Source organism: Schistocerca cancellata, chromosome 6 (genome assembly GCF_023864275.1).
Source record: "Schistocerca cancellata isolate TAMUIC-IGC-003103 chromosome 6, iqSchCanc2.1, whole genome shotgun sequence".
Lineage (NCBI taxonomy): Eukaryota > Metazoa > Arthropoda > Insecta > Orthoptera > Acrididae > Schistocerca > Schistocerca cancellata.
The window spans coordinates 604454069-605607501 of NC_064631.1; the positions used below are offsets into that span (position 1 = coordinate 604454069).

Here is a 1153433-nt window from a genome sequence, read left to right on the forward strand (position 1 = left end):
CCGCGCTCTTGTATGTGCAGGTGCTGAATAAACCTTTGTTACGTGAAGTTAATGTTTGTCATTCATCTAATTACACCTTCCTCTACGTGACATTATTCTGCATTGGAGGTGAGGCCGCTGAAGAGAAAAATCCTCCACTATCGATCGCTACAAAAATGATAGGAAACTTCGTCGATATCCTCATGGATGGCCAGCCAGCCCGAGCTCTTGTGGACTCTGGAGGATCATATTAGTCATCTCGGAGAAGTACCATCGCCAGCTGCAGAAAACTGTATTCGTCGACAACAAAACATCTCTGCTGAAGGTGGCTAATGGGAAATATGTAAAACCTACAGGAAGGTGTGTCATTCGTGTGGGTATAAGTGGCCATACACAGCCCTTAGAATTCATCGTCTTCCAAGAGTGTAGTCATGACGTCATTCTTGGGACTTTTTGAAAGCTTCTCAAGCAATTATAGATTATGCTCCCTCGAAGATTATGCTAGATGAGACAAGATCTTCTAGCTCGACTATCACCAGAACTCACTAAGGAAAAACAGAAGAAGCTACTTGCCATTCTTCAAGAGTTCTCTGAATCCTTCAATCCACAAGTGAAGAGCAAATTAGACAAATCGATGGTGAAGCACTGGAGACCATCAACCAATAAGCCAGAGAGCATACCGTGTGTCAGCAATGGAACGTCAAATAATTGGCGACGAGGTAGAGAAAATGATGAAGAATGACATCATTCAGCCTTCTCAGAGCACGTGGTTGTCACCAGTGGATCTCGTCAGGAAGAAGAATGGCAGTTGGTGCTTTGTGTTGATCACAGGAAGCTTAATAAGATAACTAAAAAGGACGTTTACCCTTTTCCACGAATTGATGATACACTAGATTGTCTGAAGGGGGCTAAGTTTTTCTCAACCATGGACATGTACTCAGGATACTGGCAAATCGAAGTACACTCATGCTCATAAATTAAGGTTAATCGCAAAATGTGGTGCCACACAACATGGCACTACACAAAACTGGCGCTAATACTGTAGCCACATAGGGAACACGCGTGACACAGATCTGTAAGTCCACAGTATTGGAGATAAGTTGAGAAAACCGTCCCGAAACACGTGCTTCAAAACACCATTGTTTCCTGCGCATGTAACCCAACATCAATATGGGATATGATCAACATACATACTTACACAGGCCGCACAACACGTTGGCATACTCTGGATCAGGTAGTCGAGCAGCTGCTGGGGTATAGCCTCCCATTCTTGCACCATTGCCTGTCTGAGCTCTTGAAGTGTTCTAGGGGTTTGAAGACGTGCAGCAATACGTCGACCGAGAGCATCCCAGACGTGCTTGGTGGGGTTTATGTCTGGAGAACAGGCAGGCCACTCCATTCACCTGATATCTTCTGTTTCAAGGTACTCCTCCACGATGGCAGCTCGGTGTGGCCGTGCATTATCATCCATCGTCATACTGGTGGAAAATGACGTCCCGATACACTTGGCCTGTTAACAGTTCCTCTGTCAAAGACGTTGCTTGGGGGCTTAATTAAATTTTTTGATTATGCAAATAATTTTACTGTCTGTCCGGTTATGCAGCTTCGTAACCGGTTGGCCCTGACCAGTATTTGTACGCAATCTGACTGCATAGAATAACAACAAGAAATGAAACAAAACTTCCGTTAACACAATTAATTAATTAAGTCCCCAGCAACTATAAAACCTACGAAACAACAAAACACAAGTGTAGCTGCTCTGTGTGTTGAAGTGTGATTCAACGTACACATCTGGCACGGTTCTTCCCCAATAAAACAAGATATTTTAAATACCATTTACACTGAATTAATTAAATAAGACTGAAATACTATAATTGCACATAGAAACCACAAATACAGTCTAATACAAGAACACGAGCCAGATGCTTTGTTGACTGAACCTGTAACCAAGAGGCATTATTGTTTAAGACAATGAAATAAATAAAAAAAGGAATTTTTTTACCTTCATATATATTGACGAAAAGCACATTACAACATCCCTAATCCAACAACATCTGGTGTCTAGCCCATCAAAACAATATGTCAACATCTGAACAAGCACTCCGCATGACGACTTCACGACAAGCACTGGCTACCACCGCTTCTGAACAACTACTCTCCACGACGACTTCACAACAGCCAATGCCTACCACCTCTTCTGAACAACTACTCTCCACGACGACTTCACGACAAGAACTGCCAGTGGAGGCGGGTGAATAATACTCTTTGGCGCAATCTCTGGCGCTGTGGCTCAGTGTAGCCACCTTTCAACGTGCAGGGGTGTACATGCACCAATTATAATCCCACCCCACACCATCAAACCACGACCTCCATACAGGTCCCTTTCAAGGACAGTAAGGGGTTGGTATCTGGTTCCTGGCCCACGCCAGATGAAAACCCAGCGAGAATCACTGTTTGGACTATACCTGGACTCATCCGTGAACATAACCTGGGACCATTGTTCCAATGACCATGTACTGTGTTCTTGACACCAGGCTTTACGGGCTCTCCTGTGATCAGGGGTCAGTGGAATGCACCTTTCAGGTCTCCGGGTGAATAAACCATATCTGTTCAGTCGCCTGTAGACTGTATGTCTGGTGACAACTGTTCCAGTGGCTGCGGTAAGGTCCCAAGCAAGCCTACCTGCAGTACCCCCGTGGCTATCTGTGGGCACTGATGGTGAGATGTCGGTCTTCTTGTGGTGCTGTACACTGTGGACGTCACGTACTGTAGAGCCTGGACACGTTTCCTGCCTGCTGGAATCGTTGCCATAATTGTGAGATCACACTTTGTGGCATACGCAAGGCCTGTGGTACAACCTGCTGTGTTTGACCAGCCTCCAGTCGCCCTAGTATTCTACACCTCATAACAACGTCATCAATATGTGTTCTTTGAGCCATTTTCAACACACAGTCACCATTAGCACATCTGAAAACGTCTGCACACTTACTCGCTCCACCGTACTCTGATATGCGTCAACACTCCTCTCAGCGCCACAGTGCGACAACTGCGGGTGAAATGCACTGCATGGTCATACTCCGAGGTGATTTAAACCCGCAAACCACCCACCAGAGTGTTGTTTCACCATGTATCAGCATTATCCTTAATTTATGAGCATGAGTGTAGATGAGGCTGATTGTGAGAAAACTGCATTCATCACCCCTGAGGGCCTGTATGAGTTTAAGGTAATGCCGTTTGGTTTATGTAATGCACCAAGAACTTTTGAACGAATGATGGATAATCTTCTAAGGCACCTGTCTTCGTTATTTAGATGACATTATAGTGTTCTCAGAGACATTTGACGAACACACTAAAAGACTGAGGGCCATTCGTAAGTGTCTCCAACAAGCCAGATTGAAACTTATCCAAGAAAGTCTCTCTCTTTGGAGCATAAGAAATAAAAATACTTGGGCACCTTGTGTCAAACGAAGGTGTGCGGCTAGACCCAGAAAATGTGAGAGCCATAACAGAATTTCCTATTCCTAAAAGTATTAGAGATGTGAGAGACTTCCTCTGATTGTGTTATTATTACCATCGTTTTATAAAAGACTTTTGTATCAAAGCCAGGCCACTCCAAGAGTTGTTAAAAGCCGATGCTAAATTTATCTGGGGTGGTGCTCAACAAAATTCTTTCGATGGGCTGCAAAAAGCTCTGACGACTGGCCCTGTACTTGTTCTGTATGATGAGAGAGCACCTACAGAACTACACACAGATGCCAGTGGGTATGGGATCGGTGCTGTTCTGGTGCAAATTTCGGGTGGAAAAGAAAAAGTTATAGCCTATGCTCCTAAGACACTTACAAAAGCCGAGAGAAACTACTCAACTAAAGAAAGAGAATGTCTTGCTTTGATCTGGGCCATGTACAAATTTCGACATGATTTCTGTGGAAGGACATTCACAGTCGTTACAGGATGACTCGCTAGGTGGGCACTACGTCTTCAAGAGTATGACATTACTATTATGTACCAAAGTGGAAGAAAACACCAATATGCCGACTGTCTCTCAAAAAACCCTGCGCAAGACCATCAAGAATTTGATGAAGATAGTGACTGTCTCACTGCACTCCATGATCTCTCTGCTGAGCAGAAGAAGAATGCCAAGATATCTCAAATTATTCTTGCCTTAAATCGGTTAGAGGATGTGAAAGGACAATTTAAGGTAGTTAATGGATTACTTCGCAAGAAAAACTTTGATCTATTTGGAAATAGTTTGCTGGCAGTGATTCCTAAACACATGCGCTTAGATGTTCTACAGAAATTCCATGACACACCTGAGGCCAGACATTTAGGATTTGTTGAGACATACGATAGGGTCCGCAAGAGATTTTTCTGACCAGGTTTATTTAGGAGTGTCCATCACTAAGTGTCGCACTGTCGAGAGTGCCAGCGGAGAAACGCAGTTCCTAAGAAACCACCTGGCCCACTCATACCAATTTCACCAGCTGAAACGCCTTTCGAGCGTCTTGAGATTGACCTTCCCAGACGATTTCCAACGTCTGCTTGTAGCAATAGATGGATTATTGTTTGCACTGATTATATGACGCGCTATGCCATTACAAAAGCTGTGAAAACAGCTGAAGCTTTGAGGTAGCCAAATTCATTGTATTAAGACACGGTGCTCCAAGGTCGTTAATTACAGATCGAGGGAAAGTTTTTCAATCGAATCTTGTGAAAGAGATAAACCATCGGTGCAACATTACTTTTCACATGACGACTGCCTACCAACCGCAAACTAACGGGCTTACTGAACGCCTAAATAAAACCTTTGCCGACATGCTATCAATGTTCGACAATGCTGAGCAGAGCAACTGGGATGATGTACTACCTTTCGTGACATTTGCCTACAACACCGCCAAACAAACATCGCCAAACAAGACACCACAGGATTTACGCCATTTTTCCTGGTGCATGGGCGTGAGGCAACAACGACGACGGACGCTGTGTTTCCGTTACAACCTGAAGACAAGGATGAGAACTACATTGGCCAGTTGTTAACCAGAGCTGAGGAAGCTCGGCAGTTAGCTCCACTCTGCACGCTGCAGGCTCAAGAAAATGATCGCCAAAGGTATGACGCAAACCAGCAGCCTGGTGACCTTGCCTGGAAATTCACTCCTGTTCGCAAGATTAGACTCTCTGAGAAGCTCCTCAGGCGCTACTTTGGACCTTATAAGGTTGTAAGACAGTTGTCTGATGTTACTTATGAAGGTGAAGATTTCGACCCCGACACAAGACGGCGAAAGATCGGAGATACAGTTCACGTCCTTCGAATGAAGCCCTATAAGGATTCATCAACCCAGAGTAAATTCAAAGCTCCAGCGACAAGAACAAGCGAAAAGGTAATGAAGAACGGAGCAGCAAAGAGAAGTTCTAAGAAGATCACCACTAGGGCAAACATCAGTCATCGGGATTCAGAGTAAGCAGGACTGATGACTCGTTCCTGGACTAGGAGGACATAACACCGAGATGCTGTTCTCTTAAGGAGGGAGCAATGTCGCAGAAAAAGCCGAGTAGCGGAGTCGCCGTAGTGTAGTCGTTATGATACTAGATTGTTGCATGGAGAGTCGTGAGTTCAAAACTCACCTGAACTGAAACATTTTAATTTCTATCTTCAGTTTGAGTACATTCTAGAAGTATCCACAAATGGCAAGAATCATTGTACTGGAATGTTCTGCAGCTGCTTGTGTTCTGACCGGAGGCAATTTGCTCCGCGCTCTTGTATGTGCAAGTGCTGAATAAACCTTTGTTATGTGAAGTTAGTGTTCGTCATTCATCTACTTACACCTTCCTCTACATGACAATATATTATAACCTTAAAGCTCATACAGACAGCTAGTTATACATACATAGATCCACAGGAGAGAGAGAACAGACAGGTGAAAAACAGAGAACAAACGGTGAGGGGGAGGGAGGGGGGGCAACATGGCTCTTGTGCACATATAATACACTTGAAGTTCCATGCTTTCATGGAATGTACTGAACTGTCGTATTCTTTGTCTTTCGATTAATGGAAAATATTTACAATATTTGTCAAAAAATATTATCAGGCTCAACAAAATGACTCATAATAATACAGGCATTATTTTCTTGTTTTGGATTACATTGATATCAGTTGACTAAATCACATCATACATTGGATAGGTTTCCAGGTGACATCACAACTTCCACCACAAGGGTGAACTACCATTCTATTTGTGGCCAATGTTTCAAAATTACAATTGAACATCGTCCACCTGCGGTGGAGTGGGGGCGGTCTGTTGTTCTTTCACACAAGTCCGTATTTACTATGGTCATATTATAGCATTCAAAGTTCACTGCCTACCCAACATCTATCACACGTAAAAGCAGCCGGAATTGCTGCAAGTGCGACCCAGTTAATTTTGCAATCCAACAGTCACTGACCCACCACTATTAGCGAGTTGAACATTCAGTTGTTTCAGTGGTCTTCTATGCCAGAAGTGCTCGCCAAAGTATTCTATAAAGAACACGGAATATGCCACATGGAATTGTCTCTCTGACTGAAAGATCACACGGTAATAAAACCCCAACTATTAGCTCTGAAACATCCCACTTTCCTCAAAATGTTCATAACTTAAACTTCTTTAGTCACGACACGTTCTATCTGAAATAATCTCACTAGCTCTTCATGTTTTCATACTATTTTTGCAGAGACAACTAGCATAGTGTTACTCGGAAACAGGTTAGCGAGCGACTATGTCGATGCTCCTCTCCTCTCTGCCTATCTAACTCTCTGCATCTGGGAACCACTTAATTCTGATTGGCTATTGGTCTGAATGACCAATCAGAATCATCTTTCCAGGTCATTCTCGTGGCAAAACTTGTTTTAGCCAACCACTAATCAGATAGTCATTTACAGCATTACACTTTCAATTTCTAATATATTGTTTAATAAAATAGAACGAAATGCAAAATATTCTTTAAATTAATATATAAATTTTTTCAGCTTCTGACTTTTATTCTGGCTACTCCCTTACAAAAACAAGCACACATCGACAGACGCCATCAGCATCGTGGTTGTAACACAATTTTCCCACGGTTCAATTTTATAATGTTTTACATAAAATGACATTAAGTTTTAACATATGTTCCATATACACTCTCTCATTCATTCCCATGTAATCACACAAAAAAATAAGCAAATAATAATTTTGAATGTTTTTATTCTACATAACGTAGAGTAATTAATGTATTGAAAAGAGAATTCCAATTAAGTGATTTTTTTATACTGTGATCTATGTTATGACTTCAGACGATAATAAAAGACATTTGGTTTTCATTCCCAACTGAGTTTTGAAACACAGACGTTTTTAGGATATTTAAGTAATTTTCTCACTCTCTGTAGCTATAATAGATAAAAATCTGAAATTTTGACAGGATCCCATCCTTAATAACGAAAAATAGCATACCAAGTTTGAATAAAAATGGGCGATAATTACTACGGTTTGTTTAGATTCGTAGAGGGTATAAATTTGCATACCAACTGCACTGTGAGTCAGAGCAAAGAAAAAATATAGCCATCCTGAAGCCACCGTGCTACACAGCTGCGTACCTTACTGCATCTAATGTTATCTCGTTATAACTTGGTACGTTGCACACCCAGGAGTAAATATATTGCTCTAAAATTTTCTTAAGTGCTTTATTAAACCCTCATGAAAGGAAAAAAGCCTAGTATAGTACGTAAATCAAACTATACGATTCATCTACAAAATTATAAATATAATGAAAGGTATGATGATTATTAGTGTTTTAGGGCGCACAACAACGAGGTTATCAGCGCCCGTAATGAAAGGTACTGGGATGAAGTACCACATACATAGCTCCAAATTTAGTTGAGCATAGTACCTTGTTTCAAAACACCTGGTGCAGTTGGGACTAAGGTTCTTCAATAATTGAGTCAATATATGGCACTCATGGCCAAACGAACTTCATTCCTTGTTTTCAGAGATATTAGACGTAACATGTTGTTCCTGTATCACTGCCTGGAACACAACACCTGAATCACTGTCTGAACCTTCAACAACTTGCAAACTGAGCTGTATATGACTGACATATGTTTTTCTTAGCTGTAGGCCCATTAACGATTACAAATGAGCCTTCGTGTATATACCGATGGTTAAGGTTTGTATTCCTTAGTTCCACAGTCATAGTCAGCAACATTATTTAGTACATTTGTATGTGTAATCCTGGGGTAACAATGACCAGTGATCAGAGTAACCCCAAAACAGAGAAATAATGCACATGACTTGCAGAAATCGTAATATGTTGGTAGATACACATGTGAACAGAAAGCTAATATTGATATGTTTTGAAAAATAATTGAATAACATGCATAATATAGTTTAAAACACCTATGTCTTTGCAGTTAAATAATAGTGGATTTTGCACAACCAGATTTAATACACTTTCTCGTATACAGTTATAAGTCACAACAGGTTTTCCAACCTTTGCGGAAGATAATCAGCACTACATGTCGCCATCTAGTGTATGCTGATGGAACTTCACGACCAAACAGTATACAATATACGAAAACATCCGCTGAGAGCCAGAAGAGAGCCGTAAAACTTTAGGTGTATGAGTGGTCAAAGTAACCAAGGTGGTCAAAGTAGACTCAGTTTACAGTACCCCAACTGTTGGACGAGTATACTAGCTCTACCAATGGAGATTTCCGGTTTTGCACGAGGTATTTGATTATGACTTGTCGATCACGTCAAATGAGAGTGTCCGCACATTCCAACATTACAGGAGTCACAGCTGTGTGTGGATGACCAGGATGTGGGAGATCAGAGAGATTTGCACGACCTTCTTGTGATGATGACAGACGCCTCACCCAATGACCAACCGTGATTTTGTTCAGTACCATGTCTACATAGTCATTCTGCAAACACCTATGAGTATCTGTGAGTGGTATGGAAATGGGGCTCTCACCCCATTTTTGATATCAAATTGATATGAAAATTAATTAAATCAATCAATTAATTCCCACCAACCATGCCCACCCCTACCCCTGACCACACCGACCAGGTAACATAGTGTTTTTCACAGCCTGCACGTGGGCTCTCCCCTAACCTACCCTATTGGTGGGAATTTCGAATTTTGCTGAGAATTTCGAATTTTGGTGGAGCTTTCTTTATCCCCGGGCTGTGCTGACGTCGCACCCCACCTAGCAATTGGCTGTAAATAAAAAATGACGATACCCTCCGATGGTCTCGAACCCTAGTCCTCCTGGAAGGAAAGCCCAATTGTATTCCCATATCACAATTATACCACCACAGGCGCTTGAAATTGGCAGTAGCCAATAGGAATGCAGCAGCTGATCACAATCGGGATATAAGTGGGCCCAGCAGCTCTGCAGCCTCAGTTGTGGTCAATCAGTCAGTCAGCCACTCACTCAGCATGAAACGCCAGTCGAGATCATCCAGCACCATCAGCAACAGAATACGAAAAATTCGTGGAAGATTAAGTACCCCCTACTTAATGTGTATGTTTACTGCTATGTGAGGCTTTTTGTGCTTCTGTCATTGCTTGTAATGGTTTTTCTTCTTTGCTCATCAATGGATGTGACATCGTCCAGCCTGTTGGGGTCTGCAACAGTGACATGTCCCAGCAGTGTCAGTATCCTGGGATCCTGTTGTGCATCTGATCAGCTTGATGAAGCAGGACAATCAGCTATTATTGTCAGTTGAAGACACCCAGCCAGCCCCTGACTCGCTGCAGTGCACCGGAGGTCCTAATCAGCATGACACAGGTCAGTACTGACCTCCATAATATGCGCCATCGCACAGTATTCCAGTGGTACTGCATAGACAGAGTGAGGATGTAGTTAATGAGAAGATACTCGTACCAATTAAGCCCTGTGCACCACTACTCTTCTCTCCAGAGTATAATTTAACCACTAGTTGTTCGAGAAATTTACATATTGGTATAGATGCAACCACAGACAGACAGTGGCGTGTTCTGATAAAAATCAAGAATGCAGCTAAAAGTGTTAAAGTGTGGCTTATGGAGATGGAGTAGGATGAACTGTGTCATGCAAAAGCATAGATCAAGCAGCAGTTGACCGCCGAGTACCACCTGAGCCGTCCGCCTACAGACATGTAGTGCTGCTACAACTCTATCCATTACAACAGTGTACAATAACTCTGCACTCTGTGTGAAATCAGGTGATACATCCATTTATCTACAGCATTCCACCATTAAAAACTTTGTCAATCTACAGATGGTGCTCCCCATTGTGTCGGAAAGACTGAACAGATGGCTGTCTTACGTTAAAGCCATGTATAGAGACATCACAGAGTATCTAAGCATGAACAGTGTGCATGTAGATGACCTCGAACAGTGGGTCAGTATTGTACCAGTGAAAACTAATGTGCTTCCAGTAAGTGTAATAGAAATACATGCTGCATTCTGTGCTTACGAGAAGGCTTTATTTTCTATGCTCTGTACTGGCATTATGATAAAGAAAGAACCAGTTGATGTAGTGTATGATCACTGAGTAAAAATATGTATATTACCATGGATGTGTTTTTTTATTTCTTATATCTTATTATATTGCAAGTACTAAAGCTATTGCCCCAGTATTTTCACTGTAAACATGCAACAGCAGAAAATTATGTCATTTAACTAAATTCTCCATAAAAGCCCATTGCATGCGAGTACCTGACATAGTCGGTATCATGGAAGGGCATAGTGTTCATCATTTTCTATAAAAACCCATTGCACACCATTACCTGATGCAGCAGGTATCATGGCAGGGTTGGTGAAGCATCAAGACTTTGTTGTAAGTAACTGGAGCTGTGACAGTGTGCAAGAAGACTGGGAGAAGAAGAATGGCATCCTCCTTCCCAAGAACGTAAGTGCAGTAATTGTAGGTCCTTCCAGCTGCAGCAAGACAAAATGTTCTCATGTCGCTGCTAACACACCTGGATGGAGTCTGCTTTGAGTATATATGTGTGTTTTCAAAAACGCTGTTTCAGCCCAAATCCCAACTATTACAGGAGATACTGCAGTATGCAGATGGTGTGACATACATGGCATTCAGTGAGAGCAGTGATATCCCTCCACCAGAAAAAATAAAGCCAAACACAGTGTTCATATTTGATGATGTTGCTGTGGAAAACCAAGATCAAATTAGGCAATATTTCTGTTTTGGTCACCATATGGCTGTCACTGTATTTTATCGGAGTCAGATATATCCCAAAACAGGTGGTGAGGGATGATGCAAACTTAATTATAGCATTCAAATGGGACAATCTGAACTTGAAACACATTTACCAGGCTCATGGAAGAATCAACATGCCATTCAATGATTTTGTAAAGATATGTGCAGATTGCTGGAATCAATCACAATATAGGTTTCTCGTTATTGATAAAACAAGACAACTGAAACAGGGCAGGTATAGATGGAACTTCCAGGAGTTCGCACACACATAACCATTCAAAGAGGCGAGAACATCAGTATATGCATCACCATGGATAAATTCGCATGCATGCCAGGAGCTCAGTTTTGACAGGATGGGTGTGCATAGACAAAACATTTGCTTCTATATGAACTCCAAAATTCAAATTCTCGGACATAAAGTCAGAGGCGTACGCAAGGAACTAGAGACGTATTGTCAAACCCTTCTGAGACTGACCAATGCACTGAATGATTGGGCTAGTGCAATCGAGAAGAAAATAAACAGTTTAACTGAAGGGGAGATAGCTTTTATTGACAACGGGACATTGTACGAACAGGTTAACGCAACTGAGAAAAAATAGGCGACTTAACTGAAGGGAAAATAGCTGTTACTGAGAAGGGGGAGCAGCATAAGAAGAAGAAGAGTGGATATATAAAACCTCATGCTGCATAGAAGTCCATTTAGTATACACTGACATGTTGACTAAGCATAAAGTCATCGAGGCATGGAAGGCCATTTGCGAGAAGTTGCAGTTGCTGAAGTAAGGGCATTTGAAGTGGGAGCAGACACTGTGAGAAACCTCTAAACCAGTTACTGAATCTCTCAATGAACTCTCAGCGAAATTTTGCAATGACGACGATGACGCTATTGCTGGTTTCATTAACCGCAAGTATAGACAAAACATTCAGTGTCATTTTTGAAAAATTGTAAGTGTCAGGCACACAGCTTATAACTTTAAATGAAAAAACAATACAGATTGGCGATAAACAGTTTGAGAGAACGCCTGGTCTACTGAACCTTATTTTCCTAAGACCCACAGAAACTGTAAATTATTTGCCTAAATCTCTGGAAATGTGTTGTGAAATATTGTTTTTGACTGATCTGCATAAGAATGCAAAAATCCAAAACAATGTGAAATACAAATCCATTATAAAACCTACACTGGACAGTGAAAAAATAACAGTGGTGAGGGTACTGACATTCAGCATAAAAGAGTGAGCAGTCGACTGTTGTAGTATATATGTTACGACGACCCCCAATGAGCTGACAAACGGGTTATGACTGCTCATGGCATTAACTGCCACTGGTAATACAGCTCATTCGAATGAAGTTGTTTCAATAATTTCTGAGGTTAGACAGAGAGGCATCATCGAAGAAGTATGGAGACTGTAGTTTGAGAACTGCACAAGCCAGACGCAAAAATACCTCAAAGAAATGTTATGATTAAAGGTTTAGACCACCTGTGGTAGGCAAAGATTGTCATTGATACATATTCTAAATATTCCTGGGCACTACCTGTGAAAGCGAAAACAGGGAAGGAAGTCGCACATGTGTTTGACGAATTGCTGAAGATAGGGAGAAATCTAAGCCCAGACAGCCTTCAAACAATCACGAAGGTGATTTTTACAATAGATATTTCAAGACTGTGATGGAGTGGCACTACTCGACGTTCACCCACCTGAAGGCGAGTATCGTGGAATGTCAGAACAGAACAGTGAAATCCCAAATATGGATGTAATTCAGTCTTCGTGGCTCACACAAAGGGCTCGATAATTGCACAGTATAATCGAACTAAACATCACACAATAAAAATGAGACCAATCGATGTTCATGATAATAGACTTCTAGATACAGTATACAAGCGTATTAAAATATTAGATCCGCGCAAACGTTTTTTTTTAATGTAAGTGATTTAGTATGTATAGCAAACCACAATACAGCATATGAGAAGTCATACATGCCAAACTCGTCAACCGAGATACTCAGTTTCCAAAGTGCAGAGAACGAATCCTAGTACCTACCTATTCAAAGGACAACAGTGGTAGTGAAATTACAAGATGCTTTTATGGACAGGAGTTATACAAGAGCTCCGAACGAGGTGTGTATCTCGTAGAGAGGATCATAAGACAACGAGGGAATAGAGCGTTAGTTAAATAGTTAGTTTGCCTGCGTCACAAAACAGCTGAATTGGCGCTGACAATGTGTTATATAACGGGGAGCGCAGAGCACAAGCAACTCAGCAGCATAACTTGCGTGATAGGAGACACAGTAGAGCAGGAGGTGGTATTCAGGACAAACTACCAGTCGAATTACACATTCCTGGATATAACTACTTGGGCCTGGAACAAGACTTCAAAAACGATTGGCATCCAATTAGAGATGGACAAACTGAAACACGTAACTGTTTTGAAACAAATGAAATAGTACAATGTAATGTTTCGATACGCTGTTTCGAAGCAGTGAAACAGTTTGTGTTTTGTTATCTAATAAACCTACACATTTTATCATCTTGAATGTCTACTATATAAGTTTGTCCATATAAACACAAATGAGGTGCGAGAGCGCTAATCATATCGCAGAAAGTATGAAATTATCACTTAGGCGTCTTGGCAGTTTCGTATTTCCTGCAGCAAATACGCTGCTTTCGTGTCGTGTGACTTTCATACTTTTCAATTGGCTGAGGACAGCCATAGCCTAAGACAGAAGAACCACCACGAACGGAACTGGAGGTGGGAGCAAACTGCAGACACTTTCCGTTAGTATGGGTAATATACCTATCCTGCTAATTTCCATGCACACTAAGGGAATCATTGTGGATAATAGGCACAGTGACTATAGTCTCACAAATAATGCCAAATAATTCGAATAAATAACAAAATATAACAGAAAAAATTTTGTCTTTCAAGGTGTTTCGAACCGTTACTATAAATTCACCATGCTTGCCAGCCCTTCCCGTTCACCATTACACCGTCAGTGATATGTCAAACAGATTGCTTGCAATTATACCTACATCAAATTTATGTATATGTCTAATAACTGTCACTCTACGCCTTTTTTTATTCGAAATGTTGTAGGCTTACTTGCGTTTCTTAATATGACTACTGTACATGAACAGAGAAGCGTATGTTATAAAAAAAATGTAATTTAACTGAATGATTTTCACCTATTTATTATTTTGAATGTGAATAGTATGTGTTGTTTTATTGTTTGGTTAGTGTTTATAAAGCAGATATTACGCCATTTCGGCATAGGACAGTCAGCTAGAAACGAAGCTTTATTTTCGGATATCTTAAGCTTCATGCTATTGCTTGTCAAAAAGATTTCGACACTCTTGAAAGTGTTTCACGAAGTGGTATGTTGTGTTTCAGTACCTGTGCCGAGCCCGAATCTCGCCCGACACAGAGCGGAATGAAACATCACTGTTTCGATACAATTAGTCCGTTCCAAGCACAGGTGGACTGAAACAGCCTTATTTTGAAACAACGATACAGTTTTTGTGTCTGGCTCGAGATCGAATCTAGTCCGGTTATCCGTGACAGGGGCGGAATGAAACACCACTGTTTCGAAACAGTGAACCACAGCCGTTCCGAAACACTGAAACAGTTCCACTATCGATACACCGTATCGAAACATAGAAACAGTGCCCAAGTCTACATGCAATGATAAAGTATAGTGTAACTGCTCAAATATTCTTAACCAATCTACCATTTTATTTAATTATATTAATTTTGTCATCATTATTAAACGTGTATTGAATAATTTTTAATTATTTATCTTTTCAAAATAACAATGTGTATGATGTTGTATATACTGTAAAAACCTGACTTGTCCTACATCGTTTGTGCAAAATATGTACCTAAACACGCTTTACAGGACCAATAAAGAAATACAAATACAAATACAGATAAATGTACTCGATGAAACGTGTATGGAATACGACATTGCTTAAGCAGCAAATAAAGATCGTCACACCACTGAGCAAATTTTAGCTGATAAAGCTAAGGCAGTACATGCGAGAAGGGATATTGGTATAGGTCAACGCATTGCAGCATTTGCAGTTGAAAAAACTATGCGTGGTAAAGTTCAGTTGGGCTTGGGTGTGAAGAAGTTCGCCAAAGTTATGAGCGCTGCACGTAGGGTGCTAAGGAAGAAGACGAAAGCCAAAGGTTGCGTGAAAAACTGTATCCTGACAGCGTTGTATACAGCTAAAAGCGCCCTGAATCAGAAAGGAGGGAGGAAAAAAAGATCGATTAAACCACCCATGGTTCTACCAATACCTAAGACGTCGGGTGGAGTTATTTCCTTCCTCATTCCTGCCCTAGCCGGTCTCACAGCGGTGGGTTCACTGGCTGGGGGTGCTGCAGTTATTGCCAGGACAGTGAAGAATGCACAAAAATCTCAGGAGCAACTGCAGGAGGCATAAAGACACAACCCCACGATGGAGTCAGTAGCCACTGGAAAGGGGCTACACTTTAGACCATACAAGAAAGGACTAGGTCTCTCCATAAACAAAAAAGCCCCGTAGCAGTCCTGCCAGACAGGGCACTTACAAATAAAGATCTGCTTTAGTTTGTTTCGAAGAAATTCGACATTCGGACATTACCGAAGACTATGTGGAAGTCAGGAGAATGCAGAATTGTGAATCTGGATGTAGTATATGCTAAAGAAGGACATACAAATAACGTCTACTATTTCGACTCATTCGGCGACCTGCAACCCCAGAAGAGTTACAATGATACTTTACAGGCAGAAGACGTGTTCTACAATTTTTGACACTACCAAGACTTTAATACAGTCCTGTGTGGTAATCTATGCATCATGTTCCTGCTGACATTTATGAATAATATATAAGGACGGGTATTAAGCACCTATTCACCAGTAGATATTTAGATGCAATGTTGTACACTCGGACATTAAAAGAACTTATCATCTGTACTACTTGCGTATTACTTCCCATCAGCAGTGTTGGAGATTGGAGCATCGCGCTGATTGGACTGGAGACACAACACCACCGCAAATATCACAAAGGCTAACAATAAAATGCATCTGCAAATTAATTGTAAATTGAACCTGGTGCATACGATATTGACGATTTAAGCGGAGCTTTAAAACAGTCTGGAAAAGGGATTGAGCTCCGTGCACACATCAGTACACTTAAGTCTGAAATAAGGACGGTGAATGCATCAATTGACTTTAAGCAGAAAGGTTCAATAGACCCACTACTGGGTTTCACAAAGGGACAGGTTTGGAAGATGGATCCCGATAAATTTTACAAATCTGATCATATTGTTGATATTCTCCCTGTCAGTACAATCCATGTTGATCTCAATGATAGATTGGTTCATTCAATTTATGGATTCTTCCCATCAGTTGGAACAGGGTATAAGATTGTTGAGACTCCTACCAACGCTATATACCTTCCAGTGATAGTTCAGACATTTCCAGGAATACTTCTCGCATGAACCTTATGCTTCAAAGACATTTAACAAGAACGTCGAAATTAGGATTGTCATCCAGCACCAAGACGCTTTAGCTCTTCCTTGCAAGAGTTTCATATATTTGGATCGATCCTATAAGAGAAAGGATGGTAGTCATGCAATTGGATCAAAGCTTACATGTAATACTTTGACATTCCTGTTCCAGGAAATACGTTATGAACTTAATGGGGTAGATATTGATCATACACACAATGTTGGCATAGTGTCAATGCTTAAACATATGTCTCATCATCACCCTCGGATTTGAATGGCTTAGGAAATGCAGGATGGTTTGTAGACAAGCCTGTGGGCAGAACAACAGAAGTGTACCGCCGACTTACTGCATGCAACCACTAAAAATTCTTTAGGGTACTTTGAGGACATATAGCGAATTATTATGAATGCTAAACAGGAACTTATTCTGGTATGAAGTGCAATGGATAGCAACTCATACATTCAATGAGCTCAAGAGGAGAATCAGATCATCATTAATAAAATTATATGGAAAGTGCCGCACATCACTGTAGCAGTCAAGGAGCGTTTGAAGCTATTAAAAGTTCAGAATACTGGTGTGTATCTGCCATTAACTTTCCGTTCATGGGAGGTTTTTCAGTACCCTGTGCTACCAATAACGAGCAGACAAACATGGGCTATTAAAACCTCAGTGCAACTGAAAACACCAAGATTCATCACATTTGCATCCCAGACCAACAGAAGGGGGAATTTAGCAAATGATTCCACTGTATTTGACAACTGCAATTTAACTAATGTCAGAGTCTACTTGAATTCCAAATTCTATCCGTATGACAGTTTACTGCTACAGTGGGATCAGAATGTATACAGTCTAGCATTTGACATGCATGCAAGGTTCCGTGCTTCTTACTATGAAGGTGTTGAAGAGGAAGTATGCCTACTCAGTCCATGGAAATTCAAGGAGCTGGCGCCAATCATCATAATAGACAGTTCTAAGCAGAATGGGATAATTAAATTAGAACCAATAGATGTATGAATAGAATTTGAATCTTCATCAAATTCCCAGAACACACTGCAGCGTATGCTCTAGTTCTACATGGCCATGTGATTAATTATTGCCCACTTACTGGTGTTGTGCGGCATGCTGTATAAATGACCAAGTGCTGTGGCATGCCCAGAGCATTTCACAATGACAACTTGCAGTGTAAACGTCGTTGCCGACATTCAAGGTTTCTATCAAGATGAGTGTAGGCAGTTCATGTTTAAAGATGTTGCACTCATTGCATACACAGGAGATGCTGGTACAATAGAGATATTCTCAGCAAAAATTGCATCACTGAGGCCTTTTGAGGAAGTGGACTGTGCTAAAACAAGGAGGAGTGCAAAGCGGCTAACACATTTTAAGGACTCCACTGGGATGATCCTGGTATACCTTATAAAGAAATGATGACGTCACTTCTAATATTCGATCACAGTGAGACCATCATCTACGTCAAACATGAGGAGAAAATCACATAAATGCAACGAATCTTCAAGTCTGCATCTATTCAAAACCTGGAATTCTATAGGTGTCCTGCTGTCCACAAGAAGATGTGTGAAAGTAGTGTTGCGTCTGCTTATGAAAATGTAAAATTAATTTTAAGTTGGATTAATGAAAATAAATGAATTTTTTTTACCCCACATTCTGTATTTTTCTGTCTTTCTACCTAGTTCCTACTTAGATAGTATGTAGCTTTGCCCAGATCCTATGTCTGTGGCACAGGAGATATAATTTCAGCCATATTTGTTATGTCTTTGGAAGCAGACACAATCACGCACTGCCTCTTCCCAAAAACCTATATGTGCAGCACGATAGGCGAAATCCCATGCAATCATTGCATATATTTTGTTTTCCTCCTCCTTAAATGTTACCTCCCTCATGCTTTAAACTAATATCTTGTGCATCTTGCAAAGCCTTTATATACATTTGTAAAGGTACGGATTAGTGAAATAATAACAAAGACACATGGTACCAGTAACGAATACCAATATTTTTATTCAGACATAAATACTGACAGTAGTAATACAGCTTTACATCCACAAATCTTATTACATTAACGACACACAAAGTAATACTGCTTTTAAATCCCCAGTTCTTGTTAATGTCTGAATTTTTTTATTTACAGTTCTTGGTTTTAAAAATAATAATGATTGAAAAAAATTTTTACTTCACATATCAGTACTGTTTACGGTAATTGAAGAGGTACAGTTTCTCTTACACTAATACTATTACTTGTGAGATTCCAAACAGAAGACTTAATTTATACTTTGAACTGGATGGCTCTAAACATTTTCTACCTCAAGCAGCTGAAATAATTTAATAATACAACAAAGTGGATGGCCCTAAAATGTTCATCCCAATAAGCTGCACTAAACTGAACAGGGTGGACCTCACACTCAAAACTAGTATGACTTGCACAGCTAGCGGTATGTGAAACTTAAAAATTAATCTATTTACACAGACACTATACAGTCACACATTCACATGAAGTGCAAAAGCGAGAAGCACTGTAAACTATGTTTCCTTAATTTACGATTTTTTAACCTTTTTAATGATTTTAGTTCAGTTTTTACCTTTTTTATATATGTATTGCACATTTTAACTTTTTAATAATTTTTATAATTTTTTTTTTGCTGACACATGCTGCTTATACATTCATACTTAGATATTATGCTAATTATTCAGAAAAAACAGAATATATTAATGCACAGCCATACATATTTACACAGACATCCACACTAAACACACTCACAAGCATACACACAGACACATATATGCACTCACACATGCATGCAAACCGTACTTCACACATAAAGTATTTAAACTATGATAAAAGAGCTATACAATTAGGTACAAGCCCTCTCTCAGACAGGCACTCACTCACTCTCTCTCTCGTTCACACCGTCGGAGTCCCCCACCCTCTCCTGCACTTCAAGTAAATAGTGTGAGTACAGGAGGGCTTAGATCCCGTCATCACAAACGGCTCTTTTATCGTGAAGAGGTGACAATCTGACTTTAGATTGCAGCACAGTGTACACTTCGTGACCCCACGATCAAATACTAGTTTGCTGTACCAAATGCGAAGGTTGCAGCAGAGCACCATGAATGCCACCGTACAAGCATTGCAAGTAGTCTTCGGTTGTGAGGACACGTGATGCCACACGTTGTACATCCTTAGCCTGCTTCTATGGCTCCATCTGTTGTACAATATGGATACATTTTGAATCTGAGACCCAGAAACTCCACAATCGGCAATTCATCTGCTTCATCTTTCATTAAGCTGATAACCTTTTTGTTCTGAGGAATTTGGCTGCATATTTTAATGTGTCGAATTCATTACCATGACACCTAATTACTTCACCCAATAGACGAAATTATCTGTATCTATATTAAGTAACTTTGGTTCCACGAAATGAGTTTTAGCAAACTCACAGTGGAAGTGGTACAAGTGGACTTTGGAGATGTCCAGTATCACATACCCAAATAGATTGGTTTCGTAAACTCTGCTGAAACTTTCGACATCTCCACAGCAACAAAGTTCTCATTGAAAATAGTGACCTGCTTAAAATTTGGTCTGGCAATGCAGTTTCTTACGCCCCAAGGCCCATCCCATTCAGTCCTAATCAAAATACTGCGTTCATTTCTTACATTCTGCATGGTTTTACCGAAAATGGAATTATTCATCAATTAGTAAAATTCTTTTGCGAAATCACTAGTTGCGCCCGCCCTCTTTTCGATATTTCATTCAATAGCCCAGGTGATTCTACCTAGTTCCATCCCTAAGCTGAGCCATTGCTGGAGATTTACGATAATGAATTACATACCTGTGCTTGTGTCCAAGAGTGGTCATCAGTTCAGGAACAGTGCTTCCTTGTGGAACTTGTTGCTCTGGACATAACAGCATAACTAACAGGATACATGAGGTCTGCCTCCACCACATACTCTACATCAGAATCAGCCACCAGACCTAATATTTTTCCACCTAATCCCTCTAATTCGTTTTCAGGCATCCATTGAAACCCACCAACCGACAGTGGCTGCATCATGGCATGCCTATATTCACATCCAAATATAGATTGTAACTTGAATCGAGGGACGCTTTGAACCCTGCACCCGTACATGGATTATTTGCCTGGGCGTGTCAATGGACACACTGGCAAAGTCCTCTATGGATCCCACACTCAATGAAAAGAAGCATATAATTGTGTCAGTCAAAAGTTTGAGGATGCACCTCGTTTTCTTGAGCACTGAATCCCAGGACAATCCAGGAGCCGCATAATAAAAGGCGAGGTTCACAGAGTACATGGCGTTGCATACTCTCCGGAACTTTTCAAAAACATCCGCAAGTAAGTGCATGTCGGTGTCCATGTATGGTCTTGCGTATTCACCCAAATTTGGAATGTTGAATTCCTGCCAGACATTCACAGCATGCTCATAATCTGCACTAGTTATGGCATTGCCTGCGAGAGTGTTGGTAAATGGAGATATGTCGGGTAGCCTGATTTCGAGTTTCACCTTACTATCCAGATATACATATGGTAAAACTCCTTTCCTAGTCACAAGCTGAAATTTTTCCTCATTAGGATATGCAAATCGGGTGATACACATATCCTCCCGAGGTAAAAGTTTCAACGGGTTTGAGCAGTAGCACCTGCGTAAAACGTAGCATGTCAAGGAAGTAGAGCGTAATTTTTGGCCTCATTAGTTTGGTGAATGAAATATAGAGGGCGTACATAAAGTCTGGCAACACTTTCAATTAATTATTGCACAAGAACTAAACTCTGTACAGATATCATACATATTGCATTTTGAAGAGAAACTCTGAAAGTTTTTTGTACAAACATTCGATATGCAAACCATGAGTGACCTGGCAGATGTCAATACGGTAATCAAATTCTTCCCATACCCATCCCAGCATGGCATTGTCGACTGTGGCAGTTGCTTCCTGTATTTTCTCCCAGAGCTCTGCTATGTCACTTGGTAGAGGTGGTACCTACACCAGATATTTAATGTGTCCCCCCAGAAAAAAGTCACATCAAGTGAGATATGTTGATCAGTGAGGCAATTTCAAGAAACAGCTGTCCACTTCTGTAGCACGGATGATCCAACAATGCGGCAGCTCCGTGCTCAGGTACCCACGAACTTCAAGATGAAAATGGGGTGGAGCCCCATCCTGCTGAAAGATGAACGAAGAGTCCAATTTCATTTGAGGCATCAGCCATTGCTGCAACATGTCCAAGTACGAAATCCAGTGACAGTATTCTCGGTGAAAAGGAATGGCCCGTACAGTTTTCAACGTGACAAAGCACAAAAAAACGTTTACCATTGGGGAATCATGCTCAAATTCAATTCATTCGTGAGGCTGCTTTGAAGCCCAGATTCGACAATTATGCCTGTTCACTCTCCCATTAGTGTGAAAAGTGGCTTTGTCACTAAAACTTAAGCGATCAACAATGCCATCCCCATCCTCATTCAATTGTTGCAACCGCCAACAAAACTCAAAATGCTTGTCTTTGTCGTCATCACTAAGCTTCTGTACTAGCTCCAATTTGAATGGTGTCATAGACAGCTTCTGTCACAGGACTTTCCATACTGTCATTGGAGCCATTTAGAGTTCATGGGATGCACGATGCACCATTTTCTTTGGACTCCTTATGAATGTCACTCATACATGCTCCACATTCATTTCATTCACACTGAGACATCTACTTCTCTTTGCCGGGCACAAGCAACCCATCATAACAAATTTGTTGTGCTGGTGGTAAATGGCCTGCCTTGTTGGTGGCTCCTTACCATACTTGTTTCTAAACATCCGTTGAACAGCTGAAGCACACTTGTTTTTGTTGAACTCGAACACACAGAAAGCTCGTTCTGCACCTGAACTTGCCGTGTTTGCGACTAGCGCTGACTGTCGGCAAATTACCAAATTACGCTGTGGCGGTATACAAGAAAAAAAAACTTTCAGGGTTTCTCTTCAAATTGAGATATTTATGATATCTGTGCAATGTTTGGTTCTTGTGCAACAAATAATTGAAAGTGTTCCCAGACTTTTACACCCTGTACTTCGCAACAGTCTCAGGCAGGACACTGACCTGATTTTTCTCCCAACCGAAACTAACCAACTGCTCAACTACAAAGTGAGCGTGATACCCACTTAAATTATGGAAGAAAACTGGTATGTATAGTGGTCACTGATACTTCAAATTGCATGCACTGTGAGCTGCACTGCAGAACTTCCCCTATAAGATGACAAATATCTCTGTGGGGAGTTTCAACTTTTCTATCTAATGGCAGCAACAAATATGACAGTTAACCACATCATTGTATAATTTTTTATCGTCCTCCGATTCGGTCATAGGCCTGTTGGTGCTGTAAAGCTTGTCAACATCCCATGAGAGTTTTTCAATCTCAGTGAGCAACCAAACTGCAGGAATATTCTTGACATACGATTCATAGTGGTTAAGACTTGAATCATGTGAACAGGAAAGTTGGTTCGCTGCAGCATACGGTACATATTTTTGCATGAAGGTGGTGTGTGAGGCTAAGGGGGTCCTTTCACAGTGGGTGATGGGGGCAAGGAGACATTCAAAGTCTGCGTATACAAGAAACTGACATCATTCCTGATGGTGAGCATTCTTGAATTTAATGAGCTTGTTTTCTTCTGTAGGCATAACAACACATACTGGTTCCTTGGATTTATAGTCCTCCAGATGTCTTTTTAAATACTTTTCTTCTGAAAAAGTATTTAGGCACTTGAAGCAAATTTGCTGTTTACACTCGTGTTTATTGAAATGGGAGCTAAGAAGGCGGGACATGCCTTTGAGCCATACATAACGCTGATTATCGCCTTCAGAGAAGAGCAGCATGTTGACATGAAGATCACACTCACCAGCATATTTCGGAAATTGGAGAAGTCCAACTATAGTAAACTTGTCCTGCTCATCTGGCTTGGTTTTCTGCTTCTTCTTCAAGCCATAAACGTGAACCAATATTCCAGGATTTTGTGCTTCAAATTTTGCTATGTCCTGAATCCTTACAGGGAACTTGATACCATCAAAGTTATAAGCTGCGCTGATTTTATTCTTTCATACATTGTATGTTGTTGTGCACTTGGGATGGTGTCTGTAATGGTAATTTCTCTCACAAACCAGGATTGATCATGCAAAACAAGTGTTATCCTTTTCATTCTGAACATTAATGCAAGCCCGCTTCTTCTTAATATCTTCAGGGAGTTTGATATAACTTGACCCTCCATTTAACAGATCATAGACATGAATATGGATGTTGAAGTGTAGTATTTGGCTGAGTGCTTTAGATGACCCTCTTACTTCCATAACAGAAAATTGGGCCAGTACAGCATCCAAAGTGGATTGGCGATACCACTCGACGATTGATGTACTCTGAGATATAGCGCCGTTATCACCCCAGATATAGTGCAAGGTTTTCTTCTCAGCAGTACCCTGCTGTTTGGGTGGGTGACCCAACTCGCTGCAGAGTACTGCATTACATTTAATACCATTATATCTCGGATCATCTAGGGCTTTGAGGAGCACTGGCTCCAGCACCGGGTGGCATGCTTCTAGAAACCTGACTGGATCATGGTCACCACCCCTCAGGTCAGATTCTCAATTCTAGTAAGTGAGGTGCGCCCCTCAATGGCCCTGACAACCACCGAGTATTCTAGATGGGTCATGATGCTGCTATCTGATGTCCTTCACTATCAGAATAGGATAGAGCCCTATTGATACCCACAGGTTCATTATCATTAATACTACAGCTAGGAGCTGGCTGCATCCACCTGATGAATGAGGGAGCTGGGGAGGAGATGCCTTGGGGGGAGGGGAGAGGGGTATGCACTGTGGCACACATACCTATAGTTGCCAGTGAGGACGAGTAGCCGGAGCCTGAGTATAAGCAGGTGGCAGCGGTGAGCTCCTGTGGGAGTACCCAGGCTGCGGCGAGGCGCTTGTTGATGCTGCTGCATATTGGAGCTTCCTCCATCGCCAGCCTTGAGGGTTGGAGATCGTTGCTCTGACTGAACCACCCATGTACGCCAGAGGGTATGCAGTGGTTTGAGCGCTGGCAGTGGAGCAGCTGCAGCTGCATCACGTGTGGCAATGAGCGGTACTTTTCAAAGTGGTGCACGCTGTTTGGGTGTGTGTTTGATACCTGCCCCCACAACCACTGCTCTAGGTGCACATCCCACAGCAAGCTGTTGTAGTGACGGTGTTGGTGACACCTCTGTAACATATGAATAATGGAAAAAAATTAAGCACAATGCTTAAGATTTTTAAAAATATACGCTGTAAACAAACAACAACAATTAAGAACATCAGCATTCCTGAATAATAATTGTATACTCTAACGATGATGGTCACATTATAACCACCTTTTAAACTCTAGGTCCCAGGATTGAGCTGTTCAATTGACCTTTCTGGTATGTCTCCCACCCTGTCAAATATTTCCATCTCCTGTTCCAGAAGGGAGGGATCGTACTGCCTTTCATCAGCCACCATCCCACGCTCCCACTCAGGAATTTCACCCTCGCCGGAATTTTTGTTGTTGTGGAGCCACCAATTCTACTCTTGGAAGTCGTCTACAGGAAGATATTGATTATTAGAAACAACAACAAATTTGTCCTGAATTTGACTACAGCGAGATATTGATTATGCATAACTACAGAAAAATTAAATAAATAAATAAAAAGTTCATGGCAGATGGAAGTGATGACACCTGGTCATCATTCTTGATGCATACCCCTACTAGAACCTCATTTTCCTCTCGATCTGTACCAACATCTACAACAATGAATAATATATACTTCACACAATACAACAATGAATAATATATACTTCACACAACTGAATACGATGAAAAAAAAGTCTAAAGGCAAAGTACTTACTTTCTTGCTGAATTTCAGCCTCCAGCAGCAGCTCAGTGTCCATCAGCTGCTGTTCTAATGCTCCAACAGAAAGATCAAAAGTTTTATAAACACTTGTTACAATCTGAATACATCAAGAGCTGTTTTGTGAACATGGAAACTATCATACAGAATGTAGTTGTATTTACATGACGATAGCATAAGCTCTTCCGCTAGCTGGCGACTTTCAGCTTCCAGCTGCTGCTGTTCTAATGCTAGAACAACAGTAGAATGTTATAAGCACTTGTTACCATTTGAATACTTTGAGAAATGCTTTCTGAACATATAAACTATCACACACAGAATTCTGAGACGTACTTACATAATGGTAGCACAACCTCCTCCATTTACTGGAGACTTTCAGCTTCCAGCTGGCGCTCTAATTGTACCAACATTTCGGGAATGAATGCTGTAATAGTAAGAAAAAAGAACTTTTATAACCACTTGTTACGAAAATGTATCACAATTTCGAAAAATTTCAATACTTTGCTGCAAAATTTTATAACTGTTGTAATTTGAGCTCATTATTTTTTTATGAACACTTACATGGCAATTGACCCAAGTTTGGCCATTTCTCACCACCACCACCGCTGGCATCATTGCTGGCTGACTGTTTCATTTTGCAGGAATCACACTGATACAACCAAGCACTGTCAAAGGCTGATGATGATTGTGGTGGGGATTGGGATTTATGTAGCTTCAGACTCCACCCCCTATTTTGCAGAGGGCTAATAAGAACTCAGAGTGCCATACCAGCAAGTTATAACTTGCCTTTTTTTTTTGTTCAAGCAGGCTTCGTGCATGTGTTTAAGGAAAATATAGCATATGTGTGGCAGGGGGGGGGGGGAGAATTTTGGGACAAACATCCTTTGTTTGCTGGCAAGTGGATGTACCAGCAAGTTATAACTTGCCTTTTTTTCCTTCAAGCTTGGTGCAGGTGTTTGAGGAAAATATCACAACTGTGAGGTAGGGAGGAGGAAAAGAATTCTGAGACTAACATCCTTTGTTTGCTAACAAATGGCTGGAATATTGGACACAGCTGCTAGGTTTACAGAAACACTCTTTGCTCATTCTGAAGGAAACAGATAGCTTGATATTTCCGATATCAGTTGCACCCTTCGAAATACATGTTGTTGTTAGTGAGGGTATAGCTGTGGGGTAAGGACGCTTACCTTGCCTTCCTTTTGTTCTTCAAACAGGCTTAGTGCAGGCAGTTGCTGTGAGAGACAAAAGAAAGAGGTAGAGATCCCTTTCTGAAAACAGCCTTTGTTTGCCAGCAAGTGGATGGAAAATTGTAGGCTTCTGCTATCCTTAGAAAAACACCCTTGTTCATTCTGAGACAGACTGATAATCCGGCATGCCCAATGCCAGCTGCATCTCACGAAATTATGAATTATGTTGCTGTTTTCCTTACAACAGAGCTGTGGGGGAAGATGATAACCTTCGAAAATCAATCTGTTGTTCGTGGTAGGTGACCAACAAAGCATGCCTTTAGAGCAGCATTGTACATAACAACCTTCTGCCGATTTCCAACTGCTGGGTGCCTCCCCCCCCCCCCCCCCCCCCCATGTGGAAATCGAGGGCTGGAGGACTGTTCGGGAGGTAGACAAGTGGTCATCATCAGACCGCCGGACACCTAGCCAAGCGGCGAATGTGTTGCGGTTATACGAGCTCAGTTGGTACGGCGCCTTTCATGTCAAACTGCTCGCAGCAGGTCAGGAGGCGTGGTGTAGGCGGGTCCTGCGAGGCTGCCATCGTGAATGCAGCCTGCCCGGCAAGGTTAGGCGATGGCTGCTACCAGATGCGGTGAGGATAGGTGGGGAGGGCTGGCGGCACGGAGGCAGCTACACCAGTATTGCATGAGCCCGGCAACGCACTGCAGAGCGTCTTCATGACTTTGCGATCACACTATAGGAAGCGATGAAGCGGTCGGAAGTTATGCAAGAGTATCCCTGTCCTACGAAATGCAAATTATGTCCTTCTCAGAGCATAATTCTCCGATTTCTACCGCCTATTCCTGTTTCATAAGCAATTTCCATCAACAATTTCCATTAATATTATGTCCTCTAAATTGACAATCAATTTGTACAGCGAAAATTCGGAATTGCAGCCAAAGTTCGAAGTTCACACCAAAATTCGAAATTCTCACCAATAGGGTGGGTTGAGGGAGGTGGGGTCGGGGAAGGGGAGGAGGGGGGAGGGGCTGGGGTCCACGTGCAAGCTGAGAAAAACACATGACGTCATCCAAGGTGAGGGTGGGGGTGGTTGCGGTCGGGGGTAATCGTGGTTGTAGTGGGGGGATTAATTGATCAATTTAATTAATTTGATGTCAAAATTCGGGTGAGAGCCCCGTCTACCTACTACTTCTGCGATGCTCTGATTTTTCGCCAAAAGAAATCCAAAGACAGCTCTCTGATTGGAACACACCTCCGCTGCAGATGCCATTTTGAAGGCTACATATAGCGGGACGTCATGAACATATAGGGCAGGCTGAGAAACAAATTTCTCAGCACCTTATTGCAGAATTTAAATTATCACAATTTATATTATCAGAACGCATTTCCCATATTTCCCGCACTGGTTTAAATAATGCCAGTCAACATTTTTGGAACAACTGGTATGTGATATAGATCAATGTTTTTGAGAAAGGTGGTAGGTAGTCTTAAGGCTGCGCCTTGAAATGCCGCTTAGTTCTATGCAGCAGAAGTTTGGGAAGGCTCTGGTGTTTCAGCCTAAGGGTGTCCTACCAACCTCACACAATTTCCATGGTCCAATGTTTACATCAAAATGGAATGAAACGAGTTGCTGAAACTTCGCTATAATATACCTGCGTCTATATATCTCTACTGTGCTTTGATGCGTCATTAATCGACGTTTAGTATTACTGTTCTGATGGTTTTTTAGCCTTTTTTGCCATTGGCTGTTCTATCCGCAGTTGGAATAAGTTTTCAGGTGTCTCGCCAGAGTGCACTACAGTACGATAACATACGTATCACCTCCTAATGAGAGTTTTACGAATGGTTAGTGGAAAAAACGCGGGAAATATATCCTGTACGCGAAACATGTGCCGGTATTTTAGTTTCCATGCTTGCTAATTGCGGTTAACGTGCGCTATTAGCAAGTTTCTTTTTATGAATAAGAGCAGCGTACCATGAGTTCGAAAATAACATAAATGGTTCGAATGGCTCTGAGCACTATGGGACTTAACTTCTGAGGTCATCAATCCCCTAGAACTTAGAACTACTTAAACCTAACTAACCTAAGGACATCACACACATCCATGCCCGAGGCAGGATTCGAACCTGCGACCGTAGCGGTCGCGCGGTTCCAGACTGCAGCGCCTAGAACCGCTCGGCCACTAAGGCTGGCGAAAATAACACAATATGAGTTCAGTGTGCAATTTATAAGGCAAAATTTTTGACCGTGCGATTAGGATGAAAGTAAAGGAACTTGGTGCAACCAGATTTGATGTAAACATGACTCAAGAACAAAAACAGTGTAAATCCAGGAAAGGGTATACGAGGTCTAGCCAAAAAATGCAGGATTTTTGTAGAAAAAATTTTTCTATGCTTACCTTTTACTTATTGTGTATGGTCTCTTTCGAAATACTCTCCTCCACAATCGATACACCGCTGCCAACGCCGTTTCCACCTCGGGAAGCAGTCTTGGTACGCCTTTTGCTGGGTCGCGCGAAGCGCCGCCTGCGAATTTTCTTTTATCTCGTCTATCTTTACAGATCTTCGGCCTTTCAGCTGGGTTTCCAACTTTGGAAATAAAAAAAAGTCCGCAGGGGCCAGGTCTGGAGAGTACGGAGGGTGAGAGAACACAGTGGTTTCCTTTTTTTGTGCAATAGTCTCCCATCAACAGGGTTGAATGTACGGGTGCGTTATAGTGATGCAGGATCCATGAACTGTTCGCCACATTTCAGGCCATTACCTTCTCACATTTTCTCGCAGCGTCGTAACACGTCCCGATGGTACCATCGATTGACAGTTTACCCCTGTGGCACGAATTCATGATGAACTAATCCATCAAAGTCAGAAAACTACCAGCGTAGCTTTGACGTTTGACCTGACGAGCTTTTGTTGATCTTGGAGAACCTTTCTCGACCCATTGTGAAGACTGAATCTTGGTCTCAACATCATAACCGTAGACCCACGTCTCAATCCCAGTTATGATTCTCTTAACGAACATTTTGTTCTCGTTTTCGCAATCCAAAAGCTCTTCATAGATTGCGAGGCGTAAGTCTTTCTGGTCTTGGCTCATGTGTCATAGGACGAACTCGGCGTGAATACGGTGCATTCCAAGACGCTGTGTCAGGATTTCATGACATGATCCAACTGAAATGTTACATTCTTCTGCAGTCTCTCGGACAGTCAGTCTTCGATTGGCACGCACTATTTCGTTAACGTTCGTGGTATGGGCGTCGTCGGTAGACGTCGAAGAGCCTCCTCAACGAAGGTCATCTTTAACTTAAGTCCAGCCATTTTTAAACCATGTGAACCATTCGTGAGACCGAGAATGACTTAAGTACTCGTCTCCGTAGACTTCTCGCATCATTTGGCGTGTGTCTGTAAAGGTTTTCATGAGTCTGAGGCGAAATTTAATGCAGACGCGTTGCTCCTATAACCATTCGACCTCGAAAATCGCAAAGTGTGCGACACAACGTTCTACTCAATACAGCACTGAACAATAAAGACCAGAACAATGCAATTTCCAGCAGTTACACGTTAAACACAGGCGTGTGTAGGGGTGCCAACTGCATTTCGTTCCCACACATCATTGGCGAGAAATTACGAATGTTCTGGAATTTTTTTGAATAGACCTCGTACACATAATTTTAACAGAACAAATGTCGCTGAGTTGTTGTGCGCGCTATATCACTTGAAATGCATATTTGTAATAAACAAATACGATGTGTAAATTACCATGGCAGTTACTCGAGTTGCTCATGTCAGCCAAGCACAACACAAAATCCGTAACCTCATAGAAACATCACTGTTTCGTCTCACGTATTCATAAACTCTGCGGTTTGAACGCGCAAAACGTTAAACATATGAAATTTAGAAATGAAATGAAGTTGTGTCCTAAACTGTCACAGCTTCATCTCAGTGTCAAGGGGAGAGAGCGTCAAAGGGTTTATTTGGCAATGCAACTTTTTTCGAGTATCACATCTAAAGCCATAAAGTACCTAATGCCTGAAGAGGAGGAAGCAGCAATTTTTTTTTCAGTTAGCAAACGACGCATTTGACATTCTGAATGCTCGGAGGTACAATAAGAATGTGTTATCATGTGGTTATGGGATACATAAGGATGTTCAAGTAAGAATATTGAGAGAACTGTATACGTATGCCGAAAAAATGCGCGTAGGCAATGCAAATCACTTGCTCCCATTCCAGAAAGGCATTATGACAACTGTTCGGTCATTATTTGGACTGTTTTCAGATCTTCAGCCACTACAAATAGCATATATTTTAACTGCAAGATTGAACCAGGAGGCACTGGAAAATTTTTTGTCGCAGATCAGAGGAATTGGTCATTTCCAATTGAACCTTTCTCCAACAGAACGATTACGGCTGTTACTGCTGGGACACAATACCCATGACATTCCTCTGTCAAGTGACACATCAGTAGAGGCAGATGAGTGTGACGGATTTTTGACGTCACATCTGTTCACAGGAATTTTGCCTGACATGAGCGAAGCACTGCAAATGATAGATCGTGAAAAATAGCTAAGAGATATTAACTTTCCTGTTCAACCTGCACCAGAAGAATCTGCTGTCAAAGAGGGATGTGACTGCTCTGCAGAAGGATTTCGTTACCTGGCTGGCTACATTGCATATCGTGCAAAGAACTGCGACAAGACTCTGGGAACGCCGTCTGCTGATATTTTGTCCTCCAACAAATGAAAATTATGGTTGGATTGAATTTCTATCTCGCGGTGGGCTTACAGTTCCAACAGATGGGTGGTTACATAAGGTGTCTCAGTTTGAACTAATTTTTAATGAATTTAATGGATTGGATAGTATTTCCAAGGAAAAAAATATAGTGAAAACAATATGCACTGCTGTCCAAACTAAATATCCGGAATTTTCGTCACACGTTATAAAACTGTATGTCAGAACACGACTTTTCATTCGTATGCGGTTCCTCAATACGAAGCATAAAATGCAGAAAGCAGCAGCAGCACAGAAGCGGAAATCAAGACAGTGGCACTCTTCTTCTACTGCAAACATCTAAACAGGTAAATCAACTATTTTAAATAATTTCCTGAGAAAATATTGGTATAAGTAGTTGCTTGTCCTTAGTATAAGAGTCGCTTGCTGCGCTAGCCGCTGCCTCGCTTTGCTCCTACAGTGACGTCACAGCCGATTTAGCTTCGGGCCCAACCTCCCTTTTAAATAACCTTGGTTGACGCCACTTCGGCGACTTGCGAGTCGATGATGATGGACAGACAACACCCAGTCCCCTGCCGGGAACCGAACCCGGGCCCCCTGCGTGAAAGGCGGTAACCCTACCGCCACGCTGAGGAGGCGGACAATGTTCTACAGAAAATGTCCTATTCATTTTTTTTTCTCTAGAAGTAATGGTTTGCTCGAAGAGAGCGCGAGGATGTTGAAAAACTCGCTCGACGCGCATGCGCTTTAGCTTACGTAGTTTTTGTAGGCTAATTTGAAGTAGTTTCCCGACTTGATAGACCACAAATGTCCCGTATCAAACTGTTCGTCTCAATTTGCTAACTCAATATGCTACTTCAAATTGGCCTACAAAAACTACGTAAGCTACAGCGCATGCGCGTCGAGTGATTTTTTAGACATCCTCGCGCTCTCTTCCCGCAAACCATTGGCTCTAGAGAAAAAAATGAATAGGACCTTTTCTGTAGGAAATTTAATGTAGTTTAATTTTGTACTGCGACACGTTTTCGGTGGAAGGTGCGGTTTTGGACTTATTCAAGAAAAACATACAAAAGTGATATTAAATGTGTTCTATCTCCATTCGGAATAGGGCATACGCCCATATTAAGTTTTTTGTTCAGAATCACTAATACTATCACCCCTCAAAGCATGTACCTTTCGTCCTGATTCACCCTGTATATTGACCGCCCCTCGTATAACGACGTACTATCTGAAAAACAAGCTGCACAAATATTGATTCAGCTGTTGATAGATTTCAAAGTGATCCTAATTCGGAGCTTTCTTTGAATGGTATTACCCTGATGTAGACGAATAAACGAAATCGTTAAAAATTTCCGTTATTTTTGCACGCCCCTCGTAAGCGCATTTTGACGTAAAACGAAGTGTTTCACTACGGAGAAGTTGAAGCGATTTCAGAGTTGAATGGGAATACAGCGTCGGTTGGCGTGCGGGGTGCGCGAGGCCACCGGCGGTGCCACGTGACCGTGCCGGCTGGCAGCGCGTGGCGGCCGCGCCGGCAGCGAGCGCCGAGTGAGTGTGGACGCAGCTCCCGCCATGGCCGGCAGCGCAGCAGCAGGCCCGGAGTGCGCGCCCGCCAGCGCCACGGGCGCGCGGCGGTCGTCAGCGGTAAGCGCCGCCTCCTTCACTCCACAAGCTAGCGCGCGGCATTTTCTGATTTCGCCTGTTAGATTGCCACCTAATTCGCAGAAAATGTGTTTCCTGTAAGCTGTCATGCGGTGACTGTTTACACCTGTCACGAATTTCGCAGCACGTCTGTCAACATCTTCAAACTCTTCCATCATTCCGTTTAACACCGGTGCTTCGTAGTCATGTAGCCGGCACGGTCAGTCACTTTTATTACTATTTCCATACAGTGCAGACTGTCGTCTACTTAAGCGCCTGTGACATCCGTTTTGCTTTCGTTTAACGCAGAGGCAGTAAACCTTTTTTACCTACGATTCACTTTTGTACCTCTGTTAGTAGTAACATTTTTTAATGAATGGCCCTCCGGTCCCATAGTAATCATAATTGATAGAGCAAGGAAGTAAAATTTACATCATAAAATTTATAAAGCAGAGTTACAGTAAGTTAATGCGTATTATATACCCTATGTCAAAATTTTACGAAAACTCAACGAAAAAGTTGTTAAAATCCTTACCGCTTACCGCCCACTACGAAAGCTGGAATGCCCACTAGTGAGCTGCAGGGAACAGGTTGACTTCTATTGGTTCAACCCCTCAAAGTACACTACTGGCCATTAAAATTGCTACACCACGAAGATGACCGAGCGAGGTGGCGCAGTGGTTAGACACTGGACTCGCATTCGGGAGGACGACAGTTCAATCCCGCGTCCGGCCACCCTGATTTAGGTTTTCCGTGATTTCCCTAAATCACTCCAGGCCAATGCCGGGATGGTTCCTCTGAAAGGGCACGGCCGACTTCCTTCCCCATCCTTCCCTAATCCGATGAGACCGATGACCACGCTGTCTGGTCTCCTTCCCCAAACCAACCAACCAACCAACCAACACCACGAAGATGACGTGCTACAGACGCGAAATTTAACCGACGGGAAGAAGATGCTGTGATATGCAAATGATTAGCTTTTCAGAGCATTCACACAAGGGTGGCGCCGGTGGCGACACCTACATCGTGCTGACATGAGGAAAGTTTCCAACCGATTTCTCATACACAAACAACAGTTGGTGAAACGTTGTGACGCCTCATATAAGGAGGAGAAATGCGTACCGTCACGTTTCCGACTTTGATAAAGGTCGAATTGTAGCCTATCGCGATTGCGGTTTATCGTATCGCGACAGTCCGCAGCTCGTGGTCGTGCGGTAGTGTTCTCGCTTCCCACGCCCTGGTTCCCGGGTTCGATTCCCGACGGGGTCAGGGATTTTCTCTGACTCGTGATGACTGGGTGTTGTGTGATGTCCGTAGGTTAGTTAGGTTTAAGTAGTTCTAAGTTCTAGGGGACTGATGACCATAGATGTTAAGTCCCATAGTGCTCAGAGCCATTTGAACCATTTTCGTATCGCGACATTGCTGCTCGCGTTGGTCGAGATCCAATGACTGTTAGCAGAAAATGGAATCGGTGGGTTCAGGAGGGTAATACGGAACGCCGTGCTGGATCCCAACGGTCTCATATCACTAGCAGTCGAGATGACAGGCATCTTATCACCATGGCTGTAACGGATCGTGGAGCCACGTCTCGATCCCTGAGTCAACAGCTGGGGACGTTTGCAAGACAACAACCATCTGCACGAACAGTTCGACGACGTTTGCAGCAGCATGGACTATCAGCTCGCAGACCATGGCTGCGGTACCCTTGACGCTGTATCACAGACAGGAGCGCCTGCGATGGTGTACTCTACGGCGAACCTGGGTGCACGAATGGCAAAATGTAAATTTTTCGGATGAATACAGGTTCTGTTTACAGCTTCATGATGGTCGCATCCGTGTTTGGCGACATCGCGGTGAACGCATATTGGAAGCGTGTATTCGTCATCGCCATACTGGCGTATCACCCGGCGTGATGGTATAGGGTGCCACTGGTTACACGTCTCGGTCACCTCTTGTTCGCACTGACGGCACTTTGAACAGTGGACGTTACATTTCAGATGTGTTACGACCCGTGGCTCTACCCTTCATTCGATCACAGCGAAACCCTACATTTCAGCAGGATAACGCACGACCATGTTGCAGGTCCTGTAAGGGCCTTTCTGGATACAGAAAATGTTCGACTGCTGTCCTGGCCAGCACATTCTCCAAATCTCTCACCAACTGAAAACGTCTGGTCAATGGTGGCCGAGCAACTGGCTTGTCACAATACGCAAGTCACTACTCTTGATGAACTGTGGTATCGTGTTGAAGCTGCATGGGCAGCTGTACCTGTACACACCATCCAAGCTCTGTTTGACTCAATGCCCAGGCGTATCAAGGCCGTTATTACGGCCAGAGGTGGTTGTTCTGGGCACTGATTTCTCAGGATCTATGCACCCAAATCGTGTGGAAATGTAATCACATTTCAGTTCTAATATAATATCTTTGTCCAATGAATACCCGTTTATCATCTGCATTTCTTCTTGGTGTAGCAATTTTAATGGCCAGTTGTGTATAAGTTCGTGGCGTTTTTGTTTTGTATGTCGCTATCCTGCTTGTTACTGGTTTATTTATTGATTGTCATTTTTATTTGTAATTCACTGTTGCTATCTGAGATTACATATTCTCATTTTGTCATCTGGGGGTAGTGAGTGGAGCCATGGACACTAGAAAATGGAGTGCTATGTGGAGAAATCGGAACATTTTCTGATATATTCTTCTGGTTAAGCTCAATAGACTGCTCACAGCAGGGGAGGCAGCCACAAACACTTGCGCCGTGTGTGGGGACGATACCATTGGGCACAGCAGGCAAGAAAATGGTTCTCTTGTTTTAAGGAGGATCGTTTCGACATCAGCGACTCTCCGCGTTCAGGAAAACCTTAATGGTTTGATTTGATGAATATCGTTCAAACGCATTAATCCACAATTATCCACGTCATTGTACCCCAGAACTGACATATATGATGAACCGTCACCATTCCACAACCGTGCGACATTTGCACGCAATCGGGAAGGTTCAAAAATGGGGTGTGTGTGGGTACCACATGCTCTAAGCCAAAATCACAGGAATCAGCAGGTGGCCATACGGACATCTTTGCTTGTTCGTCATCAATTGGCTCGTGAACAACACCGTCCATTATTATCCCGTACCGTTACTGGTGGCGAGAAATGGTGTCCCTGCGCTAACATACAGAAAAGAAAGGTATGGTTGCGCCTAAACGAAGCCGCAACTCCCCCTTCAAAGACATGCGCGCATCCACAAAAGATAATCTCATGCATTTGGTGGCACAGGAACGGTGTGATGTACTACGAATTGCTTCCCCCGACGTGTAAATCACCACTGGCATTTATTGTCAACAACTGAGACGTCTTGCAGACGCAATCTAAGGACATCAACGAGGAAGACTGCGTGACATGGTACTAATCCACGATAACACCCTCCAGCATTCTGCTAGACTAGCAAAAAACACTGTACAGGAAGTTGGACTGGGAATTCATTCTGCATCCATCTTATTCACCTGATCTTGCGCCCTCAGATTTTCGCCTTTTCCGTTCTCTATCGAACAGCCTTCAAGGAACTCTCTTTCCGAATGAAAATGCGCTCCGAACGCGGCTCGACTAGTTCTTCATCTCAAAATGACGTGATTTCTACTGTCGCAAAATCGAAAAGTTACCCCAGCGTTGGTAGCCTGTTGTAAATAGTGAAGGAGAAATATTATTGATGACTACAGTCACTGTTATGTGTAACTGTTGTTTTCATTAACCTTCTGGCCGGCTGGTGTGGCCGAGCGGTTCTAGGCGCTTCAGTGTGGAACCGCGCTACCGCTAAGGTCGCAGGTTCGAATCCTGCCTCGGGCATGGATGTGTGTGATGTCCTTAGGTTAGTTAGGTTTAAGTAGTTCTAAGTTCTAGGGGACTGATGACCTCAGATGTTAAGTCCCATAGTGCTCAGAGCCATTTGAACGATTTTTTAAACTTCTGTAAAAACGCTACGAACTCATGCACCAACCTAATATTTCAAGAACATCGACAAAGTTTAATTTCTCAGAGTGACTGACATTCTCAAATTTTGGATGTCCATCTATTTGCGCACACTGCACTAAACTGAAAATTTTACGTATTGTTCTACAAGTCGAAATGTGGTGCTACAGAAGAATGTTGAAGATTAGATGGGTTGATCACGTAACTAATGATGAAGTATTGAATAGAATTGGGGAGAAGAAGAGTTTGTGGCACAACTTGACAAAAAGAAGGGACCGGTTAGTAGGACATGTTCTGAGGCATCAAGGGATCACAAATTTAGCATTGGAGGGCAGTGTGGAGGGTAAAAATCGTAGAGGGAGATTGGTTCAAATGGCTCTGAGCACTATGGGACTTAACATCTATGGTCATCAGTCCCCTAGAACTTAGAACTACGTAAACCTAACTAACCTAAGGACAGCACACAACACCCAGTCATCACGGTAGAGGGAGACCAAGATATGAATACACTAAGCAGATTCAGAAGGATGTGGGTTGCAGTAAGTACTGGGAGATGAAGAAGCTTGCACAGGATAGGGTAGCATGGAGAGCTGCATCAAACCAGTCTCAGGACTGAAGACCACAACAACAACAACATTCTACAAGTCATTGATTTTCTTTCTTCTGTGTTTTTTAGGCAAAATGTCCTACTCTTAGGCCTCAAAACACTCTTTCTTTACGAAGTAATGTTGGCTTAACTTCATAACATCATACAAACTGTTTCATGCTATAGGTTGAAGACGTGTACTGACTAGTAAGAGTACTGTACGTCGTTTGTGCATCGTGAACTACGTCGTTTTCTTTCTTGTCCAGCAGTGGGCTCTATTCTTTATCTTAAACACAGCGCTTTCTCTGAGAAGAGATCGCATTATTATGATCTAGATAATGGACGATTCACATGGTTTTTATTTCAACTTTCGTCTGACTCCTGCAGAGGACCCGCATTCAGTTCCTGATATTGCCAGGGATTTATTCTTGTTGGGAGAACTGGAACGGAGTGATGCCAGTTGAGGAGCTACTTGAATGAGAAGCTCCCAATAGCGATGCGCTGGCCCCATACCCCTCCGTACCATCCTTGCATGACTCCAAATGACAAGGCGGCCGTCGACATCGCATGGATTTCAGTGCTGAGCGCGTCCGGTCATCCTGATTTAGGTTTTCCGTGATTTCCCTAAATCGCTCCACGCAAATGCCGGGATGGTTCCTGTGAAAGGGCGCGGCCGACTTCCTTCCCCGTCCTCCCTAATCCGATGAGACCGATGACCTCTCTGTTTGGTCCCTTCTCTCAAACAATCCAATCCAATCAGTGCTGAGCGCAGAGTTTAGTTTTCCTTTCCTGACATTCTGTGCTACGCGGCAATACAACGTATGTTGAATAGCAGAGGGTATGCAGTGTATCATTGTCACTTGGCCCCTTGCTGTTCCATTCGCGGGTGCCGAACGCGAAGACCTGCTGTCGGTACGTTTAAGCTCAAGTGTCTCTGATGTCGCCTGTAACGTGCGCTCTCGGAAATTACGAGTAAGCCTCCCCGTTACAAAAGATCTTTCCTGTAGTCAACTACCGCGTTCGATGATCCTTAGGTCATCAGGGATTGGCCCCTTCATTCTGTGGATACGTGTCATTCTTGAGGCCATCTACGTTAGAGAAGAAATGTCTGGTGGAACATTTGTTAGTGAGGCTCGTAAACTGTGCTCTGTGGGTTGCCTTGTTTAGCTCCTGGTGTCTGTGTTTCTGAGGTGGTGATATGAATCTGGCTCGGAGTCTGCCTATGGAAACGCCTGAAACTAGCTTCAGTCCGGCCGCTGTGCGCTAACAAACTCCCACCCGAGTTAGAAGCCCGCCTCTGAATTGCTTCTATGTCCTCCCTCAATCCGACCTGATAGGGAACCCAAACGCTCGAGCAGTACTCAAGAATAGGTCGTATTAGTGGTTTATAAGCGGTCTCCTTTACAGATGAACCACATCTTCCCAAAATTCTACCAATGAACCGAAGACGGCTATCTGCCTTCCCCACAACTGCCATTACATGCTTGTCCCACTTCATATCGCTCTGCAATGTTACGCCCAATTATTTAATCGTCGTGACTGTGTCAAGCGCTACACTACTAATGGAGTATTCAAACATTACGGGATTCTTTTTCCTATTCATCTGCATTAATTTACATTTATCTATATTTAGAGTTAGCTGCCATTCTTTACACCAGTCACAAGTCCTGTCCAAGTCATCCTGTATCCTCCTACAGTCACTCAACGACGACACCTTCCCGTACACTACAGCATCATCAGCAAACAGCCGCACATTGCTATCCACCCTATCCAAAAGATCATTTATGTAGATAGAGAACAACAGCGGACCTACCACACTTCCCTGAGGCACTCCAGATGATACCCTCACCTCCGATGAACACTCACCATCGAGGACAACGTACTGGGTTCTATTACTTAAGAAGTCTTCGAGCCACTCACATATTTGGGAACCAATCCCATATGCTCGTACCTTAGTTAGGAGTCTGCAGTGGGGCACCAAGTCAAACGCTTTCCGGAAGTCAAGGAATATGGCATCCGTCTGATACCCTTCATCCATGGTTCGCAAGATATCATGTGAAAAAAGGGCGAGTTCCGTTTCGCAGGAGCGATGCTTTCTAAAGCCGTGCTGATGCATGGACAGCAACTTCTCTGTCTCAAGGAAATTCATTATATTCGAACTGAGAATATGTTCGAGAATCCTGTAACAAACCGATGTTTGTAGTGTTGAGGATCCGTCCTTCTGCTCTTCTTATACACAGGCGTCGCCTGCGCTTTTTTCCAGTCGCTCGGGACTTTACGTTGGGCAAGAGATTCGCGATAAATGCAAGTTAAGTAAGGAGCCAATACAGTAGAGTACTCTCTGTAAAATCGAATTGGAATCCCATCAGGACCTGGCGATTTATTTATTTTCAACCCATTCAGCTGCTTCACAACCCCAGGGATGTCTATCACTATGTCCTCCATACGGAAATCTGTACGAGACTCAAACGGGGGTATGTTTGTACGATCCTCCTGTGTGAAAGAGTTCTCAAATGCTAAATTTAAAATTTCAGCTTTCGTTTTGCTGTCTTCCGTTGCCAGGCCAGACTGATCAGTGAGTGACTTCATTTCCTTGGGTTTTCAGCAAGATCTTTTGCTAAGGTATGACGGTGGTAGTGGTTGTATGCTTCGCGCATCGCTCTTTTTACAGCAGCACGAATCTCTACTAACTTTTGCCTGTCCTCATTCTCCCGATCTTTCTTGAACCGCGAGTGCAACTGTCTTTGCTTCCTGAGCATTCTCCGAATTGCGCTGTTATCCGTAACAGAAAAGTTTCACAGCTTAGACGTTTAAGAATATCTGTAACATGTAACTTCCAGCTCAGGCTCTTATCCGTATAAACACTGAAAGCTTTTAAATGTTCCGTTTCGTTCACTGTTGTATCCTAGTGCAATATTTTTAATGGTAGGGCCAGAATTTGTGCAGTAGTTTATTTCATTTATTGTGTCTTAACCCAATTCAGTGACTGTACGTTTACGATAAGGTATTAATTTTCAAGAAAATATTAGTTACATTTTCAAATCTAAAGTTCCTTCGTTAGGCTTGATTATAATACTTGCATTATCAGCAAAGAGAATTGTTCTCCTTCTTGGATATATGTTGCATATTTTAGTCACGAAACGCCCCCTGCGATATTGATGTATGTATATGTGACTGGAGACATAGAATAAACGTGAAGAACAGGATTTTAGTATTTGACTTGATATACAGGGAACTCTATGAGTGTTTTTGGCTTTGAGAGAGTTAATTACATTCTTAATTTCTTTGGCAGAACACGAAGTAATTGTAATTTCCTGATATTTATGAATCATTGCTTCTTGCATCTACTCTATTGCTTATCCCTTGAAGTGTCTATGCCAATTTTCTGAGCTACTGCAAGAAAGTGATTATTAAATATATTGGCTACCAGTTGCCATCTTTTGTTATTTAGCTGTTTTCTTACAAGTCCTCGCACTCTTCGTCTGATTTCCTGATTTTTTTCTTTTTACTGTTGTCCGTATAGATTTAATTATATTACCCAAAATATTGACTTCAGACATCATACACTGGCTGATTTTTAATCAAATCCCTTAACGCGCACAATATTTCTATAATATGTAATCAGTCCTACTTGCTGTTGGCCGTAACCATTTCAAACGATTTCTCTTCCCTGCTCGTGGTATTTCGATTCCTTCTGTAATACAAATCTTTTTTATGTCTTATTAGTAACATACTTTATCGTTTTCCTGGGAAATCAACTGTTAGAGATTGATAGAAACCCACGTATAAATATTCTAAAAATAGAAAACAGTCTCTGTTGCAAGTGTTTTATTAACAGTTTCGCGTGGTTAGCGCATCTTATCTGTAACTAGTAATAACAATCTTGTCAGATAGCAATTTATTCGCGGACCTATCTACATGCTCATAAATTAAGGATAATGCTGATACATGGTGAAACAACGCTCTGGTGGGCGATTTGCGCGTTAAAATCACCTCGGGGTATGACCATGCGGTGCATTTCACCTGCGTTCGTCGCACGGTGGCGCTGGCAGCAGTCCACATACACAGAGGTGTGTTGGTGCATGTCAGAGTGCGGTGCAGCGAGTAAGTGTGCACACTTTTTCAGACGTACTAGTGGTGACTGTGTGTTGAAAATGGCTTAAAGAACACATATTGTTTTGTGACGGCTCCCAAACCCAAGGTCCTCGGCGGTACTTTTAGGGCAGCCACCACAAATTGTATAAAGCGTGGGTAGTGACCAGGATGTAGCTACGTCTGTTGGCCGAAAAATAATTAATGATAAGAATTGCGCCAGCTAGAATGAAGAGATAATTTATTTTTATTTCTGACGAAACGTGCACCAGCAATACAAGTCCAAGTAATATCCACGAGTAATCCGTGTACTGAGCCTAGTCGAATACAATAGCAAATATCACACTGCAATGGCTCCGCTATAAACTCCACGAAATGCTAGCAATAGACAATCGACAATAGACTGCCCGTCTCGGGGCCAGCGCTCCTCCTTATATGCGAAGGGCAGAGGGCGCTGTGGACACGAACTCAGCCATGGCGCGACCTCTTCCGTCGGCGGTAACGCCCTGAGACGCCGACGGCCGCGACAGGAACTATGGCCAGCGATGTCACGGTCAGGGCGCGCGTACGCGAGTTGGTTGGTTGGGTCCGTAGATACAACATATTGGTGACGTTATGAGGGGTAGAATATTAGGGCGATTGGAGGCTGGTCAAACACAGCAGGTCGTAGCACGGGCCCTCCGCGTGCCACAAGGTGTGATCTCAAGATTATGGCAACGATTCCAGCAGGCAGGAAACGTGTCCAGGCGCTACAGTTGGGACATCCACAGTGTATAACACGACAAGAAGACCGACATCTCACCATCAGTGCCCGCAGACGGCCACGGAGTACTGCAGGTAGCCTTTATCTGGACCTTACCGCAGCCACTGGAACAGTTGTCTCCAGACATACAGTCTACAGACGACTGAACAGACATGGTTTATTCGCCCGGAGACCTGCAAGGTGCATTCCACTGATCCCTGGTCACAGGAGAGCCCGTAAAGCCTGGTGTCAAGAACACAGTACATGGTCATAGGAACAATCGTCCCAGGTTATGTTCACAGACTAGTTCAGGTATAGTCTGAACAGCGCTTCTCGCCGGGTTTTCATCTGGCGTGAACCAGGAACCAGATACCAACCCCTTAATGTCCTTGAAAAGGACCTGTATGGAGGTCGTGATTTGATGGTGTGGGGTGGGATTATGATTGGTGCACGTACACCCCTGCACGTCTTTGACAGAGGAACTGTAACAGGTCAGGTGTATCAGGACGTCATTTTGCACCAGTATGTCCGCCTTTTCAGGGGTGCAGTGAGTCCCACCTTCCTCCTGATGGATGATAACGCACGGCCCCACCGAGGTGCCATTGTGGAGGAGTACCTTGAAACAGAAGATACTAGGCGAATGGAGTGGCCTGCCGGTTCTCCAGACATAAACCACATCGAGCACGTCTGGGATACTCTCGGTCGATGTATCGCTGCACGTCTTCAAACCCCTAGAACACTTCAGGAGCTCCGACGGGCACTGGTGCAAGAATGGGAGGCTATACCCCAGCAGTTGTTCGACCAACCCGTCGTGCGGCCTGTGTACTTGTGCATGTTGATCATATCCCACATTGATGTCGGGATACATGCGCATGAAACAGTGGAATTTTGTAGCACATGTGTTTCGGGACGGTTTTCTCAACTTATCACCAATACCGCGGACTTACAGATCTGTGTCGTGTGTGTTCCCTATGTGCCTATGCTCTTAGCACCAGATTTGTGTAGTGCCACGTTGTGTGCCACCACATTCTGCAGTTATCCTTAATTTATGAGCATGAGTGTAGCAACATTTAATCGGATAGGTAAGCTAAAGGTGAGAAGTAAATAACAGCGGAGGCCGCAATGGTCATATTTAAAAGCCATTAATGTGATGGCGTTAAAGCGAAGGCGTAATTATTAATAAAACACTTGCTTTACGCGGTTATCGTATATTAAGATTATCTGTAATTACTATGTGCGGTGCGAAGATAGGTTAGCGATCACAGCCACGAATCACAGTGGTAAACAACTACTGCTCCACACAACGTATATGCTGAAGCGAGTGAAGTTCACAGTAGATTGACTTGATAACAAAACTTTGTGAAACCGACGAGTGGCGGCGCTGATTGTAAAAAGGGATTGAAATAACGCAAATGCTGAACTGAGCCAATTAAATTGATGGAATAGAATAAAATACTCTTACAAATTAAAAATTACATGGTGGTGACATGGAAAGTGACTATTTAAATCAACTTTCCAACTATTAAGTGGGGTAATGAGAGGGGAAAGTATAGGAGGTGGTAAACGGGGTAATGGGATAACCGAGCATAAAGCCACGGTGCTAGGAGACAAAGACAGGAAAAGTGAGGAGCCCATCCAACAGTCACCAAGAGAAGAGAGAAAAGCCGGCCGTTGTGGCCGAGCGGTTCTAGGCGCTTCAGTCTGGAACCAAGCAACCGCTACGGTCGCAGATTCGAATCCTGCCTCGGGAATGGATGTGTGATATGTCATTAGGTTAGTTAGGTTTAAGTAGTTCTAAGTTCTAACTTAAACCTAACTAACCTAATGACATATCACACACCGATGACCTCAGATGTTAAGTCCCATAGTGCTCAGAGCCATTGACAGAAGAGAGAAAACTACCTAAATTTTGAGAAAGCTGACATCATGGTGCCACAGAAAAATTTTTTTTAATGACGAACTGATCACTAAAGCTTAAGTTCTCCGTCCGCCAGACAATTTTGGCTTAGAACCAAAGACGGTAAGAAGCCACCAACAAAAAAGGCATTTACCACCGGCATATATATATATATTAAAATGTGATGCACAGTGTTAGTATAATAATCATAATAATAATAATACAGGGTTTATCGATGGCCGATTGTTATTGCGGTGTATAGTAAATCTGAGCGACTATTTCTAAGTGGTCTCAGAGGAAACAGAAATAATGTTTACCAGATATTTGATGTCTTTTTTTTTTAAAAAAAAACCTTTAAATTTAGGCACATATTTAAGACTTTTAATATTAATGATTTTTCTTTGTAGTTAACTGCTTTGCTGAAAGATGTAATAAGTGTAATTCATATTAGACGGAATCAGTGAATGGGTCTGTTTGACCGCCCTCTGCCCCTACAAAAGAAAGTTCGTACACCGGTTTCCATAAGAACGCGTTATGGTTTTTACTTTTTCGCGCTCTCCCTACTTTTCGATTACGAGACGGGCGTGGTTAATTGTTGCTGCTTCGGGTGTTGTTTGGAGACGAATCCATTGACGCATTAGCTGGGAGAAGAGAAACCAAGGAGAGTTGGCTACGAAGCAGATTTTGCACAAGACAAAGCACAGTTTGAAGACATGCGGAGAAACGCACAAGCAACCCTGATGAGAGGAAAGAGAATGTACGTCAAAAGTATGATAGAAGAGGCTCAGTAAGATATCCTGGGGAAAGAGGCTCAAAAGGTGTACCATAAAGTTAGCTTCTTTAAGAAGAGATACCAGAGCTGCCCAAAGTTCGTCAAGGACAATAACGGGACAATACTCAGTAATGATTTCAACACTACTGAGGGAACTCCGCAGCTGTGATGAACCTAAAGATCTGTTCGAATTCCACCTGACACTGCAGACGTAGATTATCTGCCACCTACACGGGAGGAAATTAAGAAACAGATTATGAAGCTGGAGAAGAACAACAGTGAAGGAGAAGGTGGAATTCAGGCAAGTCATGCAAGCTGGAGGGGAGAGACACCGCAAGAGAGTTCACCAACTAATCAAGTGCATATGGACTGTGGAGGAGATCCCAAAATATTGGAAGACAGCGGTCATTTGCCCTACAAACAAGCATTCTAACAAAATGGACTGCATTAGCTACACAGGAATTGCAATCCTGAACGTCTACTATGAGATATAAAAACCATGCCAAAACACGGGAGCCCAGGAGCGGACGGTGTCCTTCATGTATTTTATAAAAGTTTCTACATCTACGTCTGTATCTAAATGGATACTCTGCAAATCACATTTAAGTGCCTGGCAGAGGGTTCATCGAACCACCTTCACAATTCTCTATTAATCCGATCTCGTATAGCGCGCGGAAAGAATGAACACCTATATCTTTCCGTACGAGCTCTGATTTCCCTTATTTTATCGTGGTGATCGTTCCTCCCTGTGTAGGTCGGTGTCAACAAAATATTTTCGCATTCGGAGGAGAAAGTTGGTGATTGGAATTTTGTGAGAAGATCCCGCTGCAACGAAAAACGCCTTCTATTAATGATGTCCACCCAAAATCCTGTATCATTTCAATGACACTCTCTCCCCTACTCCACGGTAATACAAAACGTGCTGCCCTTCTTTGAACTTTTTCGATGTACTCCGTCAATCCTATATGGTAAGGATCTCACACCGCGCAGCAGTATTCTAAAAGAGCACGGACAAGCGTAGCGTCGGCAGTCTCATTAGTAGGTCTGTTACATTTTCTAAGTGTTCTGCCAATAAAGCGCAGTCTTTGGTTAGCCTTTTCCACGACATTTTCTGTGCGTTCCTTCCAATTTAAGTTGTTCGTAATTGTAATACCTAGGTATTTAGTTGAATTTACGGCTTTTAGATTGGACTGATTTATCGTGTAACCGAAGTTTAACGATTTCTTTTTAGCACTCATGTGGATGACGTCACACTTTTCGTTATTTAGGGTCAACTGCCACTTTTCGCACCATTCAGATATCTTTTCTAAATCGTTTTGCAGTTTGTTCTGATCTTCTGATGACTTTATTAGTCGATAAACGACAGCGTCATCTGCAAACAACCGAAGACTGCTACTCAGATTGTTTCCCAAATCTTTTATATAGATAAGGAGCAGCAAAGGGCCTGTAACACTACCTTGGGGAACGCCAGAAATCACTTCTGTTTTACTCGATGACTTTTCGTCAATTACTACGAACTGTGACTTCTCTGACAGGAAGCCACAAATCCAGTACATAACTGAGACAATGTTCCATAAGCACGCAATTTCACTACGAGCCGCTTGTGTGGTACAGTGTCCAAAGCCTTCCGGAAATCCAGAAATACGGAATCGATCTGAAATCCGTTGTCAATAGCACTCAACAGTTCATGTGAATAAAGAGCTAGTTGTGTTTCACAGGAACGATGTTTTCTAAACCCATATTGACTGTGTGTCAATAGACCGTTTTCTTCGAGGTAGTTCATAGTGTTCGAACACAATATATATTCCAAAATCCTGCTGCATATCGACGATAACGGCCTGTAATTTAGTGGATTACGCCTACTACCTTTCTTGAATATTGGCGTGACCTGTGCAACTTTCCAGTCTTTGGGTACGGATCTTTCGTCGAGCGAACGGTTGTATATGATTGTTAAGTATGGAGCTAATGCATCAGCGTACTCCGAAAGGAACCTAATTGATATACAGTCTGGACCAGAAGACTTGCTTTTATTAAGTGATTTAAGTTTCTGCTGGTTTCTAGACAATAATTATAAAGGAACTCATGGAATTAGCAAAGGACAAACAACGCCGCGGACACAGCCCGCTGGAAAACCTATTTAAAAGTAAAAAGTCGTTGAATTCAATGCAAAAAAAAAATAATCAGGCTGCGTTACCTTTTAGCGTTAGAGTCTGTCAAACGAGGATATACATGAAGTAAAGAATTTCCCAGTTAAAGTACATTGCTCGATTTCTGTGTGAGACCCTACGTCGCATTTACATTCTTGAAGAATCAAATACTATAAACGACACTCAGCTATATATAGTTTTAAGTATATGTTCTCATAGCCACACCCATCACAAATAAAATCATGCATAGCCACACCCATCACAAATAAAATCATGCATTCTTCCTGCTTTACTGTTCACAGGCAATTGCTATCTCTCTTGGTAATGCAGCTAGTCGTTCATGACATTTTTGTATGAAGAACCACTTAAGAATGTAATGCCGGTCCGATCGAAAGATCGCTTTGTGATTATAAGTTAATCATGTTATGCTGACTGCAGAACAATTCTACTAAAAGTAACGTACATCTCACTTAAGGCTGATAAAGCTATGCGGATTAGGGTTCATATGGACGCAAATGGAGAAGGCTATAGTAGCCTTGATAGAGGGCACTCTCAATCATGCATCCCCTATGGCGGCTTGAGGAGTATGCATGTAGATTTCGAATATGTGCCATTCAGATGAAGTGCATGAAGTCGGAAGCTGCGTGAGGTTAATGACTGATGCTGGAAAAAATCACTCGCCGTATCTCAACGCAATCAAGCACATCAGGGATGTGAGTGAACGTGCTCATCGCCCCCCTCCCCGGAATCTACGGTAATTAGGTGCCTTGTGTGTGCAAATACGGGGGCAGCTCCCTCCGGCGACCTACACAAAGCCTCACTGCTTCCGTGCGACGACGCGTCGCTGTTGTTTTGTGTGCCGAAGTGGACACACCGGCCATTAGATAGGTGGTCATAATGTTCTGGTTGTTCAGTGTATTTCCCATGGCGAATATAGCGGGCCTCTGGAATTGATGCCTTCCACTGTCTTTTCTACTGCTTCTCGGCTTTTTGTGCTCACGAAATGTGTGGGGAAGCGAGAGAAGTAAAAATAATTCCACAAATGTGGTCGAATTGTGCACGGATGAGATGTGCGAATTATGAAATGACGTTGTGCGGAATCTATTAGCTGCAAAGCTTCTACGAAAGTGACTTAAGTTGAAGAGCACTGAGGTAAAACACTGTATATGCAAGAGACATCAACCGCAGGACCCTGTGGAAGAAGTAGGCGTTGTATTTGACGCCGAATGTACTTGGTAGTTACTGTTCATCGATCATTATTTGCATTAAGGAATGCTGAAATGTTGAGTGCAGTAAATGACAAACGATCTTTCTTCGTTGCTACGGCGTACATCCCTAGGAAAGAGAGAGAGGGAGGGAGGGGGAATGGCACTCGTATGGCATTGTTGCCTGGAATGTGAGACTAATCACATTAAATACAAAAGAACTAAATGTGACCGGACAATAACCGTTCCCTGACCTCGTAGGTGTATTTATAGGAGAAATGGAAGATAAGACAATTACAGCGATGTTTAATTGGTAATTTAAAACGGAATCATCAATAGCAATTTGGGATTATAACAAAAAGAGAAGAAAGGGCTCATTGTGAAATAAAGGACCTTACTTGACTAATAATGAACTATCATTTAAGCCTGTTTTTTTTTAAAATTATTGCTATCTGTTCTGAATACAAACTTCTGACGTAAAGGTTGCGGACGTTCCACGAAATGATTAACTGAAATTCAGTTTTGAGACTGGAGTGCCGATTGTCTAATTCGTGCCGTAGAAAGAAGCCTATCAGGCTTCTAGTTTTGAAGCTGAATCTTTAGCGAGTGGGTTTTGTCTATTCTGTGTTATGTATCGAGTAGTCTGGCGTCTGTGTAGATACGTCTGCATCTGTAGTCAGCAAATGGAGGGCACCCTAACTAGTATCACTTCCTTTTCTCCCGTTCCATCCGTGAATGGTACTTAGGAACGGTGATTGTCAGTGGGCATCCGTATGATCTAGTCAATTATCTGCATGTCTCATAGATAATTTGAACGATTCTTTTATCAAAATGATACGAAACGAGTAAGTTTATGGGATATGTATACGTGCTTAGTGTTAATATTAATGAACACATTATTATTTTAGTCTTACTCGTGCAACGTCATTTAAAAACAAGTTTTTTCCACCAATGGCCACCTGTTTTTAAACAGAAATTCGTCAATAAAACAGAAGATGATGTCCAGGAGAAATGTTTTTAAATTCGATTTAAAACTTGCTTCGATACTTGTTAGACATTCTATGGCATTGGGCAAATGATCAAACTTTTTTGTTGCTGCATATAGAACTCCTTTCTGAGCCATTGACAGCTTTAACAGTGGGTAAGTTGTAGGTATGGACATCACTGTTCTTCTCAAAGTGTGATGGATTATTTATGACGGGTTTCACTAGCGAATATACGTATCGTGACGGCGCCGTTTAAATTACTATTTCTTTGAAGAGGTAGTTACCTAAATGACGTCCTGGGTGAACACCACATTTTATTCTTACTACTCGCTTTTTTGCAATGAATACCTTCTTTCTAAGTGGTGAGTTACCAGAAAAATTATTCCGTAAGACATTGCTGAGTGGAAATGTGCAAATATGTCATGCGGTTAATTCATTTGATTCCAGTTTTAGCAGTTATACGAAGAGCAAAAGTAGCTGAACTTAATTATTTGAAAAGATCAATAATATGCTTCCAGTTCACGTTTTCATTAATGTGTACACCCAGACATTTGAAGCATTTTGTCTTATTTACTAACTTCCGCTCATGTGCTATACCAATTGGTATGGCTCCATTTGTTGTACAGAACTGAATTATAGTGTGTGTTTTTTTTTCAAAATTTAGAGACAATTTTCTTTGAATCACCTAATATTTTTTTGGAAAATATCATTTACAATCGCTTCTGTTGCTTTCTCACTATTTGTATTCATTGTAGCACTAGTATCACCTGCAAAAAGTACCAGTTCTGTTTTGTGAACGTTAAGTGGAAGGTCATTCACATATATAAGGAATAGAAGTGCAACTAAAATTGAAACCTGTGGGACCCTCTTGGAATTTCTCTCGAGTCATTGATATTTTATGCTCTTCTAACCTTTTCCATTCAGTTTGTTGAGTATGATTCAAGCCAGCTGTGCATAAACGCATCAACTACACAAAACTTGAACCTTTCTAAGAATGCCTTGGAAAGATCACAAAAAATGTACTCTAATATCTTTGGTTTTTTTGTCGTGGTGTTTTAGCGAGAAGTATTTGCGAGGGAGTAATATGTTGCCCGACTCTTCTTGGACTGTGTAATCTCCGAATGTCATCAGTAAACTTCTCCCTGATGCACTAGTATACCACCGTAGTTTGATGCACGTAATACATGTATATTATACATTCCTGTCCCACGCTTACTAAACGGCCTCGTCACGAGTACGAAAGACGAGTAATACTCAAGTACCGGTTGAGCTATAGATTTTGTGTAAGGCAGTTGTTTCGTGGATGAGTTATATATCCTTAGGATTTTTCCAGTTACTGTCAGCCTGTCTCCTACATTTTCAGCAACTAGCCGTATGCAGTCATTCCACTTTAGATGCATGGTAACAATTATTGAACTATATAAAAAAAACGTAAATTAATTACAAACTATAGCGTGCACACACTTTATTCAACATGTAAACGTCACTACAGGTATTCGGATTTAGGTTATGATGTTCGATATTCCTGCATCTTTGACGATGGTGTGTCGCAGACGAATAGTGAATTTCTGCAAGATCCGCTGAAGTGTCGGAACATAGATGTTGTCGATAACTTCCTGAATGGTTGTTTTCAGCTAAGCAATGGTTTTGGGGAGTGTTATTGCTGTACACTTTGTCTTTAACACAGCCCCACAAGAAGGAGTCGCATGTGTTCAGATCCGGAGAATATGGCGGCCAATCGAGGCCCATGCCAATGGCCTCTGGGTACCCCAGAACCAGAATGCAGTCCTCAAAGTGTTTCTACAGGACATCACTCTCCTGCTTCGATGGGATCGAGCTCCGTCTTGTACGAACCACATTTTGTCGAAATCAGGATCACTTTGGATAATGGGGATGAAATCATCTTGCAAAACCGTCACGTACCATTCAGTAGTCACCGTGCTATCAAGGAATATCGCACCGATTATTCCGTGACTGGATATTGCACACCACACAGTCACCTGTTGAAGGTGAAGAGACTTCTCGATCGCGTGATGCGGATTTTCAGTCCCCCAAATGCGACAATTTTGCTTATTGACGAACCCGTCCAAATGAAAGTGGGCTCTGTTGCTATTCCAACCCATGTATCGTGTATTAAACCGGGGACCTACAAATGACGGAGAGGCGTTGTCCCACCATTGCCTGCAGTGGTTCACAACCCCATAGCAGTCCAGCCACCCCACCGCCGTTCCACACTGAACCCAGGGTTATTGTACGGTTCGGACCCAATGGACACCTGGACACCCCCCCCCCCCCCCCGTCCCCCCTCTCTGGGAACGTCTCATACCAGATGAGTGTAACCCCAAATGTTTGCGTGGCATCGTATAGTAATTATGTGTACACGTATGTGGAGACAATGTTTGCGAAGCTATCGCCGACATAGTGTTACTGAGGCGGGGTAAGGGGAAATAGCCCGCATTCGCCGAGGTAGTTGGAAAACCACCTTCCCGCTCGGGAAGCAGCGCGTTAGACCGAGCGGCTAGCCGGGCGGGCAAACCAACCCATCTGCGCATGCTAATTCCCAACATGCCCCGCGGCTACCGTGCAGTTTGAACGTCCTAAAGCAAACCGTTCAGAAATTGTGACGATTTTATTTCATACAATTCAATAATTGGTACCCTGTACATTACAATTGTTATTGCTCGCAGTGATGTGTCGCCGATAGTGTACTCGGATTACAGTGGGTCTTTTCGGCAACTTATGCGCCGTACGTTACATTTATTTCCGTTGAATGTCGACTGTCTGTCCCTGCACCAGACGGTGATCCTCTGCAAGTCTTCCTGCGTTTCGCTACAAATAAAAGTCTTACCTAAAACGCCGGTGTGTGGGGTGAAGAACGAACTTTCTCATAAAGATTCTGTTATCATTTTTGGATGATTTTATAGGTAAATGGTCCCTTTAAGACGTCCCAAATGTTTGTATCGACGGGCAATTGTCATCTTCGGCCGTTGCGTGCAAAAACTTGTTTTAGGACATATTGGAGCCTATGATGCCGCCGCTGCCAAATACTTTGATGGTTGCATCAACCATGCGAGACGGGTCAGTGGATAAGGCAGTGATATATTCTTACATTGTGTAGGGGCAGGATTGAATCCACTTCCTTACCCCACAACTATGTTTTCTGGTCTTTAATTCTACTGACATATTCTGAACTAAGCATTTCGTTCAACTACATGCAATCCGAATATTTTAGATGAAGCTGCCAACCCGATGCTGAAAGACATCAATTACATAGAAAGAAAGTAATTTAATTCGGGAGAATCTGGCTCTCAACAGCAGCACATTGTGTCCGATGTGTTTTTTTATGGCACAAAAGTGCCACACTAGCGCAAGTTATCATCACAGAAATAGCGCACAGCAGGAGTCAACACTGTACTGGTTGCTGAAGCATTCGTTCCTGAAATATCTCTCAGCGTAACTATTTATTACAGTGGACGTTCGTCTTTGAGCTGAAATATGGTAATGTTTGCTGTGAGTAACAGTGGACAGTGATTGAAAGTTGTAAATCATTTAGTTATCTAGTGGTAACGTACGCTGTGTAACTTCGTTATTTATCGCATGGGATGTTCTTAAGCACTCAACGTTCGCGATTTGTGCAAGCTAATGTAGATATCACAAGCTTGAGCAGTATTGCAGCAGAGGCCGTAAAACTTACCTTTCGGAAACCGACTGCAGGTTTGTAGGATCTTACAATAAATCGAATCACGCCGTACGCACTGCCCGCCACCGAGGGTGTGTTACCGTTCATATAGACTTCCCACGCATCGTTATTCCCCTGTATTTACAGATTAGATTAGATTAGTACTTGTTCCATAGATCATGAATACGACACTTCGTAATGATGTGGAACGTGTCAGGTTAATAAAAGGTGTCTATACAAGATATTACATTACATAAAATATTACATGACACTTAATATTTTTTACTAATTTTTTTGTGGGGGTTGAGGAAATTACCCACTTACTATATCCAAAAATTCATCTAATGAGTAGAAGGAGTTGCCATTAAGAAATTCTGAAATTCTTTTAATTTCCTTTTAAATGCTATATGGCTATCTGTCAGACTTTTGATGCTATTAGGTAAGTGACCAAAGACTTTTGTGGCAGCATAATTTACCCCCTTCTGAGCCAAAGTTAGATTTAACGTTGAGTAGTGAAGATCATCCTTTCTCCTAGTGTTGTAGCCATGTACACTGCTATTACTTTTGAATTCGTTCGGACTGTTAATAACAAATTTCATAAGTGAATATATATATTGTGAGGCTACAGTGAAGTTCTCTAGCTCTTTAAATAAGTGTCTGCAGGATGATCTTGGATGAGCTCCAGCAATTATTCTGATCACACGCTTTTGTGCAATGAACACTCTTTTACTCAATGATGAGTTACCCCAGAATATGATGCCATACGAAAGCAGAGAATGGAAATAGGCGTGGTAAGCTAATTTACTGAGATGTATATAATTTGCAATGACCCAAATAGTGTAAGTAGCTGAACTCAAACGTTTCAGCAGATCGTCAGTGTGTTTTTTTCCAATTAAACCCCTCATCAGTGCATACACCTAGAAATTTTGAATATTCTACCTTAGCTACCGATTTCTGATCGAAGTCTATATTTATTAATGGGGTCATTCCATTTACTGTGTGGAAAAGTATATACTGTGTTTTGTCAAAATTTAAGGAGAACCCATTTGCAGAGAACCACTTAATGATTTTCTGAAAAACGTCGTTTACAATTTCACCAGTTAATTCTTGTCTGTTGGGTGTGATAGCTATACTTATATCATCGGCAAAAAGTACCAGCTTTGCATCTTCGTGAATATAGAATGGCAAGTCATTAATATATATTAAGAACAGCAGAGGATCCAAGACCGAATCTTGCGGCACCCCATTCTTGATTGTTCCCCAGTTTGAGAAATCACCAGTTTTTTGCATATTATGTGAACTGCTCATTTCAGCTTTCTGTATTCTTCCAGTTAGGTATGATTTAAACCATTTGAACACTGCCCCATTCGTACCATTGTAATTGAGCTTATCTAGAAGTATTCCATGATTTAGACAAACAAAAGCCTTTGATAGATCACAAAAAATCCTAATGTGTGACTTCTGGTTACTCAGAGCATTTAATATTTCATTAGTGAAAGTATATATAGCATTTTCCGTCGAAAAACCCTTATGGAAACCAAACTGACATTTTGTTAAAACTTTATTTTTACAAAGGTGTGAAGCTACTCTACAATACAATACTTTTTCAAGAATTTTGGATAAGGCAGTCACAAGAGAGACTGGGTGGTAGTTGTTGGCGTCAGACGTATCCCCTTTTTTATGCAGTGGTTTAACAATGGCATACTTCAGTCTACCTGGGAAAATACCCTGCTTCAGAGAGCTATTACATATGTGGCTAAGAATCCCACTTATTTCTTGGGAACAAGCTTTTATTATCCTGCTGGAAGTGCCATCAATTCCATGTGAGCTTTTATTCTTGTCAGAGTTTATTATCTTCCTAATTTCAGAAGGAGAGGTGGGTGAAATTTCAATTGTATCAAATGGTGTGGATAAGGCCTCTTCCATTAACTGCCTTGCTTCTTCTAATGAACATTTAGATCCTATTTTCTCTACAACATTTAAAATATGATTATTCAAAATGTTTTCGACTTCTGGCTTGCTGTTTATCAAGTTTCCATTCGCTTTGATGGTGATGCCGTCATCCTGTACTCTTGGTTGCCCTGTCTCCCTTGTAATAATATTCCAAATTGTTTTGATTTTGTTATCAGAGGTATTAATCTCAGACATGATGCACATGCTTCTCGCCTTTTTAATAACCGTTCTTAATGTAGGACAGTAGTTCTTATAATATTTGGCTGTTTCTCGGTCATTACTGTTTCTTGTTGTTAGATATAGTTCCCTTTTGTGGTTACAAGATATTTTTATTCCTTTAGTAAGCCAAGGTTTTTTGCATGGTTTCTTATAATTACATTTAACTACTTCCTTGGGGAAACAGTTTTCAAATTCTCTTACAAGTGTATCATGAAATAAGTTATATTTTAAATTAGCATAGGGTTCGTTGTACACGTCATCCCAGTCTCATTGCTGAAGATTTTCTCTGAAATTTCTAATTGTTGAGTCATTAATTGAACGCACAAGTTTGGAGGGTAGTTTTGAATTACTGAATGGAGCTATGTTATATACTGTAACTAGCTCAGCATCATGATCAGAAAGGCCATTCTCAACAGGACAAGAATTTATGTTTTTAAACCTATCTTGGTCTATAAAAGTGTTATCTATCAATGTGCTGCTGTCCTTTACTACCCAAGTAGGAAAGTTAATGACACATGTCAAATTGAAAGAACCAAGCAACACTTCCGGATCATTTTTCCTGTTACACTCTTTCAGTGAATCGACATTGAAGTCCCCACAAATAATAATTTGCTCTCCGCTACCTGACAGATAGCACAAGGCATCCAAGTTTTCCAGGAATAAATGAAAGTTTCCTGAAGGAGACCTATATACTGTTAAAATTATAAAAGAGCATTCCTTCAGTTTAAGTTGACAGGCACATGCTTCTATATGTTGCTCTAGACAAAACTTTTTTGTATCTAAGCTTTCTACACAGTGATAAGTTTTGACATATATGGCAACTCGTCCTTTCACCTTATTCTCTCTACTCGTATATGCAGCTAGTTTATAACCACTGATATTTACCCTTTCCATATCAGACACAATGTGATGCTCAGACAGGCATAGTATATCTATTACATTATAAGATTCAATGTCATCTAAACAAACCAGGAGCTCATCTACTTTATTCTTCAATCCCGGGATATTTTGATGAAAAATGGTAACATTGTTATTTACTTTCCTATTGTGAGAATTTTGTGAGTTTTGGACCTCTTTAGCACCTGCTGCCTGAACTTCTCATTGGACACTGATATTAGTCTAAAAAAGAGGTACATCCATGAGTAATAGTGTTCCCCCTTATGGATTTCGCTAACAACCCTGCCAGTTTACCCTTCCCTTTCCCATTGAGGTGTAGACCGTGCCTTGTGAATTCCCCCCTGTCTATAGCCTCGACAGAAACCAATCCAATGTCTGACAGAGTGGCCGCCCCACGCAATCGATCCAACTCCATATTTACCCTCCTGACAGAGAAGTTCAACTGGGGCTGATCATGCCGCATGAAAGCAGGCACCAGCCCAACACTGGTATGGGTCGTTGCCGAGGCTATTTTCACCAGGTCACACTCAATACTGTTTCTCACTCCACCCACTATCATCACACGATCCTGCTTTGTGAAACCCTTGCACAAGGAACCTATATCCTCTACCACCTGGATAAGACATGCACTTGGCTTGAAAAAGTTTGTGACCTGGTACTTGTCACCTAATTTTTCTTGTAAAATCTGGCCCACACCTCTTCCATGGCTGCTACCTAGCAACAGAACTTACCTCTTACTTTTACTTTTTTTGAAACAGTTGGTTTCCTAGTGAGATTCTGTTGCATCTTAACTACATCTACTTCTACTGGAGCCTCTTCCTTACTTAACTGTGGTAGCAAGGCAAATCTATTGGTTGTGCCAATTGGGAAACTGTCAGACACTGTCCTCTTTCTGTGGCCCCTGTTCCCAGCTACCACTTCCCACCGCTGTTTACCCTCCTCCCCCCTTAACCTCTTCAGTTCCTCCCTCGCTCTGTCCAAATCAGCTTGAAGGGCTCTAATTTTCTCCTCCTGTTCAGCTGTAATTCTATCTCTTGAGCAAACCCTGCAAGAGAATGGAAGAGTCTCATTTGCTTCCCCAATTCCCACGCCGCTACAATTTCCGCAATGAAACCACCTGTCACAACAGCTGCACAAAACCCCTGAACTAACTTTCCTACTGCAGCTCACACACTCAGTATCCATGGTAGTTTAGAAATTAGTTAAGAGATTTACTAAGTGATAACGATAATATATTAAATACAGATGCAAAAGGACACTAAATATGTTTTGGAAACTAATATGTAAGTAAACTATTACCAAATGCACTTAAATTTGTGGTATAACGCTAAACATGCGCGATCAAAAATTAGGCCTAAACAGCCGAATGTAACCAAAACGAACTTTTTGCGATAAGTGGAAGAATACGTAAATAAAAGAAAAACTTTTAATGGCAAGCTTGAAGAGCACACTAATGAACGTATTTAATTAGTTAATCTGTACCAAATCCACTTAAGATTGCGGTATAACGCTAAGTATGCACACTTGGAAAGTAAGGCAAAGCCGTGAAATATAAACAAAACGAACTTTTCGCGATTACTGGAACAATACGCAAATAAAAGAAAAACTTTTAATGGTGAGCTTGAAGAGTACACTAAAGAACGTATTTAATTAGTTAAAAGTGTTCAACTACAATTAATTACAACCTAAATTACTCATCTTTCACGAGAGTGATTCCAGTATGGGTAGTTGTATACTCAAGTGGTAGTCCATTTTATGTGAAAAGCATAAGGTAGATTTCGGATGATCGATGTATTCCCGGAAACCATACTAGTTTCTTTCTGTCATTATATTTGAACCCAGAATGAGTTATAGACTTCTGACGCAAATTGAGGCGAGGGGGAGAGCACTGCAGTTCTGTGTAACAGCTCCATGGTACATTTTCTTACGGCAGAATGTGACTGGTGCTCTCTTCCAGTCACTTGCGGTAGTTTTCTGCTGTGTGTTCCTTTTCCCAGAAGCGATACTGGTTTCCTTGTAACATTATATTTGAACCCAGAATGAGCTATAGACATTTGACAAAAACTAAGGTGAATGACATAGTACTGTAGTTCTGTATATCAGCACTGTGCTACCATTTTCTTGTAGCAGAATTGTAATTCTCTGGTCAAGATCTCTGCGGTGTATACTTACTAGATAGATATGCTCTTTGTTCCATAGGTCCATAGTGAGAAAGGTTCTCAAAGATGTAGAGAGTTTCATAAAAACATACTTTTCGTTAACAGTATGGCATATTTTATTGTTTTAAGACATAAAGGCTCGGTTAGTTGCATGTCATTTGCCTATGTTTTGCTGCATATTTAAAGATCGAAACCGGCACTCTAAGGATCAAAAGGTTTGTGATCACTGGCGGGAATAAAATAAATTAATATTACAAGGTGTACAACTTTGCTTCCGCCGTTTTCTCCTCAACATTTGAGGCTTTAATGAAACAAACTGGTTACACATTTATCATTCAAAGTATTTTCCATTGCTGGCTGCTACTTTCTCCCATCTTTCGGGCAGTGTACGAATCCCGCTTCGAAAAAACGATCCACGAATCGATCCTATTTGTGACTTCTTAATGAGATCGGAAGTGTTGGTCAGCCAGGCCATGCGCCATTGATCTAAACAGGTGATAGACAGAGGGAGCAATGTGTGGAGAATACGGCGGGTGGGGTAGGACTTCCCATTTTAACGTTTTGACCTCTTTTGCAACGTGGGGTCGAGCGTTGTCGTGCTGCAAAATCACTTTATCCTGCCTCTCGCTGTATTGTGGCCGTTTGTCTTTTAATGCTCTGCTCAAACCAAACCCATTAATTGCGTTCGACAACGAGCACCTGTGATTGTTTCACTTGCTTTTAACACCTCATAGTACAAGACGCCGAGCTGGTCCCATCAAATGCACTTGGAGCCGTGAATATTCGGTTTGGCCGTCGACGTGGAAGCATGGCCGAGATATCCCCATGATTTTTTGCGTTGAGGGTTATCGTAATGAACCCTTTTTCGTCCCCGGTCACAATGCGATGCAGAAATATCTTCCGTTTTTGCTTCCGAAGCAACTGAACGCGAACACACAAACGCCGTTCAAGGTCTTTTGGTTTCAGCTCACATGCGACCCAAGTTCCTTCTTTCTGAATCATGCCCGTAGCCTTGAGACGCTTTGAAATGGATTGTTGTGTCACTCCCACTAATCGTGCCAATTCTTCTTGAGTTTGACGCGAGTCTTCACTCAGTAATGTCTCCAATTCTACATCTACGGAAACATCCTCTCTTCCACGACTATGCCGGTCTACGACGTTAAAATCACCGTTATTGAAACGTTAAAACCACTCACGACACGTTCTTTCACTAATTGCGTCCTTACCATAAGTACTTGTGATCATTCGATGAGACTCAGTCGCTGTTTTCTTCATATTGAAACAAACCAGTAACACCTCCCGCAAATGACGAGAATTAGACTTGTAAACTGACATTTTCAATCAAGAACAACTTTATGATACAGACACAAATCGACTAATGTTTGAATGAGGTTATGTTGACTGAGGTCCAAACTAACTGCCTGACTTCTGCGATCTGTTTCTTTCGACCGCTACTTACCGCTGACGCCACCTATCGGCAAACGGCGGAAGCAAAGTTTTACACCTTGTACATTTCGCGGATCGCTGTTTTAATCCGCGGCCATGTCGCAGCTTGTGGTGCAAGATAATATTATAGCACTTATTTATTCAGAACGCATTACTGCACTGATGTTCTGCAGATGTCAGGTTTTATGTAGAACATTGTTTATGTATATAAGAATTGGTTCTACTATGAAATTCGTAAGTGGAGCCATCAGTAGATCTTTTAGGCTTTGTACACTATTAGTAGTTAAACACTTTATGGCCGCTGGTAAGTTAATGAAAATATTGTATCCTCAATAATGGGCACCTATACTGGAAAAAGTGAGTGACGATGCATTTCGTATAGATGATTGTTATTCCTAGTCTTGATCAAACGGACTGAGCTGTTAGCTTCAAAAGTAGATATATTACTTGTGGGAAGTTTTATTAAGAAATAAATATACTGAGAAACAGTAGTTAGTTCTCCGATTCCTTGAATACACCTCTGCAGAATGTTCTCTGTTTCATACCACAAATAATTCGTACTGCGCCCTTTTGGGCTTGGAACACTACGCTGGGGTGACAAAAGTCACGGGATACCTCCTGATACCGTGTCGGATCTCTTCTGCAGCAACTCTATGTGGCATGGACTCGACCTCTCGATTATGTCCCATAAATGTTCGATGGGATATTAGTCAGGCAATATGGGTGGCCAAATCATTCGCTCGAACTGTCCAGAATGTTCTTCAAACCAATCGTGAACAACTGTGACCCGGTGACATGGCGCATCGTCATCCATAAAAAGACCATCGCTATTTGGGAACATGAAGTCCATGAATGGCTGTAAATGTTTTCCGAGTAGCCAAACATAACCATTTCTGGGCAATGATCGGTTCAGTGGGACCAGAGGACCCAGTCCATTACATGTAAACACAGCCCATACGATTATGGAGCCACCACCAGCTTTCACAGTGCCTTGTTGACAACTTGGGTCCATGACTTCGTAGTGTCTGCGCAACACTCGAACCCTACCATCAGCTCTTACCAACTGAAATCGGAAGAGAATTAGCCTGAGTTATAAATGTCTAAAATGTGATGACAAGCAGATAGAAGAGACTGACAGTGTTCAATTCCAGGGACAACAAACTGATAATAGTTTCAGGCCACTTTTTTCTAGCAGTCTAGCGTACAACCGGTATGTTCACCAGCCCAGGACGGCGCTGCAGGCGATGTGCTGTTAACAAAGGAACTCGCGTCGGTCGTCTGCTGCCACAGCCCATTGACGCCAAATTTCGCCGCATTCTCCGAACGGGTACGTTCGTCATACGTTCCACATTAATTTCTGCATTATTTCACGCAGTGTTGCTTGTCTGTTAACACTAACAACTCTACGCAGACGCCGCTACTCAGGGTCTTTAACTGAAGACCATCATCGGCGACTGAGTTGTCAGTGATGAGACATAACGTCTGTAATTTCGTATCCTCGATACATTCTTAACACTGTGGATCTCTGAATATTGAATTTCCTATCGATTTCAGAAACTGAATGTCCCATGCGTCTAGCTCCAATTACCATTCTGCGTTCAGGGTCTGATACTTCCCGCTGTGTCCACACTCAGGTCGTAAACTTTTCACTTGAATCACCTGAGTACAAATGACAACTCCACCAATGCACTACACTTTTATACATTGTGTACGCGATTCTACCGCCATCTATATATGTGCATGTTGCTATCCCATGACTCTTGTCGCCTGAACATATAACTTAGCTAGATTATTTAATCGTAAAATTTGATCCCGTTTGATGTTATTGGATTAAAATAAGCAAAGTAATCCAGATTTTATGTTTTTATATCACCCATATCAGACGACATCCGCACTGCATATAAAGATTTGATCAGGCATTTCAGAAGTTCTGTAGTATGATCCTCCCAAACGAACTATTATCAGTTTGTTGTCCTTAGAATTGAACATTGTCAGTCTCGTCTCTCTGCTTGTCGTCACATTTTAGACATTTACAACTCAGGCTAATTCCCTTGTAGACTTCTTATGGCACGTGTCAAGATATTTGCCGAGCCTGTAACCTTGATGAGCTCACCAATTTCAACTGCTTTTCAATACCATCAGTGCTGATAGAAAATCCTTGCGCATCACTTAAGATGTATAGTAATTGATTTATGTTAACGTTCTGTAAACTTTCGACTATTTCGGTCCCTGTGTCATCGACAAGTGCCCGCGATTTTTTTTGTTTTTAATGCCACTAATAACAAATGGAACTGCTTCTCTAGCTAACCTGTTCAAAAATATCCAATATTATTTTCTCATAAACGAACGCTAAACTGTTTCGCGAATGTCTTTTCTCATGCTCTGAGTGCTCATACGAATTCTCCAGTTGTGCCGTTATTAAACGACGATAGCCCCACATTAATATTTTCATGAGAACTCATATTTACAACGGACGTTCAATAAGTTAAAAAAAATTCTTCAAATGGCTCTGAGCACTATGGGACTTAATATCTGAGGTCATCAGTCCCCTAGAACTTAGAACTACTTAAACCTAACTAACCTAAGGACATAACACACATCCATGCCCGAGGCAGGATTCGAACCTGCGACCGTAGCGGTCACGCGGTTCCAGGCTGAAGCACCTAGAACCGCTCGACCACACCGGCCGGCTCAATAAGTTACGCAACATATTTTTTCTGAAAGCAAGATGGTTTTATTCAGCAATCCAGTACACCACATCATTCGCCACTCTTTTGGCTGCAAAACCCCAATTTTCAGTGCGAAGGCGTTAGGCCGCCTTACTGGGAGAGCCTGCATGCCCCCTATGGTACCACCCTACTGGTCGACGTCGGAGCCGACGTCTTGCTTCATCAGTAACTCCCCGACATCCACATACTGCTTTCCGCCGAGTGCAGCCCTCATTGGGCCACATGGACGCTGAAAGGTACGAGATCCGGGCTTGTAGGGTGTATGAAGAAGAACAGTCCAGAGGAGTACTGTGAGCTCCTCTGTCGTGCGCAGGCTTGTGTGAGGCGTTGCGTTGTCATGGAGAAGGAGAAATTGGTTTGCATTTACATGGCGACGAACACGCTGAAGTCGTTACTTCATTTTGCTGACGGCAGCATAATACACTTCAGACTTGATCGTTGCACCACGAGGGAGGACATCAAACAGAATAACGCCTTCAGGGTCCCAGAAGGACGTCGCTATGTCTGTACCGGCAGAGGGTGGAGCTTAGAATTTTTTCCTCAGAGGAGTGGCGATGTGGCGCCACTTCATGGACACCCGTTTTGTTTCCGGTTCGAAGTGATGAACCCATGTTTCACGGCCAGTGACGATGTTAGGCAAAAATTGTCACGGTCAGCTTCGTGACGCGCAAGCAACTCCGCACAGATAGTCCTTCGTTGTCACTTATGCTCGTCTCTTGGGCGGCGAGGAACACCTTTGAGTAACCCAACTGATGGAGTGAGTCAGCACAATCAACACAGATACCCGGATGAGCATCGTGTTGATAATCTCGAATGAGAGTGTCCGCACGTTGCAACATTGTTGGAGTCACAGCTGTATACGGCCGGCCGGCGCGCAGGCGATCAGACAGGTTTGTGCGACATTGTTGCGATGACAGACGCCTCGTCCAACGACTCGCCTTGCTTTTGTTCACTGACAGGTCTCCGCAGACATTCTGCAAGCATCTATGAAGACACTCAATGGCAGCTCTCTGCTTTGAACGCACATCCGTTACAGGCGCCAGTTTGAAGGCTACGTACAGCGCCGACACCCAACGGAACTTTATGAAACTATAGAGGCTGAGGCGGGAATATTCCACTATGTCCCCCAACAAATTCCATATTTTGTCAGCCGAAACTAGCAGAGAAAAAAAGGTGTTGCGTTATTTATTCAACGCCCCTCGTATGTTATACGCATGTGAACCAAACGTATCGTATTTTAACACCGAATACTTGAAAGATTTAACAGTTGGTCAGTTATGTATATTCGCTCGCAACTTTACTAGTCCTCAGCTTGACGCACAAAGTATGGATCACCTTCAATGTGCGACTCTATTTTTCTTTGGTATTGTACATCCCCATCTCACTGCTACCACCAATCACCCGCCCCCTCAGAATTCGGACAACTACGAAGCATATTAGTGGTAACGGCTCGAGGTAGTGGTCAGGGACAATGAAAACTTATTCCAAAACTAGGGCCCGCATCTGGTGGTCGTGCGGTAGCGTTCTCGCTTCCCCCGCCCGGGTTCCCGGGTTCGATTCCCGGCGGGGTCAGGGATTTTCTCTGCCTCGTGATGGCTGGGTGTTGTGTGATGTCCTTAGGTTAGTTAGGTTTAAGTAGTTCTAAGTTCTAGGGGACTGATGACCATAGATGTTAAGTCCCATAGTGCTCAGAGCCATTTGAACCATTTTGAACCAAAACTAGGACAAGTAAAGCGATTATGAATCAAAGTTTTGCTTCAACACCACAATGTATTACCAGGCATTGTTCTGTGGTAGGTTCTTGTTTCATTCGACTTAGAAACATGCGTATTGGCTGACTGATAGGGGAAGATAGTATTTAACAAGGAATTCAAATACAACACAACTCGTGTTTTTCATGCGCAGAAATTTCGTCTTAGATGACAGTAGCAGCAAGTAACAGAAGAAAATCCTAGCACCGACTGGAGTCAGATCCTGGACCTTCCATTCTGAAACCTATCAGTGAGCCAATTAACCATCACGTCTGGCTCAGTTCAAATACATGCCGGACATCCTCATTAAGAGGAATTTGTTCTAGTTTTTAGCTGAGTGTACGATGCGATGAAAATCTATCAGAAGTTAAAGTTGTGTTCTGGACAGAGATTCTAACACTGATCCTTGCCTTTCATGGACTGTAAAGCTAAAGTAGAGCAAAATGTAATCTTAAAATAACGCTGAGAATGTAATTCTGCTCCATCCTTGATTTCACGAAATGCAATTTATTCTTTTTTGTGTGAAATACTAGTAGGGACGAACGATAGGTTGAGAACTGTATGGAAATGCTTTGATTTAACTAAAGCAATTGATTTTTTGGATTATTCGATACTTTTGCATAATCTCGAACTTTCTGTATAATCTCGAACTTTCTGAGGTAAGGGAAAAGATCAACAGTCGTTCACTTCGTATCTGGAAAGCAGGAAGCAAAAGGTTGTCCTCTAGCGTTAATAAATATGGAAGAGATTTGAATATGGGTGGGAATGTAAAGTAGAAGATGCAGCAGGAATCTGTTCCGGGGCCATTGCTTTTCTTGATATGTAGTGTATCAACAATCTCCCACTAAAAATGAAAGATTGTAAGACGTCGTGGTCTCCTGACTTTCAATGCTTACTTATTCCGGCCTCACAATCATATTCCGCACATCAAGACGCTTCATTCGAACCCAAACTCGATAAGATAAAGTAAATGTTGTATGAATTCATGTAAACGATATGCAATTAACAAGTAAGCGCACCATGGTTGAAATACTCGAGGCTGGCGTACACACATACATTCCAGACACAACAGCCACAGAAGCTTTCAGTTCGGGAAAGAAACCGCACAGCAGGACGCCGGTCCCTTCAGAGGACGACCCAGTCTATGTCGTTCGGTGACCGCCAGTGTAGTGGACAGCGTGGGTCCGAGTGAAAGGAGGGAACAACCCCGTGTTCAGCTTAAAAGCAAATTCCGCTACATTGTGTGGGAGCGGCAAGCCTACGCATTCTTTACACATAGCACACAGTTTCAGAGATTTTCACAGGGAGACAGCAAACGCCAAACGCCAATGCTACAGGTTTCCGGATTGGTCGCCTTAAACGAAACGTCATTCTCCCGTTTTCGAAGAGCAATGCTGATTGGCAGACGATATTTCTGACGCCTTGGGCTGAGGGAGTAATGGAAGAGACCGAAAGATACACCCCTTCACGTCTGGCATGGAGAGGCGCCGTTCCGTTGTCGCTCTTGGAGCGAGGATCAAGTCTCTGCTCAGTACTTCACTAGGAGAGCACCTCTGTCGAGAGCGAATCGAAATGCTACTCTATATTGAGTCCTTACGATTAAGCGTTGTTCACTGTGTTGGCGACACACTTGTTGTGTGGTGTGAACGGACAGAGTTCTAGTTAAACGCCTGCGAGCGAATTTTGAGTGGCTTCGCGGTGGACTGGTTATCTGGCCGGTGTACCACGCCAATAGTTAGACTAGGGGCGAATAGGAATCCTTGACTTCATCAAGGCATAGGGAGAATTTGATTGGCGAAGGTCAATCCAGATAGAACGAGAGTTATCTTATTTGTCAGCAGCGAGCGGCGCAGACAGCAGTCATCGCAGCTTATGGTACTGTGCACTGCAGCTATTGCGAGCCCCATATTTCCTCCACAACAGTACACTTCACTGCATTTCACACGCGGCAGCCTCGACTGTACCTAGCAACATTCTAAAGGATAATTATTCAAGTTGAGTAGGCGCGCCTCTCAGCCATTCTGCCAAGTCAACAACCATCTTAAACTTTGTATAGAAATTTCATTAGCAAATCCTATCCTTGAGAGGTAACTTCACACTCTGAAAAGAACCAGGATATAACTTGTTCAATTCATAACTAAAAGTGCCACTATGATTTCTCAGAATTTTTGCAAAATAAATAATAACTTTCGTTAGTTTCATGTTTTTTACACTAATTAGCACTACTTCAGTGCCCGAGTATCCCATTAGTTACGTAAGAAATTTTGTGAATTTTTGTGTCATTTCCTTACAGCGGACGACTCCAGAAGATATTTATTGCTGAAAGTTGTTCAGGCATTTCTCTTTAGAACGTTAGGAGCGTCTGTTTGACTTCTGTAGTAGTGTGGGGGTGGAAATTGCATCTTGCAGGAGCCACAGGGTAAAGGGTACATCTCAGATTAATCCATTGCGCAGAATAACAGAATCTCAGATCAACCCCACACTCACAAGATAATTAAAAATTTTTGACGTTGTAGATGACACGATTGGTATTTTGAAAAACGTGGAATGTACTGTAAATGATCTAGGTAATACGTTAGTTTCTAACATCTGAACGCGGCTTTTAGAGAATACATTAATGCCTAACTGCAACAAAATACAGTGTATGTTGTTTCTGAGACGCTACTGTTGTGAAGGTGTAATTGCGCGGTCCCAATGTGGTCCAAAACGCAGTGACGTAGACCATTTTAAAATTATTAGGACTGAGTTTAGAAGGAAAAGGTTCTATGACCACCTTCAAGATACTGAATGCTTCTATATTTACCATAAGAATAGTCTCCACGGAAACAAGGATGCTTGTTGACTTTGCTAACTTTCACTAGGTACGGTGTTATGTAACTGTGTACACTCACCAAGAGTATCCTCATTTCAGAAAAGAGCGTTCAGGCAGATCTGCGGTGTCAGTTAGCGATTTTCGTTTACACCGTTGTCCAGCTGTCTCGGAACTCTTTAAGTATGCCATCCGTGTAACTTCATCCTGTGATTTGTCGTTGACGATGTTGAGTTATTCCGAAAAAACTGAAACATTCGTTCAGTTAAAACTAGACGTAAAGACGATTGGCACTTGGGTAATACGTCCTTAATAATTGCACAGAAAAGTTCGAATTATTCAGCAGGTTTAATGTTCAGTAAGTTCCCAGCAGAAAAAAAGCACTTGAGTGGTAAACCCCAAAAGTAAGTTGAAAGGTGTCCTTGTGTCACATTCCTTCTATTGTGTATAGGAGTTCTTCGCAGAAGTTGAGAAGGTTTGTCTGTAATGTTTTATTCACTCCTATACTCCTTTACAATCTTTTCATTTTTATTGATTGTTTAGTTCCTTCTTTTTTTTATAAATTCTGTAATCAACATTCTGTAAACTATGTACTTATTCGCCGTGACCCACGGAACCTGATAAATAAATAAAAATATCGCAGAGCTACTGGTCCCCAAATCCAGCAGGAGAGCCTTGGAGAATCTTTGTACGTGAGAATAAGAGAAGTGACAACTTGCAACTCTGAGTAGGTTAGCGGGTGGTGTACAGATAGCAGAGTGCCGCACTGCCAGATAATGACAGGGATATAGGTGCAGTTCCCATCCAGTACCTCCCTTTCAACTGATATAACAAATGTTCGTCCTGATTCAGATTTCCATCGTTCCATGGGCTATTGCGTCTGTTAGCCAAAGCTCACATATCATACGATCGCATTCAGCCGTCCAGATGGGTGATATCAATAGTCATCACCAGGAATGTAAACACGAGGCATGCTCAGAGAGTAAGTGTACTGTGACCATAATGGTCTGTTTTTTGTTTTTTGTTTTTGTTTTTTGAGTGCTGGCAAGGCTGATGGGTACTGGGGGATCCCCTGGTCAGAGCGAGCATCGCAGACGCAGGAATGCGACAGTACGTAAACTCAGGGCGTAGTGTGCAGTTGCTTTCTTTACATACAGAGAATCGCATCCTGATGTTAATTTCTAGTTCGGATTTATCACGTTTATTCAGACGTGATGGACGCTTATATCTATAAACGTGATATTTTGCTTTCCTTTAGATTATTAAGGGAACTCGCTCTTTTTAATATAGCGGAAAGATTGGCTTAAGAGATAAGGCTTGTTGCTATTACACGTTAGTTGTGTTTCTCGAAAATACCGCGCGGTTTCTTCTTACCTACAGTTCGAAGCGAACTAGTGCATTTGTGCAATGTGATGTCCAGCTTGGAACTATTAAAGTCGAAGTCAGCTTCTTCGCGTGGTTGTACGTAATCATACTTGCAGCTCGAGACGTTTTCATCAGTTTCACCGAATTTGTTAATCAGGTAAAATCATGAAGTGGTGCAGCGGAAGAAATCAGCGAGCAGTCCCATTGTAGAATGTTTTTCGAGAGTTGATAGTTTACCAGTACTTGGAGGATATGTACCGCTGCTTGGAGAAGCCTGTCCACAACGCTGTGTCATAATTAGATGATTTGGAGAGTTTCACAGGAGTAACTTAAACCTCAGCGATATTCCCTGATAAGGCTAGACATCTTCACCGATATATGGAGAGAAATGTGTAGCTTGGTAAGTAGTTGTTATAACTGACTGTATCTCTAATCAGTCTGAATTGGCGATTACTTTGATGTCCCAAGTAGCAAAATAAGGAATGGGTGTTTGCATATAAGGATTCATATCACATAGCTTGAAAGTCCCTGTATCTCACGAACATAATAGTGTCCGGCTAGTTCACATAAATGGGAGAGCTGGGGTGACCGAGCTAAAACCACACTCATTAGTATTTAGTTCATGGAATACTGGCTGTCTTAGGTCGGAGCCTCTTAGGATCATCCGTGCAAGGCAAAAACATGACAATTATGGTATTGCAGTTTTCAGTACGAAGATTGGTCTGACGCACCTGTGCATGCTACTCTATCTTGTGCAAGCCGGTTCATCTCCGAATAATTAATGTAATCTACATCCTTCTGAATCTGATTACTGTGTTCATCTCTTGGTCTCTCTCTACGATTTTTACCCCCGACACTTCCCTGCAATATTAAACTGGCGATCCCTTGGTGTCTCATAATGTGTCCTATCAATCGATCCCTTCTTTTAGTCAGGATGCGCCACAAATTTCTTTTCTCCTTGATTCCATTTCGTACCACCTCATTAGTTACGTGGCCTACCCATCTATTCTTCAGCGCTCTTCTCTAGCACCACATTTCAAAAGCCTCTATTCTCTTCTGTCCATGTTTCCCCTCCATATGTGGCTACACTCCGTACAAATACTTTCGGAAAAGATTTACTGTCACTTATATGTACATTCGATGTTACCAGATTTCTCTTCTTCAGAAACGCTTTTCTTTCCATTGCCAGTCTACGTTTTATATCCTCTCTACAGGAGCCGCCATCAGTTATTTTGCCGTCCAAATAACAAAATTCATCTATTACTTTAAGTTTCTCGTTTCCTAATCTAATCCTCCAGCATCACCTGATTTAATTCGACGACATTCCATTATCTTTGTTTTGGTTTTGTTGATTTTCACGTACATCCTTTTTTTGGTTTTGTTGATGTTCATCTTACATCCTCCTTTCAAGACACTGTCCATTTCGTTTAACTGCTCCTCCAAATCCTTTGCTATCTCTGACAGAATTGCAGTGTCATGGCATTAATTTCTAATCCAAATTTTTCTTGGGTTTTCTTTACTAGTTGTTCAATGTACAGGTTGAATAACATCTGGGACAGGATAAAAACCTGTCTCACTCCCTTCTCAACCACTGCTTCCCATTCATGCCCTTCGACTCTTATAACTGCCGTGTAGTCTCTGTACAAGTTGTAAATGGCCTTTCGGTCCCTGTATTTTACCCCTTCTACTTTCAGGACTTCGAAGAGTGTACTCCAGTCAACTTTGTCATAAAACGTAGATTTACCTTTCCTTAACCTATCTTCTAACATAAGTCTTAGGGTGAATACTGCCTCACATGATTCAGCCTAATAATGAGCTTGAAATCACGATAGGAGGACGAACTGTGGTTTGTTGTTCAGGCAGTTCAGTGATTAAGTTGAATATATTGCATCGTGAATGGACAGACCAGGTGCAGAGATCTAGTGTCTCTTCGTATGATCTTTTTGGAATCTTCGCAACAAAACATCAAGTAGCGACTCAGCTAGCATAATGAAGACGGACAGATATATGAAACTCGGCATTGAACTGTTCTAGCTGGTCCTGAATATGAACGACACTTAGATCCAGACAGTGAATCTGCGACAAACAAGCGAAAAGAAACGAATTATAGAGGTTGTGGGAGTGTGTCAGTGATACTGCAAAGTACAGGGCTATTCAAAAATGAGGAACAGATTTCAAACATTCATCGCTTCCTAACTACAAAAGGTAGGAACACAGTTGGAACGTTCCTGGAAAGAGAAAAGTTCAAATTTTCGTGCATTCAATGTGAGCACCATGTTGTACACGACAAATATCAAATCGGTGGCTCATTTTCTGCCACACACGAATCAGCTGGTCTCTCTTTATCGAATTCACAGCTTCCACAGTGCGATAACGTAGACTTTCAAGGGTGTCAGGCATAGTGAAGAGAGAAACGCGTTCTTTTGCGTAACCCCACAGATAAAAGTCACAGGGTGTGAGTTCTGGAGACCTAGTAGACCACTGGCAATGAAGTTCATCTTCTGCTCCTCCTCTTCCAATCCAACGTCCTGGAATGTGTCAGTCAGATAACGTCGGACGTGCTTAGAAAAATTATCCAAGCACGTCCGACGTTACCTTAATGAGACCCTTCCAGGACGTTTAATTGGAAGAGGAGCAGCCTCTCCGGTCTCAGACCCTCACACGTTGTGACTTTTATCCTTGGGGTTACATAAAAGACCGCGTTTTTTCCCTTCTATGCCTGACACTCTTGAAAGTTTGTCCCTTTTTTAAACGAATCTTCATAGATGGAAAGAAGGTTTAGCTATACAGAGCAAGCTAAATAATCAGTACGAATATGACTGTAAGTTATGGGAAGTTACTGGACGTAACGTCGGTCGTCGGCAGTTAAAACCTACGCGATGCATTTGTCTCTACACAGTCCTGGTGGAAACGGGTTCCTTACGCTCAACGTACAAATCAGGCGGCGATCTAACGAACAGCAGATCCTTCATCACCCCTGGTGGCCCCCAGGAGCGACGGGACGTCGATTCCCCTGACAGTTACGGGAGTCCTGTGTGACAGTTTGTGAGTATAGAAGCTTTGTCTCCTTGGTACTGAAGGTCCACACTAGTAGACTCTGTTTACCTCGGGAAAACGAATTCTTGTGTAATCTCGGAACTACCATGGCCCATTCGTCTTACACCTATCATCCTCTCACGTTCAAAGTAAGTTAACTTGGACGTGCTGCCACGTTCACTACACATCTCTCTGTAACACGTCGCTCAGCTGTCGTGCGAACAGCTGAAATCAATAACGAACTACAGCCATTAAATTGCCCAATGAGCACGCAACACTATTGATAATGGCATCCTCTAGGGTAAAATATTCCGGAGGTAAAACAGTCGCTCCCTTCGGAACACCGTGCGGGGACTGCTGAGAAGACCTCAAACCTTTCTCCTGTCGGACAGAGAGATAATCATTCGTTTGCTGATGTAATGCCCACGGATCGCGTAGGTTGCTTGACTCTTCACCTACTGGCTGTCTAGATTTTGAATGGAATTAATAGAAAGCAGACAGTATTTGGTCACTTACCTAATAGCATCAAAAGTCTGACAGATAGCCATATAGTATTTAAAAGGAAATCAAAAGAATTTCTGAATGGCAACTCCTTCTACTCATTATATGAATTTTTGGGTATAGTAAGTGGGTAATTTCCCCACCCCCCACCCAAAAAAATTAACTGTCATGTAATATTTCGTGTAATGTAATATCTTGTGTTGACACGTTTTTATTAACCTGACACGTTCCATATCATTACGAAGTGTCGTATTCACGATTTATTGAACAAGTACTAATCTAATCTAATCTAATCTAATCCAAACAGGGAAAACTAGTCAGTTCGAGGCCTTTTTAGACGCTAATTTGAAAATACACTGACAGGAAAAAAATTGCAACGCCGAGAACGAGTTGCGCGACATAAGCGAAAGTTGGTAGGCGTGTTTCAATATCTGAAAACTGTCTATTCAGATGTCGCGCGAGTCGCATAAGAGTGGCACTACTAGCGCCACTCTGAGGACGCAAATAAGATTTCCTTTAAATACACGCTGCAACGATCGTGAGCGTCAGGCGATCATTGTAGGCAAAACCACCCCTTCCTTCCGTCTCCTCGACTTCTATATCACCATTTATGGCCGTCCTATCGCCCTCACCCCCACCCTCAAGTACCTTGGCGTCATCCTTGACTGTCGCCTCTCCTGGACCCACCATCTCTGGACAATCCAAGCCAATGCACGCTCCCGACTCTGTCTCCTCAAGCTCCTATAAATCCCTCAGCTGCCCTATCCTCTGCTACTCCCACCCTGCATGGATCTCCGCCCCTCCAACCTTTTACACATCCCTTCAAATCCTAGAACGCCATGCACTCCGCCTCGCCTATCGCATCCGTCTCCCCTCCCCCACGTGGATCCTGTACGACCTTATTTCATTCTCGCAACTCCTCCTTTTCCTCGAATGGATACGGATCCTCTACACCTCCCGTAAACTTTATCCCCCTCACCCGCTTGTCTCCCATCCTTTCCCACCCCCATCCGCTGCCATGCCTGTATTCCCACATCCCACCTGCTCTCCATCGCTTCACTCTCCATACCCTCGCCCAAGGTGGCTTCCACCAACTCCCCTCCACCCCTCCCCCCGTGATGATGCCCTCATCCCCTCCATCTACCCCTCCTACCAACTTTGATCCTCCCCTTCCACACCCTGTGTTTTTTCCTTTGGGCACCCTCTCTCCCTTCTCTCCCTCCTCCCTCCTCCTCCCCTGGGCTTCCCCTACCCCTCTACCTTCTTTCCTCCCCCTACCATCTCCTCTGCCACTGGCATCTAAACCCTCCCCTCTCCCTCCTCCCCCACCTTTCCCCCTTTTGGGAGGTCCCCAGACCCCGCACTCGTACATGTAAAGTGAACATTCGCGCGCCGGAGATCATCGCCAGTGTTTTGTGTGTGCCATCGTGTTAGTGATTCAGTGTTTCATCATTTGTGCTCCTTCGTTCACGTGTGCCGTTTCTGTTGTCTCTGTTAGTGTCCGTGTGCTGAACGTTTTTCTTTGGACGCTGCGCTTGTGAACGACTTTTTAAATTTGTGTGTCTACTGTTGTCTATCCACCGTGTTGTTTCGTTTTTCGATGTCTCCACCTGTAATAAATGTATTATCTGTGGCTGAAGAGCGGCATAGTATTGCCGCTGCCGGCCTACCTTTGTATAAGGTGTCAAAATAACATTAAAGGAAAAAAAATCGTGAGCGTTAGTTAACCTTTTACACTGGGCGTGGTGAGCCGATGTTAGCGAAGAATTCCTTTAAGGCAATAAAGTGCCATTATCAGCACCTCACTGAGTTTGAATGAGGTCGTACAATAGGACTACGAGAAGCTGGATGTTTCTTCTGAGGTATTGCAGAAAGATTTGGCAAGAATGTGGCCACTGTACATGTTTGCCGACAGCGATGTTCACGAGAATGAACAGTCGCAAGAAGCACGGGACGACCACATGGCATTCCCAAGATGGAAGACCACCGTGTTTGGAGTATGGGTCTGTCGCACCGTACTTCTTCTGCACCACCGATCTGAGCAGCAGTTGGCACCACAGCGACACAACGTACTATTACAAATTTGTTATTTCAAATACAGCTCTGAAACAGACGCCCTGTAGCGTGCGTTCCACTAACCCCAAACCACCGCCATTTGCCTCGTTGGAGCGCAGTATGGATGTCTGTTGTGTTTTCTGATTAAACTGGTTCTGCCTCGGTGCCAGTGACGTGTTCACCAGAAGGAGACTAGCTGAGGGCCTGCAACCTACCTATCTGCATCCCAGATGCACTGGACCTACGCGTGGGGTTATGGTCTGGGATGCGATTTCGTATGACAGTAAGAGCTCTCTGGTGGTTATCTATGCACCCAGAAAGTAAATGTGTACATCAGTCCGGTGACTCGTCCTCTTGTGCTGCCATTTATGAACGACATTCCAGGGGGTGTTTTCCAACAGGACAACGCTCGATGGCATACCGCTGTTGTAACCAAACATGTTCTACAACACGTCGACTTGTTGCCTTGGCTTGCTCGATCACCAGATCTATTTACAATCGAGCAAATATAGGAGATCATACAGTGTCACGTTTAAACAACATTAATCATTCCTGTACTGACCGACCAAGTACAACAGGCATGGAACTCTATCCCACAAACTGACATCCGGCCCCTGTACAACACAATGCACGCACGTTTTCAAGCTTGCATTCAACATTCTGTCGGTTACACCGATTATTAATGTACCAGCATTTCACATTTTCAATGACTTATCTCGCGCTTACATTAACCTGTGATCTTGTAATGTTAATCACTTAATGTATTACCTATTCGAATATATATTCCAGAAATTTCCTTACTCTACATTAATTACTTTTCGGTATTGCGATTTTTTCCTTCAGTTTATTTATTGTTTAAGAAATTTTGCGTCTTTCTTGTCCAAATGGCTCAAATGGCTTTGAGCACTATGGGACTTAATTTCTGAGGTCATCAGACCCCTAGAACTTAGAACTACTGAAACCTAACTAACCTAAGGACATCACACACATCCATGCCCAAGGCAGGATTCGAACCTGCGACCGTAGCGGTCGCGCGGTTCCAGACTGTAGCGCCTAGAACGCTACCGGCGCGTATTTCTTGTCAGTTTATATATTGTAACCAAAGAAAACTCACTTTAAGGTAGCCTTAGTACGAAATTTTGTGTACTGGCGTAAATCGAGAGCTCCCATCCTGCTGCAGGGCAGGAAGTATACAAGATAAATAGTTGAGAAGCGGAGGAAAGCAATAAAAGTGAGAACTCATCCCAAGACAGAGCGAGTGAATGATAATGAGAAGTCTGCCTCGATCACTGTAAAAACAAACCACAGAAGTTGAGGTGCGGAGACAGGATTAGAGGCGGCACGATGTAATTTACATTACTGCTGACGGACACGCGGTTCTAGACGCGGGCACTGTACTTCGCATAACGGCCATGCGACCAACCACCAGAGCTGCGGAAGAGCCCGGTCGGCAGTCACGTTTCGCGATAGCAGTTGGACGTTAATCGAGACTGCTTTTCAAGTGATGAACGGACAACCTTGACTACGGTGGCAGCCACGCCTACGTTAATGCTATCTACGTAGTGGCACGTCTTGCACCTCCAAAAACAGTTTAGGACCGGGCTGAGAGGTGATATTCCAGGATTTTTGTTAACCCGAGCTCCTCTGCACAGTGCACTCTCGTGAAGCGTGGAAAGGTGCGGAGGAGCTACGGTTCCTGTGACACGGGCTGGAGGCACGTGTCGCCATTTGAAGATTAGGTTGCCAGGCATGTTTGAGCCGCTTGCCCTCTGGTCCCCTAATAATATAAATAACGACAATGGTTTCACGCCCGTTTCTTTAATTTAGATGCGCCCTGGGATATACAGACTAATTTCAGATGTCCATTGCACTGAAGATGCACCAAAGTTTTGACAGCTGAATAGTATTTGTAAATTTGAAAACGCCGAGAACATGCCTAAAATTTTACCATCTTATGAAAAGGACCTTGCATACATTAAAAAAAGTGTCGAACATTTTGAGAGGTGGTAACAACCAGCAAAACAAGGAAAAAGTCCAGTAAACGTGGACTCTAAAACGCATACTTTAAGAGCTACGCGCACTTGTTCATCTCCACTGCCGTAAAACACAACCCTTGTACTGAACAAGTGCTCACAGCTCGTGAGGTATTCATTTGAGAGCTCATTTTTACTTCACATTTTTTCTTGTATTGGTCCATACTACCTCCTCCCAATATACACTCCTGGAAATGGAAAAAAGAACACATTGACACCAGTGTGTCAGACCCACCATACTTGCTCCGGACACTGCGAGAGGGCTGTACAAGCAATGATCACACGCACGGCACAGCGGACACACCAGGGACCGCGGTGTTGGCCGTCAAATGGCGCTAGCTGCGCAGCATTTGTGCACCGCCGCCGTCAGTGTCAGCCAGTTTGCCGTGGCATACGGAGCTCCATCGCAGTCTTTAACACTGGTAGCATGCCGCGACAGCGTGGACGTGAACCGTATGTGCAGTTGACGGACTTTGGGCGAGGGCGTATAGTGGGCATGCGGGAGGCCGGGTGGACGTACCGCCGAATTGCTCAACACGTGGGGCGTGAGGTCTCCACAGTACATCGATGTTGTCGCCAGTGGTCGGCGGAAGGTGCTCGTGCCCGTCGACCTGGGACCAGACCGCAGCGACGCACGGATGCACGCCAAGACCGTAGGATCCTACGCAGTGCCGTAGGGGACCGCACCGCCACTTTCCAGCAAATTAGGGACACTGTTGCTCCTGGGGTATCGGCGAGGACCATTCGCAACCGTCTCCATGAAGCTGGGCTACGGTCCCGCACACCGTTAGGCCGTCTTCCGCTCACGCCCCAACATCGTGCAGCCCGCCTCCAGTGGTGTCGCGACAGGCGTGAATGGAGGGACGAATGGAGACGTGTCGTCTTCAGCGATGAGAGTCGCTTCTGCCTTGGTGCCAATGATGGTCGTATGCGTGTTTGGCGCCGTGCAGGTGAGCGCCACAATCAGGACTGCATACGACCGAGGCACACAGGGCCAACACCCGGCATCATGGTGTGGGGAACGATCTCCTACACTGGCCATACACCACTGGTGATCGTCGAGGGGACACTGAATAGTGCACGGTACATCCAAACCGTCATCGAACCCATCGTTCTACCATTCCTAGACCGGCAAGGGAACTTGCTGTTCCAACAGGACAATGCACGTCCGCATGTATCCCGTGCCACCCAACGTGCTCTAGAAGGTGTAAGTCAACTGCCCTGGCCAGCAATATCTCCGGATCTGTCCCCCATTGAGCATGTTTGGGACTGGATGAAGCGTCGTCTCACGCGGTCTGCACGTCCAGCACGAACGCTGGTCCAACTGAGGCGCCAGGTGGAAATGGCATGGCAAGCCGTTCCACAGGACTACATCCAGCATCTCTACGATCGTCTCCATGGGAGAATAGCAGCCTGCATTGCTGCGAAAGGTGGATATACACTGTACTAGTGCCGACATTGTGCATGCTCTGTTGCCTGTGTCTATGTGCCTGTGGTTCTGTCAGTGTGATCATGTGATGTATCTGACCCCAGGAATGTGTCAATAAAGTTTCCCCTTCCTGGGACAATGAATTCACGGTGTTCTTATTTCAATTTCCAGGAGTGTATTAAAAGCAAAGAGCTTGCAATAAAAGAGATATATTTTGCAGTATCGAAGTTTTACAAGTGCTCAAAATTCTTAATGTATTCATTTTGGAGCCAATTTTTATTGGGAATTTTTCGTTGTTTTGGTACTTACTACCTACCACGTCTCAAAATATTCGACATTTGTTATTTCGCAGTATCCTACGGGTAAGATAGATTCGTTCGCAAAGAGTCAGCACTTATCGATCTAGCCTGCGAGACAGGAATGTGGGTTGGAGCGGGATCGATTCCGCGCACCATGTTAACAAGAGTCGGTCTGGTACATTGCAAAGTCAAAATTCTTGAGTCACCGATTTTTGATGCTCATTACTCTTGTTCCCATGGTGAAAAAACAACGACAGGACGACAACGCCACATAATAAATTCTAAATCCAGTATGAATGAGTGATCATCACGTACGTATCTTGAAAACGGGAGCAATTCCAGGAAAGGAAGATAGAGACTGGTCTACAGCTAAGATATTGGTTCAGTAGTGCTCATCTGCTCTCGAGTATTTTTGCGTTGCGTAATATCGAGCAGTAGTGCTGTGTGAGCATTTTCGCAAAACGGAGAGGTCTCGGAGTCAAGCTTACCGTCGTATAAGGGCAGCACGCTGTCGCACTTGTGTGGCTTGCTTCGCGATGAGCCGCTGCGCGATGATGCTGTTAGACGGCCGGTTTACGGGCGATGGAAGCCCGTCCAGTGGCCTAACAGGTTTGCAGAGGCCCGCACTTCTCGAAACCATACCTGTTCGCCAGTGGCCGCTTATGTCTATCCTGCTCGTCCATCTACATTTCACACAGGTTGTCTCGAAAGTGTCCCATAAAGTTACAGGAGATAGTACTGATCAAAACTTCGAAACAATGACTCGTCACCATATCTTCGGGAACAAATAAGCACACAGAAAAAAAAAGTTTTCACTAGGAGACACATCGCTAATGCCCTGTGACACTGCCTCTAGCCATCATAATGGTCTCATTTCTGAGAGCAAGAGAGTCCACATCCTGTTGAAGTCACTCATCCATGATTAACTGCCCTGTAGCAGCGATTCTAATCCTTCTTAGCTCTGCGAACCCTGAAATTGTAAATATAAATAAAATTAGGCGTAATACTTCACCAACACCGACTGCACCCAAAGGATCAATAACAGTAAGCCTTACTATTACTAATTCAATTTTTACTGTAATCAATAAAAGGGGATGTACGTATATATGTATGTGCACTATGTGATCAAAAGTATCCGGACACCCCCGAAAACATACGTTTTTCATATTAGGTGCATTGTGTTGCCACCCACTACCAGGAACTCCATATCAGGACCTCAGTAGTCATTAGACATCGTGAGAGAGCAGAATGGGGAGCTCAGTGGAACTCATGGACTTCGAACGTGGTCAGGTGATTGGGTGTCACTTGTGTCACACGTCTGTACGCGAGATTTCCACACGCCTAAACATCACTAGGTCCACTGTTTCCGATGTAACAGTGAAGTGGAAACGTGAAGGGACACGTACAGCACAAAAGCGTACAAGCCGACCTCGTCTGTCGACTGACAGAGACCGCCGACAGTTGAAGAGGGTCGTAATGTGTACTAGGCAGACATCTATCCAGACCATCACACAGGAATTCCAGACTGCATCAGGGTCCACTGCAAGTACTATGACAGTTAGGCGGGAGGTGACTCAACTTGGATTTCATGGTCGAGCGGCTGCTCATAAACCACACACCACGCCGGTAAATGCCGAACGACGCCTCACTTGCTGTAAGGAGCGTAAACATTGGACGATTGAACAGTGGAAAAACGTTGTGTGGAATGACGAATCACGGTACACAATGTGGCGATCCGACGGCAAGGTGTGGGTATGGCGAATGCCCGATGAAAGTCATCTGCCAGCGTGTGTAGTGCCAACAGTAAAATTCGGAGGCGGTGGTGTTACGGTGTTGTCGTGTTTCTCATGGAGGGGGCTTGCACCCCTGTTTTGCGTGGCACTGTCACAGCACAGGCCTACACTGATGTTTGAAGTACCTTCTTGCTTCCCATTGTTGAAGAGCAATTCGGGGATGGCGATTGCATCTTTCAACACGATCGAGCACCTGCTCATAATGCACGGCATGTGGCGGAGTGGTTACACGACCATAACATCCCTGTAAAGGAGTGGCCTGCACAGAGTCCTGACCTGAATCCTACAGAACACTTTTGGGATGTTTTGGAACGCCGCCTTCGTGCCAGGCCTCACCGACCGACATCGACACCTCAGTGCAGCACTCCGTGAAGAATGGGCTGCCATTCCCCAAGAAGCCTTCCAGCACCTGATTGAACGTATGCCTGCGAGAGTGGAAGCTGTCATCGATGCTAAGGGTGGGTCAACACCATATTGAATTCCAGCATTACCGATGGAGGGCGCCACGAACTTGTAAGTCATTTTCGGCCAGGTGTCCGGATACTTTTGATCACTTAGTGTATCTCCTCCTAAACTACTGCAGCGATTTCAGCCATTCTTCGTATACATATCACTTACTGTCTAGAAAGAATCGGCGTGGGGGAAAAGAACCACACACCTACAGGGCTATTACAAATGATTGAAGCGATTTCATAAATTCACTGTAGCTCCATTCATTGACACAATACAGATACGTAGAAAAACTCATAAAGTTTTGTTCGGCTGAAGCCGCACTTCAGGTTTCTGCCGTCAGAGCGCTCGAGAGCGCAGTGAGACAAAATGGCGACAGGAGCCGAGAAAGCGTATGTCGTGCTTGAAATGCACTCACATCAGTCAGTCATAACAGTGCAACGACACTTCAGGACGAAGTTCAACAAAGATCCACCAACTGCTAACTCTATTCGGCGATGGTATGCGCAGTTTAAAGCTTCTGGATGCCTCTGTAAGGGGAAATCAACGGGTCGGCCTGCAGTGAGCGAAGAAACGGTTGAACGCGTGCGGGCAAGTTTCACGCATAGCCCGCGGAAAATTGGCTCATGCCACAACTGGAGACCGACAGCGCCGACTTCATCTTTCAACAGGATGGTGCCCCACCGCACTTCCATCATGATGTTCGGCATTTCTTAAACAGGAGATTGGAAAACCGATGGATCGGTCGTGGTGGAGATCATGATCAGCAATTCATGTCATGGTCTCCACGCTCTCCCGACTTAACCCCATGCGATTTTTTTCTGTGGGGTTATGCGAAAGATTCAGTGTTTAAACCTCCTCTATCAAGAAACGTGCCAGAACTGCGAGCTCGCATCAACGATGCTTTCGAACTCATTGATGCGGACATGCTGCGCCGAGTATGGGAGGAACTTGATTATTGGCTTGATGTCTGCCGAATCACTAAAGGGGCACATATCGAACATTTGTGAATGCCTAAAAACACTTTTTGAGTTTTTGTATGTGTGTGCAAAGGATTGTGAAAATATCTCAAATAATAAAGTTATTGTAGAGCTGTGTAATCGCTTCAATCATTTGTAATAACCCTGTATTAAAGGAGGGATGGTGAAAAACAAGTATAGCTCACCATGCGCGAATTTCCAGGCTTCATTCATGCATTATTTTAGACTGAAAGCACTTAGTGACTTGCAACAAGCTTTATACATAATTTCAAATACTTAAGAAAATTTTTCTCGCTGACAATCCTCACACAATAATGAAAGGGAAAAAGTTGATCGCTTACTACATTTTCGCCGTTCGTGCAGTAAAACTTCTGCATCAGGCGTGACGTTTTAATTCATTAATTCTTTACCATTAAATTTATTCACGACACATTTGGCATGCAGTATTCATATATACAATTGAATATACCAACAAAATAATATCATTGTACGACACATACTTCAGGAGACATGACGTCATGGAGAACTGCCGCATCATGCAGGGCGTTATGATATTGAGTTTAGTACCAGCTCTGTTCCAACAAATTTTACAGATAGTATCCAAATACACTACTGAATGTAAGCGCAAAATTATTTTTCAGGAGAAACAACTTCAATAATATTGAGCTGTATGGAAACGAAACTGCAAGGGGAAATTCGCTACAGATACAGGTGAAATATATGTACAGATATGTGTGACGTATGTTAAATAGATGTGAAACATACAGGGTGTTCGGGAATTTCCTTTACGAACTTCTAGGGCTTAGAGAGGAGTGAGTACACAATTGGATAGGAGCCCATGTCCGGAAACGTACCGTTTCCGTGCTACGGCCGTTTGAAGACATGATTGCTCGGTAGGTTTGCAACAGTGTAGTCATAGTGGTGGGTAGTTGCGTCGCGTTGGCTGATGTCATTTGACGTCAATCATAACTCTCTCAACTGGTTCGAGCCTCAATCACGTGTCTGTGAGCGGTTGAGCAACGTGGTTGACTACACGTTTGCAGAATACACCGACATGACCTTTCTGTATGGCGTAGTTCACGGTAATGGAAGAACTGCCCGTCACCTTCATCAAGATCGTTTTGCACAACGTCCGAGTCCATCGCATACCCTTTTCGCCACAATTACGCAACAGCTTCGAGAAAGGGGTATCTTCACCGTTAGCAGGCGGGACTGTGGTGCTCCAAGGAGACACGCTCGCTCGAATGGGAAGAGGCCGTACTGCGTCATGTTGAAGACAACCTGTCAATAAGTACTGGAGCAATTGCGCATGCAACGGGCGTTGCTCCCAGCTCCGGTTGGTATGTTGTGATTGACCAACAGCTACAGAAATACCACCTCCAACACTCACAGACATGTGAATACGGCTCGAATCGGGTGAGAGAGGTAGGACAGACGTGAAATAACATCAGCCAGTCCGACGTAAGCAACCCTCACCATGACTAGTCTAACAACCCTACCACAACAAAGGTCAAAAATTAATTATGCTTGTAGTGTTGCTCACGCTACTAAATATTGCATTTTCGGGCAGGTGTCATTAGAGCACATTTAATAAAGTCATTTCTTGAAATAATGGATAAACTAGGCACTCATCTTTTCGTGTTTCCCACGCTGGTCTCGTTGTGAACTCATGGCTCAATCGTCGAAAATCTAGGTAGTGATGATTCCAAGCTCGGATACAAAGAGGCCTAGGTGTTATCCTGCGATATTCAAAAATTTTGTAGATGTGTTTCATAAACCATTCTTGAAGATTAAACTTTTGCAAGTTCAGACAATGGTGATGTAAAAAAATAATCAGCACTCCGAATTTAAGTTACACTTCTTTTTTATTGCTTTTGTTGCAACATCACTTCGAAATATAAAACATACTTGAAAATATCTTCCTCACTGTTAAAGTTTACATTTCATAAACCGACTACTATTTGCGTCTTTTCAATATGACGACCAAGATTTGACTCTCTAATAACCGCTTACGCGCCCAAAAATCAGAGTTACAAGTACGTCAAAGATCATAGTGACAAAAGAAAGAATACACATAAGAATAATATCATTGCAATGTAAACATATCGATGTATCAAAGTACCTCTATATTAATTAAATCAAATGTGAATATTGTCACAGAAACACAGTAGAATATTGCTGGTATCGAGAGGTTGAGGTGAGGTGCCGTAATGGTTACGTAATTCAAGTACCATTACACTACCCTGTTGCGATCTTACCTAGCAAACGTGTTTTTAAACGGCTTTAGCACAGAAACATTACGTCTCTGGGCATACGTTCCTACCCAAAATATTATGTACTCACTCCCCTCGACAAGTCCTACGAGTTTATAGCGGGAATTTCCGAACACCCATTTTGTGACATGTGCGTACTTTGTGACATGTGTGTATTTTGGTAAATTCGCGAGAAAAAGGGTTCTACTAAACCCCAGGATCGATTCCAAACTAACTTGGTACTCATATTACTTACAATATGGAAAGAAATACTGGTGGTGGGGGAGATAAGAACCATCAACCTGCTCTTGCCGTGGGGTACAATAATTTGGTAGGTGAGACAAGTGAGGAGGACGATATGGACAGAGAGGAAGATGGACGAGATGAACACAGATGGGGGTGGGGGGAGGAGGTGGGCAGAGAGAAGGGGAGGACGAAATGGACAGAGAAAGGGAAGAATTTGAGATGGACAGAGAGAGGGAGTGGAGGAGATGAATAGAGGGAGGGGTGATGAGGAGATTGACTTAGCGGGTTGAGGAGATGAACTTAGAGACGGGAAGAGAATATGAAATTCGAGGGGAGAAGAGAAGAGGGACTTAGAGGCGAGAAGGGGGAGATGGAGAAAGAGAGGGGGAGAAGCAGATGGTCAGAGAGAGGGTGGAGAAGCAGATGGTCAGAGAGAGGAGGAGGAACAGATGGCAGGGGAGTGGTGGAGGAGGAGACGAACACAGAGGAAAGACTGGAATAAATATATACCCAGGCAACGCCGGGCACTCAGCTAGTTTATATATATAAAAAATTATTTAATATTATATAATCACATTGTAATAATTTTATACGTTAAGAAAATACCGACGGTACAAAAAATGAAATACTACTACTCTTATTATTTTATGTCGCTGCGATTATTGCGATGGATATGGACATGCATGTATGATGTGTAAAAAGTACATTAGTAATTTACAAATTCCAGCCTGATGTGTACGTGCTCCTCGTAATTTGGTCTCCTCTAATACTCACTGTGAGAGCGTGCTTGAACATGCGTATGGATGCGTTTGAACAAGTCGTGCTATAAAAGAGCTGCATGCGACTGCACAAATTCAGTTAAACTTCGATAGCGAAGAGTGCATCTGGTGTTTTTATTTTAGTGTGCGCTCATCCGTGAAACTGAATTTCTTTTTTCAAATATCTCATGCGGAATGGATAAATTTGTGAAAAACGACGTAAGCCATCCATATTCAGTGAATCCTTGCTAAAAAGACAAGGCCGTACAATGACAGTTACTTAAACTGTAGTTTTACTTCATACACTCCTGGAAATGGAAAAAAGAACACATTGACACCGGTGTGTCAGACCCACCATACTTGCTCCGGACACTGCGAGAGGGCTGTACAAGCAATGATCACACGCACGGCACAGCGGACACACCAGGAACCGCGGTGTTGGCCGTCGAATGGCGCTAGCTGCGCAGCATTTGTGCACCGCCGCCGTTAGTGTCAGCCAGTTTGCCGTGGCATACGGAGCTCCATCGCAGTCTTTAACACTGGTAGCATGCCGCGACAGCGTGGACGTGAATCGTATGTGCAGTTGACGGACTTTGAGCGAGGGCGTATAGTGGGCATGCGGGAGGCCGGGTGGACGTACCGCCGAATTGCTCAACACGTGGGGCGTGAGGTCTCCACAGTACATCGATGTTGTCGCCAGTGGTCGGCGGAAGGTGCACGTGCCCGTCGACCTGGGACCGGACCGCAGCGACGCACGGATGCACGCCAAGACCGTAGGATCCTACGCAGTGCCATAGGGGACCGCACCGCCACTTCCCAGCAAATTAGGGACACTGTTGCTCCTGGGGTATTGGCGAGGACCATTCGCAACCGTCTCCATGAAGCTGGGCTACGGTCCCGCACACCGTTAGGCCGTCTTCCGCTCACGCCCCAACATCGTGCAGCCCGCCTCCAGTGGTGTCGCGACAGGCGTGAATGGAGGGACGAATGGAGACGTGTCGTCTTCAGCGATGAGAGTCGCTTCTGCCTTGGTGCCAATGATGGTCGTATGCGTGTTTGGCGCCGTGCAGGTGAGCGCCACAATCAGGACTGCATACGACCGAGGCACACAGGGCCAACACCCGGCATCATGGTGTGGGGAGCGATCTCCTACACTGGCCGTACACCACTGGTGATCGTCGAGGGGACACTGAATAGTGCACGGTACATCCAAACCGTCATCGAACCCATCGTTCTACCATTCCTAGACCGGCAAGGGAACTTGCTGTTCCAACAGGACAATGCACGTCCGCATGTATCCCGTGCCACCCAACGTGCTCTAGAAGGTGTAAGTCAACTACCCTGGCCAGCAATATCTCCGGATCTGTCCCCCATTGAGCATGTTTGGGACTGGATGAAGCGTCGTCTCACGCGGTCTGCACGTCCAGCACGAACGCTGGTCCAACTGAGGCGCCAGGTGGAAATGGCATGGCAAGCCGTTCCACAGGACTACATCCAGCATCTCTACGATCGTCTCCATGGGAGAATAGCAGCCTGCATTGCTGCGAAAGGTGGATATACACTGTACTAGTGCCGACATTGTGCATGCTCTGTTGCCTGTGTCTATGTGCCTGTGGTTCTGTCAGTGTGATCATGTGATGTATCTGACCCCAGGAATGTGTCAATAAAGTTTCCCCTTCCTGGGACAATGAATTCACGGTGTTCTTATTTCAATTTCCAGGAGTGTAGAATGGAAGGCTGCAGTGCGGTGTTAGCTTTCAAGTTCTCTCCGATGAAAGCAAGAAGCCATCAAAATTACTTCGGCACCTGTAAACTAAACATCTGGCTCATAAAAACAAAGGATTGGAATTTTTCGGAAGAAAATTACATACCTTTGGAAATCAGCAAACTTCTACTTGGAAGTCAAGCCACACCGATAAAGTGTAGTTGAAGCACCTTATCTCGTAGCATCAAAAGTAATTAAGATTTCCAAACCCCATATAACCGACGAAAACTTCATATTATTGGCCGCAGTTGATATGATCAGTGTTTCAGGAAGCGCGGAAGAAGCAAAAAATTGAAAAAAAAATCCGCTTCCTAACGACACAATATCAAGGCGAACTGATGTCGTGGGTGACGATGTTCGCGATGAGGTAGTTCAACAAGTGAGTTGAAGTGATTGTTTTAGTATTCACTTTGACGACTCAACAGATGTAGCAAACATGTCACATTTCGTGTGTTTTGTGAGGTATGAAGGGAACAGGAACACATAAATCAAAGAAAATGTAGTTTTGCAAAACAATACCGGGTCATGCAACAGGACAATGTTTTCTTGATGTTTTTTATGACGCTACTAGGAGCTGTATTGACACAGATTGGGCAAAATGTATTGCTGCACGTAGTGATGGTGCAAAGGCGATAACAGGAAAGAACGGTGGATTAATGCAAATATTAAAAGATCGTCTCTTACCAAGGATGGAATGGACGCACTGCTTCCTTCAGAGAAATGCTTTTGTCACAAGAATCATGCCGGAAAAACTCTTTCAAATTCTAAGTGAAGCTGTAAAAATGGTTAGTTTTATTTAAAAATGACCGTTACAGAACAGACTGTTTGCCAAACTATGCGATTTAATGGACGAAAATAAAAACTCTCTTCTTTTTCATACAGAAGTGAGATGGTTATCGCGAGAAAAAGTGTTAACCCGGGTACTGGAACTGCGAGGTGAATTAACAAGATTTTTCAAAGACAAACAAACGCCATCCTCATTGTTTTTACAGATTACTGGGTGTATGTTGTTGGCTTACGTTGCATTTAGACGACTTGAATGTGAATTTACAATACGTGATAAAAATATTTTATTAATGACAAAGTTCATACTTTCATTAAGAAGCTAGATATCTGGATTATTCCTTTTCCAAGCAAAAATTTGGATATGCGCCCACTCACTTCGGATTATACTGAGATAAATTTGAATGAACAAGACTCTTATTATTCACCACAGATTGGTTTGCATGAAGATGCATTTGCGTTAGTTGAAAACACAGTTGACGGAGTATTTCCTGTAAAATAAAACGTATTTCTCGACGAGATTGGTGCTGAAACCGTTGTTGTCGCGAGCTGAGATTCATGAACAGCTCATTGAAATGTCTACCGACGAAATGCTACAATTGCAATTTGCATCTGAAGATTTAAATACATTTTGGTTTGCTCGTCGTAACGAATACGGAAATTCAGTCACAGAAGCACCGAAAGTATTAATCCCTTTCGCCAAGTCTTATCTCTGTAAAAAGATTTTTCATTTGTGGTTGCGCTAAAATCTAAATACTGGCACGTAACCATCGCATTAATTTCTTTTCTTTACCTGTGCACTTATTGTAAGTAAAATGTTTGAGCTGCGCGGAGTGGCCGCGCGGTGTAGGTGGCGCCAGGTCACGGACTGCGCGGCCCCTCCTGCCGGAGGTTCGAGTCCTCCCTCGGGCATGGGTGTGTGCGTTGTTCTTAGCATAATTTAGTTTAAGTAGTGTGTAAGTCTAGGGACCGATGACCTAAGCAGTTTGGTCCCTTAGGAATTCACACACATTTGAACGTTTGAAAATGTTTGTAATAAACGATTTTTTTTTTCTCATAAAACAATTTCATTATCGTTTAGTGTGTTTCGGGACCCCCTTAAATATCACCGCGACTCTCAGGTTGAGAAACAATGCCGTAGAGCAGTGGCTGCCAACCTTTTTTAGACCATTACCCCTGAGTGCAATCAGACATTAGCTAATACTCCCTCCCCCCTCCCCTGCCGTCTGTTGCCCCGTTGCCCCCTCCCCCTGTCTCGGACGTCCAACTTTAGTACTCAACTAAACAGTAGAATGAAATACTTTTCTGGAACACTTTTATTTCTATAATGATGAAAGAAGAATGATAATTAGTTTGTGTGTTTGGGAGGTGGAGGGGAAAGGGGGGTGTTGAATGGCTGAGGAAGGAATTGGTGGTGCATCGCAAGTGCTACCCAGAAGTCCTTCTCAGATAAAAACGCTAATATCCACTGTGAAGGTAAACTCTTGTTACAAAACATACTGCCCCAGCATTACTCCTCTCCACTGCGGCGCTTATTTGACCTACACACTGCAACTCCATTTAAAATCAAATAAGTTCAGATGTGTGCACTGTACTTACTCTTCGTAAATCACTTGATTGCCGCACCCCTTACTTCTGAACTGGCAGAAATTGAAAGACTTGAGGCTGTTAATGCTTTGTTTCTAATTACTCTAATAATAATAATAATAATGTGTCCAGCACTATAATAGTCCTTATGTGGTTACTGCTTTGTTGTGCTGTCAGTTAATTCACTGATCTGTTTAGAAACGAGTAAAGAAGCACGTACTGTAGGTACTATCTGCAACTTGGAGAAGACAGTTTCTTCAGATATTTAGCATTTGTTACGTATATGTCTCAGTTTTATCATCAGCGATGTGCGGGGCAAAGCAGATCAGTGTGTGTAGTGGGTGGGCTAAGTGGGGAACCTGTAATCTCCATCGCATTAATGCTGTTAATTGAGAAAAAGTAATTGTTGATAACTTATATAATCAATGTTAGCTTTACAAAATTGTGACAATGGTCATGATCTTTTGAAAATAAATTAGTTTCGTGACTGAAACAGAATCGAATAGTTTAGTTTTTACCTCTCAAATAATTTCATTTTACCCTTCAGGGGGTAATTACCTCCAGGTTGGGAACCATAGGCGTCGAGGAACCAAATTTCGGAGATGCTGACTGCTACGTTTCACCCACTGTTCCAAATGGTCCTTCTCTACAATAGCTCCCTTCTGTCATCCCTCCGCGTCCACTCGTCTTACTACACTCATTCCATACAGCCGACACACACACACACACACACACACACACACACACACAGGGTGACCCATTTATCTTGACCACCCTAAATAATTGTTTGTCCAGGTGCAAATTACAAAATGTTTCAAGCAAATGTTCTTTAGCTGTCAGGGGGACATCAATCAACAAAATTGCCTTCGTTGTAGTTTTGTTTTTTTACAAAGGTATGAACAGCGGTATGACTTTCTTAAATGGCACCCTGTATTTTTTATTCGGTAATTCATTTCCCCTCCTAAAAATCTATTCAAAAATGTATCACAGTGTACCATTCACTGAAACACAACGTTCTTAATTACATAACACAACACTGAAGATGACACTCCCAGCGCTTAGTACAGGTACTGGGGATTATGGAACACATCCACGTGCTGACGTTGACAGAGGACAAATGTAAACATAAGTTGAATGCACACCCGTCATTAACGTCAACCATAGTCAGTTGAAAAGTTGTGTGAGTACAACGTACACCAACGAAGAGAAGGTAGAAATGCTACTCATATATGGGGAAAGTAAGTTAGCAGAACAGTAATTGCAATACTGTTTTTTTATGTACAGGTACATTTAGTACAGTAGCTTAGTCTTTTTAAATGCTGTTGTGTAGAGTAGGCATACAGTAAAGGCTGTCCTTCCTACAAACTGCATCGGCATAACGTTTCTTTTATTGTTGTTGTTGAAGGTAGACGAAATGCTACGCAGGCAGCGGTACTGTACATAGAACGATATCCTGACAAGAAACCACCTTCCCGACGCATGTTTTCTCGTCTTATTGCGACGCTTCATGAAACGGGAAATTTCAACCCACGACAACGCAATAGTCGTAGCACTCGCACAGACGAAGCTGCCGAAGTTACTGTTCTCGTTTCTGATGCTATGAATCCACATGTGACCACACGACAACCTGAACATGAGATTGGCTTTCCTAAAACCAGTGTACATCGTATTCTTACGCTTCGCCGGTTCCGTCCTTAACATGTACACTTACATCAAGAATTGCATAGGAATGATTTCCAGAATCGCGTACAGTTCTGCCAGTGGGCACAGCATCAAATACTCGCCAACCCGAACTTCTTCTCCAATGTTCTATTTACCGATGAATGTTCCTTCTCAAACAAAGGACAGGCAAATACAAGGAACATGCATTATTCGTCCAGCGACAACCCACGATGGCTTAGACAGGTGGAACATCAGCGTCAATGGAGAGTTAACGTCTGGTGTGGGATGCTTGGTACTGTAATTATTGGCCCTTATTTCATCAATGGTCGTCTAAACGACACAGAGTATGCCAACTTCCTCAGACGAATTCTTCCTTCCCTTCTGGATGAAGTACCGCTAAGAACCAGAATGCTTATGTGGTATCAACACGATGGATGTCCAGCACATAATGCCTTGCGTGCACGTCGTGTTCTGAACCGAATGTATCCTTGATTGGTCAAGGAGGAACAGTCACTTGCCCTGCTAGGTCTCCTGATTTAAATCCTCTGCACTTTTTTCTTTGGGGGTGCATTAAAGACGTTGTCTATCGCGATATTCCAACAACTCCAGAGGACATGGATGAATGTATGGTGCTTGTTGTAATTCTCTTCAGCAGGCAACACTAGAAGCAATAAATAATTCTTACATTCAACGAGTGCACCAGTGTATCGGTTTCCAGGGTCACACTTTCAGCGCGTTTGAATGTTGTACTCCTGGCCAATGGTTCAAAGTCAATTTTGTGTCACGTTTTTACTTGGTTTTCATTTGTTTTCTGACAACTCCAGCAAGTGGACGAGTTTGTGATTCCGGGCTCAAAGTTAATGTTTTGTTATGTAATTAATAACGTTGTGTTTCAGTGAATACATTTTTGAATAGGTCTTTAGGAAAGTAAATGAAATACCGAATTAAAAAAAAAAACAGAGTGCCATTTAAAAAAGTCATACCGCTGATAATATCTTTGTAAAAACAAAGCTACAACGAAGCAGTCATTCTGATATTGATGTCCCCCTGACGGCTAAAGAACATTTGCTTGAAACATTTTGTAATTTGCATCTGGACGAACAGTTATTTAGGGTGGTCAAGATAAAGAGGACACCCTGTATATATATATATATATATATATATATATATATATATATATATATATATATATATATCACTGTTCCAAAGACATTTTGTGTGGGATTAAGATCGGGTCATTCAGCGTGCCAGTAGAGATGGTAAGACGCCTCAGTATGCTGCACACCAGGAACGTATGCGTGCAGTCTTGTGAACACCAGCTGTTGTCGTCTTGGAAGATGGGAGTGCCCACAGTATACTCACCGCAAAGATGTAGAAGAAATGCCAACAATTTGTCGCTGACAAGGTTAAAATACACAGACTAGTCGTATTCATGATAACCTGAATGAGTGAGCCCAATTCATGCTACGAAAATTACCCCCAAAACGTCAAAGAATCATCTATGACCTGAGCTACACGCTCCATATGTCGCGGTTTATATGTCTCACTGCGCTGTTTGTGCTCTTGGCGCATTACCTCTTTGAAAAAATAGAGAAAGTCGTGAGTCATCCAGTTTCTGTGTTGCAAGCGAGAGGCACCTGCCGTGTACGCCGGACCACATCCTCAACAACGCATTCAGTCTGCAAAATTTGTCAGTAGGTTCCTCCAGCGACTTGCAAAGAAGTGATAATTCAAAACAAGGACAACCTCGCACAGATCTCACTCCGCATATGAAAGAGCGAATGTTGCCAGTGTAAAATGACCCTGAAATAAATGGAACAAAAATTCGGGCTGCTGAAAGAACCTTTACATAAAACTTTCTCTTCTGTGGTCAATTCTGCACGAGCAATTACTTTATCCATACCAATTACAGCGTGTGCCAGCTCTGAGGCCACAAGACCATCACAGTAAATTACAGTCCTGCCATCGGTTTCTACGACGGAGCGCTAAATGTCAGCGTTAAAGGTTTGCACATTATTTAGGAAAGGCGAGGATCACACAAACTGGGATAATAGAATACCACCAAAATCGCGTGTGACCAGATGCATTGCCTTGTACGATCAAGGAAGCAAGGCGACGAGTTCGGTTTGTTAGCGCCATGGCAGCAACTGTCGATGACAGTCTCGTAGGATCATACACTTTAGCTAATCTCTAGTTAAGATGGTCGAAAACTCTGGAACGCCTGTAGTAATTTCAAGAAAGCTCTACACATGTACAACTTACTATCTAGGAAAAATTGTGTGAGTGTGATACAGCCCCAGGAGTGGATGTGGATGTTCAGAGGGTGACATGTAAAAATAAAGGTAGCTCTGGAAGCAATTTGAACCATACACATATGACTTACTTTCTGAAGAAAAATTATATAGGATTGGGGTTGGGAAGAAGGTTAAATATAAAAATAAGCAAAACCCTGTAACATGTGGAACTTGTTCAACCAAACTTGGTTCGAACCCATTTGTTCAAAACAGTGTTGCAGAAGGAAGTAAAAAAGCATCCCAAATTCAAAAGAACACGAAATCTTCAAGATTGGCGCGGATTTACTGAGGCTCGAAACCTAACACGGACGTCAATGTATGCTTTTAATAGCTTCCAGACGAAATTCTGTATCGGAAACTTGCAGAAAATCCAAAGAGATTCTGGTCTTATGTAAGAACGCCACTGACAAGACGCAGTCAGTACCTTCACTGTGCGATACCAATGGTAATATTACCACTAACGCGGAGATAGTAAACACAATTTTCAAATATTTCTTATCCAAAGAACACGAAATAAATATTCCAGAATTCCATTCAAGAACAGTTGCCAAGAGGAGTAACTTAGAAGCAGATATCTTCGGTGTAGCGAAGTTGCTTAAATCACTTAATAAAGGCAACACACCCAGTCCAGATAGTATATCAGAGTATGTTGATGTAATAGCCCTATACTTAGCAATAATATACAAGCGCTCGCTCATCGAACGGTCCATACCTAAACACTGGAAAGTTGCACGGGTTCACATCAAGACTCAAGAAAGGAAATCGGAGTACTCCTATTGCTATTTTCTGGAAACAATAAAAATGTACAGTCATACACAATGAAAAACAAGGAAAGGGTTTACTCGTTCGTGCTACATTGATCTTTATTACTGTATTAGACTAGAAATAACGGTAACGGAATATGAATATTACCGGCCAGAGTAAAGACAGTTAATTGCTGACCAAGGATCTAACGGAAGCCGGGAGGGTGGGGGGGGGGGGGAATCTAGTCGTACTTAGCTGTATATCAATTACATAAGGATACATAACATGCACAGGTGATGTCACTGAACACTTTTAATGATTACTTTACAATTGAACTTCTGCACATGATGAAACGATTACATAAATGTACAATAGTGTCCACAAAACAATCATATGTCCTACCAGAAACACACAAAATGTACGCTGGTATGCAATCACGTTTCTCACAGCAGAAACGCTACACCGTATATTCGAAGAGATCGCCGTTTACACGGCAACACCGCTGCGCACGCTCAAACGCTGTCAGACTCACTGCTGTCCGCGTCTCTGGTGTTATTGCAACACATGCAGTGGTAATATGGGCTGTCCTGTTGTTGTCCATTGTTGTTTGACACTTATGATAAACCACCTTTTTCACATGTCCTCAGCCAAGAAATTTCATGGAGATGAGAGCTGGCGACCGCGCTAGAAGTCACTGAACAGGACCGTCCAGTCCTATTCATCGACTTGGGAACTGTTGGTTTAGTATACCGACCATACCATTCCGTAATGTGTACGTAGATAAACAGCACACGCAAGAGGGAAACCATTATGTACATACCAATGTTTGTGGCAGCAAAACCCTATTATTACTTTTGGCCCTCGTGATAACAGTGAAAGTAAGATTATGTACGTCAATCACATCAGAATTACGAGCAACGTGGGATTCGTGCTTGCATCTCGGGATCTGCAATAGCGGTGTTTCGCTTTGCGGCTGCTCAGGATGTAACTGACGTATTGCGATGCAACGAATGCCATTCTTTTTTCTGATTTTTCATGGTATTGATTGCGTAGGAAATAATACAGGGTGTCCATTTAAAAAAAAAACATAATAAATCAGAGTTCGTGCGGAAATATTTAAGTGTTCACTTTTACCGCGCACTGTTCGAGAATGGAACGATAGAGAACTAGTCCGAAGGTGGTTCGATAAACCCTCTGTCAAGCTCATAAGTGCAAATTGCATAATAGTCGTGTAGTTGTGTGAAAGTTGAATTAAATAACTTATTATGTGTAAAAAAAATACTGTAGATAAATGGCATCCCTGGCTCCCCTTATGGTGTTGGGTCAACACGTCATAAAAGACAAGGTGGCTTTGGGTGGATGCGACCCAGGAACGACTGGAATGATTTCAAACGAACTATGTACACATATGGCTTACTAACTAGAAAACAAATCTGGAGTCGTAAAAAGTCTATAGGGAGGAAGCGGATGTGGGAAGGGGGTTAAATCGAAAAATAAGCCTGTTCCTGGAACGCATGAAGCAATTTCAAATAAATTTGGCATGCTTATGACATACTATCAGGCTCATTTATTGACGGGGAATATGTTCCTAGAATCCATAGGGTAGGGATGAATGTGAGAACTCGAGAAATCCTGAGGACGTTTCAGCCAAACTTGATACACGTATGGCTTACTTACTGGAAAAGGAGTACTACGCGGCTGCGATACTCCTTAAACGGTTAGAGGTGGAGATGAGGGCGGGAAGGGGATCATTAGCAACACTCGACGACGTTTTAATTCAACTTTGGCTTTGAGTGAGTAGACAAATGGAACCTGCAGATGCCTGTGAGAAATTTTTGAAATGAATATAACTTTGTAATGCCTTCTAGAAGGAACGGAACCCTCAAGGTATAATTTTTCGTTGTATTTATGTTCTAAGAAATCATTTATCTACAACAATCGTACAATGAATGAAGGAGAAGGCATGAAGATTCACCAACCAGATGCAGAAGATATTGGATATGTCTTCGTATTACAATATAAGAACGACAAAGTCAAGTATTTAATACATAGGGGCATTTACATATTTACAGATCTAGTTTGATATGAATAGGAATAATAAAATCAGGGAAATCAGAGTTCGAGCAGGAATATTTAAATAGTGGCCTTGTAGTGGAAACCATTTGCATGGAGTAATTTTTTGAAGCACGGAATGCCTATATGAAGACGTTGTTTGGAGATTGCTTCCCAAAACAAGCCAGTGTGTTTAAAACAGCGCAACCTCATTCGGTTTCAATCTAGTGTACAATACTGTTTTGCAAAAAAAGTACATGGTGAGTCAAAAAGAACTTTACAACTTTGTAATGATATAGAAATTCCAGAATGAGATTTTCACTCTGCAGCGGTGTGTGCGCTGATATGAAACTTCCTGGCAGATTAAAACTGTGTGCCCGACCGAGACTCGAACTCGGGACCTTTGCTTTTCGCGGGCAAGTGCTCTACCAACTGAGCTACCGAAGCACGACTCACACTCGGTACTCACAGCTTTACTTCTGTCAGTACCTCGTCTCCTACCTTCCAAACTTTACAGAAGCTCTCCTGCGAACCTTGCAGAACTAGCACTCCTGAAAGAAACGATATTGCGGAGACATGGGTTAGCCACAGCCTGGGGGATGTTTCCAGAATGATATTTTCACTCTGCAGCGGAGTGTGCGCTGATATGAAACTTCCTGGCAGATTAAAACTGTGTGCCCGACCGAGACTCGAACTCGGGACCTTTGCCTTTCGCGGGCAAGTGCTCTCTTCGCAGGAGAGCTTCTGTAAAGTTTGGAAGGTAGGAGACGAGGTACTGGCAGAAGTAAAGCTGTTGAGTACCGGCTGTGAGTCGTGCTTCGGTAGCTCAGTGGTAGAGCACTTGCCCGCGAAAGGCAAAGGTCCCGAGTTCGAGTCTCGGTCGGGCACACAGTTTCAATCTGCCAGGAAGTTTGACATAGAAATTTATTGAGATGACTTACAGAATCGGCAAACGTGTCATTTTGTAGCAAATAACCTCAAATTTGATTTACGTAGTGCATCAGTAATCTATTCCGCCACCAGAATCGCCAGCATAGTGCACAATTAAAATGGCTGCTTTCACTGGTGCGGAGTGTGCTTGCTGTATGTTTTGGTTTCATGAAACGAACTCTGCAACAACTGGAGTTCTTTAAATACCAAGTGTTTGTTCCTGCCAAACCAAAAAATTTATCCGACCTAAAATCGAATCTACCCCGCCGTTGCCCAAGTTACGCCCGACTTGCTGCAGCAACTGTGGGAAGAAACTGATTACCGGTGGGATGTTCGCTGCAGCGCAAATGGTAATCACATCGAATCAAATGACACTTGACACTTTTATGTGAAACTCGAACTTGTTTGCTACAAAATGACACATATAACGATTCAATAAGTTATCCCAATAAATTTCTATATCGTTCCAAAGTTGTTAAGTCCTTTTTGACGCACTCTGTAATTTAATAATTTAAAAAGCTGGTGTTGCGCTGTTCTTTCCTTTCTTAACACCGATAACCCCACGCTATACACATATTGTATCATAACGTAATGTACACACAGTGTCACCTGGCATCAAGACTGGACGACGATGTTTGTTTTCCATTTTGTTTGCAGCACTTCCCATTTGCTTGCTCAGAAAACGAGTTAGCTTTCCATTTGATTGCTCAGAAAACGAGTAAATGCGTCGTCATTCCTCCATAACAAGTGAGACGTTTTGCTCAGAAAGAGGATAAGACGTTACCATTACTCAAGGAAGTTCTTTGGAGTAAGGTTTCTGAGAAAAGAGGAAAAGCATTTGTGCAGAAGTGTGTGGTCGAATGACTGAAATGTTTTATCACTATTCACATGTATTGTATATTTTACAAAATCCCTATTCTGTGTTGTCTTAGTAACCCTTCGCTGTATGGAATCTATTCCTTAAAATGTAATTTAACTCCCTTTTTAAGTAAGTTAGTTATAGTAATCTCTGTAATCTCATGTGGCAGTATATTGCTTTAATTTATTCCTTGATTGGAAATGCGGTTTTTAGTTTTATGTTTAATCTTTCTTGATAAATCTAAGTATACGCTAGAGCTTGTTCCATAGTCGTGGTAGAGGTGCTTGTGCAGTAAATGTCGAGATTATTCTTGATGTTCATGTCTGACTGGTAAATATACTCACATGGTGTACTTGAAATCCCCATTGTTGTGAGGTCTTTGCAGTGAGCGCAGTTAGGGGAAGTAGTGGTAATATGGACCCCCATTTTGTTTTTCAATAAAATATTGTACACTAATACAATAATAGTACCTTAATTGATATAGTTATACTCTATTGACAGTTAACTTAGACATTATATTGATTAAATTCCTTAAAATGTCAGGATATATTTATTATTATTTTGTTTCCCAAAGATGAGAAATTTGACTGTCGCCCCCATGGTTTTTGTAATATCGACCCCAGTATATTGTAAGGATTTTTTGTTGCAAGAAAAACGAACAATTGCTTTTTGATTAAAATACGTATTTATTATAAACATATACGTACAAAAGTACAAAGTAGCACAGTACTAACGACAGTAGTCAGAAACATAGTCCTATTTCTCCGCCCCCGCACATTCGTTGATAGCCCATAAAGAGCACATTAGGCATTGCACACATAATTCGCCACGAACATCATTTGGAAACTTCCCATCACAGAATAGGCAAAGAGCATTGTCTTTATCTGGCTGGAGTTCACCAACTGGAAGGTCACATGGAGAATCACCGGAACCAGTTGAGAGCCCCATGACGTCATCGTCAACAAAATCTGAGTCATCACTGATCAAAGTTTTTTGTAACTGTCGACTATTCTTACTAACGCCTCTTCCACAACCAGATGCACCACGCCCTCTACGGCGAGTTTGGGTTTGGGTTCCAGAACAAGATGGCTGTGATATATCATAAGTCAAGTTCCTTTTGATAGCTGTTAATTTCCCTCGTCCGCGACCACGGCCGCGAAGATCAGCTGCAGCTTTTTTCTCTTCTACGTAAGCTTCTAATTCGTTTTTATATGGAGATCCTGTCACAAGACTAGCAACACACGGTTTTCTCCCACGAGACGATGTTTTCATCTTCTCAGGTATGGGATGAATATCCCTTGGAGTCACACTAAATGCAATTTTAATAGGCGCATGGACATCAATTTCAATAGCATCAAGGTCCTCTTCAGTTTTAACTCTCTTTTCAGATTCCTGTTGTTTTGGTTGGTCGGCCGGTGCAGGAATCGTGACTTCTTCGCCTATGAAATCATCATCTTGAAATATATTTCTCTCTAAGGGATAAATTCATGTTACCCTAAACCCACTTACTGCATTAATGCCGGCTGTACACCAGAGGTAGGCCTTGCGAAAGAGAGATGCTATGTCATAGGGTCCAACAGCTTTGCTTTCATGGAGCATCCACTGACGAATATTCTCGCTGTAGTGAGTCTTAAGTGCACCCATAAAAGTACGAGCCAGGGGTTGCAGTTTGTGTGTTGTGTCTGAAGGCAGTGACAAAATGGGGATTAAGTTTTTCCTTGCCACATCAATGACATCAATATTCCTTACATGGGAGAAGTGACCATCAAGGATGAGTAGAATAGGCAAAGTCTCGGTTGGCTTTGTGTTTTCTACAAAATGTTTCAACAATCCGTGAATAGATTTGCTTGAACCCAACCAGATGGGTGGGCTCCCCCATCTGACCCAGGAGGAGCACCTTTCATAAGAACGTCTGCCATATTCGTTCTCGGGAATATGAACATTGGGGGAACATAAGAACCTCCTGCACTCATCGAACAGATGACCATTACTAGAGACCTACGCTCTGCAGCAGTCAGAGAACAAATTTGGCGTTTACCTCTGCTTGCAATTACTTGTGGTATCTTAGTCTGAACTACACTAAGGCCTGTTTCGTCGACGTTCCATACACGATCTTCTGTATATTTATGTGTCTGGTATTCTGCTTGTAGCAAGTTGTGGAATGAGTAAACTCTCTCATGGGTAAAGCTTTTTGCTCAAGCATACGACGTTCTAGTTGGCTTTCTAATTGAAAGCTTATCTTGATGATGTCGAAGAAAATGGTCAAGCCAAGCCCTTCCAGCAATTTCATTTCTGAAGTTTGTTGCTATTCCATTCCTAACTGCAAGTTGGTAAGCCATTTTTCAAACATCCATACGAGTAAAACCATAGAGTTTGGCCTCCATATACTGTAAGTAATCCACTAGTACACTTTCTAGGGCTGCTGATAGAGCTGGTTTTCTTCCAAGCTTTTTAGTTTCAACATCTGCCATCTGTGAGGTATTAGCCTCATACATTGGTGCAGAGTTGTTTTGGGGACAGCAAAATGTTTCGATGCTTTTTTAACTCCCATCTTTTGCCTAGGCCAGCAGACATTGCCTCTCGCATCTTGTTTTTATCCCACACCTGCCTTTTGGAGGTTGGATTAAGTGCCAGATTAGTTCTAGGCATCTGAAAACAAAAATAAAAACATTTTATGGGCTGCTTATAATGTGGACCCCGGGGTCCACATTACAAGCACCAATGGGGGCCATATTACAGTCACCTACACCTTGTAAACTCGTGTAAACAACTTAAAAACGAAATAATACCACACCTTTAAATCTATTTGAAACTGTTGCCAATACTTTCTAGGTTGCATGCATGGTGCTTACATGTAAGTATTAACCAATAATGGTACGTTAATAAAGTGAAATTCACATACCTCTCAAAGTTTTGAACAGGAGCTTGAAAAATATAACCTCACTGTCACCCAACCACTGTACTGACCTGCTTCCAGCGCTCCTACATGCCAGTGAGGATACTAGTAGACTAGTTCCAGCTATCACCACTACAGTTCAGCTAAATGTTATTAAGATATTAAGGGGGGCCATATTTGTTGCAGGGGTTATATCACCACCACTTCCTCTGCTATTTGTGGTTATTATTTTTGTGGCCCTCTTCTATACCTGGAAAAGACTGGTCATAAGTTTTGGTTACGATAGGGACAGAAATTGCAGTCAGAAAGGTAGCGTCCCGACATCTACATCTACATGGATACTCTGCAAATCACATTTAAGTGCCTGGCAGAGGGTTCATCGAATCACCTTCTCAATTCTCTATTCCAATCTCGTATAGCGCGCAGAAAGAACAAACACCTATATCTTTCCGTACGAGCTCCGATTTCCCTTACGTTATCACGGCGATCGTTTATTCCTATGTAGGTTGGTGTCAGAAAAATATTTTCGGATTCGCACGAGAAAGTTGGTGATTGGAATTTCGTGAGAAGATCCCGCCGCAACGAAAAACGCCTTTCTTTTAATGATGTCCACCCAAAATCCTGTATCATTTCAATGACACTCTCTCCCCTATTACACGATAATACAAAACGTGCCGCCCTTCTTTGAACTTTTTCGATGTACTCCGCCCATCCTATACGGTAAGGATCTCACACCGCGCAGCAGTATTCTAAAAGAGCACGGACAAGCGTGGTGTCGGCAGTCTCCTTAGTAGATCTGTTACGTTTTCTGTGTCCTGCCAATAAAGCTCAGTTTTTGGTTAGACTTCCCCACAACAATTTCTATGTGTTCCTTCAAATTTAAGTAGTTCGTAATTGTAGTTCCTAGGTATTTAGTTGAATTGACGGCCTTTAGATTTGACTGATTTATCGTGTAACCGAAGTCTAACGGATTCCTTTTAGGCTGAACTCACACTTTTCGTTATTTAGGGTCAATTGCCAATTTTCGCACTATACAGATATCTTTTCTATATCGTTTTTGAATTTGTTTTGATCTTCTCGTGAATTTATTAGTTGATAAACGACAGCGTCGTCTGCAAACAACTTACTCAACTGATGGAAACCGATGGAAACGTAACTCCGAATTGGTGGGCGAGGGTTTGAAACCTGCTGCTTCCATATGCTGGACCACGGCACCTCCTTGCTGGCAACAATAAAACTCAAACAGATTTCATTTCTTCTAAACTGATCCTCTTCTCACACACGTGTGCCTAAATTCATCATCTGACGTTATTGTTGTTGTGGACTGACAAGACAGCCAGTCCACAGTGACGGGTAACCGAAAGGCACGCGTTTACACACGCCGGCTTGCTTAGGTCTGAAACAGGATACGTAATGAATGCTATAAAGAAAAGTACGTAGCTGCTGGAATACTTAACTTTAATCCATCATTTGTATACAGCATTCTTGATGATACAAGTGAGACTCTCTCTAGAAATGGTTAATGGCGCCTTGCTAGGTCGTAGCCGTGGACTTAGCTGAAGGCTATTATAACTATCTCTCGGCTAATGAGAGAAAGGCTTCGTCAGTGTAGTCGCTAGCAAAGTCGTCGAACAACTGGGCCGAGTCCTAGTACGTCTCTCTAGACCTGCCGTGTGGTGGCGCTCGGTCTGCAATTACTGACAGTGGCGACACGCGGGTCCGACATGTACTAATGGACCGCGGCCGATTTAAAGCTACCACCTGGCAAGTGTGGTGTCTGGCGGTGACACCACAATTGTAGAGTAAGGCCAAAGTGTTTTTAGAACACCATTCTAATCATTGTAAATACTGAAAACCATGCCTGACATGAGATGCATTCTACTACCGTGACAGACAGCTAGTTTGTCCATGAAATTATCCTGCACTCTCTCAGTCACATGTTCGTCCATTTTGCTGATAGTGTATCAGATCTATTTTTCTAAGTTCATACTAAGAAGGGGATAAGAAACTAAGGGAGAAATCTTCACTTTCGTTAAAGAAGTATTTACGTATTTTGGGATACTGATGGAACGTAATTTCTATTAAGTATACTACACATATAACAGATTTCTTCTAGTCCTGGAAATGTATGGTAGTACGACTACCAACTATCCAGACCATTTTGTTTAGATTTGTGACATCATGGGAGCAAGTCAGTGACAAGTCGATGACGTCACGAGCCACGCCGTTTTATGTATGACGTCATCAATGTGATGTCACAAGCCACACCCCTTTTTCGATGACATAATTAAGAATGCGGATGATGGAAAATTTAAGAATTAAAGATGTCGGTAAATTTAAAAATCGAAAAGGGATGATAACGGAAATTTAAAAATTAGTTATGGTGTGAAATTTAAAAATTAGCGCCATGTTCAAGAGTAATGGATTATTTCTTTAAAAAAATTACTTAAGTGTGTGTACAAAAGCACACACGCACACGCGCGTACGCACACATGCACGCGCACACACGCACGTGTTTATATCAAATACTGTAATGTCGTGGCAGAAAATTTCATCTCTCACAGTGTTTTTGTATACCACAAACGTTGATGTCGAAATACTGTACTGTGTCGTCGTTAATAAATTTCAAAAATGGCTCTGAGCACTATGGGACTCAACTGCTGAGGTCATTAGTCCCCTAGAACTTAGAACTAGTTAAACCTAACTAACCTAAGGACATCACAAACATCCATGCCCAAGGCAGGATTCGAACCTGCGACCGTAGCGGCCTTGCGGTTCCAGACTGCAGCGCATTTAACCGCACGGCCACTTCGGCCGGCTAGTAAATTTCATGTCTGGCCCCGGTAGCTGAGTGCTCAGCGCGACAGAATGTCAATTCTAAGGGCCCGGGTTCGATTCCCGACGGGGTCGGAGATTTTCTCCGCTCAGGGACTGGGTGTCGTGTTGTCCTAATCATCATCATTTCATCCCCATCGACGCCCAAGTCACCGAATTGGCGTCAAATCGAAAGAATTGCACCCGGCGAACGGTCTACCTGACGGGAGGCCCCAGTCACACGACATTTACAATATTTAGTAAATTTCATGTCTCTTTGTTTATATCAAATACAGTATCTCTGTCTTTGTAATATATTACAGAGGGAATGAGAAGAATGGTTGGGTTCCTTTTTTGCCTTCTCATTCCCTCTGTAATATATTCCCCCATCTGCAACTTGCCGTCGGTGGGGTGGCTTGCGTGCCTGAGTGATACAGATAGCTGTACCGTAGGTGCAACCACAATGGAATGGTATCTTTCGAGAGGCCAAACAAACGTGTGGTTCAGGAGGAGGGGCAACATCTTTTTCAGTAGTTGCAGGGGCAACCGTCTGGATGATTGACTGATCTGGCCTAATAGCGCCAACCTAAACAGCCTTGCTGTGCTGGCACTATGCACGGCTGAGAACGTGGGGAAACTACAGCCGTAATTATTTCTGATGGCATGCAGTTCTACTGTATGGTTAAATGATGATGACGCCCTCTTGGGTAAAACATATCGCAGCAAAATTGTCCCCCATTCAGATCTCCGGACAGGGAGTACTCAGAAGGATGTTGTCATTAGGAGAAACAAAACTGACGTTCTACAGATCGGAGCGTGGAATGTTAGATCCGTTGATCAGGCAGGTAGGTTAGAAAATTTAAAAATGGAAATGGATAGACTGACGTTAGCTGTATTGGGAATTGGTTAAGTTCTGTAGCAGCAGAGACAGGAATTTTGGTTAGATGAATAAAGGGTTATAAATACAGTTACAGAGGGGTAATGTAGGAGTGGGTTTAATAATGAACAAGAAAATAGGAATGTGGATAAACTACTACAAACAGCATAGAGAACGCATTATCATTGCCAAGATAGACACAAAGCCCACGCCTACCACGAGAGGGTTTAATAATGAACAAGAAAATAGGAATGTGGATAAACTACTACAAACAGCATAGAGAACGCATTATCATTGCCAAGATAGACACAAAGCCCACGCCTACCACGAGAGTAAACGTTCATATTCTTGGTAGCTACAGAGATGATGCAGAGAGTAAAGAAATGTATAATGAGATAAAATAAATTATTCAGATAGTTAATGGAAACGAAAATTTAACTGTGATGGGGGACTGGAATTCGACAGTAGGAAAAGAAAGAGAAGGAAAAATAGTAAGTAAAATGTACTGAGGAAGCCACCTGGTAGAATTTATCACAAAGCATAATTTAATCATCGCTAACACTTGGGTAAGACTCATGAAACAAGAAGGCTGTTGTTTGTATACGCTGAAGAGACCAGGAGACACTGGAAGGTTTCAGATTGATTATATAACGGTAAGACAGAGGTTTCTCAACCAGGTTTTAAATTGTAAGACATCCCAGGGGCATATGTGGGCTCTGACCACAATTTATTGGTTATGAACTGCAGATTATGACTGAAGAAATTGGAAAAAGGTAGGGAATTAAGGAGATGGGACCTGGACACGTTGAAAGAACTGGAGTTGTTGAGATTTTCAGAGGGAGCATTAGACAACGGTTTACTAGAACAGGGGAAAGGAATACAGTAGAAGACGAATTGGTAGCTTTAAAGGATGAAATAGTGAAGGTAGCAGAGGATCAAATGGCCGGCCGAAGTGGCCGTGCGGTTAAAGGCGCCGCAGTCTGGAACCGCAAGACCGCTACGGTCGCAGGTTCGAATCCTGCCTCGGGCATGGATGTTTGTGATGTCCTTAGATTAGTTAGGTTTAACTAGTTCTAAGTTCTAGGGGACTAATGACCTCAGCAGTTGAGTCCCATAGCGCTCAGAGCCATTTTTTGAGAGGATCAAATAGGTTAAACGACAAGGCCTAGCAGAAATCTTCGCTAACACGGGAGATACTGAATTTAATGAGAAAGGAGAAAACATAAAAATGGAGCAAATGAAGCAGGCGAAAGGGAACACAAACGTTTAGAAAGTCAGATTGACAGGAAGTGCAAAATGGCTAAGCAGGAATGGCTAGAGGACAAATGTAAGAATTTAGAAGCTGAAAAATAGATACCGCCTAAAGGAACATTAAAGAGATTTTTAGTGAAAAGAGAAGCAGCAGTATGAATATCAACAGCTCATATGGAAAACCAGTACTAAGCGAAGAAGGGAAAGCTGAAAGGCTGAGGGTCTATATGAGGGAGATGAACTTGAAGGCAGTATTATAGAAATGAAAGAGGACATGGCTGAAGATGAGATGGGCGATATGATACTGCGAGAAGTATTTGACAGAGCACTGAAAGAGTTAAGTCGAAACAAGGCCCCTGGAGTAGATAACATTCTGTCGTACTACCGATAGCCTTGGGAGAGCCAGTCATGACAAAATTTTTCCATATGACGTGCAAGATGTATGAGACAGGCGAAATACCCTCAGACTTCAAGAAGAGAGTAATAATTCCAATTTCAAATAAAGTAGTTCTGACACGTGTGAAAATTACCGAACTGTCAGTTTAATACGTCATGGTTTTCACAGTACTAACACAGATTCTTTACAGAAGAACAGAAGAGTGGTAAAACTGGTAGAACCCGAGCTTGGTGCAGGTCAGTTTGGATTTCGGAGAAATGCAGGAAAACGCGAGGCAGTACTGATCCTATGACTTATCTTAAAAGATAGGTTAGGTAAAGGCAAGCCTACGTTTATAGCATTTGTAGACTGAGAGAAAGCGTTTGACAACGTAAACTGGAATACTTTCTTTGAATTTTTGAAGGTAGTGCGGGTAAAATAGTGGTATCAAAAGACTATTTGCAAAAAAAATGGCTCTGAGCACTATGGGACTTAACATCTGAGGTCATCAGTCCCCTAGAGCTTAGAACTACTTAAACCTAACTAACCTAAGGACATCACACACATCCATGCCCGAGGCGGGATTCGAACCTGCGACCGTAGCGGTCGCGCGGTTAACCGCGTGGCCACACTGGCCGGCGACTATTTAGAACTTATATAGAAACCATATGGCAGTTATAAGAGTCGATGGGCATGAAATGGAAACAGTGGTTGAGAAGGGAGTGAGACAGGGTTTTAGCATATTCCAGATGTTATTCAGTCTGTTCATTGAGCGCACAGTAAAGCAAGCAAAGAAAAATTTCTAATTAAAGTTCAGGGAGAAGAAATAAAAACCTCGAAATTTGCGTTATGACAATGTAATTTTGTCAAAGACAGGAAAAGATTTGGAAGAAAAGTTGAACGGAATGGATAGTGTCGTGAGAGGAGGATATAATATGAACATCAACAAAAGGAAGGCAAGTGTAATGAAATGCACTCGAATAAAATCACGTGATGCTGAGGGGATTAGATTAGGGATGATGATGACCAAAGTAGAGACAATATAAAATGTAGACTGGTAATGGCAACAAAAACGTTTCTGAAGAAGAGAAATTTGTCAACATCGAATATAGACTTACGTCTTAAGAAGTCTTTTATGAGAGTATTTGCCTGGAATGTAGTCATGCATGGAAGTGAAATATGGATGACAAACTATTTACACAAGAAGGGAATAGAAGCTTTTGAAATGCGATGCTACAGAAGAATGCTGAAGATTAGATGAGTATATCACCTAACTAATGAAGTGGTACTGAATAGAATTGGGGAGACGAGAAATGTGTGACAAAAATTGACGAAAAGAAGGAATCGATTGATAGGACACATTCTGAGACATCAACACATCACCAGTTTAGTATTGGAGGGAAGTGTGAGCGTGGGGGGGAAGGTAAAAATTGTAGAGGAATACCAGGAGATGAATACAGTAAGCAGATTCAGAAGGATGTAGGTTGCAGTAATCACTGGAAAATGAAGAGGCTTGCACAGGATAGAGTAGTATCGAGAGCTGCATCAAACCGGTCTCTGGAATGAAAACCAACAACCACAACTACAACATGTGATATATAAAGAGGAAACGTTGTTGCCAAAAATTTCGAAATCTCTTGACCGATTTACTTCAGTTTTTTCTCTAATAAATGTTTAGCTGTACATAGGCTACATATTTTTAATATATGTAATATATAAATGTATATATTGTACCTAATAGCGAGGCATTGTCGGAAAAATATGAAAAATTTCGTGACCAATTTAATTCAGATTTTTACAGAACACTCTAATAAGCATTGACGTGGTTATGGACTGTATATTTAAAAAAAAAAAAAAAAAAGCAATCCACAGGTCTGTTTTAAAATCGACTGTTCTTTGCTCTGCTGTGAATATGTCCGATTTTGCTTTCTTTGTCGCCGTCAGTAGATAGAAGAGCATTTAAATCATTAGAAAAATGGTTTTTACCGTACATATTCTTTGTGATTATATTTATTTTGTAAAAAATGTTTCAAATTTCTGTAATGAATACCATAAATTTTCTTGTCACTTAAGGTTTCATTAATTTCTGGAGTTTATCATTCGATGGCGGTGGCATTTTTTTTTTTCGGACATAAAGGCAAATCGTAATGTAAATTGTGAATACTCTCGGGGTAAGCAAGATTCACTTCTGAAATGTACCCTATGTTGGAATCGTCTCGTACTTTTTCTTGTCAAAAGTTTCAACACTCCCTGAAGGGAGCCTTTCTGAACACCAGGAGGTACTGCAACATTGCCCAGCTATATGGCTAATCAAATTGAGATATATGATTTAACATTCATTAATTTTGTTATCATAATCGACCAAGAACCAGTCGTCAGCAACGGAATGTTTCCAAGAATAATCGAATAATTGTCATCTGCCTCTGATGCCACGCTCAACAAACTGGAATTGTTTTATATCGGTTCTAAGCTGCAATTCCATATTAGAGAATTTCAAGAGATCATCGCATCCCAAGCAAGGTGAAATAATGCACTGCACAGGATCCAGTTCATAAATCTTAAGGCAAGGTCTGCAAAAGTTTTTGAACACATAAGCAACGAGTAGCATGTTAGTTTTTAAACATATATCAGAGTAGACTCCCAAGTGTTTTACACTTGAACAGAATATCTTCCATACATTGCAAGCCTCTGTTATTGTATTTTCTGTTAACAAACTTTTAAACCTTTCAATATGGGGTAAGTGATTGTCTAGTAAAATGATTTGTTGCTCATATATTCATACAGAAAAATGCCCTTCTGGTTAGCTAAATTAAATTCTTGGTCATCCGGAAAATATCTTGAGTTCATTGGATTTCACGTAAGATAAACATTTTTCAAGGAAACACGTCAGAAAATTTAGTGACTCGATAAATCTGAAATTTATGTTACATGTCTTCTCTTGATGCATTACTGAAATACTCATTTACATTTTTCCATATTAGAGGAAATCAGAGAAACTCGACCTGATTTTAGCTTAACTTCTTCGTTCTCGTTTTGTGTCATTTGTTCACACATGTTCATGTTCAAGAAATGCCCGTAGTAATTGCTAAGATTGTAGGATACAATGGAGACTGTCTAAATAATGCTGTAGTTTATGATGCAGCTGTCATGAGCAGAACCCGTGCAAGTGCTGGTGAAACGACAGTGGTCACTGTTTTACTTCACTTTTATTAACTGCTCCCCCACAAATTTTGACAGATCTCAGCTGAGTGAAATGCTAATTCTTCCTCAGGGTTTATTTTCGTATTTTTATTTTGTAATTCACTGTCAGTGACTACTTTTCAAGGTCACCCACAAGCTGAGTCAGCCGAATAGTCCCGATTACATCCGAGTGGTTCCGAGTTTTCCTACTGAATCAGCAAATGGTAGGAAATGAATTCCCTGGAATTTTCTGCTTCGTCAGGAAAAATTCTGTCTCATTAAAAGATTTGTGTCTATATAGAATGCTTACTTACCACAACTGACCAGTATTCTGTTGGAGCAGAAAGTGGCCACATGGCTTCCTCCAAAGTGCTAAACAACCCTCAGCTATCAGGGGAGAAGATGAGTTATCTCTTTTTGCTGTTACAAAGTACTGATCAGCTGCGATTCTCAAGGATTCTTATATATACAGAATTTTTGCTGACGCAAAATTTTTGTTAACAAGGGAGAATTTTTGCGGATGACATAAGAAATTCCAGAGAACCCAATCCCCTCCCCCGCCACCACTTTATGATTCAGCAGGAAGACTCGGAGCTACTCGGATATATTCAGTACTATTTGACTGACACATCTTGTGGGCGACCTTGAAAAATAAGCAAAACTAGGTAGTCAAAATCACAGTATACTGTAGTTCATACCCTTGTGGTTAAATAAAAGCATCCTTGAGTTACAGCAAGTAATCAGTAGGTGAAAAATAAAATTGTTAAGAACAATGTGTTCATGGCAGACTTACATTTTTGGAGAATTGCTCACATGTCCACGGAAAGCATTGAAACGACAGCTGTGATGGTTCAGCATAAATTATTTGCCATGGGTTTCTGCTCCCTATTTGATAACCTCCCATCCATCCAAACAGTTCTGGGTACTTCCGAGTTGTTCTGAACATTATCACTAAATCAGTCGCGAAAATGTCTGCACATAGGCACTGATGAAAGGTCATAAATCACTGACTTGATGATTCCACGCATGTTGGGACTTGCAAAATGCATACTCAGGCTTGTCAGTGTACCAGATTCACATTTCACTGACTCGACTCGACAAGTACAGACAACTTGTGGCCTGTCAAAATACATAGTCAGCAAGTCCAGCCTTACCAGTGTCTAATCATCATGTGTGTCGTATTATGCCTCTTGGATGTGAGAATTGTCTGAACTAACAAAACGCTCATTCAGTGAGTTCAGTCTTGCTGGCGCCTAATTGACGTGTGTGTCATATTATGCCAAGCCGAGAGCCAAGTGCAATGGTTTCCATCACCTGTATTTTTTACATTTTCACACTTACGCTAAAATCACAGTCAACCTTGTCTTGTAACACAATCTACCATTCTACCATTCAACTAATCACCCGTTTTAAGTTTGTGAAAATGTAAAAATATTAAATATAAAAGAATATTGTTATTGTACAATTTAGCTCTGATTATCCCCCTTCACATCTAGATTGTAAAATTCATAGTCAAACAATAATGCATCTAACTTTATTTAGAATGCAGTCTTTTTTTATCTTACGAGGGTGGTTTGGAAAGTTCTCGGAATCACCACGAGAGGTCAGCGATAGCGCAACGAGTTGTTCACGTGATATTCATTGGACTGTTGGCTGCAAACACGTGCCCGGTGCCACGTCAGTGCTCTTGGAAGAGCGCTGTGGCGATGACGTGGTTCTGTTGTTGTTCCCACGTAGTGATTTGCGAAAATGGAAAAAAAATCGAGATTCGATCAGTGATTAAGTACTTCGTAAACAAAGGTATGAAAGCAAAGGACTTTCACACCTGTTTCCAGAATACACTGGGGGGGGGGGGACTCTGCTCCTTCATATTCAACTGCTGCCAAGTGTACAAATGAATTTAAATTTGGTAGGGAGAGCTTACATGATGACACGCGCAGTGGTCGTGCAAGATGTGTCACTACTCCAGAAATCATTGCAAAAGTGCACAAAATGGTCATCGAGGATCGCCGTTTAAAAGTGCGTGAAATTTCTCATGTTTGTCAAATGAAAGGGTATATCACATTTTAGCTGAAGAATTAGAAATGAAAAAGTTATCAGCAGGATGGGTGCCGCGCGCCCGCACACACGTGCCGTCGCCATGGCAAAATCATACGAAGTAAGGTATGAATTGTTGACACACCCACCTTATTCACCTGATATGGCTCCGTCAGACTTCCATCTCTTCCCAAAACTGAAAATTTTTCTTGGTGGGCGAAGATTCACTTCAAACGAAGAATTGATAGCCGGAGTTGACAACTATTTTGCAGGCCTGGAGGAAACTCATTTTCGAGATGGGATCAAGGCACTGGAACATCGTTGGGTCAAGTGCATTAACCTGCAAGGAGACTACAATGAAAAATAAAGGAAGTTTCAGTGATGTAACTACTTTTTTTCTATTCAGTTCCGATAATTTTCAAACCTCGTATATTGAGAGTGTTTTTTGTTTGAGTTTTTATCCTTTCTCATTCTCTGTAATGTACACAGTAGCCTATTTGACATAAACAGGAGACATGGAATATAACGATCATGAGACATTTCACATAAACATTAGTGGAGCATGAAGCCAGAGAGAGAGAGAGAGAGGGATGAAATTCACTGATGAAGCAGATGTGAGATCAAATTTACTCGCAAGATAGCAGTGTTTGACATAAACATTAGGTATGAAAACAACTAAAGCACAGATTTCTGATGAGGCTACAGTATTTAAAATAATCACGGAACACATACGTTTTCGAACAATAAATATCTTTTGTCATATATCTTGTGTGACGAAGCACGGAATTGTGCTCCAACAAGAGATATCTGGAACTACAATATAAATTATTCTCTAGAAATAGCTGGGACAAAATCGAGGTTTCAAGACTTAGTGACTTCATCCAAGTGTTCCTGTGATGAATTCTAGTTTAACATCGATTCCAGACCAAGTGTTCTGAAATTGTTTAAAGTTTGATATAGTCGGATTTGTGCCTCTGCAGCTTATCTTTTCCTCAAATAAGCTTTCATATATCTAATGATTGCAAGAGATCTTTTTCCTAAAAGTTTTCAGTTAAAACACACACATAATTTCTGTACTGAATGCTGTTGCATCAAAAACTATTACATTAATGCAGGACTGGAAACCTCATTTTGCAATCAACTTTTGCCTGTTGTTTTCGTTACTAAGAACAACGTTCGAAATATATGTTAATTTACGAGTTTTGAGTGAGTAGTGAAAGGATAATTATTAATATGATAATAACGTTGTTCGCTGCTGTCGACGAGATGGCTATTAGTTGCAAATTAGATGAGCATATGTGTTTTGTGGTGTGGCATGTTTACCAATTATGCCGATTGGACTTGAGGCTCTGCCTGCCTGCCTGCCTTGTGACATGTAATATTCATCATACAACAATTTAGATGAAGAAAATAATTAATTTGAAGCTGGATTCGAACTTTGTATGTACACAGGTGCTGCTTTACGTAATTAAGAGTGTTCGGATCCTTTTCAGCACCCGGTGAAGTACTTGAAATACTGCAATTTACACCCTTCACATAATAGTTTGGTTGACTATGGCGCAAATAAGAAATTCGTTGCATTCAGATACCTGTGAGCACCATGTGAAATACTTTGAAATTCTGCAAGTTACATCCTTTACATAATTTTTTGTTTGAATAGCGCGCAAAAATGATTTCAGAGAGTTCGGATACTTTTGAATGTCCTGTAACGTAGTTTCAAATACTGAAAGCTACACCCTTTACGTAATATTTTGAGTAAGTATGGCGCAAAAAAGAAATTCATTGTGCTCGGATACTTTTGAGTGTTGTGATACTTTTGAGAATGCTGTGAAGTTTTTTGAGAAACTACAAGGTACGCCTTTTACGTAATTTATTGGATAAATACTTCTGAACCCGAAATTAATTCAGGTGAAGAAGCTTGCTTGTCGTGTGTGTGTGTGTGTGTGTGTGTGTGTGTACACGTTTACACAATTTTTTGAGAACCAATAGAATGCTTTTGAACATGGCACTAATGTTTAAATTCACCGCCATTGTTAATTTTTAAATTTCCCGCCATCTGCAATCTTGATGACGTCATCAAAAGGGGGCGTACTTTGTACTGTCTCAATGATGATGCCATAAATAAGGGACGCAGCTTGTGATGTCACGGGTAGGTCACTGAACTACTGACGTGACGTCATTAATGTAAACAGACTGGCCTGGATAGTCGGTAGCCACACTATTTAAGCAATGCGCTATTTGATATAGTTTTTAGCTCACTTTCATCCTCTCCTTGCTCGTAAAACCCTGGATCTGGTTTCTATGAACACAGAAAAAAATACAAAAAGCTTTATAATAGCCAATAAGGAAACCGTAGCCGGCATCACAAATGCGTTATTTTTTGCCAAACATTCGAGAACTTCAGTGCTAGTACAGATCGTTGCTAAACATCAAACAACAGTCCACAATACTGATTGTTTTGTTTGTATTAGCTCGCGCAAGCAGAGTGAATCCATAAAGTAGTATCCTTATTGACTTATGGTCTGACGATCTAAGGTCTTAGAGAACTAGTCCCTGTCCGTCAGTGAACGCGGTAAGGGGAATCTTGACATGCCATCAAACTTTTATGGGTCTAGGTTTTTTTAGGTATCTTACCTTCAGAGTGCGCTGCTTTTACCTCATCGAAAGCTCGTTGTTTGTTGTGATTCGTTCCAGAAATATTATGTCTTCAGTGACGTCAACCAGCAATTTTCAGCGATACTTTTGCGAGATTATTTTTCTTGAAAACATAACGTATCAGGAAAAAAATAGTTTGATGCTAGAGTCCAGGCCAAAAGTCAATCGAAGTGGCTTTATAGAAACCTTATAAAATACGGTTTTCATCGGCAATACTCTTAACAGTAATTCGACCATTAAGAATCTGGGGCCAGACCGACGCGTAATTCGTGAGACGCAATAAACAGAAGTGCTGTTCAAAAATTGGCGAAAAAAAATTACATTCAAATGGTACTGTATAATCCTTCAATATTTATAAATAAAATACACTGGGAGTTAAATTTACATTCACTATTACAAAATCGAAACAGGTTCTCTTGCCTTGTATAAGGGTTTTTTGTTATCATTCTTAGAGTATTGTTGCTCCCTTGATTTTTGTGTTGGTAAAAAAGAAATTATATAGAACTCCATCTTATTCGTCTTATTCATGGGTGAAGTAATAGTGCTTTGCCACAAGGCGGAATTTCAGCACCGTTATTTTTTTCTCTTTTTTATCTGAAGCCGATGACGATCGATGAGTTTCTGAATACATCGCTAGGAATGCAGCAAGTCTATCTTGCAGTAGTTTTTACCTCGAGGCATAGTGAAACCGGCCTCGTTTACACTGCTTACGAAGAATTATTTTAGCTGCGCGGTGTGGCCTTGCGGTTTGAGGAGCCATGTCACGAATTGCGCGGCCCCTCCCGCCGAGGGTTCGAGTCCTCCCTCGGACATGAGTGTGTGTGTGTGTGTGTGTGTGTGTGTGTGTGTGTGTGTGTTGTTCTTAGTTTAGTTAGTTTAAGTAGTGTGTAAGCCTAGGGACCGATGACCTCAGCAGTTTGGTGCCTTAGGAATTCACACACACACACACACACACACACACACACACACACACACACACACACACACACACACACGCTGGACGCACTGCTACGTGAGGGAATTTAAATAAGTTCCAGACCAGAATTCGCAGTTGTGGTCACATTTTAGTTTATATGAATAAATAACCTTTCTCGGCAGTATAGACGTGGAGAGGAGTGACACACAGTTCGTGTAGTCGCTGCTTCTTTTAAAGATCTGATTATGTCTGTGCAGCCGAAATTAGGTATCTTATAAGATAAACAACACAGTGACCAAGACTGAGAATTCTATTGGCTATTCAGATAGCAAAGCCTGTGGTCAGCCCCAAAGGTCGAAAAGACCTCAATTAAATTACGAACTTCAATTGGGACATATTAATTCCTTCGTGTATCGTCTTGCAGCTTTGTATTTATTAAGCTGACGTCTATTCGTTTTAACTTTAAGGAGCGACATACTAATTGCTGTCTGACAAATTATCTCTATCCAGTTCCGTATATGAGTCTATGTTTACGTGAGTAACCTTTCTCGGCAGTATAGACGTGGAGAGGAGTGACACACAGTTCGTCTAGTCGCTGCTTCTTTTAAAGATCTGATTAAGTTTGTGCAGCCGAAACTGGGTATCTTATCAGATAAACAACACAGTGACCAAGGCTGAGAATTCTATTGGTTATTCAGATAGCAAAGCCTGTGGTCAGCCCCAAAGGTCGAAACGACCTCAATTCATTACGAACTTCAATTGAGACATAGTAATTCCTTCGTGTATCGTCTTGCAGCTTTGTATTTATTAAGTTGACGTCTATTCTTTTTAACTTTAAGGAGCGACATACTAATTGCTGTCTGACAAATTATCTCTATCCAGTTCCGTATGTGAGTGTATGTTTACGTGAGTTCATTGTTTAAGATATTATGTGTAGGGAACGTCATCAAAAGCTTTCCGAAATTTAAGTCATGAAATGATGATTTCTGCAGATAGAGTTTAGAATTTTCTGGTTGTATCTTATTCCATCAGTTCCGAAAATGTAAGTAAAATACTTTTAGCCTCACGTGAAATGTGGTTTTTATAAGCAGGACAGTTCATGGTAAATCAAGTCAAGATTCGCTGCCAGCAGTTTTCGAAGGGTACTATCTGCTAAACGTAAGTTCTCATAATTAACAACTAAATAAAATGTCAAACGAATTACATTGTAAATGTCCATGCTACCAAAACCACCACATTCCATCCGGCAGCTATGCATTCGCTTGCGATGTCTGAAGTGAGCAGCTGCATGTTTGAGAGTTGTAGATAGCAAGGGGCAGACAAGTGGTCTAGAGGTGTCGTATGTGAGATGAGCTGTAATGTGAGGCCATTGATAGTTTGCACCAATGTGCTTGACAACAGATGGTTGAAAATAAACATATATTCCTAATGAACTGTTTTAAGCTGATTTCAAACTACTGTTAGATATCTTATATAAGATGCAGTATTTTCATAATGGTGTAAAGTTTTTAAGCTGCTGGAATTTTATTAGGGCAACAAGCTGAGTACACCAAAATTCCCTTTTTTTATATGTGTGGGGCAGTTGGGTAAAGCAAAAGCAGTGGAGTGTAAAGATCTGACTAAATCAGAAACATTTTCTGCCTGAGACTAAAAATATCTTGCATGAACCGCTTGTAGACCTAAAAAGATTTTCTTCTACCACTGTACATGAGATTGGGCTTGATCAAGAAGTTTATTAGGGCTGTTTCACAAAATGAATCCTGCCTTAAATATCTTTCTATGGAATTTTGCTTCATTAGTGAAGAAATATTGATAGCTGGAATTTTTGTTGATCTTCAAATTCACAAATTGATGACAAATCACGAAACTCAGAACAAAATGAATGTTAGAGAAAAAGTTGCATGGAATACCTTCATATCTGTTACTGAAAACTTTCTAGGGTATATAGAACTTCCAAATTAGAAGAACATTGTCAAAATCATTTTGGAAAAATTCAATAAGTTGGGTAGTAACATGAGTGCAAAAGTCCACTGACAACTTCCATGGGACATTATCATGAACAGGAAGGAGCCACCGAGACAGTAAGGGGATGGAGAAGAGGTGTCAGGGAAGATGGAGTGAAAGTCTGATGGCTGACTATTGCTGGATGATCTATAAAAAGTTCATGCAAGATGTTTTAAGTCCCAGGCACAAAGTGTCTCCGATCTGGCCAGGTATTTACATTCCAATGTTTTTGTTTCACGCACCTATCCTAATCACATTGAATGCCAAGCATTTTCATGTTCAATAGAGATGAAGGTTTTGCGAGGGGAAAAAAATGATAAATTTTGCAAAACTGAATGTAACACAGTACTCATAATGTTCCTAAAACAACTATTTATTTACAAGCCACGTCATTTCCAATAAAGCATTCGAATTTTCGATAGCTGTCTTTACCATCGTCATCTGGAGTTGAAATACCGGTCTGCCTGGGCTCGCTCGCTCCCTCGTCCGCCAACGGGATGCCGAGACCCGAGGTGTGGGCAGCTCCAGCACTGAAGTGCTTCTCCTACCTGCAGTGGATGGTGTGGTTGTGAATTTCTTGACGTTTTGGTTGCCTTGACGGTTGGACTCCGATGTTTCATCGGACTAACCGTGATCACTGTTTCAGTCAATGTGTCTTGGATGGCGCCATGGTTGCGAACAGATAGAAACATCCATGTGACGCGGGTGTCGCTGTGTGTCAGTTGGACACCATTGGTAGCGGGGACGATCGATTTAGAGGTGGAGGGAATCAGGCCATCGTATGCCGCGCCGCCAGTATAGCTTTTGACCGAGGGTACGGCTGTGTTCGTTTCCGGAAGCAGCACAGAGTTCGTACAACTGCCGCGCAGTTTAATAGTGTCGTTCTCTTGAGAGGAGAAACGCCCGCTGGCATTCTCTGGAACCTTTCAGAGAGGGCAAGAGGTGCGCATGCGCGAAAGTAAGTTGGGCGGCTCCCAGGGGCTGCGTTCCGCCGAGGGACCGAGTGACGTCACATGGCGCAAGCAGTCGGCGCCGCGTTTGAAACTGCCACTCCCGCCCCCTGTGCTTTCGGTCAGTGTCCAAAGCCCGCCCCCGCGCTCTACTGGCAGCCCTGGCAGTGAGTGATTTCAGCTCCTGATGACGATGGTCGTGACACCTATCGAAAGGTCGAGTGTGTTATTCGACATGGCACGGCTTGTAAACCGAGAACATTTTATTGAAGCAAGCCACCTCGAAAGACTCCGAGTACAAATACAGGCATTTCTGGATACTTTATTTTAATATTTGGGCTTCAGTTACTTAAATATTCCAAATATGAGATATTATTTTGTGAAGAATTCTAACACGATAGAATAAAATGAAATACATTTTCAGAAACAAATAGGTCCTGTTACACTTGTTTTTGATAAATCATTTCACTTAAAAAAAGAAAATGCAGCCTCTAGGTTGAACCCAGACAGAGGCGGTCAGGTGGTTAAATGATGTCGGTAGACTGCAGCGACAACTTGTATCCACAGTTTCGGCATCCAGAAGGCACGGCTGAGGACTGACGCGAAGCAGGGCCGTGGCCAAGCAACGCGGCCCCCTCGTGGCCGGGGCTGGGTGCATTCCAGAACAGTGCCGACTCCAGCTGCAATGCCAAGGGCTCTGCTCTTCCCACATGCGTCCCAAACTAGGTTGAACCTCTTCATCGTCTCAGTTAAAACTGATTTGATATTAACTGCTGGAAAAGGTACTGCTTTAGATGTTTCCATGTCCTACAGTCTTCCGCTCTACGGACGCATATCGCGCCCAAATATTTTATGGTATCGTCTACCTACCGTCCATTACGTCGATGTCTACGAATTCTCTTACCTTCTGGGAGCCAGTAGAGAACTTCCTTGGATCATCTTCCATCAATTCACATGGCTACAACTCATTTTCACTACATACCTAATTACATCTTCCACTCCGATCTCTTTCCAGATCCATTTGTTTGTTCCTCTCTCCCTCCTCGTAATTCTTCATCACGAATCTTGCTCTTGCCCCTTTAATTTCTGAATGATTTACGTGTTAGAGCTCCTGTCTCCCTGACGTAAGTCCATATTGAATATGCACACCATTCTTAAGCTTTCCTTTCCAGTCCCAATGGGAGCCTAGTTTTGAAAACCGTATTTAGCACTCCTGGTCATTTGTATTCTGTTTATTTCTTTTTCCTTTCTTCCAGTCATTGTTTTAAGCTACCCAAAATACAAAATCTCATCAAATTGTATGACTTCTTTGTTGATTAGCAATATTTCCTTCCCCATGTATCCACGGTACATTTTATTATTCATTGATTTTCGGGCCTGCTTTCGGACGTTCGGATGCATCCTCAGTCAGATATCCGTGGAAGAGATGCCTCCGAATGAGGCAGTCTCCGCGTGTGGTGAGCTGTGACGTATCATTAGGAGAACGCGAGATGTCCACGCCTTTGCCTGTGCAAAAATCTGTAAAAGGTACTGGTTTAGATTTTTCCATGTCCTACAGTCTCCAGCTCTACGGTCCGCCGCTCGTGGTCTCGCGGTAGCGTTCTCGCTTCCCGAGCACGGGGTCCCGGGTTCGATTCCCGGCGGGGTCAGGGATTTTCACCTGCCTCGAGATGACTGGGTGTTTGTGTTGTCCTCATCATTTCATCATCATCCAGGAAAGTGGCGAAATTGGACTGAGCAAAGATTGGATAATTGTACGGGCGCTGATAACCACGCAGTTGAGCGCCCCACAAACCAAACATCATCATCATCATCATCATCCAGCTCTACGGACGCATATCGCATAACGTCTCGTCAGTGATGAGACCATTAGAGACGGGCTAAAAGCTCGGATTATGGAAGGATGACGATCGACCATGTTCGTATCAAAGGAACCAACCTGGCATATGCCCTAACCAATTTAGGAAAACCACTGAAAAATTATATGTAGGTAGCTGCACGGGGATTTGAACCGACTCCCCCAGAATACGAGTCCAGTTTTGTAACCACTGCGCTATCCCTCACGCTGCACGTTTCCGAGATGACACCTGTGATGCTTATGTATGTGTGTGATGATTTGATCCAGCGACTTGACAACACTCTACCACAACGGGCTCATCTCATCAACGAACAGCACTGACAGAAAACTAGTCAGATAGTACTCGCCCTACCACCAATGAATCCCGCAGAACATATCTGGGATTCTTTAGGTAGACCTGTTAACTGCTTGCAGGTCTCTTCCCCAAACTCATAACACACAGACGTCATTATTTGAACACGGATGACAGTCCCTCCCTTTGAAGCCCGTAAATATCAATTTTAAAAGCTTAACTCATCGGTTTATTGCTTATTAGGGTGATTCGTATTGCCTATTAGGGTGATTCGTATTGCTATACCAAACTGAGAAATCCATTTTGTGCATTTCATACTGCTTCTAACTTCCAAATCCTTTGTCTAGACCGCGCGACCGCTACGGTCGTAGGTTCGAATCCTGCCTCGGGCATGGATGTGTGTGATGTCCTTAGGTTAGTTAGGTTTAAGTAGTTCTAAGTTCTAGGGGACTGATGACCTTAGAAGTTAAGTCCCATAGTGCTCAGAGCCATTTGAACCATTTGAACCTTTGTCTAGAATCGTGTTTTCATATTGTACTTACGTCATGTCATGTATTCTACTCTTTGACAGAGTTTCACCATACATGCCACACCATGTTTTGAGTTACAGTTGTACTTGTAAATTTCTCTCTAACAATAAATGTCTGAAATTCAGTTTGATTTTTATAAATACAATGTGTTCGAGGGAAGCGATTCTAATCCAAAGATGTGTGAATGTGAACTGTGATACCTTAGCTTGCTATGAGAAGCCTTTCGACAAGCTACAGTATTAAAAATAGATGAACTTCTGGAAAGAAACAGATAACATAGACAAACATTTACATATTGTTTAAGACCTCTGTTGAAATGAAACTGCAGCCGCTTGAAGTGAAGGAACAAACTGAGAAAATAATACCGTTTAACGGAGAATGTAGCAAAGTTAGAGATGATATTTTTCTGTCCTTTAGCGGAATACCATTTGTTACAAGGTAAAATTGCCTGCCAGACCGGCCTTGAAACTGACGAGTGGATCTGTAAGAAGTATTCGAATAGCGCAAGCGGTAGCCCACTGCCCATCAAATGCAGCGATACGGAGTCGAACATACTTGAGCTCTACTTTCGTGAAAACTCTTGTCTCCCATCCTTCTAAGGACGCCACACCTGATTGTCTATTCCTTGAGACTCTCTGGGTAAAGTGTGCTAGGCCACATCTCTCGATGGTCTTCTCTGGTGTCGATTGGCTTGCTTGAGAACGAGCTTGATTTCTATCAGCTGAGGATTGCCACCTGCTGGCGTTGCACGCTGGTGCACAGGTTCCAGATGCATCGGCTCTGTTCTTCATTTCTCGTAGAAGTCAACAGCTAGTCAAGTTGTCGCACATATTCAAGTTCGGTTTTTGTCTCTCTTGCTTTTCACTCTTTCCTTTGAGGCAACATTCTGAGGAACTCTCAGGATATTAGATCGAGAGAGAATCTCGTTCACATTGGATGTCTCAAAAACACCAGATATCTCATCCACACTGCTGTGTTGGTGGATTTGTTGAAAGACAAACTGGAGTAACTGACGTTAGGTAATATTGTGACTTAACAACTAGCGCAAAAAAATTGTTATAGCGATCAAGGAATGTAATATTCACGCAATGTTACTGGAGTTGACAGTGGCATGCAGGGTGCGCCAGTAATTCTGTGCGAGACAGTTTAACTTAAATTAAATATGAGATTTGTTAACGTATGCTCCATTTCTCAAGCTCAACAATTACGTGCCGGAAAGTCAGCACTAGGCAGTCAAACGAAACGATAACTACATAAATGCATTTCTTCTGCACGCATTAGACACACTGTCACTGAACTAAGTCGAGACGAAAATCAGAACGCCTCGGGTACGCGGACCTACAAAAACTTTTAAGAGTCTTCTCGACTGACCAAATTCTAAACTGCGAAGTATCGAGGAGGACTGCAAAATGATTAAAAATTGGAAACAGCTGTGAGAAATATGCGATCTCCTACACCTAAAACTTCAAAGTATAATAACTGACAGACGTGGACGTGTGATATGCAGAATTTCATGTCTCAGAGATTTAAGAAGTTGGTTTCATGGTGATCAATTTATGTTTTCCGGAAAACAATGGGCAAAGACAAAAATCACAGAAAACCTAAATGTGGATGGCCGGATGAGTATTTGAACCTTCGTTCTCCCGGATGGTCAGAATCCGGTGAGGAAGAAGAAAAAGGAGAAGAAGAAGAAGAAAGTAATACTCTAATACACAGCTTCTTCTGCACTTCAGATGTTGGGCCTTTGTCTGTTGTAGTGTGTATCTCTTCCTTACTCTTCCCGGACTTCTTTAGCGTACCACATTACATTTTGTTACTTTGTAATGTAGTATGGCACTGTTCTTTCCGTCGAGATGTTCGTCCCATTTTCTTATGTTGCCTTCAGTTTTGTTTCTTATGTTAAATGTTAAGTATTCCTGTTTCTTAATCTGTCTACTCTGAAACGGACGTTAATAGCGCTAAGAAATCTTATTTCAGCTGCGTAGATCTTACTTTCTTGTCTGTAAATGACCCACGACTCAGTTTCGTAAAATAGCGTAGTGAAGGCCATTACTTTATGAAACTTCATTTGTGTTATGTTAAGTGTCTTGTTTGTGAGGTATCTATTTGTTGTTCCACGTATGTTTCTAAATTTTCTGACTTTCTCTATATCTTTGTCATGCTCGTATCTGGTATCACATCTCAGATAATTAAAATGGCTGAATTCTTCTTCTACTGTATTGTTGGCAGCTTATGTGGTCCTGTCCTTGTTCTTATGTGGTCCTGTCCTATAAAAGCTACTTACCTTACTTTCCGTGTCAGGGAGATAGACAGCACACCTTTCTTTCCATAATTCCGCAATCTTTATGCTCTTTCCGTTTAAAACACCTTTCCGCATACAGGATTCGTTCATGTTTTCGCATACTGGTAGGTGATTTGGCTTCTGGACTGCCCCGCAGCTCCAAGTAACGTCCTTTTCAAACCCCCATGAGACCTAATTTATTCTACACCTTAAGACTCCTGTTCTCAATCTATTAAGGGTTCTCGAAGTAGTGTAGGGTAGGTGGTAAGCACAGCTAATTTCTTCTCTTGGAGTGAACCCATATTGCTTAAGCGCACTTTCCTCCCACAGGAAAACACGTCTGACATCTGGTTTCACGTCTGACGGTAACGTTCGCTGCAAAAATGTTTCCTGGACCTAAGGTTCAAATGGCTCTGAGCACTATGGGACTTAACTGCTGTGGTCATCAGTCCCCTAGAACTTAGAACTACTTAAACCTAACTAACCTAAGAACATCACACACATCCATGCCCGAGGCAGGATTCGAACCTGCGACCGTAGCAGTCGCGCGGTAACGGACTGAGCGCCTAGAACCGCTAGACCACCGTGGCCGGCCCTGGACCTAAGGGTACGTGTTGCAGGTGTATAATTGTACATCAAGTGTTCTGGGTCTTCAGTTTGCTTCTTCCGTTCTATTTCTCCTTCCACTCTGAGTTTTAAGGGTGAGGGTGCAATGCTGGCCACTGAGTAGTTCTTTGGGATTGGGGCTGGCCTAACTAAACGGACTGACTCGTTTGAGGCCACGCCCACATGCCTGGTGTGAGCCGACGCTCCACAGACTGGTGTTCCGTAGTCTCCCACGGAGAAACAAGAGTCTCAACATGGTTGGCCGGAGAAGCTACACATTTGCTCTCCTAGTAGAGCTTGTCAGATTTCTCAAGATGTTTCTGCTTCAGATTTCTCGTAGAACTTCACTGATTCAACCTTAGCTGCACTGCTGCATAATATAACAATAACCAAATGACGACAGTCACATTCATGCCGATGCCTGATACCATTGTTGGATGAACTGATAATAATCTGCTACTATATAATCCACTAACCGGAGCCATTGATGGTATCCCTTCAGTATAGCGGCCGTCACGAAAATAGTTACCTCAAGGTCAATTCAAATGTTAGTAAAAATTCCCATAAAATATTATACGTATCTGTTTTTAGAATAGAATATGATGGAGTGTTTTTCAAAGCAAAATTGAACGGTTAAAACAAAATTCTCGCCAGCTGCTACGAAAAAAACTTAAAACTCGCGTTACAAGAAATTTTGAAGAAAAATAATTTTTTTCTTCGGTGTCTTGAAGAAACTGAATCACTGACATATTTGGACTGAAAAAGTATATGAACATTCTGAAAGTTTATAGATGCATTTGATACATATTTTACCGTGAAAACATAAAAGTATTCCGAGATAAAAAATAAAATGCCGTAAGAGGTCTGAAACTGTTCCGCGTGTGTAATGAAAAATGTGAATTTGAGTTCTGTTGCGTCTTTTATAAACTAACAGCGAGAAATTTGTTAAGCAAACTGTAAAATTTATTTTGATAACATCTGGAACATCATTATTGTATCGTGTCAACTATGAGAGTATTTCATTTTCGTGTACTTGTGTGCCGCCATCAGGATTTTAGTTCCGATCGCTCGCCTTAATATGACCGAGAATATTCCGTACCTCAGGAAAAATTTTTATATACTGACCCTTCGTCACTGCACCCATCAGCCAAATCGCCGATATACGCTATACAAAAGTTTCTGGGTACTTTCAGGCAAATATTTCCGTTGAATTCGAGCAAAATATATTTGTGCGTACGGTTATGTGAACGTCAAGTTTTACCGAAGTATAGTACAGCACTATTGTCCTCAGCTCGCAATAAGTACATTGTAGAAAAAACTTCTTTCTTGCTGATGCAATGTCTCTGCTTTCCATTAAAAATTTTTGTTCACCATTACACTCTTTGAATCAAAAACCAAGTGAGCGGAGAAGACAAAGAACGGAGTCAGAATAATTAATTTCTTCACGGAGATCACTTTACATTTTTTAGCCGTAGGATACTCTCTTCTGTCGCAGTATGGAAGTACAGTTCTACGCTTTAACTTTTTGTCACAACCTTCCAATACCGTAGATTTACGTTTCCATTTATACCCCTTTCTTGGAAGATCGAAACACTTGTTCACATGTAGAGCTTCTGCCGATGTTACTGGACTGTTAATACAAGGATTTGTTGTCATTTAATGAACTTGCGCAATATTTATATTATTTCTGGTTTCTTCGCATTGGATACGACAATTTTAGATTGTATTCTAATGTCTATTCGTCCTTTACGCGCACCGACTGGAGTGACAGTATACGGAGGCTCTTGCTCCTACATTTCGCTCACAACAAAACGCACATCAAAGCGCCATTCCACAGGAGACGGAAACCACACGTAAACACTTCCACTATAGTAAATTCATTTGATTTTCTTGCTCATCTTTCTCCAATTCACTCCTCTGCTCCACCTCTAATTAATATGTCACCCACAGGACGTTAGAGCCTAATTTTCTGGCTGGAAAACGGCGTTAAGAGTTCGTAAGCATAAAGCGCGTACGTAAGAGTGACGTGAAACGGCGTAATGCAACGCGCCTGACAGGCCACGTGCGCGCTCTTCCCGTTGCGACAGACCCCTGCTGGGGACCGGCTGCCCCTGACTGGCCCAAACACACCGTGCTGCTCGCCGGTCCAGCCTGTACGTGATCCTGCGGTGATCCGAAGGTCGGTCGTAGGCGCGGCGAATGTTCCTGTTCGGTTTATTGGGGGAAGTCTAGGAAACTTAAGCTCGCCCATAAAGTACAGAACACTTTTGGGATCCGTTCACGATTACTGCTCGAGTGCTTGAGATCCCCTCCCCACAGGTTGGATTAAAGGAAGATGGAACGGTTGTAGAGAAATGCAGGAAGACCTGCAGAAGATCGGAACACGGTGCAGGGACTGCCAATTGAACTCCAGCATAATTAAATGTGACGTATTGCGCATACACTGAGGTGAGGATACACACGTATACAGATGGCGGTATTATCGCGTACACAAGGCGTAGAAGGGCAGTGCACTGGCAAGACTCCCAGTTTGTGCCAGCTGATTTTATCTGCTACGGGATTATGGCTGCATGACGAGCATTAACAGACTTTGAACACGGAATGGTTGTATGGAGCCAGACGCATCAGAGATTCCATTCGGAAGTCGTTAGGGAATTCAATTTTCCGAGATCCACAGTGTGAAGAGAGTGCCGAGAATGCCAAACTTCAGGCATTTTTTGTCACTGCGGACAACGCAGTAGCCGACGGGCTTCACTTAACGACCGAGAGCAGTGGCGATTACCTAGAGTCGTCTCTGCTAACAGACAAACAACAAAAATAATAGCAGAAATCAATGTGGGACGTACGACGAACGTATCCGTTTGGACACTCGGCGAAATTTGGTGTTAACGGGTATGGCAGAAATCGACTGACCTGAAATCGACGACCTTCGCTAATAGCACGACATCACCTGTAATGCCTCTCTTGGGCTCGTGGCAATATCGGTTGGACCCCAGACGACTGGAAAACCGTGGCCCGGTCAGATGAGCCCCGATTTCAGTTAGTAAGAGCCAATAATAGGGTTCGAGTGTCCCGCAGACCCCATGAAGCCATGGACCCAGGTTGTCAACAAGGCCCTGTGCAACTTAGTGGTGGCTCCATAATGATACGGGCTGTGTTTACAGGGAATGGACTGGGTTCCCTGGTCCAACTAAAGCGATCATTGTCTGGAAAAGGTTATGTTAGGTTAGTTGGAGACCATTTGTAGCCATTCTTAGACTTCATGTTTCCAAACAGCAATAGAATTTTTATGAATGAAATGCGCTATGTCTCCGGGCCACAGCTGTTCGCGATTTGTTTGAAGAACATTCTGGACAATTCTAGCGAATAACTTGGCCATTTAGATCGCCCGACGTGGAATCCATAGGACATCAATGGGACATAATCGAGAGATCAGTTCGCACACAAAATCCACTGGCAACACTTCCACAATTTATGGCTCAACATTTCTGCAGAGGACTTTGAACAACTTGCTGAGTCCATGCCACATAGAGTTGCTACCCTACGCCGGACAAAAGAAGGTCCGACACGGTATTAGGAGGCATACCATGACTTGTGTTGCCTCAGTGGAAATAGCGAAAAAGACCCATCACCGTGTGATAACACGATTGGAGAACAATCGCTGCAAGCTGTGACGTTCTTAAAATATCTAGGCGTCTACATATGGAGCGATTTAAAGTGGAACGACCACTTTAATAAAATCGCAGGTAAGGTAGACGCGAGACTGAATTTCACTGGAAGAATCCCGAGGAATTGTATAAGGGGCGTCCAAAACGAAACGAGCCGGAGGCATAATTCCAGAAACCAGTACCTGTATGTTAGAAGATTGAACCTAGTTGTTGAGACACTTTTCCCTGTGACACAAGGCGGTGAATGGCTGTCTCATAAAATTCCTGGGGCTGAGATGTTAACCAGTTCCGCACGTACAGCTGGACGTCGTCGCCCGAGGTGAATCGTTTGCCCCTAAGAGCCTTTTAAGGGGACCAAAAATGGCGTAATCACAGGGAGAGTGGTCCGGACCGTATGGAGGGTGGCCGAGAACCTACCATTTGAATTTCTGCAGGAGTGCCGCGACTTTGTTGGTCGTATGAGACTCTGCATTTTCGTGAAGCAGAATTACCCCACAAGTGAGATTGCCTGGCGAAGGGTGGTCAAGGTTTGCGAGTAACGCTGGGCATTCACTGTTGTCCCGTGCTGCAGGAAGTGAATCAGAAGGGGGTCATCTTGGTCTAAGAAAAACGTGATCATAACCTTTCCTGCACTCGTGTGGACGGCCTTGGCTTTTTTGTTGTTGGTGGTGACTCTGGAAGCTTCCACTGGAGACTTTGTCGTTTTGATTCTGGTTAGAAGTGATGACACTATGACTCATCTCCAGCCACCACTCGTGCCAGGAACGCATTCCCTTTTCGAGTATAGCGCTGCAGATGAGCAAGACAGTGGGCCATTCAACGTGGTCCCTGGTGTGGTTGAAGACTGTGGGGCACCCATTGGACACACACTTTGCGCATGTGCAGTCGTTCTTTCACGTTGATGTGAACACTTCCGACGCTCAATCCGACCACGGCGGCTATGGACTTATGGACTTCACTGGCACTCGGCGGTCCTGGGTAATGAGTGCATCCACCAGCTGGACGATGTTATCGGTAATGCAGTGTGGTGCTCCAGACCGTGCATCATAGGCTAACGACACCCGTTCTTCCCTGAAGCGCTTGTGATACGTCTTGACCCTTGCTGACATTCGTCGATGAATGTCCGTTCCTCCTACTGCTTCCACTGTCAGAAATTTCCACGCTCTGGTCGGAACCACACCTCGTTACACACGCCACTATATTAGCCTCCTGTCACCGGTTTGCGCATTCCAGACTCCGGCTCGTTTCTGTTTGAACGCTCCTTATATTTCATCCAAAAAGGGGTTAGCTTACAAAACCCTTCTTCGACCAATACTTGACTATTGATCATCAATTTGGGATCCATATCAGACAGGATTGATAGAGGAAATAGAGGAGATCCAAAGAAGAGCAGCGCATTTCGTTACAGGTAAGCGTGAAAGGATCATCGAGGTGCTCAGCCAACTCCAATGTCAGACACTGCATGAGAAGCGTTCTGCGTCACGATGTGGTTTATTGTTGAAGGTCCGTGGAGGATACGCTCGTAGAAGAGTTAACCAGTATATTGCTTCCTCCTACGTATGTCACACGAAAACAATAAGAAGGGATCATTAGAGAGATTCGAGCTCTTCCCGCGAGCCATTCGCGATTGTAAGGGGAAAGGGGGGGAAGTAACAGTTGTACATAAAGTGCCGGCAGTCACATACCATAAGATCGCTTGCGGAAACTAGGTGTAGATATAGAACTGAGAAACGTGCCGCTAGATTTGGTACCGGTAAGGTAAGAGAAATTAAGGCTGGTATGAAAGTATATAAATAGACGTTTTTTCTTCGGTTCATTTGCGAGTGGAGCCGGAAATGGAATGACTAGAAGTGGAACAGGGTAGCCTCCATCATGCACCGTAAGGCGTCTTGCATGTAGATGCGGATGTAAGCATTAGGATCTGCACAGAGGTACCCGCTTCTATTTCACGATGTACCACGTCATGTGCTCCTCAGGCAGTAAGAGACGCGCAACATAATCTTCACCCACTTCGCCACAGCCAGTCTGTAGAATAGCCACTTCAAATCCTGAAGGCCTGTCTAGCCTTTCAGCACGCTTCTGTAACTGCGTAATGTCGAACATGTCCGAGTCCTGCAGCCATATGAATCAGACACAACGGAATTAATGGTCAATAGAACAGACGCCACATGTAAATAATTAAATCGAGGCTGGCCAATAATCTTTTCAGTGCAGAAGCACACAACACTCGAGATCTTAAGGGAATCGGTGAAACGCCGCGAATATTGGGGATAATGGTCAGGGGCACTACGTCAGTAGTGTGTGGATAAGTTGAGAATTAGAATCTGACGGGAGGCGTGCTAGGATAGTCTGTGCAGTTTCGATGACTGTGTCCGGACGGCATAGCGGTCACAGCAGCTGTCTGGTAAGGAGGAGACCCGGTTTCGAATCCCGGTTTAGCACAAATTTTCAACTTTCCCCATTGCTGTAATTAATACCCACTAGCAGCTAAATGTCGTTCATTTGTTTCTGCGCAATTTCAGTCACAAAGACAATGGTTACAACTGTGAAGCACAAGAGTATCTCATACACCCTATCAAGAAAATAACAAGTGCGAGAAAAACGCTCCATAGGACGCAAGTGCGACGTGAGGTCTGTGAGGATGTGAAGCACAGGGCGAATAGCTGCCCCTCGAGGACCAGGGGCAAACCTTGTCTAGCAGAGTAATAGATGTGGACTAGTGCTGACTTCTGTCGCTTCTTTGTTACCTCTCCGCGTATAGTCTGTTACAACATTATGTCCCCCACTGTCCCGTAGCAGTCTGGGAACAGACGCAGTGGTTAATTCTCTGTGTTCACACCTCTGTTTCGCCATACATTTTTTGTTCTCTTTGCTTTCCCTAAACATTTCCCTGGATTTCCCGAACAGACCTGAACGTAGAAAGATTGCTTCCAGCAACTTCTTTATTTTTGCCCTCTATGGCTCCGTCTAGTACAGTGAAGATGTAGTAACAAATGTTCTACTATCGTAGTCTTTCGTCTAGTCAGTTTTTTCCATACATTCCTTCCGTCGCTGATTCTGCGTAGAACATCCTCATTTCTTATCTTATCAATTCACTTAGTTCTCAGCATCCTTCTGGAACGCCACAGCTCAAACACCTCGATTCTCTTCCTTCCGGGTTTCCCATAATCTATTATTCACTTCCACACAATCCTATGCTCTCAGAAATTTCTTTCCGAAATTGAGGCCTGTGTTTGGTACTGGAAGACTTATTTTCCTGAGGAAAGCTTTCTTTTCCTGCGCTAGTCTGATTCGGATGACTTGTAACGCTGATTCTCCTTCTTTCGCTGACCTTTATTCGTCCAACAGTTGTAGAGCCAAAGGTTTCTTCCCGGTTATTTTCCTTGTACCTAGATTTATATGTCCACCTTTTGTTGTTGCCCTTTGTAGGGACATCCATTCCTCTTCAGCTGAAGTGCCTAGTGTGGAATTCACTACCACCGAACATACAGCATCACATAACGTAATACACATACCATTATTCCTCATACTTCATTATCCCACTTTTTTATTCATTGATCATTAGGGAACATTCTCTTAACCTTCAGTCTCTCTTCATCATCACATTAGAACATGACCTGAGTCTGTGTCCGATCCTAGGTACGCCCTACAGTCCAGTCCCTGATTTCGTAATCTCTCATCACGATGTTATCAAATTGGTTTCTTTTTGTCTCAGTCTTTTGCAGAATATACCTCCTTCTCGTCTTACTCTTGAGCAGTGTATCTTCTATTACTAACTGTAATTTATTGCAACACTCGAGGAGTCTTTGTCCCCTATAATTTCTACTACCGAGCCCGAATTCTACTTTCTAAACTGTCTTCTATTTCTTCCCCTACAACAGTGTTTCAGTCACCTATGATTATTAGTTTCATCTCCCTGTATGTACTGAGATATCTGCTCAGTGCCCTCATATACCCTATCTATTCCTCTTTTGCTGTGACGTCAGCATGTATAACTGAAATATTGTCGGCGTTGGTTTGCTGTCGATTCTGATGTGAACAATTCTATCACAGAACTGTTCATAGCAGCTCACTCTTTTCGCTACCTTCCTCTTCATAACAGATCCTGATATAATTTTGCTGGTTTTTCGAACGTTTTTTATAGCCAGCTCTTGCTTGGGAGTCCCCTGCCCGAGATCCGAAGGGGGAGGACTAATCCAGTTTTTTTTTCCAATGGGGAGATCATTATGACACATATTCAATTAAGTGATGGGAAGCTGCGATCGACGTGAAGGTTTGTTTGAACACCACAACGCTTTATGGCGCATGGTCTTCTGGCGGTGGAATGCCATTGCCGTGCTCCACTCTTTGAACTGCCGTACCAGACCAGATATAGGGGGAACATTCCCCGAGCTGAATGAAGTGATAAGTGACGGAGAAAATCGTAAAGCTGACCTGGAATGGAGCCACTTTCCGTTGGCTCTACAGTGTGACATTTAAGAACTGAGATGCCGAGCCAAACCAATTACAGGCCACTGTTTCGCTTAGATACGGTGGTTTCCATTGCCTCTTACATCCTCATGCTGCTGATTATTAGCACTTTTATTTTCACAAGTCCGTCTTGATCACACAGATTTCTTTATACTTTATTGACGGTTTAGGCTTACCGCCATCTTCAGATCGTTAAAATATTCTGATAAAAAATCGTCGTCAAGTTAAATATGTGAGTACATGATACGTGCTCTCATTTACAGACTTCATGTCTTCAATTGATAACAGCTGGTTATTGCTGATTCTTCCACCTTCAGGTGCAATTTCGCACCCCATTCGTGACAGTGTGCCTTTAATTTATATCCACTCCTCCACCCTCTTTGGCTAGGCCGTTGGCGGAATGTAGATGACTCCTTACGCAGAAAATATTAGTGTGCCATTGCTGATTATCTTTTAATTAAAATTTAAACAGTGGTTAGTACCGAGCCCGGGACCCAGAATAATGATTGGTAATCAAAGACGTCGGCCGTATACCAATGTGACCCTTTTGCATTAAATCTACCAACAGTGTATTGGAGGATATAATGACAGATGCTCCTCTGCAACTGCCGAATCTTGGTGGTCTAACAGCTAAATTTGTAAAAACGTTCCTAGGAACTTGTACCCAAAAGATATGTTGGTATCGGCGTTCGATCTGTAGTTCCAGTTTTCAGTATACCATTCACTGTAAGTACTGCATGACGATGAGCATTGTTATTCTTAAATGGGTACGGATTACTAATTGCAAGAGCATGAGCTACAGCAAAGATCTCGCCCCTTTACTTCTGAGCCATGAAAGCGCCGCTTCGCAGAACGTTAAGTCGCCAGGCCCGGTTGGAATCCCAGTTAGGTCTTACGAAGAGTACCCTGCGGCATTGGCCGATTACTTAGCTTGCATTTATCGCGAATCCCTCGGCCAGCACAAAGCCCCAAGCGACTGGAAAAAAGCACAGGTGACTCTTGTGTTTCAGAAGGGTAAAAGAACGGACCCGCAAAATGACAGACCAATATCCTTAACATCGATTTCTGCAGAATTCTTGAACATTTCTGAGTTCGAATATCATAATTTTTTTTTGCGAGCGAAAAGCTAATGTCCCCGAATCAGCACGGTTTTATAGAGCATCGTTCGTGCGAAACGCAGCTTGTCTTTTTTTCATATGATATAATACGAACTATGGACGAACGGCAACAGGCATATTCTACATTTCTAGATTTCTGAAAATCATTTGACACGGTGCCCCACTGCAGAATGTTAACGAAGGAACGAGCACATGGAATAGGTTCCCAGATACTTGAGTGACTCGAAGACTTCTTTTATTTATTTATTTATTGTTCCGTGGGACCAAATTAAGGAGAAGTCTCCATGGTCATGGAACGAGTCAATACATGAAATTATAACACGATATTAGAAACAGATAAAATGAAATATAAAAAAACATATTCAGGTGACAAGTCGTAAATTTAAATAAAGAAAATCAACAATGTAACACTGGAATTTGCTTAATTTTTTAGCTCTTCCAGGAGCTCCTCGACAGAATAGAAGGAGTGAGCCATGAGGAAACTCTTCACTTTAGACTTAAAAGTGTTTGGGGTACTGCTAAGATTTTTGAGTTCTTGTGGTAGCTTATTGAAAATGGATGCAGCAGAATGCTGCACTCCTTTCTGCACAAGAGTCAAGGAAGTGCATTCCACATGCAGATTGGATTTCTGCCTAGTATTAACTGAGTGAAAGCTGCTAACTCTTGGGAATAGGCTAATATTGCTAACAACAAACGACATTAAAGAAAATATATACTGTGAGGGCAATGTCAGAATTCCCAGACTATTGAATAGGGGTCGACAAGATGTTCTCGAACTTACACCACATATAGCTCGAACAGCCCGTTTTTGAGCCAAAAATACCCTTTTCGAATCAGAAGAATTACCCCAAAAAATAATACCATACGACATAAGCGTATGGAAATATGCGAAGTAGACTACTTTTCGTGTTGAAGTGTCACTTATTTCAGATACTGTTCTAATGGTAAATAAAGCAGCATTTAGTTTCTGAACAAGATCCTGAACATGGGCTTTCCACAACAGCTTACTATCTATCCGAACTCCTAGGAACTTGAACTGTTCCGTCTCGCTTATAATATGCCCATTCTGTCTGATCAAAATATCGGTTCTTGTTGAATTGTGTGATAGAAACTGTAAAAACTGAGTCTTACTGTGATTTAGCATCAAATTATTTTCCACAAGCCACAAAGTTATTTCATGAACTACGTTATTTGATACTGTTTCAATATTACACACAAGATCCTTCACTATCAAGCTGGTGTCATCAACAAACAGAAATATTTTTGAATCACCTGTAATACTAGAAGGCATATCATTTATATAAATAAGAAACAGCAGTGGCCCCAGCACCGACCCTTGGGGAACGCCCCACTTAACAGTGCCCCATTGGGATTGAACATCACTACCACTCTCAATATTGCGGAGAATTGCCTTCTGCTTTCTGTTCTTAAGGTAAGAGGCGAACCAATTGTAAGCTACTCCCCTTACTCCATAATGGTCCAACTTCTGCAGTAACATTTTGTGGTCAACACAGTCAAAAGCCTTCGTTAAATCAAAGAAAACACCTAGCGTTCGCAACCTTTTATTTAATCCATCCAAAACCTCACAGAGAAAAGAGAATATAGCATTTTCAGTTGTTAAACCATTTCTAAAACCAAACTGAACATTTGACAGCAAATTATGTGAATTTAAATGCTCCAGTAACCTTGCATATACAACCTTCTCGATAAGTTTAGCAAACACCGATGGCATAGAAATAGGTCTATAATTGTCAACATTATTCCTGTCTCCCTTTTTATAAAGTGGCTTCACTACCGAGTACTTTAATCGGTCAGGAAACCGACCACTCCTAAAGGAAAAGTTACATATATGGCTAAGTACTGGGCTAACATAGAACAATACTTCAGTATTCTGCTAGATACCCCGTCATATCCATGAGAGTTCTTCGTCTTTAGTGATTTAATTATTAACTCAATCTCCCTCTTGTCAGTATCATAGAGGAGCATTTCAGGTAACAGTCTCGGAACACTTTTTTCTAAGAGCGCTATATGATTCCCTGTTGGGACTAGGTTTCTATTTAGTTCACCTGCTATATTCAGAAAGTGATTATTAAATACTGTACATATATGCGACTTATCAGTAACACGGACATTCCCACTACACACTGATTCTATATCCTCGACCTGTCTCTGCAGACCAGCCACTTCCTTTACGACTGACGATACGGTTTTAAATTTATCCTGAGACTTAGCTATTCTATCTGTATACCGCATACTTTTTGCCTTCCTAATAACAGTTTTAAGCACCTTACAATACTGTTTGTAATGGGCTGCTGCATTTAGATTTTGACTGTTTCTAACGTTTTGATATAATTGCCACTTTGTTCTAGAAGATATTCTTATCCCTCTAGTCAGCCACTCAGGCTGCCTGTTTGTGCTAGTACCCTGTTTTGAACGTTGTAACGGAAAGCAACTTTCAAAGAGCACGAGAGAAGTCTTGAGAAAAGCATTATATTTATCGTCTACTGTATCAGCGCTATAAACATCTTGCCACTCTTGTTCCTTGATAAGATTTACAAAGGTCTCTACAGCAACTGGATCAGCTTTCCTAAACAGCTGATGACTATATTTAACACGTGTTGCAGCACAAAAATCTTTTAGAGTTAAAATTTGTGCATCATGATCTGAAGTAATAGAACCCAGTACATTGTCTTCGATGGCGAGTGTTCATCGGAGACAAGTGGATCATCAGGACTGTCCCAGGGAAGTGTAAGAGGAATGCTGTTGTTTTCTTCTATACACATAAATGATGTGGCGAATAAGGTCTGCAGCAATCTGTAACGGAACTGAAATGATGGTGGGCTGACAGTAATTTGGAGCCCGCGCATCTGAAACGGGCGCGCTTGTGTGAGACTGCCAGGGAGTGCACCCTGATGCCATCTATTGGCGAAACTGGGAATTAGCGCTGCCTGTCAGACAATGCACTAAGCTCTCAGAGTCAAATGTATTCTTTTTCTTGGTAATTATAAGTTATTACTGTATAATTTAATGTTGTAAAGCGCTAGTAGTAAATTATTATGACTGGTATGGACTCCAGGGTAGTAAATATAAATATTCTTAAATACTAAATGATTTCGGTAAAAAGGTGGTAGGGGAACGCCCCCACTCTTGGTGATACGAGCGTAGCTAGGGGTAGCTGGAGACACAGGGACTGAACAATGGAATGGCCTGGGGAGTGTTGACGTGATTGGACGTGCGTAACTGTGCTCACGCAAAAGTGATTGTGCAACAGCGAAGAGGCGAATATCGTCGCCGTTTTTGGAGTAAAACGCGACGAATGGTTGTTGAAGCCGCCTCTATGCCGCTGGGGCTGATTGTAAGAGTTCCTGTGCCCAGGTTTTATGGCGGACGTGCAGTAGCTTATACGAGTGCTACAGCTCATAGTTCCAGCCGCCATTAAGGGCATGAGGCGTGAAGAGCTGCGTTAGCCACATGCATCTCACCACCAGCACTGACACGTCTACCCAAGGCAAGACTGCTTGCAATTGTTAAGTCGAACTTTGTATACATGTAAAAGGAGAATACCAGTTTTCTTTTATGCAAGTGCAGAGGACAGAATATAGTAATGAGTAAAATTACGACACATGTTGTTCATTGTAAAGTGTAGTAACCTCAAACATAGTATAGTGAAATCAGACTAAGGCCACCATTGCCTCTTTCATTTACAATTCTTTTGGTTGTAGAATACTTTAGCGTATAAGAATGTTGAAAAGAGCAATGGTCACACCAGAATGAGTCGCCTATTTACAGTTACTTAAATTTTTCTGAGCAACCTTTCAAGTAAAGTCACTTAACTAATTCTGTATCAATGGTCCAAAGAGTAATATCCAAAATCATTAAATAAGTTGAAGGATAGAATTTTGTTAACCGAAGTTGCATAAACTGTCTTGGTAGTAATTACCAAGCCAACTCACAGAAATTGAGAGAGTATTTGCTTTGTAGAATCATCTAGAATGATCAGAAATAGTAATATTCAGAATTAAGTTTAAATTCAACTCAAGCCATTTCACTTTGAAACGAGCCCAAAAATTGATTTATTCTTTTGCTCCTTCAGAGCTGGCGACCGTAGTTATAAGTATGTTCAGGAGGATTCGACGGTAAGTCTGCTGCTCTCGTCGTGCTGATAGGATTATCCACTGCTGCTAGCAGTGGTGATTGGATACATAAGCTCACTACCAAGTTAAGTGGGTCAGGTAGGCAGTGTTACCGTGTGAACTGTAGGGCACTGTAGGCCGTGGATCGAACCCGTTCAATCATCACAGCTCTTAGGGAAATAGTCCGGTTAGGAGTGTACTAATCATTAGGTAAATACTGGCGAGTAACGGTCAAAAATGTATACGCAAGTGAATTTAGCAAGGTCCACGTAGCACCTAGTTAATGTGGTGCAATGGCGAGGGTAGGAGTGGAGTAAAAGTGAGCTGAGCTTGTGGCAGCTGTGCTGGATTCAAATATTAACTACGTGAATTCACTACTGCCTCTTACCATTGGGACTGAGCTGTTTACAGTTAAAATACGTAGCAGTAAGCGCAAAGGCGTGACAGCTACAAGTCCGTATTGGTTTTATACATACGGAATTGGGAAGTGGGTCATTCCGTCAGTGGAGGGGGTTAAAACAACCGAGTCAGTGGAGAACATACCCCATTTACTGATGGAAAGATTCAGCGGTTCGGTCGCAAATCTACGGTTGTTTCCTGCTGGAGCTGTGTCGAGGTTGAGTGACTGTAGAAGGATGCATGATGACGTAGACAAAATTTCTAGCTATTGTGGTGGATGGCAGCTGGTTCTAAATGTAGAAAAATGTAACTTACTGCGGATAAATAGGAAAAACAAGTCGGTAGTGTAGGTATACAGCATCAGCAGTGTCCTGTGAAACACAGTCACGTCTTTTAAATATTTGGATGTAATGTTGTAAAGCAATATGAAATGGAACGAGCATGTGAGAACTATGGTGTGTAAGACGAATGGTTGATTTCGGTTCATTGGAAGAATTTTGGGAAGTGTGGTTTATCTGCAACGGAGATCGCATACAGGTCGCTGGAGCGACCTGTTCTTGAATACAGCTCGAGTGTTGGGGATCCGCGCCAGGTAGGACTGAAGGAAGACATCGAAGCAATTCAGAGGCGGGCTGCTAGATTCTTTAATGCTTCGGAAACTCAAATGAGAATCCCTGGAGGAACTGAGGAACACTATTGAGAAAATTTAGAGAACTGGCATTTGAAGCTGACTGCAGAACGATTCTACTGCCACCAAGATTCACTTCACGTAAAGACCACGAAGGATACGAAAAATTAGGGCTCATACGGAAACGTATAGATAGTCGTTTTTCTCTCGCTCTGTTAGCGAGTGGAATAGGAGAGAAAATAACTATTTTGTTTCTCTTATTTTAAATAAAATACACTGGAGTCCAAAATGAAAGCAACAAACCACAATTTCCCCGTCTTGTGTCTAATTGACGATATAATCATACAAACTGTCAACTTATGTCCGTACGAGCGTGTTGTGCGCCCTAAAACACTAATAATCTTCATCATCACGAGCGTGTTCTGCACGGAAGATGGCATTTCAGTCAACGGGAAACCACACCAGCGATGACGTCAGGGCACCTATCAAACGCAGTAGTGTTTGCCGAGTAGTCCCACATCCACAATTGCTGTATACACAGTGACTTATAGTGTGCAGTATGGCACAGAGAAGACGCCTACCAGACTCTCTGCGGTGGAGGGCAATAGGATGAATGGAAGAAGTGCACTCGCAAACTCATGTGGCCCGATGCCTTAATGTGAATCGTTCTGTTGTTTCTCGGATGTTGCCACAGTTTATAGAGACCGAAACTGTATCCCGAAGACTTGGGCAGGGCAGACTACGTGTGACATCAGAAAGAAAGGGCCGCTATTTGCCTGTAAAGGCACGACGGTACCGCCTTAGTACTGCATAACAACTGGCATCGAACCTCGCAGCACCCACTGGACGTGTTGTATCGAGGCAAGCTGTGTAGAGAAGACTTCGACAGACTGGCCTTTACTGTCGGATACTTGCTGTTTGAGTGCCTGTGACGCGTCTTCACAGAAGGGAACGTCTAGAGTGGAACTGGACAGTCGAAGAGTGGGCCAATGTTCTTCTCACAAATGAGTCCCGGTTTGGTCTGGACGGGGATTGGCATCTGAAGGGAATGTGGAACACTATTTCGAGACCCGAACATTGCAGAAATAGACCGATACCGAGGAGAATCGCTAATGGTGTGGGTAGGGATTTTGTTGACCACTCTAACACCTCTTCATGAAATTGTATGGGTGAATGGGAGACGTTTAACTGCTGTCAGGTACCGTGACGAGGTCTTGGGACCTCATGTGCGGTTGTTGCGAGGTACCGTGCGCCAAGAGTTCGTACCGATGGGCGATAATGCTCGACTTCATAGAGCACGAGTGGTTGATGTTTTCTTGGAAACGGAAGATACTGCACGCATGGCGTGGCCTGCTCGCGCTCTCGATTTGAATCCCACAGAGTATGTCTGGGATGGGTGGTCACACCCCATAGTGAGCACATTAACCAGGTGTCGGAATGGTGGTGGTAAGTTCCTATGGGACCAAACTGCTGAGGTCATCGGTCCCTAGGCTGACACACTACTTAATCTAACTTAAACTAACTTACGCTAACGACAACACACACACGCATGCCCGAGGGAGGACTCAACCTCCGACGGGGAGAGCCGCGCGAACCGTGGCAAGAGCCCCAAGACCGCACGGCTGCCCCGCGCGGCTGTCGGAATGTGTATGCAAATCTGTTAAGTTGGAAAAAACGAAGAACATTGTCGTCTATTGTTCTACTTGTTGCAGTTGCTTACATACTGTATTCTTTACATTGATTCTACTTTGCTATCACCTGTTTATACTGTCTTGTGGCAAAATAAACGCAACCTTGTTAAATTTCCGTTTGTTGCTTTAATTTTGGACACCAGTGTAAATGTTAATCTGCTGTACTGAGAATAATCGAACATCCAAAAAATATTCAAAGCGGGTAATGGAGCACATTTGTGGCGTTGAAGGAGACGTTCCTGACTGCGTCACTGGGCCACGTTCTATACATGGTGTCGGTACTTTCGCCGATAGGGATGAAAACCCAGTGGCAGCCTGTGTAGACACAATCGCAGATACCACTACGTGTATCTCATCGTACAGTACTCTTAAGAGACGTTGCGGCAGGGAGACAAATCGACATGTGGAGCCTCACTAAGCCTGGTGGTCAGTTAGATTAGTAGCCTCGCACATGGTCCGTGGGGTTAACACAGTGTACCGACAGGAACTGGAAGATCCGTACACTGAGCAGACGATATTCTGGCAGGAGCGACGATCTAACGAACGAAACGGGAAACGTATACGGTGAACGATAGCAACCAACCCTAGTGTAATCTCTTCACAGAAGCATCATGATGACTAGGTTGCCTCCACTACAAACCGCCGTATCTTGGCGGATTATCCACCAGTATATGAATGAAGACAGCCTTTATCTGCTCGTCACTTTAAATACCACGCGGTAAGTAGTTAGTGCTGTGTCACACCGCTACACTGAGCGCAGGAATGGCACCACATGGTCTGGTCAAACGAATACTTTCCATCCTGCGGGTGCTAACATTTCTGGCTCTGCTTGTACGATCAGAGGACCTGTCGCCGTTTGAGAACCTACGGTGCCATCTGAAACTCTGTTCCCGATAGCACTCTTTTGGCACTAGAAAAACCTGAAAGGCACTGTAGTGCAACCGAATTTTATAACTTTTAGAATGACTGTCTATTTAGCTTCTAGAGGAGGCAAACTCGTTACTAAAAATTTAATTTAACTGCTTTTTGTGATACGAAATGTGGTATAGTGTTTAGCTTACTAGCATTTAATGCTTCGGTTAAAGTATGTTCGAAGCAGATCTGCAGCTTCCTTCAGGGTGTTCCATTTGCTCTGTGCATCAGTGTACCCTGCGTTTCGACGTTGTGCGCTCGTCAGCTTTTTAGTCTTGCCAGTTGAGCAAGTCTCAAACAAGTTTTGAGCGTTCAAGGCTAGGAGGGAACGCAGAGCGTGCCTCTGTAACTACCCGTGAAACGCCGAGTTACGTAATAATAGGCAGGTGAGAAAAACAACGGGCTGTTTCCATCACTAAACTTAGTATCTCAGATGGAAAGCTGGTCTGAAAGGACGTATTATCACCTACAATGATTTTAATAACCAAAACAGAGAAGTGTACTAGCCCCAGGGTGAAAACGTGACTCCTTCAATGGCGTGTGCACTAGTTGAAAGCCTGTTGAACGATTTAAACCTGGATTTCTGCCTTCCGTAAGTAACGTCCTTCCAAATAAAATGTCCCAATAAGAGTGTTATTAATACGGCAGATTTTAGTATTATCCTACATTGCTGAAACGTGCTACTGGCATGAGTAACAGAAAGCAGGCAATATCCTACGAATTAGTCACAAATTTGTGTACCCTGTAACACGTTTCGGAGTTTAAAGGCTCATTTCAGGTGACGATTTATCGTTGTTGTGAACCTCTTGACAGATTAAAACTGTGTACCAGACCAGAAATCAGTTTTAATCCACCACGAAGTTTCTCAAAAACTCACATTTTCCTGCAGAGCGAGATTTATCCGGGATACTGACGTTGATGGCTGTGTCACGGGTGACACAAGCTGAGGACTCTTGGATGCGGGAGGATATGGCACTGTCCTTCTTCCTAACCCACGCGAGTCGTAAGCATCTGAGATAAGTCAACGAGGCTATTGTATTAGCATAAAGCAGTTGGTCAAAACAATATGAAAAACATAGTGTAAACACATTTTCGGATTCTGTTTTGCGACATGTGTAACACAACGTCCACTGTTGTCTGACATATCTGTAACTTTTGTGAAATAGGACAAAATTGTAATTTTGGAGACACCCGAGATTGGCGCAATACGAGGGTCGTCCACAAAGTAAAGTTCCGTTTCTATTTCTATCTGCGGCAGCGCTACGATCGCAGTTCCGAGCATGCGCGGCAGATACTATGACTCAAGGAGAAGACATGTACGCCATTTTCAGATCGCTGCTGCCGACGTGTGCTTTGTAGTGCTTCTTTATAATGTCAGACGTAATTGAAAATGCTGCCGTGTGTGAAATCAGATCTGTGATTCGTTTTCTAAATGCAAAGAAAGTCAAACCAAAGGAAATTCATCGGCAAATCTGCGAGTTTACGGACAAAATGCTATGAGTGATTCAATGGTTAGAAGATGAGTCAGACTGTTCAATGAAGGACATGATAAAGTGCACGATGAAGAACGAAGTGGAAGCCCGCCTGTGGTTACTGATGAACTGGTTCACACAATTGAAGAGAATATCAAGCACAACCGTAAGTCTACACTTAGTGCCTGCCCTTGCTGTGGACGTTCCTCAAATCTCACGATCACTAATTCATGAAACTGTTACTGAAAAACTGAAATTTCGAAAACTTTATAGACGTTGGGTACCCAAAATTCTTACTGAACAACACAAAAAACAACGGATGGGCAGTGCACTTCAGTTTTTGACACGCTACAATGAAGAATGCGATGGTTTCCTTTCTCGGATAGTCAGGGGGGATGAAACTTGGGTATCGTACGACACCCCTGAAACAAAACGGCAATCAGTGGAATGCACGCACACTTCATCACCAACGAAGGTTAAGCCTAAGCAAATCTTGACATCTTGAAAAGTCATATGCATCGTTTTTTACGACAGAAAAGGCGTTTAGCTGATTGCTTTCTTACCATGAGGCCAAAAAATCAGTGCACATGGTTACTGCGAGACCATTAAGAAATTGCGCCGCGCAAAACAGAACAGGCGCCGAGGATTTCTGTCAATAAGTGTTGTTTTTTTACACGATAATGCCCGACCTCACACGGCGAATGTAACCAAACAACTCTTTCGGGAATTTCACTGGGACGCGTTTGATCATTCTCCGTACAGCCCGGACCTCGCTCCTAGCGACTTTCATCTCTTCTTACACCAAAAATCTTTCCTTGGTGGTCAACACTTCAACGATGATGACGAGCTGAAAGAACATGTTACCACATGGTTGAATACACAGGCGGCAACCTTCAATGAAGAAGGCATAGAAAAACTTGTGCCATGCTATGACAAGTGGCTACAAGATTTCGGAAGCTATGTAGAAAAGTAGTTTGACAGTTGTAGATTTTTGTGCAATTAATCTTTTTTCTGTATTTTTACAAAAATGTCTCTGAGCATTATGGGACTTAACATCTGAGGTATCAGTCCCCTAGAACTTAGAACTACTTAAACCTAACTAACCTAACGACATCACACACATCCATGCCCGAGGCAGGATTCGAACCTGCGACCGTAGCGGTCGCGCGATTCCAGACTGAAGCGCCTAGAACCGCTCGGCCACACCGGCCGGCCTGTATCTGTGCATGTTTGTTTTATATAACCAAGCGGAACTTACTTTGTGAACGACCCTCGTACGTCCTCCGTATTTTTTTTTTTATTTAACCAGACGATGTCACAAGTTTACCGTATAGAGATCGTAGCTGAGGTCATCCAAGCACGCTTGTACAGTGCCACTCGATTCAGAACTAGCCGGTTCGAACCCTGGTAGTGGATGAAATCCTCATAGTTGGCCGCCAAGGAGACAGGGGAGTGGCTTAAAGTTCCTTATAATCAGACGTTGTGCCAGTGTCCCAGACTAAATTTCAAACCCCTCTGCAGCTTTACATTTAGTGAGGGCATGTGACACTGTTGATGGTGATCCGTACGTCGGATGGGCACGTTCAGCTCGGCGCCCCCATTGCTGCCATTCAGGATGAGAGGGCTGTGTGCCGGCATCGCCTGTACCTGCTCGCTTTTCTCACAACCAAACAACACAAACGTCAGCGCATACTGCACTCATTACAATCACCTGCACTCAACACATGTACTTCAAGTTTGTTTCTTTTATAACAGTCTACGCTCACAAAAAAATTTTGTCCACAGACAAATTTTTAATTTCGATCAGTCGTGACCATCTCGAGATCTGTTTAAAACTTATCCTAATACGAGGGCTGTCCAGAAAGTAAGTTGCGATTGATGGCGAAATGAAAATCACAGTGAAAATCAGAAATGTTTCATTTGTAACAGTTAGCTACACCTTTCAGCTACTTCTCTACGTTGCTGGAAATATTAAAGCTTGTTCAAGCTTGGTTTCGTATGTCGGAGTATTAGATAACAAATATTCTCTGCTCTCCACAATTATCAAGTATGAATATTATGAAGCCACTGTGTTTGCATCCCCGACCATGTCTCAAGAAAAGCTGTAATTTTTTGCGAGAAATGGAACCGTGTTTTTTTTTCCTCTGATTAGTAACGAATTAGTCTCGAGTCGGAAAAGTATAGAGTCTACGTGGGGGCGGGAGCGTGGGACGCGAAACAGCCTTCCATTCTGGTACCAAACATGCAAGTATCATAGAACAGAGGGTATACAGAAAGGAGACCTGAGGGCGACTTCTTGGATTTGTATGAAGCCAAGCGTTGCGCTCATGGACGTAAAAAAAGAAGGGAGGTGGCATTACGTCACAGACCTGAAGCCGATGTCCGACATCTTAACTAGCCCAAAACATTTGGTTCACCGCAATTTTTCCAGAATTTTCATTTGGTTCACCGCATTCATACTGCCATAGTTAATCGCGGTGACACTTCCCTGTGACGTCACTCTGACTGTGTCATATTACTAGAGCAAATATGCATTAGAGCACAGAAAAACATTCGAAATTGCCTTCCTGACACTATGTTATTCAAGTAGGTTCTATAATTTCTCGTATTAAAAACTGTTGTTGCGCGCAGACGACAGAAATAATGAACAAGAAGTACTAGTAAACATCAGTCCGCCAAAGTTTTGGGCTACTTAAAATGGCTGCAAGCCCTGCCCACTCTGTGTTCAAAACAAAGTACAGTGTAAGTCTATAGTGCCACCTCCCTTCTCTTTTTTACCCCCATGGTTGCGCTGGATGCCTTATTGAAGCCTAATAAACGCGAAACGATGGCTGATTACTACTACTGCTCGAAATGGACATTGTTACAAAACAGAACTTATCTAACCGATTAAACGAAAACTTTTACGAAACGAAACGCTCATGAAACAAGGTGTGATAAATCTTTTGTCAAAAACTTGTCACATGATCTTTTAAATTACTGTTAACTTCTACAAACTTTGAACTCCCTCTGCTTTTAGCTTCAGAAGACAATGAAGCTACTTTGCTTTGAAAATATCTATTCTGTCCTTCCATAAATTTAAATGTACCGGTACTCCTTAATGTTTCTTTTTGGGGGCTGTGAACGACTCGTAAAAAAACAACTTCACTTCCAACAAAAACAGCTGTTATTGAACACTCTGCAGGAGTTTCAGGGTATGCATCAGAGCTGTAATTTTCATTCATGTTTTCAACCGGAAAAAAATGTGTAGACATTACTTTAAATGAAGCCAGTAGGCTGATTAAAATTTAATTCACACAAATGTGTTGAATTAGGCCCAGACCTTTAAGTTCACTCTTAACATATTATGTAATATGGATCATATTCGTTAAAAAATGACGATTACAAGTGTCTTTGTCCTACATATGTGATGTGTTCAGCTTTTCCATTATGTAATCCAGCAACAATTACAATAATAAATCGCGTTCACTAGTTTGAGAAACGCATTTACTTCCATGAATTGTTCACGACTGTTTTTACGGTAAATATGACTCCTGCAAGTGTAAATCATCAACTGTAAAATAATGAAAGCATCTAATTTTATATACGAAGCTCTCCTGGACAGCTTACAATCGCTTCGTGCAAAATTATGCGCAATCCCAAATTTTTGTTTGACTTTCCTTTTCATGCCTTTTATCAAAGAATTAATAAATACAATACGTTAAACATTATTTTTGCTTATTTTGCAGCGTGATTAACGTAAAAATTGAAAACAGAAAAGATGAAATAATTTCCACAGGCGGGCTCAAAGCCACTTCTCTTGGCTGACAGTTCCACACTCTTTCCGCTATGCCACGCACTTCTTATAAATTGTGTTACCATAAGTAGCTCATCCCTCGCCCGAACAGTGCCAAAAATCCAATTTTCTTTTAATCTCATGGCCGCGTGGAGCTCTCACCTCCGCCCCTTTTATATCTGGCCACCCCTGCATATTCAATAAACCTGGACGAAATCGGTGATGAGGAAGGAGTAAGCGCGGTCCCCTTGTGAGTTGCAGGTTACTTGTGCATGGCGCGCTCAAATAAAGTACTTCAACTTCTATTTTCTTGATGCTGAGTGAGATTTGTTTTCCTTCTAACTTAAAATACAATTACGATATGTTAGCTGCCTTTACTATACAACAACATGCACCTAAAATTATCTAAACGTAAAGCTGCCAGTGACCACATTTTCACTGCAAACCCTTCAAATTTTGAAACTTCCTGGCAGATTAAAACTATGTGCCCGACCGAGACTCGAACTCGGGACCTTTGCCTTTCGCGGGCAAGTGCTCTACCATCTGAGCTACCGAAGCACGACTCACGCCCGGTACTCACAGCTTTACTTCTGCCAATATCTCGTCTCCTACCTTCCAAACTTTGCAGAAGCTCTCCTGGGAACCTTGCAGAACTAGCACTCCTGAAAGAAAGGATACTGCGGAGACATGGCTTAGCCACAGCCTGGGGGATGTTTCCAGAATGAGATTTTCACTCTGCAGCGGAGTGTGCGCTGATATGAAACTTCCTGGCAGATTAAAACTGTGTACCCGACCGAGACTCCAATTCGGGACCTTTGCCTTTCACGGGCAAGTGCTCTACCATCTGAGCTACCGAAGCACGACTCACGCCCGGTACTCACAGCTTTACTTCTGCCAGTATCTCGTCTCCTACCTTCCAAACTTTGCAGAAGCTCTCCTGGGAACCTTGCATAACTAGCACTCCTGAAAGAAAGGATACTGTGGAGACATGGCTTAGCCACAGCCTGGGGGATGTTTCCAGAATGAGATTTTCACTCTGCAGCGGAGTGTGCACTGATATGAAACTTCCTGGCAGATTAAAACTGTGTGCCCGACCGAGACTCGAATTCAGGACCTTCGCCTTTCACGGGCAAGTGCTCTACCATCTGAGCTACCGAAGTACGACTCACGCCCGGTACTCACAGCTTTACTTCTGCCAATATCTCGTCTCCTACCTTCCAAACTTTGCAGAAGCTCTCCTGCGAACCTTGCAGAACTAGCACTCCTGAAAGAAAGGATACTGCGGAGACATGGCTTAGCCACAGCCTGGGGGATGTTTCCAGAATGAGATTTTCACTCTGCAGCGGAGTGTGCACTGATAAGAAACTTCCTGGCAGATTAAAACTGTGTACCCGACCGAGACTCGAACTCGGGACCTTTGCCTTTCACGGGCAAGTGCTCTACCATCTGAGCTACCAAAGCACGACTCATGCCCGGTATTCACAGTTTTACTTCTGCCAGTATCTCGTCTCCTACCTTCCAAACTTTGCAGAAGCTCTCCTGGGAACCTTGCAGAACTAGCACTCCTGAAAGAAAGGATCTTGCGGAGACATGGCTTAGCCACAGCCTAGGGGATGTTTCCAGAATGAGATTTTCACTCTGCAGCGGAGTGTGCGCTGATATGAAACTTCCTTCAAATTTTGTGCTACAGAGTTTTTGGAACTTAAGTACCGCAATAACTGTAATCCATAACGAAAAAGTTCTCACTTCGTCATGAAGCAGCGATATGAAACTATAAGACATGAAAAAACTAATCTTACATGCCAGTTATTTTCCTCAGGATCGAATGAGAGATTATAGATGAATAAAGCAGTGAAGAGTACGGGCAAATGTGAAAGAAGTAGTTTTTTTATTTTTAGAGAAAAAGGAGAACTTTTACCGAAAAACTAATCACAGGGGTTGATGTAGCTTTACTTCATTTATATACACCATTTTTACAGTTTAATGAACTTTTACTGTTTACAGCAAGAAAATCGGTAAGCTCATTTTTGTCATGCCATTCTATCAGCCGCCTCGAGGAAATCGCGCATTACTTTCCTGTATGGTCTTTTCCTTTAATACTGCTCATTATAAGTCCCTAACCTCTACAGTACATTAAACAACTTTTTACTTGTCGCTAATCCCAACAGGTAAAATGTACAATTAATAATATAAGCAAAACGTATCCGTTTGCCATTGGCTTCAAACGCAGCTGTTTACTCCGTTTCAATACGGCAGGCTTTTCACATTTGCTCTAAATTTTGGCGCATGGATTTCAGCTGAATTTCCAATCTGTACACACTATTTTATGCCAGTAGCTTGGCGGTATATTGGAGAAGCGGTTATTCGATGCCTCGATATTGGAAGGAAAGATCAGCGATCTTTATATTGGTGCCCTTTCCTTTTTATGGACAACAACGCCTGTTGACCTCATGCTAAAGGATTATTTATCACTTAGTGCCGTAACGAGTTTAATTAGTATTAATCTCGAATACGTCTGGAGTTCGCTTGAAGGACGCATTGTTGGAAAGCCATATCTACAGGAAAAAATAATGTTCTTTATGAATTCAAAATTAATATTATCGAAACGTATAGCGTAAATACGAAGTAATATCGGTTTTTTACGGTGACCACACATCATATCAAGCAATAAATATCGTTGTTGTTCCCTCTTTTTCTGACGTATTCCTTCTGAGTAGCGGTTTGCAGCAGGTGTGTCCCGCCGTTTTCTTCTATTCCGTTTTAAGTTTTGTGCAGAACCTGCAACGCTTGTCATCTAAAAAAAATGCGTGTAAGTGCGACTAGGACTCGGGCACCGAAGCTTTTGTACTAACTTAACTATGCATGTAGGTAGTTCACCTGTCCCTGGACTGGAGAATGTCGACTATTTTGCCTGTTATCGATATCGATACTGGCAAGATATTGGTCTCAGGAATACCACGACTTTCGAGAAAGACAAAAAAATATTTTTTCGTGTGATGTAACTACAACTGAACAATTTTCGGATTTTTTTGTTAGTTGTATTGTGAAACCTTGCTTATTGCCTAAATTCATGGTTCTACGTCAACGGGAAGTACCCTATAGGTTCTGAGGAATGAGTTTGCGAGTATCAAAATATGTGACGTAAATGGATGTGTATCTTTTTTTGTGGCGGGGTTCGTAGCGACAAACACTTCGCTGTAGAAACGGCTCACGAAGTCACCGCCACACTTTTAATAGCGGGCCGAACAGAAAGATGAAAACCCAAACACTCTGATTAAATAAAAGTCGGTACTTATTTTTATTAACGAAGATACAGAAACACAGTAGTGAACTCCGTGTCTACAGAAATCTGTCTAGTTCGAGTCGGAGCGGCTAGGTCAGCGTCGGCTGACGACAAACAACAACTCGGCTGCGATGAAAACACAACTGACTAGCAAGTACACAAATCGGTGGCGAGTATACAACTGAGCGGCGAATACAGAACTGTCCTAGTGCTCGCGACTCCAGCGCTTAAGAAGCCAGAAGCCAGCGGTGGCGCGCGCAGACTAGCGGCGATTTCCTGTATCGCTGGCGCTGCTTATGCGGACGGCGTCCGGACTTTGATGCTGCCAACCTTTTGGCAGCGGGCTCGGTTGGCATTACTGGCTAGGATATAACATCTTTCTATTGGATTGACTTAGAAGCTTCAATTTTTCATACCGCCAAGGGACCATAGACTTCAATGTTCCTGAGAAAAAGGGTCTTAGCAGAAGTCTTGATAAGTTGTTCCCTTCGTCGCAATGTAAAACTGTTTCACGTGAAAAGATCTTCATTTTTGTTGAAAGCTGTACAGTGTGTAAACTTTTAGATGGCTGACCTCTCCCGAGTCCTGAATCGGTAGAAGTCGGTAAACGTCGGGAGGCTTCGGTAGGCACGCAGTTTCGACTGCTGCCAACATTACGTAGCTGACTGTGTTGTACAAGGTAGCCATTGTCGTCTACTTCGTTATTGTTTTGCGCTGTACTGTTCTGCGTGTTTTTATTGTGAAGTTGTGCTAAACATTATCAAAATGAGTGAAGAGGCAGTTGCTGGCCCATCTCGGGAGTCGCCAACAACCCCTACCGGTAGGCCTACGGTTAGAAGGAAACCAGTATTACGTAGCGATGCTCGCAAAATTATATTGCATGTGATTGAATGCTGCGAAAGGGAGCAGAAAAAATGTTTCACCCCATTTACAAATCTTCAGTGAGAGCTGCTACATACACAGGACAAAGCATGCGTAGCGTTGGAAGATTCAAACAGTTTTCCAAGAATCATCCTGGCGTATCACCACAAACGCCTGGCAAGAAAAGGTGAGTTTCCATTTCAGATATTTTGTTCACGATCACTTTGAAGGAGCCCCCTATTTCGTCTGAATTACCTTATACTTCATTTTTCCTTGCTACCGTATTGCTTTGTATGGAAACACCACTAGTTACTGTATTATTTCGAAACAAATTCATTTTACAGTACATTTTCAAATTAAAAAAAATACATGCAGTGCAGAAGGCATTTTCTTATAAATCTTTCTCGCTTTTAACTTACGAAAAGAAGTGGAGAAATCGAAGTAATGATCAATGATTTCAACCAGCGTGTCATTCGCGACACGATAGCGGAATTTTATCCAGTGTGGAAGATTGTGCCGAGCCTGCGAACACTGCGTCCAGTTCGGAGAACAACTCACCAAAGTTTCATTGCAATCGGATGAATGGTTTGTGAGCGCATAGTAGACAAACATATATACATTCATATATAGAGTTTAATGTACATGACGATTTCAGTTTCGTTTACGAACAACATTTAAAGCGAGTTTTACTTCCAAGCCTTTCGTCTGCTTTCGTGTAAGCATGACGCGCAATTTGTAGTGCCAGCACTGCAACTGGTAGGCGTGCCTTGTCTCCCCCCCCCCTCCAGCGGCTCCCACCCCTGGCCAGCCAATGCTTGCTTCCTCCTCTCCCCGCACTCCCCTCATAACTCAGTCGTCTTACAGTTAACACACTGTATTTTCATTTGTGTTTGTTTGTTGTATGCACAAAATCTTTCAGGGAGCATCTATACGTTTTGACTTCCTTCCGATATATTTTCGATCCACCATACCGCCCAGCTATTCTCTGTCTTTATTAGCCCTAATGTCATATTTTCTCGCTACAAGTGTCCTACTTTTTACTTCATTCATCTCAAGTTGGACTCATTATTAAAGTCGTCCTCTCTCGGGATGTGAAAACGCACCTGCGAGAAACTGACGATGTTACATCTTGGCGTTCAACATTCTACTATACTGCGGAACGTTTTTAGTGTTGTAACTAGTGTGCTACGAAAGTACACCGTTTCAATGCTGCGGCACAATGACAACATATCAAAAGCGCGTCTTTTTGGTACAGTTTCCGTATTATACACTCCTGGAAATTGAAATAAGAACACCGTGAATTCATTGTCCCAGGAAGGGGAAACTTTATTGACACATTCCTGGGGTCAGATACATCACATGATCACACTGACAGAACCACAGGCACATAGACACAGGCAACAGAGCATGCACAATGTCGGCACGAGTACAGTGTATATCAACCTTTCGCAGCAATGCAGGCTGCTATTCTCCCATGGAGAGATGCTGGATGTAGTCCTGTGGAACGGCTTGCTATGCCATTTCCACCTGGCGCCTCAGTTGGACCAGCGTTCGTGCTGGACGTGCAGACCGCGTGAGACGACACTTCATCCAGTCCCAAACATGCTCAATGGGGGACAGATCCGGAGATCTTGCTGGTCAGGGTAGTTGACTTACACCTTCTAGAGCACGTTGGGTGGCACAGGATACATGCGGACGTGCATTGTCCTGTTGGAACAGCAAGTTCCCTTGCCGGTCTAGGAATGGTAGAACGATGGGTTCGATGACGGTTTGGATGTACCGTGCACTATTCAGTGTCCCCTCGACGATCACCAGTGGTGTACGGCCAGTGTAGGAGATCGCTCCCCACACCATGATGCCGGGTGTTGGCCCTGTGTGCCTCGGTCGTATGCAGCCTTAATTGTGGCGCTCACCTGCACGGCGCCAAACACGCATACGACCATCATTGGCACCAAGGCAGAAGCGACTCTCATCGCGGAAGACGACACGTCTCCATTCGTCCCTCCATTCACGCCTGCACGATGTTGGGGCGTGAGCGGAAGACGGCCTAACGGTGTGCGGGACCGTAGCCCAGCTTCATGGAGACGGTTGCGAATGGTCCTCGCCGATACCCCAGGAGCAACAGTGTCCCTAATTTGCTGGGAAGTGGCGGTGCGGTCCCCTACGGCACTGAGTAGGATCCTACGGTCTTGGCGTGCATCCGTGCGTCGCTGCGGTCCGGTCCCAGGTCGACGGGCACGTGCACTTTCCGCCGACCACTGGCGACAACATCGATGTACTGTGGAGACCTCACGCCCCACGTGTTGAGCAATGCGGCGGTACGTCCACCCGGCCTCCCGCGTGCCCACTATACGCCCTCGCTCAAAGTCCGTCAACTGCACATACGGTTCACGTCCACGCTGTCGCGGCATGCTACCAGTGTTAAAGACTGCGATGGAGCTCCGTATGCCACGGCAAACTGGCTGACACTGACGGCGGCGGTGCACAAATGCTGCGCAGCTAGCGCCATTCGACGGCCAACACCGCGGTTCCTGGTGCGTCCGCTGTGCCGTGCGTGTGATCATTGCTTGTACAGCCCTCTCGCAGTGTCCGGAGCAAGTATGGTGGGTCTGACACACCGGTGTCAATGTGTTCTTTTTTCCATTTCCAGGAGTGTAGATGGTGTTCTCTGGCATCTCTGCCGAAAGAGCACAATGCTGATGAACGCACAAGTGTTTCCGAGCACACCGTTTATCGTACATTGTTGAACGTGGAGCTCCGCAGCAGACCACTCCTACGTGTTCACATGTTGACCAAACGATCTCATCAATTATGATTGCAGTGGGCACTGGACAATCAGGATTCGACCATTGATCAAAGCAAACAAGTCAGCTTTTCGGGTGAATCACGTCTTTGCTATACTAGGTCGATGGTCTTCTCCACAATCGCCGTCATAGAGGTGAACGGCGCTGCAAACGCGCAGTGCGCCACGTCGCAGACTGGTGGCAGCAGTAGTGTGCTCTGGCAGACAACCTCCTGTGCTCGCATGGAAGCTGTGGTGGTAATCGAGGACACGCTCCTACTGCGAACTTGCACTTCTTCATGCTTAATCTCTTCCCCGACGGCGATGTCATCTTTCAGCAGTATAATTGTCCGTGTCTCGGAGCCAGAACCGTGCTACAGTGGTTTGAGAAGCATTACAGTGAACTGACGTTGACGTCTCGGCGACTAAATTTGCCTGATGTAAATCCTCTGGAACCTATCTGGGTCGCTATATGGCGCTATCACAGCGTACGCGAAACAGCGGCCCGTTATGTAGGCGAATTACATGACCTATGCGTAGACATCTAATTCCACGTACCTCCCCAAACCTACCAACAAACTGTCTGATACCTGACCCACGCAAAATCAGTGATGTATTTCTTCCGAAAGACGGACAAGCAAGCTATTAAGCTGGTGGTCACGATGTTTTGGCTCATCAATGCATATACAGCAGTCTTTAGACAGTGTATTTATTATACGGAGGGTTGGCAAATGTGTTGAAACTGTAGCGCAGGTGATAGCGTTGTGGGCAATGAGCTGCGACAAGAAAGGTAGCAGGTTCGCGTCCACTTACTACTGAGGTTTCGGCCACCTTTCGTTTTCCGAAAGATTCTGGCTCTTTCTTATTCAATAATGCAAAATATTATTTCAAATTCGATATTATTTATAATAAATAATGAATTTGCTGCAATTCTTGTTGCAAAAGCTAATGACTGGAACGTTTCCCCATCGGCCAGAAATCTTCACGTGATTGCCGGTCTATGTCAGTAGTTAAACACAAGTTATTTATTTATTTATTTATTTATGCATTTATTTTACCTGGCAAGATTAGGGCCTTCAGGCCCTCTCTTACACCTAACCAGGCATACTCAGATTCAACAAATTTCAGTTTCTACAGAACATTAAGGACATATAACATGTTATACAGTATTAATGTTACAGAAAAAAATAGAGATTATAAAAGTACTACAATGATAATTATAACAATCAAAAAGTAATTATAATAATCAAGAATAATAATAATAGTAATGACTATGTATAGGAAAGTGAACATATTTTTCCTTTTATGAATGTCAGTCCTATTGCTAGTTGGGAATTTTCACGTTATATTCTTGCAGCTTGTGAGTTATTCTCATCAAGCAGAGACATAAGACGATAGAATGGGGTGAAAGAGATATAGAAAAGGTAGATAAGTTAGAGGAGGAGAAATAGAATGGTAAAATTCGAAGCTATGATGGAGAGGAGAAAGAAAAAGATGAGAGGGGCACGACAATGGTGGCTATACCGTCCCTAATATGTAAGTCTTGAGTTCCCTCTTGAATGTTAAGTGGTTCTGGATAAGACGCAGATCACAGGGGAGCGCGTTCCATAGTCGTATGGCTGAGATGGAGAATGACACAGAGAAAGATTTTGTGTTATGTAAAGGTACAGCCAAGATGCTAGATGTATCCGACCTAGTATTGCGGTTGTGGAATGATGATAGGTATTTAATGTGAGAAGATAAGTATTGGGGGCACCAGTGGCTAAGAAATCGTTGAAGTAAGCACATCGTGTGGAGATCGCGTGCCTTATGTGGGCGTATCCAACCTAGCTGGGAGTATGAAGAACTGATATGATCATACAACCGTATATTGCATACGTATCTAACGCAAGCATTCATCACTAGCTCGAGGCATCTCGAATTTTCACTATTTGTGCCGTGTTGAACTACATCACAGTAGTAAAGATTAGGCAAGACTAGTGTTTGGACTAATTTTTGTTTAACATGGGTTGGAAATATTTTTCTAAATTTTTGAATTGCATGTAGGGAGGAGAGCGATTTCCGGCAAGCTGTGACTGTTTGTTCTTCCCAGTTTAGGTGTTCATCCAAGATTATTCCAAGGTCTTTTACTGTTTTTTGGTATGGTAGTTGGGTACCATTGAGGAGTATTTGAGGGACTGTTTCGCGAGAGTACCGACTGATTAACTTTGGATGAGATATAAGTATGACCTGGGATTTCTTGGGGTTTAGTTTCAGACCTAGGTTCTGTGCCCATCGAGAAACAGAGCAAAGATCTGCGTTCATACTCGCTACTGCGTCAGCAATGTTCTTGGGGCTTGCACTTATGTACAGTTGGATGTCGTCGGCATATAGATGGTAGTTGCAGGAGTGAATCACTGAAGAAATATCATTAATGTACAGTGAGAAGAGTAATGGACCAAGGACGGAGCCTTGGGGAACTCCAGAGCGCACGTTTTTCCATGATGACTTTTCCGACCCACAAATGACTTGTTGACTTCTGTTTTTGAGGTAGCTGTCGAACCAGTGTATAGCGCTGTTTGAGAAATTCAGCTGTTTCATTTTAATTAGTAATATATCAAAGTCAACTGTATCAAAAGCCTTGCTAAAGTCAAGCAGTGTTAGGATGGTAGCTTCACGTCTGTCCATAGCATGTTTAATGTCATCAGTTACTTTGATTAATGCAGTTGCTGTACTATGGTGCTTTCGAAAGCCTGACTGATATTTGTTGTGGATGTTATGAGTTTTGAGGTAATCCGTCAGTTGTTCATGGACGATGTATTCTAGGGCTTTAGATATTGCAGGTAGTATGCTGATCGGCCTGTAATCACCTGGCGACTTAGGGTTGTCAGTCTTGGGTATAGGTTGAATTAAACTTTGCTTCCACTCAGTAGGATATGTACTACTGACAAGAGACAGGTTGAAGATGTCTGTGATAACTGGAGTAATAGTGTCTACGACGTTCTTAATCATGCCAATGCTCACTCCATCATTTCCTACTGCCTCGGAAGAGATTCTCATAATTGCCTTGTGTACTGTGCCAGTAGTTACATGTTTTAGGTAAAACTTGTCTCTCGAGAGATTGATATCTTGGGGCTGGTAATTTGTCGCTGCGTGGCAGTTTATAGCTGTTGAGAAGAAATCATTGAATTCTTCTGCAGACGCTTGATAAACAGCGTCAGATCTTCGCTTCCCTATACCGAAACTGCGCAGCTTTTTCCACAGTGCAGCAGGTTTTGTTATACCGCATACGACAGAGCGGGCATGTCTGATTTTGGCATTCCTCACGCTTTGCTTGGTTCTATTTCGGAGTTTCCTATAAGCTTCGTACGCCTCGGGAGTTGGGTTACGCTTGAAGGCCCTATGTGCAGCATCACGTTTATTCATTAACTGGCGTAATGCAGTGGTGAGCCACGGAGCGGGAGCTCTCTTTACCTTGACAGTGCGTTGAGGAGCATGTTTATCATACAGTGTAATAATTTTGCGACATAATTCCCGAATTTTTCCGTCTAAAGTCGGTTCATTGCTTATATCATGCCAAGGGATGTCTGAGCAATCCTTTTGAAGAGCGTCATGGTTAACATTTTTTAGGTTTCTGTAGGTTACCAGGTGAGATTTTTCTTTGGTAGTATGCACTGAGTAATTTAAGAATATCACGTCGTGAGCAGAGAGTCCTGGAGCGGATGTCTGATTGGCGCGAATTATTTTATCTGGTCGCTTTGTTGCTATTATATCTATGAGTGTATGGCTGTGTGGCGTGTGATGAGTTGGGTCCAGCGGTGTTAAACTCATATCATTGGAGTGGAACAGTCTCCTTAGTTTTTCTGCAGAGGGAGATTTTAACTGTAAGTCAATGTTTGTGTCGCCCATAATGATTATGTGTTCATACAGTGTCACGAGCGAGGACAGGGCAGACTGAAAGGAGGACATAGCACCGACGTTTGGAGGTTTATAGATTACTCCAATTAGCAGTTTCTGATTTGATGTGTTTATTTCGAAAAACAAGAACTCTGCTTCTCCTTCGCCCTTTGCATCCGATGTGCATAGTACAGTAGGTCTGAGATCAGAGCGAACATAGGCACTGGAAATTTCGCTATTGTGAAATGAAACTTCTTGGTTTATGAACTGGCCCATATTTGTATCTTGCCGGCAAATATATTTTTCAATGACGGCGAGCAGCTTCGGAAAAAAAAGAATCTCCTCTTCCATTCCAACGAAATTAGGAAACGAATCTCGATCTAGAAATCTATGTGATAAAGTACATTATTTCGGGGTGTTGGTGGTCAATACAACATTGAGAATACGGACATTATGCATGCACATACTGACATTCGACAGTATATCTTAACTGTAGTAGTGAAGAAAATTTCTCCTCTCTGATATAAAATGATATGTAGATAAGTAATGAGATCGCCCCACGCTCGGCGCCAAAATTGTAGTAAAGCGCGAATCATGCCATGAAATGACATGCAGGTGACCAATTACATTGCGCCATATTGGGAGATAATAACTGACATCAGTAATGAAGTGAATTCAAAAAGCAAAAGGTTGTGAGATAAGGGACTGATAAGCGAATGGAACAGATTTTTTAGACGAATCAAACATATTGCAGCAACTTTTACACAGAAAGCAAACCAAAAGCCCCTCTCTTCCCGAGGATAAGGTTCCTCTGTAATAAAAAAAAGGAAAAGAATTAATACGGGAAAGAAAAGTGAAAAAAATTAGTAAAATCAGTCAAAAGAAGTCTTTCCCTATCAGAGACTGTTTTGGTAATCATTCTGACAGAAAGCTCCGCAAATTACATACCTCCTTCACTGAGGTCAAAGATACATCTGTATTAGGATACGAACATGACTGACGAGCGAGATGCAGTGGTTAGCATACTGGACTCACAGTCGGGAAGACGACGGTTCAAGCCCGTGTCCGGCGATCCTGCCTTAAGGTTGTCGGTCGGTGATTTCCCTAAATCTCTTCAGGCAAACGTCGGGATGGTTCCTTTGAAAGGCGATTTCCTTCCCTATCCTTCCCTAATCCGAGCTTGTACTCCGTCTCTAATGAGCTCGTTGTTGACAGGACGTTAAACGCTGATCTCCGCCTCCCCCACGAACATCATTAAACAGAATATGTAGCAGGGACCGATGACCTCAGCAGTTTGGTCCTATAGAACCTTATCACAAACAGAATATGCAGAATGAAAGAGACTAGATGTGAGCAAGTATTTTGGCCAAGGCTATGGCGAGCCATCCGTCTTGAGTAATGTATGCAATGGTGTGCAAAAAGAATCAACTCACGATTTGGATTTAAAGGCATTGTAAAGGCTAAGAGGCTAATTAAAAATAGCACTGTATTTCGAAACAGTTGAGATCATCTTCAATTTTTTGGTAACAGCATCCTGCTGTGACAGGATTGAAAAGCTTGTTGCATGAGTACTTCGAAGATAATGCTGAAGATACCAAATTCAAAGCGTGCAGTTGGCGGATAAGAAAGCATCTTTACACTTATTTAGAGATTCGTCGACGTTCTGAAGGCCGTGACAAACATTGTTCGTAATAGTAAGGAATGTAACGAACGAAGTATAGCACCATGTGTTAAAAAACATAATCGTACCCGTTTAAGGTTCTATAAATCCACCAGAAAGAATTAATAGCGTACATCACCTAAAGCCTTGCAGTCTGAGAATATTGAATTTGCAGCTACATATTATGACTTCTAGGGAACGGCATTCTCAGAAATAACAATAGAAAGTTGGGACTTAACGTCCCGTCGACGACGAGGTCATTAGAGATTCATCTCAAACTCGGGTAGGGCAAGCAAGGCTAAGGAAATCGGCTGTATCATTTGCAGAGGAACCACCCCAGCTTTTGCCTCATGTGGTTTGGGAGAGATCAGGGAAAACCGCAGTCTGGATGGGCCGACGGGGATTTAAAAAGATAGCTAGCACTGAAGGATCAGGCGATAAACTGCTTGACGAAACTTTCAATATCTGTGAAAGATGCAACATTGAGTGTAAACTGCCCGGCAAACGAACTGAGGCAGTAGAGCAGCACTTCAACGGGCTTTGCGAGGTTGAGATGCCGACAGAGAGCCCGTGTCTGTGCTCACATAACAATTCTCTATCCGATGACAAACACTTATTCGTAACTAGATATTTTGTCTCGAGGAATAAAGTTTTCAGAAACACGCCTACATTCAAATACAACCTTTTCTCTATATATGCTCTCTGTGATGAAGATCTTAATGAGGAAGCATGTGAACTTACAGTATCAGTAACATTGTCTCATGACATTTTGATCAACTTCTCTTACCGTATAAAAATATGTCTCAAAAATTTCGTATTTCGGGCAGTACTTGGACGTTAAAGATTGGCAATCTGTAATCACATAGATGGTTGCTACTCTGTCAGCAGATATAGCAATGCTATGTAGTTGGTGAGTTGCTAGCGTTTTGGGTTAGCATGCAGGAGGTCGACGGTTCGATTCTGGGTCGAGGCTTTTTTTTTGTTTGCTAAAAGTAGCCTGCGTGGTACGGTATCTGGCGTCGAATTCGTCATACAGAGATTATGGTGGTACTTCTACAAAAGAAGTTACGTACCACAAATACAGAAATAAAAGTAAAGTCGTTTTTATTGGTCAGCTTTTAAGAAAGCCTTTCGTACGTCGTGAAAGCGAATTGTTTCCCTCGCTGCATCTACTAGATTCCATATCTATTCTCTGTATTCCCCCCCCCCCTCCCGAATGGTGTCATCGAAATTATTTGCAAAGCACGTTGCTAGTCCTACTGGTGACGTAAGGCACTAACGGACGTGCCGTCGATAAAATACGGACCACTGAGTTTGGCTCAAAATGACTCTGAGCACTATGCGACTTAACTTCTGAGGTCATCATTCGCCTAGAACTTAGAACTAATTAAACCTAACTAACCTAAGGACATCACACACATCCATGTCCGAGGCAGGATTCGAACTTGCGACCGTAGCGGTCACCCGGTTCCAGACTGTAGCGCCTAGAACCGCACGGCCACTGAGTTTGTTCCCATGATGCCACATCATACGTTACCTGACCAAGGACGCTGATGGTCAACTTGCCGTAACCAATGGGGGCTGTCTGCACTCTGAATGCATGCTATGCCGGTTAACGTTACCATAGTTTGTGAATGTAGACTCATCGGAAAATAGTACCTCGGCAAAGAACGTGGGGGTCGTTTACATTTGTTGACGTACCATTTCACAAAACACTAACTGGTTATGGAAATCGGCGCAATGAAGTTCTTGACGCAGTGATACGTGGTGTGGATGATACGACGATGCGGTATTGTGACAGTACTACCTATGGGCATACCGGAATCGCGGTGTAATGGCCTGTCGCTTATCCACGGGTTGTGGTGCACTACCGCTAGTACAGCTATTTCATTAGCTTCTCCTGTAACACGTTTGCTTCGTTGCTTTTTGCCGGTACGTACGCTGCCATCGGTCATGGAACAGCAGCCTCAGTGTTTCTCCTATATTCTCCGTAAATCAGGATTATTTCAATCCCCTTGTACGTCTGTTCTCCAAATGAGAGGTAGTGTGCAGGCAATAAACATTGCGCAAGTTCAAATGGTTCAAATGGCTCTGAGCACTATGGGACTTAACATCTATGGTCATCAGTCCCCTAGAACTTAGAACTACTTAAACCTAACTAACCTAAGGACATCAAACAACACCCCGTCATCACGAGGCAGAGAAAATCCCTGACCCCGCCGGGAATCGAACCCGGGAACCCGGGCGCGGGAAGCGAGAACGCTACCGCACGACCACGAGCTGCGGACATTGCGCAAGTATTGTAATGTTTATAGCCGGATGTGTTCTACGTCTGCCCGATACGTGAGCTCCGGTCGCACTGTACTGCCTGTTATGTGTCGTAGTTCGCTACTTGACCATGGCGGCACGTGGAATAGTCCCCTGTTCGATACGTCAGAGGAATACAACATAGCTAACGGGGTTTCCAACTAGAAGTTATGAAATATTGGCCTGTCCTACCCTCGCAACATGGAGGTGAGGTCCCACGTGCCTTTGGATATTCAATAGCCATTAAGTAGCATGTTGTAAATACGATTGTGTACTCATTTCTATTCCTCCGATTGCAGAGCCATCTTTGGGGAAACGAAGAAACTTTCAGACAAAAAGTATTTAGATATTGCCGTGGAATCGTAATCTACAATAAAAACCGGGGCTTCCCATTGATGATTTCGCAGTTATCCCCCACCCACGCACTGTGTGGGGTGGCAGGTCGAGTGCGGTATCGTTGGATGTACCCCTCCGAGACAAATGGGAATTATAACTTTTTTTTTGTCCGATGTGTAGTTTGCGAGATATTTCAACGTCTTCAGTTAAAATGAACACCTGTGTATATAAATCAGGTAAAAGAAGTTCAGGAAAATGTTATGAGACAATGTTACTGATAATTTTAAGTGCTTCGTTATTAATATCTTCATCACAGACAGCAGATATGGAAAAAAGATTTTATTGCTATGTATGCGTCTATGTATACTTAATTCCTCAAGTCAAGGTATCTAGTGACGAATAAGTGTTGTATATCATCGGATATAGAATTGTTATGTAAGTCCAGCTACGGGCTCTCTAACAGCCGCTCCTCCTTGCAAAGCTCGTCGAAGTGCTTCTCTACTGCCTTCATTCATCTGTTGAGCACTTTATGCTGAATGGCTCGTCTTTCACAGATATTGAAAGTTTCGGCAAGTACTTTACCGCATGATCCTTTGAAGTTAGCTGTCTCTTCAAATACCCGTCAGCCCACCTAGATCGAGGTTTTCTCTGATCTTCCTCAAATCACTTGAGACAAATGCCGGTATAGTTCCTTTGCAAAGGATACAGCCAATTTCCTTAGCCTTGCTTCCCCTACCGAGTCAATCTCTAAAGACCTCGTCGTCGACGGGACGTTAAACTCTAATCTTGCATCATTGTCTCTGACAGCGCCGTTCCCTAGAAATCGTAACATGTAGTTGCAACTTAAATATTCTAGGACTACAAGGCCTTAGGTGATGTATGCTATTAATTATTTCTGGTGGCTTATATTGAACCTAAAGCGGGTACGATTATGTTTTTAATATTTACTACTACACTTTATTATATTCCTTACCACTAAGACCAATGTTTATCATAGCCTTAAGAACGTCGACGAATCTCTAAATAAGTGTATAGATGGTTCCTTCTCTGCCAACCGAACGTTTTGAATTTGGTATCTTTAGCATTATCTTCGAGGTACTCATGAAACAAGGTTTTAAATCCTGACATCGCAGGATACTGTTACCAAGAAAAAGTTGTAGATGATCTCAACTGTTTCGAAATACAGGACTGTTTCTTAATTAGCCTCTTAGTCTTTACAATGCCTTTAAAGACTAAATCGAAATAGTGACTTGATTCTTTTTTCATGCCATTGCATACGCCATTCATGACGGATGCTTTTTTTTCTGAAGTGTATTTTACGAGATATTTCAATGTCTTCAGTTAAAATGAATACTCAGTGTGTGCAAATATACTTTTCACAGCTCCTTCTAAGTCAATGGATAGATTTCAACCAAAATTGTACACATACCACTTATTGTTTGGAAAGAAGTACTGTGGGGGTAAGAATCGCCTCCCATCTTTATGAGGGTAGTAGTGAAAACAGGGTGACATAGGAGGAGATGGACCAAGAGATGGGGTGCACAGACAGGGAGGGGGTAATGGGGTAATGGAGAGGATCAAGTAGAGCGCGTGGAGGAGCAGGTGGGGATAGAAAGGGACAGGAGGAGATGGACAGAGAGAGACAGAGAGAGAGAGAGAGAGAGAGGAGGAGGAGGAGGAGGAGGAGGACAGAGAGAGAGGAGGGGCGAGGAAAGATTGGCAGACAGAGGAATAGGAGTAGATGTGCAGAGACAGGAGGAAGAAGCTTGGCAGAGAAAGGGGGATGTGGAAGAGGGAAAGGTTGTGAGGCGACAGGTGGAAAGGAGACAGCACGTGGAGGAGAATGAGAAACGAAAGGTGTTCGGTGACTGAGGAGAGAGATTAAAATTTTTCCTGTTTATTTTGGTGTAACCACTGGTAAAATCTACCATCATGTAGGCAACTGCCGTGGCTGTTTTCCTGTGAGTGTGTGTGTGTGTATGTGTGTGTGTGAGAGAGAGAGAGAGAGAGAGAGAGAGAGAGAGAGAGTTGCGGTGGATAGGCGGGGGGGGGGGGGGGGAGGTGTTGGGCACAAATTGACATATCAGCCCATCTCTGTAACACTTGGCACACATCTCACTTGCAACCTGGAAAACAATTACGATGACCGTTAGACCCACAGAGATCTCCTGGGGCTGAGAATGAGCAAAGTAGTCAGCCAATTTATTGTATCAACATATTCCGGAACCAAAGTTAATGCCACATGACTGAATACCACAGATAAATGTAACATCGGCTCTAGAGTCAAAACAGCAAAGAATCAGATGTACACTTGTGGAAAATATGTAACAGCCAGATACACAGGCAAAGCTGCAGGTAAAATGTTAGTGTATTATAAAAATACGTATATCCATGTGTTTTTCACATAGGCTCTTAAACAACTGCATTGATTTCCTCCAAACTTGCTACATACAGTCGGACAATAAAGTCTACGTACATCCCCATTTCGTAGCATGTTGCGTACAGTCTGGATACACAGAGGTAGACGTGCAACTCTGTGCCTGCGTCCACGTCCACAATACATAAATCAAGGTCTTCAGAGCGGTATCGCGCATGGCAAGCGTGATAGATGCAACAGTGTTTGTTTACTGTGGTACGGAAGTCAACACACAATTCCAGTCTGTCTCGTTTGTTGCAAGAGAGGCTTTGCAGTGAACACAGTGCAAGTGGTCTGGTTTGTTGATATAATAGACGTGTATTGCAATACGTAATTCGATAACATGGATTCAAAAGAACCGAAATACCACTGGAGGTGAGGAAAAATATTATTGAGCTTTTCACTGAGAACTCAGTAAAATGGGATTTTCAGTGAGAGCTCAGTAAAAAGGGCTTTTCACTGTAGAACATGGGGGAAATTGTTAGAAGGAGCAATGCAAGTGTCTATATCGTAATAAGAAATTACAGGATTCGATGAAGTGTAGAAAACAAATCTAGATGTGGACGACCACCAAAATTAGCTAACAGGGAGCGTCGACACATCATTAGAAAAGTGAATGCGGATCCCAGAATTACAGCTACGGAGCTGGCATTGGATGTCGCAAATACTAGTGGAAATAATGTTCATCCCGTAACAGTACGAAGACTGCTGCACAATCATGGATTTGAAAGTAGAACAGCAAGGAAGAAATCGTTCATAAGCAGGGTAAATGAACAGAAGCGCGTAGAATTTGCAACTCTGCACCTCAATAAAAATTTCACATTTTGGAATACAGTACTTTTCACGGATGAGAGTAAGTTTAACATCTTCCAGTGTGATGGACATTAGAAGGTGTGGCGAAAAAGAAATGAAGGTTGGAAGAAGGGAAATCTTGTCCCATCAGTGATGTACGGTGGTGGAAATATTCCTGTATAGGGTTGCGTATCTGGAGCTGGAGTTGGTAATTTAGTATTTATTAAAGGTATTATTAGTAAATGGAAGCATCTCACCATCTTAAAGGAGAATCTGAAGCAATCTGCGGAGAAACTGGGACTAAGAACAGACTGGGTGTTTCAGCAAGACAATGTCCCCAAGTATATAATCATTGTCGTAAAATAATGTTTACTTTACAATGTAACAAAACAGTTGCATTCGCTTCCCCAGTCACCAGACATTAACGTAATGGAACATCTTTGGGGAGAACTAAAATGCGTGAATAAAAAAAAACAACATCAAAAGCAAAGATGATTTAAAAGCAGCCTTAGTGAAAGAGTGGAATAACTTTACACCTGTGTAAACAAACGAAAAAAAAAGAAACAAAAAAAATGTTGGAATCTATGCCTCGATGTTTGGAAGCTGTGATCAAAGCAGATGGTGGCAATACAAAATATTAAATTGGGCCTGAAAGTGAAGAACATCACAGTGTATGTTTACTTTTGTACCTGACCGCCCTTTCATTTGTATGCTCAAGATGCCAGTAAACGGAATTATTATTAATTATGCAGTGTATATGTTGTTTTTCGTTCCTAACATGTCTGTTTATGTAACAGAAAGTGAATACATAATATTTTCTTCATTGATTTTGACTTCAAGTGTTATTTTTAGGGTGTATGCAGAATTTAGTGTCCAACTGTATATCACCTGTTGCGTGAAAAGAAATACTGTTGGGGTGAGAAACACCTCACATTGGGGAGGGATAGTAGTTAACGTAAATATCTTTAGTTACGGTTTTTGATATAATATTTGTGACATAAGTGTGGATATTTCTTTTGAATTATCTTTGTTATTTTTAGGCGTGCGTATTATGGTTGGTTACGTGTATCTGCGATGTGCACTTGCGCTATATTATTTAAAGGACTGACTGTTAGTACCATTGTTTATTTTTGATTATGATATAAAAAAACAATTACACGATAATTGCAGGCCCAATGCACACAACAGTCAATCCGCTAAGCATTTTGCCATCCCACCAACTGTGAAATTTTCATATATATGCTTATCAGTAGTTAAGTACGGCCACTTCTAACTGTGTAATGAGGAGAGTAAATTACAAAGATGCTGCACTTTTAACTGAAGATCCAAGAACTTTCGTACAATACAATGTCGTGAAATCGAGAAAGTAACGTCTCCTTTCTCCGCTATCGACATGAGGTAAGCAAGAGCTCTTTTTTTAAAATTATGTTCCCTTACGAGAAGCTGTGGACAACTGAGCTCTGGCTGTGTAAAAAACAAGACGACAAGAGCGTATCTGACTGTTACTGATACTAAACTATTACTCTTATCTCCCACGAAACATGGATGTGTGTGATGTCCTTAGGTTAGTTAGGTTTAAGTAGTTCTAAGTTCTAGGGGACTGATGACCTCAGAAGTTAAGTCCCATAGTGCTCAGAGCCATTTTCTTTTCTCCCAAGAAAAGTGAGCAACAATTCTGAAATAGACTAATAAGTACTTTTGGGACAGTACGGGTAACATAGAAAATGGGCAAAAAGAAGGGGCTGGACGGGTGGGCAGGCAGAGAGGGAGGAGGAGATTGACTAAGAGAGTGGGAGGAGGAGATGGACAGAAAGGGGGGGGGGGTGAGGGAGATGGGCAAGAGAGGGAGTGGAAGGGGTGAACAGAGAGAGGGAGAGCAGGAGATGGAGAGAGATTGGGGAGGGAAGGAGATGAACACAGAAAGGGGAGGGGGAGATAAAAACATAGGGAGAGGAAGTAGGAGGCAGCCAGAGAGAGGGGGAGGAGGAGAAGACAGATAGATATATGGGCAGTGGAAGAGATGGACAGTGATATGGAGAGAGGCAGAGGTGGACAGAGAGGGGGAAGAAGGAGATGGACAGATGAATGGAAGAGCAGGAGGCGGACTGAGAGAGGGTGGAGCAGGAGATGGCCTGAGGGAAGGAGAGTAGGAAAGATGGGTAGGGGGATAAAAGGAAATGGGTGGAATCATTGGGTAGGAAGACATGAACAGAGAGAGAATGGAGGAGGAGATGGGCAGAGTGAAGGAGGAGGTGGAGAAGGGCAGAGTGAGGGAGGAGGTGGAGATAGATAGAGAGGGAGGAAAAGATGTCGCACAGAGAGAGGGCGGGAAGGAAGAGATGGGCAAAGAGAAAGGGGAAGAGGTGGAGATGTGTGCAGTATATGCGACATTCACATATGCAGGCTACTCTGAGGGTATAAAACTAGTGTTTAAATGAAATACTTATATTCTAGAAGGAGTCAGGAGTGGTTATTCCGTTTGGAAATACTATCCATCGGAGAATGATGGCACGAACATTCACTGGTGGGAGAGAGTAACAGAAATGTTGAAAAATATTGTCCACCGGAACTCTAAGCAACATGCCATTACTTTTCTCTAGAACGTGCTTGAAAACTCCAAGACTTGTCTTTCAACGTATAAACCATGAACGCTGTTCAGCCCCTTACCTATCTATCCCGCAGAAGTCGTACGGATGGAAATAACAGCTCGCACAGAGACGAAGTATTCATTCTTCCCTTGCTCCATCCGTGAATGGAAGAGGAACCAACTTTAACGAATGGTTCAGTAAAAAGTATCCTCTTCCGTGCAGTTTACTCTGATCCGCAGAGTGCAGATGTATAAGGTGTGCAGAAAATGAAAGAGCCCGAAATATAGATTTTTCTAAAATAACCCCCCCCCCCCCCCCGCCATGAACCATGGACCTTGCCGTTGGTGGGGAGGCTTGCGTGCCTCAGCGATACAGATAGCCGTACCGTAGGTGCAACCACAACGGAGGGGTATCTGTTGAGAGGCCAGACAAACGTGTGGTTCCTGAAGAGGGGCAGCAGCCTTTTCAGTAGTTGCAGGGGCAACAGTCTGGATGATTGACTGATCTGGCCGTGTAACATTAACCAAAACGGTCTTGCTGTTGTGGTACTGCGAACGGCTGTAAGCAAGGGGAAACTACAGCCGTCATTTTTCCCGAGGGCATGCAGCTTTACTGTATGATTAAATGATGATGGCGTCCTCTTGGGAACAATATTCCGGAGGTAAAATAGTCCCCCATTCGGATCTCCGGGCGGGGACTACTCAAGAGGACGTCGTTATCAGGCGGAAGAAAACTGGCGTTCTACGGATCGGAGCGTGGAATGTCAGATCCCTTAATCGGGCAGGTATGTTAAAATTTAAAAAGGGAAATGGATAGGTTGAAGTTAGATATATGGGAATTAGTGAAGTTCGGTGGCAGGAGGAACAAGACTTTTGGTCGGTGAATACAGGGTTATAAATACAAAATCAAATAGGGGTAATGCAAGAGTAACTTTAATAATGAATAGGAAAATAGAAATGCGGGTAAGCTAATACAAATGGCATAATGAACGCATTATTGTGGCCAAGATAGACACGAAGCCCACGCCTACTACAGTAGTACAAGTTTATATGCCAACTAGCTCTGCGGATGATGAATAAATTGATGAAATGTATGATGAGATAAAAGAAATTATTCAGGTAGTGAAGGGAGACGAAAATTTAATAGTCATGGGTGACTGGAATTCGACAGTAGGAAAAGGAAGAGAAGGAAACGTAGTAGTTGAATATGGATTGGGGCTAAGAAATGAAAGAGGAAGCCGCCTGGTAGAATTTTGCAGAGAGCATAACTTAATCATAGCTAACACTTGGTTCAAGAATCATGAAAGAAGGTTGTATACATGGAAGAACCCTGGAGATACTAGAAGGTTTCAGATAGATTATATAATGGTAAGACAGAGATTTAGGAACCAGGTTTTAAATTGTAAGACATTTCCAGGGGCAGATGTGGACTCTGACCACAATCTATTGGCTATGAACTGTAGATTAAAATGAAGAAACTGCAAAAAGGTGGGAATTTAAGGAGATGGGACCTGGATAAACTGAAAAAACCAGAGATTGTACAGAGTGTCAGGGTGAGCATAAGGGAACAATTGACAGGAATGGGGGAAAGAAATACAGTAAAAGAAGAATGGGTAGCTTTGAGGGATGAAGTAGTGAAGGCAGCAGAGGATCAAGTAGGTAAAGAGACGAGGGCTAGTAGAAATCCATGGGTAACAGAAGAGATACTGAATTTAATTGATGAAAGGAGAAAATATAAAAATGCAGTAAATGAAGCAGGCAAAAAGGAATACAAACGTCTCAAAAATAACATCGACAGGAAGTGCAAAATGTCTAAGCAGGGAACGCTAGAAGACAAATGTAAGGGTGTAGAGGCTTATCTCACTAGGGGTAAGATATATACTGCCTACAGGAAAATTAAAGAGACCTTTGGAGAAAAGAGAACCACTTGTATGAATATCAAGAGCTCAGATGGAAACCCAGTTCTAAGCAAAGCAGGGAAAGCAGAAAGGTGGAAGGAGTATATAGAGGGCCTAACAAGGGCGATGTACTCGAGGACAATGTTATGGAAATGGAAGAGGATGTAGATGAAGATGAAATGGGAGATATGATACTGCGTGAAGAGTTTGACAGAGCACTGAAAGACCTAAGTCGAAACAAGGCCCCCGGAGTAAACAATATTCCATTAGAACTACTGACTGCCTCGGGAGAGCCAGTCCTGACAAAACTCTACCATCTGGTGAGCAAGATGTATGAGACAGGCGAAATTCCGTCAGACGTCAAGAAGAATATAATAATTCCAATACCAAAGAGAGCAGGTGTTGACAGATGTGAAAATTACCGAACTATCGGTTTAATAAATCACAGTTGTAAAATACTAACGCGAATTCTTTACACACGAATGGAAAAACTGGTAGAAGCCGACCTTGGGGAAGATCAGTTTGGATTCCGTAGAAATGTTGGAACACGTGAGGCAATACTGACCCTACGACTTATCTTAGTAGAAAGATTAAGGAAAAGCAAGCCTACGTTTCTAACATTTGTAGACTTAGAGAAAGCTTCTGACAATGTTGACTGGAATACTCTATTTCAAATTCGGAAGGTGGCAGAGGTCAAATACAGGAAGCTAAAGGCTATTTACAATTTGTACAGAAACCAGATGGCAGTTATAAGAGTCGAGGGACATGAAAGGGAAGCAGTGGTTGGGAAGGGAGTGAGACAGAGTTCTAGCCTCTCCCCGATGCTATTCAATCTCTATATTGATCAAGCAGTAAAGGGAACACAAGAAAAATTCGGAGTAGGTATTAAAATCCATGGAGAAGAAATAAAAATTTTGAGGTTCGCCGATGACACTGTAATTCTGTCAGAGACAGCAAAGGACTTGAAAGAGCAGTTGAACGGAATGGACAGTGTCTTGGAAGGAGGGTATAAGATGAACATCAACAAAAGAAAAACGAGTATAATGGAATGTAGTCGAATTAAATTGGGCGATGCTGAGGGCATTAGATTAGGAAATGAGACACTTAAGGTATTAAAGGAGTTTTGCTATTTGGGGAACAAAATAACTGATGATGGTCGAAGTAGAGTGAATATAAAATGTAGACTGGCAATGGCAAGGAAAGCGTTTCTGAAGAACAGAAATTTGTTTACTTCGAGTATTGATTTAAGTGTCAGGAAGTCGTTTCTGAAAGTATTTGTATGGTGTGTAGCCATGTATGGAAGTGAAACGTGGACGATAAATAGTTTAGAGAAGAAGAGAATAGAAGCTTTCGAAATGTGGTGCTACAGAAGAATGCTGAAGATTAGATGAGTAGATCACATAACTAATGAGGAGGTATTGAATAGAATTGGGGAGAAGAGGAGTTTATGGCACAACTTGACTAGAAGAAGGGATCGGTTGGTAGGACATGTTCTGAGGCATCAAGGGGTCACCAATTTAGTACTGGAGAGCAGGGTGGAGGGTAAAAATCGTAGAGAGAGACCAAGAGATGAATACACTAAGCAGATTGAGAAGGATATAGGCTGCAGTAGGTACTGGGAGATGAAGAAGCTTGCACAGGATAGAGTAGCATGGAGAGCTGCATCAAACCAGTCTCAGGACTGAAGACCCCAACAACAACAACGTAAGGATTCATTTTGTACATACGAGAACAAAGAAAATCTCATTCAAATAAGAGAAGATTTTAGAATTTCAAACAAATACGTCTAAGTAGCTGTTTACATTTTCACGGGGATGTTAGAACTTATGCACTTCTCTTAAAAATACCTGTTCACTTGTATTTTGTCTCGCAGGACAGTATTAGATGTTATTTCGCTTTTTCTGATATCACTCAGTTTTTAAAAAAATTAGTTTTTGTGTTTTTGTTCTGAACGTAAGAAAATTGCCTTACTAGTTAATAAAGGGCTCATAAGAAACAGTTTGGTTTTGTATTGGATTAAAATGTACCTTGGGTGGAGGACAGTATTTGCATTTTGAAATGATGCAGGGACAATTATATGTTTTGTGAATGGACAAATTGAAGAAAAATAGTTCAAATTATATGCCCCTTCACCAAAGTATTTAAAATAAAATACACTATTTTTAAAGTTCTTCTTACATATTTCTGTAGTGGTGTTGGTGGTAGGGACACCATTAATGCCTGACTGACTGTCTGAGGAAGGCGTGCGCAGGACAGATTGCGTATTACTGTCTCCCGGCAGTCGTAGAATGAGCGGTCAGTTAGCAATCACATTCTTTATTCAGTAAGACACTCGTACGGATGTTGTTGGCGGCGACTCGGTGACGTGCGAAGATCCCCAGACCGATGCCGTTTGTTTAGACAGCAGATAGGGGCGGGCATACCCGTGGCAGTGCGACGACACAGGGCAGAAGTGCTGTCTCAGCGAAGTGGCAATGGGGACTGAGGTCTTGCACCATTCTATTTCAGCAGTACTCCACTCCTAGTAGCAGGATTTCATAGGCAGCTAACGTTTCCGCCTCGCCATAGGTTGTGCAGTTTGGATGAAGGGATACTGCAGTAACATTTCACTTTTTGCCTCAACTGGGAGCAGAGCTGCAGTGCAGTGGTGTGATGTAATGTGTGTGTATTTGAGGGGAAAGGAGGAGGGGTGGCTATGTAAGAGGCTGTGTCAGCAACGTTTTGTTCACCTGGGAGTGGGGTGGTTTGCAGAGAAGTGTGACTGGAATTGCTGTCTGGCCTTTCTGATTTCTATTTGCTGCCATTTTCCTAAACCACTTCTGACATTTGCTGACGCACTACTCTTAACAATCCTACGTTCAGTCTTACCCACACTTGTATACAAAACTTAAGGATGAAAGTAACTTTTTCCTGCTAACTAACATAGCCCCATGAAACTTGGTCCAACATAGAAAGAACTACTGCAGTATAGTACAAGAGATAACTGAAAGAAATACGTAATGAGACCAACAGAAATGACAATTTTGTTCAGATTCAAAGACAATAAATTACACTGAGGTGACCACGATTTATGATGGTGCCCTGGACATTAGAAAAGGCAGGGTGTGGTGGTTCTTAATAGGGGTGTGATCACCACAGAGGGCAATGCACGTTGTGCAACGTGCTCCCGTGCTGACCACAGAGTTGTAAAGGCGTTCTCGTGGTCAGGCGTTCCATTTCTCCACCAGTGCGGTTGACAGCTGCTGGACGGTTGTTGGTGTATGTGGACGTGCTGCAGCACATCCCACATGTGCACGTTGGGATTTAAGTCGAAGCAACTAGCAGGCCGTCCACCTGCCAAACATCCTCTCCTTCCAACACAACTTTCGTCCACTCCTCCCCCGTCCCCCTTCTGGTCGCCGTGTCATTGTGGAGCATGAGATTTCGTGCTTTGGGATTCCACTAAATGTGGTTGCAATTGCACCAGCTGTTTGACGTGGGTCCCTTCTTGCCCGTTGCACAATGTAGCGGTCGTCTGCTGCTGTAGTTGACCGTGGTCGCCCACCTTCTCTACTTTGGACAGCAGTGCCTGTGGTTCGGAACGCTACCCGTGCACGTGAAACAGTTCTGTGGATTATAGCAAACTCCTGGGCTATACTAGCCACACTTGGTCTTTCTTCCAGTTTCCCAACTATTCTTTCCCCTGTGAAGTCATCCAAGTGTTGGCTCCTGGCCATGTTGTATTGAAGAACACCATCCCAGTGCACTGTAACTGCTCGCTGATTGACACACGGTGTCTTATCCAGTTGCATCGACTGCCTTTTGTTGCTGGGCCAGCCCCTTTTGGCGCTACAGTCACGCTGACGTCGCGCTATGTGACGTCCAGCTTTCTGTACACGACTGGAAGACCTCTGGCAACATGCTCCCGCACTTTCATTTACTTCCTCCTAGTTGTTAATATGTTTTATTACTTTACCTTTGTCGTTCTTAAGTTTTGCAGAGCAGTGTAGTTTTTTTTTGCAGTCTGAGAAGCAGAATTCCACCTGTGCGGAGTGTCACGGGTCAATTCTGGACGATTCTTGAGGGCCCCGAGTGAGCTAAAGACCGACGCGAGGCGTCAACTGCTCAAGTAGCCGCTTCCTGTGCCAATGACACTGAGGCCGGCGCGTGCAGCGGGGCTTCACGCTTCCAACTGACTCGTGTCGCTGACGGTCACCTCATATAGACGAATGTTCTCACTTAGTCTCCGGGTCTGAGTCGATTTCGCTTACACACTTTTCCAGTCTTTCAGATTGTACATGAACAATGACTAGGCTTGCCAACTTTCTTAGAGACAAATGACATATCTTATTTCAAGGAGAGGTAAATAAAAAGTATAATTCTAAAAACTGAAGCATTTACTTAAAGCGAATGTTTCATATATTTGGCATTAAATATGAATTTCTGGTTACGTTTAACAGTTTAATAACAGGTCCTACATTATAAATTTATCTTCTAATTATGAAAAATACTATTTTTTTAAAAATGCGTTGAAGCTCTATCTCTCTCTCTCTCTTTCCGCTGATTTGTACCCATCACCATATTTGTCTTTCGATAAATGCTGACGTAACGTGAACGTGAACATTTATTTAATGACTTTATCCCTTGTTTTTTTGAGCATATGCTGTCACTTGTCGGTTGTATTTCTTTCGTTAGGTAGACCCGTCATCATTCGTTAATATTCTTCGGACTTCTTTAATTAATATAGTTTAATAATATGAATTATCCTTGCAGACACTGTATATCACATTGAATTTATCTCGAGGGTCACGTTTCAACCGGTCATATGATTTCTTCCATTCCCACGCCACTGAGCGTTTCGGAATTTTGATCCAGACTCAAAGTTCACTATCAGCTACACGCCTATTCATAGATATGGACGAAACACTGAACAAAAAGCTACTTATTGGCACTCAATAAGAGGCAAATAACAGTGACGACAGGTGATAATAGAGTGCAGTCAACGATAATGATTAAATAATGCCAAAAGTGAATTCGGCGCGGTTCAGGTGACTCCAGTTGCCGTTCCCAGCTGTCCAGATGGGTGCGAACATGGTTACAGAATGTTTACAGTGAAGGCTTGTGATAGGTTTAACTGTGAAACTGAACTACCAATCTGTAAGTGTGATCATGCCCGTGAAATACTATATGTACCTGCAACTTTTCAAAGGCTGTGAAATGTAAACAGGTTTGCATGCATGGGTCATGTTCTGCACATACCGATAACGTAATTTTCTGTATAATTATTAACCATTCGTACAAATACACTAAAGAGCCAAAGAAACTGCTACACCTGCCTAATATCGCATAGGTCCCCCGAGAGCACGCAGAACGGCCGCAACACGACGTGGCATGGGCTAGAGTGACTAGACTAATGTCTGAAGTAGTGCTGGAGGGAACTGACACCATGAATTCTGCAGGGCTGCCCATAAATACTTAAGAGTACGAGGGGGTGGGGATCTCTTCTGAACAGCACGTTGCAATGCATCCCAGATATGCTCAATAATGTTCATGTTTGGGGAGTTTCGTGGACAGCGGAAGGGTTTAAACTCTGACGAGTGTTCCTGGAGTCACTCTGTAGCAATTCTGGGCGTGTGGAGTTTCGTATTGTCCTGCTGAAATTGTCCAAGTCTGTCGTAATGCGCAATGGACATGAATGGATGCAGGTGATCATACAGGATGCTTACGTACGTGTCACTTTTCAGAGTCGTATCTAGACGTATGAGGTTGTAAGTAGGCTGTTTATGTTTTCTTATTGGCAACGTTACATAGCGCTCTGTATGAAAATCACTGGCTGGCTTTGCTGTGTGCAGTCTGTGGCTAGTTTGCATTGTTGTCTGCCATTGTAGTGTTGGGCAGCTGGATGTGAACAGCGCGTAGCGTTGCGCAGTTGGAGGTGAGCCGCCAGCAGTGGTGGATGTGGGGAGAGAGATGGCGGAGTTTTGAAATTTGTTAGACTGGATGTCATGAACTGCTATATATATTATGACTATTAAGGTAAATACATTGTTTGTTCTCTACAAAAATCTTTCATTTGCTAACTATGCCTATCAGTAGTTAGTCCTTCCGTAGTTTGAATCTGTTATTTAGCTGGCAGTAGTGGCGCTCGCTGTATTGCAGTAGTTCGAGTAACGAAGATTTTTGGTGAGGTAAGTGATTTGTGAAAGGTATAGGTTAATGTTAGTCAGGGCCATTCTTTTGTAGGGATTTTTGAAAGTCAGATTGCGTTGCGCTAAAAATATTGTGTGTCAGTTTAAGCACAGTCTTGTAAAATTGTTCAAAGGGGACGTTTCAAGGTTTCCCATATCACTCCAAATGCACACGCCGCCGCACACAATTACGGTGCCTCCATTACCTTGAACAGTCCCCTGCTGACATACAGGTTCCATGGATTCATGAGGTTGTTACGATACCCGTACACGTCCATCTGCTCGATAGAATTTGAAACGAGACTTGTCCGACCAGGTAACAGCCCAATGTCGATGTTGACGGGCCCAGGCGAGGCGTAAGGCTTTGTGTCGTGCAGTCATCAATAGTACACGAGTGGGGCTTCGGCTCTGGAAGTCCGTATCGATTATGTTTCGTTGAATGGTTCGCATGCTGACATTCTTGATGGCACAGCGTTGAAATCTGCAGCAGCCTGCGGAAGGATTGCAGTTCTGTCACACTGAACGATTCTCTTCAGTCGTCGTTGGCCCTGGTCTTGCAGGATCTTTTTTCCGGCTGCAGCGATGTCGGAGATTTGATGTTTTACTGGATTCCTGATATTCACGGTACACTCGTGAAATGGTCGTACAGGAAAACCCCCACTTCATTGATACCTCGAAGATGCTGTGTGCCATCGCTCGTGCACCGGCTATAACACCACGTTCGAACTCACTTAAATCTTAATAACCTGCCATTGTACCAGCATTAACCGATCTAACAACTACGCAAGACACTTGTTGTTTTCTACAGGCGTTGCCGACCGCACCGCCGTATTCTGCCTGTTTGCATATCTCTGTATTTAAATAGGCTTACCTATACCGGTTTCTTTAGTGCCTCAGTGTAAATAGCTGAATAAGTGTTTATGATTTTTAATTAAGTAGTAAAAGGGAATACAGTCATTAAAATTTGGTAATGTTCTTTTCTTCTTCGTGTACCTCTAAGGGAACCTCTACGCTCAATTTTGTACCCCCAGCGATGCTTCAAATTAATTAATTACAAATTAATTGCGTCTGGAACAACTTTATCCACAGAACTGTATTAATAAGTTTTAGCCCAAATGACTAAAAGAAGAACTAGTCCGTTCAGAACAAAAGAATATGCATCCTGTTTGTTTGAACTGTGGGGTAGCCACTGAGATGTCTTCACATAGCACCGGTGGCACGGCTACCTCCGGATTCCGGAGGTTCGTGTACTCCGGTTGTATACGACTGCTAGTTCAGCTAATGAAAGTACTGCAGAATGGGTTCACGCAGAAGAATGAATGGATAACCCAGCAGCAAAAGCACTAAAGAGTGGTTTCAGTTGAAAAAGCGAATATGTTGTTTAGTAGAAAAAAAACTACAGACTAGTTTCACTTTGACTTCAACGGCGTGTGTCGACTGTTTTCAATAGGTTGCTCACACGTGCTGGGTCACTCAAAAGGTGATTGCTTGACTGATTGATTTGCGGGAAGAGACCAAACAGCGAGGTCATCCGTCCCATTGGACTAGGAAAGAGGAACCATCCCGGCGTTTGCCTGAAGCGATTTATGGAAATTACGGGAAACCTAAATCAGGACGCCCGGACGCGGGTTTCAATCGTCGTCCTCCCAAAGGCGAGTCCAATGTGCTAACCATTATGCCACCTCGCTCGGTCAAAAGAATGAGTGAGTAGCCAAACCGACACGGCTAACTATAACAAACTAAATCGATTGTTTTTATTCTGTTGCTCCCATGACTATGCGCTTACGAATCAGAAGTGTGACTAGGATGGGCAACTGGGGCAATGCCTGGGACCTCAACGACAAGGGGCGAACGAAGAAAGATGGGAAAAAATAGAAATGAAAGGGAAAAACTAATTAAATCGATCAGTCAAGTCAGGTATTTCGCAATATTGAAACAATCTAAGGTGGCTCTGAAAAACTTTAAGATGTAAAGATACGTGACGATGTAGACGATAATCAAGAACAACTCTGTATCTCGAAGCAATTGATAACACCTAAAAAATTTTTTGATCGCGGCAGGCTATGACGGTAGGATTTAAAAACGATATCATCTAAGCAGGTAGAGAAAGGGGCATTGAAATTTTTAAGGCTCTGGCAAACATAATTGTTATGAGTAAGAGATACAACGAACGTAAGTGTAGCAATAGGTGTTTAAAATGTAATTTAATCCCACAGCTTTATTGTTCAGTGTAAATTACTAGAAAGAAACAATATAGTACTTAACGCCTTACGATATGAGAATATAGGCGTTGCAGCTGCATTTGACCTTTCAGGAACGGAGTTTTCAGACGGGATCATTCCACAAACTGCTTGACGAAACTTTCAGCATCTGTGAAAGATGAAGCATCGTCCGCACATTCTCTTACAAACGAATAAAAGCAGTAAAATAGCATTTTAAATAGCTGTGTGAGGACGAGAGGCTGACAGAACTCGCAGCTAGAACTTAATGACCCTTAATCTGCTCAATGATTAACAACATTTATTTCTACCTAACAACATGTTGGACTTTACGTCAGAATTTAAAATTATTCAGGGAGAACGAGCCATTCTGAGACGTGTTGTCGAAGGAGGAGCTACCAATGGTTAGATTTTAAGAGGAAACAAAAATATGAAATCATTCATAATCGAAGATTTCGCTGTAAAAAGCGTTTTGAAAGCTGTGCTGTAGATGTAGAAATGAGTGGGAAGTAAACTCCAGCAGACACGATATACTGGGCTCTGGCAGGCGATTTTTAGTTACTTAGAAAACAATTACACACATGGTTAAACTTTTTAAAAATAGTTCAAATGGCTCTGAGCACTACGGGACTTAAAATCTGAGGTCATCAGTCCCCTAGAACTTAGAACTACTTAAACCTAACTAACCTAAGGACATCGCACACATCCATGCCCGAGGCAGGATTCGAACCTGCAACCGTAGCAGTCGCGCGGTTCCGGACTGAAGCGCCTAGAACCGCTCGCCTTCTGCATAACTTTTTAACTACTGGTACTAAATAGAATGAGTTAATATTAAGCAAAGACTTCATTAAATTTTTTAAGAATGTGCCCATTCTTAAGTTATATTTAGCCACTTGCCATTTTATATAGTCTATCTACCCTCACACAGTTTACAAGTGATGTGGGAACCGGCAGCACTTCTACTTACAAATTCTGTAGAAACACATTGATATTGAAGAACCATTGTAGAAATACTCATAATTAAACCACAAGATTAGTTAATGAAAAATTAATTGAAAAAATTCAAAGTGTGTTTGTAAAGTACACATCTGAAATATTTACACTATTTTCTGTAGCTTACACATCAACTTTGAAAACTGGTGTCCAACATAATGTATTGAACATTCGTAAACCCTGGTCTACAAATAGTCAGAATAAACTGTAGTCTATGTATCAAGGTACATTAGAGGACTAAGTCACATTACAAACTGAAATGCAAAAAACATCAGAGAATCCTTTTTCAAAGGAACATCGATTTGGTGAACACAGGAAAAACATAAATTTGAATGGCCAGATGGGGGTAGGGGGACAAAGACAGCATCAGTGCATTTTGTTAGTGCAGGTTGCCTACATTCAGGAGAAAAACTATTGTTCTCTTGTGATTGGCAGGTTCTTATCTTATTGTTCCACTGAGTGGATTATGACCCCCTTGTGATAGTCTGTCCTTCTAAGAAACAAACCTTCCCCCACTCCTGCCCTTGCCCCTCCTCCCCCCCCCCCACAACTCCTTAGGAAACCTCCAGCCCTCCCCCCTCCCCCTCACTGCTACAGGAACACTTTCAGGCCTCAGTTATTCGAATAGCCCCTTCTCACTCTATCAATCTGATTGACACTTAATTAAATTCATCAATTTAATTAACTCCTATCCCTGTGGTAAACCCCAACCCTCCTCTCCCCTGCCCTACATGGAAATTGGTGGCTCTGAGCTCGGGAGGAAGGATCTGACAACAGAAAATTTAATTACGTAGAAGAGGGTATACTGTTTATTTACAAAAAAAAAAAAAATCGGTTTGCAGGGGTTGGATCTCTCTTGCTTATCATTTTCTGCTGTTTGGGAAGATGCAGGTCTTGTAAAATAAATAGAAAAAAAGTAATTACATAGCCCGCCTTTTATAAATTCAGACTGCACAATGAATACCATCATGAAACAGTTATCACACAGATTTACACTGTTAAAAATCCTTCGATTGCGAGGCATGCATTGTCCACCATCAGCCGTCCACTGACCCGCACTGAACGCCAGCTCATGCCACCGCATGCGCAGGTCGCTTGGGGTCCTGCAAAGTGACGCGTCCGTCAGTGGCCACATCATGTGCCATAGTCCAAAGCGTCCACTCGGGCCCTGTGACTGACAGACTGGGTGTCACTCTAATCCCCAAACAAAAGCATCAGGGCTGACCGGAGTGGCCGTGCGGTTCTAGGTGCTACAGTCTGGAGTCGAGCGACCGCTCCGGTCGCAGGTTCGAATCCTCCCTTGGGCATGGATGTGTGTGATGTCCTTAGGTTAGTTAGGTTTAATTAGTTCTAAGTTCTAGGCGACTGATGACCTCAGAAGTTAAGTCGCATAGTGCTCAGAGCCATTTGAACCATTCGAACCAAAAGCATCAGGTGGCAGCAGCCCTTTGATACTTGATACCCGAAAAGATCTTGTCTCACATGCTCTCTCTCTCTCTCTCTCTCTCTCTCTCTCTCTCTCTCTCTTGCTCTCCTCCTGTAGCCTGCCACTGCTGGATCTGCAAGCAGTGGTCGGTTGTGGTCGGACTGGACTGCAAACAATGCAGCATTTACCCTGTAAGCCCTTGCAGAGTACCTACACACACAAGAACTCCTTCCAAGACAAATGCATAATTGGGAATCGATCCAGAAATACTGCTGAAGTTAATGCATAATTAATTCCCGTTCACATGATCGTGTTGTAGGGGATGTGAGGCAGATGCGGTAGCTATCTCTCCCACACACAGATTGATGATGTTACAAAACTAGCAGCAAGCTGACTCGAAATACACTTTAAAAAAAGATCATTGCATACAAAGAGAGAAAGAGCCGCAATTTGCTAAGCGGGTGACACAGGAACTAGCACGAGATGTTTCATTCTGCCGTGAGCTCTAAGCTGCCCCAGCCTTCCTGGCGCACTTTCTTGTGTTGCATTTCACGGATTCCTTCAGGAGCTGTTAAATCTGATGCAGAATATCATATCTCATAAGCTATCACAAATGGTACTTCATAAGATGTGCCACAGGAATGATAGTGGGAATTTCAAATTTCAGTTTGAATTTATACCGTCACGGTTATAGAGTTCCCGACCGCTACATGTATGCTAAGTGTATTTTCTTTTTTAAAGCACTATAGATTTCCTAAATTGGTTCTCTCAGAAGAAGGAAAGCCCTACTGCATGATAGGATAGAGACGACTGCAAATACCACTGCAAGACAGAGTCCGCTGCGATGTACTGAGATGCATTAAACACCATACCCTTTAACCACGATCCAGTCCATAGCAGTAGTTGCCATGGGTAGATGTCAGAGATCGCTGAAACACTCGCTCATCCCGTGCACTCGCTTCCAGACATCCACAAGCAGTACGTCTGTCCCATTGTATACTGCCAGCGCCGACGTTCAGGGACCGCAGAAAACTTAAACTGTGTCCGCAGCTGCAGTCATGGACACACGTGTATGCGAGAGTGCACCACTCTCGGCCACGGAGGGCATCCGGTGGTGATTTGAATGGTAGAAATTCGGATGTTACCAATAGGTCCAGCGCAAACATCCATCATTTTAAATATTCTCTCACGCAACACATACACGTCTGCCTCTGTTGCACTCACCCAACACACTGTTCACTTCGCCAGCCCTTGCTGCTTTGGGCAAGATCAGACGGGTCAGCGCATTCTTTGTACACAGCCCAGGCTGAGCTAACCCATTACTTCTGGTTGCCGACTCCTCGTGACTATCGCTGCAGCCAGCCGCAGTGCACAGTGAAACAACCAGCTGTAGCTTGGATGTATACAGCATTTCTAAACATTTCCACCCGACATAGACACACCAGTCGAATAAATCCACTTTACCAATCAGAGGCAGCAATGTCGTTTATCATACAACTAGAATTTCTCACACGAAATGTATATTCCTCCCTTTTAAACGAGTTATTTTCCAAGATAGAAGAAATCGGACAATACACGCATTTTCACATCGCTAATGTATCGTTACTTGTTATGAAAATTCTGTACAGGACTATGGCATGGGTTTATTCCCTCTCTCACCGAGCGAGGTGGCGCAGTGGTTAGCACACTGGACTCGCATTCGGGAGGACGACGGTTCAAAAAATGGTTCAAATGGCTCTGAGCACTATGGGACTTCTGAGGTCATCGGTCTCCTAGAACTTAGAACTACTTAAACCTAACTAACCAAAGGACATCACACACATCCATGCCCGAGGCAGGATTCGAACCTGCGACCGTAGCGGTCGCGCGGTTCCAGACTGTAGCGCCTAGAACCGCTCGGCCAACCAGGCCGGCAGACGACGGTTCAATCCCGCGTCGAGCCATACCGATTTAGGTTTTCCGTTATTTCCCTAAATCGCTTCAGGCCAATGCTGGGATGGTTCCTTTGACAGGGCACGGCCGGCTTCCTTCCCCATCAAGCCCTAATCTGATGAGACCAATGATCTTGCTGCTTCCCCCAAATCAGCCCAACCCAACCAGCTTATTCCCTCTGAGTATTCTTTCATCAGGTAGAAAAATATCATTTCTGATCTGTCACGTCCTGCATCACAGGACTAGATTATTAAACTCATTTTTGGCTCATGATTGCGTGCTAATATCTTCTACTGTCACATGCCGCCGCCTCACTTTCGGAGTCTTTCTTAAGGTAACAGCACAGAAAAGTTAATACAGCTTATACTGCGTAGCACTTAACAAATTCGGTAATACATCTGATTTTATTACGATGGCCGTCTCTCGCTGTGTAGGTGAGAGATTCAAATATCGTTAAAAGATATCGCCGCAATGAAAAAAAATGCATAGTCAAGAATTATATCTTTAGCCATCGCCTGCACCCGCCAGGTAACATGTCACTGATATCAAGTTGATAGACTAATTAATTAAATTGATCACGAGAGTCACTTTGCATGGCGAGTAATTTTTATTTTTCAGTAGTCGGATTACACTCACCAGGTAGTTCAAATGGGAATCCCTGAAGGGAAGACGATGTTTTTTTCGAGGAACACTATTGGGAACCGACATTTGAAGCTGGCACAGAACGACTCTACCACCAGCAACATACATTTCGCTAACGACCACGCTATTAAAAACACGATTACAACGACTACGTTACCGTCACTCTGGATAAAAAGCGGTCTTGCTTCTGTAGGCATACATAAGAGTTGCTGACAGCGTTACAATTTCTGGTAGAAATGCTGCCTGCGATTTGGTATCAAGACTGTCCAGTCAACATCATACTTGCGGTGGATCCTATGGGAATGTCTTTCAATGATTACAGCCACTGATTAATCTTATTCATGCCACTTTCATATCTCGAAACGAGCCACCTTTCTCGAACCTATCTGCTACAGCAAAACTCCAACATGGCTTTAGACAGTTCCTCTGCATCTTGTAACTGTTCCTCAGTCTCTGCACCGGCCTTACTGCACCTTCATCCATGTGATCATCCCAGTTTAAGTCGGAACGGAACTCAAGTCGGAGAGCACGATATCTACCACCTTCTGCACACCATGGGGGGAACAGGTTGAGCTGAGTTAATGTGATACGACCGTCTTTTTTGACCACTCAGTGGAAATGGAGACATTTTGTTGTAGCTCACCCTAGGGTGTACGATGTGTAAGGCCAGCGCCAAAACGAAGCTTTCTCCTGCAACACGAGGTAGTATAAAAGACAGTACGAGAACTGAAAGAAGGACGAGGATTTTGCTACTGCATTGCTGTGCATCTGCAAACTACTTACAGATATTACAGTCTGAAGGAGATCTGCATCCATCAGAATTCATTCACGTCAGTATCTGAAACATTCTCTGTATCATCGTTATTTTTTACCATCCAACAGAGAAAAAACTCCACTGACTTTGAAACATCCCCTTAGAACAGTTATATAAGACTGTGCTTAAACTGACACACAATATTTTTAGCGCAACGCAATCTGACTTTCAGAAATCCCTACAAAAGAATGACCCTGACTAACATTAACCTATGCGTTTCACAAATCGCTTACCTCACAAAAATCTTGGTTACTCGAACTACTGCAATACAGCGAGCGCCACTACTGCCAGCTAAATAAAAGATTCAAACTACGGAAGGCACTAACTACTGATAGGCATAGTTAGCAAATGAAAGATTTTGATAGAGAACAAACAATGTATGTACCTTAATAGTGTTGAAAAATCATAATATACATAGCAGTTCATAATATCCAGTATTACAAATTTCAAAACTCCGCCATCTCTCTCCCCACATCCACCACTGCTGGCGGCTCACCTCCAACTGCGCAACGCTACGCGCTGTTCACGTCCAGCTGCCCAACACTACAATGGCAGACAACAATGCAAACTAGCCACAGACTGCACACAGCACAACCAGTGATTTTCATACAGAGAGCGCTACGTGGCGGCGGCGTTACTAATATAAGAACCTAAACAGCCTACTTACAACTTCATCCAACAGAGAAGTTGATAAGATTTTACCACATCTCTCTCTACCGATATATCAAAAACAAATACTGTTTATGTGCTGGCATCAAACATAGGTGGCGATCCTATTAAATATACAGGTATTGATCCATTGGAGCAGGTGGCCAGTGATCGAAGTCACTTGCACAGACGAGCACAAAGTTTCATCCCACAGACTTATCAATCGCGAGAGAGGGTTCCTGTTTTGCTGTCTGATAGATTGTTTTTCTGCTGTGTATTACTACAGCGTTTACACCATGATACATTTAGTTTTCTCCGCCTCGACTTCGAAGTCTGTGTCTTGTTCTAAACTGACATTAACATGTTTCGCTCCATTGGGTCTCACAGAGAACTGGACATCGCACGGTGTACATTGTGTCCTTGCTGCTGCCAAAACACACACACTCCATGATTGAAATAAAAGACAGTCACAATATAAGGAAACTGGAAGAGTTTTGCGGCATTGTGGAGCCTTTTGAAACAGCTGTCCGAAGTTGATTGATGACCTCTACTTTTAAACTCATCTTTCGCAGTGACACGCTAACAGATGACTTGGTGTTTCTTTTCAATTGATTCCTCATATTGCAGTCATGTACTCGATCACTGTTTCAGTGCTGGCCATCCATGGAAGGTGTTGGTCCCGCTGAGACCTCTTTCCATCTCAAGCAAGTGGTGTCAGTCAATCATTATTATTATTATGCGGTAATCAAAAGCATGTCAGCAGACGGATGGGATGGAAAAGGCACGGTCAATGTACTGTAATAAGCACCACAGTTGATAGTGCGATCAATTTTAGCAATGTTCCAGTTTTTCTGTGGTTTCAATGCCGACCAACGATATGGCAACATGCTTTCCAAAATCTGTATCTTCGCTATACCACCCCTCCACTACTTTGCAAGTGCCATTGCAAATGTAGATACATGACTGTTCAATTAATTCTCGAATTATATACCAAAGTATACCCAACAGCGATCTACATGTAATTCTGCAGGCTTTCGTGGCTGTTGTCACTGTGGTTAAAATCTTCTGGCTTATTAGGCCGCGTCATATTTCTACTAAAATGCGACGTTTCGACTCCTCTGCTGGGATCTTCCCCAGGATCTTCTGGTGTCCACTACTGCTGGAACAGAAGATCCTGGGGACACCAGAAGATCCTGGGGAAGATCCCAGCAGAGGAGTCGAAACGTCGATCATTTTAGTAGAAATATGACGCGGCCTAATAACCCAGAAGATTTTAACTACAGTGATCTACATATTTCTAGTGCTTTGATCATAGTGCGTAATTTACGATTACTATTGCCTGTCTTTTCCTATAAGAATGGAAGTCACTGAGCATTCTCGCATTCTTAGAATAAAGTTAGAGATAGAAAGATCTCCTTGCATTGTGACCAACCCTCCCCCCCCCCCCCCCCCTTCAACACTGTCACCGATTTAATGTGTAGCTGACAGGAGTTAGACCACTGCATTCCACGTCTCATGAAGGAGCAGAGCGAGCTGAGTCCGTAACTGCTGTTCCACACCAATCTTAATCACGGCACCCATCCAAGTGAACGAGATATCTCCAGATGCATGCATTTCGAGGAGGTTAGTACCACTTATCAGTGCATAGTAGTTATGAAAGTGCTGTGATGATGTAACAGACGGTTGAGAAGAAGAAGAAACGTGTAGTTTTTACGCACGATGGAACTCCAGACAGAAGGAGTTTGAAGCATTTTACGTAAAGCAACTGTGCTCTCAATTCTGGAATATTGTTCTAGGCCGGCCGCGGTGGTCGAGCGGTTCTAGGCGCTTCAGTCCAGAACCGCGCGACTGTTACGGTCGCAGGTTCGAATCATGCCTCGGGTATGGATGTGTGTGATGTCCTTAGGTTAGTTAGGTTTAAGTAGTCCCAAGTTATATGGGACTGATGACCTCACATGTTAAGTCCCATAGTGCTCAGAGCCATTTGAACCATTTATTGTTATAAAGTCTGGGGTCAGTATCAAAAAGGTATTGGTAGGAGAGAACATAAACAGGTGCATTTCTAAGGCTACACAGTTCAGCACTTAAAACAAGCTATAACACTAGAATGGTGCGGCTTCCGTCCTATTAGTTGTGTGGAATGCAACGCTGTTAACATTCCAATGTAAGAAATATATCCCCAGCACATGACATACATTATCCATGCAAGCTTCTCTACAATAAACTATGGTGAGACACTGTAGAGTGAAAAACCTACTACCTTACACACGAAAAAAAAAAAAAAAAAAAAAAAAAACGATTCTTAGTAGCACACACACTACATAGGTTTCCAGAGGGTTGTGACACCTGCTCTTTACGAAGTTCATGCATGATTACAGTTTGAAAATTATATGTTCTCAACAGCCCTATAAAATGATCGTCGACAGCCGAAAATGCATACAAAGAAACAGTGACATCTTAGAAGGAAATAAACACTACAATCAGTAGCCAGATGAGATGTAACAGTCTTACTGCAGTTTACCACCGCCCCTGATAACTTTCCTCTTGCACACAGAAGTCATGGGTCGATGTTTGGTCGTATTGCTCATGTGCGTGATAATATTGCTGTTTCGTTTTGATGTCGTGTCTCTATAGTGCCTTCTCTCTCCACTACTGAGGTGTGTATATGAAGCATCAGTCTACTCTCCTCTTCCAGAACACGCAGTTTTATTGATTTTGCTCAGTCCTCTTTTCATGGTATTTGTATTCTCAGTCAGTTTCCGTAATTTTACTAGGTTTTCGCGATTCTACATATATCATGATATTTCCTTCAATTTTTACGTATCCCATATCAATTTTTCGGGATTACACCTGGTTTTTCTTCAAATTTTACAGATTTTTTGTCAGCTTCGATATTTTTCTACAGTTTTTCATATGTATACGGTCATGTTGCTAACATAACTATGTGCTGTTTGATTTCCTACGAGAATATCTGCGCTTCTGATACACCAACCAACTAAAAAATCCTAAGACTTGCCCTCTGCCCAACGATCCACTCGCATTCCTTTAGGATAGGACCAACATGAAACAGTCGTTTCGTACCTATATGAAACTGAAGACTCGATTTACGTCCAAGATGAGGCAGGCAAATGGCCTACTTTTCACACATCTTCGTTCGTCTAAAGGAGGGTGCTGAAACAGGTTTTCCACCGATGGACTTGCTTCACACATGAATTGTAAGTCCTCTGATCACTGTGGTTTGGAAAGGTTTGCTGTTCACGATCACATGTAGATAGTGCTCTAAGTCGTACACAGAACACAAAGTTGTATACGAGTCGATCGCAAGTTATACCACACAACAGATGCACTCCGTGAGAACAATGGAAAAAATGGTTAAATACATGTTAATTGACCTGAAGGTATGTCTCCCTCTCTCCCTTTCAACTGATCACTCCATCTACTTCCTATCGCCCTTGCCGGCCGTGGTGGCCGTGCGGTTCTGGCGCTGCAGTCTGGAATCGCGGGACTGCTACGGTCGCAGGTTCGAATCCTGCCTCGGGCATGGATGTGTGTGATGTCCTTAGGTTAGTTAGGTTTAATTAGTTCTAAGTTCTATGGGACTGATGACCTAAGATGTTAAGTCCCATAGTGCTCAGAGCCATTTGAGCCATCCTATCGCCCTTAAACGTAGATCCATGGAAGTTTAGAGGCAGATGGATTTCTTTTTCCCAGGAAAGCATCAAAGACAGCAGTCATCTTGCATGTATCACTATTACTTCAATAGACACACAGTAGAATGTTGCCATACAGCAACTGTTTGTTAGCTGACGCCGCAAGGTTGTGATTGACGGAGAGTACAGAGAAGCACATTGTAAATACTGTGTGTTACGGTTTAAAACACCTAAACAGTCCTGCACAGGGCTAAAAACGCGATCCATTCTTTAGTTGTATACTGCAGTCGTCTCAGCTGGCAATACAAAGATCTTTAGCTAAAGACTAATGTGTGTATGTATAGACACTTTATAAAAATTTATAAGACGGTTGCCGATAATATTGGGATCACATCTAGGCTTGTGATCCCATATATATAAATTTATTCCTCTACATTTGGTGGTCATCCACGTTAAACAACTTCTCCAACTAAATTAGAATTATATGTTAATAGCTTCAGCTGCTGACGGGCGTTGATATATCTCAACGAGGACAGGTGAAAATGTGTGCCACGACCGGGACTAGAACCTGGGATCTCCTGCTTACATGGCAGACGTTCTATCCATCTGAGCCACCGAGGGCACAGCGGATAGTGCGACTGCAGGGACTATCTCGCGCACGCGTCCCGCGAGACCCACATTCTCACCTTCATATGTCCACACACTACATTCGTAGTGCGCCTACCCAACACACTCATTACTCATGGAAGATATTCTTACCAAGTCCAGTAAGTTTTCGGGTAATGTGTGTGCATCTACACAGAAGAAGAAGGTCATGGCCGGTATTGCCAGAACTATATACTTATATGGATACGGTGTCTGTTCTTTCAGACATGTGCAGCAGGGTCGATGAGAGCGACAGTTTGCAAGCGATACTGCTGCCAGCCTTAATAGACCCGTCATTGACGCTGTCAATATAGAGGACAAAACGATGCAAGAGGTCACGTACAAATTATGTTTACTGCTACGAATTAGTGAGCATCGAAATGAAAAGCAGCATTAAGCAATGATGAATATAGTGTCAGGCCTACTGTGTGCAATTTCATTTGATCACCAAATTTGGCAGCAAGAAGAAAAAAAAAGATTGGGTGCTTTAATTCTACGCATCTCTACCAATTCAGTATTTGGAAAACGTGAAGCCAAAGAACTATGTCTGCATGATATTGGGACTGAAGGTAAGTCGTCATGGACACAAAATTATAACCTTATGTGGTACGTGTTGGACTGTGGTTTCCCAACTGCAACTCTTTATGACATACAAGGTAAGTCACTTTTGTTTGTTGGCAGAACTAAAGTGTTTGTAGACTGCTGTCATTGTTCCAGGCCCTTACTGTTCGCGATTTTTTGAGATACTGAGGACGAGCACATCCATTCTGATCGCTAGCTGCCTATCTCAAACTGTTGCTCAGCAATGACATTGTCCGCTGCAGGGATTGTTGAGAACACTGTCACGTCGCAATTTGGTGCTTACTCTTAGAGGACTTAATACGAAAAATAATCTCCACCTAATTAAGGAAGCTATAGAGCAATAACAGCAGGATGCCGAGGCAATGCCCTGGGACTCCCGGGGACAAAGCAAGCATGACACATGAGGAAAGAAAGGAAAAAAAGAATAAGGTAAAATGGAAAAATTAAAATGTTCCATGAGTAGTACGCAGTATTTGTTACGTCCAATGATGTAGTGACAAATAACAGTTTCAGTTATCGATAAATGCGAGAAAAATTGTTACGACTATAATTTGATTTTCTGAAGTATTAAATATAAAATAAACTGTGTTTTGAAGTCTTTTTTTACTATTATTCGTTAACTCAAGTTGGAGCAGAGTGTGCGACGTTCTATGGTGTTGGGTTTGAGATGGAGTTGGCAGCAGGCGTTTAGGTGGGGGAGGGGTCCCGTGACTGTTAAATGTGGATGAATAATGACAGATTCCATATTTTCTTTAGTGGAGGCAGGATTCGCAGAAGCCTTTGGCACTGGCACCGCAGGTACATAACTCTCGGGAGCTCTTCCAAGACGACAACTCACAGTAGCTGCCAATCATTTGACAACAGGCAAGGCGATTTCCAAATGCTTATGAAAGTCAACCAACTCATTCTCTGTTCGAAAGAGCATTCATAGGAGGGCTGCATTTTAGTTGATGCCATATATTGCAGGACACTGAACAAATAACTTTAAATTAAGCCTACTGATTATCTTTTGATCTGTTGAGCTAAAAAGCCGATGAATCTTCATAAGAACTAAATCAAATACACAAAATGATATTTCTATTAAGGCAGCACAAAAACTTGCGGTAAAAATTACTAGTTTCGTAAAACATTTGAGGTTAATTATAGTTGTTAGCAAACTAGAAAACAGAGTTCATTACGATAAATGTACATAACATATAGGGCTACTCCTCTTTAAGGTAAAACTAGATGTAACACAATATATTTGTTAGATATGTGCTACAGTAACTAAATCACAAACTGATTTGCTACAAATTACTCGTGGATTATATGCAGGACAATGATGACTTCTGAAAATTCTCAAAAACGCACGTGTATTTACGTTGATATACAATGCAATTCAGGGGTGATGTATTCTTTCGCAGCAACTGTGAACCACAAACGCTGATTAGCTACAAAATATGTTGCATATCCAAAACTTTCGTACCGGTAACGTACGAAAATATGATTTCGATAGAGTCAAAAACTTCTGAAAAATGACCTACTTCTCACGCGATTATACAATAACACTTGAGAACGATTGTTTTGAGCGAAGGTAAGCCTACAATCCCCAAATAAGTTTAAACAAACAACTGACAACTGTACGTAATTATCGCAGCACTCGCAAATGTTCGAAATTTCACAATATACCACAAAACAAACAGGTTGATACTGCTTTCATATGGCATCATATTTTGGGGCCATTCGTCGTTAAGAGAGAAAGTATTCATTGCACAAAAGCGTGTAATCAGAATAATAGCTGAAGCCCACCCAAGATCACCTTGCAGACGTTTATTTAAGGAACTCGGGATATTCACTAATGGAATTTGTCATTAATAACCCATCCCAATTCAAAACTAACAGTGAAGTGCATAGCTCCAACACTAGAAGAAAGAATCATATTCACTGTTCTGAATTAAATCTCCCTTTGGCACAGAAAGGGGTAAGTTATGCTGCCACAAAAATCTTTTGTCATTTGCCAAATACTATTAAAAGTCTGACAGATAGCCAACCAACATTTAAAAGCAAATTAAAAGAGTTTCTGAATGACAACTCCTTCTACTCAATAGATGAATTCTTAGATATGAAGTAGTATATCTGTAAAAAAAAATTAATTATTTTGTATAAAGAAAATTTATGTTAAAGTGACACGTTCCACATCATTACGAAATGTATTCATGATCTGTGGAACAAGGGTTAATGTATGTATGTACCAGTGAAAGATTATCACAGACGCAACGCGAATAGTAAACTATTTGAAGCTAGAATTTCAAATCGGCACACGAATCTTGTAAACGTGTTCTCAAACAAACAAAAATTCCGAAGTCGACCTTTATATATAAATAAACGTGTGAATTGTACGGATTTTTGACTTAACTGCTTCTGTGCCAACTTCTACACTGGCGTGCCGAAGAACACTGCACCTTGAGTTTACTCAGTCAAAAATCACCAAAATGTGCAGCACCCACAATACAGGTCTTCTACCTCTTGCAGCTAACAATGTTGTTCGCAACAGCTACCTTGTGCATCGTCATCTAACTTTACGTGAAGCAGCCTTCCCCTCACCGCTTCATCCCCCTGAGCAGTGATACCGTGGGGGAAAGGCACCCCTTCTGCCATTTCCAACAGCTACCAGCAAATCATCATCTAACATGGCCAAGTACAGTGTCATCTCCCGTACATCTCAAAAACAACTCCAATGTCTTTCTGCTAGTGGTGGGCAGGAAATCGCGTATCTGTTAGAAATCACAGTGACTGAGAAGTCACAGATATCACAGTAGCAACTTTACAGAATCTAACTGCGATTTCAGTCACAGTTAGCAGTCGCAAGTAGTATTTCATATTCAAAGACGTGAGCCATCTATTGGTCGAATTTAGCACTGCTTTCTGCGATTTCAGTGACAAGTCGCAACTAAGAGTCGCAAGTAGCAACTAAAAAGCGCGGTTAACAGTGGCATCTGTTGGCCAAAGTTCGTACTACGTCCATCTCTGCGATATGGTATCGGGTCTAACTGCGATTTCCGTGACAAGTCGCAACTAAGAGTCGCAAGTAGCAACTAGAAAGCGCGGTTAACAGTGCCATCTGTTGGCCAAAGTTCTCTGCGATGCGGTATCAAGTCTAACTGCGATTTCCGTGACAAGTCGCAAGTAGCAACTAAAAAGCGCAGTTAGCACTGCCATCTGTTGAGCAAAGTTCATACTACGCTATTCGCTACCGAGTCAAACTGCGATTTCTGTGACAAATCGCAACTAAGAGTCGCAAGAAGCAACTAAAAAGCGCAGTTAACATACTTTTCCTAGTGTCATCTCTTGACCGACGTACGTACTTCGTTATGAGAGCCTTGTGCCTCACGAGTTCGATGTGCTGTGTGTGCATATGAAGGGCTTATTTCAATAGTGGTACAAGTCCATTTTTGATCATTTTGAGATACAGAGTCGCAAAGTTAAATGAGCGCTGACAAATCTGCATTTGAGATACGAGAAATATTCAAGCATATGGCTTCTTGCTAGAGATGAACCTTTATTTATGTTTGTTTGGATCACTAATTTCAGAAGCATTATAGACAGAAAAGTGGAGCTAATGGACTTGTACCACTATTGAAATAAGCCCTTCATATTATATGACGACATGCACATTCAGCATCAGTTATGATTGGTCAAATACTGCTGTGACTCTGAATGTATTATATTAATAAGGAGCAACATTGCCTTTTTCTCCTGAAAATATCAAGTAACGTAACAAATGTGTTTGATTCTGCTTCCAATATGACAGTTTTGGTTAATACTCCACATGCCTACAGGACTTTGCAATGTTAACACAGCACAACTCAGACATCTGTATAAGTGTAGAGAAATGAAAACAGTCATATGAATGCCTCACTTTTCTTCCGATACAGTTCAAGACTCGGGAGAAAAGTTTTACACCTGGTGTTCTACATGGCAACTTCACACACAAGAACTTTTTGCCGACACTACTACCACCTACATAAGTAAGCTTTTCCTGTGTTACTTTCAAGTAATGCACTTAAGCTATTCCTGATTTAACTGGAAGATCTGTACTTCCCACTTTTATATCAACAGCCTCAAAATGCATATTGTAGACTTCGGGATAAGTTACAGGTCAGTGTCACACCAAGATTGTGGAGAGGGGGGGGGGGGGGGGCGGCGGCATGTCACTCTCCAACAGGTGTTTACCAATAAGTAAGTGGCGGAAAATTATGAGTATAGGACGGCTTAAACATGTGGAAAATGAGATTTTTATTATTCACTCACTGTATTTGACATTTATTATTCCTTTAAAATCGCACAACAACTTCAATAAAACACAGTTTAATCATTCACACACTTATTTGACAATTATTTCACTTTTAAACTGCAAATCCTCTAAGAGCTGTCTTGAATCTTCACGAGTCTCTCTCAAAAACAGCCTTGATGTGGATAGATACGTACAGCAACCAGTAATCAGAGTGAGAACTGTGTCTGCAAAAACACAAGGATTATTAAACAATTTTTGCTGTCATTAATTACTAGCAATATAATTGACAGAGTAGATTGCTAATATTTGCTATAATGAACATCACATTTGCAAGAACGATCTCACTGAAGTAATTAAGTCAATCGAAACGCTTAGAAACTAACCTCTCGTCTGACGAAAACGGTCTAAAGACGCTGTGGCAATTTCTTCAGATCTGTTGACAACACTTTACTGAGTGACTGAAATGTAGTTCAGGTACCTGTGAACATAACAATATGTTAGAATTCATTTTGTAAATACGAACTATTACGGTACTGTACGCTACTTACATATTAATTACACTATTAATATTTTCACAGTTGTTTCTTTAATACAAAATTAAAGCCAACGGAAGAAAAAACGTAAAACATACTTGCCAATGACAGGTTTGTTGAGATGCAATTTTCTGTGTTGACAGCTGTAACTTTTTCATATGGTGGTAAGTCACAGGAATCACAGAAATCGCAGAAGTAGCAGAAGTCACAGAAATCGCAGAAGTAGCAGAAATCGCAGAAGTAGCAGAAGTCACAGAAATCGCGGAAGTAGCAGAAATCGCAGAAATAGCAGTGGCGGAGGGATACACGAACTATGTTCCTTAACTGCGACAAATCACAGTTAAGAATAACTGATACTGAAAAGTAGCATTCACAGAAATCACTGATATCGGAAAATCACAGTTTAGCCCATCATTACTTTCTGCCCACGTAGCCGCGTAATGAAGCGACTACCTACAGAGCAAACACTAACATGCTCTATGTAGCAACACCGCTCGGTTTACAAAGCTACCGCCCACATGGCTCGCTCGTGTTCAACAATGGAATTTGCGAGGTTCCGCTTACCTTACGTGCACCTTTGTTGCACGCAGTTTTGAAGAATCTAAGCCTCATATCACCACATCGAACTGGAATTTGTAGTAAGAACTGATATCAGGCAGGACAGTTTCAGTTGACGTAAACTGGACAAGAAGTGAATTTTAAAGATGGTTAATTTCAATCCGTTTTGACTGTTTCAAAATTGGTGACCAGCTCCGGTTTCACAGTACGTAGAGGTAATCCCAGAAGGAAAGAATTCCCTGAACTACTCAACAACATCACAGATTTGTGTTTAAGATCACGGTGGTAGAACAAAACTGTTGTCAGAAATATGATTGAAACAGTGCAAACAAAATAGTTACGACAATCATGTAATTGATAACACTGTCTCATAAATATTTTTATTGATACATTAGTACCCAGGAATGACCAGTTTACTGTTTCACACACAAGGTTCAAGAGAAATGCTATTATACTGGCTCATATTCTTTCCAAGCGTACTTATTGCACATATTAATTTGTGGTGCCAAGTGTCGCTTTAACCATCATAGAAATAAGAGCACACGGTGGCGAGTTCAGGTGCGGAGTGAGCTTTCCGTGTGTTGGAGTTCGACGAAAACAAGTGTGTTACAGCTGTTCAACGGATGTTTAGAATAGAGTACGGTCAGAAGCCATCAACAAGGAAGGCCATTTACCACTGGTACAACTAATTCGTTAAGACACGTTGCTTGTGCCCGGCAAAGAGAAGCGGACGACCCAGTGTGAGTGAAGTGAATGTGGAGCGCGTACGAGAGACATTCATAAGGAGTCCAAAGAACTCAGTGCGTTGTACATCCCGTGAACTCGAAATGGGCTCTAATGACAGTGTGGAAAGTCCTGCGACAAAACTTGTCTCTGAAACCATTCAAATTGGAGCTAGTGCAGTAACTCAATGACGACGACAAAGACAAGAGTTTTGAGATTTTGTTCGCAGTTGAAACAATTGAATGAGGGTGGGGATGGCATTGTTGATCGCTTAAGACGAAGCCACTTTTCACACTAACGGAAAAGTGAACAAGTATAATTGTCGAATCTGGGGTACAAAGCATCCACACAAATGCATTGAATTTGAGCGTGATTACCCAAAGGTAGATGTTTTTTGTGCCTTGTCAAGTCGAAAACTGTTTGGGCCATTCTTCTTCGCCAGAGCACTGTCACTGGATATTCCTACTTGGACATGTTGCAGCAATGGCTGATGCCTCAAATGCAGTCGGACTGTCCGTTCATCTTTCAGCAGGATGGAGCTCTACCCCATTTTCATCGTGAAGTTCGTGAGTACCTGAACACGGAGTTGCCTCATCGATGGATCGGCCGTGCTACAGGAGACAGCTGTTTCATAAAGTGGCCTCCCCGGTCACCATATCTCACTCGATGTGACTTTTTTCTGTGGGGACACATTAAAGATCTGGTGTATGCACCGCCTCTGCCACGTGATGTAGTAGAGCTACGGGATAGAATACGGGAAGCAAATACCATAGTCAGCAATGCCATGCTGTGACGGGTATGGCAAAAATTCGATTACCGTATTGACGTCTGCCGGGCCAGTCATGGTTTACATATGCAATATATGTGACATATGTACAATGTTTAGTTCGTGTGCAATGAATAATTGAAAGTGTTCCCGGACTTCGTGTACACCCTGTATTATGCTGTAACCGTGCACTGGTCTGACGCGATCTGATGTACAGAGATGCGAGCGGTAGGCTATATAGGTCAGATGTAGACTGTCGATTTTTATTTAAAGACAGGCGTAACAAATTGATGTGGATTTGGATATTGCACAATGCTTTGAAATTTGGCTAGTTGATATGCTGCTGTTCTGCATGGATTCAAATACATAATATTGTTTGATTTATAAAAAATGTTTCAGGTTAGTAATTCTTCACAGAACATGAAACATTATTACTACGAGATTTTTAGAATTCTCTGTTTACGAGTATTGCACCCATTTTGCAATAAATATTTGGGATTCTAAAATAATTCAGAAGTAATGAGCAAAAGATGTTGTTTGATTCGGAAAAAAATACAGCAACAAAAGTATAATGTAAGAGTTCAGAATCTTGCAGTCATCAGGGCAAAATAGAAAATTGAAATTTAGAGTGCCTTAACTTTTGATTCCAGTTATCTCACAAGTTAATTACTTTTAGCTAATTTCAAACAAGTTATTGAAAATTTGGGATTGCCCGCTTTTGAGTGAGTGGCAACTGTAATTCCTCAGTTGCTGATTATCTCACCAGTATTTCTTACAGAATGAGATTTTCACTCTGCAGCGGAGTGCGCTGATATGAAACTTCCCTGCAGATTAAAACTGTGTGGCGGACACTCGAACTCGGCACCTTTGCCTGTCGCGGGCAAGTGCTCTACCATGTGCGCTACCCAAGCACGACTCACACCCAGTCCACAAAGCTTTACTTCCGCCAGTACCTCATCTCCTACCTTCCAAACTTCACAGAAGCTCTCCCGCAAACCTTGCAGACCTAGCACTCCCGGAAGAAAAGGTAATCTGCCGGGAAGTTTCATATCAGCGCACACTCCGCTGCAGAGTGAAAATCTCATTCTGGAAACATCCCCCAGGCTGTGGCTAAGCCATGTCTCCGCAATATCCTTTCTTCCGGGAGTGCCAGTTCTGCAAGGCTCGCAGGAGAGCTTCTGTGAAGTTTGGAAAGTAGGAGACGAGGTACTGGCAGAAGTAAAGCTGTGAGGACTGGGTGTGAGTTGTGCTTGGCTATCTCACATGGTAGAGCACTTGCCTGCCAAAGGCAAGGTCCTGAGTTGGAGTCTCGGTCCGGCATACAGAATTTGCCAGGAAGTTTCACCAATATTTCTTGCTTACTGTTGTTTGATGTTGTAACTTAAACTAGTTTTATCTTTTAATTACTAATGCTTTCAATAAGATTAATTCCGTTATTTTATACAGGAACAGAATGTAAACAACTAGGATATAAGTTCGAAAGAAAATTTGCATAGATAACAAGTAAAAAACAGCTGTATTGTGTAACGTAATCTACATTGAACTTCTCGTAAACAAATGTGTGCTCTACCATTGGTCATCGGGTGCAATGCCCATGCATGTGGTGTTGTAAGACCGCTGGAAGTAGGCCTTACTCATATTACACATGTTTTGTTGTTTTTCTAGTGTGAATGACACTCCATACACACAAAAAAGTCGAAATTCTTGTATCTGCATATGATTGTGCTAACTGTTTAAATCACGTAGTTCTTGGATGAGATCTCACAGAACAGCTGATTTTGCCTACATACTACGCGCGTATACGATCGAACAGGGTTGAGGTGGGCAGCTCCATACAGGCTAAATGCACCGGTTAAAGGGTTCAACCATCGTCATGCAGTGTTTCTTCACTCATATGAAACGTAGACAGGCTAATTAAACATACCCGTAAAACTATTTGCCAAACCTGCAAAAGATTGCTTCTAGTTTTGCCTTAGGAGGGGGGGGGGATCTTAAGCAGTTCTGCTGGAGGCGCAGGATAGCCTGGGTATGGCTCTTGAGTATACACAAAGGCAGTTAAAAGTACAGATTTGATAGGGGGGGGGGGGGCGGTTGTTAGTTTAGTAAAAGTGTTTATGTTTACAAATTTCACAGATACACTATGTGATCAAAAGTAACCGGACACCTCCAAAAACATACATTTTTCATATTAGGTGCATTGTGCTGCCACCTACTGTCAGGTACTCTATATTAGCGACCTCCGTAGTCATTAGACGTGAGAGAGCAGAATGGGGCACTCTGTGGAACTCACGGACTTCAAACGTGGTCAGGCGACTGGGTGTCACTTGTGTCATAAGTCTGTATGTAAGATTTCCACACTCCTAAACATCCTTAGGTCCACTGTTTCCAATGTGATAGTGAAGTGGAAACGTGAAGGGACACATACAACACAAAAGCATATTGCCCGACCTTGTCTGTTGACTGACAGAGACCACGACTATTGAAGAGAACTGTAATGTGTAATAGGCAGGCTTCTATCCAGACCATCACACAGGAATCCCAAATTGCATCAGTATCCACTGCAAGTACTATGACAGTTAGGCGGGAGGTGAGAAAACTTGGATTTCATGGCCGAGCGGCTGCTCATAAGCCACACATCACACCGGTAAATGCCAAATGATGCCTCGCTTGGTATAAGGAGTTTAAACATTGGACAACTGAACAGTGGATAAACGGTGTGTGGAGTGATGAATCACAGTACACAATATGGTGGTCCGATTGCAGGGTGTGGGTGTGGCAAATGCCTGGTGAATGTCATCTGCCAGTGTGTGTAGTGTCAAAAGTAAAATTTGGAAGTGGTGGTGTTATGGTGTGGTCATGTTTTTCATGGAGGGGGCTTGCACCCCTTGTTGTTTTGTGTGGCACTATCATAGCTCAGGCCTACATTGATGTTTTATGCACGTTCTTGCTTCTCACTGTTGAAGAGCAATTCGGGGATGGCGATTGTATCTTTCAACACAATTGAGCACCTGTTCATAATGCACAGCCTGTGGCAGAGTGGTTACACGAGAATAACATCCCTGTAATTTACTGGCCTGCACAGAGTCCTGACCTGAATCCTATAGAACACCTTTGGGATGTGTTGGAATGCTGATTTCGTGCCAGGCCTCACTGCCCGACATCAATACCTCTCCTCAGTGCTGCACTCTGTGAAGAAAGGCCTGCCATTCCCCAAGAAATCTTCCAGGACCTGACTGAACATATGCCTGTGAGAGTGGAAGCTGTCATCAAGGCTAAGGGTGGGCCAACACCATATTGAATTCCAGCATTACCGATGAATGGTGCCACAAGGTTGTAAGTCATTTTCAGGCAGGTGTCTGGATACTTTTGATCACATAGTATAACTATCAGGGAGTAAAGAATCATGAAAGTAAACTGAAACCTCTCAAACAGCAAGGAATTCCAGAAATTACAAGCTACGTGTAACATAGGATACTTTTCAATTGTTTATGTGAGGGCTTGCTGACATGGATGTGATTGTAGTCTGGCGGGTGACATTCTAATCACATAAAGCTGCCAATTCACAGGCTGACTGTACCGCAGTCAACATACACCAAACAGTTCTTGAGCCCACAGGTAGAATAGACAAACCATGGTAAATTTGAGTTAAGGACTATCCTCTGCTATGAAAAAAAAAGAGAAAAACTTAAAGAAAGACTTCCTAAACATAGATGGAGTGGATTCAAAGAAACAACATTCTTCTCATTTAGACACTCGTGTAGTCATATTTTGCAGACCTGTGTCCGGAGTCATATTCTGTAGTGAAATACCACACTGATAATAAGGCGCATAGAGTTTGATTTTATATTATGCAAATTATGATGTTACCAAAGTTGTGAGATGTAAGTTATTTTCAGAATAAGTGTGTGAGTTCTACATCTACACCTATGCCCTACAAACCACCATGAAGTGCACGGCATTGTACCAGGTATTAAGAGTTTCTTCCCGCTCCATTCATGTATGGAGCATGGGATTGTTTGAATGCCTCTGTGCTGTAATTATTCTTACAATCCCTATGTGATTGATATGTAGGGGGTTGTAGTATACTCCTAGAGTAATCATTTAGAGCTGGTTCTTGAGTCTTTGTTAACAGACTTTCTTAGGATAGTTTATATCTATCTTCAAGACTCTTCCAAGTCAGTTTCTTCAATATCTCTGTGACACTCTCCCTTGGATTAAACAAACCTGTGACCATTTATTCTTCCCTTCTCTGCATGTGAACTGTATCCCCTGTTAGTATTATCTGGTACGGTCCCACACACTTGACAAATTATTCTAGGACTGGTTGCATAAGTGATTTGCAAGAAGTCTCCTTTGTAAACTGGTTACACTTCCCCATTATTCTACCAATGAACCAAAGTCTACCAGTTGCTTCACCCACAACTGAACTTACGTGATCATTCCATTTCATATCCCTACAAAGTGTTATACCCAGGTATTTGTATGAGTTGGCTGATTCCAACAGTGACTCATCAATATTATAGTTATAGAATACAATGTTGTTTTTTCATTTTGTGAAGTGCAAAATTTTACATTTCTAAACATTTAGAGTAAGTTGGTAGTCCCTGTATCATGTTGGAATCTGACTGAATATTTATGCAGCTTCTTTTGGATAGTGCTTCATTACAGATAACGGCATCATCTGCAAAAAGCCTGAGTTTACTATTAACATTTGTCTGCTAGGTCATCAATATACAACACAAACAGCAAGTGTCCCAACACACTTCCCTGGGGCACACCTGAAATTACTTCTACATCTGATGACGACTCTCCATCCAAGATAACCTGCTGTGCCCTCCCTACCAAAAAGTCCTCCATCCAGTCACAAATTTCACTTGATGCCCCATATGATGGTACTTTTGACAATAAATCTATGCGTGGTACTGAGTCAAATGCTTTCTGAAAATCAAGAAACGCTGCATCTACCTGGTTGCCTTGATTCAAAGCTTTCAGTATGTCATGCGAGAAAAGTGCGAGTTGGGTTTCACATAATCGATGTTTTCGAAATCCGTGCTGGTTGACATTGAGGAGGTCATTCTGTTCAAGTTACGTCATTATGTTTGAGCCCAGCATATGTTCTAAGATTTTACAAGAAAACAATGTCAAGGACATTGGACAGTAGTTTTGTGGATTATTTCTACTACCTTTCTTGTATACAGGTGTGCCTTCCTCCAAGAACTGGGAATGGTTTTCTGTTCAAGGGATGTATGATAGATTATAGTCAAAGAGGGGCTAACTCAGCCACAAATTCAGTATAGAATCTGACAGGGATTCCATTGGGGCCTGGTGCCTAGTTCAGTTTTAATGATTTCAGCTTTTTCTCAATGTCTAACACTTATTTCATTCATCTTTTCAGTGGCATGAGATTTAAATTGGGGCATTTAGCCTGGGTTTTCCTTTGTAAAGGGACATTTGAAAATGGAGTTGAGTATTTAGCTGTTGTTTTGCTACGCTCAATTTAGAGTTCCTGTCTCATTCGCTATGGAATGTACACTAACTTTGGGACTGCTAACAGCCTCTACATACAACCAGGATTTCTTTGGGTTGTATGATGGATTATGTGACAATATTCTGCTACAGCAGCCATTAAAGGCATTACACATTACTCTCTTGACAGCCAAACATGTTTCATTCAGTATATTATAGCCCTGGCTTTCTTCTATGCTATTTATGTAGTAAGGATATGAATATAATAGAGGGAAACGTTCCACGTGGGATATATATGTATAATAGAGGGAAACATTCCACGTGGGAAAAAAATGACAAATGTCTGCTTGTGTCTGTGAATATGCGGATGGATATGTGAGTGTGCGAGTATATACCTGTCCTTTTTCCCCCCTAAGGTAAGTCTTTCCGCTCCCGGGATTGGAATGATTCCTTACCCTCTCCCTTAAAACCCAAATCCTTTCGTCTTTCCCTCTCCTTCCCTCTTTCCTGATGAGGCAACCGTTGGTTGCGAAAGCTTGAATTTTGTGTGTATGTTTGTGTTTGTATGTGTGTCTATCGACCTGCCAGCGCTTTTGTTTGGTAAGTCTCATCATCTTTCTATATATATATACACAAACATACACACAAAATTCAAGCTTTCGCAACAAACGGTTGCTTCGTCAGGAAAGAGGGAAGGAGAGGGAAAGACGAAAGGATGTGGGTTTTAAGGGAGAGGGTAAGGAGTCATTCCAATCCCGGGAGCGGAAAGACTTACCTTAGGGGTAAAAAAGGACAGGTATACACTCGCACACACACACATATCCATCCGCATATACACAGACACAAGCAGACATTTGTAAAGGCAAAGAGTTTGGGCAGAGATGTCAGTCGAGGCGGAAGTACAGCGGCAAAGATGTTGTTGAAAGACAGGTGAGGTATGAGCGGCGGCAAATTGAAATTAGCGGAGATTGAGGCCTGGCGGATAGCGAGAAGAGAGGATATGCTGAAGGGCAAGTTCCCATCTCTGGAGTTCTGACAGGTTGGTGTTAGTGGGAAGTATCCAGATAACCCGGACGGTGTAACACTGTGCCAAGATGTGCTGGCCGTGCACCAAGGCATGTTTAGCCACAGGGTGATCCTCATTACCAACAAACACTGTCTGCCTGTGTCCATTCATGCGAATGGGCAGTTTGTTGCTGGTCATTCCCACATAGAACGCTTCACAGTGTAGGCAGGTCAGTTGGTAAATCACGTGGGTGCTTTCACACGTGGCTCTGCTTTTGATCGTGTACACCTTCCGGGTTACAGGACTGGAGTTGGTGGTGGTGGGAGGGTGCATGGGACAGGTTTTACACCGGGGGCAGTTACAAGGGTAGGAGCCAGAGGGTAGGGAAGGTGGTTTGGGGATTTCATAGGGATGAACTAAGAGGTTACGAAGGTTAGGCGGACGGCGGAAAGACACTCTAGGTGGAGTGGGGAGGATTTCATGAAGGATAGATCTCATTTCAGGGCAGGATTTGAGGAAGTCGTATCCCTGCTGGAGAGCCACATTCAGAATCTGATCCAGTCCCGGAAAGTATCCTGTCACAAGTGGGGCACTTTTGGGGTTCTTCTGTGGAAGGTTCCGGGTTTGAGGAGATGAGGAAGTGGCTCTGGTTATTTGCTTCTGTACCAGGTCGGGAGGGTAGTTACGGGATGCAAAAGCTGTTTTCAGGTTGTTGGGGTAATGGTTCAAGGATTCCGGACTGGAGCAGATTCGTTTGCCACGAAGACCTAGGCTGTAGGGAAGGGACCGTTTGATGTGGAATGGGTGGCAGCTGTCATAATGGAGGTACTGTTGCTTGTTGGTGGGTTTGATGTGGACGGACGTGTGAAGCTGGCCATTGGACAGGTGGAGGTCAACGTCAAGGAAAGTGGCATGGGATTTAGAGTAGGACCAGGTGAATCTGATGGAACCAAAGGAGTTGAGGTTGGAGAGGAAATTCTGGAGTTCTTCTTCACTGTGAGTCCAGATCATGAAAATGTCATCAATAAATCTGTACCAAACTTTGGGTTGGCAGGCCTGGGTAACCAAGAAGGCTTCCTCTAAGCGACCCATGAATAGGTTGGCGTACAAGGGGGCCATCCTGGTACCCATGGCTGTTCCCTTTAATTGTTGGTACGTCTGGCCTTCAAAAGTGAAGAAGTTGTGGGTCAGGATGAAGCTGGCTAAGGTAATGAGAAAAGAGGTTTTAGGTAGGGTGGCAGGTGATCGGCGTGAAAGGAAGTGCTCCATCGCAGCGAGGCCCTGGACATGCGGAATATTTGTGTATAAGGAAGTGGCATCAATGGTTACAAGGATGGTTTCCGGGGGTAACAGACTGGGTAGGGATTCCAGGCGTTCGAGAAAGTGGTTGGTGTCTCTGATGAAGGATGGGAGACTGCATGTGATGGGTTGAAGGTGTTGATCTACGTAGGCAGAGATGCGTTCTGTGGGGGCTTGGTAACCAGCTACAATGGGACGGCCGGGATGATTGGGTTTGTGAATTTTAGGAAGAAGGTAGGGAGCATTTTTCTATTAAAGGATAGAAACAGATGACATTTGGTAGCTACGCCACTACACTGTCTGCTGGTGGACAGTGCTGAAACCTTTATGAGTACATCTATTATCCACCATGTGGCATGTGCTGTCATAGGATCACATTGATGTCATTTCAGGTGTTCGAATCTTTTTTCTGGCAGTGTATGTGCTAAAAGCTGCACATTTGTGGTATCTCCAAAATATTTTACCTGATTTGGCAGCTTTGATCCTAATCTAGTCTTCTCATCTTTTAACACTGCTCCAACTGAAATCTTTAGGCCTTAAAAGTTCTCACTCACCCTAGGGTACTGCCAGGTCAGTCTGGACGCCAAGATTCATTTGTGATTAAATATATGAATATAAGAATATCATCATTATTTAACCATAAGTATTTATATCAACATTTATATTTTTTTGCAGTTATTAAGGTTTCAGACATTTTAGCACTAGATGTTAATATTGGAAGAATGAAGAGTTTGGGTTTCCATAATGGACTGTCAGTACTGAAACAATCAGAAATTGTCCTTATTCCCTCTGACATCCTTCCAAGGCCATGCCACTCTTGGAAGGATCTCATCTAGCTATTTTCTGTTGGTGAACTAATATTTTAATATGATCACCTGTCGTTGATATTAGATTGGTTGTTTCATCTTAAACCCATGTTGTGTCTCTAACCAAAATATTTCATCTGTGTGTTTCTATGTCATATAATATGATACAAAGTGACTAAAAATTTTAGTCATTTGTTATTTATTGTACTCTCATATGGTTAGACATAATTTCAGTTTTGCACATTTAGAATGGATTACATAATCATTTAAAATTAATAACACCATACTGTGAATAAAGAGTTTATGAGGCATTGGCTTGCTAGCTCTGTACCAGTCCTATCACAAGTTTTTGTTGTTGTTGTGTTACTCTAGACAACTGCATATTGTGAAGTTGGTTTTCACAAGAAGTGTTTACTTTGCATAGTTAGGAATCAAATAATCAAGGATTGTTTATTGGTGTGGCTGTTGGCAGGATGTTATGGACCTGGATGAAGTTCTGCCACAAGTGGGCGAGTTTGGACTTTATCAGAAACTTCTCCTATGGCTGGTGTGCCTGCCAGCATGTATTCCCTGTGGCTTCTCTGCTTTCAACCAGCTGTTCATGGCACATGTTCCTGATCACTGGTGTCGTCCACCTGTTGCACTTCAAGAACTTTCATCACATACTGCCCGTGCACTAAGCTCACCACTTGAGGTAAGTAAGTACTGTTGTTGTTATCATAGTTTATTTTGAATCACAATGACAACTGGTTAATATTTTTGAGATGGAAGTGATAAAAGGAAAATACCAAGTGACACAGAATATAATAGTAAAAGTGGTGGCAAATCTGCGTCTTGCATTCAAGCATATTTCTTACTCCAGTTTGTATAACCAATTAGAACTGTATCATGATCATCGAAACTGCACAAGAGCCTCCATCTTCCCAAGACCAGACACTGCTTGGAATACCTTCTTGTCATGTGTTTATGCAGGTAGCTGTTCATCATGGATATCAAACAAATTTATGCCTCTTTTTTTTAAAGTCTCACTGTATGAAAGACGAGTTTAATTAATAGAAATTGCTGTTTATGGCACTAAGAGTAGCACATACTGAGGAAAGGCAAAACAAAGCACTCAATTATGGAGTGCAGTTTTCATTCCTGTGTGAGTCTTTCTCCATTCCATGGTTTTGAACTCTCTATGTGCTGCATAACAAAGAAGAGTGGGAGAAAAATCGATCTTTTGCACCAAGTTGACTTCCATTATTGCCTTCTTCACTACATTGTTTTCAAACTGACTATGAGGAGTAGTCTGACTGTTTGGATAATCAAATTCACTGTTTTGTTATTCCTGCCAGACTCCTGCTATGTTGCATGAGGAGTGTTTCTGGTCAACAGTTGGAATGTTATGCAACTCCACCTTAAAGGCTGTGAGTGTTGCATTCATTGGGCAGTGCCTTTGGTATCATAACTTTTCTGATGTAACCACACTAACTCTGAAGTCGGTCACATGTTAACATTGGGATTCTTGTTTACTTGGTTCATGTGCTCTTGCATTTGTGTTGTGCATTCGTCATGCTGTTGCACTCTTACAGTTCCATTTATCCCTGACCACGCTTTTGGACTTTCTGCTTGCTGGTTAAATTGACACTGAGTGTTTATCTTGAGTGCCTTGCATCATGCTATTCTGATCTTGTCTGTCTCAAGCATTTTTTATGGATGCTGTCATCTTTCTCTGTAAGAAGAGTTGGTAATGAGAACTTTATCTCACTTGTATTGTTCATTTTCATGTTCATCATATTGTTTCATCTTCATGATATTGTGGCCAGCATGGATCCACTGTTTTTAGAAGGTTGGAGACAACAAATGCAGGTACATGAGGAGGAACTGAAGCAACAACACCAACTACAACAATAATAGGAGCAAATCGAAGAGCTCATTCATTTGCTAACCAGGAAACTGGTGATGTAAGCACTGGTACTGCAGCCTCCTTCGTCACTGCTGCCACCCCATTTTCAGGTCCTGATGAGACCATAAAAAAGTGGGAAAATTATTTGTGCTTTATTAAGCTGTACTGCCAGGTAAGGCACACTGTGTTGCTGTCAAGAAGTAGTAGTAGTTTATACGAGGTGCTACAGCAGTTGTGGCCCATTGTGGATCCTGAAAAAGTAGTTTTTGCAGTGTTGTATACATTACAAACACACTATTATTGTCAGCAAATATATGTGGTAGCCGTCACCTTACAGTTCAATCGCCATCTTAAACATCTAATCAGTAGTATGTGATGTCATATGTGTCTGCAGGAGGGGACACTTACCCCTGCAATCTGTAGTAGACCTTTTATTAATTTCGAAATTCTCATGTATGGCTAGAAATGATTGCCTCTGATTCTATTCAGCCATTGATTTAACACATCTGAATGCAAGGGAAACATTGTGGCTGTAACAAAAACTAGTGGTTGGTTATCAGATTGTTCACAAGAAATTGTACATTTTTTTGTGTCATGGCATCAGTATCGACTCTGTTTTGCAATCTTGTGGGATGTGAAACTTTACAGAACATTTTCAAAATAGAGTAGCCCATGTGTTCTCTGACACTTCTTTGTACAGCCCTTAATGAGCTACAGAAAGGGATAGTTCCAACATGCAGCGCAATACAAACATATATGTATATCTCAAATGATACTGTTAGATTGTTAAATAAGTTTGTAGCATTTTTGTTTTGCGTGTTGGTATTCCAGTTGCTGTGGGTTTATTTATTGACTGTAATTTTTTATTTGTAGTTCGTGTTTGCCGTTTGAGTTTACATATTTTCATTCTATCATTTGGAAATAGTGAGTGGAGCTATGGATGCTAGAAAATGGAGTGCCAAGTGGAGAAATCAGAACATTTCTGACATATTGTTCTGTTTGAGTTCAATAGAGGGGTGACATCAGTGGAGGCAGTTAGAAACGTTTGCCCCATGCATTGGGACAATGTCATTGGACAGAGCATGACAAGAAAATGATTTTCTCATCTTAAGGAGGTTCACTTCAACCTTAGTGATTCTCCACATCCAGGAAGACCTTCAGGGTTTGAGGAAGATCATTTGAACACATTAATCCACAATGATTCACATCAGTGTACTCAAGAACTGGCAGATGTGGTGAACTGTGATCATTTCACCATTCTGTGTCATTTGCATGTGATGGGCAAGGTTCTAAAATTCAATGTATGGGTACCACATGCTCTAAGCTACAATAAAAGAATGAATGGGTGGCCATGCGTGCACTTTGCTGATTGTCGTCAAGTGGCTCATGGACAACACCAACAATTCATGTCCTGTATCATTACCGGTGATGAGAAATTGTCTTTATGCTAATATAAGGAAAAGAAAGGTGTGGTTGAATCCAAACAAAGCAGCAATTCCCTGTACTAAGACCTGTGTGCATCCACAGGTCATAATGTTATAAATCTGGTTGAACAGCATCAGTGTGGTGTACTACAGATTGTTTCCTTGAGGTGTTACAATCACTGATGATATTTATTTTGAGAATCCAAGAACAATGACCAGAAGACTGTGTGAAGTGATGCTACTCCATGATAATGCCCACCCGCCTTCTGCTAGACTGACAGAATACATTTTACAGGAGTTGGATTGGAAATCATTCTGCACCCAACATATTCACCTGATCTTGTGCCCTCTGATTTTCGTCTTTTCCACTCTTGGTCACACAACCTTCAAGGGGCTTCCTTTCCAGATGGAACTGTGCTCCGATCGTGGCTTGATGAATTCTCCACCCAAAATCATGCGATCTCTATTGTCGTGGAAGCAAACAGTTATTCCAACTTTGACACAGTTGTAAATAGTCAAGGAGAATATATTATTGGTGACTAAAATCTCTGTTGTGTGTCTCTGTTGTGTTTATCAAACTTACTGAAAAATGCTATGAACTTATGCACTAACCTAGTATATGGCACAACCTTCGATGAACTTCCTTTCCAGATGAAAATGTGCCCTGAACTTGGCTTGATGAGTTTGCACCTCAAAATGACATAATTTCTACAGTTGCAGAATTGAAAAGTTGCCCCAGCATTGGTAGGGAGTTGCAAATAGTAAAAGAAAATATATTATTGATGGCCATTATCTTGTGTGTTTATTAAAGTTACTGAAAAAGGCTACGAACTTATGCACCAACCTAATATATGGTTCCAGAGACTATTTTCAAGTTTCAAACATCTGTGATGAATATATGCAGACTGAAGTGACAAATGAAAGTTGCAGTTGTGCACAGCCACTGTGCTAGGATGGGGCAGTGGTTAGAGCACCTGCCTAGTGAGCAGGATACTTGGGTTCTCATCCTAGCCTTGGTAGAAATGTTCATTTGTCACTTCAGTCTGCTTATACAGGATGAAGGACAAAAATGCTGTACTTGGTGGTCAGTATGTGATTCCACATCCCACTTCAAGACAAAAGTGTATCCAGGAAAACCTAGTCCCATCAGTGGGTTTAATAGAAGTGTAACTTAAAAAATGAGGTTCTGGCAATGCTGTAACTGCCAAGAACAGGTAGCATGAACTCTATGCTGTGTCGGAGCTGTCCCACTAGTCAGTGAGACGAGGCAGTGCCATAAGGAATGGACATGCAGAGTCACCGATATTCAAGTTAAGTTTGTGCCGAACGTTTTTTTTTTTTTTTTTTTTTTTTTTTTTTTTTAATTAGACCACCAAACTGTATCCAATTTATACCTCCACTGTGCAGTAACTTGTGTATTCCTTTCTGTTACTGTTACCTTTATTTAAACATTAAAACATAACATGAGCTTCTTACAGATGTAAATGATCACTTTGTTTCATCCATGCACAAACATAACCAAAAGAAAATAGTGGATACAGTAACATTATCTGTATCCAGTGAAGGACAAAAACACAATAGGTAGACTACACTAGATTGCATATTGTGCTATACACAGTAATTCAGTTCTGTAGGTTTGATGTCCCAGCTTATTGTCCAGTGAGGCGAGACATACAAGTACAAGCAACATTCACTTTAGAGAAGATGTTCGAAATGACCACCTTGCACAAACAGTTTGCCGCTCACTGTATCATAGTTTGATGCACCCTATGCAATTCATCAGCATCCACCATTGCTGAAGTGACATGCATGCACGCTATTAGGTCATGTACAGCCACTGGTGGAGTACTACAAACTTGTTCCTTTTAGTGTCCCCACAAATAAATCTCTAGTGGATTAAGGACTGAGGAACTTGGAGACCAGAACATTGGACCTCCATGACCAATCCATTTTTCTGGAAATGCTTCATTTAAATAGTTATGCTTATTCATTCCAAATTGTAGTGTTGCACCACCATGCTGAAACCATAACTGTCACTGAACACCAAGTTGAACATCTTTTAATGCATTAAGTAAAGTATTGCTAATAATCATACAATACAGGGGCGCATTCAATTTGCCTAGCAATAGGTAAAGAACAAAGAACACTCCTCTCACAATTCCAGCCTACAGGTTTATGCCAAAGCGTCCCTGAAAGCCACACTTGCTGGTGACATGGAGGTTGAAAAGACCTTCTTGAGTGAAGCTATATTAAAAAAAAGTCCATATCACATTATTTATAAAATTTTTGTTATTTTCCACCTGGTGCAAAAGCCATTCACAAGACTGTACTTGTTGTATGCAGTTGTCTGGCCACTGGTGTTGATTTAACGTGTATTGATATGGGTGCAGTTCTTCATTGTGCAACTCTCCAACAGCCAGTCATTAAGATATCTGGAACTGCCTTGCAGTATCATGAGTACTTTACTGAGGTGATTGGTGAATGGTTTCAAGAATTATGTCCTCCATTTGTCGAGAATGTCTAGTCTTTCGACGACCTCCGTCCATTATTGTGGATGAAGATTACTGGTTTCCCAAAAGCATTGCTCCAGCAAACAAAAAACATTCTTATCAGGATGGTATCTTTGAGAGTACCATGCAGCATACACTAGAGCAGTAACAACAGCAGCAGCTAGTTTATCGGACCCACCCAGTACCAAAAATGTAAATGAAGTATTCATCATTAGTCTAGTCCATTGGGAAACCACTCTACATTAACTTGGCAGGACCAATTATGGTTGTGCACTGCATGTTTCGTAGACATGTGCATGCAGTTAAATGGGTCCAACCGTCATTTGATAGGCTATTTGACATCTTGCTTATAAATGACAAGAACTGGGGAAAGGGCATCTAAAGAACTGAAAGGAATCTGACGATAATTTGAAAAATATCTCCGTGATGGATGTGGGTTTGATGTTGGAGCAGTGCACTCACTGTGCTACACCGGCTGGTATGGTAACGTTGGGTGATACATGTTTATCTGTACATTCAGATATGCTGCATGAAATGTCAGTGTTGCCAACTCCTCATTTTCACTGACGTATTTTTAAAATGCTCCAATCTTATTTTGGTAGATAAACTTGTGTCATGAATCTGGATGAGGAATTGCATACTGACCTTCACCCTGTATACATCATGAATTATATCTCCCAGACATGTTTCCCCAATTCCCATAAGAACAGCCTTGTGGCGCTGATGAGGTCGACACCAGCAACGATATACGTTTGTCCCTGAACTCCGAGCATCGTCTTTGGGCGCTAAGCATAGTCTTTGGTTTTCTCCGCCATGTCAGTTCTTTGTGAGCCTTTGATGTGTTTAGCCTCTTAGCCTGCAACACATCTCAATCTGAACATTAGGTCTGTGTTTGACCCATCGAGGCTTGCTGAGACTCCTTTTAGTTTTACATGGTAGACCAACTAGAGTACAGTACGAAGAACGCAGTCATCTACACTGTAGGTGTGGACCCAAATGCAGAAGAAATACCAGTTTCTACGATGAAAGAGATGAATAAATGTTGAAATATCAAGGTTGGAAAGGTATCTGGGCATTCTTAAACTATATACGTGACTCTTAAACTATACAGGGTGCAATCCTGCATGACAGCTGGCCATAGGCTTAAAAGTTCTGTAGTCTGGTTGCCATGGCTGCAAAATAACATGCTAAACCAGGGAGATGAGGATCATTCTGGTTCAGTCCTAGGCTGTTAAGCATTGGTTTTACTGATTAATTTGATGGCTGATTTTGAAGGTTTTCAATGTCCATATTCATATTAATAATATAAAAAGACGTACTTTGAATATATTTATGAAATACTCTTACCTTTAAGTTATAACGGTAATCTACCTTCAAAAAAATATTGACTGTATAACTATCAAATGTTTAAGATAGTGTAAGCTTTGTGTACTTTGTGTCAGATTTATTTCTTGTGGAGCAACACGATCTCAAACTGAAGTAATATATCAAAATGGCAATTTTCATGGAAGGATTGATTGCTACTCGCCATAAAGATGACACATTGATTTCCAGACAGGAATTACAAAAAGACTGTTACACATTAAGCTTTTGGCCAAAGCCTCCATCAGAAAAGAAAAATGTGCACACATCCACTCAAGCGAGCTATCTGTGGCTGCTCAAGCCAGGCCAAAACTGAAACATGTTTAACAGGAGCAACAATTCATAGTAGAGTGATGAAGGGGGAAGGATAGCAGGGTATGACTGGGGGATGAAGAAACGATGCTGCCTGGTGGAGTGTGCAGGGACTAGAGAGGGCAGACAAGGCTACCTTGTGCAGTGTCGGAAGGCTGTGGGGGAGGGAAGGGGAGAAAAAAGAGAGGTGAAAGGAGAAGAGCAGAGAAGGGGAAAGCTCAGTGGGTTCATTGGCAGAGAGCAGTGCACAATGAGGGTAATGGGATATGAGTTAGAAAGACATGACAGGACAGAGGGGCAGAAACAAATGGGCGGAGAGCATGAGGTTCAGTAAGTTACAGTAGGTTGAGGCCAGGATGATTTCTGGAGCAGATAATGTGTGGTGAAGATAACTTCCATCTGCACAGTTCAAAAAAGCTGGTGGTGCTGAGGAGGTTTCCATTGTTTGAAAATGGAGATTTTGGAATTTTGCCACCTCTTGGATAAATTTCTGCGGATGCCTATGCATGGTGTGGATAACCAACTTACAGGTAGATGTCATTTTGAGTGTAATCCATTTGGCACATCCTATGCAGACACATTGATTTGTGGTGCAATGTTGTGGCTGGCACTAGACACGGCAGCACAGACTAAAGTGTTAGCATATTCAAATCCGATATTAGGTGAGGTAGCACAAATTGGAGAGTCAGAGGAGTTGACTGCTGCAGCACAAATTGTGATTGGCAGGTGGCAAAACTTGATGAGTCACACCAGTGGGATGAGTCCCCATTGGAGGCTATTCAGGTTTTAGTGATCACATTAACAAGTTGGTCAGTCAGCTAAGTGTAGTAAGAGTGGGAGCTGTCCGCAGTCCAAGTAGTTATCAGCTATAAAGATGGTGGCTGCATTGGACAGCTCTCAGTTCCTGCCATGTGAATCACAGCAGGCACAAAGTGCTGTCCTTCTGCAGCATTGGATATGCTTCTGTGGGAATGGCAGTCTTGCCCCGGTTGCTGGTTGTTACACAAGAGGAGACAGTACCCCTATTTCTTTGCAATTTGTTGAGCCTGCCGTTGGCTGCCGTTTGTGGTAAGTGGGCCGTATAGGGGTTTGTAGAACCGAAACCAACCACGTAATCGATTGAATACTTTTATTGTTGCTAGAAATAGATACACGAAGTGACACATTGAAAATCCACAGTCGCTTGATTCGACAACATCGTGAACACTCCAATAAACAATTTTTCAAGGAAGTTAGTTCAAAGATGAGTCAGTCGGTTGCTTGTGATCGATAACTGCCACAGAGCCCCCCGCCAGTAGTGTGGAGCACGGCGTAATCGGTGAGGTATCCAGATCCGCGAGGGGGGGACAGATAGACGAGGAAAAGGTATAGTCCCTATGCCAGAGAGGAGGCTGACAACCTGTTCTGGACGTGGGGAGGGGAGAGGGAGACAGTGATGTTGAGGAAGAAGGACGCATGGGGATGGTGACAGTGAGGGTACTGGCCGTGTCGATGAACGATGTAATGCTCTTGACATCAGCTTCGGGAGGAAGGGAGAGATGCCTGAGCAGTGTAACAAAGGGATGTGAATCATTGAGAGAGCAGGGCATGGAAGATGAAAAGGGAACCCTCACGGATCTGGACTGCTAGATTGTCGGCTGTATACATGGAGACGTTGACTGTGACGTAGATGCTCGATGGAGGAGCTGGCAAAAGGTGAGTTGCTGGCAACGGTGTGGGTGAGACACAATCACTCGATCTAAAGGGGGGCGTAGCTGTGTCACACTGACGGGGAGAAATGTCACACGAGACACTATGACCTGAGTCAGAACACTTGCTCGGAGTGTGGGCGTCACATGGCACATCACTTAGAACACTGTTATCACTCGGGTGAGTACACTCGACTGGAATGCTGAAGTCACACGGAATAACGGATGCTGCTTCCGAGATGGCCAATGCCGGCTTTAAATGGTTCACAGACACAGTGTGTGGTTGTCCGTTGATGGAGATTTGGAACGTGTTTTGGAAGCGTGACAGTACCTTGTAAGATCCTGTGTAGGGCGGTTGTAAAGTGGCTCTCACAGTGTCGTCCCAGAGCATTACATTGAGCCAAGTCTTTGTGTACGAAAATGCATGGAACCGTGTGTGCATGCAGAGGGGGTACACGTGAAATACATGTGCGAACACGCTCGAACAAGTTGGGGAGCTCGTCCAATGAAAGGGGATGTGAATCCTTGATGAAGTCGCAAGGAAGAACAAGGGGCTCGCCGTAGAGCACTTCTGCTAATGATGCTTGCAGGTCCTCTTTGAAGGCTGATTGCACGCCTAAAAGTACCCAGATAAGGGCCTCCAAGGGGACCAACGATGTCGAGGTGGACGTGGCAGAAGCGACCCTTAGGAACATTGAACTGTCTGAGTGGCGGCTGGGTGTGACATCTGACTTTACTGCACTGACAGGGTATGCACGCACGGACCCAGTCACGGCTGTCATGCTTGACATTAGGCCATACAAAACATTTGGTTACAAGGCATGTTGTAGCCCGAATGCCAGGGTGGGCTAGGTCGTGGAGGGTATAAAAACCTGCTCGATGGAGCGAGGTACGATCTTGCGCGGTGTACCGGTGGAAGTGTCACATATGACTGGGGTGTCAGATCCCAGTAGGTGGCTGTTCTCTGAAGTAAGGGATGAGTTGGTGTCCTGTAATAAGTCCTGTATGCTGGGATCTTGTTGTTAAAGGCGCGCCAGATTAGCCATGTCAAACAGCGAAGTAATGGCATTTATGCGCAACATATAGTCTGCGACGACGTTGTCTGCACCTCTTATATAGCAGATGACCGTTCGTGTACTGACATATGAGATCCATATGTCAGTTCGTGTACTGACATATGAGATCCATATGTCAGAACCTATGCGGTGGGAGGTCGGTAGCAGGATTACGAATGGCATCTGCGAGCGGACGGTGGTCGATGAAAATAGTGACCTCGCGACCTTCGATATCTTCGCAAAAGTGTCTGCCAGCTTCGTAAATGGCCAGTAACTCTCTATCAAATGTGGACCACTTGCGTTGAGAAGCCGACAGTATTTTAGAGAAGAATCGGAGTGGTTGAGAGGTATCACCGACGTGTTACTGAAGCACGGCACCAATACAAGCATCGCTTGCGTCCGTAGTAATAAGCACGTGTCGGCAAGTGGGTGCACGAGTGTAACCACATTGGTCAGGGCAGACTTGAGATTGTCGAACGCGCGTGTCATATCCTCGGACCAAACTACTTTGCGTGTGCCAGAAGTGATCTTGCCTACCAACGCGTCTGTGCCTGGAGTGAAGCTGCAAGCGGGATGTGTCAGAGGAAAAAGTTCACCATTCCTAAGAAACGATGGAAGTCACGGTATGTTTCCGGAAGTGGCAGTTCGTTAATAATGGCGACATGCTAAGATGTAGGCCGTATGCCATTGGGGGTGAGCTCATGACCCAGAAACGTCCTCGTTAATTGCAATGCTGAGAGAATTTGTAGCACATGTGACAAATGTTCTTCATGTTCTGTTTCGGAGGCTGAGAAAACAAGGACGTCATCAAGATATGCATAGCAAAAAGACAGTGGGAGAAGGAATGAGTGAATGAAGCATTGCCAGGTCTGCGCGGTGTTTTTGAGGCCGTACGACATGGTACAGTATTCATAGAGGCCGAAGGGGGTGATAATAGCCATTTTTGGAATGTCATCAGTGTGCATAGGGATCTGATGGTATGCTTTTTTACAGTCAATAACGCTGAAAACGCGTGCACTGTGTAGTTGTTGTGCAAAGTCCTGAATATGCGGAATCGAATAATTGTCAATGATGGTGCGTGCATTTAATTTGCGGTAATCTCCACATAAGTGGTACAAACCGTCTTTCTTGGAAGCCAAGTGAATTGGAGAAGACCAGTTGCTGGAGGACGGTCGGACAATACTGGCGTCTAATAGGTCCTGTATGATAGCTTTTGCCTGGCGAAGTTTGTGGGCCGACAGGCGCCTGGCGGGCCTTTGGTAGTACTTAGTCTGTGGCACATGCCGTTCCAAATCACCGGTGACGTGGGGGCGATGGGAGGATGTGGAATCACCTGCGGCCCTGACAGTTGAAGAGTCACTGACCTGTGGTGGCGGCTGTTGGAGCCACGTAGTCGGCATCATGACAGGAGCTGCGTGGATGTAATCGGTGGATGCCTTTGTGCGAAGTGCCATCACAGGAAGAGATCTTCAGTCTGTGTCTGAGACCTGTGATGAGGTGGGGTCGTGTGCCGGCTCGACGTGAGCAGGTCGCTTGACATGAGAGCGAGGGAATAAATCGAGCTGGAGTTCATCAGTAGAGTCTGCGACAGGTACTGAAATGTGTGTGAGGTTGGCGGTGTGAGTGACCATAGATGACAGGAGAGCGTTCGTAGATGAGAGGTTGGCGATCACGCTGCGTGCGAACACCAGCTCGCGTGATGTGTCCGCAATCAGTTGTCATAGTCTGTTGTTGTCATTACGAATAGCATCTATTTCACGACGTTGGCGGTTGACTTTGGCGATGGAGGTGACGAGTTGAGTCGACACGTTGGAGCAATTGGCAGAAGCGTTGATGAGTGAATCATAACTAAGAGGCAGAGTTGTAGCACGTGGCGCGAAGGAGCCAGGGATGCGTGTGCCAGAAGTGTGGTGCACCAGTAGTGCAGACTGTAGGTCTGGAGAAAGTCCATAATGTCAGAGGAAATCAATACTGAGCAGCGGCTCATCGATATCCGCAATGTGAAACGTCCACGGGAACTGCATGTCGGGTGCGAGCTGAAGCTGAATCTCGACTGTTTCGTGAACGCTGATATTGGAATTATTCACCGCGCGGAGTGTGGAATTGGTAGGTAGCAAGCTCGATGAAGCAAGTGTTTGTGGTAGAACACTGGAGTCCACACCTACAGCCACGAGAAAATGGAATTTGGAGCATTCATCTAGAATGTACAGACGGCCGGGTGCACAGCTGTCGTCGTGTGCAGAATGTTTTGTGCATTCCCTGAAGAGGCGGCGCAAGACAAGGTGCGTAAAGTGGCTCGCGCCTGTAGTTTTCCTCCGCGCACGGTGGTCGGCATTTGTGGGCGGCATCGCCATGTGTTGCATGGAACCAGCACAGCTGATATTTGAGAGGGGAAGCCGGGCAAGGAGTTCCTGCCTCCGTTGCGGGGCTGTGCAGGGCGCCAGCAGTGGGAGTGCTAGCCGTGGTGGGGGCAGGCAGCGCTAGTAGTTTTCATGTGCAGCTTCCCAGGTGGGGAAGCCATTGACTCACGTGATGCATTGGAGTTCGCGTGGCTGCTCCTAGGCGGCGCTGGTGAGGCACTGACACTTGCAGGTGTGCCACCTGTTGGCGCCGTGTGAATATGGCTTACAGGGCGAGGCGTGTATGCAAATATAGCTGATGCATGCTGTCAGTGATCCGTAGGTGCTGGTCCAAAGGTGCCATTGAGAGGGCGAGCAGTTACATTTGGATGTCATATGGTAACTTAACTGACCAAATGGCCCACAGGGCGGTGTCCGACAGGGTTTGCTGGTCGACCATTGAGCATAATCGGCGCCACAGCTGAGACGGCGATCTGTCTTGAATTTGCTCGACATGGATGATTTGCTGCAGTGCCTCATCTGTAGTGCGTGCTAAACATTCCACAATAATTTTCTTCGCCGCAATATAGCGTGTTGGAGGTGGTGGTGAATTAATTATATCACTCACCAGCTTGAACTCGTCGTGTAGATGAGTAATCAGACTGGAGTAACATGCGTTGTCCGAGATAATGCTCAAACACATCCGAGATAACGTTCAAACACATGCTCGACTAGAGCAAACCAAGTGACAGGATTGTCACGATTGAATGGTGGCAGTTTTGGGGGCTTTGACGGCTGTGCGACTGGAGACAAGGTGGGGGCTCGGAAACTGGTATCCAGCTCAGAGCGAGATGCGACATTTGGTGTGGCAGCTGAAGGTGTGAAGCGACGCGACACGGTTGTCACGGAAGACGCGTGGTGTGTTGCTGGTGCGGATGAAATAGCCAGTGCTGTTGAAAACACGGAACGGCCCGAAATACAATCAGCGTATGTCGCGGTAGGCACAGCAGAGGTGGCCAGTGCTGCCGGAACAAACGAGCAGGCGGTCTGGTCGTATTGCGTGGCCTGTGTGCCAATGACGTAGGTAACACACAATACTTGGCACGTGATGCATCGTCGATGTCTTGTTTCACGCGAACACTGTCGGGTGGCATTGTCACAACACAAGTGCCTGTCGTAAGCTGCAACTGTGGGGCATAATAATTTGTAAGAGGTGCAAACGTATGATGCGGCGTAAATGGTAGTTGTCCTGGAGCAGTTCATGAGAATTCCCTCGCACTTACACAGGACAGCAGAATTGTAAGCACACTTGCATTGTTGATCGGTCCCATTGTTTATACACTGAGTTGTATCAGAAGCACACGAAAAAACAAAAGTTCTGGGTCACCAGTGTGGTTTTTAGAACCGAAACCTACCATTTAATCGATTGAATACTTTTATTGTTGCTAGAAATAGATACACGAAGTGACACATTGAAAATCCACAGTCGCTTGATTCGACAACATGGCGAACACTCCAATAAACAATTTTTCAAGGAAGTTAGTTCAAAGATGAGTCGGTCAATTGCTTGTGGTCAATAACCACCACACATTTATCAACTGTATGCAGGGAACAATGGCAAGCAGTGCCTTGGGAAAATGGTCTGGTGTGTTTGCGATTGAGCCCATGAGCACATCAACTGGCCTTCAGCTGCACTGTATCATGGTAGATTTGGAGATAGCTTAGTGTTGTTTGAAGTTTCAATTAAACCCCAGCCAGTCTGATCATTGTAGATACTTGTGACTGGCTGGGATTGCACTCTCAGCACCAAGTAGTATGTTATATTGGGCAGCACATTCCCTTTTCGTGACAACTGGTAGTCAGAGCCAAGTACAAAGGCATGTAAAGCCAGAGCATGCTTCTGGTTGTCAGTTCACAGTTGGCATAAAACATTTTTGGCCTTGATTCTTTCACTATTTTTGAAGCTGAAGTAGTCGAAGAAATTAACATTGTCTTGCAGCTATTACTATTTCAAAACTTGGAGATATTGCTGTAGTTGTTCAGTCAACTTTCTTTTAAGGTTCTGGGTAGAACCATCACTTTTGAGGTCAACATAACAATGAAATTGTTGGCAGTTCTCAATTTTTGTCAATCTCACCCCATGCCATTTGCTATTTGAGGAAAAGTGAAAGAGGAACTCTGCAGAATCCTAGAGTGGTGTCACCAGTGGACCACTCCCCATGGTCATGATACAGAAAACCGATTGTGATGTTCAACTTTGTGGTGATTTCATTCACATAATCAATGCAAAAAGTGAAATAGAAGTTCATCACATACCCTATCCAAAGGAGTTGCTGGATAAATTAGCCAGTGGTCAGTATAGTTCCAAAATTGACCTCAGATATGCATACTTGCAGTTGCCATTGGATGCTGAGGCTCAGCAGATTTTAGTATTAAATACTCCTCTCTGGAGGTAACAGTTAAATCATTTGCCATTTGGGGTAGCTTGCACTCTAGGGATATTCCAGAATCTTCTTGTGGAACTTATCAAAGACATTCCATGCTTATCAAACTCTTTGGATGACATTTGTGTTACTGGCACCTTGAGAGAAGAGCATTTGCAAAATTTTCAAACAGTTTTTTAGCAACTATTGGGCAATTGGCTACATTTCAAGCCCGAGAATATACCTTTTTTGTTCCTAGGGCATTTGTTAAGTAAGAATAATATCATTTCAGTGGCAGAGCATATTGCAGCAATAGAAAATTTGTCAGTTCCTAAGAGTATTTGGGAGTTACAGTTGTCTTATCTTACAAGGGAAACTTCTCATTGAACCCTTTCAGATTTAGTGGTAAGATGGTCCAGTAGATAGCCCATCAAAAACTGAACACAGATCAAGCATGATAATGGGAAGAAGGTGTACTGAAATGTGAAGAAACAACAAAATAGAAACAGTGAATGGTCCAAGAACAATAAGTGCAATACAGAGTAGCCTAAAACACCAATAGTGTCATGGTTAAATGGTCATGGTATTGGACTGCCAAGCAGGGAACCTGCGTACAAAACTCCATTGTGCCATTTATTTTATTTTCTTCCCACAGCATTAGGAACTGTCCATTCAGTAATTGAAATGTTTGTTCTTTTTCTGTAGTCTTGGCAGTTGTGTCGTACTATACATTGGTTGTAGAATATGAATCATGGTAAAAATACGTAACCATCACAAGTATATGGGATGAATAGTGAGAGCTGGCAAGATACCACTTAAACATCTCACAGAAATGAAAACAACAAATAAATGGGTGTGAACTATGTTACAACAAAGGACTTCAAAGGTCAAGACTTCCAAAACAGAATGCAACTTCAAAAATGTTAAAAACACTTGTTTTGACAGAGCACAGAGGAACTATCTGATTGTGAAACTGTTGTATTCATTTGTCGCAGCTTATGTGACAAACTATTATGTTTTCATCATTTCCTTGGGAGATATCACATTCACATTCATATGAACACCTATATTGGTCAAGGAGGCATACCTCTCTCACTTACCAGTTGTACAGATTAGGTGTGTTGATAAGAGATTCCTATCATGTGACACATGTACTGTCATTAATGACTGGTGGAGGATTTGGTTTACTTGCCATCTTGTCATCAAACATTTTCGGTTCCCATTTGAAAGCTACTTCGTGCAGAATCAACTGCCTACATCTACATAGATACTCTGCAAATCACATTTAAGTGCCCGGCAGAAGGTTTATCAAACCATCCTCACAATTCTCTGTTATTCCAATCTCGTATAGCACGCGGAAAGAATGAACACCTATATTTTCCTGTATGAGCTCTGATTTCCCTTATTTTATCATGGTGATCGTTCCTGCCTATGTAGGTCAGTGTCAATAAAATATTTTCACATTTGGAGGAGAAAGTTGGTGATTGGAATTTTGTGAGAAGATTCTGTCGCAACAAAAGTGCCTTTCTTTCAATGATTTCCAGCCCAAATCCTGTATCATTTCTGTGACACTCTCTCCCATATTTCGTGATAATACAAATTGTGCTGCCTTTCTTTGAACTTTTTCGATGTACTCCATCAGTCCTATCGGGTAAGGATCCCACACTGCGCAGCAGTATTCTAAAAGAGGACAGACAAGCATAGTGTAGGCAGTCTCCTTAGTAGGTCTGTTACATTTTCTAAGTGTGCTGCCAATAAAATGCTGTCTTTGGTTAGCCTTGCCCACAACATTTTCTATGTGTTCCTCCCTATTTAAGTTGTTCGTAATTGTAATACCTAGGTATTTAGTTGAATTTATGGCTTTTAGATTAGACTGATTTATTGTGTAACCAAAGTTTAATGAGTTCCTTGTAGCACTTATGTGGACAACCTCACACTTTTCGTTATTTAGGGTCAACTGCTACTTTTTGCACCATTCAGGTATGATGGCTGCACTTGAGAGGATATCAAATGTAGACTGGCAATGGCAAGAAAAATATTTCTATTTCTGAAGTGTTAAATGGATTAACATCAAATATAGATTTAAGTGTTAGGAAGTCTTTTCTGGCAATATTTGTCTGGGGTGTAGCCATTTATGGAAGTGAAACATGGGTGATAAACAGTTTAGACAAGAAGAGGATAGAAGCTTTCAAAATGTGGTGCTACAGAAGAATGTTGAAGATTAGATGGGTAGATTATGTAAGTGATGAAGTACTGAATAGAATTAGCAAGACAAGAAATTTGTGGCACAACTTGACCAAAAGAAGGGATCAGTTGATAGGACACATTGTGAGACATCAAGGGATCACCAGTTTAGTATTGGAGAGATGGTAGGGGGGGGGGGGGGGGATCACAGAGAGAGACCAAGAGATGAATACAATAAGCATATTCAGAAGGATGTAGGTTGCAGTAGTTATTCGGAAATGAGGCGGCTTGCACAGGATTGAATAACAAGCTGGAACAAATGAGTCTTTGGACTGAAGACTACAACAGTAACAACAACAACAGCAAACATTTTCAGGGAAGGTAAATTTCTATGTGAAATTCATTCCATGGGCTGCTCACCTTTGTCATCTATTGAATCACCTTTCCAAGAAAGGCATGAAGTTTGCATGGTCAAGGGCATGTCAGTCGGCATTCCAGTAGTTGAATGAACATCTCTGCTCTGCTCCATGTTTTGTCACTTTCACCCCAATTAAGCCGTTGACTTTGGCTACTGATGCATCTCAGTATGGCCACTCTCAGTGGCTCAGAGCAGTCCATTGCATTTCCCTCAGAGACCCTGTCTGTAGCACAAAGAAATTATTCTCAGATTGAGAAGGACTCACTTGTGATCATATATGGACTAAGGAAGTTCCGTATTGCTTTGCGTGGCACTAAGTTCCACCTCCTCACAGACCATAAGGTACTCATCTTGTTATTTGGCCCCTGGTCTAAGCTCCTGGGCAGAATGGCACAGTTTTTACAGCATTGGGCCTTGTTTCTGAGTAATTATCCCTGTGACATGTGAATGTGGACACTTTGTCTCAGTTACCAAAGGGATCCAGTATCAACTTTGATAGGCAGGAGGCAATCTTTTTCTCACTGGATCAGAATCTTCAGGATACTTCAATGACTTTGATTTCACAGCACAGGAAGTTGCAGTAGGTATGAGTGAGGCTCTGCTCGTGTACAAAGTAATTCAGGTGGTCCAGCAAGGATGGTCAGAGTCTTTTCCCATGGTGTTGGACCTGTTGCTTTGGATGTATTTCAGACTTCACAATAAATTCAGTATTGTAAAAGCAATAGGCTGCTGGCTACAGAAGATCAGAAGTGCCATGTTGTTATTCCACTGTCATTGCGACTCATTTTGCAGATGTTACATGCATCCCTTTGGGGGATGTCATGCATGAAAGTGCTGGCCTGGTGACATGTCTGTTGTCCAGTAACTGATTTTGCCATTGAACATACAGTACGTGCATGTTCAGCATTTGCCCACAAACAGCTGTCCCCCCACAGAAATTTTCTCCATGGCCTGTGTCAGAGCACCCATGGGAGCAGGTGCATGTGGACTTCACCAGTTGTTTCTTAGGGGCCACGTAGCTTTTGGTGATAGATACGTTCCCATGTATTGCTCAGTCGGCCTCTATGATGGTCCACACCACAGTTCAGGCCTTAGCTGTCATTTTCACTGTTGAGGATGAGCTACACATCCTGGTCTCAGACAATGGTTGCAAGTTCGTGTTGAGGGCTTTTAAAGTGTTCTGATGCTGAAATGGAATTCAGCTCCTGACCATCACACCATTCCATCCAGCATCAGATGCAGAAGTTTAGCAATTTGCAATTTAGCAAAGTGGAATAACTCAGTTTTCTACATACTTCTATTCCTTTGAATAATTTTTTTATGTTCTCTGATATACTGATAACAACTGTACTACATCAACTTAACATCAAAATTCTTACGAAGGCAGTATTTAATTAAAATTTATTGTTCACCAGATTATTTTATCTGTGCCAATTTCAATGGTATATTTTGTTTATTACGAAACATTTTCTTTTCAGAGAAACCCTTAATTTATGATGTTCAAAAACCATGTCACATAAAAATAAACTGAGCTAATTATTGTTTATTTCCAAAAGACATAGCTCACTCATTTGAAAGAACTTCCTTACTCCAAGTAAATGTTTTACTTCTGCTGAAAAGTTATTACCAAAAAAAAAATTTGTAATTAAAATTTCCACTTTTTAGAATATGCTTTTGTTATTTTGACCTTGAATCAAGTTTAATTCCAAGAAACAGCCAATGGCTTTGCCACATTGGTAACACTGGTTCCCACCCAGTCACTGAAGCTAAGCAACATTGGGCCTCGCTAGTACTTGCACCAGGCCGTGGTGCCACAAAACATTTATTTTATTTTTATTCCAAGGAATAAAGTCAGACTCTAAATGGTGAGCTTAGTAATAATTTTGATAGATTCTGTAACTACGCTGTCACAGAAACTTGATGTTTTCACCACAAAACTGGTATCATTGTATTTCATTTTATGATTGTATTCAAGGCAGTGCTCGGTGACAGGTGATTTGCTTTGTCATTTTAGTCAGGCGATCCACTGGTGTTTCTTGCCTCTCTCCTCAACTGTTCTGATAGTCTGCCCAACATAAGACATGTCACATTCAGATGGAATGCCATACAAACCCAAATTTTGAAGATGTAGATCATCTTTAATGTTTCAACAAATACTTTCTATCTTAACTGAAGGGAGGGAAATACACTGGACGTCATGTTTCCATAGGAGTGTACTGATCTTTCCAGATACTGGACCAGCATGAGGTAGATAAGCAATATTTGGCTTCTCTTTCTCAGTCTCAGCACAGAACTCTTTCTCAGATATTCTTGCATTTGACTGCATGACCCATTCACTTTGATACTCTAACTATCCGTTTCTTTGAAACATGAGTTGTAGGTATTGTAATTTTCTGGTGAGGCTCTCCCTGTCTCAAAGTGTTTGAGATCTATATACCAGAAGTTTTAGCACAGAATTTCTTTGTGATGAATGGTGATGGCTTGATGCATGAAGCTAGAGGTGAGTGTGTGTAGGCTATATACACTGTGACCCAGGGATCTGTTTAGTCTTCTCTTAACTAAAACATTGAGGAAAGGTAGTTGTCCTTTTTCAGTTTTCATCATGGTTTTTATATTATGATGGATACAATTTAAATGTTCACACTCTTGAAGTATTTCCACTCTATGTGGCCACCCCACAAACATGACACCTGCATACCAATAGAACTTGGTGGATTCGAGTGCCTTTGCTTCAAAGTGTTCCATGTATAGGTACATCATGACAGGCAATAACGGACTACCCATTATGACCCCAGTTCGTTCATAATATGTTGTGTCAACCAGAAAATAAGCTGACATCAGAATGTGCCTAAAAAATTCTATGAAACAATCATCAAAATTTTCCATGATGATTTCCAGGAAATCATAAAGTAGAATTCCCATATAGATGGACACTACATTGAAAATGACAATAATATCCATATCCTGGAGCTGTAAGTGACTAAGGTGATGTATGAAGTCAGGGGACTTTTGAATGTGGTGTTTGCACTTCCACACATATTCTCTGAGAATGCATTTCAGGTATTTTTCCAGCTGGTATGTAGCTGCACCAGTATTATTAGATATGGGTCTTAGAGTTAATTCTTTCCTATTGAACATTAGGAAGGTGATATAGTCACAGTGGCACAGTGTGCTTCAAGACCCATAGTGATTTTATGTGGCAAGCCTGACTCTTTTATTTGTAGGCCCAACATCTGTCTGCTTGTATGCAGTATCATTCAAAAGAGTGAGTATCTTCTTATTGTAGCCCACACTTGAAATTAGGACCATAAAATTGCCTTTGTCAGCTGGCAGAACTACAGTCTCCTTGTCCTCCCACAGATTTTTCAATGCTACTCCTTCCATGGAGATGTTGGATCTTAGCATTGGCATCTTGATAAGTGCTCTACAGGTTTCACAGTGAACCTCCTCTGCTGCTTCGGAGGAAGTGAAACCACAACATACTCCACAGAACTGATTTAATCTGCTTTTGGTAACATATTTGGAGTGGGTGCAAAATTTAGCCATTTACCAAGGATCTTCGCTGTATTCTTGTCCAGGTGTTTGTCACTGAGGTTAATGACAGTACTGATCCCTGTGTCTTGTCTTGGCTTAATGTGCAAGCTATCAAATTTTGCATTCTGGCATGCAGATGTTTTCAACTCCATGGATTCTGTTGCAACCAAGTTTTATTGATAAGCCATTCCCAAGATTCTGCAGATAGTGTAGCTGACACACAAAGATGGAGATGAAAAAGCTCTTTTTAAGTGACATCCATCAACCATTGAGCGTCACGAATTCTCTCTCTTACTAGAGTCAGGCTTGCATTGTGCAGAATCCAACTTGCCCCTGGTGTGTTAATGTGATGCTTGATTTTAGTGAACATGCAAGTGTTCATTTCAACATCTCATTAGGAAAGTTACTGTATTGAGAACTGTACTGAGAACTCGCCCTTTATTTTGGCAGGGCTCATCCAATTTGTGTATGTTGTAGAACACCTCGGGCCATCAACATCCATCACAAAGAAATTTGGTGCTAAAGACTCTAGTCCATAGAGCTCAAACATTTTCAGGCAAGGAGAGCCTTGCTGGAGAATTACAATGTCTACAACTGGTGTTCCAAAGGAATGGGTACTCAGAGCACCATATTGAACAGGTAGCAGCACAGTCAAAATCAAGAACTCCTGAGAAAGAGGTTGAGAATGAGAGTGAGGAAGAGAAGCCAAATGTTGCTTATCTGCCTTATGCTGGCCCAATCAGTAGACTCCCACAGAAACATGGTATTCAGTGTGTTTCCTTCCCTTCAACTAAGATACAAAGTATTCTTTGTAATATTAAAGATGATGTAGGTCTCTAAAAGTCTGTTGTGTATTGCATTTCATTTGAATGTGGTATGTTTTACATTGAGTAGACAATTAATACAATCAAGAAGTGATCAAGGAACATCGGAATGCACCTGACTAATACGACCAGGCAAATCAGCTATCGCCGGATGCTTCCTAGAATATAATCATGAAATAAAACACAATGAGACCAGTATCGTGGTACAAACATAAAGTGCCTGGGACATCATAATTAAGGAGTCTACCAAAATAAAGATTTTAGAAAATGTAATAAACAAGAATAGAGATTTAAATTGAAATGCTTTGAGTCCAGTACTCAGTTTATTAAAATCTCACTGACCATCACATCCATTAGAGTTGGGAAATGTTGAGGAAATTTGAATTTCATAGAGTATCAGTATGTGCTGTGTAAAACAAGTGCAGTGGCCATCAGGAATTGATCTTGGCTATAGAGACCAACAATAGCCCACAGTCTGGCTGGAGTCCAGGCAGTGAATACATTTAATAGGAAAACTCACAGCACCTAGAGAAGACAGGTGGGTTGGTCATCAAAGTATTGTGCAGAAAATGGCAACAAAAACTTGGGTGAACACCCAGAAGCTTATTATTTATCAATCACTCCAAGAAAACCTGAAAAATAATGTCAGAGTCTAAGTTTTATGACCTAGGAATAACCTTCAACTATAGGAATAAAGATATAATTATGAAATTAAACAAGGTAGGATAATACGTAACCCATATTTACATGAATCTCTGTGGAAGTGTACCTCGTATTCATGAAAGAAAAAAGTCCATCCAACTGTCAGTTTTGCAGTTCTCTAACGTATAGTAAAACCAAATTACTACTTGGTTCACTATAATTCCATTGTTACACATTTGACCATTCTTCTCTTATAAATGAAAATGTATTTATAATTTTCACTAATTATTCATACAACCATCTATATATAGGGCCATTGGACAATGATCCAGTCATTCAGTCAGTGCTCAATACTTAATATGCGAACACCTCTGTGTGTAAGTATGTGTCTAGCTACCAACCAGGTAACATCTTACTGTCATTACACGACAAAATTTATTAGTAATTTTTGCTGTAATGAGTTTTATTTGTTCATCTTCATGGAGCTAGGTGTGTGTATGAAGCAGTCTGCATTTGGTATTTATGTTATAAATATCTCCATGTTAAATTTTTTGTGACTCTCTCTGAGAACTGTTAATAATTGACAGTTTTCCTTTGTTTAAACAATGAGATCTAATGTGCGTGGAGGCAAGGGAACTGAGATTGTTATGCAAATATTCATTAAGTATTTTGACACTATCAAAGTTCATTGAGTGTAGTTGCTAGCCTGTGGTGTGAACTATTTACAAAGTTTACAGAAGAAGCTGATCATTGGAATGTGTGTCGGAATTATTCTGGCCCAAGCTGCTGGAATTGGTGGCCATGTATGCGTGAGGTGTGCTTGCTTCTGTGTATGAATTGTGTGTGTTTCTCTTTTGCTGATGAAGGCTGTGGCCAAAAGCTTTGTGTAAGTGTCTTTTAATTGTGCCTGTCTGCACCTTAATGTGTCTTCTTTACACTAAGTAGCATCTACCTTTTCCTACATTGTTTGTATCAGCGGTGTAGTGTCAATCGGTGAATTGTCAGATTACAAATCTAACCAGTTTCAGAGAGTTAAGATTTTAGTGCTACCAATGAACTGCTGTTAATCACTGGTTAGTTAATTTACAAATTGGTAAAAACATTCCAATCACAACTAAAGAAAGCAATATTGGCAGTACCTAGAGAGACTGCCCTGGCCAGTTTTTTTGGCATTTTACTGATCCTGAGAAGAGGGTGAAAGGGGTGAACCAGAGATTGTGAAAGTTTTGTGACAAGCTACAAGGGAATGCTGGAAAGTATTCTCTCCTCAATATCGGTTGAGGTATTACATGTTATACATACTACACGATCAATTTTCTCGCTTTGATGATGCAAGCTGCAACCTTTTGCCACAAGAGGGGCTCCATGCTGTAGCATGTAACATGGTGGTGTGTAACGTAACTATGTTGGTGCACAAGAAACATTATGCTGCAATGTTGTTTCAAATTCGAAGAGTTCCCTCTAAATGGGTCAGCGGTGCACTGCACATCAGAGGCTGATAGTCAGGTATCTGATGGTGTGTGGGGTGCGCACAAGGGTTTTTGAAATTGAATGATCCTTCATACAGTCCGGGGGACTCAAAAGTATTGGTGCAAGATCCAAGAAATATCACTCCCCACAGACAAGAGCATTAAAACCCTAGTGGTTGACTGCTGAAGCATTCACAACATAATGTTAAAGATTGAAGTGCTCCTAAAAAGGAATGAAGCTAGCATAACAGTAGGTACAGAAAGCTGGTTAAAACCCAAAGTTGACAGCAGTGACATTTCTGGGGAAAATTTAACGGTATATTGAAAGAACAGGCTAATGGAAAGTGGAGCTGGTGTATTTATAGCAATAGATAAGAACCTCAAATCCATTGAGATACAAATTAAAACTGCATAATTGGATCCTTCTATTAACAACCTCATGAAGTAACCAAAAACTTTAGAGAGAACCATAGTTTACTAGTACTTAAGTTCTCCAGTCACACTATAATAATTGGAGGAGACTTAAATCATCTCACAATCAGATGGGATAATTACAGTTTCATTAGTGGTGGGCATGACAAGACATTTTGTGAAGTATTACTGAACACCTTCTTTGAAAACTACCAAGAAGGGATGGTTCTGAACTCCACACATGATGAGAATATATTAGATTTCAGACTAAGTCCTCAGTTGCACAAAATTTTTATTTCACTTTTCTGGTTTCGAAAAATTAATTTGCACAGGTATTTTTGTTTTGATTTACTGGTTTTGACAAGTTATTGTGTGGAAACCAGTTAAGCAAAATAAAAATACCTGTGCAACTAGTGACTTAATTTTGTTCTGAATTGTATACTACAGTTGCTGAGACATAACAACTATGAATAAAATTATAAAAATATATTATATGTAATGTCAACAAACAGACATAACCTCCCTTGGGATATCAACGCTGAAACAGGTATCAATAACCATGAGACTCTTGCAGTAACCTTGATTTCCAATATACAAAGGACAACTAAAACAAGTAGAATGATCTATAAGTTCAGTCAACTAAATAAAGAAGCACTAGTGTCATAACTCAGTGAGGAACTTCTAGCATTTAGTTCAGAACAGGGGCATGTAGAGAAACGAGGGATAAAGTTTAAAAGAGTAGTTAATCATGCACTGGATAGTTATATTCACAACAGAACAGTTAATGATTGGAGGGACTGTGAATGATATACAATCACTGTAAAGGAATTTCTAAAGAAACAGAAACTATGGAGTAAATGTAAGATAAAGCAAAGGGCTATAGATAGAGACATACTGAATGAAACACATTTGGCTGTCAAGACAGCAATGTGTGACTACTGTAGCAGAATAGTCTCAAAAAAATAATTCACAAAACACAAATAAATTTCGGTTGTATGTGAAGGCTGCTGTGGCAACAAAGTTAGACACCAGTCATTCACCATTGAGGTAGGATCTGAAATTGAGGACAGAAAAGTAAAAGTAGAAATTCTGAACTCTGTTTTCATGTGTTCCTTTTCTAAGGAAAACCCAGGAGTACTGCCCCAGTTTAATTCTCGTATCTCTGAAAAGATGAGAGAAATAGATATTAGGTCAGTAGCATTATGGAATGAAATTCTTAAAATTGAACAAATCTCCAGTGCATGATGGAATCCCTAACAGATTCTATACTGAATCAGTCATGTTAAACCCAACCTGCACTTTTCCCACATGACAATGAAAGCCACAGAAAAAGGAAGTAGTGTGGGTACAGTATTTCTCAATTTCTGAAAAGCATTTGACATCTTTGCTTACCATCTTAAGGAGTATCAAGTGAAATTTGTGACTGGATTGAGGATTTTTTGGTAGGGAGGTCACAGCAAATTATTTTTGATGGAGAGTCATTGACATACGTAGAATTAACTTCGGGTGTGCCCCCTGGAAGTGTGTTGGGGTGCTTGCTGTTCATGTTGTGTATTAACGATCATGCAGACAATGTTAATAGTAACCTCAGAATTTTTGCAGGTGATGCAGTTATCTATAATGAAGAATGTCTGAAAGAAGATGCAAAAAATTCAGCCAAATTGCGACAAGATTCAAGAGCCATGGAAAGATTGACAACATACTTTATATTTTCAGAAATGTAAAATAGTGCACTTTGCAAAACAAAAAAAGTAGTAGCCTTTGATTATGATATCAAATTTGCAGGGATATGAAATAAAGCAATCACATGGGCTCAGTTGTAGCTAAAACGTGTGGCAGACTGTGGCCAGCTGGAAGAATACTAGGGAAATGCCATCTACAGAGAAGTGCAGTGTGCAAAACTGCATACAGAATGCTCATGTGGTCTAGCCTAGAATATTGCAGAAGTGTTTGGGAACCGTACTAACTAGGACTAACACTGGATGTTGAATGGTTACAGAGAAGGGCAGCATGATCACAGGTTTGTTTGACATGTGGTAGGGTGTCACGAAGATCCTGAAAGAACTGAACTGGCAGACATTTGAAGATAGGCACACACTATCCTGTGAGAATCTACTCAGAAATTTTCAAAAACCAACTTTAAGTTATGAATCTAAGAACATATTACAACCCCATGGCTATCTCTTCCATAGGAATCACAAAGACAAGATTAGACTGATTACAGTGTGCACAGAGGCATTTAAGCAATTATTCTTCTCACACTCCATATGTGATTGAAATGGACAGAAGGTTGAATAACTGGTACAAAGGGACATACCCCTCTCTCTCACTCTCCACAATGGTCTGCAAAGTATAGACATAGATGCAGATGCAGAGCAACTCCATAAGTGCGTACAGTCGGCTGATGTGCTGCACGGCCAATAGCCACACAATCTCTTCGTCCTGCTGTGCCTGATGCCAAATGTATGTGGCCTGTTGGCCTTGCCATGGTGTCAGCAAGGTTCTGACATCTGGGCAAGCATATTTGGGTGGACATTTGGATGGAAACAGGGCATCATGGGGTGGCAAGAAGGGAAAACAACATTATGTAATTGTGGTAGGTGAGGAATGTGTGGCATTCCATGCAAACCGGTGATGCCCCCACCAAAATGAGCAGCAGTGCCAACAAATTAGTCACACAAGAGCCCTTGACACAGGTGGAAGGGACCAATCAACCATTGCTCCAAGCACCAAGCATCTCCTGCAGGCATTTCCACCGCTTGCTGTGTTGTTTATGCCTTCGCTTGAAGAAAAGCCCACCAATGAGACACATTTGCTACCCTCACAGCAGTGAGCAGAAAGGGTTCCAGTCCTCATTGACGACATGTCTGATGGAGCATTGGCTCATCACTACCCCTGAGAGTCGCCCCCGACGTGCTAGTAGAGAGTGTCCACGTGGAATCACCACCCTTCGTCCCTTGACTCAATTAATGATACAGGCCAGGGCATTTTTGGGACTATATTCTTTAAAAGGGGTTTGGATTTGGTATCCCTGCCAGACTTGTGTATCATACAAGAAGTTGTTCTCAGTCGACAGACTAAGTGATCCACAACTTCACTGTAAGTGGTGTGTGTGTTGCATATATTGAGCAGGACTTTTGGAGAAATAGCTGTGTGTGTGTGTGTGTGTGTCTATTGTTCACAAAGGCCTTAACAACTGAAAGCTATAATTATGAGAGTCTTATTGAGTTGCCTATCTACGACTCAGCATCTCCACTATATGGTGAGTAGCAACTTTCCTTTGCATAATATAATTAATTTCACATGTGAGACAACATCTTCATCAGTTGCCACCACCTAATTGACCCCCACTCTCACAATACTGCACAGTGCAATGACCAAACAAACCTAAGTTATGCAGCAAATGATAAAGCCATAGTATTTCTCATTGTGGTTGTATATAATTGCCTTAACCTATGGTTTAGCGGAATCATTGATCATTTCAAAAAGTGTATTAGAATTAATAAAATGCTGTATTCCAGATTCCAGGGAATAGGGTTGAGGCAGTTAAGGGCCCCATTTTGCCCCCCCCCCCTCCCCCTCCCCCCTCATGTTTACCATGTTCACAACCCACAGAATAAAAGAAATGCTGAACTAAATAGCACGCACACACACACACACACACACACACACACACACACACACACACACACACACACTCCTACGCATCTACTTGATGAACACAAAATGCCCATCTACTAGATGAACACAAAATGCCAGGATTGCATTTCAGCTGAGATGAGAGGTTGTATGGGTGGGGTTGATGGAGGGAGAAAGAAACTGGGAGTGAGAGGAGGGAAAGCTGGGGAGGGTTAATTGGTGGCTCAGAGGGAGGCAGCAGGAGTGCAGGATATGAGTATGAAAGGGAAAAGCTGCAGGTCCACAGGTATAAGGCAGACGGGCACCAGAGCTGGTGAGTTCATGGTATAAAAGCTGACAGTGATGTGGAAGGTTGGGTCGGGGGTGGGTTAGAGGGTTTTGAGTAAAGAGTGCGGGTGCACTGGGTTAGTTATTTAAAAATTTTAGTAGCTATATTTATCCAAATAATTTAGTCTTTAAACATATGTCTATTGTAGAAAAAAAATCAGGAAGTAGGTACAATATCGATTGGGAGAGTTATTAGAAATTTAATGTGACAAGAGAGGGCTATCCAAGCACAGGGTAAAGTGCTCTGATGGTCAAGAATTAATTGTTCCTTATGCCATCGGCACCAACACCAAATAAGAAATCTTGTTAGAGCATTTAGTGTCAGTGTCAGTCAGTCTGCTGTTGGTATTCAGTCAGTCTGTTACAGCCTTGGAGTGTATTCTTTTAGGACAGTAGCTGCAACTGTGAGACATATGTCTATATGTGCAGATGGATATGTGTGTGTGTGTGTTTGTGTGTGTGCGAGTGTATACCTGTCCCTTTTGCCCCCAAGGTAAGTCTTTCCACTCCCGGGATTGGAATGACTCCTTGCCCTTTCCCTTAAAACCCACATCCTTTTGTCTTTCCCTCTCCTTCCTTCTTTCCTACGGGACTGATGACCACAGCTGTTAAGTCCCATAGTGCTCAGAGCCATTTGAAGCATTGAACCCTCTTTCCTGATGAAGCAACCATGGGTTACGAAAGCTTGAAATTTGTGTATGTGTTTGTGTTTGTTATTGTTTCTATCAACGTACCAATGCTTTCATTTGGTAAGTTACAAAATCTTAAAAATAGAGGGAAACATTCCACGTGGGAAAAATATATCTAAAAACAAAGATGATGTGACTTACCAAACGAAAGTGCTGGCAGGTTGATAGACACACAAAGAAACACAAACATACACACAAAATTCAAGCTTTCGCAACCCATGGTTGCTTCATCAGGAAAGAGGGAAGGAGAGGGAAAGACAAAAGGATGTGGGTTTTAAGGGAGAGGGTAAGGAGTCATTCCAATCCCGGGAGCGGAAAGACTTACCTTAGGGGGGAAAAAGGACAGGTATACACTCGCACACACACACATATCCATCCGCACATATGCAGACACAAGCAGACATATGTAAAGGCCTTGATGTTGACCTCCATCTGTCTGATGGCCAGCTTCACACATCCGTCCACATCAAACCCACCAACAAACAACAGTACCTCCATTTTGACAGCTGCGACCCATTCCATATCAAACAGTTGCTTCCCTATAGCTTAGGTCTTCGTGGCAAATGAATCTGCTGCAGTCCTGAATCCCTGAACCATTACACCAATAACCTGAAAACAGCTTTCGCATCCCGCAACTACCCTCCCGACCTGGTACAAAAGCAAATAACCAGAGCCACTTCCTCATCCTCTCAAACCCAGAACCTCCCACAGAAGAACGCCAAAAGTGCCCCACTTGTGAAAGGATACTTTCCGGGACTGGATCAGACTCTGAATGTGGCTCTCCAGGAGGGATACGACTTCCTCAAATCCTGCCCTGAAATGAGATCCATCCTTCATGAAATCCTCCCCACTCCATCAAGAGTGTCTTTCCGCCGTACACCTAACCTTCGTAACCTCATGGTTCATCCCTATGAAATCCCCAAACCACCTTTCCTACCATCTGGCTCCTACCCTTGTAACCGCCCCCAGTGTAAAACCTGTCCCATGCACCCTCCCACCACCACCACCTACTCCAGTCCTGTAACACGGAAGGTGTACACGATCAAAGACAGAGCCACGTGTGGAAGCACCCACATGATTTACCAACTGACATGCCTACACTGTGCCTGTGCCCATTCGCATGAACGGACACAGGCAGACAGTGTTTGTTGGTAATGAGGATCACCCTGTGGCTAAACATGCCTTGGCGCACGGCCAGCACATCTTGGCACAGTGTTACACCGTCCGGGTTATCTGGATACTTCCTACTGACACCAACCTATCAGAACTCCGGAGGTGGGAACTTGCCCTCCAATATATCCTCTCTTCCCGTTACCCACCAGGCCTCAACCTCCACTAATTTCAAGTTACCACCCCTCGTACATCACTTGTCACTCAACAACATCTTTGCCTCTGTACTTCAGCCTCAACTGACATCTCTGCCCAAACCCTTTGCCTTTACATATGTCTGCTTGTGTCTGTATATGTGCCGATGGATATGTGTGTGTGTGTGTGTGTGTGTGTGTGTGTGTGTGTGTGTGTGTGTGTGTGCGCGCGCGCGCGCGCGAGTGTATACCCATCCCTTTTCCCCCCTAAGGTAAGTCTTTCCACTCCCGGGATTGGAATGACTCCTTACCCTCTCCCTTAAAACCCACATCCACTCGTCTTTCCCTCTCCTTCCCTCTTTCCTGATGAAGCAACCATTGGTTGTGAAAGCTTGATATTTGTGTGTGTGTTTGTGTGTTTTTATTGTCTCCTATCAATATACCAACGCTTTCGTTTGGTAAGTTACAGCATCTTTGTTTTTTTTATATATAACTTCTGCACAATTTCAGTGCAGTAATGTGTTCACTGTAAATAAGTATTTAGTAGTTGTATTACACATTTATGACCTTATAAATAAATTTAAACAAAATTATTTTAAGTTCAGTGCATTAGTATTTGTAAAATGATTCTTTCATAGAACGTTCATTAAAAAATGACGACCATGCCACTTGGGACCTGTGGAATGGTACATTAGCTTATTTGTTTGAGTTGTAAATATTTGTCATGTATTGTTGTTTTTCTGACATGTTCTACATCCTGGAGGACCTCCTCACTGCAGATCAATTGGAATGAAAGTAAATCTAATCTAATCTAATAGAAGCCAGATAGCTTTTTTCAATTTATTCAATTCCTGAATTCTTATTCAATTACCTTTCCAGATCTGATTGCAACACATTCAGTAGTTGCCATCACAATGTTTGGTGGTGCAAGTTATGTATGAATAATACAAATGTTATTATTCCTGATCACAAATTATAATCCAGATTATCATTTTTGATTGCTTAGAAGATTATCTTCAGTTGTAAAAAGGATTGAAGGAATTGAATTATGTTATTCCAAACTTGCGTCACTATTGTTATGTTCATTTCTGTTAACTCTAATGTTACAGGGCAATTCAAACAACACATTTGAAAAATGTATTCGCTTTGCTGTTAATTGGACAGAGCTGCTTACGCAGTATTCTCCAGATGAAATCATGCCAAATTTGAGCTGGCCAGTGGAAGAGTGTAAAGATGGCTGGGAGTATAATACAACAGAGATCTCCTCCTCTGTTGTAATTGATGTTAGTATTCACTTAATTCTTATCAAGTTAAAGTCACATAAATGAAAGGTGCAAATTTAAGCAAGTGGTCGTAGGGGCTAACTTGAAATATATAGTTAGACTAGCTTAGCGCCCACTCCTCGCATGCATAGACTGTATAACGTGTGGAGATGTTTTTTGTTTATTTAATAAAATTTTTATGTTGTTCACAAATTGTCTTCTAAGCTTTTCACACTAATTAAAGCAATATAAGCACAGACCTTAATGAATGTGCTTTTGACGAAAAAGCAATTCCGATAGCTGGAGTCCAGAGTTTATGTTAATCATGCCTTTTGCATGCTTATGTAGATATTACTGTAGCAATTTTAATCACCTAACAAATATTTCTTTATATCTAACTGAGAAGTGAAATACCAATTTTCATAAATTTAGATTTAAATTTTTTTAATGTAACAAAATATTTTCTTATAAATTTTGATGTCCTATTGTACTCCCTTGGGGGATGAATTTCCACTGGCGCGTTGATACACACACAAACAAACACAAACATACACACAAAATTCTAGCTTTCGCAACCAACGGTTGCCTCGTCAGGAAAGAGGGAAGGAGAGGGAAAGACGAAAGGATTTGGGTTTTAAGGGAGAGGGTAAGGAGTCTTTCCAATCCCGGGAGCGGAAAGACTTACCTTAGGGGGAAAAAAGGACGGGTATACACTCGCCCCCTACTAAACCTTTCACCTGACTCCATCAACCTCCTGACCCCACTGACACCCCACACCCCTACCTTCTACCTTCTTCCTAAAATTCACAAACCCAATCATCCCGGCCGCCCCATTGTAGCTGGTTACCAAGCCCCCACAGAACGTATCTCTGCCTACGTAGATCAACACCTTCAACCCATTACATGCAGTCTCCCATCCCTCATCAAAGACACCAACCACTTTCTCGAACACCTGGAATCCTTACCCAATCCGTTACCCCCAGAAACCATCCTTGTAACCATTGATGCCACTTCCTTATACACAAATATCCCGCACGGCCAGGGCCTCGCTGCGATGGAGCATTTACTTTCACGCCGATCACCTGCCACCCTACCTAAAACCTCTTTCCTCATCACCTTAGCCAGCTTCATCCTGACCCACAACTTCTTCACTTTTGAAGACCAGACATACCAACAATTAAAGGGAACAGCCATGGGTACCAGGATGGCCCCTTCGTACGCCAACCTATTCATGGGTTGCGTAGAGGAAGCCTTCTTGGTTACCCAGGCCTGCCAACCCAAAGTTTGGTACAGATTTATTGATGACATCTTCATGATCTGGACTCACAGTGAAGAAGAACTCCAGAATTTCCTCTCCAACCTCAACTCCTTTGGTTCCATCAGATTCACCTGGTCCTACTCCAAATCCCATGCCACTTTCCTTGATGTTGACCTCCACCTGTCCAATGGCCAGCTTCACACGTCCGTCCACATCAAACCCACCAACAAGCAACAGTACCTCCATTATGACAGCTGCCACCCATTCCACATCAAACGGTCCCTTCCCTACAGCCTAGGTCTTCGTGGCAAACGAATCTGCTCCAGTCCGGAATCCCTGAACCATTACACCAACAACCTGACAACAGCTTTCGCATCCCGCAACTACCCTCCCGACCTGGTACAAAAGCAAATAACCAGAGCCACTTCTTCATCCTCTCAAACCCAGAACCTCCCACAGAAGAACCCCAAAAGTGCCCCACTTGTGACAGGATACTTTCCGGGACTGGATCAGACTCTGAATGTGGCTCTCCAGCAGGGATACGACTTCCTCAAATCCTGCCTTGAGATCCATCCTTCATGAAAACCTCCCCACTCCACCAAGAGTGTCTTTCCGCCATCCACCTAACCTTTGTAACCTCTTAGTTCATCCCTATGAAATCCCCAGACCACCTTCCCTACCCTCTGGCTCCTACCCTTGTAACTGCCCCCGGTGTAAAACCTGTCCCATGCACTCTCCCACCACCACCTACTCCAGTTCTACTACGATCAAAGGCAGAGCCACGTGTGAACGCACCCACGTGATCTACCAACTGACCTGCCTACACTGTGACGCATTCTATGTGGGAATGACCAGCAACAAACTGTCCATTCGCATGAATGGAAACAGGCAGACAGTGTTTGTTGGTAATGAGGATCACCCTGTGGCCAAACATGCCTTGGTGCACGGCCAGCACATCTTGGCACAGTGTTACACCGTCCGGGTTATCTGAATACTTCCCACTAACACCAACCTATCCAAACTCCGGAGATAGGAACTTGCTCTTCAATATATCCTCTCTTCCCGTTATCCACCAGGCCTCAATCTCCGCTAATTTCAAGTTGCCGCCACTCATACCTCACCTGTCATTCAACAACATCTTTGCCTCTGCACTTCCGCCTTGACTGACATCTCTGCCCAAACTCTTTGCCTCTGTATATGTCTGCTTGTGCCTGTACATGTGTGGATGGATATGTGTGAGTGTGCGAGTGTATACCCGTCCTTTTTTCCCCCTAAGGTAAGTCTTTCCGTCCCGGGATTGGAATGACTCCTTACCGTCTCCCTTAAAACCCAAATCCTTTCGTCTTTCCCTCTCCTTCCCTCTTTCCTGACGAGGCAACCGTTGGTTGCGAAAGCTAGAATTTTGTGTGTATGTTTGTGTTTGTTTGTTTGTGTGTCTATCGACGTGCCAGCGCTTTCGTTTGGTAAGTCACATTATATATTAAGGGAGAGGGTAAGGAGTCATTCCAATCCCGGGAGCGGAAAGACTTACCTTAGGGGGAATAAAGGACGGGTATACACTCGCACACACACACATATCCATCCACACATATACAGACACAAGCATCCCCACTCTTTGCCTCTGTATATGTCTGCTTGTGTCTGTATATGTGTGGATGGATATGTGTGTGTGTGCGAGTGTATACCCGTCCTTTTTTCCCCATAAGGTAAGTCTTTCCGCTCCCGGGACTGGAATGACTCCTTACCCTCTCCCTTAAAACCCACATCCTTTCGTCTTTCCCTCTCCTTCCCTCTTTCCTGATGAGGCAACAGTTTGTTGCGAAAGCTTGAATTTTGTGTGTATGTTTGTGTTTGTTTGTGTGTCTGTCGACCTGCCAGCACTTTCGTTTGGTAAGTCACATCATCTTTGTTTTTAGATATATTTTACCCACATGGAATGTTTCCCTCTGTTATACATATATATTATTTCTAACCTAGAAGTCAAATACCAATGTTCATAGATGCAGCTTTAAAAATGCTCTAGTAGTTCTTTAATAATGATGTCTTTTCAAAGAAACCTTTTACCCACTATTTCAACCCCATAGGGTTAAATTTCCAAAAATGATGAAACGCACAGTTCTTTATTTCTGACCAAGAAACCAAAGACCAATTTTCTATGGTCTAGATTCAAAATTGCCTTAATAGCAACATTCTTTCAAAAAACCTTTACCCGCTATTCCACCCTATTAAGAGTGGAATTTTGGACAATCCCTTCTTAAGCAGTGCCTACAGTATAAGATCCACAAGCTCTCCTAACTTCCAAGTTTTTATCCTTAGCAGCTTGGGCTGGGTGATTATGAGTCAGTGAATCAGTCTGATCCTGTTTCACCCCCGTAGGGGTTGAATTTCAAAAAACAGTGAAACATATATTTTTTCATCTCTAGCCAAACATCAGTTTAAATGCTTTCACAATGAAATATTTTCATGAAATATTTCACCCCTTATTTCACCTCCTTATGGGTTGAAAGTCCAAAACCAGTGACATGCGTATATTTTGTTTCTAACAGAGAAACCCAATACAAATTTTCACAGATCCAGCTTTAAAAAATTCTTACACCGTGAAAAATTTTCAAAAAACTTTCATTCCCTGTTTCATCCCCAAGGGGTTAAATTTCCAAAAACAGTGAAATGTGTATTTTTTTATTTCGAACTGAGAAGCCAAATTTAAATTTTCATTGATTTAGTTTTAATAATGCTGTTATAATGAAATATTTTCATAAAAAATCTCATCCCCTATTTTTCCCCCTTAGGGGTTCAATTTCCAAACACACTGAAACTAGGAATTTTTTTATTTGTAACTGTAAAGTCAAATACCAGTGTTCACAAGTGTAGCTTTAAAAATACTTCAGTAGTTCTTCAGTAATGATATTTGTTCAAAAAAGGCTTTCACTCTCTATTTCACCCGCATAGTGTTAAATTTCCAAAAATGTTGAAACATGCATTTCTTTATTTCTGGCCAATAAACCAAACGCCAATTTTCATAGGTCTAGCTTCAATATTGCCTTAATAGTGCAATTTTTCAAAAAAAAACCTTCATCCTCTATTTCACCCTCTTGGGGTTGGAATTTCAAAAAACATTATCACAAACAATGCCAGTAGTACATGATCCGTACCTTCTTCAAATTTCGATATTCTGTCCTTATTGGTTTGGGTTGGGCAATGATGAGTTTGTCAGTCAGTCAGTCAGTCAGGACATTGCTGTTTATATATAGAGACGACACAGTTTCTCATAGGATTCATATTAGAATTTGGCAGATGGAATAGCTCTATGAAGGAGATACTATGGGTCTGTTGAAATTAGCGTCGGGTAAGTGCAAATGGTTGATGAATTCCAGTTGTGTTTTTTCATCAATTAAATTTATTTCTTTCGAAAAAAGAATGTCAACAACATCAATAACATAGATCAACATTGAACATGCCTAAAGATGTTATTGTTGACACCTGTTGTAGCAAAACTCCAGCAAAAATACATCACTTAATTTTCTATTACAAACTGCAATATTAGGGCCTAATATTCAAATTTAGTATATTGCTCTTGAGTTTCTTGAATCCCATTAATTATTCTAGTAATATTGGGCACTAACACAAATCCACTTAAACTTATCAATTGAGAGAGAGCTAAACTTGTAATCAATTTTAATTTTTTATAAAAGAGCGAGACGTAACCTAAAATTTGAAGGTTTACTTTACATAAAGAATGAAGTGCCCCATACTCGTGTACTTTTATCTGACATTATTATCTTTGTAAACTATGAACTCTATTTCAGTAAGCAAGAAAATTATCTAATTAGCAACCAAAATGTCAACTGTCTACTTAAAATCATGTGACAATGCCAAATTTCGCAAAAGACGGCTACAAATAAAGAGAGACGTGTATTGGGTGCTACACTAGTTCAAGATACTGTACTCAACATTAATACATGGCTGAGACAGTTATATTTCACTTAGTTATATTTCACTTGACTGCTGAGTAATTAATGCCATATTGCAAATAGGAATGTCTTGGACTGGACGCTTAGTTAGTCCTTGGATGTCCTCTGTCACTCATCATGTCTTTCATTCCTCATCATGTCTTTCATCCCTGCAGAAATTTCAAAGATGCTTGGTGGTTTGGAGTCCACAGTGAACTGTGGGTGTAGGCTGGCTAAGTCAGTTCAAAGGACAGAGGAGGCACGGATGTACCACCTCCAATGAGACCATTCCTAACAAAGCACTGTTGTGTTTAAAGCATTGACAGCTTTACTGTTTTATATTGAAATGAGTGCAAAGAAAATTATACAAGTAAATTTAGATCCCAGAGATTTATTGGTCACTTGCCATTATTTAAAAAGAATAAATGAAATTTAAAAAAAATTCTAATGTACACTAAAAATGCTTATTTTGTTACACTGAAGAGCATTTAAAAGCGGAGTGATGGAATTTTTGTAAATTTAAGATAAACTCTAAAGATTATGCAGTTTTTTGTGAATCAGTAATACAAATGTCAAAAAAAGTTTTGCATTACCTCAGTTCTGAGAGTTCCAGAACCTATACAGAAAATTGGAATAGAGATCAACATAAACATCATTTTTGCCCTTATTGCTCTTGAAAACCACACATTGCATGTTGTACCACCATACATTGTGACCTTCAAAGGTGGTGGTCCAGATTTCTCTACACACCAATACCTCTAATACCCAGTAGCATGTCCTCTTGCATTGATGCTTGCCTGTATTATTTGTGGCATACAACATGCTGGCCATGCTAGTCAACCGATGTCATTATCCTGAAGGAAGTCATTCACAAAATGTGCACGATGGGGGCACAAATTGTCCATGAAGATGAATGCCTCACCAACATGCTTCCAATACGGTTGCACTATCGGTTGTAGGATGGCATTCACATATCACACGGCTGTTATTGTGCCTTCTATGACCACCAGCACTGTACGTCGCCCCCATATAATGCCACCCCAAAACAGCAAGGAACCTCCACCTTGCTGCAATTGCTGGACATTGTGTCCAGGCGTTCAGCCAGACCGGGTTGCCTCCTAACACGTCTTCAACGATTGTATGGTTTAGGGCATATGCGACAATCATCAATGAAGAGAACATGATGCCAATCCTGAGCAGTCCATTCAGCACATTGTTGGGTCCTTGTGTACCGCACTGCATGGTTTCATGGTTGCAAAGATGGACCTCGCCATGGACATTGGGAGTGAAGTTGCTTATCATGCAGCCTATTGTGCACAGTTTGAGTCATAACACGACATGCTGTGGCTGCATGAAGAGCATTATTCAACTTGGTGGCATTGCTGTCAGGGTTTCTTCGAGCCATAATCCGTAGGTAGTGGTCATCCACTGAATCCGTAGGTAGTGGTCATCCACTGCAGTGGTAGCCCTTGGGCGGCCTGAGTGAGGCATGTCGTCGACAGTTCCTGTCTCACTGTATCTCCCCCATGTCCAAACAACATCGCTTTGGTTCATTCCGAGATGCCTGGACACTTCCCATGTTGAGAGCCCTTCCTGGCACAAAGTAACAATGCAGACATGATCAAACCAGTATTGACTGTCTAGGCATGGTTGAACTACAGACAACACGAGCCCTGTACATCCTTCCTCATGGAATGACTGGAACTGATTGGCTGTCGGACCCCCTCCGTCTAATAGGCGGTGCTCATGCATGGTTGTTTACATCTCTGGGTGGGTTTAGTGACATCTCTGAAAAGTCAACGGAACTGTGTCTGTGATACGATATCCATAGTCAATGTCTTATCTTCAGGGGTTCTGGGAACTGGGTTGATGCAAAACTTTTTTTGATGTGTGTATCATTAAATAAGTCAGGCGCTGATGACTGTGCAGTTGAGTGCCCCACAAACCAAACATCATCATCATCATTAAATAAGTCATTTGTGTGCTTTTGATCATTTTGTAAGGTTTCTTTTGTTCACATTTTTGTGATGTACAACATGCAGATAATTGGACATATTTTTTTAAAATTGTCTATTTTGTCATATCCTCTGACACTTGCTATTCCTGCCAAAACAGTACATAAAGATGAATCTTTGCTGAAGAATCATCACAACTTTCTCTTTTATTTCTTTTGTAATGGAGATTTATGCACGATCTAGGATGGACTTACCCTGGTTTACTTACAGCAAGATATAGAAGATGCCCCATGGATGCAGTGCAAGCTAACTTAAGCCCGTATTCCAAAGCAAAGTCCCCTCTATGCTGTGTTAAAGTTCTGCCTATGACCAACAGAGTCTATGGTATTAGAACGTGAGCCAGAATGGTAGCAGACTTGCTATGCACTGCACAGTTCACTTAATATGTGACTCAGATCAGTCCTGGGCCAGCTTACTCGTATTTGCTAGATCATGGCACAATCTTGGCACAGGACATTCCTGATTACCAGTGCCCTCTGGGTAATAGTACCACTGTGGTTGATAGATTAAGCCAGCTATTCAGTTTCCATAGTGACATCAGATGGTACCATTACAATTTCAGTATGTAACACCTACTTTGATGTGTACTATTCTGTTTGTCTTTTTCCTTTCTTTTTCTTCTGCTTGCAAGGATGGAGAAATGAGTTTATCTTCAGAACTGCTATGTGGTCACCATGTTCAAGAAAGAAAAAAAAAAGATGTTATAGTTTTGCCACAGATTTTGTATTATGAAATATCCACAATTTGTCTCTTATGTGGGAAATATGACTTTGTGCTACATGTGTATGACAGATATTTTCATCAATGTAAGATTACTGAATTTAGTTGTTTACCACTTTTATGCAATAGTGAACTACTTGTGTGTGTTAGTGCCACATAAACTGTATCTTTTGTTTCTGTTTTCCAGTTTAATCTGGTGTGTCATCATGCAATATATCCCACAATTGCTTTATCTGCATTGAATATGGGTGCACCAATAGGTGTGTACATGTTTGGCATGATTAATGACAGGTAGGTTATAATGTTTGAGATAAAATTTTATTCACACACATAGTGAAATTTCAATACTGCATCACTTTCAGTCACTTTGAACACTGAAATGCACTATTGTGGTGTTAAGCCACTGTTTGTGTTTAGAGTGGGCAGACGGATATCCTTCTTCTGTTGTTTGACAACAATGCTGATTGGAGGCTTCATGACAGCAGCAGCTAAAGACTTCTGGACATGGATGACAAGCAGAATCATAGTGGGACTAGCAGTGCCAGCCATTTACCAGATACCATTCATAATATGTAAGGTTTGGTGCAGCTCATGTGCTGTGTATATCTATACTGTATTTTAAAATTCTGCTCTTGTCAGACTGAGACTAAACATAGCCTAGATTTAGAGGACTGATTTGAAACTGTGTATCCCATCTGTTTGTATGTAGTGTTATCCATGTGAAAGTACAAGAATGTTTTTTGAAATATTTGTGAATTGTGTAACTGATGCAAGGCATGAGTGTCAACCTGGTGTTCACCTAATTGGATGTGGGAAATGACTAAAAACTACATCTAGGTTGGCCGTCACACCAGCTCTCACCAATAATCCACTGGGCAGATTCAATCAGGGGCCAGCATACCTCCTGAATCCCAGAAGCAGCTTGCTAGTGCACATAACTCTCAGGATCAGTATTGTAACACTCATGTTATTTGATATTATTAATTATATATACATCAGTGAGTTCTAACAAGAAATTTGTCAGCTGAGTAGAAGAAGATGGTCACAAATAAATCCTTTAAGCTTCTCTTACATTCAACTTTATTAGTGGTTAAATTTTTTATGGTTGCTGGCAAGTTCTTGTAAATGTGTTTCCCTGAATAATGTGCACCATTTTGGATGAAAATTTGGTGATATTAAATCTTGTTGGAAATTATTATTGTTTGTAGTATTGATTCCATGTAATGAGCTGTTGGTGTGAAGAAGGGATATTATTATTTATAACAAATTTCATTAACGAATAAATGTATTAGATAGAAGTAGTTAGTATTCGAAGCTCTTTGAACAGGCCTTAGTAGGACATTGTACAAATGATTTATTACACATGCTTTTTGACTCCGAAGACCTTATTTTGGCTTGATAAGAACGCCAGAACATGATCCTGTATGACAATATGGAATGAAAAGTAAGTAAAATATACTTTTTTTTTATGTGAACATGTGACATCTGCATTGCAAGTAAATATCTATTTAGGTACTTCAACAGATCTGTGGTATGCACCTTTAAAATGATTTTATTATGAAGTTGTCAGCCCAAGAATTTAACAATGTCAACCTTATCGGGCTGCTTATCGTCATATTTTATACATGTATGGGAAGGAAGCCACTCTCAATTTCTGAGCTGCATATAGTGTGTCTTTTTTTATAGTGTCCATGAAAATTTTGTGAATATATATCTCTAAAACTACACTTGATTTGCTGTTTATTGCAATTTTGCATCATCTGCAAACAGAACAAATTTGGCATCTGGTAATATTACTGATGGGAAGTCATTGATGTACACAAGAAAAAGTAAGGGCCCTAAGACGGGACATTCTGGAACATCTCATGTAATTAGGTCACAGTTGGATGATGACTGATAGCTCCTCCCTCCACAAAAACAAATGTGTAGATACCTTCCTCTAGTTGTAACTCATCTGACCTGGACTTTGCCTTCAATAATCTCATAACCTGTTGTCTTGAGTCATCATGCTTTGAAGCCTAGCCATGTAGAAGCATTTTGGGCCCAGAAAACCAGACATACATACCATTATTTCAAATGCTACTGGCACATCTTTGTCAGATATATCTTAAAGGGCAATACACACTAAAAATATCACGTATCAAGTTTCATTTTTCATCTTTGTTGTAGTTCAGTGATAGATTACAAATTTTCCATTAATGATGACATAATGTATGACTGTCCATAAGAAAAGTGTGAAGTTAGTTCTTAAGCAGTTTCACATTTTATTTACTTTTACGTGGAAAAGTCTGAAACATTATGGTGGCAGAGAAATATGTTTCAATCAGGACAGTACCAGCATGTTTCATTCTTGATTGCTTTGTCACTAGATTATTCTGTCCTCTCCAAACAAATCTTGCGAACTTGAGTGGGATGCTCCTCTTCTTAGTTCAGTTTCAGGAATTTTATCAGGAAAATGTTTTCCTACAAGCCTATTATTCATAGTTGCACTAGGAACAATTTCTTGAGCCTTTCTGGAGTTCTTCATCAATTTCTTCAGACTGTTCCAACTCAATATTTCTCCATCCATTCGAGAATCTATCAAATATTCCTTTAGAGTTTCCAAAATTTCTTGCCTGTCAACAAACTTAGCATATTTGTAGGAGAATGAAGAATTACAGAAGACATGAAAACCTAATGAGTACAAGCACGAATCTGATGACAATGTAAACATACAGTGGCTCAGTCACTTGCAACAGCAGCTCTTGCATTCGCTACTGCTTCCATCAAAGTTATTTTATGAACTGATAACAGAAGGCAGTAGGTTGTGAGGCATCCATACATCATTCCCATATATGAATGCATGGTTTCGTGGCGATATGAATTAATAAAATTTTCTTGGGCTTCCAGCCACGTCAGGTGGTTAAAATCCCACGAGCTTTCGACCGAGCTCTCCTCAGTCATTGTCAAGTGGTAAGAATGACTGCTGTGTCTATGCTGTGCATTCATACATGACGTACCTCTACGGGGAGGAAACGTAGCGCACCATTACGACGTGGCCACAGCAATAGTCATTCTTACCAATTTACAATGACTGAGGAGAGCTTGGCCGAAAGCTTGTGGGATTTTACCCACATGATGCGGCTGGAAGCCCAAGGAAATTGTATTAAATCATACCCATACAAAACCAGTCCAGTTTTTTAAGCAACAGGTAACTCCATGAAACAACACCCAAGATGTACTCCGGCATTGTTCTTTGAATGCAGTGTTGTGGCCTAAGTGACACTTGGGCTTGCTCACCGAAGCGTTAATGGGCTTGACTGACATTTGTTAAGGAATGTACACAACGCTGCAGTAAATGGTTTTCAATGCTTCATATTTATTATCACACAAGGTTTCCTGTCTGATTATCAACTTTGTAACATGCTGGAGTCTTCAATATTTGTACCAGATAAGTAAGTTATATTCATTAATAATAATCACAGAGTTCACTGGTGGCAGATTAATATATTACTCTACACAACTGTGATAGATCTGGTGGTTTCATAATTAACATTTTTGTGCTAACTGATGTAGACTGACATGAGAATGACATAATGTTGACCTTTTGATTACAGACTGGAAATAACTTACTTAGTGGCTGCACATTCTGATAGCTTAGTGCAAACTGACTCACACATGTAGGACAAATTTGACTGTGGCCACCAACTGACTCAGGCTTCGTGCATTAAGTGTATTTATAAAGGCAAGTAATACAGAAATAACAAAAATGGTTGGTTGGTTGTTTTGGGGAAGGAGACCAGACAGCGAGGTCATCGGTCTCATCGGGTTAGAGACGGACGGGGAAGGAAGTCGGCCGTGCCCTTTGAAAGGAACCATCCCGGCATTTGCCTGGAGCGATTTAGGGAAATCACGGAAAACCTAAATCAGGATGGCTGGACGTGGGATTGAACCGTCGTCCTCCCGAATGTGAGTCCAGTGTCTAACCACTGCGCCACCTCACTCGGTAACAAAAATGGTAAAATACACACTTATTACCTAAATGTTGAATAATAATGTACAAACAGGAACATTAAAAGAGATAGACACTATAGACAGAGATGTAAATTTACTTCACTAACAGCTGCATAAGTAGGAAATTGCCTATAGATACTATTTTGTGGGAGAGTAATATTAACAAAAAGGAAATTTCTAAAATTTTCTAGTAAAATCTCAAGAAAGTGAAATTTTCTAATGTGATTAATTAACAAACTGTAAATTATGTTAATGAAATTAGGCATTTTTGTAATCATCAAAAATAGACCTGTGAAGCTACAGCAGAATTTTGGAAATATGTACATTTTCAGATTCAACCTGCTGGAACACGAAAATTTTAAATGTGAATAACTTTGAAATATGAGGATTTTTGGAAAACATAAATGTTTGTTGAAAAGAGGTAAATGAGGGCATTCAATGAGCTATACCAGTTTAGAAATAAACTATTTGCTCATAAAAATTTCAACTTCTACTGATCTGCATGTATAGTTAATCAGTAATATTTATTCAAAGAAAATGTTTCCATTAGAACCAAATATGCTATTATCATCAGTAGTTTGAAAAGAATCATGTGAATAATAAATTTTAATGAAATTCAGCGTGAATAACAAATTAAGTATTTAATGTAACTCTTGTATATTCACTACTAATAAAATTTTTAATGAAATACAGAATGAATAATTTCTGTAACTCTTGTATATTCACTACTAATGAAAATATGTCAGAAAAAAAGAGAAAATCATTTTAACATTGGAAGTGATGAAGAAGAAGTAGGATCGTTTCACCTTCTCTGTTACATGAGACTTTAAATACAATATCTACATTTATATTACATATATTATCAGTGAGTTCTTCTGCTTTCAACAACCCATCATTAACTACCACTATCATCATTAACTGTGCATGCCTGGCCAATGTGCCTGCTGCTTCATGCTCCCAATTATTCATGTGTGGAAAGAGATGACAAAGAAATGAAATAAACATGTTTTGACATTAAAATAAAAATTATAATTAATCAAAAGATCTGAGAAAGGGGAAAACTGCTGCAAAACTAAGTGCTGTTTATGGTATTGAAATGCAGATTGTTCAGGACATCTAAAGAATAAGCAGAAACTACAGGATATTGTCAGGAAATACAATCCTAGATCTGCAGTTGATGACAACACTACTTTGCAATGGTTTACACAAAAAGAAGCAGAGGGTGTTGTTGTTTCAGGTGTGGTGTCTGCTGAAAAAGCTAATATTTTTTCATGGAGCTCTAGGGTTAAAGAGAAAATTTGATACGTCACCTGGATGGCTAACTAGATTTAAACAATGTCACAGCTCTCACAAACTTACAGTGCAAGGAGAGTGGCTTAATGCAAATGTAGCAGCAGCTGATTTCTTACAGGAAGAGTTCTAGAAATTTGTGGAAGAAGAGAATTTCAAACCATACCAGATTTATAATGCAGATGAAAGTGGTACATATTGAAAATGTCTGCTAGCCAGAACCCTTACTTTTAAGAGTAATGTTTGTGCTCCTGGATATAATTTGTGTGAAGAACGCATTACAATTTTGTGCACCACTGAGGCGTCTGGCAACCACAAAGCAAAACTACTAGTCACTAGAAAATATAAAGAAACCCTGAGCATTCAAGGATATAGCAGCTAAGGATCTTCCTGTGCATCATCACAACCGAAAAGGAGAATGGATGGATAGTGAAATTTTCAAATGCTGGTTCTGCACACATTTTGTACCACAAGTTCAGTGATTCCTAAAAGAGAAAGAGTTGCCACAGAAGATGTTCTGTTGGTTGATGACACCCCTTCATACCCTGATAAGAGGATTCTCATGTCTGATGGTGGCCTCATTGTAATTAAGTTTTACTCCTAACATGATGACCATTAGACAGCCAATGGACCAAGGTGTAATTGCATCAGTTAATTGATGTTACTGGGCTTGTTTACTGAGAATGCTGGGTGATGAGGATGGTTTGGTGGAGTTCTGGAAGAAGCTGACAATTCTAGATACCATACATGAGATTTGTGATGCCTGGCAAGGATTCAAGCTATGTACACTAGTTTGATTGTGGAGGAAAATTCTTCCAGTTATAGAAGGTGATTTTCAAGATTTCAGTTATGAAGAAATGATAACTGCACAAATAATGAATCTGGCAATGGGTTTAAATGGTTTTGAAGATTTTGATGAAGAAAACTTGAATGAGTGGCTGAAGACTGACACTTGTGAACTCGGTTTCCAGTACCCAAGTAATGCCAAAATTGTGACCACTGCTTCACAACAAAACAAAGAAGAGGACAGTGAATGTGAAAGTGGGGATGAAGACAGTGACCTTGTCAGTTGTTTTACCAAATTGCATTGTGTTGATACTCTTCTAGATTATATAAGCCAGTGGGGAGGGGGAGGGGGGATTTCTACACTGACATTATTGCTGCAATTAAAATTTGAAATACCATGCGAAAAAATGTCAACTCCTCTCAGAAGCAGACCAGCATCACAGACAGTTTTAAGCAATAAACAAGCCTACAGTACCTATGCATAGAACTTCGATAAACTTTTGAATAAAGAATCCATGTTTGCAAATATTTTGGTTATTTGTGTTTTTCTATTTTTCATCCATCTTCTGCCCACATTATTCTGAATAATCGAGAGTATACTGTATATCAACCATATTAAAATTACCATCACTGTTGCACCCCATCTCTTTCTCTTTCTCCACACATGCACTCTTCATCTGATTAGTTTTACCTCCTTCTCTGATTCATGAATACAAAATTCTGCTCTACCTACCTCTATATAAATCTCAGTAAAATCTTCCAATTTATTAAACAGTAAATCAGTCTGAAAAACTTCTTCAAAATTACACCCATTTTCATTGACTTTTTCACACTATAACAACCTTAATGAGAATGTGAATAAATATACAGGGTATCTCTCCTAAGAGTCATCAGGCTCATTTCCTCTGGTGCTCCAGCAGACATTTGCAATTTTGCTTTTTCAAAGTATAGGTGGAGTCAGCCCAAACACATACTGCTCATCACATCTTGCATGTGACATCCAGTGTGGATGGAAAGGATCAGATTGTTTCCTGTTACAAACAAAATTATTTTAAAGCAGAATTTTGTGTGTCCATTCAATAGAATGGTCCCAAATTAGTCTCGTACGATATTTGTATCATCAGTATGTATTAACAGCGGCAGTAAAAAATGAAGAATAACCAGTACCCCTGCAGTGACTAAGCAGTGCTGCTACTGCATAGTGATAGCAGTCAGTGAAGGCCAGGGCAGTGGCGTTGCTGCTGGAGTTCTGGTTGTTCTTCATGTTTTACTGTCCCTGTGAATTCATACCAATAATATAACACTGCCTACAGAGATACTGAAGAAGGGATCGGTTGGTAGGACATGTTCTGAGGCATCAAGGGATCACCAATTTAGTATTGGAGGGCAGCGTGGAGGGTAAAAATCGTAGGGGGAGACCAAGAGATGAATACACTAAGCAGATTCAGAAGGATGTAGGTTGCAGTAGGTACTGGGAGATGAAGAAGCTTGCACAGGATAGAGTAGCATAGAGAGCTGCATCAAACCAGTCTCAGGACTGAAGACCATAACAACAACAACAACAATATAACACTAGACTAAGTTGGAACTGCTTTGGGCACATAAAATTCTGCTTTAAAAGTCATTTTGTTTATATTGGGAACCAAACTGATGCTTTCCATCAACAGCAGGAGTCACATGAAGGACATGCCAGCAGCATTTGTTAGGGGTGATTCCAGCTACACATAGCAGAAATGAAACTGCAAACATCTGCCGAAACACCAGAGAAAAAGCACCTGACGACATTTAGGAGAGACACCATCTCTCTCTCTCTCTGTGTGTGTGTGTGTGTGTGTGTGTGTGTGTGTGTGTGTGTGTGTGTGTGTGTGTCTGTGTGTGTGTGTGTCATGCATGCATGTTTAATGATAAACACTATTTTTGCATGTGAAAAAGTGACTTTCTCAAAACGAATTGGTATAAATTCTAATGGAAAAAGTACTTATCTTTAGAACTGTCTGCAGTGTCCAGTTTTTGTATAATTAGTGATTATATAAATAACATGTAATATCTGGGTTCCTTATGACTGACAGACAGAGTACTCAGATGAATCTTCTTTCCCATCATTTATTGGGCCAATTTCTTTTTTAAACAACTGATGTACTGCTAGTGCACTCTTCAGTCTTAAATAATTTAACTTTTACCACTCAGACTTTATGCATATGAAACTTCCAGAAAGTTAGTCCAAATACAGATAAGTTATCCAAACAGAATAAATTTATATTAAGAGCACATTTGGTCCAAAATGCTAGTTTAAATGCAACTAAAATATATTTTTCTTCTTTGTAGTTTTCAATGGAACATTCAAGAGTTTCATGTTGTGTTTATATTATTAATTTTAAGGATAGATTTATGAAGAAGTTATTTCTAGTGAATCTGCCCACTTTATGTTGATCAGTAAAGCAAATGTGAGTTCATGAACAATTAAATTATAACTGGTAACATTCTAAATACATACTTGATATTTGTGCACTTTCCAGAGTATGTTTAGTGGACAGTAAAAGAAAGATTGTCATTTATCAATACAGTAGTGACTGATTACTGTTTGTCATATTTTCTTAAGACTGTGAAAGAATAAGATGACAAGCTTTGAGAAGTATTATAGTAACTTCTTGTAACTAACAAAAGTGATTACATCAGTTATAAACAGGCAAGAAAGATACTACTGTCACAAAGGCTCATCTACACTCCTGGAAATTGAAATAAGAACACCGTGAATTCATTGTCCCAGTTAGGGGAAACTTTATTGACACATTCCTGGGGTCAGATACATCACATGATCACACTGACAGAACCACAGGCACATAGACACAGGCAACAGAGCATGCACAATGTCGGCACTAGTACAGTGTATATCCACCTTTCGCAGCAATGCAGGCTGCTATTCTCCCATGGAGACGATCGTAGAGATGCTGGATGTAGTCCTGTGGAACGGCTTGCCATGCCATTTCCACCTGGCGCCTCAGTTGGACCAGCGTTCGTGCTGGACGTGCAGACCGCGTGAGACGACGCTTCATCCAGTCCCAAACATGCTCAATGGGGGACAGATCCGGAGATCTTGCTGGCCAGGGTAGTTGACTTACACCTTCTAGAGCATGTTGGGTGGCACGGGATACATGCGGACGTGCATTGTCCTGTTGGAACAGCAAGTTCCCTTGCCGGTCTAGGAATGGTAGAACGATGGGTTCGATGACGGTTTGGATGTACCGTGCACTATTCAGTGTCCCCTCGACGATCACCAGTGGTGTACGGCCAGTGTAGGAGGTCGCTCCCCACACCATGATGCCGGGTGTTGGCCCTGTGTGCCTCGGTCGTATGCAGTCCTGATTGTGGCGCTCACCTGCACGGCGCCAAACACGCATACGACCATCATTGGCACCAAGGCAGAAGCGACTCTCATCGCTGAAGACGACACGTCTCCATTCGTCCCTCCATTCACACCTGTCGCGACACCACTGGAGGCGGGCTGCACGATGTTGGGGCGTGAGCGGAAGACGGCCTAACGGTGTGCAGGACCGTAGCCCAGCTTCATGGAGACGGTTGCGAATGGTCCTCGCCGATACCCCAGGAGCAACAGTGTCCCTAATTTGCTGGGAAGTGGCGGTGCGGTCCCCTACGGCACTGCGTAGGATCCTACGGTCTTGGCGTGCATCCGTGCGTCGCTGCGGTCCGGTCCCAGGTCGACGGGCACGTGCACCTTCCGCCGACCACTGGCGACAACATCAATGTACTGTGGAGACCTCACGCCCCACGTGTTGAGCAATTCGGCGGTACGTCCACCCAGCCTCCCGCATGCCCACTATACGCCCTCGCTCAAAGTCCGTCAACTGCACATACGGTTCACGTCCACGCTGTCGCGGCATGCTACCAGTGTTAAAGACTGTGATGGAGCTCCGTATGCCACGGCAAACTGGCTGACACTGACGGCGGCGGTGCACAAATGCTGCGCAGCTAGCGCCATTCGACAGCCAACACCGCGGTTCCTGGTGTGTCCGCTGTGCCGTGCGTGTGATCATTGCTTGTACAGCCCTCTCGCAGTGTCCGGAGCAAGTATGGTGGGTCTGACACACCGGTGTCAATGTGTTCTTTTTTCCATTTCCAGGAGTGTATATCATATACTACATTAGAATATAATAGAGGGAAACATTCCACGTGGGAAAAATATATCTAAAAACAAAGATGATGAGACTTACCAAACAAAAGCGCTGGCAGGTCGATAGACACACAAACAAACACAAACACAAACGTGTGTATGTTTGTGTTTGTTTGTGTGTCTATCGACCTGCCATCGCTTTTGTTTGGTAAGTCTCATCATCTTTGTTTTTAGATATATACTACATTAGAAAACACATATCAAGAATTTCAAAACTAAAACTGTATCAAAGGCATTGAAAGTAAAAATGGTACCAAAAATCTCCTCGTATCTTTCAGTACACACATGTGGTCGGGCTGAAGACAGATGCAGTGTTGGGGGGCACTGATGAAACGTGCAGGCAGAGATCACCAGCTGGGACACAACAGGGCATGGTAGGAGCACAACAGTGCACATGAAGAGCACAAAAGGATGCAATAGGAGTGTGACAGGCCATGGTAGGGGTGCTGAAGGGTGGCCTGGGTTATAGGAAAGCATCACTGCAGTGTACTGTGGAGCAGAGAAAGGCATGGGCTGAAGATGTGCCCGGAATGTGGGAAAAGTACCATTGCAGCATGCATCGGAGCATGGAAGGCACAGGCTGAAGGAGGACTCAGTGTGACACGAAACATGTTACTACGAAGTGGGTGGAAGCATGGGGAGGACCTAAACAACAGAGAGGATGTAGAATAAGAGGCAAATGGGCTGTGCCTTCCCCAAGAAAGAAGAGTTGACAGTAGCTGTGATGTCCTGAAGCGTTGGGCTGGGTTGAGCTTGACTGAGAAAGGCAGCAGTTGGAGCCACCAGGAGACCACGGGAGCACGACTCGACCAATGGTGGTTGCTGGAGGGAGGACATGGGTTCTGAGACAGCAGGTGTCTGCAGCTGATAGGAATGTGGCTCGAACAACGGCAACTGCAGAAACTTCAGACATCAGCGGCCAATGAGAGCAAGTCTTGGTCAACAGTGGCTGCCACTGGGATGACTACATCTTTCAAACATGGGGCATCAGGAACCAATGAGAATGGAGCTCAATCAATGGCAGTCTCCAGTGGGTTGTTTGATGTGGCTTGGTGAAGTGTGGCACCTGGGGAACAGCCAAGACAACAGCTGCTCACTACAAGAATGAAGATGACTCCATGTACCCATGCCACAAACCAAAGTGCCCTGACAGAAGACAAGGGCACAGGATGGAAGTGGTAGATGAGGGAATGCGTGTGGTGACATCAGGCATGCTGCCGACAGGTAGGTGTGGCTGTGGAAGGGCTGAACAAGCTTGTCAACAACTTTTAATGCAGTAGGGGAGATAAGGTGTGTGTATTTGTAAACAGCCTCATCACCAACTGTTAATGAATGAGAGGAGGAGTGTAGGTGCATCAGCAGCCTCATTTTTTATGTCCTCACAGGGTGGCAAGGACACGTTACAGTTATGTACACCATTATTAACAGTGCATATGGGTCTGTACAACAACTGTTCTGGATAATAACTCAAAGATCATCCATGATCACTAAGAATAACGTAAACAAGTCCGCTGAGAAGATAACCATCCCAGGTGGATATTGGAACATTGTCTGCGGTGCAGTGTGATGTCTTGAGCTTGCAATGTGATGTGGTGAGTTGCATTATGACATCATGGTACAGAGATGGTGCAACAGTGTGGAGATGGAGGGAAGGAAAGCAGCATCCGCAGGGCATTGCAGGGTGGCATGTGATCCATCACATTGTGACACCATGGTGTGAAGACAGCATGGTGCTGAGATAGCTTGAGGCAGATGGCTCAACACAGAAATGGTGTGGCACGGAGACAGCACTGCACAAAGACGGCATGGTGTGGAGATAGCTCATTGTGAGATGGCTTGACATGGAGGTAGTGTGGTACAGAGGCGGTGCTATGCAGTGGTGGCTCTGTGGGGTGCAGCATGGCTGTGTAGATGTGAACCTCTGGGCTGGTCTTAATGAAGCTCCGATTGATGGGCTGTAAGGCACAACTAGCTGCAGGCTGAGAAATGAGCAAGTAGTGGACTGCTGCTTGATGAAGGTTGAGTCTCACCTTAAATATACAGCCGGCAGGTGGATATCCAAGGGAGTTTGATAAGTATGTGACCCACAGGTGGAAACTGGTCCCACAATAGCAGCTCCACTGTTTGGTTATGAATGCGCTGTTTGGGATCGTGGCTTGTGGCTGGTGCTCTCTGGTGTCTCCTGGAACAATCGGTGCTTAAACATGTACAATGCATCAGGCCTGTGTGGTCTTTGTAAATAGTATTCGGCAGGGGAACACCTGTGGGCCAAGGATAGCCAAACCCACAGGGTGTCAGCATTGTGCCAGAAGTAGCTGGTGAATGGCCAGATATATATTATCTTCATTTTATAAAAAGTCAGAAAGACCTATTGACAGTTTCCCTGTAACATCAGTCCCCACACCTTTCCATTATTCTTCCAACTTCAGTGACCTTTGACCCCCCCCCCCCCCCCCCCCCCCCTTCCAAAAAAAAAGTTTTTTTTGTACTTAATTTTGCTTTGGTTATACGTTAAATGAGGTAGAAATTGTTTGAAAATTGTAAACAGATGGTACTTATCTATAGTCAGCTACAACTTATTTCAATTTTCTTTCCACAACATTCCAACATTGCTATTAGCTGAAATTCCAATACTTAGTCATGGCTGACGCATAGCAAGCGCATCATAAGGTAAAATATTAGAGACAAAAATACCACAGTAGGTAGCACAGAAATCAAATTACCCTGTATTCAAAACATCTGACACATAACATGATGAATATGAAATACCCCAGTTCAGAACAGAAGTAGGTCCTTAACATACATAGACCCTAAACAACTCATCACAATACACGAAGAAAATTCATTAAACCATTATATTATCCAAAGAAAACTTCAACAATACTTCGCAAACCATAACATAAAACTTAATTATAAAAAACTGTTGTGATTGTAGCAAATTCATACTCAAAGCATGGAAGGACTAGTGATCTCTTACATCATTACCATTCTAAGTTTTCTTCAAATTGCTAATGAAAGTACTCACGTATCTCCTCGCTAATGTGGTGACTACTAGATTCTTTCCTCTAATGAACATTTGTCTGAAATTGACAAAGGGATTTTTTTAAAGAAAAGAAGAAGAAAAAGAAGAACCAGAGTTGACACACTTTGCAAAATAATAGACCAAAGGTCTTCATTTTCCACAAGACTGCTTCCTACTGCTTTAGATATTTTCAGAATACTCAACAGCTGACCAAACTCATAGTATTATAATAAAAGTTCCAACAAGTCGTGACTTACCACCTATCATAAAATCAGTTCTCTTGGAAATGCACAGTAGTTCCCCCAAAATATTTAAAATTAATATCCATTTACTCTATGTGGTGCAACAGAACTAAATGCAAAATACTGCCTTGTGGCTTCAGTAAACCAGAACAGACACAAATTCTGTTTGAAAGGAGCATTAATGTGATCATTACTTATGTTTGACTTAATGTGCAATAACTGCTTGCAGATGGCAGGTTGTGGCACTAGCAGTGGAGGTTGTATAAAGTGTGTAGCGCTGATGCAGAAAATAGTGCATTCATTGTGATAATGTGGAAACAGAGTAATTTATCTGATGTCCTAAAGGGCACGATCACTGACTTTTGGGCCAAGTGTGGCAACGTTTCTGAAATGGCTAAGTTTATAAACATTTCACATGCTGTCGTGGTTAAACTATACTGTGCATGGCAAAATAGTACTATCCAAAATTGGTACCAAGGCAAGTTTGGTGCTCCACAGGCCACAGATGATGGGGGTGAACAATTGCTGCAGAGATGTGCATGGGCAAACAGACATGCAGCTGTTGAGAAATTGACACCTGGATGAACCAAGGGGCCGCCAACAGTGTCTCCTCAATGATTGTTCAATGAACATTGCTGGTATGGGTCTCTGCAGAAGATGCCTACTTCATGCATCCATACTGACTGCTGTTTGTTGGTGATAATGGCTGGAATTTGCATGCCAACACTGCAACTGGGCATGCCCTGCGTGGCAATAGGTGACCTTACTATCTTCGTCATTACTGTCTTTTTCCTCTACAGAATTCACTACTTTAATTCCTAAATTACTGAATCAGCTACCATCTCAACTAAAGATCTGCTGCCGTTTTAAATTTAACTTCAAAATAACGTTTCACCCATTGGAGAATTTTACTGTATTTTTTTTCACTAACTACCCTAAGGTCATGTAACATTTATTAGTGTTTTTCATTTATTGACCATAACTCATCACTGGGAGGCCGAAACATCACTGCATCTGACAAAGTTAAAGTTCCTTTTTTGTTTTACTATTCAGTTTCAAGTGTGATTTACATCTTCCATTGCTTCATTGCTCTTATTTTTACTCTCAGATGTTGTAAAAGTATTAATTGAAAACAAACAATACTAGTAAAATTTTATGATAGTAAGAAATAAGTATTTCATTTACTTTCTTTTCCTGTCTGAAGTGCACTTCACCAGATGATCCCACCGCAAGGTACTGTTATTCATCAATTTTCAGGATTTTCCACATTTCACACTCACCATTTTTCCTGCAGCTGCTCTCAGCAGTTCTCCAATGCTCTATACACTGACAATAACTTTTTTTGTGATGATTACTGCTGAAAAATACAGCAATCATTAGTACTCTAGTCTGTAATCTTTTGTGTCACAGCTGCAGCCCCCATATATAATAACCTTAATCATAAGTGGAATAGATGAAATAATAGATTAAAAAAATCATGTCCATGCACTTTTGTGATAAACGTATGGCTTTTCTAAATAGAATAAATTTATAATGACAGTAAATATGTTTTGCAATGTCAGTTTAAATGTAATTAAAATGTAGTTTTTGTTCTTTGAATTGATTCGTAATTTATAATGGAACATTCAAGAGTTGCATGTTGTGTTTATCTAACTAATTTTGAGGATATATATATTTTGAGGATATACATTTTTCCCACGTGGAATGTTTCCCTCTATTATATTCATATCATTAATTTTGAGGATATCTTTTTAAAGAAGTTATGTATAGTAAATCTCCCCACTTTAAATTGATCAATAAAGCAAACATGAGTCAACAAACAATAAATTATAATTGGTAACACTCTAAATGAATTTTTTATGTTTGGGAACTTTCTAGATAATATGTAGATGACAGGAAAAGAAAGATTATCATTTATTAATGCAGTAGTGACCTGTCATTGTTTGTCACATGTTCTTAAAACTGTAAAAGAATAGGATGACAAACTTTGAGAAATATTATAGTTACACATTGTAACTGACAAATTGATTATGTCTGTTATAAACACGTAAGATAGATATGAATGTCATAAAAGTTCTGTAACTGACAAAAATGATTATGTCTGTTATGAACAGGTAAGAAAGATATGATTGTCACAAAAGTTCAAATGTGTCATATATTACAATAAAAAACATATATCTGCTATTTCAAATCTAAAACTGCATCAAATGCATTGAAATTAAAAGTGGTACAAAACACTAAATATGAAAAAAATTAGCCTACCTCATGGTACATTTTAACACTCACGCTTCTGTGAATTCCCCAGCCTCCAATTTTGACCTCCTTGTCTCTCAACATTGTGTCCACTGAATATGTTTGCTGTGGCTACACACTTCTTTCCTTGCATTTGTTTTTTTTTTTTCCTTTCTTGCTTTCTATAGCTGTTTTATTAAGTCATCCCAGAACTAAGACTCAGTGCATCTTAGTTTTTCAGGTGCAGTTGCCTGTGGTTGTGTTTATTTGGTCTTTTCTCCCTGTCCCCATGATTCTTAATCCTTCTACCATTAAAATACTGATAGATATTCTCCCTCCTCTGTGAAAAATTGTGTGGCTTGTTCCCAGGTCTATCTGCAATGGATCAGACTCATTATTCTCATGCCCACATCTGTCATCCTCAGTACACCCTTTAATGCTACCGTTACCTGGGCCTTGTGGTTTAAATCTTAGTGCATTATTCAATCTCGCAATGAAATCTATGAAGTCTTCTATTGAGTCAGTCATATTGTTCTCAAGATCCCACTGCAGATCTTCAGTATTTGTCATTTCGGAGTTGATACTTCTGGTAGTATGCCTAGCAACCTGCTCATATGCATAAGCCGTTTTAACTCTTTCACACAAAATTCTTTCATAGTACCCCTAACCACTCCTACACACAGGGCTGCTAAAGAACTCATTTAATAAGGAAATCTGCCTTACATAACCCCAAAAGAATTTTAAACCACTCCACAAATGCCTTAAATCTGCTAATTTGTTGGCATTTTGGTTTGCCCTGGGCAAAGCAATGCTGTACAGATGCCATTTCACATATTTTATTTTTGTTGCATCGAACATACCTGCTATAAAGTTCTGCCTTCACTTCAGAAGTGTGCAACTTGTGCTGTGCAGTCTCATTATTGATTTCTGCTTTGAAATCACTTTTGAAAATTTTGATCTCATCATAAGATTTTCCCACATCTTTAGCAACTGCATCAATGACTTATTTTGTCCCTTGCTCCAATGAAGGAGTCTGTCTCTGCTCAGCTGTCTCATTCCTACCACACAGATCACTCTGCAGTTTATCCATACAATCCACCAATTCTTGCTGTATATGATTGGCTATTATTTTACCTCCTTGGTTTCAGAAGCAAGTCCACTCACTTCTGATTTTAACGAACTCAACTTTTTGTCAATTACTCCCCTAATTTTCCCTTATACATTTTTAATGTCTCATATTTTTCATGAAATATCCAAGCGACCTTCCACACCATTGATCTGTAAAGATACTGCCCCTGTTAACTGCATTATGGTTGCTAGTGTATCAGTTGCATTGCTCTGTGTCCTGGCTTAAGCTGCTCAGCTCCTCTGACCCACAGATGCTTGGCAGTTATTTAAACAGTATCTCGAAATCCATGCCTGTAGGCAACTCTGAAAAACAAGTTACATTAATGCTATCAGTTACAGTATTTATACATTCCATCATCTTGGAATTGCTGCTGGTTGGATGTCAGCAGTTGCTGTTGGCTGCTGCATGCAGTCTACTGTCACAGTCTATAAAGTCTTTCTATCACCGTATTACATGATACCTGACTTCTGTTGTATGCTATACAACTGCTAATAGTATGCCATTTCTCACTATCTGTCTAATCTGATTTCAACTCAGGGGTCTGTGCTGCACTGTGGGATAACCCAATCCTGAACCTTAGACCTCCAAATGCAAGCTGACCTCTCCTATTCAGCAAATATCTCATAGTGTGTGTGTGTGTGTGTGTGTGTGTGTGTGTGTGTGTGGTGGTGGTGGGAGGGGGGGGGGGGGGGGGGGGGGGAAGGCTGAGAACTTCACAAGCACAAGCAGCCCCTGCATACAGAACGTGTGACTGCTTGGTGTGCACTCTCTAAAGTTGGCATTATTGGCCCATGGTTTTTTTGAAGAGAACAATAAGGCAGTGACGGTCACTTCTGAGCGTTATGTTCAAACGACTGAACAGTTTTTTCTTCCAGAACTGGAAGAAGTGGACATGGGTGATGTCTGGTACCAACAAGATGATGCCACAGCTAACACGGCACGAACATCGATGACGATGTTGCGCGGGCACTTCCCCAATCATCTCATCTCTTTAAGGGGCAATCTCCAGTGGCCAGGATGCTTGCCAGATTTAGTGCCATGTGACTTTTTCTCATGGGGCTGCCTAAAATTCTTGATGTATGCCAATCGTCTGCAGACCCTGGCTGAGCTACAGAACAATATTTGTGTTGCTATTGTCAACATTGACAGAGACATGTTGGAAAAAGTCGATGAAACTTCAGATTTCGATTCTCCAAATGCATTAAGCAAAATGGAGGCCACCTTCAAGATATCAGTTTCAAAACTGAACGTAAGAAAACTTTAGATGTTACTGTTTGTAAAGAAAGAAGAATTAAATTTATGTGTCTCATACTTTGATTTTTGATTTTTTAAAACAAGGAAGTTCGTGCACTTCACCCTGTACATCTCAAGAAGTATGGCCAAAATTGCATAAATTATTTGACGGTGTTTCTGAAAATAAAGTTAGTGAACTTTGTTTACAATTTTTTGTCTATGTGAAAGATTCTAGTGATTCATATATCAACATTGAAAAATGTATGGGATAATTTGGAGCAAGAAATGGCCAAAGATGTAGAAAATAATCCAGAATTACCTGATTTATTTTTAATCTGTAAAATTTTAGGCATACTACCAGATGAGTATTTTTCATTTAAATCAAGTTGGATGCCTATGTCAAAAAGTGATAGCACTGTTGATAACTTTACAACTCAACTTTTATGCATATGAGAGAGCTTTGTTGCGTAAACCAGGAGATTCTACTTCTCAAAAGGTGCTTATAAGTAACTCATTGAATCAAGCTTATAAACAATTGCAGTGGAAAAATAAAGTTGTTTGACACTACTGTAAGAAGCCAAATTATGTGATCAAGAAATGCCAAAAGTCAGTTGTGGATGGTCAATTACAAAAGCCTCAGAAAAGTGATGTGTGAGAAGCTGCTGAAATTTCAAATACGAACATGTTTCTCTTTGCTGAAACATTTATTGTTATTTCATCTGAGTGTGATGCTAGCAACTGGTTTGTAGATAATGGTGCAACAAGTCGTATCACCAACACTGCCAATTTTTTCAAGACATTTGAACCATTTTCTGTGACACATATAGTTATATCAGCAGATGGTGATACTGTTGAGGCTGCTGGCGAGGGCACAATAGAAATGGAAGCATCAGTGAATGGAAAGTGGAACAAAATCACTTTGAGTGATGTATGGTATGTACCAAGCAATTGCTGCTCAAAAGTAACATGCTCCTAAAATAGCGTGAACATTTTGAATTTATTTTATGAGCATAACACGTCATAGGAACAATGACATGCATGACATAATTTACTACAAAAAAATCATCCATAAAACACTTGACAAAGGCCTAAGGCTGAAACTGTACAATCATACATGAAATAAAGAGAAAGGCAGCTGAAGGCATCAAGAAATCTTTTAAAAACTACATCACAGCTGCGGACCATATTACACTGAAAATTGTAAAGAGAATCAGTTTTCAGTCTTAGCAGCACAAGACAAAAATCCAAAAACTATGTTTTTATTCACAACAGAAAGGTTATTTTAAAATTTGTGGAGTCACAGAACTAGTTGGATATCATGATTATGGAGGACTGTTTAAATTAATGATGAGAAGCATTCCTGCTGAAGTAAATGAAATCAGTCAAGAAATTTACTACAGTTGTATCATGAAAGATCTGGACATCAAAATAAGCGATATGTCAAGATGTTAATCTCCAAGATCTTAGGCATAAATGTGTGAATGGACTCAGAGCTCTGTGAAGGATGTATTTATGGTAACGTACATTGGCTTCCATTTGGCACCTGTAAGAAAGCTTCTGAACTGGGAGAGCTGATCCACATGGATGTCTGTGGTTCTTTTGAAAAGTCCAATTCTGGGTATCACTACTTTGTGTTATTCAAAGATGATTGCAGTAAATTTCAAGCTGTTTACTTTGTCAAGGAAAAAATTAGAAGTTCCTTGTAACCTAAGACAGATTATAACAGAAACAAAGGCTGCTGGCCATACAATAAAAAACCTCTTTTAAGTGATAATGGAGGAGAGTTAAGCAGTAAACAGACATGGGAGATTTTACAGAAGGAGAGCATAATAAAGTGTTTTATTATGCCATACACTCCACAGCAAAACGGATGCAGTGAAAGAGAAAATAGTACTTTTGTTGAAACAGCCAGAGCTATGATGCATGCTCATGGAAACATTCCTCAGTCATTTTGGGCTTAAATGATAAATTCTGCAGCATACTCCTGGAATGAATGGGACCTTCTAGTATTTTAGAGATGCCTCCATATGAACTATAGTATCAAAAGAAGCCTGGCATGAAGCACTTAAGTATGATAGGGTCTAAATGTTATGTGCACATTCCAAAACAATTAAGGGTGAAAATGGATTGAAAGACAGTAGAAGCAATTCTGATTGGTTATGACCACGACAAAGGTTATCAGATATGATGTGAATAAAATTGTCAGTTAACGAGATCATGGGATGTTATTTTTGAAGAGAAAATCATGCAAAAGCAAAGTCCAGTAGTTACTGTGGATCTTGATCTCCCTCATCAGAAGTCTCAAGATTCATCAGACAAAATTAAGAGCAAACCGAAATTTAGTTTTCCAAGTGAAAATGAGTTCAATAAGTATGATGATTTACAGGATTAAACAGAAGAGAAGTTAGGACAAAATGAGTTTGATAATAATGATGATTTACAGGGTGAAATGAAAAGAGATTGCAGCAATCTGATGATGGAAGAAGTAGGCCACAACTGCATAAACATTTAATGCTAAAATTTCCAAAAAGGCTTCAAGACTATGTGAAGCAGTTAATGACCTTTGAGGAACTAGAATTTTATTGTATCACTATAAATTCAAGTCAACAAGACAACAGGAAAGGAGTAGTGAATCAAGAAATGGTGGCACATCAAGAAAATGATACTTGGACTTTGAAAGATTTACATCCTGGAAAGAGGGCAATTCTATGTAAGTGGATCTATAAACTGCAGACGAATGCTAATGGATCGGTTGACAGATTCAAAGCAAGACTGAGTATCAAAGAATTTTCTCAAAAGCAAGGGATTGATTATGAACAAACTTTCAGCCCTGTGGCGAAGATATCAACTATTCAAACATTACACAGCATTGCAGCCAAAGAGAAGGTGAACATTGCACAAATGGATCTGACTACTGCCTTTCTTTACAGTGACCTGAAGCAAACAATGCTTATAATACAACCTGAAGGTTACAATGATGGTCCTAGAAAAGTATGTCAATTAATGAAAAGCTTATATGGCCTGAAACAGGCACCCCGCTGCTGGAATGAGAGGTTCACTAATTACGTGATGGAATTAGGATTTAAGAGACAGAAAGTTTCTTACAAGATTGTCTTTGTAACTTATGTTGATGATGGGTTGATTGTGGCAAACAATGACAGTGAACTTAATTTATTGAAGAAAAGTGTGAGGTCATCCACATGAGTGCTAAAAGGAATTAATTAAACTTCGGTTACACAATAAATCAGTCTAATCTAAAAGCCATAAATTCAAGTAAATACCTAGGTATTACAATTATGAACAACTTAAATTGGAAGGAACACACAGAAAACATTGTGGGAAGGCTAACCAAAGAGTGTGTTTTATTGGCAGGACACTTATAAAATATAACAGATCTACTAAGGAGACTGCCTACACTATGCTTGTCTGCCTGCTTTTACAACACTGCTGCACAGTGTGGGATCTTTACCAGATAGGACTGACGGAGTACATCGAAAAAGTTCGAAGAAGGGCAGCACATTTTGTATTATCAGGAAATATGGGAGAGAGTGTCACTGAAATGATACAGGATTTGGGCTGGACATCATTAAAAGAAAGGCGTTTTTCGTTGCGGTGGAATCTTCTCACCAACTTTCTCCTCCGAATGTGAAAATATTTTGTTGACACTGACCTACTATCACCACAATAAAATAAGGGAAATTAGAGCTCATGTGGAAAGATATAGGTGTTCGTTCTTTCCGCGCACTATACAAGAATGGAATAATAGAGAATTGTGAAGGTGGTTCAATAAACCCTCTGCCAGGCACTTAAATGTGATTCGCAGAGTATCCATGTAGATGCAGATGTAGATGCAGAAGATCTTGAAAGAGAATTCAAAATAAAATCAAAGACAGCATCATATTTCTTAGGGTTGGAAATTGATAGAAAAGAAGATGGATTCATTCAAGTGAGTCAGACTCACTACACCAAGAAGTTTTTGGAGTACTTTGGCAGGGGTGATTGTACTGTAACAACTCCAATTATCAAGGTCAACAGCACAGAAGAGAACCCTGTCAACACTGAATATCCTTATAGACAAGCAATTGGATCCTTGATGAATCTGATGTGTGGGACAAGACCAGACATAGCGTATGCCATGGGAGTAGTTTGTAGATGTCTTGGAAATCCAACAGATCTTGATGTAATAAGGGTAAAAGAATTTTTTGCTATTTGAGAGTCACATATGACCTTGGACTTATTTACAAAAGTGGTGAAGAGAAAGGCATTCTTGAATGTTACAGTAATACCGATCACGGAGGTGGTTTAGGGACTGGACGATCTATCTTAGGTGTTTTCTGCCTGTACTTCAGTGCACCTGTCCGTTGGATGAGTCAGTGACAAACTGCTGTTGCAGTCTCTACTACAGATGCTGAAGTCGTAGCGACTAATGAAGCAGCACAAGCAATGGTCTGGATGAAGAGACTTTTAACTGAACTTTGCCAGCTAAAGATTTGAATCCTTGCCTACGAGTGGACAATGAAGCTGCTGGTCAATTCGCACAGAATCCTGTAATTCACCAATCGATGAAAGATATTTGTTTCAAACACTTCTTTGTTTGAAAATTAGTTACAGCTAGTGAAATTACCATTTCAAGAGTAGATACAGAAAATCAGCTAACAAATTTATTAAGAAAGCCAATATTTGGTGCCTGACGAAGACAGTTGTGAAAAAATTTGAGAGTGCGTAAGTTCTTAAATAAGTGAGAATGTTAAAGTTTTGCATTGTGAACAGTTTTATTCAATAACTTCATTGACATTTAAATATCTCTGTCTTACCACACAGGGATTGTTTCGTGTTCTTTGTGACAATGGAAATTTATTATCATTGTTAAGTGTTATTCTGTAGACTTGTAACAAACCAGTGTGTTTTTTTCTCGACAAAAAACTTGTGCCATTCCTAAATAACCAGACACACACACCAAATAATTAGAAGTGTACTGGTTTCCACATTAACATTAAAGAAATATGATCAGAGCTAGTACAGTTAAGTTTGCATGAATATCAAATAAACTTTGGCATAGACTCCAATTAAATAAGGTACTGTGAAAGAATAACCAGAATCGAAGTTCCAACTAAGTCTTAAAGTTGAAGCACACCAGTGACACTGTTTCACCATCCACAAATGTTTATCACATAATATAACTGTGACACATGCAAAGTTAAAGTCTTTCAGTTGCTAAAACTCTTGTAAGCATCATCAAACCGTTTGTCACTCATGAAATTTTAAAGTACTGTAACAGTGCAGCTACTTGCGTCTCAGAAACTAAGTTCAACTCCTATTGAAAGCTACTCTGATTCACCAGCAACTGCTCTGAATAATTGCACTAAGACAATGCCAGACGAAAAGACCACAATTCACAGGAGCATTGCATATTTAACACTTCGAGAAACTGTACCACACTAGTCATTTTCAAAACTTCTTACAAATTTATGTTAAAATGAATGTCATTTAAATTACATTGTTTTTCTTAATACTAAATGTGATGGAAAACACCATCTGATTAGTGGCACCATGGTGGTCAATAGTAATGTTGTGCCAGCTGCTTGGTTTCCTTTGTAATATGGTGCCACTGCAATCCAAAAAGAGATTAGCAAAATCATTAGGCCACTGGAAATAATAATTCAGCTGATAATAAAGATTATCAAGCAAAGTATTGAGATTTGTGGTAACTAACATTGGAACCTGTGGAAAATAAAAAATCTGAATCTGGAGACTGCAGTCATGTGTGCGAGTTACATTTGTGTGTGTGTGTGTGTGTGTGTGTGTGTGTGTGTGTGGTCTATTGTTGATGAAGGCCAATGGCCAAAACTTTAATTGTGAGAGTCTTTTTGTTCTGAACTTTCCTTTTCATAATACTGCTGCATATACATCGATATATCAAAATACAGCACACTTGTGTGTCACTCGCAGAGGGACTGCAGAGACAAAATTACACTAATTACAGCTTTCACAGAGGCATTTAAACATTCTTCCTGCTCTTCAATTGCAAACAGATGGAAGTCATAAATGTGATAACAATGAGGAGTATCCTCTTCCACAAATCCACCCTTGCAGATTTCCTAAAGTCATGAGGTGTCAAATCAGCACACACTTTACTGCAAAGTAAAAATTCATTCTGGAAACAATCCCCCAGTCTGTGTCTAAGCCACGTCTCCACACTATCCTTTCTTCCATGAGTGCTAGTCCTGCAAGGAGAAGTTCTGTAAAGTGTGGAAGGCAGAAGATGAGGTACTGGAGGAAGTAAATTTTTGACTAGCAAGGGGGTGGGGGTGGGGGGGGGGGGCTGTTTGACTCATGCTTGGATAGCTCATTTGATAGAGCACTAGCCCTCAAAAGGTAAAGGTCCCGAGTTTGAGTTTCAGTCTGACTCACAGTTTTCATCCACCAGGAGGTTTCAGGTCAGTGCACAATTTCCTACAGAGTAAAAATTAATTGTGGAAAAAATCCCCCAGGCTGTGGCTAAGCTGTGTCTCTGCAGTATCCTTTCTTCCAGGAGTGCTAGTCTGGGAGTAGTAAAGCTGTGAGGGTGGCTCATGAATCATGCTTGGATACCTCATTTTGTAGAGCACTTTTTGATGAAAGATTCGGGTCCTGGTCTGCATTGCACTTTTAATCTGCCAGGAAAATTCAGAAATATAGGTAATTTGGCTTGATTTGTTTAACTATCCAAGTTGTAAACCAAAATACCAGGAGAACTATTTTTTAATGTAAGTTGCGCTGTCTTATTTCTGTTTGCAATCTACATTTTCTTGCTGATATTTTTCTGTCTTTACCAATTCCAGTGACTTCTTATATTTAAATATATTTATTAGAAAAGTGATAAAACCTTTTTCTGATTTTGTGTGTCTACTTACTAATACAACTAAAATTATAATTTCAGCACTCGAGCTGGTTGGACCAAATTACCGATCATTTGTAACTGTGATGACATGTATGTTCTACACACTTGGACTTGTAATGCTTGCTGGAGTGACATATTTAGTGAGGGATTGGGTTCATTTGGCTCTTGCTACAACTGTGCCATTCCTCTTATATTATGTGTACTGGTTGTAAGTTAAAGCATGATATATATTTTGAATATTTTGTGTATACATAAGTTAGCTTGTTAATTAATGTGTGCTCAGTTTTCTTCCAGAAAGCCCTAGATGGCTTCTTGCAAAAGGACAATTTGAGGAAGGATCAAAAATTCTTCATACACTGGCAAGAATCAATAAAAAAGAACTACCCTCTACATTTACAGAGAAACTAAAGGTGAGAATAAAAAAGAATACATAACAGTTCATTTAAACAAGCCTCTATTCTTCCAGCATGTAGATGACAATTATTCTTTAATAACTGCATAGCAGCAGTAGATAAATGGCACCTATTTAGTACAGGTGAAGAATTAGCATTTATTGCTTTCAAATTAGTGATCTTCCTGCTAATTCTATTATATAAATTTCAGTCTGTGTAAGCACAATACAGAATGTAGGCGAGACTCAATTACGACTCACCAAATAGAAGAGATGCTGGCTGCTTCATTTTGAGCATGAAACGCCAGAGCCCTCTTGCACTGTGTTGAGAAATTCTTACTAGCCATCTAGAAACCTAAACCTCTCAGCCAATTCAGATTCATTGATGAGATCTTTGATATGAACTGTCAATACCTGTCCTTTCATTTCACACAGTTCTCAGTTCATTACATTACATGAGTTGTATACCATGGATCCTGTGGTTAGAGGTCTCTGGTATAAGAAAAGAAATCAAAGGTGTACAGGATACATTACCAAAATTTGGACAAATTAAAATTAAAATTTCTTTCATCACAAGTCATTATTGGCATTATGCACTGCCAGTTGCTTCTGTTTAGCAAATAACCATTACCTTAAATGACCAAGATGTTGAAACGAAGTGTCATGTGTGATAAAAGAGATCCTTTTGTTGAAGGCATACATGATGGGCTCAGCAGCAGATATAACTCACTTCTTCAAATACCTTAAATCTACAGTTAATGTTGTTATGGCAAAATATTCGGTTTTTGAACAGTCAACTGAAGATTCCACCATTTAGGCAACATCACCTAAAAGACCACATCGTGAGGACCCTTGAAGTTGCAAAAGAGATTAAAGACTGATTGCAGGGCTTCCAAGGCAATCATTGCAATCACTGATGAAGATTATTTGGTGATTATTGGTGTAAGTAAAAATTATTGGTGTTAGTGAAGATTACTGGTGTAATTGAACCAGCAATGTGTAGAATTGCTAAGGAGGAGTTTTGATACAAATCCTTCACATTCAGTATAAGACAAATGCTCTTGGAGGCTGGGAGGGTGAAGCAAGTCAGTCTTAGCAATTTGCTTCTGTGTGCAATGAAAAATGATCCCACAGAGCAGATCAAATTCTTTCCTGATTGTAAGATTTTCATGATAGGAGCAAAAATCAGATGGACAAATGACAATTGGCTTGTTCATGTTCCAGGGGATGAACCCATGGTTTCCAGAATAAAATTTCCCCTTGTTCATTATCCAGAGGATGAAACCATTGTTGCCAGAGTAAAATTTCCCATCAGTCTCCACATGCTAAATGTTGTAACCAGTGAGGTTCATGTAATGGCACCACAAAAAAAAAAAAAGAAAATGAAGAAACTGTCACAAATGTAGCTTATTGTAACATTATTTTGAACATTGTGAAGCTGTGAATAGAAACAGTGGGGTCTATAACTCCATGAACCATTTGCTACAAAACAGGATATCAGACAATTTTAGTATGTTTTGGTGTAAGGAATTTTGGCCTCCCAACAACCCTGATTTTAATCCTCTGGATTACTACAGATGAATAAAAATGAAATTTATGAAATGGAGTAGTTGCATTCAACTGAGACTGCTAGAGAGAAAAATGAAACATTTCAGTAATCCCATAGAATCTCTAAATTTGTGAATAACAATATGGTTGCAAGTCCAGTAGGACAACATTTGTGATTAACCAGCTGGTTATTCATGTAACTGCATTCATGTAATCAGCAGGAAACATTTACAGTGGACAGTGAGCAGAGTTTATGTAATAATCTAGAAAATGTTTGCCTTTATACTAAAAATACACTCCTGGAAATTGAAATAAGAACACCGTGAATTCATTGTCCCAGGAAGGGGAAACTTTATTGACACATTCCTGGGGTCAGATACATCACATGATCACACTGACAGAACCACAGGCACATAGACACAGGCAACAGAGCATGCACAATGTCGGCACTAGTACAGTGTATATCCACCTTTCGCAGCAATGCAGGCTGCTATTCTCCCATGGAGACGATCGTAGAGATGCTGGATGTAGTCCTGTGGAACGGCTTGCCATGCCATTTCCACCTGGCGCCTCAGTTGGACCAGCGTTCGTGCTGGACGTGCAGACCGCGTGAGACGACGCTTCATCCAGTCCCAAACATGCTCAATGGGGGACAGATCCGGAGATCTTGCTGGCCAGGGTAGTTGACTTACACCTTCTAGAGCATGTTGGGTGGCACGGGATACATGCGGACGTGCATTGTCCTGTTGGAACAGCAAGTTCCCTTGCCGGTCTAGGAATGGTAGAACGATGGGTTCGATGATGGTTTGGATGTACCGTGCACTATTCAGTGTCCCCTCGACGATCACCAGTGGTGTACGGCCAGTGTAGGAGGTCGCTCCCCACACCATGATGCCGGGTGTTGGCCCTGTGTGCCTCGGTCGTATGCAGTCCTGATTGTGGCGCTCACCTGCACGGCGCCAAACACGCATACGACCATCATTGGCACCAAGGCAGAAGCGACTCTCATCGCTGAAGACGACACGTCTCCATTCGTCCCTCCATTCACGCCTGTCGCGACACCACTGGAGGCGGGCTGCATGATGTTGGGGCGTGAGCGGAAGACGGCCTAACGGTGTGCGGGACCGTAGCCCAGCTTCATGGAGATGGTTGCGAATGGTCCTCGCCGATAGCCCAGGAGCAACAGTGTCCCTAATTCGCTGGGAAGTGGCGGTGCGGTCCCCTATGGCATTGCGTAGGATCCTACGGTCTTGGCGTGCATCCGTGCGTCGCTGCGGTCTGGACCCAGGTCGATGGGCACGTGCACCTTCCACCGACCACTGGCGACAACATTGATGTACTGTGGAGACCTCACGCCCCACGTGTTGAGCAATTCGGCGGTACGTCCACCCGGCCTCCCGCATGCCCACTACACGCCCTCGCTCAAAGTCCGTTAACTGCACATACGGTTCACGTCCACGCTGTCGCGGCATGCTACCAGTGTTAAAGACTGTGATGGAGCTCCGTATGCCACGGCAAACTGGCTGACACTGACAGCGGCGGTGCACAAATGCTGCGCAGCTAGCGCCATTCGACGGCCAACACCGCGGTTCCTGGTGTGTCCGCTGTGCCGTGCGTGTGATCATTGCTTGTACAGCCCTCTCGCAGTGTCCGGAGCAAGTATGGTGGGTCTGACACACCGGTGTCAATGTGTTCTTTTTTCCATTTCCAGGAGTGTATTTAAATAGCAACTGACTAATGCTGAAATAGTGCAAATATTATATCACAGTAATATTTACTTACAAAACTTAGTTCATTGACCCTTTCAGATCTGAATTTTTTTCTGGTGGAAGGAAGTTGTTTCTTTATGTGTGTGGTAATGCTTGTAGGTGATGTTTTTAATGATTTGGATGCAAGATTTATACAAAATTATGTACCCCTTGTCAAAACATTCTTTGTACACTTGTCTTCATTTTATAGACTAAAAGAACTAATTATGAAATATTCACTATTGTGGTAAATAGTAAAATGATCACTCAATAATTACCGTGCAAAATAACAAAAATAATATTCAATTATACAATAGAATAAAGCAAACCAACCACATCAGTGTATTCTGGCAGTCACAAGCTGCTGCACACTGCTACAAGGACTTTCTGATATTTTCATAGTAATGCTCAAAGCTGGCAGCACTTGCACATGAAAATGCTGAACATTCACAAATGTGTACCTCAGGTTTCCATTGGGAAAAAATACTTCTGTTGCAGCCAAGACACAGTAAAAGTGAAAAACTAATACAATTGTAGTCAGAGGGTCTGCTAACGATGTGTTTGACTTACAAACTGTGAGCAGTATATGATTGGCTTCTTCAGTGACCTGACAACAGTTGTATATTTGTTGTACTGTACCAGATCTTTTGTGTTTTCTTTAATGTAGCATATTTGTTCGTAAAACAGAATGTCTGAAACTGGCAGCAAAACTGCAAAGAAATATATTACAAAATTACAAGACAGAGTTTCTTCCCATACACACCTTCAGGAGGCTAAGTATATTTACTCAAGCTTGTCTGACATTTGACATTACCCCCAAAGGCCTCACACTTAAAGTTCCTATCTCTGGCTGTAACCCTTCTTTCCATCAGTCCCTATACCAGTTCCAAACTGAACAAACCATAGCTCTCACCCGCCTAATCCTTCACCTACACATCAACTCAGCCAATGAACACACCCGTCAACTCCTATCCTTAATAAAAGTCCTGAATCTTTCCTCTCCCACATCCACACCGGCTGTTCAGAGCATCCTCCTACAGGCCAACCGCAAATTAGAACAGTATGCCACCCCCCACCTCAAAAAACTATCCAATCTCCTGCTTCCCCACCTCCGGAAAGGCAACTCACTCACCCTCCACAACCTTTCCAGCAAACCTCAACCTCCTCTCATTGCACACAGACCCATTCTCTCCCATCTACTCAGTCTCCCACTTCCAGCTCCACTCCCCCCAAAACCTCAAAATTCTAATCAACACAATCTGGAACCACAACCCTAATTCAGTAGATAACCTTTCCTCCAAACATCTCTCCCAATCCGAAACCTCTGTCCTATCCAAAGGCCTCACCTTCAGCCCTACTCCCAGATTCAACCAAACAGCCCTCGTCAAAGATTTACTGTCCTACTCTCGTACTCTCTGCTGGAAATATCACTTTGCCACGAAGAAAAATAATCCTAATACTACTCCTAATGATCCAACCCCCCAAGACACTATCCAAATTGAACCCTGCCTGGAACAGTTCCGTCCTCTGTCACAGCGGGACCCACCTCCTCTTCCTCAAAATCACTCTCTCCAAACCTTCCAGGAATTTCTCACTTCCAGCCTTGCCTCTCCATCCTTCATGAAAAACCTTAATCCTACTCCCAACATCACCACTGCTGAAGCCCAGGCTATCCGTGATCTGAAGGCTGACCGATCCATTGTCATTCTTCCTACGTAATTCAACACCTTCAACCAATTACGTGCAGTCTCCCATCCTTCATCAAAGACACCAACCACTTTCTCGAATGCCTGGAATCCTTACCCAATCTGTTACCCCCGGAAACCATCCTTGTAACCATTGATGCCACTTCCTTGTACACAAATATTCCGCACGTCCAGGGCCTCGCTGCAATGGAGCACTTCCTTTCACGCCAATCACCTGCCACCCTACCTAAAACCTCTTTCCTCATTACTTTAACCAGCTGCATCCTGACTCACAACTTCTTCACTTTCGAAGGCCAGACATACCAACAATTAAAGGGAACAGCCATGGGTACCAGGATGGCCCCCTGGTATGCCAACCTATTTATGAGTCGCTTAGAGGAAGCCTTCTTGGTTACCCAGGCCTGCCAACCCAAAGTTTGGTACAGATTTATTGATGACATCTTCATGATCTGGACTCACAGTGAAGAAGAACTCCAGAATTTCCTCTCCAACTTCAACTCCTTTGGTTCCATCAGATTCACCTGGTCCTGCTCCAAATCCCATGCCACTTTCCTTGACGTTGGCCTCCATCTGTCCAATGGTCAGCTTCACACATACGTCCACATCAAACCCACCAACAAGCAACAGTACCTCCATTATGACAGCTGCCACCCATTCCATATCAAATGGTCCCTTCCCTACAGTCTAGGTCTTTGTGGCAAACGAATCTGCTCCAGTCTGGAAACCCTGAACCATTACATCAACAACCTGAAAACAGCTTTCGCATCCCACAACTACCCCCCGACCTGGTACAGAAGCAAATAACCAGAGCCACTTCCTCATCCCCTCAAACCCAGAACCTCCCACAGAAGAACCCCAAAAGTGCCCCACTTGTGACAGGATACTTTCCGGGACTGGATCAGACTCTGAATGTGGCTCTCCAGCAGGGATACGACTTCCTCAAATCCTGCCATGAGATGAGATCCACCCTTCATGAAATCCTCCCCACTCCACCAAGAGTGTCCTTGCACCGTCCATCTAACCTTTGTAACCTTTTGGTTCATCCCTACGAAATCCCCAAACCACCTTCCCTACCCTCTGGCTCCCACCCTTGTAACCGTCCCCGATGTAAAACCTGTCCCATGCACCCTCCCACCACCATCTACTCCAGTCCTGTAACGCGGAAGGTGTACACGATCAAAGGCAGAGCCACGTGTGAAAGCACCCACGTGATTTACCAACTGACCTGCCTACACTGTGAAGCTTTCTATGTGGGAATGACCAGCAACAAACTGTCCATTCGCATGAATGGACACAGGCAGACAGTGTTTGTTGGTAATGAGGATCACCTTGTGGCTAAAAATGACTTGGTGTACGGCCAGCACATCTTGCCACAGTGTTACACCGTCCGGGTTATCTGGATACTTCCCACTAACACCTACCTGTCAGAACTCTGGATATGGGAACTTGCCCTTTAGTATATCCTCTCTTCCCGTTACCCGCCAGGCCTCAACCTCCGCTAATTTCAAGTTGTCGCCGCTCATACCTCACCTGTCATTCAACAACATCTTTGCCTCTGTACTTCCGCCTTGACTGACATCTCTGCCCAAACTCATTGCCTTTACAAATGTCTGCTTGTGTCTGTATATGTGCAGATGGATATGTGTGTGTGTGTGTGAGTGAGTGTATACCCGTCCTTTTTTCCCCCTAAGGTAAGTCTTTCCGCTCCCGGGATTGGAATGACTCCTTACCTTCTCCCTTAAAACCCACATCCTTTCGTCTTTCCCTCTCCTTCCCTCTTTCCTGATGAAGCAACCGTGGGTTGCGAAAGCTTGAATTTTGTGTGTGTGTTTGTGTTTGTTTGTGTGTCTATCAACATACCAACGCTTTTGTTTGGTAAGTTACATCATCTTTGTTTTTAGGTATAAATATATAGTTCTGTTGATAGACACATAAAAGTAAATGCCATACACTACCTAACTTTTAGAGGTAACAGTTGCTTCATTGGGGAGTGGAGAGGGATAACTGGGAAGTTAAAAAAGAAGTGCTGGTCATTCAGACCCCACTTTGAGAGAGACCTGCCTATAGCGAGAACAAGGATAGATAAAGCAGAAAGATGAAAGGGAGGAGGGAGGCAAGCATTAGATTCAGTCTCATAATTTAATATTTTTCTCGACAGAAAAGTAATAACACTATTAGGATTTGAAACAACCCCAATAATGAATGTTAATCAGGAGCATGTACACAGTACAGAACCGCATAGCTGTTAGGGCACAGGTGAAGAGCACTAGGAATGGCAAATAAACATTTGCCCTTTACAAATGAATTGTCAAATACTATGGTATTATGATAAGGTTATCATAATTATCTTGAAAACACAGTGATTTGGTCATGATTTGTAATGTCATTGCAAAGACAAGTGCTACACAACATCAAATTGAAAACTGACACTTTATATTGTAATTTAATGATCATACTATTGAGATTACAAAGTAATGAAGAACTTAAAACTACAAAAATTGTTGGAATAGAAAATATGTTTGTGAAAATACATTTGTGAAACACTTAAAATTCAATAAAATCCTCCCAGAGATCCTGTGGACAAACTATCTGGCTTTATTTAGTTTCAGATGTTAAGCTCAGATTTCTTATTTTCCGTGTAGAATGAATTCTTGTTTATTAGTTCAGTAAATTGTATTGAAATTTTAAATTCATTACAGTGTAGTACTTAATGAAGTAATTACATAAACTATGATCTTAACATCTGATTTGCCTTGTCAACATGTATGTCTATATATAAGCAGACTACATACTAAACAACTGAATATATGTTTTTACTCTCTCTGTTGTCATGGCGTGGAAGTGCTGTAACAAATATGTATTAAAGTGTCATGCACCTAATCTCATTTTGTGGGGATCTTGGCAAGTGGTTCATGTTTGAACTAGGAACATGAGTTAAAAAGATTTTGGTTTAACCCAGACTGGCAGCCACTTGAATAGCCATTCGAACATCTCTCACCATAGCTTATTACAGTACATTAAGCAAGGTTTGAACAACAAACCGGAGGTGGCACCCAAGAAAACTGTTCAAATTGGTTAATTCCTTTTGCAAAAGATTTTAACTGGACAAAAATTAATGCTCAGCTAATTGTACCATCTGTACATACAAAGTTCGGATTTTATGTGCAAAAACAGTCACCCTTAAACAACTTCAGACTCGAGTGAGACTTATGGTTCAACTGTGGTCCACTGTATCAGACCTTGGTCTAAGATAAGTTTTAACTGTTTGCATTTTATGTGCCAAAAACACCTTTTCCTGGAGCGTTTCTGAAGTGCGCCACTTCTGTGTCTCAGACTTGAACAAATTGGTTTGAATTTTATAACTAAGTAGATAAATACATTTAATTAATGGTTGTCCTGTTGCTCTGTAAAAGCTTTATCCATTACCATGATATAGTGGTGTAAAGTTGGACGTAAACTGCACAGAAAGTTCAGTTTTACATGAATCGCACATGCTGAGAGATTTAAAGTGATGCAGATGATAATAAAAAATATACTCTTATGGTAATTATAAGAAGTAGTTGGAAAAAGTCTTTCAATGTTTGGGTTCTATGTGCAGAAAACCACACACTTGCACATGAAACTGTGTTTCATAGAAATGTGTTTGTAGTTTAAGTGCTGCATCTGGATATAATTTAAAAATGGTTGATGATTGTTTCATTATTTATATATTAAATATTCTATTCACCAATGGCTTAAAACCACTCAAAAATTTTTGGATGTGCATGAATGAAATCAGAATTATGACCAGCCCTGCACAAAATTACATACTGTTTGATGAAACATTTCAAACTTGATTGATGATGACATAAAAAATTTAAAAAATCCAAAAATTACTACAAAAATAATTGTAAAGAAAAAGGTCACCTTATTTCTAACCAACAGAACATGTCTTACTGCATTTTCTTAAAAAACTACTATGCTATCTTGCAGAAAATTTATTCTCAGACAAAACAAGCTTAAGTGTGTCAATATTCATACAGGACTGAAAAGTTGACAGTATTTCATCATTATACAGTGTTTCACAATTTTTTGCTTATTTCAGCCAATTGTACATGTACTTAATTATGATTGGTTGCTCAAAATTTTGCACCAAAATTATTCACGAGTTTTTCTTGAGGAAGTATCTTAATTGTCAATTTCTATTGTTGCATATTTTAAATAATTAATGGCAGGAAGTTCAAGATAAGAGATCATAACAAGAGGTATGCTTTTTATTATTTGATATGCAAATCATTCAGCTTGTGATATACTAAGCTTTTAAGTAAGTTTTTCTATGTAATAAGGTCATTTTGAAGGTTTACCTATGTAGTATAAACTAATTACATACATTATTATCATAAACTTCACACAATATTTTGTTTGGTATTGTGGTTTTGTTTGCTGTTATTTTTTGCACTGTGTTATGTATTTATGGTTTTTTCATGTGTTTGGGTTTACAGTCCCAGTATGTGAACAAAATATGTGCAACTACGAAAGAAAAAATTATAAAACAGAAACAATAAAAAAGTTAAACAAAATTTTTAAAAATTAAAAAATATAAAAGAAAATAACAAAATAACTAAAATTAATTGGTAAAACATAAAAAAAATTGAAAAATAAAACAAAAAACCTCATGCATTCATGTGACATTGACGTGGCGGTGAGACTTCTGTGCTCTGAGGATACAGTAGACTATACTGGACAGGATCTATCATACTATGCTGTAGAGATGCCAGAATAATGAAACCCAACTCAAGCAAGATGGTTCAAAAGTCAATAAAAAAACCCTGTACCGGATCATTCACTGCCTGAGTCAACAAAAATCTACATCAGTTGCCAAACTGTGGCAGTCTGGTGTCAAAATTATGGTAGAGTAAAAGTTGGGAACCGGAATGAAAAATGTTCCTATCATAGCAAAAAAAAAAATAGCTTACTGTCTTATCTGGCAGCTTCAAAGGTATTTAAATCAAAACATTTTGACATGATCATGCTTTTTTATGAATGAACCCTACTTCCCTGGTGCAGTGAGCTCTCTTAGCTGCAAGGTGTTGGCACACCTGCAGCTTGCAATGCGTACACAAAAGTCCATGAGACTGTGCCCAAAATCCAGAGGATGCACCAGTCATATCAAACAATTATGATATCATATTCTTGAAGAGCATACATGTAATAGCTAAAAAAGTTTTTCTGGTGGGGATAAAATTTCTGGGTTTTGAATTTGTTCCTGGGTGGATGCTAAAACAATTTTTTGATTTCTGGATGGGGGAGGGAGTTGATTTTTTTCCCCTAGGGACTATTTCTCCTCCAAACCCACCCCCTGTTACATATATGGTGAGGGATGTAGGAAAAAAACAGACAAAAATTTATGTGCTTCTGTAGAGTGGGATACATCTACAACAGGAAATATCTGAGAGTGGAGGTGCATCTATAATGGGAAGCATCCCAGAGTGGGCATGCATGCATCCTAAACTTTAATGTTATGTTGCATGACATGACAAATGCCATGCTGGATGTCATGATGGCATGTGTCATGTTATACGACTTTACTTGACACGACACATTATATTATGTAACATGGATAGTAATAGTAACAAGTAAAAATATGCGAACAATGTCAAGATATTTTGATTTAAATGTCTTTAAAGCTGCCAAATTCATTGAAAAGCTAGTTTCCTTCTTTTACATCCTGAACTCAGCACTTTTTGTGTTACTCTAGGAGGATTTTTCATTCTGGTTTATTATAATATATTAAAATAACTACATACATATTACTTTGACTGAAGTAGCATAAAAATAAATAGATACTATATGATGTATACAGATTGAAAGTGGCATGTTAATGTAAATTGGTCTTCTTGTAGTCATTCATAGAGTCAGAACTATCTTGAAGGAGTAATTTTGTGACATTCTTCCTAAAGAAGCCATTTTTATTTTTTATAGAAGTTGGTAATTTATAATAAAGCAATCTTCTCACATACACTGATTGGCAAAAGGAAGTGAAGCACACAGGTGGATGAAATGAAATGAAGCTACAGGTTTTGAGAGGCTACATGATGTTATTTCAGTGGTTACAATATCAAACCAAATTTACAAAGAACTTGTCTGTACAAGCTCACATATCAGTATGACATTGCACCCTGCCTGGCCTGGACACATGCAGTGATTCGGTTGAGAAGGGTGTCATAAAGCAGTTGTAGCCTCTCTGGAGACAAGCTGGCCTACAACAGTTGTAACTGTTCCTCAGTTTCTTGAATATTGGCTCTAGGATGCAGTTGATGTACAAGTTGCTCTCATACATGTTCTATCAGGAACAGACGTGGGAATCTTACCTCAGCATCATGCAAAAAGTTCATACAGATGTATGCTACATGTGGACAAGCATTGCCCTGTTGAAAAATGACACCGAGATACTATCGCATGAGAGATAACACATGAGGACACAGGATGTCCCTGATGTACCAATCTGCTGTCACAGTTGTCTCAGTCACTACTAGCCATGACCAGAAGTCATATACAATGGCTCCCCAAACTGTGACTTACCAGAACATTGGAAGACCAAGACCTCTTCATCTACATCTACATCTACATTTATACTCTACAAGCCACTCAACGTTGTGTGGCACAGGGCACTTTACGTGCCACTGTCATTACCTCCCTTTCCTGTTCCAGTCGCATATGGTTCGCGGGAAGAATGACTGCCGGAAAGCCTCCGTGCATGCCCGAATGTCTCTAATTTGACATTCGTGATCTCCTCGGGAGGTATAAGTAGGGGGAAGCAATATATTCTATACCTCATCCAGAAACACACCCTCTCGAAACCTGGACAGCAAACTACACCGCGATGCAGAGTGCCTCTCTTGCACAGTCTGCCACTTGAGTTTGCTAAACATCTCCGTAACGCTATCACGCTTACCAAATAACCCTGTGATGAAATGCGCCGCTCTTCTTTGGATCTTCTCTATCTCCTCTGTCAACCCGACCTGGTACGGATCCCACACTGATGAGCAATACTGAAGTATAGGTTGAACGAGTGTTTTGTAAGCCACCTCCTTTGTTGATGGACTACATTTTCTAAGGACTCTCCCAATGAATCTCAACCTGGCACCCACCATACCAACAATTAATTTTATATTATCATTCCACTTCAGATCGTTCCATATGCATACTCCCTCATATTTTACAGAAGTAACTGCTATCAGTGTTTGTTCCGCTATCATATAATCAGGGTCAGTTGCCACTCCCTGCACAAAGTGCCTATCCGCTGCAGATCTTCCTGCATTTTGCTGCAATTTTCTAATGCTGCAACTTCTCTGTATACTACAGCATCATCCGTGTAAAGCCGCATGGAAATTCCGACACTATCTACTAGGTCATTTATATATATTGTGAAAAGCAGGGGTCCCGTAACACTCCCCTGTGGCATGCCAGAGGTTACTTTAATGTCTGTAGATGTCTCTCCATTGAGAACAACATGCTGTGTTCTGTTTGCTAAAAACTCTTCAATAAAGCCACACAGCTGGTCTGATATTCTGTAAGCTCTTACTTTGTTTATCAGGCAACAGTGTGGAACTGTATCGAACACCGTCCGGAAGTCAAGGAAAATGGCATCTACCTGGGAGCCTGTATCTAATATTTCTGGATCTCATGAACAAATAAAGCTAGTTGGGTCTCACACGATCGCTGTTTCCGGAATCCATGTTGATTCCTACAGAGTAGATTCTGGGTTTCCAGAAAAGACATTATACGCGAGCAAAAAAACGTGTCCTAAAATTCTACAACAGATTGATGTCAGAGATATAGGCCTATACTTTTGCACATCTGCTCGATGACCCTTCTTGAAAACTGGAACTACCTGTGCTCTTTTCCAATCATTTGGAACCTTCCGTACCTCTAGAGACTTGCGGTACACGGCTGTTAAAAGGGGGGCAAGTTCTTTCGCATACTCTGTGTAGAATTGAATTGGTATCCGGTCAGGTCCAGTGGACTTTCCTCTGTTCAGTTGCTTTTCTATTCCTTGGACACTTATTTCGATGTCAGCCATTTTTTTGTTCGTGGATGATTTGGAAAAAGGTGCTTAGTATTTCAGCTTTATGCATGTCATCCTCCGTTTCAATGCCATTGTCATCCCAGAGTGTCTGGATATACTCTTTCGATTCACTTACTGATTTAACCTTAGACCAGAACTTCCTAGGATTTTCTGTCAAGTCGGTACATAGAATTTTACTTTCGAATTCACTGAACGCTTCATGCATAGCCCTCCTTACGCTAACTTTGACATCGTTTAGCTTCTGTTTGTCTGAGAGGTTTTGGCTGTGTTTAAATTTGCAATGAAGCTCTCTTTGCTTTCACAGTAGTTCCCTAACTTTGTTGTTGAACCACAGTGGGTTTTTCCCATCCCTCACAGCTTTACTCAGACGTACCTGTCTAAAATGCATTTTACGATTGCCTTGAACTTTTTCCATAAACATTCAACATTACCAGTGTCGGAACATAAATTTTCATTTTGATCTGTTAGGTAGTCTGAAATCTGCCTCGTATTACTCTTGCTCAACAGATAAACCTTCCTCCCTTTTTTTATATTCCTATTTACTTCCATATTCAGGGATGCTGCAATGGCCTTATGATCATTGATTCCCTGTTCTGCGCTTACAGAGTCAAAAAGTTCAGGTCTGTTTGTTATTAGTAGGTCCAAGATGTTATCTCCAAGAGTCAGTACTCTGTTTAACTGCTCGAGGTAAGTTTCAGATAGTGCACTCAGTATAATGTCACTCGATGCTCTGTCCCTGCCACCCGTCCTAAGCATCTGAGTGTCCCAGTCTATATCTTGTAAATTGAAATCTCCGCCTAAGACTATAACATGCTGATGAAATTTATATGAAATGTATTCCAGATTTTCTCTCAGTTGTTTAGCCACTAATGCTGTTGAGTCAGGAGGTCGGTAAAAGGAGCCAATTATTAACCTAGCTTGGTTGTTGAGTATAACCTCCACCCATAGTAATTCACATGAACTATCCACTTTTATTTCACTACAGGATAAACTAATACTAACAGCGACAAACACACCACCACTGGTTGCATGCAATCTATCCTTTCTAAACACCGCCTGTGCCTTTGTAAGAATTTCGGCAGAATTTATCTCTGTCTTCAGCCAGCTTTCTGTACCTATAACGATTTCAGCTTCGGTGCTTTCTATCAGTGCTTGAAGTTCCAGTACTTTACCAACGCAGCTTCGACAGTTTACAATTACAATACCGACTGCTGCTTGGTCCCTGCATGTCCTGACTTTTCCCCGCACCCTTTAAGACCGTTGCCCTTTCTGTACTTGCCCGAGGCCACCTAACCTAAAAAACCGCCCAGTCCACCACACAACCCCTGCTACCCATGTAGCCGCCTGCTGTGTGTAGTGGACTCCTGACCTATCCAGCAGAACCTGAAACCCCACGACCCCATTGCGCAAGTTGAGGAATCTGCAGCCTACACGGACACAGAACCATCTCAGCCTCTGATTCAGACTCTCCACTCAGCTCTGTACCAAAGGTCCGCACTCAGTCCTGTCGACGATGCTGCAGACGGTGAGCTCTGCTTTCATCCTGCTAATGAGATTGGCAGTCTTCATCAAATCAGATAGCCACTAGAAACCAGAGAGGATTTCCTCCAATCCATAGCGACACACATTATTGGTGCCAACATGAGCGACCACCTGAAGGTGGGTGCACCCTGTACCCTTCATGGCATCCGGAAGGACCCTTTCCACATCTGTAATGACTCCCCCCCAGTATGCACACGGAGTGCACATTGGTTTTCTTCCCCTCCCCTCCTCTTCCTAGGTTGCTGCCTTACTCACCAACAATGGACATCTAGGGTAGTGTGGAACCACGATTTATTGCTGAATACAATCCAAAGCTGTCAGTCAGCAGTGATTGTTGCTTCCTGGTCATGGCAGCACTCCAAACACAGCTGTTTCTCTTGTGGTGTTAGTGGCAGCCTATGCATGTTATTGTAATTCCCTAGTCTGGAAATGGCTAGTCCTTGGCCAATGGCACGGAATGACATGGAATGTTAAAGGTAGTCCATTACTAGTTTTGGGATGGCAGACACAGGTGCAGAGAGTTACAATGTGCTTGGTGCATGAATCAGTGATACTCCCTTGTTGTCAGACATAGTCAACAGAAACCCTGATGACATGTGCGCTCAAGATCAGGCTGCTGTCACTTCTGAATCCCCCACAAATGGCGGGCATGATTTAACCAGCTGGCCAAATGGAGATCCACAGTGAGGCCCCTTTCAAACTATGTTGTACACTATTAACACTGCCACATGAGTACATGCCATCTCATGTCCTTCACAGTGATCACTCAACATCTGATGCTGTTCATATCCCTTATACCCTACTAAGCCTGGTAACAACACTAAACAGAAACAACACACATGCACTCTGGCGGCCACTCAATCTGTCACAGAGACTTTCAGATCGAATTATTTACATACCCACTGATGGTATGTACATGTATGAAATTCCATTAACATCAGACCATGTCTTCTGTATGCCTCACTTTTATTGTCAGGCAGTGTGTCTCAAACTATTGTGAACTTTATTAAGCCTATGAATTGTTAGATGGGTGTTGTTGTGGCTTCTAGTGTGATGGTAATGAACACCATTTTCAGTTGGAAGAAAAGCAGATTTTTTTTATGGAAGTGTCTATCTCAAGAATTAAATAAATGGAACAAGTAAAATAATTAGTGCCTTGGGACATGTAGACCACCTCCAAGATGGTGCACCCCGGGCAACGGACTGCAATAGCAGGACGGCAGAAAGTGTACACAAATGGCAGCCGAACTAGATCATAGATCTCTCATGGCCACACACAGTGACAAAACAAGAAAAAGAAGAATGCTATCATTGAGAAAGGCTCTTCTGAGAGCCGACAGACTAAAGATATTGGACCCATCATCCATGTTCTGCAAATTAATGTAGAAGGCTTGACAAGGGATAAATGTGACTACATAAGCAAGCTGGCTGACGATCATAAAATTGACATCATAGCACTCCAAGAAACTCATCAAGTGCAGGAGCTCATAACAGCATGCACCATCCCAGGCTACAGGATGTTCACAGCACTGCCATTGCACATTCATAGATCCACTCTGTATCTTGGTAACAACATTGCTGGATACAAAGAAGTGATATGCCAAGAAATTAATGACATAGAAATAATTGCTATTGAACTTAATGGAATGACCATAGCAGCTGTTTATAAGCCCCCACAAAGTAAATGGCCAACACCAGCTTTACCAGTACTGCCCAACCCCTGCGTGTATGTGGGAGATTTTAATAGCCACCACACTCTCTGGAGGCATGGCAACGTTGACGAAAATGGAGAAACTCTGTCTGAGTGGATTGAAGCACAAGACATGTTCGTGATATATGATGCCAAGGACCCTAAGACATTCCAGTTGGCCAGATGGCAAACAGATACCAATCTTGATCTCTGCATTGTGTCCAGTGATCAGATAGAGTCCCACCATACCATACAAAAAGAGTCCTGAAACACATTCCAAAGAGCCAACATTGTCCCACCATACTTAACATAGGCCTCCAAATCCCAGTAGTAAAATCTATCAATAAACCGCGATGGAACTTTAAGAAAGCCAATTGGACAAAATATGCTCAGGAAGTTGATCAAAATTTGGCACTTGATTACCCCAAAGCAAGAAAACTATAAACGATTCACTGGAGTCATCATCGCTGCAGCCAAAAGGAATATACCACGCGGAGTTAGACAACAGTATATTCCTAGCTCTGACAATAATATTAACAAACGTTATCATAAATACCAAGAAACAGGAAACCCTGAAATTGGTGGACAAATATTAGAGGGACTAAACACACACAGAAAACACAAGTGGCAGGAATTCACATCCCAGCTGAATTTTACACATTCCACCAGAAAAGCCTGGTCATTATTGAGGAAACTTGGTAACTCCTCTTCAGCACGCCACAAGGAACCTAAAATAAAACCATCGGAGATGGCATTGCACATAAAGGTGCGTGCTGAGAAAACCCCTCTTGATCCAACAACTGAAGGAGAAACTAAAGAAGAACTACAAGAACTTGATAAAACTCTGAATGATGATACATCGCTTTTGTCACCATTTAGCGAAGAGGAAATCAAGGGTGCGATAAAGACCTTAAAAGTACACAAAGCACCGGGATTGGATGGTATATTCGCAGAATTTATAAAACACCTCTGACCTAATGGAAAAGCGTGGCTAAGAAACTTTTACACCAACATTTTAAACACTGGAATAGTCCCACCACAATTTAAAATAGCCCACACGCCAGCAATCCTTAAACCTGGAAAGCTACCCGAAGATCCAACCAGCTACCGCCCCATCACCCTCTTGAGTGTATGCTTTAAGTTGTTGGAATGCCTAATACTTAATAGAACGCAGGACACCGTGGATGGAATAACCCCTCCATATCAGGCAGGTTTCAGAAACAAGCACAAATGTGGCGAACAAGTTTTAGCCCTAACATCATATATAGAAAGCAGATTCCAGAACAGGATGAAGTCAAGTGTAGCTTTTGTTGATCTGACGTCGGCATACAACACTGTGTGGCTCCAGGGTCTTATGCTTAAGTTCAAGAGACACATAACTAGTTTAAAACTGGCAACCTTAATGAACAACATGCTGACAAAAAGGCCTTTCAAAGTGAGCATCAGCCACAACACCAGCAGATCGTATTAAAAAAAAAAAAAAAAAAAAAAAAGGCCTCTCTCGAGGATCTGCGTTGGCTCCAACCCTTTTTAATTTGTGTATTAGTGACTTGCCAAATACAGTCAGCAGGAAATTTTTATACGCCGATGATTTGGCACTAGTTGTACAAACTAAAACACTTGGGGAAGGAGCGAACGTACTCACAGAAGATCTGGAGTCCTTGAATTCCTATTATAAAAAATGGTGACTCTGCCCTAATCCAACCAAGACTGAGGTGTGTGCTTTCCACTTGAACAATAAATTGGACCACCAGGAACTGAATGTGAACTTCTGTGAACAAAGAGTCAAACACAACTTCAATCCCAAATACCTTGGCATAACACTAGACCGCTTGCTGACTTACAAAAAACATCTAGAAAACGTAAGCCAAAAGCTAAAGAGTCGCAACAACATCCTGAGAAAATTGGCTGGCTCGATTTGGGGAGCTCAAGCATCCACCTTACGCACTGCCACAATAGCCCTGGTATATCCTGTTGCCAAATATTGCTCTGCTGTCTGGCATTCGAGCACTCATACTAAGAAAATCAACGTCCAGTTGAATGAGTGTATGAGAATAATAACGGGTACTATTAAATCCACCCCAGTCCCTTGGCTGCGTACTCTAAGCAATATCCGACCTCCATAATTGTGAAGGCAAGAAGCAGCAGCAAGAGAGTGGTCAAAAATTCATGACTCCGATTACCTGCAGAATCTACCAATCCGCGATATTTTGAACCAAATACCATTGACCTGCTTGAAGTCATGGAAGCCTATATGGGTTAATATACAAGAAGATCAACCTGACATCAAGGAGCAATGGCGGCACTTTTGGAATGATTCTGTAATTAATAAACAAGGTAGCCAAGATCCTACTCTGAAATTACCAGGCTGTGACCTGAAGAGATGTACCTGGACTAAATTAAACCGTATCAGAACGGGCCATGCAAGATGCAATGCATATAAGTACAAGTGGGGTCTATGTGACTCACCAGCCTGTGACTGTGGAGCACCAGAACAGAACGTCTGCCATATTATTGAGGAATGCCCCTTAAGAAGATACGCCGGACCTGTCTCTGAGGTCATATATGTGAAAGCCTCTGCTTTGGATTGGCTGTGCAATCTAGATATTGAGCTTTAAATATATGAATGAGTTTCTAGACAGGCTTGCCAAGCTTTTAACGTGTAGTTATTTTGTCTTGAGTGTTTGTACTTTATCCTTTTTGTGCTAGTGCTTGCTTTTTACACATGTACTATTTACACATTGTTTTGTTTTATACATTTCATTTACATATTGTTGTACTTATATAAAATATTGTTGCTGTATTTCCATATGCAAAATAAATAAATTAGTGCCTTGAATATTGCTCTTGTAGTAGTGTGACATGGTTCTTTCCTGTTATCTTTAAGATTCTTTTCTACACCATAAAAATTCTTGGGTATACATTTAATCTAATATGCACCAGAAGGTATATTGTAAGATACAACTGAATGCACTAGAACAAAATAAAATGATCTATACATAACGAAGTCACAGCTTTATTGGAATACCCTTACAACATATCAAAAGCTGCACATTCTTTTAAGTAGTGCATTTTTGTGCAGATTACACTGTAGAGAAATGTCTATCCATAATCCAAGAAAATCTATTTCATTTATTTGTTCTATTACTTGATTATGAAGAGATAAGAGCTCTGCGTAGATTCCACTGTTCTGTGATGGCCTAGAAGGCTGTGGAGACTGTTTGCTCTTATTTAGCAGTAGTTTGTTGTTAAATAGCCAGTAATAAAGTAACTGGTATCAATTATTACAGTCCTCACACATTCCAGTAAGGCATTCCAGAAGATCTGGTTTATGTTGTCAGAAAAATGGCAGGAACTGCAGATGGCAAATTTTTCTAAGTCATTGATGTATAGCATATGAGGAAAGGCCCTAGGCTGAAGCCTTGAATGAACTTTCTTCTTTGTTAAGTTGTAAGCTCAACCAGCTGTTTCTTGTTTGAAAGATACAAGTGGAACCACTCATTCCAGACACCTCTAATTCCATAAGTTTCCAGCTTATCTACCAGCTGGGAGTGGTTTAAAAGATCAACTACTTCTGTGATGTCTGTAAAGGGCGCAGGAGATAGTATTTCTCAGTAAACACACTTGTATAATGTAGTCTGTGACAATGAAAATTGCATCACTCATTTATCTGTTTTTCCAAAAGCCAAACTGGTGTTCTGATAATAAGTTTGTTTCAAGAAAAATCATTAGATGTATGTTGGTGAACTTTTCAAATATTCTAAGGAAGTTTAATAGGTTGCAGTTAAAGTAATTAATGTGGTGCCTATTGCCTTTCCTGAATAGTGAAACTGTCTAAGTCCACTTGAAAGCTGCAGGAAAAATTCCAATACACATAGAACAGTTGATAATGTCACATAGTGTTTTAGTACTTTGAATGTCAACTTTTATTGTAATCCATCAGTGCTAGAAGCATGTCTGCTTCATCAATCTCATAATTTTCGGAACTTAATGTTTGAAATGCAAGTGTTAAAATAGTGATGTTACTGTTGTTGTACCTTTCGTTATGAAAGCTTTAGAAGGGAATGTACACACAGATGATAGGCTATTAGCACTGCTGGTGAAGTGTAGAATAAATGTATCACGTATTTCTCTTGTGTCTGTAACTAGATTACTACTGTTGCATATATACAATGGGCTTTCAGTAAGTAATGCAATAATATTTTCCTGAAAGCAAGTTGATTTTATTCAGGATTCCGATACACTGTATTACTCCTCACTCTTCTGGCTACAAAACCCTGTTTTTCAACATAATCTCCATTTAACACAATGCAACGACAGCCTTTCGCCAGCATACTGGGAGAGCCTGTATGATTGTGTGGTGCCACTCTACTGGTCGATGTAGGAGCCAACGTTTTGTTGCATCAATAACCTCCCCATCATTTACATACTGCTTCCCACAGAGTGCATCGTTCATTGGGCCAAACTGATGGAAGTCGGAAGGAGCGAGATACAGGCTGTATCGGGATGAGGAAGGACAGTCCAATTAACTGTTGTGATCTCTGCTCAGGTGCACGGACTAGTGTGAGGCCTTGCATTGTCATGTAGAAACGGAAGTTCATTTGCACTTTTGTGTCAACAGACATGCTGAAGTCATTTCTGTGTGTGTGGCCAGGTGGCACACGGGAGATTGGACACATTCGCGCGGCCTTATCATCATGGCAGATGCCCCCAGGAACCTACTCTGATTTTGTTCACTGCAATGTCTCTGCCCCAGTCTTCAAGCAGCTATGAATATCCATGATGCTCTGATATTCTGCAAAAGAAACTCAGTGACAGCTCTCTGCTTGGAACACACAGTTATAGGTGCTGAAGCAGGAATATTCCATGATGTCCCACAACAAATTTCACCTTTTTACAACTGAAATTTTCCAAGTAAAAAATGTGTTGCATTACTTATTGAACACCCCTCATATACATTCCTTGCTTCAGGTTATTACTGGTTTTCGGTGTTCCCTTGACAGTGTCCTGCATTGCCATAAATTTATTGTTGCATTCACTTATATATCTGTTATTGTGAAGTTGCTGAGTTTTACAAATCAATTTCCTTAGGATCTTCTTGTACAACCTAAAGTAGTTGTGAAAATTTGAACCATGCATTATAGTGATGTGCTCATATAGACTCCCCATAGTCTTACATCATATTCTAGTGCCTTAAAATAAATCAGTTAATGTAAAGAAATGTTAATAAAGTTTTCTTTGTTCACTAGCAACGCATGACTTTAAAACGTTCACTTAGTGAAGAGAAACGTTTACATGAGACTCCAGGTGTTATGGCTCTGTGCAGGACGCCAAACATGCGACTCAAGACTGCATTAATTACACTGAATTGGTAAGAATGCTCTTGTATTATTTATCATTTTTGCAATTTGCTTTAAAACTATAATATGCTGAAACACAATTTTTTTATAGTCTGAAGCTGTACTACATGCTTTATCCAAAAATTATGTTGAGTAGTTAGTTCAGGAGCCCACTCAAAATGTAAATGGTTGTGAAAACACACTTGATTAGCAACAAATAACCCTGAGCAACAAGGAAACATCATGATGGATACCGGGATTAGTGACCACAAAGTCACTGTAATGAAACTGAGTACTACAACATCCAAACCCATTCCTATATATGAAAGGCAATGTCCTGACTGACTGACTAATTCATTATCGCCCAGCCCAAACCAGTAAGGATAGAATCTTGATATTTGGAGGTGTGGGTTTTATACAGTAGGCACTGTTCAAGAAGCAATTTTTCAAAATTCCAACCCTAAGAGGGTGAAATAGGGTATGAAAGGTTTTCTTGAAAAATGTTGCTATTACGGTAATTTTGAAGCTAGATATAGTAAAATTGGTATTTGGTTTCATAGTCAGAAATAAAGAAATGCATGTTTCAGCATTTTTGGAAATTTGACGCTGTGGGGGTGAAATAGTGGGTGAAAGCTTCTTTTGAAAATATATCTTTATTAAAGAAGCACTAAAGCTACATGTACGAACATTGGTATTTGACTTCTCGGTTACAAATAAAGAAGTATGTGTTTCAGTGTTTTTGGAAACTGAACCCCTAAGGGGGTGAAATAAGGCCTGAGATTTTTTATAACAATATTTTATTATGAAAGTATTTTAAAGCTAAATCTGTGAAAATTTAAATTTTGCTCCTCATAAATAAAAAAAATGTGTGTCACTGTTTTTTGGAAATTCAATGCCTTTGATGGTGAAATGGGAGAAGAAAGTTTTTATGGGAATATTTCATTGTGCAAATATTTTTGAAGCAAAACTATAAAAATCTGTCTGTGCCTTCTCTGTTAGAAATAAAATGGATGCATGTCACTGTTTTTGGATATTCAACCTCAAAGGGGGTAAAATAGGGAATGAAATGTTTTAGGAAACTATTTCATTACGAAAGCCTTTTTCAAGCTAAATCTTTGAAAATTAGTGCTTGGTTTCTCGGTTAGAGATGAAAAAATACATGTTTCACTCTTTTTGGAAATTCAACTCCTAAGGGGGCAGAATAGGGTCAGACTGATTCACTGACTCATCATTTCCCAGCCCAAACTGCTAAGGATAGAAAATTGAGGTTAGGAGAGAGTGTGGATCACATATTGTTTAAGAAGGGATTGTACGAAATTCCACTCCTAAGGGGGTGAAATAGGAGATGAAGGTTATTTTTATTTTTATTTATTTATTTATTTATTTATTTATTTTTTTTTTTTTTGAAAAATGTCACTAGTAAGGCAATTTTGAAATTAGACCTATGAAAACTGGTATTTGGTTTCTCAGTCAGAAATAAAGAAATACATGTTTCAGCATCACTAAGGGGGTAAAATAGTAGGTGAAAGTTTTTTTGAAAATAATTACGAAAGAACTACTAAAGGATTTTTAAAGCTACATCTATGCCAGATGGTATTTAACTTCCTTGTTAGAAATAAAAAAATATGTGTTTCGGTGTTTCTGGAAATTCAATCCCTAAGGGGGTGCAATATGGGATGCAAATTCTTAAGAAAATATTTCATTGTATTAAAAAAAACTTTAAAGCTAAATTTATGAAATTTGGTATTTCAGTTCTTAGTTATACCAGTATATAAAGAAATATTTGTTACAAGATGGAAGTTTCTATGGAAATATCTCCTCAAGAATGCAAAAGGCATGATTAAAAAAAAAGTTGGACTCCAGCTAACAGAATTACTTTTTGTCACAAGTACATTCAGAAAAGACCATCTTATATGGATTTAATTTGCTTGAAATGCTTAGAAGGTGTTGCAATTTGTGAACATCATAAAAATTAGATTAAAAAAAAATAAAAAAATAAAATCTTTGCAGGTTATACAGTCTATGTGAGCGAAGCAGCAGGTGCTAAGCTAGTCAAAAATAAATGTAAAATATATCCACTTAAAAAAGCAGGTGAAAATTTGATGGTACCTTACTACAAGAGAATTTCCATTCATTCCAAACTAACTATGTCAGCATAGACTGATTGATTGAAAGGAAACAGTATCAACAGTAATTGAGAGATTTATACCAAGTAAATTAGTAAGAGACAGTACTGATACCCCATAGTATATAAAAAAAAGTCAGATCACTCTTGCAAAATCAACGAAAAAGCACAGCAAACTGAACACGTTGGAGACCAGCCACATTGAAAAATATTCGGCCTAGGAAACCAGCCATTTGTCATTATCTGTCATTACTGGCACATAAGTGATTATCTGTTGTGACTCGCCGATCATTCAAAGCACCGCCGCGCAATTCCGCGCGTCCTCTACGTGCGGCGCTGTCTGCAAGCCATGCAGCAGCTGCGCCACCTAAGCGGCCAGCCGGGCAGCGGCCGCTAGACTGGGACTCAGTGCTCATTCGAATGCTAATGTGTACACATGTCTTGCTTGTCAACTTACTCTGTGACTTATATGTGTTGTGTCGTTCTGAAATATATGTGTTAAACTTGACGTTATTACAATTGGCGACGAGGTAGTTGATTTTTCCTTTTCACCGTTGACCCACAGGTTTCCATGGCTACTGTCGAGCAACTATTGCAAAATCTCCATGAACAGCAAACGCTTCTAACAGCAGCGATTCACAATTTCGTCGCAGTGTCAAATACGGGGCGTTTCTCGTCGTTGGCTATACCTCCGTTTCCCCCTTACGACGAGATGGCGGAAGACTGGTCTGATTATGAAAAATGTCTTCGACAGCACTTCTTGGCATTTCATGTCACGGACGAACAACCATGTAAGTCTCTGTTCCTTTCCTGGATTTCACCTCAAATGTATTGGTTGTTGTCGCAATTGGCTCCTTTGAAGGATCCTGCGTCTTTGTCCTTTGCTGAAATGTGCTCATTTCTGTCTGTCTATTTTCAAAAGCAAACGCATGTGGTAGCTTCTCGTGTTGCCTTTTATCATTGTCACAAACAGCCACATCACTCCTATCGCGCTTGGGCTGCTGAACTTCACGGCCTCAGTCGAAAGTGTCAATTTGTTACTGACGTTCACAAAGAATCCTATGCCGATTCCATGGTACGGTATGCTATTACCCGGTCGGCGCCCGACAAAGACTTTTGGCAACGGGCCCTTCAGTTGGCAAATCTGACTCTAGATGAAGTTCTCTCCATTGCGCAGTCTTTTGAAATTTCTCGCGCCGCTGGGGTGCAAATAGAGGTGTGGGGTGATGTCAGGGAATACAACCTCTGTGCACTGTTGACGACGCGTGCAGCGCGTCCCCGCCGGCCGACGTGGCCACAGTGTGCTCCCACACGCAGCCTCAGCGTAACCATAAACAACCCGCTAAGAAACTGCAGCAAAACCCCCGGAAACTTCCTTCATGTCTGCGGTGTTTTACGAAACATTCACGCGAGGATTGTCCCCAACGTTGGGCTGTGTGTCACAATTGCAAAAAGAAATGTCATGTGTCTTCTGTTTGTAAATCCGACCGCATACATGATGTTCATGAACATGATGCTGATTCCGATTCTGTGTTGTCTGTCAATTGCACTTCTTCCCTTTCAGGGAAGTTATTCCTCACTGTCCAAATCCTTGGTCGAGATGTTCGCATGCAGGGGGATACCGGTTCTGCTGCCACTATAATTAATTCTCAGACGTATCTTCAGTTGGGTTCTCCACTCCTGTCACCTGTCACTCGGCAATTACGGACGTACAATAAACAGAAGATTTCTCTCATGGGACAGTTTCATGCTGAGGTATCTTACAAATCCATCGTTCGCACTGTTCCCATATTTGTAGCCGACCAGAGCAATGCAGAAAATCTTTTTGGTTTCGATGCCTTTCGCGTTTTTGGGTTCTCCATAGATTACTCTGTCAATATTGTCTCTGATGCTATTCCTTATGCTCAACTGGATTCCTTGTCGACGACATTTTTGTCCCTTTTTTCTCCTGGGTTAGGCCGTGCAAACGACTTTGAAGCTCATATCATGCTCAAACCCACTGCTCGGCCTAAGTTTTTTTGGGCTCGGCCCATTCCTGTGGACCTTCGTGATCGGGTAAAACAGGAGTTGGATCGTCTCACTACTTCAGGGGTCTTGCTTCCTGTCACTTCCAGTGAGCGGTCCTCTCCTGTTGTTGTCGTTGATAAGCCAAATGGTGATATTCATCTCTGTGGTGATTTCAAAGCCACTGTAAATGCTCAGTGCCTCATTGACACTTAACCTATGCCCCGTCCTGAAGAACTGTTCACTAAACTTGCTGGAGACCAGTATTTTTCTAAAATTGACCTGTCAGAAGCTTATCATCAACTTCCTCTCGACGCTGCTTCCCAGCAGTTTCTGGTCCACACGCCTTTCGGCCTCTATCAATACCAACGCTTGCCATTAGGGGTTGCTAGCACCCCTGCTCTCTTTCAGCGATTCTTGGAACAATTATTGCTCCCTGTCCCTGGGTGTATCAATTACATGGACGACATTGTTGTCACTGGCTCCACCACTGAAGAACATCTTTAATATCTCCACACACTTTTTCATGTCTTACAGACTGCCGGTCTTAAGTGTAATCTTCAGAAATCACAATTTTTTCAGGCATCTATCACGTACTTGGGGTTTCAACTCTCTCGGGATGGTATTCGTCCGCTTCAGCAAACTGTCGCTGCGATCGATGCCCTTCCTTGCCCTACATCTGTTAAGGAACTGCAGGCCTTCTTGGGGTAAATAGCATACTATCACAAGTTTTTACCATCTGCGGCTTCGGTGGCTCAGCCGTTGCATCGCCTGTTGCATAAAAATGTGCCTTTTCCCTAGTCCGCGTCATGCGATGCGGCTTTCCAGAAATTGAAGACTATGCTGAAACGGGCCCCATGCCTGGATACTTATCAACCTGGCCAACATCTTGTTCTTGCCACAGATGCCTCTCAATACGGGGTCGGTGCAGTCCTTGCGCACCGTTTTTCTGACGGTTCGGAACAACCCATTGCTTATGCCTCCAAAACGCTCACGGATACCCAACAAAAGTATTCTCAAATTGAGAAAGAAGCTTTGGCCATTATTTATGCTTTTCATAAGTTTGGTGTTTTTCTCTATGTCTCAAAATTTCATCTTGTTACGGATCACAAACCACTTGTTTCCTTGTTTCATCCATCAACGTTACTTCCCGACAAGGCTGCACACCGCCTCCAACGTTGGGCTCTTTACTTGTCTCGTTTCCATTATGAGATTCATTTCTGGCCAACGGCTCAACATGCAAATTCTGATGCTCTGTCTCGCCTTCCCATGGGTCCTGATCAAGCATTCGACAGGAACGAACTTTTGTGATTCCACCTGGATGTTGCCGAGCAGCGGGTTGTGGACGGGTTCCCCATCACTGGGGACAGGCTGGCGACTGCTACGGGTTCTGACCCTACCCTCTCCCGGGTTTTACACTGTATTCAGATGGGTTGGCCAGATCACCCATCCGCTAAGACTTCTGATCAGTTGTGGAACTACTACGCTTTGCGCTACCGCCTCACGGCTAGGGATGGTGTTATCCTCCTTTCCACTGACAATGCTTCACCGCGTGTTGTGGTACCTTCGTCTTTGCATGCTTCGGTCTTGCGCCTCCTTCACCAAGGGCACTTGGGTGTGTCTCGCACAAAATCTCTGGTGCGCCGTCATGTGTACTGGCCTGGCATCGACTCTGAAATAGCACACATGGTCGCTGCCTGCGGCCCTTGTGCGTCACAGGCCGCTGCCTCAAAGTCATCTTTGTCACCGTGGCCTTCGCCTGAGAAGCCCTGGGAGCGCATTCATGCTGACTTTGCGGGACCCTTTTTAGGTACTTATTGGCTCCTCATAATTGACGCCTACTCTAACTTTCCTTTCATTGTCCATTGCACGTCGCCTACCACCGCGGCAACCACCAGTGCTCTCGCCTGCATTTTTTTCTTTGGAAGGCCTTCCCTCTACTCTTGTTCCTGATAATGGTCCGCAATTTGCCTCTTCCGAATTTGCGGATTTTTGTGCTCGTCACGGCGCTATGCATGTCATGGCCCCGCCGTTCCATTCACAATCCAACGGTGAGACTGAACGACTGGTCCGCACATTTAAGGCTCAGATGTGGAAACTTCTGAATTCTTCTGCTGCTGATGATGCGCTTCTCCAGTTTCTGGCGTCTTACCGTTTCACCCCCATGGGCGACCATGGGGGCGACCACAGTGCGGCTGAGCTCTTACATGGCCGACAGCCCCGCACGATACTTCATCTTCTGCGGCCTTCCACCTCACGGCCGCAGGTGCCTTCACTTGGCCGGTTCACCGCCGACAACCTCGTCTGGGTACGGGGACGCCTGTATGAAATCCAGACGGACACGGGTGTTGCAGTGCGTCATTCGGACCAGCTTCGGCCTCGTGTGCCGGCAACACCTGTTCCGAATGCCACTACACCACCTGTGGCTCTACCTGCCGCTCGGGATGTTGGCATCTCTCAATACTCACAATGCAGCCCTCTCACCGTTATTGCGATGCCAGCACAAGAACAGACGCCACCAGGAGACATGCCCATGCAGGAACCGGATGACCATCCTCTGTCAGAGCAAATCTACTCGCCTCCTCCTCCAACGGACGCTGACACATCGCCCATGTCTCCTGTCATATCATCTGGACTTGCCACAACGGGCAGATTGGTGCATGGGGCCCCAGCAGATTCGACCCCTACGTCTCCTGTCATCTCGACCCGTTATCATCGGGGACACTTTACGGCGAGTCAAACAATGCCTATGAATGTTAGTCATCTCCAAGACACTTCCATCAAGATCAGTGCAACAATTTCAAAGGGGGGAAAAGTGTTGTGACTCGCCGATCATTCAAAGCGCCGCTGCGCAATTACGTGCGTTCTCTACGTGCGGCGCTGTCTGCCAGCCATGCAGCAGCTGCGCCACCTAAGCGGCCAGCCGGGCAGCGGCCGCTACACTGGGACTCAGTGCTCATTCGAATGCTAACGTGTACACACGTCTTGCTTGTCAACTTACTCTGTGACTTATATGTGTTGTGTCATTCTGAAATATATGTGTTAAACTTGACGTTATAACAGTATCTTCAAGAGTAATTCATACTAAAAAAAGACCAAGCTTCAGGATTTATTTTTCATATTTACTGCCGTTCTCTGATAGATTACAAGTTTTAAAATAATTATGACAGAAAGTATAATTTTTCTCCCAGGAAAAACAGTATGAAGTGAGTATTGAGCAATGTCTTCCCCTTGAGCTTCCAAAATTTGTTTCTCACTCAACAAACATGACATATTTGTGGCAGAATTACAACAAACTGCAAAACTCAAAGAGTATGTGTATGAAATTAGATCAGTACGACAGCTGCTACATTTGCTAATGTTTCTTTTGAAATAATTCTAGAAATTGGCAACAGAAGGCAGCACCAGTCAAGGGACAGGTAGCAAGATGTCCATACATTGTTCTCATATGCAAAGAGTCCAGTTTTTGAATGACAGATGGCTTGTGCATCATGAAAATCATGCCCCAACATACACTCAGTGTCATTTTTTTAACACAAATTTGTGGCCTGAACTATGCTCGTGCTTGGTCTTGAAAGTGTTAAAAGAACACAAAATCACTAAGTTGATGAAGTTTTACAGAATCTCAAAATTTTGTGCAGATTTCAATGTGAGATGCCTTTAATAATTGCACAATGAAACTCTGTCTTGAAATCTGGCAGAAAATCCAAAGAGATTCTGGTTGTATGTTAAGTACACCAATGGGAAGACACTTAATACCTTCACTGCATGTTAGCAATATATAACATTCTACATACCATCTGCACTGATAATTCTTCACATTCAGTATGAACAGTATTATATCTAAGTTGATTTGATGTTATTTCTGTCTACTATTATGCTTAAATTTGTTGAGCAATTATTTTAATGGTGATGAATCTGGTTCTCTACCTATGGAAAGCAATAATTTCATGAAGGTGAAAAACAGTTTGTTCCTTGCAAGACAAAAGCAGAGCTCACCATTTGCAGCATAGTTGACAGGACCAGTTGTGAACTTCTGGTACAGAGCTGAGTGGAGGGTCTGAATCAGAGGCTCACATGGTTCTGCAGCCATGTAGCCTGCAGATTCCTTGATTTGCGCCATAGGTTGGTGGGCTTTTTGAGTTGTGCTAAATAGGTTACACACAGGGGGTGGCTACACAGGTGGTGAGGGCTGTGTGGCATAGTCTGGGAAGTTTTTTGGGTTAAGAGCATCTCAGGGGAAACACAAAAACGGCTTCAGTCTCAAAAGGTGCAGGTAAGAAAGTAGATCTAGGAACCATTGATGAAACAGTTGTAAATTGTCACAGCTGTGTTGAGAAAGTACCAGAACTCCAAGCACTAATAGAAAGCACTGATCTTCAAATTCTTACAAGCACTGAAAGCTAGCTGGCTAAAGCTGGAGATAAATTCATCCGAAATTTTTGTGAAGAACCTGACAGTGTTCAGAAAGGATAGGCTAAACACAGTTGGCGGTGGTTTGTTTATTGCTGTTAGAAGTAGTTTATCTTGTAGCAAAATTGAAGTAGATAGTTTCTGTGAGTTAGTATGGGTAGAAGTCTTTTTTTTTTGAATGAGAATAAAATAAACAATTATAGTTGGTGGTACCTTTGACATGTTGGCAAAAATACATGTTTAAATCATGAAGTACGAATAAAACATCATACAAAATTATAGTAAATGCATACTCTGAAAATTATTTCAAGCAATTTGTTCATGAGCCCTCTCAAACAGTAAACAGTTGTGAAAACGTACTTGACCTCCTAGCAACAAATAATTCTGTGCTAATAACGAGCATCAAAACGGGTAGAGGGATTAGTGAACACAGGATTATCATAGTGAGACTGAATACCGTAACTTTCTAATCTACCAAAAATAAATGTAAATTATGTCTATTCAAAACAGCACATAAAAATTCACACAATGTCTTCCTGAGAGGCAATCTCCACTCCTTCCAGATTAACAATGTAAGTGTAGATGAGATGTGGTGTGAATACAGAGAAATCGTATTGACAGCAATTGAGAGATTTATACCAAACAAATTAATAAATGACAGAGATGATCCCCCATGGTACTCACAACAGGTCAGAACACTCTTGCAGAAACAATGAAGAAAGCATCCAAAATTTTAACAAATGCAACATTCCCTAAGTTGGCAACTTTTTTTAGAGAAACTCGAAATCTAGTGTGGACTTCAGTGTGAGATGATTGCAATAGTTTCCACAACAAAACCTGGCAGAAAATCCAAAGAAATTATAGTTGTATGGAAAGTATGCTGTGCAAGTCACAATAATTGCCTTCGTCTCACCATAGCAATGGAAATACTATTGATTAAGGAAACTAGTAATTTTTACTGCAGGTTTTTGTGTTGACATAGTAGAAATCTCATTTTGTGTATATTCTTCAATTCTTACAAGGAATTCGTAATTTTTAGCTCAAGAGATTAAAAGATAATCAAAGTTTTTTTTTTTTTTTTCATTGCCCTGTAATACACTGCACTAGCCAAAATGCAGCCCCACTGTGAATGCTGTTTTCAAACCCACTGTGAATGCTGTTTTCAAAAATGGGATGAATTGGTTGATATTTGTACATAGCTGGAAATTGCCCTGATTATTGTCAAATGATTGGCAGCTTCTGCAAATAAATGTATTGGAAGAGCTCATGAGAGAGAGTACCTGTGACACTGGTACCAGAGATACCTTGAGTACTATTCTCTCCTGTGGATCCTATCTGCTCTGCAGAAAGTACAGAATCTGTCATTACTCATCCGCTTGCCTGCAAATGGCATGGCAATGATAGATCTAGGCATCCTATACAGGGTAGATGGGTAGCAGGGAGGACTCAGGGTGTTTTGCTGATTCCCCTAACCAACAAGTTTGAGATGCTGTCTTTCACTGAAAGTGAAACTGAGCCAAAGGGACTCATTTCACCTGTTTTGGGGAAACCTATTTTGTCCTTTGTCAAGAGGAAGCAAACACATAAGGGTAGGTATCTATTAATCATTGGCAGTTCAAACATACAGTGAATGATGGTACCCATTAGGGAAATGGCAGCAAGGGACAGAGAAGGACATCAGGTGTACTCTGTGTGTATGCCTTGAGGCCTCATTCACCATGTTGAAGAGGCTATTCCAGCAGCCATTGAGGGAATAGGATGCAACCAACTGCAGATTGTGGCATGTGTTTGACCAAATGATTCCTCTTGTTTGGGCTCCAAGGTCATACTTGTGTCATTCCAGCGACTGGCAGAGAAGGTTGAGAAGACCAGCCCTAAGTATGCAGTTGTAACAAAACTCACAATATGCAGCATTATCATCAGAACTGATTGTGGCCCTTTGGTTATGTGTCAAGTGGGGGGAATGGTTCTGTGACAAGTTGGCCTGCAACTTCCTGGACTTGCGCCATGGGGTTGAGAACTTTAGGGTCTCCCTACATGGATCAAGTGTGCACTACACATCAGAGGCTGCTACTCAGGTAACTGACTTGTGCATGGGATGCACACAAGGGTTTATTAGATTAGGTGGCTCTCCATCCAGTCCAGATAATGATAGCTGTAAGATACTCAGAAGTATGAGAGTAAGATTGTGAGAAATGCTTCACGCAGATTAGAGTATTGAAACCCTAATGGTAAACTGGTGAAGCATTCACAACAAAGTGCCAGAGTTTGAAATGCTCCTGAAAAAGCAATGAAACTCGCATAATACATGGTACAGAAAGCTGATTGAAATTTGAATTACATTTGCTTCGAATGCCGAAGCTATATGGAAGAAATTAACTTGAATTATGGCCAGGTGGGAGGCAAGAACCAAGGTCATGTTGTAGCACTAGTTCCATACTTGTTCAGATGCAGGTTCTTTACAGTAGTACACCACCATTGTCACCTCAGATTTCACTGGACGTACACCAGCCTAGTTCAAAAGCAGATTTCCTGGGCCATCACATGCAATCCTGGCACTGCTGATCCCTCCAAAAAACAACTTCATAGCACACCACTTGTCTCTCAGTATTATCCTGATCTTTGATGTATTAATCAGCTACTTCGACAAGGCCATGACTTCCAAAAATGTGCCCTGAAATGGGATCCATTCTGTCTCAGATTTTGCCCACCACATTTACAATAGCTTTTTGTTACCCTCCAAATCTCCGCAGTACCCTTGTCAGACCTTATGCTCCTTCTGCGCTTATCTTCCTACCATATGGCTCCTACTTCTGTGACCAGCCCCACTGCAAGACTTGCTCTATGCACCCTCTTACACCACATATACCAGCTCTGTGATTGGCAAAACATATACTATCAAAGGGAGAGTACATAAACACTGTTTGGCCTTTTACATTGGCATGACTATCACCAAATTATCAATTAGGATGTATGGGCATCGACAGAGTGTGTACTGGCAACACACAGTATCCTGTTGCAGAGTATACTCTACAACATGACAGGCATGACTTTGGTGCCTGTTTCACCACACACAGTATCTTGATTCCTCCTCAAAACTCCAGTTTCTTAGAACTCTGCAGCACTAAACATATGCTTGGTTCTTGCCATCCACATGGCCTTAATTTATGTTAATTTCTTCCATCTCAGCATTTCGTCACAGTAATTACTCCTTTCTTCACTCCATTTTAGTTTTCAACACCTAACATTTTCTTAACTGCCTGTTTTACGCTGTCCCCCTCCCACCTCTGTTACATACAATGCACTTAGCTTTTTACTTTTATTAACTCATGCATGATGTTTTAGCAGTAATCTCTGTCTTGTATCTTACCCTGTCTTCCACCTTGAAGCCCCCAGGTTTTCAAATCTCTTCCATCTCGTCCGGCACAGTCCCCAACAATCAATCTTTCCTTCTAATCCCATCTGGTAAGTCTCCCATGACCTGCAGTCCTGGGTGACTTTTCCTAAACCTACCCCTTTTCCTAGTTTCTCCAGTTCTTTTCTTTCAACCCTCTTCCTTCCCTTTCAACCTTTCTGCCAGGAGGAGGAGCCACTGGCTCTGAAAGACTGCGTAATTATAACCTTCTTTTATGCGCATGTTCTGCCACCACTTTTTATCTATCCAATTACATTATATGCATCATGCATGATGTTTTAGCAGTACTCTCTGTCTTGTATCTTACCCTGTCTTCCACCTTGAAGCCCCCAGGTTTTCAAATCTCTTCCATCTTGTCCGGCGCAGTCCCCAACAATCAGTCTTTCCTTCTAATCCCATCTGGTAAGTCTCCCATGACCTGCAGTCCTGGGTGACTTTTCCTAAACCTACCCCTTTTCCTAGTTTCTCCAGTTCTTTTCTTTCAACCCTCTTCCTTCCCTTTCAACCTTTCTGCCAGGAGGAGGAGCCACTGGCTCCGAAAGACTGCGTAATTATAACCTTCTTTTATGCGCATGTTCTGCCACCACTTTTTATCTATCCAATTACATTATATTTTCAAAAATTGATTGTTTTTGTTGTTATAACATTTATGACTAGTTATATATGTAATTTTCAGTAGGACAACGCGCCCTCTAGCATTCTTTGTTCCTGAGTGTTTCTTTCACTTTATTCCAGCTTTAGGTTATTTAACAAGTCCTTTTCTCGCAATTTTAAATATTACATATAATTTGTCACTCACTAGTGAGGCAATTTTTATCATAAACACATGTTTTCCTCTTATAAACATACCTTTATATTTTGTGTTTGTGTTTTAACATATCTGGAATTTACAAGGTATATTTTAGATACACACAAAGCCAATAATTTTATATATACACAGCAATATAAACTTTGAATATTTTAAATATTTTTTTCCTACTTTTCTTCATTAATATTACATGTTAGTTTGTTTATTTTTCAATTATTCTGAATATTCTTTCAAGTCTGGTTACTATCAGTCACAATTCTTGGTTCACATTTTCTTTGATCTGTAATATTCTGTACTCCTAACAGTTTCCTGGGTATAGGAAACACTAAGTAATATGTATTGCTATTGGGATAGTTCATAGTTACAGATGGACTATTATACATGAACTTGAACTTACTCATCTTGTGGTTGATCTCACTCGATTTTTCATGGGTCTTAACCAAAACTAAGTCAGCAATATTAAATTAAGTACTGTTTAACTTTGCATCATGCCTACAAATCCTGGCTTCTGCTTGCTTATTTATATTAGTTTCTAGTATGTCTTTCTTTTCATCAATAGCACTTTCTGTACGTAGAGGAAACTCTATTAAATCCCCAATTAAACAATTGGAATTCCTTTCTCGCAAGATCTCTCAGGAGAGAATCCTGTGCGGTCAGTTTGAAAGTATTTATAATATTTTCAAATTCCAGTACAAATTTTTCCCACGACTGGTGATTGTGGTGACAATATGTATGACATAGCTTTCCTATTTCACGCATATACCTCACAGCTGGATTGCTGGTTGGCCGATATGCTGACATGTGGATTTCTTGTACTTGATTTTCAGTCACTCCTTCCCTCCATAATTTTGAACAAAATTGGGACTCCTTATTGTATATAATCCGTTGAGATTTTCCCACTTTAACATAACACTCTTTAGTCATTTTATTATAAGGTGCTTTGGCTCTTGGTTCACACGAAGGGTACAATTTGATAAATTTGGGAACCACATCTACTACTACTAAAATATGGGTAAAACTACCAGATGTTTTTTGGCAAAGGACCAAACAAATCCATCCTGGCTATTTCCATCACATCATTTAGCTCTGATAGTCTGCATCATACTTCTGCTGGTAATGTTAGCTACTTTGCCTTTCGGTAAAAACTGCAAGATCTAATCCTCTCAACTGTTCTCCTTACCAAATTGTTAAACGTGATACATTCCCATATATCATCAGTGCATTTTCTACCACTGCAATGGTCACAAGGTAAATGAAAGTAATTCATGACTTCTCATATATATTGGGAAGGCCAACATACTCTTCAAGTTTCAGAATCCTTTTCTTTACTCATGCATAAAACACTTTTATACATTTTGTTGAAGGTTTGATTTTAATACTGTCGACCGCACTAAACTTAATTTTTAGCAATTTCAGGCAATTGTCTGCATTTTGATATCACCTCATGTTCTTGCAGATGTCTTTAATTTTGTCCTTCCCTTCTACTGCTTTGAAATAATTAAATCTGAATGTGTCATTATCTTCCCCCTTCTGTTCATCTTGTCGTCATTCTCGGGCAGTCTAGACAAAGCTTTCAGAATCCTTTTTCTTCCTCATACATAAAACACTTTTATAAATTTTGTTGAAGGTTTGATTTTAATACTGTCAACAGCAAGAAACTTAATTTTTACCAATTTCAGACAATTGTCTGCATTTTGATATTGCCTCATGTTCTTGCAGATGTCTTTAATTTTGTCCTTCCCTTCTACTGCTTTGAAATAATTAAATCTGAATGTGTCATTATCTTCCCCCTTCTGTTCATCTTGTCGTCATTCTCGGGCAGTCTAGACAAAGCTTTCAGAATCCTTTTTCTTCCTCATACATAAAACACTTTTATAAATTTTGTTGAAGGTTTGATTTTAATACTGTCAACAGCAAGAAACTTAATTTTTACCAATTTCAGACAATTGTCTGCATTTTGATATTGCCTCATGTTCTTGCAGATGTCTTTAATTTTGTCTTTCCCTTCTACTTCTAAATACTTAAATCTGAATGTGCCATCATCTTCCCCCCTTCTGTTTATCTTGTCATCATTCTCACACAGTCTAGACAAATTATCAGAAACCCAGTTATGTACCTCTTTTACTTTTCTTATTTCCAGATCAGATTGCTGAAGAAGTAGGGGCCATCTAGCCAAACTGTTATGTAATTGCCTGCAATCATTTAGGAAAATTAGCTCTTTGTGTTCAGTGTGGACAATAATTTTATACCCTACAAATAATATTTAAATTTTATGCATTCCCAGACTGTAGCTAATGCCTCCTTTTCTGATGTCATATAGGGTTTGTCAAATTTCATCAAAACTCGACTAGTGGAACCAGTTGATTTGCAAATGATGTGATCTCTTACCTGTTGTTCCTGAAAAATCTGATATCCTACACCAAAATCAGAACTATCTGTAGCCAAGAGTAATGGCCTATACATATCTGGATGAAACAATTCAATATTTTTGGACAGACACTCTTTCAACTTATCAAAAGCCAGATCGCATTCAGGAGACAGCACAAAACTGCTATGCTTTTACAGTAAATTGTTTAGGTTTAGGTCATTGAAAGTTTGTTCCACAACATACTACTGGTAAAATGAATATATACGTAGAAATACTTTTGAATGTGTTAGGTAACAGACAGTTCCTTACAGCTTCCATTTTCTTTGACTTGTGCTTAATATCACTGGTTGGTTCTGTATGCTCCAAGAACCTAATTTCTTTTTGTCCATCAGTTCTAAATGTACTCTCCAGGATTTTGTACCTATCATCAGATCATCTACACAATTAGCAACTTGAGATCTTATCTCATTTCCCGAAATTTTGCTTAATGCTCTTATTAATACTGACACTGAAGTGTTTAACGTGAAGGGCACTTCTGTATAGCGATAGCACTTTCTTGCAAAAAGAGAAAGCAGAGAAATTTCTTGATTCAGATGCTAATACCACCTGCCTGTATACAGCACTCAGATCACAATAACTAATGGATTATTGTATGAACTATTGCCCCATTCAATTAACCCCCTATTTAACCATCCTGTCTATTTCCATTTGAACAGCAGCTCTTTTTGCCAGAGGGACTATATATGGCTGTTTGAAAAATGGTTCGTGTTAATAACATCCAGATGATGTTCATTATTTAGCACTCACCTGGGTGTATCAGGACACACCCCTTTTTCTTCTTTCATTCCTGGTAAAATTCACCCTTTTGTTCTGTTGCTGAACTGTCAATTTTATCCACAATTAGTGTAAAGTCAGGTCCTTCTCCTTGTGATTCCATAACATCCTAAACATGGTAATCCTCTTAACCATTTCCAAAACTGTCATTTTTATATGTCCTAATAAATTCTACAGATTCCATTGTACCTCATTCAATTTCATTTAATGATACATATGGCACTCGTGACCTTATATTTCCTGCTTGGCACATTATCATTCTTGTATGAAAATCAATGACGACTCATTGTTTTACCAGCCAGTCAATGCCAAATAGACTTCTATGCTCAATTCTGGCACAGCCAAAAATTCATGGGTAAATAATTGTCCTTGAATCTTAAAATCAAAGGTGATCTGATTCTTAATGGCCTTGCTCACCTTAACTTTCGTCCCTACTACTTTCATGTCATATACTGGCATAATTTCTCCATCATATTTTTTTTATTATTGCAAAAAATGCATTTGATATGACACTTATTTAGCTCCTGTATCCAGTAAAACAATAAATGATTCCCACATATATCTGTGGGAATACAGTCCATGTCCAGGTATATGACTTTCTGTTCTGATCATCTTTACAAAATAAATCCTTTTCTCCAGCAACATCTTTCCATGAAATGTGTTCAACTTTTACTTCTTGATCCATGTCTAGATGTTTCTTCCTCCTCCTATACTCTACATCTTTAACGTCTTTTTCTCTCTGTCATACATAATCATTTTCTTGATTTTTTGGGTTCAGCACCTTCTACTCTCTTGGTGGGTGCTAATGATCAGCAGTAAATTCTGTAAATACACATTGTAGTAATAATATTTCCCCTTCATTCCTACTAGTGTCTGTCTCACTCTCATTATAGCTGGCATCCTTACTTGTATTCAGAAATGATAACAGAAGATCTTCTTTGAACCTATATGCCTCTTTCTCAAACTCATTCTCTTATATCATGAAACAGTCAGAATTGGAAACTACATTATCACCATCTACTCACATGGTTGCTATATGTTCTTGCATTACATCAACATCTACGTATGTATTTTGGGGCATAGTTGTTACTTCATCGTCAGATACATAATCTTTTTTGCTCCTCTGAATTGCTTGCCTGTTATCTATTTCATTATACCTCTCTTGTCCAGGGAATACAAATACATCATAACTGCTGCTAATTGAATCATTCTCATTAAGATAACATTCTACATTTGCTTCTTAAACACAGACTCAACTTAGCTTTCCACTAATCTCATGTTTGGATTGTGTTCATCTCTTTCAAAAGTTACTGTTTTAATTGGATTGAGTCCTTTTGCATAACTTCTGAATGAGATTATTTCATCTACATCATCTTGGCAAGCATCTTTGTGCTATCCCCCTGTCCTCCTTATGTCCCTTTAATGTTGGTAGTGCCTCTGTCATGTCACTACCTTCTTCATTTTCCCATTCTTGAAACATATCATACATTACACTGAGTTTCTTCACTAATACTTTCTCATCTTCTTCCTTGTCCATATGTCAACCAGTGTCATATGATATGATAACTTGCCTTTTGATCAGTACTTCTGACCTACCCTCACATAGATCCCTTACTTCAGTCTGCTTATTTCCATTTGCCTCGAATTCTGATTGGTAGCTTTTTCTTTGAATTGGTTTTGTTCAACCAATTCTGTGCTTACAGCTACTGTTTGCCTACTTCTTGTATTCCAGTTACAGTTCCTCTTTCAAAACCATTTTCCATTCATATGGTGCTTTGTCCTCCTACCCTTAACCTCATCTTGAAAATACATATGTTTTGTGTCATCTTTGGGCCAACTACTTTTATCTGTGCCCACTAGGCCCTAGACCTGTGTAGAACCTAGTTTTCCTCATCATTGTGTTGTATTATTGTGGAAGTTACTGTACCCATCATATTAATTTGTGGCCCATTCTGGCCATCCATATCAGATACATTTACTTTCCTGAAATTTCATTGTTCATGAGTTTTGCACCAATAATCTTCATTCTCAACCTTTTCCAAAAACTCATTGTCTATTTTATGCTTACTCCCAGCATAGCATTTTGAGTCCTCTGGAAGCTTTCTCCAAAGTCCCCATATTATCTCAGTGTTAGACTTCCACTCTTCCACGTATCCTAGTTTTTGAAACCATGATTCACAAAAGTCTTTCACGGAATTGATTCCATGATTATTTGGCATTTGTGTGATGATAAATTCATATCACAAATTGTGTTGTTTCTGGATAAACAAGTATTCTTTAAAAAAACTTGTTCTTAAAATCTGCTGATGTCATGTTAGTGGTGAGTAGATTCAAACCTTACCTTTTTGCAGTACTTGCTGGGGCATCAATCACTACATTGATTTTCTCCACGCTACTAAAATCTGAAGGGTGCCAGCCCCCTGTTTCTTCAGCAGATCACATTTCTCTTTTTTGCTCAGCAGTGTTACCCAACATTTCTTGCAACATGCAAGAATTCTGGACAGTCGAAGCTGTATTTCTTAATGGTGAAATATGTGCATTTGTTTTTGTGGAAATTTTGGTTTATGTTACAGAAACTAATGCCTATATCTTCCCATCTGCCAATGGTTCAGCACACTCTTCAACTTGCTGTATTACAGAAACAAATCTAGAATGATACCAGTAGCCTGCATTTGAACTTATACTATCTCTTTTTTAATAGATCCATAGATTTACTATCAGTTTCATGAGTCAAAATAGATCATTTCATTTCCAAATTGTCTTCTGATTTCTATAAGTGTTTCTTCCATTCTCTTGTTGTTCTGAGTTGTGAAATGAGTATGTCGAATACCATATTACTAAGCAGTGTATTAATATTGCCAGTTATAGTGCCCATGTGACCATTCATGTTTCTTAACATATGCACTATTCTGATCTTGAATGGTTGGTGCCCCTCTACTATGCTCTGATCGAATACCCTATTTTCTGGTTCATGTGTTTCATGTTCCATTTTCACATCCAGTGGACATGGAATAACACATTCTGGTTTTATTTCTGAAAAAAAAGGAAGGGAAAAAAGGAGGGGGGGGGGGGGAGAGAGAGAGAGAGAGAGAGAGAGAGGAATTTCTTCAAATTCTGAGTCCTCTACTCCCTGGCAGCTGTACATTTCACTACAGGTGTCACCTGTTGGTAATCAGGTGAACCTTCCAAATTTGTATGTTCATTGTTCCCATCTGGTGCATCACTATTCAGCTCCATCTTGGATTTTGTTTCCAGGTCTTTATCTTGGTTTAAATTCCAGTATTGGCACTCTCATTCCTGCCTTGCTGCCACACAAAAACAATCCAGTAAATTTATTTGGAAAGTTTTGAATAAATTTCTGTTGCTGTTTTGTACGTTCATGTCTTTAGACTTTACCAAAATCTGGCACAAACACTTTAAGTTAGGTAAATGCACCCATATTTGCACAGTTGATTTGCAATGAAAATTCCTGTTCCTTCAAGCTATGTGTTACCAAAGGCTACACATAACACAGGCCTATACAATCGATTACCGAAAGGTCTTGTGATGGCAAATGCACATGTGACCAAAACCCTCCTGATTTTATGTAAACTCAATCTGTGCTTTTAAGTGATGACAAATTGTGGACAATTGCTTCATGTTTATTATGTAACAGCCATTACAAAACTGCTATTTTGTAAGCAATTGGTCTTACAATTATTTGTTGGATATGTTAATGTTGTTGAAATGCACCAAGTATAGTCAAAACTTTTATACTGAGTACTGAAAGCTATTGTTCCATGTCACCACCCACTGCACAGGAAAGCGGCTGCACCTGCCACCTGTTTCACCCCAATGTGGTGGTGCAACATCTTGCTGGAAAATGATAGTTGATTGTAAATCAATCAGTTGTGGCGCTACATATTTGGTCAGAAGGTTGAGGTAAACATCGGCAGTAATTGTTGACTTGTTGAAGAAAAATGGACCAATTATTCGGTTGCACATGATTCCACACCACACATTCACTTTTGGACTATCCCAGTGAAGCTCCCTTGTCACTTGGGGGGTTTTCAGATTCCCAGATTCTCACATCATGTCTGTTTAATGTCCCAGAGAGATGAAAACTTGCCTCATTACTGAAACAAACTTGTCTCAGGAATGCTTCATCCTCCAAAAGACGTCCCAGCACGTTGAGTACAAACTCTGTCCGTTTTGGCTTGTCATTTGGCTCAAATGTCTTTAACCGTTATGTACGTTAGTTCATAGAGCACATGTGGTACCTGATCCTGAAAGCCTGACGAGTGAAATACAACATTTGAAGACAGTGTTCCGACAAAACAGTTATTCTGAGTGACAGATATGTAATGCATTCAGGCCCAGGCGAGTTCAATCTATGGACTAGAATGAAGATACGAAGACATCCACCACTTTGCTGTATTTTGGTGCCATGTTGTCAAGAATCGGAAGAGCCCTCAGAAGATATGGAATTAAGTGTGTTTTTCAACCATCTGAAAAACTGAGAAACCTGTTGGTCTTGGTTAAGGATGACCTTGCTGTGAGGAAATGTGGTGTGTACAAGATTCCTTGTCAATGTGGGGCAGCATGTATAGACCAGACATGCCGCACAGTACAAGAAAGCCGTGATGAACATCAGCGTCATACATGCCTTTGTCAACCAGAAAAGTCAGCAATTGCGGAAAACAGTCTGAATACAGACATTGGATGATTTATGAAAATATGGAAGTTTTATTCCTGGCATCATCTTTCTGGTATTGCATCATTAAGGAAGCATTACAATCCGTACAGCCGATAATCTCATCAACAAGGAGGCGGGATTTCAACTGAGCACAGCCTGGAACCCTGCATTGACTGCTATTAAACCACAACACAAAAATTAAGATTCTTCAATAACCGGCCTGTCATAACATTGGTCTAGTGCAGCCTGCATGCACAGGAGAGCCGCTCTGTCAGTTTTGGCCAAGGGAGACCGAATATGGCACCATCTATCTGCAAATCTTTGTGCATGCATGATTTCCGTGCCTGCGCATTCTTCACGCGCATGTTCTAGAAACAGGGTGATGACATGCAGATACCATCAGTCATACCTAGCCACCAGTAAGGTTGAACCACATAAAATTGTCAGACACTTGCTCCGAGAAAATATTGTGGAATTTGCACAACGTGATCCGGCGGCAAACCGGTGAAGACTATTTACAGAAATATTATTGTCACCTTTCTTTATGAAGTGAACCATGTCTGTACTAAACAGAATACTGTTAAACAATTCAGCTGATCAACTATTGATTCTGAAGTAACTGATTGATGCAGGGGCTCAACCATAAAATTCACTCCCTATTATAATTACACTGCCTTAATCATAGCGTTCCCTACCTTCAGTATCGATTTGATACTGTGAATACATCCATCCATTGAAGAGCCAGAGTTGCAGATGTAGAGAAAGAGAAACTGCGTTACCTTATTAAATCCTCTGAAAGATATATTATGTCTAGGTTCTCATGGTCGCCAGTTTAATTTTAATTAATTCTGAAATTTAGTGTGCATTTGGAATCATACTTGTGAACTATACCTTGTATTCAAAATTCTAAGATGGAAGTAAGCCAAATTGATTCTAATGTCTTGCTCAGGCAGCCATCTTTAAAATGTTTTAAGTATATAATTACTGAAAATTATTAACTGGATTATGAACTTTCAATTAGAGATTTTACAAAGGTGACCAATACATTAAAACTGCTGTTTAAACAAACTGCATTAGTAGTATCAAACAATGGAAAACCCTGGATGGAATGTAATAGTATTATGAAAAGGACAGTTGCTATTCACCATACAATGGAGATGCTGAGTCACAGATAGGAACAACAAAAAGAGGCTTCAGCTGTGAGAGACCATGGTCATGTGTGTGAGATGTTTTCGCATGCGCACACACATTTGTGTGTGTGTTATTTGTCTGTTTTTGACGAAGGACTTTGTTGGCTGAAAGCTCATCTTCCAACTGTCTTTTTGTTGTGCCTATCTGCAAGTCAGCATCTCTGCTACATAGTGAGTAGCAACTGTCATCTTCATAATATAGTTGCATTATTAGTATTGTATTCTGATATACCATAATCCGAAAATGTTCTTACGATTGTAGAGATCATAATTTTCATTCAAGTTATTATTAATGAAATGACAAGCAACTGAGGATAGTGTATTAATGGAATTCTCAAATAAAAGTATGATCACTTTTACTAATGAAATATAATCTTGAAATTAAATGTTTTTTCACTTTAACCTATTGTGACTGTTACTCCTGGATGAGTCTTGCATCATTGTTGTGGTTTTCGTTGATGATGGTGAGAGTGTGGTTAGGTCATTGAAATAGTGGTGCACAATGATCCCACACAGCTTCTTCACATCTCTGGTAACTTAATACATGGCAAGCAACATGATTTACCTCAGAGCCATTGTTCCAGTGACAGCCATGGATGGCTCTCAAAACTTTGCATCATTATAAGTCTGGAAATTCTTTGGTCCTTGACTTGATAATTGTAGACAAATCTTAATAGCATGTAAATGAAAAGCCACACTGATTTGATGTACTTTTTGCACCACAGTAATTTTTACATCCACAGCCATTGACAAGTGCCATTCAAAGCCTCACCACTGTCTCTTTCCGCTATGGTTGCACACAGCACCACTAGTCATGCAAAGCCAGTAATACAATCTGATTCCTAGATTTTCATGATATTAATAATTTTCTCTTACTTAAAGCATCATTTAAATCCTTGCAGTAGAGCAGTCATTACAATTTCATAAATTAGATATTATGTCATTTCATCGCTATTAAATGATACACATTAAATAATAACACATCTTATAAGATGATTGGTGACTCCATGGCGTGTTGTGTGCACCACGACCAAATAGTGGATAGAATTTGAAGGAAAATCAGCATTGGCTGTATTTTGTTGTTTTATTGTCAGCAAAATCGATTTTCGGTCACTTAGTGACCCCACTCAGTGCTGTAATACCGTATTTACTCGAATCTAAGCCGCACTTTTTTTCCGGTTTTCGTAATCCAAAAAACCGCCTGCGGCTTAGAATCGAGTGCAAAGTGAGCAGAAGTTCTGAAAAATGTTGGTAGGTGCCGCCACAACTAACTTCTGCCGTCGAATATATGTAGCGCTACGCAGGCATGATTTGTAGGCACAAAGATAAATACTGGCGCCAAAACCTCTGCGTCAGTAAATAAATTTAAAAAAAAGTGGAAGACGGGCTTTTTATCTCCGCCGCGAGTTTCGACCACTGCATTTTCATACATTATCCAACGAAGTAAATACAAATTCTGTATTGTTCATCTTCGAATGTAGCACAATTTCAGTGTACTACGAAAATCTGACTGGCAAGACTGTTTGGGATGTTTGTCAATATGGCCAACTCTACGTTCTGAATGTTTTCCTATCTGTGAGAAGAGATGGTTGCTAATAGGAACCTGACGAAATTTGAATCACATACAGTATTCTCTTCACCATCAGAATAATACGAATATAAACATTTTGCCATGTATTCTTTCGTGTTTGCTGCTATCTCATTTCAATCCGGTCTGCCTAATGAATTACGAAACTAGAGTGAGACAACAGCAAACGCGGAAGAATATACGTATCGTGTCATGTTTATATTCGTATTATTCTTATGCCTAATAGTGATACAGTCAGAAATGAAGCACGGCAAGTGACTAGATTTTTAAATCTAAGATGACTCTAATTTCTGTGCAGAATTTGATGTAATAAAGAAGCGGCCGCGAAGATTTTCAAATGGAGAAAAATTTTCGCCTAACTCTCATTCAGAACATGTTCCATCATACGCAGTCTATTATTTGATTCTTGTTGATCATTATCAGAGAAAGCAGCAGTGTAAGTAACAACAAATAGCAGTCTCTTGCCATTGTTTCGCTAATGAGACGATTCCTCTTTTTTTTTAATTGTACGCGGCGGTAGCGCGCGCAAAGGCAAGCCATGCCGCGAGCGGCGACAGGCCGTAAACACGCACTATCAGAATGCGACAAACAATGCATGACACAGTGCAGTAATGTATTTTCAGCTTAAGAGTGACGCAAACACCTATAACAAAGAAAACGGCACTTATCAGATCAAAGCAAAATAAGCAATCGATTCAAACCAGACGAAGCACGTGAAAAAGGAAGGTTACCCGTATAAATACGGACGGAGCGCCTGACGCATAGCAATGGCTACGTGGTAAAGCTTAACTGCTAAGCTTACGACTCAAACCAAACTACTGTAGCTGTATCGTCATTCATTCGACCTAAATTGTGCCTCATATTACAATGGACCAACTTTGTTTCGATTTGGAGGCGCGGCCTAAAACTTTTCTCCCCCCTTGAATTTCGAGTCTCAAATTTCAGGTGCGGCTTAGATTCGGGAATTTTTTTTTTCCTTTATTTCGAGTCTCATTTTTCAGGTGCGGCTTAGATTCGAGTGCAGCTTAGATTCGAGTAAATACGGTATACAATTAAAATTGGTAGGCACTGGTATCAAGCTATAACCACAAGCTTAGAGCGATCACATAAACTCGTGACCATCCTCGGTGCTGTAATATACAATTAAAATTGGTAGGCACTTGTATCAAGCTATAACCACAAGTGAGTTTATGTGATCACTCTAAGCTTGTGGTTATAGCTTGATACTAGTGCCCACCTATTTTAATTGTATATTACAGCACTGAGAATGGTCACTAAGTGACTGAAAATCGACTTTGCTGACAATATAACAACAAAATATGGCCAATGCTGAATTTCCTTCCAATTCTACATCTTATAAGTTTAGTGAGATATCTCTACTGCCAATATCTACATATTGTTTCAAGACTAATAGATCAGTAGTTGTTGTGATTCTACAATTTCTCCCGACCTACTTAATGATGAAAGAGTTTACGGGTGAACGGTCAGGTGCTAGTGTCCATTGGCACAATATTCCAGCAAGCAACCACGCTGCCATCATCAGGTGTGCTGACGAACTGACATCCGAGGTGCCAGTGCCGCGCTTCTATCTCCTGACCCCCTCCAGATGTTCCAAATGTCCAGCATCCATTCTGTTCGTGGTGCCCAGGGGTGTGTGCTGGTGGCATCTTCTTAATATTTCTGCCTATTCTCGAAGTCAGTTTGTGGTGGGACATCGTCTTTCTCTTTTTAATCAAATTCAAAGTAAATTTCCAGGCCTTACTAAGGATGTAACCACTATCTTGATTGATCAACAGTTTCTGTTCTCGTATCTCAATACAGTCTTTAAATGACACAGTTCCACCAGTATTTTGATGTCTGTGTCAGAGCCTTGGTCTGGTTGTAATTCATTCTGCATAATTCTGAGAGGCAATGTTCAGCAACCGCCGACTTGTAAGGCTGCTGCAGTCTGATGTGCTGTTGGTGTTCTTGGCACAATATTCGATAGTACACACTGTTTGACCCGTGTTAGTCATGCTACATTCATAGGGGATCTGGTAGACTCCGGATTTCTGTAGTCCTAGATCATCCTTGACATTACCAAGCAGTTCCTGTGTCTTAATTGGTGGGTGAAAGACATTTTTGAAGAATTCGACCTACCTGTCCCGATAAAGCACCACAGAATGGAATAAATGCTATGCCTCCATCCTGCTGAGGTTCCTCTTCTATTTCCTCTGGTTGTACAGTCAGTGTGGACGTAGGGCTCCTCAAATTTGCTTCTCTGTGTAGCCGTATTTCTGGAAAACTGACCTCAGATGTTCAAGTTCTTGGTTAAGGCTCTCATTGTCAGACAGGGTATGAGCCCTGTGAACCAATGTTTTGTGGATGCCATTCCTCTGCACTGGATGGTGGCAGTTTTTTGAATGTAAGTAATGGTCGGTGTGCATCTTCTTACAGTACACGCTGTGGCCCAATGTGTTGCCTGCTCTTCTTTTAACCAGGACATCCAGAAAGGGGGACCAGATCCAGGTTTTGACACAGGTGTCCAAATACTGGGATTGTGTCATTAAAGAATCCATGTAGATTTGAGTACAAGAACTGCTGATCAATCGAGATAGTAGTTACATCCTTAGTAAGGCCTGGGAACCCGCTTTGAATCTGATTAAAAGGTGAAAGAAGACATCCCATCATGAACTGGCTTCGAGAACAGGCAGAGGTACCAAGAAGACACCATCAGCACGCAGCCCTGGGCACGGACCATGAACAAAAAGATGCTGAACACTCTGTGCCTGGGCACAGACAGCATTCGGAACACATGGAGTGGGGGAGGAGATAAAAGCCAGGTGCTGGTGCCTTGGTGGTCAGTTTGTCAGCACATCTGCTGATGGCAACGTGGTCGCTTGCCAAAATATTGTGCCCGGTGGACACTAGCACCCTGCTGTTCACCCGTGAACTCTTTAGTCGTGAAGTAGGCCAGGAGAAGTTGAAGAATTACATCACATACCTTAAAGGCGGGAAGATGTATTGCAGCATGAAAATATTTGACAAGCTGTGCCACTGGAGAAGCCATTTACTAAGTGCATTTGCATTCCGTATGAGATGCCATCAAGAGTGTGTGGTGCCAAATTTCCTCAAGATAATGCATCACATTGATTCAGTGGCAGCCAGAAGAATCAAGCAACATGCCATCCTAGCCATGGTTAATGAAAGAATACATTTTACTCAGTGGTGCCTAGACTTGACTAACAGAGAACTTCTCAAACTACATCTACAGCTGCCCAATCAGGTCAACTCCTGGGTGTGGGAATGGACTGATGGTGTCACATTCACCACAGCAGACTCTGCACAATGAAAGGCCACTGGACATCAGACATCAAAATTCAAGTGTTTATCATAATGACAACCTTCTGAGGCTCCCTGCAAGACTATCATTCAATCTCACGACCAGGCAACTGGATGAGAATTTGAAGCCATTTTGACTATTTGTCGACCATGACTGTCTCAAGAAATATGTAAAGGTTTTTTTAAATTACTTCTACCAGTCACAAAACCTATACACAAACTGGATGAGGAAGCACTCTCAGTTCTTAAGTGAGGACTCAACTCTGCACCAACTCATAGATCTGCACCTATCATGGATATCATCAGTGCAGTGGAACAGGCAGCTGCACGACTTCCACCTAAAGTAGCTGAAGAAGTACGTAGCAAAACCTGTCATGCTGTCTCACAAACTAAACATGTGAAACTGAACATCTCTAGCAGGGAGATGGTGGCCCATATGGGACCTTCGAGAAGATCCAGATATCGTGGTCTTACCAGCCGACAAACCAACACAACTGTGATCTTATCTCATCAGGATTATATTGAAAAAATGCAGGGCTTGCTAGAAGACAGCACATATTGGAAGATCAATACTGGTCCTACCAATAGAGTGGAAAAGAAGACCATGGCTCTTCTCAAAGAATCCAGCTTACCAGACAATGTTGTGAAGAAGCAACAACAGAGAGAGAGAGAGAGAGAGAGAGAGAGAGAGAGCAAGTGTTCCATCAAGACTTTATGGACCCCAGAATGTACACAAAGAGGGAGTGCCTTTCTGCCCAATTGTCAACAACATTGGTGCTCCGTTGTACTCACTTGCAAAATACCTGAAGGATATGCTTAGCCCTTAACTCAGAAAATGTCCACATCATAGTCACAACTCTGTGGATTTTGTTGGGTGACTTAACAGCTTCAGACTTCATGATTCAGACATCCTTTTGAGTTTAGATAGTGTCTCCCCATTCATGAGTGTGCCTTTTCAGGAATCTTTGGAACTTATTAATCAGAAATTTGATACAGAGACGGCCAACCTTTTTAGACACATCCTGACAATGATATACTTTCTCTTTGATTGTGGATACTACAAGCAGACGGAGGGAGTAGCCATGGGGAACCCACTTCCACCATTTGTGCTAATTTGTTCATGGAACATTTCAAGGAGGAAGCCCTGGATTCTGCACAGTGGAAACCTACCTGTTTCTTGTGCTACGTTGATGATACCGTTGTCATATGGCCACATGGTAGAGACAAGCTGAATGATTTCCTCATACATCTCAATTCCATACACCACTTTGGAAGTTGAAGTGGATGGAGTGCTCCCCTTTCTGGATGTCCTGTTTTAAAAGAAGAGGAGATGGCACGTAGGGCCACAGCACATACCATAAGAAGACGCACACTGACCTTTAGTTACATGCCAAAAACTTCCACCATCCAGCGCAGAGGAACGGCATCCACAAAATGTTAGTTCTCAGGGCTCGTACCCTGTATGACAATGAGAGTCTTAACCAAGAACTTGAACATCTGAGGTCAGTTTTCTGGAAAACATGGAAAACAGTTATGCAGAGAAGTAAATTCAGAGAGCTCTATGTCCCACACCAACTGTACAACTGGAGGAAACAGAAGAGGAACCTCAGCAGGATGGTGGCACAGCATTTGCTCCATTCTCTGGCGTTTATCGAGAAAGATAGGTCAAATTCTTCAAACACATCAAGTGAAGACTGTCTTATGCACACCAATTAAGACACAGGAACTGATTGGTCGTGTCAAGGATGATCTAGGACTACATAAATCCGAAGTCTACCGGATGCCCTGCGAATGTGCATGGCTTACATAGGTCAAATGGTGTGTACTGTTGAAGATCATTGCCAAGAACATCAATGGCACACCAGACTGCAGCAGTCTAACAAATCGGCAGTTGCTGAACATTGCCACGCAGAATTACACAGAATGAATTACGACCAGACCAAGGTTCTGACACAGACGTCCGAATACTGGGACTGTGTCATTAAAAAATCTATCAAGATTCAAGTACAGGAACTGCTGATCAATCGAGACAGTGGTTACATCATTAGTAAGGCCTGGGAACCCGCTTTTGAATCTGACATCCCACCATGAACTGACGTTGAGAACAGGAAGATATACGAAGAAGATGCTGACAGTATGTGCCTCTGGGCATGGATTGTGAACATAATGGATGCTGGATGCACCACGCCTGGGCGCAGACTGTATTCACAACACCGGGTGGGGGGGCAGGAGGTAAAAGCCCAGCACCAGTGCCTCAGCAGTCAGTTCGTCAGCGCACCTGATGGTGGCAACACGGTCACTTGTCAAAATATTGTGCCCATTGGACACTAACACCTGGCTGTTAACCCATGAATTCTTTCATCAGATCAATATTTGTACTGAAAATTTAATTGTTTGTGTGTATGACATAGTTTTTCCATTACATGATCCAGATGGTGTATCAATTATGTTCCTTTCAGAATATGCTGATATAATAGCTCTAAACATAGCAATCATATAATCCAATGCTCGGCAAAAGATCTGTATTTAAAGACTGGAAAGTTGCACAGGTCACACCAATATACAAGAAAGGTAACAGGAGTAATCTGCTGGATTAGAGACCCGTATCACTGATGTTGATTTGCAGTAGGATTTTGAAACATATACTGTGTTCAAACAGTATGAATTACCTTGGAAAAAGAAAAGAAAAGAAGGTCTATTGGCACATAGTCAGCAGGGATTCAGAAAACTCAACTTGCTCTTTATTCTCAAGAAGTAATGAGTGCTATTTACAGGAGATCTCAAATTGATTCCATGTTTCTAGAATTGCAGAAGGCTTTTGATATCATTCTTCACAAGCTGCTTCTAATCAAATTGCTTGCTCACGGAGTATCATCCCAGTTGTGCAACTGGATACATGACTTGCTATCAGGAAGCTCACAGTTCATAGTAACTGATGGAAAGTCGAATTAAACAGAAGTGGCATTCGTCGTGGAAGTGTTGTTTTTCTTAACTGATCCTAATCTATGCACATAAATGATTTAGAACACAATCTGAGCAGATTGTTTGCAAATGATGCTGTCATTTACCATTCTAATTCTAGTGAAGTCATCAATTGCAAAATGATTCAGACACAATATCTCTATGGTGAAAAAGTGGCAACTTACGCAAACTAATGGAAAGTGTGAGGTCACCCGCATGATGAGTTGTAAGAGAAATCTGTTAAATTTTGATTACATGATAAACACACAAATCCAAAAGCTGTTCAGGCAAATACCTAGGTATTATAGACATGAACATCTTAATTTGAGCTTAGAAGGTACAACAAATCCACTAAAGGGACTGCCCACAGCTGTCCTCTGCTAGAGTATTGCTGTGTGGTATGGGAACCTTACCAGAAAGTATTGACAGAGGTCATCAAAATAGTGCAAAGAAGGGCAACTCCTCTTGTACTATTATGAAATAGCAAAGAGAGTGTCACGAATGTGATACACAAGGTGGGATGGCAACCATCAAAACAAAGGCATTTTCATTGTGGTGAGATCTTTTCATGAAATGTCAGTCACCAAATTTCTACTCTGAATGCAAAAATATGCCATTGATGTGCACCTATATGGGGAGAAATGAGCATCATAATTAAGTGAGACATATCAGAGCTTGCATGGAAAATTTTAAGTGTTTGTTTTTCCTATGCAGTGATCAAGAGTGGAACGGTAGGGAAATAGTGTGGAAGTTGTTCAATGAACTCCAGAGTAATCATTAGATATGAATGAAAATTAATTCATCATTTGCTGCCAGTGATAGCCTCAGATTTAGGAATGAACAGCCTTTTGATAATTGTACTACAAAAGTAGAAATTCATAAAAAGTTATAGTATGCAAGGCTCCAGCTGGTAAATCTGAATTGCTCATAAAACATCTGGATGAACAATTAATTTTTTTTAAATTCTAACCAGAATGAGGCAGTACTATACTGCCATCACTATTTTTTGGCATGGCTGAGTAAATGCTGCTACTGCCACTAAAGCAACAGGCTGTGGAAACAGGTCAGATCAGTGCTGGCCAGACACAGGTGCAACAGGGGCTGCCTTCTGATATAACAAATGCTCGTTCCTAGGCACCAGATGGATTACTACATGCTGCAGCTGAGTGGAGGCACTGGAGTTGTAATAAATAACATTGTTGCAGCAGAAAAGCAAAGCCTCTGTGGCCTGAGTAATGTAGTTGCTTCCATGAGCCATGATTTGTTGTGGCTTATTTGATAGAAACTGAAGTTGTAGCAAAACAAGGATAGACTAAGACTGCATAAATACTCATCATTTTTAGTCATAGGAAATGATGTTTGCCAGCCACCAGTTCCAAAGTACATCTACAATGGTCTACAAGTCTACATGGATCAACATGTCACCACTCCCAGACTCTTCCACTGCTAGCTGCAGCCTTGCTGCACTACGGTGCTAGCTATGAGACTTTTTTTTTTTTTTTTAGCTTGTTCAGCTATCATCTAAGTTGTCTCTACTAAAACTGAGAGTGGATCCTTGATTAGTATGTTTATAATCAGCAAATATAACAATTTTTGGATTGTCCTTTGAAGTCTTTGGATGATCATTTATGTAGGTTAACAATATTGGTAAATTCCATAACAATCCTTGTGAGACCTTATATGTTAGTTTTGTTCATGTTGACATTAGTTTCATTTTTGTGGCATGTTTTATCTATGTGCCAACCTGATTTTTTAATAAAAGGTAAAACTTCATCCATTCAGGGCATATGTCAGGGATACTTCAGTTTGTCAAGTAAAATTCTGCAATTTACAGAATAAAAGGCATTGGCAACGTCACAGAATATATCAACAGGATAATTTTTCTTATTTAGCTCTGCCAGGATTTGATTTGTGGGAGGTTGTATTGCTATTTCCGTATGGAATATTTCATGAAAGCCAAAATGAAAGGCAGTTAACGAATTCTGTTCAGAAAGATCACATTTCTGTCATAATCCGCTTTCTCAAAAACTGTTAAATACACAGGAAATGATGAAATGGGCCTGTAATTAGAGGTGGTATTTGTATCTCCAGTTTTATGTGTGAGTGTTATTATGACACATTTACGTCTGTCAGAAAATATACGGCTCGAGTCCATATACTTCCCTAAGACAATACTTTGTGGTGCCACACACACACTTACATTAATATCCTCTCTATACAAACAAACAAACTCCAGCCATGTTTTAATTTGTATTGAGCACTTTCCAGACTATTGGTTGATGTTACCCCTGTCTCCTTATGGTATCTGCTATTCAGGACCATCTCTCTGACCTTCTTAGATGTACTGCATGCTCTGTTGCCTTTCTCTGGGTCACAAGTTGTGGGTATCCCAGGGAGTAAACTGGATGACCATTTGGCCAGACAGAGGATAACTCACCCAACGTTAGCTATGATGATCCCACATGTGGAACCTGCCACTAAGACTTCTCCTCGCTCAGAAAAGGAACATCTCATGGGCTGCTGCTCCCTGTAATCAATTGTGCACTATCAAAGAGACTATGGCTGCAAGGCACTCCTCCCCCCATTTCTCCCATAAGCAATCACTGGCTTATGTTACCTCTGATTGGTCATACTAGATTAACCCATAGTTTTATTATATACAACAAGCCCCCCCTCCCATGTTATGGTTGCAGAGCCTTACAGACATAAGCCCACATACTGGTGGAATGTCCCACCTTCTGGCTGTCCATGCTACTGCTGCTACTGGGCTTGAGGGCCCTGCACCCTACCTCATTTGCCAGCCACTTTTGTCAGCCTGGTTTTACTATGTTTTAATTGCTCTTAGATGTGGTAGGTTAGCCCATTTTTTGTGTACCCTTTTTTCTGTTTTAATGGCAGTATTCATATGAATAGTGAGTGTTGTTCTACTATTTAACAGATCATGGGTGGGACAGCTCTAGTATGAATGGCCCCAATCAAATGCAGATTCTGTGGTGGATGTTCACCTGGCCCCACCCATTCACTGACCTCATAATTTCTCTTATCTTGTTTTATTATTTCCAGTGCAACAGATGTCCATTACATTTTTAGTCTTCTGAATTTTATGATTAGAAAACTCCTGGCTAGAAGACATTCCTTATTCTGTAAATGTCTTTGGCTTTTAAGCAGATCGGTGGAGGAGGAGGGGGGGGGGGGGCGGGAGTAGGAGCAGGTGGGGTTTCTCTCAGCACAGATGAGCGCTGGGAGAGCCCTCGTCAGCTCTTTCAGTCTTTCAGGAGATTCATATACTTCTCATGTCTAGCATCAGTACTGCTTTCACCGTATTGGTTTTATCATTCTTACATACTTTCATGTGTTGTTGTTGTTGTGGTCTTCAGCCCTGAGACTGATTTGATGCAGCTCTCCATGCTACTCTATCCTGTGCAAGCTTCTTCATCTCCCAGTACGTACTGCAACCTACATCCTTCTGAATCTCCTTAGTGTATTCATCTCTTGGTCTCCCTCTACGATTTTTACCTCCACGCTGCCCTCCAATGCTAAATTTGTGATCCCTTGATGCCTCAGAACATGTCCAACCAAGCGGTCCCTTCTTCTTGTAAAGCTGCGTGACAAACTCCTCTTCTCCCCAATTCTATTCAATACCTCCTCATTAGTTATGTGATCTTCCCATCTAATCTTCAGCATTCTTCTGTAGTACTACATTTTGAAAGCTTCTATTCTCTTCTTGTCCAAACTATTTATCATCCATGTTTCACTTCCATGCATGGCTACACTCCATACAAATACTTTCAGAAACGACTTCCTGACACTTAAATCAATACTCGATGTTAACAAATTTCTCTTCTTCAGAAACGCTTTCCTTCCCATTGCCAGTCTACATTTTATATCCTCTCTACTTCGATCATCATCAGTTATTTTGCTCCCCGAATAGCAAAACTCCTTTACTACTTTAAGTGTCTCATATCTTAACCTGATTCCCTCAGCATCACCCGACACAATTTGACTACATTCCATTATCCTCGTTTTGCTTTTGTTGATGTTCATCTTATATCCTCCTTTCAAGACACTGTCCCAGGGTGTATACGACCCGGGACAACCGGAAGATCCGGGAAAAACCCGGGAATTTTTTCATCCGGGAGAAAAGCGGGAAAATCCTGGGAATTTTTTAGAATTCTGGGAATTTTTCATTGTTTTTGTTTCCAGTTAAATTTCTGAAATTTTGACTGCTAAGAACCGCTTCTCTAACAAACGATATTACTGTATCCAGCCACTGCAGAATAATCCTGCAGCAATAAAACATGAATGAGAGAAAAAATGAAAATAAAACTTAAATCGCAAAGCAAATGCACCATATCCAGCAACAAAACAGTGCTCACACAAGCATCTGCCTACAGCAAAGTGTGCCAAAGACTTTAGGAAGACTATGCAATGCTCTGTAACAACAAATGGCCGCCGATGAGCGTGACGTCACAACTGTTTACATTAGATTTGTTTTAGCAGTTACAAGTGGGATCATGCACACGCGCAGTTGCTCCCGCTTCTGGGTACAAAAATGTGGCTTTTGGCTGTGTAAGCAGTCGCAGCAAGCAGCTAGATGTTACCGGGAAAACTTTTACTGGAGCGTCCAAGCTGCCAGATTCATGCATGCACAACATGCCCAGATCTGGGTGGTGGTGATGGGGGCAAATTTCTATTCTTGAGGGAGAAAACCTTGTTTCACAAAGCGCCTAGTATCCAGTGCACGTTAGTCTATCGATTATTTATATGACTTTGAAACGCATCCCTGTCAGTTTTTGAACATTTTTGAACACATTCTAAGTTCATTTCTGAATGAATCATAAGTTAATTTGTGAATGCATGCATAGTGTATATAATGTCTCTGTCAGGGGAATCCTCGTTGCATGTAGAAACAAACTTTCCTGCATACATAAGGAGCTATACGACCAGAGCGGAGTAAGGTCGAACGGATGAATGCCAACTGCTGTCTGATTATGTGGTTGATTGGGTTTGTGAATGATGAGCATTGTTATAATTACTAGCGAAATCCATAGGTTCAGACTACAGGAGTGGAAATGAATGAATAACAGGTAAGAAAGATTACATATTACGTCCTCAGTGTATCCAAGAAAATCAAATTTTGACAGAAAATTTTTGGCCAGATCACTATACTAGCAAGGGCCAGTTGTACGGTCCTCGGCTAGCAGCCACTTTAAGTTCTACTCTGGAAGAAGTGCAGAAAACGTGTTGTACAAACATCTAACGATGCCTAACTGGGGAATAATTGCGGGATAAGTAAACTGGTGTTTCTGGAGAGTTAGTGAAATTAAACTGTGAATAAGCTTTGACATTGGCAGGAATAGTTACAGAATTAGTGGTATCAGGACTGTTTGTTAGAATGAGGAAGGAGAAGAAACGGGGACATCACACAAACTATGGAACAATATGATGATTCCAAGTTTGCATAAAAGTTTCGTACTACTACTTTTCGATCTCATGTTTGAGAAACTGGAGCGTATGAACGAAGCGTGAAACTATTTCCTAACGTAAAGCTTTTTGCTTGTAGTAAGTAGGCCTAATAGGTGTTTGATATTGGTTCAAATGTGTGTGAAATCTTATGGGACTTAACTGCTAAGGTCATCAGTCCCTAAGATTACACGCTGCTTAACCTAAATTATCCTAAGGACAAACACACACACACACACACACACACACACACACATGCCCAAGGGAGGACTCGAACCTCCGCCGGGACCAGCTGCACTGCCCATGACTGCAGCACCTTAGACTGCTCGGTTAATCCCACACTGCTTGATATTGGTACTTTGTGAATTATATCCTGTCGTTACAAGAAAGACCATTTGTGCCTAAACAGTCTCGTTTATTTGGTGTGTGTTACAATTGTTGCAGTATTAGAAAGGCCTATTTTTTTATCTATCAGACAGTGACAAAATAGACGTAATCAGATCCGGAAACCTCACCAGTCTTGGGTCCTATTTGTATTAACAGCTTTTTCAGTAGTAGACAGCGACATTTCGATCTTTCATATAGCAAAATGTTTGATGAACATTGATGAGGTTATAGATTCTTTCACAGAATGGAAAGCACGCCATGTAAAGCTGATTAGAGAGAAAAAAATTCTAGGAGCTAAGGATCGAAGAAATGTGTGTTGTCTTCCTTGTCTCATGTCTTTACTGGGTTTATGTATCCTATATTTAATTTATTGTCACACGATGCAGCAAGTTGTTAACTGATAGGGAATAAAATGTGCAAATTTTCTGACTTTTTTTTTTTTTTTAAAGAGGGACAGAATGTCAAACCTGCTGACTGTAACCAGGAGAGGCACCTCAGGACATCTTAATTTCCACTGTCCAGAATATAGTTTGATGGCATTCATTACAAAATATACACATTTCAATTCCACAGAGCGAAATACAATGACGTGGGATAGAAGAATACTGTGTGAAGAGGTGTGGCACTGCACTTTGGCACACATACGACCAAATAACATGTTTTACATTCCTCGAACACATGTGTTTTATGCATCAGACTCTTCAGGAAGATGTGCTAGAAAATGAACATATTTTTGAAAATTCGATTTTTTTATTATTATTATTATTATTATTATTTTGACATCCTATCTCAAACGCTCGAGGGAGTGGCGGGGTATTGCCCCGGTTCGGAAATATCATAGACATGGGACTGATGCGCAGAGCAGTCTGAGTTATAGTGGGGAAGTGGGTAGTCTCCACGTGAATACAAAACAGATTTGTGTGGCTAGGAGCTATCAAGTGAAATATAATACATTCACATAATTATGGAAGGCTAAAATGTTTTGTTAGTTGCAGATTTTATTTTATTTCCACCTTTCTGACAGTCAAGCATTAATTGCCTTGCAGAACACTGAAGTTATTTTTGTCGGTTTGCTAAAGAAACTTTCATTTTTTAATCTCTTCCGCTGAGGCAAACAATATATTCTAAACAAAGTGTTTAATTCCACACACTGTTCGCTGCATTACAAGTGCATATTTTTATCTTCTAGCACGTATAGCATTATATCATAATAAAGAACCACACATGAGATAACACAGCACTGGTACTCCAAGAAAATTTACATACATTGAAAAGCTTAATATCAGGTCATGGCCTACTTTACTGGGAATCTGGTCATACGAATGTGCACTTTAAATGTGCATATTTTAGTATGTGTCACGAAATTCCGATGCTCTTGGAGTATCCTCTGACGTCTTGTTTCTTTTATGACATAATGTAAGATCCTTTAATGTTTCACACGTACGAACACACGGCCTCCCTACGTCATCGTAGCTGCGCAAGCACGGTGGTGCCTGTCATGTGGCGCTCTCTGGCAATTGCAGAAACAAACCTATTTCTAACAGGTCACGGAAAAATATTTCGAATGGTGATTTGAAAAGCGTTACCATCAAAGTAAATTTCCGTTTATGCAAGTTGAACTATGTGCGAGAATGTATGATGAATTTCTTAAATCACAGAGCGTTTGACTCTGATTTAAAAATCAACTCTTTGGTGACGAGACTTTAGATGAATCACACATTTATGTCGTTATTAAAAATTTTACTGGCGCATTTGTGTGATATATCTTAAATTGTAATACGCGCATAAAAGAACAACATTATATACGAAAGTTTAGCTTCTCTTGCAGCATATTAATCTTCTAGACCAATATTATATGTCAAAGCTTTGCTTTTCGTGTAGCACCACTATGTATATTAATTTAAACCATTAACTTATTCTGTTTGTGTGTTCACACTACTTAACAGTGATGTTGCTATTGGCTGACTACATCACGTATCCTAAGCTATGAATACCCGCTGTCATCGGCTGGTGAGATCATGTGACATAACCTACGACTGGCTTACAAAAGCACATCGCTATCTAGATTTCAATGCTTTGGAAAGTAAATGGCAATGTTTGGTGGAATTCGAGTTTATACTTTCGTAATACAAAAAAGTGCAGCGTACCTGTTGCTGCACACCACAGATCTTTCCAAAACGTGTTTTTTTCCCCTGTGTTTAGTTTTCTAAAGCCCCGGGAAATTCTACATCCGTGTATAAAACAATAGCCATTCAGAGGACTGATAACTTATACAGTTCTGAGAGAAAATATACTGTCAGTTAACAGAAAAAAATTATGTTTTCACCCGGGAGAAAGTGTATTTTTAACTGGGAAATCCGGGAGAAATCTGGGAATTTTTTTTCCTTGTCCACGTATAATACAGTGGAATACAGTGGAATGTCAGGTCTTAAATGGCTATACAGGATAATTGAAATGGCCTGGGAGTTGGGACAGGTTCCATCAGACTGGACAAAAGCAGTAATCACACCAATCTTTAAACATGGAAACAGAAAAGATTGTAACAACTACAGAGGTATCTCTTTAATCAGTGTTGTGGGTAAAATCTTCTCAGGTATTGTTGAAAGGAAAGTGCGAGTATTAGTTGAGGACCAATTGGATGAAAATCAGTGTGGGTTTAGGCCTCTTAGAGGTTGTCAGGACCAGATCTTTAGCTTACGGCAAATAATGGAGAAGTGTTATGAGTGGAACAGGGAATTGTATCTATGCTTTATACATCTAGAAAAGGCATATGACCGGGTTCCTAGGAGGAAGTTATTGTCTGTTCTACAAGATTATGGAATAGGAGGCAAACTTTTGCAAGCAATTGAAGGTCCTTACATGGATTGTCAGGCAGCAGTTAGAGTTGACGGTAAGTTGAGTTCATGGTTCAGAGTAATTTCAGGGGTAAGACAAGGCTGCAACCTGTCTCCACTGTTGTTCATATTATTTATGGATCATATGTTGAAAACAATAGACTGGCTGGGTGAGATTAAGATATGTGAACACAAAATAAGCAGTCTTGCATATGCGGATGACTTAGTTGTGATGGCAGATTCGATTGAAAGTTTGCAAAGTAATATTTCAGGGCTAGATCAGAAATGTAAGGACTATGGTATGAAGATTAGCATCTCCAAAACGAAAGTAATGTCAGTGGGAAAGAAATATAAACGGATTGAGTGCCAAATAGGAGGAACAAAGTTAGAACAGGTGGACGGTTTCAAGTACTTAGGATGCATATTCTCACAGGATGGCAACATAGTGAAAGAACTGGAAGCGAGGTGTAGCAAAGCTAATGCAGTGAGTGCTCAGCTACGATCTACTCTCTTCTGCAAGAAGGAAGTCAGTACCAAGACTAAGTTATCTGTGCACCGTTCAATCTTTCGACCAACTTTGTTGTATGGGGGCGAAAGCTGGGTGGATTCAGGTTACCTTATCAACAAGGTTGAGGTTACGGATATGAAAGTAGCTAGGATGATTGCAGGTACTAGTAGATGGGAACAATGGCAGGAGGGTGTCCACAATGAGGAAATCAAAGAAAAACTGGGAATGAACTCTATAGATGTAGCAGTCAGGGCGAACAGGCTTAGATGGTGGGGTCATGTTACACGCATGGGAGAAGCAAGGTTACCCTAGAGATTCATGGATTCAGCAGTAGAGGGTAGGAGGAGTCGGAGCAGACCGAGGAGAAGGTACCTGGATTCGGTTAAGAATGATTTTGAAGTAATAGGTTTAACACCAGAAGAGGCACCAATGTTAGCACTGAATAGGGGATCATGGAGGAACTGTATAAGGGGAGCTATGCTCCAGACTGAACGCTGAAAGGCATAATCAGTCTTAAATGATGATGATGATGGTGATGATGATGATGATGGCCACGTATACATCCTGTGTCCATTCTGTTCAACTGCTCTTCCAAGTCCTTTGCTGTCTCTGACAGAATTACAATGTCATCGTCAAACCTCAAAGTTTTTATTTCTTCTCCATGGATTTTAATATCTGCTCCGAATTTTTCTTTTGTTTCCTTTACTGCTTGCTCAATATACAGATTGAATAACATCGGAGAGAGGCTACAACCCTGTCTCACTCCCTTCCCAACCACTGCTTCCCTTTCATACCCCTCGACTCTTATAACTGCCACCTGGTTTCTGTACAAATTGTAAATAGATTTTTGCTCCCTGTATTTTACCCCTGCCACCTTCAGAATTTGAAAGAGAGTATTCCAGTCAACATTGTACAAAGCTTTCTCTAAGTCTACAAATATTAGAAACGTAGGTTTGCCTCTCCTTAACCTATCTTGTAAGATAAGTTGTAGGGTCAGTATTGCCTCACGCATTTCAATATTTCTATGGAATCCAAACTGATATCATCATTTAACCATACAGTAAAGCTGCATGCCCTCGGGAAATATTACGGCTGTAGTTTCCCCTTGCTTTCAGCTGTTCACAGTACCAGCACGGCAAGGCCGTTTTGGTTAGTGTTACAAGGCCAGATCAGTCAATCATCCAGACTGTTGCCCCTGCAACTACTGAAAAGGCCGCTGCCCCTCTTCAGGAACCACATGTTTGTGTGGCCTCTCAACAGATACCCCTCTGTTGTGGTTGCACCTACGGTATGGCCATCTGTATCGCTGAGGCACACAAGCCTCCCCACCAACGGCAAGGTCCATGGTTCATACTTTCATAATCTGATCAAATATCTGGTAAATATCACTGACTCCAGATGAACTACCTCTTGACTGAAGGGCTACTGACATTGCCATTTAGACCCACCATCCAACGAAACAACCAACCAACCATCCTAACAATGCAGCCACTGGAATGAATTTCTGTACAGTTACATAATGTTTGAGGTACTGATAGGATTTGGAATGGTGTGGGTGCTTCAAGGCTGATGATGGTTTAATAATAATAATTATTATTATGAATCTACCGCAGTTACTGTTTGTAGCCCTGAACTTCCCCATACAACATGAAAATTCAGTAAAATTACTTTGTGAAGTGAAACATACTGTCACTTTGACCTGACTACAACTACTTTCAATAAAAGAGTCTAATAAAGCTTTGATAGTGATGTATAAATAGTCTCTCTTCCCAAAAAAATAATTATCATAAATTCTACTTGAATGGAATGGGTACAAATTGTAATACATGTCACAATAAAAAATACCTTATGCCATGCACCTCACTGTGATCTGCAAATTACAGTGTAAAGATGAAAATTCAAAGGTAAATTTGCCATTTCTTTATCTGGATTCATGCATGTGTTTGTATGTGACTTACTCTTTCTTTTATTCACTCCACTGAGCAACTCAATTAGGCTACAGCCACATGTGCATGTTTCTCATGAGTATTTTTTTGATATTTCACAATAATATCATAGACCACTGTTTGTTGAATGGGGTGTGGTGTGAATAAGGTGGGGTGCATTCGATCTGCATTTCTTTCTCTGCATTTTTATGATCTGTCTACGGGGAGTGGCCTTCCAGGAGGAACAGCGGTAAAGGATGAAAACTAATCTGTTACATATAAAGCAGTGCTGTGCAGCAACAATTGATTTACCTAAATTCTGTTCATGTGTGTTTGTTATGTTAATTACATTTGTGCTAATTACTGTATTTCATATAGTGTAACACATTTACTGAAATTAACACTCTCCAGACATGCCTTCACTATGTGTGTCCACAGATATGATAAGCCCTCTGTAGAAGTGTCAGTATAACTGTGGAACAGTCTGTGTGCAGATATTACTTATGACGTAGCTGCATAGAGGGACTGGGAACTTTGGTGCTTGCTGTTCAGTTTGCAGACAGACTATACCACCCTTGCATTATTGTCATTGTATCATCTTGTTGTACCATACAAAGCAACAAAATGGAGCATCTGGATAGTAAAGTAATGATTATGATAATGCAGGGACACCAATGGCTGTACAAGACTCAGGGCAAGGAGTACTAAAGCAGAGATAAAAAGAATCATGGCGAGCAATTTCAGCAGTCGTTTGGGGAAGAAAGTGGGATGGAATGGATGACAAGCAGACACAGTTCTTGGTGGGCACTGACAGTAAATCATTTGTTAGTATTTATAAATAGTGTACACTGAAATATGCTCATGAATAAAATGTCAACAATCCAATTTTAGACTAAAAACTACTTGTCATTTGAGGATATTAACATAATGAACTTACCATGGTGCAGGTCCTTGAGGGAACAGAAGTAAGCAGCATAACGATCTCTGATAGTTTTGCCACAGTTAGTTTCTTTTGTCTCATGTGCAGGAATACTTCCCATTATACATGTAAGTGTGTTATCAATATTATAGCTGTCATGTTGTCTCACAAAATTACGAAGTGTATTACATGCCTGTATAATAGCATCCACCACGTCAACATTAACATCAACTGGACAGCTTAAAAATTATCCATTTATTAGATGAAATGCCAAATACAGATTCTACATTATGCCATGCTTGTGACAGCCTGTAGTTAAAGACTTTTTGTTTATTAGTCAGGTATTTTGCAGTATATGGTCTCATTAAGTTGTCACTCATTGCAAAAACCTCATCAACCACAAACATGTAAGGGCTTTTCAGTCCACATGGATCATTTGGAAGTGATGTTACACTTGGCATATTCAAAGTCTGATTGTAAACTTTTTTACCTAATTCAGTTGCTTTAAATACAAAAGATAATTCTTGATGAACAAACACCCCTATGTCTATGAATCTGAAACAGTAATTGCTGTCTGCATGGTCATTAGTACAACATAAAAGTACTTTTTGTAATTATAATATTTATTGTCTGAACTTCATGGTTTTACATTTCCTATGTGTTTTCCATCTATGGATCCCATACAGTGAGGAAAGTTTGCTGTCTTCTCATACTAGTCACTGATATTCTTCCACTCTTCTGTGGTGAGTGGTTTCATATATTACTCTTTTGGCTTCTGCCTTATGAATGTGGTTGTCTGTCTAATAATGCCAGAAATTGTAGATCTGCTGAGAAGAAACTCAAAATGTAAAGAGCATCTTGAATTCCCCATCCCAAGACATCTGTAAAATTTTATTTGATCTATCAGGAATAGTTTATGAAAGTCCATGGATTTTCTTTTTATTTATATATTGCACATAATGCTTTTGAGGAGATTCTTCCCATTTTGAAGTGTGTTTCCTGTGCGCTATGGCATTTATTCATGATGTTTTCCATGTGTGAGGTGTTGCATTGTTCTGTTGTCTTTACTGCAATGTATAAAACCATATGCAAATTTTAATTAATTATTGACATTTATGTAGAGATATTGGCAGAACTCTATATAATGATCAATCATTAATTGAACATTTCCGAGAGGTGGAGAGAGAGAGAGAGAGAGCATGCTCTTGTCAATATGGTATCAATATGGTACTTGGCATGTCAGTGTCAGTCATTGTACTGACCATAAGTATTACAGCCTAGTGAAGGATGGAAAATGTGCAGCTCACTGCATTTGATCACCACCAGATCATGTGTACCCAAATCATGAGGCAATTTATGTTCAAAGTTGTGCAAACATGAGGCTTTTCATATGCCACAGTGTCAAAAACTGAACTGTTGAGCACTTTAAATGTGGGGAAAACAGCTGCTGCCATATCAACTACCAATTTCAACAATGTCAGTACCAATTAACACTTCCCATGACTACTGCAAACCCAGCTGACCTTGGCTGCATCACCTCACTGCCTACCTGGACCTACCTGACTGGTTTCCACCTTCAGTATCCTTCCTGCCCCATTACAGTGCATTCCACACGCTTTCTCACCCAGCTGGCATTCACCGAGAGATAGACGTCTGTCCATCAGCAATATCCTTGCACATGACATCTGAATGCACCACGCACCATGTCACACACCCATGTCCAATCTATGCCATGTCATTTCAGTGAGTTTCACCATACATTTAAAGATATGTACAACCATGTAACCCTTCTATTTGAGGCCTGGCTCTAGCAAGTATTGAGTAATGAGGGAAACTTTAGAGCTCTTCTAAGATTTAGAACTGATGCTGGAGACTTGCACCTAAAACATCACCCTGAGACCACTAGAGTGAACGCCACTTACATAAGTAAAACAACGTGTAACGAACTTAGTTCATGCTGTGAAACAGTGATGTTATCGAGAATACTAGAGGAAATCAAAGATTCTCGTTATTACAGCTTAATCTTCAATGAGACTAGAGACATAGTGCACATCGCCCAACTGAGTTTAGCTGCAAGATACGTTGATGGTGACTGCAAATTACACGAAATATTTTTGGGTTTCGTTGACATCCATAAAGACAATGATTGTAGTGTAAACATTGATGATGGACCTCAGGAGAGTCAAGATGAGGAGCATAGCATTACTGGTGAAATATTATGTTCTATGATTTTAAGGAGAATGGAAAGCCTTTCTCTGTCACTGGAAAACTGTGTGAGTATAGGCTGTGATGGTTGCTCAGTTTTGAAGAGTCACCTAAAACATTCGCTTCAGTCACATTGTCAAATGAGATGGGTTGAGCAACGTGATGCTGTTATTCAATTTGCAGCCAATCTCAGAACAGTTTGCAAAGTTCTTAAAGAAATACAGTGTTGGAGGGATAGAACAACGGCAACCAAAGCCGATATTCTCCTTTGAGCTCTCTCTAACTGTGAGTTTTTTATCACTCCGTTTACACTGAGTGACATTATGAACATAACACATCCAGTAAGCAAAATCTTACAAGACCCTAGATTGGATGTCGCGATGGCAAAAGCAAAATTAGATTCGACGCTCAAGGTGTATGACGGCATGAGAGCTAATGTTGATAGCCACTTTGCTTGTATTGTTGAAGAGGTGAAGGCAGTTACGGAAGAGTTACACATGGAGATGGGTGTTCCTGATCTTATAGGCAGACAAAGACACAGTGAAAACAATGATCATATGATGATGCTATGACATATTGGAAAAGAATTGTTTTTATTCCAGCTGGACCATATTATGACTGACATGAGAGAATGTTTTGCTGAATAAAATATTTGTCATTTAAAATTCAGCATTCTTTTGCCCTCACAGCTACTGAAACATGATGGTAATGACCTGGTACATAAATTGAATCAGTGCTTAACTGAACTACCATTCTTTGAAGAAGAATCACTCTTTGAGATTAAAAAGAGACTAATACAAGCAAATGAGTATAAACACCCTTAATGATCATGATTCTGTATGCAATCATTGTCTGTTTGTCGTAGATCTGACTAACCTACTTTGCACACACTGCACAAAATATTTGCTTGTCTACCTGCATCTACTGTTGCAGTAGAAAGACGTTTTTCAACATTGTGTCATACAAAGACATGGCTGAGGTCAACAATGAAGGAGGATCGACTTAATGACTTAACTCTGTTGAACACTCACCCTGACATTGATTGTCCTATTGACAATGGAATTAACCAATTTTCCAGGAGGAATAGGTGCATAGAATTCATAACTTAAGGAAGAGAACCACAATTGTAACTTTTTATGTCATAAGATGGTCTTGTCTTCTATATGTGTATAATCAGTTTAAATTAAACTTAAATTAAACTTTCTACCCCCATGAACCATGGACCTTGCCGTTGGTGGGGAGGCTTGCATGCTTCAGCGATACAGATGGCTGTACCGCAGGTGCAACCACAACAGAGGGGTATCTGTTGAGAGGCCAGACAAACATGTGGTTCCTGAAGAGGAGCAGCGGCCTTTTCAGTAGTTGCAGGGGCAACAGTCTGGATGATTGACTGATCTAGCCTTGCAACACTAACCAAAATGGCCTTGCTGTGCTGGTACTGCGAACAGCTGAAAGCAGGGGGAAACTACAGCTGTAATATTTCCCGAGGGCATGCAGCTTTACTGTATGGTTAAATGATTATGGCGTCCTCTTGGGTAAAATATTCTGGAGGTAAAATAGTCCCCCATTCGGATCTCCGGGTGGGGACTACTCATGAGGACGTCGTTATCAGGAGAAAGAAAACTGGCGTTCTATGGAATGTCAGATCCCTTAATCGGGCAGGTAGGTTAAAAAATTTAAAAAGGGAAATGGATAGGTTGAAGTTAGATATAGTGGGAATTAGTGAAGTTCGGTGGCAGAAGGAACAAGACTTTTGGTCAGGTGAATACATGGTTATAAATACAAAATCAAATAGGGGTAATGCAGGAGTAGATTTAATAATGAATAAAAAAATTGGAGTGCGGGTAAACTACTACCAACAGCATAGTAATATTGTGGCCAAGATAGACACGAAGCCCATGCCTACTACAGTAGTACAAGTTTATATGGCAACTAGCTCTGAAGATGACGAAGAAATTGATGAAATGTATGATGAGATAAAAGAAATTATTCAGATAGTGAAGGGAGACGAAAATTTAATAGTCATGGGTGACTGGAATTCAAGAGTAGGAAAAGGGAGAGAAGGAAACATAGTAGGTGAATATGGATTGGGGGTAAGAAATGAAAGAGGAAGCCGTCCGGTAGAATTTTGCACAGAGCATAACTTAATCATAGCTAACACGTGGTTGAAGAATCGTGAAAGAAGGTTGTATACATGGAAGAATCCTGGAGATACTGACAGGTTTCAGATAGATTATATAATGGTAAGACAGAGATTTAGGAACCAGGTTTCAAATTGTAAGACATTTCCAGGGGCAGATGTGGACTCTGACCACAATCTATTGGTTATGAACTGTAGATTAAAACTGAAGAAACTGCAAAAAGGTGGGAATGTAAGGAGATGGGACCTGGATAAACTGAAAGAACCAGAGGTTGTACAGAGTTTAAGGGAGAGCATAAGGAAACAATTGACAGGAATGGGGGAAAGAAATACAGTAGAAGAAGAATGGGTAGCTCTGAGGGATGAAGTAGTGAAGGCAGCAGAGGATCAAGTAGGTAAAAAGATGAGGGCTAGTAGAAATCCTTGGGTAACAGAAGAAATATTGAATTTAATTGATGAAAGGAGAAAATATAAAAATGAAGTAAATGAAGCACGCAAAAAGGAATACAAACGTGTCAAAAATGAGATCGACAGGTAGTGCAAAATGGCTAATCAGGGATGGCTAGAGGACAAATGTAAGGATGTAGAGGCTTATCTCACTAGGGGTAAGATAGATACTGCCTACAGTAGAGACCTTTGGAGAAAGGAGAACCACTTGCATGAATATCAAGAGCTCATATGGAAACCCAGTTCTAAGCAAAGAAGGGAAAGCAGAAAGGTGGAAGGAGTATGTAGAGGGTCTATACAAGGCCGATGTACTTGAGGACGATGTTATGGAAATGGAAGAGGACGTAGATGAAGATGAAATGGGAGATACGATACTGCGTGTAGAGTTTGACAGAGCACTGAAAGACCTGAGTCAGAACGAGGTCCCAGGAGTAGACAACATTCCATTGGAACTACTGATGGCCTTGGGAGAGCCAGTCCTGACAAAACTCTACCATCTGGTGAGCAAGATGTATGAGACTGGTGAAATACCCTCAGATTTCAAGAAGAATACAATAATTCCAATCCCAAAGAAAGCATGTGTTGACAAATGTGAAAATTACCGAACTATCAGTTTAATAAGTTACAGCTGCAAAATACTAACGCGAATTCTTTAGAGATGAATGGAAAAACTGGTAGAAGCCGACCTCGGCGAAGATCAATTTGGATTCCGCAGAAATGTTGGAACACGTGAGGCAATACTGACCCTTAGACTTTTCTTAGAAAATAGATTAAGGAAAGGCAAACCTACATTTCTAGCATTTGTAGACTTAGAGAAAGCTTTTGACAATGTTGACTGGAATACTCTCTTTTAAATTCTAAAGGTGGCAGGGGTAAAATACAGGGAGCAAAAGGCTATTTACAATTTGTACAGAAACCAGATGGCAGTTATAAGAGTCAAGGGGCATGAAAGGGAAGCAGCAGTTGGGAAGGGAGTGAGACAGGGTTGTAGCCTCTCCCCAATGTTATTCAATCTGTATATTGAGCAAGCAGTAAAGGAAACAAAAGAAATTCGGAGTAGGTGTTAAAGTCCATGGAGAAGAAATAAAAACTTTGAGGTTCGCCGATGGCAATTTAATTCTGTCAGAGACAGCAAAGGACTTGGAAGAGTAGTTGAATGGAATGGACAGTGTTTTGAAAGGAGGATATAAGATGAACATCAACAAAAGCAAAACGAGGATAATGGAATGTAGTCAAATTGTGTCGGGTGATGCTGAGGGAATTAGATTAGGAAATGAGACACTTACAGTAGTAAAGGAGTTTTGCTATTTGGGGAGCAAAATAACTGATGATGGTCGAAGTAGAGAAGATACAAAATGTAGACTGGCAATGGCAAGGAAAGCGTTTCTGAAGAAGAGAAATTTGTTAACATCGAGTATAGATTTAAGTGTCAGGAAGTCGTTTTTGAAGGTATTTGTATGGAGTGTAGCCGTGTATGGAAGTGAAACATGGGCGATAAATAGTTTGGACAAGAAGAGAATAGAAGCTTTCGAAATGTGGTGCTAGAGAAGAATGCTGAAGATTAGATGCGTAGATCACATAACTAATGAGGAGGTATTGAATAGAATTGGGGAGAAGAGGAGTTTGTGGCACAACTTGACAAGAAGAAGGGACCGGTTGGTAGGACATGTTCTGAGGTATCAAGGGATCACAAATTTAGCGTTGGAGGGCAGTGTGGAGGTTAAAAATCGTATAGGGAGTCCAAGAGATGAATACACTTAGCAGATTCAGAAGGATGTAGTTTGCAGTAAGTACTGGGAGATGAAGAAGCTTTCACAGGATAGAGTAGCATGGAGTGCTGCATCAAACCAGTCTCAGGACTGAAGACAACAACAACAACAACATTTCTTAAACTTTGCATATGACTTTATTTTTTATTATGGTAAAAGTGAAGGTAGCTCATGATATCTTTAGAGCCCCCTCCTTGAGGTTTTTCTGTATCCACCACTTCTTAATAGCCTGTATGATCATACTTTTGACAATAAGCGTAGGTGCAGTGCTGAGTTAAATGCTTTTCAAAAATCAAGAAAAACTGCACCTACCTGGCTGCCTTCATCCAAAGGTTTCAGTACGTCATGTGAGAGAAGTGGGAGTTGGGTTTCACGGATAGACATTTCTGAAAACCATACTGGTTGGCACTGAGGAGATCATTCTCTTCAAGATACCTCATTACGTTTGAGCTCAGAATATGTTCTAAGATTCTACAACAAATTGATGTCAAGGATATTGGACGGTAGTTTTCTGAATCACTTCTACTAAATTTTTGTAGATGGTTGTGAACTGTGCCTTTTTCCACGAAATGGGCATGGTTTTTTGTTTGAGGGATCTACGATAGATTATAGTGAGAAGAGAGGAAAAATCAGCCACAAATTCAGCACAGAATCTGATAGGGATTACATTGGGGCCTGGAGCTTTGTTCAATTTTAATGATTTTGGCTGTTTCTCAACACCACTGACACTAGTATTATTTCATTCATCTTTTCAGTGGTATGGGGATTAAATTAGGGCAATTCTCCTGGGTTTTCCTGTGTAAAGGAACATCTGAAAACAGAGTTAATCATTTCAGCTTTTGCTTCACTACCCTCAGTTTCAGTTCCTGTCTCATTCACTAGGGACTGCACACTAACTTAGGTGCCACTAACACCCATTACATATGACTAGAATCTCTTTGGATTTTGTGAAATGTCATTTGAAAATATTCTGCTATGGTAGTCATTGAAGGTATCATGCATTGCTCTCTTGACAGCTAAATGTGTTCCAGTCAGCATCTCCCCATCTATGGCCCTACACTTTGTTTTACACCTATTATGCAATAATCTCTGTTACTTTAGAAGTTTCTTTACAGTCACTGTATACCATAGATGTTCCCTCCCATTATAAACTGTTCTACTGGGTACATATCTATCCAGCGTGCAGTCAACTATTCATTTAATCTCGAGCAGAGTTCCTCTGCATGCTCCTGACCTGTGCTTAAAGTTTGAAGTTCCTCATTGAGATATGACATTACTGACTTTGTATCTAGTTTACTGAACATGTATATTTTTCTGCATGTTTTAGTTCTCATTTTGTTCTTTTGTAATCATTGTTCCACAACTGTGTCATGAATACTAATACCAGTTTTGATGTGGACATACTCAAAGTGGTCAGATCTGTTTGTTGCCATTAGATCCAATAGATTTCCATCATGAGTAGGGTTTTTAACTATCTGTTCTAGATAGTTTTCAGACAAGGCATTTAGTAAAGTTTCGCAGGATATCTTATCATACCCACCATTAACAAAACTGTAACTTTCCCAATTAATTGTTAGATGATGAAAGTCTCCACTGATGATTACAGTATGATTTGGGGAACTTATGTGAACTGATGTTTTCTCTGAAGTTTTTGGTAACATCAGGAGATGAGTCTGGTGGGTGATAGAAGGATCCAATTATCATTTTATGCCCACTCCTGATACTGAGCCTTTCCCAAAAAACTTCAGTTTCAATCTCGATGGATTTGAGTTTTTTGTCAACTGCAACCAACACACCCCCTCCATTTCCCATTTGTGTATCCTTTTGATACACACTTAAATTTTCCCCAAAAGTCTCACTGCCATCAATTTCAGGTTTCAGCCAGCTTTCTGTACCATGTTGAAGAAAACTTGAAATCAGCAATGCTCATCTTAACTGTGATTCGGAGGTCCCAGTCTCATAGATCTCCATTGGTAATGGTACATTTCCTCGCTTGAGCAGCTCCAAATGATTCATATCTCAAGAAAATTCCTCTGAAGAACTGTTGTTAATGTTATTTAGTCAAGTTTATGGGTTTGTTAGTTTGTGATTGTGGGGTAATGGGACTTTGTGGCCAACTAATACAGTAAATCTTTCAGATAATTTTTCTTTCACAGTTTCGCAAGCTTCATTTTGATGTGTATTTATTACATTATGTAAGTCTTTCTTCCATGTATACAGTTCACAATCAGATTTTATAAAGCAAAACCAGGTTTTCACACTGCCTAACATCAAGTGTTACCCAAATTCCTCGATGTTGACCTCCACCTTGCAGATGACTACATTAGTACCTCCATCTATATCAAACTTACCAACCAGTAGCAGCACCTCCCTATTCCAGTCCAAGAAGTCCCTTCCACACAGCCTAGCTACCCGTAGCCATTGCATCTCTAGTGATGAGCAGTTCCTCTTGAAATATACCAAGGACCTCACTGAGGCCTCCACAGACTGTAATTACCCTCCCAACTTTGTATGACAACAAATCTCCTGTGCCTTATCTCTCCAGTCACCCACCACCTCCCAAAGTCCCACCATCTGGCCACAGAGGAACATTCCCCTCATGACTCAGTACCATACAGGACTGGAGCAACTGAATCACATTCTCCACCAGGATTTCCACTCCCTCCCATTGTGCCCTGAAATGAGGAATGTCCTACCCACTATCCTCCCCACCTCTCACACAGTGGTACTCTGCCACCCACTGAGTCTACACATTATCCTCGTCCATTGCTACACAACCCATGCTCCCAACCCTTTGCCTCATGGCTCATATCTCTGTAATAGACCTACATGCAAGACCTGTCTCATACATCCTTCCACCATCACCTACTCCAGTCTGGTCACAAGTATCACATATCCCATCAGAAGCAAGGCTACCTGTGAAACCAGTCATGTGATCTACAACCACTGTGCTTTGTTCTACACAGGCATGCCAACCAACAAGCTGTCTGTCCACATGAATGGCCACTGACAAACTGTGGCCAAGAAACAGCTGGACACCCAGTTGCTGAGCATTCTGCCCAATACAACAATCTTCATTTTAATGACTGCTTCACAGCCTGTGCCATCTGAATTCTTTGTGCCAACAACAGCTTTTCTGAATTGCTTAGGTGAAAACTCTCCCTGCAATATATCCTACATTCCCATAACCCCCCTCGCCTCAACTTCATTAATCATTGTCCCTCACTCATTTATCCCCTTCTCTGTACCCACTCCACAGCCTTCTATTTCACAATTACACCCATAGTATTTTTACTTCTCTCTGTTACCTTCTGTCACCCCCACCCATCCTACAACCTCCTGACTGCACCTATCTGCCCTATCCTCTCTCCACATTGTCACTATATGCTCCACAAATAGCACTTTATCGTCCCCCACCCGTACCCTGCTCTCCCTTCTCCTCCCTGCCCCAACCTCCTCCTAACCTCCACCACCCAGATTGCTGCTCCCATCATGTGCTGCACAGTTGCTCACAGTCTGGTCCCAGCAGAGATGGTGATTATGGTTGTGTGAGCTGCATTTGCATGAATGTGTGTGTATGTTGTCTATTTCAGAAGAAGGCCTTCTGGCCGCAAGCTAATGTGTTTAGTAGTCCTTTTGTTGTGCCCATCTGTGACTCAACATCTCTGCTATATGGTGAGTAGCAGTATATTCTTTTCATAAAATTGTTGAACACATTAAATACTAATTCAGTTTTATTCCCGCAAAAGCAACTGGTACATATTATGGAAATTAAATGAGTTGCAAATTTTGGTGAAAAATAACTGTGGACAGCTGTTTCAGAAAAACTACCAACAAAAACTGAAATTCAGTTTACAAATTATGATTCTGCTGAGTTGTGTTATCTGTTTAATGACACACTGTCAACCAAGAATATGTCCACATGCTGTCCACTACAGCTCTGGTAGGGATGTTCAGTTCTTCAGTTGCATGGCAAGCCATGATTTTGGCAATTTTCACCATTTTTTAACACTTGCAGCGTGTTTTAGCAACTAAAATTTTGACAGGGTCTTTCTTTCGCCATATTCTTCCTGTATAAAAAATTTCAAGGCATCTTCCAACGTGTCAGGTTGGACCATTCCCTTGTGAGCTCCTTTAATTTTTGGCTAAATTTATTGTTCAGCTTATCTAATTGACTGTTAAAATTTATTTGCAGGTTTCCTGTGACAGTATTTATTTGTTACATCATTGAAATGAACATTTCACTAACTGAACTGAACTTTTCACTAACTTTGTAAATCTGACCTATATGGACTCTGAGTTTTCTGTTGGACATTGAATCATTATTGTTCTTAATGACTTCTTGACTCCATGATCCAATCTGGTTGAAGAAATACCTGCAGTTACAAAAAATAAGGAAATGCACTGCTGTGTTCACTTGGCTTTGATGTCCTCCACTGAGTGTGCTGCTTCTGCTGTTGTCTGCTGCATGGTGAAACTGTTGTTGGTGTTGTCTTCCGTATGTTTTCTGTTTTTTTTTGACAATGTTGACTGGAATACTCTCCTTCAGATTCTGAAGCATTCTTCTGTAGCACCACATTTCGAAAGCTTCTATTCTCTTCTTGTCTAAACTATTTATCGTCCATGTTTCACTTCCATACATGGCTACACTCCATACAAATACTTTCAGAAACGACTTCCTGACACTTAAATCTATACTCGATGTTAACAAATTTCTCTTCTTCAGAAACGCTTTCCCTGCCATTGCCAGTCTACATTTTATATCTTCTCTACTTCGACCATCATCAGTTATTTTGCTCCCCAAATAGCAAAACTCCTTTACTACTGTAAGTGTTTCATTTCCTAATCTAATTCCCTCAGCATCACTCGACACAATTTGACTACATTCCATTATCCTCGTTTTGCTTTTGTTGATGTTCATCTTATGTCTTTCAAGACACAGTCCATTCCATTCAACTGCTCTTCCAAGTCCTTTGCTGTCTCTGATAGAATTACAATGTCATTGGCGAACCTCCAAGTTTTTTTTTTCTTCTCCATGGATTTTATTACCTACTCCGAATTTTTCTTTTGTTTCCTTTACTGCTTGCTCAATATACAGATTGAATAACATCGGGGAGAGGCTACAACCCTGTCTCACTCCCTTCCGAACCACTGCTTCCCCTTCATGCCCTTCGACTCTTATTACTGCCATCTGGTTTCTGTACAAATTTGCTACCTCCTGCTGTCTGTAATAGAATATAAGTGAAACAGTTACAGGCAAGTATAGTTAATAAATTACACAGACAATATGAGTTTCTAGGTTAAACACACACTCCAAAATCAGTACTTACCAATGACTGAAAGATTGGTAAAAGTGCTTAAACTCATGCAGCCATTATACATTAGCAACACCAATAGCTGAGTGGTCAGCATGACAGAATGTCAATCCTAAGGAGCATGACAGAATGTCAATCCTAAGGGCCCGGGTTTGGAGATTTTCTCTGCTCAGGGACTGGGTGTTGTGTTGTCCTAATCATCACCATTTCATCCCCATCGACGTGCAAGTTGCTGAAGTGGCATCAAATTGAAAGACTTGCACCCAGTGATCTGTCTACCCGATGGGGGGCCCTAGTCACACGACGACAACACCAAACTGGCATATAAGTATTTAAATTACACCTTCCACTCATACTGAAGGATTTTAAAAATCCTTCAACTAAGTGCTACTCATCTGACAAAGGCACCTCCCTAAGGTTTTCCAGTTACAAAATGCCCACATCGTGCTTGCAGGTACCTGTGAAACCTTCTCTCCTCTCTCCAGAAGTGTCACACATTCCAACTGCCAACTACATTTCAAACATTCACCAGAGGACTGCATTCCACACATTTACTTAAGGTAAGGCTTAGAGGCTGTAGCACCACAAGTGCATTCTCACTATTGAGCCCACATGTTTACTCCCTTATAAAACCTGATGTAATTACTTTTGCTGTTTATTACTCTGGCACAGAAAGGAGCTAATTAGACAGCCATAAAAATAGCTTTATCATCTCCCCAGATATTTAAAGCCACTGATAAGCAACAAAACATTTAAAATGCAAACTGAAACACTTTCTGAATTAAAATTCTTTCAATGTATGGTACAAAACATTTTTTAACCATTTTTGTAGGATGTAACTAATAAATTAAACTTAGATTAAGTTAATTTAGCTATAAATAGATGTTTCTGATATAAATGTTCAGCATGTAGCCATTTGTTCACTCAGTAAATTAAGAAATTTGTATTAGTCATGTAGAAAACGTGACTCTACTCTTTGATTTTTAGAAAGAAGCTCTCAACAACTGATCTACACTTTCTGATTATGTGATCAGATCCCTTTAAGAAATAGATCAATTTTTGGATCTGTTTTTATGATTGACTTTTGTTCCAGGTTTTCAAATGAGCTAGTGTATGTGGGACTGAGTTATTATGGTCCATCTCTTGGAAGTAATGAATACACGAGCTTCCTCTTGTCATCGCTGGTTGAGATACCCAGCTATTTGGCATGCTGGGTTGTTATGGATCACTGGGGCCGCAGGTGGCCATTGTGCATCAGCATGATTGTTAGTGGAGTGAGTTGCATTGTTACAGTGCTCCTGCCCACAGGTTAGCATTTATCTAATAAACAAATTATTTATAATTAATTATCTTCAACATTTTTTTAAGTTTTAGAGACTAAATGGATATATTGTTGAGTTTCACAGTCATTTGAAGAATTGCAAAATCCAAGCACAAGGGGCTAAGTGCAGCTGATGAAACTGCCTACTTTTAAAATTTTTTCTTTGTTTTACCATTTTAAAATATATTTCTCGGTGCCCACATGATTACCTTTTTGTATTCTTCTGTAGAATATCCATAGGACTGAGCTAGGAGTTTCCATTGGTAATGAGAGTCATGGTCAAAGGTACATGAGCTGTCTTCAGCCTGGGATGTTCATTGCTGTATCTGACAGATCAGAAATTATTGACTTGCTTATCTGGAGTATATCTCTCCTCTCGATATCTTCTTTCTTCATTTTGTGGATTTTGACTCCTGTGCAACCTGATCTTTGCTTGAGATGAAATTGTGCTTATCTATTTCCTATACACTACCAAATAACAGAAGTCACTCTTTGAAGATGTACATATATTCTTACAACTCATACCATCTCAGAACATGCCATCTAACAATTTTTGCTTTATAGATTTGTCAATCACATCAAGTATCGCAAATTAACAATGTTATGAAAAGGGTAGACTACTCACAATAAAGAAGACACTCTGAGTTGCAGACAGACACAACAAAAAGGCTTACACACTGAGCTTTTGGCCAAAACCTTTTTCAGGTAAGAAAGGAAAACACACACATTCACACAAGCAGGCACAACTCATGCACACATGACCACTATCTCCAGCCACCTTTCCTACTTCAATCTTTGCATGCTCATTCCATTTCATATTGTTTTGCAGTGTGATGCCTGAGTATTTAACTGATGTGACTGTGTCAAGCAGCTCTACTAATGCTGTATTTGAATATTTTTCCTACTCATTTGAATTACATAAACTGTTGAATGGAATGAACAGAATAGGAACTGAGGGGAGAGATGGCATTATTTGAATAAATTTGTATCTAGATAATTATTTGAATAATTAAATCATTCAAAAAAAAATTATTTGTGGATAAAAGGACTATTCCTTCCTGTGAACACAAATAATTATTCGATATTTATTATTCGTCACTTAAGTAAAGAATGCCGTAGAATACAACTCATCTTCTTTGGTTACTACATGAATAGAACTTTGCCTATATAACCAACATTTGTTTGTGTGGCTCAGTACAGTTTCTGTTTGATAAAGTCTTTATTAATGCACTTTACAGGAGAGTGCCTTGGTGCTTCAGTGTGTTAAATAGAAAAGGAAAAAGTGTGTATATTCCAGAGTATGAAGCCAAAGGTCTGGAGTTTGAGCCCTGTTGACCCTAGGAATTTTCCTATCATTTCATGCTTCTTTTACCTCAGACAATGAAAAAATGACAATTTGAACCATGTTTCAGATTACATATTAAACTATAGATCTCTCTATGGGCTGTGGTAGACAACCTCCAAGGAGCCAATGCACTGCATCCCCACCTCTAACAACATGAGGAAGCATTCTGCGTAATTAGGCAGAGATGAGAGTGCTGCCTGTAGAGATGTGAATGAGCAGTACTTTCCTCAGTTGTGTCAAGATTGCTAATGCTGTTGGGTATGGGTGTCTTCATGATATAATAGTATAGTTCTCTTGTTTTTGTACTGCTAAAAAATTAGTGAACAAAGTAAGGGCTCTGTGGTTGGTAATGACCAACATGAATAGATATTAAATTTAAAGTCTCTTAAAATGGCATAAGCCAAAGGGCACTGCAAAATTACACAAAAATATAATGATTTGTGGAATGATGTATGTCCGAAATGATCAGAAATAATGGAAAGTGTTCTAGGACTAACTCTTGAGTGACCTTCATGTTACAAGATGGAGTAGTTTTCTGATCCAACATACATCAATACAGTCAACAGTTTTTGGATTGAAAAATTTCTTAAGTGTCACTGAGTTTGAGTACATAAACGAGCCCATAATATTGCAGTGCACTGGCGAACGTTTTATCAAATCAATGTCAACAGACAATTTGAAGACTTTTTTCACCTTTATGCACCAAATACAGAAAATAGAGCTAATGTAGCACTGTTTTTCCCATGATTTAAATACACATAGTTCACCTGTACTGCTGCTCATGATGAAGGGTGGACTTAGCTTCATAATGAAATACAGATTTATGATAGCCAAAGAAGTGCTGAAGACATCAGATGGTGAGTTTGGAATGAAGTTGTGGGAGAATAAGAGAATTTATTTTTTGATTTTGAATGAGCTTTTGAGGTGAAGCTGATGTGAAATCGCTACGAAATCATTTGTCAAAAGCTATGGTGGAATTGATTACTTCTGAATTTTTTGCTTAAGTACACTACTGGCCATTAAAACTGCTACACCACACCACGAAGATGACGTGCTACAGACATGAAATTTAACCAACAGGAAGAAGATGCTGTGACATGCAAATGATTAGCTTTTCAGAGCATTCACACAAAATTGACACTGGTAGTGACACCTACAACGTGCTGACATGAGGAAAGTTTCCAACCAATTTCTCATACACAAACAGCAGTTGACCGGCGTTGCCTAGTGAAATGTTGTTGTGATGCCTCGTGTAAGGAGGAGAAATGTGTACTATCACGTTTCAGACTTTGATAAAGGTCGGATTGTAGCCTATTGCAATTGCGGTTTATCGTATCGTGACATTGCTGCTCTTGTTGGTCGAGATCCAATGACTGTTAGCAGAATATGGTATCGGTGGGTTCAGGAGGATAATACGGAATGCCGTGCTGGATCCCAATGGCCTCGTATCACTAGCAGTCGAGATGACAGGCATCTTATCCACATGGCTGTAACGGATTGTGCAGCCACGTCTCGATCCCTGAGTCAACAGATGCAGACGTTTGCAAGACAACAACCATCTGCACAAACAGTTCAATGATGTTTGCAGCAGCATGGACTATCAGCTCAGAGACCATGGCTGCAGTTACCCGTGAGACTACATCACAGACAGGAGCGCCTGCGATGGCGTACTCAACGACAGACCTGGCTGCACGAATGACAAAACATCATTTTTTTGGATGAATCCAGGTTCTGTTTACAGCATCATAATGGTCACATCCATGTTTGGCGACATTGCAGTGAACGTACATTGGAAGCATGTATTCGTCATCACCATATTGGCGTATCACCCGGCGTGATGATATGGGGTGCCATTGGTTACACATCTCGGTCACCTCTTGTTCACATTGAGGGCACTTTGAACAGTGGACTTTACATTTCAGATGTGTTACGACCCGTGGCTCTACCCTCTATTCGATCCCTGGGAAACCCTACATTTCAGCAGGATAATGCACAACTGCATGTTGCAGGTCCTGTACGGGCCTTTCTGGATACAGAAAATGTTTGACTGCTGCCCTGGCCAGCACATTCTCCAGATCTCTCAGCAACTGAAAACGTCTGGTGAATGGTGGCCAAGCAACTGGCTTGTCACAAAATGCCAGTCACTACTCTTGATGAACTGTGGTATTGTGTTGAAGCTGCATGGGCAGCTATGCCTGTACAAGCCATCCAAGCTCTGTTTGACTCAATGCCCAGGCGTATCAAGGCTGTTATTACGGCCAGAGGTCATTGTTCTGGGTACTAATTTCTCAGGATCTATGCACCCAAATTGCGTGAAAATGTAATCACATGTCAGTTCTAGTATAATATATTTGTCCAATGAATACCCGTTTATCATCTGCATTTCTTCTTGATGTAGCAATTTTGATGGCCAGTAGTGTAGATCATGATTTGAAAGTCTTACATCATTATTCTGAAATAAGCGCAATTTTCAGAACATGTAACACACTGCTAAGTTCTGATGTGTAGAACATATTTTTTTAGTAAACTGTACTGGAAAATCTTTCAATATCAAATAAATTTTTTGCTGAGACAGTCAGAAAAAAGATGGAAATATTTTGAACACAAAGCAACAGAAAGTACATTTGTTTTGTAAATGACAAAGAACTTGAGCTATCAATGTGTTTGGATTTTAAAGTTAATTTTTGTTCACAACACTTTTTACTCACACTTATAAATACAGTAATTTGAATAAATACACTCCTGGAAATTGAAATAAGAACACCGTGAATTCATTGTCCCAGGAAGGGGAAACTTTATTGACATATTCCTGGGGTCAGATACATCACATGATCACACTGACAGAACCACAGGCACATAGACACAGGCAACAGAGCATGCACAATGTCGGCCCTAGTACACTTTCAATATCAAATAAATTTTTTGCTGAGACAGTCAGAAAAAAGATGGAAATATTTTGAACACAAAGCAACAGAAAGTACATTTGTTTTGTAAATGACAAAGAACTTGAGCTATCAATGTGTTTGGATTTTAAAGTTAATTTTTGTTCACAACACTTTTTACTCACACTTATAAATACAGTAATTTGAATAAATACACTCCTGGAAATTGAAATAAGAACACCGTGAATTCATTGTCCCAGGAAGGGGAAACTTTATTGACATATTCCTGGGGTCAGATACATCACATGATCACACTGACAGAACCACAGGCACATAGACACAGGCAACAGAGCATGCACAATGTCGGCCCTAGTACAGTGTATATCCACCTTTCGCAGCAATGCAGGCTGCTATTCTCCCATGGAGAGGATCGTAGAGATGCTGGATGTAGTCCTGTGGAATGGCTTGCCATGCCATTTCCACCTGGCGCCACAGTTGGACCAGCGTTCGTGCTGGACGTGCAGACTGCGTGAGACGACGCTTCATCCAGTCCCAAACATGCTCAATGGGGGACAGATCCGGAGATCTTGCTGGCCAGGGTAGTTGACTTACACCTTCTAGAGCACGTTGGGTGGCACGGGATACATGCGGACGTGCATTGTCCTGTTGGAACAGCAAGTTCCCTTGCTGGTCTAGGAATGGTAGAACGATGGGTTCGATGACGGTTTGGATGTACCGTGCACTATTCAGTGTCCCCTCGACGATCACCAGTGGTGTACGGCCAGTGTAGGAGATCGCTCCCCACACCATGATGCCGGGTGTTGGCCCTGTGTGCCTCGGTCGTATGCAGTCCTGATTGTGGCGCTCACCTGCACGGCGCCAAACACGCATACGACCATCATTGGCACCAAGGCAGAAGCGACTCTCATCGCTGAAGACGACACGTCTCCATTCGTCCCTCCATTCACGCCTGTTGCGACACCACTGGAGGCGGGCTGCACGATGTTGGGGCGTGAGCGGAAGACGGCCTAACAGTGTGCGGGACCGTAGCCCAGCTTCATGGAGACGGTTGCGAATGGTCCTCGCCGATACCCCAGGAGCAACAGTGTCCCTAATTTGCTGGGAAGTGGCGGTGCGGTCCCCTACGGCACTGCGTAGGATCCTACGGTCTTGGTGTGCATCCGTGCGTCGCTGCGGTCCGGTCCCAGGTCGACGGGCACGTGCACCTTCCGCCGACCACTGGCGACAACATCGATGTACTGTGAAGACCTCACGCCCCACTTGTTGAGCAATTCGGCGGTACGTCCACCCGGCCTCCTGCATGCCCACTATACGCCCTCGCTCAAAGTCCGTCAACTGCACATACGGTTCACGTCCACGCTGTCGCGGCATGCTACCAGTGTTAAAGACTGCGATGGAGCTCCGTATGCCACGGCAAACTGGCTGACACTGACGGTGGCAGTGCACAAATGCTGCGCAGCTAGCGCCATTCGACGGCCAACACCGCGGTTCCTGGTGTGTCCGCTGTGCCGTGCGTGTGATCATTGCTTGTACAGCCCTCTCGCAGTGTCCGGAGCAAGTATGGTGGGTCTGACACACCGGTGTCAATGTGTTCTTTTTTCCATTTCCAGGAGTGTAACTTGATTTGTTATTTATGAATAACAAATAATAATTTTTTATTCATTGTTTGCCATTCTAATAAATTCTGCCCAAGTCTGATTGAGGGTGAACCGAAGAAAGATGAAAGTAATGAGGAGTAACGGAAATGAGATTAGTCAGAAAGTGAAAGAAATGAGATAAGTCAAAAACTGAACATCAAAATTGGTGAGCAAGATGTAGATGAAGTGAAGGAATTCTGCTACCTTGGAAGCAAAATGATGCATGACAGGTGAAATAAGGAGGACATAAAAAGCAAACTAGAAAAGATGAAGAGGGAATTATTGGCCAAAAGAAGTCTACTAGTATCAAATATTGGCCTTAATTTGAGGAAGAAAATTTTGAGATTGTATGTTTGGAGCACAGCATTGTAGGGAAGTGAATCATGGACCATGAGAAAATCAGAAAAGAAGAGAATTGAAGGGATGAAATGTGGTGCTATAGAAGGATGTTGAAAATTAAATGAACTGAGAAGATAAAAACTGAGGATGTTCTGTGCAGAATCAGCAAGCAAAGGAACAAATGGAGAACACTGACAAGATGAAGGGACAGGGTGATAGGGCATATGTTAAGACATCATGTAATAACTTCCATGGTTCTAAAGCAGGGTGTATATGTGGCAAAAAAAACAATTCCCTGATTTTTCCTGGTTAAAAACAAACTTTCTCCCAGATGAAAATACACTTTTTCCATTATAAGTGATAGTATACTTTTCCTCATAACTGTAAAACTTATCAATCCATTGAATTGTTATGGTTTTATACTTCGGTGTAGATTTTACCGGCACTTTAGAAATCAAAACTCAGGGAAAAAAACATGTTTGGACAGATGTCTGATGTGCAGCAACATGTACACTGCATGTTTTTGTATTACAAAAGTATAAATTTGAATTCCACTAAACACCACATGTTAGTCTCTGAGGCATTGAAATCGAAATTGTGAGGCACTTTAGTCATCCTGTCACAGATACACAGCGTTGCCACAAGAAAAGAAAAAAAGCTTTCACATATAATACTGGTCTCAAAGATTAATAAGCTGCAAGAGAAGATAAGCTTTCAAATGTAATGTTGATGTTTTTTGCACATATTACACTTTAAGACACATCACACACATGTGCCAGTAAAATTTTTAATGACGACACAAATGTCTGATCTTCTGGGTTTGAAATTATTCTAAATGGTCATCCTCAAAGAGTTGATTTTTAAATGAGAGTCAAATGCTCTGTGATTTAAGAAATTCATCATACATTCTCGCACGTAGTTCATCTTGAGTTAAAGGAAATTTACTTTGAAACCCTTATTTTTCGACTTGTTAGAAATAGGTTCGTTTCAGTAGTTGCCAGAGAGTGTCTGATAACAGGCGTCACCACACTTGCACAGCTACAATGAAGCAGGAAGCCTGTATGTCCATACATGCAAAACATTAAAAGATCTTACATTATGTCATAAAAGAAACAAGACATTACAGAATGCTCCAAGAGCATCAGAATTTCATGAACCATATTAAATGCATAATTTGGCTTAAGTACATATTCGAATGTCCAGATTTGGATGAACATTTTCTTGGAGTACCAGTACTGTATTATCTCATGTTTGTGGCATAATGCCATATGTGCTAGAAGATGAAAATGTGCACTTGAAATGCAGCAAACAGATGAAACTAGCCAATAGTGTGGAATTAAACACTTTGTTATAAATAAATTGACTGCCTCAGTGGAAAAGATTAATAAAAGCTAAATTTCTCTAGCAAACCAACAAAAATACCTTCATTGTTATGCAAGGCAATTAATGCTTGACTGTCAGAAAGTTGGAAATAAAATAAAATCTGAAATTAATAACATATTTCAGCCTTCTGTAATTATGCGAATGTATTTTAATTCACTTGATGCCTCCCAGCCACAGAAATCCGTTTTGTTTTCATTTGACATGAGAGCAATAAACGAAGGGAAACAGCAAATTCATTAAATGCAGACTATTCAGAAAGATGTGTGCTACAAAATAAACATATTTTTGAAAAGTAAATTTTTAAAATTTTTGGCGTCATACCTCAAACGCTTGAAGGAGGGGGAGCGGGAGGGCGCCACTACGTAGTATTGGCCCAGATCGGAAATATCATAGATCCGGGGCTGATGCACGGAGCAGTCTGAGTGGAGACTAGCCACTTCCCCACTAGAACTCAGACTGCTTTGTGCATCAGCCCCAGATCTATGCTATTTCTGAACTGGGCCAATACTAGGTAGTGGTGCCCTCCCACTCCCCCTCCTTCGAGCATTTGAGGTACAATGCCAAAAATTTTAAAAATTTACTTTTCAAAAATATGTTTGTTTTGTAGCACACATCTTTCTGAAGAGTCTGATACGTTTTCATATGTGTTCAATGTGGTTTGGTCTTAAGTGTGACAAAGTACAGTGCCATGCTTCTTCACGCAGCATTCTTCTATCACATCTTATTATATTTTGCTCTGTGGAATTCAAACATGTAATATTTTGTAATGGGCGCCATAAACTATATTCAGGACAGTGGAAATTAAAATGTCCCATTTCCTGCTCCCAGTTGGCCAGTTTGACACCCTGCCCGTTATAAAAAGAATGTCGCAGTTAATATTGGACAGGATTATTTGTAACAGGGAGAACAAGAACTCTTCAGAAATTTTGCACTCATTATTGCCTATTAGCTAATAACTTGCTGTTTTGTGTGACATAAAATTAAATATAGGATACATAAAACCAGTAGAGACAAGCAAGACAGTACACATTTCGTCAATCCAAAAGTCCAAGCATTTTTCTGTCTCTAATCTTGCTACAGCTTTACATGGCATGCTTTCCTTTCTGGGAAAGAATCTATTACCTCATCAAAGTCTGTCAGACGTTTTGCTACATGAAAAAACTATATGTATTATGTCACTGTCTGCCAGATAAAATGAAATAGGCCTGCCTAATATTGCATTAGTTGTAACATACACCAAATAAATGAGACTGTTTTGGCACAAATGGTCATTTTTGTACTACAACAGAATACAATTCACGAAGTACCAGTATCAAGTGGCTATTTGGCCTATAAGAAGCAAAAAGTTTTATGTTAGGAAATAGCTTCATATTTCATTCATATGCTCCAGCTTCTGAAGCATGAAACTGAAAAGTAGTAGTACGAAATTATTATATAAATTTGGAATCATCCTATTCTTCCATAATTTGTGTGATGTCCCTGTTTCTTTTCCTTCCTCATTCTAACAAATAATGTTGTCACCTCTAATACTGTAACTATTCCTGCCAGTACCAAAACTTTTTCTCCTCCCACAATCACCAGTTTAGTTATCCTGTGTTTTTTCTCTGGTGAGGGGTTATTACATGTTCATACAACATGTTTTCCACACTACTCCCAGAAAAGAACTTAGCAGCTGCTAGCCAGCGACTGTACAACTGGTCCTTACTAGTGTAGCGGTCTGGCCAAAAATTTTGTCAAAATTTCATTTTCTTGGGTACACCGAGAAGATAATACGTAATCTTTGTTACCTGTTATTCCTGGTAGTCATTTATTTCCACTCTGGTAGTATGAATGTATGGATTTTGTTAATATTATAACAACACAGATCATTTGCAAACCCAGTCAACCACATAAACAGCGACTGGCATTGACCCTTTCGGATTTATTCTGCTCAGTTGGTATAACCCCATCCCCTTTCGTCTGCAGGAAAGTTTATTCATAAATGTGACAAGGATTCCCCTGATAGAGGTATCACATACACTATGCACGCATTCAAAAATCAACTGATGATTCATTCAGAAATCAGCTTCGAATTCGTTCAAAAACCATTAGGGGTGCGTTTCAAAATCATATGAGTAATTGATAGACCAACATGTGCTGCATGCTAGGTGCTTTGTGAAACAAGGTCTTTTTCATCAAGAATATGAATTTAGCACCCCCCTTCCCCCGAGAAATGCCACCCGGGACAGATGCACCAGTTTGCTCTGCGCTCCTAGATCCGGGCTTGTTGCACATGCGTGTGAATCTGGCAGCTTAGGCGTGCCAGCAAAATTTTTCTGGGTAGCATCTGGCTTGCTTGCTGCTATTGCTTATAAAGCTAACTGCCACACTTCTGTAGCCAGAAACAGGAGAAGGTACTACTCATATGTGACTCAACTGGACATGCCCATGAGCAGGCTAGCAACAGCTCAAATGAATCTAATGTAAGCCATTGTTATGTCACACTCATTGGAGGCAATTTTTTCTTATGAAGCATTGCATAGTCTTCCTAAAGCCTTTGACACATTTTGCTGTTGCCTGATGCTTGTATGAGCACTGTGTTTTGTTGTTGTATGTAGCACATTTCCTTTGCATCTTACGTTTTACTTTTGTTTTCTTTTTTTTCTCTCGTTTGTGTTTTATTGCTGCAGTATTATTCTGCAGTACCGAGATACAGTAGTATCATTTGTTAGAGTATTGGTTCTTAACAGTCGAAGTTACAAAAATTTAACTGAAAACTAAAACAATGAAAAGCTCTTCTCCCGGATGAAAAAATTCCCAGGTTTTTCCTGGATCTCCCAGTTGTCCCAGGTTGTATACAGCCTGTAAAGAGGACAGTAGAGAGTAAAAACTGTAGGGGAAGATAGAGATTGGAATGCAGGTCAAGTGCTTCTCTGAAATGAAGAGGTTGGTCCAGGATAAGGAGTCATGGCGAGCCATATCAAACCTGTCAGAACACTAATGGCATCACCCCCCACCCCCACCCCCCCCCCACCCCCCCCCACACACACACCATCCTTGAACACATGCCTTTTTATATAAAAAACAAATAAAAAAAACAATGGCAGGTAATTTTGCAGATCACTTTTACTACCTTCTTGTAAACAGGTGTGGCCTGTGCTTCCTTCTAATATGTAACCTTGTTCAGTTCTAATGATTTTTATGTGTTTGTGCAAGAAAGAGACTAGGGCATTATTTCTGTAAAAGCTGAAACTTACAACAGGAACCATTAAGGAATAAATGTACTGGGAAGGAAGTGTAAGAATTCCAAGATACATGAAGAGTTATCTGTAACATGCACAGCAATCCACTTTACACAGTATTTATTTATTTACACGTCAAGTTCCATAGGACCAAATTGAGGAGCAAATCTCCAAGGTCATGGAACATGTCAGTACATGAAATTACAACATAAAAGTAATAAGAGATAAAAGTAAATGTTCATGAACCTGAAAAAAGTCAGTCCATAAGTTTAAGTAAACGCTATCAGCAATACAATAAGAATCAGCTTAATTTCTCAAGGAACTCCTTGACAGAATAGAAGGAGTGACCCATGAGGAAACTCTTCAGTTTCGATTTGAAAGTGCATGGATTACTGCTAAGATTTTTGAATTCGAGTGGCAGCTTATTGAAAATGGATGCAGCAGTATTCTGCACAACTTTTTGCACAAGAGTTAAGGAAGTCTGATCCATATACAGGTTTGATTTCTGCCGAGTATTAACTGAGTGAAAGCTGCTTATTCTTGGAAATAAACTAATATTGGTAACAAGAAATGACAATAAGGTATATACATACTGAGAGGCCAATGTCAAAATACCCAGACTCATGAACAGAAGTCGACAAGAGGTTCATGAACGCACACCACTTGTTGCCCGAATCGCCCGTTTCTGAGCCAAAAATATCCTTGTAGAATGGGAAGAGTTACCCCAAAATATAATACCATATGATATAAGCAAATGAAAATAAACAAAGCAGACTAATTTTTGTGTCAAAGTACTGCTCACCTTTGATACCGTTCGAATAGTAAAAATGGCAGCATTAAGTCTTTGAACAAGATCCTGAATGTGGGCTTTCCACAACAGCTTACTATCTATCTGAACACCTAGAAATTTGAACTGTTCAGTTTCACTAATCATATGCCCGTTCTGTGAAATTAAAACGTCAGGTTCTGTTGAATTGTGTGTTAGAAACTGTAAAAACTGAGTCTTACTGTGATTTAACATTAGTTTATTTTCTACAAGCCATGAACTGAGGTCATGTACTGCACTATTTGAAACCGAGCCAATGTTGCACACAGCATCCTTTACCATCAAGCTAGTGTCAGCAGCAAACAGAAATATTTTAGCGTTACCCATAATACTAGAGGGCGTATCATTTATATAAATAAGGAATAGGAGCGGCCCCAGCACTAATCCCTGGGGCACCCCCCACTTGACAGTACCCCACTCAGATCCCACATCACAGCCATTATCAACACTGTGAATAATGACCTTTTTGCTGCCTGTTGCTAAAGTAAGAGGCGAAGCAATTGTGAGCTACTCCCCATATTCCGTAATGGTCCAACTTCTAGAGCAATATTTTGTGATCAACACAATCAAATGCCTTAGTTAAATCAAAAAATATGCCAAGCATTCGAAACTTTTTGTTTAGCCCATCCAGTACCTCACAGAGAAAAGAGAATATAGCATTTTCAGTTGTTAAACGACATCTAAAGCTGAACTGTACATTTGATAGCAGATCGTATGATATAAAATGATCAATTATCCTTACATACATAGTCTTTTCAATAACTTTTGCAAATACTGATGGCATAAAAATAGGTCTAAAATTATCTACATTATCCCTTTCTCCCTTCTTATAAAGCAGCTTTACTACTGAGTACTTTAATCGCTCAGGGCACTACCATTCCTAAAGTAAAAATTACAAATATGGCTAAATACAGGGTTAACATGTGCAGCACAGTACTTTAATATTCTGCTAGAGACTCCATCATAACCATGAGAGTCCGTAGTCTTCAGTGATTTGATTATTGACTCAATCTTCCTCTTGTCTGTATCACAGAGGAGTATTTCAGACATCAATCTCAGAAAGGCATTTGCCAAGAAAGTTAAATGATTTCCTGTAGAAACTAAATTTTTATTTAATTCACCAGCAATGCTCAGTAAATGATTGTTAAATACTGGAGATATATGTGATTTATCAGTAACAGAAATATTTTTACTGCGAACTGACTTTATATCATCGATCTTGTGCTGCTGACCAGACACTTCCTTCACAACTGACCATATGGTTTTAATTTTATCCTGTGAATTAGCTATTCGATTTGCATACCGCATACTCTTTGCCTTCCTAATAACATTTTAAGCACCTTACAATACTGTTTTTAATGGGCTACTGTAGCTTGATTGTGACTACTTCTAACATTTTGATATAATTCCGACTTTGTTCTACATTATATCCTTATCCCACTAGTCAGCCACCCAGGCTGCCCATTACTGCTAGTACCCTTTTTAGAATGTTCTAATGGAAATCAACTCTCAAAGAGCATGAGAAATGTGTTATGGAAAGCATTGTATTTATCATCTATGTTATTAGCACTATAAACATCCTGCCACTCTTGTTCCTTAACAAGTTTTAAAAAACTCTCAATTGCTGTTGGATTAACTTTCCTACATAGTTTGTAATTAAATATGGCATTGGTTTGAGTACAAAAGCCTTTAAGTGTTAAAATTGTGCATCATGGTCTGAAAGGCCATTCATGCTTTTACTAACAGAATGCCCATCTAGTAATGAAGAATGAATAAAAATATTGTCTATGACTGTGCTACTGCTCCCCTGCACCCTGGACGGAAAAAACACAGTTTGCATCAGATCATGTGAATTTAGGAGATCTACCAACATCCTTTTTCTTGCACAATCATATACAAAATTAATATTGAAGTCACCACATATAACTACTTTCTGGTACTTCCTACAAAGTGAATCAAGAACCCTCTCTAGCTTGAGCAGAAATGTTCTGAAGTCATAGTTAGGGGACCTATAAATAACAACAATTAGAAGTTTAGTTTCACTAAATTCAACTAATACTGCACAACTTTCAAATATCTGTTCAGTGCAGTGTCGTGATACGTCGATGTACTCAAATGGAATACTGTTTTTTACATACAGAGCCACTCTCCCACCCCGCAAGGAACTCCTTGAGAAACAGCCAGCTAATCTGTAGCCTGGTAAAGGAAGCCTCTGAATTATCATATTATTTTAAGGGGTGCTCTGATATACCAACAATTTCAGAGTCAACATCTATTAGCATTTCACTAACTTTATCTCTAATACTTCTTATATTTTGATGAAATACGCTAATTTCTTCTCTACTTGGAAACATTACATCCTCTGAAGGTGAGCCCATTGTTAGAGGGACTTCGTTTAAGCAGGTATACCTATCAGCTGACTTCAATCTAAAATAGGTGCAGCTCTAACACCGACTACTACTGTTTTATTTGCTGAATACATACTTTACTAATTTAAGTGCATTGTCCCAGATGCTAATTCTGTAAGACATCAAGAAGTGAAAAGAAGCCAACACCCTTGTCTTTGAGTCAACACAGTGCACAATTATTTTAAGTGCAAAACAAACACGTTTGGCTTTCAAGAAGTAAATTGTGAAGCCTTCAACAACTGATGTAGCAACATATTATCAAAAGATCTTTCACGTAAGCCATAGTTATTCTGATGATATTTAAATGTGGTTAGTGGCACCAAAGTTAGTGTTGATACACACATGGATGAGACAGGAACTGTAGTTAAGGTTAGCAAAGTAAAAGCATAAATGATGAAGTTCTTTCTCAGATGTTCCTTTGCATAGAAAAATCTGTAAGTATTACACAATTTAATTCTAACTTCACAGAAAATGTGAATGAAATAGGTTTTAGTGTCTGTGGTGTTCAGAAACAACTGAAATTGTAAAAACTGCACAAAGCTCCAGGTGCCAGTGGAAACCCTGTAAGATTCTATACCACCAGTCCTCTGATTCTTTAAAGAACCAAACTCCCATGTATAAAACAGCTTCAGACACCTGATTGAAAATGAATTAATGTCCCACCACTGCTTAAATTTTGATTAATAATCAAAATTGGTGGCTGAAGGCTTCCGGCATAAGAAGTCACTTTCATTCTGAAAAAGTGTCATGATGATCTCTCCATTGGCAAAAGATTCAAGAATGTTCCCCCTTCAGATCTCCAGAAGGATACTGCCAAGGTATGAGAAAAAGATTGAATAACCAACGAAAGGACAATGTTCTACAAGTGGGGCGAGGAATTTCAAAAGCTTGAATGTGGTAGGTAAGCTAGAAAATTTGAAAAGGGAAATGCAAGGCTCAATCTAGATGTAGTAGGGGTCAGTGAAGTGAAACGGACAGAAGATAAAGATTTCTGGTCAGATGAGTATAGTGTAATATCAACGGCAGCAGAAAATGGTATAACGGTAGTAGGATTTGTTATGAATAAGAAGGCAGGGCAGAGAATGTGTTACTGTGAACAGTTTAGTGATAGTGTTTTTTATCAGAATCAACAGCAAACTGACAATGGCATTGATAGTTCAGGTATACATGCCAATGTCCCAAGCTGAACATGAGATAGAGAAAGTATATGAAGATATTGAAAGGGCAATACAGTATCTGAAGGGAGACAAAAATCTAATAGTCATGGGGGAATGGAATGCAGTTGTAGGGGAAGGAGTAGAAGGAAAGGTTACAGGAGAATTAGGACTTGGGACAAAGAATGAGAGAGGAAAAAAACTGAGTTCTGTAATAAATTTCAGCTAGTAATAGTGAATACTCTGTTCAAGAACAACAAAAGGAGGAGCTATACTTGGAAAAGGCCAGGTGATATGGAAAGATTTCAGTTATGTTACACCATGGTGAGACAGATATTCTGAAATCAGATACTGGATTGTAAGACATACCCAGGAGCAGATATAGACTCAGAGCACAATGTAATAGTGATGAAGAGTAGGCTGAAGTTTAAGAGATTAGTCAGGAAGGATCAGTATGCAAAGAAGTGGAATACAGAAGTACTAAGGAATGATGAGATACTCTTGAATTTCTCTAAGGCTACAGATGCAACAATAAAGAATGGTTCAGTAGGCAGTACAGTTGAAGAGAAATGGACATCTCTAAAATGGGGAATGACAAAAGTTGGGAAGAAAAACATAGGTACAAGGAAGGTAACTGTGAAGAAACTATGGGAAACAGAAGAAACACTTCACTTAATCAATGAAAGGAGAAAGAGGAACAGCAAATTCAGGAATACAGAAATACAAGTCAATGCAGAATGAAATAAATAGGAAGTGCAGGGGAGCTAAGACGAAATGGCTGCATGAGAACTGTGAAGAAATAAATGACTGTTAGAAGGGCTGACTCAGCATATAGGAAAGTCAAAACAGCCTCCAGTGAATTTAAAAGTGAGGGTGTTAACATTAAAGGTGCAATGGGAATTCCACTGTTAATTGCAGAGGATAGTGGATAGGTGGGAAAAGTACACTGAAGGCCGGATCCAATAATAGAATCAGAATTTATAAGAGCTTTGGAGGACTTAAAATCAAATAAGGCAGAAGGGATAGATAACATTCCATCAGAATTCCTAAAATCATTGGAAGAATTAGCAATAAAATGACTACTCATGTTGGTGTGTAAAATGTATGAGTGTGGCGACACCATTTGACTTTCAGAATAATATGATCCACGTAATTCTGAAGCGTACAAGAACTGACAAGTGTGAGAATCATCACAAAATTAGCTGAACAGCTCATGCATCCAAGTTGATCACAAGAATAATATACAGAAGAATGGAAAAGAAAATGGAGGATGTGTTAGGTGACAATCAGTTTAGTCTTAGGAAAAGCAAAAGCATCAGAGAAGCAATTCTGATATTGCAGTTGATAATGGAAGCAAGACTACAGAATGATCGAGAGACATTTATAGGATCCGTCAACCTGGGAAAAGCCTTCAACAATTTAAAATGGTTCAGGATGTACAAAATTCTAAGAAAAATAGGGGTAAGCTATAGGCAGAGGCAGATAATATACAATACGTATCAAAGCCAAGAGGGAATAATAAGAGTGGATGACCAAGCATGAAGTGCTCAGGTTATAAAGGGTGTAAGACAGGGATGTAGTCTTTCACCCCAAGTGAAAAGCAAGATGGTTATGGAACACTTAAGCAACCCATCATAGGATATTAGTTAAGTGTGTGCGACCTGAGCCAGGTAGAATCAACCATGGATATTGAATATACACAAAGATGACAGCTCAAATGGTCACATATTTGTTTGACCCATGTGAGAGCATCAAGGTGATGCTGAAAAAACTGAAATGGCAAGTGCTTGAATACAGATGTACACTCATGCTCATAAATTAAGGATAATGCTGATATATGGTGAAAAAACACTCTGGTAATCAGTTTCTACGTTTCAATCAACTTGATGTATGACACTCATGCTCATAAATTAAGGATAATGCTGATATATGGTGAAACAACACTCTGGTGGGCAGTTTCTAGGTTTCAATCAACTCGATGTATGACCATGTAGAGCATTTGACCTGCGGTCATCGCACAGTGGCACTGGCAGCAGTCCACATACGCAGAGGTGCATTGGTGCATGTCAGAGCACGGTGCAGCAAGTAAGTGTGCAGACGTTTTCAGACGTGCTAACAGTGATTGTGTGTTGAAAATAGCTCATAGAAAACATATTGATGATGTTATGAGGGGTAGAATACTAGGGCGACTGGAGTCTGGTCAAACACAGTAGGTCATAGAGTTTGTGTGCCACAAAAGGTGATCTCAAAATTATGGCAACGATTCCAGCAGGCAGGAAATGCGTCCAGGTGCTCCAGTACGGGAAGTCCACAGTGTAGAACACCACAAGAAGACCGATATCTCACCATCAGATCCTGCAGCCAGCCACGGAGTACTGCAGATAGCCTTGCTCGGGACCTTACCCCAGCAACTGGAACAGTTGTCTCCAGACACATAGTCTACAGATGACTGAACAGACATGGTTTATTCACCCAGAGACCTGCAAGGTGCATTCCACTGACCCCTGTCACAGGAGAGCCTGTAAAGCCTGGTGTCAAGAACACAGTACATGGTCATTGGAACAGTGGTCCCAGGTTATGTTCACGGACAAGTCCAGGTATAGTCTGAACAGTGATTCTCGAGTTTTCATATGGCGTGAACCAGGAACCAGATACCAAACCCTTAATGTCCTTGAAGGGGACTTGTATGGAGGTCATGGTTTGATGGTGTGGAGTGGGATTATGATTGGTGCACGTACACCCCTGCATGGCTTTGACAGAGGAACTGTAACAGGTCAGGTGTTTTGGGATGTCATTTTGCACCAGTATGTCCACCTTTTCAGGGGTGCAGTGGGTTCCACCTTCCTCCTGATGGATTATAATGCACAGCCCCACCGAGCTGCCATCATGGAGGAGTGCCTTGAAACAGAAGATATCAGGCAAATGGAGTGGCCTGCCTGTTCTCCAGACCTAAACCCCATCTAGCACATCAGGGTTGCTTTCAGTCGACATATCGCTGCACGTCTTCACACCCCTAGGACACTTCAGGAGCTCCGACAGGCACTGGTGCAAGAATGGGAGGCTGTACCCCAGCAGCTGCTCGACCACCTGATCCAGAGTATGCCAACCTGTTGTGCGGCCTGTGTACGTGTGCATGGTATCGTATCCAATATTGATGTCAGGGTACTTGCACAGGAAACAGTGGCGTTTTGTAGCACATGTGGTTTTCTCAACTTATCACCAATACCGCGGACTTACAGGTCTGTGTGGTGTGTGTTCCCTGTGTGCCTATGCTATTAGCACCAGTTTTATGTAGTGCCACGTTATGTGACACCACATTCTGCAATTATCCTTAATTTATGAGCATGAGTGTAGATTATCCCATTGAAAGCCTGCTTACAACATTTCAGGATGAAACTTTAAGTGATGAATTTAGGAGTTTACTACAACTTCGTACATATCCCTCCCTTAGGGGTTACAAAGAAAATATTAATTTAACTCTCACAGAGCTGTTTAAGCAATCATTCTTCCTACACACCATATGTGAATGGAATGGGAGAACCCCTAATAACTGGTAGAATGGGAGGCACCTTCTGCAATGTACTCCAAGCTGGAATGGCTGTAGATGTTCATGCTGAAATGAGTGAGCTTCTTAATTAATTAATTTATTTGTTAACTCCATTTTAACCAGTGATGCAATTGGACTCATAGGAGTTTAACGTATGGCATCCCATTAATTTTGTGACCCTTAATGTGTAGCGCTAGTACTGAGAAGTCATTTTTGTTAGTTCAAAACTCCAAAGTATAAATTTTTGTAAGATTAAGACTGAAAATGAAGATATAATAAAAGAAAAGAAATTCAAGCAAAATGAGGAACAGAAAGAATGAGTGCAATATTATGGACAAAAATGTAGGAACTTAAAATAAAAGAAATTAAATTGAAGACACAACATAAAAACCTTTAAAATCACAAGAAAAAAGGTTCCAAGCAGAAAAAGAATGACAGAAAGAAAAATGAGGACAAATGAAAAAATGAATATGATGGTTAAAATGATGTAACAGAGCAATATAAGTAAAAATTACATTTAAACCAATTAACTGAATAAAAATAATGACCAAAGTTATTTCAATAAAGATTTAAGAAGTAAAAAGTTCCAAAGCACCTCATGAGATTTGAATCCACATCCTTTAACATGGGAGGACTCTATCTTAACCATTACACTGTGCAAGCAGTCTGTTAAATATTCCTCTTTCAAATTGTAAACAGTCTTGTAAAATTCCAAAATTTTTCAGTCTGTTAAATATTCCTCTTTCAAAGCTGAATCATGCAAAATTCCAATTTTTTTTTTCATTGATTACTCGCAGTTAAGAGCCCATCGGAGCCAATGGCTGCAGCATGTGATACCTTGAACCTTAACCTACATCACTGTATAGATGATTTAAAAAGTCAACAGCACAGCTGGGGCCTCTCCTTATAACTGTGGGTGTGGCCACTGTCATAATTGATCAGTGGTTTGCTTAGTCAAATCTTGGTAGGTTCTTTAATGACACAATTCCAGAAGTTATACATCGGTGTAGAACCTTAGCAAGGTCATAATATGTTCTGTATAATTCCGATGGGTAATGTCATGAGACTGTCAACTTTTTAAGCTGCTGCAATCTGGCAGTAGGTTTCCACTGAGTTGATTCCAGTATATGGATGACACTTTGTCAAATGGACATATGGAAGAGACAAGCTGAATGTCTTACTCATATGTTTCAATTCTATACACCAGAATATCAGTTTTACCAAGGAACTTGAGGTGGATGGACTGCTTCCCTTTCTGGATGTCCTGATAAAAAGGATTAACAAAGATAGAACATTGGACCACAGTGTTTACCGGAAGAAGACCTTCTTCAACTTAACCTACACAGTACCACCAACTGGTGCAGAGGAACTGTGTGCTTAAAAGATTGGTATATAGGGCTCACACCCTCTCCAGTCATGAAAGGCTATCAAGAACTTGAATATCTCAGTATGTTGTTCTGGAAGAATGGCCACACAGAGTGGCAAATTCAGGCTCTACACTCACTGTACAGCCTGTGGAACCAGAAGACAAACCTCAGGAACTGCTAGTCAATCATGATAGTGGCTACTTCCTTAGAAAGACCTCAGAACCTGCTGTTAGTCTAATTAAGAAGAGAAAGAGAGATGGACACTGAGTATAGTAAGGCATTAGAAAACAGTAACAAAGGAAAACAGCTCTGGGTTAAGGGATGGAGGAAAATTTGTCAGGCAGAATCGAACACTGGAAAGTCCAGAGTGGGATGTAACAATATTATGAAAGGACAGTTGCTACTCACCATATAGCAGAGTTGCTGGGTCACAGATAAATACAACATAAAGACTGTCAGAAAGTGAGCTTTCAGTCAAGAAGGCCTTCATCAAAAATAGACAACATACACAGATGCAGTCTGGCCTCAGCAGCCAGAGACTATGATCTTGTGTTGTTGGCCAAAAGCTCACTCTCTAGCAGTCTTTTTGTAGTGCCTATCTGTGACTCAGTATCTCCCCTATGTGGTGAGTAGCAACATCCTTTTCATAATATTGTCACATTCCATCTTGGATTTTCCATTTTTTAAGAAGAGTAAGGAGATATCCTACAAAAAATGACTTTGGGTGGCAGATGGAGCAACAGCAGGGGTGCCAACACAAACAATCTGGGATGCAAACCAAGGATGGAGCAATGTGTCAGCAGGAGGAGCGGGTAGGAAATGCCGGGCATTGACGGCAGACAAAGCAGCAGGTGGGATGGAGGCAGGGAAGAGATAAAGGGTCTTGCTGACCCCCAAGTAGTCAGTTCATCTGCGCACCTGATGATGACAGTGAGGTCACTTGTCAAAATATTGTTCCCATCGGACACTGACATATAAGCAGTGTATCAGTACTAAGCAATCAGGGATAGTTTTATTCTCTGAAGATAACACTCCATGATTTAAACTAAAAGAAATTATTGTGATTTTCCAGAATGATTAGAAATAACTGGTGGGAGTATGCATTGGTACACACACAATCAAAAAAGTCTAACAAATTCACCAATTTGTAAATTATAAATAAAATATTGTATCAATACATAAAATAATAAACACATGGAATCTGTCCAAATAAATTAATTTTTAAATTAACAAATGGGTATATTTCAGCTCGATTTATGTAAATCAAATGCCACATAGATTAAATTGTGTGATTGAAATTTGTTGTAAAATTAAGAATGTGAATTATTCAAATTGAGACGTAATAATACACTTCTGGAAATGGAAAAAAGAACACATTGACACCGGGGTGACAGACCCACCATACTTGCTCCGGACACTGCGAGAGGGCTGAACAAGCAATGATCACACGCACGGCACAGCGGACACACCAGGAACCGCGGTGTTGGCCGTCGAATGGCGCTAGCTGCGCAGCATTTGTGCACCGCCGCCGTCAGTGTCAGCCAGTTTTCCGTGGCATACGGAGCTCCATCGCAGTCTTTAACACTGGTAGCATGCCGCGACAGCGTGGACATGAACCGTATGTGCAGTTGACGGACTTTGAGCGAGGGCGTATAGTGGGCATGCGGGAGGCCGGGTGGACGTACCGCCGAATTGCTCAACACGTGGGGTGTGAGGTCTCCACAGTACATCGATGTTGTCGCCAGTGGTCGGCGGAAGGTGCACGTGCCCGTCGACCTGGGACCGGACCGCAGCGACGCACGGATGCACGCCAAGACCGTAGGATCTTATGCAGTGCCGTAGGGGACCGCACCGCCACTTCCCAGCAAATTAGGGACACTGTTGCTCCTGGGGTATCGGCGAGGACCATTCGCAACCGTCTCCATGAAGCTGGGCTACGGTCCCGCACACCGTTAGGCCGTCTTCCGCTCACGCCCCAACATCGTGCAGCCCGCCTCCAGTGGTGTCGCGACAGGCGTGAATGGAGGGACGAATGGAGACGTGTCATCTTCAGCGATGAGAGTCGCTTCTGCCTTGGTGCCAATGATGGTCGTATGCGTGTTTGGCGCCGTGCAGGTGAGCGCCACAATCAGGACTGCATACGACCGAGGCACACAGGGCCAACACCCGGCATCATGGTGTGGGGAGCGATCTCCTACACTGGCCGTACACCACTGGTGATCATCGAGGGGACACTGAATAGTGCACGGTACATACAAACCATCATCGAACCCATCGTTCTACCATTCCTAGACCGGCAAGGGAACTTGCTGTTCCAACAGGACAATGCACGTCCGCATGTATCCCGTGCCACCCAACGTGCTCTAGAAGGTGTAAGTCAACTACCCTGGCCAGCAAGGTCTCCGGATCTGTCCCCCATTGAGCATGTTTGGGACTGGATGAAGCGTCGTCTCACGCGGTCTGCACGTCCAGCACGAACGCTGGTCCAACTGAGGCGCCAGGTGGAAATGGCATGGCAAGCCATTCCACAGGACTACATCCAGCATCTCTACGATCCTCTCCATGGGAGAATAGCAGCCTGCATTGCTGCGAAAGGTGGATATACACTGTCCTAGTGCCGACATTGTGCATGCTCTGTTGCCTGTGTCTATGTGCCTGTGGTTTTGTCAGTGTGATCATGTGATGTATCTGACCCCAGGAATGTTTCAATAAAGTTTCCCCTTCCTGGGACAATGAATTCACGGTGTTCTTATTTCAATTTCCAGGAGTGTATTTATGTATTAAATCTACAACTGCACATATTGCAACTCATCCATGGGCTGTGAAATTGCAGTTCACATGTAATGTGTTCTCTGCTCTTCAACTAGTTGAGAAATTGGCAATTGAGGATGTTAAGCATCTTGACACAATTGCACATGGAACATGTTTGGGTTCAGAGATTGTATACCCATCCACAGATTGATTTTAGTGTCATGAATCTGGTTTAGAGCACATTATTTTGCAGTAGTTGTACTTGTAGTTTTGACCATACAGTTCTGTGACAGAGCACACTGAACAGCTTTTATGTATTTGTTGCATTCTTGTGCAGAACAGCATAATTTTTATTTGCCTGGAGCAATGTGTCATGATTAGTTCCAAACTCCAGAGGTAGAGTAGTTATCATGTCATTACTGATTTTAATAAAGATAGCTGTTCCATTCGAGTACAACAAAACGGACAGCTCAGCACATTTTGAAATATTGTTAGTATGATTTTCTGCTATTTTGCAGATGCTGTAAATACTACTTTGGCACTCTACTTAATTTCAAAATTTGCCATTTCTGCCTCATTTTTAATAATATATCCGTTTGCTGGTGAGCTTTATCCAACACAGCTAAGAGGCATAGGGATTGGTACATCAGCATACATTGGTGGACTTGGGCTAATCATTATCCCTTTCATCACTTATCTGGTGAGTAGTAGTCTATAATTAGAAAAAATTGTGTGCAATGCAGGCTTTATATTTATGCTCAACATGCATGTTTTTAAACAGCTGAGATGTGAATGAGGTGATTCTTCTTTTTTTTTTCACTTGTGCCCTACATTGTGCTGGCTGGACAAACAATTATCTAGATTCTACCAGAACGTTCCTACTATACATAATATGACTGTTACATTACTTAAATTTCTAGATTTTCCTAAAGATCTATCATTTTCTATAGCCTATAAATCTATTTCAACTTATTAAGGCATTCCTACTCTGCCTGTTATACCGATGCCTCTTCTTTACTCTTCTTCTTGTTTCTTGTTTATCCCGGCTTCTTGATATTTCTTGTGAAGAGACACGATACAACACATTCAGTATTGGCATGTGACAATCAATGAAGTTACACAACAGTTAGTAATTTAACTTTTGAAACTGCTGGTTTATTGGCATGTTTGGAAATAAAATCACTCTCATACTCTCATGTGGTCAGCAAATTTCGTATAACAATTTGTATGTGTAATGGGACTTATTATGTCACAAATCGTTCTAATGAATTAATTAATCTGCATTACAGTGTTGCTAAGCAATGTGATCAACAAGGTGATATGTGTCTCAATTAAAACAGAACTTCGATATTTTGAATAAACTTTCTGTTCTTTTTTGTCAAAATCAGCACTTGTATCAAAATTAATTTCCAACTTCATGCATTAAGTCCAAGCATTTGCAACTATTGTATGCAGTTCACCGGAGAGCTCAATCACGCACTAGCATGTAACGTATTTCAAATCAAGCACACAGGTTTCAGTTTTCCCTAATGGACTAAACGACTCTATTGTAATAATGTGATGTGTCTATTTCATGTAAAGTCTAAATGAAACTGGATTTGTCTCCATTCGGATCAAAATCACAAAAAATAAAATTCACCATGCAGGTTAGCGAACTGTACACGCACACTTTTAGCACTCTAAGTGATAACTCGTCTCAGAGTAAAAGCTGCACATAAATTCACACTTTTTCATGCACACAAAATTCAAAACACCTTTATATTAAACTGATAAATTATGGCCTGCAATTAACATTTCTTATTCTGAATAAACTTCAAGAACTTGTATTTCATAATCAATAAAATTTTATCACCTGAAAGAAACTATTAGTTTGCTAAAATGGATTCAGATTACAGTCAACTCTTTTCTAGACGATGACATCACTAATCGATACTTGCTTGGAATGAATGAAATACCTGTACTGAAAAATACTGTGCATTGAGTAATTTACTGACTTTTATAACAAATTTGATACCCCTTGCATTGCTACACTGTTACTGGAGTTTCAGTTTAACTACATTTATATATATCACTATTATATTGGCAGTATTACGAAAAGGATAGACCGCTACTCACCATGTAGAGGAGGCTTTAAGTTGCAGGCAGGCACAATAAAGAGACTGTTAAACATGTAAGCTTTCAGACAAAAACTGCTTCTTCTGAAATATAAAACACACACACACTCTCATGGCTTGTCTCCAGCCACCAGAGCCCAACTGAGTTGGGCCCCCGCACCTGGAGATAGTAGCCATTTGTGTATGAGTTGTGCTTGTGTGTAAGAGTGTGTTCTATTAGGGAAGAAGGATTTTTTGTCCAAAAGCTTAAATGTTTAGCGGTCTTTTTATTGTACCCATCTGCAACCCAGAGCCTCCTGTATGAAATGAATATCAGTCTAACAATTTCATAAAGTGGTTGTTATTCCATCCTACACTCTTCACTATTATGTCACATAGATTACAGGGTCTGATACTGAAACTTTTGAGTGGGAAGAATGTGCATTACCACTTATATAAGACTCTCAATATCTTCTCTTCATTTCTTCCACAGGTAATGTATAAAATGTGTACTGTGTTGAAAATGGAACAAAATTTTTTAGAGGAGTTGTTTGTACACAATTTATACATAAATACTTATGATTAAAGTCAATTATATTTCATTTGTTACTTATTTTCATTCAGCTGGATCTCATTGTCAATCAAGCAAGGTCATAAAACATATCACAATCCATCAAGAACTTCTAAATGAAAATTGTAATAATAAAAAATTGAAACTCCAGTATAAAAATAACAATGAAAATGGTGATAGTGGCAGTTGTGAGTGATGACAACATTAAACTTGCAGCGCAATAATTTGATTTATTTATGGAAATCTTAATTATGGGCAAAGAAACAGGACAGTTGTTGGCCATGGTTTGTTAATGGGATTCTACACAGCACTGACATGTAATTATTTGACAAACATATGGGAATGCCAAATCTGTATACCTGAATCACATAAATAAATATGAATAATTTTCTGTACAATTAAATCCATTTTAGTGAATTACAATTATCTAACGCAATCAAGTAGAGATGAAATACTCATACACTGATGAGTCAAAACATGATGACCATTGCCCACCATTATATTGAAAGCCACCTGATGATGTTGCTGGCAGATGATATGGTAAAGAAGGTATATAAGTGAAGCAGAGGTGAGTGGGGAATCACTGTACTGCCAATATGGGCTGCAAATGGATAAATCCACTGACATACACAACATTGACAAAGGACAGATTCTAACAGCCTGGTGCCAAGGAGTAAGCACCACAGAAACGGTGCAGCTAGTCAGATTTTTGTGTGCTACTGTTGTGAACATCTATGGCAAGTGACTGAAGAACACTGATACCAAAGATAGGTGACAAGGTGTTGGCCATCCACACCTCATTGCACAACATCTACGTCAGAGACTTGTAGACTCTGTAAAGCAGGGCAAGTGGTGGTGATCTGTGGCAAACTTTAAGACAGAACACATTGCTGGTGCAGGCACAAGTGTTTTGGGGAAAGCTGTTCAGGGCACATTGTTGAACATGGAGCAGCACAGCAGACAAGCACTACAGAGGCAAACAAAAGTATTCAGACACAGGTCACATGTGTATCTAACAGTCAATTGTGACTCAAATTAATGATATGAATATAATAGAGGGAAACATTCCACGTGGTAAAAAATATATCTAAAAACAAAGATGATGTGACTTACCAAACGAAAGCGCTGGCACGTCGATAGATACACAAACAAACACAAACATACACACAACATTCTAGCTTTCGCAACCAACAGTTGCCTCGTCAGGAAAGAGGGAAGGAGAGGGAAAGATGAAAGGATTTGGGTTTTAAGGGAGAGGGTAAGGAGTCATTCCCAATCCCGGGAGCGGAAAGACTTACCTTAGGGGGAAAAAAGGACGGGTATACACTTGCACACACATACGCATATCCATCCACACATATACAGACATTTCCGCTCCCGGGATTGGAATGACTCCTTACCCTCTCCCTTAAAACCCAAATCCTTTCGTCTTTCCCTCTCCTTCCCTCTTTCCTGACGAGGCAACCATTGGTTGAGAAAGCTAGAATTTTGTGTGTATATTTGTGTTTGTTTGTGTGTCTATCGACGTGCCAGTGCTTTCGTTTGGTAAGTCACATCATCTTTGTTTTTAGATATAGTCAATTGTGACTGATGCATACACAGAATGCATACCTGAGTATGTGCGAGAATGCAGGGAATATTTTGAAAGACATCGACTATGCAAATGTCACTGTACCCTCTACCTGGAACGATTAGTTCTGTGTTACCATCACAGGCGTGTGTTTCACTTGGGACAAAAGTAATCAGACACTGACCCACTTGACAAGTTAACTGCAGTCTGAAGGCACAACTTGCGGGCAGCAAGCAGTCAGTGTACACAAGGCAGCTGTCTCATACTACAGGAAAACACAGGCCTTGCCAAAAAAGACCAATGTAGCACCAAGCTCTGTAGAGGTAGGGAAATGACAGTGGAAGAGTGAAGGCTTATTGTGGAACTGCATAGTGAGAGAAAATCACATGCAGAAATAGGTAAGGTCGTCAACCAAAGCCAAAAAACTATATTTTATATTGTCCAGAAATGGAAAGAAGAAAAAACTCCTGTAAGTCGCCCACAATAGGGGTGTCCTCAGAAACTCACAAACAGAGATCAGAGGAAGGTAGTTTGAATGGTGAAAAGTGACCTGTGGACAACGGCCCCTGCTGTAGCTGTAGAACTGGCAGAAGGCATTGGTACCGAAGTTAGTGTTAGAACTGTGCACACATGCCTGAACAGTGCTGGGTATAAGGCCAGAGTGTCAAGGTGCAAACTGTTCATCAGTAAGTGTAATGCAAAAAAGGAGATGGTTTTTGCAGAAGAATTTGTCAGCAAGGATGTGACCTTCTGGGACAAGATTCCGTGGAGTGATGAATGTAAATTTACTTTGAGCCACGTGGATGGCCACAGTTTAGTGTGGCATCAAGAAAACAAAAAGTGGGAGGCCAAAAACATGCAAGAAACCATCAAACATGGAGGTGGCAGTTTGATGGTGTGGGGATGCATGTCTTCCAGAGGTGTTGGCGAGCTTGTCTTTATTGAAGGCACCATGGACAAATTTGCCTATCTCGATATACTCCAACAAAATCTGACGAAAAGTGCTGCGAAGTTGGATCTTGGAGGTGACTTTATTTCCAACAAGACAATGATCCTAAACATACAGCAGAAATTGTCAAACTGTGGGTACTATATAACATGCCTCATTGCCTCCTTATCCCACCAAAGTCTCTGGACCTCAATCCCATCGAAAACATCTGGGATGAACTGAAAATGACACTACAGAAATGACATGTGAGCAGTTTGACACATTTGTGTGCATTGGTAGAAGAAGAATGAGTGAATATCAGTTCAGATATAACAAAAAAGGTTGTTTACTCCATGTCACAAAGACTGAGGGCTGTAATACAGAGAAAGGGACACATTACCAAATACTGACTGCTGAGGGTCTGAATATTTTTGAATATTCAATATTTTGGTTTTCTTTTTTTTTTTTTTACATAAGGTGTGTTTTGTTGCTTTTTGTTCTGCATATGTTCTCATTGACATATGTATTACACATTTGTAAAGAATAAAATATATGTTTTGAGTTAAAAACACATTTAAGGTTTACTTATCTGATTACTCCCAGTGTCTGAATACTTTTGTCCACCTCTGTATATGTTCCCATGTTGGCCCAACATCATCATCATCATCAGTTACTACTACAGTGGGCACAAGATCATCAAGACTGGACTGTGGATCAATCAAAGCACATGGGATAAATCATGTTTCATATTACATCAGGTCCATGGTTGTCTGGATATTACCTCATCCAGGTGAACAGCTGCTCAAAACATGCACCATACCATGGACGCAGGATAGTCTGGGCAGTAATATGCTGTAGGGAACATTCACCTAGGATTCCATGGAACCTGTGGTAGTAACCGACAGCACAATCCCAACTATGGACTATGTGGACATTATTGTGGAGTGCCTGCATTTTTTCCTGCTTGTTGTCTTTTGTGATGATGGTGGCATTATCCAGTAGGAAAATGCTCCATGTCACAAGGCCAGCAATGTGCTACAGTGGTTTGATGAATATAATAGTGCACTCATTTTTATGTCTTGGCCACCAAATATTCTTTATCTAAACACGGAGAAATAATTTGGGATGTTATCAGGTGCCAGCTCTGCCCACCGAAAGCACAGTCCACAATTTATGAGAAATGAATGACCTGTGTGTAGGTAAATAGTGCCATTTACCTTCAGAAACCTACCAAGGATTGTCAAAATCATGCCAAGCAGAATCACTGCTGTGTTGCATTCCAAAGATGGACCAATATGCCACTAAGCAATGGTTATAAAGCATTATTTCATTAGTTTAGGGTACAAAGATAATGGGAGGGGTAGAATGGAGAGAATGGGAGACCACTGTGGATAATTGTTCATAGTCTCATAGATTTATAAACTGAATTCATGTGAGGAGGACAGAGGAAAGTTGTGATAAGCAAGAAACTGATTAGGAGTAGTGAATTAGGGATGTTCCAAAAATAAGCTTTGTCATCATTTTTGAAAGAGAAGATTGTGCACCAGTTAACACAAACAAATGCCATATGAATCCATACCCATTGCTGAACCAGCAATGGAAAGGGCATCAGGGGGTGGAGGAATGACATATGCACAGAGTGCCAAAAAAGAGAGAGTAGCAGCAGACCAGTTTGCCTGAGATTACTTGAGTACATACCTCGATGGCAGATGAACATGTACTGACAACATGGTGCCAATGAAAGTGTGTGCTGTTATATCCAGTATGAATGGGCATGTGTCTGTTGTCCATGAATGACTACAGACCATAGATAGTGAAAAGGACATATCTCATTAAATGGTTGGTAGCTGGTGATGCATATTCAGAGAAGGAAGGCAGATTGTGGAGGATGAAGGTCAAAGTGCATGTCCCTCCACACCCACACCCAATACTGAGATGTTTGACAATTCCTTGCATTGCAGGGCACCAAATTTTACCAGAGTTTTTTCTTCAAACTGATTGTGCACTACAACAAATGTCTCAATGTCAGTGGTGACTATAAAAACAGTGCAAGGTGTATAGTTCATAATGTCATGGCATATTTATTTCTGGCAATAAAGTTTCCACATGAACAACATTGACAAAACTTACTTTCAGAACTTGCCTTATATATTGAGGGCTGGGAGATTGCAGGACCAAGTTCTGTGCTGCAAAATTCATGGAAACTGGTGTCAGATTGGAACACTGAGTTGGCATGGGTTTTGAAGCAGCCATTGAAGTCAAGGATATTCAGCTCAATTCATTGAGTAGTTAACATCATGCTTGGCTGCAGTTTCTTGGTACCCATCTTTGAGGATGGCCAGGTAGTTGTGTTCATGTCCACATAAAAATTCCATGGAGTAGCTGCAGCATAGGTGGTATATCACATACCTGCTACTGCTGCCTGTCAAAAAAAGTGAGGCACCTAGGTGAGCAGGAAACTAAATGAAACTTCATGGGTTAAGAGAGTACATGATGTTGTTTCAGTGTTTGCAAAACTGAGTTTAGTTTACAAAGAACTTAGGAAATCGAGGATGGAATAATGACAATATGATGAAAAGGATAGATTGCTACTCACCATATAGTGGAGATGTTGAGTCACAGACAGGCATAACAAAAACACTGCTAAACAATCTTTCAGCCAACATACCTACTTCTGGATTAGACAACATACACACACATTCATGCAAACTCATACACACAAGACCACTGTCTCTGGCTGCCAAGGCTAGTCTGCATTGAAAAATGTGGAATTTGTTATGGAACATTGTAGAATATTCCTACTTCAACCCCTAAAGTTTCAGCAAGTTCCAGTAGGTGGCGGTGATATGTATAATCTTCAAAAATGAATCTGTAACAGAAGTGCTTTCCAAGGAGAGAGCTGTCATTGAGTTTCTCTCAGTGGAGAACGAGAGCATTACAGATATTCATAGATGCTTGCAGAATGCCTACAGATATGTGGCAGTGAACAAAAGCTTAACGATGAGTCTGTCATCATTGCAACAAGATAGCATTGACCTGTCCAGTCTCCCGGATGATGTCTAGGCGGGCGCATACAGCTGTGACTCCTACAATGTTGGAACGTGTAGTGTAGGAACTCCCATTTGAGGTGACTGACAATCACAACCACACCCATCACTGCTTGGCTGGATGTCTCTGTTGGTAGTGCTGACTCATTCATCCACCAGCTGGCGTACTCAAAGGTGAGTGCCTTCTGAGTTTCTTGTTGCCTAACAGAAAACAATAAAGAGCAATGAAGGGCCATATGTGCATAATTGCTTGTGATTTACAAGGCTGAGCATGACAATTATTTTTTGAACATCGTCACAGCTGACAAAACAAGTGATCATCACTTCGAACTGCAAACAAAATGGCAATCCAAGGAGTGGTGCTGTACCACCTCTCCTTTGAAGAAAACATTCAGAGCTGCACCCATCTGTTGTGTAAGTCATGGTGCTGGTCTTCTGAGACTTTGAAAGGGTTATTCTGTTTGATATCCTGCCTCATGATGCAATGAACAGCTTGAAAATATATTGTGCTACCTTCACAAAATTGAAGAATCAATGTCAGCATGTTGATACCATAAAAATGTAAATGAATTTCTCCTTCTCCGTGACAGCACGAAGTCTCACAAAATCTGGGCACCTGAGATGATCTGACACAACTTTTTTGGACTATTCTTCCTCACCCACCCTACAGCCATGATCTTGCTGCTTCTGATTTCCAAATGTTTCATCCAATGAAGGATGCACTCCACAGGAAGCAGTACATGGAAGATGGGGAGGTTATTGATATAGCAAGACGTTGGCTCTGACATTGACTAGTAGAGTGGTACCCCGCGGGCACACAGGCCCACACAGTAACGTAATGAAAGGCCTTCACATGGATTGGAGGTTATGCTGAAATATAGTGTTTTATAGCCAAAAGATTGATTTGATTTGATTTGATTTTGGCAGGTTGCAAGTGCTAATCTGAGATGAAAAGGTTGGCACAGGAGAGGAACGTTCTTTTTACATATGTATATGTAAACAAAGATAATGTAACTTACCAAACGAAAGTGTTGGTATGTTGATAGACACACAAACAAACACACACACAAAACTCTTTGCCTTTACATATGTCTGCTTGTGTCTGTATATGTGCGGATGGATATGTGTGTGTGTGCGAGTGTATACCTGTCCTTTTTTCCCCCTAAGGTAAGTCTTTCCGCTCCCGGGATTGGAATGACTCCTTACCCTCTCCCTTAAAACCCACATCCTTTCGTCTTTCCCTCTCCTTCCCTCTTTCCTGACGAAGCAACTGTTTGTTGCGAAAGCTTGAATTTTGTGTGTATGTTTGTGTGTCTATCAACCTGCCAGCACTTTTGTTTGGTAAGTCTCATTATCTTTGTTTTTAGATATATTTTTCCCACGTGGAATGTTTCCCTATATATATATATATATATATATATATATATATATATATATATATATATATATATATATATATATATATTCAAGCTTTCGCTATATATATATATATATATATATATATATATATATATATTTAAAAACGAAGATGATGTGACTTACCAAACGAAAGTGCTGGCAGGTCGACAGACACACAGACAAACACAAACATACACACAAAATCCAAGCTTTCGCAACCAACGGTTGCCTCGTCAGGAAAGAGGGAAGGAGAAGGAAAGACAAAAGGATATGGGTTTTAAGGGAGAGGGTAAGGAGTCATTCCAATCCCGGGAGCGGAAAGACTTACCTTAGGGGGAAAAAAGGACAGGTATACACTCGCACACACACACATATCCATCCACACATACACAGACACAAGCAGACATTTGTAAAGGCAAAGAGTTTGGGCAGAGATGTCAGTCGGGACGGAAGTACAGAGGCAAAGATGATGTTGAAAGACAGGTGAGGTATGAGCGGCGGCAGATTGAAATTAGAAATTAGCGGAGATTGAGGCCTGGCGGATAGCGAGAAGAGAGGATATGCTGAAGGGCAAGTTCCCATCTCCGGAGTTCTGACAGGTTGGTGTTAGTGGGAAGTATCCAGATAACCCGGACGGTGTAACACTGTGCCAAGATGTGCTGGCCGTGCGCCAAGGCATGTTTAGCCACAGGGTGATCCTCATTACCAACAAACACTGTCTGCCTGTGTCCATTCATGCGAATGGACAGTTTGTTGCTGGTCATTCCCACATAGAATGCATCACAGTGTAGGCAGGTCAGTTGGTAGATCACGTGGGTGCTTTCACACGTGGCTCTGCCTTTGATTGTGTACACCTTCCGGGTTACAGGACTGGAGTAGGTGGTGGTGGGAGGGTGCATGGGACAGGTTTTACACCGGGGGCGGTTACAAGGGTAGGAGCCAGAGGGTAGGGAAGGTGGTTTGGGGATTTCATAGGGATGAACCAAGAGGTTACGAAGGTTAGGTGGACGGCGGAAAGACACTCTTGGTGGAGTGGGGAGGATTTCATGAAGGATGGATCTCATTTCAGGGCAGGATTTGAGGAAGTTGTATCCCTGCTGGAGAGCCACATTCAGAATCTGATCCAGTCCCGGAAAGTATCCTGTCACAAGTGGGGCACTTTTGTGGTTCTTCTGTGGGAGGTTCTGGGTTTGAGAGGATGAGGAAGTGGCTCTGGTTATTTGCTTCTGTACCAGGTCGGGAGGGTAGTTGCGGGATGCGAAAGCTGTTGTCAGGTTGTTGGTGTAATGCCTCAGGGATTCCGGACTGGAGCAGATTCGTTTGCCACGAAGGCCTAGGCTGTAGGGAAGGGACCGTTTGATGTGGAATGGGTGGCAGCTGTCGTAATGGAGGTACTGTTGCTTGTTGGTGGGTTTGATGCAACAGTACCTCCATTACGACAGCTGCCACCCATTCCACATCAAACGGTCCCTTCCCTACAGCCTAGGCCTTCGTGGCAAACGAATCTGCTCCAGTCCGGAATCCCTGAGGCATTACACCAACAACCTGACAACAGCTTTCGCATCCCGCAACTACCCTCCCGACCTGGTACAGAAGCAAATAACCAGAGCCACTTCCTCATCCTCTCAAACCCAGAACCTCCCACAGAAGAACCACAAAAGTGCCCCACTTGTGACAGGATACTTTCCGGGACTGGATCAGATTCTGAATGTGGCTCTCCAGCAGGGATACAACTTCCTCAAATCCTGCCCTGAAATGAGATCCATCCTTCATGAAATCCTCCCCACTCCACCAAGAGTGTCTTTCCGCCGTCCACCTAACCTTCGTAACCTCTTGGTTCATCCCTATGAAATCCCCAAACCACCTTCCCTACCCTCTGGCTCCTACCCTTGTAACCGCCCCCGGTGTAAAACCTGTCCCATGCACCCTCCCACCACCACCTACTCCAGTCCTGTAACCCGGAAGGTGTACACAATCAAAGGCAGAGCCACGTGTGAAAGCACCCACGTGATCTACCAACTGACCTGCCTACACTGTGATGCATTCTATGTGGGAATGACCAGCAACAAACTGTCCATTCGCATGAATGGACACAGGCAGACAGTGTTTGTTGGTAATGAGGATCACCCTGTGGCTAAACATGCCTTGGCGCACGGCCAGCACATCTTGGCACAGTGTTACACCGTCCGGGTTATCTGGATACTTCCCACTAACACCAACCTGTCAGAACTCCGGAGATGGGAACTTGCCCTTCAGCATATCCTCTCTTCTCGCTATCCGCCAGGCCTCAATCTCCGCTAATTTCTAATTTCAATCTGCCGCCGCTCATACCTCACCTGTCTTTCAACATCATCTTTGCCTCTGTACTTCCGTCCCGACTGACATCTCTGCCCAAACTCTTTGCCTTTACAAATGTCTGCTTGTGTCTGTGTATGTGTGGATGGATATGTGTGTGTGTGCGAGTGTATACCTGTCCTTTTTTCCCCCTAAGGTAAGTCTTTCCGCTCCCGGGATTGGAATGACTCCTTACCCTCTCCCTTAAAACCCATATCCTTTTGTCTTTCCTTCTCCTTCCCTCTTTCCTGACGAGGCAACCGTTGGTTGCGAAAGCTTGGATTTTGTGTGTATGTTTGTGTTTGTCTGTGTGTCTGTCGACCTGCCAGCACTTTCGTTTGGTAAGTCACATCATCTTCGTTTTTAAATATATTTTTCCTTCGTGGAATGTTTCCTTCTATTATAACCGTATATATATATATATATATATATATATAGCGAAAGCTTGAATTTTTTGTGTGTATGTTTGTGTTCGTTTGTGTGTCTGTCGACCTGCCAGCACTTTCATACGGTTGCTTCGTCAGGAAAGAGGGAAGGAGAGGGAAAGACAAAAGGATGTGGGTTTTAAGGGAGAGGGTAAGGAGTCATTCCAACCCCGGTATGGAAAGACTTACCTTAGGGGGAAAAAAGGACAGGTATACACTCGCACACACACACACATCCATCTGCATATACACAGACACAAGCAGACATGTCTGCTTGTGTCTGTAAAAAATTGGCTTTAATCCTTAATGGTGGAGAACCACAATGTGCAGCTAGTTACCAAAAGAAAGCCAAAACATCGAATTGGAATGTTGCGCAAGAATGGCACAGTACCAATACCAAAGAAGATTTTTTTAAAGTGATTATTTACTCATACTGACTTTTGCATCTATTCAAGTGGTTTACCTTCTCATGCCATGATGAAGTGGTCCTAAAATACTGCTACTGAGTTATAGGGGAACAGTAAGTTGGGTTTCTAACTTAGTTTTTCACCAATAGCCTTCTTCTCTTGTGGAATCCCATTGAAAATGTATTTGGAGTGTGCCACATGCCTTTCTGTACAGTGTTTAAGGATTTTTTTATTTATTTTTTTATTTTTTTTATTTGGAGCACTTCTTTCTCTTACATTTATTGAACTTACGTTCAAAAACTTACGTAAACAAATTTATGTTACCAGCAACAAATCTCCTAAATAAGTAAATATATTTCAATGTTAGTATGAGACTCCACTGGTTGTTCAGTAAAGGCCTACAAGGCATTTAATTTTTAGGAATAAATTTTCAGTGAACTTGCTACAAACACTGCATGTATCTGACTTGGAAAAATATATATTCATTAGGAGGAAACACCAATGAGAAATTATATATATTGAATGGTCAGTCCAGCAGTTGTCTTAAAATTATCTATCTTGTAATGAGGCTGGAGGGAATGTCATAACTTGTCATTACAGTGTTTGTGCCAAGTATAATTATGTAGATGCTATGTAACATTTCTTTGCTGTAATATTTCTAAAAGTCTCTATCACATAAGTCATAAACTGTGAAAAAAATTGGGTACATACCAGATCACAGAGTAAAACTGGTATGCCTCAAAAAATAAATCCTTGTCCTCAAATACCTTACCAGAGACTGTGACATCAAAGGAAAAACTTATGTGTGGGACAAAACACAAAAGTGTAAGTATCAATGCACAAAATAAGGGTTTTTGCTTAAGAGCACACTTCATAAATATATATGCATAGAGATTTATCTGGCAATGTAAGCAAGAAGTATTGTAAGATATTTTGAAAAGCCATCATCACTGCCTTTCTTTTGATTTGTAGAGAGAATGATATATTTGTGTGGATATTATTATTTTGTTGTTTGACTGCAAAAGCCCATGCTTCAATCTTCAACTGCATTATAACAGCACAGAAAGTACAGCTGATTTTTTTGGTCAGGGTTCAGAAAACTTAGTACTACCACTTGTAATTATGGGAGCCATATCAGTAATTGGAGGACTGTCTGGACTGAGACTTCCAGAGACATTACATCACCGACTGCCACAGACTGTTGAAGAAGGTGAAGAATTTGGGAAAGACTGGTCTTTCAAGGATTGTATTCGTTGCATACCTGAGAGGTGAGGTACAATATTTGCATGAAAAATGAATTAATATACTGCAAGCATATTGTATGAATCGATTCTATGTAATGTTAAAATATTTCAAGCTTCTTTATATGCTTAGAAGAATTAGTTGTAAATTTCATTGGTGTTTATTCAGAGTAAATGTGGATGTGGTAGTTTGCATATCACAATTTCTGTTCCTGCTGACAGTTGTGGTGGTGCTTATGGTTGTCCTTTCTGCTGTTTTGTAAATAACATTTCATCAGTCTCCCACTGATTTAACACTTTGAAGATCAGTCACTTGGAAAATTATTGGGCCTAGAAAACTGGCTATTTATACTGTTGTTTAATGCATTATGTAATTGATGTATCTTCAAGAGTAATACATACTAAAAAGAGACAAAGCTTTCAAATTTATTTTCATATTTACTTTACCTATATGATAGATTACAAATCTTAAAATAATGATGATAGAGCAAAAGCGTGAGGTGAGGTGTGGAACAGTTTTCCTCTTCAGCTTCTAAAATTTCTTGCTCACTCAATAAAAATGATATATTTGTAGTAGAATTCCAGCAAACTGTCAAACCTAATAAGTACATGCACAAAATTATGTCAGTGTGATCATATTGGCTTACCCATTCACAAAAGCAGCTGTTACATTCAGTGATATTTCTTTTGAAATAATTATATAAATTGACAACAGAAGGCAGAACCAGTCTAGGAAAAAGTAGCAAGATGTCCATACATTGTTCTCATATACAAGGAGACCAGTTTTGGAGAGATATATAGCTCGCATGTCGAGAAAATCACGGCCCAATCTATACTCTCTCACAGTTTTTTTAACACAAGGTTATGGTCTGAGCTACAAAGTGTTAACTCATTTTCTTAAAAGTATGAGATCCATTAGCTTCTCTGCCAGCAGATCAACACCTCCTTTTATTTTCTTTATGTAATACCTTGTAGTTTATTGTAATTATTGTATATATAATTCTCAACTGAACATTATTTTCTTCACTCCAAATGTACGAAGAGAGAAAATTTTTGGGGGCGAAATTCCAAATCTGCTGGGTAAACATTTAAAAACATACACTGCAAAGATACTAGCCTCCTCTTATCCTCACAACAGGTGAATCCTTCTCAACCTGGTGTGTGGGTGACCTCCCTCTCCTTTCCAACCTTTCCCAATCAGTCATTCCCATCCCTGCGAAAGGAACAGTAAATACCCCCAGCTAGGAATATCTTTTTCTACTTTTAAGTGTTTCTATCAGCAGTGTTACTATCTACCTTGAATTTTATCCCAGCCATTTCATATTCTTGCATTTTAATAGTTTCCTCAATTGAAAGTTTCATTATTATTTCATGATTTTGTTAATAAAGTCCTTACCTTATGTAAAAGTCATTTCCCCCATAAACTAACCCAGATTAAACTAAAGTTTGCTAAGAAGCCATGGATTACTCAAGGAATAAAATTACCTTGTAAGACATAAAGAGATATGTATATCTGTCAGGAAAAACAGCTCTGATGTTGACACTATAGCTCATTACAAGACATTGTGAAAAATATTGAAGAAAAAATGGTTCAAATGGTTCTGAGCACTATGGGACTCAACTTCTGAGGTCATTAGTCCCCTAGAACTTAGAACTAGTTAAACCTAACTAACCTACGTACATCACAAACATCCATGCCCGAGGCAGGACTCGAACCTGCGACCGTAGCGGTCTTGCGGTTCCAGACTGCAGTGCCTTTAACTGCACGGCCACTTCGGCCGGCTAAATATTGAAGATAGTAATACAGACTCCAAAGCAATGCATTATGAGAAAAAGGTACAGTAGTCATATCAGGTAATGAGGTAAAGATGATAAGGTATATACTGAGGGGGATACAGGTAGAACCAGAGATGAAGAGCAGAAAGCATTAAGAGTAAATGATACATCAGAAACAGTTGTGAGCAGTGTTGCAAAAAATTTTGACAAGCATTTTATAACTCTTCTTGAAAAGACATGGTTGTCAACTTCAGTTGATGCTACCATGGAATATCTCAGATCAGCCATTCATGGCAGATAACCTAAGTAGTATGAATGTGACCCTCACTACACCAGTAGAAGTAATGTCCACCACAAAATACTTTAAAAATGGCCATGATGAAACCTCAGCAAAGTTAATTTAAAAGTGTTCTTCTGAGTTTAAACCAAATAATAAAAAGTCCTGTATGAAAAACAACAATATGGAAAGGATAGGTAGCTCACCACACAGAGTATGCATTGAGTCACAGATAGGACAGAGAAAACGAATGCTATAACTGCAGTCACGCCTTAGTGCCTAGAGACAGTGCCCATGTGTGTGTGAGTTGTTACTGTTTGAGTGTGCATGAGTTTTCTACTGCTGAAGAAAGACTTTGTCCAAAAGCTGAAATATTTCCTGCATTCATTTTCATTTTGCCTGTCTGCGACTTAGCACCTCCTGTATGTAGTAAGTTAGTTTGTTGTTGTCTTCCGAGTTTGGTTTTCTTACTTCTCTTAACCATAACTCCACATTCCTTTTTAAACCATCTCCTTATACCTTGTTTTTTCTTTCTACAAGCACTTTACTCACAACATCTGTCACAACTATCTTCACAGTGTGCCAAGCTTTCTCCACATCTTCAACATAATCTGCAAGCTTTCTCCACATCTTCAACATAATCTGTATTTTTAAGTATGTAAAAATGGTTATTTATTTTTCACTCAAACTCTCTACACTTTTCCTCACTTTTTAGTTTAGGCATATTAAACCCTGGATTTCATTCTTTGTTTTCTAACTACCTCTGACCTTTTCTAGGTATAGTTTTGCTTGCACCAAGAAATGGTCTTTACAATACTGTGCTCTTCATCATGCTACATCTATCACTGTTAGCCTTGCTGCATGTCTATCAATTGGCTATCGAGCGTTTGCTTGAACCTTGTCCAATCCGCACGCATGTCTATCATTACATTATTAATCTGACAGTTTCTCCTTCAGGTGATCACCATGTTCCTAGATGAATTTTCTTATGTGAGAATGCTGTCAAGCTGATAACCACATTCTTTGTAATGGCAAATGCTATCATCCTGAAGCTATTAGTGCTGCTTTCTTCATGCAAGCTGTACTTTCCTATGGTCAGAGAATAGACATTTTCTTTGGTTACTGAAGTAGAGAGGATATGAAACGAAGCTGGCTGTAGCAAGAAAAGCATTTCTGAAAAAGAAGTATGTGTTGGCATGTAATCAATCAATCAATCAATCAATCTCTTTATTCATCTGTTAACAATATACATTGTATGGATGTAGCCAATTACAATATAATTTCTTATATTTAATTTGTTTCAAAAACTTGGATAATAAATACAAATATTTTATATCAGTATATATAAATAATATTACTTTTCCATTTTCAGATATTCTTCAATGTTATAAAAACTATGTGTTAGTAAAAATTGTTTACGATCTACCTTGAATTTATGAAATTCTTTAATTTTCTTTATTGTAGAAGGCAATGCACTAAAAAGTATTTTGGGCTGGTAGTTTACACCTTTTTTGTAGAGTGCTCCTTTGTGGGTGTGTCTGTGAAAATCATCCACGTTCCTTGTTTCATGATTATGAACCCGATTATTTAATGTTGAAAATTCCTGGTGAGTTTTCAGAAAACATACACATTCATAGATGTATAAGCTAGAAAGAGTCATTATTTTAAATTCATTTCCCTGCATGACACTCTGCGGGGAACCCCTTTCATTATTCTAATAGACCTTTTTTGAAGTTTGAAAGCTTGTTTTGCCATACCTGTATTTCTCCAGAAGATCACACCATATCTAAGCAAACTGTTCATGTAAGCATAATAGGCACACAGCAATGATTCAGTGTTGCAACATACCCAAAGCATTCTTAGAACATAGCAGCATTTACTTAATTTTTTATTCAAAACTTCTAGATGCTTTTCTCATCTCAAGTGCTCATCCATCCATTTACTGAGGAATTTTGTGTATGGAGCTTGTGCAACAACAGTTCCCTAACTCAGATTTACTCTTCTTCTAGCTTTACTTTTATTATTACTGTAATACATCAATACTGTTTTATCCTTATTTGAGAACAAAGCATTATTGCTAAACCATTTTCCTGTCTCATTTATTGTCCTAGAGACACTCTGCTGTAGATTATCCTCAGTGTATCCTTTTATAAAAATGCTAGTGTCATCAGCAAACATCACTGTTTTTGCAACTGTCAAATGGTTTGGCAAATCCTTTATGTACACCAAGAACAACACTGGGACTAACACAGAACCCTGGGGCACTCCATAGCTAGTTTTTTTTTGAAATCTGAAAGATTCTCTTTGCCTTCATGACATATTTGTACTTTCTGTTGTCTATCAGAGAGATAAGACTTGAATCATTTGAAGGCAAGTCCCTGGAAACCCATAAAATTCTAGTTTCATAAGCAATAAGTCATGGCTGATTAAATCTAATGCTTTGGATAAATCTAAGAATATACTGCAGCTTAATATACATTTAAATGTTAGGAAACCTTTTCTGAAGGTATTTGTCTAGAGCATAGTCTTGTATAGGAGTGAGATGTGGACAAGAAGCAGTTCAGACAAAAAGAGAATAGACACTTTTGAAGTGTGTTGCTATGGAAGAATATCAAACATTAGATGGGTAGATCAATGACTGATGAGGAGGTACTGAATCAAATTGGGGGAAATTGAAATTTATGCCACAATTTGGCTAAAAATAAGGGATCAGTTGATAGCACATGTTAAGAGGCATTGAGGTATCATTAGTTTGGTATCTGGGGAGGGAGGGTGGAGGGGGAAGAAGGGTTAGAGATAAAAATTGTAAGAAGAAACCAAGGGATGAATTCAGTGGCAGATTCAAATGGAGGCATGTTGCAGTAGTTATTGAGGTGTGGAGAAGCTTGCACAGAATAGAGTGCATCCAACTAATCTTTGGTCTGAAGACCACGATGACAACATAATAATGACAATAATACTAGCAGTGATGACACATAGAAGAGAATAAGGGTACTTCATTTTTAATCCCTGTGTCTAAGCTGCTGTTATTCTTTATTTCAATATATCTAGTGATAATTTTAAAATATTGCTAAAATTTAAGCTCTTGTCTTTTACATAAAACTCCTCAGGGGAATAGACAGCATCATATTGTAAAATGTAGAACTAATGGTTCCAGTATTGCAAGTGGTCTTCATCAGGACATATCCTGATTTCTTAACCTTTATGTAGTATTATCTCTCCTGTCTCTAACATTTTTCAAAAAGAGTCGAAATGCAATTTATGATATGAATGGATGTTGGAAGTGGAGAGGAAGGAATCCAATGAAAATTGCAGCTTGATAATAAATTCAACTGGGAGGAGCACACCACAGACATGTTCCACATCCTGGAGGACCTCCTCACTATGGATCAATTGGAATGAAAGTAAATCTCATCTAATCTAATCTACTGGAACAGGAGTGAAGATAGTGAGTGAAACATTGGATATTATTTTACAGTATGTTGTGTTTTACAACAGAGAACATTTTTAGGGAAATTGAGTTAATCCTCAAAAGTCTATAAACATGATCTAACCTTTTAGTAATGAAAGATGCATAAAATTAGACTGCCTGACAAAACAAGTGAAGCACCCAGAAGGGAACAAGGAAACATGAATCGAGAGAATATGTGATGTTATTGCAGCAGTTACAAAATCAAGTCAAATTTACAAACAACTAGAAATAAGGGCACAATGATCAGTATAACAATGCATCTCTTCTGACCTGGATTCATGCACTGACTGAATTGTGAAGGATGTCAATAAGGTCATTGTATCCTCCCCTGAGGCAAGCTGGTCCTTGATATCCTTTATACTGGCGTCTGAGGTGGTCACGCACACTCTATCAGAAATAGATCTGGGGATCACACTGGCCATGAAAGTAACTCAACATCCAACATCATACAGAAATTTCATAGAGACAAGTGCCATGTGTGGATGACCACTGTCCTGTTGAAAAATAGCTCCACAGTACTATTGCATGACAGACAAGAATGGGATTTTCTCATCAGCTTGCTGCCATACTCGTCAACGATTGTCATCGGGTGTAATGTAGAACTGCATTTCATCACTGAATATTGTGCAACACCATTCATCAGCAGTCCATGCTTCCTAATTACAGAAAACTCCATACACAGTCGTTTGTGTTGTGGTGTTAATGCCATCCTATGCACGGGACAGTAATCTCTAGTCTGACTGTAAACGTAGGCTTATGCGGCCGTTGTCACAGTAAATAAAATTCTTCTGGTTTTGTGACTGCATTGTCAACTATAAAATTCTGACATTTTGGTGACTATTCCACTTCTTACAGCTATTCTAGAAAAAACATGATACCTTCGGTCTGTGTTAAAAGTAACATGAGAAACACATATATGCGATCAAAAATTTGTAGTCAAATTTTAAATGTTTGTTGCTAAAAGAACAATACGGCTTAAAGTTCAAATATTTCCTGCACCAGTGAAAAAAAAGGAGAGAAAAAGACCAACAAAAGTGACAAGTTATAAAATAATTGTATAGTAAATTTGGTAACACTGCTCAAGTGTTTGGGTGCCATACCAGGTCAAACTAATAGGGTGTCTTGAGAAAATACATAGAAGGGCAGTGCAAATGATCATAGGCCTATTTCACTGGCAATAAAATGTGAGAGAAATGCTGAGCACTCTTAATTCTTAAACACTCAAATAAAGATGCTACACATATTAGAAAAACCAGTTCAGGAATTTCTAACAATTGCTTTTGGGCATAAACAATGAATGTTTTCCAGCCCTCTATGTGTTGTTCCTGAAGAGAGTGTGGAAATGTGGTCCTGAAGAGAGTGTGGAGATAAAAGCTTTGTAGTCATGTAGTACAGTATTTTGAAACAAGCAGAGTCTTTGACAAGGCATTATGAAATTCAGTCTATGCCTCATTTTGTATGTATGTTTAAAAGAATTTCCTTCAACAAGTTGTAGGGTTTTTAGTTGAAAGAGGAGTACATTATATATGAACAGACAAGGAATTGTCATCAAGTCATGGTTTTTGAATAATTGTTTCTGTGACTGCCCATTGTTTGTCTCCATCGTAGCTCTGATGACTTTATTTCTGTAGTTTCAACACTCTGAGAAGGTCACTAAACAATCTACATGATCAGTCTTTGACAGGTTTTTGTTTATAGTGACTCCAAGAAGTTTAACAGAATCTAGAGTGATCAGTTCCCTGCCCTCATAATTTAACTGTGGTATATATGTTCAGCAGTTTGTTTGGAGCTGAAATGTACAATTTGTATTTTCATAAGGTTAAGTTTCATAGATAAAATATAAAAGGGTAGATTGCTACTCATCACATAGAGGAGGCACTGAGTCGCAGATAGGCACAGTGAAAAACTGCTCAAATGTAAAAGCATTCAGACAAAGTCCTTCTCCAGTAAAAAACACATATTCCTACAAGCACGGCTTAAACACACATGACCACTGTCTCATGGTGTTGGAGTCCAACTGTACTTCATATGATGGGACAGTAATCTGATGGGATGGTTGATGGGGATAATGAGAAGGCATCTGATGTTGGAAGAGAGAGGGATAGCAGGGTAGGAGTGTGGGAATATGCTAGTGCTGCCTGTCAGAACATACAGGGACTTGATGGGGCAGGAAATGGCTGTTAGGTGCAGTGTTTGGGCAGGGGGAGGGGGGGGGAGTAGAGAAGGGGAAAGGATTGCTGCGACAGAAGATCAGTGTAGTACTAGAGTGGGATCAGTGGATAGGTTAGATAGGTGGGAGACAGGGACCAGCAAAGGTTTAGGCCAGTGGTGTTACAGGAACAAAACATACGTTGGAGGGAGATTTTCCACCTGTGCAGTTCAGAAAAGCTGGGGTTGGTAGGAAGTGGTAGGAACAGGTTGTTAAGCAGTCATTTAAGTGAAGCACATTATGTTGGATGGCATGTTCAGCAACTGTATGGCCCAGCTGTCTCCTGGTTACAGTTTGATTCTGGCCATTCATGTGGACAGACAGCTTGTTGTTAGTTGTCATGCCAACATAGAAAGCTGCGCAGCAGTTGAAACTTAGTTGGTTGATCAAATGACTGCTTTTACAGTTGGCCCTGCCTTTGATTGGGTAGGAGGTGCCTGTGGTTGGACTGGAGAAGATGTAGTGGGAGGATTTAAGGGACAGGTCTTGCATCTAGGTCTATTGCAGGGATATGAGACATGAGGTAAAGTGTTGAGAGCAGGGGTGGAGGGGACTGTGGGAGGGGTGGGGAGATATTCCTCATTTCAGGGCATGATGACAGGTGCTCGAAACCCTGGTAGGAAATGTGATTCAGCTGCTCCAATCCTGGGGTTATGAACTGTAGGTAGCATGTAGAAGTTAGGAGTGTGGGGAGTGCTGGGGCTCAGGACACAGACAGTTTCTGGGGATCAGTTCAAGGATGGACCTGAGGATTTGCAGATGCACTGGAGATCCTATTGGATTTCTGCAATTGGGTCATTATGGCAAGGTTTGTAGGTAGACACTTATCTGACAACTGGCCGAGTCCCTCTGCCAGCTAATCTCTGTAGTTCATAACCATAGTGGTTAGTAAATGCCTGAAAACCTATCTCCACTTGCCAAAAAGGGGAACTGCAAGGATTACTTGGTGGAGGAACTCCACCAGCTGTCAGATACGTCCAACTACAAACCTTTAAATTGGCCTACATTGCATAACTGAGTTATTTTGTTATGTTTGGACCAAATCCCAAGGAAGTTGGTCCACTTTATTAGTTTTCCTGTTGAAAAGTGTCCAGCACAATAACAGATTTACTTTAGAAGTTGGCAGCCTTGCAGCAGGCAAGAAATGTGAGTTTCTGTGTTCTGGTAAAGACATGGGCAGTTAGCTTAGTACACATTACTCAGTAAATTCTTAAACATACAATAGTCATACATATTGTACTATCACCTTGAAAATTTGTTTATGAAAAGGATGGATTGCTACTCACCATATAGTGGATATGTTGAATTGCAAACAGGCACAACAAGAAGACTGCCGATCAAATAAGCTTTCAGCCAAAAAGCTCTCTCAAACACATGACCACTGTCTCTGGCTACTGAGACCAGACTCAGTGTGGCATCAGCAGCCAGAGACAATGGTCATGTGCGTGAGAGCTGCATTTGCATTGAATGAGCATGTGTTTGTTGTCTTTTAATTCAGAAGAAGGGCATTTTGGCTAAAGCTTACTTGTTTAACAATCTTTTTGTTGTGCCTGTCTGTGATTCAACATTTCCACTATATGGTGAGTAGCAATCTATCCTTTTCATAATATTTCATTATTCCATCATGGATTTTTGATTGTTACTTAATTGTTTGTCCTTGTTCACATTAAAATCCCCATGTTACAGTACTGTAGCATACCGCTCGAGCAGACTGGTGCAAAACAAACTGGTGCAACCGGTTTCCATTTTATCAGTGGGTTGCTCAATTTGTTTTGGCACCTCTTGCAGAATGCTGTGATACTGTGACACTTGGATTTCAATGTGTACCAGGACTGCAGACATTCTTATGCAAACAAACAACAAATAACTATGAACTTTATTTTTTGGGACTATAATTAAAACTCTGATTACTCTTTGTACTTTAAGATGGGTTAATAATGGCTGCAGAAGAATGCCATTTCATTTGGAGAAAATGGCGGCTGCGTTGGTCCATATCAGCAGTGCTTTGTGCTTGTAATATGGTGCCATTAGGAAAATAAACAATGAATAAAGAAATCAAACAATGGAAAATCCGGGATGGAATGTAACAATACAAGAGAAGGAAAGTTGCTACTCACCATATAGCGGAGATGCTGCACTGCAGTGTAGTTTCAGCTCTCTGAGACCGCAGACGTGTGTGCAACTTGTGCTTGCGTGAGTGTGTGTGTGTGTGTGTGTGTGCGTGCGTGCGTGCGAATGTGTATGTGTGTCTACTGCTGACAAAGTGTGGCATCACAACTAGTGTGCGATCGCCCATTTGTCTATTAAAAGCTTTACTTCAGAATGTATGTGGGCTGCAATGTAAGCCAGTAGAGTATTATACAGTCAGTAACGGACGAGTTGTGACTTGCAGACTGACATCACAACCATCTGTTGTAGCTGCGCACGTGAAAGCAGTGGAGTAGCGCTGGCAGGCCACTTATATTATACGAAACTAAAAATATTAATAACTAATAAAGGAATAACCTGAGGAACGTCATATTTGATGTACAACTTTCTGTTATGAAAACAAACAATATGTCAAAGTCTGAGATCAAAAATAGTTGTATTTTGGAAGTTAGGAAAATTCCATAAAAAAAACGTAATTTTCCAACAGTCAAGAATTTAAATAAATACAGTGATGTAATAGTTCACCTTCAGTGACTATGTACGATGATCTGATAACACTTTCAGTGTTCATATATAAATTTTGAAAGTTTTTAGTTTCAGAAAACCTCTGTGACTTTTCTATAATAATTTCAAGAATTCTAAGTAAATATGTGTATTGTGTGTTAGGGTGTGTGTGAATGAGAATTGCGTGCGTGAGAGTATGTGGGACGTTAGGCATTATTAAAAATCATTCACGTAATTCCATACAGGAACTGGCAAATGTTCCAACTCTGGAACGTGGGAACGAATCCACTAGTGGTTCCCCTACTAGTGAATGTCGGATGTCCAAGTATGTATGCTTATGTATAAGACAGCCAGAACATTCGCGACTACATAATAAATTTCCAGATGTAGAGTAAAGCTTATAGTTCATTTTGTTTTGTTTACTTAATTGGAGAGTTTTGTGTTACTTAATTTGATGACGTCAATGAGCCTAGAGAAGTGGTTGGTGCTTGCTAGATTTTGGCGCGAGCCGCGCCCTAGAAGTGAGTTCTCATTGGTCGTAAGTGCTGACAGCCAGTGAGAAGTGAGACGGTTGGCCGCCTAGCAAGGAGATATAGTTTTGAATAATGGGAGAGTGAGGGGAGAGTTGCGAGCTAGCTTTGATTGGAGGCGGTTATGCTGGATGTGAATTTTTGCATTATGTGTAAGATGAAGTCTTGGGATGACTTCCGCGTTATGGTCCAGTGTTAATGGTATCCGGTAGTGACCACAAACTGTTTATGAAAACTTCAGAGTGTTGTGATAATTCGTTCCGACGAAAATCGCGAGTGAACTTTGAATTATATAGCGTGGCGGTACTGAGTATATTCTTACTGAGTATTTTATGGTGAGCACAAACTTTTACTAAAGACAACCACTGAATATCATGTGCAGAAGTAATTGGCTGATCATTGACTGTGTTACAAGTAACTGGTTTTGGAATTTGGGAAGGTAAAAGTTCTGGCTGTTTTAGGTATGGTGATAACTGTGAGCAGAAACTTTAGTAATTTTTGTAAATGTGGCTGATGATCTTGCTTCACGGCAATAAAAATCTATTGAAGGTTTGAATTTGAACTTCATGTTTAAAGTATGAGTCACATCCCCGTTCCGAATCATTTCTTTAAAGTACATAGAAAATTTTCAGCAAATTTTACTTACAGCGGCTTCCGGCGTGTAGCTATGAGGTTACAGTTTCCTCAACACTGTTTTTCTGTGATCTCGTAAGTAACTGCAGTCAGGAGTTTACGTGCGAAGATCTACCGCTGTAAAGAGGTCGGTGACCAAAATTTATAAAAGAAATTGCATTGCAGCAGCAACGTATAATCCGTTGCAATTGGTGCATCGCATCGCACGCGCATAAAAAATCCGTCGCAAAAGGCCTTAATGGCCGAAAGCTATGATTGTGTGAATCTTTTTATTGTGCCTATCGCGACTCAGCACCTCCGCAATATGGTGAGTAACAACTTTCCTTCTCTCGCATTGTTACAATGAATAAAGAAAATTACTTATAGAAATGCTTTACAAAAAAATACTGAAACTGTTAAGAGGAATTGGGCAGTGTGCAGAGGTGTTATCTCAAAACACGAAATATGAGCTCTAATACAAATGAGGTGATATACTTTCAGAAAATAATTTTACAATTAAAATGGAAAGGAAGATATCAAAAGAAAGTCCTCAAAGAGGTGGGAAATGTTGAAGACTGTGTCTTCATGCTTTATTTTTCAAGAGAAATATTTCTTATTACATTTCCTCTTCGACGGCTACAAAAATAAATAGCAAGAACAGAAGCGAATGCTTTGTTTGTATCAATGTTAGTATGGATTTCAATAAATCTGGTGACCTGTTGACTGTATTCTATGCCACTGTTATTCCGTTTGAACTTTCCAGAGAAGGGTTTCTGTTTTCAGTATCACTGAACTATCACAAAATGTTAAAGACTGTGTCTTCATGCTTTATTTTTCAAGAGAAGTTTCTTATCTCATTTCCTCTTCGACAGCTACAAAATAAACAGCAAGAACTGAAGTGAATGCTTCTTTTGTATCAATGTTAGTATGGATTTAAAAAATTTTTGGTGACCTGTTGACTGTGTTCTATGCAAATGTTATTCTGTTTGAACTTTCCAGAGAAGGGTTTCTGTTTTCAGTATCACTGAACTATCACAGTGCTTCCAGGTATTCATCAGTTTGCACTTTCTTACTGACATCTTATGGCATATTTAATGAATACTTGCAGTTGGGTAGTTTGTATGAATCTGTTTTTTGTTGCTGCTGCTTACAATAATAATAATAATAATAATAATAATAATAATAACAACAGCTGCTGCTGCTTCTAATAATAATAATAATAATAACAGCTGGACTGTAATGAACACATTCACAGTACAAGAAAAAATAATCTTCATGTAAATTTTAACTTTTTTGAAATTATGTACTCGGGTGTAAAGGTATTCAACAAACACATATCTAACATAAAGAAATATATTTAGCATAAAGAAAGATATTGATAACCCCCACTAGCTCAAAACAAAATTAAAAACATGCATCGTTAGCCACTATTTCTGCAAATTATCTGAATATCTAGATGGAAGGATTGAGAAGTTCTGTTAGTTACATAGAAAACAGTAGTATTCATTGTAATGCTGCTTGCCAAGTGGTATTGATCTGTAATCAGCACTCAGCATTAAAAAAAATTATTTTCTTTGAAAAATACCAGGTTGATCAAGTAAAAACTGAGCTACCAAAAGGAGAGAAATAACAGCTATTTAATATAACTGAGGAGGCAGCAATTTTTTTCCAGTATAGCACCTTTATTTCTAATGGAGTTGATTAAATTTACCTGGCATTAGCATGAATAGCTTTAAGTAGTAGAATGATAGTTTATTGAATACAGTATACAGATTAGCTTTATATCATTTGCCTGCCTTTTGTTAATGTATACCTTGACTCGTTCCACATCTCTGAAACTTTTCCTTCTTGACAGTGTCTACAGAACACAATAAATGAATGCATGAATTTAATTTATTTATTTTTTTTATTTTTTATTTTTTTTTTCAAATAATTTTACCTCATGGCTTTGATAATATTTTACTATCAGCTAGCTCCCTGGTAATCATCATATATTGTAAATACATTTTTATTCCTATGGATGAGCACAAAAGTAAACTAAAGTAAACTAGGAGATCCATAAAAACATTATGATATTGCTTCTTATTTTTAGTTCTTAAATTTGTTTATGTATATTAGAATTTGCTTTTAAAATATATAGTGTGTGTTTTAGAATCCTGCAAATAGTTGTACCTAGTATATCCAAGCATAGCCAAAAGCAAGAAGTCACAGTGGAGACACAAGAAGTGGTGACCAGTCATCTATAAATCTGTGGAAAAGTGCTTGGTAAGTAAACAGAATTTTATGTGATATTTTAAGAATTTTTTGGCAATATTTCTGTGGTCAGTAAGGTGGAAATTTTGAAAATGATACAGCTTTATTTAATAGGCTTTTATTTATAAAGTTAGAATATCGATAGTCTTATTGACTGAGTTGGTTGGTGTTGTGCTAGAGGCATTGAACTCTTATTTGGAAGGAACAGAAGATAAATACTTATATGAATATGCTGTTTTAGGTTCCCCATGATTTCACTAAATCACTTCATATGGAACCTGAGGCAGATCTCTGAAAAGAGCCACTGACAGTTTTCTTCCTGGCCTTGTCCAACTGAGATAGTGCTCCACCTCATAACAATGGAAATTTTTTTCACTTGAGTACTTGGATTGAAGCACTCATCAAGAAAACGCTAACGGAATAGACATATCAGGCCTACTTCAGTCCTGTGAAACAACTTCTGTAGGCAGTTACCAATGGCATATAATCTATTGTAATTGTCCCAGTAAGACTTTTACTTGGCATTTTCATACTAACAAAACAAAGTTGAAAGTAAAGCATCAAGGCATTACTGTTGAATTGGCTCCAACTGAAATCAAGTATGACAATAAGGAGGGGAACACATTGAGGTGATGCAATACACAATGTGACTCATGATACAACACAGAAGCAAATCGCATCAGCAGAGTGCTTAGAAACATAGTGGAAGTGACTTAAAGGTACACACCAGGATAACAGTGACATGACATCAACACGTATCTCTGTCATACTGGCTGGCACAACATTGGGTCCTGATTGCTCCACACAACTTGTCATACAATACACAGTGAGGGGAATTACAAGTCATGTCTCAAAAATAATTGTTTTATATCTAAAAACAAAGATGATGTGACTTACCAAACGAAAGCACTGGCACGTCGATAGACACACAAACAAACACAAACATACACACAAAATTCTAGCTTTCGCAACCAATGGTTGCTTCGTCAGGAAAGAGGGAAGGAGAGGGAAAGACGAAAGTATGTGGGTTTTAGGGGAGAGGGTAAGGAGTCATTCCAATCCCGGGAGTGGAAAGACTTACCTTAGGGGGAAAAAAGAACGGGTATACACTCGCACACACACACATATCCATCCACACATATACAGACATATTCAGAGGCAAAGAGTTTGGGCAGAGATGTCAGTCGAGGCGGAAGTGCAGAGGCAAAGATGTTGTTGAATGACAGGTGAGGTATGAGTGGCGGCAACTTGAAATTAGCGGAGATTGAGGCCTGGCAGATAACGGGAAGAGAGGATATATTGAAGAGCAAGCTCCCATCTCCGGAGTTCGGATAGGTTGGTGTTAGTGGGAAGTATCCAGATAACCCGGACGGTGTAACGCTGTGCCGAGATGTGCTGGCCATGCACCAAGGCGTGTTTAGCCACAGGGTGATCCTCATTACCAACAGACACTGTCTCCCTGTGTCCATTCATGCGAATGGACAGTTTGTTGTTGGTCATTCCCACATAGAATGCGTCACAGTGTAGGCAGGTCAGTTGGTAAATCACGTGGATACTTTCACGCGTGGCTCTGCCTTTGATTGTGTACACCTTCCGGGTTACAGGACTGGAGTAGGTGGTGGTGGTGGGAGGGTGCATGGGACAGGTTTTACACCGGGGGCGGTTACAAGGGTAGAAGCCAGAGGGTAGGGAAGGTGGTTTGGAGATTTCATAGGGATGAACCAAGAGGTTACGAAGGTTAGGTGGACGGCGGAAAGACACTTTTGGTGGAGTGGGGAGGATTTCATGAAGGATGGATCTCATTTCAGGGCAGGATTTGAGGAAGTCGTATCCCTGCTGGAGAGCTACATTCAGAGTCTGATCCAGTCCCGGAAAGTATCCTGTCACAAGTGGAGCACTTTTGGGGTTCTTTTGTGGGTGGTTCTGGGTTTGAGAGGATGAGGAAATGGCTCTGGTTATTTGCTTCTGTACCAGGTCGGGAGGGTAGTTGTGGGATGCGAAAGCTGTTGTCAGGTTGTTGGTGTAATGGTTCAGGGATTCCGGACTGGAGCAGATTCGTTTGCCACGAAGACCTAGGCTGTAGGGAAGGGACCGTTTGATGTGGAATGGAGGTACTGTTGCTTGTTGGTGGGTTTGATGTGGACGGACGTGTGAAGCTGGCCATTGGACAGGTGGAGGTCAACGTCAAGGAAAGTGGCATGGGATTTGGAGTAGGACCAGGTGAATCTGATGGAACCAAAGGAGTTAAGGTTGGAGAGGAAATTCTGGAGTTCTTCTTCACTGTGAGTCCAGATCATGAAGATGTCATCAATAAATCTGTACCAAACTTTGGGTTGGCAGGCCTGGGTAACCAAGAAGGCTTCCTCTAAGCGACCCATGAATAGGTTGGCATACGAGGGGGCCATCCTGGTACACATGGCTGTTCCCTTTAATTGTTGGTATGTCTGGCCTTCAGAAGTGAAGAACTTGTGGGTCAGGATGAAGCTGGCTAAGGTAATGAGGAAAGAGGTTTTAGGTAGGGTGGCAGGTGATCGGCGTGAAATGAAGTGCTCCATCGCAGCGAGGCCCTGGACGTGCGGGACCGCGGGTAACAGATTGGGTAAGGATTCCAGGCGTTCGAGGAAGCGGTTGGTGTCTTTGATGAAGGATGGGAGACTGCATGTAATGGGTTGAAGGTGTTGATCTACGTAGGCAGAGATACGTTCTGTGGGGGCTTGGTAACCAGCTACAATGGGGCGGCCGGGATGATTGGGTTTGTGAATTTTAGGAAGAAGGTAGAAGGTAGGGGTGTCGGTGGGGTCAGGAGGTTGATGGAGTCAGGTGAAAGGTTTTGTAGGGGGCCTAAGGTTCTGAGGATTCCTTGAAGCTCCACCTGGACATCAGGAATGGGATTACCTTGGCAAACTTTGTATGTGGTGTTGTCTGAAAGCTGACGCAGTCCCTCAGCCACATACTCCCTCACAGCGGGACCCACCTCCTCTTCCTCAAAATCACCCACTCCAAACCTTCCAGGAATTTCTGACTTCAAGCCTTGCCTCTCAATCCTTCTTAAAAAACCTTAATCCTACTCCCAACATCACCACTGCTGAAGCCCAGGCTATCCGTGATCTGAAGGTTGACCGATCCATCGTCATCCTCCCGGCGGACAAGGATTCCACGACCGTGGTACTTGATCATCTGGAGTATGTGGCTGAGGGACTGCATCAGCTTTCAGACAACACCACATACAAAGTTTGTCAAGGTAATCCCATTCCTGCTGTCCAGGCAAAGTTTTCTGTGACAAGATTGGGAGCTATACACCACATGCGTCACAACTGCTGTCTCCTGTGTGCAGTGTGAAGTTGCCTCATGTTTGTCATTTTCGTATGTTCCAGTACAAGCCAAAGTTGTAAATGAAAAAATAATTGACACTGGGAGCTATCAGCTGATGATGCTGAGTGGATGTTTTTTCAGTTTGTGCACCCTGATTTCAGGAAACTTTATGAAAGGTGCAAAAAAGATCTGAAAGCTAAACTCCTGCTACTTCTGAATTAGTAGCTGGACGAAACTGAGAAGAACATATTGGGATTTTTCTTATCATCATAGGCTTCTTCTGTTTCTTCAAACACATTGTCTACCACTACAGAGAGTTCATCCCGACATCATCAATAGTGACTCATCTCACTTCAAATCCAGCAATGCCTTTTCTGAATACTAAATTGTATACTACTTTGTGAAACTGAACAGTTGTAGGAACGATATCCTAGGTTCATTAATTGGTGACCATTATTTCATTATTTACACACACACACACACACACACACACACACACACACACACCATATTGGATGAAACCATGCTAGTTGGTCTTACAAAAAATAAACTTTTTCATAGTTGCATTTTTTATGTAATTCCCACAGTTTCACCTACTTACCTTATTGTAATGAGTAGCTTCCCAGCAGAAGAAAAACATAGCAAGTGTCCTGCTTTGTCATAGTAGCTCATACTAGTTGCTCCATAAAATGGAAACTGTGTAGACTCATTCTGTAGAATTTGTGGAATTCTGGTGCTGAGAGACCTCAACGAGAAACCACAGCCAAACTGCATTGTACAGGTGCACCCAGTACTTCTCTTTCTTTTTGAGTTTTTGACATTTAAATAATCATAAAGCAACAAAAATGTCCACTTCATAAGAGCTCATGACTGCAATTGAAGATGAAACAGAAACATGGTTCGAATTGTCTTGTTACTTGTTGGATGGTGAGCCGCACTGCTTATCATATCATCCTAGTGGTAACATGGATGTCACACTAATAAGGATCACATTGCATGATCCTTATTGCAACATGTCTAATTTTGTATCATAACGAGGGGCCCAGAAAAATGTAGACAGTCTTTGATAGTTAATATCTTTGGAAAAAATGACATATTATTGCAGCTTTGCATGGTATTGTAGTCCATTGTTTTCTCAATAGATCTCGGTGAGTGTTTTCCAGCAGATGATAGAGCAGCAATGAATGAAGTAAGATTGTTGTTTGAGCAATGCAGGCCCATATTGAGGTGGCATTGGAAATACAAAAATATGATGGAGGTACAGCGACAATGGTGCAATGTGTATGGAACTCAGCCACCAACATGTACAGCTGTTTATCATCTTAGGAATAATATTGAAGTATGGTACTGTTCAGGATGTGCATAAGGAAAGGTCTGGCTGACCAAAAACATCAACAAGTCCAGCTTCCAGTGCAGTTGTGTCGCAACATTTTACTAGGTCACCTTAAAAATCTGTGACGCAGCCTGCATGTGAAAGCAGTGGAAAATGATCAAGCTTACAGCGAATTCTGAAAGCTGCAAAGTGGAAAGTGTAAATTCCAAGATTGCCGCACACTATGAATGAGGACATCCTGGATCAAAGGATGGAGTACTATGATGGTTTGAAGGCATGCTTCATGAGGATTAATGGTTTGCATGGATGGTTATCTGGTCTGAGGAGAGGCAATTCAAATTGAACGTTACTGTAAACCACCACAACTGCATGTTCTGTGCTCCTGAAAATTCTCACATTCGGGTGTACAAACATGTTAATCTACAGGGTGTTAACGAGTGGTGTGGTCTGTCATTGCGCTGCTTGATTGGTCCATTCTTCTTTGAAGGTACCATATGTGGTGAGGTGTATCATAATATGCTGCAAACATCAATTTTACCTGCCATCCAAGAGGTACTTGGAACTGAAAGATTTTATCTACAACAAGATGGCTCTCCGCTTCACTACCACAGAGATGTCAGAGCCTACATGCATCAAAATCTACCTGGATGATGGATAGGTTGAAGAGCAGCTGTTGAGTACCCACCATGGTCTCAAGACATTACACCTCTTGACTTCTACCTGTGGGGGTCCTTGATAAATAAAGTTTATCTACAGAAGCCAGCTACACTGAACAAGCTACAAGAAACCATTGAGGCATCCTGTGTGGCTGTGATGGCGGCAACACTGATGCTGTGGTTCAATCAACTGTTTAGCAGCATGACTTGTTTGGCTGCTAATGGGGTGAACTTGAATACATAAAATAACTTCTCCCTGCACAATAATAGTAATGGTATGTCATTTTGTTCCATTAATATTGACTATCAAAGAGTGTCTACATTTTTTTGAACCCTTCTGTACTGTCTCAATGTGAACCATGCTTATGAATTAAAATAGATTGTTACTCACCACATAGATGCAATGTTGAACAGCAGAGAGACACATTTCAGAGTACACTGTTTATTGTTTAGCTTGCCAAGTAGTGATCTCTGTTGGATGTGTGAATACTTAATAGGTATGGGGCATTTAGGAGATGGTGGAGGAGGGATAGCAGCCTATGGGTAAGGTGGGGGAAGATGTTGTAGTGCTACCTGTAGGAGATACAGGGATGTGGCTGGGACAGGATGGTTGGACTGCTAGGTGTAGCATCTAGACACGTGTGCTGGGGAGGGAGGGGATGGAGAGAGAGCAGAGTAAAGTAAAGCTGAGAGGTGGGAGCAGCTATGGATAAAAGGACAGGTGGGAACAAGAGCTAATGCACATTAAGGCCAGAGAGGAGGGGAGGGGGAGTAACAGGAATGAAGGATATGTTACATGGACAGTTACTGCCTGTGCAGTTCAGATAATATATTGTCAGTGATAAGAATCCAGATGGCACAGCCTGTGAAGCAGTCGCTGAAGACAAGCACACTGTGTTGCACAGCATGCTGAGCATCTGGGTGGTTCAGCGATCTTTTGGCCGGTATGACAGTGGGCATTCATGCAGTCAGACAGTTTCTTAGTGGACATGTCCTCAGAGAATGCCACACAGTGGTTGCAGCTAAGTTAGTAGACCACATAACTAGATTCACACATGGTCCTGCCTTTGATGGAGTAGGAAATGTGTGTGAAAGGACTGGAGTAGACGGCAGTGAAAGAACGTATGGGACACATCTTGCATTCAGGTCTATTGCAAGGGAATATGAGGTAAGGGGTTTGGGGTCAGAGGTGGAGTAGGGACCAACAAGGATATTGCATAGGTTGGGTAGATGACAGAATACCAGTGTGGGAGGGTTAGTGAACATAGTGGGGAGGATGTTTCTCATTTCAAGGCACAATGAGAAGAAACTGAAACCCTGCCAGAGAGTGTGATTCAGTTGCTCCAATCCTGGGTGGTACTGAGTCACGAGGGGGCACTCTTTGTGGCCTGTCAGTGGGTATGTGGGTTATGGCATGTGACTGAGGTGACAAAATGCAAAAGATCTGTTCCTGGAGTAGATAGGGAGGGTAATTTTTGTCTGCAAAAGCCTCAGTGAAACCCTCAGTATATTGGGAGAGGTACTGCTTGTTATTGCATATGTGTCAATCACAGGTGGCTAGGCTGTACAGACAAGACTTTTTGGTGTTGAGCGGGTAGCAGCTGTGAAACAGAGGTACAGTTGGTGGTTGTTGCGTCTGGGCATCTGGGGAGATTACATAAGGTAGGCAACAACATGTAAAGAGTACATGGAACGGAATTCTGGCTAGCTCATAGAATCTCGCAAATTGACTGCCCACCAAATTACCCATCTCTGGCTGCAAACCATCCTTTCACAATGACAATTCAAATTCCATCAGTCCATAGACTCCACCAACTTAGCCCTGCAAAAGCATGTAACTCAGGCCCAAGTATCCTTGCACTACCTCTGCTCTATCCATAAAATCCTGTTGCTCTGCCAACCATAAAATCCTCCTACTCTGCAGTCACGAATTCTCAATCCTGTCTCCCAGACTGAAACCTTTATCATCCCACGCTGGCTCAAAAATATTACATATGCTGGCTCAAAAATATAATCAACAATGGGTAGCACCTCATGTTGCTAAAGCATAAGGGGCTAGCTGCAAGATCCATTCCCTCTTTTGCCTTTTGCCCAGGAGCACAGAAACCCACCATGCCTGCCACTCACCCTCAACTGAAGACGAACTCATCAGATGTTACATATCAGAAGACACAGTGACAACCTGGTCACCAAGGGATTCCTGTGTCACCAAAGGTGTCATAGGTCACATCACTGGTGCCCTGAAGGTGCTGCAGCTTTGAGCAGAAACCAGAAGCCTGCGACCGTGTCAAACGCAGTCTCCAGGTGTTTACGGACAGCAACCAGTTCAGGTTGTGTCCACTCACATCATACTGTGTATAAATACTGAATAATACCCAAAAAATACAAGCAAATCAGTGACTTGAAGTACAAGCAGACCCCTCGTAAAAGAGAAAAATACCCAACTGGCACTACTGATGTTGGAATGTACACAAAATGTAAACAAGGAGAAGAAACACTAAAATCTGCTCTGCAGAGTTTACACTATAGCCTAAGATCACAAGATCCACTAGCTCTTAAAACAGAAATAAATTTCTCTACTGAAAATGGGTGTATAAACAGTTTCTTTTTACTAGAAACTGTGATTACACAAAAGATACTGCAGGAAATAAATACTCTAACTCTGAAGCACTGATTTAAACTATATGCTGTGAACTAATGCAAGATTTAAAAGGAGTGTGGCTCTTCAGGTGGCCATCACCTCACACAGCTATATATAAATATTTACACTTCTACTTCAAAAGAAGGCCTTTTGGACAAAAGCTAATATGTATAGCAGTCTTGTCATTGTGCCTGTCTGCAACTCAATGTCTCTCCTGTGTGATTAGCAATCTATCCTTTTCATAATATTGTTGTTATTTCATCCTGGACTTTTCATTATAAGAAAATACGACTTAACTCAACTGAGCTGTTACAAGTCCTTGGAAACATTTCTGCATTTAAAGGAGTTATCTTAAAATATATGCAGTTTGTCTTCTTCAAGATGTTTCATCATTAGTTGTTTCATACGTCTGGTAAGAAAGCACATCACTGTTGATGTTCTCTCAGAATAAAACATGAACACCTCAAGTGAGACTAATCTCTAAGATGGTTGGAGGAAGGGGGGAGGGGGGGGGGGAGAACATTTAATAACAAATGCTTTTGAGATATGGCAAGTTCCAATGTATTTGTAGTTTTACAAATACAGATTTATATTTACAGATTTTACAAATACAAATATTACATATATTCATTACAGAGCATCATACAACACTTCTTTAACACATTTCTCGGCACACTTTAACTTCGTAGCAAACTGTACTGTGATAGGTCTGACTATTTCATACATTAAACATGTCACACTTCCAGCATATAAACTGTTGCTCCACTTTTACCATATGTAACACATTTACCAGTTGCTCATAAGAATTAAGACTGTCACTTTCCATTCACTCGTTCAGACTACAACGTAGTAAACCATTCACAATTCATTCAACGTAGCTTGGCGTCGGGGCCGGTTCAAGGACATTGTTCTACAGAAGTGACTTTTCCCTCATATACTTACACCCATGTCAGTTTTTGCTACTAATTGTGATACTCACTGTATACAGATATTGCACTTGGGTGCCCCTCCTGGCTCCGCCCCCCATGCTTCGGTTTTTAGAACTGATCATAAGAAATTTAAATACATTTAAGCAGTGATACTATCCTAATTCATGTATCATATGCTATACATGATCTTTTTTGTTTTTGTTTTAATGAACTGGTGCTCCTTAATTACTATATCAAAGTTACTTTCATTTACAAAATCCACTCCAGGTGACACTAGCTCCCATCTACTTCTCAGCAACGCTCCCCTAGTATCTGATTTTGCAAGTTGGTGGCATATGCTGTCAATTAGTGCTCCCATCAGCAATGAGAGTCCCAAACATCTACCCACTGGATACATGATTTACTGTATCAAAGGTGCATTTCCATTATAAGTTGGCAACATCACTGTTTCCTTAAGTTTATTCAAGTATACTTGCTATAATGAGTCAGTAAAGCCACAATATTTGTGCAAACAACACCAACTTGTCTGCTAGATGGCATCTGCAATCAGATGTTAATGTTGAAACTTCAACCTTCCTTTTTTAGGTGTTAAGACTAATTATGTGTAGGCTTATGGAGTTATCCAATAGTTGTTAATCATCAAAACAAATGATGGAGGCCAAGTTTGAGAGTGGAAGGGAGACTTAGAGTAAGAGGGATTGAATTGATCAAGACCAGTAGACAAAGAAGAAATTTGGAATGGAACTAAACATTTACAGAGGAAGAATGATGGAAAGACAGGTGGAACTGGAGAAGCACCATTAATGTCCCAACCCACTCGGATGCTAGATAAAAGGAAATGAAAACAAAAAAAACAAATTGTTAGTTATCTTTACTACTAACTTAGAACTTACGAAATGAGCTATATAGAAGGCTTTTTATTTTGAAGTGATCATTAAATCGAAACCCTTAGCTGCCGACAGGTGTTGTTGATATACATCAGTGGGGACAGCTGAAAATGTGTGCCCCGCCCAGGACTCGAACCTGGGATCTCCTGCTTACATGGCAGACGCTCTATCCATCTGAGCCACCGAGGGCACAGAGAATGGTGCGACTGCTGGGACTTATCCCTAGCACGCCCCTCGTGAGACCCACATTCCCAACTGTCCACAACCTGCATTTTTTAGTGTTCCTAATAGATATTTGCCCATTCTCTCATTACTCGCACCAGACTCAGCTGACGAGTCCCATAAGAGTTTGGGCAAAGCGTGCGCATTCACACAGAAGAAGGTCAATGGCCGGGTAGCCTTTAACTATATGAAGATGGTATCTGTTCCTGAAAGAACAGATACCATTTTTATTTTGTTTATTACTATAAATTTTGTGGGCCCCCTTTTTTCCCAGTTTTAAGGAACTTTTCTCTACATTACAGATGAAGAGTCAATAATAGTCACAAATGGAACTAGAATCACAAGACCTCTTATTAGATTACATTGTCAGTATCACCATCCCCTTGTTCAATACTATACTAATGTGCAAACAAAGAGAGAGAGAGAGACAAAGTTTTTTCAGGCACATGTGCCTTAAGAAGCTTGCACCTGTCTGCTTGTGTTAAGTTTTATATTATTAATGTTCTTCTTGAACAGAGTTGACCCTTGTAAAAAGTCCTGGAAGTTAGTGAATTTTTTTGTGTTGTAACACATGGCTATTCCAACCGGATGATCAGCTGCAGGTGAGTTGTTGCCTTTCCTAATTTTATTTACGGAGTTGTCTCCTTCTAATCGATATCATTCCACTCATGTTTATTTATGCGCCATCTTCAGTATTATGCTTGAAACGAATTGATGTTTCCTACTCTGTAGTATGATGTAATCTCTGTCTATAGTCACAGTGTTACTTTATCTTCAATCACTTGAAATGCTAGCCACTATGCAGATTAAAGGTCACTATTCACCATGCTTAATACTGTACAAACACTTTCTATAACTGCTTACTCTTAACTTATAGGTTTTTAGAACTGGAAGACATTGATTTTAAATAGTTTTACACATACTATTAAGCTTTACTGACAGCCATGTAACTATATCAAATTGTACACATTAATTTTCACAAATTCAAGTTTCACACTTCAAGAGCCATTTTCCAATACTGTTATCACCATCCCCATTTTTAACTAACTTCTTGTTAAAAATTATTTATTTCTCATGGTAAACAAGAGTTTTATGAGTATCAAGAGCACAGATAGAAAATCTGTGATAAACAAATATGGGAAAGCTGAATGGTGGAAGGAACAAATGGAGGGGCTATACAAGGGAAATGAACTTGAAGACAATGTTGTAGAAAGGGAGGAGGAAGTAGATGAAGTTTAAATGGCAGATTTGATACTAGGGAAGAATTTGACAGGGTGCTGGAAAGCCTAAGTTGAATGAAGGCCTCTGGAGTGGATGACATTTCTGCAGAATTATTGTGATCCTTGGGAGAGCCAGCCATAACTAAACTATTCCATATGGTGTGGAAGAAGTACAAGGCAGGTAAAATACTCTCCGACTTCAGGAAGAATTTAGTAATTCCAGTTCTGAGAAACACAAGTGCTGACAGATGTGAATATTATCAATCTATTAGTTTAAAATGAATGCTTGCAAAATACTGACAAAAATTATTTACAGAAAGAAGAAGGGAAACATTGGCAGAACCTGACATCAGGGCAGATCAGTTTGGGTTCTGGAAAAATGTAGAAACATATGAGACAATACTGGCCCTGCAACTTATTTTAAATATAGATAAAAAAAAGGATATGAGACAATACTAGCCCTGCAACTTATTTTAAAGGTAGAGTAAAGAAAGGCAAACCTACATTCATTGCATTTGCAGACTTAGAGAAAGCTTTTGACAATCTTCTCTGGAATACATTCCTTGAAATTCAGAAGCCATTTGGGATAAAGTATAGTGAGCGAAAGGTTATTTACAACTGGCACAGATATTAAAAGTCAAAGATGTGAAAGAGAAGCAGGTTAAGAAGGGAGTGAGGCAGGTTTGCAGCCTATCCCCAATGTTATCAAATCTGTACATTGCCTAAGCAATAAAGAAAGCAAGGAGAAATTTGGAATGGTCATTAAAGTTCTGGAAGCAGAAAACAAAAACTGAGGTTTTCCGGTGACACTGAGTTCTGTCAGACACAGCAAAGGACTTGAAAAAGCACTTAAAGGGAATGGATAGTGTATTGGCTAGAGGTTATAAGATGAACATCAACAAAAGTTAAACAAAGCTAATTGAATGTACTCAAATAAAATAAAGTGATGCTCAGACAATAATAGTATTAATGAGTTTAAATATTTTGGCAGCAAAATAATCCATGATGGCCACAGCAAAGAGAAATTAAATTGCAGATTGGCTATAAAACAAAAAGCTCTTTTGGAAAAGTGGAAGTTGTTAACATTAAATATATATTTAAGTCTCAGGAAGCCTCTTCAGAAGGTATTTGTCTAGAGTTGGGTTGAGTTGTTTGGGGGTTGAGACCAAACAGTGAGGCCATCAGTCTCATCGGATTAGGAAGGACAGGGAAGGAAGTCAGCTGTGCCCTTTTGAAGGAACCATCCCGGCATTTGCCTGGAGTGATTTTTAGGGAAATCACGGAAAACCTAAACCAGGATGGCCGGATAAATCACGGAAAACCTAAATCAGGATGGCCAGATGCTGGATTGAACCATCGTCCTCCCGAATATGAGTGCAGTGTGCTAACCACTGCGCCACCTCTCTTGGTCATATTTGTCTAGAGTGTATCCTTTTGCTGAAGTGAGAAATGAACAATAAGCAGTTCAAACAAGAGGAGAATAGAAGCTTTTGAAATATAGTGCTATGGAAGAGCATCCAACATTTGATGGGTAGATTGAGTAACTAATGAGGAGGTACTGAACTGAATAGGAGGGGAAAAGATATCTAATCTAATCTACAGTTTGACTAAAAGAAGGGATCAGGAGGCATCAAAGAATTGTCAGTTTGGTAACGTGGGAAGGGAGGGCCTGGGAGTTGAACTGTAGTGGGATATGAAGGGATGTATGTTTCTGTAGTTAATCAGAGCCGAGGAGACTTGCACAATGTAGACTATAATGGAGAGTTTCATCAAACTAGTCTTCAGACTGAATATCAATAACAAAAAGAGCAGCAGCAACAAAATACACTACGGAGCAAAACCACTATGACCGCTGCCCACAATGAGACTGAATGCCATCTGATAATGTTGCAGGTAGTCACGTGGAGCAGAGATGTAATGGGTATCATTCTAGTGATTATACTGGCTACAATTGGAGAAATCTACAACATAAGCAATTTTAAGAAAGGGCATAATGTTTTGGCCAGCATCTGAGCACACGTATCTCAGAAATGGCAAAACTAGTTAGATGTTCACATGCTACTGTCAACCACATCTATGGGAAGTGGTTTTTGGGCAGTGAAACCCCACATAAACACCGAGGTGTTGGATGTCCAAGCCTTATCGCAAAACATGGAGGTAGGTGGCTTGCTTGCTCTGTAAAGCACATAAATTCTGATGAGAACAGTGCTGGTCCAGGCAAAAATTTATCAGAGTACAACATTCAGCACACATTGTTGAATGTGGACTCCGCAGCAGATGACCTGTACGTGTTCCCATGATGATCCAATGTTCCCATGATGATCCAATGACATTGTCAAATAATATTGCAGTGAGCATGGGATCATTGACATTGTGTGACGGATCAATGGAACTATCTTACCTGGTCATATGAATCATGTTTCTAGTTACACTACGTTGATGGTCACATCTGGATATAAAGTCATCAAGGCGAACAGCAGATCAAAATGTGCACTGTATCTCAGATGCAGGCCAGTGAAGACAGTTTCGTGCTATGGAAGACATTCACCTGAGCTTCCATGGAACAAGTGATAGTACTAGAATGACCCATGGACTATATGAACATTTTGAGGGACCACCTGCATCCCTTCATGCTTGATGTCTTCTGTGGCAGCAGAAGCATTTCCCAGAATCATAACTGTTCATATCATAAACTCAAGGTCAGGATTGTGACACAGTGGTTTGAGGAGCACAATAAGTGAACTGATGTTGATGTTTTGGCCACTAAATTTGTCTGAACCTGATGGAACACGTCTGGAACACTATTGGGTACCATCTCATTGCCCAAAAACCACTGACCCGTAAGGTACAAGAATTGTGTGACTTGTGTATAGGCACCTGGTGCCACACACATTTACAGACATACCAATGATCTATCAAATTCGTATCTCTCAAAATCACTGCTGCGTGGTTTTCCTGCTTTTAAGCAGGTGTGATAGTGTGTATAGCTGGAGATGTAGAGTATGGATATAGATGTATGTAGATGTAAATATTGCTTATAGTTTTCAATAGTGACTACAGAATATTAAAAAGTAACAAATTTATAAAAGAATAATTACTAAACATTTGGACACCCTAAATTCTTTACTGCAATTTTGTTACATTTGCATTTAATTATGCTGGTGAATAATTTCAAACTATGAAGTTCATTTACAACCCAGGCCTATTAAAGCTGCACTAACACTGCTTGATTAGGCGACAGTCAATTTACACATAGGTAATACACACATAATGCGTAATCACAGGAATGTCAGACCCCAGATGTGTTCACAAAGTGCACATTGTGAATCTGATCTGACATTCCATGTCACTAAGTCTTATGTGTATATTACCCGTATGTGCCAACGGCCTTGCCGCAGTGGTAATACCAGTGAGCCAGGTGAGCAGTGTGCCGACCACATGCCCCTCCATATCCGCATCCAGTGACGCCTGAGGACTGAGGATGACAGAGTTTAGTTTAGTTTACTTTATTTCCTGTATCTGAATTGACTTACACCTTACCAAGCATTGTTATTTCAGGTTTAATACACCAGGCTTGAAAATGAACTATTTAGCTTGAAATTAGTCACCAGCATAATTAAACATGACAGTGATGGAATTAAATAAAGAATTTATGAAGTTGCTGGTCCTGTCCCAAATTCATGTTGGAAATTGTAAATTTGGATACTCTTATCCATCTGTCACATATGTATTACATTTTTGGATAACTGTGCAACACACACAGATTGTTAGCACTACTGTACCATCATTGTCACAAGTCAAAAATTATATTCTCTTGATACTTTAATTGTGCTTGTTTATTATTAGAGGTTTTGGGATTCTATATGTTTATCTGATATAGTATACACATTAGTATTCACTGTTTAATGAAAGCATTTTTTTCACACCACTATTCCAAGACAAAAAAATAAAAGATCTTTAAAATTGGTTAAATTCTGAAATTTAATGCTTTTTCTGCACAATTTCAGGCCATCATCTATAGCAACATCATATGAAGATCTCGAACCACATGAAACTGTGGAACTACCCGTTATGCCACAAGAATTAGTGCAGCCTCCAAGTGAAGCAACACCACTGGAGCGAAGAGAAACTAGGCGCTTCTCTAATAGGACTCCAAGACTAGTTCGTCAGTCAAGTGTTATGGAAACTCCAGTGGATTCATCAGGTGTTATGCAAATGACTTACTGGTTCTAGAATGTTATTACACGTGAACCCACCCTTATTTGTGTTCAGATTGACAGTTCCGTTTTGCATAACATTGTAAAAAAGTTGGGAAATTTGTTGTATAGGTTGACATTTCTTCTCTGAAAAAAAAAAAAAAACTGCTGCCCTGGATTTTTATATATGAAAATAATTTTTTTATATTTCTTTAACATGTATTTCTCCCACAAACATTGCTGTTTGGTAAATAATGCTGACACAAAATAACTCAGCAAATATTCAAAATGTTTCTGTCTTTTTATGTATTCTGGAAAGAAAAATGATTATATATTGCTGCTAAATTAGTTCATTTGCGTGAGAATTGTTGCTATGTGAAAAAAATTGATAAATTCAGGTTTTTATTTAGAATTGTGAATACTGTACTAATAATACAAAGAACATGGAAATATTATATAAGGACAGGCATAATACCAATGGAGGGGTGTAGCAACTGTTGGAAAATTATAGCTAATTATTTACATCAATCACAGTTGCTGTTTAATGAAGGTCATTACTGATGGCTGAAGTATGTTATCAGCTACAATATGGAAAAACATGGCTGACTGTAAATGACAAGCTTTCTAGCAGCATCACAAAATTCCATCTTGTTATGAAGAAAATCACAATCCATTTACTAGGTTAGTAGGTGGGAAGAGGCTTGCTGGGTTTTCATAGATAGCATAATTTTCCAATAGAATAAGGAGCAATCTTTTTTATTATTATATTTTAGATGCAATTGGCAATCATTTTGTATACAAATAACTTACAGTAAGCAGTGTACATTTTAAAAGAATACTTGTTCAAATGAAATAGGTAAATGTCCATGTGGAAGTATACAATTTGTGTTACAGACTACAGTAAGAATGTTCTGGACTATAAACAAGTGAATGAAATAGTGATGGGTAACTTCAATCAAACATATTATATGTTTTTGCTTCTTGCAGCTTTATACATTGACATCAGACATGAAAAAATAAAAATTAGTGTATATTCCATAAGCATACTTCTTCTCCTTCGCAATTATCAGGACAGACATGTGTAACTTTAAAAAATGTAACTTATGTATTGAAATAATACAGAAAGAACAGTTCCCAGCAACATGAAGATTTCTAGAGGTAAAATACTGCTTAAAACATGGAAAAAGCAATGAAGTTTAAAGGTATCATTCTGGTAATAACATTGCACTTCCTTTCATATCTGTGGCAATTATATTTGTGTGTGTCATACTGTGAGCAGCTGTTGGAACACAATCCACATTATTATGTAATTAATGATCTATGTCGATTGAAAAGAATTAATTTGTGATTTTATGTGCACATTTTTAAAGATGTAGTCTTCTACACTCAGAAGGATATATCCATGTTAGTGTTGATACTGACATTGTTAATGTTTATGCACCAACATGGGTTGCCTTTTTTGATTTTCAGACAAGTAACACACAATAGGCATTACACATTTTTGTTTTATGTGTATTTTTATTATTAGATTACAAATAATGATATTTTAAACCTGGCAACTACATAGCATAATGGTCAAAATTTTTCATTAACAGTGATTAGTAATAGAACAAAATAACAGAACACTTCCTTCACATCTTATTACTCAATTTAAATGCTGAATTTATCAAATTTTACATCTTATGTATAATGCAGTGTGCTCACTTCATGAACTCTGAACCACAGATGATACAACTTGCTGGCCTGTTATATGTGTGCACCCAAAGATACACACACCACAAAGTCATTGCATTGATACCATTAGATTTTAAATATGAATTTGTAGTACTCTCTTTCTGCTTCAAGGAATGCTTAAAATTGTTTCCTCCCTGCTGTAAGATATGTGTCACAGCCATTGTTCAGTGTAATGACCCTTTCTTCAACTTATTATAAGTAATTAAATTAATTCTGTGTCTTAGTACAGCCTTCAGTAGAATGAGGATTCGTTTCGTATAGTTTTGTAAACCTTACCATTTAGATTTACCCAAATGCATAAGTCACAATAACTAAGATCAAAGGACTTGAGGGCCATAAATATCATATGCCTATCTAATCATAAAAAGAAATCTATTAGCGATCAGGAAAGGTACAGTAGTATAAACTGTAATATTGTCTTCATGAAAATAATTTTTCTCATCTGTTTGTTAAATAATGGAATGAATATTGTTGTCACATGAAAGTCAGAAGTTACATGTCTATTAATAAAGATATCGCCAGCTATTTGGCATGTTCTTACTGCAGTCAACCATCTCATTTTAAGACTTTGTTGAATGCCTACGTTATATCCAGGAACTCATCACTACAGTACCACACATCTTTTGGGGATAACATCGTCTGGAATTTTGAAATCACATCTCATCAGTCATAAATGTTGTTCGTATAGTCACATAACCATTATACATACTTTCAGGTAACCAATTACAAAAAACAGTTCACCTTGTGAAATGTGCCTCCTTAAGTTGCTAATCCTACAGATGTGATGGTTTATTGTGACAGATGATGGAGAGATTTTTTCGGACTAACCTCTGATCATAAGCTAATATCCCTTCTTCACTCAAAACATGCCTTTTTCATTCTCTCTACTCATCACAAAGTGAGGCCATTAGGGTACACTATTTCTATAATTTTTAAATACAAACCTCTGTAGGAACTATTGGATCAGGAAAATGAAAGAAGAAATCCTCAAACACTTTTGGTTTCACATAATGCTCCTCCACCAAATGAATTTGCTCTTCCACAGACTTCATTTTCCAACAGCAGCTTACTGCACTAAAAATAACAAAACAGCAAGCTTAAAAAGTCTACAACCTACAGAGTTGTAATATGTGACCATCAGGAGAAACACTTGGCAGAAGGGCTCGTTCTGTCTGAAGAACACTCTCACTCCTAATATCTTTCAAAATACCAGGTGTTTCATTTATCTGATGACTGCTTGTGTGGTGCAGTAGATGCCAGGCAGTGACTGCTTCATTTCCTGGCGATCAGATGCTGTGTTGCCCATCTATTGCTGTGGTACGACATGACTACACTTAAAATGTAAGCAAATAAACTTTGTACTCACCCATGTCATGCAAGGAGATGCTGGAATTGCCTACCATTATTTTCCATGAATTATCTACTCAATGAATTATTAATCACATGATGTAATTCTCTCTGATATATTGAATTAATTGATTAACGGATATTATCCTTGCATTCCTGCATTGTGTGAAGATTTGTTGTGTACACTTTGTCCTTCAGTGCACCCTACAAATAAAAATCACAAGGAGTTAAATCTGGACTTCAATCAAGCCAGATATTGTTACATTAAAAAATGGTCGCAAAATCTTTGGCAAATATCTTTCACTTGTAACTGTGTCATTAAAAGAAATTGAACCTATTATTCTGTCACCACTAACTGTGTACCATACCCCTATTTTCTGATCATGAAGGGGTTCCTCATGAAGCACAACTGGACTATCTGCTCTCCTATGTTGACAGTTCTGGGAATTAACACATCTGAGTAAATGTAACCAAGTGTTGTTTAAAAACAGAATGAGGTAAGGATCCATTTCATCATTATGCACTTGTTTTAAAATCTATTCGCAAAACCTAACCCTGTGTGTCCAGGTCACCATGTCGAAGTTCTTGTACTACTGATACTTTGTAAGAGACTTTTTAGGGGAATTTTCCAGGCAGTATGCAGTGCCACTGAAACGAGCTTCTGTGAGCACTGTACGTTGTCATTTACGCTTCTTGTCTTGAACACTTCCTGTTTCATGAAATTTATTCACTAATTTGTGAAATGCATCACGACTCGGAACTCAAACATCTAGAAACTTCTGTTCAAAGAGTACGAGCGGCATTGTATGCACATATGAATCCTAACTAAACACTCGTTGTGGAATTCAGTAATTCACTTTTGCCATTGTTGCGTTCTGAATAGTAGCAAGAATAGGGGATGAGGATAAAATCTCATATATAATGAAAACTGATTAATAATTGTTGCTTGAATAATTAAAAAAACTGGAAGGGATAACTGAAAGAAATTGGAAGGTACACATAGCCTGAGTGAACTTTAACTGGCAATAATATCAACAGTCCTGTAAAGTCTATACATTTTTTGATTATTTTTCGTCATTTAAATGTACATACATCTTTTTTCTGTTACCACTATTGTGTGTAGAGAGCTTGGTATGACAATACTGGTTCTGAATCGCCCCTCCTCTGCTCACACAAATTCTTCTTGTCTGCTTCGATCCTCTTGATGCAGGATTCTTGGCTCGGGCGAAATGATGAACAGATGTGGTTATTAATAAACTTCATCTCACTAGTAACTTTTATAACACTTCTTTACTCTACGGTTAGAATACACATTTTTGAACAATATTAATGCAGCGGAACTCTTCATACATTCACCCACTAAGACTTATAGAGACAAACAGGTGAAGATACAGAAATTAATCAATTCAAGAGCATATGTCTACTCTTTGAAAATATTTTATTTGTCACAAAATATCTTATGTGTATAAGAAAAGAAAAGAACAAGAGAAATAATAATAATAATAAGAAGAAGAAGAAGAAGAAGAAAACAGGAGAAAAAATTGAAAAATACATCCAACTGGCTGAGGAAGTCAAGGACATGTGGCATCAGGATAAAGTTGACATTATACCAATTACACTATCAACTACAGGAGTCATACCACGCAATATCCACCAGTACATCGATGCAAAACAGCTACATCCAAACGTATATATACAACTACAGAAATCTGTAATTATTGATACATGTTCAATTACCCGAAAGTTCCTAAATGCAATGTACCATATACTGTACAGTTAAAAGGAAGTCACGTGCTTGATCAAGGTCCATGTCACTTTACATTTTTAACCAGACATAATGCCTGAGAAATAAAAGAAATGATAATAATAATAATAATATGATTCATTACAGTTCGCAGACTTCACTGTTACACTCATGATGCCTGTTTCACTGCTTGAATGACACTGGTTGACAAGGAGCACATTTCTTATGTCCTTCAGGCTAAAACACACAAAAAAAGGGGTTCATAGTGTGGTCCTGTGTAACACATTTGACCAGCAGGTGCTGCTTACATAGCCGGCCTGCAATACTGTAGGCAGGTGGTCATCAGATCAGTGGAACACCCTGTATTGTGAAATCATTTCTCAAATTCATTATCTTTTCTTTCTTTAAACCTCGGTTGCCTTCTATATATTCAAAACAAGAATTCTATGCCTATAACACTTAAACCTCTAAGATAATTCTAGTAATGCACAATGGCCTTGCTTAGCCTATCAGAAGAGACCTGTGACCAACTTACTAGACACACAGCAGTGCGACACAAAAACCCTAATTGATAGATGTTCTGGTGAAAAAAAGTTGTACTCGGACTATGCTTACATTGTGGAAGCCACCAGGAGGGTCTCCTGAAAAGTGAAGTTACCACATCATCATGGCACACCAGGGCTGCAGTATCACCGACACAGTGGGAGGTGCAGTATAACTGACATAGTGGAAGGACCAAAACAGTGATGTCATGATTGCTCAACAACTATACCTCACATCCCAGCTCTGCTGAAGGGAAAGTGCTGCCATTTCAGATATAGTGGCAGACTAAGCTCACATAAATACTGCTAATTTTAGACAAGCATCATCAGTCACTGCCTTCCACCAGCTATGAGAGGAAGTTTACACCAATCAGTGCCCCAAAACAGCTTATCAAGCTGCTGCTGCTAGACAGTCTTGATGAGCTGAAAGGCTGCTATCTACAGCTAAGTCCTAATGTTGCTGACTTGATGCCTTCCAGCTGGTGGCCCACCTGCTGGCTATCTTCCACTCATTGCAGGCCACCTACCTTTGGGGTCCACAGTTTGTACCTGGACCTCTTAGCCACCCAGCCACCATCACCTGTGCAGATGAACTTTGCTGCTGTTCACTGTCCTGTGCAGGCAAACTTTGCTGCTGTTTGTTACCCATTGTGGGCAAACTCTGTTGCCTGTTCACAGCCCTGTGTTGGCACACTCCTTGGCTGCCAGCACTACCATCTGCACTGGGGTCCATGGTTCGACTCTGTGCACCTTGACTCATCCTGTACTGAGTTGTGCATCTGCACAGATAATGACACTGACTTCGCAAAGACTGTATGAGTGACACAGTGGAAGGTGATGCAGCACTATACTGTAAGAGTGCTGACCACATAACCTCGCCACCTGCTGGCAGAGTTGACACTGCACATGGGCTGTGATGGAGGCTGCTTGCTGATCTATGCAAGTTTCACAGACCGAAACGAGCCTGCGCTTTGGGGTTGCTGACAACTGCTTAGCACCATCTCAACTGAAGTATTCTGGCATGAGATAAATGAATAACTGACTTTGCCACTGTTGTGACTGGACGTTGGACATCCTCCTGGTACCTATCCACCACACTGCTAAAACCACACCCAAAATGGAGAGCTGACAGCCTTCCTGACCACTAACAGCCCAGGTCCACCACCCACTGTAGAGGTCATTCATCTCTGACCTCTACAATGTGAAATTCTTTTAGGGCTCTGACTTTTATGTCTAATATACCTCACATAATTTGTTAACGCTTTCTATGTTCCTTCCAACTATCTCATTAGAGGACATGCACATGGTTTCCTCAGCTCTCTTTTTTACATGGTTTCCTCAGCTCTCTTTTTTACATTGAGTGGAGAAAACATTGATTGGTTTTTCTTTAACCTCTTCACTTTATCTTCATGGTTCATACTGGCACAAAAAAGTTATTTCATTCATTTTTAAAGGAACTGTAAGTCTTGTAAAGTAATAATACCATTGTTTATGACTCTTGCAATGTACTTGAAACTAATACTTGGGATAGAGAAAAGCATTGCCATGGATATCATGATTTTATCATTTGTGAACATAAAAATTGTTCAATATAAATTGATCATTTATCTACTTTTGTGACTGATGACCATAATACTAAAACCATTCTTTGACATCTGTTATATATATAAAGCAGAGTGTATGTGTTTACATCTTGGATCTCCTCCCAAACACCTGGACCAATTTCAATCAAACTGGACATAAAAACAGCAGGTCTCATGAGTATCAGCACTATGTGGTTTATAACCACCTAACTCCTATAGGAGTGACAATATGGGCAAAAGCATTTTTTTCTTTTTTTCCCAGCCCTAGCATATAAACTGCCCTGCAAAACAGACATTGTTTGGGAACAGTATCAGCTGCCAAATCATTTCCTCTTTGCAGGACAGCATATATGTCAGGGGTGAAATAAATGATTTTAAAGCTCCTGTTGTAGCCTGTCCTGCATGGCAGGCATGTTACGAGAGTAGTATTGACCTGCTTTATTAAACGGAGTTGCATGGGGCTACACATGCCAATGAGGATGGCTGGGAAAGTTTGAGATGAATAGAGGAGGGGATGGAAAAAACAAGGGGGAGGAGAGATGGAGGGGAGGAGGGATGATGCATGATGTAGGTGGAAAGTGTAGAAGGGTAGTGAGCAGGTCAAAAAGGAAGGAGGTAGGGGGAGGTGGAGGTGGAAGAAAGGAGGGGAAGGAGGATATTGTCAGAGGAAGCCAGGAGGAAGATATGGTGAGAGGGGGAGGAGAAGACGTGTCCAGTATATGTGTCAAATGCTTACACAGGTGAGGCTGCAGGGAAAAGGCTAGTTTTTTTGTGTACAGAACAGACATTTCATGAAGTAATATACACTATCATAAGCACAGTATTTTCTAACTAACCAAATGAAGCCAAACTTGAGTGACTGATTGAAAAAAGAAGAAAAACTACTGTGCATATCTACTACCAGTAAAAGAAAGATATTGATTAATCCACAATATGGACCAAGACTTTAAGTTCCTCATAATCACAAAAAGCAGGCTAGCATGAATGGGAGTGGGGAATAACCCAAGGAAACCGGAAAGAAATTTATCAAGGAGAGGAGGGAAACACACTAACAACATGGAGAAGTTGCAAGGAAACACAAAGAGCTCTCACAATGCATAATATAAACAAACAATCCATGGATGTTAGTATCATAAAAATCAGATGTGAAGGAGTAGATGAAAGTAAATAAAGGCTCTCTTTCCAGCCAATTACATAAGAAATGCTGAGAATGAAAATTAAAGTGTGGGTACAACTGGTGCAACAAATGAAGCAGATGAAGTGCTATTCATTTAATAAATAAATAAAGAATATATCCAATTTTGTGGTAAGCAAATTGCCAGGGAAAAAGCAATTATATTTTTTGTTTGAAAAAAAAGGCAGTTTTATGGACAGTGGAGAAAATATGGGTACACAAAGAGGACAAAAGTGACAATTGAAGACAATGAGAAGGAAACAGAAAAGAATTATAAGTTAAGAATAATAGAAGGTGAACAAAAGAGGGAGATACATCATCTGATCAATTTTGCTCAAGGCTGAAAAAGTGACTATAACTGTGCTGTTTAAAATTATGTATTACTACTCAGTATAAACGAAATTGTGACTGGTTTGTATCTCCTCTGTGTTCCTGGTTTCATTAAAATTAATTTGCACATAAGCTGCCTCTTCCTGTTATCAGCTTCACCATGCTTAATTATTGTTAAGATGTGGCACTTTTGAATTGATCTGTTTGTATGCTCTTGTATCACTTTAAGTGGTACACTCTACAGACAGTTATTTCTAAGATAAATTGATGTATATGTGTATGATAAATTGCTAAAAGTTAATGGAAATTTTATAAATTTCTTGTTGAGGGCTCAATTTCTGCACTTAAAACAACAAAAAAGGGACTATTTACTTTTTGACATCAGGTCAATTATAAAATGTGATTTCATGTTGCTCACTAAAACATATCTTCATTTTTAATAAGTTATGTTGTTCTATTTCAAAACGTAGTAGAGAGAAACCATTTTATCAGCATTTTCTATCAGTCATTTCTCAAAATTACAGTACATGAAACTACAGTAATAAATTTTACTAAGTTTTATATTTGGTCATTTCTCTAGAAATGCATTTATGTACTTTGTTACTTAAGAATATAATTGTGTATGAGTTTGATCATGAAGAGAAAACCAGCACCATGTAAATTTATTAACATTAAAATAAATGAATTGATTATGAACCCGATTGTCAATAGTGAACAAGCAAACCTATTAAGATTAGGTCTTTCCACAAGAATCTTTTAGGTAAAAGTTGAAAGTACTCATAGTGGCATTCTTGTGAAATGTAAAATGTCCAAGTAGCCTGTGCTCTGAAACTCTTTCCTTTGATATTTATTTGCAGTTTTTAGTGTGAGCTGCAACAACTACAATATCACCTGTATTAAATTTTTTGTAAAGTGAAATAAGTGCTTGAAACATGTCATACAGTTGGTTTAGAAAGAGAAACAGCCAGTACACTTTTATGTGTTTATTTCTGGTTGCGTTTAAAATGCCAAATGACAGATAAACATAAATTCACTTTGCACATCACTAGATGAGTCATATTTTTCATTTATTCATTCACATCATGTTCTATAAATGCCATCTGAAGGAGAGCCATTAGAGATGTGGAACAAGTCCAACTAGAATGTACCACTGCTAGTTACTTCTGTAAAGTGTACTACCGAGAAACTGTAACTAGCACTAATCTATTCAGACAATTACGGCAATTACTTCTAGAGAAAAACAGATACCTTCAAAAAGGCACTGCTCCTCTGCCTATACTACTCAGCTGCTATTTCCAACAAAGTATTTATGTGACTTTTTAGAGATCACTACTAGCTTTTTCTATACTGGCAGAGTAAGAACTGACCTAATACAAATGTCATGAGTTATACAGAATTTACGTCCTTGAGTCCAAGTATTCTGATACACTGTGGGAGTGGCTGATGAGGTATTATTTTACTTTATCCTTCAATATTTGGGGATTTTCAGTTTGCAGCCTGATGAACCAATAGCAATCTGTTATAGACTTTTGCACCATAGTATTAAAAACTATTCTGAATGCTAGAGAGCGATTCGTAGTCTCTATGGAAATTATTTCTGCTTCTAGTATTGTAGTTGTGAATAGCTGAGTTTGCTCTAAATTCACTCTTGTTATTAATCACACATACCATTAGGGAGTATATGTATAGGCAATCAAGTGTAAGAATCCTTAGGTCCCTGAAGAGGTTCCTGCAAGATCTTCAGTATCAACTTCCAAATCACAATGTCAAGAACAAGACAGGGATTAGAAACATTATTTAAAAAAATAAATGATAAAGTCGTTACATTGTCATCACAGTGAACACCAAACTCATTAGAACATTTGCAGTAAATTGGTGAATATTCACAAATTCAGTTCTTCTGGTGTCAATTGGAGTGACATAACTGGTATTTTTCACCATGCAATACCTAACTGGTGCTACCTATTTGTGTTGCTCAGACATTCCCCCACAAAAGTAAATAGTAACAATGTCACAGCAATGCTGAACCCATTGCTTCATCTTCATGAGCAGTGGAAATCTGCACTTCGGTACTTCAAGACACCAATTAAGTCAACCCAACAGTGTTTGCTGTCTTTAAACTCCGCAAAGAAAGCATTGTTGTTAGACACAAAAAGCATCTCATCCATTTTCTCAACCCACCTCCTATAATATATCATTATGTTATTGAGCTCAATAAAATCAACACCCATGCAGAATTAATGACTAATTGCGACTGTTTTTAAAATCAGATGTCTTTCAGGTAACAATACTGCTAACAGAAATATGCTAGGAATTTTCTGTGCTTTTTAGGTTCATATACTGCATAACACACTTCAAATAGGACACTTAAGTGGGGGGGGTCTGCAATGCCCCATCATATGTATCATAAGATACTACTTGCTTGACAATAATTAATATAATTTGTGTAAGAGCAGTATCTCTCACTCGACAAATCATGGCTGCATTAAGTTACCTTACAACTTTCCTTCTTCTTAAACCTGGTGTTGCCTAAGGCTATCCATTCCTTTTACAAAAGTCTCAACAATTTTCATCCTTCCTCATTTCTACTTCTCCATCCTTCCACTCTTAATATTTCTTCATATCCTTCTCTCTCCTGGTCAAAGTGTGCATGTAAGTCTCCCATTATCATGGTCGTTTGTCAGGATAGTTGTCTCCCCGATGTTATTCAATCTGTATGTTGAGCAAACAATAAAGGAAACAAAAGAAAAGTTCGGAGTAGGTATTAAAATCCATGGAGAAGAAACAAAAACTTTGAGGTTCGCCGATGACATTGTAATTCTGTCAGAGACAGCAAAGGACTTGGAAGAGCAGTTGGACGGAATGGACAGTGTCTTGAAAGGAGGATATACGATGAACATCAACAAAAGCAAAACGAGGATAATGGAATGTAATCGAATTAAGTCGGGTGATGCTGAGAGAATTAGATTAGGAAATGAGACACTTAAAGTAGTAAAGGAGTTTTGCTATTTGGGGAGCAAAATAACTGATGATGGTCAGAGTAGAGAGGATATAAAATGTAGACTGGCAATGGCAAGGAAAGCGTTTCTGAAGAAGAAAAATTTGTTAACATTGAGTATAGATTTAAGTGTCAGGAAGTCATTTCTGAAAGTATTTGTATGGAGTGTAGCCATGTATGGAAGTGAAATGAGGTACTGAATAGAATTGGGGAGAAGAGGAGTTTGTGGCACAATTTGACTAGAAGAAGGGATCGTTTCATAGGACATGTTCTAAGACATCGAGGGATCATCAATTTAGTATTGGAGGGCAGCGTGGAGGGTAAAAATCGTAGAGGAAGACCAAGAGATGAATACACTAAGCAGATTCAGAAGGATGTAGGCTGCAGTAGGTACTGGGAGATGAAGAAGCTTGCACAGGGTAGAGTAGCATGGAGAGCTGCATCAAACCAGTCTCAGGACTGAAGACCACAACAACAACAGTTGTCTCAGCATTTCCTCTTCAAAGTTCTACTCATTAGCAGAACATACAACTTGTGGTGGATGATCTACTTGCAAATTTCCATATCCTTGGCTTTCACTTTCAATCTGACATTCATCATCCTGTCACCTATTCCCTTCATCTGCTCTTTCAACCCTCCTCTCACAACTACTGCCACTCCATGTCTTCCCTCTTCCTCAATGAGCCTGACATCCTGTATGAAAAAATGACCAAATCTCACTCATCTGTGAACCACTGGATGCTCTCCACTTACATGATTGTAAGGTATTCTAAATAATTTGATGTGCAGAGTCAGTATTTTTTATGCTATTTGATTCAAGCTATTGGTAAATAGCATTAGACAGCTTGACTAAAATTATATTTCCGTTTATAATAAGAACTGCACAGTTTGGTGTTTTGATCTAGGGAAGCTTACTGTACACCTTTTTTTGCTTCTTTTCTTTCATCATTTTTTTATTCCTCCTTTTTGTCAACAATGACTGGAGAGAGTAATATTTTGTTATGTCTGTGATAATTAGAAATTAAGTTTGTCAGTACTTATTTGTGAAGTTGCTTCCTGTTGTCTGCACAATGTAATTGATAGTAGGTTTGATGAAAGAATCTTACTGAATTTTGTGATCACTGAAAACCAGCAAGTTGAGTAGAATATATTTACTAAATAATTTGTTAATATTATTATGTTTTACACCGATAAGGAAATAAAATCTTCCAAGCTGAGTTCTCTATATACTTATATAAAATAAGTACAGTTACATCCATTTACCAAAATTTTTTATCCTATAAATAACATTAAGAAAAAATGGGTCTAAGCACTAACACTGTACATTATGTTTATAATCAGTTATCTCTGCAGCTCCAACCTGGAGTTTCCATCCATTCTCTCTGGGTACACATAATGAAGTAAAATAGTTCCAACCTCCAGAGATTATAGTTATAGCATCTTCTGATCAGTTTATGACACTGATGTAATTTTGGCTTCACACACACTGTCCATCAGTCTCATAGATACTGAGAAGATTTTTTTCTAGTTTTATAGTGTATGCAATATGTGTTTAACAGCTCAATGTTTGTGTTTTATGCAGTGTTCCCTGTAAAGTCTGTAACACACATAACGCTACTCTGTTCAGTCTGCTGAAGATCAAAATTACATAAACAAAAACTTTGTTTCAGTCATTAGAAGTGGAAAGATTACTTTTCTCATTTGTCTCACCAGGATGTTGACCATCTGTTTGTACTGACTGCTCTTCAGGAATTGTCAAAGCCATTTTATTACTGTAAGATTCGTCTGTCCCTTGAAACATAACACCTTTCTCACTTTTTTCTATGACTATATCTGTCTGAGTTTCTGAGTTCTTGGCATCTGTTTTCTTATTAGATGCATCCTTGTCCATTAGAGCTTCTTCCATTAGTCTGTAAAAATGGTACATGAGAACATCAGTATATCTTAAAATACACATAACAAAAAACAGGAGTATTTTGCACTTGCAAGTTCCTGTACAAAGAACTTAAAGCCTTGATTCTGTATAGTATTAGTTCTCATATAACAACTAGTATTCAGAATCGAGTATAGAGGAAGGCTGACATTTTAGCAGATTAGTGTTGCATCAGTGCAAATGAAATTATTTTAAATCCTTACAAATGTCCTTAATCAAGCTTTTCACAAATCAGGATTTAAGCAATGATTGTGTACTATTTTAAACTCATACATCGTCATTTGGAAGTACTGAAAAGGTAATAAGATGATAATAGAAATGATGAGCCACATCTTGCCATAGAGATATAATTCCAAACAATTTGTATGCCCACGTATTACACCAAGATACTTCTTTGGTTCACACACCTGTGAGCATTGGATTATGGTGAAGCAATTGTTTGACTGATTCATCCATCCATCCATCACGCTAAACAATGGAAAATCTAGGATGGAATGTAACAATATTATGAAAAGGAAAGTTGCCACTCACCATACAGCGGAGATGCTGAGTCACAGATAGGCACAACAAAAAGCTGCCGAGTCACAGATAGGCACAACAAAAAGGCTATCACAAATAAAGCTTTCGGCCAGTAAGGACTTTGTCAGAAATAGATCACACACACACACACACACACACACACACACACACAAATGCAACTCACACACAATCACTGCATGAATGTGGCCAGTCTTTTCGTTGTGCCTATCTGCAACTCAGCATCTCCACTATATGGTGAGTGGCAACTTTTCTTTTCATAATATCATCCATCATGTTACATACATCCCATCATGAACGGAGTCTTCAGATATATGATATGAGTAAAGATGTATGTTAACAATAGAGGAGACTCTCTTAGAAATTTAAACAGAATTGTAGTTGATCAGTATACAATTTAACACTATTATACCTTCGACAGCTAAACCTAACCTATTAAATTAGCGGGTAACTTGCAGTATTTCCTGTGTCTTTTCAATTATTTTGAAATTTTGATTGCAGCCAAGCTTTCTGATGTAGCCTTAACATTACTACCCCAAAGTGTGGATCACAATTGTGCTAACTCTATGTGATACAGCCAAATTGCCTCAAAGTTTCCAAATTTAGCTGCTTTTATACAATAATGTGTGGCAATATAGACAATTGCTGTATCTTGAGGAATGGTAAACATCATTCCTCATGTAGTTTTGGTAAAATATACAACATTAAGCTGAAACTTTTTACATCAAACGCCACTCCAGATGGATCCACAGCATGTCAAATCAATGCACTCACTGCGTCAGAGTGAACTTCATTCAAGAATCTGCAGCAGTCTGCACACTTGTCCATTTTGTGGGTCATATTCCATGTATTTGGAGCAGGGAGAGAAGACAGTGAGGAGTGAGAGAAAAGAATACCACATAACACAGTTAAGTAACAGACAGTGTCTAATCAAGGAACCAGAGTGGTGGAATGGAGCAGAAACTATATGCTATCTACTAAAAAAAATGGGGTGGAGGAGGGTGAGGTGGCACGTGAAGTACAATGGGATGAAGGGAAATGACTGCTACAATAAAGGTAATCAGTGAAAAGACCATGAAAAAAGGGGGTGAGAGAGCAAATTTGACAGTGAAAGATCAAACCTGAAAAAATGAATGAGACTGTGACTGAAGTGTAGGGCATTGTGGGATGAATGATACAGAAGGCAGAAAGAAAACAGCAACATGAACCAGCTCAGGGAATCAAGTGTTGAAGGCTTACCCCTGCTGTCTATGCACTATCCAACTTGAATCTTGTAACTGCCCCTCCCACATCCTCCTCTCTGATGGATCCTCTATGCTTTGTCTGTAGGCCACAACTTTTCTTGTCACTTAATCCATCATTTAGTCATATTGTGTCACGAAACCCATTTCTTTCTGATTTTGATTCAACATATCAGCACTACTTTCAGAGGAGCCTTAACTCTAGCTATATTCCTTTGTGGCAGATTAGGGAATGCTCATCAGCAGCTCGTGCCTGTTGATAGGTAGAGGAGAAATAAAATGCCGTCCGTGAACTAAACAGGCCAGAGAAAACATTAGCAAATACCACTAGGGCAGTGTATAAAATACATGCTTTCAAGCAAGGGAAAAAATCTCAGAAAGACTGGAAATAATGGAAGATGATGAAGCTATTCCTGTGGTCGCCATTGAATCATATGCATACTAATCTTCCATGCTCTCCCACATTGTGAAGAAAAATAATAAAAATTAAAGAGCAAAAAAGAGACCTCGGCATATGAAATATGCATAACAATCTTTCATGATATCATCTATAAGAATGGTAATCTAATTTCCATGGATGGTACATACATTATTTTACTCTCCTTGCTAAATGAATGGCACATCTCTTGAAATCCACATTACAGGGAAACTTTTCCTTTTCTGTTGCATTTTACAGGGCTCTTCTTTTTCATCATTCCCCACATCACTTAATAAAGATTAGTTAAAAGCAGTAAATTAGTTCCTTCATTTATGTTTCACAGATCCCCTTGTGAAGGAGAACATTCACAGATGTGAAACAATTCAATGTGTATGTAAGCATTGAAAAGCAGCTGCTAGAAATTAATCATTTTACTGTGTTAATGAAACAAAAATTACAGTGCTGTATATTATTTGTGCTTAAATATGCAAATTTAACAAAGTGAAATCAGCATGAAAACCTTTACTTCGGAAAAAAATATGCCTCCTCAAATATATCTTCGTATTTACAGCTAAATGTGTGGCTGCAACAGTGCCATTAATTTGAGGTAATCATATTAAGTATATAATGTTAAGACAGAATAAGTTTATAGAACTTATTCAATATTACGCAGTTGAAGTTGGTATGTTGTCAAGAGGTCCAGGTTATGGAGCAAAATACAGTTTTTCATGCCATGTAAACTCGTGCTTTGTAATCATTAAAACAGTTTTAAAAAACTGCTTGACAAAAGATACATTTTTAATTCAAAATCTGCTACAAAATTGTGATTAAAATTTAATTGGATAGCTAAAAAAATCTAAACACCAAGTGGAGGGAGTAAAACACACACACACACACACACACACACACACACACACACACACACACACAAAGGTTTAACTTATGCAAGCTTTCAGAGCCAGTGGCTCCTTCTTCCAGCAGAAGAGTTGATGGGGAAGAAAGAGGGGAGAAGGAAAAGGGCTGGAGAGGTTTAGGAAAAGGGGTACAGTTGGAAAAAGTCACCCAGAACCTTGGGTCAGGGGAGCCTTACCAGACAGGATGAGAAGGAAACACTGTCATTAAGACTGTTATATAACAGCAACTACCAATTCCAGATGCTACAAAGAACAACAACAACAACTACTACTACTACTACTAGTAATAGTAGTAGTACCACCACCACTGGCCTGGCACTGGTCCATACACATAGATGAGTAACAATCATTGTATTCATTATTACTATTTTTATATATACTTATTTACAATGAAAAACTCAATATACACGGACTTTAGTATGACAGTACATTCTGCATGAACTAATAAAATATTGAATACAATATTTTTTGTGAAACAGAAAGCTACCCTTTACAAAATTTCATAAAGTTTCATATTTAAATGGTGGCAAAAGAAATACACAAATTATGAAAAAATTGTAATGACTAGGATTGTTATAAGGTACTCCCCATCATGCAACATATTGTGGCTTATGGAGTAAGTATGTAGATATAGACAAATGTCCTAACAAACTAGTTACATCTTTCCACACTAACACTAAATAACTGCTATTTATCTACAAGAACAAGCTCCATTTTTATATGACCACACTGACTTATATCAAAGAATATCTGTTACCTACATTCTGCAGTATATAGAAGTAAAGAATAGATGCGTTTGAAATGTAGTGTTGCAGAAGAAGTATAGATGCATAGACTCGATAACTAATGAGGTCATCATAATCTACTGTTTGTAGCCTCTGGCTGAGTCCACTTAGAACATACGCCTCTCCATCTATTTCAGTCCTCCTCCCATGCTTCTCTCTCCCAGAATTCTTCTCTCTCCATCATGCATTCCTCCAGTCCAAAGATCCATGTCTCGCAATCTTCTTCCAAGTCGCTTGTCTCCTATCTTCATTTCTTGGGCCTGTCTTGGTATCCTGCCAATTCCCATTCTTTTAACATGCCTGTACTATCTTAATCATACCTTTTTTGTGATCTCTTGCATGTACTTCTCTTTCATTATTTTTCCCCAACCATTTTCCTAATAAGTCCTGTTCTGCTTCTTTAAAAATTCAAATTGCAAGACTGTATCCTGCTCACCTGCCTTTTCTTCAGTACTCACATTTCTGATGCATATTGAGTAGTGGAGCATAATTGCATTTTTGTGATACCTCCTTGCTCCAGACCAGGCTACTCACACTCTTGAGGAAACCATGGGGTCGCCTTAATCTTTCGCTGATTTCCTTTTGATTACTTTCTCTGTCTTCTATTATGCCCCACAGGTACTTCAAACTTTTCACTTTCTTTATTACTCGCCATCTAGTACTTACGTCCATTCCGTTTGACTCATTATTTCCCTCTCAGTCCTCCTCCTACTATCTCCCATATTCACTTTTTCAGAATATTCTCAAAAGTCTTTGCAGTATGGCACATCAAAGTGACTCCCCTATAATTCTGATATAGTTTCCCACAACCCTTCTCAAAAACCGGCACTATGATTCCTTTTTTCCAGTTTTCAGACGTTCTCCTTTCTTTCCATATTGTTCTCATAACCCAACAGACCCATTGTGCCCCAACTGCTCTAATAATCTCCACAATTACTTCCTCTAGTTCAGGTGCTTTTCCTCCTTCCATAGTCTTTATTGCTTCTGGACTTCTGTCCATGTTAAGTCCATCTCAACATTCTCATTGTCCTCTTTCATACTTCCACTGGGGTTTAGTAACTCTTTGAAATAGTCTTTCCACATCTTCTTGATTTTCTGTGTATTCTCGACTTTCTTTCCTTTTTTATTAATCATCCTGACATTTTCCATCATACCTCTCTCCTTATCCTTTACCGTTTCATAAACGACCTTCTTACTCCCCTCACTGTCCTCACCCATCAATTTCCTCCTCTCTCTTTCTACCATGCTCTTAGCCATTTTATCCTTCTCAATGTATTCCTTTCTTGCTTCCTTACTCTACCATTCCACAAGGATGTTTCTAACTATAACTACTAAAACATGGAGGTCACTTTCTATGGCTTCAGTAGGTATTGCTTTGACATCTATCACTGTCCCCCTTGTGTTGTGGTCACATACACATCTGATCAAAAGCATCCAGACAACCGTTAGCGGACATTAATAAGGGTACATCCACCCTTCATCTTTATGGCAGCTTGAACCATGCTGAGGTCTCTTTCAACGAGGTGCTCGAATGTGTTCTGGCATAATGCCAAGCACTGGCACGTCGGCCTGGAATGTTACAGCAGAGAAGGCTGTGAGACAACATCAGCCAATAGTATGCTGACAGACCCCTGTCTAGGATGACACCAAGATAGGAGCAGCTTCTACACGAACAGAATATGGAGTGCTACACCGCCTAGCTGTGGCCTGAGTTGTAGATGAGCCGTCCTCCGAAAGCTACAGCAGTGACTTATGAACTGTATTGTTTTGCTTGCACTGGAATGTATATACTGAAGGACATTGATTATTTGCACGTCACCATTTGCTTGTGACACACCTATGTGATTACACAAAGTTAAGTATTGTCAGTTATCTTTTGTAATAAACTCCATTAATACGATTTGCTTCAATTGTTGTCTAGCAATCCGAGAAAGCAGTTTTCCTAGGCACCCTATATAGACAAGTGGGCAGAACACAACAGAATGTCTGTAGAAGAATGGCAGCCCATTCTTCCTCAGGAGCTGAAACCAGATAAGGAACTGATGCTGGACACTGAGATCTGGAGTAAAGTCAATGTTCCAACTCATCCCAAAGCTTTTCCATTGGGTTCAGGCCAGTACGCTCAGCAGGCCTAGCTACTTCAAGAATGATATTTTTTGTCTACAAACCATTGCCTTACAGATGCTGCTTTATGGCACTTCTCTGAACTCTCCCTCTAGTATATGCAGTACACAATGCTGTAAAATGTGTTCATACCCTTCCCCATTTAGTGGTTTCTTAAGAACAATAAGTGCACCACACCATTCTCATGTAAAATGCCCTGGTTTTATGGTACCATAAAACCACCTCCCCTGCATTTCCCCTATTGCACCACACGTGACAGTATTCACTAAATGGAAACCCTTCCATTGGATTTTCACAGGGTACGGTATATTTCGTTACTCTGAATCACTTGTTTTCAGCAATTATCCATTGTCCAATGGCATCACTCTACTCTTTACACCACCTCAAGAGTATGTGTGGCTTATGGGGAGCTGCTTGGCCACTGCATCCAATTCTTTCTTACACGATAAACACAGTCACCTTTCTAGCTGTACTGCTGGCAGCACTCTGGTACTCATGAGTGATTCCTTCCACTGATTTCATGTGATGTTTTACAACCACTGTCTGCAGTGCTTGATGGTTCCTATCTGGCCTTGGTTTAGCTGTGTTTGTTCTGTCACAATTCCAGATCACAGTTGACTAGGACAGCTTTCAAAGGGTTGAAATGTCACTGATGGAATTTTACTGTGATAACATATAGCAACTAGCCACATTCAGCGTCAATGAGCTCTCCTAACTGACCCATTCTGCTGTTACAGCCTCTCTAATGATAACGAATACTCCCTGCCTCCTTTTATACTGATGGGTCTGCCTATCATGACATCTAATGGTCAATTCTGCATTACGTAGGTATGTCCAGATGCTTTTGGTCAGATTGTATTATGTAATTTACCGCAGATTTACTTCCCTGATGACTTTCCTCCTTCTTAAATCAATGTTGCCTACTTCTAGTCAATTTCTTTCACAGAAGTATAAAAATTTCCTTCCTTCCCCATTTCTCCTTCCCCACTCTTCCATTCCCATTATTTCCTCAATACCGTTCTCTTTTCTTGCCTACACATGCATTTAGATCTCATGTTATCATTATCTTTAGAGGTGCAGAAGAAGTTTCATCAAGACCACTTAAGTATTTCAAACAGCAGCAACTAAAGCAAGGAAACTACTGTGGATTTGTCATCTTGAGAATAACTCGATATGGCCACTCCCTTCAGAGTCCCTCCCACCTGGGCATTAACAGAATTGCACTGTGTGGAGGTCACTCAACTGCCTTTGATATGGAGTTGGATGATCCAAGAATAACCCTAGAAATGGCACTTCCCTGTGGATACAGCCAACTGTGACTGCAGAGAACAACGCACAAGGAAAAACTTACTGGTCTGTCAACTACACCCCTGCATCTTGCACTGAAGATCTTCTCCTCGTGACTGATAATAGCTGATGTTGCACGATTTCGGGCAACAATAATTTAGCTTAATAATTTTTATCTCTTTTGTTTTTAATGGTAATTACTATTCACTGTATTTGGTTCCGACTCAAATAAATAATGATCTTCTGTCGGTTAGTTGTCTCTGCATTTCCTCTTCTAAGTTCTCCTTCTCTTAGGCAGAACACACAACTTGTGGTGTATATACTTGCTCAATTTCCATATTCTTTCTTTATACTTTTAGTCTGACCTTCATCATCCTGTCTTATTCTCTACATCTGTTGCTGTAATCCTGCTCTCTCATAATGTTTTCATGATTTCAAATTTGAATAAAGTCCACTAAAATCAAGATACAGTGATGGCAACACTGGCTATTAGCAGTGCAGAGTGTCAAGTTTCATCCCATACATATGTTAGTATACATGTTGTACTGGTCGAAGCAAAATCGTGTGTTTGTGGAGGAGCACTATTTTTACTACAGTGAACCTGATACGTGTGTGTCCAACGTTTGTAAGTAATTCAAGATTCAGTTGTGATATCCAATTCCTGCTAGTCGAACAATATTGAATTGGGTAATAGATTTCTGTGCAAATAACAGTGTATTGAACTGAAGGTCAACCAGCCCTCATCGTTCATTCGAAAATGTTCCAACAAGATGGCATGACATGCCACACATACAACAAGACACTGCAAGTTCTCTGTGAAGCATTTGGTAACTGCATAATTCCCAAATGCACATGTGTTAAATGGGCACCTCATTCACCTGATTTAACCATGTCAGACTTTTACTTATGGGGTTATTTGAAGGCGAGAGTGTACTCAAACCAGCCAAGAAGCTTGGAAACAGTTACAGGATTAAATTCATGATGAAAGTTCCAGAACTGCTTCATAAGTTACTAAACATATATTAAAAAACTGGGTGAAATGTCTTTGAGTATTATGTAGCTGCAAGTGGCTGTCATTTGTCCGATATAGTATTTCATAAGTAAACTTGAATAAATGTTATACCCTGTGTAGCATATTCAACTTTGTTTTGCAATTAGTTAGTGTTATTCAAATCTGAAATCACCAAAACATTGTAAAACACCTTGTAATTACTGCCTCTTCATGTCTTCCTTCTTCCTCATTCTCACTCCAGTGCAGGCTATACAGCATCTACTTCTCAATGCCCTAGTGGCCATTGCAATTGAGCACACAGTACTCAGCTGCATGTTGTGCCACAAGTGGTCAATGTTGTTCTTGGCAACAGTCTTTCATTGGTCATTCATCTTGGCGGAGAGCTGGTTGGTAGTCAAATCAACATAAAAAGTTGTACAGTGTGTGCAGTAGAGTTAGTACATGTCATGGCTGCTTTCACTTGTGGCACAGCCTCCGATGGTGTTGGTTAACACTGTGACATGATTGGCGTAGAAAGTGCTGGGTGGGTGGATTGGCCAGGTCTTGCAACTTGTCCCTCATTTCAGAGCATGATGAGAGATAGTCAAAGCCCTGGCAAAGGATTTATGAGGATTGTACCAAAAGTAAGGTCCACAATGAGCTACAGCCTCGAGGGAAGGTGCCAGGCTAAATCCAACAACAGTGTTGTGTGCAGTGGTTCCCCCACCCTCGAGCCCGCCTGACTGCGATTCACTATGTCGCTCAGTGTTGGCTTGGCAGCTGTCAGAGATGGAAGTGTTGATTGCCGCTCCCACCAAGTGCGAGGTTCGAGCGGTAATCTGGTTTCTCCACACAAGGAAGTTACCACCCATGGAGATTCATCGGCAACTGACTGAGGGTTATGGTGAAGAGTGTCCAAAAATGATGCAGGGCTTTTGCTGAGGGCATGGAAGTTCACAATGAAGAACGCAGCGGAAGACCATCGCTTTTGTATGCGATTGTCCAGAAGATCAGCAGTGAGCTGCTAAAGATTGCAGGGTCACTGTCTGTGAACTTGAACACATTCCTGAAGCTTCCCATGACACAATTGAAAGAATTTTAACAGAAACGTTGGGTTACCACAAGGTGTGTGCTCGTGGGATCCCCTGATGCTGACTGATGAACACAAGGAGCAACGCCTTGACTGTGCTCGCAAGTTTCTTCAATAATGTGAGGGGGGAGTAAACAAGCAGAAATTGTTGGACTCTATTGTCACGAAAGATGAAACTTGGGTGTTTCATTACACCCCCAAAACAAAACAACAATCTTGTCAGCGGCGTCACTCCGGTTCACTGCTACCAAAGAAATTCAAACAAATGCAGTTGGCAGGAAAGGTTATGGTGACTGTGCAAATGTCTGCTTGTGTCTGTGTATGTGCGGTTGGATATGGGTGTGTGTGCGAGTGTATACCTGTCCTTTTTTCCCCCTAAGGTAAGTCTTTCCGCTCTCGGGACTGGAATGACTCCTTACCCTCTCCCTTAAAACCCACATCCTTTCGTCTTTCCCTCCTCTCCTTCCCTCTTTCCTGATGAAGCAACCGTTGGTTGCGAAAGCTTGAATTTTGTGTGTATGTTTGTGTGTCTATCAACCTGCCAGCTATATATATATATATATATATATATATATATATATATATATATATATATATATATATGTCTGCTTGTGTCTGTATATGTGATGATGGATATGTGTGTGTGTGCGAGTGTATACCCGTCCTTTTTTCCCCCTAAGGTAAGTCTTTCCGCTCCCGGGACTGGAATGACTCCTTACCCTCTCCCTTAAAACACACATCCTTTCGTCTTTCCCTCTCCTTCCCTCTTTCCTGATGAGGCAACAGTTTGTTGCGAAAGCTTGAATTTTGTGTGTATGTTTGTGTTCATTTGTGTGTCTGTCGACCTGCCAGCACTTTCATTTGGTAAGTCACATCATCTTTGTTTTTAGATATATTTTTCCTTCGTGGAATGTTTCCTTCTATTATATATATATATATATATATATATATATATATATATATATATATATATATAAACAAAGATGATGTGACTTACCAAGCGAAAGCGCTGGCATGGTAATAGACACACAAACATACACACAAAATTCAAGCTTTCGCAATCAATGGTTGCTTCATCAGGAAAGAGGGAAGGAGAGGGAAAGACGAAAGGATGAAACTCTTTGCCTTTACAAATGTCTGCTTGTGTCTGTGTATGTGCGGATAGGTGTGTGTGTGTGTGTGTGTGTGTGTGTGTGTGTGTGTGTGTGTGCGCGTGCGATTGTATGCCTGTCCTTTTTTCCCCCTAAGGTAAGTCTTTCCGCTCCCGGGATTGGAATGACTTCTTACCCTCTCCCTTAAAACCCACATCCTTTCGTCTTTCCCTCTCCTTCCCTCTTTCCTGATGAAGCAACCGTTGGTTGCGAAAGCTTGAATTTTGTGTGTATGTTTGTGTTTGTTTTTGTGTCTATCAACATGCCAGCGCTTTTGCTTGGTAAGTCACATCATCTTTGTTATCATTCTGTACTACTTGATAAAAAACTTGATATTCATTGTGAAGGTATATGGAATGTTCTAGAAGATCGTGCATTGTCATCATTATCAAGAGATTGTTGTCATTAACAAAATTACGTACAAATACTGGATTGAATGTATCATAAAGAAATTGAAGGGATAAATATTTGGCAGAAAATATTTAAATGCTGTGGAAGTGTTGGCATAGGTGGCTGGCACCTCTAATTACCAAAAGTACAATCAAGTAATGAGTTAACACAAAGAACCTCATTATCTTGAGAAACAGCTTGAAAGTTATTAGCAAATGATATACTTTCATTTGTAATTTATTTTTATGTCTTCCTCTGCAATTAACAGTCCTTGTAATTACATTTCTAATTAACTCTCCAATTGTTTACATCTCACAGTTTTGCAATTTCAGGATTTGAGGCTTTATTTGTAACTTTCTCGTATGCAGTCGGATAAAGCACATGATTTGTAATACCATTACACGTTAATAACCAAATCCAAACTGTAATTAATTAAATAACTAAAATAAGACACTATTGTAATTAAAGTTCAGAATGATTTTCTTATGGAAAATTAAAGATATTACAAGAAAAGATTGTTATTCAAATATTGTATTTTATACCTTATTCGGCTGTAACATCAGTTTCTTTACCTTCTGTAAATTGTAATTGTAACATTGAAATTATACAAAATTAGCAATGGAATATTGTGTGAGCAATTGTTAAAATTCTATATAAGGGAAAGCAGCAAGGCTGTGAGTCAGTTGTTGTTGTTGAGTCTGCTTGAGAGTCTGTTTGTAAAACAGATCAGTGATGTCTGTGAAGTGCTTTGTTTAAATGTGTCGAAAATGCAGTTCTGTTGTCAATAAATAATGAGTAGTTGAAAATTTATTTTCTTTCATCAAAATGAACTCCAGGAAAAAGGTAAGTAATTTTAAGTAACAATTAAGAAGAATGTAGTATCGTTACAATAAGACCAGGATTTTCTTGGGTTCTCTGCCAGATCTTTAGCTAAGGTGTGACTGTGGTAGTTGTTGTATGATTTACACACAGATCTTCTCACAGATGCATGAAACTCTACTAACCTTCGTTTGTTGTCATTTGTGTGCAACAGCCTCTGCTTACTCAGCATCCGTTGAATTTTGTTATTAAACCATGGTGTGTCTTTCACATGCTTTACCCATTTACTAAGCACATAATCCTCCAGGGCACGATTTACAATATGCTTAAGCTTTACCCATAATTCCTCTATATCCATCTTACTGGAACTGTCTAGCAGAAACTCTCTCCTAACCTTTTTGACTGATTTATTAACTTTCTTAATCATCATTGCTATAATGAGATCATGATTGCTAGTCCCCTTTTCCATACTGACATTGTCGATAAGGTCTGGCCTATTTGTAGCTACAAGGTCTAAGACATTTTCCATTGTGTGTGGACTGCCGAGCTAGCTGCTCAAGACAATTTTCAGAAAACATGTTCAAAAGTATTTTGGATGATTGCCTGTCTGTACTCCCCGCAATGAATCCATAGACATCTCAGTCTATACTCGGCAGGTTGAAGTCGCCTCCAACTAGTACTGTATGACCTGGATATTTATAGAGTTTCTTTGAATGTCTCTAGAACTGACAGCAGAATCGGGTGCCTGTTAGAAACATCCAACAATTAACTTGGTTTCACTTACTATACGTAACCAGATGACTTCACTGTCACACTCAACTTTGATCTCAATGGAAACAATATTTTTGTCAACTGCAGTCAACTCTCCCTTCTATGGCCTCTAATCTGTCTTTCGAATATAAGTTCCATGAATCACTAAATATCACAGAGCTTTCCACTTCGGGTATCAGCCAGCTCTCAGTCCCAAGAATAATCTGAGTGCGAGAACTTTCCTGGAGGGCACTAAATTCAGGAACTTTACTATGAATACTTTTGACAGTTTACTGGTAAAACTGTGACAATTGAAGTGTCTTTATTCTGAATGCCGTTTGACTTCCCTTGCCACATATCAACTGGTGAGTGTTAATAAGACCACTTTGAGTTCCATGGGCTGCAGGTCATCAGATAGAAGCCTGGTCTGAAGTTTCAGAAATCAGTTCCTCCCAAACCCTCCCGGCCTTCAGTCAGTACACAAGGGAACATAGACGCTATTCCAGCAGTCCAACAAATATCTCAGCATCATATAGGTGATCATCATTCACAAATGCAACAGTCCATGTCACAACATCAACAGGCGCCATGAAAAGGACACATTGCTTCTGTGTGTAACTCTCCTCCAAACCGTGTAACTCTCTTCCAAAACTCAATGAGGATGACAAAAACATGGATGTGAACAGTGTGTCAGCAGTGATGATGTCTCCAAGCAATTTATACATTGAAGTGCATGTGTTTAACAGACCATTGAGAATGCAGGTGGACATGAGTGCAGCACCAGCATTGGTGAATTCACAAACTTATGTGGGGTTGAGTTCTCCCCCTCTGGCTCCAGTGTCACAGAGGCTGCTGAGTTATAACAAACAGATTTCCATTCTTGGATAGTTTTCTGCAATTGTTACTTACAAAACTGTGGTTTGTTCTTTAACATTCATAGTTGTTGCAATGCTTATAATGAAAATCTGTTTGGACTGGATGCTTTTAAACTTTTTTGATTCTCCCTCGATGACAATGTGCATTTGGTTTCTGATCAAGTTCCATACCAACAGTTAGACACTATCTGCGAATTTTCCTATTATTTTCAGCAGGACTGGGCTGTGCAACAGAATTTCAGGCTCATTTTATGATGAAACAGCATACCTGCCCCGTTTTTTCTGGGCCTGCCCAGTACCAGTAACTGTACATGATCAAGTAAAAGCACAATCATATTCAATTCCTTCATGTTATTTGACCTATTTCTCCCACTGAATGGTCAACACCACTGCTGATAGTTAAGAAACCTATGGGCAAATTACACCTCTCCAGTGATTTTTAAAAAATCAATTAATGCACAGTTAATCACTGATACCTATCCTTCACCACGCACTGACAAGCTGCTACCAAATTATCAGATGGCAATTATTTTTCAAAGATTGACTTAGCATTTGCATATTTACAGCTGCCGCTAGATGAGGAATCAAACGCCTTCTATTTATTAATACATCATTTGGGTTTTAGCAAAATGAGCGTTTGCCTCTTTTGGGTGCACCAGTGCACCAGTTATTTTTCAACACTTTTCAGAGCAACTTGTTGCAACAGTTCCAGGCTGCATGAACTATTTAGATGACACACTAGTGTCTGGTGCCCCTACATAGGAACATTTGAGAAATCTTCATGCTCTATTTTCTGTTTTACAGTCTGGAGGGTTAAAGTGCAATTTGGACAAGACACAGTTTTTTCAGCCACCCATTATTTATTTAGGTTTTGAAGTGTCACATGCTGGCATTAAACCACTTGCCACCATACTAATTCTATTGCTGCATTGCCACATCCTACATGCATCAAGGAATTATAGGCATTTTCATTTTCAGGCAAAACTGTGTACTACCAAAAATTCATACTGGACACTGCTACTGTGGCACAACCACTCCAAGTATTATTACATAAAGATGTTCCTTTCCAATGGTCCCAGGCTTGTGACTGGGCATTCAAGTTGTTGAAATCCAAGCTGCAGCCAGCCTCTCGTTTGGTTACTTTTCAGCCAGGCCAGCAACTTCTGTTAGCCATGGATGCATCTTAGTTCGACCTTGGTACCATCCTTCCTCATAAGGATGCAGACGGATCAGAACGCCCTACTACATATGCCTCTAAAGCCTTAAACTCAGCATAAGATAATTATTCTCAGATAGAGAAAGAAGCTTTAGCAGTTGTGTGTGCTTTAAAAAAATCATGTTTTTGTATACAGATCTAAGTTTAACCTGACCACAGAATACAAACCACTGGTGTCTGTTTAACCCTTCGATACCCTTGCTGGACAAAGCCGCACATCATTTACAGTGGTGGTCTCTTTTCTTGACACTATATAATTGTGAGTTACATTTTCAACCTACAGCACAACATGCAAATGCTGATGCCTTATCGCGTTTTCCGATTGGTCCAGATCCAGAGTTTGATAAAGAGGAATTGTTCTGTTTTCATTTGGACATGGAAGGTAAAAATGTTGGTGATGGTTTTCTTGTTACTAGCTCTAAAATCGGAGCCACAGTAGTCTCGGATCCTGTTTTAAGTAGTTACTAGCTCTAAAATCGGAGCCACAGTAGTCTCGGATCCTGTTTTAAGTAAAGTTTTTTCTTTTGTGTAACACAGCCGGACAAATCTCAAGGCCGTGCTTCTGATCCTTTAAGAAATTATTTTGCATTACAAAATTGTCTTTCTGTTTGAGATGGAGTTCAGCTATTAGCTACAGAGGACACTGCTCCCCCAGTTGCAGCCCCATCTGCCCTTTGGGTGAGGTTAAGTGTTTATTACATGTGGACCACTGAGGTGTGTCATGTATAAAAGTGTTAACATGCAGAGATGTTTTTTGGAGAGGCATTGATGGGGTTGCAGCCTGCCCACAGTGTGCCACCCATCAGGTGGCCCCTGCATGCATCTGGCCAGCTCTACAGCAGCCTTGGAAATTAATTCATGTAGATTTCGTGGGACCTATCCTGAATTTCTATTGGCTTGTTGTAACTGATGCTTATTCTAAATTTCTGTATGTGGTGCATTGTCTGTCCACTTCCGTGGCAACAACAACTTCAGCTTGGTCAAAAATTTTTAGAATGGACTTTCTTTCGTATATATCAGTTACAGGCAATGACCCCCAGTTCATATCTCATGAATTTGAAGATTTGTAAAGAAAAGTGGTGTCTGCCATTTCACTGCTGCTCCTTTCCACCCTCATCAAACAGGGGAGCAGAACAAGTAGTACAAACATTTAGGACTCAGATGAAAAAAAATATGTTTCATGTGTGGAGGAGGAGGTGGAGATTTCTGTTTAACGTCCCATAGACAACAAGGTCATTAGAGACGGAGTAAAAGCTCGAGTTAGGGAAGGATGGGGAAGGAAAGCAGTTCCCTTTTGAAGGAACCATTCCGGCATTTGCCTTGTGCAATTTAGAGAAATCATGGAAAACCTAAATAAAGATGGCTGGATATGGGGTTGCACAATCATCCTTCCGAATGTGGTTTCGGATGTGACACTGAAAGTGGCTCTTGACTGATTCCTCAGTTCTTATAGGTTTATCCCTGTTGGAGATAAGTCTAGTAGAGTTATTGCACAGCCATCAGCCGCAGACCCCACTACATCTGCTTCAACCGACGCTTGTGCCACAAGACTTCCAATCTGGCAAAGCTGTCTGGGCTTGCAGTTTTGGCTGCTGACCAAAATGGTTACTGGTGGTCATCGAGAGTCACTGTGAACAACGCCTCTGTATCATCCACACTGCTGAGGAGAGGTTGTGACACCTTGACCAGCTATGACCCTGCGTGGGCGGCTGCGTACTGTGAGTGGCTCCATTGTCTTTGCATCCTTCGTTTTCCCACCTGTCTCCTACATTTCAGCTGGGACCCTCGATTTCTCCACCACTCCTGCCAACACCTTCACAACTGTCTCCTCTGCTGTGGGTGCCCCCTTCAGCTGATGGGTGCCAAGACAGGACCTCCCTGGCTCCCGCACTATTGCAGCTGATGCCTCCACTGCTGCCACCTCCATCGTAGTTGGCACCATCTGTTCAGCCGCCTTCACCACAGCCTCCTTCACTGATTTTAGACTCCAGCATGGAAATGGAAGCTACGCCACTGTTGCCTGCCCTACCACATAGTCTCTCACAGGGGTATGGGTGCCACACCTGTCCACGATTGCACCACTTCATACCCTATGGACTGCTGGCAGTGTCTGCATGACTCAGCAACCAACATCAATGACAGGACAAATGGACAAGAGTGCAGTGCCAACTTCTTCACATAGAAAGATGAGTGCTGTAACAACCAAATTTCTGTGTGCACTGCTTTATTACTTGTATATGAAGTTTGCGCTTGACTAGAGGCCACCTGGCCTGCTAGTACGACAGCAATTAGAACTAATGACGATACAGGCAGGAGCTTAAGGCTCCACTGGCGATCTATGTGTATTCTGTTATATGTACTTTGTCTCTCATGTGTTTACGCTTTTTCATGTTAAAGTTACAGTCTCATTCAGTTATAAAAACTCTATTAATCTGTCTGAATTCTCCACATCAAATGAATATTTATATACATTATTCAAATACAGAAGATTATAACAACTGTCAAAAAAGAGTAAATTTTCCTACACAGCACAGGTGGCCTGATCTCATAAATGCTCTCATACTACTTACTGTGTGATAACATGACAGCTCTTCACATTGAAAAGCAACATTTCAATACTATACTAATGTGTTTGATTATAATCTATCTTGTATATTTCACACAGCAGTAAAGAATCTTAAAAAAAAGATACATACTTGAGTTCTTTCTTTATAGCTGCCACTTCATTACAGAGACAAGATTTATCAGATTCAAGTTGTGATATATATTTTTCCTTCATGCTTAATTCTGATGAAACACAGCTTAGTTGCTGAGACACATTTTCCTCCAGCTGTTGGAAATGAACTTGTGCTCTGAGTGCATCTTCTAAGGCAGCTTGCAATTGTGCATTTCCATCACGCTCAGCTGATAGTTGCGACTGCAGCTCGTGGGCTGATACCTGGGTTGAAATTATTTTTGGCTCCATGAGTTTTTTATAATGGAATCAGTACTTACAGTTAATTTTATAAACTTTTTCTTTGCTGCTTATTTATTCACATGTCATCTCTGTTCTGTCATCCACAAAGGAACTGCACTATATTCCTTGCCAATACTGAATGGAAAATTGTAATTGTTTAATTATGTAATTTTGTGATAATTTGCTGAGTTTGTTTTGAATTTTATAAGTTGCAAATTCTCTTTACTTGTTTAGGCAATGCAGAGTATATCTATAGTAGAAAGTTATGTGAAATGGTTGATCCCCTCAGAATATGGGCAAACTTATAAAATGTTTACAGATATTCATAGCATACATTTTGCCTCACACACTGAAGCTGGAAGAGGGAGGAAAAAGAAAAGTGTTAAAAGCACTGAATGTGAGCATACATTATTGAGGATCTAAAGCACAGAGAAAGAAGAAAGTACATGTCAAAATGGTAGTGTAAGTGTCCAAAAAAGACATTAAAGCAACATTGAAAAGTAATGCCACTTCACACTACAATGAAACTATGCAGTGTACTCTCTGTCAAAGAGAGCAAAGAATCTGGCTTGAAGAAAGAGTTTGTGAGTAAGTTTCCCACTTTAGTTTGCCAATTTGGAATGCATGCCAGCATCACTCCAGTACTGGTGGGAATTGTTATCTACACAGCCACCACAGCAAAAGTGGGCTGGAGACAGTGACCAGAAAAACTTCATCCTTATGTAGAAAGGATAAATTACTCAGACATGAAAGTGCTCAATACTCAACCTACAAACAACAAAAATCTTGTTCCTGAAAGACAAAAATTTAAGAACAACTTGAAAGAATATCTGTTACAAAATTCATTCTACTTAGGCGAATTTTTTAGCATAAGTGAGTGCATGCATGTAGTTCTATTGTACAACTGGAATGCCTGATTATTGTACGCACAAATATAAATTATTTGGTGTTGTATAAGGTATCATTCATTTTCAAGTATTAAGATATTAATAACATGATTGTCTCATAGTCTATACACAAATATTAATTCTGATGTCTTTTTGTATTATGTACCTTACTTATTTTCATGTATTATGATGTTCAAGTAGTTTATGTGGGTATCATAATGAACCTACTATACTTTACCCTACTGTACCTACTATTGTAAATTTTATAAATAATTCATGCTAGTAAATGGTTTAGAAACACTGACTCATTCCAAATCGTCTAATGCTATTGGGATCAATGGAATCATAATAAAGGAAAATAAAACGTAAAGTGAAACCCCTATTTTACGTTTTCATGTGGTCCAAACTTAAAAATGCAAAATTGAGGAAAATGTTAACCCCCCACCCCCAAATATGAGCAAAAACATGTAATTAGCATACAGAATTAAAAATCGCAATCCTCTCCAATGCTCTGTACAAAATCTGTCTAAGTGAGGAAAATTAAAGTACAAAACAATTTTTACACGATAATTTGAGGTAACGAATTTCATCAGTTCTGCAAAAATCACTGGTGCATAACAGCACATAAAAACTTACCAAAAAAACTGAAACTGGTATCTGGGTACAATGTAATCAAGATATTTTCCGACATGCTACAACCAAAAATTACACATTCAAAACCTGTGTTTTTGAGATATCATCCTATGTGCTCACGCAGAAAAAAAAGCAAAAATTGATCAACATGTTGAATTAACCAAAAAAATCACAGCAGCTAGGTGGTTAAACCATAAGCATAGATGCAGACATCTGCTTCATGACAAACTTTGTCACCATTGCTGTTATTGTTTAACGCTTTTCTTACAAGCTACATTTCATATGGTCATCACTGTTAAAACTGTTAAAATGTTATTTTAGGGTAGATGGGAGAGACGTGAAAAATAGAATTTACTTCCCCAACTGACATTAAAAGCTTATTAGAAGTCAGCCCAGCGAATTCCTGTACACTGTGTAAAATGTGAATTTGAAAGAAAGCTCAGGTGCTCCAGTTTCACTTCACTTCATGCCCTCTATCACTGCTACCAATCTTTACAATCCACAGTGTGTGGTGTGTGTGTGTGTGTGTGTGTGTGTGTGTGTGTGTGTGTGTGTGTGTTGAACACGAAAGTCTTTAAAATGTGCTATTGCAAAACCCTTGTTTTAAGTATATTCTCAGCACTTCACAATATTCTTTCATCCCTACCTGCACTCCCGTTGTTGAAGGGCCACTCCCCCTCTCCATACATCCAGTATCCGAGATCATTTTATGTATGATAGTGTGGTGTGGCTGTGCTCACTATTGGGTGACTTAACAAGTCACCAGCTAATAAGAGTTCAATAGCCGGAAATGGATGACATTTCCTTGATTATCATAGAGCATATTTTTCAAGACTCAGTGTTTGAATTTAAAAGATGGATGATTGATATTGTTGCTGAGTACAGTACATAGGAAATACACGCAAAAAGATGACACTGAGTTATAAGTGGCACAGAAAAGGTGGTGGGTGGTGGGTGGGACCCTTCATCACATACTGGCTCAGTCCGGAACACTTAGCGACGACTGTCTTGTTTTTCCATTACCGCTGCAACCTAGCAGTAGTTGTATCATAATTGTGCTGTGAAGCTAAATGTTGCAAGTTGTGTTGGCAACACCAATTGTGGATTACGTCAGCATTTCCTCTCTCATGTCTCCCCTCTTCACAATGGCCTAAAATATTCCCTTAACTCCACCACTACCCATGGTGTGAACCATCTGTCTTTTCTGTCAGTCGTTCAGTCACATCAAATGTCAATAGGAAGAAAACAGGACGAGTCGAGTAAGAGCTCAGAATCAAGGTGGACCATACGAGGAAGAGATGTACAATCAGGGAATTTTTCGCATTAATCTTATGGGTTTTTTGCAGGGGCTACGAATTTATGGTGTAGAATCATGGAAAACATAAAACTGCAGAACATAAAATCGAAGTTCCACTGTAGCTGGGATGTAGCATGCAGGCCAGACAGTTTCAATTGCTCACTGCTGATATTAACTCGGGTTAAGCGGGTTTAAACCATATACATGGCATGTATTATTCATTGTGAAATTCCTTACACTGAGAAATGCACAATTTTATAATCAGTGATTTTATGTCTGCTAATATGTGCTGTATTAGTTTACTACGCCACGTACTTTACATACTGAGAAATCAAACAGTGGAGTAATGACAATATTATGTAAACCACTGTGTAGTGGAGATGTAGAGTCACATACAGGCACAACAAGAAGACTGATAAACAAGTAAGCTTTCAGCCAAAAGGCCTTCTTCCAAATTAGACAAAACACACACACACACACACACACACACACACACACACACACACACACATTCATGCAAACATAACTCACACACACACTTGACCATTGTCTCTGGCCAAGGAAGTGGCACTAACCTCTGTGTCCCACTACATGAAGCACAGCTCACAGGATTGCTCCTTCTCTTCAATAAAAAGCAAAGTACTCTTTCAGAAGGTCTCCCTGGACCCTATGTCATGATCTCTGATGGTGGAAAAGTTTCCCAGTTGCGACTAGTATCAGAGGTAATTTCACATTACATCACTCACAAGACAACTTCCTACAATGTAAAAACAACTGTTCTCACAGAACACTTTAATAACGCATCGGCAGACACTCCATCAATGTATGTCGATGCCAAACAGAAAAACTGAGAAACATTACTATCCATCACGACATTTGCATACAACACAGTGAAGTAATACACTATAGGTTTCACACCATTCTTTCGGCTCCATTGTTGAAAACCTAAAATGACAATGGATACACTGTCCCTGTTTCAACCCAACAATACTCAGGTTGACTATGTGAAACACCTCGTCACCAGACAGAAGAAGTAAAACAACTTGCTTACATATGGATCCTGACTACCCGGAGAAAGACAAAATGCTATAACACTGAGCATGAGCCAGTGAGATACAGTCCGACGGACATGTTGTGAATTTTTACCCCTGTACAGAAAGAGGGGCTATCAGGAAAGTTTCTAAAGCATTAGTTCGGACTTTTATCGAATCCTTCTTTGCTTGTCGCACATCACATATGAAGTTGAGGATTATAACTCTTCATCATGAAGACAAAAGCTCAAGAGTCATCGTTAGAACATCACATATGAAGTTGAGGATTATGACTCTTCATCAAGAAGACAAAAGCTCAGAATCATCATTAATGTCATAAGTATGATAGGGGTTTTTCATTTAAGGAAACTGAAGATTGGTTCCACGTTCATAAAGCTTCAATGGGAGGGGCTGCCTTCAATGCTCGTCACAGTGAAGAGTATGTGACAATAAGACCAAAATTCAATGATCTATAAGCATTGCCATACAGACGACTGCCAACAAGATCTAATTCCAGTATACTGTAATTGGCTCTAATGAGAATTTTGGAAAAAGCAGGTCCTATTTCTCCAGGAGAGGGAGCAATGCTGTGAGCCATGCTGCACGCAGTTGGGCATAGTGGTTAGCGTCACTGGTTGGCATGCTGCAAGTTGACTGCTCAACAGTATTAGTCATCCATATTTATCATTCGTGGAAGGTTCTCAGAACTTCTCATGTTTGTATATTCTGGAATATTCAACACCTGTATAAATAACAGCAGTCTCCATCCAGGACTTCAGTTCTGTTCTGTTCTGGTGTTCATTGGTGTTCGTAATTAATGTGCTTTCAGTACTAAGTCTTGTACTGGGTGGTTACAATTAAACTTTCACTACTTGAGCCAGTGTTGGCAGAAAACATTTAAACCAGGATGTATATGACCCGGGACAACCGTGAGATTGGGGAAAAACTTGACTTTTTTTTCATCTGGGAGAAAACCAGGAAAATCCCAGGAATTTTTTAAAATTCCAGGAATTTTTATTGTTTTAGTTTTCAGTTAAACTTTTGTAATGTTGACTGGTAAGAATCGATACTCTAACAAAGGATGTTGCTGTATCCCGCTACTGTAGAATAACACTGCAGCAATAAAACATGAATGAGAGAAAAAAAAACAAAAATAAAGCTTAAATTGCAAAGGAAATGTGCCATATACAACAACAAAACACAGTGCTCATACAAGCGTCTGCCAACAGCAAAATCTGTCAAAGGTTTGAGTGAAATTGTGCAATGCTTCATAACAACAAATTGCCTCTGATGAGCATGACATCACAAATGTTTACATTAGATTCATTTTAGCCATTACAAGCCAGCTCAAGCGACAGCGCAGTTGAGCCGTGTGTGAGTAGTACCTTCTCCCGCTTCTGGCTACAGAAATGTGGCTGCTGGCTGTGTAAGCAGTCACAGCATGCAGCTAGATGAAACTGGGAAAAATTTTATTTATTTATTTAGTTTTGGTCCTGTGACATCTTGTATATATATATAAAACAAATAAGATCAGTACAATGCTGTGGACTACAAATATCTACATTAATACAATGTTACATGTACAACTAGTACTTTAATACACAAATAATTGCCATAAATTGTTTATTAATTTAACATTATAAAATTAAATTCTGTTTCATTATGAGAGGTATTCATTTACAGAGTAGAAACTGTGATCCATCATATATGACTTCAGCTTTTTTTTTTGAACAAGCTGTCTTGCTTTACCAACTTGATGTTGTTAGGAAGGTGGTTATACAATTGTGTGCCTCTAAGAAGGGCCCTCTTCTGGTAGGCTGATGTTCTGGCATATGAGACATGAATGTTATTGCCATTTCTTGTTGTCTAATTGTGCACAGAGCTTTCAGCTGATATGCATTGGAGGTTCTTAAATATTCTCTTACAAATACTATTGTTTCAAATATATATAGGCATGGAAGGTTCAGTATCTTTAGAGTAGGAAAAAGAGAGCGACATGAACCTTGCCTCTTTATGTTGCAGATGATTCTGATAGCTAGTTTCTGGGTTTTGACTACAGGGTGCATTCCCCCAAAATATTATTCCATATCCGGATTGCTGACTGGAAATGTGCCTGTATTACTATTTCTCTATTACAGCTTGTGCTTAGTATCTTTACCATGTAACAGATTGATGATAGCTTGGTTGTAAGAGCTTTAATGTATGGATTCCACTTGAGATCACTCTGCAGATATATTCCTAGGAACTTAACATCATCAACTAATTTTACAATTTTGTTGTTTATTTTCAATGCATGTTCATTTTGTTGTGGGATATATGAAAGTTCATGGCCACTGTTTTCCCAGTGTTAATTATAAGTTTATTTTTTTCAAACCAGTGTGTTAGCTCCAGCAATGATGCATCTGTAGTTAATTGAAGCTCTTTTTGGTCTGACTCTGTAATCAAAATACTGATATCATCTGCAAATAAAGTTTTCTGTTTGCAATGGACAGTGTCATTCAGGTCATCAATATACAAAACAAAGAGGATAGGATCTAATGTTGATTCTTGTGGCACATCATCTTTTATGGTAGTTTTTTCCGATTTGTAAGTTTTTTCTTGAAATGTTTTCAGTTATTGTGTCTTGTTTGAGAACAACTTTTTGTTGCCAGCTAGTAAGATATGATCTAATCCATTCATTTGGGATACCTCGAATTCCCTTTCTTTCCAACTTACATAGTACGATACCATGATCTAAAATGTCAAATGCTTTGGATAGGTCCAAGAATATTCCAGTAGCCATTTCCTTTTCATCTACAGCTTTTAGAATGGAGTGCAAATATTCATAAACTGCTGTGATTGTGGGTCTAGTTTGCCTGAATCCATGCTGATGATTTGACAGCAATGAGTTTTTGTTAACAAACTCTAGCAACCTATTATAAAAGAGCTTCTCAAAGATCTTTGAGAAGACACTAAGGTGTGCTACAGGTCTGTAATTGTTAAAATTCGTGTGTGTGTGTGTGTGTGTGTGTGTGTGTGTGTAGAAATTCAGGATAGGTCCCACGAAATCTACATGAATTAATTTCCAAGGCTGCTGTAGAGCTGGCCAGATGCATGCAGGGGCCTCCTGATGGGTGGCACACTATGGGCAGGCTGCAACCCCATCAATGCCTCTCCAAAAACTTAGGCCACATTCAAAAGCACGTAGTATAAGATATTTATTGATTTGAAGAATATAATGTGGACCAATAATTACTCTTAGAAAAAGCTATTTCTCAAGCTGCCTTCCATTAGGAATGCGTGTGCACTCAGTGACTGTGATATGACCTTCAAATGCTAGAGTTTTATTAGGCAAAACTAGACTTTCACTAGTGCCTATCAATTATCAATGCACTATTTCATAATATCAATACATGTTCTAGTGTGTCAGTCCCCTGTTGTTCGGACTTCTGTCACAGTTCATTCAAGACTACTGTATATCCAGTGTATATACAGTAGTCTTGAACGAACTGTGACAGAAGCTCAAACAACAGGGGCTGATGTACTAGGACATGTATTGATACTTGAAATAGTGCATTGATAATGGCTAGGCACTAGCCAAAATCTAGATCTGTCTAATATAACCTGAAAGAAAAGGACAATGGACTGGTCTGCTCTATCATTTTAAAGAAGCTACTTACTCTTTGATTTTCTAACTGTTTCATTTTTGTGAAAATGCTTTTATTGTTTAATATGCCCCACACAATACATTTCAATGTGACGAATACAATGCTTCTACAATCCTCAAAGTGTTTAATCCATACTTCCATACAAGTTCATTGCATTTCAGCTGTTGAGCATCAGGCATATCTTTTAGCTTCCTAGACACCTGAAGACTCATGATGATGGTGTTATTAGAATGCTGTATGGTGAAGAATCATGCCTTTACATGTAGAACATGGTAGACTTTTAGTGAGCCTGGATTTGATTACAATATGCAAGCATATCCACTGGTAACAGGCACACATGTATGGGTAGATGATGTTGTTGCACCCAAACTGCGCATTCCTTATTTTCTTTCTTTTTTGAGTTGTATGTTTGTTACTCCTTTCCCAAAGAGACTGGGTGGATTTGGATGAACCTTTATTCCAAAAAAAGGTCATTGTTCCTGTGGGGTGGTCAACATGACTACTGTTCCTGTGGAATGGGTAATGTGACTAAAAAGTCATTCATGGAAGTTAAATATATACATCAAAGAGATAACTTTTATAATGGTGCAGAAACATGGATAGTGCATTTCAGAATTAACATTTCTTTATAAATAACTGGTAAATAGTGAGTAATTCTGTGGGGAATGGCTAGTGACATTATAAGTTATGCAGGGACAATGAAGTTTTCCCCTTCTGATTATTTTATTTCATGGGGCTGTAAGTGAGAAAAAGTTTATAAAAGTTTTGAAATTAAATTTGAAGTTTTTTGGAAGTTGATAATTGCTCTCATCAAACACTGGATGAACACAGTCTGGGTAATCTTTATACTGTGAGTTACCCTGACTCTAGACCTACACACAGTTCCGAACTTTACTACCTGACTTATTGTGTTAAACCTTTAACATAAGATTATATCTCTTGGTATGTAGATTATGACAGAATTTTAATTTTTTAAATTTGGCCAATGATCTGGAATGCATGGGTTGTGCAATGACCACTATTGGGTAGTGGGAGCCATTTTCATGTTTGTCAGGAGGTGTTCAACACTCATCTGCTGTGGCTGGGTTTGGAAGATGGCGAAGAATACTGGATATGTTTTGGATGGCTACAGCAAAACCACTGGTCAAAATAACAATTCTTTAATATTCCATTAGACTTGGCTAATTATACATGCATGTCCTCATCCAGCACAAGGCCTAGCGTCATCCTGTGTTGTCTTTGTGTCAAAGTGGCATGTATAACATATGACCTGGCAGTGTATAACCCATCTCATTGTATCCGCTCTACCAAATACTTAAACTTATCAACTCTTTTGATGCTTCTGTGTTGCATTTGCAAATATTTTTCTCTATTGTGTTTATGTTCAATGTATTGAATTTTTTCATGTGATATTAGTAATCTGGTTTTAGCTGCAGTTTTATGGAGTGTTTCTATCATTATCTTTGCATCTGTTTTGTCCTTAGAAATTACTGCAGTATTGTCAGCAAAAGCGAGACATTTCACCTCAGATCTTCCTCTTCCTTGTCCTAGATGGATTACTTCGATGTTTTTCTCTTGTAGTTCATTATCCCACTCTCTCATGAGCTTGTCTAAGACCAGACTGAAGAGGATCAGTGAGAGCCCTTTTCCCTGCCAAACACCTGTGTTAATTGTGAAGGGTTCAGAAACTTCTCCTAGAAATTTAATTTGTGAAGTTGTGTTGTGAGTGTTTTTTTGACTAATTGTCTCGTGGTTCTGTTGATACCTGCTTCTTCCAGTGTTAGGAATACTGTCTGTCTACAGAATCATATGCTTTTTTTAAAAAATCAATTAATGTAATGAACTGTGTTAAGGTTCCACATTGTTCTGATTCTGAGGATAGTTTTCAAGATAAAAATTTGCTTTGGCCATGATCTATTTTTTCTGAACCTTGCTTGGTACTCACCAATTGTGTGCTCTGTTTGATTTTGACATTACTTTGTAGGTGATTAGAAGTAGAGATATGCCTCGGTAACTGTTGGTGTCTGTCCTGTCACCCTTCTTATGTAGCACAGATAGATTACAGCTTATTTCCAGTCGTACGGTATTCTTTTTTTCTCCCAGCAATCTTCAATACCCTAATAAATGGTTTCAGCTATCCCCTTCCCTTGCAGTTTTCACATCTCAGCTACATCTCAGCTAATACGCCGTCTTCACCTGGTTCTTTGTTGTTTTTCAGCTGGCCATATAGTATAGTTCAATTTGATGCAGTGATGGTGGTTCTGAAGGTGGGTTTTTCTTTTCGAGGCTGTCTGAAAATTGGTCATCATGTTGGTTCTTCACAGTTTAGAGGCTTTTCGAAGTATTTTGCTAGTAACTCACAATTGTCTATGTCATTGGTAATCTGTTTGCCTATTGAATCTTTGAAGTGTAGGCTCATCGGCTTGTAATCTGTTATTTCTTCTTTGAAAAATTTAAGTCTCTAGTGTTGTTCTGTCTGAAATTTGTATCTCTTTCCTCTAATCATTTTTTATCATATTTACGTTTCTCTGTTTGAATAATTTTTGATGTCTCTTTTCTGATCTCAGTGAATTTGTTCCACTTTGATTCCTTCTTGCAGGAGTTCCAATTTTTCCAAGCAGTTACTCTATGCTTTATTGCCTCATCACATACCTTATTCCACCACCTATGTTTCCTTCTTCTTTGTAGTTGTTCTAGTTCTTTCACCATTTCGATCACTGCTTCTCTGATTTAGTTTCCAGTTTACCATCTTTGTGTAAAGCTTTTTTAATGAATTTGCTCCTGTTCTCTGACAGGTTGGAGTTTGGTCTTTTAGGTTAAAATTTGGCTTTGATTTCTGTTACATGATTTCCCTATGGTTTTGTTTAGTTATTGCCACATGATCCAGTTGATATGAGCCTAAATGTGTATTAGGAGAAGACCAGGTCTTCTTTCTCCTTGGTAATTTCCTGAAAAAGGTTGACATCAGTTTTAAGTCAAATTGTCTGCAGAAGTTGATGACCCTTTCTCCATTCTTATTGTTGCATGAACCATGGACCTTGCCATTGGTGGGGAGGCTTGTGTGCCTCAGTGATACAGATGGCCATACCGTAGGGGCAACCACAATGGAGAGGTATCTGTTGAGAGGCCAGACAAACGTGTGGTTCCTGAAGAAGGGCAGCAGCCTTTTCAGTAGTTGCAGGGCAACAGTCTGGATGATTGACTGACCTGGCCTTGCAACATTAACCAAAACGGCCTTGCTGTGCTGGTACTGCGAATAGCTGAAAGCAAGGGGAAACTACAGTCGTAATTTTTCCCGAGGGCATGCAGCTTTACTGTATGGATAAATGATGATGGCGTCCTCTTGGGTAAAATATTCCGGAGGTAAAATAGTCCCCCATTCGGATCTCGGGGTGGGGACTACTCAGGAGGACGTCGTTATCAGGAAAAAGAAAACTGGCGTTCTACGGATCACAGCGTGGAATGTCAGATCCCTTGACCGGGCAGGTAGATCAGAAAATTTAAAAAGGGAAATGGATAGGTTAAAGTTAGATATAGTGGGAATTAGTGAAGTTCGATGGCAGGAGAAACAAGACTTTTGGTCAGGTGAATACAGGATTATAAACACAAAATCAAATATGGGTAATGCAGGAGTAGGTTTAATAATGAATTAAAAAATAGGAGTGCGGGTAATCTACTACAAACAGTATAGTGAACGCATTATTATGGCCAAGATAGACACGAAGCACATGCCTACTACAATAGTACAAGTTTATATGCCAACTGGATCTGCAGATGATGAAGAAATTGAAGAAATGTATGATGAGATAAAAGAAATTATTCAGGTAGTGAAGGGAGATGAAAATTTAATAGTCATGGGTGACTGGAATTCGAGAGTAGGAAAAGGGAGAGAAGGAAACATAGTAGGTGAATATGGATTGGGGCTAAGAAATGAAAGAGGAAGCCACCTGGTAGAGTTCTGCACAGAGCACAACTTAACCATAGCTAACACTTGGTTCAAGAATCATGAAAGAAGGTTGTATACATGGAAGAATCCTGGAGATACTAGAAGGTATCAGATAGATTATATAATGGTAAGACAGAGATTTAGGAACCAGGTTTTAAATTGTAAGACACTTCCAGGGGCAGATGTGAGCTCTGACCACAATCTATTGGTTATGAACTGTAGATTAAAACTGAAGAAACTGCAAAAAGGTGGGAATTTAAGGAGATGGGACCTGGATAAACTGAAAGAACCAGAGGTTGTACAGAGTTTCAGGGAGAGCATAAGGGAACAATTGACAGGAATGGGAGAAAAAGTACAGTATAAGAAGAATGGGTAGCTCTGAGGGATGAAGTAGTGAAGGCAGCAGAGGATCAAGTAGGTAAAAAGACGAAGGCTAGTACGACTCCTTGGGTAACAGAAGAAATATTGAATTTAATTGATGAAAGGAGAAAATATAAAAATGCAGTAAATGAAGCAGGCAAAAAGGAATACAGACGTCTCAAAAATGAGATCGACAGGAACTGCAAAATGGCTAAGCAGGGAAGGATACGGGACAAATGTAAGGATGTAGAGGCTTATCTCACTAGGGGTAAGATAGATACTGCCTACAGGAAAATTAAAGAGACCTTTGGAGAAAGGAGAACTACTTGCATGAATATCAAGAGCTCAGATGGAAACCCAGTTCTAAGCAAAGAAGGGAAGGCAGAAAGGTGGAAGGAGTATATAGAAGGTCTATACAAGGGCGATGTACTTGAGGACAATATTATGGAAGAGGATGTAGATGAAGATGAAATGGGAGATACGATACTGCGTGAAGAGTTTGACAGAGCACTGAAAGACCTGAGTCGAAACAGGGCCTCCGGAGTAGACAACATTCCATTAGAACTACCGATGGCCTTGGGAGAGCCAGTCCTGACAAAACTCTACCATCTGGTGAGCAAGATGTATGGAACAGGGGAAATACCCTCAGACTTCAAGTAGAATATAATAATTACAATCCCAAAGAAAGCAGGTGTTGACAGATGTGAAAATTACCGAACTATCAGTTTAATAAGTCACAGCTGCAAAAAACTAACGCGAATTCTTTACAGACGAATGGAAAAACTGATAGAAACCGACCTCGGGGAAGATCAGTTTGGATTCCGTAGAAATATTGGAACACGTGAGGCAATACTGACCTTATGACTTATCTTAGAAGATAGATTAAGGAAAGGCAAACCTACGTTTCTAGCATTTGTAGACTTAGAGAAAGCTTTTGACAATGTTGACTGGAATACTCTCTTTCAAATTATAAAGGTGGCAGGGGTAAAATATAGGGAGCGAAAGGGTATTTACAATTTGTACAGAAACCAGATGGAAGTTATAAGAGTCGAGGGGTATGAAAGGGAAGCAGTGGTTGGGAAGGGAGTGAGACAGGGTTGTAGCCTTTCCCCGATGTTATTCAATCTGTATATTGAGCAAGCAGTAAAGGAAACAAAAGAAAAATTCAGAGTAGGTATTAAAATCCATGGAGAAGAAATAAAAACTTTGAGGTTCGCCGATGACATTGTAATTCTATCAGAGACAGCAAAGGACTTGGAAGAGCAGCTGAACGGAATGGACAGTGTCTTGAAAGGAGGATATAAGATGAACGTCAACAAAAGCAAAACGAGGGTAATGGAATGTAGTCGAATTAAGTCGGGTGATGCTGAGGGAATTAGATTAGTAAATGAAACACTTAAAGTAGTAAGAGAGTTTTGCTAGTTGGGGAGCAAAATAACTGATGATGGTCGAAGTAGAGAAGATATATAATGTAGACTGGCAATGGCAAGGAAAGCGTTTCTGAAGAAGAGAAATTTGTTAACATCGAGTATAGATTTAAGTGTCAGGAAGTCGTTTCTGAAAGTATTTGTATGGAGTGTAGCCATGTATGGAAGTGAAACATGGACGATAAATAGTTTAGACAAGAAAAGAATAGAAGCTTTTGAAATGTGGTGCTACAGAAGAATGCTGAAGATTAGATGGGTAGATCACATAACTAATGATGAAGTATTGAATAGAATTGGGGAGAAGAGGAGTATGTGGCACAACTTGACGAAAAGAAGAGACCAGTTAGTAGGACATGTTCTGAGGCATCAAGAGATAACAAATTTAGCATTGGAGGGCAGCGTGGAGTTAAAAATCGTTGAGGGAGACCAAGAGATGAATACACTAAGCAGATTCAGAAGGATGTGGGTTGCAGTAAGTACTGGGAAATGAAGAAGCTTGCACAGTATAGGGTAGCATGGAGAGCTGCATCAAACCAGTCTCAGGACTGAAGACCACAACAACAACAACATTGTTGCATTTGTCTGCACAAAAATTTCCTACTATTGCCTTGTATTTCTCTTCTCTGCCGAACTATGCATTGAAGTCTTCTACAAGGGTTTTAGGTGGTGCTTTGGTATTTTTGATGTCTCATTTTCCAGTGTCTCCGAAATTTTTTTACTTTTTCTGGATTTTTTTCCTGTTGTCATTTTTGGTAGGTGTATGTGGCATTTATGATGGTACAGCCCTTGTTTGCGGCTCTAAACAAGAAAAGTGACATTCACTCCTATGAAGATGCAAAATTTGTTATGGATTCTTTTATATTCCGATTGACCATGAAAGCTGTTCCTAGCATAGTGACTTTCTGTTAATTCTTTATGGTTGGTTTTCCTTTATAGATCCTGTATCCCTCTGATTCAAATGCATTCTCATCACCATATCTGGTTTCCTCAAGTCCTAGTATGAGAATATTACATCTGTTTAAGACATCTGTCAATTGTTTAAGTTTCCCAGTCTTCATTAGGGTGTTGATGTTCAATATGCCTAGCAGATGTTTCTTCTTAGGCCGTACACAACAAGTTCTAGGAAGCTCCAACTCTTCCTTACATGATGTTCTAGGCTCTCCAGAATCCGATGGCCTACTTGCATCACTGTTTCCAGTGATGAAAGATTGTTTACCTCCTGGAGTATTTTTCCATTCAGTGTTTACCATCAGGTCTTGGTTGAAAGTAAATTAGGAAGAGGTTCATGGGATGTTACTTCTGTGATCGAATTGCCAGATAGGTCTTAGGAGGCCGCCCAATATGAGAACAGACGTCTTTTGTACTTGACCACTTTGGTAACAGACACTACTGATTTTTGCAGCTGTTATCAACATGTAGAGAGATGCTGACTACATAGCGGCTTGTTGCAAGTCACAGGGGACATGGATTTTCTTTCTCCTCGGTGAGTTCTCAGGATGTACACATAGCATTACTCTAATAACTAGTGAAAAATTCTCGTGTATCTCAATTATGTCACTTCCTATGTTAATATAATAGAGGGAAACATTCCACGTGGGAAAAATATATTCCTATGTTAACCTACACAAACAAAATCATGCACTCTACAGCCCTCCAAATCAAAAACCAGGCACTTCTTGACATGTGTGAACTTGATTACATTAATCTATTCTGCAGCCTCATCGCTATAACATAGTGCATAAGGAAAGGTATTTGCAGAAGAGAGGAGTCAGCTGTAACATTGGCATGGTCACATTCTCAGCCACATTGACAGGTGAAAACATCTTTGTTCTTTGGCTACATGAATACATTACATCTTCATGACAAAGAACCCCAACACAAATTTCATCCTTACTATTCTTCAATGATGCATATAATATTTCATCATCTTCCATAACACAGCACAGTCATAACCTTAACTCACCATCACAATAGGATTCCATTGGATTGTTTTGGGGAGGAGACCAGACTGCGAGGTCATCGGTCTCGTTGGATTAGGGAAGGACGGGGAAGGAAGTCAACCGTGCCATTTCAAAGGAACCATCCCGGCATTTGCCTGGAGCGATTTAGGGAAATCACGGAAAACCTAAATCAGGATGGTCGGACGCGGAATTGAACCGTCGTCCCGAGTCCAGTGTGCTAGCCACTACGCTACCTCGCTCGGTTCACCATCACAATAGCATCACCTCATAAGAAAGTACAGTTCATCATAAGAAACCTTAATACCTCAATTCACAGTAACCTCTCATCCCGAGAGACTAGTCCATTGGCTCCAATTCATAGTGTTCTCCGATATCGTGGACTGTAAGCCTGGGTCACTATTGTGTTTCTGCTACCCTCTGTGCCCTTAGTACACCTCTGATACCTCACAGAACTTTCCCCAATACATTCTCCCATAATGTAAAATCTCTAACCTGGACAGATATTATCATTGGACTTTCCATTATACTAGTCACTGTCTCTCTAGGAGCCCAGGGCTGTTTAATGATGCTGTTGTGTCTAATGATCATCTCACATCCATATGGTATCTCAGTATATTGCTGCTTTAAATCAGCATCACATGATCAAAGATAAGAAATCCTAACCATTCAGTATTGTTGTCATATCATGTTTTAGTTTGTCAGAGCTGTACCACTGTTTATATCTACCTTAAATCTGGAAACTAAATGTGAGAGGGAGTCAAATGAAAACCTTAAAAGTGTAATTAAAAATCGCCATTTCATGCCATTGTTCTGCACGTTGGCAGTAATGTTACCAATGATGCGAGGAACACCCTACAGGCAGCATCATACTACAGATAAGCAGAACATGGCCGCAATACCTGTTCAAAATGACTGCCCCATTTGTGACATGCACCAGGAAGAACAGCATTATCTCTCATATTTTCTGACCAGCGAAGGTACAAAACATATTGAAATTCATCAGCAAATTAAGGTCCAGTATGGTGAAGCATGCCTACCACTGCAACAAGTGTATGAGTGGAGTAGGAAGTTCAGAAATGACATGACTTCTGTAACAGACACTCAGCACTCGAGTCAGGCACACCACCTTGTGGCACCAGAGTCTACTGCAGCAGCTGAAGCTGTTGTGATGGAAAACTGTCATGTGATGGTTGATGAAATAGCTGCAGATATGAACATTACTCACAGCTCAGCACAACACATCATTCATGAAGTGCTTAAGTTTCTCAAAGTGTCTGCAAGATGGGTGCCACAAAAGCGCACTCTGAACTAAAAGAGCAGCACACTTATATCTCTGAAGAACTGCAGAAGATGACAGCTTCTTCATGAGAAAGGCATGAAGCCTGGGTACAGTACCAGCACCCCAAATAACGAGAGCAAGTAAGGAATGGCACCATTTCTCATTACCAAAACCCATGCAGTTGTAGATGCAGCTATCTGCAGGGAAGGTTTTGCTGACTCTCCTTTGGGATGAATAAGGCATTATCTTGGAACACTAAATGACTAGGAGGAACATCATCACATGCTCATAATATAATAATATTTTAAAAAATCAGCTTCAGCCTGCTATGAGATCAAAGCAACGTGGACTTCTGACTGCAGGTGTCATTTTGCAACATGAGAAAGCTCAAACTTATACTGCTTGTGCGACACTTTCAACCATTGATGACCCACAGTTCAATACTCTGCCATGTCTGCCATAGTCACCAGACCTCTGCCAAATGATTATCACATGTTTGGATAACTTAGAGAGACGATGGGAGGAATGATATTTCATTCTAATGAAGAGGTGCAGTAGTAGGTCATGCACAAACAGCTGCGCACACGGCCAAATGAATGCTTTTTCAGAGAAAACTGTGCATGTCCTATGCACTGAAGGAAGTGTGTTGAACACCAGGGAGATATGTTGAAAAATAATACAACTGTTTTCCACTTCAGTTTCATATCAAAAAATTTAAAAAAATATATAAGGATCCCCCCCATGTGGTATTCCCTAACTATTGCCCTTGTGATTGTCATACTCCAGACTGTCCTATTTTCTAGTACACACTTTACTAAATAATCAAAATATTGCACTAAAAGATATCATGGTTTCCTATTAAATTAAACACACTAAGTTTCTACTATTACGGTGGTACAGCATATGTTCAATGTATTGTAAGTCTCACCTAAACGTTCATTCACTATATAACAAAAACACATAATTTACCTATTCCCAGTTTTCAATCTACTTCACAAAAGACATATCAGATACAATAGTACAGACTACTAAATTCATACTTCACTATTTAAAAAAATCCAAGCTTGTATTTACCTATTACTTACACTATCTTAAGCTTTCTCGGAACCCATGGCTCTCCTTGCCTTAAGTACATGCTCTCTCTGCACTTTGTGGAGTAATTCTCTTTCTGATGGCATACCCAGAAAACTAAATCATGCAATCCAATGGATGAAGTTGAATGTACTTGTAAATTACACTGTGTGCATATCACAGATGCTGACAATTCAGCCCTTAGGTCTTTACCTAATATTACAACTGAGTCTATACCTAATATGGTGAAAAACAGGACAGTAAGAATGCAAGGATACAAAGATACAAGGATTCCTTGAGTGAAAATCCAGAATTGGAGCAGCTACTTAACTATAATTCTGCTGCTCAAATGAAGCCACAATTACAGTCACCATTTGCTTCTCTCACTGGAATGAAGTGGACCTACTTCTTCTCCATTGATCAACCACTAGCCAAAAAATTCCTCTTCTGATTCCAGAATGTAGACAGAAGGTTGGGCAATAAGCATTACAGGATGGAGGGAGCAGTTTTAGTGTTTGTCAGGTGGTGTATGACTGCCACCTGGAGTGTCCTGGGTTTATAAGACGGCAAAGCAGACTGGAGGACATTATGGGTGGCTGCAGAAAAACCGTCAGTGAACATAACAGTTCTTTGTTATTCCATTAGAGTGGAACAATTATATGTGTATATTCTGACACCATCCCATGTTGTCCCTGCATAAGAGCTGAATGCATAGCATACATCCCAGATGTGTATGTGGACAGCTGGAAGGCAGGCTGCTTACTTGGAGAATGCCAACTCAGCAGATGGTGATGGGGCAGCAGGTGAGTGAAGCACTCGAGACAGCTCTTCTATTAACAACAGGCAACCAGAGGTGTCTTCTACCATTGGGATAGATAACAGCATCACTCAGAGTCAAACTGTCTACCACTGCATTGAGAGCAGCAGCTGGCAGGCAGCATGGAACCGGTTGTCCATTTGTGCCTCAGACCATGAGGCAGTAGCTGATTGCTCGGTGGGTGGTCAGATAGATGTCAAATATTTGCAGCCCGGCAGCAGTTATGCCATAAGCACAGCATGATGTGGCACAGCATAGTCTAGCTGTACCAATGACTGTCTCGGTAGAATGCTGGCACATGACACAGCACTGCCGTATCAATAATCTGCTCTACTGGCCCAGGGGTTTAAATACAGCTGTCTGAAGCTGAGCACATGGAAAATTTGCCACTGCTGCATTCCTAGGTCATACAGAAGTTTCTTGAACAGGGGCTAGTGCTTGAGGCTCGGCTGACATCATATAGGAAGCGGCTGAACTCAAGCTCCAGCAAAAACTAATGAACAACATCTAGACTCGTTGGAGCAGAAACTATTTACTGTTACTAAGGAGCTTTCATCTAGTTCAGAACGTTGATAGAAGCCAGAGGATTAGAACTGGCAACATTATCCTTCTTCAAGAACATGTCTTGCCTCAACATAAGTGGAAAAGGGTGAGAGTAAATGACTCTGCTAGGATGGAGTTCATTGAACTCTGGAGCAAAGAAATATTACCAAGCCAATTGTGTGTGGTTGTAAAACCCTAAGGGACAAAACTGCTGAGGTCATTGGTCCCTAGACTTACACATTACTTAAACTAACTTAATCTAACTTACGCTAAGAAAAACGCACACATCCATGCCCAAGGGAGGACTTGAACCTCCGGTGGGAGGGGTCCACGCAATCCATGACATGGCGCTTCTAAGCACGCAGCCACTCTGCATGGCTCCTGGATGAGGAGGATTTCATAGCACAGTAGAATTATTTATTATAATATCTTTGTATGACTCTATTTCTCTTTAGTTGAAATAAATGTTCTTGTACTTGTAATGGCAAGCAGTGATTATTATGTATTCAACTCAGAGCTATAACAAATAATGATAGCTGGTTAGCCAGCCAGCCGGGATAAAGTTTTTATGTTGTTTCCCACATCCCACTAGGCACATATTGAGATGGTACCTACATCCCACCTCAGATACATGCTATTTAGAAAACATTCTTACACTTTCAAATGAGATTTACTCTAGAAACAGACAAGTGGGGTATACAGATCCTGTCCTGGGTGATGAACCTGACACTGATGACCACAGTATAGTTTCTCTGAATGCATAATCATCATCACCGTCACCACCACTTATTTACCCTGTGGCCGTGGCCTTGTAGATTAAGTGCTGCATCAACAATTGGTCATTGCTGCATTCTCTCCAGAGCTGCTTCCTTCCAACTGACTACATTAAAAGTTTCCATATCTTTCTTTATATTGTCTTCCGATGTGTTTCTTGGGCTACCCACGGATCACTTTGTTGTTGTGTGGGCAATGAATGTTTACTTAGGAAGCTGAGTTTCTAGCATACAGATAACAGCATACATGACCTGCCCAGTCTAGTAGTCCACTCTTTTGATATTATAAAACACTGAGCTCATTCATGATCTTATTAATTTCATGATTCCTTTTTGTTCTTCAAGTATCTCCATCTCTCATCGGGCCCCACATTCTTCTCTTAAGATAGTGTAAGTAATAGGTAAATACAAGCCTGGATTGTTGTAAATAATACAATCCAGGCTTTTATTTACCTATTACTTACACTATCTTAAGCTTTCTCAGTACCCATGGCTTTCCTTGCCTTAACTACCTGCTCTTTCTGGGCTGTCTGGCATAATTCTCTTTCTGATGGCATAACCAGTAAACTACATCATGCAATTCAGTGGATAGAGCTGGATGAACTGGTGAATTATACTGTGTGCGTATCACAGATGCTAATGGTTCAGCCCTTGGGTCTTTACCTAATATTACAACTGAGCCTATACCCAACATAGTGAAAAACAGGACATTGGAGTCCACCCCTGTTAGATGAGTGGTCACTGCGGTGGAATGCAATGCCAAGGGGCCCGGGTTTGATTCCCAGCTGAGGCTGGAGATTTTCTCCACTCTGGGAGTGGGTGTTGTGTTGTCCTCATCATCATTTCATCCCCATCTCCGATGCGCAAGTTGCCCAATGTGGCGTCAAGTGCAATAATACTTGCCCTCGGCGGCCAACTTCCCCAAATGGGGGACTCCCGGTCCACAATGCTGTAAGCTCATTTGATTTCACAGGACACTAGAACACAAGGATACAAAGATACAAGGATTGTTGTTGTTATTGTGGTCTTCAGTCCTGAGACTGGTTTGATGCAGCTCTCCATGGTACTGCAAGCTTCTTCATCTCCCAGCACCTACTGCAGCCTACACCCTTCTGAATCTGCTTAGTGTATTCATCTCTTGGTCTCCCTCTACGATTTTTACCCTCCACACTGCCCTCCAATACTAAATTGGTGATCCCTCGATGTCTCAGAACATGTCCAACCAACCGATCCCTTCTTCTAGTCAAGTTGTGCCACAAGCTCCTCTTCTCCCCAATTCTATCCAATACAATAGTGTCAGAGGCCTGGCTGTCATCATGTAGGAAGAAGCTGAACTCAAGCTCCAGCAAAAACTAATGTAAAACATCTGGAATCATTGGAGCAAAGATTATTTACTGTTACTAAGGAGCTTTCATCAATTTCAGAACGTAGATAGAAGCAAGAAGATTAGAACTGGCAACATTGTCCTTCTACGAGAACATGTCTTGCCTCAACATAAATGGAAAAGGGTGAGAGTAAATGACTTATGAATTTTCTGGGATGAAGTTCACAACTCTAGAGCAAAGAGATATTACCAAACCAATCCAAGTGGTTATACTATTGGAGAGTGTCCAGAGTGCGGAGGATGTCATGGCACAGTGGAAGTGTTTATTATAATATCTTTGTATGACTCTATTTCTCTTTGGTTAAAATAAATGTCCTTGTACTTGTAATGACAAGCACTGATTATTACTTATTCAGTTGGAAGCTACAACAAATAATGATATCTGGTCAGCCAGCCAGCCGGGATAAGGTTTTTATGTTGTTTCCCACATACCATTAGGCACGTATTGAGATGGTACCTATATCCCACCTCAGATACAAGCTATTTAGAAAACATTCTCACACTTTCACATGATATTTACTCTAGAGACAGACAAGTGGAGTATACAGATTCTGCCCTGGGTGATGAATCTATCACTGATGACCATAGTAGTTTAGTTTATCTGAATCCATAATCATCATCACCATCTCCTCCACTTACTTATCCAGTGGTCAGTGGGCTTGTAGAGTAAGTGCTGCATCAACAATCGGTCTCTGCTGCACTCTCTCCACAACTGTTTTCTTCCAACTGACTACATTCAATGTTACCATATCTTTCTTTATATTGTCTTCCCATGTGTTTCTTGGACTACCCAGGGATCTTTTTGTTGTTGTATGGGCAATGGACATTTACTTATGAAGCTGGGTTTCTTGCATACAGATAACATGACCTGCTCATTCCAGTAGTCTGCTCTTTTAATATTATAAAACATTGGGCTAGTTCATAATCTCATAAATGGGCAGTTTCATAATCTCAAAAATTTCGTGATTCCTTCGTGTTCACCAAATATCTCCATCTCTCACTGGGCCCACATTCTTCTCTTAACCTTTCTTTCAAATGTTAGAAGCTTTTGCATCTCTCTTTTAGTAAGTTTCCAGTTTTCTGCACCACAAAGGACATTGGAATGTATAATAACATTTTAGATTTAATTTTTGCAGAAACTAGTGTATCTTCAGACTTGAGCATATCCCTGATGTCATATAGGCATCTGGTGTCATTAGAAATTCTTTTATTTTCATGAGTAGGTATTTAATTATAATAACTTCCCATTGACTTGAACTGATCATCAGACTTGAACTTGACTTCAACTGTTAAGTGCTTTTGTGCATATTTAGCTATGCTTACTTACATATGTTATATTTTTTGTTTTTTGATGAGTAGCCCTACTTGACTTGTTGCTATAACAGCTCCCCAAGAGTTTGTTCACTCTTGCTCACTAACGCTATCTGACAAATACAAAACTGAAAATTACAGATAAGTCTCAGTGCTTCCTGTCTTCTCCAAAATAGTTGAAAAAGTCATCTACAACCAAATTATAAATTTTTGTCAGTAAATATAATGTTTGAAAACTATGATAGATTTCAAACACATAAATCAACTAGCACGGCAACAGTGCAGTTAATTGCAATTAACTGTTTTCAAACATTACATTACCTTGAGAAAGCTTTAGACGGTGTGTACTACTGCTTAATACTTGGAGTGGTGTTCACAAATCTAAAATTATTACGATAAAATATGTTGTGCCATAAGGCTTGGTATATGGCCCTCTTCTGTTTTTTATTTATGCAAATGACATTCAATATTATTCTCTAAGTTCCTAAGTAGTTCTGAATGCAGGTGATATGTCCATCATGCCTAAAAATCAATCATTTAAAGAACTATAGACCTATGGGAACGGGATGCGTGTAGAGGTATACTGAACAAACTGCCCCTCAAATATCTGCACATAAATAAAAATTTTCACAGTAGTTCTACATATGTACACAGCAGGAGACATAAATGCACACTGTTAGAATAACATGGCAGCTCGAATGTCCAATTTCAGTCAATGAGCATGTTGTTCATGGTTGATATGACCACACAGCACCCCCCCTCCCCCTCCCCCACCCCTGCAGTACGGAGTACAACAAGTGAGTCTTGGCTGGAGACAGTGTGGGCACTGATGCTGTTGGTGGTCGTACGAAATGGTAGATGCACAACCGGGACCTCCACCTCGACTGGGGTAGGGTGCGGAGGCGGAACGATGGCAGGCAGGTCAACCTCGAAGTCACTGAGCCAGCGAGGGCAGATGATGCGGCTGCTGGCCTGTGAGCAGGGGGGCGGAATGGTGGATGGCAGGGTGTTGGTGTGGCAAGCCCAGATGCTAACCGAGCCGTCCGGCAAGATGAAGGCGTGGATTGTTGTTGGGTCACAATCACGAGGGAGAGTGAGCATATGCACAACACTGAAATTTAGCTGATCGTCGGGTGGCGAGGTCGTGGTGTCTGTGAGTAGATTGTGAACTCGGTCATCGAGAGATACACTTGAAATGTGGTCCATGCGGTTTGGGGGGTATGTTGCAGAGCAGGGTGATTATGGGAGAGGGTGTCTCCATAATCGGTGAGGTAGCTGCGAAACCCACACACGGGGTGGAGGTTGACGTATCCGAGAAACCCGCGAATGGCGATGGGGAGACATCGGGTGAAAAAATTGGCATGGTGGCCCAAGGATAAACGTTGTTGGACTCCACGGCAGGAGAGAGACTGGTGAAAGAGTTGTTAGAAGAATCTGACTGAGCCAGCAGGGGGGCATTGGGGTCCAGCAGGGGGGCATCGGTGTCCACGAATGCTGGTTTGAGTCAGTGTAACAAAACAGTTTGGGGAGAGTCTTTGACGATGATATCGAAAGTTGTAGCGATCTGCTGGAGGATTTTAAAGAGGCCGAGATAAGGTGGTTGTAGTGGTTGTCAGACTGAATCATCACTCAGCATCACATGGGAGATATGTTGACAGCGGTTGGCACGTAAGTGTCCGGTGGGGAGTGGCTGATAGGTGGGTGCAGGCGCGCATGTTTGAAATGAGTGTGCATGCGATTTATGAAATCTGGGCAGGGGGGGAAATCTTTGTGTACCTGTGGCTGAATGAGTTCACCTGGTAGGACTGAGTTCTCCCCAAAAGCGAATTCTGAGATAGTTCCCTATAAGTCGGGCTTGAAAGTTGAGCGGAGGCCCAGGAGCACCCATGGAAGGGCTTCGGACAAGAGGTAGTCATGGCCCTGAGGGCTGTTTTCAGTGTGTGGTGCCACCGTTCTACCAACCCATTGCTTTGTTGGTGGTAGCCTGTGGTATGAATTTTCTTTATGCCAGCAGATGTTACATAAAACGGTGAACAGGGACGACTCAAACTGCCAAACCTGATTGGTGGTGGTGGTGGTGGTCGGACAACCGAAACTAGTAACCAATGTGTATATGAAACCCTTGGCCACGGTCTCAACCGTGATGTTAGGTAAATGAACTGCCTCTACTCAGAAGGACATGCAGTCGATTGTGGGTAGAATGTATCTTTGGCCCCACAATGGTGGAAGAGGACCAATAAGATCGATAAGTACATGGTGAAATCGTCCTGGGGGAATGTTGAACCTGCCCATTGGTGGGGTGGGGTGGCAGCCAATTTTGTTCTGTTGACAGGGGACGGAGCTATGTGCCCGGGTCTGACAGTCCCATTTTATATTTTTCCAAATGAAACGCTTGGAGATGAGCCATGTAGTGGCGTGGACACCACGGTGAGCGAAGTTATGCAGCACATCGAAGGCCTGCCGGCACAAGGGGGGCCGGGAGCAACAGACAAAAGGTACCGGTAGAAGAGTAGCATCACACCTCATCCACAACACCAGGGAATTTAGCTTTGGTAAACACAAGGGATGTTTGATGGTCCACAAGGAGAGCTTGAGATTCCTCGTCGGAGGCTTGTAGGGTGGCCAGGTTGGATAAGTCTATGATGCGTGAAATAGTATTGATCCGCGAGAAAAAATCTAGGATCATGTTGTCCATGCCTTTGATCTAGCAAATGTCAGTTGTGAATTGGGAGACTAGATCAAAGTGGTGGAAACGCCGAGGGGGTGGATCCTTGGGGGGGTTGCAGAATAAATCTGCGAGTGGTTTGTGATCATTGAGGATGATGAACGAGTGACCCTCCACGAGAGGCAGAAGTGTTTGACAGCCTTGTAGACCTCAAGGAGTTCTCTATTGAAAGCGAAGTATTTCTTCTGAGCTGTTGATAGTTTTTTAGAGAAGAAATGAAGAGGAGAAACTGTGTCTGCCTTGCGTTGCTGTGGTACCGCTCCCACCGCGGTGTCAATGGCGTCCGCAGTTATCAACAACCTGGCCGTGGGGTCGAGGTGGGCAAGTGTCAGTGCATGAGCTAAAGAAGTTTTTAGCGCATTGAAGGCCTCCAGAATAGGTGCAGTCCAGCAAACGGGTTTGAGTCCTGAAGTCTGTTTACCCGACAGTGAGTCTGTCAGCGGGGCCTGCATGGCAGCATAAAAGGGCAGGTGACGACGTTAGTAATTTATTGTGCCCAGGAATTTGCAAGTACCAGGGGACAGAACTGTCATGATGGCCTGCACACGAGATTTGGGAGGCTGCATTCCATTGGTGGAGACAGTTTAACCAAGAAAGTGACAGAAGGCTGGTGCAATTGGAATTTGTCTTTGTTGACCTCTATGCCATTGGATTTCGAGGTCTACATCTACATCTACATCTACATTTATACTCCGCAAGCCACCCAACGGTGTGTGGCGGAGGGCACTTTATGTGCCACGGTCATTACCTCCCTTTTCTGTTCCAGTCGCGTATGGTTCGCGGGAAGAACGACTGTCTGAAAGCCTCTGTACGCGCTCAAATCTCTCTAATTTTACATTCGTGATCTCCTCGGGAGGTATAAGTAGGGGGAAGCAATATATTCGATACCTCATCCAGAAACACACCCTCTTGAAACCTGGCGAGCAAGGTACACCGCGATGCAGAGTGCCTCTCTTGCAGAGTCTGCCACTTGAGTTTGCTAAACATCTCCGTAATGCTATCACGGTTACCAAATAACCCTGTGACGAAACGTGCCACTCTTCTTTGGATCTTCTCTACCTCCTCCGTCAACCCGATCTGGTACGGATCCCACACTGATGAGCAATACTCAAGTGTAGGTCGAACGAGTGTTTTGTAAGCCACCTCCTTTGTTGATGGACTACATTTTCTAAGGACTCTCCCAATGAATCTCAACCTGGCACCCGCCTTACCAACAATTAATTTTATATGATCATTCCACTTCAAATCGTTCCGCACGCATACTCCCAGATATTTTACAGAAGTAACTGCTACCAGTGTTTGTTCCGCTATCATATAATCATACAATAAAGGATCCTTCTTTCTATGTATTCGCAATACATTACATTTGTCTATGTTAAGGGTCAGTTGCCACTCCCTGGACCAAGTGCCTATCAGTTGCAGATCTTCCTGCATTTCGCTACAATTTTCTAATGCTGCAACTTCTCTGTATACTACAGCATCATCCGCGAAAAGCCGCATGGAACTTCCGACACTATCTACTAGGTCATTTATATATATTGTGAAAAGCAATGGTCCCATAACACTCCCCTGTGGCACGTCAGAGGTTACTTTAACGTCTGTAGACGTCTCCCCATTGATAACAACATGCTGTGTTCTGTTTGCTAAAAACTCTTCAATCCAGCCACACAGCTGGTCTGATATTCTGTAGGCTCTTACTTTGTTAATCAGGCGACAGTGTGGAACTGTATCGAACGCCTTCCGGAAGTCAAGGAAAATAGCATCTACCTGGGAGCCTGAATCTAATATTTTCTGGGTCTCGTGAACAAATAAAGCAAGTTGGGTCTCACACGATCACTGTTTCCGGAATCCATGTTGATTCCTACAGAGTAGATTCTGGGTTTCCAAAAACGACATGATACGCGAGCAAAAAACATGTTCTAAAATTCTACAACAGTTCGACGTCAAAGATATAGGTCTATAGTTCTGCGCATCCGCTCAACGACCCTTCTTGAAGACTGGGACTACCTGTGCTCTTTTCCAATCATTTGGAACCTTCCGTTTCTCTAGAGACTTGTGGTACATGGCTGTTAGAAGGGGGGCAAGTTCTTTCGCGTACTCTGTGTAGAATCGAATTGGTATCCCGTCAGGTCCAGTGGACATTCCTCTGTTGAGTGATTCCAGTTGCTTTTCTATTCCTTGGACACTTATTTCGATGTCAGCCATTTTTTCGTTCGTGGAGGATTTAGAGAAGGAACTGCAGTGCAGTCTTCCTCTGTGAAACAGGTTTGGAAAAAGGTGCTTAGTATTTCAGCTATACACGTGTCATCCTCTGTTTCAATGCCATTATCATCCCGGAGTGTCTGGATATGCTGTTTCGAGCCACTTACTGATTTAACGTAAGACCAGAACTTCTTAGGATTTTCTGTCAAGTCGGTACATAGAATTTTACTTTCGAATTCACTGAACGCTTCATGCGTAGCCCTCCTTACGCTAACTTTGACATCGTTTAGCTTCTGCTTATCTGGAGGTTTTGGCTGCGTTTACACTTAGAGTGAAGCTCTCTTTGCTTTCGCAGTAGTTTCCTAACTTTGTTGTTGAACCACGGTGGGTTTTTCCTGTCCCTCACAGTTTTACTCGGCACTTACCTGTCTAAGACGCATTTTACGATTGCCTTGAACTTTTTCCATAAACACTCAACATTGTCAGTGTCAGAACAGAAATTTTCATTTTGATCTGTTAGGTAGTCTGAAATCTGCCTTCTATTACTCACGCTAAACAGATAAACCTTCCTCCCTTTTTTTATATTCCTATTAACTTCCATATTCAGGGATGCTGCAACGGCCTTATGATCACTGATTCCCTGTTCTGCACTTACAGAGTCGAAAAGTTCGGTTCTGTTTGTTATCAGTAGGTCCAAGATGTTATATCCACAAGTCGGTTCTCTGTTTAATTGCTCGAGGTAATTTTCGGATAGTGCACTCAGTATAATGTCACTCGATGCTCTATCCCTACCACCCGTCCTAAACATTTGAGTGTCCCAGTCTATATCTGGTAAATTGAAATCTCCACCTAAGACTATAACATGCTGAGAAAATTTATGTGAAATGTATTCCAAATTTTCTCTCAGTTGTTCTGCCACTAAAGCTGCTGAGTCGGGAGGTCGGTAAAAGGAGCCAACTATTAACCTAGCTCGGTTGTTGAGTGTAACCTCCACCCATAATAATTCACAGGAACTATCCACTTCTACTTCACTACAGGATAAACTACTACTAACAGTGACAAACACGCCACCACCAGTTGCATGCAATCTATCCCTTCTAAACACTGTCTGTGCCTTTGTAAAAATTTCAGCAGAATGTATCTCTGGCTTCAGCCAGCTTTCTGTACCGATAACGCTTTCAGCTTCGGTGCTTTCTATCAGCGCTTGAAGTTCCGGTACTTTACCAATGCAGCTTCGACAGTTTACAATTACAATACCGATTGCTGCTTGGCCCCCGCATGTCCTGACTTTGCCCCGCACCCTTTGAGGCTGCTGCCCTTTCTGTACTTGCCCGAGGCCATCTAACCTAAAAAACTGCCCAGTCCACGCCACACAACCCCTGCTACCCATGTAGCCACTTGCTGCATGTAGTGGACTCCTGACCTATCCAGCGGAACCCGAAACCCCACCACCCTATGGCGCAAGTCGAGGAATCTGCAGCCCACACGGTCGCAGAACTGTCTCAGCTTCTGATTCAGACCCTCCACTTGGCTCTGTACCAAAGGTCCGCAGTCAATCCTGTTGACGATGCTGTAGATGGTGAGTTCTGCTTTCATCCCACTAGTGAGACTGGCAGTCTTCACCAAATCAGATAGCCGCCGGAAGCCAGAGAGGATTTCCCCCAATCCATAGCGACACACATCATTGGTGCCGACATGAGCGACCACCTGCAGAAGGGTGCACCCTGTACCCTTCATGGCATCTGGAAGGACCCTTTCCACATCTGGAATGACTCCCCCCCGGTATGCACACGGAGTGCATATTGGTTTTCTTCCCCTCTCTTGCTGCCATATCCCTAAGGGGCCCCATTACGCGCCTGACGTTGGAGCTCCCAACTACCAGTAAGCCCACCCTCTGCAACCGCCCGGATCTTGCAGACTGAGGGGCAACCTCTAGAACAGGACAAGCAACCATGTCCGGCCGAAGATCAGTATCAGCCTGAGACAGAGCCTGAAACCGGTTCATCAGACAAACTGGAGAGGCCTTCCGTTCAGCCCTCCAGAATGTCTTTCGCCCCCTGCCACACCTCGAGACGACCTCCCACTCTACCACAGGTGAGGGATCAGCCTCAATGTGGGCAGTATCCCGGGCAGCCACAGTCGTAGTCCGATCGGGGGATGCGTGGGACGAGCTGGTCGTCCCCGACAAACCCCCATCCGGACCCCCACAGTGATGCCCATTGGCAACAGCCTCAAGCTGTGTGACCGAAGCCAACACTACCTGAAGCTGGGAGCTAAGGGATGCCAACTCAGCCTACATCCGAACACAGCAGTTGCAGTCCCTATCCATGCTAAAAACTGTTGTGCAAAGAACGTCTGAACTAATCTACAAGAGCACAAACAATTTGACACAAAATTTAAACGGTTATTAAGATACAAGATTGTCTAGTAAATGCAGTAATGCTGCTATTTGCGCACTGCTGACACACTGCTCCGCGGCGGAAGGAGACTACGCGATTTTACACTATTCAGGTACTAAAACGCGATGCTACAACTCTCAAATACTACAATACGCCCGAAATTTATGAATTAAACAACACAAATACCAAAAACACGCAAAGAAATTAAGAATTAAACTACGTAACAAATAAGTGAGCTAAGAGTATATGACTTGCTGCTGCAGCTGCTTATCCAACGGCAGCAGGGAGCACAGATAAATGATTTTTATGTTCCTCAGCCAACTTGCTGAAAATGAGTATTTATTCCAGATATGCAAAGCAAAAACTCGAACTGTCGTAAGATGGAGTCAATGAATCGCTGCCACGTTTGCGCTGCATTTTTCAGGCCGAATGGCATGAAGTTGTAATGGAACAAACCAAGCGGCATGGTAATAGCTGTTTTAGGAATGTCTTCTGGTGCTATGGGAATCTGGTGGTAGGCACGTTTACAGTCAATAATTTTAGCGCCCAATAACATATGAGTGAAATCATGTATGTTAGGCACAGGGTAATATCCATGAGGGTACGAGCATTTAGACATCTGTAATCACTGCACATTCGGAAAGAACCATTGTGTTTGAGGGTGAGGTGAATCGGTGAAGACAAGTTGCTGTCTGGCGGTTGCAGGATACCTGCCGCCAAAAGTTGGTTAATTTGCTGCCTGGCTGCATGCAACTTAATAGGGTTGAGGCGTCTAACCTTGTGCCTAATAGGAGGGCCAGCGGCGGTAACTATCTTGTGCATCGTTCCATCAGTGATGGAAGAAACTGAGAACTGCACACGAGACTGATCATTGCCCTGACGTGAAGTTTTTGGACAAGTAGGGCACGATGAGGTGAAGCTGTTAGCGCAAGTGGGAAAGGGCAACCCGAAAGTCACATGCCTAGTACGTGGCTTGTGTGGAGAGGGCGGCTGCACATGCAACAAGGAGCAGGTCGGAACACGCGGTGAGTGTTTGCTGTCAACCTTGCACTTGATAACTGGTGCGGGCGAGAGCGGCGTTGGCGTCGCGCGTGGAACAGTGATGGCTGCCAAGTCACGTAACTGGCGTGTGAGAGAGGGGGAATGTTTATCAACACGCAGAGCGGCTGCTTGAGCAGTGTGCGTGGTTGCGTTGCGCGCACGACTGTCATTAGAAGCACTGTTTGAAACACAAGGCACTGAACGTGGCGAGGGCGTCGGTGGTGCTGAGTCTACCGGAAGCAAATTGTCACACACAATTAATGTGTTTGGACGAACCTGATGAGTGTCTGAGCTGGTCTAGGCATTAGAAGCTCGATTAGGTGGCAGAACTGTGGACTGTAGTTTTAGCAGTGAGTTACGAGCCATGACAAGCTCATTGTAGGTGTGTGTGATGCGTTTTTCAGCTCAGTGTTGTCCCAGTGGAGCTGTTCCACTGAGTTGTATTCTAACAGTAGATTAGTTACACAGGTCACAATGTCACCCACAAGGGCAGAACACTCGCATACTAACTCACCTGTCACGAGAGAAGCAGAGTGGAGAACATAAGTGCAGGAGCACAGTATCTGAGTGTTAGTGGAATGGTGTCGCACTGAACCCTGAAATTCATTCAGAGAGAGTTTGTAATGGGACAAAATATCTATACAGAGAATTGATTCATCAATGTTGGCAATGTAGAAAGTCCACTGAAAACACAGAGAATGAGATAGGTACACCGTAACTTTGACAGAGCCTGAGGTTTATAATGTTGATGCGTTGACAGCTCGTAGAAGTGACCTCTTCAGTGAAAAGACGGGGAGAGCCATCGATGTAGGTATGATAGACACGTCAGCACTAGTGTCGACTAGGAAACTGAGCCATGACAAAATGTCAGTCACGTACAAATGACTGCTCAGCAGGGTAGACGAGTGGATGGAGTGCAATGTATGAGGACGCCCGTGGGGTTACCCGCAGGACTCAGTGTCTTTTAGATCCTGTGGTCGGTGTTTGCAAGGTAACCGGCAATTCTTAGCGTCCTCGCTGAAAACCTTCTGGTACCAGCAGTACGGATGAGCCGGATGTGGTGGTGGTGGTGGTGTTTGCGGAAACAGAGGAGGCTTGTCCTCGTCAATTTGTTCTGGCATGTATACTGGTATATATGGCGTGTGGGTGATCCTGGAGTGCTCGGATGGTGGAGAGAGTGAATGGATGCTGCCAGGTGATGTAGAAGGTGTGGAGGTGGAGCGAGCTCTGCCTCTGCCAGCAGAAGGCCGGTAAGCGGGAGCAGTTGTGCCAACTAGCGGTGAGTGGTGAGCTGGCTGGCGTTGTCATAGCAATGAACACAGTTGGTCTACGATGCGGAGATGAGAACCAATTGGCTCGAAGGAGTGTGGTAGCAGGTGGATCTGTAGGTCAGTAGGCAGCTTGGCAGACCACACCACCCACAGAGTGACGCCTGGCATGGTATGCTCACTCACAAGTAACCAAAGGCAGTGCCAGAGTTGTGATGGGGTTCGGCCCCCCAGGTGTTCCTTGTACAAGGTCTTGATGATTAATTCTTGTGGTGAGAAGGCGAGTCGTTCAATGATCGTCTTCTTCACAAACTCGTATTTCAGTGGAGGCACTGGCAAGAGGAGTAGATCACAAGTTAAGTCTGAATGATCACGGAGGTGTGTGACGAGACACAGGAATTTAGAGTTGTCATTTGACACATGATGAAACTCGAAAAGATGATCAACAAGTGCAAATCACGACACTGGGTTGTCCTTGTATAAAAGTGGCAGCTTCGTCACACGACTTGGAGGTGGGGACGAAGGCGGCTTTGGGTTCTCTTGGAAAACCATCAGGTCCATGATGGGAGAGGCTACACAGCAGGCTGGCGTGGTAGGCACAGGTGTGTTACTGGCAAAAATGTCCGTAGCAACTGTGGACATTGTCCTTGATGTGTCACGAAAACACCATGCGGTTGACACGGTCGGTACCATGGGAACGGGCAGTTGCACGGTATGCATTGAGGTCCCTTAAACTGGGTTGTAGGCTACAGCCACTGATTTGAATTGAGCCACCTCAGAAATAACACGGAAGGCTGGTGTGGCAGACACGGGCGGTGCTGTGGGAGAGGCGAGCGGCTGAGCGGCCGGAACCATGGGCCCCTGTGAATGTGGGGGGTGGCAGGAGGGAGTATGACAAAAGTTTGAGTTCTCTGCACACGCTGAAGACATGCCCCATGAGGTCCGACTATAAATGACCAGTGGAACTCGCAGAAAGTCACTTCGATGTGGTAAGATGCCATTGGAAGGCGAAACACCGAACAATGCACTCAAACCGACGTGGTCAAAAACTTGAGCAATCGGTCTTGGGGGGTGAGTATGGAGAATTGTGCACATTAAAATGTCCTATATTAGTTTGCAAATGAGGCAAAACCAGACCAGGTTACAGTTGATAGTGTCCGGGTGTGTTTTGGGGTAATGGCAGCACTGCACACGGCACTACAATAACTATCGTTGCGGCCCGTTGAGAGTCAAAGTACGTGTGTGAATGTAGATCGCTTTGATCATCATACGATCGATCAGTAGGTACACAGTTCTGAATATTGTTCACTTCAAACTTCACACGTTGGCGAGCACAGTCCAGCGACATGAAACCAGAGTCCATTGTTTGTGTTAGCAGTGTAGCACTCGACCATTGTAGAGCGACAAAGTTTGAGGTTAATGTGGCTGGAGATCACGAATCGCTGTGAATTAATGTAGAAATGGTCATTGGTGAAGGAATGAAAAGGTCCGGCGATCATTGTGGAGCTTCCAAATCTTCTAACAAAGAATTGGGTGAGGCAGCCATGGTGGCGTGCATATAACCTGTTGATGCTACAACACTCGGCGCGGTAGTTGCGGAAGACGTGCAAACTTCAGGGTCACCAGTATGGAAATGGGATGCGTGTACAGGTATACTGAACAAAGTGTCCCACAAATATCTGCACATAAATATATATTTCCACAGTAGTCGTACACATGTACACAGCAAGAGACATAAATGCAGACTGCTAGAATAACATGGCGGCTTGACTGTCCGATCTCAGTCAGAGATCATGTTGTTCATGGTCGATACGACCTATTGACACCACAGACCCATTGCAATACTGTGACAACTGAAATTTTTCAGTATTTAAATGAAAGCCACCTAAATGAAAACATCAGTAGTACACATCTCATGAAGTTCAACAACAACAGACTCAATGAAATTAAACTGTACTTTGATAGTGAAATGGAAAAAAAAATAGTGTAAATTCCTTGGTTTAACCATTCAAAGCAGTCTGAAATGGGGTGTGGATGATGGCTCTTTAGCATATAATTTATCTAAGCATATATTTGCAGTTAATGATAGCAAGTTTTCCAAAGATACTGTAGTTCTAAAGACAGCACACCACACTTTATTTTCCGCACACCTGAACTGTGGAATAGAAATTTGGGGGCAACAACCAAAGCAAATCTCTATAAAAGCTAGGAATTCTTCAAAAAAGTGCTATATGAATCTGTGGAGCTAAATACAAGGAATAATGCTGTGGGCTGTTTCCAGAACCTTGTACCAAGCAAGGTGATGGAGTTGTTAACGCACTGGACTTGCACTCTGGAGTGTGATGGTTCAAATCCATGTTCACCCATGCAGAGTTATATTTTCCATGATTTCCCTAAATCTCTGAAGGCAAATGCTGGGATGGTCCCTTTGAAAGGACATGGCATGGTATGTAGGCAGAATGGCACCAGGAAGATTATGCAGTGATACAATGATCCACAGTTAGTTGAAATGAAATGGTTCCTCATGCAGGAAATGTGAAAAACATGTAGTCAAAGGAATTCAGTGCATTAAGTTCAACTTTTGGCTATATTTTAAGTATGCAAAAATGTGTATGAAATTTATAAATGACAATATTCAGTGGACATGCCTCAACTGTATAAGTGGCATAATATGTGATTAACATGCACGTTAAGTTCTAAAGGTGAAATTATTTGTGTTCTTCAAGGTAACACTGATGCTCTGAAAAAAGAAGTGATGCTGATAAAGCAGGAAAATATTGCATTAGAATGTGAAAACTTCTTTGTGAAAAAACTCTGATGGTAAATAGATGTACATCAGCAAATGCGTAGAGTGATATAATTGATCAATAAAAAACAACCCAGTTACCATTATGGAAGAAAAAGAAACTGAAGATATGGAAGAACTAAACAAATATAAGTGGACCAGTATAACGTACACGAAAAACAAAAAGAAGCATCACAGTAAGACAGAAAATCAATTTTTTATCATAGATTACTCATTGTTAAAAAACATGTCACCAAAATCGACATTTGATGTCTGACCAGGCATCAGGATGCATCAGTTGCATGAACATTTAAACAACATCTTAAATTCAAGAGGGAGTGTAACAGATAAGCATAACAGGAACCCAAAAGATGTTTTTATCCAAGTGCAAATAAATTCCCTTCAAAGCAACAGTGAAGAAGAAATTGTAAAATACATAAGGAACCTTATCCAAATGTCCAGAAGCCTCTACATGAGTCCCAAAATAATAGCCAGTGGTACTGTGTAAAGGATATTGGTGAGTGATAGCTACGTGCAGTGAATAAATGGTAATATTAAAGAACAATGCAATAAACTAGGAGTCATTTTCATTAATCCCAACAAATATCTAAGTGCAAAGTGTCTTTCCAAAGATGGTTAACATCTTAATAGGTTAGGCTCAAAAAATTAAGCAATATGTCCACTGATCTCGCCAAGCTATAGAAAATAAGGGCTGGTAAGCAGTGGTGGGGTGAAAAAACTTCTGTAGAAATAAGAAAGACAGAACCAAACTATTATCTGGCAATAAATGTGCTGCAGCGTATAAGTAATAGTCAAAGTAGAAATGTTATGAACTGGAACATAATTGGTTTAAACACTGACACTTCAAACAAGCTCCAAAATAAACAAATTGGAAATCATTCTGTCAGAATGTGCAAATATTAGAGCTGTTTGTTTAAATGAGCATTGTTTTACTGAGAACACAATTAAAATTTTAAACAAAATTGGGAATTTCGGGTTAGGAAGCAGCTTTTGCAGAGAAAACAAGTTAGGTGGAGGTTGGTGTATGTTTCTGCATAGTGATAAAAATTATGAAACCAGAAATTGTTTTAATTATTTAAATGAATAATGTCTGTTTTACAGCTGTTGTGTAGAAGTAGTGGACTTACCAGTAAATGTTATAGTAGTTTCAATATACAGAATCCCAGGGAGGTTAACAACAGAATTGTTGTTATCTAAGTTTATGCTAGAAGACCTCTGTAGAGAAAAAAATTCTAATAGCTGCTGATCTAAATATTGATATCACATGTGATAGTACTTATACTTCAAAATTCACTGACTTGGTAAAGAAACATTCATTCAAACTGAATTTCTTTGAAACTACCAAGGAATAAAGATGTGTGTAAATTTTGTCTACATTAAGGTATTTCATATAATTATGCATTGTTCATTGAGCTGCCACAGGCAGAAATATGAAAACCTTTAGCAAAGAAAACTCATTAATATTTAGTAATAAGCTAAAAGAGAAAAAATAGTCTTTTGATCATTGTAAGTCAAGTGAATAAAAATTTTAAAAAATCCTAAATAGTTTTCTTGGTGTCTATGAAACATTTTCACCTAGACTCTGCAGCAGCAAAGTTACAAATAAATTACAGTGGATCCCTCAAAGAATAAAAATTCCAATGAAAGGAAAAGGCAACTTTACAGAGAATTAAAATATAATAAAGACGCTGATTTCATTCAACATGTTATATCCTGTAAATTATATTTAAAAGAATTGTTAAGGCAGCAAAACAATTGGCAAATAAGTGGCAAATTTTAAACCATAAAAATAAGACAAAGGTAGTGTGGCCAGTCATTCCATCTGAGTTAGGCATTAAAGCCTGCAACCAAGAAATTTCAAAAATTAATATTGAAGGAAACACTATTGTAAGTCTGACTCAAATATGAGTGTGCTTTAATGAATTCTTTATAAATGTAGCAAAGTCTGCTGTAAATGTAACAGATTATCACAACAAAGTAAATCCTTTTGGCCAAACACCTTACAAAAGTTTCTATGAAGGTTATAGAAAATGAAATCCTAGCATTAAAAAACAAAAACTCTGCACATTGGGATGGCATACCCACCAAAGTTAATAAAGCAACACAACACAAGGGAAAAATACCACAGATGCCGTGAACAGTTTCAATGAGAAAATAAGTACATCATTAGACAAGAGCAATAATGTGGCAGCATTATTTTCTGTAAGCACACAAAGACATTTGGTTCTGTAAAACATGCATTGCTTATTTACAAACTTGAAAAGTACAGAATTAGAGGCAGTGGCCTACAGTGGCTCAAATCCTACTTATCAAATAGAAATCAAAGAGTTAGCATCTATTTAAATGTGACAGAAAAAAAAATCTCAGTCACTTCCACAAGACTCCATAATAGACTCAGTCCTATTTCTCTTCTATGTAACTGGCGTACAATTATATATCAGCTCCCCATCAGTTCTGTTCGCAAAAGATAGTTCTGCCTTAGTTGAAAATCAGGACTTGGAAAAAAATTCCTAAGTCTGTGATTGGTATCCTCAGTACCTTGCATGATGCAATTCAAAACCAGACACTCAAACTATGAGCAATTAAGATTATTTACAACAACCGAAATATAGAAGAAGTTGCCTCAGTCAAATCCTTAGGATTAAATCTGGTTAAAAATTTGAGCTAGCAGGCACAAGTTGAGTACCTAGCAAACAACTTGAGTAGCTTTGCACTTTCAGTGCAAATATTATCTACTGCAACTGACATGGACACATGAAAATTAGTATATAAATCTACTTTGAATCCATTATTACGTAAGGTGGTGTTTCTTGAGGGTATCTCGATAAATATAGTGCAGATTTTAAAAGTACTAAAAAAAATAATTAAAAAATATGTGCACTGTAAATCATAAAGAACCACGTCACCCATTATTTAGCAAAATTAAAAACATTATTGCAGAACAAAATCAGTCTCAAGTTTTTCTTCTGAAACACTTTTAAACCAGTTGCTGTAACAGCCTGCCACAATGAAATGGGAAATTTTTTAAAAACATGAACTCTGCCATCGTTTTTTGTTCATTCACATGATACAAGAAACAAAGAAAATTTTATGTTTACCACCATCGGCCTCAAACTGTATGCCCAGGGGCAACAACACATTGGGATGAAAATTTATAATAAATTAAAAGAGAACAAGTTAATGCAGATGAATTTAAGTCCACTTAAAGAAAGCTATATAAGGCACTGAAATGTTATTACTCAGTGGATGAATTCAAGCAGGTCACTGGAAATTTGAGAGGGATAAGTTGTTTTACATATCCCAAAAAAATATCATTATAGTGTTCTTATTTATTTTAGTCCTATTATTTATTAGTGTAAAAACCATTATAATTGTATTATAAATTTTTAACATGTCTCCTGTACACAAACCAAATGGATTGCAAATGTACGTCATGAGATGAATAAAATCAAAATTTCACACAATGTCACAAAGAAAAATTTTACTTTAGCAGCCACATAATAGTATACTACATAAAAGGTTCACAACACACAGGATTAAAATCAGCCAATAAACTGCCCCCTATACTTATGACTATCACCACAAGGAAGCTTATATATCAGCTTAAGAAATTCCTTCTACAAAAGCACTTTTACACATTAGGTGAATATAAGTTACATGCACAATGAGAAGTGTTTTAAAAACATATGTAAATAACCGCAAAATGTTTATGAGTAATCTTACCAGATGTTAATCAATTACATATTCAGCAGAATTTGTTGTGTATCAGGAACTGATGTTTTGTACATATGGAGTGAATCATTTGGTCGTGAATAAAATATTTTTAATGTTGTTATTATCACCATCAACATCTTGTGTGACAGCAAAAGTGTATTAGTTCATATCAAAATATATTTACATTCATTTGTATATGGACTCTTGTTTCATAGTCTACGTTCTAGAGTACTATCTTTTGGCACAGTCTAAACTGAATTTTTGAGATCAAAATACTGTTTAATTCATTTTATCCTTTTACTCCCATTTTGCTTCTTAATATAAATACTTACCTGTTCAATTTCAGTTTTTTGGAAATCAGTATATGGCAGACCATTATTTATGTTCTTCTCACTTTGGAGCATCTGGATATCGGCTAGTAAATAAGAACAGAAAGTCTTTATTACGCAAATAAATAATGCTAAATGCAAGCAAGAAATCACAACATTAATTCATTCTCTGTGTTCTGTGGATCTCAACATGGAGAAGAGGTTTCAAGGATGTGAAACAAGTCAATACATATATGAACAAAGTGAAGAAGCTGTTAGAAACCATTGATAACTAGCATTAGACTGTTATAAACTAATTTTCCTTTGTTGGGAAATCCAAGATGAGGTATAATATGTTACAGAAGTCAAATAACTACTTAGCAAATAGAATAAGCAAAGAGAGAAAAAAAATAAAACAACTTAATTTTTGCACAAAGCCATCCTTCAGAGCTAAACAAACACACACACTTAACTACTGGAATTTCCAAATCATGCCAGCTGATAGGGTTAAAAAGTGATCTTGACTTGGAGGGGTAATGGGAAGATGATACAAGCATAGAATGGGTATCGTAAGCCTTGGCCAAGTGGTGTGTCAAGTGTGTGATTTAAACACATGCATTGAAGTAACAACTGTCTGTTTATTCACAATTAACTCAGTACAGTTTTGGAGGACAAAGTTCTGCACATGAGTACAACTGAAATGGCCTTCTGTAATGATGCATAGCAGATGCCATTATGACGAAGCCCACGATCGTCGTAGTGGTGATGAGCTATGGAAGCTGGGCCTTCTGGAGTGGCTGATACATGGACAGTGGCTGTGATTCTAGTGAAAGTTCACGATGACACTGTCTGAAGGGTAGCAGCCACAGAAACTGGCAATTGGGGCACTGAGTGGTAACCTAAGTATCCATCACCAGAGGAATACAGGATTGGTATCACGTAGAGGTGAAGAGGTGACTGTGACTACAGTACTAATGTTGTGATAAAAGGGAAAATGTTTTAGCATTTACTGTATTGAAGATCATTCAAGTAATGATTTAAAGCTGTATCCTGAAAAAATATACCATCTGTAACTAAAACTGTGTAGCAGACTTTATAATTTACAACAGTTTATGAACACAGACTGATGTGAAAAGAACAAAATACAGCTTTCTTGGCATAAAAATTGATTCAATCAATGTGTGCTGGCACAAGACTATGGAGATTATAGCATGAATATAGATAAATCTGGAGGGCAAAATGGAAATGGCACATCTATGGCACTCTGTTCAGAGGAACTCGAAGACATTGTTATCTGATGTGCGAACCTGTTGTGTTGCCTCAGGATCCTACTACTGAACAGAAGGCAGCATATGCAGAATGGCAAAAGAATGACTTGAAAGTAGCAAGTCTAATAGCAAGTGCGCTAAGCAAACCAGTTGCTGAACTTATGTTGATGTGCAAAAATGATAAAGAAATATGGGTAAACTATGTGCCTGATTTGAATGTAGCAGCACACAACTTTTGAACTTGTTAACTGAAAACTTTTTTCGGGTCAAACACAACAAAGCAGAAGATATTAGCACACATGTGGCTAACCTGAGAAGTTATTTGCAGATCTAAATGATGACTTAATGAAACGTGAAGAGAACATGTCATCTAGAAGAATATTAAATGGGTGAATACCAGTGGAAAATCAGAGTTTGAACGTACAAATTGAAAAACTTTGTACCACTGAATTGTGTGAAGAAAATGCAATGGACATTACTGCATTTATCATTTCTAACAAACAGAAGAAGAAGATGTCTAAAGAGCAAATAAAACAAAAATTTCTGTGCAATAAATGTAAACAACTAAGTCATTGGGCAACAGAGTGTCCACTGAACATACTGACTACAATAGCATACTGCAAGAAGAGAAGGCGAGTGGTAACTCTGTATTTACTTCATGCGCCATGGATTCATCTAGTATAAATTGTATTGACGTAAATAAATGGTATTGTGATAGCAGTGCTTTGAAGCATATCACTCTGACTAAACAACACTTTGTTTTGTACAGTGAATTTGATATTCCTGGATGGTTTCATTAGGAAAGCAAGTTACTAATATGCATGCTTTTGGTCAAGGAATTGTCTGCATCAAAATAAGATGAAATAATAGATGGTACAGTGCTAGAATGGAAAATGTTTTACATGTCCCCCATGAAAATGCTCATTTGTTCTCAGCCAGAGCAGCTGCATGTGACAGGAAAAGTGTTAGGACTGGGGAAAAGCCAGCAGCAACATCGTCATGACAGGCTAAGTGGAAAATGGTCTGTATGTGTTGAATAAGCATGCTGTTAGGCCAGAAAAAGGTAATTAAGTGAACTTAGTGACATCTTCTGAAACATTACAAATGTACCATGAAAGATTCAGTCGCCAGAATAAACAAGAAGTCAAGAAAATCTTCAAGAAACTTAACATCAGTGTAGAAGGCTGTAAGGATGAACTTAGTGATGGTTGTCCATTAGGAAAGATTCAATGACTACCATTAAGACAATGAGCAAATCACTCCACAGTTACTGGAAAATTAATCCAGGCATGAGTCAACGGACCAATGATTACAGAGTAATTTAGATGTGCTGGATATTATGTACGTTTTGCGGGTGATTTCAGTAAATTTCGTTGGACTTTCTTTTTGAAGCACAAAAATGAAGTGTATGAAGTGCTTAAACAATTTTTTTAATGAAGCTCCATCCAAAGGTCATGCTGTTAAACAGTTCAGATGTGAGATGGAGTAAGGAATTTAATAACAACAGAGGTAAGGAATTGCTCATAGATAAGGGAACAGACTTACTGATTCCTGCATCCTATACTCCTAAACAAAATGATTTGGCCGAACGTGAAAAGAGAACAACTGTTGAAGCTGCAAGTTCAATGCTGAATGTGAGCAAACTATCAGGACGATTGTGGCCAGAAGGTTGCAATACAGCAGTTTATATTTTAAACTGTATTGGAAGGTATCCAGTTGCAGACTAATTTCCTTATGAGGTGTGGTACAACTGACTAGTATGTAAACTTCATCACCTCAGAATTTTTTGTACGGGTTTCTAGGTTCACATAAACCAACATTTTCATTCAAATTTTGATGATAAAACTGTTGTAGGTCAACGTGTTGGGTATGTTAATGACAAAGATGGATTTAGGCTCTGGATGCCTTCAAAAAAGAAAGCGATCTTGAGTCATGATGTAAAATTTAAGCCAGAAATAGTTTGTAATTTAAGTAGCGACCATATCAAATTTGATATTCCTTGGCACTCTGCTTCCACAGGAAGTCAAAGTGAAGAAAAATTTAATGCACTTGGTTCTGGAGGAAGTCAAGTATCAGACGACAATAATATAGAATCAACAGAATTCCAGAAAGCCAAAACACCTGAAGAAAAATTTAATGCACTTGGTTCTGGAAGAAGTCAAGTATCAGATGACAATAATATAGAATCAACAGAATTCCAGAAAGCCAAAGCACCTGAATTTTCTGGTGAAGGTAAATTGGAGAGTAGAAAACAACAAAGAAAACCAGCTTGTATAGAAAGTGGCAAGTTCTTTCTTGATGCTAACGAAAGTTAGTGTTGTGGACATAAAGATCCAAACTGTTTTACTGAAATATTGCAGTCAAATGAAAAGGAAAAACAAATGCAGGCTATTAATGAAGAAATGGAAGCACCAAAGAGAAACAAAATATGGGTATTAGTTGGACATCTCACGAATACCAAACTATTGCCATATCACTGGGTTCTACATAAAAGAGTACAACAGCTGATGGAAGCACTCATTTCAAAGCCCAATTAGTTGCTAAAGGGTATATTCAGCAAGAAGGAACTGATTATGAAGATGCATTTAGTCCTGTTGCACGTTATGACACAATTCAAGTTTTGCTAGTGGTAGTTGCTTCAATGAATATGGTGTTGATACAATTTGATTTGAAGACAGCCTTTTTGAATGGAATACTTCAAGATGAAGCGTATTTGGAACAACCGAAAGGCTTCAAAAATATACACATCAAGTGTGTCTCTTGAAACGGAGTGTCTATGGACTCAGACAAGCACCATGCTGCTGGAACAAACATTTTATGGGAGTCATGAATAAAGCAGGTTTTAAAAACAGTGCTGCAGATCCTTGTTAGCTTTATCATAAATGCAACAGAAATACAGTTTATGTAGCAATTTATGTTGATAAGGGTCTAATTGTAGGCAATGAGAAAAATGAAATTACAGCTTTTCTGTACACTTTATAACGTGAATTTGATATAACAATGGTGACCTTTGACAATTTTCTCAGCAAAAAAATAAAGCAAAATGAAGATTGAGTGATTACGCTAAGTCAAGAAAAATACATGAAACAAATGTTGCAAAGATTTTGAATGCCGAAGTCCAACATGACTTCAACTCCCATTGGATATGAAGAAAATGACCAAAATGAAGCAGTTTTGTCCTTTGTCCCCTATCGCGAGGCAACTGGATATCTTATGCATTTCTCAATAGCATCTCATCCAGATGTAACTTGTGCAGTGAATAAAGTTGCTTGAGCTATGTAAAAACCAACCACTGGGGACTGGAATCAAGTGAAATGCAAATTCCAGTGTCTGAAAGGCACATTTAATTATGGCACTATCTATGAAAGGGATGAAAATTTGTGAATTTGCAGTGATGCTGATTTCACTGGCAACAAGCAGACAAGATGTTGAACAATCAGCATTGTGGCAAAGTACTCTGGTGGGGTAATATCATGGACAAATCAGCTGCAGAAGGTTGTGGCTACATCTACAACTGAAGCAGAAATTATTTCAGCAAGTGAAGGAGCCAAAGAATTAATTTGGTTATTTCATTTATTAAATGAATTGGTTGAAATGCTGGGACAACCTCCAACACCTCATATTAACAACGCAAGCGCATTAAAATTAGCAAAAAACCGTGAATATCTTCATCAATCAAAACATATTGAGGTCTGACACTTTTATGCTCATGAAAGATTCCTGAATGGTGAAATTATGTAGGAACATTTGATGGAAAGACTCAGTTGGCTGATCTCCTGACAAAGCCAATTGAGCAAGTTCACTTTAATTTGCTGTGTGCAGAGACTGGTGTGCACGAAGTCAAGTAGTAACTCGTTAGTTGTTTATTTGACTGATTTTTTATTTTCCTTTTTGAAGAAGTGTTGTGATAAAAGGAAAAATGTTTTAGCATTCACTGTAAAGTATTCTTCCTTGATATTTTTCAAAATATATTTGTTTCTATATAATGTTTTTGAAATTCATTCAAGTTATGAAGCAAAGTATATATATATATATATATATATATATATATATATATATATATATATATATAGAAGGAAACATTCCACGTGGGAAAAACATTTCTAAAATGAAAGATGATGAGACTTACCAAACAAAAGCGCTGGCAGGTCGATAGACACACAAACAAACACATACATACACACAAAATTCAAGCTTTCGCAACCAACGGTTGCCTGATCAGGAAAGAGGGAAGGAGAGGGAAAGACGAAAGGATTTGGGTTTTAAGGGGGAGGGTAAGGAGTCATTCCAATCCCGGGAGCGGAAAGACTTACCTTAGGGCCTTTACAAATGTCTGCTTGTGTCTGTGTATATGCGGATGGATATGTGTGAGTGTGTGAGTGTATACCTGTCCTTTTTTCCCCTGAAGGTAAGTCTTTCCGCTCCCGGGATTGGAATGACTCCTTACCCTCTCACTTAAAACCCAAATCCTTTCGTCTTTCCCTCTCCTTCCCCCTTTCCTGATGAGGCAACCGTTGGTTGCGAAAGCTTGAATTTTGTGTGTATGTATGTGTTTGTTTGTGTGTCTATCAACCTGCCAGCGCTTTTGTTGGTAAGTCCCATCATCTTTCATTTTATATATATATATATATATATATATATATATATATATATATATATATATATATATATATAGAAGGAAACATTCCACGAAGGAAAAATATATTTAAAAACAAAGATGATGTGACTTACCAAATGAAAGTGCTGGCAGGTCGACAGACACACAAACATACACACAAAATCCAAGCTTTCGCAACAAACTGTCGCCTCATCAGGAAAGAAGGAAGGAGAGGGAAAGACGAAAGGATGTGGGTTTTAAGGGAGAGGGCAAGGAGTCATTCCAGTCCCGGGAGCGGAAAGACTCACCCTAGGGGGAAAAAAGGACAGGCATTGGAGATCTGGTATGAAAAAAAGGCGAAAAAGTGTTGGTTAAGTTGATCTTGTATTGAACTTGGGTTGGTAGACAGCGATGTGCAAAAAGGTTAGGTGGTTGTGTTGCCGCTATAGTAGATTACGGTAAAAGGGGGGTGAATACAAAGTGAGACTACTGGTAAAAACAGAAAGAGAAAATAAAGAGAAAAAAGAGAAATAAGACGACAGGAAAGATTTCGAAATGCAAAGGCGACAATAACAAACGTAATTGTTGGGTTCAAATTAATGATATGGTTATAATAGAAGGAAACATTCCACGAAGTCCAAGCTTTTCTCTTTTATCCATCCACACATATACAGACACAAGCAGCTTGTGTCTGTATATGTGTGGATGGATATGTGTGTGTGTGCGAGTGTGTACCCGTCCTTTTTTCCCCTAAGGTAAGTCTTTCCGCTCCCGGGACTGGAATGACTCCTTACCCTCTCCCTTAAGACCCACATCCTTTCGTCTTTCCCTCTCCTTCCCTCTTTCCTGATGAGGCGACAGTTTGTTGCGAAAGCTTGAATTTTGTGTGTATGTTTGTGTTCGTTTGTGTGTCTGTCGACCTGCCAGCACTTTCATTTGGTAAGTCACATCATCTTTGTTTTTAGATATATTTTTCCTTCGTGGAATGTTTCCTTCTATTATAACCATATCATTAATTTGAACCCAACAATTACGTTTGTTATTGTCGCCTTTGCATTTCGAAATCTTTCCTGTCGTCTTATTTCTCTTTTTTCTCTTTATTTTCTCTTTCTGTTTTTACCAGTAGTTTCACTTTGTATTCACCTTCCCCTTTTACCGTAATCTACCATACAATTTTATCCCGCCATAAATATGCTCAACAATACGTAACCCACTTCCCAACCATAACCAAAAGATTTTATTTTCCGCTTTGAACACTACCGCTGCTATAAAATCCTCCGTTTCTAGTTCAATAACAGCTGCTTTCACGTATTTAACAACCATTTCGGCTAGTTCTAATAACTTTAACTTTATTTCCACTTCCTTTTTTCGCACATCACTGATCATTTTAGCCGCTCCCCACAGGTTTTAACGTCATTTTTTCTACAATTGTTAGCCCCATTTTCGTAATCTTTCACCACAACACCACTCCTTTAATACGTTTTTTCGAAATTTTCTCGAAATTTTCCCGAATTTCTCCGTCCTTTAACGTCATTTTAGCCGCCCCCCACAAGTTTTTTCTACAATTGTTAGCCCCATTTTCGTAATCTTTCACCACAACACCACTCCTTTAATACGTTTTTTCGAAATTTTCTCGAAATTTTCCCGAATTTCTCCGTCCTTTAACGTGATTTAGCGGCAACACAACCACCTAACCTTTTTGCATATCGCTGTCTACCAACCCAAGTTCAATACAAGATCAACTTAACCAACACTTTTTCGCCTTTTTTCATACCAGATCTCCAATTGCTTTCTAGTTCACCTTTCTCTCTCCCCATATATTTCTATCTTTCTTTTTCATTTCAACCTCATGTTAAACTTTCCACCTTCTAATACCATGTCACCCTCACAACACCCCCATAACGACCCCATTAAGTTTTATTTACATTCCCTCCGCAAACATGCCTTCACCCTAGCCAGATTACGCTCACATATTCTATTTTCTCAGGCTTGTCTGACATTTGGCATAACCCCCAAAGGCCTCACACTTAAAGTGGTCTTTTAATATGTCTGCTTGTGTCTGTATATGTGTGGATGGATATGTGTGTGTGTGCGAGTGTGTACCCGTCCTTTTTTCCCCTAAGGTAAGTCTTTCCGCTCCCGGGACTGGAATGACTCCTTACCCTCTCCCTTAAGACCCACATCCTTTCGTCTTTCCCTCTCCTTCCCTCTTTCCTGATGAGGCAACAGTTTGTTGCGAAAGCTTGAATTTTGTGTGTATGTTTGTGTTCGTTTGTGTGTCTGTCGACCTGCCAGCACTTTCATTTGGTAAGTCACATCATCTTTGTTTTTAGATATATATATATATATATATATATATATATATATATATATATATATATAAACATACACACAAAAATCTAGCTTTCGCAACCAACGGTTGCCTCGTCAGGAAAGAGGGAAGGAGAAGGAAAGGCAAAAGGATATGGGTTTTAAGGGAGAGGGTAAGGAGTCATTCCAATCCCGGGAGCGGAAAGACTTACCTTAGGGGGAAAAAAGGACAGGTATACACTCGCACACACACACATATCCATCCGCATATACACAGGTGTCTGTGTATATATATATATAACCTCTTAGTTCATCCCTATGAAATCCCCAAACCACCTTCCCTACCCTCTGGCTCCTACCCCTGTAACCGCCCCCGGTGTAAAACCTGTCCCATGCACCCTCCCACCACCACCTATTCCAGTCCTGTAACCCGGAAGGTGTACACGATCAAAGGCAGAGCCACGTGTGAAAGCACCCACGTGATTTACCAACTGACCTGCCTACACTGTGAAGCGTTCTATGTGGGAATGACCAGCATGAAACTGTCCATTCGCATGAATGGACACAGGCAGACAGTGTTTGTTGGTAATGAGGATCACCCTGTGGCTAAACATGCCTTGGTGCACGGCCAGCACATCTTGGCACAGTGTTACACCGTCCGGGTTATCTGGATACTTCCCACTAACACCAACCTGTCAGAACTCCGGAGATGGGAACTTGCCCTTCAGCATATCCTCTCTTCTCGCTATCCGCCAGGCCTCAATTTCCGCTAATTCCTAATTTCAATCTGCCGCCGCTCATACCTCACCTGTCTTTCAACATCATCTTTGCCTCTGTACTTCCGTCCCGACTGACATCTCTGCTCAAACTCTTTGCCTTTACAAATGTCTGCTTGTGTCTTGTATGTATGGATGGATATGTGTGTGTGTGCGAGTGTATACCTGTCCTTTTTTCCCCCTAAGGTAAGTCTTTCCGCTCCCGGGATTGGAATGACTCCTTACCCTCTCCCTTAAAACCCATATCCTTTTGTCTTTCCTTCTCCTTCCCTCTTTCCTGACGAGGCAACCATTGGTTGCGAAAGCTAGATTTTGTGTGTATGTTTGTGTTTGTTTGTGTGTCTATCGACCTGCCAGCGCTTTTGTTCGGTAAGTCTCATCATCTTTCTTTTTATATATATATATATATATATATATATATATATATATATATATATATATATATATATATATGAATATAATAGAGGGAAACATTCCACGTGGGAAAAATATATTTAAAAAGAAAGATGATGAGACTTACCAAACAAAAGCGCTGGCAGGTCGATAGACACACAAACAAACACAAACAAACACACAAAATCTAGCTTTCGCAACCAACGGTTGCCTCGTCAGGAAAGAGGGAAGGAGAAGGAAAGACAAAAGGATATGGGTTTTAAGGGAGAGGGTAAGGAGTCATTCCAATCCCGGGAGCGGAAAGACTTACCTTAGGGGGAAAAAAGGACAGGTATACACTCGCACACACACACATATCCATCCATACATACAAGACACAATGTCTGCTTGTGTCTTGTATGTATGGATGGATATGTGTGTGTGTGCGAGTGTATACCTGTCCTTTTTTCCCCCTAAGGTAAGTCTTTCCGCTCCCGGGATTGGAATGACTCCTTACCCTCTCCCTTAAAACCCATATCCTTTTGTCTTTCCTTCTCCTTCCCTCTTTCCTGACGAGGCAACCGTTGGTTGCGAAAGCTAGATTTTGTGTGTTTGTTTGTGTTTGTTTGTGTTTGTTTGTGTGTCTATCGACCTGCCAGCGCTTTTGTTTGGTAAGTCTCATCATCTTTCTTTTTAAATATATATATATATATATATATATATATATATATATATATATATATATATATATATATATATATATATCGTTCACAACTAAAACTGTGTTGTTCAGACTTTAAAATTTATAACAACTGTGACCTGCAGGCCATGTATTGGCACAGCTTGTGCCCGCAGATATTCTGGGGCTGCGGGAGGCTTGGCACTAAATAACTCAGCTACTTTTCTGTTGACGACAACTTGCAGGGCTATAAGTGGCCCATGAACCATATCCACGAGTGTGGTGTCCGGATATGTAAGAACTCAGGCATGTATATGCTACACCCCTCACCCCTTGAGTGAGACGGTGTAACTATCTCAGAGAAGTGCAGTATCCAGGGGAGGAGGCACCAGGCAGTCATGAGAGTAAACTGGAACAAGACAACAAGAAAATCAGTCAGTCTACACAACATTGGATCCCAATTAAAGTAGCAACCACACAGGGGAATAGCCTGGCAGTGAAGAGTCAAGGAAGGCACAACCCAGGGCCAGAAGAACACACTACGGGATTGGAGATGCCAGCAGGAATGGATGGTTGGGCGCACAGCTACGGAGGAGGTGGTGGTGGATTAGGAGGTGATAACTGCTGGAAACTGTGTCGCTAGGATCAGCATCGACAGAACTAGCAATTGGTGAACCGGCCACAAGAGGCAAGAGGGTGAGCAAGTGAGTGAGCATCAGCATCAACAGGGCTGGCAAATACTGGGGCGCCAGCTGCAACAGGCTACAAGAGGATTAGCCACAACAGGGCCAATGATGAAAGGATTGGTCTCTGATGGCGTCATGAGCAAGAGATGGGACAGTATCATAGGAGTGTCTGGTGTAGAGTACTGTGAACCAGTATGGAGTGCCACACAGCATGAGAATGTAGCAACAAGCATGACGAGACATGGTCAAGGTTGCCACACACAGAAACTTCTGGATGTCCTGTCTAAATGCTGCAGAAAAAACTGGGGAGACTGAGTGAACCGAATAAAGTGCTGCAGGAGGCCCTGAGGTGCCTGATCCCTGAATTGATGGGCAAGAGACAACGGGAGCTCCAGTGATTGAGAACACACTGCCAGGGAAACAGAAAAACACAAGGAATTCACTGACCAAGAACAGTATGTAAGATAATGCACATTGAAACAATTCATGAAAGGACCATTTGATTACGCAGCAAAGAGAGTATTGTCAAGAAGCTGCATCTGCTGAGAAACACAAACATGAATTTGCAACGGAATCCCTACGAGAATTGAGAGAGCACAACAACTGAACACAGGTACGGAATCCAAGAATTGAACAGTCCCTGTCTGGTACACAGACAACACACTTATTCTATAGGAAGGCATTAATAGTCCTGGTCTGGTGCATGGTTGGACACACTTGTAGGCTTCGGATGTAGACTGGCACAATGCAAAGACATGAGTGTGCTACCCCATCACTATCACTAGTATTTAAACAAGAAAGATGTGGTTGAAAAAACGTACAAACAATTGAGAACAAAACCAGGATCCAGCAAAATAAATGAAGACACATCAAGAAATGCTGAAACATGTGTGAAGATGTGGCATCGCCAATCTTGTCCTGTCTGGGCACTGCCACCCACAGGAAGGAAGCCAGCCATGACTGCATTGCCCAGGCCGAATGCGACGTGCCATGGTGGCATCAGACTCAATATGGTGAAGGAGAGGCAGCTGGGTGATGGGCGAGACCAGGAATTGGTACATCAGCTAGCAAACCATGAATACACACTGGAGTGAGTGAATCATTAGCAGCACTACACTGAGAATCCACATAAACTGAATCCACACGAACTATAAGTGTCACTTGTATCAAGAAAACCATTATCTTTGTCTCCAACTGTAGTATATAGTGGATGAAGAATGAGCAATCTACATGAAACCATTATCCTCACCACCAGCTACAGTATAGTAACCATGGCCGAGTGGTGTACCTAGGTAGTGATTGTTTTGCATGCATTGGAGTAACACTGTTTGTTTATTCATCCTGAACGAACTCAGTACAGATTTGGTGGAAAAATGTGCATACAAGTACAACAGAAATGTCCATGTGTAATGGCGAATAGTGGAGGCTACTATAATGAAGTCCAAAATCATCGGTAGTGGCAAAGAGCTGTGGAAGAAGGCCCTTCCGGAGAGGCTGATTGTAGGCCAGCAGCTGCAACACTGGTGATGGCATGAGATGGCACTGTATGACAGGTACCAGCTGCAGCAGGAGTTGTGCTCCAAACCGCAGGCTCAACGGCAGCTGGTGGTTGGTCTGGACCTGGAGCTAACCTGTCTATTGAAGGTCTGAGCAGCCAGTGACCTAAGTACCCATTAGCGGTGGAATAAAGGCGCAGTGTCACGTGTACTTGTGACGCAAATGGGAATAGGTGCCTGTGACTGGAGCACTGTTTACCTGAATCTGCATTCCATGTATTGGTGCAGCTTGCACCCCTAGATGCTGTAGTAGCTGCAGGAGGCTTGGTGGTAAACATCTCAGCAACTCTTCTGCTAACAACAACTTGCAGGGGCTGTACATGGCCTGTGAAGCATATCCAAGAGTGTGGTGGCCGAATACTCAAGGGCCAGCCCTGCATATTCTCTAGTAGGTAGTGAATAGGAGAGAAAGCAGAGAGATGGCGATTGGTGGGAGATAGGGTCTGGGCAGGAACATACAGATGAGTGTTTATGGAAAATGAGAGAAAAAAGAGGAGTACAGGGAAATGGTGTTAATATGCTTTACTAAGAGACATACAGATACAAGTAAAGGTTTCATGGCTGAGATGCGTGGAGTGACAAGTAATAAAATATGAGGGTGAATGAGATACTAGTGTGGGGTCAGGCCAGTAAAACAGTTTGGGAACAGGAGGAAGGAGGAAGGAGGAGGGAGGCAGAGAGAAGACTGATGGAGAAGGTCTACCAAAAATGGATGCCACAGACATTGAGGGAATAAGTGTTGAGGAGGAGAAGCCAAATGGCATAGGTAGTGAGACAGCCCCTTAAGATGTGCCATATGGTCACTGACTGGATGTCCCAGTTAACTTTTAGCCACAGGTTGGGAGTGGCCATTCAACTGGGAAAATACTTTGTTTATAGTTATACCTTTGCAGAGTGCTGTAAATGTTGCAGCAAAGTTCAGGAGAGACTCTTTTAGCTGGACATCAGGTTTGTGTGGAGTGTTAGCTGTGCATAGAATGTTAGTGTATATAGGGACAGGCTAAATGACCTCTGTTTCCCGACAAGATTGAGAGATAAGTGTTGGTCTATCAAAGCATCAGCAATACCTTCACCATATCGAAACAGTGACTGTAGAGACTGCTTGTCAACTACAAATGAAGCAACCGTGGGTGTTACACTTTGGTAAGAAATGATTGACAGCTGTTCAAAAACAACTATATTAAACACTAAGATTCACTAGCAATACCTCCACTTCAACATCTCCCAACCAAAGAGTCCTCACATACAGCCTAGCCACCATGAATTAGATAAGTTTCAGTAACAAGCAAACATCTTGCAGATGTCTTCTAAACCTCATCCTGGCATACTCTAATGACCTGCCTTAACCTACACCTAGCATTCCTTACACATCTGCTTAAAAATCACAACAGGCGTGCACCCTCCACCACTCAGCACCATCCAGAATTTAGGGAAAACTATGCCACATTCTCTTTTCATGCCCTAAAAATGAGGGATGTCCTCCCCACAATCAAACTACTAAGTAGAAAAACATTATTCTGTCACTAACTCAATCTACACACTACCATTGTCAATCCTTGGGCCCCTCCTCCTCACACCTTTCAACACCACGAGTTAAATCCCTGTCGAAGACCCAGGTGTAAGATCAGTCCATGCAGCCATCCACCTCTCCTACTCCCAAACAAGTCACTGACACTTCTTATTCTGTCAAAGGGCCATCCTGGAAGTAAGCACACCATACAACAATGGAAAGGAAACCTTGTTTGAAAAGAAGCCAACAGACTTCTAACTTCCATGCTGTTTCTGTCATAGAGCTGTTCCTGTAGCGAATTTTGATGCATTGACAAACAATAAAAATCATACACCAGACTTGAGAAAATTAGTAGTGTAGCATGCGCTAGATTTTCCTTACATTTTTCAAACTATTCTGTTGCTTCTGGAGCCCAGTTGATTTTCTTTTTGTAATTTTCCTTGCATTTCATATTGTTCTGTTGCTCCTGGAGTTCAGTTGATTTTCCTTTTGTCATTCATCTTACTTTCATTCAGACAGACATTTAAAAGAGCTTGTTCTAGATGTCAATGTCTGTTAAGAAATGCTTGCAATTGTTTCACAGTTTCCGAATTAGGTGTCCTGATAACAGCTGTTATTCCTCTAAGTCTGGTTTGGTGCCTTCTAGCACAGTAATGTATTGCAAAAAAACATATTTTCTAAGTACAAGACATAGCTCTTCTCAGATTTATCCTCATGCAGTACTTATCAAGCATTGGAAGTGTGGCTAGAAATGATTTTCTTCCAAATTAGATGCAATCAGTATGCCATCTACATAGGCAAAACAGAAAACTAAACCTTTAAGTATTTCGTTAATAAAACTCTGAAAAGTACAGAAGTGCTAGGTGTGTTCCTTAATCCAAATGACATAAAAGTAGATCCATATCTACATATTCATACTTACTCTGCAATCACAGTATGGCATAGGGTAGTTAACACTGTACCACATGTGAGGGTTTCCTCCCCTTCAAACAGCATGGGTAGTGGGGGAAGAATGACCGCTAAAACACCTCTGTGCGTGCTGTAATAGATCTGACCTTCTCTTCATGGTCCCCATGGGAGCAATACATATGGAGCTGAAGAACATGTCTAGAGCCTTCAATTAATACTTGTTCCTGAAACACTGTAAATAGGCTGTCACAGAATAATTGTTATCCATGTTCAAGTGCCTAGCAATTCAACCTCAGAAGTTAAGTCCCATAGTGCTCAGAGCCATTTGAACCATTTGAACCTAGCAATTCAGGTTTTTCAGCATTTCTGTGACAGTCTCCCATGAATCAAACAAAACTATGACAATTCATAAAGAGAAAGATACTGAAGTCACTACAGATGCTGTGATCATTTGTGCTGTCCTTCTTTGTATGCAATGACAGGAAAAAATTGCAAACCCAAAAAAATTCATGTAGGGCAATGAAATTTTTGGAATACAATTGTCTAGGTAATATATTTAAGTGGTGACAATATTTTGAAAAGGACAGATTGCTACTCACCATATAGCAGTAATGCTAAGGTGTAGATAGGCACAACAAAGAAACTGTCAAACAAGTAAGCTTTCAATCAAATAGGCCTTCATTGGAATTACACACACACACACACACACACACACACACACACACACACAAATGCAACTTACACACGCATGACCACAGTCTCTGGCTGCCTAAACCAGACTCAAAAACACAATGAGATCAAAGAAAAATAAATAAAAAGATTGCAATGTGGGTTGCAGGTAAGTAGGTGGATAACTGTGAAGAAGGGGGCTGGCAGATGTGACTAAATTGGGTGAAGTTAGTATTTGTAAACTGGAATAAGAGAGTAGAAGGAGTGGGGGATGGGGAGGGGTTGATAAGATGAGGTTCAAGTTCATGTGGCAAAGGAAGGTATGGACAAACGCACGAGGGAGACACAGGAAGAGTGCTCAATTTGAAGGTCTGGCAGGCAGGTGTACTGTGGGACATGTGATGCTGCACCAACAATTAGAACTGTCTTGTAGCCATCTGTTGTGTGCAGATGAGACATTTGACAAATGAGGCTTGTAAGTAGAGCTTGTGCTGTGGTTTGGAAGTCAACATGTGGAAAACAGGAAAGAAGAGAAAAAAAGGATGGACACTGAGTATAGTAATGTGGCAGAAAATAGTAACAAAGGAAAACTACACTAGTTTATGGGACGGAAGAGAAGCCATTAGGAAAAATCAAACAATGGAAAATCCAGGATGGATTGATGACAATATTATGAAAAGGATAAATAGATACTCACTGTATAGCAAAGATGCTGAATCTTAGGTAGGCACAACAAAAAGCCTGTCAAACAAGTAAGCTTTCAGCCAAAAAGGCGTTTATCAGAATTAGACACACACACTCATGCAAACCCAACTCACCTAGGCAGCCAGTGACTGTGGTCGTGTGTGCGTATATGTGTTGCATTTGCATGAGTGCATGTGTCTACTGCCGACGAAGACCTTCTTGGCCAAAAGCTTACTTGTTTGACAATCCTTTTGTTGTGCCTACCTGTGACTCAGCATCTCCACTATACAGTGAGTAGCAATATATATTTTTCATAATATTGTCATTATTCCATCCTGGAATTTCTACTGTTTAACATATTTAAGTTATTAAAGTTGCAAGATCAGAGGTTAAAGTAAGAGCAAAATAAACCATTGATAATGCGAAATGCTGGAACATTAACAATCGGTGTAACTGCCAGAATGCTGAATGCAAGCATGCAAATGTGCATGCATTGTGTTGGACATGTGTCACATGTCAGTTTGTGGGATAGTGTTCCATGCCTGTTGCACTTGGTCGGTCAATACAGAGATAATTAGTCACACCATAAATAAGTAAATTAATACCTATTGTAAGCTATCAATTGGAGGTTTCACTTTGTTTTGCGTGTTTTCTGGACAAAGAAAACATTTCATTGGTATGAATTTTGGTCTAGGATTTGTTTACGTTGTCTTATACTGTAAGTTACATGATTATATTGTCACAGAAGAAACCAAGTAGTGCTGTCGCTGTAGTGTAGTGGCTATGATACTAGATGGAGGGTTGTGAGTTCAAAACTCACCTCAATTGAAACATTTTAATTTCTATCTTTGCTTTGAGTACATTCTAAAAGTATCCACAAATGGCAACAATCATTGTACTGGAATGTTCTATACCTGTATATATACCATATGTGTTCTGGCCAGAGGCAGTTCGCTCCATGCTCTTGTATGTGCAAGTGCTGAATAAACCTTTGTTAAGTGAAGTTAGTGTTCATCATTCATCTGCTTACACCTTCCTCTATGTGACATTATTCTGGTGGAGGTGCAGGGTATTGGAACTTATGATACCCCACATTATCGATGACACAGTGGCTCCCATCGAGCCATGACAGAGCTGCCGTTTACATGGCAAGAAATCCGAGTTCGAGCCATATTCAGCAGACCACAATCTATTGGAGACAGAAGAAGAAGAGGGCGTCACGACGACAGCAACTGTGTGCCACCATATGAGACATCCTTCCGGGTTCTCTGGTGATGAAGGCCAAGATCCAAACAAGTGGCTGAAGGTATATGAGCGTATAGCCAAATTTAACAAATGGGATGACACTGTGTGTTTGGCTAACGTATTTTTCTACCTGGAGGGTACTGCCAAGTAATGGTGTGAGAACAAAGAGGAGAAGTTCACAAGCTGAGAAATATTAAACATTCCAGGCAGAACTGCACAAGTGTTTCAGCAACACACAATGACAGAAGTGCAAGGTTGACGATAAATTAAAGTGCAGGGCACAGCGTCCAGGAGAAACAACAGCATCCTACATTCAAGACGTCTTGGAGCTGTGTAAAATAGTGGATCCTTGAATGAAGGAGGAAGATAAGGTTGCACTTCTTATGAAGGGTGTTGCTGAGGACATGTATCAAGCCCTATTCCTGAAGGAGGTTTTGACAGCAGACGACTTCATAAAATGGTGCCAGTATATCGAGACAATGCATCATAAAAGAATTACATGCAAGAAGTTTGAACGGCTTCCAAATTTCGTATCGATGTCTGTGATGGAGGAAGGAACTGATTTCACAAGTGTTCTTCATCAGATAGTGAGAGAGGAAGTTCAGAAGGCACTTGGATTGCACAGCGAGCGAAAAACCGAGACGCTTCAAGAGGTTATAATGGAGGAAGTGGAACACACATTAATCCCAATCTCTCGTCCTTCATTTCCCTTTAAAATGGTAAAAAAGTCGAGACCCAGGCGAAGTTACATTCCTAGTAGAATGCCGCACGAGGAACCTGTTTGGGCACCAAGGAAGACTGATGTCTGGTGGACCCAGGATAACCAACCAGTATGTTTCCACTGCAGATGACCGGGATATGTGGTGTGCTATTGTTGAGAAAGGTGGTGGATATTTGATGACACCCATGCCAGAAGACAGCAGACCAATCTTAGCCAACGCCAACTCTGGGACGACGATGATGAACATGAAGATATGGGTGCAGGATGATGTAGGTCACCACTGCTGCAAGCTAGCCACTGGAGAGGATGCTCCCCAACATGCCAATCAAGGTCTTCATTGCCGTTTAGAAGCTCCAGCCGATCACCTGGCCACAGCAACCCGGAAAACTAAAGGGTGCGACCTTCCTTGGAGGTGAGTCCGCCGAAGAGAAAAATCCTCCGCTGTCGATCACTACAAAAATGATAGGAAACTACGTCGATATCCTCATGGATGGCCAACCAGCCCAAGCTCTTGTGGACTCTGGAGCATCATATTCAGTCATTTCGGAGAAGTACCATCGCCAGTTGCAGAAAACCATATTTGTTGACGACAAAACATCCCTCCTGCTGATGGTGGCTACTGGGAAATATGTAAAACCTACAGGAAGATGTGTCATTTATGAGAGTATAAGTGGCCATACACAGCCCTTAGAATTCATCACTTACAAGAATGTAGTCATGATGTCATTCAAGGATGGGACTTTTTGGAAGCTTTTCAAGCAATTATAGATTGTGGTCGCTCGAAGATTATGCTAGACAAGATGAGATACTGTGAACAGGAAGATGCGCATCCAAGTGCATGGCGACTACGTGTGCTGGATGAAGTGATCATTCCTGCAGTCAGCGCTAGAAAGGTAACTTTCGTGTGTCATGCCATGCATAAACCCAAGGATCTTGTAGTGGAATGTAGGAGAAGCATACCACTGAAGAATGACTTGGTCATCCCAGCCTCTGTCGTCTTGTTTAAGAACGAATTCGATGAATTGTAGATAGTTAACTGTCGCAGAGAACCGCAGATCCTTCCAAGACACATGTGCATAGCAAATGCTGAGCCATGAATTGCAGAACAGCTGAGCATCATAGAAACCTTCCATGCAGAGTCTGTGGGCAAAATTAGCGCTACCACTACAAGAGAAGATCTTCTAGCTCGACTATCACCAGATCTCACTAAGGAACAACAGAAGAAGCTACTTGCCATTCTTCAAGAGTTCTCTGAATGCTTCAATTCACAGGTGAAGAGCAAATCAGACAAATCAATGGTGAAGCACCGGATTAGCACTGGAGACCATCAACCAATAAGCCAGAGAGCATACCGTGTGTCAGCAATGGAATGTCAAATAATTCGTGACAAGGTAGAGAAAATGATGACGATTGACATAATTCAGCCTTTGCAGAGCCCTTGGTCGTCACCAGTGGTTTTCGTCAGGAAGAAGGGTGGCAGTTGGCGCTTTTGTGTTGATTACAGGAAGCTTAATAAGACAACTAAAAAGGACATTTACCCTCTTCCACGAATTGACGATACATTAGATTGTCTGAAGGGGGCTAAGTTTTTCTCAACCATGGACATGTACTCGGGATACTGGCAAATCGAAGTAGATGAGGCTGTTCGCGAGAAAACTGCATTCATCGCCCCTGAGGGCCTGTATGCGTTTAAGGTAATGCTGTTTGGTTTGTGTAGTGCACCAGCAACATTTGAACGAATGATGGATCATTTTCTAAGGCACCTGAAGTGGACGATATGTCTTTGTTATTTAGATGACATTAAAGTGTTCTCAGAGACATTTGATGAACACATAAAAAGACTGAGGGCTGTTCTTAAGTGTCTCCAAGAAGCTGGACTGAAACTTAATCCATGAAAGTGTCTCTTTGAAGCAAAAGAAATCAAAATACTTGGGCACCTTGTATCAAACCAGGGTGTGTGGCCAGACCCAGAAAAGGTGAGAGATATAGCGGAATTACCCATTCCTAAAAGTATTAGAGATGTGAGAAGCTTCCTCGGATTGTGTTCTTTTTACCATCATTTTATCAAAGACTTTTGTATCAAAGCCAGGCCACTCCAAGAGTTGTTAAAAGCTGATGCTATATTTATCTGGGGTGATGCTCAACAAGCTTCTTTCAATGTGCTGCAGAAATCTCTGACGACTGAACCTGTACTTGGTCTGTATGATGAGAGAGCACTTACACAACGACACACAGATGCCAGTGGGTATGGGATCGGTGCTGTTCTGGTGCAAATTTCAGATGGAAAAGAGAAGGTTATAGCGTATGCTTCTAGGACACTTACAAAAGCTGAGACAAACTACTCAACTACAGGAAGAGAATGTCTTTCTGTGATCTGGGCCTTGTACAAATTTCGACAGTATCTCTATAGGAGGCCATTTACAGTTGTTACAGACCATCATTCACTTTGTTGGTTGACACATCTTAAGGATCCAACAGTCCGACTCACCAGGTGGGCACTGTGTCTTCAAGAGTATGACATTACCATAGTGTACAAAAGTGGAAGGAAACACCAAGAAACCCTGTGCAGGATCATCAAGACTTTGATGAAGATAGTAACTGTCTAGCTGCACTCCAGGATCTCTCTGCTGAGAAGAATAAGGACGCCAAGATATCTCAAATTATGCTTGCCTTAAATCAGTCAGAGGATGTAAAAGTACAATTTAAGGTAGTTAATGAATTACTTTGCAAGAAAAACTTTGATCTGTTTGGAAAGAGGTGGCTACCAGTGATTCCTAAACACATGCGCTTAGATGCTCTACAGAAATTCCATGACACATCTGAGGCCGGACATTTAGGATTTATTAAGACATATGATAGGATCTGCAAGAGATTTTTCTGACCAGGTTTATTTAGGAGTGTCAGTCACTATGTGTTGCACTGTCGAGAGTGCCAGAGGAAAAAGGCAGTTCCTCAGAAACCACCTGGCCAACTCATACCAGTTCCACCAGCCAAAACGCCTTTCCAGCATGTTGGGATTGACCTCCTCGGATTATTTTAAACGTCTGCTAGCGGCAATATATGGATTATTGTTTGCACTGATTATCTGACACACTATACCATTACAAAAGCCATGAAAACAGCCAAAGCATTTGAGGTAGCCAAATTCATTGTAGAAGACATTGTATTAAAACATGGTACCCCAAGGTCGTTAATTACAGATTGCGGGAAAGTTTTTCAATCAAATCTTGTGACAGAGGTAAACCATTGGTGCAACATTACTCATCACATGATGACTGCCTACCATCCGCAAACTAACGGGCTTACTGAATGCCTTAATAAGACCTTGGCTGACATGCTGTCAATGTTCGTCAATGTTGAGCAGAGCAACTGGGATAACGTGCTACCTTTCGTGACCTTTGCCTACAACACCGCCAAACAAGACACCACAGGATTTACACCATTTTTCCTGGTGCAAGGGCGTGAGGCGACAACAACGATGGACACTGTATTTCCGTTACATCCTGATGACGTGGACGACATTGGCCATGTGTTAACCAGAGCTGAGGAAGCTCAGCAGTTAGCTCGACTCCACACTCTACAGGCTCAAGAAAACAATCGCTGAAGGTATGACGTGAGCCACCGCCCTATTGTCTACCAGCCTGGTGACCTCGTCTGGATCTTCACTCCTGTTCGGAAGGTTGGTCTCTCTCAGAAGCTCCTCAGGTGCTACTTTGGACCATATAAGATTGTAAGACAGTTGTCTGATGTTACTTATGAAGTTGAAGATTTCCACCACGACCACAAGACGATGAAAGATTATAGATACAGTTCACATCCTTCGAATGAAGCCCTATAAGGATCCTGCAACTGAGGGGAAATTCAAAGCTCCAGCGACAGGCAACAAGCGGAAAGGTAATGAAGAACGTAGTGGCGAGGGAAGTTCTAGGAAGATCGCCGCCAGGGCGAACATCAGTCATCAGGAGTCGGAGTATGCAGGACCAATGACTTCTTCCTGGACTAGGAGGACGTAACACCAAGACGCTGTTCTCTTAAGGAGGGAGCAATATCACAGAAGAAACCAAGTAGCTCAATCGCCGTAATGTAGTGGTTATGATACTAGATTGTTGCATGGAGGATTGTGAGTTCAAAACTCACCTCAACTGAAACATTTTAATTTCTATCTTTGGTTCGATTACATTCTAGAAGTATCAACAAATGGCAAGAATCATTGTACTGGAATGTTCTGTAGCTGTATATATACTGTATGTGTTCTGGCCGGAGGCAGTTCACTCCACACTCTTGTATGTGCAAATGCTGAATAAACTTTCGTTAAGTGAAGTTAGTGTTCGCCATTCATCTGCTTACACCTTCCTCTATGTGACAATATCAATAAAGCAAAGTTTGTGTTGTTAGTGTATTCTTAGACACTATCCATTTGATTCTCCAGTAAGTAGCCAAAATGAGAAGTTCCAGAATAAGATAAAAGTTTATATAGTGTAGGCTCAGTTCTATGTTTACTTTTTGTTTTGTCACATAACAATACAGGTTAAGTCATTTTTATTTCTCCAGAAATTTTGAATTACTATCCAAACTTTAGGCCTAAACTTTCTAAGAAATTAAGTGTATTAATTGCCTATGAAGTTATTCTTGTTTTAACTTAGGCTAAAGCTAAAATTTGTTTGCCATGAGTGAAGAGCGTATGACTTGCCATAGGATTCTTAGTTCAGGAGTGTGGTGTGAGGGATGTTGCAGTTTCTTTCATGTGGGTAACTATAATGACGTGGCAATTGGGGAAATAAAAAAGGCTCATTGGTTGTGTAGGATTTGCTGTAGAGATAGGAAGATAGTGGAACAGGAGGGGAAGGTTGTTGCCCTTCAGGCAGAACTGGAGAAAGTGAAACTAGATCTGGAAAGGTTAACGGGGGAGAAGGGAAAAGACAGGTGGGAAGTGACAACAGGTTATAGAAGAAATAGGAATAGGACATTCTCAGACAGTGTGGTTGTGAATGTGGAAAACAGGTTTGATCTGTTGTCACAGCTGGAAACTGATGAGCCACAATTAGATGTAGGAGTAGACAGGACACAACAAACTTTCAAAAAGTGTTTTAAAAGTAAGAAGTCAGAAAAAGTTGTGAAGAAGAAGAAGAAGAAAGTTTTGTTGTTAGGTAGTTCATATGATAGAGGTGTTCGCCAATTGTTGCAGGATGAACTAGGGTCAGGTTACCAGGTCACAAGTTTTTTTAAACCTAATGCAAGTCTAGGTCAGGTGACAGAGGATGTAGGTTCACTTTGCAAGGACTTCACAAAGGAAGACACAATGGCAGTAGTGGGTGGGGCAGGCAACAGTATAGATAGGAACCTTAATCATTCAGTTGAGAGTGGCCTGATAAAGATAGCTTCAGCAACGGGACATACTGGTGCTTGGCTTGTGTCTATTCTGAGGCACCATGACCAGCCTCATTTAAACTCTTCTGTTAGGAGAGTTAATTTAGAGGTGGAATGGCTGCTTGGACCAGGTATGCAGTCTCATATCAGTGTGGTTCCTGTTGACTCTATCAGAAGGTGGGACTATACCAGGCATGGCCTTCACCTCAACAGGAAAGGGAAGGGAAAACTGACTAGGCTACTAGCAAATAATTTAAAGGGGGGTTTTGTCGCAAGTGGTAAAGTACCAGTGGTTATAAGTGACTGATCAGCAGTTTTTTTTAGGGTAGGGAGGGCACAAACAAAAGATCTCCAGAGACAGGCTTAAAATGACATTCACATTGATAAAACAGACAGCCAGAAAGCAAATTTTAATGTACACAATTCATGCAGACAGCTTCTGATAGAAACTAGAGATACTCAAAAATTGACAGGAAAATTAGGTTCATCCAGTTGTAATTCAGCTAGTGCACAAAATCAGTTATCCTTATTGCATCAGAATATCCTAAGACTAACGGGTAAGCTTAATGAGTTGCTTATTTGTGTTTAAGAATTAGAGCTGAGCAAACCAGTTGATATAATCTACCTCCCTGAACATTATGTGACCACTGGTATAGATATGTTAAATGGTACAGGATTCAAATTAGCTTCTTACTTCTGTAGAGAAAATATGGAGAAAGAAGGGGCTGCAATAAATTTTGCTCAGAGCAGCACTTTATGCTTGTGCAACAGAAGTAGTATTTCATAATAAGTCATTTTAATAGTAGGTATACATAAATCACCTTCAGGAAATTTTAACCTCTTCATAAAAAATCTGGAAGCTCTGTTACCCCATCTCATGGTAAAAAACAAGGAAATTGTGGTTGCTGGTGATTTTAATGTGGATTATTGTAGTTGGCAACACTATCATTCAATTTAGTTCCTACCATGAACTTTGCAACCAGGATACATAAATGCTCTGAGACTGCTATTGATAATATCTTTGTAGACAAATCTAGGGAAAAAAGCCATACCACAAAACCAAAAGTAAATGGGCTATCTGATCATGACATGCAGCATCCTGTGTTAAATGTTGAAACTTGTCAGTATAAAAAATCCATTAAATCTGAGTACAGGAGGGTAGTAAACAAGTCAAAAATTGAGAAATTCAGGAAATTGCTCAAAGACATTAACTGGATAGATCTTTACAATACTTCTGACTCAAATGAAAAATAAAAAGCATTCATTAATAAAGTTACCTCCACTTTTGAAAGTTGTTTTCCCCTAAAGGTAACTCAAATCACACACAAGTCAAAAAATAAACTGTGGGTTATACAAGGAATAAAGATATCATGTGCGACAAAAAGGAGACTCTATCTATTATCTAGGAAAAGCTCTGAAGTTAGAATTGTAATGCATTAAAAAGAATACTGCAAAATATTGAAGCAAGTAATCCAGTAATCGAAGCAGCTTTATTATGAGAAACAGGTAATTACATCCGGCAACAAAATAAAAACTGTATGGGATATAGTGAATACAGAGACAGTTGGTGACAAAAAGGAAGAGGAACAGATAGCTCTAAAAATAAATGAGACTTTGGTAACAAGTGCATGTAGTGTTGCAAACCTCTTAAACAAGTACTTCATTTCTGTTACTGACAGCTTGGGGTTATCATATTCGGTGAACAGTGCAGTGGAGTAGCAGACACCAGTTTTTAAAAATAACTTCAGTAAAATGGAAATGACACTCACGTCTCCTAGAGAAGTAGTATCCATCATAAAATCCTTAAAATCTAAGTATTCCAGTGGGTATGATAACATATCAACGAAATTACTCAAAAAGTGTTCATGTGAGTTGAGTTTTATCTTCAGTTCTTTGTGCAATCAATCTCTTATCAGCGGAACATTTCCAGACTGGCTAAAATATGCTGAAGTTAAGCCTCTTTACAAAATCTGAGATAAAGAGATACCATCAAACTATCGACCAATTTCACTTTTGCCGGTTTTCACAAAAATATTTGAAAAGGTTGCTTCAAGTGTCTCCTTAAGCATCTGACTACAAATAATATATTGTCCAAGTCACAGTTTGGATTTCTTAAGGGTTCTGATGCAGAGAAAGCTATTTACACTTACAGTGAGAATGTATTTAATTCATTAGATAATAAATTAGAGGCAAATGGCATTTTTTGTGACCTGTCAAAAGCCTCTGACTCTGTGAACCACAGCATTCTCTTAAGTAAATTAGAATATTATGGTGTCACTGGCAATGCTGCAAAATGGTTTCAGTCTTATCTATCTAACAGGAAACAAAAGGTGTCATTGCAAAATACCTTCGTACTAAGCAGTCAGTCTTCGTCTGATTGGGAATTAATTACATGTTGTGTTCCTCAAGGTTCCACCCTGGGTCCATTGCTTTTTCTTGTGTACATTAATGACTTCTTGTCTGTTACTTTGCCTGATGCAAGTTTGTTTTGTTTGTAGATTATACAAACCTTGCAATAAGTAGCAAGTCAAGTATAAATTTAGAAATAGATGATAATCAAATTTTCACTGACATTAATAAATGGTTTAAAGCTAATTCACTGTCATTAAATTTTGAGAAGACCCACTATATGCCTGTAAGAGATTTGCTTCCAGCATGTGCATAACATATGAAGACATGCAGATCGAAGAGGTTGACAGTGTTAAAGTTCTGGCATTACAACTCGATAATAAATTCAGTTGGGAAGGGCATACCACAGGATTTCGTAAGTGCCTAAACAAGTCTGTATTTGCAGTAAGAATGATGTCAGATGTAAGAGATGAATAAAAATACATACTTTGCTTACTTTCATTCTATTACATCATACAGGATGATATTCTGGGGTAACTTATCAAACCGAGCAACAGTCTTTAGGGTGCAAAAGCATGGGATAAGAATCATTTGTGGTGTAAATTCAAGAACATCATGTAGAAACATGTTCAAGGTACTTTGTGTTCTAACCATTCCTTCTCAGTATATTTATTCCTTAATGAAATTTATTTCAAGTAATATATCACTATTTCCAACCAATATCTTAATACATATCAATACTCGGAATAAGAACAATCTACATAAGGACCTAAAATCACTTACCTTGGTCAAAAAAGGGGTCCAATATTCAAGAACACACATTTTCAATAAATTGCCCGCAACCATTAAAAACTCAGTTTCAGATAAAGCATGGACTTTTTGATAGCCAACTCCTTCTAATCTATAGATGAATATATTAACAGAGACTGTCAAGCCAGCTTAAGTAAAAATGTCTGTTAGATTTGAGTTCTGACAGCACTTGGTCACAACAGTCAAGATTGGGTATTTTGTGTATGATAAATTTATTAATAGTGCGTAACAATGTTTCATTCTGACAGCATGTTAATTCTGTAAATATTAGGTGTTCCAGTTTATTGCATTGCATTTAATTCACCTATTTTGACGATCTCCTGACAAATTATCAGGGTAGTAAGTACTATATTCAAATGTTTTATGTTTTTATGTTATACTTCCATGTTCCACACCCACGACAATCATCTCATTTTAGGGGTCTATGGAACGAAAACTGAATCTAATCTAATATGGTTGGAGACAAATCTGGTGATTGAGCAGGCCAAGCCAACATATCAACACTCAGTAGACCATGTCGGGGTACAAAAACAGTATTGTATGAGCATCTTCATGTTGGAAAAGACCCCCTGAAATGCTGTTCATGAATGGCAGCACAACAGGTCGATTTACCAGATTGACGTACAAATTTCCAGTTGAGGTGTGTGGGATAACCACAAGAGTGCTCCTGGTGTCGTACAAAATCACACCCCAGACCGTAACTTCAGGTGCAGGTCCAGTGTGTCCAGCATGCAGACAGGTCAGTTCAGGGCCCTCAGCTGGCCTCCTCCTAACCAACACATGGCCATCAATGGCACTGAGACAGAACCAGCTTTCATCAGAAAACACAAAAATACTCCACCCTGTCCTCCAACTAGCTCTTACTTAACACCACTGAAGTCAGAAATGGTGGCGGTTTGGGGTCTGTGGAATGCATGCAACAGGCTATCTGGCTCTGAGCTGTCCTTGAAGTAACTGATATCTTTATAGTAACTGATATGTAACAGTTCATTGTGTCACTGTTGTGCCAACTGCTGCTCAAATTGCTGCTGCAGATGTTGTATGATGCACCAGATCCACACGCCAAACATAATGGTCTTCCCTCTCGGTAGAACCCTGTGGCCGTCCTGATCCTGGTCTCCTTGCGACTGTACATTCTCGTCGCCATTGCTGCCAGTAATTATGTACAGTGACTTCATTCCTGCCAAGTCTTTTTGCAGTATTACAGAAGGAACATCCAGCTTCTCATAGCTCCCTTACACGACCTCATTCAAATTCAGTGAGTTGTTGTTAGTGGCATCTTTGTTACCTTAAGGGAATTCTTGACTAATATCAACTCACCACACACAATCTCAAAGGTAACTAATCCTCATGATCGTTACAGCATGTATTTAAAGCAAATCGATTTGCATCCTCATAGTGGTGTTACTAGTGCTACTCCTATGAAACTGGCGCAAAATTTGAATAAACATCATCTTTCAGATGTAGAAACATACCTACCAACTTTTGATTATGTTGGACAACTTCTTCTTCATGATGCAATTTTTGTTTTCCATCAGTGTCACAAAAGCAAAATCACATACCATACTTTTTTCAGAATCCAAGGTACATACACTGAAGAGCCAAAGAAACTGGTACACCTGCCTAATATTGTGTAGGGGACCCCTGCGAGCATGCAGAAATGCCACAACATTATGTGGCATGGACTCAACTAATGTCTGAAGTAGTGCTGGCAGAAACTGACACCATGAATACTGCAGGGCTGTCCATAAACCTGCAAAAGTATGAGGGGGTGGAGATCTCTTCTGAGCAGCATGTTGCAAGGCATCCCAGATATGCTATGGTCACCAGTGGAAGTGTTTAAACTCAGATGAGTGTTTCTGCAGCCACTCTGTAGCTATTCTGGATTGGTGGGTTGTTGCATTGTCCTGCTGGAGTTGCCCAAGTCTGTTGGACTGCACAATGGATATAATTTGATGCAGGAGATCAGACAGGATGCTTACACACATCATCTGTCAGAGTTGTATCTAGACATATCAGGGGTCCCACATCACTCCAACTGCACATGACCCACACCATTACAGAGCCTCCACCAGCTTGAACAGTCCCCTGCTGACATGCAGGGTCCATGGATTCATGAGGGTGTCTCCATACCCATACATGTTCATCCGCTTGATACAATTTGAAACAAGACTCATCCGACCAGGCAACATGTTTCCCAGTCATCAATAGTCCAAATGTCAGTGTTGACAGGCCCAGGCAAGGTGTAAAGCTTTGTGTCGTGCAGTCATCACGCAGCCTTTGGCTTCAAAAGCCCATATCAATGATGTTTCATTGAATGGTTCGCATGCTGATATTTTTGATGGCCCATCGTTGAAATCTGCAGAAATTTGCAGTAGGATTGCACTTCTGTCACATTAAATGATTCTCTTCAGTCATCGTTGGTCCTGTTCTTGTAGGACCTTTTTCCGGCTGCAGCAATGTCGGAGATTTGATGTTTTACCAGAAACTGATTCAGGATAATCAACCAGAGAACTCGTTTAATGTCTTCATTTGTAGTGAATAGTGCCTGCATTTCACACAGTTATTGTGTTCAGAATTGTTCTGCTTGATTTTAATCATGTACCTTGGACCTTTAAAATGTATGATATGTAATGTTGGTTTCATAACTGCATACTTGACTTCCATGAACATGGTCCTGCATTGAAATCAGTCATTAAATAAATAGTGTTAAAGTCAGCATTTGACTGCATTTTTCCAGTATCCTTCCAATAAACTGAATTTTACCATTTGTCTTACCTATGACTGAGATTATGTGGTCCTTCCAATTCATATCCCTACAAATTGTTAAACACTAGTATTCAGATGAGTTGACTAATTCCAATTGTGGTTCATGGTGTACTCATGCATTTTACGAAATTCATAATTCACAGACCAAACAGAATCATAATTGCCATTTTTTGTTTCTCTTCTTGCAAAGCTGGTATTGGATACTAAGTCTTTGAGAGGTCTGTGTTTTAAAATATTTTCGTCTTGTGAAGGATTAAGCTAAAATCATTCGTTCATGGGATTGGATAGCAGTGTGGCAGGGTGCAGTTATTTAGATAGTAATAATCTCCATAAACATGCCTTGGGTCATCAAGTTTTGTAGCCATACATAGAGAACTTACCCACAGTGATTTGGATGACTGAATAATGTTGTGGTTTAACATGAACTAGAATTCTTGCATGGAATATGCAGTTCATGACATTCAAATCCATGAGACCTGCAGAAGACTGGAGAGCCAAAAGATATAGAGATACAATGTTTAACTTCATGTTTGACTTGTTTTGGAGCACTACAGGATTTTGTTGTGGTCTTCAGCCACAAGAATGGTTTGATGCAGCTCTCCAAGCTAGTCTAATCCTGTAAAATCTTTTCATCTCTGAAATAACTAATGCAACCTGTATCCTTTTAAACTGCTTCATGCAGTCAAGCCTTAGCCTCCCCCTATAATTTTTATGCCCCCCTCAACCCCCCCCCCCCTCACACACACACACACACCATTACCAAGTGTACCAAGTGAACTAATTCTTGATGCTTCAGGATGTGTTCCATAAACCAATCCCTTCTTTTAGTCAAATTGTGCCGTTTCCTGATGACAACATCCTCCTCAGTACTCCCCACCCAGAGACCTGAATGGCCAACTATTTTACCTTCACAATATTTTACTGAAGCAGGTGCAGTCATCATTAAGCCGTACAGTACAGCTACAAGTCTTTGGAAAATATAATGTCTGTAGTTTCCCCTCGCTTTCAGCTGTTCACAGTACTAACATAGCAAGACCATGCTGATTAATGCTGCAAGGCCAGATCAGTCGATATCCAGAATATTGCCCTGCAAAAAAGGCTGTTGCTTCTCTTCAAGAACCATATATTAGTCTTGCCACTCCTTAGAAACCTCTTCAGTGGGGTTGAGCATAAGGTACTGTATTCTTGAGGCTACTCCACCTTGCCAAGATCCACAGTTCATGAGGGTTAGGAGATATGAAAGGTATTAATTATATCACTTGCTTCAATACAAAATATATTCCCTTCATTTTCTATAGAGTGTTGTTATTAATTTCTCTTTTGTTCTTGAGATCAACTAGAAGGTGGATTCTTTGACAAAAAAGTGGTACTGGAGACCTATAACACCACCTGCAACAGATTTCCCCAATTTCTTCATTCACAAGGCTGAACGCATTTTTCTAAGGTATGCCCCCAAATGAAAATGGTAGTAGCAGTACTTCTCCTTTCAATTATATCTCAAAGAGCTTCTACTCCTACTATGAGAACATTGTCATATCTGATTCCCATTCTATCTCCGCTGACATTATTTTTTGTTGATTTGCAAACACATCTCATACAACTGGAAATAAAGATCTGTACCCAATGACAAATTCTCTATTAGAGCTGACTGAACTTCATTAACTAATTGCTCTTCCATCAATCAATCAGACACGCGAGTCATTTTATAAACACCTTCAGAAAGAGACAAAATATTTTAAATAAGGGTGGGAGGTTATGTAACCACATCATTTTGAGGATCTTTTAGCCTGTAATGCTCATTCATAACCTTTAATTTTTAACAATTGAGTTGCTTTAGATTAGATTAGGTTAGTACTTGTTCCATAGATCATGAATACGACACTTCATAATGATGTGGAACGTGTCAGGTTAATAGAAGGTGTCTATACAAGATATTACATTAGACAAAATATTACATGACACTTTTTTTTAGGGGGGGGGGGGGGGGCGTTGGGAAATTGCCCACTTACTATATCCAAAAATTCATCTACTGAGTAGAAGGAGTTGCCATAAGAAATTCTTTTAATTTCCTTTTAAATACTATACGGCTATCTGTCAGACTTTTGATGCTATTAGGTAAGTGGCCAAAGACTTTTGTGGTAGCATAATTTACCCCCTTCTGAGCCAAAGTTAGATTTAACCTTGAGTAGTGAAGATCATCCTTTCTCTTAGTGTTGTAGCCATGTACACTGCTATTACTTTTGAATTTGTTCGGATTGTTAATAACAAATTTCATAAGTGAATATACACTCCTGGAAATTGAAATAAGAACACCGTGAATTCATTGTCCCAGGAAGGGGAAACTTTATTGACACATTCCTGGGGTCAGATACATCACATGATCACACTGACAGAACCACAGGCACATAGACACAGGCAACAGAGCATGCACAATGTCGGCACTAGTAAAGTGTATATCCACCTTTCGCAGCAATGCAGGCTGCTATTCTCCCATGGAGACGATCGTAGAGATGCTGGATGTAGTCCTGTGGAATGGCTTGCCATGCCATTTCCACCTGGCGCCTCAGTTGGACCAGCGTTCGTGCTGGACGTGCAGACCGCGTGAGACGACGCTTCATCCAGTCCCAAACATGCTCAATGGGGGACAGATCCGGAGATCTTGCTGGCCAGGGTAGTTGACTTACACCTTCTAGAGCACGTTGGGTGGCACGGGATACATGCGGACGTGCATTGTCCTGTTGGAACAGCAAGTTCCCTTGCCGGTCTAGGAATGGTAGAACGATGGGTTCGATGACGGTTTGGATGTACCGTGCACTATTCAGTGTCCCCTCGACGATCACCAGTGGTGTACGGCCAGTGTAGGAGATCGCTCCCCACACCATGATGCCGGGTGTTGGCCCTGTGTGCCTCGGTCGTATGCAGTCCTGATTGTGGCGCTCACCTGCACGGCGCCAAACACGCATACGACCATCATTGGCACCAAGGCAGAAGCGACTCTCATCGCTGAAGACGACACGTCTCCATTCGTCCCTCCATTCACACCTGTCGCGACACCACTGGAGGCGGGCTGCACGATGTTGGGGCGTGAGCGGAAGACGGCCTAACGGTGTGCGGGACCGTAGCCCAGCTTCATGGAGACGGTTGCGAATGGTCCTCGCCGATACCCCAGGAGCAACAGTGTCCCTAATTTGCTGGGAAGTGGCGGTGCGGTCCCCTACGGCACTGCGTAGGATCCTACGGTCTTGGCGTGCATCCGTGCGTCGCTGCGGTCCGGTCCCAGGTCGACGGGCACGTGCACCTTCCGCCGACCACTGGCGACAACATCGATGTACTGTGGAGACCTCACGCCCCACGTGTTGAGCAATTCGGCGGTACGTCCACCCGGCCTCCCGCATGCCCACTATACGCCCTCGCTCAAAGTCCGTCAACTGCACATACGGTTCACGTCCACGCTGTCGCGGCATGCTACCAGTGTTAAAGACTGCGATGGAGCTCCGTATGCCACGGCAAACTGGCTAACACTGACGGCGGCGGTGCACAAATGCTGCGCAGCTAGCGCCATTCGACGGCCAACACCGCGGTTCTTGGTGTGTCCGCTATGCCGTGCGTGTGATCATTGCTTGTACAGCCCTCTCGCAGTGTCCGGAGCAAGTATGATGGGTCTGACACACCGGTGTCAATGTGTTCTGTTTTCCATTTCCAGGAGTGTATATATTGTGAGGCTACAGTGAAGATTTCTAGCTCCTTGAATAAGTGTCTGCAGGATGATCTTGGATGAGCTCCAGCAATTATTCTGATTACATGTTTTTGTGCAATGAACACTCTTTTACTCAATGATGAGTTACCCCAGAATATGATGCCATATGAAAGCAGAGAATGAAAATAGGCGTGGTAAGCTAATTTACTCAGATGTATGTCGCCAAAATTTGCAATGACCCTAATAGCATAAGTAGCTGAAATCAAATGTTTCAGCAGATCCTCAGTGTGTTTTTTCCAGTTAAATCCCTCATCAATGCATACACCTAGAAATTTTGAATATTCTACCTTAGCTACCGATTTCTGATCAAAGTCTATATTTATTAATGGTGTCATTCCATTTACTGTGTGGAACTGAATATACTGTGTTTTGTCAAAGTTTAATGAGAGCCCATTTGCAGAGAACCACTTAATGATTTTCTGAAAAACATCGTTTACAATTTCACCAGTTAATTCTTGTCTGTCGGGTGTGATAGCTATACTTCATCAGCAAAAAGTACCAGGTTTGCATCATCGTGAATATAGAATGGCAAATCGTTAATATATATTAAGAACAGCAGAGGGCCCAAGACCAAACCTTGCGGCACCCCATTCTTGATTGTTCCCCAGTTTGAGAAATCACCAGTTTTTTTGCATATTATGTGAACTGTTTATTTCAACTTTCTGCACTCTTCCAGTTAGGTATGATTTAAACCATCTGAGCACTGTTCCATTCATACCACAGTACTTGAGCTTATCTCGAAGTATTCCATGATTTACACAATCAAAAGCCTTTGATAGATCACAAAAATCCCAACGGGTGACTTCTGGTTACTCAGAGCATTTAATATTTCATTAGTGAAAGTATATATAGCATTTTCCATTGAAAAACCCTTCTGGAAACCAAACTGACATTTTGTTAAAACTTTATTTTTACAAAGGTGTGAAACTACTCTACAATACATTACTTTTCCAAGAATTTTGGATAAGGCAGTCAGAAGAGATTGGGCGGTAGTTGTTGACATGACGTATCCCCTTTTTTATGCTGTGGTTTAACAATGGCATACTTCAGTCTATCTGGGAAAATACCCTGATTCAGATAGCTATTACATATGTGGCTAAGAATCCCACTTATTTCTTGGGAACAAGCTTTTATTATCCTGCTGGAAATGTTATCAATTCCATGTGAGCTTTTATTCTTGGGAGAGTTTATTATCTTCCTAATTTCTGAAGTAGAGGTGGGTGGAATTTCAGTTGTATCAAATGGTGTGGGTAAGGCCTCTTCCATTAACAGCCTTGCTTCTTCTAATGAACATTTAGATCCTATTTTCTCTACAACATTTAAAAAATGATTATTCAAAATGTTTTCGACTTCCGGCTTGTTGTTTATCAAGTTTCCATTCGCTTTGATGGTGATGCCGTCATCCTGTACTCTTGGTTGTCCTGTCTCCCTCATAATAATATTCCAAATTGTTTTGATTTTGTTATCAGAGGTATTAATCTCAGACAAGATGCACATGCTTCTAGACTTTTTAATAAGCTTTCTTAATGTAGCACAGTAGATTTTATAATTTTTGGCTGTTTCTGCATCGTTACTCTTTCTTGTTGTTAGATACAGTTCCCTTTTGCAGTTACAAGATATTTTTATTCCTTTAGTAAGCCAAGATTTTTGCATGGTTTCTTATAATTAGATTTAACTACTTTCTTGGGGGAACAGTTTTCAAATTCTCTTACAAGTGTATCATGAAATAAGTTATATTTTAAATTAGCATCAGGTTCCTTTTACACCTCATCCCAGTCTAACTGCTGAAGATTTTCTCTGAAATTTCTAATTGTTGAATTATTAATTGAATGCACAACTTTGGAGGGTAGTTTTGAATTACTGAATGGAGCTATGTCATATACTGTAACTAGCTGAGCATCATGATCAGAAAGCCCATTCTCAACAGGACAAGAATTATTGTTTTTAAACCTACCTTGGTCTATATAAGTGTTATCTATCAATGTGCTGCTGTCCTTTACTACCCAAGTAGGAAAATTAATGACAGATGTCAAATTGAAAGAACCGAGCAAGACTTCCAGGTCATTCTTCCTATTACACTCTTTCAGTGAATCAACATTAAAGTCCCCTAACTCCTGTTCATCAACTAATCATTTTATTTGGTACTCTTCACTCTTCTGTAATGTTGTTAAGAGCCTTTCTCCAACTAATGATCATTTTGAGATTCAGATACGGCAACAAATTCCAAAAATGTTTTCAACAAATCATGGCTCTAGTTGTGAAGTAAATAATTAAATTTTGTGGTTTCAGTTGCAATGCTGGTGATGTGAATCTGTGCTTCAGCTTGGCAAAACCAAATATCATTGTTTTCTACCCAAAATTACTAATCTTGTCAACTTCAGCTTTACCTGGAGCTGCAACATTTACAATGACAGTATTGAACTGATCCCCGACGACCTGTGAAGACTTGTCTGGAGATGCCCTTAACAGTAGTAGAATAACAATCTGACTATTATCCGCTATACTGCCCGACAACCCGGAGTCATGGTCTGAGGTGGATCCCTTTTGTTGTCATCTGTGACATCCTAACAGCACAGCAGCATATCAATGATATTCTATGATCTGTTTTGTTGCCCTTCATGACAAGCCATCCAGGGCTTGTATTTATCAAGATAATGTCAGCCTACACATGGCGAGAGTTTCTATTGCTTATCTTCATGCTTGCCAAACCCTAACTGGAAGTTTTGAGCATTATGGGCACAGCCCTCCAACAAGCTCAGGATTTTGATTACCTGACATGCCAATTGAACAGAATTTGGCACAATATCCTTCAGGAGGACATCCAACAATTCTACCAATTACTGCCAAACTGAATAACTGCTTGCATAAGCGCCCGAAGTGGGCCATCACATTATTGACTTTCTAAATTGGTGAAGTTTGTCCTCTTGAAGAAATCATCCAATCTTTCTGAAATTGTAATCATTTGCTTGTCCATACATGTACATCACATCTACTGATTTCCATCCCATTCAGATAATTCCTTCATGGTGGTCAGTTTTTTGTCTTAGCGTGTACTTGGATTTGTTGTGAATTTCAGTTGTGGACTCTGGCTGTAGGTAGGACATGAACCACTTGACAGGTATTGCAAGTCTAATCAGTCTTTGTTAAATTACTATCATCAGAGACAGAGTTGTGTGCATGTGAATTCCTTGAAAAAAGTTCTACTGTCCAAATATAAAATTGGCATTAAGATGAGTCAAATGCCTTTCTGAAAAACACAAGTTATATGTTTTAAGAATACTTCGCCATGGATCCACAACTTTTATAGTGTTTCAAGAAAGCAGTGTTACTAGCAGAAGACTATACTCATCCAAAACAAAAAACACCAGGAGGAACCTAGATTATTACTGGCATTCCTGCAGCAGCACCAGCCAGCACAAGGGGTTCTGACAAGCTCGCCTGACCACTCAACAATGCCACCATTATTCATTTCCTTTTTGGATGATAAGAAGGACTGGGCCAGTCATGAGAAATGTCTACATTGACACACCCATATCATGTACTAAGAGCACAAACTCAAAAATCTCTTTCTCTTGCATTATCAGTTCCCAAAATCTATCAGCTCTTATGGAAGCTCACTCTGCTTACTAATCTTGTAGCTCTAACTTTTGACAGAATTTGGGACATCTTATGTAGTCATTTCTGTGGTGAAACTCATGTTGTGGTTTCCTGCTTGCAGTTTCATTTTTGTTACAACAAACCAAATCTGTGCTATCACGCATCGCTCAGAATTGTCTGAAAGATGACATTGTGATCCACATGTGATGGATGTCAAAAATATTATGCAATTGCTCTTATTCAAGACATGGTTGTCAAATTCAGTCCTGACCTCAGAGGATTGGCACAACACTCTTAAGCCTTCTAACCCCTCAGCTGCAGAAGTCCTCCATATTGCTTCCACTTTTTAAATAGTGCACTTGACGGACATGAAACTACAAGAATGTCCTGATGTATGCGAAGTTGCTGGCATTCAACCACCATCACATGACCCTCCACAGTCCTAGTCATGTTTCTTCAGCTCGACAGTTTCTACATCTACATCTACATTTATACTCCGCAAGCCACCCAACGGTGTGTGGCGGAGGGCACTTCACGTGCCACTGTCATTACCTCCCTTTCCTGTTCCAGCCGCGTATGGTTCGCGGGAAGAACGACTGTCTGAAAGCCTTTTCTGCCTTTACAACCAGAGAGCTTGATCCACTGTCTAGGGGACACCCTGCAAAGCTAACTGTGCAATTTGCTAACTGGTCTCATAGGTCCCAGTGTTGAATTGCCTATCTACTTCATAGAGATAGATTCTGATAGCACCGAAAAGCCTAGTGCCCTTACTGAACTGAAGTGTGTACATAAAGTGGAGAAAAGGGTCACATGGAGATAGTTTGCAAATGCAAACCATGAGACCATGACTTCAATATGCTGGTGTCCAATATCAAATGTTTGCATGCATCTTTTTCTTTAAGTTGAAATTAACAGGCAACAGGTGCATTTGATAGGCACAGCCTGCTTCCTCATTAATCTTGAAAAATACACAGTAATTAATTCAGTTGTCCACCAAACAAAAACTGTATGGAGCCAAATTTAGCATCAGGAGTGCCACACATGAAGGTTCAATGAATTTGAAAGTAAAATTTTATTTACCTACTTGATGAAAACCTAAGAAGATTTACTCTTACGTTAAATCAGTGAATAGATCAAAGCCAGCTATTCAAACTCTCTGTGACTACAATGGCATTAAATGGAGGATGACACAGAGAAGGTTAAAATATTTAAGTTTTTTTCCAAAATTGTTTCACTGAGGAAGATCACATTGTAGTTCCTCCTTTAAATCATCACACAAATGTCAAGTTGATGATTATGGGATAAGTGAGCAACAATTAAAGTTGTTCAACAGAGGAAAGGCCACTGAACCTCAGGAGATACCAATATGAGATACCAATATGATAGAGTACATGAAAAAAACTCACATAGGTTGCTGAAGGACTGAAGCGTTTCTAATGATTGAAAAAAAGTGCAGGTCATTTCCCATTTTCAAGAAGGGTCATTGAACAGACACACAATACTATAGGACTATATCTCTGACATCAGTTTGTTGTAGAATTTTGGAACATGTTTTACGCTCTCATATTACAGAATTTCTAGAGAACGAAAATCTCCTCTGTAGGATTCAACATGAGCACTGAAAATGAGAGCGTGAAACCTGAATCACTTTATTCATCCACCAGACCCAAAAAGCAGTAGATACTGGCACCCAGTGTGACGGCATGTTCCTTGACTTCTTGAAGGCATCATTCAATAGTTCCACACTGCCACCTAGTGAACAAAATATGAGCATATGAAATATCAGACCATCTGTGTGACTGTATGAAGAGTTTCTAGAAAACAGAACACAGCATGTCATTCTCAATTGAGAGAAATCATCAGAGATACAACTAACTTCGAGCATACTCCAAGGGAGTGTTATGGGACCATTACTTTTCACAATACTTATAAATGGCTTATTGTGCAACACTGGAAGTTCTGTGGGGCTTTTGTGGATGATACTACTGTATACAGAGAAGTCATAATGTAAGAAAACTGTAGCAAATTGCAGGAAGAGCCACAGAGGACAAACACTTGGTACAGGGACTGGCAACTGATTCTCAAGATAAGTAATCACATAAATAGAGAAAAAGATACATTATTGTATGTTTACAAGATTGCAGAACAATTACTAGTAGCAGTCATATACATAGAATATCGAGGATAATGTGCACAGAGTGATTTAAATTGGAATGGCCACATAAAACTAATCACAGGCAATGCAAATGTCAGATTGAGATTCATTGGAAGACTCTCAGGAAATGTAGCCCACTCACAAAGGAAGTAGCTTACAAAATCCTCATTTGACCAATGCTTGAATACTGCACCAGATAGGATTGGTAGAGAAAACAGAGAAGATCCAAAGAAGAACAGCACATTTCATTATAGATTCATTTAGTAAATATAAAAACATCATGAACATTCGAGAGCATATGTTCCTACAAGAGTCAACCAATATATTGCTTCCTTTTATGTAAATCTCTTGTAAAGACCATAACAGTAAAATCAGAGAGATTCAAGCTCACATGGAGGCTTACCAGCAATCTTTCTTTCTCCACACCATTCACAACTGGAACAGGAAAAGGGGTTAACAGTGGTACCCAAAGTACACTTTTCCAAACACTGTAAGGTAGCTTGTGGGGTATAAGTGTAGATGTAGATGTAGATGTAGATGTATACTGCAGACATCAACTCATAAGATTGTTACATATAACAAACAAGCCTTTCATGTATGCAGCACGGTCACAACACAAATGACATACCATCAAGTCCAACACTCCCTGGACTGAACAGGCTTCAAGACACCATAGCTGCAAACATATGTCGGCTACACATCTTCCACTCTATGTTTTCTCAATCTTGAATCCTGTCAGTTTCATGTATAACTCCAGTCCCTCTAAAAATATTCAGGTCTGTCAAAAATATGCACCCCTTTTTTAATCCAGGTTGGGATACATCAATGACATCCTAACCCAAGCATGTATTTAAATTGATTTTAAGGCTACAATCAATACTTAAGTCACTATCAATTCACATCCCATCCTACAGCATGACAAGCTGCATTCTAGTTTGGTAACTGGGTAATACTTTTCTAAATTGATCTGGAAGATGCATACTTGCAAGTTCCGTAGGGTCTAGAGTGTCAACATATTGTTGTTCTGATTACATCTTTTGGATTATATCCCCTTAAGTACATTCCTTTCATATATCAACTCCAGCCATTTTTCAACACCATCTGAAATAACTAACAGCTGATATCCCATGCTGTGAAAACTACTGAGATAACATTATTGTCTCAGGCAAAACTCATCAATCTAACCAATCCTCACATCTCGTTTTCTCATCACCAAGCTGCTACCTTCCACTGTAACCTACAAACATATGTTATTTTTAAAGACCATATTGAACAGCTGCACCATGTTCTCAGCAAAGATGACAATACATTGACGTAATGTCATCTCAGTGACACTGTTCGCATTAACTAACCTACCAAACTTTTTAAGCTACAATGCTTTTTGGGGAAGTTTCCAGCACACACATCTCAGTTCAGCATCAGTGCTGTCCTATCTCACTGCACCACAGATGGCACAGACCACACAACTTCACCAAGCTCTGTACGGGCACTTATTGATTGCGTGAAATTGAGTCATGTGATACTTTCTGCCATATCAGGCCTTTATACTGCTTGTGTAACGTAGGGAGTATTGTATATTTATTAAGTTTCATGTTGAATCATGAGACAATATTCTGCGCTTATGACGGTACTTTTCAAGCCCAAAAGTGAGGGAAACTATAAACTTCCTTCTGAAGGAAACTGGAAAATATAAATGTAATCTTTGGTAAATAGTACTGAACTATTGCCAAATTATTGCTGTTTCTATTTTTGTTTATGATCTATCACTTTGTGTAAAAGATTTATAATTATTAGATACATCCTGAACGCAAGCAACGGTAATGTCATCTTGTTTTAATATGCAATGTGTGTACTGTTGTGCCGCAATTAATTTACTTGGCACAGCTAGGTAAAACTGGGACACTATCCACAGCTAATGCAAGATTTATTGGATGAATGCAAGATTTATTGGAAGCAGGTCAGCTTGGGATGGCCAGGTGAAGTTATACAGCTGATACAACAAGTACTGTCTTCGAAGTGGTTACCACATGCTACAGCCAAGCAGAGGAACCAGGGGCTTAACAGTATTTATGCAGCAGAAAGTCAGAGCTGCTGTGGCATGGGTGACATGATTGCCTTACGTCTAAGTCATGGCTTTGTTGTGGCTTATGGGTTAGGAACTGATGCTTCATCAAAACAGGGATGGGTCAAGCCCATATAAACAATCTTCATTTTTAGACACAGGTATTGCAGCCAGCCTCCAGCTCTGATGAGCAATCCTACAATGTTCTATGAGTCTACATAGATCAACTAGTCACTACCTCCAGAACCTGACACTGCTAGCTGCGGCCCTGCTGTTCGCATTGAGGCAACTGCTGCCAACTAAGTGCCCACCAACTGGTGGGTCACTTGTGGGCCTACCTCAGCTGCTGCCAGCATCACCACTCCACTGCTAACCCACCTGTGGTGATGATTTACTGGCCTCCTGAGCTCTGTCAACCTGCTTCCACCAACCACCACAGGAAGCTTGCCACCCTGAGCTCTATAAGTGGTATCAGAAATGGTTACTGACACCTGCAGCCGGATCCAGGGTCCAGCCATAATGTGCAGTTCAGCAATACAGCTTTGGTAAGTGAGGTTTTTTTTATTTGTGTGACCTTTTTCTTCTGTTTTGTACACAGCCAAGGATAGATTGATGTGCACAGGAACTTGAAGGTACAATTTGTGAAACCTGAGTGACCTACAGATTTGTTGCAGTACTATTTATTCATAGCCAGTGAGAGGCCAGCATTATAATTTTGTGGGTCATGAACTGCTGTGTATGCCGGCAGTACCAGCTACGTGCAATACTTTCCGACATTATGGGCAAGAGGCACATCAATGCTCAGAGTCTCAATGGGCTATGTTCCATCACAAGGATTACTCTATTTTTTTTCACTTATGCCTAAATGTTTGTGGTAGCTGTCCTTGCTTTGTTGATGTGCAGTGTACTTTATGTGTATTGTATTTTTTCATAGAGGTTACACAAATGCTACAAACACAAGCAATGATGATGCAGGAACCAGCTGAATCTTTCGTGAAGCACATCACCAAACTATTGGAGAGGGACAACACATTACAAAGGCAGGTGGACACTTCAACAGCAGGTAATGCACGTGGACACAGTGAACTAAATAAGATGCTACATGCACAAGCTTCATTAAGTGGACCTGTTCCTTCTGTGGATCACATTGCAGCTAGTCTAGTGGCTCCTTTTTCTAGTAAAGTGAATGAGGATGTGTCTGCATTTACCTACAATCTGGAAGCTGTTGCTAGTCTGGATAATTGTTTGGGCAAGGTACATCTGCACACGAGCAAGCTACGATTGGTGAGTGAGGCAAAGATGTGTGTCATGGATCTTGAGGGGTTGAATAAAGCACAAAAATTTGAACAACTCAAGAAGAGACTATTAGTGCTACCACAAGCAAAATAGTGCTATATTTTTTTTAAGGAGTAACTTGAGATGTCCCGGAAATGAAAAGAGTTGCTGGAAACATTCTTTGATATGATTAGGAAAATCAGTGTGCAAATGTATGAGTTAACACAGTCCCATGAGGCAGATAAATTATTCTGCAAGAGGCAGAACACAGAGTGCTAGATATGTTTTTGAGAGGACTTCCACCCAATACACCAAGGAGGGTATTGATGGAAAATCAATAGGATCTGACTGCTGCCATTAAGGTTGCTAAGCAACTGGAGGATGTAGACATGGTAACTTGGGTGCAGGGTAATCAGAGTATTTTTTCCTCAGATGTAAAGTGCTGTAAGTGTGAATCACATTCAGGAACTATGCCATCAACTGATATGCTACAAGTGCAGGATGGTGGTGCATCATGTGAGGGATTGTCAGAGTAAAAAGCAAAGAGAGTGACAGGGTGGTGGGGCATCGTGCAGAGGACTGTCAGAGTAAAAATCAAAGAGGGTGATAGGATGATGGGATATAGTGCGCGGAACTGTCAGAGTAAAAAGCAAGGAGAGTGATATCATGATAAATCACTGGAATCAACACTGCTCAGTTTGCATATTGGACGAAAGTAATACACAATCCTTGGGCTGGATTTTCTGAAACAGCATCACAAAGAAGTTGATCTTTCACAGAGCACCACTGAACCCTGTGGGACACTGTTGCCTCTGGGGACAACCACTGCAAATAAAACATTGTCGCAAGGTTCGCGGATTGTGGAAGTGGAAGCAAAATAAATGGCATACGTGTTCTTTTAGGCTCAATTTGCATGACAGAGCACCAATAGGTATGGGAAAATTGCTCTGGGCGAGTGTGGGTACTGACATACTGAATGATATATTGTTTGTTGTAGAGCCATTTGAACACAGTGACAAAATTGATACATCACACTGTTTTGTCTCTTGAGTGTGGATAATTTTGGCTCTGATGAAGTGGCTCGGCCAAAAGGATTATTAATTGTCAATCTGCACATCCCAGATGTGGAAGATTTAGAAAGCATGCATGGAGACCTTTGTCGCAAGCAAATCTTCAATACATCTGCATTACATGAAAATGAACAGCATTTAAAATGGAAATATAGGATAGATATGTAAACACTGTCAATATTATTTGCAGATTTGTTCAGTCCTTGTGGTCCATTCTCTGTGGTGCCCATGACAGCATAAAATCCTGTTGAGGGATAAATCTTCTGTTTACAAGAAGCCATACCATACACTTTGGTACTTGCAAATGGTAATGGAGGAATTCATAAATCAAGGATGGAATATGGAGGATAGAGATAGTCGATAGGAAGCACATATTGTCACTGTGCCTAAAAATCATCAGACAGGACGGACAAACACAGGTTTTGTTGCAGTTCCCAATATCTGAACACAAGAACCATGATGGAAGCATATTGTATTACAAATATAATTGAAAGATTTGGCAACCTGGGTCAATGTAAATACTTCTCCACAACAAATTTAAAGAGGGGTATCACCAGTTGGAAGTGGTTTCAAGAAGATCAGACAATGACCTAATTTACCATTCCATAGGGACACTACCAAACTCAGCAGATGGCATTTGAGCTTGAGAATGCACCAGATACAATCCAATGGCAATTAAATGGAGTGTTAAGGGGATTAAAACCACATCAGTGTATGGTCTGTTGTGTTTTCTAAAGGTCTTGAGCAGCATACACAACAGATGGAGGAAGCGCTATAGGGGCAGTTTTTAGTACGCTGAATGTTATATATTGAAAAGTGTCACTGTGTGTCCACAAAGGTGAACTATTAAGGTCATGTGATTAGTTGAGATGGTGTGAACCTTGCCGCAAGTTTGATATGTGTTGTCCCTGATTTCTTACCACCACAAACTGTGAAAAAACTCCAATCATTATTAGATTTATGTAATTACCATAGAAAATTTGTCAAAGAGTTTGGTGAAATCACTGAACCATTAACTCTTTTGTTAAAAAATGATATAAAATACCAGTGGACAACTGACTGTCAAACTGCATTTGAGCAACTGAAAGAGATGCTAACAACTAGCCTGGTACCCAAATTATGAGAGAGAATGTCTCCTGTTTTGTGTTGCAAGCAACCAGGTGACAGGATGCATTCTAAGTCAAGATTTGAATGGCGTGGAACAACCAGTAGCATATTCATTGAGGCTGTTAAATGAAGCTGAATGGAATTACTTAAAGCTATTGTCACTGTTACCTATATGTTAGGAAAGTCAAAGTCATAACAGAGCATGCTGCATTAAAATGGTTATTACAGTTGAAGGATCCTTCATGCAGATTAACTTGTTGGGCACTAAAATTAAGTGAATTTAATTAAACACAATAAGCTATTGTATAGGATGATAAAGTTCGTGCCATGTATTTTGGTACCCACAGCACTGACAGTTGAAGTGTTGAAGGAAGCTCACGATCATGTATTATCAGATCATGGACGACGAAGAACAACTTATCACTGAATAACTGAACAATAGTGGTAGAGGAACGGGAGACAAGAAGTAGACCTGCGTGTGAGGAACTGCATACCATGGGCACAATGTGCCAATCTCAGTCATCAACAAATACTGCAGCAAAGATTACCCGAGGCAGCCGAGCCATTTTAAACAGTGGGAATCAACATTTTGGGTTCATTCAACCTAACACTGGTGAGCAACTGCTACATTTTAACCATCACGGACCACTTTTCACATTATTTTGAAACAATTGTAATCCCAAATAAACAAGTACTTACCATGGCACAGGCAGTGGTAAACAACTGGTTATTCAAGTTTGGCATTCCCAAAACAAAATTACAGATCAGAACACTAACTTCCAGGCCAAACTGATTAAGCAGCTGTGTCATCTATTGTGAATCTGGAAACTAATAACTAGTCCCTTCCACCCTCATTCAAATATAAGAACAGAATGTGTTCATTGTGCTATCAGCAAAATGTTAGGTTATTATGTGAACAGCAATTACAATGACTGGGATGTTTATCTGCCCTATGTCACAGCTGCATACAATCCTAAAGAGCACGAAAGCACTGGATTCTCGCTATTTGAAGTGGTATATGGTAGAAAGATTTCATTGGCTTTCAAAGTGTTTACAGCTAAAGTTGGGAAAAATGGGGACTCAATGAAGAAGCCTGGGAATATATTGTGTGGGATGTGCGGAAACAAGTAAAGAAATTGAATATGAAAGTGCTTGATCAGCAAGAAAAAATGGGATAATGTGTTGTTAAACTACCCAAGTATAAACTCAGTCAGTGGGTTGTGCTGGTGAACCCCTAGACACCAAAGGGCAAAATGAGAAAAATTCTTACATGGTATCAAGGATTATATCTAGTCATAGAAATGACATCACCTGTGAATATGAAGTTGCAGTCACTGACAAGAACCTCCACTGTTCAATCTTTTATGGACACTTTAGAAATTTCACTGTAAATGCCATGCCATGCACCCTGCATGGGGAGCTAAAACTAAGTGCAAACTTGCATGACCTTGATTAATGAAAAACATCTATTCTTTGAATGTAGCATTTTTGGGCAGCCAAAATCTGACTGAAACAACTTTCACAGCAGTTAAAAATGATCCCCACTTATCGCCTCAGTCATAGTCTTTCAAATAAAACATTAGGCTGCTACAACATTCGATCACCAACATAAAACATTAATCACTGCTGTTTCAAATTGTTTCACAGATTAATAGACAAATGAATGAATCAATCAATAATGCAACAAATAAACTATTATTTCTCTATGAAATGACAATATATGCAATTGGATGTAAGTAATTAACTTCTATTTCACTAACTCTAAAAATGCGTGTATCCATAGATTCTTCTCTACTGACTTACCTTCAAGGGCTACAATCTTTTTTTCGAGGGATGCAGTCTTGCTCCTCTCCTTTTCATGCAAGAAGGTAATGTGTTCTGCAGAAAGCTGTACTTGTGAGCTAAGTTTCTTTGTAGCCTCAACAGAACTTTGAAGTCTGTGGTAGTCTTCTTCTAATTTCTGCATTTGACTACAAATGGCAATTACAAACACATACAATGAGCCAATATAGTTTAAGCAACATTTATTTAAAACAGTGCAAAACAGACAATAATTTTTGTGATGATTAATTTGGATTTGCATTAAGAACATATGACTGGTTTCAAAATGCTTACATTTTGTTGTCACTGTTGTATGACAGACTAGCCAATTATTATTATTGTGACCCAGAATCCTTCTGATATATATGACAGCAGAATATCATTTGTTTAATGTGGCAATCTGTTGTTTAAAAGTATGGCCTTTTGGAAAAGTTGGGTAGTAACATAATAAAAGGAAAGGCAAGAATTCACCAACATCTGATAGCTAGGTTTCACATAAACATAACAGACTAAATGTTCAGAAGGTTGTTCTAGCTGCTGCACCCAGAAAACATGGTCAGCTGCCAATGTAACTTTCTACATGTGTACACCATCAGTGGGTACATAAATAATTAAGCTGCCAATTCTCTATGACAGATAGAATGGCCAACAGAGTATTAGGACTGTTCATGTTTAGTTTTTTAACAGCCCTAGTAGGGTATACATGGGGTGTGAACAGCATTAGATGTTGAACTACACTGATTGAAACATGCATTATCAAGATATGAGGGCATTCAGATGTGACAATGGCCTGATGTTGAACTGCACAGGAATGTGAAGGCAGACATACTCACAGTCAAGCTACCAGATGATGACAAGTGAGGATTGCACCAACTGCATCGTTAACACCTTCAAATCAGTGCCTACCATCCAAGAACAAGTAAGAGATCCACTGCAACATTCTGTGTCATTCCGCACCATTGGCCAGAGACTAGCAGCAGTTAGTCAAGAGAATTACCGTATCATGCATAGGCTGTCATTAACACCAAAACACAAATTACTGCATTTGGAGTGGTACCGTGACCGTGACTGCTGATGAATAGCATTGTCAGCACCCAGATATCAATGGCCAGTTACAACAGTTGTTGGCCAGCTTGTCCCAGAAGAGGATGTAACAGCTCTACACCACACTTCCTAACCGAATTAGGGCATGCATCCACGCCAGATGGGATGTTACATCTTAATAGCAAGTGGGCTCACACCGCTAAGTTCATTGTAAATTTCTTTCAGTTTTGTAATCACTGGGAAAACATCACATGCCCTCTCAACCCGAGAAGTTTCTTTTCATTTTCTCTTTCCCTTTTGAGTGTTTCATTTGTTTTGTCTATATATGAATTCATCTCCCCCGCCACATCAGAAAAAAGCCTAACTTGTACATTCATACTTTATCTGCTTCCAATGCTCATCAAACCAAGCTCCACCCATCTTCCTAATGGTCACTCTACAGTGAGTGACTATAATACCCTCACAAAAAGATCCTCGAAGAAAGATCATCTACCTTGCTTGATCAGTATCTTCAATCTATTGTCAACACTCTCCTTTCCTACAACCCAGGCATGGATCACTTCCTCCACTGCCTTTTCACAGATCCTGTCTCATTAATGCCAGACTTCTGATGATGCTGTGTCCCTGAACAGAAGCATTCCTCGGGCTTATGGTTTTCCCAGTGTCTTTGTGACACTAAACAAAATGCCTTCTACATCTACACGGATACTCTAAAAATCACATTTAAGTGCCTGGCAGAGGGTTCATTGAACCACATTCACGATTCTCTATTATTCCAATCTCACATGGTGCGCAGAAAGAACAAACACCTATATCTTTCCGTACGAGCTCTGATTTCCCTTATTTTATCGTGGTGATTGTTTCTCCTTATGTAGATCGGCATCAACAAACTATTTTTGCATTCGGAGGAGAAAGTTGGTGATTAAGATTCCGTTGTAATGAAAAACGCCTTTCTTTTAATGATGTCCAGCCCAAATCCTGTATCATTTCAGTGACACTCTCTCCCACATTTTGCGATAATACAAAACGTGCTGCCCTTCTTTGAACTTTATTAATGCACTCCGTCAGTCCTATCTGGTAAGGATCCCACACTGTGCAACAGCATTCTTAAAGAGGATGGACAAGAGTAGTGTAGGCAGTCTCCTTAGTAGATCTGTTACATTCTCTAAGTGTCCTGCCAATAAAACACAGTCTTTGGTTTGACTTCCCCACAACATTTTCTATGTGTTCCTTCTGATTTAAGTTGTTCATAATTGTAATTCCTAGATATTCAGTTAGATTTGACTGATTTATTGTGTAACAAAAGTGTAAGAGATTCCTTTTAGCACTCATGTGGATGACCACACACTTTTCGTTACATAGGGTGAACTGCCAATTTTCCCCCATTCAGATAGCTTTTCTAAATCGTTTTGTAATTTGTTTTGATCTTATGATGACTTTCTTAGTCAATAAATGACAGCGTCATCTGCAAACAATCCAAGACGGCTGCTCACATTGTCTCCCAAATCGTTTATATAGATAAGGAACAGCAAAGGGTCTATAACACTACCTTGGGGCACGCAAGAAATCACTTCTGTTTTACTCGATGACTTTCCGTCAGTTACTATGAACTGCGACCTCTCTGACAGGAAATCATAAATCCAGTCACATAACTGAGACAATATTCTGTAAGAATGCTATTTCACTACAAGCCGCTTATGTGGTACAATGTCAAAAGCCTTCTGGAAATTCAGAAATACGGAAACGATCTGAAATTGACTGTCAATAGCACTCAACACTTCATCTGAATAAAGAGCGAGTTGTGTTTCACATGAACAATGTTTTCTAAACCCATGATGACTGTGTGTCAATAGACTGTTTTCTTCGAGGTAATTCATAATGTTTGAACACAATATATGTTCCAAAATCCTGCTGCATATTGATGTTAACAATATGGGCCTGTAATTAAGTGGATTACTCCTACTACCTTTCTTGAATATTGATGTGACTTTTGCAACTTTCCAGTCTTTGGTATTGATCTTTCATCAAGCAAACTGTTGTATATGATTATTAAGTATGTAGCTAATACATCAGCATACTCTGAAAGGGACTTAATTGGTATACAGTCTGGACCAGAAGACTTACTTTTATTAGGTGATTTGAGTTGCTTCCCTATTCTGAGGATATTTACTTCTATGTTACTCATGTTGGCAGCCGTTCTTGATTCGAATTCTGAAATATTTACTTCATCTTCTTTTGTGAAGGCATTTCAGAAGGCTGTGTTTAGTAACTCTGCTTTGGCAGCACTGTCTTCGACAGTATCTCTTTTGCTATTGCGCAGAGAAGGCATTGGTTGTTTCTTGCCGCTAACATACTTCACATATGACTAGAATCTCTTTGGATTTTCTGCCAGGTTTCAAGACAAAGTTTCATTGTGGAAGCTGTTATAAGCATCTCACATTGAAGTCCACGCTAAATTTTGAGCTTCTGTAAAAAATATCCAATCTTGGGGATTTTGCATCTGTTTAAATTTGGCATTTTTTTTATTGTTTCTGCAAGAGTGTTCTGACCTATTTTGTGGACCAAAGAGGATCAGCTCCATTGTTTTTTAATTTATTTGGTATAAATCCCTCAATTGCTGTTGATACTATTTCTTTGAATTCAAGCCACATCTGGTCTACACTTATATTATTAATTTGGAAGGAGTGGAGATTGTCTCTCAGGAAGGTGTCAAGTGAATTTATATCTGCTTTTCTGAATAGGTATATTTTTCATTTGTTTTTGGAAGATTTGGGGATTACAATATTCAATCTCACTGTGACAACCATGTGTTCACTAATCCCCATATCTGTTTTGATGCTCATTATTAACTCAGGATTATTTGTTGCTAAAAGGTAAGTGTGTTTTCACAAACATTTACTATTCGTGTGGGCTCATGAACTAACTACTCAAAATAATTTTCAGTGAATGCGTTTAGCACAATTTCGGATGATGTTTTATGTGTACCTCCAGAATTAAACATGTATTTTCACCAACATATCGAGGGTAAATTAAAGTCACCACCAACTATAATCAGCAACTGTATCATCTGAATTGGTAGATCGGTAAAAGTATCCAATTATTATTTTATTCTGGTTGCCAACAATGACCTCTGCCCATACTAACTCACAGGAACTATCTACTTCAATTTCACGGCAAGATAAACTACTTCTAACGTGCCACCACCAACCATGTTTATCCTACCCTTTCAGAACACCATTAGGTTCTTCGCAAAAATTTCGGCTGAGCTTATATCTGGCGTTAGCCAGATTTCAGTGCCTATAATGATTTGAGCATCAGTGCTTTCTATTAGCACTTGGAGCTCTGGTACTTTCCCAACACAGCTATGACAATTAACAACTGTTATACCAATGGTTCCTGTATCTACGTTCTTCCTGTGTTCGGCTGCACCCTCTGTGACTGAAGCCCTTTTGTGTTTTCACAAGACCCTCTAACCTAAAACACCGCCCAAGTCCATGCCACACAGCCCCTGCTACCCATGTAGCGGCCTCCTGTGTACAGTGGACAGCTGACCTATTCAGCGGAAGTAGTGGCTCATCGACCATTTTAACTACCTACATACAATCCACAATTACTTTCACTTTGCAGTTATATTTACAAATATACCTCCAGAAATGCTCAAGTACTCATAACACACCATCATATGCCAAAGTTTTATGGAACACCTAAAGGTTACATCTTTATGATCTGGATCGACAGCAAGAACATCATCTATTCCTCCCTTCAGAATATTAACATATATCCCCAAATCACCTTCACTTGCATCTTCTCAAAACAATAAGCTGTCTTCCTGGCTGTCCATCTCCACTTCTCTGATGGATCTGTGGAAACCTCTCTTCATATCAAATAAACCACATATCAACAGTGCGACCAATCTCATAGTCATGAGACCTTGTGTCACAAAGTTCTTTCCCTACAGTCTCAGAAACAATAGGCATTTATCTGCAATAAGTTAGAAACAGGAGCTTTCCACATAGTTGCTAGAGCCTTTGCAGACAGATAGTTCCCTTCTGGTCCAGAAATGTATTTCTTGATCTGACAGTAACAAACTCATCAACACTATGAACTAGCCACTGGTCAGTACTACCCTTACTACCCAATTGTGAACCAAGTCTTAATTCAACCACATTTTGCCAGGGCTTTGTCTCCTTTCATCTAGCTCTGAAAATAGGGCTGTATCAAACCCAAAATCCTACCCTCATCTCCATGGTGGAGTTCTATTGTCACCTAACCAACATGATGTCCATCCTCAGTAGCTGAGTGGTCAGTGCAACAGAATGACAATCCTAAGGGCCCAGGTTTGATTCCCGGCTGGGTCAGAGATTTTCTCCGCTCAGGGACTGGGTGTTGTGTTGTCCTAACAATCATCCAGGCTGGAATGATGAAAGTGAAACACTGTACCAACACTTCCAGCAAAGTGGTGACCCACAAATAGCTATGGAACTATTGTCCAGCTTGGACATGTCTTGGAGGCAGAAATGGGCACAAGCAGTCAAAAATATGGACTTTACCCACTTGAGCAGGAAAGCATGGAGTCTTCTGAGAAAACTGGGAGGAAGTGCACCAGCATGCAGAAAAAATTCCAAAGTAACTCCAGACCAAATTGCTTTCCACATCATTACTACCTCAAGAGCGCCTGCTGACAAGAAACACACAAGACATATCAGATGACAGCTTCGTGACCTGAAAAAGATGGCATCTCCCTCATCTGAGTATACCCATCCCTTCACAGTTTCATAAATTGACTCTGGACTGAAGGACCTCAAACCTCTTAAGGCAGCTGGATTCGATGGTATCCATCCAGAATTCCTGATCCATATGGGAGGAAAAACTGAGAAATGGCTGGCAGGATTCTTCACTGACATCCTGCTGACTGATCAACTTCCATTGGAGTTTAAAAAGGCGAAGATAATATCTGTTCTGAAACCTGGCAAACCCAGCGACATGGTAGAAAGCTACAAGCTTTTTGAAAGGCTAATATATAAAACAATAAGTAGCGCTATCCTAGAGAACATTCGAGTTGATCAGCCAGGCTTCAGACCAGAGCGTAGCTGCTGTGACCAAGTACTGTCTCTCACATTCTTCATAGAGTCAGGATACCAAATGAAGCAGAAAACATCTGTGGCATTTGTTGATCTAACTGCTGCCTTCAACACCGTGTGGAGGGAAGGCCTTATCTACAAATTTCTCCACATCATACCCTGCAGAACAATGGCTCGACTGATTAACAGCATGCTAAGTGATTGAAAGTTCCAGGTAATCACCGGAAGCAACATAAGTAAGGAAAGGAGGTGAACAATGGATTGCGTCAAGGATCAGTTCTCTCACCATTACTGTTCAACCTATATCTATCTAATCTACCTAACACTTCGTCCAGAAAATACTGCTATGCCAATGACCTGCCTCTAGCCGTATGACACCAGGAACTGAAGACAACAGAAGCGATTCTAACCAATGACCTGTCTGGATTAGATAATTAGTTCAAAATCTGGAGACTCCAACCCAGTCTGAGTAAAACAGAAGTGTGTTGCTTCCATTTAAAAAAATCAGTTGGTGAACATAAAATTGGAAGTAAGTTTCAAGGACAGAATTCTTCGCCATAACTGGAACCCAAAATATCTTGGTGCCATCCTGAACTGTACACTATGCTTCAAACAACACCTTCTTAACTTAGCTCAAAAGTTGAGGACTCGAAACAACATCCTCCATAAGCTATGCGGAACTACCTGGGGATCTTCAGCAATCTCCCTGTGATCTTCAGCTCTGGGCTTGGGGTACTCAAGTGCTGAGTATTGTGCACCTGTTTGGATGATCAGTGATCATACAAGGCTTGATGACACCCAGCTGAATATGACAATGTGCATAATATCTGGCGCAATCACATCTACTCCAGTTTATTGGCTTCCACTGTTAACCGGCATAATGCCTCCTCATCTAAGCAGATGTACTGCCCTTATGAGAGAATTCCACAAGATCTTCAGGAATTCTAACCTACCCATGCATAGCGACCTGCCACTTTTAAATCGTAAGAGACTGAAATCATGTCATCCAACTCTGTGCGATGCTGCTGACATGGTTACCAGGGATTTGAAACCTCTTGAAGAATGGAAAGGTCGGTGGGAAGCAGTGACAGATGTGCACCTGCATAACATCTTCTCAGGATTCGACCTACCATGCAAGACCTGGACAACTCTCAACAGAATCCGTACCATCCATGGCCGATGCAGGGATGCTCTCTCTTAAGTGGAAGAAGCTGCCTAATCCAGCCTGTGACTGCAGGGCTCCACACCAGACTGTTCACCACATTGTCAGTGAATGCAGGATTCAAGCCTATCACGGCGCTGAAGAGGACTTCCTGCTAGCAAATCCAGATGCAGTGTGCTGGATTGAAGGACTGTATATTCAGTTGTAAAGACAAACTTAAGTTTCTTGTGTGTCAATATGTATATATGTAATTTAATTTTCTGATATGTCTGTATTAGCCATATGCTAAAAAAATAAATAATAAAATCATCATCTCATCCCCATCGACGCACAAGTTGCCGAAGTGGCATCAAATCGAAAGACTTGCACCCAGCTAACGGTCTGCGGACGTGAGGCCCTAGTCATACATTTATTTACAAACATGATATCTGTTGCCACTACTGTTTCTAGTCTGCAGCTCATGAGCCATTCTCCTGTGAATGACCCAGATATAATTCCTGTTCCATGCCACCACCCACCACTCCTATAGCAATTCAGTCTCAGGCTTTTCCTATCCCATCAAGGTTATTACCATGTGCAAAAGCTGTAACTTCATATACCAGCAGGGCAGCATTCTATGTGAGAATAACAACTTATCAACTGTCCACCTGCACAAATAGCCACTGCCAAGTGTTGGCTAACAATAAACTTGCCCATACAAAGGCTAAGCATGCTGCACATCACAATACAAATGTTTCTGCCAGTGACTTCAGTTACCATGGCATTTGGATCCACCACTACAGCACCAGCTCCTTCCAACCACATAGGTGGGAACCACCTCTTCAGCATATGCTCTGCTCTTGTAACCACCTTTGTTTCAACTTCTGCTAGTCCTCATCCTCAGATACTCGTAAACAGTCAACCATGGGGGTGTACATATTGATATCTGTGTCTGTGAGAGAGTGTGTAGTAAACTTGCCCATACAAAGGCTAAACATGCTGCACATCACAATACAGATGTTTCTGCCAGTGACTTCAGTTACCATGGCATTTGGATCCACCACTACAGCACCAGCTCCTTCCAACCACATAGGTGGGAACCTCCTCTTCAGCATATGCTCTGCTCTTGTAACCACCTTTGTTTCAACTTCTGCTAGTCCTCATCCTCAGATACTCGTAAACAGTCAACCATGGGGGTGTACATATTGATATCTGTGTCTGTGAGAGAGTGTGTAGTTAGGCTAGGCAAAAAGAGGTAGTTCTCTTGAAAGCTGTGTTCTTAACATATTTTAAGGTGGTCCCTCAGATTTCCTATCTAAAGGCCTGGTGTCCATCAAATAGGTTTAAATGTCCTACATCATATCAAGATGCTGAAATTACAGACTATGCAAACGAATGAACTAAATTTAATTGTGGACTGAAGTACTTCTTCCTGCATGACATTTACCCATTTTTTAATCTGCACAACTTCAAACTACAAGCTTCAAATCATGTAGGATTTTAAGAGTGCAAAGTATACTAGTGTTAGATATGAACTACCAGGTTTTTACTTTGTTTCAAAACTGAATACAACTCTAATTACTCTTTGGAGAGTAGTCTATGTGTACACATATTTTTAAGTCACTGTTTAGCAAGAATTTGATGAATTTAACTGAACCTTATTTTGTGATCAACTTGTAAAATTAATGATTCCTCAGATGCCTAAATATTATCGACACTATAAACATGTGAAATGTTTCAGTATGACTTATCATTAGAGTAAATGAAGGTTTTTTTATGAAAAACAAAAAAAATCCATTATTATTAAAATCAGATACAAAACAATACTTTACCTTCTTAATTCTCGTACTGAGTCAGTTAGCTTATTCTGACGAGTAACACAATTTTCTTGATATGCCAGCTGACACTTCAGTTGTCGATCTTGTTCATCTATAGTATGTTGGAGCTTCACATTCTCTAACTGAGAAAACATTCAAATGGACATAGTGAAAGGCCTAAAAGTATGTTCTGTACAAATGTTGTACAGTAATTATAATGATACAAACTAAAACTGGAATGAGGGAGAAGTTTGCTAAACAGAGTACAGATAAATATATAAGCTTTTCCCTTCTTTTAATCTTTCCTTACAGCCTGTTGCTTGTATTAACTGCATATGGATAAATGTCTCAACATATGGTGACTATACTAAGAGCTGGGAAGAAAACCTTCAGTTACATCTAAGATAGGATAAAGGGAATCACCTAGGGAAAAATCGCAAAGTCTTGTTCACATATTCACGCTGTCTAACTATTGGTACCCATACTGTTATCATCTTGACAGATCACATTATGGGGAATAAATAAGAATGGGCATCCCACAAACTGACATGGTAGACAGAATGGTGAGACTACCTCTGCAGTCCTCTAGACTAAATATATTACTAGTAACACAAATACTAACTACTAAATGACAATACTGACTTAATGGGATTGCTAGAACATTGTCAGTAAAGGGTGATGATCTTGATCCAAAGCTGATTTAGAAGAACTCAGGACTGGGATGAGACTGCTAAGGGCATGGCTCTCTTGAGGTTTAGTACTATGCAATATCTTGCCAAATAATTCAGACCATGACAGACCTGTGTATCATGGTTAGTCTTGACGAAGGCCCTATTGCCATGTATGAGTTCTTGGAATGTTTGTATTCCAAGTTGAATGAAAGAATATTAAGAGCTGTGGACTGAAAAATCTACACTATCATTTCAGGCCATGGAACACGTCCAGTTACTTCTGCATTGGCACATTGGTACAGGAACTTGGACAGTATAAACAACTAATTGTATCATAGAAACCGAGTTTTTTTCTTTTATAATAAACTGCAAACGTTTGGGTTCCAAAAATGGATTAGTGAACATAAAATAACATCAAATAAAATAACAGACGTGCAGTGAATAATCAAAGCCCAAATAGAACTGAAATCTGGTGTAGGTAGTACATTTGAAACAATATTGCAAATATTCCAAGAATCTTAAAGAGAACAGCAAGGCTTATTTAATCATAATAATTATGACAACAGTAATACCAGTTTAATAATAATAATAAGCATAAGCATATTCCATGGTAACTGTATATGAGTCATTGATGAAGATGTAGAAGACGTCTACAACATGACCAGAAGATTCTGAATGACAGCAAATCCAACTAAAAGATGATAACTGAAGAGTTTAACACAGGTAGAATGTAAACTAAATGGTGATGCTTCTTGGGAAGTTTTGGAAATAATATCAGGAATGACATGGGACATTTATCAGCAGAAATTCCCAAGAGGAACAACATGTTTGTCTATAACACAATCATGGACAAAAACATCTAAAATGAGATTGATCACATTTTATCAAATAACAGAGAAATTGTACAGGAAGTGACAGTTATTATGTTTCTTACTATTGTATGACTATTGTATGTGATCATGCATGTGTATGATGCAGAGAGAAAATAGGTACAAAGCTATAATGAAACAGATTCATCAGGCAGGAAAGTAGAACTACAGACTACAATAATCTGCTTAAAAATGCCGAGATATACCAGATTAAAGTATATAGCACAGTCATATTCTTATAGAATGATGATTATTTAGAGATATGCAGAAATGGTATTTCTTTAACTATGCTACTGATACAGACAGGAAAATATGTTACTGGTAGAGTAAAAAGGCCAAAGAAAACAGTCTCAAACAAGACAAGTCAACTGCTACAGACAAAGTTAGACTTTATAATAAGCACGGCATAATATATAAACAATACTATTTGGAAATGTCTCCCAGTGAAAGTACAACAAGAATTTGAAAAGAGAAATAATTGAAAACAATAGGTGTGTGAAGAAAGCAAAACAGAAAGTTAAACAATGGAAAGTCCATTAAGAATAAACTTTGCAAATTGTGATTTGGCTTCACAGCAGCTGTAGAATATTTCAGAACAAATGAAAATTTGTTCTGGTCAGGCAGTTGAACTTGGATTTGGATTTCCCACTTATTGCACTGTGGCAATCTGATCGTATCTCCAGGAGTGGCCCAAATCTCCATTTGTCCCAGTGTCAACTCTCGCTTGTGCTTGCGCTATATTAACATGATGAGACACTTTTCTCTCTCGTCATTGCCTTGCTATGGCTTGAAATACTGTGCTGCAGTGTCTGAGACACTGCACTGTTGATCAACAGCCGCATTCAGTTATGGATGAGCTTCGCAACTTGCATTTATGGTTCCACATCAGCTGTCCAATACTTCAGAACAAATGAAAATTTGGCCTGAAACCCAAATTTCCTGCCTTTCCCAAGCAGCTGCCTTAACCACATTGGGTATCTGAGCATGCCTCCTGGATTGGCCCAAATCTCCAACTGTCCTGGTGTCTATTCTCCCTTGTACTGGCATTATATTATTGTAGGGTTAGCCCAGGCCATCTAGATCCTCCTCTACACCACCAGATTTTGTGAACTGCACAAATGGGAGTTATCTTTGCAACACATTTTTTGCTCCCAAATTATCCTGGACTCAACCTGCGGTAACCTACTGTCCCCACACCCTCCATCCAATAGTTTCCAGCTCCTCTGTCCTATTACTTCTTACCGATTCACATACCCTCACCCTCACTGTTTGCCACTCTCTGCTAATGTACCCGCAAGTCTTTTCCCTCCCTGTGCTCCTCTCCTTTTCCGCCCTTCCCCCTCCCCTCCTTTCCCAACAGCATCCGAACCCTGTGTTTGGCAGCCAGGTCTGCTGTCATCTAATCCCTGCATGCTCTGCCAGACAGTGCTGTCTTCTTTTTCCCCATCTGTATCCTGCTATCCCTACCCCTTCCCCTTTTCTTTTCTGAAGAAGACTTTGGCTGAAAGCTCAATGTGTATCAGTCTTTTCATTGTGCCTGTCTGCAACTCACTATGTCACCTTTATAGTGAGTAGCAACCTATCCTTTGTGTCCTGTGGAGTGAGTGAGCAGGGAAATGAGGTGTGAGCAGGAAGGAGGGTTGGGGAAGGGTGGTTGAAGGCTGAGATGGAATGACTACACGAGCATGGGATAGGAATGTAGCAAGGGTACCAACTAGGTGACCTGATTCTGACAGCGAGGAGGCACGGGGTATGCATGGATTGATATCAGGAGGATTACAGGATTGAGGATGTATTACAAGTTTAGTATTCAGTGGTTATATTGATTCCCCACCCACCCTGAGTATCAATAGAGATAACACAGAGAATCCACGTAAGGGACCAATGTGCACTTTTGCTGTGTTTCCATATGTTTCTGTCAGATCCAGGAACTAGATAAGTTACATTACCTCAGGTACCTTCACTGCATGCTAGCACAGGAGAATCAAAGTTAATTCTGCAGTACAGTTTTAATAACTTGGAGATATTGCTTTACAGACAGGCACAATAAAAAGACTGATAAACAAGTAAGCTTTAGGCCATAAGTCCTTCTTCTGAAGTAGACAACACAAATGCGTGCGAGCACATGTGTGCACATGCACGCATGCATGCATATGCACGCACACACGCACGCACACGCACACACACACACACACACACACACACACACACACACACACACACACACACAAACAAAACACCCACAAATTTATACAAACACAACTCATACATACACGACCACTGTCACTGGTGCGAAAAACTGCACATGATGTGAGAAACAATATGGGTGGTGGGGATAAGGTGGGGGCTGGGACTGAGAGGTAGTAGCAGCATAAGAATGGAGGACAGTAAATTGCTGTTGTACAAGCACACAGATATGTGGTGGTGAGAGGATAGCAAAGCTAGGTGCAGTTGGGAGATTAGACGGAGAGTGCAGGGGAGGGTGGGAGAAGTGGAGAAGGAGAGAAGTAAAAAGACTGTGCGTGTGTTGGTGGAACGGAAACTGTGTAATGCTGAAGTGGGAACAGGAAAGGGGATACATGGATGAAGGACAGTGACTAATGAAGGTTGAGGCCAGGGGGTTATGCGAATGTAAGATATATTGCAGGGAGAGTTCACATCTGTGTAATTCAGAAAAGCTGGAGTTGGTAGTAATAATTCAAATGACACAGGCTGTGAAGCAGTCACTGAGGAGAAGAACACTGCATTGGGCAGCATGCTCAGCGACAAGATGGTCCAGCTGTTTCTTGACCACAGCTTGTCAGTGACCATTCATGCAGACAGACTGTTTGCTGTTTGTAATGCCCACGTAAAATGCAGCACATTTGGTTGCAGCTTAGCTTGTTGATCACATAACTGGTTCCACAGGTAGCCTTGCCTTTGATGGGATAGGTGATGCTTGAGACCAGACTGGAGTAGGTGGTGGTGGGAGGATGTATGGGATAGGTCTTGCATCTAGGTCTATTACAGAGATATGAGCCATGTGCCAAGAAGTTGAGAGTAGGGGTTGTGTAGGATGGACGAGGATATTGCGTAGGTTCGGTGGGTGGTGGGAAACAATTGTGGGAGGGGTGGGAAGGATAGTGGGTCAGATACTCCTAACTTCAGGGCATGGCAGTAGCTACTCAAAACCCTTGTGGAGGGTGTGATTCAGTTCCTCCAGTCCTGGGTGGTACTGAGGCACGAGGGGGAAGTTCCTCTGTGGCTGGACAGTGGCACTTTGGGAGTTGGTGGGTGACTAGAGAGACAAGGCATGAGAGATCTGTTCCTGTACGAGGGTGGGAGAGTAATTACCATCTGTCAGGGCCTCAGTGACACCCTCTGCATATTTTGAGAGGGACTGTTCATCACTACATATGCGACGAGCTGGCTAGGCTGTATGGAAGGGAGTTATTAGTATGGAATGTGTCACAGCTGTCGATGTGGTGGTATTGTTGATGGTTGGTAGATTTGATATGGATGGAGGTACTGATGTACCCATCTTTGAGGTGGAGGTTAACATCAAGGACGGTGGTTTCTTGGGTAGAGGATGATCACGTGAAGCGAATGGGGGAAAAGGTGCTGAGGTTTTGGAGGAATGTGGACAGGGTGTTCTCACCCTCAATCCAATCACGAAATGTCATCAATGAATCTGAACCAGGTATGAGGTTTAGGATTCCTGGTGTTTGGGAAGGATTTCTCTAGATGGCCCATGAACAGTTTGGCATAGGATGGTGCCATGCAGGTGCCATTGTCGTACCCCAGATTTGTTTGTAGGTGATGCCTTCAAATGAGTACTAACTGTGGGTGAGAATACATTTGGTCATGGTGACCAGATAGGTCATAGTTTTGGAATCCATCGGGTGTTGGGAAAGGGAGTGTTCAGTAGTGGCAAGGCCATTGGCATTAGGGGTGTTAGTGTAAAGGGAGATGGCATCATTAGTGATGAGTGGGGCACCACTGTATTTGATATTGTACTCACCAGAATACTGAAACTTATCCCTATTATTACAAATTTTATGGTGGAGATTGTATTTTAAAATGTTTTTGGATGATAACCAGTTTTAATGTTTGATTTACAAAAACATTTCTCAATTTTGTTGGAAATCTTTTCATTGTAACTTAAAGCCATGTACATTTTGTTGTTGCAGCTGCAAAGTGACTTCCACTTATTTGTTTTATTTGTTTCTTCTTTATCTTCTTATAAAATTTCACCATGTCATTGCTTCTGTACCCATTCACCATGGCAACATGCTTTAAAACACTCAGTTCTTTTTCTAATTCCTGATGGCTTACCCACAATCTTAATAACCTGTAAACCACTGCATTAAAATATGACCAATGATATTGTGGTGTGTGGCATGACTGCTCATCAACAACATCTTTATAGCAAGAGCAACAATCGAATGAAAACAAGACAGATGCGGAAAAATATACGTAAACTGTTCATTATTTCAAAAGTAATCACCGTAACTGTTGGTACATTTATCCCATAGTGAGACAAGATGATCATTGCTTTCATGGAAAAATGTTTAAGGTTGCCTACAGAAGTATGTCGTACTCAGACATGCACCTCTTTGTCAAAGCAAATCGAGGGCCATGAAAGTCTGTCTTCAGGGCTATAAAAACACGGAAATTTCATGAGGAGAGATCAGAGCTGCAAGGAGGGTGTGTATGGGTTTCCCAGTGAAACTTCTGCAGTATAGTTAAAACAACCATAGCACCATGTGAGCATATGGAAACATTTTGTATTTCATACAGTATTTGCTAATTAGTTATTCTACTGTTGTCTATACAGCTTTGGTTCACAATAATAAATGTCTTCCACTTTGCTCCTATGCACGGATCAAAGTAGCTGTGGGCATCACCAATAACAAAGTGAAATGTCACATAAATGTTATGAGTTTAGCCCTGCTACAGGAAGAAATACTTTTATCACTCTATCATCTACAGTACATTGTGAACAATTGGATAGTGATGTGTGCATGTCAAGTGATCTTTTTGTACACACTGCTGTCAACAATAAATTCATGTTTACCTCACTCACTAGCATCCCCCTTCATTCCACAAGCCAACTGCACTGGAATCCCTACAGTGGTGATCCTGTAATGAAAAGCAGAATCTATTTTGTCAGAGTTAGTTTTGGAAATGGTGTCATTCCATGATCACCATCTTCTCAAACAGTTTGAACATAATGATGACTTTAAAACTACCACATATAACATTCTCTTCCACCCTGATCAGCCTACAATTTATGTGAAACACGAAAGTGATATTCTACCACATCCCACCATCTACAGCAACAATTATGAACTTGTGCAGGAAGAATGTTTAGTTCATTTTGACCTTCTTTGTGACTGTCTCAAAAAAACAAGACAGTATTCCAGCAACTAATTCAGGTCTCCACAACAACATCTTGTGTGCTTTTAGCAGTCCATCTGCATTGTGAATGATCCAGATGAATCCATTCATAATCCAATGAGGGGTCCAGCCAGCTGGGTCATGTGAGAAGACTCCCAGTTTTTCTTCCACACCATGCATGGTCAACGGGATCTTGTCCACTGTTGCTCATGGACCAAATGTTCCAGCATACCCCAACTTCTGTGGGGCACATACATGACCAGGTTCTCAACCCAAACTAGTCACCTTCCAACCCGAACATCCAGCAATGTTATTCAGGATCACCAGATTCATACATTCTGGAATCATCAATGATACCTCCAAGCCGATGGCCCTACTATGCTACAATAAAGGATCATGCCTACATTTTTAATGACATTATAGAAGCAATTCTGGCCAAAGGCACATTTGACATTGCAAAGGCAGCATTGCTCCACCAACTTTGCAAGACACCAGAGAAACAGCTACAACAAGTAATTTACAAGAAAAATTGAGCTGCAGGATACCATCTCAGCTGTGGAGACATCACTGTGAATCGATCAACCCAATTCTCATGCCAGACCACAAGCTCTGGTTAATTAAATTACTGTCTCAGATAAAGTCAGTGATGGTTTCGGATGAATACCATGCTAGGGTGAACAAATTATTCCTGGCTTACAGACTTTTCATAATCCCACAGCAACATCAGTCATACCTGGATATGAAGTAAAACAATGAATATCACAGCACATTCTTGGCAAGACACATTGGCTGCAGCCACAAGGAGACACAGAGACCCAAGCATTTAGGTACACTCATGAGAGTGACGTCATGAGTGACTCTCACTGGGAATGGTGACCTTTTGTTGGCCATAGCTGCCAACCCACCACCAACAATTATACATCTTGTGGCAGCGAGGGGGCACAGCCACAGCTGTGTTGGTTTCACTCATGTTTTGGTGACCAGGCACACAACTACTCCAACCATGGAACCACCCAAATGAATAACAATGCAGCCACACTAGTTCTGACTCATCCACTAATGACAGCAGTAGATTGTATGTGTTAGGCAATGCAACAAATCAATATTCCTTTATAGACTTTGGACAGGACTCCACTACAACCTCCTTCAAATCTTACATACAACATCTTCCTACAACTACTTAACAATCATTGAGCTTTGGAGTCGAGACTACAAGCTGTGATGTAGAATTATGAAGAAAGAAAAGATAGGTTCAAGCTACATGTCAAAGGAGGGTGTGGCGAAGCAAGCTGGGATAATTTTACTTCCCCCTCTTGTTTTGCAATCTGCCTCCTTAAAATTCTCCTTTTCACTTTTAACTAATTACCATTAACATATGTGAGTATAATCTGCATTTTCATGAGAAAGATTGGCCCTCAGTTGTAAAGAATATAACACCAGGTATAATTTTGTGCTTAGTTTTATTTATGTAATTGATTTTCTAATTTGTTATGACTATGACTAGTTAGTATCTTTCATTATAGGGTGAAATTGGTAATTGTTTTGTAACCTGATAATAAACATTTGGAAGAAGTAGCACTAGAATTCTTAAAATATTTATTTGGCTCTATTCGGTTAGCAAAGCCAGCCCTTAATTAATTCCAAAGTAATTAACAGTTTTGTCAAAAGTATTGTTTGCATAATGATATCTGTTAATCTCATCATTTAAACAAATAATTTGGCTTAACCCTTGTAGTAGAAGAAACTGTTAAAAAGAACCAATTTTTTAGGTATTCAGTTAGTTTAATGAGTTAAGATTTAATTGAAATTTCTGTAAATTTAACTTCAAACAATGTGTAGTTTCAGTACCTATTATTGTGAGGATATATAATAAATTTTGGTCCTGAGACAGTCAGTCCACGGCCGAGTTTCCAACAAGGAACCCTTACTGGTAGATCAACAACAATGGATCAACTTAACTGTGAAATAAGTGTAACACAATTAGACCGTGTGTTAAAACAATGACAGTGTCTGTTCCACATGTACCTTTTTATTTTTCAAGAACTGTGAACTACGTGGTTAGCCTTTTACTGCTGTGTATTACTGGGGGATTGTGAACAGTGAAAGTAAAGAACTGTGAAACGCAACTGTGCACCTGTCGGCTACATCATTTAAAGTAGTCAGTGTTGAACTTCATCCCCCATTTTTCAGTCAGTATCACAACACAGTATGTCGACACGGAGGACAATCAACAAAGAAAAAAAAAAAGAAGGCGAATGTCACAAGGGTCGTGGATGCTATGCAATCTTTTCTAAGGCAGTTAAAGAGGGAACAGCACCACCACCTGCAAATTCCTGGTATAAATGAGACAGCAGTAACATTAATGTCGACAGACTGCACATACAGACAGAGGTTCCATACTGCACTGCATGACTCACTGAAATAAAGGTCAATACAGTGAACTTTTCTAACAGTGTGCATTCACCCACTATGGATGCCCTTGTTCCCCATGCATCAAATGCAATATAGTGCACACTGTGTGAAATTAACACCACATGAGGTTCACTATCCTCTTGCATTGCCTCAAACCCACCTGGATTTTTTTAGGTACACCCAGTACAGATGACACAAGTGCCACTTGGACAGAAGGCAACATAGAAGAGAGAGATGACAACACACAACCTCATTCGTCACTACCACAAGCAACCCCTCCGTTACTGTAGCTCAAGAACTTTGACACTGAGCAGCAATCTTGCAATGGTCATATCCAAGTGCAGTATTGGCTGCCATCCATTTGGCCACACTTTAAAATATGTGTGCCGCCAATCATGCTGCCGCATTTCCTACCTTGTCACTGCAGCATGAGTGCATTGCCAAGAATGTTAATGCTGGTGCCAATGATACAAAAGCACCCCTCTCTAGAGTTTCAGCTATGGGTTTACTGAAGTTCAAACATCAATGCTTGGAGCCCATTTTGTGTGTCTGCCATTTAAACATTTACAGACTTTCATAGCAGTGAGGGCTCATGCTCTTTGGGATAGTCATTGTATTGAAGACTGACTGAATTTTAAACCTTGGTATCTGAATTAAGTCTACTGTAAGCAATTGATGCTGCAACTACAGCAAACAAAGTTTTGTATTATATTTGCTGTTTGATATTAGATGTAGACTAAACTAAAATGTGAATTCTCTGATCACAAACGGCGTCTGTTCCTTGCTCCTGTATCCAGTAAAGTCCCACAAAGTGTGCAAAGGAAGTTACAACATACTGGTGATGAGAATGGGATAGTGGAACAAGGATTCTGGATACGAGAGCAGGACTGTGTGTGTGTGTGTGTGTGTGTGTGTGTGTGTGTGTGTGTGTGTGTGTGTGTATTAAATTGAAATATGTAAGTTGTAATACTTAAGATGAGATAGTTAAGGAATTGTGGCATACCAAGGAGAGCAACATCTAAGTGCTGAGCAGCGTCTAACAGCTCTTGTTCTCACTGTCAGCAAATAACAGAACTGCTGTTGGCAGTTTCTTGCCTTATACAAGTGCAAGCAGTCCAGCAGCAAAAGGCATCAGAAGCTAAAGACAGAGTTCAGCTGTTGCCTCTTCTCTTCCAATAGTTCGGTGAAAAAAATGAAACATGGAAAGAGTACATAGAACAGCTGCACCAACACTCTGACACCTACAAAATCACAGGTGAATCACATCATACGTTTTTCTTTTTGTGTGTAGGAGTTACACATACCGGGGGATTCGTGAAATTATTTCTCCTCAGTGAGCCTCAAACCTAGCCCTACGGAGCACAATTCCATACGGATCAGTCCTATCAAGAATGGATTGTGGAATTGCAGGGCATGATTAGGGACCGTAAATTCGGTTGTGTCTGTGGTACAATTTATCAGGATGGAATGCTCCGTGATGCTATTATTCTGAATCTATCAGCTCAGAGACTGAGGGCCGAAATTCTAAACGGTTGCAACCCGAGCCTCAATGAAGTGCTTAAAGTTATAGATGCATGACAAGTTCAAGATTTAGCTGAGCAAGATTTCTGGCAATGAGTTTGAAGCAAAACAAGTGCTGTATCATTTGTGAGATACAGAGCCAAGCGAGTGTGCCAGGACTTACCCCAGTTCATTGCTAGTAGTGCCACTTTACTTTAACGCATTTGCATGTAGTGCACAAGTATTCCACCATAATTAAGTATAAAATTAAAAGTAAAACTTTTATATTCAAACTTTGTCAATGTATACTTAAAGTAATTAAACCAATAGTTTTCAATAAAATACAGTTTCAGGAAAAAAATAAGTGGTGCTAAATAACAAAGCTAGAAAGCCAGAATTTGGTCAGAATGTGCCTATGGAGGTCATAAATAAGTAGTGCAAGTTTCAAAATAATAGAATTAAAATTGCACCCACAATCCAAGTTTTTAAGAAAAATTGAAGGCATTACATATTAGAAATGTAAAAATTTCTATTGTGCTTCATGTCAACCTAAAAATAATAACCAAGAGACCATGTTAGGCTATCACTTATAGTTTTTGAGTAATTTAATGAAAACCAAATTCGTAACTAAAATATACCCATTTGTAGTACATTAAGTACCTGTAATTTTAATGATAGAAAATTTTGGTTACAGCACATGATAAAACCTACTAAATAATAGAGCTATAACAAATTTTAGAATTGTGGTATTAATAACAGCCAATGCAACTTCAAATTAAGTTATAGTTCAGAGGTAACAATCTACCATTAGTTCCACTATAGAAATTCTAGAAGGCAAAGTTTATTCAAGTGAACTGAAACTTTTTCTGTGATTTCAAACAACTTACACGAATGCATGTAAAAATTAAGAAGAATTAATTCATAACTTTGTTATTAAAGATTTTGTGTCTGAGAAAATGGTCGTTCAGAGGCTGATGCCATGTGCTTACGGCAGATGATGGCATATGTTCCCTTGGCCATCCGCTGCGGCACATATATACAGCCCGAGAGGCAGGGAAAAGTTTCACTTCGCACTCAGTCACTGTAAGATCCACATCTGTTAAACATCAGATTGCGCTCTGCCTTGGATGACGTCAGAGATGGTCTGTGACAAAATGCGTATTTTCTGCAATAACTGATAGTGAACTCGTGAGGACTGTACACTGTCTTGGATTGTTTAGATTTTGCTAAAGTAACTGTTAGTGTGCTGTCTGTGATAATTAAAAATCCACATGGCAAGTGGTGACTATTATTTCCACTTTTGTGGTGAGCATTTATTAAGAACATTTATTTGAGCATTAGAAGTGAGGGCGAAAGACAATTTGTTAGGAATGTACCATAGAGGATAGTTGAGCATACTAGAACTTTATACCTTCATTTATAATCATAGTCCTGATCCCGCTAAGTAGAAAGAGAATAGAAACATTTCTTTCAGTGGGCTGGACCAGAATGTGGCCATGAAAACTGGAAACTATGGTCAGTATGTTCTCCATTGGTTTCTGGCTAACCACAAATATAGTTGCCAGCTGCGCATGAGAAAGACAGCAAATTCCAACAACAAAAACAACCACCAACATAATTTTATCTGCCACCCCACAAGTTATCACTTTACTTGAGACAAACATCCCAAGCCCCAGCCACAGCCATAGCCCTAGCAGTCGTAAATCAGCACTGTGGAAACAAGGCTGGACGCACAACAACAAACATATGCCACACCAGCACAGCATTAATTTCACAGCTTCAGCTCTGCACAAAGCGAAGTTATGTGTGAAATGCTATGTCACCCATGAATGGAAGAATTGCTTCTTCAGACAAGCTAAAGGCAATTTCTGTCATTGTATGGAACATATGAAACCAGTCTGCTGAAAAAGATTAGAAAGCCCTCCTCTGTTTCCAGCAGGAATAATGCAAAGCAGGAACAGTTGGAAATAAACATCATTTCATGTTCAGAATCTGTACCTCCTCCTGCTCACAATTTAGACAAGCAAAGATGCAGCAAAGGCACGTGGGCGCACGCGCGCTCGCACCCACCCACCCAGCCACACACCCACCCACCCACACACACACACACACACACACACACACACACACACACACACACACACACACATTCAAAGTGAATACCCCACACTTCAAACAGGCTCTCCCGATCTTGAAATTCACAAAAGTGCTCTAGTGCGCATGTGGAAACAGAAGAATTTTTCACAACATGAAATGGACAATTGAATCATAAATTGTTGAAACCAAATAAGTCAAAATTTTCAGTTTTCGTTTTTTCACTGAATAGCACTTTTAAGAGTATAGCCTATTCTTTGGTGTTGAAATCAAACACGTCATGCTCCCACAAATGGTAGAAAAGGTGGTGCACTTTACACTGTTTGTTGTTGAAACCAAATAAGTCACTGACTTATTCCTTTTTAACAGATGCTGCTCGTTCCCGTGCAGAATCTGTTTCTCTCCAATACTACACATTGTTGATGAAATTATCCATGTCCTTTGTTGTGGCACTAACAGTCACTGTTAATGTGCACTGAGCATCAGTTGGTTGTATTACTATGGCTCCAAAAATGAAGAATATTTGTGCAGATAAAAATAAGGTAAAGACAGCTTGTACCATACGACTGCCTTATCAAAATTACAGAGGAGATTATGCTCCAGTAAAAGCAATTAAAGAATCTTGCTGGTAAATATCAATCTTTCTTGGAACAACCGTAGGAAACTGTATAGATGTAAATAGTATCAGTATTACCAGCAATACCAATCTCATGTTATTAATTTCCTTTCAGCTGCCGAATGAAACATTATGACTCCACTGGTGTAATTCAATGTAATAATATTTTGGCAAGATTTCTTTATCTTCCTGCCAATTACGCCCAGGATTTACATCTGCAGCGCCTTATTGAAACAAGGGAAGTAAAGCTGAGGTGTCCTCAGAAATCTGATCCAGAATGTAGTGAAAACTGTAGGGATGCAACGTTTCTTTACCATATAATGCTTGGAAGTGAAAGGAAACTAGTTTGCAAGAAAGCTTTTCTGAATAAACACGAAGTGACGAATTCATGCATGTTTCGAATCTGTATATCGATGTATTAGTAACACATATTTTTCACTTAAGAAAAAGACGTGAGCCCATCATTTCAGGATTAATGGACAGCTTTCGAATGGCCTACTTAACATGCCAAGTACCTATTTCCAGAATGAAGATGTAAGATATGAAAAAAGTCATTGAATATGTGCCTGCAGCAAAGAGATCATTCTATGAAGAAGTGCTTTCTTGGCCAGTGATTGACTAAAATTATAGATAATGTACAGTTAATCATTACTGCTGTTAAAATAATTCAGTTTGTTCTATTTCGTCAGACCATGCTAATGTATTATGAAGTGTTGATACAATTAAATCCTAAAAAAAAAACAAAAAAATATTTTTGTAAATTGTTGAAACCAAATTAGTCAAAAAACTCTGAAATCATTAAATATCAAAATGATATACTCTAAGTTAATTATTTCTCTCTGTAAAAAAAGCAGAGTGAAGTCACTTTCAGTTCTGAAAAATTCCAGTAACGTAGCAAAATTACATATGGCAGTATTCAATTTTTTGTTTCTCCTGAAAAGTGTAAAAAAAATGACTTGTTTGTTTCCAACAACTGACAAATCAATTGTATTCAGAGAAAACACCACAAACTGTGGATTACACAGCAAATTTGTAACCAGTCAGCACCTCTGGAGCTTGTGTCACATTACTTAACCTAGATACATATGGAAAACTTGGCCAACCATCTTTGAAACATCAAGTCTGCATCTCATCACCTACAACAATGACAACATTTCGTTTCAGTCCTTGGAACGAGCCACTTGACTGCAAAATACAAAAACATGACTAAGGAAGTACCTTTCACTGTAGTTTGCTAATGCATGGGTCCAAATATTTTCAGCATGGATGCGTTTGACTGCTCTGGATTAGACACAAGGAGACTGTGCATGCCATCAACACAAAAGCTCCCCAACACCTCTGTGACAAGTGTCAACGTATGTTCGACAGTACCCTGGGATGTGCAAAAGATTTTCAAGGCCACATTATGCCAAAAGCTAATGCATAACCCAGCTTTTGCCACATACACCTTGTGCAACATGCATTACGGGACAACAACAGTACAGAAATTCAGAGACTAGAACCAAAACTGGATCTTGCAGACACTTATCCTCAATTACCATTGGACGAAGAGACAAAGAAAACAAGGTGCTACCTTGTTTTAATTACCTTGACAACATAACTATCGCTGGACAAACACCAGAACACCACCCTAAAAATCTGGACTGTCTTCTTCAAGTTCTCACTGAGGTGGGCCTCCAATATAATATGCTGCATAATCCCCCCGCCCAACACAGCGACTGAATGCTTAGGACATATCATCAACACCAGTGGCACATCAGAACTTGCCATCTCCTAAGACTTTACATGAGCTGTGAACTGTTCTTGAAAAATTGATTTATTACATAAACCTCATTCCTAAAGTGGTGCAAACTGACATGCCTCTGAACTGTCTCAGACATAACTGTTAACAGCTGATGTCTATTGTCAATGTGCAAGTGTCCTTGTCATCATCAGAACGGGACATAGAATTGCTTCATTTATACACAGAATTTTCATTGTTTTTCAAACTTTAAACTATTGTTTACTAATAATCTGGACCATATTATCAAAGTTACTTTGACAACTGACTTGCGCTATAGTTTAATAATAAATAAGTGAAGTGATGTACAATTTTGCAGTTGTGTTAAATGTTTTATAAGACAAATTCGTACCTCAATATGTTCATCAGTGACATACAGGCACTTTAGTGTAATTTCAACAAACGAGTTACATGAATAAGAGAAAAAAAGCAAAAAATATTATATCCGGGATTTTAGCATCCCATAAAAAGTCCATGAGAGCATTTTTTTTTTACCTTCAAATATGTAACACTGCTTACAACATGGTATGATTGGCAACCATGGTGAGGAGAGAGATGGATTTGGGGGGGGGGGGGGGGGGGGGTTCTAGGATGGGTCTAAGAATGTGAATTGGGAATGCTGGAGCTCTGGAATGGAATCGCTATGGCAGGGCTTGCACTAAGGCACAAAGGTATTCAAAAATCTCCCGTATCATATGAAGCATGAGGTTTGGAATCCCAACCAGGTCAACAGATGCCTATAAAAATAGCCACCTATGAAATGACACACCAGCTGTTATGTAAACACTGTTCAGCCTTTCACATCAACATGACTACCACCAAATTATCAGTTAGGATGAATGGACATAGGCAGAGGGTGTATACTGGCAACACACACTGTCCTGTTGCAGAGCATGCTCTACAGAATGACAGTTGTGATTTCTGTTCCTGTTTCACCACATCTACCATCTGGATTCTTCCCTCAGACACAAGTTTCTCAGAACTCCACAGGTGGGAGCTAGTGCTACAACTAGATAGGTTGAGGGGGGTGAAGGGTGCAGGGTAATGGCAACTGGGAGGTGGCAATAAGGCAGCTAGGAGGAGGAGGTATTCAGACAGCTGTACTTTGCATATATGCAATAGATTTGACCAACTGAGTTAAGTGGAGATGAGCCTCTTGTAGCTGTAGGTGTTGGAAACATGCAGCAGTCCTCAGCAGTTAGGAAGCCTAAGTCAGTTGCAAAGTCTACGAGAAAGAAGAAGGTGCTGCTGCTAGGTAGTTCGCACGGTAGAGGTGTGGGCCAGTAGTTGCAGGAAATGTTGGGGGGTGAGTACCAGGTCACTAGCATTGTGAAGCCTAGTGCAGGATTGGCTCAGGTGACTGAAAGCATAGGGGAGTTATGCAGGAATTTTACAAAAGAGGATCTGGTAGTGACTGTGGGTGGAACAGGGAATAATCTTGACAGGGATGGGAAATATGATGTAGGTGGTGACCTGGTAAAGATACCTACTCCAACTGGTGGCACTAATGTGCACTTCGTGCAACTGTTTCAGCGTCCTGATCAGCCTAATCTTACTGCTGCTGTTAGGCGTGTTAACATGGGGATTGAGAAGGCACTGATAGCAGAAGGCATGGCTCACATTGCAGTGGTGCCAACTTAGTCTATCAATAGATCAGGTTTCAATAGGCATGGCCTGCACCTCAATAGGTATGGGAAGAGAAGGCTGGCAAAGCTTATAGGTGACAGTGTAATGGGTGGCAATGGGATCACTCATGGAAAAATTCCTGTTGTAGTTGGTGTTAGAGCTGCACCTTTTTTAGACTGAAGTCAGCTAATAGGTATACCTGCTTGAAGGTAGTCCCTCTAAGAAAGGAATCACCTTCAGAGGAGGTCAGGTATCGAAGTAGAGAAGGAATTAGTGGATTTCATCAAAATATACGAGTTATTATCTGAGATAATGTTAGTGACCTGCTTATAGATGTTGACTCTGATGTTATTGGTTTATCAGAGCACCACTCAAAGAGGCTACCTTTACCAGGATACAGATTAGCTGGCTGTTTTTCAAGGAGTTTCTTGCAGAGTGGGAGAGTGGCCATGTATGTAATAAAACAGTATTCCATTTGAGTCCGAAGACGTATCACGGCACTGCACTGGTTTATTGGTCTCCTAACTCTGACTTCAGGGCATTTCTGCTCAAGTTAGAGAGGGTTCTTGGTTCACTTTATAAGAAGTACAAAAAATTAGATACGTGGTGACTTCAATATTAATTTTGTATATGGCTGTGCAAGAAAAAGGATGTTGGTAGATCTCCTAAACTCATATGATCTGATGCAGACTGTGTTAGTTCCAACCAGGGTGCAGGGGAACAGTAGCACAGCCATAGACAATATTTTTATTCATTCTTCATTACTAGAAGGGCATTCTGCTAGTAAAAGGGTGAATGGTCTTTCAGACCATTATGAACAAATTTTAAAACTAAAAGGCTTTTGTACTCAAATAAATGTCACATATAATTACGAACTATGTAGAAAAACTAATCCAATGGCAATAGAGAGTTTTTTAAACCTCATTAAGGAGCAAGAGTGTCAGGATGTTTATAGTGCCAATAACATAGATGACAAATATAATGCTTTCCTTAACTCATTTCTTATACTCTTTAAGAGTTGCTTTGCATTAGAATGTTCTAAATGGGGTACTAGCAGTAAAAGGCAGCCTGGGTGGCTGACTAGTGGGATAAGGATATCATGTAGAACAAGTGGGAATTATATCAAAATGTTAGAAGTAGTCACAATCAAGCTACAGCAACCAATTACAAGTAGTATTGTAAATGCTTAAAAATGTTATTAGGAAGGCAAAGAGTATGTGGTATGCAAACAGAATACCTAATTCACAGGATAAAATCAAAACCATATGGTCAGTTGTGAAGGAAGTATCTGGTCAGCAGCACAAGGTTGATGATACAAAGTCAGTTCTTAGTAAAAATATTTCTGTTACTGATAAGTCAGATATATGTACATTATTTAACAATCATTTTCTGGGCATTGCTGGTGAATTAAATAAAAACTTCAGTTTCTACATGGAATCATATAACTCTCTTGGAAAATGCCTTTCTAAGACTGATGTCTGAAACACTCCTCTGTGGTACTGACAATGGCGAAATTGAGTCAATAATTGAATCATTGAAGACTAAGAACTCTCATGGTCATGATGGAGTGCCTAGCAGAATATTAAAGTACTGAACTGCACATGTTAGCCCTGTACTTAGCCATATTTGTAATTTTTCCTTTAAGAATGGTCAGTTTCCTGAATGATGAAAGTACTCAGGGAGAAAGGGAAGATGTAGACAATTTTAGACCTATTTCTATGCCACCATGTTTGGTAAAGTTATTGGAAAGTCTGTGTATGTAAGGATAATTGATCATTTTATATGACATAATTTGCTATCATGTTTTAGAAGGAACATAACAACCGAAAATGCTATATTCTCTTTTTTCTGTGAGGTACTGGATGGATTAAACAAAAGGTTTTGAATGCTAGGCATATTTTTTTTATTTTAGCTAAGGTGTTTGATTGTGTTGATCACAAAATATTGCTCCAGAAGTTTCACCATTATGGAATACGGGGAACAGATCACAATTGGTTCACCTCTTACTTTAAGAACAGTCAGCACAAGGTCATTATTCACAGTGTTGAGAATGGCTATGATGTGGGGTCTGAGTGGGGTACAGTCAAATAGGGGTTGCCCCAGGGATCAGTGTTGGAGCCACTCCTGTTCCTTATTTGTATCAATGACATGCCCTCTAGTGTTACAGGTAATCCTAAAATATCTCTGTTTGCTGATGACACTAACTTGGTAGTACAGGATGTTGTGTGCAACACTGGCTCGATTTCACATAGTGCAATTCATGACATAAGATCATGGTTTGTGGGCAATAAACTAACACTAACCCACGTAAGACTCAGTTTTTATAGTTTATAACACACAACTGAAAAAAACCCGACATTTTAATTTCACAGAATGGGCACATGATTAGTGAAACTGAACAGTTCAAATTTCTAGGTGTCCAGATAGATAGTAAACAGTCGTGGAAAGCCCATGTTCAGGATCTTGTTCAAAGACTTAATGCTGCCATTTTTACTATTCCAATGATATCTGAAGTAAGTGATCGTTTGACACAAAAATAAGTCTACTTTGCTTATTTTCATTTTCTTATGTTGTATGGTATTATATTTTGGGGTAACTTTTCCCATTCTCAAAGGATATTTTTGGCTCAGAAATGGGCAGTTCAGGAAGTAAGTGGTGTCATCACTTCGCGAAACTTTTGTCAATCCCTCTTCACTAGTCTGGGTATTCTGACATTGGCCTCTCAATGTTAACAATATCAGTTTAGTCCCAAGAGTTAGCTGCTTTCACTCAGTTAATACTAAGCAGAAATCCAACCTGCATTTGGATTGCACTTCCATAACTATTGTGCAGAAAGGTGTGCAGTATACTGCTGCATCCATTTTCAATAAGCTACCACAAGAATTCAAAAATCTTTGCAGTAATCCACATGCTTTCAAATCATGGGTCACTCCTTCTATTCTGTTGAGGAGTTCCTTGAAAAATTAAGCTGATTCCTATGTTATACTGTTGATTGTGTTTACTTAAACTTATGGCTTGACTTTTTTTGGGTTCATAAACATTTCATTTTACTTGTTATTGCTTTCATGTTGTAATTTCATGTACTGACATGTTCCATAACCTTGGAGATTTGCCATGCAGATGAAAAATAAATAAATAAAGTTAAAAAAAAGTTTCCCGGGTTCTCACCACACACCTGGCCTTAGTTTACATTAATTTCTTCAGTCTTTCAGCATTTGTTCACAGTAACTGTTACTTTCTCCACTCCCTTTTAGTTTTCTACATCTTTCATTTTCTTGTCTATTTTTCACTGACCCCCTCCCACCTCTATCACATGCAATGGACTTAGCTTTTCACTCTTATTAACTTGTTCACAACGTTTTGGCAGTAATCTCTGTCTTTCATAATACACTATCTTCCGCTTTTAAGCTCTCAGGTTTTCAAATCTCATTCGGTGCAGTTCCCAAAAATCAGTCTCCTTTTCATCCCATCCATTAAGTCTCCCCTGGCCTGGGGTTCTGGGTGACTTTTCCAGACTCTATACCTTTTCCTAAACCTCACCAGTCCTTTCCCTTCACCCCTCTTCTGTCCCTTACAGCCCTTCTGCCAGACGAAGGAGCCACTGGCTCCAAAAGCTGGCTAACTGTAATGCCTTCCACATGTGTATTCTTCTGCCGCCACTTAGCGATTAGATTTTTTATCTATCCAATTACTTATATTTTCAAAATTTGATTATTTTCTTTCTAATTTGTTTGATTAAATTTAAGGCTTAATAGCATTAAGCAGTATGCTGGTATTTGACTGTTAATGCTGTGTCTCACAATACTAATATCAGAGAAATTTGGGACTTTAAATTGTGAAGAACATTGTATTCTGTCTGTTGACACACACATAGGAAATATTGACAACAATAATACTGAACCAAATTTAGTTGAACACCAGTATGGATTTACATAGAACAGAGGCACATGGGCAGCTGTCTTAATGTACTGATAGGTTGTGAAGAAAATGCTGGATATAAGGAAACTATTATTTATCCATTATTTCTTGCATTATTATAACCAGATAAATCCTTCAATAATATGAAATGGGGTATTTTAATGAAGATTATATCCAGTGTTGGTCTGGATTTCAGAGACAGAAGAACAGTATATGAATTTAAAACAATTCTCATTTATTATTCAGTCTCAGTTGCACGCATTTTTAAATATATGATACATTTATATCTCTTTGGGAATCTTCAGATCTAAAACAATGTAAAAGCTAATTATGTGCTGTTGTAATTTACATTACATGCAGTCTGGGCGGAGAAGTAAATATGATAAATTTTCCAGATTACTTTTCATTTGACAGGGCCCACAGTGTAGCACATGCCACAATATGACACTTTGAATAGGAAATGTCCAGACTAGCTGGAATAAGTTTAATATGCTTTATAACGACAGATGTTTTGGATTTATTGCCATTCTCACATGACATCTAGTTTGATTTGATGTCCACATTGCATCTATAGGAAACGGTCATTGTCTGACTGGAAGAGATTATGTAACATGTAGTAATAATAAACATTTGAAACACATTTTCCACTTATTTGATAGTTCACTTAATACAAAGCATGATTTGACATTTATTTCACTGGGGGGGGGGGGGAGGGGGGGGGTGGAAGAAAAAAAAGGAGAAGAAGAAAAAAAAACACTGTCAAATAAATGTCAAATCATACTTTATAGTAAATTAACTATCAAATAAGTGGCAAAATGTGTTCCACACATTTATAATTACTACATGTCACATAATCTCTATGAATTAGACAACAACAGTTTATTATAGATATAATATGGACATCAAATCAAATGACGTTACTTGATAGTGGCAATAAAGCCAAAACAGTGGTCATAATAAAGAATGTTAAACTTACTACAGCTAGCCTGAACGTTTCCTTTTCTTTCATATTACATAATGTCCAAAGTTGGTCCAGTTCATTAGCATGACACACACATCACTTCAATGAGAAAGAAAACTATATTGAAGTTGCTCATAACAAATGTTTTTACAATAAAATATCTTTCTTTCACACTTTATCTAAGTATTGTGAACATGAATCAGAACCTTTGGAATTAAATGGCTTGGCTAAAAATTCTATGACTGTGAAATTTAAAATTGTAAGTGTGCCAATTTCTGCTCACACTGGCAGATCATTCATCAAGATAAAACAAGCAAGTTCTGTGTAACAAATATAGGGTGATTTTTTTTTCCACTGTGTGAAAACTCTAGGGATTGATCAATGAGAGAATATGGGACAAAAGAGGTCTACTGAATTTATATCTGGAAATCCATGGTTTCCATGCTAGAGACCATTTATTCAATCATAAATTATTACAGAGACTGTGGTCCAAAATGTGCTGTACTATGCAGCCACAGTTACAGTATGTGTTGCAAATGGTATCCATGTGTCTCAATGAGGCATGTATGCACTGTAGCATGTTCTGTCCCACACATTCATGTCAGCCAGGCTGCATCCAAACAGAGTAATAGGCAGCATTAATACGGTGCTCCAGTGTCTCCACATCTGGAATGGGCCTAGCATACACAGTACTTTTGAGATGGCCCCTTAACCATAAATCGCATGGGGTGAGATCCAGTGAACGAGCATGCCATGCAACTGGACCGCCTTGCCCGATCCAATGACCAGAGAAGACACAACTGAGATGCGAATGGGCGTTCATGGTGAAGTGGGCTGGAGCACAATCATATAGCAGCCACATAACCCTCCAAATCATCAATGGAACTTCTTCCAGCAGGGAGCCAAAGTCACCCGCAAGAAACATCGATAGTTCTGGCCTGTTAGGTGACGTGGAAGGAAGACTGGTCCCAAAATATGGTCACCAATTATCCAGGACCACACATTCCGGCTGCACCGATGCTGATGATTCGCTGTCACCATACTGTGGGGGTTCTGCATACTACCCCACAGATTACTGTTATGAAAGTTGAAGATACCACTCCGTGTAAAAGTGGCCTTATCTGTGAATACGATGGATCACACAAATCCTGGAATTGTGGTTGTCTTGTGAAGAAACCAGTGACAAAATTGCTCCTGATTTGGAAAGCCTGTCACTAGTAAGACCTGCACACGTTGCAAGTGATAAGGGCAGAAACAACTGCCATGGAGAATGTTCCACACAGCCATCTGGTGTACCCTGCACAGGCAGGCCAACTGCCTGGTACTGATGTGGCAGCAGCCTTCCACAGTGTTCATCACATTTTCCTCCAAGTCAGGTATCCCAACATTTCGGGTGCATTCTTCATGATTTCTTGCTCCCTGAAATGACCCTGTCTCAGACAAACAGCAAAACACTGTTGCAAACATTGAGTGCTGTGGTTGTTGTCAGCAGGGATAGATCTCCTGATACAACCTTGTTGCCCGCTGCCCATTGCCATTTGCCTTTCCGTAAGTAAACACCGTGACGACAAGCTCTCAATTTGAATACGGAACCATTACGTACATCATTGTATCATACTCACTACAAGGTGAGTCAGCAAGAGAAGTGAATTGGTCACAACATTACCAATTGCTATGGCAGGAGAGGGTGTTATGGCATGACGTAAGAGGAACAGTACCACCCTTTATGAGGAAACCATGCGTACTGTATCTGGGGCTGCATGGTACAATGTGTATTAGACTGCAGTCTTTGTAATGAAGTACGGTGGAATAAATGGTCTCTAGCATGAAAACAATGCAGCTCTGGACATAAGATCATCAGACCTTTTTTGTTCCGTATCCTCTCATCATTCAGTCCCTTGAATTTGTAAACGGTGGAAAAATCACACTGTATAAATAGTACTTATCTCACAATGGTGGCTGAATGGAATACAATCAAGCCAGCTAGTTTTGATCACAGATCTCACTATTAAGATGTAATGTTGACATTAAAATGAAGAAGAATAATACAATGAATTTCAATTATCATTACTTATTATACAAGAAGACTTAGTTAAACAGTATGTCCGTACAGACACAAGCAAGAAAGAGACCCTAAAATCAGCTAACAAGAGAAGAATGCAACAAGTGACAAAAAATGACAGACCATTCTCCCTTTTACTCATGGAGATAAAAATTAAATCAGTGTTGTTACAATTCAAGTCCAAACATTATGCGAGATCTTTGCTCATCATAAATACAGGGTGTCCATAAATATTTACCCTGATTTAAAAGATTAAATATTAATTATATTTATGATGGTAACGTTTGTTTTTTGTTACAGGCCTATCTGTGAAGTTTCTGTACAGCTGTGTCTCATTCACCACTTTTGGCACAAGGAGCACTGTGTGAGCTATATCGTAAAAATGGCTTCCCCCACCCCCCACCCCCTCCCTCGAAGAGAAAGCTCAGTGTGTTGTGTGGCTAGCAGAAACCAAATCTTTCCTTTATGGAAAGAAAGCACCAGATGTTAAGTTAATCAGAACATGGCTGGAAACCTTTCTAGCAAAGGTCACTTCACAAACAGACAAGCAGCAGCAGAACATCAGTTTTGGAGGAGAATGTGCAGGCAGTTAAACTGCATTCATAAGGTTGCCACAGAAACTGATTAGACAAGCTTTGTGGGAGCTTTAAGTGCCAAAGAGTACAGTGCATAAAGTAGTTCACAAATGCCTTAAATTGTACATATACAAGGTCCAAATTGTTGAGGCATTACAACCAAATGATCATCCAAAATGTGTATAATTTGCAATGGACATGTATTCCCATGAGGCTATATTTTATGTTTTTGGCTCAGTTAAACACCATAATGTCCAAATCTAGGCATCAGAAAATCCTCATGTCATACAAGAACACATTCGGGACAGTTCAAAGGTTAATGTGTGGTATGGGTTAAGGCATGATCAAGTGATGCCCCATTTTTCTTCTTTGAAAGCAATGTAAGTGGATATGTTTACCTAGAATGGGTGCTGGTAAATTATGCCATTGCCCAGCTACAGGATATGCAAGATACTGTCATCTTTCAGCACAACAGCACTCCCCCTCATTGGGCTCTAGAAATCTGCATGAAACCTTCCCCAAAGGTGGATTGGCAGAGATGGCCCAACTATGGCCCCTGAGATCACTTGACACTATCCCCTAGATTTCTTTCTTTGGGGGTATGTGAAAAATGTGTGCAAAACAGTTCCTGGTATTGTGACACTGCCACAAAATATCAGAGATGCCTTTGGCATAATTACATCAGATATGTTGCAGAATGTGTTACAAGAGGTTGAAGACGTCTTGATCTTTTGTGTGTTACCAGGGGTGCCCTTGCTGAAGTGATGTATTACCTGTATTAAATGTTTATGTAAGGTTCAAAATTTAATGAGTAGAGGTATACATGGTATAAGGCATGTTTCATTTACTGTATTCAATCAAGAGCTAGCTACAATGTTTTTTTATCAGGCTAAACATTTATGAACAACCTGTATATAGTTTTTCTGTTCAATAAAATGTCATTGTCTATTAAAGATAGGTTTATACAGGCCAAAAAAGAAGGAGATCATTATGATGTTACACTGTCTGTTATTTTACAATAAGTAGAAAAGAACTGCACATTTGTAGAATGTATCTATGTAGTTGCATCAGCAACCTGTCACGCATGTGTCAGAACCTCTGATCAGAGTACTCATTCCCGAGTGTGATCAGTGTTTTACATTGGTTTCTGGTGGAGGTAGAGGGGGCGGGGGGTGAGAGAGGAGTGAAGTATGAGAGGGAGAATGGAGCAAGGGTGACTGGAAGTGATGAGAGAAAGCAGTGAGGGGGAGATGTACGGTTGTGATGACTTTAACAAGAGAGGATGCATGCTAAAATTATAAAAAGTACAATCATGTAAAAAGTTCCATTAAAGTATTGAAAGTGTAAAACAATGGATGCACACACTGTAAAAGGCATAAAATAATAAAAGTATGAGGTGAAGGGGATTGGGAGAGGGGAAAGAAGGCACGGAGGTGAGGGAAGGTGGGGAGGTAGCCATGTGTTTAACAAGAGAGGGTCTTCCACTATAATTGTTAAAAGTACCATTACATAAAATTAAAAGTGTAGACCAAAAGGTGTGTAAAATTGCAAAAGACATAACAGAGTAAATTATAAAACTGGAATAAAAAGTAACTAGAACTGAATTAAAGTCTTAAAATATCAAAAGTGTGAAACTATGAAAGTATAAAACCATAAGGGTCTTACACTAATAAAGTAAAACCATATAAAATATTAAAAGTGTAGAACAACGATGTACAAATTGTAATAGATATAAATAGTAATTTATAAAAGTGGAATTATATATAGTGACTAGAACTGAGTTAAGTGTAATTAAATATTTTAAATGTACAACCCTGAAAGTATAAAACAATGAAGAGTATAAAAAATTAAATTACAAAAGTGAAACTATCTGCAGCACTTAAAGTTAAGAGGAACAGGATATGACAGTTATGGTTAACTGCATTTGCTTCTGTTTGGTGGCCTCATATGGTTCACAGTTTTACAGTATGTATAGAAACCAGTCCACATGACGGTCTGATGGTGTGTGGGCCAATTCCCCACTGCTGTCTCTTCTCGGTGAGCAGGGGCTGATGCCCAAACATGTGCTGCATCAAGCTGGATGATCGGAAGAGACCTCCAATTTCTCAAATGTAAACTGATAAATTCATTCTGCAGATTTGATGTGCTGCCGGGCTTTTGTGAACAGTGTGTCACCTCAATTTCTTCCAACTTTTTTAGGTGGTGTCCCTTAGGTTTGCTATGCAGCCCTTCCAAATGCAGATCATTGATTCCAACAGCTTGGAATCAAATTTATTCGATGTCAGAAGTTGTTCACCAAATGCTGTTTTATCACTGTGGATTGAAATGTGCTCTTTGAAATGTACTTCAAACGTCTTGTATGTCTGACCTGTGAAAGCTTTCTGACAGTTTCAACAGTTAACTTTATATATACTGCTACCATGAATTCCAAGGCTTTAAATTCACTCGGTGCTTCAGTGTCAAGCAAATAATGTCACTAGTCTTAAACCCTATAAGCAAATTGGTGCTGCAGAAATATCTAGCAATTACTTTTGCAACATTCCTTTATAACTCATTGGCATGTACTTCATTTTCTTACTTTCTGTTCATCTGTTTAATTTTCTGTAATAACTTGCTTACTGTTGTAACTAGATAATCATTGCTTACAGCTACTTGTTTTATAGCAGTAGTTTCTTTATTCCTCTCTTGCTCCCTTAATAGCAGTTTTAATAACCTATTAATCATAGACTGAAAATATGCCATCCTAACTCTATCAGGGTGCCAAGACTTCAATATCAATTTCTGCACAGGTAGGTTTTCTGTACACACTAAAACAGTATTTATTCATCTTATCTTGTAACTGTAATACTGAACTAACAATTCAACTTCAAACTTATTTTTTCTACTTATTGTAAAATAATAGACAGTACACAATTAACTTTTACTTGTTTTAGATCTGAAAATGATTCATAGGGATCAAAATCTGTCATTTACTAAGCAGTGTGCAACTGAGACTGAAGAATAAGTGAGAATTGTTTTAAATGTCAGTATAGTTTCTGTTCTCTTGTGACGAACACTATATGTGGGCTATGGTGAGTAAATCAATCATATATGCCAGGCTGCTACCTTGTGACATTGCCACACTGTAACAGACACATACAGTGGGTAGATGCAGCCCAGGCCCACTAGTAACATTACCCCAAGTTATCGACATCAAAACAACTTGCCAGGCCCTTTTTAATCAAGCTCATACACCCTTCACAGCATCAGGTGGCACCAGCTTTGACTAATCGAGCTGGGATATTTTTACTTTCCCTCTTGTTTTGCCATCTGCCTCATGGGGGTGGGAAGGGGGGGGGGGTTGTGAATGAACAGTGAAAGTAAAAAACAATGAAACACAGCTGTGCAATTGTCGGCTATCATTTAAAGTAGTTGGCATTGAACTTCCACCTCTCCCCCTCCCCCTCCCGTTTTTCAGCCAGTATAACAACACAGAACATTGACACTGAGGACCATCATTGAAGAAATAAAGCAGGTGAATGTCACACAGCCTTTCCAATACATGGCACAAAGATCGCAGTACACACTGCTGCAGTTGCATGCACCATGTTCTTAAGTGGAATCAAGTACCAACTTAATGCCATACCAGTCTTCATCATCTGGCAGGTATTCAGGCCACTGTCTGTCTACTCTGCAGCTAATGCACACTCAGGACTCAATGTTGACCGCATCTGCAGCCCATCAGAATCACTGACACTGACCCTCTCATCATCTCAGTCAATGCCAGTCCAGTCGACACAGACACTGGTGTGGCAACCTCCATCACCAATGCTGGTGCTACTGACCCTTTCACTGCCTACTTTGCCCCAGCAGCAGGCTCTGTTGCCGCTAACATCAGCCATGTCGCCGGCTTTGTCTCTACTGCCATCAGTTCGGTGGCTGGTCTCACCACTCCCACTGGCACCACTGCCCCAGATGAGTCACCCCTTCCTCAGGTTTCCATGGTTCCTTCTCCTCTTGCCTTGTCTTCTATGCTTCCAGTGCCAGTTGGACACACCCCCTCCAGGAACTCCTCCCCTTCATTCAGTACTGACAGTGCCACTCTCTCCATTGACTGCACTGATTGCCCGATGTTTCTCTCTGTCCCAGACCACCCAGACTTTTCACCTGCCACTTTTTTTACCTGGATTGCACCTTTTTTCCCTTCATTTTCAGTATATTTGCCCCAATGCTGCCCCCCCCCCCCTTCCCTTCAGTCCCCTGGCCTTTCCCTCTCCAGATGTGTTTGTGACACTCAATCAGTTCTCTTCGTTGGCTGCTTTTGTGAGTTCTTCGGCTGCTGCTAGTGTGGATGCCCATTCTTTGACTGTGTTTCCACACTCTGCCTAATACCCAAGTGTTATTCTAACTGCACTGGGCTTGAGTCTCCAATTATCGTATGGTCTTCCAACCAGTGTTGCTTAGACATGGTGCGTCTTCCCCTAGTCCTTGCCCTGAGTTTCCCATTCCTGCTTACCCCTCCCGGGTGCTTCTGGTCATAGCATGCACACACACAGTGGCTCCTCACAGCCATTTGATTTTGCTTCTGTTGCTCATTGTGGTCCCTCTAGGCTCTGGGTTGTGCATTCCTGGAAATTTCCTACAAACTCCAGGTTAGGCGGGGTTTGCTCTGTGAGCTGCCTATGGTGGCAATAAGCTTTTCCCATATCCCAACACTGCACATTTCCTTTTTATTCAGAATTGTTTCCTTGCCTCTAGGGCACTTCCTCTCTTTGGATACCATGTCCTCCCTACGATGACTCCACCAGCTCTTCCTTAAGGGGAAGGGGATATTGTATACATTGGGCTGCTGCCTTGCAAAGCGACCAGCTCTCTTACAGATGTTTCCCATATCAGACATCAAGACAACTCAAAGGCTGTTTTTGACTAAGCCACACACAGCCTCCACAGCATCAGTTGGTGCCAGTCTCGATGATAAGCAGTGCGCAAATTGGAGTAAACAACACTGCAGTTGCAGGCACAATTATCCTAAGTGAAATCACATGCTCACTAAATGCTACATCAGAATTCATCCGCTGGCTCCCGTCTGACCATTCTGCAGCCAGTGCATATTCCGGACTCAATGCCGGCCACATCTGCCGCCCATCAAACGGAGTCATCTCTACCCTCACCGTGAGCACCTTCCATTTGACATTTGCTGGACTTCTGTCAACTGCCCTTTTATGTGACTTTGTGCTGTACCTGTGTCTTAGCTGCATTCAAGGTCAAACCTTTGTGTGTCTTTCATCTCAACCATCCACAATCCCATAGCCTCGTGGAACCCTTTCACTAATCTACCTCGCCATCACCACCAACTACAGCTTTCATGGTCCTCATCATGGTCAGCAACTTCCAGGCACATCTGGCAGTGACTTTTCAGTTTGTAATCAAGTGGTGTAGACACTCATGCCCAGAAACTCTGTACTGAGTTCTGTTTCTTAGTTAATAAACAAATAATTGTTATTGCTACTTGTGCATTTCAATTCCCTCAGCCACACACACTAAAATATGAATTTTCCAAAGAGTCATTATACACACATATGGTAAAGTACAAGTGGTTTACATAAAGAAGAAGTACAACTGAGATGTAACTTGTCACCAGTTTCGAACAACCTATATGTTGAGGAATACACTGAGGAATGTAAATAGTATACGGAAAGGATAAAAATTGAACTGCATATCAAATTAAAAATATGCAGAGGACATACCTCTCTTTGACAAAAACAAATAGCAACTCTAAAAAAACCATCAGCAAGAAGTATAATAGGAAAATTGATACAAAGAATCCAACAGCCAACATATCACAACAGACATTAGAATTAATGACATACCATTCAGGCAAGTAAGTAGCTTTAACTACTTAGGAATTATCACTTCAGATGACAAACATTCAGCCAACATAAAGGGCTAAACTGCATAGACAAAAAGGCAGCCTATTACAAGAAAAATGTGCTACTTACATCAAGAAACCTAAATGCAAGACTACAAATAGACTTACCAAGAGCTTAGTTAGGAACATGGCCTTTTATGCCCACAAAATGTGGACTATTGGTGCATGAGATAAGAGATATCCTGAAGCATTTGAAACGTGATGCTGGAGGAGGACAGAAAAGATCTCATACACAACAAAGATCACAAATGGATAAATTTTTAGAAAAAAAGGTGTCTGCTACCAACAATATGGAAAAGAAGAGATCAATTAATTGCCCACCTCTACCAACATAACAGTTTTGTAATTAATGTCATAAAAGGAATGATTCAAGGCAACAGAGAAAGGCTTAAATACTCCCGGCAGATCAGATATGATCTCATATAAACCATGGACCTTGCCGTTGGTGGGGAGGCTTGCGTGCCTCAGTGATACAGATGGCCGTACTGTAGGTGCAACCACAACGGAGGGGTATCTGTTGAGAGGCCAGACAAACTTGTGGTTCCTGAAGAGGGGCAGCAGCCTTTTCAGTAGTTGTAAGGGCAACAGTCTGGATGATTGACTGATCTGGCCTTGTAACACTAACCAAAATGGCCTTGCTGTGCTGATAATGCGAACGGCTGAAACCAAGGGGAAACTACAGCCGTAATTTTTCCCGAGGGCATGCAGCTTTACTGTATGGTTAAATGATGATGGCGTCTTGGGTAAAATATTTCGGAGGTAAAATAGTCCCACATTCGGATCTCTGGGCATGGACTACTCAAGAGGACGTCGTTATCAGGAGAAAAAAAACTGGCGTTCTACGGATCACAGCGTGGAATGTCAGATCCCTTAATCACGCAGGTAGTTTAGAAAATTTAAAAAGGGAAATGTACAGGTTAAAGTTAGACATAGTGAGAGTTAGTGAAGTTCGGTGGCAGGAGGAACAAGACTTTTGGTCAGACGAATACAGAGTTATAAATACAAAATTAAATAGGGGTAATGCAGGAGTAGGTTTAATAATGAATAAAAATATAGGAGTGTGGGTAAGCTACTACAAACAGCATAGTGAACACATTATTGTGGCCAAGATAGACACGAAGCCCACGCCTACTACAGTAGTACAAGTTTATATGCCAACTAGCTCTGCAGATGACGAAGAAATTGAAGAAATGTATGATGAAATAAAAGAAATTATTCAGATAGTGAAGGGAGACGAAAATTTAATAGTCATGGGTGACTGGAATTCGGTAGTAGGAAAAGGGAGAGAAGGAAACATAGTAGGTGAATATGGATTGGGGGCAAGAGATGAAAGAGGAAGCTGCCTGGTAGAATTTTGCACAGAGCACAACTTAATCATAGCTAACACTTGGTTCAAGAATCACAAGAGAAGGTTGTATACATGGAAGAAGCCTGGAGATACTGACAGGTTTCAGATAGATTATATAATGGTAAGAAAGAGATTTAGGAACCAGGTTTTAAATTGTAAGACATTTCCAGGGGCAGATGTGGACTCTGACCACAATCTACTGGTTATGAACTGCAGATTAAAACTGAAGAAACTGCAAAAAGGTGGGAATTTAAGGAGATGGGACCTGGATAAACTGACTAAACCAGAGGTTGTACAGAGTTTCAGGGAGAGCATAAGGGAATAATTGACAGGAATGTGGGAAAGAAATACAGTAGAAGAAGAATGGGTAGCTTTGAGGGATGAAGTAGTGAAGGCAGCAGAGGATCAAGTAGGTAAAAAGATGAGGGCTAGTAGAAATCCTTGGGTAACAGAAGAAATATTGAATTTAATTGATGAAAGGAGAAAATATAAAAATGCAGTAAATGAAGCAGGCAAAAAGGAATACAAACGTCTCAAAAATGAGATCGATAGGAAGTGCAAAATGGCTAAGCAGGGATGGCTAGAGAACAAATGTAAGGATGTAGAGGCTTATCTCACTAGGGGTAAGACAGATAGAGCCCACAGGAAAATTAAAGAGACTTTTGGAGAAAAGAGAACCACTTGTATGGATATCAAGAGCTCAGATGGAAACCCAGTTCTAAGCAAAGAAGGGAAAGCAGAAAGGTGGAAGGAGTATTTAGAGGGTCTATACAAGGGCAAGGTACTTGACGGCAATATTATGGAAATGGAAGAGGATGTAGATGAAGATGAAATGGGAGATATGATACTGCATGAAGAATTTAACAGAGCACTGAAAGACCTGAGTCGAAACAAGGCCCTGGGAGTAGACAACATTCCATTAGAACTACTGACAGCCTTGGGAGAGCCAGTCCTGACAAAACTCTACCAACTATCAGTTTGATAAGTCACGGCTGCAAAATACTAACGCAAATTCTTTACAGATGAATGGAAAAACTAGCAGAAGCCGACCTCGGGGAAGATCAGTTTGGATTAAGTGGAAATATTGGAACACGTGAGGCAATACGACTTATCTTAGAAGCTAGATTAAGGAAAGGCAATCCTATGTTTCTAGCATTTGTAGACTTAGAGAAAGCTTTTGACAATGTTGACCAGAACACTCTCTTTCAAATTCTGAAGGTGGCAGGGATAAAATACAGGGAGCGAAAGGCTATTTACAATTTGTACAGAAACCAGATGGCAGTTATAAGAGTCGAGGGACATGAAAGGGAAGCAGTGGTTGGGAAGGGAGTGAGACAAGGTTGTAGCCTCTCCCCGATGTTATTCAATCTGTATATTGAGTAAGCAGTAAAGGAAACAAAAGAAAAATTCGGAGTGCGTTTTAAAATCCATGGAGAAGAAATAAAAACTTTGAGGTTCACTGATGACATTGTAATTCTGTCAGAGGCAACAAAGGACTTGGAAGAGCAGTTGAACGGAATGGACAGTGTCTTGAAAAGAGGATATAAGATGAACATCAACAAAAGCAAAACGAGGGTAATGGAATGTAGTCGAATGATATCGGGTCATGCTGTAGTCAAATTAAGTCGGTGATGATGAGGGAATTAGATTAGGAAATGAGACACTTAAATTAGTCAAGGAGTTTTGCTATTTGGGGAGCAAAATAACTGATGATGGTCAAAGTAGGGAGGATATAAAATGTAGACTGGCAATGGCAAGGAAAAAGTTTCTGAAGAAGAGAAATTTGTTAACATCAAGTATAGATTTAAGTGTCAGGAAGTCATTTCTGAAAGTATTTGTATGGAGTGTAGCCATGTATGGAAGTGAAACATGGATGATAAATAGTGTGGACAAGAAGAGAAAGCTTTCAAATTGTGGTGCTACCGAAGAATGCTGAAGATTAGATGGGTAGATCACATAACTAATGAGGAGGTATTGAATAGGATTGAGGAGAAGAGAAGTTTGTGGCACAACGTGACTAGAAGAAGGGATCGGTTGGAAGGACATGTTCTGAGGCATCAAGGGATCACCAATTTAGTACTGGAGGGCAGCGTGGAGGGTAAAAATCGTAGAGGGAGACCAAAAGAAGAATGCACTAAGCAATTCAGAAGGATGTAGGTTGCAGTAGGTACTGGGAGATGAAGAAGCTTGCACAGGATAGAATAGCATGGAGAGCTGCATCAAACCAGTCTCAGGACTGAAGACCACACAACAACAAGAGGAAAGTAAGAGAGTAACAGGAAACAGAGAGGAATGTAATATGAGGATTGCCCCCCGACCAGTTTTTAGATTGAAGTTTAAGAAGAAGACAGTATACAGATTAAATTTCTATGTTTTCATCACCTGGGTAAGCTGTCTTTTGTTAAGGAATATGCCCCTGAAGGTTCATTTTCTTCAGAGGATCTATAGAACACAATGAATGAATGAGAGGTTGTCAGTTAATCTTGTTGGATTACGGGACTACAAGACTTAGTGCACAAGAAACACCCACTTGTAAAATTTTGTGTTCTTACATCAGCTAAAATGCTCAAAATGATTCTAATGGTGAAAAAATCCAGTTGTTGTGAGAACAGGACAGTGAGTGTTCAGAAGGGTCAAGTCTCACAAAAGAGATTATCGGTCATTACAATTTATTATTATTCATGTTAGACCTCTCTTTTATACACAACTCAATTGTAAACTTTGTCATTTTCTTGTTTAATTTCTTCCAACTATTTCCTCCTATACTAGATCAACTGTGATAAATTTGAAGAAGATTTAAGGTATAAAAAAGCCAGAGTCACCTGTACTGCCCTGGCCTGGTCACGCAATGCATCTCTTTCTTGCAATGTAGTCTCCAGCTGTAGGCGGTGACGAGATGCTGCTTGCTGGAGGCTGCTGCGTTCTTCTTCCCACCTGTGTGCAGCAGCCATAGCTATTTCAAGTTGTGCCTGCATCTCCTCATTATTACGCTTCTCTGAATCCAGTGCCCTCTCTAACTTATGCTGAATTAATACTGCTTGGTGCAATGCTTCACGACCTTCTTCTACTTGACCCTAAAAGAGAGAATGAGCTGTTTTGGTGGAGAAACTAGAAAAAATTACATAAAAGTGTATTGGTGTGACTCATATTTTTGCTTGTAACTAATATCAATAAAGAAAATCACTGAGCCAAGTACCACTGGCTATAAGAATATGTATTTGCATATTTAAGAGAACATGATAATCTACATCTACATCCATACTCTGCAAACCACTGTAATGTGCATGGCATAGAGTACTGCTCATTGCATCAAATATTAATGTTTCATCCACTTACTGAATGCATGAAGAATGATTGTTTAAATGCATCTGTGCACACTGTAATTAGTCAAAAGTTGTGTCTTGTGAGGTAACAGGCGAGTTGTGGCATCCTAGAAATATTCTACGTTCAGAATTGACGAGGCCGCACAGGCCGCTCGGCAAGCCAGGGCCTGGCAGCAAACACGTGATGCCGAATGTTAGCTGGGGCCCAGGAACCACGTGGCTGGGAATTCCATGGTGAGGTGTGTGATGAAAGAGACTTGTATGCCGAGAGCGCCAAAGATGGTGGAGTTTGTGAAACTATCATGGCACACATTTCACTGTTCGTATAGAAATTAATAGTGGGCAGATGAATCATGATACCTCAAAAAGAAACATAAACATTACCACTATATGCACAATGATTCTGATGGTGTAATCAGATTTTCAATATCTTTATCAGTTTAAAGTTTAGTACCTGATGATAAATTATACAAGTAACACCAAGCAACGAATTTCGAAAATTTAAACAGTTCATCCGATTTTGTTGCTTGACATCTCTTAGAAACCTATTAGTGTAAACCTAAATTGGTATAAATTACAGACATGTAGCTTGAATAGTAAATGAGTTATTGGAGGTCAAAGTGTCCGATTACTATCGATCACATCAGGCCATAAGTATCCACAGTTACACGAAAAAATGGCAGCAGCATGCTTATAAATATGTTTATTCATCTATGTCTTTGTTTATATCTGATATATACTATTCATGAAGAAATTGGTTAAATATTTACTGTGTTTCAGAAAGCACAGAGACATTAGGCTACTGGACTACCTTTGTTGATATTCCTTTGATATATGTTTATTTAATTTGTTTATGTATTTAATAATGTGTGGTAGAGCATGTTTATGATCCAGCCATAGGAACATTTAATTAACTTCAATTTATTTAAATGTAAATCCAGTATTTCAAATGTGTTTCATTATGTCTGTGAGTGTGCATTGGCTTGAAGACAGGGTGGGAGCGCTCTAGCCAGTCACAGCGCTCCTGAATGAGAAGATTGAATGGAAGTGGGAGAACAGTACAGGACAGGACATGGAGGGTCTGGGACAGTCGCACAGGACGCGACGGATGCATGATCGCAGCAGAGACTTGGAGAGTGTGGAGCAGTTTGCGCATGGTTGCAGCAGACAGAAATACTTCATAGTGCCGACTTGTGCACTTGTGAGATTTCCGTGGCTTCTACAGCGAAGATGTAGTGTGCGTTTAACAGTGAATATGCGAGCCATGTTGTTGTTCATAACTAATTACGTGCAGTAGGAATCTATTGTTTCCCTGTTATTTAACTTATATTTTATTTAATTGCTGGACCATCGACACCAATAAGTGTTTTGCAGAAATATACCACATTCTCAAAAGTACTTCTACTATGGTACTCATCATTTAAAGTCATTAAGATAGTACCTGCAGATTTTATTTAATTGCAATCTTTCATTTATAAATTTCTATGTTACATTCACAATTGCTGAGTGATAGGAACCTTTGACCAGTCGATTCATGGGTATATTCATATTGTATGCTGTAGACTCAGCAGTATTTGGCTTGTAATGCGGCAACTATGTATCCCAGCCCCTAGACAACGGAACCAGCCAAAACTTTTAATATTTCAACACTGAGTCAGAGGGAAAGTAGTTGAGGGTCACCATCACACCATTGCATTTTAATGTTTTTGAAAGCCCATAGTCTGCAGTCCCTTCTGTAGTGTTACTTAGTGGGTTGTAATATATTCCCAGATTCTTCACTTATTACTTACTGGTTCTTGATACTTTGTAAGCAGGCTTTTGTGGGCTAGTTGGAGGTGTACAAGCAGTTGAGGAGTAAGGACTTGGGAGTGGGCATCCAGAGCTGATGTTAAATGAGAACAGAAAATAAAGAGCATATATTGCAGTATATGTAATACTTGGGGTGCCTCTACAATACAAAGTTACCACGTGCAGGTCGTCTAGGAGATCAAACAAATTAAAGATGTAGGCAGTAGGAGTAGGGTCAGTTCATGTTAAGTTCTGCTGGTGGCTGGTCATGAAGTGCAGAGCCAGAGGCCATCTCCAAAGAAAGACATCTGTTCTCATTGAGGTCTGGATCACAAGAGAGTGAGGCAACTGTGTTCTGCTTTCCAGAACCCTCCAGTGTTCACACATGTGACCCATCTGCCACACTTGATATTGGCTAAACCAATGGCATGAATCTACCACCAACTTCAGCAGAGGGCTGAAGTCATCTCTTGTCAGCAGCTTCAATGTGTCAGTTCTGAAAGGCAGGCAGCTTGAATAATGTAGGCACAGCTTAAGTTACCCTGGGAGAAAACTTGTAAAGACTTCTACTTCTACATCTATATCTACATCTACACTTATTCCACAACCACTGTACAGTGCATGGTGTAGCTACTAGTCATTTTCTTTCCTGTTCCACTCACAAACTGAATGAGGGGAAAAACGACTATCTATATGCCTCCAACAGAGCACTAATTTCTCATATATTCTCTTCATGGTCCGTATGTGAACTGTTCATTGGTGGCCGGCCGTTGTGGCCGAGCGCTTCTAGGCGCTTCAGTCTGGAAACGCGCAACCGCTACGGTCGCAGGTTCAAATCCTGCCTCGGGCATGGATGTGTGTGATGTCCTTAGGTTAGTTAGGTTTAAGTAGTTCTAAGTTCTAGGGGACTGATGACCTCAGATGTTAAGTCCCATAGTGCTCAGAGCCATTTGAACCATTTGTTCATTGGTGGGAACAGGATCATTCTGCAATCAGCTTCAAAGGGCAGTTCTCTAAATTTCCTCAATAGTGTTCCTTGAAAAGTACATCACCTTCCCTCCAGGGACTTCCATTTGAGTTCCCAAAGCATCTTCACAATACTTGTGTGTTGCTGAAATCTACCGGCAGCAAATATAGCAGTCTGCCTCTGAATTGATTCAATGTCTTCCTTTAATCTAACTTGTTGCGTTTGAAATAAATTTTTTTAAAATATTCCTTGACTGGCTGCCAGCCTGTACAGTGGCCTTCTTCAGGTGTCTGCAGATTCACAGTTTTCAGCATTTCAGTGATGTTCTATTGTGAGGCGAACAAATCTATAACCATTCATGCTGTCTTTCTTTTTATACATTCAACATCCTTGTTTAGACGTATTTACGAGGGAGGATCAGAAAATAACTCACTATAATTTTTTTCTTCCCTGGTACTGCATCTAAATGTTGAATTTCACAATGATATAGTTTGAAGTTTGCACTACAGAGGGTAATATTGTTCTCATGTGCAGCTGTAGCACGAGTAACCTGAACTACATTACTAATATGATGTGAATATTACTGTCAACTCATGAAGAGCAGTGAAGTGTAGTTCGATATTTGTGGGCCAAAGGGCATAAACTGAATGAAAGTCACAGTGATATGTGTGGCATGTATGGGGAAAACTGCATGGGCTGTAGCAACGTCTCCAGAGAATGTGCATTCTTCTAAGGGGGGCGTGTGAGCCTTAGCAACTCACCAACCTCTGGGCAACTGGTTAACAGCTGCACCCATGCAGAATGTTGGAGCCACTGAAGCAGCAATTCTGAGCGACCGCTACATGCAGCTGTGAACCTTATCACAGCAGTCCAGTATTTCCTATGGTGCGGTGCATGATACTGTTCATGAGACAGTGAAATTTTGTAAAGTTTGTGCTAGCTGGGTGCCTACGAAACTGACAGGTAACCATAAGGAACACCGAATGATGACAAGCTTGGATCACTTAAAGCATTATGCTGTGGAAGGGCACAAATTTCTGAAAGGAAATGTCACTGGTGATGAGTTGTGGGTATAACATTACATGTCTGTATCCAAGCAGGCCTCTATGGAGTGGAAACAAGCTGGTTCCCTAATAGGAAAACAATTCAAAATGACTCAGTCTGCTAGGAAAGTGCTTCTGACAGTGTTCTAGGATATGCTTGGAGTTTTATTGGTGAACTTTGCTTAACAAGGAAATGCTGTGAATGCTGCAGCCTACATTAAAACTTTAGTTAAGTAGCGCCATGCCCATCATGAAAAACGTCACAACATTAAAGCTGATGGTATCAGACTTCTTCATGACAGTGCTCACCTCCATGTTGCTGCTCCTGTTTATGAGAAAACTGCCACATTTTGGTGGGAGGTGCTCCAGTATCCACCATACAGTCTGAATTTTCATCTGTTTGGTCCTATGAATAAATTCTTGGCTGGCCAACGCATTGCGACAGCTGTGGAAGTGAGCTCAGTAGTCTGCATATGGCTATGCTCCAACCAAATGGACTTCTATAAACAGGGCATACGAAATTCGTACTACAATTGCAGAAATGTGTTGAGAATGTTGTTGGCTATGTCAATTCATTTGTGATTTTTTTCTACTAAACTTTTTGGTAATAAAATTGTTGTGCATTACTTTCCATCTTTCCTCATATATGGATCCCATACACTTCAGCAATATTCTAGGATGGGACACCTGTGAGTTTTGTAAGCAATCTCCTCTCATTTTACTTTCCCAGTACCTTAACAATGAACTGAAGTCTGCCTCTTGCTTTGCCTATGACAGAGTCTATGTATGTGTTCCATTTCATATGTCTAAAAATTCTTATACGGAGATATACACTATGTGATCAAAAGTATCCAGACACCTCCAAAAACATACATTTTCCATATTAGGTGCACTGTGCTGCCACCTACCTGCCAGGTACTCCATATCAGCAACCTCAGTAGTCATTAGACATCATCAGAGAGCAGAATGGGGCACTCCATGGAACTCACGGACTTCAAAAGTGGTCAGGTGATAGGGTGTCACTTGTGTCATATGTCTGTATGTGAGATTTCCACACTCCTAAACACCCCTAGGTCCACTGTTTCTGATGTGATAGTGAAGTGGAAATGTGAAGGGACATGTACAGCTCAAAAGCATACAGGCTGACCTCGTCTGTTGACTGACAAACACCACGGACAGTTGAAGAGGGTCGTAATGTGTAATAGGCAGACACCTATCCATACCATAACACAGGAATTCCAAACTGCATCAGGATCCACTGCAAGTATTATCAGGTGAGGAAACTTGGATTTCATGGTCAAGCGGATGCTCATAAGTCACACATCACACTGGTAAATGCCAAATGACACCTCGCTTTGTGTAAGGAGTGTAAACATTGGACAACTGAGCAGTGGAAAAATGTTGTGTGGAGTGATGAATCACGGTACACAATGTGGCAGCCCGATTGCAGGGTATGGGTATGGCAAATACCCAGTGAACGTCATCTGCCAATGTTTGTAGTGCCAACAGTAAATTTTGGAGGCAGTAGTGTTATGGTGTGGTCATGTTTTTCATGGAGGAGGCTTGCACCCCTTGTTTGTTTTGCATGGCACTATCACAGCACAGGCCTACATTGATGTTACAAGCACCTTTTTGCTTCCCACTGTTGAAGAGCAATTCGGGGATGGCGATTGCATCTTTCAACAGAATCGAGCACCTGTTTATAATGCACAGCCTGTGACGGAGTGGTTACACGACAATAACATCCCTGTAATGGACTGGCCTGCACAGAGTCCTGACCTGAACCCTACAGAACACCTTTGGGATGTTTTGGAACACTAGCTTTGTGCCAGGTCTCACTGACTGACATCGATACCTCTCCTCAGTGCAGCACTCTGTGAATAATGGGCTGCCATTCCCAAGAAACCTTTCAGTACCTGAGTGAACGTATGCCTGCAAGAGGGGAAGCTGTCATCAAGGCTAAGGGTGGGCCAACACCATACTGAATTCCAGCATTACCGGTACAGAGCACCACAAACTTGTAAGTCATTTTCAGCCAGGTGTCCGGACACTTTTGATCACATAGTGTACATATGAGTTGACTGATTCCAGTTCTGACTCGTTGATACTGTAGAAATATGATACTATGTTTTTGTATTTCATAAACTGCACAATTTTACATTTATGAACATTTAAAACAAGTTGTCAATCTCTGCACTACTTTGAAATTTTCTCAAGATTTGACTGAATAACAGTGCAGTATTTATACAGAGAGTACCTTATTATAGGTAACTTTATCATATGTAAAATGTCTGAGGTTATTACTAAAAGATCATTAACATACAAAATAAATAGCAAGGCTCCCAATACACATCAACAAGGCACAACTAAAGTAACTTTTAGATTTGTTGATGTCACTGCATCCAAGAGAATATGCTACACAAAATCCTTAGTGCAGTCACAAACTTCATTTGAGCTCAGGTTTTCTGTAAAGTTTATGGTTACATTTGGGAATGAGTCTGGTGGTTCACAAAAGAACTCGAAAATGAGATTGTTCCCACCATGGATGCTGAGTCTTAACCATGCAATCTTGCAAGTAGCTTCAAAGTATGTCTCAGCAGAAACTGATTTTCATATCTACCATGGCAAATACACCACCCCCATTTCTCCTTAGCCTATCTTTTCCAAAAAAATACTAAGATTTATGCCTACAACGATACTGCTGTCAATTTCAGGTTTTAGTCAGCTTTCTGTACATAGTATTAAGTGAGCTCCTTTGGTTGTTGAGACTGCTTCAGATTCTGACACTTATATTCAAATGATTCATCACTAGGACTTCACCAGTATCATTGTTGGGGGTAGGGAGCATTTCTTTTAATGAACTAATACTACAGGGTCCCCCCACAGCTGTCATTATCTGGACTTTATGAAGAGTCAACCAATCTAAAATCCCAGTCCAAAATCTCACACACAGTCAACCACTTGTTAGCATGCTCTGGTGTACAATAAACCCCTGAGCCATTCTTGTGGATCCTACAGTTCTCAACCCAATCACACAAACCTAAGAAGTTACAACATAGCCTATTGTAAAACCCTGAAAGTCTCTGGGTGTAACCTTCAACTCCACTCACAGTCAGGGGCCCATAATCGGTGCTACAGATTGTGAGTGTCATTGAAATTATTTAAAACAGATAAGTATTAACTCAAAATTGCAGTAAACTATGTAATAATGATGTGTTTGCTCCCAACTATGCATGTGGTGTAACTCATTTTTACAACCACAATGAAATAAAAGCAGGAAGCAAAATAATATGGAAATTATTTTCATTTTGTTGTAACCAAATTGTACATGAAACTGATCCAAGTAACAAAAACATGGCTTTATTCACAAACATCTGAACAACAACATAACTCAGCCTCTCATGGATCCCCTTGTAACAAGACACAGAACAAATGATGAGAACAGTACAACTGGAAGAACATAAAAGAGGGTCAGTCATCACTGCTCCGCGAGTTGCCAGCAGAAAGTTTGGTGAAGACAGTGCTGTGTGCACATGTCCCACAGGTGGCCTACAGCAGCCAGCCCACCCTGATACAGTTGAACACCAGTTCAAGCACACACGCATAGTGAAACCACTTTTGGCGCACTCACACTTACATGTACTAGTAGCAGGCTACAGAACACCTCTCCTTTGTGTCAAGTGTGTGTCAGCTAGGTACCAGAACATAGAGCCTGAACACATGGAGATGAGGCCACATCCGAGGGCAAAGGGCCTGCATGGCACCCAATGACAGCACCAGAGAGGAGGATGCCATCGTCATATCTGCATCACAATCAGTAGGTAGATCCCACTGTGGAGGAGTCAGGACTGGAACCACCAGCGATGATGGCTGAGGCAATGGTGCCGAGGGGGCCAGTGGAGGCAGCCTGACCGGAACAGCAGGCTGTGGCAATAGACCCAAGGCTGGAGACGGACCAGCACCTGGCACCACAAAGCTGGAACCCCATGGCACTGCACATGGAGGAGGCACCCAATGAGACATGGGTGCTTCCACAGCAGGTGACAATGGGCTCGAGGCAGTGGGTGGCAGAGTAGGCTGCAGTGACAGGATCTGCAACCAAGAACCTGTAGCTTCCAGCGGCAAGCTGGGGTCCAACTGACAAAAGTGGTGTGCCACTTGGCCATATAGACATCACAAAGACAGCATCTCTGATGGCAGACAACAGTAGCCAGTGTCCACTTGGCACAGTGCTCAAACCCTAACACCCATACCAGTGATCCCAGCACGAAGTGGCCAGTAAAATCCAACCGTGGCAGGTGCAGCACAGGCTGCAGAAGATGGGGGGAGGGTGTGTGGCTGCCAGCTGTGGAGCATCTCAGCTGGGCTCTACTCTCCCATAAGCATGATGTGATAGGTGCTCAGAAAACAGAATCCACAACAAACGTTTTCATTTGGGACTTGAATGTATGCACTAGTCATTGCACCTCATCATTCGATTGAGGGTGGAAGGGCAGAGCTGTAACAAGATGAATGCAATGACTGGAACAAAACAAATGGAAGGTGTGAAACATGTACTGGGGCCCATTACCAAAAGCATATGAGTTGTGACTGCAGCTGATGTTGAAGCACACCGAAGAATGTAAGGAAAATGCATCCACAACCAAGAGCCAATAGGAATTCGATAAGGGACCTGTAAAGTCTACATGAATGCATTCCCATGGGGCAGGGGGGGAGGGGGTTGGTAGCAGGCCAGGGGGACAAGGATACCCTGGGAGCTGCCTGCTGTCAGCCAAACTGTTCACAAGCTCCAACAAAATGGTCAATTTCATCATCAATACCCAGCCAAAAAACATGTCTCCTAGCTAGCAGGTTAGTGTGCAAAACTGCCCAATGGCCCTGGTGGAGAAGGAGTAGAACATTGTGTCATAACGTGGTTGGAACGGCTACTCCAGGAGGGAGTTCTTACATGGACAACAGCAGAACACTGTCAAAAACAGAGAAGTGATACCATAAGGAAAAATAGTTGTACAGCAGTACGAAGCCTGACCCAGCATTTTATCTGGACAGCCCTGTTGAACAAATTGAACTATCTGGCAGAGAACTAGATTGGTAGCAACAGCATCTACACCTACATTTACATCCATACCCTGCAAGCCACCTGACGGTGCATGGCAGAGGGTACTTTGAGTACCTCTATCTGTTCTCCCTTCTATTCCAGTCACGTATTGTTTGTGGAAAGAAGGATTGTCGGTACGCCTCTGTGTGGGCTCTAATCTCTCTGATTTTATCCTCATGGCGAGTCTTCCACTGGAGTTTATCTATCATCTTCGTAACGCTTTCGCGATTACTAAATGATCCTGTAACAAAGCGTGCTGCTCTCTGTTGGATCTTCTCTATCTCTTCCATCAACCCTATCTGGTACGGATCCCACACTGGTGAGCAATATTCAAGCAGTGGGCAAACAAGAGTACTGTAACCTACTTCCTTTGTTTTCGGATTGCATTACCTTAGGATTCTTCCAATGAATCTCAGTCTGGCATCTGCTTTACCGACAATCAACTTTATATGATCATTCCATTTTAAATCACTCCTAATGCCTACTCCGAGATAATTTATGGAATTAACTTCCAGTTGCTGACCTGCTATATTGTAGCTAAATGATAAAGGATCTCTCTTTCTATGTATTCGCAGCACATTACACTTGTCTACATTGAGATTCAATTGCCATTCCCTGCACAATGCGTCAATTCATTGCAGATCCTCCTGCATTTCAGTGCAATTTCCCATTGTTACAACCTCTCGCTATACTACAGCATCATCCACAAAAGCCTCAGTGAACTTCGGATGTTATCCACAAGGTCATTTATGTATATTGTGAATAGCAACAGTCCAACAACACTCCCCTGCAGCACACCTGAAATCACTCTCACTTCGGAAGACCTCTCCATTGAGAATTACATGATGCACTCAGTTATCTAGGAACTCTTCAATCCAGTCACACATTGCTGTTATGTGCAATCATTTCAGTATCCAGAGGGAAGCAAAACAATTCTTCATGATCAAAGTAAGGACTAGCACCCACAGGAAGGTGGGACAAGGTGTCCGCATTGAAATGTTTAGACATAGGTCAAAAATAGATTTCATAATTGTAGCAAGACAAGAACAGCACCCAGCATTGTAGGCAGTGTGCTGCCTTGTCAGGCAAGGAAGTGTGAGCATAAAGCAAGGAGACCAAGGGATTATGGTCAGTACAAGTGTGAAACTCAAGAGCCATACAAAAAAATATGAAATGAGCCTCTTTTTCCACCTGAGAGTAGCACTGCCGGGCCAGAGTAGGAGACTTACAGGTAAAAGCAATGGATCATTCAAGCCGCAGGCATACTAGTGCACTAGGACTGTGCCGAGATTGTACTGTGAGGCATCAGTCACCAAACTATGTGCTGGTCCAGAGAGAACATAGCTAAACAAGTGGCCAGGAGTAGTTTGGATTTCAACACCTGATGTTTGCAATCCAGGCTCAAGCAAAAAGGTACATTCTTGTGTAACAAAGCATACAATGGGTGGGCCAATGTGGCCACCTCCAACAGGAATTTATGGCAGTAGGGCCTTCTAGTGCACTTCCTTGTCCAGAGCTAAATAGATATTGCATTGTGCACCACAGAGTTTGCATAAGAGTGATTATGGGCATCACTAATGAATTGACACTTATGGCTAAGGCTGTGAAGTTCGGCTGCCCAGGTACTGTATGACTGGTTTGGTTTCTTGCGGCACCAGTAGAATTCAACTCCCACCACTATGACCTGCATTCGTTTGTGATTGTAGTTGGACACTGAACTGCACATGTGATCAAAAGTAAGAGGTGCTGGTTATTGTAAAGGGCATCCTGACACAGTTATTGATACATTTTAGATGGAATCCATGAGAGGTTGAAGACTTCGGACAAATTTGAGCCTGTCACACTGAAAGCCAAAAAATGCTGTACAAGTCTTTTTTTGTATGCTTCCCCATCATCAGCTGAATAATCATGTGGAAGAAAAGTGGGCAGATGGACCAGTGGAATGGTACCCTGTTGACTGACTCTCTTTTATGTTATTCGTGTTGTACTGTTCATGTCAGTTGTTCAGTGTCTTGTTATGTGGGGCTCTATGAGTGGCTGAAGTATTGCAAAGACCAAACCTTCAGAAATGAAAGTAAGCTATTAACAAACAAACAGCTTAACACATAAACAAGAAAGAAATTGCTAAAACATTTATTTGGAACATTTTAAGCTATGGTTGTGAATAGTGGACACAGCAGAAACAGGAAAAGAAAGAAACAGAGGCAGCAGCGATATGGAAATAGAGTAGAACCAAAAAACTGTCATTGACTGATAGAAATATAATACCAAAATACTAAAAGAAATTAAAGAGAAATGACCATTGATTAACATGATACAGAGCAGAAATACTAAATTAAGTGGACATCTATTTTCACATAACAGCTTCAGAAAAAAAAAATACAAAAAATTAAAAGCAAAATCCTAGAGGAAAATCAAGAGGCTGACCCAGAACATCCACATTACAAAGCATTATCAGTGAAATGAAATGAATGAAGCAACTACAACCAAATGGTAAAGATGGTGAGAGACCGAGTATGATGGCTACATTAACAAGGCACTGCCTTTGGCGTCTGATACTAATGAATTCTTACAAATATCTGGTTGCCACAACTTGTAGAGGTATGAAGTTGAACAATTACATAGATTCAATAGCAGATAAGGCAGGTGGCAGACTTTAAATATCATTTACCCCCTACCAAAACACTTCTCAAGTTTTTGGAAGTCATAGCAAGTGTACTACCAGAGGACATTGATCATACAGTGTCTACAAGGAGAAATGGTCAGTATTCACAGATATGACAGGAATAATCATTCAGAGCAAAAACGTGTAGTAAACATGGGCTCTAGAATGTATACTCTAAGAGCTATGAGCATGACTTCATCCTTGATACATGAAACAAATCTTTTCTACTGCAAACTCTTTGCTTTTCATATCTTGAGTGATGGTTGTATGGATCAAAACAAACAAAAAAATCCACTAAAGGAGGCTCTAAAGTGCATACCTTAAGAACTATGAGCATTTGTTCATCTTTACTACTGTGAGACACATCTCTTCTACTGAACAATATTATAAAAGGGATGGTTGCTACTCAACATATAGTGGAGATGCTGAGTCACAGATATGCAAAACAAAAAGACTGTCACACAGTAAGCTTTCAGCTAACAAGGCCTTTGTCAAAAATAGACAACACATACACAGATACTTGGTAAATGCAACTCACACACATATGACCACAGTCTCTGGCAGCTGAAGCCAGACTATGAACAGCAGCGCATGATGGGAGAGCAACCAGGTGGCGGTAAGGAAGAGGCAGGGGCAGGGAGGGATAGCCATACCCCAGATTTAATTGTATGTAACAGATTTAATTGTATGTAACACCCTCAAAGGGGGACAGTAAAGTAGATAGTAGGTAAGACTGGGGGACAGTAAAGTGCTGCTGTAAGAGTGTACAGGGACAAGGTGGAAAGAGGGTAGGGCATCTAGGAGCAGTTGGGAGGTTAGACGGAGAGCAGTGGAGAGAGGGGGGAGGTAATAGTGTAAGTAGGCTGTTTATGTTTCTTATTGGCAACATTATGTAGCGCTCTGTGTGCTAGTTTGCATTGTTGTCTGCCATTGTAGTGTTGGGCAGCTGGACGTGAACAGCGCGTAGCGTTGCGCAGTTGGAGGTGAGCCGCCAGCAGTGGTGGATGTGGGGAGAGAGATGGCGGAGTTTTGAAATTTGTAACACTGGATGTCATGAACTACTATATATATTATGACTGCATTGTTTGTTCTCTATTAACATCTTTCATTTGCTAACTATGCCTATATTATGACTGTTAAGGTAAATACATTGTTTGTTCTCTATTAACATCTTTCATTTGCTAACTATGCCTATCAGTAGTTAGTGCCTTCTGTAGTTTGAATCTTTTATTTAGCTGGCAGTAGTGGCGCTCGCTGTATTGCAGTAGTACGAGTAATGAAGATTTTTATGAGGTAAGTGATTTGTGAAAGGTATAGGTTAATGTTAGTCAGGGCCATTCTTTTGTAGGGATTTTTGAAAGTCAGATTGTGTTGCGCTAAAAATATTGTGTGTCAGTTAAAGCACAGTCATGTATAATTTGTTCAAAGGGGACGTTTCAAAGTTGTGATGTGCTGCTCAATTCGTTTTCTGTAGACAATTATTTTAGTAGTGTGCTATTGGTCGTCCAGTAATTAAAAAGACTTACCACAACCGAGTCTTACAATAACACAGCGTAACACTTGCAATAACCCAATCCTTCTCCTGGGTTTGCCTGTGTTTGTCATTTTACCGATTTCATTCTTGTTGTCGGAACAGTTCACGGGTGAACTGTCTGATGGCGGTGTCGAAGGGCACAATATTATGGCAAATGAGCGCATTGTAGTCATCAGGTCACTGGTGAGCTGACTGATGGGGGGCCGGCGAACTGCTTTTATGTCACCTGTTCCTCGTCTCACGACCACAACCTCATCTGTAATTCGTCTTCTCGTTACCACTGTTGCCCGTCGGTCTTCTCGTCATTGCCGATTTCTCATCGACGGTGTTTCATCGCCCGTCTGTCTTCTTATCATGACCATTCTGTAACCCATCCTTCTAATAGAAAAGGAGATAAGTAAAAAGACTGGATGCGTTGATGGAATAGAGGGCTGTATAGTGCTGGAATGGCAACAGGGAAGGGGTTAGATGGGTAAGGACAATGATTAACAAAGGCTGAGGCCACAAGGGTTATGGAAACCTGGTGTTGGTGGGAAGGATCCAGATGGCACAGGTTGTGAAGAAGTCACTGAAATGAAGAATGTTGCTTTGGGCAGTGTGCTCAACAACAGAGTAGTCCAGCTGTTTTTTGGCTACAGTTTGTTGGTGGCCATTTGTGTGGACAGATAGCCTGTTGGTTGGAGTAGTTGGTAGTGGAAGATGTATGGCACTGGTCTTGCATGTAGGGATACGATCCGTGAGGCAAAGAGTTGTGTAGGGACGGATGAGGATATTGTGTAGGTTTGGTGGGCAGTGGAATACCACCGTGTGTGTGCACAGGGGTTAAGGTGGGGGGCTTGGAATGGCACAATGAGAGGTAGTCAAAACCCTGGCAGATTATGTAATTTAGTTGCTCCAGTTCTGAGTGGTACTGAGTCACGAGTGGAAAGCTCCTTTGCGACTGGACAGTAGGACTTTGAGAGTTGGTGGGTTACTGGAGAGATAAGGCACAGGAGATCTGTTTCTGTGCAAGGTTGCAAGGATAATCACTATCTGTGAAGGCCTCAGTATATTTCGAGCGGTTCTGCTCAGTGGTTGCAGCTTAACTTGTTGATCACATGACTGGTTCACAGATAACCATGCCTTTAATGGGATAGATAATGTTTGTGACTGGAGTGGAGTAGTTGGTAGTGGAAGATGTATGGCACTGGTCTTGCATGTAGGGATACGATCCGTGAGGCAAAGAGTTGTGTAGGGACGGATGAGGATATTGTGTAGGTTTGGTGGGCAGTGGAATACCACCGTGTGTGTGCACGGGGGTTAAGGTGGGGGGCTTGGAATGGCACAATGAGAGGTAGTCAAAACCCTGGCAGAGAATGTAATTTAGTTGCTCCAGTTCTGAGTGGTACTGAGTCACGAGTGGAAAGCTCCTTTGTGACTGGACAGTAGGACTTTGAGAGTTGGTGGGTTACTGGAGAGATAAGGCACAGGAGATCTGTTTCTGTGCAAGGTTGCAAGGATAATCACCATCTGTGAAGGCCTCAGTATATTTCGAGCGGTTCTGCTCATCACTACAGATGCGATGACCACTGGTGGCTAGATTGTAAGGAAGGGACTTCTCGGTACGGAATGGGTCGCAGCTGTCGATGTGGGAGTATTATTGATAGTTGGTAGGTTTGAAATGGACAGAAGTACTGATGTACCTACCTTTGAGGTGGAGGTTAACATCAAGGAAGGTGGATTGTTAAGTTGAGGATGACCATGTGAAGCAAATGGGGGAGAAGGTGTTGAGGTTTTGGAGGAATGTGGACAGGGTGTCCTCACTCTCAGTCCAGATCACAAAGATGTCATCAATGAACTCAACCAGGTGAAGGGTTTCGGATTCTGGGTGTTTAGGAAGGGTTCCTCTAGAACAGATTGACATAGAACGGTGCCATGTGGGTGCCCATAGCCATACCCCAGATTTATTTGTAGGTAATGCCTTCAAAGGAGAACTAATTGTGGGTAAGGATGTAATTGGTCATGGCAACTAGGGAGGAAGTTGTTGGTTTGGAAACCATCGGATGTTGGAAAAGTTAAGTGTTCAGTAGCGGTAGGGCCATGGGCATTAGGGATGTTAGTGTAAAGGGAGATGGGATCACTAGTGATGAGCAGGGCACTGTGTGGTAAAGGAACAGGAACTGTGGAGAGTCGATAGAGGTAATGGTTGGTATCTTTTATAGACTGCAGATGTGTTGGTCTATGAGAGCAGAGATTCTCTCAGTGGGGGCTCAGTAACCGGCCACAAGGGGAAGTCCTGAGTGGTTAGGGTCATGGACTTTAGGAAGCATGTAGAAGGTACGAGTGTGGGGAGTGGGTGGGGTGAGGAGAGAGATGGGCTCTGTGGAGAGGTTCTGGGATAGGTCTAAGGACTTGAGAGACTGTAGATCCTGCTGGATTTCTGGAACAGGGTCACTGATGCACAGTTTGTAGGTGGCTGACAGCTGACAGCTGACAGCTGACAGAGTCCTTCTGCCAGGTGAAGCCTTTGTCAGCAGGTAGGATTATAAAGTTGGGACCATTTTTTAGATGGTGGATTGCGGTTCTTTCTTCGGATGTGAGGTTAGTTTGCATGTTGAGGGATTTGGGAAATGATGGTGAGGCAAGGTTCGATGTTAAGAAATTCTGGAAAGTTAATAGGGGCTGATTTGGGGGCAGTGGGGGTGGATCACGGTTGGATGGCAGAGTGAACTGAGTCAGGTAGGATTCAACATTGGTGGTCTTTGGTTGACTCTGATTGGTAGGTCTGATGGCAAAAAAGTGTTTCCACTGTAGGGACCAGGAGAAGGAGAGAAGGTCTTTAACAAGTCCTGCATGACTGAATTTGGGAATGGGGCAAAAGGTGAGACCTTTGGAAAGGACTGTTATTTCTGTGGGGCTTAGGCTTTTGGAGGAAAGGTTAATGACTGCATTCCACGTCTGCTTAGATTCTGGATTCTGTGTGTTGGTGGGAGGGAGTTTTGGAGGGTAGGGCAAATGTGGTAGATCTGCAAGACAGGGTTTATCAGCTATGAAGGGACGTGGGGAAGGTTTCGAGGTTGTTGTAGAGGTGGTGGACATTGGTGGTCTAAGGCAGGAATAAGAAGTGAGTGGGATTGAGGGTATTTTGAGGTGTCGATAAGCATGTTGCTCTATTTCCTGGAGAGCAAGTGTTTCCATGTGTTTTATGGGATCTATAAGCCAAGCAACAACAAAGGAACAGTATGTGGGACTGGGTTCTGGCTAGAGATAAGGGACGTTTCCGTATTGATGCAGATGGAAGGAACAGGGATCCATGGTGGTGGAAAATCGGGAAAAAATACGTAAATAAAGTAGAATTACAGCCGAAAAAATTTCAAAAAGGATCCCAAATACGTGAAAAAAATCATGAAATGGATTAAATACAGGGAAAAAAGAGTAATTCAGAGGGAGTACGTCAATAGTAAAAGAGGAAAACCAACTGAAATTGGCATGAGGCCACAAAGAGATCAAAGAAAAAATATTAAAAAGAAGTTTCACTGTGGGTTGCAGATATGTGGGTAGATAAGTGTGAAGAAGAGGGATGGCAGATGCAACATGTATTAGGTGAAATTGCACCGCAAAAAGACAGTCACACAATAAGCTTCCAGTCAACAAGGCCTTTGTCAAAAATAGACAACAGACAGCAAAGTAACAGACAACAACTATTGAACAGATGCTCATAGCTCTTTAGGTATGCATTTTAGAGCCCATGCTTACTAGACAATTTTTTTCTTGTTCTGGTATATAATACCTCCTCCCACAATATGGAAAAAAAGAGCTAGCAGTAGAAGAGATTTAAAGTTAAAATCTTCAGGGTTGTTAGGCCGTGTCATATTTCCTTCTAAAATAATCAATGTTTCAACCCCTCTGCTGGGATCTTCTTCAGGATGTTTCAGATCCACTATTGCTGGGACAGTTAGCAATAGTGGACACCAAAACACCCTGAAGAAGATCCCAGCAGAGGGGTCGAAACATCGATTTTTTTTAGAAGCAAATATGACGTGGCCTAATGATCCAGAAGATTTTAACTTTAGTGACAATGGCCACAAAAGCCTGCAGACTCACATAGAAGAGATTTGTTTCACAATATCAAAGATGAAGATTTGCTCATAGCTCTCAAGGTATGTATTTTAGAATCCATATTTACTAGATATTTTTGCTTTGATAGATCATACCTGTCATATATCTGAATACAGAGCATTCATCACGAGAATCCCTGTATACATAGAAGGGCAGCATTAACAGTCCCAGGTTTGTTTGATCCATGGAACAGCATCACACAAATGTTTAGAAACCTGAATTAACACATGCCTGAAGGCAGGTGCCACTTATCCAGCTAAAACCTACTTACAAATTTTCAGCAACCAGCAGTAAGTGAAGGATCTAGAGATATTCTTACACACCCCTACGTATCACTCCCATATAGACTGTGAAGGCAAGATTAGACTAGTTTAAACAGTCATTCCCACGTGTCATACACAAAATGGAAAGAAACCCTAACATGTGGTGCAATACTAATTATCCTCTGCCATACACTTCACAGTGCTATGCAGAATATGTATGTAGATATAAATACAGAAACTGTGTAAGTTATGAGCCCATCCTGTAGACGGTCCATGTCTGCAATACTATATGTTACATGCAACAGAGTTCTAAGAACAGAAATGGTGCAGACAACTACTCGCTAGTAGATATAAACATGTATGGGTCAGCTTGCGATACACTGCATGACACGAGGTGCCATCAATAATACAATCAACCATATTGTTGATTGGTTGGTTTGTGAGACTGAAGGGACCAGACTACTAGAGCCATCGGTCCCTAACAACATTGTTCAAGAATGGAATATGCTGGTGTCAGCACACTATGCAGCATAAAGGTTACGAGAGTATTGATAGAGGCCAATGACAAGACTCACTGGAAACACGCTGCCAGCGCCCTTTCATCTTCGAGTATTTAGGATCGCTGCCAGGGACTGGAGGACCAGTTTAGCCAGTTAGTTCAAGCCTGTTATGCCAGTTAGTTCGAGTCTGTACACCGTGGAGATTGTGTCACCAAGACGGAGCCACAGACTTAGCCTCTAGCACAGAGACAGGCAGCTTGTAGCAACATTACAGTGAACATAGTGACTTCTACTTCAACAGCATTGAGGCTATGTGGACTATACAGAAGAGAGCTTGTACCACAGAACATGGAAACATGAGTTAAGTAGCTCTTTCTTTATGAATAAAGAACAAAGTTAATAATTATGTGCAGTTTGTGTTATAGAACAAGGATACTGGCCACTAACCAACATCCTCTACTTGCTTCCCATGGTAAAACTCTACAGAGATAACGAGATGACATAAAAGCAGCTAACAAGATACAACACGAAGGTAGCCCTAGTTTTCAATTTTCATGGTAAATTGAATATCATTATGGATGTTACTGAGATAATTTGAAAAATTATGTAATTTATATGCACCATGAGATCCCACTACAAAGGTGTCATCAGTGTATCTCTAGAATACTGCAGTTTCAAAATTTAAGACCTAGTAAATTTTCTTCAAATTTCTCCATGAACAAATTGCATCAGTCATTGTATCCATTGTATGAATAAACCTGTAACCCCTTTCACAGTTGGCTTGTTTGGTATTGTAAAACAGAAAATTAGATTTTGCTTTAAAATGGCTGTACCCAAAGATATCCAGAATTACCTTCAAGTCTTGAACTGGATAGACAGCACAAAAAAAGATGAGGAGGCTACAGTCTGATATGACTGGAAACCTTAATGACATGTGACATCATCACAAGAGGAAGCTGTTATTTGATGGTACATCCATCAGTTAAAATTATGAGAAGAGATCCAGATGACACTATGCTGATTGTTTTAGGTAAAGAATTGAACTTTGCATCTACCAATACCAGCACTCAATGGTACTATTTTAATTGCTGGTTGTCTCACTTTCTATGGATTCACAATTAATGTATCAAATTGATCAGCTGTTATAAAAACTTGTCTACAAAGGACTAATTGATCTAGAATGAATCATTCGCCCAGCCACAGAATGCGTGCTGATTTTACACTAAGAGTAAAACTATCTGACAGGCCAGTTTTTTTTATTATTATTATTATTATTATTATTTTTAAATTTGGAACCTACTATCAGGTTTATTATTATGGAGACTCGAGTTTAGACTTGAATTACAAGTGAACCAATAGGCCTTTTGCAAAATGAGTTCCACCAATATTTCTTTTTTTTCTGTGTTAGGGTATATGCAGCAATTTAGTTTTAATGTTGAATATACATTTTTTTAATTTTAGATTGCAGTAAGGATCATCCTGTTCTTGGTGTCTTGAACTGTTCACTTTAAAACAAGGCACACATATCGGTAGTGGAAAACTCAAGTTACAGAATGTTTGAGTCACACAAAATAATCTTCTTATTTTTTTTATTTTTATTTTTATTTTTTTAATATTAGTAACTTTTCCTCAGCTCAGGATATGCATATAAAAGAAATTGTGGGTTGGCTTTGAAGACCTCTTTCATAGTTGTAAGAAGCTGCTAGCCTTGGACATTTGGGAAATGGAATTCTCGTGACTGCTTTGTCTGTATACTACTGTTACCATCTGATTGTCTCCATTGTGTTAGTTACATTGTATCAAGATGTCTCTGAGACCATCATTGTCAGTGGGTGAACTTCCAATGTTTTTTAAGTGCTATTTATTTCTTCCAAAGTTGGAGGGTGGGGGGGGGGGGGGGGGAGGAGTAGAGGACAGTAGGTTTCCTGTGTATCAGCAAGTGGCAACTGCCTTGGCTTATTGTTGTTGTCAGTGAAGGGAGTTGAGCTGCTTCAAAGGAGAATGATGAAAATATGTCAGTAAGTTCAAGAAAAAAACAGTGTATCTGTCTAGGGCAACTGAATGATTTAAATTTGTGCACAGTATACAGAAATATTCACAATATTTACATGAATATGGTATTCCTCACAATTAAAAACCTTCACCTGAAACTGATACAAAATATGGCAGATTTTCCCAGTATTCCAATCTCTACTCTTTTTAAAATAGTTTAAGCTTCAGATTTGGTTCCAAAAAACTTAATAGAAAACGAGTATTAATGGGGTCTGTGACTAGCTGCTGCAGCCTGACGTACCTTCCTTAGAAGAATGAGAGTTGCAACACAGGGCAACAAGATCTTCATTATAAACATGACCTGGTGCAGACAGAATCACACAATGAAGTACGGGTGGCAAGAAAACATGGTTGATTCTTTAGAAAATAGCTTTGACAACTATAATCAACACCAATGATACATTCAGCTAGTTTATGGATAGCGTGGAGGCTTCAAAACACTTCATGGAGCTGTGACGTGCATCATAATTTTACACGTCACAAATGAAGAAAGATATCTTGACAGCACACACTGTTATTCACACAGAAAGAAAGGAACCACAATGAAATGAGCTCTGCTCATTATAAAGAATGGTTCAAGGAAGTTCTCAGTTATTGTCCCAAAGATCAGCTATTGTTATAGATCAAGTACCAAATTATACGATGGTCAACTCTTAAACTAAAAATCCTAGTATGTCATGGCTGAAAAAATCATATCTTGGATAGCATCAAAGAATATTTCACTGCCATCTATGTTGACAAATTTAGCAAACTGACTTAGCCAGATCTTATTTTCAATCATCAGTAAGGAAACTGTAACAAGAAACTAAACAACTTATACCAGATGTAAAACTTGGTTGGTTGCCAATGGTTCATTGCAAGCTTAATCCAGTTGAGCTCATATGGGCTTATGTAATGGTAAAAGTAGCAAAAATGAATACAGCTAACACATTAGGAAATGGTAGAAGTATGGAAGCTTTTAACATTTTATGCTGGGTAGCCTTACATGCTGTAGCTCCAGATCTCTGGAAAAAAGTGTATTAAACATGCCAGGAAAATTGAAGATAAGTACTAGGAGAAAGATGAGCTGCCTGAAAATATCCCTCATATCGAGCCAGTCATAATCAACATAAATGACAGCAGTTCTGATTCATTGGAATATTGTATCTTTCAGGTGAAGAATATTAGTAGATATTATTACTTAAAAATACGTAAATAATGTGAACAGCTCTTGTAAACATTGTATAGTATGACATTTTTAAATGGAAGCAAACCATTTTTAAATCTGCCATTGGAGGTCCAAAGCCCTCATTGGAAGAGGGGATGGAAAACAGATTTTTTTATATGACAAAACAAAATCAAGGTCTAAAAGTAAAAATAATGCTGCATTCCATCCGAGCCACAACTCTTGTACCTGATCTGGGCATAACCAGTGGTTTAAAGCCTAAATGGCACAAGCAGGTGCTTGGAATGCCAGACTGAGGGGGGCACCAAAGCAAATGCAAAATTTATATGGGCGAAAAATAATTAGTAGCAAGACTTCTGTAATGTGTGAAAGTAACAAAACTCCATGAAGCAAAAGCTTTCCAGTGAATAGAAGGGCTGCGAATGAATTGTTTTCCAATGACTTCAGTACGATATGTTGAACTAGTTAGTACAAATGGTTTAGAAATGCAAAGTTTTCAATTATGCCCCATCTAATTGGGCTCAGTTTCACTCAAAGTGTACCTTAAAATAAAATAAAATACTGCTTACCAAATTATCTGTTATAAATTACTATACGCTCATACCTGTTTAAGGAACTGTTCACACAAGGCATAGTTTAACAAGAAATAAAATAATAACAATTTTTTCACTAATATTTTTAAACATCTCTAGAATTACACTAAATACAAATGAAATAAAAATGTCAAAGCATTATTTATATTACAGAGAAATGTCTATATAGTACTTAATTTACAAAGAAAAAAAAAACAAATGGCTTGGAAATGGACCAGGTGTTGTTTCCAGAATGAATCTCTCACTCTGAATTGGATGTGCATTATTTTGAAACTTCTTGAAAGATTAAAATTATTTGTCAGATTAACTTTGAATCTGGAGATGCACACAGTTTTAATATGCAGAAAATTATGAAACAGTGCACACTTCAGATGCAAAATGAAAGATTCGTTCTGGAAACAACAGCTAGGCTATGGCTAGCCTTTTCTCCACCATATGCAGACTTTAATGAGTGCTAGTCCAGCAAGGTATGCGGGAGAGTTTCCATGAAGCTTAGAAAGTATGAAGAGGCATTTGCAGAATTGAAGCTGTGTGCGTAGGTAGTGAGGGATGCCTGGGTAGCTAACTTTGTTAGAGCACTGTCTACAAAAGTCATTCTGAATTGGAATCCAGTTTCAGCACACAATTGTTATCTACCAGAAAGATTTGAGAAGTTAATCTGTTGCAGAGAGAGCTGCACTACATAATTATCACCAGGATATTCAGTCAGTTGTACTCGCTGCTGACAAAGAAAGTCTACTCTTTTAATGTCATGTAATATTTACAACGATAAGATTTATAGTGACTGAGTTAATGTCACATACTAGAAGATCAGACAAGATAGTTCTGATAAGGTGGTAAAGAATATTGCTGCACTGCTGAATTCCTCTCATTTCCATAAAGAGCCTGTGAGAAAATATAAATCACAGGTTGTAGTGACACAAACCTGTACTGACACTCAAACATTTATGAGAAGAATCGAATGAAACTACAAGTTTATTGTTACTAGTCACTGTTTATTTCCACGATGTGTTTTGAAGGTTTAAATCGCCATCATCAGCTGCATTTATTTGTATTAATATGGCATACATGTGTTGTGTTATAACTTTAGGGTAGCCTGTTGCATTGTCTCCATTGGTCACAGGAGGCTCCTTTCTCTGTTTGATATGTCACATATAAACTATCATGCTTTGTAAAAACTGGGTGAACAGTGAAGCTGTTGTTTCATTTGATACCAATAACAGTCATCATGAAGCTTAACCTAAAACATTCACATGAGCAGAATGTTTTTGCATGACTTATAGTGAGGAATATCGTATTTCTTACTTAGTTTATTGCCAAGCACTTAGCCTCAGTGTTAAGATATTTTCTAGAAAAGTGTTATCATATACACAACTGTACATACTTTATTAGCAAGACAGATTTCACTCAGACTGAATGTCATATTTGTTAACAAACTACAGTATGGTATCATTATTCATCAAGTTTCCATTTTCATAAAGAGGTTATAGCTTTGTTGAATTATGTACTTATCTCTAATTACTTTTTATTTAATAGCGCATTTTATGAACAGACTGATGCTGTTTTCATGGGCAGTCTCTTATTGCCCTTGATGGACAATTTGTTTACAGATGAATTCAAGGAAAATGTCATGGTATCTGCAATATTCTGAACATATGTTGAAGACACTTTTGCAGTGTGGCAAATGGCAAGGACAAATTAAATCAATGTTTAAACTATTTAACTTCAGTTGATAAAAACATTCAGTTTACCATGGAAATCAAAATGGTGGGCTGCCCTCCATTCTTGGATGTTTTGATTTACTATCATATTGATGGCACCTTGGATGTTACATTGCATCGTAAGTCAACCCACATGAGTTTACATCTACGAATAGTACTTTATACTTCCTGTTCTTAGAACTCTGATACATAGGGCGTAATGCTGACAAGGACAGTCTGGGGGATAAGCTCGCAATTTAAAAAAAAAAATTAAAAAAAAAAGAGTTGTTGAAGCAAATGGACTCTCTCCACAACAGGTAAAAAGTAAGACGGACCTACAGAATAATGAAGTGGAGATTTGTAACTCTCTTATTTTCCTGCCGACCACAGGAATTCCTGCCCCCAAGAGAGGCCAAATACTCACCACGTACAAAATCCAAGTGATTGTTTCTCCTCCATTATGGATGGCACTGCTTCTTGTTTCCATTATTGATTTTACATTCTGAAAGGCTGGGGCTTACAACATCCGGTGCAAGTGTGGTCAGTCATGCAACGGCAGCTGATGCAGGCAATTCATGAGGGATGCACAGAACATTGACAATACATACGGATCATACAGCCCCATACATTAACAGTTGGGGGAGTACTGAAAGGCTGGGGCTTACAACATCCTCTGCAAGTGTGGTCAGCCATACAATGGCAGATGATGCAAGAAATTCATGAGGGATGAACAGAACATTGACAATACATGTGGATCATACAGCCCCATACATTAACAGTTGGGGGAGTTCTGTGTTGACACCACCCTTTCCATAGTGTATGAAAACATCAAAATTCTGTTGTTGATTTCATCCTTTTGGGGCTTGATTGTGAAAAAATTTGTAGAGAAAAACCTAGCAACAGGTTACATTAATCATGACTAGACAAGCCATCGAATCTGGCCTTTGCATTGTATAGTTCTCAAAGTCATCTCTACAGTGATGCTTTCACTGACACAACAATATTGTATACTTTTAAAGTGTTTGACGATAGTTTCTGTTTTCGGTACAGATATAGGAAGGTCATACAAAATCTCAGCTGCTCAGCAAATTAGGTCTGGTGCACAAGATTTTTGGCCACACATATTGTAGTGCAGCACTCAGGTTTACATGGCCCAGACACTCAAGCTGTAGTTTCAGACATTTGCCTCACTAAGAAGGTGGACAAAAGATAATAAGAACAAAATGTCAGTGAAAGAAGTGGAGTTTCTATGACTGCATAGTCATAATCTAAAAGATCAATATTCATAAGGCTGCAAACAAACATGACGTGATAATATGCCGTAATAATTTAGCTGCCGGCTGGTGTGGCCAAGCGGTTCTAGGCACTTCAGTCTGGAACCACGCGACCGCTACGGTCACAGGTTCGAATCCTGCCTCAGGCATGGATGTTTGTGGTGTCCTTAGGTTAGTTAAGTTTAAGTAGTTCTAAGTTCTAGGGGACTGATGACCTCAGATGTTAAGTCCCATAGTGCTCAGAGCCAATAATTTAGCTCAACAAATTACTTTTAATAAAATTATTACTTTTAATAAAATTATTTAAACAAATTATTTGGCCTAACCTTTGTGTTAGAAGAAACTGTTAAAAAGAAGGAATTTTTTGATGTATTCAGTCAATTGAATGAGTTATGTTTTAATTGAAATTTCTATAACTTAAACACCGAACAATGTATAGTTTCAGTTCTCATTATTATGAGGATATATAAAGGACTAATTTTTGGTCTCTACACAGTCAGTCCACGGCCGTTTTTCAGAGGGAAATTATGTACTGTTTCAAGTAACAACAATGCATCAATTAACAGTGGAATTAGTGTAATGCAAATAGGCCATTAATACAATAACAGTGTCTGTTCAATTTATTTGAGAAATAGTGTCACACTTACCATATTATTCTGCAAGAATTGTGAACTGTGTGGTTAGGTTTTTACTGCTCATAGGTATTCAAAAGCAAACTATTATAGCAGTATGCTGATGTTTGCCTGCAACCTATTAATGAGGCTTATGAAAATTTACCAATAGTGAATTGGCCATATAACTGTGTAATACTGGGAGGGTTGTAAACAGTGAAAGAAAAGAACTGTGAAATGCAACAGTGGAACTGTTGGCTGCTGCATCACTTACAGTAGTCAGTATTGAAATTCCACCCCCACCCCACCCCCCACTTTTCAGCCAGTAACAATGCAGTACAGCAACACCAAGGATTATCAACGAAGAACCAAAGTAGGCGAATGTCACAATGTCTGCTAGTATTGTGAACAACATTTTTATTAAAAATAATATCTGATGTCTATCACTTGCAGTTTTTAGTTACTTTTTTTTATTTTACCTTTCGTTACAGCATTTCACAAATACTCTGATTTACAGAGGTCTATAAAATTTTAACAAATCATCAGAAAATCAAAATACAGGATGTACATAAAGTCCGGGAACACTTTCAATTATTTATTGCACAAGAACCAAACGTTATGCAGATATCATACATATGTCATTCTGAAGAGAAACCCTGAAAGTTTTTTTCCTGTATACCACCACAGCATAGTTGGGTAATTTGCTGATAGTCAGCACTATGGCGAGTTCAGGTGCGGAGCAAGCTTTCTGTGTGTTGGAGTTCGGCAAAAACAAGTGTGCTACAGCTGTTCAATGGATGTTTAGAACCAAGTACAGTAAGAAGCCACCAACAAGGGCACATTAAAGATCTGGTGCATGTAACATCTGTACCATGTGATGTAGCAGAGCTCTGGGAGAGAGTACAGGCCACAGTCGATGATACCATGCTGGTATGGGTATGGCAAGAATTCGATTACCATATTGATGTCTGACGGGTCACTCGGGGTTCGCATATCGAACATTTGTAAAAAAAACTCTCACAGTTTCTCTTCAAAATGTGATATGTATGACATCTGTACAATGTTTAGTTCTTGTGCAATAAATAATTGAAAGTGTTCCCAGACTTTATGTACACCCTGTATTTTAGTTTTTAAGAGGTGTCTTGTGGAACTTCAACATATATTTTTTTCTGAAACCTTTGAAATAATTATGTGACACATTCACTCTTCACCTGTGTGATTTGACATGAAATCATCCAGGTAGCAGACTTCAGCTTATTGGTAGAATACTAGGGAGATACAATCAGTCTATGGAGAAGATTGCTTACAAATCACTTGTGTAATGCATCCTAGAATATTGCTTGAGTGTGTGGGACCTGTATCAGATACCAAGGCCTACTGAATGTATACAGAGAAGGGCAGCACATACAGTCACAGGTTTGTTTGAATCAGAGGAGCTTGTAACAGAGACGCTGAAGAAACTGAACTGACAGGTACCTGATCATACACACAAACTATCTTGAGAAATGTTATTTACAGAGTTTTAAGAACTGGCTTTGAATGGTCATTCTAGTAATGCACTAAAACCCCCTACCCTCCGATTTACATCTTTCCTGTATGAATTATGAAGACTATATTAGATTAATTATGGCACACACAGAGGCATTTAAACATTATTCCTGCACTCCACACAGGAATGGAAATGGAAGAATCCTTAATAACAGACACACCCACACACACACATGCAAATACAACTCACCCCCACATGACTGCACTGTGGCTTCAGCTGCCAGAGACTGCAGTCGAGTGTGAATCGTGTGCACACGTGCGCGCAGGTGTGTGTGTGTGTGTGTGTGTGTGTGTGTGTGTGTGTGTGTTGGTGGGTGGGTCGGTGGGTGTGCCTGTCTGTACGTCGTCTATTTTTGACAAAGGCCTTGTTGGCTGAAAGCTTATTTGTGACTATCTTTTTGCTGTGCCTATATGCGTCTCAGCTTCTCCACCATATAGTGAGTAACAACTTTCCTTTTCATAATATTGTCACATTTTGCTGAAAATAGATTATGCATATCACAGCATACAGTTCCCGATCTTTGGTGGGAGTCTAATGCACTATTTGATAACCTAAGTTATAAATGTGATTATCCTGTTCGTGAAACATACACATATTTAATGGTGTTTTGCTAAAAATTTCTAACGAAGACATCAGAAGGAAAAAATACAGGCTTGAATTTGAAGAACAACAGACACACAGTTAATCTGGAAGTCCACTTGAAAAGATGATGGTGTCAATCTTAATAATTACTATTTAAATAAAAATGAATTTTTAATACACCGTATTTCTAAAACAGACTAAAAAGTATAAAATAATTTCTCCTACCCCCTAACAGATTCCTAATCCCATACAGACAACACTGAAAATTTTGACTGTGATTTTTATTGGCTATATACACAGGGTGGGGCAAATAAAAGTGGCCTGGAGAACAGAGTTCCAGGATACAAAGAAACACAACAGAGTAAAGGAAATACAGTACTAACCTGGCTACAGCAGATGTTGAAAGTGACTACCATTCATCTCTTGGCACTTTTGGGCCCTGGTCAGCAAGTTGCTGAAGGTGGATTGAAGCTGGATTGCTGGGATTGCTGCAATCTCATCTGAAATGTTTTGCTGCAGTTCTTGAAGATTGTGAGGACTGTTCCAATACACCTTACATTTGAGGGCTCCCCACACAAAGTAATCATATACTGATGGATCGAAAGACCCAGATGGCCACTTAGGGCCATGACTAGATTGACCTCTGCTAAAAACTCCATCAGGCGTGAAGATTATGTAAATGTGGTCCGAGGTTTGACCATTTGTATGAGGAGTTGCTCTTTCCTGTAACTGTCTTTTCCTCCTCTGTTAATGCTGCCACAAATGGTTTCAAAATGTTGCCAGTGTAATGTGCCAAATTAAGCATCAGATGAAAGAAGATGAGATCAATAATGTGGCATGCGGCACTGCACACCAAAGTTATGCAGATTCTCCGCTGCCCAGAATCTATGAGTCTGTGGGTTGACATAATCACTCAGGTGAAACCAGGCTTCATCTGACATAAATAAGAGATTCGTGTCCAAGTCATACATTGTTATCTCAGTGAACAACCATTCACAAAACTGGAGGCACTACGGAGCGTCTCCATGATCAATGTGATACACCAGTCTCTTGCATCATGTGTTGAGTTGATTTGATAGGACTCTGAAGGATTTTATGGTGAACTGCATTCACATTTTCTGGTGTATGGGCGCATTTGAGAAAAATTTTTGACTTGTTTAAAACAGATCCTGTCTGATGCCATTTTCAGACAGTGACTTATCTTTCCACAAGAAACATCTACTGCTCCACTGTGAGTACCATTGTCCAATTTGCACTGCTCCACTCTGACCGCTACAACTTGCACCACACTCTGAACCAGTGTGGATCACGGGGTGGACGTACATGGTATGCGCATCACAGGGTGTGGTTACATGCATATATTCATGACCAGTTGTATCCACTTCTCCAGGCACTTTTATTTGCCCCACCCTGTACTTGTATGATTTAGAATTAAAAACGTGGGTGCATGCAATGGTTAGCAGTAAGGAAGCATCAATTGTGTATTGCATGCACCCCATATTTTTCATTTTAAATCTTACAAGTATTTTATAGCTATTAAAAATTCACAATCGCAAACTTCAGGACTATCTATTTCTGATGAGGAATCTGTATGGGATTAGGAGAAATTATTTTATACTTCTTAGTCCAGTTTAAAAGCATGGTACACTAAAAATTCATTTTTATTTAAATAATTATTTTATGCTTTTTGGTCACGTATTTGTGAAATTTTTCAGTCAATTTCAGACACTTTGATAAGATTACAATAGAGATATGTGGTAAATTTCAAGTTTATTTCTGTTTCTCTTCACCTGGCTCTATCAGTATACCACTTTCTCCAAAGTATATGTTGCCACAAGACCACGAAGGCAAAAATCCGAGAGGTTTAAGCTCACACAGAGGCTTACCAGTGATCATTCCTCCTGAGGCCATTCAGGACTGGAACAGGGAAGGGAGGCAATGGGAATAGTACAAAAGGTATCCTGCATCATACACCAGGCATTACTGTCGTCCAGTTCTGAGCAATGTTGATATTTTCAAGTTTCTAGCTCACCAGGATATGGCAGTGGCAAAAAACGTACCCTCCACCACATGTTAGTCAAGAAAGTGAGTTAGTACTACTTAGTCAGCCAGTTATTAGCTGTATTTAAAATTTTGAGTCTCTAGCTCACCGGGAAGTTATTTTGAAATCAACTGCAAAATTTGTACTGAACAGACAGACAAAACGGCAACCTAATAAAAATATTGTAAAAATATGACACAAATATTCGTATGAGTTGGTTGTTAAAACCTCTGAATATGCAACAAAATCACTAAAGTACAGAGTTAATATGTCATCTTCAACTCGAACTTTCCTCAGTATTTCAAAAACATCTAAAGTACCTACTCTCTTCAAAAAATTATACACTGACAATGAAAACAACTACCACTCAGTATCCAAATTCAGAGTTTTGTCAGAAATAATTGATACAGTTTTCTATATTAGGCTACAAAGCTAGATTTCAAAACACTCATTACAATTACAAAATCAGCATGGACTTAGAAAATCCAAGTCTGCATCCACTGCTATGAATTACGAAGTTCTCTTTAAAACACTGGATGACAGAGAATATGCTACTCGTATTTTCCTAGATCTGTCAAAACCACATGACATAACTGACCATGACATTCAAAAACTATACCAAAACGTGTCAAAAAGACATTTCAACACAGTGTGTAAGATCCCACTTAGAAGTCAGTCAGCAAATGCTGATATTATGGCAAGTTAACATCAAACAAGTATTATTAAACTAACAACATATTTAACCAATAAATCACTAAATAAATATGGTGTACCACAGGGCTCTGTCTTATGACTCCTATCACATCTCCTCTACATTTTTAGTATCTACACTGGTGTGACAATGCCGCTACACTATACTGTCAGCGTGAGCACTTCACGAGCTGGTAGTGGCTCGATAATGACTGGGGAACAGAACCCCATGAGAGGAAACGAAAACTTACCATGCAAGTCAATCTATGGGAAGCAAGAAATCTGAAACCTTATAGAGATGTGCACGAGGATAACTCAGTATGTGGCTGGTATGGAGGGCTGTTGACTGAGCACTAGACAACAACACTCGGCACAATGCACAAGGGAAGGTCCGCAGCAGTTGAATGCAACATAAGCAGTGGTCTGTTCAGCTCACAACTGCCCACAGATAAACATCTCTATGAGTGGGTCAGCCCATACTATGCACCATGTGTGCCCTCCATGGCAGGTGTCTGCACTATTTCATGGCACTACCCAGCCAGCCCCTGAGATCATATAGCGCTGAAAATGGCCCGGCTTGGGCTGTGACCTCTGGTGCGGAAACCAGAGAGGCCACTGGAGAACATAGTAACAGATCAACCACTGAAGAAGGCAATTCAGGAAGGGCGGAAGGGCACAGAGCCTAAGACAAGATGGTGTTCTTCAGCAGCAGTGGAGGCATGGCAACCTCCATCATTGAGGGGGGAGGAGGAGGAGGGGGAGCAGGCGGGGACCGGGGAGCGGGAGGGGGAGAGGAGGAGAAAGAGGGAGGGGCATGGACCAAAATCCATGGGCTACAAGTCAACAGGTGCTAGAGTCAGCCTCACTGGAGGGCCTAGGCTGCAGGTAACGGGGAAGCACACCACTTCAAGTGGGAGCCCACACCTGGAATAATGTCATGACCAACCCTGTCACCTGGCGAACCAGTAGACCACAGTGATGATGTCCACCAGAGCACAGGCACAAGCGATCTGCATGATGGGTCGGCTGCTCCCTACCAAAGTCCACTACAAACAATTGCCGACATTTGTGGCCTACAGTGACATTTGGCAGCCAACCCTGCCACCGCCTGAAGGAGCAAGGCAAAACAACAACCACAGAGGGAAAACGGCATGCCATGGTGGTCTGTGGCATGTAACTCAGGGTGCAACAAATCACAGAGTCCTCACAGCTGGCACCCATGCAAAGGTTCCACTGGACTGCACCCAATGACCGGCAGTGCCCAGTATGTAGCCATAAAACTTGACAATGCATCAGCATGGGAAGAGGCAGACACTGACTACTTCATTTGGGTCTTGAATATATGCATGAAGTGCTCCAGCTCCAAGTTATAAGCCAGATGAAAGTTGGAAATCAGATGCCACATATCATTATGAATGCAAAAATCTTTAATCTCCCATGCCTTAAACTACCTACCATTACCAGACACAACAATCCTGGGGGATCCCGCAATAACAAAAATAACTGACAACACATGACCAGTGGCAGCTGACAATGTGGAGGACAGCTTGGATACATACAGGAAGGTGGACATTGGATCAACCATGAACTATGACATGTTACATAAAAACGGACCCACGAAATTGACCTGCACCACATCCCAAGGGTGCTCCAGGATCAGCCAAGGAGAAAACTGGCATGGTGGTGCAATCTGGTTCTGTGCACAAGCCCCACAAGCCCACACCAGACATCTGATGTCATACACAATCGCTGGCCAGTAGACAAATGCCTTCATATGAGTCATAGCTCAGTACGATTCATACAACAACTGGGGCGAGCAAGAGCACAACACAAGAGAGATGACCACTCTACAAACATTGCTCCTATGTAAGAACTGTGAGGACCCCATGGACAACACTGAGTCGATCATGTAGGAGACAAACGCACAACAGGCTGGATCTATGCCCAAAGAGATGCCAACCTATCTGAACCGACAAAATTATTTCCCAGAAAAGTGGCATCAGAAGCTATGGGGATCGCAACCTCTCATGCTGTCAATGGAAAATCCGACAGGGTTTGCTGCAAGGCATCATCCAATGTGAACACAAGAGCCTCCTGCTGATCGAATTCTGGATTGGATCCCACTGAAAGCCAAGAGAGCACACCAGGAAGTTGTAGCAATAATTACTTAAAAAGAGGGCCCACCATTGCAGTTGGTTGCCAGTCCTACTGGGCCACTTGGAATGCAGACCAAAAATGGATACCAGTGGCTTGTAGTCAGCGATGAGGAGGAATCACACCCCAAACAAGAAAAAATGAAACTTTTTAACTCCAAAAATAACAGATAGGCCTCCTGTTCCACTTGTGAATAATTATGCTATGTGGTAGAAAGTGTCTTCAGTGTGTAGGCAATGGGCTGTTAGATGCCATCCAGATTCCAATGGGACAGAATGGCATCAATGCCATACTGGGACTTGTCACAGCTCGGGATATGACACCTCCCTTACTTTATGAATGCATATGATTTATTTACCAGTGCATTAATATAATTACTTATATATTTGCACCTGGAGTGGACATAAGTAAGGACGATACATAACAAAGTATTTTTGTTGTACTTATCTTGTAATTTGCCTGAGTCGGGTAGCTGGTGATTCCTTCTAATTGAAACTCCAGGTCATACAATTTGCACAGGTTTATTTGTTGATGATAACATTTTTCCAAAGTCATTGCAGAATGCATCAAACTTCACATATAGTCTCTTTGACAATCCAACAGCTGACAGACTTACTTACTGACTGAAAAGACATGACTAAAGAGTGAACCTCTAGGCGAACTGACGCTGCATTGCCGTGTTTGCTTCTATATATTCCAAATAATGACTGTTCATTACTTCAATTATTACACCATTCTCAAATTAATAGTTACAATTAAAAGTTACAAATATACAAAGGTTGACAATCAGATTACTTACAGCATAAAATATTAGTTCATTACAGATGAGTTTTAGGTTAGAAATTGTACAATTTAAGATTGAAAATTAAATATGACTTTTTTACAATAATGTGTTTCATTAATTTAATAAATACAAATCAATTATCGATCAGAAAATATTGCTATCATTTACATAATATATACACAAGTTGTTTAACCTCTTTAATGGCTCATAACTTTGAAATATACATCCAAAGGTAAGTGATGGAGTTAATTAATTATTTCAGTAATGGTATTAATTCTGGTGTACAAATTTGGATTTGAAATTATATATCACTTGAAATTACATGCATTTAAACTTGGTTCTTGCTTTTTGATCGATTTACAATAACATTTTCCAAACTGAACTTTCGAGATCTAATTGCAGGTAATTAATGAAAGTAATAACGATGCTAACATTTATAACTACTTCTAATCAAATGAATTACATACTGATTATTATAGTTCTGAGTAAATGTTGATGGTTCATAGTGATTATTATTTAATTATTCATAAATTTTGTTTAAATATCATTCATAGTATTATATAGTACAATTACGTAACAGGAAAAGATGCCATAGTCGCATGATTTTTATTCTTTGTGTAACAGAAAGTACCGATACCCGGCTACAAATTCCGCGTATCGAATATTATAGTAATGCTGGGGAGGGGGTAGTATGTTACTAGGGTTAAAAGTTTACCCAGTTTAAAAGACGCCAAACAGAAAGCAGAGCACAAACACTGCTTGAGGGACTGGATAGCCCCTTGACAGTCCACAGACCTGACAAATTTAATGCCCTTCTGCTGAAACTGGTTAAGAGGATAGGAGTTGTGCGGAGCCTGGGGAATTAACTGATAAGGGAATCGTCCAATGCGACATGTCGAAACCTACCCTAAAATTTTTCTCATAGGAAGAATACGTCAAAAACATGAAATGTCAAAATTTTAGCTGCTAAAAAAATGTTAAAGCTACTCCTTTTTGCTGCACAAGAACCACTTATAAAAGTGCCCTTCCTTCCTAGTGCATGAATCAGTGTATAGGCAAAAACAGCCATGACAAGAGAGCATGACACCACATATTGCAAAGTCGAAAGTGAACAGACACAAATTTTAAGCACTTAACCCACATGAAAAATTTCTCAAATCATTCATTTTTTGAATAAGTGGCTTTCAATCAACAGCTAAACTGTTATTACACAAGTGACTGGCAGAGGAAAGAAAATCAAAATTGTGTATGATTACAAATAACTTCCATCAACCAGGACTTTAATTTGTTGAAACAAAATATTTTATAACAATTCCTGTAGCACAGTTCTTACGGTAATTTTAGAAGAATGTATATTTTATCAACAATGAGACCATTGCTTGTTTATTTACTGTAGTCACTACATAAATGGTAAATGTCTACTGGAAGACAGATACAAACATTTTCCTTATACCAGGCATACATGATAAAAGAAAAATTAATGCACTCAGGCACTTCACAGTAATTATTAGATTTATTTAGACAGAATTGGAATGGAGTAGGAAATAGTCATGGCAGTTGTTCTGAATATTATGTTGCATACCAGGCACACTTGATGTAATTAGTAAAATGTGGTTATGCAAACTGATAACGCAAAAATGGCTGAAGTTTAACACTCTTGTTCTGCTGATAAACATGAAATGACAAAGAGCTATTGGAAATTATATTGTCCAACACTCTTCTAAAAAATATTGACACTGTTGAAATGGCAAAATTTGGTTTATCGAGGCACTGAATCACACTATTAGTTCTGGGTGGAATCCTAATTATATTAAGTACGAAACTTCCTGGCAGATTAAAACTGTGTGCCCAACCGAGACTCGAACTCGGGACCTTTGCCTTTCGCGGGCAAGGATTTAAATATAATAATAATGCAAGACTTAGAAGGTTTTTCTGTAATTTGTCTTTCTCAACACTGGCTTGATGAGACCTTAATAAAATCTGTCTTCCTAGAAAATTTATATTTGTTTGACTACTGAAGGTCAGTATGAGGAATGTCCATATTCCCGAAGCATAACACAGACGTTACAAGTATTCCTAATATGATCACGCAAAGTACAAAAAAAAAGGAGAAATGGTAGCAATGAAAATTGCAAAATTAAATTTTACAACAGCCACAGTTTACGCACCATAAACAAATATTGCACAACACCAACAACTAAAACTACAGCAGGAGCAGCAGCATCAACACCATCAGGAACTACTCTAGCACATTACTACTTCACTACAGCTGCACTCCATTAGAAAATTCTGGGCTATTTCTGGAGAAAATGGAATGGATCCTAAATAAAGAAGGATGTAAGGCTATAGTTTGTCAAACCTTTAACAGTGGCTTTTTTACTAATCCCATCAGACACACAGGTCAATGATTCAGGCATATCAATATGTGTAACATTACATACATTGAGCAAGGATGCCTGTGGCAGGATCAAAGCCAAGATGATTCAAGAACATTTTTCCACACAAGTCGAATTATCATTTGGTGCCACTTCTCCCCCCTTTTCACTTGCTCGCTTTCATCCAAGCCAGTTTCCGCTACTACTTGATACACACCATAAACAAATCTTGCACAACATCAACAACAAAAACCACTAAAACTGCAGCAGGAGCAGCAGCATCAACACCGTCAGGAACTACTCTAACACATTACTACCTCACTGCAGCAGCACTCACAGGCTCTGTTGCCCATACTGACATTGCAACCATTAAGTGAAGCTCACGAATTTGAATTTTAAATGGTTTACTTTTCATTCACTAGTCAATCTGATTACTCTTCCCTGTACTTCTGAGGATTGTCTGTGTTGTTATGTACAGAGAGCTGACACCACAGTCCTTCATGATCAGATATATCTAGTACAGCATGTCCAAGATAAAAGCAACCCTGCCCTATAAGCAACGCAGTGTAATTTTACTGTTTTCCAATCATGTGATGGGTGTGGTTAATTGTCAAAGCTTCAGCTTTTGCTTGAAAGTGCAGAACATCTCTTCTTTGTTCTCTGAATTATTTATATGAAATATTCCATATTCATGAAACAAAAGGGGTATTTTCAGTTAGAGCTTACATCTGTACTGTTTTTTTTAAAAAAAGAGTTGCAAAATTTTTCTTGAACTAGTCCAAAACTCCAGTATTCCAGCAAAAAGTAGTATTCAGAAATTGATATCAAAATAGCAGTCCTGTGGTGATGTCTCTATTTGTAAGTCTAGCCATAAGCTTTCAGTTCAAGTTCCTGAAATTACTGTTAGCCCAAAAAAATATGTAAGGCAGATTTCACAACAGACAGGTGGTAAACATACATCTTGTCATTCTGTACTTTAGTGCTTAGACTAGAAACCTTACCAAGTTTAATGGGCTCAGGTATTACTTCTAGCTGATAGAGAAAAGGGGATTTAGTATTCTGACTGATTCCTTAAGAAGACTGACTCCTATATGTGGAGTTTGGTTAGCAAAATTTCACACATTAAAATGAATTGTATCTCCAACCTTCCCATTCAGTTTGTATGTGAAGCACTCAAACTATAATGACAAATGCCATTAAGATGAACAAACCCTTGCAATAATATTTTAATATGGTATTCAACAGGGAGAAAGGTAAAAGCTTGAAAAAATGTAAGAGAGAAGTACCAATTATGAAATGAAACTGCAAATGGAAACTTAAACATTAGCCTCAAAAAATTTAAATTTAATACAGTATAAAATCCAAAGTTCATTATTAAAATACTCAGAAAGATGCTGTATAAAAATAGTATTTACACGTTTAAGCTGGAGTTCATGTAATATCTCACGTAACTGTCTCTCCAGATTAAGAGCATCAGGTTCTTCAAGCATTTCAACCTCGCCTGTTAACTGCATTCTCCTCCTGCAGTGCAAATTGAGAAGAGTACTTGTTAAATTATTTCAACAATACTCAGATAGTTTTTATCTATTTACTTACTTTATTTTTTTAAATCTAGACACATATGAGATACAGATTAATTTACAACTGTATCCAATCTCTCCCAGTCCCACTTTGCCAATGACAGTCATTGAATCAAAAGTAAAACTGGGTACGTGGTATCTGTTCTAAAAGATGTGGACAGTTTAAGAGAGTGAAAGTAACCAGAAATTGCATTAAACTGTCCTATCTAATAATTTAAGGAGAAAGACTGGATATATAAAATTCCAACCAAATTCTATGTAAATATTAAACTAAGGTATAGGCATAGTCCATTTCAATTCAGGCAGACTAGGACAAAATCTTACCTTCATAGTCTCGGATGTTATTGAATTTAGCATATGTTGAAACTAAGGACTAAGTAAGGAACACGTATTTCTTTGTTTTCTCCAAAAAAAATTCTGCTCCGAGATACGGCCCTTCAAAGATGACACTGCGCATACCACTTTGAAGATGCAAATTTTACAAAAAAAATTTTAAAATATTGTACACATTTTGTTGGCTTTTTTATTTGAAAGATAATTGCTTTATGATATACAGGACATAAAAACCCCTCTGAGGCCTGTAATCATTTTTATGTTAATAATTGGCAACCAATGCTCTACAATCATAATAAAGTCATGAGATGTTCAATTGACTCTTTTTATTACAACATGTTACGTGTTTCGGGATTACACCCATCTTCAGACATCTGTTACAAAAAAGTACAAAACATAAGTGAACAGCACATTCAACACGTCTCAATGTTACAGAAAATGAGATCGGGTCATATGAGTTACATACCACACACTTCAACTCCTTCCTAACCAACCGGGCATGCAGCCTTGACAACTCAAAGAAAGTGTCCAATAACATATGATTATAACTGCAACACAAGCAGTCTTGAAGCAGAGCATATACTGACGCTAAACAAGTCAACTAGCAGCGAAGCACCCTCGGTAGGGGGCATTGCATGGTCATGTGCTCCAAGCGTTCACATGTAATTTAGTAATAATATACTCAGAATGTAGCACCTAACAGGTTGTAATTATGACTAGCAACTGGAATGGTACTTCTGTACACGTTAACACTAAAGCATTTTTTTTTTTTAATTTAAGAACTCCAAATTTTTACATTGCCATACTACACCTAAAGTCAGTAGTGGCACTAAGCACAACTCAAACCATATGTCAATATAATATAAATAATTTGGGGGGAGAGGGTGGGTAGGGGGCGGGGAGGGGCAGGGGGGGGGGGGGGGAGGAGTTCCTTCATGAATAAACATTTCAGCCTCCCAAATCTCTAAAAGAATACCACCAAATTAAGTATAACCAACAGTATCCATCATAAACTAAATCCCAGTGATCAGCTCACATATGCAAGTGTCTTAGGAGCCATCTATTAAAGCCAACAGCAACCACGTCAGCGGCAGCCATCCGCCTATCGAATTACAGCCAAAATCTTCCCTTTTGGTTCTAAATGCAGAATCCTTAAGCTATCTTCTATTGGGGCCAGCTTATCGCCAGTCTCCCTCATATGGCACCCCATCCCACTATTATTACTATAGTTATGTTCTATAAGCCTTGTGGCAAAATCCCTACCCGTCTGGTCAATGTATGTCCCAGCACATACTCCACATTTAATTTCATATACACCGGATTGCTGAAACTTATCTGATTTCCCATCTTCCTGATGTCGCATTATTTCCCCCAACTTCTTCCTTGTATGGAAGCCTACATGAATGTCAGCCCTCCTGAAGGTTATAGTTATTTTTTGGCAACATGGTGCAACATACTCCATTGACACAAACTTACTATATAGTTTTTGGTGGCCCAGCTGCTGTGTCTTGCTAAGAATTTTAGCTCCAAACTCTTGTATAAATTTTTCTGAGTACCCGTTAGCCTGTCCTATCCTTACTATCATTTCAATCTCCCTGTCAGTGGCTTCTTTGCTCAAATTAACCCTTCTTCTATTTCCAGGTGACATCTCTGTCATAGCACTTCATTTGCATGAAAAGCATATTTTCAGCACTTCACAAAATGCTTTCGTCTCTACTTGCACTCCCGTCATTGAAGGGACACTCCCCCACTCCATACATCCAGTATGCAAGCTCATTTTACTTATGTTAGTGTGGTGTGGTGGGTGTACTGGCTCTTGGGTGACTTAACAAGTCGCCAGCCAATAAGAGTTCACTATCCAGAAATGGGTGACTTTTCCTCGATTATGACTGAGCATGTTCTTCGAGACTCAGTGTTTTAATTTAAGAGGTTGACGACTGATATTGTTGCTCAATACAGTACAATGGGAATTCATGCAAAAAGATGGGACTGAGTTATAAGCGGCACAAGAAAAGGTGGTGGCTGGGGCTCTTTATCACGTATTGACTCAACTATCTTGTTTTTCCATTACCGCTGGAATCTAGCAGTAGTTGTATCATAATTGCGTGGTGAAGCTAAATGTTGCATGTTTGTTGGCAACACTGATCGTGTATTATGTCAGCATTTCCTCTCTCACGTGTCCACAATAGCCCAAAACATTCCCTTAACTCTGCCATTAAATGGAAAACAATTAAATGACAAGGTCAGTTGTAACTACTCCATAAACTCGACGACTTCATTATAAACCATCTTACCATTCCTTGGCAAATTTTTGTGAAGAATCTCCAGTGTCTCATTGACCGGGATGTCCGTATACAAATTAACTACATCAAATGAGACTAACACAGCCCCTTGGGCACCCTAATATTTTGTAGAAGGCCAACAATCTCAAAACTATTACAAACACTAAAGGTCTCCTTAAAAGTATAATATTCTTTCAGTTTATCGTGTCAAAATCTATTCATATAGTAATCTGGGCTTGAACAAGCACTAATAATTGGACGCAGGGGTTTCTCAATTTTATGGAGCTTAATTTGAGCCCTCAACTGTGGCATTTTGGGATTCATCATGAAAAGCCTCTTTCTCTTTACAGCTGAGTCAAACAGGAAATGTGAGTCATTAATACATTTTTTAATATCTCGGCTAAACTGAGTTAGGGGCTTTTCACTGAAAAATCTCAGGGTCTTAGCAATGTAGTCACTATCCTTAATCAACACAAGGGAGTTTCCTTTATCAGTTTTGACTATTAAGATCTTATTGTCCTCTAATTTTAAATTTAGTTTCTTCACAGTTTCAGAAAATGTACCTGGAAAATATGGCATATGTCTAGCTTGCATTAGTGCGTTACAAGTTGCCACAGCTATATCGGCCTACAAAATTTTGAGAACTTTTGCTATATCACATCCATTCTTAACCTCGGTAATCACCCTCTTGATGATTTTGCCATTAGTCTGTGAAGATATGTTATTGGACACTTTCTTTGAGTTGTCAAGGCTGCACATTTGGTTGGTTAGGAAGGAGTTGAAGTTTGTGGTATGTAACTCATATGACTCAATCTCATTTTCTGTAAAGCTAAGACATGTTGAATGTGTTGTTCACTTGTTTTTTGTACTTTTTTGTAACAGATGTCTGAAGATGGGTGTAATCCCGAAATGCGTAACATGTTCTAATAAAAGAGTCAATTGAACATCTCATGACTTTAATGCGATTGTACAGCATTGGCTGCCGATTATTAATTGCTTTATGATTACAAAGAAATCCTTAATTTGGACTTATCTATCAAAGTTCTTGTACTATAGTGGTCTGAACTTTTTTTATAATTTATGGAAAAAAAATCTTGTTTCAAAAATGCCGGTCCATAAACTTTTTGTTTTTTCTGTTGTTTAGTACTATATAGTTCTACATTCCCTGAAAAGGAGAGCTTCCACTTTTAGGTTGAACAGGTTTTATAAACAATTGAAGTTTTTATTACCACTTTATCACATAACAGGATCATAAAAATCAAAACCTAACACAATTTTAGTTTTGAAAGATGAGTAAGAGACTCATTTATCAAGCATTTTAAATGGTGCCAAAATGTATGTGAAAGGTCCAAAGACTTAAAGGTTTCAATTTATACAACTTCTTTGCACTCTCTTTTGTACTGAAATTAGCCAGTCAATGAACTAAAAATGTGTTCCACTGCTTCAGGGTCTTCCTTTGATATAGAGTGATGCCTTCCTGTTGAACCAATAGGAACTGGAGCACTTACAATCTTCAAAACATTGTTAACAGGAAGTGAGCACTGATGGCATTGTTGCTGTCCTTCAACTGGGACTCTATATCCAGCAGCTGATCCATGTGGTAGCATAAAGTTCACTGCAATTTCGTTTAACTCATAACTGATGTCTTTTATGTCTGCAATCCACCAGTCACAATCATACACACATCACAAACCTCCCCCTTCTCAGGTTGTGTATCTGAATATTATCCTGCTGTTTCTGAGGTGTTGGCTGAACGAACGAAATTTCTTCCTTCTTGGTCTTTAAAGGGCGTGCAATATAAGTTCACCCATCATTTTGAGTCCAAAAATGTGTCTTCCGAATTCCTTTCATCAGAGTTGTTTGTTTGGACCATTCTTCCTTTTTCTGCTCACACAATTCTTCAATTTCCTCTTTGGACAAAAGAATGAAAGCTGTGGCTATGTAAGATTTCATGACTCTCGTAAAATCTTCAGCATTCTGAATCACAGCTGTATTTGGTATGGAAAGATTATGTTTTGTAACATGGTGCTTCAGCAGGCCTCCTACACCATCACAAGGCCCTTTCCCGTGACCAGTAACACTGTATACCCAGTCAGTTGGCACAAGCAACTTATTCAGTTCAAACAGCTGGTAACAATTTTTAATATGACTAGGAGCACCATCAGAAATAATGATGATATTCTCTGCCCCTGTTTGCAGTTGAAGAATATTGCGCATTGCTAGCAAAGCATCTGCTGGGTCACAGCCTGTGTCATCACTTATAACTGCAACACTTGTGGTCTTGTTTTGAAAATACGTCACTTCTGTAAAAATTGAAACCTGGTCATTACTCCAATGATACCCTAGTACTTCTTATGGGAGATTTACAGACCAGTTCTCAGCAAAATCACAGTGAAGCACTAAACATAGTTCTTCAGCCTGTACACACCCTTTCACTTCTGCAGTATGTTGTTGTTGCAATTTCTTGAGATGCTGGTGTGTTACTGCTTTCACTAACCGTTTACCAAGTCCATCAATGAAAAAGGCAACAGTTTTTTTAATTAATTTATTTTCCTCCCATGTTGCATATGTAATTTCTGCAGAGTTTTCTGCTACGTCTTCCACGCCAAGTGTCTGTAAAGACAGTCCTCCCTTTCCAGGGCAGTCACCACATTCTTGCAACAAACAAGTCTCTCGATTTATGTCACAAACTACTAATGACTTCACGTGACCAATCAAAGTGTCATATATTAAGTTCTTCAAAGTTATCACACAAAGTTCAAAATACACTCAGTATACACACAAACATACCTCTCTAGGTGGGTGTGTAACTACCCACTTAGGTCATAGTGCATAAAATTTTGATCTTCCGATATTTGAAGTTGTATAGTTACTCTTATAAATTGCAAAAGTTTCTGTAATACTGCAAGTCATGTACCTCTTCACTTCCACAACTTTTTGACCTTCAACTGTTACAGTTATAGTGTCTTTTTTGAAGGCACTCTGGCAAGAACAGTCCCATTTATCTTCCAGATAAAATGACTGCACTATTTGAACTTGATCTGCTTCAACAGGATGACCATAATAGGGATCTGGTCTTCCAAACATTCCTTTTACAGACCTCACATTTCTTGATTTGTCTATCATGTACTTTGATACTGATGGAATATGGTTCAAAACAGTTTTCTTTGGAAATGTCTCTGGAATAATAGTTAAAACTTGCACCTTTTCACTGTAGGATTCACAATATTCAACAGCTGAATTGATATTTGTGAAAAATTCCTGGCAAGAGGAGCAAGAGTGCTTTGGTTCATTTTCTCCTGAAGATGGAATTCCTATTTTGAAGAGTGTGGTCAGTTTTGCTGTAGTGTATTCATCCACAGCTATAGTAATTTCCCTGCACTTTCTTGATGCATAGAGCTTATGACTCGATTTCACTGATCACAGTTTCTTAACAGGACTAACACCTATCTCTATAGTTGGCCGATTCAGGGTATTTAATTCTTCCTCTATTGATGCAAAATCTGCATCATCTGCACCATGGGAGGCTTCACCTTGTTCAGATATTATCATTGTTGTTATTCTGTCAAACTTTGAAACAGAGTCTCCAAATGAGGTCACTTATTCCCAACCTGAACAAAGTCCGTTTTTTTATTTGTCTTATATATCACTCTTTTATGGATATGCAAATAGTGAGCACACTTCACTCTCCTGTGGCCCCAGTCAGAAGACATTTCAAACAGTCCTTTTCGCAAAGCACACTGCAATTGTGTCAACTGGCAAATTCCTCATGAAAACACAGAACTCACTCAATGGCCTCAGGTTTCTTAGAAGCCTCTTCCGTAAACAAATTAGCACTGAACAATTACAATACAGAAACCTGCAATGAACAACCATGGCAAAGAAACTGACAAGACACCACAACAAAGTGTAAGAAATATACTTTTATACTTCGACCACGGCCTATCAGTCCGGAAGTTTTAAGTGAAGAAAGTGTAAGAAATATCTGTAACAATGAAAGTGAAAAGAAATAACTGAAACAAACAAAGTGATAAGAAACTGTGACAAAGACAATAGAAATAACCCTTGAAAGTCTAAAAAAATGATTTTTTTAAAATAAAACCTGTCCAACTTAAAAGTGGAAGCTCTCCTTTACAGAGAATATAGTACTACATGGTACTAATCGACAGAAAAAATATAACTTTTTGAAAAAAAAAATTCTATAAATTATAAAAAAGAATTCAAATGGCGACAGTAAAAGAACTTTGGCAGCTCTCCTTTACAGAGAATATAGTACTACATGGTACTAATCGACAGCAAAAATATAACTTTTTGAAAAAAAAAATTCTATAAATTATAAAAAAGAATTCAAATGGCGACAGTAAAAGAACTTTGGCAGATATGTCCAAATGGAGGCTACCACTGTAATGACAAAGCAATTATCTTTCAAATAAAAAAACTCTAACAAAAATCTAGAACTGTTAAAGAGATACAGCATTTTAAAAATTTTTCCAAAATTTGCATCTTCGAAATGGTGTTCGCAGTGTCATCTTTGGAGGCCTGTATCTCAGGACAGGAATTTTTTTGGAGAAAACAAAAAAATATGTGTTTCTTACTTACTCTGGTGAATTTTAACATACGCTAAATTCAATAAAATCCAAGACTATGAAGGTAACCCTCCTGCTTGGAGTGATACGGATTGTGCCTACACAGAAATCTGTATGCTGTAGCACCAAACACTTATTAATTCCCATGTTATAGCAGATAGCCATGTTTCAGCAGACAGTAATTCTGAAAGGTCTTCATCTCACTTGTGGCAGAGGGAAATATGTCATGGTCCACAGCAGCTGAGTCAGGTCACTTGCAGTCGAGGTTACATCATCTACAGCAGAAACCAGGTCATCTACAGTAGAAGCCAGGACATCTGCAGATGAAAGTAGGTCACCTCCAGCAGAAGACCTTACACCAGCAGCAGAGGACCCAACATTGGCAACAGAGGATACTACACCAGCAGCCAGAGGCATGACATCAGCTGTAATGGAAAAAGACCCTTCACTGGCAACAAAAGATCCATCCTCACCAATAGCTGCTGCAGTGAGCATTACAATGCAGCAAAAAAATGCTTACAAGGTACAGAAAACCTGTTGTGCTCAAGAATTTTTGGTTATCAGCCTCAAAACAGGGTCAGATATCACACAGCAAAGTGTAAGCACAACTGTAACTAGTCTCTAATTTAGAAGTTTTCATATTTTAATCTATAATATTCATAGTTTGAGAAGCATATCTTTTGAACCTGAAGTTGCAGTTAATAATTCCAATATTGACTGTATGTGTATTATGGTACACAGGTGTAAGGATTGTGAATTAGGTACTGTTAATATTAATCATGATAATTTGTCTAGTCAGTTCTGTACAAAGTATGCTAAAAGTGGGGAAGTTTGTATTTTTCTTAAACCTAATATTGAATATAAACAGAGGTGTAAGGCAGAAGCACTGATTATTGAAAAGAATCTTTAAGCTGCTGCTGTTCAGTTTCATGGGCAGCTGGGTAACGTAATAACTGTAGCTGTATATAGATCAGCTAGTGGGGACATAGACATTTTCATTAACAAATTAGAGTCTCTGCTGGACATTTTGTTTATTGAAAAAGCAATTACAATCATCTGTGGTGACTTCAATACAACCCTTGCAAAGTTTACTCTTATTTAAAGAGCCCCACAAGAATAAAAAAATGGAAATGTCTTGTAGACAAAATATTTTAAACTGGGAAAGAACAAATTTCTTAACATTATTTTATTTGCGACAACCAAGTTCTCCTAGCAGACAGTGAAAGCGTTTTACAAGAAAAGTGTTTGTATGGAATAACATTTTACAAGTTTACCATATGGTTATAACTGTAAATAAAGCAAAATTAATGGAAGTGGAAGGGAAACATATAAGAAGAGCCAAAATAGTGATAAACAATAAAATAACAGAACAGGTAAATTTATTTAAATACCTTGGGGGCAGATACATCAATACACAAATCTACTTCACTTTTTGTTCAAGATACACAGAAATATACTGCTATAAATGGTTGTATATGGAGGTATATTGGTAGTACTATGAGAAAACAGATAACACAAAGATTGCACAACATGGTAGCTAAGCCAGTTCTTATATATGGTAGTAAAAACAGAATCCTAAAAATAAGAGATGAATGAAGAATTGAAGCAACTGAGATGAGGTTTCTGAGGTCACTTCTTGGACTGACACCAAGAGAGAGAGACTGCAAAGTGAAGATACAAGACAAAAACTAGATGTAAAAACAACGGCAGAAGAGATGAGACACTTACCAAAAAATGAAAATAGTATGACAGCAACAAAAGGATGCCACCTGAGCACCTGCCATGGGAAGCACTACATTTCAACCAATCTGGAAAAAGGGATACAGCATAGCCAATGAAGAGATGGAAACAATGTAATTTATCATTCACTGAGGGAGTGTTCACCCACAGTTTAAAAAATTCAATTTATTCAAGAGTGCTGGAGGCATAAAGTTGAAAATTATCGACCCACATCACTCCCCTCAGCATGTTCTGAGGTATTTGTGACATTAATGAAACCATAATTCACCAAATTCTTAAATGACTGCAAAGTACTGAATATAATCAATATGGCTTTTACAAAGGTCAAAGCACAGAAACAGCAATCATGGTTTATACAAATCAAATAATTAGAAACCTAGATAACAACTTCAGTGTTGTAAGGGTTAACTTACATCTTTCTGAAGCTTTTGATATTGTTAAGTCAAGAAATCTTTTTAGAAAAGCTAGACGCAATGGCAATAAAATGGATAGTAAACAAGTGTTTTCAAGTATACTTGCAAAATACACACATAAAAAAAATGTTTTGCATCACCCCAGTTCCCAGAACTTCTGAAGATAGACGTTGACTGTGGATATTGTATCACAGACACAATGCCTTTGACTGTTCAGAGATGTCACTAAACCCACCCAAAGATGTAAACAACCACACATTAGCAGTGCCTAATAGACCTAGGGGGTCCGGCAGACGATCAGTTCCAGTCATTTCACCAGGAAGGAGGTACATGGCTCGTGTTGTCTGTAGTTCAACCACGCATAGACAGTCAATACCACGGCTCAATTGTGTCCGTATTGTTACTTTGTACCAGGAAGGGCTCTCAACAAGGGAAGTGTCCAGGTGTCTCACAGTGAATCAAAGAGATGTTGTTCGGACATGGAGGAGACAGAGGGACAGGAACTGTCACTGACATGCCTCGCTCAGGCTGCCCACGGACTACAACCGCAGAGGATTTCCGCTACCTACAGATTATGGCTCGGAGGAACCCTGACAGCAATGCCATCATGTTGAATAATGTTTTTCGTGCAGCCACACTTCATCATGTTATGACTTAGATTGTGTGTAATAGGCTGCATGATGAGCAACTTCACTCCCGATGTCCATGGCGAGTTCCATCTTTGCAGCAACGACACCATGCAACGCAGTACAGATGGGCCCAACAACATGCCGAATGGACTGCTCAGGCTTGGCATCAGGTTCTCTTCAGCAATGAGTGTCGCATATGCCTTCAACCAGACAATCGTCGTAGACGTGTTTGGAGGCAACCCGGTCAGGCTGAATGCCTTAGACACACTGTTCAGCAAGTGCAGTGAGGTAGAGGTTCTCTGCTGTTTTGGGGTGGCATTATGTGGCACCAACGTTCGTCGCTGGTGGCCGTGGAAGATGCCACAATGGCTGTACAATACGCCATCCTCTGACCGGTAGTGCAACCATATCGGTAGGATATTGGCGAGGCATTCATCTTCCTGGATGACAATTAGCGCCACCATTGTGCACATCTTGTGAATGACTTCCTTCAAGATAATGACAGCGCTCAACTAGAGGGCCAGGATGTTCTTCAGAAATGAAACCTATCAAACATCCCTGGGATAGATTGAAAAGGGATGTCTATGGACTATGTGGCCCACCAACCACTCAGGGATCTACGCTGAATCACCGTTGAGGAGTGGCACAATCTGGACCAACAGTGCCTTGATGAACTTGTGGATAGTATGCCATGACAAATACAGGCATGCATCAATGCAAGAGGACATGCTACTGGGTATTAGGGGTACCAGTGTGTACAGCAATTTCGACCACCACCTCTGAAGGTCTCCCTCTATAGTGGTACAAAATGCAATGTGTGGTTTTCATGAGCCATAAAAAGGGTGAAAATAATGTTTATGTTGATCTCTATTCCAATTTTCTGTACAGGTTCCAGAACTCTTAGAACTGAGGTGATGCAAAACTTTTTTTATGTGTGTAGAATCACAGATTGTAAAACTCACCTCAGCTTATTCTAATCATAAAATCAGATTAGTATATGACCCAAAGAATGTTGAACTACGTGTGCCAAGAGGTAGTTTGTCACACCTCCTTCTGTTCTTTACTTATATAATTGATGTACAAACCATAGAAACTGCAGCTAAGATCGTGTTGTTTGCAAATGACACTTGCGTAATAGTGAATGATGTTAGAGAATCTCTATCTGCATCTGGTCAAGTCACTGCATACATAATTCAGTACCAAGTGCCTGACCTGTTGCAAAAAAAAATTACATTCAATTTGGGAAAATGAATCAAACCCAAGATCTCCAACTCATACTAGGTGGAAGTGAGTTACAAAGACTATGATCTACAAATGTTTTAGAAATGTATGTTGATCAAAGCTTAAACTGGAAAGTCCATGTAACAGGAACTCTCCCAGAGACTCAGCATGGCATGTTTTGTTTCAAGAATCATTTCTAAACTACGCTCCTCAGAAGGTGCTAGAATGGTTTAGTTTGGTTACCTCCTGTCCCTTGCAAGTTTATGAAATAGCTTTTTTGTGATAAAACTGATAGTCACATAAATAAAATTTTTATGTTACAGAGAAGGGCTGCTCGAATCTTGTCACACAACTCTACAAGGGCTTGCTGCAAGCCCCTATTTAAAAAGCTATACATGCTTACAGTAGCCTCCCTATACATATACAAACGTGTTGATGACAAGATCTAATCTTAGAGACTTGCAAACTAATAGCAATTGCTACAGTTATTACACATGTAACTGTTGGACCCTCCCCATGAACCATGGACCTTGCCGTTGGTGGGGAGGCTTGCGTGCCTCAGCGATACAGATAGCCGTACCGGAGGTACAACCACAACAGAGGGGTATCTGTTGAGAGGCCAGACAAACGTGTGGTTCCTGAAGAGGGGCAGCAGCCTTTTCAGTAGCTGCAAGGGCAACAGTCTGGATGATTGACTGATCTGGCCTTGTAACAATAACCAAAACGGCCTTGCTGTGTTGGTACTGCGAACGGCTGAAAGCAAGGGGAAACTATGGCCGTAATTTTTCCCGAGGGCATGCAGCTTTACTGTATGATTAAATGATGATGGCATCCTCTTGGGTAAAATATTCCGGAGGTAAAATAGTCCCCCATTCGGATCTCCGGGCGGGGACTACTCAAGAGGATGTCGTTATCAGGAGAAAGAAAACTGGCATTCTACGGATCGGAGCGTGGAATGTCAGATCCCTTAATCGGGCAGGTAGGTTAGAAAATTTAAAAAGGGAAATGGATAGGTTAAAGTTAGATATAGTGGGAATTAGCGAAGTTCGGTGGCAGGAGGAACAAGACTTCTGGTCAGATGACTACAGGGTTATAAACACTAAGTCAAATAGGGGTAATGCAGGAGTAGGTTTAATAATGAATAGGAAAATAGGAATGCGGGTAAGCTACTACAAACAGCATAGTGAACGCATTATTGTGGCCAAGATAGATACGAAGCCCACACCTACTACACCTAGTACAAGTTTATATGCCAACTAACTCTGCAGATGACGCAGAAATTGAAGAAATGTATGATGAGATAAAAGAAATTATTCAGATAGTGAAGGGAGACGAAAATTTAATAGTAATGGGTGACTGGAATTCAAGTGTAGGTAAAGGGAGAGAAGGAAACGTAGTAGGTGAATATGGATTGGGGCTAAGAAATGAAAGAGGAAGCTGCCTGGTAGAATTTTGCACAGAGCACCACTTAATCATAGCTAACACTTGGTTTAAGAATCATGATAGAAGGTTGTATACATGGAAGAACCCCGTAGATACTAAAAGGTATCAGGAACCAGGTTTTAAATTGTAAGACATTTCCAGGGGCAGATGTGGACTCTGACCACAATCTATTGGATCTGACCTGTAGATTAAAACTGAAGAAACTGCAAAAAGGTGGGAATTTAAAGAGATGGGACCTGGATAAACTGAAAGAACCAGAGGTTGTACAGAGTTTCAGGGAGAGCATAAGGGAACAATTGACAGGAATGGGGGAAAGAAATACAGTAGAAGAAGAATGGGTAGCTTTGAGGGATGAAGTAGTGAAGGCAGCAGAGGATCAAGTAGGTAAAAAGACGAGGGCTAGTAGAAATCCTTGGGTAACAGAAGAAATATTGAATTTAATTGATGAAAGGAGAAAATATAAAAATGCAGTAAATGAAGCAGGCAAAAAGGAATACAAACATCTCAAAAATGAGATCGACAGGAAGTGCAAAATGGCTAAGCAGGGATGGCTAGAGGGCAAATGTAAGGATGTAGAGGCTTATCTCACTAGGGGTAAGATAGATACTGCCTACAGGAGAATTAAGGAGACCTTTGGAGATAAGAGAACCACTTGTATGAACATCAAGAGCTCAGATGGAAACCCAGTTCTAAGCAAAGAAGGGAAAGCAGAAAGGTGGAAGGAGTATATAGAGGGTCTATACAAGGGCGATGTACTTGAGGACAATATTATGGAAATGGAAGAGGATGTAGATGAAGATGAAATGGGAGATACGATACTGCATGAAGAGTTTGACAGAGCACTGAAAGACCTGAGTCGAAACAAGGCCCCCGGAGTAGACAACATTCCATTAGAACTACTGACGGCCTTGGGAGAGCCAGTCCTGACAAAACTCTACCATCTGGTGAGCAAGATGTATGGAACAGGGGAAATACCCTCAGACTTCAAGAAGAATATAATAATTCCAATCCCAAAGAAAGCAGGTGTTGACAGATGTGAAAATTACCAAACAATCAGTTTAATAAGCCACAGCTGCAAAATAGTAACACGTATTCTTTACAGACGAATGGAAAAACTAGTAGAAGCCAACCTCGGGGAAGATCAGTTTGGATTCCGTAGAAATACTGGAACACGTGAGGCAATACTGACCTTACGACTTATCTTAGAAGAAAGATTAAGGAAAGGCAAACCTACGTTTCTAGCATTTGTAGACTTAGAGAAAGCTTTTGACAATGTTGACTGGAATACTCTCTTTCAAATTCTAAAGGTGGCAGGGGTAAAATACAGGGAGCGAAAGGCTATTTACAATTTGTACAGAAACCAGATGGCAGTTATAAGAGTCGAGGGACATGAAAGGGAAGCAGTGGTTGGGAAGGGAGTGAGACAGGGTTGTAGTCTCTCCCCAATGTTATTCAATCTGTATATTGAGCAAGCAGTAAAGGAAACAAAAGAAAAATTCGGAGTAGGTATTAAAATCCATGGAGAAGAAATAAAAACTTTGAGGTTCGCCGATGACATTGTAATTCTGTCAGAGACAGCAAAGGACTTGGAAGAGCAGCTGAACGGAATGGATGGTGTCTTGAAGGGAGGATATAAGAAGAACATCAACAAAAGCAAAACAAGGATAATGGAGTGTAGTCGAATTAAGTCGGGTGATGTTGAGGGTATTAGATTAGGAAATGAAACACTTAAAGTAGTAAAGGAGTTTTGCTATTTGGGGAGCAAAATAACTGATGATGGTCGAAGTAGAGAGGATATAAAATGTAAACTGGCAATCACAAGGAAAGCATTTCTGAAGAAGAGAAATTTGTTAACATCGAGTATAGATTTAAGTGTCAGGAAGTCATTTCTGAAAGTATTTGTATGGAGTGTAGCCATGTATGGAAGTGAAACATGGACGGTAAATAGTTTGGACAAGAAGAGAATAGAAGCTTTTGAAATGTGGTGCTACAGAAGAATGCTGAAGATTAGATGGGTAAATCACATAACTAATGAGGAAGTATTGAATAGGATTGGGGAGAAGAGAAGTTTGTGGCACAACTTGACCAGAAGAAGGGATCGGTTGGTAGGACATGTTCTGAGGCATCAAGGGATCACCAATTTAGTATTGGAGGGCAGTGTGGAGGGTAAAAATCGTAGAGGGAGACCAAGAGATGAATACACTAAGCAGATTCAGAAGGATGTAGGTTGCAGTAGGTACTGGGAGATGAAGAAGCTTGCACAGGATAGAGTAGCATGGAGAGCTGCATCAAACCAGTCTCAGGACTGAAGACCACAACAACAACAACAAATGTTGGATTCTCCATGTGGAGTGAGCAAAAATAACTCATACTCAAAGAGGTTGGAGAAGAAAACATCTTTAAGAGAAGAGTTAAAAACATTTCTTCTTGAGAAGAGTTTCAACCATGTAAGTGAATATGTCAGTTTACAGAGGTACTTGGCCCCTATATATTGTTGAATACCATGTAATCTGTTAACACATGTACGACCTGTGTGTGTTTTTGCACAAGAATGTTTCTGCTGTTGATCATCTGTTTTCTCTGCTTCAGATTCAGTGCACTTCACCTCCTCAGAGAAGGGATGTGTTGCAAGAATAGTTGTGATGAATATAGTTTTACCAGGTGTTCATGTGTGGTTGGCACTATTTTTTTCCATTAACATTAAATAATAGATTTACAAATTTCTTTCAGAAGTGTAATATAACAAAGTTTCCTGTTTGCTTTATATAACTGATCATACTACTTGTGCATGTTGTAGGCTCCTTCTCTATCTGAATCATACACGGAGCATGGTGACTAAACCAGTGTTAATGCACTGATACGGGAAGAGCTGGGTTCATTTCCCAACTGGGCTTCCTGACATGGTTTTTTGCATGTTTATGTAGGTGAATGCTGATATGGTTTCATTGATAAGCAACGACCGTCTTCCTGCCCTGTTCTTGTCTAATCTTACCCTGCTTTGTATAGGCTTCATATATGCCTACACTATTTCTGTAATGTAATTGACAGGTCCCATACTGTTGTGGCAAATGGATAAATAAATAATAAAAGTAGCTGACTGATGGGCTGTCAGAGAACTGGAATGTATGATGAATTTCACAGCACTAACATGTTACACTTGCTCCAGTGCCCTCATGGTGACAAGATGATGTGATGGGTTTCTGATTTATCTGTGATGATACAAAAGAAATAAATTGCTCTTTATTCCTTTGTGTGATCTCTAATGGTGTGTCTCTGATTAAGACGTATGAAATATGACATAATGAACTCTAGTTTTCAGTGGGAATAGCGCTCAGAAACTGAACCACCCAAGTACACCATAGGCCAAACTCAGGAGTTATATAAAAAACACACCCCACTGGGGAATGAAACATTCCTGCTCCAAACAAACCCTAAACAGTAGTTATCCATTGGGGCCTTTTTGTCAGAGACGATAGTCCAGCAACATATGCAGGGTAGCGTTTGTGGGGTTTGGAAAGTAGGAGTGGGTTAGTTACTGAATGAATGTTTCCACATGCCTGAGGAGTCTCCTTCTTGATTGGATGTATGGAACATGATGATGAACGAAGGTATCGCAGATATTTGCTGAGTACATATGTAGGTGTCATAATGGGGTGTCATTGACTTATAGGTATTCATGACATGGCAACTAGAATTTTAACTTTGGATAAAATTCATGAGAAGCTACTGGGCAGCCAGTTCACATATATGTGGACAGGGAATGGAACAGTTTGAACTATTCAAAATAACAAGAAATCACGTAACACTCGGGAAAGATTATTTGTTTCATAAAGAAATACCAGCAAACCGTCTGTCAGTTTAAATGACTGTCGGAGACTATAAGTGTAACTCCCGTAGTGTCAGACTGTTTTTCATCGAATCTATTTTAAATTCATTGGGGACTAGAGGATAGTCTGGATTTGTTTTTATAGTGGCACTGTGATGTCAATTGTAAATGAAATCAAAAACGTTATTACAATGGCAAAAATTTGCTCTCTAATGTTCAAAAATTAATGAATATGAAACACGATGGTCGTTAATGAGACCCTCGTAACTGTTTTGTTAAATTTTGCCGGTGAAGCAAAACTGTCTCTTAAAAAAATAATATTTCGTGGTATAGAAAGTTGCAGCCTGTCTGAACTGTATAGTACAAGCCTTTTCATTGACAGATATGAGAAACCCATGCACTTTCAAATCTCTTTGGTTGCGGAGTTACTGGAATTACGAGTTTTCGCGGACAAATGGCGTTAACAGGTTTTCATTGACTGCCATTGAAAGTGGCTTCATTCTACACTACCGGCTAGCCGTGAAAATTCACAAAAAAAGTGACGATATTTTTTCCCCCTCAACTAATGATAGAATTGTGTTGTGTAATACATGTCTCCCTTGTGGTATAACAGTACTTTGGCACCGAATCCCACGTCATACCTGATCTCTAGAGTAGAAAACAATTACGTAAGCAAAACATGTAACATATGGAAATACTTTCTTCTCTGATGCATACATTGTTTCTATTTTGTCGATTGAAACATTTTGCGTTAAGTATTGCCAGTTGAAGTAAAGTCATTTTTCGTTTTATGTGGACATTACATGTCGTGGTATAACCGAGATGCTCCCAAGTATGTATTTGTGTTACACGAGTTTAACAACTATCGTACATTACTCTTATATAAATAACGCTAGTCGATATAGCGCTACCGATACCATTACTCAATGTACGAACTTAACTTTCGAAGTTTACTTAATACCTTTCCGTTTTCAATAGAATCTAACTCGGAAAGTAGATTAATCAGCAACTCAACACGGCACAAAGTTCCATTCAATTTGCCCTCTCCCATTCCTTTGTTTTCACCAGTGGGAGCCTCAATATCCTGTTGCAGGCGAATTTACTGCCTTACAAAAAAGGTGACACGGCAAACAAGAAAAACTTAATAATAACTTTCTTGTTGCTACACACGAGGTTTCTTTATACAGTTGTTAATATTTTTTTAGTTTTGTAAAAAAGTCATTTTGGCGAAGGGGCGCAGTTGGTACTCCCACGACGTGAAGTATACAACTATCCAATCAGAGACAAGTCGAATCGTTGCAAAAAAAAAAAAAAAAAAAAAAAAAAAAAAAAAAAAAAAAAAATCATTCATCGCACGCTATTTCTTACATAATTACATATTTTATTTCTGGGTGTGTACAGCTTACAGTTTCGTACTTCACCCTCCTCCAATAAAATTTGCAATCACTCCCACTTTTAACGTGCTGCAGCGTCTACGTTTTTACAGTGATAATAACAACAATGTCAGCTAATAGTATGTGTAGGTTTACATTATGCATTAATGTGTGTAGGTGCCCTGACAGATGTGCGCGTTAGCTTGCGACGTCCAACTGGGTAAATACCAACGTCCTGTCTCAGATACACGTACACCAACATTTAGTGACTATCATCATACCGGAACATAAAACTACCCCGTAAAACAATGCCAAACCCGTGGAGAAACGAGAACAGGCAAACAAGAAGAAGAAAGAGTAGTGTGTGCAGTGACTGGCAGTGAGAAACGAATGAACATTGTAACAACAGTCTTTCAGATTATTAAATAAGTTGTTTACAAAGCTGTTGTACGCTAGGGATAAATCGAATGAAGTAGCACTGTTTTAAAGAGACTGGTCGTATGTCTGGGAAGCACTGTTTCAAACAGACGCCTTGCATTCGGGTGGGTGAAGGCTACAATCTTCGTCTAGCCACCCCGATTTATTTTTTCCGTGGTCTCTCTAAATTACGACTACTTTGGCCAAATGCCGTAATGATTCCTAATTTAAGGCTACAGCCGCTTCCGTCCTACCCTTGTCACACAAGACCTATTTAAGTATTCAAATACCGGTATCTATGAATAACGTTGTTTTTGTTGTTCTTAAAATGTAGTACAATTGATCTACGAATGAATAAAATTACTGCTACTAAAAATAAAATATATTAAAATGTTTTAATAAATTTTATAATAATTTGTTTACATTATTGCTTAGTACATAATTTCAGCATAACTTGCAATAAATCGCAACTCAGAAAAGTACATCACTTTGTCCGAAAATTTGAGTTCACATGCCACGCAGTTTAAGACGTACGATAACAAAAAACTCTCGCAACTTTGACGTCATAATTTACACAATATAAAATTGATGTGTATACTCGTCGTTGTCAATATTGCCTATAGCCAGTGCTTTTTTTCTAAAAAAAAAAGTTTAAGGGTACCCCGACATTGGATATAATGCAGCGGAAATTACTTATACCTGAAGCATGGGATGCCACCCGTCTGCTTTTAGCCATGACGTCATCAACATGTCATAAACTGGCTGCCAGCGATTCAGTTGTCGAGAACGGTTGGCGCAGCTTCGAAGTGCTTGAAACAGTCAATAACATCGCTTTTCCCACCAAAAGCTGCACTGGTGTCATTCGTATTGGAATTACCAACACGAAAAAGTGAAATCAAAAATGTACGTCCGTGAAATAAATCCCTGGCACTCTTTCAAATTCTCAACATTGTTAAAAAAAATTAATTTGTCAACGAAAAAGTTTAGGGGTACGCATCTCCCAGAAAAACAGCACTGCCCATAGCACTAAGATTGTGAATTCAGAAATATACCTGGAATGTAAATCGAAAGTAAGTCTTTCTATTCTCTCTTTTTTAAGGTCCCATATTTGGACATAAAAACGTGTCAGATTTATTGTTAGCAGCAGATATGGTCAGACTGTGAACGGGCGTCTTTGTCTGTCTTGAACTGCACGTTATCTTGAGAGAAACATAGTTTCTAGAAGTCCTTTTTATTTTCTTGATCAGTAGTATTTTACTTTGTGAAAATTAACTGATATATCTGGAAACTGATATACCTAAAAATGTAACGCTTTTATTATTTTGGGTTAAAACTAGCAAATAGTTGGTTTAATGAAATCTTTACATTACATAAACGGGCTATTTGTGTCACGTCACCTAGAGGTGCACTGCATTTAAAACTCTGCGTGTACCTGCGGGACCCTCTTATGTACATACAAATGTGTCTTGTTGATCAGAGTTAAACATGGAGCTCTACAAGCTAAAAGCGAGGATCGCAACTACAATACCTGCAACTGTCGGTCCCTCCACACAAAACGATCAAGAACAACTCATATTCAGAGGCATGTGTGCCACGTGGTTATCAGATGATACTTTATAAAGCATTGCCAGTACACAACAAGAGGTTGGAGGAGGAAAGGGATTTTAGCGTATAATTAAAAACGTTTCTTGTGGAGAAGTTTTCTACAATTAAAGTGAATATGTGGACGGGCACACAGAAATTTTAAGCGGTTACGAAATTGCTAACTATAGTGCTAAGCTGATAACAGGTATATTAACTTTATTCTCCAACCCATCTACCCGCTCCCTCCACCCTCTACATGAATGTGGAAAAACTCAAATTCTTGTGGTGCAACTTTTCTCCTCCCAACACCGATTAGTGTCAAAGGGGTCGCCATATTTGAAGCTAACATGTTATATTTGAAGTTTTTCGTATTTTAGCTTGCGTGTTACGAAAATGTGTAGTGTCAGTTATATATCACATTAAGAATCTCTGCAAAACCCCTTTGTTTTGTGCACAGTGGTGGGATGTGCGACTTTGGTGTCTAAAGGTTTTGCAATGCGGCTATGAAAACATAAACCTTAAATTACGTGGCAAAAATTTATGATGTTTACATTATATGATGCATGGATAAAATTTATATGTGATTAAGCAAGTATTATTTAATTAGTGAAAGGTAAGATGTGGTTTCACAGCTGTTCATCTCATCCTAAACATCGAGAAAGTTAATGGAATACTGGCAGTATACTCGAATAATCAGATTCTAGTACTGGAAACTTTAGTGCTCATTTAAACACTTGCCCAGCGGATTTGAAAAAGAAAGTAACAAGGCCTCTGGTGGCATTATTACTTCAGGATGACTGTAGCTTCTAAAAAAGAAAATGAACTATATTATAATGTCTTCAAATGCACTTGCATGAAGCGTAGCTCCAAAATTCATTTAGGATAAATTTAATATGTAGTTGTTCTTAACTGATGTGGGGTAAAAGTGTGAGAAAGATTAACTTGTAAATGAGTCTTTAGGGCACCGTAAATAGCATCAAACATATCACACAAAACTTGGAAATTGTTCTTTTGAGACCGTGGCACAATCCTAAATATTGGAAAGATGTAACTGCCAGATGTCATATATCGACGTGTCTCTTATAGTTTTATTTGAGCGAGAACTGCATCTCTAATGTATCAGATTTTTAAAGAGCTCGAATCACACCTCTGCAAGCATTCAAAATTAGCTTTCACTCTTTGAATGTGTCTCACGTATGCGTCGTTATTTACATGTGCTACATCAATTACTTGGTTTGATGCCACTTTGTTATTTGTGTGTAAATTACACTTCCAAATACAACATTTGTACTGAGCGCCAGATCTACGATATTTCCGAACCGGGGCAAATGTTTGTTAGTGGCGGCCGCTCCCTCCCAATCGAGCGTTTGAGATAGAACGTGAGAAATTTTAAAAAATCGATTTTTCAAAAGTATCTTCATGCTGTAGGGCACTTCTTTCTGAAGAGGCTGATATATACAACACATATGATCGAGGAAATGTAAGACATGTTATTTGGTCTTAAATACCAAAGTGCAATGCCACACATCACACAGCATTCGTCCATCGCACGACCCTTTATTTCACGTAGTGGAATTCAGACGTGTATATTTTGTAATGGAAGCAATCAAACCTATATTCAGGAAGTGGAAATTAAAATATCCTGTGGTAGCCGTGGTTTCACATCCTACCAACCTTTAAAAAAATCTCGCATTTAATACTGGATGGGGTTATTTGTGACCGGAGAATTAGTACTCTTCAGAAAATTTGCAATCTTTACTGCCTTTTAGCTAATAACTTTCTCGTTTGTATGACATAAAATTAAATATAGGAAACATGAAACCAGTGAAGACAAAGAGACAAGGAAGACAGTACACATTTCTTCAATCCTAGGTTCCAGCATTTTTTTTCCCCCTCTTTAATCTCGCTAACCTTTACACAGCGTGCCTTCCTTTCTGCCAAAGAATCTATTACCTCATCAAAGTTCATTTAACGTTTTGCTACATGAAAAATCAGAATGTCATTGTTTGGTACTGAAAAAGCTGTTAATGCGAGTAGTACCCAAGACTGGTATGGTTTCTCGATTTGATTACGTCTGTTTTGCCACTGTCTGCTAGATAAAACGAAATGGGTCTTTCTAATATTGCAGCAGTCGCAACATACGCCAAGTAAGCGAGATTGTTTTGGCACAAATGGACATTTTTATCCACTCGTTTACATAAACAACACGACAAAATATAATTCACGAAATACCAGTATCAAATGCCTATTAGGCCTACTACAAGTAAAAAGTTTTAAGGTAGGAAATAGTTTCATAGTTCATTCATACACTCGAAAATTAGTAGTAGTACGGAATTTTTATACAAACTTAGAATCATCATATTCTTCCATATAATTTGTGTGATGCCACCGTTTCTTCTCCTTCCTCGTTCTAACAAACAATCTTGTCATCACTAATTCTGTAACTGTTCTTGCCATTGTCAAAACTTTTTCTCCGGTTAACTTCACTAACCCGGCCAGAATCACGGATTTAGTTATCCTGCGTTTATTCCCGGTCAGGCGTTCGTGCAACGCGTTTTCCGCGCTATTCCGAGGACAGAACTAAAGCTGCTGTGCAACCGGCCTTTTAGTAGTGTAGCGATCTGGCAAAAATTTTGTCAAAATTTCATTTTCTTGGATACGCCGAGAAGATAGTATGAAGTCTTTATTACCTGTTATTCCTCTTAGTCGTTTATTTCCTCTCTGGTAGTCTGAATCTATGGATTTCGCTTATAATTATAACAACGCATATCATTCGCACCCCCTTAGATTCGGGCCTGTTTGTACTTAATCTTCTTCTTACGGTGTTCCTGGCTAAGTTCTGATACAATAACCTGGATTACAACGCCATTGTCCTACAAATAATCTCTGCTGACGCCATATTGAAAACTGTGCCACAACAATTTTAAGAGAAGCCTATGGAAACAGCAGCTCATGGTGCCACTGTCGTATCGGCTGTCATGCAACTTGCTGCGGCGACACTTCTGTTGCATGTGGAAACATGTCCAAAAGAACAGGCGCCACACACGGCACGCCCCCCACCGCCCCACACATGCACTCATACAAGGTGGTGCGACTACCAAAGATCCATTCTTTCAGTGCAGGTGAACACGAAGCTCGATCCCTTGTCTAATCCGAAATGGCGAGTGAGGGGTTCATGTGTAGGTGCTGCTATACTATTAGTGTGCAAGAGGGTGGGAATTTGGGTCGGATAACTAAGGTGGTTAAGGCGATCTCTCATGTTAAGTGGGAGGAGACCCGGGTTCGATTTCCAGTCTGGTACAAATTTTCACCTGTTCTCATTGATTCATTTTAATGCCCAAATGCGACTAATGTCGTTGAAAACTTTTGAATAGTTTTTGTGTGGTCCCTGGATCACATTAACCATGAATATATAGAGTGGATTTGGGCAGTCGCTAAGATTCCCCTTAAGTGCACAGTTGCGTGACATGGCACTAAAATGAAGCGTTCCGTCAGGTACTTAACACATATAAATTATAATTCAGTTTTAGATCTTGCCGACTTCAGGGCTACTAATGCTGACTTTCTAATGACAAGTTTCAGATTTATTTATCCAGGATCCGCAAAACAATATCCGCACTCAGTGCTGATTAGCACATCCACCGACAACCAGAAACCACTGTTACTCACTACAGGACCACTAGTACGAGTTGCTGTTGTTGTGAACTTCAGTCCAGAGACTGGTTTGATGCAGCTCTCGATGCTACTCTATCCAGTGCAAGCTTCTTCATCTCCCAGTACCTACTGCAACCTACATCCTTTTGAATCTGCTTAATGTGTTCATGTCTTGGTCACCCTCTACGATTTTTACCCTCCTCACTGACCTCCAGTACTAAATTAGTGATCTCTTGATGCCTCATAACATATCCTCCCAACGGATCCCTTCTTCTAGTCAAGGTGTGCCACAAATTTCTCTTCTCCCTAATTCTATTCAATACCTACTCATTAGTTATGTGATACACCCATCTAATCTTCAGCATTCTTCTGTAGCACCACATTTCGAAAGCTTCTATTCTCTTCTTGTTCAAACCATTTATCGTCCACGTTTCACTTCCATACATGGCCACATTCCATACAAATACTTTCAGAAACGACTTCCTGACACTTAAATCTATAATCGATGTTAACAAATTTCTCTTCTTCAGAACGCTTTCCTTGCGATTGCTGGTCTACATTTTATATCCTCTCTACTTCGACCGCCGAGCGGTTCTAGGCGCTTCAGTCTGGAACCGCGCGACCGCTACTGTCGCAGGTTCGAATCCTGGCTCGGGCATGGATGTGAGTGATATCCTTAGGTTAGTCAGGTGTAAGTAGTACTACGTTCCAGGGGACTGATGACCTCAGGTGTTAAGTCCCATAGTGATCAGAGCCATTTGAACCATTCTACTTGGACCATCATCAATTATTTTGCTCCCCAAATAGCACAACTCATTCACTACTTTAAACGTCTCATTTCCTAATCTAATTCCCGCAGTATCTGCCGATTTAATTCGACTACATTCCATTACCCTCGTTTTGCTTTTGTTGATGTTCATCTTATATCCTCCTTTCAAGACACTGTCCATTCCGTTCAGCTGCTCTTCCTGGTGCGTTGCTGTCTCTGACATAATTACAATGTCATAGGTGAACCTCAAAGTTTTCATTTCTTCTCCATGAATTTTAATTCCTACTCCGAATTTTTCTTTTGTTTCCTTTACTACTTGCTCAATATACAGATTTAATAACATCGGGGATAGGCTACAACCCTGTCTCACTCCCCTCCCTACCACTGCTTCCCTTTCATACCCCTCGACTCTTATAATTGCCATCTGGTTTCTGCACAAATTGTAAATAGTCTTTCGATCCCTGTATTTACCCCTGCCACCTTCAGAATTTGAAAGAGAGTATTCCAGTCAACATTGTCAAAAGCTTTCCCTAAATCTACAAATGCTAGAAACGTAGGTTTGCCACTAGCACCAGTAACTGGAACAAAATCGGGGCCACTCCCGATTCTCAATACCCTACACACCAACTACCCTACCTCCTAATATCGCGAAGGACCTTTAACTGAACGCTTCTCTTCCCTGCTCTTCCTTCTCACGGAAGCCACCCGTCTAGCCCTCCCTTTTTTTCTCTTAACACGTCGCCGTGAACGTTGTGGGAATTTCAGCCCGGTGACAGCTCCAAAGGCACAGGAATTGTGTTAGCCTGGCGGCGGCAGTGAGCGGCAACTCGTCCAGCCTCGTCCTCCTCGTTAAGCACGGTCGGTCACGTGCATCACACGTCGTAACAGACTGCGCGGGCTGCGCTGTCCGCTATAAATTCACAAAAAAATTAAAATCTAGAGGTACATTCAATGGACTTCAAAATTGCGTATGAGGTAAGGACAATAAATAATGAAATTTTACATTTTGTGCGCATGCACTAAAGTACGAAGAATACATGATTAATACAAAAGGGAGAATTTTGTGCAACTGCGTGTTACATGTTTGGCTAAATTCAAACACAACAATATAAATACAATAAGACAGCAATTTTTGTACCTGACAGCATTTTCTAACATCGCATGTGGAAGGGGAGGGGTGCTGGGGTAGTCCGTACGGCTGTGGTGAGCACAGCGGGATGAAAGCAGAGCTTACCATCTGCAGCATCGACGACAGGATTGACTGCGGACCTTTGGTACAGAGCCGAGTGGAGGGTCTGAATCAGAGGCTGAGACGGTTCTGCGACCGTGTGGGCTGCAGATTTCTCGACTTGCGCTATAGGGCGATGGGGTTTCGGGTTCCGCTGGATGGGTCAGGAATCAACTACGCACAGCAGGCGGCTACACGGGTAGCAGGGGTTGTGTGGCGTGGACTGGGCGGTTTTTTAGGTTAGATGGCCTCGGGCAAGTACAGAAAGGGCGACAGCCTCAAAGGGTGCGGGGCAAAGTCAGGACATGCGGGGACCAAGCAGCAATCGGTATTTTAATTGTAAACTGTCGAAGCTGCGCTGGTAAAGTACCGGAACTTCAAGCGCTGATAGAAAGCACCGAAGCTGAAATCGTTATAGGTACGGAAAGCTGGCTGAAGCCAGAGATAAATTCTGCCGAAATTTTTACAAAGGCACAGACGGTGTTTAGAAAGGATATATTGCATGCAACCGGTGGTGTCGTATTTGTCGCTGTTAGTAGTAGTTTACCCAGTAGTGAAATAGAAGTGGATACTTCCTGTGAATTATTATGGGTGGAGGTTCTACTCAACAACCGAGCTAGGTTAATAATTGGCTCCTTTTACCGACCTCCCGACTCAGCAGCATTAGTAGCAAAACAACTCAGAGAAAATTTGGAATACATTTCACATAAATTTCCTCAGCATGTTATAGTCTTAGGTGGAGATTTCAATTTACCAGATACAGACTGGGACACTCAGATGTTTAGGACGGGTGGTAGGGACAGAGCATCGAGTGACATTATACTGAGTGCACTATCCGAAAATTAGCTCGAGCAATTAAACAGAGAACCGACTCGTGGAGATAACATCTTGGACATACTGATAACAAACAGACCCGAACTTTTCGACTCTGTAAGTGCAGAACAGGGAATCAGTGAGCATAAGGCCGTTGCAGCATCCCTGAATATGGAAGTAAATAGGAATATAAAAAAAAGGGAGGAAGGTTTATCTGTTTAGCAAGAGTAATAGGAGGCAGATTTCAGACTACCTAGCAGATCAAAACGAAAATTTCTGTTCCGACACTGGCAATGTTGAGTGTTTATGGAAAAAGTGAAAGACAATCGTAAAATGCGTTTTAGACAGGTACGTGCCGAGTAAAACTGTGAGGGACGGGAAAAACTCACCGTGGTTCAACAACAAACACAGACTGGGACACTCAGATGTTTAGGACGGGTGGTAGGGACAGAGCATCGAGTGACATTATACTGAGTTAGGAAACTACTGCGAAAGCAAAGAGAGCTTCACTGCAAATTTAAACGTAGCCAAAACCTCTCAGACAAACAGAAGCTAAACGATGTAAAGTTAGCTAAGGAGGGCTATGCGTAAAGCATTCAGTGAATTCGAAAGTAAAATTCTGTGTACCGACTTGACAGAAAATCCTAGGAAGTTCTGGTCTTACGTTAAATCAGTAAGTGGATCGAAACAGCATATCCAGACACTCTGGGATGATAATGGCATTGAAACAGAGGATGACAGGCGTAAAGCTGAAATACTAAGCACCTTTTTCCAAAGCTGTTTCACAGAGGAAGACCGCACTGCAGTTCCTTCTCTAAATCCTCGCACGAACGAAAAAATGGCTGACATCGACATAAGTGTCCAAGGAATAGAAAAGCAACTGGAATCACTCAACAGAGGAAAGTCCACTGGACCTGGCGGGATACCAATTCGATTCTACACAGAGCACGCGAAAGAACTTGCCCGGCTCTAACAACCGTGTACCACAAGTCTCTAGAGGAACGGAAGGTTCCAAATAATTGGAAAAGAGCACAGGTAGTTCCAGTTTTCAAGAAGGGTCCTCAAGCAGATGCGCAAAACTATAGGCCTATATCTCTGACATCGATCTGTTGTAGAATTTTAGAACATGTTTTTTGGTCGCGTATCATGTCATTTCTGGAAACCCAGAATATTCTCTGTAGGAATCAACATGGATTCCGGAAACAGCGATCGTGTGAGACCCAACTCGCTTTATTTGTTCATGAGACCCAGAAAATCCTCCCCATGAACCATGGACCTTGCCGTTGGTGGGGAGGCTTGCGTGCCTCAGCGATACAGATAGCCGTACCGTAGGTACAACCACAACGGAGGGGTATCTGTTGAGAGGCCAGACAAACGTGTGGTTCCTGAAGAGGGGCAGCAGCCTTTTCAGTAGTTGCAAGGGCAACAGTCTGGATGATTGACTGATCTGGCCTTGTAACAATAACCAAAACGGCCTTGCTGTGTTGGTACTGCGAACGGCTGAAAGCAAGGGGAAGCTACGGCCGTAATTTTTCCCGAGGGCATGCAGCTTTACTGTATGATTAACTGATGATGGCGTCCTCTTGGGTAAAATATTCCGGAGGTAAAATAGTCCCCCATTCGGATCTCCGGGCGGGGACTACTCAAGAGGATGTCGTTATCAGGAGAAAGAAAACTGGCGTTCTACGGATCGGAGCGTGGAATGTCAGATCCCTTAATCGGGCAGGTAGGTTAGAAAATTTAAAAAGGGAAATGGAAAGGTTAAAGTTAGATATAGTGGGAATTAGTGAAGTTCGGTGGCAGGAGGAACAAGACTTCTGGTCAGGTGACTACAGGGTTATAAAAACAAAGTCAAATAGGGGTAATGCGGGAGTAGGTTTAATAATGAATAGGAAAATAGGAATGCGGGTAAGCTACTACAAACAGGACAGTGAACGCATTATTGTAGCCAAGATAGATACGAAGCCCACACCTACTACAGTAGTACAAGTTTATATGCCAACTAGCTCTGCAGATGACGAAGAAATTGAAGAAATGTATGATGAAATAAAAGAAATTATTCAGATAGTGAAGGGAGACGAAAATTTAATAGTCGTGGGTGACTGGATTTCGAGTGTAGGAAAAGGGAGAGAAGGAAACATAGTAGGTGAATATGGATTGGGGCTAAGATATGAAAGAGGAAGCCGCCTGGTAGAATTTTGCACAGAGCACAACTTAATCATAACTAACACTTGGTTTAAGAATCATGATAGAAGGTTGTATACATGGAAGAACCCTGGAGATACTAAAAGGTATCAGATAGATTATATAATGGTAAGAGAGAGATTTAGGAACCAGGTTTTAAACTGTAAGACATTTCCAGGGGCAGATGTGGACTCTGACCACAATCTATTGGTTATGAACTGTACATTAAAACTGAAGAAACTGCAAAAAGGTGGGAATTTAAAGAGATGGTACCTGGATAAACTGAAAGAACCAGAGGTTGTACAGAGTTTCAGGGAGAGCATAAGGGAACAATTGACAGGAATGGGGGAAAGAAATACAGTAGAAGGAGAATGGGTAGCTTTGAGGGATGAAGTAGTGAAGGCAGCAGAGGAGCAAGTAGGTAAAAAGACGAGGGCTAGTAGAAATCCTTGGGTAACAGAAGAAATATTGAATTTTATTGATGAAAGGAGAAAATATAAAAATGCAGTAAATGAAGCAGGCAAAAGGGAATACAAACGTCTCAAAAATGAGATCGACAGGAAGTGCAAAATGGCTAAGCAGGGATGGCTAGAGGACAAATGTAAGGATGTACAGGCTTATCTCACTAGGGGTAAGATAGATACTGTCTACAGGAAAATTAAAGAGACCTTTGGAGAAAAGAGAACCACTTGTATGAACATCAAGAGCTCAGATGGAAACCCAGTTCTAAGCAAAGAAGGGAAAGCAGAAAGGTGGAAGGAGTATTTAGAGGGTCTATACAAGGGCGATGCCCTTGAGGACAATATTATGGAAGAGGATGTAGATGAAGATGAAATGGGAGATACGATACTGCGTGAAGAGTTTGACAGAGCACTGAAAGACCTGAGTCGAAACAAGGCCCCTGGAGTAGACAACATTCCATTGGAACTACTGACGGCCTTGGGAGAGCCAGTCCTGACAAAACTCTACCATCTGGTGAGCAAGATGTATGAAACAGGCGAAATACCCTCAGACTTCAAGAAGAATATAATAATTCCAATCCCAAAGAAAGCAGGTGTTGACAGATGTGAAAATTACCGAACTATCAGTTTAATAAGCCACAGCTGCAAAATACTAACACGAATTCTTTACAGACGAATGCAAAAACTAGTAGAAGCCAACCTCGGGGAAGATCAGTTTGGATTCCGTAGAAATACTGGAACACGTGAGGCAATACTGACCTTACGACTTATCTTAGAAGGAAGATTAAGGTAAGGCAAACCTACGTTTCTAGCATTTGTAGACTTAGAGAAATCTTTTGACAATGTTGACTGGAATACTCTCTTTCAAATTCTAAAGGTGGCAGGGGTAAAATACAGGGAGCGAAAGGCTATTTACAATTTGTACAGAAGCCAAATGGCATTTATAAGAGTCGAGGGACATGAAAGGGAAGCAGTGGTTGGGAAGGGAGTAAGACAGGGTTGTAGCCTCTCCCCGATGTTATTCAATCTGTATATTGAGCAAGCAGTAAAGGAAACAAAAGAAAAATTCGGAGTAGGTATTAAAATCCATGGAGAAGAAATAAAAACGTTGAGGTTCGCCGATGACATTGTAATTCTGTCAGAGACAGCAAAGGACTTGAAAGAGCCGTTGAACGGAATGGATGGTGTCTTGAAGGGAGGATATAAGATGAACATCAACAAAAGCAAAACGAGGATAATGGAATGTAGTCGAATTAAGTCGGGTGATGTTGAGGGAATTAGATTAGGAAATGAGACAATTAAAGTAGTAAAGGAGTTTTGCTATTTGGGGAGCAAAATAACTGATGATTGTCGAAGTAGAGAGGATATAAAATGTAGACTGGCAATGGCAAGGAAAGCGTTTCTGAAGAAGAGAAATTTGTTAACATCGAGTATAGATTTAAGTGTCAGGAAGTCATTTCTGAAAGTATTTGTATGGAGTGTAGCCATGTATGGAAGTGAAACATGGATGGTAAATAGTTTGGACAAGAAGAGAATAGAAGCTTTCTAAATGTGGTGCTACAGAAGAATGCTGAAGATTAGATGGGTAGATCACATAACTAATGAGGAAGTATTGAATAGGATTGGGGAGAAGAGAAGTTTGTGGCACAACTTGACCAGAAGAAGGGATCGGTTGGTAGGACATGTTCTGAGGCATCAAGGGATCACCAATTTAGTATTGGAGGGCAGCGTGGAGGGTAAAAATCGTAGGGGGAGACCAAGAGATGAATACACTAAGCAGATTCAGAAGAATGTAGGTTGCAGTAGGTACTAGGAGATGAAGAAGCTTGCACAGGATAGAGTAGCATGGAGAGCTGCATCAAACCAGTCTCAGGACTGAAGATCACAACAAACAAACAACCCAGAAAATATTAGATACAGGCTCCTCGGTAGATGCCATTTTCCTTGACTTCCGGAAGGCGTTCGATACAGTTCCGCACTGTCGACTGATAAACAAAGTAAGAGCTGTGTGTCTGGATTGAAGAGTTTTTAGCAAACAGAACACAGCATGTTGTTCTCAATGGAGAGACGTCTACAGACGTTAAAGTAACCACTGGCGTGCCACAGGGGAATGTTATGGGACCATTACTTTTCACAATATGTATAAATGACCTAGTAGATAGTGTCGTAAGTTCCATGCGGCTTTTCGCGGATGATGCTGCAGCATTAGAAAATTGCAGCGTAATGCAGGAAGATCTGCAGCGGATAGGCACTTGGTGCAGGGAGTGGCAACTGACCCTTAACATAGACAAATGTAATGTATTGCGAATACATAGAAAGAAGGATCCTTTATTGACGGAACGATTTGAAGTGGAATGATCTTATAAAATTAATTGTTGGTAAGGCAAGTGCCAGGTTGAGATCCATTGGGAGAGTCCATCAATAAAGGAGGTGGCTTACAAAACACTCCTTCGACCTATACTTGAGTATTGCTCATCAGTGTGGGGTCCGTACCAGGTCGGGTTGACGGAGGAGATAGAGAAGATCCAAAGAAGAGCGGCGCGTTTCGTCACAGGGTTATTTGGTAAGCGTGATAGCGTTACGGAGATGTTTAGCAAACTCAAGTGGCAGACTCTGCAAGAGAGGCGCTCTACATCGCGGTGTAGCTTGTTGTCCAGGTTAGAGAGAGTGCGTTCCTGGATGAGGTATCGAATGTATTGCTTCGCCCTACTTATACCTCCCGAGGAGATCACGAATGTAAAATTAGAGAGATTCGAGCGCGCACGGAGGCTTTCCGGCAGTCGTTCTTCCCGCGAACCATACGCTACTGGAATAGGAAAGGGAGGTAATGACAGTGGCACGTAAAGAGCCCTCCGCCATACACCGTTGGGTGGCTTACGGAATATAAATGTAGATGTAGATGTAGATGTAGATGTAGATGGCCTAGTGGTCAGTGCACTGCCTTTCAATCAGACCATCCAGATTCGAACCCTGGCTCGGCACAAATTTTCAACTTGTCCCACTGATATAAATCAGTGCCCACTGGCAACTCTTTAATTCCCTTGTGTCTTGGCATTTGGCACTACTGGTTACCAATATGCGTTGTATTCGAAAACAGTACAAATAATTCGACCAAAGTAATCATGACTAAATTGAGGGTTAGCACTTTCTTCCAGCCACCCCCTTAATTGACCCTTGTTAAGGGAGAGGCCGGCTGCTGCCGGCGGAGGTTCGAGTCCTTCCTGGGGCATGGGTGTGTGTGTTTGTCCTTAGGATAATTTAGGTTAAGTAGGGTGTAAGCTTAGGGACTGATGACCTTAGCAGTTAAGTCCCATAAGATTTTACACAGATTTTTTAATGGAGAGGAGAACTGTCCATGGCAGAAAACGGTGAAAACCGTGATTTCGAATCACCAGTCGGTTGCTGTCAAATGATTTAACGCGACAATATGTGTTCTGTTGTACGTCACGCAACAAAGTGTCACTTCTAACCATCATCTACATATACATCTACATTTACATCCATACTCCGAAAGCCACCTGACGCTGTGTGGCGGAGGGTACCTTGAGTACCTCTATCGGTTCTCCCTTCTATTCCAGTCTCGTATTGTTCGTGGAAAGGATTGTCGGTATGCCTCTGTGTGGACTCTAATCTGTCTGATTTTATCCTCGTGATATCTTCGCGAGATATACGTAGGAGGGAGGAATATACTGCTTGACTCCTCGGTGAAGGTATGTTCTCGAAACTTCAACAAAAGCCCGTACCGAGCTACTGAGCGTCTCTCCTGCAGAGTCTTCCACTGGAGTTTATCTATCATCTCCGTAATGCTTTCGCTATTATTAAATGATCCTGTAACGAAGCGCGCTGCTCTCCGTTGGATCTTCTCTATCTCTTCTATCAACCCTATCTGGTACGGATCCCACACTGCTGAGCAGTATTCAAGCAGTGGGCGAACAAGCGTACTGTAACCTACTTCCTTTGTTTTCGGATTGCATTTCCTTAGGATTCTTCCAATGAATCTCAGTCTGGCATCTGCTTTACCGACGATCAACTTTATATGATCATTCCATTTTAAATCACTCCTAATGCGTACTCCCAGATAATTTATGGAATTAACTGCTTCCAGTTGCTGACCTGCTATATTGTAGCTAAATGATAAGGGATCTTTCTTTCTATGTATTCGCAGCACATTACACTTGTCTACATTGATATTCAATTGCCATTCCCTGCACCATGCGTCAATTCGCTGCAGATCCTCCTGCATTTCAGTACAATTTTCCATTGTTACAACCTCTCGATATACCACAGCATCATCCGCAAAAAGCCTCAGTGAACTTCCGATGTCATCCACAAGGTTATTTATGTATATTGTGAATAGCAACAGTCCTACGACACTCCCCTGCGGTACACCTGAAATCACTCTTACTTCGGAAGACTTCTCTCCATTGAGAATGACATGCTGCGTTCTGTTATCTAGAAACTCTTCAGTCCCATCACACAATTGGTCTGATAGTCCATATGCTCTTACTTTGTTCATTAAACGACTGTGGGGAACTGTATCGAACATCAGCCGGATGTACAGCAAAAATATAATTATTGGGGCGTACTTTCAGAGGCGATTCTAGAAGTCAGTCAAAGGGTTGGCTAATGACGGTCGGAGGGGGGGGGGGGGGGGGGGGAGGTTGGGGAAATGGAATATCGCTCAAGAAAAGGAGAGTTTTTGGTTGTTTTGTGTTCATGGTAAAAACGTGTCTACAGAATGTGTGTGCCCGGGAAAATAATACGATTTGACCCAGATGTCTGGCGATTTTGAAGTTTTGCCTGGTGTCAGTAATTTAAGTGTTGGTAGGCATACCCGTCATATTTAGGTTTCTTGATTATTGTAAGTGGTTACTCGTACATTAATATACATCCAATGTACATTAATAAATAATAAGATGCCCATTTTAAGTTAAATGATATTTATTGGTTTAGATAGTAAGCTATTTGCCGCTCTTATTCTTTTGTTAAAATGTGTTTGAAATACATTGCAACCTCTATTGCTACATAATTATAAAAAAAAGTGATAGAATCTGTTGAAGTAACATATTTGCTGATTTATGAAGCGTAATCCAGTGTAATATGATACGTACTTTAACATGTTTCATTAAGTTGTCGTGTATTAACTGTTGTAGAACGAGAGAAGATGGAGAAAAGGAAGCTTCAGACAACGGTGTGGCAAGCGTTTCCCTTCAAGCACCTTATCGAGCGGCGAAGACCCTGTATCGCGCCGCAGCTGGCCGCTGAACACCATCATGACGGCCATCGTATTCAAAGTAAACATTGCTAAAAGTGGTAATACCGCTGTTCGTTTATCCATTTTAATGCTTCCGAAAAGCTGTGAAATGGTTTGAGTAGCAGTAGCGTTTCTATCAGAGATGAGAAGGTGTATACACCGAGATGACAAAAGTAGGAGGAGGAAATCGATGTCATTGGAGACGAAGCGTAAGCTCGAATTAGGGAAGAGCGGGGAAGGAAATCGACCGTGCCCTTTCAAAGGAACCGTCTGACATCTGCCGCAAGTGATTTACGGAAAACACGGAAAACCTAAATCTAGATAGCCAGACGCTGGTTTGAATTGTCGTCTTCCCGAATACGAGCCCAGTGTGCCCATGCTTCGCTACCTCGCTCGGTAAGGTGACGGAAGTCGTGGGATAGTGATATACAAATATACAGATGGCGGCAGTATCGCGGACACATGATTTATACGGGCAGTGCATTGGCGAAACTGTCATTTGTACTCAGGTTATTCATGTGAAAAGGTGTCCGATGTGATAATGGCCGCACGACAGGAAAAAGCAGATTGTGATCGCGGACTAGTAGTTGGAGCAAGATGCTTTGGACATTCCATTTCGAAAATCGTTAGGGAAATCAATATGTCGAGATCCACAGTGTCAAGAGTGTACCGAGAATACCAACTTTCAGGCATTACCTCCCACCACAGCCAACGCAGTGGCCAACGGCCTTCACTTAGCGACCGAGAGCAGCGGCGTTTCCAGAATGAGATTTTCACTCTGCAGCGGAGTGTGCGCTGATATGAAACTTCCTGGCAGATTAAAACTGTGTGCCCGACCGAGACTCGAACTCGGGACCTTTGCCTTTCGCGGGCAAGTGCTCTACCATCTGAGCTACCGAAGCACGACTCACGCCCGGTACTCACAGCTTTACTTCTGCCAGTACCTCGTCTCCTACCTTCCAAACTTTACAGAAGCTCTCCTGCGAACCATGCAGAACTGGCACTCCTGAAAGAAAGGATATTGCGGAGACATGGCTTAGCTACAGCCTGGGGGATGTTTCCAGAATGAGTTCTGCATGGTTCGCAGGAGAGCTTCTGTAAAGTTTGGAAGGTAGGAGACGAGGTACTGGCAGAAGTAAAGCTGTGAGTACCGGGCGTGAGTCGTGCTTCGGTAGCTCAGATGGTAGAGCACTTGCCCGCGAAAGGCAAAGGTCCCGAGTTCGAGTCTCGGTCGGGCACACAGTTTTAATCTGCCAGGAAGTTTCAGCGGCGTTTGTGTATATTTGTCAGTGCTAACAGACAAGCAACATTGCATGAAATTACCGCAGAAATGTCCGCCCCGGTAGGTGAGTGGTCAGCGCGACAGAATGTCAATCCTAAGCGCCCGGGTTCGATTCCCGGCTGGGTCGGAGAGTTTCTCCGCTCTGGGACTGGATGATGTGTTGTCCTAATCATCATCATTTCATCCCCATCGACGCGAAAGAAGCCGAAGTGGCGTCAAATCGAAAGACTCGCACCCGGCGAACGGACTACCCGACGGAAGGCCCCAGTCACACGACATTTACCGCAGAAATCAATGTGGGACATACGATGAATATATTCGTTAGGGCAGTACGGCCAAATTTGGCGTTATTAGGCAATGGCAGCAGAAGACCGACTCGAGTGTCTTTGCTAACAGCACGAAATTGACAGCGGCGCCCCTCCTGGGCTCGTGACCATATCCGTTGAACCCTAGACGACTGGAAAAAGCTCGGCCTGGTAAGATGAGTCCCGATATCTGTCGGTAAGAGCTGACTGCTCGAGTATGGCGCAGACCCCGCGAAACCATGGTCCCAAGTTGTCAGCAAGGTGCTGTGCAAACCGAGCGAGGTGGTGCAGTGGTTAGCACACTGGATTCGCATTCGGGAGGACGACGGCTCAATCCCGCGTCCGGCCATCCTGATTTAGGTTTTCCGTGATTTCGCTAGATCGCTTCAGGCAAATATAGGGATGGTTCCCTTGAAAGGGCACGGCCGACTTCCTTCCCCGTCCATTCCTAATCCAATGAGACCGATGACTTCGCTGTTTGGTCTCTTCCCCCAAACAACCCAACCCACAAGGTACTGTGCAAGCTGTTGGTGGCTCCATAATGGTGTGGTCTGTGTTCACATGGAATAGACTGGACCATCAGGTCCAAATGTACCGATCACTGATTTTAAATGGTTATATTCGGCTGCTTGGAGACCATCTGCAGCCATTCATGGACTTCGTGCTCCAAGGCAACGATGAAATTTTTGTGGATGATAATACACCATATCACTGGGCCCCAACAATTTGCGATTGATTTGAAGAACATTCTTTCTATCATCAGCATGATACGTGTCATAATATTCGTGTGCCCTGCGTCGAATAGATTAGCACAGGTAATCTGTTACCAGTTGTGCGTTTAACGAAATGAATGGGGCTCACTTTCATTATCAGTTATTTGTCTAATGATAATGTTGGTACCCACGCAGAGAAAATTTCGCCTTGTAGAGTTCTGGAATCATTTCAGCGAGATTAGCTCGAATACTTGTTAGGTCATGCACTGAGTACTCAAACTGGACTGTAGCGAAGGTTGGTTATGATTAATTCAGTCCACAACTCCTTGACCTAGGATATGATTTCCTTTCAGTAACGCCCCCTGCAGTTCTAGTCATTCTACCCCCACCCCCCACACCCCCCCAAAAAAAAAAAAAAAACGCTAAGCGCAAGTAGGACACGCGCGCACTGAGGGTTCCGTACAAACTTAATATTATTTATATTGATAGTTCATCCATCCCGAGAATCGAGAATCTGGGCGATTTCTGCCTGTTATCGGTATCTCGGTATCTACACTCGCACGATATCGGTCCCGGGAATTCCAAGGCGGTTGAGAATGTTTTAAGTTTAAATCTTTGTGTACGTTTGCATTCTCTATTGTAATTTTTCATCATTTGATTAATTTTGAATCTATGTTAACGTGCTATGCCAACTGACAATTGCAGATGCGCTGCGTCTAGTCTCATCCCTGTTGGCGATTCCTAGCAAGACCTGACGCTAGTCTTCGGAGAAGAAAACGGGAACAGCCGACAAGTAAGGCTGTAGATGACGAATTGTTCAGTGGAACGCTTTTATAGAAAAATGGAACCTCATGCCAAACTATGGAAGTGCAATCCTGCAGTATTACTTTCGTTTGAAATATCACAGATGCTGCACGTGTTGCTTGCATAGACTGCCAGCGTAGTAAGTCAGGTCGCCTTAACGCCTATCACTGCTAGAGGGCAAAGGCATCGTTTTCACAGCGGAAGTGGAATTCATTTCATCGTAACTCAGCCAGTTAGCAAGAAATATTTGTAAATTTTGGCCGGCCGCGGTGGCCGTGCGGTTCTGGCGCTGCAGTCCGGAACCGCGGGACTGCTACGGTCGCAGGTTCGAATCCTGCCTCGGGCATGGGTGTGTGTGATGTCCTTAGGTTAGTTAGGTTTAAGTAGTTCTAAGTTCTAGGGGCCTTCTGACCTAAGATGTTGAGTCTCATAGTGTTCAGAGCCATTTTTTTGTAAATTTTGTGTATAAACCTTCCTCGTGAATCGCTCTACCTACTACTGAAAACCGGATCAAAATAACTGCAGCAGTTCCTCAGAATTTTGACAGATTGCGAATACAACGTAAGGTTGTAATGGAAAAAATATTTTTTTATATTTGATATTATCACAATTCAACAATTTTCGGATTTTTCCCTAAATTCTTTGATTCTAGGTCAACGTATTGGTGTAATGAGTGAACCTGCGAGTATCAAAATGTTTGACATACATGGCTCTATCTTTGTTCTGCACTGACGCAGGAGCTGAAACTTTTTACATCGCCAAGGGACTTTAGACCTTAGTACGTGATGCACATTTGAACTTGATACGTGTGCCTGATTCTGTGAAAAAGGGGTACTAACAAGCGTACAGAGAGTGTTGGACGACAAATGACCAAAAAATTTTTTTGTCGTGTGATATAATTACAAATTAACGATTTTAGGATTTTTTTTCCTTCAAATGTACTGTGAAATCTTGATTCTTGCGAACTTTCATGATTGTAGCTCGAAACTATAGGTTTTCATGAATGTGCTTGCGAGTATAGAAATATGTGATGTAAATGGCCGTATATTTTGATGCATTGACTTAGAAGCTTAAGTGTTTTTCACTGCTAAGGTACCATAGACGTTAGTACGTGACATAAATTTCAGCTTGATACGCCAAAATGTCCCTGAGAAATAGTGGTATTAATAGACGAACTCGAATAACAAATGACAAAAAATTTTTTTCGTGTGATATAATTACAAATTAACAGTTTTCGGATTTTTTCCTTTACCTGCACTGTGAAATCCTCCTTTTTACTAAATTTTATGGTTTTAGCTCAACGGGGAGTACCCGATATGTTTTGACGAGTGAGTTTGGTTGGTTCAAATGGCTCTGAGCACTATGGGACTTAACATCTATGGTCATCAGTCCCCTAGAACTTAGAACTACTTAAACCTAACTAACCTAAGGACATCACACAACACCCAGTCATCCCGAGGCAGAGGAGTGAGTTTGGGAGTATCGAAAAAAGTGACACGAAGGTTGCATTTACTTAGAAGCTTAAGTGTTTTTCCCTGCTAAGGGACCATAGTCGTTAGTAAGTGACAAAAATTTCAACTTAACATGTCAGACCGTTCCTGAGAAAAAGGGGCCTGAACGGTGGGACAGACAGACAGACAGACGACAAAGTCATTCTATGAGGGTCCCGTTTCTCCCGATTGGGTACGAAACCCTAAAAATAGCAGTATTTTATCTACTTCATAGGAAGCGACATGAACGCTGTAAATTACATGATCATTATTCCCGTAAAATCGTTAATTATAATTATCCAGGTCTTAAAGATACGAAATTGTATTTAGTCATCGATTGTTGTGGTGCTGTGATTCGCACACTTGCCTCACATTCGGAAGGAGAGAGGCGCCTCCATGATAAGGCATCAGACTCATCACCGGAAACAGTGGGCTTTAAATCCTCTCTGACCATCCTGTTTCCCTAAATCGAATAAGGCGAATGTCTGGGTGGTTCCTGTGAAGAAGATAAGGAAAATTTCCTTCCCAAACATTGCTCTGAACTAGCCTGTGATCCGTGTTTAATGATCTTGCTGCCAGTGGAACTTTAAACCCTCATCTTCAGACTCTATTTACCTTCCGAATCCTCGCAGGCGCAGGATGTGTAAGTAGGCTGTTTAGGTTTTTATGTTGGTAACGCCACGAAGCGCTGTGTATGAAAATCACTGACTGTGCTGTGTTCAATCTGTGGCTGGTTGGACTCATTGTTGGAGTATTCGCTAGTGTCGAGTTGGGCATTTGGATGTGGTAGCAACCTTGGGATGTGAACAGCGCGTAGCGTTGGGCAGTTGGAGGTGAGCCGCCAGCAGTGTTGGATGTGGGGAGAGAGATGCCAGAGTTTTGAGCGGACGATCTGGACGCGTGTCCGTCAGAAAAAATGAAATTTGTTTAATTGTATGTCACAAAATTATTTATATATTATGACTTTGGAACGCTATTAAGGTAAATATATTGTTTGTTCTCTATCAAAATCTTTCATTTGCTAACTATTCCTACCAGTAGTTAGTGCCTTCAGTAGTTAGAATCTTTTATTTAGCTGGCAGTATTGGCGCTCGCTGTAATGCAGTAGTTCGAGTAACGGAGATTTTTGTGAGGTAAGTGATTCATGAAAGTTATAGGTTACTGTTAGTCAGGGCCATTCTTTTGTAGGGATTATTGAAAGTCAGATTGCGTTGCGCTAAAAAAATATTGTGTGTCAGTTTAGTGATGAACAGAATATGTAAAGAGAGAACTGCCCGAGTACGTTCAGTTTTACTGAGCTGTCTTTGTATCAAATAACGTAGAAGTTTACCAGCACAGTAATTCATAAGTTTTCAAGGTGATGTTTCAGATGACGAGTGGATCAGCGAACGGCGTGTTTTGTAGACCCCAGCGCCGCGTGACCTCACGCTTCACGTGGAGCCGGAGTCACCTTCTACATCTACACATATGTCTGCACTCCGCAGCCTACCTCACAGTGCCACCTCTTCCCCCTCCCCCCTCCCCCCCCCACCCCCCACCCCCCCAAAAAAAATCTTGTTCCATTCTCGAATGCCGCGCGGGAACAATAATTGTTGGTAAAGCTCCGCATGAGCTCAGATTCCTCTGACTTTCTAATCGTGATCATTTCGCGAGACGTGCGTGGGAGAAAGTAATACGTCGTCCGAATCTTCGCGGAACGTGCTTTCTGGAAATGTCAACAGTAATCTCCTCCATGAGCCACAACGCCTCTCTTGTAACGCCTGCCACTGGACTTTGTTGAGCAGCTTTGTGACACTCTCACCCTTACTTAGCCATCCAATGACGAAACAAGCCGCCCTTCGTAGGATCATCTCTGTCTGTCCCATTAATCCTACTTGGTAAGGGCCCCAGACTGACGAACAGTACTCAAGAATATGTCGAACGAGTGTTTTGTAAACTACTTCTTTTGCTAAAGATTCTTTCAATCGATCTCATTCTGGCATCTGCTTTCCCTACAGTTTGTTTTATGTGGTCATTCTACTTTAGTTCGTTCCCTTTGGTTACTCCTAGGTATTTTACGAAAGTTACAGTTTCCCCTGATTTAACGGCAATAGTATAAACGAACTTCGTCGTCTAATTACAAGAAATATGTTACATTTATTTACGTTCAGGGTCAGTTTCCAATCCCTGCGCGAATCATCGATCCTCCGCAGGTCTTCCTGCATTTCGCTACAGTTTTCTGGGATTCCAACCTTCCTATAGACAACAGCATCGCCCGCAAATAGCCTTACGGAACCTCCAGCGTTATCCGCTAGACCATTAATATAAACTGTAAAAAGTAGCGGTGCATTAACACTCCATTGGACACTCTCAAAATATCCTCACATTTGTCGAATTTGTATAGTTAAGAACGACGTGTTGAGTTCTGTCTGTGAGGGAGTCTTGTATCCAGTTACAAATCTGGTCTAACACTCTGTAAGCTCGTAATTTGTGCACTGAATACCAGTAGGGATCTGTGTAGAATGCTTTCCGGAAATCAGGATGAACGCTCTGGATCTCATGGGCAAATGGAGCGAGTTGATTTTCACAAGATCGCTGTTTCCGGGATCCATGTCGATTCTTATAGAGGGGATTTTGGTTCTCCATAAACGTCACAATGCGTGAGCGGAAAACATGGTCCATAAGTCTACAACAGACTGACGTCAGCTATACAGGGTGGTCCATTGATCGCGACCGGGGCAAATATCTCACGAAATAAGCGTCAAACGAAAAAACTCCAAAGAACGAAACTTGTCTAGCTTGAAGGGGGAAACCAGATGACGCTATGGTTGGCCCGCTAGATGGCGCTGCCGTAGGTCAAACAGATATCAACTGCGTTTTTTTTTAAATAGGAGCCCCCATTTTTTATTACACATTCGTGTAGTACGTAAAGAAATGCGAATGTTTTAGTTGGACCACTTTTTTCGCTTTGTGATAGATGGCGCTGTAATGGGCACAAACATATGGTTCACAATTTTAGACGAACAGTTGGTAACAGGTAGGTTTTTTAAATTAAAATACAGAACGTAGGTAAGTTTGAACATTTTATTTCGGTTGTTCCAATGTGATACATGTACCTTTGTGAACTTATCATTTCTGAGAACGCATGCTGTTAGAGCGTGATTACCTGTAAATACCACATTAATGCAATAAATGCTCAAAATGATGTCCGTCAACCTCAGTGCATTTGGTAATACGTGTAACGACATTCCTCTCAACAGCGAGTAGTTTGTCTTCCGTAATGTTCGCACATGCATTGACAATGCGCTGACGCGTGTTGTCGGGCGTTGTCGGTGGATCACGATACCAAATATCCTTCAACTTTCCCCACAGAAAGAAATCCGGGGACGTCAGATCCGGTGAACGTGCGGCCATGGTATGGGTGCTTCGACGACCAATGCACCTGTCGTGAAATATGCTATTCAATGTCGCTTCAACCGCACGCGAGCTATGTGCCGGACATCCATCATGTTGGAAGTACATCGCCATTCTGTCATGCAGTGAAACATCTTGTAGTAACATCGGTAGAACATTACGTAGGAAATAAGCGTACATTGCACCATTTAGATTGCCATCGGTAAAATAGGGGCCAATTATCCTTCCTCCCATAATGCCGCACCATACATTAACCCGCCAAGGTCGCTGATGTCCCACTTGTCGCAGCCATCGTGGATTTTCCGTTGCCCAATAGTGCATATTATGCCGGTTTACGGTACCGCTGTTGGTGAATGACGCTTCGTCGCTAAATAGAACGCGAGCAAAAAATCTGTCATCGTCCCGTAATTTCTCTTGTGCCCAGTGGCAGAAATGTACACGACGTTCAAAGTCGTCGCCATGCAATTCCTGGTGTATAGAAGTATAGTACGGGTGCAATCGATGTTGATGTAGCATTCTCAACACCGACATTTTTGAAATTCCCGATTCTCGCGCAATTTGTCTGCTGGTGATGTTCAGATTAGCCGCGACAGCAGCTAAAACACCTACTTGGGCATCATCATTTGTGCAGGTCGTGGTTGACGTTTCACATGTGGCTGAACACTTCCTGTTTCCTTAAATAACGTAACTATCCGGCGAACGGTCCGGACACTTGGATGATGTCGTCCAGGATACCGAGCAGCATACATAGCACACGCCCGTTGGGCATTTTGATCACAATAGCCATACATCAACACGATATCGACCTTTTCCACAGTTGGTAAACGGTCCATTTTAACACGGGTAATGTATCACGAAGCAAATACCGTCCGCACTGGCAGAATGTTACGTGATACTACGTACTTATAAGCTTGTAACTATTACAGCGCCATCTATCACAAAGCGAAAAAAGTGGTCCAACTAAAACATTCATATTTCTTTACGTACTACACGAATATGTAATAAAAAATGGGGGTTCCTATTTAAAAACACGCAGTTGATATCCGTTTGACCTATGGCAGCGCCGTCTGGTTTCCGCCTTCAAGCTAGACGAGTTTCGTTCTTTGGAGTTTTTTCGTTTGACGCTTATTTCGTGAGATATTTGGCCCCGTCACTATCAAAGGATCATCCTGTATAGGCATATAATTATGTGAGTCGGTCCGACGACCTATCTTGGAAACGGGAATAACCTGCGATTTTTTTTAATTTTCTGTTCTGCGATCGCTTATCTTATCTGCCATTTCCACAATCGTGGGATGTCTGAAAGGAGGAACTGTATTATGATCTTTCCTATAAATGTAGCGAATTATGTTTTGTTTTTGCTCTATGTCCAAAGTCTGCCCACATGCCCCACTAAGTTAGTCCTTTTGGGACACGATTCAGCTCCTTGGCACGATGGTTACCCGTAAGGTCTTTTGTAACTATCCACTCTCTGTTTTCCAGTGTTACGTGTGTTTATAGGCAGTACTAGAAATGCGCACACATCCTCGGCGGTTACTCGTCAAATGTGGTGAGAAAAGTCACAGTAGCGGGAGAAGTAATTTGGTCATGGGTGTGATGGCCAAGAACTCGAGGGAACTGTGTTATAGCTGGGCTGAAAACGTAGTGAACCCAATGGAATCTGGGCTCGACCAGCCGTCTGGCGTGGCCAGTTGCGTTCTGCATTCCTCTTCAGGGTACAGTTGGACGTGGTGCTCACTGTATGGATACCGAAGCTGATTTACATCGATGGATTGGCGTAGTGTGACTTGACTGAGGTAGCACCACTTGCACATTGATTCCCCCAGGGCGCTGGTCGTAAGTGCAAGTTGCGCTCCTCCAATTTGAGGTTCCATCTCTTTTTATGGGTGGTTTTCGCCTACATTATCACCATTTGGGGGCGAGTAGCGATGGTGATGGACTGACTGCACGATTTACTATACAAATATTGAAGCTACCTTCAGTCGAATTGCTAAAACATGTCTATACACAGGGTCGTATAGTAAATTACTCAGCCCTTTAATATCAAGAGTGCTGAATTAAAAAATACCCTACCAAGTGTGTATTTCTGATCTCTATTGAAGCGACTCCGTCATAGTTCGAACATTGACTCACTTTTATAACTGAACCTCAACAGGGAATCTCATGGGGCAAGATTCTCATCCTTTCCAACAATTGTCTCGCTACTGTCTCAGCATCGCCTGAAATTGAGTGTAACTCCGCGGCAGACCAATGGCTTCGCTCCTATCAACATACAAAGCAAACGACGTTGAAATTTGGTTTGGACGAGATACAGGGGTTAGACAAAAATGTGGAAACGCAGAGCGAAATGCAGATGTTAGCCAAGCTTGCAAGTTTCGCTGTTTGATTTGACGACGAACAGCATCCATGCAATGTCCTCACTTGTTTCCAGTGTTAGTTATGGTCAGAACAGTGTTCTGTGTAGTCGTGAGTGCTTTATGTCGGGCCTAAGAGAATTCTAACGTAAGCAAATTGTTGGTCCTCGTGTGGTGGTTGCTCTGTTAACCAAGGTAGTCGAAGTGTTTGGTGTTTCAAGAGGCACCGTATCGTAGATATATACCGTACACAGGGTGAGCGGGAAAAAAAATCATGTCGCGCTGGGTTGTCGCGCGTTCTGAGGCGCCTTGGCACGGTTCGCGCGGCTTCTCTCGTCGGAGCTTCGAGTCCTCCGTCGGGCAGGGGTGAGTGTGTTGTCCTTAGCGGAAGTTAGATTAAGTATTGTGTAAGCCTAGCGACCGATGACCTCAGCAGTTTGGTCCCATACGAACTTACCACCACCACCAAGAAACATCATCCGGTAAGTCAACAAAGCGGGCGGTAGTCATCGTGACAGACGGTCGTTGGAGAGCGAAAAATCAGAGTACGATAGGTGCATAAGTCACTATAGAACTGAATGTCGCACTCGCGAACCCTGTCATTGTTGTGGTCTTCAGACCAAAGATAGTTTGATGCAACTCTCCATGCTACTCTATCCTGTGCAAGCCTCTTCATTTCCAAATAACTACTGCAAGCCATATCCTTCTGAATCTGCTTAGTGTACTCATACTTTGGCCTCCCTCCCCGAATTTTACCCTCCACGCTGCCCACCAATATTAAATTGGTGATCCCTTGATGCTTCAGAACGTATCCTACCAACCGATCCCTTCTTCTAGTCAAGTTGTGCCACAAATACCTCTTCTCCCCAATTCTGTCCAGTACCTACTCATTAGTTACGTGATCTACCCATTTAGTCTTCAGCATTCTTCTGTACCACCACACCTGGAAAGCTTCTAATCTCTTCTTGTCTACACTGCTTATCGCAAGCCCTATCAGCATAAAAACAACATCAAGGGAGATCTGTACATTGGGAATTGAAGGGCGAGCTGCAATTCCATAGCCAGTCGTCAGTGATGCAAATGACTGTAACCGGAAAACCTGGACTGTGGAGCACTTGAACAAAGTCATTTGGCTGGATAGTCTTGTTTCACACAGTTTCCAACTTCTACATCTACATTTATACTCCGCAAGACACCCAACGCTGTGTGGCGGAGGGCACTTTACGTGCCACTGTCATTACCTCCCTTCCCTGTTCCAATCGCGTATGGTTCGCGGGAAGAACGACTGCCGGAAAGCCTCCGTGCGCGCTCGAATCTCTCTAATTTTACATTCGTGATCTCCTCGGGAGGTATAGGTAGGGGGAAGCAATATATTCGATGCCTCATCTAGAAACGCACCCTCTCGAAACCTGGCGAGCAAGCTACGCCGCGATGCAGAGCGCCTCTCTTGCAGAGTCTGCCACTTGAGTTTGCTAAACATCTCCGTAACGCTATCACGGTTACCAAATAACCCTGTGACGAAACGCGCCGCTCTTCTTTGGATCTTCTCTGTCTCCTCTGTCAACCCGACCTGGTACTGACCCCACACTGATGAGCAATACTCAAGTATAGGTCAAACGAGTGTTTTGTAAGCCACCTCATTTGTTGATGGACTACATATTCTAAGGACTCTCCCAATGATTCTCAACCTGGCAACCGCCTTACCAACAATTAATTTTATACCATCATTCCACTTCAAATCGTTCCTTACGCATACTCATAGATATTTTACAGAAGTAATTGCTACCATTGTTCCGCTATCATATAATCATACAGTAAAGGATCCTTCTTTGTATGCATTCGAAATACATTACATTTGTCTATGTTAAGGGTCAGTTGCCACTCCCTGCACCAAGTGCCTATCCGCTGCAGATCTTCCTGCATTTCGCTGCAATTTTCTAATGCTGCAACTTCTCTGTATACTACAGCACCATCCGCGAAAAGCCGCATGGAACTTCCGACACTATCTACTAGGTCATTTATATATATATTGTGAAAAGCAATGGTCCCATAACACTCCTCTGTGGCACGCCAGAGGTTACTTTAACGTCTGTAGACGTCTCTCCATTCAGAACAATATGCTATGTTCTGTTTGCTAAAAACTCTTCAATCCAGCCACACAGCTGGTCTGATATTCTGTAGGCTCTTACTTTGTTAATCAGGCGACAGTGCGGAACTGTATCGAACGGCTTCCGGAAGTCAAGGAAAATAGCATCTACCTGGGAGCCTGTATCTAATATTTTATGGGTCTCATGAACAAATAAAGCGAGTTTGGTCTCACACGATCGCTGTTTCCGGAATCCATGTTGATTCCTACAGAGTAGATTCTGAGTTTCCAGAAATGACATGATACGCGAGCAAAACACATGTTCGAAAATTCTACAACAGATCGATGTCAGAGATGTAGCCCTATAGTTTTGCGCATCTGCTCGACGACCCTTCTTGAAAACTGGAACTACCTGTGCTCTTTTCCAATCATTTGGAACCTTCCGTTCCTCTAGAGACTTGCGGTACACGGTTGTTAGAAGGGGGGCAAGTTCTTTCGCGTAACTTGTGTAGAATCGAATTGGTATCCCGTCAGGTCCAGTGGACTTTCCTCTGTTGAGTGATTCCAGTTGCTTTTCTATTCCTTAGACACTTATGTCGATGTCAGCCATTTTTTCGTTCGTGCGAGTATTTAGAGAAGGAACTGCAGTGCGGTCTTCCTCTGTGAAACAGCTTTGGAAAAAGGTGTTTAGTATTTCAGCTTTACGCGTATCATCCTCTGTTTCAATGCCATTATCATCCCAGAGTGTCTGGGTTATGCTGTTTCGATCCACTTACTGATTTAACGTAAGACCAGAACTTCCTAGGATTTTCTGTAAAGTCGGTACATAGAATTTTACTTTCGAATTCACTGAACGCTTCACGCATAGCCCTCCTTACGCTAACTTTGACATCTTTTAGCTTCTGTTTGTCTGAGAGGTTTTGTCTGCGACTTCCGGTCGAGTTTACTTGCCAAGAGTGAAACATGGCGGCGATTCTGTGATGATTTAGATTTCCTTATCGTGGTATCCCATGGGCACCATTGGTATTCTGCAATGTCGCATTACTGCCAAAGATTATGTGACCATTTCGGCTGATCAGGTCCACCCCATGGCATGATGTTTGCTCACGGGTGGTGATACTGTCTTCCAAAGTGACTGAGCCCCTGTTCATATGCCTCGCATCGTCCAGGACTGGTTTTGTAAGCACGATGATGAATTGTCGTATCTCCCCTGGCCACCGCAGTCAACAGATATAATACTATTAAGTCTTTGTGGTCTACTTTGGAGAGAAGAATGCGTGATCGCGATTCTCCTTCATCATCGTTACCTGAATTTGAGACAGTTTTGCAGGAAGAGGGGTGTAAAATTTCCTTAAAAAGCATGCAGGACCTTCATTTACACAATCCGAGACAGCTGGAAGATGTTTTGAATGCTAACGCTTTTCCTACACCGTATTAGGCATGATAGTGTGGTGTGTTTTTAGCGTTTTCATATTTCTTCCATCCACTGCGCCTATATGGCGTGAAAAGTGGCAGTGTACACTGAGCGGTAAAACGTGTGAGGTCCCCCACATGACTGTTTTTAAAAAGAATCGCTGAAATTCTGTTACACGGCAAGTAGTACGAATTTAAAGGTTGTCGGTAACAGTGCGTATGATTTGTCTACATTAACTAGGAATATTGTACACACATGGTACTCTAAGACCTACATCGTCTTAATAGGACGTAAATCTGTTTTTCGAAATTTACTGGCAAACTGGCCTCGACCCTTATATCTGAAGAACGCGTCGTGCCTTACTAGCAGTGGGGCCTCAGTGTGGGAGAAATGCTGCTGTTTGCGATCTGTGGCGGTTGGTTTCTTATACGCAAAGGACCGAGCCGATAGCCTTCCTTCCGCTTGTTCGACACATCCACACAATGTGCAAGTGAGGACATGGTTTGTCTGCGACGACAATTCAAATCAAGATCTTTGAGCCCTGTAAGAATAGCGCTACATCTGCTGCAGCGACGTATCTCCCTCTTGTCCTTATAGGTCATCAATCTTAGGCACCCACCCTACAAGAAACCTTTCGAAACTCCAAAGACTCCCGTCTCCGATGACCTCGTCGTCGAGGGGACGTTGAACTATCGTGCTTTTTCATCCCAACTACACAATTTTAAATACTGTTCTATGACATGTCGTGCTCCCGGCTACCATCATAGCTGGGCTACGTTAATCAAAAAGTTAACTTCGCTAATCGTTAATCACAAGTTACTCGTAAATCGTTTACTGGTAATAGTAAACTTCGTGTTGTGAGTGTAGTGAAATGAACAAGGGAATCGAATGTATTACCATTGCTTAAATTAAGATATTTTGGTTGGGGATGTATAGGTAAGACATCGACGATAAAGAAACAGTTGCTCGTTAATCGTTTACTCGTAACAGTAAACTTCATGTTGTGAGTGTAGTGAGATGAACAAGGGAATCGAACATATTGCCGTTGCTTAAATTAAAATATTTTGGTTGGGGACGTGTAGGTAAGACATCGATGATAAAGAAACAGTTTAGTTTTATAATTATTTACTTATCACGGTAGACTCAAAATCTGGGGGAATCATGTACTATCTGACATAAGGTGCATATTTCCTTTCATGAACATCAACATGTTCAAAGTTCTCATCGAAGGGCGAGGTTCATTTAGGGGACAACATGTTTTTGCCCACAGCAAAAAGCCGTTCCACTGCAGCACTGAAGGGTATAGGGGTATTATATTTAATAAACAGTTTTACTAAAACCTTTTCCGCAAGAAACAACGCATCGTTAAGGCTCGAATTGTGAGCCATAAATGTTGATGTTTTAGGCAAACATAGACTTCAAACGAAAACTATTTGTTTCCTCGATCTGGATATAAAATTAACGTAGTTATTAAATGCGCCCACGGATTTCCATCAGTTGTAGAGCTGCAGTCTGATTCCATGATTTAGATTCCACAGTCAGTCTTCTAACAGAAAGTAGTACTTAACGCCAACTCAGAAAAAAACAGCAATTAACAGCTAACACATAGTTATTCTCGCTCTCAGGCAATTGTTAACATCAATCGTTCGCTCCTCGGTGTTGCCACACACTTACACGACCCACTCTAGTCAGTAAATGATTTCCGTGTGCGGCGGCGCTGCGTCATATTTGTCGCAAATAGTAAGTACCCAATTAACGATTAACGGACGCAAAGGAAGTTGACTGAACTTAAACGAGTCCGTTAACGTTTGTTACAATTAACTTAAAAATTAATCCGTTGCTCGAAAAGTTGACTTCGTTAACTAACAATTACCGGGTTAAGGGTCTTGTGCATAACTATGGCAACCATCATGTGCACACGCCGAACCTCTCTCATCGCTGCATCCACGCTGGCGATGGTGTCTGTTGTGAACAGGCGCCGTTTAGTTCTTCTCAACGGTTGATGAGCCACCGCACGCTACACAAACTGAAATACTTACCTCCGTACAAAGGCTGTATATCCTCTTGTATTTTAATGAGTGTTCCTCGTACGTTGCATAGGAAACGAATGAAGCACCTCCTCTCGTTCGACATCCACGTGTTGAGTACAACAGCCATCTTTGCGGATTTGCAATGACGTATTTCAGAGGGACTATTCCAGACGACTTGGTCTCAGCAAAATCGGTGATGGTCTCCAGTAAGTGAAGCCGAGACCCTAATGCGAGAATCCTGCGGCACTATACACTAGGCCGAGATAGCTGGAACAGTGGTAGATCAGGAAACATATATTCTAAATTGAGAAATCATTATTTCAACGAAAACTGTAACCACTGTTTATTTTTGTTACATGTATTTGGATACGACAAAATTTAATATACAGTGTTCACGTTTAATAATAACAACAATAACAATAACAACAGCAGTCTTATCTTTATTGTTGACGGAACGTACCGTGGAATACCTGGTCCAATGGAGTTACGTTCCCTATGTACATATTTACATTGTCTACGTCCAGCTAAGTAATTAATTTCCTAAAGTAAGGCTGGACAATTGATAGATTATAATTACTTGCCCGTCAGTCATTTTGCTATCAAAAGGACGCTAAAATAACAAATGAAGAAAGTCACAAAAGACGCTCTCTGTGTTGATATTATTTTAGATGTTGGCAATACTACGTAGACGTTTGAAAGTGTTTATAACAATAGGGTTGCTTCCGCTATTTTCAGAAAGTGATAATTAAAGTCTGGTTTTCAATATTTCAGCGATACTCAGAAGGCCGTTCGAAAATACATACACTGAAAGAAAATGGGGAAATTATGCAGAACAGACGCCAATATGTGAAAATTATGTGGTCGTATTCCTGTAAAGTAAAAATAATTTCCAATACCTATTATACTGCGTCAGTTCTTTTCTGAATGCGATGTGATCGTAAAGAGTCTTCCTCACTCGCTTGATTTTTTAAAATGTTGGTAATGCGAAGGACCGCATAGTTTTTCTTTCAAGTTATGCACTGTTTCCACGCGTTGATTCTACTGCTATTTCTGCATATCTGTGTGACATTATTGTCATATAATGCTATGCGACATGAATTCAGTTTTCGCCCACTATTTTGCCGTCACATCTGTGGGCACTGGAGTTGAGTACACGGAGAGGAAACTTCGCACCCTCCTAGCGGTGCAAGCGGGCCGCGATCTCGGGTCTCGTTTGTCGGCAGACGGCAGTCTGTGATTCTCATTAGGTCAAGCATGTTTCCCTGGGGTATTCAGAAACTTAGGCAGAAGCCAGTCTGTGGCCCGCCTTTATGAGAACACGGACAGCATCGCACTGCGTGCTGGACAGTGAACCAAGTTGCCACCTGCTGGAAATAGAAGCAAGACATTTTATTTTTGATTTTCTGCGTTACATCAAAGGCTCAGACATCTTGGTGCTTAGCATGGGAGTGTCGGTTGCATTTAAGTCCAAAAATCTGATTCATCCAATGAGATTGTGTTGCCTGACCTAGCACATGGGCCAACCAATTAAAATATGACTGCTTCAGCCCAGTGCCAATCTCATGATGGTAAAATATACGTGTTGTACACAAAAAAGTGGGAAGTTTGCTGCTCTTTCTCCCATATTCGGAAAATTTTGTCACATTTCTCGTTCTTTACACTGGCAATAGCTCGGAGCCACCCCATTAGTCGTTGAACTTTTACAAAGTTGGAACTTGAGAAAGAGAAAGTAAGTTCTTGGGCATTCGGGGACAAACAGCGGAGGAGTCAAGAGACTTGCAGATACGGACAGCTGGAGGAGATTTGAGCTGACTTCCAGCTGGGGCTGCTGAGCATACTCTGCTGATCCCGAGGAGATGTAAGTTCTCATACACCTCCGTAATGCAACCTACAATCTGAGCAGCTCGCGTCTCTTATGTTCCTGGTAGGTAACTTGCGTTGCTGATTTAATTTAAACTTGTATTATGTTTCTGTGAGCTGCACAGATAAGGATATCTAGGTCTTCATTCTCCATGCAGTCACCCTTTCGATTTGTTGCCTCCCACAGTGTTAGCATCACTTCGTAATTCAATTAATATTCAATCAATATTGTTTCTTTGACCACTTTTGATTAACCTTTGTGGATCTTAAAGAGTAAATAAAATTCTGTTAAAGACAAACTTGACTTCCATTTCAAGATCCTAAAATTGTCCTACAACTTTCCTGGTTAAGTGACCCATTAAAAAATTAATGTAATCAGGTACACTACCAAGTTGTGATTTGCTGTGTAGCTGCTATCCTTGCTTACAGTGGCCAAGTACAAGGATAATTTATTTATTACTTTGAGAAGGCAAGGAGCATTGCATACATTCGGCTTACGTAGCACGACACTGCTAAACAGCACTTAAAAGACTTGGAAAGTATCAGTTGTACTGTGGTTACTTCCACGTAATGACATTCCGTACTCTGCGCAAGCTACATTTTAGTATCACCTTTCAAACAATCTGAACGAATGGGCTCCCGAAGGCATGGTGTGCTAGTCAATATGGGTACGATTTTTAGTTCCACAAAGTCTAATATAGAATACAAATTTTTCTGATATTCGATCTTTATTGAAAAACTAGTTTCAGTAGCGCAACGAAGTTAATATGGAGACAACCTCTGGTCAATTACTTTGTATACCTAAGTCTCAATGTTGCTATTGTTAATGGATTCCTTCGATTAATTCTGTAACTTTACTTCTAGCGATTTCCTCTAGTCTAGAGGTCACAGTGCCGTAGTGTTGATCAATTGAGTGAACTCATTCGTGGTTTTGTCCCTCACTTGGGCACAGGTCGTTTAATGTTGTTTCATTTATCACTTTGTCAGTATAAGAGGTGTGTGAGTAAAGTAATGAGACCAAAGTTTTTATATTTTTCAAATAACAACATTGTGCCCTTCAAAGCAGCTCCCTTCGACAGCTTCACACCGGCGGAGTCATTGTTCCCAGTGTTGGTAGCAGCGCTGTAAGGCTTCAACTGGTAGGGCTTTTAACATGTCGGCCACGTTCTTTTGAATATTCTCCAGAGTCCCAAAATGACGTCGTTTTAAGACATATTTTAATTTCGGCGAAAGAAGAAAGTCACAGGGACTCAGATCATGTGAATAGGGAGGGTGGAACAACAAGAATACCGTTTGAGAAAAAAAAATCCCGTAATGGAAGTGATTGGGGCTGTGGTACAACAAGAATATCTTTTGAGGAAAAAAATATCCCTAATGGAAGTGATCGGAGCTGTGGAACAACAAGAATACCTTTTGAGAAAAAAAATCAGTAATGGAAGTGATCGGGGCTGTGGAACAACGAGAATACCTTTTGAAAAAAAAATTCCGTAATGGAAGTGATCGGGGCTGTGGAACAACAAGAATACCTTTTGAGAAAAAAAATTCCGTAATGGAAGTGGTCGTGTGACGTGGAGCGTTGTCATGATGCAGCATCCACTTGTCTGTGATGCCCGATCTCAATCGATTCACCCTCGTCTCGAGTCTTTCACGGATATCTTTGCAAAATACTTGTTGGCAGTTTGTATTGGAGGACCAAATTCTGTAAGCACGATACCTTTCTGCAATATTTACTTTTGTGATAAACTTGCACTGACCAGAGTTCAGTACATTTTTGAAACGGTTCATTCCAATAATACGGACCCAAGCAACCACCGGAGGAGCCACAAAATGGGGCCGTGTAATGTGATACGAGAGAGAGAGTGGGAGTAGTTGACTTGTCTGGTCAGACGGCGGCGACCTCGAGGCGCGCCTTCCTGGCGGCGAGCAGCGCGTGCGGCGACGGCGGGCCGCAGCCGGGCTCCGGCGAGACGCCGCGCTCGAACGTGAGCAGCACGGCCGGCCACTGGCGGCGGTCGCGCGCGTCCGCCGCGGCCACGACGCGCCTGCGCGCCAGCTGCTGCTGCTGCTGCTGCGCGAGGCGGCGCGCGCGCCGGAAGCTGAGCAGGCCGCGCAGCTCGCCGCTGAGGCCGGGGGAGGCGGCGCGCTTCGGCGTCGGCGCCGGAGAGGCCGGCGGCGCCGCGGACACCCACCACAGCTCGCGGCGGCCGCGCGGGTCCACGCGCGTCACCAGGCGCCCGCCTGCCCCCACCTCTCGGCCGATCTGCGGGAAGAGAGAGGGCCACTCAAAGATACGGAATCCTATGAGCTGGCGTTAGACGATTCGGAAGCCCACTCGTGATACGCTACTGGCCATTAAAATTGCTACACCAAGAAGAAATGCAGATGATAAATGGGTATTCATTGGACAAATATATTATACTAGAACTGACATGTGATTACATTTTCACGCAATTTGGGTGTATAGATCCTGAGAAATCAGTACCCAGAACAACCACCGCTGGCCGTAATAACGGCCTTGATACGCCTGGGTATTGAGTCAAACAGAGCTCGGATGGCGTGTACAGGTACAGCTGCCCATCAGCTTCAACACGATACCACAGTTCGCCAGGAGTAGTGACTGGCGTATTGTGACGCGCCAGTTGCTCGGCCACCATTGACCAGACGTTTTCAATTGGTGAGAGATCTGGAGAATGTGCTGGCCAGGGCAGCAGTCGAACATTTTCTGTATCCAGAAAGGCCTGTACAGGACCTGCAACATGCGGTCGTGCATTATCCTGCTAAAATGTGGGGTTTCGCAGGGATCGAATGAAGGGTAGAGCCACGGGTCGTGACACATCTGAAATGTAACGTCCACTGTTCGAAGTGCCGTCAATGCGAACAAGAGGTGACCGAGACGTGTAACCAATGGCACCCCATACCATCACGCCGGATGAAACACCAGTATCGCGATGACGTATACTCGCTTCCAATGTGCGTTCACCGCGATGTCGCCAAACACGGATGCGACCATCGTGATGCTGTAAACAGAACCTGGATTCATCCGAAAAAATGACGTTTTGCCATATGTGCACCCAGGTTCGTCGTTGAGTACACCATCGCAGGCGCTCCTGTCTGTGATGCAGCGTCAAGGGTAACCGCAGCCATGGTCTCCGAGCTGATAGTCCGTGCTGCTGCAAACGTCGTCGAACTGTTCGTGCAGATGGTTGTTGTTGTCTTGCAAACGTCCCCATCTGTTGACTCAGGGATCGAGACGTGGCTGCACGATGCGTTACAGCCATGCGGATAAGATGCCTGTCATCTCGACTGCTAGTGTTACGAGGCCGTTCGGATGCAGCACGGCGTTCTGTATTACCCTCCTGAACCCATAGATTCCATATTCTGCTAACAGTCATTGGATCTCGACCAACGCGAGCAGCAATGTCGCGATACCATTAACCGCAATTGCGATAGGCTAGAATCCGACCTTTATCAAAGTCGTAAAACTGATGGTACGCATTTCTCCTCCTTACACGAGGCATCACGACAACGTTTCACCAGGCAATGCCGGTCAACTGCTGTTTCTGTGTGAGAAATCGGTTGGAAACTTTCCTCATGACAGCAGGTTGTAGGTGTCGCCAACTGTGTGGATGCTCTGAAAAGCTAATCATTTGCATATCAAAGCATCTTCTTCCTATCGGTTAAATTTCGCGTCTGTAGTGCGTCATCTTCGTGGTGTAGCAATTTTAATGGCCAGTAGTGTACATCGAGGTGACAAAAGTCGTGGGACACCTCCAAATAGCGTGTCGAATCTCCTTTTCCGAGGCGTAGTGCAGCAACTCGACATGGCGTGGACCCAACAAGTCGTTGGAAGTCCCCTGAACAAATGTTGAGTGGTGCTGCCTCAACAGCCGTCCATAATTGCGAAAATCTTGCCCGTGCAGGGTTTTGTTCGCGAACTGACCTCCCGATTGTGTTCTATAAATGTTCGACAGGATTCATGTTGGGCATTCTCGGGGGTCAATTGGCCAGAACGTTCTTAAAACCAACCGCGAACAATTCTGGCCCGGCGGCATGGCGCAGATTAGATTAGATTAGATTTACTTTCATTCCAATTGATCCGTAGTGAGGAGGTCCTCCAGGATGTGGAACATGTCAGAAAAACAACAATACATGACAAATATTTACAACTAAACAAATAAGCTAATGTACCATTCCACAGGTCCCAAGTGGAATGATCGTCATTTTTTAGTGAACACTAAGTGTCATTTTACAAATACTAATGCACTGAATTTAAAATAAAAAAGTTTTTTATTTATTTATAAGGTAATAAACATGTAATACAACTACTGTAATACTTATTTACAATGAACACATTACTGCACTGAAATGGTGCAGAAGTTAGATTATACTTACACACACACACCCACACACACACACACACACATTTTCAGTGAACACATTACTGCACTGAAATTGTGCAGAAGTTATGTTGTACTTATATACAAATCAGTTGGTTTTACTAAGAAATTCATCAATGGAGTAGAAGGAGTTGGCCACCAATAAATCCTTTAGGCTTCTCTTAAACTGAATTTCATTGGTTGTTAAGCTTTTTATGGCAGCTGGCAAGTTATTGAAAATGTGTGTTCCTGAATAATGCACACCTTTTTGTACAAGACTAAGTGACTTTAAATCCTTGTGAAGATTATTCTTATTTCTAGTATTGATTCCATGAATTGAGCTGTTGGTTTGAAAAAGTGATATATTTTTAATGACAAATTTCATTAAGGAATAAATATATTGGGAAGCTGTAGTTAGTATCCCTAGTTCCCTAAACAGGCTTCTGCAGGATGTTCTTGAGTTCACACCACATATAATTCTTACTGCACGTTTTTGTGCTTGATGAATTGCCATCCATAAAAATTCCATTGTTATTCGGGAATATGAAGTCCATGAATAGCTGCAGATGGTCTCCAAGTAGCCGAACACAAACAACCATCGGTTCAGTTGGACCAGAGGACCCAATCCGTTCCATGTAAACACAAACCACACCGTTATGGAGCCACAAGGTCGGACACATTTTCACATCGAATCACCTGAGTACAAATGACAGCCGGCCGCGGTGGTCTAGCGGTTCTAGGCGCTTTACAGTCTGGAACCGCGCGACCGCTACGGTCGCAGGTTCGAATCCTGCCTCGGGCATGGATGTGTGTGATGTCCTTAGGTTAGTTAGGTTTAAGTAGTTCTAAGTTCTAGGGGACTGATGACCATAGATCCATAGATGTTAAGTCCCATAGTGCTTAGAGCCATTTGAACCTTTTTTTTTTTTTTTTTACAAATGACAGCTCCGCCAATGCGCTGCCCTTCTATACCTTGTGCACACCATACTACCGCCATCTGTATACGTACCCATTGCTATCCCATGACTTTTGTCATTGTATTACAAGGTATTACAACGGTCACCCTGAAAGTAAGTCACTACTTTTTTTCTCAGTTCACAACAATGTTGCAAATGTGAAATACTAGATACGAATCCAAAAAGTTGGCAGTGAACATGCCGTGTCAAATTCTGATAAAATCCCAAGCTTTCTATGGCCGCCTTCATCCTCGTCGTCAGAGATTAAGCCTGATCGTTGTGAAATTGGCGAAGCTCCAACATTTATGCCCAAAGAACGGCACACGATTGATTGAATTCCATCATGATGACATCACAGAAATAGCGCCTACTGAGGTGGCACCCTCTTCGTCCATTTATTATGTTTACACTGATTTCAGTGTTGGTTTTTCTTTACTTCATTGTTATTTCATCCCTGACGTCCGACAAGGAAGAGACTTGTGCTGTCAATGGTAGAATACTCCGTTCTTAAACCAAGAGCTGGTTCAAATGGCTCTGAGCACTACGGGACTTAACTTCTGACGTCGTCAGTCCCCTAGAACTTAGAACTACCTAAACCTAACTAACCTAAGGACATCACACACATCCATGCCCGAGGCAGGATTCGAACCTGCGACCGCAGCGGTCGCGCGGTTCCAGACTGTAGCGCCTAGAACCGCTCGACCACCCCGGCCTGCAAGCCAAGAGCTTTTGAGAAATATAACAAAGATAAAAATGTTATTAAAGGAGCAACGTTACACATGGTTTTAAAAACAATACTTACAATGGATTTTGTAGGTGTCTACATAAAAAATACTTAGACTGTTTTCTTTTTTACATTAAAAATCAAAGGACTAACAGCTAAAAAATGGAAATATATACATTTTAAAAACATATTCCAGCAGGGTGAAATTCTTCTAGGAAAAACAATTGTGCTTTCACTTAAAATCTGAAGGACTTGCAAATGGAGAGAAGGACTTCAAGAGGAGAAAATATGTGCCATAGTGTCGATAGATGTGGACAGAAAAATGTAGGGGTCCTTTAGGCAGGGAAAGTATGGAGGTGAAGGTAGTTGTTAGGATGGAGATTGAGAAGACAATAGGTGGTAAAGACCTTGGGTGAGAGGACAATGGTGTGCGGATAGGATAGTGGTATCAAGAGGAAAGGGATGAGGATGCTTACAAGGGAATGGTCAGACTTGTCATGCCGAAACATGTATTGCTTTTTTTAGCACTGTTATTTAACTGTGCAAAAAGGTCCGTATGCAAAATTGTAGCTGCTGACATGAACTGGAAGTCACCTAAAAAAAATCACGAACATGGATGTGTTTCCTGCTTGGCGCTTGCAGTGACGGCTGGCCACCCCTGGAAATGGCGAGTCGCGAGCGTTGTGCGCATGGTCTGGAAGTGCGGCCGTCTTATCGCGGCGTTCACTAAAGAGGAATATCGCTGCACGGTTTTGGTGGGAAGGGGAAACGAATATTCGTTTCTGTGGCATGCACGTCCTTTTAATTTCTGGTACGTATTTCGAAACATACCGTCCTGAAACTGGTTAGAGATGTGAAAGGTGTTCTGTACATGTTCATCTATACTCCGCAAGCCACTTTACGGTGACCATTCAATCTCCCCTCACAGGTGATGGCGAACCCTGTAAATGGTTTGCTGCTTGCCATGTAGATATACCACAGACGCCAAATGAAGCAATCAACAGAAAACACGCGTGAAGACTATGTGTGGTGCGACATGGTTGTTAAACTTCTAGACGAGCATGTAAATGGCGCAGACATGTGGCTAGAAACAACTGAAAAACTCGATATTGCAGACTGTGAATCTACAGACGGCAAAGACGCCGACGAAAGTTGCACTCATGAAGACTCTTCTAGTGATAGTGCCACGTACCATAATCAATTATCTCCTAGATTAACACCAGCAACTACAATTACCTTATCAGACAAAGAAAAAGCGGTGACGTACTGATTGAACAAAAGTGGAAAGAAACGCCTACGTGTCAGTACTGTTCAAAATAAGTATCGCTTTGTCCGTACTGAACGTGAATTGTATAGATGGAAAAAGGAAGTCGCTGGACGACAAGAGTCGACTGGAAATTGCGACGGAGATAAATGCGCGACTTTTTGAGCTATTTACCGATGCCAGACAACAGTCATTTAGTGTCAGCAATACAACTTTGCGTAATTGGGCGTTAGAGATTGCCAACGCGATAGGCGCTAAAGAATTTACAGCTTCTCAAAGTTGGATTAGTCGCTTCAAAAGATCACATAAAATTGTGGCACGAAAAATAACAAAATTTGTATCGAGAAACAGGTCGGAAAATGAAGTGACACAAATCGAAATGATAGAAGCTTTTCTTACGAATGCAAAAAAGTAAGATCGCTAGTTTTAGTGAATCATACGTGTACTATGCAGATCAGTCAGGTTTTCAAAAATAAATGCGTACGAAAAGAACACTGTCATTTAAAGGGGAAAAACATATTGAGGCGATTGCGCAGTCCACGACTTCACTCACCCATTCATACACTATAATGTCCATAATTAGTCTGGATGGTTCATTGCTGCCTAAACTATATGTGTGTCTTCAAGAAGCAACTGGACGTTTTGGACCACGTGTCAAAAGAACAATGTTCTACGCAAACAATCTTGCGGTAGACGCATCGAAGTCTGGAAAAATGGGAAATGAAAACGTTACACTTTTCATGCGTCATGCTTTTCTTCCGTTCTGCGGGAACAAATCTCTTCTCCTTCTAGATTCGTGGCCAGGTCACAAAAGGTCTGATTCATTAAAAGCTGTATTTCGAGCTCACCCTGAAAAAGAAGTAGAGATACTTCAGATTCCACCCGGCACGACGAACGTAATCCAACCTTTAGACAGAGAATTTTTCCGTCAGTGGAAGGCATTTTACAGAAAACTAACAGAGAAAATTATTGTGTGCAGATCACTGCAGTTTCCTGTCTATCACCGTGACAATATTCTAAAGCCGTAATCAGTAGTACATTATCAATTTTCCTCCCCACGGTTTCAAAATTTGATTAAATATGCGTAGCACTCCTCGAAATATACTGATACTAGGCCTGATTCATTCCTAACACCAGCCCAGTTTTCTCTGCGGACATCTAACAACGTCTGTGATTCGCAGGGTCGTCTTTGCTTGTATATTCTTGGTGCACGAAAAACCTAGGTTTTGAACATTGTATCAATATTTCGCATTTTTGCGGTAATTACAAGAAATAAAATTTGGACGTGTTCTAAATCGTATATTTATTTGTGTCTATTTCATTGCTATTTGGAAAGAATGTTGTAGATAACATATCAGCCATATTTGTCAACGAATGTTTAATTATCATACGATCGCTTTCAATGGGGAAACAGCTCTCTCACTGCTGTGGCAAGAGAGCGGCGCGTAGCTAACGCCACCTTGTCCCTAGATGGCGTTGGTATAACGTAGCGAGAGAGGTCAGGGTTGTACAAGAGGCAGTTATAAGCGCGGAAACCATGCGACAATAATATCTTACTTCATAAAATTGTTTACAGACTTCCAGGTCATGTCAGCAGCTAAAATTCTGCATACAGACTTCTTGCAATGTTAACTCACAGTGGTAAAAAAAGCAACACAGGTTTCTACATGACAAGTCTGACCATTCCCTTGTTAGAGAAGAAAAAGGAGGGAGGAGCCCCCAAGTGGAATGGGATAGGTGTGAAGAAAAGGCATAGCAGCATACCAGGGCTGGCGATAAGAGGAGAGACATTGGTCTATTTTTGGTATCTAGTTTGCAGATAGCATAGAAGATGTGGAGGTATCCGATGTGGGTGGAGAGGGTTGGGAATTTGGTAAGATATAGAGGATCCATATGGGAGAAGATAAATGGATGTGGAAAGCGAGACGAAATTGATGGCGTTTGAGAAATTGAAGGGACTTATAGAACGTTGGTAAGGTGAAGATCCATGCAACATTTGAATATCAGAGGATGGGTCAGATCAGAGGTGGATTTAGAGAGATTTTTGGGATTTCTGGAGTGTAGGGTAGAGGGCGAGGAAAGCGGTGTCATCGGCATACCGAAGGATGTGGAGTGACGGAGGTGATTCGGGTACATCAGCATTGTAGATGAGGTGAAGGTGAGGAGAGTGGATGAAGCCTTGGGGCACTTGTCCAATGTGATAGAAGGCACGGGAATTGGTATTGTTAACAGTGACAAAGGATGGCTATTAGACAGAAAGGATGCAATAAGATGGACCAAGTTAATTGGAGGTACATGTGTCTGGAGTTTAAAAAGAAGACCAGAATGCCAGCCACAGTCGTACACTTCCTCAAGGTCGAGGCAGACAAAGACAGCAGATTTGCGGGAGCTGAGCTGTTAAGGTAGCAGATGGGTGAGGCGCAGAAGCTGGATATCAGAGGAAAAACTGGGATGGAAGCCACAGTTGTTAATGGGAAAGAGGTAGTGTTGGTTCAGGTGTTGATGGATGCGCTGGGAGAGGATAGATTTGAATATTCTGCTAAACGCTGAGGTGAGGCAGATGGGGCAGTAGGAGGACATGTCAGTAATGGGGTTTATGCAGTTTGAGGAAAAGTAGGATTTTAGAAGTTTTCCTTATTTAAGGATAGTGGAGGGGTTACAAGCGTGACTAGAAACGAGACGGGGCATTCTTTGAGGTGTCGACAGGTAACACAGCAGTAAGTAGGAAAAGTGTTGCACTTTTTGTGTTTTTGTGGAGTACTTGTTTCATGCCATGTGCTGTGATTGGTGTATTTAATTTTGTTTGTGGTAAGTTTTCAAAGAATTGGAAGCTGTGAGCCATTGCCAGCACAGCGAAGTTTGTGTGAGACGACACAACCACAGCCAGTCATCTGGAGGCAGGGAAAATCGCTGACGGCGGGTCAGGGAATCGAACCCGGGACCCCGTGCGCGGGAAGCGAGAACGCTACCGCAAGACCACGAGCTTAGGAGAGACAGCCGTCAAAATTACAACAACACAACTCCAGCAATTCGCCGAAGTATTGTGCATAAAGTGGTAACTACAACTCTGCTGAACACCCGAAGCATACCGGTAAGGAGCATGAATTGTTGAATGATATTTTCACTCTGCAGCTGAGTGTGCACTGATATGAAACTTGCTGGCAGATTAAAACTGTGTGGCGGACCAAGCCTCTTACTCGAGACTTTTGCCTTTTGCGGGCAAGAGCTCTACCATTTGAGCTACTCAAGCATGACTGACGACCCGGCCTCACAGTTTCAGTTTTGACAGTACCTCGTCGAGAAAAACTTCTGTGAAGTTTGGAAGGCAGGAGATGATGTACTGGCGCAAACTGCCAGGAAGTTTCAGAATGAATTGTTGATTTCGGAATAATGACAAGTTCAAACCTGTCTCCTGGGGCAAGAAGTTGGTGGCGAAAATTGTTAAGCTAGTTTTATGAAATGTAGTACTGCTGATAATAACACTTCTGGCCATTAAAATTGCTACACCACGAAGACGTGCTACAGACGCGAAATTTAACGAACAGGAAGAAGATGCTGTGATATGCAAATGATTAACTTTTCAGAGCATTCACACAAGGATGACGCCGGTGGCGACACCTTCAACCTGCTGACACGAGGAAAGTTTCCAACAGATTTCTCATACACAAACAGCAGTTGACCGGCGTTGCCTGGTGAAACGTTGTTGTGATTCCTCGTCTAAGGAGGAGAAATGCGTACCATCACGTTTCCGACTTTGATAAAGGTCTGATTCTAGCCTATCGCGATTGCGGTTTATCGTATCGCGACATTGCTACTCGCGTTGGTCGAGATCCAATGACTGTTAGCAGAATATGGAATCTATGGGTTCAGGAGCGTAATACGGAACGCCGTGCTAGATCCCAATGGCCTCGTATCACTAGCAGTCGAGATGACAGGCATCTTGTCCGCATGGCTGTAACGGATCGTGCAGCCACGTCTCGATCCCTGAGTCAACAGATGGGAACGTTTGCAAGACAACAACCATCTGCACGAACAGTTCGACGACGTTTGCAGCAGCATGGACTATGAGCTCGGAGACCATGGCTGCGGTTACCCTTGACGCTGCAACACAGACAGGAGCACCTGCGATGGTGTTCTCAACGACGAACCTGGGTGCACGAATGGCAAAACGTCATTTTTTCGAATGAATCCAGGTTCTGTTTACAGCATCATGATCGTCGCATCCGTGTTTGCCGACATCGCGGTGAATGCACATTGGAAGCGTGTATTCGTTATCGCCATACTAGCGTATCACCGGGCGTGATGGTATGGGGTGCTATTGGTTACACGTCTCGGTCACCTCTTGTTCGCATTGACGGCACTTTGAACAGTGGACGTTACATTTCAGATGTGTTACGACCCGTGGCTCTACCCTTCATTTGATCCCTGCGAAACCCCACATTTTAGCAGGATAATGCACGACCGCATGTTGCAGGTCCTGTACGGGCCTTTCTGGATACAGAAAATGTTCGACTGCTGCCCTGGTCAGCACATTCTCCAGATCTCTCACCAATTGAAAATTGGTCAGTGGTGGCCGAGCAACTGGCTCGTCACAATACGCCAGTCAGTACTCTTGATGAGCTGTGGTATCGTATTGAAGCTGCATGGGCAGCTGTACCTGTACACGCCATCCAAGCTCTGTTTGACTCAATGCCCAGTCGTATCAAGGCCGTTATTACGGCCAGAGGTGGTTGTTCTGCGTACAGATTTCTCAGGATCTACGCATCCAAACTGCGTGAAAATGTAATCACATGTCAGTTCTAGTATAATATATTTGTCCAATGACTACCCGTTTATCATCTGCATTTCTTCTTGGTGTAGCAATGTTAATGGCCAGTAGTGTATTTCTGGTTGGCCGGTTAACGTTTCCCTAGTTACCCTTCGGAGCACCGTGTCGCGTAATTTATCGCTAAGAGCCGGGGCCGTGAGTGATTCTTTCCCGGATGCCACTGCGGCGCCAAGGAGGAGACAGGAGGAGCGCTCCAGGCTGCGGCGGCTGTCGACTGAGGTCGTCGGCCGGTGGCGAGGGAGCGGCGACCGCTGTCTGTCGGCTCCGGATGTCATCCTCTCGCTCAGCTTTCATCGAGACACAGAACGTGTCGTTGTACTCCACACGCACGCGTCAAGGTCAAACACGAGTAGGCTGCGTAACATGACATACGCAAGCCGTCGTAATGGCCTCAACTACACTGAAGCGCCAAAGAAACTGGTATAGGCATGCGTATTCAAATACAGAGATATATAAACAGGCAGAATACGACGCTGCGGTATGAAACGCCTATATAAAACAACAAGTATCAGGCGCAGTTGTTAGATCGGTTACTGCTGCTACAATGGCAGCTTATCAAGATTTAAGTGAGTCTGAACGTGGTGTTACAGTCAGCGCACGAGCGATGGGACACAGCATCTCCGATGTACCGATGAATTGGGGTTTTCCCGTAAGATCTTTCAATAAGTGTACCGTGAATATCAGGAATCCGGTAAAACAACACCGACTGGAAACATGTTGCCTAGTCGGACGAGTCTCGTTTCAAATTGTATCGAGCGGATGGACATGTATGGGTATAGAGACATCGTCAATATAAACTAAAGACTACGCCTTGTCGATTTAGTCACGTCCCTCTCTCCATTGTCATCTTCTTCAATTCTTCATACGGTTTTATCCCCATATCTTTTTTGATGTTATTAAAATACGTTGCTCTTTGCCTGCCTCTTGGTTTTTTTTCCCTAAAACTTTTCCTTCAATTACATTCTTTAGGAACTGGTTGTGTCTCGTTATGTGCCCTATCATTTTTCATTTTCTTTTATGGAGACAACCTTATGAATCCATGGACCCCGCATGTCAGCAGAGGACTGTTCAAGCTGGTGGAGGCTCTGTAATGGTGTGGGGCGTGTGCAGTTGGAGTGATATGGGACCCCTGATACGTCTCTGATTGGTGACACGTACGTAAGCATCATGTCTGATCACCTGCATCCATTCATGACGGACTTGGGCAATTCCAGCAGGACAATGCGACACCCCACACGTCCAGAATTGCTACAGAATGATTCCAGGAACACTCTTCTGAGTTTAAACACTTCCGCTGGCCACCAAACGCCGGAGACATGAACATTATTGAGCATATCTGGGACGCCTTGCAACGTGCTGTTCAGAAGAGATTTCCATCCCCTTGTACTCTTACGGATTTATGGACAGCCCTGCAGTATTCATAGTGTCACTTCCCAGCGGCACTATATCAGACATTAGTGGAGTCCATGCCACGTCGTGTTGCGGCACTTCTGCGTGCTCGCGTGGGCCCTACACGATATTAGGCAGGTGTACCAAAACTCATTGAGCCACTCAAAATACAGTAAAATTGTGTGTAAAACTGGAGCTCGAAGCCAGACGTTTGCCTATAGCGGGCAGGGTTCTACCTAAGCACCCCTCAGGGCCGTCTGCGGGGACTTCGTCTAAAAGCACAATCCGCGAAGGACAAACGTCCACCGTCGAATCTTGGTCTGTCGCAAGTCTGTGGGAAAGTTTCGGTATTGAGGTTGCGTTCGCACTGCAACAAATGTCTTTGTACACACCTATTTCCGATGTCAAAAAAATGGTTCAAATGGCTCTGAGCACTATGGAACTTAACTTCTGAGGTCATCAGTCCCCTAGAACTTAGAACTACTTAGGCCTAACTAACCTAAGGACATCACACACATCCATGCCCGAGGCAGGATTCGAACCTGCGACGGCAGCGGTCGCGCAGTTCCTGACTGTAGCGACTAGAACCGCTCAGCCACTCCGGCCGGCCTTTCCGAGGTCAGTTGCGGAGTATTCTACGCACTCAATTCTTCCCTGTCGTTGCACATTTCACGTTTACAGTCTTTTTCCCTCACTTTCTCTGTTTGCTTTCTTATTTAACTGCCTAACTTGGCTGCCTGTATTGTGCCATACATCCTGCTAGTGTTGATACCGTACGGTTTCCGACATAAGCCTGTGACGAGGACAGCGATGATCGATCGCCGAGCAGCGGTAAAGATGCGCTACTTGCCGTTGGTTACCTGCAGTGCCTACCTAGGTGGACAGGCTGTCAGACAGGCGAGCTTACACAAGGCGCCTGGGGCTTCCTCCGCCTCTCTATCCTGTTAGTGAAAACACGTAACTGAGTGCATGTTGCTGAAATAAGGTCGTTTCACACTTGACGTAACGGACCGTCGAAACATTCCACAATGCATTTGAAAAGGCGGCATTCCACACACCGTCAACGAAACGGAGCGCGACATCAGAGCCGAGATTTCCACGGAGAATGTTTTGATGTTAACGATGCTGGGGGCAACTGTGTCGTCGCCTGCTAACATCGGAAGATAACCTATTTTCGCCGCGCTCACTCCTGTTGTAACACTGCATTTCGTGGCTTTGTTTTTTCTCAGCCTTTGTTTTATTAATTTGCCTTGTTTTCAAGACACAATGCAAATGCTCTATCACGACTTGGATCTTTTTTCCATTGAGCTTTCTCCCACAAAAGAGGCCGGCTATCTGTAAGCTGACGGTTATTTAGGTTTTACAATATGCTGAACGGAGAACGAGCCTACACTATGTAGGAATAAGACCATACATCGATGAAACAATTTTCATTAAATAACCTTTCCTTTAAAAAAGACACCTCTTTTGCAGAGGAGAAATACAGTTGTCTTTGACGTAAGCAAAACAGGCTCTTTGTATTGCTTATTGTTTGATGCGTTTGTATGTATACGGAGTGTAACAAAATGTACGGCACAAATTGCAGGACACATACGTCACACGTAGATGAAGAGATTATGTTATACGAACATGGGTGTGGAAACGCGTTGTTTCCGTGTTACAACTCACTTTCTACAACTCAAATCATGGGAAGCACACACGAACAGAACGCACCAGCCTACTGCATGAAGCTCTTTCTCACAGATGTTCAATATGCCATCTGTGGGCACTGATACATTCATTAGCCCGCCGTCGTAGCGAATCTTGGTTGCGCTGATGTATTCCTGGAGTACTGCGTATGATTTCGCAGCCTTCCATAATACGGGCACAAAGACTCTTGTACTGGGGTCCCATACACAAGAGCTTTCCAATTCACCCACAAATAAAAGTCCAGAGGATTTAGGTCCGGGGAGCGTAGACGCCAGACAATTGGTCCATCTCTACCTATCCGTCATCGGATCTGTTATTTAGAAGCCGACGGACATTAACACAATATTGAGAAGGTGCTCCATCGTGCATGAAGTACATCTTTCGTCTCACAGCTAAAGGCACATCTGCTTAGACATCAAGTAGAACATTCTTTACGAAATGATGCTAAGTTTGTCCGTTGAGGCTGGGTGAAAGAAAGTGCGACCCTCCTAAAGTCACCAACAATGCCGCCCAAACATTGACAGAAAATCTTTGTTGATGACTGGCGTCACCAAGAGCGCATGTTCCCCGTGACTCTAACGTTCTGGTCTTGCGTGTTTGCCATGGTTTATGAGTTGGAGAAAATGAGTTGTAACATGAAAACAAAGTGTTTCCAGACACATGTTCATATAATATAATTTCTTCATCTACGTGTGATAAATGTGTCCTGCAATTTGTGCCGTACATATTTTTTACACCCTGTACGGTTCTTTAATAGATAAATGTCAGCGTCTTTGAAATGTTTGAACGACACTTTTCCTCTTATTCCATTTTTCAGCAGTTTACGATACAAAATTTACGAAGAAAAGCAGTTGCGAAGTTAACTTTTCGCATTAACAAGGTTTATCGTTGCCAATTCCTTAATTCTAACTCTATATTTCGACTTTGTATCACGGATTGTGTCTCGTAAAGACATTTCCGCCGTTCGATACTGGACTAAGCGAAATTACATTTGCCATTACGTCTAGCGTGAATAAACCATCATTCGACGGCGACTTTGCCGTTCCGTTCCGAGCGTTCAGGATAATGCAGCAAGTAAACATACAACAGAACAATGTCGACATTAACGTTTATTTGGGTAAAACGCTACTGCGGCTTTCGGGCTTACGAACTGGCGGACAGGCTAGCAGAGGAAGCGATTAGTAAATGCAGTCACGAGTATGATAAGGTCCAGATCTTAGACTTTATTGAGAAACTGTAAACATAGTTACCTGCTATCGTGTATTGTGACAACAATGGAGTACGAAGGAGGTGGTATTACGGTATGTTTTTTTTTTGTTTTTTTTTTGTCGTGAGGTAGTGGCCCTCTTATTGCGCCTAATAAAACTCTATATCCAGAAGGATAAGAACACATTTTACAGCATTATGTACTGCGTATTAATGTCCACAAAATAGCTGTCCGGATACTTTTTACCAGATAATACATGTCGATTGACGCTTTCCGCTGTCTTCTCAATGCAACTGTGCAGGAAATTTAAAAGCATGCCACTAATTACCGACGGGCAGTATAAAATGAAATAAGGCCTGCAATTGCCTTCTGGTTTTACGCAGATGTAGACTGTTACGTTAGTTGTTGAATCACATTTCATTAACTGCAATGTTCCTGATGTCTGCATGTCATATGTGAAGCATTAAAGGAACTTTTGTTTATCAAAGCACACATAAGGAAAATAAGATCGATAAAGTACGATTAATAGAGTGTAAAATACACATATTACCTATCACACAGGCTACTGGATAAAATTTTATGTATAGATTGTTGGAGGGGAGATAGTTTAATCGAGGGAATCAACGGTTTTCATTTATTGGATTACTGCATCAAAGGCTCATATAATAACAGTGATACATCAGCGATGTAATTACAGCTACCTTCAACGTAAGCCACGAAGAATTATCATGTCTTTCGAAAATACTCAATTCTGCCTTATTCAGCACAATAGATATATAATTTTTGTTTACTTTCATAGGTGTTTATTGTGCTGTTCCTTTTTAATGAAAATAAATGCAAGAATTTGTACCTCTGCACTCTGTTTCCTCGTGACAGAAACCAGTAACCAGTTTATCGTAATGCGGGAGCTTCGAGTGCTTCAGCAGTTTTTAAGCAAGAATAGCTGCCATTTTGCACTGTGGATCTCTTGGATCCCACAAACACGTATGATACCTATATCCTTCTGTTTGCAATATTACGTTCTCTTTTGAGAACTCCATCGCTCATGCCGTTCGCGTTCAATAACAAAAGTAATCAACGAAACTGTAAAAACCGTCAAACTTGCGGTTAAGTTTGTCTTTATTAAACCGTCAAACTTGCACTTAAGTTTGTCTTTATGAACTGATGACTAGTTTCGGGCCTTTTCAGTCCACTTTCAAATCATCCACATGTGTCATACATCAACATCCATTACGTGTGAATGCTGGCCACATAGCATGTGTGTGTGGCTGATTGAAACATATTTACAAAACGATCGTGATGTGGTGCATGCAGTACATTTCGACTGCTATACTCCCCATTTTACTTTTCATAAATAAATCGAATGGCACATTAAAAGGAATATGATTCGTCTGAAATATCAACTTTTCTGTCTTATGTCATCAGTCTTCAAACTGGTTTGATGTGATCCTCTATGACCTCACCCGTGTGCAAATATCTTCATCTCAGAGTAGCTTTTACACCCAATGTCCTCAAATCTTTGTTGGATACATTGCAATCTCTGTCTTGCCCTACTGTTTTTAGGTTTCCGTGCCTCAGTCGGTAAAAAGGCAGATCTTACAGGATCACTTCGTTGTCCAGCCGCCCGTCTGTCTGTCTGTCCTACTGTTGAGATGCCTTTATCCGAGGAACGGGCAGACGTGTCAAGTTGAAATTTATGTTATACACTAAGTTCAATGTTCTCCTGGCGGTGTAAAACAGTTACACTTCTAAGTCAATTTAATCAAAAGACATGGACGTTTATGTCGCATATTTTGAGACTCGCAAACTCACTCATCAAAACCTATAGCTTACTTCCCGTTGAGCTAAAAATCATGAACTTTGGCGAGAATCAAGGTTTCACAGTACAAGTTTGTTGTTCGACTTCAGACTTAAAAATTAAAACATTCTCGAAAGGCATGGAATTCCCGTGACCGACACCTCGTCTATATCAATGTCGATAACAGACAAAAATCATCGAGATTCTCGGTTCCCCGAATGGATGAATTGTCTATATGCATAATTAAGTTTGTATGGAACCCTCAGAGCGTTCTAGTACCATGGAAGTTAATCCCAGATGACTGAGTGCATATCCTATCATCTCGTCCCTTCTGTCTTTCCTCACCGAGATCTGGCCGGCCGGTGTGGCCGTGCGGTTAAAGGCGCTTCAGTCTGGAACCGCGTGACCGCTACGGTCGCAGGTTCGAATCCTGCCTCGGGCATGGATGTGTGTGATGTCCTTAGGTTAGTTAGGTTTAAGTAGTTCTAAGTTCTAGGCGACTGATGACCTCAGAAGTTAAGTCGCATAGTGCTCAGAGCCATTTGAACCATTTGAATCCTCACCGAGTATGCAGAGAAACTCCTCTCCTTATCGGCATCCTCAGGTAGCACCACATCTCAAACTCTTCGAGCCACTTACGATTTTCCTACAGTCTGTACTTCACTGCCATACTCTGCTGTGCTCTGGGCGTCAATTCTCACAAATATCTTCCTCAAATTTAAGCCTGCACATTATAGAAGTTAACATATTTGAACGATTAATGGCAGTAAAGGCAACAAAAGAAAAATTCGGAGAAGAAATAAAAACTCTGAGGTTCGCCGATGACGTAATTCTGTCAGAGACAGCAAAGGACCTGGAAGAGCAGCTGAACGGAATGGACAATGTCTTGGAAGGAGGATATAAGATGAACATCAACAAAAGTAAAACGAGGATAATGGAATGTAGTCGAATTAAATCGGGTGATTCTGCGGGAATTAGATTAAGAAATGAGACGCTTAAAGTAGTAAATGAGTTTTGCTATAGTAGAGAGGATATAAAATGTAGACTGGCAATGGCAAGGAAAGCGTTTCTGAAGAAGAGAAATTTGTTAACATCGATTATAGATTTAAGTGTCAGGAAGTCGTTTCTCAAAGCATTTGTATGGAGTGTAGCCATGTATGGAAGTGAAACGTGGACGATAAATAATTTAGACAAGAAGAGAATAGAAGCTTTCGAAATGTGGTGCAGCAGAAGAATGCTGAAGATTAGATGGGTAGATCACATAACTAATGAGGAGGTATTCAATAGAAACCGAGCGAGGTGGCGCAGTGGCTAGCACACTGGACTCGCATTCGGGAGGACGACGGTTCAATCCCGCGTCGGGCCATCCTGATTTAGGTTTTCCGTGATTTCCCTAAATCACTCCAGGCAAATGCCGGGATGGTTCCTTTGAAAGGGCACGGCCGACTTCCTTCTCCGTCCGTCCCTAATCCGATGAGACCGATGACCTCGCTGTTTGGTCTCTTCCCCCAAACCAACCAACCTACCAACCTATTGAATAGAATTGGGGAGAAGAGAAATTTGTGGCACAACTTGACTAGAAGAATGGATGGGTTGGTAGGACATATTCTGAGGCACCAAGCGATCACCAATTTAGTATTGGAGGACAGCGTGGAGGGTAAAAATCGTAGAGGGAGACCAAGAGATGAATACACTAAACAGATTGAGAAGGATGTAGGTTGCAGTAGGTACTGGGAGATGAAGAAGCTTGCACAGGATAGAGTAGAATGGAAAGCTGCATCAAACCAGTCTCTGGACTGAAGACCACAATAACAACAACAACAACGATTAATGCATTCTTTGCCTGTGATAGTTTCATATCTATATCCCCATCTTGCGTTATTTTGGTTTCAAGGTAACACAATTCCTTCATTTCGTCTACTTCGTGGTCTCCAATTTTGATGCCAAATATGTCAATAAACTCATTTGAACTACTTATCACTGACATCCTTTAAACCCTCCCCCCCCAATTTTAATCCCACTCCTGAGCCTTTCTTTTACTTTCGTCATTGCTTCTTCGACGTAGTTGAACATTAGGGGGGAGAGACTGCATTCTACTTCGCGCCCTTCGCAGTCCAAGCACTTCTCGCGTGATATTCCATTCTCATACCCACCTAGCTGCCTCTATCTTTGAAATGTTGCAGTCTGGAGACACTGCTTTATAATATATATATTACATACCTTCTTAGTCGTAAAGAAAGTAACTGTACGAGAGATATTTTTGGAATATGAATCAATGCTTGTAATACTGAGATCCGACTGTATTCCATTTTGCTGTAATTATACACTATTTAATAAGCTACAGTAATTGCGTCTCTTACATTATGGGTCGTTATAACGTAATTTTGCCTCACATATACTGTGAATGTAAAAGCTAAATAGTGTTAACGGAAAGCAATATAAAATAAAGGAAGGGATATTGTCCCACAACATCTGCACAGCAGAAATGTGTGGGAAGAAATTACGAAGCGCAAAGATTAGCTCATTAAGGCAGATCTAATCCACGGTATTACATGATGGGTTTGAGTAGGAGAAAAGCTGATGACAATAACCACTTAATCTGTAAAAAGTTCAGTAACTGAGAATGTTAGTAAGTACTGAAGAACTGCGGATCTCATAATTGAATGAGATAAATGTCTGGCGCTGGGTCTTGTGACGCATTTGATCATAACCGTTAGTAACTTGGCAACGTTGTCGCAATACTAGTTTAAAACACAGGTAAATTGCAGCCAAATATATGAAGGAGAAACGTAAAATATTTCTAGCAATTCTAAGGTGAAATGACAACGTAATGACAGTATCACCAGTGATAGCAAAGGAAACAGAGACCGAACCACGTTCTGAGAAATGAAGAAGCCACGTGAAAGCTGGCATTACGTTTATTTGTGGCCCAGAAATTCTCTACGGCTTACTGGAAACAAGTACATTCGCATCAAGCAGGACTCATTGCAGACTCTGTTATCTCTTCCCCTCCCATCTCTCCCTCCACTCTGCCTTCGCATAGCGGCCGACGAGATAGTCGGCCTCGCTTTCGATCCACCTACGTCACTGGAATTTACAGTGGCTCCTGACGTCATCTGGCCAGTCACATGAGCGACTGAAACGTAGCGGCAGCCTTAATGGCCGTGCCGTGTTGCCTCCGTATGTTGCCAAGGTTTCATCGACTGAGGATAAAGAGTGCTTTTGCGTGATAGTGTGCACTGCGGGTGCGCGTGGAATACAGGGAAACGTAAAAAGGCCGAGAACAGCGTCGGGTCTCTGCTGGTAATAACAGCAACGTACAAATCGATCTTAAGCTCTGCGACACGCGGCGCGGTTATACTAGGCGTCTAACAGGCGAGATACAAACTGTTCCTAAATGGTCATACTTCCAAACTGAGGCATTACTCAACGCCAGACGTGAATCTTGCGCAGTAAAAATGGTCACGCGGTTATGCACCGGAAGTCCAGCTGGTCACATACAATGAGAGAGGTGTGCTAGAGGACACGCAAGTTACTAAATATCAATACCGAGCAAAGTGGTGCAATGGAAGGTATTGATTTCAAAAACGCATCCGGTTATTCCAATTTAGGTTTTTCACGAGTTTACAGAATCAAATCAGACGAATGTCCTTACCACGACCTTTACCCATTACCTCTCCCAACTTTGCTCAGATAATTGGTGACCCAGCGCTAATGATACACAGCGTCGGACAAAAATATGAAAAGAAACACAACACATTATCATGAAACTTCCTGGCAGATTAAAACTGTGTGCCAGACCGAGACTCGAACTCGGGATCTTTGCCTTTCGGGGGCAAGTGCTCTACCAACTGAGCTACCCAAGCACGACTCACGACCCGTACTCATAGCTTAAATCCGCCAGTACCTCGTCTCCTACCTTCCAAACTTCACATAAGCTCTCCTGCACACCTTGCAGAACTAGCACTCCTGGAAGAAAGGATATTGCGGAGACATGGCTTAGCCACAGCCTGGGGGATGTTTCCAGAATGAGATTTTCACTCTGCAGCGGAGTGTGCGCTGATATAAAAGCTGTGAGGACGAGTGGTGAGTCGTGCTTGGGTAGCTCAGTTGGCAGAGCACTTGCTCGCGAAAGGCAAAGGTCCCGAGTTCGAGTCTCGGTCCGGCACAGTGTTTTAATCTGCCAGGAAGTTTCTTAGTTCAATACAATCGCCGGTGTCTTGCTGCAACTCAGACGCATCTGCTGAAGTAATATTACTAAAATACTCGTATAAATCATAATATTAATCCCCATATTTTCGGAAATATTACAGACCCACAAACTCTAAAACTAGTTTTAGAATCATCAACAAAATTCCTTTAAGACAAAATATTTAACATACAAATATGCAATAATTTTAAATTTATTAAAAATTTCAGTTATTTATTTTTCCGAAGATGGCAAACAGGTTTGTACAAATAATAGTGTAATCAAGTATGGTTGCTACCACATTGATATACATTCAAATAAATTTAATATCCCACAGTTAAACTCTTTAACTTAATACTAACATAAATTAAAAGAGTGATAGTCTTCAGGCAACTTATTTCTATTTAAAAAAATACATGTTTATACTTCATTTTGTGATCTCACATCCCTGAAACTGGTGGGAAGGGGGATGTTTTTAGGTAGATTTTAGACAGACAGTTATCATCACTGCGGAGTGAATTTGTGTTGAGGTGGTTTCTCCAAATTCTTTGATTTCTGAGACTGACATCGAAATATAGGTTGGCAGCAGTGTTTACACATGAAAATGTCAATTTCTACTGTGGTCTTCTTTTGTCAGTTGCTTACGAAATAAATATTGGCTATGAATACATTTTTTATTTGTCAATATTTGTGACACGTACTTAGAAAAACCTAATGGTACACGTGATCTTTGGCACGAGAAACCTGGAATTGACTGCAGCTATTAAAAATCATCATATGACATTGACGAAATCCACAAGCTGGATTTGTGGAATGATTGAGCAGGGACTCAGACTTTATTTTTATCGAACATAAGATAGGCAACGTCAGATGATGGAGATCTTCGCGCAAGAAGGAGCAGTTTTTACGTCAGACTTCACTGTTTTCCGTTCCACGTTTACATAGCACACATTTCACTGCACAAATACGATCTCACAGCATTTAGCGCTCCATCATTCATTACGACTGAAACAGGTATCAGCACACCTACAACAGAGGGGAACAGAAGTCTGTTACTTCACATAAGCTTTCCTGCACACCTTGCAGAACTAGCACTCCTGGAAGAAAGGATATTGCGGAGACATGGCTTAGCCACAGCCTGGGGGATGTTTCCAGAATGAGATTTTCACTCTGCAGCGGAGTGTGCGCTGATATAAAAGCTGTGAGGACGGGTGGTGAGTCGTGCTTGGGTAGCTCAGTTGGTAGAGCACTTGCCCGCGAAAGGCAAAGGTCCCGAGTTCGAGTCTCGGTCCGGCATACAGTTTTAATCTGCCAGGAAGTGTCATATCAGCGCACACTCCACTTTAGAGTGAAAATCTCATTCTGGAACACATTATCATGTCTAATATGGTGTAGGAAACCTGTTGGCATTCAAAACAGCTTCCAGTCATCTCGTAACAGATACATTCAGGGCATGTACGGTGTTCAAGGGAATCTTATACCATTCTTCCTACGAAATAGTAGTGAATTCAGATAACGACGATGGAGGTCGATAGCAGTCACGCACCCGTCTTTCCAAAGCAGACCACAAAGGCTTAATAATACTGAGACCCAGTGAGTGGTGGCGAGGAGAGATGCGACGATACGTCTTCGTGGTCACAAAAGCAGTCCTGGACGATGCGAGCTGTGTGAACAGACAGGGGCCCTGTCGTCTTAGAGAACACCATGACAAGTGAGGAAGAAACACTGTACCACGGGATGGGCCTGATCAGCCAAAATGTTTACATAATCTTTTGCGGTAACGTGACCTTGCAGAGTAGCCATGCGGCCCATGGGTTACTTCGATGTGGCTGCCCATACCATCATCGAATCGCTGCCATATTTCACTCTTGGGACGTAGACTCGACCACAAGTTTGGAAAGAGTGTGAAACAAGACTCGCTCTGCCATTGACGTTCTTCCATTGCTCCATAGTTGAGGTTTTATGGCTTTGGCACCGCGCTTTCCTGTTACGGGCATTTGCATCAGTGATGCTCGCCCAGCAGTTCCAAGCTTGTAGAGCTCCTTTAGTGTTGTTTTGGTACTAATGAGGCTCACGAGTGCGATATTCAATTCTGCAGTGACTTTTTCAGCTGGTGTCACAATGGTCTTCAGTAACCTTCCATCACGATCACTCAACACACCCTCCCGTCCGTGTTGTGACTTAGCGGCTGATTTTCTTTTTTCCACGTTTCCCTGTATACGGTATAAATCTTCGACGCGGTGCCTCTTGAAACACCAAACACTTTGGCTCCCTTGGTTACGCGCCGGCCGAAGTGGCCGAGCGGTTCTAGGCGCTACAGTCTGGAACCGCGCGACCGCTACGGTCGCAGGTTCGAATCCTGCCTCGGGCATGGATGTGTGTGATGTTCTTAGGTTAGCTAGGTTTAAGTAGCTCTAAGTTCTAGGAGACTGATGACCTCAGATGTTAAGTCCCCTAGTGCTCAGAGCCATCTGAACCATCCCTTGGTTACGGAAGCCCTCACTGTACGACCACCAACAATATTTGCTTGCGTTCGAATTCACTAAGCTCCGACAAAACGCTCTCACGATTGCACAGAACACTGTTCTGACCACGACTGGCACTTGCAACGTGTTGAGGACGCTGCGCAGGGGCCGTTCATGGTCAGACATAGGTTTGACTAGAATTTACATTTATGTTCAACCATGCATTTTTTTGCGGTGCTTCCATACTTCTGACCGGCTCCTGCAGGTGGCAGCGTGGAGTTAAGATTTAGACCTCCAGTTTCCGAAATAACTTTGATTACTCGTATGTGCAACCGTCGATTAAGAAAGACCAATACAACAAACCATACTTTTAATTTACCTGCTTCTATAAAAGTCCAAGATGATCACGATTCGGGATTTGCGCTAACTTGTTCCTGATCAACTACTTGGAGAACGGCATAACGCGACGTGTTGATCCAGTGTTAAAGACCTCCCGTCGACAAACCGGCCATTGGAGATGGAATGCAGGTTCGAATAGGTCCAGGACAGAGAAGGAAGCCACCTGTGACTTTTCAGAGGAACTTTACCGGCACTGGCCCTACGGGATAAATGAATCCGGATGGCTGAAGTAGGCCGGCCGTTGCGGCCGAGCGGTTCTAGGCGCTTCAGTCTGGAACCGCGCGACCGCTACGGTCGCAGGTTCGAATCCTGCCTCGGGCATGGATGTGTGTGATGTCCTTAGGTTAGTTAGGTTTAAGTAGTTCTAAGTTCTAGGGGACTGATGACCTCAGATGTTAAGTCCCATAGTGCTCAGAGCCATTCGAACAATTTTGACTGAAGTAGGATTTTAAAAGCCCAGTATCTTAACCACTACGCTCGGCGATACGTAATCTAATCAAAATATCTCGTTCCATTTTGTTAACGACGTTATTACACCCAGTTTTGTTTATAACTGTGGGACATCAAAAACACAAATTCTTACTTTAGAAAAAAAAAAAACAATTCATATACAAAAATGCGAATTATGCTATGAATTGCAGTTATCACTGGTACCAAGTATTAAAACAACTAAAGCATCTAATAAAAATTTCCGTAATGGAGCTTTTGAGATGCGTTTCTACACTCCTGGAAATTGAAATAAGAACACCGTGAATTCATTGTCCCAGGAAGGAAAAAATTTATTGACACATTCCTGGGGTCAGATACATCACATGATCACACTGACAGAACCACAGGCACATAGGCACAGGCAACAGAGCATGCACAATGTCGGCACTAGTACAGTGTATATACACCTTACGCAGCAATGCAGGCTGCTATTCTCACATGGAGACGATCGTAGAGATGCTGGATGTGGTCCTGTGGAACGGCTTGCCATGCCATTTCCACCTGGCGCCTCAGTTGGACCAGCGTTCGTGCTGGACGTGCAGACCGCGTGAGACGACGCTTCATCCAGTCCCAAACATGCTCAATGGGGGACAGATCCGGAGATCTTGCTGGCCAGGGTAGTTGACTTACACCTTCTAGAGCACGTTGGGTGGCACGGGATACATGCGGACGTGCATTGTCCTGTTGGAACAGCAAGTTCCCTTGCCGGTCTAGGAATGGTAGAACGATGGGTTCGATGACGGTTTGTATGTACCGTGCACTATTCAGTGTCCCCTCGACGATCACCAGTGGTGTACGGCCAGTGTAGGAGATCGCTCCCCACACCATGATGCCGGGTGTTGGCCCTGTGTGCCTCGGTCGTATGCAGTCCTGATTGTGGCGCTCACCTGCACGGCGCCAAACACGCATACGACCATCATTGGCACCAAGGCAGAAGCGACTCTCATCGCTGAAGACGACACGTCTCCATTCGTCCCTCCATTCACGCCTGTCGTGACACCACTGGAGGCGGGCTGCACGATGTTGGGGCGTGAGCGGAAGACGGCCTAACGGTGTGCGGGACAGTAGCCCAGCTTCATGGAGACGGTTGCGAATGGTCCTCGCCGATACCCCAGGAGCAACAGTGTCCCTAATTTGCTGGGAAGTGGCGGTGCGGTCCCCTACGGCACTGCGTAGGATCCTACGGTCTTGGCGTGCATCCGTGCGTCGCTGCGGTCCGGTCCCAGGTCGACGGGCACGTGCACCTTCCGCCGACCACTGGCGACAACATCGATGTACTGTGGAGACCTCACGCCCCACGTGTTGAGCAATTCGGCGGTACGTCCACCCGGCCTCCCGCATGCCCACTATACGCCCTCGCTCAAAGTCCGTCAACTGCACATACGGTTCACGTCCACGCTGTCGCGGCATGCTACCAGTGTTAAAGACTGCGATGGAGCTCCGTATGGCACGGCAAACTGGCTGACACTGACGGCGGCGGTGCACAAATGCTGCGCAGCTAGCGCCATTCGACGGCCAACACCGCGGTTCCTGGTGTGTCCGCTGTGCCGTGCGTGTGATCATTGCTTGTACAGCCCTCTCGCAGTGTCCGGAGCATGTATGGTGGGTCTGACACACCGGTGTCAATGTGTTCTTTTTTCTATTTCCAGGAGTGTATTTTGTAAGAAAATAACGGCGCGGCAACATTGATAACTGATGCAATTTATCACCTATTTTTAAAAATTTTATATACTAAACTGTCTAAAAATTCCGGAATGAATTTTCAGTCTGCAATGGATTGTGCGCTGATTTGAAACTGCCTGGCAGATTAAAACCGTTATATCAGCGCATAGCTCTAACGAGGGACCGTTTGCCTTTTGCGGCCAAGTGCTCTACCGTCTGAGCTATCCAAGCGTGACCCGCCGTCACAGCTTTACTTCCAACATAACCTCGACTCCTAGCTTCCAAACTCCAGGGAAGTTCTCCTGCGTGACTTGCGGGGATAGCACTCTCTGGAATAAAGGATATTGCGGATACAGGTTAAACATAGCATAGGAGATAGTTTCCAGAATGAATTCTCGCACTGTAACGGAGTGTATGCCGATTTGAAAATTCTGTCAGACTAAAAGTGTATGAGAGACGGGGCCTGGAACCTAGGACCTTTTACCTATCGCAGGCAAGCGTTTCGCCGACTGAGCTATCCAAGCACGATCCGCAACCTGGCATTACAGTACACTCCGCCACAGAGCGAAAATTCATTCTGGAAACAGTCACGTAGGCTATGGCTAACCCGTGGCTCCGCAATACCCTTTCTTCCAGAAGCGTAGACCCGCAAGGTATACAGGCGATTTTGTGAAGTTTGGAAGGTAGAAGACGAGGTACTGCTGGAAGTAAAGCTATAAGGGCGGATCGTATGCAGTGCTTGAATAGCTGGGTCAGTAGAGCACCTGCCTGCAAAAGGGAAAGGGTCCCAGGTTCGAACTCTGGTGCGGCACTCAGTTTCAATGCGTCAGGTACTTTCATGTTTAAAAATGTTTCGCACCAACCTTATGACTTGCACAGTTTGTGGAATTTTCTTTCATTGCAAACTCCTTTCTCATTTTGAATACAGAAAATTGCTAATGTGTGATGCATTCTCAGTGCAGTCGAGCAGAGTGCATTTTGTCTCCAAACGTGAACTGGTAGCTCGGCCTGTGTTCAGTGGCCATTCCGTCAACGTGACTCAAACGCCGTTCCAGTCAAAGACCGCGTGTAGTTTGTGAGCGCGGGTTATCGCTCTCCCAATTGGCGCGAACGGTAGCGACTTCATTACAACACTCGACCGCTGGGCCATGGTGGGACAAAAAACATTGAAGATCTGCCTCGTATTGGCTGCACGAGATCGAGACAGCACCTCATAACATGTACGTATCCCGAAAAGCATTTAACAGAATCGCGCGCTGCCTATTTGGAGGCGACTGCAAGGGCCGTGTCGATACAGACAATACGCAACTGTGTTCGCACGATTACTTTTTCCCTCTACTCGTCCATAGGGAACAAAATAGTACAATCCTCCTAGCATCGTGACGCGCGAAGAAGGTGGACAAGGAAACACCAGGCACAGAACCCGGATCAGCGACACTGAGTTGTCTTCGCCGACGAATACAGGACGTGTCTGTTGCCTGAAGATCGTCATATAATACTGTGGAGGTGGCCAGATGCCAGTGCCCGCCCCATGCTTTCAGTCCAACAGGTTCAGCAGGGAAATGGATCCCTCAGATTTTGGGCGGCGTACTGCGTGGTGTCCGCCTCCGTAGCTCAGGTTGTGGCGAGACCCCGGCTGACTGGAGGTTTGGGCCTCCCTGATATTTGGGCATCCCTGCTGTTCGGACCGAGGCTTCTGCTTGGCGTTCGATACAGTTCCCCACAGTCGTTTAATGAACAAAGTAAGAGCATATGGACTATCAGACCAATTGTGTGATTGGATTGAGGAGTTCCTAGATAACAGGACGCAGCATGTCATTCTCAATGGAGAGAAGTCCTCCGATGTAAGAGTGATTTCAGGTGTGCCGCAGGGGAGTGTCATAGGACCGTTGCTATTCACAATATACATAAATGTCCTGGTGGATGACATCGGAAGTTCACTGAGGCTTTTTGCAGATGATGCTGTGGTGTATCGAGAGGTTGTAACAATGGAAAATTGTACTGAAATGCAGGAGGATCTGCAGCGAATTGACGCATGATGCAGGGAATGGCAATTGAATCTCAATGTAGACAAGTGTAATGTGCTGCGAATACACAGAAAGATAGATCCCTTATCATTTAGCTACAAAATAGCAGGTCAACAACTGGAAGCAGTTAATACCATAAATTATCTGGGAGTACGCATTAGGAGTGATTTAAAATGGAATGATCATATAATGTTGATCGTCGGTAAAGCAGATGCCAGACTGAGATTCAGGAAATGCAATCCGAAAACAAAGGAAGTAGGTTACAGTACGCTTGTTCGCCCACTGCTTGAATACTGCTCAGCAGTGTGGGATCCGTACCAGATAGGGTTGATAGAAGATATAGAGAAGATCCAACGGAGAGCAGCGCGCTTCGTTACAGGATCATTTAGTAATCGCGAAAGCGTTACGGAGATGATAGATAAACTCCAGTGGAAGACTCTGCAGGAGAGACGCTCAGTAGCTCGGTACGGGCTTTTGTCAAAGTTTCGAGAACATACCTTCACCGAAGAGTTAAGCAGTATATTGCTCCCTCCTACGTATATCTCGCGAAGAGACCATGAGGATAAAATCAGAGAGATTAGAGCCCACACAGAGGCATACCGACAATCCTTCTTTCCACGAACAATACGAGACTGGAATAGAAGGGAGAACCGATAGAGGTACTGAAGGTACCCTCCGCCACACACCGTCAGGTGGCTTGCGGAGTATGGATGTAGATGTAGATGTAAGGTGTCTTCGCGTCCCCCAGTAACTGACAGCTCCCTTTTTGCCTGTCTCCGACCTACGAGCTCAACTCCTCCAATAGATGTTGGTAGGATAAATATCAAATTAAGGCACAGCCGAAAATTTTTGATTGGTGTTACTTATTTAGGGGTTGATATTCTTTCCCAGTCGCATCTCTCTGTAATAATGCTGTTATGTTGCTGGACGTTTCCAAATCGAAATCATGTTCCCACCAATGTTCGGCTTTTTCGCATTAGCCTTAGCGAAACAGACCGATGCAGTCGTTGCCGTGAAATGGATATGTTACATCATAGGTTGGTCGCCTGCGGACACAGACATTGCAGTTGGCTCTACCGTTAATTGGCTTTTCTTGCCACGACGACAGAAGCGGTAGTCTCCGATGAGATACTCCTGCATCCCGATTCAGCCTTCTTTCCTAGTACGAAGAACAATACAGTTATAGGGTTTGTAGGGCATTATGTTCATTACGTGATGGAGAGCGGGTATGACCCAGACCATTGTGCCTTTTGCCAGTATGTGGTTAGAACTCATTGGGTGTGGCAAAGGAATATGCTGTTTCTGCTATTTAATCCTCAGGGAGTTGGATGATGTGCAGAATTCATTTCTGTTCGGATTTTTCATTCCTGTTATCTAGCTTCTGTTCAACTGGCGCGTTAGATCGTCAAAATCCGGAGATTGTTGGAGCGTCCTGCCCATAATGCTCCAAACGTTCTCAATTGGTGAGAGATTCAGTGAGCTTGCTGATCAGGGGATATTTTGGCAACCACGAAGACCATCAGCAGAAAGCCTCGCCATGTGCAGGCGGGCATTTATTGCTGAAATGCAAGGCCAGGATGGCTCGCCATGAAGGACAACAAAACGGGGCGTAGAATGTCGTCGCCGTGCCTCTGTGCTGTAAGGGGGCCGTAGATGACAACCAAAGAGGTCCTGCTATGAAATGAAACGACACCCCAGACCCTGGCTGTCGAGCTATGTAATGACGACGATCTGCTTGGTAACCCACTGCTGTCCGGGACGTTTAGAGACACGTCTTCGCTAGTCATCCGGGCTCAGTTCGAAGCAGGACTCGTCAATGAAGACGGTTCTACTCCAGTCAATGAGATTCCAGGCCGAAGACGTGTCTGGAGACGCCCCATGTAGCGGCGGGATACCATCCTTAGTTTCACCCGCCATACGGCCCGACAACCAGGAGTGGTGGTCTAGGGTGCCATTTCATTTCAAAGCAGGACCTCTTTGGTTGTCATCCGCAGCACCCTTACGGCACAGCGCTACTGTTGTTGTCACGAAAACTTGCCATACAGGACCATGTTTTGGGTTCTATTGCCGGCCGCGGTGGTCTAGCGGTTCTGGCGCTGCAGTCCGGAACCGCGGGACTGCTACGGTCGCAGGTTCGAATCCTGCCTCGGGCATGGGTGTGTGTGATGTCCTTAGGTTAGTTAGGTTTAAGTAGTTCTAAGTTCTAGGGGACTTATGACCTAAGATGTTGAGTCCCATAGTGCTCAGAGCCATTTGAACCATTTTTGGGTTCTATTGCTTGAGAAGTCTTTGAGCAATTCATGTATCTAAGTACATGTTTCGTTTGCTCGTACCTTCGTTAACAGTCTGCAGTGGAGCACCGTATCAAACGATTTCCCGAAATCTCGCAATATCGAATCTACTTGTTGCCGTTGATCCATTGTTATCAGGATATTGTGTGCGAAATGGATAAGGTGAGTTTCGCACGAGCGATGCTTTCTAACTACATCTACATCTACATCTACTTGGATACTCTGCAAATCACATTTAAGTGCCTGGCACGGGGTTCATTGAACCACGTTCACAATTCTCTGTTATTCCAATTTCGCATAGCGCGCGGGAAAAACGAACATCTGATCTGTCGACAGAAGTTTATCTGTCCAAAGGGAAGTTATAATGTTCGACGTCAGAATATGCTGAACAACTCTGGAGCAAACCAACGTTAGGGATATTGGTCAGTAATTTTGCGGGTACTTTCTTTCTCCCTTCTATACGCGTGTCACCTGCGCTGTTTTCTAGTTGCTGAAGTACACTACTGGCCATTAAAATTGTTACACCAAGGAGAAATGCAGATGATAAACGGGTATTCATTGGACAAATATATTATACTAGAACTGACATCTGATTACATTTTCACGCAATTTGGGTGCATAGATCCTGAGAAATCGTACCCAGAACAACAACCTCTGGCCGTAATAACGGCCTTGATACGCCTAGGCATTGAGTCAAACAGAGCTTGGATGGCGTGTACGAGTACAGCTGCCCATGCAGCTTCAACACGATACCACAGTTCATCAAGAGTAGTGGCTGGAGTATCGTGACAAGCCAGTTGCTCGGCCAACATTGACCAGACGTTTTCAATTGGTGAGAGATTTGGAGAATGTGCTGGCCAGGGCAGCAGTCGAACATTTTCTGTATCCAGAAAGGCCCGTACAGGACCTGCAAAATGCGGTCGTGCATTATCCTGCTGAAATGTAGGGTTTCACAGGGATCGAATTAAGGGTAGAGCGACGGGTCGTAACACATCTGAAACGTAACGTCCACTGTTCAAAGTGCAGTCAATGAACAAGAGGTGACCGAGACGTGTAACCAACGGCACCCCATACGATCACGCCGAGTGATACGCCAGTATGGCGATGACGAATACACGCTTCCAATGTGCGTTCACCGCGATGTCGCCAAACACGGATGCGACGATCATGATGCTGTAAACGGAACCTGGATTCATCCGAAAAAATGACGTTTTGCCATTCGTGCACCCAGGTTCGTCGTCGAGAACACCATCGCAGGCGCTCCTGTCTGTGTTGCAGCGTCAAGGGTAACCGCAGCCACGGACTCCGAGGTGATAGTCCATGCTGCTGCAAACATCGTCGAACTGTTCGTGCAGATGTTTGTTGTCTTGCAAACGTCCCCATCTGTTGACTCAGGGATCGAGACGTGGCTGCACGATCCGTTACAGCCATGCGGATAAGATGCCTGTCATCTCGACTGCTAGTGATACGAGGCCATTGGGATCCAGCACGGCGTTCCGTATTACCGTCCCGAATCCACCGATTCCATATTCTGCTAACAGTCATTGGATCTCGACCAACGCGAGTAGCAATGTCGCGATACGATAAACCGCAATCGGGATAGGCTTCAATCCGACCTTTATCAAAGTCGGAAACGTGATGGTACGCATTTCTCCTCCTTACACGACGCATCACAACAACGTTTCACCAGGCAACGCCGGTCAACTGCTGTTTGTGTATGTCAGTACGTTGTAGGTGTCGCCACCGGCGCCAACCTTGTGTGAATGCTCTGAAAAGCTAATCATTTACATATCACAGCATCTTCTTCTTGCCGGCTAAATTTCGCGTCTGTAGCACGTCACTTTCGTGGTGTGGTCAGTAGTGTATGTTCAATAACGAAGCTTATGTTTACTGTCGGTGTCTCAGGGTGCAGCTGGGTCAAATTACGACTTGGTCGCGGTCCATTGGAGAAGCAGGTACGTTAAGGAGCAGCTGCTCGCGACGCCTCGGTCGTGGCGCAGAGACGTGACCCGGCGGCGCCGCCCCCGCGCCGCTGATCCCTCCGCCCCCGAGGAGTGGTCGCGGCGGGGACGTGCTGGCCGCGGCCCGCCACGGGCTTATCTCGGGCCCTCTCGCCTTACCGGCCGCCGCCGAACCCGCAGGCCGCCACAAACAGCTTCCGGTGACGGCCTGAGCCGTGCGGCCCGTGGTCTACACGGCGCACTAATGGCCTGTTTTCGCTAGAGTTACACTGAGCCTTGTAAAAGTAACGCCGACATTTTAAACCGTATTTCGACACAACTGTTCGTACGTAAAGACTAGATCGTTGCACAGTTGAAACCAATATACAAGAATGTAAATAGAAACAGTGAAAATGTTTCATATGGCTCTGAGCACTATGGGACTTTACATCTGAGGTCATGTCCCCTAGAACTTAGAACTACTTAAACCTAACTAACCTAAGGACATCACGCACATCCATGCTCGAGGCAGCATTCGAACCTGCGACCGTAGCGGTCGCGTGGTTCCAGATTGAAGTGCCTAGAACCGCTCGGCCACACTGGCCGGCTAGAAACAGTGAACTGAATCTAGGATTCGATTTGTACAGGATGTCCCACATAAAACCGGTATGCCTCACATACTGGTTAATCATCTCTAGTCAAATTGCTTGTCTCGAAAGGTGGGTACACTGCATTTTATCGCAATTTTGAGTGCAGCCGTGTGTTCGTGCGTCAGATGTTGTGAGAAGCTCGTATTGTTGTTACAGTAAAGGGGCAGTTTGTATTAGAACAGCGAATTGATATTGCGGAGTGTTAAATAAAGACAGGCTCCATCAAGGAATGAAAGGAAATATTTCAAGCGAAGTATCCTGGTAGGAAACTCCCTACGGCCAGCACTATTCAAGATCTGTACAAGAAATGGAGGGCTGTAGGATCTGTTCAGAATGTGCAAAGGAATAGGCGACCGACAAAGAGCACCTCTTAAACTAAGAATTCGCATGCACATTACGAGAGGTCCCCACATGTCGGTTAGAAGGTTACTGCAGCATGTTGGTATATCTCGTATACAAAAATATATTAAACTAAAAGCCTATCGTGTGAGTGTGGTGTGAGAGTTGAAATTTGAGGATCAGGAAAAAGATTTCACTATTGTAACCTACTGTTAACATCAATTGCTAATGGTTCCTTGGACCTCTTTCTGTACTTCATGTCAGATGACGTCTTGTTTCCTTTGTCAGGTTATGTAAACTCCCAGAACTGCAGATACTGGTCGCAGGTCAACTCTTATATTCTGCATGAAGAACCCCTCCACTGAGAGAAGATAGGCGTTTGGTGTCCATCGTCCGGCATCCCTATTATTGGTCCTATATTTTTCAATTACATCTTAAATAATGACACATCTAGAGATCTTTGACTCTTTCTACGTACAATTAACGGATGGAGAGATGCTTTGTGTAGTATTCAAACAAAATAGAGCAACCGCTCATGCGTCTAACCAAAGGATGGCCCACATCACCAACGTGTTCCCTGAAGATAGAGTTAACCAGTAGAGGCCCCTGGTACCCGAGGTCCCCAGACTTAACATTGGGTGGTTTTTATGTATGGGGCACACTAAAAGGCAAAGTGTATGCTGACAATCCTCGCACACTAGACGATGTTACGCGGAACGTTACTGGAGAAATTAACAACATCACGCCTGCAGAATTACAGCGTGTTGCTGGTAACGCCATCACGTGAAGTCAGCGGTGCCCGGATGCCCATGGCCACCACTTCTAGCGTCTATTATAATTAGGTAACTACATGTTTTTATCATTACTATTACCTATTATTTTTAGTTAGTTCATTGATACTTGAATCTCAAGCGTCAGACGTGCCAGTTTTATGTGGGACACCCTGCAGTAGGATTTTGGAACATATACTGTTTTCGAACACTACCTCGAAGAAAACGATCTGTTGACACATAACCTACACGAAATTAGAAAATTTCTTCCATGTGAAACAAAACTTGCTCTTTATCCAGCGCAAAGCGATGAGAGCTAGCGACAGCGAGATCTTAAGTTGATTACATATTTCTGTACCTCCAGAAGGCGTTTGACACAATTTCGCACAAGCAGCTTCTAATTAATTCGTGTGCTTATGCAGTATCGTCCCAGTTGTGCGACTGGATTCGTCAGGGTCATAGTTTGCAGTAAGTGACCTGAAATCATCAAGTGAAGTGGGGTACCCAAAGGATAGGCTCTCTGCTGTTCTTAATTTACAGTATACACTGAGATAAGAGAAGTGATGGGACAGCAATATGGACATACACAGATGGCGAAGGTATCGCGTATACACTGTGTGAAAGGACAGTGCATTGGCGGAGCTGTCATTTGGACTCAGGTGATTCATGTCAAAAGGTTTCCGAAGTAATTATCGCCGCACGACGGGAATTAAAAGACTCTGAACGCGGAATGGTAGTTGGAGCTAGGCACATGGAGTAAGTAGGCTGTTTAGGTCTTTATGTTGGTAACGCCACGTAGCGCTGTGTATGAAAATCCCTGCCTGTGCTGTGTGCAGTCTGTGGCTGGTTGGATTCATTGTTGGAGTATTCGCTTTTGTAGAGTTGGGCAGCTGGATGTGAACAGCGCTTACCGTGGGGCAGTTGGAGGTGAGCCGCCAGCAATGGTGGATGTGGGGAGAGAGATGTTAGAGTTTTAAGAGGTCACTATAAGTGGACGATCTGGACGTGTGTCCGCCAGAAAAAGGAAATTTTAAAGATGGTTGTCATGAATTGATAGATATATATGATGACTTTTGAACATTATTAAGGTAAATACACTGTTTATTCTCTATCAAAATCTTTCATTTGCTAACTATGCCTATCAGTAGTTAGTGCCTTCAGTAGTTAGAATCTTTTATTTAGCTGTCAGTATTGGCGCTCGCTGTATTTCAGTAGTTCGAGTAACGAAGATTTTTGTGAGGTGAGTGATTTATGAAAGGTATAGGTTATTGTTAGCCAGGGCCATTCTTTTGTAGGGACTATTGAAAGTCAGGTTGCGTTGCGCTAAAAATATTGTGTGTCAGTTTAGTGATGATCAGAATAAGCAAAGAGAGAAATGTCTGAGTACGTTCAGTTTTACTCAGCTGTCTCTGTATCAAATAACGTAGGAGTTTACCAGGACAGTAATTCATAATTTTCCAAAGGGGACGTTTCAGTGGGAGATTCTGTATCGGAAATCGTTAGGGAATTCAATATTCCGAGATCTACAGTGTCAAGAGTGTGCCGAGAATACCAAATTTCTGCATTACCTCTCACCACAGACAACGCAGTGGCCATCGGCATTCACTTAACGACTGAGAGCAGCGGCGTTTGCGTACAGTTGTCACTGACAACAGACAAATAACACTGCGTCAAATAACCGCAGAAATCAATGCGGGACGTACGACGAACATATCCGTTAGGACAGTGCGGCGAAATTTGGAATTAATGGGCTATGGCAGCAGACGAACTATGCGAGTGCCTTTGCTAACGGCACGAGGTCGCCTGCAGCGCCTCTCCTGGGCTCGTGACCATGTCGGATGGATCCTGGACCACTGGAAAACCATGTCCTGATCATATGAAGCCCGAATGCAATTGGTAAGAGCTGATGGTGGGGTTCGAGTGTGGCGCAAACCTCACGAAGCCATGGACCCAAATCGTGAAGCTGGCGGTGGCTCCATAATTGTGCGGGCTGTGTTTACACGGAATGGACTGGGTTCCTTGGTCCAACTGAACCGATCATCGACTGTAAATTGTTGTGTTCGCCTACTTGGAGACCAGTTGCAGCTAACCATGGACTTCTTTTTCCCGAACAGTGATGTCATGCCACCTAGCCACAGCTGTTCGCGATTGGTTTGAATAACAGTCTGCACAATTCGAGTGAATGATTTGAGCACACAGATCGCCCGAAATGAATACCATCGAACGTTATTAGGACATAATCGAGACGTCAGTTCGTACACAACATTCTGCACCGGCAACACTATCGCAATTATTGACGGCTATAGGAGCAGCGTGGCTCAGTATTTCTTCAGCGGACTTCCAACGACGTGTTGACTCCATGACACTTTGGGTTGCTGCGCTACGCCGGGCAAAATAATGTCCAACATGATATTAGGAGGTAACCCATGACCTTTGGCATTTCAGTGTATATTGTCCGCAACTCGTGCTCGTGCGGTAGCGTTCTCGCTTCCCGCGCCCGGGTTCCCGGGTTCGATTCCCGGCGGGGTCAGGGATTTTCTCTGCCTCGTGATGGCTGGGTGTTGTGTGGTGTCCTTAGGTTAGTTAGGTTTAAGTAGTTCTAAGTTCTAGGGGACTGATGACCATAGATGTTAAATCCCATAGTGCTCAGAGCCATTTCAGTGTATATACGATTAAGGAGACATCAGATTGTCTGCATGCGACCCGGTCGTGTATAGTCTAGTAATGTCATTAGACAATCAAAATGGTTTAGAGAAGTTATCTGTATGGTGCGATTAGTAACCACTGATGCTAAACAATCCGTTACTTTCGGTTACGCAAGAAATAACACGATTCAGCTAAATACCTAAGGATTGAAAATGAAAACAATTTAAATTGGAATCATCACAAAGAAAATGTTGTGCGAAAGGCGAACCGGAGACTGTGTTTTATTCGAAGATAACTTACAAGATGCTACAAACCTACGAATTGACTACACTACACTTGTATGCTGGAGTATTGCTGCGCGGTTTCGGATCTTCAGCACATAGGATTGACAGAGGACATCGAAAAAATTCACACAGGAGCAGTTCGTTTTGCATTATCATGAAATAAGGGAGAAAATGGTTCAAATGGTTCTGAGCACTATGGTACTTAACATCTGAGGTCGTCAGTCCCCTAGAACTTAGAACTACTTAAAGCTAACTAACTAACCACACACATCCATGCCCGAGGCAGGATTCGAACCTGCGACCGTAGCGGTCGCACGGTTCCTGACTGAAGCGCCTAGAGCCGCTCGGCCACACCGACCGGCTAAATGAGAAAGTATCATGGATGTGATAAACGAATTTGACTGATGCTTCTACACACCGAAGCTATATTGTGTCGTCGTAAATGCCTCTACATGACTAGCAATAACGCACTGATGATAGCTGCGATGTTAGCTGAAATACAGAAAATGTTACGACCGACGCTGACATGCTGTCTGTTTAGTATTTAATGTGTTTTATTAGACTATCATCGGCTGTAGTTGTCCTTATAGACAACGTCTTTCAGTTTTCCCCACAGAAAAAAAAGTCTACAGGCGTCAAATCCGGGGAGCAGGCCGGCTAAGATACACGTTCTCCGCGTCCAGTCCAACGATTTGTACACAATTCATGAGGAGATGCTGTAGTACTTCGTGCACTGTGGGCTGGACAGCCACATGGTTGTACCACAGGTTCCTCCTAGTCTGTAGAGGAACGTCTTGTAGCATCCGTGGAAGACGGTCTGTCAGGGGGCTGCGATACCTCTGCGCGTTCAGTGTTCCGTCTATGAAAAACGGGCCTATGAGCTGATGGTTCACGATCGCACACCACACTTTACACTTCGTGGACTCTGATGTTCTTTCTGATGAAGACAACGGGGACTGCCTACAGACCAATAGCGCATGTTTCGTTGGTTTACTTGGCCATTATTAGTAAATGTGGCTTCATCACTAAACGAGATACGGGATACAGCCTGTCGCAATGCCCGTGTAGAATTTAACACGATTCTCATAATCGTTTCCATGCAGCTCTTGATGGAGAGAGATGTGATACGGATGGATCCCATGTCAGTGGAGAATGTGTAGGACAGTTGCCTGACTCATATCACGATTCTAGAATGAAATTTTCACTCTGCAGTGGAGCGTGCCCTGATATGAAACTTCCTGGCAGATTAAAACTGTGTGCCGGACCGAGATTCAAACTTGGTAGAGCAATTACCCGCGAAAGGCAAAGGTCCCGAGTTCGAGTCTCAGTCCGGCACACAGTTTTAAACTGCCACGATTGTGCGGGAGCAAACGTGCGGATCAACTGCAACAGCAGTAAGTACATTAATCTCTCCCTCTTCTGTCGTCCCTTGTTTTCTTCTGCTACGTTGCCTAGGTGTTACACTACCACTTTCACGTAACTGGTTGAAGAAGTTGATAAATAATTACCAAGATGGTTGAGGCCTGTTGGGATATCTTCCCGCGTACACCGTATAAGAACGAACTGCATTCTTGCTACACTCTCCACACACCATGAGGGTGTCGACTTTTCTGCATTGGTAAATCCCATCGTCCGCTCACAACCTACTGCTTGGACAGTCACACACTAACTGACCAGCAAGTCGCAATGCACTCAAGTAACACACAAGCACACTGTAAACAAACATAACAACATCGTACATAGTAACTACGCAGCTTGAATGACACAAACAAGAGTCGGTATGGAGACTTTTCAAAATACGATACTCCTAATCGACTCGCACTAAAATCCTGCAACAACACCACTGACATTCTAATTTACCCTACTTTTAGTTTGTTAATGCGACAGGCATTGCTTCGTTTAAAAAAGTGTATGTTAGCAAAAAAACGCACTTTCTAAGTGTAACTACCCTTTGTTGATTGGCTTGCGGTACGAGCCCCTGACTACCAATCCATTCTGTGAAAGCCGCGCATCACTAGCACCTTCCATTTACGCAATATTTACCAGTTTTAGGTAATTCGCCCTGTATACTCAGCATTACTTTATTTGCTTAAAAAATTACAAAAGTATTGACACGAGTAGGTGTCGATACTTTTGGAGTACTCATATGAGCAGTACTGCAGGACGACTTGAGTACTATTCATCTGATACTTTGATGGTATCGGAAATCCTTACGAAGGTGGCGAAGCAACGTGGAATGACTTGCCCATATCTCGTTCGGGCCTAGCTCGACTCGATGGCCTGCCGGGTTGGAGCCACTGCTGCTGCATAGACACCAGCTCCCAGTAACAAATTTCGCACTATGTATACCCCTACTCGGCTACAAATTTAATTGTGTATTCTTCCTACGGTGCTTCTGATGCCCCACTGTCCGAGGCTACTACGGGCACATCAAAATTACGATAGTTAGAGATTAACAACCTTTTCAGGCTAGCAATGGTGGTCCTACATGTGATAATTAATTCTGACTTTAATTTGATTATCGATTTTATGAATGTAGCGAAGACGGTTATTAGATGCTAAACAGACAGTATTGATGCCACAATAAAAAGGAATTGTTCATTATTTTTACTGGTCGTAGCTGAAACTAATTAAAAAGTTAGTAATTTTCGCCAGGATGGCGTTTTTCGTTTGTAAGGGAGCCGTTAGTGCTACGTTTGAATGCTCCTTCGCACTTGGATACACCAGAAATGCGCCAGTTGAAGCGCTCCTGGTAATTAGAAGAAGTGAACGTCTGGCGCCTTAGAACTAAGTACCCCGTCCAAAACTGTGCAAATGAGCGCAATCAACTTGGCAGTGAAAAGCAGAGCCTTCTGTGAAGTCGGATAATTCCCACAGCAAGATCTCTGCCTCACTGGGCACAAGTTATTATGCCACTAAGATGCCTTACCATGGTTGGTGAAGTCTACAACCACATGATCCTAGCATTTAGGAGCCATGCTGAGACAGTTTAACTGAGTGCTATAAGCACCAGAAGGTCGCCAGAAGATCGACACTTAGAGAAACTAGCCGGCCGTTGTGGCCGAGCGGTACTAGGCGCTTCAGTCCGGAACCGCGCTGCTGCTACGGTCGCAGGTTCGAATCCTGCCTCGGGCATGGATGTGTGTGATGCCCTTAGGTTAGGTAGGTTTAAGTAGTTCTAAGTCTAGGGGACTGATGACCTCAGATGTTAAGTCCCATAGTGCTCAGAGCCATTTGAACCATTTTTTCAGAGAAACAACTAATGATCTTCGATAATAATAGAAGCTGAAGAAGTGCATTAAAACGTGCTACAGCCAGAACTGTCTCTTGCTTACTAGCTGATGTGCTAACCATTACACTACTGTCGGAGTATGGCTAACACAGCTGAACGGATTGGCCTTCATAACACAAACTTCAGTTCATGCTTTCAGCCCATTTTCCCCTTCTTAAATCGTTTGTATTGCCGAGGCTCTCCGCTACTAGAATAGTATCAATAATATTGACGATTTAAGAAGGGGAAAATTGGCTCGAGGCGTAAAGTGAAGTTTGTGTTAGGGAGGTCACTGGACTAGGGTAGTCCTTGCAGCTGTGTCAGCCATACTGTGACAGTGGTGTAATGGTTAGCACATCAGCCTAGTAAGCGAGAGACCCGTGTTCAAGTCTGGGCTGCAGCACAAATTCTAATTCATTTCTTCAGTTTCTATCATTATCGAAGATAAAGTTGAGAGTCGTATGTCTCAAGGACAATGTAATTCCATCGGATCAATTAATGCTCTTGTTGCGACAATCAGATGATCCAGAATTACGTGGGCAACTCATAATTGCGACCGCATACCGACCAGCGACTCCAACAAGCTGCTGGTTTTACTTTTTCATTTTATGTCCTCTGATTACTTACGTGTGTACTTTTTCTCGGTTGACCAAGTATTATCTCTCAGTTCAGCAATAATCTTACGTCCTGACACTTTTTCGCCCTTTTATTTACCATGTTCAATCGCGTGAGCTTTATTATGGGTATATTTGTGCATCTTTATCAGAATATTGGTTGTATACATGGAAGAACCCTGAAGATACTAAAAGGTATCAGATAGATTATATAATGGTAAGACAGAGATTTAGGAACCAGGTTTTAAACTGTAAGACATTTCCAGGGGCAGATGTGGACTCTGACCACAATCTATTGGTTATGAACTGTAGATTAAAACCGAATAAACTGCAAAAAGGTGAGAATTTAAGGAGATGGGACCTGGATAAACTGAAAGAACCAGAGGTTATACAGAGTTTCAGGGAGAGCATAAGGGAACAATTGACAGGAATGGGGGAAAGAAATACAGTAGAAGAAGAATGGGTAGCTTTGAGGGATGAAGTAGTGAAGGCAGCAGAGGATCAAGTAGGTAAAAAGACGAGGGCTAGTAAAAATCCTTGCGTAACAGAAGAAATATTGAATTTAATTAATGAAAGGAGAGAATATAAAAATGCAGTAAATGAAGCAGGCAAAAAGGAATACAAACGTCTCAAAAATGAGATCGACAGGAAGTGCAAAATCGCTAAGCAGGGATGGCTAGAGGACAAATGTAAGGATGTAGAGGCTTATCTCACTAGGCGTAAGATAGATACTGCCTACAGGAAAATTAAAGAGACCTTTGGAGATAAGAGAACCCCTTGTATGAACATCAAGAGCTCAGATGGAAACCCAGTTCTAAGGAAAGAAGGGAAAGCAGAAAGGTGGAAGGAGTACACTCCTGGAAATGGAAAAAAGAACACATTGACACCGGTGTGTCAGACCCACCATACTTGCTCCGGACACTGCGAGAGGGCTGAACAAGCAATGATCACACGCACGGCACAGCGGACACACCAGGAACCGCGGTGTTGGCCGTCGAATGGCGCTAGCTGCGCAGCATTTGTGCACCGCCGCCGTCAGTGTCAGCCAGTTTGCCGTGGCATACGGAGCTCCATCACAGTCTTTAACACTGGTAGCATGCCGCGACAGCGTGGACGTGAACCGTATGTGCAGTTGACGGACTTTGAGCGAGGGCGTATAGTGGACATGCGGGAGGCCGGGTGGACGTACCGCCGAATTGCTCAACACGTGGGGCATGAGGTCTCCACAGTACATCGATGTTGTCGCCAGTGGTCGGCGGAAGGTGCACGTGTCCGTCGACCTGGGACCGGACCGCAGCGACGCACGGATGCACGCCAAGACCGTAGGATCCTACGCAGTGCCGTAGGGAACCGCACCGCCACTTCCCAGCAAATTAGGGACACTGTTGCTCCTGGGGTATCGGCGAGGACCATTCGCAACCGTCTCCATGAAGCTGGGCTACGGTCCCGCACACCGTTAGGCCGTCTTCCGCTCACGCCCCAACATCGTGCAGCCCGCCTCCAGTGGTGTCGCGACAGGCGTGAATGGAGGGACGAATGGAGACGTGTCGTCTTCAGCGATGAGAGTCGCTTCTGCCTTGGTGCCAATGATGGTCGTATGCGTGTTTGGCGCCGTGCAGGTGAGCGCCACAATCAGGACTGCATACGACCGAGGCACACAGGGCCAACACCCGGCATCATGGTGTGGGGAGCGATCTCCTACACTGGCCGTACACCACTGGTGATCGTCGAGGGGACACTGAATAGTGCACGGTACATCCAAACCGTCATCGAACCCATCGTTCTACCATTCCTAGACCGGCAAGGGAACTTGCTGTTCCAACAGGACAATGCACGTCCGCATGTATCCCGTGCCACCCAACGTCCTCTAGAAGGTGTAAGTCAACTACCCTGGCCAGCAAGATCTCCGGATCTGTCCCCCATTGAGCATGTTTGGGACTGGATGAAGCGTCGTCTCACGCGGTCTGCACGTCCAGCACGAACGCTGGTCCAACTGAGGCGCCAGGTGGAAATGGCATGGCAAGCCGTTCCACAGGACTACATCCAGCATCTCTACGATCGTCTCCATGGGAGAACAGCAGCCTGCATTGCTGCGAAAGGTGGATATACACTGTACTAGTGCCGACATTGTGCATGCTCTGTTGCCTGTGTCTATGTGCCTGTGGTTCTGTCAGTGTGATCATGTGATGTATCTGACCCCAGGAATGTGTCAATAAAGTTTCCCCTTCCTGGGACAATGAATTCACGGTGTTCTTATTTCAATTTCCAGGAGCGTATATAGAGGGTCTATACAAGGGCGATGTACTTGAGGGCAACATTATGGAAATGGAAGAGGATGTAGATGAAGATGAAATGGGAGATACGATACTGCGTGAATAGTTTGACAGAGTACTGAAAGACCTGAGTCGAAACAAGGCCCCCGGAGTAGAAAACATTCCATTGGAACTACTGACGGCCTTGGAAGAGCCAATCCTGACAAAACTCTACCATGTGGTGAGCAAGATGTATGAAACAGGCGAAATACCCTCAGACTTCAAGAAGAATATAATAATTCCAATCCCAAAGAAAGCAGGTGTTGACAGATGTGAAAATTACCGAACAATCAGTTTAATAAGTCACAGCTGCAAAATAGTAACACGAATTCTTTACAGTCGAATGGAAAAACTAGTAGAAGCCGACCTCGGGGAAGATCAGTTTGGATTCCGTAGAAATACTGGAACGCGTGAGGCAATACTGACCTTACGACTTATCTTAGAAGAAAGATTAAGGAAAGGCAAACCTACGTTTCTAGCATTTGTAGACTTAGAGAAAGCTTTTGACAATGTTGACTGGAATACTCTCTTTCAAATTCTAAAGGTGGCAGGGGTAAAATACAGGGAGCGAAAGGCTATTTATAATTTGTACAGAAACCAGATGGCAGTCGAGGGACATGAAAGGGGAGCAGTTGTTGGGAAGGGAGTAAGACAGGGTTGTAGCCTCTCCCCGATGTTATTCAATCTGTATATTGAGCAAGCAGTAAAGGAAACAAAAGAAAAAATTGGAGTAGGTATTAAAATCCATGGAGAATAAATAAAAACTTTGAGGTTCGCCGATGACATTGTAATTCTGTCAGAGACAGCAAAGGACTTGGAAGAGCAGTTGAATGGAATGGATAGCGCCTTGAAATGAGGATATAAGATGAACATCAACAAAAGCAAAACGAAGATAATGGAATGTAGTCGAATTAAGTCGGGTGATGCTGAGGGAATTAGATTAGGAAATGAGACACTTAAAGTAGTAAAGGAGTTTTGCTATTTGGGGAGCAAAATAACTGATGATGGTCGAAGTAGAGAGGATATAAAATGTAGACTGGCAATGGCAAGGAAAGCGTTTCTGAAGAAGAGAAATTTGTTAACATCGAGTATAGATTTAAGTGTCAGGAAGTCGTTTCTGAAAGTATTTGTATGGAGTGTAGCCATGTATGGAAGTGAAACATGGACGATAAATAGTTTGGACAAGAAGAGAATAGAAGCTTTCGAAATATGGTGCTACAGAAGAATGCTGAAGATTAGATGGGTAGATCACATAACTAATGAGGAAGTATTGAATAGGATTGTGGAGAAGAGAAGTTTGTGGCACAACTTGAACAGAAGAAGGGATCGGTTGGTAGGACTTGTTCTGAGCCATCAAGGGATCACCAATTTAGTATTGGAGGGCAGCGTGGAGGGTAAAATTCGTAGAGGGAGACCAAGAGATGAATACACTAAGCAGATTCAGAAGGATGTAGGTTGCAGTAGGTACTGGGAGATGAAGAAGCTTGCGCAGGATAGAGTAGCATGGAGAGCTGCATCAAACCAGTCTCAGGACTGAAGACCACAACAACAACAATATCAGAATATAAACATTTTATTGAGTCCATCGTCTACTCTTGTTTAACCAGTGTTGGGCTACCCTCTTTCGTCTTTAATATCACGCTTGATGAACACCACTGTGATTGTGTAGTAGGGGATGAATTCGATGTTTTAGTCACTGTCAGGGAAGGAGTAAGGTGGTGGGTGCTCGTAGCCAATGCCTGCAGCTGGGAACGTAGATTCATCTTCACATGTACTGTATACATACGAAGGTCACTCCAAAAGAAATGCACAACATTGTTTCAACTTTAAACTTTTTCTGCTAATTGAATAAGTTCGGCGCCGGAAATATAAATTTTTAAAACGTTTCTCCAGCCACGACCAGGCAGTAGAGGCCAGCTCAGCCAATGCGCTAATCAAGTAAGTCATTGGGCAGTATCGTGCTGGCAGGGTTTGAGACACTGGCTGTGGCCAATTCGCACAAAACCGCTAATGCCATGACACAGTGTGAACGGGAGTGAACTTGCATTTTCTAACTCAGAGCTACTGCGTGCTACTGAGAAACTCACAAGCTGTAAATTCTACCAGGTCTAGCAACCATTTCTCGGGGCAAAGCGAGTCAGGGAAAGCTGAAGGACTAATATATATGACAAACCTACTCGTCTGCCTCCTCCCCCGGCAGAGGACTACGTCAGAAGCATGGCTATGAAGGTATAAATAATCGAGCTGGGAGCTTAAGGCATTCAGTTGTGCCACTATTTTCTGTGAGCCTTGAACTGGAGAGAATGATGCGCTTTTTGTTTCAGAGAAACCATGGCTAACTTTTGGTGATGAAATCTGCTGGCTGCCAGCCACTGATTAACTCGTCAACTTGCCAGCCATAGCCCTCTGAGGTCTCTGGCTGATGGACTGCAAGCTGTGATCTGGCTGGAGGAGTCGTGCCCTTACGGCCTCCTAGCCACCTAGAAGTCACTGTGCATCGTTCTAGTCCATTGCTGGGGGGGAGTGGAAAGCATTGCTGCTCGTCATTGGACATGGCTACCGCATCCAAGTGCACGACATGGGACACCGAGTACATGCGGGGGTGCGTAGCTGGTGAAACTCCGGAGGGCCTGGGTGGACTGAACTTGTTCTCAGCCCACTGGCAACTCGTACGGTGAGGCGTCAGCAGTAGCTTGCGTCCCACAACAGTGATCATCACCAGCGTCATGGGGGCGTCAGTGCACCTTTGTTCTATTTCTTTGCTATTTATGGATGTCGTAGGTAGATTCTTCCCACTTACGTAGGTTGTAACTTAAATAGTGGCAACACTGCTGTGGAGACACTATGCAATGGAATCTACTATTGTCGCTGATAGCACACGTTGTTGACATTCCTACCTTACCTCTGAGAAAATGGACTCGCGCGTCCCACGTCCCCGGCGTGCGCACAATCGAGGGAAACACAGTCGCTTGTGAGCGAGCGGTCTAACGTAACGGTGTCACTATGTTTTAGAAACAGGAACAACAGAGTTGGATCAAGATTGAATGTGCCAGAGGTCGTACAGCACGACAGTGTCATCAAGGTCTTCAAGAGGCGTGCGGGGAATCGGCATTGCCGTACAGAACAGTGGCGCGTTGGGTAAGAGCCTTCTACGAAGGTCGGCAAACTGTGGCAGACATGCATCGGGCAGGTCGTCCTAGCGCCTCTGAAGAAGAAGTGCATGCTGTTGCCGCGTTAGTGGACAGTGATCGACGCCATACGATTCGTGAGCTCGCCCACGAAACCGGATTAGCGCGTACGACTGTGCTTTGCATCCTTAAGGAACGCCTGGGGATGCGAAAAATTGCATCACTGTGGGTTCCGCATAACTTGACGCAAATGCTGAAATGGATGCGTTACGACGCTGCTCAGACGCACTTGGAGCGCTATGAGCGCGAAGGAGAGACTTTCTTGCGCCGTATTGTAACACTGGATGAGATATGGGCCACATCATACGAGCCAAAACCGAAACGCCAATTCAACAAATGGCGTCATTATGGGTTGCCGCTAAAGTCGAAAGTGCGTCAGAGTCCCAGTATGGTGAAAGTTATGACTGTGTTATCCTAACGTATTACATTCCTCCACGGCAGACCGTCAGTGCACTGTATTATTGTTCGTTTTTGGAGCATCACCTGCGAGCAGCTTTGTGAAAGAAGCGACGACACTTTCTGTGCAACCCACCCATCATTTTGCACGACAGTGCGTGGGCGCACACAGCGCAAGCTGTGGATGCTCTGTTCGGTTGATGGGACTGGGAAGTGCTGTACCAGCCACCATACTCCCCGCACTTAAGTCCTTGTGATTTTGATTTGATTCCGAAGATGAAGGAACCACTTCGTGGTATTCGCTTCAGAACTGTTCCAGATATTCGACAGGCAGTAGACCGCTCCATTCACACCATCAACAGAACAGGCTCTGCTAACGGTATACTACGCCTTCCACATCACCGGCAACGGCTTCTACACAACACTGGTGACTACTTTGAAGGACAATAACATGTGCAAACATGTAACTCTTGTATCGGTTGCGAATAAATAGTAGCCACTATTTAAGTTCCGACCCTTGTATATTCGAACTTAATTAAAATTGTTTCTGCAAGTTGTGCTCTTGTAGGACTCCAAGTTGGCTGCTGCACTTCATGTTCGTCTGAAGCAACGCACTGCTGTAGAGTTCCTGCGTTGTGAGAACGAGACAGTGAGAAAGATTTACAAGACGTTGAAAAAAGTGTATCGGGAAGACGCTGTGGATCGCAGTACAGTCACTTATTCGGCAAGTAGATTATCTGGTGACAATGAGCACAGAAACACTCTGAGCTCCCACGCAGCAGCATGCCGAACACTCCACTAACTACTAAAAAGTACAGCATATTCATAATCTGATTTTGGCTGACAAACACTTAACAGTGAATGAACTGTCAATCCGAGTGGGAGTAAGAGAAACAAGTGCGTGTGGAATATTGACAAAGTCAAAGTTGGAAAAGGTTTGCGCCAGGTGGGGACTTAGAATGTTGAAGAGATCCCAAATTTTGAGTGGAAAACACTGAAACACTCACCCTACAGTTCTGACCTGGCACCGTGTGTTTATGGCCACTTCAGTAAACGGAAGGAATCTCTTCAGCGAACAAGATTTGGAGATGATTACGAGATTGTAAAAGCTGCTAAATAATAGCTCAAACGTGTTGGTCCTGACTTTTATGATGTAAGCACGAGGGTGAGTCAAATGAAAACCTTAAACATTTTTTTAAATATTATTTACTGTGCAGAAGTGGTACAAAACTTTTCAACATAATCTCCCCCACGCTCAATGCAAGTCCTCCAGCGCTTACAAAGTGCATAAATTCCTTTAGAAATAATTCTTTTGCTAGTCCGCGCAACCACTCATACACCGCGTGGCGAGCCTCTTCATCAGAACGGAGCTTCTTTCCTCCCATTGCGTCTTTGAGTGATCCAGACATATGGAAATCACTTGGGGAAGATCTGGTGAGTATGGTGGATGAGGAAGACACTCAAAATGCAGGTCTGTGATTGTCGCAACTGTTGTACTGGCAGTGTGGGGCCTTGCATTGTCATGTTGCAAAAGGACACCTGCTGACAGCAATACACGTCGCTTTGATTTGATTGCAGGCCGCAGATGATTTTTTAGGAGATCTGTGTAAGATGCACTGGTGACAGTGGTCCCTCTAGGCATGCAATGCTCCGAAATGACGCCTTTTTCGTCCCAAAAGAGAGTCAGCATAACCTTCCCTGCTGATGGTTCTGTTCGAAACTTCTTTGGTTTTGGTGATGAGGAATGGCGACATTCCTTGCTCGCTCTCTTCGGTTCCGGTTGGTAGAAGTGATCCCAGGTTTCTTCCCCAGTAACGATTCTTGCAAGAAAGCCATCACCTTCTCGTTCAAAGCGCCTAAGAAGTTCTTCACAAGCATCAACACGTCGTTCTCTCATTTGAGGAGTCGGCTGCCGTGGCACCCATCTTGCAGACACTTTGTGAAACAGGAGCACATCATGCACAATGTGGTGTGCTGACCCATGACTAATCTGTAAACATGCTGCAATGGCATTCAGTGTCACTCGGCGGTTTTCCTTCACTATGGCTTCAACTGCTGCGATGTTCTGTGGAGTCACAACTCGTTGTGCCTGACCTGGACGAGGAGCATCTTGTACTGAAGTCACACCATTTGCGAACTTCCTACTACATTCTTAGACTTGCTGCTGTGACAAACATGGATCACAGTACTGAACCTTCATTCGTCGACGAATTTCAATAAGTTTCACACCTTCACTACGCAAAAACCGAATAACAGAACACTGTGCTTGCTTGGTGCGAGTCGCAAGTGGAGCGGCCATCTTTATACTGATACTGCGACAGTATGTGTGCATCTGCACTATGCTGCCACCTACAGGCCATTCTGCACGCTGTTTGTAGCACGCTTACCAACTTACAGGATAATGGCGCGCGAAATTTCGATTCGTTATTACAAATTTAAGGTTTTAATTTGACTCACCCTCGTATACAGGTGCTAGTTCCACGATGGCGTAAGGCAGTTCTAAGGTATGGAGGCTGTATGGAAAAATGACATTTTGTCTTTCAAAAAGGAATCAACATACCGTACAAATGTCAACGGAAAATAAATAGGGTTTTTATAGAAACCGTACAAATGTCAACGGAAAATAAGTAGGATTTTTATAGAAACTTTGATCTTTTGGAGCGATCTGCTTACAATAAGTAAAATTTTATATATATACTAAGATGGTATCTGTGCTTTCGGTTGGTCAAGTGGCCGGTGAGCCTTAACTATATATATATATATATATATATATATATATATATATATATATATATATAAAGATGATATCTGTTCTTTCTGTGTTCGAAAGAACAGATACCATCGGTGACCATGCAGGTCGTTAGAATGAAATTACAATGAAATGAACACCCTTAGCTGCTTACAGGCGTTTACATACGTCAACGGGTACAGATGAAAATGTGAGCCCCGACCGGGACACGAACCCGGCATCTCTTGCTTACATGGCAGACGCTCTATCCATCTGAGCCACCGAAGACAGAGAGGATAGCGCGACTGCAGGGATTTATCTCTGGCACGCCTCCCGCGAAACCCACATTCATTTCATTGTAATTTCATTCTAACGAGCTGCATGGTCACCGATGGTATCTGTTCTTTCGGATGTGTCCGGACACATCCGAAAGAACAGATACCATCTTAGTATATATATAGTTAAGGCTCACCGGCCACTTGACCATCTTCTTCTGTGCAAATGCACAAACAGTGCCCGAGCTCTTACGGGAATCGGCAACGCGTCGCGAGTAATGAGTATAATGGGCGGGGGCACTACGAATGTAGTGCGGGACAATACGTTGATTATGTGGGTTTCGCGGGAGGCGTGGCAGAGATAAATCCCTGCAGTCGCGCTATCCTCTGTGTCCTCGGTGGCTCACGCGGCGGCACGGTAGCTCAGCGTGTTCGGTCAGAGAGCCTGTTGGCCTCTGTAATAAAAAACTGAGTGGAAGGATCAACCACCGAACTTGAACAGGATGTCTTGCGACGTCCGCAACGACCAAACACAACGATCTATAGCGAACAAAATGAAAAAAAATGCGTGTTCGGTCAGAGCGTTAGCTACCCTTTATAACAAAAAAAACTGAGCGAACGGATCATCGACAAACTGAAGGGGTGTCATTGAACGTCCGCCCTGAACAGATTCGACGACCAATATAGAACAAAATTTAAAAAAAAAGTAAAGATGTATAGAGCGTCTGCCATGTAAGCAGGAGATCCCGGGTTCGAGTCCCGAGCGGGGCACACATTTTCTTCTGTCCCCGTTGACGTATGTCAACGCCTGTAAGCAGCTAAGGGTGTTCATTTCATTGTAAGTACAATTTTGTTATTTGCTATCCTTCCCGGTGTCTGGCCAGTAGCGTGGCGCTGCGGGCAGCTCACCGCGCGGTCCCCGGCCGTCGGCTTGTCTGCAGGGGGCGGCGGCCTGCGGACGGAGGCGGGCGGCGCCGTCTTGCGGAGCCCGCAGCCGCGCACCATGGCCGCCTCCTCCGCCTCCGCCTCCGCCTCCGCCTCCGCCTCCGCCTCCACCGACACGCTGAGGATGTCCTCGCGCTGGCTGCCGCCGGAGTAGAGCGACACCTCGATCCTGCCGCCGTACCTCTTGTCGGCGGCCGCTGGCTCCTCCTCCTCGGGCTCGCTACCGGAGCTCTCCCTGGTCGGTGCGACGCCACACCACTCTTCCGCGTCCTCCACCTGCAGATTTCGCTTCATTTCATTTAAATGGCTCTGAGCACTATGGGACTTAACATCTGAGGTCATCAGTCCCCTAGAACTTAGAACGACTTAAACCTAACTAACCTAAGGACATCACACACATCCATGCCCGAGGCAGGATTCGAACCTGCGACCGTAGCGGTCGCGCGCTTCCAGACTGTAGCGCCTAGAACCGCTCGGCCACCCCGGCCGGCCATTTCATTTATTGCATATCTAAAGACCTGCTGCCTAGAATTTTAAAAGTAGGTCGTACATTTAGTAATTGTACATTTCATGAGACGTTGTTTCACATTATTAGCAAAAACGTTTTGAGCTAGACAATCAAAACTAAAAGCAATGAATAAAAAAAAAATCAGGTGAAGGAGATGGAGGGGTAAAATAATAAATATTTGTAATTTAGAGTAAAATTGTGAAAATATAGGAAAGGGACAATCTACAGATTTTCATTTACTGTTAAAATGAAATTTAACATACAGATGTAGAGACATGGACCATGAGAAAGAAGGAGAAAAAATACTTAGAGAGCTTTGAAATGTGGTGCTGGAGGAGAATGGAAAAGATCAAGTGGACAGATCGCATAAAAAATGACGATTTACTGCGAAGAGTAGGAGAGAAGAGAAGTATTCTCCGTACAATTCTTCAGAGAAAGGCCATCTGGATTGGACATGTAGTTAGACACGAGGGACTCATACATGATGTCGTCGAAGGGAAACTCAGAGGAAAAGCAGGACGAGGAAGAAGAAGAATTCAACATCTGGACGACATGAAAGATGGAAGGAGATGCAACAGACTGAAGAAAGAAGCTGAAGACAGGGAACAGTGGAATCAGAAATTCTCCATACGAAAACATGTACCTGCCACCAGGCAGAATACTACATAAATAATAATAATAACATACAGATTATGGTTCATGTTGTTGCTGTTCCTAGTGGGAGGGCCTTGGCAGAAACATTAAGCCTGTTTTCTCATATTACTAAATGAAATTCATCTTGATTAATGCTCTATGTATTTGTTTCTACTGTCTAAGGACTAATAGTACTTATTACACATTTTTAGGTGCTTATGTAGGGTGTACCCAGTACTCTGTTTGTGTTCCTATATTTAGATGTAGTTCTACATATTGTACGTGTGCTGTTCTGCTGTTTGTTTGTGTATGTGATGCTGCTTTCCTTAGCGCCGTAGGCGGGATGAGAGCTTCGGACCTTGAAGTTCGAAACTCGCCTCCCCATATGGCATATTCTTTAGATGTAATCACCGTCTCATTGTTTATGTTAGTCATTATCCTTTATATTATCTAGTGATCACATTTAAAGTGCAGGTCCACGTAGTAAGTGGGGTGATTGCTACGCACAGGGGTCCAGGTTCGTTTCTCAGCGGGGCTGGTGATTTTCTCCATTTGGGGACTGGGTATTGTGTTGTCCTAACTTTCTTAACGTCAAAACTGACATTACTATTGACATGGCTGCATCGACTTGGCCAAAAGCCAATAATTTAAAAAAAAAAACTAAGTGCAGTGTAGATGTGTGGATCAGTCAACTGCCATATCTGCTTTCTTGTAATCATCTTTTTTATCTATTTTAGGTGTTACACTCCTTATGTTATGAATCTACCTATATCTGATGTTGTGTGTTTCTATCGTTTTCTGTACCTGCTTCTACATCGGTGTTTGTGTCTGTGTCTGACTTTTGTCCTCCCAACGACCGTGTTGTGTTTATCGTGTGTCTGTTCGAGATACCCTGTATGGATTTTCTTTTCTGTAGATGTCATCCAGTCGTCTTGAAATCTTGTCAGTGATGTTACCAAGAACACACCATTTGTCTGCGTCTCATAACATTTATTTGATGTCATCATGTTCTGTTACAGGTCTTACGTATGTGACGGTGTTCTACATCTACATTTATACTCCGCAAGCCACCTGACGGTGTGTGGCGGAGGGTACCTTGAATACCTCTATCGGTTCTCCCTTCTATTCCAGTATCGTATTGTTCGTGGAAAGAAAGATTGTCGGTATGCCTCTGTGTGGTTTCTAATCTGTCTGATTTTATCCTCATGGTCTATTCGCAAGATATACGTAGGAGGGAGCAATATACTGCTTGACTCCTCGGTGAAGGTATGTTCTCGAAACTTCAACAAAAGCCCGTACCGAGCTACTGAGCGTCTCTCTTGCAGAGTCTTCCACTGGAGTTTATCTGCCATCTCCGTATCACTTTCGGGGTTACTAAATGATCCTGTAACGAAGCGCGCTGCTCTCCGTTGGATCTTCTCTATCTCTTCTATCAACTCTTTCTGGTACGGATCCCACACCGGTGAGCAGTATTCAAACAGTGGGCGAACAAGTGTACTGTAACCTACTTCCTTTGTTTTCGGACTGCATTTCCGTAGGAGTCTTCCAACGAATCTCAGTCTGGCATCTGCTTTACTGACGATTAATTTTATATGGTCATTCCATTTTAAATAACTCCTAATGCCTACTCCCAGGTAATTTACGGAATTAACTGCTTCCAGTTGCTGACCTGCTGTATTGTAGCTAAATGATAAAGGATCTTTCTTTCTATGTACACTTGTCTACAATGAGATTCAATTGCCATTCCCTGCACCATGCGTCAATTCGCTGCAGATCCTCCTGCATTTCAGTACAATTTTCCATTGTTACAACCTCTCGATATACCACAGCATCATCCGCAAAAAGCCTCAGTGAACTTCCGATGTTATCCACAAGGTCGTTTATGTATATTGTGAATAGCAACGGTCCTACGACACTCCCCTGCGGCACACCTGAAATCACTCTTACTTCGGAAGACTTCTCTCCATTGAGAATGACATGCTGCGTTCTGTTATCTAGGAACTCTTCAATCCAATCACACAGTTGGTCAGATAGTCCATATGCTTTTACTTTGTTCATTAAACGACTGTGGGGAACTGTATCAAACACCTTGCGGAAATCAAGAAACACGGCATCTACCTGTGAACCCGAGTCTATGGCCCTTTGAGTCTTGTGGACGAATAGCGCGAGCTGGGTTTCACACGATCGTCTTTTTCGAAACCCATGCTGATCCATACAGAGTAGATTTGTAGTCTCCAGAAAAATCATTATACTCGACAGTGTTGCAGTGTAATGTCGTGTCTTCAGGGGACCCACATGGCTCACATGTGTATGTAGCACTCTGGCTGTGGCACCCTTGATTCAGATGTGCTGGGTTCAGGCCGTGGCTGGCCACACAATGAAGTGTGCCACAGTTCTGATCTGCATGCTTCAGCTTCAGTCGTTCCTGTACATTGAGGAAGAAGGAGAAAATGTGAGAGCCTCTGCCAGTCGCCTCCCGCTAACATTGCCACGTGTCAAGGCATCAGCAGTTTAGTTGATGTATGTCTACAACGTTGTCCCCATTAATTTCACGAATGTTGTTATCTCTGCCCACCTTTAGCCAGCCTGGCACTCCTCTGTGACGGATAGTGATACCCAGTGCTGTTTTTCTGGGGGAACGCTGGAGGATGCGTACCCCTAAACTTTTTCGTCGACAAAGTAATTTTTTTACGATCTTGAGAACTTGGAAGAGTGCCAAAGATTTATTTCACGGACGTAAATTTTTATTTCATTTTTTCGCGTTGGTAATTGCAATACGAATGATACCTGTTCAATTTTTGGTGGGAAAATCGATGTCATTGAGTGTTACAAGCATTTCGAAGCTGCGGCAACCGTTCTCGACAACTGAATCGCTGGCAGCCAGTTCGACAAGCATACAGTGCCCTCGCCCGCTGGTAATGGGCGATGGTAGTGGTAAACGGATATGCGTACGCTCAAATCGCATGCTTCATTTGAGGTGATGTAAACTGAAGTGTTCGATACCACATTCTCTTGTATGTTTGTGGTTTTCTCGGCATCGTTTGGTTCATTTGAGCAAAGTCAACTGAAGAGTCCGATACATTTTTTTGTAGTTCGACATGTTGATGACGTCATGGCTGAAAGCAGACGGGTGGTATCCCATACTTCAGTTATAACTAATTTTCGCTGCATTATGTCCCATGTCGGAGTGCCCTCCAACTTTTTTTTAGAAAAAAAAGCGTTGGTGATTTCAATGCAGCAAGTCACCGAAACCACACAAAAGACTACTGATGACATCAATACAGTTGTCCCCAAAACCACAGACTTCTACTGATATGGAATCCCATGTCGGAGTACCCTCAAACTTTTTTTTGGAAAAAGAGCATTGGTGATATCAATGCAGCAAGTCCCCGAAACCACACAAAAGACTTCTACTGATGATATCAATACAGTTAAGTCCCCAGAACCACAGACTTCTACTGATGTGGTGCGAAAAGCATCCAACATTCTGAGTAGTATGCTCCTCTTTCCTCACTTCATATGGTGAGCCCATGCACTTGCTGGAAAGCATACTATAGCTTCAAAGAGAGCAGTGTGATACACTTGTAGCGTTCAAATGTTCAAATGTGTGTGAAACCTTATGGGAGTTAACTGCTAAGGTCATCAGTCCCTAAGCTTACACACTACTTACCCTAAATTATCCTAAGGACAAACACACACACCCATGCCCGAGGGAGGACTCGAACCTCCGCCGGGACCAGCCGCACAGTCCATGACTACAGCGCCTAAGACCGCTCGGCTAATCCCGCGCGACACTTGTAGCGTCCTCAGAGGTAGTCTGTGTCGTGTGACGTTTAGACTTGCAAGCTTGTGCATTGATTCGCTCACCTGTAGAGTGGGAGGGGCCGGCCCGACGCCGCAGCTGTGGCCGCCCCCGCCGGGCGCGCTCTCCTCCAGGCTGGCGCTGCGCGCGGGCGCGGCCGCGGCCGCGGGGGGTTCCCCTGCCGGCTGCGGGGGCGGCTCGCGAGACAGGCCGGAGGGCGGCAGCAGCGGCTCCGTGTGGTGGCGCGGCCTGCGCGGGCAGGCGGGCCGCGGCCGCGCGATGCTCGGGCAGGGCGCCCGCGGGCACCCGCCCCCGCCGCCGCCCACGCCGCCGCCCGCGGCCGCCTCCTGGCCCGCGGCAGGCCGCTGGATGAGCAGCACGCGGTTCGGCGGCCTGCCGCACGCCTCCCTGGTCTCGACTCGCTGCTCCGCCAGCAGCACCACGCCGGCCGCAGCGCCCGACGAGTTCCCTGCGAGCACAGAAAGCATCGCAGCTACTCTACCTGGCAGTGCAACTTAGGCCACAACTTCCCTTACCGTGAATTTTTTTTTGGAAAAAATACGGTGTTGCAGTGCCTGTTGCATTCCCAAATACAGTCCAATGTTCCTGTGGACATGCATGAATGTCTGATGTAACACAGGCACTGCAATATCGCATTTACACTACGTGATTAAATTATCCAGACACCCCGAAAAACATAAATTCATAGTAGGTGCATTGTGCTGCCACCTACTCGCTCAGGCTGCGGAGGTGAGCTGATCGCTGCACGTTAGGGCTAGCTCCCCAGCATGTATGGACGACGCGGAAAGGGAGGCAAAGCTGCTGCCCTGCTGCAATTGTTGAGCCTCGTGCTCGGCGCATCAGAAGACGGGGAACGCAAGAAGACGGCGGAGCGGAAGGAGCAGTGCTATCGCTGCCAGAAACTTGGCCATGTTGCCAAGTACTGCCGTAATGCAGTGGCGTGTCTTCGCTGTGCGCAAGCACACGATTCGCGCCACTGCACCAAGAAAGACGCCACACGCTGCTGCGCCAATTGTGGCGGCCCTCATGCGGCGAATTACCGCGGGTGCAGCTACATCAAGAACTGGAGTCGCGGCGACAAAGCTAGACGGAGACACAAGACCACCAAGGACTTGGATACAGCCGAGGCCGTTGCGTCCTCGCCACCCCCCGCCTCTGGCGGGTCTGTGGTGGCTGATGACGTGGCTGTACCACCGGACGCAGTCAGCGAGGCGTGCGCCAGGGTCCGCGCCGCCGCCGATGAAGAAATTGCTGCCCTCAAAGCCGCAATGGCGGAAGAGAGGGCAACACTCCAAGCCGAACTAGCCGAGGCTCGGCAGCTGGTGCACAGTCTCCGTGATGCACAGGCCAGCCAGCCCCACACAGTACAGAAGAAGGATGCTGACACGCAGACTGCCGCCCCCGTGGAACCTGTAGTAGTACAGGAAGCCACGACTGTGGGAACACAAGACGCAGCCGCACAGACAATCATCGCGGCGAAGAACATGGCAACCCAAGTCATCATCGAGGAGGCTCCTTGCCCCCTCTCCAAGACGCAGTTGCAGAAGGTAGTGTCCATTCACTTGGACACTCTCAGGTCCTACAACGCCCGCCCTCCTCTCACGCCTGTTCAGTGGGAAGCTCTCTTCGTCTCAATAGAAAAACAAGAACAAGAAGAAGAGAACGCAAGCCAACAACAAGAGGCGAGGACCGCCGAAGACGCCGAAGCTGCCAACTGGGAGGATGTGACACATCCTAAAGTGTCATTTGCAGACACATACCACAACAAGAAAAAGAAGAAGGACAAGAAGAGGTACCCAGACGCCAGGAGGACTTAGAAGACTCTCCTCCTCACTGCGCCTGACATCCATCATCCATCACCATCATCATCAAATATCCGCTCTGACAGTCGCAGACTGACAGTCCCAGGCGTCGACAGGGCCAGTCAAGTAAAGGCCCCTAGCCGATGCATACTTGTCAATTCACGTGACCCATCGCCTGTCTCTGACCGGCAATCATATGTACCTAAACGTGCACAACCGTCCCAGTTATTCCCAAACGTCCCAGTAACCTTCAACCCATCTAAGTGGAGTAAATGTCTAACGACAACAAACTCCCCCTTAACATCCTCAAGAAGAGGAATTCAAGTGCAAAGCAGGCAGGTGCCACCTACTGCCAGGTACTCCATGTCAGCTACCCCAGTAGTCATTACACATCGTGAGAGAGCAGAATGGCGCGCTCCGCGGAACTTACGGACTGCGAGCTTGGTCAGGCGATTGCGTGTCACTTGTGTCATACGTCTGTAAGCAAGATTTCCACACTCCTAAACAGCCCAAGGTCCACTGGTTCCGATGTGATAGAGAAGTGGAAACGTGAAGGGACACGTACAGCACAAAAGCGTACAGGTCGATCTCATCTGTTGACTGACAGAGACCGCCGACAGTTGAAGAGGGTTCTAAGGTGTAATAGGCAGTCAGCTATCCAGACCATCACACAGGAATTCCAAACTGCATCAGGATCCATTCCAACTACTATGACAGCTAGACGTGAGGTGACAAAACTTGGATTTCATTGTCGAGCGGCTGCTCATAAGCCACACATCATGCCGGTAAATGTCAAACGACGCCTCGCTTGGTGTAAGGAGCGTAAACATTGGGCGATTGAACAGTGCGAAAACATTGTGTGTAGTGACGAATCACGGTACACAATGTGGCAGTCCGATGGCAGGGTATGGGTATGGCAAATGCCCAGTGAACGTCATCTGCCAATGTTTGTAGTGCCAACAGTAAATGTTGGAGGTGTTAGTCTTACGGTGTGGTCGTGTTTTTCATGGTGGAGGCTTGCACCCCTTGTTTGTTTTGCTTGGCACTATGACAGCACAGGCCTACATTGATGTTTTAAGCACCTTCTTGCTTCCCACTGTTGAAGAGCAATTCGGGGATGGCGATTGCATCTTTCAACACGATCGAGCACCTGTTCATAACACACAGGCTGCGGCGGAGTGGTTACACGACAATAACATCCCTGTAATGGACAGGCCTGAATGCAGTCCTGACCTGAATCCTATAGTACACCTTTGGGATATTTTGGAACGTCGACCTCGTGCCAGGCATCGCCGACCGACATCAATACCTCTTCTCAGTGCAGCACTCCATGAAGAATGGGCTGCTATTCCCCAAGAAACCTTCAAGCACCTGGTTGAACATATGCCTGCGGGGGTGGAAGCTGTCATCGAGGCTAAGGATGGGTCAACACCATATCGAATTCCAGCATTGCCGATGGAGGGCGCCAAGAAGTTATAGGTCGTTTTCAGCCAGGTGTCCGGACACTTTTGATCAGATAGTGTATCTGCCGATACCGGGCAAGCGACTTTCACTTAAAATGTCTCCCCTGTACGGAATATCCATAATGGATATACGAGCACAGGTTGCTGACACGTGGTTGACGACATACGGAAGTTTGGGTGTGGCCGGGAGTCTTGCTCGGATAGCCTAACGGTAAGGCGACCGCTCGCGAAAAGCGGGAAATCCGGGTTCGTGTCCCAGTCTGGCACAAATTCTCATTCTCGGCATGCGATTGTACAGCTGATGGTTGTCCCTCTTCGAAATTGCACGGTAAAATATTTTCTGAAATAATTTGTCTAAAAGTAAGAAATAAAGTAGGTGGGAGAAATATTTAACGCACTTTTGAATAGTGCCAGAAATCATGTACGGAAAATGAAGCGTGTCAAAAGATTCTGTAATCTAATTTATTTCTTATTTTTAGACAAATCATTTCACAAACTATTTCAATGTTTCTTTTCAGTTTTTTTTTTTTTAAATTTTCAGGTTTTGTTCAGAAAGCATGAAATGTGATACATTTAAATATCGATCGGTATTCTATTATAATTAAGAGTATACAGATAAACAGAAAGCAGAAAAGTTTCATTTTATGCTGTAAATTGATAGTTACTTAATTTTTCCAACATGAAAGAAAGAATTTAACAATTTCTACACCAGTGTAACTGTTTATGCGCAAAATAGCCAGGCCCGGATAGAACTTTTTCGCATTTCATATACATAGCTAGCAGCTATATTAAATAAGAAGCTGGGGTTCCCCACTTTACTTAGGAAGTTGATATAAGATTGTGTGGTAGTTGGAATAAAGGCATACACTTTTAAACATAAAAGGTAAAAAAAATGTTGAAAGTATATTAAACTATTTTCAATTCTTGTTAAAGTACAAGACGTAAAAAAATGTATTCAAGTCATATTCTATTTACAATCCTTGTTTATAAAGGACCTTCTTCATTGTGTTACACGTGGTGTATATGCACAAATTTTTCGAATTTCGTACTCGAGAGCAAGCTACGTATAGCTGGCCGCGAGAGAAGCAGAAGTCTTTGAGGTTGATGCCGCAATATATTAAAGCGTGTCCTTGCGCTTTTTTAATTGCAAAACTGTAGACTAATTTGATTGGAAATTGCAGTCTTTTAAATTGGAATGCCAGTTCAGTAGAGATCAATGGTAAGACTTTCCAGTCAAAAGTACAGCTTAAAAAAATGGTTCAAATGGCTCTGAGCACTATGGCACTTAACGTCTGAGGTCATCAGTCCCCTAAAACTAAGAAATACTTAAACCTAACTAACCTAAGGACACCACATACATCCATGCCCGAGGCAGGATTCGAACCTGCGACCGTAGCGGTCGCGCGGTTCCAGACTGTAGCGCCTAAAACCGCTCGGCCACCCCGGCTGGCAGTACAGCTTCGATGATGTTATTCAATTGTTGTTTGACGATCGTCCTAGTTTCATTACATAGTTTTGGCGAGTTGAGATTTCTGAGTAGTATGATCGGACATTCAATTTTAAGTCTAAGGCAGTGTAATACCATTCCTGGTACTTGCACAGAGTTTAGAAATCGTGCAGGGACGTTCACACTTTCTTCAGCGTTTACCACTGTGTCGACTGATTTCTATATTTTCTCTTCGCCGGAAATTTCCTTTTGAAAATGTTGATATCGTCGATAATATTATTTTTAGTTGCCAAAAGAGTCCTTTCAAATTGCGAGTCCGGATTGGTATAGTTGTGAGCAACGTCTGAATAAATTTGGTCGATGATTTCTTTTTCAGCAGTGGCTGTGTTGCAGACATCACTGTTGAGTTTAATGAAGCCGGTCATCTGGTCCGGAGGATGTGTGCCTTCGCCTGTCCGCAAAAGTTGAGCAAAATGTGCTGTTGTTCGTCTTTAGATAGTTCAAGTCTCATATTTTTATTAGTCTCAGTATTTGTACGTATGGCCAGAAATATGATCTTTTTAAGCATGCACTGATCTCGTCTGCTGGTGTTGACTCGGGGATAACTGGAAGTGTTTGTCGAAAATCTTCTGAAAGAACGAGTAGCGCTCCTCCCATCGCTTCAGAGTCTCGTAATGTTCTGTCCACGACTTCGAGTGATTTCTTATGTGCCATTGTGCATTCGTCCCAGACGATAAGTTTAGCTTGCTTTGGAAGTTCACCCCGTCCAAACACTCTTGAGATTCTACATCCCAGGAGTTATTCTTCGGCTATATTCAACGGTAGTTGTAGGGCGGACTGGGCAGTTCGCCCTCCTTCCATACGCGTGGTTGCAATGCCGGATGATGCCAGTATAAGTGCGATGTGTTGTTTAGCACATACGAGGTGCATTCAACTTCTAAGGCCTCCGATTTTTTTTCTCCGGACTGGAAAGAGATAGAAACATGAGCATTGTTTTAAAATGAGGCCGCGTTCATTGTCAATACGTCCCAGAGATGGCAGCACCGTACGGCAGATGGAATTTTACCACCAGCGGCGAGAATGAGAACTGTTTTAAATACTTAAAATGGCGACGTTTTCCTTACTTGAACAGCGTGCAATCATTCGTTTTCTGAATTTGCGTGGTGTGAAACCAATTGAAATTCATCGACAGTTGAAGGAGACATGTGGTGATGGAGTTATAGATGTGTCGAAAGTGCGTTCGTGGGTGCGACAGTTTAATGAAGGCAGAACATCGTCTGACAACAAACCGAAACAACCTCGGGCTCGCACAAGTCGGTCTGACGACATGATCGAGAAAGTGGAGAGAATTGTTTTGGGGGATCGCCGAATGCCGGCCGAAGTGGCCGTGCGGTTCTAGGCGCTGCAGTCTAGAGCCGTGAGACCGCTACGGTCGCAGGTTCGAATCCTGTCTCGGGCATGGATGTGTGTGATGTCCTTAGGTTAGTTAAGTTTAAGTAGTTCTAAGTTCTAGGGAACTAATGACCTCAGCAGTTGAGTCCCATAGCGCTCAGAGCCATTTGAACCAATTTTGATTGCCGAATGACTGTTGAACAGATCGCCTCCAGAGTTGGCATTTCTGTGGGTTCTGTGCACACAATCCTGCATGACGACCTGAAAATGCGAAAAGTGTCATCCAGGTGGGTGCCACGAATGCTGACGGACGACCACATGGCTGGCCATGTGGCATGTTGCCGAGCAATGTTGATGCACAACGACAGCATGAATGGGACTTTCTTTTCGTCGGTTGTGACAATTGATGAGACGTGGATGCCATTTTTCAATCCAGAAACAAAGCGCCAGTCAGCTCAATGGAAGCACACAGATTCACCGCCACCAAAAAAATTTCGGGTAACCGCCAGTGCTGAAAAAATGATGGTGTCCATGTTCTGGAACAGCGAGGGCGTAATCCCTACCCATTGCGTTCCAAAGGGCACTACGGTAACAGGTGCATCCTACGAAAATGTTTTGAAGAACAAATTCCTTCTTGCACTGCAACAAAAACGTCCGGGAAGGGCTGCGCATGTGCTGTTTCACCAAGACAACGCACCCGCACATCGAGCTAACGTTACGCAACAGTTTCTTCGTGATAACAACTTTGAAGTGATTCCTCATGCTCCCTACTCACCTGACCTGGCTCCTAGTGACTTTTGGCTTTTTCCAACAATGAAAGACACTCTCCGTGGTCGCACATTCACCAGCCGTGCTGCTATTGCCTCAGCGATTTTCCAGTGGTCAAAACAGACTCCTAAAGAAGCCTTCGCCGCTGCCATGGAATCATGGCGTCAGCGTTGTGAAAAATGTGTACGTCTGCAGGGCGATTACGTCGAGAAGTAACGCCAGTTTCATTGATTTCGGATGAGTAGTTAATTAGAAAAAAAATCGGAGGCCTTAGAACTTGAATGCACCTCGTATTTCCGCCAGCAGTAGATTGTTAGAAACGTTTTCCCAGTGCCGCCTGGTGCGTCCAAGTAAATAATTCCTCAAGTTTTGTTGTTGGTACTGTCCACGATAACGTTGTAAATTTCCTTATGATTGTCATTCACTGAGGTGTCGTTTGTTGTGAGTAATGTACTGAAGTAATTCGTTCACGCTGTAGCTTTTTTCCTTTGCAATTTCGAAGATTAGCACGCTGATAGCATCTTTTGGTGCTGCTTGCATCCGAAGTTGTACTAAGGTCGGGATTTACCAAGGTCTGGTTGTTTATTGATAAACATTTATCTTCTAGGTGAATGACTTTCTCATTGAAGATGTCGTCGTTGAATTCGATTGTCAGTTCAGGATGAGCTTGTCGGATTTAGTGCAGTATGTCATCATCACTCATACTCTCTTTGAAGGAGTCCCATAGCTGTTTTGGATTCGATGGGTTACATGTTGTTAGAATTATGGCGAGTAAGTCTCATTTATTCCGATCAGTAGTCCTAAGCGGTGGCATGCTTCTCTGTACATCTGGCATAGGTAACGGTCAACAGTCTTGAGGTCTGTGAAACTTGTTGGTCCCCGTATTTCGAATTCCAACATCCGCAGAAACTTTCGCCATTGTTCGGATGTATGGTGTATAATCGGCATAGTGCGACAGTTTTCATGATTCTTGGATGATCTTCCACTGGAATTCCTCGTTTTTGTCGTTGAAAGATTTCTCTTGTTGTGCTCCACTAATAATAGGTAGGGACGTCGACATAAAGTAATGTTTTTGCGAATGGATCCGTTTGGCACAGTTGGTAAAAAGCTGTTAACGCTGCGTTCTGAGGTGGTTCGCTTGCAGTTTTTCTGGCGGTGTCTTTTGTGAAGTAAACTCCCTGTCCATCCTCCAAATGTACTGCTAGATGATGTACAGTTGGTTCGCGTTCGTGTATGGGAAAGCCAAAAATCCGCCACGCTGCTCCGTTAATATATCTTCCCAGTTGGTACATGAGGATCTCGTCGTTTCTGTTTTGTTATACGCTGGCTATTGTTATTCGAAATACTGCCATGTCATTGGCTTTGTTCACATACTTACAGACAAATTTGATGGATTTCACTGAATAGCAGTAGTCTGATCCGCCAGGATAGCCGAGGGCGCTAAAGCGCTGCTTCCTGGACTCGGGTAGGCGCGCCGGCCCCGGATCGAATCCGCCCGGCGGATTGCCGATGAGGGCCGATGTGCTGGCCTGCCCGGATGTGGTTTTTAGGCGGTTTTCCACATCCGCTAGGTGAATACCGGGCTGGTCCCCATGTTCCGCCTCAGTTACACGGCTCACAGACATCTGAACACATTCGCAATATTCCATGGATTCCACTCGACGCACACAGTTGGCGTACACTAGTTCCGTCCCAGGTGGTACGGGGTGGCGGCAGGAAGGGCATCCGGCCACCCCTTAACCATTAACATGCCAAATCAGATTAACGATGGCTGACCCTGCGTCACTGCGGGGACAAGGCTCAAGCGATAGAATAGACTGAATTGCAGTACTCTACGTTTATGTTTGCTTGGAACATTTTGGAAAGTAGTGTGTTATATGGTACCACCCACTGATTATCTATTTGCATTTCGTCACTGCCTCGTATTCGTACACTCCTGGAAATGGAAAAAAGAACACATTGACACCGGTGTGTCAGACCCACCATATTTGCTCCGGACACTGCGAGAGGGCTGTACAAGCAATGATCACACGCACGGCACAGCGGACACACCAGGAACCGCGGTGTTGGCCGTCGAATGGCGCTAGCTGCGCAGCATTTGTGCACCGCCGCCGTCAGTGTCAGCCAGTTTGCCGTGCCATACGGAGCTCCATCGCAGTCTTTAACACTGGTAGCATGCCGCGACAGCGTGGACGTGAACCGTATGTGCAGTTGACGGACTTTGAGCGAGGGCGTATAGTGGGCATGCGGGAGGCCGGGTGGACGTACCGCCGAATTGCTCAACACGTGGGGCGTGAGGTCTCCACAGTACATCGATGTTGTCGCCAGTGGTCGGCGGAAGGTGCACGTGCCCGTCGACCTGGGACCGGACCGCAGCGACGCACGGATGCACGCCAAGACCGTAGGATCCTACGCAGTGCCGTAGGGGACCGCACCGCCACTTCCCAGCAAATTAGGGACACTGTTGCTCCTGGGGTATCGGCGAGGACCATTCGCAACCGTCTCCATGAAGCTGGGCTACAGTCCCGCACACCGTTAGGCCGTCTTCCGCTCACGCCCCAACATCGTGCAGCCCGCCTCCAGTGGTGTCGCGACAGGCGTGAATGGAGGGACGAATGGAGACGTGTCGTCTTCAGCGATGAGAGTCACTTCTGCCTTGGTGCCAATGATGGTCGTATGCGTGTTTGGCGCCGTGCAGGTGAGCGCCACAATCAGGACTGCATACGACCGAGGCACACAGGGCCAACACCAGGCATCATGGTGTGGGGAGCGATCTCCTACACTGGCCGTACACCACTGGTGATCGTCGAGGGGACACTGAATAGTGCACGGTACATCCAAACCGTCATCGAACCCATCGTTCTACCATTCCTAGACCGGCAAGGGAACTTGCTGTTCCAACAGGACAATGCACGTCCGCATGTATCCCGTGCCACCCAACGTGCTCTAGAAGGTGTAAGTCAACTACCCTGGCCAGCAAGATCTCCGGATCTGTCCCCCATTGAGCATGTTTGGGACTGGATGAAGCGTCGTCTCACGCAGTCTGCACGTCCAGCACGAACGCTGGTCCAACTGAGGCGCCAGGTGGAAATGGCATGGCAAGCCGTTCCACAGGACTACATCCAGCATCTCTACGATCGTCTCCATGGGAGAATAGCAGCCTGCATTGCTGCGAAAGGTGGATATACACTGTACTAGTGCCGACATTGTGCATGCTCTGTTGCCTGTGTCTATGTGCCTGTGGTTCTGTCAGTGTGATCATGTGATGTATCTGACCCCAGGAATGTGTCAATAAAGTTTCCCCTTCCTGGGACAATGAATTCACGGTGTTCTTATTTCAATTTCCAGGAGTGTATTTTTTCTGTGAAACAACCGATTTTGGGTGATCGTCTTCTGTATTTGGGATGAGCATCAATTCCGGTTTCTGTGTCGTCCAAGTGTCGTTTTCGAGTAATTTTTGTTGTACTTTTTTCCATCACTCTTAAATGGTAAATTGGGGTTTAATGGCCCGCGTGGTCCGTGAATCATGTTTCTCACTACCATGACGTACAGTTCCGGATCTTCTTGTGGATTGGGAAATTCAGTTTGGATGATTTTTGTCGATATCCGTGCGGTGAAATTCAGTCGTGTAGCCATTTGAGATTGTGTGAGTGAGGCAGTCCCCGTTTTTGCTATTCGATTGCGTACATCCAGCATCTAACGGTTCCAAAGATGTGGTACTTTGTGATGGCTTCAATGAATCTAATTTGTTTTTGTCGGAAAACTCGTGCTATTATGACGTGTGGATGCATTGGGGCTTGTCCGTATCTTAGTGTTCTTTGATTGCTGGCCACGGCGAGTTCCATGTGAATGTTATGAACAGGTCAGGTCATCCATATTTTCTTATGTAGGTCATGGCATCTTGAGTGTATTCGTTCATGTGTCTTGGACTTCCTATGTATGATGAGGATAAGATTACCATTGTTCCAACGTCGGCAATGTTTCCGTCATTTATGATCGCGTCTTGAAGGTGGATGTATTCTTCCGTGCGTAGCTTCTTGTGATTCAGTCTTATGTAAAGCATCCATTCCGTTTCTATTTTTGCATATGTATCTACCAGGAATTGTTGGAATAAACGGCGAGTGTTGAAAATGTGATTGCATGTTTTATTGTCTCTGATCATTAAGCGGTAAGCATAGAACTCCTTCGAAGTGACTTACTATTTGTTTGATTCAGCACCTGTTTCAGGTTGGATTCGTTTCACATTAAAATGATATACGTCCTCTCCGTGCAGAAATGTTAACGAATATTGGAGGGCATCACATGAACAGCGTGTCTCTGCAATGCGTTGTAGTACTTCTCTTCGTTGTACTATTATGTCAAGGCTTGCATTTTCACTGTCCACAATTACAATAGCGACTTCGTTTATCTGAGGTGCATTAAATCGCACTACTTCTCGTCTCTGTCGACCAATATCTGTGCATCGTTGATCAATTTCTGTTTCTTCATTTCCGATTAAATATGCTTGCAGAAATTTATGGTCTTCGTTGGGTAGTGGTAGTAATGATCCCATGTCGCGATAGATTTGTCCTTGGATAGTAAAAACACAATCGATTTCATTTCAGTGTTGATCGAAGGGACACCGAAAGAAGTCATTTGGAAACGCTGTGCGGTTTTATGTTTTGAAGAAATTGTTGTTTTGATTCTGGAGTTTCCCAGGTTATGTAATGTAAAAATTCCCGCGGAGTTAAGTTTCAGTGGTGGTAATCGAATTCTTCCATTCATGTAAGAGAATCCTGGAGTTCCTCTACTGATTTTTTCGCATTGCAAAATTAGCAGATATTATCGATGTTTCCGGTTACGACGTGTTTGTGTTTGTTATATTCTTTTGTGGGGCCGCAGTAGCTTGCTTCATTTGTTAGTTTGTGCTGTTTACTTGACCTCGCTCGCGCTTCTCGTAGAGGGATATTTCTTTCATGCTTGGCTTAATTTCGCAGTCTTTCATTATAAGATTGTGCCGCAATTCTTGATTCTTCAATCAGTTCGTTTCGTTGTTCCTTGGTTTCCTCATGGTACTCATTGTTGTTCGCAGGGAATTCAAACAAGCTTCTCGCTCTTCGTCTATTCTCTGTTCTTTTTGTCTTCGCCTTTTTGCTTCAGAACTGGCAACATCTCCTCTTTTACGTTTGGTCATTGTGTTAAATTAAATCAAAAGCTACAAAAAGCTTACAGGCTTACATGGAACCATTCCAACAAAAGAAGTATTTCCGTTAATGCCAAATTAAGACATTACAAAACAGTAGTCCTGCCCGAAGCCTTGTATACCTCAGAAACGACAGTAATCAGGGGAAGAAAGAAAAGCAAGGAAATGGAAAAGCAAGAGAGGAAAATTCTGAGAAAGATCTATGGGACAGTTCAGAGACAGGGGATCTGGATAAAAAGATCGACAAAAGAACTGTACAAACAGACACAGACAATTACAAACAACATCAGAAAAAGAAGGTCTAAATTCTGTTGGCACATTTATAGGAGGAACGAAAATAGGCTGATCAAGAAGATTTTTAACATAGTGATGAGTAATGCAATGAAAACTAACTAGTCAAAGGAAACCATGGAAGACCTCAAGAAACTAAATATCTCCACAGAAGAAATAACGAACAAAGAAAAATACAGAGAAAAAAATCAGGAAACAGAAATTCGAGGAAACACCAAAAGAGAAGAAACCAGGAAACAAGTGGACAGAAGAGAGGAAGAAGAAACACAGTGAATATATGAGAGGTTTTTGGGGCGAGAAACAAAGAGACCAAAAAAAGTGCCATAAAAATTGATTGTGTTTTAACGCTCTCCTACATGGAGATTTAACGATAATAATAATAATAAATCAAAACAACTTTTTATTAACAAATACACTAAGTACACTTACACATTTTTCATACTTTATTCTTGGTTTATAATCAATCACGGTATCACTTCGACTACCAACACTACAATGTTTGTTTTTATACACTTACTGCACTACTTTTTCGGTTCCTCCCTTCGTCACTGATAAGGAACTAAAGTTCGAACTCACGACAGATCTTGTTTCATACACCCTTGCCAATGGGTAGGGCGAATTACAGAACATACCAAAACGGCTTCGAATGGTCCACAATGTTCCAGAACATTCCACAACATTCGAGAGTGTTCTGGAAGGCTCCACAATGATCTGGGCTGTTTCGGCATGCTCCAGAGCATTCTGGAATCTTCCCAAATGTTGCAGACTGTTCCAGAACATCCTGGATCTGTGTGAAACATTCCAGAACATTCTGGAATGTTGTGGAATGCTCTCAAATACTCTCGGATGTTCTGGAATGTTCTAGAAATTTCTAGAGGGCGAAACTTCCTGGCCCTTTTATCTTCAAAAACACGTCCTCCAGGTAAAAACGGGAACCTTCTTCGTGGGTGGAGGATAGAGGGCTACCACACCATATAACTCCCTTGCTCGTACCCGGACTTTTTTTGAGTTTTAGTGGCATGCACAGTGAGAGGTGGCATGCCACTCTCTCACTTTAACAACACTGCCAGTCAGATTAACATTCATATTTTAGGTCATGATCTCGGTTTTCCCCAGTAATACATTTGGTATGTGTGTTTTATGACTTTTTACTTGAGGAAATTGTGGCAGAGTGTTCATATAACAATGCATGTGTAGCTTGTAGAGAACTTGTACGCAAGCGGCTGTAATGCAGGTGAGGGAGATCAGGGAGAAAGATGGATTGTGGGCCATAAATGCTGTGTCCAGCAATCTGACTGTGCGAGTGATTCTGGGAGCAGCGCTCTGTGAATTGTACCTGCAGAGGGACTTTGTGTTACTCTCCTCTTCCCACTTAGGGTCAGAGCAGGAGGGCGCCAGTCAGCAAAACATTGTTGACACCCACCTACATAGGGAGAAATGATCATCATAATAAAATAAGAGAAATCAGAGCTCGAACGGAAAGATTTAGGTGTTCGTTTTTCCCACGCGCCATTCGATAGCGGAATGGTAGAGAAGTAGTATGAAAATGGTTCGATGAAGCCTCTGCCAGGCACTTAAGTGTGAATTGCAGAGTAACCATGTAGATGTAGATGTAGATTTACCTGGGCCAGGCGACACAACATTGCAAAGGCAGCCAGTTTGAGGAAAGTGGGTGGAGAGAGCCATTTAAGAGAGACTTCTGTAATCTGAGCTTTTGTGCAAATGGTGGGATGGTCATAAAACTCCAAGCATTCTCATGTTAGAAGCTAGGACGAGGCAGAGCGGCTGGTGCACGTGTTTAGTGGAGGGAAGACTGTTACTTCCCCAATGCCAAGAAGTTGCCAGACTCTTTTAGCAAGCGACAGAAACATATATCTCATGGGCACGGCTGTCTGGGAAGCTTAACAGCCTTCTTTCAGAAGTTGGAAATGGTCCTCCTGGAGAGATTAGATCTCTCCATAAGTGAGGGACTGTGGTCCCGTCTAGGTAGAAGTTTTTTGCCTAAACATGGCCTTGCTTACCGTGAGAATGACACCTCAGTAGTCTAAAATCTTCTTTTTTCAGACCAGAGAGATTTTGAGTCGCTGGTTGGCTCCTCTCAGAATTATATATATATATATATATATATATATATATATATATATATATGGCCTTGCTTACCGTGAGAATGACTATATATATATTTTTTCTCACGGTAAGCAAGGCCATGTTTGGGCAAAAAACTTCTACCTAGACGGGACCACAGTCCCTCATTTATGGAGAGATCTAATCTCTCCATGAGGACCATTTCCAATTTCTGAAAGAAGGCTGTTAAGCTTCCCAGACAGCGACTATATATATTCTAATTCGGCTCCCTTACCAAGGCTTGGTGGAAAGTGACTGTGGTTCTTTGCCTTCTTTGTCTTCTGATCCTTCACTGGTGGAGAAAGAGCCAGTGGCAGTTTCCAGCTGTACCAACAGTGGAACTGCATATCATCCCGGACATATCGTGTGTCACGAGGGTGAACACATTCGTGCTGAGTCGGCCATCTGATGTCTGACCCTCCCAGCGGAGGTTCGAGTCCTCCTTCGGCATGGGTGTGTGTATTGTTCTTAGCATAAAGTTAGTTTAAGTAGTGTGTAAGTCTGGGGACCGATGATCGCAGCAGTTTGGTCCCTCAGGAATTCACGCGCATTTGAACATTTTCTGACGTTTGACAATTCCGGCATGCACAGTAGTGCCTCTGACTCAAATTGGTTTGGTCAGACCAGCAAATGGGTGCACCTCATACTGAAACCTGCTGGGATTTCAAGGCTTTGATAGGGAAGTTTCCCACGTTCTAATAATCAGAACGCCAGTCTGTGTAGTTCACAAATTTTCGCGGATGCGTTGTACATCACAGCTGCCGCAGCATGCCGCTCCTCACCCACAGTGAGCCGTTTTCTGCTACCGCCTGAATCAAGGTGAAAGGGTAAGGTACTCTGCACTGGCACAGGGTTGTTGAACGATATTAGTCCGCAGCTCGTCGTCGTGCGGTAGCGTTCTCGCTTCCCACGCCCGGGTTCGATTCCCGGCGGGGTCAGGGATTTTCTCTGCCTTGTGATGACTGGGTGTTGTGTGATGTCCTTAGGTTAGTTAGGTTTAAGTAGTTCTAAGTTCTAGGGGACTGATGACCATAGATGTTAAGTCCCATAGTGCTCAGAGCCATTTGAACCATTTGAACGATATTCACAGCTCCCTGTTCTGCGGTGAGCCATAGTTTGTGGTGTGCTTGGTAGTAGTTGACGCTGTTTGAATAGAATTGGGCCTCGCAGTGGATTTATGTAAACAAGGTCAGATTGCGTTATAAGAGAGATTAATTCAGGGCAGAAATTGCGTAGTTTCCACCCCAGTGAATGCGTTGCCAATCAAGCACCATCTCATTTCTGATTTATGTTTGTCATTTTTTAAAGATTTATCAGCTCATTGTAAGTATAAAAGGATTAATAAAAACTTATCATTATTTTTGTAAACTTAAATATGCCACTGTTCTCTTTCATACTCCCTCAACTATTTACTATTATTATTTTAATGTGGTGATGCGTGGATACACCAGCAATTCAAAATCCATTCGCATTAAATTAGTTAATTTGATTATTAATTTGGGTTATGAAAGTGACCGCAGACATAGGCAACAAAAGTGCCATGAGTAAATCCAATAATTCCATATAAAAAAATTAAAGTTGTAGCACACACTTTGAAGGTTATTGAGAAGATAATACTTTTCTTCATTTAAAGATAATAACATTTACCATATTTGGACATATACTTATGACTAAAGCAAGTGACGACTTACAACATTGTACACTTGCTTTTATGATATACATTATCGTTAATTACAGTTTTATTAATTACCCTGAGAGTTTCAACGAATTACGTCTTGTTCTGTAAAGGTAGACCTAACGCTGGGCAATTTGATACCGCATTTTTCCACTTACAACTCTTCACTTGCCTACGAAAATTCGGACAGTAATTCATTCTTTAATGTCTAGGATCTCTTGGTTTCGCTCCAATCAAACATTCGACAAAAGTACGAGATCCTCATTGAGACGCGGCTGGCTCATGCTATGCGCTGGATTAAACCTTCGTTGCGATTCTGTTTTTGTGTCTCCCGCGGTTATCGCGATTATGCTGTTATCCTCTCCTTCTGCGAGTGGCAGCAGCGATGTGTATCGATATTCGCACCTTGGACTATCTTTGACCTGGCGCATATACTTTCCGGCTGGGCAGTGTGCAACCAGTCGGTCGGTTGGCGTGGAGCAGCGAGGAATTCTCCACGGGACATACTGTAGTTTGGCCGGGCCCACTGGCGGTCTCTACGCGGTGTCGGAGTGTGCGGGGCTGTTCCCATTGCTACGAGTCCGTGACTCACCGACCCTGAACACGAAAGTTGAGTTTTGATTTAATCTACCAGCAAGTCAAGACTGTTCACATTGTTTCGTTTGGAGTTCGTTGTCGGTTGTTGGGATATTCCAGCGAGCAACAACGTGGTTTTCAAGTTGGAAAATTCCAGCCACCCTTCGGTGGAGTTTCACTGTATTTGGTTATTTGAATTGAAGTGCACCAGCGGAATCTTCTGCCTTGTGGCCGTTAACGTTCCGGTTACCTGCCCTGGGCGTTGACGTAAATTTCAGGCAGTGTAGTTTCCTCATCGTGTTGTTGCTGTCCAGCACGGTGTGTAGTTTGACAGCTCGATGTATGATTGGTTGTGGGCGCCAATATCTTCTACGTTGTTCCGTTGAACTCCCTGTTCTGCCCTGGTTTGGTGAAGTGGAAGTTATCTTGTCGGTGGGTCCGTTGACTGTCGGTCGGTTGGGTTGTCGTCGGATCGTGAATGGTCGGCCCGACTGCGTGTCTCACCTAAGCGAGCGTTAGCGTTTGAATTCCAGGCTCAACCTCGAACATCTGAGTACCCTTGGGTGTACTGCCTTTTTTATTTGTTCTTGTTGTTTGTACTTGTATGGCTTCTAGCCAATTTTTTTTTTTTAAATTAAGGTTCTTTTGTCCTTAAGGCGTAAGATTCTTTAGGCCTTCAGCCTAATTTAAGGAACTGTTTCATGTAACCTTAGCATTTTAAAGGTTTTAATGTTGTTAAATTTTAAGTGTTGGGCCTTCAGCCGATTTTTAGTTTGAGTTGTTTTGTTGTTAAGGCCTTCAGCCTAGTTCAAAGAACTGTTTCACGTAAGGCCTTTGGCATTTTAAAAATTTTAATGTTGTTGAATTTTAAGTGTTGGCTCTTCAGCCGAGTTTGAGTTGTTTTGCTCTTAAGGCCTTCAGCCTAAATTAAAGAACTATTTCACGTAAGGCCTTTGGTATTTTTTTAAAAAAAATTAATGTTATGGAGTTTTAAGTGTTAGGCCTTCAACCGATTTGAATGTAACTTGTTTGCTCTTGAAGTGTCTGATTCTTTGGGCCTTCAGCCTAACTAAGGAACTGTTTTAAGATAAGGCTTTGTCTTTGAAATTTCTATTTTGGTTGAGTTTTGCCTAATTAAGAACTGTTTTACGTAAGGCTTTTTTTTCTAAAAATTAATGTTGTTTAGCCGTAAGTGTTGGGCTTTCAGCCGATTCTGAATTGAAATTGTTTGCTCTGAAAATCTCAGATTCTTTGGGCCTTCAGCCTAAATAAAGAACTGTTGTAAGATAAGGCTTGCCCTTTAAGTTCCTGATTATGCTTGCGTTTTAAGTTATTGGCCTTCAGCCGTTTCTAAATTAAAGTGGCTTTCAGCCAGTAATTAAGTCCCAAAGATTGAAGCTATGTGTAAAGAAAAATTTTTTTTTGGGGCTCTTGTAATGTTTGATCAAAGAATAAAGTTGTATGTTCGAGTGTAACTGATAGACCCTTATTTTGGCCCCTTTCCACAATTTAAACTACCTGTCCTGTCCTGCGGGTTAAGCCAGGGCACGTCACTCATCCGATCGGTTTCGTGGAAGTTGCAGATCGAACGCGAAAGACATTCTGCTAAAGTTTGTGACTGATAGGGCCCAGTATGTTATAGTGGACTGCGAGTGTTCCACATACACAGAAGTAACATCGAGTATGTGATGTTTAAATCTTTCCCGGCGTACTGATTGTTCCATAAAAACACGGGAGAACTGCCGGATATCAGTAACGTCCTCCTACGACATTAGGCGCAGAGTCTTCTGGCCATCTTCAGGTGAGTACCACTGTAGTAGTACTGGCGAGTACGCGCTGAGCTCTGCTGTTTCAAGCCATACTGTGGTGACATTCCGCATGCGCTGCTCAGCGTGCGCACAGTCTAATATGGCGTGCGCGTTCATAAAAACTCCGTGCGCTGCGCCTCGCGCCCTTTCACGGTGAAAGCTTGGCGTAACGATATCAGGTCGATTTTCATCTTTATGCAGATAACTACGTCAACTACGAAGTTTCTCTATAACAGGATTGCAAGCAGGATTCTCGATTGATGAGAGTCTCGTTGTCAGACAATCTTATTTCCACAGATTCATTGATAATCGAGCTCCAGAAGTTTGATGTATGGGCCAAAATTTTTGTGGTGTAATTCATGGAATGGTCTGTGGAAATACAATGTTCGGCGATTGCGATTGGAACAACATCGAGCATGTCCTAAGAAAGCGCAATAGAATCCATAATGTTTTCGATATCCAGGGCGATCATAAACAGCCTGAAAAGCTTACAAGGGTATTGCAGAGTAGGGTGTGCTGACAAATAATTGTTTAAAAAAATTGTAGGCGTTGCGCCGCTACCGACTTAAATAGCAGTGAAGTCAGGCAATCAAGAAGTTGCGAGCGAGTTGAAGCGGGTCGGCAGAGCTGGTATCGCGCCAGACGTTTACTTCTTTTGGTTTCCTAAAACGGAACGAGAGAGCGATACGAAAATTGGCCGTGGGGCGTTAGTAAAGCCGTCGGCACACGGACCGTGCATCTGAACGTTGAGCGAGCCGAGTTTCTGACGTCATAGCGTGGAATAGCACGCTCGGGAGTCTTTTCGAACGTGCAGAGCAATATCTGGCATGTCAGATATTCTGAGCGTGCGTCTGAGCGTTGACCAATGAGATGGCACAACGCCACATACGTCACATGCATGCCGTCTCCCTTCAGTACAGAGTTGTGAGGCGCCATATTGGCATTCATTTCAAGTCTATATGTATATATGCTGTTTCTGAGCATCAGAAAGTTGAGATCACTGGAAAACCCGTTGTTAACTGTGTGATTCGATCCAGTAAAATAATGAGAAACATAATATTCGTGGCAAACGAATTATTGTAACTTGCGTATTATGAGAGTAGGCTATTTGAAGGCAGCGACACACTGAAGATCCACCAAAAACGCATTGTTCTTGGTACAATTTGTTATAATTAAATTTCAGCTAGTAACATATCTACGATTAAGCTTTTCGGCAAGGGGTAACATAATATGATCAGATACAAGGGGCGCGCTGTTGGTTTAGCGTAATGCGTAACGTAAGTGACCTGTATTGCAGATGTTTGGTGGGGCGCTAATTCGCATCTTGACACTAACATTCGCATTTTTATTAGGTTCTAATACTTTATTATTAGTTTAATATAAGTATATTCTATAATATTTGATGTTATGTAGATATAAGTTCACCTTTTTTGGAGGGCTGACTTTGTTCGATTGGCATAATCTACAGGACAGCTTGTGCTACTTGATAAAGACATTTTGCTCCTTTTCCTTTTATGCTTCGTAATTCACATGTTGCAAAGATTCTGCTACTGGGTAGGAACAGTGATCAAGTAAGACTGACCTTGGAGTTTTAGTAAAGAGTGGGAATGATGAAATGTTTATCTTATGCGGAAAAGTATTTTAAATTTGTAACGCACTGTTTGTAATGGAACTTTTATAAGCCTGTGTCCTTATTGATTGGACATGGTACTTTCCTTTTCGTGGACGATGGAGGAAATGTGCGTTTTAATAGAGCTAACGTGGGAAATTGACGCGAGCCCGTTGAGTAAACAGTGTGATTTACGAACTAGAAACATCCCTCAACTGCCGCTGGAGTGCGTTGCGTACACCACGTTGGGGGCCCACGTACCGTACGTTCCTGAGAGTTCAGCAGCACGTTAACTTGGCACGCTCAACGTTAACGTTCGACAGCACGGTCCGTGTGCTGACGGCTTAAAGATCGAACGTGAGCCAATCTCGTGCGCGATATGGGCACAACTGGCACTGTATTTGCTGTATCTGGCGGGCCGCTCGAATTTGAGTGCGCAACGGTCTGATTGGCTAATTTCAATGCTAATTAACTTTGAACCTAAGATTAAACCTGTTAATGAGTAGATTGTGATGGTATTAGATTTTTTTTTTTAATTCGGCCAATAATTACGCGAAATACTGAAAATCGAGGTTTTTGACCCTATGCCGGAACTGGTACCGGATTTTGGGTATCGGCTTCCGGGATAGTGTTCCAATAATATAGATAGCATGTTTTCCTTTTGGCCTCGAAGTTGACGCTTTCCAGCCGCACGTTTAACCGCGCCGACTGACCTGTGACGTGGGCCACGGTGTGCTTGGGACGGGCGGTCTTGGCGTCCGCGATGGCGGCCTGCTCGTCCGCCGTGAGGAACATCTTGATGCCGACGGGGCGCGACCTCCTGGGCGGGCGCGCGCCCTGCAGGCAGCGGGAGGCGGCGGCCGCCTCCGTGGCCGCCCCCGCGCCCGCGCCCGCGCCCGCCCCCACGCCCACGGAGACGGCGGCGTCCTCGTCGCTGTCGGCGCCCTGCGCCATGGTCTGGCGGCCGCGCGAGATGCGGCACGAGCGCAGCTTGCGGTAGCCGGAGCAGGCCGCCGCCCACCGCTGCAGCCGCGCCGCCAGCCGCTCCGCCTCGCTGGGCCAACCCTCGGACAGACCCATACCTGGGGCCGGCGCCGCCCGCCCCCGCCTATATACGCCGCGCGCTCTTAATCCGTTCGCCTCAGCCCCCCGCGCGTGTCCTCCCGCCGTGGAGCCCCCGCCGCGCCGCGCGGTGTCCGAGCCGGCGATGTCGGGCTTCCCGCGTTGCGTCAGCCCGGGCCGGCCGCGCTTGTGTAACGCCCCGGAGAAGCCACACAACCAGCCGCCCCCACACTCTGCCGCCGCCTCACCTCGTTACCGGCACCTACATCGCACTCTGGAGCTACTCCCCCCACTTACACCTTTATTTTCGTGTCGTCGGGCTTCACACTGGTTTGACGCGACCCGACACGAATTCTCCTCCTGCGTCAACCTCCATCTCACAAGGGGACCCTCCATTCTGTAAATCACGGATTTTGATGCGCTTCAAATATGTTGTAGAGGCACTTACCCTGAGTACCTGGCTATCCGGTTTTTTAGCGACGGGCCTTGGTTTTTGAGAAAATCAATTTTGAACTTCTTTGCGCCCTATGTATACCCGTAACATACATACATCCCGGGTTTCGATGGTACCCACCCTGAGTTCCTCATACATGTCGGAGCCTACACAAAACAATGACTGGCTAAGTTCTTTACGGACATTCTCCAAGTGGGTAACATTCCTCCCTCACTTAAACGAGCAAAGATCATCGCAGTCCTGAAACCTGGTAAACCAGGCGATAGACCAGAGAGTTACTGCCCCATTGCCCTTCTCAGTATGGTCTATAAATTACTAGAAAGACTGCTCCTCAACTGAATAGACCAAACTCTACTCAAAAAAATCCCTATCGAACAAGCAGGATTCCGTCCCTATCGCTGCTGTACAGATCAAGTCCTATCACTGACAACATATATACAGGCGGGGTTCCAGAAGAAACATAAAGTAGCTGCAGCATTCATAGACCTAACAGCAGCCTATGATACAGTTTGGAAACATGGGCTCATGTACAAACTAATCTGTGCCGTCCCCTGCAAGAAGATAACCAACCTCATTGACGATATGTTGTCAAATAGAACCTTCCAAGTAATAATGGAGAATGAGACAAGTAAACAGATGAAACTCAATAAAGGACCCCCACAAGGCTCTGTCCTTCCGCCCCCTCTTTTCAGCCTTTACATCGCTGACATGCCTGCAACCAGATCGCGCAAATTTGGTTATGCTGACGACTGGGCTCTAGCAACAGCCCACAGAAATACAAAACTGCCGAAGATATCCTTACGAGTGACCTAGGGATTCTCAGCGAGTACTTTAGAAAATGGAGGCTACAACCTAGTGCTACAAAGACGGAAGTATCTGCCTTCCATTTGAACAACAAAATGGCCAACATGTATATCTAGACGGGAAATTACTAAATTACAACAAACACCCAAAGCACCTTGGGGTTACCCTAGATAGGACACTACCTTAAGAACATCCGCACTTGGCTTGGTGTATCCAGTGGCAGAATACTGTGCCCCTGTGTGGCTCAACAGCAGACACACACACATGGTAGATAGCCAACTTAATGCAACAATGCGTATTATATCAGGCACAATCAGGCCAACTCTTACAGTGTGGCTGCCCGTTCTCAGTAACATAGCCCCTCCTAACCTGCGCCGAGAACACGCTCTGGTTAGAGAATTTCAAAAAATCATGACCAACCCTCAATTACAAATCCATGAAGATACTCACGACAACCAAGGAAACCGACTCCGGTCTAGGCATCCTCCACTAAAGACCGTACAGGCTCTGCACCAAACCAACTTTAAAATAAATGACCGATGAAAAGAGGAATGGGAGAGCAGAACAGCGGTAAACTCACACAGTATGCCATGCATCTTTAGTAAATCAAAAGGATTTGATTCCCTTCGCAAAGTTTGGTCAACTCTTAATCGCATCAGAACCAACTGTGGGAGATGCGCCGACTCCTTACACAGATGGGGTAAACTTCCTTCGGCCGCTTGCGACTGTGGCGCTGAGAGACAGACGGTCAAACACATCGTGCAGGAATGCCCACTAAGGGCATATGAGGGTGACCCACAGGATTTCCTAATGGCGACCCAAGAGGCAATCGACTATATATTATCTAAGCTGGACGTCTGCTTGTGATTGCTCTTCTGTGAGTGTAAACTTACAATTGGTGGTGTCCTTATATACAAACTGTTATTTATTGTTCTGTTTATACACTCCTGGAAATTGAAATAAGAACACCGTGAATTCATTGTCCCAGGAAGGGGAAACTTTATTGACACATTCCTGGGGTCAGATACATCACATGATCACACTGACAGAACCACAGGCACATAGACACAGGCAACAGAGCATGCACAATGTCGGCACTAGTACAGTGTATATCCACCTTTCGCAGCAATGCAGGCTGCTATTCTCCCATGGAGACGATCGTAGAGATGCTGGATGTAGTCCTGTGGAACGGCTTGCCATGCCATTTCCACCTGGCGCCTCAGTTGGACCAGCGTTCGTGCTGGACGTGCAGACCGCGTGAGACGACGCTTCATCCAGTCCCAAACATGCTCAATGGGGGACAGATCCGGAGATCTTGCTGGCCAGGGTAGTTGACTTACACCTTCTAGAGCACGTTGGGTGGCACGGGATACATGCGGACGTGCATTGTCCTGTTGGAACAGCAAGTTCCCTTGCCGGTCTAGGAATGGTAGAACGATGGGTTCGATGACGGTTTGGATGTACCGTGCACTATTCAGTGTCCCCTCGACGATCACCAGTGGTGTACGGCCAGTGTAGGAGATCGCTCCCCACACCATGATGCCGGGTGTTGGCCCTGTGTGCCTCGGTCGTATGCAGTCCTGATTGTGGCGCTCACCTGCACGGCGCCAAACACGCATACGACCATCATTGGCACCAAGGCAGAAGCGACTCTCATCGCTGAAGACGACACGTCTCCATTCGTCCCTCCATTCACGCCTGTCGCGACACCACTGGAGGCGGGCTGCACGATGTTGGGGCGTGAGCGGAAGACGGCCTAACGGTGTGCGGGACCGTAGCCCAGCTTCATGGAGACGGTTGCGAATGGTCCTCGCCGATACCCCAGGAGCAACAGTGTCCCTAATTTGCTGGGAAGTGGCGGTGCGGTCCCCTACGGCACTGCGTAGGATCCTACGGTCTTGGCGTGCATCCGTGCGTCGCTGCGGTCCGGTCCCAGGTCGACGGGCACGTGCACCTTCCGCCGACCACTGGCGACAACATCGATGTACTGTGGAGACCTCACGCCCCACGTGTTGAGCAATTCGGCGGTACGTCCACCCGGCCTCCCGCATGCCCACTATACGCCCTCGCTCAAAGTCCGTCAACTGCACATACGGTTCACGTCCACGCTGTCGCGGCATGCTACCAGTGTTAAAGACTGCGATGGAGCTCAGTATGCCACGGCAAACTGGCTGACACTGACGGCGGCGGTGCACAAATTTTGCGCAGCTAGCGCCATTCGACGGCCAACACCGCGGTTCCTGGTGTGTCCGCTGTGCCGTGCGTGTGATCATTGCTTGTACAGCCCTCTCGCAGTGTCCGGAGCAAGTATGGTGGGTCTGACACACCGGTGTCAATGTGTTCTTTTTTCCATTTCCAGGAGCGTACGTATGTGATTTTTTTTAATCGTGTTGTTTCTGTAATTTTTACTGTGATGTTATGAGCCATACGCTAAATAAATAAATAACATACATCCCGTGCTAGTCAGCGTAGCGCAGCGGTCAAGGTTCACGGCTACTGTATTGGAGGTACTGTGTTCGAATCCTGCTCCCATATATATTTTTTTATGTATACAAGAAGCGTCCGGAAAATTTGGCCCTAACGTTCAAAAACGAGTAAACGAATTAAGTGGGAAATACAGAAATGTAGTCATGTCCTGCACGAAATCCGCGAAGTTCACGAAACTGGTATACGAACAATTTTTGCGTTCAATAATTCTTCCGTACGTGGGACAGACAAAATTTTTGTACATTATCGATTCATGGGGAGGGCAAACCTATTAAACTTTATACGATCATCTATTCACTGATGAAAGGAAATCTAGCGCCTGCACCCTAAAAGTGGTCCCACCAAAGTGCACTACTTATTGCCAGCCCTGCGATGTTTATTATTACCGACAGGTGAAAATCTTCAAGAAAATTATTCAGAATGCTCCCTACTTGATGAAAGACAATAGAGAGATCGCTTCTAGGGAAGATTCGATAAAATTACATTCGCTAATCCTACATCAATGCAGCGCACCCAATTTTGAAAGCGTGATTAGATACGAATGGTTCGCATCGAAATTAGCGGATGAAAGAAAAATCTTTTTGAATGCAAAAGAATTGTGTTTCCCGGTATCGCTCATGAAGAAACCGTGCGCCTGCAAGACGGTTGCTTTCAGTATATGCGTTTGGTGCTGCGAAAATTTGTGCTTCGTTGTTTCTATGGTATCACCCACAATATTGTTCTGGCACATCAAGCAATGTGGACTATGAAAAAAAAAAGATTTCGTAATATTGTATGACAGAAAAAATTAATAACTGAATATATCTTTATAATTTCGCACACCTTAAACTGTTGGTTGATATTATTTGAAATAAAATTGAAAAATTAAGTCGATTTTGAAATAAAAAAAGCACACGAGCAGGATTCGAAAACGGTACCTCCAACGCGGTAGCCCTGAACTTTTTTACCGCTACGCTACGCTGACTTGGTCGGAATAGGTGTAATGTTACGGATGCACGCAATGAACTTCAGAAGCGATTTTCTCAGAAACCAAGGCCCGTCGCTAAAAAACCGGATAGCCAGGTACTCAGGGTAAGTGCCTGCACAACATATTTGAAGCGCGTCAAAATCCGTGATTTACAGTGTGGAGGGTCCCTTTGTCAGTGTAACACCTACACCCGACATTCACAGTTACTCGTTTGATACACGATGATTCCGTTATGATGTTACAAACTTCCAGAGAAGGTAGAGAAGGGTAAATCTACCACCATGAGGTAATGGATTCTGGTCCGGAAACGACCGAATCGGAAGTTATCAGCAAAAATCGTTGTGATACCTCTGACAGTGGAATACACGTGCCACTACTGTTGCTGATGGGACTGCAGGTTAGACAACTTTCAGTGTTGACAGCATGGACCGAAACAAGAGAAAAAGTCCAGAAAATATGGACTCATAAATGCATACTTTCACAGCTATTTTATTTATTTATTTACACGTCGAGTTCCGTAGGACCAAATTTTAGGAGCAAATCCCCAAGATCATGGAAAGTGTCAGTACATGACATTACAACATAAGTGAAATAACAGATAAAGTAAAATGTTAATGAACCCAAAGAAAGACAAACCACAAGTTAATGCAAACGCAATCAATAATATAACAGCAATTTTCTTAATTTTTCAAGGAACTCCTCGACAGAATAGCAGGAGTGACCCATGAGGAAACTCTTCAGTTTCGATTTGAAAGTGCGTGGATTACTGCTAAGATTTTTGAATTCTTGTGGTAGCTTATTGAAAATGGATGCATCAGTATACTGCAGATCTTTCTGCACAAGAGTCAAGGAAGTGCGATCCAGATGCATACTGGATTCCTGTCCAGTATTAACTGAGTGAAAGCTGCTAATTCTTGGGAATAAGCTGGTTTTGTTAACAAGAAATGGCAGTAAAGAATATATACACTGATAGGCCAATGTCAGAATATCCAGACTAATGAACAGGGGTCGACAAAAGTCCCCTGTTCAGTAGATGACACTAATCTTAGTCCGCATATGTTCGCTGTAGATAAAAAAAGGGTCATATCCCTTCCTATTTAATTAGGACTCCAGCGTCATGTTGCTGTAATGAACAGAGTCAGAACGGTACAGTCAATGTGTGTTCTCGTTCCAGTCGAAGTTGGTAAAATACGCTTTAACACTTTGCAGCGCATTTTGGATACACATAAACACACACACACACACACACACACACACACACATACAGGCACACACATCGATCATTACCCATGTAATTCACTGTCTTTTGATGAGCACTCCTTAACCATCGGATTCATCTGATCTGCGTGCCATATACGCACTTAAGCTGATCTGGTTGGGACGTAATTTTCGCTGAACGCTGGTTACGGCATTGGAGTGATAATACAGTGCACGTTTCGTTCAGCTTCCATATTGTGGTGTAGTTGTTAGTCGTATGCATATTTCACTACCTATAAGCTTAGAAGTGATGACCAAAGACAGAGTACTAGTCATGCATGTTCCGCATTGTGCTCGCAGGGCTGACAGTAAATTATTCTGGCAAATCATTCCGTCCCTACACCAACACAATTGACAACCGATTGTGTACTTTATACTGCCTGTTGTTGACGAGATTTAAGTCGCGCCGAATATCCTATCATAACAAGGATTTCTCTATATGCAGTTACGTGTTGTAAGCATACGACACCATCACTACTATGCTCACACCTCAGAAGACCATGTGGTCCCAGTCCGCACATCCTCTGCTCTTGACCTCCTCGCAGACAGTTTAGGTATCTGCAGAACACTAACAGAACAGATTATCATATCCCCCCACCATGCATTTGCCCTGTGACACTGTGTCCCGTTAAACGCGGTTACAGTTTCACGTGAGGCTCTTGCACACTGTAGAGGTCGTCTCCTTCGTACGATAGTACCTGTAGTTTGTAAACGCTCCATAATGCTGTGAGCAGTAGCAAACTCCTCGACCTTCTTCCAGTTTTCCGTATGACGCAAAGTCTTCCAAATTAAACAATAAGAAAATTCACCGTAACTGCTCACACTGCCTTCTTCTACTCCATCGTTTTGTGGGTGGCAACATCATTTAACGGTGGTTTTAAAATGTGTTCACGATTCGTGGAACTACGACAATATGCTCTCATTGCCACAGAGTGGTTAATAAACTGTCCAATCGCATTAACTCAGGTCTCTCTGTTCCCCCACGACATGCAGAAGGTGGTAGATGTAGTGCACCATACCTTCTGGTCAGTGTGTAAATTAAATTGGAACGATCACATAGACAATGTTGCGGGGAAGGCATATCAAAGACTGAGGAACAGGTACAAGGCGCAGAGAGACTGAAGAGATTCGTAGCAGATAGGCTCGAAAAATTCAATGAAGGGCAGCTCGTTTCGAAATAGGGATGAGCGCGTCATGGATATGACATGCCATTTGGGGTGATAATCACTAAAAAGACATCTCCAACACAAACGTATGGTAGAACGCAAATATATGACTCTAATTCGAAGACAACATTTATTTTGCTAGAAAGACATGGTATTAGTCACGAGATTTTATGCATTTCTTACGATCGCAATCTAATGTCCAAGCTAGTGCTGCATTTTGAGCGATTCCTCACATAGCACGGCATCTGTTGTACAAGTTCATTCTCCATCGGGCATCACTCTCTATCAACCAGTGGACATGGCATCACTTTATAAATTCCGTAAGATGGATGACTTTCTCACGACTTTACTCCATGTGGCGTTCACTTTCTGGTGGCGTGATCCTACACTTCCCACCAAGTAGTTAATACGTGATTAATGTGATCACAATCAATATTTAGTGCGGCATTTGCAGCTGGTAGTGGAAGACCATAGTTTCTTAATGAATCATACCACAATTTATAAAAACACGTATAGTTTTAAAGTGAAAATCGACACAGAGATTCTTGCATCTGTTTTTTGTTTCGTCTTCTTGTAGAACCATGGCTGGTGTGCACACCCAGCATAACATAGAAGTTGCTATCCCTTTTTTTTTTTTACTTTAAATAGTTGATCACTTATGAGAGGATTACGTCTCTCCTCCTAAGACGCCCTGGTGCCACTCACAAGAAAACACGTCTGTCCATCCTTGAATGTTCGCTGAATGTTGGTTGTTGTGTAATTGTTTGGTCCTATCAGCATTACGTTATTGGCGAAGCCTTCTACTTTACCATATTGTATGGATCTTTCTAGCTGAATGTATGTTTAAGAACTGTTGGATGATGTTAAGTGCTTATTTGTAGCATGTCCAACGCAAGATTCAATGTTCTCGGTCCAGTATTCATTGTAGCAAGCAGAAGCTCATACCACGAGAGTCAGTCACGTTATTTGGCTGGAGATTTCGTTTAGTAATATATCCGGTATTTGCGGTGTCTTTGTCACAGTGTTCATTTTAAAAGTGTAATACTACTCCTTTACACGATGTGAAGTGCGTTATGTCGGTATAATATTCGTCGTAGCAAACATAAGAGTCACAACTGAAGAGTGAATTTACACTTATTTAGCTGGAGATTTCATTGATTTTGGTACTTTATCAACTATTTGCACTGTCACAGTATTCGTTTTAAAAGCGTAAGACTACATCCCATACACGATGTTAGGTTAGGTCTGTCGGTTCAGTATTCGTTGTAGCAGGCGTAAGAATCACACCTGGAGAATACCCGAAGGTATTCATGCAGAAAATGAGTGCTCATATTTATTCAGTCACTTTTTTTAAAATAAATAAGCTGATATTACAACAGTTGCATTGTTAAGAAAGGCAACACATAAGGCAGACATGCAATGTGTTACGTCATGAGGAGCAAGTGAGCTGTGTAACATTCCTCCACAGTCTGTTCATCCACCGTCTTACTTGCACTCTTGCAACAGCAACGTCCCTCAATAGCTGTGTGTGCGTATTCTTTCCAGAGCAGGTTTCAACCATCCACAGTTGTACCTAGAGCGTCGTCAATAAGCATTTTACTTAGGTGGATGTTCCTAAAGACAACATTCTGCGAGACAAGTGAAATTTCTCATCCTTCCATAGTATATGAGTTAGTTGTTAGTCTTTGTCCTACAGGCAGGAACCTGCTGACATTCCTCTTCAGTTTGACAAGCAGAGACCCGCTAACTTCTACTGGCAAACCCTTTGTGAGCATACCTCTTTTTTTCTTCTTTGAGATAAATTGTTGTGTTTCAGCCAAAACTGCGAGTTCCCATACATACAGAGGGTAACTGCATACTTTTAGACTCTTATTAGAATGAGTCTGACAAAGAGATAAATTGAAGGATTCCATGTACGCCTTTGACGGCATTCTGCACCCCTCCCAGACGAGACTGTTGCCGTTTACATCAAAGCCACAAGCTGTTTCAGCCCATGAGTTCTAGTAAGGTCTTTGTTGGCATTATGCACCACTCCCAGGAGAATCTCTTGTCATCTACATCAAATTATCTGGCTTTACAACTTTCCTCAGATCCGTGGACGTCTCTGAAAATTGGGGCAGTTCCTGGTAGCATTGTTCTTTGTCGTTGAGAGCAGATGTTCACCAGTATTTTTCTAGGAAGACCTTTGAAACTGCCGCCGTCGGGTGAGGCACTTCCTGCTTACATTCCCCTACAAGTCACCCCAGCTGCAAGGAAGGCTTTGAAGCAGCCGCTGAATTATGAGGTAGTTCTAGTGGTTAGCAATCTTTGTCTGTGTTCGTTGATGTTTATAGAAGGACCTTTGAAGCTCCCGTCTCTTCAGAATGGGGTGATTCCAAAGGCCTGAACCGTAAAGGCTTTCAGTATTCACTCAGAACCATTTAACTTCCTCAGCAAGAAAGCCATCTCGTTATCCCACAAAGCACCCACCACTGGCAGAACAGTGCGGCCTCCCAGCTGAGTGAATACAGCCAGTGAATAAACACATCCCATGCTGCTGGTACTCTGCATTACCACTAGGCGTCAGGGGCTTGTGGCATCTCTCGCCTGTAACAGCACGTAGTTACCTGACTTGTTGCGTGACTGCACCACCGCCGCCCTGGCACCGCACCTGGCAGCCAGCCACGAGTCATTCCACAGTCAGCTTCCACAATGTGTAGAATGGGATGGGCTATGTGCCCCAGCATTCCATAGACACAACGCATGATTGTGATGGTGGTGTCAAGTCAGAGCTCTAGCGTGCTGTAATAACTTAGTTTTTTCTAGTGCCGCACATCTGCTCGGAGTTGGTATGGGAGAATGTGTGTATTAATTGATTTGCATTATGTGTTACATGCTCTTTGCTCTTTGTTTTTAACAACAGTCAGCAATGATTTTCGATCATATAATGATGTGTGATTAAGATATGTAGTTGCCAATACATGCACCTCCCACACTGACAGCTGAGCTTTTCCCTTCAGATAAATAAAGTACAGACTAGACCTTCCTCTGCAGCGACTCGGTGCTGACTGAGTCTATTTCCCACCATTTCACAGGTTGGGAAATGGGGGAAGGGAGAGGGGAAGTGGGAGAGAAGGGGAGTCCTACAACGCCCTCTAGTGGTGGTATTATGAACTACAGAACCAAAATTTGAAATTCCCGCCATTTTTAATTTCCCACTATTTTTTGTAATTACCACCATGTTTGTAATTTCCGCCGTTTTTTTTAATTTTTCGCCATTTTGAATATCATTAGTTTGCCTAACTCAATTAATTTGCATATAAATTTAATAAATTTGAATGTCAATTCAATTGCAGTGTTGTCACGTCTACCACCACCGGGAGTGGCTGGGAAGTGGATAAATTTGGCAACAATGCAGAGTGCACCAGAATGCCAGTTATTCCCCTACTTGGGTGAGCCTTGTTGCATAGTCTGGCTGTGGCTCGAGAGCAACGGGGCTGCCGGGCTAGTTGTGCCAGCCCAGTGCCTGCAAGGACCGTGGGCCAATATCGCAAGACCCCTAGGCTGAAGTGGGCTCGTGGCCAGCGAGCAACCAGTCAGCCTGAGGATGACCGGTAGGCTGCCCCGAGGTAGCAGGCCACAGAGCGTCGCTTTGGCTGCTACCTCAACTCTGTGTGGTCCAAGATTCGACACCAAACCGCGCTCGCAGGGTGTAGGCGCCAATTAGCCTCTGGCAATACTACGAATGTAATGTCCTGTTGTTAATAAAATAGTTCGATACGGCTGCCGGTGTCTTGCTGCAACTCAGATGCATCAGCTGAAGTGATGCTACTAAAATATAAATCATAATATTAATCCCCATAAATTTGGAAATATTACAGACTCATAAACACTAAGACCAGTTTTAGAATCATCAAGATTCCTTTAAGATGAGATACTTAACTTACAATCTCTCAATCATTTTAAATTTCTTAAAAATTTCAGTTATTTAATTTTGCCAAGATGGCAAACAGGTTTGCATAAATAATAATGTACTCAAGTATGGTTGCTACCACATTCATATCCACTCAAACAAATTTAATATCTAACAGAAAAGCTCTTTTAACTTAATACTTACATAAATTAAAAGAGTGCTAATCTTCAGCCAACTTCATTATATTTTAAAAAAAATACATGTTTATACTTCATTTTGTGACCTCACATCCCTTACACTGGTGGGGAGGAGTATGTTTTTAAGTAGATTTTAGACAGTGTTATCGTCACTGCAGAGTGAATTCGTGTTGAGGTGGTTTCTGCAAAATCTTTGATTTCTGAGATTGACATCGAAAAGCGGGTTGGCAGCAGTGTTACACATGTCCCATGTCAGTTTCTACTGCGGCCTTCTTTTGTCAGTTGCTTACGAAATAAATATTGGCTTTGAAGACATATTTTGATTTATCAATATTTACGTGACACATACCTAGAAAAGCCTGATGGTGCAAGTGCACTTTGGGACAAGATACCTGGAATTGACTGCAGCCATTAAAATTCATCATATGACATTGATGAAATCCACAAGCTGGATTTGGGGAATGATTGAGTACGGACTTCGACTTTATTTTTATCGAACCTAAGATAGGTAACGTCAGATACTGGAGATATTTGCACGATAAGAAGCAGTTTTTATGTCGGACTGCGCAGTTTTCCGTTCCGTGTTTACATCGCACACATTTCACAGCACAGACACGATCTCACATCGTTTAGCGCTCCATCATCCGTTACGACTGAAACATATACCAGCCCACCTGCAACTGAGGGGAACGAAAGTCTGTTTCTGCATTTTCAAAGTCACCATGCAGATCTGTTTCAGACGCACAACACTACACTGTTACGAAAGGCAAGAATGTGAATGAACGTACGATCATTATTGCTACTGCATCTAGCGTATGGCGAACCACTTGTCTGGAGTATTCATGAACCGACTGTGATGTGGATGATAAACGAAGTTGGCAACACTAAAAAAGACAAATTCCATAGTTTAATTTACAGGAGAGGTATCTTTATCTTGCATTGTACGAAAAGGTGCTAGACAAGGACAAGGTCTATCCCCTATTTTGTAAAGTTGTGTCATTGAAAAGGTGTCCGCAGCTCGTGGTCTTGCAGTAGCGTTCTCGCTTCCCGCGCACGTGGTCCCGGGTTCGATTCCCGGTGGGGTCAGGGATTTTCTCTGCCTCGAGATGACTGGGTGTTGTGTGCCTTTCATCATCATTCACTCGCAAGTCGCCGAAGTGGCGTCAGCTAAAAAGGACTTGCAATTCCGGCGGCCGAACACCCTGCATGGGGCCTCCCGGCCGACAATGCCGTACGATCATTTCATTTCATTGAAAAGGTGGCCAGGAATGGGAAGAAGATGTCAGATAGAGTGGAGTTAATGACCAGGTGTAACTGGACCGTGACCGAGCGTGGTGGCGCAGTGGTTAGCACACTGGACTCGCATTCGGGAGGACGACGGTTCAATCCCGTCTCTGGCCATCCTGATTTAGGTTTTCCGTGATTTCCCTTAATCGCTTCAGGCAAATGCCGGGATGGTTCCTTTGAAAGGGCACGGTCGATTTCCTTCCCCATCCTTCCCTCACCCGAGCTTGCGCTCCGTCTCTAATGACCTCGTTGTCGACGGGACGTTAAACACTAATCTCCTCCTCCTCCTCCTAACTGGACCGTGAACTCAATGTTGAGATTTTGCCGATGGTCTCGCAGTACTGTGTGGAGACAAAGCAATGATAACTAAAAAAAAAAACCAACGTTTTATAAAGAATTACGGAAAAAAACAACTTCAAATATCTTACGCAAAACAGAATTTGCGCCAGGGCACGTTTCATAAAGACAGATAACGAAAAAATTAAGAGCCAATAAATTTAAATATCTTGGCGAGGAAACGTAGAAGAGCAATCGTGATCGGGATTCTAATGAACTCGGAGTAAGGACAGTGGAAATGACCTTTTAGTTGACTAAAGATGAGTGCAAAAAGGGAATTATGTGCTCTCAAGCAAAGTTATAGCGCTATGTGACAATAATAAAACCAGATTGTTTATAGGCAGCCAAATGCCTGAATTTGGCTGAGACAGGAGAAACAGAAAACATAGGAAAGAAAGAGAGTATTATCCTAAGAAAAATGTTGGATCCAATAAAACACAACAATGAACACAGGAACAGCAGTAATGAAGACCTGTACAAGAAAACTGAACAACTAAATGTAACGATGAGGAAACGTAGAAAAACGTTTTACGGCCATCTGGTTCGGATGAATGAAAACAGAATACACAATAGGAGTGTTGAACATATCAAAAAATCCCCCTGGTGTAAGTGGCTCCCAGAAATCAAAGGTAATCTGAAAGAGATCAAGATTGATGAACAAGAAATTCTGGAGAGTGATACGTTTCGAAAGAACGTTTTAGATTCCCATCTTAGAAGAACCCCCGCCTCCCCCCTCCCCCCACCCCTCCTTGTCCAAATCCACCACTCACTCCAAACAAACTGGAGCAAAGCACCCTAATCAAATTTGCCGTGGTCCATGGCACTTTTCTATCGCTGACGTTTCGTCCAAAGCTACGTTGGACATCTTCGGAGGTGCTCCTGGTTGTGCTGGTTGTGCTGCAGTCGGCAAGACTCAGCACAAGCAGGAGCACCTCTGAAGATGTCCAACGTAGCTTTGGACGAAACGTCAGCGATAGAAAAGTTCCATGGACCACGGCCATACAACCCGGAAGAATTCTCAACGGCTGAAAAATCCGGCCGTGAAAGCAAGCCTTCATTGTAAAATTAAAAAATTATTGGAAAAATCGGAAGTTAAATCAGAATTAGTTATTTATGTGGGTCATAGGAGGCTCATGTCGAGCGAAGAAGAAGAAGCGAATTAACTGAGCGTATTTTCATTTTTTTTTTCAAAATAGAATTATTTCCTATTATATTATGACTGCAAAAATATTATTTAAACCTGATTTGCTCTCATAGACTCATATTCAGTCCTCCAGTTTGCGAGTCATCAAAAAAGAGCCACATCTGGATCGAACCCTTCCGCTGGATTTAATGAGTGAAGCTGAAAAGTAACGCAACATTCGACAAGATAAATATCGCAGTGACAGTCTGAGAAGCAGAACTCACTAAAAGATAAAACAGAAAACACGCAGAACAAAGTTCACACACTTCACAGACAAATGGCGCCCACAACATTCCTCCTCTACGATACCTAACGATTTACAGCGACGGAAAAAGTGATCTAGTCACAGAAGCAAAATAAATGCCAAGTCATGGTTAGCCAGTTGTTCATCATTAGCAGGACCCTGTTACAGGGAAGAGAAAGAGCTGCCAGTCCTTACTAGAGGCATTCGCTGAAATGATTCAGGGAAATTACGGAAGATCTGCATCAAGATGGCCGGGATCTGTATGCTTTCCTGCATCCGTGAGTGGGAATCCGCAGTAGCACACCTTTCGGATGTCACACTCACAATCAAAGAAACTACATCCGGAAACTGAACGCCACTAATATGGCCACTTTGATGGTATAAATTAGCGTAACTTTATCATTTAATAACCCTTAAAACTTTAGATCAGATTGTAATCATTTTTATGGATAAAGAAAAAGAATAGAAGAACAGGACTATGCCCTAATACAATGCTAATTAATTATGGAAATGCATAAATCAGCAACCTTCCCAATATGTGGCTTTCGAATTATTGGCGCGTAGTTCGGCGGTTTAAAGAGAAACCTATGCCTGAAGAGTTCTGTGATAATTAGAACGAACGTTTTGGTTTAGATTACAGATTTATGGTTGTAAAGACGTAGATAAGCAAAAGATCCGCTAGTGTCAGTAAAACGATGGCTATGGACCGGGATTAGAGCAGCTGAGTGAACAAAATGTGCCCGACAGAGAAGAGCGCGAAGACGAGGAACCCTTATTACGCACACTAAAATGCGTTGATCTGTTATTAGAGTATGTGGGGGAGAATTCTTTTGACTGTACCAATATTTTGACTCTCCGGAAAATGAGAACAGACTTTAAGGAAAAAAGAGAATGAAAAACAGAAAAAAATGAACGTTTATTTCCGGAAAGTGAACTAAAAGCAAGTGATAGGACATATAGTACGTTTCCGGTGTAATTTTGTAAATAAGTTTTCAGTTTACGGCGTGGCCTTGGTTTCACTGAGTACCCCGATTCTATCGTAAGCAGTTCATCCATTCGATGCAATGGTCATCTAAATCCTGCCTGCTTTCAAATATAGAGAAACAAACACCTGCTCTGAGGGTTCACTGCTTCTCGGTCACTACTCCGCAGTTCACACTTAAGTGCCTGGCAGTGGGCTCTTCGAACCACCTTCAGAATATTTCTGTAGCATTCCAATGTCTGACAGGGAAAAATGAACACTTTAATCTTTCTGTATGAGCTCTGATTTCTCCGATATTATTATGATGATCACTTCTTCCTACCTAGTTTCACATTCAGAGGAGAAAGTTGGTGACTGAAATTTTGTGAAAATTACTCGTTAGAGCTGATATTCTGGGACCCCCATCTTATTTCTGATGCTAGTGGCCCCACGTGACTTCCTTTCTTTACTAAAGCTCCCACCTCTGTAGCCGATATCACTAACACGAGCAAGTTCTCTGTTGCTCGATCCGCATTTTGTCGGTTCTAATCCACGTCGAGGGCGAAAATGTCATCGTCATTATTTGGGGGAGAAGAGAAGGAAGGGGGAAAATTTCCTCGTCATATTATGGATATGAAAGAGAATGTAGATCAACATGAAATAGGAGATGCGATACTGCGTGAAAGTTTGACAGAGCACTGAAGGACCTAAGTCGAAACAAGGCCCCGGGAGTAGACAACATTTCATTAGAACTACTGATGGCCTTGGGAGAGCCAGGCCTAACAAAACTCTACCATCTAGTAAGCAAGATGTATGAGACAGGTAAAATACCTTCAGACTTCAAGAAGAATATAATAATTCCAATCCCAAAGAAAGCAGGTGTTGACAGATGTGAAAATTACCGAACTATCAGTTTAATAAGCCACGGCTGCAAAATACTAACACGAATTCTTTACAGACGAATGGAAAAACTGGTAGAAGCCAACCTCGGGGAAGATCAGTTTGGATTCCGTAGAAATGTTGGAACACGTGAGGCAATACTGACCCTACGGCTTATCTTAGAAAATAGATTAAGGAAAGGCAAACCTACGTTTCTAGCATTTGTAGACTTAGAGAAAGCTTTTGACAATGTTGACTGGAATACTCTCTTTCACATTCTGAAGGTGGCAGAGGTAAGATACAGGGAACGAAAGGCTGTTTACAATTTGTACAGAAACCAGAAGGCAGTTAAAAGAGTCGAGGGGCATGAGAGGGAGGCAGTGGTTGGGAAGGGAGTGACGCAGGGTTGTAGCCTCTCCCCGATGTTATTCAATCTGTATATTGAGCAAGCAGTAAAGAAAACAAAAGAAAAATCTGGAGTAGGAATTAAAATCCATGGAGAAGAAATAAAAACTCTGAGGTTCGCCGATGACATTGTAATTCTGCCAGAGACAGCAAAGGACCTGTAAGAACAGTTGAACGCAATGGACAGTGTCTTGAAAGGAGGATATAAGATGAACATCAACAAAAGCAAACCGGGAATAATGGAATGTAGTCGAATTAAATCGGGTGATGCTGCGGGAATTAGATTAGGAAATGAGACGCTTAAAGTAGTAAATGAGTATTGCTATTTGGGGAGCAAAATAACTGATGATGGTCAAATTAGAGAGGATATAAAATGTAGACTGGCAATGGCAAGCAAAGCGTTTCTGAAGAAGAGAAATTTGTTAACATCGAGTATAGATTTAAGTGTTAGGAAGTCGTTTCTGAAAGTATTTGTATGGAGTGTAGCCATGTATGGAAGTGAAACGTGGAAGATAAATAGTTTAGACAAGAAGAGAATAGAAGCTTTCAAGTGTGGTGCTACAGAAGAATGATGAAGATTAGATGGGTAGATCACACAACTAATGAGGAGATATTGAATAGAATTGGAGAGAAGAGAAATTTTTGGCACAACTTGACTAGAAGAAGGGATCGATTGGTAGGGAATATTCGGAGGCATCAAGGGATCACCAATTTAGTATTGGTGGGAAGCGAGGAGGGTAAAAATCGTAGAGGGAGACCAAGAGATGAATACACTAAGCAGATTCAGAAGGATGTAGGTTGCAGTAGGTACTGGGGGATGAAGAGCTTGCACAGGATAGAGTAGCATGAAGAGCTGCATCAAACCAGTCTCTGGACTGAAGACCACAACAACAACAACAACAGGACTATAAATCAATGTCTTGGGGTTAAAGCATAAAATTCCCGGTAATGTCTGATCATACGACTGTAGATCAGCTCCCTGGCTCAAACGAAAAACTCTCGGCAGTGTCTGATTGAAAGATGGTACGTAACACTTTTGATGATGACGTATCCATCAAACAGGGAAGGCAAGCTCGTCGGCGCCTGGCTGCTGTTCAGGAGCAGCAGCCACAGAGTTTTACCATCTTCTTTCTCTCCCAACGCCACCAACAACAACACAGACACAAACCACGCTTAACACGCGTCCTTCTCTACAGTTACCAGTGTGACATATCGAATGCAAGGTTCCCCAAATGGTATCCATTTAAGAGCCATGCAACAACCACTGATCCGCGCAAAAAGTAAGTTTATTAACCCCATCTTCTCATGTTCGTTTTTTCTGTGATTCATTCCTATTCGCCTTTAAATTCATTAAGATTCTTCCGTTTAAAATTTCGATGATTTTCTTTGGATCCTCTGACGTCGTGAATATATTCTCCTACTTCTTAGTTCTGTTTCATTATCAAATACGAAGTCAGAATTGCTTCTCTGGTGCCTTTACGTAATATGAAACCGAATGACTGTCAGTTTCGTTAATTTGCATTATTATTCCGTTTACAAGTAAATTAAACAACTTTTAAGCGTGATCTACTAAACTATCAGCGTTATTTTTCACATTTATCTGCTCGTGCCTCCTGTGGTCTCCCCGGTTGCAATGTGCAAATTATGCCTTCACCAGGAATCGAATCGGCGACCTCCGGATCGAGCGCCACCGCATACTGCGATTAGCCATCCGAGCCTCAGGGACAGCTATGGGTGCTGTACTACTTCGCACAAGAACATTCTCGGACTTTCTCTTGGCTTATTCAGCTTACTGCTGTCATACATTAGCAGCGAAGAATATCAGACAGCTGCCTACCTGAGTAAATAGACTACAGATACTAAAAGTTATCAGCTCATACCAGGAAATCGTATCTCTCCGATAACGCTGATGACAATCTAAATCGATAAAGTGACCGTTTCATATCTCGCGAGTAAATTCCATTTACGTCGGAGAGTATTCTTTTTTTTTTGCTGTTCTGGAAGATGAGATACTGTTTCCGTGTTTTTTCGTACGTACGGCTAAGTGCATCACACTCCCGAATCCACTGTCATAGTCGCTCGGCGAATCAATTTGTATAGCCAGAGAGCACGTAACTAGCAGAAACAGTAGAAAAAAATGGATCAAATGGCTCTGAGCACTATGGGACTCAATATTTGAGGTCATCAGTCCCCTAGAACTTAGAACTACTTAAACCTAATTAACCTAAGGACATCACACACATCCATGCCCGAGGCAGGATTCGAACCTTCGACCGTAGCGGTCGCGCGGTTCCAGACTGAAGCGCCTAGAAAAAGTAGAAAGAGTTGTAGGTTTGTAGCAGTAACCGTAAGCTAGCAGTCAAATTGACCGTGATAAGGAAATGGAAGCTTTCCCTTACTTGCAAACTGAAACTGTCCGGCTTTTAGAGGATTGTGAAACGAACTAGGGGAGATGGAAGTGGTAGATAAAACCGCTTTTATATTTGATATTACCAAACTTTTTGCCGACTAATTTATGGGGCAACCTAGTAAATCGCAGCATTGAGAATCGAAGTAATGAGAAAAATTAGTGTTTAATGTCCGATTGACGAAGAGGTCTGTAGAGGCGGAAAGAACATGGGCGAGAAGGCAACCGGACGAGTCCTCTTCAAAGGAAGCAACCTGGCACTCACCTTAGGCGATTTAATGGGAGCACGTGAAATAAAATTTGGCTAGTCGGGCAGGAATTCGGATTCTTATCCGTCGGAATGTGAGTCCCGTACTTTAACCGTTACTTCACCTCGGTGAGTGGAGATCGATCGCTGCTTGGTGTTATCTTATTTTCTAGTACTTAACTCGAATGGAATACAACTTATAAGGGGAAATTGTCAAGCAACACCACAGCTTCGATTCTACATCGTATATCACTTGGCTTTGATAGCTGGATGCCGGTTTGGAGGAAGGTGAAGACTAAACGCTTCCAGTAGGACCAAGACCAGCTGATGGTTGCTTCACGTTTTGGAATCTATGCCTGCATCCACATCTACACCCTGAAAGCCACTGTGAAGTGCGTGGCAGTGGGTACTTCCCGTTATACCAGTTATTATGGTTTCTTCTTGTACCTGGAGCGTGGGAAGACTGATTGCTTAAACGCCCTTGTCCGTGCTATAATTAGTCTAATCCTTTCTTCACGATACGTACACAACGGATCCGTAAGCAGCTGTAGCATATTTCTAGATTCACCACCTAAAGTTGGTTGTCGAAACATTCTACGTAGGCTTTCGCGGAATAATATTCGTATACCTTCAAACGTTTGCCAGTTCCGTTCTTTCAGTATCTCAGTGACACTCTCTCACGGGTCACACGAACCTGCGACCATCAATGCAGCCCTTCTCTGTATACGATCAGTATCCCCTATTAGTCGTGCTTCGTATGGGTCCCATGCACTTGACCGATATTCTAGCATTGCTAGCATTGGTCGCACGAGTGTTTTGTAAGCAGCCCCCTTTGCAGACTGGCTGGATTTCTCTAGCATTCTGCTGATGAACCGAGGATTTCCACTTGCTCTATTTATGATTAAGCTTATGTGACCGTTCCATTTCATATCCGTACAGACTTTTACACGCAGATATTTGTACGAGTTGACTGTTTCCAATTGTGATCTGTTGATATTGTAGTCCGCTTTATGAAGTGAACAGCTTTTCATCTCTGAATATTTAAAGCAAATTGCCAATCTTCGCACCATTTTGAAATCTTATCAAGATGTGACTGAATACTCGTGCGGCATTTTTCAGACAGTAATTCATTATAGATAACTGCGTCATCTGCGAAAACTCTAACATTATTATTAATAAGTCGTTAATATACTTTATAACATGAACAACAAGGGTTCCATAGTCATCCCTGCGGCACACCAGAAGTTACTTCTACATCTGCTGATGATTCTCTGTCCAAGACAACACGTCGTGTCCTCCCTACCAGGAAATCCAACTACAAATTTCGCTTAATACCTCACAGGATCGTATTTTCAAGTTGGAAGTGCAATATGAAGAACAACTTGTATCTGAACTGACTGAAGACTTGCTGATGACACTGCGATAAAAAGCTGACTTCCAGAGGGAAAGAGACTGTAATTCACTTTGCCATCGACTATGATGTCGTTTGAGTCGGACCACAAGTGCATACTGAACAAGGATGGTAAATGAATCGGGCCTGTCTTTTTCAAAAGATCTATGCTGGCATTCGAAACTGTCTCTGAAGAATGACTTGACTGACTACTTAGGTACTATACGAGATGACAATGATTTCTGACAGAACGTTTCAGTTACTTTTAAAGTAACGTCCTTTTTTTACGGCGAATTAAGAATAGTTATAATCCATTTTGCAGAAGAATTTTGTAGGTCTTTTATTGCTGGCGCTAACGAAATACAACAAATTGAGTACCAGAAATTAACAAATCACTTTTTTCTTTCGTGTGATCGAGTTAAGGAAACAATCAACAAGGCGAGAGCTAAGGGTGGTTCAAATGAAACTGATTCGTCTTACGTTGGCCGAATATTTTTTCTTTGTTCATTAGGGAACCGTACTTCAACCGGTAAAAACAAACCCCTTACAGGATCGCTTTACTGTCTGTCTGTCCTTCTGTTAAGACCCTTTTTCTCTGGTGCGGGTAGATTTATCATGTTGAAATTCATGGTGGTAAAAAAAAAAAAGCTTTTAAGTCAATACAGCCAAAAGATGCGGCCATTTACGTCACATATTTCGACACTCGCAAAATCACTCATCAAAGCTTTTGGGGCACTTTCCGATGACGTAGAATCATCAGATTTGGCAAAAAACAAGGTTTCACATTACAAGTAAGGGAAAAAATCCTAAAATTGTCAGTTTGTAATTGTATCAGATGAAAAAAGTTTTTTTGTCGTTTGTTATGCGGCTGCCAGTATGTCCGTCTGTTAAGACCCCTTCTTTTCACGAATTACAACAACAAATGCGAAATTACACAAAAAGTTTAAACTTAAGGATCCTCGAAAGTCTTGGAATTCCCGTGACCGATATCTTGCGTCTCGATATCGATAACAGACAAAAAGCGCCGAGATTCTTGATTTCTGGGTCGGATGAAGTATGTATACACATAATTAAGTTGGTAGGAAACTCTCAGAGCGCAAGCCATACTTGCGTTTGGCAGTTTATTACTTTTTTTTCTAGTGTCACTTGGGTGTCATCTGAGCCAAATCTTATACGTTATGGGACCAGACGCTGCATTCAAAGTACATAGATAACGATGCAAAAATCACTCACGCTTTTTGCTACTGCTGGAAGCTTGCTGAAAAACAAACCCGTAGAATAGTGAACATCTTCTGTACGATAGTTATAAGAGTGTGATCCAAACACAAGTAGTTTTTATATATAGTTAATTCAGTGAGTGCTCCGGTCCACTACTACGAGACCCTGTTATTACCCATAACACAGCACAACTGCCCCACCCTGAATTTAACTTGGAATTCTAATAACAGAGCAAACCGACTTTTTAATGCGCTTAAGTTACTACCAAACCCCACCGCCGCCTTAAGAGGACTGTTATGTGTCAACAGTGTCGTAACCTTTCTTTTAGTGTCGCAACAGAATCAGTTTTCAGGAGGATAACTTCTTTTAAATCAGGATTTTCGTAGCGAGAACTGAGTGTATTCCACACAGAGTCGTATACCACGTATACTGAGACGGACTCCTCGTTTTGGTGCCTTGACTGCTCCACATTGAATTAGAACAGTCTACATGAAGATGTAAAATCACTTACTTTGGTCCAGAAAGGTGTCCAGTATTCAGGAATAAACATTTTCAATGACTTATTGATCACCTGAAACTTTTAGCTGCTAATAAAGTAAGATTTAAGAGGAACGTTAAACATTTATTAGTTATCAACTTAATATACTCTATTGATGAATTTCTTAACAGAGCAAATTAATGCAGACATTCTTTAAAGCACCTCACACTGTAATTTATGTGTAATATCTGCTTCTGCAACTCTTTAGTGCATTAATGACAAGTATACAGGTTGGAGGAAAATTGTGTCAGGAAATTTTAACCCTGAATAGCTGATGCCAGTAGGAACCAAAATTACTAATGTTGTGTAGGTCGACAACGCACAATTTTTAAACTGCGGAAACTTGGCGCCATGCGCTCTGATTGGCCGCGGGATTGCCCTGTTGCCGGTTGCTCTGGACAACGCATAACCGCAAATGCTTTGTGTGCCGGAGATCGCGATGTATCCAAGGTGGCCCACACGCTCGGTGGTAGCGCGCCAGCCTTCCACTCTGGGGGCGAATCCTCCAGGGCCCTGACACATCCATTGTAGTTTCATGATAAGATGTATCAGGAACAAACCTGTCGACAGCTGTCAGTTCGCTTACAGAAAGTCTTTTACATACAGGGCTATTACAAATGATTGAAGCGATTTCATAAATTCACTGTAGCTCCATTCATTGACATATGGTCACGACACACTACAGATATGTAGAAAAACTCATAAAGTTTTGTTCGGCTGAAGCCGCACTTCAGGTTTCTGCCGCCAGAGCGCTCGAGAGCGCAGTGAGACAAAATGGCGACAGGAGCCGAGAAAGCGTATGTCGTGCTTGAAATGCATTCACATCAGTCAGTCATAACAGTGCAACGACACTTCAGGACGAAGTTCAACAAAGATCCACCAACTGCTAACTCCATTCGGCGATGGTATGCGCAGTTTAAAGCTTCTGGATGCCTCTGTAAGGGGAAATCAACGGGTCGGCCTGCAGTGAGCGAAGAAACGGTTGAACGCGTGTGGGCAAGTTTCACGCATAGCCCGTGGAAGTCGACGATTAAAGCAAGCAGGGAGCTAAACGTACCACAGCCGACGGTTTGGAAAATCTTACGAAAAGGCTAAAGCAGAAGCCTTACCGTTTACAATTGCTACAAGCCCTGACACCCGATGACAAAGTCAAACGCTTTGAATTTTCGGCGCGGTTGCAACAGCTCATGGAAGAGGATGCGTTCAGTGCGAAACTTGTTTTCAGTGATGAAGCAACATTTTTTCTTAATGGTAAAGTGAACAGACACAATGTGCGAATCTGGGCGGTAGATAATCCTCACGCATTCGTGCAACAAATTCGCAATTCACCAAAAGTTAACGTGTTTTGTGCAATCTCACGATTTAAAGTTTACGGCCCCTTTTTCTTCTGTGAAAAAAACGTTACAGGACACGTGTATCTGCACATGCTGGAAAATTGGCTCATGCCACAACTGGAGACCGACAGTGCCGACATCATCTTTCAACAGGTTGGTGCTCCACCGCACTTCCATCATGATGTTCGGCATTTCTTAAACAGGAGATTGGAAAACCGATGGATCGGTCGTGGTGGAGATCATGATCAGCAATTCATGTCATGGCCTCCACTCTCTACCGACTTAACCCCATGCGATTTCTTTCTGTGGGGTTATGTGAAAGATTCAGTGTTTAAACCTCCTCTACCAAGAAACGTGCCAGAAGTGCGAGCTCGCATCAACGATGCTTTCGAACTCATTGATGGGGACATGCTGCGCCGAGTGTGGGAGGAACTTGAATATCGGCTTGATGTCTGCCGAATCACTAAAGGGGCACATATCGAACATTTTTGAATGCCTAAAAAAACTTTTTGAGTTTTTGTATGCGTGTGCAAAGCATTGTGAAAATATCTCAAATAATAAAGTTATTGTAGAGCTGTGAAATCGCTTCAATCATTTGTAATAACCCTGTATTTTTTGTAGCTAGGACATCGTTACTTAAAGCAGGTGTCTGGCGACACTCTGGCGCGACACAAGCTTGGTAACGTCGAACTGTGTTTCGCCGAACTCTTTCAAAGATTCCTGGCAATGCCCTGGCAGCATGTTGAACGCGATCCATTAATTCCTCTTCGTTTCTAGATGGTTCACGTCCTTGGAGAATACGCACAGGAGAAATTCCGGTGGCGTGAGGTCTGGTGATAGCGGGGGCCATGTCCTACAAGCACCTTTGCCAATTACCCGGCCGTCAAAGAGTTCATTTAAATATCTGCGCACAGCACGACTGCTATGTGCGAGCGCCCTATCATGCTGCAACCACATGGGTGGCCATATGACCAGGGGAACATCTTTCAGCAGACTGGGTAGAGTTTCTTGCAAAAACTGAAGGTAATTTGCCCCGACAAGTCGAGAAGGTAGACGGACCGGCCCAATCATATAGTCACCCACAATGCCTGCGCAAATGTTGAGAGAAAATCGTTCCTGGTGTCCTTGGACGTACGTTACGTGAGGATTTCCCCTTGCCTAGTAATGAACGTTTCGAGTGTCGTAAAGGCCTTTCCGATGGGAGATGCACTCGTCGGTAAACAACACAATCGCGGGGAAGTCGGGATCTCGTGCAAAACGTCTAAGAAACCACCGGCAAAACCCTAGCCTGTATTCATAAACCGCCGCAGGATTTAGGTCTTGGACAGGGTGGAAACTAAATGGATGCTGGCCGTCATCTCTCAAAACATCTCAGACCAACCGATGAGTGACCCCCATGTCGAGTCCAACCTCTCCAGTACTTGTCGTAGGTGCTTCCTTGAAGGGCTCGAGAACAGTCTCTTTAAATGCAGCATCCCGTCGTGTTCGAGGTCTTCCAGCATCGCCATGACATCCCGCTAAAGAACCTGTTTCGCTAAGTAGCCCGTGAATTGCTGTAAACGTTTGCGGGTTTGGGTGGCGACTTGCTGGTTACCGTTCCTCATGCAACCGTCGAGCTTCATGCGCATTACCGTCAGCCATTCCATAAACAAAAACCATATCTCGCTGTTCTTCAAACGAATACTGTGCCGCCATGCATACTATATGACTAAGTCTCTAGTGACGTGTGTGTGCTCCGAAGCAAAGCTTACGTGCGAATGCCTCTGACGTGAGGTGGAGACAAACAGCAAGACCTATTCGACACGTGTGCATGTCACGTTACAGCAGTCATGGGGTGAGGGACATTTGCATGTATGAACCGACAACCATAGCGCTGCCCGTCAACCGACGAACAGCAATGGGGCAATCCCTCGGCCGACCGGAGCACATGGCGCCAAGTTTCCATAGTTTAAAAATGGTGCGTTGCCGACCCAAACAACATTGATAATTTTGGTTCCTACTGGCATCAGCTATCCAGGGTTAAAATTTCGTGACACAATTTTTCTCCACTCTGTATAAAAAAGTATTGCATCTTTTTTTACTGTGCTACTTAAAAAATGTAGGAATTATCTTATGCATACATATGTACTCATCTGTGATATTTTTTATATTAATTCGCAAATTAAAATATGTTTAAAAAAAGTAAACATACATACAGCGCCTCCAAACCAACCGAACATACGATGACTCGTCCCAAATGGTGTTTATTTTGATCTGTACCGACGCTGCTGCACACGTTACGTTTTTACCCATTTGCGACTAGTTATAAACATGCCACTGCTTCAGTAGCTGCAGCTACTATTACCAAAATTCTTTGACATTCAATGTGGTTGCTGTTCTGCGAGTCATACTAATCCTATCGTTTGTTGCGAGACTTGTGGTTGCCAAATGCAAGATACTTGTGATTCTCTTACACATTACTCTGTAATGAAGTGGAACAGTTTTGTGCCTCAGTTCTACACTTAATTCATTAAATAACTGATTTTCTTCTTCCTTTTCGTTCTCCTACTGTCTTGTACTGCTAGTAGCCGAGGCAAATAATCGGATTGTACGTGGTAATTTTATCGTTGTTACTAAGACTGTTCTCATTGCTTATTTAATGAATGTAAGCCGTTTCTAAAGTGTAGAAATTCCAAAAGCAGATGTGAAATGTGAAAGGGAGTTTCTTATGAAAGTCATGGCCAGTAACATTTTCCGTCAAGTGCTGTCGCTATTGTATTACCCACGTCGGAAATTAAAGACAAACCGGCGGTGGCAACGAAACTGGTCGCGTGTTACGAGAAAACCTCCAAGTGCCGAAAGCTACATAGAGCCTGTGTAGCGATAATTTCCCGCGGCTTAAATGTGTTCACAGCGCAGTATGCAACACACGTCCACAAGTCTGTTTCATGTTCGTGATAAACAACAGACAATGACACAGATTACGTCTCTGCAAATGTAGCGCTGTCTTGTCATGCCTGTACCGAAGTCGTCTGGAAAGAACCTAAAATGAGTGTGCACGACATTGCACCAAGTGGGAGGTAAAAGAAAAAACTAGAAAACGATAATATGAACGTTTGTGGGAAGATAGTTACTGGCACTGCATAACTGTTAAACTTTCGATTAAATTTTGTTGTCGTATAACTCCAATTAGTATTAAACCATCAGTGACACAAATATCGAAGTGATATTACTTTGCCCGCATCTCGTGGTCGTGCGGTAGCGTTCTCGCTTCCCACGCCCGGGTTCCCGGGTTCGATTCCCGGCGGGGTCAGGGATTTTCTCTGCCTCGTGATGGCTGGGTGTTGTGTGCTGTCCTTAGGTTAGTTAGGTTTAAGTAGTTCTAAGTTCTAGGGGACTTATGACCACAGCAGTTGAGTCCCATAGTGCTCAGAGCCACTTGAACCATTTTTTTGATGTTACTTGCTTAGCGAAATTGAACAAGACTGTAAGACTGTCTGTTCATCTTTTTTATACGGTATAAGCAGGTGCGAGAGCAACTGTTTTCGCCACTAATTGTAAATTATCTGTAAATAGTTCAACAACTTTTTCAGAAATGTTCGATGTAGTTATAAGATCGCGATCACTCATTAAACAGCAACAAAAAATAAAATTAAAATAAAGTCAGTTTGCTAGTTTACAAAAATGTCGCTTTAATAAATTAAAAGCTCTCCATCGTTATTAACTTTCTTCCTCTGTCACAGGTCATGCAGCAGCAGCACGATGTTCAGAAATCGTTACCATGATCTCAATAAATTTTCACCACTTGAAAACACACAGTGTCTATTGTACGTCGTTTAGAACGACATTTTAATGAAATGAATGTTTAGTATTGCGTCCGTGGAAGACATTCTCCCGCCAACCCTTCCTACAACTGACCTGCTCCCTTGATTTCTCACTTCCTTCGATTTTACATTAATATATACATATCTCTGGACACGACATTTAATAATAAATATTTCGTATAGAACTTTACATATATAGAAGTATTATAAACTTTTGTGTCACGCGCTTTGCGAACAACCAAGAGGGGCCCAGGCCACTACTTTCAAATGAATAGTGTTTTTACTCTTTAAAAAAAAAAAATCTCACGGGATAGATAAGGATGGTTCTCGGGTAAGTGGATCAATATTTTATTGTCTATAATACAACATACAATCTCCAATAATTTTTATTTTACAGTTTCCATTGCCAACTTTAGCCCATATAAAGAGGTACTCGTCAGCATTCAATTTCTCCTTTCTTCTGGTAGTCAGTACAAATGGCATACTGGGAACCAGCGTACCATATGGAACCTTAGCCAAGAGTCCTGTTGTCTCTGCTATACTCCATGTTCTCCAACATAGAATATTGGCATCTGGAAAGGCTTCAAGGCCACCGTAGTCACAGTGATTGCCCCACACTACTGCAAGTGTGAGCCATGTACTACCTCCAAAAAGAGCCTGTACATCACATGTGAAGTTCAATCGGAGGCCTCGAAAGACATTCGGGCCTCCAATAAGCTGTTGTTTATTGAACTGTCCAGCCAGATCAATTTCAATTGCCTTCAGTGCACGATACACTGGAACGCTGTGCCGCAGGGGACGTCGCCAAGCACGTCGCCGAGGCATTGCTGTGGCACGTTAATACAAGTAAACAAAGGAAATAAAGACGCGACTTACGGTAATGAAAAAGTCGTCACAGAATGCATTTTAATGCTTTTTTATTGTATTACTGAAAAGTAAATGGAGAAAGACCACGGAATTTGTCTTGACGCGTGAGAAAAATCACCTCGCTGGCATGTCAGACCAAGGGTCGACGGTAGAGGCCTGGGTCATTCCCTTAACTTGCTAGCCAGCGCGATAAGCGACACGGATAAGATAGCATCGAAGATCATTTACAACCGAATAAGTGATTTTCAGTTCACCGAACATCAGATAAGGATAGAACACCCTCTGAACACGCACTTCAGGTCATCACAAGTAAGATTTATGAAAAATTCCACGTTATAGCTGTGGGAGAGCGACAGACGCAAGATGGCGACATCGCAGTCGATACCGCGACGACGGATATTCAGCGTGGTGTCCCTCTGGGAAGCTGTATGCGCGACGGCTATGCATTTCGGTCACTTACGACCGGAAACGCTCGAGGACAGATATGCTGGAGGACACGTTTGTCGTTGCTAAGTCATACGTGAAACAAGTATCCACCACTGCTTTTCACTGATCGTCAAACAGTCCAAGCAGTTACTGACAATCATAACAAAGACTTAATGAAATTACATCGCAACGAGAGAAGATCTACCGGGAAGGCAACAGTGATTGTTCAGCAATTCGCTAGAGATAATATTTATCTGTTTTTGTTGATTTTTAAGTTTAAAAACAGAGACAATTTTATGAAACCATTGGGGTTTTTTGGGCGGCGCGTTCTAGGCGTTCAAGAGCGGTCGCAGCACTGATCAGAAGCACAGGAAATGACAGGGCTGGGGTGTTTGTAGAGCTAGGTTCGATTCAGCCAGTCCCTAGCGAGCTAGCAGAAGGGTTGAAGTTTTCCCAATTGGGACTGTTTGGGAGGAGGTTTCCAATTCCGGCTCTCGCCGGACAAGGAAGGAACCCTTCCGAACCTTGTTGGGATCTGCTCGAATGGAAACTGTATTTATGTGGTGGTAAAAACCCCATGATACTACTACTACTACTACTACTACTACTACTACTACTACGTGATCAGGCCCAGTGGACCGCACGCATCTACAAGTCTCCTCCTCCACTGTATTCTGTCCATTGCTGCTATCCGCCATTCGTCCACATCTATTGACATTTGTTTTAAATCTTCATGGAGTCCATCCCTCCAACGCTTCTTGGGTCTCCCTGGCGGTCTCTTTCCTGTAGGTGTGAAATCCAGGAGCTTCCGAGGCCATCTGTGATCCTCCATCGGGGCCACATGGCCGGCCCACTGCATTCGTTTGGCTTTGACAGCTCCTGGTATGTTGGGCTACTGGTATAGTTCCTCAACCTCTTGGTTGTATCTGATCCTCCATTCCCCTGTATCTGCATCCAGAACTGGACCGAAGATCTTCCGAAGCACTTTTCTCTTAAAGACAAGGAGCTTATGGAAGTCCTGTTTCCGGATACTCCATGTCTCACAGCCATATAGAACAACAGGCTGGATCAGGATTTTGTACAGTCGAATCTTGAACTGTCTGGAGAGAGATTTGGACCGAAGCAGTTGTGCTAGGCTGTGGTAAGATCGATTTCCTGCTTGTATTCTGGCATTGATCTCTGCTTCACATGACGAGTTCTCAGTGAAATGTGCCCCTAGGTATTTGAATTCTTGCACTCTCTTGTAGGAATGGTCCCCAACCTGCAGTGATTGTAGATGATCAGCAGTCTGACAATGACCACGCGTCATATCGAGGTACTCTGTCTTGGCTTCGTTTATGTTTAGCCCAAATTTGCTGGCAGCCTCCTTTAGTGCTTTGGTCATTTGCTCCAGCTCCTCTTCCGACCTAGAGAGTAAACAGATGTCGTCTGCATAGGCTAAGTATGCCAGTCTCTTTCCTTCGATTTCAATCCCTTCGTTCTCTTGGAAGGTCTCGCGTACGATCTTCTCGAGGGCAAAGTTGAACGGGATAGGGGACAACCCATCTCCTTGCCTGAGTCCTGTCACAATTTCTAATTCCTCAGTTACGCGATTTCCCATCTTCACCTTCGCTTGTGTTTCGTTCAGACAGATCTTTATCAGATTGCTGAGTTTCTCTGCTATGCCAAACTCCCTTAAACAGTTGAGCAGGCTCTTACGATGTATGCAATCATAGGCCTTCTTAAAATCAACGAATAAAATATGCAAATCTTTACCATATTCACCCAGTTTCTCAGTGAGCTGCCGGAGACTGAAGATGTGATCTACTGTTGAACGTCCTGGCCGGAAACCTCCCTGGTACTCCCCAATCAAAACTCCTGATACTTTTATGTAATAAAATGAAACACCCACAGCCATCCTTATGATGTCACTTATTGTATGGCAACCAGTTTCGGTGATTCAGTGAACCATCTTCAGGCCTTAGCAGATGTTGTGGGGAGGGGGTGGGGGACAGCATCCGTATACATGTTGCATCGATGGCTAACATCTATAACTGGTTTTCGCAGACTACCTGTAACCGAGACGTTGTTTCTCCAACCATCAACGTTGCGATTACAGATGGCCTGCAAAAACCACTTATAGATGTTGGCCATTGATGCATCATGTATGCATCATGCAACTGCTAAGGCCTGAAGATGGTGCACTGAAGCACCGAAACTGGTTGCCATACAATAAATGACATCATAAGGACGGCTGTAGGTGTTCCATTTTATTACACAAGTGAACGGCCGAACCCCCAGACCTCCAATCACAAGGATGGAAATACAAAAACCTGATCTGTTTTGGCCGTGTCACATTCCTTTTCAGGATTCTTCAGTGTTCGACATTTCGATTCCCCTGCTGGGATCTTCTTCACGATTCCACCGGTGTCCCTGGACGGCTGAACGTTGTCGAAAGACAGTGTGACGTTGACTTATAAAAGGTTATTTTCCTGCTCTTTTCTGGCGAAGAGGAGTTACTGTGTAAAAATCTTCAGGCTGCCATTACTGAGCCGTCGTCACGGGTACATCCTGAAAGCAGACGCTGAAATGGGGAGGGGGGAGAATCCAAAATATCATTGATGTTAAGCGGCCTCTGATGTTTCCTGGTAGCCGTTTATGTCCCACGCGCGCCGTGTCTGCGTGTTTACTTCCTTGATAATGGGTAGCCACGAAGACGGAAGCCTATAGCCGTAATCTCTATTGCAATAGGACTCATTCTTCGATATTCAGCTGTTTCACCGAGTATCAAAGAATGAGTTCTATTTCAATAGATATAACGGCTATAGGCTTCCGTCTTCGTGGGTACCCTCTATCAAGAAAGTTAACACCCAGACACGGCGGGCGAGCAACGTAAACAGCTACACTATGTGATCAAAAGTATCCGGACACCTGGCTGAAAATGACTTACAAGTTCGTAGCGCCCTCAATCGGTAATGCTGGAAATTGATATGGTGCTGGACCACCCTTAGCTTTGATGACAGCTTCCACTCCCACAGCCAAATGTTCAATCAGGTGCTGTAAGGTTTCTTGGGGAATGGCAGCCCATTCTTCACGGAGTGCTGCACTGAGGAGAGGTATCGATGTCGGTCGGTGAGGCCTGGCACGAAGTCGGCGTTCTAAAACATCCCAAAGGTGTTCTGTAGGATTCAAGTCATCAATCTGTGCAGGCCAGTCCATTACAGGGATGTTATTGTCGTGTAACTACTCCGCAAAAGGCCATGCGTTATGAACAGGTGCTCGATCGTGTTGAAAGATGCAATCGCCATCCCCGAATTGCTCTTCAACAGTGGGAGAAAGCAAGAAGGTGCTTAAAACATCAGTGTAGGTTTGTGCTATGATTATGGCCACGCGAAACAACAAGGTGTGCAAAGCCCCCTCCATGAAAAACGCGACCACACCATAGCACTCCGAATTTTACTGTTGGCACTACACACGGTGGCAGACGACGTTCACCAGGCACTCGCCATACCCACACCCTGCCATCGGATCGCCACATTGTGTACCGTGATTTGTCACTCCACACAACGTTTTTCCTCTGTTCAATCGTCCAATGTTTACGCTCCTTACACCAAATGGGGCGTCGTTTGGGATTTACCCGTCTGATGTGTGCCATCAAACCCAAGTTCATCATACACAAGGTTTCTCACCTCCCGCCTAACTGTCATAGTACTTGCAGTGGATCTTGATGCAGTATGGAATTCCTGCGTGATCGTCTGGATAGACATCTCCCTATGACACATTACGACCCTCTTCAACTGTCGGCGGTCTCTGTCAGTCAACAGACGAGGTCGGCCTGTACGCTTTTGTGCTGTACGTGTCGCTTCACATTTCCACCTCACAATCACATCGGAAACAATGGGCCTAGAGATGCTTAAGTGTGGAAAAAAATGTGTGTGAAATCTTATGGGACTTAACTGCTAAGGCCATCAGTCCCTAAGCTTACACACTACTTAACCTAAACACACACACCCATGCCCGAGGGAGGATTCGAACCTCCGCCGGGACCAGCCGCACAGCCCATGACTTCAGCGCCATTAGACAGCTCGGCTAATCCCGCGCGGCTTGTTGTTGTTGTTGTTGTCTTTAGTCCTGAGACTGGTTTGATGCAGCTCTCCATGCTACTCTATCCTGTGCAAGCTTCTTCATCTCCCAGTACTTACTGCAACCTACATCCTTCTGAATCTGCTTAGTGTATTCATCTCTTGGTCTCCCTCTACGATTTTTACCCTCCACGCTGACCTCCAATGCTAAATTTGTGATCCCTTGATGCCTCAGAACATGTCCTACCACCCGGTCCCTTCTTCTTGTCAAGTTGTGCCACAAACTCCCATTCTCCCCAATTCTATTCAATACCTCCTCATTAGTTATGTGATCTATCCATCTAATCTTCAGCATTCTTCTGTAGCACCACATTTCGAAAGCTTCTATTCTCTTCTTGTCCAAACTATTTATCGTCCATGTTTCACTTCCATACATGGTTACACTCCATACAAATACTTTCAGAAACGACTTCCTGACACTTAAATCTATACTTGATGTTAACAAATTTCTCTTCTTCAGAAACGCTTTCCTTGCCATTGCCAGTCTACATTTTATATCCTCTCTACTTCGACCATCATCAGTTATTTTGCTCCCCAAGTAGCAAATCTCCTTTACTACTTTAAGTGTCTCATTTCCTAATCTAATTCCCTCAGCATCACCCGACTTAATTCGACTACATTCCATTATCCTCGTTTTGCTTTTGTTGATGTTCATCTTATATCCTCCTTTCAAGACACTGTCCATTCCCTTCAACTGTTCTCCCAAGTCCTTTGCTGTCTGTGACAGAATTACAATGTCATCGGCGAACCTCAACGTTTTTATTTCTTCTCCATGGACTTTAATACCTACTCCGAATTTTTCTTGTATTTCCTTTATTGCTTGCTCAATATACAGATTGAATAACATCTGGGACAGGCTACAACCCTGTCTCACTACCTTTTCAACCGCTGCTTCCCTTTCATGCCCCTCGACTCTTATAACTGCCATCTGGTTTCTGTACAAATTGTAAATAGCCTTTCGCTCCCTGTATTTTACCCCTGCCACCATTAGAATTTGAAAGAGAGTATTCCATTCAACATTGTCAAAAGCTTTCTCTAAGTCTACAAATGCTACAAATGTAGGTTTGCCTTTCCTTAATCTATTTTCTAAGATAAGTCGTAAGGTCAGTATTGCCTCACGTGTTCCAACATTTCTGCGGAATCCAAACCGATCTTCGCCGAGGTCGGCTTCTACCAGTTTTTCCATTCGTCTGTAAAGAATTCGCGTTAGTATTTTGCAGCTGTGACTTATTAAACTGATAGTTCGGTAATTTTCACATCTGTCAACACCTGCTTTCTTGGGATTGGAATTATTACATTCTTCTTGAAGTCTGAGGGTATTTCGCCTGTCTCATACATCTTGCTCACCAGATGGTAGAGTTTTGTCAGGACTGGCTCTCCCAAGGCCGTCAGTAGTTCCAGTGGAATGTTGTCTACTCCCGGGGCCTTGTTTCGACTCAGGTCTTTCAGTGCTCTGTCAAACTCTTCACGCATTATCGTATCTCCCATTTCATCTTCATCTACATCCTCTTCCATTTCCATGATATTGTCCTCAAGTACATCGCCCTTGTATAGACCCTCTATATACTCCTTCCACCTTTCTGCTTTCCCTTCTTTGCTTAGAACTGGGTTTCCATTAGAGCTCTTGATATTCATACAAGTGGCTCTCTTTTCTCCAAAGGTCTCTTTAATTTTCCCTTTTGCCTGCTTTATTTACTGCATTTTTATATTTTCTCCTTTCATCAATTAAATTCAATATTTCTTCTGTTACCCAAGGATTTCTATTAGCCCTCGTCTTTTTACCTACTTGATCCTCTGCTGCCTTCACTACTTCATCCCTCAGAGCTACCCATTCTTCTTCTACTGTATTTCTTTCCCCCATTCCTGCTAATTGTTCCCTTATGCTCTCCCTGAAACTCTGTACAACCACTGGTTCTTTCAGTTTATCCAGGTCCTATCTCCTTAAATTCCCACCTTTTTGCAGTTTCTTCAGTTTTAATCTACAGTTCATAACCAATAGATAGTGGTCAGAGTCCACATCTGCCCCTGGAAATGTCTTACAATTTAAAACCTGGTGCCTAAATCTCTGTCTTACCATTATATAATCTATCTGATACCTCTAGTATCTCCAGGATTCTTCCATGTATACAACCTTCTTTTATGATTCTTGAACCAAGTGTTAGCTAGGCTTAGTAGTGTGGAAAATTTGCGTACGTACGTATGACACAAGTGGCACCCAATCACCTGACCACGTTCGAAGTTCGTGAGTTCCGCGGAGCGTCCCATTCTGCTCTCACACGATGTCTAATGACTACTGAGGTCGGTGATACGGAGTACCTGGCAGAAGGTGGCAGCAAAATGCACCTAATATGAAAAACATATGTTTTTGGGGTGTCCGGATACTTTTGATCACATAGTGTATATATTAGGAAACATCCAAGGCAGCACGACAATATTATTCTGGAATTACCCCTCTTTCAATATTTGCTTTCAGTATCTATCCAAAGATTACGGCCTACCACTACAGCCTGAAGGTTTTTCCTTGGTAATTCCTCCTCTCTACAAAATCGCAGAAAAATTGCCTTTGATAAGTGAACGCGTCACTGTCTTTCGACAGTTTTCAAGCATCCAGGGACGCCTTTGGAATCCTGAAGAATATCCCAGTTGAGGGACTGAAACAATTAGCATTTTATGATTTTTTACGTATGTCATTCGTTACTGACCACAGACAACGGCTGTAGCAGTAATTTGTAGTTATTTCCTAAAGGAGGGTTTTCCCATTGGGTCGACAATGTCCCAAGGATCACACAAAGTCGAACACTGCTGTGGAAGAGTCATAATCAAAATAATACATATTTTGCGAGAGTTAATACTTATAATTAGGAATTTAAAATTAATTTTTATTATTACAAGTTACTGTTAAGTAATAATATTCGGTAAGTAAAGAACGTCAAATGTAATATCATTATGCATGAAGCTTTGCAAAGAATTTGTCTTGCAAATTTATGTTATATCTGGGACACATTTTGACACTTTTATTTTTACAAAGCGCGCGTCTTCTTCTGACCTGACCAATGAGAATAATACGTGGACCATGTCGGGTGGCACTAGGTTCGTTATCAACCCTCTGGGCGTATATGGATTAAACTTAAACTATCAATATTACTAACCGACTAACCCGGTTCAAGGTTTATGGTTCACATTTACAGTTGAGCCCCGGCTATCTAACGGCTTCCAGGGCATCAAAACTTCGATTTTCAATATTCCTTATAACTACTGACCGAATTTAAAAATTTTAAGTGCTGTCGTAATCTACTCATTGAGAGGTATAACCTTACATTGAAGGTTTAACACAGTAAGACAAATATTACAGTCAGTTCAATAGGCACAAATTACGCCGACTGTATTCATCCAGTATTTGAGAATGAGGGCACTTAGTGACTTTCAACAAAGTTTATAAATAATTTCAGATCTTTACGAAAGATTTTCTTACTGACACGCCTCACAAAATGATGAAAAGAAAAAAGTTAGTACCTTACCACATTTGCGCTATCCAAGCGGTAACATTTCAGCGCCAGACATAACGTTTTATTGCTTCTTTACTACAGGCTCTATTCGCAACACAATTTGCAGACAGTATCCGCATAGTCACTTAATGTATCTGCATAATTGTATCATTGTGCGATACACAGTTCAGGAGATAAGACGTCAAAAATATTTACATGTGCGAAAAGTTAATTTCTGCCTAAAATGGCCCACAGTAAAACTTCTACATCTACATCTACAACTACACTCCGCTAGCCACCTAGCGGTGTGTGGCGGAGGGCACATTTCGCGCCAAAATCGTATTCCCCCCCCCTTCCCCCCCCCCCCCCCCCCCCCTCTGTTCCACTCACGGATCGCGCGAGGGAAAAACGACTGTCTGAACGCCTCAGTACGAGCTCTTATTTCCCTTATCTTTGAATGGTGATCATTGCGCGATTTGAAAGTTGGTGGTTGATTAGCGCACCGTCTATCTGCAAGTGTGTCCCACTTCACACTTTCTATGAGATTTGTAACGCTCTCGCGATGGCTAAATGTACCAGTCACGATTCTTGCCGCTCTTCTTTGGACCTTCTCAATCTCTTGAATCATACGCAACTGGTAAGGGTCCCACACAGACGAACAATATTCCAAGACTGAACGAATAACGTATTGTAAGCTATTTCCTTTGTTGAAGGACTGAATCGCTTCAGGATTCTACCAATAAACCGCGATCTAGAGTAGTTCGCCTTACCCGTTACTTGTGTAATCTCATCAAAAATGGTTCAAATGGCTCTGAGCACTATGGGACTCAACTGCTGTGGTCATAAGTCCCCTAGAACTTAGAACTACTTAAACCTAACTAACCTAAGAACATCACACACATCCATGCCCGAGGCAGGATTCGAACCTGCGACCGTAGCGGTCGTGCGGTTCCAGACTGTAGCGCCTTTAACCGCTCGGCCACTCCGGCCGGCTGTAATCTCATCATTCCATTTGAGATCATTTCGAATAGTCACATCCAGATACTTAGCGAACGTTACCGCTTCGAAAGACTGGGCATTTATTTTGTACTCGTACATTAATGGGGATTTTCGCCTTGTTATACGCAGTAGGTAACACTCACTAATATTGAGAGATAACTGCCAGACATTACACCACGCATTTATTTTCTGCAAATCCTCATTGATTTGTTCACATCTTTCGTGTGAGTTTCCTGTAGACTACGGCATCATCGGCAAACAGTCTCAGGCCGCTGTCAATACCATCAACCAGATCGTTTATGAAAATCGTAAAAAGCAGAGGACCTATTACGCTGCCCTGGGGCACACGTGAAGTTACGCTTGTTTCTGTTGAAGTCACCCCGTTCAGGACGACATACTGCTCCCTGTCTGTTAGAAAACTTTCTATCCAACCGCATATGTCATCGGATAGACCGTAAGCGCGCACTTTTAGTAGCAACCGACAGTGCGGAACTGAGTCGAACGCCTTTCGAAAGTCGAGAAATGTGGCATCAACCTGGGAGCCGGTATCTTGAGCAGTTGTATATCATGCACAAAGAGGGCCAGCTGTGTGTTGCATGACCGCTGTTTCCTAAAACCGTGCAGGTTTCTGCAGATGAGCTTCTCAGAGTCTAGAAAGGTCATTATGTCTGAACACAAAATATGTTCCATGATTCTACAACAAATCGATGTCAGTGAAATTGGCCGGTAATTATGTGCATCCGAATTTCTACCCTTTCTATAGACTGCTATGACCTGGGCCTTCTTCCAGTCCCGTGGAACTTTCCGCTGTTCCAATGGTCTCTGATAGATGATGGATAAGAATGGTGCTATATTTGTAGCATAGTCAACATAAAATCTTACGGGGATACCGTCTGGGCCAGATGCCTTCCTGGTGTCTAAGGATCTTAACTGTTTTACAATCACAGATACAATAAACACTAAGTAAGCCATCCTATCGTTTGTTCGATAGTTGAAAGGGGGGATGGTGCTACAGTCCTCTACCGTAAACGAGTTTTTGGAAGATAGGTTTAGAATTTCGGCCTTCTTTTTATCATCATCAGTTACATTACCCGTACTGTCAGCAAGAGAAGGTATTGAATTATTTGTAGCGTTCATAGACTTTACGTACGACCAAAATTTTTTGGGGTTATTTTTAGAATCTGCAGATGAAATATTGCTTTAACATTCGTTAAAAGAATCTCTCATTGTCCTTCTGACAGCTGCTTTCATTTCGCATAATTTCTGTTTGTGAGCGGGTCAGTGACTACGTTTAAAACGACTGTGCAAAAATTCTCTGCTTTCTCAGCAACTTCCTAATATGTTTGTTGTACCAAGGTGGATCCTTTCCCTCCCCTATACTTTTGTTAGGCACATACTTCTCTAGCACATAGTGGACAATACCTTTAAATTCAACCCAAACATGCTCAATATCTTTGTTTCCCGCGGTGAATGCTTGCAGCTGACTATTAAGATAGTCATTAATGACACTTTTATTTGCTTTCCCAAACAAGAAAACTCTGCTGTTTTTTTTTTTTTTTTTTTTTTTTGCAACTTCCACTGACATAGAAGGCACAACGACATTATGGTCGCTAGTACCTTTTTCTAGATTAATTTCCTCAAAAATATCAGGTCTGTTTGTCGCCAAGATATCTAATACGTTCCCATCCCGAGTTGGTTTTCTAACCAGTTGCTCAAGGTTGTATGTTGAGAGCGCTCCTAGAATAACTTCACACGAATCTTTGCCCCTGCCCCCTGTGATAAACGTGTAATTTACCCAGTCATGACGTTTCAGTTTAATAGTTGTTTACTACTCTCTCCATACACAACACACTTTACAGACAATATCTGCACGTATTCCTGAACGTACCTACAAAATTACATCACTGCATGACACATACTTCAGGAAATATGACTTCATAAACATTGAGATGCATGAATAACTAGCTTTTGCTTAAAAATGGAGCGCAAATTACCCAGACTATATGCATACAGTGTTTCGTAAAGCTACTTTAAGCATAATTTCAAAACTTTTCTAAACTTTTTCTCGCTTCCACGATTAGACTTAACTCATTTGCAAAGAAATCAGGCTTTTGAAGTTGTTTTACTCATGAGAGTTCAATTCTTCAAAGGATCGGAGGTTTGATGGTATTAAAGTAATCGCAGGAAAAGTAGATGCCTGACAGATTCAGTGAAAGTATCTTCAGGAAGTGTAGTCCACCCACTACATAGTTTGCGGCGCTACCACCCATGTTGGTAATAATGAATTATACTGTCGCCTGAAAGATGGGTGAGCCGGAGTGCAGCCGAACAACAGAGGAGCACCGGAACAAAACCCGGTATATCCACTTTTGCTGTATTCGCGTGTTTGAGCTGTAGGGGGGAGATACGGGAGTAGTAATACACTACTGGCCATTAAAATTGCTACACCATGAAGATGACGTGCTACAAACGCAACATTCAACCGATAGAAAGAAGATGCTGTGATATGTACATGATTAGCTTTTCAGAGCATTCACACAAGGTTGGCGCCGGTGGCGACACCTACAACGTGCTGACATGAGGAAATTTTCCAATCAATTTCTCCCATACACAAACAGCAGTTGACCGGCGTTGCCTGGTGAAACGTTGTTGTGATGCCTCGTGTAAGGAGGAGAAATGCGTATCATCACGTTTCCGACTTTGATAAAGGTCGGATTTTAGCCTATCGCGATCGCGGTTTATCGTAACGCGACATTGCTGCTCGCGTTGGTCGAGATCCAATGACTGTTAGCGGAATATGGGATCGGTGGGTTCAGGAGGGTGATACGGAACGCCGTGCTGGATCCCAACGGCCTCGTATCACTAGCAGTCGAGATGACAGGCATCTTATCCGCATGGCTGTAACGGATCGTGCAGCCACGTCTCGATCCCTGAGTCAACAGATGGCGACGTTTGCAAGACAACAACCATCTGCACGAACAGTTCGACGACGTTTGCAGCAGCATGGACTGTCAGCTCGGAGACCATGGCTGCGGTTACCCTTGACGCTGCATGACAGACAGGAGCGCCTGCGATGGTGTACTCAACGACGAACCTGGGTGCACGAATGGCAAAACGTCGTTTTTTCGGATGAATCCATGTTCTGTTTACAGCATCATGATGGTCGCATCCGTGTTTGGCGACATCGCGGTGAACGCACATTGGAAGCGTGTATTCGTCATCGCCATACTGGCGTATCACCAGGCGTGATGGTATGGGGTGCCACTGGTTACACGTCTCGGTCACCTCTTGTTCGCATTGACGGCACTCTGAACAGTGGACGTTACATTTCAGATGTGTTACGACCCGTGGCTCTACCCTTCATTCGATCCCTGCGAAACCCTATATTTCAACAGGATAATGCATGACCGCATGTTGCAGGTCCTGTAAGGGCCCTTCTGGATACAGGAAATGTTCGACTGCTGCCCTGGCCAGCACATTCTCCAGATCTCTCACCAATTGAAAACGTCTGGTCAATGGTGGCCGAGCAACTCGCTCGTCACAATACACCAGTCACTACTCTTGATGAACTGTGGTATCGTGTCGAAGCTGCATGGGCAGCTGTACCTGTACACGCCATCCAAGCTCTGTTTGACTCAATGCCCAGGCGTATCAAGGTCGTTATTACGACCAGAGGTGGTTGTTCTGGGTACTGATTTCTCAGGTGCTATGCACCCAAATAGCGTGAAAATGTAATCAAATGTCAATTCTAGTATAATATATTTGTCCAATGAATACCCGTTTATCATCTGCATTTCTTCTTTGTGTAGAAATTTTAATGGCCAGTAGTGTACATGCTGCCACAAAATAATTTTTGGCACAACGCGACTTCAAGTGTTTTATGGTGTGCTTCTTCTTTTAATAGCTTGTGGAGCCATTTAGAGATCACTATTTGTTACTTTCTGTATTAACAGCAAATGCGGATTATCGGATTTGTTCCGGCGCTCCTCAATTGTCTATGGCTCTACGTTGTCGAGGCGGCCCCTTACAACCAACACTTTCAGCTCAGTTAACAAATCAGCTATTCTCAATTTTCTGCAAGCAGGCAAATAAATAACAGCGAAGTGGCAATCATGTAACATGACAATTCATATCGTCGTATTATTTGTGTTGGTCGAGCGCCGCGTTTGGATCGCGCGCACACGGGTAGCGTGGGAAGGCGGTTGTGCGGGGACTGCGTTGCTGGCCGCTCAGCGCGTCGCTTCCGGTCAAGATAAGATTAGATTAGATCAGATGTACTGTCCGTTCCAGTTCATACATAGTGAGGAGATCCTCTGGGATGTGAAACATTCCATAAAACAAGAACACACGAGAAATACTTACAGAACAAGAACAGATAATGCTAATGGACCTTTCACAGATTCCAAATGAAACTGCCCTTGTGGGTGTGGAATCGGTCAAAAAAAATCGTAAGCCTATTTACATTTAAAAGGATATAAAACTTGTCACCAAGTACTTAGGTGCATATGATAATTCTTAGGCTATTGCAGCCACTCAGCATCAAATAAAAAAATTTGTATAGAAATCAGATTGTACACAACATTCACATTATCTGATATTATTAATAAAATACGCACATCGATCGGTTCTGCTAAGAAATTCATCGAAGGAGTAGAAGGAGTTGGCTGCCAACAAATCTTTTACTCTCTTCTCAAACTGAATTTTATTATTAGTTTAATTTTTTATGGGCTGCTGGTATGTTATTGAAAATGTGCATTGCTGAATAGTCGACACCTTTCTCAACGAAAGTAAGTGACTTTAAATCGTTGTCAAAGTTATTCTTGTTTCACATTAGCAGTTAAGTTCCATAAGATTTCACACACATTTGAACATTTGAACATTCTTGTTTCCTGTATTGATTCCATGAACTGAGGTGTTGGTTTCAAAACACATGTATTTTTAATGACAAACTTCATTAAGGAATAAATACATTGGGAAGCAGTAGTCAGTATCCCCAGATCCCTAAACAGCCCTCTGCACGACGTTCTTGAGCTCACACTGCAAACAATTTGTACTGCACGTTTCTGGGCTTAGAAAACTGGCTTGATGAATTACCACAGAAAATAATCCCATATGACATTATGAAATGAAAGTAAGCATAGTACGCTAGCTTTTTTATTTCTATATCACCTACGTCTGACAACCTTCGCATAGCAAACAGAGATTTGCTTAGGTGCTTCAGCAGTTCTGTGGTATACTTCTCCCATTTAAATTTATTATAAAACTGTAATTCCAAGAATTTACAATGTCAACTTCTTGTCTTTCGTAGTCTTCATATTTTAGAAATATACTGGCACAAAAACTTTTGCAAATTTTTAACTGCATATACTATGTTCTTTCAAGTTTTCCTGACAGAGAATTGGCTAGGAACCATTTATTAACTTCCATGAAAATTTCATTAACCCACCTTTCTAAGAATATACTTGATTTACTACACTGAAGCGCCAAAGAAACATATTCAAATACAGAGATTTGTAAACAGGTAGAACACGGCGCTGCGATCGGCAACACCTGTGTAAGACAAAAAGTGTCTTTCGCAGTTGATAGATCGCTTACTGCTGCTAGAATAGCAGGTTATCAAGATTTGAGTGAGTTGGAACGTGGTGTTACAGTCGGCACACGAGCGATAGGACACGGCATCTCCGAGGTAGCGAAGACGTGGGGATTTTCCCGTTAAGACCTTTTCATGAGTGTACCGTGAATATCAGGAATCCGGAAAAATATCAAATCTCCGATATCGCTGCTGCCGAAAAATAATCCTGCAAGAACGGGACCAACGACGACTGAAGTAAATCTTCAACGAGACGTAAGTGCAACCCTGCTGCAAATTGCTCCAGATTTCAAAGCTGGGCCATCAACAAGTGTCAGCGTGCGAACCATTCAACGAAACATTATCAATAAAGGCTTTCCGGGGCGAAGGCGCACTCGTGTACCCTTGATGACTGCATGACACAAAGCTTTACGCCTCGTCTGGGCCCGTCAACACCGACATTGGACTGTTGAGGACTGGAAACATGTTGCCTGATGGAACGAGTCTCGTTTAAAATTGTTTCGAGCGGGTGGACGTGTACTAGTATGGAGACAACCTCATGAATCCATGAATCCATGGACCCTGCATGTCAGCAGGGGACTGTTCAAGCTGGTGGAGGCTCTGTAATGGTGTGGCGCGCGTGCGTCAGGAGTGATATGGGACCCCTGATAGTCTAAATACGACTCTGAAAGGTGACACGTACATAACCATCCTGTCTGATCACCTGCATCCATTCATGTCATTTGTGCATTTCGACGGACTTGGGCAATTCCAGCGGGACAATGCGGCACCCCACACGTCCAGAATTGGTTGAGTGGCTCTGGAACACACTTCTGAGTTTAAACTCTTCCGTTGGTCACCAGACTCCCCAGACATGAACATTGTTGATCATATCTCGGATTCCTTGCAACGTGGTGGTCAGGAGAGATTTGCACCCCCTCGTACTCTTACGGATTTATGGACAGCTCTGCAGGATTCATGGTGTCAGTTCCCTCCAGCACTACTTCAGACATTAGTCGAGTCCATGCCTCGTCGTGTTGCGGCACTTCTGCGAGCTGTCCGCCGCTCGTGGTCTCGCGGTAGCGTTCTCGCTTCCCGAGCCCGGGGTCCCGGGTTCGATTCCCGGCGGGGTCAGGGATTTTCACCTGCCTCGAGATGACTGGGTGTTTGTGTTGTCCTCATCACTTCATCATCATCCAGGAACGTGGCGAAATTGGACTGAGCAAAGATTGGGTAATTGTACGGGCGCTGATAACCACGCAGTTGAGCGCCCCACAAACCAAACATCATCATCATCCACTTCTGCGAGCTCACGGGGGCCCTACTCGATTTTAGGCAGGTGTGCCAGTTTCTTTGGCTCTTCATTGTATTTATTGCAATGTTTGTATCATATGCAAACAAAACAAAATTGGCACTTGGTAATGTTACTGATGAATGGTCATTGACATACACAAGAAAAAGTAAGGGCTGTAAGATGGAAACTTTGAGGACGCCACTTGTTATTGGTTCGCAGTCGGATAATGCTTGATAGCTCAATACACGTCTCTTTCCTACTGACAATCTTTGTCTTCTGTCAGAGATATAGAATCGAATTAATTTGTAGCATTTATTGTTAACCGTAATATTCTAATTTACTTAAAAGGATATTGTGATTTATTTTTAAAAAATGGTTCAAATGGCTCTGAGTACTATGGGACTTAACTTCTGAGGTCATCAGTCCCCTAGAACTTAGAACTACGTAAACCTAACTAACCTAAGGACATCACACACATCCATGCCCGAGGCAGGATTCGAACCTGCGACCGGTGATTTATTGAGCCAAATGCTTTTAACAGATTACTGTCTAATGAATTAAGTACATTCTCACTGAATGTGTAGCTAGCCTTCTCAATGTCCGCAGCTCGTGGTCTAGTGGCTAGCGTTGCTGTCTCTGTATCACGGAGTCCCACGTTCGATTCCCGGCCTGGTTGGGGATTTTCTCTACCGGGGGTCTGGGCGTTTGTGTTGTCTTCTTCATTTCATCATCATCATTCGTGACAGTGGCTAGACTGGACTGTGTAAAAAATTGGATTGTGTAGAAATTGGGACTTTGTACGGACGCTGATGACCCCGCAGTTGAGCGCCCCACAAACCAGACATCATCAACGTCATCACAGCCTTCTTGTGGGATTTTAGAATCTATGCCTCCCTGGCGTGTGAATATCTTTTGTGTTGCTATGGGCAACTACGGACGCTATGATTTATTTTATTCCGTGTATTGAGCTTTATGTGTGTAATTCATGTACTTTGTTTAATGTATTAATAAATTGTTCCAATCAGAAACCGCCCGTAAATTACTCTGCTAACAGGTTAAGGGCCCAGTATTATAAACAGGCGTAATATTGTAAAAAAAAAATACGAGATCACCCGCTCGGGAAAATTAGCAACAACGCGCCGTAATGTGGAACGACGTAATAGCTAAAATCATGGTGCCAGTAAATACCAATTCGTTGCCTACGGTCGAAAAACTGATGGGAAGAGAAAACTACAGTACCTGGCAGTTCGCTACGCGAACATATTTAGAACACGAACAATTGCGGGGATGCGTCAGTTGCGAAGTACAGGATGCAACTAAAGTTTGTACAGCAAGAGCCAAAATTATACTCTCCGTCCATCAGGCGGTATATATTCACTTGCAAGATACATCTACAGCAAAAAAAGCGTGGGACAAGCTAAAGAGGGTCTACGGAGATTCTGGTCTCTTCAGAAGGATAGGGTTATTAAAAGCGTTACTGTCAACCAGACTGGAGAATTGTTCGTCAGTAGAAGAATATGTGTCAAAGATAATTTCTACGTCACAAAAATTAAATGGCTTGATTTCTGAAGTTAAAGAAGAATGGATTGGGTGTATTCTGCTTGCAGGATTACCAGACGAATATAAGCCTATGGTTATGAGCTTGGAAAATTCAAACGTGCCGATCACAGGAGACTCCATAAAAAATAAATTACTGCAAGAAATAAACGATGAAGCTTGTAATAAACAATCGATTAGCGATGATGCTCTGCGAGTCAACAAGAAAAAGAGCGATGTAATATTCAAAAAGGGTCCCAGGTGCTATAACTGCAACAAATACGGGCATCCGGCTAAAAACTGTCGCAGCAAGAAGAAAAACGACGAAAAAACTTCGTCCAAGACAGCCAACTACCAGACGTTTCTCACAGCAGCAGCTGCAGGTAAAGATACATGGACAGAATGGTACGTAGACTCAGGCTCAAATAACGTTCCTTTGATTTACAGATGGGTAATAGTTCACATTTTTATAGCTGCTCATTGCCTTTCGTGTTTGATGTGCTCTTTTTACAACGTTATACCACTTGTGTGAAAAATGAATGTTATTAACTGTCTTGCTCCCATTTCTTTTAATGCTGTCACAATCAAATTCCTTGGGGAGGAGGTAATTGATGAACACAGCGTTGGATATCGAAGAGTTAATTAGCATTGGTTTTGCTGAGGTGGTCTCATGCATCTCATGAAAAGCGGAATTGAAAGTAAAATTAAGCCAACTGATAGATTTATCTCAGTTATTCTTGACTGGTTATGATAAATAATAAGTGCTGATTTAAGGTCAGTTTGACATGTCCAGAAAATGACGTTGCGGATAGTATGGAATGGCGGTGATATGCGATGTGACACTATCAAAACATAATTTCCTAAATTCTCTAAAACTGAAGGACGACGCATAATCACTGACTAATATCTTGGAGGAGGGGCGGACAAAGTAAGACAATATTTTATCAAGACGCTGAACTATCAAACCTGTAGTCATACCTCTACTTTGAACAAGCCACACACACTGGGTAAAAGTATCAATCACAACAAAAATATACTCACTGCCAATCTTAGTACATGGAAGCAGCCCTAAGTAATCCCAAAACAACCGGCTTCTCTTCCCGATCACAGTGCAACGAACCATGCGAGAACTGGAATTGGCTTAGCAGACTGACATCCCTGGGCTAACTGTGTGATTTGGGGAAAGAATCTTTAATTCGCCATTGCAGCGGGTACAATGACGTAGGAGACCTTTGTTAAGATGGTACACAGCTACTTGCTTTCCAGTAAGGAACTGATCCTCAATACACCTGAGCATTTTTGATCCTAATGATGGTATTCACTCAAATTCCCAAAACATAATGGAGTCTCGGTTAATACGGCTGCATTACATTGAAGATTATCATCTGACTGCGTTACCTCAAAGGACCCCTGATCCCCACTAAACATACAACTTAACATATAAGCGCCGCGCGGGGTAGCCGCGAGGTCTAAGGTGCCATGCCACGGTCCGCGCGTCTTTCCCCCGTCGGAGGTTCGAGTCCTCCCTCGGGCGTGGGTGTGTGTGTTGTCCCTAGCGTAAGTTAGTTTAAGCTAGATTACGTAGTGTGTAAGTCTAGGGACCGATGACCTCAGCAGTTTGGTTCCATAGGAACTTACCACAGAATTACCAGCACATCAGCTACGTGGTTGGCAGAACCCTTCACGTGCTTTATGGCAAATCAGAAAGCTGAAATTCGAACTACTCTACGTGCTATCCTGCCAGTCTTACAGGGCCTAGCCAGTACCCAACTTGGCACATGATAGTGTGTTTCTAATAAGAACTGTCTATACTCCAAATAGAACTGCCGCCGACAGAGCCCTTGAGCATACACGACCAGCTAACGATCTCCACTAAATTCTTTTGACAGGATGGCAGCGACTTCAGAAGTGGAGGCATCGGTCTGGAAAACAAATTGACGCTGAAAATCTGGAATGTCTAACATGGGGGCATTACTGAAAGCCTGCTTCATCGCATCAAAAGCTGATTGGTTTAAGAGGACGACTAGAATGAACATCCCGAAAGAGTTAACCATTCCAAGTGACCATGCAACTTCCTGCTTATCCTGGGGGAGTGGAAATTTATAAATGGCTTTGGTGCACTCGTTATCGATTTTAACGCTATTGACTGAACCTAAATGACCCAGAAAAGACATCTTGTCAGAGCTAAATTAACCTTAGTAGGCTTCATTGTTACTCTTGGTTCCCAAAAGTGGGACAACACCTGCCTAAGATCTCAAAGATGTTCACCAAAGGTCTTGCTGTAAAGAATCATATTATAAAGGTAATTATATATACAATGAAGCTCCAGTTTTCCATTGATGGAATCTAGCAGACATGATAGGGCTGCTGCACATGTAGTCAATCTAAAGGGAACTCTGTTCGCCGGCCGGAGTGGCCAACCGGTTCTAGGCGCTTCAGTCTGGAACCGCACGACTGCTACGGTCGCAGGTTCGAATCCTGCCTCGGGCATGGATGTGTGTGATGTCCTTAGGTTAGTTAGTTTTAAGTAGTTCTAAGTTCTAGGGGACTGATGACCTCAGATGTTAAGTCCCATAGTGCTCAGAGCCATTTGAACCATTTTGAACTCTGTTCAATTCAAACAAGTTCCAATATGCGCAGAAAACAGTCAGATGTTTAGGTTCTTCAGCAAGAGGCCTCTGGTGGTAGACTTGATTCAGGTCCAAAACCGCGACATACCGTGCTGCAACAAACCAAATAAAGCATGTGTCAAGGTCAGACAGGGGCACCGTTGCCTTTGGGAACCATAAACAATGACGAGGAATATGGAGAGGTAAGTAGGCCTAATGACACCCTCCGTGATCAATTTATCGATAAATTGCCTTACCTAATGCATTTTTGGGGGCGATAATCGTTAAGGAGAGTGACGCACGAGAACGTGGTGCGTGAGTTGGACCTGACACTTGACTTCGTTAGTTACAGCTAAGTGTTTGGTCAAAACATCTAGAAATTCGCTTAAGAAACTTGCTAACTGTTGAGCATTATCTTCCCCCAAATATCGGACAACACAATGGATATCATTCGAGTGAATACTAGCAACGGAAAGAAGTTGACCATGACTAGATAACTGATAGTCATTATCTGCATGAAATTTGAAAGCAAATTTGTTTTCGGACTTTTCTAGGACACAACCCACTTTGCCTATGAAATTGTACCCTAATAGTAGAAAGTCAGAAGACAAAAATTTGGCGATAAACATTTTAATAGGCCATGAGAATTGCAGAATTTTAAATGAACTTGTGTCTCCCTCAACAAAGGAAATGACTGGCCATTAGTAATCCTAACCCGCTTATCCAGTGGTGTTACAGTGGGAAATTTACAAATCTTACCGTCCTTCAGATATCATGCATAATTTAATAAGGAAACAGTGCTGACAGAATCCAAGGGTCTGCATGCCAGTTTCTGGTTAAGGGCAACACAGATAAAAGGCAGGGACGACTGAATGATTCCACTTTACTGCGCTTTTTGGGTGGCCAACCTGTTCGCCTTCATCAATATGCTTCCGGAAACTTCATCTGCGATTACCTGTTTCGCACCTAATCTGATAATCCCAAGCGGACCCGATTTATTCCACCTAAAATAGTTTCCATGATCTAGACCACGTTGGCTACTCTCGTGATATTGAGGGGAAGAGATTCCATGGTAGTTACTGTTTTGCTCAGTGATCTCCCTTTTCTGACCAGCAAAAGTAATGCTGTCTACATTCCGTGCGACTTGCTCGAAGTCAAGGAAACTGCCGCGTTTCTAAGCAAACACCATTGCATCCTTTCAAGCAGATTACCATTGACCTGATATTCTCTGACGAAGATGACTATGATGTTTGGTTTGTGCGGCACTCAACTGCGCGGACGTCAGCGCCCGTACAAAGTCCCAATTTTTTCACAGTCGAATTTTATGTTTCACAATCCAGTCTAGCCACTGCCACGAACGATGAGTATGAAATGATGAGGACAACACAAACGCCCAGTCCCCGGACAGAGAAAAATCCCTAACCCGGTCGGGAATCGAACCCAGGACCCTGTGATCCAGAGGTAGCAACGCTAGCCACTAGACCACGAGCTGCGGGCGTTTTTTCTCTGAGCTCAACAAATGAAGCTAATTGAGCCCATTAAATATTGTCAATATAATTCACAAATCTTGTGTTAATATTGTACCCAAAAAAAGCGTTTGTTAATTAATTCATTTTTCAGCCTTTCTGATGACCCTTGATGAACAATCCTACCATGCAACTAGCCAACGTACCCCTTCTCGAATAACTCGATAAATAATACTACCCAACAGACCATTAGTTGAAGGATGCATGATCTGAAGAACTACAAGATCGGGAATTTGCGGAGCGTTTGCCTTCTGTTGTAATTTAATTGACAAATACAAAAATTCTACGTTTGTTCACAAGTCTCCATTGATAATTTAGTAATCCTTTGTATAATAGCCATAACAGGGTTAGGTAAGCGATCAAAATGCTCCCCTATTTCCATAGCACCATCATTCCGCTAAATACACTTAGACTCGCGGTCATCCTCTACCCTTATCTGATCGTCAGGTATTCCTTTCAACTGCAATAGATCAGTGCGATGTTGGAGTTCCCAAAACTCCTGCTGCAACTTTCAGTTTAAATGCCGTGCTTTACATCAGTATTCAGTTCATGTAAATCCTGTACCTGATAACTAAGTGATCGAGATAGCCTTGCACTCAAAATAACTGGGATCCTAAAGCGGATCGATTCTGTGTTGCTCGCTGGCCAGGGACTCGAGACAAACAATGATGGCTTGACATACTTCGCCGAGGATAGCGGGGCTCAGCTGCAGCGGGCAGTCCAACGTGCCACGGAGATGCAGCGCCAACTCGCGAACTCTGCCTTCAAACACCTCGTTCCGCATTTGCAATTCATATTCTAACTTGTCTTCCTTCAGACGCCCAACCCTAACCAAGGGTCTTACGATCATGATAGAGAACAGGATTAACTGAAAAAAAAGAAACAAGTGATCAGTACGCAGCATGCAAGAAAAGCATTTTATGGTATGACGACATCACCACAATACACTCTGCTATCACTGAAAATGATAACAAGAGGGGAGCTGGGAGTGGTGAGATGCCAGGTCCAAAAAACATAATATGTCACCGAGAAGAGATACACATTAGAACTACAATTATCCGATCTCTAACTATGCGGATCACCAGTTATCCGGATCGCTTTGAGGATAAACTAAATTTGTAATGCGTGACCGAAATGACTGGTTTTGTCCGATAGTTGTTACAGTATACAGTACACTGTACGTTTCTTTATAATTCTAAACTCAATCCACAGCGAATGTATTAAAAAGCAAAATCGTCCAGTGAACGATGAATACAATATGCAAATCGTTGTACACGCCATACACGCATTGTTGTGTTAATGGTGCCCGTCATTCAGTGCAGCCTACATCTGTCTGTCTTGTGACTTTAACCTGTTCACTGATTTGACTTCTGTGTCTTTTGTTTTGTTTTGTGTGTGTGTTTTAATTTATTGTGCCGCCTGTGTCTTCTAGAAGGAAAAGTGTTATCCCATCGTTGGCAGACAAAAGTTCTTGAACTGTTATTAGACAAAGGCGTGAGTGGTAAGCAGTTAGTCGAGATGTTTAGCGTGGGAACATCAAGAATTTCAGACATTAAAAAAAACAAGACCTCGGTTTTAAACTTCGAATCTGTCCTTGAGAATGAAGATGGGAGTTCGTAGAGAAAAGCAATGAAAACAGCAAGAAACAAAGAAATTCAAGAGGCTGTATTTAAGCGGTTTTTGCAGCAACAAGCAAAGGGAAACCCTCTTTCAGGGCCGATGGTTTGCGAAGAAGTAAAACTTTCAGCCGAGAAAATCGACAAACGAGCTGCAGTATGGCTGGCTATGGAATTTTAAGGCAAGGCATAGTAGTCGTGAGTTGGATCTGAGTAGTGAAGAACTATCGGCAGACCCAAAAGCAGCAGAAAATTTTATTGAAAGAGTCAAAAGTGAAGTAGAACCTTATAACACTGAATTTTTACACAATGCAGATGAGAAAAACCATATTTGCAATCTTGCCTGAAACAACTTCGGCTTGTCAAATGGAAATTAGTGCACCTGCTTGTAAAGCCAGTGTTAACCATGCTGAAAAGTGTTAACTTCATGGGAAACCACAAAATACCCCTTCTGTTGATAGGAAAATCGAAAAACCTCCAGTCTTTCAAAAATGTTAAAAAGCTTTCCATCTTTTTTGAGAATCAACCAAAGGCCTAGATGACCGCTACTTTGTTTTGCGAATGGTACGATTCAGTTTTCATATCTGAAGTAAAAAAACACCAATAGGCCATAGGGAAAACAAGGCAGTAAGATGATGTTAATTTTGGACAATACACCAACTCACCCTACAGAAAGTCTTCTTGTCAGATAAGATGGACATTTCAAAACACTCTTCCTGCTACCAAACGTAACGAGTTTGCTGCATCCAGTGGACCATTCAGTTAACGAAACAATGAAGCGACATTACAGAAGACAACTGTTGAGGAAGCTTTTGATAGAAGATGGAAATGAAGAAGGCGTTGTCGGTCGTCACCAAATATTGAATTTGAAAGACTACTCTTATATGGTGGCGGAATCATGGAATGCCGTGAAGACAACTACAATAAAAACACTTCGGAATAAATTGAAAACCATTTCACCGAAGATAAGGTACAGAAGGACGAAGATGGAAAGAAGAAGCGTAAATAGAAGAGGTAGAAAGAGAAGCGGCACTGGACGAAATACCACTTAGCAAATAAGAAAGATTGTCTTGAACATTCCTGGACGTTCCGATTACAGCTCAGAGAATATAGGCCAACGGCTTGCCTGTGGGTCTTCGGGTTCTGGATACCAAATTCTCATGACGATGAAATCGTTCGAAATGTGAGGGAAGAAACTGAAGGCCAGGAGGATAGTGTTGTCACTGAACCAGATGCGGAACCACCACCCGGTGAGCCGTTGGCGTGTCTCGACGCTGTGCTAACACTGATGGAGCGGCAGCCTAAAAGTGTGACCATAAGCAACTGATCACCGTCAAGCGGATGCGAGACTTGGCTGTACGAAAACGATTCAAGACAGCAAAAAACTGACTCTGGCCGATATGTTCAAGACCTGGCATTGTATATAAATGCAGTACCGTTCAAAACGTGAACGACGTTGTTATGTAGTCGTTAAATTAATATCGCAGTAGTACGTGTGCACAAATTTAGCTTTTTTAAAAGAATTATCTGTATAATTGATTTTCTGGACTGGATCCGGTCCCGAGTCATGTCGATAACTGGAGTTCTACTGTATTAATTTTATGTAACAAGTTAGACACATGTTTGTCATTCATGTTTTTAAAATGTAAAATTTGAGAAACTCAGATGAATGTAGTTATTTATAACAATGTAGGAACATCGCCAATGAACATTTAGTATTTCAAATTTGATTAATATTAACTTGAAACTACAAACTCTGAAACTGTGTAAGCTTCGCCACACTCAGATGGTTTCTTCTCAAAATAAATTCAGTAGAGCACACTATGAATTCAGTTATTATTAGAATGGACAGAAAAAATTTCAGTTAACAAATGTTCCCAAATAATACATTGGACATCAATAAACATTTAGCTAACACGCCAGTTAAAACCTGCAAGAACACACGATCACAGCAGATAATGAGCAACTATGAATTGTGTGAAATGTAAGCTTTACATAAGTAATAGGAACATTATTTGAACTCTCATAAATACATAGTGGTTGTCTCATTAAAGAGCCCGAGATTAGGAACAAATAGTCAAACATAAAATCAAGTAGAAAGCAAATCTCCGCCAAGAGAGAATGTTTCAATGCCTGTGCGGTTCGATTTTAAGTTGCGATAACTTAGGCTAATTTTATAAAAGATTATATAGACAAAATTTAAGCGACAGTACCCACATTGCTCAAACTAAAATAACAGGTAGTAAACTAAATTAACAGGTAGTAATGATAATGTGTGTGAAAGCTTATCGTCGCTAGGCAATGAAAACCTCGTAACTCCATCTGACAAAGAAATCCAAGTAACTCCTTTTCCAAATGTGGACAATTATGCTGCATACCCTGTTGAAACCTTCCTTTTTCGAGTTGTGCGGTGTCGCCATCTAACGGCAATAATGAAAAAATCACATCTCCAGTGATATGTAGTTTGTGCCATAAACCTCGTATCTCCAGTAAACGCCATTGTTAGTGTGAAGGGCGAACACATGCTCCGAGATTAAAACGTTTTTTGATGTGATAGTAACCTTTTTGACTGACAGACCCAACGCTGCTTTATAGCTACAGGTACGTGTTAGTATTTCTAGGTAAAGAAATGTATTGTATTTTAATATACAGAATTAATAATGACTTCCTTAAATACAATGTTGATTTATGAGTTTTTCATCGCGTGTAAAGCAGACTGCACTTGGTACATAATTTTAGAACTTAACAGAATCCTATACATTCTACAAATGGCTCTGAGCACTATGGGACTTAACTTCTGAGGTCATCAGTCCCCTAGAACTTAGAAATACTTAAACCTAACTAACCTAAGGACATCACACACATCCATGCACAAGGCAGGATTCGAACCTGCGACCGTAGCGGTACTGGGGTTCCAGACTGTAGCGCCTAGAACCGCACGGCCACCCTGGCCGGCTATACATTCTACAGTAACTACTTTGTTTTCAGATATGGGTAAACCCCCCCCCCCCCCATGAACCATGGACCTTGCCGTTGGTGGGGAGGCTTGCATGCCTCAGCGATACAGATAGCCGTACCGTAGGTACAACCACAACGGAGGGGTATCTGTTGAGAGGCCAGACAAACGTGTGGTTCCTGAAGAGGGGCAGCAGCCTTTTCAGTAGTTGCAAGGGCAACAGTCTGGATGATTGACTGATCTGGCCTTGTAACAATAACCAAAACGGCCTTGCTGTGCTGGTACTGCGAACGGCTGAAAGCAAGGGGAAACTACGGCCGTAATTTTTCCCGAGGGCATGCAGCTTTACTGTATGATTAAATGATGATGGCGTCTTCTTGGGTAAAATATTCCGGAGGTAAAATAGTCCCCCATTCGGATCTCCGGGCGGGGACTACTCAAGAGAATGTCGTTATCAGGAGAAAGAAAAGTGGCGTTCTACGGATCGGAGCGTGGAATGTCAGATCCCTTAATCGGGCAGGTAGGTTAGAAAATTTAAAAAGGGAAATGGATAGGTTAAAGTTAGATATAGTGGGACTTAGTGAAGTTCGGTGGCAGGAGGAACAAGACTTCTGGTCAGGTGACTACAGGGTTATAAACACAAAGTCAAATAGGGGTAATGCAGGAGTAGGTTTAATAATGAATAGGAAAATAGGAATGCGGGTAAGCTACTACAAACAGCATAGTGAACGCATTATTGTGGCCAAGATAGATACGAAGCCCACACCTACTACAGTAGTACAAGTTTATATGCCAACTAGCTCTGCAGATGACGAAGAAATTGAAGAAATGTATGATGAAATAAAAGAAATTATTCAGATAGTGAAGGGAGACGAAAATTTAATAGTCATGGGTGACTGGAATTCGAGTGTAGGAAAAGGGAGAGAAGGAAACGTAGTAGGTGAATATGGATTGGGGCTAAGAAATGAAAGAGGAAGCCGCCTGGTAGAATTTTGCACAGAGCACAACTTAATCATAGCTAACACTTGGTTTAAGAATCATGATAGAAGGTTGTATACATGGAAGAACCCTGGAGATACTAAAAGGTATCAGATAGATTATATAATGGTAAGACAGAGATTTAGGAACCAGGTTTTAAATTGTAAGACATTTCCAGGGGCAGATGTGGACTCTGACCACAATCTATTGGTTATGACCTGTAGATTAAAACTGAAGAAACTGCAAAAAGGTGGGAATTTAAGGAGATGGGACCTGGATAAACTGAAAGAACCAGAGGTTGTACAGAATCTCAGGGAGAGCATAAGGGAACAATTGACAGGAATGGGGGAAAGAAATACAGTAGAAGAAGAATGGGTAGCTTTGAGGGATGAAGTAGTGAAGGCAGCAGAGGATCAAGTAGGTAAAAAGACGAGGGCTAGTAGAAATCCTTGGATAACAGAAGAAATATTGAATTTAATTGATGAAAGGAGAAAATATAAAAATGCAGTAAATGAAGCAGGCAAAAAGGAATACAAACGTCTCAAAAATGAGATTGACAGGAAGTGCAGAATGACTAAGCAGGGATGGCTAGAGGACAAATGTAAGGATGTAGATGCTTATCTCACTAGGGGTAAGATAGATACTGCCTACAGGAAAATTAAAGAGACCTTTGGAGATAAGAGAACCACTTGTATGAACATCAAGAGCTCAGATGGAAACCCAGTTCTAAGCAAAGAAGGGAAAGCAGAAAGGTGGAAGGAGTATATAGAGGTTCTGTACAAGGGCGATGTACTTGAGGACAATATTATGGAAATGGAAGAGGATGTAGATGAAGATGAAATGGGAGATACGATACTGCGTGAAGAGTTTGACAGAGCACTGAAAGACCTGAGTCGAAACAAGGCCCCCGTAGTAGACAACATTCCAGTAGAACTACTGACGGCATTGGGAGAGCCAGTCCTGACAAAACTCTACCATCTGGTGAGCAAGATGTATGAAACAGGTGAAATACCCTCAGACTTCAAGAAGAATATAATAATTCCAATCCCAAAGAAAGCAGGTGTTGACAGATGTGAAAATTACCGAACTATCAGTTTAATAAGCCACAGCTGCAAAATACTAACACGAATTCTTTACAGACGAATGGAAAAACTAGTAGAAGCCGACCTCGGGGAAGATCAGTTTGGATTCCGTAGAAATACTGGAACACGTGAGGCAATACTGACCTTACGACTTATCTTAGAAGAAAGATTAAGGAAAGGCAAACCTACGTTTCTAGCATTTGTAGACTTAGAGAAAGCTTTTGACAATGTTGAATGGAATATTCTCTTTCAAATTCTAAAGGTGGCAGGGGTAAAATACAGGGAGCGAAAGGCTATTTACAATTTGTACACAAACCAGATGGCAGTAATAAGAGTTGAGGGGCATGAGAGGGAAGCAGCGGTTGGGAAGGGAGTGAGACAGGGTTGTAGCCTCTCCCCAATGTTATTCAATCTGTATATTGAGCAAGCAGTAAAGGAAACAAAACAAAAATTTGGAGTAGGTATTAAAATCCATGGAGAAGAAATAAAAACTTTGAGGTTCGCCGATGACATTGTAATTCTGTCAGAGACAGCAAAGGACTTGGAAGAGCAGTTGAACGGAATGGATGGTGTCTTGAAGGGAGGATATAAGATGAACATCAACAAAAGCAAAACGAGGATAATGGAATGTAGTCGAATTAAGTCGAGTGATGCTGAGGGTATTAGATTAGGAAATGAGACACTTAAAGTAGTAAAGGAGTTTTGCTATTTGGGGAGCAAAATAACTGATGATGGTCGAAGTAGAGAGGATATAAAATGTAGACTGGCAATGGCAAGGAAAGCGTTTCTGAAGAAGAGAAATTTGTTAACATCGAGTATAGATTTAAGTGTCAGGAAGTCATTTCTGAAACTATTGGTATGGAGTGTAGCCATGTATGGAAGTGAAACATGGACGGTAAATAGTTTGGACAAGAAGAGAATAGAAGCTTTCGAAATGTGGTGCTACAGAAGAATGCTGAAGATTAGATGGGTAGATCACATAAGTAATGAGGAAGTATTGAATAGGATTGGGGAGAAGAGAAGTTTGTGGCACAACTTGACCAGAAGAAGGGATCGGTTGGTAGGACATGTTCTGAGGCATCAAGGGATCACCAATTTAGTATTGGAAGGCAGGGGGGAGACCAAGAGATGAATACACTAAGCAGATTCAGAAGGATGTAGGTTGCAGTAGGTACTGGGAGATGAAGAAGCTTGCACAGGATAGAGTAGCATGGAGAGCTGCATCAAACCAGTCTCAGGACTGAAGACAACAACAACAACAAATGGGTAAAAAGAGTAAATTCACTCTTCACCTTGTGAAACAAGCCAACAACGGGTCATATCGTATAAAATCATCGGGAGAAGATTCTAGTCAGGTTCTTCCTTGTACTCCACCAAAAGAAAGAGTATACCTACAAAATGAAGGTAAACCGTAGTTTTTATTGCTGTAACTTCAAGTAAGATCCTTGTTTGAAAGTTGAGGTGATTAAATTATTTAAATATCATTGATGACATTATTGTTTACACTACAGATAATGCGGAAAAATAAGCTAGTACAAAGGCGAATTCCACTTCTGAGTTTGAAAGTCTTTTCGAACACAGCAGCGAGGATGATATCTCCAGTAGCAGTAGTGATGTGTATGATCCGGATAAAAACAAAAATGACCATAGAAGTAACAACAGCACGGAAGACAATGATGACAAAGTTGATGTGGGAGTAAAAAGTACTAAGCACGTAAAGGGAAAAGCAATCAATCACTTCAAAGTTTGCAGAAAGAAAAAGATATGAGGGGACAGGATTATATAGTAATGCAAAAAGATGAGTTTGGCAAAAAGATACCAACAATGAGCAGAAGTAGGAGGGAAATGAAATCACGATGTACTTGTAAACATTCTTCCTTAAATTGGAACAGGAATTGCAAGGATATTGCAGAAGAGCAGAGACAGCTAATAATTAATCATTTCTGGCAGGATATGTCTTGGGGTGAAGCCACGTCTACCACGTTCCAGTTAAAAGACTCAGAAATAATTCAGAATCTAATAAATCTCACTGTTCTAACACACTATATTACAATTTTGTAATAAAAGGACAAAGAAAAACTGTCTGCAAGACTATGTTTCTGAATACTTTGTGCTCAGGTGAATGGAGTGTCAAAACATGGGCATCTACTGCATCAAGAAGAACACTTGCAGAATGGCCTCAAATGCAGGAGAGACCAACGAAAGTTTCAGGTGGACGACAACCAGCGTCAGATTTTTTTGCAGTGTTGCCGAAACTGGAATCGCATTACTGCCGTCGTTCTTCCACAAAACTCTACTTGGAACCTAACTGGCAAAGTAAGAACTACATTTTGCAGGATAAGAGGACAAATCCCAGCTGCTTACAAACAGTATGCAATGAAAATAATCTTAACTTATTTTCTCCTAAAAAGAACCAGTGCGATCTTTGTTGTTCTCACCAGACAGGCAATCTCTCAGACAATGAATACTCTTTGCATATGGCCTGAAAAACTGAGGCAAGGGAAGCGAAAAATAGTGATAAATTAGGACCAGCTAGAGTGTTTTCTATGGACCTTCAAACACTTCTGCTTTCTCCAAGACTAAAAGCATCTGCACTGTACTATAAAAGCAAACTAAAGGTCCACAACTTTACCATCTATGATTTAAAAAGTAAGAATGATTATTGTTACCTTTCTCACGAGAGTGAAGGTGGACTAACAGCTTCGGAATTTGCCGATATACTCATGCATTTTATAGAAACATACGTCCAAAATGACTCAGAAGCTACACACTGCCTCACATTTGAAATGAGAGAACATGTCCATGCCTAAAAAAATGCAGCCGTAAAATAAACTTGTATACAGCCACCTATGACTGTGATTGTGATAGTAGCAACAATAGTAACAATAATAAATGTTAATAAACTGCACAAATGTTTACAGCAATAAAAGTTTAATTAAAGCTACAAACATCGTTTCTATGTTTTTTAAACACTGTAATTTATTAACATTCAGATTCCAATATTTTGATCAATATATTGGTCTTACGTTAAATCAGTAAGTGCCTCGAAACAGCATATCCAGACACTCCGGGATGATGAAGGCATTGAAACAGAGGATGACACGCGTAAAGCTGAAATACTAAACACCTTTTTCCAAAGCTGTTTCACAGAGGAGGACCGCACTGCAGTTCCTTCTCTAAATCCTCGCACAAACGAAAAAATGGCTGACATCGAAATAAGTGTCCAAGGAATAGAAAAGCAACTGGAATCACTCAACAGAGGAAAGTCCACTGGACCTGACGGGATACCAATTCGATTCTACACAGAGTACGCGAAAGAACTTGCCCGCCTTCTAACAGCCGTGTACCGCAAGTCTCTAGAGGAACGGAAGGTTCCAAATGATTGGAAAAGAGCACAGGTAGTCCCAGTCTTCAAGAAGGGTCGTCGAGCAGATGCGCAAAACTATAGACCTATATCTCTGACGTCGATCTGTTGTAGAATTTTAGAACATGTCTTTTGCTCGAGTATCATGTCGTTTTTGGAAACCCAGAATCTACTATGTAGGAATCAACATGGATTCCGGAAACAGCGATCGTGTGAGACCCAACTCGCTTTATTTGTTCGTGAGACCCAGAAAATATTAGATACAGGCTCCCAGGCAGATGCTATTTTTCTTGACTTCCGGAAGGCGTTCGATACAGTTCCGCACTGTCGCTTGATAAACAAAGTAAGAGCCTACGGAATATCAGACCAGCTGTGTGGCTGGATTGAAGAGTCTTTAGCAAACAGAACACAGCATGTTGTTCTCAATGAAGAGACGTCTACTGACGTTAAAGTAACCTCTGGCGTGCCACAGGGGAGTGTTATGGGACCATTGCTTTTCACAATATATATAAATGACCTAGTAGATAGTGTCGGAAGTTCCATGCGGCTTTTCGCGGATGATGCTATAATATACAGAGAAGTTGCAGCACTAGAAAATTGTAGCGAAATGCAGGAAGATCTGCAGCAGATAGGCACTTGGTGCAGGGAGTGGCAACTGACCCTTAACATAGACAAATGTAATGTATTGCGAATACATAGAAAGAAGGATCCTTTATTGTATGATTATATGATAGCGGAACAAACACTGGTAGCAGTTACTTCTGTAAAATATCTGGGAGTATGCGTGCGGAACGATTTGAAGTGGAATGATCATATAAAATTAATTGTTGGTAAGGCGGGTACCAGGTTGAGATTCATTGGGAGAGTCCTTAGAAAATGTAGTCCATCAACAAAGGAGGTGGCTTACAAAACACTCGTTCGACCTATACTTGAGTATTGCTCATCAGTGTGGGATCCGTACCAGATCGGGTTGACGGAGGAGATAGAGAAGATCCAAAGAAGAGCGGCGCGTTTCGTCACAGGGTTATTTGGTAACCGTGATAGCGTTACGGAGATGTTTAACAAACTCAAGTGGCAGACTCTGCAAGAGAGGAGTTCTGCATCGCGGTGTAGCTTGCTCGCCAGGTTTCGAGAGGGTGCGTTTCTGGCTGAGGTATCGAATATATTGCTTCCCCCTACTTATACCTCCCGAGGAGATCACGAATGTAAAATTAGAGAGATTAGAGCGCGCACGGAGGCTTTCAGACAATCGTTTTTCCCGCGAACCATACGCGACTGGAACAGGAAAGGGAGGTAATGACAGTGGCACGTAAAGTGCCCTCCGCCACACACCGTTAGGTGGCTTGCGGAGTATAAATGTAGAAAAAAAAGTGAAATTATTCATTTCACTTTTATCTGTAATAATGTATCCTTACAGATGTTTCATAATACACAAATAATGCAAAGTTTAAGTGAGTATTTCTTAAAACAAATTAAACATTCATTCATTTCAGTTTTTAACCATGCACTCGTTACATGCCTCTTATCTCCATCACTACCAGAAAAATAACAGTGAAAACTTCGGAACTCCAAAAACAGGCAGACAATTTGAAGTGCATAATAAAGTCTTATGTACCAATGATCGGATCCATATTGTGTAGCAGAACCACTACATTTGACTAATCAGGTCCCCATGTGATTTCAGTAATTAGTTTTTTGTTTCTCCTGTAAAATTTGACCAAATTGAGTTACGAGGTTTTCATTGCCTAGCGACGTTATGGGACTTAACTGCTAAGGTCATCAGTCCTTAACCTTACACACTAATTAACCTAAATTATCCTAAGGACGAACACACACACTCATGCCCGAGGGAGGACTCGAACCTCCGCCGGGATCAGCCGCACAGTCCATGACTGCAGCGCCTTTGACCGCTCGGCTAATCCCACGCGGCAACAGGTAGTAAAACTGAACGTATTTTAATTCTGGCTATAGTATGAATTACACATAACCAGATCATATAATAATTATAAATTACCTTCATGCCTCAATCCTGACAGGCAAGAACTAGACAACTTGTATTGAATACCTGTGGCTTAAACAATTTTAGCAAAGTTAGCCAATTTTAAACGCTTTAAATAAAGTCTTCTTAACACAAGCCTAGAACAATGTAACATTGTAACTGTAACATGAATGGAAAATAAAAATTTTATGTGAAGTTGAGAAAGTAGACATTTAGAAATTTTGTGAGAACTGGAAATTTATATTACGAGACAGAAGTGCGAGGTGCCGGGGCTAGCAGTGTATTTAACACTAAATTCTTCTAGAATCTACATATGTAAATGATGCTCTAAGCCCCCCCCCCCTATTCTAACTCAGACTTTTGCTGTTGCACATGGATTAAAAAGAAACGCGAACTGACTGTAATCGACCCTGCAAGTGGAGTAGAAAAGAGTTTGGCACCTGCAATAATTTCATTTGATAAATAAGTTAAATAAAGGAAAGTTTCATTAACGTAGTGAGAAACGATAGGGTTGCTCTACCGATTTACAGAATGAAAGTTCTATCCAAAATAACCATATGATTTATTATAACTCAAAATAATAAACAAAAACACATGAAACATTTACAATACATCAAATTGGCTCAAATTGGATACTCAAATAAATGCTGTGAAGGTGAAGTTGTCCCTAAACTCGATTGTGACATTTATGACGAAGTGGTATGCGAAGCCAATTCCTTGCAACTCAAGTCTTAAGAGAGACACACAGCCAACCCAGCATCAATTGCTGCTACATTAGTGAGAACTCAGACAATGAACACCCAAGACAGATCAAAGTTAGAAAAGACAAACAGGCGCGCTCTGCTGAGCTCGGATTATCACCTAGCAAAATTGCCTGCTTTGCTGGTGCTGCAGACGTACATTACCAAGCTGTCTTCTTAACTGCATGGACATGATCTGGCATACCGGAGGCGATGGCTGGTTGCTTCGACGTCCCGTCGTGGTGATGATAATGTCGCGAGTATAACCCGAAACAAATTATACTAGCCTGGTTGTTCCAGACTAAAGGCTTCCTAGCAATACAAATGCGCCTCTGAGGGAGACGAAGAAGGCTCGCCACACAATCACTGATGGTACAGTGATTGATTTTAACAAGCGAAGTCACACAGTAACTCCGATACAGTCAACTTTAGGCAAAACTGCTCAAGACAGACAACATAGGCCTCTTGTACGCAGAACGCTCAATTGCCAACTGTACTCGGAAAGTTACATTGAAGTCGAAACTTCAGCAACTTCGTCAAGCAGTTACAATTAAATAATAGGATATTAGACAGCCAACGGAAGGCAGGCTGACCAGAGCAGCGAGAGCTCAGTCTTGTAACCTACTCCGATCGAAAGGCGAGAGCCGACTACCCCACAAGAGCACCCGTACAAAACCGAACACAGAACATTCCCACCCCCATGACAGTGGCTGTGGTTAACTGTTCCAATCAGCAACTCGAAAACCGGTGGCAAATTCCACTCTATTGCCGGAGCACTACCATTCCACCAATGGAGATTCTTGGCGCCAATTTCTGCGCTGATTTTGCTATGTCAGGAAGCTATGCCCTGAGCAAGCCAATCACAGTTACAACTTTGCAGAAAGCGCGGGAATTTGCCCGCCACAACTGCCTGGGTACACAAGTCATTCCCACACCTCGCTGGTAGCCCGCCAGAAAGAGTTTTCACTAAGTTTCTGCGAAGTAACGGAATCTCTAGCCCAGCCGCTCCTTCAGGCCCCTGCGGGCGTGTCTTTCGACAATGTCGGCGTCTGGAAAGCATTCACTCGACTCCCTCACACCCGTCGGCTTAACCCTTTCCAGACCAGCAGAACACGCCTGTCACCGGACCACCCGGGTGACGAGAGACGCTGCGTGGGAAGTCCGCGTGTGAAGGAATAGCAACTTTCCACCGCATGCAATTAGAGAGGAAAATCGTAAGATAGAAATATGAGAGGGGGCTCATGCCACCTCTCAGAAGGAACCAAACAGCCTCCTCAAAGAGCAGAATGAGTTTGCAACAGTTGCATGTTTTAATATTCACGACGATCTATTCAGCTGAGGTAGTAGCTGTGCCCTACATAGCACATGCGCCAACTGCTGATGGGGCCTGCCTACAGCCTAGTGCTGCACTGCGCCACACAGGCTGTGTCCTATTTTCCTAGCACCTGGCCAGCAAGTGTAAATACCTCGCAGCCGGAAGCAGAGTGACAGCGAGTTGCAGCAGAAAGCCGTTCTTGTCTGTGTCGTCGCTTATGGGCGGTAATGTAAACATCTAGCAGCCAAAAGTACAGAGTCATCAGCTGTCGGAAATTCGGAGCATAAGGATTGCTCCTTTGTTACTTTTGTTATTAAGGCCCTATTCTGTTTTAAATATGGGTTTACTGATTTAATCACCTTCTAACGTTACGTGTATGTAGGCCAGTTAATCGGCCTCCGAGAATTGGTATGATGTGAACTGGTTTGAATGGCTGAAGTTTCTCTTTTCAAAAAATTGCTCTGAGCACTATGGGACTTAACTTCTGCGGTCATCAGTCCCCAAGGACTTAGAACTACTTAAACCTAGCTAACCTAAGGACATCACACACATCCATGCCCAAGGCAGGATTCGAACCTGCGACCGTATCGGTCGCCCGGTTCCAGACTGAAGCGCCTAGAACCGCTCGGCCACAACAGCCGGCCTTTAACTTGTTGACGGCACTTTTACGTTAGACTTCGAAGAAGGAGGACACTTTATGTTGAGATCTGGTGAAAGGTAGACCCGTCTGTGGTGACGTGAGTTATTCGGTCGTGTAGGTGATTGATTCTGGGAGGTGAACAGCCGCTACAATATTCTTTTTCCGGCTGCATTACGGAATAGAGAACAGACAAAGTATGAGTCTCTACTCGTTATCTAACGCGTGTTAATTTGTAAATCGTCGTTTTGAACGCTGAACTGTCTTAAGCCGGTTTATATTCCGTGTATTACGAAATAGACTTAGTTTTCCCGCGTCTGGGATTGCTGTTTAGCTGTGGAATTCTGCTACCAACCTCGTAACGGTCTCAAGCCAACTTTACTGCGTTTGATAAGCTTATTTTCTGTCTGTATCATACCTAATTATCATAGGACCATTTTCCGATTATTTGAGATATAATTTATGAATAAACATTATTCATTATAATTCTCTGGTGTGATCTATATCAATTACAGGCGTTACAATAAACCCTCTTTATTAATTATTCATTCACCTTTATTTAATATGTCCATTTATTTTATTAACTCGCAATTGTAGCCAGTGCATAGATTATTTGACTGCAGGATCACAGCTACAGATTATTGTTCGCAGTGAGTTAGCTGCTGAGCACGAAAGCACATGTGCGGGGCTCGACCTTATGATTACATCGAACTATTCCTTTTAAACAGAGCTGTGCATAGGCCAAGTAAGTACCTAATGTGCGAGCAACATCTGGTAAAGACGCAGCCAATTTGCTCGTGTGGGATGCTGTTTGGATACCAACTAATTAGCAGCAGAAAACCGTTAGCTAACGTCGCAGCCGGTAATGTATTTTTATACGTATCTTATGTATAACTGGTTGAAATATTGTTTTAATAATTGTCATACTTTATGGTTTTCGAAAGTTAAAATTGTCTTATAGATGATGTGCTCATTTAGTGCGAAGGGTAAAGAAAGAAAGGTACACTTTGTTGTATCTAAGTAATTCCCTGACTTTTCGTAACATGTTTAGTTTGACACCGCATGAACATTATTTTACTGATCCACATGCATTTAATAGCACTTTAATTAGTTCACAAGTAGGCGTAGTTCAAGTCTTTTTACCTGTTTAAAGGCCGCAATTGTTATTATTGGTGTAGCATCTGAATATGGCAGAAGTGGCTGGAATATAACACACACAGGTTAAAGAACACAGCGACACAGTAGATGGCACCGAATAACTGTTCGTACAGTCTACACACTACGGTGCTGACCAAACAAGTCCAACAACTACCGTGAGTACGGTGTACTAATCCCGCTCTTGCCCATGAATTCTTTAGACACAAACAGCAAAGTTCCAGGACTGTCTTCCACCGAATCTGAACGATGTGCTTCTCGGGCATGTAAGTTGCTAGGATAGAGAGACAAGCATCTGCTCAAATTTCGGCAAATGCTCATAACATCCACGTCCCTCGTGCCTAACAGTACTGGTCCTTGAAGGCCATCCTGCAGTTAACGGTAGTAAACGACTGGGAGCGGTATTACGCGCAGCAACATTAAATCGCCACAGTGGAGAGCCCGTGTGCCTCCTGGCGGGAAGCAAAGGAGGCAGTTGCTTAGCTACATGGGCAAAGAGATTACATATTGTTTAGCTACACAGGCAAAGATATTATACCAGGTTTCCGAGTTCACATCAAAGAACTGCATAGGTCACTATGGTTTGTGAGTGTACGAGGTGCATTCAAGTTCTAAGGCCTCCGATTTTTTTTCTCTGGACTGGAAAGAGATAGAAACATGCGCATTGTTCTAAAATGAGGCCGCGTTCATTGTCAATACGTCCCAGAGATGGCAGCACCGTACGGCAGATGGAATTTTACCGCCAGCGGCGAGAATGAGAACTGTTTTAAATACTTAAAATGGCGACGTTTTCCTTACTTGAACAGTGTGCAATCATTCGTTTTCTGAATTTGCGTGGTGTGAAACCAATTGAAATTCATCGACAGTTGAAGGAGACATGTGGTGATGGAGTTACGGATGTGTCGAAAGTGCGTTCGTGGGTGCAACAGTTTAATGAAATCAGAACATCGTGTGACAACAAACCGAAACAACCTCAGGCTCGCACAAGTCTGTCTGACGACATGATCGAGAAAGTGGAGAGAATTGTTTTGGGGGATCGCCGAATGACTGTAGAACAGATCGCCTCCAGAGTTGGCATTTCTGTGGGTTCTGTGCACACAATCCTGCATGACGACCTGAAAATGCGAAAAGTGTCATTCAGGTGGGTGCCACGAATGCTGATAGACGACCACATGGCTGCCCATGTGGCATGTTGCCGAGCAATGTTGACGCACAACGACAGCCTGAATGGGACTTTCTTTTCATCGGTTGTGAGAATGGATAAGACGTGGATGACATTCTTCAATCCAGAAACAAAGCGCCAGTCAGCTCATTGGAAGCACACAGATTCACCGCCACTCAAAAAATTTCGGATAACCGCCAGTGCTGAAAAAATGATGGTGTCCATGTTCTGGGACAGTGATGGCGTAATCCTTACCCATTGCGTTCAAAAAGAGCACTACGGTAACAGGTGCATCCTACGAAAATACTTTGAAGAACAAGTTCCTTCCTGCACTGCAACAAAAACGTCCGGGAAGGGCTGCACGTGTGCTGTTTCACCAAGACAACGCACCCGCACATCGAGCTAACGTTACGCAACAGTTTCTTCGTGATAACAACTTTGAAGTGATTCCTCATGCTCCCTACTCACCTGACCTGGCTCCTAGTGACTTTTGGCTTTTTCCAACAATGAAAGACACTCTCCGTGGCCGCACATTCACCAGCCGTGCTGCTATTGCCTCAGCGATTTTCCAGTGATCAAAACAGACTCCTAAAGAAGCCTTCGCCGCTGCCATGGAATCATGGCGTCAGCGTTGTGAAAAATGTGTACGTCTGCAGGGCGATTACGTCGAGAAGTAACGCCAATTTCATCGATTTCGGGTGAGTAGTTAATTAGAAAAAAAATTGGAGGCCTTAGAACTTGAATGCACCTCGTATGGTATCGTTTTATTGTGGTACAAGTTCAACTTGGTCAACATCTAAGTGGCGCGGGGGCTATGGCAAGTGCTTTGAACATTTCTTGCCGGGTAACAAGATGCATTACCTTGCAGTAAGTCCCATCCTACCTTGAGCAGAGAATCATCACGTTCGGTTGAAAGATATCTCCATAAAAAGAGCAGTGAAGAGCACCTTCTATAGAGATTTTGGGGTCCTAGAGATAGCCACGAATATATTTTGTGGACAGTAACGCTCTCCTTGGACTGTTTTGTTCTTCCACTAACAACTGAAGAGTGCTTTCTCTTCAAATGCTTCACCGGACAAGATGATGTCCACTGTTATTGTAGTGTGGCGAGAAGCAAGACTAGTAACTGATACCTTTCCCCCATGAGCATCAGCCCAGTGTTAATATTGACGAACAGACTGGATGAACTCTTGCCTGCAGACGCTGCATCGTTAGCACGGCTGAAACCACCCAGCTGCTTTGGAGGCCCACACGGAACAAGCGACACTGCAACTTGCTGTTTCACATCCAAAGTGGTGATCAATTAAATATAACTGTATGGTCAAAATTAATGGACACTTAATTAAACTGAAGAATGATATTACATTAAGTGGATAAGGTATTATTTAACTAGTGACAAAGTTTTCGTAAAGAGAAAGAGTAAACATTAATTTTGGGGTGTATGTCTCGTAATAAACTTCCGTAGTCTGTTGCTGACTCAAGCGGATTTGAGTTTGTTGGAGGCGAAGGCAGAATTTCTACAGTCAAGACTGCAGCAATGGAATCTTCTCCAATGATAGGGTTTCATAGTACAGGCAGCGCCATGGAGATTTGATTTTCCTAATCTCTTTTCCCAAGGAAAATTACCTTGTTGTCTGCTGCAACGTTACTGGCTTCATGAAATATTTGAGTATGAGTCATTATGTCTGATGTCCCGCTAATTGAGGTGGACAAGAAAGTCAGCCAGACATCTACAAAAAAGTAACAAATTAAGTTTTTTTACAATATATACACTTTATAAATGAGATATACATAACTCTGAATTGCTGTAGGTTCTTCTGCCATGAGCCAGCCGGAGTGGCCGAGCGGTTCTAGGCGCTTCAGTCTGGAACCGCGCGACCGCTACCGTCGCAGGTTCGAATCCTGCCTCGGGCATGGATGTGTGTGATGTCCTTAGGTTAGTTAGGTTTAAGTAGTTCTAAGTTCTAGGGGACTGATGACCTCAGCTGTTAAGTCCCATAGTGCTCAGAGCCATTTGAACCATTTTTTCTTCTGCCATGCTGACTTGTAGACAAGGGAGTTATTATCTTCACAGAAAGAAACAGTCTTGAAAGATAGTACAATCAGATAAGTCACTGATAAATACAAATGTTTAGTAGCGTCATGCTGCGTCGATGCATTTTCTCACTGCAGTCTTGCGTACTAAGGCTGATACATGTCTGAAGATCCACTGAATCTGGGGCAAAGCTCTGGATGCAGCTGCTCAAAACGTGCACCAGTCAATGGGAGTTACAGGCAGTGACATCATGTTAATTCGGCGGCCTCTGGTGGCGCGTATGTGTGCCAGGTCTGCCCACCCTCAGCCCCTCCCACATCGGACAGAGCGAGTGACGGAAGAGCGAACTTGGGTGGGCTGGTGGGAGATTTAGTCGCGTCATCTCCAGTGCAGCAGTGTGCTGTCGACAAAGATAGCATCTATACTGCATTCTTCCCCCCCCCCCCCACACACACACACAAAAATATGTTCACTGTCGTGGCATAGTGTGGGTGCAGGCAATGACGAGAAGGAGGTCTGTCCCGTGGTGCTGCTGATGGAGTTAACTGTGGACCAATGGCAGATGGTGCCAACCAATCCGCATCCCGAAGTTTGTCGTACGAACCACAGAAAAACTGGAGGTTAGCCGTCCATCCAATGGCACAGATGGGTGCAGCACTGGCGCTACAGATGATGCAGAACGCTGTACAACTGATGCAGATGAGATCTCCGGGACTGCCTTCACTGCAAGCGGAAATTTCCACGGTAGAGTCATCGAAAGATCCAGGATATGGCAAGGGTTACTCAGTGGCTACAGACTGGGTTGCAGGCAGGGTCTCCGAAAAATTAAAATCTAGAGCAGGATCATTATAATTATGGGCACGAAATTTGTTTTGGTACCGTCACTGGGTGCCCAATACGCCATGAATGGTAGAAGGAGCACGACCATATGTCGGAGTGGTGACGACAAATTGCCATTTGTGATTCTTGTTATAGACACGGTAAAAAACTTTGTCCTTCGTGCTGAACTTCGCTCCGAAATTAGTGCCGGAAACAGAGCAGCGAGGGTGAACTTCACGCAGCAGAATGTGGCGGCGACAACTGTGTAATACTGAAGTGTCGTGAGCAGGCGTAATGCGAGAGATAATCAGAAACAACAACAGAGCACCTTCTCTCCAGTTTTAAGCATGAAGTTTGGACATCTGAGCCCTAAAACTGTAAGCGAAATATTTCGCTTTATCGTTCGATTGAGGAGAAAATAGTGCCATTCAGATATGTTCAGTTCCACATTGTTGGCAAAAAATTTGAAATTCCGATGAAGATAGCGGCGGGGCATTGTCCAAACCAACTGTTGTGAAAAACCTTCCAGCGCTAGTAGTTGAATGCATTGGAATTGCAAAATATTTGTTGTACGCATCGACGACAATGAGCCAGCTTGTATTCCAGAAAGGACAAACAAAATCAATATGAATGCGTTGACAAGGGCCATCAGGTCAAAGACAACTGAAAAATTCCTGTCGAGCGCTGCCTGGTTATCCGACGCATGCGCAGCACCGGGTTGTCACACTTTCAATCTGTTTATGAAGCCCGAGCCACGAGCAATGCTGACGTACCGTCTGCTTAGTTATAACAAACAGTTCACCAGTGTCCTCTGTGTAATAATTTCAAACCAATTGTTGCAAAGATGTGGGAATCAATACTCGTATTTGTTTATTAGGTTCAAATGGTTCAAATGGCTCTGAGCACTATGCGACTTAACTTCTGAGGTCATCAGTCCCCTAGAACTTAGAACTAATTAAACCTAACTAACTTAAGGACATCACATACATCCATGCCCGAGGCAGGATTCGAACCTGCGGCCGGAGCGGTCGCTTGGCTCCAGACTGTAGCGCCTAGAACCGCATGGCCACTCCGGCCGGATGTTTATTAGGAGAAAGCAATAAAATTACACTGTTCCGAAGAGAAAGGCTGTCTGCTTCTGAGATCGGTTTCGGATTATGAGGCCAATCCATCAGGATATAACGTAGTACGTGAACAAATGTGGTGATTGATCTTGCTCAGTGGCCTCTGCGATGCACCAGAATCGATGGGAAAAGCTTGCAGTGCTAGCGAGTTAGAATGATCAATTTGAAGACAAGAAACCTCTAATGCGTCGGAATCTGTACCATTTCCCGTAGGTAAGCGAGATAGAATACTTTACAGAAAGATGGAAAAGGAATTTGAGGATTTGTTAGATGAACATCAGTTTCGCTTTAAGGAAGTTAAAGCCACCAGAGAGGCAGTTTGATAAGGGAAGCAAGACTGAAGAAAAATCAAGGTACGCTCATAGGATTTGTCGATCTAGAAAAAGCGTTCGAGCACATGAAATGGTGCAACATGTTCAAAATTCCGAGAAAAATAGGAGTAAGCAACAGGGAAAGACGTGTGGTATACAACGTGTACAATAACCAAGAGGGAAAAATAAGATTGGAAGACCAAAACGAAATTCTCGAATTAAAAAGGATATAAAACAAGGCTGCAGTCTCTCTCCCCTACTTCTCAATCTGTACATCGAAGAAGCAATAACAGAAATAAATAAAAGATTCAAAAATTTGATTAAAATTCAGGATGAAAAGACATCAGTGATACGAATCACTGATGGCATTTCAATCCGCAGTGAAAGTCAAGAAGAATTTCAGGATCTGTTGAATGGAATAGACGATCCAATAAGTACAGAATATGTACTGAGAGTAAATCGGAAAAAGACAAAAGAAATGAGAAGCAGCAGAGACGAGAATTAGGAGAAACTTAACATTGGAGGTCACAAAGTCTACGAAGTTAAAGAATTCTGCAACCTCGGAAGCAAAATAACACATGACGGACATCGCAAGGATGAAATAAAAAGCAGCCTAGTGCAGGCAAAGGGGGCATTTCTGGCCAAGAGAAAGCTATTGGCGTTAATTGTAGACCTTAATTTGAGGAAGAAATTTTTGAGAATGTTCGTTTGGAGCACAGCATTGTGCGATAGTGAATCGTGGACAGTGAGAAAACCAAAACAGAGAAGAATAGAAGTGTTTGAGATATGGTGATATAGAAGAGCGTCACAAATCAGGTGAACTGATAAGATAAGGAATGAGGAGGTTCTCCGCAGAATCGGCGAAGGAAGGAACATATCGAAAACACTGAGAAGAAGAAGGGACACGATTATAGGAAATGTGTTAAGGCATAAGGGATTAATCTCCATGGCCCTAGAGGGAACTGTAGAGAATAAAAAGTGTTGCGGAAGGCAGACATTAGAATGCATCCAGCCAATAATTGAGGTCGTAGGGTGCAAATGTTACTCCAAAGTGAAGAGGTAGGCGCAAGAGAGGAATTTGTGAATTCGTGGCCGGTCGCATCAAACCAGTCAAAAGACGAATGGCTGAAAAAAAATAACAAATAAAAAAAAGCGAGACAGATTTTCTGCCTTTGGTTTGCACGCTGTGCCGTAGGGAGATAAATAATTTTATATTAATTCTTATTGATAACTGGATACAAGCTGCGACCAATGTTGCAGCTTCTGTGGTGTACGATCAGATACATCTTTTGCTGGATGAAAGAGAGCAGTCAGAAGCTTATGATAAGTCACAAGAAAAAATTTTCGACCACAGAGATACTGATGAAATTTTGTGACACCGTAAGTTATGGCTGCAGCTTGCTTTTCTAGCTGACCGAAGTTGACTTGGGCCTTGTTCAGCGTTTTGAACACTAATGCTAGGGGGCTTTCTGTGTTGTCAACCTTGTCTACATATACGTTGTTGCCGTTCTCAATATAGGCTCTCTAACTACAATGTTGGCAACCAGAAAGTGATTAGCAAAAATGTGATGCCTGTAATTAAAGTTCACTGTGCCCACTGTGATGGAGAAATAAAGTCATTGACCACTGAAGTTCATTACGCTGAGGATTTAGGATGATGACTGGGATTCATAGAAAATGCAGTTTACTACAATAATTTTCACTATATTCTGAAAACGATAAAGCGTAAAGTTTGAGACAAATGTTTACCCATGCAATGCTACTACCAGCTGTTGTACTATCGGAGCAGTTCAGAGTCTATTGCGCGGATTCTATTATCCCTAGATAACGAAACTGTTCAATAATCGTTATCGATGTAAATGTTCAAAGTGAATGTTCGCCAAAATTTGATGTTAATACTCATCAAATATTAATTTTATTAAATTAAGACACCCAATATCAATAATACTTTTCATTATCCTTCAAACTTTCTTAGTTGGATTAATAACAGGAACAATAATGGAAAGCTATTGACTATCACGTATTTTATTCTTAACATTTCTTGGTGGGATATTAGTTCTATTTATTTATATTACAAGAATTGCATCAAACGAAATATTTCAACCTAAATCAATTACCATAATTATCATCTTAACAATATGGGTCTTTATTATATCAACATTAATTATCCTAGACATAGCAATATTTATAGTGTAAGGTGTGTATATTTCTATTGTCTATTGTCAAACCACAATTTATGAAAGATGTTTATATTTTATCAACAGGATTAGGTAGGAGTTATTAATATTTGTCATGTTGGAAATAATTGTGGTAGCAGGGAATGTCTGCACCAAAGTATTGTTGGCAAGAGAGACCGCAAATTGACATAATTTTAAAAATGGCGGGAGAGACCGCGTATGAATACATTTTAAGAAAAGAGCGGGAAAGACCGCGCATTGATACATTTTGTAATGGTAGCAGGGATTGTCTGCACCAGAAAGCATTGTTGGCAGGAGAGACCGCACTTTAGCGTTCGTAGGAAGTCAGCAGTAAGCGAGACGTGAAGCGAGTTGGTAGCAGGTCTGAAGCGAGAGGTTGAGAGGAGTAGTGTGCCTGCCAGCCACCAGCTACGATTTACAAGAGATTATAAACGGATGTACAGAGACATCAGCTAACTATTATCATAAGAGGAACTAATATTATTGAATTAATTTTTTGAGAAACTCAAGACTACTGAAGGTATGTTTGCGCATTGCTAGTTGTAAGATTATTGTAAAAAGTAAGTCCCATTTGAACATTTGTAAAATCATTTCATTCAGAATATAATTAATTTTTGCCGGCAATATTGCATTACTGATTATAATCCATCTCAAAAAAGACTATCAACGTAAAACTTTGCAAAATTTTATTGTTGTCAAGAAACAGTTTAACTATGAATTACGTAACTTCAGTCAAATTAATTCAAGAATAACGTCAGCTTTGATATTAAAGAATAACGTCAGCTTTGGTAATAAATACAGCCACTTATTATGACAGCCCACCAGCAGCTAATAGAGTGTAGTAAAACAGAGTAAGTATATTCATGTCGCAGTTCGATGTAGCAGTCAGATGGCGATTCAGTAACAGTAAAAATGGTAAGGAACAGTTTTGGGTTATTGCAGGTAACGACTGAGGGCCATGACGACGACACATTCTATGTTTCGTCGAAATAATCAGAAAATAACTTTTAATAAGCAGCATTTAAATTTGTATGCAAAGATTGAGAAAGAGAATTAATTTCGAAGGGAAGATTTCATTTGTTATTATTAAGCAAGAGGTAGATATCCAAAGGGAAGGTTTCATAGGTTATTGTAAGATGGGAAAGTTGCGTAACAAAAAAAAAAAAAAAAAAAAAAAACGATATAGAGGAGACGGGAAGGTTTCAACAGACTACTCCAAAAATACCGAAACTATAAATATTGATAATTCAATCAATTACCAAGAAATAACAATATCCTTAAAAAATTATATAATAGACCAACATTCATTATTACAATAATAATAATTATTTATTTATTTTGGTTCATGGTGTGGGTTCCTGTTGTCATGTCCTAGTTCATGAACCACGGGCAACGACGAGTGGTCAAGAAAGTGGTCCTGGCAGTCGGGATACCAGTTACTTTGGAATAAGGCTGGGCATCTCGGACATATTCTGAGTCGTGGGCACCTTTGTGCTCAGACGGCAAAAACTACCAAATCCACCAGTTAGTCCCTCAACCTTAAGGGGTGAAACTCAATGGGACCCGGGGCAAGTAAGGCTAGCAACCTGCTTCCCTGTAACTTTAAATATGATGCTGGCAACAATCAGAGCAAAATGCCTCGGACCTTTGGAGATGACGAAGTCCCACCTCTAATTGACAAGCCAGGGACTCCTAAGATACGATTCGGCAAACGAATGGTAACGAGATGGGGAGCTATTAATATCAATGGGGGCTACTCTGGGAAGAAGGTAGAGCTGGCAGAGGCTGCAAATAAGATGGGGTTGGACGTTTTAGCTGTTAGCGACATTCGGGTAAGGGGTGAGAAAGAAGAGGAAGTGGGAGAATACAAGATCTACCTGTCAGTAGTCAAAGCAGGAATAGCACAATGGGGTGTAGGGCTTTACGTCAGGAAAGAAATGGAACCCAGCGTAGTTGCAATAAGGTATGTAAACGAACGACTGACGTGGATAGATTTGACAGTGTCTAGCAAGAAAATTAGGATTGTGTCAGTATATTCGCAATGTGAAGGGACAGATCAAGATAAGATCGATAGTTTTTATGATGCACTCAGTGATGTAGTTGTTAGAGTAAAGGACAAGGACAGTGTTCTGCTCATGGGTGATTTTAGTGCCAGGATTGGAAATCGAACAGAAGGGTACGAAAAGGTTATGGGTAAATTTGGAGAGGATATGGAGGCCAACAGGAATGGGAAACAACTCTTGGATTTCTGTGGCAGTATGGGCTTAGTAATCACAAACTCCTTTTTTAAACATAAGAACATTCACCGGTATACTTGGGAAGGCAGGGGAACCAGATCTGTCATTGACTATATGATAACAGATCAGGAATTCAGGAAGGCTGTGAGGGACACACGTGTATTCAGGGGATTTTTTGATGACACTGATCACTATTTAATCTGCAGTGAAATTGGTATTGTGAGGTCGAAAGTGCAGGAGGTCAGGTCCATATGTAGGAGGATAAGAGTGGAGAAACTTCAGGATAAGGAAATCAGGCACAAGTACATAACAGTGATCTCAGAAAGGTACCAGTTAGTTGAATGTAGTCAATTACAGTCATTGGAAAAGGAATGGACAAGGTACTGGACACAGTACTAGAAGTGGCTAAAGAATGTCTTGAAACAGTAGTGTGTAAAGGTAGGATGAAACAAACAGCTTGGTAGAATGACACAGTCAAGGCAGCCTGTAAAAGGAAAAGAAAGCGTATCAAAAATGGCTACATATTAGAACTCAGGTAGACAGAGAAAGTTATGTTGAAGAAAGAAACAAAGCCAAACAGATAACTGCAGCATCCAAGAATAAATCTTGGGAAGACTTTGGAAACAGGTTGGAGACTTTGGGTCAAGCTGCTGGAAGACCATTCTGGAGTATAATTAGCAGTCTTCGAAAGGGAGGTAAGAAGGAAATGACAAGTACTTTGGACAGGTCAGGAAATCTGCTGGTGAATCCTGTTGATGCCTTGGGCAGATGGAGGGAATATTTTGAAGAGTTGCTCAATGTAGGTGGAAATACGATCAGTAATGTTTCAGATTTCGGTATACAATGGGACAGGAATGATGACGGAAATAGGATCACATTTGAGGAAGTGGAAAAAATGGTCAATAGATTGCAGTGCAATAAAGCGGCTGGGGTGGATGAAATTAAGTCGGAACTCATCAAATACAGTGGAATGTCAGGTCTTAAATGGCTACACAGGATAATTGAAATGGCGTGGGAGTCGGGACAGGTTCCATCAGACTGGACGAAATCAGTAATCACACAAATCTTTAAACATGGAAACAGAAAACATTGTAATAACTACAGAGGTTTTGAGAAGAATTGTCCACCTGTTAGACGATCCATAAGCTCATCAATTGGTGGAAGCAGGAAGGAATCAATCATTGTTTGAGCGTTAACTGTAGCTTCGAAGTCGGCACAAAATATGACCTTCCCTTTACCTTTTCTTGTGGTCACAACGGGAGGTGTACATCGACTTGCAGGAACTGGTTTCGAAACTCCAGATCGTTCTAATCTGCTGAGTTCAGAAGCAGAGTCATTGCGAATGATGCAGGGTACTGGACGATCGCTGTAAAACTTTGGTTTTGGGTAGCTCTTGAGCGTAATATGTGCGTGAATATTCTTCGCCATGTCCCAGCGTGCTGTCCAACAAATGTCCATGTTTTCAAGTTGCTTATCAAATGTTCAAATGTGTGTGAAATCTTATGGGACTTAACTGCTAAGGTCATCAGTCCCTAAGCTTACACACTGCTTAACCTAAATTATCCACAACCATGCCCGAGGGAGGACTCGAACCTCCTCCGGGATCAGCCACACAGTCCAAAGTTGCGTATCAATAGTATTCAAATTATGCTTAGTATCTAAATCAAATAAATGAAAAGCATCCGTGCCAAAAGTATTGTAACTAGAATGCAACAGAACCGCTGTGATCGGCAGTGATGCAGTCGTATTTCTATATTTTGTTTGCGAAGTGCACTTTCCAAGAAGAGAGATACTTTCGCCATTGTAGACTATGTGGTGCAGACTTGATTTTTGTAGTTGTGGGTGTCCCACTTGCTCATAAGTGTTTTGATTAAAGACTTTGACTGAAATGGTACAGATTGATTGTAAATCTGCAGGGAGATGAACAGTTTGTTGTTTGTCCTTTGAATGTGGCTATGTGTTCTGCATTGTGGAAGACTGAAGTCTTTGTCTGAGTTGGTAATGACGAAGCGTTTAGATGTGCACCTACTAGAGGAGAGCAGGTTAAAATGAACCAAGTTTTGCAAAGTGCATTTCGCCGCGCGATTCCATCGGTTTCGTCTACAGTTCCTGTGTGGATAGTTAAGAGGAGCCAGTACAGATTCGGAATGAAAGATCACATTTATTTCCATTTCTCTAGTCGAGATTTTTGTGGAACAGAATTTACTTTCAGTTTATTTTGAATGTACATTTGCTGTGAATGTCCTGATTTATGGCGGTGTCGGTATTCCGCGTGGCGGAGAAAGCAGATTTTGCGGTCATGCGTTACATGAAAATATCTTCACAGAATGGGGTTTGGGGCTCTAACTGAGGGAACAACTTCCCACACAATCTAAAAATATACACTCCTGCCAATGAAAAGAAAAAAAGAGTGCTGTGTTTGACCTATATGTCATATGCTGCAAAATGTTGCTCGAGTGTTATGCATCAGCTAAAAAGGACTTGCAATACGGCGAACGAACTCCCCCGAATGGGGCCTTCCGACCAACAATGCCATACGATCATTTCCATTTCCATAAGAGCGGAAGTTGGAAGCAGCATCTAGCCGCAGGTATTCTGTGCTTCTGCCGTTGTGGATTGTTGGGTTTACTGCGCATTCGGCAATCTCCTAATAGTGGGCAGCAAAGAGATAATTTGTTGGCCCTGAACTTGAATAAATGCAGTGACTAAGTGCTCTCCAGAAGTTGCCGCTACCTGTTGCTGTTGTGGTCTTCAGTCGCGAGACTGGTTTGATGCAGCCTTCCATGCTACTCCATCGTGTGCAAGTTTCTTCATCTCCTAGTACCTACTGCAACCTACATCCTTCTGAATCTGCTTAGCGTAATCATCTCTTGGTCTCCCTCTACGATTTTTATCCTCCACGCTTCCGTCCAATACTAAATTGGTGATCCCTTGATGCCTCAGAATATGCCCTATCAACCGATCCCTTCTCCTAGTCAAGTTGTGCCACAAACTCCTCTTCTCCCCAATTCTGTTCAATACCTGCTCATTAGTTATGTGATCTACCCATCTAATCTTCAGCATTCTTCTGTAGCACCACATTTCAAAAGCTTCTATTCTCTTCTTGTCCAAACTATTTACCGTCCATGTTTCACTTCCATACATGGCTACACTCCATACAAATACTTTCAGAAATGACTTCCTGACACTTAAATCTATACTCGATGTTAACAAATTTCTCTACTTCAGAAACGCTTTCCTTGCCATTGCCAGTCTAAATTTTATATCCTCTCTACTTCGACCATCATCAGTTAATTTGCTCCCCAAATAGCAAAACTCCTTTACTACTTTATCCTCGTTTTGCTTTTGTTGATGTTCGTCTTATATCCTCCTTTCAAGACACTGTCCATTCCGTTCAGCTGCTCTTCCAGGTCCTTTGCTGTCTCTGACAGAATTACAGTGTCATCGGCGAATCTCAGAGTTTTTATTTCTTCTCCATGGATTTTAATACCTACTCCGAATTTTTCTTTTGTTTCCTTTACTACTTGCTCAATATACTGATTGAATAACATCGGGGATAGGCTACAACCCTGTCTCACTCCCTTTCCAACCACCTGGTTTCTGTACAAATTGTACAGAAACACAAGTTAAAAACCTTATCAAATATATTCCACACAAAAATAACGAAAAGTTTTTCGAAATTCCGACAGCTACCACACTTAAAGCACCAGATCCGTCGCCAATAGATGTCTAATGTGTTGGTAATTGAGGTTGCCAAGAAACATAATCAGATATGTACGAAAAGGTAAACATCTTTATGTACAGTTTGCACACTTAATAGTTGGGCATCTTCTATCCTACTCTGCGTGGTTAGAGCACAGTTTATGATTACTCACACTGGTTGTAACGTAGACACCAGTGGAACGAACAGGTATTACTAAGATAGTGAAGATCACCAATGAACCAACAGCAAAAAAAGAAGACGAAGAAGAAGACCGAGAAGCTGCTTGGTTACTAGGTCGTCTTCAGCGTAAACAACAATGTACGGAGCAAATCACAAACGAGGTCAAAACTCTACTTTTAAATGGCATCACTGACTAGCGAGAGTGTGGCTAGCAAGAGCCGGGCTGCGGTAATTAGTGAAAAACACTCTTCATCATCCGTCGCCGCCCCACGTGTTGGCCGGGACTGTCACCTGGACCTTGAGTACCTCCGACGTGTTCTCCTTACTGATACTCAGGCTATGTGGGGCGTCTGAATCGCCGTCGGATACTAAATCTACATCAACATCTACATCCATACTCTGCAAGCGAACTAACGGTGTGTGGCGGAGGGTACCTTGAGAACCTCTATCGGTTCTCCCTTCTATTCCAGTCTCGTATTGTTCGTGGAAAGAAAGATTGTCGGTATGCCTCTGTGTGGGCTCTAATCTCTCTGGTTTTATCCTCATGATCTCTTCTCGAGATATACGTAGGAGGGAGCAATATACTGCTTGACTCCTCGGTGAAGCTATGTTCTCGAAACTTCAACAAAAGCCCATATCGAACTACTGAGCGTCTCTCTTGCAGAGTCTTCCACTGGAGTTTATCTATCATCTTCGTAACGCTTTCGCGATTACTAAATGATCCTGTAACGAAGCGCGCTGCTCTCCGTCGGATCTTCTCTATCTCCTCCATCAACCCCATCTGGTATGGATCCCACACAGGTGCGCAATATTGAAGCAGTGGGCGAACAAGTGTACTGTAACCCACTTCCTTTGTTTTCAGACTGCATTTCCTTAGGATTCTTCCAATGAATCTCAGTCTGGCATCTGCTTTACCGACGATTAATTTTATATGGTCATTCCATTTTAAATCACTCCTAATGCCTACTCCCAGGTAATTAATGGAGTTAACTGCTTCCAGTTGCTGACCTGCTATATTGTAGCTACATGGTAAAGGATCTTTCTTTCTATGTATTCGTGCGACCATAATGACGTCGGAAACCTTTTCACGTGAATCGCCTGAGTACAAATGACAGCAGCGCCAATTCACTGCCCTACAAACCTTGTGTACGCGATGCTACCGTCATCTGTATATGCGCATACCGCTATCTGATGACTTCTGTCACATCAGTGTGGTCCTGAATGCTGATATAAGCAGATAAGTCACTGTCAAGCAAAAATGCTTCGTAGCATTGTGCTACGTCGATGTACACTCCTGGAAATTGAAATAAGAACACCGTGAATTCATTGTCCCAGGAAGGGGAAACTTTATTGACACATTCCTGGGGTCAGATACATCACATGATCACACTGACAGAACCACAGGCACATAGACACAGGCAACAGAGCATGCACAATGTCGCCACTAGTACAGTGTATATCCACCTTTCGCAGCAATGCAGGCTGCTATTCTCCCATGGAGACGATCGTAGAGATGCTGGATGTAGTCCTGTGGAACGGCTTGCCATGCCATTTCCACCTGGCGCCTCAGTTGGACCAACGTTCGTGCTGGACGTGCAGACCGCGTGAGACGACGCTTCATCCAGTCCCAAACATGCTCAATGGGGGACAGATCCGGAGATCTTGCTGGCCAGGGTAGTTGACTTACACCTTCTAGAGCACGTTGGGTGGCACGGGATACATGCGGACGTGCATTGTCCTGTTGGAACAGCAAGTTCCCTTGCCGGTCTAGGAATGGTAGAACGATGGGTTCGATGACGGTTTGGATGTACCGTGCACTATTCAGTGTCCCCTCGACGATCACCAGTGGTGTACGGCCAGTGTAGGAGATCGCTCCCCACACCATGATGCCGGGTGTTGGCCCTGTGTGCCTCGGTCGTATGCAGTCCTGATTGTGGCGCTCACCTGCACGGCGCCAAACACGCATACGACCATCATTGGCACCAAGGCAGAAGCGACTCTCATCGCTGAAGACGACACGTCTCCATTCGTCCCTCCATTCACGCCTGTCGCGACACCACTGGAGGCGGGCTGCACGATGTTGGGGCGTGAGCGGAAGACGGCCTAACGGTGTGCGGGACCGTAGCCCAGCTTCATGGAGACGGTTGCGAATGGTCCTCGCCGATACCCTAGGAGCAACAGTGTCCCTAATTTGCTGGGAAGTGGCGGTGCGGTCCCCTACGGCACTGCGTAGGATCCTACGGTCTTGGCGTGCATCCGTGCGTCGCTGCGGTCCGGTCCCAGGTCGACGGGCACGTGCACCTTCCGCCGACCACTGGCGACAACATCGATGTACTGTGGAGACCTCACGCCCCACGTGTTGAGCAAATAGGCGGTACGTCCACCCGGCCCACTATACGCCCTCGCTCAAAGTCCGTCAACTGCACATACGGTTCACGTCCACGCTGTTGCGGCATGCTACCAGTGTTAAAGACTGCGATGGAGCTCCGTATGCCACGGCAAACTGGCTGACACTGACGGCGGCGGTGCACAAATGCTGCGCAGCTAGCGCCATTCGACGGCCAACACCGCGGTTCCTGGTGTGTCCGCTGTGCCGTGCGTGTGATCATTGCTTGTACAGCCCTCTCGCAGTGTCCGGAGCAAGTATGGTGGGTCTGACACACCGGTGTCAATGTGTTCTTTTTTCCATTTCCAGGAGTGTATTTTATCACTGCAGTCTTCCACACTAAGGTTGCTTCAAGTCTGGAGATAATCTGGGGAGAACCTCTGAGTGCCCCTGCTTAAAAAGAACGCTGGCCGATCAAGAGTCGCTGGCAGTGACGTCATGTGGATTCGTCGTCCTCTGGTGGTGTGAATTCGTGGTGCGCGCTATCGTAGACAGCGAGCGAGGACGAGAGAGCTCGCCGGCTGCGCGCTGTGTTATTAAGAACGCCACAGGAGTACACTAGATACCACTGCATTTTATTTTTCTGGGACTGTAGGAATAGGAAATGAAATTGTATTTAAGCAGGCGGGCCAGCAAGAAATCGTAACTCTAGAGAGAGAAATGTTGTAGTCACCTCTCATGGACCCGAAAGATGTTCCTTCTTGCACTCCTTCATGTAAATATAGCCTTGAAGAAAAATGTTGTCGAATGTATGCACCGAGAAGGACATGTCTTAAAGTACTTCAGAGACAAATTTCCTACAGCTTACTCATTTTCAAAAGCAAGGGGCATTCTGTGATAATACACTAGTGAAATAAACTTTTTTGCCAAGATCGCCGCCGGCCGCTGTGGCCGAGCTGTTCTAGGCGGTTCAGTCCGGAACCGCGCTGCTGCTACGGTCGCAGGTTCGAATCCTGCCTCGGGCATGGATGTGTGTGATGTCCTTAGGTTAATTAGGTTTAAGTAGTTCTAAGTCTAGGGGACTGACGACCTCAGATGTTATCCCACAGTGCTTAGAGCCATTTGAACCATTTTGAGAGCCAAGATCGCCAATAATAACCTTTATTTTCGATAATCAGTTTCAGTATTCAAAATTACTATCTTCAGATCTCGATAATAAACTATCTGTCGTCGAGATATGAGGATGGTAAGTTCAATTACTGAAACTGGTTATCGAGAATAAAGGTTATGTTATTAGTGATCTTGCCAGAAAATGTTTATCTTCACTAATGTACAAATTTCCTACATTAAGTGATGCACAAGTTAATGTTATTTTGTTGTACCATCAATCAAACAACTTATAAAGGATTCTGTTTTGGAGGAAAAAGATAAAGATGGTTGGGAAGCTTTAAAGGGAGTCATTCATGGACTCTTAGAAAATAAAAGGGATAAAAGCTATAGTCACTTGGCCACAGTACTTCTGCAACAATATCATCATCATCAGCCATTTTCTCCACTGACACCTAGACTTTTCGCTCCTAATGCTTGAACTGGCAGTGATGAACACGGAGAAAGATGCTACCGGGATATTTCTTTAACGCAACGAAGGTTTCAGTGCCGTCGGAGTGAAGCGTTGCCTGCAGATTACTGGTGGTCTGTGAGTAGGGATGCCCCAGAACGCAATTGCAAGAAGCAAGCAAATGAAAACGCTCTCGTAAAGCCAACAAATGATTCCCTCCAGACTTAACCAGCTGCCTGGTATTCTTCCGTCAGTTTAGAACTCTTACAATGTAACCATCATTAAAATAATCGCAAACGGTCTTCCAATGTTCTTGGCATATGTAACTCAAATGTATCATTTGCTCTTAATCCATTAAAATAAGATTCTCCCCTTCACTGTATATCACAGATTGTAAAGCTAAAAAGTTTTTTGGTCAAATTCATTTCTCTCAACCCAAAATTAGTAAAGACTCATAAAGTGAAGTACACATTGAAAAAAAATATAAGCCTTGTTGAGGAGACTGGGGCAGGTTAGCCCACTTTCTTTGCTTGATTTTTTTTCAGCTTGTATTTTAAATGTTTCCATTGACGTTTTCATCTAGAAACAGTGGCACATTGCTTCAGTACCTTCAAAGCTAAGTAATTTAGGCTCCTGACTTCTTGTCTCTTCATGAAAAATATTTTGTACAGTAATACCAACTGAGCCAACCTCCCCCCACACATGCGCAGGTTGACACAGAAGATGGGAGTATGGTAAGCTGGCCCATATTATTTTATAATTTAATTTAGTTATGACATTGGTTGTTGTTGTTGTTGTTGTTGTGGTTCTTCAGTCCAAAGACTGGTTTGATGCAGCTCTCTATTGCTACTCTATCCTGTGCAAGCCTCTTCTTCTCCGAATAGCTAGTGCAACCTACGTCCTTCTGAATCTGCTTACTGTATTCATCTCTTAGTCTCGCTCTATGATTTTACCCCCCCCCCCCCCCCAAGCGCTAAATTGATCATCCCCTGATGACTCAGAATGTGTCGTACCTATAGTCAGGTTGTACTACAAATTTCTCTTCTCCCCAATTCTATTCAGTACCTCCTTCTTAGTTACGTAGTCTACCCATCTAATCTTCAGCATTCTTCTGTAGCACCACATTTGAAAAGCTTCTACTCTCTTCTTGTCTAAACTGTTTACCGTCCATGCTTTACTTCCATACATGGCTACAATCCATGCAAATACTTCCAGAAAGGACTTCCTGACACTTATATCTATACTCGATATTAACAAATTTCTCTTCTTCTGAAACACTTATCTCGCCATTGCCAGTCTACATTTCATTTCCTCCCCACTTCGACCATCGTCAGTTATTTTGTTCCCCAAATAGCAAAACTCATCTATTACAAAAGTGTCTCATTTCCTAATCTAATTACCTCAGCATCGCCTGACTTAATTTGACTACATTCCATTATCCTCGTTTAGCTTTTTTTCACCTTACATCCTCTTTTCAAGACACTGTCCATTCCGTTCAACTGCTTTTCTAAGTCCTTTGCTATCTCTGACAGAATTACAATGTCATCGGCAAACCTCAATTTCTTTTATTTTTTTCTCCCTGAACTTTAATTCCTACTCCAGATTTTTCTTCTGTTTCCTTTACTGTTTGCTCAATATACAGATTGAATAACACTGGGGACAGGCTACAACCCTGTCTCACTCCCTTCTCAACCACCGCTTCCCTTTCTGCCCCTCGACTCTTGTAACTGCCATCTGGCTTCTGTATATATTGCAAATAGCCTTTCGCTCCCTGTATTTTACCACTGCCACCTTCGGAACTTGAAAGAGAGTATTCCAGTCAACATTGTCAAAAGCTTTCTCTAAGACTACAAGTGCTATAAACGTAGGTTTGCCTTTACTTAACCTATCTTCTATGAGAGGTCGTAGGGTCAGTATTGCTTCGCGTGTTCCTACAGTTTTCCGGAATCCAAACTGATCTTCCCTGTGGTCTGCTTCTACCAGTTTTTCCATTCGTCTGTAAAGAATTCGTGTTAGTATTTTGCAACCGCGTCTTCTTAAACTTATAATTCAGTAATATTCACACCTGTCACCACCCGCTTTGTTAGGAATTGGAATTATTGTATTCTTCTAGAAGTCTGAGCGTATGTCGCCTGTCCCATACATCTTGCGCACCAGACGGAAGAGTTTTGTCATGGCTAGCTCTCCTAAGGGTAACAGTAATTCTGACGGAGTGCCGTCTACTCCCAGGGGCCATGTTTTGACTTAAAGCTTTCAGTGCTCTGTCAAATTCTTCACGCAATATCATATCTTCTATCTCCTCTTCATTTACGTCCTCTTCCATTTCCATAGTATTGCCCTCAAGTACATCTGCTTTATATAGACCCTCTATCTACTCCTTCCAACTTTCTGCTTTCCCTTCTTTGCTTAGGACTGGTTTTCCATCTGAGCTCTTGATATTCATACAGGTGGTTCTCTTTTCTCCAAAGACCTCTTTAATTTTCATGTCGGCAGCATCTGTCTTATCCCTAGTCATAAATTCTTCTACATTCTTACATTTGTCCTCTGGCCATTCCTACTTAGCCATTTTGTTCTTCCTGTCGATCTCATTTTTTAGACGTTTGTGTTGCCTTTTGCCTGCTTCATTTACTGCATTTTTATATTTTCTCCTTTCATCCATTAAATTCAATATCTCTTGTGTTACCCGACGATTTCTATAGCCCTCCTCTTTTTAAATACTTGATCCTCGGTTATTTAACTGAAAATACATCGACTTTAATACTCACAGTTTATTTTAATACAATTTCCTACAGCTTTATGACAAAAGATACTCTCATAAATTGTGTTATCGTTTCGTTGTTATAATAACAATTTGACTAAAACGTATGTCCAAAATTTCTATCGTCTGATTGCCCGATAGTTCGTATCTTCTATCCAAAAAAAACTTTTAACGAATGACATATGTGCCCAACGCTTACAACTTCTGCATTGAACCCATTTATCACCTGAACTTCTTCTTCTTCTTCCTGAAACGTTTCTGCTTATGTAGGTCCTTCACAGAGCCTTTTCCAAGCTTCTCTTGTCTTCCACAGTCTATCATTTAGCGTCTCTTCCCATTGTAGGTCGTCGGTTCACATCATCCTTCAGTGGTCTCTCCAGCTGGTTCGTGGTCTTCTAATTGTTCTCCGTCCAGATTCTGCCCATTCTACGGCTCTTCTCCGAAGTCTTCCTGGACCCATTCTTTTAATGTGGCCAAAACATTTAAGCCTATTACTCTCCGCAGTTTCTTTTTGGGGCTTGTCCTGCAGGGTGTTTCGTATTGTTTCATTCGTTATCTGTCCCTCCTCGTCTTATCCAGACTCTCTTGTAGAAAGCGCATCCCTGTTATTTGTGTTCTTCTCATACCTTCCTTTGCCCAAGTCCAACATTCTGATCCATAGGTCAGAACTGGCAAATAATATGACTTGTATGTCGTGATCTTGGCTTTGGCAGATATTTCTCAATTTCCAATTATGTCCACTACACAATAATGAAATCTCGAACAATTCGCTATTCTCTCCGAAAGTTCACCTTGATGATTCCTTTCTTGGTTAATTTACTTCCTACATACTTGAAACCACCAACGTATTTAATAATTTTTTTCATTGCAACTTACGTCCTTCATTTTTTTCCATTTTTCCTGCTGATTTTCTTTACTTCACTTTTTGTTAAGTCTATTTCCATGACTTTTTCTTCAGCTACTCTGTGCCTTTCTTCCCAATTCATCACATCATCTGCATAAGCTACGGTTGCCATATCATCTGTTGTTGACCCTTGGCGATATTTCGTTATAATGTTGTCCTCAACTATATTAAAAAGCACTGGTGAGAGTACACTTCCTTGCATAACCCCTCTGTCCGTTATAATGTTATAAACCATTCTGATGTTTTGCCGTCTATTACAACATAATTCCGGAATTTTTTGTACATCTTTCTGATCGTCAGTTCGTTACTTTTGACAGTTTCAGTATATTCAGACCTTGCCATATCTCTTCTCTTCTAACAGCTTCATAATCCTTTTTATATCTATGAATGCGAATACGATGTCTTTCCCAAATTCGTGTTCTTTGCCACAACATGTCTGGCTGTAAATATGGCATATATCGTCGATCTTCCAGATCGAATTGCTTATTGTTCTTCTCTTCATATTGTGGTCCTATCTTAGTCTTGATTTTCTATAAAATTATCTTTTTATAATCTTCATGCAATGACACAGTAATACTATTCTTCTGTAATTCTCACAGAGCACTTTGTTACTCTTATTAAAGATAGGTACGATAATTGCCTTTGTCCAATCATCAAGAATCTTTCCATACGTCCATACTATCCTCATTATTCTATATAGCAACAAAATTTCGACAGATCCTGTGACTGTGATTGGTTCTACCTGGACTACTGTGGAAAAATTGTTTAAGACACCTAAGACAACAGTAAATCCTCATTCTCATCTTCTTCTTGATAAACCTTCTTTGGAATGCCTAATTTCTTTGTGCGCTTCATTTTAGGAGTTTTGTCATATGATATAGCCTGACCACGGCGCCATTTCACGCATATTATCAATATTGCTCTTTAAAGTGTTTTTTTTTCACTGTGGAGGCTTCTTGTTCGCGTTGTAATGCACCTTTCACTGAAATGTCTGTAATTATTGCTGAAGTACACTAATGCTCATAAATTAAGGATAATGCTGATACATGGTGAAACAACGCTCTGGTGGGCGGTTTGCGGGTTTAAATCACCTAGGGGTATGAGCATGCGGTGCATTTGACCTGCGGTCGTCGCACGGTGGCGCTGGCAGCAGTCCACATACGCAGAGGTGTGTTGGTAAATGGAAATGAGCGTTTGACGTCATTGGCCGGGAGGCCCCTTGCGGGGCAGGTCCGGCCGCCTTGGTGCAGGTCTTATTACATTCGACGCCACATTGGGCGACCTGCGCGCCGGATGGGGATGAAATGATGATGAAGACAACAGAACACCCAGTCCCTGAGCGGAGAAAATCTCCGACCCAGCCGGGAACCGAACCCGGGCCCGTAGGACAGCAATCCGTAACGCTGACCACTAAGCTATCGGGGCGGACGGTGTGTTGGTGCATGTCAGATTACGGTGCAGCGAGTAAGTGTGCAGACGTTTTCAGACGTGCTAATGGTGATTGTGTGTTGAATGTGACTCAAAGAACACATATTGATGACCTTATGAGGGGTAGAATAATAGGGTGACTGGAGGCTGGTCAAACACAGCAGGTCGTAGCACAGATCCTCCATGTGCCACAAAGTTTGATCTCAATATTATGGCAACGATTCCAGCAGACAGGAAACGTGTCCAGATGCTAAAGTACGGGACGTCCACAGTGTTCAATACCACAAGAAGACCGATATCTCACCATCAGTGCCAGCAGACGGCCACGGATTACTGCAGGGAGCCTTGCTCGGGACCTTAATGCAGCCACTGGGACAGTTATCTCCAGACACACAGTCTACAGACGACTGAACAGATATGGTTTATTCGCACGGAGACCTGCAAGGTGCATTCCACAGACCCCTAGTCACAGTAGAGCCCGTAATGCCTGGTGTCAATAACACAGTACGTGGTCATTGGAACAGTGGTCCCAGATTATGTTCACGGACGAGTCCAGGTATAGTCTGAACAGTAATTATCGTCGGGTTTTCATCTGGCGTGAACCAGGAACCAGATACCAACCCCTTAATGTCCTTGAAAGGTACCTGTACGGAGGTCGTGGTTTGATGGTGTGGGGAGGGATTATGATTGGTGCACGTACACCCCCGCATGTCTTTGACAGAGGAACTTTAACAGGTCAGATGTATCGGGACGTCATTCTTCACCAGTATGTCCGCCTTTTCAGGGGTGCAGTGGGTCCTACCTTTCTCCTGATGGATGATAACGCACGGCCCCACCGAGCTGCGATCGTGGAGGAGTACCTTGTAACAGAAGATGTCAGGCTAATGGACTGGCCTGCCTGTTCTCCAGACCTAAACGCCATCGAGCACGTCTGGGATGCTCTCGGTCGACATATCACTGCACGTCTTCAAAGCCCTACGACACTTCAGGAGCTCCGACAGGCACTGGTGCAAGAATGGGAGGCTATACCCATACCCCAGCAGCTGTTCGACCACCTGATCCAGAGTGTGCCAACCCGTTGTGCGGTTTGTGTACGTGTGCATGGTGATCATATCCCATATTGATGCCGGGGTTCATGCGCAGGAAACAGTGGCGTTTTGTAGCACAAGTGTTTCGGGACTGTTTACTCAACTTATCATCAATACCGTGGACTTACAGACCTGTGTCGTGTGTGTTCCCTATGTGCCTATGCTATTAGCGCCAGATTTGTGTAGTGCCACGTTGTGTGGCACCACATTCTGCAATTATCCTTAATTTATGAGCATGAGTGTTGTTGCTCGTAGATGTCTTTTTTCTTGGTTGCGATTTCTCAAATGGCTTGACATCTTCAGGCGTTGGGAAGCACAGTTGGTCAGGTAATGTGACGTTTAACTTAACAGGCGTTGTTACTAACAGCGTAGGTCTACCATTGTGTTCTTGAGCAGCTGGAATGCCAGCTTCAGCAGTTAAACCACAGCCAACAACATTAGGATCAGGTTTATCTGTTATGTACGAAGCCAGAGAGTCAGTATTGATGAAAATGTCCCTGTTTAAGGGGGAGATACCTGTCATCTCGAACCCACCCAGCATAATTTTGGGCGTAAATGCGTTTGGTAGTGCAGGTTTCACAATGCCTAGGAGGTCGTATATTGTCTTTGGTTGGTTGTTTGCTATCACCCATGCGTCGTACGTTGACTTCTTAAAGGGGAGGTAACAACTTCTGTCTAAGGGCTGTAGTGTGTGGCTATGGTGAGCTGGAAAAAACAAACGCGTGACAACATTTTCCTTGCAAAATTCTAAGACTTCGGCGGATAAATGGGAACTTGGTTGTCAGTACCAAGCAAGGATGATACTTGGAACATGGAAGATGTGACACGAAAGGGTGCATGTATTTCAAGAAGCTAGTTCCTGTCATCCAACCTAAGGGATGGGCATTGTCTTCGCTCCAAGCAGGACTGTCTGTGATAAAATGAAACCTGAAGTTAACTCTAAGGAATATTAAAAATGGAGGCACGCTATTCCCTACTGCACTAATAGCTAAGGCCACAAAGATCCTCTTTGAGCAGACCGCGCTCCTTCTCCCCCCTCCAGTGACAATTCTGTCATGCCTTTCGACTGTAGTGATTCCAGTGAGCGCCGAGTGTCGTTTCAAAAATTCTGAAAACCAATCAGATCTCGCCATTGGAAATTAGGTCCAAGATTTGAGTATTTTACGTTGACAGCATCTGCATACGTGTAGGCAAAGAGCCTAACTTGTTTTGGTGGAAGACTAAAGCCTATATCACTAGCGTTAGCAAGGTCTTTTTCAGGCAGGTTTTCCTGTTCAAGTTCAAGAATTTGGAATCCTTGAGTCCGCAGCTCGTGGTCTTGCGGTAGCGCTCTCGCATCCCGCGCACGGGGTCCCGGGTTCGATTCCCGGTGGGGTCAGGGATTTTCCCTGCCTCGAGGTGACTGGATATTTTTGTGTTGTCTTTATCATCATTCATCCCCATTACGATCGGAGGAAGGCAATGGCAAACCACCTCCGCTACGACCTTGCCTAGTCGCTCCTCGGAGTATGGGACCTCATCATCATAATCCTTGAATAAATAAAACTTTCAGAAAGTTATTAGCAAATATACTTTTACATACTACTGCTATTGGTGTTATTTAAACAGCGAAAATGTTAAGTGCAACCCAACAAAACAAAGTAAAATGTTTCCTGAGATCTTTTTGCGAAGCCAAATCTATGTCACGTATAAAATAAATAACAGGCCAGAAGGGCTTTAGTCACAAAATATTTAACAGGAATGTGTGAAGGCGAGCCTCTAAGGGCTGCTCATACCTGTACAGCCCCCGTTGCAACCTGTCGCTGTACAGGTATGAGCAGCCCTTAGAGGCTCGCCTTCACACATTCCTGTTAAATATTTTGTGACTAAAGCCCTTCTGGCCTTTTATTTATTTTACACGTTACCTGTAAGTACTGTCTCTGTCTTGTATTGTTGGTCAGTACTTACACTTTTTTATATAAAATTTTTTTTCTTCCCATAAATTTGTAATTATGTTATAGACCACTTTAAATGTCTAAATTCTGATGAAGGCACTCTTAGAAGTGTTGAAACCTCGTTAGTAAGACTAAAACATTGTGACCGAGGGCTCATTTGTTTCAATTTTAATTTATAAACGGTCTCTGAACCAAGCAGCCATGTTGAAAACTGTTCATCTCTTATGCTGGGTTCTCCCCATCCGAACAGGTCTCGGAAGGCCCAACGGTACGGACCGGCCGCCGCGTCATCCTCAGCCGACACGTCAACAGATGCGGATATGGAGGGTCACGTGGTCACCACACTGCTGTCGCGGACGTTTTCAGTTTTCGTGAGCGGAGCCGCTCGTTCTCAGGCAAGTTCAAAAATGGCTCTGAGCACTATGGGTCTCAACATCTTAGGTCATAAGTCCCCTAGAACTTAGAACTACTTAAACCTAACTAACCTAAGGACATCACACACACCCATGCCCGAGGCAGGATTCGAACCTGCGACCGTAGCAGTCCCGCGGTTCCGGACTGCAGCGCCAGAACCGCTAGACCACCGCGGCCGGCCCTCAGGCAAGTAGCTCCTCAATTTTCCTCACAAGTGCTGAGTGCGCCCCGCTTGCCAACAGCGCTCCACAGGTTCGGACGGTCACCGATCCAAGTGCTAGCCAAGCCCGACAGCGCTTAACTTCGGTGATCTGACTGGAACAGGCGTTAACCCTGCGGCAGGGCCATTGGCTAAGTTTTTCTAGGGATGTTAAACTTTATTCTCTCTTCCCTAACTGATCTTTCAAGTCATTTTATTCCTTTCATTGCTAATCTCATAATTGCTTCGGAAACAATGCCTTTTTCAATTTTCTTTTTATAATTTCTAATCTTCCTAAGAACAAATTGGACGATAATGGCCGGCCAGAGTGGCCGAGCGGTTGTAGGCGCTACAGTCTGGAACCGCGCGACCGCTACGGTCGCAGGTTCGAATCCTGCCTCGGGCATGGATGTGTGTGATGTCCTTAGGTTAGTTAGGTTTAAGTAGTTCTAAGTTCTAGGGGACTGATGACCGCAGCAGTTAGGTCCCATAATGCTCAGAGCCATTTGAACCATTTGACGATAATGAGTAAAAAGATGACTACATTCGAAGGTACACGTAGATTTATGTCCTGCAATGTGCCTTTAAGTAATAATCTCAAATATAGGTTCCAGTCGTTCTAGTTGAATACTCGAACACAAGTTATAGGTTTTGATATAAAAAGGAATAGCATCGCTTAGATGTCACCGATTTAAAATCAGTGCAAAAAACAATGCGCTTACGTAAAAATTGCACTACGTATGATCTAGACTTTGGCTACATTGAACCTATTAAAATTAATAAGACTGTTTATAAAAAAAAAAAAAAGAAAGCGGGGCAAGTTGGCCATGTGGGCCGACGTGCCCCCATTTAAGTGGGCCTTTGTGTCTCATCTTCATTGTGGAATTATTTTACTTCGTTTAAGAAAACGTTTTAAAAATTCATACAGTGTCAACGTAATCCTTGATCTACAGACTTCAATCGTACTTGTTTAGTAACAGCGTTGTCTTGGCGTACACAACAAAATAGCTTATACAAGCAAAATTTACTTTCACTAACAAGAAAACATAAAAGGCACGCCTTTCCTCGCTCAGCAGTCTAACTATACTGAACCGTTTGTGGAAATACTACAGTGTTCCTTCATGGGTAAAATATTCTAACGGCTGCGTTACTTTTATGTTGTCACAGTTCCTTCACCAAGCGTCGATTCTCTGCAAGCGTTTCTGAATTTCGTCACAATTCTCTGACGTTGTGACTGCTATACACAAAAGCATCATCTGCGAATAGCTCAAACACATCATTTATGCATATCGTGAACATTAACCGCGCTTTAAGTCTTCCTTGGGTAACTCCCGAGGTTGCAGGCACATCTCACGTTTTCGACAGATCAAGGACGACTCGTTGCGCTCAGCTGCTAAAAAGTCTTGAATATAATCACAGCTCTGGTCTGATATTGCATTAAGGTTGTATTTTGCTCGCTGGGAGACCGAATGGAACTATAACGAATGCCCTCCGGAAATCAGAGAGCATAGGGTCAACGTGGGTGCCTCTGTCTGTTGCCTTCAGGATATTATGGGCAAACATAGCTAGCTGATAATCAATGTATGAATTTCTCAATCGCTGTTTCGCGGTCTGTGCCATTTTCAAGTGATAACTGTAAGATTACACAATTCGTTAAACAACTCGTGCCAGTTACTTGTACGTTCATTCTAACTGCTTTTAGATCTGACTGCGTTTAGATCTATGATGAAGGTGTCTTTTTTCTGTGGTATCGTCTTTCTAACACGGCTGTTGATCCACGGTGGGTCTTTTCTACCCGTTACAACCCTGTCCAGAGTGCCGGAAGCGTACTGTACAATACTCTTGAATTTTGTGCATTTAAGCTGCCTGTCTTCGTCCTCATAGACGAATGTTTAGTTTATAACAAAGAAATTCGCCAATTGAGAAGTTATTTTATTTTGTTTTTTGCTATCAGTTTCGGCAATTCAATATGCCATCTTCAGGAGACCCCATATGCACCTCTCAAAGATTACCAATACTGGCAGACAACTTTCAGTTGCAGTCAACTCTTCGAAGGAAGCACTTGAGAATTCACGACATCCAGAAACAAAATAAAATAACTTCTCAATTTGCACGGCTGTCGGGCGAATTTCTTCGTTAAATATCTCACCAGCCGCTGTCTGAAGTCCACAATGGATCAACAGAGACGAATGTTTAATGTCGACTGTTCAGGTAACGTGCAGCCTTTTTCCTGTCGCGTTACTGAGCAAAAGTATTTTGCTACCTTTCTTAACTCTCGCACCTCACGCTCGATTTGAATAACCTTGCACCTCACATAGTGGTTCATTGGACCCCAGTAAATATTATCATATACCACGCGTTGTAAGCTAATGAAGAGATACACAGGACTTTCTTATATATGTGGGAGGTTGTAAATAACTATATACTTCTCTGTAACAATTTTTTTTGTTATTACAACAATGAGTAACACAGTATCTTAACAATATGTGCATATTATTATTTATAAATAATGTTTTGTACTTTTTAATGTCTGTATTTGAATGTGTGTAATGCAATAGAATGTCTTACTTGACTTTACTGAGTTATTACAAAGACTAACAAGGATGTTTACAAATATGGTGCTTATCACGCTTCAACATCACACTGAAAATTAGTTTTTATGTTCGTTTTATTACGTGTATCTATTCAACGTGAGTCTGAACTTGAATGTATAAAGTAATATAATATAATGAAATATCTGGTTTTTACAGGCTGTTCCGGCATAGGGTGTTTACAAAATTAGTTACTATTATAGTATATTTGTGGAAAAATGCATAAAAAAGATTAAGCTAATGTAAGCCCTACTTTAGAATGAAATAGAAATCTGTAACTAATATCAGTCACTATTTGTATTGCCAGTGAGCACACTCGGCACAAATTAGTGCTCTATGTTCATCACAGATCGCCCTCTACAATTCTGGCAACAGATTTTTGCTCTTCTGTCTCTTTTTCTTGAACATAGCGAACATCTCAGTTTGCTGGTTAGAGGTTCTGGTCTGTTTGGAATCACAGTGTCTACTTCCAATATTTCTTCCAGAGTTCTCTTCAAATTCCTTTGTAGTAGAGGTATATTTTCCCCACAAAATCAGTATCTTCATCAAATTTGGGCCTCCAAATGAATCGTCTTCCTGCAACAACTCTCCATAAGTGCATAGTATACAGAGTGCAACATAAATGTACTGTACAAATTGCAGGACACATTCTTCACACGTAGATGTAGAAATTATGTTATATGAGCATGGGTCTAGAAATGCTTTGTTTCCACGTTACAACTCATTTTTCCAACTAATTAATCATAGGAAGCAAACACGAACAGAACGCACTAGCCTACGCTACATGCAACTCTTTCTCAGAGTAGATGTTAAGTATGCCCTCTGCGGGCATTTATACATGCATCAATCCGCCGTCGTAGTTAATCTCGGGCGCGCTGATGTATCCTTGGAGTACTGCTCATGGTTTCGCAGCCTTCCATAATACGGGCTGGAAACAATGAATATCTTGTACAGGAGTTCCATACACAAGAGCTTTCAAATGCTCCCATAAATAAAAGTCCATTGGGTGTAGGTCTGGAGAGCGTGGAGGTCAGGCAAATGGACCATCTCTACCTATCCATCTGTCACCGAACCTGTTATTTAGAATCCGACGGACATTTAACAGTAAACCGAGAGGATGTTCCGTCGTGTATGAAGTGCAAGTTTTGTCGCACATCTAAAGGCGTATCTGCTAACAGATCAGGCAGAACATTCTCTACGAAATTATGCTTGTCCGTAGAGCCTAAGTGGAAGAAAGTGAGACACACCCAAACAGTCACGAACAATGCCGGCCCAAACATTGACAGAAAATCTTTGCTGATGACTGGCGGTCCACAATGAAGCCAGACGTCACCAAGAGCGCAAGTTCCCGTTGATTCTAACGTTCTGTTCTTGTATGTTTGCCATGATTAATGAGTTGGAGAAAGTGAGTTGAGACTTGGAGACAAAGTGTTTCCAGACCCATGTTCATATCGCATAATTCCTTCGTCTACGTGTGAGGAATGCGTCCTGCAAAAAATGGTTCAAATGGCTCTGAGTACTATGGGACTTAACTTCTGAGTCATCAGTCCCCTAGAACTTAGAACTACTTAAACCTGACTAACCTAAGGACATCACTCACATCCATGCCCGAGGCAGGATTCGAACCTGCGACCGTAGCGGTCACGTGGTTCTAGACTGACGCGCCTAGAACCGATCGGCCACACCAGCCGGTTTGTGTCCAGCAGGTTGTACCGTACATTTTTGTTACACCCTGTATATTTTCATCTATTCTGAGTCATTTTCTCATTGTAGCTGAAAAATAAAATAAAATAAATAGAACTACATTGTAACGAGCAGCTTTTACATAAAATATATATTTTAACAGTGTATACTTACCAAATTATAATTTTTCCTATCTGCGCAAATCAGCAACATGGACTTCACCAAGGGCTAACACACACAGCATACTTTACCTGAAAAAGTATAGTTCATAATAGAATTTTTCGGCATAAATTGGGAAGAAATAGCAGACAGTGTAATACAAATGTAATGCACAAACTGTGTATGTACTTCTATGTTGCATTTCCTACTAAATTATACATTTACCGTCTGAATAAATGAGTTAAACGGAACTCACACTGGAGATATCATGACCCCACAGACGTTCAACAATCCTTACATGTTGACACTACCGCGACAACAATGCAAATCTTTGAGTTACCACCGCATACATATAGGCACTATTACCAACATAATATACACTAAATTTCAATAAATTGTAGCGAACATTCACTTCGTAATACACAATAAAATATACACTGGGGTTCCTAGGACCCCGGTGTGAGGTTCGACGGTTAACACTCCTTTTAAAACATGCAGTCTTTGATGCTAAGTCTTATGATCAGTGATTCCCTTCGTACCGTTACCTGAATCGTAAAGTTCGGCTTTATTAGTTGATAGAAGATTTCAGACGTTGCCCTCAAGAGTCGGTGCTCGAATTGCAATAGGTAATTTGCACAGAAGACCTTCAGGTCTAAAGACTTTTAGATCTAAAAGACTAGAAAGCTGCACATGTCTCACCAGTACCCAAGAAAGGAAGCAGGAGCAGTTCGCTCCATTACAGATCCATATCACTAACGTCGATTTGCAGTGGGATTTTAGAACACACGCTGCGTTGGAACATTATGATTTACCTCGAAAAAAACGATTTACTGAGAAACTGTCAGCACGAATTCAGAAAATATCGTTCTTGTGAAACGCAGCTAGCTCTTTATTCTCACGAAGTAGTGAGTGCTGTCGACGGGGGATGTCAAATTTATGCCATATGCTTAGACTACCAGATGGCTTTCGACAGCTTTCCTCATAATTGTCGTCCTATGAAATTGCGTCCTACGGAGTATCACTTAAGCTGTGCGACTGGATTCATAATTTCCTGTCAGAAAGGGCAAAGTTCGTAATAATTGACGGAAAGTCATCGAGTATAACAGAAGTAATAGCTAACGTTCCGCAAGGAAGTGTTACAGGCCCTTTACAGTTCCTGATCTAAATAAACGACATAGGAGACAATGTGAGCAGCCCTCTTAGATTGTTTGCATATGATGCAGTTTTTACCGTCTTGTAAAGACACCAGAGAATCAAAACGAATCGCAAAATGATTTAGGCTTGTCTGTATAGTGCGAAAAGTGGCAATTGACTCTGCATAATCAAAAGTTTGAAGTCATCCATCGACATGAGTACTTAAAGTAGTCCGCTAAATTTCGGCTACACGATCAGTCACACAAAGGCTGTAAATTAAACTAAATACTTGGGAATTACAATTACGAATAACTTAAACTGGAACGATCACGTAGATAACGATGTGGGCAAAGTAGACCAAAGACTGCGATTTATTGGCAGAACACATTGAAAGTGCGGAAGGTCTACTGCTTACACAGCGTTTGTCCGCCCTCCTCCGGAGTATTGGTGTGCGCATCAGATGGGACGTCGTATATGTTCAAAGAACGGCAGCTCGTTTTGAATTATCGCGAAATATGGGACAGAGTGCTGCGGACATGACATGCGAACTGAAGTGGCAAAGTAGGGAGGAATGACCATCATCATAAAATAAGAGAAATCAGAGCGCACCGTTCGAGAGCGGAACGGTAGAGAAATAGCTTGAAGGTGGTTCGATGAACCCTCTGCCAGGCACTTAGTTGTGAATTGCAGAGCAATCATCTAGAACAATCTCACACTAATCCCTTTCCTTGAAAATCTAAATAGTTGCCCGTTGGTTGCACATATAGTTCTAAACTGAGGTAATGACTAATATTACACAGGAAGTTGCCGGCTTCGAATTCGAGAGGATTCTGTGGCTTCTCCATCTGCATCTACATATACATACGTACTCTGCAAGTCACCAAACGGTACACGGCGGAGGGCACCTTGTACCACTACTAGTCATTCCGAGGCTCTGAGCACTATGGGACTTAACATCTATGGTCATCAGTCCCCTAGAACTTAGAACTACTTAAACGTAACTAACCTAAGGACAGCACACAACACCCAGCCATCACGAGGCAGAGAAAATCCCTAACCCCGCCGGGAATCGAACCCGGGAACCCGGGCGTTGGAAGCGAGAACGCTACCGCACGACCACGAGATGCGGGCACTAGTCATTCCTTTCCCTGTTCCACTCACAAGTGGAGCATGAGAAAAACGACAGTCTATACGGCTCCGTACGAGCCCTAATTTCTCTTATTTTGTCTTCGCAGGCGTTAACGCGTCTGCCAAGGACAATATCAAAGGGGCAAGAGTTCGAAATATGACTACATACTTTTTTCTTTGGTGTGCATGTAATTACGACAGTGCCGTTCTACAAAGGCAGAAGTGAGCCATTTTTGTGAAATACTGTGGCAACCCTCACAACATAACAGCGCGCTCTCGGTAAGGCAGAGCCGATTAGGTCCTAAGCACCGGGATTTTTTCCGAGAAATTGTTTTCGCCGTCGGTTTCCGCCGCGATCAGCTAGAATAAAGTTGTGTTCTTTGATTACGGACTTCCCGGCTTAAACGCACCGGGCAGCAAGCGTCGGACGAGAGGCCTTCGTGAATGATTGCGCAGCGCAGCTATTCACGCCGACGTCCGAAAAATAAGCGCCGGCTACATCCCCCAGGCGCCGCCTACGAAGAATTTTTTAGCCCCCTAAATAATAATGTCGGCGCGTCTGCGGTGAATGCGAGATTAAGCTATTTTCCGGCATTCGGGGGCGGCGACGATTGGCTGTCGGCGCGCGGAGGACACGCCCCCTCCCCTGGGGGCGGCCGGCGCCGACTATAAAAGCGACGGCCCGCGCCCCTGGTGGCAGACACACCCCGGCGTCTGCAGCCTCTCCGCCTCCGACACCCTCACCGCACTCTACCGCAGCCAAAGGTAAGCCCACTCGCGGGGGGAAGTGCCGCTTAAGGGAGAAGGACACTTCTGCTTACTTTGCTTCAGGAACCTTCATCTACACTTTTCTTTTATCATCATTCTTCAGACTGGGTTGATGTGGCGCGTCACGACTTCACCTCAGCGTAGCACTTACACCAAACGTCCTCAACTATTTGTTCGACATATTCCATTTTCTGTCTTACCCTGTACTTTTACCCTATACACATCCATCACTGAGGAATTAGCATATGTCCAATCATCCTGCCCCTTTTTCTTGTCAGAGTTCTCCAAATACTTCTTTCGTCACAGATTCTGGGGAGAACCTCCTCATTTGTCACTTACGCTGGAGAGAACCTCATTTTTTATCATACTGGTCCACCTAATTTGCAACATACCTCTATAGCACCATATCTCAGACGCTTAGTTTCTCTTCGTGTTTCGCTGCAGTCCAAGATTCATTTTCATACACTGCAGCGTTCCAAGTAACCGTTTTCAAAAATTTTGTTCCTCAAATTAAGGCTAGTCTGCTATTGATGTACCACGTGCTTCATCCATCATACGCTATTTTAATTCCGTGGAAACAGGGAAAGCTCCAACGTTCTGGCCACAGCCGAGCCAATCGTCACCGCCCGACCGCCCTGTCATCCGTCATTTAATGGCGTCATTCCCATGCGGTATGGAGGGTCGTGGCCTCAACACACCACTCTCACAGCCGTTGTTGAGTTCTGCTTTCAAGGTAGCAGAATTCCTTTACTTCACTTACTAAGTATTCCCCTGTTTTGACGCTACGTTTCTCACTAATCTAACTTCTGCTAGTCCTCATTACCTTAGTCTTTCTATCAATCCACAATCTACGCACGGCAGACTGCTCATACCATTCAGTATGCCTCGTAATGCTCCCTCGATTTCATCGAGAACAGTTAAGTCATCATGGAATCTTATTATTGATATTCTTTCACACTGAATTTAAATCCGACTCCTCAACAAATCTTATATTCTCGTCATTGCTTCTTCGGTGTAAAGTCTGAATAGTAGGGAAGAAAGATTGCATCCCTACTTTTACACCCTTTTCAATCCGAGCACGTCATTCTTGGTCTTCTATTCTAATTGGTTCAAATGGCTCTGAGCACTATGGGACTTAACTTCTGAGGTCATCAGTCCCCTAGAACTTAGAACTACTTAAACCTAACTAACCTAAGGACATTACACACATCCATGCCCGAGGCAGGATTCGAACCTGCGACCGTAGCGGTCGCCTGGTTCCAGACTGTAGCGCCTAGAACCGCTCGGCCACTCCGGCCGGCTCCATTCTAATTGTTCCTTGTTGGTTCTTATAGTTATTTAGAAGTATCCGTCATTCGCTATAGCCTACACCTACTTTTCTGAGAATTTCGAATAAATTGCACAATTTTACATTGTCGAACGCTTAACTGTTGGTTCCGTTATCAGGCACAACGCTAGAAGTGCCTCTACGGTGCCTCTCCCGTTCCTAAAGTCAAACTGATCGTTATCTTCAAATCGCTGTTAAGTATAAAGCTGCGGTTACTTTGGACTCATACGTACTATTGAAATGGCTCGTTTCGCTCAACTGTACACTGGAAGACTAACCGCTTACAGGCTACGTATTCCAGACATCCCCTATATTTCACACATTCACTGCTTCCTACATTAACAAACTGACTGATCCTAGATGACAAGATTTCAGTCCATCCTTTCGACTAGTCACATTTTCCTTCAGTCAACTTTCCCCACTTATCCTGGTTAACAATTTGTCTTATCGTATTCTGTATCGTATCTTGAGTTTTGACACCGTTCTACAACATTTCATATACCTTCAATTGTAATTTTCGCAGACTTTCCTCTCGTCATACTCTTTAATATCGCATTTCTTCAAATGAGTCAATTATCTAACTTCTGTCTTCCATACGTCTTCATTATTTGCTACCAGTAGAACGTTTCTTTCCCCTAAGCAAACTTTTTTTATTTGTAACATTCTGCTTTTAATATTTCCGTGTCGTAAGTCGTCGTTTATAACTTTACATCCTAATCCATAACATTTCTTTATCTCTTCTGGCATATGCTCTTCAACGCAAATAATTAGTATACTGTTATTCCTTGACCTATTCTATTTGTGTATATCCTACAGCAAAATTATACGTTAGGTATCCTATACAACCTATTTTCTAATTCTTCTAAGTTCCTCTAACATCAGGTTGAAAGGACTGCCAGCTATAAACCTGAAAAACCGGACCACTTCTTCATGCGCCATTACTCCTATTTAGGAAACGCTCGTCTCCCGACTGACAGAACTCTATTTTCAAATGTACTCAAAGGTTGTCAGAAAGTATTCATTGCACCATCAGGTCTACGAAATCAGTATTGATAGGTGATCTGAGACGAACTTCTTATCGAAATGTCGGAAGATAGCCCTGGAATTCGGCTGCTTCAAAGAAAGGAGGCTAATTACTGTGGGAGAAAGATTAGGGAAATCCAATGTTGTGCTCGTTACGAAACGTAAAACCGACGCACCCTTTGACAACATTTAATGCGCTACACATAAAAGTCAGCTATCATTCAAATATTTGGAAATAAAAGTGTATTGAGACACAACGAGGAACTACAACATAGGCTCAGATGCAGCGAAAGCAAGTCTATGTACGATTCATTAGAAAGATAATGGGAAATTGCAATTGTTCTACAAAAGAGATTTCATACGAAACAATTGTACGGTCCGTACTTAGGAAACTTCCTTCCGGGCATTAACTCCCCCCCCCTCTTATTATCTGTGCAATAGAGAGACGTAATTAGGCAAGTAAGTGCTCGCTCAGAGGCGTACAAGCAGCCATCATACCACTGTCTATCCGTAAATGGAACAGGAAGAAATCGCAATAAGTTGCACAGTAAAAAATATTCTCTGCCACGCACTTCACGGCGATTGAGCGAATGTAGTAGAATTCAAAATTCCGTTGACGATGCCATTAGAGACGGGGCACAAGATCGGACTGGGGAAGGATGCAACCGCCGTATCTTTTTCAAAGGAGCCGTCCAGGCATTTAACTTTAGGGATTTAAGAGAAACTACGGAAAACGTGAATCTAGATGGCCGGTTGGGATTCGAACCCTGGATGTTCAAAAGCGAGTCCAGTGTCTTAACCACTATCCCGCCCCGCTCGCTGACGAACTACGAATTCAGTCGGAAAGTACAAACCAGCTTTTGTTTTAGGTAAAGTAAATATTTACTTTTCTATAAGGGTTAGGGTGTAATGTTTCGTCGACGAGGGGATCTTTAAAGAGAGATCACGAACTCGGACAGAGAAAAAGAAATCGGTCGTGACCTTTTGTAAGGGGCCATCCCGGGATTTGGCTTCAGTGGTTTCGGAAAACCATGAAATATCGGGTTTAATGTTTGATACTCTTGAAGAATTACAAATACGTTAACGATTACAGACGAAGTTATAAAGGGTCAGTTAAATAGACAGAAGGAAAAGACCAAAGATCAGTGCGGGTTTTCCTCCCACCCAATCGCTTTAGAGCCAGCTTGGTGTGATTCTTCCAGGAATCAGGTGAAAGCTCGCAAAGGGTAAGATTGCAGTAGAAACTCACACACCATTAAGCTTGTAATCCAGTTAACCACCAACACGTCGTCCTTCGCTGCGTTTTCTGGTATTGGTTCAAATGGCTCTGAGCACTATACGACTTAACTTCTGAGGTCATCACTTCCCTAGAACTTAGAACTAATTAAACCTAACTAACCTAAGGACATCACACACATCCATGCCCGAGTCAGGATTCGAACCTGCGGCCGTAGCGGTCGCGCGGTTCCAGACTGTAGCGCCTAGAACCGCTCGGCCACCTCGGCCGGCTTTCTGGTAATCTGAAACTAAAATTTTATCCCGTGGTCTCCTTAAGTATTGGTTGAAAAATCATAAAACGATCGGAAGACACTTTCAGGGCGCGCCCTCCAAAAGTGAAAATACTACTCAGTAACTAAGTTTCCAATTTTCGTGAATTTATCCCCCTACGTCTTTCAGAAAATCTTGCATTCGTTCTTCTTAGGCAGACCGTGCATTCTACTCCGGCTAAACACTGCTAATTTTGAATAAATAAATAAATGCTCATTGCACTTTCACCATTGCCTAGATTAATCCCCGAAGCGCCATTTTGAAAAGCGTGAAAAGTGCCCATCTCAAACTATTACAGGCTCTTCACTGGACATAAAACATTTTCCAGCCACAAATTTTCTTGATTATGGAAACAGATGAAAGGCAGGGGGTGCTAAATGTCCTGAATAGAGTGAGTGAATCATAAATTTGTACTTCAGATCTCCAATTTTTATTCATTCCCAAGGCTGATTTTGCTGATAAATCATGGTTTTCAAAACGCGACTGGTCCAAAATGTCTAGCGCAGCATTCGGCAGTTGTTTTTTTTTTTTCTACCCTTTACAAAGTAATCGATAAGAAGAAGTTCTTTCAATACTAGAAAGCAGTGGCCACATCGTTTCCGGCAGATGAAATCGACCTCCCCGGTTTTGGTACAGAGCCATCAGCCTCTGACCACTGCTTTCTTTGTTCTTTCGTTTCTGGAGTCAGGTGGTGACCCCACGCCTCGTCCATAATTGAGGACAGGCCCACAGCTACACTTGCAGTTTTTTGGGGTGGCTGTAGACTCCTTATAAACCACCATAAATTTCGAATTAATTTCCGTTAGCGATAAATAGCCAAAACTAAGAATTTTATGACGGTAAGGAATTCTAGTTCCGAACAATATTTCACTAAACATCTACCGTAAAATGTTGTATCAACAAAAACTATTTTGGGGAATAAGTTGGCATTGTACTTACGTTACGCTCCCCATGCACAAAATTAAAAATATGTTAATACGGACGGCATTTTATTGTCTCAGACGGTAATTTTTCACCTGTTCGTCATACAGCTAAATACTCGAAGTCCTCCGCGTAGGAGTCATGTTCGCTGATATGACTGCCCCTCTATGGAGGCGAAAGAACGGGATCAACTACCTGATAACATTAGTTTATTATATCGCCCTGCTACCCGTTGTAGTAACCGGAACACTAGTTAACATTCCTAATACATTGCCGTTTACGTTATCTAACTAACTGTTCGTAGCGTTCGTTTTGTTCTGTGTTCTTTCGTGTGGTAACTGTTTGTGGGTTGTATTTCTGAGGCGAAGAGAGTGAAATCGACCAAAACACTCTCAGACTGTCTGCTGTATCAATACACTGGTCATTATTTATGCTAGGCGCTCAGTCCGGAGCCGCGCGACTGCTACGGTCGCAGGTTCGAATCCTGCCTCGGGCATGGATGTGTGTGATGTCCTTAGGTTAGTTAGGTTTAAGTAGTTCTAAGTTCTAGGGGACTGATGACCATAGATGTTAAGTCCCATAGTGCTCAGAGCCATTTGAGCCATTATTTATGCACGCGAATTAGATCAGAGATTGGTCCACCTCCCTACCTCGCAAGTCAGCGGTCTGCGCTATACTAAACATGCGAGCAGACCGACTGGACCGTAATATTTTGACAGCCTAACGTTCCTTATTTAAACAATGGAACGAGTCATTCTCCTCTTGATAAACACTGGGTACATCACGTCTTTCAAAGAGCCACTTCTTATTTTGCGACTTGGTTGACACATCATGGTGATAAAACCTGGTTCATCGCCTCAGATAATGCTATTTAAGTAGCGTAATTTGCCACTTTCGCCACAGGTGATACGAAGTGTCATTTGCTACCCGTTAAAGGAATATCATTCCCAGAAATAAAGAAGCTTCTTCAGTTTATATGGCCTTGCAGATTGGTTTTGATTATAGATGCAGACGGGCCTAAGTATTCCGTTCTTCTCTGGCTTTTCCATCAATAGCTTTGGTACTGTCGCAACATTCTCTTCAATTGGCGACGATGATGATGGATCTGAGTAGCTGACGTTACTGCTCTGAAGCTAATTAAGCCGTCTAAGTTTGGTAAGGCCATGTTTATAGCCCTCTCCAAGCTGTAGAGGTAGCTCGAATCAACGCCAAATTGCCAGACACGAGAAGAGCTGTTCTTCGTAACTGTTCGCCACTATATTCCCATCTACTAAAAGATCTTTCGATCACAGCTAGTCCACAGTATGGGGATGCTGACAGGTAGTAGCTCCAGTTCTTGGCTACAGTGCATGTATGAACATGTCTGTAGCCGACTGTCCGTACTGAATATCATGTTCGCAGACGCAGTAAATGCAGGTCGTTGTGTTGTATGGAGTGAGTGGAACTTTGCGGTCTGGTCAGCTTGTGGAGATAATTTCGACTGCTGGCGGAGAGGTTCAGCAGGGCAAGAAGTGCCGCACCGAGTCAAGAGTGCCAATGCGTCAAGAAACAGAATTTATCTCTCCGTCGAAAGTCGGTGAAAATAGACAGTCTTGGAGGCTGCGCAGTCAAAACCCGCAATACAGTACGTGATGCATTCCGTCTGGAGCTCTAGAACTTTCTTGCTGCTGTAGCCTAGTGCCCATTAAAAAACTATGGCATTCAAAGCAGCGCCTGGCATAATGACTGTGTATGGATGACGCCTAGGTTAGACGCAGAAGCGGGAGTGGAGAAACTGCACGCGACCATCGTGAAAGAACAGTCCTGCACTTCTGCCAGGCGACCGACGGCAACTGTACCAAAACATCCGCACCTACATCTACACTCCGCAAGCCACTCTATGGGGTTTAGCGAAAGGCACTTCTAGTACCACACTCATCTCCTCTGATCCCTGTTCCGTTCGTGAACCTGTGACGAAAGGAGCCGCTCTTCTTTAGATTTTCTCTGTCGCCCCTATTAATATTACATGATAAGGCTCCTGCTCTCACGAACAATACTCAAGAATCAGTTCATAGAGTGTCCTGTAAGCTATCTCTTTCGCGGATGAGCTACATTTCCTCTTCCTCACAGAGGGCGTTCTGCTCGACCTGGGCCATCCTGCGCTGCTCCAGAGCCGCTCGTACGGCCGGTGACAAGCGGTTTTCGGCCGCTCGAATCCGAATAGAGTCCCAGGGTGACGTCCATCGTTGTCATGGTCTTCAGAATTGCTGGATACCCTTCGTTGAAGCTGCTCACTGCCAGGAAAGTCGCAGTCTCCACAGTCTTCGCACCAGAATGCAAATGAAATTACAATGAAATGAACACCCTTAGCTGCTTACAGGCGTTGACATACGTCAACGGGGACAGATGAAAATGTGTGCCCCGACCGGGACTCGAACCCGGGATCTCCTGCTTACATGGCAGACGCTCTATCCATCCTTTTTTTTTTAATTCTTTGTTGATCTCATTTTGTTCTAATTTGTTCGTTGTATATGTTCGGGGCGGACGTCTCATGACATCCCTTCAGGTTGTTCGTTGATCCATTCACTCAGTTTTTTTATTACAGAGTGTAGCTAACCCTCTGACCGAACACGCTGAGCTATCGTGCCGGCTATCCATCTGAGCCACCGAGGACACAGAGGATAGCGCGACTGCAGGGATTATCTCTGGCACGCCTCCCGCGAAACCCACATTCTCAACGTATTGTCTCGGACTACATTCATAGTGCCCCCGCCCATTATACTCATTACTCGCGGCGCGTTGCCGATTCCCGTAAGAGTTCGGGCACTGTTTGTGCATTCGCACAGAAGAAGAAGATGGTCAAGTGGCCGGTGAGCCTTAACTTTATATTTACTAAGATGGTATCTGTTCTTTCGGACATGTCCGAAAGAACAGATACCATCTTAGTAGATATATAGAATGCAAATGCTTGGGAGCTAACTTCCAAACGCACGCGTTCAAACTTTCATTTGAATTTTGTGTGTTTCCTCCCAAGCACCGGTACAATAACTTGTCCTCCGAAAGCAAAAAAACTGGTGCGTGAAAAAGACCGATTTCAGGCAGGTGCATTTTTTTTGTTCAACCGCGAATAACAAACATTTCCGTTCCGTATTCAGAAAAACCGTTTCAGGGGTGCATTCTAAACACTTTTATGGATCCAAAAGCACAGTTTTTAAAAAAATCGATTTTTTAAACCAAAAGTTAGTAAAGAACTGTTCGAAGCGCAATACGCACAAGGCTCTCTGCTTATTATTTGTTTTATATTGATTCTCAGAAAAGTACAATAATATGAGCTGTGGTTGATTACGCAATGTTCCACTTTTTATGTACGAAGAGGTCCGTTAGTTTTCTCCCGAAATAACGGGACACAGTGCTGCCCTCACGGTGGCACACACAGAGCTATGGACTCAGCCTATCACCCACAGCGGTCGACGTTTTGACAAACAGAGTGGAGATAACGCAACTTCCCTGGCCTCGGTAGGATGAGCAACCTAATCAGCAGTTCCACTGTCGCCGTAGCGGCAATACCGGCGACGTCTGGAAGGGACTCCTGCACTACCCAGCACAGGTCCATTCCACTACAGTTGTTGACATAACGACTCGTGGATACGTTTCGCGATCTGAAGGATTAGTGTTTCAACATCCCGCCGGCCGGGGTGGCCGAGCGGTTCTAGGCGCTACATTCTGGAACCGCACGACCGCTACGGTCGCAGGTTCGAATCCTGCCTCGGGCATGGGTGTGCGTGATGTCCTTAGGTTAGTTAGGTTTAAGTAGTTCTAAGTTCTAGGGGACTGATGACCTCAGAAGTTAAGTCTCATAGTGCTCAGAGCCATTTAACATCCCATCGGTGACTGTCACCAGGGACTGCTCGAACAGGACAAGAATGGACAAGGGAATAGGCCGTCTTCTATTCACAGAAACCAGCCCGGTATTCCCTCAATCGATTTAAGGAAACCACAGAAGACCGAAGTCTGGTTGATGGACGAGGATTTACCGATTGTGTATCCTCTGGTGCCTTAACCACCGGTCCCACTTCCCTTTGTGGAGAATTATTTTGCTAGAATCGCCGGAGAGTTTGTCGTTCAAACATTTTTATATTCAAAAGGCAGGTTAAAAGGTGATGCCAACTACATTCATACTAGTGAATTTTGACCCCTGGGCTTACCCTATTCTCAAAGCTTCATCGTCTACATTTATTCGGACGTGTAAACGACTATTCGCTCGTCAGGCGAACTTTTTTGTGTGACAAAATACTGTCGGATTAGAATTGCTGATCACCGCGACACTAATGATAGGCGAACAGTGGTTGAGTCCACAGCTGGTAGACAATATCTGTACGTGTTTGTCGTACACTTTTTTGCCTGTGAGGTTGTCTACTAACGTGGCCACATACGCGTGATTGTTACGAACTGACTGTGTGTAAAGTTATAAATTTGACTGGTAGCCTTACGACACAGGCCATGTCTTTGGCGATACCCTTACTTGTGAGACGGACAGATCCCAGAAAGCATTAGTATGAAATCGTCTTTAAATGAAATACGACGGTACGGTCGGTAAGATCTCCCGACAGGCGGCTTTCCATAGTCTTCGCAGTACATATACCTCTCTTCCGACGTCTGTAAAACCACTTTCGAGATAACCTGAAATTCGTGTAGCGTGGGAAACGCCTTTAGATAGGACGTTAATTCCGATGTCATTGTGAAGAGCTTGCGGAGCACACCTAGGACTCAAAGTAAGACAATAAAAATATTCACCGGAGTATAAGTGAAAATCGGTATTAAGCTGAAAATTAAAAGATAATCAAAGATGTCGTGTCACGCGAGACGTAAATATACTCGGAATTATAGAAAACGCAAGTCGGAAGAAAGCTCGTGTCGAAAGGAATCCAAGAAGCCTGAAAAAGTCCAGGGCCGGGCGACGGTGAGAACTACGGCGGCATCGAAAAGGAAAAGGAGGAACGGCGCGAAGCGATTACGTAGCTGGCGCATCCGGCTTACGTAGCTGGTCCATCCGGCATACAGCCTCTAGCGACAGCCCAAACTTGGGATTTCCTCGTACCTGTTCTGTAGCCTCAGCGCTGCTCTGTGTTTGATAATTAAAGTACACATTAACACAAAACACGTGTAACGATTTTATCCTTACTTTTGTCGAAAATTCTACGGCGCGGACAAGAACTACACGTACAGAATTTTTTCCCTTCAAGTTCTTGTTCTGCCCGCAGTGCAGTCTGCTAATTGTAGGCAGTGGATCACCCATAATTTGGTAATTAATTTTAATTGAATTTAGGCTCGCTACCGGCTGTGTCGGAGTCAACCCAGCACCTAAGCTCAGGGGGGGGGGGGGGGAGAATAGCATCAAACGGCGGAATAGTTCTGAGATTTCGCTATAAATGGTGCTGAGTACACTTCTTACCAGTTCAGAGTCCACGACGTGTTCCTGCAGGTGCCTTTTCTCACTTATGCTCTTACGTACTTCGGATTTCTGACTTAATTCTGCAGCATTTCAAATACACTACTGGCCATTAAAATTGCTACACCAAGAAAAAATGCAGATTATAAACGGGTATTCATTGTACAAATATATTATAGTAGAACTGACATGTGATTACATTTTCACGCAATTTGGGTGCATAGATCCTGAGAAATCAGTACCCAGAACAACCACCTCTGGCCGTAATAATGGCCTTCATACGCCTGGGCATTGAGTCAAACAGAGCTTGGATGGCGTGTACAGGTACAGCTGCCCATGCAGCTACAACACGATACCACAGTTCATCAAGAGTAGTGACTGGCGTATTGTGACGAGCCAGTTGCTCGGCCACCATTGACCATACGTTTTCAATTGGTGAGAAATCTGGAGAATGTGCTGGCCAGGGCAGCAGTCGAACATTTTCTGTATCCAGAAGGGCCCGTACAGGACCTGCAACATGCGGTCGTGCATTATCCTGCTGAAATGTAGGGTTTCGGAGGGATCGAATGAAGGATAGAGCCACGGGTCGTAACACATCTGAAATGTAACGTCCAGTGTTCAAAGTGGCGTCAATGCGAACAAGAGGTGACCGAGACGTGTAACCAATGGCACCCCATACCATCACGCCGGGTGATACGCCAGTATGGCGATGAGGAATACACGCTTCCAATGTGCGTTCACTGCGATGTCGCCAAACACGGATGCGACCATGACGATGCTGTAAACAGAACCTGGATTCATCCGAAAAAATGACGTTTTGCCATACGTGCACACAGGTTCGTCGTTGAGTACACCATCGCAGGCGCTCCCGTCTGTGATGCAGCGTCAAGGGTAACCTCAGCCATGGCCTCCGACTGGTAGTCAATGCTGCTGCAAACGTCGTAGAACTGTTCGTGCAGATGGTTGTTGTTTTGCAAACGTCCCCATCTGTTGAATCAGAGATCGAGACGTGGCTGCACGATCCGTTACAGCCATGCGGATAAGATGCCTGTCATCTCGACTGCTAGTGATACGAGGCCGTTGGGATCCAGCACAGCGTTCCGTATTAACTTCCTGAACCCACCGATTCCATATTCTGCTAACAGTCATTGGATCTCGAGCAACGCGAACAGCAATGTCGCGATATGATAAACCGCAATCACGATGGCTACAATCCGACCTTTATCAAAGTCGGAAACGTGAGGGTACGCATTTCTCCTCCTTACACGAGGCATCACAACAACGTTTCACCAGGCAACGCCAGTCAACTGCTGTTTGTATATGAGAACTCGATTGGGAACTTTCCTCATGTCAGCACGTTGCAGGTGTCGCCACCGGCTCCAACCTTGTGTGAATGCTCTGAAAAGCTAATCATTTGCATAAAACAGCATCTTCTTCCTGTCTCCTCTGGTTAAGTCACTTCGAATAATATTAAGTCCGAACCCTAAATTATATCCCATTCTTCTAGTGCTCTTCCGTTTATCCTTAACCAAATAAAATTTCCATTCCACTTAAAAGAGCTACTACGCCTATTCTAAGGTTTAGCTGAAAGAACGTTGTCACCTAAAAATAGCAGCACACACCGTGTCTCTAATCACTTTCATTCCTATGTACAATCTTCTCGAGTTCCCGGTCGATTCATTATTAAATGAGGTCACAATGCTGCCAGAAAAATTCCTCGCTTCATCAGGTACAACAGGAACGTCGTTACATGATCTACTGGTGCGGCTCCCAATGAGTCATGGCATTCCCATCTTACGAGCATGCACTTTGGAAGACTAACGGCACAGGCCTAGTCTTTGTCATACCCTTACCAGTGAGACGGTCGGATGCTAGAACGCATTAACGTGCAAACGTATTTCAATGAAATACGACGCTACGGTCGGGGAGATCTCCCGACAAGCGACTTTCCACTGTCCTTCCAGTAAGCAAGCCTCTGTTTCCGACATCTGTAAAACCACTTTCGTGAAAACCTCAAATTCATCCTACTATTCTTTTCCCTAACTGTCCTGTGCCACGTCTTGCCAGTATGTAGTAATGCAAATGGATGGAGTTTCTGCACCATCATCGCCCGCCGAAATGCGTGCTGTCTGTTGAGACAACTGCGGGAAACAGAAGGCAGTTCAAGGTGATGTGCTGTGGTATTTCTGAGCGTGATTCAGCAAACTGCGGGAAGTCCGCTTCTGCCTGCTACTGGCTTTCAGACACGGCCAAGGTCGGCAGCCCGACAACACGCTCTCTCTTTCTGATGACTGGCTGCAACAACGTGGGCCTCTCTAGTGTCTAGACTATTACAAAAACCTACAACTTGAAGGAAAGTTATCTAGGAGTCGCTAGTTAACGTCCCTGGACCATTCTACCATGCTGGAAACTATCCTGAATGACCATAAACGTAAGCGTGCTGTGCAAACCGCATTTAAGACCACGCCTTGTAATGATTTATGTGTACATGGACTAACTTCATGTATGCCTCTCACTACCTCGTAGGTCTGGCACAAATTCTAAAGTAACACAGACATTCATCTTGACTGCGACAAAAAGGAACTTTGAGTGAGTTGCACACAATACGGTAAAAACGTACTATTAACACATACTGTCGGACGTCATATTCGTTATTTCTGAGGATGGTTAATTCAAAGGGCTGTTAATTCAGAGGCTAGACAACTGCACAACGATACGTTACCTCCGTCCACTAGACCTCAAGTCTCGTCTGTGGCAGAGTTCAGTGCGTGTGAAATGTTCCTGTTACGACGCGAGGATCGCCTAAAGCCGTCGGCACACGGACCGTGCATCCGAACGTTGAGCATTGAGCGTGCCGAGTTTCTGACGTCACAGCGTGGAATAGCACGCTCGGGAGTCTTTCCGAACGTGCAGAGCAGTATCTGGCAAGCCAGATATTCTGAGCGTGCGTCTCAGCGTTGACCAATGAGATGACACAATGCCACCTACGTCACAAGCACTACGTCTCCCTTCAGTACAGAGTTGTGAGGCACCATATTGGCATTCATTTTAAGCCTATATGTATATATGCCGTTTCTGAACACCAGCAAATTGAGAATCACAGGAAAACCCGTTGTTAACCGTGTAATTCGTTACAATAAAATGAGAAACATCATATTCGTGGCAAAAGAATTATTGTAACTTGCGTATTGTGAGAGTAGGCTATTTGAAGATAGCGACACACTGAAGATCCACCCAAAACGTATTTTTCTTGGTACAATTTGTTATAATTAAATTTCAGTTAGTAACATATCTACAATTAAGGATTTCAGCAAGGGGTAACATAACCTGATTAGTTGACAAAGGTGTGATGTTGCTTTAGCGTAATGAGTAGAGTCACTGACCAGTGAAGAGTTTTATAACGAGGCCTTGATTCACGTCTTGACTCTCCCGAAATTTTTTTCCTAACATTCGTGTTTTTATTAGGTTCTGAAACTTTATTATTAGTTTAATATAAGCATATATTATAATATTTGATGTTGTGTAAATATATGTTCACCTTTTTTTTAGGGGTGTCTTTGTTGGATTGGCTTAATCTACAGGACAGCTTGCGCTACTTGTATGAAGATATTTTGTTCCTTTTTCTTTTACGCCTCGTAGTTCACATGTTGCAAAGTTTCTGCTACTGCGTAGGAACAGTGATCAAGTAAGACTGACCTTGGGGTTTTTACTAAAATGTGGGAATGATGAAATCTTATGCGGAGAAGTATTCCAAATTTGTAATGCACTGTTTGTAATGGAACTTATAAGCCTGTGTCCTTATTAATTGGACATTTCGTGGACGATGGAGGAAATGTGCGTTTTAATAGAGCTAGCGTGGGAATTTTACGCGCTCCCGTTGAGTAAACAGTGTGATTACGAACTAGAAGCATCCCTCAACTGCCGCTGGAGTGCGTTGTGATCGCGTATACCACGTTGGGGCCCACGTACCGTATGCACAAGTCGCATCGTTCCTGAGCGTTGGGCAGCACGTTGAACTTGCCACGCTCCACGTTAACGTTCAACAGCACGGTCCGTGTGCCGACGGCTTAAGACTACAGTATTTGTTGATACTAGACTGCTGGGTATGCTGGCTTGTTTAGTGTCAGTGCTGACCCGGAAATCCTTTCCGTCATGTTTCAGCAAGACATTGTCGAATGGTTGCTTTTGGAAGGTAATACAGTAGCAGCAATTCTACGTGGCACAGATTCGATAAGTCCTTGCTGCGTTTCCGGAGATGTGTAGCAGCAGATGTCTACACACAGATCACGCAATTCACGTAAATTACTGTCCGGTGGTTTGTGCGCGCAGAGCTCGCGATAGCGTCCCAGGTAGATTCCCCAGAGTTCGGATGAGGCGAACTGGGAAGCCAAGGCATCGACGCGACTTCACTACTATGCTCCTCAAGCCACTGTACCACGATTCTGGCTTTGTGACAGGACTGGAAGATTCCATCGTTGACAGGGAATTCATCAAGCACAAAAGGATTCAGGTGGTCCAGAGCAATGTTGACGTAGTCCACACCTGTCATGATGTCTTCGATTACTACAACAGATCCCTTTTAAGCCCAGCTGAACGTCCTCCACAGAATAGTACCGCCCCCCAGCGCTTGCATCCGTGGCGCGGAGCATGATTCGAGCAGGGTGACGGCGTATCTTGACGATAGACCTGGTGTAACATGCAGCGTGATTCATCCGACCAGACGACACGTTCCCATTGATCTACGGCGCGTCTCGGTGATCCCCTGCACACTGCAATCGTAATTGTTGTCGTTGATTCACCATGGGAACACGTAGGCGTCGTCTGCGGTAGAGTCTCATGTTCAGCAATGGGTGCTCGACAGTGTGCTCCGAGACGCTTGTGCCAGCACCAGCATTGTACTCTGTCGTTGGATCTGCCATTGATCGCCGCCAAGCCTGACTTTTAGAGCGGAAAAATCTTCGACCACCGCGTTCTGTGATCAGAAGCGGACGTCCAACACCTTGTCGGCTACTTGTGGTTTCATCATCCTTCGACCACTTTTCATACATGCACACGTAGGTAGCCCTCGAACAGGAGACCAATTTCGCCTTTCCCAGGTGTTTGTTCGCAGGCAACGGGCCATAACAATCTACCCGTTTTAAAACACAATTATGTCGTGGACTTCCCCCGTTTGTGGCCCGTATCGTGGGTAGACTCATTCCATTAGTCCGTGCTCCGCTTGCAGAGTGTCCCAGGAGGAATGCTCAATATTCGGGGATATAATGGGAACGATCATCCAAAGCAAACAATTCTAGTAAACATGGGCTCTACAATGAATACTTTAAGAGCTATGAGGACTTCTTCATCTTCGATAATGTGCTTTCCATATTTTGAGAGGTGATATCATCATCATCACCATCAGGATTTCCTTCCAGCGAGCAGGGTATGAACTTTGTGAACGATATGCCTCCATTTGCTTCTGTCCTGGTATAGCTTTTCCCTCTCCACTACATCCCATGTTACTCCTCTCCTCTTGCGATCTTCTTTAACCTGATCTGTCCATCTCTTTCTAGGCCGCCCAACTGGTCTTCTTCCTGGTACCTACATCTCCAAATACTGGCGTGTAGTTCGAGTCGGGTGCATTCGCTTCACATGACCGAACCACTACAGTCTCAAAGCACTTATCCTCTCCTGTGTAGTCAATGTCGCCTGCAGGTCTCTCCTTACATATTAATTCCTGACTCAGTCTATACTAGGTTCTTGTAGAGCTGACCTAAGGAACTTCATTTCACATGCTTGTATTTGACTCTCTTCTCTCTTATTGTCTGCAGCTCGTGGTCTTGCGGTAGCATTCTTGCTCACGGGGTCCCGGGCTCGATTCCCGGCAGGATCAGGGATTTTCCTGCCTCGTGATGACTGGATGTTGTTGTGTCGTCTTCATCATCATCATTATTCATCCCCATTACGGTCGGAGGAAGGCAATGGCAAACCACCTCCACTAGGACCTTGCCTAGTACAACCGTGCGGGTCTCCCGCTTCGTCCCTTACGCATCCTCGGAGTGTGGGACCTCATCATCATCTCTCGTATTTATGACACGGGCTTCTAGACTATACATCATGATTGGCAGGAGATAAGTTTTATACATGGTCTGTTTGGCTCTTTGAGGGACTTCCTTGTCCCAGATTAAATTTCGTACTTGGTGGAAGAAGCTAGATCTTTTTGTTATTGTGTTTAAGACTTCTAGTTTGGAACTTCCATTGCGTGATATGATGCTACCCAGATAATTGAAGCTTAGCACACATTCATCCTTCTCCCCCTCCAGTATGATGTGACAAGGTGTGGCTGTCCTGCTCATCTTCATTGCCACTGCCTTGTTCCTACTCACAGTTAAATTGAATTTTTTTAAAATTTTGTGTTCCAGCGATCTAGTCTCCTCTGAATCTCCATTTCCGTCTCTCCAGTATGATGTGACAAGGTGTGGGTGCCCTGATCATCTTCATTGCCATTGTCTTGTTCCTACTCAAAGTTAACTTGATTTTTTTAAATTTTGTGTTCCAGTAATCTAGTCTCCCCTGACCCACCATTTCCGTCTCTCCCCAAATGGAAAAGTGTAATGAAGAGTAAAGGGGAGAGCGAACTGCCTTGCTGAACACCTCTCTTTGTCTTTGATCTTGCACCTCCTACTTGCACACTGCTCTCACAATCATCGTACAGCATCTGGACCTTTTTAATTAATGAATCAGGAACATTATGTTTTCCCAAACATTCCCAGATTTTATCCCTTAGTACACTGTCATATACTTTTTCCACATCCACGAATACTACTACTACCCAATGCTTCTCCATTAACTGACGAAGGGAGAAAATGAGATCTATTGTTCCCCTATTACTTCTGAACCCATACTGTTGTTCCTCTAATTGGTGTTCTAGAATTTTCCACAATCTTTTTTCTATGACCTTTTCCATTATCTTAAGGCAGTGTGATTACAGTGTGATGCCTCGGTAGTTGGTGCATTTCATTCTACTACCTTTCTTGAATAATGGTGTTGTAATTCCTTTTTTTCCATTCATCCGGCACTTTGTTTTCTTTCCATATCACCCCCCAGCACCCGGTGTAACCATTGTATAACATGGATTCCTGCGGATTTAATCATATCCGCTGTCAGCTTATCTACTCCAGCCGCCTTCGCACTTTTCATCTGTTTCAGGGAATTCTCAGTTCCTAACCAAGAGATAGTATGGACCAAAACAAGAAAAAATGTTCAGTGAACATGGGCTCTAAAGTGGGCCAAGAGCTATGAGTAGGTTTTTTTCTTCTTCGGTACTGCGAAACACATCTGTTCTACTGAACAAGTGCTCGTAGCTCTTAACATATGCATTTCAGAGCCCACGTTTACTGGAATTTTTTTTCTTGCTTTGGTCCATATTATCACCTCTTAATAGAGTGACGCATTTCGTCACGGGATGCGTTAGTTGGCGTGAGAGCTTTACAGAGGCGTGTAACAAACTCCAGTGGTAGATGCTACAAAAGAGAGAAGTTATGCGTCGCGGGGACGTTTGCTATTCAAATTTCAAGAGAATACTTTCCGGGGAGAGTGAGACAACATATTACTTCCTCCCATATACATCTCACGAAATGACCACGACGAGGGAATTCGAGAAATTTGAATACAGAGGCTTATCGACAATCATTCTTCCCAACTGCCTTACGTGAGTGGAACAGTGAAGGGGGATCAGTCATTGGTAGCAGAAGTACACACTGCCACACAGTATCATGTGGTTTGCGGAGTACTTATGCTGATACTGATGTTGAATACGGAAAGCAAAGAGCTTGTAGTAGAAGAGACTGGTTTCAAGACGTGCTCATAGCTTTTAAGGTGTGTATCTTAGAACCCATATTTACTAGACTTTTTTTTGCTGCGAACAATCATTCTTGTCATCACCATTATCATACACAGTTTTGGTCTAGGCGTCCTTCCCTGTTCCAATTTCAAGCAGATTGCAGCTGATCTTTCCGTCTCTTCCTAGGACGCCCCACACTCTTTCCCCTTGAGGTGTATGTTTGCATATTGTTGTAAGTATCCATTCTTCTGACATCCCTTGAACGTGTTCATGCCATTTCTTTCTGCACTCTTCTCTTTTCTACAGTAGGCGTTTGACACCCAGTTCAGTCCTTATTTCACTATTTTTATCCGATCTATGAGCTTGTAATCAACTAGATGTCTTAGGAGTCTCATCCCTGCTGCCCCAATCCTCCTCCTTAGACTGGCGGTTAGAGTCCAAGTCTCTGGCCCTTACATCAGAACTGGCACTCTCATCACATTATAAAATTTTAGTACTGTCTCCTTTCTAGCTTTTTTGAGGAGAGTGCGATTTATAGTAGCTACCAACTGCTTGAATTTTTGCTGTCTGCATTCTTGATCATAGTGTGCGATATATGAGACCTCGCATCTCAGGAATTTAAATGTGTTTATTTGTTATCATCAATTATTATTTTTGTTCTTAAATGCTACTTAGCATGGACTGCCATTATCTTGATTTTACTTTAGATATTGTCATATTATAATCTTTTGCCACCTTGGGCAGCAACCAAATTGTTCTCTGTAATTTATCTTTTGGGTCCGCTATGATAAGCGGAGTAGGAATTAAAATCCATGGAGAATAAATAAAGACTTTGAGGTTTGCCGATGACATTGTAATTCTGTCAGAGACAGCAAAGGACCCGGAGGAGCAGCTGAACGGAATGGACAGTGTCTTGAAAGGAGGATATAAGATGAACATCAACAAAATCAAAACGAGGATAATGGAATGTAGTCGAATTAAATCGGGTGATGCTGCGGGAATTAGCTTAGGAAATGAGACACTTAAAGTAGTAAAGGAGTTTTGCTATTTGGGGAGAAAAATAACTGATGATGGTCGAAGTAGAGAGGATATCAAATGTAGACTGGCAATGGCAAGGAAAGCGTTTCTGAAGAAGAGAAATTTGTTAACATCGAGTATATGTTTAAGTGTCAGGAAGTCGTTTCTGAAAGTATTTGTGTCGAGTGTAGCCATGTATGGAATTGAAACATGGACAATAAATAGTTGGGACAAGAAGAGAATAGAAGCTTTCGAAATGTGGTGCTGCAGAAGAATGCTGAAGATTAGATGGGTAGATCACATAACTAATGAGGAGGTATTGAATAGTATGGGGGAGAAGAGGAGTTTGTGGCACAACTTGTCTAGGAGAAGGGATCGATTGGTAGGGCATATTCTGAGACATCAAGGGATCACCAATTTAGTATTGGAGGGCAGCGTGGAGGGTAAAAATCGTAGAGGGAGACCAAGAGATAAATACACTAAACAGATTCAGGATGATGTAGGTTGCAGTAGGTACTGGGAGATGAAGAAGCTCGCACAGGATAGAGTAGCATGGAGAGCTGCATCAAACCAGTCTCTGGACTGAAGACCACAACAACAACATGATTATCTTCTGAGTCATATCCCTGAATACAAATCATTCCTTCTGGAAAGCCGTGTGTGCTTTCTCTACTTGCAACTCGACCAGACTCCATTCGGTCTCACAGTGGACAGTGGTCACAATGTTTCCGCTGCGCTTGCAGTTGTAGACGTGCTAGCGGCTGCTCAGCTGCGTTACCGAGGTGTGGATCCGCTGTGTCGCAGGCGAGATGAGCAGCCGCGCCGTGCTTCTGATGGTGGCCGTGGCACTGGGAGCGTGGCTGAGCGGCGCCGCCCCCTCCGCCTCCGGCGCCGCCGCCTCGGCCGCCGCCCCTGGGGGCGCGCGCCGCCTCGAGGAGCTGCTGCTGTCCGCCCCCTACGACGACCCCGCGCTCGTCGACGACCTGCTGGAGGCGGCCTCCAAGAGGCAGCTCGCCAGCGACGACTACGGCCACATGCGCTTCGGCAAGCGGCAGCCCGCCGCCCCCGCCGCCCCCGTCCCCGTGGCCCCCCGCTTCGACGACTACGGACACTTCCGCTTCGGCAAGAGGAGGCCGCAGTGACGCGCCTGCCGCCGGCGCGTGGCAGCGGCCGCCAGCCCTGCTGTCGCTGCCTGCTGCTCGTCCCTTCGTGGCTCCACATGTCTAAACAACCCTCCGTTCCACGTTCTCCTCTCTCGGCGGCGGAACATTCAGACCCGAATTCACAGAAAAGTTACTCTAAGTTAACTTCCGTACAGTACTGATGATTCTTTCGTTGTCTGCCATCAAACCCTTTGGACTATGTTACCTAAGTTTGTTGTAAATAAATTACGTTTTTACCAAAATCTTAAGACTTTTCTCGTAATTTTTCTTGCAGTACTACTGTTCCTACTTGTTCCAGTCTCTTACCAGTGCTACTATGAGGACGAACTACGCGCTTCTCTGCATCGATGTTTTTCCCTAATTGATACTTGCTGTCTTTATTTTCCAAAAGTGTTTGCTCCATTCTCATGAGGAATCTATTCTTGCCTGACACGAACAGAATAAACAAGTTTGGGTACTGAGGACGTCAAATCAGTAGGAAAGACCGGGTAATTATTCAGAAAAAAACAACAAAGCATAGATAAGAGTTTACACTAAAACTACCGAGGATTTAAAAATACCAGAAAACAGAAAGAGAAATAAGCCATAGTTTTGTACGAAAAAAACAAGTATATTAGTACAAGAACATTTGCAATCGGTGCAGTACAGCTACGTTTATGTTTGTACAAGTTACTTTTACGCTACTGGCCATTAAAATTGCTACACCAAGAAGAAATGCAGATGATAAACGAGTAGTCATTGGACACATATATTATACTAGAACTGACATGTGATTACATTTTCACGCAATTTGGGTGCATAGATCCTGAGAAATCAGTACCCAGAACAACCATCTATGGCCGTAATAACGGTCTTCATACGCCTGGGCATTGAGTCAAACAGAGCTTGGATGGCGTGTACAGGTACAGCTGCCCATGCAGCTTCAACACGATACCACAGTTCATCAAGAGTAGTGACTGGCGTATTGGGACATGCCAGTTGCTCGGCCACCATTGACCAGACGTTTTCAGTTGGTGAGAGATTTGGAGAATGTGCTGGCCAGGGCAGCAGTCGAACATTTTCTGTATCCAGAAAGGCCCTTACAGGACCTGCAACATGCGGTCGTGCGTTATCCTGGTGAAATGTAGGGTTTCGCTGCGATCGAATGAAGGGTAGAGCCACGGGTCGTAACACATCTGAAATGTAACGTCCACTGTTCAAAGTGCGGTCAGTGCGAACAAGAGGTGACCGAGACGTGTAACCAGTGGCACCCTATACCTTCACGCCGGGTGATACGCCAGTATGGCGATGACGAATACACGCTTCCAATATGCGTTCACCGCGATGTCGCCAAACACGGATGCGACCATCATGATGCTGTAAACAGAACCTGGATTCATCCGAAAAAATGACGTTTTGCCATTCGTGCACCCAAGTTCGTCGTTGAGTACAGCATCACAGGCGCTCCTCTCTGCGATACAGCGTCAAGGGTAACCGCAGCCATGGTCTCCGAGCTGTTAGTCCGTGCTGCTGCAAACGTCGTCAAACTGTTCGTGCAGATGGTTGTTGTCTTGCAAACGTCCCCATCTGTTGACTCAGGGCTCGAGACGTGGCTGCACGATCCGTTACAGCCATGCGGATAAGATGCCTGCCATCTTGACTGCTAGTGATTCGAGGCCTTTGGGATCCAGCATTCCGTTCCGTATTACCCTCCTGAACCCACCGATCCCATATTCTGCTAACAGTCATTTGATCTCGACCAACGCGGGCAACAATGTCGCGATACGAAAAACCGCAATCGCGATGGACTATAATCCGACCTTTATCGAAGTCGGAAACGTGATGGTACGCATTTCTCCTCCTTACACGAGGCATCACAACAACGTTTCACCAGGCAACGCCGGTCAACTGCTGTTTGTGTATGAGAAATCGGTTGGAAACTTTCCTCATGTCAGCACGTTGTAGGTGTTGCCACCGGCGCTAACCTTGTGTGAATGCTCTGAAAGCTAATCATTTGCATGTCACAGCATCTTCTTCCCGTCGGTTAAATTTCGCGTCTGTAGCACGTCATCTTCGTGGTGTAGCAATTTTAATGGCCAGTAGAGTACATTTGACGTGATGACGTACATTGATCTTTATGGCAGTGGGAGGCACATGTTCAACGTTATGCGACATGTAACACTGATGGATGATATATCGAAAAATTGAAAAGTGTAAGATCCGATGAAGACAGCAAACCTCTGTCGAAACCTATCATCTGCTAAAATGATTTTTAGCGATCTTGGGAGTACAGCTTGATAATAAATTTAACTGAGAGAGGAGGGTGAGGGGGATCGCGTACCACAGAACTGCCGATGCACCAAAACAAATCTCTCTTTGCTATACGAATGTTGTCAGACATTGGTGACATAAAAAATCTAGCGTACTATGCTTCCTTTCACTCCATAATGTCATATGAGACTATTTTCTGGGGTAACTCACCCAGCCAAGCTAAAAATTTCCGAGCCCAAAAAAGTGCAGTACGAATTATTCGTGGCGTGAACTCAAGAACGTCCTGCAGTGGGCTGGTTAAGGAACTAGTTATACTAATTACTGCTTCACAATATACACTCCTGGAAATTGAAATAAGAACACCGTGAATTCATTGTCCCAGGAAGAGGAAACTTTATTGACACATTCCTGGGGTCAGATACATCACATGATCACACTGACAGAACCACAGGCACATAGGCACAGGCAATAGAGCATGCACAATGTCGGCACTAGTACAGTGTATATCCACCTTTCGCAGCAATGCAGGCTGCTATTCTCCCATGGAGACGATCGTAGAGATGCTGGATGTAGTCCTGTGGAACGGCTTGCCATGCCATTTCCACCTGGCGCCTCAGTTGGACCAGCGTTCGTGCTGGACGTGCAGACCGCGTGAGACGACGCTTCATCCAGTCCCAAACATGCTCAATGGGGGACAGATCCGGAGATCTCGCTGGCCAGGGTAGTTGACTTACACCTTCTAGAGCACGTTGGGTGGCACGGGATACATGCGGACGTGCATTGTCCTGTCGGAACAGCAAGTTCCCTTGCCGGTCTAGGAATGGTAGAACGATGGGTTCGATGACGGTTTGGATGTACCGTGCACTATTCAGTGTCCCCTCGACGATCACCAGTGGTGTACGGCCAGTGTAGGAGATCGCTCCCCACACCATGATGCCGGGTGTTGGCCCTGTGTGCCTCGGTCGTATGCAGTCCTGATTGTGGCGCTCACCTGCACGGCGCCAAACACGCATACGACCATCATTGGCACCAAGGCAGAAGCGACTCTCATCGCTGAAGACGACACGTCTCCATTCGTCCCTCCATTCACGCCTGTCGCGACACCACTGGAGGCGGGCTGCACGATGTTGGGGCGTGAGCGGAAGACAGCCTAACGGTGTGCGGGACCGTAGCCCAGCTTCATGGAGACGGTTGCGAATGGTCCTCGCCGATACCCCAGGAGCAACAGTGTCCCTAATTTGCTGGGAAGTGGCGGTGCGGTCCCCTACGGCACTGCGTAGGATCCTACGGTCTTGCCGTGCATCCGTGCGTCGCTGCGGTCCGGTCCCAGGTCGACGGGCACGTGCACCTTCCGCCGACCACTGGCGACAACATCGATGTACTGTGGAGACCTCACGCCCCACGTGTTGAGCAATTCGGCGGTACGTCCACCCGGCCTCCCGCATGCCCACTATACGCCCTCGCTCAAAGTCCGTCAACTGCACATACGGTTCACGTCCACGCTGTCGCGGCATGCTACCAGTGTTAAAGACTGCGATGGAGCTCCGTATGCCACGGCAAACTGGCTGACACTGACGGCGGCGGTGCACAAATGCTGCGCAGCTAGCGCCATTCGACGGCCAACACCGCGGTTCCTGGTGTGTCCGCTGTGCCGTGCGTGTGATCATTGCTTGTACAGCCCTCTCGCAGTGTCCGGAGCAAGTATGGTGGGTCTGACACACCGGTGTCAATGTGTTCTTTTTTCCATTTCCAGGAGTGTATTTATTCCTTAATGAAATTTGTCATTTAAAACATTTTTTTGTTTCAAACCAACAGCTCAGTTCACGGAATCAATACTATACTCTGATTAAAATACCGTAATTGTTGACACTTCAGGTGTTGGAGCTGGTTTCCTCAAGAGCTCACGCCCGAACCGTTCGCCGTTGCCAAACTGCCACAACAGTTGGTCAGCTCACTTCCAATTCCTTGTCCGCCATTCATTCTGAGTGTAAACGGATCTCGAATCATAGGTCTGGCACTTTATTTCGAATTTAATCACACATGACAACCGCACTATACACAAACACAGACACACAGGCATACAAAACGATGCTTAATATACACACTTTTCATACAAGCAATAACCAAACACTGCTGGATACTTACGCACAAGATGCGATTCAACGTCACATATACTGCTACCATAATCACAGGAGTTGGGTTATATTAGGTGAGCTTCGCACGACATTGCGTGAAGCCGAATTTCTGAAGGCTACAATTCCTCGCGGTGACTGTGTGAGCCCACAGTCATAAACAGGTCTACATAAAGCATCGTTGTAGCGTAGCGCAATGGATGGCGTAGTAACCTGATGTGTTGAGGGACGTAGGTTCGAATGTCATTAGAAAAAGCGTATTATTTTATTTCTAAATCCAATCAAAATAGTTTGATTATTATTTTTATTCATTTAGTTGGTTTACATCTATTTTTTTATTTCTTATTCTTTGTTACAAAATTTTCATCATGGTACTGACTTCTTTATTTCCTATTAGTTCTCTTCCTGTCATTCTGCTTTAGTTTGGGATCTGTCTGTGTCGCTTATCGTCTGCAACCACGTGCCAATGTGGATTGCCCATCGGTTGGTAACGCAGCAGGATTGTTTCAGATAACTGATGACAGCAAGAAATTACAGTTGGCTTTTAGTGCTGAAACATTTTTTTTTTTTCTGTCTTGAGTGTGCTTGCAGTAGTTAGCTGTATTCGCCGTGACTAAAGCGGTCATGATTTTAGTTCTGCCGCAGGCTAATGACCGCCGTTTTGTTAGATACAATGCACATCACGAGGTTGTGGTTAGCTTAGGGCTCTAATATACGTCGAGCGGTTCTAGGCGCTACAGTCTGGAACCGCGCGACCGCTACCGTCGCAGGTTCGAATCCTGCCTCGGGCATGGATGTGATGTCCTTAGGTTAGTTAGGTTTAAGTAGTTCTAAGTCTAGGGGACTGATGACCACAGATGTTAAGTCCCATAGTGCTCAGAGCCATTTGAACCATTTACAATATACGTCGTCTGCTGCAGTTCACTCATTGCTGACTTGAACTCAGCCATCGCCAGAGTACCTCGCATTTCCGACGTACCTCTCGGCGGCCACTTCAACATTGCTCCGCATTATACATCAACAGCATTTGTAAAGTGCCCAGCTGTCTTTGTGTGTCGCCTATAACCGAGCGGAAACCGGCGGCCGATGTGGCAACACTGTAGCGGCAAGTGACAGACGTCAACTATCAAGTAAGTTTAATCGGATTATAGACATAAGAGTAACTTTCACAAAGTTTTAAAGTCACTTATTTTGGTTCAGAAAGGTGCCCACTATTCAGCAACACATACTTTCAATAACTTGCCAGCAGCCATAAAAAGTTCAGCTAATAATTCTGGAATAATAATAAAGTCCACTTTGAGCAGAGTCTAAAGGATTTATTAGTGGCCAACTCCTTCTAAGCCATTGATGAATTTCTTACTAGAATGGATTGATGCGTGTATATTTTTAATAATATCGCAAAATGTGAATATTGTGTACACTCTGGCTTCAATACAAAATTTTTTGCATCAATGCGAATTTTGTATTAAGTGTACCTCTAGTAACCGTACTTTCTCGTTGTGATCATTTCGCGAGATGCTGTAATCAGTCAAGAAGGTTTTTTTGTAAGCCGCTTCTTTTATGGGTGATGAATCGCATTTCCTTAAGATTCTTCGAGCGGACCTCAGCTGGGCATCTGACTCACCTACAAGTTGTATTATGTAATCTTTCAGCATTGGCTCGGTCTGGACGGTTACTCCTAGGTACTGTGTGCTTGTTAATCATTCCAGTGGCTTCTCACTAATACCGTAATCGAAGAGAAATGGACCTTCTCGCCTCTTTATACAACATATGCTACATTTAATCCATTAAATTTCGGGCATGAAGTCTTCCATTCATGGAAGACTTCGAGGACAAGGCACTGGACTCAGCATGTTTTAAACCTACGGTCTTCTGGAGGTACGTGGACGACACATTCGTGGTATGGCCCCATGGTATGGATGAATTACATCGATTTCTTCAGCATTTGAATTCCATCCATGCTAGCATTAAATTTACCATGGAAATAGAAAAAGATGGGTGCCTCCCCTTTCTGGATGTTGTCGTTCGCCGTAAAAGAGATGGCACATTAGGACATGCCGTACATCGGAAACCAACGCGTACAAATCTATACCTTCATGCCAGTAGCTGCCATCACCCTTCTCAGAGCATGGGTGTCCTTAAGACCTTAGTGCATCGGGCGCACTGTGTATCCGATGAAGACAATTTACAAGGAGAGCTAACATACCTCAAGAGTATTTTTAAATCAAATGGATATTCTCCGCAACAAATTCGTAGAGCATTCGATGCAAAACCTAAAAAGAAGGTATACGATGCGGAAGAAGATAGTAATTTCTTCAGATCTAGGGCGTTTCTGCCTTATGTGGGTGCTCTTTCTTCAAAGATAGGCCGTATTCTTGAGAAACACTGTGTTAAGGTGATCTTCCGGCCCCCCACGAAGATTGCGGCTTTACTCGCCTCTGTGAAGGACGATTTATTGCTTCGTAAGGCGGGTGTGTACCAGATTGCTTGCGGAAATTGTGAGCAGTCATACATAGGTCAAACAACACGCACCGTTCATGAGAGGTGTGTGGAGCACCGAAGATACACACGCCTATTACAACCAGACAAGTCAGCTGTGGCCGAACATTGTATTGATACGGGTCATTCCATGAATTACAGTGATGTGAAGATTTTAACATCCACCTCTTCTTTTTGGGAATCTGTATTCAAGGAAGCCATAGAAATTCGATTAGCCAACAATTTAATAAACAGAGATAAAGGTTTCAATTTGGACAAAGCATGGAATCCGGCTCTTGGACTAATTAAATTGCAGAGAAGTCGTCACCGTGTCACCGCCGCCGATCAAACATCGATAAGCACATCGAACGTCCGTACGCTTTCGCCACAGGCGGCGCAGCATCTGTGACCCGCATGCGCAGTACCGCCGCGGTGGAGCATATAAGGCCGCGTTTGGCACCTTGTCATCAGTCTTGTGACTCGCTCTGAAGATGGCCGGACGATACGCGGCCGAAATATCAGTAGAAGAAATTTTATTTGCGCGGCTGCATGCCCGAAATTTAATGGATTATTCATTACGCCGCGAGAAGTTGAAAATGCACATATGCTACATTTATTTACAGCCAGTCCCTTTACGAAGCGTTGATCCTATGCAGTTGTCCTTTGTGCAATTCGTTATTGCCGTCTTATAGACAACTGCATCGTCTGTGAGCAATCTTCATCTACATCGAAACAAATATCTCGCAAACGCCTGCACAGAACATGGCGGAAGGCACATCGTAGAAGATTAATCGCTTTTCTTTCCACTCTGACCTACTGATCGAGGAAAACCTGACTGTGTATATGTCTCTGTTCAAATCTCTGTTACCTTTTATGATCGCGATGCTGGATATATGATGGGGGCTACGTAATAGTCTAACAGTCTCCGTTGAATGCAGTTTCTCTAAATTCGCCCAGAAGTGTTTCGTGAAAGATACGTCGTCTTTTCTTCGAGTTTTTCCTGTTACATATTCGAATAGAGTTACCAACCTAATGCGATCCTAACAGTGCCATAGAGCTTCTGACACTATCTGCTGGATCGTTTACACTTATCCGACTGCTTCACAAGTCAGCCACAACCAATCACACAACACCATTTTACCAGTAGTGTAGTTTTGTAAACCATTTCCTTCGCGATTGAATTACATTTCTCTCAGCCCAGTATCCCATTTTACTCTACGTGTTAACTGCACTTAAGTCGGTTGCTGCTAGGTATTTCACATTGGCTACTGTTTCCAGCAGTAGTGTAACGGTACAGTCAGAATTTCTTCTCCTATGTAAGCACAATATCTGAAGACCTGTGGAATAACCATATTTGTGGGGAGGGTAACAGTTTAGGGTGGTTTTCCTTGAGAGTTATGGAATAGCGAGATGTAGAGCACACCACAAATTCTCCGACACAACTAGGCGGTAATAGCATTCTCAATACATTTATTTAAACAACTATAGTAAGACAAAGATTTAGGTACCAGGTTTTAAATTGTAAGACATTTCCAGGGGCAGATGTGGACTCTGACCACAATCTATTGGTTATGAACTGTAGATTAAAACCGAAAAAACTGCAAAAAGGTGAGAATTTAAGGAGATGGGACCTGGATAAACTGACTAAACCAGAGGTTGTACAGAGTTTCAGGGAGAGCATAAGGGAACAATGGACAGGGATGGGGGAAAGAAATACAGTACAAGAAGAATGGGTAACTTAGAGGGATAAAGTAGTGAAGGCAGCAGAGGATCAAGTAGGTAAAAAGACGAGAGCTAGCAGAAGTCCTTGGGTAATAGAAGAAATAGAAGAAATATTGAATTTAATTGACTAAAGGAGAAAATTTAAAAAAGCAGTAAATAAGCAGTCAAAAAGGAGTACAAAAATCTCAAAAATGATATCGACAGGAAGTGCAAAATGGCTAAGCAAGGATGGCTAGAAGACAAATGTAAGGATGTAGAGGCTTATCTCACTAGGGGTAAGATAGATACAGCCTACAGGAAAATTAAAGAGGCCTTTGGAGAAAAGAGAACCACTTGTATGAATATCAAGAGCTCAGATGGAAACCCAATTCCAAGCAAAGCAGGGAAAGCAGAAAGGTGGAAGGAGTATATAGAGGGCCTAACAAGTGCGATGTACTCGAGGACAATGTTATGGAAATGGAAGAGGATGTAGATGAAGATAAAATGGGAGATATGATACTGCGTGAAGAGTTTGACAGAGCACTGAAAGACCTAAGTCGAAACAAGGCCCCGGGAGTAAACAATATTCCATTAGAACTACTGACGGGCTTGGGAGAGCCAGTCCTGACAAAACTCTACCACCTTCTGAGCAAGACGTATGAGACAGGCGAAATACCCTCAGACTTCAAGAAGAATATAATAATTCCAATCCCAAAGAAAGCAGGTGTTGACAGATGTGAGAATTATCGAACTATCAGTTTAATAAGTCACAGCTGCAAACTACTAACGAGAATTCTTTACAGACGGATGGAAAAACTGGTAGAAGCCGACCTCGGCGAAGATCACTTTCGATTCCGTAGAAATATTGGAACACGTGAGGCAATACTGACCCTACGACTTATCTTAGAAGATAGATTAAGGAAAGGCAAACCTACGTTTCTAGTATTTGTAGACTTTGAGAAAACTTTTGAAATTGTTGACTGGAATACTCTCTTTCAAATTCTGAAGGTGGCAGGGGTAAAATACAAGGAACGAAAGGCTATTTACAATTTGCACAGAAACCAGATGGCAGTTATAAGAGTCGAGGCGCTTGAAAGGGAAGCAGTGGTTGGGAAGGGAGTGAGACAGGGCTGTAGCCTCTCCCCGATGTTGTTCAATCTGTATACTGAGCAAGCAGTAAAGGAAACAAAAGAAAAATTCGGAGTAGGTATTAAAATCTATGGAGAAGAAATAAAAACTTTGAGGTTCGCCGATAACACCGTAATTCTGTCAGAGACAACAAAGGACTCGGAAGAGCAGTTGAATGGAATGGACAGTGCCTTGGAAGGAGGATATAAGATGAACATCAACAAAAGCAAAACGAGGATAATGGAAAGTAGTCGAATTAAGTCGGGTGATGCTGAGGGAATTAGACTAGGAAATGAGACACTTAAAGTAATAAAGGAGTTTTGCTATTTGGGGAGCAAAATAACTGATGATGGTCGAAGTAGAGAGGATATAAAATGTAGACTGGAAATGGCAAGGAAAGCGTTTCTGAAGAACAGAAATTTGTTAAGATCGAGTATAGATTTAAGTGTCAGGAAGTCGTTTCTGAAAGTATTCGTATGGAGTGTAGCCATGTGTGGAAGTGAAACATGGACGATAAACAGTTTGGACAAGAAGAGAATAGAAGCTTTCGAAATGTGGTGCTACAGAAGAATGCTGAAGATTAGATGGGTAGATCACGTAACTAATGAGGAGGTATTGAATGGAATTGGGGAGAAGAGGAGTTTGTGGCACAACTTGAGTAGAAGAAGGGATCGGTTGGTAGGGCATATTCTAAGGCATCAAGGGATCACCAACTTAGTATTGCTGGGCAGCGTGGAGGGTAAAAATCATAGAGGGAGACCAAGAGGTGAATACACTAAGCAGATTCAGAAGGATGTAGGTTGCAGTAGGTACTGGGAGATGAAGGAACATGCACAAGATAGAGTGCACGGAGAGCTGCATCATCCAGTCTCAGGACTGAAGACCAGAACAAAAACAGTTTTAATGGAACATTTGTCAATGGCGAGAATATAGTAAAAGGTGGATTATTCTCCAGCGCATTGCTAAAAAAGACGAAAAACTTCATCCCTGATTATACATCACTTTCATGTGTTTCCTAATACTGGTTCAAATGGTTCAAAATGGCTCTGAGTACTATGGGACTTAACATCTGTGGTCATCAGTCCCTTAGAACTACTTAAACCTAACTAACCTAAGGACGTCACACACATCCATGCCCGAGGAAGGATTCGAACCTGCGACCGTAGCGGTCACGCGGTTCCGGACTGGAGCGCCTAGAACCGCAGGCCACACCGGCCGGCCCATTTTCCTGTTACGCGTAGGTCGACCTGAGAGTTTTTCGAACATCCACAGCTTTTTTTTCAGACAATGCTAGTTCTACACCCAAAAATCAGATGCGTAAGACTGTCACGCTACATTACGTTACGTGGTGGAAAGTACTTCTGATATTTAATCTGCGTCTGTGGTCCATTCAAATGGGAAGAACGACTATTGGGAAAAAACCTGTATTAGCTCTCATTCCTCCTTGAAGAATGAAGTATTTTATTGCCCACGAAATACGCCCTTCGATTTTTGCAACAGTACAGTTCCCCACGATACACAATGCATCTCTTCGAGCAACCACCACTGGGATCTGTTGTGCATCTTCATAACGACCTACCACGAAACGTGCTGCTCATCACTGCATCTTGTCTATTTCTTTTATTAATCCAGTCTCTGACGAGAAATACCAAGAAAATTTGCCGAATAAGTATTTGGTAAGTCGCTTTTTTAGTGAATAAGATTCCCATCAGCCCAGCAGCAACTTTCCCTATCTGTCTTACTTGCTCATTACAGCGTAGTTCGATCCGCCAGCCGCAGCTGTTACGGCCGCCGGCGATTTACCGCCAAAAGTGTAACACAACAGTTGTGGGTCTCTTCGCCTATTTATATGCAGTATGTTACATTTACTTGCGTCCAGGTCCGTATAGCAACCATCCATCCTCTGCAATTTGCTATCTTCTTGTAGACGGCCACATCATCTACGACCTTGCACAGTAAAGTGATATATTCTCCAAACTCTCAATCTAGCTGCAACGGTTTCAGTGCCTGTGATACCACACACGAATCATTGACTGACTGGTGAAATGTTCCGATGCCTCCTCAGAGATACATACCCCCAGCTAATCCACTCTATATGGGTTAATCTCCCTCTTATACGCGTAGTACAGTAACGTCCCCTTAGAAAATTATGAATGGCTGTGCTGGTAAACTTCTACGTTATTTGATTTTCAAACAGCTGAGCAAAACTGAACGTACTCAGACATTTCTCTCTTTACTTATTCTGATCATCACTAAACTGACACACACAATATTTTTTAGCGCAAAGCAATCTGACTATTAATAATCCCTACAAAAGAATGGCCCTGACTAACAATAACCTGAACCTTTCATGAATCACTTACCACACAAAAATCTTCGTTATTCGGGCTACTGCAATACATCGAGCGCCAATACTGCCAGCTAAATAAAAGATTCTAACTACTGAAGGCACTAACTACTGATAGGCATAGTTAGCAAATGAAAGATTTTGATGGACAACAAACAATGTATTTACCTTAATGGTGTTCAAAAGTCATCTCATATATATATATATATATATATATATATATATATATATATATATATATATATATATATATATATATATATATATATTCATGACATCCATCTTTACAAATTTCCTTTTTCTGGCGGACACACGTCCAGATCGCCCGCTTATAGCAACCTCTCGGAACTCTGGCATCTCTCTCTCCACATCCACCACTGCTGGCGGCTCACCTCCAACTGCCCAACGATATGCGCTGTTCGCATCCAACTGCCCAACACTACACTAGCGAATATTCCAACAATGCCAACCAGCCACAGACTGCACACAGCACAGTCAGTGATTTTCATACAGAGCGCTACGTGGCGTTACCAACACAAAAATCCAAACAGCCTGCTTACAGTACTTACACGAGGGGCTTTCAAAGAGTAATGCAACACCTTTTTTTCTGTTTTTCTGTTTTATTCGGGATTACAATCGTCGTCGGCTGATACTCGTATCTGAGTTTTCATTTCTCTCCTGAGATTTCCTTTGTCACGGTTCAGGCGTGGAAGTGTCGTTGATGGCTTAGCAATCCAATCCTAGCATGGAACACGCGGCCACAGACATTACAGCTCATGGAAGGTGGAGGACGTGGCTGAGCCTGGAGGAGTTTACGTCTTCGGCGTTTGTCATTCTCCATTCTTCGACGTTCCAGCTCAAAGTTTTGAAGAGCATTTGAGGTAACTGAGCGCCAGCGACTTCGATCTTCTGCTATTGTGGACCAGTTACTCGGATCGATGTTCACATTTTTCAGATAGATTTTTCTTGTACTGGTCCTTATAACGTTTGAGAGGGGCACCTCGTGGCCTTCCTTATAACGTTTGAGAGGGGCACCTCGTGGCCTTTTACCTGTGCTCACTTCGCTGTACAGCATTTGGCGTGGAAGTCTGTCATTTTTCATCCGCTGGACATGTCCGACCCATCTAAGTTGATGCCCAATGATAAGAGCTTCCATGGTATACATTTTTGCTTTCTCAAGAACAGCCGTGTTGGATATGAAGTCATCCCATTTCAGGTTCATGATATATCTTAGCTTCTGTTGGTTGAAGCGTTCTAGTTTCTTCAGATCACAGCAATACAACGTCCAGGTTTCGCAACCATATAGCAGGGTGGAAATGATTACAGCTTTGTACACTATCGGTTTGGTGTACAGTGTTAGGTCTTTATTCAGGAAGACACGTCCAAATGCTACATGGGGAGCACGTAATCTATTTCCAGATGAGCAGTTAGATGGCAGTATGCTACCTAGGTAGAGGAAATGGTCCACTTGTTCCAAGGTTGGGGATTACAATATATCATATTATTCCCCATTCTTTTGGCTACAAAATTTTCCAACATAATATCAGTTCAACGCAACTGCCTTACGCCATCTTACTAGGAGGGCCTGTATGCCCGCATGGTACCACACTACTGGTCCAAGTAGGAGCCAACGTCTTGCTGTATCAATAGCCTCACCATCATCCACATACTGCTCCCTGCGGACTGCATCCTTCGTAGGACCAAACGGACAGAAGCTGTATGGTGCGAGATTGGGCTTGTAGGGAGGATGAGGAAGCACAGTCCAATGAAGTACTTTGAGCTCCTCTCGGGTGCGCAGACTTCTGTGAAGTTCGTTTGCATTTTTATGGCGACGAACACTGGTGAAGTCGCTTCTTCAGTTTCCTGAGGGTAGCACAACACACTTCAAGGTTGATCGTTGCACCACGATGGAGGACATCAAACAGAATAACTCCTTCACAGTCCTGGAAGGCGATCGCCTTGGCTTCAGCGGATGAACTTTTCCTCCGGAGGAGGCGATGGCGACAGACGCCTCACCCAACGTTTCGCCGTGCTTTTGTTCACTCTCAGGTCTCCGTAGACATTCTGCAAGCGCCTATGAACATCTGCGATACTTTGGTTTTTCGCCAAAAGAAACTGAATGACAGCTCTCTGCTGGGAACCCACTTCCGTTACAGAAGCCATTTTGAAGGCTATGCGTATAGCGCCTATCAGAACTTCATGAAACTATAGTGGTTATAGCTGGAATATTCCACAATGTCCCACAAGAAATTCTGCATTTTTTCAACATCAACTGGCCAAGAAAAAAGTGGTGTTTTTCTTATTGAACGATTCTTGAATTAGAGTTCCCAGTTTCTGTTGTAAATCCCGTTTACTTCCTGTTTATACCGGTTTTCTCTAAGTGCATCTAAAAATGATTGTAGTATGACATACGGGTATAGGTGACGAATTTTTATCGCTATATTCTTGGTGTTAATGGAATCGAATACTTTTCCATACAGTACACCCCATCCCAATTACCAGGTGTACAAGTTGCCTCTGGTATTCTATTCCCAACATCGCATAGCACATTTGTTAACGAATGGTACTGAACTGTTCAACACAGTTCGCAGACACAACAGTGAGCTGACAACATCGTAACTTGCTGTGACTACATCTGTTTTAATCCAGTACGACTAATGAGAGAAATTTCATTTGACTCGATTAAACTGAATTATTTTCAGGTAATCAAAGTTCGATGTTTGCTCACATTTTGTGTTAAGAAGTAGAAGGACAAATCTAAACAAATCAAAACGGTCCACTCTCGAACAGCACATGGGAAAAGTGAACATCTGAATCTACAATTGAGCTCTGATTCCTCTTATTTTATTCCGATGGTCATCTGGGAATCAACCAAATATTTTCGCGCGTTTGAAAGAGAAAGATGGTGACAACATTTTTTTTTTTTAAAATATCTCACCACAACGAAAAACGCCTTTGTTTTAAATGATCTCCCCCCCCCCTTCCCGCCACGACTCGCGTATTATATGAACGACACTCTCTCCTCTATTTTGAGATAATTCACAAAACGAGTTATTTTTTTATTTTTTTATTTTTCGATTTCCTCCGTCAGTCCTATTCCATACCACTTTCTCCACAAATTTTTCTATGTAATCGTTTCAGTGAAAACTATTCGTAATCATAATCCCTAGATATCCAGTTAATTGACAATCTTTAAATTTGTATTATTCATCGTGTAACCAAAATTTCACAGATTCTTCTTACGACACATATGGTGGATCTGTAACCTGTAGAAATTTCGTGGCGAAGCCGCAACGGCTGTTCCGCCCAGTTCCAGACACAAAGAAAGGAATAGAAATAAAATTAATTCTCTAATTTCATTGACATAAAAGTGTTGCTCACTAAAGTCCGAGTTGATAGATACCATTCACGGATCTGTCAGTTAATTAATTAAAAGGCTATCAAATTAAATTAACCATTTTGTATAACAAGGCTGATTTTCTCCGGCCAATAGACCTCGCCAATAGCTTGCCTGCATAGAGACCTATCGGTTGGAGGGGATACAGTAATTTTCCAATTCTTCAGTTAATTAATCTAAAAGATATACAAGATACCTTCATGTTTGGAGCCATTACACTCAATCAGTAGTGGCCATGTCGATACCTAGGAAAAATATCCCAACTTAAACTTCTAATAGCCATGCCACCCTAAATATTACCTCCCCCAACCATGGTTACGTTGGCTGTGAGGACCTTTTGCCACCTGAGGGAGCAGGCTGCGACGCGCAGTTTACGAAAGGGCTGGGAGATGTCCTCCGGGCTCCCACTGGAGTGTAATCGGTTGGAGATGTCAGACGTATCTCTACGCGGATAGCAAAATCGCAGTTAACAGCAATTACAGTGCAATCACGCCGACTGCATCGCGCACGTTCTGTATGGCGACTCCACCGGCAGTGAAGTGGCAAACTCCCATGTGCCGCTCCTGTCCTTGTGATCATTCCGTAACCCGTGGCTTCCACCTCTCCTTTTAAGCGCTTCCTCTCTTATAATCAATACCCGCTCTCGGGACTGGGCTAAATTACTGTTCGTTTTCAGTGTACATTTGATGAACTTTTCTTATTTAATTATCTGTCCTACAGCAGGTCGGCAGCTCGACAGAGCGCTCGAAACTGTGAGTGTGCTAGAGATAACGTATAACAGAGCTATCTCTCATCTTCATTCTTTTTTGAATTTCAGTACACTGAAGTTAACTTTATTTATTGTCTTTCATATACTGCAACATTCCTCCTTTCCCTTTTTCATTAATTCTGCGAGAAACATCTGCAGTACGTGATGAAAACAGTTGCCTCCACGACCGAGGAACTTCACGTAATTTTTTGTACCTAACTTCAATAACAAAAAAAATTTCTCGTATGTCGATAATGCGGTAACGTCGTGAGAAAATGGATTTTCGTAAACTCCCCGTATATCGTCTTAATAATTGTCGCCGCAAATATGACTGAAGTAGTGTAATTCTTCCACAACACACTGATGCAGTTTCTATATTAATTTTAAAGTCAATGCTGACCTGTTCGAAGGAGTTGAATGAAAAGTAAGATTACGCATGTGACAGCTCCATTCCGTGCCTCCACGTGCTCCTGCCGAAGTGCCAATCCCAAAGTAATTTTGCACAGATCGTAGTTTAGCAGGCAAGTGAATCCCCTCTGACTGTTAGGGGAATAGTGTTAGGCAACAAATTATCCGTTTTATTTTCTGTCACTGCAAACGTGACGAGTGTTAAGGTCAATCACACCACCCTAAATTCTCCAGGCCGGCCGGAGTGGCCGAGCGGATCTAGGCGCTTCAGTCTGGAACCGCGCGACCGCTACGGTCGCAGGTTGGAATCCTGCCTCGGGCATGGATGTGTGCGATGTCCTTAGGTTAGTTAGGTTTAAGTAGTTCTAAGTTCTAGGGGACTGATGACCTCAGAAGTTAAGTCCCATTCAAGTCGCTAAAGACCTCAAGCTTTTCTTTGTTTAGGGTCGACTGCCACTTTTTGCGCCATTCAGATATCTCGTCTAAATCGTTTTGTAATCAATATTGATCTTCTGATGAATTTACTAGACAGTAAGCAACAGCATCATCTGCAAACATTCTAAAAGGACTGTTCAAATTGTCTCCCAAATCATTTATATGGATTAGAAACAGCAGAGGGCCTATCTGAATGCCAGATATCATTTCACTCGATGACCTCCTGTCAGTTACTACGAACTGTATAGTTTCTGACAGCAAATTACGAATCCAGCCACACCACTGAGACGATATGCCATAGGCAGGCAGTTTGATTAGAAGACACTTTGTGAGGAACGTTTCCAGAAACCTTCTGAAAATCTATAAATATGAAATCAACCTGAGACCCCTTTCGATAGCACTAATGACTGCGCGTGAATAAAGGGCCAGATGTGTTTCACACGAGGGTGGTTTGAAAAGTTCTGGGAACGGAATAGTAAAAAAGTACTTACATCACTGAACCGTTTTTTATTTTTTAATGTAGACTCCTTCTAGATTAATGCACTTGGCCCACCGATGTTCCAGGGCCTTGATCCCATGTCGAAAATGAGTTTCCTCCAGGCCTGCAAAACAGTTGGTCGGCTATCAATTCTTCGTTTGAAGTGAATCTTCATCGACCAACAAAATTTTTCAGTTTTCGGAAGAGATGAAGTCTGACGGAGCCATATCAGGTGAATAAACCGGGTGTGACAACAATTCATACCTTACTTCGTGTAATTTTGCCATTGCGACCGCACATGTGTGCGGGCGCGCGTCAAGAGACGCGGCACCCATCTTGCAGATTTTTTTTTTTCATTTCTGATTCTTCAGTTAAAATGTGATATATCGTTTCAGACTGCATCTGGAAAGCGTGAGCAATTTCACGCACTTTCAATCGGCGATTTGTGCACTTTTCCAATGATTTCTGGAGTAGTGACAAATCTGGCCCGACCACTGCGCTGATCATCATCTAATTCTAAGCTCTCCTGACCAAATTTAAATTCATTTATCCACTTCGCAACAGTTGAATATGAAGGAGCAGAGTTCCCCAGTGTATTCCGGAAATGGGCATGAATTTCCTTTGCTTTCATACCTTTCTTTATGAAATACTTGATCACTGCTCGAATCACGATTTTTCCCATCTTCAAAAATCACTACGCGGGAACAACAGAACCGACTCACCGCCACAGCTCTCTTCTAAGAGCGCTGACTGGCATGTGCTTTCAGGTAACAGTTCAAAGAATATCACGTGAACAACTCGTTGGGCTAGCGCTGATCTCTCTTGGTGATTCCGAAAACTTTTCAAACCATCCTCGTATTTTTTTCTAAATCTGTGCTGACCATGTGTCAATAGATTGTTTTCTTCGGTGTATTTCATAAGGTTCCACAATGTTACTGCAGAATGATGTCAGTTAAATTGGTATACAATTCAGCAGCTTACTTTATTTCATTTTTTATGTATTGATGTGACTCGTGCAACTTTCCAGTCCTTACGCGCCGATCTTTCACCGAGCAAACGGCTGCATATGATTGTTAAATACACTCCTGGAAATGGAAAAAAGAACACATTGACACCGGTGTGTCAGACCCACCATACTTGCTCCGGACACTGCGAGAGGGCTGTACAAGCAATGATCACACGCACGGCACAGCGGACACACCAGGAACCGCGGTGTTGGCCGTCGAATGGCGCTAGCTGCGCAGCATTTGTGCACCGCCGCCATCAGTGTCAGCCAGTTTGCCGTGGCATACGGAGCTCCATCGCAGTCTTTAACACTGGTAGCATGCCGCGACAGCGTGGACGTGAACCGTATGTGCAGTTGACGGACTTTGAGCGAGGGCGTATAGTGGGCATGCGGGAGGCCGGGTGGACGTACCGCCGAATTGCTCAACATGTGGGGCGTGAGGTCTCCACAGTACATCGATGTTGTCGCCAGTGGTCGGCGGAAGGTGCACGTGCCCGTCGACCTGGGACCGGACCGCAGCGACGCACGGATGCACGCCAAGACCGTAGGATCCTACGCAGTGCCGTAGGGGACCGCACCGCCACTTCCCAGCAAATTAGGGACACTGTTGCTCCTGGGGTATCGGCGAGGACCATTCGCAACCGTCTCCATGAAGCTGGGCTACGGTCCCGCACACCGTTAGGCCGTCTTCCGCTCACGCCCCAACATCGTGCAGCCCGCCTCCAGTGGTGTAGCGACAGGCATGAATGGAGGGACGAATGGAGACGTGTCGTCTTCAGCGATGAGAGTCGCTTCTGCCTTGGTGCCAATGATGGTCGTATGCGTGTTTGGCGCCGTGCAGGTGAGCGCCACAATCAGGACTGCATACGACCGAGGCACACAGGGCCAACACCCGGCATCATGGTGTGGGGAGCGATCTCCTACACTGGCCGTACACCACAGGTGATCGTCGAGGGGACACTGAATAGTGCACGGTACATCCAAACCGTCATCGAACCCATCGTTCTACCATTCCTAGACCGGCAAGGGAACTTGCTGTTCCAACAGGACAATGCACGTCCGCATGTATCCCGTGCCACCCAACGTGCTCTAGAAGGTGTAAGTCAACTACCCTGGCCAGCAAGATCTCCGGATCTGTCCCCCATTGAGCATGTTTGGGACTGGATGAAGCGTCGTCTCACGCGGTCTGCAAGTCCAGCACGAACGCTGGTCCAACTGAGGCGCCAGGTGGAAATGGCATGGCAAGCCGTTCCACAGGACTACATCCAGCATCTCTACGATCGTCTCCATGGGAGAATAGCAGCCTGCATTGCTGCGAAAGGTGGATATACACTGTACTAGTGCCGACATTGTGCATGCTCTGTTGCCTGTGTCTATGTGCCTGTGGTTCTGTCAGTGTGATCATGTGATGTATCTGACCCCAGGAATGTGTCAATAAACTTTCCCCTTCCTGGGACAATGAATTCACGGTGTTCTTATTTCAATTTCCAGGAGTGTATAAATCTATTACATCAGCGGCCGGCCGCGGTGGTCTAGCGGTTCAGGCGCTCAGTCCGGAACCGCGCGACTGCTACGGTCGCAGGTTCGAATCCTGCCTCGGGCATGGTTGTGTGTGATGTCCTTAGGTTAGTTAGGTTTAAGTAGTTCTAAGTTCTAGGGGACAGATGACCACAGAAGTTAAGTCCCATAGTGCTCAGAGCCATTTGAACCATTTTTTTATTACATCAGCACACTCCGAAAGGAACGTAATTAGTATACAATCTAGACCAGAGGCCGTGCGTTTATTAAGTGGCTGAAGTTGCTTCGTTACACCAAGGGTATCTACTGCTAAGTTATTCATGTTGGCACTTGTTCTTGATGTGAATTATGGAATATTTACCGCATCTCCTTTGGTAAAGAAATTTCAGAAAACTGTGTTAAGTAATTCTGCTTTAGTGGCACTGCCATCAATAACATCACCATTACTGGTGTTGACTGTGTATTGCCGCTGGTGTACTTTACATACGAACATAACCTCCTTGGATTTTCTGCCAGATTTCAAGACATTCATTGTGGAAACTGCTAAAAGCAAATAGAATTGAAGCCCGAGCTAAACCTCGAGCTTCTGTAACACATTATCAATGCTGTAGATTTTGCATTCCTTTAAATCTGCCATGCTTCTTTCTCAGCTACTGCAACAGTGTCGTTACGTGTTTTGTCTACTTTTTGTGTATATTGGTTCGGTCACTTATTAATTTACTTGGTATGAATCTCTCAATTGCTGTCAATACTATTTCTTTGATGTTAACTAGCAAACAATTCCTAACGTTCTGTAAAATTACGATTACGGGGGTACGTTTCAAAGTACTTTTCTAAGTAATGCCTCCGAACTTTTTATGTGAAAACTGTGTAACCTTTACCTTATACAATAATACTCAGGCTCCGGCATCGGTGCACCGCGACCGGCCAGCCAACACGATACACCATACCAGACCAGAGCAGACTCCAGACAAGCGCAGACTAGCAACAACTTACTGCTACAGCTACACAGTACCTACTGCAGTCAACATTGCTCTCTGGTCAGCGATTCTCTTATACCTTGCATATCGCAGGCAGCGCATGAGCAATACATCGAAATTACATCTGCTCGGACCTCTTACACTGTTAAAGCTTTTTATATAAAACAAGCACTATTAACATCCTACATTTTTATTCTTCATGCCTATATATTTGTTTATCAACACAGTGACCATGGCGACACATTTCTCCCAACGAGATACCAGTTTGTTGATGCCGCCACTGTAGAATGTTTGGCTTTGTTGATGGAGCCACAACCTCGCCTTTGCTTGCATCGCTTCATCACTATCAAAGTGAAGCCCTCTGAGGGGTTCTTTAAGTTGGCACGGGGCCAAGTCGGGACTGAACGGAGGATGATCGATCGCAGTGAACCCAGGGTGTCGGACTGCTGCAGATGTCGCACCGCCCGTTATAGTCTGGCATTGTGATGCTGAAGGCGGGGTGAGCCATGTGTAGACCAACTCGCATTCGAAACTCGATGTCAGCCCGCTGTTTCTCACGCATCGACATAGTTCCACGCTACAATTCGGAGTCGTGTAGCGGCAGAGGGCTGCACATCTGCAGACACGAAGAGAAAAATGTAGAATGTTCATAAAGTTTGTTTTATTTAAAAATCTTTAAGTGTTTTCACATAAAAAAATTCATAGGCCTTAATTGTCAGCACGCCCTCGTACTTGGTCACGAACTGGTTTTCGGTTTCTTAGCGCATCTTCAAGTCACAACTGAATGTCGCAAACAAAGATAAATTGACACGTGACTTCCACAAGTATTTTTTACGCAGAAGATACTGAAGATACAAAAGTGATGGCATATAGATTATTTACATATGAGAATATTACATTTTTATCACAAAAAATAGCTATGTTAACTAAAAAAAGGAAACAAAATTTTTATAAGGAGAAACATTTAATAGTTGATGAAAAACAAAGCTTCAATCTAGTGTTTGTAATTAAAACTTAATTTGACAGAGGGGAGAACAAGGAAATACGGTTTTGTCATTTAATACTAAGATGACATTTTGAGTCATATGTTTGTTGATTCCCAATATTTCCAGCAGGGTCTCTGATTTTCCTAACAGAATGTAAAAGTTCGTTATTCTAAATAGTATGAGTAGTTTTCTGTTAAAAAATGCTCCACAAAGACTGAACCTTTCTTTCTTACTCTCCAGCTTCTCTCCAGATAACCTAACTGCCACAGTTCAGTCTAATTGGACAATACATTCTTATCCACGGAGCTTGTATGTTTTTTTATACACACCACTGTGTGGCAATGGTTCAAATCGCTCTGAGCACTATGGGACTTAATTTCTGAGGTCATCAGTCCCCTAGAACTTAGAACTACGTAAACCTAACTAACCTAAGGACATCACACACATCCATGCCCGAGGCAGGGTTCGAACCTGCGACCGTAGCGACCGCGTGGTTTCAGACTGTACCGCCTAGAACCGCTCGGCCACCCCGGCCGGCATGTTTACTATTGAATAAAAATTTTGATATGCTGTTGGTATTAAAAAATGGAGGTCTGCAGTCGCTAGACTTTAACTTTTTTGCAAGGTTATCTGAAATTTTGCCTGTATGTGATATGATGCATCGGTTTCTGTAACTACTGATTGATTTCTGTTAGTCAGCGTACAAAGTGGCGTCATTTTACATATTTTCTTTTTTCGTAATATACAGGGTGTAACAAAAAGGTACGGCCAAACTTTCAGTAAAAATTCCTCACACACAAAGAAAGAAAATAGGTTATGTGGACATGTGTCCGGAACCGCTTACTTTCCATGTTAGAGCTCATTTTATTACTTATCTTCAAATCACATTAATCATGGAATGGAAGCACACACCAACAGAACGTACCAGCGTGACTTCAAACACTTTCTTACCGGAAATGTTCAAAATGTCCTCCGTTAGCGAGGCTACATGCATCCACCCTCGGTCGCATGGAATCCCTGATGCGCTGATGCAGCCCTGGAGAATGGCGTATTGCATCACAGCCGTCCACAATACGAGGACGAAGAGTCTCTACATTTGGTAGCGGGGTTGCGTAGACAAGAGCTTTCAAATACCCCCATAAATGAAAGTCAAGAGGGCTGAGGTCAGGAGAGCGTGGAGGCCATGGAATTGGTCCGCCTCTACCAATCCATCGGTCACCGAATCTGTTGCTGAGAAGCGTACGAACACTTCAACTGAAATGTGCAGGAGCTCCATCGTGCATGAACCACGCGTAGGTGGAAGAACATGGGGCCCAATCAAGACAACACCAACAATGCCTGCCCAAACGTTCACAGAAAATCTGTGTTGATGACGTGATTGCACAATAGCGTGCGGATTCTCGTCAGCCCACACATGTTGATTGTGAAAATTTACAATTTGATCACGTTGGAATGAAGCCTCATCCGTAAATAGAACATTTGCACTGAAATGAGGATTGACACATTGTTGGATGAATCATTTGCACAAGTGTACCCGTGGAGGCCAATCAGCTGCTGATAGTGCCTGCACACGCTGTACATGGTACGGAAACAACTGGTTCTCCTGTAGCACTCTCCATACAGTGACGTGGTCAACGTTACCTTGTACAGCAGCAACTTCTCTGACGCTGACGTTAGAGTTATCGTCAACTGCACGAAGAATTGCCTCGTCCATTGAAGGTGTCCTCGTCGTTCTAGGTCTCCCCCCCCCCCCCCCAGTTGCGAGTCATAGGCTGGAATGTTCCGTGCTCCCCTTAGACGCCGATCAATTGCTTCGAACGTCTTCCTGTCGGGACACCTTCGTTCTGGAAATCTGTCTCGATACAAACGTACCGCGCCACTGCTATTTCCCCGTGCTAATCCATATATCAAATGGGCATCTGCCAACTCCGCATTTGTAAACATTGCACTGACTGCAAAACCACGTTCGTGATGAACACTAACCTGTTGATGCTACGTACTGATGTGCTTGATGCTAGTACTGTAGAGCAATGAGTCGCATGTCAACACACGCACCGAAGTCAACATTACCTTCCTTCAATTGGGCCAACTGGCGGTGAATCGAGGAAGTATAGTACATACTGACGAAACTAAAATGAGCTCTAACATAGAAATTAAGCGTTTCTTTATTTGTGTGTGAGGAATGTTTCCTGAAAGTTTGGCCGTATCTTTTTGTAACACCCTGTATTATCAGGACAGAGCTGGTGCCATTATTGGAAATGTGTATCTGACTGTCTGTAGTTCTGTTTGAAAGGTAGATCCAGATAATTGAACGTACATGAGGCGATGCAACATCGAATGGAAAGCTGCATGTTTGTGGGTGTTTGGGTGCTCCGACGAGAAGTTTTCGCGTGGCCCTCTTTCCGCTGCAGCAGGAAAGGCCTTGGGAGCATTGCGCTTGCCGGCGGTGGATGGCGGAAGGGATACGTCACGGGGATGTCCTTCAGCCATAGCGAGGTCGCATTATACTATCTATAGCACAGCTGGCGCTGCGCTGCGCGGCGCATCAGCCGTCCAACCGTCAGTGGGGAAAACAAGGCGGCAGCTGCGCCATGTTGCCGTCCATTTCACTTCGGAGACTGATTTGAGGCAGTTCTTCGTCCTCCTCTATCCCATACAAGTCTCTTCTTCTCCAGACAGCTACTGCAACATTACTACGTGTGTGAGAAAAGTACTGAGTCTCTCTTTTTTTATCTACAAAAGTTTTTTTTTTCCAACAACATTATTGTTCTTTCCTTTCATCATTTTGTTTGGAATGTCAGGGAGAAAATGTTTCGTAATGGTTTGAGATTACGTTTAACGTTTGTTGGAAGTTGCGAAATGCTCTCCATTCTCAAATACTGCGTGAATTAAGTCCAGTTATGCTGCACAAGACAAACACACAGTTCCTAATTGTAATACGTCTTAGGTCTGTTAGACTTTTAACGTAAGATTATACCTCTTAATGAATAGATTGACAGCATTTTGAATTTTTCAATGCTTTCAGTAACTACATGAAATACTGAAAATAAATTTTTGTTGTCCCTGAAAGCTATTAGACAGGAAACCTGCAACTGGTATCAGGTTCCGGGATAGTCGTTTAGTAATATTAGATTGGTTTAGTTATCGACTGACACTTTTTGTTTTGAAATTCAAGTTGTGAAGTTGTGCTTACGTTTACATGACAGATGAAGGGTTCATTTTAGATGAAGGGAAAACAAAAAATTGCTGTTAAGTTGGCAAAATCACTCACTCAAAAACACACAGCGACACGTTCGGTCAGGCTTACGCAAACGAACGGTAGCGGTGCTGTACTCTGTCGCATTTCACGTCGTGAAATATGGAAGCTGCAAAGGAATGGGTAATTAGACAAAAGACAGCGGTGGCAAACGAGGGAATACTTCAAAAATGTGCAGCCATACACATCCTGTTAGGAAACAAAAAAAGCATGTGTAAAAATACACCTTAATATGAATAAACTGGTTGTAGCTGGGATTCAGAGTCATAAAATTTTTTAAAAAGACATCATCCTTACACCAGTGACTGTTATAAGTTTTTATTACAGTACTTCAATTTCTGCCTTAGGCCATTATCAAGTGCTGCTGAAAAATACAGAATGTTTAAAAATTGTTTTACAGATGATCCATTATGTATCTCGACGTTGTGCCGATTATACAAGACATTTTAACTATGTAGCCATGTTACTTACATATTATGGCTTTAAGCCACGTGTATTTTGCCTTTATACAAAGGTGGGCCGGCAGCAGCGTACAGATGCCGCTCTTTGGGCAACAGAAAAAACAAATAGCGAATATGGAGACATAGAAACAGAAATGCATGAATGTTAAAAACCGAAGACACACATAAGAGTAGTGATGAACGCATTCGTCAGAAGGCACTGGATTCAGAAACAAGGTCCACATTGCGCACAAACGAAGGTAATCAGTATGACACTCGAACAAAGGAGCACACCAACGATAACACTGACACACAGAAATGAAGAAAACACCATTGCACTAAACACTGGTGACGATCTTTGGCACAGAAAACACTGATCACACTTGACGAGGTGGGGGGGGCGGGTCTGCCACTGGGTGTAGGGGATGGGCAGGGGGGGGAAGGGGGTGGTAAGAAGCCAGTGGGAGAAAAGAAGGGAGAGAGGAGGAGAGACAGTAGGGTGATGTGAGGAAGCCCAGGGAGGGGGGAAGAAGTGGGAAAAATAGGAGAGGGGAGGGGGAGGAAGAAAGGATGGTGAGAAAGAAGAGAGAGGGAGCCCTGGAGGAAAGGGGGGAAGGGGACGATTAGATATGGTAGGAGGGGTATATGGAAGGAATGAGGACATCAGCAAGGAGGGGGAATTGGCGGAAGCCACCTTGGGCAAGGGTATGAAGAGTGTGAAGATGAAGGGCAGGTGAGATGCATTGGTACAGGTGTGGCAGCAGGGCAGGGTCGGAGAGGATGGGGGAGACAAGTGGGCGGGGATGATCAAGCTTGCAGGAGTTGTAAAGGATCCGTATCCGTTTGAGGAAAAGGAGGAGGTGTGGGAAAGGAATTAAGTCATATAGGGTCCACGTGGGAGATGGGAGACGGATGCGATAAGCGAGGGGGAGCGCATGGCGTTCCAGGATTTGGAGGTAGTAGGTGGGAGGCGTTGAAATCCAGGCAGGTTGGGCATAGTAAAGGATAAGGTGGATGAGGGATTTATAAGTATGGATGATGGTGGAGGGGTCCAGACCACATGTACAGCCAGACAGGAGTTTAAGGAGGCGGAGTTGGGTCTGTGCCTTGGCTTGGACTGTATGGAGTTGGGGGTCCAGGAAAGGCGGTGGTCGAGGGGTGACATCAAGGTACTTGAGGGTGGGGGTTAGGGTGATGGGACGGCCATATATGGTGATGTAAAAATCCAGGAGATGGAAGAAGGGACGGTGTTACCTGCGATGATTGCCTGGGTTTTGAAAGGATTGACCTTGAGCAAAATGGTTCAAATGGCTCTGAGCCCTACGGGACTTAACACTGAGGTCATCAGTCCCCTAGAACTTAGAATTACTTAAACCTAACTAACCTAAGGACATCAAACACATCCATGCCTGAGTCAGGATTCGAACCTGCGACCGTAGCAGTTGCGCAGTTCCGGACTGAAGCACCTAGAACCACTCAGCCACTGTGGCCAGCTGACCTTGAGCAGCCACTTGTTGTACCAAGCAGTGAACTGGTCAAGGTGGGATTGGAGAAGGCATTGGGAGCTTTGGAGGGTGGGGGCGAGGGCAAGGAAGGTGGTGTCATTGGCATATTGAAGGAGGTGGATAGGGGGTTGGGGTGATGGCATGTCTGCCGTATAGACGGGGTAGAGAAGAGGGGAGAGGACAGAGTCTTGGGGCATGCCAGCAGAGAGGTAGAAGGTATAGGAGTCTGTACTGTGGAGGGTAACATAGGAAGGACGATGACAGAGGAAGGAGGCGATCAGATGGACGTAATTAATGGGAAGGGCGAAGGTTGGGAGCTTGAATAAGACCGAAATGCCAGACACGGTCGAAGGCATGTTCTAGGTCGAGGGAGACAAAGATGGCAGATCGACGGGAATTTAGTTGGTAGGAGAGGAGGTGGGTGAGATGCAGGAGAAAGTCATCAGCAGAGAAGGAGGGTCAGAAGCCACATTGGGTAAGGGGTAGGAGGTGGTGCAGGTGGAGGTGTTGGTGTATGTATTGGGTGAGCATGGAATCCAAGACCTTGCTGAAGACCGAGATAGGGCAGTAGGAGGAAATGTCAGAAGGTGGTTTGTCAGGCTTGGGGAACATCAGGATCCAGGAGGTTTTCCACAGGTCGGGGTAGAAACCAGTAGAGAGGACCACATTATAAAGTGTGGCCAGGATGGTAAGGAAGGAAACGGGAGGCTCATGGAGATGGCGGCATGTGAGACGGTCGTGACCAGGAATGGTGTTGCGTTTAGTGCGATGTGTGGCTACGATGTCTTGAGTGGTGATGGGGGTGTTGAGATCTGTGTGTGAGATGTTGTCCAAGTACTGGAAGCTAGAAGCGAGTGGAGGGTCAGAGCTGTCGGTCCGATCATGGAGACTGGGGAAGAGGGAGTAATCGGACAGGGGATCATCAGGGACAGTAAGGATATCGGAGAGGTAGGAAGCGAAATGGTTGGTCTTACTGAGGTTGTCGGGAAAAGGTTGGTCATCATGGAGGAGAGGATACTGTGGGGAGGGTTTAGAACCAGTAAGGCGGTGGAAGGCTGACCAGCACTTAGACGGATTTATAAGGGAAGGTAACATTTAGGCGGGTGCAGGTCTGGCGCCCATCCCGGCGTTTTTTGGCCACGAGCAAATTCCTAATGTGTCTCTGGAGTTGCCGGTGGCGTTGGAGTGTGTCCCGGTCTCGTGTGTGGAGGAAATCATGGTAGAGACGACAGGATTATACACTCCTGGAAATGGAAAAAAGAACACATTGACACCGGTGTGTCAGACCCACCATACTTGCTCCGGACACTGCGAGAGGGCTGTACAAGCAATGATCACACGCACGGCACAGCGGACACACCAGGAACCGCGGTGTTGGCCGTCGAATGGCGCTAGCTGCGCAGCATTTGTGCACCGCCGCCGTCAGTGTCAGCCAGTTTGCCGTGGCATACGGAGCTCCATCGCAGTCTTTAACACTGGTAGCATGCCGCGACAGCGTGGACGTGAACCGTATGTGCAGTTGACGGACTTTGAGCGAGGGCGTATAGTGGGCATGCGGGAGGCCGGGTGGACGTACCGCCGAATTGCTCAACACGTGGGGCGTGAGGTCTTCACAGTACATCGATGTTGTCGCCAGTGGTCGGCGGAAGGTGCACGTGCCCGTCGACCTGGGACCGGACCGCAGCGACGCACGGATGCACGCCAAGACCGTAGGATCCTACGCAGTGCCGTAGGGGACCGCACCGCCACTTCCCAGCAAATTAGGGACACTGTTGCTCCTGGGGTATCGGCGAGGACCATTCGCAACCGTCTCCATGAAGCTGGGCTACGGTCCCGCACACCGTTAGGCCGTCTTCCGCTCACGCCCCAACATCGTGCAGCCCGCCTCCAGTGGTGTCGCGACAGGCGTGAATGGAGGGACGAATGGAGACGTGTCGTCGTCAGCGATGAGAGTCGCTTCTGCCTTGGTGCCAATGATGGTCGTATGCGTGTTTGGCGCCGTGCAGGTGAGCGCCACAATCAGGACTGCATACGACCGAGGCACACAGGGCCAACACCCGGCATCATGGTGTGGGGAGCGATCTCCTACACTGGCCGTACACCACAGGTGATCGTCGAGGGGACACTGAATAGTGCACGGTACATCCAAACCGTCATCGAACCCATCGTTCTACCATTCCTAGACCGGCAAGGGAACTTGCTGTTCCAACAGGACAATGCACGTCCGCATGTATCCCGTGCCACCCAACGTGCTCTAGAAGGTGCAAGTCAACTACCCTGGCCAGCAAGATCTCCGGATCTGTCCCCCATTGAGCATGTTTGGGACTGGATGAAGCGTCGTCTCACGCGGTCTGCACGTCCAGCACGAACGCTGGTCCAACTGAGGCGCCAGGTGGAAATGGCATGGCAAGCCGTTCCACAGGACTACATCCAGCATCTCTACGATCGTCTCCATGGGAGAATAGCAGCCTGCATTGCTGCGAAAGGTGGATATACACTGTACTAGTGCCGACATTGTGCATGCTCTGTTGCCTGTGGCTATGTGCCTGTGGTTCTGTCAGTGTGATCATGTGATGTATCTGATCCCAGGAATGTGTCAATAAAGTTTCCCCTTCCTGGGACAATGAATTCACGGTGTTCTTATTTCAATTTCCAGGAGTGTATTTTTGACGTTACACAGTGCGAGCACACGTATTCAAACATCGTAAAACCACATAATCTGTAAGTTTACATGTTCGTTAAACCATCACTAGTCACAAATGCATTAGACTACAGCTGCAGACTACTAATAACCGTTTTGGCGCGTAAACAGATTACAGATATTGTTTTGCTATGTGTGGAGCGCCACTGCAGTCCAACGACTGTACTAGGAAGCAAAGAGTATGCCCTCGTTGCACAATTATGAAGTCTGCTATAAAATCTTACATGACTTATTCTTAAACCATCATATATAAACGTGAGAATTACACATCGAATTACATACACAAGGGCTATACATCGTTGGACGTAAAATCTTATGTGACTTATTTTTAAAACAGCATGAATAAACGTGAGGATTATACGTCGAATTACACACATAAGGGTTAAACATCGTTATACATAACTGTAGGTATTCTTTTTTTGCCCACTCTTGCTGTTAAATTTATACAGGATGTATATTGTTACGTCGTAGGTTTATTGTATTAACACTATACAACCAAACTGACAGAGACAGTGAGATGTCACACAGTACGTCATGTGCTACCAAATCAGTAGCACGCTCCCATGGAACCACCCTCGCTCAAATCCAACACAGCTGGCGTAACATTTTGTCAGCTTTACATGCATTTTCAGTACATAAATTGGTCATCGACATAGCAAACGAAAGTAACATGAAAATGCCTTTCCCCATTCCCTCTCGCGTCTGCCCTGCCCCTCTCCCCCCTTATGAATCCTCTCCCTCCTTTGGTCCTCCCCCCCCCCCCGTTTTTCGTTTTTTCTCTCCTTCCTCCTTGTTTTCTCCCTTCTCCAGGTCCCCCCCCCCCCCCCCATCTGCACTTGGCTAGGGAGTGTCATCTTTGTGCCGACATTTTCATGCAGTGTTTTACAGTGAGAGTTTTACAGTGAGTGTTCCGTGTTGTGTGTCTTTTGGGAAGTGTTGCGAACGACCATCATACTGTTGCTGGGTGTGATTTTTTTTTATCTCTTGTGAACAGAAACCAGACTGTCGCCATGTTTTTTTTTAATTGTGTGTCTACTATGTTACTTGTCTGATTCCTGTGTATTTTATTAACATTAGCAACCCCTTTGCTTTCTGTTTTAACTTTCCGCAATTTTCCGCCATTTTACACTTTAAGACACCGTTTTATCGCCTGTTTTTCTTGTTTCTTTTCTTCTTCCGTTTTTAAAAAAGTTTGTAGGCTTTAGAGCAGCGTACAAAGCTGCTGCCAACCCTCCCCCCTCGGGGGGAATTGACAATCAATAAAGGAAAAAAAAAGACATACAACATCTAGAGGGTTGGATCCCCTCCTTTGAAAACGTCAGATTGCAAAGCCTGGGCTACTCTCAGGGTGGAATCTCCGTCTTCGAAGATTGTTGCTGTTGCTGTTGCCGTCTGTCTGTCTGTCGGTCGGTCTGTCTGTTTGCCCACCTGTCTGCTGCTGCCTGCTGTCCATCCGTTCGTCGCCGTCCATCGCCGCTGCTGCCTACTGTCTGTCCGTTCATCGCCGTTCGTCCACCATGAGTACTCTTACCTCCACTGTCATTTACACCTCCCCTCCCCCTCCCCCTCTTCCACAGTCACTCCCTGGAGTGCTGCCCCTGGCCTTCCTGCTGTATACCCTCACCTCCCCTTCCCTCACTTAGCATTCCCCTATCTCCTCTCCTGCTGTATACCCCCACCTCTACACCCTTCCTCCAGCCTGCACACCCTCATCAGCTCCCACTATTGCCACCGCCCTCACATATGCCTCTGTTGCCACCTCTGCTGCCACCCCCCAGGTGGTCGGCTTCCCCTCTCTCACTTCGTCATCTGCATCTCCCGCACGCATCACGTCATGCCGATCCACCATCGCCACCACTGAACCAGCTGCATCTCCCCATACCTCCACTACGCCACGGGGATCTGCCACCTGCCACCTCCCTCTCCTCCCTGTCCCTCTCCCCTCCTCCCAGCCTTCAGTCTCCAAAAATCCCCAAAAGCGCGTCATTACCGACTCCGCTCCCGCCACTTCCCACAGAAAGTCAACACCACCTCCCCCTCCTCCTGTCGTCTCCACGGATACCACCCCGCCTCCAGCCACTCATACCCCGGCCCCCACCCTCCACACCTTTGTCTTGTCAACTCCCGATCCTAAGTTCCTCGATGCTCATACCCTCACTGTGGAGATACGAAAGTATTTACCTGGTGCTCCCATCTCCCAACTCATTCCTCGCAGGGAATCAAGTCCCCATCCCCTTCCTTTCACATGGACCTCCTCTGTAAACTCCCACGAGTTATGTGTGGCCCCCATGCATCTCTGACACCCTTCCTTTCCTCTTCCACTACTCGTCAGCCCCAGCCTCCCCATCGCCCCCCCCCCCCACCTACACCGCTGTGATCACCGAGCTCAGCCCGGTGATCACGGAGGATGAAGTGTTGGCGAAACTAAACTCCCACCCGGACCTGGAAATCCACTCTGCCCGCCGTATCCAAAATGCCTCTGGTCCCACCTACCTGATGCGGGTCTTCTCTGAGTCCGCCCCTCCATTGACCATCTCCTCACTCAGGGTGCCCTGATATACCACTGTTGCCATCCTGTTGAATCCTTCAAATCCCCTCCCCAATCCTACTGCTGCCAGCGGTGCCTGATGTACAATGACTACCTGACTCCCAAGTGCAAAAACCCCCCCACCTGTCCCCATTGCAAGACCTCTCACTTTCTTAAGAACTGCCCCAACCTCGCTGCTCCTCCTTCCTGTAACACATGCAATGGCCCCCATCCCACCTACTCCCACAAGTGTAAAGCCAAACCCCCTCCAGACACCCCTGAGCTTACAGTCCCTGTTCATCCCATTGATCCCCCTGTCCACCCCAACAATTCCCTCCATCCACCCTCCATGGCCAAGGACATCATCCGGTTCCTTAACGTTGTACTCCAAATCATTCACCCTTTTCAGCGCCCCCACACCTTCCAACAAATCTCCCATGCCGCTTGCTCCATTTTCCACCTGAACACCTTTGCCATTACTCCCACAACCAAGCCCTCTACACCTTCACCCACCTCGACACCCTAGTTTAAGCCTCTTCCATCCCCTCTCTTCCCCCCTTCTCTTCCCGCCATGGCGCGGCACGAGTATCGCATCCTCTTCCAGAACATTCACTCCTTCCGCTCCAACAAATACCTACTCATGCACACACTCTCCCACCACAAGGTCGACACCTTCCTCTTGAACAAAACCTTTCTCCAGCCCCACCATTCTATCCACACCTCTCCCTATATCCTCCACCGCACTGATGCTCCTGGTCCTCGTGCACAGGGTGGAGTCACGATTGGTCACCTTAAGCATATCCCCGTCCGGCCACAACCTCTCCTCAATGACCCCACTGAACACCTTATCCACAGTGTCTTCTTCCCCTCCCTCACCGTTACCTGTGCCACCATCTATGTCCTCGCCACTGCTCCTCTGCCTTATGACTTCATCTTGCACATTGACCGCACCTTCTGCACCTATGTGATTGCCGCCAACCTCAACATCCATAGCCGCACTCCTGCCGCCCTTCGGCGGTGGCATCAGTTCCTCTCCACGATCCAAGGTGACCTTGTTCCCTTCCCCAGCACACCCGACCCGAAAGTGACACCACCCCAGATGTTGTCTTTGCCTCTGCCAACCTCCTTGGGCGTATCGCCATCGCCGTCCTTGACCCCACAGGTAGCGATCACCTCGCCGTCCTTCTCACCATAACGTCTGCTCACCGTCCCCCTCCAGCTCCCCACCCTGCACCCCCTCCCAAGGTCATCCATGACTACCACCGTACCAACTGGGATGCCTACCGGGAATCCATCAGCACCCAGGTTGAAAGCCACCCTCTTACCTATTGCCATCCTGACAACATCATCCATGCCTCGTCCTTCCTTCAGAGGCCCGTGGAGGCCCATGTTCGTACTAAAACCATCCACCCCCTCTCCCTCCAGGGGCTGGCCTCCTCGTCCATGAATCTCGCCGCCTCTATCACTCCTTCCTGTGCACTCGTGACAGGGATACACTCCACCGCCACCGGCAAATACAGCGACACATATGGTACCTTATTACAGCAATGAAACGCCAAGACTGGCTCCAGACCTGCACACGACTCAACGCCACCCTCCCTATCAACGCCTCCAAGTACTGGTCCGCCCTCCATCGCCTTACTGGTTCCCTTTCTGCTCCCCACTACCCCCTTCTCCATAACGATCGCCCCCTTCCTGACAACCTCAGTAAGGTCAACCACTTCGCTTCCCACCCTTCTGAGGTCTTCTCCATCCCAGATGATCGCCGCTTTGATTATTCTCTTTTCCCCACCGTCATGGAACGTGCCGATACCTCGGTTGCTCCACTTGCTCCTAGTCTACAGTACTTGGGACAGTTGCCCCCCTCTGACATAAACACTCCCATCACAGCACAAGACATTAAACATATCCTGCGGTCCAAACGCAACACGGCCCCTGGTCACGACTGTGTCACCTACTGCCACCTTCGAGAAAGCCCCTATTCCTTCCTGACTGTCCTCGCCCATCTCTATAACGTCATCCTCTCTACTGGCTTCTACCCTGACCTGTGGAAGACCTCCCGCGTCCTCTTATTCCTCAAACGTAACAAACCCCCTTCTGCCACCTCTTCCAATCGTCCCATCTGCCTCACCTCTGTCTTCAGTAAGGTCTTCGAATCCATCCTCTCCCACCATATCCATCAGCACCTTACTCATCTCCTCCCCCTTACCCAGTGTGGCTTCCGACCCTTCTTCTCCGCTGAAGACCTACTCCTTAACCTCGTTCACCTTCTGTCCCTCCAGCTCAACTCCCGTCACTCCGCCATTTTTGTTTCCCTTGATCTCCAAAATGCCTATGACCGTGTATGGCATCCTGGTCTCCTCTTTAAACTCCAAACCTATGCCCTGTCTATCAATTTTGTCTGTCTGGTCGCCTCCTTCCTCTCGCACCGTCCTTGCTATGTCACCCTCCACAACACCAACTCCCGTATATTTTATCCCACTGCTGGCATCCCTCAGGGCTCTGTCCTCTCCCCTTTCCTTTATCTCTTGTATACGGCTGATGTGCCCAGGCCACCCACACCTATCCACCTTCTCCATTATGCTGATGGCACCGCCTTCCTGGCTCTCTATCCTACCCTTCAACGATCCCAACGTACCCTCCAAACCCACCTTAACCAGTTCACCACTTGGTGTAACCAGTGGTTCCTCGGTCTCAACCCCTCCAAAACCCAGGCAATCACCATAGGCCATACCACCCGCTCCTTTCGTCATCCCATCCAGCTCACCCCCACCCTGAGATACCTTGGCCGCACCCTCGACTGTCAACTCACCTGGATCCCTCACCTCCTGACCATCCAGCAGTAAGCCCATTGTCGCCTCCAGCTCCTGAAGCTCCTGTCTGGCTGGACATGGGGATTGAATCCTTCCACCTTCCTCCACACCTACAAATCCCTCATCCGTCCTATCCTCTGTTATGCCAGCATTTCCTGGATCTCCGCACCCACCTGCTTTTACAAGGCCCTCCACATCCTCAAACGCCATGCGCACCGTCTTGCCTTCCGAATCCACCTTCCTTCCCCCACAAGGCCCCTGTATGAACTCATCCCCTTCCACCACCTCCTCCTTTTCCTCCAACATCTCCGCATCCTTTACACTGTCCCCAGGCTCGATCCCCCCACCCCCTGGTTTCCTCCTTCCTCTCCACCCCCTGCCCATTGCCGCGCCTCTATCGCTGTATCCCTCCCTCTCTCCACCACCACATCCTCCATCTCCATCATCAGGGCAATTTCCAGCGCCTCCCCCTCCTGGATGATGAACTCCGCCATGACATATACCCTTCCTTCCAATTATAACCTGCCATTGGCCCCCCCTCCCCAGGGCCCCCTTTTTCCTCACCCCTACTTCTCCCAGAGCGAATGTTCCTCCTTCCCTCCCTGAGTCCCTGCACCCCCTCCTCGGCTGTTTCCCTCTCCCGTCCGTTCCTGTCCCAGCTCTCCTTCTGTGCACCCCCACCTCATCCCCCTTTCTCTCCCCTCCTCCCCACCTCCTTCCCCTTCTTCCCATTTCCCTTTTCCCCCCCCCCCTCCCATGCAGATCCTCTCAGGTTTTTATTCGGTATCAGTGTGCTATGTTAGTGTTGTGTTTTGGTGCCGTTCTACATTGTCATTTAGTGATGTGGGTTTTAATTGTGTGCTCGACCTGTTTATTGTCCATGACAGTTCCTTGCTATGCCGTCTGTCATGTGGCTGTTTTACTCTTTCTACAGACTTTTATGCTCTGGCTGTACTTTGCCTGGTGCCATTTAATGTAGTGTGTGGTTTTTCTTTTATTTTTTTGTGTAACATGCTTTTTTAGATTTTTATCTCCGATTTACAGTCACTGTTTTGTATGTCTTATTTGCTTCTGTTCCGCCTTTTTTGTTTCTGTATTCCACCATGTTATCTCCTTTATATTGTTTTTAAATATCTTCCTGTCTATTTATGTCTCTTGGCTGAAGAGCAGCGCTTACGCTGCTGCCAGCCCGCCCCTGATGGGGAATGGAAATGACAATAAAGGAAAAAAATGACATACAAACCCGCCTGGATTTCCGCCCCTCCCACCTACTACAGGTCCCTCCAAATCCTGGAACGCTATGCACTCCGCCTCGTCTATTGTATCCGTCTCCCATCCCCCACGCAGATTGCATGGGGGCTTAATTAAAATAAAGATATAAGAATGCAATGCAAATACTTTTTAATTTTCTGTCGCTGTATGTCCGATTACGCTGTTTCGTAAACGGCTGGCCCTGACTAGTATTATTACGCAATCTGACTGCATAGAACAACAACAAAGAATGAAATGAAAATTTTCGTTAACACAATTAATTAATTAAGTCCCCAGCAACTATAAAACCTACGAAACCAAAGCACAAGTATAACTGTTCTGTGTGTGGGAGTGTGACTCAACGTACACATCTGGCACTGTTCTTCTTCAACAAGACAAGAAATTTCAAATACCATTTATACTGACGTGATAGAAGAAAAATTAGAAATACTATAATTGCTCAAGAAACCCAGAATTACATTCTAATACAAGAACACAAGCCAGATGCTTTGTTGGCTGAACCTGTAATGACGCATTATTTAGGTCACTGAAATAATGAGAGAGAAAAATAAAAGTAGTTTGTTACCTTAATTTATATTGACGAAATGCACTCTGATCATTACAATGTCTCCATTAGAATAACATCTGCTATCTCTCCCATCAAACCACTGCATAAAACATGGAACAACACTCTCCACTACCACATCTCACTCTGACTTCACGACAAGCAGTGTCCACCACAACTTCTCGGCGAGAACTGCCTGCCGCTACGTCTCAATAAGCACTGCCAGTGGAGGCGGCGGAACAATACTCTCTGGCGCGATCTTTGGCGCTGTGGCTCAGTGTAGCCACCTTTCATACGCCCTTCCTCCACGGGCTAGAATTTGATGGTATTTTTGCCATCATTGGTGGTGAAAATACCACCAAATTCGTCAAAAAAATACAGACAAAAATAAAAGATAATATTAATACGTAAATATCATATAACTAGATAAAATTTTGGCTTTGCACTGACCTTTCAATAGCCTAATATATCAAATACACTAAGCAATACAAATTCTTTCATACATGTGACTTTACATAATAGTTTACACAATACACAAAAAATCAGTTTATACAAAGGTTCACATAAAATGCTTTCAATGATTCAAAAACAAATAGTTGATAGTTCCAGCAGTAGCACCCAGCAATGGTTAACAGGTGCAAATACCAACAAGTGACATCATTTCAGTAGAAGCAGTCCATCAGTGGCACCCAGCAATGTCGAGTAGGTGCAGACTCCAACAGGTGACATCATTTCAGTAGAAGCAGTCTATCAGTGGCACCCAGCAATGTCGAGTAGGTGCAGACACCATCAGGTGACATCATTTCAGTAGAAGCAGTCCATCAGTGGCACCCAGCAATGTTGAGTAGGTGCATACACCATCAGGTGACATCATTTCAGTAGAAGCAGTCCATCAGTGGCACCCAGCAATGTGGAGTAGGTGCAGACTCCAACAGGTGACATCATTTCAGTAGAAGCAGTCCATCAATGGCACCCAGCAATGTTGAGTAGGTGCAGACACCATCAGGTGACATCATTTCAGTAGAAACAGTCCATCAGTGGCTCCCAGCAATGTGGAGTAGGTGCAGAAAGCAGTCCATAATATTCACTATCACTGATCACATTGTTCATCAGCAGAAATTAAACATGTCGTAGTGGCACCAATCATGTAGAAAAAGTACAAGTAACAGTCCATAATATTTACTATCACTGATCACACTGTTCATCAGCAGAAATTAAACATGTCCTAGTGGCACCAATCATGTAGAAAAAGTACAAGTAACAGTCCATAATATTCACTATCACTGATCACACTGTTCATCAGCAGAAATTAAACATGTCATAGTGGCACCAATCATGTAGAAAAAGTAGAAGTAACAGTCCATAATATTTACTATCACTGATCACACAGTTCATCAGCAGAAATTAAACATTTCTAAGTGTCACACATCATGTTGAAAAGTGCAGGTAACAGTTCATAATATTCACCATCACTACTCAGACAGTTCAAGCATGAATAATAGTTTGAATACACATACAATTGCTTTTACACTAAACATACAAATCATAACAAACACACAAATGATATCAGATAATTGTCACATTGCTATTACAAATACACAAACATCAGTAAACCTATAATATTTATGGGTGTCAGTGCAAGCCACTACAAACAAATAAAGTAATATTTAGGAGATAGGTGGGTAGGATTAGGAAAGGAAAACACACAAAACACACTCACTCATCTTTCATCCACATTAAGTACTACTGTGTAATTGAATGGTGTTAACTGTGTAAATCCACTTCTGTCAAAATTTCATGTTCATCATGTGTATCAAGTAGTAGTGACAGCAATGTATAACAGTCAATAATAGTTAAGTCAACGTCATAGTCATCATGTCAAGACCAATGTTTACCAAGCCAGATCAAATGTACTGTTACTGAACAACTGTCAGTGTGCCAAGATATGCAAATGCTTCCTCTCTCCAAAAAAAGAGTACATACTGCTTAGTGATTTAACAAAGTGTGTGTAGACAATCTTCCTTCCACTTTAGTGTTCTAGTCTGCTATCTTCATCCTCCTTGTTCCATATAGACCAACAAAAAAAAAAATATGCACCTCACTTATTTTACCTCTTATACACCAAAACTCCAACCAACTTCATATAATCTCAATACCTCCATAATACCTCTTCAATACGTCGATACATATAAACCTTATTGCCAGTATCATTTCACTTCCATAACAACTCTTTCCTCTAGTCAGTCTCCTCGATCGAGTACAGATAAAATCCTAATGCAAACCTCCTCATCCCATACAATCCGAAGACACACTGTCAACACACAACCTCTGTGTAATCCATCTGACCAAAATCTTCTACTCATTATGAATTGTAAACAAAGAATGCATACATGACCTCTAACAGACTTGGTTCGAAGAACTCTCAGTAATTAAGTACGATTACGGAGTGTGAATGATCCTAATGTTTCACAGTGTGTATACCACTTCAAGAATTATGGCAAACAGAAGCAAACATGTGGAGTATTTCTTGTGTCAAGTGTCACTTCCTATTTCAATTGCTCACGAAAAATGCAGTGTAATAACTGTGTTGGTATGTCATGTCGTTAGCTTCCTTCCTATTGGCATACATTTATACAGCTTTCATAAAACCTCCAGCTCATGTGACTTCTATGAAGTTTCTTGTACTAATGTCATTCGTCGAATTATAGCAGTTCATTTTCTTATCTTAAAAATATAAAGCACTGAGCGTAAGCAAAACAAGCAATAGCGAGTAAATATACCAGTAGAGAACAGAATGTCAACAAGTGGATGCAGCACAAATCTTACAACGAGGCTCTGCCAAGCGAACAATCTGTAATTAATACAATAGTGTGACCTAAACTCTATGTTTATACACAGTATACCAGCATTAGCAGTAAACATATATCTTACGTCAGCATAAGCAAATAAATGTTCATATGTAATCTTAATAAGTAAACATGAAGGCGCAAGCAGATAAATGACAAAGTGTAACCTACATACATAACCACAGTCACCACAATTAATCAGGTGACAATTATAATTTAAATAAATAAGCACAGCAGGCACATAATAAAAAAAAGTATGACATCAGTGAAAAAGCAGTGCAGCCAAGCGATGCATAATATACACAAGTTACAACTCAGTTCATTAATAATCATTGTCAAAATCAGTTAACGTACGCAAGCACGTCGCTTCACAAGTAAATTCATAGAACATGAAATTTAGCACAAAGTATGAATCACGTAATCGCGAGCAGCAAATTACGTCTAAAGTACGTACCTAAGTGGAAATATGTTACCTGAAAAATAAACTCAATTAATAGTTACCTTTTTTTTAGTTTATTAGTGTCTTCTTGGAAATTACATTCTTCCTGAAAATTTCTCGATAGCAAGTCGTCTTAACGTCGGAGACACACAGAATTTACCTGAAGTTCTTAAATATCTTATAGAACCGTATCCTGAAAAATGCTGAATGTTAATAACAGAATTCATCAAGTCACTATAGCTTTATACTGAATTTAGTCGGAGAAATTAGACTGTGTATTTATTTACGGCTGTCAGTGCATTCGCACTGAGCGCTCGATCAGCTGTAGGCGCGTGACGTAGGAAGTGATTGTTTGCGGTCAACGACTGCCCTGTGCGGCGCGCAGACTTGACTGTTGCTTTGAGTATATGCCGCCGCCAAAACACAGCGCGGTATCCTTGTACTCTCTGCGTGTTTACATGTAGCTGTTAGTTTCTCACAAGTATGTCATTCTACAAAAATTTTTCAAAAGTATATCATTCCACAAAAATTTTAACGTTAGATATATGATGTATTCCCTTAGAGCGTCTTGATTTAAGAGTTTCTACTTCTACAGTGTTATCATGAATAATTTTGCGAATTCTATATGGACCGTTATAAAGCAGAAAAAATTTGCGACACAAGCCTTTTCCTTTGTGAGACAAACGGTGAGACTTAATTAACACTTTTTGACCAACTGACAAGATTTTTAAACGACCAGGACGCTTAGCTGATTTCTCTCTTCTAGCAGCCGCAGATGCAATATTTTGTAGAGCCAGATTCACAACTTCAGAATGCCGCAGTTTCCGTGAAGGCGGAAAAGGAACGATTTCAGAAATGCGATTTGTCGGTGCTTTGTTTTTTAATATCAGTAAAGGCGGTAAAGAAGTTGAATCATTAGGGAGTTCATTCAGAATGTTTTGAAAAATATGAAGATACTGATCCCACGTTCTGTGATTCTGATGACACTAAAGACGACACAATTTATTGATTTCCTTCATCCATCTCTCTGAAGCGTTAGATTGAGGGTGAAAAAGTGAAATGAAAATTGGTTTAATCGTACGATGCCGTAGAGTACGAAGCCAAATTTTAGAACGAAACTGTGATCCATTATCTGATATAACCTTATCAACATGACCAACTTCTTTAAGAAAATGGTTAATGAAAGCATTAGATACTGAACGAGCTGTTGCTTTGCGTAACGGTGTAAAACACACATATTTTGATGTCAACTCCACTGCTACGAAAATGTACGCAAAACCATTAGTAGATCGAACCACTGGACCGAACAAATCAACTGCAGCCATGTCCTTTAATTTTGCTGGAATGATAGGAAACAACAGTGCTCTGTGAGAAACTGTTGGCGGCTTAGCCTTTTGACATAATTTGCATTTGGCAAGAACAAATCGAATACGTTTTTCCATATTATTGAAGTAGCAATTTTCTCGCAATTTATGAAAGCATTTTCTGGGACCAAAGTGTGCATAACTGAAATGCGTATACCAAATCAGCTTATTAACCCACTCATCAGGAATACAAACTAACCAAACAGAGTTGTCGACCGATTTTCGTTTAAAAAGAACTTTCCAGATAGATCGCAAAAACGAGGTGTGACAAAATTGTCCAATCTAACAAAGTGTCTAAGAAAATTACAGACACCACGGAAACTACGAACATCACGTTTTGTGGTAGGAACAGCATAATTACGAATAGCGTCTAGTTTCTCTGGATCAGGCAGAATACCTTCTGTAGAAATAATATGATCAAAAATTTTCACCTGAGAACGACCAAATTCAGATTTTTTCAAGTTCACTGTAATGCCAACTCTTGCAAAAATACGTAATAATGAATCCAAAATTTTGTTGTGCTCACTCCAAGAATGTTTAGCAATAAGAATTTCGTCAACATATGAAGTAATGTTGTCACGGAGATAAACAGGTAAAATTTCGTTTAAACTACAAATGAATGCTGCAGAAAATATAGTAAGTCCAAACGGTAAATTCCAAAATTACTTTTAGGTAAAATAGTCATATCCGGTTATTGTTTACTTACTCACTAGATAGATTGATAGTTGAAGAGTTGTTTCGATAGATGCAAAGAATAGTGAAAGAGTAGGCAGCAGTGCAGAAAACTAAAAGAGAAATAGCACCACTACAGCTCGGGGCCCTATGCTCGCTACGGCACATATTCATTAAAGCGTAATGAATCCCCTGAGGTCTTTAATAGCCGCACATAAATTCCAGTTTGTGACTTCGTGGCAAATTTGGCGGAAGTGCGTACGTAAATTGAGCTAACCATGAACATGGATGCATGTCATTCTTAGATTTGCGAAAGATCTTAAATTTCCGAACAGTTAAGAAGTGTTTATAGTCAAAGTTTTCGCCTCGTGGCGACAAAGACCTACCGCGTCTGTCCCAGTCCGAATGTCGATTATTGTAAAGTTCGCGCGCCTGGCGCTCTCTTGTTGCATCCCGTAAATGAAACAAATTATTTTCTTCAAAGCCCTCTGCTATCTGTGATTCTAGATTTCTTCTGCTGTCTTTTCCTACGATTTCGCCTTCAATTTGTTTGACTTGCTTTTTTGATGCCTCAAATTCCCTTTTCACGCGTTCATTAAATTTTCCCTGATTTTCAACATGTTTATTTACGCTCTGGTACTCTTCGGTTTCTGAAAATGGCAATGGAGCTGTGTCATCTGAATCTCTGTCCCCATTCAAACTAAGATTTGTCAATTTATCGGAAATCTCCTCAACTCTTTCCGATAAGTCACCTATTTGTTCTTTCTGTTTATTTACGTTTTCCGTAAGTGTCGCGACTCGGGTTTCGGTATTGTCACATTTAGTAGTTAACTGTTCACACTGTTGCGTTATGTTATTTATTCTGTCATTTGGTACGGATTCCTCGGTTCTTTCAATTATTTCTTCCTTATCGTGTGCACGATGTAAATTTAACTCTGAAAAATTTTGTACTATCACGCGATCTTTTTCTTCCCGTTCTCTGTCCTGTTCCTCTTGTCTAATTTCTGTTGAAATTAAACTATTATTGTGAGCATTCAAAATCGGTTATACTTCTTCTCTAGTTTCTTTCTTTGATTCATCATTCATGTTTTTGAAACATGTCCCTGTTCGTGAGCCTAACTGTGTTGCCATTGTTCCCATTTGTGATCCCAGTGAGTCTAACCATTTTTCCATTGTTTCCCTATTTGTTTTTAATTCAGATCGTAACTGTGATCCCAAATTTAATATTGCACTCATCAACCGCTGCATGTTAACTGTTTCAAAATTCTTTTCGCCCCTAACATTTCCCGCAAAACCAGCTTCCTTCGTCATAGCTGTAAAGCTATCTGTGTTCGATACTATTTCAGAATCTTCTATCGTTAATCTCGTATTCTGCGAATTTTCTGATTGAGAAAAATTTTGAAATGGTTCCGGACTATTTTCCCGACTTATTACAATATTTTCCACTTCATTATTCATCACACTGTTCTCCTGTGTTGGCGAGTTCGCCATGTTAACAATTTCGTCATTCTCACTATTCATCATTTTTGTCTTTTTCATCGATCGCGTAATCATTTACAAAACATAAAAAATTCGTCACTGTACGAAAATTACACACAATGACTCCTCATCTTCAACAATACCATTCACACGAAATATTTCCCTCAAACACGATTAATCGAACAATTGAAATAATTGCACCAAATCGTCAAACGCGTATACAAGGCAATAAAAATTAAATTTTGAAAAATACCATTAGAAGAACGCCAATTACCAAATCTACACATGCAAAATAGACTACAATTACTAAACTACAAATTACTACTACAATACAATCAGAAGATTCCAAGGGACGATCCGAAGCAGCGGTCGCCACGTGCATGGGGGCTTAATTAAAATAAAGATATAAGAATGCAATGCAAATACTTTTTAATTTTCTGTCGCTGTATGTCCGATTACGCTGTTTCGTAAACGGCTGGCCCTGACTAGTATTATTACGCAATCTGACTGCATAGAACAACAACAATGAATGAAATGAAAATTTTCGTTAACACAATTAATTAATTAAGTCCTCAGCAACTATAAAACCTACGAAACCAAAGCACAAGTATAACTGTTCAGTGTGGGGGAGTGTGACTCAACGTACACATCTGGCACTGTTCTTCTTCAACAAGACAAGAAATTTCAAATACCATTTATACTGACGTGATAGAAAAAAAATTAGAAATACTATAATTGCTCAAGAAACCCAGAATTACACTCTAATACAAGAACACAAGCCAGATGCTTTGTTGACTGAACCTGTAATGACGCATTATTTAGGTCACTGAAATAATGAGTGAGAAAAATAAAAGTAGTTTGTTACCTTAATTTATATTGACGAAATGCACTCTGATCATTACAATGTCTCCATTAGAATAACATCTGCTATCTCTCCCATCAAACCACTGCATAAAACATGGAACAACACTCTCCACTACCACATCTCACTCTGACTTCACGACAAGCAGTGTCCACCACAACTTCTCGGCGAGAACTGCCTGCCGCTACGTCTCAATAAGCACTGCCAGTGGAGGCGGCGGAACAATACTCTCTGGCGCGATCTTTGGCGCTGTGGCTCAGTGTAGCCACCTTTCAAGATCCTATAGGACTTGATTCCCTTCCAGCACCTCCTGCTTTTCCTTGAATGGATACGGATCCTTTAAACCTCCTGCAGGCTTGATCTTCCCCACCTGCTTGTCTCTCCCATCCTCTCCCACCCCACTCCACTGCTGCGCCTGTACCATTGAATCTCACCTGCTCTCCATCTGCTGGTCACTGTGGCCGAGCGATTCTAGGTGCTTCAGTCTGGAACCACGCAGCTGCTATGGTTGCAGGTTCGATTCCTGCCTTGGGCATGGATGTGTGTGATGTCTTAGGTTAGTTAGGTTTACGTAGGTCTAAGTCTAGGGGACTGATGACCTCTGATGTTAAGTCCCATAGTGCTTAGAGCCACTTTTTTTGCTCTCCATCTTCACACTCCCCATACCCTTGCCCAAGGTGGCTTCTGCCAACTCCCCCTCCTTGCTGATGTCCTCGTTCCTTCCATATACCCCTCCTACCAGATCTAATCCTCCCCTTCCTCTCCCCCTTCCCCCTTTCCTCCAGGGTTCCCTCTCTCTTCTTTCTCGCTATTCTCACTTCATCCCCCTCCCCTCTCCTATTTTTCCCACTTCCTCCCCCCTCCCCAGGCTTCCACGCGTCACCCTACCGTCTCTCCTCCTCTCTCCCTTCTTTTCTCCCACTGGCTTCTTCCCACCCCCTCCCCTCCTCCCCGTCCCCTACACCCAGTGGCTGTCCCCTCCCCCTTCAACCTCGTCAAGTGTGTTCAGTGTTTTCTGTTCCAAAGATCGTCACCAGTGTTTAGTGCAATGGTGTTTTCTTCTTTTCTGTGCGTCAGTGTTATCTTCGGTGTGCTGCTTCGTTCGAGTGTCATACTGATTACCTTCGTTTCTATGCACTGTGGACATTGATTCTAAAACCAGTGCCTTCCGACAAACGCCTTCATCACTATTCTCGTATGAGTCTTCTGTTTTTAACATTCATGTATTTCTGTTTCTATGTCTCCATGTTTGTTATATGATTTTTCTGTTGGCCGAAGAGCGGCATCTGTACGCCGCTGCCGGCTCACCTTTGTACGAAGGGAAAATACAATAAAGAAAAAAAGACATACAAATGTGTCAGATTACATTACGATGACATGGCTTAAAGCCATTATATGTAAGTAACATGGCTACATAGTTAAAATGTCTTGTATAATCGGCACAACGTCGAGATACATAATGAATCTGTAAAACAATTTTTTAAACATTCTGTATATTTCACAAACACTTGATAATGGCCTAAGGCCGAAATTGCAATAGTGTAATAAAAACTTATAACAGTCACTGGCGTAAAGATGATGACCTTCAAAAACACCTTAATATGTTTTTTAACTGACTATTTTTAGATCGAGAAAGTAAGCTAAATTGCAAATATATTTCATTACAGACTACTGATGGTATTTTATATCGATAAAACGAAACGAGTTTGGTGACATAAATACGTTCCTTTTTGTTGCACAGGCGGATTTAAAATAGCCTTCGTAATTATACTAATTAGTTCGGCGGTTGTTATCAAACTTTCCCCTGGACAGTCGTTCGCCTTTCCGCGCACTGCATCGTACTGCGCCAAACACCAATCGTACGCCTGCAAGTTCCTTTATCGGCTAATACTGCACCTTTGACGCAAACTGTCAATCGAGGTGAAATTCACCGTGGACCCATTTGTTTATTTTGAAGAACAAGCATTTTGCAAGCACGAATAACCTCTTCATTTTACGACTGTCGTTTTAGCTGCGCGTGCTGCGAACTGTTGACAGTTCTGCTATTGGTTGTTTAAGACGCACGAGCGGTGTAATAGACAGGCAACGCTCGCCCAAGACCTAGCTAGTCGTTTCTGAAGTGTTCATTCTAGGCCACTGGATTCTCTTCTGGAAAGATTCAACTTAGGATCCTTTCGATTTATACGCTGTATAACGAGAACTTGAAGGCTGCGTTCATAGCATCAGCAACAAGCCGTCAGCTTGGTCACTGTGCGTCAGATCCCCTTCGTCTTTTTGGGCGGGGTGAAGGAAGTTACTTTAGGCTAGAATCTGTTTTAGATATGGGGTAGGCTAGGTTTCAACCTCATCGAGTAGAATCGATCCTACAACGCCTCTATGCTTGGAGATGAGTGGTGCATTGCGGCTTTTGCTATTAAAAAGACGCCGATTGCATGTAAATAAGCTATAGCTGTCTCGAAAAGAACGCGGCGAATATTGAACACTGACGGTTAATGGTTATGAATATATGAGATGACGGGAGAAATGTTATGGTATATACTCGAGAGGATTCATGGTGACCTTGAACAGCAAGATTACACATTGTTTTGCCATGCCTATGTCAGTTATTGATTACTTCGAGTGAAAGACAAGCGTCAAGTTTAGAGTAACATACCGTACTCTGAACACCTAAAGCACCGAAAAGTGGAAACACATAACACACTACATTTGCAAACCACTTCTTGTAATAGCATCACTACCCTAATGACATACAAACGCAAGTAAGCAGAAATTATAAACAGTAAACAGCTAATACCTTGCTACTGCATCCCAGAAAAGATCCACTACAGTAACTATGAGCAGAAGATATTCACACTTCTCACTTGAAGCAGCGCGGGATTAGCCGAGCGGTCCGGGGCGCTGCAGTCATGGACTGTGCGGCTGATCCCGGCGGATGTTCGAGTCCTCCCTCGGGCATGGGTGTGTGTGTATGTCCTTAGGATAATTTAGGTTAAATAGTGTGTAAGCTTAGGGACTATTGACCTTAGCAGTTAAGTCCCATAAGATTTCACACACATTTGAACATTTTTCCTCACTTGAACAAATTACATTTTGAGGTTATAATTTACGCCTAAAATTTCCGATAAAGATTTTGCCTCCTTGTCGTTTCCAGTAAACTTACTATTTCAGCCATAGATTGCGAACTATAGATCATGATAGTTTTCATCGTCAGGATACCACAAATTAATTCTTTCTCAACAATTTCTCTCAGTAAATATTTCGTGTGTGAGAACGCCGGTCGATTTCACCGAAGAAAACAAACTGGTTTGAATTTCACCGACTGTCGTCCGAATTCTGTACGTTCGGACGATGAGGTCGGCCGCACACGTAGTGGCATCCTAATTTGAAAAGATCAGCAGAAGCCACCGACGTCGGTGGCACTGTGATCGCAGCCTAAGGCTCTGATTTGTGCAAGGCAAATGGCTCAGTAAACAAATGAATGTACTCCTCTTCCTGTCTCTTTCAGTTATCAACGACTTGATCGTATCTCTTTCCTTTACCAGTTTGACAGTTCTCAATTTTCGTATCATCTGCTCTTTAATAGCTTCGCATCTGACTGTAAGTTACGTAGTTTAAAACTGATCTTGCCTGAATCATTTTAATTGTTACTGGCCAAGACTACAATTCTGAACATCCAACTGATTGCACTCATTACTAGGGCCCGGATTTTAATGACAAGTCATATTTTTTCCTGAACTATAGAGTGAATTTTAGAACAATTTATACACAAATACATTTTAATGTCGAAAAATTTATTTTGATTGTGCATATAAAGTCATATTTCAACAAATTTTAGTAATAGGTCATATTGCGGCTAACTTTTAATATAATAGGTCATATTTCCGTCAACTTTTGCCAAAAGTGGTGAAAGGTCTCTGTTGGATTCCTTTCATGTTTGATTTCTTAAATCTGTTGTCATTTATGGAATAAATTCCTCTTCTAAATTTACTGTGGCGTTTCTGACTATCTGGGAGGAGACTGAGTAGTGGAACGTGTTACTTTTACACATAAACAAGAACGATCTGTCACACTACTACACTTTAAAACACAGTTTATATGTAATTCATGTCACACAGTCTCATACGGAACCTACATCCGCTTTCTTTTATATACTGTATATGATAAGATACTGTTATCCCCCTTCCCTTCTGTGTGAGAGGATGAATGAAAAAATGTATTTCTAGTTGCATGCTTGAGGGTAGCAGACAAGGCTGTCTGCTAGAGAACAGTAGGACCAACGTCTGAACAGGTAGCTACGCTTTCTAAAAGCAAAGAGGTTTCTATCCTTAGTATGGTTCTGTCCGTCCGTTGTCATGTTGGTATAGGAAGCTGCCCCTCTGGCCACTTCCGTTGGTATTTGTGAGCCACCCTCAGAAAGGGACCAGGCAGTCGGTCCGGGGCGAGCGTCTGAAGTGGTAAGATCTCCAGCTAAGCGCGTGTCTGCTAAGTCCGCAGGACAATGGATTTCTTAAGTTCATCCTAACTGAAAATTTAATCACCTTTATTTCAGGTTTAGCTCTAAAATATCTAATGCTATCTTAAATTGCAGCGCAGTGTAATTCTCGTGTGAAGTTCAGATTATTTTCCGGTAGTTGCTTTGTCACTACTTTGTGAGTAAAGTGGAACCACGTGTTGATCAGTAACTCTAACTAAGATCAATCTTAAATGCGAATGCTTTTGTGATTATAACGTCTCGTCTTGACAATATTTTTCAATATAGCAACTTTTCTTTATGTTCAACCCACGTGGGGTGTACTTTGCGAGACCAGTACCACGTGCTTATATAACTGTTTGACCCATCAGGTTAACAGTAAGACGTTTGTAACCAGTTCGAGGTTTTTCTTTTGTAAATTGCTTTTCGATCTAATTTATTTTAATTATCAAAATTATTGTGGAGTTACACTCTTTGTGTAAACCAAGTTGACCACGTGAAGCAAGTGGTGTAATCATCAAAGTAGCCCTCAGCTATTCTTTTCGCGAAGATTTCACAGAGTTAATATGAATTTAGTATACCAGTGTGTGGTAATTACATGACGGACAGGATTGTGCTACGAACGTATCTTCTTTGGGTGAAAATTTGAATCTGTTGGTAGTGGTTAACTTTCTCTTGCATACGTTTCAACGTTCTTTGTGTGTTGTTTTATGAATGCAGTGTTGTATGCAGTCTCCCGATCTTGCCTCCATATTTGATGTGTTCCGTAAGATTGCAAACTCACATTTTCACAGTCCTAAATAAGGCACCAGCTCAGTTATAACTCACGTTTAATATGCTGAAATTTCAATGATCAATGTTAAAATAAATTTCCAAATATAAACTGATTTATTTCTTTTTATTTAAATTCACTTTTATATATATATATATATATATATATATATATATATATATATATATATATATATATATCACCGGTTGTCGTATGACTATTCAAAGATTATAATTAATGTTAGTCTGGTTGGGAATTTGGTAAGCTAGACTGGATACCTGGTGAAACAGTTGCGCAGTAATGCAAGGTTAACTTCCCCAGGCAGCTCACAGCTTTTAACCCGCTTTTATTGTCCATCAGTACCGCTTTCATCATAGCAAATTAAAGTAACAAACTTACAGTGGATATACCGTTTTTCCTGTATCTTACGGGACACACGAATAAGAAAATGAATATGTTGCTCACGAGACAATATTTAACGTGCTATTATGAAACATAAACAGATAAATTAGTACGCAGCTTTATTTCTCAGGACTGTAGCAGAAAATCGGTGTACCGCAACAGTCGTTTCGCGAACATAAAACACCGTTGCACAGAGTAGACAATACGCTCTCAGAGCCAACAAAGGCGGCTTCTGCCGTAATAATCATCGCAGTCGCACAGGTGTTCCCAGTAACCTGTTTGAATACAGCCTTTGCCTTGTTCAACATGCCTGAAGCAAAGTGCTCCGACAGCGTGAAGTTGCGAGGATATGTTCGAGAATTTGGAGAGAAGTTCTTTAGCACTGATGGAAAAATATTATTTTGTAAACTGTGCGAAGTTAGTGCAGAAAAGCGCTTTAATGTGCAACAACACTGTAATACCGCTAAACACAGCAGCTGTGTGAAACGAAGTGCTGAAAATAACAGCAGGCAAACGCTATTATTTGAACAGACGGGTCAATCGTCAACCGTGCAATCATTCTGCAAGGATTTGTGTGAGATGATGGTGTCCTGCAACATCCCATTGGAAAAGCTGAAGAACACACGTTTCATACCGTTCTTGGAGAAGTGCACAACGCATACAGGAGGAGGAGGAGGAGATTAGTGTTTAACGTCCCGTCGACAACGAGGTCATTAGAGACGGAGCGCAAGCTCGGGTGAGGCAAGGATGGGGAAGGAAATCGGCCGTGCCCTTTCAAAGGAACCATCCCGGCATTTGCCTGAAGCGATTTAGGGAAATCACGGAAAACCTAAATCAGGATGGCCGGAGACGGGATTGAACCGTCGTCCTCCCGAATGCGAGTCCAGTGTGCTAACCACTGCGCCACCTCGCTCGGTCACAACGCATACAGTTCCAGATGAATCTACACTGATAAAGAACTATTTATCCGTATGCTACAATGATGTGCTCAACAAAATACAAATTACTGTTGCTGAGCAAAAGATCCGGCTGTCGATAGATGAAACTACAGATATTAGTGGGCGATATATTGCAAATTTTGTTATTGGTGTTCTAAAAGTTGATGGCCCTGGAGATATGTTCCTACTAACGAGTGAAGCTCTCGACAGAGTAAACAATTCGACGATTGCTATTTTGTTTGACAACTCTCGGAAGCTACTGTGGCCGGATGGTGTGAAAAGAAACGTTTTGCTGCTTGTAACAGATGGTGCTTCATATATGGCTAAAGCAGCCAAAGGGCTTCAGATTCTCTACCACAGTATGGTGTACGCCACTTGTCTTGCACATGCGTTGCACAGAGTTGCCGAAGAGGTGCGATCAAATTACCCTGACGTGGACAAATTAATTTACTGTGGCAAGAAAATCTATGTGAAGGCTCCGCTACGGGTGCAGAAATTCAAGGAACAGCACCTTCAACGCGCCTCCCACCTAAACCTGTTCTTACATGATGGGGTTCTTGGCTTAATGCTGCTGAGTATTACTGCACCAACTACACCCAAATAAAGACAATCTTCTCTGAGCTTGATAGCGATGAATCAAGTGCTATCAAAATTGTGAAAGAAGTTTTTAAAGATACATTGTCTCGAAACTTGGCATACATCAACGCCATTTTTTCAGTGATATCAAAAGCCATCAAACGACTGGAAGCTGTTGGCACTCAGCTATGTTAGGCCCTGCGTATTGTGCAACATGTTCAGAGTGAGTTGGGTCGAGCTCGTGGTCATGTGGTTGACAAAGTGAAAATCAAATTGCAAAGTGCCCTCCAACGGAATCCTGGATATTCTACACTGTGAAAAATTAGCGACAGTCTTTCTGAGAATGCCGCAACATTTGAAGATACTGAAACAAAGCTGAACTCCAGTGACCTGGCTGTCTTCAAATACGCTCCAGTGACGTCTTGTGAAGTGGAGAGGAGCTTTTCCAGGTACAAAACTATCCTCAGCGACAACGGTAGGTCTTTGACAATGGAAAAACTGAAAATGCACCTTGTGATCCAGTGCAACTTTGCAGATACTGAAGATTGACATACGGTTTTAAATAATGTGAAACGCTTTAAATACTATGTAGAAATAAAAACATTGTTTTACTGTTTCGATAGATGATCTTTTCACTGTACTTTGTGTTTAGAAAATAAAACATTCAGACATTCCCAAAAATAGGTGCAAATTAGCCACAAACCCTACAGAAAGAAAGAGCTATACTTACAATATTTTGAGAACTGAATTTTCTATTACTTTATGTGAATAAAAAATTAAATAAATAAACAAGAATGCTTTAAATAAACTTCTATTATGTCATATTTATTTTTAAGGTCATATTTATGTGAGTCTTAGGTCATAAATTCTCGCATATTTCACTGTTTTTTAGGTAATTAAAATCTGGGCCCTAGTCATTACTAACCGCAGCGACAGTATGGAAAGTATCACGGCGTTCTGTCGCAATACACAGGAAGTATTTCCTCTGACGTGTTAACAAGACGCCGGCCGCGATGGCCTAGCGGTTCTAGGCGCTTCAGTCCGGAACCGCGCGACTGCTACGGTCGCAGGTTCGGATCCTGCCTCGGGCATGGCTGTGTGTGATGTCCTTAGGTTAGTTAGGTTTAAGTAGTCCTAAGTCTAGGGGACTGATGACCTCCGAAGTTAAGTGCCATAGTGCTCAAGGCCAGTCATACCCGTTAATCGATGTCGAGAGGTATGCGTTTTAGGATTTCGATGGACAAACAGTTCTACCATGGACTCAGAATGGGGGTTTTTGCACAGTCAATACAAAACATAATTTAGAACGACAGAAAGGCAACTTTAACAGCGATTCGTGCATCTATAATACTTACGTCCGTAATAACAGCAGCGCCCAGAAAAAATGGCTACAATGAATTCGGTTTGAAAGATGTGTAAAACAACGTATTAGCAACGATCGTGACTGGCTATTTATCATCCACTGCTGGCTGTGGGTCTCTTCCAGACTTCTCCATACACTACGATCGTTAACATTTGCCCTTCTTGTTGTGTTGGCAGAAGAGCCAACACCGTGTTACGAGGGGAGGCCAAAATGCACGCGTTTTATCTCGCGCAGGCTGGCGTGAGGAGGGAAGAACTACACTCCTGGAAATTGAAATAAGAACACCGTGAATTCATTGTCCCAGGAAGGGGAAACTTTATTGACACATTCCTGGGGTCAGATACATCACATGATCACACTGACAGAACCACAGGCACATAGACACAGGCAACAGAGCATGCACAATGTCGGCACTAGTACAGTGTATATCCACCTTTCGCAGCAATGCAGGCTGCTATTCTCCCATGGAGACGATCGTAGAGATGCTGGATGTAGTCCTGTGGAACGGCTTGCCATGCCATTTCCACCTGGCGCCTCAGTTGGACCAGCGTTCGTGCTGGACGTGCAGACCGCGTGAGACGACGCTTCATCCAGTCCCAAACATGCTCAATGGGGGACAGATCCGGAGATCTTGCTGGCCAGAGTAGTTGACTTACACCTTCTAGAGCACGTTGGGTGGCACGGGATACATGCGGACGTGCATTGTCCTGTTGGAACAGCAAGTTCCCTTGCCGGTCTAGGAATGGTAGAACAATGGGTTCGATGACGGTTTGGATGTACCGTGCACTATTCAGTGTCCCCTCGACGATCACCAGTGGTGTACGGCCAGTGTAGGAGATCGCTCCCCACACCATGATGCCGGGTGTTGGCCCTGTGTGCCTCGGTCGTATGCAGTCCTGATTGTGGCGCTCACCTGCACGGCGCCAAACACGCATACGACCATCATTGGCACCAAGGCAGAAGCGACTCTCATCGCTGAAGACGACACGTCTCCATTCGTCCCTCCATTCACGCCTGTCGCGACGCCACTGGAGGCGGGCTGCACGATGTTGGGGCGTGAGCGGAAGACGGCCTAACGGTGTGCGGGACCGTAGCCCAGCTTCATGGAGACGGTTGCGAATGGTCCTCGCCGATACCCCAGGAGCAACAGTGTCCCTAATTTGCTGGGAAGTGGCGGTGCGGTCCCCTACGGCACTGCGTAGGATCCTACGGTCTTGGCATGCATCCGTGCGTCGCTGCGGTCCGGTCCCAGGTCGACGGGCACGTGCACCTTCCGCCGACCACTGGCGACAACATCGATGTACTGTGGAGACCTCACGCCCCACGTGTTGAGCAATTCGGCGGTACGTCCACCCGGCCTCCCGCATGCCCACTATACGCCCTCGCTCAAAGTCCGTCAACTGCACATACGGTTCACGTCCACGCTGTCGCGGCATGCTACCAGTGTTAAAGACTGCGATGGAGCTCCGTATGCCACGGCAAACTGGCTGACACTGACGGCGGCGGTGCACAAATGCTGCGCAGCTAGCGCCATTCGACGGCCAACACCGCGGTTCCTGGTGTGTCCGCTGTGCCGTGCGTGTGATCATTGCTTGTACAGCCCTCTCGCAGTGTCCGGAGCAAGTATGGTGGGTCTGACACACCGGTGTCAATGTGTTCTTTTTTCCATTTCCAGGAGTGTATAATGACATGAGGTCTGGAACATGACAAGGAATTAGAATTCAGAAAGCGGACGTAATTAGTTTGATACTTAACTTTAATCCATTAACGATGAACGTCGCTCTTGACGGTACATGAGACACAATATTATCTGTTCAGAATACATTCTTGAAGTAGCAACTGAATATGGCGCCTTGCTATGTCGTAGCAAATGACGTAGCTGAAGGCTATGCTAAACTGTCGTCTCTGTAAGTGAGAGCGTATTTAAACAGTGAACCATCGCTAGAAAAGTCGGCTGTACAACTTGGACGAGTGCTAGGGAGTCTCTCTAGACTAGACCTGCCGTGTGGCGGCGCTCGTAGTCAATCCATTACCTCGTCTAGTAGCTCCCTTCTTTTCTCTCACCAACCCAGAAAATGTTTCGCCCTCTCACATCATTTTGTCTCGCTATGTACACAACCATTCTTCATTTCAGTAACGTAACAGGCACTTCTACAGCTTCATTCCTACCTTCTCTTCTACACCCTGAGCTGATGAAAGTCATGCGATACCTGCTAACACCAGGTCGAACCTCATTTGCCAGGCATAGTGCAGAAATTCGAAGTGACATGGACTCAGAAGTCGTTGGAAGTCCCCTGCACAAAGACTGAGCGATGCTGCCTCCATAGCCGTCCAAGATTGCGAAAGTGCTGTCAGTGCAGGGTCTTCTGCCCGAACTGACCCCTTGATTATGTCTCATAAATGTTCGAGAGGATGCATGTCGAGCGATAAGGGTGGCCATACCATTCGCTCGAATTATCCAGAATGCTCTTCAAACCAATCGTGAACTACTGTGGCTCAGTGATGTGGTGCATTTGTCGTTCATAAAAATTCCGTCGTTGTTTTGGAACATACAAGCCATAAATGGTTGCAGATTGTCTCCAATTATTCCAGCACAATCATTTCCAGTAAATGATAGGTCCAGTTGGGCCAGAGGACCCAGTCCATTCCATGTACACACAGCCCACACCATTATGGAACCATCGCCAGCTTCCACAGTGTCTTGTTGACAACTTAAGACCATAAGTTCGTGGTTTTCACCACACTCGAACCCTACCATCCGCTCATACCAACTGAAATCAGGACTCATCCGACCAGACCAGGGTTTTCCAATCGTCTAGGATCCACTGGATATTGTCACGAGCTCAGGAGAGGCGCTGCAGGCTATATGCTACTAGCAAAGGCATTTGCATCTGTCGTCTGCTGCCATAGCCCATTAGCGCCAAGTTTCGCCGCACTCTCCTAATGGATACTTTCACAGTACATCCCACATTGATTTCTGTGGTTATTTCATGCAGTGTTGCCCATCTCCACGAAAACGCCGCTGCTCTCGCATGATAAGTGAAGCCATCGGCCACTGCATAGTCCATCATGAGAGATAAAGCCTCAAATTTGGTATTCTCGGCACTCGAAATATTGATTTCCTTAACGATTTCCAAAATGAAATGACTAGTAGGACAAACTACGTGTCACTCCATGTTGCCTTGTTGCCAAATTTATTCAACATGACAGATCCAAGATGGTGGCGAGAGATGTGGCAACATTGCAATGACGTCATGGCGGAAAGTTCAAATTTGGACGGGAAAATAGGGCAAGTGGGCTACCTCCACTAACCTAATCCTCCTCCCCCACCCCTTTCCCTCCCCCAGAAAATGGTGGAGAGTTCAAATTTTGGTGGGGAAAAATGGACACCTGGGCTACCTCCACTAACCTAATAAAATGGCAGGAAAATAGGTCATAGGTCATTTGGGCTACCTCCACTAACCTAACTCATCCGACTACCACCTGTTCCTTGGAATTGACGGGAAAAGGACTCAGGGCTGCTGGATAGGATGGACGTCTTTATTTTGCATGCAGTGTTTATTTAAACAATTTGAGTTGTCATAGGTGGTAGCTCCATCCAGTGTGTTCACCGTGAGGTCCAGAGTCCAACTGACCTAGTACACAGTACTGCCACCAGAGGGCACTGTTATCCCATGGCGGTCTGGGGAAGAATGGTGGGAAAAGGACTCAGTCTGTGTCCAGCTGCCGGACAGAGGAAGGAGTGCACTTTATTTATTTTGGAGCAATTTATTTAGGGACGGATCTCACGTAGTTTATTTATTACACTGATACGAAACACTCACCCTGACGTGCTTGGGGTCACAATAAACAGCCTACAGACCCGCAAACTACTCGTAAATCACCGAAATAATGCACTACACTGATGTGCAGACACGCAAACAACTCGTAAATTGTCAAAATAATGCATGTATAACGCTCTGCAGACCCTCCCACTAATTATAAACTGTCAAAATAATGCACTGAACAGCCCAGTGACTTGCAAACTACTCGTAAACCACCGAAATAATGCCTTGCACAATCTACAGATACAGAATCCACTCGTAAATCGTCAAAATAATGCTTGTAAAACGCTATGCAAACACGCTCACTAATTATAAACTGTTTAAACAATGCATTGCACAGCTTACAGACCTGCAAACTACTCGTAAATCGCCATATAATTCAGTACACTGATGTACCGATACACAAACAACTTGTAAATTGTCAAAATAATGCATGTATAACATTCTGCAAACACGCTTGTTAATTGTAAACTGTTGAAATAATGCATTGCACAGCCTACAGACCAGCAAACTACTTATGAAGTACCAAAATACAATACACTGATGTACAGACGCTCAAACAACTCTTAAATTACCAAAAGAATGCTTGTAAAACGCTATGCAAACATGCTCACTAATTATAAACTGTCAAAATAATGCACTGCATTGTCCACAGAATGTTCACAAAATAATGCAACAGACACATCCACTGCTCGTGAAATTGTCAAAAAATAATGCATGCAAAGATGCTCACAACGCTTAAACAGCCGAAAATAATGCAGTGCACAAACATTCATCGCATGTAAAAATGCCTTCAAACTATTGTCAGCCGCAACATATCAGCAAACTGTTCCCTGCAGAAGTTCCAAGCCACGCATGCCAGTGTGGTGCGAGGATTTCGGTTCGGCCAGCAAAGTGCCTCTGGGCATGCACATATGTTTACTGTTGCTGGCGCGATGATGCATAGCCTTTGTACCTGTGGTCCAGTGAAGACCTACCTGCCGAGCAATTCACCAGCGCATGCGCAACTAAAATGTTCTCAATGTTATACTGACATCACATGTCTATGTAAATAAGAGCCAAGTCTCCCTCTGGAAGCGCTATAGAAATCATTTGCAATACTTCCCACAATAACACAGGATGCATTGTTTCTCGTGATCCTAATGGGACAAGAGAGATGTGTCTAGCCACATACATATTTATCGTGGCTGATGCATAGCTTTCATACCTGTGGTCCAGCGAAGACCTAATTGCTGAGCAAGAGATATCTGCATAGCGACTCACCCATGCAGCTAATAGTCCGTCAGTGTTATACTGATGTCTCATACCTATGTAAGTAACAGCCAAGTCTCTCTCTGGATGCACTATAGAAATCTTCTGCAATGCTTTCGGAAACTGTGAACGCAAACAGCCTAAAAAAACACCAAATGCATTCTTCCTGATGTTCCTAATGACAGAGCTTGTCCATCAAATATCGGTCCCTCACAGAAACTGTAAAGTGCCACAGAAAGAGTTAACAGTAGCTTTTGTAGGAGTTTTGGTGATGTCTCAACTTGTCTGCATAGAAATTCTTGCCTAACAGGAGCCATTTACGAAAATAGTCCAGAATAACACCAAATGCGTTCTTCCTGAAGGTCCTAACGAGACATCCCGTGTTACCCTTCATGGAAATCATGAAGTCCTGCTTTCAAAAAACATCTTCGACACGTCAAACGTTCTCACCGCTATGTAGAGTCTCCCATGTCCCAGCACAAAGGATGTCTTGTGAATGAATGGAGCATTCTGATTGGCTCGTACTGGATTTACCCGCCTAATTATTGGTGCTGCCGGTGTGGACGCACTGTCCACCTTTTTGTTTCTGCAGACAAGACATTCAGTGGCAAAACTATTTTGTACAGATCGCCATATTGCACTGACAGTTAAAACCAGCAGAAGTGCCCTATAGATCGTCAAATACAGAAACACTCTTACTCAATTACACTGCTCTGCCACTGAGGACGGAAGCTTGAATATTTCAGCGTGAAACCGATCACCATGTACAATATCGATGTAGTAAACATACAATTTGTATCCTGTGCTATACAAAATCGCCCCTTCCGCATAATGCATATAGCTATCGACTGCCAGACACTCTTACATGTACTGCAAAGACAGACAGCATGAGCACATGCACTGTATATACTCCTCGCAGCACTAGATATTTCCGTGAGGTCGAGTGGTCATCCACTGCAGCCTACGGTCACAAGTCATCTGTCCCCACACACACTGAAGTGACTCTCCGAACTGTTATACAAAGTTGAGGACTGTTCTCCCTTACTGTTTCTGGCCCGGACCTGCTTGCTTTCTACACCCATCTCCAGAACAGCACCGAATGCATTCTTCCTGATGGTTCTAACGAGACATCCCATATTACCACTCCTGGAAATCGTGACGTCCTGCTTTCAACAAACATCTCTGAAACGGCAAACGTTCTCACCACTCTGTAGTGGCTTCTATGTCCCAGTATAACATATGTAATTTCACATGGTTCGCCAGAATATCATACCATTTTTGCGATACTTCTCGATATAAAGCACATAGCAATATCACTTGCACAGCATTATTGCTTGCACGGTGTAATTCCAAAAATATAGACTGGAAATTATTTCTCTAGAAACCCGAAACTTCAGCGAGGTGGAGCATGCTGTAAACCACTGAGTAACTAGAAACTTTTCTCGTCTGCAAAAACCTTTTCGTGAAAATTCGAAAAAAAAACAGAGGAAACATATTTCCACTCGTGAATACCAATGTCAGATATAACAGATTCCAAATCATCCTTATAATTTACAAAGTCAAATAAGGTCTTTCTCATGTCTAGAGAACCAGCAAACATGTCCTCCACCTGTCTTTCACCAGCTAGATGCACACAACACACACCACAATCGATGTTCTCCCAACTAAATGAAGACAGGAAATGTGCAGAAGCAGTCAACTAGACAATTTACATGGGAGGGAATAATGGTCCAGTGCAAACTCACATCCATGTTTAATCTTCTCAAATTTCCACGGCGAACACACGTGATCACGAAGTCTGTCCAACACATGCTGAGTATTAGTTCGCTATTCGTCCGTCTAGAGGACGACACAGTTAGGTCAGGTACAGTCCTGCATCCCAATAGGCCTTTCCATTCGGTCAGCTCCTGCTGTTGGCTGGAAACGTGAATCATTCCTGCCGTAAGCCACCGCCGCCGCGCGCCACGCACCCCCAGACAGAATAGTCCTAGAAAATACGCTACATATATATATTTTATCACTGTACTTACAATTATATTACGACCGCGGTCTCAATCGGACGACATTCGACAATGAGTGAAGTATCATTAATACACTCTGCTGACGACTGTGGCTCTTGAAATAGAAATATCTGTACCATTCTTATGACTTGAGATACTTTTCCCTTTGCTATCACAGTATTCTACGCCAAATCCATACCTTCCTTACGATTGGACATAGTCATTTTCTTTGCACGTGTCAGAACACACACACACACATACTTTATAAGCCTGATGCTCAAGACAAACCTATCACGCATTCCCTACTACTAAGTATGCTTCGTCAATAACTGATTGCTGCCAATACGCAATAATACTGGGCGAAAATCAGCGATCGGTGGATGTGCCTAATAAGTTTTTCTTGCAACTGGTACCACAGTGACTTAGAAAGAGATACGTAACTGTCTTACAAGCTGCCAGATGTTAAAAACACGATCGCAGCAACTATGTTACTGTCACAGGCGGTCTTGGTTCTACAGGTGCTCACAAGTATCACTAACGATATCCATGTCAAAAACTATAAAAGCCTTATAAATCGAGATATGGCATTATCTCTGAACGAAGTAGTTTTTCCAGACAAACACCGCAACACTGAATATAGACCGGCGATCACTGGAGTGTATATTATCAGACGAACAGTGCCGCTACATGTCACCGACAGGTTTAAGCTCGTAATAAAATCACCAAATTTAGAAAGTGATTCGGCTAAGGAACATGGTAAGAAGCCGGTATTTGCAACTACCTCATGCTGCCATTAGATATTTCTCCAATATTTGTAATGCATTCTGCCACGATGCCATGTCAGAGGTTCTGCGATATATCCACTGGGTGATAGGTGATGGTTGATTGAGAAGAATCACAAACAGTAAATGGTATGCTCATTTAGATCGTAAAAAATGTACACTAGCTTTTCAGATCTCTGGTACTAAGCTTTCTAGTAGAAATTATGTCTGTGATTTGGAATCAAGTCTTTCCATTCAACCACATACCTGCGTTGGATCCTATAGAGAAGTATTTTAATGATTACAGCCACTAGTGAATCACATTTCTGGCACTCTCATATCTCGAAACGAGTCACATTTTTCGAACCTATCTGCTACAGTAAAATTGTAGATAGTCCCTATGCATCTTGCAACTGCCATTCACTCAGACTCTGCACTGCCATCCTGCAGCTTTGTGCATGTGATAGTTCCAATTTAAGTCAGAACTGAGCAGAAGTTGGAGAGAGCTATATCTACCACATTCTGAAGCCCATGTGAACCGAGTTAGTGCGACAGGACCGCGTGTTGACCATTTGATGGAAATGTGAACATGTTGTCGTAGCTACGCCAATAGCATATGATGTGTAAGATCAGTGCCAAAGGAAACCCGCTCCTGCAACTTGAGCTAGTATAAAGACAGTACGAACAGTTACGGTGGTGTTTCATATCAGGAAAATGAGGAAGACTCAACATCATGCAGGTACTGCAGACCGAAGCAGATCCACATCCCTCAGGGTCCATTCACGTATATCACCCCAACGTTCTATCATCGTTACTCCATACCACCAAACAGAGAAAAATTACGAACTATAAAAGCTCTGCTGTATTCATCCGGTACAGAACTCGACAAGATTTTTAGCACATCTCTCTCTTCCCATACATTGAAAACAAATTCCGTATGCATGCTGGAATCGAGCGCATGTAGCGATCCTATTAAATATACAGGTATTGATCCACTGGAGCAGGTGGCCAGTAATCGAAGTTTCTTGCACAGATATGTGTAAAGTGTCAACGACCATACTGTAGGAAGATGACCAAATTCCGCAGATTGTACTATCAGTCGCATGAGAGGCTCCCTATGACACTGTGTCGTTGTTTCTTCTTCTGCTGTAATACGCTTTTTACACAGCCATACTTTTTTTTTACGGCAATGACTTCGAGATCTGTGTCAGGTTCTAAACTGACATTAGCACATTGTAATCCATTGCCTCTCACAGAAAACTAGACATTGCACGGTGTAAATCATGTTGTTGCTGTTGCTACCACAACACACACTGGATAATTTTAAATAAAAGACAGTCATAACATAAGGAAACTGGAAGAGTTTTGCGGTGTTGAGGAAGTTTCCAAACTGCTGACCGAAGGTGATTGACGACCTTTACATATAAACTCATCTGTCACAGCAACAGAACAGCTGTTAACTCTGTGTTCCATTTCGATTGATTCCTCATATTGCAGTCATGTACGTGATCACTGTTTCAGTGCTAGCACCCCGAGAAGGTGTTGCCCTTCCACCAAGACTCTTCCTCCATCTCAAACAAGTGATGTCAGTCAATCAATACGTGGCAATCAACTGCATACCAGTGAACGGATGGGATAGAAAAGATGTCGTTGATGTACTGTAATAATAAGCCTCACAGTTGATAGTGCGAACAATTTTAGCAATTTTACAGTAATTTCAACACCGACCAATGATGTGACAGCATGCTTCTCAAATTCAGTGTCATCGCTAAACCGCCCCTTTTCTACTTTGCGAGTACCATTGCAAACGTAGATAGATGACTGTACAGTATGTCCATTCATTGTTAATTCTCGAACACATACATCATCAAAGTATACCAGACAGCGCTCTACATATTTCTAGCACCTCAAGCATAGTACATAATTTACGATCCATCTCTATGCACATGGGGGTCACACAGCATTCTCACAGTCTTAGGATAAAGTTAGAGACTGAAAGATCCCTTTAAACTGTCTTTGACCAACCCGCCCTGCAGCACCGTTACTGATTTAATCTGCAGCTGACCAGAAGTAGACCACTACATCCCACATCTCGTGAATGAGTGGAGCTTGCTGAGTCCACGCCCATCCAGGTGCACAAGATTTCTCCAGATCCGCGATGTCGAGGAGGTAGCACCTCTTATCGGTGTACAGTAGTAGATTTGAAAGTGTTGTGATGTAATATGTGGTTAAGAAGAACAAGAAACATGTGGTTTTTATGCATGATGGAGCTCCAGACAGATGGAGTTCGAAGCATTTTACATAAATCAAATACACTATCAATTTTAGTGTCTGGGGTCAGTACCAGGAGAGTATTGGTAAGAGAGAACATAAACACACGCACTCTTAAGGCTACACGGGTCTGCACTTAAAACAGGATATAATGTGAGATCTCATCAGTTTCCGACCTGTTAGTCATGTGGACTGCAGCGCTGTTAATATTCCAATGTAAGAAATATATTTCCGGCGCATGACATACATCTTCTTGCAGGTTTCTCTACGATAAACTACGGTAAAATAAAATAAAAACTACTTCCTCGAAACATCGATCCTCTGTGATACACAATATAGCTTTCCAGAGATGTATAGCGTCCACTGATCACATCTTATCATGGTTCAGAAATTACACAATGTTCGCATCAGCCCCTTATAAAATGATCGTTAGTAAAGGAGAATACGTCTTACAAAGAACGGCGTTCGACATGTGAAATTACACGTCATGCTGCCACTAACTCTGTAATCAGGACATCTGTCAAGTAGATGTATACACGGGGACTGCAGTGCCTTACAAACACCTATCGCTAACTTAGAATAATTTTAGTTATGAAACTTATTCTCGATTTTATACCCAAGATGCGACAGGGGTATGGGGTACATGGCATAAATTTTCGTTTGTTTAGAGAAATGTGTCGCAACAGGATGGTCAGGTTTTATCACACATGAGATAGAAGTCCTCTGATGACCGAAAAGTTTGCTGTTAATGATCACAAGCACACAGTGCTCTAAGTCGCACATAGAACACATGGTTGTATACGAGTCGAATCCAAGCTTTGTCACACAACTGATGCATACTGACAGAACAACAGAAAAAATGGCCAAATGACCCGTAGAAACATCTCCCTCCCTCTCCAGAATGCATCATCAGTCCACCATTAAACTGTACCTCGTTACAGCTCCATCTCAACCGATCACTCCATCCACTCTCGGTTATCCGTTAATGCAGATGCATGTAAATTTAGAGACAGACGGTTCTCTGTTTTCCTGGAAAGCGTCAAATACTGTAGTCAACACATGTGTATGACAATTAGCTCAATAGACATACAGTAGAATGCAGCATCGATGAAAATAAAATGATAGTTTCCCTGGTTCCCAATGCTTAAATGTCAACGTTTTCTCGTTTTCCTCTTGCTGTCGCATACTCGTTCCCTAGTACAAGAATTCTTCTGCACCAGCGAGAAGACACGCAAGTACATCCTCAATTTCCCCGCTTTTCCGTGTATTTTTGCTCAAGTCATTTTTCGTAACTTTATCAATTTTATGTCACTTCTGTCCATGCGACCATAACATCATGTCTCGTTCCGTGTTCTAAAATTGCTGGTAAACGTGGTACAGCTACCAACACCTAGTGTAAATGTACTGTTTTTCTGGTCGAATGGCGTAGAATAGCACTGTACTCGAATGCATCCAGCCACCTCCATCCACATACTCTACACTTGCAGCGCGCATGTGCACCCGGGACCCACAGTAGACCTGAGTTAGTGTTCGAGTGTGGATCCGAAGCCTGTTATATCCAGAGCGATGTTGGAATGCGGATCCACAATATGCCACATCCGGGATAGGGTCTGAAGATGGATCCACCACACATAATGTACGGAATCTGAGTTAATGTTCGAGTGTGGATCTGCCACACAATTATACGTCCAGAGCGATGTTCAGAAGCGTATCCACCACACATTACATCTGGGATAGGGTTCGCAGGTGGACCAACCGCACGTTACGAAGAGTGACGTTGGAAGTGGTCGCCGTGGGGTATAACGGAAGTGGGAGATGCTCTGTTGACATCTGATTTTAAGTGACCAATGACTGAACTGCAGCAGACGATGGGTGTTGTAGCCCTGAATTTAAACTCGTGTCCTAACCTAAGCACATCCTCGTAATGTGCAATGTATCCAAGAAAACGTGATCAATAATCTGCAGCCACTTTACCCGTGGCTTTTAATACTAACCTCTGAGCGCAAACTGAAGACAGAAAATTTTCACAATATACTTATTGGCATAGCCATCTTCTGCAGCAAAATTTCAGTATTAGCAGTGAAACCAAATTGTAATTACTCATTGTCGTTGGTTATTATCCTCACACTAGCTACACGTGGTGCCATATTACCAACCGATGAGCTGTCCTGGTTGGCATTTGGTTGCAGATTATAGACGACACAAGCAGATTCCAAACGAAAAAAGAATGATAGGAAGAAAAATAAGAGTAGACAAGAAAGTAAATACAATGGTGAAAATGAGGGGGCGAAGTATTAGAACTTTAAAAAAAATTATATTTGCACCAATAAACTGAATAAACATGGTAATCAAAGTATTTTGATTATATTTAGAAAAACAAAAAAATTTGCTGCATTTGACGAGATTTGAACCTTCTATCTTCTATATATCAATGTTGATGCGCTAAACACTACGTTTAGGCCACTAGACTGCAAATGGACATCATATTTTTGACTCTGGTGTCCCTGCTGCAATGATTAATTGACAGCCTTATAAAACAGGGCTTCACCCAACGTCGTGCGAAGCATATCTAATGTAAGTCGTTCTCTGTGATAAAATAATAACTGTATAAATGACTATGAATCGCGTCTCGTGCGGAAGGATCCAATAGTGTTTGATTAGTGCTGTGTTTGAAAGGTGTGTACCTCGTTAGCATCGTTGTATGTACGTGTGTGCGTGTTGCTTTTGATGTGGTTATCATATGTGATGAAATACGAAATAAAAAGGGCAGGCTCAGGATTCGGCATCCGAAAGCATCATCAACAACAACAAAAAAGCCGGACAAGGAAATGGAAGTGAACACACTGATGTGACAGTCTGGCTACGGCGACCGGTTCGGGCGTGACGTTGAGCGCTCTGATTGGAGGAAACCAGCTACAACGCGTGAGGTGTCAACTGCTAAGTAATTTTAATTGAACTATAGGCATCTTTACGTGCTCACTGCATAAAAGAACTGAGAGACACTGTCCTGCACATCAGTGCAAAGCTTCATTGAATTTTCGCTATGGTTTCCATTTCACGGCCGATCGGACCGTAACAATCGAATAGCCCTCGTATAAGTACAAATTACACTCTTAGGAATGAATAAAGATAAAAAGTATTTTAATGCAAAGATAAGCCAAAAAGTGTTAACGACCTGATTAATAGTGTATTGCTAATACAGTAGCGATTATCCGTGGCATGGATTCGACAGATCCCTTGAAGGTTTCTGGAGGTATGAGGCGCCAGATGTCTACGTACAGATCACGCAAATCCCGTAAGTTACAGGGCATTGGTTTGTGGGAGTGGGCTGGTGCCTTATAGCATCCCAGACGTGTTCCATCGGGTTCACATCACGTGAATTTGGTGGCCAAGGCATCAACGTGATTCTGGTCTTGTGAGACGGACTGTTATCTTGCTGGAATGTGCCATTGACGTCGGATAAGACGACAAGCCTGAAGGGCTTGAGGTAATCTGTAATAATGTTGACGTACTCTGCAGCTGCCGTGGTGCCTTCGATTACTACCGTAGATCCAATGGAAGCCCAGCTGAATGACCCAATGGCATAGTAAAACCGTCCCACACCGTCCTGTGTCAGTGGCGCAATGCATGTTTCGCCTGGATGAGGGCTTGTGCAGACACGACCATCGACCTGGTCTAACAAGAAACGTGATTCACCCGACCAGGTGACGCATATCCATTGATCAATGGTTCTATATCCATTATCTCGTGCCCAATGCAACCGGAGCTGACAGTGTCGATGGGTCAACACGGAAACACACAAGGGCCGTCTGATTCGGAGCCTTATGTCCAACAATGAGCATTAAACTTGCAAGTAGGACTGCTGATATTTTTTAAAAAAATATCGGGATTCCGACATATCAGAAATTTGAAACGTATCACTTTGGTCTTTGATACATCGAAAAATTTATCGGTATGCTGGATGTATAGGCGGAGAAATATCTATGTACGGGCCAAAAACAAACATATGGTGCATATTGTAAATAGACTGCCAGTTTTAGTATTTCAGTGCTGATTTATTATAAGAAATTCTGTACATCAACAAGCTAGAAGCATGCTTATCCACCTTAGAGGAAGAACTGAAAGGAAAACGATGTACTTCATGCTCGGCGATAGCTACTTTGCTAACAATGGGTAACTGCATCTAAGTGGCACAATAATGGGTGTCTGATGGATACGTCGTTCGGATTTGTTTGTAACACTTCATGTCGATTTCCCTGTTTTTTCATTTCTGCAAATATCAGCGAACTAGCAGTCGTAGTGTCAAAATTGTGTGGTGAAGGTAAACGTTGCAGTTTCTGTTGCTAGCACCGAGCACCGGTATTTGCCCTCACATGTCTCCACCCAGCGCAAAGACCAGTCTTGTCATTTAGATTTTTGTTGATCAGTTCCAGGAACTGTTTCTGAATAACACCGATGTGAAGAAATTGCTCGCTAGTTACGCTAATTTTTTTTTAACGCAACTGGTGTACAATTTCTTCACACTCCGTCGTCAGACTACGAGTGGCCTACCGGGACCATCCGACCGCCGTGTCATCCTCAGTGGAGGATGCGGATAGGAGGGGCGTGGGGTCAGCACACCGCTCTCCCGGTCGTTACGATGGTATTCTTGACCGAAGCCGCTACTGTTCGGTCGAGTAGCTCCTCAATTGGCATCACGAGGCTGAGTGCACCGCGAAAAATGGCAACAGCGCATGGTGGTCTGGATGGTCACCCATCCAAGTGCCGACCACGCCCGACAGCGCTTAAGTTCGGTGATCCCACGGGAACCGGTGTATCCACTGCGGCAAAGCCGTTGCCGTACAACTTCTTCACATCGGAAATTTTGTTATTACATTCACCCCTCCCTCCCCCCCCCCCCCCCCCCCCCCCGCCCCCAGTGCAATCGGATATCTTCTTGCTTCACACAGTCAATGAGAAAGATTGGACGTGATGAAAGCTGAAAAGTAATGACTCTTCCACCCAGTGAAAGTAATATAATCTACCACAGTTTCAAGAGAACAGTTTTCAATTCTTTACCGAAAACTGCGAAAAAAATATAATATCAAAGAAAAATATCAGCCATTTCGAAATCGATAGTTTGCTTGAAAAAAATACGGCCGATATGTATTGATATACACTCCTGGAAATGGAAAAAAGAACACATTGACACCGGTGTGTCAGACCCACCATACTTGCTCCGGACACTGCGAGAGGGCTGTACAAGCAATGATCACACGCACGGCACAGCGGACACACCAGGAACCGCGGTGTTGGCCGTCGAATGGCGCTAGCTGCGCAGCATTTGTGCACCGCCGCCGTCAGTGTCAGCCAGTTTGCCGTGGCATACGGAGCTCCATCGCAGTCTTTAACACTGGTAGCATGCCGCGACAGCGTGGACGTGAACCGTATGTGCAGTTGACGGACTTTGAGCGAGGGCGTATAGTGGGCATGCGGGAGGCCGGGTGGACGCACCGCCGAATTGCTCAACACGTGGGGCGTGAGGTCTCCACAGTACATCGATGTTGTCACCAGTGGTCGGCGGAAGGTGCACGTGCCCGTCGACCTGGGACCGGACCGCAGCGACGCACGGATGCACACCAAGACCGTAGGATCCTACGCAGTGCCGTAGGGGACCGCACCGCCACTTCCCAGCAAATTAGGGACACTGTTGCTCCTGGGGTATCGCCGAGGACCATTCGCAACCGTCTCCATGAAGCTGGGCTACGGTCCCGCACACCGTTAGGCCGTCTTCCGCTCACGCCCCAACATCGTGCAGCCCGCCTCCAGTGGTGTCGCGACAGGCGTGAATGGAGGGACGAATGGAGACGTGTCGTCTTCAGCGATGAGAGTCGCTTCTGCCTTGGTGCCAATGATGGTCGTATGCGTGTTTGGCGCCGTGCAGGTGAGCGCCACAATCAGGACTGCATACGACCGAGGCACACAGGGCCAACACCCGGCATCATGGTGTGGGGAGCGATCTCCTACACTGGCCGTACACCACTGGTGATCGTCGAGGGGACACTGAATAGTGCACGGTACATCCAAACCGTCATCGAACCCATCGTTCTACCATTCCTAGACCGGCAAGGGAACTTGCTGTTCCAACAGGACAATGCACGTCCGCATGTATCCCGTGCCACCCAACGTGCTCTAGAAGGTGTAAGTCAACTACCCTGGCCAGCAAGATCTCCGGATCTGTCCCCCATTGAGCATGTTTGGGACTGGATGAAGCGTCGTCTCACGCGGTCTGCACGTCCAGCACGAACGCTGGTCCAACTGAGGCGCCAGGTGGAAATGGCATGGCAAGCCGTTCCACAGGACTACATCCAGCATCTCTACGATCGTCTCCATGGGAGAATAGCAGCCTGCATTGCTGCGAAAGGTGGATATACACTGTACTAGTGCCGACATTGTGCATGCTCTGTTGCCTGTGTCTATGTGCCTGTGGTTCTGTCAGTGTGATCATGTGATGTATCTGACCCCAGGAATGTGTCAATAAAGTTTCCCCTTCCTGGGACAATGAATTCACGGTGTTCTTATTTCAATTTCCAGGAGTGTATTTTGGAATAATATCCATACATCGATATTTTATCAACAGTCCTACTTGCCTACTTGGGAGTACACAGCATTGTACTGTGATATCACATCTGCCACAGATCGTCGCATTACTTATTCTACAGAGTGGGCAAGGCTCTAACCCCTACATTCAGTGGTGAGGCGTGGATGTCCTACAGCATCTCGCCAACTGGTGGTTTCATCAACCTTCAACCTTGTTCCATAGATAGTAACGACAGAAGCACGCAGACAGCTTGTATAAATCCCATAGCGCATCCCTGCAATTCCACCAGGAGGCGTTCATCTCGTGGTGGTGACTGGTCATGTTTTGCTTTCTTTATTTATATATTTTTTAACCTGATCTGATGAGGACCATCGAGCCCTCTACTATATCGGACCAGGGTTTCACACATGAAGTACTTTTTTACGACACAGTTACCTAAGAAATAACAATTTTGATATGACAGATGGTATTAAAATGCACATTTCTCTTGGCGGGACATCCACAACTGTTATTCATCCTCAACGATAAAATCCGCTCAGTTGAAAAAACTGTTTCTTTCTAAAAAGGAAAGCACAGCCCGGTATAACTGAGGTTAAAATACTCGTAGGTTAAACATATAATAGGTTTGACATATTTTAACCTCAGTTATGCATACTGTGTGGACTTACATTTTAATATGCATCTTAAGATGGGACAGGTGTCCTGAAACAGGGTTGAGCTTTCCTTTTTATAAGTAAATATTTTTTGCAACTATAGCGAGTATTAAAATGATCTGAGTGTCTGTAGTGACAATGTGAGTAAGTAATACTGACAAGGAACGAATAAAGTTAATACTGGCAGTACTTGCACCACTGCTGCTGCTGCCACTGATAACAATAATGCAATAATAACAATAATAATACTGGCAGATATAAAAAGAATTTATAGGTGTACAAAATAGATGTTTTCTGATGCGGCGAGTTCTGGGGAAAGGAAATCCACGGGAGACTGCACCACATAGGAATACTGGGAAATGAGGAAGATGTGGACGGAAAGAAGGATGTACAAGGATAACGAGTGCGTACAGGGACATTGGAAATCATTATATTTAGGCTCATCAAGATACATATTCAACATAAAAAGCTAATTTTAATTTGCTGTTGGGAACACTGCCCGGTGACTCGAGCGGCTGGGACCACAAGAATAATTATTTTGTATTACACAGATCAGGAGGTAAAACAAGAGCAACATAAACGAACAGAGAAACTAAGATGTTGAAATTTCTGTTTCAGTTTCTTAAAATTGCAACACCACGAAGGCGGCAAGTACCAGTCGTCAAACTGGTGTGAACTGTACTTCATACGTGGATATGCAAATGAATACAATTTCAGCCGAACCGCACAGAGCAGGTACGAGTAGCGCCGTCTCCAGTCTATATACAAAGAAAGACTGCGCAGCAGGTTTCTCACGCAGAAATCGCTTTTGAATGTTTGTTGTTTGTGACAAGATAGCGTTATATTTCATTTAAGAAAGAGAAAAGTCTACCAGCACGTGTCCTGGTTGACTACACAGGGTCGTAGCCTATCGCGACTGTGGTTTAGCGTTCACAAATATCGCTGCTCAGGTTTGTCGGGAACTCACGACTCTCATACGAAAATGCAGTCAGTGAGTTCAGGAGCGCCAAATTCATCATCATGCGGGATCTCACATGTCCCTAAGAGACTAGTGCCCGAGAGGGCAGACATTACTCTGACCTTCAGGATCGTAAAGCAACATCACGTACGTAGAGTCAGAAAATGGGCCTGCTCGCAGTAAGACACACCGACAGTGCCATGAGAACGAAGTCTTCCGCGACGGCAGTGTTGTATAAAACATTCTCGGAATTCTTGCCATGTCAGTTCAGGGTGAAACCTGGAGGTTTCGACGATTTCCACCGTCTTTGTCAGGAGCAACTGACTGTCAAAATTGCTGCTATGGTAGCCTTATATAGCTCAAAGACGGCTTCTGATTAGTCGGTGAGCCGTGCTGCGGCTCGTGTTGGTGCCGTTTGTAGATTTCCGCCCTCTATTGGAGGCCAGAAGGTATCGTTTAGTTGGCATGGTTGCGGTTGTCTGTCTTCTTCTCTTGTTGACTGGCGCCACTCGGTTTCACAAGCGTTGCCTGTCCGCTAGTGGAAGCAACGGCGGTTATCGATATGTAGTAGCTGTTGCCCTATCTTTGGGGCGACGTCGTTGTTTTTCCGAGTCGTGTGAGTGGGCCAGTTCGGTTGGGGACTCAGGATGAGCCAGGTCCTCGCAGTGCCAGAACACTCCGGGACAGCTGGCAGCGCGTATGAACTGCCGGATGGAAGGGCTGTGGTCATGAGGGTGCACGATCTCGTCGTAAACCGGATCCAGCAAGCTTTAAGAAGAGTGGATTTCAATCCAAATAGTGAAACCTCCACTATTGTGACATCTCGCGATTCTCCAGTGACTTGGGTTCGTGTTGCTGGTCGTAGTGTAGCCGAGGTGAAGAGCAGCGAGTGGAGTGCTTGGGGAAAGCGGATCTGGTTAGCTTTCCTCGACTTCTTATTACTATTTAATGCGTTCAAATGGTTACGATTTGTTAAGTTCAACTAGAGGTAAATTATTTTGCCTGGTGACCGCTAACGGCCCAGATACCTGCCCTGGGGGTTAGTGTATGTAAGCGCAGTGTACGTTTCGTCGCCTTGCCGTTGCTGTCCGGTTCAAATGGTTCAAATGGCTCTGAGCACTATGGGACTCAACATCTTAGGCCATAAGTCCCCTAGAACTTAGAACCACTTAAACCTAACTAACCTAAGGACATCACACACACCCATGCCCGAGGCAGGATTCGAACCTGCGACCGTAGCAGTCCCGCGGTTCCGGACTGCAGCGGCAGAACCGCACGGCCACCGCGGCCGGCTGCTGTCCGGTAAGGCGTGTAGTTTTGACAGCTTTCTTGATTGTAGGCCGGTTGGTGATTCTTCTACTCTGGTGGTAGTGATTCCTTTCTCGTTCAGAGCGCTCAAAACACAGTATTCTGGGGATGCAGTGCAGACAGCCGGTTCCGGCTTTGGCGTATTGTTCCATCGTTGCATTTGGTTTATCGGACGTCAGGTAGCTTCAGCAAGATTATCATTAGTCATTCGTTAGACTGCCACTAGTGTGAGTTACCATCTTGTGAAGTGATTGCAACTCTTAGCTGCCAGTCTCATCGCTCGCGAAAGTGTTTGTTGCCGGACCTTCTCAGAGGTCGATTCCTGGAGCACCGTCTGTGGCCCCTTCGTTCTTATAAGGCATGTGTGTTCTAAAAGGAGGTCTGATGGCCAGTAGATCGGTGTAACGCTCCTTCAGTCCACGCCTTCGGTGGGTATAATCTGCCTCACTATCCTTTAAGGAACTTATGTACTGGTCCTTGTATTTTATTATTGTACTTTTTATTACAATACCTTGTAATGCCTACATTAAATGTTATATACAGGGTGTTTCAAAAATGACCGGTATATTTGAAACGGCAATAAAAACTAAACGAGCAGCGATAGAAATACACCGTTTGTTGCAATATGCTTGGGACAACAGTACATTTTCAGGCGGACAAACTTTCGAAATTACGGTAGTTATAATTTTTAACAACAGATGGCGCTGCACGTGATGTGAAAGATATAGAAGACAACGCAGTCTGTGGGTGCGCCATTCTGTACGTCGTCTTTCTGCTGTAAGCGTGTGCTGTTCACAACGTGCAAGTGTGCTGTAGACAACATGGTTTATTCCTTAGAACAGAGGATTTTTCTGGTGTTGGAATTCCACCGCCTAGAACACAGTGTTGTTGCAACAAGACGAAGTTTTCAACGGAGGTTTAATGTAACCGAAGGACCGAAAAGCGATACAATAAAGGATCTGTTTGAAAAATTTCAACGGACTGGGAACGTGACGGATGAACGTGCTGGAAAGATAGGGCGACCGCGTATGGCAACCACAGAGGGCAACGTGCAGCTAGTGCAGCAGGTGATCCAACAGCGGCCTCGGGTTTTCGTTCGCCGTGTTGCAGCTGCGGTCCAAATGACGCCAACGTCCACGTATCGTCTCATGCGCCAGAGTTTACACCTCTATCCATACAAAATTCAAACGCGGCAACCCCTCAGCGCCGCTACCATTGCTGCACGAGAGACATTCGCTAACGATATAGTGCACAGGATTGATGACGGCGATATGCATGTGGGCAGCATTTGGTTTACTGACGAAGCTTATTTTTACCTGGACGGCTTCGTCAATAAACAGAACTGGCGCATATGGGGAACCGAAAAGCCCCATGTTGCAGTCCCATCGTCCCTGCATCCTCAAAAAGTACTGGTCTGAGCCGCCATTTCTTCCAAAGGAATCATTGGCCTATTTTTCAGATCCGAAACGATTACTGCATCACGCTATCTGGACATTCTTCGTGAATTGGTGGCGGTACAAACTGCCATAGACGACACTGCGAACACCTGGTGGTTTATGCAAGATGGTGCCCGGCCACATCGCACGGCCGACGTCTTTAATTTCCTGAATGAATATTTCGATGATCGTGTGATTGCTTTGGGCTATCCGAAACATACAGGAGGCGGCGTGGATTGGCCTCCATATTCGCCAGACATGAACCCCTGTGACTTCTTTCTGTGGGGACACTTGAAAGACCAGGTGTACCGCCAGAATCCAGAAACAATTGAACAGCTGAAGCAGTACATCTCATCTGCATGTGAAGCCATTCCGCCAGACACGTTGTCAAAGGTTTCGGGTAATTTCATTCAGAGACTACGCCATATTATTGCTACGCATGGTGGATATGTGGAAAATATCGTACTATAGAGTTTCCCAGACCGCAGTGCCATCTGTTGTTGAAAATTGTAACTACTGTAATTTCGAAAGTTTGTCTGCCTGAAAATGTACTGTTGTCCCAAGCATATTGCAACAAACGGTGTATTTCTATCGCTGCTCGTTTAGTTTTTATTGCCGTTTTAAATATACCGGTCATTTTTGAAACACCCTGTACGTCTAGTTAATAGTTCTGGTCGCCTTCTGGAATAAATCTAGCAGTGTAGTGTTCAGTGGATGCTACGGGTTGTGTTACAAAGTTTACCATCATCTTGTTTCACCGGTTTGGAGATCAGTTGACCGCGGGACCGCTACGGTCGCAGGTTCGAATCCTGCCTCGGGCATGGGTGTGTGTGATGTCCTTAGGTTAGTTAGGTTTAAGTAGTTCTAAGTTCTAGGGGACTTGTGACCTAAGATGTTGAGTCCCATAGTGCTCAGAGCCATTTGAACCATTTTTTTTTTAGATCAGTTGCTTCTCTTTTTAATTAACCTTTGCTATTTTATTTGCTGTTTTACAGCAGGTTTCTGAATTTTTTTAAAAATTTACTGCTATTCTTGGCGTGTAAGACCTTCAGCCGTGATTGTGATCACTTGCTTTAAAATTCTAATTTGATATTTGTATTTACGCAGTAAGCCTTAAAACCTTATTTACTGCCATTCCTGCCATCTGATCCCTTCTGCTGCGTTTATGGCGACTTGCATTTAATATTTCAATACCTAATTTGTAAGTTGCAGCGAGTTTTAAACAATTCTTAATTTATTGCCATTCCTGGCGTGTAAGGCCTTCTGCCCAGATCACAGTGGCTCGCTTTTAAAATAGTATCTGCTGTATCTGTATTTAATGGTGACATGCTAAATTGTAACTCACTGAAAACGTTATTATTTACACAGTTGTTTATTTCTTCATTAATAAAGTGTGGTATTGTTATTTATTGTTGAGTGTGGATTTACTGGTTTAAAATAAATTGTGTGTAACTGTAAAAGGCAACCAATAGTAACTGATTACGACCCCGTCCACAATCGTAACCGAATCCTGCCTTCCCTTGACTACCAGGTTCCAGTCGGTAGTTACGTCATGCTGTCGCAGATTGTGTCAAAGTCTGCGTTTGTGGCGCCACTGCTCCCGCCGTAGCATAAACATTCCGACGAAACCTCTGGCTCTTCTCTGCGTCGAGAGTTCGCTTCTATGCACAGCTAAGATTATATCCGCCGTCGTGTTTAAAGGTTTTCTCCCAACATCCTTATTTCTGCAGCCTCTTTAATTATAGAGCCTGTATATAGTATGCGGGAGACTCGGACCGAACTTTTATTTTAGTCATTCAGTATTTTATGCTTGTGAGGCTGTGCTCAGCAAGCGCGGATATCTCCAGTTCTCGATTTGTAATATGACGCCGATGTTTTGCACAGCGGTCGGAAACGGCATGGGTGGACTGACCGATGTAATTGCTACCGCACTCACAATGGATGTTGCAAATTCCAGGCATCCTGAGGGCGAGACTGGATTCTGAAATTAATGATCTGAACTATGCGTTCAGAAAGAACAGCTATGTATTATGTGGTACCAAGTCAACGTTCTCCAAGAAAAGAAAACGTGAAAGTATTGAATATCCACGTGACGAGCCACCGACTGCATTCCTTCCCCTCTGCGGCCCTACATCCAGCGAAATAGGCAGAGTACTGGAAAGACGAGGCATTCGATATATTTTCCGACCTCCTAAGAAGACAAAGCAGACCCTACGCCCTGTTAAGGACAGTCTCCGCCTCAGGATTCCTGGGATTTACAACATCCCATTTGAGTGCGGAAGCTATTACATGGGTCAGTCCATCTGCGTCGTTTCCAACCGTTTTGCAGGACGTCAAAGTCATATTAAAAGTCGAGAATTGGAGATATTCGCAGTTGCTGAGTGCAGGCTCACAATCGAACATAAAATACTGTGTGATGAAACAAAAGTTTTGTCCAAGGCTCCCACATACTGGGACTCTGTAATTAAAGAGGCTGTAGAAATAAGAATGTGTGAGACAATCTTGAAGCGTGGCGGCGGATACGAGGGTTGTCCAGAAAGTAATTTCCGATCGGTCGCGAAATGAAAACCGCAGTGAAAACCAGAAACGTTTTATTTGCAACAGTTAGGTACACCTTCCACTTACTTCTCTACATAGTCGCCGCTCCAACTTCGAGTTTTGTTTTCCAGTATCCTCGTCATAGAAAGCAGCCGCCTGTGCTTTCAGCCATTTATCTGCACTGGTCTGCAGCTCGTTGTTTGTGGAAAAACTTTTTCTTCATAGCCAGCGATTCTTGTGAGCAGAGATGAGACTCAGGGGGAGCCAATTACGGACAGTATTGTGGGTGATCAAAAAAACTTGAAGAAAATGTGAAGAGCAATAAGAAAATGTTCTATAAAGTGATGAAAAATAAAAGGAAGGCTTCTGAAGTACCAGTAAAGATGGAAACAGAGGATGGTACTGCGATTGAAGATCCAGGGAATATAAAAGATCTCTGGAAAGAACATTTTAAGAAACTGTTAAACGCTGAGAGCAGGTACACGAAGAAACAACAAATGATGGAGAAATTGAGAGAAGTTGGGAAGCAGAATTAGGACAAATTACACAGGAAGAAATGGAAATAGCTGTGAAGAAGATGAATGGGGGCAAAGCCCCAGGACCTGATGAAGTGTCAGTGGACATGATAAGAGCGGCAGGTCCAATGGGAATGCAATGACTGTATAGAGTACTATCAAGTGTGTGGAGAAATAGTACAATAATTGACGATTGGAGAAGAGGAGACATTGTTCCCAACTTCAAAAAAGGCAATAAAAGACTTTGTAAAAACTACAGAGGAATAACCCTTATGAGTCATACAGCCAAGATTTTTGAAAGAATTTTACTAAATCGAATAAGTCAAAAGATAGAAAAGGAGCTGAGTGAAGAACAGCATGGGTTTAGGAAAGGAAGAAGCACAGTCGATCCTGATATTTTCTATACGCCAATTGATGGAAAAAAATTGGGAGTATAACAAAAGGGTGATAATGGTTTTTCTAGACATAGAAAAGGCATATGACTCAGTTAACAGGGAAGGACTCTGGGAAGAAATGAAGAAAATAGATATAGAAGATGGATACATTAATGTAATAAAGACAATGTACAAAGGACACAATTGTAGAATTAGAATGCCATTGGGGAACTCTGAATACTTCGAAATAAGACAAGGACTTAAACAAGGAAGTATTCTATCTCCTGCACTTTTCAGTGTTGTGATGGAGGGAATGAATAGGACAGTTAAAGATACAGTAAAAAAAAAAAGACAAAAAGATGATTTTTATGGGGCGATAAAGAGGTAGTGTACAGTTACAACTTGTTGCGTGGAAGGAAATAATGAAAAGGCATGGATTAAAAATAAATAAAGATAAAAGTGAAGTAATGGTATTTGGAAGAGACAAAGGGATCAACGGAAATATTACTTTGAATGCAGAACCCCCTCAAAGTGGTAGACAGTTGCACTTATTTAAGGAGTGAAATATCTAGCGATGGAAGAATAACCAACGAAATTAATAGGAGGTTACAGAAGGGAGGCAATTTCTATCAAACAATAAAACACCTGATTTGGAATAAGAGAGTTTCCGAAAAAGCAAAACTCCTTATGTATAAGTTATTACTTCCCTATTGTCACCTATGGAGGAGAAACATGGAGCAGGAGCAGACTGCAAGCAGGGGAAATGAAATTTCTCAGAGCAGTTAAGGGAAAAACAAGAATGGACAAAGTAAGGAACGTAGATATCAGAAAGGACCGTAAATAAGAAAGTATGAGAGAAGAAATTGAAAAAAGAGATTAGGATGATACGAGCATGTTGAGAGGATGTGTGGGCAGAGACTCCCCAAAATTATGAAAGAATTAAAAATGGATGGAAAAAGACCTAGAGGGCGCCCAAGAATACGGTGGAAAACGGGAGTGAGAATATCTGTGGAAAGGAGAGGTGTGACCTGGCAGCAAGTGGAGGAAGAAAAGTGGTGGGAGGACCGAGCCAAATGGAGAGGACTCGTCAGGACTCAGACCTGGCAGTAGCTGGAGCGGGGTCCGGATATAGATAGATTGTGGCTGATCAAACACTCCTCATCGGAACAGTTGCAGGAGCGTCTTCATTGCCCCTGCAGCGTGCGGCCGAGAATTGTGTTATGTGAACTGCATGACACAGGTGAAATCTCTAACCGGGCCCTCATACTTGGCGGGAGACGCTATTCCCTACGCATCTTTACGTGCTCACTGTTCACTCAAAACTGGAAAGAGTGACGCGACACGATCGACGGGCATATTAGAGACACTGCCCAACACATCTGTACAAAGCTTTACCGGGTGTTCCCAGCGGTTTCCATTTCGTGACCGATCGGAACTTACTTTCTGGACAACCCTCGTATAATCGTAGCAATGCATGGAAGGGAGCTCTCTATGTGGAGAAGAGAAAGAGTATTCGTTGCAATGTTTGCGCAGCGGCAGGAACGGTAACGAGCAGTCAGAAGCCGTCTTTGGGCTATGTAAGGCCACCACAGCAGTGATTTTGACAGTCAGTTGCTCCTGACGAATACGATGGTGGAAATCGTCCAGAGCTCGAGACTTTACCCTGAACTGACGCGGCAAGGAGTCCAAGAATGGTTTATACATAAAAACAGTGCGACGTCGTCTGGACCACGGCGACCATTGTTATGGCATCTCTTCACTAACTGCAGAGAAATGTGGCGATAATGGTGCCTCCAACAACACTGGACACAGCAGTGGCACTAAGTCGCCTTTTCAGACGAGTCCCAGTTCTACGTGCAGCATCAAAAAAATGGTTCAAATGGCTCTGAGCACTATGGGACTTAACTTCTGAGGTCATCAGTCCCCTAGACTTAGAACTACTTAAACCTAACCTAAGCTAAGGACATACACACATCCATGCCGAGGCAGGATTCGAACCTGCGACCGTAGCGGTCGCGCGGTCCCAGACTGTAGCGCCTAGAAACACTCGGCCACCCCGGCCGGCGTGCACCATCACAACGAACAAGTGCGAGTGCGGAAGCTCCAAGGGAAAAGAACGTTTCCGGACTACATTCGTCGTCATCATACAAGCCCACACCTAGCACGATGGTCTGGGGTGCCATTGGATTCACATGATGACCACCTATGCTTAACATATCATTAATTAGGACAGCAGGTGTTACATTTCTGACGTGTTAATGTCTGTGGTTGTGCTGTATCGGTGAGGTACCTGTGACGTTCAACAAGATAATGCAGGGCCGCATGTTGCCTGCATAGTTCCGATCCACCTCTATAGAGAGCCAAGACATTCCCCCAGATCCCTCACACAGTGAAACATCTGGTCATAGGTTGTCGAGAGATTGGCATTCCAGCACTCACCAGCCAATATCACTGATGAACTCTGCCATAGAACTGAAGCAGCACGGTATGACATATCAGTGTCTGCCATCCACACTCAGTTCGGATAAGTTCTCAGCTGTGCTAAATCCACTGCTGCTTCCAGAGGTGGCAGCTCTACTAAATCGCACATGCTATATACATGCAGATCACCTGTAAATACCCTGGCTGTCAGTTGGTAAGGAACAGAGACACTGTTGGACAGGAATAATCACAGACAATGATGAAACAAAGCACATACGTAATAGTGGTAGAGTGGTATACTTATAAAAGAAAAATGGTACAGATTTCATCACATGGGAAAGCGGGATAACAGACATAAATAACGGTCATATTTGAGACAACATAAAGGTCGACATCGGACTCTCAGTAACGAATAGGCGCTCCTCAGGCACTAAATCAAATTTTGTACCTATTATTCACGCAGTCTACCAAACTGTTCAGGAGACTTCGGAGATACTGTCACCATTACTATCTCAAGGCGATTTTCACTTCCTGCGCCGTTCAGGGAGGGCGTGTCCGTTGAGAGACATGCTCTATACAGGTTTAGGTCCGCGGAGTACGTAGGCCATGCGTTCAGTGTCTTCACTTTCGAGCGCATCCAACACCTCAGCGGCCCTGTGTGCGCGGTCATTGCCGTCCGCAAACAGAAAGTCGGGACCTACCGCACCGAGCCCCACAATACCGTTGTGCTGTAACGGGACCTCGAGCGAAGATATGCCTGCCCACACCGTAAAGGCCGGTTCCCACTAGGGCTGCCGCGCGTCAAAACCGCGCGTCAGCGGCGTGGTTGCCATGGAAACGGCGTCAGCGGCACGGCGCGGCGGGCTCTGCGTCGCGGTTTGCTCATGTCGAACCGCTTCCGCTGCTGCGTGACGCGCTCCAGATGCGCGCCGCCAATCACAGAACGCGCTGAGCGTGACGTCAGGTACGGCACCCCGGGCCACACGAACTTCCGCCGAAGCGCTGGCGCGGACGCGGCGGCAGCTATGAAAAACATATCATCCGATTCCAAGGAAACTATTCGGTAGAAAAATTTGATTCTTGGGCATGTTATAGCCTGATATCTTCTCTCGGTAAAGGACCGAATTTCTTTTCGTTATTCGTCGTAGTTACTTGCTGTATCGCATTTACGTAAACCTTTACACGAAATTTTAATGAGTGTGCAGAGGTGAAAACGCATTGCGTGGACTTTGCGTACAGTTCATTTTAGGTTATACATTATTGCGTATGAAATTTAGTCAACATATCGAAATCGTTTTTAAAGCTGAGAGCAGATCGATAGCTATCACCGTTCTCGAGATATTGAATGATATGTCGGCGGACGGGCTGTGCCGCGACCGACCGCGGCTCGCTCGCGACGCGACCGATACTTCGTCCTGCTCGTCGTAAACCATGTGGTTGTATCAACCGCAAATTTCGTAAACGTTTCAAGAAATCGAAAAGTGTTTTTTTGCAAACGATAACTTGTGAAAAGTCATGTATTTCGTCGCATGATAAATATCCTAAATCTCTTTATCTACCGAGATATGAAAGTAACTACAGTTTTTCAGAAGGGATAGATGGCATTTTTTAAACGGCATTAATAGCATGTCGAATGAGAAGTTAAACCGAAACTAATTTTCTGGTATGTCATAAGATGTAATTTACTAAATATGTAGAGCTATTGATTATTTCCTTTTTTTTTCTTTATCTAGTGTACTTTACTGATTCAAGACGCGTTTCGCCTTTTACTTTAAGGCATCTTCGGTGGATACTAGAATGATTCAGTTTTGTTTTGATATGTGATACTTGCAGATTATAAAACAGTTCACATCTTTTTTTACGTGAATGACTGATTACTTACAGTAAATCGAGTTTTTGGCGGACATATACGTTTCCCCTCACCTGGTCACATGCTGGAGGTTGAACTAAAACTTAGATTATGGAACATAAACACATTTTCATGTTCGCTCTTTTTTCTTCTGTCACTAGCAGAAGACGTTTCACCGAAAACTGTGATTTGAAGTCGTAACTACAGTGTGTTCACCTCATGTCCCTTCCTGTCTGATTTGTTTATGTACATGTTGCCAACCTGCAGAATTATATGCTGAAAACTAATGTTTGTTTATTTCTGTTCTCCTTATATCTGTATGTGTGTGGCTAGCCGGTGATAGTTATAGAAAGTTGAAAGTGAATCCAGTAGTTGTCAGGCAGTGGTTGAAAGGTTTGGTGATCAGCTGATTTCAGTTTTGGTTTAAATATTTTGTGGAGGAGTGCATGGAAGAGTAAATTCACTGCTTACATTAATAGATAAAATAGTAGAATGGTATTTCAACAGATGATTATTATCAGAATACTATCACCCAACCCCTTTGTCCTCACTCTTTGACGCCCCATAATACGTCCTGTCAACTAACCCCTATTGTTGTCAAAGTTGTGCCGTAATTTCCTCTTCCTCCTCTATTTAATTTCGTACCTCTTCTTTAGTCACACGACCCTCGTATATAATCTTCAGCATTCTTATTGATCACCACGTTTTGAAAGCGTCCATTGTATTCTTGACAGAACTGTTCATCGTCCACGTTTCACTTACATACAAGGCTGCACTCCACACAAATACCTTTGTAAAATAGTATCCAACCATTAGAATTTATATTCGGTGTGAACAAATTTTCTTTTTCAGAACGCTTTTCTTGCTATTGACAGTCTTGAGTCAGGTTTGCGTCTGCACCAGGAAATCCCTTACAATTTAAAATCTAGTTTCGAAAACTCTGTTCCAAATATATATCATTCTTTCGTGATTCTTAAGCAAGGTGCTGGCACTGATTACATTATGGTCTGTGGGAAATTCTATCAGGTGGCTTCCACTTTCATCCCTTCCACCAAGCCTTTGTGTTCTTACTGTTTTCGTGTACGTGCTACCGTGTCACATTTTAAATGTTTGTCTCGCTTAACTATCTGAATAATCTCTTTTATCGTACATTGTTTCAATGTGTTTGGAGATAGTGAACAATCATGAACGGTAGTCATGAAATTTTTTTATGTTGAAATGAGAAAACTTGAATAATGAAATATGTGAAACAGTAGATTCTACAGAAAATGAAAAATTGGTATGTCTTCACCCAACTTCGTCTTTCCTTCATGTAGGTGTAAGATATAGTTAATCAAACGCACCGCGCGTTTCAGTGGGTCCTGCCCCGTACCTCAGTGGCTGTCCGTCATTGGCTACCGCTAACGTCTGCCGCTTCCAGATGGGAACGCCAATTCCGCGAGCTGCCGCGTCAACGCGGAAAATGCTTGCCGCTGCCGTTTCCGCACGCCGCGCTGCCGCGCTCTAGTGGGAACCGGCCTTAACGCCTAGGCCATACCGATGATATTCGTGAATATTCTGTGGTGTGTAACGCGTTCCCCCCTCTCTCCACACTAACTGGTGGCCAGAATCACTTTTCACAGTGAAGCGGAATTCGCCGGAGACCATCACTCGGAACCACTGTTTCTGAACCTAGCCAACATGCTCCCTACACCGACAAACTCCTCGAAGATGGCGTGGTCGATGTGGGCTGCATTTAACAGGCTTCAGAGTATACAAACAAGCCTTATTTTATCTCCGAGAAATCTGGCACAGACAAGTGTACCGTTAGTGGTTGCAAGGTCTGCAGTGATCTGCCTGGGAGTGAAATGTTAGTTTCTTTTCGCCGCTGGGGCTACGCATCGATCCTCCTGCGGTGTGGCGATCCGTCTACGACCTCCGGCCTGCTTTGGCATAGCATTTACACCTTCAGCGACAGTTCTCAATCACGAGAGGACACTTCTCGACACCCCTGGCACTGTGGCCACACTTGACCGGTTTCGAGCCGTCCAACTGCTCTTTCACGATCGTAAGCACTCAAATGATGTCTTGCAGACAAGTTGCCGTGCCACACGAAATGTCGCGCTCATCGGTTCACACAACCTTCTTCAAACACCGTACTGCATGAACTGTCTAATGTATACAGAGAGTTCGAGCACAGGCTTATTTGCAGTTAACACCTCCTGCCCTCTACATTTGCTTTTACTATTATTGGTCAGCTGTTCCGTAGCAATTGTCGGTTGTTCCGTCGCGTTTGGCAAATGTTCCTTAGCAAGTGTCAGTTGTTCTTCAGCAATTGTCAAGCGGTGTATAATCATTATCACCAGATGACAGTTATAAGAGTCGAGGGACATGAAAGGGAAGCAGTGGTTTGGAAGGGAGTGAGACAGGGTTGTAGCCTCTTCCCGATGCTATTCAATCTCTATATTGAGCAAGCAGTAAAGGACACAAAAGAAAAGTTCGGAGTAGGCGTTGAAATCCATGGAGAAGAAATGAAAACTTTGAGGTTCACCGATGACATTGTAATTCTGTCTGAGACAGCAAACGACTTGCAAGAGCAGTTGAACAGAATGGACAGTGTCTTGAAAGGAGGGTATAAGATGAACATCACAAAAGCAAAACGAGGATAATGGAATGTAGTCGACTTAAGTCGGGTGATGCTGAGGGAATTAGATTAGGAAATGAGACACTTAAAGTAGTAAAGGAGTTTTGCTATTTGGGAAGCAAAATAACTGGTGATGATCGAAGTAGAGAGGATATAAAATGTAGACTGGCAGTGGCAAGGAAGGCATTTCTGAAGAAGAGAAATTTGTTAACGTCGAGTACAGATTTAAGTGTCAGGAAGTCGTTTCTGAAAGTATTTGTATGGAGTGTGGCCATGTATGGAAGTGAAACATGGACGATAAATCGTTTGGACAAGAAGAGAATAGAAGCTTTCGAAATGTGGTGCTACAGAAGAATGCTGAAGATAGATGGGTAGATCAAATAACTAATGAGGAGGTATTGAATAGGATTGGGGAGGAGTTTGTGGTACAACTTGACTAGAATAAGGGATCGGTTGGTACGACATGTTCTCAGGCATCAAGGGATCACCAATTTAGTACTGGAGGGCAACGTGGAGAGTAAAAATCCTAGAGGGAGACCAAGAAATGAATACACTAAGCAGATTCAGAAGGATGTAGGCTGCAGTAGGTACTGGGAAATGAAGAAGCTTGCACAGGATAGAGTAGCATGGAGAGCTTCATCAAACCAGTCATAGGATTGAAGACGACAACAACAACAACAACAACAACAACTATAACGTATACGCACGATCAGTAAAATTTCGTTATTTGCTATCTTTCCTAATTTTGTAAATTTATTGGTCACCTGTGTACTACATTTATATGTGGGAGACGAGCCTACGGGTTGGGTTGTTTAGGGGGAAGAGACCAAACTGCGAGGTCACCGGTGCTCATCGGATTAGAGAAGGACGGGGAAGGAAGTCGGTCGTGCCGTTTCAAAGGAACCATCCCGGTATTTGCCTGGAGCGATTTAGGGAAATCAAGGAAAACCTAAATCAGGATGGCCGGACGCGGGATTGAATCGTCGTCCTTCCGAATGCGAGTCCAGTATGCTAACCACTGCGCCACCTCTTCGCTCGGCTGGAGACGAGCCTGTGTGTGTGTGTGTGTGTGTGTGTGTGTGTGTGTGTGTGTGTGCGCGCACTCACAGCTTAAGATGCGTCTGCCAAGATATTTTCAGTTCGTCTTCATACAAACACTGGCTGAAGACGCGAGCTGCTCAGACAAACACATTGCCTTTATCTTGGGTCAGAACAGGGCCGTCTGAACGACACACAGACAGAAAGATAAAACGAACTGCGCAGGCACGCTGTTGGACGCCGTTAGCTGGAGTCTCGCTCCTGAAGCAGACGAACTCTCTTTGGGAAACCAGCTAATACTTAGCTGAAGACCACGGATTACTCTACGAATACGGGAGTCTTGCAGGACAAACAGGAACTTTATGCGTCAGGAGCAGCCCTACTGTTACAAGAAGTACTACAGAATACTGAATAATACATATGTATAATCAAATTAATAATCGCTGTCACACAGCCACATCAGGAAACAAAGTAAAACAAAAGTATAAGATTATTGTGAAGGAGGAGCAAATTGGTAACAGATTTGTCTACTGTGAACAAGAGAGCGACATACGATTTCACATGCATAGAGTTAAAAATGGGAGATTGTTTTCTTTATTCAGGTAATTATTGTCACGGAAATGATGCGACCTATTTCATTTTATATCTCTTTGAAAAGAAAGGCAGAGTGTCTGTACGAAAGACAGGAAAGTAATTTTGATTTGTGTCCCCTCCATATTAATGTTGTTGCCCTTCAGTTACACTACCAAATCTGGAGATGGTATTTACAGATGTTATAAATATTGTAACAATCAATAAATCATGAATAGTGTTATAAAACCTGCTAGGAAAAGGTACATGGATATTAATAAGTGATTTGTCCATTTATCGTCATCAAACATTGGAAAAAAGCCGCTGTATTCAATTTGGAGTGCAAAAGAGGTTTGTATCCAGTATACGCGTTGAATATTAACCCTTGCAGATGTGGATTTTTTTCTGGAGGAAGAAAAGTTTTTCTTTCTTTGGTAATACTCTTACCTGATTTTTCAATGATTTTAGATGCAAGATTTATGCAAAAATATGTACCCATTTTCAAAACATACTTTGTACACTGGGCTTCATTTTATGGACTAAAATAACTAATTACGAAAGATTTTCTACTGCTATAAACAGTAAAATGATCATTCAAAAAATACTATGCAGAATAACAATAGCAATATTCAGTTATACCGTGGAATATTCAATTATATCGTGGAATATAGTGAACCAACCACATCTGTGTTCTCTGGTGCTCACGAGCTGCTGCCGAGTGTCACATTGGCTTGCTGATATTTTCACAGTAGTGTCCAACAATTGGCAACATTTGTGTGTGATGGAAAGACTGAACGTTGACAAACGTGTACCTCAGGTTTCCATTGGGAGAAATGCTTTTGTTGACGCTAAAACACAGTACACAATTGTAGCTAGAGTGTCTGACAGGGTTAAGACGTGGAGATGGAGGAGGTTGGGTCCTTTCAATCTTAGGATTACAATTTGATTGTAAGTTAACCGTGAACAGTACTTCAACGAGCTGTTGAAATGTCTAAATAAATATTTTTTCCACGCAAATGCTTCATCAAAATTTTTCCGTGCATATGACCAAGTCATCGTGTTATGATATTAACCAACGTTGTTTTGGGCACTGTTGCCAGTACCGCTTATCACAGCGGTGTACAGTATCTAAAACAAATATTTAATACACCACATTACTATAATCTTGTGCAACAGTGGGCGGAATGTTTCTCAATACTACAACATGGCAAGATCACATATGCGAGACAACTCTATTGAGTGACAATAGCTTTCAAAACATATGAGGAGAAAAAAAAATAGAAAAGCTAATATACGTACTATGTTACTTTCTAACTATAGTATGACATACTATCACAATTTTCACTGGGTCCAGAAAGGAATAATGCTGATTACTTGTGCTCCAACAGGCTGTCAAAGAACTGGGAATACTAGCTACCGTCTCACAGTATATTCACAAATGAAAATTTTTGTACGTACTGTATTATATCCTTCTTTTGTCAATAGATAGCTGAGGTCACTAAATTAATATTGTTACCAAAAGAAATTGACCTAAAGACTTAAAGGCAGTGAATACGGAGTTTAGAAATAGACATTTTCATTGCCTTACTGCCAGTAAGCCAAAATACAATATACTAGGAAGTAATCTCCAAACGTAAAAGGAAATATCCTGACTAACTGACTGTCTCATCATCGCCCAGCCCAGACTGCTAAGGATAGAAACTTGAAACTTGGAGAGGGTTTTGATCTTATACTATAGGCATCGTTTAAGAAGGGCTTCTTAGAAATTCCACCCCTAAGGGGATGAAATAAGAGGTGAAAAGTTTTTTGAAAATACGTCGCTATTAAGGCAATTTTAAAGCTAGAACTACAAAAATTGGTATTTGGTTTCTTGATCACAAATAAAAAAATACGTGCATCAGCATTTTTGGTTAACCACTGTGGGGCTAAAATAGTGGGTGAAAGTTTTGTTTTTAAATAAATCATTATTAAAGTACTACCCACTGCAGCATTTTTAAAGTTAAATCTATAAAAATTGCTATTTGACTTCTTAGTTGGTAATTTAAAAACATTCGGGTTTTAATGCTTATGGAAATTCAACCTGTAAGGGGGAAGTAGGTGATAAAAAATCTCGATTAGAAATAAAAGAAAACAAAAACAAAAACGTGTTTCAGTATTTTTAGAAATCCAATCCCTAAGTTGATAAAATAGGGGATAAAAGTTGTTACGGAAATGTTTAATTATTAAAGAATTTTTAAACTAAATCTATGAAAACTGGCTTCTCAGTTAGAAATAAGAAGATAAGTGTTTCAGTATTTTTTCGGATCTGAACCTCTAAGGGAATGAAATAGGGGATGAAAGTTTTATGAAAATATTTCATTATATTACCACATTTTTAAAGCTAAATCTAAGAAAATTGGTATTTGTCTTCTGAAGAAATATATGTTAGGGGACGAGAGTTTGTGTTGAAACAGCACCAGAAGAGCTTAGAAGGCAAGAATAACAAAGACATCTGAATCCAGCGACAAGAATCGCTATTTGGTCAGAAGTATATCCAGAAGAAATCATGTTTCTAAGGCGTTAATTAGCGTCAAAATTTAAAAGATCTTGCAATTTGTGAACAACATAAAAATTCGATTAAATAAAAACAAAAGAACTCTGTGTACAAGAACGAAACAGCGGGTGATAAGCTAGTATTTACGTATTTGTGAGAGTTGTTTTCTTAATCTTTAAATGAAAATAGTTTTTATGTTCTGTATCTGATTCATATTATGACACACGTAAGTTCTTGAGTCATTGCAAGTGACAGTTCTTAAATTTCGCAAGTAGGGCCCTTTGCTCTGTAAATGAGTATTCCACATGTTCTGTATTTAGGATTGCCTGCACTCTTTCTATCGGGTTTTCTTCGCGCGCTGTATTTAGGATTCCCTGCTCTCTATGAGTTCCCTGCGCTCTGTATTTAGAAATCCCTGCGCTTTGTGCGAGGTGGTTCCCCACACTATGTATTTAGGATTCCTGGCGCTCTGTGCGTGGTGGTTCCCCGCACTCTTTACGATTTCAAGCACTCTTTGTGTGCGGGTTTCCCCACACTCTGTATTTAGGATTCCGTGCATCTCTATGTACGGGGACTCCCCATACTTCGTATTACGGATTCCCTGCGCTCTGTGTTTGGGGGTTCTACATGCTACGTATTTGGGGCTGTGTTTGTAACTTACTTGTAGCATAGTCCTTGGAACAGTGGAAGAAGCTTTTTACAGAATGGTTAGTCATGTGGAGTTCGTGGTATTTTGTGCAGACGGTGAATTCTGTGTAGAGGAGTTGCTGAACTGAGACCACTTATGAACGCGTTTTCGTGCATAATCCACACACTGAAGTGACACTTTGGATTGGGACTTTTTATGTATCATCCTAGCATTGCACATGTCTATAAAACAAGAGCCATTGGATACTGGTTTCAAGAAACTCTTAACGGATCTGCTTAGATGTATTATACTTCACAGGACAGGAGCCGTAAATGAAATGTCGATCTCCACTCTCTTCTTCGTAGTGTGCAAGAAGTTCACTAAAATTATCACCAACCACTTAGAAAACTCAACAGATTTTAACCAGTAAAAGGGATAAGCATGTTTCAATAGTGGATACAGCACAACGGATCATGAACTGTAAGTCGGGAACGTTGGTTGGTTGGTTGTTTCGGAGAAGGAGACCAGACAGCGAGGTCATCGGTCTCATCGGATTAGGGAAGGACGGGGAAGGAAGTCGGCCGTGCCCTTTGAAAGGAACCATCCCGGCATTTACCTGGAGCGATTTAGGGAAATCACGGAAAACCTAAATCAGGATGGCCGGACGCGGGATTGAACCGTCGTCCTCCCGAATGCGAGTCCAGTGTCTAACCATGCGCCACCTCGCTCGGTAGTCGGGAACGATCACTTAAAACAGAGCAATGAGTACGATTTACTGCTTTGATTAGTACGATAGGATTTGAGATAGTTTTTGATTTGGTCTGAAAAAACGCTGTACTAACATTACTTAAGACATTTCAAATACTTTTCTGCAGCTGCTAAAACTGCGTATTTATGTTGTCATTCACGTTTAGTTTTATTCATTTGGAACATCATCAGTGCTCTGGAATAAAACATATTTACAATTTTTTAGTTTTTGTTCTAAATTTCAAAACAGTTCGTGTCATAAGCTATTGAAGTGTGGGTTTTACTTACTGCATTTTGCAAAACCGAAGTGAAACTAGGCGAAAAGAAACAGCGTGAAACGCAGGAATACCTGAAAAAATGTGCACACAGGCGACACTTGCCGATGAAGGCGGAAACCAGTTGAAAATGCAGTAACTGAACGTCACCCGTCACTAGACTGTGGGACTGTTTTTACATCTTCAAACAAACCCGAAGTTTTAAACGTGTTTTGTTCCAGGCCGCTGACGATGGCGACGTCTTGCATGAGTGTATGGTAAAATAAAAAGTAAACTTTAGTACTTGCAAAGACGAATTTGAAATACATGAACTAATTCTACAGCATCAACGGACACCGTGGCCAAAAATACGAGAACCTGTTTTGACAACTCTGAGGATCATGGCCTTCACTCAACCTACGTTAGTGTACCAAAGGACATTTAGATCACTGCTACGCCTTCCGCAAGGTATAAACAGAAAAGTGGGAAATTCGGTACTTATAGAAGAGGCAAGATTTCACATCACATCACTAAAACAATTACGGCCAGGGACGTATTTAAAATACGGTCTTTATGTGTCACACAACAAAAGTTAAAAGTTTCTTGTCCTTATACCTTGGCGCACACCCTTGTATAACCTTAAATGGCGTGCAACCAATTACGTTGTACAGGTTCGTTCAGCTGTGTTTTTTAGTGGACAGCCGGCCGCGGTGGCCGAGCGGTTCTAGGCGCTTCAGTCAGGAACCGTGTGACTGCTACTGTCGCAGGTTTGAATCCTGCCTCGAGCATGGATGTGTGTGACGTCCTTAGGTTAGGTTTAAGTATTTCTAAGTTCTAGGGGACTGATGACCTCCGATGTTAAGTCCCATAGTGCTCAGAGCCATTTGAACCATTTTTTAGTGGACAGCTGATACGAATTAAGCCAGCAGCTTCATCGCTGAAACCCCGTGTTCCCTCGCATTTAAACACCAGTGACGGGCGGGCGGTGAAACTCTTACGGGGGGTAGGACGTCAAACGGGCCGACTTGGGGCAGGAGAGGCACCACAGGACATTTTATTTTCCACTGTCTATACTTTTACAAATAAATTCGTAAAACTTTGAAAGCATGATCAGGAAGGATTTAAGATTCATACTCATAGCAGTGGAAGCTCAAAAACGTAACAAAATACATTTTTTTACATGTGAAATTTCATCATTTTTTCACTTACTACTGGCTGAATTTGTTGCTATAGGTACACTTTTCTTCATAAGTAAGAGAGATTCTTCGATGAATTTTGCACAGCATACAAACTATAGTTACATGTGTACGAAACTCTAGAGTTTATTTAATTTATGAAAAAATGAATGAACTGTTACATTTTAAACTTCAGGTTAAAAAAAACTCAAATTTTATAGTTAATTATCTCGATTTTTACCACAGTTTTTAATAGATTTGGAAAATTCTAGAGTTTCATACACCTGTAAGTACTGATTGTATGCTGTGCAAAATTCATCGAAGAATCTCTCTTACTTAGGAAGAAAAGTGTACCTACAGAAACAAATGCAGCCAGTAGTAAGTGAAGAAAAGATGAAATTTCACATGTAAAAAAAAGGTATTTTGCTACGATTTTGAACTTCCACTGCTATGAGTGTAAGTCCTAAATGCTTCCTGGTCATACTGACAAAATTTTATGAATTTATTTGTAAAAGTATAGACAGTAGAAATTAAAATGTCCTGTGGTGCCTCTCCTGCTCCAAGTCGGCCCGTTTGACTCCTACCCCCCTTAAAAGGGCTGTTAAAGGAATTTTGGCGGTTTGAAGTGAGTTCGATTTCGCAGAAAGCTCGTTTCTTTCATACATCATTTCATGAAAACCAGGACACATACTGTTCTTTTCTTTTCTTTGCGATGCCGGAAGCAGATTTTTGTGTTCTGAAGTTGGAGAAAACTATTTCCGGATAAATTTATTAGTTTTTGAGATATTTCGCGAAATTTACAAAGTGTCTTAACCCTCTGTCGCTCGCGCGGATGACACTCGTCATCCACATAGCTTCACGCTCAATTTTGTCTGACATGTTTAATGAAATACATGTAATTTTTCATTAAAGAATAATAATAATCAGTTACACTTTTTTAAATTTTTGCTTTTAGTTAATTAATTTGCCTTTCTTTAACTTTGTTCTGTAAGTACGAACTTTGTTGTAGAACCTTTCTCTTATTTACGTGTGGTAATAAAAATTCATTTTCAAAAGAATTACGTACATTTAAAAATTACGTGAACTCATATTAACTGATTAAGAATATTTAGTTGAGAATTAAATCCTTTACATAATTCGGCCTTGGCACACATTTTCTAAATGCAATGGTTTTTTTTTTTAATATTTACTGAATTCTTTCCCAGCGTTAGCTATGGAACACAAGACTGTCTCTATTAGCAGAAAATGGTTAAATATTGCCAAGCCGACATTTAATTAACACTGACAAAACATACTTCGCTATACATTTAAGTTATTTGAAAGAACCAAAATTGTTAAATTTCAACATTAACTATGGGAGGAGGAGGAGGAGATTAGTGTTTAACGTCCCGTCGACAACGAGGTCATTAGAGACGGAGCGCAAGCTCGGGTGAGGAAGGATGGGGAAGGAAATCGGCCGTGCCCTTTCAAAGGAATCATCCCGGCATTGGCCTGAAGCGATTTAGGGAAATCACGGAAAACCTAAATCAGGATGGCCGGAGACGGGATTGAACCGTCGTCCTCCCGAATGCGAGTCCAGTGTGCTAACCACTGCGCCACCTCGCTCGGTAACATTAACTATCCGCCTACGAATGCACAAATGTATAATTAGTTTAAAATTCATCAGTCTCAGGATCACTGTAAAAGAAGAACATTTTCTTAATTCACTGCTAATTTTTATCTGTTCCCGATTTACGGGTTTGGTTGATTTTTCCTTAGCGGGACAATTTTTTTAAATGTGCCGCCGCTGCAAATCGATCGGTCGCGGCACAGCCCAGCAACACCGCTAAAAATGCTGAAAATTCTTTAAAGAAATATTATAGATGACATGGGCAAGCTAATTTACATTAATAATACACACTTTTGATAAATTATGATATATTTAGACCCAACAATAATTCAACTCACATTAGTTTGTAATTTCTCCTCTAATGGCGGCTAAATCTAGATACAGACAAAAGAAGTCTACCCATTCATAAAACGCTTCGTCACAGCTTCCTCTCGCATTCAGCTCTACACGGAGATGACCAAAGAATACACAGTACGTGGTGCTTTTATACTACTGCTGATTATTAACATTTCTTTGTAATCTCATAACATTATTTTCCTCTGGCTGAATTTCACATCTCTGTTATCCCAGATATTGACACATTTCGCAATTACATAATGAATATAGAAATATTACCATCCTAAATACAGAGCGTATATTACTACAAAAAATATTACAATAATAACAAATGTCTTTTACACAAAATTCAATAATATTTTTTGTTAAATAATTACAGTATATACAAATTGCTCAGAGCGGCGTATATGGTACAAATAAATTTTAGTTTATTAATAGTCTGAGTTTGCCAGGGAACGTTACATTGCCCCCTGGCAACATTTGGCAAAGAGTTTCTATACTTTGACACAATGGTGCCAGTAACTTTCTTTACAATTCTGTATTTTTTTTATGGAATGGCTCTTTTAATTAGACCCAGGGTTATATATGTTCATGGCTCCCCCATTTGGGTGAAGGCAGACAGGAAACCTGGGCAAAACTGTGCCGGAGCCCAGCCATCCCAGTTGGTTCATGATTAATCTTGTCTCTTTAAGAGTCATTCTTTTGAATTATTTTAGCAGTTTGTCATCAACGGTTACATAATATCACAGTCACATACAGTTCAACGAAAGTTTTTTGTGTGTGATTAACAACTCGTTATTATTAATTTTGCGATATACTGCAGGGTCACTTGCCCTAGGATATATCACTTAGTTTTTTTTTTTGAAATCACTTAGCACAGCATCACTTTTCATAATGTTTCCACTACCTACGTGTTACAAAGCCATCTCCTACACTTGTTAGTGTTCATTTTCTCTTATCAGTTTACGGATATACATAATAAATGTTCAATGTTTATCAAAATTGGAGTCATTGTCTTGTTATGCAGTTTGTGTAAATATTTTGGAAAATGTCAATAATGCTGTAGTTGGTGAGCGGTACGGAGTGATTGTTGAGCAGCGCTCGGCGCGGCGCGTTGGCTCCGTGTAGGTCACCGCCCCCGGTGTTGACAGCTACGGCGCGGAGAGGCGTGTGGCTGTCTGGTCTGCTACGGGCTGCTGCGGCCGCTGCATGGCTGAAGTAGCCGGATGCGCGTTGTATATCAGCTCGCCCGTGTGACATCTTCTTGCAGTGCTCCAGCAAACATGCAACAAGTTCACAAACAGTGTACTATCCTTATGGGCATTTTTCCTGCTGTGGGAAAAAACGCACACAGTTATTGGCAGTTATTATTCAGTAGGCCTTCACTAGTCTGGTTTGCACAATGTTTCGTTGTCACAGTAACACGTTTTATGGGCACACAATATTTTTTCACCATGTCATGCCTTGTCATTCGTCACACGCAAGTTTTCACCTTAGGACAAAATGTATCTCTGTAGTCAATGCGCTTTCCTAGCGTCCCTTGACACACAAAGAGTTAAAGTTTGACACTAATTTGGTCCACCGTCCATTATCGGCTCACTGTTCGTGTCGTGCTAGTTCCTTGTCCACTTGCACACACGGCGATGATACAGTTTCTTATTGCTTGTACAAAACAACTTCGTGACGTATTGCTGCAGGTTTAACAGTCACTGTTTGTCTCTGCTACACAATACTGCACTTTTGTTTGAGTTTTTCTTTTTTTTTTTTTTTTTTTTTTTTACAATGTCCGTTGTGCTTTTTTTTTTTTTACAATGTCCGTTGTGCAATTTTTGTAACAGCACATTCGTAACTTCTTTGTTCGCTCTTTACCAAGGTGTGTGATATTTGTGTACATGGTAACAAATATTAAAATTTCGTATTAGTTTGCCCAAAAATCATCTATATTCATGTTCGAGTAGATTTTATTTGTGCATTCCAGCCGGATTCAGGCATATTGTTCAATAACTCCTTTGAAATTATGTCTCACTTTGCTTGCAAGGTCCTACGTAACTACAGTGTAGTCTCTGTAGGCTAAAATTGACTTGGACTGTATCAGGCTAGCTCCTTTTTTACTGATTGAATCTGCACATGCTTCAATTGGAGCTTCTTTGTGCGTAACTTTGCGCTACTTAAATTTGCAATAAGTTTGCCTCCCATGGTGCCCTCGGGTCACTACTGGGTGCATTATTCTCTTTGATAACACTGGTTTGATAATAAAGTTCTCAGGGCCTCATATTATTGATATTATTCTGGGTTCGAATCTGTCAATCTGACAGCTACACATATATACATATATACATATATAATAGAAAAGATTGTACCAAGAAATATTTCAAGTTTGACACACATATAGAATATTATGCAGTACACGAACTAATCACTACTAAAAAGTTCCTCCTGACTGATCTCTGTCACAATTTAACACTACAAATAATTGCACTAATCAGGTTATCTGTGCAGACATTTAGAGCATGTTTAAGCTAACACTAATTAAAAGAAGACATAACACAAATATTCATAAACAAAAGAGAAAGTCAATCATATCCTTATAACTAAATACTTCTACACTAGTACATTATCTCTACAGATCACACATCATTAATGTTCATTCATTTTCAAAAGAATGGTGTCCACATAGGACTATTAGTCATTTACTGTAGGAATATTTTGACATCCTTACGCGGATACAGTCCCCGTACTCTCCCTGAGTGGGGATCTGCTAACAGATAGCTACACTCATGTGGCACACTTACTATTCTAAAAGGTCCATTGTACACCAATTGCCACTTGCTATTCTGTTTCAAGGATGCCGAGGACTTAGGATGATTGCGTAAGAGTACCAAGTCCCCAACATTAAATTTTTGGTTATTCGTCACATGTCGATTATATTTTTCTTTCCTTTTCTGAGCGCACCTGGTAAGGTTGCACCCTGCTTTTCTTATCTTCTCTTCCTTAGGCTCAGGAATGACTGTGACCTTAGGCAAAGGTGCCAGCCACTCATTCAGAACTCTATTATTATTCATTATAATCTCGTTTGGTGGATACCCCGTAGAAGCATGCGGGGTTGCGTTGTGAATTTCCAAAAACTTAGGTATCAGATCTGGCCATCTTGTGTGCTTACATGCAATGTATAACCTGAAAAATTTATTTAACTCTCCAAATGTTCTCTCTACTAAACTTGCTTGTGGGTGAAAACGGGATATTAGTATGTGCTTTATATCTTGTTCATGTAAATAGTTCTTCCAGGTATGGCCTGTAAAATAGGAAGCATTATCCGATATTATCGCTTCAGGCTTACCCACCTGTGTAAAATATTCTTTCCCTAACCATTTAACTATTCCACGAGCAGTGGCTGATTTAAGGCAGTATATTTTTAAGTATTTAGAGAAAAGGTCATACACCGCTAAAATGTACTTTAATCCACCCCTGGCTCGAGGGTAGGGTCCTGCTATGTCTATAGATACTAACTGAAGTGGCCGATGAGCCACTATAGGATGCAGTTCAAACCTTGTGGACTTATTTTGAAACTTAGCCTTTTGGCACAGAGGACAAGTCCTGATAATGGTGCGAGTCTGCTGGCTTATTCCCTTAAAGTAACAGAATCTGGATAAAACCCTTATTGTTTTGCCTATCCCAGCGTGACCCCATGCTAAATGCGTGTGCCACACTACAACTGGGATAGCCTGTTGCGGTATACACACGACTCCATGGTCATTTGACACACCTGTCTTATAATACAGAATATTATCTACTATTTTGACATTCTGAACACTTTTAAGATTGGTTCCTTCTTTAATTTTGCTAATGATATCTCGCCAAATCGGATCAGTTTCCTGCAATATAGACATATTCTTACACATATGTAAAAAGTCCCTCCTATGTACCTTATCTTGTACTAAGAGTATTCGATATTCCTCCGATTGTTCCAAAATCTTTGACACTGAGGATTGCCCTAGTGGGAGCCTCGACAAGGCGTCAGCTACAACATTATCTTGTCCTTTTAGGTACATAATCTTAATTTTATATTCCTGCAATGCTAACCTCCATCTTAGCAAGCGGGTATGGTATAATTTGCAAGACATTAAATAGCTCAGAGCCTGGTGGTCACTGAATACTTTGACTTCTTTGCTATAGATGTAATAATTGAATTTCTTTACCGCCCAAACCACTGCAAGAGCCTCTAATTCGGCAGCGGAATATGCTCTCTCACAGCTATTTAGTGTGCGGCTGGCAAATCCGATAACATTGATTGTTGTGGGGTCGTTGCTCCTGTCCCACTGAAATAAACAAGCGCCCAGACCGTATGAACACGAATCTGTCGCTATGCAAAAATCTTTTGTCATGTCTGGGTGTCGCAGTATGTTTGCATTCACCAAGGCGTTTTTGATAGCGTCAAATGCGCGATGACATTCTTCTGTCCAAACCCAGTGCGCATTTTTACGCAACAGGCTCAATAAAGATTCGTTATTCATTAATTGGTTTGGAACAAACCGTCTAAAAAAAGATGCAAGACCCATAAACACTTTGAGTTGTCTCTTAGTTTTCGGGCTAGGAAACCCACGAATTGCGTCAAGTTTTTTGCTGTCAGGTTTGATGCCTTGTGGCGTTATTATGTGACCTAGAAATTTAATCTGATTACGTCCAAATTTGGATTTCTCAAGATTCGCTGTTACTCCCGCTTGCTTAAACCTTTCTAAGACTCTACCCAGTAGTTCTACGTGCTCCTCCCAGGTGGCAGTAGCAATCACCAGATCGTCTACATACACTGTTACCCTTTGCAGCAAATCCGGACCTAAAACCGCGTCGAGGACTGTTATGAAAACTCCTGCACTTACATTTAAGCCAAAAGGTAGTACCCTAAATTGGTAGCTCCTTCCCCCAAATATAAATGCAGTATATTTCCTCGATTCGGGTGTGAGCAGGATTTGCCAGAATGAACTTTTCATATCAACAGATGTCAAATATTGCACTCCATGGAATTTTTGAATTTGCTCATCTAAGTTTTCCGGATGAGTCCTGACAGGTACAATAATTTCGTTTATGTCTCTCGCATCTAATACTAACCGTACCTGTCCGTCTGCTTTTGCTACCGCCACCAAAGGACTACTATAAGGGGACAAAGACGGTTCTATTATTCCCCACTCGATCAGTTTTCTTATTTCTTTAGCTACTATTTCCTTCTTGGACCAAGGAATGGAGTATGAGGCTCGACAGTAGGTTTTGTGAGGCTTCACCTCGATATTGTACTGATATCCCTTAACAATTCCTGGTCGTTCTGAAAATACATCTGCATAGTTAGATAATAACTGTACCAAATCCTGCTGTTGCATTGAGTTCAAATTTTCGGACTGTGATACTTTGTTCACAAGTGCGTCCACATTTGCTTTTAATTGATCGTTTTGTATGTCTGGATAATAGAGATTTTGTCCTTGACAATGATTGTCTAAATGTAGTATCCACTGATTCCTACATTTTATGTTAATAGCATTGCAATTAGGCACAGGTAGCTCTTCAGATCTGAGCATGGACAATTCTATCTTCCTACCCGCGTTCATCAAACTTAATTTTCCCCGAGAAAGGTCGATTACTGGGTCCCTTTCTCTCAAAAAATCTACCCCCAAAATGCAGGCTACCCTTAAACCCTTTACTACCAGGAATGAGCACGCTATGGCTTCTTCCCCTATATACATCTCTACCCGCACTTGGAGTTTAATTATTTGTCGCTGTGCACTTATGGCTCCAGTGACTTTGCAATTGTTCACAGGAAAAGTCAGCATGCGCTTTTCTTTCCCCAGTACTCTGAATAAGTCCATACTCATGACACTGATAGTAGCACCTGTATCTACGATAACTTGCACATCAATATTGTTAATTTTGATCTCTATTATCGCTTGTACTTTGTCTTTGTGCTCCTTTATGCACGTGGATGGTTCAGTTATCAATTCATGTCCCATCAGTACCCCGTCATTATACCTGAGGATACAGATTCCCGATGTTTTGTTCTGTGTCGGGCTGCTCTCACTCCAAACCTCAGCCGACGATGGAGAGCGTATCTCGGCTGAATCTAGTTTGTTGAATTATTACAGGTGGATGGGTGTGGCTGCTCTGTGTCGCTGACCTCCACTATGTGTAAGTTGTGTTGCGTCGGCCGCCACGGTTGCGCAATTGGCGCATTTTGTGGTGGCGGTTGGTTATTGTCATATCTTTCACTGTTTTGCCGGTCCGGACTGGGCCTCTGGTTCTGTGGCCAAGTTCGGTTTGCATCATTATAGGTATTAGTGTTCCACGGCCCCCTGGCATTTTTCCATCTACTATTGCTTGGTGGGCCTGTTTCATATCGGTCATCAGACCTCCTTTTCTGGTCATTATTCACCGGCGGACTATTGCCGTTCCGGTCTCTACCTCTATTCCCGTTGTGTACATAATCTTGTCTCCTATTGTTACCTCCGCCATTTCCATTATTTGGTGGAGGCGTGTTATTTCGACCATTTCTGTAACCGTTTCCGTTACTTCTAGCCTGTTCAGAGGCTGCCTTAACATCCTCCTGAATCAGGTCAATTGAGTCCAGAACAGACAAGAAATGTTCCATGTCATTCTCCGGCACGTGTATAAGTTTTTCCTTTACGTGTATCGGCAAGTGTGATTTCAAAAGTCTGATCAAATCCCGGGATGAATCTGCTCGTCCCAATAACGGGTCTTATTAATGTACTTCTCAAAATATTTTCGCAAATTGCCTAATCGTGGAGAATACGGCTCTGGATTATATACCTCTTTCCGTAATCTCTCCTGAATACATGTTGACCAATATTTGGCCAAGAATGCCTTTTCAAATTGCTCATATGTGTCGCAACTGTCAGCTGCTTCGGTTGCCCATAATGCAGCATCTCCTTGTATGTAAGACATAACGAACTGTATTTTCTGTGTATGACTCCAAACGCTAGGCAAAATGTTTCTAAATCCCTTGATAAACACTACAGGGTGAACAGATTTCTTCTCCGTCGTAAAGATCTGAAACTGTCGGTTTCTAATCAGGCTTTCTTCAATCACTATTTTGGAGTGACATTTATTTGTTTCGCTAACATTGGTTGCCTTTTCTGTCTCGCAGTCGCAATTTTTTACTGCTGTATTTATATGCCTATCATTGTTGGACCTGGCTGGCGTGACATACGCCGTGCGGCAAGCTGATTTCTAGCTCGGCAAGACGACGGTTGACATTCCGCTGCCACAGCGGAACGTCAGTGCGCACCACCCTTTTCAGGTCCTGCATTTCCGCATTTGAGCCCACATCCTTGGCTTTTTATAAATTCGTTTTCAATTTCGTGCACTTGTTTGGACATTTTGTGCTCAATTGCTTGATTTGTGTCAATTTCTAATTGTTCCACCGTGTTAGTCAGTGCACTGATTTCATCTACGATACTGGCGTTAGCCACTTGGATACTATCTACTCTTTCGCTCAGTTCTTGCACCGTTTTGGGTATGGTTTCATAGTTTTGTCTCAAACTAACAATCTCATTTTGCATAGTTTCCAAGGATTGCATTAACTGCAAGTCTCTCTCATGCAGGCGTCGATCACGCTCTGCTTGTTTAGCATCACGTTCTCTATCACGCTCTGCTTGTTTAGCATCATGTTCTCTATCACGCTCTACTTGTTTAGCATCACGTTCTCTATCACGCTCTGCTTGTTTAGCATCACGTTCTCTATCACGTTCTGCTTGCATACGTACAAATTCAGCTTGGAAATTGAGCATGCGCTCGAACATAACTCTTAATGATTGCACTTCTGACACCTCACCACTCTCTGGTCCGTGTCCAGTGCTTGCGGGTGGCACAGTATTTCCGCTATCAACTGAATCACTGGCTGGCAGTGGCAACATTTCTTGCCCTTCTGCCCCCAGATTCTCACATTGTACTTCCTGAGCTACGCCACTAACATTACTTTGTGTCCCACTTTCTAACTCGGTATCACTACTTACTAACTGTTGTTCATTATCCATGTTGATATCTTTCTGACTACGCAATCTAACCATAGTCAACAAAAGAAACAAAATCTGAACTAAATATCCTAACACTCAGGTTTCATTGACATAATCACACAAGAAATGGTCATTTGTTGAAACACACTTATTATATACTACAGTGACTAACTACTCAAATGTCCTGTTATTTTAAAAAAAAAGCACTAACAACAAGCACACCACTAATGATCCGAGAACACTGCACTGAGGCTACTTTACTACCCACAGGACAACTACACTGTAGCTTTACCTTTCGGTGATCTATCTTGGGTGCAGCTGCCCCCTGATATTGTGGTAGGTAATTAATTTTTCGATATAATGAGCTCTCTTCTTCAGCTTGCCTCTGGGTATATAGTGTTCTCATGCAAAAAAAATCATATGCAGGTATTACCACACAATATTGGTTAGGCAATACATACAATACATAAAAAAATTATTAGTTGTTCTCCAACAAAGTTCGACTATAATAATTCCCTAGTTATCTCATGGGTATTTAGTGGCCACTGCATATTCGGGCCCCACGTTGGGCGCCAATTTAATGAAATACACGTAATTTTTCATTAAAGAATAATAATAATCAGTTACCCTTTTTTAAATTTTTGCATTTAGTTAATTAATTTGCCTTTCTTTAACTTTCTTCTGTAAGTACGAACTTTGTTGTAGAACTTTTCTCTTATTTACGTGTGGTAATAAAAATTCATTTTCAAAAGAATTACGTACATTTAAAAATTACGTGAACTCATATTAACTGATTAAGAATATTTAGTTGAGAATTAAATCCTTTACATAATTCGGCCTTGGCACACATTTTCTAAATGCAGTGGTTTTTTTTTTTAAATATTTACTGAATTCTTTCCCAGCGTTAGCTATGGAACACAAGACTGTCTCTATTAGCAGAAAATGGTTAAATATTGCCAAGCCGACATTTAATTATCACTGACAAAACATACTTCGCTATACATTTAAGTTATTTGAAAGAACCAAAATTGTTAAATTTCAACATTAACTATCCGCCTACGAATGCACAAATGTATAATTAGTTTAAAATTCATCAGTCTCAGGATCACTGTAAAAGAAGAACATTTTCTTAATTCACTGCTAATTTTTATCTGTTCCCGATTTACGGGTTTGGTTGATTTTTCCTTAGCGTGACAATTTTTTTAAATGTGCCGCCGCTGCAAATCGATCGGTCGCGGCACAGCCCAGCAACACCGCTAAAAATGCTGAAAATTCTTTAAAGAAATATTATAGATGACATGGGCCAGCTAATTTACATTAATAATACACACTTTTGATAAATTATGATATATTTAGACCCAACAATAATTCAACTCATATTAGTTTGTAATTTCTCCTCTAATGGCGGCTAAATCTAGACACAGACAAAAGAAGTCTACCCATTCATAAAACGCTTCGTCACAGCTTCCTCTCGCATTCAGCTCTACACGGAGATGACCAAAGAATACACAGTACGTGGTGCTTTTATACTACTGCTGACTATTAACATTTCTTTGTAATCTCATAACATTATTTTCCTCTGGCTGAATTTCACATCTCTGTTATCGCAGATATTGACACATTTCGCAATTACATAATGAATATAGAAATATTACAATCCTAAATACAGAGAGAATATTACTACAAAAAAATATTACAATAATAACAAATGTCTTTTACACAAAATTCAATAATATTTTTTGTTAAATAATTACAGTACATACAAATTGCTCAGAGCGGCGTATATGGTACAAATAAATTTTAGTTTATTAATAGTGTGAGTTTGCCAGGGAACGTTACACATGGCAGGACTGAGATCGCGCCATTTTCAGTACCTTTCTGTTAACTCTCCAGCAGTTAGCTCCAATCATTGGCTTTCAGTTTCTAAAGATACATTGTTTATGAAACATTATTGTAGTCTGGAGGACACCAGTCATCCACGCGAGCTCTGGTGCCACAATCTGAAACAAAGTAAGTCTGTATTACTTTATTGCTTTCCTAGATTCAATCGATCTTTCATGTGCGTAAATTGAAACTGACTGCAGTTACGTTCCGTGTTACGTAGTATTCTCTTTATTTTTAGATTGTTGAAGAAATGTCAAAAGCAAAAAAAAAGACTCGAACAGAGTTTAGTAGAGATCCTAATATATAGTTGGAATGGTTCAATGAGCTGAGTGATGAAGATGCTCACAGTGATAGCGCTGACTCAGAGACTGAGGACTGTGTTCATGAAAGTGGTCACGATTCAGGAACAGGACAAGAAGCGCCAGAGAATGATGAATATGAGTCACAGGAAGAAGTAACTTAAGAGGATGCATTTCTTTTAGGGAAAGAACGGAGGAAAAATAAATATCCTACCATTGTTAGAAGCAGATCTCTTAATATTATTACGCATTTGCCTGGACCAAAACATCAGGCTCGTATAAAAAAGACAGAAATAGAAATTCTGAATTTGTTCTTGGATGAAAACATAATAAACATTATCGCAAAAAGCACTAATATATCCATCAGTGAAGTTCATGGTAACTTCTCTAGGAAAAGGGATGCTAAAGAAACAGATGCGATAGAGATCAGAGCTTTCATTGGTTTGCTATATCTGTGTGGATCTTTGAGATGTTCTAGGAAGAGTATAGCGAAATTGTGGGATAACTCAAAGGGAAACGGACTTGAATCATGTTATTTATGCATAAGTGAAAACCGATTCAGGTTTCTGTTGAGATGTCTTAGGGTTGATAATACCCGTGATAGAGGTGTTTGCAGAGAGACTGATAAGTTGGCTCCTATCAGAGAGATACTTGAACTATTCACGAAGATTGCCAAAAATATTTTTCACCTATCTTACTGTTCACGAACAGCTTTTGGCATTTAGAGGAAACTGCCCATTCCATTCAGGCAATATCATCATCATCATCATCATCATCAGCCAATTCAATCATTAGATGATGTGGCCTCTTCGAGTCGTGGATTCAGGTAGCTTTCAGCAGTCTTCTCCAAGTGGGACGGTCTTGGGCAGTTCTCTGCCAGGTGTTACCAGCGATCTTCTTGATATCTTTGTCCCATCTGTCTGGTGGTCTTCCTCTAGGCCTCCGGTGCTCTCTCGGACTCCACTCCAGTACTAGCTTCGTCCACCTGTTGTCTTTTCTTCTTGTGACGTGGCCAGCCCACTGCCATTTCAAGGAACCTACTCTCTCTAAGATGTCATTAACCTTCGTCACAGACCGGATGTCATCTGCCCTTTTCCTGTCCTTTCTTGTATAGCCCAGCATTGATCTCTCCATGGCTCTCTGTGCTGTCCTAAGTTTCCCTTTTGTGAATGAGTTCAGTGTCCATGTCTCGCATCCGTACGTCATCACAGGAAGAATGCATTGATCAAATACTGCTTTCTTCAGATTTACTGGCATTTTTGATCTGAATACTTTTGAATTCTTCCCAAATGCTTGCCAACCAAGCTTGATGCGTCGATAGATTTCTGGTCTTATGTCTCCCTTCATACACTCCTGGAAATTGAAATAAGAACACCGTGAATTCATTGTCCCAGGAAGGGGAAACTTTATTGACACATTCCTGGGGTCAGATACATCACATGATCACACTGACAGAACCACAGGCACATAGACACAGGCAACAGAGCATGCACAATGTCGGCACTAGTACAGTGTATATCCACCTTTCGCAGCAATGCAGGCTGCTATTCTCCCATGGAGACGATCGTAGAGATGCTGGATGTAGTCCTGTGGAACGGCTTGCCATGCCATTTCCACCTGGCGCCTCAGTTGGACCAGCGTTCGTGCTGGACGTGCAGACCGCGTGAGACGACGCTTCATCCAGTCCCAAACATGCTCAATGGGGGACAGATCCGGAGATCTTGCTGGCCAGGGTAGTTGACTTACACCTTCTAGAGCAAGTTGGGTGGCACGGGATACATGCGGACGTGCATTGTCCTGTTGGAACAGCAAGTTCCCTTGCCGGTCTAGGAATGGTAGAACGATGGGTTCGATGACGGTTTAGATGACCGTGCACTATTCAGTGTCCCCTCGACGATCACCAGTGGTGTATGGCCAGTGTAGGAGATCGCTCCCCACACCATGCAGCCGGGTGTTGGCCCTGTGTGCCTCGGTCGTATGCAGTCCTGATTGTGGCGCTCACCTGCACGGCGCCAAACACGCATACGACCATCATTGGCACCAAGGCAGAAGCGACTCTCATCGCTGAAGACGACACGTCTCCATTCGTCCCTCCATTCACGCCTGTCGCGACACCACTGGAGGCGGGCTGCACGATGTTGGGGCGTGAGCGGAAGACGGCCTAACGGTGTGCGGGACCGTAGCCCAGCTTCATGGAGACGGTTGCGAATGGTCCTCGCCGATACCCCAGGAGCAACAGTGTCCCTAATTTGCTGGGAAGTGGCGGTGCGGTCCCCTACGGCACTGCGTAGGATCCTACGGTCTTGGCGTGCATCCGTGCGTCGCTGCGGTCCGGTCCCAGGTCGACGGGCACGTGCACCTTCCGCCGACCACTGGCGACAACATCGATGTACTGTGGAGACCTCACGCCCCACGTGTTGAGCAATTCGGCGGTACGTCCACCCGGCCTCCCGCATGCCCACTATACGCCCTCGCTCAAAGTCCGTCAACTGCACATACGGTTCACGTCCACGCTGTCGCGGCATGCTACCAGTGTTAAAGACTGCGATGGAGCTCCGTATGCCACGGCAAACTGGCTGACACTGACGGCGGCGGTGCACAAATGCTGCGCAGCTAGCGCCATTCGACGGCCAACACCGCGGTTCCTGGTGTGTCCGCTGTGCCGTGCGTGTGATCATTGCTTGTACAGCCCTCTCGCAGTGTCCGGAGCAAGTATGGTTGGTCTGACACACCGGTGTCAATGTGTTCTTTTTTCCATTTCCAGGAGTGTATTTATAATCTGGCCAAGGTAGACATATTCACTGACCTCTTCTAGTAGACTGTCCTTGACTTTCACATCTCCAGCTGGGACCCATTTGTTGGATATTACTTTTGTTTTGGAAAGGTTCAAGTTCAAGCCAACCAGCTGACATTCCGATGCAAGATCTGTAACTAAGTTTTGGAGCTCTGCGAAGTCTTTGGCCAGTAAGGCAATATCATCAGCAAATCTCAAGTTGGTAAGCCTTCTTCCATTAATTCTGATTCCCTTACCTTCCCAGCTCAGCTTTGACATAGCCATTTCCAATACAGCAGAGAACAGTTTTGGGGAGATGGGATCGCCTTGCTTGACACCCCTCATGATGCGGAATTCTTGAGTTGATTCGCCGATGTTAACATAAGCTGAAGAATTCTCGTAGATTTTCCTGAGCACTTCAATGTATGCTGCTCCCACTCCTTGCTCACTCAAAGCTTGGAGGACAGCTACATGGCTAACGGAGTCAAATGCCTTTTCAAAGTCAACAAAGGCAATGCAGAGAGGCAGTTGGTATTCATTCGCTCTGCTTATCACTTCACTAACGGTCAGAATGTGGTCAATAGTGCTAAAATTGCTTCGGAATCCAGCTTGTTCTATAGGTTGGGCTAAGTCTAGGGTGGAACTAATTCGATTTAACAAGATCTTTGTAAAAATTTTGTACAAAATTGAGAGCAAGCTGATAGGACGGTAGTTTTTAATATTGTGAATACTTCCTTTCTTGTGTATCAAAATAATCTTAGCCTTGTTCCACGATAGTGGGATTGAAGCATAGTGCAGGCAGGAAGTAAATACTTTTGCCAAGTGATTTATTGTTACCTCTCCTGCCAGTTTGAGGATGTCAACGCTGAGCTCATCATCACCCGGCACTGTTCTCTTCTTCATGCTATCTAGAGCACACTTGACTTCCGATGGGAGTATATCTGGAACACTAGGTATATCATTTAAATTAGATACACTCAAATTTTCCCCTGTATTGCTATACAAATTGCTATAAAAGTCTCTGATGAACTTCAAAACCGCCTCCTTTTCAGTGATTCGACTGTCATTTCCATCGAGTGCGATAATCTGCTTTTTACCGATTGTGAGTTTGCGTTTGGCTGACTTTAAACTTGTCTTGTTCTCCAAGCTTGCTCGTAAGGTGTCTTCAGTGAATTTCTGTATGTCAGTTTTCATTTCTCTTCGCACTGCCTTACATAGTTCGGAGTACGCCACCATATCACGATCGGTTTGGATTTTCATTTCTCTCCTCTGTTGTAAAAGGGTTTCAGTTTTGGCACTGAATTTCTTTGGTTGTTTATTTTTTTGGCATAGGCCACCGACTTCTTGTGCACTTGAAACAATCATTTCCGCCAAATCACAATCTTTAGTTACGTGGAACTTGCTTTGGAGGACTTCATGGAATTTCGAGGAATGTTCTTCCAGGTTTTTGAGGTTGATTACCCTTCTCTTCCCTTTCATAAGTTTACTCCTTTCACTTCTTACATTGAGTTCGACCCTTGCTCTCACAAGACGGTGATCACTGCCAGTGTTGAACTGATTTAGCACTGATACGTCTTTTACAATCTGCGGAATATTTGACAGAATAAAGTCTATCTCATTTTTGACACTGAAATTTGGGCTCCTCCAAGTCCATTTTCGGTCAGGGTGCTTCTTAAAGAACGTATTCATGATGGACATTCTCGTTTCGGTCGTCAATCCCATAGTTGCCCACCACTGTGTCGCCTTGTTTCTTGGTGCCAACTTTTGCATTGAAATCGCCAATGACCATCTGGAAGTGACAATCACTACCTTTTTTACAGGTGTTATCCAGACTTTCGTAAAAGGATTCAATTTCTTCGTCAGGGTGACTTGAGGTGGGAGCGTACACCTGAACAATCTGTATTTTATACCTATTTGACACCTTCAGGACCATTCGAGCTGTCCTGCTGGAAGTTCCTTCTAAGACAGATACTCTATCAGCAATATTCTTGTTGATTAAGAACCCAACTCCATTGAGTTTTCCTTCTGGGTCGCCACAAAAGTAAAACAAGTTGCCAGAGCGCAAACGGAGACAGTCTTCCCCTTTTCGGCGAACTTCGCTTAAACCAACAATACTCCAGTTTATTTTTGTAAGCTCTTTCTCGATCTCTTCTAGTCTGTCGTTGCCTATTAGAGAGCGACAGTTATATGTACAGACGTGAAGAGTCTGTATCTTCTTCTCAGCACCACTTGGTGTTTGGGACATCAAAGTTGCTCCCACCCGGAGATCCGACTGTGGGGCTATTACTCCGGAAAATTTAACATTAATGTCACACAACATAACTCGAAGGTGAGAAGCATAATCGCCACGCTTGCTTCAGAACGGATTGGCGATATAATTTCCAGGCCGCCCCTGACATGGGATACAGACACCTTTGGTAGGCCGCTCCACTAGAGTACAGACGCCACCACACTGCTAGTTTTGGTCCACCCCGGGTATTTCATTTCCCCGGTGCCACCCATATCTGGGAGGCTTTCCCCTATCCGCCACCTGGGGAGGTGCCCGATGGGGGACTAGCAACCCCACACGGGATATATCAGGCAATATATCCCTAGCAAACCAGCAAAGTATGGGTTAAAAGTGTTTGCTCTGGTTGATGTAAAAACAGCTTACACTTTGAATTTAGAACCGTAAGTCGGCAAGCAACCAGAGGGACCACGTAATGCCAGTAATTCAGCTGAAGATATTGTTCTACGAATGGTCGAACTGTTTCAAACGTTAGAATATATAACACCGTGTACGAATAGTAAATGTATTATATTTAGATTTAATAAAAAACATAAAATCATTCATAAAGACCGTTCAAAGTATACAAATAGACCGTTTGCTTTGTGGATGACACCTGTCATCTACGCGAGTGACCATGTCACGAATTTTCGCGCGAGTAACGGAGGGTTCACAATGCACAGTGTCCGACAAGGCGACGTACTGACTCGTGAAGTCACGTGACCCACCACGAGAGTTCAGCGGGAAATTTAAAAATCAAATGAACTATACCTACATGTGCATCCAACGCTCGTCTCCGCTCTCTGTGAGTTAGGACTTTTATACGACCCCTGTTCTCACGGACGATATGTGGACAGTCTGCATTGATACATCAACAAATCGGGCAACTTTATTCACGGTGTGGCAGTGGACACGTCGAAATACGACTGCTCCTTCCTGCCATTTTGTTACATCTCGATCATGGATGGAGAAAACCGACCATTTAAAACCGAAATCGGTATTTTAGTTCTGAATAACCGATATTTTTCGGTATTCGTTTGGTCTCAGTTACAATAGGTGTTTTTTTTTTATTTTTTACTAATAACTGGGTAAAAAATTTTAGGTTTTTAAATAAACTTTTTAAAAAAAAGCGGTTAAGTTGTACTCGTAAGACCTCCTTTGCTTTGAAATACTGTATTATTGTAGAAAATGGGGTCCGCAGCTCGAGGTCGTGCGGTAGCGTTCTCGCTTCCCGCGCCCGTGTTCCCGGGTTCGATTCCCGGCGGGGTCAGGGGTTTTCTCTACCTCGTGATGACTGGGTGTTGTGTGATGTCCTTAGGTTAGTTAGGTTTAAGTAGTTCTAAGTTCTAGGGGACTGATGACCATAGATGTTAAGTCCCATAGTGCCAGAGCCATTTGAACCATTTTTAAAAAATGGGAAAAGCAATCAGCGCTATTTTAATAACAATGCCGACAGAAACGAGCGACAAACACGTAGTATAGGAACTGGTACAGCATTGCTGAGCGAATAACGTACTTGTTACCATCTGGCGTGCACTATTACATGGTACAGGTGTACACGCAACGTGCTGGACCTGTCCCATCTTGTCTTCATGGTAGTTTCTCGCTTTTGCTGGAGGACATCTATTGTGTCACAGGATGGCACCATCGCTCGTCTGGAAGTATTTTACAAAGTGCGGTGTCAATTAAGTACAGTGCCCCATTTTCTTAGAAGATTAAGAGCGGGAGGAGCTATAACAAACTTGAGACATCACCTAAGGGGAAAGCCTGTGTCTACATAATGTACTTTTATCTGCTTGTGGCATTCGAAAACGTAGAAATTAACATGTAAAATGGAGTTCTTCGATCTCAGTTTTCACCCGTTAGCCCAGACTATTCGTAATGCCCAAACGGTGATACGATCCTCGATTACGACATGATTTATTAAGCAGAGTTTCAAAAAATAAGAACATTAGGAGAATATTGATGATTTTTTGTATTATTTAACCACTTATCACTTCGAGAAAATCAGTGAACGGCGGACGGACGAAGTTTTCTTTTATTTGCCTGTTTAATATTTTGTTTCTACGTATCTTGAAGCTGAAGGAGTCAAAATTTTTCATGTTTTATTTATTACGGGAAATAACAGGAATAAAAAACCGAAAAGAAGTTATTCTAGAAACTGGTTATTAGTAGTAGTTTCAACACTCAGGTTAACGTGGCGTTGAAAAAACCGGTATAACCGAAAACCGGTTGTTGTAGCGATAACCGCCATCCTAGTGTTTACTAGAGCGCTGCATCCGCGTGCTGAACCCGTGTCAGCGCCTTTGTTCTTCGTGAGTCACTTTGCACGTAGTGCAGGGACACAGGGCTGCCAGTTCGCTCCTTCGCCGTCACGCGGGTGCGCACGCGCAGAATGGTGGGCAACGGTAGAGTGGCCCGGTCTATCGACGTTCGTCAGCGTTGCCAACCATACGATAAATTATCGCGATATACGATAATTACAACGTGAACACGATATACGATAGTACATTGCTGATAATTGCGGAATCTACGATAATTTTTGTGAAGATTTAAAATGAAAATAAATTGATACTTGTAGTAGTTAAGCAGGATTAGGTTTAATAATGAATAAAAAAAATAGGAGTGCGGGTAAGCTACTACAAACAGCATAGTGAACGTATTATAGTGGCCAAGATAGACACGAAGCCCATGCCTCCTACAGTAGTACAAGTTTCTATGTCAACTAGCTCTGCAAATGACAAAGAAATTGAAGAAATATATGATGAGATAAAAGAAATTATTCAGGTAGTGAAGGGAGATGAAAATTTAGTAGTCATGGGTGACTGGAATTCGACAGTAGCAAAAGGGAGAGAAGGAAACATAGTAGGTGAATATAGATTGGGGCTAAGAAATGAAAGAGGAAGCCGTCAGTTAGAATCCTGCACAGAGTATAACGTAATCATAGCTAACTTTTGGTTCAAGAATCATAAAAGAAGGTTGTATACATGGAAAAAACCTGGAGATACTAAAAGGTATCAGATAGATTATATAATGGTAAGACAGAGATTTAGGAACCAGGTTTCAAATTGTAGGACATTTCCAGGGGCAGATGTGAACTCTGACCACAATCAATTGGTTATGAACTGTAGATTAAAACTGAAGAAACTGCAAAAAGGTGGGAATTTAAAGAGATGGGACCTGGATAAACTGAAAGAACCACAGGTTGTACACAGTTTCAGGGAGAGCATAAGGGGACAATTGACAGGAATGTGCGAAAGAAATACAGTAGAAGACGAATGGGTAGCTCTGAGGGATTAAGTAGTGAAGGCAGCAGAGGATCAAATAGGTAAAAAGAAGAGGGCTAGTAGAAATCCTTGGGTAACAGAAGAAATATTGAATTTAATTGATGAAAGGAGAAAATAGAAAAATGCAGTAAATGAAGCAGGCAAAAAGGAATACAAACGTCTCAAAAATGAGATCGACAGGAAGTGCAAAATGGCTAAGCAGGGATGGCTAGAGGACAAATGTAAGGATATGGAGGCTTATCTCACTAGGGGTAAGATAGATACAGCCTACAGGAAAATTAGAGAGACCTTTGGAGAAAAGAGAGCCACTTGTATGAATATCAAGAGCTCAGATGGAAACCCACTTCTAAGCAAAGAAGGAAAGCAGAAAGGTGGAAGGAGTATATAGAGGGTCTATACAAGGGCGATGTACTTGAGGACAATATTATGGAAATGGAAGAGGATGTAGATGAAGATGAAATGGCAGATAGGATACTGCATGAAGAGTTTGACAGAGCACTGAAAGACCTGAGTCGAAACAAGGCCCCGGGAGTAGACAACATTCCATTAGAACTACTGACAGCCTTGGGAGAGCCAGTCCTGACAAAACTCTTCCATCTGGTGAGCAAGATGTACGAGACAGACGAAATACCCTCAGACTTCAAGAAGAATATAATAATTCCAATCTCAAAGAAAGCAGGTGTTGACAGATGTGAAAATTACTGAACTATCAGTTTAATAAGTCACAGCTGCAAAATACTAACACGAATTATTTACAGGCGAAAGGAAAAACTAATAAAAGCCGACCTTGGGGAAGATCAGTTTGGATTCCGTAGAAATGTTGGAACACGTGAGGCAATACTGACCTTACGACTTATCTTAGAAGAAAGATCAAGGAAAGGCAAACCTACGTTTCTAGCATTTGTAGACTTAGAGAAAGCTTTTGACAATGTTGACTGGAGTACTCTCTTTCAAATTCTAATGGTGGCGGGGGTAAAATACAGGGAACAAAAGGCTATTTACAATTTGTTCAGAAACCAGATGGCAGTTATAAGAGTCGAGGGACATGAAAGGGAAGCAGTGGTTGGGAAGGGAGTGAGACAGGGTTGTAGCCTATCTCCGACGTTATTCAATCTGTATATTGAGCAAGCAGTAAAGGAAACAAAAGAAAAATTTGGAGTAGGTATTAAAATCCAGGGAGGAGAAATAAAAACTTTGAGGTTCGCCGATGACATTGTAATTCTGTCAGAGACAGCAAAGGACTTGGTAGAGCAGTTGAATGGAATGGACAGTGTCTTGAAAGGAGGATATAAGATGAACATCAACAAAAGCAAAACGAGGAAAATAGAATCTAGTCGAATTAAGTCGGGTGATGCTGAGGTAATTAGATTAGGAAATGAGACGCTTAAAGTGGGGAGAAGAGAAGTTTGTGGCACGACTTGACCAGAAGAAGGGATTGGTTGGTAGGACATGTTCTGAGGCATCAAGGGATCACCAATGTAGTATTGGAGGACAGCGTGGAGGGTAAAAATCGCAGGGGGAGACCAAGAGATGAATACACTAAGCAGATTCAGACGGATGTAGGTTGCAGTAGGTACCGGGAGATGAAGAAGCTTGTGCAGGATAGAGTAGCATGGAGAGCTGCATCAAACCAGTCTCAGGACTGAAGACCACAACAACAACATGACGTTATTCGTAATTTTGGTACAACAGATTTTATTGATGTGTTTTCGAGAGACCTTGAATGTGTTGGGGTTTTGAAACAGCATTAATTCATTGTATATGAGATAAATGAGTTGCTGCTTTACTTAGTCTGGCAGAATGGCTGCCCATCCTTTCTAATTACAGACCAACTCCTGAAACTAGTTTCTAAAAATATTTTGTTGAGACACCTTAATGAACGCTGTGGAATATAAACGCTGGATTCAGCTTTTTTTTAAATTCTGTACACTTTTAGGGCTGATGAAGGAATATTAGGGAAAATAGCACAGAAACTAGTTTCTAAAAATATTTTGTTGAGACACCTTAATGAACGCTTTGGAATATAAACGCTGGATTCAGCTTTTTTTAAATTCTTTACACTTTTAGGGCTGATGAAGGAATATTAGGGAAAATAGCACAGCTTCTTGACACTTTAATTCACATATTTATAAACGGCGTAACTTCGACGCTAACGTACCCTGCAGTAGCGGAAAAGCGTAACCTTCAGTTCTCTCTACTTGAGGTGAATGTTATTGTTTTGAAAGTCACGTTCGTTTCGCCTGTTACGAACCGAACGATCACGGAAATTGATAGTCAGCTCATTTCGTCTTCGACACAGCGCGTGATGTCAAAATGAGGTCACCCTCTGCGAAGTGTTGGTAACTGTAAGTTAGTCGCGCGACGCGGAACAGCGCAGATGGAGTAGAGTGTTCGTGAAGGTGATAGCCAAAATAATGTGAACACCTGTACTTATTTGGGAATGGTTTATTAATAAGGGGTTGGACCCCCATTTGCCTGTAATACAGCTACGATTCTTCTTGGAATACTGGCATATAGTGATTGCATAGTCTCCAGTGGAATGTTATGCCACTCTTCAATCAGAACCCCATCTACCTCCTGTAGTAAGAGGGGAGGCGGAAATCTACTCCGGAGCCTGCGCTCCAATACCGCCCACAAGGGTTCGATAATGTTCAAGTCCGTGGACTGTGCTGGCCAGGGAGCACACTGCAGTTTAGTCGCATGCTCCTCATACCACGATTGTACTGTCCTGGCTGTGTGAATGGGTGCAGTATCGTCTTGAAATAATGCATCTGAATCACCTGATCACCTAAAGTGTTCACATAATCGTTGGCTGTAACACGGCCTTTCAGAGTAATGATGGGACCAGCGGAATACCATGATATGACTGTCCACACCATCACACTTCCACCTCCATGCTTAACCGTTAGAATCAAGCAAACAGGATTGTAGGCTTCTTTTTGCGCTCTCCAGACGTAAACCCGACCCGGTGTTGGAAATAACAAAAACGTTGACTCGTCGGACCATTTGACGTGTTTCCACTGCCCCTGACACCATGTTTTACGTATCTTTCTATTGGTCGTCGTCACTTTTAGTTTCGGAATAGCAGCCCGTCCATGAATATTCGCTTTGTGGAGTACTCGGCGGACAGTGCTAAGATACGGGGTCACGAAGACGGCTATTAAGCTCTGCGGTTGTTTTGCATTGTTTTGACATAGTTCGTGTTTCTTCCCGTGTTGTCCATGTTTTACTGCTGGCGGCATGCTTCGTCCCAGGCTTCGGTGTAGGTAGGCACATATTTTTCCACGCTTGTTACCTGTGTTTTACGTTCTGTTTTATCTTATTGTTCTAAGTCTTTTCTTGACACCCGTCTCAATCTGTTACTGAGCGGGCGCTGAAGACCTTGCCGTCGTGCGCCCATACAACCCTCTCCATCCCATCCATTCAGATCTCTGTCATTTAGTTTTGATTTACGCCCACTATAGCGTTTACGCGATGATGTCTTTCCATGTTTTGTGTAGGCTGTCATGACTGTTGAAACAGTTGCTCTTGAAACATTAAAGAAGTTGGCTGTCTTGGTTGCAGATGCACCAGCTAATCGGGCCTCCACAATCTGTTCTCGTATAACTCTGTCAGGTCTTTCATTGCACGTCGACCACGGCCTCTGAATGCAAATACGAAGTGTTCACTACGCGTAAACAACCAGCACTGACGCCTAGTCTGTACTGAACACGCAGAGTCTAGCGCGACACATGCCCTACCTCCGTTGTTGACCGTCAAACACAACCATCCCATTGTGTATTGAACCGGGGACCTAGAAACGACGGAGAGGCTTCGTCCTGCCGTAGCCCTCAGTGGTACACAACCCAAGAACAGGCCACAGCAGTCCACCCACCCCACCGCCGCCCCACACCGAACCCAGGGTTATTGTGCGGTTCGGCCCCCAAAGGACCCCCCTCCCAGTTATTATGGTGTACGCGTCCGTGGAGACAGTGTTTGCGCAACAATCGCCGACACACTGTAGCTGAGGCGGAATAAGGGGAACCAGCCCGCATTCTCCGAGGCTGATGGAAAACCTCCTTAAAACCATCCACAAGCGGAGGATGCTAAGTTCACCCAACCTGGATATGATGTGACGTCATTATGACGTATATACGCTTTAGTCGATTAACACACTTATCGACTTTTACGAACGTTCGAGATTCTAAACTGTCGTCAGCTAGTGGTTTATTTTGACACGTGCGATTCTGATAACAGCTCAGTGTGGCAGCGTATATGTATTGCGCCAAAATGCAAGTAAAAGAGCTGGATATTAATAGAAATATTCCTTACCGTGGCCTTGAAAACACCACGGACAACACGTTTCCTAAAAAAGTGAAGTCTTCTTATGTCCAGACCAGATTAGATTGTGTGATTGTTGTATTGAACGCTTACGCCAAAAATAATATTTATTTATTATCAATATTTTAGTATGGTTTCATACAATTGGTCTTGTCAGTACATATTAGTTGTAGCAGCATACTCTTGCTGACTTTTTTTTCTTAATTTATATAGCTGAAAGAGAACGCGTGCAAGTTTGTTAGCTAAGTAATTTATATGTCCATCCCAAGATAGTCTTTCATCAACCATAATTCCAAGTAATTTTACACTCGGACCGCAGAGACAGGTACCTTAGTGTCCAGTAATGACTGGTGTGTAGAATGATTGAATTTCGAACTTAAAAAGAAAAATATGATGCATTATTGAAGAAAAATCGTCGACCGGAGATGAAATACGAGGGGAAGTGGATTTCTCAATGTAATCTTAACCAAAGGTTAGTGTCTTGACGCATCTAAAGATTTTGGCTGTTGAGTGCTTCTTCTCACCGAGTACGAATAACCGACGCACTTCAGCTGGGTCAGAAGTACATCAATTTCTGCTTGAGATTCACAGTAACCACGCAATTGCCCGTCGTCATCGGTGCTGAACTCTTTCAGCTTTTCTCTCATTAGTCTCTCGAATGCTGAACACATAATTAGAGACGAGCAAACGAAAAATAACGCACGGGACACAAACACAGTACAATACACGATTTAAACGCAAAGAACGCAAAACACATTTAAACGAATGGCGCACAGCACAGCGCCACCCTGTCACAACCTCTCGAAAGTTCACAAAAGTCGAATAGTCGATATACGGTTCCTATCGTTTTCGATGTAGCGTGTACACGTCATAATGACGTCACATCGTATCCAAGTCCGGTGAACTTAGCATCCTAATCCACAGGCTGGCCGGCACACCGGACCTCGACACTAATCCGCCGGGCGGATTCGTACCAGGAACCGGCACGCCTTCCCGCTCGGGAAGCAGCGCGGTAGATCGCACGGCTAGCCGGGCGGGTTGCCATCCCTTTACTACCACCGTTCACATTACTTTGCCTATCCCCTGTAGATTCGCAGCGATGTTCCAATGTGCACGCGCGCTCTTCAGTAACAATGGTAAACGAGAAACGCGGTCCGAACAGAGTCGCGCACGAACGAACCATTTCCTCTGATGTACCGACAAGCGCAGAACCTCTTCGCTGTTGCGCAGAACGTAGTGCTTCAAGTCCACAGCGGACCTCTTTTTCTTGGTTTCGCGTGACGCGGCGCGGCCGGTGTGGATGCGGCTTAAGGAAACGGGAAACGTGGACTCTTTTCAGCTTTGGCAACATAGCGGCGCTAATGGGCCGGACATGCATTGAAATGCATTTCGAATTAGAATTCCTGTTTGCTGTCGATTTCCCATGCGTTCCGTAGAAAAAGTGTATGCTGTATACCTGAGATTCATTGAGTAATATCACATTAAGTGTGGTTATGTACAACGAAAAATGGTTCAGATGGCTCTGAGCACTATGGGACTTAACTTCTGAGGTCATCAGTCTACTAGAACTTACAAGGGAATGGTCATACTTGTCATGTCGAAACCTGTGTTGCTTTTTTTACCACTGTGAGTTAACATTGCAAGAAGTCTGTATGCAGAATTTTAGCTGCTGACATGACCTGGAAGTCTGTAAACAATATTATGAAGTAAGAGATTATTGTCGCATGGTTTCCGCGCTTATAACTGCCTCTTGTACAACCCTGACCTCTCTCGCTACGTTATACCAACGCCATCTAGGGACAAGGTGGTGTTAGCTAATCGCCGCTCTCTTGCCACAGCACTGAGGGAGCTGATTCCCCAGTGAATGCGATCGTATGATAATTAAACATTCGTTGACAAATATGGCTGATATGTTGTCTACAACATTCTTTCCAAATAGCTATGAAATACACAAATAAATATACGGTTTAGAACACGTTCAAATTTTATTTCTTGTAATTACCGGAAAAATGCGAAATATTGATACAATGTTCAAAACAAAGGTTTTTTTGTGCACCAGGATCATACAGGCAAAGACGACATATGACAGCCCTGCGAATCACAGACGTTGTTAGATGTCCGTAGACAAAACTGGGCTGGTGTTAGAAATGAATCACGCCTAGTATCAGTATATTTCGAGGAGTGCCACGCGTATTTAATCAAATTCTGAAACCGTGGGGAGAAAATTGATAATGTACTACTGATTGCAGCTTGAGAATATTGTTACGGTGATAGACAGGAAATTGCAGTGATCTGCACACAATAATTTTCTCTGTTAGTTTTCTGTAAAATGCCTTCCACTGACGGAAAAATTCTCTGTCTAAAGGTTGAATTACGTTCGTCGTGCCGGGTGGAATCTGAAGTATCTCTACTTCTTTTTCAGGGTGAGCTCGAAATACAGCTTTTAATGAATCAGACCTTTTGTGACCTGGCCACGAATCTAGAAGGAGAAGAGATTTGTTCCCGCAGAACGGAAGAAAAGCATGACGCATGAAAAGTGTAGCGTTTTCATTTCCCATTTTTCCAGACTTCGATGGGTCTACCACAAGATAGTTTGCGTAGAACATTCTTCTTATGACACGTGGTCCAAAACGTCCAGTTGGTTCTTGAAGACACACATATAGTTTAGGCAGCAATGAACCATCCAGACTAATTATGGGCATTATAGTGTATGAATGGGTGAGTGCAGTTGTGGACAGCGCAATCGCCTCAATATGTTTTTGCCCTTTGAATGACAGTGTTCTTTTCGCACGCATTTCTTTTTGAAAACCTGACTGATCTGCATTGTACACGTACGATTCACTGAAACTAGCGATCTTATTTTTCGCATTCGTAAGAAAAGCTTCTATCATTTCGATTTGTGTCACTTCATTTTCCGATCTGTTTCCCGATACAAATTTTGTTATTTTTCTTGCCATAATTTTTTCTGATCTTTTGAAGCGACTAATCCAACTTTGAGAAGCTGTAAATTCTTTAGCGCCTATCTCTTTGGCAATCTCTAACGCCCAATCACGCAAACTTGTATCGCTGACACTAAATGACTGTTGTCTGGCATCGGTAAATAGCTCAAAAAGTCGCGCATTTATCTCCATCGCAATTTCCAGTCGACTCTTACGTCGTCCAGCGACTTCCTTTTTCCATCTATACAATTCACATTCAGAACGGACAAAGCGATACTTGTTTTGAACAGTACTGACATGTAGGCGTTTCTTACCACTTTCGTTCTACCAATACGTCACCGCTTTTTCTTTGTCTGACAAGGTAATTGTAGTTGCTGGTGTTACTTTCGGAGATAATTGATGATGGTACGTGGCACTATCACTCGAAGAGTCTTCATGAGTGCAACTTTCGTCGGTATCTTCGCCGTCTGTAGATTCACAGTCCGCAATATGAGTGTTTCAGCTGTTTCTAGCGACATGTCTGCGCCATTTACATGCTCGTCTAGAAGTTTAACAACCATGTCGCACAACACATAGTCTTCACGCGTGTTTTCTGTTGATTGCTTCATTTGGTGTCTGTGGTATATCTCCATGGCAAGCAGCAAAACATTTACAGGGTTCGCCATCACCTGTGAGAGGAGATTGAATGTTCACCGTAAAGTGGCTTGCGGAGTATAGATGAACATGTACAGAACATCTTTCACATCTCTAACCAGTTTCAGGACGGTATGTTTCGAAATACGTACCAAAAATTAAAAGGAAGTGCATGCCACAGAAACGAATATTCGTTTCCCCTTTCCACCAAAACCGTGCAGCGATATTCCTCTTTAGTGAACGCCGCGATAAGACGGCCGCACTTGCCGACCATGCGCACAACGCCCGCGACTCGCCATTTCCAGGGGTGGCCAGCCGTCACTACAAGCGCCAAGTAGGAAACACAGCCAAGTACGTGATTTTTTTTAGGTGACTTCCAGTTCATGTCAGCAGCTACAATTTTGCATACGGACCTTTTGCACAGTTAAATAACTGCTAAAAAAAGCGATACATGTTTCGGCATGACAAGTCTGACCATTCCCTTGTTAGAACTACTTAAACCTAACTAACCTAAAGACATCACACACATCCATGCCCGAGGCAGAATTCGAACCTGCGACCGTAGAGGTCGCGCGGTTCCAGACTGTAGCGCCTAGAACCACTCGGTCACAACGGCCGGCTGTACAACGAAAATTGAAGTGATAATCGAATAGTGAATGTTATTGAACGTAACTGATTTAGCTGTGGAACAGTAGATTTGCGTGATGAATACCCGATGAAGGGGTGCTCGCATTCAGTCTGTCGCTAAATTTCATTAACGTTGAGACATATTTGGTCGGCCAGGGTGGCCGAACGGTTCTAGGCGCTACAGTCTGGAACCGCGCGACCGCTACGGTCGCAGGTTTGAATCCTGCTTCGGCCATGGATGTGTGTGATGTCCTCAGATTAGTTAGGTTTAAGTAGTTCTAAGTTCTAGGGGACTGATGACCTCAGATGTTAAGTCCCATAGTGCTCAGAGCCATTTTTTGAGACATATTTGGACAGAACAAATAAAAAAGCTTTACGCCGAGGAACCTGACGAGTGATTATTAATTGTCAATATTTTTAGAATTACCAAAAAGCTTCAGTCCATCTACACAGTAGGCCCTTGTGAGTAAATCGAGCAAATCAAACAATTATACACGTTACTGTCGATAAAGCTAACTGCAGTGACCGGAAAGAGAAGTAACTGCAAGGTGTGCTGGTGAGGAAAACGTATATTGTCTGGGAGCTTATTACCAGGTATGACAAGAGGCAGTGAAACGTGGCATTTTATCTTGAAAAGCACTGAAAAGCTGAAGGTTGATCAGTGAGGAATGGAGACACGTACACTCCTGGAAATGGAAAAAAGAACACATTGACACCGGTGTGTCAGACCCACCATACTTGCTCCGGACACTGCGAGAGGGCTGTACAAGCAATGATCACACGCACGGCGCAGCGGACACACCAGGAACCGCGGTGTTGGCCGTCGAATGGCGCTAGCTGCGCAGCATTTGTGCACCGCCGCCGTCAGTGTCAGCCAGTTTGCCGTGGCATACGGAGCTCCATCGCAGTCTTTAACACTGGTAGCATGCCGCGACAGCGTGGACGTGAACCGTATGTGCAGTTGACGGACTTTGAGCGAGGGCGTATAGTGGGCATGCGGGAGGCCGGGTGGACGTACCGCCGAATTGCTCAACACGTGGGGCGTGAGGTCTCCACAGTACATCGATGTTGTCGCCAGTGGTCGGCGGAAGGTGCACGTGCCCGTCGACCTGGGACCGGACCGCAGCGACGCACGGATGCACGCCAAGACCGTAGGATCCTACGCAGTGCCGTAGGGGACCGCACCGCCACTTCCCAGCAAATTAGGGACACTGTTGCTCCTGGGGTATCGGCGAGGACCATTCGCAACCGTCTCCATGAAGCTGGGCTACGGTCCCGCACACCGTTAGGCCGTCTTCCGCTCACGCCCCAACATCGTGCAGCCCGCCTCCTGTGGTGTCGCGACAGGCGTGAATGGAGGGACGAATGGAGACGTGTCGTCTTCAGCGATGAGAGTCGCTTCTGCCTTGGTGCCAATGATGGTCGTATGCGTGTTTGGCGCCGTGCAGGTGAGCGCCACAATCAGGACTGCATACGACCGAGGCACACAGGGCCAACACCCGGCTGCATGGTGTGGGGAGCGATCTCCTACACTGGCCATACACCACTGGTGATCGTCGAGGGGACACTGAATAGTGCACGGTCATCCAAACCGTCATCGAACCCATCGTTCTACCATTCCTAGACCGGCAAGGGAACTTGCTGTTCCAACAGGACAATGCACGTCCGCATGTATCCCGTGCCACCCAACTTGCTCTAGAAGGTGTAAGTCAACTACCCTGGCCAGCAAGATCTCCGGATCTGTCCCCCATTGAGCATGTTTGGGACTGGATGAAGCGTCGTCTCACTTGGTCTGCACGTCCAGCACGAACGCTGGTCCAACTGAGGCGCCAGGTGGAAATGGCATGGAAAGCCGTTCCACAGGACTACATCCAGCATCTCTACGATCGTCTCCATGGGAGAATAGCAGCCTGCATTGCTGCGAAAGGTGGATATACACTGTACTAGTGCCGACATTGTGCATGCTCTGTTGCCTGTGTCTATGTGCCTGTGGTTCTGTCAGTGTGATCATGTGATGTATCTGACCCCAGGAATGTGTCAATAAAGTTTCCCCTTCCTGGGACAATGAATTCACGGTGTTCTTATTTCAATTTCCAGGAGTGTATTTCAGTAACTGGGAAAGACAAAAAGTAAACAAATGTATTAGATAACAAATTGGACTGGAAGATATAACTGTAGATAAGCGAAAAAAGTAGCCAGGGTAAAATATCGATTATGAGAAACGAAAGGAACAATATACGGTAGACGAACAATGGAAGTTCTTTGATGGTTTCCAAGAGGACTACCTAATAGAGAACCTTGTGAAACACAACTAGCTCTTTACTCGCGCGAAGAGTTGAGTGCTATTGACAACGGAGTTCAAATTGATTCCGTATTTCAGGATTTCCGGAAGGCTATTAGACACTGTACCACACAAGTGGCTTGTAGTGAAATTGCGTGCTTACGAAATATCGTCTCAGTTATGTTACTGGATTCATGATTTCGTGTCAGAGAGGTCACAGTTCGTAGTTATTGACGGACAGTCATCGAGTAAAACAGGAGTGATTTCTGGCGTTCCCTAAGGTAGTGTTATAGGCCCTTTGCTGTTGCTTATCTATATAAACGATTTGGGAGACAATCTGAGCAGCCGTCTTAGGTTGTTTGCAGATGACGCTGTCGTTTGTCGCCTAGTAAAGTCATCAGAAGATCAAAACAAATAGCTAAACGATTTAGATATCTGTATGCTGCAAAAATAAACAATTGACCATAAGTACCGAAAAGCGTGAGGTCATCCACATGAGTGCTAAAAGAAATCCGCTAACTTCGGTTACACGATAAATCAGTCAAATCTAAAGGCCGTAAATTCAACTAAATACCTAGGAATTACAATTACGAACAATTTAAATGGGAAAGTGTTGTGGGGAAGGCTAACTAAAGACTGCGTTTTATTGGCAGGACACTTAGAAAATGTAACAGATCTACCAAAGAAACTGCCTACACTACGGTTGTTCGTCCTCTTTTGGAATACTGCTGCGCGGTGTGGGATCCTTACCAGATAGGATTGACGGAGTACATCGAAAAAGTTCAAAGAAGGGCAGCACGTTTTGTATTATTGCGAAACGGGGGATAGAGTGTCACTGAAATGATAAACGATTCGGGGTGGACATCATCAAAATAAAGGCGTTTTTAGTTTCGGCGGACTCTTCTCACAAAATTCGAATCACCAACTCTCTCCTCCGAATGCGAAAATATTTTGCTAACGCCGACCAACATAGGAAGAAACGATCTCAATAATAAAATAAGGGAAATCAGAGCTCGTACGGTAAGATATGGATGTTCGTTCTTTCTGCGCACTATACGAGATTGGAATAATGGAGAATTGTGAAGGTGGTTCGATGAACCCTCTGCCAGGCACTTAAATGTGATTTGCAGAGTATCCATGTCGATGTAGATGTGGAAGGGGGTTGATGAAAGAGCGTCATGGGTGCATACGCTGAAACCATAACCCATAGAACAGTCTGGAGGGCAGATATATCCCGCAGGAGTCATCGAATGATTACGAAGATGATGATCATGATCGTGAGTATCTTAATGAGGTCGTACACGCTTTCTGTAGCATATCTGGGGTTCTTGCATCGTACAGAGATGGCTGTTCGAACACTTTAGTTCATGTGGATTGAATTATCCGTTCTTGTTGCCACTACACCGCACATGTCTCAGTGGTCCAGTCATTCACCTTAACACACATTGCTGTGGTGCATTTCAATCGACCGTCTGCAAAGTTTCTAGTAGCGACGTTCCACGAAAACAGCTACAGCCGTATTGGCTCAAAAATGGCTCTGAGCACTATGGGTCATCAGCCCCCTAGAACTTAGAACTACTTAAACCTAACTAACCTAAGGACATCACACACATCCATGCCCGAGGCAGGACTCGAACCTGCAACCGTAGCAGTCCCGCGGTTCCGGACTGCAGCGCCTATAACCGCACGGCCACCGCGCCGGCAGTCGTATTGGCACGTGCCTCACTTATCAGCTCAGTAGATAAGGCACGCTGGCGGGGAACAAAGTGCGCTGCATGTCGCGTGTCTTTTCCAGCAGCTTCACTTCCACTCCTTTCCTCTGCATTTTATCTCTCTAGTACTTTGAGGTGTCTGCTTCCCCCTCATTGCATACACCGTGCAGCCGCAATAGTTTTCCACAGTCCGCCTGAAAGGGCTCTTTGTGATGTTCGGCTGTACTGAGCGTGCCGCGTAATCTCACGTTTGGCTAGGTGGTGTATTTTTTCTTCCGCCTGTGATTATCTTTGAGCTGCCGCATGGCTAGCGCGCGTTCGGGTATCGACGTCGTGGGGCGAATACTCCGGTGTGGCTGTATTGAAGAAAGGAATCTACGTTCTTAGCGGTTTAATGGAGTACGGCCGATGTATATGAGAGCTGCGAAACGAATCGCGAATATTTTCGTCGTGATTTGATCACTGGGCATAGTTTGTAGCACGATGAATTCTAGTGCACCAGAATTCCATTCATTATTAAGAATAGGCCAAGTTTCTGTGGATTTAATAGTTATTTCTCATCGACAAGTGTACGTTTGTAATGGCTGCACGATATCTGTCGAACGTATGAACATTACGTGTAGAGTTTTATGATCACAAGTGAGAGGAGCAGTAAACCAAATTCACGTTAAATTAAATTTGGGAGGGCTAATCAACTATTCAGGAAGAGACAACTGTGTCAAACAGATTGCATGTGCGTGACTTCGAGTGGATAGGTATTAACTAACTATTTGAAAATTAACTCAAACTGTAGTGAAATTCAATGAAAAGACTGCCCTCCTTTTAAGATTTTCTTTCGTTAGTAATATACAATTTCATTCAAACTTTGATCGTATTTGCTAGAGGAAATTGTCATTTTTAACTTTACTCTGCAACGTAGGGTCAAAATAACCCGAGAGCGACAAACACGCGCGTGTAGCAAACGGAGGTGGTGGAGGACAAGTATGTATTTAAAAATATTATACTTCATTGATTCCTAAAATGTTGAAAATGACACATTGCACGTAAAAATGAGTTGGGTCAGAAATAATCGACATTGTAGAACATGTCCTGTCATTTCGCGTTGTTCACCGAAGGTTAACAACAAATATGATCAAGTTCCGAGCCCCAATCAGTTCGTTACCTTTAACAAACCACAATGAAAAGAACTGCATAGCGAGCTTATTCTATTCATATATATGTACCAACGTCTGGACACAATTTAAAAATGTCATACTCACGTTTTCTGCCAGAATTATTCGGTAGGGCGACACAGTGAGTTCGAAATGGTCGTAACTGTAGAGGGCCCGCACTTTGGCGGGGTTGATATTAGTGTTCCTTTTTTCCGATCAAGGTACGGAACCCGAAAAGAAGAAGACAGTTGAGGCATCATGGTCAGAGATGCAATCACTACTGGTTACTCATTTATATCCTTGATGTTCACCTAAAATGTTGTTTATTAGTGTACTACTCTGCCGTGAAATAGTAGTGGGAAAATTAACAGCGAAACACATGTTCCAAGCGCTAAGTAACATTTCCAAATCATTTCTTGTACGATTTTAATAAACACGCTACTACTCATTCTGTGCCTAGGACCTCAAATTCATTGGTAAGAGCTGCGTACACTATTCTTCGGGCGCTCATTGTGCTAGTGCGACTTTTTGTATATCTGTGGTGATAGAGTCCAGTGAAAGCTGTGTAGAAGTTCTTTTGACAAGATTTCTGTTTGTTTTCGAGAATACTGAATCCGAATTTTCGAAGTTCCACCAAATCTCTGCCCGAGAATAGGTCAAAAATGGGAAAAAACCACGAGAAATGGGACGTTTCCGGGGGTTTTCACTTATAACGTGGAAACAACTCTGTTTTAGACAAAAATGACTATTTATGAAAATAAAAATGATACAATTTCTGCCGGCCGTTGTGGCCGAGAGGTTCTAGGCGCTTCAGTCCGGAACCGCGCTGCTGCTACGATCGCAGGTTCGAATCCTGCCTCAGTCATGGACGTGTGTGATGTCCTTAGGTTAGTTAGGTTTAAGTAGTTCTAAGTGTAGGGGACTGATAACCTCAGATGTTAAGTCCCATAGTGCTCAGAGCCATTTGAACCATTCTGATACATTCCCACAAAGAAGGTCTGAGTGACTTTTTTCGTCAGACCACGTGTAAGACGTTAAGCGCGTGTTGAAGTAAGCTCGATTTCAAATCTGAAGAGATGCGCCGTCTGAGCACGTGCCCCCCCCCTCCCCTCCCCACACGCCTTTACCATAAATTTGTTGCACATCCACTGTCGAGTCCCATCCTCCGGTACTGTTACGATGTTATTGGAGTGGTTGGTAGTTTATACTTGCCGGAGGGGTAAGATGTTTTTGAGAGGGCACTGACATCCCATTCCTGACGAAGAGAAAGCCAGTGCTGTGTGTTGACCTGCGTCAGCAGGTGCGTACCATTTCCCCTCGGTTGGTTGTTTGGAATGTACACTCCTGGAAATGGAAAAAAGAACACATTGACACCGGTGTGTCAGACCCACCATACTTGCTCCGGACACTGCGAGAGGGCTGTACAAGCAATGATCACACGCACGGCACAGCAGACACACCAGGAACCGCGGTGTTGGCCGTCGAATGGCGCTAGCTGCGCAGCATTTGTGCACCGCCGCCGTCAGTGTCAGCCAGTTTGCTGTGGCATACGGAGCTCCATCGCAGTCTTTAACACTGGTACCATGCCGCGACAGCGTGGACGTAAACCGTATGTGCAGTTGACGGACTTTGAGCGAGGGCGTATAGTGGGCATGCGGGAGGCCGGGTGGACGTACCGCCGAATTGCTCAACACGTGGGGCGTGAGGTCTCCACAGTACATCGATGTTGTCGCCAGTGGTCGGCGGAAGGTGCACGTGCCCGTCGACCTGGGACCGGACCGCAGCGACGCACGGATGCACGCCAAGACCGTAGGATCCTACGCAGTGCCGTAGGGGACCGCACCGCCACTTCCCAGCAAATTAGGGACACTGTTGCTCCTGGGGTATCGGCGAGGACCATTCGCAACCGTCTCCATGAAGCTGGGCTACGGTCCCGCACACCGTTAGGCCGTCTTCCGCTCACGCCCCAACATCGTGCAGCCCGCCTCCTGTGGTGTCGCGACAGGCGTGAATGGAGGGACGAATGGAGACGTGTCGTCTTCAGCGATGAGAGTCGCGTCTGCCTTGGTGCCAATGATGGTCGTATGGGTGTTTGGCGCCGTGCAGGTGAGTGCCACAATCAGGACTGCATACGACCGAGGCACACAGGGCCAACACCCGGCATCATGGTGTGGGGAGCGATCTCCTACACTGGCCGTACACCACTGGTGATCGTCGAGGGGACACTGAATAGTGCACGGTACATCCAAACCGTCATTGAACCCATCGTTCTACCATTCCTAGACCGGCAAGGGAACTTGCTGTTCCAACAGGACAATGCATGTCTGCATGTATCCCGTGCCACCCAACGTGCTCTAGAAGGTGTAAGTCAACTACCCTGGCCAGCAAGATCTCCGGATCTGTCCCCCATTGAGCATGTTTGGGACTGGATGAAGCGTCGTCTCACTTGGTCTGCACGTCCAGCACGAACGCTGGTCCAACTGAGGCGCCAGGTGGAAATGGCATGGCAAGCCGTTCCACAGGACTACATCCAGCATCTCTACGATCGTCTCCATGGGAGAATAACAGCCTGCATTGCTGCGAAAGGTGAATATACACTGTACTAGTGCCGACATTGTGCATGCTCTGTTGCCTGTGTCTATGTGCCTGTGGTTCTGTCAGTGTGATCATGTGATGTATCTGACCCCAGGAATGTGTCAATAAAGTTTCCCCTTCCTTGGACAATGAATTCACGGTGTTCTTATTTCAATTTCCAGGAGTGTATTTACGAACCGTAAATGCTGTTTAAATGTATGAAATAATCGTACATAATAAAGTCGTACGGGGAAAAATGCATTGTCACTTAGGCTGGAAGAGGGTTTGAAGAATGTTTCTGAAGCAAGTTAGAAGAGGAAGGATGGGACAACTGCCCTTCTGAACGGCAAAATTGTGGGTAATGCACACAAAGGAAGACTTAATAGCTGCTCAGGCTAAGAGGGTTGCGGCTGGCGCAGCCGAAAAGAAACTCGGTCTAAAAAATGGTGCAAATGGCTCTGAGCACTATGGGACTTAACTTCTAAGGCCATCAGTCCCCTAGAACTTAGTACTACTTAAACCTAACTAACCTAAGGACAGCACACACATCCATGCCCGAGGCAGGATTCGAACATGCGACCGTAGCGGTCGCGCGGTCCCAGACTGTAGCGCCTAGAACCGCTCGGCCACCAAGACCGTCAAACTCGGTGTGCTCAATCGAATTTTTTATTTCAAAACAAACTATTTTTGTGTGTATCCGCTGTTACGCCAAAATTTCTGACGCAACAAAACCGGCTCCCAAGCAGTCGACGGAACCTAGTGTAGTGAGTGTACAAGCTGGTGCTGCGAGAGACTTCTGAAACTTACTGAGAACGCTCAGTAATACGTCGCACCGCAAAAAAAAAAAAAGCGAGATACACGTGCCGCTGAACTGACGTCAAGAATGTGAAAGCTCAACTGTTGAAAAAGTATGGAAGTGATATAGTGACTGCCCCATCTGTGAAGTAATCAACTGTTGTTTATTTCAGAAACAATGTGTACAAAATTTTCAGATTGTTGGTATCGCTCAAAAATCTCCAAAGGAAGAGCGTCGACGTGTGGCCAACTTGTTGAAGATATTCAGTCGCGGACTTACATACCATAAAATCCCTCTCCAGACCAGTCTCTTACAGAGAACGAGGTCCTCGTCCCGATGTCGAAGTAAGCTTGTTGTTAAAAAGGTTGTTCCAATAATTACACGAAGTCGAACGCGGTCCTCGTCCTTGATACTGTCCAAATCGACTAGGGATGAAGAAGATGCGGGGAAACGCGAATAAATGAAAACCAAAAGTATGGTCATAGTGCACAGCATGGCGGCAACTGTCAGACCCAACCCATCCTTGTCACCATTGCAATTTGGCGTAGCCACATTAATCTAAAAGAAGTACGGCTCTCGGAAACTAGTTGATGTACTTTCTGCTTTAGGATGCAGTGCTTCCTACGCAGATGCAGTACGTTTAGAGCTGTCAGCAATGATGGCAAAGGGATTGGAATTGGGCCCATTTCAATTTGTCTTTGACAATGCTGCCTACAACTCGCAAATTCTTGATGGAAACAACGTTTGCATGAAATAGGGAGAATTCAGTGCACCACACCAAAGAGTGACGCATTTCCACAGGACCCTATAACACGACTAGTAAAAATAACTTCAGCAGAGGTGACTGGACAGTTCGGCTCTGTTGAAAAAAATGCTAAACTCCCAAGCTTTGAAATCGGGCTGACTTCAACAAGCTCTACGTGTCGTACGGTTGGTCTGACGAAAAACGCCACTCGGACCTATTCTGTGGCAAATTTTATCCTCTTCATTTACATACCGAGTCAGCTTTGCCGAAAATTGCGTTATTCTAGAGTTATAGGTGGAAAACCTAAAAAAAAAGTTCCATTTTTCGCGGTTTCTTTCATTTTTGATCCATTTCCGGGTCGAAATTTTGGTGGGACTTTGAAAATTCAGATTCAGCACCCTCGAAAACATATAGAAAGCTTGTCAGAAAAGTTTCTACGGAACTTAGCACTAAGAATCATCATTTCACGGACTCTTCTGTCCACGAATCAGTACGGGTTTTGGAAGCATCGCCCGTGCGAAACTCAACTCGCCCGTTTCTCACATGTTATACTGCACACTATGGATGAAGGGCAACAGGCAGATTCCATATTCCTAGATTTCCGAAAAGCATTTGACACTGTGCTCCATTGCAGACTGGAATATGTTCCCAGATATGCGAGCGGGTCGAAGACTTCTTAAGTGACAGAACCCAGTACGTTGTCCTCCAGGGCGAGCGTTCATCAGAGACAAGAGTGTCGTGAGGAGTCCCCAAGCGATGTGTGATAGAATCGCTATTGGGATATAAGATGACTTGACACAGTTCCTTGTTAGTATGATGGCAGGAAAAACGAACCGGTAGTGTGCGAATACAGCATTAGTAGTGTGCCGCGTGACTCAATCACGTTATTTAAATATCTGTGCGGAACGTTGCAAAGGGCTAAGAAATAGGATGAGCATGTAAGGGTTATAGTAGGGAATGGAATGGTCGATTTCGGTTTATTTGGAGAATTTTGGAAAGTGTGATTCATCTGTGAAGGAGACCACATTTAGAACACTAGTGCAACTTGTTGTTGAATACTGTTGTACTGTTTGGAATCCGCACCAGGTCGGATTAAAGGAAGACACCGATGCAATTCAGAGACGGCTGCTAGATGTACACTATTGGCCAAGAAATGCAGATGATAAACGGGTATTCATTAGACAAACATATTATACTAGAACTGACATGTGATTACATTTTCACGCAATTTGCGTGCATAAATCCTGAGAAATCAGTACCCAGAGCAACCACCTCTGGCCGTAATAACGGCCTTGATACGCCTGGGCATTGAGCGTATAGGTACAGGTGCCCATGCAGCTTCAACACGATACCACAGTTCATCAAGAGTAGTGACTGGCGTATTGTGACGAGCGAGTTGCTCAGCCACAATTGACCAGACGTTTTCAATTGGTGAGAGATCTGGAGAATGTGCTGGCCAGGGCAGCAGTCGAACATTTTCTGTATCCAGAAAGGCCCGTACAGGACCTGCAACATGCGGTCGTGCATTATCCTGCTGAAATGTACGGTTTCGCAGGGATCGAATGAAGGGTAGAGCCACGGGTCGTAACACATCTGAAATGTTACGTCCACTGTTCAAAGTACCGTCAGTGCAAACAAGAGGTGACCGAGACGTGCAACCTATACCATCACACCGCGTGATACGCCAGTATGGCGATGACGAGTACACGCTTCCAATGCGCGTTCACCGCGATGTCGCCAAGCACGGATGCGACGATCATGATGCTGTAAACAGAACCTGGATTCATCTGAAAAAATGACGTTTTGCCATTCGTGCACCCAGGTTCGTCGTCGAGTGCACCATCGCAGGCGCTCCTGTCTGTGATGCAGCGTGAATGGTAACCGCAGCCATGGTCTCTGAGTTGATAGTCCATGCTGCTGCAAACGTCGTGAAACTGTTCGTGCAGACGGTTGTCGTCTTGCAAACGTGCCCATCTGTTGACACAGGGATCGAGACGTGGCTGCACGGTCCGTTGCAGCCATGCGGATAAGATGCCTGTCATCTCGACTGCTAGTGATACGAGGCCGTTGGGATCCAGCACGGCGTTCCGTATTAAGCTCCTGAACCCACCGATTCCATATTCTGATAATAGTCATTGGATCTCGACCAACGCGAGCAGCAATGTCGCGATACGATAAACCGCAATCGCGATAGGCTACAATCCGACCTTTATCAAAGTCGGAAAGGTGATGGTACGCTTTTCTCCTCCTTACAGGAGGCATCACAACAACGTTTCACCAGGCAACGCCTGTCAACTGCTGTTTGTGTATGAGAAATCGGTTCGAAACTTTCCTCATGTCAGCATGTTATAGGTGTCGCCACCGGCGCTAACCTTGTGTGAATGCTCTTAAAAGCTAATCATTTGCATATCACAGCATCTTCTGCCTATCGGTTAAATTTCGCGTCTTTAGCACGTCATCTTCGTGGTGTAGCAATTTTAATGGCCAGTAGTGTATTACCGGTAGGTTCGAACAACACGCAGGTATTACGGAGATGCTTCGGGAACCCAAATGGGAATGCCGGAGCGAAGGCGACGTTCTTTTCGAGAAACACAACTGAGAAAATTTAGAGAACTGGCGTTTGAAACTGACTGCAGAACGGGTGTACTGCAGTCATATAGATAGTCGTTTTCACCTCCCTCTATTTGTGAGTGGAACAGGAAAGGAAATGGCTGATACAGGGTACCATCCGCGGAGTATGTGTGTAGATGTACACTCCTGGAAATGGAAAAAAGAACACATTGACACCGGTGTGTCAGACCCACCATACTTGCTCCGGACACTGCGAGAGGGCAGTACAAGCAATGATCACACGCACGGCACAGCGGACACACCAGGAACCGCGGTGTTGGCCGTCGAATGGCGCTAGCTGCGCAGCATTTGTGCACCGCCGCCGTCAGTGTCAGCCAGTTTGCCGTGGCATACGGAGCTCCATCGCAGTCTTTAACACTGGTAGCATGCCGCGACAGCGTGGACGTGAACCGTATGTGCAGTTGACGGACTTTGAGCGAGGGCGTATAGTGGGCATGCGGGAGGCCGGGTGGACGTACCGCCGAATTGCTCAACACGTGGGGCGTGAGGTCTCCACAGTACATCGATGTTGTCGCCAGTGGTCGGCGGAAGGTGCACGTGCCCGTCGACCTGGGACCGGACCGCAGCGACGCACGGATGCACGCCAAGACCGTAGGATCCTACGCAGTGCCGTAGGGGACCGCACCGCCACTTCCCAGCAAATTAGGGACACTGTTGCTCCTGGGGTATCGGCGAGGACCATTCGCAACCGTCTCCATGAAGCTGGGCTACGCTCCCGCACACCGTTAGGCCGTCTTCCGCTCACGCCCCAACATCGTGCAGCCCGCCTCCAGTGGTGTCGCGACAGGCGTGAATGGAGGGACGAATGGAGACGTGTCGTCTTCAGCGATGAGAGTCGCTTCTGCCTTGGTGCCAATGATGGTCGTAAGCGTGTTTGGCGCGGTGCAGGTGAGCGCCACAATCAGGACTGCATACGACCGAGGCACACAGGGCCAACACCCGGCATCATGGTGTGGGGAGCGATCTCCGACACTGGCCGTACACCACTGGTGATCGTCGAGGGGACACTGAATAGTGCACGGTACATCCAAACCGTCATCGAACCCATCGTTCTACCATTCCTAGACCGGCAAGGGAACTTGCTGTTCCAACAGGACAATGCACGTCCGCATGTATCCCGTGCCACCCAACGTGCTCTAGAAGGTGTAAGTCAACTACCCTGGCCAGCAAGATCTCCGGATCTGTCCCCCATTGAGCATGTTTGGGACTGGATGAAGCGTCGCCTCACGCGGTCTGCACGTCCAGCACGAACGCTGGTCCAACTGAGGCGCCAGGTGGAAATGGCATGGCAAGCCGTTCCACAGGACTACATCCAGCATCTCTACGATCGTCTCCATGGGAGAATAGCAGCCTGCATTGCTGCGAAAGGTGGATATACACTGTACTAGTGCCGACATTGTGCATGCTCTGTTGCCTGTGTCTATGTGCCTGTGGTTCTGTCAGTGTGATCATGTGATGTATCTGACCCCAGGAATGTGTCAATAAAGTTTCCCCTTCCTGGGACAATGAATTCACGGTGTTCTTATTTCAATTTCCAGGAGTGTAGATATCCCATAAAACAGGATTTTTCTGTAACAGAGGAATTAGTGAGCTGTTCCGATTTCATCATAAATTTTTCCACAAAAGTACACACAGTAAACACACAATGTAGCAGCTGTTTGCCGTCTGGTTGTCGCCGCGTTCTCCAAAGACGAGGCGGGATCCGTGGGATAAGAGGGGCTGGATCCTGCCCTTCCACTCCCTAAGAATTTTTTTCAAAGTAAAGGCGTTTACAGTTCCACGTACCGGTGCGTCAGTTTCCATTTCTCAGCTAATTTCCGGAAAATAAAGTATCACAGGGCCAAAGAGTCTCTAAAATGGCACGGAATTCAAAAAAAATTACGACCTACCCTGAGGCAAGACACTTCTCTTTCAAAGACGTTACTAGGTGTTCTGCTGCCCTAGGCGAGAAACGAAAAATTAACGCCTCCTCCTCTTTACTGCCACCGGTCTCTCCGATATCCCCTCCCCCGCCCCTCTCCCAGTGACTACCAACATCAAAAAGGCACAACAACGCAAACCTCCTATTATTCTTTTAATCATTAAACTAAGGTGACCAGACGTCCTGATTTTCTGGGGATAGACCTCAATTTTCATGTTTTGCCCTCAATTTCTTTAAAACAGATGGAGGGCAACAAATGTCCCCAGTTTCTTATTTTTGGCCCTCAATTTTTGGAACTTCCCAAAATACAGTAGAGCGTCGATTATCCGAACGTCGGTCAACCGAACGACCACTTAACCGAACGACCACTTAACCGAACTGAGTACTCGCTCGCACCTGTTACTCTCCCACCCTACCGTCCACCATCCCCCTCACTCCCAAATCAAGCAATAGATTGCCACGAATGTGATGAAGAAGACGTTCATGAATGGATGAATATCGATGATGCAGATCCAGGACACCAAATCATGCAGGACAGCGAGATTGTAAACGTCGTCACTGATAAAGATGACGCCGCCAGCATCTCATCAATCAGTGCTCCAGAAAGTGAAGATGAAAGTATACCAATAGCTTCTGAGGCGTTCACTTGTTTAGATACTGCCTTGCGATGGTCTGAATCCCAAGATGAAAGTGACCAGTTTCAGATATCTGCAATGAAAAAAGTACGCGACTTAGCTGCTCGTAAGCGTGTAGGCTTGCTTAGACAGACCAAAATAAAGGATTTTTTTAAACGTTAATTTTGTATACTGTGTGTATTGTTCATGCAAAATGCGTATGTAATATGTATATATTTTTGTTTAATAAACTGTGCCACATACTATATATTCCTACTGAAGTTGCCTTTGTATGTTACTTTGTAATACTAAAAGAAATGCGTGTTTTTATGAATAAATTTACTGTACAGTACTTCTTTTTGGCAAATAAACATGTGCAGTTCGATTATCCGAACAAACCAGTTTTCCGAACACCCATGTCCCCCAATTACTTCGGATAATCGACGCTCTACTGTAATTGAAATAGGAAGAATGTGTTGAATGTTTTAAAACAGAACTAAGCCGAGTATACCAGTGCAACAAAACTTGGCATCAGTTACTTATTTAATTGGAAGAAATGGACTATATATGCATAGAACTATTTTCTGGTGCGGATAAATTTTTCCCTGTATTTAGCGCTATACTGATGGAAGACATGCCGAAGCATCAGACTAGGTTCTCTGGATAGTCGTAGTATTATATCGTTTCTGTTTTAATCGAAATAATTTTAGAATGAGGAATAAATCTCATCTTTTTCAGCATCCACTTTCTAGCGATTAAACAAATAAATGACGCCTTGTTTGCATTTTCTATTGAGACTTATACAAATTTTATTGGTCGCCTCGATGGCACAGTGGTCTAAGCGATTGGCTTCGGATCATTCTTCCGAGATGGGTCCGTGTTTGAATCTAGGTGAGGCATGGATGTTGTGTTTGTCTAAATGTACTGGTTCTTTCCCTTCCCTGGAGTCAGTGGCCCGAAATTAGTAACAGGTGATTGCTTATAGCCCATTGAGTTGCTCACGGTGGTAGTCAAACTGTAAAAAAAAAACCTTTGTTAAGTACAAAGTTGTTTCTTCAAGCGAAGTTACTGGAGTTTGAGTATGCCTTCTTCTGTGCAGTAAGTTTCTGGGTAAGCCAGCGCGGTAGCTCAGCGTGTTCGGTCAGAAGGTTAGCTCCCTCTGTAAAAAAAAAAAAAAAAAAAAAAAAAAAAAAAAAAAAAAAAAACTGAGTTAATCGATCAACGATCAACAACGAACTTCAACGGATGTCTTAAAAAAAAATGCTGTGAATTGGATTCGTGGACATGCCATTAACTTCTATTTGGACAAACTGTAGACTCTGTACTCGATTTTTGGACGTACCTCAATGGCCGTCATTATGACGTTGTTCGTCACCCAAAATATAGACAATATTTCTCGAACTTCATTTGGAGTGCTTTCCACGACCCCTCTCGCAGCTGGAATGTGTTAAGCCAAGAGAGAAGAAGGTTTCCTGTTTGAACCAATGAACAATTGAACGGAACACATCAGTTTCGGGAAGACGTGACTCAACATATTACCAGAAGGCCTCTGATCAATTACACAACAAAAATAAACAAACAAAAAAATTCAGAAAAAGAAAGATTTTGTTTTGTTTGTAAGGATAGCCCTAACCTTGATTTCCCATATTTCCCCTGGTATATAGGCAGCTCTCTGGGGTAGGTTTAGTCAGGAGCCAACGCCTGAAGTGGACCAGATTTTTTTGTTATAGGATGAAAAGTTGCGGTGGCACTTAGGTTTTTTTTTAGTTCCATTTTCCTAAGGGGCTTTAAAATAAGAGAGGAAAAAATACACAAAGGGGGGAAAAATTGAGTGGTAGTCAAACTGTAAAAAAACCCTTTGTTAAGTACAAAGTTGTTTCTTCAAGCGAAGTTACTGGACTTTGAGTATACCTTCTTCTGTGCAGTAAGTTTTTGGGTTGAGATTTTTTTCTTGTGCAGAATCACAACGAAATTTCAGTACGAAATCAAAACGTAACTTGGTTTTTATGTGCTGCCCCATATGAACATCATTTAAAATTTTTCAGAAGGATGATCGTATTTTTTTCTTATTTTACACTTATTTCACATTAAAAGTATCACTCAGAATTATTGTACGTCTACTGGACAATCGGTTCCTTGCTATAATTTTTGGCAACCCAGAGCACTTGCCCCGCTCCAGCGCTCGACAGAGATGAATCGAGGTTCCGTTTCGAACCCTATAGCGGCCAGTTTAAGTTTTGAGATAGGTAGAGACAATGTGTTTACTTGCGTCAACGTGAGCAAAGACTTAAGCAACTGTTCCCTACACTTTTGAAAACAAATCCGTGTTCTAATTTTTTCTCCTCATTTGCTCAGTTTTTTGCTGTTTAATTTGAGATTAATTTTTTCCGCCCCTAAAATTTTGCCAACTTAAGGCGGCCGCCGTGTCTTGCCTTGGTAGAAACGTCCCTGTTCTCAGTTGCTTGCGTTACAGCCTGTACATGTGAATGGACTTCCGGCCTCATTGTCAGAAGAGAACATTCCTGCCAAGTCAAGTCGCCGATTATTTGTGCCCGCTCCCAGAACTGAACTCTGAACACTATCTGTTAGCGGACTGTGCCGCTGCGTCACACAAACAACAGACCACTGCTGGCCTCCGTAGTCGCAAGGAAAGCTAGCTGTTGTGCTCCGGCCACCCCATGTAGCGTGTGGAAACTCCCATATAACGCTGCAAAGTAACGAAAAGCCAGCGATTTGTCTTACGGGGAAAACATTGTGTATGAAATAACTATTCAGCATCGCGGGGTACTGTCTTAAGATCGATTGCGTTGCTTGTGAGCCAATAACACCGACCTTATTACCGTGTTCACCTTTTTATGTTGAACAAAATCAATAAAGTTGAAATAAGTAAGCCAGTGTATAGTGTTATGAAAAGTGGATAAAAAATTGTGGAACGCTTTTTTTGTGCGTTGCGTAATAACTGCGTTTCAGCGTAGCGGTACGTCATTGCTGTACTTCCCCTACTTCGTTAAGTTCGTCTCCATCTTGAGGCGATGTGTGTTGCAGCTGCAGTGTTGTGTTTGTGGTCGAACAGAGAGCAGTTATAGTGCAGTGTGCTCAGAGTGAAACAAATGGGCAGTTCTGATTATTCCAGTACAGCAGAAGAAATACGATATCAGTACACAAGAGTTTGATGTCATCGTAGTTAAATCCTAGCCTACTGCAGGTAAGAAAATTTGCATTTGTTGATTGATTACCTCCACTGCGAACATTCTTAGTGTACTGTACTTTATTAGCATAATTTAACATTCATACTTCGAGAGTCGATTTTATAGATACTGCCTGTGTTTCAGTATAAACCTTACTTGTTAGAGAACAAAGTATCCTGACCTCTCTTTGGGAAACACGTTTCACATTGTAGGCAACATGACCTTGGTTTGCACGTGTATCTGAGTGTTGTAACATGTAATGAAGGACATTGCCTATAGTAGGTAAACAAGAACCAGTGCTGTACGTTTGTTCTATCGTACCGGTATTCGTTTATGTTTCTTTACAAATGGCATTTTTGTTTCTAATCCTAACATTGCTGTGATCACTGACTGTTCCCTCTAAGGCTTTAGGGAACAAACAGTATACTTAATCAAATCTTATGTTTTTATACAAACGCTTTAGTTTACCAGATGATTACGTAACATTATCATGCTTAACGTAAGGTGTAGTCTCTACTAAAGAAACTTATCTTTGTGTTATTTTTGTGTATACCAGTATTAGCAGACATTATTTCAATACATTATTCCATGTTTGCAAGTTACCAATTATTTCAGTAGATTATTATATGTTTGCAAATTACTTGTATTTAGCGTCGAGTATGTGTAACAGGTTGTTTTACATTGTGCATCGTGATATCGTACTTGAACATTGCAGTAATGATTACTACTTTAATTTGAAAAATGAATTACGGTACGAATCAGAGTTTCCTTTACTGATTTAGAAATTGTGTTTATGCTTCGGGAATGAAATTGACATCTACACATCAAGAATATAGTACCTAGTACCAGTAAACTTATAGGGAAGTGGCAATGTCATTTTTTATAAAAAAAAAATAGCTTAGTGTGTCATCAATTGTCATTAAGTTAGTAATTTTGCAGTCTCGTTTATCATTTTTTCTATGCAATGTTCCCATATTCATTCAGTTCATGTAGTAGCTCATGTTCTGTTTATGGCTTGTTTTTCAGTAGTGTCTACTGGCAGTTTAGTATCAATGTCAGCTACACATGATGATGTAGTAAAATGTTAATTCATTCATACATTATACTGCACATATCCCACCATGGAGTACAACCTTAGGGATAGTTACTTGCATGTTAAGTGGGTCATGATTGGGATCTGAATATTACGTGAAACATGTTTGTTTACAGATGTTGTACATTTTCTCAGTGAAACTGGCAGACCATTTGCTTGATTGTCTATTACATTAATCGTGAGGTGCTCATAATTTTTGATACTGTGATTTGTTTTTCACTAGCTTAAATATTTAGAAATCATTGTGTGGGGTTGGAGTAGTTGTCAAACTTGCATCAAACAAGTTAAGGTATAAATTTAAGAGGCAGTTGCAGCTATTAAATGGTTCAAGTGTGGTATTGGAATGCCCTAGAAGTCTTGGTTTTGGTGACAGTCTGATCTGTACCACAGCCCGAGGTCTATGTTAGGTTGAAAGGTGACAGTTTGGTTCCAGGTTGGTGAAGCTAGTGTATGTGAAAGGTTAACAAAGGTTGTGGTAGCAAATTGACAGGTAGAACAGCCTAATGTTTATTTCTGTATACTTTATATTCTAAATCATTACTAAATGGGTAGGTAGGCACACTGCATAAACTCTGGCATGCTGAAATGGACAGGAAAACTTTGAAATAGGTACTGCTTCCTTAGTTATATGAGAGGCTGTCCATCCTTTATTACTAACTTGATATTTTATTTAAGTACAGTACATTGTTATTCATTACAGAACATCTTAAAAGCCATAAGCATAAAGACCTGTTTAGTATGGGCATTATTACCTGAATTATCATGAAAGTGGTTATTGTATTCCTAAAAAACAGGTGATTTGTTCAAGAGTTGCTAATAAAGCAAAACTTCAGTTTTATTTTGACTCTGCAAAGTTTTCCAATTTTTTGTTTGTTGGTAGCCGGTTAGAGACCATCTCACCAGTTTGCAGAATCTCACTTTGTACCCTAGACAACGAGGTGAAGGCTAAATGAAATGAATTTTCTGTCTTGTGCTATTTATGTTAATTATAATTATTAAAAGATTTTTAATTTTAGCTACATATGCCATGAAGAGTAAAGGTACAAGAAAGTGCTTGTAATAATTCCTAGGTCTAGCCTGTACAAGGTGTAAAGTTATGTACTTTAAACTATATTCTGTAAACTCTTGACAGAGTGAGCATTGAGCCATTGGTGGACATAAAAAAAAGTGAAAAGTTGCTAGCTTTTCAAACAACTCTCTTAAACTAGCAAGTTTTTACTATCCTTTTGTGGTGTGTGTGTGTGTGTGTGTGTGTGTGTGTGTGTGTGTGTGAGAGAGAGAGAGAGAGAGAGAGAGAGAGAGAGAGAGAGTCAGTGCGTCTACTATTGAGTGAGTGATCTCCTTTACTCCTAAATTATTTACGTTCTATCAGAACATTCCTTCCCATATTTACGCTATGTTCTTATTGCTGATGCTCACTGAATAAGTACTTCATTTACTTGTTCTGCATTGTGTACCCAATTTTATGAAATATTCAAATTCTTGTGTTGTAGCTAGCTAATATACTTATAATAAGAGGTGACCGAATTTGACATTCACATTGGTGAATTGCATGGAGGGCAGAAAACGATCAAATATATGTATACTCATAATTCTTCATGGTTGTCCATAATGAATGAGAGTAAAATATTCTACACCCACAATAACAGTGGCAGTTATCTGTTCGTGATCCTGGCTGTGGTGCCAATTTTATTGGATTTTGTTAGAGTACTTTGAATTGAATTGAATTGAATTTATTTGATCCTGTAAGATTACATTGTGTACAGTAAATGTACGTGTAATATAGGATGTGTCAAAGTATTAACATTCTTTATCACTTATTTTTCTACACCTTTAGCTTACATTTTTACATCACTGATAATGAGTAACAGTATACACAAATTTAATGGCATAAGTATTCTGCAACACTGTAAAACTCTTTTTCAATGAGATAGTCTGTAAGTTTCTTTGGAAAGTCATTATCAAGTACACTATCTTGCAGGTTTTTGGGCAGACTTCTTAGTAGTCTGATACCAGAGTACTGGGGTCCTTTTTCCAGCATTGGCAGTCGGTGGGGTATGCTCCGTACTTCATTCTTCCTTCTTGTATTGTGGGTGTGTACACTAGCATTTGTAATCCAGTCCTCACTACCTTTTGTGATGTACATTATTGTTTTGTATATATACAACGATGAAAAAGTTAAGATACCTAATTTCTTGAAACAGTTTCTGCACGTTTCAGAGGTCTTTCTTCTTAAAATGGTCCTAATTGCTTTTTTTTGTAATGCGAACACTCGTTTTGTCTCTTTTTTGTTTGAGTTTCCCCACACAGTCACTCCATACTGTAAGTATGGTTCGAAAAGTCCATGATACACTGTACACTGTACTAATGTGGATCAGTGAAGTTATTCTCTCATGCATTTGCAGCAAATATAAGAAAAGTCTAGGATGTATTTAACCAATCAGTAGATATTAAATCTTAACACACCACATTATTTGAAAATTTGTTTAAACTATAAAAACTGTATTTGTCTTCCGGACCACACATTCAAACAATGGAAACTCTTGGATGGAATGTAACAGTTGTTAGATCATACATTCAAGTGGAAATGGATACATGAAGTGTAACTAGTTATGTACTAGCCACAGTTTCTGTGCTCATAGTGACAAACTATATTTTATTACAAGGTGGTTTTAATTAAACTTTTGCTATGTATTGTATGGGTACCCAACTTTATATATATGATGTTCACACTGTGTACTGCAGGACTTGAGTTGTTGGTGTGTTAGTGCCAGGACTGGTCGTAAGGTACTTGTATGGTGACATAGGGTTGAAACACAAATCTCAGGTTGCAGACAGTCTACATGGGTGTGGACAAGATGAGGAGGAATTTACTCATAAAGCTGTTTAATCAAAACAACAGCAGTACTGCTGCTCCACTTAAACAAGTATTGATGCGTAAAGGAATATGACGAGGTCTTCTTTCTGCACTGGGCATGAAGAAAATGATTCAGAAGTTCAAAAACTAACTGACTCAGAGAGAGGCCGACAGCCAATTGTGCCACAAATTGTTGATGGTCTGTTGCCATGACTGAGAATGCTGGATGCAGTGTACAATCTGCAAGCAGCGCACGAGCTGTATTAAGACAGCCAACATCCTACCTGAGATATTTTGAGCTGCAGTAGAGCAATCTGTAATGTGGTTCCAGGCTGTCATGGGTGCAGATTGCCATCATATTGACACTGCTTGTAACATGAAGTGTAAACATAATATGCACTTAACAAACATTACACTTCTGTGTGGAAATTAAAAGGCATTTCTTTCAATGGTTTATTCATTATTTCTCTTTCACATTCCTTACAAATGTTTCCACAAAGTTTCATTGTTCTATGACGACTTGTTTTTCATGGGGCCCCTACGATAACTACCTAGTATTTTATCTGGTGCAGTGTGTATAACATGAAGACAAGCAGATCAAAGAGGTTGACAGCATGTTAAATTTCTGGGCTTACAACTTGATAGTAAATTCAGTTGGGAAGAGCATACCACAGAATTGCTGAAGCACTTAAACAAGTCTGTATTTGCAATGTAAATGATATTAGGTATGGGAGATATTAAAAAACTTCCATACTTTGCTTACTTTCAATCTATTGTAACATATGGAATCCTATTCTGGGGTAACTCATCAAACCAAGCAAATGTTTTTAGAATGCAAAAAGCATGTAATAAGTCTCCATTGTGGTGTAAATTCAGGAACATAATGGATAAACCTGTTCAAGGAACAGGGTATTCTAGCCACTGCTTCTCAGTATATTTATTCCTTAATGAAATTTGTTCAAAGTAATGTCCATTTCCAACCAGTAGCTCAACACATAGTATCAGTACTAGGAATGAGAACGATCTGCATAAAGACCTAAAATCATTTACCTTGGTCCACAAAGGGGTCCACTATGTAGGACACACATTTTCAATAAATTTCCATCAACCATTAAAAACTTGGTTTCAGATAAAGCACTGTTTAAACAGAGTTTGAAAGACATCTATCAACTCCTCCTGCTCTATGGATGAGTACCGTAACAGGGACTGTAAGACCAGAATACCACATTGAGTAAAGATGACTGTTATATTTCAGTTTTGATGCACCTTGGTCATGACAGTCAAGATTGTATTTTGTGTATGATAAATTTATTAAAAGTGCATAACTGTGTTTCATTATGACAGTGTATTAATTCTGTACATATTAATAGTTCCAGTTTACTATAGCTAATGTATTCACATATTTTGAAGGTCTCCTGACAAATGATCAGGGAAGTGAGTTTATTTATAGATGTTACGTATTTTTTATTTTGTAGGCCTTCTTTCTGACAAGTTCCACACTCTCAAGAATCATTACATTTTTGGGTCTTTGGAATGAAAACTGAAGCTAATCTAATCTAAATTGTGTATGATCAAGAGAACATTGTACCATAGACCATCCTAAAGACAGCACAATGTAAGACACTGACCTCACATTGGGGAGGATGGGAGTTTACTCTGTCTACATTCTGGTGCAGGCTATGTATGGTTTTCCTAAATTCTTTCAGGCAGATGCTGGTGGTATGTTTCCTTCAGCAAGACCACTGCTGACCACCTGTCCTACTCTTGTAAAAGCATATTTACACATTATATTTGAATGTATATTCTGAGCTATCTTTTTTTCATTTTATTGTGCTGAAAAATCCTTTTATCATTGAGAGACGATTCCTGGATCAGAAAATAAAATAAATCTGAAGACTGCAGGAGTTACAAAATTAGTATTTCTAAGAAAGTGTACAACATTATCCTAGCTTTCATTAATAGTTTTATTTTTTTTCTTGCGGAGGTTTGGGGAATGTTAGAAAGATAGGCAGAACACTCCATCCTCAGGACGAGAGGGTCCCACATGTGAGCAGTTGACCTTTGTGAAGTTGTGAAGTCTGCTGTGTTTGCACCACTGCTTATCATCATGGTATGATGTCTGAAGGTGGTCAAAAACTGACTGAAACTGTTAACTACAAAAATAAAGATTTCTTGCAGTTGAAACTGTTTATGTTCATTTTAATGAATTCAGTATATTGTGTTTCATGCAGTGATTTCTACTTCTTCTTGCCATTTTGCCTAGTTGCTCTAGTCCTTCCTTCACTATTTCATTCCTCTCTTAATTCTCCCTTTCAAGACATAGAAATTCCAGATTGGAACATCAACAATATTAGGAAAACGATAAATAGCTATTCACCTTGAAGACGACATGTTGAGTTGGAGACAGGCACAATGAAAAGACTGTTATACATTATTGCTTTTGGCCAAAGCTTTCTGTGGCAAAGAAAATACACACACATTCACACAAGCAAGCAAACTTTGTGCACACATGACCGCTACTACCGGCAGCTCTGACTGGAATGCCCCCTTTCAAACCCTTCACAACCATTGAGCCTTTCAATTTATCCGTGTCCATGGCCGTAATTTTCTACCTTTCTGTAATTTTTCAAGTTCTTAATGTGAAGCTCATAAGCAATAAATTAATTAAAGCTCATAAGCAGTTGAAAAGCTGGTTTTGAAATCTGTCTTACTTTAAAATAATCAGTCTGAAACCTTTCAGTGTCTCTAGGTCTTTTATACATATAAAACTGCCTTCCGTGATTCTTAAACCAAGTGTTGGCAAGTATTAAGTTATGCGCTGTTCAGAATTTTACTGGGTGTCTTCCCCTATCATTCCTTCCTCCAGTCATTGATCTACTACTTTTCCTTCTCTTAATTTTATCAAATGAGAGTACACCATCACAATTGAATTTTCAACTTCTTTAAGTGTCCAAATAATATAATTGCCCCATTGTTTCAATATCTTGATCATCTGTGGATCTAGTAGGCACATAAACTATTATTATTGTGGTTGGTGATGACTTCTTGTCTGCCTTGGCTATGATAATGTGTTCAGTATGTTGTTCATAGTAACTTGCCCACATTCCTATTTTCTTATTCATTATTAGATCTACTCCTATATCACTCCTATTTGATTTTTTTTATTGACAACTGCACACAACTGACCACCTTCCACCTCACTTCACTAAATTGCACTACATCATAATTCAAGCTAACCCTCAAATTTTTAAATTCTCGAACCTGCCTCTCAGATTAAGGGATTTAATATTTCATCCTCTAACCCGGAGAATGTCACTTTTATTCCTCCTGATGACGACATCATCCTGAATAATCCCTGCCAGTGATCTGAGTGTGGGTCTATCTTACGTAAGAGTTTGTCGTTATCCAAGATATTAATTATGGTTGTAGTGAGATATGCACCTGCCAAGACGGCTGGTGGAAAGGGGGCACTAACTGTCCAGAAAAAAGACATTTTCAGTGTCATTTCTACAGTATCATTTTGTCCAAGTAGCAACATAAAGAAATGACTGCTAGCGAACAGACACCTATCGTTAATGTGGTTTATGTGGTAAAAAGTACTCGGTTGACACTACTGCCCCGTACACAATTGGCTTATCTTCAACAGTAGAGTTCTTGCAGTTATTTACCTATGATATGTGGGGTCTCAAAGGTCGATGAGTGGGTGCTGAAGCAAATATGCTGTTTGACTGAAGGGTTCCAGTTTTCATCAATTTATGATGATTGAGAACTGCAGCAAGATGTCATGGTGGCGAAAGCTAGCAAGAAAGGAGGAGAGACTATGTAATTTACTTGCACCACCAGCCATTACTTTTTCTGCTCCCAATTTTAGGTTGGTTCGATTTGCTGTGTGTATAAAAAATAATTAAAGGATCAGCCTTCTGTGGCTGATTAATGATAGTGTGGGAATTGCAGTCAGGCACAATTAAGACACACAGGCCTTCAGTCACAGTCTTCTTCAGAAAAAGAAACACACATCATTTGTTCATAAAAGCAATGACACTTCAGGTGCATGTGATCACCAACTGCAGCAGCTCGGACCAGAGTAGATTCAGTTTTCATTCCATAGACCCAAAAAATGAGATCTGTGGAACAAAACCTGAAATATAATCTCCAAAAATTGTGCCTGTCTGCAACTTAAAATGGGCCATCTTTATGGTAAGTAGCAGTCTGCATTTTCCTACAATGTTGATATCCCAACCTAAAGTTTCCATTGTTTGATATTGCTGGAATTGTTAGTTGTCATCCCTATCAAGAGCTAAAGTTCACTCTCCTGCTGATCATTGCCTGCACTGCTGAAGCATCTGCCTATGTGTGTGTGAGTAAAAAATTGCAGAAAGGAAATGGTAATTGTTGGGGGGGGGGGGGGATGGCAGCATCTGCAGTTGTGCCAGGGTCATAGGATCATCTCAGAATGGGCTACCATCATATTACAATAGAGCTGCATGCCATATGGAAAAATAGCAGCTGTAATTTCCCCTTGTTTTCAGCCCTTCTCAGTACCAACATAGTAAGATTGTTTTGGATAATGTTGCAAGGCCATTTCAGTCAATCATCCAGGCTGTTGTCGCTGCAGCAATTGAAAAGGTTGTAGCTCCGCTTTAGGAATCGTACGTGACTCTGGCTGCCCAAATTACTCCTCCATGTGGTTGTGCCTATGGTAAAGCCATATGTATCAATGAGGCACACAAATTACCACAATGTTGCATTATTCATAGTTTCCACGTATTTTCAGCAGTCTGAGAACACTTCCATCTTACATGATTACAATACTCATGTTTCACAGTTCTGCACACTCATGTTCCTTCCTTGTTTACCCTTGGGCACAGTTTTATTGATCCTCTAAATCACTCTGTCATAATCCCAAAGAAAATGTCTTGGACTGCCAATTTTTTGCAGTTGTCCTGAAATAGTAATTATTTGCATATCTAGGCCTGTAATAGACTTCATGCAAATTTCAATATTTATTGTATGCTTTCTTCAGGGTGTTGTAATTTTAATGGGTTGCATTGTATTTACTTTTTGATTTTATGTAAAGATTCATGTACTTGAAGTGGCATATACATGTCCTTTGTATGTACAACACATAAGTCTGAAACAGACTGCCAGTGCTCTGAATTTTATTTGTAATGCAAATATTTAAAACAGTGCCATACATGTGAGCATAGTTTGCACATGGGGTACTGCAGCACAATATACGTGAAAATTGGGCACTTTTGTAATGCTGTGGATTACCCCTGTCACTACATAATAGTAGTAAAAGAGTAGAATCTCAAAGCTTTGAGTTGATTTAGCAGTAGTTGATTGGTGTTATGTTTCAGTCAGATAACATAATACATAGTCCACCAATGAAATAATGCAAAGGTGCAACACAGTTGCAGCCAAGGTTAATCACTATAAATTAAAATGTTCCCATGAATCATAAGTCATCAGCAGCAGAGACACACAGATATCAGAGGGTGAACAGCAAAATTTTCCAGTAATGGTTCTTGCATACACGGAAACAATGAGGGCAAAACTGCAAGTTTCCAGGTCTGCACAGCATAGATAAACAGGAAAGTGCAAATCCACAGAACTCCATATGATGACACTGTCGATACGGCAGTGTGATTGCCTCTACCCAAGGAGTGACAAGTCGGATCTTGGTAAAAACATAATTAATGGTTGAAGGAACCGCTGCACGTGAAAACCCAAGTGTGATGACATCTTGCTGCACTCCTCCTGTCCGATCTCACATGACAACGTCGTGCTGGCTTGTTTCAAATTCTCTGAGCGAGTGATCATCTACGAAAACTGCAAGTTAAATTTGCATTGCCTGTCAGGGCACCAGTGAAAGAAGGCACTGGGCAGACAGAGATAAAATGAATTGGAGTCTCCAGGGCTCAATAGCGCACCTGCGCGAAATGTGCAGATTCTGAGTTTTGATCTCGGTACAGCACACTGTTTTAATCTGCCAGCAAGGCCCCTGCAGGTCCGGGGGTTAGATTAGGTCGGAGGTATTACTGCCTGTCATAAGAGCTTAAATATGGTCCAGGGTATCATATTTCACAGGGACCTTCTTTTGCAGAGTGACAGAGCTGCGCGTCAATTTAGAACAGTGAGGTTTACATTTCACACGTTGTGTCCACCGGTGTCCAAGGGATAATCAGGTTGCCATCGGTGCCTTCATCTTGGCCTTTGAGGGTGATACATTACCCGAGAAGGTCAAGGTGATGGTCTACCGCTGTGATGTAAAGCTCTATATCCCTCCCCCAATGCGGTGCCTTAAATGCTGGAAGTTCAGCCATATTCTTCCCGCTGTCACATGTCGAGATTGCAGATGCCCATCACATCCCAATACTCCATGTGCCCCGCCTCCCATCAGTGTCAGCTGCGGAGAGCACCATTCACCTTGCTTATCTGACTGCAGGATTCTCCAGAAAGAAAGAAAAATCATGGAGTACAAGACCCTGGACGGAGTGACCTTCAGTGAGGGCGCCACTACGACAGTTCGGGCACCATCAGCTCTGCCAACCCCAGTCACCTCTCAGAACTGGAAGACTACACCTGCGCCCTTGATGGTGGGGCGCCCTGTAGCTCCTGCACCACCTACTACAGGAACAACACCTCCTCCCCTCCCCTCCCCTTCCAACCATTGGGGTTATCAGTCCCCACTTCTGCGCTGGAGAAGCGTAAGTCTTCTTTGATCCTCTCACTAGGAAGGGGTCCCATGGGCCTTGGGTCACTCCCTTCCTAGGTTTATGCTAGTGAGAAAGATGACACCCGCCAATGGGTGAAGAGCCCAAAAGGAGCTGGTTATAGTTCTTTACGCACATGCTCAGTCCCGGAGACTGAATCAGTGAAGTTCTCCCAGCCAGGGAAACCCAAGGAGCAGCCAGATAAATCCAAAAAGAAGATTGCCAAGACCAAGGGAATTGCAGTGGCGTCCACACCACCGCCACCTACAAGCTCTGCATCTGCCGATTAGGTGGAGATTCTGGCGTCTACTGAGGACCTAGATCTCGCTGGACCCTCAGACACAATAGATATAGACTGCTCAGGCAATAAGATGGTGGCAGCAGGTGACCCTGAAGCGTAAACTGCCTCATTGACTGTTCCATGCCTTCCCAGTCTCAAGATGACGCCATCCTCCAGTGGAATTGTGACATTTTTTTTCCACCATCTGGCTGAGGTACAGCAACTGTTAAGCTTTATACCTGCTTTTTGCATTGCCCTCCAGGAAACCTGGTTCCCAGCAATGCGGACCCCTGCCCTCCGCGGCTATAATGGATATTACAGGAACCATAGCGACTATAATCGAGTGTCAGATGGAGTTTGCGTTTACGTTCTAAACTCAGTCTGTAGTGACACTGTGCCTCTTCAAACCCCTCTTGAAACTGTGGCTGTCAGAATAAGGATGACACAGGAAATAACTGTCTGCAATGTATACCTTCCTCCAGATGGTGCAGTACCCCTGAATGTATTAGCTGCACTGATTGATCAATTCCTTAAACCTTTCCTACGCGCAGTGGTTAGACACTGGACTCGCATTCGGGAGGACGACGGTTCAATCCCGCGTCCGGCCATCCTGATTTAGGTTTTCCGTGATTCCCTAAATCGCTCCAGGCAAATGCCGGGATGGTTCCTTTCAAAGGGCACGGCCGACTTCCTTCCCCGTCCTTCCCTAATCCGATGAGACCGATGACCTCGCTGTCTGGTCTCCTTCCCCGAAACAACCAACCTACCTTTCCTACGTTTGGGAGATTTTAACACTCATAACCCCTTGTGGGGTGGCACTGTGCTTACTGGCCCAGGCAGAGATGTCGAAATTTTACTGTCTCAGTTCGACCTTTGTCTCGTAAATACTGGGGCCACCACACATTTCAGTGTGGCTTATGATAGTTACTCGGCCATTGATTTATCAATTTGCAGCCCAGGACTTGTCGCATCTATCCACTGGAAAGCACATGACGACCTGTGGGGTAGTGACCATTTCCCCATCTTCCTGCCACTGCCCCTCCATCAGGCCCATGGATGCCTGCCCAGATAGGCTTTAAACAAGGCAGACTGGTAAACTTTCACCTCTGCTGTCACCGTTGAGTATCCCCCACACGGGAATGTCGATGTGATGGTTGTGCAGGTGTCTACAACAATCCTTCCTGTGGCAGAAAATGCAATCACTCACTCTTTCGGGTGCTGGCTGGGGTGCCCCCAGCAAAAGGCAGTCCCTTGTGGTCGCCAGAAGTCACTGAAGCAATTAAGGAGCGTCGGCGAGCTCTACAGCGGCATAAGTGGCACCCTTCCCTGGAGCACCTCATAGCCTTTAAACGGCTCCATGCCCGCTTTCACCAACTTATCAAACGACGGAAACAAGAGTGCTGGGAGAGATACATCTTGACCATTGAGTGCCGTACGTCACCTTCCCAAGTCTGGGCGAGGGTCAAGCGTGTTTTCAGGTTCCAGACCTCAACATGTTATCCCAGTGTTAACATAAATGGCATGTTATCTACCGACGCAAACTCAATTGCCGAGCACTTTGCTCGAGCCTCTGCATCTGAGAATTATTCCCAGCCTTTCGCACTCTCAAATGGCGGCTGGAACAGAAAGTCTTCTTGTTCAATACACACCATAGTGAATCCTATAACTACCCATTTACAGAGTGAGAGCTCCTCAGTGTCCTTGCACATTGCCCCAATGCTGCTCCTGAGCCAGATCGGATCCACAGTCAGATGATTAAACATCTCTCATCTGACTACAAGCAACATCTCCTCTTCATCTTCAACCGGACCTGGTGCGATGGTGGCCTTCCATTGCAATGGCAGGAGAGCACCATCATTCTGTTGCTCAAACCCCGTAAAAACCTGCTTGATGTGGATAGCTATCACCAATCAGGCTCACCAACGTTCTTTGTAAGTTGCTGGAACCTATGGTGTGTCAGCAGTTGGGTTGGGTCCTGGAGTCACGTGGTCTCCAAGGCCTGCTTTCGATTTTTATCCAAAAATTCCTGTCGCTTCGTACTTTCTGTGTCCAAGTTGGTGCCTACGATAGTCCCCCCATATCCAGGAGAATGGGCTCCCACTGGGCTCTGTGTTGAATGTATCTCTATTTCTAGTGGCCATTAATGGTCTAGCAGCAGCTGTAGGGCTGTCCGTCTCACCTTCTCTGTATGCAGACGACTTCTGCATTTCGTACTGCTCCTCCAGTATTGGTGTTGCTGAGCAGCGTGTACAGGGAGCCATCCACAAGGCGCAGCCATGGGCTCTTGCTGAGCGGCGTGTACAGGGAGCCATCCACAAGGCGCAGTCATGGGGCTCTAGCCCACAGTTTTCAGTTTTCGGGGCAAAGTCATGTGTTACGCACTTCTGTTGGTGTTGTGCCGTTCATTCGGACCCAGAACTTTACCTTAATGATGATACACTCACTATAGTGGCGACGTATCGATTCTTAGGACTGGTTTTTGATGCCCGATTGACTTTGCTACCTCACCTTCGTCAGCTTAAGTGGAAATGCTGGCAGCTCTACGCTGCCTGAGCAACACCAACTGGGGTGCAGATCGCTCTTCACTGCTGCAGCTCTATGGAGCCCTTGTTCAATCCCGCCATCAGAGTCCTGGCGGAGGCCGGAGTCCCTCCATTGCAGGTTAGGTGTGCACAACGGCTGGCCAGTTTTGTTGCACACATTCGTAGTTCTCCTGAACATCCGAATTACTGTCTCCTTTTCCCACCCACGGAAGTTCATCTCCTGCATCAGTGGCCCAGTTCAGGGCCTCCATTTGCAGTTAGTGTCCAATCCCTTCTTTCCGAACTGGAGTTCTTGCCTTTACCTCCTATACTTGAGGTCCATTCATGTACACCTTCATGGTGTACACCTAGACCGCCGGCTTCGCCTGGACCTTTCACATGGCCCTAATGACTCAATTAACCCTGCGGCTCTCCGCTGCCATTTCCTCTCGATTCTTGACATGTACCGCGGCCATGAAGTGGTTTACACTGACGTCTCGATGGCTGATGATCACGTTGGCTTCGCATATGTCCATGGAGGACTTATTGAACGGCATTCCGTGCCCAGTGGCTGCAGTGTTTTCACTGTCGAGCTGGTGGCTCTATCTCGTGCTCTTGAGAATATCTGTTTGTGCCCTGGTGAGTCGTTTCTTCTGTGTACTGACTCTTTAAGCCACCTACAAGCTATCGACCAGTGCTACCCTCATCATCCTTTGGTAGCAACCATCCAGGAGTCCATCTATGCCCTGGAATGGTACACTCGTTGAGTGGTGTTTGTCTGGACCCTAGGTCAAGTTGGAACCCCAGGCAATGAACTTGCCAATAGGCTGGCCAAACAGGCTATGCGGAAACTGCTTATGGAGATCGGCTTCTCTGCAACTGATCTGCGTTTAATACTACATCGCAAGGTTTTTGCAGCTTTGGGAGACGGAATGGCATAACCTCAGCACTCACAACAAACTGCGTGCCATTAAGGAGACTAAGATTGTGTGGAAGACCTCCACACGGGCCTCTCACAGGGACTCTGTGGTTCTCTGCCGGCTCCGCATTGGCCACGCTGGGATGACAGACGGCTACCTCCTGCGCCGTGATGACCCGCCTCAGTGTTGGTGCGGTGCCTGGCTGACAGTGGTCCATATCTTGGTGAGCTGTCCTTCTTTGGCTGCCCTGCGATGGACTCAGTTATGTGGCTCGTTGCCATTAATTTTAGCTGACAACATCTCATTGGCTAATTTAGTTTTACGTTTTATACAAGATGGTGGGTTTTATCATTCTGTATAAGTTTTTGCGCATTTCCTTTGTCCCTTTGTGTTCTGTACTCTAATGTTTTTAGGCTGGGTGTTTTAATGTGTTACTGAGTGGCTGGCTTTTCCGTTTTTTTCTCGTGGTCTACCTGTTTCTTGCTTCTCTTTGTGGTTTTCTTTTCTTTTTTGTCCAAAGTAGTGTTGGTTGTCGTGTCGTTCTTCTGGTTCTTCCATTCTCCTGTTATTGTGCTGTACATCTCCTTTCTTTTCTTCTTGCCCTTGTGTAATTATTTTACCAGGAACAAGGGACCGATGACTCACAGATTGGTCCCCCCCCTCTCCTCTAAGCAAACCAACCAACCAATGTGCTGGCAAGTTTCAACATCATACGTAATTTGGCACATAAATATCTTACAAATGTAAATGTAAATACATTTGGGAAAATGGTAAAGCTGGAGGGTAACATGTTGACATTAGCTAGTAGTTATAAAAATTGTCATTAAGGATCCAGTAAGTTCCCGATAAACCTGGTTAGTATGTTTTTACTGTAGAGTTTAGCTCCAGTTTGAAGTATCATTTATTATGCAGGGCCACTGGGTTCTAATTTTTTTTCCATTTAATATTTGTGAGTAATATTCTGCAGCTTTAAAGCTAACTTTTGACAGTTTGACCATGCATCCCCCTAGGGCTCACCACTCTTCGGTGAGCACATGCTTGGCTACTACGGGTCCCGAACCTTTGCAGCATTACTTCCTCTTTCTGTGCTGCGAACCCCACTAGGGGGCTCACCACTCATCGTGAGCACATGCTTGGCTACAACAGTCCCCCAGCCTTTGCAGCATTACTTACTCTTTCTGTGCTGCAAACCTACAATTAGACTATCACTTTCTCTGACTTTTCATCGGATTGTCCTTTTGGTGCAGATTTGGCTTGGATTTGGTTCACAATTTTGGTCTTGATTTCTAGTTTCACTTCTGGCTGTATCTTCACCGTCCATGAATGATTATATGGTTCCCATCATATGGTTTGCCCTGCTATCTTGTCCGAATTTTTCAGAAGTGCGTGCTGTGCAGGGAAGGTCACCAGCTGTGGTGTATACTCCGCCTCTGTGCCCTTCAACCCTATCACACTTCTTTCCTGTTGTAGTACACCCAAAACTGAGCACAACAGCCATCCCGTTGTGGGGTTGTCATCGAATACCTGCACAATGGTGGGCACCTGACAACACAGGGATCTTACAGGGATCTTACTGCTGGTGTCTGCACTGCACACTCCAAACGTATACCATAGAGTGTGTGCCCATCATCACTGGGGCCCAGGGACCCTCGGCAACAGATTACTGGCCAGGTAGCTGTTGCTGTGGACAGTCTTGTTTGGAGTGAGTGGCATTGAGGTGGATATTTCGCGTATGAAGTGACGTAAGCTCCCTCCTGCTGGTGGTCAATCAGCCACAACAGTCTCTTCAGATGGAAAGGTCATATACAATTCAACAAACTAGGCCCCAATGCGTTCCTTTCCCTTGCCACATCGTGAGAGGAATGCAGGAGCAAAAATATTTCCCAAATGCCTACTCTGTATCAGGACTGACAAGGACACCTCTTTGGTGACAAAGCCCTAATTTTTGTTGGAAACATCGAGGAAATGCAGGCATCTGTTAAGATGAAGAGCGGTTCCCTCCTCATTAAAACGCCATCTCCTGCCCAGTCACAAGGCACTGCTCTCTTATGAGAAGTTGGGTGACATTCCTGTGACAGTCACTCCCCACAAGAGTCTCAGTGTGGTCCAGCATGTTATCTTTCACTGTGATCTTCTGCAATCTGATGATGTGCTGCGGTCCATCTTAGAGCGATGGGCTATGCACCTCATTTATCGTGTGCATAGGGGGCCAAGGAATAACAGACTTGCTACTGGGGTCTTCATCTTGGCTTTCTAGGGTGATACGTAGCCTGAGAAGTTAAGGGTGATTGTCTACCGGTGTGAAACGCTACGTTCTTCCTCCTCTGAGATGCTTTAAGTGTGTGAAGTTTGTATGTACGTCTTTCCGTTGCACCGCCGCCTGTGTTCGCAGTTGAACGTTCTTTGTGCCCCTCTCCCCATCTGTGTAAACTGCAGTGAGCTCCTTTTTCTCTGCTCAGCATATTGCTCCGTTTTTAAGTGTGAGAAGGAAATCCAAGATTATCAGACCCTGGACAAACTCACATATCTAGAGACCAAAAAAAAGTTTGAGTATCTAAATTCCAGACAAATGATATGATCTTATGCTATAGCTGCAAAGTCGTTGCCTTCTGTTCTTATGCCTCTTACAGTGGGCCCTTCCTCTGCTTGCACTGCACCCACTTCTGGAGCATTGGCTCCCCACCTAGCGGGGACATCAGTCCGTATCCCCCAGCCTGAGGCACCTCATCCTCCTGCTTCTCTAGCTAGGAAGAGGTCCTTTGTGACTCTACCTTCCACAGTTCGTGCTGCTCCACAGCCAGATGCCAGCCGATGGCCAAAAGAACAACAGCTGCTGGGTGTCGAACTCCTCATTCCTCCTCTGTACCTGAAACCAATTCAGGGAAATGTTCTCAGTCCTTGTCTTCAAAGGAGAAGAAGGCCAAAAAGAAGTCCTGTAAGGCAAAGGAAACTCCAGTGGCCCCCACACAACTGGACGCTGCATGCACTCCTGTTGTGCCTGAGGTGGAGAGCTCAGTGGTCCCTGAGGGACCAGATCTCCCCAGGCAGTGTCTCACAGAACCTGTGTCAGTGGATTCCCTGACATCTCAGTCGGTGGCAGTACATGATCTTGGGTTATAACCTGCACCCCTCGCCCCGGTCGCTTTGTATCCACACGCTATTCAGATAGTCTTATTCTCCAGTGGAATTGTAACAGATTTTTTCAGTGCCTGGCTGAGCTATGGCTGCTTTTAAGCACATAAGTTTCATTATGTGTTGCCAGCCAGGAAACAGGGTTTTCAGCAACTCGGTCTCCTACCCTTCGTGGCTACTGAGATTATTTTAAGAATCAAACTGACAATGAGAGGTGGACTCTATATACAGTGATCTTGTGCCTCTTGATATTCCATTGGAGAGTGTGGCTGTTTGGGTACGGGCACTATACACAGTGACCTTGTGCCTCTTGATATTCCATTGGAGAGTGTGGCTGTTTGGGTCTGGGCACAGCAGAATTTTACGATCTGTAATGTTTATTTACGTCCGGATGATGATGATGTGTCCCACGGTGTACTATCTGCTTAACTCTCTCAGACCCCCACCATTCTTAATCATTGGTGACTTCAATGCCCATAACCTATTGTGGGATAAAACAGTGAACAGTGGCTGTGGTAGACATTAAAACTTTACTGGCACAACTTGATCTTTGCCTATTGAATCTGGTGCCCCCAAACACTTCAGTGGGCACATGGCCATTGATCTCTCCTTTTGTGGTCCTGGACTTTTACCAGCTATCCACCGGAGGGCCCACAATGAGAAATGTGGTTCTGACTGCTTCCTGAGCTTCCTGTCCCTCCCTCAGCATTGCTTCCCTGGATACCCAAATGGGTTCTCCATAATCCTGACTGGGATGGATTCATCTCTGCTCTCCATCACAAGGCAGTATCAATGCGGCTGTTGAGCATACAATGGCAGCCATTCTTTTGGAGCCAACCAGGGTATCCCCTCTTCCTCGGGATCCCGCTGTCAGAAGACAGTACCCTGGTGGACCCCAGATATTGCTGCAGCCATTACAGGTTGTAGGTAGGCTCTCCCACGCCATAAGTGGCACCTTTCACTGAAGTACTTCATTGCTTTTAAACAGCTTTGTGCCCATGTCTGCTACCACATAAAATGACAAAAGCAAGAATCCTGGGAATGGTATGTTTCCACTATGGGATTACGTACTTCTCCATCACAGGTATGGGCAAAGATCAGACAATTCTATGATTTTCAGTCCCTGCTGGCGTAACAAGTATCTCCTTAGGTAGCACCATTTATACTTATACAGACAATGTCACCGAGAATTTTGTTTAGCATTATGCTCATGCATCTGTGTTTGGGAACTGCCATCCCACCTTTTGGCTCATAAAACAGCAGGAGGAGCAAATGCACTTGTCTTTTGCTACACACCACCTGGAGCCATATAATGCTCCATTCAGTGAATGGGAACTACCCTGTGTCCTAGCCCACTGTCCACGTATGGTCCCAGGGCGAGACTGCATGTACAACCAAATGCTGAAACATCTCTCAGTGGATTGTCAGTGTCACATCCTTCCCCTCTTTAATCGTATCTGGAATGAGGGTGACTGCCCATCTAAGTAGTGAGAAAGTGCAATAGTTCTGATACTGAAACTGGGTAAGAACAGTAAGATGGACAGCTACTGCTCAATCAGCCTCACCAATGTTCCCTGTAAGTTGCTTGAACGTATGGTGAGCAAGCGACTGTGTTGGATCCTTGAGTCTTGGGACCTTCTGGCTGCATCTCAGACAGTTTTCGCAAAGGCCGCTACACTGTTGATAATTTCGTTCACTTGGAGTACACCATCTGGATGGCCTTTGCACATCATCAGCATCTCACTGCTGTCTTTTTTGACCTAAAGAAGGCTTGTGACACAACATAATGTCACCACTTCCTTACTATGTTACGTGAGTGGGGTCACTGGGGTCCACTACCAATTTTTGTCAAGTACTCTGTCGCACCATACGTTCTGAGTTCAAGTGGGCTCTACACTCAGTACCCCCATATCCAAGAGACTGGGGTACTGAAGGGCTCACTTGGAGTACACCATCTGGATGGCCTTTGCACCTCGTCAACATCTCACTGCTGTCTTTTTTGACCTACAGAAGGCTTATGACACGACATAATCCCCCTCTTTCTGGTGGCCACCCATGGTCTAGCGGTGGCTGTGAGGTCTTCGGTATTGTCCTCCTTATATGCTAACAATTTTTGCTTTTATTATCGCTCCTCCAGTACGGTTGCTGCTGAGCATCGCCTACAGGGTGCCATATGAAAAGTGGAGTCACGGACTCTCACGCATGGCTTTCTGTTTTCAGCCACCAAGACTCATTTTGTGCACAACTGTCATCATCGTACTGCCCGCCCACACCCAGAGCTTTATCTAGACAATCAGTTACTTCTTGTATTGAGACACACCACTTTCTGGTACTATTTTTCATTTTCCAGTTGAGGTGGCTTCCCCACCTCGCCAACTTTAGCGAAAGTGCAGGCAACACCTCAATAAACTTCACTGCCTCAGTAACACTAGCTAGGGTGCAGATCACCCTTTTATGTTGTGGATACTAGACCACATTCATCATTGTGGGGTTTGACTTTTGACAAGAGCCTTCTGAACTGACCTGTGAACAGCCTACTAGTCAAGACCGAAGTCCATCTGTTACCTGTCAGGCTGAATTACGCTATACGCCTTTGTAGCTTCCCTGAGCATCCCAACTACTGTGTCCTCTTTCCTGGGAGGAGCTTCACCTCTCACAAGGGTAAGCCAGAACAGGGTTTACAATTGCTGAATGCCTCCAGTGTCCTTGTTTGGAACTGCAACTTCCTCCACTGTCGCCTCTGGTCAGGGAGACACCACATCTGCCCCCACGGCTCTTGCCCCGACTTCAAGATTTGCCTCGGAAGTCTCCTCTTTGGTCAAAAAGATTCTGTTGACCCCATGAGTTTTTGCCGCCTGTTCTTGGCTGTCCTTGAGAAATATCCGGTTTGGGAAGCGGTATTCACTGATGGCTCAACAGTCGACAGATAAACAGCTTTGCATACACACACGCACAGTGTAGCGAACTTCACTCTCTTACAGGTGGCTGCAATGTCTTCACTGCAGAATTGATGGATATTAAATTAGCCCAAGGCCATGTTTGTTCTTGTACTGGCAAGAGCATCACTACTCTGTAGTGAATCCCTTAGCAGCCTTCAGGCTAAAGACTGGTGCTGCTCTCCTCACCTACTGGTTACGGCTATCCAGGATCTTCTCTCAGACCTCCACGAAGCTTGGTGGCCAGTGGTTTTCAGTTGGACCCACAGTAAATGAACAAGCTGACCAGTTAGCTAAGCTAGGCACCAGGAAGCCTATTCTGGAACTGGTGGCCCCAGAACCAGACCTTCGGTCATTTGCACCTTTTCGATTGCTGGAAATGTGGAACTCAGAATGGGGTGCCCTGATCTCCTCAAACAAAGGAGTACAATTAATGACACCATGACCATGAGGAAGTCTTCCCCGCATGATTCTCGCAGGGAATGTGTCATCCTCTGTGGACTCCTCATTGGCCATACTTGGCTGACCCACGGCCACATTCTCAGATGTGAGGATCCCCCTCACTGTTGATACGAAGCCCGCCCGATGGTGGCCCACTTACTCATAGACTGCCCTAATTTGGCTGCTTAGAGGCGACATTTCGATCTTCATGGTGGGCAAAATGTAACACCAGGTCAGCCTAGTTGGTGTCATCTGCTAGCATCAGAGGGCATCAAGCTTTTGACCTCCATGTCTCTGGTGGCTCCATCCATATCTTTGTCAATATCAAGCCCGCTAACGATCAACAGTACTTGCTTGTTGACAGCTGTCATCTCTTACAGTGTTCCCATATGGTCTGGTTGTGGTGGCACCACCTGCTTTTTATTTTCTCATTTCGTTTGTCCTCAGTTTCAATGTACTGCATTGCTACACTGGCCAAAAATATGGTTTGTGGATTCTGTCACTAACTGCTTTGAATGATGTAGCTGACATATGCACAGTTACATTTTACAGTACTTTAATTTCACTGATCACAACCCCCTAATAATACATAGTTGTATGGCCAGTGCACTGTTCTTTAACTTTTGATAAGCCTCATCAATAGTTAGCAGGTGAAACTCCACATACTGCTACAATGTTTTCCTGTTGAACATCTACGAGCAGTAAAACCTAACCACAAAGTTCACACACAGTTCTGGAACATTAATCAGGTAGATATGGAGCAGACACTGTCACTGTTTTTACACACAGCCAAATTTTTTTACACTTGATCCACAGTTAATTTGAAGCATTGTTGTTGTTTTAACCAGCACAGGTTACTCGTCTGAAACTCGGCCATGAACTGACTGTCTCGTGATAAAAAATCTGGTCCTTACGTATCATCACAGTAATCCGTACTGAAACTACACATTGTCCTCAGTTAAATTTACAGAAATTACAATTAAAATTTGACTCGTTAAATTAACTGAACACTTTGAAAGGTTCATTCCTTTTAACAGTTTCTCCTACTACAAGGGTTAAGCTGAATTATTTGTTTAAATCATGAAATTAACCAATGTAGTTATGTAAACAATACTCCTGACAAAACTGTTAATTACTTTGGAATTAATTAAGGGCTGGCTTTGCTAACATGTTTTCGAATAGAGCCAAATAGATACTTTAATATTACTAGCATTTCATCTTCCAGATGTTTACAATTATTACAGAACTTATTTCTTTATACATCAACAGTAGAATTTAAGTTACGAAACAATCACTGATTTTGTCCTATAACAAAAGATACTAACTAGGAATAGCCAAAATAAATTAGAAAATAAATTACATGCATAAAACTAAACACAAAATTAGATCTGGTGTTATTTACCTTAAAACTGAGGGCCAATCTTTCTCTTTTATGAAAATGCAGATTATGCTCACGTATGTTTATAGTAATTACTTAAAAGTAACAAAATGAATTTAAGGAGGCAGATGGCAAAACAAGAGATGAATTAAAATTATCCCAGCTTTGTCACATGGTCACCTTTAGGTGACTTACCTACAGTGATGAAAATTGCTGCACCCAGTACACTGAAGATCTCCCAAAGGTCTTCACAGACAGTCATTATCACCAAAACATAGTCCACAAACAGATCTCCTGCACCACATCCTCACACACGCCAAATCTAACTGCAAAGGAGCATCTCCCCATCATCCAATATAATTCTGGACTGGAGTCACAGAATCATTTCTTTTGCTATGCCCTCGATTATTTTTTTATTCTGCCCCAAATGGGAGGCATCCTATCCACAGTCCTTCTCAACTCTCCTAAATTGGTATTATGCCACCCACCCAGCTTTCACAACATGCTGCTCCCACTGCCCACACATTGCAGTGTTGCCATATCTCTATTTAAGACCCAGGTGCAGGAGCTGCCCAATTCACCCACCCAGGACATTCTAGTCTAGTCCTATCAGAGGCAGTGCCAGTAGTATAAGCAACCATGTCTTGTACCGGCTCTGCTGCAATTTCTGCACAGCATTGTGTGTGTCCATGACTGCCAACTGGCTGTCCATACAAATAAATGGCTACTGCTATGCTGTGGCCAAGAGCAGAGTTGACAACCCAGTGATGGAACACACCAATGAGCAACACATGCCAGAGTTAATATAGCTGCACATACCTGTGTGTGTGTGTGTGTGTGTGTGTGTGTGTGTGTGTTTGTGTGTTTGTGTGTGTGTGTGTTTGGGCCCCCCAGACACTTTTAGAGCTGAATATGCGTACAGGCTTGGGTATGACTTCAAATTAACATTAATTCATTCTCACATTATGTTCCATAAATCTCACCTTGAAGAAGAGCCTCAAGGGATGTAAAATGATTCCCATTATATTTTAACAGGTAGAAGCAGCTGCAGCAAACTATTTCTGTAAAACATAGTCAAGCAGTCACTGCAGAGTACTCCTGTAAAACGTAGTTGTACTAACAATAAATTATGATTGCTGTTAATCAACTCAGCATGTCAGTTACATGAAATTACTTTTAGATTATTGTCTGAATCCATGATGAATACACACTAAAGACCACATGCTAAATATCATACTAGTCCACCATGGGAATTGCATTCGTGCAATATGTCAATGCTGCTTGGCATGGATGTAACAAGTTGTTGGTTGGTTTCTGGATGTATTTGGCACCAGATGTCTAGGTACAGATCATGTTACTCCCGTAAATTATGAGTCAGTAGTTTGTGGGTGCAGAGCTCTTGCCTGGTAGTGTCCCATAGGTGTTCGGTCAGGTTCATATCAGGCAAAGTTGGTGAGTTGACTGCTGTGCACCTCAAATCACTGTAGTACAATTCTGGCCTTGAGACATTGATAATTAGTTTGCTGGAAGGTGCGATTACTGTCAGGGAAGATGCCAAGCATAAAGGATGCAAGTGATCTGCAGTAATGTTCCGATAGTTACAGCTATGATGTTGCTATAGATTACGGCCACATGTTGCATGGAAGCCCAGGTTAATGTTCTCCCAAGACACAATACTGCCCCTACTGGGCTCTGCCTGTGGTGGTATGAATGTTTTGAGTAGTGTACAGTGGCATATCCGGACGTGGCCATTGACCTGGTGTAACGAGAAATGTGATTCATCCAACCAGGCAACATGTTCCCATTGATCCATGCTCTAGTCTGAATCATCCCAAGCTCACCACAATCTTAATTGACAGTGTTTTTGGGTGCTGAAGGATAGTGTGGTATTGTTGCACAATCAGTACCACACAGGGGGCCATCATCAATGAAGACTCCGAAGTTGGTAGCACAAGTGCAGCAGCTGTCCACCAACAGTTGCAACTGCAATGGGCACCATCCAACACAGAGCAACACCAGACAAACGCCCCCTGTGCGGCAGCACCACCAGGGTTCAAGACTTGGACCACATATAGAGTCAGTATCTGCGATGGGGGTTCCAGTTGCTCGCCAGTGACACCCCAGTTATTCTTCGGGGCTCAGCAGGTGTAGTCCATGATTATGCCAGTGGAGCCACTTCGCAGTGCAGTGACATACATCGCTATTCGATGTTTATCTCACCTCATAGATTTCAAGTCACAGCTTGGACAGTTAGCTTTGTGGAACTTCTAACTTTGGTCAGGCACAATAAAACTTGGTACAGAGACCTAAAATTGTGCATCTCAACACTGTCCACTGCACTACATGCGGATCTTCCATGTATAAGTCGAGCATGCTCACTATAACTATTTTACAATGATGTTTGTTGTTCATTCCATGTATGATTTATTGCTCGAGTTTCCATGCACCTTCCTGAACAGAACTGTACTTTGTGCATGTGTCTACTACTCGGACACACATTGTTTGGCTCCAGTGTTAAGCGCCATAAGGAATACGTTTTCTTCAAGAGTCCCGTGTTCAACAGTGTCTGTTGGTGTGCTCTGTACTCTGTCATCCGATCTACCACAGATTGCTGTGTATATTGGTTTATAGAGCAGGCAAAGCTCCATACTCCACGTTACCTGATGAAATGTGGACATCCAACACAAGTGCCTCCTGTATGTAGGAGGGTAAAAGAACAGACCTGCAAAATAACATCAGTCTGCTGCAGAATTCTAGAAAATATTCTGAGTTCGATTATAAAAAAGAAAATTTCTGGCAAGAGAAAATTTTTGATCTAGAAATCAATATGAATTTAGAAAGCATTGCTCATGCAAAACTTGACCTTTACTTGCATGACAGTATGTGAACATTGGATGAAGGGCAACAGACAGATTCCATATTCTTTTCTTTCCGGAAAGTGTTTGACATAGTGCCACACTGCAGACTGTATGTGAAGGTCCAAGCTTGTGGAATAGAATCTCAGATATGAGAGTGGCTCGAAGACTTTTTCAACAATAGAAACCAGTATACTTGCTGGGGGGCAAGTGTTCATTGGAGACAAAGATATCGTCAAGTGTGCTCCAGTAAAGTGTGACACCACCACTCTTGTTCTGTATGTACTTCAACATTATGCTGGACTAGGTGAACAGCAGTCTGCGACTGTTTGCTGATGATGCTGTAGTGTACGGAAAAGTGTTGTCATTGAGTGAGTGTAGGAAAACACGATAACTTGGATAGAATTTGTATTTAGCATGAAGAGTGGCAGCTTGTTCTAAATGTGGAAAAATATAAGGAAGGGGAAACTAAATCAGGTCAGGTTACATGAAGTAACCAGTGTTCCTATGTAAAAATTAATTCCCTATGCCAAAAGAAACCAATGGAAATTTGCAATGCCTTGTGAAAGGTACAAGGGACTAGTTTAGTATCATGGTAGTCCCCTTTTCTCTGTGATATTTGGTTTTGCACTGAGGACAACCCAAGAAGTGGATTGCCATCAACTCCAACAGACTACACCTCTCAGGTTATTGTTCAAGACATTTATAGAGAGGTTAGATGGAAAAAAAAGAGGAAATTGTACATGTGGCCGGACTGACTATCACTTCAGTTTACAGAATCGTAACTGAAAATTTAAGGGTACAAGTTGTTGCCAGATGGGTTCCACACGGTCTGAGCAAAGAGCAGAAAGCACATTGCAAAAGAATCGCAGAGGAATTGCTTCATTGTTATGAAATAGGAGAACAGATTCTGAAAGGGATTATTGCACCTCATGAAACCTGGATATGAGATGTTGAGCCAGAACTGATGTCTCAATCACCACACTAGGAAAATTAAGACTCTCCAGATGCCCAAAAAATTCTGCTGCCAGCAAACAAGGTGAAACTGATTAGGGTCTTTGCGTATGACATGAATGAAGTCATAGTTCAAATAGAGTGCCCCAGAAGGATGTTTATAACAGGCGCATACTACAAGCTGTTTCTGCAAAATATTTTGCACCAGAAAATTCGTCAAAGAAGGTCTGACATGCATGCAGCTGGTGACCTCATTTTGCACGATAATTAAAGACCTCATATTTCCCTAGCAGTGAGAGAAACGCTTGACAAATATGGATGGACAATACTTCCCCACCCACTATACAGTTCTGATATGAGCCCAAGAGACTTCGACTTGTTCCCAAATTGAAGGAGCAACTTCATGGAAAATGTTTTGATACAATTGACGAAACTTCCAGTGAGGTGGCCTGAGTAATCGGGCAACTCAATAGTGTAGGTGCGCTATTCGAAATACAGGAGTTGCCAAAATGTTTGAAGCTGTTGTAATAAAGAATGGAGATTATATGGAAGGCTTGTATAAGTATTGTGTGGAAGGCTTGTAAAGATATTTTGTAAAATAAATTATTTTCTTCAGTTCTATCTTACAGTGTGCAGAACTTTCTAAATGACCATCATAGATGAGTGGGAAATGATTCTGCAATGTTTGAAAGCATTGATGATAGTGTGCTGCCTGACACTGTCATGTCAGTTAAATATGCAGGCATAATGTTGCAAGGCGATATGAAGTGGAAAGAACATGAAGGCTCGATTGCAGGGAAGGCTCTGATTTATTGGGAAAATTCTAGGTCATTGTAGCTCATCAGGAGACTGCATACAGAATACTAGTGTGACCCATTCTGGAGTACTGTTAAGAGGGTGTATGATTTCCAGCATATTAGACTGAAGGAAGACATCAAAACAGTACAAAGGCATGCTGTTAAATTCATTACCAGTAGATTCGATAAACATGCAAGTATCATGGAAATGCTGCATGGACTCAAATGGAAATCCCTGGAGTGCAGAAAACATTCTTTTTGCTAAGCACTATGGAGAACATTTAGAGAACTAGCATTGGCAACAGATAGCAGTAAGATCGTACTGTCTCCAGCCTAACATCTCATATAAACACCGTAAGACAAGGTAACAGTAATGGAGGCTTGTATGGAAGGATATAGACACTTGTTTTTTCCCTCGCTCTATTTGCAAGTGGAACAGGAAAGGGAATGACTAACAGCGGTACAAGGTACCCTTCGCTACACACTATATGGTGGATTGTGAAGTATGCATGTAGATGTAAATATAGACCTTGTCACCTGAATGTGGTTTTACTACCCTTCATCAGCCGTTTTCCTTAGACGCTCATGACAGTAGAACGCATAACTATTGCCATCCAGCTTCACCATTTCCAAGACGCTCATTCCTTGGCAGTCGGCTGTAACAATAAGCCCTTCGTCTATATTGCTTATGTCAGTGGATTTACCCATTTGTGACACACGTCATCTGTAGAATGATTCCCTGTTTGTCTCTGGTCCACTTAAATACTTGACATACTGCATGTCACATATTCACAATACCAATGTGTGTATCTTCAGTAATATTAGCCACACAAATATCAAAGAATGATGCAAAGAGCACAGATACACACATTTTGACATTGACCAAGCATTGTATCTCAATAACTGTTTGTTAATATTTTTGTTTACAGGGGGTAGTCATAAAATTTTAATTACCACCTCAGAAATATAGTTAACTGATGTAATTATCTTTTTTCGTTGATAGTTAAAACTTCATGACCATTGAATCATAAATTTATTTTGTTTGTGAACCATGTCCCATAAGTGTGAATTTTTTGTGGATGTTGGTTTAGTATCCTTAACTTTTTCTAAATGGTACATTTCAGATATTCCCTGGCTGTTTGGAAAGCTTTTTATTTTCAGAAGCAGCTGTGGACATTTAACTTTTCTTCCTTGGTATTGAATGTTATAACTTTTATAGTGGGGCTCAAGCTGACTGTAAATCATTAGCAAGTGTGAAGAATTTTCTGGAAGACCACTGAATGTCAGTGAACATATTATTATGGGATGATTTGGAGTTACACTGAACATGGTTCGGGTGGCATACATGAATACTTTGTTATTGTTTACCTATCTCCTTCACAATTATTTTTGTCTCTCTCAAACATGCAGTGAACAGATGGTTAGAAATGGTGATCTGAACTTTCTTTTCAAATGAATGAACATTGATTTAAAGTCATTGTGTGTTACCAATCATCATACACAATATGACCCTGCAGCCTTAAATTAGTCATTTCAGGTAGCAGCAAGACAACACTGACTGAAATTCAGGGTGCAGTGTGGCAATATGTGATCATCCTCGTAGTTTGTGAGCCATTGTGTGTGACATTGTACCACCATTAGGAGAACAGAGAACTTTAATTAACAGGGTTACAGTGTAACCCAATTATTCCCCTCTTGGGTTCTTCTTGCTTTCTCTTCCCTGTAACTTATTTAGCAAAATAGATTAGTCTGTGACTTTCAGGTTTGAGTCTCCTCTTGTTTCTCCTAATTGTTGACAATAATGTGAGCTGTTTGTGGAAGGAAACCTTAGATTCCACAATACACATAATATACGAAGATACCTTGCACCACCTCACTCTGTGGACAATTACTCCAGCCAAAAAGCCAACACAGGAACCAAACTGTTGTGGCGACATCACTATATATTCCCTTGTCTTTAGTCTGTTACACTGGGTTTCTACAACTATCAATTTCTTATTCCTGCATCTCCCCAGAATCCTTGCATGCAAGTTAGCATTTCTAAACACCAAAGTGGGAAATTCTACTTGGAGACTTCCAAAATGTTTTTATTTTCAGGGTTCTGATAGGTAACAAGTGCTGAGAGTTACGTTCTTCTACCGGTATTGTGCTTAAATTTTTAATCATACTTTGTACTGCTGTGCAGAACAGTCATTACTCAGTGATAGTGCTTATATAAACACTGTCAAGAGTATTTTTAAATCTCTTGAAGCTACAAATAAATTTCCATTTCACCCCAATATTATGACTAAAGTAAAAAGTTATCATCATTATACTGAAATACTTAGCAGTATTGACAGTTGTGCAGTAATATGAACCTCAGCAGTTCACATTCCATCACTTCAAACAATGCTGTGTTACTCTGTTACAAATAAATGATAATAAGGAGTTGCTGAATGCTAGAATGATACTCCTATCACACTGTTTAAGACCCCCCAGGGGGTCCACAACTCTTTTGTGGATACGTGCGTAGCGAGCACGGGACCCTGAGCTAATGTGGCCTTCCTTCCTTTCCGGGCTGCATACCTTCCCATTCCGCATCCTTCCCCATCCCTATCTTCGCCCCTTCTCCCCTCACCTCTGGCTCTTTCCTTCTCTTTCTCCCCATCTGGGAGAATGGTTTGTGCCTACGTCCGGAGACGGACGCTCGTAAATGTACTGCATTTCTTGCCTTCCTTGCTTTTGTCTTCTTCCTTCCTTTGTCCTTCTCTGTCTTTTTCCTTCCTTTGTCCTTCTCTTTTCCTTACCTCTTCTCTTTCTCTTTTCTCCGCTGCGGCGTTTGAGACCTCTCTTCCTTCCCTTCCCTTTCTCTTTCTTCCTCCCTGTGCGTGTCTGAAGGCCGACCCACGCCCTTCGTGCGTAGCCGGTGACGGGGTAACGCGTAATTCCCCGCCCCGGGTAGACAGGTAGGACACGTACGTACCCCCTGGTAACGGCCAGGCCCAGGGAGGGGTGATTACCCGAGCTGATACCTTCCGAAAATGCCGATTGGTCCCTCCGTCCGTTTGTCGGGAGGTGTGACCTGAGGTGTGAACAATCACCTAAGGCGGGAGTGCCCTCAGAGAGGGCCCCCACAAGGGAGGAGCGCGCCATCGGAGACGCCGGTAATCATGGGGGATTCTTCCGCAATGGTTTCCTCACCTTCCACTAAGTCTAGTCACAAACGTAAGCATACTGAGTCTCAGCCACAGACGATTCTTCCATCGTTGCCACAGTTCCTTGTTGTTTCTCGGTCTGATGAAGGTCACGACTTCTCTACGGTCAACCCTTTCATTATTCAGAAAGGAGTCGACGCAATAGCAGGTCCTGTAAAGTCTTGTTCCAGATTACGGAATGGCACCCTGTTGTTAGAAACACACAGTGCCCTCCAGGCACAAAAATTGCTGCGTACTTCTCTGCTCCACACCTTCCCCGTCCGGGTGGAACCGCACCGTACCTTGAATTCCTCACGTGGAGTCGTTTATACACGCTCCCTCGATGGATTGTCTGACGAAGAAATTCAGCACTATCTGTCTGACCAGGGCGTAACGGCAGTTCATAGAGTAATGAAACGGGTTGACACGAACATCATTCCAACCCGCACTGTCTTCTTGACATTTGACACAGTTCAACTCCCATCGAAAATCAAAGCAGGCTATGAGATAATTTCCGTTCGCCCTTACGTCCCAAACCCTACGCGTTGCTATCGATGTCAGCGGTTCAATCACACCAGCCAGTCCTGTTCCAATCCAGCCAAATGTGTTACGTGTGGCACGGATGCCCATGAGGGTGCTTGTCCACCTCCATCCCCTCGCTGCATCAACTGTATGGGTGACCACGCTGCTTCCTCTCGAGATTGCCCCGTTTTTAAGGATGAGAAGCTCATCCAGGAAATAAGGGTGAAGGAAAAGGTGTCGACCTTTGCTGCTCGAAAATTATTCGCCAGTCGCAAGCCCACCGTGCCTCAGACAGGAAAATACAGCACTGTCCTTGCTTCTCCTCGGCCAACAAAGGAGGCGGCCACGCAGACTTGCGACCTCACCTTTAGTACCACGGTCGTCAGATCGGCCAGCGCAAAGATCGCTCGTTCAATCTCACCACTTTCGCCTGCCCACTCTATGGCTCACCCTTCGTCGGGTTCTGCTACATCTCGAGCCCAAAAGTCGGACGCCAAGTCTTCGAAAAAAGAGCATACTCGTGAAGAGTTTTTTACGGACCGCAGCTTCACAACCATCGGTTCCTCCTTCCTCTAAACAACATTCTTCCAAGAAGGCTACAAAGAAACCCAGTTCCTCTCCTTCTCCGCCAAGGCGTGCCCCCTCTACAGCACCACCTGGCGGAAATCGCCCTCGGCCATCTTCTGTGTCGCCGAGGCGCACTGCTGGTGGCCGGTCAACCGGCCGATCGCTGGTGGCAGGGACTGCTCCTGACCAACTTATGGATCAGGATCTTCTGCCTTCGGCTGAATGCCATTCCATGCTGTCGGTTGCTAGCTCCGAGCAGTCTTTGAGTTGACAGCAACTTTGGTCCCATTCCTCCATTCTCTTTTCACCCCATGTCCATTATCCACTGGAATATCCGCGGCATTCGAGCCAATCGGGATGAATTGTCGGTCCTCTTACGCTCCTACTCGCCGGTCATCTTCTGTCTTCAGGAAACGAAGCTGCGTCCCCATGACCGCTTTGTTCTCCCTCATTTTCAGTCCGTCCGATATGATCTCCCCTCTGTTGAAGGCTCTCCAGCCCATGGAGGACTCATGATTCTTCTCCGTGATACTCTCCATTATCACCCAATCCCCTTAAACACTTCCTTCCAAGCTGTCGCCGTCCGTCTTTCACTTTCCGGATACACGTTCTCTCTTTGTACTGTATACATTCCATCGTCCACACCAATGGCACGAGCTGATCTCCTTCATCTTCTTGGTCAGCTTCCACCCCCCTATTTGCTGGTTGGGGACTTCAATGCCCACCACCCGCTTTGGGGATCTCCACACCCTTGTCCACGTGGCTCCGTATTGCTAGACGTCTTCCACCAAGCGGATCTAGTTTGCCTCAACACTGGGGTCCCCACATTTTTGTCTGCCTCCACGACAACCTTATCTCATTTGGACCTTGCGGTCGGTACTGTTCCGCTAGCTCGGCGCTTCGAATGGTTCGCCCTTGACCATACACACTCGAGTGACCACTTTCCATGTGTCCTCAGACTGCAGCCTCAACTGCCATATATGCGCCCGCGACGCTGGAAGTTTGCCCAAGCCGATTGGACACTTTTTTCGTCTCTCGCGACATTCGATGACCGTCGCTTTCCCAGCGTCGACGATGAGGTCACACACATTACCGACGTTATCCTTACAGCTGCGGAACGTTCAATACCACGCACCTCCGAATTGCCCCGGCGCCCCCCAGTTCCTTGGTGGAACGAGGCATGCCGTGACGCAATACGTGAGCGGCGACGTGCTCTTCGCATTTTGCGTCACCATCCTACTTTGGCCAACTGTATCCGCTATAAGCAGCTCCGTGCGCGATGCCGTCGCGTCATTCGCGATAGCAAGAAGGCAAGCTGGAAATTCTTTATTAGCTCATTTAACACCTTCACTCCCTCCTCGGAAGTTTGGAGTCGGCTTCGACGGTTCTCAGGCGCGCCTAGTTTCTCCCCGGTTTCTGGGCTCACTGTCGCGCATGATACCTTAGTGGACCCCGTCGCAATTTCTAACTCGTTGGGTCAGCACTTTGCTGAGATTTCGAGCTCTTCAAATTACCCGCCAGCGTTTCTCCCAAAGAAACGTGCAGCGGAAGTGCGACCTCTTGCTTTCTCCTCCCAAAATCACGAAAGCTACAATACTGTTTTCTCCATGCGGGAACTCCAACATGCCCTCTCATCTTCTCGCTCCTCTGCCCCAGGACCGGATGGTATCCATGTCCAAATGTTGCTGCATTTATCCACCCATAGTCTGCGTTACCTCCTTCGCCTTTATAATCGAATTTGGACCGGCAGCACCTTTCCCAGACGGTGGCGGGAAGCTATTGTCGTTCCCGTTCCGAAACCTGGAAAGGACAAACATCTCCCCTCTAGCTATCGCCCCATTTCTCTCACGAGTAGTGTCTGTAAGGTTTTGGAGCGTATGGTGAATTACCGTTTAGCTTGGTGGCTGGAATCCCGCAGCCTTTTAACACCAGCCCAATGCGGATTTCGGAAGCATCGTTCTGCAGTTGACCATCTTGTCGCTCTCTCCACTTATATCATGAACAATTTTCTCCGGCAACGCCAAACGGTAGCAATATTTTTTGATCTGGAGAGAGCATACGATACCTGTTGGAGGACAGGCATCCTCCGCACACTGTTCTCTTGGGGCTTTCGAGGCCGGCTGCCCCTTTTTCTTCGCGAATTTATGGCAGAGCGCCCTTTTCGGGTGCGGGTGAACACTACTCTCTCCCGTACTTTCTCCCAAGAAAACGGGGTACCCCAGGGATCCGTGCTGAGTGTTGTACTGTTTGCCATCGCCATAAATCCAATTATGGATTGTCTCCCTCCTGATGTCTCGGGCTCCCTCTTTGTGGACGATTTTGCGATCTACTACAGCTCTCAACGGACCAGCCTTCTTGAACGACGTCTTCAAGGATGTCTCGATCGCCTCCACTCGTGGAGCATCGAAACTGGCTTCCGTTTTTCACCCAGTAAGACCGTTTGTGTCAATTTTTGGCGACGTACGGAGTTTCTTCCGCCCTCCTTACATCTAGGTCCTGTCAACCTTCCGTTTTCAGACGTCGCTAAATTCTTGGGTCTTATGTTTGACAGAAAACTATGCTGGTCCTCCCACGTTTCCTATCTTTCGGCTCGCTGTCTGCGATCACTTAACACCCTCCGTGTCCTGAATGGTACCTCCTGGGGAGCGGACCGAGTGGCCCTTCTCCGCCTCTATCGCGCCTTAGTGCGCTCGAAATTGGATTATGGAAGCATAGTCTACTCCTCTGCTCGGCCGTCTATTCTTCGGCGTCTCGACTCTATCCACCACCGTGGATTACGTTTAGTGTCTGGAGCTTTTTACACTAGCCCTGTGGAAAGCCTTTATGCTGAGACTGCTGAACCTCCGCTGTCCAATCGGCGAGCAGTCCTCCTGAGTCGTTACGCTAGCCGTCTGTCTTCCATGCCTGCTAATCCAGCCCACGACCTTTTTTTCGACGCCTCCTTTGATGTAGGGTATGCAGGCCGCCCCTCCTCCCTACTACCCCCGGGAGTCCGCTTCCGTCAACTGCTCCATTCTCTTTCCTTCCGCTTTCCTAAAACCTTCCTGACAACTTGGGGTACAGCACCGCCTTGGCTCCGTCCCCGGATCTGCCTGCTCCGTGACCTTTGTCAATTTCCCAAAGATGGTACCCCTACACTTGTTTATCGTCGGGCATTTGCTGCTCTATGTGCAGAAATGACGGACGCCACATTTATTTACACCGACGGCTCGAAAACATCGTTAGGTGTAGGGAGTGCCTATATTGTTGGCGACACCCCAAATCGCTTTCGGCTTCCCGACCAGTGTTCGGTTTATACTGCGGAGCTTTACGCTGTTCTCCAGGCTGTCCACTACATCCGCCGCCATCAGCGGATACAGTACGTTATCTGCTCAGATTCTCTCAGCTCTCTCCTCAGTCTCCAAGCTCTTTACCCTGTGCACCCTCTGGTCCACCGGATTCAGGACTGTCTGCGCTTGCTTCACCTGAGGGGCGTCTCGGTGGCGTTCCTCTGGCTCCCGGGACACGCTGGTATCTGTGGGAATGAGGCGGCCGATATAGCGGCCAAGGCCGCAGTCTCTCTTCCTCGGCCAGCTATTCAGTCGCTTCCCTTCACCGATCTTCGGAACGATTTATGTCGCCATGTTGCTCAATTATGGCATGCCCATTGGTCGGCACTTCCCTGTAATAAATTGCGGGAAGTGAAAGCCCTTCCTTGCGCTTGGGCCTCTTCCTCCCGAACGCGTCGTCGGGAGGAGGTAATTTTAGCTAGACTCCGGATAGGGCATTGTCGTTTTAGCCATCGACATCTTTTAAGCGGCGATCCTCCCCCACTCTGTCCCCACTGCTCTCAGCTGTGGACGGTAAGACACCTTTTAATTGAATGCCCCTATTTTAATCCGTTACGCTCCCGTCTACAGCTATCGCCTGATCTATCGTCGATTTTAGCAGATGACTCGCGCTCAGCCGACCGCGTTCTCCAGTTTATTCGTGACAGTGAAATGACGTCAGTCATTTGAAGTTTTTTTTGGGGACAATCACCCCCTTTCTGTAGTGGATTTTTAAGCATTCTTCTATTTTTAGTTTCTCCAATTTTCTGACTTTGTTCCCATTGCTGCTGGTTTTAAATTTCGGTTTTTTACTGTCTTAAGTCACGGGCTGGGCGCTAATGACCATAGAAGTTTTGCGCCCTAAAAACCACAACAAAACAAAACAAACACTGTTTAAGAACATTCTGCTACTTCAGAAAGTATGTATGTGCTTAGTTGAAGACTAAGCCCATTATTCTGGCATGACACTGACTTTCCACGTAAATAAACAAACAGACTCGAGATGTGTGCTGTCGAACGAACCGGAGCAGTATGGGAGCAGATCTACCTACCAGCAGTTGCCAATCATAGGCGACAATGAGGGAAGTGGCATAGTGCAAGAAAGTTAAATGGCTTTTAAATTTTGTAACTTAAACATAAGCTGGCATGACAGTGTGCAAGTAGTGTGGGGGTGCTGCACAAAATTTTTTAAGTGATAACGTTTTCATCTGTGACCATGACAATGTTGCAGTACACACATGTAGTTCTTGAACATAGTACATCACACAAAACAGTTGTTTACCCATTCTGCTTCAGTTGTCAGACTGGAGTTCTCATAAACAAATTACATTATTTTGAGACTCAGTCACATAACATATGATGTCTCTTGCGATATTGTCATAAAGAGAGATCCATCTAGAGACTGCAGACAAGTGTGGCACAATATGGGGCAGAAACAAGGACACTGAGTTGAGAGGATAAAAAAAAAAAAAAAAACGTGGAGGAGAATGGAGAGAATAAGCTGGATGGAAAGAGTGAGTAATAAGAGTATTGGAAAGGTTTGGTGAGAGTTGATGTCCGCTGAAGGTTGTAAGAGAAAGGAAAAAGAACTGGTTGGGACATTTGTTAAGAAGGGAGTGCTTGCTAGCAGATACTTTGGAAGGATTGGTTTGTGGGAGAAGACTGAGAGGAAGGAGGAGATACAAGATAATAGACAACATGAAGGGAAGAGGAAATTATGCAGACCTGAAGAGGATGGCAGAAGACCGGACAGCCTGGAGAACTACCGCGGCCGGCCGCGGTGGCCGTGCGGTTCTAGGCGCTTCAGTCCGGAACCGCGGGACTGCTACAGTCGCAGGTTCGAATCCTGCCTTGGGCATGGATGTGTGTGATGTCCTTAGGTTAGTTAGGTTTAAGTAGTTCTAAGTTCTAGGGGACTGATGACCTAAGATGTTAAGTCCCATAGTGCTCAGAGCCATTTTTAGAACTACCGTGTGAAGACCTGCCTTTTGGCAGAACACATGATGATGATGATGATGATGATGATGATGAAGTTTGACATTTTCTTCTTTAGCATTGTTCATTAGGATCCATTGAATGTTCTGTTGGGCATATTCCTTTGAGCTGTGGTTGGGCAACAAGGTCTTTCTGCTCTTGCTCTTGCTCTTGCTCTTGCGTCGTATCACCGGCTGCTGCACACAGCGCCACCTGTAACCCAACGAATACCTCAAGCAGAGTGTACACAAAAACAAACAGAGATAAATATCTTTAATACATAAATGAAACATGAGTTTTCAGAATAACATAATAATATAACACGAATCAGTACCAGAAATAATGCTACATCTCTACGTGTTTGCTCACTCATACATGTTATCAAGGGAGTAGTAGAAATTTTTGTGTGATTCATGCATAGTTCAGAATTTTAAGTCTCAAAATTTCTGCATCCTTTTATCCGCTACCCTTATGAATGAGTGAGTATAAGTAATTCTATATTTATAAAATTACATAAACCGTTGCATACTTTGTACATTTCTTTTTTTCATATATACGTGACACCTCTGTTGCTAGATTGACAGTCTATTTAAAGAAACAGATCAAAGAATCCTCTTTCAGTGTGACATTAACATAAAATTATTCTCTTTTTTATAGCTATAATTAAAGTGTTCACCTTAACAATGTCTCTGTAATGTCTTGCTGATTGAGTTAGTTAAATTATGGTATAGAATAATGACATCTTTGTCAAAAGATCCAGGTCAGTTATTACAATTAACTGCTGAGGAGTTCTTGATCCAAATGTCCAGTGTCCTGCAAGTATGTGACAGCTATTTGTTATTGTAGACTGACAAATTGTCTGTGAGAAACTTCAGGAGACCATGAGGGCCTCATACACTAATTATCCATAGGCATACATCATGTTGGCTAATGAGTGTGAGTAAATTCGCTGCTACTTTTTTCTTATCCTTTTACTCATATAAAGTAGTAATACTATATAAATGCATCTGATATTCACCATATAGACTGTAAGTCAGCTGGTGATATTACACTACCAATCTTACACTTACTGTGGCTGCCCCGTAGAAAATATAAACGTCATAGATGTAGATAATAAAGCACATATACCCCCTAGAGAACTTATCGTACTAGAGCATGAAACTAAAAAGTTGTATGCAAATTTTAGTTCAGAAAAGTTACCTGAATTCTGAACATTACGTTAAGAAACGACATTGTTACATTAGAACATGGCTTACATAGGAGAGAGACTTGAGAAGAATTTATGCTTCTTTGCATCTTTTAGTAATAACATTGACAAATTGTCCCAACAGCAGTGGCTATGTGAGTTGTTATCCCAAAAAACAGAGATTCTTGTCATAAGGGATACTTCCTAGTTCCTTACATAAGTACTAAATGATACACTGGTTTCCAGAATGTGAACACACTCTGTCTGAGCTGTCACTTCCATACATCTCTTATACACAAACCATAAAACACCTCCATCAGAGCTAAACCCTTTTAAAGGTAATAAAGTAGATTAGTTCATTGATCATCCTGAAACTCCATGTTAAGATTAACCCTGGACCTCCACACCCATGTATATCATGCTGTATCACTCTTATTGCCACCCCTTAGCCAGGGCACATGCATACAGTATTCTCCTACCAACAACAAACAATGGTATTAGAAATTAAGTGCAATATTCTCTCTCTCACTATGTGTAAGCATATGTCGGTGCTTGTCTCATAATCTCCAAAAATGTTAGCTATGCATTATTTTTACCTTTTTCATCTACAAAAAGGCCTGTATATTATCCATCCATATGTCCAGTATGTCTTCAGAAGTTTAAATTGAAATTTCCTTTAATGTACATTTTGAAGTTTGTAAATCAACTTGAGCTTCGATTTACTTGGGTATGAACAACTTCATCTCCTGAATACTGTACATCCCTTTCTTCTTCTGCAAAATTGCTTTCGTAGTCACAACTGGCTTAGGATGAGGCATACTTATGATAACGAATGGTCCCTCATATAAAGAATAGAATTTCTTTGTTACTTTTGCTTTTTAAACTTAGTTTGAGGCTTCTCACCAAAAATGGCGTAATCACAAGGAAAGTGGTCCAGACTGTATGGAGGATTGCCGACAACCTCCCATTTGAATTTCTGCAGGAGTGCCACGACTGTATTGGCCGTATGAGGCTTTGCATTTTCGTGGAGCAGAACGACCTCACGGGTGAGATTGCCTGGTTGTTTTGATTTGATCGCTTGGCTGAGGGTGGTCAAGGTTTGCTAGTAACGCTGGACATTTTTTGTTGTCCCGTGCTGCAGGGAGTGAATCAGAAGGGGGCCATTTTTGGTCCCCTGAAAAAGGCTCTGAGGGGCAAACGATTCACCTCGGACGATGACGTCCAGATGTATGTGCAGAACTGGTTAACATCGCAGTCCCGGGAATTTTGTGAGACAGCCATTCACTGCTTTGTGTCACAGTAGGACAAGTGTGTCAATAACCAGGGTCAATACTGCTAACATACAGGTACTGGTTTCTGTAATTATGCCTCCGGCTCATTTCTTTTTGAACGCCCCTTATATAAGCTTTCGCTACTTTCCATCATTCGCCAAGTCTCGGTTTCTGAAGCAGGAAAACTGCATAATCTCTTCTAATGAAATGTCATATCTTTCTGTTAGTCCACAAAAAAAGTTAATGTTAATACATACTATGCTGCATTGTAGGTACACATTAAATAGAGAAAACTGTATGTCATCATTACTGATATTGCCCCCCAGGGGGTCCACAACTCTTTTGTGGATACGTGCGTAGCGAGCACGGGACCCCGAGCTAATGTGGCCTTCCTTCCTTTCCGGGCTGCATACCTTCCCATTCCGCATCCTTACCCATCCCTATCTTCACCCCTCCTCCCTTCACCTCTGGCTCTTTCCTTCCCTTTCTCCCCATCTGGGAGTATGGTTTGTGCCTACGTCCGGAGACGGACGCTCGTAAATGTACTGCATTCTTTGCCTTCCTTGCTTTTATGTCTTCTTCCTTCCTTTGTCCTTCTCTGTCTTCTTCCTTCCTTTGTCCTTCTCTGTCTTCTTCCTTCCTTTGTCCTTCTCTTTTCCTTACCTCTTCTCTTTCCCTTTTCTCCGCTGCGGCGTTTGAGACCTCTCTTCCTTCCTTTCCCTTTCTCTTTCTTCCTCCCTGTGCGTGTCTGAAGGCCGACCCACGCCCTTCGTGCGTAGCCGGTGACAGGGTAACGCGTAATTCCCCGCCCCGGGTAGACAGGTAGGACACGTACGTACCCCCTGGTAACGGCCAGGCCCAGGGAGGGGTGATTACCCGAGCTGATACCTTCCGAAAATGCCGATTGGTCCCTCCGTCCGTTTGTCGGGAGGTGTGACCTGAGGTGTGAACAATCACCTAAGGCGGGAGTGCCCTCAGAGAGGGCCCCCACAAGGGAGGAGCGCGCCATCGGAGACGCCGGTAATCATGGGGGATTCTTCCGCAATGGTTTCCTCACCTTCCACTACGTCTGCTCACAAACGTAAGTATACTGAGTCTCAGCCACAGACGATTCTTCCATCGTTGCCACAGTTCCTTGTTGTTTCTCGGTCTGATGAAGGTCACGACTTCTCCACGGTCAACCCTTTCATTATTCAGAAAGGTGTCGACGCAATAGCAGGTCCTGTAAAGTCTTGTTCCAGATTACGGAATGGCACCCTGTTGTTAGAAACACACAGTGCCCTCCAGGCACAAAAATTGCTGCGTACTTCTCTGCTCCACACCTTCCCTGTCCGGGTGGAACCGCACCGTACCTTAAATTCCTCGCGTGGAGTCGTTTATACACGCTCCCTCGATGGATTGTCTGACGAAGAAATTCAGCACTATCTGTCTGACCAGGGCGTAACGGCAGTTCATAGAGTAATGAAACGGGTTGACACGAACATCATTCCAACCCGCACTGTCTTCTTGACATTTGACACAGTTCAACTCCCATCGAAAATCAAAGCAGGCTATGAGATAATTTCTGTTCGCCCTTACATCCCAAACCCTACGCGTTGCTATCGATGTCAGCGGTTCAATCACACCAGCCAGTCCTGTTCCAATCCAGCCAAATGTGTTATGTGTGGCAAGGATGCCCATGAGGGTGCTTGTCCACCTCCATCCCCTCGCTGCATCAACTGTATGGGTGACCACGCTGCTTCCTCTCGAGATTGCCCCGTTTTTAAGGACGAGAAGCTCATCCAGGAAATAAGGGTGAAGGAAAAGGTGTCGACCTTTGCTGCTCGAAAATTATTCGCCAGTCGCAAGCCCACCGTGCCTCAGACAGGAAAATACAGCACTGTCCTTGCTTCTCCTCGGCCAACAAAGGAGGCGGCCACGCAGACTTGCGACCTCACCTTTAGTACCACGGTCGTCAGATCGGCCAGCGCAAAGATCGCTCGTTCAACCTCACCACTTTCGCCTGCCCACTCTATGGCTCACCCTTCGTCGGGTTCTGCTACATCTCGAGCCCAAAAGTCGGACGCCAAGTCTTCGAAAAAAGAGCATACTCGTGAAGAGTTTTTATGTACCGCAACTTCACAACCATCGGTTCCTCCTTCATCTAAACAACATTCTTCCAAGAAGGCTACAAAGAAACCCAGTTCCTCTCCTTCTCCGCCAAGGCGTGCCCCCTCTACAGCACCACCTGGCGGAAATCGCCCTCGGCCATCTTCTGTGTCGCCGAGGCGCACTGCTGGTGGCCGGTCAACCGGCCGATCGCTGTTGGCAGGGACTGCTCCTGACAAGCCTATGGATCAGGATCTTCTGCCTTCGGCTGAATGCCATTCCATGCTGTCGGTTGCTAGCTCCGAGCAGTCGTTGAGTTGACAGCAACTTTGGTCACATTCCTCCATTTTCTTTTCACCCCATGTCCATTATCCACTGGAATATCCGCGGCATTCGAGCCAATCGGGATGAATTGTCGGTCCTCTTACGCTCCTACTCGCCGGTCATCTTCTGTCTTCAGGAAACAAAGCTGCGTCCCCATGACCGCTTTGTTCTCCCTCACTTTCAGTCCGTCCGATATGACCTCCCCTCTGTTGAAGGCACTCCAGCCCATGGAGGACTCATGATTCTTCTCCATGATACTCTCCATTATCACCCAATCCCCTTAAACAGTTCCTTCCAAGCTGTCGCCGTCCGTCTTTCCCTTTCTGGATACACGTTCTCTCTTTGTACTGTATACATTCCATCATCCACACCAATGGCACGAGCTGATCTCCTTCATCTTCTTGGTCAGCTTCCACCCCCCTATTTGCTGGTTGGGGACTTCAATGCCCACCACCCGCTTTGGGGATCTCCACATCCTTGTCCACGTGGCTCTCTATTGCTAGACGTCTTCCACCAAGCGGATCTAGTTTGCCTCAACACTGGGGTCCCCACATTTTTGTCTGCCTCCACGACAAATTTATCTCATTTGGACCTTGCGGTCGGTACTGTTCCGCTAGCTCGGCGCTTCGAATGGATCGCCCTTGATGATACACACTCGAGTGACCACTTTCCATGTGTCCTTAGACTGCAGTCTCCACTGCCATATATGCGCTCGCGACGCTGGAAATTTGCCCAAGCCGATTGGACACTTTTTTCGTCTCTAGCGACATTCGATGACCGTCGCTTTCCCAGCGTCGACGATGAGGTCACACATATTACCTACGTTATTCTTACAGCTGCGGAACGTTCAATACCACGCACCTCCGAATTGCCCCGGCGCCCCCCAGTTCCTTGGTGGAACGAGGCATGCCGTGACGCACTACGTGAGCGGCGACGTGCTCTACGCAATTTCCGTCACCATCTTACTTTGGCCAACTGTATCCGCTATAAGCAGCTCCGTGCGCGATGCCGTCGCGTCATCCGCGATAGCAAGAAGGCAAGCTGGAAATTCTTTATTAGCTCATTTAACACCTTCACTCCCTCCTCGGAAGTTTGGAGTCGGCTTCGACGGTTCTCAGCCGCGCCTAGTTTCTCCCCGGTCTCTGGGCTCACTGTCGCGCATGATACCTCAGTGGACCCCGTCGCAATTTCTAACTCGTTGGGTCAGCACTTTGCTGAGATTTCGAGCTCTTCAAATTACCCGCCAGCGTTTCTCCCGAAGAAACGTGCAGCAGAAGTGCGACATCTTGCTTTCTCCTCTCCAAATCACGAAAGCTACAATACTGTTTTCTCCATGCGGGAACTCCAACATGCCCTCTCTTCTTCTCGCTCCTCCGCCCCAGGACCGGATGGAATCCATGTCCAGATGTTGCTGCATTTATCAACCCATAGTCTGCGTTACCTCCTTCGCCTTTATAATCGAATTTGGACCGACAGTACCTTTCCCAGACGGTGGCGGGAAGCTATTGTCGTTCCCGCTCCGAAACCTGGAAAGGACAAACATCTCCCCTCTAGCTATCGTCCCATTTCTCTCACGAGTAGTGTCTGTAAGGTTTTGGAGCGTATGGTGGATTACCGTTTAGCTTGGTGGCTGGAATCCCGCAGTCTTTTAACACCTGCCCAATGCGGATTCCGAAAGCATCGTTCTGCAGTTGACCATCTTGTTGCTCTCTCCACTTACATCATGAACAATTTTCTCCGGATACGCCAAACAGTAGCAATATTTTTTGATCTGGAGAGAGCATACGATACCTGTTGGAGGACAGGCATCCTCCGCACACTGTTCTCTTGGGGCTTTCGAGGCCGGCTGCCCCTTTTTCTTCGCGAATTTATGGCAGAGCGCACATTTAGGGTGCGGGTGAACACTACTCTCTCCCGTACTTTCTCCCAAGAAAACGGGGTACCCCAGGGTTCCGTGCTGAGTGTTGTACTGTTTGCCATCGCCATAAATCCAATTATGGATTGTCTCCCTCATGATGTCTCGGGCTCCCTCTTTGTGGACGATTTTGCGATCTACTACAGCGCTCAACGGACCAGCCTTCTTGAACGACGTCTTCAAGGATGTCTCGATCGCCTCCACTCGTGGAGCATCGAAACTGGCTTCCGTTTCTCACCCAGTAAGACCGTTTGTGTCAATTTTTGGCGACGTAAGGAGTTTCTTCCGCCCTCCTTACATCTAGGTCCTGTCAACCTTCCGTTTTCAGACGTCGCTAAATTCTTGGGTCTTATGTTTGACAGAAAACTATGCTGGTCCTCCCACGTTTCCTATCTTTCGGCTCGCTGTCTGCGATCGCTTAACACCCTCCGTGTCCTGAATGGTACCTCCTGGGGAGCAGACAGTGTGTTCCTTCTCCGCCTCTATCGCGCCTTAGTGCGCTCGAAATTGGATTATGGAAGCATAGTCTACTCCTCTGCTCGGCCGTCTATTCTTCGGCGTCTCGATTCTATCCACCACCGTGGATTACGTTTAGTGTCTGGAGCTTTTTACACTAGCCCTGTGGAAAGCCTTTATGCTGAGACTGCTGAACCTCCGCTGTCCAATCGGCGAGCAGTCCTCCTGAGTCGTTATGCTAGCCATCTGTCTTCCATGCCTGCTAATCCAGCCCACGACCTTTTTTTCGACACCTCCTTTGATGTAGGGTATGCAGGCCGCTCCTCCTCCCTACTACCCCCGGGAGTCCGCTTCCGTCAACTGCTCCATTCTCTTTCCTTCCGCTTTCCTAAAACCTTCTTGACAACTTGGGGTACAGCACCGCCTTGGCTCCGTCCCCGGATCTGCCTGCTCCGTGACCTTTGTCAATTTCCCAAGGATGGTACCCCTACACTTATTTATCGTCGGGCATTTGCTGCTCTATGTGCACAAATGACGGACGCCACATTTATTTACACCGACGGCTCGAAAACATCGTTAGGTGTAGGGAGAGCCTATATTGTTGGCGACACCCCAAATCGCTTTCGGCTTCCCGACCAATGTTCGGTTTATACTGCGGAGCTTTACGCTGTTCTCCAGGCTGTCCACTACATCCGCCGCCATCAGCGGATACAGTACGTTATCTGCTCAGATTCTCTCAGCTCTCTCCTCAGTCTCCAAGCTCTTTACCCTGTGCACCCTCTGGTCCACCGGATTCAGGACTGTCTGCGCTTGCTCCACCTGGGGGGCGTCTCGGTGGCGTTCCTCTGGCTCCCTGGACACGCTGGTATCTGTGGGAATGAGGCGGCCGATATAGCGGCCAAGGCTGCAGTCTCTCTTCCTCGGCCAGCTATTCAGTCGCTTCCCTTCACCGATATACGGAGCGGTTTATGTCGCCAAGTTGCTCATTTATGGCATGCGCATTGGTCGGCACTTCCCCGTAATAAATTGCGGGAAGTGAAAGCCCTTCCTTGCGCTTGGACCTCTTCCTCCTGAACGCGTCGTCGGGAGGAGGTAATTTTAGCTAGACTCCGGATAGGGCACTGTCGTTTTAGCCATCGACATCTTTTAAGCGGCGATCCTCCCCCACTCTGTCCCCACTGCTCTCAGCTGTGGACGGTAAGACACCTTTTAATTGAATGCCCCTATTTTAATCCGTTACGCTCCCGTCTACAGCTATCGCCTGATTTATCGTCGATTTTAGCAGATGACACGCGCTCAGCCGACCGCGTTCTCCAGTTTATTAGTGACAGTGAAATGACGTCAGTCATTTGAAGCTTTTTTTGGGGACAACCACCCCCTTTCTGTAGCAAATTTTTAAGCATTCTTCTATTTTTAGTTTCTCCAATTTTCTGACTTTGTTCCCATTGCTGCTGGTTTTCAATTTCGGTTTTTTACTGTCTTAAGTCACGGGCTGGGCGCTAATGACCATAGAAGTTTTGCGCCCTAAAACCACAAACCAAAAAAAAAAAAAAAAAAAAAAATACTGATATTGCCTGTTTGTAAAGAAAATCCATGCGTCTGTTTTTCAATCACGCAGATGTCTCGATCACTCTATGATTGAAGTCTTTATTATGATTCACAAACTTTTTTTTAGTTGCAGGCATTGCCAGTGCCAAAAGCCTTTTCTCTGTCATTGTGTTTCAAAGAAAGATTTTTTATCCTTTTTCATTGTTGAGAAAAAATGTTCAGGTTACAATTATCCTCATTAATTCACTAACTGTGGAAATGTATCTAGATTCCAGTTGTTGTGTAGTAGATGCTGCAGCATTGTAACAGTACCACTTGCACGTTGAAAACTTTTTCTGCTTTAGAGTACTTCTAGCTCTGTTCTCAGTTGCGCTTTCAATGACCATGGGTACGTTTCAGCAATAATGTTAAGTTCTCCCACATGAAAATTTGCCAAAAATAGCGAAAATGAGATCACCTCTAACAATTCTGTCACAAGGTGATTTGTGAATGAAAATCTTCCATTCTTACGACTTATTATGGCGTCACAAACTTCCTTCACACCTGCTACTTTATTTTCTGATTTTCTTTTCTTCTGAATCTGTTCTTCAGAAGATGACAAAATTTCTTCAATGGCTGTATTTCTTATTCCTGTAATAACATCTTCAGTGTCCAATAATATTGTTTAGCGGTTATTGCTTCAAGATTCCAAGTTGTAGTTTTGTGAAGAGTATGTCTCCATGTGGCATAATCCCACAAAAAAAATTCTAGCCAAAATAAGAACTCAGGGTCTTTCAAATTGGAGGGGAGGTTGTAACTTTTCGTCTGGTTTTGGTCATCTGCATGATCAGGGAGGGTAATTTCTTCTAAACACTTGATGAGACTTTCCTTGTTCTCTTTAACTGTGTTGACTGCCAGAATGTTAAACATCCATCTTGTAGCTCTTATCTGTGGTAGTCTAGTTTGCACAACTCTGTCTAGCACACTTGTTCTGTGGGGCGACTGGGAGAAAAAAGCTGGAGAGATCGGGCGATAAAAAATAATAAAAATAAAAAAAAATAAATAAATAAATTAGCAGATTTGTTTATAGATACAGCTTTTTGCAGGACCAGATTAAATTGATTAGCATAGCAGTGAACATAATAAGCCCTAGCATATACCTGCTTAATCCTTGCCTGAACACCATTAATGCCTCCGCTCATAACAACAGCTCATCATAGCATTGTGCAATCACAGCCGATTCACTGTTTCCTGTCTGTACTGTCACCCACACAGTACCCAAGCAACTACAACACAGACTGTCATTTCTGGAAATGATTGAATTCAGGTAGTAATGGCTACCAACAGGTAGTAATGGCTACCAACAGAGTCACCTGATTACAGGTAAATGAAACCAACTAAACTGGCGCACTCTCCTGTTAGCAAAAGAAAAGGATTACTGTATGATAAAATCCAAAACTTAGTATACTACAAGTAATTCAGAAGCCCACAGAATAGATTTTCCTGCCAGTATAACTATAACATATACTGACGTCCAATTTAATTTGGGTCAACAGAAGCATCTGATTCCATCCGTCTGCTCTGACCCGTGCCGTAAGGGTGTTATGGTGTGTGACGTCATTACGTCACGGTGTTTATGAGTTGGTTGTGTTTGTAGATGTCGTCTTGTTGTGCTTCATGGTGCCCTTTGAAGATGTGTGTATGTGCTGAGTACAGTGTGTGGTATTGGGTTCATTTGAGCCTTGGTGTTGAATGTGTGAAGTCGTTGGCAGTGTTTGTAATTCCAGACGTAAGGTTTGGAAGTTTTTTAAATGAGTTATCAATTCTTTTTCTTTTGTTTATGTGTTTGGTGTTGTTGTTTGGTGTTATTGGTTTGTTGTTTGTAGTGTGGTAAGATGTTTAATTTGTGTGCATGTGAGGCGGGGGGTGGGGTGGAGAGGGGGGTGTGTGTGGCTGACCTAGTTTGCAGTGCCAGAAGTTGTTGGTGGTAAGTAATATTTATTTATTTATTTATTTATTTTGTCTATTCTCGAGTTATGATGTTTAGTGTATTTATGGTTTACTGAATGTGCTTTAATTTATGTAGGGATGTTTTATTTGTGAATTTTTGATGTTTTGGTTTTGGTTTTATTTTTCATAGTTGTAGGTGTTGGGTTTTTTTGGTATGAATAGTTGTGGTCAGGGTCAGTGGAAATGACCAATTCCAATTTTCGTAGTTCTAGTTGTAACTGTTGGTGTTTAGGTATCATCACCCATATAGGTCAAGGGAAATATCTGATTTCAATTTTCGTAGTTTTATTTGTAGGTATTAGTGTTTTGGTATCGTCACCTGTGGTAGGCCTATATAGGTCAAGGGAAGTATCCGATTCCTGCAGATTTTTGTTGGTGTAGCGGATTGTAATTTTTTTCTCTTTTCTTTTTGTTCGTCATTTTATCTTTTATGATCATGGTTTTTTTTAGCTTGTCCTCACCCTAAAACCCCCAATTCACGCGGTTGTCCTGTTAGTTTGATTGAATTTTTGGATGGAGATTATTGTCTTATTTATACATATTTTCGTGTTTGTTGCCGCGTGTATGTAGTGACATCATAGGTGCCATATTGGAGAAGCTTAGAATACCCATTTTGCATATTGATGATGTCATGGGTCAAAGCAGACAGCTGGAATCTGACACTTCCGTAATCCCTTTAATTTCACCATTTCTCGAGTGAATTGGCATATTTGACGAGTGTGCTACCATCTAATGGGATTTATGCCAGTGGCCAAGTGAATGGAGTGTGGTACCATCTAGTGGGATTGACGTAGACTTGTGATTGAGTGGTAAGGTCTAGCTGTGCCGCCATAACCCATACACGTTGTTTATGTGATCCAAATGTATTTGAGCCATAAGGGAATTAAATCATGCCAGTTGTGCATGCGCAGAAGTTCCTTAAAATGTCACTACCGACAGTGTGCTTATGCTTCTGATGCCAAGTTTCGTGGAGTCTAGGGGGATAGCACTGTGGCAAGCATTTTAGATTTAAGTGACATATATTTCAGATTACAGCATGTAAATTATGTTTAACAGCATTCAAAGAAAAATAGCCAGTAAACCTGCAAAAAGTATCAAAAGTTTCGGTGTTCACGTGCTCATGTGCTCTTACACAGCAGCCGCTGCTGCTTCTAGGGGTGGATGATTAGATTAGATTAGATTAATTATTCATTCCATAGACCCATAAAAGAGTGAATCCTCCTGGGTGTGGAACATGTCAGATAAACACATTACAAAAATGTAATTAGAAAAACTTAAGTTTAATTAATTTTAATGATCCTCAGTAAATAAACAGTAAAATTATGTATATGAATTAAATTTAAACTTCTAATATTTACAGGTTTAATACTTACATCTGCTTTCATTAAATCCACCATTGAGACATTTGCTAGTTTCTTGGCTATTACAACCAAGCATTGTCAAAAATGAAAGTAAATTATTAATTTCAGTGATCCTCAGTTAAGAACTGTCAGATTATGTACAAGATTTAAAATTAAACTTCCACTATTTACAGACTTAAGACTTATTCCATACATCCATGATTCACACAGTAGGTAGTTACTTACGTGTTACAACCAAGTATCATCAAAAATTAAAGAATAATCAGTTTTCATTAAAATGGTCTACTGCACTTGTTGAGAAACTCATGGGTGGAGTAGAAGGAATTGGCCACCAAAAATTCTTTTAAATTGTGCCTTGTCTGATACTAAACTCTTAATGGTTGCTGGTAACTTACTGAAAATATGCGTTGCTGAATACTGGACTCCTTTCTGGGCAAGAGTAATTGATTTTAAATCTTTACGTATATTGTCCTTATTCCTAGTATTGATACTGTGTACTAAACAGTTAGTTAGAAAAAGAGATGTATTATTTACAACAAACTTCATAAAGGAATAAATATACTGAGAAGCTGTGGTTAATATGCCCAATTCTTTGAATAGGTTTCGACGTGATGTTCTTGGATTTACACTACTCATTACTCTTATTATATGCTTCTGTACTCTAAAAAATTTTTCTCTGTGGAGTTACCCCAAAATATGATACCATATGACATGATGGAGTGAAAATAAGCAAAATATGCCAGTTTTTCTATATTTATATCTCCTATGTCTGACATCATTTGCATTGCAAGCACAGACTTGTTTAGGCACTTTAGCAGTTCGTTAGTATGTTGCTCCCAACTGAATTTATTATCAAGTTGTGATCCCAAGAATTTTTCACTCTCAGCCTCTCCTGTTTCCATGTCATCATATTTTATACACACGCCAGAAGGAAATCTCTTGGAAGTTCTGAACTGCATATAGTGGGTCTTTTCAAAGTTTAATGGCTATGAACCACTTATTAATGTCAGTAAAAATTTGATTCGCTGCCCTTTCTAAATTTATATTTGATTTACTATCTATTGCAATGTTTGTATCATCTGCAAATAAGACAAACTTGGCATCTGGTAATGTAATAGATGACAGGTCATTAATATACACAATAAACAGTAGTGGACTTCGTATGGAACCTGGGGGGACACCACATGTAATTTCTTCCCAGTCAGATGATGTCCGATTGCCTACTGCTAAAGTGTTACGTAATGACACCTTTGTTTTCTATTAGTATGGTATGACTGGAACCATTTTGCAGCACTACCAGTGACACCATAATATTGTACTTTACTTAAAAGAATGCTGTGATTCACACAGTCAAATGCCTATTAGTTTTGAGCACTCAAACTTCAGTGGCATATGCCTATGCCATAGCACGCAGAATACACACTTGAAAATTGGAATTATTTCCTGAAACATACCATGCAACATATAAATAAAAAGAGAATCATGAGTGCCAGCAGGGAAAGTTAATTATGATTAAATCTCTTATTATTATTATTATTATTATTATTATTATTAACCCTATGAATTACAGCCTCAATTTGCATTTAAGACGTAACAACCAGATCGCAAGTTTCCTGACTACAGTGTTGTAAAATTTTAGTTTCAATTATTTTTGTCCAGGGATAATATTTTACAATGATATTAGACACATCATCACATTTCAAGTTTTATATAGAATAAACAAAATTTCTTACAAATTCAACATTCATACAGAAAAAAAAAAAATTGTGAGTAATACTGATTACAGATAATCAACAGTAACCAGACAACGTAGGCACATCAAAAGAGAAAAAAAGATATATGTAATAATGATAAATACTAATAGCCTGCATTAATTTACATAACAATTTTGCAGATGTAAGAAAAGCAGATGTTATATGTGTATGTCTTACTGCAGTACGGCACTAAGACATTTATACAAACTGAAAAGCTGTGTTTAAAGTCATACTTACACAAAATGCACAATATCAGAATACACAATTTTCCACTAAGTCAGTCCACTCCCTTCTGTATTTTCAGCACTGCAGTTGGTCTTATTTTTTTCCGTGCTCAGGAAGCTAGTTTCTACTTGAAGAAATGTCTTACACCATTCCAAATTTTAATTTATTTTTGTTCTATAAAATTGCCCAAGTGTTTTCACATTATGCCAACTTGCAGAGACAAGATGTTCTATCATGTTTCTTTTGAAAATGCTCAATTCCTTTATGCTCTTTACACCAAGTTGCAGCCTGTTATAAAATAAGTTTCATGATTTTCTACAATCCTTGTTTGTCATTTTAAACTTTGCATTATTTTTTTCCCTTCTTTTTCAGGTGTTTGACTAAGATTTCTGGCACCAGTTTGCAAGAATGGGAAATAACAACACAAGACCCAGCTCAAATAGTGGACATACTGCACAATGTAGTGTCTCCAGTAGCACACAAGTAAATTACAGTAGGCAATTTGGATCAGCTTTTCCACACACAACTCATTCCGTTGTTTCAAACAGAACATCAGGAAATACTGTCTACAGTGCACAGAGTAGTGTTGCAGATACAATATCTAATACAAGAACAGGAACAGGACTAAATAAACCAGTAGCTGGTAAAACTCAGTCTTTTGAGCCAGACTTAAACCATCCTTACCAGAGACTGCAGTCAGAACTGGCAGAAGAAGCAAGAGTGCATCATGTCCACAACCAGCAAGAGCCAATGTCATCATTTAACAGAGACGCTGCAACTAAAGTAGTTAGTGACATCCCTGTAAAGAGCAGTCAGCATCTTGCAAAAGGTCCGTCTGATAGGTTCAATGAAACTTTATCCCGTCCTTTTCCTGCAGCTAAATTTGTGGGAGCACAAAGCTCAACACAAAACAGTCAAGTTCCCAAAGTTCAGAATGTTACAGGGAAGTCATTGACGGCAAACTTTGCACCTTCAGCACCTACTTTCAGTGAACTTCACTCAGAAGTTCCAATGGCACGTGTAATCCCTTCTGTTGTGACGGCCAACAAACAAAAGGAAGATTACCAGAAATCTATAAAAGAAAATTTTAACTGCTCATCTCGGGGACAGTTAGTGGGAGAAAATGGACAGTCTACCAAGATAAGTGTGATTCAGCCACATTCTTCAGGGACAGGCAACATACTCAAGCAGAATGAGGGTATCAGGTCAAAAGACCTTGTAAAAGAACAAAGTGCAGATGTGTCAAAGACTGTTATTTCTGTCCATGAATGGCAACAACGTATTAGTTCCCTTTTCGAGCAAAAGTGTAAAGAGGCTTCCCAGACACAGGAGAACTGTGAAATAATTGATGCAGAAAGTAGTATAGATAACGGAGGAAGAAGTGCTCACAATTGTGGCAGGGCAAACGAAAATAGGGGAACTGGCTACAACCACGGCCACATTGATCGCAAGGATGGTGGCAGAAGCAGAAGTGTTGACCACAGAGGTAATAATAATCGTGGGAAGGAAGGTGAAAGAGGTAATCACAAAATGACAGAACGAGATGCTCGTGGATGTCAGAATGATCTCAGTTCAGAGCTTACTGAGAGCAGTCAGTCACAGAACAATATGTATAGTAGTACAGAGAGTCTAGCAAGTCATGGTAGCCACAGTTCAAGAACGGTAGTGGGAGACACAAGACAGGGTCAAAGTGGCAGTTATTTGAACAAGGGATTATACAATGAAAACAAAGTAGGTAATTGCGACTTGAGGCAGAAGTGTGCCGAACCCAGATATTTCATTGGTTATCGTCGGTTGCTTGAGTTTGTAGATGGAGATCCTGAAGAGGCAGTTATAGTTCTTGCAAATAAACACTCGGGATTTTATGAGCTGCTGAAAGACAACTTGAAACCAGATTGGTTGGTGTTGGTAGTGAAATTGCTTGCCAACATATGCAAGACTAATTTATCTGACAAGAAAGTTGCAGTTCTTTCCGAGACCTGTTCACTGGGCTTTCATGAGCAGCTGTCATTATATCTGTCTAGTTTATCGCCAAAGCAAAATGAAAGTGATAAACTTCATCTAAGAACTTTTATTTATAATTTAATAAAATTATATGCAACTGTAGTGGAATTAATTCCAAACACTGGTTGCGAGCTAGCGATGTTGGCTACAATTGATGCTGCCATTAAGACTTCAGCTCAGTATCTTGGAGCATCTTACACTGATGATATATTCAATAACCTTGTAGATTTGAAAAACCAAATCAAACTGTCTGGAGACGATGAGAGAAAAGGGCTGCGGAAAGAAATAAACCTAGCTGAGGAACTTTCTGCAACTAACTTCAGAGAACTGTGTGTTCTCCCAACAACAAGTGAGCTTACGAGCAAACGAGAACCATTCCTTCGAGCCATCTTAATGCAGGGAGCATATACAAATGCAGAGCATTACTTAGATGTCCATTTTAGGCTTCTGAAAGAAGATTTGATAAGGCCACTACGTGAAAACATTAACAGACCTTGGAAAGGCAAAACTCCAAGATTTAGAAATTTGAGACTGTACAGGAAAGTGTACTTCACACGGTGGACAATGGTAGGAGGTAAAATAGGCCATATAGTGAGCTTTGACCCTGATAATTATATGGAAAAGGCTAAACTGACCAGTTGTGGAATGCTGCGGAGTGATTCTCTTCTCTGTTTCTCAAATAATAATTTTAAAGATGTATTATTTGCAACTGTGATGTGTAATTACGATTTCATGTTAAAAAAAGGATACGTAGTTGTTTGCTGTATAGATATGGAAGAAAGTAGAAATAATGAAATGTATAGCCGTCCTTATGTGATGATAGAATTGAAGTTAAACTTTAAGCCTTATTTCCATACACTTAAGGCCTTGCAGAAAATGCAAGTAAATGAATTTCCAATGCCACAGTACATTATCGATGTTGTGAACCAGAGAATGCCTCCAGAATATCTGTGGGATGCACAGAATGGGAGATCCAAACTACTGAAAATCGATGGAAAAGATGTTGTTGCCACAGACAGTGAATCTTGGCCAAAGGCATCTCAACTTCAACTAGATGAGTCTCAATACAGCGCATTTCGAACAGCTCTGACAGAGAAATTTGTTCTCATTCAAGGACCACCTGGAACCGGCAAAAAGTTTTTAAGTCTTAAAATAATGAAAACATTTCTTGAGAACAGTCAAGCATGGAAGTCCAAGAAAGCACCAATACTGGTTATTTGTCTTCGAGATCGTACCCTTGATCAGTTAATGGAAGGCTTCTTGAAGTTTACTTCAAATATAGTTCGCATTGGAGGGAAAACCATGAATGAACAGGTTACCCAATTAAACCTTACAGAAAAACAAAAATTGATTCAAAGACGTCTTCCCAACTATCACGTATTCTGTCACTTGAGAAATAGTTTATCAGCTGTTGTTTCCTCATTTAAGAAACTGGAGAGTGATATAAATGCTATAGATAGCAATTGTGGTATTTTGTCCATCACATCACTTGAGTCGTGTATGTCAGAAGTACATGTTAACTCATTCAAAAACAATATTAATCAAGTAGACAATTCATTATTCCTTAAATGGCTAGAAGAAGGGATCTCTACTACCTCAGCTAATGAGACAGAAACACCAGCTTATATTGATTCCTTGGAAGAAACTGTCAGTGTCAGAAGCAACAACATAACGTGTGACATTTCACTGTCTGATGAAACTGATGACGACTTAGGCCTAGAAGTGGATCTGAAAAAGTCAGTTGAGCTTATAAATTTTGCTTTGGATTTCAAGGCCTCACAAGAAGCTATTGATGTATTAAGAGAGACCATAAGAGATATAAGGGAAAAATCAAGTGAAGAAGGTGTGTTCAATTCAGTGCAGAAATATGAGGAAGAGTTGAGAAGACTTACAGTTAAGTTGAAATATTTTCAGAACAGTCTGCTGGCAGATCAAAAGTTGAATGAGAAACTGGACCCATTGCATAATTTGTCAGATCTGTGGGCCATAGACTCAGCAGCTCGATGGTCTCTGTATAGGCAGTGGGTTTCAACACTGAAATGTAGACTGTTGGAAGAATTACAGCAATTAGCGTCAGATGTTATTTCGAAATCGAAGAAATTTGAGGAGTTTAAAGCAGTGGAAGATTATGAGCTACTCTTGAATTCAGACATTGTTGGCATAACTACAGCTGCAGCTGCCCAGTTTCAGCCTCTGCTGAAGAGACTGGAATGTAAAATAGGTAAGTGCCATATGGATGAGGCCAACAGTTGACGCCTATCTTTTAGATAAAAATGAGTATATGTAATTTGCTTGACACAGCGGTGAATAAAATTAAGGTCCTGTTATTCTTGTACAGTTAAATTTGTTGTGTCTTTAGTTTATGAGGTAGCTTAACATATCAAATATCTGCAAAATGAGTAAAATATTAGCACATTTGATTACAGTGGGTGTACAGGTCCCAGGAAAAATGTTGGAATTGTTTCATCTGGGAAAAAACCATAAATTTTTTAGAATTCCAGGAATTTTTAATTGTTTTAGTGATGTTGCCATTTGCTGACTACATTACACATCCTGTGCTCTCCGTATCTGCTGCCATTGGCCAGAGAGATCACACGACATGAGCTACGATTGGTAGACAGAAGTGTATCACATAGCGCAGTATATAGATTTCAGAGGAACTTTGGAAGCTACCTTGCTATATTTGATGGAATTGGTTTTTATACCTGCGTAATATGAAAATATGCAGTGTACGTGTTGCTGCGCATTAAAGATCTTCCCAAAACACATTGTTTTCTGCTGGGTTTTGTTTCCTAAAGTGCCGGGGAGTTCTATGCTGGTGTATGAAACCTTTACCATTCAAAGGATTGATAAATTTTACCCGTTCTGAGGAAAAATATATTGTCACTTAAAATGAAAAAAAAATGCACTTTCACTTGGGGAAAACATTTTCACCTGGGAGAAAGTGTATTTTTAACTGGGAAATACTAATTTATTTATTTTTACCCGTCCTTGCCTGCGTACACACCCTGAATACAGTATGTAAAAGTTAAGCGTGAGAAATATAAAACTTTGGTAATGCCACGAGTCCTTCAGTAGTGTTGTGATAGTTCAATTTGAGAACTGTTCATTGTACAAACTGGTTTACTTGCTAGCAGTTATAAGATACCATTCCCGGCTAGCAGTTGAGATTAAGTGTTGTGCTATATCAGTGTATTCTCACTGTAAGTGTTAAGAGATCTGGGGAGAGCTTGGCATGCAGCTTCTTCAAAACATTGTTGTTGGAATAATGGAATGCAAAGATGACATCCTCTGATGGCGTTCGTGGCACCACCTGTTGGAGATGGCGAGCGCTACAGAGAGTGGGGCTAGGGGTGGCAAGCTGGTGGGAGGTTTATGTCCTACAAAGATGGGAGTGGCACCCCACGTACGATTAATGAAGACACCTTCAATAGTGCAGTCCTTCCCCACATAATTGCATATCATCATCACATAGTGTGGATGCACATGGTAGTGTGAGAGAGGTCTGTCTGTGGCACTGCTGACAAAAGTTGGCTTTGACAAAGTGGCATTTGACACCAACCGATCTGTGTCCCAACATTTGTCTTATAAACAATTGTCAAAAAACGGGAGGAGGACTGAGCGAGGCGGTGCAGTGATTAGCACACCGTGCTCGCATTCGTGAGGACAACATTTCAATCCTGCGTCCGGCCATCCTGATTTAGGTTTGTCGTGATTTTCCCATATCACTCCAGGCAAATGCCGGGATGGTTCCTTTGAAAGGGCACAACCGACTTTCCTTCCCATCCTTCCCTAATCCAGTAAGAGCGATGACCTTGCTATTTGGTCTCCTCCACCCAAACAACCCAACCCCACAGTGGCACAGGTGGGTGCAGCATTGGCACTGTCGAGGACCCCAAAGGCTATATGACTGACACAGGCTCAGTGTCGGTGACTGATGTCACTGTGATTGACGACAGATGCTGTGGAAGTGGCTATGTAGACAGCAGTGGTTGACCTCCACGGTAGGGGTCTGCCTGTGCATCGAACATTAGGCACTGGCAAAGGCTATGTGGGGGCAGAAGTTTGGATTGCAGGGCAGCATTTCTTCAAAATGAAAATCTGCTGTATCTCTCATGGGGAGATGCTCAGTAAGAAATAATAAGACACAGGTAAGCAAGAACGAGGGTTTATTACGATCACGTAGAGAGATTTAATAACAAAAGAAAACTCTTCTCGAAAAAAAGTAACAACTTCTTAAACACTTAACAGGTATACACAAGTAATACACAGTTAATAAACGTAGTGGGACATGAAGACTATGCCAGTGACAATCCCTAACAACGGAGGTTGAGCGGTCGGTGTAATTGGCCGAAAGGTACATCTTTTGGATATAGCCAGAAAATTGTAGGTCTCTCACTGCGGTTGACTCTGTCTGGGTTATGACTGATGGACTGCTAAGAGCCTGTGCAAGAATTGGCCCAGAACTCTGGTGGAGTGAACTGCCGACTTTTCGGCGTGCACCACCCTATATAGTCAAAGCGTGGAGGCATTCATGCAGATCCAGTTCTGCACGTGTGACACGGTGGAGGAAATAGGTCCCTTTCATGGAGGACGTCTGGTGTCCCCTGTCCTCCTTTCTGTTGCAGTCGTCGACACAGTTTAGGGAGCCAACACCGTGTTTGTATCCAAACCTGTGATGCTTCAGTGTCCGAGAGGTTGCTGATCCCTTTACGTGAATGGCAGGTACATGGCAAAATCTTTGGCAGGATTACAAAAATCATGAGAGCAGAATTTAGTTTGGTACATGGCGAAGTTACCATTGGAAACTGAGGGGTTAAAAGGGTTGCAGCAGTGCGTTGCGGGAAGCATCCTGAGCGGGCATAGTGCAATAGGTGGTCAGAAACGACAAGCAACGTGTTTTCCCTCAAGTGTAAACTATGAAATTTGGACGTTGAGTCTTGAAAGTGTGAACAAATCGCCTGGCTTCACCTTTCAATTGTGGAGAGGACAGCATTGCACGTATATATTCAGTTCCATTTTGTAGACAAAATTGCTGAAACACCAACAAAGAAAACTGCGGACCATTGTCTGAAACAATTGTTTGAGGCATAACTTCGAAACAAAAGACAGAAGTGGGTGCTTTGGTAGTGCTAGTGCTAGTGCAATCCGTTGACAATCGATGGGAGAAACTTACAGCGCTTGTGAATGAAATTGATCAGTTTGAAGACAAGAAGCCTCTGTTAAATCAAATTCCAGAACACTTCCCATAGGTAAGTGAGACAGCGTGTCCATGTTTACTTGTTGTGCTTTAGAGCGATGAAGACTGTTAGTTGGAACGAAGTGATGATCATCATTGCAGCTTCTGTGCAGTACGATCAGGCACATCTTTTATTGGATAAGAAGAGCAGCCAGTGGCTTATGATCAGTCAAGAGAGAGAAATTTCTACAATGCAGGTATTTGGTGACATATTGTATGATGGCTAAAGCTTCATTTTCCAGCTGACTGTGGGGCTTGTTGTAGGGCATTCAGTTTTTCCAACCTTGTGAGATAAAACTACCCCTAGTCCAATTACTGATGCATTAACTGCAAGCACAACTGGTTTTCGCAGGTTAAAAGTGACTCGATGTGGCATCTAAGCAGTGCATTTTTCAAGTTTTGAAATAAATTTCTGCTTCTTTAGTCTGTTAGAAAGAAACACTTTTACTTTGGAAGCAATACACTGGCTCCGAAGTTTGCCTAAATTATAACCTTCTTTTATGTGTGTGTTCTGCTGCCATTTGGTGAGTAGATTTTTTTTATCTGTCCAATTAACAATGACTTTGCTGGCAATCTATCTGTACTTGATAAAACATCAAGTGATGGTGAAGGCTTAACTTTGTACTTATGGGGGAAAAAGGTGACAAAATGCTGGAAGGCTATTATATTTTAAATATTGGAGAGAAAGTTGTGATGAAATTGGCAAGTACATTACCTTTAGTTCGTTCTGTAACTAGGATTTACAGGTATATTATTTACATGGAAAGATACTTAACATACACTGAGCTTTTAGTCTGCTTCATTCTGAGTGAGTTTGTTAGGCAGTTGGAAAGATACAACTAACAAGAATTTCAGCCGAGATTAAGCTCCAACCTGACAATAAAATGAGAATCGACAGGCTGTGGTGCAACTGTAAGGAGTCCATAGGAGGAGACAGACAGATTTCTGTTGACAGATGGTACTGTGACAGACTAGCAAAGGGTGGTCAATGAAATAAATGGATGATTGCACTAACACTAGCACTACCAAAGCACCCACTTCTGTCTTTTGTTTCAATTTTTATCTCTGTGGATTCAATTTTCTTGTGAACTGTAAGAAATATACCACCTCTATTTCCCATTAGCCTATTATTTCAGTACAAGTTCAGATTTACCCCAAAAATCTGATTGCCACAAATTTCAGTTTACTTAGTATTATGTGCGCTCACTGCTTTTTAGGGACACTTCGAACACTGGCATGTTGTTGCAAATACTACGGTAGTTGATCACTTGGTTTTTAATACTTTTGTCTGTAAAAAAAAAAAAAAAAAAAAAAAAAAGGAGGTGGAAGGTGGCATTTCTTCAGATTTTACACTAATAGTTCCTGGTCTCTAAAGCTGATCCGATCAAAAGTTGCCTATCTAAATAGCCCTTGAATGCACTCCACACGCTGTCAACTATCAGAGTAATCTGGGTCGCATCATTTGATGTGTAGGTGTACCCAGCCCCTATAGCAGGATCCTAGCTTGTCACAGAACATTAGAAGTCTCTAGTTCAAACCTTCCACTGGACTCCGACCCAGGGGACCTCAATCAATTCTGAGAACAGTGCTGCAGATTGTGAGTTCCGTTAAAACTCGGTGAGGGAGGTTGGTGTTCGCAGTTATCTCTGACAGTTGATGGAATGATAGAAATATGATCTTGCACCATAGAGAAGAAATATGACCTTGCATCATAGAGGACAGGCAATATGTGTGGTTTCACACTGTTGCCCAGTAGCTGCCAGACTACCCTATTAAAGATGTTGGATGAGGTCTCCGGACATACGCACTGAAGGCATTACATAATTCTTCCCTTTCATTGCTGTCATTCCCTGAAGGATCCCATTATCCACCTTACGTTTGAACTCACAGTGATTAAGAGACACTCACTCTTTTGAATTAGCCTTCTCTTAACATGGTATACAGTAGGTTTCTGACAGTTGAAGTATATCTCAACAGTTTGGTTTCAGTTTCACTTGAGGACAGTATCATGAAGTTGATGGTTAAGTGATGAGTGTAAAAGCTCGATTTATCTGTAGAGCCACTATACCTACCATTGACACAGCACGCATAGTAAGTGAATAACAGTATTAAATTCTGTATATTTTTCCCATGTGGAATGTTTCCCTCTATTATATTCACAGTATTAAATTCTGTAGAGGAAACAAGTTCAACAGGACAGGTTAGTGCTGGGAGTACCTTTGGTATCTGTGGTACATGTTTATCAGCAGCTGTTCCAAAATACTACAGCTTCCGATCACGTATCAGCACACAGAGGGATAACAAATAACTCATTCTGTGCATAACATCCACAGTGGTGCTGCTTTGTGGCTGGTGTAATGTGTTACAGAATAATAAATAACTTCAAACCAAGTATAATGCTTTTAATTTTGGAGTCTGTTGTGGTACAAAGAATACCAATTTCCTCTAAAAACTAAAGTGATGTACATCCAACAAAGATATTTCTGTTAGGATAAGAGAAAATTCTGTAATAAAATTTGCAAATTCTCTTAAAGTACCTGGATCATTGTCCCTCCCTGAAGTTATGATCGTCAACAAACTCTACAATAGAGGAAACTAATGATAAATGCAGACAATGTAATCTCCTGTTGAAAGGGAAATCTAAATGTAACACTTTATGACAGTTACAATGTACATGACAGTAACAGTAACTCGCAAATGGCGATTTACTGCAAAATGTAAATATTGCATTCGTAAATTCAGAGGTTTTTTTTATGAGGATAATACTGTTGAAATTATCCAAAGCACAGATACAATTAACATGAAAAGATGGTTTAATTTTGATGTGATTTGTAGGGTCTAGGTTTTGAAAGTGACATTTATATGATACATACGATACTACTGAGACACAAAAGAAGACTAGAAGTCATCTTATATACGATATATTAGCTGGTTTTGTGAAACCTGCATATGCCGCAGGTGCAGTTTACGGAAGGAGTATCAATTGAATTTTCAGTCACATCATATAGGGAAATGCACTTTCTAATCTCTGCAGTCAACTTGTTCTATCTCCCTAATGAAGGAACCTGATGTTCCAAATTTTAGGAGAGTCATGTTCTATTTTAATTGTTGCTATCAACTCTTCTATAATCTGTATCTCATGAAAGTAAGTTCTGGCCAGAGATTGTTGCCAGGTGGTAATGTTTGTATGCAACTGGTTGTGTGCATTTTTTTCACACAGTAATCAAAATATCTCCATTATTCTAACATAAATGTGTCAGAAGATAAAGAGTGCCATATTTGACTTGCCCTCATGATGTAACTTACCAAACGAAAGCGTTGGCATGTTGATATATAAGATGATGTAACTTACCAAACGAAAGTGTTGGCATGTTGATAGACACACACACACACACACACACACACACACACACAAACACACACAAAATTCAAGCTTTCGCAACCCACGGTTGCTTCATCAGGAGAGAGGGAAAGACGAAAGGATGTGGGTTTTAAGGGAGAGGGTAAGGAGTCATTCCAATCCCGGGAGCGGAAAGACTTATCTTAGGGGGAAAAAGAGGACAGGTATACATTTGCGCGCGCGCGCACACACACATCCATCCACACATATACAGACACAAGCAGACATTTGTAAAGGCAAAGAGTTTGGGCAGAGATGTCAGTGGAGGCAGAGGTGCAGAGGCAAGCATGTTGTTGAATGACAGGTGAGGTATGAGCGACGGCAACTTGAAATTAGCGGAGGTTGAGGCCTGGTGGGTAACGGGAAGAGAGGATATACTGAAGGGCAAGTTCCCATCTCCGGAGTATATCCTCTCTTCCCGTTACCCACATGGCCTCAACCTCCGCTAATTTCAAGTTTCCGCCGCTCATACCTCACCTGTCATTCAACAACATCTTTGCCTCTGTACTTCCACCTCGACTGACATCTCTGCCAAAACTCTTTGTCTTTACAAATGTCTGCCTGTGGCTCTTTATGTGCGGATGGATGTGTGTGTGTGTGTGTGTGTGTGTGTGTGTGTGTGTGTGTGTGTGTGTGTGTGCGGGCGCGCGCGCGCGCGAGTGTATACCTGTCCTTTTTTCCCCCTAAGGTAAGTCTTTCTGCTCCCGGGATTGGAATGACTCCTTACCCTCTCCCTTAAAACCCACATCCTTTCGTCTTTCCCTCTCCTTCCCTCTTTGCTGATGAAGCAACCTTGGGTTGCGAAAGCTTGAATTTTCTGTGTGTGTTTGTGTTTATTTGTGTGTCTATCAACATAACCAACATTTTCGTTTGGTAAGTTACATCATCTTGAAGCTGTAACTTAACAAACGAAAGCGTTGGTATGTTGATAGAGACAATAAAAAGCAGACAAACACACACACACACACACACACACACAAATATCAAGCTTTCGCAACCCAACGTTGCTTCATCGGGAAGAGGGAAGGAGAGGGAAAGACGAAAGGATGTGGGTTTTACGGGAGAGGGTAAGGAGTCATTCCAATCCCGGGAGTGGAAAGACTTACCTTAGGGGGCAAAAAGGACAGGTATACACTCGCACAGACACACATATCCATCTGCACATATACAGACACAGGTAGACACATGTAAATGCAAAGAGGTTGGGCAGAGATGTCAGTCGAGGCGGAAGTACAGAGGCAAAGATGATGTTGAATGACAGGTGAGGTACGAGCGGCAGCAACTTGAAATTAGCGGAGGTTGAGGCCTGGTGGGTAACGGGAAGAAAGAATATATTGAAGGGCAAGTTCCCATCTCCGGAGTTCTGATAGGTTGGTTTCAGTGGGAAGTATCCAGATAACCCGGACAGTGTAACACTGTGCCAAGATGTGTTGGCCATGCACCAAGGCATGTTCAGGCAGAGTGATCCTCATTACCAACAAACACTGTCTGTCTGTGTCCGTTCATGTGACTGGACAGTTTGTTGCTGGTAATTCCCACATAGAAAGCGTCACAGTGTAGGCATGTCAGTTGGTAAATCATGTGGATGCTTTCACATGTGGCTCTGCCTTTGATCATGTACATTTTTCGGGTTACAGGACTGGAGTAGGTGGTGGTGGGAGGGTGCATGGGACAGGTCTTACACCGGGGGCGGTTACAAGGGTAGGAGCCAGAGGGTAGGGAAGGTGGTTTGGGGATTTCATAGGGATGAACCAAGAGGTTACGAAGGTTAGCTGGAAGGTGGAAAGACACTCTTGGTAGAGTGGGGAGGATTTCATGAAGGATGGACCTCATTTCAGGGCAGGATTTGAGGAAGTCGTATCCCTGCTGGAGAGCCACGTTCAGAGTCTGATCCAGTCCCGGAAAGTATCCTGTCACAAGTGGGGCACTTTTGGGGTTCTTCTGTGGGAGGTTCCGGGTTTGAGGAGATGAGGAAGTGGCTCTGGTTATTTGCTTCTGTACCAGTTCGGGAGGGTAGTTGCAGGATGCGAAAGCTGTTTTCAGGTTATTGGTGTAATGGTTCAGGGATTCAGGACTGGAGCAGATTCATTTGGCACAAAGACCTAAGCTGTAGGGAAGCGACCGTTTGATATGGAATGGGTGGCAGCTGTCAAAATGGAGGTACTGTTGCCTGTTAGTGGGTTTGATGTGGACAGATGTGTGAAGCTGGCCATTGGACAGATGGAGGTCAACATCGAGGAAAGTGGCATGAGATTTGGAGTAGGACCAGGTGATTCTGATGGAACCAAAGGAGTTGAGGTTGGAGAGAGAATTCTGGAGTTCTTTACTGTGAGCCCAAATCATGAAGATGTCATCAATAAATCTATACCAAACTTTGTGTTGGCAGGCTTGGGTAACCAAGAAGGCTTCCTCTAAGAGACCCTTAAATAGGTTGGCGTGCGAGGGGGCCATCCTGGTACCCATATCTGTTCCCTTTAATTGTTGGTATGTCTGGCCTTCAAAAGTGAAGAAGTTGTGGGTTAGGATGAAGCTGGCTAAGGTAATGAGGAATGAGGTTTTAGATAGGGTAGCAGGTGATCGGCGTGAAAGGAAGTGCTCCATCGCAGTGAGGCCCTTGACGTGCGGAATATTTGTGTATAAGGAAGTGGCATCAATGGTTACAAGGATGGTTCCCAGCGGTTTAACAGATTGGGTAAGGATTCCAGGCGTTCAAGAAAGTGGTTGGTGTCTTTGATGAAGGATGGGAGACTGCATGTAATTGGTTGAAGATGTTGATCTACATAGGCAGAGATACGTTCTGTGGGGGTCTGGTAACCAGCTACAATGGGGTGCCCGGGATGTTTGGGTTTGTGAATTTTAGGAAGTAGGTAGAAGGTAGGGGTGCGGGGTGTCGGTGGGGTCAAGAGGTTGATGGAGTCAGGTGAAAAGTTTGGTAGGGGCCTAGGGTTCTGAGGATTCCTTGAAGCTCCGCCTGGACATCAGGAATGGGATTACCTGGGCAAACCTTGTTTGTAGTGTTGTCTGAAAGCTGACGCAGATCCTCAGCCACATACTCCCGACGATCAAGTACCACGGTCGTGGAACCCTTGTCAGCCAGAAGAATGACGATGGATCGGTCAGCCTTCAGATCACGGATAGCCTGGGCTTCAGCAGTTGCGATGTTGGGAGTAGGATTAAGGTTTTTCAAGAAGGATTGATAGGCAAGGCTGGAAGTGAGAAATTTCTGGAAGGTTTGGAGAGGGTGATTTTGAGGAAGAGGAGGTGGGTCCCGCTGTGACGGAGGGCGGAACTGTTCCAGGCAGGTTTCAATTTGAATAGTGTCTTCGGGAGTTGGATCATTAGGAGTAGGATTAGGATTATTTTTCTTCGTGGCAAAGTTATATTTCCAGCAGAGCGTACGAGTGTAGGACAGTAAACCTTTGACGAGGGCTGTTTGGTTGAATCTGGGCGTAGGGCTGAAGGTGAGGCCTTTGGATAGGATAGAGGTTTCGGATTGGGTGAGAGGTTTGGAGGAAAGGTTAACTACTGAATTGGGGTGTTGTGGTTCCAGATTGTGTTGATTAGAATTTTGAGGTTTTGGGGGGAGTGGAGCTGGAAGTAGGAGATTGATTAGATGGGAGAGACTTGGCCTGTGTGCAATGAGAGGAGGTTGAGGTTTGTTGGAAAGGTTGTGAAGGGTAAGTGAGTTGCCGTTCCGGAGGTGGGAAACCAGGAGATTGGATAGTTTTTTGAGGTGGAGGGTGGCATGCTGTTCTAATTTGTGGTTGACCTGTAGGAGGATGCTCTGAACAGCCGGTGTGGATGTGGGAGAGGAAAGATTGAGGACTTTTATTAGGGATAGGAGTTGACGGGTGTGTTCATTGGCTGGGTTAATGTGTAGGTGAAGGATTAGGCGGGTGAGGCCTATGGATTATTCAGTTTGGAACTGGTATAGGGAAGTATGGAAAGAAGGGATACAGCCAGAGATGGGAACTTTAAGTGTGAGGCCTTAGGGGTAAGGCCAAATGTGAGACAAGCCTGACTAAATAAAATATGGGAGCGTAATCTGGCAGATTAGGTCTTCGTGGCATATGAATCTGCTCCAGTCCTGAATCCCTGAACCATTACACCAATAACCTGAAAACAGCTTTCGCATCATGCAACTACCCTCCCGAACTGGTACAGAAGCAAATAGCTAGAGCCACTTCCTCATCCCCTCAAACCCGGAACCTCCCGCAGAAGAACCCCAAAAGTGCCCCACTTGTGACAGGATACTTTCCGGGACTGGATCAGACTCTGTATGTGGCTCTCCAGCAGGGATACGACTTCCTCAAATCCTACCTTGAAATGAGATCCATCCTTCATGAAATCCTCGCCACTCCAGCAAGAGTGTCTTTCCGCCTTCCACCTAACCTTCGTAACCTCTTGGTTCATCTTTATGAAATCCCCAAACCACCTTCCCTACCATCTGGCTCCTACCCTTGTAACTGCCCCCCGGTGTAAGACATGTCCCATGCACCCTCCCACCACCACCTACTCCAGTCTTGTAACCTGAAAGGTGTACACAATCAAAGTCAGAGCCACGTGTGAAAGCACTGACGTGATTTACCAACTGACATGCCTACACTGTGAAGCCTTCTATGTGGGAATGACCAGCAACAAACTGTCCATTCGCATGAACTGACACCGGCAGACAGTGTTTGTTAGTAATGAGGATCACTCTGTGGCTAAACATGCCTTGGTGCACGGCCATCACATCTTGGCACAGTGTTACACCGTGCCCCCATGTGGGAAAAATATATCTAGAAACAAAGATGATGTAACTTACCAAACGAAAGCGTTGGTATGTTGATAGACACACACACAAACAAACACAAACACACACAGAAAATTAAAGCTTTCGCAACCCATGGTTGCTTCATCGGGAAGAGGGAAGGAGAGGGAAAGACGAAAAGATGTGGGTTTTAAGGGAGAGGGTAAGGAGTCATTCCAATCCCGGGAGCAGAAAGACTTACCTTAGGGGGGAAAAAGGACAGGTATACAATCGCGCGTGCGCACACACACACACACACACACACACACACACACACACACACACACACACACACACACACACACACATCCATCTATCTGCACATGTACAGACAGAATCAGACTTTAGTATTACTTGTAATATTGTGCTCCATGCTCAAAGTTTGTAAAATTTTGAATGCCCAGATGCCCTCCCTCACAATAAATGGTGGTTGAAAATTTGTAAAACTAATGAAAAGCCAAGAGATTCCACAAACATTCAATTAGGGGGAGTTTTATGTAGGACAAAATTATAGTTTATGCAGGATATAATTGATTGTTCATCTTTATTGAGCAAATTCTTATTAAAATGCTGATACCTCTCATAAAGCGTAGGACTGTATACTACGAAATTACATTGTACTTTTGATGTGTCTCCTGTACTGTAATCATGTTACTAGCAAATGTGAAACAAATAATTTGCAATTCATTAACATATTTATTGAACTTCATTCTCATTTTAGAGTAAAAATACAGCAACTGATTGATGCAGATCGTTTTGTCATGGTAGTTTTGTTTGGAGTTTTAGATTACACGTGTAATTTCTGTTGCAGTCATTGTGAGGTGTGATTTATTACTTAACCTTTGTTCGCAGCCATTGTAGAAGAAGCAAATGAAATACTGGAATCACAAATTGCAGTTTTTCTTACAAGTCATTGTCAACATCTCATCATGATAGGTATGTCAATTACATATATATATATATATTTAAATTATAGTGAAGTATTTATACTTTTTTGTTGGTCATTAATCAGTGTATTAGCACAGGAGTCGGGGCACATTTTTTGAGTTATTCAGGTAACTCAGATTGTCTTGAAAGAAAAATGTATTGGTTTCAAGAAAAGTGAAATTAGCTTGTTTCATCAGGACATAGGGGCTTGAAATAGTGAGACAGATGAGCGTCTGGAATTTTTAGATGAGTGGAAAATTCTGAAATTGTTGATTTTTGTGTTCTTTTCTGAACGCACCATGGGGAAAGATAAGTTAAATATTGGGTATTATATACCAGGAACATTTTCGTGTAGAGTTAACCAGAAAAAAGGATTTGCAACATGTGTAAAAGTTAAACACGAAGTAAAAAAAAAAAATAATAATAATAATAATAATAATAATAATAATAATAATTTGAAACAAGCTGTTTCTATGTATAGCAGCACCTAGGAGCATGTGCTTAGAAGTTGTTACTGCAGAATACGTCCCTTGTAATTGTAGCAGTTCCCCACTAGCAATTTTCAGCTGTTTATGAGAAAAGATGCTTTATTTAGTTACTTGTTGGGCAAGAAGAAACTGTTAGTACTTAGTGAAGATTTCAATTTAGAATTCCTAGAAGATTGTGATACAAAAAATTAAATGGAATCATCATTTGGTTGCTTCAGTCTGGGTTCAGCAGTAAATTTTCCAACTTGCTCACAGCAAGGTAGCAGGACCCTGATTGATAATTTGTTTTTTATAAACAGTGCACTGGCAGAAAAAATTAATGTATACTGAATTGTTAATGGACTGTCTGATCATTATGCGCAGTTAATAAACAATTTAGCACCTTAGATCCCTGAGGCATGTTAGTACAAAACTGTGAGGGTTAATAATGAGAACAGGGTTAAGTGTTTTAACAATAAGTTAAGACATAGTTTGGGATGAGGCATGTGTAGAAAAAGATGCTAATGTGAAATTGTGTATGCCATAGGGTCAGTCCACATACAATCGCCTAATTTTGGAGCATTTTCCTGCTCAACCATCACGCAGTTTTATGAAATTTTATGTGAACATTTGCACACATCCCAAACAAACATTGTTAAAGTTTAATATTCGTGACAGTAATACTGGCCTAGATAGTAATTTGTTTGACTTTGTACGCAATACTGCGCAGAGCAAGCATGAATTTCTGGTGTATTTGAGCTGTTACATCTCGTACGAAATTTTGTTGAAAGAAATGAAATTTGCCATGTTGTACAACTTTATGTACTGCCTCAAGAATAATAATAAAAATAATTTTACAAGTGATATTCATCCAGAAAATTTTAGGCAAAATCACCCGAAAAGTATGGTGTGCTAAGAAGTGTCAAAAGTTTGGCTGGTATATCTCAGGGACTACAGGCATGACGAATGTGGTACTTGATATGTTGTCACCTAATAACAGGAGACACTCTGATATAAAGTTTCATTTGTGTACCTCTTTCCAATACTGAATTTATTAAGTGCAAAGTTTAAGATTTGTAAAAAGGCCAAAAACACAGTATTTTTGACCTAATTTTGTAAAAACCAGTGTTCTAATAATTCTCCAAACTGGATTCATTAGGAAGACCATGGTTTGAACCACAAAACAAAGTATATTTGGTTATCCAATACTGGCTAACAATGCTAGATAATGTGAATCAAAGTTGGATGCGAAAATGATATTACGTGGCCATTACATTGCTTGTATGTATGATGATGAATTGAGTGTTGGCAACATTATTGACATATCAGTGGAACAGAATGATACTCTGACGAAATTTATGCATCTTCAAGGCCCAGATTTTTCCTTTTATTGGCTTGAAAGACAGAAAGCTTGTTGGTTACCAGAACCCCACCTCATTTCCATGGTCTCTTTGCCTTCAATATCGTCATCCCACCGACAGCATCAATTTCCAGAAAATGTACTGCAGAAAGTGCCTCAAAAGTTTCGAAAAATGTAAGCTGCAATATTGAGAAGTTTAAAACCAAAATTGATATTACTTGCTTTCCATTTATGAGAGATAATAGCAAATGGCATTGTAAGGAGACAGGTACTACCACAAGGCTTTGGAACATAAATTAAGAAACAAAATTACGGGTGTGGGAAACAGGCTGAGGAAATCAACTCACGGCTGGTATTGCGTGACCCTTTGGTGATGGGGTTGCCACATCATGTTCTGGAACGGATAGTTACAGTGTCACCTTGGACCAACACAATATCATGTGCTATTACTTCTCCATTTGAAAATAGAAACAACATGCAATTAAACACAGACAATAGGTTGATGCAATGTAGCCTGTTGCTGTGGTCTAATCCCCCATATTTGCTCATCATTTTCAGGTATTGTTGGTGCCCATTGGAAAATCGAACACGCTTTTCTGAATGCTTAAAAAATACTCTTTTCAACTACGATTAGTTTGAAATTGATTATGGAAATCAAATTCTCAAAAAGCAAGTTGAATGTGATCTATTTTTGTAATTTTTACGGAAATCAAGTTTCAATTGATTTTGTAGAAATTTGGAAAGCAGTATGTGAATGATATTTTTTTACAGTGGGAAATGTCGGTACATTGTTGTGTCCAAAGTTTTGTCTTTATCATGCCTTTTAATCAATGAGTTATAATAAGCCAAAGTTAAGACTTAATTTGCAGTGCATTTTTTCTTGTAACTTTGCCTCAATGTGAGTTGCAGTGTAGCCATTGTCAAAAATAAATTAAACCCACTGTTCTGGAGGGGTGGGATGTCCTTAAAACACGTTGTTTCAATTGAAACTGGTTTTTGAAGCTTTAGTAGAAAATGGTAGTTATAAAAGGAGTGTCAGATTCACCCAATTTTCACCAGTTCACAAAAATCATCTTTTTGATGAATTTGTAGTTTTTTGCAAAATACTAGGTGAATGAAATTCTGTTTTCCATGTCATTATGCTACCAATATATTGCGTATTAAGTTTTGTGATCAGAAGGCATTTACTATATGAGATATAGAGTCAAATTTTATATTGCTGTTGTGCTGTGATTTTCGCACCCAACTTTGATTCTGAGTGTCTAGCATTGTTAGCCTGTAATGGATAATCAAATACACTTTGATTTGTGGTTCAAACCATGATCTTTCTAATGAGTCCAGTTTGGAGAGTTTAATAAAATTTTTTTTTTTGCAAAATCAGGTTAAAATGCCACATTTTTGACCTTTCTACAAAATGTTTAAGTTTGCACTGGATTTATTCAATATTGGAAAGTGGTACATAAATGAAACTTTATATTTGAGAACCTTGTGTTGTTAGGTTAGTATAGGCCAGGTTTCACCTTTGTCATACCTTTAATTCCTGAGATATAAGCCAAACTTTGACACTTTTTTGGGCAATTTGGCCTAAAATTTGCTTGCTGAATATCGGTTTTCATTATTAGTCTTAAGAGAACAAAAAAATTGTAAAAGATTGCCAAATTACATTTTTTCAACAGAATATTGCCTGAGATATGACAGCTCAAATTTGCCAGAAATTCATGCTTGCTCTGTGCGAATGCATGGATGGAGTCAAACAAATGACTATTTCTTGTCTGGTATTGTTGCGAAAAACATCAAACTTTAGCAGCATTAATTGTGGAGATGTGCAAATCTTCACACAAAATTTCAGTAAAATCTGAGATGGTTGAGTGGGATGGCCTAGATGAGCTGACATGGAATGTCAATATTTGAAAGTAGCTTTCCTGAAAACGTGAGTGAAAGGATGAGGACTATTATTTATATAATGAGAACCACTGGTGCCATTTGAGTCTGGCAGGCTGCTTGAATTTGCACGTTCTGTGGCATGATTGGCTAACATCAAACCTAATTAACTTGGAAATGTCACAAGTCTAGGATTTTTTTACTTAAAATTATTTCTCAGCCATACCTACCCTGCAATGTTCTTACAATCTTTTCAGACTGTTTCTGACTACCCTATAAAACGGCCAAAATAATCCAGGATCTGACATTGCTTGCATTCTACTAAAAATACTGTAATATTTTATCGAAAGTCATTAAAATGTCCAGAAATAAGTGTGTCCTGACAGAAAGTAATAATGTGGATAATAAGAATGAAACTGTGGGGTGTTGAAACTGGAGACAGGACAACCACTATACATGATACCACAACAGTGAAACTACATGACATTGTTGTGACTGATAATTCACAAGTTGCAAATATTTTTAACAAGCACTTCCTAAATGTAGGAGCAAAAGTAGTTCAGTTGAAGAAGCAAGAGAATATATTAAAATGCCATTTCATAAAACGTAGGCAACAAGAAGTAGCATCAGTATCCTTCACTGAAATTGATAGAATTATAAAAAATTCTAAAAAAATGCAAGCTCATATGGAGTTGATGAAATTTCAAACAAAATTCAGGAAAATTGTTCTAACATAATAAGTAATATCCATAGTGATATATATAATGCATCACTGGCATGGGGAATTTTTCCATACATCACATTATGCTCTTGATAAAACTATTTATAAGAAAGGTGACAAGAAACACAAAAATAATAATTATTGAATTTCTGTAATGGCATCTTTTTCCAAAATGTTCAAAAAACTAATATACTTGAGTACTTTCACATTTAAGTGGAAACAATGTACATACCATATCTCACTTGGCATTTCGTAAGGATTGCTTGTCTGACAGCACTATGTACACGCTCACCAAACTTCACAAGTGGTAAATAATATAGTATCACAGTTGGCATTTTTTTATCTTTCCAATGTGTTTGAAAGCATAGATCACATTACTCTCTTAGAAAAATTTATGTTTGAGGGAATTGATGGCTTTACACATAAGTAATGAGTTTGAACCATACTGAGCAAACACATTGCACAAAACTGTGCTTAACAATTCAGACAGTGTTGGAAGAATAGAAAATTTTAGTGACTGGAGAGAAACCACAAAGGGAGACCCATAGTGTTCAGTTTTGAGTCCTCTTCTATTTCCTTATTTATGTGAAAGACATTCCACTTAACATTCATCAAGCAGAATTGATACTTTTTGCAGATGATACTAGTATTATAGTAAATCCCATTAGAGAGAAAGCAGCAGAAGGGTTTGTGAAAGATGTTTTACAAAGAATCACAACTGGGTCTGTAAAAATGCCTCCCTCAAAATTGTGAGAAATTGCGCTATATTTAGTTCCCTACAAAAAATAAAGTCTTACCAACAAATGAAGCAGCATATGAACAGGGTAGAGTGCTCTAAAGTTTTGTATGCTCATATTGATGAAAACTTCAAGTGGAAGGATCATGTTACTGAGCTGTTCTAACAATTTATGTTCAGTTACTTTTGCTCTTTGTATAATTGCTAGCCTTGAAAACGCATGGATCAAACTCCTGACACATTTTGCATATTTCCACTTAATACAGAAAGAAAGTATTGCACAAAAGTGAGCTGTAAGATTAATATATTAAATATTCACTTTGGTCATCAAGTAGGTATCTCTTCAAGGAGTTAGGCACAACCAAAGTACATACACTCATGTTAAGAAAGAACAGAATACCTCGAACGTCTAGACATAGGACTTTCATATTCAAAGGATATGTACAGTGGTATGTTCTGCAGAAATAATTAGCATTCAGTCACCTCGGTTCAGCATGTGTCCCGTTGCCTAGCAGGCACAGGATCTGCCATGGGCCCTGATAACTTGTTCCATCCGTGATGGAATCAACAAGTATAAGACGTAAATGGCATTCTGTTGTGTATACATCCATGTTGCATTCATGTGGTTCAAAAGTTCATCTGTGATCATTGGCCTTGGGGTAGAGCACTGCACCCATCATTTCACCATATCCCACACATTTCCAGTTGGTGACAAGTATGGTGATCTGGGGGCCAGGGCAAAAGGCTGACATCCTGTGACACCAAAAAGGCATGTGTTCATGCAACATTATGTGATCATGCATTGTCTTGCTGAAAATGGCATCTGGGTTTTTGTGCAGAAAGGTTATGGCTATGTGCTGCAGGATGTCATTTAGGTAGGTCACACTGGTCACAGTGCTCTGGAAACAAACCATTTGTGATTTGTGGTTGTACCCAGTAGCACCCCACACAATAAGACCTTGAATTGGCACTTGTGTGAATGTGGCCATCCTATTCAAACAAACAGAACCTGGATTCGTCTAAAAAAACTTCCTGATGCCATTCCTGTCCCCAGTGACATTGTTCCATACACCATTGCCGTTTAGCATGTTTCTGCACATATGTCAAAGGTAGGCAAAGAAGTGGATGACGCACACATAACCTGTGTGTGATAAATGGCGATGGACTGTCAATCCTGATAATGTGTGGTGTGTTACGCTGTTCCATTGTTGATCCAGATCTGAGGAGGACACAGACCTGTCCTGCAATGCCATTTGGATGAGGTTTCAATCTTCTCAGGGGTTGGCCTGGGTGAAGTGACATGAACCATCTCTTGATGTTCTGTAGCCTTCCGTGAACCATTCTACACATGCCCTTTGCACTACCGAAACACTTCATCCCATACGAGCAGCAATTTCCTGGAGGGATGCATCACACTCTCTGATGCCAATAATGCACCCTCTTTCAAACTCACTGAATGGATGGTACAGTTAGCGCATATGTCTGCTCTAGTCACACAGATCCACTGCCTTCTGTTTATAGTTGCAAAGGGAGCTGCAGACACATTTTACTGGTTGGTGATGGTGCGCCACGATATCGATGTTGACTTTGAACTCGCGGGCTGCAATGGTTCAAGTGCTGATCTTTTCTGCAGAGCATACTAACGTACATGTGCTGTGAATAAGAATGTCCTATCTCTAGTCATTCAAGGTGATCTGTTTCTTTTTTTTCCTCTGAAGATGAATGTGCATTCGCTAATGAAATTCATCGTTAATAATCCATCACAATTTCAGAAGCATAGTTATGTCCATACCTTGAACACTAGAGGAAAAAATGATCTTTACTAGCTGTTATTGAAGCTGGCAGTAGCTCAGAAACTAGTTCAATAGGTGCAACAAAGATTTTCATCATTTGCCAGATAATGTAAAATGACTGACTGTTAGAACAACAGGTTTTATATCCAGCCTAATATCATTGCTTATAGACAACTTCTTGTACTACATGGATGAATAAAGCAAAGTTTTCAAGTGTAGTGCATGAATAGGACTAAAAAAATATGTTCTTCAGTGTTAACAGTAATCATATACACACATCCTGTAAACTGGCCTGTTCCGTATCATTTCGAAAAGAGAATTGTTCAAATGATCTACGGAACATGTAACAAATAAATTAAACAATTAACTGTGTGAGCTCAAAAGGCCAGCATTAGCGGCCTATCGAGAATCTACATTGTAAGTTCTCAGTTCTGTAGAATCTACTTCAGGAGATGTATGATAGATTTGTTATTCTTCTGCACACTTAACAATACCACTATAATTAAATCATTGTAAAATAAATGTACTCGTAGGCTAAATAACCTTCTGTTTTCTCACCAGGAACCTTTAAATACTTGGACAACACATTTTAGTTAAGTATGTTTAGTAACATCAGGCATCCAGTTGTCCTATCATACATGGTTGGGAAATGTTCATATGATGTCATTTTGAGTCTATTTGTTTAACCATTTCATTGACTGATTTGTTTTAATAATTCAAACATCTTTGATAGGAGACTCAACTACTCAGCATAAGATACAACAGAAATGATTAAAAGGATATACACATGTAACTCACAGGAAATGGTTTACTTGTCTCCTTATTAAAAAAATTTAAACAATAAACGACAGTTAATGAAAACGGAAAAATCCTGAAGTTAGCGTAAATGACTACAAAAGCAGTACTCCTTGTAATATTCTTGGGTAGGAGCCAAGCAGTTATGATTGAATGGGTGACAAACTTCACTGAAAATTAAATTTCATGGTAGTTTAGAGTAAAAGATGACTCTTATTGTGTTAATATACAAGTAAATTGTGCAGTATATTTTGCTTCCATCTATGTAGAGTAACATAATTGTCATAAATAATTTGTGCCAGTGGAGTCCTACAAGGACTATAAAACCATGTCATCCCACATGGAGCAGTGAATGTATATATGATTAATTTACCATTGATCCACATTCTCCGGAGAAGTTGACATTGTAGAATTGTTGCATAATTTTAATATTAATCACATGTTAAAATAATCTACATGTTATTCAATTAAAACATCCCTATAATAAGATATATGAATAGTTAGTAAATAGAAATTTCAGGATTGAAATAATAAATTAAAATGTGTAAATGTGACGACACAACTACAGGTGATTGATGTGTGGCTCAGAGACACATTTAACATGAGCTGAAAGTTTAGGGTTCATTGAACCACCTTCACAATAGTTTAGGGTTCATTGAACCACCTTCACAATTCTCTATTATTCCAATCTCGTATAGCGCGCGGAAAGAACAAACACCTATGTCTTCCCGTATGAGCTCTGATTTCCCTAATTTTGATCATGGAGATCATTTCTCCCTATGTAGGTTGGTGTGAACAAAATATTTTCACTTTCAAAGGACAAAGTTGGCGATTGGTATTTTGTGAGAAGATTCCGTCACAATGAAAAATGCCTTTCTTTTAATGATGTCCAGCCCAAATCCTGTATCATTTCAGTGACTCTCTCCCACATATTTTGCAATAATACGAAACGTACTGCCCTTCTTTGAACTTTTTTGATGCATCCGTCAGTTCTATCTGGTAAGGACCCCACGCTGCGCACCTGCATTTTAAAAGAGGGTGGACAAGCATAGTGTAGGCAGTCTCCTTAGTAGATCTGTTACATTTTCTAAGTGTCCTGCCAATAAAACGCAGTCTTTGGGTAGCCTTCCCCACAACATTTTCTGTGTGTTCCTTCCCGTTTAAGTTGTTCGTAAGTGTAATTCCTAGGTGTTTAGTTGAATTTATGGCCTTTAGATTTGACTGATTTATCGTGTAACCAAAGTTTAACGGATTCCTTTTAGCACTCATGTGGATGACCTCACACTTATTGTTATTTTGGGTCAACTGCTGATTTTCGCACCATTCAGATAACTTTTCTAAGTCATTTTGCTATTTGTTTTGATTTTCTGATGAGTTCATTAGTTGATAAATGACAGCGTTATCTGCAAACTACCTAAGATGGCAGCCCAGATTCTGTCCCAAATCATTTATATAGATAAGGAACAGCAAAGGGTCTATAACTTTACCTTGGGGAATGCCAGAAATCACTTGTTTTACTCGATGACGTTCCATCAGTTACTATGAACTGTTGCCCCTCTGACAGGAAATCACAAATCCAGTCACGTAACTGAGGCGATATTCCATAAGCACACAATTTCACTGCAAGCCACTTGTGTGGTACAGTGTCAAAAGCCTTCCGGAAATCCAGAAATACGGAATCAATGTGAAATCCCTTGTCAGTAACATTCAACACTTCATGCGAATAAAGACCTAGTTGTGTTTCACAAGAATGATGTTTTCTGAACCTGTGTTGGCTGTGTGTCAATAGACCCTCTTCCATTTCACACACACACACACGCGCACACACACACACACACACACACACACACACACACACACACACACACACAAAATTGCCCGTTTGTGACTGACATTGTTTTTGGTTGACCGGAAAGGCAAAATGCAAAAGGGAGGGGGAGGGGGGGGTGGTGATTGGGAGGGATGAAGATGGGGTGCAAAAGGGTATAGAGGAGTACAAATTCACGGATGCACGGAAGAGAGGGACTGTTGGATTTCGGTGACGTAATGAAATTGATGTTAATGTTACACGGCACCTTTCCTACTAATTGCTACAGGTTTCACTTTATACTATGTAGCGACACTGCAGTTTTTTGTCCAATCCCTACATCACGTCATAGTGCAGAAGGCACACCTTGATGCTAAGGAATTTCAGGACACTGTTATCCACCTACTGGTCTGAAGATGTGGCTGACGACACAGCCGACCTACACATCGCCCCACGTTTTGTCAGTGTGTGACACGACTGCAGGGTGGACACATTGATGCAGCATTGCGCAAAACACAATTAAAGTCTGTGCAGGGGAGGAATGTTTTGGGATAAGGAAGGAGATGATATTGTAATGGTTATGGAGAGGGAAAAGGACAGCTAAGGAAGGTGACTATGAGAGATATTGGCCAGCGGTGTTGTGAGAATGGAGGATTTCCTTAAGGAAATTTTCCAACTGATAGTTCAGTGGTGCTGGTGCTTTGGAAGGTGGTGTGGGAGGTCTGAATAATTCAAAAGCCGTTGATGTTATACCAGCTGTTGGAAGACACTGATCTTCCGATGTGCATCACATTCAGCAATTAGTTGATCCAGTTAACTGTTAGCTGCCATTTTTAATGAAAATAAGCAGGTACCTGAGAAGTCCAGTAAACCTTGAGACAGTCTTATCTTTTCATATGAGATGTTAAGCCATGTGTAAAAGTAAGTACACCATGTATCATATACCAGCTGTGCTGCCATTAACTGTGCAAATGTCTATGTGAATATTAGAGTTACACCTGCTTAATCTGAGGCTTGCCAGAATCTTGACAACTCAGCTGCTGAATATGCTGCTTATTCCTGTGCAATTTGGATTTTCCCTTCAGCACCAGTTCTTGAAGATTGCTGTAGAGAACTGTCCCTCCAACAGATCCTATTGTCTCTTATTCTCCCCGGTCTAAACCTGCATTGGTCTCTATTCCCATTGCCCTTGTATGCAGACCACTTACCTTAGCCAGGTGCAGTGTACCCTTTCTTCTGCCGTTGTTTCTCTTTGACCTCCAGCGTAGTGTGTGCTGTAGGCATATCTGAAGGTTAACATTGTGGAAGTCTGGTGAGTTAGGGGTGGTAGTATGGATATGACATACAAGGTCACATTAAACATATTGAAGTTTATTTAATATCATGAACAACAAAAATGTCTTAAAGGGACTTATGAATATGAGAGGTAGAATCATAATTTGAACAGTGTGAGTGTAAGAACTAAAATCGTAATAACTAACATTTAAAAATATTAATTTAATAATTGCCACAAATTGATTAAATTTACTAGATGGAAGTTTACATCCACCCACCCTCCCTCCCACTCCCCATTCCCTCCCCACTGCTCATCCTTTTAACTCTTCTTCCACATTTGTCCTCCATCCTAACATTACTACTGCTTCCCTCAGCATCCCCCCTTTCCACCCACCAACACACTCCCACTTTCCACCTCCCCTCTTTCCAGACCCTCTTCTCGCCCTCTCCCTTTCCACTCACCACCTTTGTCCTGCTATCTGTCACCCTCATCACCAATCCTTTCAATCCCCTCTCCACACACTGTGTCCATCATCCTCTCCTCCATTCATCATTGCTTCCCTCTTATATTACAAGAAATAGGCTTAAAAAGTCTAGGGGTTCTCAGATCCTTGAGCTGGGAAAATGAAGATGAAGTAAATGATGAGGGGATTAATGTAAACACAAATTTTCTGCTGATTTTGTGTTATTTGCCTAATGTATAGCTATCTCTTAGAACTTTACATTCTTAAAAATATAATTGTTGACAGTACTCAGTGTAAAATGTTCTGATGTGTATTTGTTCATAGTTCAAACAGTTATGTTTATTATTAAATAGCTGAAACTTGTTTTAACTTTATTATGTTGCAGGAGATAGTTTGCAACTACGAGCTTCTACATCTGTTTATGAATTGCGTGAAAAGTATAACCTAGATCTGTCATTGTTTGAACGAATGTTGAACAATGGCATACATTGTGAGATCTTAAAGACTCAGCACCGCATGCGATCAGAGTTTGTTAGACTTTTAGTGCCTGCTATATATCCTGCAATAAAAACTCACACCTCTGTTAAAAAATATGAAAAAATTGCAGGGGTTGTAGGCAACTTGTTTTTTATAACACATCAACAGACAGAAGAAGAGGTATGTGAAATATATGTGCATTATCTTATAAAGTTAAGCTGTGTGCCATGAGTGGCGGAATAGTTGTGTATTTTTTTAATGATCTGTGAAGACAGGTTCTCATTTGCATTTGCTGCATGCCATAGTTTCTTTCTTCCTTCCTTCTTTTTTTAAAGTCACATTGGAGTTTATTGAGCACTCCGTAATGCTTCCACGTCAACAAGTTATCCACCCCTCCTTTAGAACATTTTCAGTACGTCCAGTCATTCTGGCTGAGGGAGGTGGCACGTTGGTTCGCACATTGGACTCTCATGGGGAAGGATGGCTATTAAAGTCTGCTTCCAGCCATCCACATTAAGATTTTTCACAATTTTCCTACAATGGTCCAGGCAAATGTCGAGATGGTTCTTCTGAAAGGGCTTGGCTGATTTCATTCCCCATCTTTGAAACAGTCTGAGCTTGTACTCCATTTCTAGTGGCCTTGATGCCGACACCACATTAAACCCTAATGTTTCATCCATCCTCTTTGCAATCAGTCAAATCTGATATATGGCCTACACAATTTGTATTAGAGATTAGCTACCTCCTGTGGAGCCTGCTAATGAAGCTCGGACCATTATTTCCCTTTCCTGCCATGAAAAGTAATTGTTCTATTTTCTATTGTTCATATAGATCACACTAAGGTTTTTAAACAGTGCCATTGGCTAGCACTTTGTTTTTTGCTCTTGGAATTTACAACTGCTTTTTTATTTATGCCAAAAACTAATGTTTAACTGTTAATATAAAGTAAGCATGGAATGTCAGATCCCTTAATCGGGCAGGCAGGTTGGAAAATTTAAAAAGGGAAATGGATAGGTTCAAGTTAGATATAGTGGGAATTAGTGAAGTTCGGTGGCAGGAGGAACAAGACTTTTGGTCAGGTGAATACAGGGTTATAAATACAAAATCAAATAGGGGTAATGCAGGAGTCGGTTTAATAATGAATAAAAAAATAGGAGTACGCATAAGCTACTACAAACAGCATAGTGAACGCATTATTGTGGCCAAGATAGACACAAAGCCCACGCCTACTACAGTAGTACAAGTTTATATGCCAACTAGCTCTGCAGATGATGAAGAAATTGAAGAAATGTATGATGAAATAAAAGAAATTATTCAGGTAGTGAAGGGAGACGAAAATTTAATAGTCATGGGTGACTGGAATTCGGTAGTAGGAAAAGGGAGAGAAGGAAACGTAGTAGGTGAATATGGATTGGGGCTAAAAAATGAAAGAGGAAGCCGCCTGATAGAATTTTGCACAGAGCACAACTTAATCATAGCTAACACTTGGTTCAAGAATCGTAAAAGAAGGTTGTATACATGGAAGAAGCCTGGAGATACTAGATGGTATCAGGTAGATTACATAATGGTAAGACAGAGATTTAGGAACCAGGTTTTAAATTGTAAGACATTTCCAGGGGCAGATGTGGACTCTGATCACAATGTATTGGCTATGAACTGTAGATTAAAACTGAAGAAACTGCAAAAAGGTGGGAATTTACAGAGATGGGACCTGGATAAACTGAAAGTACCAGAGGTTGTACAGAGTTTCAGGGAGAGCATAAGGGAACAATTGACAGGAATGGGGGAAAGAAATACAGTAGAAGAAGAATGGGTAGCTTTGAGAGATGAAGTAGTGAAGGCAGCAGAGGACCTAGTAGGTAAAAAGACGAGGGCTAGTAGAAATCCTTGGGTAACAGAAGAAGTACTGAATTTAATTGATGAAAGGAGAAAGATAAAAAATGCAGTAAATGAAGCAGGCAAAAAGGAATACAAACGTCTCAAAAACGAGATCGACAGGAAGTGCAAAATGGCTAAGCAGGGATGGCTAGAGGACAAATGTAAGGATGTAGAGGCTTATCTCACTAGGGTAAGATAGATACTGCCTACAGGAAAATTAAAGAGACCTTTGGAGAAAAGAGAGCCACTTGTATGAATATCAAGAGCTCAAATGGAAACCCAGTTCTAAGCAAAGAAGGGAAAGCAGAAAGGTGGAGAGAGTATATAGAGGGTCTATACAAGGGCAATGTACTTGAGGACAATATTATGGAAATGGAAGAGGAGGTAGATGAAGATGAAATGGGAGATACAATACTGCGTGAAGAGTTTGACAGAGCACTGAAAGACCTGAGTCGAAACAAGGCCCCGGGAGTAGACAACATTCCATTAGAACTACTGACAGCCTTGGGAGTGCCAGTCCTGACAAAACTCTACCATCTGGTGAGCAAGATGTATGAGACAGGCGAAATACGCTCAGACTTCAAGAAGAATATAATAATTCCTATCCCAAAGAAAGCAGGAGCTAACAGATGTGAAAATTAACGAACAATCAGTTTAATAAGTCACGGATGCAAAATACTAACCCGTATTCTCTACAGACGAATGGAAAAACAGGTAGAAGCTGACCTCGGGGAAGATCAGTTTGGATTCCGTAGAAATATTGGAACACTGGAAGCAATACTGACCCTACGAAGTATCTTAGAAGCTAGATTAAGGAAAGGCAAACCTACGTTTCTAGCATTTGTAGACTTGGAGACAGCTTTTGACAATGTTGACTGGAATACTCTCTTTCAAATTCTGAAGCTTTTGAAATGTGGTGCTACAGAAGAATGCTGAAGATTAGATGGGTAGATCATAAAGAAGGGATCGGTTGGTAGGACATGCTCTGAGGCATCAAGGGATCACCAATTTAGTATTGGAGGGCAGCGTGGAGGGTAAAAATCGTAGAGGGAGACCAAGAGATGAATACACTAAACAGATTCAGAAGGATGTGGGTTGCAGTAGGTACTGGGAGATGAAAAAGCTTGCACGGGATAGAGTAGCATGAAGAGCTGCATCAAACCAGTCTCAGGACTGAAGACCACAACAACAACATAAAGTAAATTACATATAGCTGCTAAAACAAAATTGAGTAATTTACTAATTGTTTTCTGGCCGGTGTGGCCGATCGGTTCTAGGCGCTTCAGTCTGGAACCGCGCGACTGCTATGGTCGCGGGTTCGAATCCTGCCTCAGGCATGGATGTGTGTGATGTCCTTAGGTTAGTTAGGTTTAAGTAGTTCTAAGTTCTAGGGGACTGATGACCTCAGATGCTAAGTCCCATAGTGCTCAGAGCCATTTGAACTAATTGTTCCTTCCCTGCTTTTATGGAAGATATATATTTTATGAAAAAAGTTTGTCAGCCATCTGTATTTTGGTTTTTTATTTCTGATAGTTATTTCAGAGTGAAAGCTCCATCATCAAGGTTTCCTAGATTCATGTGAGGCTTGTCATAAGGAATGAAATAATCACAGCAGAGGGAGGTTACATTTTTATGCAGATTGGGGGGGGGGGGGGGCGGAACCTTACAAACGCTAGTAAAAAAGTAGACTACAGTGACATAAAATACCTGTGTATTGGGAGAATCTGCTTCACTGGTGGTCCATTGTGATATTGCTTTAAGTTGTTTCATTGCACACACAGCATAAGCAAAGTGAAGAATGGAAACATTGAAAATAAATGTCCTATGTGATCAAAGAAATTTGCTTGAAGTAATTCTACTCCATAGCCTGATACTAAGTATAGCTTTTGTTGCCAACATACGTTGTCCTCAGAGTTACATGGTAGTAGTGTTATGTGAGGCTAGATCACAAGCGCCATGCGGATTTGTAATGTTGTTGCATTCTTGTTACAGACAGGCACTTCAGTTTTTTTTTTTTATAAGCATCTTAACAGTTGGCTTTGATAACCCGAATGAACTTGTCTCAAGCTTGAAAAGATAAATTAAAGTGCAATTTGTTGGTTTGCAACCAGTGCCACAGCTCTGGTGTTTAATATGTAAAGTGTTATTTTTAAAGAAAAACTAAATTTATGTTGTTTTTAACATTAGTTGTTTTATATGAGAGAAATGCCAGAAAATTCCACATTATGGTAAATCTTCTTGTTACGGTTAGTTTTGTGGAGTGATGTAAGCACTGTGTGTCATTCTGTTTTACAATTTTTTTTTATAAAATGAATGTATTTTGTATGTGCTGTACTCATTCTTTAGGACAGTTTGTTTCATAGTTTTTAAATCCTGTATCTCTTGGACAGTGCATTTGAACTACTGATGGCCTCGGGAGAGCCAGTCATGACTAAACTCTACCATCTGGTGAGCACGATGTATGAGACAGGCGAAATACCTTCAGACTTCAGGAAGAATATAATAATTCCAATCCCAAAGAAAGCAGGTGTTGACAGATGTGAAAATTACCGAACTATCAGTTTAATAAGTCACAGCTGCAAAATACTAACGCGAATTCTTTACAGACGAATGGAAAAACTGGTAGAAGCCGACCTCGAGGAAGATCAGTTCGAATTCCGTAGAAATGTTGGAACATGTGAGGCAATACTGACCTTACGACTTATCTTAGAAGAAAGATTAAGAAAAGGCAAACCTACGTTTCTAGCATTTGTAGACTTAGAGAAAGCTTTTGACAATGTTAACTGGAATACTCTCTTTCAAATTCTGAAGGTGGCAGGAGTAAAATACAGGGAGCGAAAGGCTATTTACAGTTTCTACAGAAACCAGATGGCAGTTATAAGAGTCGAGGGGCATGAAAGGGAAGCAGTGGTTGGGAAAGGAGTAAGACAGGGTTGTAGCCTCTCCCCGATGTTATTCAATCTGTATATTGAGCAAGCAGTAAAGGAAACAAAAGAAAAATTCGGAGTAGGTATTAAAATTCATGGAGAAGAAGTAAAAACTTTGAGGTTCGCCGATGACATTGTAATTCTGTCAGAGACAGCAAAGGACTTGGAAGAGCAGTTGAACGGAATGGACAGTGTCTTGAAAGGAGGATATAAGATGAACATCAACAAAAGCAAAACGAGGATAATGGAATGTAGTCAAATTAAGTCGGGTGATGCTGAGGGAATTAGATTAGGAAATGAGACACTTAAAGTAGTAAAGGAGTTTTGCTATTTAGGGAGTAAAATAACCGATGATGGTCGAAGTAGAGAGGATATAAAATGTAGACTGGCAATGGCAAGGAAAGCGTTTCTCAAGAAGAGGAATTTGTTAACATCGAGTATAGATTTAAGTGTCAGGAAGTCGTTTCTGAAAGTATTTGTATGGAGTGTAGCCATGTATGGAAGTGAAACATGGACGATAACTAGTTTGGACAAGAAGAGAATAGAAGCTTTCGAAATGTGGTGCTACAGAAGAATGCTGAAGATAAGGTGGGTAGATCACGTAACTAATGAGGTGGTATTGAATAGGATTGGGCAGAAGAGAAGTTTGTGGCACAACTTGACTAGAAGAAGGGATCGGTTGGTAGAACATGTTTTGAGGCATCAAGGGATCACAAATTTAGCATTGGAGGGCAGTGTGGAGGGTAAAAATCGTAGAGGGAGACCAAGAGATGAATACACTAAGCAGATTCAGAAGGATGTAGGTTGCAGTAGATACTGGGAGATGAAGAAGCTTGCAGAGGATAGAGTAGCATGGAGAGCTGCATCAAACCAGTCTCAGGACTGATGACCACAACAACAACAACAGTGTGTATGTGCAAGTGCGTGTGAGTAGTCTCTGTCAGATACTGAGTGGACAACTGCTTTACCTCCAGAATTGTTTCCCAAGAGGATGGCATCATAATTAAACCATTTAGGTGTAGAATATAATGGCTGCAGTTTCCCCTAGCTATTAGCCATTTGTAGTGCCAATATAGCAAGTCCGTACAGACATTGCTTCCTTGTCCAGGGTGCAGAATGGAGTTATTTACACTAATGGTAAGATTTTCAACAAGTACGTGTCTAATATAAAGCAATAAATGAGGACTTCCTATCACTTCAAAAGAAGATAAAAAAAACTTGCCTTGTTAGCCACTTTATCTTCAAATGATTTTAATATCTACATGCAGGAGTTGAGAGAGGTTCTTTTAGCTATACAGCAAGCAGCAGTTCTTGTTATAAAGTTGCATGATGAGTAGTAATGTACTGTAAACAAGACTTAGAAGTAAATGTAGTAAATATTAAGATGCTGACAGCAGAGCAACAGTAGCTATGTGGTAAAACTGAGGCAGTGGCTTTTTTCAAAGCAGCAGTTTTCTTTCTGTTTGAATTGATTAAAATTATCTAGCATAGGCATGAATAGCATTAAGCAGTATTGTGGTAACTTATTTTTAGTATAGTACACAATTTAAGGTTCTATGATTTCTGTGGCTTTTGTTGTTGTATACCTTGACTATTTCTTGATTTGCTCTATGGAACATAATGTATGAATGACTGTTGCCCTTCAAACAATTGAAAAGGCTGCTGCCCTTCTTATGGAACCATATGTTTGTCTGGCCTCTCCACAGATACCTGTCCACTGTGATTGCACTTACGGTATGGCCATCTGTGCTGTTGATGCATCCATGGTTGCTAAATGCATAAAACATGAGATTCTAGAACATTTAGAAATTTTCAGGTGTAGAGCTATGCGACTGTATCATATACTTAATGGAAAGTCACCAGTGTTCTCAATCCTCAGTACTGTTTTTTCCAAGTGAAACCGTGACATTTTGTTAAAATATTTGGAAGGCACTGGAGAAAGATAAAAATTTACCCAAAGTTCGACACTTGGAATGTAATCACTCAAAATGTAGAGCATGCCAAAACAGATATATGAACTTATTTCATTTTAAAATTGAGTGTAGATAGCCATGCTCCACAAGCATTGCACATCGTTGATGCTCAAGTTAGACGAGGAATCTCTGCAACAGAGGGCAGTGTCCAATCAGGAGGTATTTGAGGAGGATTGCATTTCATCTTCGTGTCAGAAAGGAACAATGCCCCACCAGATATTGTGTTTTACCAGCTACGTTTTACCATCTTGCGACTTGCAGCCACACCTCACAATGGTGCACGGTCCTGCCCCTCGGCACTGAGACGATAGTGAGTACAAGGACTTCGTATTTTATCATTATGGGTGTTGTGCACATCTCCTTAAGTGCTGCATCTGCTTTGCATTCACGCGTCCTAATACCCACTAAAATATGAGGTCCGTTGAAACAATATGGGCTGTTTGATCATAAAAACATATATTCATTAGGAAAATATTCTATTGGTTGTTTTAGCTTTCTACAAACCTACTTCACTTTTCCACGTATTTCACATTAACTTCCAAACTCTTTTCATAATTTTGCACCAGCTTAAACTGTCTACTACGAATTTCTCCGCCTGGTAGATGAACCAGTTTGTAGTGATTGCCTACTTGTCACCTTTAAACTGTTGATCGTCATGGTATCATTAAAATGCAAGAGGTAATAGCAACTGGGTGTGGGGTTGGGATTGTAGGATATATGGTCAAAAAATCTCTCAGCAGACATGCTGAATCACATCATGAGTATTGGTAGTGGATGTGTGGATACATTTTGCTGTGGAAGGTGACTGTCCAAGATGAACAGTTTCCTGTGCCATCTTCTTTGGATGGCACAACTCAGTCTGATGTGCATTCTGTAATACATTTCAACTAATTGTAGATCCACATTCCATGAAATCTAACTAAACAGTGCCCTTGTGTGTGTGTGGGTGCCGTCGGCGAAAATATATATATATTTTCGCAGACGGCACTCACATGACGCTGACAAAATTCCACCACGAGGCAGGCTACACCGCACTACAGGCGATGGCTCATAGCACACTGAGTCTTAGCGTCGACACGCCCCCAAAGCGTGGACCGCTAACACCATACGAAATGCATTCGAAGATCGAGACGCACATGTGCATAACATACTGAGTCTTAATATCAACACGCGCCCAAAGCGTGGACCGCTAACACTATACGAAACACATTTGAAAAACGAGACGCACAGGCTCAATGGCACGATTTACCGTCTTGACATCACGAAAAACATAAAGTGGCGTACACCCGTCCCTTGGGCAGTGTACAAGAAACGAGCGGAAATCGAACAACAGTTGTGAGGACCAGAGAAATAATAGCAGTACTTAGCTGTTTGGAGTACTCGGTATTGCAATGTGCCTGGTTTGGCATGCCATAAAAAGTGCCAGTTGTTGATGAGATATAGCTTGCAATGGAATTTTAATTCAATCTGCCACTTGCCAGTGAATGTTGGCGTGAAGATGCCACAAATACGCAACTCATTTGACCACGTTCAACAAGGTCTCATGTTCTACAGCCTTCTGTGAACCATTCTGCATGCACCCATTGCACTGCCGAAACGCTTCGTCCCACACAAGTAGCAGTTTCTCAGATGGATGCATCACATTCTCTGATGCCAATAATGCACCCTCCTTCAAACTCACTGATTTGACAGTACGATTCGTGAATACATCTGCGAGGCATCATGCACATCTGCTTAAGTCACACTGATCCATTACCTTCAGTTTGTAGCAACAGCAAGAGCCCCGGGCAAATTTTACCGGAAGATGCTGTCTGCGATATCAAATTTGACCTTGAACCTGCGGGCTGACATGGTTCAAATGCTAATCATTTCTGCAGAACATACTAGGCACATATCCTGTGAATATAAAAGTCATGTCTCTAGTTGTTCAAGGTGGTGTGTGTGTATGTGTGTGTGTTTTTTTTACTTGCGTGTATTTCATGTCATGAAATGTGTAATGCTGCAAACCAACATGAAGTTAGGACCAAAATATCAGTGCAAAAGACAGGAATACCAGGAAAGCATGCAACCAGGTGACACTTTCCTGTGTAAGCAGAAAACAGACAAACATAATTCTTTCTATTATATTTCGATGCTCCAGAACTTTTTAGTTTGTATTGTTGCTTGTATCATCTTTCATGATGTGTGTTACAACATTTATAGCTGATGGGTTCATTTTGTTTTAAAACTCATTGGATATCGTGTGAGAATTAAATAACTTAAATTAAGAATAGAGGTCTAAAGGTTGTAAATTTAACAAACATGAAAATTTTAAAAAAGCTGGAAAAAGTGCTGGACATAAAGGTGAGGAATGTATTTCCTCAGTAGATCTGCTTTAACATCTAAAAAAGTTTTGCATAACCTTGGTTCTGAGAGTTCCAGAACCTGTACAGATAATTGGAATAACGATCAAAATAAACATCATTTCTGCCCATTTTATTGCTCATGAAAGCCACATTGCATGTTGTACCACCATACAGCGAGACCTTCAGAGGTGATGGTTCAGATTGCTGTACATATCAGTACCTGTAATACCTAGTAGCACTTCCTCTTGCATTGACACATGCCTGTATTCATCGTGGCCTACTATCCACAAGTTCATCAAGGGACTGTTGGTCCAGATTGTCTCACTCCTCAGCGGTGATTCAGCGTATATCCCTTGGAATGGTTCATGGTTCATGTCGTCCATAAACAGCCCTTTTCAATCTACCCCAGGCATGTTCGATAGGGTTCATGCCTGAACACGTTGGCCACTGTAGTTGAGTTATGTCGTTATCCTGAAGGAAGTCATTCACAAGATGTGCATGATGGGAGCGCGAGTTGTCATCCATGAAGATGAATGCCTCGCCAATATCTTACCGATATTGTTGCACTATTGGTTGGAAGATGGCATTCACGTATTGTACAGCCATTACGGTGCCTTCCAGGACCCCCAGCAATGTACGTTGGCCCCACATATCATCACCCTGAAACAGCAGGGTACCTCCACCTTGCTGCACTTGCTGGACAGTGTGTATAAGGCGTTCAGCCTGACCGGGTTGCCTCCAAATACGTCTTCGATGATTGTCTGCTTGAAGGCACATGTGACACTCATTGGTGAAGAGAACATTATGCCAATCCTGAGCGGTCCATTCAGCATGTTGTTGGGCCCATCTGTACCTTGCTGCCTGGTGTCGTTTTTGCAAAGATGGACCTCGCCATGGATGTCGGGAGTGAAGTTGCACATCATGCAGCCTGTTGTGCACAGTGTGTGTCATGACACGACGTTCTACGGCTGCACAAAAAGCATTATTCAACATGGTGGTGTTGGTGTCAGGGTTCTTCCGAGCCATAATCTGTAGGTAGCAGTCATCCATTGCAGTAGTAGCCCTTGGGCAGCCTGAGTGAGGCGTGTCATCGACAGTTCCAGTCTCTCTGTTTCTCCTCTATGTCCGAACGACATCGCTTTGGTTCATTCTGATACACCTGGACACTTCCCTCATTGAGAGCCCTTCCATGCACAAAGTAACAGTGTGGACGTGATTGAACCGCTGTATTGACCGTCTAGGCATGGTTGGACTATAGACAACACGAGTCGCGTACCTCCTTCCTAGTGGAATGACTGGAACTGTTTGGCTGATAGGCACTGCTCATGCATGGTTGCTTACATCCTTGGGCGGGTTTAGTGACATCTCTGAACAGTCAAAGGGGCTGTGTCTGTGATACAATATCCACAGTCAACGCCTATCTTCAGGAGTTCTGGGAGCCGGGGTGATGGAAAACTTTTTTCGATGTGTGTATTAAAAAGATACTCCAGACAATGAATGTAGGAAAAAAATGTGCAGAACCATTTCCAGAAAGAGCAAGAATGGAAAATGATCAGTAAAATCAGTATTTTTCACATTGGTCAGTTTTAGTCTGTATTTTTCAATTTTTAACTGTAAATGTGTTATGTGCATGATGGATTGAAAAATTAGAAAATGGAATTGATAATTCCCTGGGTTAAACGATTCTTAATCTCCATATTGTGAATGTCGTCCAAATGATGTGAAGTTAATGGAAGACAATTTTAAAAATCTGTCAGAATTTTCCTCTAGATGGGTGACATTAGAACCACTTGGAGAGAGACTTTTAGAACTATGGTCAGCTGTTGATAAATACAGTCTTCAGTTCATACCACAGCACAAAAGCAGTTCTTTAAAAGAGAAGAATGTTGTTAAACTACTAATACAAAAATGCAGAGAAACTAGCTGCAGTTCTTCCATTTGGGTAGAATGAAAATGCAGTAACTGACTAATGGAAACTATTGACATTAGAAGAAGAAAAACAAGGCAGTCATAAGAACTCTATGAACATTTGGAGAATCAAAATCCCTTACTGTTAAGAAAATTGTGAAGGCTGCAGTTGCACTTATGCGTGGCATAATTCATGCCTGGTGTACAGAAATGTAATAATCTCATATATGTATACGGATGGCATAGTTTATATTTTAAGTTTTCTAAATAATGGTAGACATGGTTCTTCGTGATTTGCAGCGCACATATTTCATATGATTTTTTTCTGTATTTTTAGTGTCTGCACTATGTTTGTCGAGTTACCCAAAAAACAATACCATACCTAATAACGGATTCGAAGTAGCTGCTTGTTTATGCTACTTTTCTTGTGTCCATGTCAGTTGCAGTTGATAATATTTGCATTGCAAACGCAAAGCTGATCAGTTTGTTTGCCAGCTATTCAATGTGTTCCTGCTAGCTCAAATTTTTATCTACATTTAAACCTAAGAATTTCTTCTATATCTTGGTTGTTGTGTACAATCTTAATCTGCACACATTTTGACTGTTTGGTTTTGACGTGCATCACATGAATCTTAGATATGTTTGGATTCAACCCATTGAGCTGCAAAACCAAGTTTCTAAGGTACTGAGGGTACTGATCACAGATTTAGGAATTTTTTCTGAATTCTGATCTTCAACTAAGACAGAAGTACAAGGTGCATTTTTTAAGTAAGTACCATTTTGAAATTTAAACAAGACGTGCTAAGATATCTCAATAATTTTATTTTTACATGAAAGCCTGTACCTTAATCTACTTTTCTACATAATTTCCATCAATATTGAGGCACTTGTCATAACGTTGTACCAGTTTTTGAATAACCTCCTCATAGAAGTCTGCTGCCTGATTTGCTAACCACTGAATCACCACTATTTTGACTTCGTCATCATCTTGAAGATGCTGACCGCCCAGGTGTTTCTTCAAGATGAAACATGGGTGGCCTACGTCACACCAGAATCAAAGCAACAGTCCATGGAATGGGGGCATTCAGATTCACCCAAAAAAGTGAACTTTAAGCAAACAAATTCTGCCCGGAAAATCATGTGCACAGTTTTTTTGGGACAGAAAAGGAGTATTGCTTGTGGAATCTGTGCCTCGTAATGAGACAATTGATGCAGCAGCTTACTGTAAGACATTGCACAATCTGCGCCATTCAATTCAAAACAAAAGATGTGGCAAGTTGAGCAGGGGCATTGTTTTGCTGCAAGACAATGCCTGTCCACATGTGGAGAATCAGACCAAAGATCTCATCACATCTTTTCGATGGGAAACTCTAGATCATCCTCCATACAGCCCCGATCTTGCACCCAGTGACTGCCATCTGTTCCTGCACTTGAAGAAACACCTGGGTGGTCAGAGTCTTCATGTCGAAGTCAAAACAGTGGAAGATGCTGACCGCCCAGGTGTTTCTTCAAGATGAAACATGGGTGGCCTACGTGCAGTGGTTAAAAAGTCAGGCGGCAGACTTCTATGAGGAGGGTATTCAAAAACTGTTACAACGTTATGACAAGTGCCTCAATATTGACGGAAATTATGTAGAAAAGTAGGTTAAGTTACACACTTTCATGTAAAAATAACATTTCAAAACGGTACTACTTAAAAATCATGCCTCATATCATCCTGTGAACAGAAGTGATGGGGAACTGATATTTAACGGTAAATCATTAACGTAGAAGAGAAATAGGACTGGGCCTAATATGGAGCCTTGTGGAACACCCTGAGATATTTTTGCAGACAGATAAACAATATTCACCATTTGAAGAAATACTAACGCTTTGCTTTCTGTAAGATAAGTAGGATTTGAGCCATTGTAGGGCACTGCCGCTAATGTCATACTTTCAAGTTTGTAAACAAGCAATGCATGGTTTACAGAATCAAACGCCTTTGTGAGGTCGAAGAAAATTCCTGCCACTTTATTTCTCTTGTCTAATGATGTAATTATTTTCTCAATGAAACTGTTTACTGTATCTATGGTGTTTTTCCCCTGCTGAAAACCAAATTGATTGTTTAGAATAACAGTATATTTTGCAATGAAGTTTTGGATTTCTGCTACAGGAAGTTTTTCAAATATTTTAGATAGGACTGGGAGAACCGAGATAGGACTGTAATTTCCCATGATCTCTCTTGATCCCTTCTTGAAGAGTGATTTGACTTCAGCATATTTCAGTACCTCTGGGAAACAGTCCTCTTCAAAACAATGATTTATTATTTGAGCTAGTGGGTTTGCAATTCTATTGTGTACCACTTTAATAACTTTGGTGGGTATTCCAACTCAGCCTGCAAATTTTTTGTTTCTTAATGTTAGAATAACATTTTCTACATCCTCCACAGAAGAATTCTGTAAGGTTTTCGGTGTTTTCACCTAGGCCAAAGAGATTTACTTTGTTGTGATAATCTGTTAAATCTACATCAGACTTTACTACATTTATAAAGAATTCATCATTAAAGTACTCTGGTATTTTAGTTGGATTTACAGTAGTATTTCCTTCAATGTCAGTTTTTGAAATTTCTTGGTTACAGGCCTTAACACCTAACTCAAGATTTAATGACTGACCACACAGCCTTTGTCTTATTTTTATGATTTAAAATTAGCCTGTTATTTGCCAGTTGTTTTGCTGCCCTGACAACTCTTTTAAATATGGTTTTATAGAGTCTTAACATATTTAATGAAATCAATATCTTTATTATATTTTAGTTCTCTGTGTAGTTGCCTTTTCCTTTCACTGGAAATTTCTATGCCCTGGTAATCCACTTTACTTTATTTGTTACTTTATTGCTGCAGAGCCTAGGTGGAAATCTTTCATTAAAGGCACCAAGAAAACAATTTACGAATTTTGCAAGGTTTTTGTCAGTGCAGTTACAATGATCAACAGACCATGTTTTCTCTTTTAGCTTATCACTAAATGCCAGCAAGTTTTCTTTGCTAAAGTTCCTGCTCATATGAGTTCTCATATGTGAAATGTTCCTGTTGCCTGTGGCAGTTCAATGAACAATGCACAATGATCTGAAATACTTAGATCTAGACAAAGTTTATACACATCTTCATATACATAATTAGTTAGAACTTTGTCAATACATGTTGCCGATTGCCCATTGTCTCTGGTAGATTCTAAGAAATTCAATTTGAAACCATATTTCTTTACTAAGTCAGTGAATGTTGAAGCGCGGCCACTATCACATGTGATATCGACATTAAAATCAGTAGCTATTACATTTTTTTTCTTTTTTTTCTGTGCAAAGGCCTTGTAGTATAATTTGAAGCTTAGATAAGAATAGTTCTGTTGTTGATGTTCGTGGAATTCTGTTTCTTGAGATTATTATAACATTTTCTAGTGAGTCCACTATTTTTACACAACAGCTCTCAAACACACATTCTTCATTTAAATAATTAAAACAGTTTCTGGTCTGATAATTTGTATCACTATGTAGAAGTGTACATGAGCCTCCAAGTGACTTGTTCCTTCTGCAGGAGCTACTTGCTAATTAGAAGTTCCCTATTTGGTTTAGAATTTTAATTGTGTCCTCAGTAAACCAGTGCTCATTTAAACAAACAACTCTAATATTTGCAGATTCTGACAGAATGATTTCCAATTCATCTATTTTGGAGCTTCTATTGTTAGGAGCATCAGTGTTTAAACCATTTATATTCCAGTGGATAACACACCTACTTTGACTGTTAGTTATGGGCTTTAGCACATTTTTTGCCAGAATGCTTCCATTGCACTCATCTTCAGTTTATCCAAGTTACCAGAATACATTACAGGTCTATTCATTTGCTTGAAGATAAAATCATCCGTTCCTAACTCCATGTTTTGATTGCTAACTGCATGGACACAACATTGGTATTACAGAAAACAATTACTTGTGGGATTTGTTGTTCATTGGCACATGAAAAATATAATTTATCACCCAGTTGATATGTGTCTTCTGCACAAAAATTCACTGTATGTGGAGCATATTATGTCTAGTGGGACATGAAGAAAGATTATCAGATAGTAAAGATGTTCATATATTGAACAAAAAATGCATTGAAGGTAACAGTTCAGCATTAATGAAGTCATTCACACCAGCTTTTAAACAACCTACTTTGAAGGCACAATACACTTAATTGGAATACAGCATGAAAAACATTTCATGATACATTTTAGGGCATTTGCAGAGAGATATTATTTATGTACAGCATATACTATGGGAAAATACCAAGAAAAGTGTTGTCAACTTTGCTGATTCGTTACATCACATTCTTCCGTGTTATATGGCCGCGGTCCATGGAATTCTTCTATTCCTAATGTTTCGTCCAATACTACGTTGGACATCCTCAGAGGTATGGCTGGTCCTGCTGAGTCCTGCCGACCAGCAGGACCAACCATACCTCTGAGGATGTCCAACGTAGTATTGGACGAAACATATGGAATAGAAGAATTCCATGGACCACGGCCATATAACCCGGAAGAATTATCAACAACAATACCATCCAGTCGTGAAAGCCTTCATTGGATGTTACATCACAATCTTGTAGGAATATTTTTAGGAAATGAATAAATTTCTCATATACTGTATGTACATAGTAAACTTATCATTTTTTTCTGTAAATTTTCCCTGAATATTTGAACTGAGTTGGCATTTAGAATTCTGTGAAATTTTGGTTTTCTTGTCTTATCTCACACTTGATTGACTATCGATGCTTTATTGATACTGTTTGACCATCATAGTCAGTAGAGGGTAAAAACTGTAGAGGAAGACAGAGATTGGAATTCATACAGCAAACAATTGAGGATATAGGTTGCAAGTGGTATTCTGAGATGAAAATGGTGGCACACAGGAGAGGAATTCATGGAGGGTCGCATCAAACCAATCAGACAAACCATTTGCTATGGTGCTCACATGTATTTCATGAAAGCTAGTTGGATTTAGAGTATCAGTCACTGCTGCACTATGTTCTCCTATTCTTTTTGGTAATCTTAGTGTGCACATGTGTGTGTATGTGTGGGGGAGGGGTATGGGAGGGGGGGGGGGGGTTGGCAAGCCAAACCTGGGTGTCAGCAAATCAAAGTGCAGTGACCAGAACTGCCAGATGCAAACTCTGAATGTGGATTTTACAATACAATCACTTTCCGGTTGTTCTACCCTTTCTGATTGTTTAATGAAGTTTAAAATATTTATTGTTTGGGACTTACAGTCTTTATGAACTGCTGTCTTGTATGTGTCCATATCCATTACTGAAATACAGCACTCATCGAACTGTTCAGTGTTATATTCACTGAGATCCATGTTCCAAAACTTTACTATTCTTTTTCTATATTTAGCCTTTTTTTGCTCACGACCTAGTGGGAGTGACGTGCTATTAGGTGCGAGCCCATTTACCCAGAACAATGAAACTTCATTAAGTTTATGAACAAACGCAGTAATAGTCTCTAGGTGCAAGCTTATTCAGCCACTGTACACTGGAATGTCCTAGTAATGGCTGTAGGTGGCTGCAGTCAGTGGTAGACTGAAGTCCTGTAAGACAGGGAGCTCAGAATCCGTGATGGAGTTGACGACGCACAGTGGAGGTGGCACTCTGTGATGACCTGGTGGTTTGATTTGCAATATGTGATGTGCCCTGCAGTCTTCACTTGTGGTTGAAGTCCATATATGTGGTGTCTCGTTAGCCGATAGCTCGGACATGGGTGTCAGAGGCAACACCCCACAAAGTAGTACAGAGGAAGCTCTCAGTGAGGATGCAGGGGTTGAACACACAGCTGGCAAAGTGCACCACAGTATTCAGCGGAGGACTCGAACTGAAGGGACCATGAGGTGTGACTGGTGCATGATTGTTGCAACTATGTGTCTAGTTATTTGGGAACTCTGTAATTAGCAAATTTTTATGCTAAAAAGGGCCTAGTGAAAATACTGGAAATCACAGCGATTCAACAGACTGGTTATACTGACTGCATTGGGAAATTAGTCAACCCAAGTAACCTCTTACCGGAATATTCAGGTGAATACATGAGGTGTGACCATTTGAGGGGCATCACATCAATTGCCTACATTCTGTTGCATGATTGCTGGAGCTCTGCATATGTGTGTTCAGCATAGCAGCCAGTAAATAATACAACCAGTCGTGTAAGTCTTCATTGTATGATTTGTTACTGTGTTCCCACCACAAGTATCTTCACTGTCTTGATGCCGTACAACTTCCACAAAACCATCACATTTCTTGGAATACTCTCTCATCACATCTCACAGAGCAGAAACATGTTTTTTATTGATTGTTTTTTGTGTACCTCTTGTCTCTCGTTATTTAGTATGCATTTCTAAATCTAGATTATTGAAATACTGTTTTACCTTTCCCAAATTCTGTTTTGTGAAGTTCAACAGTCAAATCTCCAGCAAAAAAAGTAATTGTGTTTATTCTTATTGAGAAAGAAATGAAATGGTGATAAGGCATTATTGGCCTTGAGACTATGTCTAGGGTTGTTTGGTCACTTGGTGCAAGTCTTTCTATTTGACGTTTCTTCAGCAAGCTGCATATTGTTGTGATGGAGATGTGATGAAATGATTAGGACAGCCCAAACGCACAGTTACCAAATGAAGGAAATCTCTGAGCCGACTGGGAGTCACACCCGGGATCCCATGATCTAGAGGCAGGGCGTCTAAGCACTGTACCACAAAGCTGAGGGCATTCTTATAGAGAAATACCAATTGATAATGATACGGCTCTTTGTAATAACCAATAAATGTTTGTTGAATGTCTTTGTAAGAATATTGCAGGAATTTGTGGCATCTGGAGTTTTCTTTTGTTTTAGGTACCTGGCTTAAAGAGCTACCGTAACCCACATGAAGGAGATTTCCTTGTTGCCCTCTGCAGGCACCTCATTCTTCAGGGACATTCTCCAGAAAATATTACTATATTAACAACATATGTGGCTCAGGTGTTTTATATTCAGCAGGTAAATTTTTTACATAATCCTATAGTGTGTATTTTTTCCTGACACTACAGCCATTTTGAAAGGATTAGTAGAATAGCATAGAGTAAAGGGCAATAAAGCTTGCTATTTTTGAAGAATAGTACAGTTTTGAATTAGTTTTAAATTAGATTTCCAGAAAATTATATATATGAATAATAAATTATTTCATCCCAATCACAAAAACTTATGAAATTTGTGGCAGCCCAAATTGAAATACATATTATAACTGAAGCCTGATCCCACATCATCTTACAAAGATTAATCTGTGCGAGCTGTGCCTAGTAATCTTGAAGTTCAAATAAAGCATTAAGTCTGTTTAAGATTACAGAAAAACACAATTAAATTTTGACAAAAAACTGTTAGTTTCATGACAATTAGTTGCCATTGGCTGGCAGCTGTTCCATTTCCTTCCGTAATTTCTCAGCCTAATTGCAAGAGCACCTGCCCATAAAATGCATTCCCTACTGATGTCATGAGATGGTTATTTTAATAATTAAACAGATTTAAATGGCATGAATATATCATGAATGGGGAAATAACTTAAAAATTAGTTACTTGTGTTCACTGAGTAGTAAAGCTGATGACATTGCTAGCTTTCAGACAAATCCTCCTTCAGAATCAATAGAATAAACATACACATTCACACAAATCCATCATGACTGTATTGTCCCAGATTGCCACATTATATGGATACAACATATCACACGTGCACTGATCCTGTTGTGACCAACCCCACAAATCAACTGCAAAGGAACATTCCACTGATAATCCAGTAGAAACTTAACAACAACCTTGGTCATAAAATTATGAACATCCAGCTTCCAATCCTTTCTGTCCCTGCCAAATTGGTATTCACTGCTCATCCAAACTATAAAATGTCCTGGTACATCCATATATCCCATCTTAACTCCCAGTCTCTTAACACATGGAACCCGTGGAACATCCAGGAGCAAGGCCCATCTCATGCATTCATCCAGCACATCCTATTCCATTCCCATCATAGAGAGGTCCTTTCCCATTAGAGGGATGGCCATATGTGAAAACAGCCATATCATGTAGCAGCTCTCTTTAACTTCTTCACAGTATTTTATTTGGGCACGATTATCAAGCATCTGTCCATTCCATTGAATGGCCTCTCCCAAACAGTGGCTGAGACACAGTTTGAAGTGTAAAAACGTGGATTTGATCCAACTGCCATTTTACTCTTTTTAGTAGTATTTATTTCTTTTCTTTCAAATAATTCCACAATGGTGGCATGTACAGAAATACCAAATTCATATTTACGTAATAAATGTGGTAATCTTATTATATACATCCTAATTTAACTGTACATCCCAGGATTGCCAGGATGATGAGAGAAGATAACTCCAGTAGCCCCAGACCCATCTGAAAGCAGGAGTGAAATGCAAAGATGAAGGAACTAAGCCATTTAGTATCCTCTCTAGGTGGCAGCTCAGAACGAGAGAGAGAGAGAGAGAGAGAGAGAGAGAGAGAGAGAGAGAGAGAGAGATTTTTCAGTCATGGCTCCGGGAGCCTTCAGTCTCACGGGTTGAGTGATCTGATGACTGATTTGACTGGCAAGGCAGCTTTGAGCTTTGCTGGCGATGATTTGGTCTATTCTGACATGAACCTGTCGATTGTCGTCACATCAGCTGAAAGGCAATTGGGGGGGGGGGGGGGGGAACTTGCATTTGGGGCCCGGGTATATCTAGTACGTTCCCTCCCCTCTCAAAATCAGCTGAAAGGCAATGGGCAATGTAGGTGGACTCTTTGTAAAATTTAAATAATGAAAATTACTTGCATTTGGGGCACCTTGTACATCTCCTCCCCTTTCTCTGAAAGAGTTCATCGCCATTTAATTTTATGATCGCAGTGGGGCCGTAAATCTAGGGGGTAACAATATTTGATCTTCATTTAACAATACAATATTTTAACTTTATTTAACAACTAAAACCTTGAATCTGAGTATAATTGTTATGTCACCATGGTCTGACTGCAGTTATTGACACTGGACTATGACAGCGACAGCATTACAAAGGTAGCTGGAGCTGGTTTCAGAGATGGCTTTGAGGAGTACAAACAACTGGAACGCTTGTACTACAAGGATTGATACATGTGTACAAGTCGGGATGGTTAGATTTGTAGCAGTAGTAGAGAAGGTAATGGTCCAGATGTAGTTTTTAATAGAATAAAATGCTGACATTGAAACACTTCCTCGTCAGACTGGTTTGGTCAGTTTTAGAACAGGGCAGGGCCCAGTGTCCTTACAGTGACTGGGTAGCCAACCAGGTGGCACTGTTTGCCAACCTGATGAGAAGGCAGATCGGAATCATGGAACAGAATTTTGGTACACAACAGTTTGTTTTAGCTGTAATCAGGGGAAATGGAAGCATTGTAAGTCATATTTATTTAGAGGTCATCATCACCAATGATTATGGCCTGTAAGTAATGTTGTAACTATCTAATTGGCCCAATAAAAGTCAAACAAACAAACCATGTCAGCTACCTGATTAAATATTTCTGAGCATCAGCCAGAATGATGTATGAAGTGAAATAACTTTGACTAATAAAATTATAAAATGATGACAGCAAAAAATGATGCTTCTCATTCTATTGGTATGTCTTATAAACAAGAAATACATCATTTACAGCAAACACCTTGAGGATGATTCCTTCGATCCAAATTTATGTGATTGCACAAGTGAGGTGATAAAGTCCAGATCAGTTGAATAGATTGATGGTAAGAATAACCCATGATAGTAAAACAACATCAAATGAACACAATCCCCCCTGCGGGTCCAGGGGTTAGAATAGGCCCGAGGTATTCCTGCCTGTCGTACGAGGCGACTAAACGGAGTTTCACACATTTCAGGCTTTATGTGATGGTCTCCTGTAGGATTTGACCTCCATTCTTCAAAATTTTTCCAAAGAGCGAGCCAATTTGGGAAGGGCGCCTTACAAGGTGCATTGTGTCCATCGTGCATTGAGATCTTTAGCCCACTTTCTCATCGTTGCATGGCAGTCCTGCCCATTTTCCATCTCTCGGGCGAGGTCACCTCCCTGGGTGCGTTTTCCACGATGCACTATGCAGTGTCAATTTCTGCATTGGCGGTGGGGCCGCCATGTACCCTGTTGGTTGTAGCCTCGTGATGCCTGCGCCATTAACTTCCCACGTATGCCGAGGGGTAGATGCCCATCCCCCTGGGGCATCGGGACTCCCATCAATGGCCATCCTGCCAGGTGTCCTTTACTGCAGCTGGGTGGTGCCCGTGGGGAGGCCCCCTGGTCGGAGTGGGTGGCATCAGGACGGATGACACACTATGAAGCGTAGTTCATCATCTCTTGCTGGTGGTAAAACACCAGTAGTCTCTAAGCGATCACGAGCTCCAATTCAATGCACAGAAGTATGATCTCAAATCGTTCCCCTCCGTGGCCACACCGTTGGAGGAACGTAAGGCTAAGGATGGCAGCAGATGTTATTCACCCCAGTACCTTGTATGTTTGAAAGCTGATGGGGAATCTTTCATGACGATGAAGCCTTGGTTTTTTGTTGAGCATTTAGAGGACAAGTTCGGGAAGGTGGAAGGCCTGTCCAAAATGAGATCGGGGTCAGTCTTGATCAAAACAGCATCCTCTGCCAGTCATGGGAGTTACTCGCTTGTGACAAGCTGGGGTATGTTTCCGTAACCATCATGCCCCATAAGAGCTTAAATAGGGTCCAGGGTATCATATTTCACAGAGACCTTCTTTTGCAGTCCAATGAAGAGCTGCTCACCAATTTAGAGCGGTGAGGTGTACATTTCGCCCGGCGTGTCCACCAGGGTCCGAAGGATAATCAGGTTGCCACCAGTGCCTTCATCTTGGCCTTTGAGGGTGATACATTGCCCGAGAAGGTCAAGGTGATGGTCTACCGGTGTGACATAAAGCCCTATATCCCTCCCTCTATGCAGTGCTTCAAGTGCTGGAAGTTCGACCATGTCTTCCCGCTGTACTTCCAGCGTCACATGCCGAGATGGTGGACGCCCATCACATCCCAATACTCCATGTGCCCCGCCTCCCATCTGTGTCAACTGTGAAGAGCACCATTTGCCTTGCTCGCCTGACTGCAGGATTCTCTAAAAGAAAGGCAAATCATGGAGTACAAGACCCTTGATAGATTGACCTACACTGAGGCTTAAGAGAAAATTTGAACGCCTGCATCCTGTGTGTATGGCATCGTCTTACACCGCCGCTAAAACAGTTCTGGTACCATGAGCTCCGCAAACCCAGGTCACCTCTCAGAGCCGGAAGACTACACCTGCCCCCTTGATGGTGGGGGCCATTTCCCTCCCTGTTGCTCCTGCACCACCTACTTCTGGAGCAAACCCCCCCCCCCCCCCCCCCCCCCCCCGCCCCGCCCATCCCCAACCATCAGAGACATCCGTCTCCACTTCTAAGCAGGAGAAGCGTAAGTCTTCTTTAGCTTCTTTCGCTGAGCCAATGAAGTCCTCCCAGCCAGAGAAACCCAAGGAGCAATGAGAGAAATCCAAAAAGAAAACCCCTAAGACCAAGAAAATTGCGGTGGCACCCACACCACCGCTACCTACAAGCTCTGCGGCTGAGGATGGGGTGGAGATTTTGGCGTCTGCTGAGGACCTAGATCTCGCCAGACCCTCAGACACAATGGATATAGACTGCTCAGGCAATAAATCGGTGGCAACAGGTGACTCTGTGGCATAAACTGCCTCATTGAATGTTCCATGCCTTCCCAGTCTGACGATGTCATCCTCCAGTGGAATTGCGACTGTTTTTTCCACCTGCTGGCTGAGCTATGGCAACTGTTAAGCTTTACATGTGCTCCCTCCAGGAAACCTGGTTCCCAGCAATGAGGACCCGTGCTCCCTCCAGGAAACCTGGTTCCCAGCAATGCGGACCCCTGCTCTCCGCGGCTATAAGGGATATTACAGGAACTGTAGTGACTATAACCTAGTTTCAGGTGGAGTTTGCGTTTATGTTGTAAACTCAGTCTGTAATTAACATGTGCCCCTTCAAACCCCTCTTGAAGCTGTGGCTGTCAGAGTAAGGAAGACATAGGAAATAACTGTCTGCAATGTGTATCTTCCTCCAGATGGTGCAGTACCCCTGAATGTATTAGCTGCACTGATTTATCAACTCCCTATACCTACCCTACTTCTGGGAGATTTTAATGTCCATAACCCCTTGTGGGGTGGCACCGTGGTTACTGGTCCATGCAGAGATGTCGAAACTTTACTGTCTCAGTTCGACCTCTGCCTCTTAAATACTGGGGCCGCCACACATTTCAGTGTGGCTCATGGTAGTTACTTGGCCATTGATTTATCAATTTGCAGCCCTGGACTTCTCCCAACTATCTGAACAGCTTTTTCCAGATGGCAACACCTGATTGCCATCTTTTTTTGACCTACGTAAACCATACGACACGACTTGACAACATCATATCCTTGCCACATTGTATGAATTGGGTCTTTGGGGACCACTCCCGATTTTTATTCAAAACTTCCTGTTGCTCTGTACTTATACGTGTCCAAGTTGGTGACTCCCGTAGTTTCATCCATATCCAGGAGAATGGAGTCTCGCAGGGCTGTGTATCGAGTGTGTCTCTATTTTTAGTGGCCATTAACAGCCTAGCAGCAGCTGTTGGGTCCTCAGTCTCACCTTCTCTGTATGCAGACGACTTCTGCATTTCTTACTGCTGCTCCAGTACTGTTGTTGCTGAGTGGTGCCTCCAGGGAGCCATCAACAAGGTGCAGTCATGGGCTCTAGCCCACCGCTTCCAGTTTACTGCCAGAAAGTCGTGTGTCATGCACTTCTGTTGGTGGTGTACCGTTCATCCAGAACCTGCACTTTACCTTAATGACGATTCACTCACTGTAGTGGAGACATATCAATTCCTAGGACTGGTTTTTGACACTCGATTGATGTGGGTCCCTCATCTTCGTCAGCTTAAGCAGAAGTGCTGGCAGCACCTCAATGCCCTCCGTTGCCTGAGCAACACCAATTGGGGTGCAGATCGCTGTACGCTGCTGCAGCTCTACAGGGCCCTTGTCCAATCCCGAATTGACTATGGGAGTTTGGTTTATGATTCGGCAGCACCTTCAGCATTGCATTTACTCAACCCTGTGCACCACTGTGAGGTCTGATTAGTGACAGGGGATTTTAGGACGAGTCCAGTGACCAGCGTACTGGTGGAGGCTGGTGTCACTCCACTGCAGATCAGACATTCGCAACTGCTCACCAGTTACGCAACACACATTTATAGTTCCCCTGAGTATCCCAATTACTATCTCCTTTTCCTGCCCGCGGCAGTCCACCTCCCACATCAGCAGCCCAGATCGGGGCTAACGATTGTGATTTGCGTGCGGTCCCTTCTCTCCGAACTGGATTCCTTCCCTTTACCATCTCTATTTGCAGTCCGTTGATGTACGCTTCCATGGTGTATGCCTCGGCCGCAGCTTCATTTGGACCTATTGCATTGCCTTAAGAACTCTGTTAACCCCGTCGCTCTCCGCTGTCACTTCCTCTCGATTCTTGACGTGTTCTGGGGCTCTGAAGTAGTTTACACTCACGGCTCAATGGCTGATGGTCACGTAGGCTTCACATATGTTCATGGAGGACATATTGAGCAGCACTCATTGCCAGTTGGCTGCAGTGTTTTCACTGCAGAGCTGGCGTCCATATCTTGTGCTCCTCACCACCCTCTGGTAGCGTCCATTCAGGAGTCCACCTATGCCGTGGATCCTAGGACACGTTGGAATCCTCGGCAACGAACTTGCCGACAGGCTGGCCAAACAGGCGACGCGAAAACCGCTTCTGGAGATAGGCATCTCCTAAGCTGACCTGCGTTTTGTCTTACACCACAGGGTTTCCAGCTTTGGGAGACGGAATGGCACATAATAGCATGCACAACAAACTGCGTGTCATTAATGAGACTATGAATGTGTGGAAGTCTTCCATGTCGGCCTCTCGCAGGGAATCAGTTGTTCTCTGCCGGCTCTGCATTGGCCATACATGGCTAACACATGGTTACCTACTCCGTTGCGAGGACCCACCTCAGTGTCGCTGTGGCTCCCAAATGACAGTTGTCCACCTCTTGCTGGACTGCCCACTTTTAGTCGCTCTGCGGCAGACTTTTAACTTCCCCAGCACCCTGCCTTCGGTGTTGGACAACAATGCCTCCACAGCAGCTTTAGTTTTACGTTTTATCTGTGAGAGTGGGTTTTATACTTCTATGTAGTTTTTAGCGCATGTCCTTTGTCCCTGTGTGTCCTCCACACTAGTGCTTTTAGGGTGGAGGTTTTAATATGTTGCAGAGTGGCTGGCTTTCCCTTTTTATTCTCGTGGTTGGTCAGCTACTGTAATCTGCTTGCATGTTTTACTCTCTTCTGTTTCTAGTATCTCTCTGTTGTTTCCTTGCCCGGTTTTGTTCCTTTTAGTGTTCATTGCCTTCCCTTCATTCTTGTGGCTTTTCCTTTCTTTCTAGTTTGTGTTATATGTTTTGTCTGTTTTATCTCACACTTGTGACCTCGTAGTTTGGTCCCTTCTCCCGTCTTTAAACCAACCAACCAACCAACCAACCAGATTGACACAATAATGATAATATAATAATAATAATAATAATAATAATAATAATAACCCACTATCCAACATGCTAAATAATACAAATTATGGATACAATATTACTGGAACATACCCACACAAAATCACACATTTGCTATACATGGATGATCTAAAACTACTGGCAGCAACAAATCAGCAACTCAACCAATTACTAAAGACAACGGAAGTATTCAGCAATGATATAAATATGGCTTTTGGAACAGACAAATGTAAGAAAAATAGCATAGTCAAGGGAAAACACACTAAACAAGAAGATTACACATTGGATAACCACAGCGACTGCATAGAAGCGATGGAAAAAACAGATGCATATAGACAAAGACTAACAAAAATACTGAAAACAGAATTGACAGCAAGAAACAAGACAAAAGCTATAAATACTTATGCTATACCAATATTGACCTACTCATTTGGAGTAGTGAAATGGAGTAACACAGACCTAGAAGCACTCAATACACTTACACAATCACAATGCCACAAATATAGAATACATCACATACATTCAGCAACAGAAAGATTCACATTAAGCAGAAAGGAAGGAGGAAGGGGATTTATCGACATAAAAAAACCTACATTATGGACAGGTAGACAATTTAAGAAAATTCTTTCTAGAACGAGCAACAATCACGCATATAAATACATCGGCTACACCACTGCAATTTCATAACCACTTCTACAACCCTTTAGATCACATAACATCAACAGATACAAAGAAAGTAAATTGGAAAAAGAAAACACTACATGGCAAGCACCCGTATCATCTAACACAGCCACACATCGATCAAGACGCATCCAACACATGGCTAAGAAAAGGCCATATATACAGTGAGACGGAAGGATTCATGATTGCAATACAGGATCAAACAATAAACACCAGATATTACAGCAAGCGTATTATTAAAGATCCCAATACCACAACAGATAAATGCAGACTTTGCAAACAACAAATAGAAACAGTAGATCACATCACAAGCGGATGTACAATACTAGCAAATACAGAATACCCCGGAAGACATGACAGTGCAGCAAAAATAATACATCAACACCTTGCCTTACAGCATAAACTTATAAAACAACACGTTCCCACATACAAGTATGCACCACAAAATGTACTGGAGAATGATGAATACAAATTATACTGGAACAGAACCATTATAACAGATAAAACAACAACACATAACAAACCTGACATCATACTCACCAATAAAAAGAAGAAATTAACACAACTAATCGAAATATCCATACCCAATACAACAAATATACAAAAGAAAACAGGAGAAAAAATTGAAAAATACATCCAACTGGCTGAGGAAGTCGAGGACATGTGGCATCGGGATAAAGTTGACATTATACCAATTATACTATCAACTACAGGAGTCATACCACACAATATCCACCAGTACATCAATGCAATACAGCTACATCCAAACTTATACATACAACTACAGAAATCCGTAATTATTGATACATGTTCAATTACCCGAAAGTTCCTAAATGCAATATAACATATACCGTACAGTTAAAAGGAAGCCACACTTCATCAAGGTCCGCGTCACTTTCCATTTTTGACCAGACATAATGTCTGAGAAAAGAAAGAATAATAATAATAATAATAATAATAATAATAATAACTACTCTTTGAAAGTCTCAAAACCAAGCAGTTCATAGGACAGATACAAAGTAATAGTTTTAATTAAAGAAAACGATCCCAAGTGAGATCACAACATTACAATAAAATAAAAGCTATAATTGGAAGGACAAACAGCATTGGTCGTATTTTTTTGTTGTTTTATTATCCGCAAAATCGATTTTCGGTCACTTAGTGACCATCCTCAGTGCTGTAATATACAATTAAAATTTGTAGGCACATGTTATTGCTCTAAGCTTGTTGTTACCAGTGCCTACAAATTTTAATTGTATATTACAGCACTGAGGATGGTCACTAAGCAACCGAAAATCGATTTTGCGGATAATAAAACAACAAAAAATACGACCAATGCTGTTTGTCCTTCCAATTATATCCATTATCTGGTTGTGGTGCACAGAACACTCCATGGAGTCGCCAATCAATAAAATAAAAGCTGTCATAACTTTTACAGTGGAACTTGGCCACGGCACGTGATCAGCTGGAGTGGCTATGTCTGTCCTACTACATAAAATTGCACTTGAAACACCAGTATCTGGTCATGCTCGGCATTAAAATAGCAAGTAGCATGAGCACGGGAACCACTGCGTGAACAGTTCAGTTATGTAAAATATTGTAGAATGTCTTAATATGGGCAGTAGCTCAAGCTAGTGAGATTTGGTGGTGCTCGTGTCACATCAACTAATTCAAGGACTTCATCAATTCAGTATTGTTAGTATCCAGAAGAACTGATTAGGTAGGGAGTGCATGGAGAGAGAAGTTAAATTTCAGGATAAATAACAGAAATGTTTCGGTAATGGCATTACAAGTTCCTTTCAGCTGTGGGGGGAACTGAGATTTAGGTTCATTATGTACTAACAGAAAGCTCTGAATAGATGTTTGCTATTTTGTAGCATTATTCGGTATACGTAGGGAGTGAAATTCCAATTTCAACAAACAGTTGAAACCTGAAGAATGTACGGGACGGTGTACAAGTAGCTGATTCTTATACAGTGGAATAAAGGTGTCATTAATTCTACCAGTGGAACAGTTGAATTTGAGAAATGAGAAACTGTTTTCAATACCTTCCTAGAAGAAATGGAGTTCACGAAAGACACTGAATAGCACTGCCAGTGCCTATTTGTTGAGCAATATCATGGAGCGGTGCTGTGTTGCTCTTATTCAGCAGCAGTCAAACAATAGGTGGTTTGGTTTGGCGAAGAATGGGATCTCATAGCTGCAGATTTCTTCAAAACAATACGGCAGTCTCCTACACAATGAAGGCTCGTGGTCTTCACTTTTCTAATACAAGTTTTCAAATTCCATGAACTTCATAACTTCACTCTATCACACAGTGGTGAGAACTATACAGGGTGAAGCGAAATTCACGCACTCGGGCTTTGCAGCGCGACTCCTTACATGTCAGCGATAGAAAAACAAAGTCCCTCACAAAATTTCATCCAGCGAGTACATCCAGCAGAAAAAGGACGTTAAAGGGTGGCAATCTGGCAACACTGTAACCACATGTATGGTAAATACCTCTGTCAGCACATGTTACTTGTCCTGTGTAGTTGGTGCAGTGGATAGAGTTTTGGGTTAGCATGCAGGAGATCAGTGGTTTGATTCTGGTTTGAGGCATATGTTTTTAATTTAGTAAATGTAGTCCAGGTGGTATGGTAACTGGCATCTTAATCGTCAACAACAACCGGAGCGCATCCTCTAGAAAACATTTGCATTTACATACTACAGTCGCAGAAATAGAAGATTGGTGAGCTTTTAAAGCAGCACTTTCCACGTCGTGGGCGTGAATTTATTCGCACCACTTCATTTACTAGATGCGAAACCTGTTTTTCTTATATCCTTCTCCAATGGTACCATAAATTAGTACCAAGTATTATTCTTGCCTCATTCGGGTCCATTACATTTCGTTAGGGCCTTACGTTACCAGTAGGACTCGTGCTTTGTGAATACTTTTAATGGTTCCAAAAAGAACAGGAAGCTGCCGCTGACTTTGTGAACACCATAATATGGCCAGAAGAAGCAGCATTCACTCTTGAGTGTGTCTTCAATACGCACAATGCCTACCATTGGTGTGAGGTTAACCTGTGTGTCACCTGCAACCGTGGATACCAAGTGTATCAGCAAATTGAGCACTGATGTGAAACTTCCTGGCAGATTAAAGCTGTGTGCTGTACCGAGAATCAAACTCAGGACCTTCGCCTTTTTCGGGCACGTGCTCTACTAGCTGAGCTACCCAAGTATGACTCACGACCTGTTCTCATAGCTTTACTTTTCTGTTAGCATTTAGAATAGATTCATCATAGTTCAATTTTACACTGAGCACAAAAGTCAATCCCTGCACAGTAAACAACCAACACCGAACACAAACTGCTGTTTGTGGAAATGATTCAATTAGTAGTAATGTCTACCAGCAGGGTCACTTGACTAGAATACAAATGAGGTGCTGAGAGCCACAAAGGTCAAAAGCACACCGCTGTTGCTCCCACATTTAAGAAACCAGTGAGACAGCTTTCTGTGACAGTTTATACACACACTGTGGGTCTACAACACAGATGAAAGTGACTCACCACAAGATCAACAGGTGTCAGAAGCATGAATAAATGCTACAGCCTCACAATCAACGCTGATGTGCTTTAGGCCCTTATGATTCTCACCGCCTCAAATGGATTAGTTTGATACAATTTGTAACTTAATATTCTATAACTCATTCAGAAACATACAAAATATGTTTACTGTTAGTACAACTTTGACATATACTGACATCCGATCTAATTTTACTATATAGTGAGTGAATTAGCATATCTGAGGCATGTGCTATCATCTATGCCGCTGTGTGCCACTACCTGGTGGCACTGATGTAAACTTATAGTTGAGTGGCAGGGGCTAGCTGCGCACATCGTGAACCGTCCACTTTGTTTATCAAATCCGTACATATTTGGCCTGTAAGGCAATTACATCACACGAGTTGCGCATACGCAAAAGCTCCTTAAGATGTGCACAACTGAATATATGCTCGCAACCCAGATGCCAAGTTTCGTGGAATCTAGTAGAGCAGTAGCGTGGTAGATGTAAGTGATTTATCTTTCAGATTACAGCATCTATGTCACATTTAACAGCATTCAAAGAAAACTAACCAATAAATCTGCAAGGTGTTGAAAGTTTGGGTGTCCACATGCTCTTGTGCTTCTACACAGTAGCCGCCACTGCTTGTATGTCAGGATCCATCTCCAGATGTCACTGTGGACTGTTGGTGGGCATCACACTGAACTGCACACATTGCAACAAACAAAAAGTCTTAGGCGGCATCTATTGGGCAGAGTCGGACCCTGGCGGTGTCTTCTTCGTAAAAGCAAAGCTCACGACTTGCATTTGTTGATCAGTAAAAGGCACGGCAGCGTCGGTCAGTGAGACAGTGGCAACGCCTATTGTTAGGGTGGTGCTGTGTCATTATACCTGTGACGTGGCCATGTGCAAAGGTGGCAGAGGAGACAGGCGAGGTTGGTTGGCCTCGTGCAGCTGCAGCGGGAGCAGTGGCGGCTCTGAGTGTACTGTTGCAGGCAGCTTGACTGAATGAACTCATCTGTTGCATTGTGGCTCACAGCCGTACGGCCCTGCAGAATGGTTTCATGCATCTGCTTATGGCTTAGTAAGATGTATGCAGCACGTCAAAGCTGAAAACGGTGAATTCGCCATCCCAATTCTGGAGCCACTTTGTGCATAACAACTGTTATTCCCACAGTGTGGTTAGTTCTGAATACAACATCTTCATTGGAAATACATCAGTAATTGAATTTGTTACAATGCCATGTAGCCAGAAGAAAGTCTCGAACTAATCAGTAAAGCAGAGGAAACTGACATAGTTGTTGAATTGTCAAAATTTCGTGTTACAGCAACCACTTTAACTTTTCCAAAAACTTACTAATTAAGAAAATATCCACAATAAGTTTTATCATATCTTTAAATACTTTCATCATTCAAACTTTGTTTGTTTCCCATATTTGATGTTATACTTTTATTGCCCTAATTTTTCTGATTTTAATAGTTGTTTGGTTATCTGATTAAGCCACTAATTAAGAAATGCCTAAGCAGCAAAATTATGAACACAGAAATTTTACATGAAACTATTGAATTCACCACATGAGTACACAGTGTATCATTCAAAAAGTACCATTAAACCAAATTATTGCTGGAACCAGTGGACAGACATCACATCTTTATAGGACCTTTACATTTTTATGTATGTCAGTCTTTAAATACCTCTTCCACACAATGAATCCTCACTCTGTGAGCTGCAGTAATTTGGTTAGTATGTGTGTAGGTGTGTAAGAATTATATTATCTATGAAGAAACATTATCTAAAACTAGCAACATCAATTTTTGTCATGTTTCATGTTCCTATTGATGACTCTTAAGTACCTCGGCTATATCATGAGTTGTTACCTGTACTACTATTATTTATTTTCCTCCATTTTCGTAAAACCAGTCAGGCAGCAGCCACTGGCCTGGACAGAGCAGCAACAAGGATTTTTTTTTACATTTTATGTGTTCATAACCAGGAGCAAATTATATAGTGTCATCTGTGTGCTTTTGTAGTTAAATTTTTTGATTTTCTGTGTGCAAATTTAATATTGAATAAACACAGTTCTCGTGTTTTCGCTTGTGTCAGAAAGTAAATAGATTTTGTGGTTTATTACAAGTTCCTAATCTGGAGTGAATTATTTAGACTCACCTGCGTGCTTTGGTAGGTAGTTTAGTTTTTGAATCTCTGTGTGTTAACCTAATTTATTAGATACACTTCTTGCACTTCCTACAGCATCCACAGTAGAGTTCCATAGCAGGTGTTGTCGATAGTCCTTTGTTTGTCAGTGAGATGTAGTTTTTCATGTTCATCAGTATGGATAGGGATTATGATTGCTGTGTGCAGATGAGAGCCGACTTGGTGACACTTTGCTCTCAGCTCTAGGCTGTGATGGCTGCGGTTACACAGCTTGAGGCTGCATTGGATGAGCATCACTGTTATGGGTGGGCCAGGGGGATCCAACGGATGTCCAGCGCAAGCCTTGAGTCGGCCAAGTGGTCCGCACCTGTGGCCAGCCCAGTTACTGCTCGCACTGAGGTGGATGCCTGACCCTTGGTAAAGTGTGTAGTGGTTAATAAAAAAAGAAAAGAGAGAATAAAAGAAAAAGAAAAAAAGGTTGAAAATGTGTGAAGAAATCGTAAGTGAAATTTTTTTTTTAAACGTTAATGACCGTGGAAAAAGGGAAAGAATGAAAAGCAAATCGGACTTCGTATTACAGAAAAGCTATTGTTAGGGGTGGTCCTTGTGGCGTTTTTGAGCAAAAGTTAAATCAGTTTCCACTACAAAAAGTACTGAAAAAGAATAGAGAATAACAAAATGTAACTGACAAGGGAAATGGCGTAGCTTTGAGTTCATTCTTTACCAGGTTAACATGTCTTCTTTCGGGCGGCGTCCAGGTCTTCAAAAATCTCCTTCATTTCTGCGTGAAAAGTCTGCTCCGAAATTTTGCAATAGTCCAGGAATCACTAATTTATCCCAATTAAAATCATCTTGATACTGTATGCAATTTAATTTACTTTGCTACTTCCATCCTCCGAATTTCTTAATAACTTCCACAATATGTCTACACTTTAAAATCAGATCAAGACTAGCTAATAAGTTTTTTTAACGTGTTCATCAGATCACGTCTGCCTTAAGCTTCGGCTATCAAGAGACCATTAAGAAACGAATAGAAAACAAAAAAAGTTACAATTTTAGTAGTTTCTCTGCCGTCGAGCGCTCATACCGTTGCGACGGGATATTTTTTATCTGAGGGAAAGAGTGTAGTGTGGCGAAATTCAAAGTCCCGCTACAAGTGGGAGGTCGTCTTGGGGATGGCAGACTGTGAATGATTTCCCGGGGAGGGCCAAACACGATGCCTCCCCTATTAGTCTGACAAACAGATTCCAGGTGCTGTCTGTGGCTGACACTGTCTGTCAGCCAGATGCAGTCGCTTGTTCTGTTTCGGAGGAAACCTCTCAGCCTGCAAGGTCCATGCAGTCCCAGAGTTTGGGATTATTGGCTGTTGGGAGCTCTAATGTTAGGTGTGTTGTGGGTCCCCATGAGGACACGGCTGTCGTGGAGGGAAAGAAAGCCAATGTGCACTCCGTGTGCATACCAGGTGGAGTCATTCCAGATGTGGAACGGGTCCTTCCAGATGCCATGAAGAGCACAGAATGCAGCCAACTGCAGGTGGTGGCTCACATCGGTACCAATCATGTGTATCACTTTGGATTGGAAGAGATTCTCTCTGGTTTTGAGCAGCTATCAAAAGTGGTGAAGGCTGCCAGTCTTGTTCCTGAGATGAAAGCAGACAGGGCCGATTGCAGACTTCTCGTACAGAGCCGAGTGGAGGGTCTGAATCAAAGTCTCAGACAGTTCTGTGACCATATAGGCTGCAAGATTCCTCAACTTGTGCAATAGGGTGGTGGGGTTTTGGGCTCTGCTAAATAGGTCACAAGTCCATTACATGAGATAACAGCTACATGGGTAGCGGCGGCTAGGTCACACATCCATTACATGTGGGAGGCAGCTATATGGGTATCGGGGGCTGTGTGGCATGGACTGGGTGGTTTTGTAGGGTAGAGGGTTTCAGGGAAACACAAAAAGGGCTTCTTCAGTCTCAAAGGAAGCAGGTCAAACACAGGAAGAATGTAGATCTAGGAACCAATGGTATAACAGTTGCAAATTGTCGTAGCTGTGTTGGGAAAGAACAAGAGCTCCAAGCGAAGCACTGATGCTCAAATTGTTATATGCACTGAAAGCTGGCTAAAGCTGAAGATAAGTCCAGCTGAAATTTTTGCAAAGACCCTAACTGTTGTCAGAAAGAATAGGCTAAACACAGTTGGTGGTGGCGTGTTTGTTGCTGTTAGAAGCAGTTTATCTTGTATCGAAATTGATGTAGGTAGTTCTGTGAGTTAATGTGGGCAGAGGTTATTCTTAGCAACATTCTTAGCAATCTGAATAAATTAATAATTGGATGCTTTTGCCGAGCTCCCAACTCTGACGTACAATTGCTGAAACATTCAAAGGAAACTTGAGTCTAATTTCGAACATGTAGGCTACCTAACTCATACAATTATAGTTAGTGGTGACTTTAATTTACCCTCGATATGTTGGTGAAAATACATTTTTAAATTCTGGAGGCAAGCATAAAACGTGATCCAAAAACACACTAAATGCTTTCCCTGAAAATTATTTTGAGCAATTAGTTCATGAGCCCACTTGATTAATAAATGGTTGTGAAAACACATTTGGATTCGTGATTTCCTGTCAGAGAGGTCACAGTTCGTAGTAACTGACGGAAAGTCATGGAGTAAAACAGAAGCGATTTCTGTCGATCCCCAAGGTAGTGTTGTGAAACCTTTGGTGTTCCTTCTGTACATAAACAATTTAGGAGACAATCTGAGCAGCTGTCTTAGGTGTTTTGCAGATGATGCTGCATTTATTGTCTGTTAAAATCATCAGAAGGTGAAAACCCATTGCCAAACCATTTAGATATGATATCTTACGGTGCAAAAATTGGCACTTGATCCTAAATAATGAAAAGTGTGTGGTCATCTACATGAGTGCTAAAAGGAATCTATTAAACTTTCGTTGCACGAAAAATCAATCAAATTTAAAGGCTGTAAATTCAACTATCATCAAATGATGATGGCGTCCTCTTGGGTAAAATTCCGGAGGTAAAATAGTCCCCCATTCGGATCTCCGGGCGGGGACTACTCAAGAGGACGTCGTTATCAGGAGAAAGAAAACTGGCATTCTACGGATCGGAGCGTGGAATGTCAGATCCCTTAATCGGGCAGGTAGGTTAGAAAATTTAAAAACGGAAATGGATAAGTTAAAGTTAGATATTGTGGGAATTAGTGAAGTTCAGTGGCAGGAGGAACAAGACTTTTGGTCAGGTGAATACAGGGTTATAAATACAAAGTCAAATAGGGGTAATGCAGGAGTAGGTTTAATAATGAATACAAAAATAGGAGTGCGGGTAAGCTACTACCAACAGCATAGTGAACGCATTATTGTGGCCAAGATAGACACGAAGCCCACGCCTACTACAGTAGTACAAGTTTATATGCCAACTAGCTCTGCAGATGACGAAGTAATTGAAGAAATGTATGATGAGATAAAATTATTCAGATAGTGAAGGGAGACGAAAATTCAATAGTCATGGGTGTCTGGAATTCGGTAGTAGAAAAAGGGAGAGAAGGAAACGTAGTAGGTGAATATGGATTGGGGCTAAGAAATGAAAGAGGAAGCCACCTGATAGAATTTTGCACAGAGCACAACTTAATCATAGCTAACACTTGGTTCAAGAATCATAAAAGAAGGTTCTATACATGGAAGAAGCCTGGAGATACTGACAAGTTTCAGATAGATTACTTAATGGTAAGACAGAGATTTAGGAACCAGGTTTTAAATTGTAAGCCATTTCCAGGGGCAGATGTGGACTCTGATCATAATGTATTGGTTATGAACTGTAGATTAAAACTGAAGAAACTGCAAAAAGGTGGGAATTTAAGGAGATGGAACCTGGATAAACTGAAAGGACCAGAGGTTGTACAGAGTTTCAGGGAGAGCATAAGGGAACAATTGACAGGAATGGGGGAAAGAAATACAGTAGAAGAAGAATGGGTAGCTTTGAGAGATGAAGTAGTGAAGGCAGCAGAGGACATAGTAGGTATAAAGACGAGGGCTAGTAGAAGTCCGTGGGTAACAGAAGAAATACTGAATTTAATTGATGAAAGGAGAAAATATAAAAATGCAGTAAATGAAGCAGGCAAAAAGGAATACAAACGTCTCAAAAACAAGATCGACAGAAAGTGCAAAATGGCTAAGCAGGGATGGCTAGAGGACAAATGTAAGGATGTAGAGGCTTATCTCGCTAGAGGTAAGATAGATACTGCCTACAGGAAAATTAAAGAGACCTTTGGAGAACAGAGAACCACTTGTATGAATATCAAGAGCTCAGATGGAAACCCAGTTCTAAGCAAAGAAGGGGAAGCAGAAAGGTGGAAGGAGTATATAGAGGGTCTATATAGGGGCGATGTACTTGTGGACAATATTATGGAAATGGAAGAGGAGGTAGATGAAGATGAAATGGGAGATATGATACTGTGTGAAGAGTTTGACAGAGCACTGAAAGACCCGAGTCGAAGCAAGGCCCCGGGAGTAGACAACATTCCATTAGAACTACTGACGGCCTTGGGAGAGCCAGTCCTGACAAAACTCTACCATCTGGTGATCAACAACATGTATGAGACAGTCGAAATACCCTCAGACTTCAAGAAGAATATAATAATTCCAATCCCAAAGAAAGCAGGTGTCAACAGATGTGAAAATTACCGAACTATCAGTTTAATAAGTTACGGATGCAAAATACTAACCCGTGTTCTCTACAGACGAATGGAAAAACTGGTAGAAGCCGACCTCGGGGAAGATCAGTTTGGATTCCGTAGAAATGTTGGAACACGTGAGGCAATACTGACCTTATGACTTATCTTAGAAGAGAGATTAAGGAAAGGCAAACCTACGTTTCCAGCATTTGTAGACTTAGAAAGCTTTCGACAATGTTGACTGGCATACTCTCTTTCAAATTCTAAAGGTGGCGGGGGTAAAATACAGGGAGCGAAAGGCTATTTACAATTTGTACAGAAACCGGATGCCAGTTATAAGAGTCGAGGGGTATGAAAGGGAAGCAGTGGTTGGAAAGGGAGTGAGAAAGGGTTGTAGCCTCTCCCCGATGTTATTCAATCTGTATATTGAGCAAGCAGTAAAGGAAACAAAAGAAAAATTCGGAGTAGGTATTAAAATCCATGGAGAAGAAATAAAAACTTTGAGGTTCACCGATGACATTGTAATTCTGTCAAGAGACAGCAAAGGACTTGGAAGAGCAGTTGAACGGAATGGACAGTGTCATGAAAGGAGGGTATAAGATGAACATCAACAAAAGCAAAACAAGGGTAATGGAATGTAGTCGAATTAAGTCGGGTGATGCTGTGGGAATTAGATTAGGAAATGAGACACTTAAAGTAGTAAAGGAGTTTTGCTATTTAGGGAGTAAAATAACTGATGATGGTCGAAGTAGAGAGGATATAATATGTAGACTGGCAATGGCAAGGAAAGCGTTTCTGAAGAAGAGAAATTTGTTAACATCGAGTATAGATTTAAGTGTCAGGAAGTCATTTCTGAAAGTATTTGTATGGAGTGTAGCCATGTATGGAAGTGAAACATGGACGGTAAATAGTTTGGACAAGAAGAGGATAGAAGCTTTCGAAATGTGGTGCTACAGAAGAATGCTGAAGATTAGATGGGTAGATCACATAACTAATGATGAAGTATTGAATAGGATTGGGGAGAAGAGAAGTTTGTGGCACAACTTGACTAGAAGAATGGGTCGGTTGGTAGGACATGTTTTGAGGCATCAAGGGATCACAAATTTAGCATTGGAGGGCAGCGTGGAGGGTAAAAATCGTAGAGGGAGACCAAGAGATGAATACACTAAGGAGATTCAGAAGGATGTAGGTTGCAGTAGGTACTGGGAGATGAAGAAGCTTGCACAGGATAGAATAGCATCGAGAGCTGCATCAAACCAGTCTCAGGACTGAAGACCACAACAACAAAAAATTCAACTAAATACCTAGGAATTACAATTACAGACAACTTGAATTTGAAAGAACACACAGAAAATGTTGTGGGGAAGGCGAACCAAAGACTGCAATTTATCCTCAGAACACTTCAAAGATGCAACCCATGTACTGAAAAGACTGCCTGCACTATGCTTGTCTGTCCACTTTTTTTAGAAACAGGGGAGAGAGTGTCATGGTGGGCATCATTAAATCAAAGGCATTTCTCATTGTGGCAGGATCTTCTCATGAAATTTCAGTCACCAACTTTCTCCTCTGGTTGTGAAAATATTTTGTTGAAGCTGACATACATAGGGAGAAATGGTCATCATATAATCGGGAAACCAGAGCACGCATGGAAAGATATAGGTGTTCATTTTTTCCTCTTGTTGTTCGAGAGTGGAGTAATAGAGAATTATTGTGAAGGTCATTTGATGAACCCTCTGCCAGGCGCTTACATGTGATTTTCAGAATATCCATGTAAATACAGATGAATAATGAAGTGTGATAACTTTGGAAGTATTCTTTTTTCAGAGATTTGGCGGTTAAGGGATTTAATGATATTTATTTCAAGCTGGGTTGGATACCACTGCCTGTGAAGTCACATTCTTCTAGTAAGAGGACACAAACACACAAAACAGTAAAACAAATTTTTAGATTATTTCAACATTCTTGGTGTATTCCTTTGATTTTATTCTGTTCAGTTATTGAAATAATTGCACCATCTCTGAAACTACAATGATTACATATTAAAGTCAAGTGCTCTTGTGATAAACATTAAAAATTAGTTGGGGAGAACTGGGAAATAATTCACGAAGGCTGACAGATGATGGCTACTAATTGCCATGAAAATGAATAACAGTTTTGTGTTTTATTAAATTAAAATTTAGTATAGGGTAAGTCAGTAATGAAACAGTGTCTTTTACTCCAAACAGATTGAATGTTTTATCTAAACTTTTAAGATTCGCAGTCAGAGCTACAACAGTTTAATGTGGGTAAGAAGTTCTGAAAGGAGGCAACAGATCTGGCCCACTATAGATACAATTTTTTCCTTGGGTTACTGGAAAATTTACTCATCAGCGTTACTGAAATAAGATGGCACACACAAAGTAAAACAACAATCTGTGGAGGAATATTGCTCTGGTTTGTCCTTTGTTTCACAAACAGCATATCTCCCATTAAAACACGAAGAAAGTCAAAAGTACATATAACTTAGCACACTGTGTGTGTAATAATGATGATATAAATTACGAAGAATTTGATACAAATGAAATTTATGCTAGTCATGTGAAACTGAATGAAGTATGTGAGAGTCAGTTCAAATTGATGCAATCCTCCTGCCCCCCCCCCCCCCCCCCTGCTTACACACACACACACACACACACACACACACACACACACACACACACACACACACATTAACTTGGTATAGTATATTGTATAATCACCAGAACTGAGGTAGGAGTTCATAAATCTAGGGGTACTGTATCAATGTAGTGCATGGTGAGGAAATAATAAATAGGATAGAAATTTCAAAATTTTTAGGTGTTGATACCAATAAGAATTTACACAGGAAAAAGCACATTTTGCAACTCCTAAAACATGCAGTCTTCGCGTCTTTTTGTTAGCTGTTCTCAAGTTTTCTGCCTGGGTGAAAGATTATGCACTCAAAGATTGCTGTTGTTTCGTCTGTGTATTGAATTATTGCCAACAGTGTAATGTTAGCAAAACCTGACTATTACAGATTTCCATTCTTGACCTCCATTTTTCTTTATTTGTCTTAAGCAACTCAACCTTCATTTTAAGTGAAATAGTGGTATGTGTTTTGTATTGATTTCTTCATCATTCTGCTTAAAAAAAATTATATGGTTATAATACAAGGAAACATTCCATGAAGGAAAAATATACCTAAAAACAAAGATGATGTGACTTACCAAATGAAAGTGCTGGCAGGTCGACAGACACACAAACATACACACAAAATTCAAGCTTTCGCAACAAACTGTTGCCTCATCAGGAAAGAGTGAAGGAGAGGGAAAGACGAAAGGATGTGGGTTTTAAGGGAGAGGGTAAGGAGTCATTCCAGTCCCGGGAGCGGAAAGACTTACCTTATGGGGAAAAAAGGACGGGTATACACTCGCACGCACACACACACACATATCCATCCACACATATACAGACACAAGCAGACATATTTAAAGACAAAGAGTTTGGGCAGAGATGTCAGTCGAGGCAGAAGTGCAGAGGCAAAGATGTTGTTGAATGACAGGTGAGGTATGAGTGGTGGCAACTTGAAATTAGCGGAGATTGAGGCCTGGTGGATAACGGGAAGAGAGGATATATTGAAGAGGAAGTTCCCATCTCCGGAGTTGGGATAGGTTGGTGTTAGTAGGAAGTATCCAGATAACCCGGACGGTGTAACACTGCGCCAAGATGTGCTGGTCGTGCACCAAGGCATGTTTAGCCACAGGGTGATCCTCATTACCAACAAACACTGTCTGCCTGTGTCCATTCATGCGAATGGACAGTTTGTTGCTGGTCATTCCCACATAGAATGCATCACAGTGTAGGCAGGTCAGTTGGTAGATCACGTGGGTGCTTTCACACGTGGCTCTACCTTTGATTGTGTACACCTTCCGGGTTACAGGACTGGAGTTGGTGGTGGTGGGAGGGTGCATGGGACAGGTTTTACACCGGGGGCGGTTACAAGGGTAGGAGCCAGAGGGTAGGGAAGGTGGTTTGGGGATTTCATAGGGATGTACTAAGATGTTACGAAGGTTAGGTGGACGGCGGAAAGACACTCTTGGTGGAGTGGGGAGGATTTCATGAAGGATGGATCTCATTTCAGGGCATCTCCTCAAACCCGGAACCTCCCACAGAAGAACCCCAAAAATGCCCCACTTGTGACAGGATACTTTCCAGGACTGGATCAGATTCTGAGTGCGGCTCTCCAGCAGGGATACGACTTCCTCAAATCCTGCCCTGAAATGAGATCCATCCTTCATGAAATCCTCCCCACTCCACCTAGAGTGTCTTTCCGCCGTCCACCTAACCTTCGTAACCTCTTAGTTCATCCCTATGAAATCCCCAAACCACCTTCCCTACCCTCTGGCTCCTACCCTTGTAACCGCCCCCGGTGTAAAACCTGTCCCATGCACCCTCCCACCACCACCTACTCCAGTCCTGTAACCCGGAAGGTTTACACGATCAAAGGCAGAGCCACGTGTGAAAGCACCCATGTGATTTACCAACTGACCTGCCTACACTGTGAAGCCTTCTACGTGGGAATGACCAGCAACAAACTGTCCATTCGCATGAATGGACACAGGCAGACAGTGTTTGTTGGTAATGAGGATCACCCTGTGGCTAAACATGCCTTGGTGCACGGCCAGCACATCTTGGCACAGTGTTACACCGTCCGGGTTATCTAGATACTTCCCACTAACACCAACCTGTCAGAACTCCGGAGATGGAAACTTGCCCTTCAGCATATCCTCTCTTCTCGCTATCCGCCAGGCCTCAATCTCCGCTAATTTCTAATTTCAATTTGCCACCGCTCATACCTCACCTGTCTTTCAACAACATCTTTGCCTCTGTACTTCCGCCTCGACTGACATCTCTGCCCAAACTCTTTGCCTTTACAAATGTCTGCTTGTGTCTGTGTATATGCGGATAGATATGTGTGTGTGTGTGTGTGTGTGTGCGCGCGCGAGTGTATACCTGTCCTTTTTTCCCCCTAAGGTAAGTCTTTCCGCTCCCGGGATTGGAATGACTCCTTACCCTCTCCCTTAAAACCCTAATCCTTTTGCCTTTCCCTCTCCTTCCCTCTTTCCTGACGAGGCAACCGTTGGTTGCGAAAGCTAGAATTTTATGTGTATGTTTGTGTTTGTTTGTATGTCTATCGACCTGCCAGCGCTTTTGTTTGGTATGTCTCATCATCTTTCTTTTTAGATATAAATAAATAATGTAGTAAACCTGGATGAATTTGCGACAGCTGAAAGCAGGTATACAAGTGTATGAGGAGTTGATTGGTTTTTGTTTCATGTTGAAAGAAAGTAAATATATGAAATTGTGTAGTATTCTGCTGGGACTGATCTGGTATTTATTTTATTTTTATTTATTTTTTCACACTATCCAATTTTTCATTTTATAAATTGTGACATCCAATTTTTCATTTTATAAATTGTGACAATATATTACACTATACAAGACATATCGTGCAACTGGAATGTCCAGTTGGAGAGAAACCAGCAGTGAATAACATTCTGGGTAATCTGTGAGCAGTATTGTGGACTGGTGTGATCTTGCACCACAGTAAACTGTTTCTGGATGTTTGAATATGCATCTTCCCATCGACATTTCATGGTTTCCTTACTTCTGTGAAGTTAATACTGGCAGATGACATCCTTATGGATGTGGAAATATTGTGTTCAGCTGACAGTTCGTTGCATAGTAGTAGTATTGTATAAAAAGTAACAAGAAGTAGTGAAAATATGTGGACAGGCTACAGCTGAGTAGGAATAATGTTATAATTTGCAAATTGCAGGGAAATTGCTCATGGTTTTTTTATGTAGATTTTTTTCCATAGCAGCAAGAAAAGAGGATGTTTATTAGTTTCGGAAGTGTCTTGAATAATAGAATACAAGGAGACTGGTTGTCTTTGTAAAATGACCCAGAGGCACAGGTGGGGAAAACTCTGCCTCTCATGTAAGACTGCTCTTTCTCTTAACATGTCACTGGTGTGTTTCGTGAGAAAATTTCTTATCACTCTAGGAAAAAATTAAAAAAAAAAAATTACTGTGGCTGTATTTGGCTTACAAATCATCTTAAGTTCCTAAAGTCAGTACAGTTGTTCTTATCTTAAAGGGTTTCCTATACATTTACTGGGACATCATTGGAAGTCAAATTCTTTTTTCCATTTTGCAATTGGTGTTCATTGTTTTTAGTACAAAAAAGTGACTCACAGTATGTAAAAATGCAGATGAACATTTCTATACTATTTTGTCAATTTCTTTCCCCTTAGAAGCTGAAGTCAACTTCACTGAAAAAAGAAGTAAGAATTGTATGTGTGGACAATTTCAAAGGTGAAGAAAATGACATCATCTTATTGTCACTAGTGCGAAGCAATAAGGATGGTAATATTGATTTTTGGAAGGTAGAAAACCGAATTTCTGGCGTCCTTTCCAGAGCAAGGAAAGGATTTTACATTATTGGTAAGTCAGAATTCACTGTTCACCATCCCTCTTAAGTAGCACTCTATGCATTTGTATTTCAGGCTTATAAATAATACACCAAAAAAGTATTTTTTATCTAAAGAATTGTCAAAGACTAAGAATACTGCCTTAGGGAAATACAGCGACCATCTTGTAAACAAAATTATTTTATCATATTTTTCAGCCTTTAGTCACACAAATGGTGTCGTAATCAGTTGTGACTTCTTAACAAGATATCATTAGATGGTCTGAATGTTTCACGTAGTAGCTGCTCCATGGCTGGGAGGAGGGGGAAATTTTGTCCAAAAGACCTGGACTGTTACAAAAGCAGTTGCTGCATATTAGCATCAGTTTTTTTAACTGGCTGTTGCGTTTTATTCCAAAGTTTTCTGTTACATTTTTCAAGGGACTTCAAATAATGGTGTAAAATACGGGAAAACTTAAAATGTGGGAAATAACGTTTTAAGCTGTTAAAAGTTACGTGTAGGATCCTCCCATTTTTGCACTTTACATGTAATATATGTACATAATAGGCATCCAAATACTAGTCAGGGACTTGTTTATTATCTAATATAAAACTGCTGATGTAACTGGAATTGTGAATCATAATTTATGTTTTTGAAAACCCTACACCTGTCATTCATTATTTAAATAATGAAACACTGCACCAGTTACGAATTTTTTCATGCTTAGTGATGTGTTTCAAAAATTTTTCTCATTGTGAAGTGCAAATATTTATGTAAGTATTTTGCTTGGTGATTGTATGTGTGTTGTTCACCATCTCTTACACCATAGTTGTCCTTTTGAGGTTATCAGGTACTGTGTATCCTCAATTAATTGAGAAAACCACACACACACAAACTATCACTCTCATTGTTTGTTTGTGAAACATCACAAAAAATACTTGTAAATACTGCATTTGATTATGAGAATAAATTCTTGAATCTTGTCTGTTAAGCATGAAAAAAATACGTAATTGGTACTGTGTTGAAACCAAAATCATTGAGCAATGCAAAATGAGCAAAGATGTGGATTATCACTACAAGTGATCAAATGACAAAACGTGCTAAATGCGGTTTGACAAAGGTGTCATGACAAGAATAAAAATCACAAGGCTCTGCATGTGCAGTGAAGACAGCATGGAAATTGTTGTGATTCGTCATGATCTTTTTATTCAAAGTAACCTAGTTACTTCCAAGTAGAGCTTGGCAGGGGCATGAAATACAGCATGAATTGTTCTGACTTTTAGCCATTTACCGGTTCAGACCCACTGACAATGGGCAGAGTGCCTTGATGTCAAGAAACTGTAAACTTGTAATGTTTGTAAACACTACTTGACAACCAACTCCATAACAGCTTCATTTCATGTCAATTTCTCCACAAACATTTATTTATAAAGTGTAAATAATATCAAAATTACAAATATGTTAACACAAAATGGGGTGCAAATTAACATAGTGGACATAGGAAATTTGATGGGAATGATAAAAGAAGTCATGATTGGTGGGAAAACATTAATTCTGGGAATGTAACAGTGGGGTTATACTGTATTTCTATTTATAAGCCTGAAATAATTGAATAGTGTTTCATTATTAAACTGATACAACATTTCTTTTATGTGTTGTTAACCACGTTACATTGCAGTCTATAAACTTTTAAATAAGTTTGATGTCACGAACTTGGTAAATGAAACTGGTTCATTGACCTTTGATTCTCTTAGGTGAATTCTTGTGGACGTATTTCAGAAAGGTTACTTGTGTTGCTTTGCTGTAGCATTATGTAGTTCAGGGACATAACAAATGGGATAAAATTATGACTTGTTTGGTATGTTATTAACTACTTTGCTCTCTCCTTTTTGGGCACTTGGTATATGCAAATTCCTGCAGAACCCATTCTAACGAGTGTATATCATTATCAAGCATCAAAAGTTAAAAAGGATTTTAGTGCATGAAAAATAAATAAATGTTGTATGTATATTGCATATGTTGTGCAGCATATACAGTCTTAGTAGCCCTATATGTAAATATCAAGCACTTGTTCAAACGCGTAATGCTCAGTCAGCTCTAGAAGGTCCTTCTGATGATTAATGTGGACCTCACTTCTGACAGTGCTTCGTGTATATGAAAAAAGGCCAAGTCATACTGTGGTTTAGAGTCCACCCTAAATAGTTAATCTTAAAGCTTGGTAGATACATCTGTAAGGAAATGGGGCTTTTCCACTCTCACAGAACTAAACATATATACAGTGATCTTAACTAGCAATTATCATGTAATATGATTCTACTGTAGTATAGCAACAAACCTCAAAAATATAGAGACCTGGGTAGGATTTGATTTAAGAAGGCTTCCTATAATACACATAAGTTAATGTTAATGGCAGCTAACAATAGCAAGCAATATTGATTTTTGTTTACAGGCAACATGGACTGTTTTACTTCAGTTAGTGATACATGGAAAAAAATAAACAATGCATTCAAGAGTATGGCAGCTATTGGACCCAGCCTTGCACTACACTGCAAGTTTCATAGTGAACAGCTGAGTTATGTATCTTCGGCAAGTGATTTTGTGAGCTTGCTGGAGGAAGGATGTCAGCTTCCGTGTAATGACAGATTGCCATGTGGCCATACTTGTCCCCTTTCTTGCCATTTAGAGGACCGCGATCATTCAAAGGTCAGGTGCACAAAATTGTGTGAAAGGTATGTATGACAACAATGTATAAAAAAAGTCAATTTATCCATTACAATATTATCTCAATCAAACCATCCATTTGAAATTCAGTGCTGAGTGAAAGCCTCTTCCACACTATCCTGTGCATTTCAGCCTTCCACTACATGCTTGCATCCATGTTGTTCTAACAGTTCTTTTTTAATGCCATCTATTAAATTACTATTTGGCTATAGGCGTGGTTATTTTCTTACTTCTTGGAATCCAGCAAAGTATGTCTTTGGTCAAACTACAATCAGTTTTCGTGGCTACAAGTCTAGCCCACCTCCATTTCATCTTCATTGTATATGCGAGTGCAGGCTTTCTCAGCGAATTTCATATATGAAGTCTTTACAGGTTGTCAGCTGAGTAGCATCGTTGTCTCGTAGCAACGTTTCGATGGATTGCGTCTCCATCATCTTCAGGCGAAGTGTCGGGATATCGTCAGTCGTGGGCTTGTATCTCTGCTGGACTGCTCTCCACTTCCCGCGGCCGGCCAATCATGCGCCCGCGGAATTGCCCGATGCGCCTGGATCGGCCGGTGGTGGTGGTGGTGGTGGAGGTGGTGGGGGTGGGGGTGGGGGGGGGGGGCGACACGTGCGCGGGGTTTGAGTCCCAGCGTCCATCTCTGTCTGCGGCCCTTGGTGGAACGGAACATTTTTCTCTGATTTTCCTGATTGCAGGCTCCCAGGCTGTGCTGAGATGGTAGCCACTGTTGCGGTTGATTAGGTTGTCGTGTAACCTTATTTCTATGGACTCTTTGATTACTGAGTCCCAAAATCCGTTTGTACTGCATATTTTCTTTGTGTCCTCGAAATCGAAGGTGTGCTTCTCGTCAGTACTATGTTCCGCCACAGTAGATTTGTTGGTCTGACCCAAGCGTACATGCCTAATGTCTTCACTGCGGCGCTGTGAGATGCAACGCTGCGTCTGTCCTATATGTTGCATCTCACATTCGCATCCGATCTTGTGCACACCAGGACTTGAACCCTGTGCACGCGTGCCCCCCACCACTGGCCGATCCAGGCGTATCAGGCAATTCCGCAGGTGCGTGATTGGCCGGCCACGGGAAGCGGAGAGCGGTCCAGCAGAGATATAAGCCTGCGACCGACGATATCCCAACACTTGCCCTGAAGATGATGGAGACACATTCCAGCGAAACGTTGCTACGAGACGATGATGCTACTCGGCTGACAACCCGTGGAGACTTAATATATGAAATTCGCCGAGAAAGCCTGCACTCGCATATAACATACATCTACGGGGAGGCTATACATTGCAGTTACAAGATGCTGCAGAAGCTACGGAGCATGAAGGGAAAGCTGCTCAGCAGGTTGGCCTTCTTACTCCGATGTTGGGTTAAAGAAGTGATGCCTAAGTTCGCCAACTTGCGGCATCCTGTCAATACCAACAGGACGAGACACATCTTACGACAGGCGAGCGTGGCCCTAGTACGAGAACACATCAGGGTCACAAGACTGGAACTCGACAAGAACGCTAGAAGCCTGCTTTCTCTACACCTCCGATTGGCTTCCTGTCGCCCAGAACACACCTGGGAGTGGATAGAAGGCAATACCTTTGCCAATGGCGAATGGTCCAAGAAGAAAGCCACCGAAAGGCAGTGCAAGAAATTCCTTCATCTTCTGGAAGCACGACAACAGAAAGAAAAACCATCTCCTAACAAACAAGGTGGTCATTAATCTAACAAATAAAGAACTGGATGGGCCGACACAAGAGGTGCTGTCCAAGGGCATAAACTTCGCCCCGGTTCCGAACACTCTGCCGAAATGGGACATCATAAGTGGGGTAGAGCAAGCCACAAGGAGACTACCAGAAGAAGCTGCAGAAGAAGTGAGAAGAGATGTCTGCAGAGTACTAGACAAAGCAAAGATGCCGAAGAATAACATTTCGGTGGCAGGACGAAAGGCGCTACAGGCACTCAGGGAGGACCAGGACACAGTGGTCTTGGCAGCGGACAAAGGCAATGCTACGGTGCTGCTTAAATCAGAAGACTGTTGGCAGAAAATTGACGCCCTCCTGCACGATCCTGCCTGTAAAAGACTGAGGAAGGACCCCACCACAACAGTGACCTGCAAGACTATTGAGATGCTCAACAACTCGGGAGTAGAGAAGGATATCATCAGGAAGAATTGCAACACCTAAAGGACACCTTCAAGAAAAATGGATACAGTGCAACACAAATAAGGAGAGCTCTGAAGACAGACCACAAGAAGAGAGACGGGATGAAGACAAAGCAATGGGCTGTGCATTCTTGCCGTATGCAGGTCCTCAATACAATGCACTTAGCTTTTCTCTCTTATTAACTCGTACACAATGTTTTGACAGCAATCTCTGTCTTGTTTAATACCCCATCTTCCACCTTTAAGCTCTCATGTTTTCAAATCTTGCTTGGTGCAATCCACAACAATCAGTCTTTCTTTCTCATCCCATCAGGTTAGTCTTCCCTGACCCAGGGTCCTGTGTGGCTTATCCAAACTCTACCCTTTTCCTGAACCTCACCAACTTTTTCCTTCACCCTCTTCCTTTCCCTTCAACCCTTCTGCCAGAAGAAGGAGCTACTGGCTGCAAAAGCTTGCAAACTTTAATACTTTTTATATGTGTGTTCTCCTGCCGCCGCTTGGTGAGTAGAATTTTTATCAATTCAGTTACATGATATTTTCAAAAATTGTGTTCACCCCACCCCCCCTTCCTACCTCCCATTATTCTACTTTCATTACCAAGCTTGTGTATGGTATGGAGTCAAATGCATTTTGGAAATTAATGAATACTGCATCCACTTGATAGATTTTTTTTTATTTATTTTTTTTTTTTTTTATTTGTGGCTCTCATGACGTCATACGAGTAAAGCTGGCATTGTGTTCTGCAAGGTCAATGTTTATGAGCTCAGACTATGTTATAAGTTAGATTCTATGACAGATGGATGTTAGTGGTATTAGATAACAGTTTAGTCAGTCACTTTTGCTAGTTGTCTTGTAGATGGCCAGTATCTGTCCCTATATTCTAACTACTGAGCACAGTGTTTTGTTTGATGGCTCTATGGTACATTATGGTTAAAAGAGCGATTAATTCACAGCTGCAAATTCTGTATAGAATCTGGTAGGGATCCATTTGGCCCTGGTGATTTGTTGAATTTCAGTTGTTTCTGACCACCTTGACATTATATTCACTCTTCTTTGCAGCGAATTAAATTGGGTGGTACTCACAGAGTCTCCTTTGTAAAGGAACATCTGAAAATGGATTTCTACTTTGATTTGCTATCCTGAATTGTAGTTCACGTGTTATCTTTGAGGATCTGGACATCATCTTTGGTGCCACTGACAGTCCTTACATATCCCCCCAGGGGGTCCACAACTCTTTTGTGGATACGTGCGTAGCGAGCACGGGACCCCGAGCTAATGTGGCCTTCCTTCCTTTCCGGGCTGCATACCTTCCCTTTCCGCGTCCTTCCCCATCCCTATCTTCGCCCCTCCTCCCCTCACCTCTGGCTCTTTCCTTCCCTTTCTCCCCATCTGGGAGTATGGTTTGTGCCTACGTCCGGAGACGGACGCTCGTAAATGTACTGCATTCTTCGCCTTCCTTGCTTTTATGTCTTCTTCCTTCCTTTGTCCTTCTCTTTTCCTTACCTCTTCTCTTTACCCTTTTCTCCGCTGCGGCGTTTGAGACCTCTCTTCCTTCCTTTCCCTTTCTCTTTCTTCCTCCCTGTGCGTGTCTGAAGGCCGACCCACGCCCTTCGTGCGTAGCCGGTGACGGGGTAACGCGTAATTCCCCGCCCCGGGTAGACAGGTAGGACACGTACGTACCCCCTGGTAACGGCCAGGCCCAGGGAGGGGTGATTACCCGAGCTGATACCTTCCGAAAATGCCGATTGGTCCCTCCGTCCGTTTGTCGGGAGGTGTGACCTGAGGTGTGAACAATCACCTAAGGCGGGAGTGCCCTCAGAGAGGGCCCCCACAAGGGAGGAGCGCGCCATCGGAGACGCCGGTAATCATGGGGGATTCTTCCGCAATGGTTTCCTCACCTTCCACTAAGTCTAGTCACAAACGTAAGCATACTGAGTCTCAGCCACAGACGATTCTTCCATCGTTGCCACAGTTCCTTGTTGTTTCTCGGACTGATGAAGGTCACGACTTCTCCACGGTCAACCCTTTCATTATTCAGAAAGGAGTCGACGCAATAGCAGGTCCTGTAAAGTCTTGTTCCAGATTACGGAATGGCACCCTGTTGTTAGAAACACACAGTGCCCTCCAGGCACAAAAATTGCTGCGTACTTCTCTGCTCCACACCTTCCCTGTCCGGGTGGAACCGCACCGTACCTTGAATTCCTCGCGTGGAGTCGTTTATACACGCTCCCTCGATGGATTGTCTGACGAAGAACTTCAGCACTATCTGTCTGACCAGGGCGTAACGGCAGTTCATAGAGTAATGAAACGGGTTGACACGAACATCATTCCAACCCGCACTGTCTTCTTGACATTTGACACAGTTCAACTCCCATCGAAAATCAAAGCAGGCTATGAGATAATTTCCGTTCGCCCTTACGTCCCAAATCCTACGCGTTGCTATCGATGTCAGCGGTTCAATCACACCAGCCAGTCCTGTTCCAATCCAGCCAAATGTGTTACGTGTGGCACGGATGCCCATGAGGGTGCTTGTCCACCTCCATCCCCTCGCTGCATCAACTGTATGGGTGACCACGCTGCTTCCTCTCGAGATTGCCCCGTTTTTAAGGATGAGAAGCTCATCCAGGAAATAAGGGTGAAGGAAAAGGTGTCGACCTTTGCTGCTCGAAAATTATTCGCCAGTCGCAAGCCCACCGTGCCTCAGTCAGGAAAATACAGCACTGTCCTTGCTTCTCCTCGGCCAACAAAGGAGGCGGCCACGCAGACTTGCGACCTCACCTTTAGTACCACGGTCGTTAGATCGGCCAGCGCAAAGATCGCTCGTTCAACCTCACCACTTTCGCCTGCCCACTCTATGGCTCACCCTTCGTCGGGTTCTGCTACATCTCGAGCCCACAAGTCTGACGCCAAGTCTTCGAAAAAAGAGCATACTCGTGAAGAGTTTTTACGTACCGCAGCTTCACAACCATCGGTTCCTCCATCTAAACAACATTCTTCTAAGAAGGCTACAAAGAAACCCAGTTCCTCTCCTTCTCCGCCAAGGCGTGCCCCCTCTACAGCACCACCTGGCGGAAATCGCCCTCGGCCATCTTCTGTGTCGCCGAGGCGCACTGCTGGTGGCCGGTCAACCGGCCGATCGCTGGTGGCAGGGACTGCTCCTGACCAACTTATGGATCAGGATCTTCTGCCTTCGGCTGAATGCCATTCCATGCTGTCGGTCGCAAGATCTGAGCAGTCGTCGAGTTGACAGCAACTTTAGTCACATTCCTCCATTTTCTGTTCACCCCATGTCCATTATCCACTGGAATATCCGCGGCATTCGAGCCAATCGGGATGAATTGTCGGTCCTCTTACGCTCCTACTCGCCGGTCATCTTCTGTCTTCAGGAAACAAAGCTGCGTCCCCATGACCGCTTTGTTCTCCCTCATTTTCAGTCTGTCCGATATGATCTCCCCTCTGTTGAAGGCTCTCCAGCCCATGGAGGACTCATGCTTCTTCTCCGTGATACTCTCCATTATCACCCAATCCCCTTAAACACTTCCTTCCAAGCTGTCGCCGTCCGTCTTTCACTTTCCGGATACACGTTCTCTCTTTGTACTGTATACATTCCATCGTCCACACCAATGGCACGAGCTGATCTCCTTCATCTTCTTGGTCAGCTTCCACCCCCCTATTTGCTGGTTGGGGACTTCAATGCCCACCACCCGCTTTGGGGATCTCCACACCCTTGTCCACGTGGCTCCGTATTGCTAGACGTCTTCCACCAAGCGGATCTAGTTTGCCTCAACACTGGGGTCCCCACATTTTTGTCTGCCTCCACGACAACCTTATCTCATTTGGACCTTGCGGTCGGTACTGTTCCGCTAGCTCGGCGCTTCGAATGGTTCGCCCTTGATGATACACATTCGAGTGACCACTTTCCATGTGTCCTCAGACTGCAGCCTCAACTGCCATATATGCGCCCGCGACGCTGGAAGTTTGCCCAAGCCGATTGGACACTTTTTTCGTCTCTCGCGACATTCGATGACCGTCGCTTTCCCAGCGTCGACGATGAGGTCACACACATTACCGACGTTATCCTTACAGCTGCGGAACGTTCAATACCACGCACCTCCGAATTGCCCCGGCGCCCCCCAGTTCCTTGGTGGAACGAGGCATGCCGTGACGCAATACGTGAGCGGCGACGTGCTCTTCGCATTTTCCGTCACCATCCTACTTTGGCCAACTGTATCCGCTATAAGCAGCTCCGTGCGCGATGCCGTCGCGTCATCCGCGATAGCAAGAAGGCCAGCTGGAAATTCTTTATTAGCTCATTTAACACCTTCACTCCCTCCTCGGAAGTTTGGAGTCGGCTTCGACGGTTCTCAGGCGCGCCTAGTTTCTCCCCGGTTTCTGGGCTCACTGTCGCGCATGATACCTTAGTGGACCCCGTCGCAATTTCTAACTCGTTGGGTCAGCACTTTGCTGAGATTTCGAGCTCTTCAAATTACCCGCCAGCGTTTCTCCCGAAGAAACGTGCAGCGGAAGTGCGACCTCTTGCTTTCTCCTCCCAAAATCACGAAAGCTACAATACTATTTTCTCCATGCGGGAACTCCAACATGCCCTCTCATCTTCTCGCTCCTCCGCCCCAGGACCGGATGGTATCCATGTCCAAATGTTGCTGCATTTATCCACCCATAGTCTGCGTTACCTCCTTCGCCTTTATAATCGAATTTGGACCGACAGCACCTTTCCCAGACGGTGGCGGGAAGCTATTGTCGTTCCCGTTCCGAAACCTGGAAAGGACAAACATCTCCCCTCTAGCTATCGCCCCATTTCTCTCACGAGTAGTGTCTGTAAGGTTTTGGAGCATATGGTGAATTACCGTTTAGCTTGGTGGCTGGAATCCCGCAGTCTTTTAACACCAGCCCAATGCGGATTTCGGAAGCATCGTTCTGCAGTTGACCATCTTGTCGCTCTCTCCACTTATATCATGAACAATTTTCTCTGGCAACGCCAAACGGTAGCAATATTTTTTGATCTGGAGAGAGCATACGATACCTGTTGGAGGACAGGCATCCTCCGCACACTGTTCTCTTGGGGCTTTCGAGGCCGGCTGCCCCTTTTTCTTCGCGAATTTATGGCAGAGCGCACTTTTCGGGTGCGGGTGAACACTACTCTCTCCCGTACTTTCTCCCAAGAAAACGGGGTACCCCAGGGATCCGTGCTGAGTGTTGTACTGTTTGCCATCGCCATAAATCCAATTATGGATTGTCTCCCTCCTGATGTCTCGGGCTCCCTCTTTGTGGACGATTTTGCGATCTACTACAGCTCTCAACGGACCAGCCTTCTTGAACGACGTCTTCAAGGATGTCTCGATCGCCTCCACTCGTGGAGCATCGAAACTGGCTTCCGTTTTTCACCCAGTAAGACCGTTTGTGTCAATTTTTGGCGACGTAAGGAGTTTCTTCCGCCCTCCTTACATCTCGGTCCTGTCAACCTTCCGTTTTCAGACGTCGCTAAATTCTTGGGTCTTATGTTTGACAGAAAACTATGCTGGTCCTCCCACGTTTCCTATCTTTCGGCTCGCTGTCTGCGATCGCTTAACACCCTCCGTGTCCTGAATGGTACCTCCTGGGGAGCGGACCGAGTGGTCCTTCTCCGCCTCTATCGCGCCTTAGTGCGCTCGAAATTGGATTATGGAAGCATAGTCTACTCCTCTGCTCGGCCGTCTATTCTTCGGCGTCTCGACTCTATCCACCACCGTGGATTACGTTTAGTGTCTGGAGCTTTTTACACTAGCCCTGTGGAAAGCCTTTATGCTGAGACTGCTGAACCTCCGCTGTCCAATCGGGGAGCAGTCCTCCTGAGTCGTTATGCTAGCCGTCTGTCTTCCATGCCTGCTAATCCAGCCCACGACCTTTTTTTCGACGCCTCCTTTGATGTAGGGTATGCAGGCCGCCCCTCCTCCCTACTACCCCCGGGAGTCCGCTTCCGTCAACTGCTCCATTCTCTTTCCTTCCGCTTTCCTAAAACCTTCCTGACAACTTGGGGTACAGCACCGCCTTGGCTCCGTCCCCGGATCTGCCTGCTCCGTGACCTTTGTCAATTTCCCAAAGATGGTACCCCTACACTTGTTTATCGTCGGGCATTTGCTGCTCTATGTGCAGAAATGACGGACGCCACATTTATTTACACCGACGGCTCGAAAACATCGTTAGGTGTAGGGAGTGCCTATATTGTTGGCGACACCCCAAATCGCTTTCGGCTTCCCGACCAGTGTTCGGTTTATACTGCGGAGCTTTACGCTGTTCTCCAGGCTGTCCACTACATCCGCCGCCATCAGCGGATACAGTACGTTATCTGCTCAGATTCTCTCAGCTCTCTCCTCAGTCTCCAAGCTCTTTACCCTGTGCACCCTCTGGTCCACCGGATTCAGGACTGTCTGCGCTTGCTTCACCTGAGGGGCGTCTCGGTGGCGTTCCTCTGGCTCCCGGGACACGCTGGTATCTGTGGGAATGAGGCGGCCGATATAGCGGCCAAGGCCGCAGTCTCTCTTCCTCGGCCAGCTATTCAGTCGCTTCCCTTCACCGATCTTCGGAACGATTTATGTCGCCATGTTGCTCATTTATGGCATGCCCATTGGTCGGCACTTCCCTGTAATAAATTGCGGGAAGTGAAAGCCCTTCCTTGCGCTTGGACCTCTTCCTCCCGAATGCGTCGTCGGGAGGAGGTAATTTTAGCTAGACTCCGGATAGGGCATTGTCGTTTTAGCCATCGACATCTTTTAAGCGGCGATCCTCCCCCACTCTGTCCCCACTGCTCTCAGCTGTGGACGGTAAGACACCTTTTAATTGAATGCCCCTATTTTAATCCGTTACGCTCCCGTCTACAGCTATCGCCTGATCTATCGTCGATTTTAGCAGATGACACGCGCTCCGCCGACCGCGTTCTACAGTTTATTAGTGACAGTGAAATGACGTCAGTCATTTGAAGCCTTTTTCGGGGACAATCACCCCCTTTCTGTAGTGGATTTTTAAGCAGTCTTCTAATTTTAGTTTCTCCAATTTTCTGACTTTGTTCCCATTGCTGCTGGTTTTAAATTTCGGTTTTTTACTGTCTTAAGTCACGGGCTGGGCGCTAATGACCATAGAAGTTTTGCGCCCTAAAACCACAAAAAAAAAAAAAAAAAAAAAGTCCTTACATATGACCGGAATTTCTTCAGATTGTCATTTATCTTTTGATACAATTCAGCTACAGCAGTAACCGAAAGCTTCATGCATTGCCCTTTCGACAGCCAAATGAATTTCGTTTAGCATCTCTCTGTCTATAGCTCTGTGCTTTGCCCTGCATCTCATATGTAGTAGTCTCATTCCCTTTTATAAGTTTCTCTCCCTTCTCCCCCCCCCCCCCCCCCCCCCCTCTATCACAAACCGCTCTGCTAGGTATGCATATATACAGTATACAGTAGTTGATCAAATTCTTTTTAAACCTTAACCTGAGTTCTCTGACATGCCTTGAAATGCGGCAAATGTTATCCCGGACGAGCCCCCAGTTGAAATGCGGCAAAGTCACAAATTGATAATATGGTCACTATTTTTTCTTATTTACTTAAATTTGCCATATTTCGTGACAGTACCTTTTCCATTAGACGTTTATACGGCGATATAGTCTTGGCTTCAGTTGTCTGAGAATGATTCCACAATGCATCTTTGTTGGTTGCAGAATTGACGTGGTTCAACGTGTTTCATTTTGGTGTTTCAAATACAGTTTCTTCAAATGTAATTTCTTCCTTTTAGTTAATACAAAAAATAATAGAAACATACTTCAAATTGTTCTTCCGACAACACCATGGTCAACATACACCAAGAGTTAGCTGCCGACTTACTACAGTCAAAGATGACTCCAACGTCAAAGATAATTTACACCACACACAATCTTCCAGTTGTAATCAGTCTCTCTGCTAATCTTCGATACATTTTCTAATAGTAATCAATATGCTTTTACTCTCAAAAACAGAAGTAAATTAACATATAATAAGACAAATTATAATAAATCCTGACAAAAAATATAAGAAAACATTTAAATTCGGTATCAACAAATACGGTAAAAAAATAACGTCTCCCAGATCCATTACAACTGCTCCCCAGGGCTTTTGTTGTTATGGACATATACAACAAAATCCCGACCACACTCAGTAATGGATCTGTATTACACAATTAGTACATTAATGTTGCAGTCTGACAACCTCTACCAAATTTAGACTCTTTGAATCTGTGGACTTGTTACTGGCTGTTGTTGCAATGATACTTCCCCATCAATCTCATACACAAAAATTCAAGTAAAGAAATTATTTGACATGACAAATATACATGGTATAAATCATACATGAGAAATATTCTAACATATAGCATACAGATTGAAAATAATAGAAAGGCAAAACTCATTTCCTAGATTAAGATTTAAATTTTTTTTTTATAAATATTAATGTTAGTTTCATTATTCTTACATATTGTACAGTAAAAATGATACTGGACATATATAGTGTAATGTGTTTTTCTCTATATTTGCCTTATATATATATATTTTTTTTTTAACTTCTGATTTTTTTTATTTTTTTATTTTTTTATTAGTCATGTTTTTTTTGTTTTTTGTATTTTTTTTTTGCTTATGATTTTCTTTTTAATTTTTCTTTTTTTTTATTTTGTATTTTTTTTTTTTCATATGATTTTCTTCTTTTAGTACAGCTAAAGATACATCAGTACTGTCTAATTTTTTTTTTTTGCAATCATTTATGTACACTTGCCTCTCTACTACAATATTACTACAAATCACATTCTTGTGAAGAGTACTTTTGCTCCCCACAACATCAGTATAAACAACAATAAACTGCTCATATATCATGAGGCTTTATCTAAAATTGGTTTTGAAACTTATACCTTTGCATGCATGTCCTCACATGCATGCCTTCACCCACAAGGAAGACTTGGCTTCCAAAAATTAGAAAAATTCAGAAATGCTCACTATGGAGACTTTTTTTTTTTTTTTTTGTAAAAAAGTAAAAATAAATCTCTATCTCATTTTTTTTTGTTACAACAGTGTTTTTTCATCAGTTTCAATTAACATGTGACTTCAAATTATTACTTTATATATGCAAATATACATACTTGGTTGTACAGGCAGTTTTGTTCTAACAAGCATATTCCAGTGGAGGACTTTTGTTTTAGATGATAATAGGTTATTTAAATTCTGAAATTATGATTTCTGTTTATACAGTTTTAAAGAGACAACATTCCTGAGACCAAATAATTTCTTTGACTTAGGATACACCAAACGATAAGCATTAGGGTGTGGATTTTCTATGACTTCAAAAGGCCCAATATAGATATCAAAGAATTTTTTAATTTCTGAAGTTAACATTTTTGATTTTTCATGAGATTTGACCAGAACAAGATCCCCAATTTTAAAAGTGGTTAATCTTACCCTATTGTTATGTCTTTTATTCCTCTTTTCCCCTTGTTTCCTCATAGTTTCCCTGACAATATCTTCTCTCTCTTGCATAGTTAAAGGTGTACATTTAGGAAATTCAATAAGTTCTGATATAAGATTTGGAGGTCTAATATTAAACATAATCTCATACGGTGAAAATCCTGTGGAACTATGTTGTAGGCTATTCATAATATCTTCAAAATTTCGAATGTGCTCAAACCAGGTTGGATGTTTATGGCTGCAATAGGTTCTACAAAGTCTCCCAATTTCCCTCATATATCTTTCTGCAGGATTGGTGGACGGAGAATAAACAGATATAAGTATATGCTTCAATTTTGATCTTTCAATAAACTTTTTCCAAATTTTAGAGGTGAACTGTGAACCATTATCTGATAATATTGCTTTTGGTTTACCCACCTGTGCGAAATAATCTCTTTCAATTTTTATTGTAATTTCATGGCTAGTAGCTTTTTTCACTGGATATAGTTTAATTAATTTTGAAAATACATCTACCATAACAAATATGTAACAGTGACCACCTTTACTCTTTGGTAACATTCCATATAAGTCCACTGCGATAAGATCTAAAGGTTTTTCCGGAATAATGTTTTGCATCTCTCCACCACATCTTTTATTGCTCACTTTAACTCTCTGACATTTGTCACAGGCTGCCAATTCTTTTCTTACCTTCTTTCCAATATTGTAAAAATAAACATTTTCTTGTATCTTTTGAATACACTTCTGTATCCCACAATGACCAAAACTTTCATGTATGTAAATGATCAGCTTATCAGCATCTGCCTCTGGCCAACACAGTTTCCAATTATCAGAATCTACATCTGTTCTCCGAAATAAAATCCCCTTATGTAATTTGTAAAATTTATCAAGTTTCTCATACCCCTTCTTGCCTAAACATTCTTTGATTAATTTCCAACTCTGATCTAAATTTTGATTTTTTCTAATTTTGTTACACATAGCTCTAATTGTTTTTTCATTTTCCACCCCTTTCAAGTATCTAATTTTAAATTGCTTTTCCTCCTCTTGTTCAAAAATCTCCTTTTCTCCCCCAATTGGTAACCTTGAAAGTGAATCAGCTACTACATTCTCAGAACCTTTTATGTGTTTGATTTCAAACTGTTGCAGAAAAATTGCCCATCTGGTCAATCTACTGTGGTATAATTTGCACTCTTGTAAGTAACTCAAAGCTTTGTGATCCGAAAATACTATGGTTTTATGTCCAACAAGGTAAATTCTAAATTTTGTAAAAGCCCAATGAATTGCCAAAAGTTCCTTCTCTGTGACTGTATAATTTTTCTCATGCTTGAGTAACATTCTGCTTGCAAATGCTATGGTACGATGTATCTTAACCCCATTCTCTACTCTTTCTTGAAATAACTCTGCTCCAAGCCCATAATTACTGCTATCAGTGTTCAAACAAAATGGTAAATTAAAATCAGGTCTGTGTAATAAGTGTTGCTTCCTCAACTCTTGCTTAATTTTATCAAACTCTTCCTGACAACTTTTATCCCAAACCCAAACAGTGTTTTTCTTAAGTAACTGACTTAAACATGGTGCATTCAGACTCTGATCACTTATATGTTTTCGGTAATAACCGCATAACCCAAAGAACGACTTTAATTGTTTTTTAGTCTTAGGAATAGGAATTTCTGAAATTGCTTTAATTTTTTCTGGATCTGGCAAAATTCCCTTATCTGTGACAACATGACCCAAAAATTTTAATTCAGAAACTGCAAATTTACATTTCTCTAATTTCAGTGTCATCCCCCCTTTTCTAAGTTTTTCACAAACTGACTTCAAAATCAAAAAATGTTCCTCCCAATTTTGCCCTGTAACCAAAATGTCATCCACATAAATTATCAGTTTAGACGCAAGTTCTTGCCCCAGTACATGATCCAAAGCTCTTATAAATTCAGAAACAGAAGAATTTAACCCAAATGGCACAACGCAATATTGGTAACTCTTACCATTGTACAAGAAAGCAGTATATTTCCTAGAATTAACCGAAAGTGGTACCTGATGAAAACCTGAAGTTAGATCCAAACTTGACATGTATTTTATATCTGTAAATTTATAGAGTAGCTCATCAATATTTTCGGGATGGTCTGTCTGTCTGAACAAAATTTTGTTTAAGTGTCTAGAGTCCAAAACCAATCTTACTCCACCATCTTTTTTCGAAACTACTACTAGAGGATTATTATATGCACTGATACTCCTTTCTATTATATTACATCCTTCCATCTTTTTCAGCTCTTTCTCAACAGCAGGTCTTTTTGATATTGCAATACTGTATGGTTTTATGAAAAATGGTTCATGAGATTTTACCTGAAGCTCACACTGATAACCCTTTACCCTACCAGGTATGTCACTGAAAACATCACTGTATTCCCACAGCAGATTTTCTAACTGTTGTTTTTGCTCCCCAGATAAATTTTGTGTTTCTGAAATTTTCAAATTTACTAAATTCCCAAATTCAACTTCATCAGTATCAAATCTATTAGTTTCAATATTCTCCAATCTATTTTCTTTTAGTAAATTGATACTGTCAAAATTCCCATTACTCTGATCACCAAGTGTGTTCACAAAATTTGTCTGAATGTATTCCCTTTCACTAGTTTCTATCAAAAGTTTTCTTCCAACCCAATCAAATGCTGTATTTACTTTTACTATCCAATTCATACCCAAAAGAAAATCCTCATTAAATTCCTGAATTACAAAACATCCATGTGTGAACAACTTGCCTTCAATTAAAAATGTCACTAAAGCCTGGCTTTTTACCAATTTACTGCTCTTCCCAGTAGCACCTTTTATCTTTACCCCAACAACTGGCATTTCAACAAAATCTTTCCCCACCTTCAATTTCTTGCTTAACCTTTCAGATATTCCCGAGATCTCACTTCCTGTATCAATTAAACATTTACCAATCCATGACCCAATTTGAACTTTTATATAAGGACTGCAAAATTGATCACTTTTCTCAGAACCTGTATCCTCATGTAACAAATCACTTTCAATTTCCCCAAACCTATACTTATCAGAATCATATGGTATATCATTACATGTATTATTTGTCACAGTTATAAAATTTGCACAAGACACAAAATTATCATTAGTACTCTCTATTATCTCAAATAGCCAAGAATTTTCATCCAAATCACATTGTATACTATTGAAGTACTTATCCTTCAGCTTTTCAAAAATAAAATATCTCATCTTTTTCCACCACTCAGGACATACAGTTTCACATACATTAATAAGCATCTTTCTAAAGTTCTTGTCAAAAGAAATAGTTTCACTGTTCAGCCATATATTCATAAGAAATGTGTGTGTATCATTAGTATCTGTAAAAGTTTCACTTAGGCTACAAGTTATACATGTGGCACCGTTATTTGTGTAGTCAGATTCTTTACCAACAACATCAAAATTCACACTTTCACATACATCCATCTTGTGAGCTTTATTCATCCTGGTAACATCCCTGGGAATTTCTATAATATTCTCACTATTTAATCCATTTTCAACCATGTGTATACCCAACTCCCTATTTAAACTAATGAAATACCTTTCCACAACATCATCATCAATACCATTACCATCATTATCAACTTTATCAACAACATCATTATCATTATACATATTCAAGTCATACACATTCAAATTATCCCCCAAAATATTATTTCCCCTTTCAAAAGTTACCAGATCCCTTTCACCAATATTTTCATTCTCACAGCATGCATTCTCTCTTTCATTCACACACATCTCTGAACTACTACAAATTACATCATCTGATAAAGTGTTGTTCTTTTCTGCCCAAGTGTAAAACTCTGTTAAATTAAATGGATCACAATTACTTTTATCTACTGTATGTTCTTGTGTACTGAAAATTTTATTTTTATCAATATTATTTTCCTCTTGAAATTTTTTCAATAAGTAACAACTAATAACCTCATGTGATAGCTTAGGTTTGGAACTGTCATGTTTGGGTTTATGATAGTCGCATCCATTGGTCCTTTCATCATGCTCACCTTCTGCCTCAACCTTGCGGACCTTCAAGGGGGCGTCTACTCGTTTTTTGATTCCTGAATTACAACTTGTTCCTGTTTGAACTGCTGATTGTGGTTCTGCCAATGCCTCTGATCCACATTTCTGTTCCCATTCCTTTGCCAAACATTACCTGATTGTCGATAGTTTCTATTGTACTGATCTCTATCAAAATTTCTGTGATTTTGATCCCTAAAGTGTTCTCTACTTTGTTGATTATTACCGCGAAAATCATGTTCTTGTTTTGGATAAAAATTATGGTCCTTCTTCTGAAAATTGTTATATCCCCCTGAATTTTGACTAACACCATGATAATTGTTTTGTTCCCTTTTTTGAAAGTTATCATTTCCCCAATTTTGACCGTTACCTTTCTGAGTAAACCCACTGTGTGTTGTTGTTGTTACCCTATCCAACTTTTCAATATAATTGAGAAACTGCTCTACATTACTATCAGGACAATGAACTAAACTCAACTGCATTGCTGATGGCAATCTTCTCTTTAAGGTATCAATTTTGATCAAGTCATCCAAAGGTTTTGTTAAATGAATAAGTTTTTGAAGTTCACTTTTGCAAAATTGTTTCATGCTCCCATCTGATTCTCTATAGTTTCGCCCATTCAAAAATTCACTTTTGATTCTAGTTTGTTTAAGATCATCCCAAAAATTTTCCAGAAATTTTGATTCAAATTCTGAAAATGTCATCCCCATAGTTACAATCTGGTTTGCCCAAGTCAAAGCTTCCCCTTCCAAGAATTTTTTCACAAATTTAATTTTTAATTCATCTGGTGAGTGAGGTAAAAAGCAATCTTTACAATACAGCATAAAATCAACGGGATGTAAGGGTCCATCTACCGAAAAGTGCTTCACTGGAATATTAGATACAAGATTACATGTGTTGAAATTGTAATTTTTGCTTTGAAATTCAATGTTAAAACTTTCAATTTTTTCGCTAAGTTCTTTGACAGATTTTTTGTTTTCTAAATCATTGCATTCTACTTTTTCTTCTAAAGTAACCAAACGATTGTCAGTTTTTTGTTCTACATTTTTTACTAAAACTTTTGTATTCTCATCCAAATTTTTAATTTCCCCTTTAATGTCATTAAAATCAATTAAATTTATTTCCCTATCTGCCAGTAACTCATTTTTTACATTATTAATTTCACCGCTCAATTTAGCATCAATTTCATTTACTTTTGCTTCCACAGATCCAATTTTTTCCTCAGCATTGTCAACTCTGTTCGAAAGATCACCCACTTGGGTATTGGCTGCTTGCACTTGCAACAAAATGTTATCAATTTTTTCATCCCAGTAAGTCTTATTGTCGTCAAGTGTTTGTTTAATTTCTTTTGTAAAATTTACAAGAAAACTTTTTAAATCAAACTTATCGGTTCTTTCACTTTCATTTGACCTGTCCTGATGTTCGAAGTCTATTAAATTACTACTTTCTACTTTAGGTACAATACTATCGAAAATATCATAAGTCATTGTGAAGAACAAAAATTTATACACAACAATACAGAACAAGATAAAAAGATTGTTTTTAACAAAATACGATGGTTTCGTGACTTATCTGGAACACTCTTCTACTGTTGCAAAACCACGTTTTCCATCCATGTGATTGTTGACCAAAATTCTTGAAGTATTTTCTTCTGTCGAAAATTATATTTTTCGCCGAAACATTTCTTCTCCAAAACTTTTACTTCCCGATGAACACAAACACTGTAACACACATTCTGAAGAAACTGGTATTAACACACAAAAATTTTCTTCCTCGTAGCACTGTTGAAAATCTCGTGAACACGATATCCCGGCTGCTGAGCCCGCAGTTGAAATGCGGCAAATGTTATCCCGGACGAGCCCCCAGTTGAAATGCGGCAAAGTCACAAATTGATAATATGGTCACTATTTTTTCTTATTTACTTAAATTTGCCATATTTCGTGACAGTACCTTTTCCATTAGACGTTTATACGGCGATATAGTCTTGGCTTCAGTTGTCTGAGAATGATTCCACAATGCATCTTTGTTGGTTGCAGAATTGACGTGGTTCAACGTGTTTCATTTTGGTGTTTCAAATACAGTTTCTTCAAATGTAATTTCTTCCTTTTAGTTAATACAAAAAATAATAGAAACATACTTCAAATTGTTCTTCCGACAACACCATGGTCAACATACACCAAGAGTTAGCTGCCGACTTACTACAGTCAAAGATGACTCCAACGTCAAAGATAATTTACACCACACACAATCTTCCAGTTGTAATCAGTCTCTCTGCTAATCTTCGATACATTTTCTAATAGTAATCAATATGCTTTTACTCTCAAAAACAGAAGTAAATTAACATATAATAAGACAAATTATAATAAATCCTGACAAAAAATATAAGAAAACATTTAAATTCGGTATCAACAAATACGGTAAAAAAATAACGTCTCCCAGATCCATTACAGCCTCTGCCCCGAGATAAATGTTTCAATTTCCTCCTTGAGACTTGTCCCTACTGTCTATTTGTTTAGTCTACTGAGTGTGTAAATTAATACAAAGTGCAAGTGTCTAATGGCCTCTGATACTGTTTCAGTGTTTACATTCTCAAAGATGCCATTTGATGCAATATTTTTCCATCATGATTGGGAGTCTGAACTCTTTGTTCTGAGTAGCTTTCAGGTAAAGTGTGTGGTATTGTTTCACAGCTTATCTGCACTCTTACATGATTTATAAAACAGTAATTTTCCCAATAAATAAAAGATGATTGAAGTCTCCTCTATGTGCCATTATCCAGTCCTTTAGATATGCACTCAGATTCATTCCAAAAATCTTGCTACTTTGAACTTTAGCCAGTGCACTGTACTTGCTTTCTGTAAGTGCCCTGGCACTTGATTTTGAATGCTTTAGCACTTGACCACTAGCATTTCAATACTTTAGTTTTGTGGGAGGAGATGTTGGTGCATAAATTCGAATTTTATACTGAATACTGAATGAAGGGGATTCTCCTACAGATATCATGAACTGAATTTAATGGAGCGCCACCTGATCTAACAAACATTTTAGTGCGTCTGACACACAGTTAGCTGCAATGTTAGCAGCATTCGATGCGTAGTGCACACATGGGCGATTGAGTGGGATTCTACTGCCCCCAACATTGTGGTTTAAATCTTGGAAGTTTAAGTGAAGGCTTGTTACAGAGCGTCAAGCCCTCCACCCAACTTTAAATCAGGGACGAGTGATCAGTTCTGGGGACAATTCTAAGGATTGTATAAAATTTGGTTAACAGGACACCTGCAACTAAGCACCATAGAATTAAATAATAAACTGCTTCAGTCGTAAATAGTTTTATTAGCTCAATCATGACCGGTTTCAGGCTACCATAAGACAGTCTTCCGGTGAACAAAAGCCGAAATACGCCTTAACATGCAGCTGGTGTCCAGTTTGCGACGGCCATTTGCCACGTGGTTCTTGTTCACCTGTAGATGGCCGTATTATTGCCTGAAACCAGTCGTGATTGAACCAATAGGACTATTTACAACAGAAGAAGTTTATTATCAGATTCTAAGTATTGTATTGAAATTCTGTGAACAGAGCAGGTCTTCTCAGCTTTCTTTGGAATGTCACTGGAATGATCAAAGTATGACTTCCAGTGTGCAACACAGTTGGCAGTTGATAGCAGTCTATTTCCTCAGTGGCTGCTGTCATGTAACACCCTCTCACCCTGAGACCCATATTGGGAGCAAATTACACAGGTCACAGAAAGTCGAAGTTTGTATATTCAAAATAATAAAGATTTAGGAATTAAACTGATCACAGTATACAAACTGTAGAAAACCTTTAAGATTACTAGGTACTCTAAATGTAACTCCAAATGTAAGGTTATTGAGACCAAAAGATAGAATTAATACAAAAGGTTACAGTAACCAGATCTGATATGTTCATTCTTTAGTTATATTTTAAACTGTCAAGTTAACATGTACCTTGATTCTGTGAGTTATAACAGTTACTCTAAGGAGGACTGTTTATCAAGAGTTAATGATATTATACTTCAAGCATATATGACAAATAGATCTGAGAAGTTTTGGATTTATTTATGCCATTGCATATTGTGCTGAATTCTAAACTTCCAGCATGAACTTCAGTATCGGAAGTAGTTGTTCTTAGAGCTTGTATTATCCACACTGTCAAGAGATGGATGGATAACATAACATTTTTAATATCCAGTATTTGAAACTAATTGACACACTGGAATAACCATCAACCTAGGGAACATTACTAAAGTAATGTTTAAGCAGCTTCCTCCTCTAGTTTTGTGATGGTTGTAGAATTTTGAAAAGGCTTGGATGTTCGCACTACAGTTTTTGTCTGTTGTAGGTTAATTTTATCCTTTGAATAAAATTGATTACTGAAAATACGTGGTTGTTGTCACAAATATAAGTCAGTCTCTCTCTCTCTCTCTCTCTCTCTCTCTCTCTGTGTGTGTGTGTGTGTGTGTGTGTGTGTGTGTGTGTGTGTGTGTGTGTGTTTCTTAAGTGGTTATAAATCTGTTAATCATTTATAATTATTTTATAGTTTCAAATGTCCTCTGTGTGAAATATTGCAAGACTCAAATCCAAATGGCAGAATCTCTGGCATTTTCAATTTTTTTCTTTCCTTTCATTAGTTACTTGTAATGATATTTCCAAAGAGAGGGGATAGAAATTTCCTAATGGACGTTTCATCTTTAATCCACTAGCAAAATAAATGCACTTGTTGTAAATAAAGCACTGTAATATTACTGAAAATGTGGTAAAATTTTAAAAATTATTTTATTCTCAGAACTGGAATGCTCAGTGCATACCTTTATCAACTACCATATTTCAAAATGAGTCAAAGAGTTTCAAACGTCAGAAACAAAAGGGAAACTGCAAGCTATCATATGTTGTTAGAAGTACAGAAATACTGAAAGTCAGTACAGTTTTTTTTTTCTTTCAGATATGTGTGTTTTTATCTTACCAAGTTGATGTAAGGCAACACCATTTGATATTAGCAAGTACAGATTAGCATATAGATACAGCCAAGGGTTTGTTGACATGAGCATGAACAACATCGTGTACAGTTTGTTGTCCTGCAACCACAAGGACACTCACTTTTAATTGAAAATTCCAATCATAAATATGTGAATTAGTCACCACTGTTTGTTTTCACAGGGTTGGTGTGATGCAGAGTTTCCAGTACATCTGTTTCAAATGTTCAGGGTCATTATTGTGTATAATTGATGACTGTTTCTGTCAATTGTTAGTTGTAACTAGTTACACAAAACAGTTTCTGTGTAACAGTCTCTGTCATCCTTTGTTATTTCACATTTTCAGATCACCAGCAGGCTGCAAGTTTGGTCATCAGTGTGAGAAACAGTGTTATGAAGAGTGTGGTGTCTGTGGCATCTGTGGAAATAAAGTCGTGAAGATATTGCCTTGTGGCCATACTCTAGAAGTGGAGGGCAACATAGATGCAGCTAAGCAGCTATGCACAGTTAGCATTCTTATTAAGCTTCCGTGTGGCCACGAAACTGTGAAGCCCTGTCACCAGAAAGCAGAAAAAATCTTCTGCCCACATCCTTGCGAGAACCGCTTACGATGTGGACACCAGTGCCTTAGAAAATGTCACATCAATCATGATCCAGATCATTTAAGAGTAAGTATGAAAAGTGCCATGTTCTGTTGCCCATAAGAATTTTTCAGTGCTGTGTCTGTCTGTCACAATGTCTCCACTGTGCAGCCAGTGAGAGACCAGTGGTTTCGGAAATGTTATCAAGTCATGTTGCCACTGTGTTGATGTTGTGTTAAGTATTATTAAACTGTGCTGCAGGTCCATTCGCAGTGTAAAGAATATGTAAGACTGAGAGGACCTTGTGGAAATTTAGTTACTGTTGCTAGTGCACCAACAGTGAAAGCCAAGTATCTGGGTCTGGCACAGTTTTAACGTGTCCCAAGTATTCATCACTTGGGTCACTTACTCAAAGAATAAAGAAATTCATAGTGGCTTTCTGTAAGTGGCAATGGATATTTCATCATTGTCAATCGTATTCAAATGCCCAGTGTGCCTATAACCACCAGGACCACTTTTACAATCTGACATACTAGAGCCACTGAAATTCAAGCGTGAAAGCTTCTTCAACTGCTGGTGCCTGCAATAGCAATGTTGGTGGTCCATGCTTCCTTTTTCTTCATTATCATTATGTCAGGAATAAATAATAATAATAATAATAATAATAATAATAATAATAATAATGGTTTAAGTAACAAGGAAGCTCTTTCATTAATTTATACTTTTCGTGGATTATTCTGCCGACTTCATCATGCCTTTTCAAATATTCTTTGGGTGCCAAGGTTTTACATCTGGATGTAATGTGTGAAACTGTCTCCTTGTGACCTCCCAATACTTGCTGTTGCTATCATCCCTTCCTTGTTCTTTAAGGATGTATGTTCAGCAGCTCCTTGTTGTAATTACCTGGATGTTGTATCAGTGTTAGACAACCATCAGTTTCTGCATGTAAACTGGCATAGGTCAACCAGTTGTTTGAGGCTTGCAAATCAATATTATCCTAGATGAGATATTTCCTGGGCATTTCTTTTATAAGCCAGCCTATTATCTTCGTATTAATGTAGATGTTGTGACAGTTAACAATTGTTTCTATTAGACTGAAAGGTTTGTAATTAATGTCAGCTGCCACTGTTGCTTTATGGATTGATGAATTGCTGTTGTGAAAATACTGCTTCAGATTCCAACTTTGCTTTTTGTGCAGCTGCATAATATCTGTTAGCTCCCTGCTTCCTTTCTCATGTGGGATATCCAGTTTTTCAACAACTGATGTCTCGCAAAAGGCGCCATACTTTGTGACAGTCCTCTGCATTTTCCCATCTTTCTTCCAAGTCTGTAAAAGTATGTGCAAAAATTTACAATTTTTTATTGCTGAATTTCAAACTTTACCAAATTATTCACTTAAAGGATAATTAGAGAATGTTAAAAAAAGGTTATATTAAAACCCCAGATATACTTATGTTTATAAAATAACTCCACAAAGAATAAAATGTCTTAGGACAAAATATGTTACTTGGATATCTTTCAAAACTGTTTGTAGTGTTTTTGATAAACAATAAGAATTATGATAATACACTCTTGCACAACATTCACCTTCATATGTTCGTGACTGTGTAAAGGCTCTGTAGTGTGGTACAATACATAGAGGTACATCACATTCTTCCCACACCCACATATATTGCTATTCCCTCTTATTTTTCTTCTCATTTGCATCCTGAACTTGGCTGCACATCCCACAGATTCTGGTAGGGTCCTACTTCTATGCAGTAGCTGGGATAACGATGGGACATGATGGTCAGTTAGACAGATGGTATTAGTGATTGTTGATGTATGGCCATGTGCTTTTGGAGAGAATTCCTTCCTGTGATATTCAGCTTTCATCTGCTCAGTCACTGCCACATGAAAATCCAGAGCATTCTTTGTGCCTCCAGATTTCTTGTACAAGCTGAATGTATTCCAGAGAACCAATTCAAGTACTTCGACAAATATTTTTGGTAGTATTTTTTCACTCCTTTCTGTGTTAATGGATTGTTTGCCATATGCTGATCAACTTTAGCCACTCCTCCCATTGTGTCTGTATGATATTTTATTTACATTTTTCATTTCTGCATTGTGGATAATGTTCAAAATAGGGCACATCATGCTGCCTGTTTCATCTTGTTTGCTATAACTTTAACCTCTAAAAAGCAACAATATCTCACTTTTTAAATTTCTTACTGTGATAGTTTAATGGCATATCTTTCCTAGAAGGCCGCACAAGCCATGTATGTCAGTTTTCTTTGTAATAAGGTGGTTTGCCAGTTGGGGAGGGATGTAGAAATTATCAGCTGTAAGCCAGTAGTCTTTGACGAGAAGGGGTTTCATTAGGGTCAGTGCTATTTGAAATTGTGCCCTTACTTGTATATACACTCCTAGAAATGGAAAAAAGAACACATTGACACCAGTGTGTCAGACCCACCATACTTGCTCCGGACACTGCGAGAGGGCTGTACAAGCAATGATCACACGCACGGCACAGCGGACACACCAGGAACCGCGGTGTTGGCCGTCGAATGGCGCTAGCTGCGCAGCATTTGTGCACCGCCGCCGTCAGTGTCAGCCAGTTTGCCGTGGCATACGGAGCTCCATCGCAGTCTTTAACACTGGTAGCATGCCGCGACAGCGTGGACGTGAACCGTATGTGCAGTTGACGGACTTTGAGCAAGGGCATATAGTGGGCATGCGGGAGGCCGGGTGGACGTACCGCCGAATTGCTCAACACGTGGGGCGTGAGGTCTCCACAGTACATTGATGTTGTCGCCAGTGGTCGGCGGAAGGTGCACGTGCCCGTCGACCTGGGACCGGACCGCAGCGACGCACGGATGCACGCCAAGACCGTAGGATCCTATGCAGTGCCGTAGGGGACCGCACCGCCACTTCCCAGCAAATTAGGGACACTGTTGCTCCTGGGGTATCGGCGAGGACCATTCGCAACCGTCTCCATGAAGCTGGGCTACGGTCCCGCACACCGTTAGGCTGTCTTCCGCTCACGCCCCAACATCGTGCAGCCCGCCTCCAGTAGTGTCGCGACAGGCGTGAATGGAGGGACGAATGGAGACGTGTCGTCTTCAGCGATGAGAGTCGCTTCTGCTTTGGTGCCAATGATGGTCGTATGCGTGTTTGGCGCCGTGCAGGTGAGCGCCACAATCAGGACTGCATACGACCGAGGCACACAGGGCCAACACCCGGCATCATGGTGTGGGGAGCGATCTCCTACACTGGCTGTACACCACTGGTGATCGTCGAGGGGACACTGAATAGTGCACGGTACATCCAAACCGTCATCGAACCCATCGTTCTACCATTCCTAGACCGGCAAGGGAACTTGCTGTTCCAACAGGACAATGCACGTCCGCATGTATCCCGTGCCACCCAATGTGCTCTAGAAGGTGTAAGTCAACTACCCTGGCCAGCAAGATCTCCGGATCTGTCCCCCATTGAGCATGTTTGGGACTGGATGAAGCGTCGTCTCACGCGGTCTGCACGTCCAGCACGAATGCTGGTCCAACTGAGGCGCCAGGTGGAAATGGCATGGCAAGCCGTTCCACAGGACTACATCCAGCATCTCTACGATCGTCTCCATGGGAGAATAGCAGCCTGCATTGCTGCGAAAGGTGGATATACACTGTACTAGTGCTGACATTGTGCATGCTCTGTTGCCTGTGTCTATGTGCCTGTGGTTCTGTCAGTGTGATCATGTGATGTATCTGACCCCAGGAATGTGTCAATAAAGTTTCCCCTTCCTGGGACAATGAATTCACGGTGTTCTTATTTCAATTTCCGGGAGTGTAATATAATTATAGACCATACTTAGCCATTGGACTCTCACAATATGTAGGTCTTCCAAATCCTCTTTATTGATATATATTGAACCCAACCTAATCTCCATATATATAACATGAGGCTCCAGGCTTTGGTGCCATTCCTCTCTGGAATACAAAGATTTTTCAATTTGTTATTGAGATTTCTCCTTTCTTCTGGACGCATTCCGCACTCCTTTCAGCCATCTGTCCCTCAGACTTCCTCTTCGTCTCTTTCCTTCCAGTTTCATCTCATGTATCCTCTTTCCCTCCATACTCTTAACATGTCCATACCATCTCAGCCTTGATTTCTCTGTCTCCTCCTGTAATGGTTCCACCTTTGTTAATTCCCTGATCCTCTCAGTTCTTAACCTGTCTATCTTTGTCACTCCAGTAATGTTTCTCAAGTATTTTGTGTCACTAGCTTGGACTCTGCTTTTCTCTCTTCCTTTCATAACCCAGGTTTCTGATTTAAATGTCAAATGCAAATGTCAGGATTGGGACATAGTATGACTAGTATGTAACCTTTCTACTGATTTGGGGTACATCCTAGCTCCATATCAGGCCTCTGACATTCTTGTGAAATTCTTCTGCTTTTCTCCCCCGCTCGTTTATTTATCTGCCATTTTTCCCAGCTTCCTGTGTTAGGCTTCCCAAGTACTAGAAACTCTCCACTCTCCTCAATCGTTGCCCCCCCCCCCCCCCCCAATTGTTATTTCAGTTGTTCCTCTCTCCTCCTTTCTTGTTGTGATAATCAACTCAATCTTACTTATACTAAATTTCATCCCATATTATTGTACTGTGTGCTCCCTTAACGTCCAACTGCTCTTGTACTTAATCCTCCTTATTCCCCCAAATCATCAGATCATCTGCAAACACCATAGCTTTCATCTTCCTTTCATCAATTACTTGTGCTACTGTGAACTCATTATATCATCCATCACTAAAATGAAGAGTAATGGTGAAAGTGCACCTCCCTGCCTCAAGCCATTTTTCTGCTCAATCCAAGCTGACCTCTCTCCTCCCACTTTCACACTTCCATGGTACATTTGCCTTATCCTAAAACTAATCTGTTTTGCTACTCATCTGTTCTCCAGGTCTTTCCACACTTTGCTTCTATGTACACTATCATACGCTTTTTCAATTTCCAGGAAGGTCATTAGTAGATCTATTCCATATTCATAGTGCTGTTCCTGCAGTTTGTCTTACAGAAAAAAATAGATCCACCATGGACCTTTCTGTTCTGAAGCCATGTTGTTGTTCTCTCATTCTTCCTTCTAATTTTGCCCAAATTCGTACTTCCAAAATTTTCTCAAAGATCTTTGCACAATGACTCGTCAGTGTTATCCCCTGATAGTTCTTGCACTCTTTTTCTGTTTCCCTTCTGAAAGATTTGGACAATTATTCCCTTCTTCCTGTCTTCTGGGATCATGTTCTGTCTTCTCGCAATTTACATTACTCAGTACAGCCATTGTATCCCCACCTCTCCTGCTGCTCTCGCCATCTCATCCAGACCTGGTGACTTCCCTCCCTTCATCTTGCCCAATGCCTGTTCCACTTCTCCCCAAATAAGGTCTTATTCTATTTGCTGTTCCTCCCCTTTTTTTATCCTAGACTTGTTCCTCCTCATCCAGGTCTCCATTCGGATTCAGGAGTGCTTCAAAATACTCCTTCCACATATTCTTGAGTTCCTCCTTATTCTCTACATCTTGTCCACTTTTGTTCACCATTCGAGCATAATCTGTCATACCGTTCTTCCTCTTACTTTTAATCATTCCATATAACACCTTTTTTGAATCTTCACTATCCTCCTCCATCATTCTGGTCCACTGTTCAATCCACTTTCTTCTTTCCTCTGCCACCACAGTTTTTGCTTCTTTCTTTCTTGCCTGATACTCTTCTCTTGTCTCTACTGTTCTCTTCTGGAACCATACCCTAAACTCCCTATTCTTCTTCTGTACTATATACTTTGTTTTATCATTCCACCAGGGTGTTTCTTTCCATCTCTTTTTATTGCTGTCCTCCCACATATTGCTTCTGCCGCACTTACTAATGTTCCCTTGAATCTACCCCATTCCTCTTCTACTGTTTTTGGTTCATCCTTTCCTTTACGACTTGTAGGCACTGTAGCCTGCTTTCTTCCTGCTTCAGCTTCCATACCCTTATATGTCTTTCATGGTTTTCTGTCCCTTTATTATCCTTAGTTCCTCACAGGTTCATTACCAGCAAATGGTGGTCACTATCCAGGGCTTCGGATGGCATTACCTTTATGTTAGTGATGTTCCTATTCATCTTACTATCGTACAGGAAGTAGTCAACTATTAACTTTCTCATTACGTCTTGGCTGTACCAGGTAATCTTGTGGCTCTCTCTTTTCTTGAACCAAGATTTTCCAATCAGCAAGCCATTCCTTTGACAGAACTCTAATAGTCTTTCACCTACCCCAAATCTCATCACTGTTCGTGTCTATCTTGAGCATATCTGTTAGTCTTAAGTGACCGCAACATTGACCAACTTAACATCAATTACTTTCTTTATATATTGCATCACATATTAAGTGTCATTTTGTTTGAAGTCTGAAGACAGTCCAGTAAACGGAAATCTTGGAGGTATGGGAGGCAGTTCTGTTGTTACGTCTACTTCATTCTATTTTCTGATACTGGAAAAACTTAACATCACTTGAATCACTTCCTTGATCTGTTGTAACTTCACTAACACTGTCGTGTCTGAAGCGTCATTTTCTGACCCTTTAAATTCCATGTCAAACAACGAAATATCCAGGATGGAATAATGACAGTAGTATGAAAAAAGATAGGTGCTGATCGCCATACAGCGGATATGCTATCAGGTGCAACAAAGATGCTTTCAAACAAAGCTTTCTGCCAAACAGGCCTTTGTCAAAATTGGACAAAACACACACACACACACACAGAGAGAGAGAGAGAGAGAGAGAGAGAGAGAGAGAGAGAGAGAGAGAGAGATTACAGTACTGTGATGAAAAACATTCTTGTATCTTTACAAACTCAATGGCAGAAGCCTGGTTGGTCAGTTAATACAATGCGGACTCTAAAACCAACAATGTACAAAATTACCCTGGAGATTAATTTTCTGCATGTGACTGAGGAAAGTTGTGATGAATAGCGACATAACCTTCTATTTCTTTATGTAAAATGTGCTATGAACAACATATCTCAAATAAAAGTGGTGGATAAGGTTACAAATGAAAAAAGTGATGTTGTTGAGATAGAAGTCACTGATGATGTCTAATACACACATCAAAAAAGTTTTGTATCACCTTGGTTCCGAGATTTCCGGAACCTGTACAGAAAATTGGAATAGAGATCAACATAAACATAATTTCCTCCCTTTTTATTGCTCATGAAAGCAACACATTGCATGTTGTACCACCATACAGCAAGACCTTGAGAAGTGGTGGTTCAGATTGCTGTCCACACTGGTACCTTTAATACCCAGTAGCACGTCCTCTTGCATTGATGCATGCCTGTATTCGTCGTGGCATACTATCCACAAGTTCATTAAGGCACTGTTGGTCCAGATTGTTCTAATCCTCAACGGTGATTCAGCATAGATCCCTCAGAGTAGTTGGTGGGTGACGTCGTCCATAAACAGCCCTTTTCAATGTATCCCTGGCATGTTTGATAGGTTTCATGTCTGAAGAAAATGCTGGCCACTCTAGTCGAGCGATGCCGTTATCCTGAAGGAAGTCAATCACAAGATATGCATGATGGGGGTGCGAATTGTCGTCCATGAAGATGAATGCCTCGCCAATATGCTCCTGATATGGTTGCACTATCGATCGGAGGATGGCATTTACGTATCATACAGCTACCTTTCATGACCACCAGCAGTGTACATCGGCCCCACATAATGCCAACCCAAAGCTGCAGGGACTCTCCACCTTGCTGCACTCGCTGGGCAGTGAGTCTAAGGCGTTCAGCCTGACCGGGTTGCCTCCTAACACATTTCTGACAATTGTCTGGTTGAAGGCATATGCGACACTCATCGGTGAAGAGAACGTGATGCCAATCCTGAGCAGTCCATTCGGCATGTTGTTGGGGCCCATCTGTAGCGCACTGCATGGTGTCGTGTTTACAAAGATGGACCTAACCATGCACGTCGGGAGTGAAGTTGTGCCTCATTCAGCCTATTGTGCACAGTTTAAGCCATAACACAACATTCTGTGGTTGCACGAAAAGCATTGTTCAACACGGTGGCATTGCTGTCAGGGTTCCTCCGAGCCATAATCCGTAGGTAGACGTCATCCACTGCAGTAGTAGCTCTTGGGTGGCCAGAGTGAGGCATGTCATAGACAGTTCCTGTCTCCCTGTATCTCCTCCATATCCGAACGACATTGCTTTGGTTCACTCTGAGACACCTGGACAGTTCCCTCATTGAGAGGCCTTCCTGGCACAAAGTAACAATGCACATTTGATGGAACCGCGGTATTGACTATTTGGGCATGATTCAACTACAGACCACAGGAGCCGTCTTCTTGGTGAAATGACCGGAACTGATTGGCTGTCGGACCCCCTCTGTCTAATAGGCACTGCTTATGCATGGTTGTTTACATCTTTGGGCAGGTTTAGTGACATCTCTGAACAGTCAAAGGGACTGTGTCTGTGATATAATATCCACAGTCAACGTTTATGTTCAGGAGTTCTGGGAACCGGGGTGATGCAAAACTTTTTTTGATGTGTGTAGATAAGAGGATAATACTTGAAACAAATGTACAGCTGTTTTTCATCAAATTTTTAAAGGATATGTAAGGGCAAACATAACGTCTAAAGAGAAATGTAGCAAAAGGTGGAAAATTATAACTGATTATTTGTTACAGTCACAGTTGTTATGTAGTGTAGGGGATTAGATTTTCAGCTTGGCTGCAATGTAATAAATAAACTTTGTCACCATGTAATGCTGTGTCAGCATAATAATACTGGAAGGAATATCCAGTAGTTTACATCCTTACCACTGACACCAGCTTTTCTGAATTGCACTGGTGGGAACTTTCCCTGCAATACATCCTATGTTCCCATAACCCTCCTGGCCTCAACCTTTGTTAGTCACTGTCCTCATGCATCCAGCCTTTTCTCTGTTCCCATTCCAGCACTACCCAGCTGTCATTCCACCACCATACTCAGTCTCTTTATTTCTCTCATTCTCCACTACTTCCCCCCCCCCTTTTCACCCCTTCCACCTTTCACCTTTCCACCTCTCCCCTGCCCATAGTCTAACCTGCAACACTTTGCTGTCCGCCCCCGCCACCAATAGTATCTCTCCCCTTCCCGCTCCAGCCTCCTCCTTTCCTTACCCCCACCCAGTTGCCACTCCCTTCATGCACTGGCACTGCTGCTCGCATTGTGGTTTCAGGTGCCTGCATGCATGCACGCACGCACGCACACACACACACACACACACACACACACACACACACACACACACAAGATGTCATTGTGAGAGTCTTTTTTTGTGCCTATCTGCGACTCAGCATATCCGCTATATGGTGAGTATCACTTTCCCTCTCATAATATTATTGTGACAGGATAAAAGTTAGCTCAAAATCAGTATAACCCAAGACAGGTGAAGTTGTATGAATTTCTTTCACTTTTAACGTGGCTCTCTCACAGTCAGCTATTCAGACAAAAGGGGTTCCCTTCTACAGTAACTTTGTGAGCAGTTTCATGGTGGCTACATAGTTCTACCTGAAATGATAATAGTACAAGGGTCATTTTTAAAGTGACAACCAATAGGGCATTGCGTCCTCAAATTCTGTCACTTGACATCTGTTCATGGTCAGCCACTTTTGGCCAGTCTCTCCCTACGCCGCCATTACATTTCCCGTCTCTACTGCTGTCAGTTGTTATGGTTTGTACTGCGTCACTTTTTGCCGTGTTACTTGGTAATCTTGCCAATTATGAAGTGTGCTTGGTTATTTGGTTGTTAAATGCGAAACAAGTTCATCCTGCTGAAATTCATCAGAAGCATTTTGTAGATTATGGTGCAGATGTAATGAATGATAAAACTGGGTGTAAGTTGTGTAGGCTGTTTACTGAAGAAAGTACAAAATGTTCATGATGAAAAACGATCTGTGCAGCCTACTGTCACGACTGAAAACTTGACACAAAAGTTTGATGAGGCCATTCACAAAACAGGCACTGCGCTATTGGACATCTGCATCAGAAATTTTCGCAAAAATTCAAGATCAGCAGTTTTTCACAGTCTTACTGACAAACTTCACGACAAAGAAATGCGTGCAAAATGTTGACAAAAGAACACAAAACAAAGTGAATGGCACATTTTTTGTCCGTTTTGGACCACTATCACAAGGATGGTGATGAGTCACATTGTGACAGGTGATGAAGCGTGGATTGTGCACAGCACTCCCGAGAATAAACATCAATACAGTGAGTGTCATCATTCAAACTCCCTGATGAAACCACAGAAATCCAAACAAGAACCTTCAACACGGAAAATCATAGCCACAATGTTTTGGGACCGGAAAGGCTTTCTTCTGTTAGACTTCTTGCCAAGAGGAATGACAATAAAAGCTTAGGCATGGTATTCAAAATCACTGGCAGGGAGTGCTCTATAGCGGCTCTGTTCTGCCTCATGACAATGCTCAGCCTCACATTGTGCCTAGAACAAAGACACAACTGGACAAGTTTCATTGGGAATTACTGGATCATCCACCATACCGGCCTGGCTTAGCACAATCAGACTTACATCTGTGTCCAAAACAGAAGCAATTTCTTGGTGAAAAGTGCTTGGGAAATTACACGTTGAAAGAAACTGTTACTAATTGTCTGAATGGTCAGGAGGTGGAGTTCTTTGATGCTGGGATCCAGAAGCTGATGCCCCGACTTGACAAATGTTTAAATGTTCAAGCCAACTGTTGAAAAGTGAAAAAAAGTATAATTATAGTTTGTGATACAATTTACGTTCATAAATAAACTTTCTCTTACGTCATTACAAATTGGTTCTTACTTCTAAAATGACTCTTGTAATATGTTAACACAAAATTGCAATCCTATAACATTCCTTAGTGCTGGAAAATTGTTCACTGTGTCTGTTGGAGTGGGTATTGTCTTAATCCATCTGCTGAAATTCTGTTGTTGTTGTTGTTGTGGTCTTGAATCCTGAGACTGGTTTGATGCAGCTCTCCATGCTACTCTATCCTGTGCAAGCTGCTTCATCTCCCAGTACGTACGACAGCCTATATCCTTCTGAATCTGCTTAGTGTATTCATCTCTTGGTCTCCCTCTACGACTTTTACCCTCCACGCTGCCCTCGAATACTAAATTGGTGATCCCTTGATGCCTCAGAACGTGTCCTACCAACTGATCAAGTTGTGCCACAAACTGCTCTTCTCCCCAATTCTGTTCAATACCTCCTCCGAAATTCTATAGTATAGTAAGTGTCCTCATGATGGCGCTAAACTGCAGTTTTCTAATCTCAAATTTAGATTAATGTCTCTAGCATGAGTTAGAACATTTCTTAGTTGCTCAGCATGTTCTCTCATCATACTTGAAAAGACAGTTGTGTCATCCAGGTATATTAGACATGTGGTCAGCTGTTAACCACATAAAAATAAATTGGCAATACATTGAAATGTAACAGGAGTGTTTCAGAGTCCAGAGGGTATCCCAAGGTTATGTAATGCCTAGAAGGCGCAACAGAAGCTATTTTTTCCTGATCTTTTGTAGCTATAGGAATTGGATAGTATTCAGAGCACTTATCGAAGCTGGTGAAGAATTTTTATCTGCCAATATGGGCAAGAGTGTCATCTGTTCCTGGAAGGGGTGAATTACCTGATTTTGTGACATTATTGACTGTTCTCTTGTCTACATAGATGCAATAACATGGTGGTTAGCAATCCTTGAAAACAGGCAATTAGCTGTGAACCTTACATAACCTTGAAAAGCTGGGAAATCCAAACGAACTCTT

At 42.0% G+C, this 1153433-nt stretch overlaps 4 protein-coding genes and 2 non-coding genes across 8 annotated transcripts in view; 4 read left to right on the forward strand and 2 right to left on the reverse strand.

The window, feature by feature from the left end:
- Nucleotides 1–31806: 31806 nt before the first annotated feature.
- Nucleotides 31807–413824, forward strand: LOC126088112 (carcinine transporter). 3 transcript variants are annotated; one of them, XM_049906209.1, is made up of 12 exons: nt 31807–31867; nt 203271–203492; nt 234350–234523; nt 242633–242736; nt 242863–243017; nt 267481–267649; nt 267725–267851; nt 289384–289505; nt 344181–344395; nt 367808–367989; nt 381152–381330; nt 410292–413823. In XM_049906209.1, exons 2-12 carry the CDS (start codon nt 203277–203279, stop codon nt 410515–410517), a joined length of 1869 nt encoding a protein of 622 aa, XP_049762166.1. In that variant the 5' UTR covers nt 31807–31867; nt 203271–203276; the 3' UTR covers nt 410518–413823. The 3 variants fall into 3 exon arrangements, with proteins under 3 accessions (XP_049762166.1, XP_049762165.1, XP_049762167.1); XM_049906208.1 differs by lacking the exon at nt 31807–31867 and adding an exon at nt 33086–33164 and having other exon boundaries at nt 410292–413824; XM_049906210.1 differs by lacking the exon at nt 31807–31867 and having other exon boundaries at nt 203458–203496.
- Nucleotides 404958–405032, reverse strand: Trnat-ugu (transfer RNA threonine (anticodon UGU)). The gene has a single exon. It is a non-coding gene; the product is annotated as a tRNA-Thr (tRNA).
- Nucleotides 413825–422325: 8501 nt separating the features above from the next.
- LOC126088113 (golgin subfamily A member 8Q-like) lies at nt 422326–625106 on the reverse strand. Its single transcript, XM_049906211.1, has 9 exons — nt 625026–625106; nt 607427–607532; nt 569985–570236; nt 535459–535586; nt 526343–526509; nt 480264–480346; nt 441150–441391; nt 423625–423842; nt 422326–423529 (listed from the first exon to the last, which is right to left on the reverse strand). Exons 2-9 carry the CDS (start codon nt 607523–607525, stop codon nt 423507–423509), a joined length of 1212 nt encoding a protein of 403 aa, XP_049762168.1. The 5' UTR covers nt 607526–607532; nt 625026–625106; the 3' UTR covers nt 422326–423506.
- Nucleotides 625107–683174: 58068 nt separating this feature from the next.
- Trnas-cga (transfer RNA serine (anticodon CGA)) lies at nt 683175–683249 on the forward strand. The gene has a single exon. It is a non-coding gene; the product is annotated as a tRNA-Ser (tRNA).
- A 154072-nt stretch (nt 683250–837321) lies between these two features.
- LOC126191217 (drosulfakinins) lies at nt 837322–857868 on the forward strand. Its single transcript, XM_049932019.1, has 2 exons — nt 837322–837374; nt 857268–857868. The coding sequence occupies exon 2, from the start codon at nt 857273–857275 to the stop codon at nt 857603–857605; it is 333 nt and encodes a 110-aa protein (XP_049787976.1). The 5' UTR covers nt 837322–837374; nt 857268–857272; the 3' UTR covers nt 857606–857868.
- Nucleotides 857869–1046700: 188832 nt separating this feature from the next.
- Nucleotides 1046701–1153433, forward strand: part of LOC126088126 (NFX1-type zinc finger-containing protein 1-like) — a 231358-nt gene continuing 124625 nt past the window's right edge. Inside the window, exons 1-7 of the mRNA XM_049906230.1 lie at nt 1046701–1050532; nt 1062595–1062678; nt 1074354–1074625; nt 1092362–1092505; nt 1117510–1117699; nt 1120115–1120394; nt 1141404–1141725. Coding sequence (XP_049762187.1) covers nt 1046716–1050532; nt 1062595–1062678; nt 1074354–1074625; nt 1092362–1092505; nt 1117510–1117699; nt 1120115–1120394; nt 1141404–1141725 — 5109 coding nt within the window. The 5' untranslated portion in view covers nt 1046701–1046715. The remainder of the gene's footprint in view (nt 1050533–1062594; nt 1062679–1074353; nt 1074626–1092361; nt 1092506–1117509; nt 1117700–1120114; nt 1120395–1141403; nt 1141726–1153433) is intronic.

Coding starts and splice junctions, on each gene's coding strand:
- LOC126088112 (XM_049906208.1), top strand. CDS start 33,093: ATGGCCGGCAGCGCAGCAGCAGGCCCGGAGTGCGCGCCCGCCAGCGCC. Junction 234,524..242,632: donor CCTCCTCTGTTGTAATTGAT/GTTAGTATTCAC, acceptor TCTGTTTTCCAG/TTTAATCTGGTGTGTCATCA. Junction 344,396..367,807: donor TACAGTGCTCCTGCCCACAG/GTTAGCATTTAT, acceptor GCTATTTTGCAG/ATGCTGTAAATACTACTTTG.
- LOC126088113 (XM_049906211.1), bottom strand. CDS start 607,525: ATGCAGTTAACAGGCGAGGTTGAAATGCTTGAAGAACCTGATGCTCTT. Junction 480,347..526,342: donor AAAGATTGTAGCCCTTGAAG/GTAAGTCAGTAG, acceptor CTTATTTACTAG/CCGATATCCAGATGCTCCAA. Junction 423,530..423,624: donor TGGTGAGACAAATGAGAAAA/GTAATCTTTCCA, acceptor TGTGTGTTACAG/ACTTTACAGGGAACACTGCA.
- LOC126191217 (XM_049932019.1), top strand. CDS start 857,273: ATGAGCAGCCGCGCCGTGCTTCTGATGGTGGCCGTGGCACTGGGAGCG.